A 1108051-nucleotide genomic window follows, 5' to 3' on the forward strand; every position below is an offset into this window, starting at 1 on the left:
CCCCAGTAGTCACCAAAGCACAGAAACAAGACTAAGATGGAAAAGTTATTCATTTGGAACTGGCAGAAAAATGAGAATGATGCCAGTCAAACTATTCTTGGAAGGAAACCACAAAAGCAGGGGGCCACCACTGAGAAGGCTTTATTTGGTGAAAATGCTTTGGAGTAGGGATGGAGGAGGATTGCATTTTAACCCCACCTTCTTGTTGTTGTTTAGTCGTGTCCAACTCTTCGTGACCCCATGGACCATAGCACGCTAGGCACTCCTGTCTTCCACTACCTCCCGCAGTTTGGTCAGACTCATGTTGGTAGCTTCGAGAACACTGTCCAACCATCTCGTCCTCTGCCGTCCCCTTCTCCTTGTGCCCTCCATCTTTCCCAACATCAGGGTCTTTTCCAGGGAGTCTTCTCTTCTCATGAGGTGGCCAAAGAATTGGAGCCTCAGCTTCAGGATCTGTCCTCCCAGTGAGCACTCAGGGCTGATTTCCTTCAGAATGGATAGGTTTGATCTTCTTGCAGTCCATGGGACTCTCATCTTAATGCTGGATATATCCAGTTCACACTTTCCAAAACCAATATGTGAACTGTAACCTTTGAATTTTGCACTTATCCCAATTTTGTGATGCAGTTTTCCAACCAAACTGTGTTTACCCAAAAAAAATCACATATTATGGGAAAGTATGAATAAAAATGGAGATATTAATGAAAATACTGTACAAAAACTAATTATGATAGGGAACAATTCTTGCAAAAAATGTGCACTTTACTCAAAACAAGATATAAAAATGTGGTTTTTTAAATAGAAATTTTGGGAGAATTCTCATGAGGAATCCTGCACTCCTCCTCCCCAGTAGGAGACACACAGTTTTATCTTGTAGAAGCTGAAACATCTGAACAATGCACTTTGAGGACACATCCCCAATTAAAGGGGGAAATGCTTTAAAAGTGTGCATTTTAACGAGCTTCATTTGGGCTTATTACTTCAAGGTGACCTTACTGCATCATCATTTGGAATGTAGCTCCAGGAGACCTTTATTAAGATTTTCATTTTGGAAAATGAAAATTTCATGTACTGTACAAAGGTTTGCAGAAATTGCATGCCTTATTCTGGGTACAAGAAAATACACTGGGTGATGTAATTTAATGAATCTGAAATATAATGACTCCTCTGATATGAGCATAGGAATAATGATGTTGAAATTAGGAAAGCTTCAGTGACTTCCAACGCATAACCAGTTTTTGCTGCAGATGAGAAAAACTGATTTTAATTTTTGTCTTAAACTAACATTTTTCTGTGATAAATGGGTAATGGGATCGATCTAATGGGGAATGAACTTCTCTTCTTGCCCCAATTCTTCATCTTGGCTTTGCCAACCACCCACTGATTACTCTTATAGCTCCTTTTGCACAAAGAGCAAACCCAGTCTTGGGTTCTTCAAGATTAACTACAGTTCCAAAAGATGGAGCCAATTTTAAAAGTTTATGGCTCGTTTCATAATGTCTTGTAAATCAGACCTTGCTTCTATCTCTCTTTTTTAATTATGCCAACTGGAAACTAGCAGCCAAGGCCAAGCATTGGAATAACTTTATAGTAGGATAATTGTTTTAAAGCCTATTATGGCCTCTCCATTATTAAACATGATGTGGTTATGAACACGAACTTAACTGCCCATTTATGGAACTGCATTAGGACTCTGTTCAGTTATTTCAGATGCATTAATGTGACTCTTGGATGGCAGAGAGGGAACATGGAAGGGTCCAAACCACTGTGAGAGATCGAAAGTGAACTGGGGCAGAAGGGAAGTGTTGCAAAACTGGCTTGAGTGGGAGGCAAAATAGCTGTGCCTTTCATTTGGAATCAACAGCAGCTACAACAACAACAGAGAAGAATATGAGGCAGATCTTGAGGGGTGCGGGGCAGCAAAGTGTTAGGCACCTGGCAACATTAAATAACATCTATGGCCCAATTTTACCCTGACCATTAGGTCCAGTCATGACCGACTCTGGGGTTGCGCGCTCATCTCGCATTATTGGCCGAGGGAGCCGGCATATAGCTTCCAGGTCATGTGGCCAGCATGACAAAGCCGCTTCTGGAAAACCAGAGCAGCACATGGAAACGCCGTTTACCTTCCCACTGTAGCGGTTCCTATTTATCTACTTGCATTTTGACATGCTTTCGAACTGCTAGGTTGGCAGGAGCTGGGACCAAGCAATGGGAGCTCACCCCGTCACAGGGATTCGAACCACTGACTTTCTGATCAGCAAGCCCTAGGCTCAGTGGTGTAACCTACAGCGCCACCTGGGTCCCTTTACCTTTACCTATGGCCCAATTGGGGAATGGGTGAACATGTTGATTTCAGTTTCTCTGAATTTCTCATTTTTCCAATCTTAAGCTCAGTTCTCCACATTCCAAATGAGTTGGTGGATGATGATGATGATGATTAAAAGGCCTTGTGAAAAGTTTTGCCTAATACATATAGTTTGCAAAGCATTTCCCCAAAATATAATAAAAAATAATGTATGGTATTTTCAGTAATATACTCATGCTTATACACACTTTGCACTAATGAATACATTTTTGTACATGTTGCTTGTCTGGAGAATTTCATTGCAAAATTCAGAGAAGTGTGGATTTCAAAGGATGGCTGTATTTCCATTTCTGTGTTGTTTCAGAACATGTGAATTAGGTAGGTTTCCCTTTAAATGTGAACTGAATCAAATTTCTCTCCTCTCAGAGGAGAGGTCCAGGCACTCATTGTACCATGCATGCACTTAACGATTTCTGTCCAGCAGGCAGATAGCTGTACATATGAGATTCTGTAGAATACACTGGATATGCCCCTGCTGGCCCTCTACTTGCTTACCTGTTGTTGATATTTATCAAGTTTCTTGAGAGGTTGGGATTTCTTAAATCAGAAAAGGGCAGGGAAAATAATCTGCCATGGTCTGATCTGGACACCTGACTTACCTGTTACCTTGCCACTGTTGCCGGGGGGGGGCTGAGATGCTTTATCAACTGGGTCCCTCCACTTGCTTGCAGAGTTGGTCCCCTTGCTAAGTTGCCTGAAGTAACCTTCCCCCCCCCCACCCTCAAAGAAAAGCCCAATGAGGACTGAACATGCTTTGTGTCACAGTGTCCTGCAAGAGGGCTTGGCTGGCTGACTGGATGGCTGAACAGGAGCACCCCATGCTGTAACAATCTGCTATAGCCCCAACTTATGTAATCACCCAGAAGCAGGGAAGGGGGTCCCTGATGCTTCAGTTATGTGTGTGACGGAGCAACCCCATACATATTGCTTTAAAGGTAATAAGTGCTGGGCTTTAGTGGGAAAATGTGTCTGGTTTCTGGGGACTTCTCTGTGTGCGGGGAAGACGGAGAGACACTCTTATTGTTGTGTTTCCCCTGCAGAGCGAGAGACAGCCATCTTTGCGCTTGTGTACCTGCAGTGGCCGGGCAAATGGCAGCGGGGCTAGTTGTTGGCGGCACAATTCATATGGGTCGGCTGGGAAGGCATCTCGCCACCCATTCCCATTCGCCTTCAGTTCTCTGTAACTCTGCCAAACTTCAGCCCCATGGAAGGAGAGCTGCGAGGTATCCCTGAGTCCAGCCTGCTCTTCCCCATCCTCTCCTAACCTCATGCCATTGCTCTCTTCTCTTTCGCTCTCCTGGGGATTGGGAGGCAGAGGGTGGCACTGGGGGCTGCCAGAGCTCTGCATGCTTTCCCCAGTGAGCTATCGCTCAGCAAGGCATGGAGAAGGGGGTCACTTGGTGCTGCAGTCACTGGAGCCTCAGAGGCTGGGGGCTCTCTTTGGGATCGCTTGCTCGGCCGAGCAGCTGCACTACAAGCCCCAGGGTGCTTTGCTGAGCGATCATTCACCAGAACTGGGGAGAGCAGCTTCTGGGTGATGCTGCTGAGGCCATCCCTGAGCAAGGGAAGGCTGTGCCGACAAAACGGAAGTGTACCCTTGACTGGAGTACATTGGCAATCCAAAAACAAAACGCAAACCGGAACACTCATTTCCGGTTTTGAAGTGTTCGTAATCCAAAAAGTTCATTGGCTAGGATGTTCATAACCCGAGGTACCACTGTACATTAGAAACAAATCATAAAAGAAAATGAAGCAATAAAACAACAAAATTTTATAATAAAACCACACAGTACCTAAACATGCCTGCTGGAACAAGAAAGTCTTGGTCATGTGCCTGAAGTTCAGCAAGGTTTCCTGGGCCCAAGTTGTTTAAGTTAAGTATAAATTAATGCAGCAGTCTTGAACTCAGCACAGTAACATATGGGTAGCCAGTTCAAGCTTTTAGGCAATGGAATTATGTGCTGATGTGTATTTTCATTGAATTCTGGTATATGCAATGGGCACTTATCTCTTTGGGAGACTTTCATAATCTTACAGTGCCTTCTACACTGAGGTCAGAAAGAGATTTCCTGTACTGACAGAAATCAACGTGGAATGGCAAGAAAATGAATTATAGTGAATCATTAAAGAATCACTTAGGAATGTGGCTGAAAGTCACATTCTAAAGCAAATCAAAGCAAAAAGAAACCCTGATGCCTTGGGTGTCAGGAAGACCTCGGATAAGGCATTAAGGAAGTTATACCAAAAGGTCTCCATGTTTGAAGGCATTTAATGGAGTATGACTTGCTAAGCAAAGAGGCTGGAGTAGACCTTGGAATAAGATATAGCAGCATGCATTAAGGGAATCTATAGGACAAAGGTTTAAAGATGACTACAGGCTTTATAAAACAGAAAAATCACTTTTGCTGATCATAAAAAATGGTTGCAGCCTCCTTCCAAAGCAAAAGCGATAGTCTTGGCAAGAGACGAACAGCCAATAATTATTATGAAAAACATTATGTTGGCGCAGCAAAATGCATTAATGGCCAGATGTCAACATGAAGCTGGCTATAGCTTAGTGCCCCTTTCCACAGAGTAAAAAAATGGAATTGTTCTTCATTTGTTGGATGAAAAATGGAGAGACTGTTGGTGCAAACCATGTAAACTCTGGAAAGCATAAGAAGTGCTTGCATTAAAAAAAAGTGGGAATGTTCTGGGTTTGACACAAGAGGTGGGGCGTTGAAGATTAACTATGCACAAAGCATTTTGCTACAAAAAGAGAGCAACTTTCTAAAGTTTTAAAGAAAAGTAGGTTTATGCAGTTAAGGTGGATTAAAGTGCTCTGCAACAAATCAATCAAAAAACAAACAGCAGAAATGCTTTGGAAAGTGTGGAATGAATGACTGGTTAACAGGAAGACATATTGACACCTTGAAAACAAATGAGAACAAATGCTAAATAAAGACCAGATACAGTCTAAACTCCACATAAGCTTTGTGTAAGCAAATCAGGATGACTGTTAAATAAACAGGTGCTGAAAGCCAGTGATCTTCTGGAGAATGGAGTACTACTGTAGCAGCATGAGGGGCACTGAGGCATCAACTTCTCAGAAAGATTGTGGGGGCCTGACACCACGTGCACAAGGGAAAGATCGGGGGAAGGCACCCCTAGCCGATGGTGGCAGCAGCAGCAGCAGCTGCCAGCCATTGATGCTGCACTGTGCCTAGCTCTGCATTTGCCCTTCTCTATCCTCTGAACTTTTGTATGCCTGTTGTTTGTACTTTGGCCACCTCATGAGAAGAGAAGAATCCTTGGAAAAGACCCTGATGTTGGGAAAGATTGAGGGCACTAGGAGAAGGGGACGACAGAGGACGAGATGGTTGGACAGTGTTCTTGAAGCTACGAACATGAGTTTGACCAAACTGCGGGAGGCAGTGCAAGACAGGAGTGCCTGGCGTGCTCTGGTCCATGGGGTCACGAAGAGTCGGACACGACTAAACGACTAAACAACAACATCCTCTGAACAATGCCCCCCCAGCTCCCTTAAAAACACACGTTGTGGGGGCTCAAAGTGGCTCAGCCCCCAGAGTTGTTATCTCTGATCTTGGCTGGAATAGGAGAATGGCAAGAAGGAGGTTAAAGGTAATAGTAGCATGGGGAGCAGCAAAGTTCTGCTGATTGGGGGCAGGCTAGGGAAGGCTGAATCCATCAGCGGAGCACTTGGAAATATATCACTGACCTGGTATAAAGTAGCTCCCTTTGGCCATTACAGCATCTTGTGATAATGAATTCCATAATTATGCAATGAGTTAAAAATAATTTCTTGGGAAGAAGCCAGCCTTATCATTCGTGCAGTTAAATCAGACTAACACCACAATGTACAAAAAGCAAAACAAAAGCACAGTGGAGAAGAATTTGTGGTTGAATAAACGTTGCGCTGGAAGACACAGGATAATGAAGAATTCAAGCTAAGTATATTGTCTGATATGAGTTGAAACTAATGGAGAAAAATAAGTGTGGAGCTGTGAATATAAATGTAAACATGCGAAATTAGATGAAAACAAATGCACTGAATATTGCAGCCCAAATTCAAATATTGCCAAACCCCCCCCCCCAATCAAATGCAGTTTATTTTCATGGTGAGACACTGGAGCTTTCAAACCTCAGCTGTGCAGGGTAAACTCTACACTGAAATTTGGATCTAATGGTTTGAATTTGGGAAACTCATTAGTCCTTTTCAGGCATTTGTTCCTGAATGAATGATAAGAGGCTATGTGAATGTATGGTACTAGCTCCTCTTTCATGTTGATTCCACAGGTGTGGCCAATTAGGGTTCCTGTTTCCATGTTGGAAAACCTTTGCACTATGAAGGTGCCCCCTACAATCTCAGCTGATTGTGTCACTGGCATGTGCACCACAACCAAGTGGTCAGAGTGAGCCCTGTGAGTTCCTGCAGGTCCTTTCATTTGTTCAGAAGCAAATACCTAAGGAGGGCTCTTATTGAATCTATGAATGTGTGCTTTTCTCTCTCTCGTGTAAGTATTAAAAGGAACAGTGTTGAGAAGTCAGTTTTCCTTTGTTCATGAAATATGGAGAAGCTTTCGACTGCATTGGTCATAAAGTGACAAGTGTCGGGAACTGCTTCAAAAAGGGATTCTCAGGACACATCACAGAACTGATTTGACATCCGCTGTGATTATTCAGTGGCCGTAAGAATGTTTGGCATCATGCTGCAGCAAAATAGACCCAGAGGATCCAGGCCAAGATATCTGAGCAGGAATTATCTTGCTGTCTAACAATGATGCATAGATGAAAGCGTAGGGGTGAAAGTGCAAATTTGGAAAGACTTCTTGGTTGATACTGCATTTCATACTTCTTACAGTGTGGGGATCTTGCTGTGCTGTTTTGTAAGACTACAGAATGTGCTCCTATATAAAGCAGGAATGGGGAATCTGTGGCCCTCCAGAGTGACTGGCTCCAACTCCTTTCAGCGCTAGCCAACATAGCCACTGTTTAAGGATGTTAGGAGCAGTAGCCCAGCCATTTTTTATGGAGCTTCCTTTCAGTTGAGGTCAGACAAGCCCCTTCCCCACAGAATTTCCAGCACCTACGGAATACTTCATTTTTTATTCCAGCATGCATTTTAATTATAGTTTTCGTTATGCATTTTTGGTATTATATCTTTGTAAGCCACTAAGAGATAATTGTAGTCAAGTGCTATATAAATTGTTGACGCTAATAACAAATAAATAAAAGCATCCGAGGAGCTGCATGTTCCCCATTACTGGTAGAGTGGCGCGAAAGGCCTCCACTGCATCAAGAAGAGCTTTTGTGGGCATTAGGCTTTGAAACAATGCACAGCAGGACAGGGGAACCTTCTAATTTTATTTTATTTTAAGCTCAAGGGTCACACTCCCTTCTGTGCAACCCTTTGGGGGGACATGCAGCGACAAAAATGGTCAGAGCAATAAATGTGAGTTTTACCTTTGTACAATAGTGTCAGGGACTGATTGGAGGAACCAGCTGGAGATAAGGGAAGAAGGTTCAGAGACTGGGGACTTGTGGTGGGGTGACAATGAGTGGTCAGAGGGAGATGACTGGGGAGAGAAGACAGGGGCGTACCTAGCCCAGCTGGTACTGAGTGTGGCGCCTGTGCAGCACCCCATACAGAGTGTGTGTGCGTGGGATGCCACACATGCGCAGTCCGCAAGGGGCGCTGCTCGTGTACAGCAGCCCATAATGGGGTGCCGCACAAGAGCGACAGCCTGCAAGGCCACCACACGCCTGTGGCAGCCCGTACGGACTGCACCTGTGTGGCACCCTATATGGAGTGTGCATGTGCAGGATGCTGCACAGGTGCAGTCCGCACAGGGTGCTGCTGGCGTGCGGCGGCCCCATGGTGCTGCTGGCATGGGCGGAGGTGAGGGGCGGGCCAGGGTGGGGTGCACTGAGTGTCATCCCCCCCAGGGTGGCACCCAAGATGACCTGCCGCCATTGCCCCCCTTGCTACGCTCCTGAGAGGTGGTGTCAGAAGCTGAAGAAGTAACAGGGCTTAGTGAGCAGGGATAGTCTGTGGCAGAGAGAAGTCCAGAATCAGAGGCAGAAGCTGAAGCAGGAAAGAAGGGGGGGCCAAGAGGCAGAGGGTCTCAGGCTGGTGAAGTCTGAGATTGCTTGGGGAAAGCCCTGGGGAGGCGGGGACTTGGACAGCTGTGGGGAGGGGGAACCTTCAGTCTCTGCAACTGCTTCATAGGGGCAAGACCTACTGAAGAAGAGTTGCTGTGCTCATTAGGCCTGGCACTCCTGTGCAGATCATTTCTTCTAATAAAGAGTTAACTCCACTTACCTTGTGTGATTTACTGCTGGCTCGCTCTTGACAAAAAGTGCCCCTTTCCATACCGGCAAGTGAGAAGCATTATCAGCCAGGCAAAAATACCCAGGGAGAGTACAAAGTAGGGGCAGTGAGAGGTGTGACCTGGGGAGAGCCATAAGGGCCAGAGAAGTCTGTAGAGCTGAATTTGGTCCCTGCTATAAACACATATTTGAGAGCATTGAACTCAGTGGGACTTACTTCTGAGTAGACAGAGATTGAATCAAGTATTTGGATGCCTTTATTTTTAGTCATTATATTATTTATTTATTGCATTTTATATTTCACATTTCACCCCCAAAGAGCTAAAGATGGCACACATGGTTCTCACCCTCTCTGCATAGCTGTCAAGTTTCCCCTTTTCTCGCGAGGAAGCCTATTCAGCATAAGGGAATTTCCCTTTTAAAAAGGGAGAACTTGACAGCTATGTCTCCCTGTTTATTCTCAAAACAACCCTGTGTTAGGTTAGGCTGAGAGGTAGTGACTGGCCCAAGGCCCCCCTGTGAGCTTTGTGACTGCGTGATTTGAACCCTGGTTTCCCAGCTCCTAGTCCCATACTCTAACCACCACACCACATGGGCTCTCAGATATGTCACACATATAGCCAAATATGTCCTGATAAAGACGATAGGATGCTTCCAGACAGAGGCTGCAGTCTTAACTCCACTTACCTGGGACTAAGCCCTACTGAATTTAACAGGAGTTACTTCTGAGTTTAAATTTGCACTGTAAATTGTTTGCACTTGAAATCAATGCAACTTAAATTAGCCATACCTAACTATTCACATTGATTGCAATGGGGAAATAAATGTCATCCATGTATCCCTTCAGATGTGCTGGGATTCTCAATCTTAGAATAAATTCTCTGTTGCACTTTCCTTGATTCGTACTGAGCAACACCGTCCTGTTTCGCTCCATTAAAAAAGATGTCAAGAGGTAATTGTGTGGTGTTGGATGTGAGCAAGATCAATATAAGGAAGCTAAATTGAACGGAGAAGTTGGGTAACAGGTTAAGGACTAAACCCAGAATAAATTTACTAATGATCAAATCCTGCTGAACACTTCAGAGTAAAATGCACAGTCAGGCTGCAACCCTACCCATAGTTACTTCGCTTAACTCCACAGGACTTAACTTTGGTGTTAACATGCTTGGGATTGTGCTGTGTGCTTGAATATTGGGTTTGATGGCTGGTTTCAAAGCAGTGTAATATGCTTTGGATGTGCTGATAACACTAAACTCTGTGGGAAAGGGGTGAGGGTCAGTGGATGCTCGGGAGAGGGTAACTGAAAAACATCAGTATGGTTTTCAGTATGGTTTTATTCTCTCTCTCTCTCTCTCTCTCTCTCTCTCTCTCTCTCTCTCTCTCTCTCTCTCTCTCTCTCTCTCTCTCGTGTGTGTGTGTGTTTGCTCTTTAAACACAGTAAAATTGTCCAGAGCTCAAATGGATGACAAGATCTTTGGTTTGGAGAGAGTGATACTTCATAGAATCATAGAATTGTAGACTTGGAAATGACCCTGAGGATCGTATCGTTCAGTGTTTCCCAAACTTGAGTCTCCAACTGTTTTGGGACTATAATCGCTATCACTACTGGCCCTGCTAGTTAGGGATGATGGGAGTTGTAGTCCAACAACACTTGGGAAACCCTGATCTAGTCCAACCCGCTGCAATGCAGGAATATGGGGATCGAACCTGCAACCTTGGCATTACCAACACCATGTTCTAACCAACTGATATATCCAGGCTTGGGGTCTTACTTTATTTTAATAATCAGCTTTAGTTTTTTTTTAAAAAAATATAAATTCTCAGCATAGAAAAGAAACAGTATTGAGTTTTGTTTTGTTTTGAAGTGGTCATATTGTTCAGTGGGAGATGGCATGCTTTGCAGGTAGGATACAGCTGTAGATGATGGAGCACGTGGTGTGGCCCCCCACACCTGCAGTGGTAGAGTGTATACCGTATGTTCAATTCTGGGATGCTCAGTGGCCAGCTGCTCCAAGGTATCAGCTAGCAGAGCTAAGGACCCATCCGAGAACCTGAAGAACTGCTACCAATCAGAGTAGACAATTTTGGGTTAGATCTATTGCTGTCTAATCAATGGTGGCTGGCTACTAATGGACCTGGTGGGGCTGGCTAGGGAAGTAACTGGAAATGGAGTCATTTTGCCCTAGTTTTCTCCCTGTCCTACTCCCTTGCAGAGGTACTGTGGGCACTTAATAAAAGCAGTAATAAAACTACAAATAGGGCTCTGCCCCATCTTTCCTCTGTGGATGGGGAAATCTGTCAATTTTGGTTTCTCTCAGTTTCATAATTTCCCAGTCATTTTATATTATAAAAAACCCTCTAGACTTTATTATGAAGTTAAAAATAACTCCCAATAAGAAATAAGAAATAAGATATATGAAAAAGAAGAGAAAAACCCCAGTACACACTCAAAATCAGTCATTACCTCATAAAATAAAGTACGTTCTCAAGAGACTACACAGTGAATTAGATGTTACAGCAAAACTGACCTGGTACAGAAAGAATACAAAGCAAATGTTTTCTGGAATTTGATTGGGATAAAGGATCGAGAATAAAATTGAGAATGAGTAATCTAGAAAAAGAATATTGATTAGATTTAAATTAGTTATAAAGAGAAACGTAGAAGGGAGGACAGGAGGAAGTCTATGGAGATAAAGAATTGTATTTGAACAAAATAGTATTATATAAAGTTAAATTTTGATGTTATTAATGTTCAAGGATGTTTAAGAATTGGTATATTTTTGTTCTTTTTTCATGTTTTTTGTTATCGTTGTATTTTTTCTTTTTATTGTTATTCATTTTTGTCTTAATATAAAATCAATAAAAATATTTTTTTAAAAAGAAAAAAAATACAAAGCAAATGTTATAAATACCAAATAAAGGCATAATTCATTGGTATTTCCCACCCCTGTGTTTGGCCTGCCATACAAGTAACAAATAGCTGCCAAATGGAGACAAAATCCAAAGGTGGAGCTAAACCCTGAAATATGTACCCTTAATTTATAATTCAATTTCTTAGAAATGAGAATAAACATTCCTTTATTGAATCAAATATTTAAATAAATATTTAAATCAAATATTTAAAGAAAAATCCGATGACTCCTTCCAGCCCTTTGATATGGTCTAATGAGCAGCTATAATAGAATTTTTAAAAGTGGTTTACACATTAAGTCTGTATTGGACTCATTACAATTGATAAAAGATACAGTTTGGGGTTTAAAGGCACCAGCACATTTATTATTTCAGAAATTTGCTTCACTACCACTTCTCCAACTGGAGACATGTTTGCAAGACCGCCACATGTTCCAAAAGGTTCCTCTTTTGTTACATCCCATACAACACAAAGGGGAAGCAACTCGTTATATGTGCAAGAGCGACTGGAGTTATCAATGGGTTGTTTTTAAGGAGTTTTCTCAGATATTTGTGGATACAGGTCTTTGAAGTCTTAAGTTCAATTTTTCACAGTTCTACGGTGTGGTTTCCTGAAAATTTACCAGCATTTTAAAGCTATTTTGCATACTATTCTGTAAAGCAATTTTTCCTAAAACAATGTGTCTTTGTATGTTATATTCAGTAATATTTGTATTTTGTGCATGTTTTACTCTAGCATATGCCATTTTTGTACACATAATTTGGATGGGGAACTGCATTGTGAAATTTGGAGAAGTGTAAGTATGGAAAGAAGGCCGTGTCTCAGTTCTCAAATTGTTTTAGAAAGTGCTCACTAGGGATGTTTACTTTGAAATATTCCTCCTCTATCCCTTTCCCATGTATCTGACAGTTGAATCACAACCTCCTTTGAGGAAAGACCTTGTATCTCTCAGCTTTTAGATCAGGGCTCAGAAGCCTGCTCCTCCTCTTCCCAATCCTGTTGAATTCCCAACTCCTATCAGTCCTGACCAGCATGGCCAAAACCCAGGGTTTCTGGGAGTTTTTGTCCAACAATATCCTGGGGGACCACAAATATTTAAAAACTCTTCAAACTAAGGGCCAATATCCCGGGTATAAAGAAAATGGTTTTGTTTTTTTTTGTTTTTTTTTTGCCTGGCACCAAAAACTAGACAAAGAGGGTGCCTAGTGACCCTCTCTAAGGAGAGAATTCCACAAGTGGGGAGCCATCACCAGAATGGCCCATTCTCATCTTGTCAGCCTCTGGCCCTCCCATGGAATGGGGGAAAGGAGAGGGCCTCAGATGACTATCACAGGATCTGATTCACATGCGAAATCTCAGACTGTGTTTACTGACCTTGGGCCAGTTACTGACTCTTAAGTCTAACCTACTTCACAGCATTGTTGTGAAGATAAAACGGGGGGGGGGGGGGGCTAGGGATGCTACCTTGAACTCCTGGTGGAAAGGTGGGATTTAAAAAAAACACCAAGTACAGTACTATAACTAAGTTATGGATGTGTGGAATTTACCAGAATTAGATGACAATGCAATGGAGCACAGGCTCAAATAAGCTTGAAGGAAATTTGTCACTTTATTTATTTTTACAAAATCTGATTACTTCTCTCTGCCAAATGACGTAGTTGACATTGAAGCAGATTTGACAAAGGCACAATTCTTTAAGCACAAACAAAACGAAAAAGACACTGACACACATGTGATGTGTACTCTCTTTGCAATATCTCTTTGTTATCTTTTGGTGTTAGTGTAAGGGGAGGAAAAATGATTGTGGATTTAACTTTGGCTTTTAATATAGCTATTTCCAACACTGATTAAACCTTCTCCCATGCTTGACATCATCTTTTGGGATTTCACCCATGCATAACATTTCGTCTGTAATCCTACAGCATTGTGTCATACTTGACAGCTCAAAAAGCCTGTGAGAATTGGATAGTGTAAGTGTTTAATGTGACAAAATAATGGAAGATCCAAATGATATATGGCAATATAAAAGCAATTTAACTACCAAAGGAAAATAGATATGGCTTTTCTTTCATGGTTTCATTTTTAATACTCCATGGGCTACATTCAGTTACTCTGATGTAAATCCCTCCCATTAGAAATACTGCATATTTTTTAATATGAAGCAGAAGTCTCCTAAGACCAATGGAGAGAGAGGTGTTTGCACTGTTTTGGCTGGGGCCCACTATCAAGATCCTTATGTGTTTTCTTTGTAAGATCAGCCTCCTATGAGACCTAACTTTTCGGTTAGGTTACAGCAAGAATGGCTGACTTTAAATAAGACACGATTATGAAACAGGGTCTATAATCCAGGACTTTGAGATCCATTTAAGTTTAGCTTTGCACTGCTTACCTTTGTGGCTGCTTTCTTCCCACCTACTCAACCTATATGTTTGTCAAGAAACAAATATTGCAAAAAACACCCCACACCCCACAAGCCCCCAGTATGGCATCCTGAACAGGAAGTGACCCTGTAAGATGTTCCTGAAACTTTGGATCAACTGGTGAAGTGGAAAGTACAAAAGCATATTAATCTTTGCTTACTGTTCCTCATCTTGATTTCAGAGTGAAGCCAACTATCATTAAGATCATAAACAGAATAGTTAGCTGTACTCTAGACAGATGGGTACTTGCAATATAGGCAGAAGGAAGTGATATAATTATGTGGAGGTGCTTCAGGTAAACATTACTTGCAGATGGCTGAAAAATACCAAGTGGTTCTCATCTGCTGAAAATAGTGCAAGTCTTTTGGGTCTGGGCAACTCATTTTATATTTAAACTTATAACTTTACTTTCATGGTGGTATTTTTAGGATGAGGTAAAATTGAGGTAGGCAACCTCAGGCCCAGGAGCCAAATGTGGCCCTCTAGACTGTTCTGTATGGCCCTCAAAACTGTCCCCAGGCCATGTTCCTCCCTGATCAACATAGCAGTTCGAAAGCGTGTCAAAGTGCAAGTAGATAAATATGTACCTCTCCGGTCCGAAGGTAAACGGCGTTTCCGTGTGCTGCTCTGGTTCGCCAGAAGCGGCTTTGTCATGCTGGCCACATGACCTGGAAGCTGTATGCCGGCTCCCTCGGCCAATAACACGAGATGAGCACCGCAGCCCCAGAGTCGGTCACGACTGGACCTAATGGTCAGGGGTCCCTTTACCTTTACATATTTAATTAATAATAAATAATAAATAATAATAATTCACCTTAATGGGCTAGCCTCCATTGGCTGCTGGTCTTACAGCAATGGGAGTTTACCCTTTCTACCCTTTAAATAGCACTGCCGAGGATGAACCTGGGAACTGCTCAACCTGCAAAACATTTACCGCTCAGCCGCAGCCTCCTACCCTTTAGCGCGACCACTTTAAGAAGCAATCAAGAACCCACTTATCATCTGTTCATTTATTTTAATAGGACTACTCAGAAGTAAATGGATTCTTAATTGCAGGCTCTTAGTCGCAAGCAATTTTGTCAATAATGAAGCCATCAGTCCATAGAGCCAAAACACTCCACATATTGTGCGTTAATCACTTTTATGGTACACTGAGGGATTGGATAACATTGCAGAATTTGAAAAAGGTGGGCACAGTCAATAGTCATAAGCCTCTGAGAAATCAATGAGGAGAAAAAAACACAACCAAAGGCTATCCATGCATTTTGGCAAAACAAGATGCTTATGCAGTGAATGGGCTCCAGTTTTTTTATTTGACACCCCCCCCCCCCCGAATTCTTCCTCAGATTTCAGTAAGTATGAATTGGAAATGATGGTGATCTTCAATAGGAGGAGGGGTGTAGTTACAAGATCAAGATCAACTGTGCCTAGTTTTTTTTCCAAAAAGTAAAGAACTTATTCCAATAGGTAAACCCAGAGCTGTGCTTGCTGCAATGAGCCTGGAATACAGCATGGGTGAAAGACGGGAAAAGCAATAGCTACATACACTTCCACAGCTTCACAACTTTTAAGTGGGCAGGGAAGGATTTCTGGGTAGTGAACTGGCAGCCCAGTTTGGAACCAGTAGCCAAGATGAAAATGGTAATATCAGGAATTTAAAAAAAACACACAAAAATGTCTGGATTACAGAAACTAGAGACATGTGAGATGACACAGGGCTGTGAGGGCTAAATTGTAGACAGTGATCAAAGGGGAGCCAGGATTTGTCCCAGGGAGTCTGAGCTGAGGAACAAAGCCAGGACCCAAAGCCAAAGGCTACACTGAAACACAAGAGGGACACAGGGTCCACTGTTGCTTGGGGAAAGCCTCAGCCCAAACAGGAAGCAGTTCTCCATCCTGCTCTCTCTTCCTTTGGGGGGGGGGAATCAATGTCCATTCTTGGTGCCCAGGGCCAGTCCAAAGGCAAGGGTACTTCATTGCCTAGGAAGATGATCCATTCACATGGGCCATTTGCATGAGTCAAGCCTTTCCCCATGCTAGCCTAGCTAGGCCTTGGAAGGGAACACCACTGCAAATAACATCCCTGTGACTGCAGGGTTTCTGTTTACATCTAAGTCCTCCAGATGTTGTTAGATCACAACTACCACCATCCCTGATCATTGACCATGCTGGCTGTATGAAATAACCAGCTTCATATAACCAACATGCTTAATTAGTGCACAAAGGGGTTAAGACCATAGAGTAAGCTGTCCTACTAGGCTTAGCTCACCCTGGGAGGGATTAGGCAATCAAGCCTTTGTCTCCCTGCTCCAGTCTACCTGACAAACTCAGCGTGTGAGGAAGTCTCAGCTGGTTGCTTCAAGCTCAAACCGCAAGGCTCTCAGACGCGACTCTTGAGTTCCTATACCAATAAGTAAGGCACTTTGGAATGAAACTAAGTTTTACTGCCTGTGCTGGCTTTCTGATTGATGTATGAAAAAACACAGGACCCTGACCTTTCAAGAGTTTGTTAAGTAAACCATTTTTTAACTTACTAAATGTCTGATCTTTTGCTATGTTGGGGAAGAGGGGACTATTTTGGAACTCACTTGGAAATACATTTTTCAAAGGTCTCACAGCCTATATTTCCATGCTTCACTTTGCCGCATATTTTGTGAGTTTAAATATCTGCTGGGGTTCTGTCATCAATGAATATTTGCCCCAAACTTGGATCTTGTCATCCCGTGAATCCTCCTTTCTATACCTACTTTTAACTTGCCACCAGCAGCTGGTGAGGGTTTGAGTCTGGATTCCCCATCCCTGATCTTGGAGAATTACTGATCATGCAACATCATCATCATGTGTTTCTTAGCAAAATCTCTTAAATAAGACAGATGGAGTTCAGACAGAAAATAAATCCTGATAACTTTTCACTTAGGAAACTGAATAAAAACAGTGCATAATTAGAGGAGAAAGAAATGGAGAGGCTTTTTGTTTCTTACTTTATTTATAAGCAGAGAGACATTCAACAGAAACATGCTGAGGAAAAACTTCACTTAAACTGCATGACACATGCTACTTCACTTAACTAACTTCACTGTCTGGTTCCTAAGCAATAACTCCACCCCTCTAATCCTTCGGCTAGTTGACTTTACCACCAACAAAACTAACCTGTAAGTGGTACATTGAATTATCTCTGCACTGTACCACCAACAGTGTTTCCCAGTCTCTGCCACTCCTTGAATTTGCTGTTATTACTGGGGAGACAAACTCACAGTAAGACAATGTTATGTGCCAAGTTTAAAAACAGCCATGGTATCTGGGAACCGTAGTTAGCTAAGAATGCTGAATGTTTTTAGGTGGCCTCTTTCCTTCCACAACTCCAGTTCTCAGAGTGGCTTAATAATCACTTCCTCTCCCCAGTGAATTTTGGAAAATGTAGTTCTGAGAGGGGAATAGGGGTCTTCTAACAACTCTCAGCACCCTTAACAAACTACATTTCTCAGGCTTCTTTGGGGGGAAGCCATGCCTGTTTAAAGTGGTATAATACTGCTTGAAATCTATGCAGGTGGGGGCCTAAGTCTTGCTTCTTTTCATTGGCTGGGTAAAGGGTATTTATATAACACAGTGTATGGGCATCAACCCATAAGGAATATTTGTCAATACAGGTGTTTATTGAAAAAAAGAAAAGAAAAGCAGACTAGAGCTTATTTACAGGAGAGTATTAAATATGTCCATGTCAGCAACTCTCAATGTTTTGCATGCCACTATACCCGTGAGATTTAACTAATGAACTTCCTGTGAACTACTGGCAATTATTATACCTGACAACTACCACCTTGGTATACACCAAATTCCTCCTAGTCAGCATTCAGTTTCAAGGTTCCTAACATGACAGTAGGAAAAGAAAATGTACAGAAATCTATGGTTGGGGTGTGGAATTTCTGTTATAAAAAAATATGCTCTGCCTTTATCACATATCACAGCCCAACAAGACAATGACGAAAATCCACCAACAGCATACAAATAAATATGGCTAACCTGATCCAAAACACCCACCCACCCCACTCACACATGAAAACAAAGATCACCACAGCCAATCACAAACAAACAACCACACCCTAGGCCAACCCCAACCTCTCTCACCACCAAAAGAACACAAGTGAATAGCTAAGAATCTGCACAAGCGATGCTGACACAAAGCCTACATATATTAAGTAAAATAGAAACATCGCCACCTGACCCCTCCCCCACTCACCTTTTCCCCCTCCACCTCTTTCCCCCTAATGTCTCAACAAATGAAACTGATCTGTAAAAAATGTTACTTGAAAAAGAGAGAGAGAGACATTGCACATAGAAGAAAATATTTAATAAAAATACATTTAAAAATAAAAATAAAATAAAAATAAAAACCTGCTCTGAATTATCCAGGTCATTGGTTCTTCTCAAAGGGTTTTAATCTTATTAGACTCAAAAGTTGTTACATATAAAGGACGATCTATGCCACAGATTTGAACTGGCTTAACAGCCACTGTTTTCTCAGCTTCAGCTCCCCAACTGCAATGTGAATGATACTGACCTTCCATTCAGGCATGCTGCAATAATTTCTGTGATACTGTGCATCATGAAGCATGGCAAACAATGCATATGCCTCGCACCAGTCCCTATGTTACTGAAGTTGGGTGTCCTGAGCATAGATAGCTTGGTATTCCCTTTCTGCCATTCTGCTAAGTGGCTCAAATTCTTCCTCACTAGGAGCTGTCCAGTAAGTCTAAGATCTTGCAGTTGATGATACCAGAGGAGCTGTCCAACAGGAAGCGCAACAAGATTAAATGTTGCCTCAATACTGGTTAGGTGTCATCTGAGCAGCATTATAATGAACACGGCTGCCCCACAAACTTCTGTCCTGTCATTTAGGTCCTGATTCAGAGCACACGAGGAGAGGAATCAACAATCCTCCTTATGACCATGACTCAGGGAGAGTTGACCTTATTCTGCCAGCACTGTTGGATTTATGCAGAACCCAAGTAAGCTGTAGTTTAGAGTCCCAGGTTATGAGGGCCCCCTAAATTTCTAATTTTCAAGGTGATTGGTGACTCGAGAGTTTGCCACATTTTAAACAATACATTTTGTTTAACAAATTTATACCCCACTGTTCACACTTTTTCTCAAAGCAGCTTACAAAGAAAAAATAAAGAGTACAGTGTACAAGATTTAAAACATAGATTAAAACATCAGAAAATAAAACTCCTATGAAACTTCTTTGGAACTCCTGGTGCCTGCTAAAAGCATTTTTGTTTAGGTAATTCTATCCAGATGCGTAGAATACCAACATATGTATTAATCTGATTTTTGGTTTATTGATGATTTTAATTAATTTTTGAATGGTTTAAATTGTTATTTTTTTTACTTTTTATGGATTCTATTATTCTGTTGTTTTTGTAAAACACTTTGAGGCTTTTTAAAAATTATCAGGCAGTATATGAATCTCGTGATATAAATAAATATTTATAAAAAGAAAGAGGTATTCATATTTTTCAGAGAGCGAGAGTGAGAGAGAGATACCATCAGGAATGCAAAAGGTTTATACAGTGTAAATGAAGGGAAAGCTGTATAAATATGTGGTAAAAATAGAGGAGATGAAACTATATGCAGTTCTGCTAAAGAAAGAGGCCCTGTTTGCACAATGTATTGAAAGCAGTATCATTCCACTTTAAACAGCCATAGGTAAAGGGAAAGGGACCCCTGACCATTAGGTCCAGTCGTGACCGACTCTGGGGTTGCGTGCTCATCTCGCATTATTGGCCGAGGGAGCCAGCGTATGGCTTCCAGGTCATGTGGCCAGCATGACAAAGCCGCTTCTGGCAAACCAGAGCAGCACATGGAAACGCCGTTTATCTTCCCGCTATAGCGGTTCCTATTTATCTGCTTGCATTTTGATGTGCTTTCGAACTGCTAGGTTGGCAGGAGCTGGGACCAAGCAACAAGAGCTCACCCCGTCACAGGGATTTGAACCGCCGAGCTTCTGATCAGCAAGCCCTAGGCTCAGTGGTTTAGCTCACAGTGCCACCTATGTCCCTAACTTAGTCCCAAACTGGGTCTAACTTAGGCTGCATCAATAGACATATGGTGTCCAGATCAAGGGAAGTAATAGTATCACTCTATTCTGCCTTAGTCAGACCACACCTGGAGTTCTGTGTCAAGTTCTGGGTGCCACAATTCAAGAAAGATATTGAAAAGCTGGATTGTGTGCAGAGGAGGGCAACCAAGATTATCATGGGTCTGGAAACTAAGCCTGATGAGGAACGGTTGAAGGAGCTGGGTATGTTTGGCCTGGAAAAGAGTAGACTGAGAGGAGATATGATAGCCATCTTCAAATATCTGAAGGGCTGTCACATGGAAGAGGGAGCAAGCTTGTTTTCTCCTACTCCGGAGGGTAGGACTTGAACCAATGGCTTCAAGTTACCCCAAGAAAGGATACAACCTGAAGTGACAAAGTATGTTTACCAATGGGTCACGACCAAACCCATTGATGGGGAATACTTAGCTTGAACTACTGTAGCTTTCTTGGTTTCCTCTTCAGCCACACTTTTGCTCAGATCAAAGCCAAAATACTTGCATATTTTTAGGGCATGTACAGAGTTCCAGCAGAACTGAGCTTCTCGGCAATGACTCTTCATTCCAATATTTCCACATTTACTCTGACCAATATTTCCACATTTACTCACGACTAATATATATCCATTAATTTCAGTGGGTTTCTTGCGTTCAATTAAGTTCTACTCCAAATAAACCCATTGAAGTTAATTGATCGAAGCCAACCATGTCTATTAATTTCCATAAGTCTATTCTGAATAGAACTAACATTGGATACAATCCCATTGAGTCTACTCTGAGAAAATTGTAGCTGTATGCAACCCTTCATCTTGAAATGAAGCAAAGGTGAGGACTTAATACAGAGGGTTTTTTATTTTTTTAAAAAAGAATAATCCATTTTTGGTAGCGAGTCTCTCATTTCATGCATAATGTAGCTGTCTCTTACGGCAAAGTATAATCACAGAGGTATTTCTGATTTATTAGAAAAAGCTTAAAGTTTGCCTAATGATAGTGCTTTATCAGGTCATTTAAAATTAAAATATAAATCAAAGGTATCATTAAGTATAATTTCACTTTGCTGTATATTTTTGAACTTCCAAGGGATGTTCTATGCTGGTACCTCTAATAGCTTAATTCAGCTAAAAAGTGGCTTTTCGCAAGCGACTTGATACATAATTTAAAGCAAGTCACTTCTATGCCATAATCGTGCCAGGAGAAATGAACACACAGCTCCAGTGTCAAATATTATACATGGTTACTAAAACTGCCAGAGAGAGAGAGAGAGAGAGAGAGAGAGAGAGAGAGAGAGAGAGAGAGAGAGAGAGAGAGAGAGAAGGAACTGATCATAGGATGATAGCCACCTCACAAGGCCTTTCTAATTAGTTGAAAGATTTATACACATACTAAACATTGGCTGTTTTATTGATTGATTTTTTCTAACTCACTCTGGTTCTACAATATATTTTGCTCATTTGTTGTATACAGGAGAATCTTTCTGTGATCACCAGTGTGACACTCCTGGAATTGCTAAAGTGCTCTTTTAAAAAAAGATCTATATTTTTCATGTTCTTCAACTTGTCTAAATTTAAAAGGCTCCCTGTTACATGGAGGGCTGGACTCACACATTGCGGCTCGTGCCCTAACTCAGAGCAGACCCATTGAAATTAATAGACATGATTAACAGGTCCATTAATTTCAGCTTGAGTAAAAATAGACCTGCTTTTACATTTCTATCTGTTTCTATTTAGAATAGTCACATATTCACAGTAGAAGAGGGCAACAGTTAATTAACAGAACAGATCTCAGTTCTAAAGTTTCTACCAGAGTTTCATCTGCACTTCTATCTTTTCCCCATTGTTTTGGCTCAGGGAGAAATTGTGAAACACAAGACCCAGTTACTTTAGTCAAGAAACAGCATTTTGAATGTGTTATAAACATGCAACACCAGATGGTGCAAGAGAACAAAAAAAATTCTAAGCGATTTTTCCATAGCACCCCCCTTTTATTATAATGATTTAATTTCTGGCTTATTTATAGCATCCCCCCCCCCCCCGTGTGTAGATCCACCAACAGACTCTTGATCCGTGAGGGGTCTCTTTTAGTGGATTGAATGCATGTTTACTTGGGAATACATGCCACCAGCAGATCCTTACTTTCAAATACGTATGCATAAGGACTGCTTTGTAATGCTGCAATGCAATTGTGCACTGGATTCAGCTGAGGTCAGAGTCCTGAACCAAAGATCAGAGGGGATCTAGGCATTGCTCAAGGTGGGTTCAGTCACCCCTGGATTGCTGCAGGCTGATTGGATGGGCCAGAGGGATCTGGGGCTGATGGGTGGTGGGGAGGGAGGAGATGAAGACATCAGATACATTGGCTCCCAGTACATTTCTGAGCACAATTCAAAGCCTAAACGGCCTCTGCCCAGTATACCTGACGGAGCGTCTCCACCTCCATCGTTCTGCGGTCCAGTGCCTAGGGCCTTCTGGCGGTTCCCTCGCTGTGAGAAGCCAAGTTACAGGGAACCAGGCAGAGGGCCTTCTCAGTAGTGATGCCCGCCCTGTGGAACGCCCTCCCATCAGATGTCAAGGAAATAAACAACTATCTGACTTTTAGAAGACATCTGAAGGCAGCCCTGTTTAGGGAAGCTTTTAATATTTGATGAATTATTGTATTTTAATATTTTGCTGGAAGCTGTCCAATGTGGCTAGGGAAACCCAGCCAGATGGGTGGGGTATAAATATATTATTATTATTATTATTATTATTATTATTATTATTATTATTATTATGAACAGAATGAAAGGGATCTACCTGAGTCGCTGTGACTTCCTGGGACACGTTCCCACATGCCTTCTTCCTGCTGGACCTCTCATTCCTGCCTGATGCTCCAAGCCCTGAAGCAGCACCATGCAGAATGGAATGCTTGGCTTTCCACGAGGGGCTTCCTTGCAGGGAACTGTTGAATGAGTAGCATCCTGCAGAATTAAACCCTACAGCTCTCATTGCAGGGGGGGGTACAAGTTCCAGGCTATTTTGCACCCTAGGCATGTCTAACGACTTGTACTCCCGGCCCCAAATGACTAGCTTCAATTTTCAAGCATAGATGTACTGGAGGGGAGCGGGAATGAAAAGCACAAAACTTGAAACGGCTAAATTTATTTTAAATAGCAATCATAAGTAATAGAACAATCTTTGGTTATTCCCTCCCTCAAATACAAAATGAAATACTGAAAAAGAAATCTTCATATCATTTTGAATAGTCTTGCGAACTGTGATATTTAAAATCGGATCTCTTAAAAATTTCAGTTTCAGGCACATCAAAATCTCACTCTTCCTATGCAAATTCTCGTCACACCTGCCACCTGCAAGGTAATTCTTGGTCACTTGCAATTAGCTTGTAGATGAATTTAAATCAGCTTCCTTATTCTGTGGTAGCTTGCTTGCAAGACTGACTTAAAAAATGATAGTTTCAGGTAGGTAGCCATGTTCGTCTGAGTCAAAGCAAAATAAAAAAATTCCTTCAGTAGCACCTTAAAGACCAACTAAGTTTTTATTTTGGTATGAGCTTTCGTGTGCATGCACACTTCTTCAGATACACTTGAAACAGAAGAGTCAGACCCTTATGTATATACAGAGGGTGGTGGGTGGTGGTGGGGAATGGGTGATGGGCTGATAGGAGTGGTAAACCTGTTGATGGCTGTTAACGACTGCTGATGACTGCAATTGGTTCTGCGGGGGAAAAACAAAGGCTGAGGCGCTAAAGAAAGCTTGATCATGCATAATGAGATAAGAATCCTATGTCTTTGTTCATCCCAGGTGGCTCCATGGTTTTAAGCTTGGTAATGAGTTCCAATTCAGCAACTTCTCTTTCCAGTCTGTTTCTGAAAAATTTCTGTAATAAAACAGCTGCTTTGAGATCTTGTATAGAATGTCCTGGGAGATTGAAGTGTTCTCCTACTGGTTTCTCTGTCCTGTGGTTCCTGATGTCAGATTTATGTCCATTTATCATTTGGCGTAGGGTTTGGCCTGTTTGTCCAATATAGAAAATATAAAAAATGATGTTGTTGAACATTCGGTGCCCAGTCCAGAATAATTCAGTTGTATTTGGCTGAGTTTACATGTGCTAAAAATTTCTGCTTTATAGCATAATCTATGTAAGTTCATTTGGCTAGAAGCTGCATAAGCTCATTTTTTTATATTTTTTCCTAGGTAGTGAACCAGTGCTTCTTGATCTTTAAATTGGTGCAAATGTTCATTTGTGTCAGGATAAAAAGGGGCTATAATATTCTGCAAACTTCAAAAAAAAGCTCCATTGCTAGCAGGGCCGTCTCAAGCAGGTTGGGCGCCCTGGTGCTGAGGCGCGGAGATTGCTCCAGCACCCCCGCAGCGCACAGCATGGCTTCTGTGCGGCTTCGCTGCGCAGTGCCCCCCCGCTAGCCTGGCGCCACCAGGACTACACCTAGAGCTGGGCCTGATTGCTAGCACTGTACGATTTTTCAGTCGTATCCTAGAATGCCAAGTTTTGCATGCCAAGAACTCTCACCAAAGCAAATAAGTGTTCCAAGATTTGTCATCGGTATTGTTCCTTAGATAAGCACAATTCAAGTTCTCTCCAGGTCTAATAGTTTTCTAAATAGTCAGTGTTCCTCTCATTTGAATACAGAATTGTTCCAACGTTCTTCCAGCCTTTTGAACCTGTTTCCTATAGGGATCATGCATTATTTTTGTTTATTTATTTGCTGAGCAGCTTGCCACACAAAGAATACATCTTTTGAATTTTGTAATGTACAGGATGACTTTTTTTTTAAAAAAAAAGTCTTTGGGGAAGCCATGTGATAAATCCTGCTGTGGACCATGTTGCATTCCAAGCTATTGCAATCATTCCAATAGTTTGGCTAGTTAGCAGAGTCACTGTAATTCAAGTCAGTTTTGCAAGACTCTGCATGCTCTCAGTTTTCTTGACATCCTCTTTTTTCCTCTCTGTGTTTTCTAGAAATGTCTCCAGTTTGTGAAACTTCTGTCTTTGAGTTTATATCATTTGTAGTAGGAGCACCATGTTCAGCTCCCTCATTGCTAGTTTCAACAAGAGTGTAGCCCTACTCTTGTTCTTAAATTGTTTTCCGTGTACAAAGGTATTTCAGGAAGAACCCCTCTGGCTTTGCTTGCTTCTTAGCTTTTTCTTCCTTTCTTTTGTGTTACTGAGCTCCAGATGGTCATTTTTAAATCAGCTATAGTACACTAGTAAAATGAATACCATTTTCTAAATAAGAGTAAGATCAGATCATAAGATTTAAAATTAGGTGCATTTTCGCTTCATGTGTGTGTGTATAAAATGTAACCTCCAATAAACTCAACAATCTATTTATTTTATACATATATAAAAACAATTACTTCAAAAATGATGGAATTCTTCAAAATATAAAAGGAAAGCATTATCAGAAATGTATAAAAGGTAAAGGGACCCCTGTCCAGTCGCGGATGACTCTTGGGTTGTGGCGCTCATCTCGCTTTACTGCCCGAGGGAGCCGGCGTGAAGCTTCCGGGTCATGTGGCCAACATGACTAAGCCACTTCTGGCAAACCAGAGCAGCACATGGAAACGCCGTTTACCTTCCCACTGGAACAGTACCTATTTATCTACTTGCACTTTGTGCTTTCATACTGCTAGTTTGGCAGGAGCTGGGGCCTAACAACGGGAGCTCACCCTGTCACAGGGATTCAAACCACTGACCTTCTGATCAGCAAGCCCTAGGGTCTGTGGTTTAACCCACAGCGCCACCCGTGTCCCTATCAGAAATGTTTAAGACGTAACAAAAACTAATGTGTATGAAGTCAGTTCTCAGCCCCTCTGATGTCTGTGCCCTAGCCGGCTGCCTAGTTGACTTGGTAGGTGGGTGGGGGGATGAAGAAGATTCAGCATCTCTTAGGACTATATCCTGAAAAAACATTACTCCAGCCCCCCCCCCAATTGATACATGGCTGGATACAGGGGAGGGTAGCTCCCACTGGCACAGAGGAAATCTGCACTGTCCAGGGTCCCTGGTTCAGTGCTATGGTGTGGATCAAGGCATCTCTGCACAGCCCTAGTATTTACTTGGTAGTAAATCTCACTGTACTCAATGGACCTAACTCAAACATAGTTTTGGGCTGGTTGGGCATGGCAAGCATAGCATAAGAACATAATAAGCCAATGGCCCTTGAGGAAGGGGTGGGGTGGATCCATTTAAACGTGGCATGGTTAAGGAGAGTCTAGAGAAGACTAGAGGCCTGCATCTAATTGGCCTTAGTGTCTAATGTTCCTGGCCCCTGTGCTCTAGTCTTAACAAAGCTTTACCAATTGAATGTGGTGATGTTATAAGCTGGAGCTTGGCCACAGGTCTGTCGGGGAAAACACCAGTAAGTAAAAATGTTATGTTCCCAGGTGGTGCTCCAGCAAATGGAAACTTTAAAAATGCCTCTTTAGAACACTGGGCTCTCCAAGGGCTGGAAATAAACCAAAGAAGAAGAAGGGAAGCAGCAGCAATAGCAGCAAGAAACACCACTTCACCTTAACCTTAAGAAAAGGGTGGTTGCATTGGGAAACAGAGTGGGGGAATTTCCCTTTTGCTATCCAAGCTCCGGGTTTGCACACGCTACAGTACTAGGCAACGCGGACGCAAAACGCTTAGGTGTATAAAATCCTGGAAGCGGAATATCTCTACTCTGCCCGCTAGGCGGCGGTGCAGCGTCGCAGCTCTTTTGCAAATCCCTCCGAAAGGTAAGTAAGCTAAATGACATTTTGCCTTGTGAATGGAGGGGGCGGGTGGAGAGCGCGTTTTCTTTAAAAACAAACAAACAAACAAAAGCCAGAACCACCTTCTCGGTCTCTCTAATGAAAAGGGGACAGACTTGCACGCAGCTATTTCGTTTCTCGATATCCCCTGCAAACCCCTTGTCTGGGGAGAGGTAGTTCAAGAGTTTTAGGAGGAGTTGGATAGGATTTTTTGTAGCACTTCCGAATAGGAATCTGATATGTCCAGTACCACTTGGGACTGAGAGAACGCGAACTGAACTCTTTATTATATTCTGCGCTTAGCTCACTAATAGGATTTTTCTAAAGCTCCTTTTTTCTTGGGGGCAACTTTTCCCCTCGTCGTTTGTCTTCGTCGTTTGCCAAAAAACAAAACACAAAAAACAAACAAACAAAAGCAAAACCCAAATCAACCTGAGGACCTAAACGTGTAGACAGCAAACCTTCCTTTTTCGATTCTGCAAAGCGCGTCGGCGTCGGGGGGGGGGGACGTCGGGGGAGGGGGGTTGAAGAGAAGAGACGGATCCAGGGCTCCTGAGTCCTGCTGGATTGACAGATGCCCAGGGAAGGTGAAGCAAGTTTCCTTCCACCCGTGGATGTGTCGTCAAGCCAATCGCGTGACCAGAGCCTGTTCAGGTGAAGGGAGAAGGCAAGGCAAAGAAGGGAGGACTCCGCGTGGTTTCAGAGGCACTTCTGGGGTTTGCTGAGTCCGGAGGTGACTCCTTTCTTTCCCCCGGCTAGCTCGAGCCACTGAAGAAGGGGGAAACAACAACTACACGCTGCTTCAACCCAGCCTCCAGAGAGGACTCCTCTCTCTCTCTCTGCTGGCATGCTAGGGATGTGAGCCTGTGTTTCCTTAGGGAGCGGGGACATCCGGATACTACTTCTAGTGGATTGTTGCAAAGAGTACGGGGATGGAGCGCCACTACCTGTGAGGTCCCCGCTGTGTGGGTTGTAGGTAAGATGCGTTGCATGGCTCCCCCCCCCCCCCCTCTGTGTTATGGGCTTTTCTGCATGTGGCTCATTCTCTCTGGGCTTCCCAAACTCCTCTTCAGACACAAGGCGCAAAGCTGGAACTACCGGTAAGCCCCATGGGAACTGTGAGTTTTGCTTCCCTTCTCGGCCGCCGTTTTCCACCCTAGGGCTCAGCCTGTGTGGAAAAAAACCACAAACCTCAGCACCCCTGAGGATGCGCAGAGTGCTTTCCTTTTACTCCCGAGTCCTCCAGACCTGGCTCTTACACCTGACAGCAAGAGTATATGTGGTTACAAAGCAGGCTAGATACTGCCTATCTCTCTCTCTCTTTGTGGGGACGTTATTAACTGCACCCTCATATGTTGTTGGGAAGTAGATTGAATCACTGCATGACCAAATGCAGTATACTTTTACTCTTGTCTCCGCTGGTCAGTTTTAGCGTTAAATAAATATCCCAAACATGCTTTGGTTTCCGCTGCCTGGCAGCGGGGTGGTGGGGGTGGTGGTCCTGTGCTTTGGACAGCTGTGGAGTTTGTTCCGGGACCATACCTGAATGCTGTGGAAAGCTTCACCTGCTGAATTTCTGCTTGATACACAGGTGTTGAAAAGGAGCAGGAACCCTGTTGCAGGGGTGGGGGTGGGGAACTTGGCAGTCCTAGTGGTGGTGAATGATCACTTGGAAAAACCCCTGATGTTCACCACATATATTTAAGTACTGTAGTTCACTTTTGGAGTGTGACCCTCTGTCTCGCTTATCCATTTCCTTCCACTACGCTCTTCTGTGTTGCATGGACTAAATGCATTTTTTTTAAAGGCATGCCACATGTGTTTTGTGCAGCCTCAGCTCACCCTTAATATTACTGGAAGTCTGTTGAATGTTTCCTGGATTCCAAAGCGCATACTGTATATATATTCCTCTCTATTCCCTCCCCCCTCACACACACACTTGAAATTTTGATCTTGCTAAGACAGATTTCCTGTATAGGCTCAAGCTCCCCTGGGGATGGATTTTATGGGTTTATCCTACTGCTTAAGGGAATGGAGAGTGGTGAGAGACTGACCTCCGTGGACATATAGTTCACTCCTTTTGATCAGACTTAGCCTGTATCGTCTTGGAAAAGATTCTCCCAGCTGATTTCACAGATCTTACCAGCCCCCCCCCCCGAGATAAATAGATGCTGCTCATGGAATAATAATCTAATTCCACACACACACACACACACACACACACACACACCCTCAACATTTATCCAAACATGGCTTCCAGGATAGTGTAAATAATAATTCCAGACATTAATGCAATATGAAAATAATAATGATCAAAATGAGATCAATACCAGAGCTATCCAGCCAACTAAAACATTGCAGGGAATCTGAAAACTTGGGCATTTTAGACCTATCGAGCCCAAAAATGCTTATGTTTCTGGTTGTTTTTTTTTTTGCAGGGCAGGGTAGGTGGGGGAATAAATGGCCTTTATATTGATTTGTGATTCTTTGGCTCCAGTAGGATGGTTGCAGACAAACTGTATTGTAGTGGGGGTAGTAGTCTGGGTCCATTCCGATAGACCCAGAAACTCCCTCCCTGTAAAAAAAACAAAAACAAAATGAGAGTTTGTCAACAGAGAAGTTAAGTAAACCAGCAACTGGCACTGTCAATGAGTCTCTTGCCCAGGGGATGGCAGGCTGGTGCGAGAACATTGATTTCTGCCTTGCGATAACTTCTTTGATTAGGAGCCTGCTTGGCTGCAGACTCTGGTGTTTGAAAGCACCAGTTCTAACTTTTGCTGCTGGCTGATCCATCTGAGAGGTAAGTGGAGGTAGGAAGCAAAACTTGGGAGAGAATCTGTAGAGAGTGTGAATCTCCTGGCAGAATTTTCCTACTCCATTTCTTCCATCCTCTGTGTCCATAGGAAGGGCTTGTCTATTTCTGATTCGTATCAAAGCCAGGTGAAGGAATTGGAAGTGTACGTAGTTGTGAGGGTGGCGTAGCTGTGAACAGAGCAGGGCTGGGGAACCTGTGGCCTGTCACTGGGACTCCCAACTCTCACCAGCTTGTCAGCTGATTGCTATTGGTCCATGTGGGGTGCTGGGAGCTGAATTACAACATATGGATGGTCAAAGGTTCCCCATCCATGAGTGTGTCAAGGCTTGGACCAGGGAGACTTCAGCTGCATTTGGACCCCCATTTTCTGTGCCCTCACAATGTTCCCAATGCTGGATTTTTAACCCATGCTAATCCAGCACTTTTTTATATATATAAAGTGCTGCTGTTCGATGTTTTTGTTGCTCAAACCAGCTTAGATTCAGTTGGAATCCTTAAGCCATTCTTAATTCACATCTAGCCAAGTTGCGGGCACACTTTGCACAGGGTAAAGACATCCCCAATGTGTCAATGCCCCTGGTGTGTCTGCAAACAGAAAAGGACTCTGGCTCCAATGAATCTGTGCTGATGTGAACAGCTTTAGGTGTGGGTGTGGGAAGAGTTGCGAAATGTACTGGGGAAAGAAACCTTCAACTTCACTGCCCTCTAAGATGGTGATGTGAACACACCGTTTGCTTCTAAATTCCTAAATCTGATGAGAGCCTTGTCCTACCTTGCAAGCTTGGTTATGAATAAATTGGGTGGCGGGGAGAGACACAAATGCCACATTGAGTAAGGATGGGATAAAATGAAGTAAAGTATTTGTGTGCTGTGATGCGTTGAAAGGGAGGTTTGTGTGAAAAGTGAAACTGAAGATTGCAATGCAATTAGTCCAAAAGAACTGGTTAGTGTAGTGGTAAGAGAGAAAACCGCTAGTTCAATATTACATCTCCTCATTCATGAGATGACTCCAAGCAATCCTTTCTTACTGGGTTGTGGTGCAAAATAAAAAAATTCCTTCAGTAGCACCTTAAAGACCAACTAAGTTTATATTTTGGTATGAGCTTTTGTGTGCATGCACACTTCTTTAGATTGGGTTGTGGTGCATTACTGTAATATCATTGCTGTAATAAATGATGTGAAGTGCTTGGAAACAGTATATAGGCTTATGCTATATAAATACAAGTGTGCCTAAATGCTTGCAAAAGTACAGTTTTAGTCCTTTCCACTGTCTATAAGACTTGCAGAAGATCTTCACACTTCAATATAGAGACAGCATTATAATTTCTGTAAACTGCTAAGCATAACAAATACCTGACCACTTCAGCAGTGCTCCAGCTGTTCCTGTCTAATGGTTTGGAAGCTTAATTACGGTATAATTACGGCGTGAACTAAATTATAAGGTTACCAGATTTTTTTCAATGAATCCGTGGACACTTTTCAACTTCAATTGATTTTGTATGTGGACTGATTTGTAAATCCAGGGACTGTCCCCAGGAAACGGGGACGTCTGGTAACCTTAAACTAAAAATGGCTGGAGGGATATAATCCTCCTCCTTTGTTTCCCCTTCTTTCTGAAGCTGCTTCCCAAGTCAGGGGTGGCACCTTCCAGAGGTTGTTGATGACCACTCTGATCATACTTGACCATTGGCCATACTGACTAGGGCTGATGGGAGTTGAAGTCAACAATATTTGGAGCAAACCACACTGACTGCCCCTCTCTTAGGTAGTGAGAGGGATCTTTTCATAGATAGCCTTTCAAATCCCATCAGCTCTTTGTGTTGTATAGTGCAACTCTATACATGTCTACACAGACGTAAGTCCTATTGAATTCAATGAGATGTACTCCCAGGAAACTGCAGATGGGATTGCAGCTGTAATCTCTGAAATCCAAAACTATAAATGGAATGAAGCTTAATTTCATGGAACCATAGAATATAAAGCTCCCCTGGGAGCAGGGATATTTCTTTTGCCTGCAATACTCTGCAAAGTACTTTGAGCAGTGATAGGTCTGTGTAGAGGACATTGTATTTGTGTCTCCTTTTGAATTCTATATTATTGCATCCCTTTCGACCCCACCTCTCCCCATTTTGAAGCTGAAAGTGTATCAATCTTTCTGCCTTGGACTACTACGTAGAGCCATACTGGGTCATGGGGAAGGGGCATTTTGCTAAAATGGTCTCTCTTCCTTCAGTCTAAGCCTTTCCTTTAGAAGGAAAATATTAAAAATCCTATGTGCAAAACATGTCACTAGCTCAGTGCTTTGGGGGGGGGGGCTTAGTACGAAAATGGCATTAATCTTATATAGGTTTCCCCCCCCTTCAGTGGAATATATTTGACCTTTGAGTAACGTCCCTGAAGTTTTTATGTTTTAAAATGTTGTGGGATGCTAAATCTTTAACGATTGCTAAACTCCCTTTAAGGAGCAGTAATGGAAAGCCATGCCTGGTACCCTTAGTGGGGTGTGGGTATGAGTAGGCAGATCTGTAGTAATACAGGCATTCCTTTCTTTTCTTCCACATCAGTTTGCATTCTTTCCTTGGGGGGAGGGGAGGGGGAATCAGTGACCTCACCAGCAATTTCTCCTAACAGACATGTTTGTCTGTAATTTTCTTTAATATTCACATTTTGGACCAGCTGCTTAATGTAATGCATTTTTTCCCCTATGGTTTCAGTAATATGAGTACCTTTGTGCACACTTTGTCCTCGGCTGTATGTTTTTGTACATGTTTTGTATATGCTGCTTGGCTGGAGAACAGCGTCACAGAAGGATGGCCGTGTTTCAGTTTTCAGAGCATTTTGGAAAGTGTGAATTGTTTTCATTTATCTATTCAATTTCTAAGGATCACAGGGAGGTTTACAATAGAAAAACCACACAAAAGTACAAAACACAATCAAAATGAAACCTGTCAGCTGCTGGGGGTGGGGTGGCTGTGGTCCAGCATAGGCTGCGGCTTTGGCTTATCTGGGGGAGGAGAAGAAGAAGAAGAGGAGGAGTTTGGATTTGAGATCCCGCTTTATCACTTCCCTAAGGAGTCTCAAAGCGGCTAACAATCTCCTTTCCCCTCCTGCCCCACAACAAACACTCTGTGAGGTGACTGCGGCTGAGAGACTTCAGAGAAGTGTGATTAGCCCAAGGTCACCCAGCAGCTGCATGTGAAGGAGCGGGGAATCAAACCCGGTTCACCCGATTACGAGTCCACCACTCTTAACCACCACACCACACTGGCTTCATCTGTGGTTCTTGCCTACCTCGAAGCAACCATCACAACTTGGTGGTGGTGGGGTGGATCCTTAGTCTAGTTGGATGGTGGGATTGGAATCTCCACCAGTCCAAGGAATTAGGGTATCCTCTTAAAGGCATCCAAGCTGGAGGTGCTTCTGTCCACCAAGCTGGTCTCAGGCAGGGCCACCCTGCTTTAGTGTGTGTCACAGGGTGATATGTAACCTTTGTTAACCCTGCCAAGAGAATGAACCAGCAGATGGGTTGATTGATTGAGGATATATACCCAGTGTCCTGTGCCAAAACTTGCTGACATCTGTAATCAATAAAGTTGTGGCCTGTTTAAATCCCAACTGGTTGTTCTGTGTTTATTGCAGTATGCACTGCTTCACTGAAAAAAGGTGTTACAAGACCAGCCATGCACTGCTTTCTTGGATACTATCTTCCCCCATTCACCCCTGCACGTCAACTTTGACCTGTAGGCAGACCCACCCACCTGTCAGTCACCTGATGTCATGGTGTGGTGTGTGGGGAGATATAAAGATCTGGACCACTGGGCCAAAAATGTCCCCTGCACCTGATCTAGAAGGCCGCCTTGATCTAGGCTATATTATCTTGATTGGCACCAGCATTCCAAGGTATTTGTGGACCTTAAAACAAAGCTGAGTATAACCTGGGACTGTTCTCTGTGTGTGCATGTGCAAAGCATGCACTCTTTTTCTGAGCTGCAATCCTGTGATACTGCTTGCAGCTATCTCAATTTTCTGTGAGCAGCTGAGGTGTCTGTTCGATGAGGTGGCTGAGAATACAAGGACGACAGCTTGCTTCTTCTTCTATTTTTTTTTTGTTAATAGTGGAGCAGACTAGTCTCTTATGTTTTCCTGTAATAAATCTGTGTGTGTTTTCAAGAAGAAGCTAGACAGCTGGTGTGTTGGGATTCACACTGACAAGGCTTGCTTGAGGAGGGTGGGGGGAGGTGCTGGGTGACAAAAGCCACGTGGTCCCAGGAAAGATCACAGATCAACACTCTTGAGGCTGAACCGTATTTTTGTTGACGTACATGAGCAAAAGGCAAGAAGGCTGGATTTCCAACTGTACATTCCTCCGTGAATTCATATATCACTCTTCCTTCCTTCCTTCCTTCCTTCCTTCCTTCCTTCCTTCCTTCCTTCCTTCCTTCCTTCCTTCCTTCCTTCCTTCCTTCCTTCCTTCCTTTTTATTTGATGGGGGAAATTATGTATGTAATAAGCAAGTGGGTTATCTCTCCCTCTCTGCATTGCACTGAGATTAACAGGCTAGACACATAGCAACTGTGTGGGCCAGGTGAAAACTTGTCCTCTGAATAGGACTATTGTGCAGGAATAATCTTGATAAATGTTCACATACAGATGGAAGATTGTAGCTTTTGACCTGATCTTGTAAGGTTATGAGAGTATTTTCTTCTCATTTAAAGAACCACTATTTATTAACACTCTAACAACATAAGAACAAAATGACAGTGGATTCAAGAATCACATGAAGAGGTTAACCATTGATGTACACCGTGGGTAGGAAGTCTTTCCCCCACACCTAAGGGCCTTGTTCTAGGTCTCAGAGCTGCTGTCTCTCTTACTCTCTCTCTGGCCCACACCAATTTTTTTTAAAAAAACCTTTATTACAAGGCTGCCAGTTATGATACTAAGTGCATTATTGGTGAGACCCTAGCGACACACCATCTTAATTTGCTTAAAGGCCTACACATAAATTAGCATGTGCACATTTACATAATTTTATTTATTTAGACAATTTATACACCACTTAATTTTTCAAAGAAAACCTCTAAGCAGTTTTACAACCTCCTAAAATTTTCGCAATAATAATAAAAACTGCAGTCAACATTCCACATTTTTGGGAATTGCGGGCATCCATTAGCCAAGAGAGCCTCTTAAACATCAGATATAAACCGCAACAGCTAACATAATACCTACAAGCCGATACAAAATATGTATAGCAGAGACCAACCAAACATGCAAATATATAAGCATGCATGCAAGTAAGTATATATCTGCAAATACAGTGGAACCTCGGTTTATGGACACCTCGGTTTACGAATTTTCGGTTTACGAACGCCGCAGACCCATCTGGAACGGATTAATCCACTTTCCATTACTTCCAATGGGAAAGTTCGCTTCAGTTTATGAATGCTTCAGTTTATGAACAGACTTCTGGAACCAATTACACCCATGCTTCGGGTTAAGTACGCTTCAGGTTGAGTACTCCGCGGACCCGTCTGGAACGGATTAATCCACTTTCCATTACTTTCAATGGGAAAGTTCGCTTCAGTTTATGAACACTTCAGTTTATGAACAGACTTCCGGAACCAATTGTGTTCATAAACCGAGGTATCACTGTATACAAGCATGCATGTAACAGCAGCACTCTCACATCTGCAGCTATCAGGAACCTGAGCTCTTGAGATAATGCTTGTGTGTCCAGCAATGCCCCATGTGGCAAACTGTTGGAACTGCAGCTTGGAGCTTGGAACTTTTTCAGCTCTGTCTCCTTTTCTTTTGTTCCCAGCTCACCTCCTGACATCTGCTTGCTGTCAAGCCTTGGAGCTGGGTTTCCTTCCTCAGGGGATTTCCAGGCTGCAGCTCCATTTCCACACAAGTGAATGGAGTAATGGGAAGAGGGGCTGCAATGAAGGCAACCATGGGCTTTTACTAGGGCTTTTACGATTGAAAATAAATTATAGTTGTTGTTGTTTAAATAATAATAATCTGTATATGAATGAAACATTATAAAGAATCATAGAGTTGGAAGGGACCCCGAGGGTCCTCTAGTCTAACCCCCTGCAATGCAGGAATCTCAACTAAAGCATCCATGACAGGTGGCCATCCAACCTCTGCTTAAAAACCTCCAGGAAGGAGGGCCCACAACCAAAGGAGTCTGTTCCACTGTCAAACAGCTCTTACTGTCAGAAAGATTTTTCTTTTCTTTTTCAGTGATGCACAAGTTGCAGCTGGCACCAGCTGTTGGGAACTGCTGGCAAGCTGTTCTCATGTGACATGCTGGCCTCATGTGGCAAGCAGTGTTACTACATATTCTCAGGAAGAATTTTATGGACTGGGTCAACCCAGGCTGTCCATTGGCTGCTCTTGGGCAGGAAGGAGTATAAGAAGACTTCCTGTCCCGGGGGTACATTGCTCTTGTTCCCCTTTGCTTGATTTCCCTCTGATCCTAATTTTTCTTCAGTACTGACATTTCTTATGCCTCTTAGCTCCCGGCTCCTGACTCATCTTAGACCTCTGCCCATGGGCCAATCCTAGCACCAATTTGGAAGAAGCACACCCTCCTGTGGCAGTAGGGAGAAGTGCTTTTTCTAAGACTGCCTTTGCTACTTGTGGTTTTTGGCAGTTGATTTTCAGTCAAAGGGGTTTTCATTGGTTATTTTTTTATATATATAAATCACTTGGACACCTTCTGTTGAGTAAGCAGCATATAAATCATTAAAATAAAATTTAAAATGGATTATTCTGTTGAAACTGCATTAATGCATAAGAGCTGCATTGTTAATTAAGAGCATGGACTGAATGTAGCAGAACTTCTGAATAAATATATATAGAATTGTGCAGTAAATATGGCAGCTTGTGGGAGAGAGAAAAGAAACCCCTACTTCACCAGAGCTAATGGGTCATTAGGGTTTAGGGATGGCAGAAATTTGATTCAGTTAGCACTTAAAGGGAGAGCTGCCCAATCCACACTTTCAGAAACAATATGTGAACCAAAGTACAGCCATTCTTCAAAATTTGCCCTCCACAGAATTCTACACTGCAGTTCTCTAGGCAATTAAGGTATACAAAAATGGACCCAAAAATGTTTTGCAAAAGAGTAAAGCATGCATAAAAATGGATATGTTGGTGAAAATGGCAATGATTAGGAAAATTGCTTCGGGAAAATGTGCATGTTGGGCCAAACTGAATGCTAAAATGCATATATTTGAATCAACATTAAAATTCTGCTGAATTTTCCAGACTTAAAGTCACAAACTGATGTGAGGTTGTGCTAAGGTTGGAAAAATGAGATCCCAAATGGGAGACCAAATGTTTGGTCTCTGCTACGTTTATTGAACTATGAGCAGCAGAAATAATGAGAGATTATTGTATTATGGTTATGCTATAACAGAGTGAAGATAGGATACAGCAATGAGATAGAATTTAAACAAAACACTGCAGAAAATGAGATGGGAAGTTGATAAAAGAAAATTAAAATTTATTATGTATTGGAATTTTATGTGAAAATTGTGGAAATTTAATAAAATAGTTTTTTTTATTAAAAAAAAAGGTTGGAAAATGAGAAACTGGAAGAAACTGAAATTGACACAACCACCCATTCCTAATGAGGTCAGAGACGGAGGAGGTGGGGGTTACCATGGGGAATAAATGAGTGGGGGGAGAGAAGAGGGTGGGTAGTGACCATAGCTGCCAAGTTATCCCTTTTTTAAAGGGATTTTCCCTTATGCTGAATAGGCTTCCTCGTGAGAAAAGGGAAAACTTGGCAGCTATGGTAGTGACTTTGCTGAAAATGTATGTCTAATTACCTTGGTGGCCCAAAGTCATGCAGTGAATTAATCCAAAATACTGTAAATCCTTACTTGCCAATGTGCAAAGAAAGTGCCATGTCTGTTGGAGGAAGCCAAGCTTGATGATCTGCTAGTGAAAGGCACAGACGTTCTTTTCCTTTGATCTTTTGGGTTGCTTTTCATGCTGTCAAGCTTCAGGTGTTTGTTAAACAGGGCCTGTGATCTGTAAGTCTGTAACATGACATTTCAGAAGCATGTGTGTGACACTAGAAACACAGCTGCCGGGGTGTGTGTGGGTGTGCATGCGTGTGGGGTGATGGTGTTGGGATTTGTTTTTAAAAATGGTGTCTTGGTGTACCTGAGATGTCTGTGGAGCAGAGGAGCTGATGAAAGGGAGATCCTCGTTAAATAGCAGAGTTAGTTTGCTAAGAATAAACAGAACAGAAATTGCTATCTATGGTATTTGCAAACTGTTGAAAGCATTTTGGGGGAAAGACCCTCAATTTAGAAAATAAATAAATAAATAGCATTGTCTTCCCTCTACTGTTCAAGGAGGCAAGACCACCTCCCCCCCAGATTGGTTGTAAGTAAGATGGCAGGCAAGTGAGGGATGGCTGACAGCATAGAGGGGTTGGTGGAGCAGTGCCCCAGTGGATCAGCTGCCACTTGGTCTACTTTGAATATGACTTGGTCCAATGCAACCCTTTAGAATTGCTTTGGTATAACAGAGCAAGGTATATGTTTGCCTGGCATCTTGCTTTTCTGGATTAGAGTGTCTGTGGTCCAGCATTCTGCTTCAGTGGCTAACTGGAAACCTCTTGCAAGCAGGGTATGAAAGCCATCCCCATCCCCATATTTTTTGTTTGCTATATCTGCTGTTTGCCCAGTGACTTAGGACTCCAGTTCTCTGGATGCTGTGTAACAAAAAATAGTCTTAAACAGAAGATTAATCTTATGCCATCAAAGACACACTGAAATCCCATAAAACAAAGACAAGGAAGGAAAGCAATTCCATGAGTTGAGAATGAAGAATTAAAGCAACCTTGTCAGACCAGACACGGGGCTGTAGCTCAGGGCTAACACAACTGCTTCGCATGCAGATCCCCAGCGGCATCTCTAGGGAGGGCTGGGAATGACTCCTGGCTGAACCCCCAGGGATCCACAGCCAGTCAGGGTAGACAATACTACAGTACTGAGCTTTTTGTTGTTGTTGTTTAGTCGTTTAGTCGTGTCCGACTCTTCGTGACCCCATGGACCATAGCACGCCAGGCACTCCTGTCTTCCACTGCCTCCCGCAGTTTGGTCAAACTCATGTTCATAGCTTCGAGAACACTGTCCAACCATCTCGTCCTCTGTCGTCCCCTTCTCCTTGTGCCCTCCATCTTTCCCAACATCAGGGTCTTTTCTAGGGAGTCTTCTCTTCTCATGAGGTGGCCAAAGTATTGGAGCCTCAGCTTTAGGATCTGTCCTTCCAGTGAGCACTCAGAGCTGATTTCCTTAAGAATGAATAGGTTTGATCTTCTTGCAGTCCATGGGACTCTCAAGAGTCTCCTCCAGCACCATAATTCAAAAGCATCAATTCTTCGGCGATCAGCCTTCTTTATGGTCTAGTTCTCACTTCCATACATCACTACTGGGAAAACCATTTAACTATACGGACCTTTGTCAGCAAGGTGATGTCTCTGCTACTGAGCTAGATGGGCCAATTGACTGACTCAGTATATGTCAACTGCCTATCATGACTGCCATAAAAGCATTTATTAAAATGCTGGCTTCAGTATTTAAATACAGTGGTACCTCTACTTACCAAAAACTCTACTTACGAATGTTTCTACTTACGAATGGAGCTCCGTCTGCCATCTTGGATGTGGTTTAGATAGGATTTTTTCTACTTACGAATTTTTAGATAGGGTTGCTTCTACTTACGAATTTTTTCTCCCAATGCATTCCTATGGGATTCGACTTACAATTTTTTTTGACTTACAAATGTGCGTTCGGAACAGATTAAATTCGTAAGTAGAGGTACCACTGTATTGTTTGCTGCGGAGGAGAGCAAAGAAAAGAATATACCAGGCACTGGAAAAGCATTACAGTGGTACCTCAGTTTATGAACACAATTGGTTCCGGAAGTCTGTTCATAAACTGAAGCGTTCATAAACTGAAGTGAACTTTCCCATTGAAAGTAATGGAAAGTGAATTAATCCGTTCCAGATGGTCCGCGGAGTAAGCGTTCATAAACTGAAGCAAACTTCCCCATTGAAAGTAATGGAAAGTGGATTAATCCGTTCCAGACGGGTCCACGGAGTACTTAAACTGAAGCGTTCATAAACTGAAGCATGGGTGTAATTGGTTCCGGAAGTCTGTTCATAAACTGAAGTGTTCATAAACTGAAGCAAACTTTCCCATTGAAAGTAATAGAAAATGAATTAATCCGTTCCAGATGGGTCCGCGGCGTTCATAAACCGAAAATTCATAAACCGAGGTGTTCATAAACCGAGGTTCCACTTGTATGTGGCTGTAAGTATCTGGAATGCAGGCCGTACAGAGGGGTATTCAGTGCTAGTCCAACTCAGAGCAGACACATTGCAGCCCATGGACATGACTAATGTAAGTTTCTTAATTTCAGTGAGGCTACTCTGAGTAGGACTCGGATGAATACTACCCACAACCTCTGGACATGGAGGTTCAATGTGACAATCATGTTTAATAGACATCGATAGAACATCTATTCCATGAACTTGTGGGAAATGTAAACTAGTGCTGCTGCTGTTGCTGCAGTGTGTGCACATGTAGGGGCTGGCTAATGCCATTTTACAGCCTAAGTCATAGGTCCCACTGAGCCATTGGTTGTGTGGTAAGCAGGGTTGGCTCAAGTTGACTTGGAGCTGAGATTGTGGGTAAGGCTAGCATGGAGCGGAAGGGTGATAATCTGCTAGGTCCCGCCCCTGAGTCAGATTTCTCAGCTGTGACACTCTCTCAGGTGGCTCTGATGTTTCTGTGTCAAGCATAACTAGCAAGCACTAGTTTCCAGCCACTGGTGTTCAGAGGCATGACTGCATTTGAATGTGCCGCTGTGGGTTAAACCACAGAGTCTAGGGCTTGCTGATCAGAAGGTCGGCGGTTTGAATCGCTGCAATGGGGTGAGCTCCTGTTGCTCGGTCCCAGCTCCTGCCCACCTAGCAGTTCGAAAGCACACCAAAGTGCAAGTAGATAAATAGGGACCGCTCCGGCGGGAAGGTAAACGGCGTTTCCGTGCGCTGCTCTGGTTCGCCAGAAGCAGCTTTGTCATGCTGGCCACATGACCCGGAAGCTGTCTGCGGACAAACGCCAGCTCCCTCAGCCTATAGAGCGAGATGAGCGCCGCAATCCCAGAGTCGGACACGACTGGACCTGATGGTCAGGGGCCCCTTTACCCTTTACCTTTAATAGTCACTGTTAGATTTACTTCCATTTCTTTGCCTAATTCTCTTTTAAAGCCACCCAAGCTGGTAACCATCACTGCCTTCTGTGGGAGGGAGTTCCAAAGTTGAACTATGTGCTTTCTTTTGTCTCTCCTGAGCATCTCCTGAGTTCTCTATCCACTTTCTTCGTGCCATGCATAAGCTTATAAGCTCCTATCATGTTACCACTTGACTTTTCCTTAAATTAAAATGTCCCAAATGTTGTAACCTTTCCTGATAGGGGGATTGCTCCATCCCCTTGAGCATTTGGGTTGCTCTTTTCTGAACTCTACAATTTCCAATTTTACAATATCCTGTTTAAGTTAATTGGCTGAAGAATTGTATTGCAAAATCTGGAGAATTATGAATTTCAAAGGATGGTTGTGTTTCAGTTGCCATGTTCAGGAAATTGTGAATTAGATAGGTTTGCCTATAAATGCAAATTGAATCAAATTTCCCCTCTGCCCCTACCCACTGATGTTCCATACAGTTGTATGGAAGGAAGGCTACTGTGGTTTACACATTTCTGTGGCTAATACCTTCACTAATTGGAGCAACTTTCTGAGATCCCACACTTCTAGTCAGTATCGGGTTTATGAATGCATGAAGTTAAAATAATTGAAAATTGTGTAGGGGCTTGTACTGATATTTTTTTAAAAAAATATATTAATATCATACAGCACTGTGACTTAAATTGTTCCCCCCCCTTCCAATTTGTAAATGCACTAAAAATGGGCTCATAACTTTTTCTCTATCCAACATTACATAGAAATATCTAGGAGAAAACCAGACTTAATTGCATTTTTGCAATGATATTAAATGTGCTGTTAACATCAGGAGCAAGTCTGTCAAAAATAGCAATCATTTTAATGGGATTTGAAAAAAATTATTTTAAGGAACACATGAAATTTTCCCTAATAAAGCTTGAACAGGGCTTTAGCCTGATAAAAGAAATTCTGTCGTACTGCTAGACTACAGTACTGTTCCATATATGTACCATTTTTAAAATTGAGGTTTCACATTATTTTTTGAGGTGGCACTGTAATTGGATTTAGCAATGAAATACGGATCTTTTTGCCATTTCCAGGGTTGAAGAACCTGTGCGCCCCCCCCCCGAGATGTTGTTTGGCTCAAACTCCCTTCATCCCTGACCATAGGAGCCAATTCCAAGGGGCCACGGGTGCTTGGGCACCCACAATAACATAATTGTGGGGGCTGGGCTCCCACAATGTCAATCAGCAAAGCCAGAGAGAGCCAGCCACCCTTTGCCGCGCTGCCTCTGAGAGAGAAGCAGTTCAGCTCCACCCTCCGTCCCTCTGCCTCCGAGTCTGAGTCCCTCCCCGCAGAAAAGGGTGCCTTGCTGGCTGTGGAGTGGAGGAGGAAGAGGAGCCGCTGGCGCCAGCCACCGCACACAACACGGACGTGATACGTCACACACACATGCCTGCATGTAGTTTGAGTGTCATCACATGCACAATACACAACATCACATCACATTTTTGGAGGAGCCCCAAAACGTGATGTTGTGCGTTGTGCATGTGACATCATATGCACGACGTCCAGGTGTGTGCATGTGACGTTGCACATCCGCATTACGAAGGCGGGCACCCACAATCCTGAAGGCAAGGTGATTCCCCTTTCCCTGACTATTGACTCTGCTTGTTGGGAGTGGTGGGAGTATGGGGACATCTGGAAGACCACAGGATCAGGGAGTCAAATGTTCTTTTTTTATAATAAATATAATTTTTACAATTTCGATTTTTTTTTACAAACTTTAAAATATCCAATAACTTCCCTTCTTCTCTTTCCATGGTTTATTTTACATATCCTACATCCCTGCATTTTCCTACTATAACTATTCAAATCAATTTTCCACTTTTCCACCCCAAAATTGTTTACTCTGTTGAATTTATCTTAATGCTGCCAGCGTTTTCAACTGTACACAGTTATTTTCCACATACTCAATAAATGTTTTCCAATCTTCTTTAAACGTAGGTTCTTCTTGCTCTCTTATTCTATGTGTTAAATCTGCAAGTTGTGCATATTCTGTCAATTTAAGTTGCTAATCCTCTTTAGTTGGTTTTTTTTCTTTCAGATTTGCCCTTCTATGGGCACAAAAAATGGCCACCGCCGGCTTCAAAAGTCGCATCTATGCATGACCGGAAGTGCGTCGACACACTTCTGGTCATGCGTAGAAGCGACTTTTGAAGCCAGCGGCAGCCATTTTTGTGCCCATAGAAGGGCAAAGCGACACTGGAAGTTACGTCGACGCAACTTCCGATGTCACACGGCTGCCGGTCCTGGATTCTGCAGTCCGGGACTTGGAAGGTAAGTGTGGTAGACATGTAAAAAGGTGAGGGGCTTCTGAGAAATGATATACAATGAAATGAAAAAATGTTTAAAAATATGTTTGTTAAAAAACCATAGGCCTTTTTACTAGGAATACTAGATGTTTAAAGTGCCAAAGAAGCAAAAGAGACTATTCATGTATGCGACCACAGCTGCCAGAATGCTACTTGCCCAGAAGTGGAAAGAAGAGAACATCCAAATGAAAGAAGAATGGAAGAATAAGGTGACAGACTATGCCGAAATGGCTAAATTAACCATGAAGATCAGGCACCAAGATGAAGGAAAACTTAAGTAGTAACTTAATCAAGAATGGAAAATTTTTATAGATTACTTTAAAGAGCACTGTAAAAACGTGGAAACACCAGCAGGATTGTTGTAACATTTATGAACTGAAAGTAAAATTAGGATGTGAAAAAGAATTTGAAATTAAGTGAAGAGAAATAATTAGATGCAAGGAAAATTAAAGGGGGAAAATGTATATGGTGATATTGCAACCAGTCCGTAACTTGGCTCCTTAGGTTTTCCATTGGTTTCGGTTTGCCCCCCCCCCCAGCAGTTCCCTGTAAGTCGACCATTGTCTGTCCATATTAACTCTCTTAATTGTAATTGCTTCAATGGGAGATAGCCATAAAGGTGTTTTTCTTTCCAGCAGATTTTCATATTTCTCCGAAACTCTGTGCAGATTCTTCCTAAGAATGTGGTTCATAAAACTCTTACAGATTTTTTGCCTTCCCATAACAAAGCCATGTGGTGTGCCAGCCGAATTTTAAATCATGACTCTGTAAATCTAGGGTGTCTGCATTGCCCAATGCAATCCCTTCTGGGGAGTCAAATATTCAGATTGAAATAGCTCTGCTTTCCCTTCCACAATCAACCCCATTTGTTGCTTTTTGTTTCTGGCCAGAAAGGGCCCAGGGATTCCTCAATCTGCCTGATGTTAAAGTAGCTGGATGCAGAAGAGGACACGATTCATGTTAGGGCTGTGCACCAGGTTCTGCTGAAGTCCAAACAGAGCCAGGCCAAATATGGGTGGTTTTGAGATCCATCCAACTTGCTTGGATTAGGCCAGCTGAGGTCTGGGTGCCTTGGAGTGTGAGAAAGCACAAACTGGCTGCCACATCTGACAGAGCAGAGAAAAAAACAAGAGCACAGAATGGTGTGGGTGTGTGCCTCCAGCACTTAGGGGGGAAAGCACCTACCGTACATCAGTTATTGCCAGGTTTCTCACAGAGAGAAGCTCTTTGCACCTCTCCTTTGTTCAGAACAGAAAGGAAGTTGGATGTCCAATCCTGGCATCCAATTAAATTGTCTCCCTGACATCACTGTGAACAATGTCATTTAGTGGCAACACACTGCCCCCCCTTTTTTTTGTTTGCAGAGGTCATGTGTATTTATTCAGGTTGAGTGAATGAACTGCAGTGGCTCTTTAAGTATTGCCCAGTCTCCAACTTCTCCCCATGTATTAGGAGAAAGCCTGCCACAGGTCTGTGCTAAGAGTCCTGTGCTAAGAGACTTGGGTATAACCCTGTTCAGTTAATCTGTTGCATTATAAACCGCTATGTGCACCCTGAATCTGCAGCGAAGGTTCGTGGGTAGTGCATGTTAAAATGTGATCATGTAATGTAATGTATGTTCATAGCTATGCTTTCATGGCAGAGAGGAGGGGGATCTTGACACTGGGCTGACTTCCTCGGCAGCAGCTACATACTTGTCACCTCTAGTTCAGCTTTCGCTTTCTCACTTTCCCTTCTAAAGTCAGGGGCAAGGCTTTCATTAAGGGTAATGCAGCTGGATTGCACCCTAAAGCCACATAACACAAAGCCTTGGGATATAACTCTGCTTAGCTGTGATTCTGTTGCCACGTGAATTTTATATATATATATATATATATATATATATATATATATATATATATATATATATATGCAGTTCCTTAACTGCAGGAAACCAACAGTGAAATCTGTTGCATCCAATAAATTAATCTCCATCACATTATAATGTGTAGCCTTAATTACAGGTACGTGTCAGTGTTGCTAAGCATCAGCCTCCAGTATTTGTTAATGTTATTACAACAGATATATGTAAATGTCAGGCCTGCTGGAGGCAAAAGAGAAACGTAGGTGTCAAACCATTCCAAAATCAAACTCTTCTTTACCCAGGGATAGCAGCATCATGGGATTCTTCGTGCATTTATTGAGTGGCGGGGGGAGGGAATCATTCAAAATCACAGTGACATTTTGAGAACTGAAATCAGGCAGGGTTAAATTATTTTCATTTATTTCTGACAAGTACTTTTTTTAAAAAAAATGACTAATTTGCAAGTAATTTTGCTAACCTCATTCTGAGATCTGTGCTTTAAAAGACTGCATAGAAATTGTTTTTGCAGACTTCCTTGTAAAGTTTTTATTTCTGGTGTGTGAGAGAGACATTGCTCCGATTTTTTATTTCGCTTCTGAAAAATGCACACCTCATTTTAAAGACAGAGGGTCATTATTTTCCAAATTAGAGTTTCTGGAGTTTAACAGCACTGGGATGGTGTGGTGGGCAGAGTGTTTGACAAAGACCTCACCAGCCAAGATGCTGAGATGTTGACTCTGGACCAGTCACTAACTCCCAGCCTAACTGAGCTTACACAATAAACACCTTATGTTAGCTTGTATTGATTAGATTAAATTCTAACACTTGCTGGATCCAGGGATTAGAGGGTTCTGGCACCCACAAACTCATACCATTATACTGCAGACTTTAATTGGCCTGCCATGGCTAATATTTCTACAAATAAGAACGTGTGTGTGTGTGTGTGCTCGTGCGTGTGTGTGTAGTGTGTCATAATGCTTATTCTAGAAGCCACAAAGAAGGAATACCTGGACAGTGGCACTCTTTCTCTCTTCTGGCTGAACTGCTATTAGGGTCTTGAAAGTGGTCACCTTTAGCTTTAAGAAAAAGCATCCTTGGGGCCCCAGTCCAGTTTTCTCTTAAAAATTACTCCCACCCCACCTTCTTTGCACTAGCTGATGCCATTTGGCTCCTTGTTGAATACACATTGTTTCTAAGCAAATGCTAATAGGATTTTATTTGTAGGCATGCATTCCTATGAACACTTGCTTCAAAGCCATATGTTCTACTTAACAGAGAACAGCCCTCTCTTTGAAGGACAGTTCAGTCCAAGTCTAGTTTAAAGTTAAAGAACCCTAAGAAGGGAAAACAGGAGTGGCTTTGAAGTTGCCCATCAACAGTGACAACAACTCCGGGCAGCAGAGTAAGCCGACACACAGGTCACCTGGTCACATTAAATGATACTACTTATCATTTAATGATATGCAAAAGCTTAGCATATGCAAATCTCTTTTGGTGAAGTATAAGGGGCTGCCCCTTCTGCTCCAAAATATAGGATCATCTTGCATCATGTGCCTGGCGAAAAGTGATTCTGTAACGATGCTTAATGGGTGCTTGTATTTTGGTGGGTAGCTTGTCTTTCCTTCTGCCTACAGTACCATATGAAATGTCTTTCTAGCTAGGATGGGGATTGCAGGAGCTTTGGGGTGGAGCTCCTTTTTAAAGAAGCATGCTTTCTGCACATTTAGGTACTTGGTGGTGGGACAGGAAGAGAAGACGAGGTCCCGTTCCTAACCCCATTTTCCTGCATTTCTAACCCCATTTAACAAATCTGGTAGGAATGACTTCTAAGTAGATCTAAGTACATGTCCAGTGTGGTGTAGACCCATTGATATTAATTGGCTTTACTATTAGTTACTATTACTATGGATTACATTTTATCCAAATTTCTCTCTCTCCAAGGAGCTCCTCATGTAATCTGTACAACAACCCTATGATGTAGGTTAGGCTGAGAGGCAGCAACTGGCCTAAGGTCACAGGCTTTATGGCCGAGTGGGGATTGGAGACCCAGTTTCCTATGTCCTAGTCTGACACTGTACACCACGCTTACTCTCCAAGGACTAAATTTCAGTGGGGTCTACTCAGAGTATGTTGGATACAACCATAACTTAGTCCATTTGAACTCAATAGGACTCAATTCTGAGCAGACATTTATATGATCGTGCTGTAATGCACCATGGAACTTACCTGTTTCTATCTGAAGAGAGCAAAGCGAGGAAAGTAATTTGCAAAGCTACACTTGAAAATCATCCTAGCATAACATCATCATTACAATTATCTGTCATAAGATTCAGTTCAATTACTTTAAGGGAAGAAAAAAAACGCTCTCTTGTCAAGATGGCCCTTCTTGTACTGGGATTTGATACTCCGAGGAAAGGTTAAGAACTCCCCCCTCCCCCCAGCATACTAATTCCTTCATTAACCATTGTTGGACAGCTTTCACATCTCATAATTTTCCCAGTTTCCTTTTGGTTCTCTAGTGCTCTAACCCCAGGGAACCAGAAAGCACCGAGTGCTCAAGGGAACAAAAACTTCAGGAATACGAAGCGCTGCATATTTATAGCCCATAATATGGAAGGGAAGAAAGAATCTTTAAAATGTACATGGCAATTTTGAAATAATTGAATAAGCAGAGTAATCACTATCATGTAAGTGATTATACACAGCCTTTTACATTCGCTTTGCAGAGTGGTATGCTGGTACTAAGATGCTCAGGGTGGGAAAGAGGGGGGGGGGTGAAGTGGAAGTTGTCTTATAATAAAGCTTCCATTTGAAATGTTGATGGGGAGTGGGAAGAAAAGTGCAGCATACACCCCTCTTTTCTGAGAACACTGCATTCTTTCTAAATGGTTACCCATGTCCTCATTCTGTTAGTCCAGTGGGATGCCTAGGGGGCAGAGGAATCTGTTTTAGACCAAGTCAGGCCAATGGTCCATCCAGCTCAGTATTGTCCATACCAGGTGTGGGAAATATATGGCCTTCCAGATCTTGATGAACACCAACTTCCATCACCCCTGGTCATTTGCAATGCTGAGGGGCACTGACTTGGGCCCCAGATCATGCGTGCCCAGTGGTGTTGACATAACGTGACATCACCCCCGGAAGTGATGTCAGAGGCCCTGTGAGGTCTAGGATGCCAATTTCAAGGCCATTGGACATTGTGTCCAAGGCCCCCTGAGGCCTCAGACAGGACCTGGAAGTCACATCCAAAGCCTCACAGAACAGGTACTGAACACCCACAACAAAATTTTGTGGGTGCCCGGCCCCCAGGGCTCCCTGGAGTTGCCGTCTGTGGCCATTCTCCTGTCAGCCTTTGCAAGCACAGCTAGTGGCCATAGGTTATTTATTGAATTTATATACCGCTCTATACTTGGAGGTCTCCAGAATTTCAGTTAGGGTTCTCTTCAAGCCTTACCTGGAGATACCTGGTATTTGAGCTGGAACATTCTGCATGCATAGCCAATTGTCCACTACTGAGCTACAGCCCTTCCCCTCTAGCCTTATACCAGGGAACAACCTGTGGTGTTCCAGATGTTGTTGGACTCCAAATCCCATCATCCCTGGGTCCATGTTGGCTGGGGGTGGCTTCTGGAGTCCAACAACATCTGGAGGGCTCACAGTCTTTGCTCAACAGTATGGGGAGGAGTCACATCTCTGGTCCCTTGGTCTAAAGATACACAGGACCTCCACCTTGCTTAAGCAAGTCTCGGCAGTGCCTGGAAGGGTGGCTGTCATGCTCAACCCTGAGCTGGTTACAGACATGGCATCCTCAGATGATGAGTCAGATACTCCCCAGGTTGAAGACTGTGAGGAACTGAAGAGCCTCTGCAGCCTTCAGAGGAGAAGTTGGAGCCATCCCCCAGCCCCTGAGAATACTGGTGCACAAAGATTCAGGTCCTGGCTAAAGAACATCAACATAGCATTTATCTAAGTATTCAAAGTCATGATGCTACTCAGGAGTAAAGGGTGTACTTGTGAATAATGGGTCCATTTATGACTAAGCAATCACTGGAACTCATTCACTCCCAACAACTGTGGTCTAGGAGGCGAAATTATACAATGTTTTTCTCTAGAGTCATCCACTTGCTGGAGGGAAAAACCTAATCTTTAGCTCCTTGCACCTAATTCCTAGTTTTGGTCCTTTGTTGTGTTGTAATCTGCTGAATCCCCTATTGACTGTGGACTATTGCCTGATTCTGTCGCATCACCAGTGCTGAAGTAGCATTGTGAGAGGTGCTTTATTGTCATTCACTTCAAGCATCCAAATGCCTTGAGCAATTGGGTGTAATGCAGAACCAGATGCCTGTGACTAGCTTCTGAGCCTGCACTGTCAGTTTCATGATCGTGACTTCTTCTGGACTTTAGAAACTATTCATCTTGTTGAAAAATGGGTATCCTCAAGTTAGGCCCAGGGGCGGAGGAATGGGGTGCGGTGGGTGCGGTCCGTCCCGGGTGTCACCACTGAGGGGAGTGACAAAATGCCAGGCAGGATTCACTGTGGGGTCTGCAGCATGCCCGAGCCACGCATCTCTCTTGGGAGAAACTCAGTGGCTTGGGCACGTGCAGGCTCCATGCTGCCCAAACAGTCCGCCCGCTGCTTTCCCCCCTCCCCAGTTGTAGGGTGGCTGAGTGGGAGGAGGCAGGCAGACTACGAAGGCCTCGCGGTGTGCCCTGCCCCTATGGGTGGCTCGCACCACCCCTGGGCGCACCACCCCAGCGGACTTCCTCCGCTGCTGGTTGGGCCAATCTGAAATTTCTGGGAACAAATCTTTCATTGTTCACTTCTCTCTCTATGTGTGTCTCTAATTCATTTCTTCTCTGTTTTTGCTGTGGAGAAGTTTAGGTTGTACAGTCATGCATTGCAAAGTACCATGGGTGTCAATAGTGCAATATAAGTAATAAGTGCTTCCTGAAGCCAGTTCTATTTCTGTCCCTTGTTGTTCAGTAAACTATTTTTTCCCCTTTTCTTTTTAAGAAGAGGTGTGTTTGGTGATTACCCCTACATCTGTGAAACTTGTTCTCAGTTGTCTCATCTAAGTGCAAAGCACCGTGTTTTGAGGTAGGATCTCATAGACATGATTAAGGAGGCGTTGGGATAATTTTAACTATAGACATGATGGGTATACTATTTATGCTGTTCATTTTTGTAGGCTGCAGTGTTAGTGTTGTTAACAAGCAGAGGCAGTTTAGAAACTGAAATGAGCAAACCCAAGAGAGTGGTTAACTGCAGGCGTTAAAATCCTGAGTAAGATATTGAAGGTGTCCTGTCCCAATCCAAATATGGCCTTTTCCAGAAGACTTGCAAAATAGGGAATCTAAGAGCAATGCTGTATATTGATTGCATGCACAACTGGAGGGCAGGAAAGCAGTGTGGCGAGTGAGCAGGGGGTGAAGTGTGGGAAGATGGAGTTGTGTGTGCCAAAGGGATAGGAGAAATTCGGTCCAGTTCACATTTTTATGTGAAACCCTCTAATTTGCACTTCCTGGAACAATGTGCAAACTAAAAGGCAGCTATCCTTCTGAATTCACCCTTCTCTGAATTTTGCAGTGAGGTTCTCCAGCCAAACAATGTTTTCAGAAACGTATTTATTGTGGGAATGCATGGTTAAAAATGCATATATTAGTGAAAGTTACATAGAAAAATGCATTATATTGCAGAAAACTGCTTGCAAATGTGTGTTTATTAGGAAAAATTGCATACAATAATGTGTATAGTAGGAGAAATGTGTACTTCTTTGCCGATGTATTTTCATGAAGATTTTTTTCCCATTGCACATTAATATGGAAATGTGGAGAACTGAAGTTAAGACTGGGGAAAAAAAAGAGAGAAACAGAGAGAATGGGCTGAGTCACTACTGAAGGGCTGCTGATGTAAAAGCAAAGGGAGGGAGGGATCGCTCCATCTTCCACTTGAGTACAGATTCAGACTTGTAACAGCGCAATCCTAACCATGCCTATTCAGAAATAAGTCCTGCTGAATTCCTTGGGGTTTATCTCAAGTGAGTAGGGTTAGTGTGGCTGCTTAAATAACTAGCTTCAGCCATTGTACCAGAGAGGATGCTTTAGTGGACATATTCAAATATTTTAATTGTTTTAGTTTCAATGTGATTTTTGGGGGGGACTTTATACCACCTAGAGATCTTTGAAATATTAATCATAGAATTGGAAGGGACCACAAACATCTTCTAGTTCAGGCATCTCCAACCTTTGACCCTTCAGATGTTTTGGACTACCATTCCCATCATCCCTAACCACTGGTCCTGTTAGCTAGGGATCATGGGAGTTGTAGGCCAAAACATCTGGAGGGCTGCAGGTTGGGGATGCCCTGCAATGCCCTGCAATGCAGGAATCAACCTGGGGCTCGAACCAAGACCCTGAGATTAAGAGTCTCATGCTCTTCTGATAAGTGCATTTAAGTAATAAAAGAGGAATGAATGTATATTGACTAGATATTTGTATGTGTTTGTGTGTGTGTCTTTGGGTGGCTACAAATGAGAAAAATAATCACTTGAAAGGGAACAAAGGCACAGATTTGCATATTCTAACTTATAGCTATAGATGTCAACTTAAGAGTAACTATAATTTAAATAGAAATGCGTCCTGTTGTAGTGGGTAAGGCTTTGAGAAGATCTGCTGGCTCAAGTGGTCATCTAATTGCTAACTGCAGACAGGAAACTTCAAAGACCTAAATCTTCAGTATGTGTGGTGCTTGGATAAGGACCTTATATACCATGTTTGTATTTCAGCTGCCAAAGGGACTCCAAGATGAAGCCGTCCATCTTCGTGTTCCTTGTGAGTTGCACTGTATTCAGCGCTGATGTGAAGCTGGTGTCGAAGAGAAATTCGGGTAAGTTTCAGAAAGGTGCTTTCAGTAAACTTGTTGAGCCATTCTGCTGCGTATTCTTTAGCTGTATAGTATGAGTTTGCTGAGGCTTGCCTATGCACATGAAGGACATAATTCAGCAAAGGGTGGTTCTTTAAAATATAGTCAGTGTTCTGCTATAAGTATTAGGTTTAAAAAGAAGGTGTTACTTTAAAAGTCTTAAATGGTGACAACTAATAGAGGTGCTGTTATTTCAGTGTCCTCAATACTAACAATAACTGAATGACTGATTCATTGAATTTTATATTCCTTTTGGAAGAAATGCTAAAGAGCTTTGTTAAGTGGGGCTCTTTGCAAAGTGCTTCTTTTTCTTCAAAAAGCATCTTCGCTTCTTTGCAAGAAGGTGTTTGGCAAATTAGCTTACATCTAAGCAGATGTAGTTCCACAGCAGCTGCTAAGAATGCACTTTTAGATGCAGTGTATCAGTTGCAAATGTTAATGTCAGATATAGAGTTCTTTGGACCAAGAGATTTGTGAGTGTTGGAAACAATCAGGGTTATTATTTGTTTTATTTATAGAAAAATAATTGTATACTGCTATATCATTTAGAAAAAAATTTATCAAAGTGTTTTAAAGTAATGAAATATAAAATCACACAATAAAACTATTAAAAAGTTATAAAAAAGACAGACATAAATGACAAGCCTGTGTCATTTGTTGATGAAATGAAAGAGCAGAATCTGCAACAAATCTGACACAGAAACACTTCAAAACCCCAAATAACTATGCTGTTGTTTCAAAATACTTAAAGTACTATGAAATTTTAATTCTTTTTTGAACACCACTATTGCTGGGGAAATGTTCTTTCTAGAACAGGGGTCACCAATCCTTTTCAACTAGCGGGCGCATTTTGAAGCTTGAGTGAGTGCCGGGGTTACTAGTCACAAGATGGCTGCCACAGAGGGAGCATAGCATAACACAAAATGGCTGCAAAGGTGAATGTCGTATAACATGGGGGGCGGGGCAGGGAGAGAACCACCCCCCAACAAGCTTCTGCTTATCATAGGAAGTCAGCTAGGTCCTGCTGGGCCTTATAATAGAGATCACACACACAAGCACTGATGCTATTGGTGTTGCTTTCTGTCAGGGACTGGTGGGACGCTGATGAGCATGCCCTGGGGGATGGAGGGCTGGAGTCTGACTCAGGAGAGGGGGGGGTCAGTGATTTTTGGGGAAGTGTACCAGCCAGGAGGCAAGAGAAGCTTCAGAGCTGAAGGGTGGAGCACAGGATGGGCCAGAAGGGGATGAGGAAGAGGCAGGTCAGGCAAGTGAAAGGTCAGTGCTTCCTCACCCCCTCCTGGACCACTGCCTGTCAGAATCAGGAGGGGGTTGAAAAGGGAGTTTTTGCGCAGACACAGTCTCTGGCTGCATTGTGCAACCCGTTGGGAGAAGGTACATAAACTGGTGCAGGGGGGAGTGGCCCCCTGTTGCTGCAACTGCTCCATAGAGCGTGGATCTGCGAATTGCTGCCTATGATGCTAGGTTGGTGTGTGTAAATATCCAGAACTGTAGAAGCGATTGTGAGTATTATCTTTGTCAATAAAACTTACCTATCTGCCATCTGCATTCCTTTGGCTGGGAAGCGCCCTTGACACTATCATAGAATCATAGAATTGTAGAGTTGCAAGGGACCATGAGGGTCATTTAGTCCAACACCCTGCAATGCAGGAATCTTTTTGCCCAATGTGGGGCTCAAACCCACAACCCTGTGATTAAGAGTCTCCTGCTCTACCAACTGAGTTATATCTAAGAACAAGAGGAAGCATTCCTCCATACCAGGAAAAATATGCAAGGAAGCCACACTACTCTCATTTTACATTAATTGCATAGAAGGTACCGGCACATTTTGCTTCATAACTTTCTTTCACTCTTTCTAGAAGGGCTAGGCACTTACTTTTTTTTAATGAAAGCTCAGAGTCTAGGGCACTTGCCCAGGAGAAGCCTTCATGGGCAACATGCTCTCCACAGGCACTGGGTTGGTGACCTCTGTTCTAGGAAGACACCTCGGCAATGGACCCCAATGTTTTCTGGAATGCTTCTTAACATAAAGGCCTACACAGAGCCTTAGATCATCTGAGGCCCTTCTCTGTGTGCTTTCTTTGAGGGAGTGTTGGAGGATGAAGGGGGAAGGTCATTTCAGTTATGGCTCCCTGTTTGTGGAATGTCATCACTAGTGAGGTTCATCTAGCACCTTTACTGATTTTTTGTTTGGTGCCCGATTAGAACTTATCTTTTCATGGACTATGATGGTGATTATGTCTGCTGTTAGTGTGCTGCTGAAGCTTTCTGCTGCTGCTGTTGGGGTGAATGTTACTTTGTGGATCTTTTATGAAATGGCATGTTTTATGTGAATGTGTTTTACTTACGTCTATGTCTAAAATATGTTGCGAGTTGTTTGAAGATCTTCTACATAATTAACAAGTGACTATAACAAGCTTAATCATAATAATATACATTTTTTGCCAATGTATTTTTTATAACAGTAGTTTGATGGCCAAGGAAATGCAACAACAATTTTTAAGCATCCCTTGTGAAATTTGCCCATGTGTAATATAATGGTTTGCTAGAATACAAGTGATTTCTTGTTCGGGATTCTTCTTTCTCCAGTATTAAAGGCTTGATCTTGCCAACCTCTATAGAAAATATTTGGTGCTAAGATAGTTGTGCCTTGTGCAACACAGGAGTAAGATAGTTACATATCGCACAATGCTAAAGTAAGCAAATTATGAAAGCAGTTCAAACCCTTTTCCTTAATGCTGCTTAGATGTGTGTGGGGTGCTTCTTTGGTTGGAATAGTACAAGTGTAAGTGTGTGTGTGTGCGCGTGCTACTTGGTAGTGAATTCATATTGCCTATGAGTAGCAACATAGCAAGTAACATATGGCACAGTCAGAGCTCTGATGTTGCCTTAATGATATGCGAGTACCCCAAAATCAGTTGCACCAAGCATTCCTGTGCAATGCTTGAAAATCTCAAGGATTTTTTTTTTGAGTGTATAACAGAAAAGCCCACTTGCTCTGAATCCCAGTTTTGCTGCTAGTCCTTTCTCTTTCCCCAATGGGAAAAGAATAGCGTTATCTTATTAGATGGTAGAAGTTCAAAAATATGCAGTGTCCTTTCTTACAAGGATTATGGAACTGGTTGATTTCTACTTACAGAAGGGAGAGGACTAGCCAATGCAAGGTGTATATCCCACCTTGAGTCATACTCAGATCAAAAGGAGGCTGGACCTAACTTTAAATAGGACAATACTTTTTGAGTATGTGCATTTCAAGTTTCTTTCATTTTACAATCTTGCCCCATGCTTCATGGGCGTGTCCCGGAAGACTTGTCTCCAATCCTCTTGAAATGGAATTCCTTTCCTAACTTGATCCTTACTAAGGGTTCAATTATGTTGGCAAAACCTGAACTCTGTAAGATGTGCAACTTGGCTAGAGTTGTATCTCTATACAGTATAAATACTGAGCTTATTTCAAGGTGCATTACAGAAGAGTAAATAATGTCTTTTCTCCCTGGTTGTGCACCCCCACCCCTTTATGTATTTCTAACATTGCATTTCACAAGCAAAGACATGTTTTCGTTAATATCTCTGAGCCCAAGCTCTGCATGTAGGAAAGTTTCATATGTGTAATAAGTGACATCTTGGTTCTATTGATCAATGCAGACTTCCTAGCAACATTTCTAAAGGGTTGCCACCTGAAGCAAAGCTATTGATGTTTCTTTCAGTAATGTCATGTGCTAAATGGATTTTCTATGTTTCTCAGATTTTAAGGCTGCTCCTTGAAGCATAACTAGTGACTGTGTCCTTTTCAAAAGAAGGATCTCACACATAGAGCCTTGTCTCCAAATTGCTCAGTGGCAGGCGCTGGGATGATTTGCTCTAATTTGCCATGTTGAGGCTTGTATTGGGGAGAAACGAACACCTAGGAAAACTGTTCAGAGGATACAATTTTGCAACAACCTAAGAGGATGGAATCGATCATCTTCCCCAGTAAAGGAATACACTTATCAAGCCACATTTGTGTTCTTCAGTCTGAAGCTTAAAGGGTGACATTCAACTAAATTTTACTCGGGGGTAGAACCATCAAAATTAATGAATATGATTATGTTAGATCCATTAATTTCAGTAGGCATTTTCTGAGTTGAGCTTAGCTGAATACCACCTAATATATATTTACATGCAAATGTTTGTAAATATTTTTAACCTATAGTTAAAAGTTATAGGATTTCAGCAAGAAGATATGGGACATCACCAATGTACAGCCTGAAACTTTTGCAAGTGCAAACAGTATTGGATTGTGGAGACTTCCAGGGGAGGAAATGGTGGATTGGCTGTCTTTCTATCGGCTCCCCACTGACAGAAAATAATTACGTGGTGATCAAAGTTCTGACTGACTATCAAAATCACTCTGTGATAAAGAGTGATCGAGTGAGTAACCTCAGATGCTCTGATCAAAGCTGTTTTCTGCTGTTGGCACCTGGGGGGATTAGAGGGGGCCTAAAATGAGCTGGTGAGCCGAGGAACTGACATTGCATCCAAATGCCACATAAGATCCCTTTGATTTGCACCATCTCTTTCTTAAACATTTTTGAGACAAGATAACTCTGTAACGTAGAGAGATTTCTCTGTCTGCTGATGAAATTTCACAATCGGAAATCTTGCTGTTCTCTGCTGTCTGCATCTAGGGGCTTCAGAAGGGGTCGGAATGATCTGGCAAGCAGAGGACCTGACATTGTGCCTAAGCACTACGTAAGAAAAACTGTCTTAGAGAGATTTATATGTCTGCTGGTGAAAATCTATAATTGGAAATCCTGCAAAAACTACCTTTTGTCACTAAGAATAATAAAGGAAAAATTGGTTGTTAAAGTGTCTAAGCAAGAGCAGAAAACTGGATTTAGGATTGGCAATAAAGATTAAATAGGTGAGGTGACCCCTTGTGTGAAAAATATTTATTTCTTTTTATTCTTTTTTTTTGGGGGGGGGTGGCGCTGATAAACTGAAAGTAAATTACTCTCTATTATGCCAATAAAGGCTGATTGAATGAATTACTCTCTGTTGGAAAAAAATATCTTACTTTGACCAAGACTGTGTTCTTAAAGTGGAACAACAAAAACACTCAGAATGGCAAAGGTATTTTGAATCTTCCATTGACTATTGGGATTGTTCAGCAGTTGAAGGCTGAACAATTAAAAGTGATCAGATCAACGTTTGATAAATCAGAGAGAGATGAAATGGAAAATGGAGATGGATACTATCTAGAGACCTCAGACCAAATTGATGAAAAGCTAGCAGAATTGGATGGTGAACAATAAAATGGGAGAAAGCAGATGGTGAAATGGAAATGCCTTCCATTCAAGAGTTTAGAGGAGAAAGAGAGGATGGAATCATAGATGTAGAGATAGAGTTGATGGAAATGACAGGGGGGGAAGCTCTGAAAAAACTTCAAATGCAGCATTCTGCATATGATTTGGAGTGAATTCAGAGAACAATCCTATTAAATTAATGAAACTATCTCTGGAAAAAGACTGGGGGGAAACAAAAGTGGGAGGTCCCAGAGGAGGACTACGATAGGGTACTATCGTAAGCACAACAGAAAATGAAAAACAAAAGGAAGTGGATTTTGAGCCTATAGAAGTGAGCTTGAATCAAAGGATACAGTATATAATGAGAAAAATTATCTCCCCACCCACCCACTCAATATGTGATCACAGTGAAGAGATTTTAACATGAATGAAAGAATTTGTTATTACCCAGTATGGATGAATGGCGGTGGGAATTAATGAAGGTAAAGTTAATTACCAATAATAATAATTTGTGAATCCCTCTTGGACTTTTTGTGGGAAAAGAGATACTGACTCAAAAAGAAATGTTGTTTAACAGACAGTGGAGAAGGTAGCTATTAACATGGACTGAATGTCTTAAATAATATTTTTTTAAATGTAACCGCAGATGGAAAACTAGAAATCTTTTGTTATTTATCTGTAATGTCTCTTTTCCTTTTGTCTTTTTGCCTATCTTCTTTTTTTCCCTCCCCCTCTCTCCTTTTTGTTACATTTTTGGAGCCCTATGTTTGGGGTCTTTGTTAAGGTCCAGTGATTAAGTATTCATGAGGGTGGTGGATGGAGGGCCCTGGGTGGGAGACAGGGAAGTGTTGGTCTCCCAGTGTGAGAAGCTGGGAGGGGCTGCTACCTTCTATATGTGGTGGGGGCTGAGAATTGCCTCCAGAATTCTACTTGTTCTGTTTGTAGTTTTTGTAGCTGTTACCTTATTGTATGGCAAAAACTTTAATAATAATAAAAAGTTATTAAAACAAAAACAAAAAAAAATCATGGAATTCTCTAGCTGTTTTTTTTTTAAAATTTACATTAGTTTTCTATATCATACTGTAGTATAAAAAAACTTAACATACAAAAGAAAGAAAGAAAGAAAGAAAGAAACTGGGATTGTGTATAATCACCCAATACTAGCATGAGCAGGGCTGCCCAAGACATTTTGACACCTGAGGCAAACCACAAAATGGTGTTTCCCCCACCAGGGAAGAAAGGGTGAATGGAGATCTACATCAGGCACAAGGTGGGGAATAAAGATATCCATGGTGGACCAGAGGGTAAATGAAAACCTACACTGGGAACAAGTGGGAGGAATCAAATCAACCTTGCTCAATCAAACTGGAAATCAAAGGCTGTTTGGGGTGGGGGAGGGGCCCACTGTGAATCATGCCAAGCGGGTGCAGACCCCAGGTGACCCCAGAGGGCATCTCCCACCATTTCCTCCGGGGGGGGGGGAGAGACCAGCAGCATGGCCTATATGTTGAGAGGTCACTGAGGATGGAGGCACTGGGATGGGGGCTGCCAAGGAGGTGATAGATCCAGCCTCCAAGGAATGTGTCACAGCTGTTGCTGCTACTGGGACAATAGTAGTAGTGGGCATTGCATTCCTTGGAGACCAGATCTGCTGCCCTGTATATCCTGCCACCCGAGCTGGTTGCCTCACTCTGCCTCATGAGTGGGCCAGCCCTGGTCATGAGTACAAATGAATGCACAATAAAAAACATGTCTGGAAGGGCCCAGAATTGGCTAGCTTACCCCAAGCGGTTGCCTATACACTGTGGCCAGTTGTCACTTGGTAAAGGATCCTTAACATTCATCCAGTATCATATAACCCATAGGTAACTAATGTGGCACCTTCAAGATGCTGTTATATTACAGTTTCCTTAATCCCTGACCATGGATCATGCTGGTTGGGGCTGATAGGAGTCGGAGTCGAACAGCATCTGGAGTCAAACACTGTCTACCATCTCTGTAGCCCATGCGTTGACAAAAAATATCTGTAGAGTGGTGAGCAGCTGTGGTATTTCTGGCAGATTCAACAGCCTCTGGCTGGCTATGGAAAATAAGTGGATGACTTCACCGGAACACAACAGGGTGCTTTCCTACTGCTTTGTCACGAGAGGGATGAACAGTGTAAAGGCGGCCTTTGTTGACCAATGACAAAATTGGGAAACAGGGCAGTCTTTATTGGGTGGCGATGTGTTAAGCAACCCAGAACGAGTTTCTGTTTTCCCTCATGATGTATGGTGTGGCTGAGATTAATTAATTTGATGAACTCCTAGATACTTAGCGTCAGACAGTTGCTTTTAAAATCGCCATGGTGCCCAATTCCATAGACAGAATGGCACCACCTGTGCACAGGAGAGCATATCATTAGAATGAGAGCAGGATGGACCCCCAAGGCTTGCATGTGTACAAAAGCACTTTTCAATAATAACAAAAAAAGAAAAAAAGAGGGGCAGGGAATACCCCCTCCCAAATAGCTCGGTGAGGACTGAGTGTGCTCAATTGCCACGGAACATTAACTGACTCTTTGGGAGCTGGGAGGGGAAAAGGGGAAGGGGGGGATGAAAAGAAGCAGCTGGAATTCAGGGCACTCTGTAGTGCAACATTTTGTTGCTGCTCCCACTGGTTTCTGTAATAATGCACATAAGTAAAACAGAGTTCATAAGCCACCTTGTGGGTCTCTTAAGTGGCCCAGAGATGGACAGCTTTCTTTTTTCTTTTGCTTCTTAGGTTGCTTTGTGAAGAAAAACAACACCCAGGAACATACTGTGAGGAACAGGTTTTCCAAGCTAATAGCTTGGAAGTTTGAGTCTTATTACCACAGGGACCATCAACCTCTTGAGGCCCATGGGCCCATTGGCACTGGCAGCGGCGGAGGAGGGGGGAGCGCACTGCCCCCGGCAGCGCGATCCCGGTGGGGTGCCATTGCGGCTGCCCCCCCGCTCACACTAGGCGCCATGTCCCTATGGGCGGGTGCACCACGCCCCTGGGACGCGCATCAGCCCCACCCCCGCCTCTCCGCTCCACCAGTGCCCATTGGCACACCAAGAAAGCTGTCATGGGCAACACACACACACTGCAGCTAAGCACACACTGCAACCTATTGTAGTGGCTACAATGGAATGCTTCTTACAAGCCTATTCTTGGTGTACATGGAGGAAATTCTGTGGGTAGTAGGGAAGGCACCTGTGGTTGCATATGCAGCTGTAGGTTAGGTACCACACTGATGACCACTGTACTTCCAGGTCACAGCCTGAGCTATGGCATGTGGTGCCCCCATACAAATATGTGGCAAAACCCCCTACTATATTTAGTACTGTATGACAGTATCTATGCTTTGGAACTCTCTGCTTATTGACATCAGGCAGGTGCCTTCCCTATCCTGTTTTCAGTGCTGTCCTGGACTGGTTGGACCCAGAGGAATGGTAGGAGGAACCAGCTGGGGAACCCCCAAGGGAATAAGGCTCAGAGCCCAGGGAGCGGTGGTGAGGACAACAAACTGTGGTCACAGGGAGAAGAGGGAGAAGGCAAGGAAGAGGTGGTGTTGGTAACAGAGGTGAACAGCTTAGTGAGCTGGAAGAGGCTGGGGCAGGACACAGTTCAGACTCTGAGGCAGAAGTGGGGGCTGGAGAGGGGCTGGAGAGAGGCAGGCTGCTGAAAAATCCAGGGAGTCTCTCCTCCGGCTGCTGCATTATCATGTGACTGGGGGAACAGCAATGTGTTTGGTTTGGAGAAGGCATGGTGGGGCAGGAGAGGCTGCAATGCAGCCCCCTGGGAAGTTGGCTTTTCTTAGGCTTTCACCTTCCACACAAATACACCCCAAACCCACATTGATTTGTATGTGTCCTGCTTAACTATGCACTTTATTTGGATGTGTAAGTAAGAGGATTCTTGAGTATAGACGAAGGGGACAAGTGCACCGTTGCCATTTGCAGGTGCTTTTAAACTTCTGCTTCAATAAATAAATGCCATATATGCAATGGTCACCGTTTGACAGTATCTTAGTAATTATTACTGCTTGGCATATTAACCCTGAGTGTTTTCGAAATGATTGAGATCCTCCAATGAATGGTTTGGCCTGTGAGCAATTTTCACCAGGAAAAGTAGAGTTCTGATTTATCTAGGGTGGGGAAAATGGCCCTTTCACACGCTAGCTTCCTTTTTTAAAAAAATTAAAAAGCATTTTACCGTGAATGCTGTATGCATCGGTCGTAATATTATTTAAAGCTAATCTGGGATTTAAGCAGTGGGAGACACGAAACCCTTTCTTTTTAAGATTTATGTAATTCTTCAAAGCCACTCTGGGTTCTTGAACAAATAATTAAATATGTTTATAGGAATGTTAACAATACCTCCCCAAGATCCTAGGCAGAAATCTCTGTAGTCAACAAAGTGGAACAACTCAGTTTAAGCTCTTGCTGATTAAATGTGGTGGTGGACCTTTATTTCTCTGCTGAAAGTAAACACTGCTTCCACTTTCCACTTGGCTCATTGCTAGCACAATTCTGTCTTGGTTGCATTCGAAGCCTCAGGGTACACTTGTACTACAAATAAAACACACATGTACTCAGTCCCTGAGATCCCATCTTTGGTCTGTAAACCCTTGCAAAGGTTTGACAAATGTCACCTGTCCTATTTAGGTTAGGGCTGAGTTTCCAGTCAGCACTGAACCAGTGGTCCTTGGAGCTCAAAACATGGGCTTTTACTCTCAAGAGGCATAAGGTCAGGTAGTTGCATCTTCATCAGGCTCTTGGGTCTACTGATCAGCAAAGTGAACTCATTATTAAATCAGAAGGGTGTCATCTTAATGCGTCACCCCAAAAAGAAAATGCATTTCGTTAAAAGAAGAACAGAAGAGGGTGCAGATTTACATATGCTAATTTATAGATGCAAATTAAGAAATAATTTCTGTAATTTAAAGAGAAATATGGCATCTCTCGCTGTCACTGCCCGACCCTCTAAATGTCCCTATTTGCCGGGGACAGTCCTGGATTTACAGAAGCCGTCCTGGTTTCTGATTTGATCCCAGAATGTCCCAGGTTTCTTTAGGATGTCCCTGTTTTCATTGGAGAAATGTTGGAGGGTGTGGAGATATCCAATCCCCAAGCCATCTGAAGTTAGTCTTGTATAGGGAAGGTTGGTTTTTTTATGTTTAGTGTTTTATTATGTTTTTATATATGCTGGAAGCTGCCCAGAGTGCCTGGAGCAACCCAGTCAGATGGGTGGGGTATAAATGTAATAATAATAAGTCAGTCTTTCCTTACAATGCAGCCTCGAGAACATTCAATTGCCACATGATAGTCCAGTCTGCATTTCAATGTAACCTAACATGTTGTGTAATTAAGCTTCTTTCCCTGCAGATCTTCAGACCTTGGGGAATGCTTTGTTCTGATTTGATGGGCCAGAGAAGATTATACATCTTCTGAATGCAACCCAAACACTTTAATTAAGCTAAGGCCTAACTAGATGGACAGGCCTCGATCCTGCAAAACTTTAGTTAACAGCTAAAAACCCTAACCAGTGGGCTTCCATCCGCCCCTTCCCCCGTTCGAAAAAAAAACGGGGGAAGCCCCGGCACTTTTAAGGGTGTGTCTCCAAATTTGCATTTTGGCGTGGAATCACCACGTGACTTCTCTGGTAGGAGGGAATTAAACCCGTCTGAAGGTTTACAGCCTTCCGCCAGTCACTCGACCATCCTACCTATGTCATTAATTCGTTGATTCTTTTCAACAAACCATAAAGATATTGGCACCCTATATTTACTATTTGGTGCCTGGGCTGGCATAGTAGGTACAGCTCTTAGTCTTTTAATTCGAACCGAACTAAGCCAACCTGGTACACTTCTTGGAGACGATCAGGTTTACAATGTTGTTGTTACAGCCCATGCTTTTGTCATAATTTTCTTCTTAGTAATACCTGTAATAATTGGTGGATTCGGAAACTGATTAATTCCTTTAATAATTGGCGCACCTGATATAGCATTCCCACGAATAAACAACATAAGCTTCTGGTTATTACCCCCATCTTTACTGCTTTTATTGGCCTCCTCTGGTATTGAAGCCGGCGCAGGCACCGGCTGAACTGTCTATCCACCATTAGCTGGTAACCTTGCCCACGCAGGGGCATCTGTAGATCTAACTATCTTTTCACTTCATTTAGCAGGTATTTCCTCAATCCTGGGTGCAATTAATTTTATTACCACCTGCATCAACATAAAACCTCCTAATATATCACAATACCAAACCCCATTATTTGTTTGATCAGTCCTAATTACAGCAGTGCTACTTCTTCTTTCCCTTCCTGTTTTAGCCGCAGGAATTACAATATTATTAACAGATCGAAACTTAAACACATCCTTTTTTGATCCTGCAGGAGGAGGAGATCCCATTCTTTACCAACACTTATTCTGATTTTTTGGTCACCCAGAAGTATACATCCTTATTCTTCCTGGCTTTGGTATAATTTCTCACATCGTAACATATTATGCAGGAAAAAAAGAACCCTTTGGCTATATAGGCATAGTTTGAGCTATAATATCAATTGGCTTTTTAGGCTTTATTGTTTGAGCCCACCACATATTCACCGTGGGAATAGACGTTGATACCCGAGCTTACTTTACCTCTGCTACAATAATCATCGCAATTCCTACAGGGGTAAAAGTATTTAGTTGACTCGCAACCCTTCACGGAGGAACAATCAAATGAGATGCCGCTATACTTTGAGCCCTGGGTTTTATTTTTTTATTTACAGTGGGTGGTCTTACAGGTATTATTCTAGCTAACTCTTCACTAGACATTATTTTACATGATACCTACTATGTAGTTGCTCACTTCCATTATGTTTTATCAATAGGAGCTGTATTTGCAATTATGGGTGGATTTGTCCACTGATTTCCACTTTTTACAGGCTATACCTTACACACCTCATGAGCAAAAGCACAATTTGGCGTAATGTTTATTGGGGTTAACATAACATTCTTTCCACAACACTTTCTTGGATTAGCCGGTATACCCCGACGCTACTCTGATTATCCAGACGCATACACCCTCTGAAATTCTATTTCATCAATTGGCTCTTTAATTTCTTTAACAGCTGTAATTATAATAGTATTTATTATTTGAGAAGCTTTAACAAGTAAACGCGAAGTACAAACTTTAGAATTAATAAATACAAATTTAGAATGACTTCACGGCTGCCCCCCTCCATATCACACCTATGAAGAATCAGTATATGTACAAGCCCAAGGGAGGGGGGATTTGAACCACCTCTAACTAGTTTCAAGCCAGCCACACAACCTCTTATGTTTCTCCCCTAATAAAGCCCTAGTAAATTCATTACATAGCTCTGTCAGCGCTAAATTACAAGACACCAAGAACTTGTGGGCTTTAGTGGCACACTCCGCACAGCTTGGTTTACAAAACGCAGCATCCCCTATTATAGAAGAACTACTTCACTTCCATGATCATGCATTAATAATTGTTTTCCTAATTAGTGCCTTAGTACTATATATTATTAGTCTTATGTTATCAACAAAACTTACACACACCAACACTATAGACGCCCAAGAAGTAGAAGTCGTGTGAACTATTCTTCCTGCAATTATTTTAATCCTAATTGCACTCCCCTCCCTACAAATTCTTTATTTAATAGATGAAATTAACAATCCACATTTGACTATCAAAACTATTGGTCACCAATGATATTGAAGCTACGAATATACAGACTATCAAAACCTTCTATTTGACTCATATATAATTCCCACATACGACCTGTACCCAGGACACTTTCGCTTATTAGAAGTTGATCATCGTATTGTTGTTCCAATAGAATCCCCAATCCGAATACTAGTCTCAGCAGAAGATGTTTTACACTCATGAGCAGTACCAGCACTTGGCATTAAAACTGATGCAGTCCCAGGTCGATTAAATCAAACAACTCTAATTACATCACACCCTGGCTTATACTATGGTCAATGTTCAGAAATTTGTGGCTCAAACCATAGCTTTATACCCATTGTTGTAGAATCTGTACCCTTAAAATATTTTGAAGCCTGATCTAAAATTATAAACACATCACTAAGAAGCTACACCAGCACTAGCCTTTTAAGCTAGAGAGGGAAACTAATTTCCCTTAGTGACATGCCTCAGCTTAATCCTGCCCCTTGATTTATGATCTTTATACTAATCTGAACCACCACCATTTGTTTAATTACAAAAATTTTAAATATTTATCCACGCCCCCAAATTCCACAATATATTAAAAAAACTTACAACTACCACTGAACCTGACCATGACTTTAAACTTCTTTAATCAATTTAGTATCCCCAATACCCTGGGTATTCCATTAATTATTCTAGCCCTTTTGTTTCCTTTAACTATCTGATTTACCACTAACCGCCTCATTCAAAACCGATATTCAACTATTCAATCCTCCCTTATTCTTAACACTACGAAACAAATAATGTTACCAATTAATAATGCAGGTCATAAATGAACAAGTACCCTTATAACCTTAATACTAATACTTATATTATTTAATACCCTAGGCCTATTACCCTACACCTTTACCCCAACTACACAACTTTCAATAAATATAGCCCTAGCTATTCCAACTTGATTAATAACTGTTTTAACTGGCTTACGAAATCAACCCACAACATCATTAGGCCACCTTCTTCCAGAGGGGACACCAACCCCCTTAATTCCAATACTAATTATTATTGAAACAGTCAGCCTTCTCATTCGCCCAATTGCATTAGGCGTACGACTAACAGCCAATCTAACAGCCGGACATTTACTAATTCAACTTACCTCAACAGCAGTTCTTGTTCTTGCAAATACTATAACCGTAACCGCCTCAATAACTTTAATTATTCTTATTTTATTAACCTGTCTAGAAATAGCTGTTGCTTTGATTCAAGCATATGTCTTCATCTTACTCTTAACCCTTTACTTACAAGAAAACATCTAATGACCCAACAAGCACACCCCTTTCACATAGTAGACCCCAGCCCATGACCTTTGACATGGCAATAAAGGTGTCTGCAGATTTCTGTTTTTTTCTGATTGAGCTTTAAAGAGTGGGTTTTCATGGGGAAAGTGTGCTTCGACATGCCTGGACACAGAGCTTTAAAGCATGTACTTTGCCTGGAAATAATGGAGGAAACGTAAGTGTTGTTAAACCCTAAGTGTATGGAGGTTTCTCAGGTAGTCTCCCATCCAGTCACTAACCACCCCTAGACCTGCTTAGCTTCAGCATCACCTGATTTCAGACCCTGGTGCAATCTTTGGGTTTGAGACACAAAGAAACCCGTCATTACACATGGCTGCAGTATAAGACTGCTCACCTTTCGTGGTTGTGGCCAGGCATCTGGGCTCTCACAGTGATCCAGCTCAAGGGTGGGGGATTGACGTCCCCCTCGTGCCAACCCCTGGCCATGTCTGGCCCACCCAGCCAATCTATGCTGGCGTGGGGTATGGCCGGGGGTGTTTTAAACCATTTTGTGACTGGGGGGCTACCCTCTCTTGCCTCCTCACCTAATCTCCCAACCCACCTGCCTTCTTTGTAAGCTTTGGTATGACATGACCTTGCTATGGACAAATGTCAGCCGCCTTATTGTTGGGGCTGGGTAGGAATTTTTACACTTGGTGAATTGGCACAGGCCATTTGGTTTTCACCTACCATGTAACAATTGTCACAACTTTGTAAGGTTAGGCATTGGGTAAGCCTTTGTATAAGGGAGGGGAGGTTGTAGCCTCTGCCTGTTCCTCCTCATTAAGGGTTTCCTGTTAAAGGGATCTGGGGCTGTGGATCCTGCCTGGAGTCCAAACATGGGTGGGCTACGGCCATGCCACGACCCCAATGGGTACCGCTCGGGGTGCCCCTATTTGATGTAAGTCTTAGGGCTCCCCCTTCTGGTGGTTTACTCTTAACTCCCTGCAGATAGGCGGGAGTCAAGATATAGCCTGGCTTCAACCAATGCCTAAGCCAAACTGCTCACATCTGTAACCAATAAAGTTGTGGCCTGTTTTAGCCCATTAACCTAAATACTTGCATTTCTGTGTTATTCTGTTATTGCCTTGGTACACAATATATAGTTTATCCCTCTGTTTGTAGCTGTGTCTTGGACCAGTTAAAGGAGGTATGTACATATTTGACCTGAAGACAGCAGCTTATTTTGACATTGATTTTATTATTTAACTTGGCACCCCCAACCTGATGCCCTTCAGACGCTGTTGCAACTCCAGCTTCCATCTGCCCTAGCCACCATGGCCAATGGTTATTGAAGATGATGGGAACTGTAGTCCTAAAAGAACTGGATGGCACCAGGTTGGGGAATGGTGAACAGGGTCATGGCTGCTGGTGACCTTAAAATAAGGTGCGACCTTCAACTGTTCTTTTGCAGATTTTTTTTTAAAAAAGCTAAGGAGTAAACCCTACACAAATCAAGAGTGGAGTCCCTAAGGCAGTTGGATGGTGCCATGTACACCTCCTTCCAGCAACTCCTGCAGCCAAGCTAGTGCCAAATGTATTGCTCTGCTTTCCTCTGGATCACATCCATGAGGCTGAGAGTGTGTCTTATAGTCCAGCCCAGGCACCTCAAGACATACTGCCCAGGCTTTTGCCCTGGGGGAGGTCACTTTGGTGCTGCTAACACAGCAGTTTGACCCCAGAGTTGCACTCCACTGTCTCTTAAGACAGATGGATGCCAACAGCATCTGAAGAACATGGATGCTCTAGAAATTGTTTCATTCTTCTGCTGTGTGTCACAGCCTCCCAGTTCATAGGAAGACATCATTCCTTCCCTAGCAACTCTTCATTCCTCCATGGAGATGCCAACATGACATTCTGAGAACAGTGAATCTATACACAACTTCTCCCCCTTCTCTTCTCCTCTCAACAAATATTTCCTCTTTTTTTTTAGATGGTTTCTTTGTGCAAAGTAGCCTCGTTCGTTCAGGGTTTGGCTTATACTGGGCAATGAATGTTCTTGCTTGAGATTCTGGTCACGAAATCTAATAACCCTCTAAATTAGTCACCATTAAACAGAATCATGGCTTAGTTTGCTTTCTTTTTGCATCATCCCATACCAGATTGATGATGTTTTTAAGAGCACATCCTTAAGGGGCTATTAGTTTATGCAAAAATAAAATTCCCTCTTCTAGATCTAAAAATATTTCCTAACAACCTAAACAAAATTTAAGGAGTTGAAAATTACCTTTTAGAGCTCCCTGTTGGAAGGCACAGCACGAGTACTAAATTATCCCCATAATTACACCAGTAATAATGCACAACCTTCACGCACACAATGAGACCCTTAAAGGAGATCTGACTTTTACAAGTATATTATACCTTAGTGTGCCTAATGCAAGACAACCCCAACAACCGAAACGGGATGCCATTTCACTGCAAAACAGAAAAATATATTCAAGTAAATATCTCTCTCATATACCGTGATATTATATATATATATATATATATATATATATATATATATATATATATATGACATGACACCTGGTTCCTTCCGCTCCTTTTACTTGTAAACTATTTTTGACAGCAGCTAGGACTTAATGGTTCCAATATTGTACGGAAGTGACAGTTTTTGTGGGAGCAACATCTGGGTGTGTTTTTAGTAGGTTTGATCAAACGGCTGGCTTGTTATGATTCTGTTGTGACTGTAACCTTGCATTCTGAAGAGGTGGTTGGATTTTTACAGTGCTGTATTCTTACTGGGGTTCTAGGAGAGGCCTGTGCTTCAGAGGAAGTACTTCAGTAGCAAATAGGAATGATGGAGAAATTCAATTCAGTTCATATTTAAAGACAAACTTTAAATGGGAAGGTGAACTTATCCAAACCATGCAGACATCCTTCAGAATTTGTATTTCTATGAATTTTGCAATGCAGTTCCAAAGCTAGATTGTTGGCATCCAACTGTCTCTTGAAACAATGGAGTACGCCTCCAGGGGTGAAGTCAAACTCCTGCATGAGCAGCACCGAAGTGACCTCCCTGGGGCACAAGCCTCGGCAGTGTGCATGGGGGTCGTGGGCTGCCCAGATGACAATACCCCCTCTCAGACTCACAGATGTGGACCAAATTAAAGCAGAACAATATATTTGGCACCAGCATGGCTGCAGGAGTTTCTGGAAGGAGGCGCACAAGGCGCCATCCAACCGCCTTAGGGACTCCACTCTGGATTTGTGTAGGGCTTACTCCTGAGCCTTTACTTCTCCCAAAGATCTCCCGCAAGGCAGTGGAGGTTTAGGACCAGAGTTTTCCTTCTCCTAGATGGGCTACCTACCCAGGTTGATGAGACCCACCTGCCCCAGCCACGTAATGTGCACATCAATGCATATTATTAGTGCAAATTGTGAATATAAATGCATATATTAGTGAAACGAACATCCAATAATGCTCTAGGCGGGGGGAAATCACTTGCAAATAGTTTATATAGGCAAAATGGCATACAGAAATGTGTTTATTAGGAGAAATTTGTCATAAAATGGTGATGAAAGAAGAGCACAAATTGCTGTGGTAATGTGGAGAACTGAATTTAAGCCTGAACAAATGGGAAACATAGAAAAGTGAAACTGACAGATTTGTCCATCTCTAGTAGTAGCAAATGTAGGTTTAGCACAACCTGGGGTAAGGCTGCACTGGGTGGTGTTGGGCCTTTGTAGGCTGGCCTTCTGGGGCTAATGGGCACTGCTTCCCCAACGTCAGTCTGCCTCCAGCCAGGCCCCACCTGCCAGCCATCTTACTTAAAAGCAGTCCAGGAGATGGACCTAGCTCTCCTCCTCTTCCATAGACTTAATGTTGCCTTTCTAGGACTCTGCAGGGAGAAGAATATGAACAAAACTAAAATTAGTTGGCTCTGTCCAGGGCCGCCTTTAGCATATGCAATGCTGTGGTGCAAAGATCCCTCTGCCCCCCCCCCATTTCCCAGAGTTGTTGACCCTTTCCCAAGCCTCTGCGGGATCACTTTCCTCCCGCGGAGGCTTGGGAAGGAAGCTGCATGCCCGCCAGCCAGCCATATGGTTGACGGGGCACAGCTGGCAGGCGTGCAGGGAAAGGGGAGGCTGCCGGCAAAGCTGCGCAGCTCCCCCACTCGCTGGGGTGCCCCTGAGAGGCCAGCGCCCTGGCGCAATGCGCCAATAAGCCCAATAGGAAAGACAGCTCTGTCTCTGTATGTCATTAGCTGTGTCTCCACCTACCATTGACCTCTGTGTCTTCTGCCCTACCAACCCCAGTGGCGGAAGCTGCTCTATTAGCTTCCTGCCAGGTGGGTCACTGTTTCTTACTGGGAGGAGAGGTGGCAGGGACTTTGCTGCAGTGCAAGCACATCAGCAGGAGTGCCAAATTGTCTCCAAAAGAGCTGACCTCTGGGCCACCTTGCCCTTGCCCTCGGTTAAGCAACAGTGCCCCTCCTGCTGGGAGGCAAACATAACAGCTCCACCCCAAATAGCATGTTGCTTCTGCTTCCTGATATACATTGTGCTCTTGCCACCCACTTTGTAAAAAAATGAACTCCTGCCAACTTCTGTCTTAAATAGGTATGTGGGCTGAGAATACTGGAAAGTTTCTAGGTTTCAGTTAATGAAACATTGTTAAAACAAGCAATTATAATTGGTGCTTAAGCATTTTATAATATGGCTTCTGAATACCACTTGCTAGCAAAGGCTGTATATAAACCAACGCAATCCATGGTTTAACATGCCTGAAGATTAACATCATTAAAAGCAGTGGCTAATTTGACATTGGAGAACTTCTTTAGTAATTATGGGCTTGCTTGTATTTTACTGAACTTGGCTACTGTTCAGTAACTTTGAATGTCCAAAACTACAATTGATTCCAATTATTCAGCAGTTAAATGCTGTGTAACTCACACTGTCCTATGGCAGAGCTTAATTCCCTTCTTAATACTTTTTTTTGTAAGAGGCATTACTCTTTTCTAATTGTGGCTCCTTGTTTTGGTTTCTCTGGTTCACCTTAGGGTTTCCCCCCCTCGTGAATTGATGCTGGAATTAAATTCCTTTTTATATAGGCACCCTCACTTGGTGGTAGCCATAGAAGGAACAGTAGTTTTGAGAAAGTAATAATGACTTAAAGGGTATTTGCAACCTGTGGATTAAAATGCTGCAGAAATGTGCCTGGTTAGAGAGTAAATTAATGTGTGGAATATCAAACAAGGGATATATAGGCTGTAAATATATCTGAACTAAGCTTACTTAAAAACAATTATTTGCTTAGCTTCCTGCTTTCCAACTCTTGGCTGCTACAGAGAACAAAGTTAAATCCTAGATCAGAAAGTCCTCTCCCGTCTACATCCCAGTTTAATTGCTTTTTCTGTAAGGAAATTACATCTGTGTGGAATCTTGTGACTTTGAATATGAGGCATGATTTCTGACTTTTTGTAGAGCAAGTTCATCTTGTGGTTCTTATGTGTCTGTTTTATGAAGTTGTGTTGAACTTACTAATGGGCTTGGTGAAGGGTATAACACAGCTTCCTCCAACCTGGAGGGTACTCCAACTTCCCATCAGCCCCAATCAGCATGGACAATATTTATAGTGATTGGAATTGGTTAAAAAAAAAGGACACAGGGCCACACCTGCACTATAGATTTAAAGCATGATCATACCAATTTAAATGGTTTCCCCCAAAGAATCCTGGGAGCTGTAGTTTGCTAAGTGTTGCTGAGAACTGTTAGGAGACCCCCTCCCCCATTCCCCTCACAGAGCTACAATTCTCGAGTAGTTTAACAGACAATTTATCTTCACATGGAAATCTGGGGGCCACACTTGTGAGGAGAATAGGTGTCTCCTAACAACTGTCAGCTGTAACAAACTGCAGATCCCAGGATTCGGGGTGTGTGGGTGGCAGTGTAGAATAATGACTGTTAAAGCAGTGTATTGGCTGTTAAAATGTATGAGATGGATGTAGCCCAGGTTGTGGTTAATGACAGTTAAGATATTCTCTTCGAGCTGGGGGGGAGGCACCCCACTTCTTTATCCTGTTCAGTTCCATTTGGAGCAGTTTTTATTGTATGACCTTATTTTGAAGGGCAGCAAGAAGTCTTTTAAATCAGTGAATAAAAGAAAATAATGTTAAGAAGCTGAAGAAAGTGAAAATGCATGCTGGAGTCCATAGATGATCTCAATCTTTTAACTGTGGTCAGGAAACGTCACATCTGTATTGAAACATTGTTACTACTTAAAAAGACTGCCCACGCCCCCCCTTTTGCTTCACCTGCCCACCTTTTTCCATTCAGAAATGGTTAACTACCGGTACTTCAGCCAATTCATATCCAATTCAAAAAGGAAGGCTTTTTGACTTGTACGGTGAAATGCCATTACAATTTTTCTCTGCCTCTAGCTATACTGGGGGTTGAGCAGCTTTCTAATTTCAGATTTCACAAGTGGCCTCCTAATGTTTACTTACACACACACACACACACACACACACACACCTTACATTTTAGCTGCGAAGCAATGTTAAATGAAAGTCATTTATGGCAATTTCACACAGGGCAAAGGTAAACTCAAGAGCCCCTCCCCCTTATTACAACTGTTCTGTAGTAATGCATGATAGTTAGTAATCTGTACAGTTAAATATTCATTCATAAGCTGTTACAGTAATTAAATCCTACTGCAAAGGGAAGTGTTAAAGAGTCTCTGGAGGGGATGTATCACACACCAAATGTAATCTTGCAAATTAACAAAGCTTTTCAGTTATTTAGTGGTGTTGCTGTGCTAATCTCCTCCCTGTGTTAATCTTAAGAGCACATTTCCCCCTTTAAGCTGTCGTGAGCTCTTTGAAGAGCAGATGGGAGAAATGAGATGATCCATACTTCTCAGCTGAATTTTAGGATGGCCATGAATATTGCCATCCAGCAAGAGGATGGCAGAGAGAGCAGAAAACAAGGGCAGTTTCTCCAAATGCTCATTGGCTCAAATGTGCAATTAAAAAAACATCCTTTCCTATCCTTTCCTTTCCAACATAGGATGCTGACTTCTACTGAGCCAGATCAATGATTCATAGTACATACCATCAACATCTCTCCAGGATTTCAGACAGGGGACAATCCCAGCCCTATCTGGAGATCCAGGGATTGAATCTGGAACTTTCTGCATGCAAAGTGGTGAATAATAATAATAATAATAATAATAATAATAATAATAATAATATATTTATGCTTTACCACTGAGCTATGAGCCCTCCCCAACGTTAATGCTTGTGCAGCATTATATCTATGCTTATACTAACAATGCTTACCTTTTAAATCACTGTTCAAAACTGTCTTACAAACACAGTTGTTGTGAAGGGTCATTTGGCCTACTTTTCTGCTCTAACTCAGGGGCATCTAACTTCCAAACATTGTCAGAGTTGTTCAGCTTTCTTTAGGGAGCCAAAAGTTGTTGAGGTTTTTTGTGGGCATTTTGCTGGGGGTTCAAAGATCATGATTGACCTGTTGGACAGCCCTGCTCTAACTGAATTGTTGCAGGCTGTGTTTCTTGAATCCTGTTGCTGTTTAGATCTGACCTTCCTTTACATCCCACCACTCTTTGCATTAGTATTTGTGTGTGTAATCTGTCTATCATCTATCTGTCTGTCTGTCTGTCTATCTATCTATCTATCTATCTATCTATCTATCTATCTATCTATCTAATCTATCTATATATCTATCTCTATCATCTATCTATCATCTATCCAGTGCTACTGTATTTTTCTAGAAAAAGAGGTGCCGGAACTCACCATGAATGCCTCCCTTGTTTTCTTAGAATGGCAATGGTGCACACCTGAGCGGTGCTGGAACCGAGTTCCAGTTCTGGCTGAAAAAAAAGCCCTGTATCTATCAATCCATATGTCCGTCCGTCCATCCATCCATCCATCCATCCATCTATCCATCCATCAGTCCATCCACCTGTCAGCTGAGGACCACATTCTATGCATCTGATGAAATGGACTCTAGTCCACAAAAACTGATACAGTACTAGAATAAAAACGTGTGGCTTTTGTCCCCCCCCCCTGCTGACATAGAAAGAATTGCTGTAGTTGGCATTTGACTATATGCCACGTGTCCTTTGAGGGTCTGCTTGGGGTTGGCAAGACAGTTGGTGGTCATGGCAGGGCCATCTTAAGCACCTCTGGCTGGCGCTGTGGTGCGACCGATCCCCCCGCTGCCCCGTTTTCCAGGGTGACGGGCAGCCGGGCGGCCGGGCTCAGCGCGCAGTGCAGCTGCCAATGGCGCTGCTGCACGATGGGCAGGCTTAGCGCGCAGCGCTGCTGCCGAGGGCGATGCTGCGAGGCGGAGCAGCTGGCGGGCGGGAGGAGCTGCGAGGTGCCCCCCCCGGCGGGCCGGAGCCGTGGTGCCCTGCGCCACCCAGCCTGGCCGTAGGGCCAGCCCTGGGTCATGGGTCTTTGTGAAGGCTTGGGCTATGAGCAGTTGCCTGATGATGCTGACCCCATGGCACTGGGCCATGTTCCTTATCCCTGAGTAACCAACCCCTAGATATCATGCATGAGGAGAAGCTTCCATTTGAGTGAGTGGCTCTGGATTGCATATTGAGGTGGTGAACCTTCGGCTCTCCAGATGGTGCTGGACTACTACATTTCCCATCAACCTTAACTATTGGTTACGTTGCCTGGTGTTGATGGAAAATACAGTTAAGCAACATCTGGAGGGCCAAAGTTTCCGCATCCCTGAAATATAGTAAAGAGACCGCACCAGAAGTATGCTGATAGCCACTTCCAGCTTTGGATTTTCCTTTTTGGTCATCTTATTCCACCAAGAAGATGGTGTTTCAAGAAATGGAACTGTTTCAAGAAATGGAAAATCTGTCTATATTTTATCCAGGAGGCAAGTCATTGTTGTTTCTTTGGCCTGTCCCAAACTGAAGGCTGAATTAGAATTTAATGTGTAGGGGTGTGGCTTTTTTATATAGTGTAAATCACATCAGCTGTGGTGCATGTGTGTGTGTGAGAGAGAGAGGGATGGAGGGAGGAGGGAGGGAAGGGAATGAAAAGAAAAATGTTGTACGCAGAAGGTCCCTTACATCTTAAAGGAGCTGCATGCACTGCACACAAGGCAAATTCATAAGGGGCATTTTCCTCAGGATTTTAGCACAAAAGGAAAGGGTTAACCCACCCCCACCCCACCCCATGCAAGATGTGATCTAACAGGTGATTATGGAAATTTTTATTTTATTTTAAACCCTGCACTTCAAATGCACTTTAAATGCAAAGATGCATCAAACCAGAACCTTAATAAAAAATGGCTCCTTCCACATCTCTGGCATTGGGTAGCTGTAAGGTCTCTCGTGTAGCTAGCGGAGCCTTTGGACAGAACTTAGAAGCTGGAGGCAAAGGTATGTTCTGCCGTGGAAGGTGCTGTAAAACTCCTGAAATCCAGAGCATGGATAGAGAATTACAGTCTCTGTGGCCCCCCAAATAGAAAAAAACACTGCAATGCCAACCAGCCAGCCAGTGAGGGTAAACAGCTGAAGGCTTGCTAAAGCAGTAAAAAAAAGCTGATGGTATGAAAGATCTGACAATGCAGGGAAGGCATTCTTTGTACTGATGTGAAAAGTGCACCAGAATCTCAGGCTCCCTCTTTCGTTGCAGTTGTCTTTTCAAGCTGTGCTTCGTTGCTTGGGCATAGAAATGTGCTCCTGTAGAGAGCTTGGCCTGTGCTATTTACTGAATGCCTGGAAAAGAGGAGAATCAGAAAAGTGAAATTATATCTTTCTGAATTAACAAAGATACTTAGGGTAGCTAGTAAGCATGCTGGAAGACTTGCTTATTAGCAGCCACCTGAAGGTCTGATCCCTTATGCCAGTGTATGGGCAGAGTCAGCAGTAAAAAGAGTGCAGGGCAATGGATGCACCTTTGTACAGGATACACAGGAGATTTCATTTAAGCCATGCAAAAGGCAGAGATCCATGCAGGACAGCAAGCAGGAAGCATTATCACAGTTCAGGGTGCTTGAAAGGGCTTGGAACAGAGCCTGTTCCATTCTAAGATATGTTCCAAGCTAAGATTGTAGCTTTGGGAGAAGAGATGTGGCCTTGGAAGGAGGTGTGGGCTCGGAAGTGTGCCAAGGACCAAATTGAGAGCCCTGGGGGACCACATTTGGCCTACAGGTCTGAGGTCCCCCACTCCCTGATTTAAAGCATCTTATAGATGACTTTCATCTATCAGGAGAAATTAACATCTTTGCCAAAAATCTGGGACAGACAGTTCAGACAGAATACAAACTGGTCCATCTGCTATTGCTTGATTGAGCGGGGGGGGGGGGGGAGAGAATGTCATCAATGTGTTGCATATTGCCAGGGAGTGACATGCTGACTGGTCTTCTATCATTTTAAAATGGTTGTGAAAGGGAGCTGGCAGATATTGTGGAACCTGCCAGTCTTGACTGCTTGTAAATTCAATTAGTGTGCAAAACAAGCAGCTTTGGAGGATATACCTAAACTTAATTAGTCAGTAACCTGGGATTGTTAGCACACCCATTCAGATAATACATTTTTTTGAAAAAAGGAACTTGAAAACAGCAGTTGCTAAATATGTGGCCTGGGCCGTATATAGTGCTGCATGCCATACCAATCTCTGAATGGTGCAGAATTTCAAGGATTCCCAGGCATAGGGTTCAATTACCTTGGAATAAGGAACAGCAAAGACTGTGGTGTCTCAATGATCTCTGGTTTATTTACACATCTATACAACCTGAGCCAACAATGTAGGGGCTCACACCTTTGGCAATCACTCATGGCCAAGTAAGATTGTCTTCCATGAACACAATCTTAACAGTGAGTATGTAAGTGACTTTGGAGGGCAGTTCTGGATCCATACGTCCTTCCACAGTGGGGACATAAGTCTCCTTCCCCCCCCCAAAAAAAACTTTATTATCTCTTACCAGAAAACAAGATACAATTTAAAAATACAAAATATTATCCTCTTCTACATCTTTTTACAACAAAATATCCAACTGATTTCCCAAAACAGAAATAATTCAGTACCAAATTAAAATAAACCTTTAAGTTAGGCAAACTCATACAAGCAAAACAAAGAGAACTATTACCGTTACTGCTAACTGTTACTACTAACAAATTGTAAATTTTAATGTTCCTTATTTTCCCATCTTACCCATAAATATAACCCTCCTGCGACTTCCTACCAAACCCTAGAGTATATTCCAATCATTGCTATGAGCATATTACAACTCAGTCTACTATATCTTTACATCTTCCTCAATGCTTCTTGCTTAAATATATCTTCATCGGTGTTTAAACTTATTTAAATCCATACGCAAAGTTATTCAAATGCTGTTGTGACTACCCGTTTCTTACTGTATTTTTGTAAATATACTTTGTATCTTGAGCATTTTTCCTGAAATTTTTGTTTGGATTCTCCTCTTAGGCTATTAGTTAGTTGGGCCATTTCAACATATTCCTGGAGCTTGCTTTGCCACTCCATTATTGTTGGGGGTTCTGTTTCTTTCCATTTTTTAGCTATAAGATTACGTGCTGCAGCTGTTCCATAAAGGAAAATCTCTCTTAAATTATTTGGGATATCTCTATCAAAAATACTCAATAGGACGATTTCTGGCTTTTTATGCACGGTAATTCCTAATAGTTTTTTTTTAATTCATCATAGATCTGGCCCCAAAATTTTTAACTTTCTTACACAACCACCACATATGATACAAATCGCCATTATTTTCCCCACACCTCCAGCATATATTAGCTATATTTTTATACATCTTTGATAATCTCGCTGGGGTGAGGTACCACCTACGGTATGTTGGATTTTCATCATGTTTTCTTGTATATTATATCATGTTGTGAATCTCATATTCACCTTTCAAAGATGTTCCCACTCGTCCATCATTATTGGATGCCCAACATCTTGGGCTCATTTTACCATTGATGATTTAACCGCCTCTTCTTTGACCTCCCATTCCAGCAATAGGTGGTATGCTTTCGTAATAATTTTGGATTTGTTTCTGATCAGATCTAATTCGAGTTTTGATGGTTCGTTAGCAAAGCCAATTATTTTATCTTTCTGTAGGGTCCTATATATTTGGTGGTATTCTAGCCATCCTCCTAGCTGATCCTTTAATTCTTCATAATTTCATAATTTAATCCTCCCTTCCTCTTCAATAAGCAGTGAATTGTACGTCAGCCAATTTGCCTTCATATTCTTTCTCTTAACTGCATTTGACTCAGCAGGGGATATCCATTTTGGGTTTTTTGGCTCTAATAATTTTTTATACTTCTCCCAGATCTTAAACAAAGCATTCCTTACTATGTGGCTGGTAAAATTCTTATGCACTTTATATTTATCGTAATGCAGATATAAGTTTCCGGGGACATAAGTTTCCGGGTGGGATCACGGTGAGGGTTTGCCAAATGTGCAACCCTCTTAGCTTGTTTCTCCCTTTCGTCCAGAGTTTGAGCGTCTTCAAAGTCCATGACAACTCTGGTAAAGACTGTTCTCCAATTAGAGCGCCCGCAGGCCAGTGTTTCCCAGTTGTTGGTGTTTATACTACATTTTTTAAGATTTGCCTTGAGAGAGTCTTTAAACCTATTTTGTTGACCACCAGCATTACATTTCCCATTTTTAAGTTCGGAATAGAGTAGTTGCTTTGGAAGACGATTATCAGGCATCTGCACAACATGACCAGTTCAACGAAGTTGATGTTGAAGAATCATTGCTTTGACACTGGTAATCTTTGCTTCTTCCAGTACACTGGCGTAAGTTCACCTGTCTTCCCAAGTGATGTGTAAAATTTCCAGAGACACCATTGATGGAATCTTTCAAGGAGTTGGAGATAGCATTTATAAGTGGTTCATGTTTCACAAGCATACAGTAAAGTTGGTAGTACAGTAGCTTTGTAAACAAGCATTTGAGTTTCATTGTGAGTGTCTTGGTCCTCAAACACTCTGGACTTCAATTGGGAGAAAGCTGCACTTGCAGATCTCAGGCAATGCTGGATTTTGGCATCAATGTCGGCCCATGTGGAAAGATAACTGCCTAGGTAAGAGAAGTGGTCGACACTTCCCAATGTTACACCATTGAGTTGGATTTGTGGCACTGCCACAAAAGAGGTTGTTTTGTGCTTGTTGGTGCAGCACTTTGTTTGTTTGTTTGTTTGGATGTTGAGTGAAAGGCCAAGCTTTTTGTAAGCTTCTACAAATAGATTTAGGATGGTTTGGAGGTTATTCTCTGAGTGTGCACACACCACGTTGTCATCAGCATACTGAAGCTCTCTGATGGAAGTTATGGTAACCTTACTCTTTGCTTTCAGCCTACTCAGATTAAAGAACTTTTCATCAGTTCTATATATGATTTCTACTCCTGTGGGGAGTTTGCCTTTGACAAAGTGTAGGATCATGGCAATGAAAATAATGAATAGAGTGAGGGCGATAACACAACCGTGTTTAACACCTGATCCCACTGTGAATGGTTCACTTTGAAAGCCATTGTTATCTGTGATTGCTGCTGTCATATTATCATGGAGGAGCTGAAGGATGTTCACAAATTTATCTGGGCAGGCAATTTTCAGAAGCGCAGACCACAGGGCATTACAATTTACAATTTGGAAGGCCTTAGTCGTGTCAAAAATGCCATATACAGGGGTTGGTTTTGCTCTCTGCATTTTTCTTGAAGCTGTTGAGCAGCAAAAACCATGTCCTGTAGGTTTAATGTTGCTCAATCAGTTGGCTACTCTTTCTTCCCTTTAGCTCTCGTGCTTCTGGATTCTATGCTTCTGTGATATCAGTCTTCAACTTCCCCCACAAAGCTACTCCTCGCCTTAGTTTTAGGCTTTAATTCCAGCTTTCCCTCACACTTATTGTTGATACCGAGAGCTTTGTTCTATAAGCACCCAGAATGTCTGAAAAATTTGGCTACTTCAGCAACTCAGGCAGGCAATTGGTGTCAAAGGCTTCTGCAAGCACAAGAAAATATTGATTGCCCACTTGGCATTCTCTTTCAAATGGGTGTGACGTTGGCCATTGTATTAACTGTGGGCAAAAACCTGATTAGAAGCAAGTGTTACCATATGCAGATTGAGATGAATAGCTTGGCAGGTTATTGCCTTTCATTGCCTATTACATGAAAAGCAAAGGCAGGACAAGGATAAATGTAACTGTGATAAAGATATCTATGCTTAAATCATTTTAGTGAGCAGCAGTAATTGTAGCAACCCTGGCAAGCATTAAATTATTTTTCCAAGTTTATTTTCTTGCATTAGTCCAGAGGTATACAATCTGGATGGTTATCATAGGATAGTGAATGTGTGACCTTTTTTATAAATCAGTGCTTGGGAAAAGACTGGGAACGTGGTCCTCTGGATATTGTTGGACTTCAGCCCATAGACCTCAGCAATCATGGCTAATGGCCAGGATGATTGAAGTTGCAGGCCAACTTTATCTGCAGGGCCTCTGCTTCCTTATTGCTATCAGGGCTTGCTTAACACACTGCTGTCATTTTCATTGCTTAGTCTGTTTATTTCCTTTTTGATAAGCTCCAAAGACTGAGCATTGCAGCATCTTATGGCTGGATTTGGCTCAGTGGTTGACAGTGGTGACATCACTGACTTGGTGGGAATTTATATCCAACAACATCTGGATGCATCTGGTTTAGAAGAAGCCAGTGGCTGCAGAAGACATGTGGTCACTTTTGATTCACTAGATGCAGCACTTGGGGTGAGGGGTTTATTCTTACACTACATACCTCAGACTACAAAGCTCTTTTGTTGCTCCAGGACAGTGCTGTGACAGCGCCTTAGTAGCAAGACTGCTAACCATGGTCCTGACTCAGTGGATTTGTCCAGGGTCCTGGTCTTGCCTAGATTTCCCTCCTAATTCAGAACCCTTGGGCTTACTAGTCTCCAACTGGCTCAGGTCACCATCAGCTCCTGTCTTTGGTGGACATCACTATTGTGGCTGTATGGTACAACTCAAGTTGTTTTTCAGGATGCAGCAGAACAGTCATGCATTTTAATTTTAGTTAATGTGTTCCTTTTGCTACCTGCTGTAAGAAAGAGGGAGAGAGAGTGCAGATTCCCTTTAAATCCTGCAAGTGATCTGAGGCAGCCCTTGTCATTTCTCTTGTCAGGGGAAGTTAATCAAACACACTGACCTCATGCAATGTAAGCTGACTCCTGCCACATTTTGTTATTGGCATTACTGAAAGACTTTGAGGGGCAGGCAGTTGGGAGTGCTCTGTGGCTTGAGCCCCAACCTCCCCACTAGAAGCAGATGGTGAATGTTCTGCTACAACATCATCACTCTCAGCTGTCTTGGTGGTTTGGTTGGTTTGAAGTTAACTGCTGCAGCTACTTGCAGGGGAGTTAGATTTATGAGCAAGCAACTCCAGTTCCTCTAGCACAGCTTTTCCCAACTTGATGCCCTTCAGATATGGGTTTTACTAGAACTCCCACCAGTTCTGGCCAGCATGGCCAATGGTCAGAGATAAACTGAGTTGTAATCCAACGACAAATGGAAGCTACCAGGTTGAAAAAGTCTGGTCTAACATTTACAAAGCTGGTTCAGCTAAACATGCATTTACATCCCTTGATTTCTCTGTGCTATGATTCCTTTAGCAGCTGGTGACTGGCAGTTAAATGTATAAATGGACTCTGCAGAATAATGTTGTGCTCTGAAGTGATAGGAAGAAATGCAAAAGGTGCAAGATTTGTGATGGCTCAGAGCCAGTGTGGTGTACTGGTTAGAGGTTTAAAGACAGCAAGACCCTGGATCCTCACCTAACTATGAAACTCACTGGCTGACCTTGGGTCACACACTTGCACACCTGTTAAAGGAATCAAAGCACTTGAGGGTAAAAGAGGTTGAGGGAAAGAGAAGAAGTGCCAAGTACTTTGCCTTGTGTGCCTTGGAGGGTAGGCGAAACATAAATACAACAGAGATATTTAAAATCCACACATGTTACTTATATCATTTGATGTTGCAGACATCAAGGTATGATCATGTGTGCTTGAACCAATCTGTTTCCTATTGTTCTGCACGGTGCATCGTCTGATTTGTGGAGGTTCTCAAAACAATGCACTTATCCAGGCATTCTGCATGTGTAGCTTCTATGTGCAGAGAAAAAGGAGCAGTAGGATCATGCTGACACAAATGTTGGCCTGGGGTGTTTGGGGTGTTTTGTTTTGGAGGGGGCTGTTGCTTCTTTTAAACCTTATTTTAGATATTGTGATTAATGTGGAAATTGTTCAGTTTGGCTGTGTATTTCTTTATGTATTACTAGTGTCATTCAGCCCATTTAATAAACGGGCGCTAGAGCATTCAGCCTTTTTTGGCGGCGGCGCGTGGGGCCCCCCCGATTGTGTCCGTGGGCCACATGCACAGTAGCGCAAACACAGGGACACAGGGAATACTGGACGCAGAGACACTTGCACTTTATTATATAGGATTTATTGTTTATGACTGCTTTTGCTGTGGGTTTTTTTCCATGTGGAAAGGTGGCATACAAATAAAATTATGTATGTATGTGTGTGTGTATGTATGTGTGTGTGTAATATTTTCACTGAACATGCCCCTTGGACGTTTGCCTATTGGCACAGACACCTGCATTGGAAAGCCTGTACACAATATCTTCCACTTGTAAAAGTGAGCAAGCATGGAGTACCAACATAATACTGAGAGGGTGCTCTGGGTTGTGGTCAGTTATGTTCAATTTTTCTTACTTGTGATGGATTCCTATCCCACCCTCCTTCACTCAAATAGTCCTAGGGTGGATCACATAATGAAATCAGAGCAGACAATCTACAACAACCAAAACATTGATATGCAGCAATAAGCATCTAATAAGCAAATTTTTAAAGATTTGCAGCAAGAATACCAAACCCTACCCACAACAGTGTACCACTACTGGCCTTCCCAGTGTTATGTCTACATCTGTTCTTCTCTTCAGGTTTATGGGCTGCCCAAGCTGTGTACAATAAAATGAAAATGAAACTCAATAAAAACAACAACAAAGTAACCACGACATAAAACACATACAGATTGATAGAAGACAGTCTAAAGCACACAAGCCAGAGATTTAAGATCTTCATTTGTTTGTTTTATTACATATGTATATAATATTTATTTGTAATACATACAACTGAAAATAAAATTTAACAGGTAAGTACCCAAGGGGGCAATGCAACGGATGGAATCTTAAACAGCAGCACTGCATCAATTTGTTGCAGATCTCAGGCCTATCTTTTATGGAAAGCAAATGTTGGGGAATTATTTTGCTGGACCAAATTATCCCTTGCTACAGAAGCAACCTCTTCATTGCTGCCTGAAGTATTACAGCCTGGGCAGGGGTAACAATAACTCATAATTAAGCTGTGATGGTCCACGGCCCTCGCAACTTTACAGCTTGTAGTCACAGTTTTATTAAGTAAGCATGCATCTCCCTCCTCTTTTGTATTCAGGGCACTATTTTTTAATTTGTGATGAATACCTAGAAATGTCACTCATCTTGTTCAGGTGTACTTCCAGGGCTGTGAGTTTTAAATGGTAATGGGATTTGTATCTACCCACTTATGAATGCTTTCCAATTTGTCTCTCTACTCCTGTTTCACTTTCAAATAGAACTGGCATTATTTCCTATGAATGCATTCCATTATTTATCATAAAGCTTGCTTGTGCTTTTTTAATTGGTTTTTGGTTTTCTTCAATCTCACTATAATAATTTGATTTTTGTCTCCAATATTCAGTCAGGCTTACCATATGTTGAACATCGTTTACACTTTTTTCTTTTCTTTGAAAGCTACTTGCTGTGGTTGTGTTTTTTTTAAAATAATAATTAATAAAAACAAACTTTCTGGATACTGTTAGAGCTTTCTCAGTAAGGGCTTCCTAACCATCTGCTGCCCTCTGAATCTTGTGCTAATGTAGACATCTGCAGTTCTGACCCCAGGGTTATTAAGCAGCCAGGTCCAGTTGAATGCCCTTGTGCGTGGCTCTGCAGCGTCCAGCATCTCAGACAAGGAATTGCTTTAGCTGCAACAAATGCCATTATGTTGTACGTGGCTGGAGAATATATGGAAGCATACTGGTCATTCCAGGAATGCAGATTGGGTCATAGCAATCTGGGGAATATAACCCTCTCAATTAGCTGTAAATTCAGAAAGACACCAAGTGAGATTGACATCCTCATTGGCACTCCCTGGAATCTGCCTTGTGGAATGTATCCTTTGTACCAACAAATACTTGATATTTAACAAAATTGTTTTCAATGAACCAGGCTGTCCTTTGAAATTCCAAGGTCTCCCTCCATCGTGTTAGGTTGGCCTGATGGGGATTGCACCCAAAAGAATACTTCTGGTTTTCTCATCTTGCTGCAATTACATATAAGTTATATGCAGTAAGAGATGGCTTGCCGAACTTGGAAATCTACCGAGCTTGGCGGATGGGTGGTGGTGGGGGATGGCACTCCAGCTTCCAGAGTGTAATTTTATGATTCTAACATCTGGAATGGATGCATCTCCATAAAACAGGCTTCTTGCCATCAAACAAATGGTTGGATAAGTGTATATTAAGTTACGAGGTTCAGAGAGACATTTTCCAGGAATGCTGGTCTCTTTCTGTAGCTGGAGAGGCAGGCTGGCATTACACTTTAAAAGGCATTGTTCATTTTTCAACTTGAAGACAACCCCTGTCTGAAAAGCAAAATATGAAATACTCAGGGAATCTAGGTTGTCTTGTCATACGGTCTAGGTAACTCTGTCACCCTGACTATGGGCTGTCTTTATTATTCATGCAGGTTCAATTTACTCATTGATTGCAGCATCAAGTAGTGACCTGATGGTAGCTGAAATGCAGTGCTTTTGAATGCAGTAAGTTCAGACATTCAGTTTGAAGTAATCAGTTGTCAGTAAATGAAGGATGTAAGAACCTACCCTACATTTCTCTGTGGAATTGTGAACTCTACCCAAGAGAGAGAAGAAACCTTTCTTTGCTTGCATGATCACTTATGAAGAATGATAAATAAGCCTAGCCCTTAAGCCCTTAAGTTTCCCATAGCTTGTTGACTTACAGTAGAATCATAGAATCATAGAGTTGGAAGAGACCACAAGGGCCATCCTGTCCAACCCCCTGCCAAGCAGGAAACACCATCAACACATTCTTGACATATGCCTGTCAAGCCTCTGCTTAAAGACCTCCAAAGAAGGAGACTCCACCACACTCCTTGGTAGCAAATTCCACTGCCAAACATCTCTTACTGTCAGGAAGTTCTTCCTAATGTTTAGGTGGAATCTTCTTTCTTGTAGTTTGAATCCATTGCTCCATGCCCGCTTCTCTGGAGCAGCAGAAAACAACCTTTCTCCCCCCTCTATATGATATCCTTTTATATATTTGAACATGGCTATTATATCACCCCTTAACCTTCTCTTCTCCAGGCTAAACATACCCAGCTCTCTAAGCCGTTCCTCATAAGGCATCATTTCCAGGCCTTTGACCATTTTGGTTGCCCTCTTCTGGACACGTTCCAGCTTGTCAGTATCCTTCTTGAACTGTGGTGCCCAGAACTGGACACAGTACTCCAGGTGAGGTCTGACCAGAGCAGAATACAGTGGTACTATTACTTCCCTTGATCTAGATGCTATACTCCTATTGATGCAGTCCAGAATTGCATTGGCTTTTTGAGCTGCTGCATCACACTGTTGACTCATGTCAAGTTTGTGGTCTACCAAGACTCCTAGATCCTTTTCACATGTACTGCTCTCAAGCCAGTTGTTACCCACCCTGTATTTGTGCACCTTCCAGTTCTGCTTTGCCTGTTCAAACAAATTTGAAGCAACTGAAGGGGGATGGCTATCCCAAGTTAAATTTTAAACAAATCTAACGCAGGTCTACTGTGGGCCCAGTCTTACTGTTTTGAGGCTTTGGAGCTGTAAGACCATGCTGGATCAGAATAATAGCCCATCTAGTTCAGTCTTCTCACAGTTGTGAACCAGATGCCAGCAGGACCTCAACACCAGGGGTGCAGCAAGGGGGTGCGTTGGGGGTGGGTCACCCCGGGTGCCACCCTGGAGGGGGGTGACATCTGGCACCCCCCAGCGACTCCCAAGCCGCCGAGCCCCACTGCCCAGTAAAAAGCTCACTCCGCGGCTTGCTCACTCACCTGCTTGGCACGCGCTTTGCTTCTTCCTGCTCGGGTGGGCGGAGGTGAGGGACGGGCCAGGGAGGGGCAGGTGAGTGAGCAAGCCGTGGAGCGAGGCTTTTTACCAGGCAGCAGGGCAATGGCGCCTCCCAAGCCACTCACTAAAACCTCACTCTGTGGCTTGCTCGTGGTTTGCCGGCGGCAAGCAACCCGCTAGGTAGCTAGAGTACCGCCGCCAGCAACCTGCTAGGTAGCGTGCATGCACAGCATTGCTACGTACGACACATGCGTCACTACATACGATGCATGCGTCACTACATACGATGCATGCGTCACTACATAGCGACGCTGCACATGCATTGCCCCGCCCCCAGGTGCGCATAAGGTTTGCTGCTCTGGGTGCCGGAGCGGCTCCCTACGCCTCTGCTCAACACAACAGCACTCTCCACTCCTGTGGTTTTCAGTAACTTCAGTAACCTCAAAATCATTGCGGACTGTGGAGCAAATCAGATTGTGTCGATGTGGAATGGCAGAAGAAGCATTGGGCTAGATAAGAATGCGCACATTAGCCTATTCACTAATGACTATTACTGTCCGCACCATGGTAGAAATCTGAACTGGCTACCTGCTTTTGCTATGGATATCCTAATAATAGGGAATTGCCCTATTCTGCACCAGACCATTGGTCCATTTTACTCGGTATTTTCTACATTGACTGGTAGCATCTCATTAGGGTTCCAGGCAGGGGCCTCTACCAGCTCTACCTGGAGAAGGTGGGGATTGAACTTGGGACCTTCTACATACAAAGCTCTTCCACTTAGCTACAACTGTTCCCTATGACAATGTCCACTGAAGCTCAGTGCTTACTCTGTAAGAACTTAAGTACTGTCTGTTACAACAGACAGAGGCCATTCATTTTTGTAGTTCTTTGCAAATCAGCAACCTGGCCTTGCTCGTTTAAATAGATATTTATAAACTGCCTGCTATTTGAAAAATATTGTGGCTGTGTACTAAGAATAAATGCAAATCAAATCCAAGGTTAAAACAGTAAGTTTGGTGTACTTATATGCCACCTTTCTACAGTGAACTGTGCTTAAGTGGCTTACAACATATGCCCACTTAGCATCAAAGTATAAAACCTATTTACATAACATATCAATAAATAATATCCACAATCTTACCCTGAAAAAAGAGCCTGGTTGAATAAAAAGGTAATTTAAAGGTAAAGGTAAAGGTACCCTGCATTAGGTCTAGTCGCAGACAACTATGGGGTTGTGGTTCTCATCTCGCTCTATAGGCCAAGGGAGCCGGCATTTGTCCGCAGACAGCTTCCAGGTCATGTGGCCAGCATGACTAAGCCACTTCTGGCGAAACCAGAGCAGTGCATGGAAATGCCGTTTACCTTCCTGCCATTTATCTACTTCTACTTCGTGCTTTTGAACTGCTAGGTTGGCAGGAGCTGTGACCGAACAACAAGTGCTCACCCCATCGCGGGGATTTGAACCGCCGACCTTCTGATCGGCAAGACCTAGGTTCAATGGTTTAACCCACAGTGCCACCCATGTCCCTAAAAGGTAATTTAAGAGGTACCTAAAAGAATGAATTGTCAGCACTATCCTAATTTCCAGGGTGAGTGTATTCCAAAGTTTGGAACTAGTACAAAACAACAACAACAACAACAACAACAACAACAACAACAACAACAACAACAACAACATGCTTCTCATAGAGATCAAGGAGCAAGATGGGAACTAGAAAGAAATATATAATGGAAATACCCTCAGGGTCAAGATTTCCAGAAAGTCCCAACATTCTTCCTCTCCTGATGATGGCTCTGAGTTTGAGATCAGGGCATGAGAGATCTGCATCCTCAACCTGGTACACCTTAGTGATTGTTGGACTACAACTTTCATTGTCCCTGACCAGTGGCTTTGCTGGCTGATGGCAATCAGAGGGCGGTCAGAGTTCAGAAGATCAGGAGGACACCAAATTGGGGGAGGCAGATTGGGCAATACTTTGGCATGCTTCTTCAATGTTGGAGAGGAATTGGGAAACTGAGGTGCTGGTCTTTTCAGTCAAGGACAAAGTACGTAATTCCTGCAGGTTTTTTGTTTGTTTGTTTGTTTGCAATCTGGATTTCACATGTAGGGTGACTGTAGAGAAATCCATACAAAGAACAGTACAGTAGTACCTCAGGTGACAGACGCTTCAGGTTACTCCGCTAACCCAGAAATAGTACCTCGGGTTAAGAACTTTGCTTCAGGATGAGAACAGAAATTGTGTGGCGGCAGCGGGAGGCCCTATTAGCTAAAGTGGTACCTCAGTTTAAGAACAGTTTCAGGTTAAGAACGGACTTCTGGAATGAATTAAGTTATTAACCCAAGGTACCATTGTAGTTTCAGGTAAGTGCAACAAGATACTCTCTACAATAGTCCATTGTAAATAAGGGCCAAAAAGAAAAAAGAAAAAAAAGTCTCATCGTTGTGGATTTCCATCCTTAAAAGTTCAACGCTGGAGATGCTTGTTTGTTGTCCCCCTGAGGTAGGAAAAGTCCCCTGAGTCCATTCTTGGTGCATCTCATGAACTCAGTTGCTCATTTTTCATTAAGCAGTTCCTTGATTAGATAAAAATAAAAGTTGCTTGAGCATTCATTTCTGCTGTGATGCATAACAAATTTATGCAGATTTGGGTAAGACTAATCTGCATGTGAAATAGAACAGTGTGATTACTAACCGAAGTGCACCTGTATTGAAGATTCATCGGGCACAGATTAATGGGCAGAACAAAGTTTAACCAAGTGCAGAGCTCTGTGAAGTTTGACTGAATTAATGAGAAGGAGCAGAATGAAATGCTTCTTGAAAGCAGTGGTGCAGCCTCCCCAGATGTTCTGACATATTGCATGAGCAAAACTTCCTCTCCTGTTGTTCATCATGATTTGTTATGAGTCTTTTATTTTCATGTTCCGGAAGTACTCCCAGCAAATAGGTTGGTCAGTTAGCCATGAAGCAGGCTATATGTCATGCTAAGTGCGCTCCCACACCCCCAAAATTAATAGTTTATGTCCAATGCAGTGCTAGGTTAAAGTCACTTAGATTTATAGAATTGTAGAGTTCGGTCATGTAGTCCAACCCCCTGCAGTGCAGGAATCTTTTTGTCCAACATGGGCCTCAAACCCAGAATCCTAAGATTAAGAGTCCCTTGCTCTACTAACTGAGCTATCTGGGGAAGTGGTGCTATTGTGTACTTGTTCTCCTAGCCAAATGTTTTGTCCCAGTGTAAAACATTGTGCAAAGAAATACACAAGGAGATTCCTAGTAACTTAGTTGAACAATGTATTGTACAATCTGTTGCACAGTGGGGTTTTCCTAGTGCAGCTGTTGATTTGGATTCTTGTGTTGTTCAACAGTAAAGCTATTAATAAATAAATAAATAAATAAATACACTTTATGTACTGCTTGATTGTAAGAAAAGAAGTGGTTCTTACAGACAAATAACACTGTTTACAGCCCTTAAGCTGGATGTAAGACCTATTCACTGGCTTCATTGACTTTAAATGGGCATTAGGCAAAGTTGTGGATATTAGTGGCTATTAATAATAATGAGTGAGACCTGCAGCAAAATGCTGCAATGTCTGGAAGGCTCTGTTCACTGTTTTGGCCATCCCCTCTTACACTAAACTCCATTACATTACATTCCCTTCTTCCCCAACAGCCAGCCAACGTTCTGTGGCCACTGAGCACACTCAGTCTTAATTGGACAGTTTTTGTGGTTCCATTTATCCCCCCCCGACTTTAACGCTTGTATTTCTGCAAATCTTTGTGTGACTCAGCTGATATCTCCCACTTGAGCACACATGATGTGTGTGTTGGCAACAACAACGAAACTGATAGCTTGAGCAGCAGGCATACAGAGGGAAATTGGTACATACAATCTCCAGCCACCATTTTGTGTGTGCAGTAGCTGTCAGTTCCCTGCCACAATACCCTGAAAAGGTACTAGGTCTTGGGCAATGTAGGGGATGTCAGATGGGGGGCCAGGCTGCCAACACAGTTGCAACTGCTGCCGCTTGAAGTGCCAACATGGGAACAACACTTAGGGAAAAAGAAAGAAGCTGTGTTATTGAAGGAAATGAGTTTGGAATGGGCATTCAGGAAGTGTGAAAACTGTTGGATATAACTAAGTTTCATTCTGCACAGCCTTCACTAACCTGGTGCCTTCCAGATATCCTGTACTAAAACAGAAAAAAATACCCTCCTGCAACCCCTCTTCCCTTTTTTCATCGATAGATGTACATTTTCTTTCTTTTCTTTCTCTTTAAAAACACCAGTATGAATACAGCCCTACATTTCATGCTTAAAGAGCTGCAAAAATAGCAAGAGGTTGACAAGATCTATGAGAGTGGGAAGGGGCTGGGATCTTGCACTCAACACCCAACCTGGCAGCATCCATTTTGCAAATTGTAATGAGCAGGACATGTCAGCACCCTCATTTTGACATTCTTGGATGCTGTCAGTTGGCACCGTAGTGTTAAGTGGTTTTGATTATTTGATGTCAGCTTGTTTTAGGTAACAAGTGACACCGGCATTTACATTTAGTTATTTAAATATGCAGAGCTAGGCTCTGAACAGTACCTATTAGCACATTTTTGCCATTGGCCAGTTGCTGGTATGCCTCAGTAGCAATGGTACCAATGGGCAAAAAGGCATGAAATTGGAGGTTGGTTCCACTTCCCAAGAACGGGTGGGCACTGAAGAGAAAACTACCACTCCAATCATTCTCAATTAGGGAGGAATGTCCATCAGAAGTCTTAATTTGCAGGGTCTGATATTCTGAATAATTCATAGATAACAATTTTACGTAATTTTGAGTGGAACCTGTTCTATTAGGGTGAATGGGGCACTGGCCCACCAAATGTAGTCTGCCCTCAGCAAGCCCCCACCTATGGAAATAGCCACAGCTTAGTGCAGGCATCCCCAAACTCAGCCCTCCAGATGTTTTGAGACTACAATTCCCATCGCCCCTGACCACTGGTCCTGTTAGATAGGGATGATGGGAGTTGTAGGCCAAAAACATCTGGAGGGCCGAGTTTGGGGATGCCTGGCTTAGTGCAAGAGCATCTGCTTTGGACTCAGAAGGTCCCAGGTTCTATCCGTAGTATCTTCAGATAGATTGGGGAATATCCTCTGCCCGAAACCCTGCAGAACCACTGCTAGTCAGAATAGACAATACTGAGCTGGTCCAACTTGATATAAGGCAGCTTCCTCCTACTTATTATCAGTATTGCCACTGTACAGCTCTGCAGAGAGGCAGGTGATGGGGTTGAAACTAGACAGCATCTGTATGTTATTGGCTCTGCCTCTTATCTACTACTGAGCTCTCTGCCTTCTGCCTTACCATTCCTAAGAGGCACCCACCGCTGCCATTTTTTCCATATTGTTCTCAACATCGCTTAATATTTTTCATTAGACCATTATAAAAAATCCTGTTCCCTTAAAGCACAACACTGTCTTTGTCTACTTAGAAGTTAATTCCTATTGAGTTCAGTGGACTTGGTCCCAGTTTGGCCAAGGATAATAATTCTATGCATACTCCCTTGGTGCTCCTCATGCAAGAAAATTCATTTCCAAATATGTAAGCACTCCTTCATTAGGTCCCTCAAACCTTACTTTTTCTACACAGCCTAGCAGAGTGGCTAGAGAAACTCACCCAGATGGGTGGGGTATAATAATAATAATAATAATAATAATAATAATAATTAATAATAATAATTTATACCCCATAAAGCTCACCCATAAAACTAAACAGTCCATTCTGCATGGCATAGGAATCGGGTCTTTAGTGTGGTGGCAGCTGCTCTCTGGATTGCCATTGTGGTGCATATCAGAGAGGGGTTGTCCATATTGCTTTTTAGTGCCTCTCCAAGTCCTCTCCACCCCCACCCCCACAAGCCTTTTAAGTGGAGATCTTTCTCCCAGTCCACATCTGTATTAGATTTGGAATTATTTTTCCATGGAGCATGGCTTCAGTTCTTATATATAATTAATATTAATAACAACAACAGATCACATGCCACCTAACGTAAAGACAATATTTTAGTTTTCCACAGGTTCTAGATATGTGTTACAGTTGTTGATGGGGGGGGGTATTGCATTTCTGTATTGTTAGCATGCCACACTGCACAGAAATTGCTTGCTTCTCCTACACCTCTCACCGGTCTAATTTCATGTATTAGCTTTTCTATTATCACCATCTTCCAGACATTTATGGGCCATAAAGTCAAGTTCAGATTTTCCAGAGATTTCCATGTTTAAATAAAGGGTTTTAATAGTGGGATTAGAAGCTTTCAATAAGGACAATCATATCAGTCGAGATGTGGGCATTATCTGTCATTCAAAATCACAAGAATTTCCTTCTGTATTGTTTCCCAATTTTTTTTACAGCCATAGGACTGGCACACCATAAATGAAAATAGGTTCTGCTTTGTCCACAGTTACACCATCAAAATGAGGTGCCCAGCCCCAAGTGGGTGTTGTTCAAATAAATTATACTCAGAGCAGACCCATTAAAATTCATGGACATTACACAATTAGGTCTATTAATCTCAACAGGTTTTCTTTGAGTAAGACTTAGCTGAACACAACCAAATACTTTTAAAACCATTATATTTGCTTCTTGTTGTGAAATTACTCTGAAATATTTTATGGGAAGTGAATGATAAATGTCATTAAATAAATATACTTTTTATTTTCTCACTACCATTCTTTCCTATATTTGTCTTTCCACTCCTTTCCCTTCAACTCTGATCTTCCTCACTGCTGTTTCACCTGGGCCAGTGTTCTAGCTTGCCAGACAGAATGGTCCCTCCTTTCTTCTGGGGTGTTGTCCCAAGCATCTTGAGCCAATTTGGGAGGGTGCCAAGGGCAGGAGAGTGGGGAAACCCCTGTTGCATCAGCAGAAGTCCATGTTTGGGGTTCCACTGATTGGACTTATTATCGTAGTTGAATCCTACCTTAAGACTGCAAGCTCCTTGTGTGCAGGGACTTGTCTTCTTTTGCACATAAGACTCTTCATAGCGCCATGCATGTTATGTCATTGTATAAATATTATATATTTCCAGTACTATTCCTCTACCATATGTGCTCCAGTAACGAATAAAGAAGGAAAACATTTATTCAATAATTCAACTGGAACATGTAGAATTTTCTCCATATGAAGCCCATCTGCTTGCCAATTTCATCCATTTCAGCAATTTCTAGGTCTTCCTTCAAATAATTCTGAAGCAGCTGGCCTATTTTCCAGTGTTTGGCTAAGAAGGGTCCTCACTACCACCAATACATTCTTTGCTGCCATAGGATAGAAAACGTAGGCTGCAAGCCAATAGCTGTTTCAAACATTGCTTTATGTGTGCAGTTGACTCTACAAACCAAGCACACAGTCACAAGAGTTACCAGAAGACTGGAGAGAACAGTTATATTGGTTGGCTGCAACTGCTGATCTCTAAGGTCATGAACTGTGGATGTTCACTAAAGAAGTAATGCACTTGCCTGAGCAGAAAACTTAACATTTGCATCGGGGCTAGAGAAACTTTGGCCCTGAGGATTCTGTTGGACTAAAAGTCCCATCATCCCTAACCATTGGATAGGCTGGCTGGAGCTGATGGGAGAACAGTAACACCTACATGGAAACTTCACTTAAAAACTGTCTTTTTTACTCTTACCAGAAGAATAAGAAATCAGGAATACAAACATATATATATATATATATATATATATATATATATATATATATATGTAAAAGAATAGAAATGGTATATTGAATATTCACAAATAATTTGCAAACAGAAAAAAACATTGGCAGGACCAGTGGTGGAGCTTCATGTTCCACTGGGGGGAGGGGGCAGAGAGCAGGCGGGGGCATGGCTGGTGCGTCTCCTGTGGGCGTGGTGCGCTGCCCATGTGGCGCCCAGCGCGGGCAGAGGTGCAGCCGCGATGCCACCCCACCGGGATCGCGCTGCCCCCGCACTCCTCTTCTTCTGCCACTGGGCAGGACTATTGTAATAACCTCTAGTTACTATAAAATATTGTAAACATTGGCATTGACAGGACTATTGTAATAACCTACAGGACTATAAAATATAGATATATGAAAATAGATGAAGAAAAGAATATAACTTACGACAGGGGTGTCAAACTCAAATTCATCGGGGGCCGCATCAGCAGTTTGGTCACCCTCAAAGGGCCGGTTGTATCTGTAGGACTATGTGTCCACTCTTTATTATCATAAATTATTGTCACTGCATTCAATTATTATTATTTTTTGTAATAATGTAAGTAATAACTAGCTCTGAAAGCAGAAACATAGTCAGAATAATGGCAAGTAGATATTCAAATGTACAATTATTGTACAATTTATTGAAAAATGATTTTTGGTAACTGCACAGGGTGGTGGAGGCTCGCTAGGGTTTCATGCAGGACCTTTGCAGAGCTACTAGTACCTGGAGATGCTGGGGTCCTTCTGCATGCAGGACAGATGTTCTGTCAGTGAGCCACCACCCTTCACCAAAGGGACTGGCTGAGGTTGACTCACTGGAGCTGCTCTCCTGGTTCCAGGGTTTAAGGGCCAGAAGTATAAAGCAGCATCCTATGTTTCTGAGGAGAGGGAGAGGGAGGGGAGGGAGGAAGGGAGGAAGGAAGAAAAGAGGGAGTGGGAGGGAGAGAGGAAGGAAGGAAGGAAAGAAAGAGGGGAGAGAAAGAAGAGTAGGAAATAAGGAAGGGAATAAAGAAGGAAAGAAAAAGAAAGAGGGAGAGAAGACGGAAGGGGAGAAAGAAGGAAGTAGAGGGAAAGAAAGAATAAGAATGAGGGAGAGGAAGAAAGATGGGAAGGACGGAAGGAAGGAAGGAAGGAAGGAAGGAAGGAAGGAAGGAAGGAAGAAAAGAGGGAGCTGGAGGGAGAGAGGAAGGAAAGAGGTGAGAGAAAGAAGATTAGGAAAGAAGGAATAAAGAAGGAAAGAAAAAGAAAGAGGGAGAGAAGACAGAGATAAAGAAGGAAGGAAGGAGAGGGAAAGAAAGAATAAGAACGAGAGAGAGGAAGGAAGAAAGGGAAGGGGGGGTCGCCGCCTTGATTCAGCGCCAGAAAAGAGCGCGAAGGGACCCAGGGGCAAAAAGCATTTCCCGTGCAGCATGAGGCAGCGAGTGTACGTTTTAGGAGAAGTGCGTAAAGCCTCAGAGTTGCACGTTCGTGAGGCTGAGCCGCTGCTGAGCTCACGTTCATGAGGCTGAGCCGCGGCAGGAGGAGGAGGTGAGGCAAGAGGAGGAGGCGGCTTGCCGGGTCGGTGCCCAGCAGCGCCGTGCGGAGAGTCCTGAGCCTCTGGGACGCAGCAGTGCTCTGTAGCACTTTGAATCCTCCTCCACGCGGCGCTGCTGGGTGCTTTGTCTGTGCTTCAGTAGCAGCAGCCGTTTCCAGGCGCCGAGCCGTGGCAGGAGGAGGAGGATTCAAAGTGCTACAGAGCACTGCTACGTCGCAGAGGCTCGGGACTCTCCGTGCAGCGCTGCCAGGCGCTGACCCGGCAAGCTGCCTCCTCCTTCTCCTGCTGTGGCTCGGGGCGCTCCACGCAGCGCTGCTCCAGCCGCCTTTCTAACCCCCCCCCCGGCCCCAGCTGTTTGTTGGCGCTGCGCTTCAGCAGCAAGGTCCCGCTGCTGGGTCCCGCTGGCTGGGGTGCTCGGCGGGCCACATGATGAGGTCTGGCGGGCCGGATTTGGCCCCCGGGCCTTGTGTTTGACACCCGTGACTTACGATATGCAGAGAATGATGATAAAAAATTTAATGAACTGCAGAAAGAGGAGGAAGTCGAATTTTGAAATGTTTGATTTACTGCTAAACTACCACTGAAATGTATATAAATGAAAATCATAAATAAAATTTAAAAAACCACCTTGAAGCCATCTTAGTTCCATTTGCATCCACAGGACTATCATCCCATGCTAAGCTAGGGCTGCTTGAGGAATCTAGGACTGATGCACACCTCCCACATCATTCTTCGCCAGCCTGATGCCCAGTGGTATAGCATGGGTTCCCAGTGCCCAGGACCACATGGAGCAGGTGGGAGGGAAACTGATGGAGTGTGCATGCACATTCAACTTCCTGATGGTGTCCACGTCACCCAGGAGATAACACCCACTGAGATAAGAAAAGAAGAGTCATTCTGTTGGCTGGAGAGGTCACTTCCTGCTTGGTATGGAGAAGCTGTTTTCAATGGAGCCTAGTGATGGAAGTGTGCAGCTGTATTGAGGCAGCACTGGCTGTTGAAATTTTGCACTTCTAACAATTTACACCTGGGGCAACTGCCCCTGTGGTCCCCTCATGCTATGCCCCTACTGATGCCCTCCATATGCTTTGTACTCCAGCTTCAGCCAGCACAGCATTGTTGGTTGGATGCTTGAAGAAATAATATAACCTACCATTAAGTGGCAGACTTCTGTCCATTTGGTATCATGGATGTTATCGGTTTATATTTGGCAGTCCTATAGTTTTGTCCTACTGATCTTCGGTAAGCCAAAGACAAGGCAGCTATATCTTCCCAAGGTTCTTGAAGACAATGCGAAGATTGATTTCTAAGCTGACGGGTCTTGCTGTTGTTGGAGGAAGACAAATGGCCTCCTTTTGTGTAGTACTGCATCGGATGCTGTGCCTCATAGGACCCAGCATATCCAGGATGTGCCTTCATTTGTTAATGAATAAAAAAAGAAATGAAATGAATGGCTCCTGTTGTTTCATTCATTATTCAATAAGAAATGGGTGACATTGAAGCAAATGAGTGTGGAATGGGCATCTATGAATTTCTTGAGTTTATTTTAATTTATCCTAGCAGCAGCCAGGTCAGTTGTAAGGTTATGGAAGGCGGGGAAGAGAGAAAGAGAAAGACACTAAAGTTGCAGGCAGCAGAAGAGCCACCTAATTTTCCATTTAAAAATAAATGGGAAATGAAAATGAAAGGGAATAATAATAAAAATGGGTGAATGTTATTTTATGGTGTACTGTAGTGAATTGAGCCAGAACATGGTCTGGGGAGCCCTGGGTTCAAACTCTTGTTTGCTGGTGAATCCCTCTAGACCTAACAGGGTGCTTGTGTAGAAACATAAGAAGGTGCATTGTCAAACTCATGTTTGGTCAAACTCATGTTCGTAGCTTCAATAGTATTGTTAATAATAATAATAATAATAATAATAATAATAATAATAATAATAATATTTGTATACAGTGGAACCTCGGTTTATGAACACCTCGGTTTACTAATTTTCAGTTTACAAACGCCGCGGACCCATCTGGAACAGATTAATTCGCTTTCCATTACTTTCAATGAGAAAGTTCGCTTCAGTTTATGAACGCTTCAGTTTATGAACAGACTTCCGGAACCAATTACACCCATGCTTCAGGTTTAGTACGCTTCAGGTTGAGTACTCCGCAGACCATCTGGAACACATTAATCCACTTTCCATTACTTTCAATAGGAAAGTTCGCTTCAGTTTATGAACGCTTCAGTTTAAGTACTCCGTGGACCGTCTGGAACAGATTAATCCACTTTCCATTACTTTCAATGGGAAAGTTCGCTTCAGTTTATGAACGCTTCAGTTTATGAACAGACTTCTGGAACCAATTGTGTTCACAAACCGAGGTACCACTGTACTGCCCTTCATCTGAAGATCACAGGGCAGCTCACAACATAAAAACTCAAAATGAGAACTCAAAATACATGACCAACAAAGCAAAACAATAACCCCCTCCCACAAACTCATTGAAAAAGCTATAGAATGGTATTCAGCCAAAAGCCTGCTTATAGAGAAATGTTTTTGCCTGGCGCATAAAGATCTATAATGAAGTCACCAGGTGAGCCTCACTGGGAGAGCATTCCACAAATGGGGACCCAGCACAGAAAAGTCCCATTCTCGTGTTGCTGCCCTCTGTGCCTCTTTTGGAAGAAGAAGGGCCTCCAATGGTGATCACAGATTTCAGGTCGGTTTATATGGGGAGAAGTGGTCCTTGAGGTACTGTGGCCCCATTTAAGGCTTTATAGATCAAAACCAGCACTTTGAATTGGGCCTGGAAACTTTGGCAGCCAGTGGCAGTCAGGCCAAGACTGCCATTATATGCTCAAACCATCTTGTCTCAGTGAGCAAACTAGCTGCTGAATTCTGCACCAGCTGAAGTTGTTGAACCACCTGCAGAGGCATCGCCATGTATAGCACCCAATGGCATTCTGGCTATTTAGCCACTTCCCCAGGTGCATTCTGTTGCGACATATAGGAAGAGTGCTCAGACCAGCTAATACACATATCAATCAAAACACAGCTTCATAACAGCTGAAGCTGATTTTCTTCCACAGCAACGGATGCAGCTTCATGTCTTGCATTTAGATCCTGGCATGGCACGGCAATGAATTGTGTATTGGAAGATTGCTAAAGGACATGTCACGGTGAATTATGAAGACAAGCATTTGAAATGGAGTATTTGGGGGACAGATTTCCCAGCAGAAATGCAAATATCAATTTTGTGGGCTTGATATTTGATCCCTGAAATTGGTGTCTGACCTCTGAAATCTGATATCAAGGTGTTTAAAAAACAAAACAAAAAAACCGTCTCCAAGGAGAAATACATTATTGGAAGACTCACCTATTACCCCCATGTACTTACTTACTTTTACTTTATTCAGATGGTTCTGTGGAGTTTCATCAATCCAAATGTTGCCTTTCTCCAAGTTTTTTAAAGTTTTGCCCACATATATATTATTTTATTAACCCCAAAGCAGGACTATGAACTGGATGATCTGTTTTTCTCCCCATCTTCCAACAAGCACAGTAATATATATGTGGATTTCTCAGACGAAGGACTCTAGCTCAGTGGTAGAACCTGGTGGGAGAACTTTGCTCTCGGAAGTAGCAGCAGTCAGAGACCATCAGTGGCGGAAGGGAGCTGTTCTTCCGGCCCTCCTCCACAGCTGCTGGAGTCCATCCTCCTCTTTTTACACCTTTGTCTAGAAAAGGTAAACCTGCCCAACCACACCATGCTGACTGACTGAGAGTGCACCTGGGCTCATTCTACCATGGGTTGTCTTCCATATGTCTCAGGAGACAATGGAAGAGGGTGCCTTTGGTCAAGCTGTTGGAAGGTTGCAGCAGCTTCCAACAGCTTGACATCACTCCCAAAGGGATTAGGGGCTATTTCAATACCTGGGCTGATGAGGGTGCCATGACCACCCCTATAACATCATTTATGCCCTTATTGTTTGAAATGTTTTATATCTTTTAAACTCTTTTTAACTTTTGTGTTTTTCAATGTGGGATTTTCTTGTTGCTTTTTAAATTAAAGGACATAAGAGAGTAGCCAGAGATAGCAGGGGGATCCCAATCTCAGTGGTTCTGGGCAGGTATAGTTTGGAGGGTGGGGCAGGTCTAGCAAGGGGCACATGCAATTAGTTGTTGTGCTGTGTTCCAGCCCTCCCTCTAAGCCAATGAATTGTGGTTGTCCTGTCAGCCAGTCCTTGGGTCTGTGGCTGTTGCTGCTGAATGCCAGGTCAGTTTTGAGTAAGTCTGTCTTCATCCATGATCTGGTTGTGGGTGAGGAAGCTGATCTGATCTATATCACTTTGACCTTAGTGAGTGAGCGGGGCAGAGTTGGTTTCCTTTGGCAGGAAGAGCAGGATACAAATTTAATAATTTAATACATAAATACCGTAAGTGTCATTGGTATACTCACTCTTTTTTAAAAAATTTTTATTCAATTTTCTTTTTCTATCATTACATACATCTCATATCCATAACATTTATATTACATTCCCTCTCCCCTCCCCTCCTGAGCTTCCCCCAACTTCCACTTCTGATTTGTTTTTCCCTTATTACACACTGCTGATTCTTAAAAAAACACACTATATTATTTCTTTATCTTCTACATATTTTTGTTAGTAAAGTTGTGAGTGTTTATTTAAATCCTGCCATCAAGTCAATAGTCTTCCTTTGTTTCTGCAAATATACTATAAATGGTTCCCATTCTCTTTCAAAGTCACTGTTGTCGTCCCCCCCCCCCCACGTCTGTCTGTCAATTTTGCCAATTCTGCATAGTTCATCAGTTTTTCTTGCCATTGCTCTTTAGTTGGCATTTCTCTAGTCTTCCAATTTTGTGCTATCAAAATTCTCGCCACTGTAGTAGCATACATGAATAGCGTCTTTTTCTCTTTCGGTAGATCTTGGCCTAAAATACCTAGCAAGAAATCTTCTGGTTGTTTAGCAAATGTTTTTTCCACATTTTCTTCAATTCATTATATATAATTTCCCAGTACATTTTTACCTTTTTGCAGTCCCACCACATATGATAAAACGTACCTTCTGCCTCACATCTCCAACACTCTTCTCATTTTTATACATTTTTGCCAATTTAACCGGTGATATATACCATCTATACATCGTTTTTATATAATTCTCACAATAATATACCAGCCATGAATTTCAAATTTACTTTCCACAGTTTTATCCAGGCCCGGCTCTAGGTGCAGTCCTGGTGGTGCGGGCGCCGGGGCGCCAGGCCGCTGGGCTGGCAGGGGGGGCGCTGCGTGACAAAGCTGCGCAGAAGCCATGCTGCGCGCTGCGAGGGCGCCACAACGATCTCTGCGCCTCAGTGCCAGGGCGCCCGACCTGCTTGAGACGGCCCTGGTTTTATCCAATCTTCAAATTGTATATTGTGACCTATGTCTTCTGCCCATTTAATCATTACCGATTTTACTTCTTCAGCTTTAGTTTCCCATTCCAAAAGGATATTATATGCCTTTTTTAATAGTTTCAAAATTTCTTCTATCACTTCCTTTGGAATTTAGAAACCGAATATAAAAAAGCCTTTCTTATTGCCCTCTTTAAAAATATCCTTTAGCTGTTTATGGTGCAACAAACTTTGGAGATGTTCTTTTATTTCTTCATATTCTTTCAGTATTAGTTTCCCCTCTTGTTCAACCAGTAATTCTCTATATGTTCGCCATTCTCCCCCCTCCCCCATGTTTTAAGTAACAATGCTTCAATAGGTGATAACCACCAGGGTGTCTTGGATTGTAGTAAGTCTTTATAAGTGCAGTTTAAAAAGTAGCAAAAGACTGATGTGTCTCCAAATGTCTTTAGTCCCATTCACAAGTCTATACTGCAGAGTCTGTCCTTCAAAAGACGGAAGTTGACTTCCTTTTTAAGTTCTGTCTTTGCCAAATTCAATTTTAATCCAATAATTTTATGTTTTTAAAGTCCAATAATCTTGGCAATAAATACCTTATTTAGAAGGTCTGCTGCTTCAGATGGCAATTAGCAGTTTCAGATTTTTAAACTGCGCTGGAGCCACAGGCAGACTCAAGCTGCTTCTCTCACCCATTGCTATACTCACTCAAGCTGGTTTCCACTATCTGTTTTGTTTAGCTCAGGTGCAGTGTACCTGTATTTTTTCTCAAAAATATATATATCACCTTTTCGATTCATGGAATTAGTGAGAGTATTAGATGGATGACCTGAGGCCCACCTTCTTGAACTTGGCATCAGGGTTAAGTGGAGGGACTCTTTGAAAGTCTGCAATGACTGTTAGACTATCCCAGATGCATGTTAATAGAGATGGCTGGCTTTGGTGTTTTCATTCAAAGTTGAAGTGTTGCTGGAAGTTCACCTCAAAAGGGAGGCACAACAAGGTGGTAAGACATTTGCTTTCACAAAAGGCAGCACAGGTAGTAATTTAACAGAGTAATTTAAAGCTAATTGCCAAGTGGCCTCTTGGCTGGATAATTGAAGGAGCAAAGAAATTTATACACAACCAATACTTTTGTCTCATTATGCATGCTAATTGTGACACCAGCATTGTGGCCCAAGTGATCGTAATAAGTGTATACAAGCCTTCAACATCCCAAGGTCTCAACTCTTTTTGAAGGTGGTTCTGCCAGCTTTCCTGCCCCCACTCCCCCTGCAAATTAATTGCTTTATTAGAATTTGAGTTTATCTCTTGAGCACTAGAAGTGCATTCAAAAAAATGGAGGGGTGCAGAATATGTTCCTGGTATTTCTTGATATCCTGACATGTCCACATTTTTTAAAATTTTAAATAGGGCTCTTGCTGTATACCATTGGGCAAAGTATATTCAGAATTGGCTGTGTAAAACAGGCATCACCCCTGTGGTGTTTCTGGTCATCACACTCTCTGCCAGCGCCTGCAAGATCTCTCCTCCTTGAAGACGGGAGACATTGCGAGCGGGAGCCGCTTCCCACGCTAAGCAGGGGGGCATGTCATCCGCCCCCTGCTCCAGCCTTATCACTGCCTCTCAGTTGGCCATTTAAGCAGATGCGGCAGCGTTCAAAATTCTCTTTCTGCTGCTGCACATCGAATCTCTCGCCCACCCTCCCTTTAGGTTTACCCTTTGTGTTGTTTGCTATTGACCTTGCTATGGACTTGGGCTGGTTGCCTTGGTTGCCCAAGGGGCCTGGTAGGAGTTTTTTATCCATTTGGCTAATTGGCACCGGCCTCTTGGTTTTTTTCGCCTACCTCATAGCAATTTGTCACAACTTTTTGGTATTGGTGGTTAGGAATTGGAATATGTATTTGTCTTGTGTGGTGGAGGACTGGTTGTGGCCATCATCCAACCCTCCTCTTTTAGGGGTATCCCGTTAAAGGGATCCAGTGGTCGTGGATCCCGTCCGATGCCCTGCTGGTGGCTAGGGCCATGGCATGACCCCCGGTGACATCAGGGGAAGCTTCCAATTATATTTGCATCAACAGGCTCCCCCCACTGGCTGTTAAGCTTATATGACTCCCCGCTGAGCGGGGAGGAAAATCTGGGTCACTTGAATGCCCCTAAGAAAGTTTTCCATCGTTTTCCTGCTCCTTAGTTGGTTGGTCTCCCATAAAGAAAGTGGTGAGTGGGGGAACAAAGAGGGCAGGGCCTGCCCGTGAGGGGTACCAAGAGGTATTGGGTGCTAAAGAGTGACTGTTATGTTCGCTTGGCTCCAGCTTGCTTTGTTCAGCCACTGCTTCTGCGTCCTTGCCCCCAGCCTCTGAGGAGGAGGAGGCATGGGGTGTGCTGTAGAACATGCCCCTATTTTCATATGAGGAATGTTGGAGAGTATGCAACAGATATTTCCACTTAGAAGCATGTCTCTTTGATGGTGGGAAGTAGATATGTTAGGGATGAAGGGGAAATTCATTTTGTTTGGATTTAAAGTGAACCAGCTGCTGAGCCCTAGACCTGAATGCAGACCAGAATGCAGCCATCAAGCGCATTGCACACTACTCTAAATTTTGTGGTGCACTTATGGTTCCAAAAACAAAATGCATGCTTTAGGGGGAAATGCATTGAAAACCATACAAAATGCATAGTTAAGGGGAAAGCATATATGGTTTTAATGCAAACCTTTCTTTTTATTTTTTAAAAAATGATTCATTGCACATGTGAATATGTCATGGAATGAAAATAGGCCTAATATGTAGGCTACCAGCACACACTGTGGATTTTTGACATGGATCAGTGTGGGGCCAAAACAAGATTTTGAAAAAAGCAGGGGCAATTAAAAAAGAAAAGAAAAACCATTATTAGCATCTCAAGAAGTTTGTAGTGCATTGGTACAAGCATTGATTAAGAATGATGAGTTAAATGTGGAGAGAGGATATTTATGTAGTGAGAGAGAATGGGACATTTCCCCATTGCCAGAAATGCTTAATGGTATGCTAATGAATTGAGTCGGCCGGAGGGTATGGAAAGGGCAAAATGGGAGATGATTGCTCACATTATAAGGCAGCAGGTAGGTCAGTGGGCATTTGAGGTCACAGCCAGGATTTCAATTCAAATAGCTGAATAAATGAGGCACTTGTGGAAAAGGCAAATGAGGCACTCTCCGAAGGCAAATTGTTTCTGCAGTTCTAATGAAAATCTGAGGTGCAGAGGCCTTTTTCAGGGAGAATCAGAGGCTTGCTCTTGAAGAATGCAAGGATTCGAATAAAAGGCAAAGGGGGGTTGGAAATCTGGGAAGAAATTAGACAGCTTGTTATGTTCCTGTTGGGTTCCTGATGGGGCACTTCACAGGGCCCTTGTTAAAAGTCCCTGGAAGAGTGCAAAGAAGATGTTGCATTGATAATCCCTGGGAGAAAGTTGTGCACTCACATGCTGCCTCCATTCAAGAAGAGATTGCCAGTTCAAGTGATTAAAAATAATGACTCGGGTCTTTGAAGAGAGAAAGAAAGGTGTGATTGACTTCACAAACCCGTATTTTTTTAAAAGTTAGTTGTTTAAATGCATTTTCAAACTTCTGGATAAGTTGAGTGATCTTTTGTTGCTGTGAGGGTGTAGGCTGTGATCTTTTGCTGGGTGCTGAGGGGTATAGATTGGGGGATGCTGCAGGTAAGGCATGGCTTACTGGCTCCTTATATCACAAGGGGGTTGGATTGGAGGAGAGATCTTCAGGAAGGACGAGCAGGGATAGCACAATAGTCCAGAATCCTTCTCATCTTGGTCACCATGTGACCCCTGAGCCAATCTTGGGCCACTGCCTGTGCCCAGATTTGCTGCCTTCATTCAGCGAGGGTGTCTTGTTGCAGAGTGAGGCCACTGCTCCAGTATTTTGCTACCTGAAATGAAAGAGTAGATTCCAGTTCCCCATCCCATGTGCCAGGAATGCAAACCCTTTTCTATCTGGTATGATGCATCCTTATGCCACTCGATGGATCCAAAGGCCATTTTGACAGGTGGGTGTGGATCCAAAGGCTACCTAACCTGTCAATCACCTGACACCACTGTGATGCCAGGTCACATGCTTACCTCTACACATGCTATCTTAAATCATACTGTGTGAGCACAGGCATTGGGGTTTGCAGGTATTTACTATGCAAATATTCTTCAGGCAAGGAGAAAGATCTTATCTGCCCCATCAACCCTGGCATGAACCCTGGGTAGATCAATGTGGCTTGGGGAATTTTTTACTGTGGGCCAAGTTAGGATCCCTGCTGGGCCTGATTGGGCTCATGGGCCAGATTGATTACAAGTCAAGAGATATGGTGGGATATGAGCAAAACTGAAACCTTGCTATAGACCTACAGGCCTGGATGCTTTTTAAAGTTGTATAAAATTGTTAACATATGTATGATGCCAACACATAAACATACAGCAAAATGGAAGAAAGACTTGAATAGAGAGATTCCAAGGGTGGTTTGGCAGCTTTCACTTCACAAGAGTTCCAGTTTTTGCAATATTTTAGAGGGAGAATTGCATGGAGATGGCAGTTCAGTGGCACTAGGCCATGTGGAAAAGGAAAAAAATAAGTGAGGGGAAGGGAAGTGGTGGGTGTGTCAGGCTCCAAAGGTTGACCGCCCCCCCAAAGTACATGGTGATCCTGTAAAAAAGGGGGAAAAGGGGCAGATATTTTGGAAAATGGTAAAAGACACGTTAAAATCCAGGCAGTCTTTTATCTGCTGTTATCCTTACTGAATAATGTATGAGGGTAATACCTGAAGGAGACTCCCTTGGACTGGTCCACTCCCTGAGAATAAAAGGGGAACTTCAAATGCTCTCTTCACCTTAATTGTCAAGGGCTTCCCCATCTGCTCCTTTTTATACTTTTTTTTTAAAATTCAGTTGGTTCTCTTGATGGAAAGGGAAATTTTTATGGTCATCAGTCAGCTGCTGGTTCTCAGGGGCAGAGAGAAACTTGTAGGGACAGGGGGTTGTCATTGCAACCTGGATGTGTTCTAATTATCTCCTTTATCATTACAACTTGTGATGGTGGGAGAGGCATTGGGCACAGTCCTTAAATGGAAGGGGCAAGAGAGGGACAGCCTGCCTGCGTCATCGTAAGGAGAGATCCCCTTCAGAGATCTTGGAGGGCAGAATTTTCTAGCCCAGCTCAGAGGCTGACAGGCCTACCAATGGGGCTCAGCAGAAATGGTTTATGCCATCACAGACCCCAACATTAGGCAAATTGCGCTATGGGCTGACAGTGCATTGACCATAACTCAGGGTGCTCAATCAGTAGATCCATACTCTGTGCCTGTGCCAAACATTGTTTGTAATCAGTAAAGTTGTGGCCTTCTTTTACCCTAACAACTTACTAGAATTTGCATATGATGGATGCAGAGGAATAAGTGTAAAATCTGCTGTTGCATTCTTCACAGGTGTAGGTGTATGCATTTCTTTCATGCATTGTGTTATTCAGTTGAATGAGAGATCTATCTACATGGTGCAATTGTTAATGCATATTTGAACCATAGCCAACACATATCAAGGTCTTGCTTTCAATAGGAGGAGACACTTTGGTATTGAAATTTGACTATCTCCACCTGTTTTGTTCCCCTTCATTTCCTCCCCACACCAAAAGAGAATAGTGATGTATGATTTAACATCTAAATGTCTTGTGACTGTTCGTTCAATTATTGGGAAGACGTTGAATGAGCTATGCGTTACGATATGAGCAGACAAGAATCATGCGGATGAACACTTATTTTAGTCTACTTCCTTTGATCTTTATCAAACCCCTGCCGTATTCACTTTTTGCCACTGACCCTAGCCCTGAGAGCAACTTTATTGCTCATCCTACAATAATATAAAGAGCTTTAACTAGAGAAAGTTCTGTTCTACCTGGATCAATCCAGATGGACCACTAATTGCAAAATACTATATATTGCTAATATTTTGTTACTGACATTGGCAAGATATTTTTCATAGGTTTCTCAATGAAAAGAAAGTCATATTGAGCAGTATTTCTGTAACATGTTAGGTCATCTATGGTGAGTAGGTGTCACCTCTGTGGGGACCAGACCTAGGAAACTCTTGCAATCAAGAAACAAGTTAATTCTTCTTTTATTACTTTGCAGCCATCAATGTGCCCCAAATGGAAGCCACTGGGACAAACTAGAGACCATGCAAGTGATCTGAAACTGGATATCACCTGTGCCTTTTATATTGCTTGGAACTAAACTGCAGTGGTTATTTTATGTTTTTTAAAACTGATTTAAATTGTTCTCTTGAGGTTGGTACATGTGGGCAGTGAGGGCATGCAAACATTGCTTTAAGCTACTAACATTACCATGCAATTTTATACCCTTCCACGTGAGAGGAAGTCCCAACTGAGTAGGGTGGCACTGTAAGTAGACTTATTTGTGAAGTTGCCCCTCTAAGAGATTTAAATTCATGGTGGCATTGTGCCATTGTTATTACCAACTCATGTCATTGCTATCTTCTTCATTAGAAAGAAGAGTGAAGTGTGGTTTAATGGGAAAGCTTTTCCATTGCAGAAACTTGATTGAAACCCCGAGTTAGTCACAGATTTGTAACTTTAGTCTTCCTTCCCAATGTAATAGGCGAATGCTAAAGAGGCAGAGTGAATGAGTGAGGCTTCAAGTTAGTTTTCACAGCCAAAGTTATATGCAAACGATGCTAAAAGTTGTGTGTAGGAAGGCTGTGTTAAAATTACCTTTGCACAAATGCTATTGAATAACAAATTGATATTATTTTCTTTAGAATGGATTGAAGGTATCTCTTAAGTAAAAGGATGGGGAGTGGGTCTTGTAAAACCTTGCAGTGAGTTTTGAAATAAATTGATGCTCCCTCAGATATGGAATTACAGATAAGATCGCTTTCAGGTGCAGATTTGAGAAGGGGAAAGGTTTCAGAAAAGAGAAGGCAAGAATATTAACAAAGGTTCACAGATATATTTATGATGTAAAGTGCAAGAAAGTTGTATTTTAAGAATCTCCTTTGTGGTTAATCACAATAATAGTGGCAGTAATAAATATAGGGCAGTCACTTCCCTCTTTTAAGGAAATACATTTTGCTTTCAGTATGCCCACTTGGCGCATGGGTAATGTAACTGTTTAAAATAATAGTCACTCAGCCTGCAGTTCTAAACACAATTACAGTATGGTCCTAACCATGCCACTAAGAAGTAAGTCATACTGAATTCAATAGGGCTTACTCCCCAGTAAGGGAGGTTAGGACTGCATTTAATTTTTGTTAAGTTTTTCCATTTTATTTGACAAAAGTACCAATATAAGCTGTTGGCTCTTCAGTTAATGAGATTGTAGGCTTGATTCACACATGGATACATATCAGCTGGTAACCAGCACCTGGCTGTGTAAATGGGCTTTGATGAAAACAAGGGCAGAGTATGGGGTTGGTATTGCCAGTCTCCTGTTGCTTTTGCTTATCTGCTGCCTACAAGGAGTAGGAGCAATTGGGGAGGCAGCTTGGCACCCTTGGTTCTCTACTTCTGAGAAGTGGTGGAGGTTGGCTTCAGAGGGACAGGCAAGTAAATGGGCAACAGTGGTGAGGAAGAGGTAAGTGTAAAGAGGAAGGGTGTACTATCTATCAGCTACTAGCCATTTTGGCTAAGTTCTACCTCCAGTGTTGGAGGCAGCATGCCTTTGATTGCCTGTTACTGGGTATTGCAGGTGGATATTACTCAGCCGGTAGAGCATGAGATTCTTAATCTCAGGGTTGTGAGTTTGAGCCCTACATTGGGCAAAAATATATTTGCATTGCAGGCGTGGGGTTGGACTACATTACGTTTGTGGTCCCTTCCAATTCTACAGTTCTATGATTCTGTAATTCTATGATTTCATACATTGATTTTCATCACTGGGTGTAGCAGTCACTAAGTGATTAACAATCTGTGATTAATCAGCCTTTAGTCATTGGCAGAAGCCATGCGACGTTGCTTAGATAGCATTTTTAGCAATCTTTATAATGCATTAAATATTGTTATAATACAATGAACACTGGTAACAGCTAGACACACTCTCAGTGCTAATTAGCTAGCCTACAAATTAGTTGGTGTGCAGTAGCACAAAATTGCATTATTTCCATTTTGAAAGTAATAGTCACAATTTGCAATTTGAAAGAGTTGCAGCACAAGCGGTCTAGGTTGACAAAATGTTTGCATAATTTGAGTAATGAATAAATTAGAAAACAGTATGATCTGTGTGTAAACATTAGGCAAACAGAAAAATTAATCAGCTCCATTTGTTAGGCGTTACTCACTCTATACCAGGGAAAGCAGGGAAGGAATCCTGTGAACTGTTGTGTTTTTCTGAGCCATTTTAAATAGCTGCCGTGCTGAATTCATGACTAGTTGCCACCTGAAGATGTGTGGCAGAATTTTAATCTGGTGCCCTCCTGAGGTTTTGGACTGCAGTTCTCATCATCCAGGACCTTGGTCATCCTGACTGGAACTACTGGGAATTGTAGTCCAAAATATCTGGAGGGCATATCCCTAAACAGCATGTCCTTCTGGATAGAAACCTGTGTCTTCTGTGGAGCAGATTAATGAATAGATTAAGGGTGAGATTCATTTGGGGCTTGGAGCAATAGTTGTGATGTATTAAGTGCATTTTGGAAAAGATGGACTTGTGCAGAATTAGATGTTCTAATCATGAGATTAGATCAAATGTTGGATTTTGGGGACATTGCAAATGCCAGAGGATGAAACAAATCTGTGCTCTTATCCAGCTCCTTTGTCATTGCAAAGGGGCTTCTGCCTGATTCCAGTGAACTGTATGCTGTCCTGACCTTCGAAGCCCTTCATGGCTCGGACCCTCAGAACCTGAAAGATTGCCTTTTCACACAAATACCTACCTGTGCCTTTGAGATAATCATTGAAGGCTCTTTTCTGTGTACCCCTGCCACATGAGTTTTGTTGGGCAGCCACATGTGAAACAGTTTTTTCAATAGCCCCCTCCCAACTTTAATGCATTTCTAGCACAAAGCAAAGGGCTTAAAAACAACAGCACTTACATTTATTTATTTATTTATTTATTTATTTATTTATTTATTTATCATGGTGGCTTAGATTGTATTAGTTTTGTGATTTTTTTATGCACAAGCACTCTGTGTGTGCACTTTAAATTTGATTTAATGCTGCAGATTTATGTAACTCTGCTCTCTGTTTTTGAAGCGGTCTTTTTGAATTTAGAAATGTGTTTATTCGCTGCATTTTATTGTATTTTTATGATATTTGGGGTGGTTTTAATGTGGGTCTTGTTTCTGCAAGCCACCCAGAAAGCTTCTATTATAGAGTAGCCTGTAAAAAAATATGTATAAATAAATAAAATAAAAATTGTGTTCTGCTAGTTTGCATGGTGTGCTGTGATGCCATTTGGATACAAAATTGCTTTACACCAACTCTGCTTAGGATCAGAAGTTTCCTTGTAAAAGGGACAAAGATTTTTTAAAGTTTCCAAGCTTTGCTTTGTAGAAATGAGAGAGATAAGTAGAAATCCTCCTGAGGAATGTTGCTACTCTTATTGAAATTATTTAAACTTTTCTTTCAAACAAACAGGAACGTCCCCACCCCTTGAGGTTTAGCTGGTACCATCAATGTCAGACTTTCGATGCTGGTTCTTCTCCAAAACTTTTAGTCAGGAGTTGCGATCTTGGTGCATCAGTTTTAAACTGGTTACAGTTACTGCTGTATTAAAAAAAAATTCCTTCAGTAGCACCTTAAAGACCAACTAAGTTTATATTTTGGTATGAGCTTTCGTGTGCATGCACACTTCGTCAGATACACTGAAACAGCTGCAGTATTTTAATAATGGGTATGTGCTGTGTTTGATAATTGTAAGTGATTATTTTAGTTCTTTTTTGCATGTATTACAAATGTCTTACATTGTTGCCTCTTCTGGGATCTGATGAAAGGCAGGGTACAATTATTAAATGCCACCTGTTAGCTGCAAACTCACTTTTTGGGCCTTGAACAAACTCTTGGCCTCAGCAGTCCCATCTGCATTGTCAGGATTGTGGAACTCAGGTGATGTGTGTAAAGTAATTTACTGATTGCTTGGCATTCATACTCAGTTATATGAATTTGTCTTATACCAAGTCAGATCACTGGCATTGTTTCTTCTGTCTAGCAGTGGATCACCAGGCCTCAGGCAGAGGTCATTCTTCCAGCTCTGCTACCTGGGATCCTTGACCTGGAGATGCTGGAGATTGAAATAGAGGCTTTTCTGCATGCAGAGCATGTGTTCTGCCATGCCCTCTCTATCTGCTTGCCACCGGGGATTGATCAGCTTTTTTTAGCTGCAGAGGTTACTTAGCCAGCGATGTCAAAGTGTAATGACAGAAAGTCTTGAAATCAATGTTCTCTTATTTAGCAAATTGATCTCTGAACCACTACAAAAAAATATTGAGGATTAATAGCCATAGGGTCATCTGCTGCTTATCTCTTAAAGATAAACTCTGTTTTATTGCCACCTTCACACTTTGGGGAAATGGCTGCTTAAGCCTTGTTTGGGCAATTCATCTAAGCCAGTGTTCCTCAAATGTCTGATAAGTGAGGGCCATTTTTTTCCTGAATTAAAGTTGGAAGTACACTTCTTTCTTAGACCCTGAAAGATTTACTTTAAGTTTTATGAAATAGCAAGAAGGCCTACTGTTCTGCTTTGTCTGTAGCTTGTACTCACAAGGCAGGGATGCAATGCAGGCATGGCAGAGCAGCAGCAAGACCCACAAAACAGACTGTTGGATTCAGCACTATGGACAGCTCCCAGCAAGCCATTTGCACACCTTCCTTGACCAACTACTGTACATTCTCTCTGTGGCTCCCCTGTGGGGAAACATGCTCTGAGCCTCAGAAGTCCCGTTATGTCACCCCTTGCCTGCAGAGCTGGCAGCCTCTCACCCTTTTTCAAACACCACCCCTTGTAGAGTATTCCCTCAGCCTCCTCTCCTCTCCTCTTCCCTCTCCTTAGGAGTCCTCTGGGCAGCTGCTGAAGTCACCCCTGGTCTCTGAACCACTACTCCAAAGAGAGGGTATGCCTCCTCACACTGCCCCACAGGGGCCTGGAGAGAGGATACCCCCAGCCTTAGTGGCCCAACAGAGACTGACCAAAGGTGGATGTGAGGCCAGCACCTTACTCACCTTGGGAGGCAGCAGTGGCAGCAATAGGTGCCACCAGGCCTGCAAGGCAGAAAGGCTCCCCTTCAGCACTGGACACTCAGTTCTCAAGCAGGCATTGCACACAGCAAGTGCAAGAAAGACCAGTGTGGAACCTGCTTGCCTGCCTGGCCTCCCTCTTGTCGATCCATTTCCAACAGTAAGGGCTGGTGGACCAGCTGGCTGGGCTCCCTCACCCACTTGTTTGCTTACTCTGAGGTCACCTCAGCTCCTGGCAACCAGCACCCCCATGCTAGCTCCAGAGGCACTATTTGCCACAAACAGCCAGGAAAGCTTTGGGAGACAGAGACATGAGAAGGCATCAGAAGAGGGAAGGAAGGAAAGATGGATGGAGGCCAGTGCTGCCCCCAGCACCCCTGACCATCATTCAAGGCACCCCATGGTGCCACGGCACACTGGTTGAAAACCACTACCTTAGGAGGCTCTGCCCCTTGTAAATTCTAGCTGGTATAATGTAGATTCTTAAAAGATGCATCTCCTCTCCTGGAGATGGGTTCTTCTCTTGGTGGTCTCCTTCCTGGTGGTATCAAGTATGTCAATTTTGGTTTTTCTTTCTTTTTTTGTATTTTCATTCTTCAGTTCACCCCATTATGGTTTTTTTAATTTAAAAAATCATATATTTTTTCCTGTACATTTCTCTAATATACTTATTTTGTGTAAATTTTGCCCAGTATAAGCAGTTTTGGGGAAGCGCTTTCCACCAATCCTCCTCATATATATTTTGGTATGCATTCTTTGATTGTAGAACTGCATCTCAAAATGCAAATAAGTGCATATTTCAAAGGGGAGCTGTGTTTCAGTCTGTGCACTGAAACTGATCAGAAACTGTGAATCTGGGACCTTCTTAAAATGGTGACTAAACCAAACCCTCCCTTTACATCTGTAGTGCTCCCTGTGCTGTTCAGTTGTAGTAATATAGGAAGTACTAAACTCCTCAAGCTCTTAGAAAAGTCCCCAAGGGTTATCTAGTTCTGCTGTCTTCCAGGGTTAGAGCGAGGAGCCTAGTCCAGTTTCCCAGTCTTGGGGAAGCAGCAGCCTTGGATTTGGCTGACTTATCTCCCTCCTTTGAGTTTGAAGCTTGGGCCATTACACCCACCTTCAACAGGGCTTGCCCTCCATGCATCTGCCTGAGTCACCATTTTGAACCCTGACCCACTTCTCTGCATACCCACCTCTCTGTAGGTAGCTAATTCTTCTGCACGACCTTGTATTTAGCTTGGTTGAATGATCTACTGCTGCATGATGTAGAGATGCTGCAGAATCATTTATGAGCAAGAAGGCAAGGCCAGAACAGTGGGTGGGTGAATCACACAGAGAGGCAACAGATGACCTCCTCTGTTGCACAGGATTTACAAGGAGCCCTTAATTATATAATGAATGTATTCCTCATGGTGTGCAATTTGGGAATTAATTGTTTTAAGCTTTGCTGCAACCGTGCCTACAGTAGCTGTCAGTGATACAAAGTTTTCCTCTCCTTTGATGCTTTTTGATAAAAGTGTCCTATTTATCCCCCTTGTACTTTTTTTTTGAAACTCTGTATGATTTTTCTATTTTGCTTTTCATACAAACATTTGTTTTGTATTGATTTGATTGCTAACTCCCCTGCTGCTTTGGTGGACATGTTGACTGCAGCTTCCCATTGTGTGAAACTAACCATGCAGCCAGAAGCAAACCTGCTTCACCTGCAACTGGGTATCTGATTGCTGCAGTCCATCAAATGTGTGTGATAATTGGTTTCTTCTATAGTCTTTTTGAGGATAGCAAAACTCAATTAACATGTTTGCATTTTTAGGGGTCTCACCTCTCAAATAGGCAGTTGAATCTGAAAATGACTTAAACATAAAGCAAAGGGATTAAAAAAAACAATGGGTGCACATTCTTGGCAAAGCATTTGTATCTTATTATGATTAGAATGATTAGAAGGCTGATCGCCGAGGAATTGATGCTTTTGAATTATGGTGCTAGAGGAGACTCTTGAGAGTCCCATGGACTGCAAGAAGATCAAACCTATCCATTCTTAAGGAAATCAGCCCTGAATGCTCACTGGAAGGACAGATCGTGAAGCTGAGGCTCCAATACTTTGGCCACCTCATGAGAAGAGAAGAATCCTTGGAAAAGACCCTGATGTTGGGAAAGATTGAGGGCACTAGGAGAAGGGGACGACAGAGGACGAGATGGTTGGACGGTGTTCTCGAAGCTACGAACATGAGTTTGACCAAACTGCGGGAGGCAGTGGAAGACAGGAGTGCCTGGCGTGCTATGGTCCATGGGGTCACGAAGAGTCAGACACGACTAAATGACTAAACAACAACAACAACAATGATTAGAATAAATCATTTCATGCTACTGCAGTAATACATTTGGATGGTATTTTGCTTTTTTAAAATACCAGATATAGTGATGGTGTTCTGATCAAATTATATCTTGGCTGAAAAAGTGTAACTTGCTTTTCTTCTTCTTCTTCTTAGAAAATGGAAGTTGAGATTCCCGAGTATTTTTTATTCTCTGCCTTGTATCAAATTATGTACCTGCAAGTCCAGCCCCATCATTAGGCAGGGTAAGGCAGTTGCCTCAGGCAGCACACATTGGGTGTCATGAAACCCAGCAAATTTATAGTTATTTAATTTGACAAGATTACATTTGATAAGATTAAGCAGGCATTTGTGGGATTTGTAGCCTCAGGTTTTATGCACCTTGATTTGGTGTGGGGACAGGGTGAATTTTCCCCCTGCTCCGCCTCAGGCAGCAAAATGCCTTGGACTGGCCCTGTACACTTTATTGATACAGAATAATCCTGACCACCCAATCCAGGGATCTACCCACAATATACATTTAAAGTACACTTACACCACTTTAATCAGTTATGACTTCCTCAAAAGCACTATGGGAACTGTAGTTTGTTAAGAGTGATGAAAGTTCTTTGAGACTGACTCTTATTTCCTTCACAGAGCTACAACTTCCAGGGTTCCCTAAGAAGAAGAATGTACTGTTATTACATTCTGGGAATTGTAGCTCTGTGAGAAGAATAGCTTTTCCCTCCAGCTATTCTACTGAGTCCAACCTTTCCTTTAAGATATTCATTGCCACCCCCTACTACCGCCACCCAGTTCTTCCTCCTGGGTCAACACTAGCATTCTGGGGCATTTATCTTGCCATATGAAATTGTCAAGCAGGTCCTGCCAACTTTTTAGTTTGTGAAGGGACATAAATGAGGAGAGAGCCTTTTGAGCCTGGATTTTGAAGAACCCTCTCAACCCTAGTACCTTCTTGGCAAGCTTGCAGGGCCACATACAGGATTATTCTGTATCAATAAAGTGTACAGGGCCAGTCCAAGGCCATCTGGCCTTCCAGATGTTGCTGAACTTCAGCTCCCATCAGTCCCTAGCTGGCATGGCCAATGACCAGAGATGATGAGAGCTGTGGTCCAACAACATTTGGAGGGCCACAGGTTCCCCACCCCTGTTTTATACAGCAGGCTAGTTCTGTACACATTTACACCTCTTTATTAAGCAAAAGGCGCTATAGGAGTTCAAATACACATTCCAGCTAGACAGAGACTCTCAATTAATGAGTGGAGCTGGGGAGGGGGGTGAGATATGGGGAGAGCATCTTGACTAGGGGCCAGAGAGAGAAATACCCCGGGGAGCCATATCTTGCCCCTGGGCCTGGGTTCCTCTCCTCTGCTGTAACCCAGTTGTTGCTCTGGCAGCCTTAAAACACTGATGGGATTTTAAGTCTTAATTCAGTGGCGTTGTTCTGCATGTGACATTTCTAAAAGCTTTGCCGGTTATTCAATTTCATATTCTTATTAGAAGACAAGAGTAGGTTTTTTTTATTTTAAAAAAATGCATTTGAAGTTACTAAGAATAAACCAGTTACAGGTAGGTAGCCGTGTTGGTCTGAGTCGAAGCAAAATAAAAAAATTCCTTCAGTAGCACCTTAAAGACCAACTAAGTTTATATTTTGGTATGAGCTTTCGTGTGCATGCACACTTCTTCAGATACACACCGTGTGTATCTGAAGAAGTGTGCATGCACACGAAAGCTCATACCAAAATATAAACTTAGTTGGTCTTTAAGGTGCTACTGAAGGAATTTTTTTATTTTGCTAAGAATAAACCACTTTGTGGCTCTTTTCAAATCTGTTGTCCTGAAAGGGTTATTGCTAGTGAAGTTTCTTTTAGAATGAACTTAGGAGGCTTGCCTTCTGCCTGCTCTTTCCCTTTTATCTCCACAGCTCGTATGTCTGTGGTACATAGCCATTAATTTACCAATTTTGAAAGGATTTTTATCTAATAAAAAGAGCAGCACCTAAGAGCCCACACTTCATTTCAGACACAAAGATGTAGTTATGACAACATAATCTCAAGCGCCTGTAATAGAGCTTAGAGGTTCACTCGAGAGGAACCGAAAGGAAGCCTCTATGTAGAGATGGTGAAACCTGGAAGCTCTTTTGCGTATTCCTTGCTGCAATATATCACCAACCCGTTTGTTTTTTTGGAAGATGGAGAGGCATTTGAAAAGACTCTTCCCCCCGCCCTCTCTGTCACACTCTTTCTGTCAGCTTGAGGGATTAATGTTGCAGACATTCTATATCAGTTCAGAGGAAAAGCAGAATCCTCCTGTCTTGCCTCACAATGCTGAATACAGGATGGTGTAAACCAGGGGGCAGAATCAGTGGTAGCTGGTGCACTTGGGGACTGATAGGGCAGAAGGCTGGGAGGCCAACAGTAGGAGGAGTCAGAGCCAATAACATGTGGAGATGGAGCCAATGGCAGGTGGGACCAACTAACTGAAACCCCCCCTGCCTGCTGATTTCTACAAAATAGACTAAAGAAGAAGCTGACAGTCAGGGTCACACCTAGACTAGTATACAGAAACGCAGGTGGGTGAGGGCTTGCTGGGGATGGAGGGAGGTTGATGAGGCACCCTAATGAACCAGCCTCCACCAGACAGAATACACACAGGGCCGTCTTAAGCGCCCCTGGCGCCATGGAGCGACAGATTCCCTCCGGCGCCCCCCGCCCCATTTCCCAGCGCGGCGGGCGGGCGCAGCTGCGCGTCGAACCTGTGGACCGGCCGGCCAGTGGGCGGGCGCAGCTCGCGGCGCCCTCCTGGCGGGCCGGCGCCATGGTGCCCTGCGCCACCGGGTGTCTACCTAGAGCCGGCCCTGAAAACACATCCTGGGCAACACAATATAACATAAGCAGAAATCCTTGGCATTCTATTGCAAATCAGCGAAATACCTTCCTTCTCCCCACCCCTGCAGTGGGGTTCCAAAAAAAGAGTCCCTGGTGTAGAATATAAACAATTGGCCCATTTAGTCTAGCATTCTGTTCTTACAGTGGCCAGACAGATGTCTCATGGGAAGCTGGCAAGGAAGACCTTGAGCACAACAGCACTCTTCCCACTTGTCATTCTCAACAACCAATATTCAGAGGCATACTGCCTCCAACTCTGGAAGTAGAACATGGTTAGTTGCCACAGAAGACTAGAATAAATTAGCTTCCATTAAGGATTATCTGTTTTGGTTTTGAATATTTCTCTTTCTCTCTGTGTGTGTTCACACTAATGGTGTTGCGGGGGCTGGAGTCTTCCTCAAGTTCAGCCAAACGACAAGCAGTATAATCAGCTAAGTAGTATTGGTTATACAGAGATAACAACAAAATAATAGAAATTCTGGAGAAAGCTGTATTTCTCTCTGTGTGTTTATGTATGCACATCTTTTGAAATATGACAGGGTGGTAGCTGAATATGTTTGACAGCTTACACTTGCTCATCTTTTGAAATTAGCTGAGTGTTCTGTTTCAAGCTAGATCTCTTTGCCCATTCATCAGGCCTAGTAGGGGTTGCCAATTAGCACCTCTGCTAATTCTGACACAATGACACCATGTGCCAGAAGTGCTGCAGGCAGGCTTGCCAATGCCTCAGCACTCATCTTTCTGTACTTCTCATAGGAGTTCGTCACTCCGATGTCTCTGCATGCCAGAGACAATACCCTGCAGACCGAGCTTGGTGAGCCATTAACAAACATTATGAGTGCTTCTGCTTGCAGCCTCAGGTTCTTCCACTGTATCATTTTGATCATATGTATGCCTTGCAGTTAAGCATATTCTGTTACTCCTGCATGTGGGTCTACCCCCCCCCCACTTATTTGGTAGTGTGGGACTTTTGGTCCCCTAGAATAGAGAGTTATATAAAGCATGGTGCATTGGCTATTCAAGTTTCTGCTTAGCCATGAACCTTCCTTGGTAGCCTTTGACAAGCTGCAGCCTCTCTGGAAGTGCTCAGCAGGGCTAAAGGAAAAGGCATGCTCCAAAGAGGCTGCTGGTTGGGTTCTGTTTGAAACCATGAAGTGCCACTCTCAGTCAACGTAGTCGTAGACTGAAGTAGCCAACATGATACCTTCCAGATGTTAATGAACCCCAAATCCCTTCCATCCCAGCTAGTATGGTTAATGGTCAAGGAGGATGGGAGTCCTAGTCCAGTAACGTTTTGAAGCCTCCATGTTGGCTAATTCTGCTGTACACAATACTGAGCTCAACTGATCAATGGTCCAACTTAGTATGATATGGTATAATATTTCATACCAGTAAGATGCCATCTCTGTTTTATTTTCAGGGGCTATCAAATAGCTTCCTTTTTTAAAAAATGAAGCCTTCCAAGTGAATATTTTTATTCTAGTCTGTACTTTATTGAATTTTAAGGGGTTTAAATCAAATCAAATCAAATCAAATGAAGTTGTTTTGTATATGTTCCTATCAGTTGCAATCCTAAAGTTCTTTACCTATGAGCCTACCCCATTGAATTCAAGAAGATTTGCTTCTAAGTGTAACATGCCTCAAATTGCATTGCTATTATTTTAAAGCAGTTCTGAAGTATGTTTATCTCCCCTTCACCCCTTCTCCATACATTTGGACAACACAGCTGTTGTGCAATAGCGAAATTGCAGTCCCCACTGGCTAGATCTTTGGAGGCTCTGCATTGTACCAGTTTTCCCAGAATCTGCACTGACTTTCTTCTGTGGAAAGAAAGGTTTCATCTAGAGTCTTGTCCTGCTAAAATAGTGTGGGTGGATCACCCCTGAGGCGCCAAATAGTAATCAAAAGACAGTCTCTCATAGAGCACATTGCAGTAGTCTAGCCTGGAGGTTCACAAAGGCCTTAGTGGTTAATTTTCTCTCCCCTGGATTTTCTCTTTGTACACTGAATCTAGCTGTGGGGAATGTTAGTGCTTTATATATCAGAGCTCTTTGCATCTTCAATAATTTATGATGTTCTATTATTTCTGGTCTTGTGTGTTCAGAAACGATCACTATCATTTCATATATATGTGTGTGTGTATTCTTATGTAATATATAGAGTGAGAAGGACTCGGATGAGGAAAAGGAGTTCAAACACAGTACCGAATAAGTTAAAATAAGATAAATTGTGCACTCCCAATGTCTTGTAGTCAAAGCTTGGCAGGAGTGTTGCATCTTGTGTGTAGTCTTCAATGGTGGTTATATGCTCAGCAAGGGAATTGTGCTTGCTGTGGGCAATTGTGTCTCCTGGAAGTGAGCACATTGGATGGTGAAGGAATCAATTTGAAATGGACTTCTACATGGAATTTGGTAGTTCTGACCTGGCTGAATTTTGCCCATGTTGGACCACTTTGCAAACACCCCTCTTATGTGCAAATTCATAGCCATTACTTTTAAGAAACAAAACAATAAAAAACCACATGGGAGCAAAGGAAGCTGCCTTATACAGACTCTGATGTTTGGTCCATCTAACTCAGATTTTTATAAATTGATTGGCGGCAGCTCTCCGGGATTTTTCAGATGCCATAGCTCAATGGTAGAACATCTCCTGTGAATGCAGAAAGCTCCAGGTTCATTCCCTAGCATCTCCAGGTAGGCTAAGAGCAGCGTTTGAAACTCCCATTGTTCTAGACACATCTTGCGACAAAGAATTTCAGTAATGTGAGCAGTTTCTGAGCTCTGGGAGCAGTACTGCGCTAAGATTTCAGATTAAAGCTGCCACTGCTGGAACAAATGGAGGACCTTCTTCTGCCTCCCCACTTGCAGCTAATCTCTGAGGACTGGAGAAGGGACCCTCATAATAATATTGGGGGGGGGGGCGCAGGGGAAGTATGGCTTTGGTTTTTTTTCAGTCTTCAGGTGAGGACTAGACCATGTGAAAAATGAACATAATATTTCAGCTGCAGTTCATTCATTTTCAGCTTTGCATTCTTGCTATAAAAAAGCACACCTAGACATTCCGTTTCAGTGCCCATAACCCAGGTTTAAGGTGCCATTTAGCTCCTGGCTTTCATACTTCAGTTTCTAAGAGCGCCCCCCCTTTCTGAAACCTTGGAGAGCCACTGACCAATTGTTTGATTCAGTATAAGGCCATGTTCCTATGGCCCTCTGCTATTCCACCTACAGAAGATGACTGGCTTGGCTGTTGAATCTGATTTCAACACCGGAAACAGGGTAGCATCATCTCGCACACTTGACGGCAGCAGGTTACTTTAGGGTAGTTTGCACGGCACACAAACAGCTGTCTTCCAAACAAAGGGCATGGGGAGGGATACCCCTAATGGTGAAGTCAGCCCTGCCCAGCAGAAAAAAAAGAGGCTACCACTGTCACTACATTATCAGCACCTTCATTTTAAAGAGTTAGGGAAAAGAGGAGACCAGTGGAATTCTTTCATTACTGAGGAAGCTACATCCACTGGCCAGCTAAACTGTCCTGACTTCAAGGTGTTTGTTTTCCCCTTTGTGGATGAGGCAGCATGCAGCACTGAGCCCTTCCAAGCATTTAAGTACATTCCATGAGGGGCTTCAAGGGTCTGGTTAATTTTCAAAACAGGCGTAAGGCTGCTCTTCCACCTTAGCCTATGGCAACAATGGGGAACCTCAGGCTCTCCAGATGTTGCTGGCCTCCAACTCCCATCAGCTGCAGCTGGCATGGCCTGTTGTTGGGGATGATGGGATTTGCTTTCCAAAAACATCTGGGGGGGGGTTCACTGGTTTCCCATCTCTGACCGTGAGAAGTGGTGGTGGTGGTGGTGGGGGAAGCAGTTGCAGATTCAAGACCAAAGATGCTTCCAAAGATGCCCTTTGTTACATTGGATGAAAATGAAATTTTAGGCCAGCAGTTTCTGAATGGCTGGTAATAATGTCTCCGTCAAGCTTTCTGCATGTGCAAAATTTTACAATGCCAACCAGTTCCCCCCCCCCCCCCATCTTGCCTTTTTAATACCTCTCAATCCCTATTCAGCATGGAACTTCTGGTTGCTTTTGTGTCACAGTCTAATCTGACTTTCTTTTTGTTGTTGTTGAAACCCAGCCTTTTCTTCTTCTTCTTCTTTTTATTCTCACTTTACCATGGCCAGATGATATATTATCGGGACTGGGATGGCAACTCTTCATTGTGCAGGGTATCTCCAATATGACAGCTCTGCATCTTCAATGTCAGCTTCACTGCTTCTGAGTTGTAGTAGATTTACAGATTCTATTATACCTCTATTGAACAGCTCTTAATCTGGTCAGAGGAAAGGGGAGGGGGAGGATCATGCTACAAGCAGCACATTTTATCCCTCACCTTTAATATTGGAATGGATTTTTGGCAAGGTTGTACAATTGCATTAGAAATATTTGAATACTGGGCATTTTTTTCTTTAAAAAAATATAGGAGTTTGGTGTCAACACTGCAAATTCTAGACAGGATTCATTCTTTTCACACTTCATGTTGTGTTTTTGATGGTCAGGTGAAAAAAGAGCACAGAGCTTGTGCACCTTTTACCATTGTGCAGAAGACAGAATTTCAGCAGGGGTAGCAGCTTCAAGGTACAACAGAGGACTGTTCCCTGTAAAGTAGGCCATGAGGTCACCCTACTGGAGCTAATGAACATGCCCTGTTCTTATTGGACTCCTCTAAGTTTTTGCATTCTTCTTCTTATTATTTTTATTTTTTATTTTTTTTTTTTTTCCAATTTAAAAAGTAAACTTTATTGAATCATTTTTAAAAGCATGTACAATAAAATTATATGTTCACAAAATCCAAACAACAAATATGAAAATAAAACCACTTCCCAACTCTTAACGTGTCGCTTATTTCTCCTATTCACTATATTCTTGCGTTGTCATTTCTCCATTTATATCATATTAATATAAATCCCTTTCCTTTTCACTTGATTCTTTTAACAAAAAACCCCTATTCTCTTCTAACCTAAACAGACCCTTAACTCCGTTTGGATATTCTTCTTCCTAAAATATTCTTCCACATATTCCCACTTTTTAATCAATTTCTGTTTCGATACATTTCTAATTACGGCAGTCATTTTGTCAAGATTCATAAATTCAACTAGCTTTATCTGCCAATCTGCTACCCCTGGTGCCTCTTCCTTTTTCCAATTCTGACCTATCAATAATCGTGCTGCTGCACATCCATAAAGAAAAATGTCTCTTCTATCCTTAGGGAGGTTTTCTGGAAGCAAACTTAATAAAAAATATTCCGGTTTTCTTTTAAAAGTGACTTTCACTATTTTTTTTAATTCCTCATAGACCTCCCCCCAAAATTTTTTAATTTTTATGCAACCCCACCAGCAATGCATATAATCCCCTATCCTGTTACTGCACTTCCAACAATTTTTATCGGTATTTTTATATATTTTGGCAATCTTATCCGGAGTGAGGTGCCAACGATAAAGCATTTTCAGCATATTTTCTTTGATTCCTTCGCAGGCCGTGAATTTCATTGTTCTCTTAAACAAATTTTCCCATTGTACTTTATAGATTGGTTTGCCCAGATCCTGTGCCCATTTAATCATAACACACTTTATTTCCTCATCTTTTAATTCCCATTCCAAAAGATATTTATAAATTTTGGATAATAATTTGGTCTTATTGTCAATTATTAATTCCTGAATCTTGGATTTCCCTTTAGGGAACCCTTTGACTTTATGCTCCTTAAAAAGGCTTTGAACTTGGATATATTGCAGCCAACTAGCACAATTTGACCTAATCTGCTCATATGATTTCAATATTAATTGGTCTCCTTTCTTTTCTAATACGTCTTGATAAGTTAGACAATTTCTCTTTTGGATTTTCCCTCCCACTGCTGTCATTTCTAGTGGGGAAGCCCACCACGGGATTTGAGGTTCCAATAGATTCCTGAACTCCAACCAATTTTTAAATAAAGTTTTCTTTAAAACATGATCTGAAAATTGTTTAAATTTATTTCCCTCTCCCTGAACCAGGTAAGTATGCCAACCAGATGTATTTCTAAATCCCTCCACCGTCAATATTTCCTCATCTTCCAATACAAACCATTCCTTGAGCCAGCAAAGGCAGGCGGATGCATGGTAAAGCCTAAGATCTGGAACCCCCCAACCCCCTCTTTCTTTAATATCCGTAAGCAATTTGTACTGTATCCTTGGTTTTTTCCCCATCCAAATGAAATTACTTAAATCCCTCCTCCAATTATCGAAAATTTCCTTTTTACCTACTATAGGCAGCATCTGAAATAAGAACAGCATCTTTGGGAGTATTGACATTTTAATTGCCGCAATTCTTCCTGAAAATGAGAGTTTCAAATCTTTCCATCGGTCAATATCCTTTTTAATCTCCTTCCAAACTCTTCCATAATTATTTTCAAATAAATTTATATTATTTATGCCAATTACAATGCCCAAATATTTGAATTTTTTTACTATCTCCCATCCTAAAGATTTCTCCAAATTATCCAATTCATTTCCCTTTATATTTTTGACCATCACCTTAGTTTTTTTCCCATTGATTCTAAGCCCCGATATCTCCTCAAAATTTTTTAGAACTTCCCTCAAGCCTTTAATCGTTTCCTCTGGATCTTCTACCATTACCAACATATCATCCGCGAAAGCGCTGATCTTATATTCTTTCCCCTTAACTTTAATTCCTTTAATTTCTTTGTCTTCCTTGATATCAATTAACAGGAATTCAATTGACAGGACAAACAGCAACGGGGAGAGGGGGCACCCCTGCCTCGTTCCTCTTCCTATCTCAAATTCCTCCAACACCTCCCCGTTTAAAATTAACTTTGCAAATTGTTTACTATATATCGAATTGATTCCTTCAAAAAATCTCCCATTTATGCCATTTATCTTCTTATTATTTTTAATAGGCTTTGTACTTCTGCAAATATTGGGGTTCTCTTGCGAATGTCAATACCTATCTCTTGTTTGTCAGTAGTCCTGTTTTGGCTCCCTTTCTGCTGGCACTCACCACCTGATTTTGCAAATGGAATGGGTGCCACTCTTTCCTAAGTGCTTGAAATGTTATGCATACTTTGTCTCTCTCTAATTCTTACAAGAGGCCTGCAAAGCAAGCCAGTGTCCAGTCCCCTGCTCTGGTGTAATTTCAGCACCAGCCAAAAGACCTTTAAAAAGGTCCCCAGGCTATTTAAATGTGAACCTTGAAGGCCTGACAATTGGGGACTGCAACAGAACGTTGTAGTGCGGAGTACTCCTCTTTATGTTTCCGGGCACTCCATTCTATAACCCCTTCCCTCTGGTTTCCCATCTCCAGTAGTTAGCCAGCGTTATATTTTCACCAACCCCAACCCCCTTTTATCATCATCATCATCATATTTTTTATTATTTGTATACCTGCAAAGCTCCACAATACTGCCAACACCTTCCTGGTTTGTGCGTGGGGGTGAAACTGTTTTCACTGTGTTATGACCAGCACTTGGAGAACTGAATTTGCTGTTAATATCTATGACAATAGGGTTTTTTATGCTGCTGTTTTTTACCAGCTGCTTTTAATTTTGATTTTATTGTGCTTTCACTGCATTATTGTGTTTTTATTGTTCCCTTTTTCTAGTCACCCTGGTAAAGCATGCGTGTAAAAGGCAAGGTGTAAATGCTGAAAACGAGAATATAAATATGAATAAATAGATGAATACAGGAAGCAGCCTTATACTGAGTCAGGCCATTGGTTTCTGTAGCACAGTATTCTGTAGCACAAGTGTTTCTCAAACCTGGGTCCCCAGCTGTTGTTGGACTACAACTTCCATTATCCCTGACCACTGGTCTTGCTTGCTAGGGATGATGGGAGTTGTAGTTGTGGGATGCAAAGGGTTAAGTGCAGTCAAGTCACAACAATCCCTAGATAGTCCACTTGGAGGACTGAGGAGGAGGATATGACTAAGCGTAGTTTCCTCTTCCTTCACATGCAAATGAGTTGAGGAAGTGGCAGATAAATCCTGAAGGAAACAGCCATTTTCTCTCTCTTGGACCAGACCTCTTGGACTACACACATCTTAGTGAGTCTCTCCCTCAAGGCCTCCAGCCTAGAGAGAGAGATGAGATGGAGTCTCACTTCTTATAAGTGAACTTCACAATGTATATATTACCTTTTAACTAAGCAAGTCTACCTCTTGAGTGTGCTGTACCTCGAGATGCTTGTAAGTAAACATCTTTTATACTTTTAAGAGCATTGTGTTGTGTCTTTTCTTTTAAGAGGGAAAAAGGGGAAATACCAGGAAAATACACTTTATTTTAGTGGCTTAAATCAAGCCTGCGCAAACGTTCTTCTGCTGTGTATTTTGCAAAAGGGGAATGTTTTACTCTGCTAAAGTTTTGTGCTTGCTAGCGCAAGCGGGGATAGGATATATTAAACAATATATCCTCATCCACATTCCTGAACATTCCCACATAGGGTTATTGCGGCCCAGAGTTGCGTATTTTGTGTATTTTTGAAGGATTGATTTGGATTGTGATTTTGAACTCTGTAGGATTTTTCCAGTTAGGATTTCCTGGTTGAGCACATGGTCTCTTTGTTCTGCAGTGTGCTTGGGGGATTAACTACCCCTCCCCTCCCTCAGAGTTTACAGCACTGAGAAAGCTCAGAGGTAGTGAAGATATTTTTGAGATTTTGAATTTGATTTTTGAAAGATTTTTGAATTTTGGAAATTTTTGAAGTTTTAAGATGGCAAGCTCCAGTTTTGATAGTGAGGCAAGACCAAGTTTTATGCTGCTGGATGACAATAATTTTGTGCAGTGGAAGCAGCGCGTTTTAGTTTATCTTGCTGCTAGGCGTGTTCTGCAGGCCATTAAGGAAGAAAAGCCTACAGGAACCGATGCAGAAGCTTTAGCTAAGATAGAAGCTTGGAGTATTAAAAATGATGAAGCCAAGCACATAATTTTGAGCAGTTTGAGGAATGAGCATCTATCAATGATAAATTTTGAAGATGATGCATCTAAGATCCTAGAGGACATTGAACGCATTTATGCACAATCTACAGAGAGTTCCTATAGATACTTGTTGGATAAGTTACTCAAGTTGAAGATGAATTCTAGAGAAGAGTTTACAGAGCATTTTAAGAATTTTTCTGAGATTGTTCAAAGAATTGCCCTTACTCCCAGAGCCTTTGATGATGTGACTAAAGTAACGTTTATGCTTGCATCATTGGGACCTACGTTTGCTCCATTTAAAAGTATAATGGATCACACAAAGGATTTAACTTTTAATGAGCTTATCAACCATTTAAGAGAGGAATGCAGAGATAGCCTTGATTCTCAAGAAAGGAATCCAAGGAGGAAGGATAGCAGCTATGCATCCAAGCATTTTGGAAAGTCCAGACAGACATCTAGAGAAATAATTTGTTTTAAATGCAATGGGAAAAACCACATAGCAAGGAACTGCAAGAGTCAAAATGGGGATAAAGTTGAATCCCACCCCTCAAAACCACAAGGTGTTAAGAAGGGGAGTCATGAGCAAACCATGTTGATGCAGGAGAGGAGTTTAGCTGTCCAGGATTGTGAAAATAAGCGCAATAAGTGGATTCTTGACAGTGGAGCGAGTTCTCATTTCTGTTATGAAAAGGAGTATTTTAATGAGATTAATGGGGATGAAACCTCTGAAATTGAGATTGCTGATGGCAACATTGTAAAGGCAATTGGTTCAGGAACTGTGAATTTGAAATTCAACGTAGATCATGAAACAATTAATACTAAGATAACTGAAGTTAAGTTTGCACCAAAGCTTAATTGCAACTTACTCAGCGTGTCCAGTTTGGACAGGAAAGGTTTTAAAATTACATTTGAAAAAGGACAATGTATTGTGACTAAGCATGATGAAGTTTATGTTCAAGGCACACTAAAGGATGGTGTATATGAGCTTAATGTTTCAGAGAACCAGCAGAACCAGTCTGCAAAGGTGGCGCAACCAAGTCAAAAGGACGAAGGAAGTCTGGAACTCTGGCACAAGAGACTTGGACACAGAGACACCAACGTTATTCTGGAACTACAGAAAGGTGATCTTGTGAGAGGTCTGCAGGTAAAGCAAAGCAACACAAATACACCAACATCAAAATGTATAACTTGTGTTAGTGAGAAAGCAACTAAACCTTCTTTCCCACGTTGTGCAGAGAAGAGAAGCACTAAAGTATTGGACATTGTCCATACAGATCTATGTGGACCAATGAATGTGTCTTCTCTAGGAGGTAATAAATATATTTTGATATTTTTGGACGATTTCTCGAGATTCTGCGTAGCCTACTTTATCAAGGAGAAGAGTGAGACAGTGGAATTGTTCAGGGACTATCTTAACATGGTCAAGAACAAGTTCCAGCGAGCCCCTTCCATTTTAATGTCCGATAATGGTGGGGAATTTTGTTCACATGAGATGCAGGCCGTCATGGCTAGAGAAGGCATATCACACGTGACCACAGTTGCCTACACACCCCAACAAAACTCAATTGCAGAGAGGAAATTTAGATCCATTTTGGAAATGACAAGGTGCATGCTAAAGGAAGCTAACTTGTCACACAGGCTGTGGGGTGAAGCGGCTCGTTGCTCAGTCTATCTTCAGAACAGACTGCCCACAAAAGGCGCAGAGCGCACACCATTTGAACTTTGGCATGGAAAAGCCCCAAATTTGTCACATATACGTGTATTTGGAAGTTTGTGCTACTATCATGTGCCCAAGGAGCACAGACACAAACTTGATTCCAGAGCGAAGGCAGGGATCCTAGTTGGGTACGCTTCTGGAGGAAAAGGATATAGAGTCTTGGATCCGCAAACTGGCAAGACAAGTTCGCAGCATGTAATTTACTTCGATGAGCAAGGCAAAGTTGATACAAAGGACACTGCCATTGATTGTTCCAAGGAGCCACAGGATGAGGAATTTGTGATTTTTCCTTTTGAACCAATACAAAGTACTAATCCAACTTCTAGTGTCGTAGCACCCCCTATAGGTGACACCCGAGAAGACGTGGAGGTCCAGGCCCCTGGCAGCACCAGAGACGAAGATGATGACGAGCAGCTGTATGGGGATATGCCACTGCTGGAGGAGGATGAGGAAGCTGATGCGGTCGAAAGACCAGAGGTCAGACGCTCATCCAGAACCAACAGAGGTGTTCCACCATTACGGCTGTCCTACCTTACAAGGTCGGCGTCTCCACAGGAACCTTCCAAATGGGAAGAGATAGAGAGGATGCCACCAGATGAAGCCAGTCTCTGGAGGAAAGCTGCTCAGGAGGAGATAGATGCACTTCATCGGAACAGGACCTGGACACTCACAGAACTACCTCCTGGTAAGGAAGCAATTGGAAGTAAATGGGTGTTCAAGGTTAAAAAGGGTTCAGAAGGGGAGGTGCAACGCTACAAAGCTAGGCTTGTGGCACAAGGTTTTTCCCAGAAGTATGGAGAGGATTACGATCAAGTGTTTGCACCGACAGTTCGATACAGCAGTGTCAGACTACTTTTAAGTATTGCAGCATCTAAGCAAATGTCAGTTTACCATATTGACATTGCGACAGCCTTTCTTCACGGCGAAATTTCTGAGCAGATTTATATGAAGCAGCCCAAAGGTTTCATTAAACCAAATGAGGCACATCTAGTGTGCAAGCTGCAGAAAGGACTTTATGGTTTGAAGCAAGCAGCGAGGGCTTGGAACCAGAAACTCCATGAGATGCTGGTGCAGCTTGGGTACAAGCAAGGGACTGCTGATAAGTGCTTGTACACCAAACAAAGGAATGGACAGTTTTCGTACATTTTAGCCTTTGTTGACGACCTTTTAATTTCTACGTCAAATGAGAAAGACTATAAAGACATAGTCAAACACCTCAACAGGGAAGTAGAGGTCAAGGAACTTGGAAAAGTGAAATACTACTTGGGAATTCAAGTTGAGAGAGAAGAGGATGGATCGTTCTTACTCAGCCAAAGGCAAAAGATAACTGAACTGATTGAAAGCATGCAGATGCAGGACGCACACCCAGTTGCGACACCGATGGCCACAGACTTCTTGAAGAATCAACAAGGTTCGAAGTTGCTGCCAAACAACACGCAATACAGGTCAGCGGTCGGCAAACTTTTGTATTTGGTTACCACATGCAGACCTGACCTGGCAAGTGCAGTGGGGATCCTAAGTAGGAAAGTAAGTTGTCCCACTGAGCATGATTGGGCTGGAGTTAAGAGGGTTGTTCGTTATCTAAAGGGAACCATGGACTGTAAATTAAAACTGCCAGCTGTCAGAGACCCTAAACTGCTTGGGTACACTGATGCGGATTGGGCTGGGGACAATAAGGATTATAAATCCACAAGTGGCTATGTTTTTATGTATGGGGACGGAGCTATTGCATGGGGCAGCTATAAACAGAAATGTGTAGCTTTATCGTCCACAGAATCTGAGTACATTGCGGCTTCGGAAGCTTGCAGAGAGATCCCCTGGCTGGATCAGCTCCTGAAGGACTTTGGCGTGCCAAGAACGGGACCTGTCAGCTTGATGGAGGACAATCAGAGCAGTATGAAGCTGACACAAAGTGAAAAGTTCCTTGCACGCACCAAACACATTGGGGTCAGGTACCACTACATACGCCAGGTGATCGAGGATAGACTTGTTGAAATGTGTTACTGCAACACTGACCAGATGACTGCAGATGTCCTAACAAAGCCCCTGCCAAGAGAGAAGTTCCAGGATCTTCGTGGCAAGCTGGGACTCTTGGGTGGTTGATTAAAGTTATTTATGTATGTTTTTGTGTATGTTGTGAATTGCCTGAGAAGGGGTTTGTGGGATGCAAAGGGTTAAGTGCAGTCAAGTCACAACAATCCCTAGATAGTCCACTTGGAGGACTGAGGAGGAGGATATGACTAAGCGTAGTTTCCTCTTCCTTCACATGCAAATGAGTTGAGGAAGTGGCAGATAAATCCTGAAGGAAACAGCCATTTTCTCTCTCTTGGACCAGACCTCTTGGACTACACACATCTTAGTGAGTCTCTCCCTCAAGGCCTCCAGCCTAGAGAGAGAGATGAGATGGAGTCTCACTTCTTATAAGTGAACTTCACAATGTATATATTACCTTTTAACTAAGCAAGTCTACCTCTTGAGTGTGCTGTACCTCGAGATGCTTGTAAGTAAACATCTTTTATACTTTTAAGAGCATTGTGTTGTGTCTTTTCTTTTAAGAGGGAAAAAGGGGAAATACCAGGAAAATACACTTTATTTTAGTGGCTTAAATCAAGCCTGCGCAAACGTTCTTCTGCTGTGTATTTTGCAAAAGGGGAATGTTTTACTCTGCTAAAGTTTTGTGCTTGCTAGCGCAAGCGGGGATAGGATATATTAAACAATATATCCTCATCCACATTCCTGAACATTCCCACAGTAGTCCAACAGTAGTTGGTAACACGGCTACACAGTGAGAGCAGCTCTCAAGGGTTTCCTGCATGCTGGGGATTGAACCTGGGCCCTTCTGCATGCAGAGCAGATGCTCTACCATTGAGCATCTTTGTTTTCTACCAGGGGAGAAGTTAGACTCCAGACCCCATCATCTCTAGCCAACGTGGTCAATTAGGAAGGATAAGGACTGTAGTCCAACAACATCTGGAGAGCCCCTCCTACCAAGTCAAACCATTGGTCCATCTACCCCACTATTAACTACTCTTTTTGACAGCAAATTTCCAAGTTCTGAGGCAGATCTTTCCCATCACCTATTACTGTCAGATTCCCGGTCCCCCTAAATTTGAGGTGGTGGGGATTGGACCTGAGAACTTTTGCATACAAAGCATGAGCTCCACTACTAAGCTATGGTTCTTCTCAAGTTATGGCTTGCCCAAGGCCAACTAGTAATTCAAGACTGGGATTAGATATGAACTATAGGCTTCCTGGCTCAGTTGTGTTAAAAGAGCAGCTTAATGATGCTCTCAACTCAATGAACTTTTCATTATCTCTTCATTATAAAGATGTATAATGTTCTTTTAATTTTCTCTTCCTTCTCCGTTGCTTCTCCCTGTCTCAATGCTTCCTACACTATTGCCTTTTCTAAATTAATTTGCAGGTCTGGCGGGGGGGGGGGGATGACGACGACGACATCCTACCCTATATTTGAATAATTGCAGCAACCCACTCTGAGCCCTAGGGATAGTGTGGGCTATAAATCAGCATAAATAATGTTTGGCAACCTTCTACCATTCCGTACTAGTCTTTATCACTGTGTTCTTTTTAAAAACAACAACAAAAACAAAAACATCCCCATTCCCTTGTACAACGTAGATCCCCCCCCCTTTTTAAAGAAGCCAACTCGGACAATTAGTCTACAATATACAAAGGAAGTATATTTGATTTATAGATTTGCATGTGTTTTATTTCCTAGTCAAGAATCCATGCTTTGTTGTTATATAACACGGTTGTGCTTTGTGTGTTGGCATGCCAGGACTAGTTAGCATAGTGCAGAGGGTAGGTTTCTTGGCTGCGAGGAGGCGGAGGCATTATAGAGGGTAGCAAGAGGGCAGGCTAGAATCATAGCAACCTTTGCTGCATGGATGATGTGCTCTGAATGTGAAAGGGTTGGTTCTGTTCTGCTACTCTGATTTCTCTCCCCTCCCCACCTGCCATTCTGACCTTGTATCTCCCTCCAGATTCACACTTTTGACTACCTTCCTTTCTCTTCCCCCTCATCTCCTCAATTGATCCCCTGCTGTTAGTGCTTTGAATGCCATTGACTTTACATTGTGGCTCTTCCTACAGCTCAGCAATTCTAGCTAGAAGCTGTCTTGGCCCTCCTGCCTCTTATCTGGTCTCCTGTAAATGTTTTGTAGATTTATTTGTTTGGATATTTTAAGGGTGCCTTTCAGGGCAAGGAAGCCTACTTGTGTGTGTGTGTGTGCTGTATACATATTTCAAGAAAATCCCACAATTCAGAACAGTAAGTAACGTAAACTCAACATCCAGCCGAGCAGTCCCTAAAACTAATCAAGCCAGTAAGAGCACAATTTGAAACCAGCTAGAAAACAAATGAACACCCATTATAATAATGCATGACTGGCCCATGAACTAAATAAAAACATCTCGTCTGAAAGACCCTTTGGAAGTCAATAGGTCTTTGAACTACATTTAAAAGCCAGAATGAATGGGGCTCGCCATATTCTCCTGGGAGAAATGGCTCATGGGAGGCCATTTCACAAATGTGGGGCCACCACAAAAAATACCCTGTCTCTTTTGCCTGCTAGTGTAACATAATTTATTGGTGGGTTGGAGAACAGGAATTATGGTGATGATCTTAAGGCTTGGGCAAATTAACATCGGTGGAGGTAATTTGTAAGAAAAATGCCAAGAAAACCCTAAAAGGCAAAACAGGTTCTGTGAGCCAATGGGGAGAAGTACTAGAAAATCAAGCTTGCTGCTGGGAAATCCATTCAGCAGGAGGGACAAACAGCAAAATGTTGCAGTGTATTCTTGCTTCACAAGAAAGGGGTCATATTTAGAATTTCAACCAGTTATTTCCTCTAAACAAACATTCCACTCTCTCACACACACCATTTCCAGATTCCCCACTTGCCTATTCACTCAATAGTCTATGGCAGAGGTTTTCAACCTTTTTGTGTCCACGGCTCCCTTGGCCAACTGCATTCTTTCTGTGGCACTCCTGTGAGGCTCAGGAGCCCAGTTATGTCACCCTTTGCCTGCAGGGCTGGCAGTATCTCACCCTTTTTCAAATACACTCCTTTGTGGAGTCCTCCTCTCCCTTCTTCTTGGGAGTCCTCTGGGCAGTCACAACTGCTGCCCTGCCCCAAAGACAGGTGCCTCCTCACACTGCCCCATAGTGGCCTGGGAAGCACCTCCTGGCCAACCCCGGAGGCACCATTCGCCTGGGGAGCTTGTAGTCAGGGCTGCTGTAACAAACAGCTGTGCAAGCCTTTGGGAGGCAGAGATGCAAGAGGGCATCAGAGGAGGGAGGGAGGGAGGGAAGGAAGGAAGGAAAGAGGGACAGAGGCCAGTGTTGCCTGTGGCACCCCTGACCATCATTCAAGGCCCCCCATGGTGCCATGGCACACTGGTTGAAAACCACTGGTCTATGGCTAGTGAACCTGTTCATTTATTATTGGACTGAACTTTTTTTGGGGGGGGATGCCCTCCTAGCCTTTTTGGTGGGGAGAGGTACTTTTATAAGCCTTGGGGTTTGCAGCATACTAGGCATGCAGACAACACTCTCAGTGTTTCTGTTTGGGCTCAATTTCTGCTGGCACTAACCACTAGATTCACTGTTAGAGGGCTGCAATCTTATGAATACTTACTTGGAAGTAAGCCTGGTGGAGAATTCTGCTCTAAGTGGACACAGGAGTGGAAATTACTGCAGCCCATAGGTGCCAACTACCTGGGGCCCTGGGTGCCCGAGCATCCGTAACATTCCCCATGAAGGGGCCGGGCACCCACAAATTTCAGTGCCAGGGCCATGCAAGCTGCATGGCACCCACAGCCCCAGGCACCCACAGTTGTGGGGCCAAGTTGGTACTTCTGCTGCAGCTTGTGTGTTCATTAGTAGTTAGGAATGGAAACCAGTATTTGCTAAGGCCAGGGGGTTGTGAACACTGCATAAATTATGATTTCCCCACCCCTATTTTATATTTTATATGCATTGAAATGAAGTATGCCACTTAATCATAAACCTTTCAGAGTGATATTTTAGGGTGTAATATACACGTTTTTGTGCATTTTTGTATGTTGTCTTCACCAAGGTTTGTGTTTTTGTGCACACTTTCCCCTAATCAACACATTTTGTTTTGAGAACTGCATCACGGAATCTGGAAAAATATGGATTTTGAGTATAACTGTGCTTCAGTTTGTATATCCTTTTGCATTGTGAATTACGAAGGTTCCTACTAGGATGTGAACCAGACTGAATTTCTCCCCTATCCTTAGTCAGAAGTGAGCACCACCAAGATCAATGGAGTTTAATTATGCCTTGGACTGCAACTATGGTACATTTATTTTTATTTTTATCATGCTGTAGGACTCCTAATTGGAAAGATGAAGTCATTCTTCCTTAATATTTTGTAGTGAAATGTCTTCACACAGTTGCCTGCATTTTCGGATCCTCCTTGAAGGCGTGGCCATGGTCTCTAATTGTGGGATGATGTGATAGTTGTCACAAGGAGCTCCTGCACTTCAAAGTGTGTCATGCACTAGGGAGACAAACTTCCCAGATCTACACTTTCCAAAACAAGATGTGAACTGAACTCCAGCCATGCTTTGAAAGCAGCTGTACAGCCAGGTATTGTGTAAAAAAGAAAAGCATTTACTAGGGTAAAGTGTGTGAAAGAATATGCATATTTGAGAAAATAACACATAAATGCATTATATTTGGGGGAAATTACTTTGTAAAAAAAAAAGTGAACTGCGTAGAAAAAAATGCTGATGAACTTTGATGAGGACCTTTTTTTTAAAAAAAGTTTGCAAACCAGTGTGGAAATGTGGAGAACTACATTTAAGAATGGTAAAATGAGAAACTGAGAGAAACTGAAATTGACAGATTCATTCATCCTTACACTCCACCACGGCTTCTGGGTACATGCACACTGTTGGAGCACATTATCTTTTTTTTTCCAGAAGAGAGAGAGGAGGGGGAATGGGACCTGAAGAGCACAGATGCAGAATAAGAAACTATCCAAATTGGTTTTGTAATCTTTGGAAGGAAGGTGGTGGTGGAATGACAAAAATATGGTTGCTCTTCTTCATGTACAGATGTAGGTCATGAAATTCCTAATCAGCTTACATTTTGTATCCACACATTGCAGGAAAGTAATCCTACTTAGCTGCAGCCCTTTATGGGGTTTGGAGGCCTTTCAGAAAACAACAATCCCGCCTGACCTTTAAATACAACATGAGGATTGCTGATTAATGTGTGTAGAAAGGACCCATATGTGTATATATTTATGTATACATTGACAGTCAAAGTAGCTTTCCTTAGCTCGCAAAAGGGGACTAAACTCTCACTTCAAAGCCTGTGAAACAGCTTTTCTAATTATGCACCGTTTTCTCAGGAGGCTGTTCCTACACCATTTTAGGGTTCTTATTGCAGAAAACCTATATATATGTAACCCCAGAACGCGCAGTTTTACCATTTTTAATATAGCTAATAGCTTCACCACTTGTGCGTGTAGAGAGGGATAAGAATTCAAAGTTAGAGTGAGAAAACAAGTTTCAGAGGTGTTCCCCCCCTTTCAACAAATGCTGTATTTCATCCTGCATAAAGGGAATAAGTCTTCAGCCCTATGCACAGTTTTCTAAAAATGAAGCCCCGCTGAATTCAATGAAGCCTCGTTGAATTAAATGGGATTGCCTTTTGTACAGTATAAAATCATTTAAAATTTATCTATGGTGTTGAGAAAGCCTCTCTGTTGGATGTGGAGTACCCTTTAGGGAAGGAACATGTGGCCCTGTAGAAGTTACTGGACTCCAATTCCCATCAGATCCAGCCAGCATCACCAGTGGACAGGGACTTTGGGAATTGTAGTCTGGGGACATCCAGAGGATCACTATTTCAATGTCTAATAGCTACGATGGCTAAGTTCTACTTCTCAATGCTGCCTCTGAGAGGGGAGGTAGAATATGGCCATCATGGCCTTTGGATGTTCCTTTAGCCCATGTCCTATGTGCCTTCTGTGGTCCCTTTGCTGTGTTCAGGAGCCCATATCTTACATATTACCTTCTGTGATTTAATTGTTGTGAGAGGATCCATGTAGCTTGAGGATGTAACTGCAAAGAATGAAGGCTGTTGGGTTGGCTTTCAAATGCTTCATGTGCTGAGGACTACTTCAAATCTATTCTTCTAGCATGGCAAGGGTTGCTCATCCATCCTTTTGTGATGTACAACTCTTCAGCCAACCTTCCCTTTACCTTTCATCAGTCCAGTCCCCCATCCATCTAACCAGCAATACGCTCCAAAGCACAATCATCTAGCTATCAATTCACTCTGCCATCCCCCTCCGTCCACCCATTATCTCCAATGCATGCAAGTGTCTATAGTTTGTTCATTCATCTCTGCGCAGCCCTCAGTCCATCTTCCCCTTCCCCTTCCTTTATGCATTAATCCTCCTATTCCTTTCACACAAAGTGAAAGATGACCGTTACTTTTGCCCTGGCACATTTTTTTTGCTAAGTTATGAACTGTTGGCCTCTGTTGGCACCAGATTTAGACAGCTTGGCCCTTGAAAGAAACTTTGGGCCCTTGGTCAAGGAAGCAAATAGGGATTCCTCCTCCCAATAGTTCTTGCCTGCCATAATAGGATTCTTGGAACAAAATCTATCAGAGTTATGTGTTTTACATCTTCATTTCCCTTTACAACTTGAATTTCTGCCTTTAAATGCAAGGGCTGTTAGCTGATGAGCAGGGCCGTCTCAAGCAGGTCGGGCGCCCTGGCGCTGAGATTGCTCTGGCGCCCTCGCAGCGCGGCTTTCCTTCCGTGCAGCTTCGCCGCGCAGCGCCCCCCCTGCCGGCCCAGCGCCCTGGCGCCCCACGCCACCGGGGCTACACGTAGAGGCGGGCCTGCTGATGAGCTGCTTGTGTGTGTATCCTCTAAAGGTGGACACAATGCTGAGGAAGGTGCCCCTAGAATTTTGTCACCCACAAGGTAAAATTTGCCATTATGGCTAGATCACAGTTGATCTCTACAGCTGGGTGAGTCCTGCTCATGACAATACTTGGAGGTGGGAAAGTCTGAGACTCTACCTCTCTTTCAAATCAGAACCAGTGAAGACAGCGAAGGTCCTGTGTGAGTGTCTGGAGGCAGTTGGAGGATGGATGGCGGCTAATAGATTGAGGTGGAATCCTGACAAGACAGAAGTACTGTTTTGGGGGGACAGGAGTTGGGCAGGTGTGGAAGGCTCCCTGGTCCTGAATGGGGTAACTGTGCCCCTGAAGGACCAGGTGCGCAGCTAGGGAGTCATTTTGGACTTGCAGCTGTCCATGAAGGCACAGGTCAATTCTGTGTCCAGGGCAGGTGTTTACCAGCTCCATCTGGTACGCAGGCTGAGACCCTACCTGCCCACAGACTGTCTCGCCAGAGTGGTGCATGCTCTAGTTATCTCCCGCTTGGACTACTGCAATTCACTCTATGTGGGGCTACCTTTGAAGGTGACCCAGAAACTACATCTAACCCAGAATGTGGCAGCTAGACTGGTGACTGGGAGCGGCCGCTGAGACCACATAACACTGGCACCCAGTACGTTTCTGAGCACAATTCAAAGTGTTGGTGCTGACCTTTAAAGCCCTAAATGGCCTCGGTCCAGTGTACCTGAAGGAGCATCTTCACCCCCATCGTTCTGCCTGGACACTGAGATCCAGCTCTGAGGGCCTTCTGGTGGTTCCCTCATTGTGAGAAGCCAAGTTACAGGGAACCAGGCAGAGGGCCTTCTCAGTAGTGGTGCACACCCTGTGGAACGCCCTCCCACCAGATGTCAAAGGAAAAACAACTACCAGACTTTTAGAGGACATCTGAAGGTAGCCCTGTTTAGGGAAGCTTTTAAAGGAATATTGTCTTTTAATATTTTGTGGGAAGCCACCCAGAGTGGCTGGGAAAACCCAGCCAGATGGGCAGGGTAATAATAATAATAATAATAATAATAATAATAATAATAATTATAATTATAATTATAATTATAATTATAATTATTATTATTAATTTAGTGACTGGCTCAATGCTACCCAGTGTAATTCATGGAACACAGTTCTTCTTCAGCTATGGAAATTCTAAGCACTAAGGGACCCAGGTGGCGCTGTGGTTAAACCACTGAGCCTAGGGCTTGCTGATCAGAAGGTCGGCGGTTCGAATCCCTGTGACGGGGTGAGCTCCCGTTGCTTGGTCCCAGCTCCTGCCAACCTAGCAGTTCGAAAGCACATCAAAATGCAAGTAGATAAATAGGAACCACTATAGCGGGAAGGTAAACGGCGTTTCCATGTGCTGCTCTTGTTTGCCAGAAGCGGCTTTGTCATGCTGGCCACATGACCTGGAAGCTATACGCCGGCTCCCTCGGCCAATAATGCGAGATGAGCGCGCAACCCCAGAGTCAGTCACGACTGGACCTAATGGTCAGGGGTCCCTTTACCTTTACCTTATGTACCTAGCAGCACTCAGTGGCGGAGCTTCATGCTCTGGCACCGGGGGCGGAGAGTAGGTGGGGGCGGGGCTGGCACACATCCCGTGGGCGGAGCGTGCTGCCCGCAGGGGTATGGCGTGCATTCTGGGGCTGGGACAGCCGCGATGGCACCCTACCGGGATAACGCTGCTTGGGGCAGCGCGCTCCCATTGCCCCCCTCTTCCTACGTGCCTGGCAGCACTGCAAGAGGTTTTTCAGTGCTTAGGCAACCATTGCATATGGGTCAGATCTGGCTTGTGGGTGATTGCAAGGTGAATCACAACCCACCTTCTAATTGTTTAATTTATTTTATTCTTCATTCATTGGCATTATAATAATTTCATTCATGCTTCAGTCGTAGTAAATTCATTTTTGCCACCCATCATCCCCCCCTTTTGTTTTCATTTATATTAATGAGCAATTCAGTTGGTCTGCCAGTGCCTGTAAGTTCAGTATTTCCCATCAACATAGGGTAGCATTTTCTAGCACTCCCAGTACTTCAGGTGTGCCAGATGGCAAAGCGAGGAAGAGGGAAGGAGGGCAGTCTGTCTATTTATGCACAACACACATACTTAATACCAGTGGGTTTTTTCGGGGGGGGGGGATGCAGCGGTACGCATACCCCTAAACATTTTGTGAATCTAAGTTTGGCCTCATTGAGGGGCCGTATTTCAATGAGTAGGAAAATGAAAGTACCCCCGAAACATTTTTTAAAGAAAAAAAGCACTGCTTAATACAGTATTTAAAATGGTGAATATTTCCTATCCATGCAGCTACTTCACCATGTAGGGTCATTTTAGGGGTTGTATCCAATGTGGAACTAAGTTAAAGCCACTTGTTTCCAATGTAGTGCTAGGATAAAGAGTATATTCATTCCACAGGCAAAATGTCTTGCACCAGCAGGATGTTGCACAATATAATACATAAGCAGGATGCTGGTAACTTTAATGCATAATAGATTGCACTATCTAGCACAACTGTTACATTGGATTCCTTTGTTATTCACCTCTCTGCTTCCGCAAGAGCAGTATTTCATTCTGGATAAAGGAAACAAGGTTTTGATCCTGTGCTCAGTTTCCTGTGACCCCTTGCACTAGAGGACAGAGAACACTGCAAACAGCCCTATGATAGGAATCACATTTGTTCATGTGCCTAAAGGTGGATTTAGGGCAGCGTGATCAGTTCTACCACTCTGGTCAGTCTTGGGGGAACACCCCCTTTGACACAATCATTACATGTGAAAGGAGGAAATCTGTGATGGACCTAATGTGGTGGCTGCCATTTTGTTTAAATTTATTTACCCTTTTACAACAAGCTTTTCTGGTGACAGACCAGTTCTGATGCCATTACTGGAGCCATACAGGAATGTTTTTGCAGCAGTCTTTTGTTGAAATCAGTATTGTGTAGAATAAGAAAAGGCTTATCTCCACTTAAGAGTCCCACTTTCAAACACTGAGTGTTTGAGATTAGAGTGAGATCCAGGAAATGGTACCATTATGAATACATATTTAAAAGTCATTTCTACAGACTTGGGGAAAATCATTATTGCAATCACACTGCTTCTATTCTTAATAATAACTGGGGGAAATTGAACGACGAAAATGCCAACTGATATTTAAACCACCTCTTCTTATTAAATCAGAGTTCCCTGAGATAAAAATCACTTAATTAAGCAGCTTTCTGTTTGCTAAGCCTCCAGATCAGTATTCAATAGAAGGGAGGTAAATAATAATGCTCTTGTGGATTCAAATACCAGCCATTGTATTCATCTTATGGAATATATTACAGTAACTATCAGTAAATTGATTTATTCCACAATTGTAGGGTGGGCTGTTTGCCTAAGCAAAAGCTGTAAGTAATGGAGGGAAGGCGGAAAATCTGAAATGTATTCATTAGTAAAAATTTTAGCTTCCATGTTGTAGGGTTGCCATACACCTGTAATTCCCCAGACATGTCCAGAATACCACAGTCAGAAGCGGTGTCTGGGCAGTAATCGGGGGGGGGGGGGGGGAGAAGCCCAGAGAAATCCGGACATATGGCAGTCTATGTTGGCAGTGATGTTTTTCTTGAATTTCCATAAAAACAGCTCAAAAATGGCCTTTTTAAAATAGCTATTTTGCCAAAAAAGTTCTGTCTGGATTTTCACTTTTTGAAATATGGCAACCCCACCATGTTGTCTCTTTCAAGTTGTTTTGATATAGGTATTTGAGAATTTAAAACAGGTGCGAGGAACCTCTGGGAGGGCTGGTTCAGGCTGGATTCCAAACTGAATTAGGCTTATTCAGACTGACCTGGGATTAGACTGGGTTGGGGGAGTCCTGGATTGTCCCAGGACAGTTTGGGTCTTCCTGGATTGATCCAGGATGTTCAGAAATGGGGACGGTCTGAAAATAATAAGACTAAATGCACCATGGTAATTGAGAAACGGGTGCCGCTGTGGCAAGAGAGCCAGTCATTTGTACCCAAGCTGTGAAATAAACTGAGCATGATTATTTATTTATTCTGGCTCACACCTGCATAATTGCTCCCTCTGTATCTGACAAATACATGGACTGTGTCCCGTGAAAAGAATCCTGTTTTATGTATGGGGATATAAAAGGGTTTGTGTGTGTTTGTGTGTGAATGGGCACCATTACAACTATTGCTTGCAGTTGCAGGCATAAAATAACTGAACCAGCTCTATGCCCCATGCTTACCCAGGCTTTGGATAGTGCTGTAGGTGAGAATAGCTGCAACCACCTAGATACATTATCACCTGGACAGGACGGCGAGACTTTTTGTGGGGTCAGTTTTTAATCTACCAGAAACAATAAGTGATTGTGAATTTCCAAATTAAACAATAAGCAAGGCAGGGGTTCAAAAACTTTTCTGTCTCACACTGCATTCATCCAGCAGTAATCTGTTACTAGTAGTGGGTGGCACCAAAGCCCAGTGGTGGGCATATTCAGGGCCAAAAGGGGATGTGGCACATTTTTTAAAAAAACTTAAGAATGTAAGAGGAGCTTGATTGGCAAAAGGCCATTGAATCTGGCATCCTTTTCCCACAGTGGCCAACCAGATGCTCATGGAAATCTTGCAAACCATTCTTGAGTGTAGGGGTGCCAGAAGGTTCTGATGAAATTGGAAACAGGAGCAGAATTTGCTGGTGTTTGCTTATTCATCTTGTGTCTGGAACAGAAACCAATCCAGCTGGAACAGAAACCAATCCAGCAAATATGATCAGTATTCACTGCTGTTATTGTTGCTTTCAGTCCGCAAATAATATATAATTGATTTCTTCCACCCCCCCTTCATTTGCATTGTGTTTCCTTCACACTGAAATAAATAGGGTGGAATGATCTAACAACAACAAAATGACATGATTTCTTTAATTAATTAGACGAAATACGTAAGTTATGCAATTTTGCCACAGCAGATAATGAGATGAGTAGCATAGCTTTTGGCAGAAGCTGAACTGCAGTGCAACAGAAACAATGCTGCATGCAATGACTACAGGGCAGAATAAAAAAAAAACCTATGCATTCTTACATATCAACTTGAGTGAAATAGTGCTATCACCACTGGTGATTCTCAGCAACACTTTGTCCCTTCTTTGCACCCCTTTCATTCATTTTTCTCTCTCATCATCCTCATGATATTAGGCCAGATGTCATGGTTGCCTCAGTTCCATCAAGATTGTATGTGGTTTGGCAATCCCAGATGGAAAAGGAGGAAGGAGAAGAAGTGGGGAGGGCTTGACACCTAGCATCCAGACATGGAGGATGTGGGACGGAGAATGCAGGATGGAGGATCTCCTCTTGTGACTCTAGATTTTGCAGAGTCTCATTGGAGAGTGGGGGAGAGTGTTGAACCAAAGGTGAGCTGTTCTGGAAGCTCTGCAAATGTCATTTTGGTAGTCCAGATAACCCCACAATTAACTGGAGTTGTTGTAGCAATGAACTCATATATGTTTATATTCACTTGCTTTGATATAGGCTAACTGGCTTGCTTCAATGTTACCCTTATTTGTGGGCTTGGGGAGATAGGCTCTGAGCCCCAAATGGGGAACTATTTGTATGATTTGGGTATTGGCCACATATGCACTCACCTGGTCAGGTGAAGTGACATATGCTGCTTTGTGTTTAAAGAATGTATGAATGTTTGTGTAGGCATGAACATGCAACTTCCTTCCTACCTTTCTTTAATAAAGCACTAGAACTGATCTCTCTGGCATTTTTGAGACCCTGCACCCAACCACTCTCATGAGTCCTCCTTTGGATCTGCGGTTCAGAACACATGGACATCAACCAGCTAGTGGGAAGGGGTGAGGAGGAGGAGCTAGTGGCAGAGATGGATCAGAAGGGCAGGACACAGTGTTGCTAGTCAGAACCAGTTGCTTCCTCTGGAGGTACAATCAGACGCACCAGCCCTGATGGAGTGGGCATCTGAATATGTGACAATCTCATAGTCTTGTGAGTGAGTTTGCCCTCCCTTGTCTTTAAAAGAATGGGAGGAAGGGTGGGGTGGCTGTTGAGGCATCTGCACTGCTTCTGTCCAGTTCTGGGTATCCTGCCCTACTGCCCTGAAACCATGTCTTTTGGATCCTGTGCTGGCTGCTGGGCCTGCACCATTACTAGCCGGAATAAATAACTCTTCCTTACACTCCTGAGTAATTCTCACTATCATTGACTTGCGGGATGGAAGCCTGGCACCAAAGATCACATGAGCTGGACTGTTGGCCACCAGTTGTCCACCCCTCAAGTCAGGGAGCCGCCTCCTTTGTGCTGGACGTTTGGAGGGTGGCATGTAGAGACTTGGGCTCAGAGATTTTCTTATGAACTGAAATCGTTTAAGAGGGAATCAAGATAAAGGTAAAGGGACCCCTGACCATTAGGTCCAGTCGCGGACGACTCTGGGGTTGCAGTGCTCATCTCACATTATTGGCCGAGGGAGCCGGCGTACAGCTTCCCAGTCATGTGGCCAGCATGACAAAGCCGCTTCTGGCGAACCAGAGTAGCGCACGGAAACGTTGTTTACCTTCCCGCCAGAACGGTACCTATTTATCTACTTGCACTTTGAGGTGCTTGCGAACTGCTAGGTTGGCAGGAGCAGGGACCGAGCAACGGGAGCTCCCCCCATTGCAGGGATTCGAACTGCCAACCTTCTGATCGGCAAGCCCTGGGCTCTCTGGTTTAGACCACAGCGCCACCTGCGTCCCTCTTAAGATGGGATAACTTGACAGAAAAAAGAATGCATTCCTCCCACCTACTCTGCACAGCTGTTTCATGTGCCAAATAATAGCAATTAAGCAACCGAGAGGAAGCAAGGTATACATTCTCCTACAAGTGAATCGTCTTTGTTATGCTGCCCCCCCCCCCAGCTCTTCTTTTCACGGTCAAGGCAACAAAGAAACGACTGATACTGGCAGAGCTGAACAAATACATCAAGAGATGCCTGTGCCAAGGGCACAGTGATGAGCTGTTTTTATTCCCATCTCTATGATGCCTTCCCTGTAATAGATAGCGTGTCAGAAGCTTCCTCAAATGCTGTACTGAATGAGAAATAAATTAGACGTAAGATCAGAAGGAAACATGTCTTCTGTTGCCTTTGCTAGTTCCAAGATCATGGCTCCTGTCTTTCTGTGTTCTTGCCTAGGCTGTATCACTGAGAGTGAAGAGGGCCAATTAATATATTCAGCAAAATTAATGTACTAGCTCAGTGGTACCCAGGTTGAAACCCCAGCATCTCCAGGTTGGGAATGCCCCCTGGGCAGCTGTGTGGACAATGAGGTAGATGGACCAGAGGCCTGACTCAGTATAAAATAGCTTCCTATATATCTGCTGTCCTATTTCATACCGGAGGCTGAATTGCATATTTTAATGTACACAAAGCAAAAACAAACACCCCTCCCTTGTCATTAGAGGGAGGCCATAGCTCAGTGAATAGAGCACATGTGTTACATGCACAGGTTTCAGTCCCCTTGAAAAGGATCTTGTGTAGCAGTTGATGTGAGAGGAGCCTTCCTACTTGAGACCCTGGAAAGTCACTGACAGTCACTATGCTAGATAGACCAACAGCCTGACCTGGTGTATGGCAGCCTCCTGTGTTTCTGGAGGATTAGGCAGGATATTTATCCCTTAAAATCTAGCTTTCCATAAGCAGGGAGGCTTAAAACGGGCTGTACTGAAGCCCCTGCCTTTAAACCCCTGACAATCTAATTCCTCTCTCTGGCTTATGCGATTTCACCAAGGCAGTGTTAGGAGATGTGAGGAGGACATGAAGTTATTTCAAGCATATTTTCACAACTATAAGTGCCAGGAACTGGAAGCTGAATTCTGCACCGATTCTGCTGTTTTTCTGTGCTTCTATAGAACTGTGGTGCATATGCACACTCCTGTTTTGGCACCCTAATCCATAGGCTTCATGTAGCAAATATTTAAGGAAGGCGACCAAAGCCATTCAGATGTTATACATCTGCTTTGGGTGGACGGTAGCAGAAGAACTGACAAAGCTCCTCTTTTCCCTCTGAATCATATCAAAAGTTATCTGGGAGGTTTTTGTTGTTGTTGTTGTTGTTTTAAACACTTTCCTTTTCAATGTGTGCATGAATGCAAGTAGTTTTTCCATTAGGGATAAGGTATGCAGTGATACTAATTAGCGCTGTGGTTTCTTGCAGCATGAGGTGCTTCTATACATGGTTGGCCACATAGCTTAAGATAATAAAATAGGTATTTGGTGCTCATGTGATTGGAGTGGATGTTTGTGCATTATTATTATTTTTCACGGACAATGTGCAACTTAATAGAAGGGTAGTGGATATCTGTGCATCCTTCAGGGACCATTTGCTTTCTGGATATGAACAGTGCTCATATTGCCCTTGCGATGTCAGATGAAGTAGAGACTGTAGGGACGCATCAAAGCTGCAGTTGTTGGCGTTATCGGATTACTCAACATTTTGCGTATGTCCTTTCGTGGGCTTTTTTTCTTTTGCAGGGAGTCAGATGTTCTGGTACTGCAGATTGCTTCTTCCAAATCACTTCTTTTGAAAACAACACAAGTCTTGTGGGCCTACAGAAATACATTTGTACATTGTCCAGTGGCGTGTAGTCTGTGGACCAGAGGGACTAGCCTAGCTCCCTCCAAGCTCCCTCCAAGCTACACCTTCTTTCTCCTCCTCCAGCCCTCCTTGAACCTTACTTGCTTAGCCTCTTTCTTTCTTTAGCCACTCTACTTTCCCACTCTGCCTGCGTCTTGAAAAATGCAGCTCTTGTGGCCACATTTGGAGCTTCTAGATTTTAAAGCCCTTCGGTTCCAAATGTGTTTGGAGGACGGAGCGATGCAGCAGGAACCCCTTCCCCACACAAAAGCAGGTTGAAGGAGGAGATATCCTTGCAACCATTTCAAAGCACAGCAGATTGGAGTGGGCAGCTGGACTTGCACCCCAATCCTCTTCATGTTTACCCCTGGGGTTCAATAGCACTTCCTTCCCTCTAGGTTGCAGCCTGGATCAATGGGGAACAGTTCCTTGGGTTTATTTTGTAAAAGACTTAGGCTGGTGGGGTAGTTCCTTTCACCCCAGTGCAGGAACCCATTTATGCTTCACGTGTGTGGATTTGGCCCTGCCATTGCTATTAAACCAGTGGGACGTAATATCAGGCTAGGTGGAAAGACTGTCTGAGCTGTTATAAAGAGCATTCTATGTGTTTTCACAGCTGTTCTATTTCTTGGTGATTTCTAGAAAGTTGTTCTGGGCCTCTAAAAAGTCTGTTTAGGGAAGTGTTGGACCTGGAAGACCGAGCTTCAAATCCTCACTCAGCCATGAAGCTCACTGGGTGATCTTAGGCTCAAAAGTCTTCTCTCTCTCTCTCTCTCTCTCTCTCTCTCTCTCTCTCTCTCTCTCTCTCTCTCTCTCTGCCTGCCCCACAAGGTTAAATCATAGTAGAGTTGGAAGGGACCAAGAAAGCCATCTATCTGAACCTCCTGCAATGCAGGAATATTTTGCCCAACATAGAGCTCAAACCCACAACCCTGAAGTTAAGAGTCTCATGCTCTACCAACTGAGGTATCCTGGCGGGCTGTGGACATAATGAAAAGGGGAGTGGGAAACCATGTATTGTGCCTTGAGCTTCCTAGAGGAAAGGTGGGTTATGAATATTATTGAATAATAAATTTATAAGCAAAATGGGAGAAAAGAGATATCATATCTTGAAATACATTACATGTGCTTTGCAATATAGACACTACAGGTGCTTATGGCTCCTGTTTATTTTATTTTATTTCCAAAGAAAATAACATGTAGGCATGTTTCTACTGCACAGTCAGTCATGTGTCCTCATGGTGGCTTACACGTTAAATCCTATACAATACAAATTCACAATCATGGGCACAAGAAAGAAGAAAAAGCAAACAAACCACCCGATCTGTATATAAAATTATATACAGACCCCCCCCCCAGCAAAGCCACCCATGGGGCTCTACCAATGGAGTGAGGAAGCTGCTTGTTTTGGGAATATTTTCCCTGCACTACCTATGCACTGCCTTTTGTCCTAGTCTGCAAGGTGAGGTAGCCATGGCAGCTGGAAGTGCAGTGCAGTAAAGACTGGTCTACTAGGGTGAATGGGGCATTGCCCCACAAATCTCGGCTGGCTCTCCAATAGCCCTGGCCTGCCAGCCTTCTTTACTTGCACCCAGCCCAGTGGGTCACACTCTGGCTCCAGTCTCCTCCTCCTTAGTCTCAGTGTTGCCTCTTGTAAGGAGGAGGACGGGGGCAAAGCTAGAATGATTCAGCTCTGGCTGTCATTGGCTGTGGCTCCACCAACAGCTGGACTCTCTGCTTTCTGCTCCACCAGTCCCAATGAGGACCAGCCACCAATGACTGAAAGGATTGTGCCTTGTTCTCTCTACGCCACATCAACAACAAAAAAATAATACTGCATTTCAGCACAAAAATGTGGAGCTCAGAATGCAAGCAGCTGCCATCTGTTCACACCCATATCAGGTTACAATAAAAAGGGATAATTTCTCTGAACAGATGTCATCTGCCTGGTCACAAATCTGCGTGTCTTCCTATCTTAGAGTTTTCCACAACATTTACCTCCACTGCCCAGCACTGTCATGCTAACCTAGTTTCGTTGCACTTTTAGCAACAAATGCCACCCCCCTCTTGCTGCCATTTCACTGGGTTTTGTTCAAAATGAATGTTGCCCCCTTTGAATTGCAGCATCTCCATGCCCCACCCCTGTCCCATTTTAGAGAATGGTGACCTGTGTTATGAGGCCCAACCAATTAATTGGGCATGGGGAAGTTTAGCACTTGGGAAGTTGTGCTGCCTCTTGCCATTACGGATGGGGGAGAAATTAAGCCAAATCAGATTATATGCAGACTGAACCATGGCTATACTTCATAATGTGCAGTTCTCTGAATTTTGTGATGTAGTTATCCACTCCCCCTGGAAGAAATGCCCCGAACTGCATATAATAGGAGAAAGTGTACATTGAGAATACATATACAGTATTTGTGAAAAATATTCTTTAAAAAACGTGTTTATCAGGACAAATGTATGCTGAAGTGCCAACAATTTTCTTTTTTGAAAAATTGCAAACTGATGCAGAAATGAGAACTTAATTTCAGATTCCAAAAATGAGAAACTGAGAAGAAACCCAAAGGACAGATTTGCCCCTCTCTCCTTGCCATATCCAGAGGTTGGGGCAGAGGGCACTAGTGCACTTTCCATAGCAATGAATTGGTCATGTGATTCCTTCCTCCTGTGAGTTATAAGAAGGGGAAGATGATATTTTGTAGACCCAAAGCTGGCTAACATGTGACCCTCCAGAGGTTCTTAGGCTCTAGCTCCCATCGGCCTTGACTGCTGGCCACTCTGACTGGAGCTGATGGAAAATGGATCCCAATGATATGTGGAGACTCACAGGTCAGCCACCCCTGCCATGGCCAAGCATTGACAAGTAGGATAAAACTGTCCTTCTGAACCATGGCTGAAGCCCAGCCCATAGATCATTGCCACTCATTCACAGCAATTGTTGAATAACACATGAATTAGCCTTTAATCGATCTGCAGCTTCTTACTTCTGCTGCCCTTTTCTACTTACAGGAAGGGCTGTCAGCTATTGATAACCTTGTTTTGTCAATACTAGCAATTTAGCAACAGAGCGGCTGCCTTGTTTCTTCCCTATAAGCTGACGGCCCTTCCCTTGCCCTCAAGTCCATCTCTTTATGCCGAGTTGAGCTTTCTAGTTACTATGTGCATACATAGAGGGCAAGTGAAGAGATAGCAAGAGCAAGGAGGAAGATGAGGACAATGGCCAGAAGCTCCGGGCAGGAGATGTGGTGGTTCTTTTTGGGAGACCGGGGGTCAGATCCTCTCCCTTCGGTACCGTCACCAAGGCCTAGTCGCCCAGTGGTGGAGGTGAGGAGAGGCAAGGCCCAGGTTGTTTCTCGTGGTGGTGGCGGTGGGGGTGAGGGGCCAGGCTTCTCTCGGGATGGGCTGACTCTCACACTGTTGGCGGCAGCTGAGGGAGTCAGGTTATGGGGCCGGCCTGTCTCTCCCGTTGTTGGCACCGGTGGCGTGGGCGGTGTGGCTCTCGGGGTGTTCAGCGCGGCCTCTGGGGCGGCCTGGGTCTCGGGCAGGCTGGTTGTGGGACCATCGGTTCCGTGGGCGGAGGGGACTCCAGGGCGGTGTGCTCTTGGGGCGTTTGCTGCAGCCTCTGGGGTGGCCTGGTTGTGGGGGTCGCCTCTGTGGGGGGAGGGACTCCCTGGGCAGTGTGGGTGGTGGGGTGTTTGGCAGGGTCTCTGGGGTGGCCTGGCTGTAGGGCGGCACGGTCTCTGGGATGGGCTGGCTGTGCGGCCGTTGGCTCTTGGGGCGTTCGGTGCGGTCTCTGGGGCAGCCTGGCTATCAGGGGAGGCAGAGCCTGTGGGGTTTGGCCTAGCCTCAATGGGCAGATAGGAGGAGGAGGAGGAGGAGCAGGGGTCAGGATTATGGTGGTATTGGTACACCAAAGGATGTCCATTGGAGGGCGCTTTTTTAAAAAATAGAAAACCACCTTTTTCCTGCATCAGGTGTGAGATCTGTACAATATAAGGTTATGCAAACACTTGGATATTGGACTGGACCGTTGTGTCCAAATTTCAACACAATCAATCAAGTGGTTTCGGAGAAAAGTGGATACCCACAAACACACCCATTTTATATATAAAGTTGATGCTCTGCCATTGAGTTATGGCCTGTCACAAAGATTAACCCTTGCAATGCATTAAATCTATTTTTTTATTCTGACCACAGTTGGCTTCAAAATCAGGGTTCAAAGCTGTGTTGCAAACTATCACTTAAAGCTAACCACAGTTGCTGCAAAGAGTCACTGGGCATACATTTATGCTCATATTGAACTGTCACAGGCTTTGTCCCTTGTATTCTGTTTCCATTTAGCTCTGACCTTTACCTCCCACCCACCTTTGTACTGGTGTGTGTGTATGAATTGAGGATTGCACTCCATGCATCTGATGAAATGGATTCTAGCAGAAGAAGGATTGAGTGCACAGATGAGTCAGGATTTTCCATGAGGATGAAGTAGAGGGATAGGGATTGACAACAGAGCATTTTGTCCAGAGTGGCAATTGAAGACTGCTGCCATTTCTGTGTTAGTCTTTGTTCTATCTCCTTTTTAGTTTTCAAGATGTTAAATTAGGGGCGTGAGCATTGCCTTAGATCCTGAGATAAAGCTCACTTAATGTAAGTTCATAGGAAGAACTTGTGCTCTCCCCCCTCCCTGCTCCATAGCCATCTGAGCCCTTGAAACCCACTCTGGAGGTTCTGGTGGCCAATTTGGTATGGGACACAGAGGTTTCCCGAAGAAGGGGGAATTGCTCCAAATCATGCTTTGGTCCTAGTATAAGTTTACTTAAGGAAGTTCCATGAAAGAAAAGTTTTTCACTCCTTTGTCTTCTGTGTCAGACCATTCAGCATGTTTTGAGAGCCCAAGTTACCTCCCAGAAAGGCTTCTCAGAGGACTGCAGAAGGGAGGGGCAAACACCTTTCCTTCTGTAAGCTATCCAATTGTAGGATTCATTTTTACAATGTTGTGCATTGTTGTACTTTATATATATATAGATAAAAAATGGTGCATTGACTTTTTGACACTATGGTGATTTGTAATTCTTAGGGTTGTTTCCTGAATTGTTGTTGCTGTTCATTAGATATGCTGTGAGCTGCTTTGGACACCAACCTTGTGGGAAAGCGCTAGGCAAATAAAAAAAAGAAAGGAATGGGCATGAGTTTGTGCGGAATTTTGGAAAGAGGCCAAAAAAGTATTCCATAGTTCAAGCACACTAGATATGAGAAAATGATACATTGCAGATTCAGATTCCAGTTTTCCACTATCTTAACTCTTGACAGTGACCCAGAATTTAAATTCAGCCTGGCTAGCTGTGGCCAAGTTGTTCGCTGCCTCATTGCTTTTTATCTGTTTGGTTTTTAAAAAATGAAAGCCGTGTTGCTGCTGCTGCTCTTTCCTTTCTTCTGGGCTGCAGATGCTCTAGGAATGTTGCAGTCACTGTGGCTTCTGTAGACCCGAAGGGGGAAAAGGCTCCAGCAGCTGTGCCTGCATCTTTTCAGTCTGATTGGGTCTGCTTCTTTTTGGCTACTGCTAAATCTGAAACCAAGAGATTCCTTTCCTACAGCTGCCTCCCTGGACTGTCTCTATAGCAAATCTTCCTCCGCCCCGTTTCACAACTTACTTCCACAGTTCACACACCACTCAGTTTTCTTTCCTCCTTCACATGTTATTATTATTAAATTTACATGCCAGAATGGCTTTTACATGGTTTGCAAGTATTAAAAAATCAATCATAAAATATCAACACATAATACACAATACACAATAAAGCAAGCCCGTCAAAAAGCGTAACAATTAAAAGAACAAGTCAAACAATTCAATCAGGAAGTGCAGGTGAATGTTTGCCTGGCAAATAATGCATTGTGTATTTCTCTCTCTCTATTAAATGGATTTTTATTCACACTTTACCCAAGTATATACATTTTGGTAGAAAACAATAGTTAGCTAGAGATCTGCACTGTAAAAGGGATGGCAGTAGTATGAATTTGGGGTGGTGTACCTGCATGAAGTTCCTTCCTGCATTTTCATGTTTGAATCATGGGGTGGGATAAAAGCATGCATGTGCAGAAAGGGTAGGGGAGTAGCGACAGTCACTGTTGTGTCACACCACACCTAGTGGTGTGAATAAAATGTAGCACTGCATGCTGGTATATCAGTCAAAAAGCCATGGGTCCATAATACAACAGGTACTGCAGTTTGGCAGGGATGTTAAGAAACAGGTACAGAAACACTAGGGCAATATTCAGGAAAACAAATGCAATATCTACCACGTGTGAATGCACCGTAAGTCCTACTCAGAGCAGACCTGCTGAAATTCATGGACCAAAGATTCAGGAAGGTAGCCATGTTGGTCTGACAGTCGAAACAAATAAATAAAATTAGGAAATTGTCCAGTAGCACCAACAAAGTTTGTTCTTGGTATAAGCTTTTGTGTGCATGTACACTATCTGAAGAAGTGTGCATGCACACGAAAAGTTAGGTCATGCCTGTTAAATGTTTTTATTGGTAAATTGTTTGAGGATGCTTTATGGGAAGTGATTGATTGATTGATTACAGAACTTGCTGCCTTTGTCACATGACAGTTTTGTCATTGCATCAGAGGCTGGATCTGGCCCATAGGCCTCAAGTTAGCCATCCATGCTGTCTCTGACTTTAGTTCTCCTCAGGACATTTTTAGATTCCGTGAACTGCATGTTTTATTTTTTTATTTTTTTTAAAGCTGAAAAATTACTTGGTAAGCATGTATGCTCTCATTATCCTATTAGATTTCACACTTCAAGAAGAGGTTCCACCTTCTGAACTGTTTTTCCCTCTGGAGAATTGCTTTTGAACAGTGGCACTTTGATAAGAATTTTGCCTCTAAGGAATAAGTGAGCAAAAATTCCCACCTCGACATTTGAGTAGGTGTTTTCAGTCCTATTAATCCCCCCCCCCGCCCCCCGGAATCTGTCAGTTTCCCTATGAAAGTACTTGTTGTTGTCAATTCTTTTTATTCTTTGAGGTTTCCTCCACTAAACGTGTCTCCTGAAATAATGGCATGGATCTGGCTCTTTGAGAGAAGCTTAGTAGTTAAAAAGGCAAGCAACTTTTCCGGAAAAGAAAAGATTTTAATAAGCTCCCCAGATCCCCAATTAGCTATCTTTAAAAAACACACTCATCAGTTCTGACCACCAATTGCATTAGGCCTTCTCTGAAAATAGTTAATAGTACAACACCGAAGTCATTTTCCAAGGTAAATAGAAGTTTAAGGCTGGGTAGAATAATTACAAGGAAAGCTACCACTAACTTCCTTGTTTAGTAAGAAATTAAATGTGGCTTGAAAGCTTGGCCAACTTTTTCAGGGCCATGATTGATGTTTCTAAATTACTTTCGTCTTCTTTGGCGATCACTCGTAGCCGAGTAAGATTGTCTTCCATAAACACGATTTTAACAATGGGTCCGTAAGTGACTGTGGAGGCTAATTCTGGATCCACACGTCCTTCCACTGTCATCAGCATACTAAAGCTCTATGGCAGAAGTTACGGTAACCTGCTTTCAGCCTGTTCAGATTGAAGAGCTTTCCATCTGTTCAATATATGATTTCTACTCCGGTGGGGAGTTTCCCGTTGACAAAGTGTAGGATCATGGCAATGAAAATAATGAATAGAGTTGGGGCAATAACGCAACCCTGTTTAACACCGGATCCCACGGTGAATGATTCACTTTGAGAGGCATTGTTATCTGCGATTGTTGCTGTCATATTATCATGGAGGAGCCAAATGATGTTTACAAATTGATCTGGGCCGGCAATTTTCAGAAGAACAGTCCACAGGGCATTACGATTCACAGTGTCGAAAGCCTTAGTCAGGTCAATAAATGCCATATACAGGGGGTGGTTTTGCTCTCTGCATTTTTCTGGAAGCTGCTGAGCAGTGAAAATCATGACCACTGTCCCCCTAGAAGGCCGAAAACCATTTTGAGATTCAGGAAGGGTCACCTCAGATATTGTTAAGAGACAGTTTGCTAAGATCCTTGCAAGAATTTTGCCAGCCGCAGCTAATAGAGAGATGCCTCTATTAATCTGATCTCATTTTTTGACAGAATTACAAGCCTGGTAGATGAAGGGAATGCTGCGGATGTAGCCTGTCTTGATTTCAGCAAGGCCTTTGACAAGGTGCCCCATGATATTCTTGTAAAGAAGCTGGTAAAATGCGGGCTAGACAATGCTACCATTCAGTGGATTTTTAACTGGCTGACTGACCGAACCCAAAGGGTGCTCATCGATGGCTCCTTCTCATCCTGGAGAGTAGTGACTAGTGGGGTGCCACAGGGTTCTGTTTTGGGCCCAATCTTATTCAACATCTTTATCAATGACTTGGATGATGGGCTTGAGGGCATCCTGAGCAAGTTTGCAGATGACACAAAATTGGGAGGGGTGGCCCCAGAGGATAGGATCACACTTCAAAATGACCTTAAAAGATTAGAGAGCTGGGCCAAAGCAAACTAGATGAATTTTAATAAGGAGAAATGTAAGGTACTACACTTGGGCAAAAAAAAATGAAAGGCACAAATACAGGATGGGTGACACCTGGCTTGAGAGCAGTACATGTGAAAAGGATCTAGGAGTCTTGGTAGACCACAAGCCAATGCAGTTCTGGGCTGCATCAATAGGAGTATAGCATCTAGATCTAGGGAAGTAATAGTACCACTGTATTCTGCTCTGGCCAGACCTCACCTGGAGTACTGTGTCCAGTTCTGGGCACCACAGTTCAAGAAGGATACTGACAAACTGGAAAGTGTCCAGAGGAGGGCAACCAAAATGGTCAAAGGCCTGGAAACGATGCCTTATGAGGAACGGCTTAGGGAGCTGGGTATGTTTAGCCTGGAGAAGAGAAGGTTAAGGGGTGATATGATAGCCATGTTCAAATATATGAAAGGATGTCATATGGAGGAGGGAGAAAGATTATTTTCTGCTGCTCCAGAAAAGCAGACATGGAGCAATGGATTCAAACTACAAGAAAGAAGATTCCACCTAAACATTAGGAAGAACTTCCTGACAGTAAGAGCTGTTCGGCAGTGGAATTTGCTGCCAAGGAGTGTGGTGGAGTCTCCTTATTTGGAGGTCTTTAAGCAGAGGCTTGACAGGCATATGTCAAGAATGCTTTGATGGTGTTTCCTGCTTGGCAGGGGGTCGGACTGGATGACCCTTGTGGTCTCTTCCAACTCTATGATTCTATGATTCTATGCCTCGATAGTTTTCACAATCAGTTCTGTCACCTTTTTAAAAGAGATTGGTAATGTTGGCATCTCTAAAGTCTGCTGGGTTTTCTTCTCTTTCCCAGATTTTTTTCAATGAACTTGTGAAGTTGTGTAAGTTCAATTCCGCCCACTTTGAAGATTTTGGCAGGTTTCCCATCAGGTCCACTGGCTTTGTTGTTTTTCATTTGGTTAATAGCTGTACACAACTCTCCCAGATTTGGAGATATTGCACGCTCATATCTAACTTGTTTTTGCGGAATTTGTGAGAGGACCTCAGCAGCTACGGGGGAGTTGTGGTTAAGGAGATGTTGGTAATGTTCTTTCCAGCGCAATGTAATAGCTTCTTTATGTTTTTGAAGTGTGTTATCGTCTGCTGAGCGTAGGGAGCATATGCCATGATTTATTGGCCCATAGATGGTCTTTGTGGCTTTAAAGAAACTCTGTGCATCATGAGTGTCGGCTAAGTGCTGGATTTCTTGAGCTTTTTTTTTTAATCCACCAGGTGTTTTTTAGTTTTCTGGTTCTTCTTCGAACCTCAGCCTTAGCATTGGAATAGGTTTTTTTCTTAGTGCCACAGTTTCTATCTCTGCCAGATCTGAAAGGCCTTCCTTTTCTTGTCAATCATGCGTCCAATCTCACTGTCATTCTCATCAAACCAGTCCTGGTGTTTTTTGGTTTGGTATCCAATAGTTTGTTCACAGGCTGCAATAATGGATGTTTTTAGCTTGGTCCAGTGTTCCTCGATGTTATCAGGGAATTCTGAAAGCAGATGCTCCTTAAGAGTCGTTTGGAAGCAATCCCGCTTAATGGGATCTTGAAGGGCTTGAGTATTCATTTTGCGCCTTGGTTTCCTTCCTTGAAGCCTGCGTTGAGGTATAATCTTGATAGCCACCGTGGAGTGTATTAGTCGGTGATCTGTCCAGCAGTTGTCAGCACTTGGCATAGCTCTGGTAAGGAGCACATAAGGGCTCCTTAGCACGGACAATAACATAGTCTAAGAGGTGCCAGTGGTTTGACCAAGGATGCCTCCATGAAGTTTTAAATTTATTTTTCTGTCGAAAGAGTGTGTTGGTAATAACAAGGTTGTGTGCTGCACATATCGTCAAAAGTAAGATTCCGTTCTGGTTGCTGTTGCCAACTCCTTCTTTCCCAATAGTCCCAGGCCACAATTTGAAATCCCGTCCAACTCTTGCATTAAAATCACCCAGAAGGATAATTTTATCTTCCTTAGGTGTCTCTGATAGGACAGTATCCAGCTGAGAGTAAAATTTTTCTTTAATGTCTTCATTGGCATCCAGAGTTGGTGCATAAGTGCTTATAATAGTAGCCTGTTGGTTTTTGGAGAGCTTTATTCGAAGGGTTGAGAGTCGCTCATTAATGCCGGTAGAGACTTCTGACAGGAACTTCACAAGGTCGTTTTTGATAGCGAAGCCTACCCCATGTATTCAATGTTCTTGTTCAGATAGACCTTTCCAGAAGAATGTGTAGCCTCCTTTTTCTTCCTTCAGTTGTCCTCGCCTGATCTTCGAGTCTCTTGAAGCGCTGCAATATCGATGTTAAAATGTCACAGCTCTCTTGCAATGATGGCAGTTCTGCGTTCAGGACGCTCACTGTCTGTGTTATCTGACAAAGTCCATATATTCCATGTTCCAAAGTTCAATTGTCTTTTACGACCGCTAGGTGGTGACCCCACTGGGCGCAGTAATCCAGTCGGGAAAAGGGAGGTAGACTATATTTAGGGCGCCTTTTCTAGCCCCTCCCCCTTCTCGGGGTGAGCAGAGTGGATCCTAAAAAAGGCTGCTCAGTCATGGATGCAGCTGCCAAGCTGGTCAACTGCCTCGTTCCTTGAGTCAGAATGACTGAATCTGTATCCACCGCCCATATGCCGATCCTGCCCCCGTTACCATTTGCCGATTGCCATGGGACTTTTGGGGTTTGGGTTGGGTTTTTGGAGGACGCCTGTGCGTGATTTTGTTTTATGTGTGTAGATCAGTGCATGCTGACCAACGCACAGTCTTCACAGTAGGGCTCTGTTCCGATGGCATGAAGTAGTCATGACAAACCAGTAGATTCCTATCTGCTGCAGCCTTCATCTGCCTTCACAGCCGTTGTTATCATCCGCCTGTTCTGCCGTTGAGGACTTCTTGGATCATTATTTGTCTACCTGCTTCCCTTTGACATTACCGCCTTGGGTGACCCTGCTGGGAGTACGAGATTCCCGATGGCTTCGCTCACAAGGTTCATAGGAACATGCAAGCCCACTCACCACAAGAAGGTGATGATCCATCGAGTAGGTAAATGACTTTAATCTTGTCAGGTCCCACTGATATCACAGTAGAGTGAAATCTTATACTTGTCTAGTCAGAAGTAAGACCCACATGTTTCAGGGAAACTTCCAGGTAAATGTTTATAGGATTGCAGCATTTAGCACTCATTTAAGTCTGCCATTAAAACATATGACCTCTTCCACCTTAGGCAAAAAATGCAGTGGTGCCTTCCAACTGTTTCTTCAACAATTCTCTGCTGAAATATCAGAACTATGTGCTACAGGCCTGCCACCACCCCCACCCCCAAATATCCTACCATCCTCAGTGCGCCGGAGGACACCATTGTCATTGCTGGAGTAAGATTCAACAACCAGATCATTTGGCTTCTGTACATATCATTGGAGTAAGGTGGAATCTCATCCTTTTCCTCAGGAAGCAAAACGTCTTGGTCACATAGTGACCTGGCTGCAAACCTAGAAAGAAGTTATGTTAGGGCTTCTTGGCAAACAGTTGCATGCCTCATAATAATAGAACCCAGGCCCATCTAATGATGCTGAATGCTGGGAAATTCATGTTGGACAAGAGGACAATCTTCTTTACATAGCAGATAAACTATGGACAAGATATGCTGATGGCCACCAATGTGAACAGTGTTGAGATTAGACAAATTCATGGAGGATTAGGCTATAAGTGGCTACTAGACATGATGGATATTTATTAGCTCCATGCTTAGAGGCAGTGTGGTGGGGATCACTACTGGAAGAATACTATTCCACTCATGTAGCATCTAGGGAACTATGCTGAAGAACAGGGTACTTGACTAGACGTTGGACTGCTTTGGACTGATCCAGCAGGGCGGGCTCTCCTTATGTGAATAGTAGTATTTGGAGAATGTGCTCTTAAGATCCGAGAGTCTGTTGTTCTTTAGCCCTAAGATGTGTATGTAACTCCACAGCTACTATTGCAAAGATCTCATGTTGAAAAAGACATTATGGAGCTGAACCCCATCGAACCCAGTAGGAACTGCATTACCAAGATAATTCAGACAAATGCATGAAATTAAAATCCAGATAAGGATTATTAAGCAGTTTAGGCAGAAATAGCTGTTTCCTATTACAGCATTCATATTACAGAAGTCTGCAAACCCTGAAGTCAAATTTGTTTTTTCAGAGTTCCTTTCCTGTCTCCAGGCATCAGAAAATCCATCTGCCTCTTTTGACTTTTGGCCGATACCATTTGTTGCAGCTCCTCCTTTGCTGTTGCCAACTAATGCTTACTCCTTTTATAGTCTCTTGGACATTTAGATATATCTGTGCTTTTCTCACAGTCACATTGCCTTCTGGGTTGGTTTTTTTTAGTCTCAACAGTAATGTCCTATGTGGCAGAATAAGGTGATGCAGCATTGCTAACTTGGCTTCTCTATATGGAAATCACAATCAGTAACTGAGCTGGAGAAAGGCAAGGCAGTGAAGAGGTCAATATGGTGTGGCTGCAGCAGCAGAGTTCACCCAAAGCTTCTGCTGCTGCACCCTCACTGTGCTGCCCTCTCTGTCCCCTGTCTCCTTTTGGATACTGGCAGTGACTTCCATATTGGGAGGCCAGGTGAGCTGTGCTGCCCTACCCGGATCTATCCCAGCTGTTGTTGAGTCTCGAAGCTGGATGAATGGAGGAGAAAGCAAACAGATATTTTAAATGCAAACAGACTCCAAGGCACATTTTAAATAGAGATGCTTATCGCATCATGACAACTACAAAATATGATCTTCAAGAAATGTGCATTTTTAGTACTGTGCCATACCTCTCCTTCAGGTTCTCAAATGATTCCTTACCCTGTGGAGAGAGACTTTAATATCTATTTATTTTTTGCCTCATTTTCAGGGCACTTTAGAAATGCTCATTAAAACATCTTATAAAACAATTACAATTAAAAACATACTTCCATCCAATGATCTCAAAGTTGCCAGAAACAATATTCTTCAGCCACCAAATCCCTGAGTAAACTGGAATGTTTTCAAATACCTCCTGAAAGTTAATTTTCACATGCAAAAATGGTTGGGTGAAAGAAAGAGGAAGGAGATTTTTTTGGCAGGCATACGACTAGTTATTTCTGAAAAGAGCTTCCTTCAGGCCAGTGTTCTAGAGTTCTTTCTTTTGTACAGCATCCTTGACAGGCCATAACAATTTGAATATCCAGACATTTATAGATGGGTGTCACTTGCAAGAGAGAGGTTTGAATTCCCCAGAACCCTGGCAAAAACTAATGCTAATAATATGATTTGTTTTCAGTTCCCCCCACCCCCGCTTCCCACCAGGTCCAAACCATCAGTCTCATCAATCTGCTCTCTTACCCTTACAGGCAGATTTCTTTCACAAAGCCATATGAATAAATAACATGCCGGAGTGCTGTCAACTCTTGGTATACACAAACACTTCATTTTCACCTCTTATTGATTTTGGCCTTGCTGGTTTGTGTAGCTCCATGGACTTCACAACTTCAAATATGCATCTGTCCTGGCAGACTAGTCGTCAATCAAAGAAAGGTTAATTTGACTCCCTTGACATTTTTATCATTGGGACCTTTTAAAAAAAATGCAACTACTGTATACAACAATTTTCATTTGGGACTCAAATTTTCAAAGCCTCTGAGAATATCTGGAGGACTTTTATATGTTTTTGTAGTCAAAGGTGTGATGGCACTTAGAATGATGTACTCATTCAAGAGGCATGAAAGTGTTTTGGGGAAATTTGATTTTGCTCAAAGTAATTTATTAGCGCAAAAAATGCTTAGGCTCTCTTTCCCCTCCTCACATATCTGATAATCTATACCGCCTTTCTAAAAAAAGTCACCAGAAAGTTCAAGCACAGCACAATCTTTCGCACCTCCTGAAAAGGTGAAGGAAATCTCCTGACCTTTGCATTTTCAGTAAGAATTAAGTTATAGAAGATGATTTACCACAGTTGTGAGTTTTTAAAGCTGCATTTACACCGTATGATTTCTTCTGTATGTCCCAAACTCTGATTTCGTAGTTTTGCTTCAGGGAGATGCAAATATCTTGAATTGTTTTTCCAGCACTGTCCTGATAAAGCCCATTCCTCCCTTTGTCTAACTTAACATATGGAGGTAACACATTGTCATGCAGTCTCTCACCAGGTCTTTCACTTGATAGGGGCAGGATCACTTACTGTAGCTTTCCCCTGCCAAAAGTAAATCCTTCAGGAGCGCAAAGGGGAGGCCCAAACTGGACGTGACATTCAGTTTCCTTCCTGGTAAGCAACCACACAGGCTGTTTTCTTGAGTGGAGGACTGGTGTCCTCCACTCAAGACTGCAGCCTCTGCAGCCCAAGCTGGTCTATTAAAGCCAACACAGCACTGCCCCACCAACTTCCACCTGCCCCTACCTGCCAGCTTTCTTTCTTACAACCAGTGTAGGGGCAGTACTGCCTGTCAGCTTCCTTCTCTCCAGCCTTCAGTGTTGCCTTTGAAGAACTCAACGGTGAGGTGGATAGGGGGAAATATAATGGTTCTGGCTGCCATCAACTGTGATGCTGCTTTTGTGAATTAAAAGTATATGGGGAAATATAGAGCAGCCTAGGCTTTTAAGATAAATATTGGAATGCCTTGCTCACTCTGCCATCATTCTGCACTGTTTGGTGAATGGCCACAAAGATCTGTACCTTCTCTGTGGTGGCACTGTGGTTCTGAAATATCCTCCAGGTTGAGATTTGGCAGGCTTCCTATTAAATAGAAATTCAAAACAGCATTCTCTCTCTCTCTCTCTCTCTCTCTCTCTCTCTCTCTCTCTCTCTCTCTCTCTCTCTCTCTGTGTGTGTGTGTGTGTGTGTGTATGTGTGCATACATATATATCGCTGCAGCTTGAACCTGGGTTTAAATTGATTTTAAACCTGATTTGCTTCTTTTAAGTTGCATTGTTCTTAATTTCACATTTTTTTGGACAGAGGTCATGGTTGGTGCTCTCAGACAGAAGAGCAGGTAAAAGATGAACAAATCATGGTTTATACAACCAGTGAATTGCAAATAACCAACATTACCCAAGGTCAACTGAGATGTTATAATTTTATTTGCTCTATTCCAAATGAACTACAGCTACAATGCTAGCAGTCCCAAGGAGTGCTAATTGTGGGTAAATAATGACATTTTAATGCTGATTGCTCTCTAATAGACCCTATTATCCCTCTCCCTCCACAACAAATGCTAGTTTGTGCCAGATGCTCCCTTAGTAATGGAATCTCTTATTTATTTAACATGGCTGTGAGGCAGAACTGATTTTTTATGTATTTTTTTTAAAAAAGTCTTATCCTTTCTTGCTATTAATTTTAAGTGTTTAAAAATACTTTGCAAAGAGTATTGAAATTCAATGGGGCAACAGGTGAGACATTTAGATACAAAAGACACCTGCACCTAACTTAGTGATTCTATTCATATGTCATACCAAATCGCATTTTGACATTTCATGAATGGTCCAAGAATGAGCTCCAAGCTTCAGTCCTGTGCTCACTTATCTGTAAGGAAGCCTCACTGAATGAAACTGACTTCCGAGCAGACATGTAAATGATTGCACCAGCAAATAACGGCTTATGTTTGTCTGCAAACTAAAATCAGATCCTGATTTACCCTCCTAGTTTTCAGGGCAACTGCAGGCTGCAGATTGCCAGTTCAGATGTAATGTCAAGCTATAGTTTCCTGCAAACCAGAATGTAACTAATTTATCAGAGAACATGAGGGGAAGGAACATGCAAACTCTGGAATGATTCATTCATGTAGTGTCAAGCCTGTAGGATAACCAGCCTCATATAACCAACGTGCTTAATGCCATAGAGTAAGCATATAAAACATATAATGCACACAATTGTAAAAATGAATCAGGAAATAAGATCACTAGAGCAGCATTCATATGTGGAGGGCTCCTGAAGTAGGGCTGTTTTTGAGCTGATGTATGAATTTTTGCAGGGACAGTGCCTGCCTTTCTATTAGGAGGGAATTTCCATATGACCATTAAATCCAGAACCTACATCTGATTTAGCCACTGAGTCATTCATTTCAAAGACCTAAAAAATTGATGGTGCGTGGTGTAAGGTGTTCTGAATACTAGTAAAGTCTGAAGGGGAGATAGCTATATGACTCTGCTTAGATATTCAGGTTGGGGTGGTGGTGGGGTGGGCATGCATATCTCAAAATTATTAAGGTACTCCCAGACTACCCAGAAATATGGATTTTAATTCCTCACATAATTCCTCACCTGATTCTTAGAAAATTGGAACATGCAGCATTTTTTACAGCTAGTTGAACTTTGGCCCATTGATAGGATTTCATTTTAGGGCCAGCACTACAGCACAATATGAAGCATTGGTGAATTACATGGATTAGGGACAGATTATGGAATCATAGAATTGTAGAGTTGGAAGGGACTTTAAGGGTCGTCTAGCCCAGCCTCCTGCAATGAAGGAATCTCCTCCCCAACATGGGGCATGCACCCATGACCCTGAGATTAAGAGTCTTATTCTCCACCGACTGAGAATTATCAATTCTGGTTTCTCTCCGTTTCTCATCTTTACAATCTTAAATTCAGTTCTCCACATTCCTGCAGCAATTTGCATTCTTCTAAAGAAAACGTTCCCATAAACATTCATTAGCATTTTACTGCAAATTTCACAATTTTGTGCTATATCCAACCTTAGTCTGACTTAGAGTAGATCAGCTGAAATTTGTGGTTGCTACTATTTTAGGTTAATTTCAGTGGGGCTACTTTGAGCAGGACTAGTTAAGACTCTTTGTATGCAGTTTTAACATTGCAATAAAGTTTCCCTAATAAAATTACATTATATTACATGTTCTGTGCATATGTATTTTATTGCACACTTTCCCCCAATATTTGCATTTTTGTACATCTTTATTGGTTGGAGAACTGCATCGGAAAATTCAGTTTGGAATTTCAACAGATAATTGTGTTCTGGTTTGAAAAGAGTGAATTAGATAGTGTTTCATTAAATTGCAAACAATATTGAATTTCCTGCTTATCCCTGATGGGGATTCCATTTTTGCTTCATGCACACTTGACTCAGGCTTAGGGCTGGGAGGACGGGACACTCAAGGTGGCAAAATACAAGTTTCATCGATGTGTAAATCAATAAGCTTAGATCTCCAAAAGTTGCTGAGAGCCGTAAATGTTTCATGCTTTTTTAAAACACAAAACAAAACAAAAACCAATTTATACAGCACCCTACAGACAAAGGGCCACAATCCAGGGAGCTACATTAAGCACAACCTTTCATGTTGTTGTCCCTTCCTCTCTCAATTTATTTCCCGTCCTGTCAAGCAGACATCTTTCCCAGAAGGGCAACAAAATACATTGTTGCACCTTTCCAGAAAATGAGTTGCAGCGCTAACCATGTTTACTCAGAAGCAAGGGCCTATTGAATTTCATGGGGTTTACTCTTTGCAAAGTGAAGTTAAGATTGCAGCCTTGCTGGATCTATTTCTGTGAGAGCTCAGAAATGAAAATTGGCCTCCTCTCCACCTCTTGACCTGATCTCATTTACCACTGCAATTGGTCTGATAAAGAAAGAATTTTGCATTCTTCTCAGATGTGTGATCTATTCAGCTTGTGACACTAGATGGTTTGGCTTCTTTCTCCCTCCTCCTTGCCTTTTAGTCAATTTCATTACTCAGCAGAAAGAGACTTTGAGCTTGGGAGGGTTGTCATACTAATCGTGGTGAAAAACACACATACATAACAGTGGAGATTCTGTCACAAAGCCCAGGGCTGCATTTGATGAAAGTGTTTGTGGTGCAATCCTGTATATGCTTACTAAGAAGGTAAAGTTCATTGAATTAAACAAGACTTCCTCCCTGATAAGTGGGTAAGGCAGGAATGGGGAAAGTGCACCCCATGGTGATATTGGCTGCAACTCACCCCATTAGCCATTTTCTTCTGGCTGGGGTCCAACATAATCAGTAGCACCATAGGTCAGTGGCGGATTTAGGCCAGCATGACCAGGTCCACTGCACTATGTGTCAAGTTTAGGGGTTGCTGCAAGGCGTCACAGCTATGACATGGTAAATTGAGCAGAATGGAAGGGGGGAGCAAATTTTGGCCTTGTACAGTGCGCAGCTGAAATCGGAAAGACCAAAGTCTGCCCCTACATAGGTTCACTATTGCATTGCAGTCTTTGAAAGGTCTATCATCTCTCTCTCTCTCTCTCTCTCATCTATAACTATAATCTACCTACCTACCTACCTACCTACCTACCTACCTACCTACCTACCTACCTACGGTATCATAATATACTTCTGTATTTTTAACAGATGTAAACATGTTCAACCTCTCACTTTCCTGGCTTCCCTTTCTGTGAGACAACTTTATCACCCATGTCCCCAGTAAATCTGTTGTTGGGTGAACTTTTTTTAGAAGTTCAATCCAGCTCACATTTAAAAGCAAATCCACCTAATTGGTACTGGTACTTGCCCAACCCATGTGTGAACTGAAGCGCATATGCCTATAGAAAGACACCACCCTTCTTTGGATTTTGCCGTGCAGTGAAGCATGAAAAATTGCATACGCTAGGTATGTGAATAAAAATGCATATGTTGGCGAAAATAACACACAACAATGCATTATACAGTACTAGGATAAGCTGCCGTAGAAAAATGTGCATTGGGCAAAATTGCATACAGACACGCATGTATATTAAGAGAATTTTGCTTTGAAATGCTGATGAATATTCTTTTTTTTTTTTTTTGAGGGAGTAATTGGTGGTGTAGAAGTGGCTGTGAGGAAGGGGCAGAGAGACTGAGTTGTTTTTAGTGAGAGAGTGAATAGTTGATTTACTGTGCCTGCATGCACTGCAGTGGGGTGACCCAGTTTGCACCAGTAAGGGCTGAGTGGAGCTGGCTTGGAAGCATCTGGGCTGCCCCAAATAGAATTGTGGCTGATTTTCTAATCTGACTACAGTGCAACTCTGGAATTTTGGGTGCTGGCCCTGCAGGGCTAAAAACCTGGTCAGGTGGCAACCTTTCCCCAGCAAACCCAACTTTGCAGCAGTACATTGCCAACCTCGAAGGGGCGTATTAACCTTTTGTACATATGTGTTGGGGAGGGGGAGGGAGCTAGCATTTCAAAGAGCAAGAAGTATATTGATGGTAGTTTTTTCAGTGACCTTGTAAGGTCCTGCATTATTAAAGTGTCTCTCATGGAGCACAACCTACATTTCTGAGCTGTGCAATACTGACATGGTGAAAAAAAGAGAGGAACCACGTGAACTGTATTCATACAACAATTTCAGGCCAGTTTTTTTTTAGTGTCATTTAAGGAGGATAGACTTTCCCCATCACTCTCCCAATGCATGAGCACCTTAGCAGATTTTACTGCCCTAATAAGGATAAGCGAGGGGTGTGTTTCTGTGTTTCTGTGTGTGAGCGGTGAATTCATAATGAAAATAGGTGGTTGCCAGGAGCCTTGTAGGATGTTCACAGATCCTTAAATAATTGAAATATAGTAGTATGTGCCCTCCTGAGATTTACAAAGCAATCTAAGCAAAATAGATTTATGTGTCTGGCTTTAAAATAAAGGTCATGACTAAAGACCAGTCTTCTATTACTTTTGTTACTACCACAGAAATGAGTCTCATATGAGGCTGCCCTACAAATTGAGTCAGGCCATTGTTCCCTCTAGTCTCCTGCTGTTTACTTTAACTGACAGCAGCTTTCCAAAGGCTCAGGTAAAAAAAAATTAATCTTTTCCAGTTCTCTTACCAAAAGATCCTTTGAATTGTCAGTGGCAGGGCTTGAACTTAGAATCACAGATTTGAAGTGGTGGTCCTTGTGGACCAGATTTGGGGAGATTGAGTGTCCATCTTGCAGTGCCAGATTTGGGGCACTGTGAGCGGTTCCCCTTCCAAGGGGGCACAAAACAACAACATCCTATATTTATACGGGTACCTACTGAGAAGATCCATAAAAAGCAACTCTACCAAAAGGAATTATTGTGAAAATAATAAATATTGGGGTGGGGGAGGGCATGACACATTTTGTCCTTACTCAGAGCACCATACTGCTAAAGTCCATCCCTGCATCTAGCATACCCTCCAAGTGATTTTCCAGCAACAGCCCTGGAGTCACAAAAGACATCCTGGCTTCTTATCCGATCCCAGAATGTCTCTACTTACCCTGCTAGTGCTGCCGCCGTTGAGCTCAGGAAGGAGGATGAGCTGTCACTTCTCCCAAGTGTTGCGTCTCCATGGCCTCTCCATGGCTGCTGGCAACTCGTGGCAGCTGCTAGGGAGCAGGTGAGGAGCTGCTGAGGCCCAGCCCTATGTGGCCTGCTAGCTCTGGGGGGCAGGCAGAGGGTAGGGCCACTCTGGGAGGGAAGGAAGGGGGAGTGGAGTCGAGCGCAAGGAGACTTATTTTGTTTTTTTGTTTTTTGTTTGTTTTTTAGTTAAAAAATGCTTTGTATGTCTGTGTCTAATCTTGCCCCTTTCTAAAATTTCCTTCATCAGTGTGTGCTTTTCTGTTTTCAAAGAATAAAATAAAATAAATTTGGGGTTAAGGGGTTTTCTCAGGATGGTGGAGGGCTTGTGTGCTTTGTCCCATTGGTGTAGTGGTGGTGGCACTCAGCCTTCTTCTGATAGGAAATGCTCTGCTGGGGGCGGGGGACAAAAATGGGGAGTTGAGGAGGCTCAGTTGGGCAGGGGGAGTGAGAAATGCCCCTATTTCATCTGAGGAATGTTGGAGCATATTATCTAGTTTGGGGGCAAGCAGAAAGTGGGCATGGATCTCCCGGCAGCTCTCTGGGTGAAGACCAGTTTATGATTCCCAGAGGTCTAGCAACTGCAACGACTAAATAGCATCCCTGTGTACCGCCTGGTGTTTGCCTAACTACACCCCCAGCAAGCATGGCCAATGACAAGGAATGATTGGAACTGTAGTTCTGGGCTCTCCTCAGCCACCTGTTCTCTCCTCAGCCACCTATTTCTCGCAGCCTAGTCCAACCTCCTGCTTGAACTGGGGAACACAGAGCTATAGCATGGCGCTTAAAGATCTTCAGCTAGGAAGAGCTCACCCTGGCCCATGCCAGCTAATGAGTTCTATTATTAAACTGTTCTTAGCATCAATAGATGTCTCCTAATGCTCAACTAAAATATATCATAAGCATATTGCACCTCTTCTAGTGCTGCCATGTGTATTTGCTCAAGAAGCTCAACAACTTTGCCAAAAAAAAAGCTGAACAATTTTTCTGTCTTTATTTTCGCTGTTTGAAATATGGCAACCATAACCTATTCCTTCCCTCTGGGCAGGGGCAGAGAATAAGATTCTGGCCTATTCTGTGTGACAGCCCTTCAGATATTTGAAGAGTGCTATCAGGCCCCCCTCACCCCCTGGTCTTCACCTGTTTCCTTCAACCTTTACTTAAACCACATTGTGTTTTTTTTTAAAAAAATTCCTTCCAGCAGCACCTTAGAGACCAACTAAGTTTGTCATTGGTATGAGCTTTCATGTGCATGCACACTTCTTCAGATACACTGAAACAGAAGTCACCAGACGCTTATATATAGTGAGAGGGTGGGGAAGGGTATTACTCAGAAGGGTGGTGGGACTGGGTGATTGTCTGACAGCTATCTGCTGGAAGGAATTTTTTAAATTTTGTTTCAACTACGTCAGACCAACACGGCTACCTACCTGTAACTAACACATTGTTTTTCACAACCCTGGCCTTTTTTTGTCGGGGGCCTCCTGTGTTTAAAGTTGGTGCTCTGCAACTGAGCTGCTTTTCTTTGCTTTTGGAAGGGTGCAATATAAGCATCCAGTCTCTTAAAAGACTGAAAACCTGCAGTCAGTGATGGGGAACCACATTTGGTTTCCTGAGAGCCACATTTCCTTCTTGACAACCTTCTGTGGGCCACATTGCCAGTGGTAGGCGGGAACAGGAGCAGAAGTGGGGGGAGCAACAAATGTGGATTTGATTTTTGTACAGTAGGCTGGTTTCTGCACACACACCTAAACCTCTCTATCCTCCATCTAGCCAAAGAAGAGGCAATATCAGAGTTCAAAGGCACATTCCAAACAGAACCACTGGCCACCCTCCTCATCCTCTTTGCGGGGGAAGCTTGGATAAAGGGAAAAGACACGGCTCCTTTAACCCTTGCAGTGCTACATCCAAACAATGCTCCTTGCTGGGGAGGAGACATGCAAAGAGGGGCTTCATCTTCTGCTGCCTTCTTCCTTTCTCCACCCCCCCCGAAAGGGAGGGAGACCACCACCAGCCATCCAACACCGGAGAGAGTGGCCGTGGGGCATGCAGAGCCTACGATCCTCCCTACGTCCTCCCACTGGCTCAGAGGGAGGTTGAGCCCCATGGCGCTCAGTCCCCATCCCTTTTGCAAAGATCTGCTTGGAGAAATGACGGAGCATATGCTAATAAACTACCAATGGGGACAAAACAACCCAGACATTTTGATAGGGTTGCCAAGGTAAAAAGTTGTTGAGCTTTCTTTCTTTCTTTCTTTTTTGCAAAATTTGAACACTTCTGGAAACGGTTGCCATACATCCAGGTTTTATGGACATTGCATTTTAGCCTGGACACTATTTTCAATGGGTGGATCCCGGACATATGGCAGCCCTCCAAAAACACTCGAGGAGGGTGCAAAAGTGGAGCCATAAAGAGGTGTGTCTGTGAGAGAGTGAAAAGCAAGCTATGTGGCCAGGAGAGAGTCTCAAGCCCATTAAATCATCACAACAACCCTGTGATGCAGCTTAGGCTAAGAGACAGTAACTAGCCGAAGATCAGCTTCATGGCTGAGTGGTGATTTAAACCCAGCCCCTCCAGGTCCTTAGCCCAGCACTCTAACTTCTGCAGCACACCCACCCAGCCTAAGTATTATATTTTGGCCAATATTGGCTTATGTTCTCTAGATTTTTTCTTTCTTTACTTTGTTGTGTTAGCTCTCTGCTTTCTCTTTTGTCGCGTCTTGTATTTTGTGCCCTGTATCTTATTGTTACATTTTAATTATTGCAAGCCACCCCGGGGCCTGCTTCAGCTGAGAGGTGAGATAAACATCCTCACATAAACAACTACATTCCTGACATTCTTCAGGCAGGTGAGACACTGTTTCGGCAGTTCGCATCTGAAAGGCTTCCACTACAATTGTGTTGGCAGCTTTTAAAAAAGATGTCACTACAAAACTGCTGCTTGGAAACAAAACCCGAATGACCCCAAGGAAAAGGCAGGAATGGGACAGTTTGAGAGGAAAGTTGTCTGGATTTTCACAAATACATGACAAGGAAAATGATATCGGCAATGGAGAGCGAAGGTATGGTGCAAGCAACCTTATCCTGTACTTGTCAGTAAGTTACAGTGACTTCAAATTGCAGGAGTAAATGCAGCTCTGAAAAGCCAGGGATTTCCAGAACATGAGGCAGTAGTTTACACTAATCCCTCTTTTTCAAAGGAAGCATCTTCCCTTTTATTTCTAAGAGATAGACCCAGCCCCCACTTTGTGTCGCCCCCCCAAGTTTCTACCCAATCATACTTTTCTTGCAGTTTTCTTTGAAGTGATCTTCACCTTTCTGTGTCTAGCACAAAACATTAGCAAATGGCACACGTGTATTTTGCTATGAAAGATATCAGGAGCACTTTCTATATTGACCTGAATCTCCTGTTTTAATTGCTGTTCTGTCACACTCCTTTATCAGGATTGCCTTATTGGGCATTTTAATCATGGTGGTTTATATTTTAATGCTTTTTGAGATGGGATTGTTTTATTGCGTACTTTTTTATTTATATAAAAAGTGTATTTTACCAACTGTTGTACAACAGGCTTTTATGTTTTCTAAACCACTTAGAAGCCATCTGAGCTGTGTATTAATTCATTAAATAATAATCAAATTTTATAAGGGAAATAATGCTGTGTTCTACATGTGTGCTGAATAAAGATGGCTGCTTAAGGGATCAGCCTGTCAGATACCAGATAGGTTTCAGCATCTCAATCTAAGTATCTCCAAATTACAACTCACTGCCTGAAAAACAGAACACTTTATAATGCTGCTAATTTATTGGGAATTACAGTACACTGCCTTAGGAGCACATAATCAATGTGTAAAGGTGGGTTAAGGTTTCATTTGAATAATTAAATAGAAGAGATCAATGCTGCCCTGGCTGGGCTCTGAGCTTCTGGGTAATTAAGTAACAGCAACTTCTTGGCTGGTTTAGTGATAGATGCTGTGGAGTCATCTGAATGGAAGGCTAAGCTTGGGTGGAGCCAAGATAGGGCAGGCTTACCCCTGCCCCTTCCGTGTATTTTGGTACCTTGGGAAGTATAGAATTTTATGCTATAGTGAATTTCCCTCTCTTGGGCATTCTGGACCACCCAAAGTCAGAAAGGAGAAATTTGTTTCAGTTCTCATTTAAAGGTGAGCCTACCTAATCCACACTTTCCTGAACAATATGAAACTGAACATTGTTCAAAATGTGTACTTCTTTGAAATTTGCGATGCAAAATTCTCCAGCTGAGTAATATGCAAAAAAACAAACAAAATGCCCACACCAGGGTAAGGTGTCCGTAAAACTGCACGTATTGGTGAAAAGGACATGCAACAATGCGTTATATTAGGGAAAATTGCTTTGCAAAAATATGTTTATTAGGCAAAATAGCATAGAAAAATGTGCATGTTTTGAGAAATTTGCACTAAAGTGCTGATGAGTTTTCACAAGGACTTTACAAAAATATACATGTTCAAAATACAGTGGTGCCTCACTAGACAAATTTAATTCGTTCCACGGGTCTTTTCTTATAACGAAAAATTCGTCTAGCGAATCCCATAGGAATGCAATGAAATTTTTTTGATTTTTTTTGCCCATAGGAACACATTAATTGAATTTCAATGCATTCCTATGGGAAACCACGATTCGCTAGACAAATTTTTCATAAAACGAATTCGTCTTGCGAGGCAACCTCCGCTAGAAAAAACATTTCGTTAAGCGGAAATTTCATTAAGCAGGGCATTCGTTAAGCGAGGCACCACTTTATACGTGTGGACATGTGGAGAACTGAATTTAAGACTGGAAAAATGAGAAATGCAGAGAACGTGAAATTGACAGATTCACCCACCCCTTACAGCTAGTGAGAAAGAAGTATTGGCCCAGATCTACCAGAAATATGCCAAATGCTTTGACAATCTCTGAAATGTAGAAGAAAAGTAAAATTTGCAAGAGAAACAAGTTGCAAACTTGTAGGCAAAGTTGTTTTCCTTGGTGTGAAATTTTCCTTGGTGTTTTCTTTTTCTTCTCAGTGTTGCATTTTCTTTTTTCTCGCTCTCTCTTTGATATAAAATGACCTTTAGCCCTGAATACAGGATGTCTCTAAAGATTAACAGTTGGTTACTATTCACTGATGGAATTAATCACTTGCAATGTGTTTGCCTCGGTTGTCTGTTCAGTGCAGACAGACTCGGAGGAGGGGATAAAAATAGGATGTTTTTGCCTTCTCGCCATCTGGATTGGATTGCTCTGCTAGATCGTAACCTTTCTGAGAGTGTAAGATGCAGCAACTGCTGCTTATTTTACCCAGTTAAATGTTGTGAACATGGCCAATGTGGGATATGCACAGTGCTGCATAGACATGGTAGTAATAGTGAAATGACTGTTCTATTTCTGTCCTATGTCAATTTCACATGTGTTCCTTTGGTCATATGGAAGTGCCATAGCTCAGTTCCCTGTCTGAAATGCTGAAGAGCCACTGGTAGTCAGTATGGACAATATCTAGATGGACTAATGGTCTAAGTTCAAGGCAGCTTCTTAGGTTTCCTTTATAAGTCCATTCCATCCATTACTCAATGGTCTCAAGATCTTACTGTCCTTTCCATCTGAATGCATATCTCATAATTGTTTAACTTGCTTTGGATATCTGTTTGGATATATGGGCTGCCTGTGTCAATACATATTATAAATTAGGATTGATGGCTCATGCTTATTGTGGGCTGGCATAGTTTCTTTCTCCCCCCTTTATTATTATTATTATTATTATTATTATTATTATTATTATTATTATTATTATGAAATCTCTTCAGAGTTCACCCAGGACTGAACAATAGGACCTGACTGAAGAGTCCTTTCATAGGTAAGAATATACCTGGAGTGGTTTCTCCATAACATGATAATGATGAGAGAGAAAAATATGTGACTAACAAGGAACTGACGTGAGTAGATAAATTGAATTTCTGTATATCCCTCTGGTAGCAAATTCCTGTTCTGAAGACATGCTAATAGCTCTTAATGGACTGGCCAGCAGTGGTAGTGCTTTAAGGGTGGTGCAAAGTTTATCACAAATGAGCTCTCAGAGGACTTCATTCTGGGTGTGTTCTTAGATGATTTGTTCTGAATTAGGCCAAGAGGGAAACATCTACACTACCAGTACATACCCAGGGTTCTCATGCAGTTATGTGAAGCTGGTGAGAGGTGATCCCGTTGAGGCTAACAGCTATGAGCTTAAGCTTTCTTGATGTGGCCTTTTCTTGCTTTGCCAGGTTTTTCTAGGCAAAGTGAGAACAGCTAGAATTTAAGCACTTAGGGTAGGAAGCTCAAAAGGCCAGCAAGACTGAGTAATTCAATAACAAAGAGGATATTTGAGTAAGTAGTCCATAATGGGCATTCTTGAACTAGGCACCTTAGTTGGTTGCCTCCCATTAAATTCAGCTATCTTCCTTTATTTATTACATTTGTATATCACCCTGAGTTCCCTGGTGGTTTAAAAATACAATTAAAATTTTAAGCTGTAATGAAATATTAAAACCAAATATAAACAAATCAAAACAGCTAAAACCAGCAACGATGACAACTGCTGAAAACAATTTAAAACAATTTAAAACTAGTACAAAACCAGGGGGAATAAGTTAGTGCAAAGTGATGAAAGCACTAGAGTAAATGAATCAATTGTTGTTGTTTCTTTAAAAGGCCTGAGAGAATGAAATATCTGGTGCCTCAAAGACTGTAGCATAGGTGCAAAGTGAACCTATCTGGAGAGGGCAATCCATAAGCAGGGTGCCACCACTAAAAAGACCCTTCCTTTGAGTGCCCCCTGCCTCATTTCACTGATAGAGATTAGGGATAAATTTGAGCCTGACAAGATCTTCTTTGTGCTCTGGGTTGTGTCTTCTGAGGGAAGTGCATTCTGGAATATATTTTTTTTTCTGGTGGGGGGGGGACCCCACAGCCTATGAAACTAGAAAAAATAACCTTGATTGTGCTATATTTCTGCACATCTTCTTTTAGCTGTAGGTCTGAGCATATTTATTTCAAAAGACACACTAAGGACTTCTCCATACTTACCGTTCCTCTGTGCTTTCAAGGTATAGTCTGCACTTTCAAGGTCCATGCCTAAGTGCCTTCCCCACCCACTCTGGAGCTTCCCCCACAAAACCCCCCTGCTCTTTAAAGCTGTATTGGAGCAAAAGGCAAACCACAGAAAACCCGGTGCAGCTTTAAAGAACAAATTTTTGTGGGGAAAGCTCCAGAGCAAAAATAATAATAATGAAAACCAAGTTTTAAAGTGCAGACCTGTACCTGCAAAGAGCAGGGCAAAAGGTAAGTGTGGATAAGCCCTGAGTGCAACAGACAGTAAGAAAATAAGTTCCGACTTGACCTCTTGGTTGCAAAATCAAGGCACCAATTTGTATTTAATCTTGATTTGCTTGTGGTGTCTTAGATAGGCACTGGACTGTAAGTAAATTTCAAGTTTTTTGTTTTTTTTAAAGAGACATTTAGTTCGAAAGTCAACATGATGAAGAGTCCGTTTAAGAGAGAATGCTCTCTTCCTATGTTCTGGATCAATAAATTAAACAAATTAATTAAGTCAAGTTATCAAGACTGTTGTGCAGAAAAGCCAGCAGAGCCATCCATTTATCAGGGGGTGGAGACTCTGTGGGAATATAAAACAATCTCATAAGGTCTAAAAATGAGCAGGTATGCAGAATGCCTAAGCAATGCCCATCATCTGATCCCAAATGATATAAAGAGTGAGTTGGATAAATTGGTCAGCCCAAATAATTACTTGAGGTTGGAGACCGAGCTTTCTGTTGCAAAGGGTTACCCAATTTATTCCTAAATTCTTCCATTTCTTGGCATAAATTATATTCATATAAACAAACATATGCAGACGCTCATGTACATAGTAGGACTGCATGGATTTTAGTTCATTGGTAGTATGTTGATTATATTTGCCTCTAGTTCTTAGATAACTGTAGGAACTGTAGTGGACTGTCTTGGGAGGTTGTGTGTTCTCCTTGACTGGCAGTATTTTAGTAGAAGCTGCAGAAATGGTCATCTGGATTCCCCCCCCCCAGGAGATAAGACTATAGGGGAAGAGAGAGCTGAATGTCTGTAACTGGAAAGGGGGGGGGGCAATTAATCTTTCCCACCCCAAGTCTATCACCAATGAATGGAACATGTCTAGGTAATGCCATCCATATATGTGGGAACTCTGTGCATATGAAAAGTGCTTCTCCTTCAAATGAACACAAGATCCAGCCACTGGAGGCTGTTGCATTAGGGTGAATAGGGGCACTGTTTAACCAACATCAGTCTGCCCTCATCCAATCCACCTGCCTACTTCGCTATTTGATATTCAACCTAAGGAGTGGCACTTTCTGTCAACTGCCTCCACCCACCCAGCCTCATATAACCAACATGCTTAACTCTAATTAATGCATGGAGGGGTTAATACCATAGAGTATGTTGTCCTGTTAAGCTTAGCTAGATCACACCACCTTACCGTGGGAGGAAGGGTTACCTTATCATGTAAAACCTGCCAGTAAGGATGTCTAAGCTAGACACTCCAAGCTTAGACCACGTGGCTTTAGCAAGCCATCTTTGTGTTTCTATACAAATAATTCAGAAACATTATGGAACCTAAGTTATGGTGCCCTTCTTTTCTTGCTGCTGTAAGGAAAAGCACATAAATAAATCTGACCTTTGACGAGTTTGTAAGTAAACTTAGCAAACGTGTGGTGGCTTTCTATGCTAAGAGAAGTGGGAAGCAACTTAGAAGGGGATATTTTAAATGTTTGGCAACCTATTTTCCCACATTTGCTGGATGTTTTGTGATTTTAAATCTCTGATGGGGCACCCTCACCAAAGAGTACTTGCCCAAAACCTGTATCTAGGCATCTAAGGAATTCTCTCTCTTTATTATACCTAATATCTATTTTCCCATTTTAACCGAAATACAAAAACCAACAGAGACTAAGGTGTTGCCCTTGTAGAACTCAGCAGGGAGGAGGATGGGAACTAAACTACCATCAGCTGGCTCTGCCTGTCATTGGCTTTGGCTCCACCTATTTATGGTTTCTCTGCCTTTCACCATACCAGCCCCAATGGACACCAGTCATCAATGGATCCAGCAATGGGGCACGGGGTATTTGCTTCCCTTCTCTCTAATACCAGCTTCTTTCTTTGGCAGCAACCACACACATCCTTCTATATCTAATTCAGAGGTGGGCAACCTAAGGCCCATGGGCCACAAGTGGCCCACGGGGGTCATTTAATTGGCCCATGAGCCGCCCCCGAACTGAGCTACCTGCTTGGCGAGTCGCCGCGTGCTGTGCTAAATTGGTGCAGCGCAGCACGGGGTTCACTTCTGTGGTGCCGAAAACCGCGTCTGTGCAGATGCAGATGCCGGAAATCACACCTGCACAGACGCAGACATCAGAAATTGTGGGCACTTGCGCTCATGCACGTGCACAAGGCGAGGCCCAGGCAAGGTAAACCTTGCCGACCCCTGATCTAGTTCCTGTCTTCCCCACTCCATTTCAGGCAAGAAAGGGTGTGGAAGTGATAGGGCAGCCACTCGTTAATTCCTGACTTGGAGGACATTTCTCTAAGGGAGATGGCATGTTTACTGCAAACAGCAAACGAAGTGAGAGGAAGGACTAGGTGACCTGCACCACCAAGAGGGGATGTTGCAGCACAGTGCCATGTAGCCACACATAAATATTATTTATTGGCCTTCTTAAGCAGCTACAATGTATTTGCAGCAGCAATAGAGAATTTCCATGCCGCTCTTCGCATACAGAAACAGCATACTCACTATTAATCTCCATGGGAGGAGAGGTGTTTCTCAGAACGAAGCATCCAGCACAGAAGAAGCCTCCCGACTTTTTTCGGCAAGTGTATTTTGCAACATGTCATTGATGCCATTAGTAGTGCATTACTTTTGGGTTGATACTGGTCAGTCCACATTATTCCACTTTATTAGTTGTTCTGTGATTCTTCGCCAGTGCTACTGCATTATTGTAATCTGCAGGGGGACCCTACTGCTGTTGTGCATGAAAAATAAACCAGAAATAAACACACACACACACACACACACACACACACACACACTACTGGATTTATTATTCCTGCATTGCAGGGCGTTCGACTAGATGATTCCTAGGATCCTTTCCAAATCTACAATTCTACAATTCTATTATTTCAATAGGGTGTTATGGGACATGCACTGTTCATAAATGAAGCAGTATGTCCACCCCAAATCTTTTGCTCGTGCAGACTGTTTCAATATAACCACCACCCTGATACCAGCATGAGCACAAATGATCATGAATGCACAATAGACAGGACATCTAGAGGAGCCCTCTGTCTAGGCAATTACAGGTGACCTGTGTTTATGCAAACCACTTACAGTGGTACCTCCAGTTTCGCTAATGCGCCTCCCACTGCTGCTGCACGGCTTCCACTCACATCCCAGGGCAAAGTTTGCAATAAGGGGCATCTACTTCCGTGTTAGGGGAGCCTGTAATCCGCAGTGTTCACAAGGAGGATGGTACGTAACACGAGGTTCCACTGTACATTAATTTGGGGGTGGGGATGATGTAGTCTATAAAAATTTGTTGAGCAAACAAATAAAAAGACACATGGATGAATGAATCTGTCAGCTTCTGTTTCTGCTTCTCATTTTTAATGCACACTTTCTCCCCTAATGAATGCATTTTTGTAATAATTTGTCTGAGAGCTTGTATCAGAAAATTTGGAGAAGGGCGAATTAGGAAGGCTCATTGTATTTCTGTTTTTGTGTGTTCTTTGAGGAACTTCAAATTAGGCAGCTTCATTATGAAAACATAGTGGTTCCTTCTCTTCCCTATGAGTTGGCAGACAGGCAGCTGTACTCCAGATTCTCAGGCAGAAGTCTTTCCCACTCTCTGCTCCCTGATCCTTTTAAATAACAAATAAATGAAAAATAAATAAATAGGAGGTGCCAGGGATTCAACCCGGGAACAGGACCGTCTTAAGGATATCCGGCGCTGTGGTGCAAAGATCCCTCCAGCGCACTCCCATCGACCCAATGGCATAGCAAGGTGAGGTGGCACCCAGTGCGGAATTTTTTTTGTCAACCCCCCCCCCCCCATTGAAATTATTAAAAGAAGGAAAAATAATATACTGACAGTTGCAAGTGTTACTGTATTTTCTGGTTTATTTACTTAACATTGTGAGCATAAGCACTTAACACCCTTTTTTCCTAACTTTGTTCTCTGCAAATTTTGAAAACACATCAACTCCCAGAGTTCGTGGAGCTAGAACAAAACCCAGCCACCCCTCCAGCTGGACTCAGTCCATGGAACCAGTGTGTGTATGCACACTTGTGTGTGCTGCCTTCTTCCATTTCAGGGGGGATATGTGGGCTAGATGACCCTTGAGGTCCCTTCAGTCCTACAGTTCTAGGATTCTCTGTCACCACAGGCAGAAAAATGTCTCAGGCCAAACAAAAGCTGCAGAAATGGAGATAAGACTATAGGGGAAGAGAGAGCTGAATGTCTTTAACTGGAAAGGGGGCCAATTAATCTTTCCCATGCCAAGTCTATCACCAATGAATGGAACATGTCTAGGTAATGCCATCCATATATGTGGGAACTCTGTGCATATGAAAAGTGCTTCTCCTTCAAATGAACAAAAGATCCAGCCATTGGAGGCTGTTGCATTAGGGTGAATAGGGGCACTGTTTAACCAACATCTGTCTGCCCTCATCCAATCCACCTGCCTACCTTGCTATTTGCAATCAACCTAAGGAGTGGCACTTTCTGTCAACTGCCTCCACCTCAGTTGAGACTAAGGAGTTGAGCCTGTGGGCTCTATCCAGCCTCATATAACCAACATGCTTAACTCTGATGTCCTAGACATCATGCCACTCTACCTGGTTGCTAAGCAGTACCTCTACACCACCTCTTTGCTAGCTGAGTTGCCGATAACAGAATTTGCCCCCAAACTCAGCCTGAATTGGTTCCAGCTTAAGCTGAATTGAATGCACACACAGCCCTAGGATTGGCCGCTGCTTGTATGCTACATACTCTTAGTTTTAAGAAGGGAGAGGAAGGATACCCAGGGACCCACTGTGAAGTTAAGCCCCATGGCAGTATCTGGCGGCCATAAAAACTACTGTTTGTTACAAGTTACTTTGAGTGCCATTGTGTTTGTTGATAGGAACAGGTTGAACAATGAAGTCTTAGATGCAGAGTTTCTCCTAGCTAGCCCTGAGATGACAAGGACATAATAAAGAGTGTAATAGCACTGTTTGTCAGGTTGCTGATGTAGACCATAGTTTGCATGCACTTCCATTTCTCAGAGGCAATATTTTTTATTTTTAGTTTCCAGTGGCATCATTTTCTACCTTTTTTTTATTGCTAGCTAGCATTTCATTTCAGGAAAGGTTATTAACAATCTCTTAAGACTTATAGTGCATTTTCAAGTTTCTGATTCTACCTGACCTGTAATTAATATTGGGGTTTTTTCATTTTGTGATTAATATTTAGCTTTGGCGACAAATCGCAAACAAACTTTTGAAAAAGGGAGATTTATTCCTGCCTTTTGCCTGCTTTCCCTCCCCTTTTACTTCACAAATAAATGGAACGTTCCCTTAATCATTTGTCATTTGAGAATTTTTGCCAGTTTTAATTCAGTAAAAAGTAGCAGTCATTTCTCATATTTATCTGCAAATTGCATTGACTCTGCCTGCAGTCATATTAGGTGGTAATGATTTATAGGTCCTCTAATAATTTATCTGATTATGCAAGTTACGTTCCATTTTTTTAAAAAGAGCTATTGAATTAATGCTCGTGGGCATGGGGCAAAGAGAAATAAGTCCCAGAGACTCTGCTAGCTTTGTGGTTTAGCTTTGCCTATGCGATACATTAATTTAGTTGTATGTATGAATCAGACTGGCCATTTATTATGGGAGTGGAATACAACCTGACTGTGGTAGAAATCAAAGAAACTGTGGATTGGTTCCATATCACTTAATGTTATGCTAAAATATGTCCTCAAAATTCTTTTAAGGGTTCTCCTCCCCTTAAATAAGCTTCTGTTTTTCTTTATCATTCACTGGGCACTTAAGAATTTGTTTTAGAATACCCTTATATTTCTGGCATGCTTAAGATTGACAATAGGTGTTAGGTGGCCAAGGGCGATGATGGTGATTTGTGTTTACATTAAACATTGGTCTAATGGTCTGCAGCCTCCCTGGCTGCCTGTGTTTTCTGATCTGAAAAAGCCCCAGGGGAGGAGTTACCTCATGATATGCTCACCTCAGCTTTAAATTGAGGTGCAGTAAGCCAGAGAGGTTGGTTCCTGAATATCTGCAATGGGTATGCTTGCAGATTTTGTTTTTAAGGGAAATCCTTCCTTTTATCTGTCAGGGGCATGGTAGGCAGCCTCCCCCAGTTTCCTTCACTTAAGTCCAATTGAGGATAACACGAGCTTTTCAGGAAGTGCAGGCACCCAGGAAGACTGGGAAGAATGCAAACCACTTGAGGGATTACCTTTCTGCATTGATAATTTTCGAATGCAATTTCTAATAATCAATATTATTCATTATTATTTTCAAAAAATCTGCTCTTCATTCTAACATCCCAGGGTGGGTTACAACAATTTAAAACACAACCTTAAAAAACAGTTCTAAATGACTTACAGTCACAAACAATTGGGTGGATCCTAAAAATATACACCTCAGGTGCCAAAGCTAGGGTGAAGAGGTGCATTCAGTGGAGACCGATGAAGAACGGACCCCCAAAATGCTCAACTTACATTGGCTTCTTGTGCATAGGATTGCTCCTTAAAAAACTGAGTGGTGTTCTAAACTGTGCATGCAGTGATGCACACATAATACACGGTGTGTGTGTGTGTGTGTGTGTGTGTGTGTGTGTGTGTTTTAATGGAATAATGGAGATTTTTCCATGACATTGATTCAGCAAGAGCAAGTAATACAGAATGCCAAAATTCACAGAGAAATTTGCCTGGAGATGATTTCAGGAGCATCTTGGGTTATGGTAGTGGTACATGGTGTGATTGAATTTATTCTTTAGAAATGTGGGGCAAAAGGTGGTGTTTATTGAAATATTGCCCTGCTGTGCTTACTAAGTTCACACTTGATGAAATTTGTCGTGGGCTCCCTCTGTTTGGGCATGATCAAGTGCAAGATTTATTGGATGTGAAATCATTTTTAGGGGTGGGGGAAGCATCTTAGCAGTTCTATAATGCTTTGCAGATCTACTATGGTCTTATTGAATGGATCTGACTCCTGAAATATCACTGAACTAGATTCTCAGTGAATCCTAAGTAACTTTTCTATTTAACCTCCCTGCCCCCAAACCATCAAACAATTTTTACAGCTAAAATCGAGATTATAAGGTCTTCTCTTTCAATATTACTATCTCCACTTGTGCTGATGACTACAGAAATGTGGATTCTTTTGCTGCTGAGAGGTATTATTATTCTTTTAGGAAGTTTTAATGACTAGTTACACCTGTTCTTCATGCAGGATGTGGGATCCAGTAGGTACTGTGGGGTACAGTAGATGCTGATGAGAACGACTAGTTGTATAATCAAAAATCTGTCAGATTTAAGGACTTTGGGATCCTTTTATGTTCAGGTCCTGCTTGTGGGCTTCCCGTGGGCATCTGTTTGGCTACTGTGAAAAGAGGATGCTGTGCTAGATGGACCATTTGCATGATCTAAGAGGGCTTTTATGTTCTTGAGGGTTGATGCTGGTGATACCATCGGAGCAGGGTTAATTGATGTTTTCACTTTTGCAAAAGAAGATGCTATCAGTGAATATCCTCATTACTCAGTAGGAATCATCACCTCTGGTTCAGAACCCACGCTTACTCTATGAAGTGGAGATGAGCCTTCTGGTGAAGTTGTTGTTGCTTTAATAAAACAACAACTTTGTGTGCATCAGAGAAATGAAGCCTGTCCCTTTCTTGTTCTGCAGGGATGAAGTCATTCCTAAGTCACTTGAGACATCTTGAGAGCCCTCTTAGGACTGGGCTATAATTGGTAACCAGAGTTGTACCAGTACCATTGGCACCTCTGTTAGGTCCCCAAGAATTGAAACTCACTAGAGGGCCTCAGATTAATATTGTTTCCCAGATTTCATGTTCTTAGTTCCTGCTGGTTGTTTAGAAGGGGCTGAATCCAGCTCTGCTTTTCTTTCCTGCTCCATAGTTTTATATACCATTTCTATACTGAATTCTCAGCTACAATTCCCAGATTGGTTCATGATATTGTCTTTTTCTCTTTGCCTTCACCGCATGCATGCATGCATGCAAGCACACACGCTCACATATATAACAGGAGGAATTCAACATAGTGATAAGCAGATCAATCCAGTTTCTGCCTGCCTGATGGAACAATTTGCCCTCTCCTGCCCCTGCATGCTGTTCTGGGGGATTCTTGTGATACCCACATGAGCCAATTTTGGGGTGTAGTGGAGGGAAAGAGAGGGTGGAAAAAGTCCTATTGGACTAGTGGAAGTCCTTGCATGTGGGACTAATTAGTTGAATCCAGAATCCATTGGCAGTTCACTGCTCATCTGACTCCCCTACACTGCACTGTCTTCAGATAGGATGCCTTCAGTCCCAGCTAGTCATTGCAGTGCTTGGGCAGGTGGGCTTGGGAGGGGATGTTGCCTTTAGCAGAGAGGCATCTGTTTAAATGGAGTAGATCAGGGCTGGGAAACCCAAGGACTTCCTGATGTTTTTGGACTACAAGCTCCCATCGCTTCTGACCATGGACCATGCTGGTTGGGGCTGATGAAATCTTGAATCCAAGAACATCCGGAGAGCTGCAGGTTATTCACCCTTGCATCTGTGGTTTGATGGATTATTTGTCTAATCCAGCAGGGTTTGTACAGTATATCTGTGTTTTAGGGAGTGGGTAAGTGGGAGGCCAATGTGGTCCCATAAACTGAAAAATACATTACGAGGGGCTCAAACTCCACAGGGGTGGGGAACCTGTGACCTCCAGACCCTTGGCAGACTCTTGACTACTCTCAACCTCAGCTAGCATGGCTGATGGTCAGGATGATGGGAGTTGTAGTCCACCAATATCTGGAGGGTTACAGCTTCCTTGCCCCTGATTTAAATACCAGTAATCTCTCCTCTTTCCCCATTCACTCATGGTGCTTGTTTCAGAAGACTCTCAGCTGCTTTTGGAAAGATGTCAATGAGACCATTCCTCTGCTATGTGGAATAATATCCCCCCTCCTTTACCTTTCTTGCAAGAAGGATGTTTTTGCTTTTTGATAGATTTACATATTAAAGGCAGATGTGTACTCAGAAACATCTGCCAAAGCTGCTGAAGCACAAAGCCTCTTTTGCATCAATATTTAGTTTACAGTGACGTGATTCCACTTATTATTTAATTATTATTATTATTATTATTTTGTACATGATACCAGTTTGTGCCCTGGTGGCCGGTGCTATGTAGCACTGCAGAGTCCACTAGCAAATAATGAATGCCCACCATTCATTTTTTGTTTTTTTAAAAACACTTCATTAATGTGCAAACTCTGGAATTACTTCCACAAGATATAGTGATGGTGGCCGCCAGCTATGATGGCTTTAAAAGATACTTCGTGGAGGGTAAGGCAAACAGTAGCTTCCTAGCCATGATGGCTATGTCCTTGGAGGCAGGATGTTTTTCATTACCCGTTGCTAGGAATCACAAGAGGAGAGAAAGCTATTGTTCTCAGGTCCTGCTTGCAGGTACCCGATCTGGTTGGTCACCATGAGAAAAGGATGCTGGACTAGATAGGCCTTTGAGATAATCTGGTAGGGCTTTTCTTATGTTCCCACATCATCTTTGTGAACAGGTACACATTCATGTACCATCCAAGTGATTAGCTAAAGTAAGGGTGGGCCAGCTTTTCTCTGTTGAGTGCCCCATTCCTTCGGGGGCAATGTGTCTCAGATTAGAAATCCCAGTCCCCAGCTGTAAACCCCACTGTCTGGGTCTGCCATATAAGTCTGCTCACCCATTTTGGTGTGGCAGCATTGCAGGACGGCAGAGGCACCACTGGGGCCTCAGTGAGGGAGCCATGGCTTCAGTGCCCTTCTTGATAGGCGGTGAGGGCATAAGCCCCAGTCACCTATCAGGAACCGGATCCTAGACTGCACACTACTTTGGCAAATGGGGATGCAGGCTAGGGCTTAAGCTGTGCCAGGGGGTGGAGCCATGGAACGGGAAGTCTTCAATTGGCTCCACCCCTTGGCCATTTAAGCAGCCAGCACTACCTGTTTGTTTCTTCGTCGGGTTTCCCCGCCCGTCCACCCTTGGTTTAAGCTGATAGTCAGTGACTTTGCTGTGGCTATGGTGGTCACCATTCTTTAAGGGGCCAGGTAGGAATTTGCTCAGTGGGCTAATTGTCACTGACCCAGTGGTTTTTCCTACATCATAGCAATTGGTTGGGCATTGGGGCAATCCTTTGTCTTGGATGGAGGGGAGGTTGTAGTCTCCAACAGCCCCTCTATGCTGGGGTATCCTGTTAAAGGGATCCGGGGGAGTGGTCGTGTCCATGTACCCAGGTGGGGACAGGGCCGATGGCACTCCCCCCAGTCAGCGGGGGTCATCCTATTTCATGTAAGTCTTAGGAACTCCCCTAAATGGATTGAGTGTGCATCACTTCCAGCAGGTGGGCCAGAAGTATTTTTTATTGCCCCATGCCCAAGCCAAACCTCTTTCATCTGTATTCAATAAAGTTGTGACCTGTTTTGATCTAAACCAGTCTGATTGGTCTCTGGTTGGGGTATGGGGAGCAAAATGACTGGGCCTGTAAGAATGCAGAGGACAAAACATCAATACGTCAGCAGGCTTTAGTGTCCTATGCCAACAAGATCCAGCAAGAGGGAAGGACTGAACAGGAAAGAAGAAATTTTTGATTGGATAAAAGAATAAGGCAGCTTATTAGGTCAGAGCTGCATGTTGCCCAGTTGTGAGCCAAAAGCTCCCATTAACTCAGAGTTACTCACCTTCAACAAAGGCTACCCATTGTGTCTCTTTACATGCCATGCTTCCTTCCCACCAGGCTCTTCTAAGGCTGGATGATTCAGCCCTCATCTCTGTCTCGGGTAGGATCAGATCATTCCAATTACTACTGATGCAGAGGCACAGCAGAATTACCCACCCTTGGGGGAAGTTGCCCATCTTGGTTGTGGCCATCAGGTGGCATGATCACAACCATGACTCACACGGGCACTCAAGCGGTGGACTCTCATGGGGAAAGGAAACACATCCTCTTACACTTTATAAAATTAAACCTTTGGGGGTGCAGCAGTGGAAATGCACTTCCAGTTTTAATTCAGCAAAAAAGGGGGGGCTTCTGCTGTTGGACATTTGGGAAATGGTAATCACACGGTTGCTATGGAGTTGAGGATCTGGTCCTTCAATGATGACTGAGCTGGTTTGAAACATAAAAAAAATCCTCTCCAATGCTTAAGCAGGTTTTTTCACACTTCCACATAAAATGTGTGCTTCGCCATGGCAGCTGACTGAATCTCTGGTGTTTGCATGAATACACAGCAAATAAACATGGCTTTTTTGGTGACTGTAGGGTTGGAAGTAAGATTTGGGTATCGGAGGTTTCTCCCCCATAGCTAAATCAAAATGCTATATTCACTTCCTGAGTGTGCAATGGATGGTTATTCTTGAAAAGTGTTTTTGTGCATCTGTATTTGCTGTTTAATTTGTTGCAACTCTTTTATTTCTCATTTTCTTTCAAATGAGAGAAAATTAATACAAAGGAGAAAATACTTGTTCCTTCAAATATTTAGTTTCTTTCCCCACTGGGGATTCTAAAATAAACACCCAGTAATCTGAATTTAAATAGCAAGGTATCAGTCTGGCTGTTTCAGTTGGCTGTTGTTACTCATGAGGATACGGTTACAGTAGATTATATGGGGATACCTGAGCCTTCTGTTTTACATTTTCAATCAGCGTATTATAGATGAACTGTGAAAATTGGAGATAGCTTTTTATGATAATTGGAAGATGTTTTCCTTGAAGTATGGAAGGCCCTTGAGAGAACTCAAATTGCTTGTCTGTAATTTTGTTATAAGCTCCACTGGTATTTGTTTAACATAGAGCTTGAATAAATTTATTTTATTTATTTTGCATTTCTCCATACAAAGCAATTAAAAAAAAATATACCTAACAATCAGAATGTTTGTTTGCTTGTTTGTTTAAAATAAGACTAGCTGGGAGCCATCTAGTCCAATCCCTTGCAATGTAGGAATCCTGCCATCCTTGGGTGGGCTTGACACACCAATCTTCTGGTTAATAGCCAGGTGCACTGACCCACTGTGCCACAGCCATGGGGTTATCCAACTGAAATGATAAAACCTCCCTCCCCTGCCCTCCAAACCTGAAGCTGGGGCACAGAAGAGGAGCAATGTGATGGCTCAGTCTTGGGATCAGCAAACAAGTTAAGATTGGGACACGGCTCAGTGGCAGAGTATCTGCTTTTTATGCAGGACAACTTAGGTTCAGTCCCCAGCACCTCCAGGTACAGTCCACTGTCTGAAACTCTGGAGAACCTCTGGCAGTCAGTGTCGACAGTGCTTCCTGTGTGTTCCTAAGTGTTCTCCCTACTTCATCACTGTCCTTGAATCGTAGAATTGTAGAGATGGAAGGGACCCCAAGGATCTTCTAGTCCAACCCACTGGAATGAAGGAATCTCAGCTAAACATCTATGACAGATGGCTGTCCAACCTCTGAAGTGCAGTGTTTTACTTTTGTCATATAGAGGAATGAATAACAGCCATCACGTTCCTCTCTGAGAGTGACAGGCATGTGGCCTCTGGTTGGTTACCCTTGTGGGAATCATAGAATTATAGAGTTGGAAGGGACCACAAGGGTCATCTAGTCCAACCCCCTGCAATGCAGGCAGGAATGTTTCGCCCAACGTGGGGCTCGAACCCACGACCCTGAGATTAAGAGTTTCATGCTCTGCCGACTGAGCTATGTGGCCCGTGGGCCGCAATAGGTTCCTTATCCCTGCCAGAGCTTATTTCCTCTTCCAGCCTCCCTTGCACAACAGTCAGAATCAGGAAGAATATCTCCAAACTTTCCTGTGCTGTTTTTAATATTTTGTAAAACAAAACAACGACAACGACAACGACAACAACCCTTCCTCCCATCCCACACAAGTCTCTGTGGATTTCCATTATTGCTGGATATTACAGTATATTTTCTGTGATAGGAATGTTACGTAAACCTCCCTGGATATTAACAGCAGAAAAGTGGAAATTAAGGTTTTAAATAAATGAAGGAATGTTAGCAATGCATCTAACACCACCTGCATTATTTGGTGTGTGCTCTTCATTCCATGGATCCCACAGTGGGCATCGTACAGCATATGTAGCATAAAGCAGCTCTATAGATAGATGCACACTTCAATGAATGTATTTGCTTGTGGGAAAGAGGATAGTTGTGAGCAGGGAATGTTGGGTCTTCTTGAAGCCCTGAATTGTGTTTACTATGTAGGGCAGCCGGGAAGCATGCATAGGGCACAATCTTGTTCTGTGATCCGTACTTTGCTGCTCTTAACCCATTTCCCCAGGCTTCTTCTTCTTCCCTAGCTTGCTTCATCCTGACAGTGAGCCCTTCTCATCACACAGAGAAGTAAGATTCACATAGTGAGTCAGTGCCATACGGAGGAAGTCTGGATGTGAACTTTTGACTTCCTCTCCAGCCCCTTCATTCAAGTCATGCTGGTTTGGGAACAATGAAGAAAAACATTTTTTTTTAAAAAAAAAATACAACATGATTTCTTGGCCCAGGAAGAACTTTCTGGCCTCAGTTGATGGGGCAATAATTGGAAAAGTTCCCAATCCCTGCTTTTTCACACATTACCCTGGTTAACCTTAAGATTCTATCAAGCAAGACAATTTCTGATTTCTGAACTTCTGACAGCACTTGTTGCTGGGTAAGTAATAATTTGGTGCATCTGACAGACTGGGTCAAAGAGCTTTCTCTGCTGCAGAAGTTTTGTTTGGGCCAGACAACCATATTCTGTAGAATCTTAGGAGAGTTCTCATTGAAACCCTGTGGGGTGTCAGAAGATTAACAATACATTCCACAAACTGAAGATTAGAAACTGATGAAAACGTTTGTTGAATGAAAGGTACTAACCATGCTACTATCTTCCCTGTAACGATCTTCCCTTCAAGTCCAGCAGGCTGTCATAGTGGGGCAGATGGGAATCAGGGCGTCTTCCATCAGCTCTACTTTAAGACCAGCTCTAAAAGAATCTAAGATGAGTCCTGCTGTATCAGGACAAACGACCATCTAGTCCAGCATCCTGATCTCGCAGTGGCCAACCAGATACCTGTGCAAAGTCCTAAAGCAGAACCTGAGTATCACAGCACTCTCCCCATTTGCAGTCCCTAGCAACTGGCATTCAGAGTCACACTGCCTCTAACAATAGAGGTAGAAAAGGTAAAGGTAAAGGACCCCAGACAGTTAAGTCCAGTCTCGAACGACTCTGGGGTTGCAGTGCTCATCTTGCTTTACTGGCCGAGGGAGCTGACGTTTGTCTGCAGACAGTTTTTCCGGGTCATGTGGCCAGCATGACTAAGCCGCTTCTGGCGAAACCAGAGCAGCACACGGAAATGTCGTTTACCTTCCCGACTGAGTGGTACCTATTTATCTACTTGCACTGGTGTGCTTTTGAACTGCTAGGTTGGCAGGAGCTGGGACTGAGTAACAGGAGCTCACTCTGTCACGGGCATTCAAACCACCAACCTTCCGATCGGCAAGACCTAGGCTCAGTGGTTTAGACCACAGTGCCACCCATGTCCCCCAACTGTGGAGGTAGAACAGAGTTATTGTGGCTAGTCTTCATTGATCACTGTATCCTCCATGTATTTGTGATTGGCACTAACTTGGGCAGCTTTGAAAAAGGATTGGATACATTGATGGAGGAAAGGGCTATCAATGGCTACCAACCATGATAACCATGCTCTGTGTCCATGGTTGGAAGGAGTAAATTCTTCTGAATACCAGTTGCTGAAAATCATGTAACCAGGGGAGAGTGCTCCTCCTATGCTTGTAGGTTTTCCACAGACATCTGGTTGACCATTGTGAAAAGATGAGTCAGTGACCTGATTCAGCAAGCTATAGAACCCCAGCCAGCAACCTAGAAGCTATGTTTTGTACTGGCTGAAGTTTCTAAATCAGCTTCAAAGGCAGCCCCACATAGAGTGCATTGCAGTACTCCATTCTGGAGGTTACCAGAGCATAAAGTGCAGTGACCAAGTAATCCAGCTAGACCTAATGGTTACAGGACGGCCAAGACTGTACATTAAATGTGGGGCACCATTTTGTTATTCAGGCAATAAATGTTGGGTTGACCCAGCTTCCAAGTTAGTTTGTGGGGGTTTTTTTGCTTTACTTTCAAGGAACTAGTTCTCCACTATATTTTTCTCTAGCATATATTATCTTTTCAATCTGTCCACTTCAAGCAGATCCCCCCCTCCCCGTTATATGGAAACAAAGCAACACGGGTGTACGCCCACATCACAACTCTCTGTGCAGATCCTATTGTTGCAAACAGAATCACTCCCTTGAGTAGTAATTTCCCTTTGGCATCTTGTTCATAGCAAGTTGATGAGAATGCCGGGAAATATTCTGCCTACTTAAAATTGTAAGAGCCTTCTTGAAAGGCCCTACAGTAAAGTAAAATAAAGCAGTAAAGTCAAGGGCTAAAGTGATGTTTAAAAATTAAACACAAAAATGGGCCCACAGTCTGCATTACCAAAGAGGTTTTAAAAATTAAACTATGTACTGCATTTAATGCTTATGATCAAAGGGTGTGTGTGCATTGAGGGGAGTGCAATAAGTCTGCATTAAAGAAATCTCAGGTCCCTCTGTAATTAAGCACAGAAAAGCTGTGTATGTGCTGTTTTTTTTAAAAAACAAACTCACCCAGTTTCCCCCTCCTAAATCAGGGTAAATTAAATTGCTAAAAACACCATGACACACACAATTTAAAGTTTCTTCTCAATTTGATTTATTTCATTTTATGTGCTGCTTAATGGTGTCATATTAAAAAACTTAAAACTTAAAACAGAATAAAATACAAAAAGCAAAACAGTAAGGCATCTTTAGTTATGAAACACATGGTTGAAAACCCTGAGTGTTACCCCCTTGGGCACTTAGCAAGTTAACAGGTTGTTGGATGTGCCTATGTGAAATTGTATGATTATTAGGAATGAACTAGAAATTTGATTTTGTTTTCATTTTAATGAGAGCTACCCATTCCTCAAAACAGTATGTGAACTGAAACACAGCTATCCTTTGAAAACATATCTCTGAATTTTTGCATTGAAGTCTTATACTGAACAAAATGGATGTATCAGGATGAAAAGTGAAAAAGCAACAACAACCCCAGATAGCATATATTTTGAGAAATTGCGTGGGGAAAAATGCATATATTAGGGAAAATGCTTGCATAAATGTGTATATTAGTCAAAACTGTAAAACATGTTTATTAAGATAAATTCACACTAAAATGCTACAGAATTTGAGATAGGAAAAATGTCCCATAATACCAATTATAGGACATATGAAACTGCAGTAAACTGAGGCGGAAAGTGGATCTTTCTCTACGGAGGACATTTTTGTTTAGGAAGGCTTTCCCTGAGGCAAAACCTAGTCTTTTATGGAAGATCAATTATATATGTGATGAAATTGTTTCAGTTTAAAAAAAGAGTTTGTATGGGTGGAATTTAGAGTTTGTATTTCAGTGTTATGTTTTCATAATGTACACAATTTGGATGGCTTTATGCTATGAAGCACACTAAAAATCTTAGAAGAAGGAGGAGGAGGAGGAGGAGGAGGAGGAGGAGAAGAAGAAGAAGAAGAAGAAGAAGAAGAAGAAGAAGAAGAAGAAGAAGAAGAAGAACAACAACAACAACAACAACAACAACAACAGCCCATCCAGCATACACTGATTTAGCAGGAGCTATCCATAGTTTCAAACAGGGGACTTCTCCAGCCATTTTAGTACAGTGGAATCTCGGTTTATGAACACCTCGGTTTATGAATTTTCGGTTTATGAACGCCGCGGACCCATCTGGAACGGATTAATTCATTTTCCATTACTTTCAATGGGAAAGTTCACTTCAGTTTATGAACGCTTCAGTTTATGAACAGACTTCTGGAACCAATCACACCCATGCTTCAGTTTAAGTACTCTGCGGACCCGTCTGGAACGGATTAATCTACTTTCCATTACTTTCAATGGGAAAGTTCACTTCAGTTTATGAACGCTTCAGTTTATGAACAGACTTCCGAAACCAATTGTGTTCATAAACCGAGGTACCACTGTATAGGTAGCTGAGGACCATATATACATACATACCCCTTCTGCCCAGCAGTGCTGACTTCTAGGCTTATTGGGTGGGCTGGGGTTCTTAGAAAAATTACTCTCAGCATAGGTCCATAACCTGAGCAAATTTTCTCACACCAGCTCATAGCTGCCAAGTCTCCCACTGAAAAATGCGGGATCCGCAGCAGCGCGGCACCGGAAGTCACTTCTACACATGTCAGGACATGCGTAGAAGCAACTTCCAGTGCTGCGCTACCCATGTATGGGCACCGGAAATTGGGCGGCACCAGGACCCAAAATGGAGCCTCCCTGGCAGGTAGGAAATCCGGGGGATTTACGGGATTTTTTTCAATCCGGGCTGCCAGCGGGAAATGGTTTAAAATACGGGGGTTTCCTGCGAAAAATGGGAGACTTGGCAGCTAATCACCAACTCTGACCTTCTTGGGTGCTTTGGGCAAGACTGACTGCTCTTTTGCCAGTCAGAGCCTCAGCAGATGCTCCTGTGAGGCTGGCTTTGCTGAGACCCTTGTCAGAAAATGGAGGCCAGAATAATCTAGGCTTTGAAGCACATTCCAAGCAAGGGAAAGCAAATGTGTGGACCTTTTGAGTTCAGGGGAATAAAAAGATATGGGATGGGATGGGTTAGAGAGACATATATAATTAGGCATGGCATTGAGAAAGTGAACAAAGAAATTTATATGTCACTTATGTGATCAAAAGTCACATACAGAATAAAGCACCTTAGACTCTGTAGTCCCAGGGATGGGAGACCTGTATTCTTCCATATGTTGCTAAATTAAAACTCCCATCATCCCTAGTCATTGGTTGTGGTCATTGGAGTTGGTGGAATGTGCATTTCAGTGACAACTGGAGGGCCATACCTGCTCTGTACCATAGGTAGCCAGCATGGAGCTGTTGGATTCCAAATCCCATCAGCTCCAGCTAGCATTGCTAATGGTAAATCATTATACAAACCAGTGCAACACCACCTGCTGTATCAAAACTTAAGGAAAGCCATTTAAAGTTATGGCATTAAATTCAGGCCAAACAAAAGAAAGTAGTTGTATTTAGGTATTTGGTTGGCCACTTTCAGAGGAAGGATGCTGGACCTTCATTTTTATCCAGCAAAACTATTAGGGGTTTGGGACCTCCTGAGCTGCAGGCATCAAGTCTGTAGCACCCATAAGCAGAACTGGTGCTCATGACAAATTTCCATCCTTTCTGGTGGAGTGTGGTCTCTGTTCTGCCAGTTCTGGTGAACAATTAAATTGGCTGCTGTGATCAGCTAAAACCCCCAAGCATCATAGCCTAGTCCTGGGCAATGTGGAGTTGCTCGTCTCACAGCTTTCAAGGAGTTTGGGCGGACACCTAGAATTGGGTGGTTTCCTTGACTTCTTTTGCTGAATCAGGTTTCTTTTGTACTGCTGAATATACAGATTTATAAGAGCATTGGAACTTGGTTAATGAAAAAAAAAGATGGTGTTAAATGTAATGTCAAGGGCATTTTTAACTGAAATGTAGATCCCTCCCAATTAGTTAAAAGGGAGGAAATAAGCAGCTTAAAAGGTTGCAGTCTCTGACAATTTCACCTATAAGCTTCAATAGGGAATCCAATTGTTTGTTGGGTTTTAGTCAGATTTCTCTCCCCCCTCTCTCTTTGTGTGTGTCTGTGTGGAGAGAGAGAGAGAGAGAGAGAGAACACATTACAGTGTTTGCTTGCATAATAGTGTTATCACCCACAGTCTAATTTCTGGTAGAAGAAGGGAAAAACGTAATTTATACCTTCCAGTTTAAAGTCTTGCTCCCTTAACACAGTGAGTTTAGGAAACAAAGAAAGATGAAAACACTTTCATTTCTGGATTTCATACTGCTGTAAGAAATTACTGGAATACAATTCCCATCCTTTCTGACTGTTGGCCATGCTGTTTGAGACTGATGGGAATTGGAGTCTCAATAAAATCTGGATGGCCACAGCTTCCACATCCCAGCTTAAATTTTGTTGAAGTTAGAGGTGACATGGCCTCCAAGACCCCTATTCTTAATGAAGCTGGGTCAATAATAACATCTCAACTAGGAGACAGTCCATGTAATGTAACAATGTGTTATGCATGATACAGTTCCCCCCATCCCCCTCTCCTTCACAACCACTTGTACCTGTTCAGTTGGTATATTGCCCATTGTACGTAGCATTATGTGCATTTCAGTTGTTGCTTGTGGTTGCATTCAATATTCTCACAGTGTTGTGTGTGAAGTACTGGAACTTATTTTCCAAATTCCCACCAAACTCACCAGGTGACCTCGATCCATTGATACTCTCTCAGCCTAACCCACCACAGATGATGGTTATGAGAATGGTAAGGTCAGGTCAGGGGGACAACCATGTTTATTACCTTGAGCAACTTGGAGGAAGGGTGGCATCAAAATGTAGCAAAAAATTAAAAGACACTCTTATATTGAGGGGGGGGGGGGAAGATATAATAAGTTACCCTGGGAAACTATGGTTGCATTTCTTTGAACATTTTTCTGACAGCAAAGGGTACAACATCTCCACAAGCATTTGAAATTGCACTAATATCCTGGCCATTTATGCCTTTCTTGACACAAATACGATCTGAAACCTTCTTGAATAGCTCATGACCGATTTTTGTTGGACGTCATGATTGTGATCAGCATTGTGGGGAATGGTATTGATGTTATAAAGCTCAGCAGAAATCACAGTATCCTTCTTGGTCATTTAGTGTGGTTTTCTAGATCGTAAGCAATGATGCTGAAGGAAATGAATCCTTGGTTCCTCCTTAAAAACACAACAAATGCTTTTCACCCAGCAATGTTCTACCAGCCATTGCTAGCTGTTCTATTGAAAGAAAAATCCTCTATCCTTGCAAACTGAAGCTCTGCCTCAGTTCATGGTCAAATGCTAATGAGACAGAGTGAATGCATTGCCCTTAAATAGCCAGCTCTGAAATATCTGAGTGCTAAATTGTGCACAAAGTAGCTGCCCTTCTCTTGCGGCACTGCAGAATGCATGAGCATGAATCAGTGGGTTGTTTCCCAAAGGAGAGGATGCCACAGAGCATCAACACTCCACAAGCATCAACACTCCGCATGTTCTGAGCCATATTTCACTCCAGATCCCCTGCTTTTGTGTGAATGTTGTATAGAGTGTGACTCTACAGCAGGGATGGAGAAACTGTAGTCTCAACTCCACCAACCCTGAATATTTGTGCTGGCTGGGACTAAAGGGAGTTGGAGTCTGACAACATCTGGGTGGGGGGCAGTTTGTTTTGTGTATATACAACACCTAGCATGCATTGGGAGCTTTTGTACGTAATGCATGATTATGGTGGTTCATAATTTACCCTAGGGATGGGCAGAAGGTAGATCAGGATCTACTGGGTGATTTGCAGTAGATCTGCAAGGATTTATGGCTCAGAGTTATTGAACAGCAGCAGCAGCAGCAACAAAGCAGCCCTCTAAAATGAAATGAAGAAAGCTTGGAGGTGAAACTTTGGTCCCACCTGCACCAGAGGTGGATTTAGGAGATCATGATTGGTTTGGTCCATGGGTATGGAGCCTTGGGGTGCTGAAGGGGGTGTCACAACTATGATGTAGAATAGAAAGTGAGTGTTGGGGGGAATTTTGGCACCACACAGTGTGTTGTACCACAAGGTCCTCCGCTGCCTGCACTCTACTTTTTTGCGTGCCGAGGTACCAAGACTTCCCACCAACAACTCACACTTCACACAAAATTTAAGTTTAAGGTTTTTGGTATTAATTTTGGCCACAACTTTATTTAAATACAACTAATGTGAGGTTGCTTAGGCATTGGTTCCCCAGCCATCTGTCCCCCGCCTGGGACAGGTCTGACTCCCCTAGAGTACTGGGGAAGCCAGTATAGGTAAGCACCCTCTGTGAGAGGCCGGGGCAGGACCACCAAGACCTTGACCTCTCCCCCAGATGCTCCCTGAGGCTCATGCACGGTCCTAGCCCCTACCGGGGGTATGGACAAACATATAGAGCTCCCAGATTCCTTTAACGGAATACCCCTAAAGGCAGCAGCAATTTTGAGGGCCAGGCCCAGCCAAATCCGTACCCCTCCACCATCCAATTTGAACCAATGCCTAACCACAACCTTACAAGTTGTGACATTTTGCTATGTAGTAGGCAAAAACCACAAGGCACCAGCCAATCAGCCAAGTGGCAAAATTCCTACTAGGCCCCTGCATCAAAATGGACGACCCCATGACAGGCACAGCAACGTCATGTGCAAACAAAACCCCTAAATATAGGGACGGAGGGCGGGAGATCCGTTGCAAGCACCAAAAGTGAAACCGTAAGCTGCTTGCTCAGTATATATATAGGCTGTGGCTGTCAATCAAATAATTGCAAAATAACATATTCCCCAGCAACAATATCCCAGTTGCCATCCAAACTGACCTGCCCAACAAACCAGGGAATGTCTTGTTAACCCTTCCGCAACCCATGCTCTCCTTAAGGGGAGAACCTGCTAAAGCAGTATCATGGCTCTTTAAAGTTCTCCCAAAGAATCCTGGAAACTGTGGTTTGCCACAAGTGCTGAGAGTTGTTAGGAGATTCCTCTTTCTCTCACAGAGCCACTATTCCCAGAATACCATTGACTGTTAAGCCCCTCTGAAAACCGTGCAAGGTATTGGGGGGGGGGTCCTTCTAACAACTTACTCCTAGGTAAATGGCATTAGAATTGCCATCCAAGTCAGGCCTTTACTTTCTTCCCTGGCTTTTATTTAGAATATATCTTCATTCCTCTTTGTCAAGGCAATCCCAGAGTGGGCCATGTTAAAATCAATACAAAGCATATATTAATGCAACAGCCTAAAGTCAACAGGATGATCCACAATTCAGCAGAGGCCTCCAAATGCATGGGTAAAATAAATGAGTCTTCAGCACAACAGAACCCAGTGCTGGCCATGTCTGTGAGGGGAAGGAATCCCATGATCGGGGCACTGTTTCTAAGAAAGCCCTCTCTCACATTGCTACAAACCAAATTTTGGTCAACTGTGGGATAGTCAAGAGGGCTTCCCCATAGTCTTGATGCATAGGCAGGGCTATATGGGGAGTGTCAGTAGAAACCCAGAACCCCTGGAATATCACACCACTCAGAGATTGGGACATGGTGTGCAGCAATAGCAACAACAACAAAATGGAATTGCTTTATGGACCAGCTTTATGGAGCCAGCTTTGGACATCCTTACAGTACATGGTGAGAGAATATTACCTTTCCTTCTCTTAATCTGTATTTTGAAGGCTGTTCTGTATACTAAACAAAACAGACCCCAGTCTTGCATATTGTTTTCTGGAGGATTAATTACTGGAATAAACTTTCCTGCACATTCTGTCTCATTTTCTTTATGCAACGTTTTGGCAGGAGGCAGGTCTTCAGGTGCAGTTTAAAAAGCATCTTCTGAGGACAGGCTTCTGCCATTGTGTTTTGGAGCTGCTCCTTCCTTCATGCTCAGTTTGATGTTGCTGTTTCGAAAGAAATGTCTAATTTCAGCTCTTCCACTCTGGGTGTCACTGCATGCTCTCAAATAGTGACATGAAGGCAGGTCACCAGGTTTTTATATGCACAGGTTGAGGAAGAAAGGGGAAGAAATCAATTTTAATCCCCACAAGTGGGGACTGTCAATGCAGAAGGTCACTACCGATTAGCAATTGCTTTGTTGTGGTTGTGGAGTTTGGATGAGGGATCTAGTGGGGATATAAAAAGACATGAGCTTTAAACAAGACATGTGCTGCCTCACTGCTTTGGTACATTGTTAGAGGACAGTAGTCTATTCTCTCAAAAAAGCTGTGGTGCCCAGGTTGATTATCTCTGTGGTTGGCATTTCTTTTGCATTTCAGCTGCTGTAAATACCAGCAGTATGGGGAGGAATAAATGCATGCATGTTGACTGGAAATATGTGCAGTATTGATTATTGTGTACATGCAAGTAGTGCAGCATGTCCACAGTCCATCTTCTATGAGAGAAAAAAACAGTCGCCAGTTTGGTTGGGAATAAGCCTTGGATTGGTGTACATAGTTCACATTCCAGGAGACAAGGGAAACTGGCTGAGATGGTTGTTTGGACTGTTACAGAGGAAGCACAGTGGCATTTGAAGAAGGGTGCAGAAAAGTAACACACTGAGTAAGAACTGAGAATATAAGTAGGCAAGGAATTGAAGAAAGGAGGGGGAAATTACCAAGTAAGGAAGAGCATAGCAAGAGGAGGCAGGAAACTGACCAGGATGGGATAGAGAGAAAGGCAGAGAAGCCAGCAACAAAAAAGTATGGATATGCAGAGGGAGGTAGTGGCGGCTTGGCTAGTGGCTTCTTTCTACAACAATCTGAATGGACTAGGAGGGGAGCAGCAAATCTTGATGCCAGGTAGCAGTCAGTGGCATGAGATTTGGTTCCAGAATCTGGAAGATTCTTGAACTGCTGAATCTTTTTCACAGGCTCTTTTTCACTGGTGCAGGAAGTGCAGTGGCTGCTGACCTTTTGGGGGCAATTTATGTATTTAAACTATCATGCACTGCATAATTACTAGTGTTTCTAAGTGTTGTGCATAAAAAATATTTTTTTTAAAAACGCACATGGTGGATAAGATAAATTAAAAGTAGTAATAAACAGAAAAGGTCCCTGAAGAGACTGCTGAAACAAAAAGGTCTTCATCAAGTGCCTTAAATTTCACATGGAAGGAGCCTATCTGATCTTAGTTTGGAGGGTGTTCCATGAAATCATTCCAAAATACCGATAGCACTGCTCCTGGGGCATACGAGCAATTTATCAGAGACATGTGGGACTACTAACAGAGACTTCCCCCCCAGATATTTCAGTGATCAGGCAGTGATATAAGGGATCTGGAGACCCTTAAAATATATTGGACCCACATTGTTAAGGGTCTTGCAAATTACTACAGGAACCTTGTACTTTGCCCAATAACATATGCACAGCCCGTACAAGCTTTTAAGCACTGGAGTTATGTGCTGGCGGTCATCTGCCCCCACCAGCTGTCTAGGCACAGTATTTTCGGACCAGGTCCAAGAGTAGCACCATGTAGAGTCCTGCAAATTTAGGTTGACTTTCAGAGGAAGTCTGCTCTAAAAGCCAAAAAGATTTGGAGTGTGTGTGTGTTAAAGTTTTTGAAAGAGGAAGGGGGAAGGATCCCCTGGATCTGCAAGAGAGCAACACCCTTGGTTCTTGTTCTGTGGGTGCCTGAATAAGTGGTTGTGGGTTGGATCTGCTCCTGCAGATATATCAGAGCCACTGCATGGCTTAATACATTTAAGTTCAAATGACTGGTCGGTAATTACGTCTCTTTGAGTTGACTGCAGCAAATGGCATCCACTTGCATTGGAAAAATCTGTGTTTGGGGAAAAGAGATTTGCTTTTTTTGGTATTGAATCAGAGCTCTTTGCTTTGCTGCAATAGCTTGACCCCACTAATCAACAGTGCCCTTTTCAGCTCCCTCTTGTCTCCTCTATTTAATTTTTGCTTGGAAATCACCCTATTAGGGGGATACTTGCAGCCCTGGAGGAGGAGGGAATGCAGCTGGGGATGGAGGGAGGGAAGAATGATTTATCTAAATAAAACTGTGTGTTTGCCTGTAATATTGACGTTTATAAGATTAATAGTTGTGAAGGACATCTTCAAAATAAATAAATAAATAAATCACCCTGCACTGTTGCTGGAAGTTATATTTTACTTGGGGAATGGACAGATGCCGAGCATTTATATATCAGCGGACATGGAACTGGTATCTGATGGAAGCAGCAGGTAGCAAACTAATTAGTCAGCTCTCATTAGTTAAACGGCTTGATAATTGCTTTTGGAAGTCCAGGGTTGTCTAAAGAGAAACTGAATGGAAGTCATACAAAGCCAAAAATGGTGTGTACAAGAACAGTTAGAACTTTATGGTCCTGAGAGTATATATATGTCCCTAAGAACAGTTCTACTGGATCTACAGGGCTCCAGGCTCACCTACAACAGGCTTTTGCTTCAACAGTGGGCAGCAAAATCAGCAAAAAGACAGAAGGGGGGGGCATGCCAAATTTTGGCCTCGTACAGAGTGCCATAGTACCCCAGGTCCGTCACTGCCTGGAGGCAGGTGACCCTGGGAAGATCACAAACCCTATGAAGGCAGGAATCCTCTATGGCTGTTTCTCCCCAGGATCTGAGACTTGAAGATATAATCCTTTTATGATGGAGGTTCCACTGTGCTACCAAGGCTAATGGGTACCAGTAGGCTTAGCCACCATAAATGGACCCAGATTCCTTCTTAAAAGGCCATGTAAACTGGTGGCCATCAATGCAGTCCTGGAAGCAATATTTCATCAGCTAATTACATGCTGTGTGAAGACACATGGCTTATATCTTCCCTGGAAGTCAGTTCCATTGGGTGACCAAGACTCTTTCTTGGAAGCATGAAAGTGGCTGATCAGCACACAGCTGATCTATGGAATTCACTTCCATAAGATGTAATGATGACCACCAAGTCACGGAGAATGAGGCTTGCACTAGTTACGATGGCTATGTTCTGTCTCTGCAGTCTGAATACCAGTTGCTGGGAATGGCAAGTGCGGTGAGAGCTGTTGCACTCACATCCTACTCCCGAGCTTCCTATAAGCATCTGGTTGGCCACTGTAAGAACAGGATGCTGGAATGGATGGGAAGGACCCCTTGCCTGAAACCCTGACAAGCCCCCTGCTAGTCAGTGCAGACAACACTGAATAGATGGGCCAATGATCTGACTTTGTTTAAGGCAGCTCTCTGTGCTCCTAAGCAGACAGCCCAGGAGCATATTATGTCCCTGAGAACAGTTTATCAAACTTCCCCCCCCCCACCAGTAATACTGACACCTATGCCTCTCTTCAGTGTCTTTTGCTGGTCCTGAGCGCAGCAAAATGTGGTGGGTTATTTTCTTCACACAATTTTTATAATTTTTATAATATTTAATGTGGCACATTTTGTCTGAAAAAAATAGGGACATAGGAGGTTGCCCCTAAAGAGACTGTGATATAAATGGCCCAAAGATGAAGGCGAAGGAGGCAAGGGTTTTTCCTCAAGGGACAAAAATTAAGAAGCCTTGTCTCAAAATACCATTTCCTCCCCTCAAGAAGAACATGCTTAATTGGGTGCGTGGGGAGTTGGTGTGTGAACTAAGGATGTCACATCATCCTCAAACCGATCGATCCTTCCCTTAGGAGACTGGACCCTATATCAGCCAATGGATAGCCTAATGTAGATGGAACTCTTTTCATTAAAATGTTACAGCATCATAATTTTTGAAGTACAGTACGTATTTTTAAAAGGTCAGGTCTTTGGTTGACTAAGACAATCACACACAGCCCTACACCTCAGAATGTCCTGTTGAAATCAGTTAGGGTATTGTGGAGGGAATTACTTATGGATAGACATGTCTAGTGTTGCACGGTTAGACAGTTCAAAGCAAAATATTTCAGAGATGTTTGCCTGACTGTCCAAAATCAAACATGTTGTGCATATAGTTTAGAAACAGCTCTGGTCTATAGGTTCACATGTTGGTGTGAATCAAGGTGACAAAATCCACCCCAAGAGAACAATTCATTATTGTTCATAAGCTGATGGAAAGATGTTACCCTAGAGCCAAGTTTGATTGGAAAATATTCTTGCATCCAGTTAATCATCTTATCTTATAAATAGTATACAGTACTGCAGTTCAGGCCACTTTCCTCTCTCCTCTTCATTTTGATGGTGGAAGGTCAGTGAGTCATGTATTAAAAAGCTCTTTAAACCACCTGTATTTGAGAATGAAATTATTATTATAGTTTAAACTCGGCAGCTTGTGTGTGTGTGTGTCTACCCTGACCCAGTGATTCTACAGTAGCTCACAAAGATGGTTAGGTTTTAAATACCAGTAATTTCATGCTCATCCTGGAGGTCTTGGAGAAAACAGGATGGAATAAGCATGCATGTAAATACATCATATTTTGGAAATGTTCAAAATGGCTTGGAGATTCGTAGCTATTCAGCTGAGTGTGGGTTGCAATTCTGAGGCCAACATTGGAAATCTATGCATATTCTTGTATAAGTAGAATTTCACAGCAGTTTTGTAAACTGCTTAGAGGTCTTTAAAATTTGTTAAATAAATATCTTTTTTAAAAATAAAACTCCTCATGAAAATTCACCAGCATTTTAGTGTGAATGTCTCCTAATAAAGATATTTTTTGTATGCAGTGTGTGATCAGTTTTCTCTAATATAATGCATTTTAGTACAGTGGTACCTCAGTTTTAAGTACCTAATTGGTTCCTGGGAGCCATTTGCTCCCTGAAAACTACTTAAACTGAGCGCCGATAGCGTGTGTGCGTGAAGCGCCGATAGAGTGCTTCTGTGCATGCGCGTGCTGCGCAGATTGCTTCTGTGCATGCGCGTGCCGCGGAACCCAGAAGTAAACGCTTCCGGGTCCATGGAGTACTCAAACCGAGAATACTCAAACCGCAGCGGACGTAAACCGAGGTATGACTGTATGCTATTTTCATTAATGTATTTTTAACACACATACAGTAGTACCTCAGGTTACAAATGCTTTGGGTTACAAACACTTCGGGTTATAAATTCTGCTAGCCCAGAAGTAGTACCTCGGGTTGCAAACTTTGCCTCAGGATGAGAACGGGAATCGCGTGCCAGCGGCGCAGTGGCAGCAGGAGGCCCCATTAGCTAAAGTGGTACCTCAGGTTAAGAACAGTTTCAGGTTAAGAATGGACCTCCAGAACGAATTAAGTTTGTAACCTAAAGTACCACTGTATTCCCTTAATATATGCATTTTCACACACCTTATTCAGTTGGAGAAGGGCATATTTTGAAGGATAGTTGTGTTTCAGTTTGTGTATTAGTTCAAGAAGTATAGATTAGGTTGTTTTTCATTAAGATGCAAACAAAATCAAAATTCGTCCCTCCATCCCTTATGCCAGCTTCAGACAATTAAAAAAAATACTTGGCAAGAGATTTATATAGTTGTGCATGAGGTGGATCCAGTGGACAGCAATATATTTTTCTCCTCTTATAATGCTGAAACATGGGTTTGGAAATTGCATGAATGTTTGGAAAGGGAATCACAAGAGGAAAGTGCTCTTGCACTCAGGGGTCCTGTTTTCGGGCTTCCTGCAGGAATCTGGTTGGTCGCTGTGAAAACAGGATGCCAACTCTTTGGCTTGTTCCATGATCATCCATACAAAACGTAGAATACAGATAATTTCCCAGATTTGTATGGGGCATATTTGAACACATTAGTGCCTCCAAGATCCCTGCTTTCAGTTACTGAAAGTTTTCCAGCTAATACTTTTGCATCCTGCTCCCTCACCATAAGCAAGAAGCATCTCATTGGAGTTAAATAGTTGATCAAACTATTAAGAAGCTGAAGATTAATCAATGAAAACTTCATTAATTTGGAGGAAGAAACAGTATGCATACAAATGAAAAAAGCACACAAGTGTTTATTTTTCTCCAATTGCATGTGCTTGGGAGTCTCTGCTCTCTGGCACAAAGCAGAGCACTATGGCTGTCCGTTGTAGGTAGTAATAAATGTTGTTTGTGTCCTTATATTGCCGATGAAAGAGCAGTAGTGTGGAAGCTACCATAGGTTCCCTTCCCCACCATTCTTGGATAATAAAGGAAGGTTAAAGGAGGTATTTATCCTTCTCCCTAACCTGTGTCTCTTGTGCTTTCAGGGCAAACATTTCTCATTATGATTTTTATTGCTGTTGGTGTTTCACCTTTTTGGGTTCTTTTTTAAAAAAAAACTATCTTGACCACAGGTAAGGAGATATATACTGTACATTGCTGGCAGATTAACTGGCAGTTTCTTTGGGCAGCAATTTCCTCACCCATTCTAGTGTCCCTATCAAACATTTTCATCAATTGTCACTGATGGAATTGACAGGATCCTTTTTGTAAATGTTTGTAAGCTTCCTGTGCATCTTTCTACTCTGTGCAACTAAGGCCACCTTCTAAGTTGCAATTCCCCTCGTTTCTCCCCACCCCAGCCCTTCAGAAGGATTACTGTTTTATTTACTCTTCTCACATGGGCAATTTTTTGCTCACTTAAAATAAATAACAGCCTTCCTGTCAACTTAATACTTTCCCTCCACCCCATATTCTTTTGGATTGAACCAGAGCAGTGGTTTTCAAACAAAAATAGATGAAGACCCAAATATCTACTTTAAGATGAGCCAGATTGCTAACAATCATGAAACCATCTGAGTGTCTGAAGGGGTGGAGAGAATAGGGGACCTCCTCACCACTTAGAACAGCAAGCAGTTGCTTTAAGAGTCTTAATGAGACTTTATTTTGCTGTAGGCATATAAAAAGCTATAAAGAGGCTCATACTTTCGAGGAACTGGCGTTTGCAAATGCGTTACTGCTTTATCATCATTGCTGCCAACATCTGAATGGCACTATTGTTGTTGTTGTTTAGTCGTGTCCGACTCTTCATGACCCCCATGGACCAGAGCACGGCAGGCACTCCTGTCTTCCACTGCCTCCCGCAGTTTGGTCAAACTCATGTTGGTGGCTTCGATAACACTGTCCAACCATCTGTGTTGTCCCCTTCTACTTGTGCCCGCCATCTTTCCCAACATCAGGGTCTTTTCCAGAGAGTCTTCTCTTCTCATGAGGTGGCCAAAGTATTGGAGCCTCAGCTTCAGGATCTGTCCTTCCAGTGAGCACTCAGGGCTGATTTCCTTCAGAATAGATAGGTTTGATCTTCTTGCAGTCCATGGGACTCTCAAGAGTCTCCTCCAGCACCATAATTCAAAAGCATCAATTCTTTGGTGATCAGCCTTTTCTATGGTCCAGCTCTCACTTCCATACATCACTACTGCGAAAACCATAGCTTTAACTATACAGACCTTTGTTGGCAAGGTAATGCCTCTGCTTTTTAAGATGCTGTCTAGGTTTGTCATTGCTTTTCTCCCAAGAAGCAGGTGTCTTTTAATTTTGTGACTGCTGTCACCATCTGCAGTGATCATGGAACCCAAGAAAGTAAAATCTCTCACTGTCTCCATTTCTTCCCCTTCTATTTGCCAGGAGGTGATGGGACCAGTGGCCATGATCTTAGTTTTTGTTGAGCTTCAGACCATATTTTGTGCTCTCCTGAAAGCAAACTTTAACAGAGTGCCCACTTTTCCTTCCCTCTTAATTAGCAAAACATCACATCCTGAAATATTTGTTAATGCAAATTAAGACTTCCCAGTGTGGCAGCTCTCGTGCTTGTGCTCCTAAGGTATTGGTCTGTTAATCACAATGGAATAGCATGGCAGTGCAGCGCAGCAGGGGAATGGTGTATTGTCAGTCAGACCTGGCTTGGGAGAGGACTGTAGCTCAGTGCGCAGAGCGGGTGCTTTTTTATTATTATTTGAAATTTTCAGTCATCTGCTTTTCAATAGTTTTACAGTCATTTTAACAAAACTCAACTTCCTTCCGCCTCTTTCTGCAGTTCCTTAAATTTATATTTATCATTTCCTGCATATTCTAAGTTTACTTACTGTGACTTATTCTTTTATTCATCTACTTTGATTATTTACTCTTATGGAACTGCAGGTTATTTCAATAATCCTGCCACTGTCCTTATCTGTTTACAATTTATTTGTACATATTCAATAAACCATTTCCATTCTTTAATAAAAAGTTTGTTGTCTTGATTTCTTATTTTCCAGTAACTTTAGCCATTTCTGCACAGTCCATGAGTTTTTGTTTCCAGTCTTCTTTCATTGGGACTCCTTCTTTCCATTTTTGGGTAAACAACATTCTTGCCACTGTAGTCACATGGATCAATAAATTTCTATACTGTTTAGGTAGTTCTACCCCTATAATTCCCAGAAGGAACATTTTTTATATATATACAAATGTTAACATCTTTTTCAATTCATTTTATATCATTTCCCAGTAAGCGTTAACCTCACTGCAAGACTACCACATATGATAAAAAGTACCTTCTTTCTCTTTGCATTTCCAACACACACACACACACACATATCTATTGCCAGTTTACTCAGTGTTAGATACCATCTATATAACATTTTCATATAGTTTTCCCTTAGCCATAGCTTGCTGTAAATTTTATATCCATATTCCAGAATAGTTCCCATGCTTCCATATCTATATTATAACCAATATCTATTGCCCAATGTATCATTGATTTTACTTGCTCATCCTTCGTTTCCCAGTCCAATAATATCTTATACATTTTAGACAGCACTTTAACATTAGATTCCAACAGATCTCTCTCCATTTGTGATATTTGTTCCCTAAAACCTCGTTTCTTATCTTTCTTAAATACTTCATTCAGTTGATCCATGGTATTGTATCCATGTTGTTAACTTTCCTGATAAATCCTTAATTTTTTTTAATTTAAACTTTCCTCCCACTGGAATTGATTGAAACAAAAATAACATTCTTGGTAATACATTCATTGTTTTAGTCGTCAGCAGAGTAGGTTCAGTCCTTGGAGTTGGAAGGGACCTCAAAGGTCACCTATCAGGTAACCCATCATGGAAAACATCATTACCTGTGACCCTGGAAAACCACTGTGAGCCAGAGCTTTAATTAGTTATTTGTTTAAAATAAATAACTATGCAGCCACAAGGCAACTTCCATATGGCTTTAAACAGAGATTCCAGTTCATCTCATTTTTCTAATTTTCCCAATCGTAAATTCAGTTCTGCACATTTCTATATCAGTTTGTGAATCTGATTTTTAGGGTGAATTTCTCCCAATGTATACCTTTTTTGTATGCAAATTTGTCTAATATATACACTTCTATATGCAACTTGTATATTTTTACAAAGTCATTTCCCCCTAATACAATGCAATTTTGCATGTTATTTTCTCAATTATGTGCATTTTCCCTGTTCACTTTGCCCTAGAATGCACTTTTTGTTTTGTTTGGAAGTATTTTAATATTGTATGTCAAGGTGCTGTAACCCATCCTGGTACCTTGCCGAAGAGTGGGTAATTAATTCTAATAATAGCAACAATAATTTGTGTACATATTACTTGACTGGAGAATGTATTGCAAAATTCAGGGAACTGCAAGTGTTGAAGTGTTTCGGCCCACATATTGTTTTGTATTAATTAGATTGCTTTGCCTTTAAATGCGAACTGAATCAAATCCCCCCCCCATCCCTTCTATTAAAACACACTCAGGCCCACCCAACAGCAGACATCTTACAAAATTATCATACTATGCCACAGCATAAAAACCATAAAATTCGCCAGAGTAATAAAAGACAGGACCCAACCAGCACAATACCATTTTAAACCAAGTAAGCCTTAAAACCCTTACAGCCAATTGCAACCCAGTGGGGCTGCAGCTCCTTTCCTTTTACAAGAAATCCATCTGAAATAGATAAGCCTTCAGTGTCCACAGTAAAGCAATTCTGGGGTCCATGGACAAAGAGTATGACTTTCCTATCATCTTATGACAATCCCAGTTATCTGGAACCTGCTCCCAGAACAGCAGCAATCCACACTGGACCATTCATTTTGCAACTGTGTGCGCATATTCAAGCAAGCAAGCAATTTACTGCAACCAATGGACTAAAAAATGTAAAAGCATATAGCACATAAGACTACGGGAAAACCAGGTTGTAAGGCGCAAAAGAAGAGCAATAATATAAAACAGCAATAATATTGAGTGAGTCCCTGAAGCCGGTCCTTCTAGCTTCAGGTGCTGAACTGTTCTCTTGCCCTCACTGCTACCAGAATAAATTCAGCCACTGTCAGAGATACCTTTGCATTTTTACCTTCCATTGAATCTAAAATTGAATCAACCTTTTTGGAAGTTTGGTAAGCAAATGGCCAATCATATGAAGTCCAGCATATAAATTACAGGAGAGAAAGACATGTTCTATAAACTCTACTTCCTATTATTACAGGTGCATAGCCTGAAGGGAAAAGGGATGGCAGCTTACCTGTCCCAAAGTACTTGGGATGGAAGAACATTAATTCTAGTCAGAATATGAGCTCTGCAGTATTTAACAACAGGCAGATTCCTAAAATAGGCACCTAGGTGGAATGGATCGTCATAAGAGATACCTAAGGAGCAAGGTGAACAGGTTGTACATGAATGAGCCAGAGTGTGCATACTGAAAATTAAGCAGCTGAAATAGTGTATATGATAGAGTTCTTGATCAGTAATGCTACACCACATGTCAGGCTATTGGGGTGTGTGTGTGTGTGTGCTTTGAATTTGCTTTAACTGCATGGTATGTTGAGACCGGAAGGATGAACACCCACCATCAATTACACAATGGGCCAAGGACCTTTCTGCCTCTGCTACTTTTGAATGTTTTTTTTTCATGATAAACATCAATTTCATTTGTATATATATCAGAGCATCTGGATGGCAAATATTGACTTACATGTTTAAACCCAGGTGGATATACTAATGGTCATTGTATTATCAATGTGAGAAAAAGTTAAATAGAAAATATAACACCTCTTTAGAAGACCTTGTATTCCATCCTGGTGTCCCCCCCCCCAAATTAATGTACTGTATTATTGTAAGGCCCATCCTACTGTCCCTTCCTGTGCTCATTTATTTCTTTATTTACTGTTAAACTAGGCAGAATTTCAAATAGAGGGCTGTCCTCTACAGAAGGACACTGCACCACCCTTGCTATCAATATTTAAAAGTGGCAAAGTAGGGATCAAAGTGGGGGCAGCAGTGACTGAAGTGGGTTGGAATCAGGCAATGCAAAACATCCCCGGTACATGAGAACAGTTGGAGCGTTGGCAGTTTCTGATGGTGTAAATCTAATTCTCTTGACCAACCTGCTTGGCAGATTGTATCTGTATTGCAGTTTGCTTATCAGCTTCCCCACCCCCTTTGATTTCTTGAGTTTCAGCCAGTCGGCTAATTAAGAGCAAATGTTCATTTCAGTCAGGTAAATAAAGGGATGGCTTCTGAACTGATAATTAAATGGCTTTTTAGAGTGGGCCAAGGGTTTTAATGGGAGACCAGGGAGCTCTTAAGTTTCCTTTGTTTACTTCAGCCAACTGAATAGTATTTTGATGAAAGCAGAGGACAGTAGTCAAAAATATTTCAAGATCTGTAGGATGGTGACAGATGCAATTTGCTATCTGCTTTAAAAGCAACTTGTATTGGGGACATTGTGTTGCATGTTCCCTTAACCCCTGGTGGTTTCATGTTTGATCTTTGTGTGAAAACACAGGTGTCAGAAGGTGGCTTCTAAGGGTGCATTCAGACATGGGGAATATTGCATTAGTTTTCCTGATAAGAATGCTGGTGCTTCTGTCCTGTTTTCGATGTTCCTTTCATACTGCAGTACTTGCCGCTTTGTGGAATTGTGTGTGTGTATGTGTGTGTGTTTGTTTAAGCTGGTATGCCAGGCAAAATTTCATTCACAGCAGGGGGTGTGGTCATGTGACACAGCAACAAACATCATTCAACAACAGCCCTACTCCCTCGCCCTTTCTGCACATGCATGTTTCTGTTCCGCCATGAAAACGGAAAGAAAGAATTATATGCCAGTATTCCATCCATGTTTTGTCACTTTATTCCTGCAATTTTCTGTGTTATTTGGGTTGCAAACAGATTTTTTTATTTTATTTTATTGGAAGCGATTAACATGGAAATGAGTGCCGAACTTCAACTATATTCTGCTAGGTTTTGAGAAGTGGCTTTCACATCATGTGAAGGATCATATACTGTATAAAGTGGAAATCGAACAGTTAGGTAAATGTCAGGGAAACAGAACAAACTGCCGTGTGAATGCAGCCTGAGTGTGTTTCATGTAGTTTGGAACCTTGACAACCCAAGGTTCCTGACTATGGATAGCACTCTCAATGCATTCAGCTGGACACGTTGAAGAAGCCCCTTTTGGACCATTGCAATTGAAAGCATCACTGGCAGACATAAGAATGTTGGGGGCTTGGGTGGGGGAGGGCAACTTACATTTTTAACATGATGCCTGAATAAGAGCTGCAAATCCTTCTCTTGGCACGAGGTGACATTGTGCTGTTCCCTTGTGGGAGAAATCTATCTGCAAACCCAGCATTCTTGATCAATCTGCACTCTGGATGCAAACTGAATTGGTGGAAGTTCAGCAGTCTGGACTTGCTGATTCAGAGTGCATGGTCTGAATGTGTGTGTGTTCACTGTTTGTGAGATCTGGGCTAAAACACTTTAACCTGAGCTAAAGGGCTCTGGCATGTTTTCTTTGCATAGAGATGCATAATGCATAGGATCCTGGCTGGTAACCCTTAATACAGTTGGGCCTTGACCTGGTTTTTCTCCAGATGGAACAACAGCATGAATGTTTAATACAGTAGTGTATGATGGCAGCCGAGCAAAGAAGAATGTGAAATGAACTATAGGAATCCAACCACAGCACACAGCTCTGGAATAACATCGGCGTGTGTGCGCATATGTGATGATATCTTGCCAGTGCCATGTTTGCATAAAGGGATTTGTGCATGATGTGGTCTGTGCCTTAAGGAGGAGAAACAAAGCCTTGGTTGTAGCAGGGAGGATCGGTGACTTCTAAATTTCTATCAGAATTATCCTCCCATTCTAGGTCTGAGGCACTGCTGGGCCTCTGAGGCCCCTGAGAATGGAGCTTTGAGCCTGACCTTAGTTCAGTGTGTCTGGCTGTTAACCACAAAGTTGGTGGTTCGAGTCCACCCAGGGAAGGCCGTGGGCAGAATTCCTACATTGCAAAGGGTTGCATTAGCTGGCCTAGTCTAGTTGAACTAGATGTGCCTCCTGCAAGTGGCAATCAGCATTTGCTGCTTTCTTCTCTGGATACTTGTGGGTCTTCAACAGGTTGCACATTTCTTATTTTTCATTTAATCTGAAAACAATCCCCCCAAAACATTATTTTTGTTATGCATTATTGCAGATGCAATGCCACTTATCATTGATCAAAGTTTGGAAATGAAAATTGTAGAACAGGTTTTGAGTGACATTGTTCCATACCAAGAATTTACACGATTCTTTCTAGATAATGGAATGGTGGCCACCTCCCCACACCCCACACCTCCCCCCCCCCATAGCAACCCCACTAAACAGTAGCAAAGGTGAGAGGAAGTGACTGATCAGTGCGATTGCTGTGCCCTTTTGCATAGGTGGTCTGCTATGATCCTCTGAATTGTTCTTCTTTCATGTGGAAGGCATTTGTAAATGAAAGGAAAGATAAGCAAGCCCTGCTTTGTACCCACGGCTCCTTTTGCTAAAACATCATCTTAGATCAGAGCTGTTTAGCTTTCCGAAACCTTTGTAGCCCGCGTTTGGAGGCATTGACAATGCAGCAAAACCAGGAGGATCTAGCTTGTTATTGAGCAAGATAAATGTAGTTAGGATGTCTGGAGCATATGTGGAGGAAGGGTCTGAATGTTCCACAATTTTTGGGAGGGAGGGGGCAGCTGCCATGCATTGCACATTTATGTTGAAGTCCTGGCTAGATGCTCTCTATGCTGCAACTGTTAATTGCAGGTCCACTTGTTATCCTGGGCTTATGCACTTTGTCTACTTGTGTGCTGCTTTATGGCAGGCATGGGCTGATTTCTACCCTGGAAACTCTGCTTATCATTTGCTGGATTCCTTGTGATTCACTGATGTGCGGTAAATTTACAGTTCATGACTGCAGGCTTGGGACTTGAGTTAAATGATCCTGAGCATTCACTCTTGCTTACAAACAAGTGTCATGCCAAATGAAACCAAGTTCTGCCTAGGTGTTGTGTTCTGACAATTTATTTGTGAGAAATTGCAACATCAACTAGACCCCTCACTACTGCTTGGCAGTAGGGGAAGCCCATCAGGAGGCTTCGCTGACAGATGGAGGGGGCCTACTTGAGAATACTTTGTCCCTGGAGTTGCCATTGTGGAGAAGAGCAGGCTTTTAAACTAGAACCTGTGACTCTCTAGACATTGCTGAACTACAGCTCCCACCATTGGCCATGCCAGCTGGGGCTAATGAGAGCAAGAGTCCACAAACATGTGGAGGGCCACAAGTTCACCACACCTGGACTAGATGTCACTTATCCCTTCCAGTGTTTACTCCTCTCTTCCAGAATATATCATAGGCTGGTTCTGATCCCTCCATATCAGATATCTGTGTGATCAAGACTAGCCAGTGGTTGCAGTCCCACAGGTAGCTCTGAGTGGCTTGCTCCAACAAAGGTTCAAGATCAACTGAGGTCTTGTGAATCCCTTCTTCCCATCCACATTTCCCATGCCTGAGCCCTTTGGTTGAAAGGGCTAATTCCTGGTGCTAATGATGAACACGTCCTTGTTTCTCTTTGCCTTCCCTTTTGCTGCAACCCCCACCTTTGGGCAGGCATGATAGTGCAAGAGTCACTCCACTCCTCTGGTGCAGTGGCAGACCTTGGGGCCTCAAATTTCAGTGGCACCCTGCGTGCCACCAAAATCCAGCACCTCCCACCTTCAATTTTACATTACAGTTGCAGCACCTCCAAGTCTCTGTGTCCAATGTGACCAAACCAGTCACACTTCTCTAAATCCACCTCTGTCTGGTGAGCTAAGCTTCTTTAGAGGCAGCATCTGTGAAGGTCCTAGTTCAGCCTCTGCAGGCTCCAGGTCATCCGTTTTAAGTTCCAAGGGCTCTGAACCATCAGTCTCAGAGCTCTCTGAGTTCTGTGAACTACATACTAGAATCAGGAGACTGGCCCAGTTCCCCAGCTGAACTCAGCTGACTTCTCCTCCTTCTCCAAGCTTGAGGCCCGTACTATGACAGGAGGTCTTCTGCCTCTCAGTGATACTTGTGAAGCACTGCACTGATGGGCATTACATTGGGCAGATGTGGGTCCTGTTTTCAAATGCAGTGGATTTTCCCCCTTTGAAAAGCTTTGAGGTGTCACTTGAAATCATGTGTAAGCTGGTGCCAGTAGCCTGTGAGTATTGTACCAAATGTAAAAGTACAAGCTATTCTGAATAATGTATTATTTATTGTGCATTAAGTTATTAATAGAGCTAGCAGTCAAACACTGCTGAGGACAAACTTCAGTTGGGGGGCTAAATATTACTGTAAAGTGTAGGAGTTTCCAGATTAATCTTTGCTTTCTGTTTCAACCCATTCCTAACCCTCACCCCATAACAAGCTGAATGCTTCTTCTTCTTCTTCTTCTTCTTCTTCTTCTTCTTCTTCTTCTTCTTCTTCTTCTTCTTCTTCTTCTTCTTTGCAAGATTCTTTTCTCAGTTCTTTTGGGAAATAAAGAGAGGGAAATCAACATTCACATGCTGTATTTGATCTTGGCAAAGACTGCTTTTCTCTGGATGGGTTCTCCAGGATGGTGTAATAACATTTATTTATTAGTATTATTACTTTAAATAGAAATACAATCCCTTTCATCATAATGGGAAAGACCTGTGAGCTTCCTCATTGCTATCCAGCTGCTAACTGTAGGTGGGCATCTTAAAGCTGTCCCACTCCACTCCACCCCACCCCACCCACTCTCCCTTCTTAGAATTTTTTTTCTTAAGCTTTAAATCAAACATGAGCTGGACAGCCCTTCAGATAGAGGACTCACTTATCTGATGGCATGTCTCCCATCCACATCAGCAGGCTACATCAAGCTAACGTTTTCATTTGTGTGGGGAGAAAGATATTTGATTACGGAATAAAAATAATAATTGCTTTTTCTGATAAACTTATTTTGACGTGTGTGTGTGTGTTTAAAGCTGCTGCAAAAGAAATACTTTCTCTTGGGTCAGAAAATTGTTGGAATCCACTGTATGTTTTCTTAGCTATCAATAAAATGCAAAAAGGAGAAGAGCAGAATCCGCTCTTGAGTGCTCAGGATGGGAGAGGTACAAATCTAAAGTAAAGAGCAGAATGTTCATGCCATTCTCCATTCAGTCGTGTGAATAGAGAAGCAGGGCTGCCATTGCCAGTACAGTGGTGCCTCGCTTAACGAATGCCCTGCTTAACGAAATTTCCGCTTAAAGAAATGATTTTTCGAGCGGAGGTTGCCTCGCTAGACGAATTCGTTTTATGAAAAATTCGTCTAGTGAATCGTGGTTTCCCATAGGAATGCATTGAAATTCAATTAATGCGTTCCTATGGGCAAAAATAAAATAAAAATAAAATTCAATGCATTCCTATGGGATTCGCTAGATGAATTTTTCGTTATAAGAAAAGACCCGTGGAACAAATTAAATTCGTCTAGCGAGGCACCACTGTATCTGGAAGCTAATTGTTTGTGGATGTGCCTGTGCATTCCTCACAGAACAACACAGTTTAATGAATAAATTGCCCTCCATGTATGCATGTAAATAATAAAACCTCAAAAAAGGATATTGCCGAGTTGGAAAAGGTTCAGTCAAGAGCAATCAAAATTATTCATAGGATGAGCAACTCTCCTATAAGGAAAGGTTGCACCATTTGGGACAGTGTTTAGTTTGGATAAAAGGCAAGTAGGAGGTGCCATGATAGAAATGTATTGAGCTATGCACAACATGGAGAAAGTGGGTAGAGAAAAGTTTACTTCCTCTCTCATTGCACTTGAACTCATGGGCATCCTGTGAAACTGAATGTTGGATGATTCCCGACAGAAGAAAACCATTCTTCATGCAATTTGTTGTTGTTTAGTGGTTTAGCCGTGTCCGACTCTTCATGACCCCATGGACCAGAGCATGCCAGGCACTCCTACTCCGCTTTTCTGATTATTTGAAGCACATCAACAGTACTGGCGTTCAAGTTATATTGATACCAATACACTGTACACATAACCCTTCCCCCACAATTAATGTCTTACAAGAATTAGATGCTCTGTGAAATTCACAGTTCTGTTGCAACAGGGCTTCGTTGTGATGGAGTCCTTTCTGTGTTTTTCTGCCCTCTGGGATTCTGATCTTCCAGGCCGCCGTTTAGTTCTTTCTAATTACCTTAATAAAGATTCCTCTTCTGTGCTGATTAGTAAGCTGTTTCCTTGTTAAGCAATGTGATAGTACACAAATGCTATTTGGATGTCTAAGGACACTCAACTTGACTGATCATTTCAAGGCAGTGCATCATATTATGCGCTACATCTTTGTACATCAAGATGCAGATTGTAGAACATCTCCTGTATATGCTTTCTAAGTGGGAAGGTATGATTCATTCATAAGCAAAGCCAACAGTTTTAACAAATTAGTATTAGGGATGTTTTTGTCTGGAGCCTAAATATATGTAACAAAGGCACCAGGTGAGCCTCCCTGGGGAAAGTATTCCTCACTTTGAGAGCCACTGCAGAAAAGGCCAGTTCTCATGTTGCCATTCTCTGGACCTCTCATGAAAGGGGGTCCATGAAGTCTCAGAGGGTCCGGGTCAATTCATATGGGGAGAGGTGGTCCTTGAGGTATTATATGAAAGGACATCAGTCAGAAGTGTTGACACCAGAGGAAAGAAACTAGTGAATAAGATGAAAAGAAGTTGCTCATGGTAGTGCAGCTTCTTGATGTTCAGTGGACAGTGAAATGGGGGGAAATCTATCAGAAAAGAAAACAAGAGCAGAAATTTCCACATTTGGCAATCCAGGAACAGAAATCTTGCAAGTGAATAAGCCTGGTATCAGCTATCATTAGTTGTTTTTAGTCCGCAAATGTCACACACAAGCCATTTACTATCTGCAGTGTTCTAGCCGTTTCCCTTCCATTGTAATGCATTGACATTTATTTGTTTTGGCCATGGCAGATAGTGAGATGAATAAAACAGATTTTAGCAGAAGCTGAACTGTAGCAGAACGGAAACTGTTCTGATAGTGAGGAAGACAAGACAGAAATGCCTGCCTCCTTACAACCTTAGTAGTGGGACACTCAGCTTTACACATTCTACGCCAGTGTTAAAAGATCTGCACTGGCTGCTTCATCCACCCACATGAAACATAGGAGCTGCCATAGGTAAGTACTGGCTACACTAACAGGCAATGGGTCTTCAGGATATAAGATAGTAGTTTTCCCCAGCTCTGCTGTCTGAGATACTTTCACTGGAGATGCCAGGGATTTGGATCCCCTGACCCTTCTGATTGCAAAACACATGCCCTAGCACCGAACTATTTGTCCGGTTCCACCCAAAGGCTCCACAGTGCAATGAAACAATTCATGGAAGACCTCTGGATATTGTTTTCACCTTATGTGATATTTCTATGTGCTGGTTTTTTGCAGATGAAACATACAGCGTGTCTGAAATATTTATAAGTGCGATAAACAAATTTAAGGCAGGGAAGCATCCTCCTATTTATTCCCCCTCCCACGTGCTTGTATATCAGTTATGCTAATAAATAGCGCTTGTCCTCACAGAAGTTTTATTAGTTGCTATAAACAGTGCAGCTTGGGGTTTCTTTTTATTTAGTTTTTTTGTTTTTGTTTTGAAGAAAGAGAGAGGCATCGTTGTTATCTTGTTATTGGTGACCTTCCTGCTGCAGCTGATGTGACTGATGACATAATAGGTAATGGGGAGAGATGGTGCATTAATATTTAATCAGGACAGAGAGGTTTATTATGGAAACATATAAAACGCTCTCACAGCTGTCGTTTGTAATGACTGCTGGAGTCAAAAAGGTATGTGCCCACTTGTCTACGGGATTAAGTTTGGAACACTAGTGAGGATGATAAAAAAGCTAAAGCAACTCAATGGACCAATTTTGTCCTCCTTCTTCTTTGGCAATCACTCGTAGCCGAGTAAGATTGTCTTCCATAAACACAGTTTTAACAATGAGTCCATAAGTGACTGTGGAGGCCAATTCTGGATCCACACATCCTTCCACAGTGGGGACATTGGTTTCCGGGCAGGAGTTGATCATGGGGAGGGTTTGCCAAGCGTGTCTTCCTCTTAGCCCTTGCATCCTGAGTTCCTCGCTCTGATATCCCAAATGTTCCACCCACTTAAGAAGAGTAGCCACATAGACCTGTCCCTCCACCACTGCAACCAGCTCTGTCACCCGCCTCTCACTCCTGCCCAGACAACAGTGTTAGTGGTCATGTGGAGAAGGCAGAACAGCAACTCCCACTGCCTGCTTGCTCATTGGCTCTCTATCTGACCAGTAAGCTGGTGGTAGGAATGATAAGGAAGATGAGTAGCAGAAGCTAGTGAGCTAGAATCATGGAAGGAGAGGAGACCATGAAAGGCACCGGAGGTGGGGTGGGGGGTGGGGGGGGGAGAATGCCACCTGCAAAAGTTCTCTTATATTAAGAATCTCCTTGCAAGTACTGTACTAGTCTTGTCAGGAAGAAAGGGTCTAGCTCCAAGTGGGACAAGATTTCTACTTTAAGAGACTATTGCATATACTGGGCCAAGTTCAAGATGTTACCATTGATATATAAAATCCTTAAGAACTTGGGACCAATTTACTTGCAGCATTACTCCATATGTGCTCGCTCAGCCACTTAGTGCAGACCCAGGTCACCAGCCCTGAGCTTTCCACAGCCGCTGTCTGCCATGAACCACCATTGGAAGAACTTGCAGTAACAGCAGCCAATACGTTCTATGCTTATGATAATATTTTATTCCCTTGCTAACTATGCTGATAGTATTTTAGTTTCCTGTTACTTTTGTTGCTTTTGAATGTATACTTTATACTTGACATTTTTCTGTAATGTTTTATTTTATGCTTCAATGTAGGCTGTCAACCTCTTTTGAGATTTTCTTCTTTAAATTATAAAACGGTATGGAAATGAATGTATAATAGTACAGTGCCAGTGGAGCACCGACCTCCAGACAGACAGGGCTGCTCCCAGTGTCTGACAGCACCAGGGTAGAGAGAAAGGTTCCAACTGCTATTGGGAGGGAAGTGGGAATGGAGAGGGAGGTGGGGCTCAAGGCTTCCGTTTTGGAGATGGGTGAGGTGAGAGAGCAAGTTGGAGGACCCCCACCCCACTATCAGGCTGCCCCAATTCCAGCAGAGTCCTCCACATCCCACTGGGGCCCCCTCTTGTCCCTCTATTCTGCATCATCTTGACCTGGCTATTACATACCCTTCCCCTGCGAGATTTCTGAGTGTGATGATTGATCTGTCCATCTATAGAAGACATTTCCTAACAGCAGTTCCTGATCTCTCAATAGTATGACCAAGGCTGCCTTCACGTGACAGTTTACTCCATTTTCCAAACACTTCCCTGTTAATTTCCAAATCACTTCTGAGCCTTCACACAGCACAGAAACCACTTCTGTAAAACTAATGGAATATAGCACTTGTTAAGCGCTTGTTAATTTCTGCTTTGTCTGATTTTTCTTTTTTTAATCTATCTGCAGCCCCCTTAAACTGGAAAATCATAGGAGTAAAGTGATTGAATTTAGGACAGTATACCAGCTCGAGGTTCTTTCCTGCCACTTTCATGGGGGAACAGAAGTAGGCATGCGCAGAGAGGGTGGTTGACTAGCAATGTTTCCCAGTCATTGTGCCATACCACACCCACTGGTGTAAATGAAATGTGGCGCAACATGATGGTATATCCATCAGAAAGCCACAGTTCCATAGCACAACTGCAGCATGAAAAAAATATATAGAAAAATGGGACAGCAGCACTACTTTAGTAATCTGGCAAGCAATATTCCCCACATCTGAATACACCCCACGATATAGAACACAGGGCATGGCTATGTAAATGAAGGGGTGGGACTATGTAGATTCGGTCTGTGTTGGTTCTCACATAAGTTTTGTGAGAGGTGGCAATTTAGCAGGAGCTACGTCTACATTTACCCATCCATGGGTGCAGGCTCCTGGGGGCCAAGGCACAGTGGGTCCCACTAATCTTTTTTATTTTTGAAGGGGCCAGGACTCCTCAATGTTCAGAGAGGCATGTGCATGGCATCAGGATGTGTGCATGGCGTCAGGATGTTGTGCGCCATTGCCCGTGAACCCCCTCAATCCTCCGGAGAAGGTGGCGCCTCTGTGCCCATCATGCCAGCTGCAAGCATTTTGCTGGTTTCACACTATGCAGATATGTTAGGGGCAGAGGAGTGTGCTGTGCGCCAGGTTAGACTATTTGTCCATCTAGTGCAGCATTGTCTACTCTGACTGGCAGCAGTTTTCTAGGATCTCAAATGGAAAGGGATCTTTCTCATCAGCTGCTACCTGATCCTTTTAAGTAGAGAGGCCAGTGTAGTAGCGACTATGCCTATTGGGGCTGGTGGTGCAGAAAGCAGGGAGGCCAATGGCAGGTGGAGTCAGAGCCAATGACAAGCACACCCAGAGCCAATGAGAAGCAGAACCAACTAATTCTAAATTTTGTCCTCATCCTCCTCTCTGCTGAGCTCTGCAAGGGCAACGCTAACACCAAGAAGGAGGTAGCTGATAGGCAGTGCTACCCCCTAGACTGGATATAGCCAGGTGGCTGAGGTTGGTGGGGCAGTGCCCCATTTGCTCTGATTGACCAGCCTTTGGTGACCAGGGACTGAATATAGGATCTTCCGCATGCAAAGCAGATGCTTTTATTACTGAGCTGTGGTTACATGTGGCGCAATGGGTCTGTGTCCAGCTGTTAACCAGAAGGTTGGTGGTTTGAGCCCACACAGGGACAGCTGTGGGCAGGATTCCTCCAGTGCAGGGGTTTCAACTGGATGACCCTTGGGGTCCCTTGCAACTCTACAAGTAGTCTATGAAATGTTCCATATAATACATAAAACAGCTTTACTCTTCCAAGCTCTCTCCCTGCATCTCCAGGACGTGGTACAGAATGTGAAGAGGAAAAAGACAAAAAAAGAGCTATAAAATTCCCCCCCCTCCAAGTCCCCGATAGGAAAGGGTTTGTTTTGTGGAGGGGGCGTGGCTTACTCTGATTTGAGTACATGGCTTCTCTAGCTTCTCCTTTCACCATACTTAGTCTCTCTTTCTCCTTTCACTCCCACTCCTTTGGTTTTTAAAAAGAGGCTTGATGACAAACTATCAGGGATGCTGTTGCAATGGGTTTCCTGCACTATTTGATATCCTGGACTATTTGATATTTGGACATACCTCCCAAATCCAGGCTATTCCAAGGATTGCCATTCTTTCTGGGCCAGTGGTCACACTTGGAGTTATGTGCAAGCACAGTGAGCATACGTCGCATAATATCTGTCATCATGTTGTGGCATAACACAAAAGAACTGCCACATCTAAACAAAGGGGCGTGGCATAGCCACGCCCCTCCACATCAGTACCCACAATCCACAGAAAGCACAGGCAGCATTACACTATGCCATGTATCTTTGCACCTCTCCTCTGTTCAGACCATAGCTGCCAAGTCTCCCATTTTTTGTGGGAATCCCCCGTATTTTGTTACCATTTCCCGCTGTTATCCCAAATTGATTATATCCTGTAAATATCCCGTAAAGCTCCTGCTGGTGGCCATGTCCCAGCTCCCGGCTGTCTGCACATGTCTGGACATGCGCAGAAGCGATTTCTGGTGCCCAGACATGCAAACATGGGCAGCCCGGCACTGGGAGCCGCTTCTACGCATGTCTGGACATGTGTAGAAGCGACTTCCAGTACCGTGCTGCCGCGTAAAAGCGACCTCCGGTGCCGCACCGCTACTGATCCTGGATTTTTCAATCCGGGTGTTGGAGGGTATGGTTCAGACTAGATAGGCTATGCCTCCAGTCCTGACATTCAATGAAATGTGAGCATGCAGCAGGGTCTATGCTCAGTGTAGGAGAACCACAAGCAGGAACTGAGCAGGAACAACAACCAATATCTTGTGCGCTGTGAAGTTTTAAAGGGATATTTACGGAGGCTTTTGAAGGGCTCATTTTGGAGGGCATTTGATTGCCTGTGACCCCAGATTCATGACTCCTGATCTGTTCTCTGACCCCAGCTCCATAGCCATTTTATCACTTTTCTAAAAGCTCCCCCCACTTGTTTCTCCCTTGCAGTTTGTGCTTACAGTCCCAATGTAGCCTCTCCTTATGCTGCCCCTGAAAGTTCACTCAGGGTTGACTCTGGGGACATGCCAGAAATTATGTCACTCTTGGTTGTGCCTCTGCTGGTTGCAGCTCTCCTTACTGAAGTCTAAGCTCCCAGGGGTGAGTGAATTCTCTTACGCTCCAGTAATGCTGAGTATACGAAATCATTTAGCTTACTACCATTTGCATTTTGCTCATCAAAAAGAAAGTAGCACCCCCACTCCCACCAAAAATAATAATTAAAAAAATCCATTTTACAAAATAAGTTGGCAGAGATGAGGCAACAGTACATCTGATTCCAGAATGGTTCTTCTGCCCTCTGGAAACCTAGTCAGGTATATTTATGCATGCATGACAAGGGTTAATCAGTTTCCCACAGTTTGGTTATTAAAAAGGGTTCTCCCTGACCACTAGCCATCTGCTAGGGTGCAGAATTGTTTCCTTCAGGGAAGTGTGCCTTAACGAATTTTTGACATCACCGTCGCATCGGCTCAGCGTTTTCCCGTCATCTCTCGGTTCCGATTAACTTTTTCTGAATTGACAGCTGCCATCAAAATTGCTGAGGTGGCAATCTGGAGTGTGTGCTCAATGGAGCAAGGTTAAAGCTTTCCCCCTCTTGTTTGCCACATGGCAGAAAAGCAGGGGCAGAGAGAGAGCGGCAGGCTGAGCTTTTGCCAAACCATCCCCTGCCCCATAAGGAATGCTGATGTATACTCTCTTGGGTGTTAGTATTTACAAATTAAGTACCGGTAGCATTTTCCTGCAATGTGTTCTTTTTTTAAAAAAAAAAACCTACATGAAATGCTTCAATGCTTTCTAAAACGAAAGTCTTAGTTTATTGGCAGAAGCAGACAAAGACTGTACATATGATGTGCTAAAAAATAATAACTGGTCAAAATTCTGCAGCAGTGTTGGCCATCTTTTGTAACTATGTAACTGTGTGCGTTGTTTCCTGTCTTGTATAACCTATTCTGTGTGTTTTTATTTAAAGGAAAACTATTTTGCATAATTTATTTCACTTCTAGTAGTCATAGAAAAGTTCAAAGGTCTATATGCCTCCCCCCAGTGATGGATAAATTCATTGAGGTGCCGAGATCTGAGATTTGTTTGGTATTGTTTGGCATTGCCCACTGCAATCATAAAGATTAGATTTATTAAAGGCTTACTTTTTTTTAGAAAGGAAAGCAGCAGCAGCAAGTTGAGATATTTAGGAAACTGGTTTCTGCAACTAATACCACATTCTGCAATGTTCCATGCTTCAGGAGGACCATGTTATACACACAGTCCTGGGTCCTGTCTGTGTAGAAAGGACTGAGAATAGAGAATGAAATTTCAGTCCCTTTAGAAATTCAGTGAACCTGCCTCAATGGGCTAGCTTCTCCATTGCATTGTTGTAACCCACTCTGAGACCTGCTGGAGAAGAATAGGTAATTAATTAATTAATTACTGTAATTAATAACAATAAAGAAATCGTGGTTTTGCTTTGAATGCAGTGTGGACATCTGTGGACTTTCCTCAGGAGAAGAAATCACTTTCTAGCAAAACTGTACTTTATAAAAGAATTATCTGTCTTGCAGGGGATTGGACGAAATGACCCTCAGGGTTCCTTCCAGCTCTGCAATTCTATGAAAGCTGGCACCTAGTCTGAAACTAGAATCTGTAGGGTTGGGTGAAAGGGGAAAAAAACATAGCAGGATGGCAGCAGGCAGGTATTTGAGCATGAACATATACATATGAACTGGATGGGTGGAGAGATATAGGCAGTCACTACAGGAGACCTGTAGGAAGGCTGGCAAGCAGCCTTTGGCTCAAAGCCATAGCCATGGGCTTTTCTGTGCTGTGGCAGAGCTCGAGTAGGGAAGGAAAGCATTTTCTGCTCAAGGCAACCTTATGGGGGCACTGCATGCTAGTTGTGGACAGGGCAGGGGCAAAAGTGTGTTAAGTAACAGATGTGACAATTGCACTTACTTTAGTTCTGTAGGCTGAATTACAATTAAGCAAAAGCCATAGGGAAGCAGGAACCTCATTTGGACCATTGGTCCACATTGCTCAGCATTGTCTACACTGACTTAAAGTGACTCTCCAGAGATTCAGGCAAGAGTGTCCTCCAGCCCTGCCTGGAGATGCTGAGGATTGAACCTGGAGTCTTCTGCATGCTTGTGCATAAATTCCCACCCCACCCCTTGCATGTACAGCATATAGGTGCATGGCTAACCTCCATTCAGGCAAGCAAGAGGAAGCATCACATATCAATGATGCATTCCAGTCACGCAAAATCACTTGAGGAGGGTGTGGAGCAGAGAAAATAAGGGACATGGCTTGGGGAAAGAGTGTGTGGCTTGTGAAGAGCCTTGAGGACTTGATAGAGGGATGGAGAGCTACGTTCAACCCCTAGGTCTGATCTCCCTGAAGAGTTTCAATAGCAGGGCTGTCACCTGTCTTCCAGGCTCAAGTTGAAGCTCTACTTCTACAGATCCTAGTTTCAGACTAGGTGCCAGCTTTCATAGAATCATAGAATTGTAGAGTTGGAAGGAACCCCGAGGGTGATTAGCACTCTTAACTGGGCAGTAGTACTATTAGTAGGGTACTAATAGTATTACTATTAGTAAGCCTGGCTGTCTAGGCTTAGTGTCTTTGAGATACCTTTCAGTCATTTCCATCATACTGTACTTGATTCATTCCTGTTGATTCTCTACTTCGCCACCACACAAATGATTTATGGTACTGGCAATAGTAGGGGAATGGTTTGGCTTGAGTTTTCCCTCAGGCATCATGCTTTACAAGGGCTTTTCCCACATGAGGCACAAGGCTTGCCTAAACCTCAGTGTTAACAATATGGCAGAAGCAGAATGCAAAGGTGAAACAGTCTTCAAATTGGCATGCTTTCGCAATGGCATTTGTGACACATGGCCTCCATTATTAGAAGCCATTTTCCTCCTATAGTTTGTGCATTTTTGGAAAGCTCTTAGCCCAAAGGTGAAAAACGCTCCATTATGCAATTTTGGGAAACTATCAAGAAATCCTAAAATAAAATAAAGCACATTGAAAAGTACCCCTCTCCCAGGTTCCTGACCTAGTTTGTTAGATACACTGTTTCCTACAAAATTTACTAGATAACAGCTGAATTCACATCATTATAGTTAAAGGCTGTATCAGCATATCCTTTATAAAGTATCCCTTTCTCTCAACCTTCCCCAGACAGGTCTCAAGTTATTTCCCCCTATAATGATCCTCTGACATTCTTTAAGTCTTTGTGAACGGTGACCTGTTTATTGCTGCTTAGAGACACTAAGATGACTTCTTTTTCTTTGGGACCAATTCTCAATTCTGATCTGGTTCTTTTTATCACATAGGGCAGAGCTTTCCAAACTGTGTGTCGCGACACTTTAGTGTGTCGGCTGCAGTGTGTAGGTATGTCACGCAAATGCTCCCTCACTCCTCCCGGGACTGAAAAGGGGTTAGTTTGACCTCCAGATTGCTAGTAAAACTCAATTACTGTGTTGTGAAATGATGCATGCCCCAAAAGTGTATCACCAACATGAACAGTTTGGGAAGCTCTGGCATAGGGAATGAAAAGAAGTCAAAAGTGAAATATTTCCATTTTGGGTGATTTTGTGAATGTTTGAGAAAGGGTGCTTGACAAGGCCGGCCCTACTATTAGGCAAGGAGAGAAAGCATAAGGCAGCAGATATGGAGGGGTGCTAGACATAGCTGCATGTGCCTTGTGCCTTTCAAGCTATGTCCGCTTAGGACATAGTGTGGTGGAATGGCAGCACTTGGCTGACCTCCTGACAGTTGAGTTGCTTCTGCTTCCTGAGAGGGAAATGAGGAGGGGCAAAGTGGCAGGGAGGTCAGCAAATACCAATCTTGTGCAGTGCACCATCCTCCCCACTGCCTTCCCTTCCCCTTCTTCTTCTTGGAAAGCAGCACAGACTCAACCATTAGTCTGGTGAGCCCCGCCAGCCCAGCTTGCTGTCCACTAGCAGGTGAAATGGAAGATGCTGCCCATGCTGAAGTAAGGATTAAATGCCAATCTAGTTTGTGTTTGCACAATGGATGGAGGGGGAGGTTGTCAGAGTGAAAGATGCCTCTGTTGCAGGCATCGATGTCTTCAGCATTGTCCACTAAGTAGGTAGTCATGGCGATGTTGCTCATTATTTCATGTGAATAATTATGGTTTGCTGTTGACTTTCCTAATAGCCCTGAGTAACGCATTGATTTATTTGATTGATTAAATCAATGGCTAAGAAAGCTTGGGTTATAGTATTTTGGACTCCTCCGTGTGCTTCTGAAATTAATTGAGCTGAAGCCTGTGGCTGGACTGTGGGAGGCAATTTACTGACCCACTCACTGTAGTGTTTGTGTGTGCCTCTGATTGTTCTTGCTTTTTCAGATATAATCTTCTGGGAGCTTGTGGAAAATGCATTCTGTCCCTTTGCTCCAGTGTAACTCTATCCCCATCACCAGGAGCTTTGCCAGTGGGACATCTAGGAAGCTTGAGCTCCATAATGTTTTGCTGCCCCCCCCCGGTTCTGATTGGGCACTGTGAGAGCAGGAGGCTGGGCTAGATGGACCCTTGGCATGACCAAGCAAGGCTCTTGTTAGGTTCTTAACATTAGCTATTTGTTTACCTTCAGTGTCCAAGATGTTTTCTTATTGTAGTCTGATTATTGTGCCTTGGCTGGTGGTGCTTGTTTCTTGCCAAGCCAGACAAAGTGTTCTCTTGCCAGCTTCTTTTTCTGTCCAATGCATGCTTGCTATTGAATGTACAGATGTTTTTAAATCACATTTCAGCATGTTGTCTAATTTTTATGGCACGTCATTACAGTAACTATCCTGATGAAAATGAAAGAGGAAATTGGTTTGGCTTCAAAAATCAATGAGCCATTAAATAGGGGACAGTAGTTGGAATAGGAATTTAGGATATTTAATTCGCTTGGCAGGGCAGTTGCCTATTCCCTGTTTCCTTCAAAATATCAAGCTTGCGTACTTATATTTTTGTGGGATTTGGACATGAAACCGTCATTTTTATTTTTATAAGGGGTCATCCATCACCGGAGCATAGAAAGATATGAAGATGCCATGCTCTGAGGGCCTAGCCACACTTCCGTTTCTCTCACATTTCCCCCCTCCCACTTGTCACTGTGAGATCAGTAGTGCCATAAGTTTTGTCCAGGATTCCTGTTCCTCATGCCACACTGCAATGTTTTAAGGAGGCATCCCTAAAACATTTGATATCCCACCCACTGCTGTTCCACTGCTCTGCTTTCTCTGCCCCCTTGTGGCTCAGCTTAGCTGCACATGCCCTCCTTTTCTGTTGCTCTTTTCCGGGGGATTCTTGCAGTTCACTGTGTTCCCCCCCCACAAGCACATACTGTAATATCATGTTGTCACTTCTCCGGAATCCCCAAGTGGGGAGTCCAACAAGCACAAGTTTAAAACAGGCCATGATTTTATTTCCCTTAAAGAAAGACCTGCAATGCACAGGACATTTAAGGGGGTGGTAGCTCAAGCCCTGAGTGCCCCTGCAGCCAAGGAATGAGGGTGCAATTTGGACAGTGTACTTTCATCCACAGTCATTCCTGACTTTTCTGTTATGGTCGCACATCTGACACACATTGGGCACTGGAAAAGGAAAGTGCTTTCGCTCACATACCTGTATATGTGGTTGATCACAATGCCTACATGACTGCTAAAGGGGGACACATTAAAAAATAGTGTGGGGCAGAGGACTGGGAGTGGACAGCAATGTGCTCTGGAGACAACTGGCAAATTTTACTCATGGCGTGGGCAGACAGAGCCCAGGAAAGGATCAGATCAGAGGGGAACAAAAATTCTATTTGGGTTTTAAGGGGTTTTTCATTTGTTCTGATACAGCGGTAAAAAGCGTGTTGTTGTTTTTTAAAAAAACAAACGTTTCTGTGTTGGGATATAAATGAAAAGCTTTCAGGCTAGTGTTACTGATCCAGTGCAAATTCTAAGAAAGCACAATACAAATGGAAGTGTGTGTCAGACTACTGTTCCAACTAGACTCACTGGCAATGCCTCTATAGGGTTTCAGACAAAGGATAGTCCCAGTTCTACCTGGAGATTGAACCCGGGAACTTCCGCATGCAGATCAGATGCTTTTCCACTGAGCCAAGGCAAAGAGGATGGTCCCCTGCATTGTACCGGCTGCCCAGTTTGTCTATAGACTGTAAGGTGCTTTGTTCCACATATAACTTTTAATCATTTAAGTGACATATGAATTTTACTGAAAGTCAGTTGGGCTTGTCTACCATTGTTGTTCTTAGAAATCCCACCAACTGAGTTCAGTGCAATTATGCAATGGAGACACATTAGTATCTCCTGCTGCAATTATTAAGTGTGATTACCCTGGCTTGCCTTGGGTTGCTGTGCAGTTTACTTTTTTATTTTTCACCCAGGGCATGTCTTTCTGAATCTAGTTGATTCTCTTTGTATGCTTTTTGCATGATGACAGCAGGAGAAGAGCAGGAGCCTGAATTGAAGGGTTATTTTCTAGTCTAGATAAGAAAATTGCGATAGAAAATTGCATATGTTGTAGAACTACTCTGTATCCTTGCCAAATCAAGGCTTCTTGCTTTCCCTCATTTGTCATGGTGGGTTTTTTTTGGGGGGGGGTTCCCCTAGTATGGATTCAGCTGGCCCAGACTCTGCTGGACTTCCCAGTAGGATGATGTAGGCATTTTCAGCCTGAAGCAATCCCATTGTCAGGACAGCTTTGGCTGATACTCATTGTGAAATTCTTTTCTGTTAATTTAATCAGGAGCACTGGAAAGAAATCAGTGCCTCAGGCATGATCTCACAGTGGCCTCTAATACCAATTTAAGTCATTTCCAACTGGTAGATGAAAGAGGCTACTGACATACAGCTTTTCCTCCCCCTTCCCATTTATTAAACTGTTCTCTTAAACCTCAAAGTGAGGTCAATTCTGCAACTCTTGTGCATTTACACTGATGTGCCAGCTTCTGTGCAATTCAGATACCTGCCCACAGCCTACACAAAATATGGATATAACTAGAGGCTGTTGTCCCCGCTCATGTTACTCATCAGATTCATGCTGTTCTATGACTTCATGCAAACCCAGGACTGTGATGCAGCAGTACATATCCTCCAATGGGAGCTGAGTGGTGACAGCCTTACATTTTTATGTATATTGGAAGACACAGTGTTTTTTTTCTGGGGGTACGCAGGGGTACGTATACCCCTAAATATTTTGTGCATCTTTGTACTTTTGTCCATTTACTGTATTTATTTTTCCTGATTTGAACTATAAAATGGTGTTTTCCTTGAGTCAAAATGAGAGGACCCCTAAACATTATTTTATATATAGGGGGGAAAGCACTGGGAAGACATAATAATTACTTTGCTGGATCAAACCAAGATGCCTCTAGATCAAAATCATTTTGCCTTTATATGCCTATCTAATTCACACTTTTCAAAAGAAGATGCAAACTGAAATACAGCCATCCTTCAAAATTCACCCTTCTTCAGATTTTGCAGTGTAGTCAGGTAAAAACAAAAATGCATAGTGTAAAGTGTACATATAAATTCGTAACTTATTGGAAATGCTGTACAAAATTGCATTATATTAGAAAAAATGCTTTGTAGAAATATGATTATTAGGCAAAATTGCATACAAAAGTGTTATGCGTTAGGAGATGTATCAGGATAAACTCACACTAAAATGCTATTGAATTTTCATAAGGACTTTCTTTTTCTTTTTTAAATGCAAACTTATATGAAAATGTGGAAAACTGAACATAAGATTAGGAAAAGGAGAAACTGAGAGCAACCAACATTGACATTTTTGGCCATCCCTGTTCTAGGCAAACTTTCCATTTCCAACAGTGGCCCAGCCAGATGGGATTTTCTTCCACAAGAATCTGCCTTATAATGATTCAACTCATTGGTTTACCTAGCTCAGTACTGCTGACACTGAGTGGCAGCATCTCTCCAGCGTTTCAGACAGGGGCTCTTCCAGCCTTACCTCTAGGTTGAAACTACAACCTACTGAATGCAAATAGATGCTCTGCCCTTGATCTAGGACTGTTATCTGAGGGCCCATAGCTCCATGATAGAAAGTGCAAGCAGAAAATTGTTTTTGCATATTTTTGTATATTATTTTCACTAATATATACATTTTATGCACAGCTCTTTTACCCTAGTATATGCATTTTTCTTCACATTACTTGCCTAGAGAATTAACCTGCCCTGCATTGCTTGCACTGCAAAATGTGGGAAAATGTTAATTTTGAAGGATGGTCCAAGTTCTGGAAAGTGTAAATTAGATTGGTTCACTTTTAAATGCAATCTTAATCTAATACCTCCCCCATCCCTATTGTTATGATCCAGCAGGGCTCTTGTGATTTCTCGGTGGGCTTTAGTGGTTGCCTAGATGGAATCTGATGCAGATTCTTTTTTTGGGGGGGGGGGTTGCCTCATGGACATGTTGGCTTTTGAACTTTCAGGCAACCCATCTCCTTTCCCATTTTTCATCTCCTGATGCTGCAGGAAGCCTCGTGCCTTGCTGTGAGTGGAGTGTGTGATTTAGCCAAGCATTCTTAACTCTGCGAAAGCAAACTGCGAAAGCAAAAAGAAAAGGATTTTGGTAGCTTTTAGTGTGCTTGAAATGTTTTTGTTTTTTTTTTGTAAATGGAAATGATATTGAAATAAAGGAACACTGAGAAACTTTTCTTATGGAATTGGAGAATCAGTCACCGTGTGTGTGTGTGTGTGTGTGTGTGTGCGCACGCTACAAAGTTCTCAGTGTCTCTGTAGCCTCCTTTGATTTCAGCTGAATTTGTGAGTAAGCAGCACTTCCAAAAGATTAGGCCATTTGCCTGTTTCCATCAGCCTGTTAAAACGCATATCAGATCTCCCTTTAAATTATTTAAAGGAAAGGTGAATCAGAGGGTGAATTCAACAAGTAGTACCCATTTCTCACCGTGCAAAGGAAGAACTATTTGGGGGCATTTTTGCCAAAGTTTCAGGAGGACAGAAAAGCAAAACATGTTCAAGAAAGTAATGGCTGAATCACCCCAAGAATTTTGAGCGGAGATTTTATCAACTGTGTGCCTCAAAGAGAAAATAAATTCAGTGGACCATCTATCCACAGAAGAGGCTGCATGATTCCACTTAGCACCCACCCACTGTGTGGGGAATTCTACCTTGAGATTACCACTGGAACAGTCAATCACTCCTAAAGTGAAGGCTAGTCTATTAGGACAATTCCCCATCAGCCTTAATTGCATATTTTCTGAGTAATCCACAGGATGACAATGGTGGTCAGCTTCCTGCTCCTTAGTTTCGGTGTGGTGTTTTTAGGACTCAGCAGTGAGGAGGATAGGGACAAAACTAGAATTAGTTGTGCATCAAGACCCTCAAGCCAACCCCCACCTATTAGAATAAAGAAATTCATACAGACACAGACTTTAGGTGACTTTAGGTTTAAGGTTATTGGGCAAATTTTTAGCCACAACTTTATTGATTACAGGAATTGTGAGCGGTATTGGCTTAGGCATTGGCAAAAGACTATATCGGACTCCTGCCCCCTTTGTAGGAAGTCTGTAAGGGTAAACCACCCAAAGGGGAGCTGCTTTGGGGGAACCTGCCTGCATCTACCCCCTTTTTTGGAGTTCAGGTCCAAAGTTGTTGAGCTTTTTTTTAGGAAGGAGGAAGGCCCATTTGGTGGTGGTGGTGGGGGGTCGGGTCAAAGTTGTTGAGTTTTTTCAGGGAGGAGGTAAAATGTTGAAAATGAGCTTTTTTTAGGGGAACCACAGTTGTTCAGCTTCTTTGGGGGGAGCCAATGATTTACCAGGGGTCTACCACAGACACCCAGTGATCTATCAGTAGATCATGAGCTACCTGTTGGACATGCCTGGTCTACTTCATTTGTCGGCCAACTCTAGTGGCCCCAGCCAGCACTGGTTAAGACAGCATCTTAAAAAGCAGAGACATCACCTTGCCGACAAAGGTCCGTATAGTTAAAGCTATGGTTTTTCCAGTAGTGATGTATGGAAGTGAGAGCTGGACCATAAAGAAGGCTGATTGCCGAAGAATTGATGCTTTTGAATTATGGTGCTGGAGGAGACTCTTGAGAGTCCCATGGACTGCAAGAAGATCAAACCTATCCATTCTGAAGGAAATCAGCCCCGAGTGCTCACTGGAGGGACAGATCGTGAAGCTGAGGCTCCAATACTTTGGCCACCTCATGAGAAGAGAAGATTCCCTGGAAAAGACCCTGATGATGGGAAAGATGGAGGGCACAAGGAGAAGGGGACGACAGAGGACGAGATGGTTGGACAGTGTTCTCGAAGCTACCAACATAAGTCTGACCAAACTGCAGGAGGCAGTGGAAGACAGGAGTGCCTGGCGTGCTCTTGGTCCATGGGGTCACGAATAGTCGGACATGACTAAATGACTAAACAACAACACAGAGGACCAACAACATTCATTTGTAGCACAAGGAAACCAAAGAATATTGCAGGTGAAGTTCTATGGCATGTCCTAATGGATATTCTATGTGAAGGAATCCATCCATAAGCAAACTTATTAAGATGAAAATAGAGTTAAGTACTGCTCTTTGGTATTTAATGAATCACAGTACTCCTAAGCAAGCCTTCTGCTTTGTTGTTGTGTGCAAATGGGAAACATACCTTTAGGGATTCTTTCTCAATTTGAACAAAGGGCCGGGAGTGATACAAACACTCAGGCTGCTACAAGTGCTGGCACAAAGTATTCCCATGAGGGCTGCCTTATAAGTCAGTACCTCGTGGCAGGTGCCCAAGGCGACACTTTTGCTGTAGCAGCAGATGGAAGTGTCTTTCCCCTCTTGCAAAAACCCTCAGTGTGTTTGCTCAAAGATAGCAGAGCAGAGGGATGGAAGGACAGATGTATTTGCTATAAGGAAGGATCAAGCAAGGGACATGAGGTAGTAGAGGGAGAAGGAGAGATGTGTAGAACGTATCTAGAGGAAGCTGACCAAGATCATGAAGTTGGGCTCTGGAGACCAAGTCTTAGGAAGGAAGACTGAAGGAACTGGATATGTTTTTAGCTTTGGAAAAGAGGCACCAAATGGGTATTGAGAAGCATCTTCAAATATTTCAAGAATATTAAGCATCATTAAGTGGCACCCACCCTGTGGAATGCCCTCCCACCAGAGGTCAAAGAGAATAACAATTACCAGACCTTTAGAAGGCATCTCAAGGCAGCCCTGTTTAGGGAAGCTTTTAATGTTTGATGAATTTCTGTATTTTAATATTTTGTTGGAAGCCGCCCAGAGCGGCTGGGGGAACCCAGCCAGATGGGCAGGGTATAAATAATAATAATAAAAAATATTATTATTATTTCTGTTGTATGTACTCTGCTTGTGTGTGTTACACACACACACACACACACACACACACACACACACAGTCTCACTCACTCACACTCATTTATCTATTGTAAACTGCTTCAAGATCTCCAGATAGTCCATAAATGGCAATAATGATGCTGTTGCTCTTCAGATGAAGGACAGCAAACAAATTCAACTAACAACAACAACAACAACAACAACAACAACAACAACAACAACAACAATTGAAAAGCCATTTAGTCCTACGCAGAGGCAATAAAGCACTGCATTTGCAGGCAGCATTGTGGTGGAGGAAATTCTCTCTCTCTCTCTCTCTCTCTCTCTCTCTCTCTCTCTCTCTCTCTCACACACACACACACACACACACACACACACACACAGAGATAGATATATGAAAGCTTGCTGCTGTCCACTTGACGCTGTTAAGTTGGCCATCAACAATTAAAAATCATTTAATAACCACTTTGATGCACGCTCTTTAGAGTGATTCATTTCACCTTCATTTCACTTTCACAATTCTTTCCCTCCCCACCTCTCTCTCTTCTCTCTTTTTAATAATCTCTAAATGGAATCGTAGGAAACTGATTGAAGATAAATGTCAGAAAAGATATAATGAGCTCCTAACAAGTGTGTGGCTCTATTTGCTGTGCACTCAAAAGTCTATTGGAGCAAAGTTTTCTTAAAAGCTTTGAGTCAAATTGAACTTGCTTCCATTTTTAGAACACTCTTAACTTTTTCTTTAGGAGAGAGGGAGATAGATGTTAATGGATAAGAGGATTTTATTTTTATACAATAGTTTTCAGAGTGGGTTCACTTATGGGCATTTGTGAACATTGTCAAACTTTAATCATTTGACTTTTTTGGCCAGCAAGACATTGTATTGGTGGTGCAAATAGATCCCTAGGGAACGGAGTGAAGAAAGGGGTGGACCATGGAATGTAGTCCAGTTAGCGGCTTTCGCAGTTACTGGCTGGGATGCACGAAGTCAGAGTAGGTTCTTCCCACATGAAGAAGGATGTGAAGGGCCACCCCACTACTCTTTGTGCATCCCTTCTTGGTGGGTATAGGATCAGCAACCCAGTTAGCAGGGCTTGCTGGTGGAGAATGATTGGGAGACAAGCCTGCAGCCAGACAAGACTTGCCAATTCTCCTCCCTGCAGTGTGGCCTGATAGGACAGATAAGGAACAACTGGGGAGAGATTCATTGGTTGATAGTGTGACTTCAGAGTTCCTTATAACTGAGAAGGAAGGGAATGGATACGGCAGAAAGGATCTGCCAGAAGTTCCAGTTGAGCCAAAGCTCAGCAGGAGAGAGGATCTAGAAGGAATTTGAGGGACTGGCAGGCCACAGGGGAAAGTGGCCTGCCTTGCTGCTGAAGTATATGGGGTAGTGTGTGATGTAACATCCCATCCCTAACAAAGAACTGTAATCTGAACAGCCCAGTGGTTGTGGCTGTGCAGGAAGGGAGGTTCTGGGGGGACACACACAAACACCTTTTTTGTTGAAGTCTTGAAGCAGCAGTTACAGTAGCAAAATGAAGGCAGGTTTATAAGAGCTATCTAAGTTACAACAGCACAAAAATCCAATTTCAAAATGGTGTCTGAGCTGCAGAGCTCAGACACACACGTGTGGTCAGCTTGGGGGCATGATGAAGAAAGCGAGACCTGGATAGGAAGAAAGTATGTACAGGTAGTATTACAGCTTCCTGCCAAGGCAGATAAAGGAAGTGATCTCACCGAGTTCTCTCTAGCAAATTTTATAGGAAAGCTCTGTGAGCCTCAGCCTCTTCATGTGCCTATCTAGCAAAACACAAATTGTTGGCTTTGACTGTAATAATGTCCCACGCTGGTGAGGGTGTGAGGCCTGGGCAGATTCTCAAGGGCCTGATAGAGAGGCCTGGAGGGCCAGATTTGGTTCTCTAACTCTTGTGCTAAACTGTTCATCTGTACTTCTAGAAGTTTCACTGGCTGCTAGCCCACTATTGCCTCTTCCTGCTCAATTCCCTAGCTTCTTCTAGTCCACTGCACCATACTGTGACTTCTGCTTCCTGTCTCGCTTCCAGACTCCTTGCTAGCCAGCTGCCCCAACTTTTGGCTACCTGCAGCCTCTCCAGCTGCTGCAACCTTTCCCTGCCAGTGCTCAGCATATTAAGTTTTATGGAACCTGCTTTGGTCTTGCTGTTTCCATTGAACTTGGCTGGCCTCTTAGAATGCCCCCCATCTTAGTTTACACCAGCTGAGTATTGGCCACAGGAGCCCTTTCCCCCAAAACGCTGTCATCGCTTTTGTCATTGTTCTGCCTTCAATGATGTTTTTCTGCAGTGACATTAAACAACAACAACACGAAGATTTTGCCAATTTATTTACTCACTGTGTCTGGTGGGGATTATATAAGATACTTTCAGCCGGGATGTTGTCTTTTCCCTTACTATCTCCAAAACAGGATGGCTTTTGATCTTTCTTGATTGTTACTTGTGTTCAGTGAAGCAAATGGAACTGTCTAGTGGTTATGTGCCGAGCAGGGGAGTTAAATAGAAATATTTAGATGGGGGTAGGTAGAATTGAAAAACAGCTTGGAAGAAAAGTTGCAGGCTGTTTACAGTTGAAGAAGCAAAACATCTCACTGTTTGGATGTGTGCTTGATAGGTGGCATAACTTAAGGCAACTTTGATAAGTGTCATATCACAGTATATCTAATATGGTCATTGCAATATCATATCACCCACATTATTCAAATAGCACACTCATAAATGCTGAGAAGTTGTGGCAGGAAATGAAATCCAGAAAAGTACAGTGGTACCTCTACTTACAAATAACTCTACTTACGAATGTTTCTACTTATGAACGGAGCTCCGTCCGCCATCTTCGATGCGGTTTAGATAGGATTTTTTCTACTTACGAATTTTTAGATAGGGTTGCTTCTACTTACGAATTGTTTCTCTCAATGCATTCCTATGGGATTCGACTTACAATTTTTTTTCGACTTACGAATGTGCGTTTGGAACGCATTAAATTCGTAAGTAGAGGTACCACTGTAGATTAAAAACCATGAATGGGAAACATGCAGTCCACTATAATAAATTAGGGACACCTTAAGGCATTCCCTGGTGCCTACAAAGACTCTGAGTCCCCTCTGCCAGCACTGTCCCCTAAGTCATGAACTGGTGAGGATGGCTATCTTTTTACTCCTTTTGAATGTATATAGAGTTGAAGTTGAAGTTGGGGAAATGACACTCTTTCCCACTTCCTCTTTCAGCTCTGTTTTTCAAGGGTCAGATTAATTGTACTGGATCTGACTTTCCCCAAATCCCTTGAAAAAGCAGAGTATGCACATGTGCACGTGCACACACACACACACACACACTCGCTTATTATGTTGGGGAGGGTTGTTCCAGGGGAGGGGGGTGGAGCGAAGAGTGACCAGAAGGGGTAAAACCCATGACACGTGTGCAGAAATTTAAAAATGCCTTTGGGCCCACTGACCCCCAAATTTTAATCAAACTGTGATGGCTAAGGATGACTGGCCATTTTACTTATAAGGGAAAGAAGCAAATGATCTCCATGTGTCTTTTGCATACATTTTAGTGACTGGTGAACTTCCTCTCCCAATGCATCATTTCAATTCAGCATCAGGCCACCAATTTTGGTCAAGCATGAGACTCTCCATTTCAGGTTCATGGGTTCAAGGCCCGCAATAGCAGGGGGTTGGATCACTTCCAGCTCTACAGTTCTCTGATTCTATGACATCTGAAGGTCCACGTGTTCCCCAAATGTGCCATTGGCCAATTCATGGTAGTCAGATGACTAAACTGGGAATAATTGCAGGTGGGGAAAGGGGGGTTATTGGCTTTTCTTGTTTTTATTATGTACTAGCTGGCCCTGCCACACATTGCTGTGGCTCATCCCTGTGACTGCCCCCACCCTGTCCCAACCCGTGAGCTATCCTGCCCCCCTCCCCCACCCCCGGCTCATCCCTGTGATTGGCCCCACCCTGTCCCGACCATGAACTATCCCGGCCCCTCACCCTTGGAGGAGCACGTTGACAGCCAGTGCTACCCTCGGGAGGAGGTAGATAAGTGGGGGCTTCCTGAAAATAGACTAAGGTTGGTGGGCCAGCAGTTATGGCTATGTTCTCTCCACACTGTTGGAGAGAGTATCAGCCCTAGAGTCAGAGCATTTTTTTTTCCGGGGGGGAGGCACAAAGTGCCAACCAATTTCCCATTCTCCACAGGGAGAAGATGCAAAGGCCAGCCCAGGGAAACAGATTTCCTGAAGAATGGATAGGTTTGATCTTCTAGCAGTCCATGGGACTCTCAAGAGTCTCCTCCAGCACCATAATTCAAAAGCATCATTCAATTCAATTCAAAAGCATAAGTCAAAGGCATCTGGTTGGCCACTGCAAAAACAGGATGCTGGTCTGGGGCCCCCTTTGGCCTAATCCAGCACGGGTCTTCTTATGTTGTTGCTGTTTTTTACTATTACTACTACTAGTAGTAGTAGTACTACTACACTTTCCCCCCTGACAGGACTCAAGGCATCTTACTGATACAAATAAGAACTGCTAAAAGCATAGGAAAAACAACCATTAAAAATCATTATATCATGAATGAGGAGCAAGATGCCGTAAGCAAGCTGTTTAACAGGCATGCAGTTCCAAAAGCAACATATGCATATCTTCTTTTGCATCTAAGAATCCTGAATATGCAATACCAGGTGAGGGAACACATACAAATCAGATGGTTATACTCAGTGCTATTTTTCTAGGAAAATAGGTGCCGGAACTCACCGTGAATGTCTCCCCTGTTCCCTTAGAATGGCAATGGCACCTGAGAGGTACAGGAACTGAGTTCCAGTGAGTTCCAGCTGGGGAAAAAAGTATTGGTTATGCTGAGATATCTTTAGCACATTCCCAGATTGATTCTGCATCCGTGGGGAAGTATTATTTGGTACCCTTGTTTCACACACACACACACACACTGCCACCAAACTCAAATTTCATTGCAATGACATTGAGATATAAATAAAATGGGGTCATAGGGACTGGAACAACTTTCCCAAGTGTAGCCTGTGGGCTTGTCTGAATGAGACCTTGAGTACTTAAAAGCATGACCTTTTGGCACTTGAACTCAAAAGACAAAGTTATCATCAAGGCTTCCCGCATAATAATGAACCCAGGCAGAGAATGCTTCTGCTCTCATTGGAAGAAAGACGCTGAAGTAAGGGAGAATAATAGAGCTGGGAGGCACCCCGAGGGTCATCTTGTCCAACCCCCTGCAGGAATTCTGCCCATAGCCATCCTTCAGTGGGCTTAAACCAGATACCTTCTGGTTAATAGCCAGGCACACTGACCCATTGCACCACAGCTGTGAGTGTGTGAAGTGGAGCCAAAGGCCTTTGCAAATATAAAACCAGAACAAGGTATTTGTGCGGATGTCTTTTTTCTGCTTTAGGATGGTTGGGCCTTCAGATGATCATTTACAAAACAAGATCTGGAGTAGGATTTCTTGAGCCCCAAGTCCTCTGTAGTCTGTTGCTAGAACCATATCTGGGATCTGTAATGCTGTAAGCAGGAATCCCTGTTCTGCTAATTAGGCAAACACAGGAGGAAAAAGGCTGTTCAGGATGCATACCTGGCCTGACCAGCCCGAAGCCTTGTCCTGCTTGCTAAGCAAATGAGGTGATGATCAGGACTCACCAGGACATGCCGTCCTTGAGTAGTTGCAAGACCCAATGCTGATGCCTGTCATGGATCCTTAATTCCCTGCCCCACCGGCACTCTGTAGAGTGCCAATTGCCTAGGTCTAGTCATCATTTTAGGGACCCAGGTGGCTCTGTGGGTTAAACCACTGAGCCTAGGTCTTGCTGATCAGAAGGTCAGCGGTTCAAATCCCTGTGGCGGGGTGAGCTCCCGTTGCTCGTGCCAACCTAGCAGTTCGAAAGCACGTCAAAATGCAAGTAGATAAATAGGAACCGCTACAGCGGGAAGGTAAACGGCGTTTCCGTGTGCTGCTCTGGTTTGCCAGAAGTGGCTTTGTCATGCTGGCCACATGACCTGGAAACTATATGCCGGCTCCCTCGGCCAATAATGCGAGATGAGCGTGCAACCCCAGAGTCGGTCACAACTGGACCTAATGGTCAGGGGTCCCTTTACCTTTTAGTAATTCCTTTACCTTTTAGTAATTGCAATTAGTCCTGGGGGGGGGGAGCAAGGGCTGAGGTGCTAAAGAAAGCTTGATCATGCATAATGCTTTCTTTAGCACCTCAGCCCTTGCTTCCCCCCCCCCCCAAGGACTAATTGCAGCCATCAGCAGCCGTTAACAGCCATCTACAGGTTTACCACTCCCATCAGCCCATCACCCATTCCCATCCACCCCACCCCCTCTGTATACAGTATATATAGGGTCTGACACTTCTGTTTCTAGTGTATCCGAAGAAGTGTGCATGCACACGAAAGCTCATACCAAAATATAAACTTAGTTGGTCTTTAAGGTGCTACTGAAGGATTTTTTTTTTTGCTTCAACTCAGACCAACACGGCTACCTACCTGCCTTTCACCAAGTTAGACCATCAATCCACCTAACTCACTATTATCTGAGATGCCTGGCTGAGGATCTCTATATTTCAGGCAGATGTATCTCCCAAAGTTGATGCTCTGCTGACTGAGCTGTAGCCCTTTCCCGAGGGGCATGAAGAGGTTTTGAGGTCTAAGCACTGTCAGTCCTAAGCAGTAGGCTTAGTCCATGAGATGCCTAGTTCAACATGGTGAATCCTGGTAACTTCCACAGAAGCCCCTTTCCCTGGGGAAGGTCCATAGCTTAGTGGCAGAGCATCTGCTTTACATGCAGACTATCCCACGTTCAGTCCCTGCTGGGATAGACCCCTGCTGAAATCCCAAAGAGCTGTCTTATACTGAGTTAGACTATTGGTCTATCTAGCTCAGTATTTTCTACCTTGTCTGTCAGTTGTTTTCCAGGGTTTCAGACAGGGGCTTATCCTAGAGATGTTGGAGGTGGCATTTGGGACCTTCTGCATGCAAAGCAGATATTCTGCCACTGAGCTGCACCCCTTCCTTGAAAGCAGTTTCTCAGCAGTGAAAGCAACCACATAGACATCTGGCCGTGCCATGATGGCAATGCTAAGATGAAGTAGCAAAACAAAAATAAACCACCACTTTAATTGTAGATGAGTTACACATGATCTATTATTAGAGCAGTGCTTCTCTTCTGGGTTGCAGACCACTTTGAGAATCTAATGATAGCTATGGGGCCCCCTCCTTTGAAAAATATACACAAACTTTTGTCTACAATTTATTTAATTGCAATGGAAAAATCATATATATCTGCACCTAGTTCATGATCCTTCTGAGGCCCACAAGTCAAGAACCCCAGTAGTATTAGATATGTGGTTATGTAGGAGGTGTTTTCTTCTGTACCAGTACAACTCAATCAATTTCTTGGAAAGTGAACTGGAAGTTACTCAACTTTTCTGTTTCATCACGTCAACAACTTTCCACATCATATCCTATTAGAATCAGGTTGAATTAGTGTTAGTTGTCATCATTAAGGTATGAAAGACTGATCACATTAGAAAGTGTCAGACTGCATTAGTTGAAGCAAATGCTGAAACAATAAGATTGAGGGAGGGGGGGTGTATCACTCATTGCAGTGTTGAGCCTCATTAGTTCAAGACACCAGTATAATAAGATGGGAATTGTTGAGAGGGGAGATCACTCTCTTCACTGGAAGCATTCAAAAGTCCTCCTTTTGAATGTAGGAATGAGATCTTAGGGTCTGGTCAAGATCAGGACAGTATGCCAGAGTATGAGAGAGGGAGAGAGAGAATTGATCTCCTGAATCTCAAGGATCTGGATCTCTCTCCCATTCATTGAAAAAGTGGGTCCAACAATCAAGAAGGTGGTTTCCGCACATGCTGTAGAAGGAAGCGAGAGGCAGGTTAACTTGGGAAAGGAACACATCTAGGAGAAGGAAAACTCTGATCCTAAACCTGTGGCTATACTCATTCAGGAGAAACGCTTTGGGATTAAACCCTGAGGAAAAATGCATACCCACTGCTTTGCAGGACATCTTCGGGAGAAGAAAGAACAAAGGAGTAAACCCTACACAAATCCAGAGTGGAATCCCTAAAATGGTTGGTTAGCATCTTATAAGCCTCCTTCTGGCAACTCCTGCAGCCAACTTGGTTTAAACCACATCAGTGAGGCTGAGACTTGTTGTCTGGGCAACCCAGGGATCTCCTTACACACTGCCCAGGCTTGTGTCACAGAGAGGTCACTTCGGTGCTGCTAATGCAGCAAAAACAATACGGAAAGCAGTGGTTACAAGTTACTGGGAGTAACTTGTGGGGAGCCAGGGTGGTGTAGTGATTAAGAGCTGTAGACTCGTAATCTGGGGAACTGGGTTCACATCTCCGCTCCTCCACATGCAGCTGCTGGGTGACCTTGGGCTAGTCACACTTCTTTGAAGTCTCTCAGCCCCACTCACCTCACAGAGTGTTTGCTGTGGGTGAGGAAGGGAAAAGGAGATTGTTAGCCACTTTGAGACTCCTTCGGGTAGTGATAAAGTGGGATATCAAATCCAAACTCTTCTTCTTCTTCTTCTTCTTCTTCTTCTTCTTCTTCTTCTTCTTCTTCTTCTTCTTCTTCTTCTTCTTCTTCTTCCTGGTCTCTGTAGACACAGCAGGTGCTGTGATTCTTCAGTGGTTTGACTTCATTTCCAGAGGTGCACTCCATTTCTCTTGAGATAGAGAGATGACAACAGTGCAGTGCATTGGAAGCAGGAGTCCTTACTTCAAATTTTGGAAACTGGGCAGTTGGTGTTGGAACTGGAACTGCATGGATCATTCAATTTGTAACTTAAGGGTTAATTCTATTGGTGTTACAGTCAGCTAGCTGTGGGTGTGGGTGTTGCTTAGCAACCAGACAGAGTGGCATGATATTCAGTGAGGTAGCACGTGCTCTGAGTGGCTGTGTAGTTCCTCTGTATGCTTAGTCTCCCTACTATGTACAAGGCCTGAACTAAGAAATACAAAGCCTCTCAGTTCCTTTCTCCTCAGATTATACACTGTGTTTTGTTCAGCTTCCCAAGTAGAATGGCATAAATACTTTTCTCTCTGGACTCCATCCATAATCTTTAAGTGACTTTGCCAGCAGTAGAAACAAGTTTTCAAGGCCTGGTCAATAGCAGAAGAAAAGGCCAGAGCATGGGAGCATTGATCTCCTAAGCTTCTAGGATCTGGGTTCCTCTTCCAATCATTAGAAGCAGGATTCCTGGTTTCAAATTTAGGTTGGGGATTTGGGCAGTAGAAATGAGATCTTGGGACCTGATCAAAACCGGGACAGTATTCCAGAATATGGAGTTGTTGATCTCTTGAACCTCAAGGATCTAGATCTTTGTCATGTTCCTCATTTATAAATCCAATTATTTGGTAATCAGTAACAATACAGAGTTGGAAAGCAAAACGCCTGAAGACTGATTCACATTTGTAGACACATCACTCATCGTTTCCATAGGTGAATGTTGCAACTGAAAAGTGAGATAATGTGAAAGTTCTCTTGACTTGTGTGGTGGCCTGCCCAAGTCACCATTAGATGCTGCATCCTCAACAGAGAAACTTGCATGTGTTACCTTGCCCAGAGGTAAACCTGGATCAGGTGGGCAGCATACTTCACAGTTTTGTCAGATGGGGTTAGAACAAGAATGGGGAAACTGTAGCCTTCCATATATGCTGGATTCTGAATCCCATCATCCTTGAATATTGGGCTATGCTGGCTGGGGCTGATGGGAGTTGGAGTCCAACAACATATGGAGAACCCCCAGCTCCCCATCCCCAAGCACATTAACCATGGTTGGCTGGAATCTGAGACAGAGAAAAAAAGGCCACATGTAAAAGGTGGGTTGGGGGGCAGGCTGTGCAAGCAGTACCAAACTGCATTAAAATGGTAAAGGGGATTTCAAGGGGATTTCCTTCCATGGAAAAACTTCTTCCGAACTGAACATGGAGAGCTTTTGCATCTGGAGTCTAACAACATCTGGAGGGCACAGTTTCTCCATCCCTGGGTTAGGAAGAAGGAATTTCCAGGAAGGCTCTGAAGTTCTGGTGGGAAAAGGAGACTAGCTTAGGAACCTTCGGTTTGGCTCTTGCTTCACAAAGTTTAGTGGGTGGATAGAAAATTGTCATTGGGAGATAGGGACAAGTGAACATTTTAAAAAATGTATGTGGTGTGTTACGGGAGCTGTCATGAGCCCTACAATTATGTGTGATGATCTTGCCTTTCAGGAGATCAGGATGGAACAGTGACAATTGAATAGTTAATGGCTATTTAATAATGAAATCCTTTTGTTAATCTTCAGTAAATGCAGCACACACACATAAGCAGATTATGTAAAAAATAATAATGCTTTTTTTAAACCACTAAATCCCACTTTAGGGAGGAAAAGCTTTTAATACGCTGGTTAAAGAGTCTAGTCATGCTAGATTAGCATTGTTATACATGAATAATAAAAATAGCCGGGCCTGATTAATGTCACTTAAAGTTTCTTAAAATGAGCGATATAACTCTTTGAATTAAGCAGCTTGAACTGCAGCTAAGGATTCCTGGGGAATGATTTGTATTAAAAAGTTAAGACCTGCACTTCTTTTTCTAAAGGGAAATCTATCATCCATGCAGGAATTGCATACCATTCACTTGAAGGCATGAAAGGGAAGGCACTTCACAGGCCATAAAGCGTAATAAAAGAAGATCTAAAATTGACTTTCATGTTAAACAGATTACTTATGTTCTTTCCTTCCAGAAAGGGATAGGTGTGGGGAAGCTCCCTTGACTCTTTATCACCATCCAGACCTATAGTTACCTATTTCAACCGATAGCTTCATTTTCTACCAAGTGTTCATAAACCAATCACTGTGTCTCAAAATTCCCTATCTTATTCGTGGGCAAAGAAATGAGAAGCACCATTTCACTATATTTCTTTGGGGAAAGATTCTCTCTCTCTCTCCCCCCCGGCATTTATCTTGAGTATGAGACTCACCATTGGCAGTGGCACAGCTTCTTACTGTTTCAGGCTACACCCCAGGTTGTGTGTGTGTGTGCACATGCACGCGAGCATGTGTGTGTGTGTGTGTGTGTGTTGGAAGTAACTGCAGCAGCAACTGTGTCAGCAGCTTTCCCCCTTTCTTCATCCTCCATAATGCCCAGGATATGGCATCATTCCAGGGTACCTATAGCAAATATCTGAGAATATTTGGAGAAAACTATGCAAAGCAATCGTCTTTTTCAAGAAGCGTGAGGCACAGGGAAATCTCTGTTGTTTTCTCAGAAAAATCTCCACGGAGAAATTTTGGTTCAGCTCTACCACAAATGCAGCTCTGCTTGGTTGTAAGTCGATACCAGGTAGAAGGCAAGAACCATACCATCAGCCAGGAAACAGGTCGAAGAGGTCAAGCAAGGGAAATTGCGATGAGTGGGAACAAGATAGAGCTCAGAAAGACAATCATTGCCCAGGTAAAAGTCCCAACTTAAAACTGGTAGCCTTCGCAGCCCATTATGCTGAGGGATAACACAAGACACTTATGCATCTGGGAAACTGTCTGATACCCACCCCTGCTGCTGTGTGGATCATACAGTGGTACTTCGGCGCTTTTGTACATGCACGAAGCACACAGAACGCTTCTGCGTATGCATGCGTGGCAGAACCCGGAAGTAAACACTTCCGGGTCCACCGAGTACACAACCAGCAGCGTACTCAACCCGAGGTATGACTGTATTCACTGTTTACTGACAAATTCAGGGAGCTGTTCAATAAACCAAGGACTGCATGATAGCACGGGAGCTATACCACTATGAAATCATTAAAAGCTGAACTGGATGACATTAGGATACTGGAAACAATGAGGCAAGACACAAGATATGGGGCAAAACTAGGACCACTTTATTAAATATAGCATCAGAACATAATGACATATGCAACTGCACAGGGGAAATGAAAACTGAGTAGAAAATATTCCCCAATATCTATCAGGCTACCATGAACCTACCATGAAGTAAAGTTGGCCTTAAATTCCATTTCTTTCCTCCTGCCATACCCCTTAAGTTGAGGAGGGAGGTCTTCCTTATTCAAACCCTCTAGGGGATGGGTAGGATCCGGCCCAATCGCCTTCTAAATCTGGCCTGCGGACAGTCCGGGAATCAGCGTATTTTTACATGAGTAGAATGTGTCCTTTTATTTAAAATGCATCTCTGGGTTATTCGTGAGGCATAGGAATTCATTCATCCCCCCTCCCACAATATAGTCTGGTCCCCCACAAGATCTGAGCTACAAAATCCCAAGTCAGTGACATATGTTAACCTCAAAAGCGATCCATACCCTGTCCCATGGGTCACAAAGACCAATGTGCAAGTTTCTGGCACCACTGTTCACCTCAAACATGCTGCAGGGTAGTCACCATCTGTTTGAACCTCTTTCCTTCCCTGCACACCTTCCAAGCGACCCAGGGGAATTAAACCAAGCTACCTAATTATCCAGCATCCACTGCTAACTGCTCCTACCCGACACTCCAGTGTAGAACAGGCAAAAGAATTCCCCTCTGTTGACCAGTAATAGAAAAATACAAAAATAACTGCTACTTGGTCCAAACTGTGGTAACCAGTTAAACTCACACTGCATACTGACTGAGTGCTCAGAAAGAAGGAGGAGGTGGGTGAGCTGGCCTTAAATACCCTCTCTCCACCTCTCTCCTATGCTGGAACTTACCAGCTTCAGAAACCAGAAGTGGCTTCATGCCAGTTTTCCAGGCCCCACACAAAGGCACTCTTACCTAAGCCTTTTTTGAAGCTGGACACAGGAGCAATATTGGCATCACTGGCTGCTTGTTATCAAATACTTCTTCTGGTGTTTTCCTGAAAATGCAAAAGTTAAACGTCTAAAGGTGCAAGCAAGCTCTGCCCCTATCTGTGTGGGCTTAAGATGAAGGGGGCTTCTTCATGCATCCAACTGAATATGTATCAAGTGTTCCTGAATATGTATCAAGTGTTTCCAGTTCTCAACTTGTCACTGCTAGAGAACTTGCTAGCAGTGCTAGGGACCAACTCCCTACAATATGAAATTAAAGGCAAGGGTCAAGGGTCATCACTGAGATGGGGAGCCTGTGACCTACAACAGCTCCTGGGCAGCCATAGGTTTCCCATCCCTGGAATAGGGGTTAAATGTCTACCCTGCCTCGCACAACAAATCCAATGTCTAGAGGTAGAAGCAAGTTTTGCCCATGACCCAGATCAGAGGATTTACTAAGCTAGTCTACCTAGATCTGTTTGGGGTGCAGAGAAAGTTTGTATCACGGTCAATCTAGAGTGTGAAGGGACGTTGCAAGAGTGGGGCAGGATGTTGACAACTGTCTTCAGTCAAGAATGATTATGGAACCATTATTTCCAACACAATTGTGCACAAGTATTTTTTAGAATTGAGCCTTTAATCTACCCATTTACTTTCACTCCTGCTACTGCACTGAATTAGCTTTATTCTCATGAGAATTCTGCAAGCAATCTATTGGGTTAAGCTTTTGTTGGGTGTTTGTGCTTTTGGCCAGGACTTAGAGCAGAAAATAGGAAAATGAGGTAATTCTTCACTGTATTTCCATGCTTGCCAAACCCATTAAGTATTTATAATCTCTTACACAGAATTTCTTCTTAGTCAATCTGCGGTTCTGGTTGTGGGCTGGGGAGGCTTGGGGAGATTTAGGAAGAAACTGAGGAAGAAGACAGAGCCAGTTTATACAATCAGCTTGCATAAACTGTCCCTTGGGCACATCAGAAGCTGCCTCCTGCTGAACTGGACCACTGGTCCTTCTAACTCAGTATCGTCTACAGTAGGGCTGGCCAACTCCCAAGAGATTGCGATCTACTCACAGAGTTAAAAACTGGCAGTGATCCACCCCCTTTTTTGGGGTTCAGGTCAAAGTTGTTGAGTTTTTTTCAGGGAGGAGGTAAATGTTGAGGGGTTTTTTAGAGGAGCCACAGTTGTTCAGCTTCTTTGAGGAGAGCCAATGATCTACCAGTGATCTACCGCAGACGTCCAGTGATCTACTGGTAGATCACGATCTACCTATTGGACAGTAGCTCTCCATGAATTCAGACAGCCCTACCTGGAGTTGTTGGGGAGCAACCCTGTGACTTCCTTCATGCAAAAGCTCTACCACTGAGTTTCAGCCTCTCTCATGGCTGCATCACTTCAATATGTAGCTGGAGAGATCTCAAGATCATATGCTCCCTGCCAATGGGAAACCTATTGTGTTCAGGTCAGCCCAGAATGCTGTTTTTGTAGGTGAAGACTTATTTTTATGCTCCCTGATGGAATCCGCCAAGTGTTACATTTCACTTGAGTCTGGGGCGTTTTTATGAACTGGCCCTCCACAAGCCATGCTTTGGAGCTGCCTCCTACAGACACAGTCTGTCCTGTTGTGGTAAGTCAGCAGAAAACCCAGAACAACTCCCTCTCAAACTTTCATTATATGCATTACATAAAGCAATAGCTACTCCCATGGACAGTTTAGAGCAGGGAATGGCTGGCCCTCCAGATGCTGTAGGACTTCCTTGACAATTGGCCACAATGGCTGTGACTGATGGGGGGGGGCACAAGTTCTTCATCTCTGGTTTAGGGAGGAAAATCCCCACAATGTGCTTCACTTACATTTTCAGGAAGTAGTGACATCTGAACAATCCTGAAGTCTCTCACAACTGCACTTGAAAATATAGCTTGGGGCACTGGATAAGGCTTCCCGAGCTGGGAGTTAGCTACCTCTGCTTTTATATGAGTTGATGCTGTTGCTAATTCTGAATTCCTCTGCTGGTTATTTTATTTGTGGATGTGTTAAAAGCTTGCCTTTGCTTTTCTGAAAGGAAACAACCTCTGACAGCCCCCCCCCCCGATGTCTTGGAACATTTTTTAAAAGTAAGTTAGTTGCAAATTGTCCGATCCCAGAAGTCTTACTGTCCAGCTCTGTTTTCCTGATATTATTGATTCTAAAGCTTTGGAGCAAGAGAGTCTTGCCTGAAAGTCTTTGCTGACCAAATGCCTAACAGCTTGAAATAATTTCCTGTGGGGATCTTAAATTGGAAAGTTGGCTCAGACTTGAATGCAGTAGGTGGCCCTGGGCAAGTCACTGCCTTTCTGCTTCATTGTCCCTAAAATGGGTATACAGTAGTTGCCATCATTCTGGCCCAAAAAGGCTTAACATCTACATGAAGCAGCTGAGTGGGGTCATCTGGAGTTTTGGATCCTGGATAAGAGCCAACAAAATGAAGCATTTGATGGTAGAGAAATGTGGAAGCTTTCATTCTGCGTGCAACTCTCAATCCAACAAAGCATGCAGAAGGCATTCAAATTTAAGGTGAAAAAGCACAGCTTTTAGCACAGATGGCAACACAAATGGTTATAATCAATGGTAATAAGCTATGGTTTAGAATGCAGTTTCCCAGCTGCTGTAGTGTGGAGCTGGTGTGGTGTAATAGTGCAGGGACTGAGTTGTCCACTGGAAATCTTACCTTTGCCATTAGGGTGACTTAAAAGAAGCCATCGCGTCTCAGTGTCAGTCTCCTGAGGATTAATAAACTGACTTAGGCCAATACATTCTATCTGAGAAATTGAACATGACTAGGAATTTATAGAGCAGGAAGTGGTATGCAATTGGTTCCAACTGGCAGTGACATAGCACATCAGGGTTGAGAACTTTTATCCCTCCAGATGTTGCTTGAGTCCTTCAGCTCCCAACAGCTCCAGCAGTCAGAATAGCCCATGGTAAGGGATTATGGGAGTTGTAATCCAGCAACATTTGGGGAGGGGGCACAGGTTTCCCATTCCTGCCCTAGAACGTTGGCATTCCTTTAAAAAACAACAACAACCCTGCTGCCCCATATGGGTCTTTGCTACTTGGGTCAGCCTTAAACCAAAGGATCCTAATAACTAGACAGTCCCATCACTTATCAGATGTCTAGGAACCAGCCTAGCTGATACGATGCTTGCCTGAAACACTGTGTGTTGCCTGATGGTGCAATGCCTTATTTTAAAAGACAGGTACTTGTACCCTTGGTCACATGTCTGCATATGCCCCTCTTTCGCATTTCCAAACGTTCAGTTGCATTTTGGCCTTCCAGCCCTTTCCCCATTCTCTCAGCACTTTTGTATGAAATGAGTGTGCTTCATACAGTGTCAGAGTGAATACAAGAAAATCAATAAGCAATTTGTGTGATAATTAATTAGGGTGCCAGAGTGAATTATGGCTCCTTCCCCTCCTGATTTGGGTCAGAGTCCCATTTGATTTAGGAAGTTGTCTATTTTTCAATTATAGTTTGCTGGGTACTTTTTTGGGGAGGGAAAGAAAATATGACCAGAGAAGAAGACTGGCAGGTGGAAAATCATGTTATACAAAAATGCATGACATGGTAAGCTGACCATGTCAGCTACAACGTCCTGGATTAATTCTATGCCACAGGAAATTCACTGTATCAGTGCATATCAGAGATCAAAAGGCTAGGGCTGCCATCCAGCGAAGCTGTTGTGCGTGAATAAAACTGGATGTGTACATGGAAATCGTTATCTGCTGTGCCCTTGGTTGGCTTGATCCAGGGACTGGAAAATCTTGTGTTTCTGGGGGAGGAACTATGTTGCTGAAATGCTGACATTTTTCATGGTGACTGAGCTGAAATGCATCTAATTTTTTATTCTTTTTTGAGGGGAAGAGAATATAAAAATACTTCCCATTTTCTCTAGTCAGGTGCATTTTGGTTGTTTTGATGCCATTTCTGTGTTCCTCTTACTGTTCTAGGCACTACAGGAAGAGGCCTTATCTATTAACAGATCATTGGCCCCTCTAGCTCTGTATTATCTGCTCTCTTGACAGCAGCTTCCTGGGATCACAGGCAGCAATTTTTCCCAATCCTCGAATTGAACCAAGCACCTTTTCCCATGCAAAATGATGGCCCTTCCTTGTCTTTGCACTAATGTGTCTACATGATGTCTTTGTTCTGTCTCAAATACATTAAGCCTCTGAGTATCAGTTACTGGGAATATCAGATGGGCTGATTGCATCCGGTCAGCCATTGTGAGAACTGGATGTTGGACTATATAAGCCATTGGTCTGATCCAGCAGGTTTGTCTCATGTATATTAAAGACAGGCGCCAGGATGAGGCCAGTGAGAATCATAGTTTGCACAACAACATCCACATCTCTATATAAGGAGATTTCTTGTCCTGGGTGTGGGTATGACAGAGGGTTGGTGGCCCAATAGCTATTATTTGCATTGGAATCTGGGTGAATGCTGTTGCAACATTTGACATGTTGAGAAGCCTGCATGCCCATATTGGAATCGGAATTCATTCTGAACCTGAAAGGCAATAGTAACAACAAAGGAGAAATGGGACCTACGGTACTAGTTCTGACCATAATGATATCAGTTAAGTATGTATGTGGACTCAATAAATTGTCCCAACTGTTATGTATCATACCCTAGCATGGCCTTTGCGCCTCCTTGCTTTCATTAGTCCTTAGGTCAGAGGTAGGCAACCTAAGGCCCGTGGGCTGGATGCGGCCCAATCGCCTTCTCAATCTGGCCCACGGATGGTCTGGGGATCAGCGTGTTTTTACATGAGTAGAATGTGTGCTTTTATTTAAAATGCATCTCTGGTTATTTGTGGAGCATAGGAATTCGTTCATTTTTTTTTTCAAAATATAGTCCGGCCCATCACATGGTCTGAGGGACGGTGGACCGGCCCACGGCTGAAAGTGGTTGCTGACCCCTGCCTTAGGTGGTGCAGTAGGTTAGTGCAGTGTTTCCCAACCAGTGTGCCTCCAGATGTTTTGGGACTACAACTCCCATCATTCCTGACCACTGGTCTTGCTAGCTAGGGATGATGGGAGTTGTAGTCCCAAAACATCTGGAGGCAAACTGGTTGGGAAACACTGGGTTAGTGCATCTTGTTGTTAATCAGAAGGCTGGTGGTTCAAGCCCACCCAGGGTCCTTTCCATCTCTACAGTTCTATGATTCTATGATCTACCTATAGGTATAAACAGGTCTCCAAAGGAACAGGAGTAGAAGCGGCTCTGCTGTGAATATGGTGGATGATTGCCTGTGTTATTTTGGATGAAAACCAACATTGCTGAATTACATGAACACTCAGACCTGCCAGTTCTGTTGTTTTACATGTGTTCTACCTCCCTGCCATATATTGCTACCCATCCAGAGGACATCATTAATTTGGCAGTGTACGAATGATGTAAATTAATATAATGCCAAATTGCAATAAGGGAATCTGCATTAGCTTTTCCTCTTGCAAGCTTAGTTCCCAGGGATGGCTGGTACCTACTAGAACTGGCAGAGAGTAAGTCATGGAGACTAATTACAGTCAGAATTAACGAAATCTAGATTTGCCGCTGTCTTCCTCTCATAAGAGTTCTACAAGGGCCATACTGCAAGGGCCAAACAGACTAAAGAGGAGGAAGCGGACAGCCTGTGCTGCCTGCTGTACTGTGAATAGAAGAAGGCAAGCAGGTGGAGGCAGACTGAAGTTGATGGGAGGCTAGGCGCCAATGGCTTAGCCTCCACTATCAGTGCCTCATAAAAGAAACATTAATTTTTGCATTTACAATGTCTTTTTGTGGAGAGAAGTAATTAGCAAGAGAGAAAAAGGGTGGAGCTTAAGAACCAATGCAGCTTGCAGTGAAAGGAAGCCACAGGGTGGAGGAAGCCGCTCGGGCACCCGGAGCAGCAAATATGACGTGCACCCGGGGGCGGGGCGTTGCTACGTAGCGCACATATGCAGCATGTGTCATACGTAGCGACGGCGCACATGTGCTCTACATAGCGGTTTGCCAGCGCCGCTGCTCCAGCGCCATATGGATGGTGCCAGGATCCTTTGCTCGCGGCAGCAGCCACGAACGGAGGATCCTCTACATGCGGCTGCAGCACATGTGCGCTACGTAGTGGTTTGCAGTAGCAGCCGCTCCAGTGCCTTATGGATAGTGCTGGATCCTCTGCTCATGGCTGAAGCCACGAACGGAGGATCCTCTACATGCAGCTGCAGCACATGCACACTACGTAGCACATTGCCAGCGCCGTCACTCCAGCACCATACGGATGGTGCCAGGATCCTCTGCAGCTGCGAGCAGAGGATCCGTCATCCCAGCACTATCTGTATGGCACTGGAGCGGCGAAGCTGGCAAACCGCTATGTAGTGCGCATGTGTGGTGTCACTCGTATGTAGCCGCACATGCGTGCTACATAGCGGTTTGCCAGTGCTGCTGCTCCAGCACCATATGGATGGTGCCAGGATGATGGATCCTCTGCTCGCAGCTGCAGCCACATGTAGAGGATTATCCATTCATGGCTGCAGCTGCAAGCAGAGGATCCCGGCACCATGAGCGAGCAAGCCAGCCACTGCCGCGCCGAGCGAGACTTTTTACCAGGCAGCGGGGCTCAGCTTGGGAGTCACGGGGGGGGGGGCGCCGAGTGTCACCCACCTCCAGGGTGACACACAGCCCACCCCCAACGCACCCCCCCCTTGCTACACTAATGGGAAGCCGGAGTTGCTCTCACACTGTTACATGCTATTTTGGCTGTGTGGTTCATGGAAACAGTGACTTGACCTTATATCAATTCCTAGTCGAATGAGTACATAAATTGTTGTTAGTTCAGTCTCTCTTGGGGGTAGACAGCTTGAGAAATTGTCTCTTCCCTTGCAACCTTTGAATCTGATTTGCTGCTATTGGTTCATGTGTGTATTTGAGCAGTTTCACAATAGTGCAAAATCTCATCACAATAACAGGGTTTGCCATAGCCCAGACAGACATGTAGTTTCTCTTCTAACCTTCTATACTCCCACAACATTAGAATTCCATTAGGCATTTTTAAAAAGCAAAGAAAGTGCTATCCCTGTGCAGATGCTCATAACTCTGACATTTGCAGACCAGAGGAACACAAGGGTATGTAAGGTGTGTGAGAACAGTCACATAACTTTGCTCAGTTCTGGCACAACCTATCATTAGTGCAGAAAGGAAAGCCTTGCACTCAGACTTGGATAGCAGCAGCATGTGACCAAAGGTGCAGACAATCAGCAGCAAATTCACTCTTGAAAACATCAGATCGAAGTGGTAAGAGCAGAAAGGTCATAATTATTTTGCATCCCGTCTCTGCGTTAATCTATGAATTCTTTTTTTAAAAAAAGAAAAAATAAAGCCTGTATTTATACATATATTTTTTCGCAGTGTAAGCATTTCTAAATGTACTTGGTTCTAAGATACGCACAGGATTCATAGGGTGAGACGGGCTCAGTGCTGTTTTCCTGAGAGAGATGGCACATCAAGAAAAACAAGGAGAGGTGATGCCTTAGTCAGAGTGGGCAGGAATTCCTGCAGGGATTCTTGTATGAATTCTTTGCCTCTTTCTTAAAAGCTTGGTGGGTAGGCAGGAAAACCCATGGGAACAAGTTTGCAGTGCCTAGGCATTCTTGGAACTCCTGTTACTAACCTCAGGCTTGTGAATCTCAGCCCTTGGTCCAGGGCTAGATTTATTGTTGCTACTCCTTTTTCTTGTAAGGGCACCTGGATGAGCTAGTGCCTTGAACACAATAAGAGCCTACTGAATCAGCCCAGTGGCCCATCCAGTCTAATATCCTGTTCTCACAGTGGCCTGTTGGATCACACGTGCAGCGAAAGTGATCCTGGACCCAGTTCTATCTAAATCATCCATCAGAGGTTGATGGATTGATCCAACATTGCCAACCAGATTCCCGTGGGAAACCAGCAAGCAGGATTCAAGTACAAGAGCCCTCACCCCTCCTGTTCTTTCCAGCAACTGGTATTCAGAAGCATTGCTGCCTCTAGTTGTGGCGGCACAGCATTTCTTTCCTTCCATGTAAGTGCAATTGTCATTGGTTTTGGGCAAGTGCTAGGATAGGAGAGCCACTGACAGTCAATGTAAAGAATAATGTAGACCATAATGGGCTAGATGAACTGGAAGCAGCTTCTTATGTTTGCTTGTGGCTCTTTATCAAGCATGGCGGCACGGACCAACTTATTGACTTTATTATGTACTCATTCTGTGCTGTGTAGCTACTGCCCCATCACTATTAGCAATGGCAAGAATTAACAGATTCTACTGGAGTCTCTTCAGCTCCTCCTCCAAGAAATGATACCAAGGTCCTCTGTCTACATCAGCTATGAAAACATTGCCTTTCTGTGTCCCTCTGGAAAACTTGGCAGTGTTGCATCAAAGAGCTATATACACCCTGCTAGTCTTCTAAAGATAACAGTCTGCCCTTTTAACCCGAGAGTAGGCAAGACAGAAGCACTGTAGTGTTAGCTACTTGTGTTTAATGAAGAATGCTGGTTGCGATTAAAAAAATAATAATCTCTGTGTGCGTGTTCAGTGATGACCTGGGAATGTAAGAGCCCAGGGCACTGCAACAATGTGTTGCTATTTTTAAGGATGGCTGGGTGACAGGTAAAACCCATTAATTTGCACTCCTAAAGGGGTTGATGGAAGATTAGATTACTTTTCGGTGCTTTTTCCTCCCTAAGGGATTTTAGTAAGGCGAGGGAGAGAAACTGTCAGGGGACCACCAGGGCTCAGTGGAGAGCCCAGGAGATGGGGACAAGGGCTCTCAGATGAAGCTGGAGCCCCTCCAGAAGGTGGGACTGGGGCTCAGGAGGAGGTGCAGACCCTGGGGGATGCTGAGAGGGCTAGGTTCCCAGAGAGAGGGCTGTGGTGGGCGGACCAAGGCACTCTCAAAGGGGAGGCTCCAGAAGATACAGCACCGGTCCCTCAGCTGAGTAGCTCTAGCGGAGTGGGTGCTCCACCAGCGCCCTCACCCCAATTCAGGAGGGGGGAAAAAGAGGAGGGAGCAATGGGGGAGGTTTAGGGTGCCCAGGGGGCTGTGTTGGCGAATGTCACCACAGGAGGTGCTTCCGGATTCTGAATCAGAATAGTACAGTCATGGTTTTTGATGCTCTGTCTTGTACATATGTATATGAATAAACCCTGTAAAAACCAAGCATGAGGTTTGGAGCTGCTTACTCGTGAGGAAGCAACCAGCATCGTTACAGAAACCAGGGTGGCTTTTTTATTATTGATTCAAAAATGCTTTAGCGGACTCTTTTTCAAACTGGAGTACTGAGGGGATCTTTGCAATGTGGAGGTTAAAGAGATGGTGTACAAAAATATGTTTAAATAAGGGCTTATCTATGCCACCACAAACTTAGCTTGCTGTTGCAACAGTTTGACTGTTACGGCTTCTTCCAAAGAACCTTGGCAATTATAGTCTGGCTAGTATCCTTTGCTGATGACCCCCCAAAATACAAACGGAAATGCTTCCCAACCAAATAATTCAGGTTAAGCCCATTTTAACTCTGTAGTGGTGATGCATCCTAAGTAAACACTACCATAGGTCTTGCAGCTCTGCTTGGGAAAGCATGCTATAAGGGACTTTGGGTGTGAGCCTCTTGAGCAGGACTGGCCCACACAGGAAGCGAGGTGAGGGAACTGCCTTGGGTGGCAGGATCCACAGGGGCAGCAGATCCAGCCTCCAAGGAATGCATTGCCCATGGCTGCTGCTGCTGTCATGGTTGTTGTTGTTTACTTGTTTAGTCGTGTCTGAATCTTCGTGACCCCATGGACCAGAGCACGGCAGGCACTCCTGTCTTCCACAGTGACAAATACATCATGCTCCTTGGAGACTGTTCAGCAGCTCCCACCCACCCCCATACCACTTCTGCAGTGGCTTCTCAGTGACTAGGAGGCACTTCTGGTCTGCTCCCAAAGCTAAGGAGGAAAAGGCAGGGGCTGCCTTCTGGGGGTCTCATGGGCATGATTCTTCTGGGGTCTCATGGGCACGACTCTCCAGGCATGATTCAGAGTGCCCCCCTAAAAAAAAAACCCAGCCTTTGATTCCCACTTTAACCATTGGATAAGGTTGATTTGAATCCCCTCTCCACTTGTTCCCAGTGTAGATCTTCACTCCCTGTTTCTTCCCTGGTAGTGGAGGACACCATGTTGTAGTCAGCATCAGGCGCCAAATGCCTTGGGCTGGACCTGCTCTTGAGCAGCAGCCACACCTCATCCCCCACCCACACCCCATGATGCACGACAACCTGCTTGTGAAACAGAAGGGGGCCCGAACAACTGTTGGTGATAAAGAAAAGAATCCCTACAGCTATGACCAATCCTTTGGAAGCACCCAATGAAGGAGTCTTTGGACCTTGGCCAAGTTATGTCCGAAAGAAGTCCTTCTGTTCTACTGTAATTAGGATGGGGGATGAATTCTATTCAGTTTGCATTTGATGGCAAATCTATAAAATTTACACTTTCCTGAACAATGTGGAACCAAAACACAGCCATCCTTTGAAATTTGTGCTTGTCTTGAATTTGTGATGTAATTTTCCAACCAAACAACATTTACAAAAACGCATGTTAGGGTAAATTATGCGTAAAATAATTATTTTCAGGGGGAGAAACATACAAGATACGTTATGTTCAGGAAAACTTTGCCAAAAAAAAGTACAGTTGTCAGAAATGCATTCAAAAAAATAGTTTATTATGATGAATTCACACCAAAGTGCTGATGAATTTGGGAATGGATTGGTTTTTTTTAAAAAATACACAGTGTTGAAGAAATGTGGAGAGCTGAATTTATAGATTGGAAAAATGAGAAACCAAGATCATCATCAGATCTTTTCAGCCCTGATAGTAATATGGTGTCTCAATCCAGAGGTTCCTCTGTTATTTTTGTCTTCCATGCTGTCCTTTTCCATTGGAAACCTATACTCTTCTTTTCCTCTAACCTCACCTCTTTAAACAGTGGCTCATCTTCTAATCATTCTTCCTGATTCCAGCCTTCATTAACAAAACTGTTTATACTTTCCATGTCTTATGGTCTTTGAAACTAGCTTTGACAGCACTGAGGTTGTGCTTTTGTAGTGTATTTTCTTCTGCAGCAGCCAGATATTTAAAAATACAATGCAAACATGCTAGCCATTTATAAAGAACCTTTCAAGACAAGCATCTCTTGCGATCCACATTACACAGGTTCAGCAGGTTTTGTTTTCTGAAAGCAAATTGTGTTTGGCAGGAATTGGCTTGGAGCCACTAAGAATTTGAGTGACGCGGTAACCTGATTTTCAGAACCATTCGAGGAAAATGCTTCTGAGCCTCCAGTAAAGAAATAAAAAGTGAAGGATCCTCTTGTACAAGTCAAAAATTCAGTGGCTTATGTGAAAACACAGCACATCAGTTTAAGACAGGAATGGGAGGACTTCTTTTCCATCAAGGGACCTTATGACAGAGGTGGGTGGGGCTAGAGTAATAAATGGGCAGGGCAATTTAAAAAGAGGGCAGACTCCTTCTTTCTCTGCCGCACACTTTGTGCCCACTTCCCTCCAGTGCTTGGAATGAATTTATTTGGTTTAATGAGCTTCACTGAATTAGTTTTTTAAAAAACAAACAAAACAAAAAACTCTGAACTGCACCCAAAAGTTGCTCCTAAAATTACCAGGTAAATTGAATGTGAATGAAGTCCTTTTAGGGGTAGAACTTTGAAAGATTTTCTTAAAGGAATATTTGAAATATAGGCTTTGCCCATAAAAACCCCAATTCAGATTTCATTTTTTGCACAGTTTCGTGTGACCAGTCGTGTATGGCACTGTGGGTGGGTGTTATACCATTGAGAGATAGCCACACTCACGTATCCAGTCTGAATTGCGTGCAGCCCATGTTTCTCCTTCTCTGACAAACCTCCATATTCAGTCATTGATTTCCCTCCTTTACAGAAAATAAATTGTATGGAATCAGACACAATGAAAGTTCAAAATAATTGCCCACACCAATGGAGCAGCAGTTTCTGCATCAGATTACAGTGGTAGCTATTGTTTAAGGTCAGATAGAGTCAGCAGACAGACCATCCAAAGCTCCTCCATTATACATTTTCCTTCGCTCAGTTGCAACACAGTCAGTTCAAGTTAATGCAACATGAATTGTGCACTGCAACTATTTCAGCAAGAAAATTTCAAATGTCAAAGGTATTCTTTTAACGTTATCTTGAGTACACTGTGCTTCAGTGGCATATTTTGTGAAACATACATAGAACTTTAGCAGAATGCTTTGAAAATAACATTTAAAATAAATAAATTGGGGAAGTTCTTGCTGGGCTTTATTGCATCAGGCTGCAAGTGGTGGTAGAGAATTGCACCCCAAGTAGATTTTCTACATGTGGGGATATGCATACATGTGAATGTGATCCTTGTTTTAGGGAAGCTGGATAATTCCATTGAAAGCAGAAGCAGGAGTAGCTTTCACTTATTTTTCCCATGTCCAGTATGGAAATCCATCCAGTGAATAGGATCAGTATTTATTCCTTTTGGTGTCATTACTTTTTTCAGTTTGTAGTTGATTGGTATCTGATCACTCACCCACACAATTTGCATTGCATTTTGTTTTAATTGAAATAAATGGGGTATAATAATCTAATGACAAGGTATCTGCACCACAATGGACAGTGAGGTGGATAATGTAGGTTTTCTGTCAGAAGTCAAAACGCAGCAGAACAGAAACAGTGCTGCATGTGGCAAATACAGGGCAGAATAGAAAATTACACCTTCTTCCATCCCTTTGGTGCAAATGGGTCAGTGTGTCTGGCTGTTAACCAGAAGGTTGGTGGTTCAAGCCCCCTCAGGGCAGGATTCCTGCATTGCAGGGAGTTGGACTAACCCTTGAGATACCTTCCAACTCTACATGATTCTATGATTCTACTCACCACCACCACATCCTGCAGACATTTTCTAAAGCAGAGATGAGGAACCTCAGAGATGAGGGCCAAAGGTTCCCACCATGCTTCCCTATTCGTCCTTCAGGACTTTCCACAGACCCTTCTCAGGCCATGCCTCTCACTGACACTGGATTCCCCTGAGTTCTTTTGCTTGGCTGGATTGTGTTTTTGAACTGGGATAATGCCTCTTGCTTGCCTGCATGGAGGATGCAGAGAGATGTGCTTGTGTATAGAAACCTCTTTCATGGCTTACTGATGCCACTTCTGTTGCTCCACCCTCTCTTGCCTCTGTGCACACCCACTTTTGCTACTGTTCCTGCCCACTCTTGGAAAGTTGACCAAGAGGAAATGTGGCCCCTGGGCTGAAAAAGGTTTCACACACATGCCCCAAATATTGCAATGGCTGTCAAGGAACCATCTTCTGGATTGCTTGATGATGATGAGGGTGAGATCTTTCTGCAACAATGAGCCTTCATGGTTGGTGTCTGGACCACATGACACATGCCTCCATGGGGAGTGAATCAGCTGTTAAAGATAACCAGCAAGAGAGACAGGTGAAGAGGCTGCTTGTTTGGGGGAGGAACTGATCTCTACTTTGCTGATTCCCCTATGTGCACCACTGGTCTTCAGCTGGTGGGTCAGGATCCACTACTGGGTCACAGCCGGATCTTAGGTGGCCTGCAACAGTAGCACTACCACTATACAAATACATGGTAAAATTTATGAAATGGTCCACTAAATGCATGTTCAGGCTAAAGGTGGGCCTTTAACCCAAAGCAAATCTGAAAAGGATGGAGACTACCAATGTATACCATGTATATTTGTTACATAAGCAAAGTATTGCTTAGGAATACCATAAACTAGTGGACATTTTCATCACTTGTTGGAAGTGACTAGGGATGGGTGAATAATGTGCCAATTTCGGTTTTTCAATCCCCACCCACCAGTCTTCAATTTAGTGCTTCAGGAATGGCAAATGACAGAGGTTCAAATTAAAATGCAAACTTAACCAATTTTCCCCACATCTCTAGAAGCATGTAGCAATATAATCTCTCTTGCCCTTTCCAAAGTCTATTTGAAATCAAACTATTCTCCCAATGATGGCAGCAGCAGCAGCAGCAGCAGCAGCTCCTTGTTGACAAATGCACTTTAAGGAAAACTGCCTTCAACCTCCTCCTTTTTGAGAGAGAGTAATTGCAAAGGAATTTCAGAAACTGTTCACTTTCAAGATTGCATTTGTCTCTGGAGAGTAATTGTGTACAGTTGTATATTCTTGAAACAGTATTTACAATCCTTTTTAGAACTTGCTGTTCAGTGAAGGCTTACGTCTGTCACATTTCATTATTGTGCAGGCACGTGGTTAACACATTTTTTCACATCAAAACTTCGCTATGCCAAAGCATCCACTAGCACAGTGCTACTGCTAGATGGAAACTTTGGCTGGATCTAGACACATCAAAGAAGCGTTTCAGTTAAAAGCACTGTACAGTGGTACCTCTGGTTAAGAACCTAATTCGTTCCATAGGTCCGTTCTTAACCTGAAACTGTTCTTAACCTGAAGCACCACTTTAGCTAATGGGCCTCCTGCTGCTGCCGTGCCACGATTTCTGTTCTCATCCTGAAGCAAAGTTCTTAACCTGAGGTACTATTTCTGGATTAGCGGAGTCTGTAACCTGAAGCGTTTGTAACCTGAAGTGTTTGTAACCTGAGGTACCACTGTAAATTTAAACAGGGAAAACAAGTAGAGAAAAACGGGACTCCACATACCATCTGGTAGCACAATATTATATTGCACATACAATGCATATTAATCACTTTTTCTTTACCAGTCTAACTCAGTCCTTTGTCTTTGTTTAATAAAAACACAACAAACAACAGTTTATTCTAATCTAGTTACTTTCTTGAGTTTAGACATATCTATGTTGTGTCAAACAATTTGTTTGAAGAATTGTTTAATACTGATAAAGTGACCAAGCAGCCTCTTTTTGTTAAGAACATAGCTTCCTAGTGTGTGTAAACTAGCTGCTGCAAATGCTTTTTTTTGGGGGGTGTCATTTAGGAACCCTTGGGTTGCAGGAGATCTGGACCTCAGCTTAGTAGTCCAATCTTAGGCTCAGGTTCTGCTCAAACATTCCACATTTCTGAGTCATTCATTGTTCTCCAGTATGGTGTGTACCAGATTTTGAGTAAAGTCAGTCAGCCCTTGGAGATTTTTTTAAAAAATTATTTTTTAGAAAATGGATTTAAGGTAAAAGTATTTTATTGTATTAAAAAAGAACACTTTGAAATTAGTTTAGAATACACGGCTTTCTTATTGCTGCTGATCAAATGCACAATGACTTCTCTATATTTTTTTAACTTGAAAGGGGCATGGATTCCTTCAAAACTAGAGAGAACAAGCTTCCCCCTTTCCCCAGCCTTTCAAAACAGAGCATTGTTGTATCGCTAAACCAGCCTGCCTCTTTGCAATCATCTGTCTGCTCCTGGGACCTGACACAATTACTGCTGAGAACAAGGAAGCTGGAAGGACGCTGGTAGTTTTGTTGGTGAGGAGGGGATGGATGAAGTTTGTTCGAAAATATATTTCTAAAAACTTTCCTTGTGACACGGTACAACCTTTGACTCTGAATCCAGAAGTGTGCTCCATGTATGGATGGGGGAGAAATCCGTTTCAGGTCACACTTGAAAACAAACCTGTTAAGTTCACACTTTTTGTAACAATATGTGAACCAAAGCACATCCACATTTAAAAAATTTCACTTCTCTAAATTTTACAGTGCAGTTTTCCAACCTGGTAATGTGGACAAAAACACATACTAGGGTAATATGTGCATAAAATAATAGTGAAAGTAATGTGCAAAATGGCATTACTTTAGGAGAAATTGCTTTGCGAAAAGGGATATATTAGCCAAAATTGCATATATAAGAGTTTGTGCTGGGAGGAATTCGCACTAAAGTGAAAATGAATTTTCACGAGGACTTAAAAAGAAATCCACAAACGGATGTGGAGAACTGAGCTTCAGATTGCAAAAATGAGAAACTGCAAGAATAAAAAAATGACAGATTTGCTTATACCTAGTATGCAACTTCCAGGAGATGCTGATGTACTATTGATAACAGAGTAGTTTTTTATTTCTATTTCAACTGCCCCCATAGGACTATAAAATGCCTCCACCTAAGATGTGCTTGTACACCACTATGGATCCAGCTATTTCATAGTCCATGGTGTTTCGTACTTTGCCATTTTGCATGGGTGCCAACTTGAATGAAATATGGGGGGGTAAGCCCCACCACACATAATTGATCACAAGATGCGGTGCATGCGCACCATTTAAATGCAATGCCCATCAACTTTGGAGGGGTCCAGCGCCCTCAAGTATTTTATTGGGAGAGGTAGTTTTCATGCTGTTGTATTTTTTTAATTTGGGGGTTTTCACTAATGAAAATATCACTGGGGTCAGTTCAACCCCAATTAAAGTAAATAGGAGTGAAACACTATACGTCTAACGTATTAGGGCTCTAAATGACCCCAACAAACTCAATATTTCTTTTATTTTGATGCATAGGGATAAAGAGGGTTACCCACTCAGTACCCCCCCTCCGCTTAATTCATAAACTCAGCTGTTTAGAAAGTATGACAGCCTGCTTCTACTGAGCCAGAGTAGCTCAGCGCTGTTTTTAACTGACTGGCAGCAGGTCTTGTAGGTTGAAGGCAGGGATATTTCCAAACCTCCTCTTTATATGCAAGGGGATTTGCCTTTCACAAATACGGTAAAGTGTGCTTTGCTTTGCTTTGTGCTGCAGCCCTGCTGCTTTTCAGTTAAATTCTGTGGGTAAAGGGATCTGGGGCCTCCGAGACTCCGAGCCTTAGTTGGCTCTCCAGATGTTGCTGGTCTCTAACTCCCATCAGCTTAATGCAGTGTAGTCAAAGGATGATGGGCTCTGTAGTCCAATAATATCTGGAGGGTATATGATTGGGGAAAGCTGCCTAGTAGGAAATAACATAGTGGAGAACACTGGACACCTTCGTTATATAGATGTAGCCCTGCACTGTAAACCATAATTCTTAACAGAATATCATATATAATATTTTATTCATAAACCTATATATATGTGGGTTGCCTTTTAGGACACTGTCCTCATGATACAGCTTATAATTTGTCTTTCTCCCCCACCCCACCCCAACCCTAAAAAAGCAGCCAACTTTTCATTACAGTAAAGGCTACAGACAATATTCACTTACAACTTCATTTTCTCATCTCATATCACAAAATATTGAAGTGAGTGTCAGAGGTTTCCCTTGTAGAGGTAAAACGGTAAGAAACGGTTACCACCTTTGAAGAAAATCACCAATGTAATTTGACTCTCTATTTTGAGTCAAAATCTTGTTCATTAGTAAAATTTCCAAGAACTTGTTAAACTGTTTTTAAATGGGTGGTGAGGGGTGGGGAACTATTGCAGTCTCAAGAAGAGCAACTCACCCTGTGATTACTTTGCCCTCTGGATGCTGTTAGGCTGCAACTCCCTTTGTCCCTGGCCTTGTTGACTAGGGCTAATGGGAGGTGGAATCCAACAACATCTGGATGGTATTGCGTTAGCTCCCCCTGCATTGAAAGAGTCCCGGCCAACCTTAGTACATGTGCACCCTAAGTGATAGTAAGTTCCTCTCTCCCCACATTGTTTGCAGCAATGTAAACTACTGATTTGATTAGTAAAGTGCTTTTTCTTTCTTTAGCAGGACTAGGGCAGTTAAAAAGACTGAGTAACAGTTAAATGAAGTGTCATAGTCAATACCTAGGATTCTAACATGAGTTAACAGAAGGAAGTTCATGAAAGGCAAGTTTCTCAGTTTTCCTTCTCCACTGTACCATCTACACAGTTTTCACCAGAGGGGTCTTCCTGAATTATGTTGGATGGGGCATACATGGCCCCTGGGAAAGGAGGTACCGGTATCTCCCAGAATGAGGTTAGAAACACATTTTCCTTTTTGATTCATTATTCCCTTGCAACCCAGCCCTAAACACATGGAGAGGTGTTTCAGAGTACTTAGCAAGGATAAGGGAATGGAAACTTTTCCTTCTTTCACTTCCTCAGGATCCGAACCCATGATCAAAATTGCGATGACGGCTGACATTCTCATACAGATGCTGATAATCCCAGGCAAATGTCATGATTGTCAGTCATATCCCCCACTTGTTGGACAAATGCCAGTGAATGGTGACAGTCACACTTAGGTAACTGTCAAAACCCATTGGTTTATTTATACTTGTGGGGCATTCATACAGGGAAGATTGCAAAGATATGAATTCTGGCATTCACCAATTTGGGGATATTTGCCACAATGTAAATGTTTAATGAGCAAGATTCCTGATGCTGGATTTATCCATAAACAAAGCTTCCTTGGATAAATCCTCTTGCACATTCCAAGTCCATATGCTGTCCTGGTAATGCTATAATTAAGCCAAAGAGTCATGTCAAAACGGCCTTTTCCATCTGTTGTGTGATCTGCTCAGGGACCAATTCAAAAAGAATGACAACTGACCTGAAAAAAAGAGAGAGACACTTCATTCATTTTACAAGAGTTGTTGTTTAGGCCCACCTCTTCTTTTCCAAATGAACAGGAGAAGCATTCCAAGTCATTAAAATAACTGTTCCCCCATCTGAACGACACATTCTGAAATCTGCTGTGTTGTTCCTTGAAAATGTTGTGTCTTAGAGAGAAGGCACACAAAGATCCACATACACACACATTATGAAACATTTTAATTTTCCCCTTACGTAAAGTACAAAAACCATGGGAAGAATTAAAAATAGCAGCAGACTGCCTGTATCCCCCCACCCCAAACCCCACTCTCTTTCATTAGTAAGATCACATCCCAAATCTGCTTGCTGTTCTCTGGTAAGTCTGAGAATGTTTGGTCTAAAGAACTGATGTGCAGGACACCAAGAGCTCGGCCTGTATTTATAATACTAATTGATTTCATTTATTTTCCCTCCCTGGAGCATTTTTCACTGTCAGTCTTGCCATTATCTTAATGTTGTTGTTTCCAATAAACACTCTGAAAAGTCGTTTTAAAGGCAGGGGGTCTTTGAGCACAGATGTGTCAGGTGTATCGGCGCGCTCTCCTCCGAGACTGTGAGATTGGCTAGAGGAAACCCCATGGAATGTTGCTTCTGAAAGAGCCATGGTTTAGCCATCTGTTTGAATCTTTGCTACCTGGAAGAAGTCTGTCTCATGCTTGGTCCCATGACGGCATGGAGTCATATAGCAGAGGCGCTTACTGTTGGGTAATGTGAAACACGAGAGTGTTTGGAACCAGAGGCAATCTTTCGAAGGTCATTATCTTTTAACAGGGAGATAACAAGGTTTTTCTGTTGCTGTGTACATTGGAGGGGCTGAGTTTCTGCACCAAAATATTTGCAAGCAGATGGGGCTCCTGTGGGCAGCAGGATAGTGCTGTTGTTGAGTTTCACCTAAAGGGCAATCAAATTTCAGGTGAGTTTGGAAGTGCCAGCACCATCTGATGGAGTTGAATAGGTGATAAAAGTGGGTGGATAACTGTGTGATTCTAAGCACATTAACTTGGAAGCATATCCTAATGATTCCCTGGAGCTTAGTCCCAAGGAAGTGCATATAGGATTGCAGCTGAAAATGAGCTGAATATACTGTGGAGTGGAGGAGAGCACATTTCGAATATTGCAGAGGTGATACTGGAATCCATTTGGACAAATAGGGTTGAATTTGGAGGTCACTGGCTGGTGTACTTCTAAGGAACGTTGGAGAGGTTCAATCTGGCTGTTATGAAATATGTCAGACTTTAGGGAGGTTTACACAACCCCCACCACACACACATTGATAGCATCTGGGTTTGGCTTCCACACCACAGTCACACATGGTGAAAATATTTCCCACTCCCAGCATAGAAAAAGACCAAATATTTAGTAAGTTTAAAATGGTTTACTTACAAACTCTCCAAAGGGTCAGATTCATGTGCTTTTCCATACATCAGTCAGAAAACACTCCCTGTTAAAAGTAAAACTTTGCTTACAATGGTGAAAATTCCTAAATTATTGTTATAGGAACTCAATAGTGGCTTGTACCATAAGAGCAATGCAGTCTGAATTTGGAGCAACCAGCTCAGACCTCACACACTGAGCTTCCCTAGTTAACTGTGCAAAATATTTTTTCCTATTGGGGATTTTGGGAAAAATTTATTATTTTTGGATTTTTTCCTTGCCACCAACCAAGAACATCTCTGGGTCTTCATTGAGCCAGAGTCTCTCCCCCCTGCCCGTCCATACATCACTATGCTCAAGAAGACTTTATCCATGTGAACAGTGGGGAAGCATTCCTAATATATTTGGCTGCTCCATAGACTCTTTCAGCATGCATGGGTGTGCATGCATGTGTGAATTGGCAAGTTAAGTTTTCAGCAAGACTTAGGCCCAACTCATACATAACTGGGATTTCATTGCTTTTGCTCTGATTACAACCCTGGTTTGCAAACCAGGATTAAACCATGGTTTGCCATCGTTGTTTCTAGTCAGAGCTTGAACAACAGCTTCCTGGTAAGGGTGTAACAGGGAACTTCAGTTTAACAAACCTTAGATGGATTGCATTAAGGGGTGAGACTGGAGAAAGGGCACTTTTTCTTGATCTTGGATGTAGTCACACCCACGGTCTAATTAGTTAGTTTCACTGATTATAATGATAGTTCTTTTCCGATAGTGTTGCTTGCTGTTCTGTCTGTGGAACTTATATAATCAGAGTGGTCCAGTGCAAGAGTGTCTTTGATTTTTGCTAGGGATTTTATTTGATCTAATTTGATCTAGTGCCAGACCTTTTTTGTCCTCAAATCCTTTGAGGATATGTAACAATAGTAGTATAAATGGCTATCACTTCTCCCTCTTCTGGTGGTAGACTACTTGCATAATTATCTTCTCCCTTGCAACCTGCTGCTTCTCATTCTGTTATACATATGACTAGTTTCATGGAAAGCAGAATCCTCTGACATTTCCCCAGCAAATTTATCGTTATCTTTTGCTAGAACACAAGTTGAAATAAAGCAAGATAAACATGTTGTCTGGGAGCCAATTGTGGTTGGGATTGTACAATGCAACTCTGTCACTGAACCTCGAAATGTGATAAAGTCAGTGATGATGATAATTCTTTTTTTCTTCCCATTTTGCTTTAACATGTTTGTGAAGTTGACCTGAATCTCTACACCAATATTAAAATAAGTCAGGCAGTAGAGTTGGCCATACTTTTAGCAAGGGGTCAGTGGCTTAAGATCTCCAACCCATAAATGTTGCTGGAGACTCAAGGCCACTACTTTAAAATGCACATTCCTGTTGCATTTTCTCCTAGGCTACAGTCTTATACTAGCCACATTGAACTCAATAGGACTTACTTCTGAGTAGACTCGTTATTTATTTATCTATTACCTTCCAAATCAATGTACAAAACACATTAACAACAGCTGGGGTCAGTTAAAAGCAACACAGAAAAATAACAGCAGAGCAGTTTTAAGAAACAATACAAACTAGTCATCCAACTAGGAAAAAAAATGTCAGAATAAAAGTTTCATGGTTTCCAGAAAGTGCAGCTAGTGGTTGCCTCTTGTATCTTGACAGGAACAGAGTCAGACCCACTATAAGCCTTGCTTCAAGGTACTGTGGAATGGGCTTCTGAGATCCTTGCATGATTGTGCTGTTAATTGCCCAGCAATACAACACCATGTGATGCAGTTTCATCATAGCATACATTTCCCTGTTCCTGTCCTTGAAAGGCATTGGTGGAGAAATGCATATTGTGATGGTGTCACTGATCTGGCAGGTTGAGTGGATGAGATCAATAGTGGGTCCAATGGTCAAGAAGGCAGTTTCTGCGCATTCCGTAAAGGGAAGTGATGGTCAGATGGGGCTCGTTAACTTGGGAAGGTAGCCCATCTAGGAGAAGGAAATCTCTTATCCTAAATCTCTGTTGTCTTGTGGGATAGCTTCACAAATACAGAGTGGAGCCCCTAAGACAGTTGGATGGCACCTTGTATGCTATCGTCCGGCAACTCCTGCAGCCAAGCTGGTGCCAAACGTCTTGCTCTGCTTTCCTTTGGACTACATCAGCAAGGCCAAGAGGGGGGTCATTATCTGGGCTGCCAAGGATCTCCATACACACTGCCCAAGCTTGCACGCCAGGGAGGTCACTTTGGTGCTGCTAATGCAGCAGTTTTACTTCACCCCAGGAGACTCACTCCATTGTCTCTTGACTGAAGGATTCCATTTGTGCCAGCATCCTTGTGTCCTCCATAATGTATAGTTTCAGCCTTGGCCAAAGAGCTATTAAACTGTTGTAGATTGGGGTACTTTAGCCTCTCTATTTTAGGTTTTGGATATTATTGAAATAGCTGCCGATGCCACATAATCTACCTCCTTCAGCAATCTAGACTCCAGTGTGCAATCTCCTTTGTATTCATGACACCTGCCCTTTCATAGTGTCAGCATTTTCCCACTCTCTACAAAGACAGTCTTTCTTTAGGTCATTTAAAACCAAATTGAAAAGCTGCAACACCACCAGCTCTGACCCAGACTGTATCTGACCTCTTTTCTGCCCCCCTTCCCCTCCACCACATTCACAGAGAGCCATTTTTGCTGAATTGCTGCATAAGCTCTTTGCAATGATTTTCACCGTCTCTTAAATGTGCATTGCTTGGCTAGGTTTTTGTCCATACAGCAGTGCACAAGAAGAAAATTCAGGCCATTCATGAGTAGCCTACCTTTGTCCACCCCAACTATTGTGCCATGCCATTATACAACTCAATCTTCTCTCCCTTCCTTTCTCTCCCAATTTCAGATTCTCTCAGTTCTCATTTCCCCAATGTTAAGTTCAGTTTTCCACATCAGTGTCCTTTAAAAAAAACCACTTGTGAAAATTCATTAGCATCTTAGTGTGAATCTTCTCTAATACACACATTTGTGTATACAATTTTGCCTAATGTACACATAATTGCAGAACAGTTTTCCTGAATATAATTCACTGACACACAGGGACTTCAAGCCTGCTTGGTCACCATTTCCCCACATGCCTGAAGGTAAGACCACCCACCTGCCAATCATCCAGCAGCATTAAGCCATCAGGTGGTTGAGAGATGGGTAATCCTACCAACTTGTCAAAGTTTGCTCCAGGAGTGAGCATGGAGATCTGGTCTCCTGGGGCAAAAAGGTTTCTCACCCCTGCTGTAAATGCTTTAAAAATCCAAAGTGCATAATTGGGTCATTGTATACTGACCCAGGTGGCACTGTGGGTTAAACCACTGAGCCTAGGGCTTGCTGATCAGAAGGTCGGTGGTTCGAATCCCTGCGAACCTGCTTTTAAAGACTTTGCAGTGAGGCAAAAACACTCAGAAAGGGTGTGAAGGAGGGTATTTGAGGGGGGTGGCCGAGGAGGGGGGTGGCCTGAGGAAAGTCCTGAGCACCAGATTCAGAGGTCTGAAATTCCCCACCCCTAATCTAAATCAATAATGGATGTAACATTAAGGACTTGGCCACTCTCTCACACACTTCTGTAAATCCATTTATTTTTGACTGAAACCATGGACAAGTTTTCAATGAATGCCATGAAGATGATGTCAAACCTCCAGGAGGCAGGGCCCTCATTTGCCTCAAGTTACTACCTCCCAATGGCTGATATGAGAGAGACTTGTTTTTTGGACTTATCACTAGCTTCTCTCTCGGCCCCATAACACTTCACTCAGGCCCTGTTACTTAAGCTCTGCCTACCTAGAGAAAGTAGTAGGCTGCTTCCCTCCCTTTCCACTCCTCCAATATGGAAGACCTTTGCCAGGGGTAATATGGCAGTGCCCTGCTACTTCAATGAAGTATTAAACAGAATTGTTTCCACATCATGATGACCTGCCAGAAAGCTTTAGTTCAACATTCAGAGCAGGATTTTTGAATCCTGAGTCACTTGACCTTCAGGATGTTGTGGAAAGGATGCGTGTGCTTTTATTATCCATGCAGCCCAGCAGAATCAGGAAAGGATTAGTGGTAGGCAGGAAAGATACATTTCTCTCTTTTTAAAGAAAGGGGGGGTGTATGTCAGGGATAGCCAAAGTGGTGCCCAGTAGATGTTGCTGAACTTCCATCAGCCAACATCACCAATGGTCAAGGATGATGGAAATCAAGCAACATCTGCAGGGCACCATGTCCATCGTCCCCATAATGAGTTCATTTGTATTCCACTTTTTCATGTTAGAGCCCTGTAGGCTACCTCTGTTGTATGTGGTGCAGAGGGGAGAGGCAGCCAGGTACACTTGCACTGGTCCTCAGAGGGCTAAGCTGGTTGGGGGCCCCCGCCAGGGACTGGCTGCTTTTCTGTTTGAGTTTATAACTTTATTCTAGCAAGAATCCCATCCCTAGTCTCAGACAAGCTCTGCACAGGCCTGGCACAGACATACTGTCAGGGACTGGGGGAAGACACTGGAGACAGGAATGATGTCAAGGGCTGGGCAGGGGAGGAGAAGTGGTGGAGACTGCCTACCCATCTTGATCCTTCGAAGGAGGAGGAAGACAGTATAGATTTTCAACAGTGGTTTGAGGGAGGTCACAGCTCAGAGGCAGATGAGGGGGAAAGTTGGGAAATAATGGGAGAGGAGGAGCAGGCGGAGCTGGAGCTGCTTCTGGCTGACACAGTGTCACGAAAAAGCATTCCAGATCCTCTATCTCTCAGAACCTGACGAGCCTTAAAAGTAGGAGAGAAAAGAGCTCGAAGACAGAGGACACTTAGAGGCACCTGTAGAGGAGGTGATGATGATGACGACGACTGAGGAAGTAGGAGAGATGGGGGAGTGGAGATTCACTTGGGACAACGCCATTTTCCAAGAGGCTGGGTTCTATAGCCTCTCTCTGTAAAGTATGAAATAAAAAGAGATGGTAAGAAACGTTTCCTTGTCTTTATACTTTCCTGGGCAACCAGCCAGGAGCCGCTGACAGCATTCTGACACACACCTAATAAGAGTGTAGGAGTTAGGAACTGAACCTTGATGGCCTGGAGCCTGGTCCCACTGAGTCCTGAAAGGTTATCCCATTTGATCTTCAGAGGGAAACAGAAAGAGACTTGCCCAAGCCCCCCTCATTACAGGGGTGCTGATTTGGCCCCACATTGTGGGTGCCCAGCACACACACATTGTGCTGCAATGTGATGGCATCACAACATGACGTGACACCATCATGTGACATCGGCTCTGGCACTGCGGCAGCGACTAAACCGGGGCCTGAGCCTCCATCATGGGGCCTTGTGGAGGAGACCCAGCCCCTGGTCCAGTCTCCACCACAGCACCAGAGCATCAGAGGTGAGGCAGGGCATCAGAGGTGAGCATCAGGGCAAGGGCAGTGGGAAGGGGCTGTGACAGCTGCTATTACGGTGAGGTATGCAGAGCTGGGGCAGAGGCCATGCAACCACAGGCACCCACAGCAAATAAATAAATGTGGAAACCTGAGCATCCAGAGTCCTGGGGAATTGGTGCCTATGCCTCATTGTGTTATATGACTGGGCATTTATTTTTGCCCCCAAACAATGGTTGAACACTCATTGTCCACTGTTTTTTTTTATAATACGTTTTGGTCAAAGAGCATGCTTAGCTTCCTACATCAACTCATGTGGATTTATCAGGTGATATTATCGGCTCACTGAATTATTTCGTTCTTTTCTTTATGCCTGAGTGGTTGATAACCTTAGCATTGGTTCCCTCATGGCTTTAGTGAGTGTTTATTTGTGTGTTTTGGATTGTATATTTGTGGGAGATGTAACCAAATCACAGAATCATAGAATCATAGAATTGTAGAGTCAGAAGTCACCACGAGGGTAATCTAGTCCAACCCCCTGGAATGCAGGAATCTTTGGCCCAATGGGATTGAACGCATGGCCATGAGATTAAGAGTCTCATGCTCTACCAACGGTGTTACCCCAGCGTGTGTATAGGTGTAAATGCTCTTAGTTTTTAATGTTGCTTTGTGTGATTTTCTTTGATATGGGAGGTCTTCGTGAACTGTTTTTAGAAAGCACTCTTTAGGACTGAGCTGAAATGGAAGGAGTGTTTTTTCATGCCCCCATAAAAAGACCCGTTCATTTTGGTGAAATTTTGAGGAGTGAAACTAGCAGGGGTGGGGGTGGGGTGGGGTGGAGATCTCAGGAAGAGGAGTAGTGCATTGTACTTTGCATAGTTCTGGAGGTCACCGTTCTTAAAGTGACTCCCACAGCTTCTTTAAGAATGGTAAACTGATCCTTCTCTCTTGCTAAGGAATTGTCTGGCAAGACTCCTCAAATCACCACAGTTTGCCTGCCAGCCCTGCCACGAGACAGGAGTGAGATACTGTAGCTGCCTCAAATGGCTCCCTGGCCATTTCTCCTGAGTCTCCTGGCCATTGTCCTCCATTGTGCTGTGGAGCCTGCCCTCTGATACCACAGGGGAAGAGTCGTGGCTCAGGGGGAGAGCATCTACATTGCATGCAAAAGGTTCCTGGTTCTATTCTTAGCACTTCCTGGTAGGGGAGCACTTCCTGTCTCAAACCCTCCATGTGTCTTGATTTTCCAGGGACTGCCGCAGAATTATGAAAGCCATCCTGGCTTCTGATTTTTATCCTGGAATGTCCCTATTTTTCCAGCCAGTGCTGCCATTGCTGAGCTTGGGGAAGAGGGTAAGCCAGCACTTAGAGAGAGTGTGGTGTAGTGGTTAAGAGCGATAGACTCGTAATCTGGGGGACCGGGTTCGCGTCTCCACTCCTCCACATACAGCTTCTGGGTGACTTTGGGCTAGTCACACTTCTTTGAAGTCTCTTAGACCCACCCATCTCACAGGGTGTCTGTTGTGGGGGAGGAGGGGAAAGGATATTGTTAGCCGCTTTGAGACTCCTTCGGGTAGTGATAAAGTGGGATATCAAATTCAAACTCTTCAAACTCTTCTTCTTGTCCTGAGTGGCTTCTCCATGGCTGGTGCTGCCATCCTTCTCCCTTGGGCAGTTTATAGTGGCTGCTGGAGAGCAGGTGAGGAGGAGGAAAGGCTGCAGCCGCTGCGGGTAGAAAGGGGGAGCAAAGCAGAACACAACAAGTCTTGCTTTAAAAAACAATGCTTTGTGTGTCTAATCCTGCCCGTTCTTAAAAAAATTATTTATTGGTGTGTGCTTCTCTTTTTGTAAATCTACCAAAGAACAAAATAAAATAAAATCAGGGTTAAGGGGTTTTCTCATGGCAGGGTGGGTGTGCCATGTCCCATTGGTGAAGTGCCCATATTCTGTTAGGAAATGCTCTGTGAGGGGGGGGGGCAACAATGGAGGGTTAAGGAAGGTCAGATGTCTCCATTTACTGTTGAGGAATGTTGGAGTGTATGCTGTCTAAAATCCTGTAGAGCTGCTGCCAGTCAGTTTAGACCGGAAGTAACCAATGGGGTGCCCTCCAGATGTGTTGGACTCTAGATGTATTGGACAGCCCCTCATCCATCATGGCTTATAGTCAAGGCTGATGGGAGGTGTAGTTCACAACATCTGGATGGCAGCATCTTGGCTACCCTTTGTGTAGACAATACTCAGCTAAGATGGACCAGTGTTCTGACTTAGCATAAAGCCGCTTTCTGTGTTCTGAGCTGCCCAGCTGGTCCGCTGCTGTCAGGTGTGGTGGAGACCCTCTATCATTCAGAGCAGACAACACTGAGGTAGATAGGCCAATGTCCTGACCTGGTATAAGGTTGCTAACTGTGATCCGAAGCAGTGGGCAAGCCAGCAGCTTTCCTCGAATTAGCCAGTGATCAGGCTTTGGCTGAGCTGTAGGGGTGAATCCTCTTTTGTGAAAGTTTAAGTGCTGCATGCTTAAATGAGAGCTGCTTCGAAAATTCTAGGAATAACAAATAAACCCGTTAGGGGCAAGTCCTTTCTATTGGCTTCCAGCAATGCTTAATGGCTATTGTGGGATTTAACAGAGCCGAGACAAGCAGAAGTCAATTAAACTTTAATCAGTCACGACTGGTGTCTTATTTATTTTTTTCCTGTGCAATGACATTGAAACAGCCCTTTGGCAAGCAGGCTATGGCAATGGCTCTTTCAGTCTTTTCTCTCCATCTTGCAGAACATCACGTTCGCTCTGTGTGTGTGTGTGTGTGTGTGTGTGTGTGTGTGTGTGTGTTTTAAAAAAGAAAACTCCATTTCCTGCCCATGCCCTTCAATATCACTTATCCTCTTTACAAATCTACCCCTGTTCTCAAATCAAAGCATCCTGTTTATTCTTCCTGACCAAAGGAGGGCTGCCTACTCATCAGTAATTTTTTTGTCTCTTCTGCTAGATAGTCCTAGAAATTCAGCGGTACAGTTTTCTTATTGTGCAAAACCTCCTCTGAGAAAAAAATCAGTGGAGGAGTTTGCCCCTTCTTCCACATCACATCCTATGATGTAGCATTAGGAGGACAGGAAGCTGGACCAATTCTAGCACTGAGTGGAAAACCCTTCCCCCATTCATGGGTCTATTAGAAGGAAGTGAAGAAGGGCATTTTTTGGTGATTTCATAGTGGAATAGGATAGGTTTCCCTGGCCTATAAAGTGTTGTGTCAAAGAGGTACAGCACCTGCTTTGCACAAGAAAAGTTTCCTGGTTCAAACAGCTGGTGGCATCTCCAGGAATGGAGAACCCTTCCTGGTATCCTGGAAAGTCACTGGCAGACATTGCAGACACTGCTTAGCAAGATGGATAAATGACCTGAGTCAAAAGAAGGCAGTTTCCTATATTCCTACGTGTTGGCATTCCATACAGCTGTTGGCAGGGCATGCATATAAGCTGTCATTTCCCCCCCACAGTGCTTTGGAAGATCATTAGGTCCAGGGAATTATGTAGGATTCAAAACTATTATTATTATTTCTTAAATTTGTATGCCACCCTTCATCTGAAGATCACAGGGCGGTTCACAACAAGTGGCTGCCAGGCTGAGAAGAGAGCCAATACTGTGTTGCCACTCTAGAAAAGGAAAGGAAAGGAAGGGAATAAAACGGTGCTACAATCACTGCTAATGGCAAGCACTACCCACAATAAGCTGTTGGATAAATATTTCCCCTGGAGATATTTGGTGGGTTCACGCTCCATTTCACCACCTAGCAATAGGGGGGATAATTTTAAGAGGTCCTTTGTGCCTGTCTCTAATCTAAACCCTTACTAATTTCATCAGCTAATGTTTAAGCAGAAGTTGAATCGTGCAGCTCTATGTGCATAACTTGCTCTGGTGTTGCTGATATGACCATATTTTTTCTGTGGACATTATAAAGGTCAGCCAAAAAGTGTTCAGCCACAGAAAAAGAACTCTCAATGAAACACTAACGGGAGGGATTTAGTTCTGCTTCTCTTCTATGTAGTTACCGTAGCTGACATAAATGACTGCAGGATGTGATTATAATAGGGCAGTAAAACCAATTTGATGAGGCTTATTAATTTCTTGTTGCCAACACACTCACACACACACACACACACTTTTCATTTTTTGTAAAATGACATGTGCAGATTAGGCCTGGTATCCTCTGCATGGCTGTGAAAGATGAAAAACGTGGTAGATCGCTCAGGAAAAAGAGGATCAGCTTGAATGTTGATTGGCATGCTGTACACTTTATATTCCATGAGATGTTTGTCCCATTGGGCAAGGGTAGCAGAGTTAGAGTGCAAACACAGCAAATTCTACCTAGAGCAGCTGGCAATTATTTCTGTTGTCATTAAAATTTTACGTTACCTCTGCTCCTTTAGAGAAATGTGAAAGTTCAGATATAGATAGACAGATAGATAGATATAGTTTTTAAAGTTGTTGTTCTTTTAACAGAGCAAGACCTATAGCTCAGTCAGTAGCAGAACAAGCCGATTGGGCACCTGGGGTGGCGCACGTGCCCTGTGCCCAGGGGCAGGGCCAGCTGTCTGCGGGGGTGGGGTCAGCTGCCATTGGGGCTGGGCCAGCCAGGGCAGGATGCTCTGCAGGGCCTCCAAGGAGTCTGCCTGCCTCCTCCCACTCAGCCGCCCTACAGCTGGGGGGGGGCAGTGGGCGCCCAAGCCACCGTGTCACTCCCAGGAGAGATGCATGGTGCAGGTGTGCTGGCCCTGTGGTGATGCCGCCCGGCATTTTGTCACCCCCCTCAGTGGTGACACCCGGGGCAGCCCCACAGCCCCCCGCACCCCCTTCCTCCACCCCTGAGCTCAGTGATAGAGCATTTGTTTTGTATGTAGAATATCTCCAGGCAGGGCAGAAAGAGACACATTCCTGAAATCCTGGTATGTCTGTGAAGCACACTTAAATTTTGAATCTTTTGGAATTCAAATTCTAATGCAATAAAATGCAACATAAGAAATAAAAGAAGCAGTAAAAAAATACAATTAAAAACCATACAACAATACTAGATACTGTTGGTTAGAGCAGAGGTTTTTAACCTTTCTGAGTCCACGGCCCCCTTGACCAACTACATTCCTTCTGCATCACCCCTGAGGGGCTCAGGAGCCCAGCTAAGTCACCCCTTGCTTGCAGAGCTGGGAGCCTCTCACCCTTATGCAAACACCTTCCCTTGTGGAGTGTTCCCCCAACCTCCTCTCCTCTCCCCTCTCCTTGGGAGTCCTCTGGGCAGCTGCTGCCGCCACCCCTGGTCTCTGAGTTGTCCCCTCTGCCCCAAAGAGAGGTGCCTCCTCACACTGTTCCACAGGGGCCTGGCAGAGGATGTCCCCCAGCCTTAGTGGCCCAACGAAGATTGGCCAGAGGTGAACATGAGGCCAGCACCTTCCCTAGGGAGGCAGCAGTGGCAGCAGTGGGCACTGCCGAGCTTGCATGACAGAAAGGCTCCCCTTCAGCACCAGGCACTCAACTCCCAGGCAAAGGCCAGCACAGTGCCTCCCTGCCTGGCCTCCCACTTGTCTGTCCATTCCCAACAGCAAGGGCTGGAGGACTAGCTGGCTGGGCTCCCTCCTCTGCTTGCTTGCTTATTCTGAGGCTGCCTAAGGAAAGAGGGACAGAGGCCAGTGTTGCCTGTGGCTCCCGTGAGTATCCTTCAAGGTGCCCCAGGGTGCCATGGCACACTGGTTGAAATCCAGTGGGTTAGAGCATGGTGCTGATAATGCCAAGGTTGCAGGTTTGATCCCCATATGGGACTGCTCCATCTTCCTGCATTGTAGGGGGTTCGAATAGATGATCCTCAGGGTCCCTTCCAACTCTACCATTCTATTATTACAGTTGCTACAACTGGCGGAAAAACCCCTATGTTGTGTTCTGCCAAACACTTCGGCAATTTGTTGTTGTTGTTGAGGCACGTAATTTGGGGACCACTGCTCTGGGCAGCCATGTTAAATAATATGATTTATTTAATGAGAAATAAAGCCCTGGAATGCGGGTGGCACTATGGTCTAAACCGCTGAGCCTCTTGGGCTTGCTGATCAGAAGGTCGGCGGTTCAAATCCCTGCAATGGGGTGAGCTCCCATTGCTCGGTCCCAGCTCCTGCCAACCTAGAAGTTCGAAAGCACACCCAAAAGTTCAAGTACCGGTAGATAAATAGGTAGTGCTCTGGTGGGAAGGTAAATGGCGTTTCCATGCATTGCTCTGGTTTTGGTGTTCCATTGTGCCAGAGCGGCTTAGTCATGCTGGCCACATGACCCGGAAAAACTGTCTGCGGACAAATGCCGGCTCCCTCGGCCTGTAAAGTGAGATGAGCGCTGCAACCCCAGAGTCGTCTGCGACTGGACTTAACTATCGGAGCTCCTTTACCTTTACCTTTTTAAAGCCCTGGTGCCATTTGCTGCTTGTGGAAGCCAACATTCCGTTACAAAGGGCATCACAACCTGCATGCAACTGACTCCTGTCCAGATGACATTCTTTGTGTTGAACACCAAAGGCCAGGCATGTTCTCTGCCTGGAATGTTAAAAGGCAGCAAAGGCAGCTGACAGGGACATTACACTAGTCAGAATAGTCCAATACTCAGGGCTTTTAGGGTACCTGTCACAGCTCATTGTTTGGAGGATGGAGAAATGTCATATTAGCATAGCCAGTTCCCCTTCTTCCCCCGCCCTTCCAGTGTGTCTGTGTTAACCAAGCTCAGTTGACAACACCTTCAGTGGACTGTTTTTATCTAACAAAAGGAAAGCACAGCTGAAAGTGCACCCTTAACAGACGTGGAGTTTCATTAGCATGTTAATCTTGCTACCTACAAACAGCATATGTATTTCATCTCCCTTGATGTAAGTGGCACAATCTTTTCCGCTTGGATGTAACAAATATCTTATTTAAAGAAAAAAGAAAGAAAAGAAATAGATCCAAGAAGAAGAGATTACTTGTTCATGTAGCATGCTAACAATAAGTGCAGTTTCTGCTTTGAGCATTCAAAGAAAAAAAAGGGAATTGGGCTTGGCCATGAGTACATTATTTGATTGCTTACAGCAGACCGTGTATTCTAGCCAGCGCTGAGGGGGGTGTTGACAAAGTGCAGTGTAGTGAGCCCTATTTCAGCAATGGGGGTCCTCCTGAGGTTTGTGAGAGGCCTATGTAGGATTGATTGGGTGGGACTGGCAGCTCCATTTCTTCCTTCTGCAAAGCTTTTGGAGTTCTGGGGCATTGTCAGAAACAAAGATAGTGACTACCTGAAACTGACAGGAGTGGGAAGAGGAGGAGGAGGAGGAGGAGGAGGAGGAGGAGGAGGAGGAGGAGGAGGGAGGGAGGACTCTTCTACTAGGGTCCTGCTTCCTCAGCAGCTACCCAAGGATGACACCTGCTGTTTCTGGGTATGACCCTGTCTCTGTTGAATTCCATTGTCTTTGGGGTTTTTTATAAAGATTTTTATTCAATTTTTCCAAATACAAGCAACACACAGACAAAAACAACACAACACATAATTTTAACCTTACTTATATCTCCTAATCTTAATTTCAATCGGTCTGCTGAGCTATGACTTCCCTCCCTCCCTTCACTCGGTTTTATTGGTCACTCTTATCCCGCAGTTTCTTATGTTATCCCTTCTAGCATCTATTCGTAGGATTTATCTCAGTCCCACAAGTGTCTTTAAACTCTTACAATTCCTCTCCATATAGTCAATGAATTTACTCCATTCTCGTTGGTATTTTGTTTCTCCTTGGCCACGAATTCCATAAGTCATCTTTGCTAATTCTGCATAGTCTATCATTTTCGTCTGCCACTCCTCAATCATCAGTATCTCTTGTGTTTTCCACTTTTGGGCTACTAAAGTCCTAGCCGTGGTTGTAGCATACATAAATAGTCTCTGATCCCCCTTTGCTATTTCCTCTTCCAATAGTCCCAATAAAAATGCCTCAGGTTTTTTGGGGAACGTATATTTAAAAATCTTTTTCAGTTCATGATCTATTGTTTCCCAAAATCTTTTGATTTTCTCGCATGTCCACCACATATGATAAAATTCACCATCTTTCTCTTGACATTTCCAGCACATTTTCCCACTCATTCTATACATTTTAGCTAATTTTATTGGAGTCAAATACGTCATTTCATTACATTTTCTTTCAAGGCGGTACATGTAGTAAATTTCAGTTCCATTCCATAATTTCAACCACACATCATATTCAATATTATGCCCAAAATCTTTTGCCCATTTTATCATCACATCTTTTGTCAACTCATCTTTCATGAACCACTCTAACAAAAGAGTATACATTTTTGACAACAATTTCGTTTTGCCTTCCAACACTTCTTTCTGAAATCTGGACTTTTTATCTTCAAAACCTATTTTCCTATCACTTAAAAATATATCATTTACCTGGTGATGCTGCAACCATCCTGTCAAACATATTTTTATTTCATCGTATGGTTTCAATTTCCACACTCCATCAACTTTCCTCAATATTTCCTCATAGGTGGCCCTCCTCCCCTCCATGTTAATCTTTTTAACTGTTAATACCTCTACAGGTGATATCCACCATGGGGCCTTAGTCTCCAACAGCTTTTTGTTTCTCTCCCAAACCTCATATAACGATCTTCTTATCACATGATTAGTAAAACCTCTATGAACTTTTGTCTTTTCATACCAAAGATAGGCATGCCATCCAAACCTGTTGTCATAACCCTCTAAGTCCAACAAATCTGTGTTGCTCAGTGTTATCCACTCTTTTAGCCAACAAAGACAGGATGCTTCATAATATAACTTCAAGTCTGGCATGGAGAATCCACCTCTTTCTTTTTTATCGACAAGCAATTTAAATTTTATTCTTGGCTTTCCCCCCTGCCAGACAAACCTAGTCAGAATCTTCTGCCACTCTTTGAATTGTCCTGTCCCCTTTATTATCGGAATTGTTCGGAATTCCATTGTCTTTGGGGCAAGGTGAAATGATAGAAATAGTCTGTGATAGATCATGCACACATATAACACACTTGAGTGAAGTCATAAGGTGGCGTAAGTGCATGTATGAAGAAGCCGATGGGGAATAAATCAAACAAGGTCAAATCCACAACACACAACACATTTAAAAAACATTTATACCACTTTAACCATCACAGTTTCCCCCAAAGAATACTGAGAACAGTAGTTTTCCCCTCACAGAGTTACAATTCCCAGAATTCTTAGCAAACAAAAGTTCTTAGGATTATTTGGGGGAAGTCAAGTGCTTTAAGTGTGGATGTGACCTACATCAAACCAATCCAGTAGAAGATTTAATGGCGAATGATTCTCTCTCTCTCTCTCTCTCTCTCTCTCTCTCTCTCTCTCTCTGCCTTTTCCAACCTAGTGACCACATATTTTGGACTACAGCCCCCATCAACCCTAGATAGTTTGACAGGCCCAAGCTCTGAGTCAGGCCCAGTGGTCATCATGAGTAGCTTGAGTTTGGATCTAGCATCTCTGCCTCTGGTCCTGACTGATTCAGCTGACTTCTTCTTGTCCAGGTTAGGGTCAGAGTCCATCATGCTTCCTAGGCTTGGGGTCATGTCAACCCAAAACTTCCATGTCTTGTCTAGAAACAGCATAGATTCCCATTGACTCTGCCATGTTTGGCACCCATAGTGAAGTGTGGTCATGACGCTCATTTCTGTTGCCCTGGGAAACAACAAGCTTGGATGAAGTGGAAATAATGGAATGAAAATTGCATTCTCTAGAAATGAATCTTAATTGTGATGTATAGATTGTATTTATGAGGCCAAAAACTGCAAGTGGTGGAGTGCAGTAGATATGGGAGGGAGAACAGCTGGAGGAAATATCACTTACCCATTGACATTTTTCTGCTAGAGCCAAATTGTCAATTCAACTATTTTTTTAGTGGCCATGGGTTCAAATTCTGACTTTGGTCCCATGTAATCACATTTGCTGCAGGTTTTTGCCGAGCAAGGAATCATATCTGTGCTCAGTCAGGTTCTGGCATCTAATTTACTGTCTCTGCTTAATGCAACCAGGCAGATATTTATCAAACTAAGGAGTACGGTTTGGTTTCCCATGTTTATGAGTGGAAAGTGAGCCATTAACTTCAAGAAAGAAGCTATATGTTGTACGGAGTGTTGCATTGCAGTAGCTTTTCTGGTCTTAGATTTCATTTGTGCCCAAAATCCAATTAAGAAAACGGTTCCTGGGTGATTAGGCACTTTAAGAACATGCAGTTAAATGGTCCGAAATATGTAAATAACTTCTGCGTATTTTGTTGTGATGCATATCCTTATTTAAAATTAATCGCTAATACAGTTCATGCAAAATCCAGACAAATCTCATTCTTTTTCATTAAATTGCCCTTTTAAAATCGATAATGTTTTCTTTAAAGGAAAGCTTTGGCTGTTACCAATTTAAATCTCATTAACTTTTGACTTTACAGTCCAAGGTTCAGTTTGAGTTGTGTTATTTGTGGAGATCTGAAGTAGCATTCTATTTAACAAGATGCAGGAATACTGCTGCTAAGTAAATATTAGTTTGCACTGTAATCCTCTGCCTGTCTACTCAAAGAGACTTACTCACAGGCAAGGGAACTCTTATGAGTGGACATGCATAAGATTGCACTGCTGGAGTGTTAGAAAGTAGGGCTTTGAAGGGCTTCCTTTTAACCTAGTTTGACATCTTAAGTTGGCTGAATACTTAAGTCCAAACGATAAAATTCAAAATCTTCATGGGTGCTTGGAGAGACACATCCAAGAAAGGAGAGTACTGGAGATAAGAGAATGGTTGGTTCTACCATTGCTGTCACATGCTGACAGCTTCTAGGAGCCACAGGTGAGAGCTGAGTGCCGGGTGAGGACCAAAGGTGGACAAACTACCCCAGAAGAAGCACGAGGTGTCCCCCACAAAAAGTACTACCTCCCCTAACACCCTGTACACCCCAGCTTCCAATATTACAGGTTCATTATTTAGCAAAACACAAATATCACTTAATAAAAAGCAATATATAAGCAGTTTACCAGGTGAATGTAGCTGATGGGTCTCAAAGCCTTGGTGAGTTAGGGACTTGTCTATCCTCTGTATACAAAAACAGGCTCTGGCAGATTGAGCAGATGAGACCAATAGTGGGTCCAATGGTCAAGAGGGTGGTTTTTGCACATGCTGTAGAGGGAAGTGAGGGGCAGATGGGGCTCGTCAACCTGGGAAGACGGCCCAGTTAGGAGAAGGAAAATTCTAATCCTAAACTTCCAGTGACTTTGTGGGATATCTTCAGGAACCTACAGTACACCAATCTGGATTGGAGTATCTAAAATGGTTGGATAGCACATCGTGTGCCTCCTTCTGGCAGCTTCTGCAGCTAAGCTGGTGCCAAACATATTGCTCCACTTTCCTTTGGACCACCTCGGACCACCTCAGTGAGGCCAAGAAGGGAGGGAATGTCTCGTCATCTGTGCAGCCCAGGCCTCCATATGCACTGTCCAGGCTTACACTCTGGGAAGGTCACTGCTAATACAACAATTTGACTTCACCTTCAGAGGCATGCACTACATTTTCTCTCAAGATGGACAGGTCCTACCATTAGTCAGAATGAGACAACTGTATCAGGCTTCAGGTTCTCGGATGCGTACCTGTGGGGATGCAGCAGTGGCAGCTCCCATGGCCATTATTCCTAAGACCCTCCCCACACCATTTGCAGACTTTTTCAGTGGTGTTTCAAATACACACAATTTCACCTGTGTGGTGCCTTGAAACGTAACCCCCATGTAAATTAAGAGTTGCCTGTATATCAGGGATTGAACATGGGACCTTCCATATGCAGAGCAGATGTTCTTTCACTAAGCTAGGACCCCGGGGGACTTTGGGTTTGAAGGTATAAATGCCCCACCCCATCACATAAGGGGCAAGGAACAACCCCTTCTCTGAAGTGGTCTTGTAACAGAACCCCAGTGTAAGTGGCTCGCACAAGGGAGCCACAAAAATAATGTGGTTGATCAAGGGAGCCATGGACTCCAGAAAAGGTTGAAAATCACTGACATATGGGACAGGGTAATGTTTTAAATCTTTAAAATGTTGACCTCCCCAATGAAAATTCTAGCAACTAGTCAAGAGGCATCACTATTCCTCCAGAATGAAAAATGGGCATCTTTAGCTGCTGATTGGCAACTAAACCCACATCTGCCACAAACTTTTCTTGGCCCCTTAGTCTGCCACAAGTTCTTTACAGTCTCTGTACATTTTTTTTTTGTTTTGACAGGATAGCTGTCATGAAATTGGCATATTTACTTTTAACTGCACATGCACACATGCACAGATGTGTGTGTGTGAGAGAGAGAGAGAGAAAGAGAGAGAATTGCTATTTTAAGCTCTCATCTCCTCATAAATGAGCTTGTATTTTCTGACACTGATTACTTTAGGCATACTGATCCATCTGAAAGAAAGAAAGAAAGAGGAAAGCTTCAGTTCTTATCACCTTTGATGACATTTTTTTAAAAAGGTTTTTGGCCTTAAACTAGCAAAATATTACCGTACATTGTAATGGGCTACGGTGCCTTAGGCGGGCTGTCACAGAGACTGAAGATTTAGCAGGGCTTTTCAAAAAAGTTGGCTGGAGGGGAAGTTTTGCCACTCTATTATTTGCCTTGCATAAACATTAAGAAACCACAACTGCTGGTTGCTTTCAATTACATGGAGTCCTGTGCCTCTTAAAAGAGATTAAGATGAGATTTGGGGAAGCATCAGAGAATTCTTAAAACTGACAGCCCTGACACAGCTTGATTTCAGATTAGGCAGGATCTGACATAAGTACATTTGCAAAGGGAATTCTTTTCAAAGTCATCATGTTGGAGGCATTTTGCAATGAAGACATCATAATAATGGCTTTAATATGTAAATCATAATAATTGCATTTATTACACTGTCAAGACCAAGCTGAAATATCCATTTCTTTCATAAGAGGCAGAGGAGAAATAAAGTGGTGATGGTTTTTATGTCTCTCTTAATTCAGTTGAAAAATAATAATTTTGATAATATCGTGGACAGCAGTGGGTTTTTAAAACTAGAACCATGAAGTTGCTTTGCATCTCCTAGACCAGAATTTCATTGACAGACCACTCCTTCATGGTGGGACAAACTGTCTCATGATGATAGCTTTGGGTTGGAGGTCAGGAACTTTTTTCAACCAAAGTTTGGTTTGCATCTGGGTCATCTTCTGCGGGCCACATGCCAAAGGATGATCCTTAATTTTGTAGAGTACAATACACTAGTTTCAACACACACTCACTACCCCCACTCTATCCCCCATCCAGAAATGAAAGAGGGATGATCACAGTTCAAAGACGCATTGGGGAGTGGGGCGGGGGCTAAGATTAAGAAGCATGACCTAGAGATTGTGGCTCAGGAGCAGGTGTGGCTTGAGAAGAGTTCTGAGGACCAAGCAGAGAGGCATGGAGGGCCTTGCTTTAGGAATACCAAGAAGAAAGTGAAGTTGTTTCTGGGGAACAATCCATGAGCTTTCTGCTTTCTGTGGGAACAGAGTACTGCTCTATGTATTTACACTGGCCCAATATCAAACAGTGTTCCCAGAATCAAAGGGTGCTATGCAGTTAGTGCCGTGCCACTTTCGGAATGAACCTGTCTGCAGCACAGGGAGGGAAGCAATTCAGTGACTCCCTGGACCAATTTTGGGGAGGACAGGGTGTTCTTGCTAGCTGGGGCAAGCTGAAGAAGAAATGCCCCAAATCACCCCCTTTCCTGATCATATATGCCTTATGTCACTACTCTTGCTATTATGGTGACTGCTACTGGTACTACTGGCCAACCAACCAGTCACTGCCCTGTCCCCTCCCCACCCAACAGCTGTTCCCTGGAACTCTAGGAGTACCACCAGTGTATTGGAGGAACAGCATTATTCCTAAAGAACTGTCTGGACTGCTTGCCTGTGCCTTCGTCTGAAGAAGGGTTCTTCCTCAAAGAAACAAACTGTGGTTGATGTGGTCCTGGAGAGCACCTTAGGCTGGTATTCACCAACCAGATGAATGGACTGCAGATGTTTTGGACTGACTCTGATCAGCCCCCACCAGCACAGCCCCATGTTGGGTCGTTATTGAGGGCACCCAGGCTGGTGAAGGCTGTATTAAGGGTCTGGGGCAGCCTTTGTCGACTCAATGGCCTCAAGTTGTTGCGGATTACAGCTCCCATCAGCCCCAGCTAGCTAATTGGGCTAATTGGGGCTGTAGTTTAAAACACCAGAAAGGTCCCAGGTTGCCAAAGGCTGGCATAGGCCTTTAAAAGTCAACAGCTACACTTTAAATTGAGCCCAGACATGAACTGATAAGAGATGTAGTTGATGTAGTTTTAGTATAATCTGTTCTAGTAGTCTTGGTCATGCCAGAATTCTGGACAAATACATTTAGAACCAGAGAGCAGTTACAGAGTTTTCTGTAGGGTATTTTTTAAAAAACAATATTTCTTTTCCAATCCTTTCATTACTATTTTTCAAAATAGAATCAATGTGAATTAATATACCCATGACTACTGATGCTTGCTGATCAAACAATAATCATGCTTCCTTTTCTTTTCTTTCTAAATCAAACAAACACTGAAGGCCCAAGTTCCTTTTTTATTTGAAAGTGTCTTTTCTGGTGTAATGAAATGCGTACTTATATGTTCTCACAGAAGCCATTTATATTCTCCAGTGTGCATGCAACTAATGAATTGAAATGAGAGAAGAAATGACAAACCTTAGTCTCAAGAAAGGGTCAACACCTTTTCAAGCAAAGGTCCTCCAGTCATTTGAGTGGAAATGTTAATTGGCTCACTGCAGTTGAAATTAGCTCCACCAGATGTTGGGATGGGATGGCATAAAACAGAGAGGGAAAGAAACTGTTCAATGAATAATGGCTGGCAGTAAAGATCTTGTGTGCAGCTGAGTTGCTTCAATCCCATTGATATCAATGGAGCTTTAGCAACATTGTACGTGGCCTATCAACCTCTGATTTGTGATATATTAATATGTGGATTTTGATCTTTCTTCATATCTTATTTTCCCGATCTTAAATTTAGCTTGGCTAATTTCTGCATTGTTTTGGTTTTCTCCATTAAAAAGGCTGCATGGAAATATGTATGCATGTTCATGCACATTGTCCCTTATTTTATACACACTTTTGTAAGTAATTTCAATCAATACAATGTATTGGATGCACACTATTTTCACCAACATAGACATATTTGTGCACTATTTTACTAAATATATGCATTTTGGTTAGAGAACTGCATCCCAAATTTTGGAGAAGTGCTAATTTTGAAGGCTAGCTGCATTATGGGTTGGGTATTGTGTGTATTAGTTTGGGGACTGAAAAATTATGAACCTGATGCATTTTCCCCTTCCATTTCTTCCTCTAAGAAATACTGTCAGTGGTCCTTGACTTAAGAGTCATGCTTGATAGGACCAAACAGCCACCTAGTAATTCAGCATCCTATTTCCATGAATCTCCCATCTCAGGAGAGACCACTGGTCCATCTAGCTTAGTCTTGTCTACACTGACTGGCAGTGGCTTCCTAGGGTTTCAGATGGGGAGCCCCTTCCAGCTCAACTTGCAGATTCCATGGATTGAACCTGGGGCATTCTGCATGCAAAGCAGATGCTCTACCATGGGTCTTTCCCTGTAAAATAATATATTTAGCAGTTGCTCCATCACTGAACTATGTCCCTTCTCCTATCCTCCAATGAAGGCCACAGTCAGGGCAATAGCTCTCTGTGGTTGAAGCCCCTTAGGAACTGGTATCCCATGACAAATTGTGTCTGAACAACGTAGGCTCTGTTTTGCCACCATAGCTAATACTATTTAGAATGATCTAGCAGAGCTCTTGTCTTCTTACAGTTTACCGAACTGTAGTTCTGCAGTGGTGCAAGTCTGCAAGAATTGAGACTTCCCATATTAATCTGTTTCATCTCTTTGCCCTGTGAAAATAGAACTTGTGCCTCATAGTCTCCTCTGTTCCTGAATGCCAGCTATCCTAGGCCACCCACCCATACACATGAATAATTGTGCTACCTGTACATCTTCCCTGATATGTTGAGAGAAAGAAATAATCTTTTGCTCACTCAGGATGGCTGTAAGATTATTATTTTTTAAAGCCTATTGTTTTCTGTCAGAATAAATATTTGATTCTGAGGTTTGCAGTGTGTGCCAGGTGTGGAAAACACATTCCTTGCAAGTGGCAAACCTTGTGCTGAGAAGGTTCATTTGGGGGCAACCTGTATCTGGGAACATCATTTGGTTACCACATAGAAAAGATGGCAGAAAGCACACTAGATGGTACATTCTCATCTCAGGCAGTCTTTAGCCTGCCTGTTTTCATTTGTTTTCCTCTCCATCAGTTGAATCTTCTTGGACATCCCTCCCCACCCCCACCCCAGGTAAAAAGCTGCCATCAGAACTGTCAGGTTGGCTGGAAGACATGCTGGGTTCTACTTTTTGATGGAGCCCTGCCTAGTAGCACTCACTGAAGTCTTCTGCTGCAGCTTTATTTCTGGACTGAAAGGTCTACATGTGTAGCAGCATTAAAAATGTGGAATTCTCTCCCCAGAGAGGCTTGCCTGGCGCCTTCATTACTTATCTTTAGGTGCCAGGCACAAACATTCTTCTTCTCTCAGGCTTTTGACTAATTATACAATCTATGGCCTTTAAAACTTGGGGGTGGGGGGAGAAGGATTGTTTTTTTGTTCATTACTATGTTGTGTATTTTTGTGTTTTTATATTGTAAACCCACCCTGTTATCCTCAGATAAAGGATGGTATGGAAATTAAATAACTAAAGTAAACAGATAAATAAGAAGCCACATCAAAAATTCAGTTTCTCTCACTCTGAATTGTCTATGTCAGCCTTCTCCAATGTGGTGCCCTCCCATGTTTTGGACCACATCTCCCATAATCTCCAGTCTACATTGCCAACAGTTGAGGAGGATAGGAATGCTGGCCAAAAAATCTGGAAAACACTAGGTTGGAGAAGGCTGGTCCACATTGACCGAGTGTGGTTTTACAAGGTCTTTAAAAGAAGCCATTTCCTAGCCTTACCCAAAGATGCTGATGATTGAGCCTGGGACCATCTACATGTGAAGTATGTGATCTGCAGCTGAGATATGTCCTGTGCATCTTCAAGACCATTTAGCTCATCTTGTCAAAACCCTTCAATCTTCCGTTTAAATTCTTCAAGTTATCATTGTCCTTATTAATTGGCCTGCAATTCAGGGTTGCACATGCTGGGGCATGTGGCACAGAACTTCTCTCCATCTTGTTAGGACTATATGCCCAGAACTTTGGAAGTGTGCTTTCTCTCTCTCTCTCTCTCTCTCTCTCTCTCTCTCTCTGTATGTGTGTGTGTGTGTGTGTGTGTGTGTGTGTGTGGTCAAGTCTCTCTCAATAGAAATAAAAATGGAATCAGAATTCGAGCTCAGTTTCTGAGCTAGAACTAAGATCACCCATAGCTGAGGAGAGGTGCACCCTCACTAGGTTGCTGTTGTCTCCAACCCCTGATTTGCCCACTCTGCAGATTGTTGCAGATTTCCTGTGTACAAGTTAATGTATCTATCATAGAATCATTAAATTGTAGAGTTGAAGGGATGATCTAGCCTAGGCTTCCTCAAACTCGGCGGTCCAGATGTTTTGAGACTAGAATTCCCAGCATCCCTGACCACTGGTCTTGCTAGCTAGGGATCATGGGAGTTGTAGGCCAAAAACATCTGGAGGGCTGAGGTTGAGGAAGCCTGATCTAGCCCAAACCCCTGCAATGTAGGAATCTGGGTAAAAGAATCTGGGCTTGAATCCACAACTCTGAGATTTGAGCTGGTCTATAACTGTAATAACCATGCTCTAGTGACTGAGCTAGATTTGCTTCAGTGCGTTGTATCTTGCCTGTTATTTCAGGTGTGGGCACAAATATCCACAGTATTAATTTTTGTATTTACTATCTGTTCCAAGTGCTATTTTAGAGCTCTGTAGCCTTTGGAAAACTCAGAAGCAGTTTCCAACTTTTATGCAACAGATATGCATGTGTTGTGGTGCAAAAGTCATGGGTCATGATGGACACTTCCTCCATCAGAGGAGATTTGGAACTATTTCAGAAGTATTTGCTCTTGTGAAGGATATAGAAAGAATATTTCTTTCTTTCAGTGTTTCTTTGCTCAGTAAGGACTAAAACTTACTACAGTAGAAGCCGCTTGCTGTGGCCTTCTCCAGTCAATTTCACAGCGCATGTACGAGAGTACAAAAAGCAGCTGCAATTAGTAACTAGGTAACAGAGGGTGGGGAATCAAATGCACAAGCTTTTCTTTCAAATGCTACAAGCTCTCTTATCCTCTAATACCAAACTGCAGCTTGTCATGATATCCTAAAAGGGACACATTAGGGATCAGTCTAGTAGTTGAATGGGTTTTTTTCAATGTATGGCACGCTTGCTTGACCACTTGCCTAGCAGCCTCTTCACAGAGCCCTTGATTTAAACAAAAGCACAATTCTCATCTGCTGCTGTGTCCTTCTAGACACACCGAGCACTACATCCTTAACAGGGCATTTCTGGGTCCAGCTGGGTCACTGTCAAATAGGCAGTGTGGGGTATATTTTCTGCTTTGCATGTGACCAAAGAATGCACCTCTAAACACCACTCCAACAACATGGGTTATTTGTGCAATATGGTGCTATAAAACCACTATGGTGTGCTTGTGTGAAGAATGCACTTGCTTTACTTATCTCCCACTCAAGACAAACTTTCTGACAGTTTACATGTGCTCCTTTCATCCAACTCTAATCACAAAAAGTCATTTTGCTTGATAAGAGCAGAGAGGCCAATGTGCTTCAGTCTTTCCCCTCACAATTATTGTCTGCATCAGAGCAAAAGGGATTGATTCCTTACTGTTCCAAAAATGCAATTTAAAATGAGAAGAGGGTCAGAATCATGGGCAGCTTTTAATTGATCAAAATATGAAATATGATCAAATGGTACCTTATTAAAACATGTCTAGTGGATGAGAGTCAGAAAGGAATATACATTTTCCCTTCTCTCCCCCTGCCCCTTTCATCTGTTCCTTTTCACTGGCAAGATAGTTTGCCTATGTTAATGCTTCTCCTGATGGAATATGCCAGACTCATGATGTGCAGAATTGCTGCTTAGGTGGCCTTTTAATATATATGTTCCCTTTCTCTGCTTTCCACCATATCCTTGGAGGAGCAACATAACAATTGACTGCTCTCCCCTCATTTTCATTGATGACTATCTAACTACAATAGAATCCAAAGTGTGGAGCTGTTTTTCATCATCACCCATCATAAAATGCACAGATTCCTCTGTACAGATGTGCTTTTCACTCAGAAGAGCTGAGTGCTGGAACAAGGGCACGCCACATAGAGCAGAGTAACCTTTTTCAGCCTGAGGGTCATGGACTGATTGGTGGGAGGAACCAGTTGGGGAACCAACAAGGGAAGAAGGTTCAGAGCCCAGGGAGTGGTAGTCCGACAACAATGAGTGGCCACAGGGAGTAGAGGGGAAAGACTGGGAAGAGGAGGTGTTGGAAGTTAAAGAGATAACAGGGCTCAGTGAGCCGGGATAGTCTGTGGCAGAAAGAAGTCCAGAATCAGAGGCAGAAGCTGAAGCAGGGGTGGGGTGGGGTGGGGGGGCAAGAGGCAGAGATTAGTCAGGCTGGTGAAGAATCATAGCTGCCTCCCCTTTCTGCTGAAACAAGCTCTCTCCCCTCCCCCATGTCCCCCCAAAAAGGGCAGAGGAGAGATTGGCTGCGTGTCTCTGATTGCTTGGGGAAAGCCCTGGAGAGAAAGGGTCTGTGCAGACAATAATTCTGAGGGAAAGAGAGCTTTGGGGAGGTGGGGGCTTTCAGTCTTGGGAACTGATATATGGGGCAAGACCTACCGGAGATGAACTGCTCTGCTCATTAGACCTGGCACTCCACCAAGTCTGTGGAGATAGTATTTTTTGCTAATAAAGGGTTAACTCCAACTTTGAAAGGTGTGATTTACTGCCAGCTCAGTGTTTGACACTGAGGGCCACAGTCTCTTCTGCAAAGCTTCCAGGGGCTATGAGCTACTGGATGTAAAATTTACCTTTGTACAGTAGGGAACATCCTTGAAGTCGCTCAAAAATAGCTACCACCTTTACTAAGCAGGCAGGCACACAGGTCACCTGGTCGCAGTCCTCCCCACCACAGTGAGCTGTATTATATTTCTATTTAAATTAAAATATCATATGCAGATGAATTAGCAGATACAAATTGTATGCAGATCTGTGTCTTCTCTCTCCTTCTCTCTCTCTCTCTCTCTCTCTCTCTCTCTCTCTCTCTCTCTCTCTCTCTCTCTCTCTCGTGATGCCATAAGTGATCCCCCTAGTCTGTAAGGAACAGGGTACGGTACATTGGGAGCCCTGCAAAATTTTGCTTTCAAGCTGGGTACAAAATAAATAAATAAATGCTTAAATTCCAGCTAAACCTCTCTTTCTTTCTTCTACATGGTGCAGAACACTAATTCCTTCCCTACCTAGGCTGATTGTAGGTTTATCCTTAATAGGCTGTTTCATAGCCTTTACAAAATTGTGTAGTTGAAATCAGAACTGGGTGTTCTAAGAGCAGTGTTAAAGGTATTGCCCTTGATGCTTACTGAAATCTTGGGGTGAGCTTTTTTTAGGGGGTATAGCTAATTATATGCAACATATGCAATCATTTGCACTACATTTTGCAACAAAGGCTATCAAGCACTTTGAAGACTGCCATGCAAATAGCCCCCTGCTGGGCTTAGGGAACAAGTTGTGACCTCGCCCACAAAGGGTGCCCTCAAATGAAGCACTTTTCAGCTTGTCCACGGAAAGGATTGGTAGGGAAGGGAAAGAAATGCTCAGTTTTGGGATGGAGTGCCTGGACTTAGTTTGGGGATGAGGCTTTTCTCCTCTCGGCTACATTCTGGGTAGCACCTGTCCACAGAACTGAATGGAAACCACTGAGGACAGAGCCAGCCTATATTTGGAAATAGTACCGGTACTGCCTTTGTTGGTTCTTAGTGCTTGAGGTGCAATCTTAGGCATATTTCCTTGGAGGAAGCCCCTACATCCCCCTCCAGGTCCCTTCCAACTCTACAGTTCCATGTTTAAGTCTGTAGACTTTTACAGCAGAATTCCTACTCAGCTGATGCCCTTTGGATGGGTGGGGTAGAAAGCAGAGAAGTCAATGATACATGGGAGCTGAAGCCAATGTCAAGCACAGTCAACTGTGTCCAGCATGAGCTTGTGCTGTTGAGGCACCATTGGTCTCCTGGCTTCCCTACACAGCAGGTTGCTGGCACGTACAAAGAATGTGAGGGGAGGAGTAACAAGCAGAGGGCTTGGCCTAGTGCAAAACATAGTGGTTAGAGTTTTGGATTGGTTCCACCACCAGATGCTGCACCAGATCAAGCTCCTTGCATCTCTTCTCTTAGTAAGTGCCAGTGAACCACTGGGTTGGGGAGCCAGGAGAACCTCACCAGCTGTTCCTGGTTTTGTCTCCATTCTCCATTCCGTCAGGGAGTAGGTTGAGGTTGGTGGAGCAGTGCCCCATTTCCCCAATTGCACCAGATTCAACTGTTCCTACTGGAAACAAGGAAGAGCATGAATAGATTTGATGGGGCATGCTTGGAATATACTGGAGCATATGCAACAGTAAAATAGCATGAGTTGTGTAACTTTTTTTCATTAGTTGCTTTGAGCTTAAAAATTCTGACACGTCTAACAGTCCCACAATTATGAATTGCTTCGGGTGACAGTTGCTTACAAAAAGTGTTACAGGCAGATTTGGAATGTAAAGATTATTCATATGACAGCAAGCAGAGAGACAAATTACTTAGTGATTGTGTACACGCTCTCTTATAATTGCTCATAAATTATTATGGTTCATGCTAAAATGCACCCAGAATCCCTAGACCACTGGATTTATTTAAAATATGAACCACAGCAAATCATTTGAAATGTGGCGTACATGTTGTACAATTATTGCAGATAAAGAAATATATACTCTGGCTTGCCAGCAGTGAAGTTCATTGACAATCCATTGTCGGATTTCAAGATTTCCTTTTCATCTATTCCTGAAACTCAGAGCATGATTAGTTGCTTGATATAAGGGCTATATTCTGAGGGCTTCTGCACATTAACAGCAGGATCTGATGCATGTCTACTTCCAAGTCCCATTGAGTTCAATGGAGTTTACTCTCAAGTAAGTGTGTATAAGGAGAATGTGTGATCCTAAAGGCCTTTCAGAGAACAACTTCATTGTGTTCAGTGTGGCTGGCCAACGTTGCTGCACTGCTCCCATCTGCTTGTGCTGCTGTTGCTGCTGCTGCTGCTGCTGCCCACCATTCTGTTCTCTCCCTCCTTCCCTCTCATGCCTGCTTGAAGGAAGCAATGTAGGAGGAGGAAGTGAGCAGTTGAAGGTGAGTAGCTGTGGAGGCAATACGGCCCCTGCCTACCCACCTCAGGCAATGCAATGCCTTGTGCTGGTCCTGATGCACACCAGAATGGGAGACCTGTGGCCCCCCTCGAAAGCAAATGGCACTGACACAGGCTTTACATTGTGTAAAGTATTGTGTCTCCAAGTATTGCCTACTTGGAGATGTGACCTCCTGCATACAAATCCTGTGCTATACCACCCTCTGAGTTTGGCTGCCAGTCACTACACCCTTGTAACAGTGTGCTGCATTATTTACTTCCTTTTATTTATTTATCGCGTTCTATGCTAGTCTTCTTCCTGGTACATGGGGTTCCCGAGGCAAGACTCCCTTCGCTGACCAGACCAAGGCTCCGTACGTACTAACCTGTTTGTAGCAAAAAAAAATTGTAGTTTTTCTCAATGCAGAATCATGCTCATCCTCAATATGCTGTTTTCAATCCGGGTTAATTCTAGATCCTGAAACCAGAGTGGATTGTGGTTGCTTGATATGCATTTGAAACCACTCCCTTTGATTGGTGTCAAGGGCGCTTCCCAGCCAAAGGAATGCACATGGCAGATAGTTGCACTCATTTGACACTTATTGTCAAATATAACCCTCACTGTCGCTTCTACAGCTTTAGATATCTACGCACAGCAATCCAACTGCTAGGCAGCTATTGCTAGGTCTGTGCTCTATGGAACAGTTGCAGCAATTGGGGACCATTCCCCTTCAAATGGTTTATGTATCTTCTCCCAACAGGCTGTGTACATGTAGCCAGAGACTGTTTCTGTGTGGAAACTTCCTCTGCTCCTCTCTTTTCAGTCCCCTCCTGGTTCTGGGAGGTAGTGGTGCAGGAGAGGGTGGGGAAGCAGCTGGCTCTTTACTTGCCTGACCTGACTTTTCCTTTTCTCCACCCTCCAGCTCTGAAGCTTCCCCTGCTTCTGATTCTTGCCTCCTGGCTGGTACAGGTCCCCAGCAAGTACTACACGCCTCTCCCGAGTCAGACACCAGCCCCGCTGCCCCCCTGGTGCACACACATCAGCACCCTGGCAGTTCCTGACAATTAGGTTATCTACACCTTTTCCTCCTTGCACATGCCCCAGGAGAATGAATAAGGAAGTAGTGGTTGTTATTGGGCAGATGTGGATCCACTTCCATTGTTGGAACTGTCCGCATCCTCATCTGTTTTCATATGTTCCCACTGCAAGGTAATGCAGAATTAATCTGCAAAGAGCTATTATTTTCAGAATGAAATCAGTTTCTCAAGAAGCACTTTTTGGTGGCAAAAATGCAGTAGATCTAGGCTGTGTGTGCACTATCTAGAAGAAACAATTTCCAATGATTTTGGAATAAAATGTCATGGACATTGCCAGGGGATTGTTGCGGCTACTCTTGAGTAAAGACACTCCAGTCCACTCTGTCTTTCAGAGTTTTATTGTGCATATTATTTACAGTGCAGAGATATCAGAAAACATGACTGCCTAGTCCAATTCAGAACCTGGCAATGGCTTCCTGCGTGTCTTGGACCAGCATAAAAGCCTGGGCACCCCAAAGCGCCTCCCCCTAGCCCTGCATGTGGGCGTGTGCCTCAGTTCGGGCACCGGAAAGGGCTGCGTACCTTCTCTCGTCCTCTGGCTGGAGCATTGCAGAGGCTCCGGCCCCTCGCTGCACTGCCCTTCCCTCTCTGGCCAGCTGGGTCAGTGCCTTGGCTCTGACGCGTCTGAGAGCCCCCTCTCCACCCCACTCCATTCTTCGTTTCCTCTTCCTGACCCGCTGCTAGTGCTGTCACTGGGCGAAGTGCTGGTCAGGATGACTGGGGGAGGGTCCCTGACAGGCATGCATCCCAGGTGTTGGCTTGTAAGGAAATAGGTTGGTATAGACATAATCTGAAACAAGCTGTATGGTGTAATTATTAATGTATCTAATCAGAACTAGGTTGACCCAAACTCGAATGGCTTTGGGACAGTCTCAATCCAACCTACTTCATAGGATTGTTGTGAGAATAAAACAATGGGGGGGGGGCGACGACAAGATAGAACATCCCTAAAGGAAAGCAGGTTAAAATGATGGCAAGATGACCATTAACACATGGCAGTTGTGAGGATGAAATGCTTCATAGAAACATGGAAAGTTGCCTTACGTTGGGCCATCTTGCTTAGTATTTTCTACACTGACTGGCAGCAGCTCCCTAGAGTTTCAGACTGGGAATCTTTCCAAGCCTTAATTGGAGATGTCCGACATTGGACCTGGGACGTTCTAGATGAAAAGCAAATGGTGTCCCCCTGAGCTAAGGCCTTTTGGGTATACTACTCTTACCTCCTTGAAAGAAGAATACGGTAAAATGATGGTAAGCTTGCTTTGATGCACCTACCTTACTGGGTTGTGAGAATAAAATTGTGGGGAGGAGAGATTCAGCTATACCACCCTTACCTCCTTGAAGGAAGGGCGAGATAGAATGATAGTAACATATGAAACTCCATTTTTGTAGCCCCCGTCATGTTTAAAATAATAGCATGGGGAATCTTTCAGATAAAGCTTGCGGTTTTCGTGCTCCAATGAGTGGTAGTTAGTTCAGTTACTATCTTGGGTGGGAAGGAATCCTACTTTACAGCATAAGCTTTAGAGAGCTTGACCTAGATTTGAGTCCATGCACAGCTACGAAAAGAAGAAACATTCTTGATGTGGCTTTCGATGAGAGAAAATGACACGGGGAGGGGGAGAGTCATCTTCTGTTTGATTAGCCTCTCTTCAATGATTATGATTTAGTCCAAGCTCATTTCAAGTCCCCCCACCCTTCCCCTAAATGTCATCAAATGTTACATACCCTGTTATAAATAGTCTTCAGTCAGTTTCTCAGAACATGTTGCTCTTTGTAATTATCTCCTTGGAGCTCGTTGAAGACTTAGCCAGGCAACAAATGAAAGAGCTCCAAGCCAGGCAGAAACAATGAAGAATCATGGCTTACATACATTGCTCCCTTTCAACAGAGGCATCCACATCCTTTAATTATTCCCATCATTAACCGCTGTGCTTGGTACAAAATTGTAATAATATTTGGACCCAGCTGAAGAAAAAGACAGACTTGTCAATGTGGAAATGTATTATGTCATTTTCTTCTTGTTCTTCTTCTTTGGAAGAAAAAAAAACCCAATTCGCCCCAGGATGTCTCTGGAGTTGTTCCATATTCAGTAATATGGCATAATTCTGGGTTAGCCAGTGTGGCTCCCTCCAGATGTTGAGATTATGTCACCTTCCACATATGTCTGGGCAATGTGCACAATATAATAAAAACAGTTTAAAACAGCATCGGAAATAACAGCAAATGAATGTAAAAATCAATGCAAAGTGGGCACCCATGGCAGGCAGTTCTTCAAGTAATGCTTTGGACTATGACTCCCATTAGCCCCAACCAGCATTACCATTGGCCAGGGATGAAGGGAATTGTAGTCCAAAACATCTGGAGGGCAACACAGTGGCTTACCTTGGAATCGTTTTTAATGATGAAAGTTCTCCAGTGTGAAGTACTTGTGGTACCTGTTTTTCTACCATTGTGGTCTGGCAACTCCTGCAGCCCAGCGGGTACCAAACGTATTACTCTGCTTTCCTTTGGACCACATCAGTGAAGCCAAGAGGTGGGTCTTGTCATCTGGGAAACACAAGAGCTCCATACAAACTGCCCAGGCTTGCACCACAGGGAGGTCACTTCGGTGGTGCTAATGCAGCAAAAACAACATGGGAAGCAGCAATTCATGAGTTACCGGTCTCTGCAGCCACAGTGGGCACTGTGATTCTCCAGAAGTTTAGCTTCACCCCAGGATCCACACTCCATTGTCTCTTGAGACAGACAGATGCCAACAACAAATTGTTCCTGATGTAAAGCGCACACACCTTGATATTCATGGGCATATAAGCAGCTACCTTATACTAGTTCAGACCATTGATCTACCTAGTGTATTATATCTACAATGACTGGTAGTAGATCTCCAAGGTTTCAGAAAGGGGTCTTACGCAGCTATACCTGGAGATGCATAGGGATTGAATCTGAGACCTTCTGCATGTATGACAGGGCTGTACATCAGAATTTTGGTTCTTCCCAACAATGCCAAATTCCATCTCAGGGAAAATAACAGCTTGAGGTAGCGAGAGAGATTTCCATTGGAGCCATCACATGGCAGGGAATATATTAAACTTTCCTTTTTGCGCAGAATGCTCTTGGTCTTGATTGCCACTATCCTGCCCCCCCCCCCACATGCCAGCTGTTTTCAAAAAACAAAACCCCAAACTCATAACATGCAATTTTCTATTTTATGTATTGGCTAGTTGGCCCTGTCTGAAAGAGGTTCTTTAGATTCTCAAGCAGAGAGCATGCTTTTCTAGCTCTGCTCCCTAAGATACTAGCCAGTGTGGTATAGTGAATCAAGTGTTAGACTAAGATCTGGGAAACCAGGGTTCAAATCCCCACCAGTAGCAGGGCCAGGGGGGCAGGGGAGCACTGGTGTGCTGCAGGGCCCTGGAGTCACTGCCCCTTCCGGGTGCTTGGCTTGTGCAGGGCTATCTCTGAAAGAAAGCTCAGCAATTTTGGGTGCCCTAGGGGCTGGTGGGAGTTGCTATGCTGGTGATCCCTACTCAGCTATGAAGCTCACTGGGTTACCTTTTGCGTGTCAAAGTCCCCCAGAAATCCCAAAATAACTCACAACAGACACAATATTTTTGGTTTGGGTTTTTGGCATTAATTTTCGGCCACAACTTTATTCAAAATACAATTTAATTCTGAGTGTCGGCTTAGGCTTTGGTTAATCCATCTGTCCACCCTAAGGGACAGGACCATTTCCATCTGACCCCCATTGGGTCAGGACCATACCATCTGCCCTGGTTGGGCAGGACCAATTCCATCTGACCCATTTGGGTCAGGACCAGCTCCAACTTACCTAATGGTCGGTAAGTCAAGTAAACACCCCAAGGGATTGGAGGTACGGTTCACAGGCACTCTCCTCCCCCAAGGAGTGTTCCCCAAGGCTCGGCTCTGTAATAGACACACCATCCTTGCCTATGGCAGGATGATGGACTAGAGTCCCTGAGCCCCAGGATTCCTTTAATGGAATACTTCTATAAGGAGCAATTAAGGGGGGTAGGCATTTTTATGCCATGCCCCTCCTATACCATTTTAACCAAAGCCTAACGGCCAACCTAACAAGTTGTGACAATTTGCTTGACTGTAGGCAAAAACCAAATGGCAACAGCCAATCAGCCAAGTGGCAAAATTCCTACTGGGGCCCTGAATACAGGCGACCCCTGCTAATCGGGCAAGCAGTGTCGACTAAAGCCTAAATGCAGTGGCGGGCAGGTGGGAGATTCGCAAGCTTTTCAAAGAGTGGGGGAAACGAAAGCAACGTGGTCGTTAAGTTAGAAGTGGCTGTCAATCAAACTCAAAGGCACGCCCCATGACTCAGCCTGACCACAGCCCACCCCCTCCCAGATTTCTTTTGGGCTCGACCGCAATCCCCACTACACTCCATGAGTGTAATGGGCTGTGCCAATCACTCACTCTCAACCTAACCTACAGTGTTGTTGTGATGATAAAAAGGAGAGGAAGAGGACAATGTTGAACTCCTTGGAGGAAAGGTGGGATAGAAATGTAAACTAGATTCTGGATCTCCTCTATGCAGAGTATGTCTTCTACCATTAAGCTCTGCCATCTCACTATTGGAGGGGTGAATCTTGGTATGTCATCCCTGCCTTGCCCATTGCTGTGCACCTGGCATGGCTGGGAAGAGGTATAAAGGGCATAGCTGCCCATTATAGCTATGTGAAGCCCCTCTGCATCCTGCTCTTTTTGAGCAGATGGTTACAATCATGGCTTTTGTCCTATTCCTACCCAAGAGTCTAAGCTTGATGAGGATTGCGGAAGAAGTCCATTATCATGACAATCAAGCCTATGAATGGTGAAATAACATGAAAACGATGGATTGTTCTTGATCTCTCACTTTGAAAGCAACAGCAAGGATGCTTTTAGTACAAGCACTGCCCTAAATGTCAAATCAAGCAGACTTTGTTTACACAAACCAAAGCCACGTGTACCATTCAACCAAGGACAGGGATGAATATAGACTGCCTGTTTTCTTGGTCTAAAGCAGGGGTGTCAAACTCAAATTCATCGGGGGCCGCATCAGCAGTTTGGTCACCCTCAAAGGGCCGGTTGTATCTGTAGGACTATGTGTCCACTCTTTATTATCATAAATTATTGTCACTGCATTCAATTATTACTTTTTTGTAATAATGTAAGTAATAACTAGCTCTGAAAGCAGAAACATAGTCAGAATAATGGCAAGTAGATATTCAAATGTACAATTATTGTACAATTTATTGAAAAATGATTTTTGGTAACTGCACTGGGTGGTGGAGGCTCGCTAGGGTTTCATGCAGGACCTTTGCAGAGCTACTGGTACCTGGAGATGCTGGGGTCCTTCTGCATGCAGGACAGATGTTCTGCCAGTGAGCCACCACCCTTCACAAAAGGGACTGGCTGAGGTTGACTAACTGGAGCTGCTCTCCTGGTTCCAGGGTTTAAGGGCCAGAAGTGTAAAGCAGCATCCTATGTTTCTGAGGAGAGGGAGAGGGAGGGGAGAGGAGGGGAGGGAGGAAGGAAGGAAGGAAGGAAGAAAAGAGGGAGTGGGAGGGAGAGAGGAAGGAAGGAAAGAGGGGAGAGAAATAATAGTAGGAAATAAGGAAGGGAATAAAGAAGGAAAGAAAAAGAAAGAGGGAGAAAAGACGGAAAGGGAGAAAGAAGGAAGGAAGTAGAGAGGGAAAGAAAGAATAAGAATGAGGGAGAGGAAGAAAGATGGGAAGGACGGAAGGACGGAAGGAAGGAAGGAAGGAAAGAGGGAGTGGGAGGGAGAGAGGAAGGAAGGAAAGAGGGGAGAGAAAGAAGAGTAGGAAAGAAGGGAATAAAGAAGGAAAGAAAAAGAAAGAGGGAGAGAAGACAGAAAGGGAGAAAGAAGGAAGGAAGTAGAGAGGGAAAGAAAGAATAAGAATGAGGTAGAGGAAGAAAGATGGGAAGGAAGGAAGGAAGGAAGGAAGGAAGGAAGGAAGGAAGGAAGGAAGGAAGGAAGGAAGGAAGGAAGGAAGGAAGGAAGGAAGGGAAGGGGGGGTCGCCGCCTTGATTCAGCGCCAGAAAAGAGCGTGAAGGGACCCAGGGGCAAAAAGCATTTCCCGTGCAGCGTGAGGCAGCGGGTGTCTGTTTTAGCAGATGTGCGTAAAGCCTCAGAGTTGCACGTTCATGAGGCTGAGCCGCTGCTGAGCTCACGTTCATGAGGCTGAGCCGCAGCAGGAGGAGGAGGAGGTGAGGCAAGAGGAGGAGGAGGAGGCTTGTCGGGTCGGTGCCCGGCAGCACTGTGCGGAGAGTCCCGAGCCTCTGGGACGCAGCAGTGCTCTGTAGCACTTTGAATCCTCCTCCTCCTCCACGCGGCACTGCTGGGTGCTTTGTCTGTGCTTCAGCAGCAGTAGCAGCAGCAACCGTTTCCAGGTGCCGAGCCGTGGCAGGAGGAGGAGGATTCAAAGTGCTACAGAGCACTGCTGCATCGCAGAGGCGCGGGACTCTCCGTGCGGCGCTGCTGGGCGCTGACCATAGCTGCCAAGTTATCCCTTTTTTAAAGGGATTTTCCCTTATGCTGAATAGGCTTCCTCGCGAAAAAAGGGAACACTTGGCAGCTATGGCGCTGACCTGGCAAGCTGCCTCCTCCTTCTCCTGCTGTGGCTCGGGGCGCTCCAAGCAGTGCTGCTCCGACCGCCTTTCTACCCCCCCCCCAGGCCCCAGCTGTTTGTCGGCGCTTTGTCGGCGCGGCGCTTCAGCAGCAAGGTCCCGCTGCTGGGTCCCGCTGGCTGGGGCGCTCGGCGGGCCACATGACGAGGTCTGGTGGGCCGGATTTGGCCCCCGGGCCTTGAGTTTGACACCCGTGGTCTAAAGGGTTAGCTGTGTTTGATTTCTTAGGGCAACCTTAAAATCCACTTTTAATAAGCTGTTCAAACAAGCAACCTCTAAGCAATGAAAGATAAATGTTCAGCCCTTGTTAAGGTCACTCTGAAGTCCTGTTTATATATATATATATATATATATATATATATATATATATATATATATATATATATATATATCTTGTTTGTATAAAAATCTAATAGAAATTATATATATATATATATATATATATATATATATATATATATATATATATATATATATATAAATTTGCTTCATATCTATGCTTATTTCTTCACCATCTTATGATGCCATGAAACAAGTTGTGATTGTTTAACCATCAGATGCATAATGCAGAGAATATTCAGAAAGGTTATTCCCTGAGGAAGTAGGGTTAAGCTCCATGCAAATTGTTCTGCTGATACAGTTTGCAGTTGTAACATAGGAATCTGCCCTACACAGAGTACTGGTCTATATCAGTGTTTCCCAAACGGGGTCTCTAGCTGTTTTTGGACTACAGTTCCCTGACCACCAGTCGTGCTAGCCAGGGATAATGGGAGTTGTAGTCCAAAAACAGCAGGAGACCCAAGTTTGGGAAGCACTGATCTAGTCTAATACTGACGACACGATGAATAGCAGCATGACTCCAGTATTTCAGACTGGATTCTTTCCCAGTCCTACCCTGATATGTCAGAGATTGACCTGTGAACTCTGGCCTTAGCTCTACCCATTCATATCCAGGAGCATCCATGTTTTTGTCTGTGAAATATTACAGGATTATAATGAGAATGTATCTACTTATTCAGGAGGACAAACACTGTGGCTAGGTTTTTCAGGCTCTGCGTTTTATTACTTCAGTTACATTTTCTGAAAAAGAGGATTTGGTGTGTCATTAACACCAAGAACATTTTATTTTATTGTATTTTACATATGACTCTTACGTTAGTTTTCAGATCATGCCTGCTGCCTCTTGAACTTAACCTGTCTTGAAACCTTACATGACAAAGGTTTAGAAATGGAAATTTAGCTGAACCATGCAAAATGCATTTGAAATATGGTTCACTTGCTCAGTTCAAATGACCACACTGTAATTAAATTTGAGATGCTGTGATTTGGAAATTAGTCTTCTAAGCCTGGATTTGAAGGGATTTGAGAGGAGCTTAAAGTAACTAAAGAAAAATAATTAAGAGCTAGAGAGAACTGTCAAAGAGGGCTGGGATTTTGGTAAGTGATGGATTTAGGAAAGATCTTTGTACGCCAACAGTGCAATCATAACCAGTGGTACTGGCCACCCCAATTTCTGCTGAGCAGGGCATGAGATTCCAAGGTGTCTCGGCACTCAACCAGGGTCGATGTTCCTTTGGAGAAGATAAGGCACAGAGGAATCTGCAGTGTCTTTGAGATATTATTTATTTAGACACATTTACAGCAAAGTCTTCAGTGGAGAGAGATTTCTTCAAAGCAGCCCAGCACTGGATTCCAGACACCTCCATGTCTCTCTCCCAGCCTGCCTTCAGCCAGTCTGCCAAGAAGGCTTTGGCTTTCACAGCAGTTCATCAAGTCCATCTCTAAATTTGAAAGGGACACATTTCACTGTGTGACATCACGCCCACTGTTACCTCCATCTCCCAATTCTGCTATTTACCCAGGGCTCAGGCAGTAGGTTAATGACTGTCCACTGTCCAGAAATTATACCTCGATGGCCCTTGTCCTTAGTCCAGGCATGTCCAACTCCCAAGAGACTGTGATCTACTGCCACTATATAAAAAAAACTGGCAGTGATTTACCCATTGGATTGATCAAAGTTGTTGAGCTTTTTTTGGGGGGGGGCTGATGCAATTAGCTAGCTTTGACTACTCATCTTTTCCTATTATAATAATTTATTATTTACATGCCGCCCATCTGGCCGGGCCTCCCCAGCCACTCACCATTATGAGCTGGGGTTTTTTTTGGGGGGGGGGGTCCTGATGGGAAGACAGAGGGAGGAAGTCAGCCTGCTGATGAGGGAAGCAAGTAGGGAAGCAAGCCTTTTGCTCAGAAGAATCTGGAAGCTCATGATGCTTGACATGCTCTTAGATGCAAGCGAGCTACTGCTACATTCATGAAGACATAATTCACCCAAGGTGATTGTAGATCACACACTTGCATTGCAGGGATAAGGGAAACTGTGGACTTCCAGAGGTGGTGGACTCCATCCTCCGATAGCCAAGCATGGCCAGTGGTCAGGGATGATGCAGTAGCTCAGCAGTATCAGAAGGGCCCCAGGTGCTTCATCCCTGGAGAAGGGTATGAAACTTGGGCTGCAGTGACTTGGGCTGCAATGCTCTCTCTCTCTCTCTATCTCTCTCTCTCTCTCTCTGCCTCAACTATTTTTTTATCTTCGCTTTTAAAGAAGGGAATAAACGGGCTGTTAAATGTAGCAAAATCACTTGAACTGAGTAGTGCTGCAATGAAACTTTCTACCCTAAAACACTACCGGGGGGGGGAGGGGATGTCATAAGAAACCAGAATGGCTTTTGCCCAGTTGTTGGCACCTGTCCACAATGGAGACAATGGAGTATGCCTTGAGGGGGTGGTCACAACACCTTCTCTGGGTGTGGAGACTGGTTCCTGCTTGGCAGGGGGTTGGACTGGATGACCCTTGTGGTCTCTTCCAACTCTATGATTCTATGATTCTAACTTGTAACTGCTGCCTCTCACGTTGTTTTTTACCTCCCCAGGGCACAAGCCTGGGCAATGTGTATGGGCGTCCTGGGCTGCCCAGATGACAAGACCCCCTCCTTGGCCTCGCTGTTGCGGTCCAAAGGAAAGTAGATGTTTGGCACCAGCTTAGTTGCAGGAGTTGCCAGACCACAATGGTAGAAAAACGCTTTCCACAAGTACTCCACACTGGATAACTTTCATCATCAAAAACTATTCCAGGGTAAGCCAATGTGCTGCCCTCCAGATGTTTTGAACTAAAATTCCCATAATCCCTGATCACTGGTAAAGCTGGTTGGAGCTGATGGGAATGACCTCACTCTCTTCACTCGCCCCCCCCTTCTATATGGGAGACCAACTGACTGAGGGAGCAGGGTTACGTTCCATGCAAAGTACAGTATACAGTTGTAACATAGGAATCTGCACAGCGTATTGATCTATTTTGGTGTTTTCCAATATTGGATCTCCAGCTGTTTTGGACTATAACTCCCAGAACCAGTGGTCAGGTGATGGGAACCATAGTCCACAAAACAGCTGGAGATCTAAGTTTGGGAAACACGGGTGACCCAGATCTTGTTATCATAAAGACAGAAAGTGGCACCATATTGAGTGGAGGGAGGGAGGGAAGGGAAGGAAGCATAGATCTAAGAAATGGGGATTAGAGAGACACACAGATCCACATTGAAACACTGTACTGAAGGGAATTTGGGACTCTGTGTTGAGAAAGTGAGAAGCTTTGATGGCTTAATGTTTTTTTGTGACAATCCTGGTGTTTGGGGGACAGTTGGAGGGTGTGAGATGCACTTTCACTGAGCTGTAGCCCTGCCCCAAGGAGTCCCTCCCACATTGCCTGGAATTTCTTGGGTGGGCCTGGGAAAGAGCCACATTGCAGTGGTTCCCATGTCACCATGAAAGCACAAGAAGGGGCCTTGGGGTGGGAACGAAAATCCGCTAAATCACTAAGGTATTGCATGAAACACAATAAGTTAGCCCCTTCCTCTTTTCTGCCAAAATTATAAATGTTTTCTGCGGAATCTCTCAAGTCCTTGTACACTCAAGTACATATCTTAATTGGTTTCTAATAAATGCCTTGCAGGGTTGCTTTCAAGTCAAAATTAAACATGGTGTGGATTTTGTCTCCACCACTAATCAGTATTTTACACAAAACATAGCTCACTAGAAAGAGGAAAAGGAAAGTGGAAGAGGTGGTTTTGAGAACAGATTCCATTCTAGGTATTTTTTTTTCTATTGGAAGAAAATTGCAATCACTAAACTGGTCGATTGGGTCAAGTGGTTGAGGTGAAACTCTAGAATTATTAATTAAGGCCGGTGCATCTTAGCAGCAGGAATGAAAGAAACATAGAAAAGGGAATGGGAACAGGTGAAGCCACCAATGCCCTCTAATAATTACCTAGAGTGTTTATGTCAAAATGGGTAATGTAAACCATCACTTTTTAATTAGTCTCATGTCTTATCATGGAGTGGTAAATAGCACTATTTCAATTCTTATTTCTTTAGGGCTGAGATTAATTTATATCAGTTTCCTAAGTTGTTTTGTGTTTCCATTTTCCATGTTTTCCCAGTAGGACTGCCAACAGGTAGAGAACAATGGTTTGGATCCAATGTTAGTCCTACTCAGAGCAGACCCACTGAAATTAATGGGCATATATCTAACTTAGATATATTAATTTCCATGGGTTCTGCCCTATTAGAGACTTTGAAACTTTCACACACACACTCACACACACTCACACACAAACTCACACACACACTCGCACACACACACATACTGTATATATACTTATTCTTTTTGTTTGCAGTGGATGGTTGCATCGACTGGTTAGTGGATCTCAAGAAATACATGGCTTTGGCAGGTGAGCCCGTTCGAGTGAAATGCGCCCTTTTCTACAGCTACATCAGGACCAACTACAGCATGGCTCAAAGCACAGGCCTTCGTCTTATGTGGTACAAAAACAAAGGAGACTTGGAAGAACCCATTATCTTCTCTGAAGTCAGGATGAGCAAAGACGAAGACTCCATATGGTTTCATGCAGCAGAGGTTCAAGACAGTGGTTTCTACACCTGCGTGCTAAGGTGTGTATCATGCTAAACTGTAATTGCAGGTTTAATGCATTTTGAAACAGTGCTTTGATTTAAGATTCAGAGCTATGGGGAATTTGAACCACATTTTCTGAAATACGGCAGCAGCTTCACTAGTCTGGTTCCAGATGTTTCGAACTCCAACTTTCAAGCCTCACCCTAATAATAATAATAATAATGGTAATAATAATTCACTTATTTATCGCCTTCCATGGAAGTTTCTCTAGACGGTGTACACTAGAAATAGATAAAAACAGCAGAAATATTTAAAAAGCAAAGCAATGTAGACATGCATGGCAGAGACCCACTCTTCTAACTGGGAAAGCGTGTAAGAACAGAAATGTCTTCAGTTGTTTCTGGAAAGAGCAGAGAGCCAGTATTTCAATAATAGTGCTATTCCACAGAACAGGGGCAGTCATACTAAAAGTCCGGCTCTGAGTTGATGTGAAGTGGGTTTCTGTTGCCCATATAAAACTGCTTAGAAACAGCTAATTTGTATTGCTTCTCATTTTCCTTTCTTTCTTCGGGAATCCTGATTAATTTTATATTTAAGATAGCATTGTCAATGTCAATGTAGCAAAGAAGAAGAAGGGGATAAAAGGTCTCTGCTGCAAGGATCTTACAATTACAACGTAGCTTTTAATGGGTGGGAAGGAAGAGATGGAGGCATGCAAAACAAATAGCAGAGAGCAGAGGAATGAGAGAGAACCATGAGGGATAGGTTTGAAAAGTGCTGTACATGGTGTATTTAAAAATAATCACACCAGGTACTATTCATACCATTCATAATAATTACGCCCACTTCTATTGGATACCTACTTTAGGTAACACAATTGAGTAAAGCAAGGCTTAAAAATAGCAGATCCAACAAAACGAGCTCTCAGAGTTAACATCTTTGCAGATAGATTGGCACCAGGAATAAGGAATATGTTGCCCTCCAGATATTGCAGCTCCCAACATCCCTGACCATTGACCGTGATGGCTAGAGATGATGAGAACTGGAGTTGAACAACCTCTGGAGCACTGCAGGTTCCCCATCATTGATTTAGACATACAGTCCTCTCCGTTTCTGCTGTTCAGGCATGACCGACATTTCTTATGTAGCTGAAATAGCACCATTCTATGGCAACTACAGAGGCAACATAGAATTGGGAAACCCATTATATTAGCTGCAAGTGGGAGTGGGACCAAAATGTTGCATTGAATACCTGAGCCATGGTGACAGTGGTAGACATTTCCCTGTCTTTGTGCAAAGCCAGGAGGCGAGGGGAATACCTCTGTGGCAGGAGGTGGTCACAGAGCTGTGGTCACACCACTGTGGTCAAGTGGTCACAGAGCTGTTCCCTCACACCTCTGACAAAGTTGCCTGAGCACCAGACACACAAAAAAAAATCATTCTAGGCTTGGTGTGTGTGTGTGTGTGTGTGTGTGTGTGTGTGTGTGTGTGTGCATTCTGAAACACATCATTGATGCAATAGTAATGTATTAGTGATGGTTGCAGGCCCAGGTGCAGTGAGCCTGCCAGCAGTGCCAGGGGTGTGGGGTGAAAAAGATATGAAGGATGAAATAATTATGGGGCAAACTTCTTTGGATTAAAGAGGCCAAAACTTTATTGCTTACAGATGTCCATAGGCTTTGGCACAGGCATAGGGTGTGTATCCTGAATCATCTAGCCTGACTGCTGGTTGATTGATCGGAAGGGTTGAGGATCACCCTATCAAATCAGGCCTCTGTGTGTGTGTGTGTGTGTGTGTGTGTGTGTGTGTGTGTGTGTGTGAAGGGGGCTTGCTATGGCCCTTCAGCCCCTGTCTGGGTGACTGGGTAGAAGCACAGCCACCTGGACCCCTTTAATGGAGTACGCAGGTCCCCTGGAGTGCAGGTGGGGTGGGTTTCCAGATTCCCACCCTCCACTTTGGCTAAGGATCCAACCCAATGCCTTAATGGCCAACAAGTTGTGACAATTGCTATGAGGGATGTGCCAGCCAAAATACCCTCACAAGAAAAGCAAACGAATGGCATGAAGACCCAGGGTGGAAACACTGTCAGCTGTCACGAAAGGGGAGAAAAGCTATGACATTCATACATGGGGACAATGTATATGGCTCTGGGGTGTGTGTGTGGGGGGGGGGTAATTTCAGAAGAGACATACTTCTGCATATCTCTGAATATTCTCTGTGACGGTCACAGCTCTACCAACATTTGCTGTTAGATTAAAGTTTGTTTTCTAACTCCAAGAGGGCTTTCTCTTCCTATATTGAAATTTAAATTTAAATACTTTGTTGTCACTTGTACAACTTGTATACAGTGAGATTACACAAGCACCCCCACTCAGCTTTCTTAGTCTTAATTCCCCTCATTTACTGACGCACACCCACCAAACCCGAAAGTCAGTTGCCCTGTTGTTACCTTTTCATTCAGCAGCCTAACAGCCCAGGATAGAAACTGTTCTTTACCCTGTTGGTGCGACTAATCATGCTTCTATATCTTCTGCCCGATGGCAGGAGATCAAAAAAGTGCCGGCCAGGGTGTGAATCATCCCTAAGAATTTTCCTCACTCTCCTGAGGCAATGGTCTTCTGCAATGTCATCCAGTGGATTCATGGGACAGCCCATAATATCTTGTGCTGTATTCACCACCCTCTGTAGGCACTTCCTAGCCCTTGATGCCAAACCAGTGTACCACACCCTGATGCAGTATGAAAGAACACTTTCTATTGTGGACCGGTAGAAGGAGATAATCAAATGCTGATTGACATCGTTCTTTTGCAATACTCTAAAGAAATGGAGTCTCTGTTGGGCTTTCTTAACCACCTGGGTTGTATTGTTTTTCCAAGTAAGGTCTTCACTGAGATAAACTCCTAGGAATTTAAAGGAAGAGACTCTCTCCACATAGTCCTCCCCAATGTACAGTGGGGCTAGTTCTCCTCTCTTCCTCCCGAAGTCCAACACCATCTCCTTTGTCTTGCTGATATTAAGGTGCAAGTTGTTCTCTAGGCACCATGTAGATATTTTTTGGACATCCCCTCTATACGCTGATTCGTCTCCACCTGTTATTTGACCCATTATGGTGTCATCTGCAAACTTAATAATTGCAGTATACAATGAATACAGGTAGGGACTTTATATGCACACTGCTAGTTGTTGTTTTTCCATAGTGTGTCTGGTCTACAAAATGTTGTGGCCTGTAAGGATATGTGTGTAGTGTGTTGCTAGGTACCACCACTGAAGATCTACTGCACACAGCTATGCCCCATGGGCCTGCCTTATGTTCTGTGCACGAAGAACAGCTTTTTTTCCCCTGCTTCTTGCTTGGGTGAAAAATGAAGTTTTGGAAGTACAGAATCAGGCAGGCTTTTGCACATACACAGTCTGTTGTAAAAACAAAAACAAAAAACCAGCTCTCTCCCCCCCCGCCCCGCCCCAATCCTTTCAAGTTGCTTCAAGGCATTGGTGACCAGCTCTTATGGATGGGGGAAAAATTGAATTCAGTTTGAATTTAAAAGAAAACCTACTTGATCCACACTTTCTGAAATAAGGTGTGAATAGCCAGACAACCATCCTTTGAAATTTGCAGTATTCCGAATTTTGCAATGCAGTACTCCGGCCAAGTAATGTGTATCAAAAATGCATTTGCAAGGGTAAATAGCTTGCATAAAACTGCATATATTAACATACCAAACTGGGGTAACTTGCTTGGCAAAAAATCTGTCTGTTATGCATATAAATATGTGTATATTTGAAGAAATTAGCACCAAAGTGCTGGGGTTTTTTGTAAGACTTTTTTAAAAAAATGGCAAACTGATGTGGAAATGTTGAGAAATGAGCTTAAGTTTGGAAAAATGAGAAATCAATAGAAAGTGAAACTGACAGAGTCAGCTGTCCCTACCTCTTGTGCATGCACTGTCACTGCTGGCCTCAAATCAGTCAAACCCAGCTGTGTGACTTCAAGTCGATGGGTTTGATCTCACACTCAAAATGATGTATTTCAGAGCTTTGCTGAATAGGGGCCATTTAACAAGCAGAGAAGTACCTCTCCTAAACACACATTTACGTTGGGGACCAAGGAGGTCATGCGATCTTCTTTTAAAATGAATGAGTTTGCCTTTAAGTTCACCCAGGAGAACTTTAAAATGCAAAGCGGTCTGAACGTGCTTCCAGCCCAAACTGCCTCTGCTCCAAGGGCAGAGAGACTGACAAGCAAACAAATGGAACAGTCTGGGTCATGACTCTGATATGCCATTGCCTGACCTGTGTCCATTACTGTGTCTCCCATGGCCCCCTGATGGGATAGCATTTAATAGGATTGGCTATTGTGTTAAAATGTTAAACTCGAAGTGCTATAAGCAGTGGATTTGATGCATAATTGAGTATTTCAGTGATTGTAAAACAGTTCCCTCCCATTAAGTTGGTGGAGCTTAGGTACCTCACTGCTTCATGCGCCAAAATGGCAGCTTGCTGCAAGTGGGAGACTTTATGTAACTGGCTTTGACAGCCCTGTAGCATTGCTGCTAAAGGATGGCTGGTGGGTGGTACTTCAGGTTCCCACTGAACAATAATCAGGTGACATTAAGAGCCAATAGGGCAACTTTCCCCACCCTAGTGCCCGCCAGATATTTTGAGCTACAACTCCTACCATCCCCAACCATTGGCCAAGTTATCTAAGGCTCATGGGAGCTGTAGCTCAAAACTTTTGGAGGGCATCAGCTACAAAGCTGGTGACTCGTATGTCTTCTCAGATTGGGGAAGTTTTTGGACACTTGCCTTTTGCAGATGAATGGACACTTGCAAACCACATGGCTGTATGCAACATGAGTAAGAGAGCCATGAAAACTAGAGGGCTACAGTTGCCTCCCAGCATCTGACACCTTGAGCTCTGAGGAATCTGTGTGTCCCGCTAGGAATTTTCCTGATTATCCTGGAGTTCCTGCCACCTGTACAAACTGTCTGAGCACAACAGTGACCTTACATGATAACTTCCATTATTTAGGATCTTTATGGATAACATTATCATTATCATCATCATCATCATCATTACGTACAATTATATAATTGATCATTAATAATAATTTTGTTCAAGCCAGGACTTTTTATACAGGGAGGAATTTTTTATTCTTTCCCATTTCCCATTTTTTTAAAAAAGAAATGTCTGAGTACTCCACTTCTTGGCATTATTTCTTGTAATTATACATAAGACCACATTTCTTGCTTCAATGCATTTATCTATCTCTTTTATCCCCTTTCCAGAATTTGGCAATGTGCTCTTATTTTCTTTGTTTATCAAATTGCAGCTGGCTTGAAATAGTGGAGGATTCAGTTAACAGTAATTCATTTTCATTTCATTAAATGTGTGTGTGTTTGGGGGGGGGGTTAATAATGTATTAGCCCCTGGATGCCCATGCCACTGATCTCGTAATTCCAGACGGATATTGATATGTAGATATATGCACAACATACTTCTCTTCTGAGTAAGCAGATGTTTACATTTGTACTTAATAGACTGCTCTTGTCTGCTGGCTTTCTTCACAGCAGAGAGGGCTATATTGCTAGGTAAAGGTAAAGGTAAAGGGACCCCTGACCATTAGGTCCAGTCGTGACCGACTCTGGGGTTGCGCGCTCATCTCGCATTATTGGCCGAGGGAGCCGGCGTATAGCTTCCAGGTCATGTGGCCAGCATGACAAAGCCGCTTCTGGCAAACCAGAGCAGCACATGGAAACGCTGTTTACCTTCCCGCTGTAGCGGTTCCTATTTATCTACTTGCATTTTGACGTGCTTTCGAACTGCTAGGTTGGCAGGAGCTGGGACCAAGCAACGGGAGCTCACCCCGTCACAGGGATTCGAACCGCCGACCTTCTGATCAGCAAGCTCTAGGCTCTGTGGTTTAACCACAGCGTCACCTGGGTCCCTATATTGCTAGGTACCCAGGTCCAAATGCTGGTAAAATTAACCCCCTACAGCTAGAATATTTGGAGCAAATGGAGCCACAGTTACAAAGAAGGGCTGTAGCCCAGTATTACAGCACATGTGTGTGCCTCTCAGTAATTACACATTTCAAAGTTGGCATTAACTCTTTATTAGCAAAATCACGATCTCCACAGACTTGGCTGAGCGTCAGGCTTATTGAGGAGAGCAGCTCGTTCCCAGTGGTCTTACTCCATGAAAATCAGTTGCCGAGAATGGAAGTCCCTGCCTCCTCACAGCTGTCTAGATCTCCTCGTCTCCAGGTTTTTCCCCACGCCATCAGATTCTATGCCTATGTGAAGCCAACCTCTCCTCCACCCTTTTCATGCCTCTTCTGGTTCTGGGAGACAGGGGAGGAAGGGAGCTTGTTGCAGCAGGAGGGGGAGATACCTGTGACTCTTCACCAGCCATAACTCTTCATCTCTGCCTCTTGGCCTCCTACATACCACTTTCCTGCTTCAGCTTCTGCCTTGATTCTGGGCTTCTCTCTGCTACAGACTCTCACAGCTGACAAAGCCCTGTTAGTTACATCTTCAGGTTCTAACACCTCCTCTTCCCTGTTTTTCCCCTTCTCCCCCTGACCACTCATTTTTGTCTGACCACCAATCCCCAGGCTCAGAGCCTTCTTCCCATGACGTTTCCCCAGCTGGTTCCTCCCACCATACCTCTGTGCCCAACCAGTCCATGACATCATGTTTCACATGCAAAAGGTCTCAGACTCTTATCTCTGGCCACCTGCTTGTAAGGTTAGAAAAGATGCCTGTCCTGTCTGAAACCTGGAGAGACACTGTCAGTCCTTATAGACTATGGAGGTTGGGGCGGGGGGCTTTTCAGCACAATGACTGTATATCCTCATGAGCAATCTTTCAGAGATTATGTGTTAGTAGTGGGCAAGGCCAGAGGCAAAAGTATGTGGAGCGACATATGAAATTCTGGCCTTTATAAATTAGGCTATATTCCAGTCACCAGATGCCAGAGATTTCTATACCCAGACACTTCTCCATCCAATAGAGCAGGCACGTCCAACAGGTAGATCGTGATCTACCGGTAGATCACTGGACGTCTGTGGTAGATCACTGGTAGATCAGTGGCTTCCCCCAAAGAAGCTGAACAACCTGGGCTCCCCTAAAAAAACTCAACATTTTGGCCCTTCACCCCCCCCCAAAAAAACAGGCCTTCCCTCTTCCCTAAAAGAAGCTCAACGAGTTTGACCTGAACCCCACACAACAGGGCTTTCCTTCCTAATAAAAAAGCTCAAAAACTTTGACCTGGACACCCAAGAAACGGGCTTCCCTCTTCCCTAAAAAAAGCTCAACGACTTTGACCTGAACCCCCCAAAAGGGGGTAGATCACTGCCAGTCTTTAACTGTGAGTAGAATCGCAGTTTCTTGGGAGTTGGCCACCCCTGCAATAGAGAGACAGAGAGAAAGAAAAGAGGGAGCGAGGTGGACTCTGGCAATTCCTTCTTCAGCCACACATCTTTCCATCCAGGCAAACAAAGAGCATTCTCACAGTTCAAAGACAGGTTTCAGCCAGGCAAAATCACTTAAGGAGAGGGCCAGTGAGAGGCATGGCCTGAGAAGAGTCCTGAGGATCAGACAGACAGCCCTGGAGGACCACATTTGGCTCTTGGGGCTGAGATTCCCCATCCCTAGGATAGACTGCAGTGAGCCAGACAGGCCAGTGGTTTGACTAGGTTCAGAGCATGTGCTGATGGCCCCTTAAATCCCTCATTATGGGTCTTTAACTCATCAGACATTCAAATAGAGAACTAACACAGGACACTTAACCACTCTAATAACACAACCTAAAGGTCCTCACTAGCCCAGGTTCCAGCCACCATAGCTGAAGTCCTAATGACCCTGACAGTGATTTGTTTCTGTCATGATGCTAGAAGGAAGCGTGACGATTGTGATCTGAACATAATTCACCCTGGCTTCCAATTCATGTCTCCCAACCATCCGCGTGATGTTGTGTCGCCCAACACGAACCACAGTTAAGAGACACAGCTTGGGTACCTTGACATTTCTAAGCAGAGTATAGAAAGTAATGCATTCCGCAGCGTGTCGGTATGCCATTAATCCTCCTCCGCCTGCTGATGCTACCGTAGTTTAAGGCTGTCAGCGTTTCCATTACAAGGCCTCATTTTTCAAGAACTTAACATAGCTACAAATATTCTGCTCTGGATTGAAACATTTCAGGCAAAAGCACCAGGAAATAAACTATCTGCCACCATAATTGGTTGAAATAAAACATAAATCCAAAATCCGTGATGGCTAAAACTCATCAGCACAAATTGTGGATGCATGTACTGGCAACTTCATAGTAGCCCTGAGATGTCCAGGCACTTTTAGTATTATTAATAATAAATAATTTTGTAAAATTATATAAATTTTGCATATTAAACCAATTTTACACATAATGATCAGCTAATGAATCCACATGATTTGCAAATTCAGCATTAGCAATCCACAGGCTGTTGTATTACCACACAACTCACTAGGGATGAAAGAATCTGCTAATTTCTGTTTCTTTCAGTTTCACATTTTTATAATCTTAAACAGGGCCGGCCCTATGGCCAGGCTGGGTGGTGCAGGGCGCCACGGCGCTGACCCGCCAGGGGGGCGCATCGCAGCTGCGCCCGCCCACCGGCCGCTCTTCCGTGCTGAACCCACCCGCCCGTCGCGCAGCAGCGCCCTCGGCAGCCGTGCTGCATGTTGAGCCCACCCGCCCGTCGTGCAGCAGCGCCCTCGGCAGCCGCGCTGCGCCTGCCCACCCGCCCATCGTGCTGGGAAACGGGGCGGGGGGCGCCAGAGGGATCCGTCGCACCACGGCGCCAGGGCGCCAGAGGTGCTTAAGACGGCCCTGATCTTAAATTCAGTTCTCCACACTAGGTTGTGATTTAAAAAAGAAAAAGAAAAAAAGATTGCACCTTTGCCTAAAATACGGATTCTGCTATTTTTATCATCAGATATAAAAGTTCAGTTTATGCTGGTGAGACATTGATGACCATCCAGAGTCCTGAGTGAGAGCATTAATCTGCTTAGGGGACAAAAACAAAGAAGGAAGGAAAACCACAGCTTCAGCTAAGAACAAAGCTGATTTGCTGCTAACCTCAGCCCCAGAGGGAGTTGCTAGATAGTACTCCTTGCAGTTTGTAATAACATCACACTTCATTGCCATTGGATGCAGACTTTGGGAAAAACAACCACCACCACCACTGATTCTTTTGGCATGCCTTGTGATTCTCACATCTGGTTTGCGTTTGCAGCAAAGGCTGCTGTGCACGGTGGTTGCTTCTCGACACAGTTGCAAATATGGATGCCAACTTTTGTGCTAGGTAAGACATTAGAAGTCAGGGACCATCCCTCCTTTGCTGGAGAAAAAAAGAGGCCAAAAGAGAGCGCCAATCTGCGCAGAATTTTTGTGTGCCAATTTATAGATGAGTTTAGAAATCATGACTTTAATTGGGATGGAGATCCAGTTGTTGGGATCCCAACCCCTGTGAATCCCTGGCAACATGGACTGTGGACAGGGATGATGGGCACTGTCTGTAGGACCACAGGTTTCCTATCTCTGGACCATATTTAATAGAAACACAATAGTGGGGGATACTGTGGCCAGGCTCTCTGGGAGCCTGTTTAGTATGTAGGGAAGGCAGAGACTCTCACAGACCCCTTCCTTGCCCAACTGCTGTGCTACAGCCCTGCAGTGCTGCCAGTTGGGTCTCATCAATTTTGGAAATTAAACCAGTTACACACATATCAATCAGCTGATGATCGATCATAATGGGTGATATGATAGCCATTTTCAAATATATAAAAGGATGTCATATAGAGGAGGGAGAAAGGTTGTTTTCTGCTGCTACAGAGAAGCGGACACAGAGCAAACTACAAGAATGAAGATTCCACCTAAACATTAGGAAGAACTTCCTGACAGTAAGAGCTGTTCGGCAGTGGAATTTGCTGCCGAGGAGTCTGGTGGAGTCTCCTTCTTTGGAGGTCTTTAAGCGGAGGCTTGACGGCCATATGTCAGGAATGCTTTGATGGTGTTTCCTGCTTGGCAGGGGGTTGGACTGGATGGCCCTTGTGGTCTCTTCCAACTCTATGATTCTATGAATTCACATGATTTCCCCAGAAACTTAATTATATAGCTTTGGGCAGTGCGGGAGCCTCAAATGTTGCTGAGGGCTGTAAAAAAAAAGTGCATATATGTTGCATCATACACAAATTTGCACCCTCTTTCAATGGAGTGGAAGGCACAAAAATAAATCACACACACACATCCCACCCACACACAAACAAGTAATAAGATATTCCACAGGCAGGCTGTCCAGTGATAAAAATTCTCCATAACTGTATTTCCCTATAAGAAAAGGTTTTGACTAGCTGGATTTCTGCCATGCTTGCCGGTAGAAGAGCTCTATTTCCCCCTCAATGACAACCTCAAACCATGCAAAGGTTTTATGTTGTTGTCAACCGGTTTTATTACTGTGGATCTTTCACCAGTTGATTTTAGGCTGGTAATGCTACATTTGGTGCAACAGAAGGCATGGCAATTGCTGGTGGTGGAAGAGGGAAGGATTTAAGATTTGCAACAACCAAAGTTCAAGTGTGCATACTTGGATAAAGAGGTCATTAAATTGTTCAAAACTTTAAAAGTGTGAGCAGGTAGGTGCATGGGGTCTGTAAACAATAGAGCAGTGCACTTTCTGCTCCCCTCTCAGCATGAGCTGATGTCGTAGAGCAGTGATGGGCAACCTTTTGAGCTTGGTGTGTCAAAATTCGCCAAAAAAAACGAGGATAACTTGGGTGGTGTGTCACTTCGAGAGAAAAAAAACATAATTTCACGATATTTATAGTTTAAATAACAAAAATGTATAATTTTAATATATAACTATATTTAATAAAGCAAAAACTAATTATTTAACCAAACCAAACCAAAAAACCCTTATTTATCACAAAGTGCCCAGAGTTGTTGAGCTTTTGGGGGGGGGAGCTGCTGACCAAAGTTTAGGAGGTTTTTTGGGAGGGTGCAAAAGTTGCTTTGCTTTTGGGGGGGTGCCCCAAAGCTGCTGCACTTTTGGGGGGGAAGAGAAAGGAAATAAATGATGAATAATACCTTCTCTGGAACTAACACACAACACTGACATAGTCTGCCAAAGCACCCAAAAAAAGCACAGAACGGGTTAAAAAATGAACGCTGTTACACCCAATCATAGTCTGCCAAAGCGCCAGAAAAAACAGCACAGAAAGTGTTAAAAAACCAATCTCTGGCTACCAACAACAGCAACAACAACAACAACAAAGGATCCAGGTTTTAACTGCGGAGAGGAGGTGTAGCGTGAGGAGGAGCGAGAGAACAAATTGGGGGCAGGAACCAACAACAACAGCGTGAATGGGTCGATGGGGCGCGTGCCAGCAGTGAGGGCTCTGTGTGTCACGTCTGACATGCGTGTCATAGGTTCGCCATCACTGTCGTAGAGTGTCCTCCTTAACATTTTTTTATTCCCTTTAAACAACAAAGACAGGCTAAAACAGCATAGCTGCCAAGTTTTCCCTTTTCTCGCGAGGAAGCCTATTCAGCATAATGGAAAATCCCTTAAAAAAAGGGATAACTTGGCAGCTATGTAAAACAGTAGTTGAGTTCCAGCTGGCAGCCCATTTGCTACCTTTGTACTCTAAATGCCTGAATGAGTGTGACTCTTGTGACATGACACATAATATTTCCCAGGAGCACCATCAGGAGTTTTTGTTTTGTTTTTAAGTGTGTCTTGGGGGTGGAGTAGGAAATGTCAGCCTCGGTCACCAGCCATGATTAGGGGTTGGCAAGAAATTCATTTCAATTTGCATCTTCATATGAACTAACTTCCTATGTGCTTTCTGAAGCAATACACAAACCAGAATGCAACAATCTGTTGAAATGCACACTTCTTCAAGTTTTGTGATGCACTTCCCTGTTCAGTGGGGACACTAAGATGCTGATAAATTTCCACAAGGCCTTTTTCAGAAATGCAAACTGAATGAGGCTCCCATGTACAAACAGATGTCTCCTTCTTTTTTGTGGGATGGGTCTACTTTAACTGTGAAGCTATCAAGCATATCTTGCCCAAGTTCAGTATTAGAGCAGACCCTCTGAGTCCCTATTTTCCAAGGACAGTCCTGGGTTTACAGAAGCTGTCCTGGTTTCTGATTTGATCCCAGAATGTCCTGCTTTTCCTTAGGATGTCCCTATTTTCATTAGAGAAATATTGGAAGGTATGGAGTTATCTTACCCCCAAGCCATCTGAAGGCAGCCCTGTTTACGGAAGTTTTTTATGTTTAATGTTTTATAATGTTTTTGTGACACACCCTCCAAATGTCCCTATTTTCCAGAGACAGTCCCAGATTTACAGAAGCTGGTTTCTGATATGATCCCAGAATGTCCTGCTTTTCCTTAAAATGTCCCTATTTTCATCAGAGAAATGTTGGGACATATGGGGCCGTCTCTGTTTTCAGAGGGTTTGTTAGAGGGAGGGCCTATTAACTTGTGCAGGCCCTCACAATATCAAGGGGATGTTCATTTCATCCAGTGTGTTGCTTCAGTGATCAGCTCCAGGAATTCCACACAGAAGGCTTGAAGGCTATAGCCCTCCTGTCATCTTTCCCCCTAGCACCTGGTATTCAGAGGCAAATATCAGGATCCAAATTTATCTAGAATTTTATTAAAGCTTAGGCACTGTGTGTGCGTGTGTGTGTGCGCGCGCGCGTTTGTGTGTATTTTTTATTTTTTATTTCATCAAGGATAGAAAACCAACAAGGAATCCTCCCCTGTCCTTTCTGTTGCCTTGGTAAGAATTATATTCCTGATAACTGAACCATGGAAATGCCTCTGGGGGATCCAATGTCAAAACCAACATTCATGCTAAACTTTTATATTCGCCTGTAGTGACATTTCTCTGATTACATTTAACCTGATTGGTCAGTGGGAGATTTCCTTAGGTTTCTAGAGCACGCACCCCAGTGATCGTGTTGGCAATTTGAGTGTGTGTCCCCCCCCCCCACCCGCCCTCTCTTCCCTCGCCTCCATGATGAACTTGAATTCCAACAATGGGAGGCAGAGAGTGAGACAGAACCATATGGTGTGGTAAGTGAAGAGTACACAAAACTCTGTCGAGAAAGAAGGAACAATGCCAAAGGATTAAGGTGGGCTGCAATAAAGGCATCAAAAATATATGTGTATGCTATTTTGCTGTTGTATAAGACGGGGAATTTACATGCTGACTCATCTGGATTATCGGTGCAGGGGGAGGAATTGGAAGTGTTGCACAGAAGAATGCTAGTAATTGCACTAAACAGTGGTAGCTCAATGAGCAGAATCATATTAGAAAGATAATAAGCTATGGCAGTTGTGGTGGCTGCCATTGCAACCAGTGAAGTGGAAGGTAGAGAGGCTAAGCATAAGTAGAGTTTAGCAACAATTCATGCTGAACTTTTATATTTGCAGTAGTGGCATTTTCTGCAATAGGCAGCACCAACTAATTTGAGTTCAGTCCCCATCCTCCTTCCTGCTCAGGCAATACTGAACTAAGGAGGAGGAATCTGACCGTCACTTAAGATATATTGTAAGCACAGGGATAACATGACACTTGAACAGAACTAGTCTCGGATCAGAGACTTAGGCTTCATCTGCACTACACATTTAAAGCATTATCATACTACTTCAAACAGATGTGGCTTCTCCCAGAGAATTCTGGGAGCTGTAGTTTATTAAGGGTGCTAAAAGTTGTTCAGAGGTCTTTGTTCCCCTCATAGAGCTACAATTTTCAGAATAGTTTCACAGACAATCCTTCTTCCCAGAGAACTCTGGTAACTGCAGCTCTGCTGTGGGACTGGGGGGGGGGTCTCCTGTCCACTCTCCGCACCCTTAATAAACTACAGCTCCCAGAATTCTTTTGACTCTTTTAAAGTGGTATGATAGTGCTCTAAATGTATAGTGTGAATAGAATAGAATAATAGAATAGAATAATTTATTGGCCAAGTATCAACCATACTTGGAATTTTGCTTCGACTACATTGCAATCCAGCTTCACTGGAAGGACAGATCCTGAAGCTGAGGCTCCAATACTTTGGCCTCGTGAGAAGAGAAGACTCCCTGGAAAAGACCCTGATGCTGGGAAAGATTGAGGGCACAAGGAGAAGGGGACAACAGAGGATGAGATGGTTGGACAGTGTTCTCAAAGCTACCAACATGAGTTTGACCAAACTGCGGGAGGCAGTGGAAGACAGGAGTGCCTGGCGTGCTATGGTCCATGGGGTCACGAAGAGTCAGACATGACTAAACAACAACACCTTGCAATGTAAAGAAAAAACGTACCTCATACAAACACTATTCCCCTCACAATACAACAGCACAGCGAAAAGAATGTGGTAATGACCAGCCTTCAAAACCACATAAACTGATAGTGAGGTATATAAAGTTGTGGCTTTGATAGTTTATGAGCTCCTGCATTAATACCTCCACCAAGGGGCTTAGGCAATAAGGCGCTAAAAATTATTTTCCAGATACTAACATGTTATATACTTTTTGTTCAATATTAATCATGGTCATTATCACAGCATTACCATAATACTGGGTTAGATGACCCCATGGGCTGGGCAAGTAAAGTTACTCTGAAGTTTTAATTGCATTTTTTTTAGATGATAAACTAAAAAATGAAAATGGATTGTGTTTGATCCTTCCAACCACAAACCAAAACTTTCAGAATTGCACACACCTTTTCAGTTAATGCACATCCTTTTTCTGCAGACAAGTGTCAGCCTTTGGAAAGCGACAGAATGGGAATCAGGATAGTTGGCAGAATGACACGTTGGAATAACCAAAAGCTCCTTTATAAGATCAACCTTCAAGTACCTTGTCTGATTTCTTAGCAGAGACTAGGATAGTCGTGCACCTTCAAAATCTGATAGTCATGAACCTCATTCTTTCAAGCAGAATTGGGTGTTCTCTAATGTGTTTAGGTCTTCATTTATTTGAGCTGAAGTTCCCTGCTTCCTCTTTGGAACAATCTTCCAAAGTATAGTGTACCTTCCAAAGGGCCTTCTTACTGAGGTCCTTTCTTCACACCTTCCCCTTATAATAAAGGAGATTGATTAGGGTCCCCTTTTTTGTCAGCCACCCACATAAGTGAACACATTAGCCATGCAAGAACATATTCTTCCCTCTCTTTTTTTGTTCTGTGAGTGCAAATCCATTTCTTTCCTTGACCCAAGACCACTGCAAATAATACCCAGCAAAAGCCATGAGAGTGTAAGGAAAACAAATATAAAGCAATGATTCCTTTCCCCAAGAGAATAAAGTAACTTTTTTATTTAAGCAAAATGAGGAGAGAAGCTGTAATAATAAGGATAACAGCAGCCACCCAACACATACTTTCAAGGAAATCCATTGGTTCCAAAACTAAAAGTAATTGGGGCAGGGAGAGAAAACCATGCCTTTTGAGAGGCATCATATTATTTATTTATTTATTAGAAAAGCAGTGAGAGAACAATAATAAGACAAGGTTTAGAAGCATTGAATCCTAGGGTTGGGAGGGACCTCAGTGATCTTCTAGTCCAAACCCCTACTGATGTAGGAAGTTCACTACTATAGCCCTTGCCATATACCATGTGGTGGTGTCCTGGAGGGATTGGTCAGATGATCAGGAAGAAAGATAGGAGGAGCTCAGGAAGTTAGAACTAGATGACCCAGGGGAGGGTCCCAGTAGGCTTGGGAAGGCAACACTGGAGCCTCAAGAAACATCAGAGCTAGAGTTACTAATGAGTTAAGCAGTCACTGTTAGCCAAACCCCACTGACTGCATTTTCAGTTTCAGACAGGGTGTTTCCCCAGCCCTACATAGAGATGCCCAGAATTGGACCTGGAACTTCTGCCTGCAAAACAAGTTCTGTACCACTGAGCTATTGCCCTTTCCTGCTTTAAAAAAAATCCAGGTGACCTGGATGTTAGGACTTTAGGACTTTAGGTCTGGTGGGTTCTAATTGGCTTGTAGGAAGTTGCCTTGCACTGTCAGACCATTGCTCCATTGTCCTTCCCAAAATCCAACCAATTGATGGGCTACGTTGGTTATATTGATGCATCCATTCCCCCACCCCCAACTGCCCTATATTCATTCATACTTTTGTATGTCAAAACTCATCCCAGAAATCCTCTGTCGAGCCAGAATGGGATGCCCTTGAGAACTGTACTCATGGGAATGCCCAAGCACATTCCCATGTGGTTACTTTGCTTGCCGATCATGGGTAGTAGAACATATACTTGGACACTTCCTATTTCTGAAGTGTGTGCCCTATTAATCCCCTATTGTCACCCCCCTGGCAGTGTACACAGTGTTTTGCTAATCAGACAGTCAGTTTTCTCAACCCTGCCCACCCTTAATTGTAACTAATGAGGAGAGTTGTGCGTTTTTAGGTCCTTGTTCCACAGAGCACTTTAAATAGAAACTGCCATGGGCAGTGTTGAAAATATGAGCTAAATAATGCAAGATTGTTAGCAGAAAAATATGGCGCTATTAAATTAGACCAAATGCTCATTTAAAAAAAAAACAAAAACACCATGAACTCCTTATTTACCCAGACTTCCAAACTGTTTGACCTTTCTTTTTGTAATCAGAAAAATTCATAATCATCCAGGTAAGTTAATTGTTATCAAATGCTCCAAGTCTGCTGATTATATAAATAATGAATTTGAATTATGACACACGGGCAGCTGGAAAACGTGGATTTTCCTCTGAAAGTATCTTTCTGGGGCATGTTCTGGGGAAAACTGACTTCAAGCCAAGTATGGCCAATAGCAGGATGCCTAGGAGACCTGAGAAAGTTCTCAAGGATGGCAGGAGTTAATCCAACACAGGCTGAGACTCCACCTGCACTTCAGTTTTAAAGTAGGATTATACCCCTTTAAAGTGTCATGGCTTTCCTGAAAGAAATTGGGAAGTGTAGCAGACCCTCCAAGTTCTCCAAATTTCCCTATTTTCCAGGGACAGTCCTGGTTTCTGACTTGATCCTGGGATGTCCTGCTTTTCCTTAGGACTTCCCTATTTCCATCAGAGAAATATTGGAAAGTATGGTAGGACATCCCAGTTTTAATCAGATAAATGTATGGTGTAGTTTGTTAAGAGTGCTAAGAGTTGTTAGGGGACCCCCATTTCCCTCACAGGGGCCCCTAGCAAGAGGGATTGTGTCTGGAAACCCCTCTGAAAACTGTTGTCATGAAAACAAAATTCAGCAGCATGAAAATAGCATAGAGTTGAGCCAGCAGAAAACACCAAATTAACCAATGGCCTGTTAAAAATTCCAAGTCTTTATCAACTGCCCGAAGCAGTGTTGTGATTGGGCCTGGCAGGCCTCACTCAGCAAGGAATTCCATAGGGGATGTATAATAATAGTAGGGGCTCCACCTCTTTTTATTAGCCTCGCCTCTTGTGGTTGAGAAATTTGGAGCAATGCCCCAGGTGTCAATCAGAACCTGTGAGGAGGAGAATATAGGAAAAAGTGGTTCCTGAGATAACTGGGCCCCAAGACCTCGAGGGCTTGAAATCTTAAAACCTCCACTCTGGATTAGCCCAGAAACAAATCAGCAGCAAGGAGAATTGTTTTAGGTTCTGAGTAGGAGGATGGGGGCACAGCATTTGTGCTGTGGTGTGCCCCACCTGTACTATAGATGGAAAGATCTGGCAATTTCAGTTTTCTCATTTTCTCATTTTTCTGACAATAAATCCAGTTCTCTGTAGCCTACTTCTGCAGCAATTAGAATTTTTTAAAAAAAATCCTTATGAAAAATTTTCAGCATCTTAGTAGGAATTTTTTGCTGATAAATACAGTTTTGTATGCGGTTTTGACTAATGTACATTCTTTGCAAGCAATTTATTCTCATATAATACACTTTTGTATGATATTTTTACTAACATGGTCACTTTTAGTTACACTTTTACCTAATATATGCACATTTGTAAACACTGTTTGCTTGGAAAACTGCATTGCAAAATTTGGACAAATGCATATTTGGAAGGATGGCAGTTTTGGTTCTCATGTGGCTTTGGAAAAGTATGAATTGCCTGGATTTCCCTTTAAATCCAGACTGAATAGAATTTTTCCTCCATCCCTAACTCCCTACTTAGACTCTGAAGTGATAGAATCCTATCTACCACCTCAGGATATCTTTGATTTCATTCTGCTGTGAACATAAGGCTGCACCAAACTCCCAATAAATTCAGTGAGACTTAGCAGTTCAATTACACATGCCTATGATTGAGTTTTTGGTGACCAGCCTTCCCTTCTAAAGATTCAGTGACAATTTTGTGTTCTTTTAAGGATGTATATTTTTTCCTATGTCCTACAACATAGTAAAGAAAGTTGTTGCTGTAAATAAGACACCTTGAAGCTTGAAATTATAAATAGGCAGGCTAGGTGTGATCCAATTCCTGGGTCTGTGTAAAGCTGAAAAGAGTTCACCCAAGCCCAGGAAAACCCCTCACCTCCAGCTCAACTGCCAGATCCAGGGGAGGCATTGTTGCCATCCTGCAACAGCGCTCAACCTGGAGGTAAGCGTCATTTTTCAAAATTGCACCTGAGTCTCCTATGACTCCACTGTATCATCCCAGTGCCCCGCCCCCCAGGGAAGTATTGCCCTCTTTGGGAAACGCTGAGTGGAATTCACTCCTGCAAGAGGTATTGATGGTCAAAAAGGTATTGAGTGACTTTAAAAGAGGATTAGACAAATTCATGCGGTGGGGTGGGGTGTGTGTTAAGGATACAGTTGTGGCTACAACTGTAATGGTGATGTTCCACTTCCACTTTCAGTGAATACCAGTTGCTGACAGCCCCAAGTGATAGCTGTCGCACTCAAGTCCTCTTTGTGGTCTTCCTTATAGGCATTTAGTTGGCCACTGTGAGAGCAGGATGTTGGACTAGATTGGGCCCCTTTGGCCAAATCCATCAGGTCTCTTCTCCTATTTTTATATTGCCTTTTATAAGCCCTCTTCCTTTGGCCACAGAAATAATTTTGAAACACTGATTTGTGTGTGTGTGTGTGTGTGTGTTTGTGTGTGTGTGTGAATATATAGTTGCAACATGGTGCACCAATCAGCAGGATCTGGCATCTCCTGTTGTGGCAAATTCCTCCCCAGGGTTTGTCTTTGATGGTTTGTAACCATCCAACATGTCAGTCTTATTCCAAACCCCTTTGGCTTTGGTGTACCCAATTAAAGTGACAAAAAGAGGCATGATGGGGAAATACAGTCCTCATTAAGACATCTGTCATCCTTTGACTCTGCTCTTAACGGGCTGTGCTTCCTATCATGCCTAATGAAACTCAGAATGTGACAGATTGGGTTGCAACATTCCTGTGCGGTCTGTAAATACTTGATGTTAACACCATGATAAGAGGCAGTGTGAGCTGTTTTAACGGTGTTTGTCTAGCGCAGTGAAAGGTGAGCATTTTAAACCCACTTTTCCACCCTTAATATTTCATCTTATGATTTCAAACAGTGGTGGCTAGCTTGTGCCTCTCGAGATGCTGCTGGATGCCAAATAAATCAGGTCCAGCCAGCATAGCCAATGGCCAGGAATGATGGGAGTTGTAGTCCAACAACATCAGGGACAGGGTTGTCATCTTGAAGGGGGGATATGAATAATTATGGAAGGCTAAAAAAGAAAACAGCTGGTTATTATGGGCCTGGGTTTCTGGGGAAGACAAACAGCACCCAAGGCTTAGAGACTGTGTTATTTCATTATTATTATTATTTTGTTCTAGTCTATAATGACTGTATGTAAAATGGATAACACAACATGGGTTGGATCTAAACTAAGGCTATGTATACATCATAGTGGCTTTTCAAAACACATGTGTACACTTCTGTACACACCTGAGAGGGGGTGGGGATGTCTTGACCCAATGCCTATTACCTGATTTTGTGCCCCACACTGAACTCTAGTTCACTGAAGCTGTCATCTGCACATACGTATTGGGTATGTGAAATGTACATGCCTCTGCTTAAGCATGATTCCATTTTCATATTGAATGGCAGCTGATTTGAAGGAAAGTGCATCAAACAGGAGTATTTCTCAAGAAGCTACAGGATACCCATAGCTTGTGGCTGATGTCCTGTGCATTTGACTTCAGACGTCAGCAGAGGGTGCATGCAGGGGCAGGAATAAAATGGGTAATGTTTACACAGCCCAAGTTACTTGAACATTGGTTTCATTGAAATAAATGGTACAAATTAGCAATAACTTTATAGTTTCAATGAAAATGAAGTTCGTTCAACATGGTCTGTATCTACCACACAATATTTCTTGGTAATACCGTAGTATTGCTGAATATCATATACCGGTATTCTAGTAATTAGTCACTCCCCCTCAAGCATAGGTGATAACATCTGAATACAGATGCCTTGCTAGAGAGTTTGTCCATTTACCTCGGTGTTGCCTTCCCCAGCTTGTAGCCATTCATATGTTTTTGGACTACGACTCCCATCAGCCCCAGCCACCATTACCAATGGTCAGAGAAGAAGGGAATTGTTGTCCAAAACATCTAGAGAGCACCAGGTTGAGGAAGCTGGTCTCTTTTGAGCGGCAGCAGTTCTCCAGGGTCTCGGGAAGGGTCTTTCCGATCACCTGCCTACCGGATCCTTGTAAATTGCTTCAGAGTAGAAATGTGTATGATTATATCAATGTGTTCCAAGATGTCATAAGCCCTGTAAAGATATCCTAGAGGAGGTAGTCAGATCAAGAGGAAGTTGTGGGAAGAGCTCAAAGAGCTAGAGCAGCCTTTCTCAACCTTGGGTCCCTAGATGTTGTTGGACTATAACTCCCATCATTCCTAGCCAGCATGGCTAGTGGTTAGGGATGAGTTTTAGTTCAAGAACATATGGGGACCCAAGGTTGAGAAAGGCTGAACTAGAGTCTGATGATCCCAGGGTGGTACTTGTTACCCACTTGAAATGAATTATTTGTGACAGACACAGATTATGAAAGGACTGTTACAGGGGTCTCCCCCAAAGAACAATTTGGAACAACAAATAGAGGAAAAAGAAGAAAAAGAAGTAAAGGAAATAAAACAAAAGGAGCAGCAGATTTAGAAACCTGAGCAAATTGTGAGAGAGGCTGCAAAGGACAAATCTCCTAACCAGAAGGCTCCAGTCCAAGAAAAAAATCAGGATCCTGTACTCTCAGTGAGAGAGGGAGTTCAGGCTCCTGTCGAGGACAACCAAGTAGAGACAAAAGATCAGAATGAGATTTGGCATTGGGGGGACAAGAAGAAGGAAGACTGGAATGGGAGTGGGGGACAGGAATTGGAACAACAGAAGGAGAGGTGGAGAGAAGGGGGTGGCATGCAATGGGCAAGAGATGGTGTGGGGTGAAATAACAAGGAATTTTAAATAAGGGATGGATTAGATGGTTTGAAATTGGAATGTTACTAGGAGCTGGCCGTGGATCCCAGGGAACTGTCACCTAGGGGAGAGAGCGGTTTTTTAAGGAAAGAAGGGTAATAGGTTAAGAATGAGGGTGATAGATTTAGCAAATGGGAATATTTTTTAGGGAAATTTGTAAGCTAGGGGTTTTTTATAGATGGAATATTTCTTTTTTCTTCTTTAGTAAGGGAATTTTTAGGATTTAAGAGTATAAAATTATGTGAAGATATAGAAAGTATTATTAGATGGGTATGTTATATGGTGAAAACTGCTGAAGCTGGGTATAAAATGGATTTGGGAAGGGTGGGACGGGGAAGTCGAAGTTATGATAAGGATATAGATGGATTGATGTTATTTTCTTCTTCTTTTTTCGTGGTTTTTTTGTATTCTCTTTTTTAATTTTTCCTTTTCTTCTTCTTTTTTTCTCTATGGTATTGATTTTTTTTTCTAAATTTTAGATTATGTTGTTAAGATAAGTGTTTTAAGTTGAAAATCTCCAATAAAATATATATATATATATATATATATATATATATATATATATATATATGAAATGAATTATTTGTTCTTCTGTAATCCTTTATTTTCTTCTGAACCCTGCAGCCTTTGGCATAATTTATACAACAGTTTGTATTCCAATGAAATTATAGTGGAAGAGCTGTCAAAGTGGTAGTGTTTTTATCTCCTCCTCACCTTGTTTCTCATATGTTTTAATTTCTGAATGCTGCTAGGATTTTTAAAGTATTTTTACCTGTGTTTTTAAGAAGGTATATGACCTTTATATTGTAGTAAATTTTAACATCCTGATTTTCCTTCATTGCTTTGTCTGAACGAAGCAGCAAAGCATCTAAAAATCTCTATTATTATTAAAATGATTATTATTATAGCATTACTAACATTACCCTTTGTTGTTTTTCTGCAGAAATTCAACATATTGCATGAAGGTGTCGATGTCCTTGACAGTTGCAGAAAATGAATCTGGGCTTTGCTACAACAGCACAATTCGCTACTTAGAAAAATCAGAAATCACTAGAACAAAGATAATTTCCTGCCCAGATATTGAGGATTATAAAACAGGAAACCAAGAACCAGATGTAATATGGTACAAGGTAATACAGCAATAGGTTTTGTCTTTTTGTTAATGCACTCCAATTTACAGCGAATTTCTTCACTATGACCAGGCTGGAAAGACTTTTGTAGTGCACAGGGAATAAAGAAACTGTATTAATGCTAGTGGGATCCATGCTGCGTTATGTCTAGTCCTTGTGGTCACTTTCTAAATACGGTATTTTATGGGTTCAAGAGCATCTTTAATAGCAAAGAAGTTTACTTCCAGTCCTGGAAGCTTCACCATTCTCCTATAACTGAGCTGCAAGGAAGAGGGAATTCTGGAGGTCAGTGTGCGAAAAGAAAATCCTAGCAATATTATATATTTTTTGAATATTTCTACATGGCTTTTCATTTGCAAAAGGAAATAGCAAAGCCATTCACACAATAATATAATACAGTGATTTCCAATAGACTCATCAGTAATATCATCACAATGATCACAAACATTGAGTATTAATAAAAATTAAGAGTGAAGGATGCAGGTGGCGCTGTGGGTTAAACCACTGAGCCTAGGGCTTGCCAATCAGAAGGTCAGCGGTTCGAATCCCCGCGATGGGGTGAGCTCCCGTTGCTCAGTCCCAGCTCCTGCCCACCTAGCAGTTTGAAAGCATGTCAAAGTGCAAGTAGAGAAATAGGTGGGAAGGTAAACGGCATTTCCGTGTGCTGCTCTTGTTCGCCAGAAGCGGCTTTGTCACGCTGGCCACATGACCTGGAAGCTGTACGCCAGCTCCCTCAGCCAATAATGCGAGATGAGCGCTGCAACCCCAGAGTTGGTCACGACTGGACCTAATGGTCAGGGGTCCCTTTACCTTTACCTTTAAGAGTGAAGGAAAGCTTGGGTAGACATGTATGGCTTCAATTTATTTGATTAGTAGGGTTGTTTTTTTGGTTTTTTTTTTGTCTATAATCTTCCTTTCCTGGCAGTCAAAGGTGGCAAAGGGAAAGAAAAAAAGCTCACGCAAATACAGAATGCATAAAACAAGTGCTAATCATAAAATGAAAAGAGTTTTAAATATGAATGAGGCTTGTTAAAAGCAGCAGCATAACACACTCACAGTCAAGGTAGTTGCAGAGTAAAAGCTAAAGGTAAATGATCCCTGGGATAATGGTCCAGTCAAAGGCGACTATGAGGTTGTGGCGCTCATCTCATTTTCAGGCCGAGGGAGCCGGTGTTTGTCCACAGACAGCTTTCTGGGTCATGTGGCCAGCATGACTAAACTCCTTCTGGTGCAACGGGACACCGTGACATAAACCAGAGTGCGCGGAAACGCCGTTTACCTTCCTGCCACAGTGGTACCTATTGATCTACTTGCACTGGGGTGCTTTCGAACTGCTAGGTTGGCAGGAACTATGACAGAGCAACAGGAGTTCAGTCTGTCGTGGGGATTCGAACCGCCAACCTTCTGATTGGCAAGCCCAAGAAGCTCAGTGGTTTAGACCACAGTGCCACCCGCGTCCCTTTAGTTCCAGAGCAAAAGCACAAGGAGACAGATGGTAAAAGTTTAAAAACCTTTCTTAAAAAGAATTAAAAGGGCATTTGCCACACAGTGGACTACCAGTAAAGTGGGGGCAAGGTGGGTCCTGTTAAGGAGGGAAGCCCACAAAGCAGTGGAACTCTTGAAATTTGCACTTTTAATTGGCAGGCATTGGTGGGCTAACATGGTCCTAACCCCATTTCCCCCACTGAAATCAATAGGATTTAGGCCCTATCTGCCCTGTACTTTTAAAGCACCATCATACCACTTCAAACAGTCATGGCTTTCCTCAACGAATCCTGGGAGCTGTAATTATTTTTATTTTATTTTATTTTATTTTATTTTATTTTATTTTATTTTATTATTTACTGTCCTATACCTGTAGGTCTCAGGGTTGTTCACAAGATAAAATTACAATATAAAAACACAAAACACATAAGTAAAATATAAACAGAAACAACTGGATAACCTCCCACCCCAACACATAAAAAGTTGAAAACAATTAAAAACAGCTAATCCACCTCCTTCCTTCATTTTCCTTCTTTCTCCTTAATTTCATCTAGCCTCCCTCCCTCCCTTCTTCAGGTTAGGATTAACTAGCATGGTGCCCTTCAGAGACCGTTAGACTACAACTCCCATCAGCCCCAGCTAGCATAGTGATTTGTCAGAGATAATGAGTACAGTGGTACCTCGGTTTATGAACACAATTGGTTCCGGAAGTCTGTTCATAAACTGAAGCGTTCGTAAACTGAAGCGAACTTTCCCATTGAAAGTAATGGAAAGTGGATTAATCCGTTCCAGACGGGTCCGTGGACTACTCAACCTGAAGCATACTTAACCCAAAGCATAGGTGTAATTGGTTCTGGAAGTCTGTTCATAAACTGAAGCGTTCATAAACTGAAGCAAACTTTCCCATTGAAAGTAATGGAAAGTGAATTAATCCGTTCCAGATGGGTCCGCGGCGTTTGTAAACTGAAAATTCGTAAACCGGGGTGTTCATAAACCGAGGTTCCACTGTATTGTAGTCAAACAACATCTGGAGGGCATTTGGCTAACACTTTTCTAGTTCTTTGGGGGGGGGTTGTTGATTCATTGTTCTTTATTGCAAAAAATTAAAAGTAATACAAATTTGCATTTATATATATTTATAAAAATAATGGAATGCCACACAAGGCAAGAAATATCTTTACTAGACATAAATTGGAATGTCAGGCAGGGAGTTTCCATCAGTCCAGCACCACTTTGTTTGAGTACAGCTGCCAATGTGAAATTGGCCAATTTGAGTTCCATCTCATCAGCCTCACTGTGTTCGGTTTGTGCACAAATAATTTATTTGGAACTGGGATGACATGCAGGGAGCCATGATATGTCAGAAGAGAGCAGGGAGCCCAGTGATGCTCTGTCAGTCTGTTTTTTCATTCACAAGATCCTTGCATATTTCAACGAAGGCTGACAAAAGCATGCACTGTGACATGGGGCAAGGATAAACGAGATCTTCTTCTTCTCTTGTATCTTGTCAGCTATTAAGGCAGCTTTGCCCCCAGACGTCTGGAGAAATTTATACAAGTTGGTCCAGTTAAAGAGGAAACTGTAAGATGGAGCAACCCTATCCCTGTGCATTGAAGAGGAAGAAGAGTCCCATCCATGGACTGTGGTGTAGTCAGTGGAGGCTGGGGCCTATTGGGGGTAGAAGGGCAAAAGGCAGGGAGAGCCAATCACTTCTGGTTTTGCTCCCAAACTCTTCTCTACTGAGTTTTATAAAGACAATGATGAGACAAAGGAGGGTGCTAAGTAGGAAAGTAGATAGTTGGGGGCTAGCTGAGGACAAGCTGAGCTTGGTGGGAGCAATGCCTCATTCATCCTAATGGACCAACCACCACTGGTTGCGGCTATGTAGGGTTGTATCTAACTAAGTAATCCCGCTGAAATTAGTGGACCTAAATTTGTCATTTTCATTCATTCATTCATTCATTCCAATGAGGCTAACATTGGCTACAGCTCATGATCTTAAAGGTCTTAGGAGAAGGTCCTCTTGTTAGACTTCTATTCATTACAGGGGTGGGGAACTTCAAGCTCACGGCCAAACATGCCCCCAGTTTCTCTATCTGGCCCTTGGGACCCTCCCCAGGTCAAGCTACCCTGAATCCCTCCTTGTGTGTTTCTGTCTGGCTGCAATGTACGCTTGAACACTGATAATGCCTTTTATTTGCATGGATGAAGGGCAGAGAGGGGTGTGTGTAGAAACTAGTCTGCTGTATAAAGGTAAATTTGCAAATCATGGAATCTTAAGAGTTGGAAGGGACCCCAAGAGTCATCTAGTCCAATCCCCTGCAATGCAGGAATTTTTTGTTTGCCTCCAGATCTGCCCACTATTGCCAAGAAGGGAATGTGGATCCCAGGCTGGAACAGGTTCTGCATCCTTGGTGTATTACTTCACTTAAAAGTTAGTTTTTAAGCTGTGTGAGCCCCTGAGCTACTGCTCCAATGACGTGCCTTGATGGTGCCATTGCCTATGTTCATCATGCCGAATGCCCAAGCCAGTCATAGATTACAGCTGAGTGCATTTTTGAAATATAAGAGCAGTGGGGCTTTGAGTTGGATAAGGTCTTCAAAAATACTTGTAAACCGCAATTTCATTTTAAAAAGTCAAGGTGATTTTTCAATCAATTCTTTACTCACCAACTCCAACTATATGTGGGGTTGCCCTTAGGTGTGGTCTATAAGCTCCAGCTGGTGCAGAATGGACCAGACAGACTGCTGGTGGGGGCATCTGGTCAACAACATGTGACACCATTGTTAAAGCAAAGGATCAGCTGACTGTCCAACTGACTGTCCACTTACTGCTGAGCCAGCTGCAGGTCCTTGTGCTAATTTATAAAGCCTTGAAACGCGGAAGTCCAGAGTGCCTTAGGGATCACCCAAACACTTAAATTCCAGCTCGATCACCAAGATAATCTATAGGAGCATCACTAGTTGTCTCCTGAGTTGGTGAGGCTCATCTGACATTGATAGGAAATCAGGCCTCTAGTGTAATTGGTCCACTCCAATGGATTTTCAGCACATGTCTTCTTGAAAAATTTGCTGAAAATTGCTCTATGCTGCCTGCCTTACACAGTCAATTAATAATAATAAAAATCCTATAATAGTTAGCTGATGATCTATGATTTTAAAACTTCATGTGGTTTTAATTGTTGTAAACTGCTTTTATGTTTTTTTATGTTGTTGTTTTTTTTACAAAATTTCAATGAACAAGTATCTTTATACATATATACTAGGTAAATATTGTTAACCTGCATAGTGCGGATGGGGAGATTAAGGCTAACAGAGAATGGCTTACCTGAAGCAGTACCCTTTAGAAGAGTTTGGATTTGATATCCCGCTTTATCACTACCCAAAGGAGTCTCAAAGCGGCTAACAATCTCCTTTCCCCTCCTCCCCCACAACAAACACCCTGTGAGGTGGGTGGGGCTGAGAGACTTCAGAGAAGTGTGACTAGCCCAAGATCACCCAGCAGCTGCATGTGGAGGAGCGGAGACGCGAACCCGCTTCCCCAGATTACAAGTCTACCACTCTTAACCACTACACCACACTGGCTCTCTTTAACCTTGAATCCCCAGGTGCTGTCGGACTACAACTCCCATCAGACCCAACCAATGGTCATAAACGACAAGTGTTGTAGTCTGACAACATACGGTGACCCCAGGTTTAAGAACACTGGCCTAAGTGAGTTCATGGCAGAGGCCAGATTCAAACCAGCGGCTTTCTTATTTGTAGGTTGGTCGCTTTGCCACTGCCACTACACCAGCTCTCCGAACGCTTTCCTCTTTCATTATTAGTGTGCCCCACATAAGTTATACCACATCTGCCTGATGGGTGACAGCTAACTATTAAGCTGTCACATTGATTAAATTGAGCAGAATTGATATTGTACATCAAAAAGAGCAATGTGGCAACAAGACATTAAAAAAAAGAGAAGGAGGGAGAAAACGATTGCTGTGTTGGGAAGCAAAACACATCAGACTATCCCCTGGGTTCCTATATTTTATGCATGTTGAAATTGTGAATTTGCCCCAGTGGGTCTCGCAATGGCAGAACAAACCCTGCAGTTTGGGTTCTTTGACAGTGGCAAGCAAAACTCTTGAGGTTCACAGCAACACATGAAGTTATCTTGCACAGTGTTGAACCACTGGTCTCAGTACTGTATACACCAGGAATCCACAGACTTCCTACCCCCAGGTCCCACTTGTGATAGGTGGGAAATGCTGAGCCCTGGTCACAAAATGGTGACACATGGAGGCAGAGTTTGGCGTAATCGACTGGAAATTACTGGCATCACTAACAGTGTTTTCCTTGTTGTAAAGAGTTCCGTAGCTCAGTTTTCCTCAGGTTGTTGTTGTTGTTTATTCGTTTAGTCGTGTCCAACTCTTCGTGACCCCATGGACCATAGCACGCCAGGCTTGGATGACTATCTGCTATGAATGCTTTCGTTGAGATTCCTGCATTGCAGGGGGTTGGACTAGATTCCCCTTGGGGTCTCTTCCAACTCTACAATTCTCTGATTCTAAGATCTGTATGTTGGATCAATCCATCAACCTCTGATGGATGATTTAGTAGGATCAGGTCCGGCATCACTTTCACTGTACGTGTGTGCCAGTATCCATATTCAGCAGAGTTACATCTCAATGCAGCTTCTTCCTTTGAAACATCTTGGGGGTTGAAGGTACACACAGTAGGTGATAAACACTCATGGATGCCATAACAATTCAGTAGAGGTTTACTTGACAGGCAGAAAAGCATATTGGTAGCAAATATATACAGACATTCGGCACTGCTGTGCTTAGAGACTGTCTCAAGGCAAATCTTTAAAATGTAGTATAAACACTGGCAACTGGGAAACACTGGCCTGCGAGTGCTCCAGTTGGAGAACAGCCTTTACCAAAGGTGTCATGGGCTTTGAAGACACTCAAACCCAGGACGCAAGGGACAAATGTGCTAAGATTTGCACACTTGGCAAATCCACACCGTGATCAACTCCCGCCCAGAAACCAATGTCCCCACTGTGGAAGGATGTGTGGATCCAGAATTGGCCTCCACAGTCACTTATGGACTCATTGTTTAAACCATGTTTATGGAAGACAATCTTGCTCGGCTACGAGTGATCGAAGAAGAAGAAGAAGAAGAAGAAGAAGAAGAAGAAGAAGAAGAAGAAGAAGGAGGAGGAGGAGGAGGAGGAGGAGAAGAAGAAGAAGAAGAAGAAGAAGAAGAAGAAGAAGAAGAAGAAGAAGAAGAAGAAGAAGAAGAAGAAGAAGAAGGAGAAGCAGCTTAGAGTCCAACAAGAGTCCAAGACACTCTCTCTCTCTCTCTCTCTCTCTCTCTCTCTCTCTCTCTCTCTCTGCTTCTCTCACCACAAGATGCAAGCAAGAGACTCACAAGAAGTTACACAGAACCATTGTTATCAGTGCTTCCTGTTGCACTGCACATTTCCAAATAACAGTTCCCACAGAAAACGTCCTAGCATAGACAAAACAATATGAACCTTCTGTTGCTTCTTGAAACTTCTCTGTTCTTCTCTGTTTCTGGAACAAATGATTCTCTCACACAAGAATATCCAACACTCTATCCAACTCTATCTCCAGACCACCCTTGATCAGCATGCAAGGAGTTGCTAGTTCTGCTGTTGGTGTTGAAAGCAACTGAGGAGACACTAGGCATGGGCAGACGCACCTGAAAATGGCTCAAGATCCATTGGTGGGTCTTGTCCCAAACAGTGAAACACTGGTCTACACTGATTGGCAATGGCTCTCTAGACTTTCAGGGGTCATTTCCAGCCCTACCCATCATAGAGATGCACAGGATTGAACTTGGGACCTTCTGCATTCAAAACAAATGCTTTGCCACTGAGCCATGGACTTTCCCCAATATATGTATTCGTCTTATGCAGAGATGACTTCCTGCCATTTGATGTATCAGTGTAGAAGGGGAAAAGCCCAGTCCACAGTACTTAACATATTATTGTGTTTATACATCCAAACATTTGCTCCAGGAGGAATACTTTCCATCAAAACCCTTATATTTAACCATAGTGTAAGTTTTCTTTATTATGGAAATGTTGCCCATGAAATGGCTCTCTTAAGGATTTGCACAATTATGGTCTTTGTTACTGTTTCCGTAGCGCCATTAGGCCTAAAGGATTGTTGTGACAACATGGATTGAGTGCAGGAGTCAATATGTAATTGAATGAGCAAGGCTTAAATAGAAAAGCTGTTCTCCTCTGAGGGGTGGGAGTGGGGGGATGAGAGATGGGAAGTGGGAAGTGGGAAGTGGGGGTGGAATTTAGGCAGCAATATGTGATCTGTCTTTCGGCTCTTCTCTTATTATTGAAGATAGACAATAAAATTTGAAAGAAAACCTATCAGACTGGCAGGTGAAGGGCAGGGAGTTGTTAACGTGACTTTTGTGAGACAAGAATAGAAGAGGTATTAGCAATTTCAAGGCAGAGAAGGTGTAGCTACAAAAACAAACATACCAATTATTCAAAAAGCTTGAGGTTGGGTTTGCCAGCCGGTCCATAATTGATGGGCCCAAATGATAAAACTAAGTGCTTTGAAAGGTAACCAGATTGTAGGTCTGAAAAGCTGGTAAACTACAGGTGGCGACCATTTTAGGTGTGTCCAATTGACATCCGGTCACCAATGTGTGGGTCCATTTGGACCCAGATGGAGGCAAAGCAGGGACAGAACAGGGGGCGGGGCGTAATGGGGCATACGTATAAGTGCTTTGCCAACACATGTGGGAGGCTGGGAATGGAACCCCTGTGTGAAATGGTTGCCACCTATAGAGATACAAATAATAATAATAATAATAATAATAATAATAATAATAATAATAATTCTGCAGTGCCCATGTGAGGACAGTTTAGGGGATGAACCTAAGATCCTTCTGGATCAGGTCAATGACCCAACTAGTCCAGCATCCTCTTCTCATAGTGAACAACTGGATAACTGGATGCTTCTAGAATCATAGAATTGTAGAGTTGGAAGTGGCCACGTTCATCTAGTCCAACTTTCTGTAATGCTGGAATCTTATGGGGTTCAAACCCACAGCCCTGAGATTAAGAATCCCATGCTCTACTGACTGAGCTATCTGATTTAGCATGATTTGAGTGCAACAGCATTACTCACCTGACTTGTGATTCCCAGCAACTGGTCTTCAGAGCATAGCTGCCAAGTTTTCCCTTTTCTCATGAGGAAGCCTATTCAGCATAAGGGAAAATCCCTTAAAAAAAGGGATAACTTGGCAGCTATGCTTCAGAGGCAGATTGCGGAGGTGAAACATAGCCATTAGGGTAACTAGCCATTGATAATCTTCTCTTCCATGGATTTTCTCTAATCATTTTTTAAGCAATTGAAGCTGGGGGCCATCACTACATCTTTGTGATTCCCGTGTGTGTGTTTCATGACTGAGATGATGGTGGGATTGGGCAAGATGTCCTCTGCAGACACATCTGCTTATCACAGCCACTGTTCATAAGCAGACTAGTTTTCTTGTTTTTGTTTTTTTAAAAAAAGCGGGCTAGTAACATTTATGGGCTTATTTGCAAGGCTGCTACTGACAGAACTTTACAAACCCATGCACTGTTGTATTGTTGTTATGTTATGTTTGTTTTATGTTATGTTATGTTGTTATGTTATGTTATGTTTGCTATGTTATGTTGTTATGTTATGTTAAGCCTCTTGCCCTTCTGCTTCTCCATCCCATAACTCCTCCTGAAACTCACGTCATTTTTCCTGTGGGGTGAGGCATTCACCACCCCGTGGAGCCCATTGCCCAGACCTTCGCTTCCTGACTCACTTTTATGAGCCAGGATGGGCAAAGATTAAAGAGACAGGTGGTTGGTTTCACTCATACAAGCAGCCTGTCCTCATCCTCAGAGGTAACAGATTGGAATTGATCCCATGCAACTTGACTAGACAGGACTCTAGCACTCTCCCACCCCGGTCCTGCTCCCATGGTGGAACCTACCTCTTTCTGAATCTGAGCGACTTTATCTGCAAAAAAAGCTTTGTAAAATCATTGCAGGAGATCTTGGGGTCCTCACCAGGATCCAATGGTGGAGGTGGTTCTGTTAGATAGAAAACCACCTGAAAGAGTCTCCTGCTGCTGTTTTCTGCAGATGCAATAGAGGTGATGAAGAGGGTCCTTTTCGCCATCACTATTGCCACTTGGTAGGCTTGACATTGAGCTCTAACCCATGTACTGCCCCTATTGCCCGACTTCCAGAACATGCACTCAGAAAAGTGGGTCTCCCCGATAAGACGTCTGGTGCAAGCTAATACACATGAGTCTAGTCTAGATCGAGATCTAGAAATTTAGGGTGTCTAGCACTCATACTTCCCCCCTTTCATTTCCCCGCTTTCTTTGTTTTTATTTTTACTATTTCTTGGTTTAAACACACACACACACACACACACACACACACACAGACAGGAAAACACACTCACACAAATACAAAATAACAAAATCATAAAATACAAATCAACCACACTGGGGATATGTTAAGAAATGCAATTAACCTTGCAGCAACTCTCTCACCACCCCATTCCTCATTTTGGGTGTACACATTCCCTTATATATAAAAATTCAATATATAATAATAGAATAATAGAATTGTGCAGTTAGAAGGGATCTCAAGGATCATGTAGTCCAACCTCCTGCAATGCAGGAATCACAGCTAAAGAGTCCCTGACAGATGAACATCCAACTCTGTTTAAAAACCTTCACTTTCTGCCTATTCCATCCATTCTTACTGTCACAAAGTTCTTCCTAAGGTTTACTTGGAATCTCCTTTCTTGTAACTTGAAGCCATTGGTTTCAGTCCTCTCCTCTAGAGCAGCAGAAAGCAAACTGCCATGTGACAGCCCTTCAGATAGTTCAATGTGATTTATCATATCTCCTCTAACTCTCCTATTTTTCAGGCTAAACATACTCAACTCCCCCAACTATTCCTCATAAGGCTTGGTTTCCAGACCCTTGATCATCTTGGTCATCATCCTCTGTGCACATTCCAGGTTGTCGTTATCCTTATTAAACTATGGTGCCCAAAGCAGGACACAGTACTCCAGGTGGGATCTGAGCAAGGCAGAATAGAGTGGCACTATTACTTTCCTTGATCTGGACGCTCTATTTCATGCAACATTATTTTACCATGCCAAGTTAAGACTCGGATTTTTTTTATTTTTTTTTTAGGAGTGTAAGCCAAAAATGTGGAGAAATCTAGTAGTTCAGAAAGAGAACACTCTACTAATACAAGATGTTCAGGAAGAAGATGGTGGGAATTATACTTGCGAGCTAAAATTTGAAGGAAAGCTGATACGACGAACAACTGAGTTCAAAGTTACAGGTAAGACTCTTTTGGGGTGAAATTGAAGGGAAAGAGATGAAATGTAGGAGGTCAGAAAAATTGATGCCTAGAATGATTTTTTAGAACTTTTTTTTTACCCTGCCTTATCTTACATTCCAAAGTGGCACTACAGACATCAACAGAACATCATACAATATATTTGCAGCCCACCTGTGCAAATAACCTGTGCAAATAAGGTAACTTAAAAGTCAGCTAGTAGAAACAGACTAGAAAATTAAGTTACATAATCTCTCTGAAAGAGGTAGAGCCTGGGAATCCATGCCCCTACCATTTGCAAATATTTTATCAACATAAGAACATAGCAAGAACCCTGCTGGATAAGGCCAAAGGACCATCTATGCTGAATGTATCTTATTACGGAGCTAACTCCAGATTTTGGTGGAGCTTTGAGCACCAAGATCCCTGTGTGTTTTGGTGGGATCTCTGGCACTTGAATTCCCTATTCATCGATCCTTGTGTAAACAATCAGTGAGCCCTGAAAGACAGGAACGTGCAGGAAGCTGCCTTGTACCAAGTCTGAGGCCTCCATTTCCAGAAGCTGCTGTTTCACAATTTTTTCCCCAGTATGAAGAGACTACAACATTTTGAGCTTGTTAAAGCATGCACATAAGGCTAACAAAACCATAGGTGTTCATATGCAGTTTGGGGTGTCTCGTTGGTGAGAAGTATTCAATTGTTGCACTTGGCTCTTCATATCAAACCTACTGTTGGACTTAGGACCAATGAGAATGGTTCAAGTCTGCCTAAGCAGCTTCTTTCGGTAGACCACTGAGCATTTTTTCACCTGTCTTTTTGGGGGTGTGGGGTGTGGGGGTGATGCATGTGTGATCTGAAGGCACATGACACACCCACCTTCCAATGTCTAGAGCAGGTGTCCCAATGATCCACCTTGGTTACATTATTGAAATGCATAGCTTGTTTTCCCATCTACCTTCAGAAAACTACGAATGGAATACTTGTTTCCATAAATTCTCACACTGAATTCTTATGACATTGCTGCTGGGGGAGGAAGTGGTTCCCTTTGCCCCAACTTTTCACTCTAGTTTTGCAGAAGACAGTGTCCCATCTCCATTACTGCCTCTTGATGGTCTTCTTTCAAATGCCAATTTAAACTGCCCGGTTACTTCTGAAATTTGTGTGTGCAGCAATCAGTTGCTCTGGCCATGACAAATTATTCCACTCAATTACCTCAATTGAATGCTTCTGCTTGAACTCCCTGTTCACTTAATCTCTCTTAAATCTCATTAATTCCCTAATTTTCAAATTGTGCCTACTGTTAGTGGGAGGGCATCTGCTGTGGTAGTTGTTCCGTATTGGATGCCCTTCTCAACTGGAACATCCTTCCTGAATTTCGTTTAAGCCAAAGACAAATGGCGTGGAAGTCCCACTTTCCAGTTTGGATGACAAACCAAAGCAAGCCTATATCCTTAAACCCCAGCATCTTTCTCATGCTGTAATATCAAAGTAAACATCACAATCAGACTTAGATCAAAAGTAGGTACCTCCAGAATGGAGACTAGTGGACCCCATGAAGTTTCTCATTAGCAGATAGCATCTAGAGCAGGGGTCAGCAACCTTTTTCAGCTGTGGGCCGGACTATTTTTTTTGGGGGGGGGGATGAACGAATTCCTGTGCCCCACAAATAACCCAGGAATAAATAAAAGGACACATTCTACTCATGTAAAAACACACTGATTCCCGGACCGTCTGCGGGCCGAATTGAGAAGGCAATTGGACCACATCCGGCCCCTGGGCCTTAGGTTGCCTACCCCTGACCTAGACAGATGAGACACACAGATCACCTAGTCAGACTCTTCCCTACTGAGGTGCGAGGTATTATATATCCATTTAAATTATACGGCTATTTCTTTATTCACTTTCTTTATTCCTTCGATTTAAAGCCCCCACTTCTTCCTGAGGGAGCCTAGGTCAGCAAATACACCAGTAATAAAGAGCACATTTTATAAAGCATTCTAAAAACAGTTACAAACATTCCAAAAACAGTTTTAAAACATTCTCTTGAGCAGTAATTTGAAGAAAACACCCATCAGGCTCCACCCCATGAACCTGACTCACCCCAGCTTCCACCCACAGGATGCTGGCAGCCCTTTGAGTTGACAGGATGTAATTGCAAGCATTTGCTCTGCCATATCCTATATAATAAAGTCCCTGTGTCTCTGCATCCAGATTCCCTGTGTCCCGTTTTCCGCGCTACTGAGCATGTGCCCCAGGGACACAGGGATTGGACGCAGAGACTGCACGCACGCGCGCACGCACACACACACACACTCTCCCCACCCCGCCCCCCACCCCTCTGCCCTGCACTGGCTCAATAAGCAGTTAAAACAGAGGCCACCAGGTGGAAGGCAGGAGCAGGCAGCAAGGCTCCTAAGCAGGGCAGGCCCTCTCTCAACGTGCCCAAGGGCCTGAGGAGGAAGCCGGGACGACCAAAAAATCGAGGCCCCGGCTTCTCCTCACTAACAGGCCCAAAATTGAGGCCCAAACAGCGCAAGCAACCGGGAGACCCCCGCTGGGCCATAACAGCCAGGAAAGGCGCGGGGAGGCCACCAAATGCTCAGCGCCAACCGCGGGACCCTCAGAAAGTGCCGGGGTGGGCGCAAGCCCCCCGGACGGCAAAGCTCGCTCCCGGACGCAGCAGGCGACTGAAAAACAGCAGCGGAGGCCAACAAAAGTAGCGGGAGCCACCCCCACCCCTCCGAATAACTTGGCGTACAGAATTCGGCCACTGGGCCCTGGCAGCAGCAGCGCTATTGACGGGGGGAAATTAGGAACCAAACGGCAGGCGCAAAAAGTGCGTGAAAACAGGGTGGGGAGGGATCCACACTCCAAACACAAGCTTCGGAGGGGGTAAAGGAAGAAATACCCCCCCCACACACCCCAGCCGAGCCCGGGCTGTAAAGGTAAAAAAGGGGGGGGACTTTGGCTTTGGGTTTGGGAACGGGGGGAGAAAATTAGGGATAAATTAAGGATCAAAGGGAGGGGGGAAGGAACAATCAATTAGACAAGGAATAAAAGTCCCCCACACGCCGCTGCCACCGAAAAAGGCCGAATGTTCTAGCGCCCGTTTATTTTATAAGTTGACTCTGTATTTCGGTTGGAAAGTTTTTGTATTTCTTCTTTTTTGTATTTTGTATTCATACAGTACATATTGGAAAATAAAAGAGTTTGCTTTAAAAAAAAAATCCACCACGTTGCAATCATGAGTTTTGGCATCCAAGAATAAAGTTGCACATTATAGGAGGCAAATTATGCAAAGAACTACTCCTCTAAATGTGTCCCACACTCTGTTCTTCTCTCACTATAATGAATTTATAATTTGAAATAAATTGCTAATGTAATGCTGAGCTAATGCAAGAGCCCCCAAACCTGGTGGGGCGATCAATGGTCCCTTGATCTTTAATGGCACAGCTGCCCTCGCACTTCTGGTGAAACTCTTCTAGAAATCATTGCTGCCTAGGAACACAAGAACTGCTGCACTAGGTCAGACCAAGGGTCCCATCACCGACAGCAAGGACAGGTCCCAGGGTTCGGAGAAGCGCTGCGGAAGCGCTTCTCCCACCCCCGGGATGTTCTAGCGCCCGTTATTGAACGGGCTGAAATACACTAGTTTTCTTATAAAGGTGCAAAATGCTTACCATTTTGAATTTTCTGAAAGAAAGCTGCTTCCTTTACCAACAGAGAAATAGGTCAAGTGATGACACGGATGGCAGTGAAGCGACCATGGCATTCTTTGCAGCTGGCATTCGCACCATCCATAGCTTATTTTCAAGTGCCATGTAGGATGTGCCCCCCCCCAATATTTCACAGAGCCGTCTTTTGTGCAGATGGCAGCAATTTGCATGAAATTTGAATAAGCTAATTTATTGTCTAGGTGCAAAACTAGAAATGACTACTGTGATTTAAAAAGAAATGCAATACATCCCACCATTGTGAGGAAGGTTGTTCCCTTGTGCCCTGTGCCCCTACTTAGTCTGGTGTCTAGATGCTCCCTGTTGGTGAGTAGCTTCAAGACTCCCCCTACTCTCCCTACTGATAGTTTTTTTATCTTGACCAGGCAGCTCCTCAGATACAGGATTGTCCTTGGACAGATGACTATTCTCCCTAATGTAGGGGGCATGGCCACCTTAAATATATCTTTTCTCTCCCCAAAAGGATGGCTACCAAAGCCACCTCCTCCCTAGCTCCCTCAACATCCCCAAAGACTTCCTCCTACCCATCTGTTTGACATTAAATTAGCAAGAACAGCTTCCTATTAAGAGAAAATATTGAATGGGCAGTTTGAATTCAACTGTGGATCTCTTTGCTCTTCTTATGGAATAGATGCAGCTCAAATGCTTTCAGCAACATTTTACCATCTTGGATAGGTAAAAGAAGGGCAGAGTGCAAGGGGAGGAGTGTGGTAGCATTGCACATCCATGGTCAATGGTCAAGGATGGTGGGAGTTGCAGTCCATAACATCTGGAGGACACCACTTGTGGCCACCCGTGAAGCAGAGGGTGGTTGGGGAAACAGTCCAGATGTTGCTGAACTACAGATCCCATTGTTACGGACAATTGGTCATGCTGACTGAGGCTGATGAGAGAATCTCCTCCAGGGCTGGCCCACCCATGAGTCAAGGTGAGGCAACCAATCAAGCCTGGAATCTTTCAAACCCCTGCCTGGAAATGCCAGGGACTCAACCTGACACCATAGAGTCAAGAAGTTGTACATCTTCTCCCTACATTTCTCAAAAAAAGGGGGACATAGAGATTGTGATTTAGGACTAGTGCCAGAAAATAGAGACTGGTCCTGGTAAATATGGAGAGTTGGGTTACGTGGTTTTATAGAGGAGCAATCATGTGAAATATTCAGTGCTTTTTGCATTTAGATGTGTTGTGGCGTTTCTCAGGTAGATTTTTTAAAAAATATAGTGCTGCTATTATATATTGTGATCTTGCACAAGAACCAATGGGTTGGATCAAAGGCCGCCTTCTCCGTGCCTGGGATTAAATGCCATTGAACACAGTGGGATTCCAGTTAACCGTGGTATGTGTGTGAATGCCACAGGTGTGTAAGGCAGGGTCAATTGCCTTTATTTTCTCATATATGGGTAGTGCCTTCTGAACTGAAGCACACATGTGCTGCAGCTGCATGCAAGTACATCAGGTGGTTGTGAGTAAGTGACGAAGAGATGCCTGGTGAATTGTAGTCTTCTGAATATGTAAAGCAGCTCCATTGAGAAACAATGTGAAATTGTGTGAGGCAAGCTACAGTTCTGTTTCTGGTATCAGAACTGTGACAGCATCACTTCTACTACCACTATTACTTTCTGCCTTTCCTGCAAGGAGCTCAAGGAGGCATACATGCATCTCTCCCTCTCCATGATATCCTCCCAACAACATAGGTTAGATGGGGAGATGGCAACTGGTCCAAGATATCCCAGTGAGCTTCAAGGCTGAATGGGGATTTGAACCCTGGTCTCCCAGATCCTAGTTCAACACTCTAGCCACTATACCACACCAACTTTGCTTGATCTCACAATCACTATTTGCCACTGAGTATGCCCAGGTTAACCAGCCCTGTAGAACTGGGATAGGGAACCTGTGGCTCTCAAATTCTGGTTGGGGCTGATGGGAGTTGGAGTCCAACAACCTCTGGAGATCCTCAGGTTCCCCATCCCTACTGTAGCAGAAGAAATGGAACCACTCCACCACTCCCTATGCAACAGGCAGGTAGATAGGCAAAGTTACCCGTCTTCATCAAGATAATATACTGCCTGCAAGATGGGCAGGTAAATTACCAGTGTAAGCAGTTGTGTTCATTTGCAGGTAATGATGGACTTCAAAATGGAGAGAGAGAAATATACAACCTCAGCATATCAAAGTTATTGAGAAGAAAATGTGTCAGTGTTCTGGATGATTCAATAAAAGCTGCTCTTTAATTTTTGGTACCCAAGTCAATAAAGATATGAGATGTGCCTGTTGACTGAGTAGAAGCTGTTTGTATGCTCATTGATGTGAAATGATTCCAAAAGACAAATGGAGGGGGGTATTATGCCAGATTTCCCTTAGAAGTACTGTAAAAGACGCAATGAGAAATGTAGCAATATGCTGCAGTCTATGAATTATATATCATCCAGCTACTCCAAGTGCTTTGCTTTACAGCTTCCCAAGCTGCCTGCCTGTATTGTGAACATGCAAAGTAATTAGAATGGCAAATAATGTTCTCTTTTATCATATTGTGATGGGTTCCTCCATCACTTTCTTTAGTCAACTTAATACCCTTTCTCTCATGTCTTAAATCAGCAGATGATAGAGCTCTGCACAAATGGACTCTTTCAAAATTCTCCACCCTGTTTGTGGGGAGGGTAAATTGGGGGGAGGTGTTCACTGAATTTCTGTAGGACAAGGATAAAAGGGATAAATGATTCCTATGTTCCACCATCAACTTCTTATTTTCTCCGAGAAGCTCTTGGAGCTGAGGCTCACCATTACTTTTGCCAGTGGCACAGTGTTATTTATTTTGCCCTAATTTCTTCTTCAGTGGTGGTGTCCCAAGTGACACCTTTGTTAGAAAACCAGCCACCATTCTGCATTCTCCACAACACCCCAGACCTACTATTATTCTGGGTCATTGTGGGTGGAAAACAGCAGCACCCGCCCACTCCAATAATGGATAATGGTGGAGAATAGTGGAACAAAATTCTGCAAAAGTTCTTTTCCTTCTAAGGTGGGGGAAAGAAAATTTCGGGGGGTGGTGGACTTATGAAAAATGCTGTATCAGATCTAGTTTGTAACTTGGGTGGAATCTGTACACATATAAAACGTTTTGAAAACACATTGAATTTTCCATAAGGCTCACGATCGCCATCTAGTGCCACATTGTATATTGCACTTAAAACACATTTTAAAACTTTTATTTGCAGCTGTATGGCTGAGTCCTTGGTGACTTAGCCACACACACAGCTTCAGCAGCTCCTGACAATGCAGCAGGTCAGACTTCCAGTTCAGCTCCTAAGACCTAATTTTCAAAGATATGATCAATCTCTAAGCAGAGCCTGGGTGACATAGCAGCAGAGCCTCTGTGTAGTAGTGGGTGCCCTGCATGAACAGGACATTGGACTAGATGACTTTTGAGGTTCCTCCCAATTCTATGTTTCTAGGCTGCTCACTGCAGACGACAAATAATGACTGAAAGTTGGGTGCTCCTCAATATAAAGAAAAGCTCTGAACGTAGCATGTCAGGAAAAATTGGCTGGATAAGAACTATTCTCTCTGGCTTGCTAGTTTTCTGTCTGCAGGGATGACGATGATTTTGTATAAAGAGTATTCAGTCATGATAACCTCCCCCTGCGGTCTGAAGCAGTATAGCCCAGAGCCAGGTTTACCATTTCAGTGAGAAGTAGATCTCACTTAGCCTGAACCTGGAGTCTGGCATATGAGATGTGACAGGATCAGAGCACTAGTTGGTATCGCTGCAAGCAACTGTTGTTTCCCCATGATCCTCCCCAACATGCAGATGCTAATAAATTACAGATGCTGGCTTTGTCCTTTGCAATTCTAAAGATGAAAGGACAGGTGAAAAACACACAAGCACATTTAATCTCCTTGAGTTGTGAGCATTTCTCAGGTGCTTTGCAGATATGCTTGGCTGACATGTGGATATAATTTGTTCATTCTGTATTTGCATGCTGGCTATGAATCCCATCTATGTTTCTTGGGACATAGGAATGTGCCTTGAACAGAGCCAGGGCTTTGGGTGCATCTAGTTCAGTACTGTCTACACTGCCTGGCAGTAGCTCTCTGGGGTTGCAGGCAGGGAGTTTTCCCCAGCCCTGCCTGGAGGTAGCATGGGATCAAAACTGGAACCTTGCACATGCAAATCAGTGCAGATGACCTTTTGCTACCTGACAGGTGTGATCTGTAAGCTTTCCGCAGTTTGGTGCAAATTCTGCTGCACCAATGGGAGCTGATGGGAGGCCAACCTCCACCTGGAAGGCCTCAGATTCCCAATCCCTGGACTAGGGTATCCTGCCACCCCATAGGTGGTGTCTTAATTGCTATACCTACTAAACAAGAAGGGATGGAAGCTAAAGGGAGTTGCAGGATGGGTCCTGGGTATGAACCAGGTAGCCATGGAACTAGGAGAAGCTCAAGTGGCGAAAAAATAATCACATTCGTCGTTATCAGCATCATCAGTTAATGTGAAATTGTGGATCATGAAGTGTTTTATAAGCATGAAGGAATCAGGTTGGCTCTCCCCTCACCCCTCAGATTATGCTCTTCATTTCATAGATTCAATAATTCATGCCCCAGGCCATTAAGATGATTGATTCTATAAGCTGATACTACTCTGTATTTCCGCTGGAAAAGAAGAATTTGATATAGGGTTGTGGGGCTGCACAGGTACATTAAAAAACTGGTAGGGCGTGGAAGCTCCCCCATTCTACTTGCCAACCCTGTTCCCCAACCCCCTTAACCAAGGCTTGCCCGACCAAAGCGTTCTGAATTAATAGTATCCTCTTTCCTATTTCTCATTTGTTCCAGTGGCTTAACCATGATGGCTGTTTTACCTTTATTTTTGGAGGCATTAAATGCCTCTAAATACCAGTTGCTGTGAATCACAGGTGGGAAGAGTGCTCTTGCACTCAGGTCCTGCATCTGGTTGGCCACTGTCAGAACAGGATGCTGGACTAGGTGGGCCTTTGCTCAGATCCAGCAGGTGTCTTCTTAGGTTCATTGCCCATAAATGCATTCTGGGTCCGGCTCAAGGAAACTTTAGAGACACTGCAGATAAATCCATTTCAATTAATCGAGGTCTAGAAATATTGTAAATATCTCCCCTCAAAAATTTTGCTTTTGGCCCCCGACAGAAATGGATGGGCACGTGATGAGGAAAAGAGGGAGGGAAATGAAAGAAAACATTTGATCCTCAACACCCTCTGAAGTTTCTGACTGGCTGCCATTTTTTTTTCTTATACCCCTATCATAGCTGCCAAGTTTTCCCTTTTCTCACAAGGAAGCCTATTCAGCATAAGGGAAAATCCCTTTAAAAAAGGGATAACTTGGCAGCTATGACCCCTATCAGCTCAGGATAGACTACTTAATATTTAAAACTATGCTACTTTCCCCAAACCTCTAAATAGCTTTATTTGCTTCCTTGCTCTGCCTGTGTTCTAGCTGCTACAGATGTTGCTGTCACATTTAATAAAGAGTTTGTAAGACTTAAATATTATACTGCTATAGTGCGTGAGGTTCCCCCCCCCCCCGCTTCCCCTGACAGTATGTCTTTGGCATAGGAAAAAGAAGGCTTTGCTTATTAGGATGAGGCGTCTCTACTGCTAGGGCCACTGACACTGGTGTTTCATCTCTAGATGACAAAGAAGCCACAATAATTCATCTCCTTACATCTCAAGGTCATCAGGAGGGGAACCTTCATATGCTCCAGTCTCTGCAAAGTGCATTAATGAAGCATCGGCAGCTTGTCATCCTGTTCAAATATCCCAATGTGGTTGGTGAGAATCCTGAGCTATCCAAGCATTCCTAGACCAGTATTTTCTCAACCTGGTGCAATGCCCAGACATTTTAGGACAATGGCACCTATAAGCGCCAATCAATCTAGTCATTACATGCATGATGTTGTGAGTATTGAATAATAATTAATAGGAAAAGGATTCAACTCCAACTTGATTTTTACCAACCAATATTTGCCTTTAGATATTGTTCTTGCATAGATATCTTGTCATGTTGTACTGCCTTGAGCATTGTTTTAACTATGGAAAGGTGGCATACAAAGAAAATGATGGTGATGGTGATGAGATGGGGGAGAAATTTCATTCAGTTTTTGTTTAAATGCAAACCTATCCAGCCTACTGTCATAGGGCCAGAAGGGCCAGAAAGACATAGAAATAAACACAGGAGATTGGTATTTTGAGTTGAAATAAGCCACAAATTTTATTGGTCACAGATGCAAGTAGGGTTTGGGCAATGCAGTGGGTATGAATCTGGTATGAAGCAGCCTGCCTGGGCCCCCATTAGGAAGGGTGTGCATGAGCTGGGCTGCGACTGCGCAGCAGGCTCTGCTCCCTCGGAGACCCAAGTGAGTGGGAACGTCTACTTTATAAAAACAATGCACAAGCTGAAACATATCCATCCATCAAAATTCTCACTTCTCTGAATTTTGAATTTCAATTCTCCAGCTAAGTAATGTGTACAAATATTAGGGTAAAGTGTTCAGGAAAAAAGAATATATTGGCAGAAGTAATAGACATGTGCAAGAGAGGGGATTGCTTTGCAAAAGAAGTGTCTATCAAGCAATAATGAATATATATATATATATATATAATGCATATTAGGGAAAATCTGCTCTAAAATGGCCCACAAACTGATGTGGAAATGTGGAGAACTGAACTGAAAACTGGGGAAGTGAGAAATGGAGGGAAACTGAAATTGACAGGTTTTTGTCCATCCCTGTTGAGACTTGTGAGCATTGCTTTTTTCCCCCTCTGTGCTTGATTATTGTACAGTAATGACTGACAGCACAATGTGTTATGAACACAACATAGGGGAAACATAGGCTTTTGGAATACAATTAATTTGCGAGTTTTCATTGGCTGCAATTGCCTCTGTGCTTTATGGTTTTGCTGGGGATGTATTTTAAAATTGTTGTTTAAGTCAGAACCACATTGGAATCCATCTTTTATGAAGGGTGGTATATAAATATTTTAAATGAATAAATGCAGCCAGCCCCATTGAAGAGTAGCCTTGCATTTGAGCCCATGTGAGATCTTATCATCTCTGGTACCTTAAGCATCCAAATGAAAAGCGATGAAATATTATAAGGGGAAGCCTGGCTAAAGCATGTTTTGAGGGGATGGATCAATAAGACACCTTACTAGAAACAAAAAAGGTTGCTTTAAACAAAGAAAGAGGTCACATTATGTACCACATTTATTTTCTGCTAACTGCGATGGGTTGTCCTTTTGCCCAAATCATATTCCGAGTTGCAGAGGGAAGAAAATGTAGCTACTTCCATTTTGACAAAATGACTGCATTTCAAGAATATTATCAATCTCACTTCCAGACACTTTGCAAAACATGACCATGTTTTAAATTGGAGCATTCCAGGCTTTTTTTCTTGGAGGTCATGGCAATTACTGTTTCTTCATGTTCACCCTTTGATGGCAAGCTTAGCTAAGACCTGCCTGATAGATTGGTATTATGAGAGTAAAGGAAATGAATTCAGGATGTTATATAGAGTTCACAGGTGCTGAGAATTAAAGCTTCTATCAAGGAACAGTTTTGGAAGTGTTTGCGTCAGTTTTCGCCCTGTACATAAAGTCTTAGTCAGATCACATGGGAATGGGATCTGTAAGGGGGCCTCTTCCCCTATGCCCCCCCACAGTCCCCCACTCAGGTTTTAAGGTCAAGTGGAAATGCACTGGTCCACATTCCATCCACTTATGCCTCTTTGAATGTTGTTGAACTACAGCTTCCATCACCCCTGATCATTGACCTTGCTGGGTGGTGCTGATGGGAGCTGTGAGTCCAACAAAATCGGGGCCACAGATTCCACACCCTTGTCAGATTCATCTATGAGATTATTCCTCAATAACATGGAGCAGGGGCTTTTTAGTGTTGACACCACAATAATAGAATTCCTTCCCAAGAATTTCTAGTAGAACTCATGCCTTTTTATTTTTAGGAAGTAGGCAAAGACAAAGTTGGTTAAATAAACAGGGGCAGGTAAACTGTTCTTGGACTCTTGATTCCCATCAGCCCCAGTCATCATGGCCCATGGTCATGCATGATGGAGGGTGTAGTCCATGCTTTTAAAACTCATTAGAATCTTAATGCATTTAGTGGATTGAAGTGGTAATTGGTAGATTTTGACCACTGGTTCTGGTGTTCAGTCTTTTGTCCTAATGTGGCTCTAATCCTTTTCTGAGCTTTTTGCCAAAGTGAAGAAGTTGCATGATCATCATTATCATTTAATTTATGTACTGTTTATATGCCAAAATGACATCTAAGCAGTTTACAGTTATAAAATCAATTATAAAAAACATCCATAATTAAATTGCACAATAAATCAATTCCACTCAAACATTAAAAACATCCATAATTAAAATTCACCATAGAACAATATGGTAGCATAATAAACGTAATATCACAATTCATTTCAACCTCATCTTCCATTTTATAGCATGCAAGATATGCTCAGTAAGGTCCTCCTTGGCCCCCAAGGCTGCATTAATGTCCCACAGATCAGGGAAATGGCAATAAATGCTTCAGCCACTTGGTATTCAGCCCAGAAAATGCTGGGCTACAGCTCTCATTGTCTCTGACTATTGGCCATACTGGCTGAGGCTGATGGGACTTTATACAAAACATCTGGAGTGCAGCTGTTTGGGCAGGTTGGAGAAGGCTGAAATTTGTGGGCTACCAATATGTGTTGATGTTGCAGCATATTTTTTTTCTGCCATGGTTTCTTCCAAAGAATCCTGGGATTTCTTTGGAATGCTGAAGATTCTCTGTTCCAGTTTCCTAGCCCAGTTGATAGGCCATAAGGTTCCTTTGAAAGAGGTAACGGTGGTGTAGCACATTGGGCTGGGACAAGGGGAAATCCTGCTTCAACACCCCCATCCATCCATGAAGCTCACTGGGTAACCCTGGGCTAGTCAATGGCTCAGTTCAGGCATAAGCTGGAACACACAAGCATGTGAGTACAGTACAGTACTTACAGTGGAAACTGAAACTCTTTCAGTCCTCCCCTAGCCATCCTCATGTTGTGCTAACTGTAGCTAAGCCATGGTTTGGCTTAGTGTCATGCCTTAACCTCGGCTGATCATTTGTCTTCCCCAAAAAAACTATGAGTGGCAAGCCAAGAACCAACATTGGCTGAAAGTGAGGCAAATCATGTGTATCGGTTCTGGTGAAATGCTAAGACAAACCATGGCTTAGCTTTTTGATAGTTCAGCAGCAGGATGACCAGCAGCAAAGCAGTCACAATTTTTATTGCTGAGTACTTAGTGTTATGTGTGAATTGCATCCACCTCTCTCAACCTAACCTACCTCATAGGGTTGTTGTGGGGAGAGAACATGATACCCTGAGGTAAGTGTAATTAAGAAATACATTAAACCTGTCGTGTTTACAGGTTTAACATCACCTCGTTGAAGTAATATGTGAAATAAGCTGCTTCTAATTTAGCTTTTAACTTCCATTTTGCATGATTCTGCTGTCACTGTAGAATAAGAAAAGAATAGCAAATAAAAAATAAAAAATCAGAGAACAAGTACTTCTTGTAGTCTCCATGGACCTTTCTTGCTAATTATTAACAACATCAAATGCTGTTTTGTCAAAAAACCTGCTCAGTGCATAGGGCTTTGGAGAGGGGTTGTACTTAGCTGATGAATTATAGAAGGTAAATAGCCATCCTAAAAATATTTTGCTACATGTGGGGATTGGTGTTCCTTTTTCATTACAATAACAGAGCCACTGTTGCAGTTTTCAGGAGGCTCTGAGGTTACACAGGGTGGTGGGTTTTTTTTTTGCTGTCAGTGGCTCCAAAATAATCTAACAGGGAAGGGAGAACAATGGGTAACAGGGACATTTGTCACAACCACATCGCTAGAACGGCCAGTGAAGTTGAGTCCCACGCCTTGAAACAGAATCAGTTTGCAAGCTGTTCCAGTTAGGACCCCTCCAGACTGGTGTGTGTTTGGGGGGGGAGTGTATTCTGCACTATGTCTTTGGTGCGATAATAAGGCATTAGTGGTGAATTTACACTGGGTCTTCCACAAACCATTTTATTAACTGTTCTGCGCTGTATAACTCTTGCGCTATCCCACAGCAAAAGTGGGACAATCCTCGCCACCCCCAGAACATTTGAGGGATTTGAAAAGCTAGAGGATTGGAAACAAAGCAGCAGGACCACCCTAAAACTCTAGCAGGCTCAAACAGTGTTGAAACTGGGGTTGTTTAAAACTGCCCCAGCCAGTACCATCATGAGCACAATGAATCTACTACTACAAAATTTTAGAAAGTTGTTAGTTTTTCTGTTTACTATGCATTTGGGCACCTCTCCAGATACTGGTTTTTAAAAAAATATTGAAATTTTGAAATATCAATGAGATCGTCTAGGTTTGAAGACATTTGGACACCATTTCGAATCAAGGTGCCAGACTGAACCTTTCAAAACTGCACTGTTTACAATCCCAAACATGGGTTGTATCAGCTAAGTTCTACTCAGAGTAGAGTAGACGTAAGTAATTTAATGGATTTAAGTTAGTCACGTCCAATAATAGTGCAGTCGTGTTGGATTTATACTGGACCACCCACACATCATTCCGCTTTATTACTTAGTATACTCTGAGTAGGAGTGTCATTGGATTCAGTGTTTACAATCCTAACCATGTCAGTGCAATCCTAGCCGTGTCTACTCAGAATAAGGTCCCATCAAATTCCGTGGGGCTTATGGCTGGGTAAGTAGGGTTAGGACTGCACCCTAATTAGTTACAGTGTAGGACATTGCTTTTCCATGGTAGTCGTTACTCTCTGGAAAAGCCTGCCAAAAGGGATCTGCTAAGCAGCCTCTGTTTATAACTCGGGTTTTGCACATTGATAAAGCAACTAATTGAGTATATATGGGAAGGCAGCAAATACATGCTGAAAATAAACTTTGGAGCGCAAGTGAAAGCATTTGGAGGGGGGAGGGAGTACATTATACCAAGTGTGTATACCAAGGTGGCTGATTCTGTTGACATCTCAGAAAGTGTTTCCATGTACCATTGGCTTCCACATCTGACCCAGTGGACCAAATCAGATTTAAAGTAGAACCAAGCAAATGGCCATCTTGTTAATCCTGGGGTTGCCACTGATATTTTGGTGGCTGATCTTCAGGAAAAACATCTGAGAAATTTGCTTAAAGCAGGGGCATTTTTCAGCTTGAAGGCCACATCCCCTTCTGTGCAACCCACTGGGGAGGGCACATGCCAGTGGCAGACATGGTTAGAGGCAAAAATTGATGGGGAAATAGGTGCAAATCGTACTTTTGTGCCAGCGGCGTAGCTAGCCGCCTGGCTGCCCAGGGCGGCAAACCCAAAGACACCCTGCCGGGGTGTGAGATGTCCGCCGCACGCATGCGCCACGCGTCATGACGCACGCGTCACAGCACATGCGCGCACAGGAGGGATACCGCGCTCGAGGCGGTTCTCCTCACAGCCAGTTTGCGCTGGCTCCGCAGGGGCTGGTCCTGCTCACCCACCACCTGGCTTTCTTCAGGGCCATCATGGAGGCGGGCGAGGGCTGCGCTCCCGGCGGAGGGCGGCTCCTCTGGCAGGGAGGAGACGCCATGGAGGAGCCAGGCTTGGAAGCTCTTTCCGCAGCGCATCCCAGCCTTGCATTCACGTGGGCGGCGAAGGGCACTCGCAGCAGTGGCGGCAGCCATCAGAGGTGGTCACCCCGGCCCAGCCTGCTGCCCCCCACCCAGCCTGCCGCCCGGGGTGGCACCCCCCCCGCCCCCATTACTATGCCACTGGCTTCTGCACACATTCTCTATCCTCCATCCAGGAATGCAAAAGGCATTATGGGAGTTTAAGGACACATTTCAGCCAGGCAAAAAAGGCTCAAGGAGGATGCAAAGTGGGGCCAGTCAAATGTGTGACCTAGGAGGAAAGGGAGTGACTAGGTAGCCTTGGTCAATTTCTTAGAGTGAGGACCTGGAGAACCACTTTTGACCTGAGTTTCCCCACCCCAGTTTAAAGGAAACTAGAAGTCTGGTAAAAATGTTAAGTTGTCTATGCAACCTGAAAAAGAACATGGTATATGTAGGGTTACCAGCACATTTTGGTGCTCACAGTAGAAGCAAAAAAGTGTCCTTGGGTAGCTGCTCTCATTCGGGGTCATTCAGGAGTGCTTGCCACTGGCCCATAAATGGTCCATTTGAGTCGAAGAAGGTTTGCTTGTGTAAGACTGTGCCGGTCCTCCCAAAATTGAGACAGCCTAGCCTGAATTTCCACTTCCAGATTACAGATTTCAGTCGTGAGGAGTTACTAACTCTCCCTCTTCAAGGTCCATGGCATAGTCTACCCAAGTGTGAAGTCTTAAAACAGATCTGTTTTAGAGCTAACCAAGCATTATAAAAAGTTCCTGAAAAATTGAAGAGATGAGGAGGGTGGGGAACAGCTTGCGTGTTGCTGGCTGGATTTTTTGTTTTGTTTTTGTTTGCTAGTTTGTTTGGGTGTTGTTATTGTGGTTAGTTAAGATTGTTAAAATACAACACAAAATCCCTCATATCCTTTCGTTCCGCAGGAAAGAAAGAGCTGTACCTGCAAGAAATGAAACATGGCAATGAGTCAAGTCAGAGTTCTGCAAAGCAATTGGTTTCTGGGGTCTCTGTGGGTGCCTGTACCTTGCTTGATGCTTGTGAGATGACTTTGTCAAAAAGCATTGTTGCTAAGGTGATATGTGAGCTGTGTTATTGACATGTGTGGCGGCGGCGGCGGGGGGGGGGTGTCATTTGTGTATGCAGGTAATGCATGCTAGGTAGGATGGCCAGCCTAAGATGCCTACATAAAGTGGCCATTCTAAGAATCACATGAAAGACACTGGGATGAGCATCCTGGCACACATCCTGTCAGCATCCTCCTCACCCTGTATGTATTGGAGGTCTGCAACGGGGAGGCTTTTTATACAGTACCATGCTGTGAGGGGAATCTACACAAGTCGCAAAAGGTGACTCACTTATTCCTTTAATTTCGTTAACTGATTTATAAACTGCTTCACAGCCTGAAGCCATAGAAGTGGTGTGCATCAAGAACTGAATGAGTTGAATTCATCCCTCCCAACTCATGGAGAGTCCTTGTCTATTTCCCCACTTCAGGGACACTTTGCACTGGAGCTCAGCATTCTAAAGGAGCTGTTGCTTCAACAATAAGACAGCTCAGGTGGAGCTGGAAGCCTCACCCTTTCCTGGCATTCAAGTGCTCCCATTAAGTTGCCCCTACTTCCCAAAAGCCTAAAGTGCCTCAGCTGGAAGTCTGCTTGGCTCACCATCGCCTCTGCTGCTCGGTGGCTCTGGGGGTGTCTAGGTACAAAGTGGCTCCTTAGGCTCACTGGTGGTGGAGAACTGGTGGGCCCTGCTTGTACTCTGAAAAGGCCCAGGTTTGAGGACTGAGGATGGCTGACTCCTGTTGGAGATGGCAACAGGGGTGGAACTAGCACCCTTTATTAGGATGCCTGAACTAGGCGATCCTTAAAATTATTCCTTGGTAACAGAACGGCACAGAATCCAGTGGTTTCCGATTAGCTAAGTACTGCAGACCCGCTCTTTTCCACTTTAATTTTTATATATATATCTCTATGGTACATGCAACATTGCCATGGTCTAGTCTTACCCCTAGTACATTTTTTGAAATGTCATTAACCCTCCATGGACCTCCTTCCAAAGGGAGCCTAACCTTGGTAGGTAATTCACCACTGGAACTTCCCACTGCTCAGAGAAGTGCAATGGCATTTACTTTTCCTGTGGGTGTCTGCATATTTATTTATTTTTAAACTGCTTTGGTTTGCAAATTCAGGCACTGAACACAAACGAAGCAGTGTTTCCCATTTCCATAACAAAATCTTGCTCCCCCACACATCGCGCTGCCTCCCCAGAATCCCTGTCTCATTAACAACGTGGCTTCTCAGAGTGGGCTGTGCCGAAGGTGACATCTCACAGTTCAACAACGTAAGGGATTTTGAGCAGAGAAAGAAAAGGTACTGGTGAGAGATAAGACCAAGGTTACAAAAGGATGCATTAACAGTCTGACTATAAAGGAACTTCATCCTCATGCAGGGTAAAGCGGGGGGGGGAGGGTGGTGGTGGAGAAAAGGTAGTTGCAGTTGATGCACCTGAACCTAAGGTGAGCAGTTTCTGAAATCACAATAGAATCCTCTGACAACTACCAGTGTTTTGTATCACTGGCTAAATGGCTTAGGCGTGGCATTTTTAATGGGGTGTGGGGGTTGTGAAAGAGTTGCTTTTCATCTTTTGCTAGAAAAGAATCCAGGATAAGTACTGGTACTAATGAACCTGACCTGGATTTCTGAGTTATTATTAGATGATCCCTGATCTTGAAGAAACCCAGTACCTTCATAAAGTTGTGCGGTCTGGAGGTGGAAGAGGGCCCCAGATTTAAGTCCCCATGGGGCGGACTGGAGCGAAACCTGCTGGCTCATTCCTACCTGCCCCAGGAGCAGGGGCAGCACTCCAACAGGCCTGCCATTGGCCAATTGCACAGACCGGCACAGACCTTCCTGAGCCCAGGTGAAGCCAAAGAGGATTCACCCAAGCCTGAGAAAACCCCTCGCCTCCAGAATGGTGGCCAAATCCAGGGATGGCCTTGTCACCATCCTGCAAATTATAACATACAATAATTAAATTCAACAACAACAATAATAAAATGTCATTGTTTACTTGCTTATTAAATGTACATTGGCACCCATCTATAAATGCTCCTCAAATTGCTCACAAACAAGGCAATAAAGAATCATACATAATGATGTACATAATCATACAATTACATAATCATACAATTATAGAAGTGTAGAGTAGTAAAGGACCCAAGGGTTATCTAGTCCAACCACTTGCAATTCAGGAATATCAGCATAAACAAATTGCCTTGTAACAGTGATAACCTAAATTGTTTACCGCTTGAGTTTAAAACACAATTAGAAAGCTTTGGTGGGGGGGAAACATAGAGAAGGTGATCGGCAAGACTCTCTGGGAGGCTAGTCCATCACAAGGGTGCCTATACTGAAAAAGGCCCTGTCTTTGGGTAGTCAGCTACCTTACTTCATTCACATGGACAGAGTCCTAGAATCCAGGCCTCTGGAGAAGAAAATATCTTAGTGCTTGGGGAGGCAAATTCCCAATTCTTCTTTTGCCAGTGGTGTGAATCTGCTGACTTCACAAGGATTATTCCTGACATGGCAGGAGAAATGGAAGAAGGCAAATGTTTGCTTGTATCAATTGGAAAAATGGAAATGATTATGCAACAGTACCTATCATTTTTGTCTGAAGAATTTATCTTAAATGGTATGCATGTTCCTTCTATAATTAACATACACACACAGCTTTTACTGAAGATGTAATTGCTTTTCAGACTTACAAGTTTTATTTTCTTTCTTTCTTTTTTAAAAAAGTCATCTGCTGACTTTCTTTTCTTTTAACACTAGACACATAATCATCTGTTCAAAACAATTATGCCAGATTCCAGTTGATCTGACAAACGTCTTCTAGCCTTTCAGCATATAATTAGCATGTACAATTTATCTGCCTTGCTTTTGTATGGGGGAAATAGACCTATTGTCTGCTGTGGCACTTTTCGCTTTTGTTAGGCCTTCATTACAAACAGCAGGAAAAGTTAAAATGGGTTAATCTAATCTGGGCTGCAATATACTTGAGAGGGGAAAGTAGGCGGGCGGGGGGGGGGGCATGATGCAAAAGGACCCAGAAGGATAAGGGCCTATTAACATTACTGTCCTATACCAATGTAAAAAGTAAAGCTAAAGGGTCCCTGGATGGTTAAGTCCAGTCAAAGGATACTATGGGGTTGCGGTGCTCATCTTGCTTCAGGCCGAGGGAGCCAGCATTTGTCCACAGGGTCATGTGGCCAGCTTCTGGCACAATGGAACAGTGTGATGCAAGCCAGAGCACACGGAAATGCCATTTACCTTCCTGCCACAGCAGTACCTATTTATCTACTTGCACTAGCGTGCTTTCGAACTGCTAGGTTGGCAGGAGCTGGGACAGAGCAGCGGGAGCTCACTCCATTGCAAAGATTTGAACCGCCAACCTTCTGATCGGGAAGTCCAAGAGGCTCAGTGGTTTAGACACCAGCATCACCTATGTCCCTTCCTATACCAAGAATGGGGAGCCTGAGGTCTGTACTGTTTTTAATATTCGGTTGGAAGCCGCCCAGAGTGGCTAGGGAAACCCAGCCAGATGGGCGGGGTATAAATAATAAATTATTATTATTATTATTATTATTATTATTATTATTATTATTCACTTGTGGGCACCTTCCAAGGGTTGCATGTATGGAGGGGAAGGCAGAGGCAAAAGTGAGTAGAGCAACAAATGTAAGCCTTACATTTGTTCACCAGCTAGGCCATACCTTTCTCTGATGAAAATAGGGATTCCCTATTCTACTACTACTACTACTACTACTACTACTACTACTACTACTACTACTACTATTTTATTATTTATACCCCACCCATCAGACTGGGTTGCCCCAGCCATTCTGGGCAGCTTCTTACATATATAAAAACATAATAAAACATTAAAAATTAAAGAAAAGTACTTCCCTATACAGGGCTGCCTTCAGATGTCTTCTCAAGGTTGTATAGTTACTTATCTCCTTAGCTCAGGTGTTGCATAACTCCATACCCTCCAACAGTTCTCCAGTGAAAATAGGGACATCCTAAGGAAAAGCGGGACATTCCAGGAGGGTCTGGTTTCTTACTGGACTGAGGGAAAAAATGAGCTGGTTAAAGCATCAACGGCACACTGGGCAATGGATATAGGATACAAAATAGAATTAAACCTCTGGGAGAAACTTTGGAAGAATGATTTGAAATTCACTGCATGCTACATTCTGAAAGAGAACTATATGAAAATGATTCATAGATGGTATTTATCTCTGACTAAGATGTACAATGTGGAATCAGACTTGTGTTGGAAATGTAAAGAAGCAGAGGGAACTTTTTTCATATGGTGGACATGCAAAAAAGTTAAATAATATTTGGAAGTGATATATAATGAGATGAAAAAATGTTTAAAATAACTTTCCCAAAAATCCCAGAGGCATTTCTACTAGGAATTGTTCAGACAGAGGTTCCCAGGAATCAGAAACAATTATTTATGTATGTAACAACAACAGCTCGGATTTTGTTAGCCCAAAAAATGGAAAGTGAGAGAGGAGGATTGGCAACTTAAGATGATTGCATATGCAGAGTTAGCAGGTCTAACAAGTAGAATAAGAGAACAACAAGAATAGATATTTAAAGAGAAGTGGATTTTTTTTTTTTGGTCGAGTATGTTGACCCAGGTGGCGCTGTGGGCTAAACCACTGAGCCTAGGGCTTGCTGATCAGAAGGTCAGCGGTTCCAATCCCTGTGACGGGGTGAGCTCCCGTTGCTTGGTCCCAGCTCCTGCCAACCTAGCAGTTTGAAAGCATGTCAAAATGCAAGTAGATAAATAGGAACCGCTACAGTGGGAAGGTAAACGGCATTTCCATGTGCTGCTCTGGTTTGCCAGAAGTGGCTTTGTCATTCTGGCCACATGACCTGGAAGCTGTACGCTGGCTCCCTTGGCCAATAATGCGAGATGAGCACGCAACCCCAGAATCGGTCATGACTGGACCTAATGGTCAGGGGTCCCGTTACCTTTACCTATATTGAAAATAATTGTGCAGTTAAAAACGCTGGCAGTATTAAAGTAATTCAACAGTAATAACATATTTTGAAGTGATGTGAGAAAGGTAAATTGAATTAGATGGATATATTAAAATATGCAGGAATGCTGGATAAGTTAAACGAACTTGGAAGGGGAAGGAGGGAAGTCAATGAATGTTTGGTATAATAAAAGGTAAAGGGAAGGTAAAGGGACCCCTGACCATTAGGTCCAGTCGCCACCTGGGTCAACATACTCGACCAAAAAAATTGTATCCATGGAAGAGACAAAGACAGGAGGAGGGTTCAAAGTAGAATTCATGACAGATAGGTTCCTCTAGCACAGGGTCCCCAGTTGCGGCCCAATCACCTTCTAAATCCGGCCCATGGACGGTCTGGGAATCAGCATGTTTTTACATGAGTAGAATGTGTCCTTTTATTTATAATTTGTGGGGCCTGCCTGGTGTAATTATTTATTTATTTATTTATTTATTTATACCCCGCCCATCTAGCTGGGTTTCCCCAGCCTCTCTGGGTGGCTTCCAACAGAACAATGAAGTAAAATAATCTATTAAACATTAAAAGCCTCCCTAAACAGGGCTGCCTTCAGATGTCTTCTAAAAGTCTGGTAGTTGTTTTTCTCTTTGACATCTGTTGAGAGGGCGTTCCACAGGGTGGGCGCCACTACCGAGAAGGCCCTCTGTCTAGTTCCCTGCAACGTGGCTTCTCGCAATGAGGGAACCACCAGAAGGCCCTCGGTGCTGGACCTCAGTGTCCGGGCAGAACGATGGAGGTGGAAACGCTCCTTCAGGTTTTTACATGAGTAGAATGTGTCCTTTTATTTAAAATGCATCTCTGGGTTATTTGTGGGCCATAGGAATTTGTTCATTTTTTTTCAAAATATAGTCTGGCCCCCCACAATGTCTGAGGGACAGTGGACCGGCCCCCTGTTGAAAAAGTTTGCTGACCCCTGCCCAGGGTCACCCAACAAAGCTGATTGTTGGGAGATTTCAGCAGAAACAAAAGGAGTACTCCTTCATGCAATTCACTCTCACAAGCTGTAGTGACAGCTGTCAACCTGGATGGCTTTAAAAGGATTAGGGACATTCATGAACAATAAGGCTATCAGTGACTACTAGTCACCATAGCTACCGTATGTTCTGCCACCACTGTCAAGAGTATTCAGTATACCTCTGATTACCAGTTGCCAGGAATGGAAAGTGAAGAGATTGCTACTTGCAGACTTCCTTAGGCAGCTGGTTCACTGAGAACTAGGTGGACCACTGACTTAATCCAGCAAGACTCTGGATTTAAGGAAATAAACTGTGACTTTTGACCATGATAGCATACAAATTCAGCCCAGATTTATCCTTCAGGATGACCCAAAAGCCACAGTTGCTGCTCACTTAGTCCACGAGACCTAGCTAGTCTAGCATTATTTCCCAACAATATCAAGAGGTGTTGTTCCTGCCCTGTTGTCTTCAGGGCCTGGTATTCAGAGTTGACTATTTTTTATTTTACAGAAAAGAGGTGTCAAAACTCACCATGAATGCTTCCCTTATTCTCTTAGAATGACAATGGTGCCCACCTGAGAGGTGCCAGAACTGAGTTCCAGAGAGATATGGCTGTTGCAGTATTTCTTAATCCGCCTGACTGTGATTTCAGCTCTCAAAAAAGAGGGGGAAGAGAGAAAAAGGGTGGTTGTTGCCACTAGGGATCTGATAAAAAAAGGAAACATGAGTGGAAATTGCTGATGTTCACTTATTCATCCCACGCTTGGAATGGAAATTAATACAGTGAATATGATCGGTATTTGCTCCTGTTCTTGCTTTCAGCCTGCAAATGATACATAATTGGTTGCTATGTTTCCTTTGCATTGAAATAAATGGGGTGGGATAATGTAATGGCAATGTAAGTTCTGTCATATTGACATGGTTTTGTGCATAAGACAAACTGCAGTGGAATGGAAACAGTGTTGTACGTGACAAAAACAAAGCACTAGCATCTCTAGTTGCCACTGATCTAAAGGGCAAGGAGGACCACTATATCCACCATTTCACAAATAAAAATAGGGACTTTATTTATTTATCACTACCCAAAGGAGTAGCATCCCCATTCTTGTACCAAGGATCACGAGCTGAAAGCTCTGCTTTGTTTAATGTTCTATTCATTTAGGCAACAAAATCCAGCAGCTTCAATTGAAAAGCCTAGAGGATATTTGTTATTTTGGCTAAAAGGTTTGCTAGGGGAAAATAATGGTTGTCCTGCACTTTGTGCAGCCAGTGTGGTGTAGTGGTTAAGAGCAGTAGACTCGTAATCTGGTGAACTGGGTTCGCATCTCCGCTCCTCCACATGCAGCTGTTGGGTGACCTTGGGCTAGTCACACTTCTTTGAAGTCTCTCAGCCCCACTCACCTCACAGAAGTTTGCTGTGGGGGAGGAAGGGAAAGGAGAATGTTAGCCGCTTTGAGACTCCTTCGAGTAGTGATAAAGCGGGATATCAAATCCAAACTCCTCCTCCTCCTCCTCCTCCTCCTCCTCCTCCTCCTCCTCCTCCTCCTCCTCCTCTTCTTTGTGAAATTGCAAGTTGTGGGGGCTTGGTGTTCCTTAGTTTAAATAAAATATAATGTGCAGTACCAGAAGCAAATTCCACATCTCTGGCAGGCTGTGTAGGTAAATAAATACAGTACAGTCAAGGAAAGGATTAGGGGGAAATCCCAAGCAAATGGGTAACATGGGTGAACTGTTCAGGAGAATCATCATTCTCCTGATTTATAGCCCAGTGCTGTGCTTTTTACATTAGCTCTGGCAGAAAAGCACAGGTGCTTGTTTGGCTGAAATAGTGTTCTGTCCTTGGTGAAGAGGGGAGAATTAAATATCTGGTAGGCTTGGGCCCCAGAAATTGCCATTTTCAAACATTTTGCCTGTGACGTCAATTCTGGGTATGCATGCATGGCTGAGGAAGAGAATCTGAATGGAGAACAGCATGCATGTAGACAGTAGGGGTAGGAAACCTTCCAAGGACCACATTCCCTTCTGGGCAAATTTCTAGGCACTACATGTGAGTGATGAGTGGGGCTAGAAGCAAAAATAAGGAAAGCACCAAAGCTGAAATGTACCTTTCTTTTACCTAGGCTACTTTCCTTACACTCAGACATTCTTCTCTATCCTCCACCTGGAAAAATAAGCATTATCAGAGCTTAAAGAAAAATCTCAGCCAGTCACCTGAGGAGAGTCCTGAGCACCAAAGGTCTAGGCTTGAAGAGCCACATTTGGCCCCTGGTCCGAAAGTTCCCTGCCCCTAAGTCAGGGAGCCATGATTTGATACACTGTAAGATTTCCACTAGACCAAATCACTGCTTTTGAATTATGTTTTCCAACAGAAAAATGAAGTAAAATAATCTATTAAACATTTAAAGCCTTCCTAAACAGGGCTGCCTTCAGATGCCTTCTAAAAATCTGGTAGCTGTTTTTCTCTTTGACATCTGTTGAGAGGGCATTCCACAGGGCGGGTGCCACCATCGAGAAGGCCCTCTGCCTGGTTCCCTGCAACTTGGCTTCTCACAATGAGGGAATCACAGAGAGAAGCATTCACCAACCCATGAAGCCCATCGCCCAGCCATTCCCGGCTAGCTTTTATAAGCCGGGATGGGAAGGATCAAGGAGACAGGTGGTTGGTTTCACTCGTCCAAACAGCCTGTCCACATCCTTGGAGGTAACAGATTGGAATTGATCCCACGCAACTGGACTAGACATGATTCTAGCACTCTCCTGCCCCGGCCCTGCTCCCACGGTGGAGTCTACCTCTTCCCGAATCTGAGCGACTTTATCTGTAAAAAACTTTGCAAAATCGTTGCAGGAGATCATGCGGCCTGTACTGGGCCCCGATGGAGCAGGTGGTTCCACTAAACTGCGAACCACCTGAAAAGGTCTCCTGCTGCTGTTTTATGGAGATGCAATAGAGGCGGTGAAGAAAGTCTTCTTTGCCGTCGCTACCGCCACTTGGTAGGCTCGACATTGAGCTCTAACCCGTGTCCGGCCAGCTTCAGAATGAGTTATCCACCACTGGCGCTCTAGCTGTCTCAGCGATTGTTTCATTGCCCTCAGATCCGTGGAAAACCACGGGGCTGTCCAGGCTCCATGCAATCGGAGAGGGCGCTTCGGAGCCAAACAGTCAATAGCCCTGGTTAACTCCACATTCCAGCGAGCCACCAGGGAATCAGCTGAAAGGCCATCAACATGGGATAAAGCATCCCCTACCACTCTCTGGAAACCATTTGGATCCATTAAGTGGCAGGGGCGGACCATCTGAATCGGTCCCACCTCCCTGCAGAGGGGAAGGGTCGCGGAGAAGACCATGGCACTTCTTTAGTATCGCTTTTACTTAGTGTCAGATTACCAACATCCATAGAGGTAAACACCAGGTCCAAGGCATGTCCGCGGCTATAAGTTGGGCCAGACTTATTCAGGGACAGCCCCATGGAGGCCATGCTTTCCACGAAGTCCCGAGCGGCCCCTTGTAAGGTCGTGTCGGCATGGATTAAAATCCCCTAGGACAACCAAACTAGGTGTCTCCAGGAGAAGGTCTGCCACGACCTGAAGCAGCTCGGGCAGGGAATCCTTGGTGCAGCGAGGAGGTCGGTACACCAAAAGGAATCCTGTACTGCCCCTTTTGCCCAACTTCCAGAACATGCACTCAGAGAACTGGGTCTTCCCAATAGTATGCCTGGTGCAAACTTATGACTTCCTAAAAATCACTGCACCCCCCCCCTCCTCGCCCACAAGGCCTGGGTTGCTGTGCGTAAGAGAAACCTGGTGGACAAGCAGCAGCTAAAACAGGTCCATCTGCTTCATCCAAACAAGTCTCTGTTACACATGCCAGGTCAAGTCCTCCATCCACGATCAAGTCGTGGATGGCAGTGGTCTTATGGATCATTGACCTGGCATTGCACAGCAACACCTTCAGGTCGTGTGGGTATCCCTTGCTGATTCCAGTATCCATCTGGTCAGGACCAGACCCTACTGCAGTGCATTATCAAACCAATGCAATTACTCATGTGATCCAATTGAGAACTCCCTCTTAAAAGGAGCAGGAAGTTACAGGGCAGGCTAGAAACACCATCAACTCCTTTCCGAGCTCATAACACCCAAGCATTCAAGAAGTGAAAAAGTAAATGGAGGCTCAAGGTAAGTATGCATCAAGATCTAATAATGCTGAATGCTTAATATGCAGCTCAGTAACTACAGCAAATCTCCCAACACTTTTAATCTTGCTTGCTGTACTGGTTTGGAAGGATGATCCAGAATGTGAAGCAGCTCCTTAATTAGGGGGAACATTCAGTTTCCTTGTAGAAATGTGATGTGTGTTTGCAGGGAGGGGTGTGTGTTAAAAAATCATTTTGCTTACTGCAGCTTCCTCCCAGCCCTTCATTGCTATTTTGCTGTCTTTAATACCTCCTGATTGCATCTTGTTATCATCTTGTCCTGATTTGCTTTGTAGCTTGTTACATAAAACAGGCTCTAATCTTTCAGCAATTAGTTTCTTATTAAAGTCAATTGAGATTTCTACCAATTGAGAAAGGGAAAGGGAGCTTCTGTTTGTGATTAGAAATCAGTCATGGCAGAAGTCTCTCTCTCTCTCTCTCTCTCTCTCTCTCTCTCTCTCTCTCTCTCTCTCTCTCTCTCTCTCTCTGTGTGTGTGTGTGTGTGTGTGTGTGTGTCAAGATGACACTTTCATGGAAAATAGGACTATCAATGGCTACTCGCCTTGATTACCATGTTCCAACTCCACTGTCAGATCCAGTACATCTCTGTATACTAGTTGCTGGCAATCACAATTGGGGAGAATGCTGCTGCTTCTGGGCTTCTTATAGTCTTCTGGTAGGCCACTGTGAGACCAGAATGCTGGACTAGATGGGCTTATTGTGTGTTCTTATGATAATTGAGGCTATTTTAGCATTTCTCCCTTCACTCAGCTTGGCCTCAGCTGCTTATGGGAGCTAACCACTATAGCAGTGTTTACAGGACAAATATACACGGACAAAGAGATGTAGAGCTGAGGAACATTTCCAGCATGGCAGAATATGGTGTTCGAGCTATATCTCTGTGGCAGAGCCGGTTGTTTTGGGTGTAGAAGGTCCCAGGTTCGATCTCCACTTTTTAAAAAAACACCAAAGTGCTAGCCTGGGAACTTTGAGAACTGCTACCAGTAGGGATTTCGTTAGTTAGTGCATTTCTTAACCAGCCGATAAACTAATACATAGGCAATTGTGTGGCAAGGCCCCAAATCCGCCCCTAATTAAAATAATTCACACAGACACAGAATTTTTAGTTTAAGGTTATTGGGCAAAATTTTGGCCACAACTTTATTGAATTACAGAAAGTGAGCGGTATTGGCTTAAGCATTGGTGTAGACTATATCCGACTCCTGCCCCCTTTGCAGGAAGTCAACAAGGGTAAACAAAAGAGGGAGCCCGCCTGCAGCTCTCATTGGTGTTCCCAGAGGCCTAGCATGGCCCTAGCCCCTCAAGCGGACTTTGGACAAGATCCAGACCCTGGGAGGGTGGGCGGATGTCCGGCAGCGCGAAGCAGGTGCCCAGCACAGTTGCGCTGCTGCTTTTAAACCCCCCACGACCATCCCACTCAAAAATGATTGGCCAATAGGCCTAGGGTGATCATGGTGCTATCCTGGCATGAAGGCTTTACTCTCCCCACGCCAGGGTGGAACTGGGTGGGGGGCCTGCCCCCAACCAGGACCATTCTAAAAATGATCCCATTTAGTGATTTGTATTTCTTAAATCATAATCTAATCTCAAGGTAATTAAATCATAAATCTAATCATAAATCTAAATCATAATCTAATCTCGAGGTAATTAAACGAAACAGTTTAAAGCAAAATAGGATACAATAAAACAGATACAACATGCTGAAACAATGCATGAAATAAAGCAGCCAGGAAATCAGAATGAAGGGTGCAAAGAATCCCAACTACCATCATTTGAGAACATAAGAAGAGTCTGCTGGATCAGGCCAATGCCAGCCTCACTCTGCAGCCTATTTGCATGGTGGCTGACCAGATGCCCATTATGGGTAGCCCACAAGCTGGACCCAAGTGCAACAGCAGCTCTCCCCTCATGTGGTTTCCAGCAAGTGGCGTTCAGAAGCATACAGTCTCTGACCATGGAGGCAGAGCATTGCTTCTGCCATGGATAGCAGCCATTGATAGACAGAGGAATTCTGTCCTTATGGGTTATGATAGAAACATTGCTTCTCTAAAGGATGCAGCACAGTTCTTGGCTAATAAATAAATAAATATCAAAATGTGTTCTTAAATCCTTATGATGATTATTAAATTTCTATCCTGCCGCTCCTCCTGGAGGAGTCCAGTGCGGCAAACACCAAAATGGTGAAGCGATGCAATTTGAAATAATATAAAAACAATTAAAAATACTAAAAGCACCTAAAATGTGTAAATCTTAAAAAAAAACCGCATATAAAAATGACATGTAAAAATGCATATTCTGAAAAAAAATCACTTCTAGGAAATTGTATGTTTTTAAAGAGAAAATACGTGTTAAAATATGTATTATAATGTGGATTTTAATGCATTAAAAAACAAAAATGCATGAGTGCCATGGAAAAGTAAAACAGTCTAGAAGTGGTCTGATTTGCCTGTACTCTCAGCTGCCAGGCAAAGTGAACAATGCTGAACTAGATGGACCAATACCTAACTGTATAAGGCTGAAATTCACATCCCCACTTTTTGTAGCAGGCAGCTTCATTGATATGAATGGTAGTTACTCCTTTCTGAGCAGCCATGCAATTACGGTATCTTCGTATTTTCTTTCATACTGTGGTTAAGGTATCCTTTTGTAAATGGTCAGCTGCATTTACTCAGAGTAATGCCTATACTCACAACCTTAGGGTATGTAAGCACTTCCTTCAGATGTGATTTAGCCATTTTCCCAGTGAACAAAAGCAGTAGCAGAGGGGGCTGTACTTAAGAGAACTATGGCATCATTATTACTGCAGCTGGAACACACTGGGTTTAAATCACAAGCCATTTGAGCAATCTAAAAAATGCTGGTCCATTTAGGCATATATGTGTAAGGCAATAGGCATTTATCAAAAGACTTTCAGCTTTAATCATGGGAATCAAATTATGTTCTCAAAGGCTACCCAGGGTAAAATATATAGCATTATATCCCACTTTATCTAGTTATCTATCCATCCATCCATCTCTTTAATCTGTGCATTGTATTGTAGGTCTAATGGTGTAGAACTGTGGCAGAGTCATTCAGCTTTTAATCAAACTTCTTGCAAAGCATTAACCATTTCTTATCAGCAACAGCTGGCTAAAAACAGTTGCCCAACAGCTGGCTAAAAAACTGAAATGCATATGAATGGGCACACACACCTTTACCCATTTTGTTTCTGCAGTGATAGCTTGAAAAGGACAAAGCGAAAGCATGACAAAAGCTTCAAAGCATTTCACTACTTGGATAATCAAGGAAATGCCATATCTGGATACAGTAATGTGTGAGATAATATGTATTATCACACATAATTTTTACATTGGAGCCTCAGAGTGATCTGTGATGCAGATGTAAAGAGACCAGGAGGTAGCTTAACAGTGAAATATTTTAAAAAGGCATAAATTACATGATAGTGAGTTATGAGCCTTATCCTCTATAGTTGAGATAATATATTTATTTCCATTAGCAAAACAGCACCCATAAATCAGCATTGACAAGCCATGGTATTCTCAGACTCATAGATTTAATACCTGTAATTGCGCTGTGTGTGTGTGTGTGTGTGTGTGTGTGTGTGTGTGTGTGTTTCACAGCATTTTTGCTTGCCCTGAAAACTTTTGCTGCCAAGGAGTATTGGAATTTACAAATATCTTAGTACTGTGAATGTGAGAACTTTAAAACATTTGTAAATATGGCGGGAGGGGGATTCACTTCTTCTAGGTACCAGCAATGCTCACATGTACTCAGGGCCAGCCCTACCATTAAGCAAAGGGAGGCAGCTGCTTTAGGCAGTGAATGGTCAGTGCATGGGGGAAACAGAGCTTGCCATTCTCTGTGTTGGAGAATAGAGCTATTCATGCTATGTTCACTGCTCTGTGACCTTAAAGCTAGCTTGCTGCCCTCAGATGCTGTGGAAGACACTGTCTGCCCCATCACCAGTGTTGAATTCAGTCCAGTAAGCTTCTGTTTATGGAATGATTTTTGGACTTACTGAATTTTGAATTGTGTGATTATTTTTTCCTGTAGTAAGCTGTCTTGAGCATGGTTTTAACTGGAAAGGTAGCATACAGATAAAATGATATATGAATGGGAGGGGGCGCTGTTTTCTCCTTCACCTTGAGCTGACCTTGCACGCACTTCTTGTTTCTTGTGATGGGACACCAACAAAAACTACTGCCTGACTCTAGACTTCAGTACCAAAGGGTTTAGAAATACAGTACAGTGGAGTCTGTTAGGGTGATTTGCATGTGCTTGAAATAAGTTTGTGAATTGTGGAGGAGTCAGTCTTTTGCAGCCAACTGATTGGTGTATCTATCAGCTTTTTTTGTAAACTGCATAGAAGTCTTCTTGCGATCATGTGATATATAACTTTTGTTAAATAAATACATAAATTTAAGCTTAACAAAATGATTGTGACACATAGCCAATGAGGTGGCCTCCAAAGGTTGTTGAACTCCAACTCCCCAGCCAGTAGCAGAGGAACCCTCTCCGTCACCCAGCACCCAGGGCGGGACGCCGAGGGGCGGGGCGAACCGCCCGGTGACACGTGTGCGACGTCCGTACAGACTGCGCACGTGCAGCAGCCCATACAGACGGCCGAACGGACGCCGTGTGGACGTGGTGTGAGCGGCGCCCATAAGGACTGCATGTGCGCCCTCTGCTGCTCTTCAGCTGGGAGGAGGCAGTGGGCCATCTTGTCACCACCACCCCAGGGCGGTGCCCGGGGTGGACCGCCCCCTCTGTCTCCCCCTTCGTACACCCCTGTCCCCAGCCAGCGGGGTCAATCATCAAACATGGTAGGACTTGGATTCCAGCAGCAACTAGAGGGCAACACACTGGCTATCCCTGAAGTATAGCTTCAGTGTCTTAACAGCAGCAGCAGCAAACAAATCAAGGCTATTTCTAGAAAGAATCCTGGCTAATCAGACTGAATGTAAGCAGAATATGATGATGTCACATTGACTGAATGAGAACTAGAACTGGCTTATAACATCACAAAGACAAGTTGGTGAAAGAGCAGTTCGTAACATCATGCTAGAAAACCAATGAATAATATTCTAATCAGAAGTGTTTTTCATTTTTCTCCTTCTACTCCTGAAGAAACTGCAAAATATGTTTTTAAAGCTATTTTCTAGAACATTTTTTTGGGGGGGGGTTGCACTTATTGACAGCATTCTTATCGTAACAGCTGGTGTTTAATTATAATGTTTAAAAATAATTAATATCATTTCTGTAAGCAGAGGGTAGATGGTGACCCCCATACCATGTCTATTGGGTTTGATTATTATTATTATTTGCAGAATTTATTCCAGAGCCTATATTTATCTACCATATTGTGCCCCCTATTAATGCCTTTGCAGTGTGGTATGCTCACAGATTAAATCAAGTCTTGATGTGCTTACGTGAAATATACAGATTAATAAAGAATATGTGGTGTTTACTACTCTCCAGGAAATAAATGGTTTCAACAGCTTTCACATCCCACTTCAATTCTCCATAATTTAACGTATTTTGCAGACTCTGTGGGATAATATATCTAGTGTAGTTTGTTTATTTCCTTGTTATTTTTCCCCAACACAGAGATTTCTTTCAAATATAGAGGGCTTCCCTCAGGTTTTAAGTGGTGTTTCATGAATGAATGAAAATGCATCAAGAAATCTGTCTGTAAATAGCATGTGTCACATATTCACACTGAGATACGACGTTAATATTAAGTGAAAATAAGGGGTAAAAAGGAAGGCATGTTTACTTCCTTTGAAATTCATAAGACTTTTGCCTAAGGATGCAAATCGCACATTCCTTTTCACTTTCCCCCCTCCGTGAAATTTCGGTGGCAACTTAATGGGACACTCTGCCATGCTGGAGGATTCTTCCATTAAAATAGGCACTTCTTTCAAAATACTGTTCAGTTTAGGAGAGATTCATTAAAACATGGCTTGTATCCCATGCTGGTCATACACAGAGTAGACACACTCTGTCAATTTAATCTGTTTTTCAGTTGGTCTACTCCAAGCATCCCCAAACTGCGGCCCTCCAGATGTTTTGGCCTACAACTCCCATGATCCCTAGCTAACATGACCAGTTGTCAGGGATGATGGGAATTGTAGTCCAAAACATCTGGAGGACCGAAGTTTGGGGATGCCTGGTCTACTCTAAGAACATATTAAGAGCCTGCTGGATCAGGCCAATGGCCCATTTAGTGCAGCACCCCATCCTCACAGACACCTGTAGGAAACATGCAAGCAGGGCTTGAGCCCAGGAGTCCCCTCCCCTCCTGTGGTCTCCATAGCAACTGTCTCCAGCAACTGTGACTCCCCAAATGTGGTCACTCCATAGATTTGTATAACCACATTATGATATCAGCAGTTTTATTTTCAATTCCGTTCCTAATGATCCTGTGCATGGAATTCACCTCTTTTTCACAGCTGCCACTCACTGGATCAACGTAGTCCTCAAGCCTGTTGTTGTTTAGTCATTTAGTCGTGTCCGACTCTTCGTGACCCCATGGACCAGAGAACGCCAGGCACTCCTGTCTTGCACTGCCTCCTGCAGTTTGGTCAAACTCATGTTCGTAGCTTCGAGAACACTGTCCAACCATCTTGTCCTCTGTCATCCCCTTCTCCCAGTGCCCTCAATCTTTCCCAACATCAGGGTCTTTTCCAGGGAGTCTTCTCTTCTCATGAGGTGGCCAAAGTATTGGAGCCTCAGCTTCAGGATCTGTCCTTCCAGTGAACACTCGGGGCTGATTTCCTTCAGAATGGATAGGTTTGATCTTCTTGCAGTCCATGGGACTCTCAAGAGTCTCCTCCAGCACCATAATTCAAAAGCATCGATTCTTCGGCGACCAGCCTTCTTTATGGTCCAGCTCTCACTTCCATACATCACTACTGGGAAAACCATAGCTTTAATTATACGGACCTTTGTCGGCAAGGTCCTCAAGCCTATCCACTACAAATCCAAGACCTTGGTCCTAGTCAGTTTGAACCCCATGAGCGTATAGGGGAAAGTAGTTTGGGAGTTATCCTGTGGTTATCTAGGACTTAACAATGAACTTCAACTTTAGCAAGTGCCTGGATGCTTTGACATAGTAGGCTGAAGTGCTGTTTCAAAACTACTGGTAGTTACGGTTAGTGGAAGTATCTTAGTTCTCTGGGAAGAAGGGTTGTCATGACTTTCCCCTCTGTGAGAGGAAATAGGGGTGTCCTAACAACTCTTAACACACATAACAAACTACACTTCCCAGGATCCTTTGAGGAAAGATATGACTGTTTAAAGTGGCACAATTATTTCAAAAGTATGGTGCAGGGGTGGCCTGTGGTGTTAGGTGAATTAAAAAAACATTGGCTCTGGTTGGCTTCTGTCCCCCTCCCAATAACTTGTTTATAAGCAGAATTATTCTAAAATATTAATAATTTGCTATAATGTTTTCTTTGTAAAAACAAAAACAAAAAGCCTTACTAACAGGAATTATGCAGCATCCATGCTCTGTTTATTAAAGGGATTCGACAATATTATTTTCCTGGTCTCTCATGCAAGCAAATGACATTTTGAGATATTATGTTTTGAAATGTAGGGTGCTTACCTCCTTGTTTCCCCTTCAATTCTGTTAAAATCAATAATATCTTTATGTTAATCATGTCTTATTCTGGGTTCAGTGAAACCTGTTTTATGAGGTTTGCGATGATACCCTAATCTTAGAGACAAGCTTGATTTATATAAAAGTACACAGAATCCGACAGTTTATGGAATGATTTGGGATGAGCACCAAAAGTAAGTGCGTCCCACTACAGATGGATGATCCATTATTCATCCTCTTTTTTTTAGTATTATTCAGTGATTATGCTTAGGGCAATCTCTGAGGAAATGTTTTGCTTTCTCTAAGTGTCAATAATGGATTTATTTGTTCTGTTTGCACTGCAGTCCATGGGAACATGATTAAGGCATTTGTTACTTACTTTTAAATCTCACCTTGCTAAGTGAGGCTGGTTTCACACTGAGGTGAGGAACCTTTTGCCCTTCAGATAATGCTACCTACAACTCTCGTCATCCCTGACCACCAGCCATGCTGGCTGGGACTTGTAGTCCAACAAGGGAGGATGCAAGGGCTTGTCTCTTGCTCTTTCTTACCTTGGGAGCTGAGTGGGGGCCCTGTGCCCTGTGGTGCTGGAGCAGGATTGGTAGGGTTTGTCAGAGAAGGAGCAGAAGGACCCTGAGACCGGAGATGGGGAGAGTTCAGGTAGTGACATGAACTGCATCCTGGGCCCCCTATTGCTAGACATCCTCACAAGGGAGGAGGATGTTTGCATTGATATTTGTGTGCTGAACCACACTTGCTGTACAAATCCAGGGTTGGTCCTATCACGAGGCAAACTCAATCAACTGTCTAAAATGAAGGGGTGGTGGAAAATTTATGCCCTTCTGGGGTGGGGAGCTCATTCACGTGCCCCCCTTGTTTCTGGCCTTCATTATAACCACTCCCAACACCACCCATCACCACCTCTGGCAAGGTTTCCAGCCCTCCACCCCTTGCTGCTGAGGAGGTCATTCCTCAGAGCCAAGGCATTATGGATGAAGTGGCCAGGAGAGTGTCAGTGCTGCTGCTACAGTTTTCCACAGTGGCTAGAAATGCTGTTTTACATGGTCATTGTACCTGTGGCGGCACTGCAGGCACTCCCCAGTCACCTCACACAGAATGCCTTGCTCTGAGGAAGGACCTTTTCCCTTGGTGCTTCAGAGTGAGGCAGGGAGAAGGAGAAGGGAGAAAAAGTGGGTTGAAGGGGAATAGGAAGGTGGTGTCAATAATTCGGCCAGCTGTTAGACTGGTCCCACAGGCCAAGTATGCGATTGCTCTCACAAACGTGATGAACAACACACAAGTCAGTAAACAAGGCTAAACTGCTTTACTTACATATAAACAAACTGGGAGCTCTACATCATGGCTCCCTCTCTCTGGCATCACAGCCAGTAAAGAGAAAGAACAAAGGAACAACAGTCCCACGTAAACATCCTGTCTACGTCACTTCCACTCTGTGGGAATGAAAACACATACAGTCATATGATACACAATAACCCTATGACTGCAGACAGGGAATGAATCCTAACAGGTGGGAGGGGGAAGATGAGCAGGAGTGGGGTGAGGGAGCCAGAGCACTATGGCAGGGGTGAATAACCAAAGTTCCCTGCAGATGTTCCATCCAAAATGTTCCGGGTTCCAAGTTCCATCAGCCCTAGCTAAGAGGTAATGGATGATGGAAGCTGTAGTCCAACAACAGTTTCTATTTCTCTATCTTAGGGTGCCAGCACCTGTCTTCTGTAAGTTTATAAGCACTGCATTATTTTCTTCAATAATCATAAGCTATAGATACTGATCAGGATCAATGGTACCAACTGAAGGGCCGCAATTCCCCACCTATGTATTAAAGTGATGTTAGCAGGTTCACCTGTTGTCTTTGTCCATAGAGTTTTCTTGGCAGGGATACTGGAGTGGCTTGCCAATTCCTTCTCCAGGTGGATCACGTTTGGTCAAAACATAACTTCTCTAAGTTATTTAAGCCCCTTCGCCACAACAAGGCAGTGATCCATGAAGGGGATATGGTGCTGGAGGAGACTCTTGAGAGTCCCATGGACTGCAAGAAGATCAAACCTATCCATTCTGAAGGAAATCAGCCCTGAGTGCTCACTGGAAGGACAGATCATGAAGCTGAGGTCTCAATACTTTGGCCACCTCATGAGAAGAGAAGAATCCTTGGAAAAGACCTTGATGTTGGGAAAGATGGAGGGCACTAGGAGAAGGGGGCAACAGAGGACGAGATGGTTGGACAGTGTTCTCGAAGCTACGAACATGAGTCTGACCAAACTGCAGGAGGCAGTGGAAGACAGGAGTGCCTGGCGTTCTCTGGTCCATGGGGTCACGAAGAGTCGGACACGACTAAACGACTAAACAACAGCAGCAGGTTCACCATCCTCAAATTTTATTGCAGCTATGAAGCAGCCATTCCAACAACCCTTCACTAGTTAAGTAGCAGAGAGCTTCTTAGCTTTTCTCACAAGTTTTCGTGTCCAAGGGTTAAATGTAAATGCAGTCTCACCTTTATGTTGGAAGTGCCTCTCTGTTTATAATTAAGCATAAAGCCCTCAGCCCCATCTGTCAACTAGAAAGCTTGTTTGCATATCACCTTAATGGGCAAGAAGGCCTGTTATGTAAATTGGTTGATATCTTAAAGGCACAAGGTTAAAATTCATAAAAGGAGTGTATTAACTACAGCCATTGATGGGGCTCTTGAATTAAAAAGAAATGATATAACCTGAAACAATCATTCACTTGAGTTGAACAAGTCTTAACTCTGGCATATAGAGAGGATGTTGGAGTCTCTGTTCACCAAAACTGTGGTTCATGGTTCCTGATATGAGAGAGGAAGAAAATCCTCTCTGTTCCTCTCCACTTTTTCCAAGTCCACAGTATTCAAATTATGGACCGCCACAGAGTCTGTGGACTTTGCAATGGACTTTGACCTGGAATTTGTTGATGGAGCATTGAAATTCTGGAATGAGCAAACCTTTGAAATGGGCAATCGAGCTTCACACCAACTTTTTTAATTTTAAAAAGGCATGCTCATATACAGTACTGTAGACGGGAGAACTACTTAAAAGGCACCAGATTCCATCTCTGTGTGCCAGAAGCAGTTTCAGAAGAGCCATGCTAAGTGTGATAGTAGTAGGCAAAATGTGCCAAAGATTGTACAATTCCTTACTGGGTAACAACTTTACAAATCTGATGTTACTGCAGATTCAGCTGCTTCGGAGCAGTAACATTTCCAACTGAAGGGGAAATGCTGGATCAGTAAATGAAATCTTTAAAAAGGAACAAAAGCATATGTTTCATGTTATCAGATTGGATTTTCCTCCTGCTGCCTGTTCATAACTAGTATTTCACTTGCATCAGGATTAAATTCCTTTTGTTGCACTGGATGCCTGTCCAAGAGGATTTGACCAAGGAGAAAATACTTGCAAGTAGATGTTTAATTCTGATAAATCATTTTGTTGGAGATGATACATCAGATTCCCCCCAATCGGCTTTCCTTAGCATCATACAGAAGCAAAAGATGTTATCCTATTGAGAATGAAAGCAAGAGAAGCTTTGCATTTCCTGAGCCGTCTCCCTCCCCCAATCATCTCTCATTTGATTTTTCTTTTCTTTTCCTGTGCCAGATGTTGCATTAAGGGCTGTTAAAGCCAAGAGTGTTGAAAGAATGTAGCACATTTAAAGAAATTGCGGTAATGTACTGACTGAAACGGGCTTTGTGCTTTTTCCGTTCTTCAGTTCCTGGTATCAGCGTATTTGCAGGAGATAATGTGGAACCTTCCTTGCATTAAAAGATTGGCATTCACAAGGCAACATGTAACTGTTAGATTACAAAAGATGAAGAAGGGATAAAACTTGGGCAATTCATAAGAACTTTCTTGCTTGGTCAGGCAAACGTCCACCCACATCCAAATTCCCTGGGATGCAAGCAAGGCACAAAGACTCTTCTCTTGTTGTCCAGAAGGAGAATGGGGGGGGTCATTCCCATTGGTAAATAGCTCTAGACAAGGTGACATTTTCAGGTGTAGTTTATTTTATTTGTTTTATTAACAACATTTTGCATACTGTCCTGTCACATGAAGATCTCTGCGCAGCTTACTGGAAATTTAAGGATAGAACCAACTCAAAATACAGAGCAAGACATAAAGCCAAGAAATCAAAACAACCCAAATACAACAAGAAAACAAAACCACAAAGTTAAAACACAGATCCTTAAAAAAATAAAATAAAAGAGAGGACCAATTTCGGCTAATTAGGTAAAAGGCCTGGTTTACGCAAAACAGTCACTGCCTGGCGAAAGAACTGCAATGATGGTACCAGGTGAACCTCTCTGGGAAGAAAGCCAACTACCAAAAGGTCATCTCCTGCCTGCCTACAGTGGAGGTACCCAGAATAGGTGATCTTAAGTTTGGGATAGGTACATATGATAGAAGGGTGTCTTCTATTTAACGGATGCTGGAAGTGCAACAGCAGGGATAATTCAGTTTGCTACTTAAAGGTTAATTCTGTTAGTGTTAAAGTCAGCAAGCCAGAGGGATGGGTGGATGTGTTGCTTAGCAACCAGGCAGAGTAACATGATCTTCCGTTCTAGTTACAGGTAGGTAGCCCTGTTGGTCTGCCTTAGTCGAAACAAAATTTAAAAATTCCTTCCAGTAGCAACTTGGTATCTGAAGAAGTGTGCATGCACACAAAGCTCATCCAGGGGTCCCCAAACTAAGGCCCGGGGGCCTGATGCGGCCTGTGCAAGCCAATTGTGTGGCCCCTAACGACCCCCGCCACCCGCTCTTACCGGCACACCACAGTGTGGTTGCCCATCTCCAGGTCAGCGCAGTGCCAGAAATAGCTTGTGCACATGCACACAAGCTATTTCTGGCGCTGCGCAAACCTGGAAGTGCACCGGAAATGGCACCTGCGCATGCGCATAAGCCATTTCTGGTGGCGCCCCACACCAAAAAAAGCAAGTGTTTGCGCGTATGGGAGCGCGTTCCCCGGCCTCTGGCCCGCCGCGCGATCAGCTCGAAGCCAGGTAAGTTTGGGGATCCCTGGCTCATACCAATAACAAACTTAGTTGGTCTCTAAGGTGCTACTGGAAGGAGGTTTTTTTATGATCTTCCGTGAGGCAGCATGTGCTGTGATTGGCTGTGTAGTTTAGAGGGAGTTTTCCTATGTATGTTTAGCTGAATATGTCCCTTCCTGCTACGTACAAAAGCATCACCTAAGAAAGACAAAACCACGCTGTTTAGCCTTCCTAAAATTCTACATTGTTTCTGTTCAGTTTTCTATTTTCACTCTGGATTCCAACTACATTATTTAAGTGATATTCCTAAAAATCTGGTCCCAAATTGTTTAGCACTTTAAAACTAGCACTTTACATTGGACCTGGAAACAGACTAAGAGCTAGTGCATCTATGCACTGTTCCTCCAATGATTTTGTTTTTAAAAAGAAATAAATAAAAATGGTGGCCTTCTGCTAAGTTCCACGTTGTTTGATCACTTTCTTTGATTTTGGAGTGGAACAATATATGAGGCAAACGATTAAGACATTTCCAGCTGTCTACATTTTATAGTTTTGGGTCATTTTACATTTTTTCCTTTCTGCTACTTCTCCTCCTCCAGATTTACTATGGTGGCAAAAAGGTTAATTTCTTTTCTGTTCCTGGATCTGATGATGGATTGTTGCAGAGCACACTTGGAACCAGTTTCCATTCTAAATAATAGGCCCTGGTAGTTCACAAAAATGGACAATGTACTTTTTGTTATCTCTCATGAGGGACGTAAAATTAATGAAGAAGTCAACAGAGAGGTGCTGTTTTGCTCTGTTTCCACCAAACTGCTCCAGAGCCCGTTAGAAATAATATAATCCATTTTCTGCATCTATATGGTATCATTTTGTCAATTAGATCTGCCTAAAATCTGAACCAAGTGCTTCTCTACAAACCTGTCTCAGCAAAATAAACAGAACTCAGATTACTGCTATGGTTTCAGTTTTAGGATTAAAATATCAATTTTGATAGTTTGGAAATATTTTTACTAAAGCATTTTTGATGCTGTCAATCCTCATCTACTGTATTAAAACCATCTTTAGTGCTGTTTGTTGTTTCTGTTGCATGCTTTTGTGTGGTATAAATCTCTCCCCCATCTTTTCCCCATCTTTCCTGAATCAGTCATGTGGGCGATCCAACACAATCAGGGCTGAGAGTTGTTAGGAAACCCCATTCCCCTCACAGATATGCAATTCCCCAAGTTCCCTGGAAAGAGGAATTGATTGTTAAACCACTTTGGAGCTGAGGGGAATAGAGGTCTCCTAACAACTTTCAGCCATGGCTATTCAAAGTGCTATGATACTGCTTTAAATGTATTGTGCAGGTGGGGCCTTAGATTGCATATGCCAGCCAGCTAGCTTTCAGTCTGATTTCTCAGCTGATCCACCTTCAAATATTTCAGAGGTTAGCAAGTATGAATAAATTCACTGCATTAAAAGAGGGCAGATGTACAGTCTGGAAAGCTTTCCAAATCTGGGGTTAACATTATCCATTTAAACCAAAAACAAAAACCCGAGGGAACTCTAGTGTAAGGGGCAGGTGGAAAGATGTGCATTTAAAAAGTGTATCCACCTGCATGAAGGTAACCATACCACCAAGTTTCAAAAGTGTGATTGCACATCTTTTATTATGAAAGCACATTATATCCAGCTTTAAAAGTGGGGAAATAACTCAAATCAACCCTTTTGACCTATGTCTTCCTTTCAGGCATGACAGAGCAGCCTCTTTGATCTTTTCGCCTTTGCTGGTGAACTTCCTCTTCTGTCGTTCCCACCTGCTCAGTTGTGCCCTAGCTGAGCTTCTCAGCTATTCTTTAGGAGGCCAGTGTTGACCCACCTGGGTTCTGCAACCAACTTTGAGAACGTAAGATCCCTGGTGGATGAGGCCAAATGTTCACCTAGTCCAGCACCCTGTTCTCACAGTGGCCAACCAAATGCAAGCAGGACCTGGAGAGACAACCCTCTCCCTACTTCTGGTTCCCAGCAACTGACATTAGAGCAGTGTTTTTCAACCTTTTTTGGGCAAAGGCACACTTGTTTCATGAAAAAAATCACGAGGCACACCACCATTAGAAAATGTTAAAAAAATTAACTCTGTGCCTATATTGACTATATATAAAGTAATTCTCCCATGGCACACCAGGCAACATCTCGCGGCACACTAGTGTGCTGCGGAACAGTGGTTGAAAAACACTGCATTAGAGGCATCCTACTTAAGCATCATAGTTGTAGCTACAGATAGCCTTATTCTTCATGACTGCCTGTTTCAGGCAGGAATCCCTTGGATGTGGTCTGGGTGGGTTTTTTAAAAAAAATCTAAAGAAAGCTTCATCCAGTGGAACACTCTAGCACCCCATGGTCACTTACATGCCAGCCTTTCAGCTTAGCCTCTTTAAGTCCTTGGTTCTACTGTAGCAGCATCCAACTTTTATCTGCTTGGTTCTACTGTAGTAGCACCCACATTTTCTCTAACAATACTCCATTGGGGCCACTCTATAGCAAATCAGGGGGTGCTGCCAGGAAGCTGATGGCAACTTCACTGCGGTTTGGAGCAATTGCACAGCTTTTGTTCTGTTGGGGAATATGTGGCCCTCCAGTTGATGATGGACTTCAAGTTCAACCCGTCCCCAGGTGAGATGGTGGGAGTTGAACCCCAGCAACATCTGGAGGGCCACTAGTTCCCTATCCCTATTGTTTTGTATAATCAGCAAGCTTGGCCATCTCATTGCTTGCTCCTAACTCTAGCTTGTTTATGAACAAACGAAAAAACAGAAGTCCCAATATCTTTGAGGGACTCTTATTTTTTACATCCCTCCAGCTGGAGAAGTGTCCATGTATTCCTGCTGCTCTCCACTTCCTGCAACTTAATCAGCTCCTGATTAACAAAATGACCTCTCTGCTTATTCCTTGACTGTTAAGCTTACTCAGTAGTCTTTGGGTTACTTTGCCAATGCTTTTTGAAAGTCCAAGTATACTATGTTAACCAGACCACCTCTCCCTATATGCTTGTTGACACTCTGAAATTTGTGAGGCAGAACTTGCCCTTGCAGAAGCCATGCTGGCTCTGCTTCAGTAAGGATTGTTCTTCTGTATGCTTATTTTACCTTACTCAAACTCACCAGTAACAATATCTAAGTTTAGAATAGTGTAAAGGCTAAATGACTTCTCTCATTACCATACTTGTCCACCCCCTTTCTCTTCCTATAATTTCAGTCAATTTCCCACTATGGGCCTGCAGGCACAGTATTGCATATTTAAAATGGATCGTGTAGGCCCTTTATAAATAAACTAGAGGAAGATGGTGGTCTCACTATAGAGTTTCTCCCTCTCCCCCTTTCCCCATCCACCATTTCTGGCACAGACTTTGGCCAAGATGTTGTTGGGATGAGAAAACATTGAGGGCAGTTTACGGCCTCAAGTGCCTCTTGAAAGGCGCAAGAGTTGAGAGCTCAGCTCTTCCTCATCACTAGGTAAACAGGCCCTGTACTGTAGGGTACCTTGGGGGAATGAAAAGCATCTTAAAAATGTATAGACCAATGTACAGACAGGGATTGCAATCTGGGTTATAATTAATGACTTCAATGCCTACCCAAGCAAAGACAACCGTATTTCATGCTTCAAGGCTCAAGCTGGTTGCCTGTGAGACATTGGGGGTGGGGGATTTGGAAAGAAGAGAACACATACACCCTTCCCATCTCTTCTTGCTGAGCCAGGTGCAGATGTGTTGTGTTAGAGAATCAGTTTTACCATCCTGAGCACTTCAGAGATTGGCTGGTTTTGCTCAGAGGAGGGAATTCTTGGCTGCATGGATCACTGGTGCTGCACTTGGCAAATTCGGCATTACTTAACAAACACTTGGCTTTTCTGCTCTGTCCATGACTTTGCTAAATGAGGTCCTTTTAATCTAACCTCTGGGAGCAGACTAATTCTGCCTCCTTCACTTGAAGTTGAAGTAAACAGGAATACCCATGCCAAGTAATTTATCCAGAAGCTGTAGGCATTGTTGTGTTACTGGAGCCTCGTTTCCATGCTGGAGTGCTTAAGTTTTGGAATGTTGCTCCAACTTTGATTAAAATAAGCTTCAAACAAGGGAAAGGAGTAGACAGGAGAGGGATGGCTTTCTTTTGATGGAAGACTATGTGAATGACCTATATTTAAAATAAACTTTAAAAGAGAGGAACATATTGCTTGGCTAAAATGTATAGAAAAGAGTAGCTCAATGCCATGCAGCAAAAAGGGCACTGCAGCTAGGATGTGCCACATTAACGAATTTCATTGCAGAAAAGTCTGACAGTGTGTCTGGACACAGTTTACAAGTATCTAAACAGATGAGTTATCAAATATGTAAGTTGGCCTTGCAGCTGAACTTTGCAGCTCAGGGTGCTCCTGTTCAGGGCTCCAGCCAGTCCTGCTCCCATTCAGTTCCATTCTGTTCCCACAGTTTTCCATTCCACACAAACCCTCCCATCAAGTGATCATGTTCAGTTTTCATTGGGCTGTTTTGGGATGTACCCCTGCTCATGCCCCCACTTTAAAGTATGTCTGCTGATACCTCTTCTGCATGGGTGGCACTGTTATGACCACATAAGTATCCACACTTCGGGAGAGTGGTTTTGCTATTGGCATACAGTGTAATGCATATTACATGTATTCACACAGTGGGAAATAAACAGAAATTGTCAGTTGCCATCAGGTTAAGTTTGCTTCGGTGTGTGTGGACCCAATGAATTCCTCATACGCAGCTCATGTAAACCCACAAAATCAGCTGACCCCAGGGTGATGTCCTCAATTGTTTCTTGATGACAACTCGCATAAGCCCAGGGGCGTAACATGGGGAGGGCCAGGGGGGGCTGTGGCCTTGGGCACAGATTTTTGAAGGAGTGCAAGGGTGCACAACCAGATGCCCCCATAACAGGCTCCCTCAACAAGGCTGGAGCAAGGAGGCAAGCCAAGCCATGGCTGGGCTGGGCTGGGCTGGGCCTTCAGGGTGGCATCTCCTTCTCCTTGTGACCAGCGAAGGGATGCTCAACAGGTGCCCCATCCTTGGGCCACTCAAGAGGGAGGGGGGCACTGCAGCTGCTGCCACTGTCCACCAGAGAGAGGCGAGAGGCTCTGACAGCCTCCTCCTCCTTCACGAGGTCTGCCCTTCTTACCGGGTGGCTTCAAGCCTCTTTCTCCCTCCCTTCATTTTGCCTCATTCTGCACACGCTGCCTGGTCTCCTTCATCTCCTGTCAGACTGCCACAACTCAGTCAGTGGTGAGGTCTTGAGCTTGCACAGCCACCCTCTCTCTGGCACCCTGCCCATGACAACCTGTGCTACTCCACTGCATTAGCCCCAGCCAGCATGGCCAATGGTCAGGGACAATGGGAGTTGTGACCCAATAACATCTCGATGGTGCCATGTTAGGGAGCACCATCTTTGGTGCTTTGGAGGGGTGCAATGCTGATTGGTTGGGTGTAGGAAGGAATCTGGTTATCAATCGTGCATATCACAGACCTTGAAAATCTTGCGTTGTTGCTCCGGTTGACAAATAGAGACATTTGATGCAATGACAGGTGATATAGTGTGCCATATTTCTCTTTCTATTGCTGCTTAAATTGTATATTTAGTGAATTATTTTTGATTGATGATAGCTTTGGAGGTACTCACCAGGGGGAGAAAAAAGATGGCATATTTTAACTATATTAATGGTTTGAGACCTAAGCCGAGCACCATATATTTTTGTAATCCGTCAGGAGCAAAGCTGCAATTTATACAAATGGATTCTGTCTATCTTTAGCCTCAGCAAGTCTGACAAAGAGATGTCACTGGGAGTAATGTTTCTCATCATTCATAGATGCAGAAGCCAGAGGCTACATTTCTTTGATACGAAATCGCTTTGGAGTTTCTTGATTCCTAGAATAATAAAAAATAATGTTGATAATAACAACAGTAACAACAATATCAGTATTTGTTGCCATCAGTTGCCTACGTTGTTTTTCAAGGCAACAGTGAAGCAAAACCCCACCGTCTGTTTTTCAAAAGAGTAAGAAAATCCCCAACCACGTCAATTTGCAAACAGCAGGGGCTGTGCCAATTAAAGGCTGAAAAGCAGGGCAAGGCTTTTGCCTGCAAAGGTTCTGAACGCCTGAGCCTAAAACCTGCAACAACTGAAATGACGGCCTGACAGTCCCTCACAGGGAGAAATACTTGTGGCACTTAGCCGTATGGCGTGTTAGTTCAGTTCCCTTTATGGTACTTTGGTAATGAGGTGTGAAAACTCTACAGAGAAGTGCTGAAGATGAGGCTTGGGTTTTGTTTTTGTTTTTACTTTGCAGAAATGATAAAATAAAATTCTTCTCGTTTGCTCCAGTCTGAGAAGTGCTCAGCCCCAAGGATCACTGGAGGGAAGAGTTTGCACCCGTCAAAAATTAGGGCACAGCTGACCCAGAGATCCTCGTGCGCAGCAGCAGACTACATTTCACACTGCTGCATATAAGGGTCTATGTGTGTGCGTGCCCAGCAACCAGGTCTCTTTCACTGCCAGCTTGGTAGGTGCCAGTTGCAGAAAGAAGGGGCCCCGATTCTGCTTCTACATTATGCTTGCTGACAGATGTAATATGAATAGATCCTGTTCTCGTGTGTGTGTGTGTGTGTGTGTGTGTGTGTGTGTGTGTGACTAGGCAAATTATATGAACGGTATGACTTCATGGATAGTATTTTGTCTTGGCTATGAACAGTAACATCTGCAGGGAGGGGGGAAAGCTGAGGGGTAGGGCATACACTTTGCATACCGAAGCATCCATATTTAAGGTTCCCAAAATTTATGCAGACAACTACCCCACTTGTGCGCAGTCCACTCACACACAACCATGTATATCTGCAGCATCAGGAAATGGCAGTTGCAGGTGGTGAAGTGGCGCTGCAGTGCTCACCTGGCCTCCCAGCAGCAGAATTGCTGCTGCTTACCAGGAGGGAGAGTAGAGGGGGCAAGGCAGTCAGGAGACTTGCGCCATGCAAATGAACCAGCAGAAGCCGTGACAATTAAACTGCCCTGAAATTTATCAAAGTTTATAATGTAGCTACAAACCCAGGTGGCGCTGTGGGTTAAACCACAGAGTCTAGGGCTTGCTGATCAGAAGGTCGGCGGTTCAAATCCCTGCAATGGGGTGAGCTTCCGTTGCTTGGTCCCAGCTCCTGCCAACCTAGCAGTTCGAAAGCACATCAAAGTGCAAGTAGATACTGTAAATAGGTACTGCTCTGGCGGGAAGGTAAACGGCGTTTCTGTGTGCTGCTCTGGTTCGCCAGAAGCAGCTTTGTCATGCTGGCCACATGACCCGGAAGCTGTCTGTGGACAAACGCTGGCTCCCTTGGCCTATAGAGCGAGATGAGCGCCGCAACCCCAGAGACGGACACGACTGGACCTGGTGGTCAGGGGCCCCTTTACCTTTACCAGGAGGGAGAGTGGAAGGGGCAAGGCAGTCGGGAGACTTGCACCATGCAAATGAACCAGCAGAAGCCATGACAATTAAACTGCCCTGAAATTTATCAAAGTTTGTAGTGTAGCTACAAACCCAGGTGGCGCTGTGGGTTAAACCACAGAGTCTAGGGCTTGCTGATCAGAAGGTTAGCTCCTGCCAACCTAGCAGTTCGAAAGCACATCAAAGTGCAAGTAGATACAGTGGCACCTCTACTTGCGAATTTAATGCGTTCCGAATGCACGTTTGTAAGTAGAAACAAATTGCAAGTCGAATCCCATAGGAATGCATTGGGAGAAAAAATTCGTAAGTAGAAGCAACCCTATCTAAAAATTCATAAGTAGAAAAAATCCTATCTAAACTGCATCCAAGATGGCGGACAGAGCTCTATTCGTAAGTAGAACCATTCATAAGTAGAGTTATTCGTAAGTAGAGGTACCACTGTAAATAGGTACCGCTCTGGCGGGAAGGGAAACGGTGTTTCCGTGCGCTGCTCTAGTTCGCCAGAAGCAGCTTTGTACCTATTCAGTTCTTCAGTGTCTCTCAAGCATCCTCCCCACCCCACCCCGGCTTGGTTTTCAAGGGGCAACACTCTTGAGATACTGGTTAGCTCAGTTGGTTAGAGTGTGGTACTGATATTGCCAAGGTCATGGGTTCAATCCCCATTGGACTCTTGAGGTCCCTTCCAACTCTACTATTCTATGATTTTATGAGACTAAAGAGAAGGAAACTGATAACCAGTTCCACCCTCTGAGCTGGTTGTAAGAAGGAAGGCTGGCTGAAGGGAAACTGAGGTTGCTGAGGCAGTTCTTTCATGGGCCATCCTCCACTATAAGCATGCATTGATTTCTAGAACATTTCTAGCAATGTGTTGTGGTGCTTTGTTCCCCCCCCCCAACATCAATCTTGTTATAAAATACCACATTCCTACTGGGGGAATTTTTTTGAGTCTTGTTTAAGAGAGTAGCATTGCCCCAATACCTGTTGAGATGCAGATTAGAGACAAGCTTACTCAGACATCACACACCCTATCTGAAAGAAACCAACCAAGCCCGCAAGCAGCTTTCTTTGAACAGAAAGCCTTAGCTGGATGTTCTTTGATTAAAATAACTCTTGACACTGTGAGGAAGGCAGAAGACAGGGGTGAGCACACTCCTCCAAGAGCACCAGCCCTGCCCTTAAGGGGAAGCCCAGGTGGCAGATCATGTAGTCTGCTTGATCCCAGGAATCCTTGAGGATTTCATATGGTCCACATGTTTAAGTGCCTTGATCTAATTTGCAGTTCCTGGGCTAAATACGCAGACCAGAACAATGTCATCCTTCAATTTTCCCACTTCTCTAAATTTTCCTGCTGCTTTTTTGTTGTTGTTGCAAAAACCAAACAAAACAGTTTTAGGTTAATAAATACATACTTGGGGACAAAATGCATGCATGTGTGTTGTGTATGTGAACGTACATACACACAAACAATTTTTGATGCAAACTGTAGATTGATGAAGACTGCATTGGGACAGACTTATGAATGAAGATATGTGAAAGGGAAAGGATTAAGGAACTTAAAATAGACCAGTCTTTCTATCACTGCTTGATATAGGAAGGTTTTTGGGGGCAACCCGCCCGACACCCCCACCCCCAAAAAACTCCTCATGGCGGGTATGCTATTTAAAATCTACCATTATCAGTGCACCCAAGCTGTATAGGAGTTTTTGTACATTTTTATTGGGCCAGAAATAGGAGTCACAATTGTCACCTATTCAGCCTTTTAAAGAAGCCCACAAAAGTTATAGTCATGGGCGGCGGAGCAATGCTAGCCTACTGAAGACAAGAAGAGGTAGAGTGGAGAGCTCCATCTTTCCATCAGCAGCCCACTGAATTTTACATTGGACTTTCCTAGGGGTTTCTGTCCTCTGGTAGAGTTTTGGCTCCTATGCTTGGCACACAGGTGGGTGAGATCCCTCCATCCCTGCTCCGCTATTCCTCTCAGTCACCTTCATGGAATTCCTTGTTGCCTATAGCTAGACAGCACAATGTTGCTTCATGTTTTATGTGCAAAGCTGGTCATCATCTACATCTATTCCAGTGTTTCACAGGTGGAAACAGAGACCTGCTTGTAACTAATGGTGAGCAAATCTGTTAATTCTGGTTTCTCATTTTTAAAACTCTTGAATCCATTTCTCCTCATTCCACACCAATTTTCAGTTCAGCTAAATATACACATTTTTGTAGGCAAATTTGCCTAATATTTCTGCAAACAATTTCCCTTGAGATAATGCATCTTTGTATGTTTTCTCTAAGGTGTGCATTCTTATGCACATTTCAAGCTAATATATGCACATTATTTGGCTGGAGAACCGCATTGCAAAATTCAGAGAAGTGCAAATCTGAAAGGGTATCTGTGTTCCAGGAAGTGAGCATTAGGTAGATTTCCCCTCAGGTGTGAACTGAACTGAATTTCTCCCCCATCCATAACTGTAACACCTATATTCTCATACGAAATGTCACCATCTGATTGCCCAGCCCAGCCCTGACAAACATTAATTACATCCATTTTTATGGGCTGCAGATCATGCAGAGTCAGTGTGTTTATTTTATTATGCAGTCTGTTTATTTATTTAAAAGTTCATCCTAAAGAAAAAGGGTGGATTTTCTTGCTTTGCTGGAGGTCCCCCTCCCTGCAAAGTACCTTCATCTGGTTTGGCATGACAAAGAATTGCTCTCTGAAGGCTTAAGCCCCAATGAAAAGTCTGTTAAAGTGCCTATGGGAGTGTTTAATCTGACTTTGTTTGGGATTTAGAGAGTGAGCATCCTGCTGCTTTGGTTGAGCTGAGCTGAGCTTATCCAAAGAATGCAACATGGAGGTGATATAACTTATCAAGTGCCCAAGTCTCAACTTTGTGGTTTTTGTTTGCTCTAGCCTAAAACATACCTGCAGAGTGCAGAGAGCATGAATAACATCAGCTGCAAATTTGGAATGGTATTCTAATCTAAATGTGCTTTCAGGAAGCCTTAGACCAGAATTATGGATAGATGGGAGTGTTGTTCATTGCAGAGTTGGTTTCAGAAGTTGACATTTTCATAGCTGCCAAGTTTTCCCTTTTCTCGCGAGGAAGCCTATTCAGCATAATGGAAAATCCCTTTTAAAAAGGGATAACTTGGCAGCTATGCATTTTTAGGCACCTGCTGCAGCCCCAAAGGGGGGGGGCTCACTCTGTCCCTAGAGCATTGTCCTCCCAGCTGCTGTACAGAGGAAGGTGCCTTATACAGAGTGAGATCATTGGTCCTTTTAGCTCACCACTGTCATAGCTGCCAAGTCTCCTGCTAAAATGCAGGATCAGCAGCGGTGCGGCACCAGAAGTCGCTTCTACGCATCGGGCTGCGCCGGCACCGGAAGTCGCTTCTACGCATGTCCAGACATGCATAGAAGCGACTTCCGGTGCCATGCTACCCATGTCTGGGCACCGGAAAATGGGCTGCGCCAGGACCCAAAATGGAGCCTTCCTGGCAGGTAAGAAATCCAGGGGATTTACGGGATTTTCCCCAATCCGGGCTGCCAGTGGGAAACGGTTTAAAATATGGGGGTTTCCCGTGAAAAACGGGAGACTTGGCAGCTATGACCACTGTCTACTCTGCCTAGCAGTGGCTCTCCAGGGTTTCAGGTAGAGGGCATTCCCATCCCTACTTGAAGATGTCAGGGATTGAATCTGAGACCTTCTGCCTGCAAAGCAGATACCGTATCACTGAGCTACAGCTCATCATTACAAAAGTCTGCTTGACAGACAAGTGTGAGAGGGCTTTCTCCTGTGTCGTTCCTATAATGTGGAATGCATTCCCTATGGAGCTGTGGTCCAGTTCCCACCCTCTTTTTCTCAGCTTTTAGAAAAGGTGTCAAAACATACACACACTTAAATACCTTTAAAATAAGTATAGTGCTATTGCTGCTGGTGCTAATGTTTCTAACCATGCTTTATTGCCTTGATGTTTATAAGACACCTCTCTTTTTTTTTAGTGTTGTGATGCATATGCCTTGATTGGTTTGCAGAAAGTTGGTATCAAAGTTTCAATGCATGCAGAAATGCATAATGTATGGGCAGGCAAAAAGCTCAGAAATTCGGGGGGGGGTTGAGGAGAGAGGGAGGGGCTTAATCAGCCAGGGATCCATTGGCTCATGAGACAACTGCACTGCCATCATGTGATGGCATGGGGCGCAATTCAAGCTGGTGCAGTGATCAGCCTGTACTTGCCCACAAGTTCAGCTGTGCCCTGCTCTGTTAAGCCCCAACAGGGGTTAGGATTGCACCCTAAGACTTCAAAATCCACTCATAATTGTCATTTCTGCAAGAGGTGTCTTCTGTAAGAAGTGGTCTTATTGGTCATAGAGTGTTAATTGAATGCAGATTTTGCCTGCTCTAGTTGTCAGGTTGGCGTGAATGATAGTCTTCATTTGCATGCAAAGTCTCCTGCTCTCCCTTCAAGATGGATGGTGGACCCTTGCTTCATCTGTCACCACTTTGTTTTGTTTTTTCCCCTTTTTTGTATGATGAAAAGAATTTGGGGAGGGGGGAATTAAGAATATATATCCTTGAAATGAAGGATAACATCAAAACAGGTTGCTCAACTCAAAGTCCAAAGTATTTAGAGTAGAGATGAAATGGTGCGTCTACTGTGTAAAACATCTTTTTAGTTCATTAACTGAAGTGAAATTTTGATTCTGACATCAATGAATCATTTTTACAGTGAAAAAGTACAATCTACTCGTGTGTGTGTGTGTGTGTGTGTGTGTGTGTGTGTGTGTGTGTAAAACAGTTTAGGAGAACTTAAGCACGTCTAAAGTAAGCTTCCTGTATTTTATTTTATTTTGCCAGACAAGATCAGAACCAAAGCAAATCTATACAATTAATCCCGTGTTTAAACACTTTTAATTCCCTTTGGTTTCACTGCAAAAGAAGCTGCAATCCTTAAAACAATAATTACTTTCGAGTAAACATTCATAGGGATGTACTGCATGCATCACCCCTCAAAAAAGAAAAGAAAAAAGAATCATAAAAAAATATTGTTGATCGCTTCAGGATGCCTCGTGGAAGCTGAGCCACGGAAGTGATTAATGCCTCCTTGCAAGAGGAGGTGGTCCATGCCTGCTTGAAAGAGGCAGTGGTAAGACCACTCCTTAAGAAACCTTCCCTGTACTCAGAATTCGGAAGTAACTACCAGCCAGTTGCTAATCTCCCCTTCTTGGGCAAGGTTCTTAAGCTGGTGGTCATGGACCAGATCCAGGTGCTCTCGGAGGAAACAGATGTTCTAGTTCCATTTCAACTGGGGTTTAGGCCCAGTTTTGACATGGAAACTGCTCTGGTCACCCTGTATGATTACTTCTTTCAGGAGAGAGACAGGAAATGTGTCCCTGTTAATTCTTCTTGATCTCTCACTGGCCATTGATTCTTTCTACCATGGTATCCTTCTGCAGCAGTCTGAGTTAGGGGTGGGTGGTACCACTTTGTGGTGGTTCCAATTCTTCTTGGATGGTCGTTTTCAGAGGATGGTGCTTAGAGAGTCAGCCCTGTGGAACCTACAATGTGGGGTTCAATTCTATCCCCCATGCTGTTTAGCATCTACATGAACCCATTGAGGGGGGGGTCACCCAAAGTTTTGGAATACATTGTCAGCAATATGTTGATGACACACAGCTCTGCTTCTCCATGACAACTGCAAATGTGTCACTAGACCTGCTGGACTGATCTGCTGGTCTTGCTTCAGTAATGGACTGAATAAGAGCCAGTAAACTTAAACTCAATCCACATAAGATTGGGGCATTGTTAGTGGGTGGTTCCCTAAGCCGGATGGATGTGAATTTGCCTGCTTTTGATGGGGTTACATTCAGGGATAACCTAATTTCTGTTGTCTGCACTCCGGCAACCTATAGGTTACTTTAGTGTGTTGTGTGGAGGGCTGACTTTGAAGATGGTTTGGAAACATCAGCTGAGGCAGAATTCAGCAGCCAGGTTGCTCCCTGGGGTAAGGTGGTTTGAGCATATAACACTAATATTACACTGTGCCTGAAGAGGGGAGATGGGGGATAGAAAAGAAGAACATGAATGAAAAGGCTCCCGGAGCAGCTGAACCTCAATGGCAATACTGTACAGAGGAATTTTGAGGGGGAATTTAAGCTTGACTTCCCCAATTATATCAGGGGCAGGGAACTGCATTCCACTGTGTGCAACCTTCTGGAGACCACATGCAAGTAATAAGCACAGACAGTGACAGAGCATTAGAGGCTGCATACCAGCCATGCAAAAGTAAGTGGTTTTTACACACACACACACACACACACACACACACACACACACACACACACCCTTTCATCCAGCCAGGCAAGAGGCATTATCATAATTTAAGGATACAATCTAGCCAGCCAGAAACACGCTGAAACCACAAACAAGACTGGAGAGGGGTACAGCCTGGGGAGGTGGAACTTCAGAGGGGTGGTGGTGGTGGAGAGTATGGCTTGGAGACCGTCCCAAGGGCCTTATAGTGGTCTGGAAGGGGGCATTTGAGCCTTTGGCCTGGGGCTCCCTTCCCTGACCTACATACAAGCCACAGGAAAGGGTGAAAAGTGTTTGTCCTCAAATGATAGCTTCCCCCCCCCCCTGCATGAGTCAATAGGAATATGCAATTCTATGCAATTGAGCCAGGAGAGCAGGCTGTTGTCCCCCCGCCCCCCAATTGTTCTAAACCAAAGATGAGGAGTATTGCAAACCCAAAACAGCAGTGAAAGCTAAGAAAGATGCACGTTTTGCTTCAGGTTACAACAATAAAATATAGTGGTTTCTGGAAACCACATGAGAGGACAATGCTGTTGTGCTCCTGTCTGGCTGTCAGGCTTTTCATAGGTATCTAGAGGGGCTACTGGTCTGATCAGCAGGGCTCTTCTGACAATCTTATGTTCATAAGAAGCAGAATCAGTCTAGGAATCCCTTACTGACAAACTGAAGCATAACTAATAACATAAGAAGAGCCTATTGTTCTTGGGGCATTAAAGGTAACGGTAAAGGGGACCCCTGACCATTAGGTCCAGTCATGACCGACTCTGGGGTTGTGCGCTCATCTCGCATTATTGGCTGAGGGAGCCGGCCTACAGCTTCCAGGTCATGTGGCCAGCATGACAAAGCCGCTTCTGGCAAACCAGAGCAGCACATGGAAACACCGTTTACCTTCCCGCTGTAGCGGTTCCTATTTATCTACTTGCATTTTGACATGCTTTCGAACTGCTAGGTTGGCAGGAGCTGGGACCAAGCAACGGGAGCTCACCCCGTCACAGGGATTGGAACCGCTGACCTTCTGATCAGCAAGCCCTAGGCTCAGTGGTTTAACCACAGCGCCACCTGGGTCCGTACCTTCCTGCTGTAGCGGTACCTATTTATTTACTTGCATTTTGACGTGCTTTCGAACTGCTAGGTTGGCAGGAGCTGGGACCAAGCAACGGGAGCTCACCCCGTCACAGGGATTCGAACCACCGACCTTCTGATCAGCAAGCCCTGGGCTCAGTGGTTTAACCACAGCGCCACCTGGGTCCCTCTCTTGGGGCATTAGCACATCTATTTCAGCATCCTGTTCTCATAGTAGCCAACCAGATGCCTGATGTGTGTAGCCATTCCACACATGGGGAAAACATAGCCAATCTAGGAGATCCCCTGCATTTATTTATTTGCTCACTGACAGAGCCGGAGATTTTGAGCCAAGCTGCCTCTCCAACACAAGGAGAAGAAACTGAAAGTTTAATGCAAAGTTAGCAAGACGTGCTGGAACAGGGAATCTAAAATCGAGAATCATTATGCTCTCCGGTTCTTGCCGACAAGTGATGGATTTCCTACTTGAATAAAAAATTTCAAATAGAACAGAACTATGTCACAGGATAATGATGTCTCCCTTGCTCCCAGCTGAATGCTGAGACATTTTATGGAAAATAAGTGTGAGATGTTTATTTTCAAAGCCGGAGACATTTATCCTCTGACAGCACTGTGTTATAGTGACTTTATTTCAGCTCTTTCAAATGACGGATGCAGGCGTAATCATTTTGTCAGGTTGATATTGCTGTGTTAGTAAAGGAAAGGCAGTTCAATCTCCTGAATGCCAAATTGCTACCAGATTAGTCAGAATATGCAACAATGGTGCCTTTTGTTTTTGTTTTTGTGTGAGTTCCCCAAATTAACCACTTTGGATGACTCTTACCTTTCCCCATATTAATTTCCACACATGAGTCTCAAATTTCAAAATAAATTTAAATGTCAAAGTGGTGTTGAGGTTCCAGGAGTTCAGACGCATATCCTTTGAATGAGGTGACCGGAGGGGAGGGGGATTTGTGGCATTTGTGTGAGATATGGTTTCACTGATATCTATCATCTCTCAGGGTTCAAAATTAGCAGGGGGCCAGGTGTATTTTGTGCCTAAAGATTCTCCATTTGCGAGCACCTAAAAAAGTCTGGGTGCCTTTTTTTTTTGGCACCTGGCTGACACTCAAGGATCACTGAAATGTATGTGCTTTGAAGCCTCGAAGTATATGCTAAGGAAAGCCAATATGTTAAGAACTTTAACAATAAAGAGAAGAGTGTTTTGAAAACTGAAGCATGGTACCAGTATTTTTATTGTAAACACCAAATTAAACATGTATTAATAATTTCTGCTTAAAATGTGATATTAATAATGTGTCACTTATGTGAATTGCATATTAATTCATGCCTATCATAATAATAAATAAAAAGTGTTGCTGACCTCCCCCAGCCCAGTGGTGACTAGACACTCTGTTTTGGCACCCATAACCCAGGTCCCAGAAGCCATTTGGCTCCTAACTTTTCTATCTCATTTTACCAACACTGCCATCTATCATCTATCTATCTATCTATCTATCTATCTATCTATCTATCTATCTATCATCTATCTATCTATCTATCTATCTATTACCTACCTACCTACCTACCTACCTAATCATCTACCATCTATCGGTTGAGCACAGATGGGGACACAGCATAGCTCCAAATTAACTGCTCCCGATCAGATTCATAGGGAACATGCTTGCACCATCCAATTCTTGCAGAGAGCAAAAATAGCCTCCTCTCTGTCTCTCATGGTCTCTTCCCAAAGCTACCCAACCAAAAAACAAATTTGCAGAGAGCAGTAACAGTCAGTGGGGAAGGAAAGGCATCCTCCTCCCAGAGAGAAATATCCAGCCATTTTCCTTCTCTGTGCTAAGTCCTGCCTTTCAAACCCTTCAGTTCCACCCCTCCGAACAAAAGAGAATCTGCTGGGCTGTACTTGCCCAACTAGCTTGACTCACTCTTGCAACAGTGATGATTGGTGAGAAGTGGGATTGGTAGGGAGAAAAGCCCCACTTGCCCTAATGGAACAACCTTTAATGGAACAACCTAGCAGTCTAAAGGCTTGGGGCAGGTGGTCATTCAGGTCAAATCCCCACCTATATCTGTACAAATATCATTCTGATACTGAAAATAATTCCTCTCCCTTCCTATTTTATCCTCATGATAACCATGTGAAGTGTTACTATAGGTTGTTTGTTGTTTAGTCGTTTAGTCGTGTCCGACTCTTCGTGACCCCATGGACCATAGCACGCCAGGCACTCCTGTCTTGCACTGCCTCCCGCAGTTTGGTCAAACTCATGTTCGTAGCTTCGAGAACACTGTCCAACCATCTTGTCCTCTGTCGTCCCCTTCTCCTAGTGCCCTCAATCTTTCCCAACATCAGGGTCTTTTCCAAGGATTCTTCTCTTCTCATGAGGTGGCCAAAGTATTGGAGCCTCAGCTTCACGATCTGTCCTTCCAGGGTGCACTCAGGGCTGATTTCCTTAAGAATTGATAGGTTTGATCTTCTTGCAGTCCATGGGACTCTCAAGAGTCTCCTCCAGCACCATAATTCAAAAGCATCAATTCTTCGGCGATCAGCCTTCTTTATGGTCCAGCTCTCACTTCCATACATCACTACTGGGAAAACCATAGCTTTAACTATACGGACCTTTGTCGGCAAGGTGATGTCTCTGCTTTTTAAGATGCTGTCTAGGTTTGTCATTGCTTTTCTCCCAAGAAGCAGGCGTCTTTTAATTTCGTGACTGCTGTCACCATCTGCAGTGATCAAGGAGCCCAAGAAAGTAAAATCTCTCACTGCCTCCATTTCTTCCCCTTCTATTTGCCAGGAGGTGATGGGACCGGTGGCCATGATCTTGGTTTTTTTGATGTTGAGCTTCAGACCATATTTTGCGCTCTCCTCTTTCACCCTCATTAAAAGGTTCTTTAATTCCTCCTCGCTTTCTGCCATCAAGGTTGTGTCATCAGCATATCTGAGGTTGTTGATATTTCTTCCGGCAATCTTAATTCCGGCTTGGGATTCATCTAGTCCAGCCTTTCGCATGATGAATTCTGCATATAAGTTAAATAAGCAGGGAGACAATATACAACCTTGTCGTACTCCTTTCCCAATTTTGAACCAATCAGTTGTTCCATATCCAGTTCTAACTGTAGCTTCTTGTCCCACATAGAGATTTCTCAGGAGACAGATGAGGTGATCAGGCACTCCCATTTCTTTAAGAACTTGCCATAGTTTGCTGTGGTCGACACAGTCAAAGGCTTTTGCATAGTCAATGAAGCAGAAGTAGACGTTTTTCTGGAACTCTCTAGCTTCCTCCATAATCCAGCGCATGTTTGCTATTTGGTCTCTGGTTCCTCTGCCCTTTCGAAATCCAGCTTGCACTTCTGGGAGTTCTCGGTCCACATACTGCCTAAGCCTGCCTTGTAGAATTTTGAGCATAACCTTGCTAGCGTGTGAAATGAGCACAATTGTGCGGTAGTTGGAGCATTCTTTGGCACTGCCCTTCTTTGGAATTGGGATGTAGACTGATCTTCTCCAATCCTCTGGCCATTGCTGAGTTTTCCAAACTTGCTGGCATATTGGGTGTAGCACCTTAACAGCATCATCTTTTAAAATTTTAAATAGTTCAGCTGGAATATCATCACTTCCACTGGCCTTGTTATTAGCAGTGCTTTCTAAGGCCCATTTGACTTCACTCTCCAAGTGAAGAGAGCAGTAACAGTCAGTGACTATAGGTATATCTCCATAAACAGCCCAAAGGGCTGCTTAGCGGGGGAAAGGATTTCTGTGAAGTGAGGTGGAACAGAGTTCTCCAAAGCTCAAGCAGCACCAGTGCAGGTCATTTCTGAAGCACTTGAAGGAGCTGGGAAAGTTTAGCCTGGAAAAGAGGAGACATGGGGGAGATATGATTGCCATCTTTAGATATCTTAAGGGTTATCACATGGAAGAGGGAATAAGCTTGTTTTCTCCTGCTTTGGAGGGTAGGACTCAAACCAATGGCTTCAAGTTGCAAGAAAGGAGATTCCGACTAAACATACGTAAAAACTTTCTGACAGTAAGAGCTGTTTGACAATGGAACAGACTCCCCCATGAGGTTGTAGAGTCTGCTTCCTTGGAGGTTTTTAAGCAGAGGTTGGACCATCTGTCATGGATGCTTTAGTTGAGATCCCCACATTGCAGGGGGTTGGACTAGGTGACCCCTGGACATCTTCCAACTCCATGATTCTATGATTCATTAAACATTTTAGTGAAGCAGGCCAAACAATCCAATAAAGCAAAAATAATAGTACAAATACAAATTCTCTCTCTCTCTCTCTCTCTCTCTCTCTCTATATATATATAAGCAGTGCGGGATATCTGGAAGAGACTTAAATCAGATAAGGAGAGTACTATATGATTCCTTTAACTGAAGAGTATTTTAACCTAGGCAAACTTTTGCTCTGCCACTGTGGCGCAGTCTCTCTCTGAGTCTGATACAAGCTGTAGTATGGCTGGCTTTCCACTGTTTATATGGGAATGCCTCTTGGCGGTAGGGAGACCTGCCTGGCTTTTCCCCAGAATAATTTCCCCAGATACAGTGCAGACTGCTCATTAGAGGGCATAGACTTCTCTTGTGAAAAGTGCCCTGATTTGGAATTAGGCTGAGCCCTGTGCACACAATTTCGGATCTAAGAGTGACAATGAATGCTGCAAGTCTCTTTCTTGTCACACTAGGCTGGTGGGAGCATCTGGGGCAGACTCAGCCTAAGGCTGAATGCTACATATCTGCTCTTAATGCTTTACTTGCCCCGGGCAGTACACCTGCCCGGTGCAACTTGTCAGAGCTTATTTTATGCAAGCAGTAAAGAAGCCCTTGCCTGAGCATTAGGCACAGATAGTCTACCTTAGGTCATCTTTATCCTTGCAGAGTAGGAAGGAAGGGCACCGCTTTTTCCAAGGCCTCATCTGCACTATGCATTTAAAGCACTATAGTTCCACTTTAGCCATAGCTTCACCCAAATCATCATGGGAACTGTAGGTTTTTTTGGGTACTGAGCTTGGTTATGAAACCTCCATTCCCCTCACCAAGCCACAATTCCCAGAGTAGTTAGCACTTAATTACTCCTCCCAAGGAATTATGAAAATTGTATCTGTGAGGGGAACAGGGCATCCCCCCCAAAGGTTACATAAATAGTTATGTTCTTTTCTGCATTGTTTTTGACATTTCCCTTCCATTGCAATGCATTGAAACTGATTGTGTAGTTCATTACTTAATTAATTATGTTGGCTTCTGCCATAACAAATAATGAGACAAGCAAAGTAGGTTTTAGCAGAAGTCAAACTGCAGCAGGACAGAAACAGGGCTGATTGCATCTGCTTACCAGGCCCATGCAGAGCTTGTCTGAGGCCTGAGGTAGGAGTCTTGTTCTTGGCATGACAGGATCCTGATGGGGCTCTCCAGCTAGTTTAGCAATCTAAGGCCAGGGCCCACTGCACTTGGCTGCCCCATCCATGCCTTCTCCTTACATCCCTATTCCCAAGCAATATCTGCCATAAAATTGCTGTGTATTGAAGAGGATTATGGGAAGTGCTCTAAGGTGCACACTCACTTCATGCAGAACATTATAGAGGTCTTTTAGGCCCCAATGCCACACTATGCAAACTGAGTGTGTGTCAGAGGAATACTTTCATGCAGTTGCACTTTTTATGAAAGCTTGCAAAATGATGGGGAAGCTGCCTTTCAGGGAAGTTTACCTGGCATGACTAACTGAAGTAAGCTTCTGGAAAACAAATACACTCCCAGCATCACATTTTGAAAACACTGCTCTAATTCAAGGAATTCAAAAGACATACTTAAATCTTGACTAGCCATCAGCATCACCACCACTTCCTCTACAGTAGCAAACTTAGTTCGCTGAGCACTGATTCAGACAGGACTGGAGCAGAAATGGGGCCACTGTTTTTCACATGTACTACTGTACTAGTAAACCAGGTGTCTTGTTTGTGCAGCCAGTTCTTCCTGCCTAAATGCAGGAATATATTTGCATGGCAAGGTCCCAAAGCCTCCCGGGAAGTGGAATAAAGACACATGAAACAGTATTTTAGGTTAATGGGCGGAAAAGGGCACAACTTTATTGGTTACAGAATGTGAGTGGTATTGGCTTAGGCATTGGAAACCACACGACTATACTGTATCTGACTCCTGCCTGTCTGCAGGAGTCTTGGAAGGGTTAACCACCAGTAGGGGGAGCCCTGCTGATGCACATCAACTAGGAACTCCCCCAGGGTCACTGCTAGGGGTCGTGCCATGACCCTAGCCCCCCATCTGGGGCTTCAGACAGAGGTCACGCCCCCGGATTCCTTTAACAGAATACCCTTGAATTAGGAGGGGTAGGTGATGGCCACTACCTCCCCTCACCTTCAACCTAATACTCCAATGCCTAACCACCATTCGAACCAAACGCTTGTCCCTATTGAAATTCATTCTGTTAGTTTGGGCCCAGTTCCCCAATCTGCCAAGGCCACATGGAATCCCAATTCTGTCTTCGGCAGCATTAGTTTCCTTTCCCAGTGGATTATCTAATTCCCAAGGGCTTCCCACACACCCCAACCCAGTAACATGCATAAAAGTATTACTTTCCCTCAGCGTTCTGTTCGGTTAGTTTGCTTCCCTTGTCAGTCACAAGAGTATCGTACTGCATAAGACTTGTACTGAAATGTTATCTGGGAGGTTGTGTATTTGAGCTGGACATGAACATAGAATTAACTTCAGAGATGAATTAATTTCTACAAAAAAAAAAAAATCTTGGCATGCCATGATTTTGCCCCCAGCGGATGCTATTCAAATGTACAAGATCTGCTGTCAAGATGGATGCCAGCCTCCTGAATAACTGGTAGGAGAAGCCCTTTGCTGATTAATGGGGAGACAGTGCCAGAGTTTTTGGTTAGAGGAAGGAAGCTGGCATTTCTTTGTAAAGATGGAAGGAAATGAAATATTTTCTTCAGCTCACCCACCCACCCCATGCTGCTGCTGATCCTCATAATTTAGCAATCCTTCATTTTCAATGCTTGCCGTGAGGCCCAGCTCAATTTTCAACAGCAAAATGACAATCTATTTTTATTTATTCAATTTAAGTAGATTTATATATCACTTAATAAAAATAAATCTCAAAGTGCTTTGCATAAAATAATATAAAATATTCATAAGAAAATACCAATAAAATCAAGAGACATTAAAAACAAGTAGACATAGTAAAGTTATCAAAATATAGAAACTATCAACAGTTTTTTTAAAAAAAAACAACAACAACAAATATCCATAATAAATCTACTCGCAGTACCTACAGATATCAATTATTCATTGCAGCTTGTGTTGCCAGTTGTTATAATAATAAGCAGAGTATTGGAAATTAAGTTTTACCTCTCCCTCAGAAATAAATTAACTGTTTTGTCAAGGGTTCAAAGTTGTGCTAATTAGTGTGTATTTTGCCACCCACTGAAAATACATGAGCACAATGACTGCAATTTGACTCTGCTGAACTCAGTGGGAGCCTTATGGCCTGATGCATAATATGCAAATTATTCCATATTTCCCCTTCCTACAAAAAACAGCAGATCCCATTTTGTATTATGGATTACTTATAGGTGAGCTCTCCTTTGCTTACACAAGAACAGGCATTCCCTCACTTATGCAGGGGCTATGTTATCAGACTTCACATCTATACGTGAAATCATGTAAAGTGAGGAGGGCGCTGGGAAGTGCCTTTTTCTCTGTGAATCCTGTGTGTTCCAGTCCCCTTCCCCAAGCAGCAAGGCACCTTGCACGTGCACATGCACCCTGCCTACCTCCGGTGACTGGAAAGTTGAGCTGGAGAGGTCAGTGGGTCAGTGGCTGGGTAGCTCCCAGCGCCCAGCGCTGCTGTTGGGCCTCTTGGTGCTCTCCCTGTTAGCCTTGGAAGTTGCTTGAGATGTTTTATTTTTATCTAGTTTCTCCTCCACCCACCAGAAATAATGCTGCTGCCTGTTGTGGGGAGGCTGATGGTGAATGGAGGGTGGAAGGACCCTAGGAACAAAATTGGCAGGTGGGTGGAGGAATGTAGCACCCCCCATGCAATGGCTGTGCTAGCCAGGAAGAAGAAACCCATGGAGGGTGATTGAATGGGGTTGGTGAGACACTTGGAGCAGCTGTACAAGCTCTTTTCCCCTGCTCTCCAGCTCTCACCAGCTCTTTTGTGCCATTTTGGTGCCATTTCCTGGTTCAAATCATTTATTTATTTCACAGTGAGGCATGTAAATGCAGTCGCATGTGAATGGGATGCACATGAGGGAGGGAGGGATGCCTGTAGTAAATTTTCAACCTTTCTTGGAGATTTTTTTGTGGGAAGAACTTGAATCCTTTATACGATTTCTTACCGCCGCTTCAGCAGAAACACCCATGGAGAGTTACCACAACAGAATATGTGCATTTTTAACAATAAAACCATTGGGTGGGTTCATCTAATGAGCCCCATTGATGGAAACCTTGTGAAAGGGTTTCCACTTGTATAATGAAGCTTTCCCGCACCCCCAATCCTTTCCTACACATCCCCCAATGCTCCCCAAATTGGCTGGGGGGGAGGGTGTTGGTAGAACCCCCAGAACATCATGCCTGACAAGCTGCAGTACATGCTCAGATGGAATGTTTGTCATAGTGCAATTCTACCCATTACAATTATTATAGAGCAAGTCGTGGAACCCAGCACTGTAAATTCAGCAAGAGGTGGGGTCTTACAAGACAAAATTAGATGCATCTTCAGCATATGGCAAAAGGTGGGTGCAGCGCTAGGTATAATTACTACCCATGGTGTTTTGACTTAGGGTCCAACAACACCTTAAGTTCCACAGGGTCCCCCCCCACCTTTGTTTGAAGGACACCATAAGCATGCTCACCACCCCCCAGAGACAGCATGTTGCAGAAGATCAATAACATCAGCTAAATTGGCTTTTAGGGAATCTGATCCGCCATTACCAATCAGCACAAAGATAAAGCCCCCTCATAAGCTGTTAGGACAAAACAGCTAACCTTTGTGTGCTATTTCCAACCTTGATAATAGTCTCTGAATTCATTCAGCCATGGGTTACTTATTTCACGTATCTGTTTGGTTCAGTGACCACTTGCTCCCTGAAAGTGTTTTATGCTGTTCATGGAAGCAATGTTTAAAGTGCCTAAAGAGATCAGTGTTAATTCCAGCAGGCCGTGTATAGCAAAGCGGTTTTCAGAGTCCCAAGCCTACAAATGTTATATACTCAACAGGACCATGCAACTCCTTCCTTGCCTAATATTTATATCTATTTTTCTGGCTCAATCATATCACTACTGGGCCAACTGAGAAAGCTTGACATTTTTTGGCAAACATCCACCACTAATTCATTTCCAGAGCCAGAAAATGCATTTGGGTCTCCTGATAGCTGTCTTTGGATTTTGCTGCCAGATAAACTCTGCTGTACAGTTTTCCCTGAAAAAATAGTTGAAAGCAAAACGAAAATGATGCTAAGTTTAAGAGACTAAGGGTGGGATTCATTTTGTGTGTCTCCCCCCCCCCTTCTAAGGCAAATATCATGATCCATATTTCACTATACTCTATGTATTGTCTCCATACTAATGAAGGGAGGGAATCGGGCATGTCCAGTCAAGCGCTTTTGAAATAATAACACAATCCTTAGGCTTTCTTATTGTTTTTTCTTGTAAGTTCCTCTATAACACAATGCTTAGGTAAAAATAGAAAAGTCCTCAAAGTAACGATAACAACACAGCTGATGTAGACTGCTAGCACAAGCTGGCTGGTGCAGGTGCAAACTCCTAACTTGGGCAGAACAAGGTTTTCGGATATCTTCCTTGTTTCATGCCGAAGGGCTTCGTCAGCTGATATCAGATCTATACAATATAAATGAACGCATGGTAATACAATATTTGGTATCCAAGGTACAATAATAGTGAATAAGATATCTGGTGTATCGTTACTGGAAAATATAGTACACAAATATTATTAAGTACTAGCTGTACCCGGCCACACGTTGCCGTGGGAAGAATGGTGGATCTAAGATGTTTTTTCTTACCTGGGAAGGGGTTTTGGGAATGGAGGAGTCGATGGAGGTTAGGATAGGTGAGGGCTGGTTTGGGTCTGTCAATGGTAAGGTGTCCCGGGGCGGGGCGGGGCAGGTCTCGGGGAGGTGGAAGGGTCTCCCGGAGTGGTCTGGCTCCCGAGGAGGCAGTTGTGTGTTTTGCGGGGCCTGGTAGTCAGCGGGGCAGGGGTTCCTGGACCGGTCTGGTTCCCGAAGAGGTGTTTGAGTGTTTGGCAGTACATGGTGGGTGGTGGGGTATTGGTTCCCAGACCGGTCTGGTTCTCAAGGAGGTGGCCGAGTTTGTGGAGGGGCATGGTGGGTGATGCGGCAGTGAGTCCTGGAGAGGGCTGGCTCCCAAGGAGGTGGGTGAGTCTGTGGTGGGGGCTGCTGGGTGGCGGGGTAGTGGTTCCCAGAGTGGGCTGGGTCTTGAGGAGGCGGTCAAGTTTGTGTTGGGGGTTGCTGGGCAACCCAGTAGCATTTCCCAGAGTGGGCTGGTTCCTGTGGAAGGGGTTGAGTTTGTGGTGGGGCTGTTGGGCGGTGCGGCAGCGGTTCCCAGAGCGGGGTGGCTCCCAAGGAGGCGGGTGTGCTTGTGAAGGGGTCTGCCGGGCAGTCTTGTCCGCGGTAGCGACTCCTGGACGTCTGGGACGGTCTGGATCTGGGGTGTCCTGGTCTCTGGGGTGGGGTGATTCTTTCACCGTGTACTCTGTCGGCGGAGGGGTCTCCCTGGGCAGCATGGTTTGTGTCGGAGGCGGGGTCTGTGGGGTGTGGCCTAGTCTCCACGGGGAGGGAGGAGATGGAGGAGGTGGTGGTATCTGGATTATGCCACTGGAGGGCGCTATTTTTATTTGGGTAAAAATGTGTAGAATCCGAGGTTATGGAAACACTCGGGTATTGGCGTGGACCGTCGTGTCCAAATTTCTACACAATCGGTCAAACGGTTTCGGAGAAAAGTGGAGCCCACAATTCCGCCATTTCTACATTTATATATATATATATATATAGAGAGAGAGAGAGAGAGAGAGAGAGAGAGAGAGAGAGATTTAAAAAATCCAGAAGCTGTACATATTGTCAGTGTGTATAACAGGTGCATAGGTAATTGTACATGAATGATTCTCAGTAGCAATGCGCAGCTCCACCCCTTTCCCCGACGGATCGCGGTAGGTGGGAATTGCAGATGGGCAGCACACCAAATGTCACCCCCCCCCCTCGGTAATGACACCCAGGGCAGTCCGCACCCACTGCATCCACCTTGCTGTGCCCCTGTGTCTCTCCAAAAGGAGAACAGAACAGATGCAGGAGTCTCTTGACTTCAGAAAAAGCCAAGTCTAGTACGATCTAGTGACCAAATTGTACAATTATTTTTTTTAAAAAAATATATATATTTTAAAAGCAAAAATAAGAATAAAATACATTGACATGATTTAAAAACAACAACAACCTGTGGTGGTATCTATGCAAATGACAAATGTCTTTAAGGTAATGTTACTTAAATTTTCCACTCTGATACCAGGTTCACACATCATGCATGTTCATCATTTGATAACTGCCCCAGTGAGGCATGTCAGGATAGACCATCAGAGTTCTACCTAGCAAAGAGAACTTTGGTCTCTTTACAAACATGGTGATGTTTAATGGAGTTTAGTTGCTGGCCATCATGGGTAATCAAGAAATGATGTCCTGCCCGTGTACGTGTGAATGGGGCCTACTCTAAAAAGCAAAGGAACTACAGTAATCAACAAAGAAACAAAACTGACGGGAGACAAACTGCAAACCTGGGTTCAGACTAGCGGTGTAAGTAGGCAGCATTTTCCATTCTGACCACTATTTGTCATAATTGGTGCTACAGTGGTACCTCGACTTACGAAGGCGATCTGTTCCGCGGTGCTCTTCTTAAGTTGAAACCTTCGGATGTCAAAGCGTCCATTTTGCGCATACGTGAAGCACGATTTTGTGCTTTGCGCATGCGCAGACCGTGCACGCCACTTCTGCGCAGGCACAGACCGTGCACGCCGCTTCTGCGCAGGCGCAGACCGTGCACACCACTTCTGCGCAGGCACAGAACGCGCCTGCAGCAAAAATCCTTCCGGGTTTGCCGACTTCGTAAGTCGAAACCTTCGGAAGTCGAGGTACCACTGTACTTCCATTCCAATGCACTTGAGCAGGGGGCAACAACCATCCCTCAGACCATGTGGTGGGCCGGACTATATGGGGGGGGGGGGGGAATGAATGAATTTCTATGCCCCACAAATAACCCAGAGATGCATTTTAAAGAAAAGCACACATTCTACTAATGTAAAAACACGCTGATTCCCAGACCGTCCGCGGGCCAGATTGAGAAGGCGATTGGGCCGCATCTGGCCCACGGGCCTTAGGTTGCCTACCCCTGCACTTGAGTTGCTGCCAAATACTACATATTTTTTGTGTGCCCTGTCCACCATTTAACATAATTTATGTAACACTCTCTCTCACACACACTCTCTCTCCCCCCCTCTCTCTCTTGCATTCATTTCAATTCAATAATCTCTTCAATTGAAGCCTGCACACTCATACATTCACACTAAACCATGGTTTGCTTCAATGTTCCATGCAAAAACAAGTCTATAGAATATTATAACCTGCCTCATTTTCACAGGCCTGTTGCAACCAAACAAAAATGAGGTCATTTTGGTGGGGTTTTTTTGCCGGGGGGGGGGGAGAAGTAAAATGGAACTGGTAGCAGTGGATTAACAGTCTTAAAATGAATGCACACACCCTCTTTAATATTAGATATGTTCTGCCTGGCAAAAGGCAGGTCTATTTGCCTCTGCATGTTTTTTTGCATTTGGGAAATAGGTCTACAATTCTTTTAATAGTCCCAACATTACTGCAATTGCTCTGAGCACACCTGAGGGGGTGGAGGTTGTCACCTTCTATTCATCTGAATTGCAGATAGAGAAATAATATTTCCACATTATTTTATAGTGATACCTAATGCATTTCCTCCTTTCGGTCCTCATGAGCACTAGGAGAGGAGTAGTCGCTTGTTTAATGATGGGGCTTCTGTATAGCCTGCTCTTAATTGGCTTCTCTAAAGTGCTTGTGGGGAATGATTTTTTTTTTTTAAGAACCAGGGGGAAAACAATATAATAACTTTTAGTTTATCAAAGCCTCGCCACATATTTTAACCGTATGGACTTTTAGTTGCCCCTGTCAATATGTGCAGAAAAATGGGACCAGTTTATTCTATGAAGTTATGCAGAGAATTACAGAAACTGCTGTTGTGCATTCCTGCTAAATAATAGATGTTTCTTAAGGGAGCAGACAAATACCAGGTTAGGAGTTTTCTCTCTTCTTCTTCTTCTTCTTCTTCTTCTTCTTCTTCTTCTTCTTCTTCTTCTTCTTCTTCTTCTTCTTCTTCTTCTTTAAATAAAACAGAAAACCTTTGAGATTTTTTTTTTTTTGCTCTGCCAGCAGAGTAGCAATAAGACATCCATAGGCCAAGCTTGAAGTGCACAAGCTGTTTTGGGCTCACCCAGGATCCTAACCTGACTCTCAGGTTTCAAATACGAATTTAATGCGTTCCAAACGCACATTTGTAAGTCGAAAAAATTTGTAAGTCAAATCCCATAGGAATGCATTGGGAGAAAAAATTCGTAAGTCAAAGCAACCCTATCTAAAAATTCGTAAGTAGAAAAAATCCTATCTAAACCGCATCCAAGATGGTGGACGGAGCTCAATAGGTGGAGCCAGAACCAATGTCAGGCAATTCTAGTTTTGTCTATTACCCTCCCCACTGAGTTCTATAAAAGCAACACCAAGACTTAAGGATGAAGAGTCTGAAAAGGAAAAGGAGTTAGGAGAGAGGAGTGGGAGAGCAGGGTCTGCATCAGATCTTAGGGAGCAGCCAAGGTGATATGGGAGTTGGCAGTGCTGGTACTAAGCCATTTAGGGGTTTAAAACCATTCATCAATATCTTGAATTGTGCCCTATATTGAACTCTCTGTGTGGCCAGAGCCAATTTTAAGTCACATAAATTAGTCCTTAGTATCTATACTGAAGCAAATTAGGGTTTGAGAAATGTGCTACAATTCATCCCACAGCTTTTGAAAATTCTCAACAGAGATAGCACCATATATGATTAGGTAGCAATGACAGCTCTTCCTTCTTCCTCTAATAGCATTCAGAGGTCCTGAGTGCGTTAGCAAAAGAAATTGATTATTAGGTTCCTGCCATCAACTTTCTGCTCCTCAGCTATTCCAAAAGTAATTTAATTGTTTCAGTGGGCTGGATGTTTCCTAGGGGCCCACTGTCACTTTTGAGTTTGGAATGAGGTGCATTGTGCCAATTCCATTCTTACAAATGGAATTTCCCATTTTTCTCTAATAAAATTGTGCATGTAAGCAACATAAGTCTTAGGAGATCCACTCATGATTATTCTGCCTGGGTAAACAGAACTTTTCATCCGAATGTATCCTGCTTGTATGTAGGGAAGGAGATAACTGAAAATCTGCTCTGAAAGTCTGATATGAATACTGGAATGTTATTTTGTTAGAAGTGGATTGGGGAAGGTAGAGCTTCTATAGGTCTGCACCTTAGCTTGGTGAGGTGATTATAATTCCAAGGGTCTAGATCTGCCACTTGAATTTTCTAGGTTCAGGTAGGCGCTTTGGGCAGAGATTGCACAGAATGCTTATCACTGGCATCTCCAGGGAATGCTCCCTCTTCGAAACCCAGTAAAGCCACTGCTATTCAGCAGGGGATGACCTCTTACCTGTACTGTATTTAGAAGCAGGTGTCTATGCTAGCCAAACACCTTCCCTTTAATTTAGAGAAAAGGTGAGCAAGAGGCGGCATGATAGACATTTATGGAATTTTACATAGCATGGAGAAAGTGGAAAGTTTTTCTCTCTCTCTCATAACGCTAGAACTCATGAACATCCAATGAAGTTGAATGTTGGAAGATTTATGTCAGATAAAAGAAAGTATTTCTTCATGCAGCACATAGTTAAACTATGGAACTCACTCCCCCAGGAGGCAGTGATGGCCAACAACAAAAGAGGATTATACAAATACCTAAAGGAGAGGGCTATCAATGGCCACTGGCCACGATGACTATGCTCTAACCCCACAGTTGGAGGCAGCAATGCTTCTGAATACCAGTTGCTGGAAACCCCTGGAGGGGAGAGGGCTCCTGCGGTCATATTCTGCTTCCTGGTTTCCCACAGGCATCTGGTTGGCCACTATGAGAACAGGATGCCACACTAGATGGACCATTGGCCTGATCCAGCTGGCTATCTTTACGTTCCCATTTCATCCCTTCAGGCTGATTGGCTCCTAGGGAAAGAGAGAGCAAGGAAGTGGGGAGACCAGAAAAATGCAGGAAGGAAAGGAGTTTTGAGAAGGTGTAAACTACTATTGGCAGCTTACTTTGTGAAAACATAGTAAAACACCAAACATTAAAAACTTCCCGAATACAGGGCTGCCTTCAGGTGTCTTATAAAAGACTTATGTAGTTCTTTATCTCCTCTGACATCTGAAAGAAGGGCGCTCCACAAGGGGGGTGCCACAACCGAGAAGGCCGTCTGCCTGATTCCCTGTAACTTTGCTTCTTGCAGTGAGGGAACCAGCAGAAGAACCTCAGAGCAATGGGGGTGGAGACACTCCTTCAGGTATACTGGGCCAAGGCTATTTAGAAATGATGGAAGCAGAAAAGGAGATAGTAAGGGAAGGGGATGAAGGGTATACAAAATAGCATAACACTTTATATGGGGAAATTGCAGGGGGGGGGTGGAAGTATATGCCATTCTAAACTGCATATGGAAATACAATTGGTGGGAAATTTGCACGAAACTGCTGGCAAATTTTCATGAGGATTTTTTTTTAAAGCAAATTGTTGCACAAATGTGAAGAACTGAATTTAAGATTTTAAAAAATAGAAACTTGAAGAAGTTAAATTAACAGATTTGTCCAATCTTAGCTGCTCACATGGGCTTATTTAGGGGAAAATGCCATAGCTCAGTGGCAGCTTCAATTGCCAGCATCTCTGGGCAGGGTTGCGAGAAGCCCCTGTCTGAAATCCTGAGGAGCAATTTCCAGGCAGTGTCAGAAATACTAAGCTGGGTGGACCAATGGTCTGATTCAGCATGGAGCAGATTTCTATGTCCCTATATTCCTACTGCAGTTTGACACTACCAAAACAATAAATATGATAAATGTTTGTTGCACCAAGACTACAAAAATGCAGCCATGTGGCAGCTGTTTTCCTTATTCTGCCATTTGTCTGAAGTTTCCTTCATCCCTCTTTTGTCTCATTTTTCTCTTCTAGCCTTAGTCACTAAGAGACCTCCTCAGCCTATGTACCCTATGGAGAACCAGACCAGCATGATAGATGTCCAACTGGGTAAGTTGCATTGGGGGGGTGGTGGATAACAGTCTGGAGAAAATGAATAAAGCCAGAAAAGTTTATTGCCGGTGTTACTACATGCAAGTCAATTTGTGGTGCTCTCATTTATAAGGGTGGAATTTATTGCCACAACATCTGCAGAAAATGGGTTTGCATAGTGTCAAGGAACTCTGCTAACTGGCTATTTAAGACAATGGGCCTGTGGGTCCTTGGAGAAGATGATGGATGATGTCACAGGTGTCTGAAATGGCACATGCAACAGCCAGCTCTTACTGTGCATGGAGCAAAACATGCTTGTAAAATGATGTATTCTTAACAGTACTCAGGGTAGGGGCATGGTAGACAATTATTCAATTATGGAAAAAGGAGAGAGAGAGAGAGAGAGAGAGAGAGAGAGAGAGAGAGAGAGAGAGAGAGAGAGAGAGAGAGAGATGAGTTTTCCGTTCTCTCCCATATTACTAGTAAGTACTGTAGGTCATCTAATGAAAATATTTTGCAGGAGAATCAGGACAGACAGAAGAATGGACTTCTTCATACAAGGCACAGTGGAGTTAATAATGACAGGAGAACGGAACTTTCCCCAACCCAACATTCCACGGCTCACATACTGGGGTTGGGTGAGGCCAGGGGCAAAGTTGGTGGGTAACAGGGCAAAAGCGGGCAGCCCTTGAGGGTGTGAAGCAGCACCAGGGAGCAATGTAGCCCAGGAGGAAGCTGAACCCCCTGGTGCTCTGTGTTTATGAATTGCATAAAATTCCCTCAGAATGACACAACCAATCAAGGCACACCCTGCCTCAGCTAACGTCATGCCACTCTGTCAGGTTGCTAAGCAACACCTCCACCCATCTTCTTCTTGGTAGGCTTCAACACTTAACAGAAGTAACCCTTGAGTTAGGAACAGAATGATCCCTGCTGTTGTACTTAGAACAAGGAACATATAAGATAAATGGAATCTAAGCAGGCTCTTCAGTAAGTCCAACTAGTTATGTGACCTAATTGCAGTCTCTAGGCTTCAGATAATACCTAAAGTTGGCTTTGTTCTTCCTAAGAAGCATTTTCTTCCATTCCTTTATATGATGACAAAGATCAAAACAATCCTGTCAAACTGAGACAGAAACTGAAAGCTGGAGTTGCTTTCCACATATTTTCTCTCCCCAGCTCCAATTTTACGGTGCTCAAAATTTAGAATAAGATTTCAAGAGAGCTACAAAACGAAGAAGATTCTCCAAATCATATTAATTTCCTATTGCCATGCTAAGGCAGACAATAAGTTAATCCCAAGAGGACAGCCAATCTGACATTCATAAGTTCTGTCTCACAGTTATTTTAGAAAGATCACATAGTCCTTTGACAATAGACACATTACTGCAAACTCATTTTGCCTTGGTAAGACAGGAAAGAGTATTAGCAGATATGTGGTTGTCAGGGTGCTTCATCCTACAGGATTTCAGTGGGTGTAACAATATGAAAAGTATTACTAGGCAGACTTGGTAGGTGGCACCTGTGGGCAGTTGTTGGGGTCAGTTGAGGCAGATTTATTAGAGTAAATGGGGCGTTTCCACACCAATTTCAGTCCGCTTTCCACCTGTATTTATGATCAGTCCAGAGGGTGGCACTGGCTGTCAACTAACCCTTCAAGAACTCAGCAGGGTGGTTGATGGATACAAACTTAAATTGGCGCTGCCTGTCATTGGCTCTGGCTCCACTTACCACTGGACTCCTCTGTATGCCCAATCAGTCTCAAAGGACAAAATCTACCACTGGTTGGGGACCCAGCAAAGATGCACTCTTCTATTGACTCCCGAGACAGATGGATGCCAACCAACCAGCCTTTGCAACACTCTGTGTACAAGCTAAACTCCCCTTTCCATTTCTCCTATGCTTGAGCTAACCTAAGACCATCAGTGGCTTTATACCATCAGGTCATTGGTCCATATAGCTCAGTGCTGACCACAATAACTGCCCAGCAGTTCACCTGGGTTTCAGGCAGAGATGTCTCCCAGCCCTTCCTGGGGATGCTGGGAATTGAACCTGGAATCTCCCAAATGAAAAGCAGGTGCTCTGACACTGGAGCAGCGTTTCTCTTCCTTGTGGCTTCTGCCCAACCATTTCACCTGTTCTTCTGCTTTTCCTTGCCTATTAAATTCACTACATTTGTGGGTTTTTGTTTTTGTTTAGTCTTGTCTATGATTTCATTGCCACTGCCATCATGTTTGATGATAAATTTGATTGATTAAGAGAGCATTCCTCTATGTGCCATGTGAACTTATTTTACTTTGTAAAGCATCTTAGTCTTATCTGAAGTAGACATCTTTCTCTTCTGCATTTGTTAACACTTTCATATTCTTAGGTTTTTAAAAATTCAGCCTTTGTTTTATTGACCCACTTTTGGTCTGACAGACTGAGCAATTCCCAGAATTGTATTCACTCATTTGTTCCATTTATTAACGACTTCCTGCAAAACGTATCAGAAAACTTAACACTAAAAACATAAACTAATTTTTTAAAAATATAAGAATTTCCAATATAAGAACAATTCTGCAGACCTCCCCAAGCCATTTTCCTATAGATAAAATATTTAGATAGTCCATTATTCATTAGGAAAGTTTCTTAAAGTGTGCTTAAATCAAAGCATCAGCCTTGATTGATTTGCTCAAAGCTTTCAGTCCTAAAGATCTGGTTCCATTATGGACATGGCTGGGCTCTCCAACACTTTGATAAGGAGGTGAAAGATTTCCTTTGGAGCCTAGCTGGAGCCAGAGAAAATTCATTGCTGAGTGCAGCAGCATTGGGATCAATCCTGCTCTTACCAATTCATTAGTATTTGTTCCCACTGAAAATGTAAAAACAGCTCTGTTGGCTCAGATCAAAGGTAACCCAGAAGGAGGGCACCTTAAATTCTGCAGTATCTATTGTCAAACTTCAAAGAGGACCATGGGGTTTTCTAACAATTAAATATACTTAGGGCTTTTTTCTATTTTTAAAAAAATGTTTAGGGGTACTCTCATTTTCCTACTCATTGAAATACGGCCCCTCAATGAGGCCAAACTTAGATTCACAAAATGTTTAGGGGTATGCGTACCCCTGCATCACCCCAGAAAAAAGCACTGAATATATTCATTCCAGTAACACTCAGGATAACTTATAGACCAGTTTCTTGGTCCCAACCTGTTCACAGAAAACTGTGACTTCACTGCTACCTTCTTTCAGGGTACAGGGCTGTAGTCCAAGTTCTCTGTTCCTAGAGAATTTGCATGTGAAGTGGTTAGAACAGCCTTTCTCAACCTAGCAGGCCAGTGGTAAGGGATCCTGGCACTTGTAGTCCAACAACATCTGAGGACCCAAGGTTGAGAAAGGTTGGGTTAGAGAGTGTTGGACTATAGGGAAATGAGGGTTCAAATCCTCACTCAGCCATTAATATGACTTTGGGCCAGTTACTGTCTTTGAGTCTAACATACCTCTTAGGGTTGTTGTAAGGATAATATGGAGAAAGGGAGAACCATGATGATGATTATTGATGCTGGTGATGATAGGTGGTTCTCCTCTGAGGTCCCTACCCCTGGTATTTCTCCAGAATCTCCACCTATTGCTTCTCCCTCAACAGATTCATGTAGCCATGCTTCCTAGGTCAGTATATCTGACATTTGTTGACTAGGTTTCCCCAGAAAGAAGGGTACCTTCTTCTGCCACAGGAAAAACCTAGAACAAACTCCCTTCCTGGCCAAGAAGGGAGCTCTGCAGAAGTGAGAGGGGAAATTGCTTCAGTTTGCATTTCAATGTGAGCATACCTGTCTTCATACCTCCCAAAATAATACATGAACTGATACACAAGCATCCTTCAAAACTGCAGTGCAAGTCTCCAATCAGAAAATGTGCATGTAGATGCATATATTGAGGGGAAGTCTGTATGAAAATCCACATAATACTGCATGCCATTAGGAGACCCTGATTACAAAAATGTGTATATAAATGAGACAAAACTTCAAAATCCAAAAGCAAGCCGCATGCTTGGGGGGGGGGCAGCTGCATGCACTTGTCTCAGGCCTTGGAGGACCATTTTGGTCAGGGCCCCCCATTAGGGACTGTCTGCTTTTTCTGTTTGTGTTTATAACTTTATTATAACAAGACTCCCACCCTGGGCCATAAACAAGCTCTGCATGGGCCTGGCAAGCCCCCATTGTGGCAGTTGAGCTCTGCTGGGTCATGAGACTAAAGGCCCTTCTAATCCCACACTCAATCCAGGGTACATTGCTACTGAGAAATGCTTGTCTTCCCCCCACATAACTTTGAAGTAGTACCTGGAATGTGGTTATATCAGTACCACAGCTCCTATTGTATAGAACCAGTGGTGTCAATGATGACGAGAAACATGTATTCTTTCTGCCTAAAGTCATTTAAAGGTTTGCACACACAGGTCCCTGGGAAGCTCCCAGAAAACTGGCAGACTTAACTTGATTATGGGGGTGGAGGGGAGAGAAGTCTATTGGTGGGAAAGTTTTCCCATTGCCAACGCAATAGGTTTTCTGTTTTACATTAATGAATGCACTTGAATGATTTGCAATTCAACCTGTTTTCAGAAAACAACAAATAGAAAATGATATCGGCTGAAATGTATTTCTTGCTCATGGTTAGGCTTTGAGAACTTGCCAGCATTCATTTTCATGAGGTTTTATTTGAGGCATTGCTGTGGGTGGGGTGGGGGGTTTGCATTTAGGTGCTACAGGGAGGAACAGAAATTAAAACTGGGTTAAGTTTGCATCCCATTCTCACTCTTATTAGAAAGAAAAGAAAAGAAAGGATCCAACTTTTGAAATGGATTCACACTGTGACTTTTATGGTCTTTTTGCTGGGCTTGTCATGAGAATGAGTTATTAGAATGTGAATGGCTCATATACTCTGTAAATTACAGGATAGTAACATTCTGCTGTGCTATTTTGACCTTTTCAACATTCTGCAATTTGCTAGGCTGTGCCATTCAGCATTTCCCCTTGTTTACAGCTTTGCTAAATGGCCGAGAAGTGGCAGAACAGGCAGCCAATCAAAATATACAGTATTGGTAAAGGTCAAGATCGTGCATCATACTACTTTCCCCCACAGTTGGCTATCAAAGATTAGGGCATCTAGATTAGCTTAATGGGCTTCTTTTTATGAGAGTGAAAGGGGTGGGGGGAATGGGATTCCCTAATTGGTTTCAATAGGGCAACAATAGAGCATTAATAATGAGAAAGTGTTAATTAATTTCCCCCGGGGTATAACAATATGGTGTTGGGTTCCTTAGGCAGAAAAGTCACACAGTTGGGTGCTGCCGGCAGGTGATCTAACTTGGGTAACCTGGTCATCTTTGCCACCCTGTCAGCTTTATCATGCCTCAAGGGCATCAATGCGCTTAAATGGTAATCTCAAGGATTTTCAACCAGAGTTGGCACATTTGGAATTTTGAGAAAGTGCCGTGGGTGCCAGCCACAAAATGGCTGCCCTATGGCCTAGCTTCAGTTTTAGTCAGCAGCAGTTGACACAAATCCACATGCCCTTCTCTATCCTCCACCCAGGCAAGTGAGAGGCATTATCAGAGTTCAAGGGCACATTCCAGCCAGACAAAAACACTCAAGGAGGATGTGAAGGAAGTCAAGTGAGGGGTATGGCTGAATAGGTGTGCAGCCTATGAAGATTTTATTGAGGGCCTGCTCAGTGCAAAAAAGAGGGTTTGGGGGCAATGCTGAGCACTGCGGTCCTTAGGCTCTATATGGGGGTAGGGATGTTCAGGCTTCTGGGGGATCCCCAGGCCTTTCCTTCTGGACCCCTGGAGTCATTAGCTTTGTGCTAATGTCACATGCTGATGTTGGGCATGGACAGAAACTGTGGGCAGAGAGGTCACAATGCATCTCTATGTGCAAAGTTCATGGATGCCCATTGTGGCTTTGGGGGGAGGGGGAATCCTTGTAAAGTACTGACCCTCATTTTGCTTCCCCCTTCAATAGAGATCCATTTGGCCAGCATGTAAATAAATATCAGTTTAATTTCAGCAGCGCTCCAGCCTAACAGTTTACTTCAAGGGACTCCAATTATGTGGCTCGCAAATGTTGCTGCATGCTTTACTGCTCAAGCTTCCTCCGATTCTCTGCTAACTCAAAGCATTTTCCATCCTTCACTGCCCAAGCTGAATAGTTTATGGGTACAGAATTTACATATATTACAGCCATCCATGATTAAGCTACAAATTATAGTTCACTGATCCGGAGACAATGACTAGAGCTGGGTGAATAATTAATTAACAACAGGTAATTTATTCAGTGGATTTCAGCCTTCTCTGTTCGTGAATTGGACATGTAGAGACAGAGCGGGGTTTTCTGCAATGTATTCTAATGATTTTGGTAAATAAGTCTGCCTATCCAGCCCAACTCTTGCCTGACTCCTTGCAAACATTCATTATATCTAATCAAGAAATTGGATGTTCTGGTGGGAACTTTCAGCCTTCCTCTAAGGTCTGCTTCCCTTTCATGATTGATGGGTCTAGGTCCTTAAAAACAGAGGTGTTTTATATAAGGTGTTCTAATGAATTTGCTCATTTAGCTTTAGATTCTACAAATACAGGGGTGGTGGCACCCACCTCTAGGCAGGACTTGTTGCTGTGTTTGTGTTTGGACAGGAACAGTAACAGTAACATGATGATGCTACTGGTCCTTAGGCTCTATATGGGGGTAGGGATGTTCAGACTTCTGGGGGATCCCCAGGCCTTTCCTTCTGGACCCCTGGAGTCATCCTAGGCCACATAGCAAACAACTCCCATATATTTTTAAATTCCTTTTTCAGGCTGCTTGGATACTATGCAAAGCATACACTCAAACTTTTTTACATATTTATGTTTCATTATTGTGGGTACCTTATGCCCAGGCAGGGCCAACACACCCATGAAGCAAGGTGAGGCTGCTGCCTCGGGTGGCAAGAGGCACAGGGACAGCAGATCTGGCCTCCAAGCTTCAAGTTAGAAGAAAGAAGATCCTGGCTAAACACCAGGAAGAGCTTTCTGACGGTCAGAGCCGTTTGACAGTGGAACACACTCCCTCAGAAGGTGGTGGGCTCTCCTTCCTTGGAGGGTTTTAAGCAGATGTTGGGTAATCATGGATGTTTCAGCTGAGATTCCTTCATAGCAGGGGGTTGGACTAGGTGACTCTCGGGCTGCCTTCCAGCTCTACAGTTCTATGATTCTATGAATGCATCACCTACTGTTGCTACTGCTGCCACAGTGGCAGCAACGGCTGTGGTGCACTCCTTGGAGGCTGGGTCTGCCTCCTCCTTGACACACACCTCCAATCCCTCCTCCCAACTCTAGGGAAGAAATGGTGGGGTCTCCCCCCTGGGGTCTCCTGGGGTCTGCACCCACCTACATGACCAAGCCTCCCATCCACCCACTCACTCACTCACTCACTCACTCATGACAGGCTTTAATTCCTACTTGATTTGATTCCCCCCTTGTTCCCATAGATCTTTATTGCTGCCATTGTTCCTGGTGTAGATATTCACTCACCCCCTTCTTCTCTGGTGGGGGAGCACCCATTTAGTGTTTCTCAGGTGCCAAAATGTATCATGTCCCAGGCTATTTTCTGCCTTTTTGCCATCTCTTGTGGGGGCTGGGATTCTCATTGCCAAATGGCCTTGATTAGCAGTAGACAATATGGAAACTGACAAGAGCATTCTCCCTGGGCATGCTATTTTTTCATTAGATGACTACAATTGCAAAGAGATGCTAGGATGACAGATGTGTTGATTTGTGCCCTGGAATAGAATGAATCCACATGCTTAATTTACATGATAACTGATACCTGGAGAGGGTGGTGGTAGTGAGGAAAGCAGGCACTTGACAAGAGATAGCCAACATGTGATTGGTTTATCATCACCTCCCAGCTTGACTCTTGTTGGTAGTTAATCGTTTGGTGTGATAAGAGAAAATGATCAGTGATTACTGATAGGTTATAATACCGTAGCAGCTTTTTTCTAAAAGATAAGGATGGAAAACTATGGCAACTGGAAATGGAAGTGGAATATTGTTATATAAACACCGCAAAGAAATTTATTGGGGGGGGGGTTAACCTGAAAGTTGTGAGGTTGGACTGGATCAATATTATGGCTGACACTTATTTATAATTAAAATTGGGGGATCTCTATTAGACTTCTTGGAGGGGAAGGGAAAGTAATGAATCTGTGCTGCCTGGACTGAACATTGGGGAAACATCAGCAGAGGGAGGAATACATGGATATTAACCTGGACTGAATATATTGGACTGTTATAAGGAATGTTTGCTGGCATAGCTGATGGATGGATAGTTAGAGAACACATCTTTTTTCTGAATGGGGCAAAAGTTAAAGACATATCTGTGAGAGAGGACCTTGTATTCTTCTATCTCTCTCCTCTTTATCACTCTTTGTGTAGATTAGCTTGTCTGATCATGGATTATCACCTTTAGGTTGTCAAATGATAAGTGTAAATGATAAGTGCTTCTAGGTGTTCTGCTACTTCTAGGTATTCTGTAAGCCTGCAGGTGGTAACCATCACACATCTCGTAGTAGTAATGCTGCTGAAAGTAGTGATATAAGAAACACTTCCCTTCCCTCCTGTTCCCCTACCTCTAAAACAAACAGATCTTACTATGGAACACCACATTTTTTACGGAACATTGGTGAATGCCTCATGAAATTTTGATCCAGGAACCTTACGTTCTGTACATGGCACTGTTGACAACATATACTTTGTTCTTGTTGGGGTTTTTTTTGGGGGGGGGGAATCATAGATGATTTTTTTTTTAAAAGGAAAGGAAAGAAAATCAAAGGCATCTGACTTTTTAGCAGACAATAATGGGTGATTATGAGATTAAAAAGGGAGAAATAGAACAGCTGCCTAAGTCTATCATTTTATTTTATTTTACTTCTTTCCACTACATTCTTGATTGAAATCATCAGTTTTCAGCACTAACGCTGATTGTTTTGAACCTAATTTAGATCCTGATTCAAATCAGAATGAGACACAAGGGTAACTGTAGTGGATGCCCCCTGTAATTTGAACAGCTCAGCAGAAAGCTATGTCTCTGGTGTCAGCACACCTGTTTTGTGCAGAAACTGGCAAATCTAGCCAACCCTTGGTTTGTGCTTAAGAATAGCCTGGGTCACTGGACAGTTTTAACTTGTTGGCATCAGTTCCAGTGATTCCTCCCTAGTTTTAAATTTTTTTAGCTTCACCAACAAAATGCCTCTTTGCATTTCCCCTCCCCAATTTGTTCTGAAAGGAGACTGAAGTCTAGCTCATTCATTTCCGATATACTCAACATCTGATGACTGTTGACCATATATGTAAAGTATCTTTGCTCAAAATTATTATTTGTGGGTTGACATATCTGTCTCTAGTGATGTCTATGTGTTGGCTTATCCAGACATTCAATTTTTTTGTGGATTGGCAGAGTCCTGATTAAAATTGGTATGATACTTTGGAAGATTCAATTTCTGATGTGAAAATTAACCAGAAACCACCAGGTCTATCTGACTAGCTTTCCCCAGGGGTTGTTGTGTTTTGTTTTGTTTTTGTTTTTGGGGGGGAGCGGGGGGGGAGGAAGGTATGATAAAAAGCTAGAAATGTGATGCACCCCAGTGAAAGCAAGTGACAGCACCTGCATTTAGATGTGTACCTTGACATGTATCCCAGAAGTAATGGATAGCAGTCATGCTTCAGTGTGCATGTTGATGCACATCCCATGGAAAGTCAGTGGATGAAATATGTATCCTACTGAAAATAACCCCTTAGGATGCACATCCAATTTCCAGGGATTTCCAAGATTTGCTATAACATGGATGTGGATATCCAAGTCTATGGGGTAGAAAAGTGGGAACCTCTGTGGAAGTAAAGGGCTAGATTTCACACACAACTAATCCTCGAATTTGTTTCTGATTGTCCTCATTGCAGAACAGACTGTATTGTTGCATCTGTTATGTATGCAATGGTATGAAAACTCATAAACATCTCCTGGCTTACTTTTCAAGTGCTCTTAATCTTTTTCCAAAAGCAAACTGTACCCTACAGTTTGATTCTTGTGTACATAACGCCTCTGTAGGTAGTAAGGTCACCAACATAGGCAGAGAATAGCAAGGAAAGCACATTAATAAATGATGCAGAGGTATCAGAGGGGAAAACAACATTTAAATATTCCCCCCCCCCTCTCTCTCTCTTTGAAAAGGTAGGGCTTGCTGGGGATTGGGGGGGATGTTTCTCGCACGAAGACACATATCAAGTGTCTAGATAATAAGTGACACAGCAGAGAAGGGATTTGGCGAGCGTTGCTCTACTCTCTGCGCACTGAGCAAAGATTTTTCATTTCATCCATCATTCACAGCTCACTGCAGTGCTTCCAAAAGTCACTTAAACTTATCCTGCCTAGGAAACTATGGGATGGAGAGAAGCCAAGAAATCCGTACTGTGTTCCCTCTTATCACACTAAGTCTGTTACAAGCTGGCTTGGAGTCATGATTGTTAGCAGGATTGATACGTATTGACGAATGAATGCCGTGTTCCAAGTCTAGGCAACGTCTGCTGCATTTTCCCTTATCCCTGAAATAAATGGTGTTGCATTTCCCCCTGAAAGTTCCAGCTGTAGCCTTTTATAAAAAGAGACTTTGTAAGCACTGACAACTTGATGCTAGACATTGAACAAAAGAAAATTGCAGGGTATTTTTTTTTTAAGTATCTTCCTGGATACCTTCCTAAACTCTGAGGAAATGGAAAAGTTTATGTATGGGGTTTTTTTTGTTAAAAAACAAACAAACCTTAAAGTTCCTGTCAATCAACTATATAGAAAGTAGGGGGCTGGATTGACACTTGCTGTCCTCCTTTCCCCACTGTTCCATGTATCCATTGGGTCAATACAACACCATGGACAGCTCCCCACAAGCAACTTGCTTCTCTTCCTCCCCCTTGCCAAGCTCCACCCCCTTGGTCTGGGTACTGTGGTTCATGGTCCAGCCATGGCCTGAATATGAGCCTTTATTTACCTTTCTCTGGACTCCTGGTGAGCTCCTTGCATAGTTGGGCAGGCATAGCAGTACAGGATGTCCTCCATTCATCTCCTGAGTCAGGCTAGGAGGATGACATCTGTCAGAGTCCTGGTTTGAGATCTTCAGGTTCCAGAACACCAGGCTCAAGATATTTCAGCTTTGAACCATCAGCATTAGGGACCTAGTTCACTTCTGCAGCTGGTGGTTCAGCAGCCTTGTGCTCAGCTGGCTCTTCTTCCTCCTAGTCTCAGCTCAAGGCCAGGACCACGAATCCACCTTCCAGCTAGTTCATTATCTTCTCCAGCTGGCAGTAGCTCACCAGAGTTTCAGATATGGGACTTTTCCAGCCTTACCTGGAGATGTAGGGGTTGAAGCTGGGACCTTCTGTGTGCTCTAACATGAAGCTACCTGATTGTCAGGGCTTTTTTTTTAATGGCATGACAGATGCATAAGTATGTATTACTATGAATCCCTAGAGCCTGGAAGGAGCATAAGTCTGTTTTCATTGCCAGTGAAGACTGAGGTCACCCATCATAGATATGACAGATGTTCATACTGAAATGCAATGGTCCAAGTGGTCACAGTACTAGACCAGTGTTAGTCAATGGGCAGGGATGATGGGAGTTGTACTCCAGCAACATCAGGTGACTTGAGGTTGAAGAACTCTGCACTAAAGAACATTCCCAATAAGCTGTGTGTTGGCATCTCTTTTCAGAAGCCCACCTCCAACCTCTGCAGCTCCAAATGTATATCTCATTCATTTGGTCATGGGATGCAGAAGCTGGGTGCCTGGTGCCCATATATATCACATTCTACAAAACCTGAAATACTGCACCTCACTCCCCCCCCAAAAAAAGCATTCTTGCAATGACAGTACCATAACTGTTGACCAGTGGTGAATGCAGAAAATCCTTGCATCCATGAAGCAATTACAAGCAGATTCTCTTTTTCAAAACAAACAAACAAAAAACCATTGCAAGGCAAGATATTGTAAAGTAAGACAAGAACAAACAAGAGATTTTAGAAAACTGCCATAGTGCGGGTGGAAAGGGAAGAAGAACTCTATATGATCCTTTGAAAATAAGGATGTTATACAACACCACCTCTATATTTGTTTTGTAAAATATTGGTGCTTACATAACTTGGTTCTCAGTTTCTATACTTTGTGAACAAATTCCTTTACTGACAGCTGAAGCAAACATGTGCAAATGCTTGGGGTGGGGTGGGAAATCCTGAAGTGGCAACACAGAAGCCCCCCCCCCCCCCGCCGCCAGCATCCTTTGTTTCAGCAAGGCAGCAAGAGCAGCCAATATGGCGTGGCCAAGTTCAATGATTATATTTCATATAATTGCTGTTGTGCATCTGATGAATCCTGTTTCAGTGAAGAAAGTCAGTCCTTGGGGACCTATTATTCTTGGCATGGACCAGATGTCTGGAACTAATCCTCCTGTTTGCTGTTTCATTATCCTGTAACATAGATTGATTCTTGAATTACCTAAGGAGCAATAGAGTTGAAGGAGCAAAGTTCACAGCTAGAGCTATAATGGGGAATATGGACCATCCCAGTTTTCTCCTCTTATTTCTGTTTTGTATGCTTGCCTATGACTTTCAGATCCCTTAACACTCACAACTAGTCAAATGTCACCTGCTTCTTTAAGCAACTACATACCCAGGGAGGGGCAAAGGGGGCAGGTTGCTCCTAGCTCCACTCTGGCGGGGGCAGCACCCCTGGCCCCTGATCCGCCCCTCACCTCCTCCGCCTGAGCAGGAAGAAGCAGAGCGCGCTGCGGAGTGGGTTGCCAGGCGGCGGCAGCCCACTATGTAGCGCGCTCTGCTTCAGAGCGTGCTGGCCACGCAGAGCAGCAGCACCAACCCAGAAGGACTGTGCATGTGTGAACATGTGCAGTCCATCCTAGCATGCGCGTCGTGTGTCATGGTGTAAGGATGCATGCACGCTGTGGAGCGACGCCCTGCCCCCAGGGGGTGCCGCCCCGGGCAGCCAAGCAGCACTGTTCGCCACTGTACATACCTCATTGTCCCCCATGCTTGGAACTCTCTCCCTGAGGAGTTTGGTGGTTCCACCTCATTCTTGTCGTTCAAGGCCCTCCTCAAAATTCAGGAAACCCAACTGCATGAGTGAATGCTTCCCTCTGTGAGGGAGTCTTCCCAGACCCACTGAAAGAGGCGGTCATTAAACCGCTTCTTAAAAAAACATCTTTAGACCCGGCAAATATGGCTAATTATCGCCCAGTCTCAAATCTACCATTCTTGGGCAAGGTGGTTGAGTGAGTGGTTGCTGAACAACTCCAAGCATGCCTGGAGGATGTTGACCATTTGGATCTCTTCCAATCGGGATTCAGGCCTCATCATGGGACTGAAACTGCCTTGGTCGAGCTGGTTGATTATCTCTGGCGGGCTAGGGACAAAGGTGAGAGTTGTTTCCTAGTTCTGCTGGATCTCTCAGCGGCCTTTGATACAATCAACCATAACATCCTTCTGGACCATCTAGAGGGGTTGGGAGCTGGGGGGACTGTCATACAGTGGTTCCGCTCCTTCCTCCTGGGCCGTGTTCAGAAAGTGGTGGTGGGGGATGAGTGTTCAGACCCCTGGGCTGTCACTTGTGGGGTGCCTCAGGGGTCCGTCCTCCCCCATGCTTTTTAATATCTATATGAAGCCGCTGGGAGAGATCATCAGGGGGGTTGGGCTGGGTGTTCATCAGTATGCGGATGACACCCAACTCTATCTCTCTTTTAAATCAGAACCAGTGAAGGCAGTGAATGTCCTGTGTGAGTGTCTGGAAGCGGTTGGAGGATGGATGGCGGCTAACAGATTGAGGTTGAATCCTGACAAGACAGAAGTACTGTTTGTGGGAGACATGGGGCGGGCGGGTGTGGAGGACTCCCTAGTCCTGAATGGGATACATGTGCCCCTGAGGGACCAGGTGCGCAGCCTGGGAGTCATTTTGGACTCACAGCTGTCCATGGAGGCGCAGGTTAATTCTGTGTCCAGGGTGGCTGTCTACCAGCTCCATCTGGTACGCAGGCTGAGGCCCTACCTGCCTGCAGACTGTCTCACCAGAGTAGTGCATGCTCTGGGTATCTCCCGCTTGGACTACTGCAATGCGCTCTATGTGGTGCTACCTTTGAAGGTGACCCGGAAACTGCAATAAATCCAGAATGCGGCAGCCAGACTGGTGACTGGGAGCGGCCGCCGGGACCATATAACACCAGTCCTGAGAGATCTACATTGGCTCCCAGTATGTTTCCAAGCACAATTCAAAGTGTTGGTGCTAACCTTTAAAGCCCTAAATGACCTTGGTCCTGTATACCTGAAGGAGCTTCTCCACTCCCATCGTTCAGCCCGGACACTGAGATCCAGCGCCGAGGGCTTTCTGGCGGTTCCCTCACTGCGAGAAGCAAAGTGACAGGGAACCAGGCAGAAGGCCTTCTCGGTAGTGGCACCCGCCCTGTGGAACGCCCTCCCATCAGAGGTCAGAGAGATAAACAACTATCTGACATTTAGAAAATACCTAAAGGCAGCCCTGTTTAGGGAAGTTTTTAATCTGTGATATTTTAATGTATTTTAATGTGTGTTGGAAGCTGCCCAGAGTGGTAGTGGGGACCCAGCCAGATGGGCGAGGTATAAATAATAATAATTTTTTGGGGGGGGGAAAGAAATTTTCAGAAAAATTGAAAAAAAAAATTACATTAGCACTTCTTTTTTCTTTTCCAGATTGAAAGTCATTCTGTTACTTTAGAAACATAAAATATAACTATGGACAGTTTTAATGGGCATAAAATTATCATAACTAGCATATTAAAAATATAGTGTATCCAAACAATTATTACAAACAGAATTTACTTTTAAAATAATATTTATTTGTATTTGTAACAAATGGAGCAACGGTCTCCTGAACGGTTTACTAGTTTATGTGGAACAAGAAAAACTCCACAAAACCATTTTTAAAAATCCAGAAGTAACAATTATTCATATTTCTTCTCCACAGTATTTAAGAAAAAATTCTCATAAAAAGTGGGACTAAGTTTCAATGAATGGGCATGAAATTTAATCAGAATCATTTTCTGAGCTGTAATGATCAGTATCAGTTTCAGTCTCTGTTTCTGCATCTATTCTATTGTGTCTGTCATCACAGTTATTGTTGTTGTTGTTGTTTAGTCGTTTAGTCGTGTCCGACTCTTCGTGACCCCATGGACCATAGCACGCCAGGCACTCCTGTCTTGCACTGCCTCCCGCAGTTTGGTCAAACTCATGTTCGTAGCTTCGAGAACACTGTCCAACCATCTTGTCCTCTGTCGTCCCCTTCTCCTAGTGCCCTCAATCTTTCCCAACATCACAGTTATTATGGACTTTTAAAAACTGAAGGTTTGCTTGGATTGAAACAAGCTTCTCTACCTTTTCACAGAAACAATGCATACCACACACATGCAAAAACAAAAATGAAACCTTTTTCTTTTCTGGTGACAACAGCACCTCCTAAAGGAAGAAATGTATCTTGTTCTTGCATTGGAGAGTTCAGTTTGTAACCTAGGACTTGCTTGTCCTCACAGAAATTAGAATAATCTGATACCATACTTATTTTTAAAAATGATTTATAAAATATTTGAACCCCTTATCTTAAAATATTTTATTCATCATGTTAAAATAAAACATTCCATAATCTTTTTTTTTCAATTTTTAGGGGAAAAACAAAAAAGGCTCCAGAAAAAAACAACGGGGGGAAACGGGTTTTTTTCTGAATTTTTCCGGGTTTTTTTGGGGGGGGGGCCTTCACATCTCTAATCTCATCTTTCTTCAGTCATGTAACCTAAGATGGCATACAAGTAGTTTGAAGGCACTGAGCAAACTCAGACCTGCTTGGCTTTGGCAAGTTGGTGGCCTTTTGTGCCTTCAGACCATCATACCCCCTCCCTCCCTAACATTTAGACTTTAGCCATCAGCCTACCTTTTTTATTTCTGTCTATGCTACTCTATAATGCACATTTAAAACACATAACTTTCCCCAAAGAAATACTTAGAACTGCAGATTCCCATTCACAGATTCCTATGTCCCAGGTCCCTTAACAAACTACAGTTCCCAGGATTCTTTGAGGAGGCCTTGTACTTTAAATGTGTGTTGAATGTACTTGAAAAGTGTGGTATGGGTGTGGGTGTGCCCACAGCTTTGGCGTTGTATAACTTAGCAGGAAGGAGCATGCGGACAAACCTGGGGACAAATGGGTCTACTTGCCATTGGCTTTAGCACCTCCTGCTATTCATCTCTCCATTTTCCTCTCAGCCAGTCCCTACAGGCACCAGCCACCACTGCACAGAAGAGGAGATTGCACCTTCTGTCCCTGCCTCCCAGTGTGCACACATTCATCGGTTCTGTGCCATAGCCTGCACATGTGTGGTGATTAGATGCGGGAGCAGTGGGTGCAATCCCCCTACCCTCCAAGCATGCAGCCTATGTGGTTGTTGACCATGTGAAAAGGGCTAGCAGCAGTGATAAATAAAACAATCAATAATCATGATACTATCAACTTGCACCATATCTTCCATGTTATGCAGCCCATGTGATTAGACCAATAATGCAGAAACCTATATATGCACACTCAGATGTAAGCCCTGTTGTGTACAGTGGGACTTATTTCAGTTATGTGAGTGTGTGTACCAAATATGGGGAACCTGGAACCTTCCCAAGCATGTTGGCCTCCAACTCCCAATAGCCAACATGGCCAATGGTCAGGGATAATGGGAGTTGAATTCTAGCAACAACTAGAGGCACACAAGTTCCTTATCCTTCAGATTGGGTGGCATTTGATGCTGGTTCTGTTCATGCAAGTAGAATCAGCAAAGTTAATGGACATGAATAACTTAGGTTCGTTAATTTCAATGGGTAGAACTACTCTGAGTAGAACTTAGTTGAATACAACCCATTATTTCCAAAATGCTCAAGGTGAAAACTGCTTAAACTAGCTCCATGCTAATCAGAAAGCTGGAATTTGGTACACATCTAACTGAAGGTATCTTGAAATAGAGTGGACTTCCCCAAATGGCTATAGCTGTCATTTGGGTTTGACTGCTACTCAAGCAGCCTGGATTGCTTCTGAATGAAAGACTGGGGTTGGAATGTTGGGCCATGGGATAAATGTGTCCAGAAACATCTGGAAGGCCACAGTTCTGCATCCCTGGTGTATAGGATCTCAGGATAAATATGCAAAACAGTGGCCAAATATATACCATGCATGAATCATTGCTGATGAGAGCATGGCCTTCCATTGTAGTGTAGCAACGTGAACTCTGACCAGCTGCCTGTTATTTCTACAAACAGAACAAGCAAAGTTTTAGCATCTCACCCAACCACAGTGGCACTTTCCCCGGCAGGACCAAAGGAGTCTTAAACTGTGTATTAATCATTATCAGCCAGGCTCAGCATAACACTTACTCAGCATGAGCCTCAGGTATGGATTATTACATAAATATAAACACTTTTCACAGTTGGGAAGGGGAAGAAATGCTAGCAAGTGCATGAAACAGATAATTTCACCTAAAATGGAACCTATCCCTCCCCCCCCCCAGCTATACCATTAAACAGGGCTGGGGAACCTTTGGCCCTCCAAAGGTTGCTGGATTCCCAATTCCCATCTGCCCCAACCAGCATGGCCAATGATCAGGGATGATGGGAGTTGTAGTCCAGCAACATCTGGAGGGCCAAATGTTTCCCAGCCCTGCATTTGACAGAGTGTGTCCCCTGCTTCTTGCGGCAGATGTTGGGAAAAGCTGCAGCAGCCCCCTGGCTATTTATTGTTCCTAAGCCCCTTGGCTCTATACGTCTGTTGGAGGGTCAGAGCTATGTGTGCCAAGTAGGTTGTCCTGCACCCCACAATTAGCCTGTTGCCCCTGGATGTGGTGGAGAACATCTCACTAGCAATACTGAAATTATATTCAACTGCCCCTCCAGTCCTAGGGGTGGGGGAAGAAATCTGATTCAACTCATTTTTTAAGGCAAACCTAGGCTACAACAAAAACAGTACGAGAACAAAAACCTAGCTATTCTTCAAAATGTGTACTTCTTGAGTTTTGCAGTGCAGTTCCCCTGTCAAGTCATGTGTACAAAAGAAGAAGAAGAAGCATATGCTGGGGTAAAATGTCCATAGGTAAAGGTAAAGGGACCCCTGACCATTAGGTCCAGTCGTGACCGACTCTGGGGTTGCGGCACTCATCTCGTGTTATTGGCCGAGGGAGCTGGCATACAGCTTCCAGGTCATGTGGCCAGCATGACAAAGCTGCTTCTGGCGAACCAGAGCAGCACATGGAAACGCCGTTTACCTTCCTGCTGTAGCAGTACCTATTTATCTACAGTACTTGCACTTTGACATGCTTTCGAACTGCTAGGTTGGCAGGAGCTGGGACTGAGCAACAGGAGCTCACCCCGTCACAGGGATTCGAACCACCGACCTTCTGATCAGCAAGCCCTAGGCTCAGTGGTTTAACCCACAGCGCCACCATAAGTGCATAAATTAGTGAAAACAATATAGAAAACCATGTTATATTAAAGTAAACCGGTTTATCAGAAGGTGTATATAAGACAAAATGACATATGGAAATATGTATACTAGGAGAAATACTAAAATGCAGGCGAGTTTTCATAGGAATGTACCACATGCACACACCTATTTCTCCTTTTCTCTCATCTTAAACTGCTTTAGGGCTTGCTCACATCCAGTGCAGCCATTGCCCAAGTAGTTTTCTCAGATTGTTTGTCTTAGAGTCTCTGCAAAAAGCCTCCTGAAAGATTCATAGCCACCTACGTATCTAAACAAAAGCAGATAAAGTTCTGTCTTACTGATGCTATATTAATTCCTGTCGCAAGATATAGTTTTTGTTCCATTTCCCTTCTCCAGATAAAGGGTTAGTCGCAATTGCTTTCAAAATGCTTCCTTTGGGGTCAATTCCATGGCTGCCCCTGAGTGCCTGGAAGCATTTGCACATACAATCTGAAACACCACTATACTGCAGTAGTAAAAATATTTCTCTGTAGTGCTCTCTGTGTGCTAACCCCTATTATCAGGAGCTACCAGAGATGGAGCTGAAAGCCACCAGCTTGGTTCATGGCTGACCAATGTGGTAAACTATGAGAGCTATAGGCTGCAGGATCTCCACAGACAATAGAATGTTCCCAAATATTGGATTCATTCTTCCTATACAGGCTTTCTGCAACAGGAGGGCTATAACAGCTTATTGTTTGTCTGGGCAATGATAGCTTTTCAAAGCTCTGGTTTCTTCTGACTCTAGGTGTGTTTCTCAGCTCAACCCCTTAGCTCTTAACTGCTGACTTTTGGCCCCACCCTCCTGTTACTGAGCTTCTGACTCCCACTGAACAGTTGTGTGTGGTTTAACTCTGCCACCTGTTCCCTTTGCTGTGAGGGCATTGCTAGGTACTTCAGGACATGGGCCCATGTCATAAATTTGCATTGAATTTGCATATGATTATTTACATGCCTAGACAAATTTAGACTTCTTAAAGCACAAGAGCACTCTCCTCATCTGAGCAGCTGGTATTTAGAAGCATTTCTGTCTCCGACCATAGAGACAGAGCATAGCCATATAGTATTTCCCTCTTCCTGTTGATTTAGAGGCCACCAGCCTTTGCCTTAAAAAAGAAATTCATACAGAAAATTAAGCAGATAATGAGTAAGCAATTCCACACTGTGTGATTTTGGCAGACAGTGGATAAAAGTTGCATTATATTTGCGTGACAGCTGAGAAATTGGCTTTATCAGTTGTCAATAGTCCCGTCCCCCCCAGTGGAGAGTGAAGCAACTTGGTTCTGATTCAAAGGCTGAGCTGGTTGTCTTTTATATCCTAGATAAATGCTTGGATAGTTACTTTTTAATTGCTTCATTGCCAGAAGTTTTCAATGAAGCCATAAAAGGGGGGGGGGAGATCAGCCTAATTGCTTCAAGATGGATATGTAACGCATAAATTTCTTGTTTAATGGAACTGGTAATAGACCACCTGTTTTAGTTGCCTTTTTCCCCATTCAGCGCATGAATTAATAGTTCTCTCATATGTGCACTGAGCAAAATTGCAATTGCACACTTGAAAATTCAGTGAATTTCTACCACCCCCTATATATATTTTTCTACACTTCATCTAGGGACATTCAATCTTATTCCCGGGTTGGTTCCAAACTCATTACACTTGCTTTAAAAAAAATCAATTCATGCATGGTGCTTATTCCATTTCCATGGTCAGTCAGTTTGCATACACTAAGCCTTGTTTTTGGACCACGGTGAAAATATGAACATGCTCAGTAGATAATTTGCATAGGAGTAAACAGATAGGTGTGAATGCAAACAGAGACAGTTCCCATCAATGGACATGGGCTGACATGGAGGGTTGGAAGCTGAGTTTCTAGGGATGAAATAATGCCTTATATAAAAGCTTGAGCCACAGAGCCAGCCGTGGGTCAGTAGCTGGAGCCAAAGCTTCTGGAAGTTCGGCAGGAAACCTTGTTGTCTAAGGCTTGGCCTAATTTTGTGAGCTAGCTGGATGGATCTGTGTGTGTTCAGGCCTGGGAGTCCTCTTCAGACACTACAGAGAACTGGCATGTGTAGTACTGCTTTCTGCCAGGGTTGGGCAAAAATAGACATCATTTTATAACCCAGTATGCGAGCCATAAAAGGAGGTGGAATTTTGTCTTTTCGAGAGCAAGGAGTTTAACATTCACACAATCATTCCTCCCAGTTCCCCACTGCCACAGGATGCCATTTTGTTTCCTCAGAATGAAAACCATAGTCAAGGGCCAATGTATGGCCATCCAGATGTTGTTGGATTCAAACTCCCATCAGCGCCAGCCATCAGGACCAATGGTACGGTAGGATAGGACTTGTAGCTGTTCTGAGGAATTAGAACATTCACCCTAACCCTTATTCTTAAAATACACTGGGTTGTATCCAACTCTTACTCAGAAGAGGCCCACAGAAATTAATGAACCTATGTTTAGTCCTATATGCAACATTACATTCAAAGCACTTTAAGCAACCATGACTTCCCCCCAAAGAATCCTGAGAATTGTGATTTGTAAAGTGTGCTGAGAGTTGTTAAGAAACCCCTATTCCCCTCACAGAGTTCCCTGGGGAGAGGAATTACTGGTAACTGCTTGACTGATAAACCACCCTGGGAATTGTAGCTCTATGAGGGGACTAGGGGCCTCCTATACTCCGGCTCCCTCGGCCTATAGAGCGAGATGAGTGCCGCAACCCCAGAGTCGGACACGACTGGACCTGATGGTCAGGGGCCCCTTTACCTTTATACTAACAACTGCCATCACCCTTAACAAATTACAGTTCCCAGGATTCTTTGGGAGAAGCCATGATTGTTTGAAGTGGCATAGTACTGTTCTGAATGTATAGTGCAGATGGAGCCCAAGTCATGTCTGTCGATTTCAGTGGGTCTACTCTGATTATGACCAACACACATTTGATACAACACACTGTTTTGGGGGAGGTTGGGCTCCCTGTTGCCCTATATTGCAGTGTGTTTGCTGCAGATTCATATCCCCCAAAAGAAAAACTGAACTAAGGTGCCTCCTACGGATTATTTACTCAAAGAGCTTAGGGGTCTGCTTCATGTGCACACAGGCACATATGCATGCCATAAATGGCACAATAAAGATTTTGGTATACTTTGATTATATAACCGCCTTTTATAATGGGTACCGATAATCTCTCTATCCGTCAGCTTTGCAGTGCGCAACATTATAGTTGATGATCATCTACGAAGTTGAGCATATGGTCCTAAAAGGGTTCCAAATGATTTTTACGTTTTCAGCTTTATGATGATCCATTTGATACTTAGAAGCCGGCAGCATAAGGCACTTAATTCTCCTTCCCGTTCCCTTGTGAGCAATATTAAAACAATTCAGAGCAGTGCATATTTCAGCTGTCTTTTAAGGATGAGTTATGGCTGGGCTTGCCTCACAGGGAGGAGGCTTTTGAGGGGATTTCTGAGCCAAATGTGCTTTGTGAGTGGGGATTTGGAAAACACATATATAAATAGTTAAAGTTTATGAGGGTTTTAGATATAACTCGCACACCATTTGTTTAATCCTGAAATGCATCTTTAATTATGGGATCAGTAATGAATCTGTAGGGAGGGAGTTCCTGGGAATTGCTGGCTGCCAAGCGGAAGGGGTGCAGTCCACACTAGTATTAAGGGAATTACTGGTACTAGAGGGTGTTAGTAGCAAGGGAAGTAATAGCTGCCTGGGGAAGGGAATGGACGAGGGTCTTAATTTCCGTTCTCTCAATTTTTCCAGTATTAAACTGCATTCTCCACCTTTCTGTAGCAATTTGTGCATTTTAGTTAAAACAATCCCCATGAAAATGCATCAGCTTTTTAGTGTGGATTTCTCTGAATAAACACATTTTTTGTACGTTTTTCCCACTAATATGTGCATTTATATGCACACTTTAAACACACACACGCACACACACACACACACACACACAGAGGAGATCTGAACTGCAAAATTCAGAGAAAGGGATTTATGGAAGATACATCTTTTCTCTCTCTGGCATAACAATCTGTCCAGGCCAAAACTCTCCTCTTATTTATTTTAAGTCTTTTTTAGTGCTGGGCTGAAAATGTTGCTCCCCCAATCTAAAAACACACACACACACACACACACACACACACACACATTTATGAGACAATTTGTGCCCCGACCCCCTGCAAAGGATTTTCAGCCACTTTCACAGAATGAGAGAAATAAATAATATACTGACAATATTTTTATAAAACTATACTGTATCATAATTCATAAACAGAAGACATATAATATGCATGGAGTCACAAACTAATAAGAATCAGAATGGCTAAATATGAGGCAATCTGGTCCAGATCATTTGAGATCTGTAACATGACATACAGAAATGCATGCTAATAGAGAGAAATTGTTTGGAAAATGCATAAGCTGGTCAAAATTGCATATAAAAATATTAGTAGATGTTCACACAAAAATGTGCTTCAGTTTTCCTGCAGAATTTTAAAAAAGAAAATGTCAAATGGAGCAAACCAAACATAACATTGGTAATATGAGAACATGAGAGCACTGAAGATCGACAGAGTCATTCATCCCTAGTGGGAAGCTTAAATAATGTTCCTTGTGTTGTGAAGAAAGGTATGCAGCTTTCGGGTAAGGAGGTATACTTTCAGACCACCAAAATACTACTCTAAAATTGCTAACATTCCTCTTTCATGTGCTATATCAACCATCAGCCTTTCTGGGCCCTGTGACCAGTTTGCTTTCTCAGTTTTTAGATGCCAACAGCCTCTAAAACCCAATAATTACCAGTGAACATTCTAGTGCAAGCTAGTTCCCAATGCATTTCAAAAATGCCAGTGTTTCCACAGGGCAAAAAATTAAAATGTAGAAGCAATCTTCTCATCACATTTGTCATTTCCCATGTATTACACCAAGGTAAATAAATTAATTAATGCACTAATCCAGTAAGTATGAAAATAATAGAGCTGCCCCCAAAAAAAACCATATTCAAGATGCATTGGGAATTAACTCAGCAATAAATGATTTCTGCAATAAATGATCGCCTGCATCTCTTGCTTCCTGCTTCTCTTTCCCTTTCCCTCCCTCTGATGTGAAGGGCTCTCAGATTTCTTTAGTTTTCCAGTTTTTAGGTTGTAACATTTTGGCTGCCAGTAATAGGTTCTCAGCCAATGTTTGATGTTCTTTGACAACTGAATCTTTAAAGAAGCCAGGCTAAAAATATTTCTGGCTCAAACAGAATTCTATATCCCAAAGTCGTCGTGCCCCCCACCCACAATCAAACATGAGAAGGTTGGTGACTCATTTTTGCTTGTAGTGGAAAGCCCAGCATCTCATACAAAGAATTTTCCCTGCTCCTGTCTTGGTGTATACAGGCAGGCTTTCAATAGTCTATAATGTCTGGGCAGTATCAGCACAGGAGAAAGTTTGCTATCATGGTGGGTGAATTAATATAATCACAGACCAAGGTGAGGCTTAGTCATTCAAAAACAATGATTACACACATCTAACCTATCGTTTCTTATGAACATAATGCATTTTATGAGGCATTACAATTCGGAGGGTGGGAATGAGCAAGTTCTCCCAAGCCAGGAATTGCTGGAGCAGTTTACAAAAGCAATTATCAGTGCTGCAGCCTATAGCTAAGTCCCAATGTATCATAGCCAACCAAATGTTACTCATTGTAGGCCCATTGGAATTAATGGGCCAAAGTGAGTAATGCTTGCTAATTTGAGTGGGTCTTCCCCAACTATGACAAACAATGGATACAAGCCATTGATTTCAATGAAATGTACTTCCAGCTGTGTATCACAGAAGTGGGCAACCTATGGTCCAAGCATCTCATTTTATGAAAAGAGGAGAAGGAGACCAGAGGGCGAGAAGTGCAGGAAGGGGGGAAACATAAGAAGAGGACTGCTGAGTAAGGTCAAGGGACCATATGTTCCAGCACTCTGTTCTCACAGTGGCCAACCATACCTGTGGGAAGCTAGAAAGCAGAACCTGAGCACGTCATTCTCTGCTCCTGTGATTCCCAGCAACAATTCAGAGGTAAGCATTCCTGTATCTAAAGATGGCTGTCACAGCATCTTCTAACCTCCTAACTCCTTCGTGAAACCATGGCTATTTAAAGTGGCACGACACAGAGGTTGGATGGCCACCTGCCATGGATACTTTAGTTGAGATTCCTGCATTGCAGGGGGTTGGACTAGATGACCCTCAGGGTACCTTCCAACTCTACAATTCTAGGATTCTGTGACATTGCTTTGAATATATAGTGTGGATGGGGCCTGAGTATTATCTTGGTGCCTGAGAAGCAACCAGCTTGACTGGCCTTTTTGACTGGCTTGACTTCCTTACTGAGATAGTAACTTGTAAGCCCAAGATCTTTATGCAGGCTAGGTGAGAGCAAGAGGAGAATGATTTAGACTGGTGGAGGAAACTGATAAGACATGTGTTGCAGTGCTTTGTAGATCTTCCTGCTTTAATATTAAAAAGCTGGGCTTTAACAGCAAAGGGAAATGAATCACGTATACACCGGTATTTGTATGGACTATTGCCTGTTAATCCATCATTACTATTTTAGCCCTCCTGTTTTTATTAAGGTATGACAATATATATTTAATAACAAAAGGCTAAAACGGGGAATCAGTCCCTGTATTTAATTGTCCCAGCAGTGCTCTTTATAGCGCCAACCTTATCTGTGAAGATAGCTGTGAGGCCTGCATAACTAGAAGCCACTTCTCACTTTCCAGGGGCAAAGTTATCACCCAGATAGGATGTATTGATCTCTGGCAGTAGCAGTGGTTTTGGGTCCTGCTGGGTGCCCAACATTTTTCCAAATATGCTGTGTGGGCCACAAACCTTATCAGTCCTCCTGGCTCAGTATACTTGGGCAGGAGTCTTTTGCAGCCTTGCCTGCAGATGCTGGGGATTGAATCTGGGATCGTCTGCAAGCAAAAGCCCTGCTCTTCCACTGAGCTACAGTCTTTCCCCATGAGAACAGCCCCAAACAGAATGAATTATAGCAGTCTAATCTAGAGTTCAGCGAAGGTGGCCTAAAAACTGGCAGCAAAGCCTTTCTTTGTCCAGGAGAGGATAAATCTGGAGCATCAGGCATAGCTTCTCCCTTCCTCCTCCTCAGAGAATGTGGTTAATGCGAGTGAGAATGCATAGAGTTGAATGATTTGCTTACTGATATTCACACACAGAGAAACTGAAATGCATATATAGAAGTGGCCTGTATATTTCTAGACTGTTCAAGCTTATTTGCCCCCCTGCCTGCCTGCAGTACCCAACTGTTTTTATCTCCAGTGGCACTGAATCTTATTTCCATCTACAGTTTGGGTACTATGAGTAACAGCTGCAGCAGCAGCAGCATTAATGCAGCCCAGAAGGCTTTGGTGCTGTCACTACTAATGGGATCTGTGATAGAAGCCACCTTGGCTTCATCAGAATGGCAGGAGCTCCTGCTGCTAGCAGGACCCTTGCAAATAATAAACGGGGCCATAGTCACAGGGAAGAAGGTAACCCTGGAGTTAAGGAAAGGCATGGCAGAGGGAGAGGAGGGTGATTCTGCCTGGGTAGAGATACTAGGAAAATCTTTCCTTCTTAAACAGGGACATTTCTGCACCTTAAGCTTGATTCATACATTGCTTTTCACTAAGTTTTGCAGTTGAAGAAGTCATTTGGGTTTTTGCTTTACTTATGTAAGTGGGGAAATGGCATGTGAAATAGAAATGTCATTGCTCAAATTTGCTCAGAGGGCCCATACCTTTACCTTCTGTGATGCCACCTGCAGCTACTGCTTTTTGTGAAAACTACAGGTGGGTGGTAAAGTTGGGTAATATTGCAGGAAGTTGGAGTGGGAGTTGCGAATTTCATTAAATGTCCACCTATATCCCATGCATAATTTGAGGGTTGGATAATGCATGCAGCAGAGATCACCTGCCTTCAGTTTTGTGTACAATGAGCCTGCAATTTACACGGGGGTTACATTCTGGGGATTGCACATAAAGCCAAAACATAAGGTAAAGGTAAAGGGACCCCTAACCGCTAGGGCCAGTCACAAACGACTCTGGGGTTGCGGCGCCCATCTCACTTTACTGGCCAAGGGAGCCGGTGTACAGCTTTCAGGTCATGTGGCCAGCATGATGAGTCTAAAAAGCCCTTGACACAAATTTTCACTGCCCTCTAGTAGCTATGGTAGCTCATTTACCAGAAGTAATGTATTTAGCATTAACTCTGGAAATGTACACTCCACTCTGATCAAACTAAGCCTCCTAAGTATTTACTCCTAAGTAAAGACATTACTTCTGGTAAATGTTTCACTATAGCCACTAGAGGGAAGTTAAAATTTGTGTCCCAGGCTTTTTAGATTCATCTGAAACCCAAGGGGTGTGTTGATTGCCATATGTGATTTTTTCCCCCTCCCAGGCAGCTCTCCCACCCCACTAACAGCTCTCAGAAGCTTCTCTGTGTTAGGAATAAAAGCAACAAGACTTGTCATTAGTTACCTGAACCAATAGGGGGCAATAGACCAAAAGGCAACCTCCTCAATGATGCCTTCTCTTTTAGTATTACTTGTTGGCACAGTGTATTATTATTATTATTATTATTATTATTATTATTATTATTATTATTATCTGACTTTTACTTTCCTTCTTAGTTACAGTGTGAGCTAGCTGTAGGAGCTTGTGTGTTCTAGTGCCTCCACTTTGGCCACATTAAATGCCTGTACAGTGGTACCTCGGGTTACAGATTCCGGTAACCCAGAAATAGTACCTCAGGTTAAGAACTTTGCTTCAGGATGAGAACAGAAATCGTGGCACGGCAGCAGCAGGAGGCCCCGTTAGCTAAAGTGGTACCTCAGGTTAAGAACAGTTTCAGGTTAAGAACAGACCTCCAGAACGAATTAAGTTCTTAACCCGAGGTACCACAGTATTCAGAATAGCTTTGTTTGCTGTGGGTAATAGACCTGTAAGTTTTATTTGTCTTTCAGCTAGCAGTCTTAACAGACTGTTTCTTTCTGCACTATATTTACCAAATTCTTAACAGTCCAAAAGGAAACACAGTCCTTGGAATGGTAAGGTTTCCTCACATAGGCACAAGTGACTTTAGAAAGGCTCCACAAATTCATATAAACTTAGGAATATCAGCAGCTGGTATGTAACATAATCAACACATCCTTCTGCCAGTAGAGCTTCCATTACCAGGTCCTAGCAAACAGCAATTACCTTAATCCCAGGAGCTCTCGTGCAGGGGAAATGGGCTCCAGTGTAGCCCAGGCAAGACTAAGTTCTCTAGGGATGCCTGACAGTGAATCCAAGAAAGCTTGCTATTGCTAGCACAGCCCGAGTCAAGTCAGGAAGGCTGGAAATCTCACTTTCTTACTGTATTATTATAAAGTGCAGGGGGGGGGGAGGAATGTTAGGAGTGATTTTCAGCTCTTGCTTTTGTACAGATTGTCCCAGTTAGACTTTGTCTGAAATTCTTTGGCATTCAATTACACTGTGTGCCTGTCACATTTCTAATTGGATAAGGCGCCATGTCATCTAACCCTATTACATGGCATAAAAGAAGGTAGAGCTTCTCCATATAACCCTAAGCACCACCATCTGCCTTCTAAGCCCTTTAGAAATTGGAGTTACATTATCAGATATGAATAGTGACAAATTATGACAGAAGGAAAAAGGAAATGAAGCAGTTGCTCACTCGGAGGTAAACTACAATGCATATATCGGAGAAGAATCAATTGCAAAACGGGCCTGAACCACTCTTAAGATGCTCAACCAAAGGGAGAAGGGATGGCAATGAAGACGAAGAGGAACAGCAAGCAGACAGGGAGGAAAATAGGGAAGGGGCAGGCAAGGAGGTAGGCTAGAGAAGGAAAAGAAAGCCAGAGAGCCAAGCAAAGACCAAGGTGGGGCTTGGAAGGAATTAGTCACAAGGCCAAGTCAACTGGAATCAACAGGTGACCAGGATGGTCACAGAAGAGCCACTGATCAAATTACAGAGATGGGGTGTTTGCAAAGATGCCCTAGGCCCCTTTCTTTTCAGATGCCTCCCCTAGCTACTGTTTTAAAAATGATATAGTGGCCATGATTTGAATAAACCTGAGAGAATGTTAAAACTGTCCTGCTGTGTCAGACCAGAGGCCTCATCTAGTCCAGCATCCTATTCTCACAGTGACCAACCAGAAGCCACAAGCAGAACCTGAACACAGCAGTACCCTTCCCACATGTGACTCCCAGCAAGTGGCCCAAGTGCCTCCAGCAGTGGAGGGAGAAATGTAGCCATTATATCTAAAAGGAGGTGAGAACTGTGGATTTCTTAAAGGGGCCCCTGATTCTCCCTCCATAATTCAAACACTGGGTGGGACCTTGCTGAGACTTGCTAGGGCAATATATTGTGGAGTTCCCTAGTCTCCTTTGGATGGCTGGATAGTACTAGTAGTAGTAGCAGTACTAGGAAGAAGACGACGATGAAGAAGAAGAATATAATGCTAGTCCCACGCAGAGTAAATTTATTGAAATTAATGAACCTAGGCTTGTTGTTAGTTTCAATGGGACTAATGTTGGCTACAACCCAATAGTAATAATAATATGCGGACTCTGCAGCGTTGAGCAGCATGCAAACCACAAGCTTCCCAGTTCAGTCTTTCTCCATCTATCCCTCTTGGTCTCTCTCCCTCTCCCACTGCCTCAAAAATGTTCATTTTTCATGGTTCCAACTTGCCAGTGGCTTTGGAATGGCATTTAGAAGCAAGTTGGGCAGTTTTCTTCAATTAAATTCTTCTCTAAAAGTCATTTACTGACTCCACTAAAACGTATAGCTGCAATGGGGAATACTGAGGGTGCTCTAGGGCATTTGCTCTTCAAATGGTGGGTCTGGACCCAATATCAAGTCATCTAAGGTTGCACAAATAGATGGCAAGAAAGCTGAGAGATGGGTCTCCAAATGCATGATACTGTGAAAGGTGTGTCCCAGGTCTGAAATGGTTGAAGACTGCTGCACTAGGGTGTGCCCTCCATTCATACATAATAACAGTGTGTGACCCAATTTCCCCCCCACACACACACACACTCAAAAGAGAGAATGCATCTTGGAACATTTCCCAGAATCCTCAGTGATGAGCAGCTCTTCAGCAGAGGTTTCAGACATCCCATACATTAAAAGCACATTGTTTTCCTTCAAATAATCCTGGGAACTCTACCCATAAATGAGCTGCAATTCCATGCACCCTTAAAAACTACAATTCCCAGGATTTGAAGGAGGGCATGTGCTCCAAGTGTACGGTGTGTATGCCGCCTGAGGTGGTTCAAAATCCCTGTTATAAGATGAGATGAGAATCATTCAAACAATCTCACTTAGCTCTTTTCTAATATAATTCATAATGAATTCATTAGGACTCAGACAGAAAATTTTATTCCCCTTGGCATCGCTTTTTAAAAACTGAAATATCTTTGGGGCATGAATATAGTGTGTCTTCTTGGTTCTCCGGCTTTCAAGTAATGAGTGCTATAAAGGGGCTTTTGTGTTGATCTGGATCTGTTAGGAATAGACTGTAACACTGGTATAAATAGTTGTTAGACTTTCAAAGAAAATTGCTGCACTATATCTTTCCAAGTGTTGAATTTCTAATAATTGATGCCGGGGGGGGGGGGAATTGAAGAGACGTCTTGAGAGGGGAGGAGGCAGATCATGTCACATATCAAAAGCTGTTCTTCTCTATTTAACATGATTCTAAAATTGCAACCTGTCCAATGGATTGTGTCAATGAATGAGAAACAAAGCCCATGAAACTGATAACTCCTCGTAGCTGCAATCTGATATCCACTTTCCTGGGAGTAAGCCCCATTAAACTAAATGGATCTTACCTATGAGTAAACATGCACGTAGGTGGTCCTGACAGATTCCATATAGAGCTTCATTTCCCGGGGAACATCAGTCCTGCTTCTCTTCCTTGGTCTTAATTACAAACCAATAACATCAGAGAATTAATCTGTGGAAAACTTAAGTGCATGGAGGGACTGGTTATTCTGAGGCAAAGTTCACTCACAAAGTTGTTACCCTTTATGATGAATAGTGCACATTAGCCTTTCCCCACCTAGTGGACAACCACTCCCATCAGCTCCAGCCACTATGGCTCATAATAAGGAATTATGGGATTTGTAGTCCAACGAGTTCTGGATGACATCCTCTTGGGTAGGACTTGCTTACACTGCTTAACTCCACTTGTGTTCATGGCATACCTTCATAGGGACACTCCCAGAATTACAAATGCCATCCATGCTTCTGAGTTGATCCCAAATTGTCCCTATTTCCCTCACCAGTGCTTCCGCTGCCAAGCAGGCTTCATGTATAGTCATATCAATATAATCTGGAATGTATTTTTAGTATATGGATCAGACAGTTGAATCATTCAATCTGCTGTCCAGATTAAGTACAGGAAATCTTTGGCCCTCCAGAAGTTTATGAACTGCAGCTCCTATCAGCCCCTGCAATGGCCAGGGATGATGGGAGTTGTAGTTCAGCAGCATTTTGAAGGTGTGGATTAATGCAAGAAAGGTCCCTTTAAATATGTGGACTGAGAACTACCATCTCTTAATACAGCAGTTGGAGATAATTATTACAAAGTAATGGCAAGATGGTATATAACCATGGTTGTGATAAAAGATAGATAAGGGCTCCTCCTAAATCGTAGGAAGTGTAAGATCCAAACTAGGGATCTGTCGTGTATCTACTAGAAGAGCACAGTAGCAGACACCCCCAACCTGGTGTCCTGAAGATGCTGTTTGTGGTTGATGGGAGTTGTAGTCCAAGATATCTGTAGGGAACCAGGTTGGTGAAGGCTGCTGAACAGCAAGATAATGGAGCATAGTCATACCGGTATCAATATCACTGAGAAAATACCAGGGGATGAAATTCTGCTAGACTCTCATATCTGCCTCTTAAAGTATAGCATTCCTATAAAGCAGGGGTGGCTAAGTTTCCCCTCCCCAAATCTGGGGTCCTGATCTCCTCAAGCATATTTTCTGGTCCCTCCAAGACCTTAGGAAGTTTAACAACGCGGGCAAGAAAAGAAAAGAAAATTAGATATTGTGCTGGAATTTCTCGTTGCGTGTGCCCAGTGTGCTTGCATGTGAGAATGCGTGTGCAAGAGTGTCAATGTTTGGCTGTACTCACTTGCTGCCAAATGTTAGGGCCGGCCTCAACCAAAGCAGATAAACCTATCAATGGCTCCTGCCTAGGATGGCATTGTTCTGAAAATGTTCTATGCCTCTGAATACCAGTTGCAGGGAATCACCAATTGGAGAGAGCGCTGTTGCACTCAGGTCCTGCTGGTAGACTTCCCACGGGCATCTGCTTGGCTACTGTTGACCACAGAGTGCTGTACTAAATGGGCATGGCCGGATCCACTAGGGCTCTTCTTAGATTCTTATGTACATACTTTCACTACAGTACATCACTCTGTGGCCGTCCATGCCAGAGTTACTCTCAGTGACTGATAAACATGACCCTGATAAAAAATTTCCATTGTTCTTGATGGGACTCTCTCCCATGTGGGTATGGCTAGGATTGCAGCCTCGAGGCAATTGCTAGACCACTGTCCTAGTCAATTAAAGGCAAATAAGGTTAAAATGAGAGTACCTCTAACCCCAATAAGTACTCGTGATAAAGCAAGGGAAGACATTTACGTAATAGACTAAAGAAACAATTGCCAGGAATGTTTAATCAGCATGATGGGTCCTACTCAAATGAGACCTGAATGGCATTTCAAGGTACCTTCAAGTCCTGAAAATGCCATGATTAAATTAATTATCTCTTGAGTGCATTTGTTTTTTTAAAAAAATTAAACTCATTTGTTAACTGAGACCCAAAGGCAAAATATCCTGGACATTTGGCAAAATATAGAACTGTAGGTCATGTTCGACAGTCTGGAATAATGAAGATTATCATGCTATGTGTCCGAATGATATGCTGATTGATTAATCTTGGGGTGAGTAATCTTTTTTCACCCCAAGGGCCACATGATATTCTGGGCAGTGGGCAGTTACAGGCCAAATGGGCAGGGCAATAAATGTGAAGGCTATCGTTGTAGAATAGGTTAATTTCTATACATACTCACACACCTCTATCTATCCTCTATCCATGCAACCAAGAGGCATGGTCACGCTTCAAATAACTATTGCAGCCAGGCAGAATCATTCAGGATGTGGTGCAGGGCCATTGAGGGGTGTGGTCTGAAAAAGAGCTTCAAGGGCCAGATAGTGACATCTGGAGAGCTAAATTTGGCCCCCAGGCCCGAGAATCCTCATTCGAGTTTATCAAACACAGTGCAACAAGAGTAGACTTCTTGTAGTTTTCTTTCTTCAAAACCTTTTCTGAGCTTGCAGACTATATGAGCAAACTGCCACTAAAAATTCCATCGGTCCCAAAAGAAAGCAGTTATTAAACAGAGCTAGTCTGCATTAGCGGTAGCAATACAGATAAGGCTGGAGTACAACTCCACTCATTCCTGGCTATTGGCTATGCTAATATGCGACTAATGAGAGTTATGGTGCAACAATATCTGGGGGAGCATCACATTAACTACCCTTGGTTTACATGATTAAATAAACATTCCCTTTGTGCAGAAGGAGTGGCTCAGGACTTCGTGGCTGCCATGGCGACCATGGGGCTGTCCTAACATGTCATCAGCCCAGCGAATGTGGCAGGCCACACTCTGGACCTGGTGCAGAATTCAACAGCCATGTTACTCACTGGTGCAAGACGGTTTGAGCATGTTACACCGATCCTGGCCCAACTGCACTGACTGCCAATCAGTTTGCTGGCCCAGATCAAAGTGTTGGTTTTGACCCATAAAGCCTTAAGCAGCCTGAGGACTGCAATACTGCCTCTTTCCATATGAACTGGCCTGGACCCTGTGATCATCTGAGTGCTTCTTTGAGTGCCTCCTCCACAATAGTAGGGTAGCAACATGAGAACAGGCTTTGTCTGTGGTGGCTCCCTATTTGTGAATGGCTCCCCCCAGGGAGGCTTGCCTGGTACCTTCATTGCATTACTTTAGGTGCCAAGCAAAAACATTCCTCTATAACCAGGCCTATTGCTCATTATTCATATGTTTGTTTTTGGTCGTGTATTTTGTGTTCTCATTTTGTATTTTTATGTTGCACACTGCCCTTTTATCTTTGGATACTTTGCAGTATACAAATGTTGTTGTTGTTGTTGTTGTTGTTGTTAGAATCCAGGAGGAGTCAATCATAACCTAGGGAATGCTCAGTGAAGTGTGCCCTCTCTTCTTCAAAAATAATAATAATACAATTTACATTTAATTGATACGAATTGCATTTACAATTTGTGAACCAAAACACAGCCATCTGTCGAAATGTTCCCTTCTCCAAATTTTCGATTGCAGTTTTCTAGCCAAGTCATCAGCACAAAAATTCATCTATTAGGGAGAAGTGTGCATGAAGATGCAAATATTGATGAAAATAATGTACCAATATGTGTTATGCTTTGTAAGATGTGGAAATTGCTTTGTAAAGCTGTTTATAATATGCGGAATTGCATAGAAACATGTACATAGTTGGAGAAAGTTGCACTAAAACACTGATATTTTTTTTAATGAGGGCCTTTAAAAAACAATCATAAACTGATGTGGAAATGTGGAGAACTGAACTTAAGAATGGAAAAATGAGAAACTGAGAAAATTCAAAATTGGCATATTCACCCATCCCTTAATTTACATTTTAACCATGGATCAAGGTTTTATTCCATGATGATAAGCCAAGTTTGGTTCTTGGGTTCGCATCCCTGGTTTGTTTGAGTGAACTATGAATGGTAAACCATTATCTGTTGTTTTCTGTGACCTGCGAATACACGAACTGTGTGACTCCACTGAAAAGCAGTGTTTTTGTGATACTGTAAACCTTCAGTGTGATGGTGAATCATTCTTCACATTGCAGTAGTTCAGTCCTCGATATTATAGTCATCATGTTGTGGACGTGCATTTCTGAGCCACTCCTTAGGGAACTAGATTGCAAGGATATTGCGCAGCCGACAGTCAGACCGAATGTATATTTTTATGCTTGTATCTTTCAGCAATACTGAAGTTGTTCCAGGGGTTTTGAAATCTGGTAGGGAGGGTTTCTTGGGTTAAGCACAGAGATTTCCAAGGTGTTTAGTCACCTTTGTTTGCTTGTTATATTGGGTCACCATCTTGTCTCTTTTTGTGTTTGTGATTGCTGGTTAAACCCATTTTACCTGCATTAGCTGGATAGCTAAGTCCAGAAGCTCATCTTCCAAAGAGCTCTTGTGCCAAAATGGCACAATTCCAGGACTGAGGGCGGGCTGCAGCTTCATGGTCATTTAAACAAACTCCACAACTCTGTGTCGGAGTTAATCCTAAACTGGATTTAGCTGCCTTTACAAAAGCACAATTCCCTCCCCTCCCCCAATAGATGCATAACACCATTTCTCTGGCCTGCCTCCAACTTTGGTATCATTGTGATCCAGACCACATTTGTCTAAAAGAACTTTTTGGAATAGGTAGACTGACAGTTGCATGCCACAGATAAAAACACCCCATATGCCTTCTGTCCTCGGCACAGTGTAATGTAGGCATTTCTTTTCCTTTTCTCCCTTTCTCTCCTTCCTTCCCTCCCTCCTCAAACACATGCACCCACAGGTCCTAATTCACAGGTCCTAATTCAGCTGCAGTTGGGCATCAAAAAATTATTAATGTGTGATGACTAGTTGGTGCAAGCTAGTGGTTGCCTTTTATTCTGCTCATAAGAATGTGTTGTGGAAATGAGTATTTGAGAATGAGGTGAACATTCTTAGGTACATAATAACTAGCAGATCTGTGGTTTGTACCCAAATCCAAGAGGCAATATGCAGGACATTTGGGGAAGCAGGGTCCTATTCCCCAAGCAAGCAATTGGGGAAGGGTTCTGTCCCAGGCATCTCCAGTTTTAAAGGTTCTGGTAGCAGATAACTAGGAAAGCATTTCTCTGTTTGAGGCTTTGGAGAGCTGCTGCCAGAGTAGACAATACCCCACAAAGAATACAGAGAACTGTAGTATGTTAAGGGTGCTGAGAGTTGTTAGGAGGTCATTAATAAATGACAGTTCCCATGATTCTTGGGAGAAGCCATGATGCTTAAAGTAGTGTATGAGTGCTTTAAATTTATGGAGCGGATGTGGCATAATAGCCTGACCTCATATAATGCATTTTCCTATGTTCCTAGCCTTCCTAAACCCCTCTCTGGCAATCCTGCTCATTCAAGATCTCACCTGATCCAAAGTCACTTTTCCATACATCTCCTCAATTTAGTGGACATCTCTTTTAGTCCATTTATAATGGATTCATTTGTTAAACTTTAATGTAATGCAATGTACTCTTGTAAAGTAGACTTGTCAGATTCTTCTGCATGACTACGACAACTTCACTTTTTTGTCTTAATAAATGAAATAATGAAATTTAATTAACTGAATCTTGAGGACAGTTTCTTAAGAATCGTACACCTGATTACATGCCCCAAAGGCTACAACCTCTGGAACCCTGATTTCCTATCTGTTTAAAGAGGCCCTTGAATGGGAGGTCAAATCTATGCTGCCCATTAGCCTGTCATGAAAATTATGACTTCGTGGGTCCATAAGCTTGGGATGTGGTTTGATTTCTTCTGCATTCAGTTCCAGCTATACTAACAAGGAGAGCTTCCATTTGAAAGTGTAATAAGGTTTTGTTTTGGCTGTTACCAATCTTTGTGATGAAGGGCATTTTGATTGGTAGTAGCAGGTTATTAGCAGCAGTAGTATTAGTATTAATATAGAAGGCTGCCTTATACTGAGTCAGACCCATTGCTTGATCTAGCTTAGTATTGTCTGCACTGACTGGCAGCTACTCTGCAGGTTTTTAGGCAGGAGATGTCCCCAGCCTTACCTTCATTTCCAACAATAAGCACTTGGTGGGGAAACAGGATGAGGAATAAAATGTATGTACTTTATATATTTCACATTCATTTTATACTACTTAATCACTATAAATAAAACCTCTAAGCAGTTTACAATCAAAATAGCAATTACATTGGTGACAGCAATGCCAAACAGCTGGGCCTCCTTTTGATGGCCTGGGAGCAAACCAAAGAGAAAAAGGCTCTCCCTCACAACTGTTCCTTTGCACCTTCTGGCAGCCGATTGGCTCCCAGGTGAGGGCTTAGTCACAGCATGGCAGAGCAACATCCAGAACCAGGAGCAAAATAAAAAAAATTCCTTCAGTAGCACCTTAAAGACCAACTAAGTTTTTATTTTGGTATGAGCTTTCGTGTGCATGCACACTTCGGCAGATACACTGAAACAGAATCCACCAAACCCTTATGTATATTCAGAGGGTGGGGGTGGGGTGGGGGTGATGGGAATGGGTGATGGGCTGATGGGAGTGGTAAACCTGTAGATGGCTGTTAACGACTGCTGATGACTGCAATTAGTACTGGGGGGGGAAGCAAGGGCTGAGGCGCTAAAGAAAGCTTGATCATGCATAATGAGATAAGAATCCAATGTCTTTATTCATCCCAGGTGGCTCCATGGTTTTAAGCTTGGTAATGAGTTCCAATTCAGCAACTTCTCTTTCCAGTCTGTTCCTGAAATTTTTCTGTAATAAAACAGCTGCTTTGAGATCTTGTATAGAATGTCCTGGGAGATTGAAGTGTTCTCCTACTGGTTTCTCTGTCTTGTGGTTCCTGATGTCAGAACCAGGAGGTTATCAGTCGCATCTGAACCTAACTGCTCCTTTCCTTCACCCCTGCATATACAACAAATTGGGGTGCCCAGTTAAATAGGGACCACAGTACTGGTTTGTAAATTTAAATATTCATGCAGATAAGAATTTGGCACCCTATTGTAGCAGCTCTCTTCTCTTTACTTGCTGAAGAAGAGAAATGAGTGAATGACCCACTTCTGCTATGGGTAAGCCACAACAGAAATGCTATAGACACTTAACAAGCAGAGACCAAAACACAATTCTTCTATTTGTAATGCTAGCTTTAAAATCCTTGGTTTGGTAATAACTGATCAAAACAGATCACCTCCTGGTTTAGTCTGCATAGCTTTTCTATGCTTTCCCCCTCCCCCTCCCCCAATAGTGTGGTTTTAGAAAAAAATAAGTATGATTCAGCATTATAAAAAAGCAGTTTTATTATTTGTTCTACTGCCTCTAACATTTTTGTATTCATCTCCATCATATGCTGGTGTTATTAGGATATCTGTCAGGTTGTATCACACGAATAGTTTCAGGAGAAAAAAAAACCCTGTGCTCTCCGTCTTTTGCAGTGAAAATGAGCAGGATCACAGCCATCTCTGTATATAGATGTGTTATTCTGTACTGGGTTTTCATATGGAAATCAGTGTAGCAAATTCACTTTGTGTCACATAGTGTTTTCTGGTTAGGTCAAGTCAGGCAAAGACTGGTCAATTTACTATCAAGGAAGAAGTCAGGACCACAGACAGCTAATGTTGTCTTACCAGGGAGCTGAGTCTCTCCTGCTTATGATCCCAAGCAACTGGTATTCAGAGAGGCATGCTGCCTCTGTATCCTGGAGGTTATAGCCACCATGACCAGTAGCTATCAATAGTCTTATCCTCCATGAATATATGTAATCCATTTGCAAAGCCATCTATGGTGAAGACTGTCAGCACATCTTGTAGTAATGAATATGTTCTGTGTGAATAAATACTTGCTTTCGTCTGCTTGGAATCTCCTCTTATTGGTGGCCTAGTATTGTTTGCTCTCTCACTAGGAGCAGATCTCCAAACTCCCTGGTGGAAGTCTTTTTCAGCTCTGCTGACTAATATCTCCTTTAAAGTAGGGATGTTAGGGATTGAACCTGAGACCTTCTACATGCAAAGCTATGACCTTTCCCAAAGAAAAGGGCACTCATATAATACCATCTCCGGCAGAGGCAAGATCTGAGCAAGGAATTGATTGGTTCACAGCTCAGCCTCTCAGCTACTTCTCTCCAGTAGCTCATCAAAGAAGCTGACTTGGCCACAGACAATGCTCAGTGCTCCAGGAAGAAGCAAATGTCTATGTGAATGTTTGAAGCGACTTTTTGATCCAAGCTTGAATTTAATGAGCATCAACTTTCAATGTGTTATAAATGTGAGACACGTTATAAACCCCTTGGAAAATTGTCATTTTTACCTGAGATGTTTTGCAGCCCGCTAAAGTCCTAAGCTGGATATTACAGACTGATCCTGAAGGACAAGATAACACATCAAAGAACAACTGATCTTTATAGCTGTCTGGCAGCATCTCACACCTAGAGTGGCACCTATGCTCCCCTTGAAAGTGTTGTCAGATGTCAAGCAAGGAAGAGAGACGTCCAGGAAAAAAAAAAAGCAGAGGCGTTGAAAGGGGCACAGGTTATTTGATTTTTAGAATGTACTGATCCCCAATATTTCTCTTTGCCCCCCCTTGCCCCCTCACTAAAGGGCATTATAGGTTTACTTAAGACTCATGTCAATACAAAAGGCTGAATGTCATTCATTCTAACCTGATCCTTTCTGATAGTGAGAGCAGCCCAGAAGGATCAAAGAACCCCTTGGAGACAGGAGCTCCCTAAGAAACGACACCTGTTAGGTGTACATCTCACAGGGTTTCAGCCTGCCATCCATCCCCATTTCCAGGACACTCCATTCTCCCCTTCCTGTCTCCCCTTCCCCACCAGCAAATTATTGGCTACTGAACATGCTCAGTCCTCACTGAGCTGTTTGAGGACAGGGAAGGTTGCCAAATGCAATCAATCAATCAATCAATCTTCTTGTGCCTTTGCAAACTTTGGGATTCCCTCAAGCATGCCAATACCCTCTCTTGTTTTTTACTTGCCACACTGTGGCAACAATCCTATTGGCATTCACCAGCTGAGTTTGCTAATGGAGGGAGTGATTTATTTAGGTATTTCTTCAACCCTGCTATGCACACACATCAGTTTTCTTAATAGCTGTTACCTCCTGTTTAAAGTTCCTGGTGGTAATAAAGGAGCATTTTCCTTCAGTGCTTCTAGTTTCCATAAGGCAGCTCTTGAAACACATGAATGCCGCTGTTCTGACTGAGATCGCAGGAGAGTTTGATCTTCCTGTTTCTTTGAATGGAGTTGCAAGGTTATCCGCCAATTTCTGGTCCCGCATCACAACTGGCCTGTGGCTTTCTTGACCCAGAGTGTTGCCGAGAGCTGCCAGCAGCATGTATAATTCATGGCACAAGGACTCCAACAATGGCACCTTTCCTGCTCACATGTTCAAACAGATGGAGCAGTGCATGGGGCCGAGAAGCCGCCACTAGTGTGCGCCAAGGCTGTGGTGCCGTTGCCAGATAAAGCAGAACAGATGAGAGAAAGAATAAAGGAACTGAATTCTTGTGTGCGAAGGTTATTGCATTTGTCAACTCCGGGGCTGCAGAAGTGCTTCGAGAGCCAGAGAAAGATTAAAGTCTCTTGAACACCTCAACATTTCATTATTGTTTGCCCTTTCCTGGAAATGTATTGGAACATGAGGAACCTGCCTTATGCTGAGGCAGACCACTAACCCATCTCACATAGTATTCAAATTCTCTGGTGTTGCCATGGGTCTCTAAGGTTTCAGACAGCCCTACCCAGGGATGATGGTGATTTATTTATATGCTGCCCATCTTACTGGGTTACTTCCGGCATTTGAGGCAGCTCCCAACAAAAACTAGAAAAAACACAACACAACATCAACTACTAAAATTTTCCCTGAACACAGCTGCCTTCAGATTCTTTTTAAAAATCACATAGCTGTTTATCTGTTTGACATCTGCTTGGGGGCATTTTGTGGGGCGGGCATGACTACCAAAAAGGCCCTCTGACTTTGCTTCTTGCAGTGAGGGAACTAGCAAAAGATCCTCAGAGCTGGACCTCAGTGTCTAGGCTGGGCAATGGGGGTGGAGACACTCCTTCAGGTATACAGGGCCAAAGCCATTTAGGGCTTTAAAGTTCAGCACCAACACTTTGAATTGTGCTTGGAAATGTACTGGGAGCTAGTGTAGAGATCCTGGCAGCTGCTCCCAGCCACCAGTCTAGCTGCCACATTCTGGATTAGTTGTAGTTTCCGGGTCACCTTCAAAGGTAGTCCCAGATAGAGAGCACTGCAGTTGTCCAAGTGGGAGGTAACCAGGGCATGCACCACCCTGGTGAAACAATGCACAGGCAGGTATGATCTCAGCCAGCATACCAAGGATTGAATCCAGATATGCCAAGTATTGAATCCAGAGGCTTCTGCATGCAGAGAATATGCTTCACTGCTGAGCTACCTGCTGTCGTCATCACCTAAGAGCATAAGATGTGCTGGCTGGATCAGGCCAGTGGCCCATGTAATCCAGCATCTTGTTCTCACAGTGGCCAAACAGGTGCCTATGGGGGCAGTGTATAATTTGACAAGAAAGAGAGGTTTTGTCTTTCATAGGTGAAGCCTTTCATAGGTTACATTGGGAGAGGTTGTTGTTGTTGTCGTTATTGTCATTAGCATTATTATTGATTATATATATATATATATATATATATATATATATATATATATATAATCTCAATTTACCTTGACTTTTTCTCTGAATAAACTCCAGGCAGCTTCTAGATAAAAACGAGAACCACTGAAAATATAGAAAAATCCATCATTAAAAAAGCAGCCAAACATTAATAGAAATAATGAAATAGATGCTAGATGCATCTACAAAATCTGTTTAATTCATAGTAATCATTACAATAAAGACGGCACAACACCAGCCCTTTCATTAAAAGCAGTTAGTTCCCAAAAGCCTGTTGGAACATGAAAGTCTTCAGCTGCGAAGGACAGGAATGCAGGAGCCAGTCTAGCTGTTCCAGAGAGAGAGAGATCCAGAGCCTGGGAGCAGCAGCCTTGCAAGTAAAAACATACAAATGAAAGCTCCCTCAGAACTACACAGCCAATCAGAGCACCTAGTATATCACTGAAAGTCATGCCACTCTGCCTCTTGGCTAGTTGACTTTAACACTAACAGAATTAACCCTTATGTTGCAAATGGAATGATCCCTGCTGTTGCATTTCCAGCTTGTTGCACTACACTATGCTCTCACAAGTAGCCTGCAATGGGGGGGGGGGGTGGCAGCAGGACACAAAGTAACCTTCAGGATTCCCTAGCCCAAGTTTGCCTATACTTGCATGTTCAGTCATAAAGGAATGCAATATAAGAATATCTCAAGACTGAGGCATTCTTTAGGCATGCTTCGCAGAGCAGGGGAGCTGCTTTTGCTCAGGCATTTGTGCATATAATACTATCACGTGGACATACTATGCAGGTCTTTCTCATGCATTCTGCATCCCACTGAGGCAAAGAGCACTGATCCGATTAGAAAGATCCATACAATTGGCACCACCCACATGGTCATAGTGTTCTCATGCGCACACCCCTGGAGCATGAAATCACACCGCATGGAAGTGGCTCCCTCATGCTGCTCAGTGCAGGTGTGAAGAAGGCCTAATTGCCCATGGAATTGACTTTGAAAGCTGGATCAGTTTGCACAAAAAAGGGCCTGAAGTTCAATAGGGTAACAAGACAAATTGAAAGAATTCTGGACTAACTTCCCTGCTATTGTCCAGCAGTGAATTGCCCCCTTTGATGTGTATAATTTAGAAGTCCTGTGTGTTGTAGCAAGGCAATTGTTGCTCAAAATGACTGCCTTTTAATCATACAATTTTCTCAGTCGCTTTTTTGGAGCTTGCTCGTAATTCATTGCAATTTGCGCTTGGCACAGTGCTCCAGAGCTGTGTTTCTAAATTGGAAAGAGCTTTGAAATTCACCCTCAGCCTATTTGTCTATTTGATTTGCATCATTAGATTTGTTTGTGTTAACATTTGGGCTAAATTCTCCCCTCTGATCAATGAATGCATGTCTCAGATAAGGAGCAGGAATGAAACATTTGCTCAGCTATGCCGTGTGTGCAAACTCTCTGCTTTGAGCAGAGAGCTCTTTCCTGATGCAAAATAATATTAATAAAACTAAATTCCACAGGGATGACCAAAAGAATTGCATATCCATTGCTCAGAAACCAAAGCAGATTCCCAGTAAGAGTTATATATGTTCTGTAGTTACCTTTAAATTGTACATCATACCTTTAAATTGTACATTACCTTTAAATTGTACACCCAAATTGAAAAGAAAGTTATTGGATTATGGGAAGGTAGCTGGATTAAAAGTTAATAATCAAAAAACTAAATTGATGCTTAAGAATATAAGAAATGCAGAGGGAGAAGAAATACAAATGAATAGTGGGTGGGAGATAGTGAGGAAAATTAAATATCTGGGAATCAATATTTCTAACAATAAAATGGAATTATTTGATAACAATTATGTTAAAATTTGGAGGAAAGTAAAAGAAGACATGGATAATTGGAAGGGATTGAATTTAACTTTTTCAGGCAGGATTGCCGCAATTAAAATGATGGTTTTACCAAAATTGATATTTTTATTTCAAATGCTGCCAATAAAATTAAAAAAAGAAACATTTGACACTTGGAAGAAAGATCTAAATAACTTTATTTGGCAAGGAAAGAAGGCAAGAACACAATACAGGTTACTAACGGATGCAAAAGAAAGAGGCGGCTTGGGAGTTCCGAATCTCAAATTGTATTATGCTGCATCTTGCCTGTGTTGGATGCGGGAATGGTTCATGTTGGATGACTTGGAGTTACTTAAATTGGAGGGTTTTAAGAATATCGGAGGTTGGCATGCACACCTATTAAAAGGAAAAAGAGGTGAATACACATCATTTACAAACCATGTATTTAAAAAACCCCTATTAGATATATGGGAGGAATTTAGATGTTTATTAGAGCCCAAAACTCCATGGTGGGCCTCACCTGTAGAAATGTCAGCGACAGGTAAGGAACCCAAAGGGAGTAATTGGCCGACATATAAAGAACTGCTTAGAAAAGTAAATGACCAATATGAGCTAAAACCATATAATCAAATCGAGCAATATTGTCAAAGCTGGTTACATTACCTTCAATTACAATCGATTTTCAAAGGACATAAAGTAATTGGATTTGAGGATAAAAGATCAAAATTGCAAGAATTATTATTGGAAAACCAGGAAAAACCATTGGCTAGAATTTACAAATTCTTACTAGAATGGGATATGAAAGATGAGATAGTAAAAGATGTAATGATAAAGTGGGCTAAAGATATAGGGAGGGTAATTTATACTAAGCAGTGGGAGAAATTATGGATCGAGGATATAAATTTTACAGCATGTATGACAATAAGGGAAAACATATGGAAGATGGTTTACAGGTATCATCTCACACCAGCCAAATTAGCTAAAATTTATAGAAACAACCAAGATAAATGCTGGAAATGTAAGGAGAAGTTGGGAGACTTCTTCCACTGCTGGTGGAGCTGCAGTAAGATTAGCTCATATTGGTCAAATATATATGAAGAACTGAAAAAAATGTTGAGATTTACATTCGAGAAAAAACCCGAGATCCTGCTGTTAAGCATGATCCCGGAGAATATACCGACGGATAGGAAGAATATACTACTCTATGCATGTGCGGCAGCCAGAATGCTGATTGCCCAAAATTGGAGAGGAGATAAGATCCCAACAATTCATGACTGGTACTTAAAATTGACAGAATACATGACACTAGCAAAGTTAACCGCAACGATTAGAAGGATACCTAAACAAAAAGTCAAAGAGGAATGGAAATATGTGGATGAGTATTTTTGCAAACAAAAAATAAGCACAAAATTAGTGATATGTTTAGACTAAGAGACATAAGAGATTAGGAAATAAGGTGATGGGAGTAGAGAAAGATATTTAATAAAAAGAAAAGGAGAAGCTTAATAGAACTTTATTATGAGAGGGAACCGATGATAAGTGTTTGGAAGTCACACCGCTATTCTACTTTACATCATACTTACTTTTACTTTCTTGCTTTTACTTTTCTCACCTTTCCTTTCCTCCCCCCCCCTTTCTTTTTTTTTTTTTCTTTCCCCTTCCTCCCTATTTTATCCCATCCCCTCCCTTGTCTTACCCTCTCCCCTTTTTTCTTTTTTACTGACTTACCTGGGATCTCTCCTCCTATTTGTTCTCTCTCCGCTCCTGTTTTTCTTCTTTTCGCTCCGGCTTTCTCTTTATCTGACTTTTATATTTTGAGTTCCTCGGTTCAAGATCATAAAAATTGTAAAGATCAAACTTTAAATTACCGAGACTTTGAGGCTGATCTTATAATGGTACAATTTGGAAATATTGTTTATTTGCTATATATATATATATTGTTGTGTTTTTGTAATTGAATAATATGTGTTCGTGTGTATTATTTTTATGTATTTTTTTTCCTGTAATTTTTATAAGTAAATAAAGGTCTTTTAAAATAAAAAAAAAAAAATTGTACATCAGATGGGTTATATTCACTGCTCATGAAGTGCTGGTGATGGAGCTGCTTCTGATGATACATCTGTGGAGGAAAGGATATAAGAAATAAATGCCTGAGGAGGTACATTTCTCACCTGGTTTACACACTTGGTGGTGACAGCATTCAGCGGTACCTCAGAGAAGTGCCATGGCTCAGTGGTAGAGCATCTGTTTTTCATACAGAAGGTCCCAGGTTCAATCCCCAGCATATCCAGGAAGGACTGGGAAAGAACCTGGTTTGAAATCCTGGAAAGTTGCTGCCAGTCAGTGTAGACAATACTGAGCTTGTATCTGATCTGTATATAATGATCTGACATTGTATACTAGATTCCTGTGCTCCTATATATGAAAATTCTCCCCAGATTACTCCCCACTGATAGCTTTCCCTCTCAACATGTCACAGATGACAATAGCAACATACTTGTCACATCTCTCTCCATATGCCAAAATTCCTCCCAGGGCCAGCATCGGCAGCTGGCATCCTTTTAGCAGCTGACTGTGTCCATTGCTATCTCTGGCCCTGATCATCAAACCAATGGCTTGGTCAAGAAGGTCACCTGCCATTTTAATGGAAAGTGACTTATGTGGGCCACTCCATCTCCACTATGCTGTCATATCCCCAGTTTCCTCCAACCTTCCTAGCCATTGCTCGGCAGCCAGTCAATGAACTGTCCCCTACAGTGGTGCTGAAGACAAGAATATATGGGAAACAGGTTCAGCAAGTGACAATAGTCCCCAGATCTAAAGCATAAGAAGAGCCTCCTGGATCTAGTCCATCTAGTTGCATCTTGCCCAGCATCCTGTTTTCACATATACCAACCATATTCCCTAACAGAAAGCCCACAAGCAGCTTCTTAGTGCACTCTTTTGATTCCCAGCAACTGGTACAGTCATACCTTGGTTTGTACGCTTTGGTTTGAGTACTTTCAGTTTAAGTACTCTGTGGACCCGTCTGGAATGGATTAATCCACTTTCCATTACTTTCAATGGGAAAGTTTGCTTCAGGTTAAGTACGGACTTCCAGAACCAATTGCACTCATACTTCGGGCTAAGTATGCTTCAGGTTGAGTACTTCGCGGACCCGTCTGGAACAGATTAATCCACTTTCCATTACTTTCAGTGGGAAAGTTCACTTCAGGTTAAGTACACTTCAGGTTAAGTACAGACTTCCGGAACCAATTGTGTACTTAAACCGAGGTACCACTGTATTCAAAGGTATACTGCCTCTGATAGTGGAGGTAGGACTTAGTCATCATAGCTAGTCGGAGCCATCAGTAGTCTTATCCACTATGAATTTGTCAAATCCTCTTTTAAAGCCATCCAAGTTTATGGCCATTGCTACTTGAAAAAGCAGCAGACCCAAAGGTATATTCATTTTAGAACTTATTTATAGCTGCCACTGTCCAAGAGAATATAAATGCTAGCATCATATTGGAAGAAAGCCAAGATATTAAAAACAAAACAAACAAATTGTCTGAACATAGTATGACATTTTTAATTGACTCTAATGTTTGTGGGCAGGTGACATATAAACCTCTGAGCCTCACGAAACTCTTTGTCAAGCGGAAAAGTATGAAGAGCATTATGTTATTAAAACAAGCAATATATAGAGAAGTGAAGTTAATAAGGGAAGCATTCTTATATCTGGGGAAAAACTGCTCCTCAGTTCTGACCAAATGAATCTATGAAGCATTCAGTTAAAGTATGCTGGTTTGCATCATTCCTTGACTAAGAACTAAAGTAAGACAATATTTTCTGTCCCCAATCTGCATTCAGATATAAAGATGCTGCCCTTATTAACTTCATTTCTCCATAAATTTTGAAAGTGGTATTGCTTCCATGACCTTGTTATAATTAGCTTGTTAATGAGCTATTGCCTGCTAATCCATATAATTCTTCTGACAGGCAGACAGCCCAAGAGATTAACAAAGTTTGACCAATATCTCAGATTCACTGGTAAAGCTTCTTCAGCCTCTGACGGCAATATAAAGATCTCTGTCTTTGATTAATGCAATCTATTATGTGCTGTGCATAAACCTCAAATGTAGAGCTGAAATGCAATTCCATTGTTTGTGTCCTTTTTGTAAAGAGGGGATTGCCACCTTCTTTCATTCAGCCCCAGTTTCGATCTGACATTGTAGTACAGTGCTAGTAAATCTGGAATTTATTAGTACAGGCAACTCCTGATTTAGGCGTGTCCGGATGACATGTGATTGTGCACGTACACTCGGCACTGAAACTGGAAGTAGCCCAAAAAGTCATAGAAAAGGCTGTGGTGGGGCAGAGCAGGCTTATGCTTGCTCCACTGATGCACACAAGGGGTCCAGAATGGAACCCCCACACAAAATGAGGATTGCCTGTAGTAAGTAAATAGAATACTGGAAGATCCTGCAGTCACAAACATATGTTCCTTGTTGCAGGAACTTATTTATAGAAACATTTATAAACCACACAGGTGGTGAATATCTTTAAAATGCAATACTATAATAAAATGGAAATAAAATCAGACACATCAATAAAAGCTGGTTGGGGAAAGAAAGCTCAGGTTCTAAAGGCTTGTCTGAATAATACGGTTTTCAGAAGGTCTTTAAAGCCAGTTATGACCTCTATTGGCAGGAGTTGTGTCCACTAAAGGCTTGGTCCCTGGTAAATCCCAGTCAAGCCTCAAATGTGTAGAAAACCAGTAGAAGTGGCCCATCAGAGAACCTCAGTGATGCTGTTGGAACTTGGAACATAAGAAAGCAGGCAGTCTTTAAGATGCTTTGGACCAGAGTTGTTTAGGTGCTTTGTGAACTAACATAAGAACCTCAGGAAAGGTGGATTCAGATATGTGAACTGCGGTGTCAAGAGAACTGAGATTGGTGTTGGATGCCACCAAGCTGAACGCTTTTCTCAGTGAAGGATCTAGAATGCAGGATTCAACCACATTGTCCTTGGCAGGTGGTCATTTAGTTAAATGTCTCCAGCAAAGCAGAACCTACCACCTTCAAAGGCACTGCCATCCTTGACCCACTGTCAAACAGATCTTTCAGCTGTTTCTGATAGGCCTTGGTTTCCAGATGTGAAGAACTGAATTTAGACTGGAAATATTAGAAACTGAGAGGACCGAAATCGACAAATCCTTGGTTACTCTAATATATAAAAGTAGCTCAACAAATTTTTGATCTTTGACATTTTGGAAAAAGATAGTATTCTGAATATCCTATTTCAGGGATGGGGAACCTGCGCCTCTCCAGTTGTTGTTGGACTACAACTCCTATCTTCTCTGGCCATTGGTCATGCTGGCTGAGACTGATGGGAGTTGGACTCAAAGTGCTGGTTTTGACCTACAAAGCCTTGTGCAGCTTCAAATGGCAGCCCTTCAAGGATTTCCTCTCCCCATATGAACTGACCCTGAAAGCATCATATGACACCCTTCTCCATGTGCCCCAACCACAGGAGGTCCAGAGAGAGAACTGGCCTTTTCAGTGGTGGCTCCCTGCTTGTGGAATGCGCTCTCCGGGCAGTTTCATGTGGTGCCCTTTTTGTCTAGTTTTAGACACCAGGCAAAAACATTCCTTTTTACCTGGACTTTCAGCTCTTAGTTTGAAGGGTTTTAAAGTACTTGTGGCCTCTTTTAGTGTGGTAGGATCTGCTAGACCTGTCTTTTATTTGTATAGATTTGTTTGTGTGTTTTATAGGATTTTATGCATTGTGATTATTGTAATTGGTTTTGATATTTCTGTTGCGTCTGTAGGTTTCTTTGAATCATATTTATGAGTAAAGCAACTAATAAATATGAATAATGACAACAAAAACAGTGTCACAGTATTTCCCACTTTTAAAATACCATCCATATTTTAAAATGAGTTCTGCCCTATCAACTGGGCATTAGTGTTGTCTCTGGTGAGCTGGTGGCCTAGAGCAGTGTTTCCCAACCTTGTGCCTCCAGATGTTTTGGGACCTCAACTCCCATCATCCCTAGCTAGCAAGACCAGTGGTCAGGAATGATGGGAATTGTAGTCCGAAAACAGCTGGAGGCACAAGGTTGGGAAACACTGGCCTAGAGCAAGCTTAATGAGTTCAACAAAGGAAATTCAACAAAGGAAACTGTGCCTGCATGATACAGGCCAATAGGGTTTGATCTAGCTCTGTAAATCTACTGGTTCTGGGTGCTCGCAGACTGGGTGGTCTGAGAGTGCCCTCTGAATATTCAGAGTGTACAATGAACTGCTGAGTAGAGCTGGATGAAACGCTATTGGCTCTTTTTTGTCACCTGATCCCTCCTGGGTGACAGTAGCCAGTACCTGCAGTACCACTCTCTGGCCATCTCCAGTGGTGGCACTGCAGAGCAAAAAAAAAATCAACTTTGCAGAAAGAGCCATGTAGAAATGCCATATGAGACGCAGGGGTGTGGGGAGGCAGACAATGCACCGTGTTCTCCGGTGCCTGTGAAACAGCTCACTGCATGTGGCAACTGCCACATAGACACAGCATTTAGCAGCTGGCCACTGGTGGCTGAGCTCCATGAAGAAGCCTTACAAGAGGAGCACCCAGGGAAAAAAAGAGTTCTCTGTAGAGCGCTGGGACGCAGCTGAGAAACCAGTTTGAGAAAGTGATGCTGAGCACATAGCAGCTGTCAGATGGCAGGCAGATCAGCAGGAGTGTGTATCCCTGCTGGAAGCAGTTTGTCATCACCCATTTAGGTGCAGAATATTTTAAACGACATGCAGATTTCCTTGAATGCTCGATAGCAGCATTCCTTCACCAGATAGAGGTAAGGGCAACAAACGTGAATTCGCTAATGGCATCCAGTAGGTAAACTACATTTTCCTAATGCAATTACACTATCAGACCTGAGCACAGGATAAATGAACTTCCTTGTCTCCCCGGTGGGGACAGCTTGATGAATGTGAGGTTCACTCCAGATGGCCGCTGGAATCCAAAGTGCACCTCTTGGATAAATATGCCATTAATCTTACCACAAACTACTTCTCTGCTGGAAATATCAGTACCCAAAGAAGCTGCAAAACCCAGAACTGTGAGAAGTCTAGGAGATGAGCACACTGGTGCTGGATGCATCACATTCACCTTTGCTACTCTTTGTTTTACCAATTGTTGTGTGATGATATGCATAAGGAGCAATTCACAGACAATTTGCGTCTTCATTTGACAAAAGTGACTGTTGGAAATTTGGGTGCAACTTAGTTTGCAGGAAAATGTTTTGTGTCTGGGTGGGTGGGTGGGTTAAACAGGGACGTCCAGATTCCCTGACTATCCCTGCATCTTTAATTTCTTAAGGTAACCACTCTGTCTCTTTGATGTTTAGACTGATAGATCTCAGGTGTATTTCTAGCAACTTCAACCTGCTCCTTGTAACAGGAGGTGCAAGGGGTTGAATGTGGTTTGTGCTGTATTTCTAGCAATGCCTGAGGGGTTCAGTTTCTGTGCATTCTGCTACAAGCTCTCCTGATATGTTCTGATTCACACATTATTCCAGGAGAACAATAATTGTCCTTTGGATTTTACAATTGTCTAAAATTTGCTATTGGCAGTAGTGTGTGTGTGTATTATTTATTTCATTGATGAATTGCTTTTCCTATGAGACATCTCAAGGCAATTTACTATATATAGAGATATATATATATATATACACAGTAAAACTATTGCATATGTAAAAACAAAAACAAGAAATACATATAAAGCAATTGAAAACCACAACATCAGTTACATTTATAAAATCAATTTCAAATCTAATGTGGATACCAACCAAGATAGGACTTGTTAAAAGAGGAAAGTCTTTAAAATGCACCTAAAAGGCAATAGAGATAGTGCTTATTTGATATGTAACAGAAGGGAATTCCAAAGATAGGCACCACCACACTAAAGGCCATGTTCCAATATTGTGTGGAATTGACCTCTTCACTGGATGGTATCTGCAAGATGCCCTCTCCTGCAGAACACAGTGATCAATTTGGTATATAGGGGGTGAGATGCTATTTTACATACACAGTTTATCAATATAGTTCTTACTTCCCCAAACATACCAAAATATATATTTTAATGTTTGTTTGTTTATTAAATAAATAAATATATATCTATAATACCCTCTATCTGAAGATGACAGTGTGATTTATAGCATAAAAATACAAAAGGAAAATACAAAATACATTTTTTTAAAAAACAAAGCCAAACAAACAAACATAAAAACCAGTGTCTCCTTCCCACATTTAAAAGGTCCCAGATTCTTTAATCAGACAAAGGCTGGTTATAGAAGAATGTTTTTCATCCGGCACCTAAAGATATGTAATGAAGGCACCTGGTGAGCCTCCTTGGGGGGAGAGCATTCCACAAGTGGGGAACCACCTCAGAAAAGACCCATTCTTGTGTTGAGAAACCCTCTGGACCTCTAGTGTAGGAGGCACATGAAAGAAGGCCTCATATGATGATCACAGGGTCCAGGTCAGTTCATATTGGGAGAGGCGGTCCTTGATGTATTGTGGTCCTGAGCCATTTACGGCTTTACAGGTCAAAACCAGCACTTTGAATCGGGCCCAGAAACTAATTGGCAGCTGGTCCAGGATTGATATTATATGCTCAAACTGCCTTGTCCCAGTGGGCAACCTGGCTGCTGAATTTTGCACGAGCTGAAGTTTCTGAACACATTGCATTAATCTAACCTAGAGGATGCCAGACAACAGACAACAGAAGTTAGGTTATCCCTGTCAAGATACAAGTCCAGCTGGGCCACCAGCCAAAGTTGATCATATATTTTAGGCATGCATACAGTGAGAGGAACTACATAACTGAACACACATTTTGTGATGAATTATTTTCCAGGCTGATTATGTTGTTGTTTTAAAAGGCAGATTAATGCAGAATGGGATGAAACACAATTATGAATGGAGTTGTTGTTGTTTTTAATGGCCAGAAATATATTGATCAATCCAGATCTATCTACCACTGATTCATGGCCACTTTGACGTCTCTGACTTCATGAGATTTCTTTGCAGCCATTTAATACTGAAATCCACAGCTCATACCAAAATAAAAACTTAGTTGGTCTTTAAGGTGCTACTGAAGGAATTTTTTTATTTTGTTCGACTCAGACCAACATGGCTACCTACCTGTAGCCTAGTGAATGTTACTTATTTTTTTCCCATAGATTTATACCCTGCGCTTTCTCCCAGTGGGAGCCCAGAACAGCTAACCATATAAGTTTCAGTAATAACAAAAAAAACCACACTAAAAACACCAATAAAAGCATACGAACCAGCCAATATAATTAGTGCTGAATTTATTGACACTACAAGGATATGCATTGCATTTCACTGCAAATCCACAGAAGTTGAGAATCATAGGGTGGATCAGAAGAAGCTGGGAAATTGCTCTCTCTTTGGAATAAAACATATTTTGGTAGTAGTCAGCTGCAATTCTCAGGCCAATACATTTCTAGAAAAATTGTCTCTCTTCATCAGTTTATGGGGCAATATTAATTACAAGATAAAAACGAGCCATGTATTTATTCCTCATTGTTATAAACCACCTACTACCTACTTTGTATTAATGTACTATACCTTCACAGTGGGACATGGGTGGCGCTGTGGGTTAAACCACAGAGCCTAGGGCTTGCCGATCAGAAGGTCACGGGTTCAAATCCCCGCGACGGGGTGAGCTCCCGTTGCTCGGTCGCAGTTCCTGCCAACCTAGCAGTTCGAAAGCACCTCAAAGTGCAAGCAGATAAATAGGGACCGCTACAGCGGGAAGGTAAACGGCATTTCCGTGTGCTGCTCTGGTTCGCCAGAAGCGGCTTTGTCATGCTGGCCACATGACCTAGAACCTGTACGCCGGCTCCCTCGGCCAATAACGCGAGATGAGCGCCGCAACCCCAGAGTCGGTCACGACTGGACCTAATGGTCAGGGGCCCCTTTACCCTTTATACCTTCACAGTATTAGTTATGGTTGTTGTAAGTTACATATTATGTATTGTGTATGGTACATTATTATTACTGTTGTTTATCATCAATTGTTTGTTAAAAATGTTTCCAAGGTGGCCAGGGGACATCGGTGTGGGGGGAGGGAGAGAAAGCAAAGAGCAAAATAACAACAACATTTAAAACTACACAGCACCAACTAGTTCACCACTGAACCAGTGAAAGACATAAACATATGATTCTATATAATCTAAGAACCTACAGAAAGAATAAAACCAATCATTATGAATGTCTGATGGAATAATAAAATTTTTAAGGCCCATCTAAAAATGATGATGAGGGCCAGGCTTAATGTATTTCCCTGGGGACATGGTTCCACAATCATGGGTAGAATCTAAACACATATTTTTTTTAAAAAAAAAGTTGTTTTTTTAAAATCCATTGAATTTTCCATAAGGCTCACTATTGCCATCTAGTGTCACATTGTATATTGCACTTAAAACACACTTAAAACATTTTATTTGCAGTTGTATAGCTGAGTTTGGTGTCACCAGTGAATACCCTAATATTGGCACCTGTCAATCTGATTTTAACTAATGGCAGGCTAGAAAACAGGACCTCTAACACTGATCCTGCAATCTTGTACCTGCTTAACCAAGTGTAATTTCTACTGAACTCAGTGGGACTTACTTTTGAGCAGACTGTAGATGAAAAATGTGGGCTTTCTTGAAGAGACTTCTGTTGGCCCAATGAGCTCTCCCTGGTCCTGAAATCCAAGAAACTATCTGAAACTGGCTCCTGACTTGAGAATGATACTTTTCTCTTTGTTTCCTGCTATTTTCCTGACATTTACCCCCATCGTAAGACCTTGCCTAGTTTTCAACCTGGACAAAAGGCAAACAGACAGAATTCTTAGTTAGTTGTTGTTTTTCACATTAGTTTGTGATGAGCAGGCAGTACTGTTACAAAGAGGTGAGGAATGCAAAGGCCCATTTGCTGTAAATCCTGAAAGACCTTGAAGTTAAGTCTCCTTCACCAGAGATGCTAATGTTTAGGAATTACTGTACTTGAAAAAAATGGGGTAATTTCCTTTTTAAAAAGTTTTCTCAAAGGCTGAGAGGTGCAGGCCCTATTGCTTGTTAGCACAATGGTACATGCAATGTCAGTTGAGTTTCCCCTAAGATCTTGATGTTGAAGTAAGAGGCGGCTTTTAAAAGGCATTAATGATTTGGAAGCAGGTCAGCATTGCTCATTAAACGTGCTCTTCTGGTGTGACTTGCAATGATGGTTTCAGCATACTTTTATGAACTGAGGAATTGCAAATGAATCACAAAATTGTAGTGAATGGAAAGGGGAATGTTTGACTTTAATTTTTGAAATTATCTATGAATATTAAGAGGAATTTATTTTTTCTATAGATTGCCTTGTATAAGGCAGTATTTTGTTATACATGGTTTTAGTTGTGCTTTTCATCACATAGCAGAGGTGGGGAACTTCTGGCCTGTGAGGTGATTTTGGCCCACAAAGCCATTTCCCCCAAACCACACCTGCCCACCCATCAGCTGATTAGCAGAAGGACAGGGTTTCATTCTGCAATGGCTGTGTGTCTTAATCTCAGCAGGGCACTGGATCGCACAGCCAAGGCAGCAGGATTGAACCTTTGTCCAAGTGATGAGCACGTATTACAGCACTCCTCAATGGAGTTATTTGAAGCATGCAATTTGTCTGTGAATGTGAAGAGCCGCCGCCGCCACCACCCACCAACTTGCAGGAGAAGCACACAAGCTGTTTGAAGCTGTTTGAAGCACCTGCCTCCACACCTCTCCTTTAAGTGAGTGGGCAGTGGCAGCAACAAGCTGGGGATCTTCCCCTGCATATCTATCGAGATTTCAAACAGAGGCAGAAAAAGCTAAGTTATTTGTAAGAATCTCTGTCCCCAAGGGAAAACCTGGATGATGGTGAGCACTCTTTCGGGGTGTTTGTGTGTCTCCTCTTTTCTCTTGATGCCCCATCTCCCTGGGAGACATCACTAGCCATACCACCTCCTATGAACTCTCCCTTGCTGTCCTGGCAAGCTAAGCTGCTGGGGTGCCCTTCCCCGCATCCTCCATAGACTGGGGGTTCCCCATCAGACACACCCAGGAGCAGAGTGGGGCGTTGCTTCATAGTTCCTATCTCTGTTGTCCCCAGCCAGGTCCTCATCATCAGATACCTCCTATTCCTGGTCTGAATCAGGGCTCAGAGGGAATCATGACACATGGGATATTCACATGTGTCAAACATACCCCTTACTTCAGAAGCCACCCCCTAAACATATGGTGGGTGAAGAGGAGCCACGGAGCTTCATGATGAGGCTAAATGTGCGGCCCCACAACCGTTTTGTGTTCTCCCAAATGTGCTAGTAACAGTTGAAATGAGACTATAATAGGATTAACAAAGGACCCTACTGGGGCCTTCTTACTGTACCACTACATGCAGCAAGAGCTCTGCCATGAAAACCAACAGCTTCTAGGCCATTCCCTTTACTCAGAACACAACTTTCTGCCTGAAGGAAATATATTGCTAAGCATGAGTGCATGCCAGGAAGATCAGTCTGGTTCCCTGCAGTCTGCCAGTCTGTGATCAGCACCTCGAGAAATCTGCGCACAACTTTCTGAAATGTACTCACCGAGTCACATCACTGAGTGCTTAATCTCTAGGAAAGTTAACTTTCCCAGCACAGGCAGGAGTCTTGCAACAAGATTCTCGCCTGGTGTATCCCCCAGGTGCTTATTATGCCTTCTGCTCCTGTTGCAAGCAGGACTAAGGAAGGGGCTCTTTCCACTGGGAGCCCTTTTGATGTCAGGTGCTGTAATGCTTTCTCCAGATGGATCAGAAGTGCAAAGGCACAGTTTGCTTAGCACAGCTCAACAAAGATGTCGGTCGGTTTCAATCAAAGAGCCTGCCAATCCTAACACAGGGATGCATGAACTCTGTTATTAGGCAGTTCTTTTTGGCCTTTGAAATCCTGTATCAACAAGAGGGTATGGTGCTGGTTGGTGTAGAAACAAGAAAATGAAGACAAAGAATTCAACAACCAAAAGTTGTGGGTACATGATTTATTGCACCATTAAAATTAGAACAATCCACCAGTGCTCCAGCACTGCAATAATATGTTCCCTACATGCAATTAGCAAATTAACATACTAGATTTTCAGTGTAAGCCAGTGGCCAGGATATGGCCACATTTAATTCATGGTTATGGATTTATTTGCTCAGTGGATTGTGCCTGCCAATTAATGACTAGGCCACCTGATTCCTTCCTCCTTCGAGGAAGCATGTCAGGCATTCATCCTGCTCTCATTTAGATATCAGACTAAAACCTGGGTATTTGCTCAAACTTTTAAACTACTTCTGAAATACTGGTAAGACACTTGTAGTTGTCCTGGGTGATTTCACTCACGGGCATTTGGAGCCCCTTTCATGTTGCTTGTGTTTTGTTTTGCTATGGTCAACTGCCCTAGGATATGTGTCCCAAGGGACACCACACAAATGTTCTCAATAAATATATAGTTCCAAACCAACCAGGCCACAGCCCAATATCTTGCCTCAAGAATAAAAGCTTCATGCATGCTTTTAAAATGCAGGCTCAGTGTGGCTCAGGTCTCAATTGGGTGAGGGGGGGGGAGAGAGTTCCAACTCTCTAGAACTCCCCACCCCTCAATTGCAGACTCTGGGCCTGCTTTTGAAAGGCTCATGTGAAGCCTTTATTGTTCAGGAAAGATTTTGAGCTATAGTACAGAGTTGTGTTTATACCATTTGTTTGAAGATGGAGAAAATGCAAGGAACATCCCAGAGACCTAACATTTCTGAATTAACAGTATGCCGGGTCAAGCAACCTCAACTGAGGTTAATTATTTGGGAGGTCCCTGGGGGAGGTTTTCGGTATGGAGGGTAGATTGCAAGACAGAGAAATGACACAATTGGAGACATGACACAGTCTGGGAGGAGCCTAGCAACACAATCATGCCTGAAGGTTTGTAAAGAAGGAATGGCAGGAGGACCACCACAGCCAGAAGGCTAGGGGTTAAGAAGAGTTCACAACAGGTGGGAACTGGTAGATAGATTTCCAGGGAGTTTGGGATCAAGAAGGACTAAAACGGGTCAGCATGATCAATGGCCAGGAATAATGGGAGCTACAGTATAACATCTGGGAGGCATCACATTGGCTGCCACTGGGCTAGAACCTGTAAGAACAGATGAGATGTAGGCTGTTGGCTAGCCTTTTGGAACTCCAGTGCCAACTCTTTGGGCACATGAAAGCACTGGAGTAAGGACAAATCAGCCCCCAGGGCCAGGGCTGTCATGGAGTGAAGGTACCACTCCATTCCACCAACTCAGGTTGTCAGCAAGCATTGCTTTGGCGCATCTGGCAGCATGGAAGCAACTTTGGTAATTTCATTGATAGTATCCCCAAACAACCACTAGAACACTGAGAAATGTAGAATTATTTTTGTTATTTTTAAAAACCCATTCAATGCTTCAAATGTAGTGGCTGGAATTAGTTGAGACATCAAGAAACACAGAATATGTCTTGCTGGCAGTTATACATGGGTTGTGTGCTTAATTTCTATGCACCTGACACCGTGCACCTTTCACTACATCAAAGGATGCTGTCAGGATACTAGTGGCTTCAGAGGGATATTGATCCTGATTTCTGCAGTGGCGGATAATTACTGCATTGCTTTCCCAACTTCTTAAACATCCTTTCAAACTATTCCTTTCCTGGCATTGAGACCTTGATCAGACATTGAGTTTTCAAGCTGCCAGCTGTTCAGAACAATGAGAAGAAAACATCTGAAAAGAACAGTGGTCGGCACTTGAAGGAAAGGTTGTTCGCCGCATGGGACGTCTGGCAGGTCCAATCAAATAAGCACTTCCACTGTGCCATGTCAGTATTGCCTCTAAAGCTGTGGTGTGCATTTTCTAAGCGGTTCAGGGAAATATGCTCATGTTCCATGAATAAACAATGGAAGGGAGAGAAACTGTCCTGCAATGCTGAGGAATTGTACATTCCCCCAAATTTCCAGGCATCTTTCCCAAAACTCTTTTGTTAATATGCAGATGTCTCTGTGTGTACTGTGTGTTGTCAAAAGTCATTGCTGCAGATGCCAATTCAAAGAAGAATTGAAAAGAGTGGAGGGGGGAGTCTTGTACAATTCAGTATTAAACTTCACAGAGAAAAAGGTGTTGCAAGTACTAACCAGCAGGAATCAAGGAGAGATTTGGTTTGGTTTGCATGTTAAAACAAACCTTTTTAATTCATAAATGCGGGTGGCGCTGTGGTCTAAACCACTGAGCCTCTTGGGCTTGCCGATCAGAAGGTCAGTGGTTCAAATCCCCATGATGGGGTGAGCTCCCGCTGTTCTGTCCCAGCTCTTGCCAACCTAGCAGTTCAAAAGCATGCCAGCGCAAGTACAGTGGTACCTCGACATACGAACGACTCGACAACCGAATTTTTCGACAAATGGCTGGGGCAAATGGCTGCACGCTTATGGATTTCTTGACATCCGAACAGAAACTGCGGAGGTTTTAGATAGGGTTTATTCGACTTACGAATTTTTAGATGGGGTTGCTTCGACTTACGTTTTTTCCCGTTTCCAATGCATTCCTATGAGAAATTGCGTTTCCAATGGCGCTTTTCTACTTATGAATTTTTCAACCTACGAAGGTGCCTTTGGAATGGATTAAATTCGCAAGTCGAGGCACCATTGTAGATAAATAGGTATCGCTGCGGCGGGAAGGTAAATGGCGTTTCTGTGCGCTCTGGTTTCCGTCACGGTGTTCCGTTACTCCAGAAGCTGTTTAGTCATGCTGGCCCCATGACCCAGAAAGCTGTCTGTGGACAAACACCAGCTCCCTCGGCCTGAAAGCGAGATGAGCGCCGCAACCCCATAGTCGCCATTTAATTCACACCTCCTGAAACAATATGCAAACACAGCTGTCCTTCAAAATGAGCATATCTCTAAATTTTTGTGTTGCAGTCCTCCAGCCAAAATCATGTGTACAAGACTGCAGATATTGAGGGAGAGCTGTGTATAAAAAAATGCATGTATAACATGCAGAAATGCATTGTATAAGGGGAAAAGGTTTGCAAAAATGTGTATATTAGGAAAGTAACAGGTAGGTAGCTGTGTTGGTCTGAGTCGAAGCAAAATAAAAAAATTCCTTCAGTAGCACCTTAAAGACCAACTAAGTTTATATTTTGGTATGAGCTTTCGTGTGCATGCACACTTCTTCAGATATTCGTATCTGAAGAAGTGTGCATGCACACGAAAGCTCATACCAAAATATAAACTTAGTTGGTCTTTAAGGTGCTACTGAAGGAATTTTTTTATATTAGGAAAGATAGCATACAAAATGTACATATTTTCAGATGAATGCATACAAAAATCTTAATGATTTTTTGTGATAACTTTTCAAGAAATATTTGCAAACTGATGTGGAAATCTGGAAAATTGAATTTGAGATTGGAAAAGTGAAAAACCAAAATACTGAGCTACCGTCAAATAATTCTGTTAGTTGTTAAGACTGTTGGAAGTTGCTACGAGGCCTCTAATCCACTTCCAGAGCTACAACTCAAAGAATTCTCTGGAAAAATGGATTGATTGTTAAACAACTCCTGGAATTGTAGCTGTGAGGGGAATGGGGGGGGGGTCTCCTAACAGCTCTCAGGAGCCTTACCAAACTACAGCTCCCAGAATTCTTTGGGTATCACAGTGCTTTAAATGTATGTTGTAAGTGTGGCTATCGTTTATTTTTACAATTTAATGATAGGCTTATTGATCTTACATAAGCCGCTCTGGGAGCCTTGTCAGCTGAAGAGTGGAGTAAAAAAACACCTCTCAAACAAACAAATGTTCATAATAACACTGGCACTGCCTTTTAAAATTTAAACAGCTTATTGATTCATTTACATAGAAAAGACACACACAACCAGAAGAAAGCCTTCACAGTAAAAAAAAAAAAATTCAATAAACCAAATTTCATAACACTGCAATGATTAAGATAAATTCTGAGATATAAAAGATAATATTGAATTAGATTAAGGAGGAGAAGCATCTAGTAACGGATTCTTTACAGTGCAATTCATCACAGTGAACAAAGGGAAGCTAATAAAGTTCAAAACAATCACTTACCTTGGGCAGATTGTCTTTGTTTCATACATAGTATGTTAATTTAATTATTTTTGTCACACCATACTTTCCTGAGCCATTCATCTATCAGGAAAATCAATGGACCTCACCAGTGTTGAGCAATAATTCATTTTGCGGTAATAATTAAATTCATTAGCAGCACTATACAGCAGTCAGGGCTCCCCGGTTATGGAGCACATTTGCTCAGGTGCAGCGTTGTCTACAAACATATATTATGCACGTTGCGTCCACATCCAAAAGGGAGGTGCAACATTTAAAGGGTGGGGTTCCTGCTCTTTACAATTGGAAAACATTTTTAGTTAGGCCATTAACGGCCCAGGAAGGGGTGGGTGTGCATGCCCCTGAGTGCAAGTCACCAATTGCCCATCTGCCATGATGTAAGCCAGGGGTGGCCAACTCCCAATAGACTGCGATCTACTCACAGAGTTAAAAGCTGGCAGTGATCTACCCCTGTTTGGGGGGTTCAGGTCAAAGTTATTGAGCTTTTTCTAGGGAGGGGGAAAGCCATGCTTTTTGAGGTGCAGGGCAAAAATGTTGGGCTTTTTCTAGGGGAGCCAAACTTGTTGAGCTTCTTTGGGGGGAGCCAGGGATCTACCACAGGTGTCCAGTGATCTACCGGTAGATCACGATCTACCTATTGGACGTGCCTGATGTAAGCCATCTAGTCTTCAACTGACACCACCAATGGCTATTCACTACACTCAGTTAGATGGAGGGCTGAGACACCCCCCTCCCCAAGGCCCCTTCTATCAGTTTATCTGGAACAAGCTGCTATTTTGGTTCATTCCCTCTCAGAATTGCCTCTTGGAGTAACCATGCCTCTTATTATTAGATAACTTGCTCAGAACCGCAATACTATGCAGGCAAGAACGAGCCGTCTCAGGAACAGTTTCTTCTCTAGAGCAATTTTGGCCTTAAATGGAAAGCCTGGACTTTGAAGTCATCTTATTTTATTTGTTATTTGTATTATATTTACTGTTTTTAATTAGGTTTTGTAATTTTGGATTATGCTGAATGTTTTATCTGAGTGGATGTAGCAACCGCGTAATTTCATTGTTCCCGCAAGGGGACAATGACAATAAAGATATCTTATCTTATCTTAATACCTCAAGGACTGCCTCTGCCCATATGAACCAACACAGATCATGCAGTAATCACCTTCTCCACAAAAGGCCTGGAGCACAGCAACACGAGAACAGGACCTTCTCTGCAGTGGTTCTCTGTTTGAGGAATGATGTCCCTAGTCAGGCTCACCTGGCACCTTCATTACATACCTTTAGGTGCCAGGCAAAAACATTTTCATATAACCAGGTCTTTGGCTGATTTAACACTCTACAGACTTTTGTGTGTGGGTGTAGGGGTGTTTTCGGTTGGTTGGTTGTTTGGTTTTTGTTTGGTTTTTGTTATGCATTTTGTCAGTCGTTAGTGCAAGAGACTCTTAATCTCTGGGTTGTGGGTTCGTGTCCCATGTTGGGCACAAAGATTCCTGCATTTCAGGGGGTTGTACTAGATGACCCACATGGTTCCTTCCAACTCTACAATTTTATGATTCTATGAAACCCCCCTGTGACCTTCAGATGAAGGGTGGTATATCAATTTAACCAACTAACTAACAAACAAATAAATAATGATGATGATGATGATGATGATGTTTCAAACAATTCTCAAATTAGGGGGAATGAAGCTTCTCTGTGGCAACCCAGGAGCATGTCTCTGCATGCAGAAGGCAAACTGTATTTACTAGTAAATAACCAGAGCCGGTAAGGACTAAAGATCCTGGATAGCTGCAGGACCCTCTGACAGTAGGTATGCCCACATCATGCCTTCAACACTTTGCACTGATGCAACCCAAAATAGTGTTTTAAACATGGGGAAAACCTTGAGAAAATGCATACAAAGCAGTTTTTTAAAAAAAAGTTTAAAAAGAAAAAGAAGAGTGATTGGAAATGCTTAGTAAAACAGGAAAGATTCAACAGCAGTGAAAATGGTTCAATTTTCCATTTGAATCATATTGGTGTACAGGGGGCCGTATCCTGTGGTGTAGCCACCTACTGCTTTATACATTTCTAAGCCCTATTCCCCGCCTCAAATTGGCCATCAAATTGGCTCCGGCATGCACTTTATCCTCTTCTGCATTATACCATTTTGACAACTAGTGCAACTTCATGGGGCTTCTCTCACATCCATTTCTGTTATGCTGCTTGGTGTGGATGTGGGTCTGCATGAAAGAGAGAACTATCAAGCCCTGTGCTTGCAGAAGAGAGGCGTTTCTTTGCTATTCCACCAACACAAATGCTTCTGTCTCATCACTCTTGCTTTGTGTTAACAGCCCAGCATCCTATAGAGCATCTCTCGAATACAGAAATCAAATGTACTCCTGGAAGCTCAGGTTTCTCTCATCTATGAAAACTAGACATAGAAGGGGGAGAAAGATGTTCTCACAGAGGGTACAGATCACTGAAAACAAGGTGGCAGAAACCCTGCCCTCCGGCTTACAACGTGAAAGGCTCGACATGAAAGGAAAATGGATTGGCGGGGGGGGGGGGAAAGAAAGAAACTCAGGAACCAGTTCCTCATTGCAAGTTGGCAAGGAAGAGAAATACAATTCAGTTCGCAGGCGAACCTATCAAATGTGTACTTTCCAAAACAGTATATTTAATTTCACAAATTACATTGTTATTATAAATTTAAAAAATAAGAAATTGTCCAGTAGGACCTTAGAGACCAACTAAGTTTGTTCTGGGTATAAGCTTTTGTGTGCATGCACACTTCTTCTGATACACTCATGAAAGCTTATACCCAGAACAAACTTAGTTGGTCTTTAAGGTGCTACTGGACAATTTTTTATTTTTTACATTTATTGCGACTGTGTCAGACCAACACGGCTACCTACCTGAATCTATATTGTTATTATGTTTTTTCAACCCCATACCTTTCAATGCAAAGGGAGCACAATGTGTGGTGTGTGTGTATGGCTATAAGGCAGCTTCATATGTCCCACAGGAAAGGTTTGAAGGGAATAGATCTCTCTTTATGTTGCTTCCCTGAGACCTCACATTCAACAGCATACTATTCCTGAACACACAAGTTCCAGTTAGACATCATACTAACTTGAGTCCCTTAAAAAGTATTGTTGATCTCCAGGAGACTCAGGGGAAGGAAAAAGGAATTTGCCAGAAGTCAACTGCCTCCTGATAGCAGCCATTCCATCAGGCTGTGAGAAAGGAAGCAGGGTCACTGTATCAGCTCTCCTGAGAGATCAGCAACTTCTGGCTCCTCCTCTCCTTGGAATATTCCCATCACAACTTATGGGAATATCGCAAGTATGGATAGAAAAATCTAAGTATGGGTGGAAAAATCTATCAGCTTTGGTTTATCTTTTAAAGGTAAAGAGACCCCTGGCCATTAGGTCCAGTCGTGACTGACTCTGGAGTTGTGGCACTCATCTCGCATTATTTGCCGTCGCAGGGATTCGAACCGCCGACCTTCTGATCGGCAAGCTCTAGGCTCTGTGGTTTAACCCACAGCGCCACCTGCGTCCCATCAGGTTTATCTTTTATACAGCCTTAATTACATAAGTTATATAACTTCACCACAACAGGCAGCGAGACTAATAATGTAGGTTTTGGCAAAAGGCAAACTGCAGTGGAAGAGAAACAGTGCTGCTTGCAATGGACACAGGACAGAATGAAAGTTATGCCTTCTGACAGATATTACCTGCTCTGGGGAGATGGGAGTGCAGAAATGAGCACTCACACTACATTGTGGGTGCCTTTTGCGGGATCACATGCAGTGCTACAGTTCCCAGGGAACCTTGCTAGTAGAAGGGGGCTGGCCTGCTTCTCAGTGTATTATTCAGAGGTTCACGCCCAGCCTCAGCTTTAAGTTTCATTCCCTGGGAAGTGGGGCCAGACCCATTATAAATAGGGGGAGGAGCCAGTATTGGCCAGGCTCTGGAGATTCACCCTCTCTCCCCTCCCTTTGTTAATGTTTCTTGTTTACAGGTTAACTTTTTCTTCCTGTTTAGCAGGCGCTGCTACGGTCTTTGACTGGTTGCTATTGAAGGGCCCAGAAGAAATTTCCCTGCATTGGCAGGTTTTGTCTTCCCCGTAGCAATTCGTCACAACTTTGGCAGTTACAGCCTTGGGTGGAATCCTTTAGTCTTTTCTTCCCTAGGCGGCGATTCCAGGATCCCCTCTTAAAGGGGTTACATAAATGGGCATCACTGGCCGTATACTGAAAGGTTGTCAGTGAACTACCCTGCGTGTGGGCATATGGGCTCGGCTGCCTGCCTACACTTGCATCGCGCAGAGCACCCCCATATCCCATTTACCCTAATGTGCCCCAGTTCCCCTGGCTGGGGGGCTGGGAGGGATACACACCCAAGGCCTAAGCCAAGGTCTTCCTACATTCAGAAGTTTAATAAAGTTGTGGCCTAATTTTTATTCCATAACGTTGTCAGAGTCTTTATTTCCTTTCCCACATTCCCTGGGGGCTGGGGCTGTTGTGCCTGGTCATGCAGTGGTAGCAGAATCTTCATGATTCCCTCTTCCTTCCATGTTTGCAGATGACCCTTCTGATGCTCTTGAGATGCAAATTTCCTCCCCTCACCCCACTTTTGTTATGTTTGAAATGGATAAGCTGATTTGTTGTATGTGATTAGCCTATGGTAGTCAGTTGCTGGGATAACATCGCTTGGAGACACAGGTTGAGAGAAGAAAAACCGCATTTCAGAAACTGAAATGGCAAGGTTACATTGGTTACTTGTGGTCTAGAGAAAAGAAACCTACACCTCTGTACGCATGCATCCTTTAAGAATGTGCAGAGGGCATTAGAAGGCTACACTGCCCATATCCCTTTTGGAAAGTGAGGTCTGTGCACACAAGCTTTTAATCTTTGTGTGTCTTAGCAGAGGAGGGTGCCATGATCCACAGGAGAGAAACCCAAGTCTGAAAGGGCAGGTGACCTTTATGGCATGCCCATGCAACAGTTCCCTTTCTCTCAGTTTGAACATGAGTTAAAATGAAAGAGTGAGTAGCCTTCCTTTATAAAAACAGTTCATGGACTCAGGGCTAGATGGCTAGAGATGCCTGGTTAACCTCAAAAGTGGAGTGCCTGGAACTGACATCAAGTCTATGAACCACTTCCTTATTTTAACACAGGGTGTTTGCCAACCTCACTATTCTCTCCTCGGGAGTATTACATCCAAGTAGTTTAGGATCAAGTAACAATAAGGTTCACACTGACAGGCCAGTGGTTTTTTTCAATATCCCACGGCAAAACAGAAGCATAATCTTAAGCAAGGGGGGAGGTTTATTTGAGGAAAGCAGGTCATAATATGAGGAAGATGAGAGAGAGAGAGAGAGAGAGAGAGAGAGAGAGAGAGAGAGAGAGAGAGAGAGAGAGAGAGTATGTAACATAGCTTAAAATGCTGGTGCAAAACTCTATTGAGTTATCACAGGAAACTTCAAATTACTGCAGAGTTGCCACTCTACTGAAAGTAGGTAGACATTGCTACTCTTGGTCAGATATATCTGAATTCTGCTCTGTTCTGGATAGTCCAAGCTTTTAAACTGATGCCACAAGGTTGTAAATAGCAGCTATTTTATAGTGCACTCAATCAGTTACAGACCTCTGTAGCTATTGCACATTTGCTCACAATGAATAGAATGGTTGTTTGACTGTAGGCACAAAATTATACTGAAAGCTTGCAGGGTGGTCCTGCTACATTATGTAAAGTTATCCTCCTGATTGTTCCAATTTAGCCCTTATTGGTTTCTTTATGGCACTTGGATTACATTTGTGCTTCAGCTTTCCCCCTCTCCATTAGCATACCCTACTTATTAGAAATATTTGAATAAATGTCATGCCTGATCCTCAAGCCCAGTATTAAGCTTTCATATTGTTTTTTTCCCCATCTCCATCTTACAATTCCTTCCCCATTAGTAATGAGACTCGTACTATGCAGTGAAATTTTGAAGAGTGGTTTTGCTGAGAGAAGGGATGGGGGTCATCCAAAATGCAAAAAACCTTGTGCAGCATAATGCTTCCTAAAAATGGCATGCATGAATGTTGGATAATATTAATATTTGGACTCATAGGTAGAGCAGACAGAGAGACAGAGAGTATTAAATCCTTCCCCCCCCCTGCATTTTTCACAGAGGCCTGGTGCTGTTTGCTCTTCCTCTTCTTGGAAACAACACCTTGCTATCACCTCTGTCAGCAGCCAGGGGCACACATACCTGCACACCAGCCTGCTTGCTAAGAGATCCCTGGCCTCTGTGAAAACTATTCAAGTCTGCTTGTGAACACAAATGTTAGGTGGGGGAGAGCAACACCACACTAGCTGAATTTTTGCCTGTCTTGCACAGAAGCCTGGACAGAAAAACAAAGAACAGTAGGTCCTGCACACACAGGCTCCCTTGCACCCTTGGCAAGGAGCTGTATCAATGGCCCCCATCCTAGCTATCCAAAGCAGCAGAGTGGAGGGACACTTTTTTTTTGCACCCCCTTCAGGCCTGCGCCCTTGGCAGGGGCCAGCTTAACCAAGCCCTAGGTAAAGGACCCCTGGATGGTTAAGTCCAGTCAAAGGCGGCTGGGGTTGTGGCGCTCATCTCGCTTTCAGGCCGAGGGAGACAATGTTTGCCCACAGACAGCTTTCCGGGTCATGTGGGCAGCAGGACTAAAACACTTCTGGCACAACGGAACACCGTGAAGGAAGCCAGAGCACACGGAAACGTTGTTTACCTTCCTGCCACAGCAGTACCTATTTATCTGCTTACACTGGTGCGCTTTTGAACTGCTAGGTTGGCAGAAGCTGGGGCAAAGAAAGGGAGCTCACCCCATCATGCAGATTCGAACTGTCAATCTTCTGATTGGCAAGCCCAAGAGGCTCAGTGGTTTATAACTCAGCGCTACCCATATCCCATCAACCCCCTAGGTACGCCCCTATGCACACATTGCCAAGCAGTTATAAAGAGATACTTGATTTTCTTTCTGGCTTGTTCTGCAATCTCAAAATTGTAAAAAGAGGAAACTTTCAGCCTTCGTCAACTCTGCCTGACAAGCTGTTGCCACTGAAATTCCCTCTTCCTCATAAGAAGAAACAAGTCCTGTCATTCTGTTCTCCTTTATAGTCAGCCATTCCTCAGCCATCATCACTGCCCATTTTGCATGCTACAATTCTGGGGCTGTTGTGCCTTTTTTAAAAAACATGGTTCAAGTTTTAAAAAACATGGTTCAAGAAATCTCAATCCTGAGGGTTAGTTTTGGGGGAAGGGTTTTGGCTCCATGGTAGAGCCAATGCTTTGCACTGCAAAGGGTTGTAGACACAACCCCCAGGATCTTCAAGTAGGAATGGAGAAGACCCTGCCTGAAACATTGGAGAGTCACTGCCAATCATTGTAGAAAATCCTGGACTTGATGGACCAAATGGTCTGACATTGCCATCAGTAGACATGTTAGGTCCATTAATTTCAATGGGTCTACTCTGAGTGCATTGGATGAAACATTATTATTGTTGTTGTTGATGATGGTGGTGGTGGTGGTGATAATTATAGTCGTTTGTTACCTAAATGGTTTCCAAGCAACTTACATTTAAAAACATAAATATATTACACCACAGGGCGCAATGTAGCATAACACTGTTTCCTATTTCTTTTTATTTCATAAAATTTATACACTGCTTGATTGTAAATAAAATAAAATAAAACCTTGAAGCGGTTTACAAAAGATGAAACAGTAAAATCAATAGAAATTACAACTTTAAAACATACAAAACTTAAAAAACTAAAAATCTGGATGGGCTTGCCTAAACAGGAATGTTTTTATCAGGCGCCAAAAAGAGTACAGTGAAGGTGCCTGTTTGATCTCAATAGGCAGGGAGTTCCAAAGTGCAAGTGATGCCACACTAAATGATGGAGTTCTTACAAATGCAGAACAGGAATGGTGTTCTGTAGCAGTTCCAATTCCACCGATTGAAGTGGTCGAGTGGGCTCTTGTGAGGTAAGGTGATCTTGTAGGCAAACTGGTCCCAAGCTGTTAAAAGTTTTATATACTAATAGTAACACCTTGAAGCTGGCCCAGTAGCAAATTGGTAACCAGTACACATCTCTTGAGCACAGGTGTTATGTGCTGACAAGGCCTCACTCATGTGTTGACATCATGCTGAAGCATTCTGCACTAAACTGCAGCTTCCAGATTAAGCACAAGGGAAGTCCCACATAGAACACAATGCAGCAATCTAGCCTTGGAGAAACCAGTGCATGAACTACTGTGGCAAAGCTTTCCTACTCCAGGAACTAATAACCACTCCCAATGACTTCATGTATGCTATTCTATCTTCTCTGCCAGCATCTCTTGCCCAGCTTTGCATCTGTCCCTTCCCTTCATCCTCTGCTCTGGAGAGGAGGGATCTGTGGCCCTCAAGATGTTGCTGGGCAAAACTCTCATTATCACAGACTACCATATATGCTGACTGAGGCTGATGGGACTTGAAGTCTATCAACATCTGGAAGCCATGTGTTCCCCATACTTGCACTATTGTTTCCAAAGAACATCATCAGTCCCTTGGGAGGCTCCTTCTGTCCCTTTTTAATGCAAAGCATTTATGACTTATGTGGCTCAGCACAATGTGTGTTATTGTTCACATCCCTTCCCTACCCCCCTTTACTATTTTTTAAAAATAAAAAACTAGTTCTTTGCTAACATCCCTTCCCTTAATGTACATTACCCAATGGGCTATGTTCCCAAAGCACAGGCAGATCAGTTTAGACATTGCCATCAGACAGCACCTGTTTTAATGGATCAAATGGCTTTCCGAAATGGAACCAAGGGTTCACACAGAGATCCCTGCAACAAAGGTTGGGGTGGAGGTGGGGAATACCGCATTGCCTTTGTGCTCTGCTTCGAGTTCTTGCTTTCCTTTCAGATTCTTTTTTTTCTTTTTCTTTTTCTTTTCATTTTATAATAAACACACAAAACAAAACAAAAACAAACAGACAACACACAAAGATTCTTACCAAATCCTACTTTTTCTTAACCTAGTTAGGCGACTTCCCCAAGTCCCCCCATTTGAATTTCAATATTTATCAACTTTAGCAGTATACCATTTTAACAATTAAACATCAAAATATTATTACTATAAAAATTAATCAAAATTAAGCACTAAAACATCATAAAACACTAAACACTGGACATAAATCCTAATTCTACCCCAAAAGCCTATATCAACTTCCCTAAGGATTTTAAAATTTTAAATATTACAATATTTTTTCAATTCCTTTCAGATTCTTAACTCTTTTATGCTGGTATTTGAGTTGCTGGCACTCAGTGCTGAACTAAAGACAAAGGTTGCATAGCAGGGAGATTTGCAAGTTCTGACACTCTGGCTTTGTCCGTTGGCTCTTGTGATGCAACGTTGGGTTGAGTCAAGGCTAGGGCAAAAGAAGGGCTACCTACACATTTGTGCCACCAGCTCCCCAAAAAAGGCCATGGCCAGGTTTGTTCTGCACACATTAGCAGGTTTTGCTTCTTGTCTCCATGTCTCCAGCTGATTGCTGAAGACTGATGGTAACCCTACTGTGGAAGCAGAACTCTTGGTGAGGGAAATGAAGGTTACAGTGAACATGCAGGGACAGGAAAGGGTGAAACTAAATAGCACTGGTGGAATAGAAATATGCTGATACTTGGTCAAGAGAGGATCAATGGGACTTCCACTTGGCAACCATTCTGATCGGATGAGGAAAATCTCGCTCCGAGATTTCCTAGCGCTTTGGAGGATGGGGGGACACCGCATGATCTGCAGATGAAGGGTGGTATACAAATTTTAATGATGATGATGATGATGATGATGATGATGATGAAAAGCTGAGTGTTGGGAGGTTTGGGACACGCAAAGGACTCCTTTGCACAATGCATAATTAAAATATGGAACTGGCTCCTACAGGAGTCAGTGATTGCCACTTTCTTGGATGGCTTTAAAAAAAAGGATATGATGAATTCATAGAGGATAAGGCTATCAAGGGCTATTACCCATGATGGTTATGTTCTACCTCTGCTGTCTGAGGTAGTATGCTCTGAATACCAGTTGCTGGAAGGATGGGAGGTAGAATAGCAGGCATGATTCCAATTTCACACACACACACACACACACACACACACACACACACAGAAGATTTATACAAGGCTGCGTTGACACATCAGCCATTGTTGCTCGTTGCTTCTTCTCCCTTTCTGCCTTCAACAATCACCAACTGTGGCTCCGACTATACTTGATGCTTCTGCATTGATTACTTTCACTTTCAGCCAATTCTGAGTCAAATCCCTCTCTGTGGTGACCTTCTGGGCATGCTGAGATGAAGGGCCAGGTTGACAACTTAATTGAAGCAAAAGGCTGCCTCAGACACAAGGATCTCAGATGGATTTTCTTTTCTTCTTCTTTTTCTTGCCTGAGGTGTGCCTGGCATCATTCCATCAACAGATTTTCCAGAGAGAAAGAAGATTCCTGCACACATTCTTAGGAATAGAGGAAGGTGCTTTGTCAGACCAACTAGCTCAGTACCGTCTACTCTGACCAGCAGCAGCTCAGCAAGATTTTAGGCAGAAGACATTCCTAGTCCTACCTGGAAATGCTGGGGATTGAAATTTGTGAGACAGATGCTCTACCACTGCACTATAGTCCTTGTGCAAGGCTGGCTCAAGACTTTCTGATACCTGAGGCGAACAAGAAGATGGTGTCTTCCTTCCCATTTTACATAAAATAAAAAGGAAAGAAATGGGAGTGCCTGATCACCTCATCTGTCTCCTGAGAAATCTCTATGTGGGACAAGAAGCTACAGTTAGAACTGGATATGGAACAACTGATTGGTTCAAAATTGGGAAAGGAGTACGACAAGGTTGTATATTGTCTCCCTGCTTATTTAACTTATATGCAGAATTCATCATGCGAAAGGCTGGACTAGATGAATCCCAAGCCGGAATTAAGATTGCCGGAAGAAATATCAACAACCTCAAATATGCTGATGACTCAACCTTGATGGCAGAAAGTGAGGAGGAACCTTTTAATGAGGGTGAAAGAGGAGAGCGCAAAATATGGTCTGAAGCTCAACATCAAAAAAACCAAGATCATGGCCACTGGTCCCATTACCTCCTGGCAAATAGAAGGGGAAGAAATGGAGGCAGTGAGAGATGTTACTTTCTTGGGCTCCTTGATCACTGCAGATGGTGACAGCAGTCACGAAATTAAAAGACGCCTGCTTCTTGGGAGAAAAGCAATGACAAACCTAGACAGCATCTTAAAAAGCAGAGACATCACCTTGCCTACAAAGGTCCATATAGTTAAAGCTATGGTTTTCCCAGTAGTGATGTATGGAAGTGAGAGCTGGACCATAAAGAAGGCTGATCGCCGAAGAATTGATGCTTTTGAATTATGGTGCTGGAGGAGACTCTTGAGAGTCCCATGGACTGCAAGAAGATAAAACCTATCCATTCTTAAGGAAATCAGCCCTGAGTGCTCACTGGAAGGACAGATCGTGAAGCTGAGGCTCCAATACTTTGGCCACCTCATGAGAAGAGAAGAATCCTTGGAAAAGACCTTGATGTTGGGAAAGATGGAGGGCACTAGGAGAAGGGGACGACAGAGGACGAGATGGTTGGACAGTGTTCTCAAAGCTACGAACATGAGTTTGACCAAACTGCGGGAGGCAGTGGAAGACAGGAGTGCCTGGCGTGCTATGGTCCATGGGGTCACGAAGAGTCGGACACGACTAAACGACTAAACAACAACAAAATAAAAAGGCCACCAGACATAACTAGAAAACCTGCCTTTAAGAGAGAGGCATGTTTGTTACTTGAAACCCAGAAAAGGGAAGAAGGTAGTGCAATGAATGCAATAGAAGAAACCAGGCAAGGAGAAAACAATCTCCCAGCCAGTCTCCTGCCACTCCACTCCACCCCAGCCAGCAGCCAAGTCTCAGATGCACCATCTTGGGTTGCAACTAATCAACAAGAGCAACCTCTGCTTTGGTTCAAGTGCGGACCATCAGATCAGAAACAATGTGTTAACATAATTGTCTGGCTGCTTGGCAGAAGCAAATGGCAGCCTTAACTTGGTGGTATGATTATTTGATTGGCTGGAGCATGCCAGGGCATGAGGGTGAATTTTCTCCCTTTGCACATCTCATTCTGAAGGGCTTGTTACTGCTTCAAAAATCAGTGCTCCCTCCCCATGCTCCAAGTGCCACATAGTAAATATCACACACAGAGACACACACATGTGTGTGCGCGCGCACACACACACACACACACACACACAGAGTCTTCTGGATGAAAGTCAGCCTTACATATGTCTACATCTCCCTGGGCTGCAAGTAGAGTTGAGCTGAAAATTTCTGAGAATTTCCTCTCCCCCACCCCTCACAAAAATACAATAAGTTTTCCACCGTTTTCAGTATGGTAGTCACCATTTTCCCTTTACAACACCCAAAAGTGTGCTGGGCATTGTGGAGGATGCAGAACATAATTGCTGCTAATATAGCAGCAGCGGGGAGGGGGGGGTTAAAAAAAAGGCAGCATGCTTCAAAATAGCAGTGGCTGGAAATTGCAGGTGAGCAGAGCTCTGTTTCACTCGGATCCTGGGTACAATCACCATCATTTTATTATTTGTACCCCACCCATCTGACTGGGTTGGCCAGGCCACTCTGGGAGGCTTCCAAGAGACTTCCCAAAGGCCTCTGGTTGGAGAGGCCCACACCCAAGAAATGGTTTCTTCTCTCCCTGGAAAAGCAGTCAACTAAATCATTTATCTACTTATATAATTTATGTCCCATGCTTTTTCTCCAAAGAGCTCCAGGTGGTTACATGGTGCTTCACCCCACCCCTCATTTAATGTCCACACTAACCCTGTTGTTAGGATGAGAGGCAGTGGCTGACCCAAAGTGAACTGCATGGCAAGTGAGGATTTGAACCCTGGTCTCCCAGGTCCTATCTTGACACACTAAACACAACACCACACCAGCTGTCTCTCATGTTGGTTTTTCTGAAAAACAAGGTGCAGCCCTTGGAGTGGTCATTTTCACTCCACTCTGGCTGCTAAACAACCTAATCCATCATTATGTGCTCATGCATAAAAATATTGAAAACGTGTTCTGTGCTGTTCAAGGCATGACCATCAAATCCTTCTCTTAAATCCACGAGCTGGTACACTTTGATAAGCTGACACTGTAGCAAAGCAAGTAGCTGGAATTGTCCACCCTGCCAATGTGCCACTCCACTTCTGTATCTTTCCAGCGGTCTGTGGCTGACCTATAATCCCATGCAATCTGTGCCTTTTTGGCTGGCTCACAGTGGCAGTGGTGGTGGGCGAAAGCTAGCTCTGTTGTGTCAAAGGGAAGAAGACAGATTAACTGCACGTTCTCTTCAGATGCTCATCAAGTGATAGCTTTGTTCCAAAGGATGTGTGTGTCACCCTTCCAGTGAAGTAATATTTTGAGAGCACAATCTCAGCTTGCATTTGTATGACTCCTTTGCAACATTAAATTGACCCTACTTCTTTCCTCTCACTTGTCACACACTGCAGTGGGGAACCACTTGGGACTACAAAACTGGATGGTTGTTTCACACATTGCATCTTTTTAGGGGCACACCTAAAACAGCCTTGTACCAGAGCATCCGTAGCAACTTTCTCAGGGTTGAGGGTCACATGTGTTTACCTACACAGGTGTTATAAATCACTGGGGGACCTTGGTGGTTACAATTTATAGTCCAACTTTTCTCCAAGGAGATCAAGAGGGTTTTCATGGTTCTCTCCTCACCTCCATATAACCCTATAAGACTCTTAATCTCAGGATTGTGTGTTCAAGACCCACATTAAGCAAAGGATTCCTGCATTGTTGCAGGGGATTGCACTAGATAACCCTCACAGTCCTTTCCAACTCTACAGTTGCATCTCACACAAGATTTCTTTTAAGGCCCAGGAGCTTTTAAGGGCTCCCCTCCCCACTGTATGCACAAAAAGTAACGTGTTGCTAAGCCACCAAGCAGTGCAGGTCAAAGCAGGACAAGCAAGCACAAGCTATTTTGCATTTTCTTTCTCTTGCCAAGAACTTGTGCATGCCTATTGTTAGAGCTGATGCTTTAAAGTGTGTGTGTGTGTGTGTGTGTGTGTGTGTGTGTGTGTGTGTGTGTTAACATGCAAGCAAATGTACAGGTTTGTAACTTAATAACCCATCGTATACTGGCAGGTTATTCTTCATGCTCATTGACACAACTGCCCAAAGTACCATTTGCATGGTGTTAACTCAAATGTCATTTGAACTATGGACTAATTTTCAGTGGCTGTTTTTATAGTACTGTTTGGCTGAGTTTGGGGAGAGGAATGGAGCCACTGAACATCTTGCAGAAATATTCTTAAGTTGCTAAACTGATTTAATGAGGGCGGAAGGCAGAGGAGCAAAACTATTTCATACAAAAGTGCCTTTATTAGTGCCAATTGGTACAGCTGTGTGGAACTGGCCTCTTCAGTTCATCAGTTTTCAGGGACATTCCTTCTCCACTCCTTCTGGCAGAGCAAAGGTGGATCACATACATCCACAGGTCAAATCTCACTCCATGGCACTATATGGAGTTGGATATTGGGGGTGGGGGAGATAATATAGCCCTACCTTACCCCTGGTAGTTCTTGTAAAGGTTTTCAACCTTTTGGAGTCCACACTACATTCTCCCTGCAACACCTCTGTAGGGCCCTGGAGTCCAGTTATGTCACCCCTTTCCTGTAGAGCTGGCAACCTCTCAGCCCATTTCGAACTCCCTCACTTGTGTAGGGTTCCCTCAGCCTCCTCTCCTCTCCTCTCCTTGGGAGTCTTCCAGGCAGCCATCGCCCCTGGTCACTGAGTTGCTGCCCCTGAGTGCTTTATTGCTCTGCCCCACAGGGGCATGGGATGAGAATGCCTTCAGCCTTGGTGTCCTGACAGAAAATGGCCAAAGGCTAGCACTTTACTCACCTTGGAAGGCAGCAGTGGTAGCAGTGGGAACTGCTTGGCCTGCATGGTGGAAAGGCTCCCCTTCAACACCAGGCACTTAGCTCCCAAGCAGGCATTGCACACAGCAAGTACAAGAAAAGCCTACGCAGTTCCTGCATCCCACCATAGCTGCCAAGTTATCCTTTTTTTAAGGGAAATTCCCTTATGCTGAATAGGCTTCCTCGTGTGAAAAGGGAAAACTTGGCAGCTATGCCTCCCACTTGTCTGTCCATTCCCAACAGCAAGGGTTGGTGGACTACCTGGCTGGGCTCCCTCACCCACTTGCTTGCTCCAAGGCCACCTCATCTTCTGGCAACCAGCACACCCTGGCCAGCCCCAGAGGCACCATTTGCCTGGGGAGCTTGTAGCCAGGGCTGCTGCAACAAACAGCTGTGCAAGCCTTGGTGAGGCAGAGATGCAAGAGGGCATCAGAGGAGGGAGGGAAGGAAAGAGGGACAGAGGCCAGGGTTGCTTGCGTCACCCATGACCATCCTTCAAGGGTTTCATGGCACACTGGTTGAAAACCACTGTCTTACCTTATAAAGCTACTGTATATAATTATACCCATTATATATGCTAATTATAAATTATTAAACTACCACTTCTCATCTGCTGTTGTACTTCAAATAATGTGTTTTAACAGTTTTACATAACCATGACTTTTTTCAAATATTCTGAAAAATATTTCCATTCTTCAAGAAATTTTTCTTCATTCTGTTCTTTAACTCTCACAGTTAGTCAAGCCGTCTATTCCATCATCTTCATGAGCCATTCTTCTTTTTTCATTGGGATGTCCTCTTCTTTCCCAGAACTATTATTATCTATATGCAAATATATGGTGATTTAATCCATTTATTAACTGACAAAAATGTGTACAATTAATTGACTAGCGTTTCTATACAGCAATAAAACAACAACAGCAATGGCAATAGCAAAAACATTTTTGTATAGCTAAACAGCATCTATTTTGCAGAGCAGAAATCACCTGTCTACACTTATGATTAGTAGAGTTCTTTTACATGCAGCTCTCTAAACCTGCTGAGCAGAGAAGCGGCTTTCACATCTTTTCTCTCAGCATCTAGCGTGTTCTTAGATTGCAAGGGCACCCTCTAGTGTTAAATATATGCCACACTTTATCGTTCTAAACTCAAAAGGATCTTTAGCAAAAAAAAATATCTATATGTGCTCATGGTGCAGTGCAGAGTGAAATAAGCAAGAGGCAGGTTCTTAGCTCCTGGGGGCTTGCAGCCTAAATTAGACTGGGTGGCAGGGAGGAAGGTTAATCAAGAGAGTGGAACTATGATAAGGTAAGAGTTGCAAGCTGTGAATGTAAGCAAAGGTCATTTCCAGCTGATCTGGTTTTTGGCCATTCAACCTAATCTGTTTGCACAAAGCTTGCAGGGAGGTTACAGGATGCCACATCAAGCAATTGTTATCCCACACTTCCCAGTGCTTTTTCTTGTTGCTTTACCTATTGATTACAAAAAGTCGGGGAAAGGGGAGCTGTTTGTTGCAGAGGAGCACCAAACCAATTTTAAATGTACAACTTGAATTTGCTGATATGTGATTGAATCCAACTTCAAAATTAGTATCCACCTGGAAACACCATGAATTAATTTCAGAATGTGAGGAATGGATTGTGGTGAAAGGATCTGTTGACCTGCAAATGTCAAAATTTTACCACCACCTCACTTTTGGCAAATGTTGAATTGTGGCATCCTTGGTTTGATTTGATTTGATTTGCTTCCTTAGTTGCCGAGTTCCATGGCTTATATTTTGAAATATACTGTCTTTTGCTTAAGGATCAGCAGCTTTTAGCTGACTTATTGCACCCATAGTTTACTGTTTGAAATGAGCTGCATGGAAATCGATATTCAACATAGAACCAAAAGTTTAACTGTAGGGCAATTATTAAAAGGTAAAGGGACCCCTGACCGTTAGGTCCAATCGTGGACGACTCTGGGGCATAGCTGTCAAGTTTTCCCTTTTCTCGCGAGGAAGCCTATTCAGCATAAGGGAATTCCCCTTTAAAAGAGGGAGAACTTGACAGCTATGCTCTGGGGTTGCAGCGCTCATCTTGCTTTACTGGCCGAGGGAGCCAGCGTTCGTCCACGGACAGCTTCCGGGTCATGTGGCCAACATGACTAAGCTGCTTCTGGCGAACAAGAACAGCGCATGGAAACGCCATTTATCTTCCTACCGGAGTGGTACCTATTTATCTACTTGCACTTTGATGTGCTTTTGAACTGCTAGGTTGGCAGGAGCAGGGACTGAGCAACGGGAGCTCACCCCGTCACAGGGATTCAAACTGTCAACCTTCTGATCAGCAAGCCCTAGGCTCTGTGGTTTAACCCACAATGCCACCCGTGTCCCTAATTCTTTATTAGGACCAAGTTTTAAAAAATGTTTATCTAGTAAAAAGCCACAAGACCATGAGAAAGCATTTGAAACCTCATCTGCACTAGACATTTAAAGCACAATCATACCACTTTAAACAGTCATGACTTCCCTAAAAAATCTTGGGAATTGTGGTTCATCAAGGGTGCTGAGAGTTCTTAGCAGATCCCTATTCCCCTCTCAGAGCTCCAATCCTGAGTTCCCTAAGAAAAGGGATTGACTGTTTAAAAACCTCTGGAAATTGTAGCTGTGTAGGGGGGAATAGGGGTCTCCTAACAACTCCCAGTGCATATTTTTTTTATGCTGAATATTGAGCAAAAATAAATGGGGGTGTGGTGGGGAAGGGAGGATATTGCTGCACTTGTTGTTGTTGTTTAGTCGTTTAGTCGTGTCCGACTCTTCGTGACCCCATGGACCATAGCATGCCAGGCACTCTTGTCTTCCACTGCCTCCTGCAGTTTGGTCAAACTCATGTTGCTGCACTAGGTGGGGGAAATTCCTCATTTGCAGATTGTTGTAAGAAGGGATGGGACAGCATAGCTGTAGGGTACAGCACAAATTCAAACCTTGCTTCATTCCTCAGGCCTGAGGTTCTCTACCCCTGACCTGTGTCAAACGCTTAAATATTTGAAAATTACCAGGCATCACTTGTCAAAAGGATGACAATAGAAAAGAATACCTGGTCATCCTTCCAGAGATTGAATTGTCACTTTTTTTTAATGGGCAATGTCAGTTAACAATAGTTAAGCTACAGATGTGATAAGTGATGTAATATTTATAGGATCATTTCAAACTCTGCTTTGAGCCTTAGCAAAGACAGTTACGAAATCAGCAGAGGTTATTTTGTCTGCATCCAAGACCTGTCAATTCGATGGCACTCCTTTTTTCCTTCCTGTGTCTTATGAACAACGTCATCGTGCGCTGTGCAGAAAGTCGCACACAAACTCACAGAGCAAGTGACCCACCAAAGCACGCATAATGCAATCAAGTTATCAGAAGTTATTTTAGCCAGTGAGGAGGCCCTTCATGATCTTAACAGCAGGGAGTTTGAAACAAACAGGCCTGATTGACAGAACAGAAGAAGGAAAGCTAAAGAAGACACTGCCAGCTTGGGAACTGAAGGCCTTTCATGTAACAAGGTGACCCGACTTTAAAGTGGAGAATTAATGACGTTCTAACACTCTACTCAGCCCACCTTTCCTTTTTGCCACTTGAAATATCCTATTAAATGTTAATGCGTCAGGAATGTGCCGACTATGCTCCCACTTTTCCTCCAGTGAATCTTTAAACTATTGGACTACACTTCTGATGGCCAAAAGGGACATCGATCTGAGACAAAGATGCTGTATGCATTCTGCAGGCCTTTGATGCTTAATTAGATAAACCAAGGGAGATATTAAAAGAAAAGTAATTAAAACCAGAGTGCTGCGAAGTGCTTTCCTCCAATACACAATGCAATTAAACTGCATGTGAAACCTTGGACAATGCCCCAAGAGACAGGGAAGAGGACCTTTGTTGAAGCAGCATTTCCCAGTTTTCAAATTGCCCCCAAGGGACACACCCCAAAGATTGTGCATGATGTATGTATTCTTTTCCCCCCATCTCCACCTCTGTTGAGCACAGAGGCAGAAGTTACTCTGCACAGGAAGTCATCTTATTGCATAGCAACAAAGAAAAGAAAAGAGCTTCCTCTCTTGTTCTGTTCAATCCTAAGCACCACCAGCAATTTCCTGTCTGAAGCATGGAATTGCTTTGATTTAACCCTGATTGAATTTGATTTAACCCTGTTGAAAGTGCAACAGCAGGGATCGTTATGTTTGTAACTTAAGGGTTACAGAACATCAGCTCACCTAGGGTGAGTGTGACTGGTGCAGTCACATTGGGTGCCACCCTTCAGGGGGTGTCAAAACACAGGGTGCCACAAAGGCCACCACTGGTGGGGTACTGCTTAGCAACCAGGAAGTGCCATGATATTTGCTGAGTAAGCACATGCCCTGATTGTACAGTTCTGAGGGAGCCTCATTCTGTGTATTTGGTTAAATGTCACTCTGCTATGTACAAGGACTGGCATAAGAAAGGCAAAGGTTCTCTGTCTCTCCGGTTACTATACACCAGGTTTTGTTCAGTTTTGATCTGTAAAGTGTTATCAGGATTTCTTTTCTCTCTGGATTTCAGCTGCATTATTTATGTGCCTTTGCCAGCAAATCCCAGAGTGTTTGAGGAGTAATGAAAAATTCGCAGAAAACTGGGAAGTCTTGGATGAACCCTACTAGACCTAGTAGGGTTTCCACCTCTCTTCCAACCTGTTCCCTCTTCCAGCTTTCAACTGATAAAATTCCACCCACCAGCCCATTCCATGTTCATTCCATGCCCCCCGAAATTTTCAACTTTCCTTACTCGGATAAATTTATTCCCCAGTTTCCTCCATTCACAAACCCCAAGCATGGTTCAGCACACAAGTATTAAAAACTTGATAGGTTTTCTTATAAAGTACTAGCTGTACCTGGGCACACATTGCCGTGGCTTAGTCAGGGCCCCGTGTCGTATGAGAGGTGGAGGAAGGCAGGATATCCCTTCCTCCAATTTCCATGGGGTGTGTCATCCCCCCCACCGGCATCTCCGTAACTTGGGCTGGGGAGCGGCCTGCTCCCTGGCGGCAGCGCAATCTCCGGGGCAGGCGGGGCTGGGGAGCGGCCAGCTCCCTGGACGGTCTGGGTCTCGTGGGGCGGTGAGGGATGGGGAGTCGCCTGCTCTTGAGGTGGTGCTCCCTGGCGAAGGTGTGGTCTCTGGGGCGAGCTGGGTCCCAGGGTGGTGGGGGTCAATGGGGAGTGGGCGGGATTATGGCAGTATTTTTGTCGTATGTTTCGTTGATGTCCACTGGAGGGTGCAATTTTTTTACAGAAATCCAGGTTTTTACCTGGCCTAGGTGTGTCATCTGTCCAATGTAAGTGCATGGAAACACTCCCACAACTGCATGTGATGTTGTGGCCAAATTTGAGCATGATCGGGCAAGCAGTTTCAGAGAAAAGTGTGCTTTAACAAACATGGACCTTCTACATTTATATATATATTTAGATAGATTTTCAATGCAGTTTACAGCTGAACCAGAAAGTCCATTTGAAACCAGCAAGATCACCTCCAGATGAAGATGAGTAGGATTCGTCTGTTCACTCCCCCTGCCCTAACCACTTTAAATTCAGCACTTAATAAACATTTCAGGAAGTGAATTTCCATGCCGGATTGCGAATCTGTCTGCTTAGCAAATGGGGCAAACTATTCCTACAGCATTTTGGTTTTAAACTTTGCTGCTGCTGCTGTTGTTGTTGTTGTTGTTGTTGTTGTTGTATTTCTTCTAACAGTGTGAATCCCTCCAGGAAATGTTCTCTGCTTTTGTAGAAATTAGACATCTCTTTGGAATATTTCCATTTCCTCTTATTGAATTCTTGGTTTTAAAAAAAGAAACCTTGGTGGGTCAGTTAATAGGAAACATGCAGCCCAAGCTGTTTGACTAGTACCTCCCAGTGTGATATACTGTAGAAAGGGCAGATGCTGTCAATATTGATTGACCACAACTCAGGGGGTTTTCTTCCTTTCCCCTTTCTCACATTGCTATAAGTGCCTCTCCCTATTAAAATCAAAGAAGAGCTGTGCATCACTCATGAGCACATGTTAAACATTTCTTAAAAGCATATTAATTGGCACAGCTTCATACAAAATTACTCAGGAGGAAATCGCACCATGTTCAAGGGAGCTTCCACCCCAGTAGTTGTGCACAAAACTGCAACCTTCAATAGATGCCCTCTGTTACTTCAAGGCAGATTGTGGAACAAGAACTTAGGGCTCACCAGGGCTCACCTTTGCTCTGCATTTCTAGGAACAGGTCCAGGCTTCCCAGGTCAAGGTCCCTCCATAGAAAATTTGCTCTTTATCAATAAATTGGAGCAATTGGCAATCTGCAGGAAACTCAGTATGTAATTTACTCCAATTCAGCAGTAGTGATTGAGTTTTCCTGGGGGAAGCAATAAGGCAAAACAAAAATGCTTGGATACAGACTAGGAAAGTGTGTACCTCTGCCTAGAAAGCATAGGGCATGCATGAGCCAATTGATAGGGTTAGTGTTGTGGAGAAGTGTTACAAAATTTCTATCCTCAGGCCACACACACACCCAGCTATATCAAATGCAGCCCTCCGAGCTTCTCTGTCTGGTCCTCAGGACTCTCCTCAGGTCACAGCCTCTCCCTAGTCTCACTGGCCCTGTTTCATACATTCCTTGAGTGGTTTTGCCTAGCTGGAATGTGTCCTTGAACTCTGATAATGCCTCTTGTTTCCCTAGATGGAAGACAGTGAGGGATGCGTATTTGTAGAAGCCCACTGTACAAAGGTCCCATCCATCATTTACATGCGGCCCCCAGAAGGCTGCTCAGAAAGGAATGCAGCCCTCAGACCAGGCATAGGCAAACATGGCCCTCCAGATGATTTGGGACTACAACTCCCATCATCCCTGACCACTGATCCTGTTAGCTAGGGATGATGGGATTTGTAGTTCCAAAACATCTGGAGGGCCGAGTTTGCCTATGCCTGCCTCAGGCTAAAAGAAAGTTTCATTGGGTTAAGGAAAACCATCAGCGCTCAATCCCAAAACTGATATATATATATATATATATTAAAAAAACCTCTTTCCAGAAGAAATGTATAGACCATTGTGCTCTCATCCTTACAACCATCCATCTAACTTTCCTTGTTCTGCGTCTTTTCTCAGGTCAACCACTAACAGTTGCCTGCAAAGCATTTTTTGGGTTCAGCGGAGAGTCTGGTCCAATGATCTACTGGACACGAGGAGAGAGATTTATCGAAGAACTCGAAAATCACATTAAAGAAGGGGAAATCAGGTACATGGCACCACTCCAAAATTAAAAACAACTACAACAACCATGTGCCTCAAAATTGTGTAATTAGCAGGCTGCTTGTGTTGAACAGAGAACCATTCCCTAGTCTAGCTGTTGGTTGATAGATGGCTAGCTCCTTAGCATCATTTGGGCTTGTGCTTCCTTCTTGTTCCTGAAGAAACTGTAGAGATTTTGCAATGATGTCTCTGGAGTCCCTTGTCTAAAGCCAATGCATCTCTACTTGGGTTTGGGGACCTTCTTTAGCCTTTAACACAGCCTGCTGTTGGCCTCTGCCACAACACTTGGGAAACTGTCTTAATTGCACCGTATCGATGTAATCTAAAAGATGGATGGCATCCTATGAGAGAAATATAGCTTCAGTTGCCCCTGAACTACGCATGCTACCCACACATTGTATTCAGCAACTGTGTGCCCAGCTTTCACCATCTAATCTGTGCTTTTCACATCTACTAATTCTGTTGGCTTTGCTATTAAGTGGTGCATGGGTGGTGAATATCCCTTGTTGCACTGGAACAATTGCAATCTTTGCAGCCTCAGCATGGCCCTCTCCTGTTTTTCTCTCACTCTGGGCAAGCATGTCTTTGCAAAGTGAGTTTGAAAGCAGGGAGAGATGGCATGTCAGACCTTGGCCAAGCTCAGGAGTATGCCATACCTGGGGGTGGTATCAGTGGCAAGGTTGGTTCTGTCTTAGCTAAACAAGCACTCACAAGGCCGGAGGAAGTAGATGCAATCAAAGGCAGATAGGGATGGAAACGAAATAGTTTTGTTTGCATTTTTTATTAGAAATCACACTTCTTGTATGTGAACCAAAAAACAGCTATCCTTCAATATCTACACTTTGCCATATTTTATGATGCAGTTGTCCAAAAACAATATGTACCCCCCCCCCCAAAAAAAAATACAAAAAGAAATTTGGAAAAAAGCTTAGGTTGAAATGTGCCTAAAAGTCAATATACAGTGGTACCTCAGGTTACAGACACTTCAGGTTACAGATGCTTCAGATTACAGACTCTGCTAACCCAGAAATAGGACCTCAGGTTAAGAACTTTGCTTCAGGATGAGAACAGAAATCGCGCAGCAGTGGCGCGGCAGCAGCGGGAGTCCCCATTAGCTAAAGTGGTACTTCAGGTTAAGAACAGTTCCATGTTAAGAACGGACCTCCAGAACGAATTAAGTTCTTAACCCGAGGTACCACTGCATTAATGAGAATACCCCACAAAACAGTTTAAGAGAAAACTGCTTTGCAAAAATGTCAAATCTGCATATAAAAATGTATGCATTAGAAGTATGTGCACTAAAATGCTACTGAATTTTCATTAGCATTGTTTGTATATATGGATATAGATAGATGATAGATAGAGATAGATAGAGATCTGTAGATATACAGATACAGATATAGATATATGAAGAACTGAAATGTGAAGAACTGAATTCAAGATAGGAAAAAGAGAACCGAAATTAACATATTCATCTGCCCCTAAAGGGAGACTGGTTTTCAGGATCTATAGAAGGCAGGCAAGAACTGGAAAGACTAGGAAAAATGGGAGTGGGTAACTGAATCTGGCCAATGGGTGCCCTGAATCTTGCCTATGCCCTGTTGGCTGGGTTTGACCATCTGTCAGGCACCCGACATCACAATGACATCAAATGAGCTTTTTTTTGTTTTTTGTCCATGCTGTTTGCAGTCAAACCCTGCAGGCAAAGGCACAATCTTATGCAAGCCCCAATGATCAGCTGGTGTTTTGGAATTGCAGAGTGCCCAATTGCATCACGTATTACATTAGGTGGAGGGAAGCTAGATGTGACTTGCCCAAATTGACCAGAATTTCCCCACTACTGGGCTATTCACAAGTAAGATATTCCTCATGACCAACTGGAAGGCCTACAGATATACTCTGGATGGGGCTTTGAAGTCTCATAGTTAAAACCCTCCCAGCCTTTAATGCCCAGCCTCCAGAGCAGCGGTGGAGAACCAGGTGTTGCAAGACTTCAACTCACATCATTCCCAACCCTTTGCCCTGCTGCTGGCTGGTGTTGATGGGAGTTAAGAGTTTTAGCAACATCTGGAGGGCCACAGATGCTTCACATTTGCTCCAGAGGAATGGCTGTTCCACCCCAGCCCTGCCCCACCATGAGCGGGTGGCAGGGGCCACCATAACATGGAGGGCATGAAAGCCTGAAGAGGAAGGAGGGGTGGATCCAGAAGAAGCAGGTGATATTTAGATGCATTCAAGTGGATCTGCAGCTTTGGGAAAGTGTTGGAGCGTGGTAAATATATTGCAGCTGTGTACAGGGGGTGGGGGTGGAACAGTCTGGTAAGACCGCTTGTTGAAAGAAATAAAGAAAACTTCAAGCATTGAGTATAGTCTTGCATGCTGCCAAGACAGAGTCAAGAAGTTAAAAACAGCACACATTAGCACATACGTACTGACTTGAACAAACTAAACTTGGAGAAGAAGCAGAAAGCAAAGCAAAGGAAGTGATCTACTTTACCAGCAAGTAGTTACTGAAAGAGAAGGAATCAGGGAAGAGGGGAAACAGGTTGCCTTTCTGTCTATCAGCTCCCACTGGTACAAGTAACTTCCTGCAAGCATCGTTGTAAGGAGTGCTTATTCGCTCTTAGATGGAGGAAGTGAAGGAATGCTAAGAAGAAAGAGAGCAGTCTATAGGGGTCTGCCCCCTATCCCAAGCTGTGTTGAGAGCCTGGGGGTGCCTGAGAAGTGCTATGTGCACCAGTATTATGTTTTCCCCCAGCTGAAACATCTGCTCCTTGAAGAAAGCCCCAGACTCAATGTAATACCCCTTCTTTATAGCCACACCCTCCCTCCCTCCCTCCCTTCTTTCTTTCTTTGGCTTCCTAACTGTTAAAGTAACAGTAAAAACCAGCAACCTGTCTTACCAGTAGCACAGAGGCAAAAGGGCTGACTCTTTAAGAGAAGAGTCCTGCCTATATTGCCATCATCCAGCACGATGTGGGATCAACTCTGTGGTCTTTTCCTGATATATTGGGGTCCAGCTGATCCACTGCTGAAAGGAATGGCTGTTTGGGAGAGGGTGGGGGGAGCATGGAAGAGGAAAGAATGAAATCTCCTTGCCAGGTGGGTTTTTAAGAGCTGTAATAAAAACATTGTGTAAATCGAACTGGTCCTCTTAAACAAGGAATAATAGTCTTTAAGCCTGCCTGGAGGGTTGTGAATTGTGTCTGATTGGGATGAATTTCAATACTGTCACTTCTGCTGTAACAGAGGAAAATTGTTCAGTTTTGAATTTTACTGCATATAAATTACAAATTGCTAATTTTTCTCTTTCTTTGGTTGAGCCCATAAAACAGTGTACAAATTTCTCAAGAGGCTTTCCCAGAAACTATTAAATTGTCTATCCATCTCTGGTCCCCCTCGCACACCATGTTTCCTGTTTATTTTATTTTAAGATAAGAAAAAAATCAGATTCATACTGGGTTGCATGAAGGGTGAGGATGGAGGCACATTGAATTAAACTCTTATTTTACCCCTCCTTGATTAATTTACCTGTTTGCACTCTCACCCACATGAGATAATGAGGGGGATAGTGAAACCTCCAACAGTGTGAGGAATTATAGGAAGGAGCAAAGCAACGACATGAGAACACTTATCACTGCTGTTACATAGATGGTGTGTTGGATTCTGAGAAGAGGCCATGCTTCCATGGAAAGCTTTCAGGTGGTGCAAGTAGAAAATCTGCAGTCTAAGTGTACCAAAATATGTATGACTCAGTCATGGAATGGGGTAGGGGGGAGGTATCAAAGTTATTAAAGGCCTTGAGCTTAAATTTTATACAGATGTAAATGTGGCACTCTGTCGTTGCTAGCCATATATGAAACCAGGTCTCATCAACATCTTCACAACTGGCTCGGATCCAAAGAACATGTTGCCAAGCAGGGGCGGAGGAAGGGGGGTGGGGGCAGGTTGCCCCGGTTGTCACCACTGGGGGAGGGTGACAAAATGCCAGGTAGCACTCACAGCGAGGCCTGCAGCGCGCCTGAGCCACGCATCTCTCCTGGGAGTGACGCGGTGGCTTGGGTACACTGCCCCATACGGTCCGCCCACTGCCTTCCCACCCCCAGCTGTAGGGCGGCTGTGGGAGGAGGCAGGCAGACTCCTCGGAGGCCCTGCAGACTGTCCTGCCCCAGCTGACCCCGCCCTGTGGGCGGCTGACCCTGCCCCTGCAGGTGGCTGGCCCCGCCCCTGGGCACAGGGCACACGCACTGCCCCAGATGCCCGATTGGCTTGCTCCTCCACTGTTCCCAAGGCTTGTGTTTCAAAGGCTGGCCCTACCATTCATGCATTTGTAAACTCAAGACCTGATTAAAGGTCACAGTGCAGCAGGCCAGTGTTACCAAGGGACAACTGTGTATTGCAGTAAGAAAGACCTGACACCAGCTTGGGATCTAAATGGCCAAAACTTTATTGATTGCAGATGTAAGCTGGATTTTGGAATAGACACAGGGCAAGCATCCTGAATCAGCCAAACCCATTGCTGGTGGATATTGCCATCAGGGGTAATCCTGGCAAATGGACACCATCCATTGATGCATATCTAATGGAGAAATCCCACCAGGATGCCATTCAGGGTTGTTCTACAGGACAGCAGCCCACCTCTTGGCTTTCAGACAGAACTCTTTCCGTGGAGCCCTTTACTGGGATACCCTGAGTTTTATCCCAGATTTTGCAGGTGGGGCACCCTACCAGTTTTAGACTAAGGATACAACCCAGTGTCTTTTTCTGCCAAATGTTGTGTCAAGAAGCACAATAGATTTGTGTGAAATGATGTCATAATTTATGATATAACTCCAGGAGGAATTCAGCATAGGATTACAGTAATCCTTCCATTAGCACAAGCATTTCTGATTGCCAGACAGAATGATCTCCCCTCTTCTCTCCCCACATACTGTTTTTTTGGGATTCTGCCAACCCCCAACACTAGGTAGGGCATGTGGAGGGAGGCGGAAAGCCCTACTGCTCAAACAGACATTTTTGTGGGGCTTCCACAAGTGGGACTCATTAGTTGAATCTGGCCCACTGTTTGCATGTGTTTTCCAATTCCACAATCATAATTCAGGATATACATGGGAGCTGATGTTCTGAAGATCACGTTCTTAGATCACTGCAGCATATGTATGGGAAAGAGTCACTGCATAACTAAAAGAGGAAGCTGCCTTATATCAGGTCAGACTACGGTATATCTTCTCCTAGCCCAGTATCGTCTACTCTGACTGGCAGCAGCTGCCCAGGATCTGAAACAGTCATCACTCCCACCAGATGTTGCCAGGCTCCAACTCCCATAAGCCCAAGCCAGCATGACCAATGGAGAGGGGTGATAGGAATTATACTTCAGAAACATCTGGAGGGCCACAGGCCTGTTTTAACTGGAGGTGGCAAGGACTGAACTTTCTGCATGAAAGCATGTTGTTGCCCTTCTTTTTAATCTACCCTTTTTTCCTTGACCCACTTTCCCCTCCACCATAAGATAATTTTTGCACTCATACTATAATGAAATCCAGAGGAAGTCTTTTTTGGGGGGGGAGATGCTTTGTGAATAAATCCAATCCATCTTCAGTTTCCCTGCCAATGTGAGCCTGACAATCTTCTAAAAATGATTCTTTCTCTTAGGCTTCTCAAAGAGCATCTTGGAGAAAAAATAGTGGAGTTGGCGTTAATCTTTGACGTTGTGAAGGAGCCAGATCTGGCCAATTATACATGCCATGTAGAAAACAGAAATGGGCGGAAACGTGCAAGCATCATTCTGCGTAAAAGAGGTATTCAGGGGTTGTTGTTATTGTTGTTTACTCCTTTTTCTGTTTTGTGGTCCCACCATGATTTTGGAAGAAACTAAGCTGGGTGACTCCCCCGCCACAGTATTTGCATAATATCCCCAGTGATTTCTTCCAGAGCTCTACTGCCCGACAAATAAAATGCACAAATCTACAGTATTTTCTACCCTTGAGCCATTATATACTCCTTTGCCATCTTGCTTTCCTCCCAGTCTTCTCCACCTCATTTTCTCAACATTCACAGCTACTCCTTAAGCAGAAATGGGGAAGACATTTGACCCACTTCTCATTTCGACAAAAACCTGCTTCCCTACCCTACCACCACACCACCTTTTCAGCTTATTCCACCAGTAGAACTCGCCATCATGGCACAGCAGTATTTCCTACTGTCAAGGTACCTACATGACTCTGGGCATCGACCAAGCTACAGAATCCCTACACATTACAAAGAATTTTGAAGAACAATAGCAAATGAGAATGCAGGGACCTCTAAAATGTTCAAGAAGCTTAACCAGCTGCCAGCCCATCAAAATTTAGCACTGTTAAAAGTGCATCAAACCCCTTATAAAATCATTCACATACTTATCAGGTCATCTTCAGAGGCCCTTCTTTGAATACCCCTGGACTTTACACTTCCACACACAGCACAGCCTCCCAACATGCCAGACTTTCATTTAACCATCCCCAGGTCACTCACACTTGTTTAATATCATTTATCCAACAGGGTGGAAGGAGGAGGCTCCGAAGGTGTCTGTTTCTGAGTGATAAGCTTTGATTTACAAAGGAACTGGCATGTTCACAAGCATCTAAGTAAACAGGCTGCCTCTACTAAGGTAGCTGCTTATAGGCTGCCAAATAAAGAGGAAATGCATCACCCAAACAGAGGATTAAAGAGGACAGAGATTTGCATAAATTGTGCATATGCTAACTTACATGTAGAGATGCAAATTAGCCATTGTGTCTGCTCAACAACTGTATTGCAATCTTACTGTTTGTGGGCCACTTCACAGCCCCTTATGGTTTAAACTGTACTTGGATAGAGGACTCCTTCAAACAGAGGTCACCTTCAGATACAGAAGTGTCCTCTGTATAGTGGAGCATATGGGCACTCTAACCTCACAGGGTGGGGTGGAGAGAACAGACCTCAGAAATATGGATCAAGTGAAGCATATTCTAAAGCAGGGGTAAGGAACCTGTGGACCTCCAGCTGTTGCTGCACTACAGAGCCCATCATCCCTCATTATTGGCCATGCTGGTTGGCTTGATGAGTGTTGGAGTCCTACAGCATCAGGGGAGCAACAGGTTCCCCCCATCCCTGTTTGGAATATAGATGGGTGGGTTGTTGGCATATGTCTTGAGAGACAATGGAGTGTGCTTCTGAGGGTGAAACCAAACCACTACATGCAGCCTGGGATTTGCAATAATCAAGGATATGAAAATACCAGATTGTGGTTGTGTGTAGGTACTTTGACTGAGGCTACATTGCCACATAGTTTGTGTGATTTTTATAATGTTGAACCACTGAATCAATATTTTACCTGGACCATACATGCATTTTAAAATTGCCATGAGAACTTTGAAATTTGCTGGAAGCTCTAGCAATGATCGTACCTCAAAGAGGGCCACAAATGCTGGCCAGCTAAGGTGATGCTGATGTTTCTTTTCCAGGTACAGACTTTCCCCAGACTCTGAGGATTTCAGAGTTCCTCCCAGCAAATCAGCCACCTCTTTGTGACTCATTGCACTCAGTGCTGGGTGATCGCACACATCCAGCACTTGCTCCCCAAAGACTTACAGTCATAATAAACCAAATGATTGTATCACGGTGTTCATATTCTATATCCCATGGTCAGCTCCCCTTCTAGCATCTTTCACAGGACTTTGTTGTTGTTGTTTTTTTTAAAAGTGGCATTGACAATTTATAAAAATGATTTTTCTACCTAGTCTCTGCTTCCATGCTGCCTGAACATACTTTTTCGCCGGGGTCACGCAGAGCAGCCACTTCTGCTGTTGTCCATCTACCTAGTTGCAGTTCCACTCCATACAGAACAAGGAAATTGGTTAAGACTTCCATGAGGAGAAGGAGAAAATAACCTTAGGAGCTAGCTGCATGATATGTGCCTATAGATGTATCTGAGCTCCAACATTATTGTTGTTGTTAAAATTAAAAGCAGTTTCAGGGGAGAATTTAGAGTGGCGAAATAGTGGAGGGGAAGAGTGCTTAACCCTTTGCCAAGCCACCTGTTCCCCCAATAGCTGTTTTTTCCCCCTCTCCCCCCCCCCAGTTGTCTTACTACCACTGCCACAAGATTCCTAAACCATGTTTGCTCCAGGAAATATATGCAGGGTGTAGTTAGCCTCTTGTGAACATTTTCTCCCTAATGCAGAAAAAAATAAAATAAATCTAACTACTCTATAAACATCTTACAAGAGGAACAACTTGTCTTTCAGTTCAAGAGCACAGGCTGATTTGCTCCGTCAGTTCCTGACAAGTTACACATTGCAGATTAAAAGGAAGTAAGACATCAGTGTCAGTTTAGCACTTGCGCTTGAGAATGTCTGCTTCATGCAAGACAAGAGTGAAGTGTTTTGGGGGGGGACTTCATATTCTAAGCAGGAATCTACCTTTTGCATTTTAATCATCTGGTGTTCAGCTCAGTGCTTATCCTGTACACTAAAATATTGAAACCACCTTAGTGTTCCAAATAATATATTGCTTCTAGAAGTCTGCTGGCAAAAGAACTGTTGGTAATTCAAATGTTCAAGGGTTTAGAATTCATTGTGAACCTCTCAACTTTTGAAAATGTAGTTGCTCCACACAAGGTGGCTAAAGGAAGCGGTTGCTCTGTCTGCAGTGTCCTCCAGATGTGTCGGACCATCACCCTTGACCATTAGCTAATTTGGCTGGGGATGATGGGAGTTGTATTCCATCTAGAGCAGCCTTTCTCAAACTTGGGATCCACCAATGTTATTGAACTACAACTCCTGTCATCCCTGACTGCTGGCCATGATGGCTAGGAATGATGCGAGTACCTGTAGTAGTCCAACAAGATCTAGGGACCCAAGGTTGAGAAAGGCTGATCTAGAGGGTTCCAGGTTAGTTACCTCTGGCCTAAAGTATAAGGCCAAAGCTCCCTCGGGTGAGAGTTGATGCTGTTACGGTCCAGTCAATAAGTATTGAATTGTTCACCCATATCCCAAAGAACTGGAAATATAGTGTCAGAAGTGCCATGGCTCCATGGTAGAACATCTGGCCTGCATGCAGAATGTCCCTGGTTTAATCCCCAGCGTCTCCACGTAGGCTTTCCTGTTCTGAAAGCTTGGATAGCTACTGCCAGTCCATGTAGAGAGTACTGAGCTAGAGGGACCAATGGTTTGACTCAGTATAAGGAAACTTTCTGTGTAATTTTTACCAGTTAGAAATATGATGAGAGAATATGGGATTACTCCATGATTTTTATCCTAGGGACATATTTTCTTTTCTTCTTCTTTCTTATTAAAAAAAACAATTTATCAGTGTTTTGTTTTGGTTTTTTGGTAACAACTTAAGCAGATACAACAAAAAATTCACTTTCCTCACTTCCCCATGACCACAAAGCAGTCATTTATAACAGGTGTACCTTTTCAATGTTTTTCTCAAGTTACTGAAAGCAGCATAGCATCTTTTGCATGCTAGAAGAGTGCCTGACTCAACTGCTCCAGGAAGGTTTAAGGCTCCTAGCTGGTTTTAGGGATGCTTGTACACCATTAGCTTCTTATTGACCATCAGACGTTAAGAATGTAGGAAGAGGATCAGGTGGATCAGGACAAGGTCCCATCTAATCCAGCACCCTGTTCTCACACTGGCCAACCATATATCTATATGGGAAGCTCAAAAGCAGGACTTGAGCACAGTAGTGCTCACCCAGCATGCAAATCCCAGCAACTGTTATTTAGAGCAGAGGATGGGAGTACAATTTGAAGGATACTTCTGAACCGCAGGGCTCAAAGGACGACTTGTGGGAGCGGTTGGGTGCAGGGATGCCAAAGAAAGGTGTGAGAAACACCAGAGAGATCAGTTCTAGTGCTTTATTAAAGAAAGGTGTAGATTTGCAGCATGTCAGCCTGCCAGATCTCCCAGACTTTATGGCATGGACATCACAGAGACGGCTTATCCATGCCCAAACAAACACCCACACATTCTTTATACACAAAGCAGCATGCGTCACTTTGGCCTGGATTTCCCATCACTTCACCTGACCAGATGAGGGCATAGGTGGCAAATGGCCAAATCTTACAGATAGTTCCCCCTTTCTGGGCTCAGAGCCCAGCACCCCACAGATAAGGGTAACATCAAAGCAAGCCAATTAGCCTATATCAAAGCAAGGGAACATATATGCACTCATTGTTACAACAACTGCTAATTAATTGTGGGGTTATCTGGACTACCAAGACTACCAAGAGCTTCTGGAACAGTTCAACTTTGGTTCATCAGAAGGGTCAAAACAGGTCATGGGTTGGAAATGCTGGACTTTCCCACTGCCTGCACTTTCATACCCTCCAACATTTCTCCAATGAAAATAGGAATGTCCCATCCTATAATGGTAATTTTACTATTAATACCCCACACATCTTCCTGGGTTGCACCTGCCACTCTGGGCAACTTCCAACATATATAAAAACATAAACATTAAACATAAAAAAACGTTCCCTATACAGGATTGCCTTCAGATGGCTCAGAGATCAGATAACTCCATACTCTCCAGCCTTTCTCCAGTGAAAACAGGGACATCCTAAGGAAAAGCAGGACATTCTTGGATCAAATCAGAAACTGGGACAGCTTCCCTAAATCAGGGACATCCCTAGGAAAATAGGGACACTTGGAGGATCTGCACTATTTCTCTTATCCCAGTTTCAGTACCAGACATCATCCCAGCTGGCAGGAAAGCTGTCTAGTGTGTAGACATGGCTAAATGGAGGTTCAGCACACACAATTCACCCATGTGCCAGTGTGGCCTCTAAACTACAAGCTCTGCTCCATTTTAAATGTGAATGGCATCTACCATTGTCGTGGGGCCCGTATTAACTGTACATTTCAAGCAGTATCATACCACAGCCATGGCTCCCCTCAAGGAATCACGGGAATCGTTTGTCAAGAGTACTGAAAGTTCAGAACTCTTTTATGGTTTTTGTGATTTCATTTTTGTGAATATTGGAAAATGAATAAAAATTATTTGGGAAACAAAAGTACTGAGAGTCCAGAGACCCCTACTACCCACACTCCCCTACGATTTCCAGAGTGGTTTAATAGTCTATCCCTCTCCCCAAGAAACTCTAGAAATTGTCCTGTTCCAGAATATGTATTCTATTCCCTTTCCCCCCTGAGGAATCCCTCAAGTCTGCTTGATATTGCCATTTTGGCAAGAGAAGGAGTTCACTATTTGTCAGAAGGTTGGCGGTTCAAATCCCTGCAACGGGGTGAGCTCCTGTTGCTCGGTCCCAGCTCCTGCCCACCTAGCAGTTCGAAAGCACATCAAAGTGCAAGTAGATAAATAGGGACTGCTCCGGCGGGAAGGTGAACGGCGTTTCCGTGCACTGCTCTGGTTCGCCAGAAGCAGCTTTGTCATGCTGGCCACATGACCCGGAAGCTGTCTGCGGACAAACGCCGGCTCCCTCAGCCTATAGAGCGAGATGAGCGCCGCAACCCCAGAATCAGACATGACTGGACCTGATGGTCAGGGGCCCCTTTACCTTTACCTTTATTATATGAAGCTGCCAAGTTCCTTATAGCCTTTCTGATAAACCTACCTGCCAAGTTCTAATTCCCCTTTAATGCCATTTAAACTAATGCCCAACACTGCATCTTGTGGCAGCAGGTTCCATAGATTAATAACACATAGAATGTTTTCCTTTCTTTAATTTGAAATTGCCCAGTCACATCAGAAAGCTTTAGGGGGGAAATATAGCCAGTTGGCTAGATCAATGGCTGGGCTCCAGAAACAATTACCATGAGGAAGCCTTTCCATCTCTTTGTTCTGTTGTTCTCTGATACCGTGATATAAACAAATACTTTCAGACTGTAAATTATAGAAGCAGGATAAGTTGCAAGGGGAAAAGTTGACTCCTGAATTTTCTGGGTAAACTTTAAGGCGACGTTGATGGTGTATAAACCGATTGCATCGCCTGTGCTTTTGGAAAGCTTCACGTTGCCTCTTTTCATTCGTTACATCGCCAGAGTTTTATGCCTTTTCCAATGCTTATTTATAACAGCAATAAATATGTGCACTGACAGAGGGTGTAAATTAATACATCTTCTTGGAAGTATCTCTCATAGTATTAGACAGGCTCCTCGTGATTTTTAATGGCTGGGTGAACTGAAAAGCAAGGTTAAGAGTATCGGGTGCCTGCACTATATTTGAAACGGCATCTCAGTCCGTTAAGAAGTGCTTCTCAGTGCCATTCAGATATGGTCATAGTGAATCATGTTGATGTTTGACAATTGGTGTTGGAAACTAGAGGTGGACTGGCCTTAAAAATCTACTTTTTATGGTTCTTTTTTAGGGGCTAGTTTGAAGATGTCATCTGCCTTTTGGAATAGTCATCCCACGCTGGGGACTGTCTTTAGGCACTCGTTTTAGAAATATTGTGTACTATAATGAAATGTCTCATCTGCTTTTGCATTATTGTTACTTTTTGGTGTGCATTGCGATGCATCTGGTGTGTACTGCTAATTTAAAAGTCATTGGGTGGGATACTTTCTCCACTGGCAAAATGTTTTGACCCAGCAGGATATTGTTGCACAAGAGAATGCATAATAAGCAGGTTGCTGGTAACTTTGTAGCAAAGTAAATCGTACCATCTGTTGCACAACAAATTTCCACCGGCATAATGTTTGTGCTTCATTCCTCTGGAGGGCAGTGTTGTGGACATTTTCATGAATAACCAGATGCACAAATAACTGGATGCACAAATACACAACACCTGGCTTGCCAGCAGTACATGTGAAAATGGGATGTCAAGCTGAACATGAGTCAACAGTGTGATGCAGCAGCAAAAAATCCTAATGCTATTCTAGACTGCATCAACAGAAGCATAGTAGGAGTAACAGTGCCACTTTATTTTGCCTCGGTAGACCAGACCTGGAATACTGTGTCCAGTTTTGGGGAGGAGGTGTGAGGGCTCTGACAGAGTCCTCCTAACCCCATTTCTCAAGGCCAGGAAAGTGATTTCCCAGCTTTGGAAAGGAGATAGGAGGGCTCTAGGACCCTGCCAGAGCCTTGCACCTCCTTCTCAAATCCTGGAATAAGGCTAGCCCCACAAAGGGCTGGTGGGAAGGCATCAAATGGACTTGCACAGGACAACACATTACCAAGTTCCACCCCTGAGGATAACCAAGATGATGATGGGTCTGGAAACCAAGTGGGGTGGGGTGTTAAACAGCTGTAGAATGTTGAAATAGGGATGGAATGAATCAGTGACCAGGACGTGTATGAAACAAAATGGATCCCTGATTGACTAAGGTTATGTGTGGATAAAGGAGAAGAAGCCCTGTTGAAGGTGCGAAGAATGGTGCTGAGGCGGCAGCCATTGAGCGGAACTATCACTGCAAATGGGTGTGAGAAAAAACAGCAGATCAAAAAGCAGAAGGTAGAGATTGGTGGGGTTTGGGGATCCAACAAGAGCACCCATTTTGCCTCAGAAATATGAATGGGTAAAAAATAGATACAGCGCTTGTGAGGGACAGGGGATATCGCGAAGTCCCTCCCCTCCTGAGTTCAAGCCCGTCCCCGAGCAAAGGGGAAAGCAGGGAGAGTTCCGATTCCAGTGGGGAAGCAGGAAGTCGTGTCCGAGGCTCAGGCAAGGTAGAGGAGCCAGGGTCCCAGGTGGGACAGGAAGGGGCAAGCAAGGGGGGAAGACCCATCCCCCCAACTCCAGAATTACGCAGGAAAAGGAGGGGCAAGAGGATGGGTCTGCCAAAGCTTTTGTGTTGGAGAAAGACGCGCCAAAAGCCATTAGGAGGTTCTGAAACCGACTGACCACATCACTCCGTGTAAATAGCAATGACTTGAGCACTGTAAATACGCAGCACCAATAAAAGAATAAAATGCAGAGCTGCGTGGCGTCGTTACTCTGAAGTAGTCCACTCCGGCCACCGTGACAGCAACCTCCTAATCTTTTTTTGGGCTACTTTGGAGTTGCCGGGATGAGCGTGTCAGAGGCGGAGAAGTGGCGGCAGATCGCGGAGCAAGCCCAGCTAGAACTGCAGCAGCTGTCGCTGCAGGCGCAGGGAGAATTGAAGGCAGCTAAAGAGGAGACTAAGAAGGTCCAGGACGACCGGCTACAACTTGCGGAACAGGTGAGAGAGCTTCAGGAAAAAGAGCAGCAATTAAGGGCGGTGGCGGTAGACCTCCAAAACAAGCTGGATGCAGAGAAAAACAAGGCGGGAGGGGCACCCCAAGTCCAAGTGCTGCCAGGAAGGAGAGCTGGGACCCTAGTTAGCAAGTTCAATGGAGACCCGAAGGAATTTCAAGGCTTTGAGACTGAGATTGTGTATGCTCTTGAGCTGCACCACGATGAGTTCCCTGATGATGAGCACAGAGTAGCGTTTATTGTGGAGCACCTTACCGGGGCAGCCAGGGAGTGGCTAAGACCGTTAATTGCAACAAGGAATCCTTGCATGAAGAATGTCAAACTATTTCTAGAAGGTTTGAAAACGATGTATTCGTCCGATAGTCATATGGACCAGACTAAGGAGGAACTTCATAATTTACGCCAAGGAAATATGACAGTTCGCGCGTATTGGGCGAAATTCACCATGCTGGTGCACAGATTGGGGTGGGAACTGGGGTCCCCCCCAATGCAAGCGGCGTTCTACTTGGGGTTGCATGAGGAGGTGAAGGATGAGCTCTCGAGAGGTCCAAAGCCCAGTGATATGGATCAGCTGAGCAAAGCGGCTCTGGCGGTGGGGGTGAGACAGGAATCCCGGTGGAGCGACAAACAAGCAACGCGCGCAAAGCGGGCTTGGTTCCCACGGTCGCAGGAGAAACCACTCCCCCAACAACCCTTTCAAGCCACGCCTGGGGCCAGCCAGGACCAGGAACCCATGCAGATTGATAGCGCGCGCGCGCGGGCTTTTCAAACCCCAGCGGCGCCAAGACGCAAGGAGGGAAAGGGCGGGAATTGCTTTCTCTGCAACTCCCCCCAGCATCTCGTCAGAGACTGCCCACATCGCAGGGAGTGGCAAGGCAGGGCGGGAACGGTGGTGCCCTCCCCCACTGACGCAGCACCACAGCAGGGAAACGGGAAAGCCTGGCTGCAGGAGACAAGGGGCAGCAGCCAGGCACAGTCAGCAGACAACAGCCCCAGCCCACCCACCCGCACAGAGAGGAGCAGAGCCAGCCCACCCCTCCCAGAGCAGGAGTGGTTCTAGAAGTCACGCTAACGCTCCCAAATGGCTATCCCCTGACGGTCCTTGCCTTAATTGACAGTGGTGCCTCAGCGAACTTCTTCTCGAGAAACTTTGCAGAAGAGCACCAGATCCAGCTTCTGCAGCTGGATTTTCCCCTTCATGTGGCAACCATTGACGGCAGAGAGCTGCTGGGGGGGGCCATCACTCATCAAACCCCCCCCCATGAGAATGACGGTGGGAAGGCACTCAGAGACACTGGCATTCAACGTCACCACCATCTCAGACCCCCCCATCGTCTTGGGCATGAGCTGGCTGGCGCGCCACGACCCCTCCATCAGTTGGCACCAGAGATGCATCACTTTTGGATCGGACTTTTGCCTGGAACATTGCATGCAGCACCAACCAGGGGAGGGGCCTCCGATAGCCACGGTGGCCACCATGCACGTCAAAGGGGGTGAGGCGATACCCAAGCCGTACTGGGACCTGCAGGAGGTCTTCAGCGAAGCGGAGTCCGACCACCTACCCCCACACAGGCCTTTTGACTGCCAGATCAACCTGGTGCCAGGGGCAACTATACCCCCAGCCAAGCTGTACGCCATGTCAGACCAGGAACTGGAGGATCTGCGCGCTTTCATCGACAAGAACCTCAAGCGGGGGTTCATCAGAGAAAGCAAGGCAGCAGGGGGCAGCCCGGTCTTCTGGGTGGACAAGAAAGACACGCAACAGCGCCGCCTGGTGGTGGATTTTAGACGGCTGAATTCGGTGACAGAGCCAGTGGCTTTCCCCATGCCCAGAGTGGATGATCTCCTGACAGCAGCACGCAGGGGCAAGATTTTCACCAAGCTAGACCTGAGGGGGGCGTACAACTTGATCAGGATCCGGGAAGGCGATGAATGGAAGACCACGATGTTCACGCCTCTGGGCTCTTTTGAATATCTGGTGATGCCCTTCGGGTTGCAAGGGGGCTCAGCCTGCTTCCAGGCCTTCATGCACCACGTCCTGGGGTCCCTCCTCTTCAAGAACTGCCTGGTCTTTCTGGATGACATCCTTATCTATTCCAATGACCCAGTGCAGCATGTGAAAGATGTCAGGGAAGTGTTGCAGCGCCTGAAGGAGAACCACCTGTATGTGAAGCTGGAGAAGTGCAAGTTTCACACCAAGGAGGTGGACTTCCTGGGCTACAAGCTGTCAGACAAGGGGCTGGCGATGGACAAGGACAAGGTGCAGGCCATCCTGGACTGGCACAGCCCCAGGACGCGCAAAGATGCCCAACGCCTACTAGGCTTCGCCAACTTCTACAGGAAGTTCATCAAGAACTTCTCTCGCGTTACGGCTCCCATCACTGACTGCCTGAGAGGCAAGCAGAAGTTCAGGTGGACACCAGAGGCGCAAGCAGCGTTCGAAAGCCTCAAGAGGGTGTTCGCCTCGGACCAGAACCTGTTCCACGTGGTCCAGGACGCGCCCCTACGCATTGAGACAGATGCTTCTGAGAAAGCTGTTGGCGCCATTTTGTTGCAACTGGACGCCAACAGGGAGTGGAGACCCTGTGCCTTCTTCTCCAGGAAGTTGACACAGCCCGAGCGCAACTACACCGTGTTTGACAAAGAACTTCTTGCGATCCACGCTGCGTTCAAACATTGGAGACACTTCCTGGTGGGCGCCAAGCACCCCATCCAGGTGTGCACAGACCACAAGAACCTGGAGTTCTGGAGAACTGCCAGGGTGCTCAACCAGCGGCAGATACGGTGGGCAGAGTTCTTCTCGAACTTCAACTTCTCCATACACTACATCCCGGGAGAGCAGAACGTCAGGGCGGATGCCCTCTCCCGCAAGCCAGAGTACATGGAGGAGGAGGAGCCACCAGCCCCAAGGCACATTTTCCCCCCGTCGGCATGGTCCTGCGGAGCAGCAGTGGTGAGCGAGGCAGAACTCACAGCACTGACGGCAGCGGATGACTTTGCCAACCGCATCTTCAGAGAACTGAGAGGGGGGAGGGAGCAGGCAAAAGACTTTGCAGAACGCAGAGGGCTGCTTTTCTACAAGGGGGCACTGTACCTGCCCACCACCCAGCTCAGACGTACGGTCCTCAAACAGATGCACGACAACCCAACGGCGGGGCATTTTGGAAGGGACAAGACCACTCACCTAGTCATGAGACACTTCTGGTGGCCAGGGGTGAGGGAAGATGTTCGAGACTATGTACGGGGCTGTGACACCTGCCAGCGGGCAAAGGTGGTCAGAGCAGCGCCACCAGGGTTGCTGGAGCCCTTAGCCACGCCACACAGGCCGTGGGAAGTGCTGTCCATGGACTTCATCACAGATCTGCCTTCTTCCCGGGGTAAGACCGCAGTGTTGGTGGTGGTGGACCTCATGTCCAAAATGTGCCACTTTATACCGTGTGCCAGGGCAGTCTCTGCAGAAGAGACAGCCAAACTGTTTGTTGATCACGTTTTCAGACTGCATGGATTACCTTTAAGGGTTATTTCGGATCGTGGCCGCCAATTTGTTTCCAGGTTCTGGCGGCGGCTCATGAACCTCCTGCAGGTGGAGGTCAGCTTGTCGACGGCTAGACACCCGCAGACCAACGGACAAGCGGAGAGGGTCAACGCCATTCTGCAGCAGTACCTGAGATGTTACGTCAGCCAGAGGCAAACGGACTGGGTGGATCGCCTGCCACTAGCAGAATTTGCCTACAACAATGCAGTGCACGTCTCCACAGGGGTGTCGCCCTTTAAGGCCAATTACGGGCGCGACCTCAGATCTTTCCCAGAGAGGGAGGGGGAGGAGGAGGAGGAGGGCCCACAGGCGGAGGATTGGGCAGAGGAACTGGAGACGGTGCACCAGCAGCTCAGAGAACACTTGGAGAGGGCCAAGGAAGCGTACAAAAAGGGGGCAGATCGCCACAGGCGACTAGGGGAGGTCATCAGGGTGGGGGACAAGGTGTGGTTGTCCTCGGAGGGCCTTCCCACCAGAGGGAGGTGCAAAAAGCTGGCACCCAAAAGGCTGGGCCCCTTCACGGTCACGCAACAGGTAAACCCGGTGGCATACAGGCTGGCACTGCCAGAGGACATGAGGGTGCATCCAGTGTTTCATAGATCGCTGCTGTCGCCGTACAGGGAAAGCAGCAGGCTCCGAGACAGCGAACAAACCCCCGAGGGAGGGGGGGAGAGGGAAGGCAGGGAGCAACTCAATGAGGCCACGGCCATCCTGGATTCAAGGTGGGGGGTGGGGGGACTGGAGTACCTCATGGCATGGGAGGATGCTCCACCGTCCCAGAATGAATGGGTCCCAGCCACTCAGATACAGGAGGAATTCTTGGTGGAAGAATTTCACGCCCTCTTTCCCCACAGACCCAAGCCCTGGCACATGGAAAGGGAGGGGGAGGAGGAGGAGGCACGGGAGAGCAGCTCACCATGGCGCTGGGAAGCGGAGTTTGAGGAACCAGAGGATGAGGTATGGGTGTCACCGAGATCCACCCAGTCAGAGGAAGGAGCAGATTGGCAGAACGTTTTTACCCCCACCAGCTCTGACGCCACGGACTTTTTGGGATTCCCGTCCGCCCAGGCGGAAGGGGGGGGCTCGCAGGACTGGGGGGAGGTATTCACACCAACAGGCTCGGAGAGCACTGAGTTCTTAGGCTTCCAGTCGTCACCGACACATGAGGGGGGCCTGGGGAGGGGTGAAGGAGAGCTTGGGAGGGGGGTGGATGTGAGGGACAGGGGATATCGCGAAGTCCCTCCCCTCCTGAGTTCAAGCCCGTCCCCGAGCAAAGGGGAAAGCAGGGAGAGTTCCGATTCCAGTGGGGAAGCAGGAAGTCGTGTCCGAGGCTCAGGCAAGGTAGAGGAGCCAGGGTCCCAGGTGGGACAGGAAGGGGCAAGCAAGGGGGGAAGACCCATCCCCCCAACTCCAGAATTACGCAGGAAAAGGAGGGGCAAGAGGATGGGTCTGCCAAAGCTTTTGTGTTGGAGAAAGACGCGCCAAAAGCCATTAGGAGGTTCTGAAACCGACTGACCACATCACTCCGTGTAAATAGCAATGACTTGAGCACTGTAAATACGCAGCACCAATAAAAGAATAAAATGCAGAGCTGCGTGGCGTCGTTACTCTGAAGTAGTCCACTCCGGCCACCGTGACAGCGCTACTTAAAACTTGCATTTTCCTGGGGTCACGATGTACTGTACATGTGTTATGGTGTGAAGAACTGACTTCAGATTACTCAAGAAATGTGTACTTGCAGTGGCTTAAATTTATATAAAGTTTAATAGCCTAAACCTGACTTAGCTTAAATACCACCTCTTCTGATGGGTCCAGTTGTGATTTCTAAGATCCGCCAGGAGCCCTCACTTCATGATATTATCCTTGTGTCAGATGAAGACTGTAAAGGCATGAAGACAGGTATTCTTGGTGGCTTCCCTCAATTATGGAACTCCTTTCTCCTGTAGACTCACTCCTGTCCAAGTCTAAGCACCTTTCATAAACATTGCAACACTTCCTTGTCTGGACTGACCTTTGGAGACTATGGTTAAGTTTGGAAAGGAGTGGGGGATTTCACCTGATTTGTATTCTGTCCCCACCCTCCCAGAAGCTTTAGGGATTTGGTGGGTTATAAATCAAATAAACAAAGACCATGAATGCTGCCCTAGGCTGCTTGGAGGAAGGGCATGATAGAAAGGTAAACAACAACAGCAGAAGCAACATTCCATTTTCTAGCCCATCCATCTTTTCCCTGCTTTATTCTAGATCTGATATCAAAAATCGAACTTGCCGGAGGTTTGGGAGCCATCCTTCTCGTGCTGGTGTTACTTATAACGATCTACAAATGCTACAACATAGAGCTGATGCTGTGTTACAGACAGATGTTTGGAGGTGACGAAGCAATGGATGGTAAGTGGACTTCCAAAAAAGATGGCAAATGTTGTTTTCTATCAAGCATCCAGAATGCTGAATAGCCACTGTCTCCTTTGGAATGGAGAATAGATGTGAAATGTACTAAAGGCTTTGTGGGAGATTGATCAACAACAACAACAACAACAACAACAACAGTGGGCACAATCCGCTGCGAAGTTTGTCTGCAGACTATTGACATTAAAAGGAGCTGTGCAAAAAGCACGGTATTAGCAATCAAATAATAATCACAATTTATTCAGTTAAACTACTTATGTACCACTTAACTGCAGTAGTCTCTATTGCAAAGGTACAATACAAAAATGAAAATCAGTTAAAACTATGACATCAAACTTCAATTAAAATGCCTGCTGGAATATTTTTTTAAAAAAAAATGCATTCAGTAGGTGTTGGAACTTCAGCGGGGGAAGGGGACTGTCTGACATCAACTGGCGGGGAGTTCCAGAATACTGAGCACACAGCTCCTGGTAGATATGAGGTGTGCACCTGAGCCATGGGGCGGGGGACACTAACAGTAACTTCCCTGAATACCCCAGTGATAGGGTTGGGATGAAAGATGTCCCTCAAGGTATATTGCTTCGATAGGTCCCTAAGGTATATCACTTGGAATATAAACAAGAATAATTTAAATACACAACAGATTAGTTCCATCAAAATATTGAAATAACCTTCTGCAATTAAGATGTGCAGTGAAACAAGCCCATTAAAACAGCACACAGCAATTGAAACAGGAGGTTCAGGTCAGGAGATCAGCAGGAACATTTCCCTGAACAGGTGTTTCTTTGGATGTGGCCAGTAATCCTTGGGGGAAACTCGATTGTCTCAAACCCCTTGGGGAAAGTTGGTGTCTGGCATGCTGCCTAGCAGCAGCCACACACTAGGTGGGGGGCGGCAGCAGCAACTAAGTCAGTGGATGGGAGGGGAAGGGTGATGGGTTCTGTTGGTTTGAGGTTGGCTGGACAGACAGAAGGGAAGATTGGTAATTTAGTGGCCCACCCTGTCATCTGCCTCTTCCTTAGTCTCTGTGTTGCCCTTGTAGAACTCAGCAGGGAAGAGGATGGGGGCAAGGGATAGCTCAGTTGGTTAGAGTGTGGTGCTGATAACACCAAGGTCATGGGTTTTATCCCCATAAGGGACAGCTGCATATTCCTGCATTGCAGGGGGTTGGACTAGAGGGTCCCTTACAACTCTATGACAAAACTAGAATTAGTTGGCACTCTGTACCCTTGACTCTGGCTCCACCTACTATTTGGGCTCCCTTGCTTCTACTCTACTAGTCTCAAGGGGCACAAGCCACTTCTGGTACCATGCATCTAATTGCACAACAGGGTGGGATATTCTTCCTATAAACCAGAGTTTCCATCATCCAGTTGCTGCGTCACACTCCATTGTTTACCAGGAAAGTGAAAGACTTTCACGCTCCTTGGGGGTTTAAAAGCTGATTTCCTTTTGCTAAGCGAACCATGCCAGGATCCAACCTCGCCCCATCCATCATCTAGCCTTGCTCTCATATTGAAATATGCCAACACTGCTAGAACCAGTAACAGCTCACTGGAACACCTTGTTTTCTTCAATAGGAAGAGCAGGGGAATCAATTCTCTAGCTGAGAAAAGAAATGCCTTCACTTTCCCTGATTCTCCTCACAAGCCTCAGCCAGATCCACCTGATGAAAATTTGGATAATTACTATACTTTGAGTGGCTATTTAGTATCCCTTTTTTAATACAAAGTATTCTTTTAGATTTGCTTCTAATGATTTCTTATCCTCCATCCCCAGTTGCTATTGTTGATGATTGTTCAAAATCAGTGCTTTATAAGCATTCTGTACTTTTGTCTTCACTGCATTAACTGTTTGATTTTTCATTTTCTGTTAATAATGTTAGCTTCTCACAAACACTTATCAGAACTACCTGTCTCAGCCATGTCTTTGCCCCCAGCAGACCTGAGAAGTGATATAAAGCTTTGTGCCTCTGCATTAAAAGCTCCAGTAAATAAATGCATTCAATATATACATTAAGCCAGTTGCATATACAATGTAATTGTGCGTTAATACAGGCAATAAAATTGTTTAGGTCTGCTGGTTTCATTTACAAAGTTACTAATCCTTTGAAACTTGCTATGAATGTTGGATGTAGAAGTACAGGGGTAGAGAAGAAATACATGTTGATGCTTGCCATTCATTGACAACTTATCAATATTTAATATATTTAATACACATTGACAGTACATAACATGTGAACAGCTCCAGGTTCATTCCCCAGCAGCATCTCCAGGGAGGGCTGGGAGAGACCCATGTCTGAAACCCTGAAGAGCTGCTGCCAGTCAGCGTGGAGAATGCTGACCTAGGTGGACCAATGATCCGACTTGGCAGCTGCCTATATTGCTAGTTAGCACCAGGCCAAGGCATTCTTCATTGTCTCACTGGTACAAGGACATAACTCACCAGTACAAGGGTATTTCTTTCTTTCTTTTTCTTTTTTAAAAGTGATTTGTGGTTTTATTTACAGACAACAAGGAATACGATGCCTATCTCTCTTACACAAAAGTGGATCCAGACACACTAGACTGCGACAACAGTGAAGAGGAACAATTTGCCCTTGAAATCTTGCCAGATGTCCTAGAGAAGCATTACGGTTACAAACTCTTCATTCCGGATAGGGACCTGATCCCTACTGGGAGTAAGTACCCATCACCTTGGGGTATGAGACTACCTGTGCAATTCTGCTAAGCAGGGCTGGCCCAAGACATTTTGCTGCTGAAGACAAAACTAGTGGCTCCCCACCACTGCCGCTTCCACTGTGTGCCTGCCCTTGTGTGCCCCCCACCAGTGGCAGAAGGAGGAGGCCAACAAGCGCAGGGCACGCTCCAGGGAGGTCAGATCTGCAGCTGTTCCCAGCTGTCTGGAGTTTGCCACCCTGATGCAACTGCTCACCTCAGGCATAGGCCAGCCATACTACAAAAAAGTGCATGCTGATTCATAAGCTTCCGCTTCCTTTTTTTATGGCCCTCTCCAAAACGAAATACAAAGTCCCAACAACAATGAGGCATGGCTGATGAGCTTTACAAAAGGGGTAGCTGCTGGGCACATCTTTAACCCAAGGCCAGGGAATCTATGGCTCTCAGAAGTTGCTGGACTGCAACTCCCATAACCCCTGCTCATTCATTGGCCATGTTAGCTAGGGTTGATGGGAGCTGGAATCCAACAACACTTGGAAAGGCACAGGCTCTACATAACCTGCCGTTGAAGCTAAAAGGTAGAGAATCTGGGTCAGAAAAAGGCTACTTGGTAAAGAAGGAAATTCTGAGAAGACAATCTCCTGGTGACTGGCCATGCCAGCTCTAGGTTTTGGGGGGCCCTGTGGAATGAGGTAACCCATGAGCTTCACTGATGTCCCCACTGCCTTTGTGCCCAAGCTGCACATCTGCCCAGTGAGAAAGTGTAAAGTCTGCCACTCATTGCTGTCCCTGCCTCTTCACCTGCCCTCTCTGCATGCAAGCTTGGTTGGTGAGCAGCACAGCAAAGAGGAGGAAAAGCAGAGCCTGGAGACTCCGGGAGTTGACAGTGGGCCCTTTGCAAAGGTGTGGACCTTGGAAGGTGCCCAATGATGTCAACCTCTGAAATCAGTTCAGTCAACTAGAATTACAGGTCTAGCAAAAATGCAGCTCTTATTTGCTTTTGCTTTTACATTTGTCACATTCACTTCTTTGTTTGTTTGTGGCATTTATACCCTGTCCTTTAGCCAAGGAAGCACCTTCTAAATATCAATAGTAAGATGGTCCCTGCCTCTGGCTCACAATCTAAAAAAGCCATCACACAGGGAAGGAGGAATGAGAGGGAGGAGGGAGGGAGAAGCTCAGACACAAGTTCTTAAGAGTTTCAGCCCTGATAACATAGAGCAGGTGCAATGTCCAGGCCATTATATTTTCTACAATCATGTTACACCAGAAAGAAAAAGCAGGCAATTAGACCCTGTGAATTTCTGTGGTATCAGAATGGCTTCCATCCACCAACCCTTCTACTGTGCAAATAAATGTCCCTTTCCTTTACATCTTTTGCATTTAATTTCCACTGACACTAAGACATAGTGATCAGGTTTTCTCCTCAGGATGAAAGTTTTAAACCAGGATTTAAAGTGTGTTTTCAAGGGAATCTGATAGTGCTGTTGCAAAAGTAATATGCACCATTGTTCGTTTTAATACTGGAAACTATGGAGGATTTGCATGAGGGAAAATATCTGTGGGGCTTATAACAACATAGCAGACTTCCTAAGCATAGTTAGGCAATTGAGAATATTCTATCTGCATTCTGCCTGTGATAACAATTATAATATGCAAACAGACATTAAAAAGAATTAACAACAGGAGAAATCACCCCCTAACATTTGTTCGTATTAAAGGGTATGTTTTAACAGCTTAGCCAAAGATTTTATTACTTTATTATTTGCAAATACCCCTTCTCTAAATTCCATTGGGTAGATTAGTTTGATGAAGTTAGTAGTGGCACTGATCCTAATTAACCCCGGATGAATAGGAAGTTGAGTTGTTTGTCCCCAGAACTTTGCAACCAATAGATTTTGGCACAAATAGCATGCAGAAAACAGGTTGTATTTCTGCCATTTCTATAGCATTCAAATTAAGTTAACAACATGATTTGGGGAGCCAAGGAAAGAGAAATGTTACAACATGTTCTGCCATTGTTCAAGTGGACACTGATGTGTGCATGCCATTGTGCCAGGCTAGCCCATTACCTGCTTGGGAAATGCTACTAAATTCATTCAGGACTAGAGTACTCATGGCCTATGGACCACATTCAGGCCTCCAGAGCAATTTCTCATTTGGCTCTTGGTGGCTCTGCCAAATCAGGTTGCATTTTTTTAAAAAGTTTTGCAGACTTGTAAGGGGGGGGCAGGCACCATATGTATTGCATACCAGGGGCTGCCACTCCTGCTCACTCCATTAGCCAATTCAGCCTACACCTTTGCCCTTCCCACACACCTGATCAAAACCTCCTCCCTTTACACTTCATCCACCCCTCAGATATCCCCAACAGCTTGTCCCAAGCTCCTCCTGCCCCATTTAAAGGAGCTGGGTGGTGCTTCACACAGCAGCTTGCGGAACCACTGTGTGAAGCACCTCCTGCCCCTCCCCCCTTGCTGCAGAAACATTTAATGGAGGGAAAGTAGACTGTGTGTATGCACATTTTTATTGTATTGGTATCCCATTCATATTTTGGAATGGCGAAAAGCCATTGCCCCTGTGCCTATGTAGCAGGTCTTTCAAACTCATCCTCAGTCCCTGCCACATGCTATGAGAAGGATGAGAAATTTGGTGCCTCCCAGGGTGGTGGGACTCCAATTCCCATCAGCCCCAGTCAGCATGGCCCAATGGCAAAAGGGGGTAGGAATTGTGGTCAAGCAATGATGTGATCCAGGAGACAGTTGGGCAGATCTCTTTTGGTTCCCTCGGTTTCTCATTTTTCCAGTTGTAAATTCAATTCTCCACATTTCTACAGCAATTTGCAGTTTTTTTCTTAGGGGGGGAAACTCCTCGTGCAAATTTATCAGCATTTTAGTGAATTGTCTCCTAATATACACATCTGCATATGCACTTAGACTAATGTACACACTGCCCCCAAAGAAGTGTGTCACAAAATTTGGAGACATGCAACTTCAGAGAATGGTTCAGTTCTCAAATTGTGTTCGAAAAGGTGGATTAGTAGGTCCACCTATAAATACAAACTGAATCAAATTTCTTCCCCAAATCTACCAGGTGTCCTTCAGATGTCCCTGAACTTCAACTCCCATCTTCACCAGCCAGCATCCAGGATGGTCAAGGATAATGGGAGATGTAGTGCAATAGCATCTGGAGGGCCAACAGTTACCTGTCCCCGATGTAGCCCAACAGCCCTATCCTGCATGGCCAATGATCAAGGATGATGAGAACTGTAGTCTAGCAACATCCAGAGAGGCACTTGTTCCTCATTATTGGTGTACTGCTGTTCTGAACCACAGGTCCAAAGGAGGGCTTGTCAGAAAGCTTGGGTGCAGGGGTACCAAATAAGGATGTCAAAAACTCCAGGTTGATCAGTTCTAGTGCTTTATTAAAAGAAGGTGTAGTCTTATAGCAGATCAGCCTGCCAGGTCTCCCAGCCTTTACAGAGATGGGACAGACACTGCAGCAAGGAGATGGCTTGTTCTTATCCAAGCAAACATGTACACATCCTTTATGAACAAAGCAACATACCCCACTTTGGCCTGGACTTCCCATCACTTCACCTGACCAGATGAGGGCATAGGTGGCAAACACCCAAATCTTACAGATAGTTTCCCCTTTCTGGGTTCGGAGACCAGCAGCCAAAGCCCGCAGATAAGGATAACATCAAAGCATGCCAATTAGCCTTATATCAAAGCAAAGCAAGTGAATATAAACATATCTGAGCTCATTGTTACAGCAACTACCAATTAATTGTAGGGTTATTTTGAGTAGCACGATGGTGATTGCAGGGCCTCCGGGACAGTTCATCTTTGGTTCATCACAACTGCTTATCTACACAGAGACACATAACAAGCTAAAACACATGTGAGGTATAACTATACACCCCATTATTTTTTGCTTCATGTACAGCTGCTGTTTTTCCCAGGCGTGATTTGTTTTTGTTTTTTAAGGAGTGAGCAGAATCAAAGTATTTTAAGTCACAATTATTATTATTTTCTATGAAGAGAACAAATGCTTCAAATGAATCGGCATCCTTGCAGGTGCCTCTCTCTAGACGGGATGGCATTTTCCTTTGTGTCCACCTGTCATTCAGGCACTGCAGCAAAGACTCATCAGCATAATTTCAGAGAGTCATTAACCACCATCAGAAATATACACTACCTGAGGACGTCAGCTCTCATTGCTAAGCATTGAGTGATATATCCTGTCACTTCCCTCCCTTGCAACTGGGACGATTCAGGGTTTTTGAAAGGATTTTGATTCTTTCATGCAGAACGGAAGGAATGCTTAATCTCCACCAAATGATGACAATGCAGAATATGAATTTGAAAGCAGGCTGTTTTGGGTTTCTTTTTTTAAAAAAATAAAAAATAAAAAACCCTGAGTTTGCAGTAAATAGACCCCTTATTTCTAGTGGGGAAATAAAACTTCCTTTCTGAGTCAATACCTGAGGTGCCTACACAGTTATTCATGGAGGATAGGCCAATGATTAGGTAAGTAGAACCTCCACATTCAGAGCAGTATACCTTCGGATACCTGATGCCGAGGGCAAACAATGGTACTCCAAACTCTCTCTATTAAAAAAGAACAGGGAAAAAAGGCTTGCCCACTAAGATGAAAGACAGGGAAAGGCTGGTGCACTGGTTCTTTTCTAAAGCTGCCGTGACCTGTAAAAACAGGCATTGCCATCTTGCTCACACCAATGACTTAATTCTTTCTCAAAGGCAAGGTTAAGCTTGTCGGATTGTGGCTTTAGGTCTGGCCTCACAAGCCAGCCAGAGCTTCCTCCTGTTGCTCTTTGCAAGCCCGTGGGTTTGGTCAGGGTGACAAAAGACAGGGCATTGGGTTCCACCTGCTGCCCTTGAGGAAAGATGCACAGCAAGAAGGGGAAGAGCAGTGAAAGTAAGCTATCAGTTCTGACTGCAGTGCCATAGGATTGCACAGCCCTGGGGAAAGGCATGCTGAGCCTAAGCCTTTAATGCCTTGGTTGCCTCAGTGTCCAGTGACATTTTTCATGTTTGCATAGATGTGTACACAGTGGAAGCAGACTGCATGGCTGTAACCACCACAGCACAAAATCTTGAGCTGCAGAATGTGCCGGTGGTGAATCTGCACCTTGCTTCACTGCTGCCCTCTTATTTATATTGCATTTTTGTTCTGCCTTTTCCTCTAAGGAGCTCCTAGTGGGTGGGGGTGCATGTGTCTCTCCTCCCCATTTTATCCTCACAACAACCCCGTGAGGTAAGTTAGGCTGGGTGGGAATAACAAGCCCTTTGGCACCCAGCGAGTTTCATGGCAAGTGGGGATTTGAAACCTGGTCTCCCAGATCCTAGTCCAACAATCTAACCACTACACCACATTAATTCTGATTGATCCATTTGTGATCAACCCTTCCCCCCCCCCCACGTTGTTCACCTATGTTTATTTCTGTGCCTTTGCTAAGAAAATAGGCCCTGTTTCTGTGCTGCAGTTCGTCCAGTACCTTGGTAGGTATCGGGGGAAGGGGATGGTCAATCAGGGTGAGAATTTATCCTTAATCTTTTGTGTCACAGTGAGGCATTAAATAAGGCTTGCAAGCTTCCAGCACCATGTTGTTTTTTCTGGGGAGGAAAGCAAAGCAGATGCACATGAATCTATGTGGGCAATTTGTGCTGCATCTTAGCATGTGGTTGTGTTACTCTCCACTTCATACAAAGTGTATATAATGCAGTTCAAAGGCAGTGCTTCAATGGCAAGCTGATATTTGCACTGGAATGGACCCTAAAATTCAGTGGAATCACTAGGGCCTTCACCAGAGTTTTGCTAGGCTCGCTGGTTGCCTCTCCCATCCTTCTTTGTGATAAGAATGTAATAAAAAGAATTGAAATTGATGTACATTTGATCCTATGAATCAAGATGATGGTGCAGCAGTTAAGAATCTTCTACACCAATAATTTGGCAAAACAGTGGTATTTATACTCATGAAGCAGGAGTGGGGAACCTTTGTCCTTCCAGATGTGGTTGGGCTGTAACTCCCATCATCCCGCGTCATTGGCCATGTGGAATGTGGCTGATGAGAGCCAAAACATCTTGAAGCCCACAGCTATCCCTGAGGCTTGCTCCTACTAGCCCATAAAACCACCAAACCATTTATTATCATTATCATTATTTGCTGAACCGCACAGCCAAAACTGTATGTGGGATGAGTTCCACTTGGAACAACCCCTACAATGTGCTCTTTCTTCTGCAGGCTCTTCTTCCAACTGGTGCCCCTATCTTCCAATGGAAGGAGAGTTGAAAGAAGTAAGTAGAGAAGGACTTCGGCTAGTCCTCCTCTCCACCAGGGGGCATGGGTGAAATGGGAGGGGATTGTCTGCCCAGCTCTTCTTGTCTGCCCTCCTGTCAAAGAGGTATCTGTGGGGACAGCAAGTCACTAGTACAGTGAAGCTGTCTGGATCATGGCGGGGGGAATTATTTGACATTTGGAAAATAATTTGCCGAGTGAATAATAATAATAATAATAATAATATCACGAAACAAAACTGGTTCAGTATGTTGGCTCTAAGGATCCATTTCCTGTCATATTTCCAATCCAATGGAGGGCAACAATCAGGCTGGGCAATGGCTGGCTCTTCATACATAACCCAACTTTGTTTCCACACAGTTTTATTGCTATTATGAAAACCTAAATGGATGCAGGAGACGTTTTGAGGCCTTATTTTGAATAAATTTCACAATATACGGAAATAATATAGGGTGCAATTTTGTTATTAAAAAACCACTTGTTTTTCGTCCCTCCTCTGGCCTGGGAACCAAGTCCTACTCAGAGTAATTCTTGTTATTATTAATTTATTATTTATTAGATTTGTATACTGCCATTCATCCAAAGATCACAGGGTGGTTTACAACATAAAAATACAAAATGAAATCCCAAGATATATAACCAAAAGAAAAAGAAAAACAAACCAGTAACCCACAAACAGATTTAAAAGACCAGACAAAACTCTGCTTATAGAGAACTGTTTTCACCTGGTGCCTAAAGATAAGTAGTGAAAGCGCCAGATGAGCCTCCCTGGGGAGAGAATTCCACAAATGGGGAACCACTGCAGAGAAGACCCTGTTCTCGTGTTGCCACCCTCTGGACCTCTCATGAAGATAGCATATGAAAAACGGCCTCAGATGATGTTTTCAGGGTCTATGTTGGTTTATATTGAGAAAGGTGGTCTTTGATGTATAGCAGTCCTAAGACATTTAAGGCTTTATAGGGCAAATCCATCACTTTGAATTGGGGCACTTTGATTGGCACCCAGTGCAGTGGGGCCAGGATTGGTGTTATATGCTCAGACTTTCTTGTCTCAGTGAGCAACCTAGCCACTGAATTCTGAACTAGCTGAAGTTTCTGAACCATCTTCAGAGGCAGCATCACATATAACACAATGCAGTTATCTAATCTAGAGGTTACCAGAGTGTAGACAACAGTAGTTAGGCTATCCCTATCCAGATAAGGGCATAGCTGGGCCACCAGCCAAAGCTGATGGAAGGCACTCTGGGCCACCGAGACGAAACTAGACCTCATGCAGTTGCACAGAGGGAGTGTATCCCCATCAAGAGTAGGACATCTCCCACCCATCCTGTCTAGGGAACAGTGCCTCAGTTTTACTTGGAATGAACTTCAGTTTTTTGACTTTCATATGGTACATATGTGGCAAGACAACAGCCTGACAACAGTAAGGTTACCAGATTTTTTTCAATGAATCCGGGGACATTTATTGTTCGCTATGCATGTGAACGCTGAGAAAGCTGTAAATCCAGGGACTGACCATAGGAAACGGGGACGTCTGGTGACCTTAGACAACAGTCTATATGTGGCAAGACTCACCAATTCTTAAACGCTTACACTACTTGTCTTTTAACTGCGGGGCCCAATTCAAATTGCTGATATTTACTTTAAAGCCCTGAAAAGCTTGGGACCCAAATAGCTGGAGTACAGTGCATGTTCCCATACTGTCCTTCACCATTAGTACCTTAAGATCTTATTTAAGACCCTTCTCTGAGTGGTGTGGCTTGCTTGGAAGTGCTCTTCCTAAAGAGCTTTAGCTAGCCTTGCCATGACAAGCTCTTCAACAGGTTAATATTTTGTTTGCTCACACAAGTGGGCTGTATTTGCCTTTCCCCCAACAGATGTCATCATACAGGATGGCCCAAGCAGTTTCTGTGTCAAAATCAGGCCTATTGAAATCAAACCCATTGAAATTAAAGGGACCTAAGTTAGTATTAAGGAATGTGGGTGGCGCTGTGGGTTAAACCACAAAGTCTAGGGCTTGCTGATCAGAAGGTCGGCAGTTCGAATCCCCATGACGGGGTGAGCTCCCATTGCTCGGTCCCAGCTCCTGCCAACCTAGCAGTTCGAAAGCACATCAAAGTGCAAGTAGATAAATAGGTACCGCTCCAAGCGGGAAGGTAAACGGCGTTTCCATGTGCTGCTCTGGTTCACCAGAAGCGGCTTAGTCATGCTGGCCACATGATCTGGAAGCTGTACGCCGGCTCCCTCGGCCAGTAAAGCAAGATGAGGGCCGCAACCCCAGAGTCGGTCATGACTGGACCTAATGGTCAGAGGTCCCTTTACCTTTACCTTTTAAGTTAGTATTGTCCATTAATTTCAGTGGGTGTACTCATCAAGTACCAGCCTATACTTCTGTGGGGTAGGGCTAGGAATCTCTAATAAAATTCTCTGTCTACCCACCAAACTGTAATGCCTGTGATTCTTTGGGGGAATATATCTGCAGTTTAAATATAGGAACAGAAACATTGGAAGGCATTGTTCCACCTTGCTTAGTGTTGTCTACACTGACTGGCAACAGCTCTGCAGGGTTTCAGCCTGCAATCTCTACGAGCCCTACCTGAAAATGTTGGGAATTGAACCTGGGACCCTCTGTGTGAAAGGCAGGTGCTTTACCACTGAGCTATGGCCCTTCCCCGATATGACCTGAGTCAATAGGTTTGAGTTCCAAAACTCTGTGCAGTGGAAGGGAAGGGAGTGATTGTCTTGTCAATAGTAATCGGGAAGGAAATATTAATATTTTGTGTATTTGGTTAACTGGCTCTCTCTTCGTCCTTCAATCTCTTTCTTATTGAAAAGAATAGATCTGGACAGTATCACTGGATCATCATAAACAGCAAATTCCCCATTGTGGCCTATCCTAGGCAAGAGTAGTTAATAAAATATCTATAAAATTCCACCTTCATTTGTATTGCCAGATAATTCCTCCCTGAACCCATCTCCAGTGTAAATGCACACACCTTAAAACATTCTTATCTTATGTGTCAGAAGCATTTTCAAAAACGGTTGTCTGAGCTGGCATTCCAAAATTCTCATTTGACTTACAATAAATATGCTTTACCAGCATTATATTGATATGTCAGCAAAGCAAAGTGTACTCCTGTGCTTTTTCTTTTTAAAAAAGCAAATTAAATTGAAACTGCACCAATAAAAACCAGAAAAAATAAACTTTATATTTCCAAACAAATAAATTCTGCAAATGTACATATTTTTCCTTTGTTTGCATAATTTATTCTGCAGTTCCTGGTCATGCAGGGAGGGGCAACAAAGCAGAAGTGGTGTCATGATCCTGAGCTTGTAGGAAGACTAGAAAATGGAAAGGGTGGACCTTTTTCAGCCTGGGAGGAGGGTAGGGTCAAAAGTAGAATTAGTTGTTTCATGCACTAATTGTGCAGGAGTTTTAATGCTGTGCAATAGAGGATCATTCAATTCAACAGCTGTGCTAGTGGAAACTTGTTGTGAAACACATTGCACAGTCTATTGTGAAACAAAGTTACCAGCAATCTGCTTGTGTATTTTGTTGCACAACAGCATTCCACTGGCTCAAAATGTTTCTCCATAGGAACAAGTATACCACTAGGTGACATCACCTCGTTGGATACAACGCAAAGTACATGCACTAGTAAATTATGACTTTCTGTGACTCCCATGCACATGTCCATGGCCTGTTTGGAGATATGCATTTTCTCTTCACATTTGAGGCGTTTTACTGCAACAAATACATGTAAACCACTAGGATATCTGTGAAGCAAGAGATGACTGACCTACCTGGGCAGACTCTCATGCCTTCTCCACAGGATATGTGAAAACAGGGAATGCTTAAGACATAGAGATGTCTTAAGTCATCTCCTGAGAAGTGAGTGCTCCTGGATAATCTAGAAAGACTGTAGAGCCGACCAAGGTATAAGGGAGCGCTCACCCCCTACTTAAATTGCAAGACTAATTTTTTTTAATTGTTACTGTACTTTGGTGCAGTGTATATTTTTCTCTATTTTACTGTCTTTCTGCTCTTCCCGTTTACAGCATACCTTGACGATCTCTCCAGATGCATAGAACAAAGCCGAAGACTCATTATCATCCTAACTCCAGATTACGTTCTCAGGAGAGGGTGGAGTATTTTTGAGATGGAAAACAGACTGCATAACATGCTTGTCAGTGGAGATATCAAAGTGATTTTCATTGAGTGCCCAGAGTTAAAAAGCAAAGTGAATTACCAGGAAGTGGAATCTTTAAAGCACACTATTAAACTCTCCTCAGTCATCAAATGGAATGGTCCAAAAAGCAACAAACTGAATTCAAAGTTTTGGAAGACCTTGCTCTATGAAATGCCTGCAAAGAAAAAAGAGGTTTTATCTCGGCGCCAGGTCCTAGATTCTGCTGAACAGGGACTCTTTGGGGATCTTCAGGCAGTGCCTTCCATTGCTGTGACGGACACCTCTGCTTCCTTGGTCGCATCTCAGGCCGACTTGACCGATTACCAACAACCGGATCCAGTGCAAACCAGACATTACTGCAGAGGATACGAGTATGACATGCAGTCTGCAACCTTGCCGTTAGCCGCCATAAGCAGTAATCACCACACTTACTGTAACATACCCCTGACGCTATTCAATGGACAGCTGCCTCTTAATAGCAACATAAAAGAAACACAGGAATTCCATAGGAACAACCCCTTGCTCCCATTGTCAACAAGGGAGCTTAGCTTCACCAGCGATATATGGTAGCAAAGATCTAAGCATTTTGAAACTGATTCATTGAGCATCAGTGAGACAAATTATTAAAAGGACCTTGAACCCATATAACATCAGGTGCCAAAATATTTTGCCAAGTCACAAGTAACACACCTTTTCTACTTGAACTTCTTTGTTTACATTTCAAAAATTATTAGCAAGTAGTGGAGGAACCTACTTTTGTAGTTCACAAATAAGTTCATATCTTTTAATGTACAGTTTTAATGCTTCTTTATATAAAATATATATATATGAGGGCATTGGAGAGTATTTTGAAGTAGAGTTTACAGCCTGACAACGGAGTGACATTTAATGCTATATGTGATAGTCCGTATTTATATATTAGTAATTCAGAGATATAAATTGATTTTTTTTAATAGAGAGAGCATAGGTAGGTAAGAACAACAACACAGTTTGAAAAATTGAAACATAGCAAGCTACAATCAATTATTGTATTTTCAAATCATGCCTGGAAGACACATTCCTGTAAGGAAATATTTTAGGACATCTTTCTTAGAAGTTAATCACCATACGTTTTGGAAGGTGGTCCAGGTGAATGAACATTTGCAGGTGATAGCCTCTAGTTTTCATTCAGCAAATCCTACGCTTGGAGAACACGTCCACTTCACTTCCTCCATCATTTCATTCGCAAGATATTTATCGTTTCAACTCAGTGGCTGCCATTGTGGTTTTTCTTAAAGAAATTAGGACATTTAACAACAGTTTTGTTTCTGTAGGGTTTTTCTTTTAAACTTGTTTAAACTGGCTTTGCAGGTTTTAAAGAACTTTTTCCCTTTTGCATTTTATGTACCAATGGTATTGTCTTGTTAACCAACTGCCGATTGGAACATTTCTTAGACTTCTTGACCTTGTAAAATTTGTATTAATGGTAATGTAAGTTTTGCACAGGAATATTATTATTCCCCCCCCTCTGTTTTCCAGATTTAAAGGTATAACAGCTTACAAATTGACATTTGACAGAGAATGGCAGCAATAGAAAAATACAGCAATACTCACAAACAAAAGTGCTGCATTGTTCAGGTTACCGGTGGTATAACTTCAGTCCTATTGATAATAATCTAAAACAGAAGGAGAACTTCCATCCCTTGGGTACAACCCTGTAAAAGATTCATTCTGAGCAAGTCCCATTGCATTGCTTTCAGTGGGCTACTTAGGATCAGTGGTGGCTGGTGACCATTGATAATGTTGGGGTGGAAGAGAAGAAGATGGATAGCAGGTGAAACCAGGGCCAGCAGGGCCACCTCCTGACTGGGTGCCTGTAAAAAGGCAGGTGCTAGCTGAGGACAGGCAGGTTGGTGAGGCAATGCCCCTTTTGCCCCAATGGACCAGTCACCACTGGTTCTTCTTTTACAAGAGCAACATGGTTGCTGTTCCATTGTAGCTCCATCCTATGCCAGGAGAAGTTTCATCACAGGGGAAGGACCGACAATGTGGCTGCATCCTGCAACAGTACCGCCTGTTCTCGGCAGTGGAGTGTGCAGACTCAGAGTGTCCTCATGCTAGGAACCCTGGTGGCCTGTCCTTAGGGGTGGGTGGAGCTGACAGTTTCCGTTTCTCTCAGCTTCAGATTTTTCCAATCATAAGTTCAATTCTCCACACTTTTACACGTTTCTTTTTTAAATCTTCCTGAAAACCCACCAGCTGCTTAGTGCAATTTTGCATTAATATACACATTTTTGCATAACACCCCCGCTGCCGCCAATATGTATGCTTCTCCTTTTTGTATGTTATTTTATTAATATATGTGTTTCTACCCACATTTTGTCCTGGTATGTGTGTTTTTGTACAAATCAAATCTTGGCTGGAAAACTGCATTGCAAAACACAAGAGAAGTGCCCATTTCAAAGGATGGTAGTGTATTAGGTTCACATATTGTTTCAGAAGGTGCAAATTAGGTTGGTTTACCTGTAAATGAGGACTGAATAAACTTTTGTCCGTCCCCCCCCCCCCATTCCTACCTGTCCCACATGATTTCTCCCACTCTCACAAGGTAGGCTCTAGATGGCAGTGATACGTATTAAGTATTCCAAGACTGGATAACTTCCCCCAACACCATCTTGCTTTGCACTAAGCACTTAAGAATCTCAGAGCTGACATGAGAGAATTATCAATCTCTCTTCACTTCTGGTTATCCGAATTAACATGTTGCCAAACCAAAGACTGCACACCTTTTTATTTTTATTTGGCCCTTGTAAATCACTATTTTGTCCCTGTTTCCTGCCACTGTATGTCTTGTTCCAATAAGCTCGTGTGAGTCACTAACATGATCACTCTTGAGGATTTGGAAGTTCTCTAGAAGTTTAGCCTTTAAATGAATGCTTGTGGTGGATGCCTGCATGCAAAGAAATACATGTGTACAAATACTAAGGCATAATTACATTAGCAGAGTATGTGCTGCAGCAGTGGAGGTATGTTTTGAATTGTTGATATAAGATGTTTAGTATAGGATGCTGGGTAGGGCAGTGGTGCCTACCTGACCTGGCAGGTGGGTCACTGCTGCTTACAAGGAGGAAGAGGGGCAAGACAGTAGGGAGGCCAGTTCACTGCGCAACACAACGCTCCTTTCAGTATGATTGCTAACTTCTCTGCCGCCTTGCCCCTCCCACTTTCCCAGTAAGCAGCAATGAATTTTCTGCCAGGACAGGTAAATGCTGCTGCACCACCCTCTGCTACTGCTACTGTAAACCAAACATATACCTTACGTAGGGTTACGTAACACAGCAGACCAGAACCTTTAGCAATGTGTGAAAAACAGCAGATCAGCCTACAAAACAATTGCTAGCACAAGAATTAGGATATTTCAGGTGTGTCACTATTTTCATCTGGGAAGTGTTGGAGGATATGAATTATGTATTAAATTAATAAATTTATGAATTAAAACAATACAAATTAATTGCCGTTGCCTTGCCTGAAGGTAGGGCTCAGCAGATCTTGGCTTGCCTTGGTAGCCGGTCAAACTTCGTTCTCACCATGACCTTGGTGCATCTCCAAAGTAAGGAGACAGGGTCTTCTGACGCTGACCTGAGCTCAGCTCCTAGCACAACTGTAGTGGGATGGGTGCTCATCACCATTACACTAACCTTTAGGCCAGAGGTGGGGAAGCTTTATAGCCTGAGGGCTGCATACCCTTCTGGAAAATCTTCCAGTGACCCTGTGCCAGTGGCAAAAGTGGGCAGAGCAATGAATGTGAATGTAACTTTTGTACAGCAGGATAACTTACACACACACACCCCTACACCTCTGTCCTTCTTCCATGGAAGCAGACAAGCAAAAACTATTATGTGAAGTTGTGGAGCAGACCCACATGCCCTCCAACATTACTTTAATGAAAATCAGTTTGCGTGGAGGAGCAGCTCTTTTGCTCCATCAATGTAAGAGCTGGCCTTTACCAGATACTAACTTTGTGTCCTGTATGTTTAATGCACCATCTTGTATGCATCTCCTATTTGGCAAAAGCAGAACTTATATTGATGTTCTTGGTTGGGTGGTGTTTATATGCTGCAATACATTCCATGCTCTTATGTACTTGTAATTCCCCTGTGTTGACAGAATGGTTCGCATTCTGAGATTCCCCCTCCCCTGTGCAAGTATGTACCTACTTTGCAAAGTCAGCTGGGGAGCTTCCTGTCTGGAAAGGAAGTAACAATGGGATGCAAAACTGGCATTTTTGGTCAGTGTGTGCACTTTTACATACATGAACACTACACAGGAACATAGGGAGCTGGCCAATACTGAATCACATTGTATAGGTCAGTATTGTCTACACTAACTGGAAGTGACTCTTCAATGCTTCATCTGACAGAGCCAAAAATTTCCAGGGTGGCTTAACAGTAGTTCCCTCTCCCCAGGGAACTCTCAGATCTGTAGCTCTCTGAGGGGAATAGGTGTCTCCTAACAACTCTCAGCACCCTTAGCAAACTACTGCTCCCAGGAGTCATTAGGGAAAGCCATAACTGTTGAAAGTGGTATCATAGTGCTTTAAATAAATAGTGCAGATGGGGCCAAGCAATAGATTCAGTTGATAGCTTCCATATAACTATAGAATGGCATAGAAAGCACTTGCGGCATCTACTTAGGGACAAGAGAGGAGTTTGATTACAATGTAAATAGAACTCCCAAAAACTCTTTCTGGAAAGACTCACTAACCACAAGAATGCTAATAATAATGATGATGATGATAATAATAATAATAATAATAATAATAATAATAATAATAATAATAATAATTGTGAAAAATAGCATACCAAAAGGCATCCTGTGAAGGGGAAATTGTGCCTGCTAATTGTTTTTGCCAGGCATTATTTTGTACAAAAATACATATAAACAGAGAAATGTGCATGAAATTGCAAAATGAAAATGCACAATAATATGCATGCAGGTTGTTGTGGGATTTTTGGGATGTGTGTGTGTGTGTGTGTGTGTGTGTGTGAAGCTGAGCATTTAAGAATAGGATGACCTGAACTTAAGGTTGGGGAAATGAAACATGAAGAGAAACCAAAATGGACAGATTTATCCAGCTCAGCATCTATTACTTGGTTTAGCAAACATAACTGTGCTGCTTATATCCAAACACACATCAGGCATGCAAAAGCTTGGAAATGCATGCCTGGAGCTACAGAAGACAGCCCTCCATGGAATTCCAGTTGTTTTCACACTTTTTTTTACTTTGGATAAGACATTTGCTTCTTCCCAATTTACTGAGGAAGTTTATCGTCTTGTTAAGCTGCCTCTGTAAGAGTTTGCATGGGCAGCAGTCACAAAATGGATGGCCCAGCATAACACAAAATGACTGCCATGTCTAAAAGAGCAGAAAATGAGACAAAAGCACAAACCGCTGTGGGTATCTCCACCACCACCATCAATGGTGGTGAAGAAACACTTCAACAACCACTGCTACTCTCACAGGGAGAAGCTCTTTGCCCCTCTCCTCACATCAGAACAGAGACAATGGTGGGTGTCCAGTCCTGGGATTATCCAATGTAATTTGGTCATGTTTAATCAGGGGGGGTTCAAACAGGAAGAGCAAGCAGTCACATGTGCTCTGCGGATTTTTAAGGGGATATTTAGTAAGACCTTTCAAAGGCATCATAGGCTGTGCTGGGAGGCAAACTGGCACCCTTGGGTGCATGTTGGCTACCCCATCCTGGGTTATGAAGCTGGCCTTGTGACACTGGCCAGCACACCAGTGCACATGATACAGAATGGCCAATCAGAGTTCACCCATCGCTCACTTGAGTAGGAGAGGGAGATTTGTGCTGGCAGCCAGAAATCTGCCTGAAGATGGAACATGGCAGATGTGCTTCGACTGGGATGTCTCCTTTCATGTGCTTTAGCAATCCTAGGATTAGGGGAGAGGCAGATTCCAGGTGCCAAGTTCCCCCTGCTGAAACTCTTCTACTCAACTGTGAAAGGTACAGGGGCCCAGACCTCTCTTGCATCCAGACTCAGATGCTTGTATTTTGCAGGTTGTATTGACGAGTAAATGTATAAGTCACTGCCACCAAGTAAATAGCTGTCTGAACCCCTTTGAAATGGTCTCGAGTGGCTTTTTCCATCACCCACTTATTAAAATATTAAACAAGTGCCAGTGCATGATGCCCAAGAGCAAATCAATCAATCTGCTGTCCCAAGATATATAAGAACTGACCCCAATAATCCATCCACTCAAGTCCTGTGCTACTTTCCCAGGGCTTATCCTGTAATCCTTAAAATATGTTTTCAAATGCTATTCACTTCTCCTGTTGCTAGAAGTGTTGTAAGTTTTCCCCTCCCCTCCCCATTTCCTGTCTGCTATGCATTCATTTTATCCCAACACAAAACTATGAAATTAATTTTAATTTGTTCCACAGCACAGAACTCTTAACCTTTGTAGCCAAACTCCCAAGGCACACTAGGTTGCATAATATATGTTTCTATGGAGAGTCAAAGAGATCATTATGCCATTATTACCCCTGTATCACAAGGGAGAAATGAGATTTATAAAAATTTCACTGTTGTGTGGTTTTTTAAAAAGGAATCATACACCCCAAAATGTATTTACATTGGTTTATGTTCTTGTAAATGGGAAAATGTGCAGCTTATGATGACTGGGGGAAGTGAGGAACTCTCCATGAAACGAGCTGTATATGGTTAAGTGAAACTGTGTTTTTCATTCATTTTCATTTCTACACTGTTTAAGCTCTGGTTCGTTCACAAGGAACATTGAGCAAGGAATATTGAGCATGAAAATAGATGCAAGGACTTCTGCTTTGTTAATCAATTATTTTATTCTATTTTGCAATGATCAGAATGTGAGCATCCTGTATTTCAGGAGCCATGGCCATGATCCATTAAGTTGACCTTCAATCACAAAGTATATTTTGCCACTGTATGAGTTGGAAGAGAAATTCTGTTTAGTTCCCACTTAAAGGTGGCTTTATCAAATTCACACTTTCTGAAACAGTATGAAAACAGAAACACAGCCATCCTTCAAAATTTGCATTATGTGACGTTGCAATGTAGTCTGCCAACCAATACATGTTTATGAAAAAGAAATGCATTTATTGGAGAAAGTGTGCACAAAATGGAATTTTTTGGGGGGGGATACAAAAATTGCTCGTGATAAATGTGTACATTGGTCAAAACTGCAGATAAATGTGTGTTTATTAGGAGCAATTCACACTAAAATGCTGGTGGGTTTTCATGACGATTCTTCTTTTTTAATCACAAATTGCTCTAGAAATTTGAAGAGCTGATTCATGATGGGAAAATGAGAAATGGAAAGAACTGAAATTGACAGATCCATTCATTTCCTACTGTACAGTGATCTCTTTGAATATAGTTTTCCTTTACCATTTTCACTAAGTGTTATGATTGTCTTCTGTATCTCTGTATCTCTATACCTTAGATCTAGATAACATCAGAGACTTCGAAGTTGTGTACTGCGTAATTCAACAATGTATACATAACTTGGAATCCTGGCATGGCACTTCCTATTTGCTTCCGAGGGTGGGGAGGACTTTTCTTCCTCTCAAAATGGCTCCATGGCTTTCACTTGACAAGGACTCTCTCAACCAAATGGAAGGTTATGGGCATTACTTACCAGTCATTAAAAGTAAAATATTATTACATCTTTCCCCAATTGGTAGCGACATAGCACAGAGGCTTTGCATACCCTTGGATCCTGCAAGAGAATCTCAGGTTAAAAGGCTTGCATAGCAACTGGTGAGGAAAAGACTCTACAACTCAGGTCACCTATGGGCAATCTCCAGGAGCCACATTCTAGCGGTGGGCAAGGCTAGAGGCAAAAGTTGGTAAAGAACCACATGTCAATTCTACCTTTGTACAATAGGCTAGTTTCTACACTCACTAAAACACCTTTCTCTTTCCAGGCTTATCAGTCCAATGACATATTCAAGCCAGGCAAAAGCACTTGAGAAGGGTGCTAAACAGAACTAGTGAGGGTTGTAGCCTGGGGAAAGTCATGAGAGCCAGCTAGAGAGGCTTTGCCTCCCAGCCTGAGGTCTCATGTGCCCTGCTGGGCCTGTGCAGAGCGGGGTGGGGGGCAGCTGGGTACACTTGCTCCAGGCCTCAGAGGGAGGACCCCACCAGGGACTGGCCACTTTTTTGTTTGTGTTCATAGTTTTATTCTAACAAGATTCCTGCCCTTCAGACAAGCTTTGCATGGGGCAAATACTTTGACCTGGTGTGAAGCAGTTTCGTATGCATTTGAGAACCTATGGGTGATATCCAACTAAGTCATACTCAGAGTAGACACACCGTAATCAACGCATCTACTGTAACACTGAATGTCACCCATTGTTTTCCAGTGTGGGAAATGGCAGAACACCTGTTTTCAAGGTTGATTTATACAGCTGTATATTCAAATCCTTGTCATATTGTTTATTATTTTTTTCCATTTGCTTTAAGCTTTAAACCCCACCATAGGTAATCCTGTTAATTATCCACATAATATTCCTAGGTGCATTTGGGTGTGAGACAGATAGATATTTCATTATTCATAGAAGGTGGATTCTAAAATTCACCAAAAATGGAAGTGTGCAGAGTACACTGTAAACAAAAAAAATCCCTCACAAGAGGGATTGGGATTTCAGCATTCCTCAACTATCCTAGGAGAGTTGCACTGTCACCCACTTCACAGACGTGAATCAAAACATTCATTTAATGAACAATTGTCTCCACTAACTCCTCAGAAATGTTAGCTCCCATAGATTTTCAAACATGTCATTGCCAGAGCCAATCACTAAAATGAATGGTGAGAATACAGGGCTTTTGAATATTTTATAAGTGATGGAGAAAATTGCACAATACTTTACAGAGGAAACAAGAAAAGAGATGGGAGAGTGCAGTAATTCATTGTGTTCCTACAAACAAATGAGGAATGTTGATTCTATTATCCTTGCTCTTGAGGAACACTTAACCTTCCTTCCCTTCCTTTATTGAGTGTTGGGATGAAGTACCAATTTGAGTCCAATGTTTAGACGAAAGCAAAAAAAAAATGCCAGGTTTCTCATGCACACATAATTAGAAGAAAGGAGCATTTAATATTCACAATGAGGGTGATGTAACATTCATTCAACCTGCTTGAAGACAATTAAAGCAGAGTTTAATGGGATCACTTGGAAGAGAAAACTCAAAATATTTGAAGCCAATCAGAAGTTCCCCCTCCCCCCCCCTCTCTCTCTTTCTCCCCTCAAGCCATTTGTGATTTAAATTGTAAAGTGGGAAACCTGCCAATAAAAGCAGATAACAAGCTGCCAGCATTTTATTGCATTGCAATATAGCTGAGCTGGAATATAAATAAGTGTTTTACAAAGGTAGTGGGATCAGGAGATAATCAGATTATGAAACTCACTAGGTGGTAAAAGGTTACCACAATTTAAAATAGAGCCTAGTGCTTGCACCAATATTTAGCATATAAAGATTTATGTGACTTAGAAATAAAAATATGGGGAATTTTTTTCAGTCTCCTGCTTTTGCATCCAGTTGCTGTAAGTGAGGAGGCCAGCTAATAAAATGAGGGCATTTTTATCAAGTGGTTTGGGCAAGTCATGCTCTCTTACCTTAATAACCCACCTCAGAGGCTAAACCATTCCTATGTGTTCTTTGGCTGAAGAAATGAACTACAGACAAGGATGTCTCCAAGTTCAATGGCACTCTGGGAAAAATACTCTCTGACAGCTGCTTTGGATAAGCTTTGGGCAGGTAGCACAGCTCACTGGTACAGCATGCACTTTTGCATGCAGGTGATCCCCAGGTCAGTTCCACGAATCTCCTGGTAAGTTTGGGAGGGAACCCAGTCTGAAACCCTGGAGAACTGCCACTAGTCAATGGAATTGGTGTATGCCATGTTTCCCTTGGATACACCTGGCAGCAGCAGTTTACCAAGGTTGACTAGAAGGTGCTGTTTTAATTTATCACTATGACCTGGACTGTCCAATGTGTGTGTGTTTTAAAGTAATTTGTGGCTCACAGACCCAGCCACCTGGGGAGCAGGAGGGTGCAGGGAGTCATCAGGGCTTGTGAGTTCTCCTATACTCCCAGCAGCCAGTAGTGCTACAGGGGAAGAATTTGGGAGTAGAAGTCATAAGCCCCCTCAGAAGAAGAAGCAATGCTCTGTCTCCAGGCTTGAAGGCAGCATGCTTCCAAATACCAGTTGCTGGAAACCACAGAAGGAAAAAGCTACTGACTCACATGTGTGCATGAAAGGGTTAAACTGAGCTCTGAGCCCAAGTTATCATGGGTGGGACATAGCAGGCTCTCAACAACCTTTGATTCTCCCCTCCCCCACTCTCTTGTGCTTTCTCCAAAAAGCTGAAGCCAAACATGGCTCCCAGCTCATATAGAAAACCAAGTGAATGAATCTCTCTAAAATGATATTTTTACTGCCTGCATCTTTGCAATGACTGCATGATTCTTTTGTAAGGAAACCCAAATTATTTCTTGTTATGTCAATTGGAACCTTTTCCTTCTTTGTTTTACTGCCAATGGATAGAGATTTGTTTGCTGTAACTTCTGAAATTCTGTGAGTAAAATCTTCACTTATTTGAACAGCTAAGTGTCTGCAGTTTACTCTAGCCTAAGTATTTTCATGGGGAACATTTCTTTAAAGGTGGGTGATGGCAGATGTAAATCTAACCAAGTTTTAGTATGCTTGGAGCAATTGCCACTGTGTTAACTCTGCTATGAAAGGGTAAGAATATCTTTTCCAAATCATTCTCTCTAACATTAGGTTTGGGGCCCAGGCAGTACTTAGATTGTTGAAAGAAATGGTTTGCCTTTTGAGTTTTGTTTTGAGACTTCTTTTTGCTCTTTTGTTCTTGCTAAGGAGGTTAGAGACCCATCCCCCCTTTCTTTTTCTTTTCCCCATCCACCAGCTTTGTGTCCCAGTTTAGGCTGATCTAGTCTCTATACAGGTAGGTAGCCGTGTTGGTCTGAGTCGAAGCAAAATAAAAAAATTCCTTCAGTAGCACCTTAAAGTGTAGTGTATCTGAAGAAGTGTGCATGCACACGAAAGCTCATACCAAAATATAAACTTAGTTGGTCTTTAAGGTGCTACTGAAGGAATTTTTTTATTTTGCTAGTCTCTATACACTTTTAAAAATATATTTTCAGCATTGTTTTTTGTTTTTCAATTTTGGTTGGATTTTTGTGTGTGCATTTTTGGGTAACTTGTATTTTTACCAAAGAATCCCAGAAACCAATGAGTAGTCATAGCTTCACCCCTGCAAAGCTTACTAACTCCACATATGCCCAGTGGAAAATGAGATTGGAGATCCTGTTAAAGGTGAAAGGGGCAGTTAAATGCATTAAGAATTCCCAGACCCACACATGATGAGGAAGCATGCAAATATGTTTGGAAAAGTTGTTTTGCCATGGGGGTCATTGTGCAAAGCTTAGAGCAGGCATCCCCAAACTTCGGCCCTCCAGATGTTTTGGCCTAGAACTCCCATGATCCCTAGCTAAGAGGACCAGTGGTCAGGGATGATGGGAATTGTAGTTCAAAACATCTGGAGGGCCGAAGTTTGGGGATGCCTGGCTTAGAGCATGGTTTCCCAAATTTGGGTCTCCTTCTGCTTATGGACTACAAATCCTACCATCTCTAGCCATTGCTCTTGCTAGTTAGGGATGGTGGGAGTTGTAGTCCAAAAACAGGTGGACACCCAAGCTTTGGAAACCCTGGCTTAGAGAATCCATGCAGACCCTTGTTGTTGTTGTTGCTGCTGCTGCAGCAGCTACTGTTGCTATTATTAATTAATTCTCTATACCCCACCTTTTCCCCTGTTGGGACTAAACATTGTGAATCTGCAGATGAGGCTTTAAGGAAGATGGAATTTGTATTTGACTTTTTTAGGAAGCGGTCTCAGCCCAGATGGGTGAAGGAACTTCTTGGGCCAAGACTAAATTCCAAAACAGATTGTGGCAGTCTTTAACAGTCTAGAACCCACAAATGGCAACATTGTGATTGCTAAGGGTGATGCAATGAGGATCCAAGGCAAGAGATGCAGAGTAAAGATGCAGATCCAAGAGGCAATAATGTGGTTGATGTTTTACATGTTCCAAGTCTGATCTGCAATAGGCTAAGTGTTTCTGCATTGAACAAGAAAGGGTTTGCAGTGCACTTTGAGAAGGGCAAATGCCAAGTAGTTGAAGATGATGCTTTATATGCTGAAACAAACTTAACTAATGGCATCTATGAAGGAAATCGCTTGACAAGAGGTAGCAGGTGTTTCTCATACCCAGCAGAAGGATGAAGCCACCCTGGAGCTCTGGCACAGCATGGAGTGGGAATACTGTAACTCCAGAGCAAGGAACTGGCAAATGGTCTTCAGGTAACACCTGGCTCATATGACACAGCTAATTGTGAAAATTACATTTTACAGAAAAGTTGCAAGCCAAGCCATGCATTGAGAAGAGAAGCACCCGTGTGTTTGTGATGAAATATAGCGAAGCGTGTGGCCCATTCCATGTCCTTTCACTGGGAGGGATTAAGTATGTTCACTGGGAGGGATTAAGTATGCACAGCCTACATCCTAAAAGGGAAACTTGACAAGCTCAGAGACTGTTGCAAAGGTGAGCAACAAGTTTGAGAAGAAACTGAATGCCCTTCTGATGCTTCTAATGAAATGCAAGGGTATCTGAATCAGCAAGGGATCACACACATAAGAACTGTTCTAGTTACAGGTAGGTAGCCGTGTTGGTCTGAGTCGAAGCAAAATAAAAAAATTCCTTCAGTAGCACCTTAAAGACCAACTAAGTTTATATTTTGGTATGAGCTTTCGTGTGCACTTCTGAAGAAGTGTGCATGCACACGAAAGCTCATACCAAAATATAAACTTAGTTGGTCTTTAAGGTGCTACTGAAGGAATTTTTTTATAAGAACTGTTGCTCATCAACCCTAACAGAACTCGATAGCTAAGAGGAAGTTTAGGTCTCTCATAGAAATGACTGACTGCATGCTAAGGGACGCAGGCCTCCCTAGACACATGTGGCATGATCCACTCGATGTAGCAGTATATCTGCAGAACAGACAGCCATTCAATGGATAAACACACACACACACACCATATTAACTGTGGCATATGCATATTTGGTAGCATTTCCTTCACTTCTAAACCTTCTAAACCTCACCAAAGTGGACACAAGCTTGATTCTAGAGCCGAAAGGACAATAATGATTGGGTGTGGAAAAAGTAATAAAGGCTTCAAGGACTTGAATACTGGCAAGGTCAGCATAAGACATGTGTAGTGGTACCTTGGGTTAAGTACTTAATTGGTTCTGGAAGTCCATACTTAACCTGAAGTGAACTTTCCCATTGAAAGTAATGGAAAGTGGATTAATCCGTTCCAGAATACATAGTTGCTTCAGAAGCCTGCAAGGAGCTTGTCCAAATTAAAAAGCTCTTTGTGGACCTTGGATTGAGTAATTGTGAACCTGCCCAGCTAATGCAGGACAAGCACAGCAATATAAAGCTGTCAAGGACTGGGAAATTCCTGAAACACAGAAATCGCATTGGGGCGAGATATTACTACATTCATAAACTTTTCCAGAATGGAACTATGGAACCAGTTTATTTCCCCACCAAACAACTGACAGCCAGTACACTGACCAAACCTCTACCTAGAGACAGTTTTGAGAACCTGCAGGTTAAAGATTTTAAAGATTTTCTTCATTTCTTCAAAAACCAAATCCCAGAAGCCCTTGATTTTTTCACATTGTGGGGAAAAAACAGAAGCCTTCTTGCTGGGAATAATTGATACAGATATATCTAAAGATGATTAAAAAATATTTTTGTATGCTGTGGCAGCAGCTAGAACCCTGATTGCAAAAAAGGGGGGAAATTGATAAAAGAGACAATTCCAACCAAAAAAGAGTGGCAACATATTTAGTTATGTTGAATTAACAAGAATAACAGATATGATCAGGGGCCACAGCAAGCAAAAAATTCAAAAATACAATGAATATTTGAAAAAGCAATGCCCACATATTATTGCCTGGACTTGTTTCAATTAACTTCTGCAAATTGATATATGATTAGAAAAAAGATAATTACAAAGAATTAGAAAGAGAGATAATAAGTAGACAAATGGAAACAGATTACAAAGGTTGATATTAGACCCGCATAGAAGACAAAGGAAGTCAACAAATAAAATGGATATGAAATTTGGTTACATATATCGCTTATTTTTAAAATATGTGTTTATTTTAATCATTATTTTCTTTTATTTTTTCTTTTTGTTAATATTATTAATATTGCTTTTTCTGTTTTGTGTATTAACATCTTTTTATTATGTTTTTTCACCTTTTTATGTGTAATTGTTATATGTTTGTATGTCAAGTTTATCTGTCAGCATATCAATAAAAAAAATTAAAGACAGAAAAAAGAAAAAAGAAACTGCAGATCAAGATGAGATTTGGGGGTTCTTAACATGTTATATTTTGTATATCTATGCATGTGCTCATCAGAGAAGGGCAATTATTGTAATATACGGTTATTGGCTTACACTTGTGTGCATGAAATGGTTAACCTGAGCCCTGAGCTCAAGTGACCATGGGTGAGACATAGCAGGCTCCCAGCAGCCTTTGACCCCCCCCCCTCCTGCTTCCTTGAAGCTGCAGCCAAGCATGGCTCCCAGCTCATATAGAAAACCAAGTGCATGAATCTCTCTTAAAGGAGATTTTTACAGCCTGTATCTTTGCTGACACAAAAACTGCATGATTCTTTTGTAAGGAAACCAAGTCATTTGGAACATTTTTCTTCTTTGCTTTACTGCCAGCCAATGGAGACTTGTTTGCTGTAACTTCTGAAACTCTGTGAGTAAAGTATACACTTATTTGCAAAGTCAAGTGTCTGATTTATTCTAGCCTAAGTATTTTCATGGGGAATAATAATAATAATAATAATAATAATAATAATAATAATAATAATTCATTATTTATACCCTGCTCACCTGGCTCAGTTCCCCCAGCCACTCTGGGTGGCTTCCAACAAAATATTAAAATACAGAAATCCATCAAACAATTGCTTAAAGGTGAATGAGGGCAGATGTACATCTAACTAAGTTTTAATGTAATTGAGCTAACTGTGCTACAAGAAAGTAAGAATCTCTCTTCCAAACCTCCCTCTCCAACACAGTGCTCTTGGAGTTCTGTATGCAGGCTTTCCATAGGCATTTTGCTGGCTACTGTAAGAGTAGGATGCTGACCAGATGGGCCATTAGCCTGATCCAGAAGGTTGCTATTCTGTTCTTAAGCAGGAGGGTCCCCAGATACAGCAGGCAGCAACGTTTCCAATAGGCAGAGTGAGGTCTGCTTCAAGCAGCAGATCCAGGAGAATGGCAAGACGTTGGAACGACAGAGCTGGGAGTGGCCTGCCCTGTGCTATGCATGGCTCTCGGGTACAGTAGATGCTGCTGCCCAGTGTTGAAGGTGCATCAGCCAGTTCAGTTGGCTTCTGTACGTGGAATAGGAGGCAGTGCCATCTTGTCCTTTGAGGCAGTGCAGTGTCTTGAGCTGCCTGTCTTAGCAGGTCTGGGTTACAACATTTTTGTTTAAGTGAAGTAATGCACATCACCATCTAAAGATGGCCCAGGGTCTAAAATTTATCCAGGGTCTAAAATTACCTACAATGCTCCCTCATCTCTCTCAAGGCCGTGGACGAGGAACATTCAAGCTGCCAGGTGTTGAACTCCTGCTCCCATCAGCACTAGCCTGCATGGTCAATGGTCAGGTATGATTGGAGAGAGATATGTGACTCTTCCTTTCCATCTACTAGCATCCTTCTTATATTAACCCATTCACCCATTTCTCACTTATTTGCCAGGCTGTCTGTGATTATTTTGGAAAAATGTTTTAGCTCAGATCATGGCTTGTAACTGTTGCTATCTCTGTGGGCCTTCCTCAGGAGTCTTCCCCAGGCCCGGTCCTTTACAGGCTTGTTTGACTCTCTAGGGCATCATATACCACTTTAACATAAAGGTAAAGGGACCCCTGACCATTAGGTCCAGTCGTGACCGACTCTGGGGTTGTGCACTCATCTCGCATTATTGGCCGAGGGAGCCAGCGTACAGCTTCCATGTCATGTGGCCAGCATGACAAAGCTGCTTCTGGTGAACCAGAGCAGCACACGGAAATGCCATTTACCTTCCCGCTGTAGCGGTCCCTATTTATCTACTTGCATTTTGACGTGCTTTCAAACTGCTAGGTTGGCAGGAGCTGGGACCCAGCAATGGGAGCTCACCCCGTCGCAGGGATTCGAACCGCCGACCTTCTGATCAGCAAGCCCTTAGTTTCCCCAAAATAATTATGGGAGCTGTAGTTTGTAAAGGGTATTGAGAGTTGCTAGGAGAACCCCTATTCCCCCCCCCACAGAGTTATTCTGAGACTTGTAGCTGTGATAGAGAAGCCCTGAGGTAGGGCCATTTTTCTCTTGTCCCCAAGCTGCCACTGGTCAAGCAGGTTTGGTATATTTTTGAAAGAGCACCAAACACCCCCCCACACACACACAACTGCAAAACCTGTTTTCCAGATGTGAAGGTGTGATGCCCACAACACCATGAACGCTCTCTTTCAAACTGCCTTCAGGGAAAGGGGAACAGCCAGCCCCCATGCGGTTCATATAAAATATTGTGGCATTGTCACGAATTGTTGTTGTTGTTGTTTAGTCATTTAGTCGTGTCTGACTCTTCACGACCCCATGGACCAGAGCACGCCAGGCACTCCTGTCTTCCACATGGTCAGACTCATGTTGGTGGCTTCGAGAACACTGCCCGACCATCTTGTCCTCTGTCGTCCCCTTCTCCTTGTGCCCTCCGTCTTTCCCAACATCCTTCTCAACATCAGGGTCTTTTCCAGGGAGTCTTCTCTTCTTATGAGGTGGCCAAAGTATTGGAGCTTCAGCTTCAGGATCTCCATTTCTTCCCCTTCTACAGTATTTGCCAGCAGGTGATGGGACCAGTGTTCATGATCTTAGTTTAACAACAACAACAAAACCGTTTATTGTGTACACAAATATCAACACAACAATAAGTAAAAATGTTAAAATTCATTCCATACTATCCCAACAAAACCTTCACCCCACAAAACAGAAAGAGAATGAAAACAAGCAACGAGTTAAACAGACAATGAAGGGGTCTTTACTTTATCATCCATAAATCTTTCCCTGGCTTTCATGGCCTTCATCACAAAGACCGCTACCACATGGGTAATTCGTGGGTTAGCATCAACTAACAAAAATTTTACTTTATCTTCAGGATTGATTATAGAGTTGGGTATAATTTGCAGCATCGCGTCTCTAAAGCCTGAGTAAATGGGGCAATAGAGGAGGTAATGTATAAGATCCTCTTTAATTTTCATGAAGCAAGGGCATAAATGGTGTTCTGCTGGGATTTTTGTAAATCTACCAGTCAGATATGCAGTTGGCAATGTTTGAAACCGGGCCATAGTGAAAGCTCTCCGAAGGGTGGGATCAGTGATATCCACCAGGTAGTTGGCACAGATTTTGACTGCTTTTACTCGGGGAAACCAGTAGGAAAACCCAGAATTTTTTATCTTCATGATGTCTAAAAAGGTGTCTTTTTCAACATGATCTTAGGGGTTTTTTTATGTTGAGCTTCAGACCATATTTTGTGCTCTCCTCTTTCACCCTCATTAAAACTCCATGGACAAAGACAACAGGCATTGTCACGAATTACTTCAATATTATTTAATGTTTGACTGCTACCCTTGACAGCCGACATATTCTGCCATTCTTTGGAAATCTGGTGTGCTAACGTTGCAGGAGATTTTCCAAGACACAAAGCAGCAGCTGTTGTTGTTTTTTATTTTCCTTCAATTCAGGGCATTGTCACATTGCTAAGCAAAAGACTGAGGTCTTCAAAGTTGCATCAAGGACTGAGTTGCTTGTTGTTATTTTGCACATCCAGATGGCTGTGAAACACCTTCAGCCACAAACTATTGGACAGCGAAAGTGGAGAAAATAGAATATTGTTACAACAGCGTCTCCTGACACACAATGCTGGCACAGACCAGAGTCATATGGTACAACTGGGTGTGGGAATGTGACCAAAAATCTGCAAGAATCAGCAATAAAAGCAGCAAAAGACATAACTATTGCAAAAGCCAGCTCAAATAACCTTTGGGCTCACTCGTCATTTCCCTACTGGGCAGTCAAAACGATGTGTTTCAGCAAAGAGAAGTCTATAGATCAGATCCAGAGATCTTGCTGAACCCAGCAAAGTCAGTTTCCCTTTTTAAATGGGCAGGTGAGTTACAGGCACTGAAGGGACCCTGGGACTTGCCTTTCTTGGAGGAATAAGGTTACAAGCATAGGCCAAGTGGCAACTGGAGTCATTATAGCACACTAGAGGGAGAGAAAACCTTTGTGATTTTGGGAGGCAGGTTCTAGGTATATATATGGAATCATAAAATCAGCTGGAATATTTCAGACCACATACCAGCAACGGAGCAATGGCGGAGCTTCATGCTCCGCCACGGGGGGCAGAGAGCAGGCGCGCTGCCCCCAGTGACATGGTGCCGTGCGCAGTGAGGTGCCGCACATTTGGGGGCAGGGCACGCCATGCACAGTGACATGGTGTGTGTTTTGGGGGCAGGGCAGGCTGCAGCAATGGCGCCCCTGGGATTGCGTCGCTCGGGGCACACTGCCCCCACCGCCCCATCTTCCTACGCCCCTGCTTGGGAGGGTTTATTAAGAGGGCAACTGTACCCATGTACATGGGATTCCTCCAGACAACCCATTTATTAAGCATTCATCCTGATTTGCTTGCAGAAAACTTGCATAGAAGTTTGATTATATTCCACCTTTATCAGAATCAAAGGAACCTTCCCAAAGATCTTTAGGTGAGTTGGACATGTTTACTGGTCTTTGGGAGGAACACGCAAGAGCTCCAGTAAGTGAAGCTCTTTCCATGGCAGGTTTCCCCCATTCTCCGTTTATTTATTTTCCTACCCCCACCCCCAATGCAAAGTGAGAGTAAGTTGCGTTCCCACCATACAGGTAATTAGCAATTTGTGTGCATTCAGCTTTATGCATTTTACTGAAAAAAAAATAGAAAACAATAAAAAGGGGTTGGTGCCTGGTGGAACAAATAATATGGACAATCTCATATGCCATTGCACTTACATTGGGAGAGCATTTGGAGGTTCAGGGAGAGTGTGTTATGACTGTACAAGATTTTGACATTATGTAGATCCCTAAGCCACAATGGAAGAGAAGTTAAGGAAAAGTGTAAATGATTTTATGTTTTGTTATTGTTTGTATTTGTTATTTGATTTGTTATGTTGTTGTTTTCTGTATTAATAATATTATTGCTAGCCCATAAACAGTTTCCCCTTACCCTTCAGGGTTTTGCCTTCCATTGCACTTGTGGTAAGGCCAGAAGTCCTGGGTCTACAGGAAGGTGCCTGCGCTCAGGCCCAGCCCTACGTGCAGGCTGGGTGACGCAGGGCAGCATGGCACCGGCCCGCCAGGAGGGCGCCGCAAGCTGCGCCCACCCGCTGGCCGACCAGTCCGCCGCGCAGCTGCGCCTGCCCGCCCACCTGCCATGCAGCAGCGCCTGTTGCACCCCCGCTGCGCGCTGCGCCCTGCGCCCACCGCGCTGGGAAACGGGGTGGGAGGGCGCCGGAACGGGGCGGGAGGGCGCCGAAGGGATCCGGCGGGCGCCGGAGGATCCGGCACACCATTCCGCCGGGAGCGCTTAAGACGGCGCTGGCTGCTCTGCACACCTGTGCTGTGTTTGGATCACTTTAAAGCCCTAAACGGCCTCGGTCCTGTATAACTGAAGGAGCGTCTCCACCCCCACCATTCTGCCCGGACACTGAGATCCAGCACCGAGGGCCTTCTGGCGGTTCCCTCATTGCGAGAAGTGAGGTTACAGGGAACCAGACAGAGGGCCTTCTCGGTAGTGGCACCCGCCCTGTGGAACGCCCTCCCAGCAGATGTGAAGGCAATAAGCAACTATTTTACTTTTAGAAGACAACTGAAGGCGGCCCTGTTTAGGGAAGTTTTTAATGTTTGATGCTGTACTGTTTTTAATCGGTTGGAAGCCGCCCAGAGTGGCTGGGGAAACCCAGCCAGATGGGCGGGGTATAAATATATTATTATTGTTGTTATTGTTATTGTTATTTGCTGGATTCAAAGGCTGAGGGAGGGATTCTGTCTTAAGACCAAGTGCAGTGAGTGCCATATAGATAAACCAGGGGTCCCCAAACTTACCTGGCTTTGGGGGAGTGCGCACAGGGGTGTGTGCCCATGTGCATGCGCAAACGCTGTTTCTGGCACACTCCCGACCTGGAAAGCGCCGGAAATAGCTTGTGCGCATGTGCAGAAGCCTCCTCCGACCCGGAAGTACACCGGAAATGACGCTTGCGGGCGTGCACAAGCTATTTCCGTCGACAGCCGCACCACGCCGGTAAGAGTGGGCGGCAGCAGCAGACGGCGGGGGTCCCCTGGGGCCGCATAAAAGAGCCTCGGGGGCTGTATGTGGCCCCCAGGCTGTAGTCTGGGGACCCCTGAGATAAACCCTTACTCTAGATAAGCCAAGCCCCCTAGTGCAGTTAAAAAATAATAGTGCACCCGCTAGTGGCACCCTGCCTTATGGTTCTACATTCAACCAGCCCTTCCTCCCCCCACCCCACTTCCCCCACCCGAAAAAAATTAAGCCTCCTCTTTCAAACCTCCAGAAAGAGTTCCAAGAATGGTTACTGTTGCTTTTGCTGTTTGGGGACTGGAAATAACAACCTGGATACTTTGTTTTTGCCATCTTGCAACTGCTTTAAGCCAGCACTCTGATCTCTGAGTCAGCCAACACCAGTTCGTTTTTTAATGCAGAGCCCATAGATGAAGTGGTGTGAAGCAGCCACTTCCTTGAGGATAAGTCCTTGTGGAGTTTGTTCTTTTCCACTCTGGGCCCAGCAGCGAAGCTTTGAAGGGCTTTTCCTTGAAGGGAAGCCCTTGCAGAGCCTCACACCTCTTGCATCATGGGGTGGTAGCAGGGCATTTCAGCTCAGGCACCAAAACACCTTGGACTGTCTCCATTTAGATGCCAGCAGTGCCTTATGCTGTTGTGCCCCACAGTTGTTACACCCACTGCAATTTTGCCTTCCATTACATTTGCTGCAAGGCCAGGAGCACCTGCAGGTCCAGCTTCTGGAACAGCAGTGTCGATGGTCTTCTGCTTGGTTTGAGCCATGCAAATAACAGAGATATCTTCTAAAGAAACAAGCATAAAATCAGAAGAAACAATAAACCACAAAAGCATCAGACTTGTGCTTTTGTACACATATCATACGATCAAAGTTTTCATATGAGCACTAAACTAAAAGGGGAAATCTTTAAATAAATAAAAAATCCTTAGGTCACATTGGCAACACTGAGAACTGGAAGTGCACTTTGCAGAAGCTGGAAAGACAACTGAAAAAAATATATTTGAGGGGTGGACCATTTGTGGCATCCATCTGTCTCAAGAGACAATGGAAGAAAGTGCCTTCAAAGGCAAAAGGAATCCCATTCTGGAGCTATTTTTGGAAGGGTTTAGGAAGTGGGGAAATCTCTCTACAGGTTTTCCATGGGACTCATAAAAACCTGATTCAGCTGCTGGCATTCAGGCTTTAATCAGAGCAAACAGCAGAGGGGATGAGTGAGGGAGAACACATTTCACACCTGAAATAAGAAAAGATGTCGAAGTGTGGATGAGACCTAAAATAAACAGATAAGCAAATTCCTCTGGCTACAAAGAGGAAATGAGTGATTAAAGGGCTGGTCTCCATCACTCCAGTGGTTTGTAGGGAATGGGTTCAGGAAATGACTATTTAAAGGGCTAATGTCAGTACGGCCAGTGGCTGGGAAAAACTGAAGTCATTTTAATCCTCTCCAAAAGGGGAAAACCTTTATTGATTGAAAGATGCAATCCCAAGCATATTCAAGGGCCGAATGGGGCTTACTTTTGAGCAAACACACCCTAGATCTCCTGCCTGGCTTCTGTGGCCCTGGGGGTGGGGTGGGAGCCCAGGAACCCAAACAACCAGGTCTCATGGTGGGAATTTCAGGGGTGCTGGCAGTGCACTTGATACACCCAGGGTCCAAGTTCCAGGTGTGGGAAGGGCCGAACTGACAGGTTTATCAAAAAAATGCTGGAAAAAGGAAGAAGCACTTGCTAAACTCTCAACTTTACTCTTGTTTCTCTGCTTTAGTAAGTGTCACTGGAGGGGGTAATGTCAGCTGGCACCTTTCCAGATGTCTCTCCTCCCAAGATCAAACTCCCTGAATTGCAGGCTCCCAGTGCTGCCTTCTCCACCCACTCTGGAATTCTATTAAGGAGCCTCCCTTTGGACTGATAGTCCCTAAAACCAATCTCTAAAGTCTTCCAGATCACTTCAATCCACAGTATAGTCAGGAAATGCAGGGCAAGTGATGCAGAGCAGCAGAGCACCACCCCAGCCTAGACCACTCCTCCCACCAAGTGCATCAATAGCACATGATCAGTCCACAGTGGGCAAACTGGCACTACAATTGCATTCATCTTGCCAATTTTAGGATATGTGCTGCTGAAGCGAGCACACTGCAATTGTATTCATAGTCAGAAAAATTGCCACAGACTGGATCTTTGAAAAGGATACAAAAGAAGTTCATTAATTTGGTATAGTAAATACGTGATTGATTAAAAGTCAGGTTATACACTGTATGTATATTCAATGTTATGTTTATAATTTGTGAAAGAGAGAAGAAAATTAAAACGAACTGTGAAAATATCTGTGAAAGATGACAGAAGGAAGACAGAAGAAAGAAGAATGGAAGTCCAACATATAAAGTTGAATAGAAATTGGACTTAATAATATTTTTGTCTTTGTTTCTAGCTTTATGCTTCCCCCCCTTTCTTTTCTTTTCTCCTTTTCTTTTCTTTCTATTTGATTGGAAATTTAAGAATTTAAAGCCATGATAAATGTAATGAATATAATGTAATGAACATAGAAATGGAAAACTTAATAAAAATTATTGCAAAATAAAATTAAATGAAAAGATCGGAACACAGAAAAGGAAATAATAGGCATGCAATAATTTAGCAGCAGCACTGTCTGGATTCTTTGCAACAACTGAATGGGTGGATGGATGAATGAATGATGTCAATTCCAAAGCAAATAGCTAAGTTGGCAATAGACTAGTGAATCTCTGAGACGTTTTGTGATAGAAATGCCACATGGGTGAATCATCCATTGTCTTCACAATGTGACATGATAAAGCTACCCTGAGTCATTATGATCCAACAGAATGGGAATGCCATCCCCCCCCAATAGTTGGGTGTGAAGGAGGGATGAAGGGGATGGAGCAGCTCCCCTATGAAAAATGGATACATCTGGGGATTTTTTTCTAGTTCAGAGCTAAGGCAAGGGATAGAGGCATACAGAATCACACATAATGTGGAGAAAAAGAAAAGCTTTTATTCTCTCATAACATTAGAACTTGGGGACATTCCATGAAGCTGAATGTTGGAAAAATAGGACAGGCAAAAGTTCAGACAACATATGTTTAAACTGTGAATGGCTCTGACAAGAGATAAAGATGGCCAACTTGGATGGTTTAATTTTTTTTTTTTAGAAAACTTCATGGAGGATAAGGCTAACAATGGCTCATGGTCACGAAGGCTATCTTCTACCTCCACTGTTGGGGGCAGTATGCCTCTGAATACCATTTGCAGAGAGTCCCAAGTAGGGCAAGTGCTGTTGTGCTCAGGTCCTCCTTACTGGCTTCCCATAGGTGTCTGGTTGGCCGGATGCTGCATTAGATGAATCTCTGACCTGATCCTGCAGGCTCTTCTTGTGTGCAGACCTCCACCGCAGTCCTTTTCAGCTCTAAAATTCCTTATGATCCGACAACCTTTGTATCCAAATATATGCCACTGGTGTTTCAGATTTGCATCAAATAACTCAAACTGCGCATTGATTCGCAGCTGGGCTGTGGTTTGTTTTTCTCCAGCAGGCCTCACTGCTGGCCTCTGTTCTGAAAGCAAAAGTGATTTGTAATGGATTGTAATAGAAAACATCAAGCTGAGACAGCCAAGAAAGAGGTCAGAGAGGACTCAAACAACCATACCTCCCAGGGGCTTAGTAACAACTGGCAAAATTCATTTCATTAAGTCTATCCAGTGGGGACTTGGCTCAAGTTATCCCTAATAGGATTTTTAAAATTAATTTATTTTTAAATGTGCACAGGCCTTTTGTCTCCAAATCAGAGGTTTCTTCCATCCTGCCAAGCAGAACAATGGAATAAGAGCCCAGAGTAATTACAATCTAATGGTTTTTTGGGGGGAAGGAGTTGTTGATCTCAGTTCAGTCCCTGGTGGAAAGGTGTCTGAATCCTTTCCTTTCCACTTGCCTTGCCAATGAAAGAGTGGCTAGATCTGGCACATGAACTGGAGCATCATTGGCTATTTGTAGGTTGGAATGAGGGAGAATTATTAGGATGCCAGAGGAATCTCATTTGTTTGATTTACTCACTCACTTACTTACTTATTTTTACATTTGTATCTCATCCTTCCTCCCAGAGGAGCAGAGGGCAGCAAACACCAAAATGTTTAAGCAATGCAATATCTGAAAACATCTGAAAATATCTGAAAACATATTTAAAACATTTCTAATTTTTTAATATATATATATATATAGTTAAAAACATTTAGAATATCTAAAAACATTTGAAAGCATCAAATCTTAATGTCCGCAGTATATACCTTTTATTGCTGTTATGGTTGGGTGGAACATTCTTAATCTGGTTCATGTCCCTTGCCTGCACATGAGTAGTTCATTCAATCAAATACTATATTGGCCTGAATATAAGCTGCAAACCCCCCCCCCCAAATTCTGACCATGAAAAGTAAAAATGTGTCTTAAATTTGTGACCTTACAAAAATTGGCTTTTATGATATCGCTGTTGAAACAGACATACAGTAAAATGGAATGGGTGTGAGTGCCTGCGGAATTTTAAGGGAGTGGCTTATATTGGGGTATGGTATTTTTCCCCCCCTTGAATTTTAAAGGTGTGGCTTATATTTGGGTGCGGCTTATATTCAGGCCAATACTGTACTTAAAATCTTAGTATACGGTACCAAGGGCATTGTACAGGGAAAGAGATGGCTTCACTTATAGCTATACAAGAGCAGCAACGAAACAGTAAATAGGAGCTGACCATACTCAGAAAGGTCTGTAGACATGTAAACTGATCTCTGTGTCTGTGTTCTGATCTGGGCACAATCTTCAGATGTAGTCTGGGGAGGTTCATTCCAAATTCTGGGGTGATTCTCCCCATCCCTAATTGTTATATCCTTTCCTCCCCAAAACTCTGGGAAGTGTAGGTTTCTGACAGGGCCAACCAAAGACATTTTGGAACTTGAGCCAAAACCTGAGAAGGTTTCTTCCCCACATTTCACGTACAGATGCCAAGCAGATTGGTACTTGAATTTTACTTAAGTACTGGCAATGCGACTGGGACCTCCATTGCATAGGGCAGGCACGTCCAACAGGTAGATTGTGATCTACCAGTAGATCACTGGATGTCTGTGGTAGATCACTGGTACCCCTAAAAAAAGCTCACCCAAAATTTTCCTCCTCCCTAAAAAAACCTGAACTATAACCTGAAGCCCTAAACAAAAATGGGCCTCCCTCCCTCCTAAAAGAAGCTCAACAAGTTTGACCTAAACCCCAAAACTGGGAGTAGATCAGAGTCTCTTGGGAGTTGGTCACCCCTGGCATAGGGGAACAGCAGCCTAGCTTAGAGGATGCAGGGCAGATCATGCTGCACCTACAGTTCTATCCTCTTATTCCTCCATTTATTTTTATACTGCTTTTCAGGGCCGTCTTAAACGCCCCTGCCGCTGTGGTGCGCTGGATCTCTCCGGCGCCCTCCCGCCCCGTTTCCCAGCGCGGTGGGCGGGTGGGCGCAGCGGCGGGTGGGCGGGCAGGCACAGCGCGATCTCTCTGGCGCCCTCCCGCCCCGTTTCCCAGCGCGGTTTCACAGGCGCAGCTGCGCGGCGGACCGGCCGGCCAGCGGGCGGGCGCAGCTCGCGGCGCCTTTCTGGCGGGCTGGCGCCATGGTGCCCTGCGCCACCAGGGGTCTACCTAGAGCCGGGCCTGCTGCTTTTTATACTTACAGTATTTCTAATATGCCCTCCTGCTCTGCAACCCTCAGCATCAACAGCCTGAGGCGGTTGCCTCACTCTGCCTAATGATAGAAATGGCACTGTTTGCTGAGAATTCTCTGTTAGAGATATTTAGACCACTTCACAAACCCCAGGATCATTGGAGAGCAGGAATTGCTGTTAAGCAGGTATTAAGGTTGTGTGGTGTAGATATGACCTTGAGAGTTGTCCCTGGATCCCTGATTGCCCTTGAACTCAGTGGAGGCTGGTGAAAATCTATGAGAACTGGGGAAGTGGTGGTGGTGGTGATGGGGAGAGGGAATGATTGCCAAACAAGCTACTGAACTTTCTTCACAGCAGTGTAAAGGGAAAACCCACAGCTGCTTATATACTGCAAGTGAAGCAGAACATCATCTGTCCAAGCAGGCATGCCATTGCAAAACAATAATCAGTCTCTGTAGGGAAAACCTCAAACCAACCCCCGTCCTAAAAAGTAAAAGGTAACTATTTCAGAGCTAACCCAAGTGGTTTTTTCTGCACTGGCCTCCATTTCATCATGGAAGTGTCTTAGAAGTAACCACCACAGAATAAGAAGTTTAAAGATGGAGAAAGAGAAAGGAAATAGATATGGTTTTTGAGTGAGAAAGCGAGAGAGGGGGCAGTCATGCACATTTAGTAAATGGAATTATCTTGACCCTTTCAAGATGGATTAAGGTAGAGGTGTGGAATCTTTATCCTATAAAGTTTCCAAGGAACCACAAGAAAAGTCAACCAGTATGTAGCTGATTGTGGGCAGGGCAGATCCAGTGATGGGCAGTATGTTCAGCAAGCCAACTTGGTAGGCAGAGGATTGAAGCTTTCCAACATCTGGAGGGCAGCATGTTGACTACCTATGGATAGCTATCAATGGCTATTATTCAGTAAATGTAACTGGAACCTCAGTGTATACCTCTGAACTGTTGGGAGAAGAACTGTAGGAGAAACTTTGGCCCTCTGGATGCTGATGGACTACAACTCCCATCAGCCCTAGCCAGCATGGCCAATGGTCAGGAATGATGGGATTCAAAGTTCAACAATGTCTGGAGGACCACAGGGTCCTCACCCCTGAATAGGGTCTGCAACAAAACACAGGAAACAAAAATAAGCCTAATTATTGAGTAAGGTCATCTAAGATAATATGTGTGCCTCTTACAACAACTCTAAGCATGCTTGCTCAAAAATACTTCTGCTGAGCTCCATTGGCAGGTTTCCCCTTCAATGTATGTTTTTTAAAAAATGTTCTGCTTAGTAATGTGCTTGTTGCAAAGTTTCTGTTTCAAGGAAGACAGGATTCAAATTAAACTGAAATGTCATTTAGATGGTCATGGGCAAATCCAAACAGGCCTAAAACCCATAGAAACGTAGAATTGTAGAGTTGGAAGGGATGCAAAGGGTCATCTAGTCTAATGCCCTGCAATGCAGGAATCTCAACTAACATCTGAAATAAGAGAAAGAGATAGGGAAATCTGTCCATTTCCACTTCTCCCCATTTCTCATTTTCTAATTGTAAGTTGAGTTCTCCACATTTCCACATCAGTTTGCAATCCTTTTTCTTAGGTTAACCAGCATTTATGTGTATGTTTCTCCTAATAGGTACATTTTGGTATGCAATCTTACCTAATATGTGCATGTTTATAAAGCAATTTCCCTAATATAATGCATCTTTTGGTGTTATTTTTACTTATTTACATATGAATTTCTATGCACACTTAAGTATAAGCATTTTTGTACACATTACTTGGCTGGAGACCTGCACTGCAAAATTCAGTGAAGTGCAAATTTCAAAGGATGGCTGTGTTTGGTTTGTGTATTATTTTGGAAAGCACAAATCAAGTAGATCCACCTTTAAATGTGGCCTGCATCCGATTTCCCACCCATCCCGAATAGTAATACCGGTAGGTAATGCTGCAAACAACCTCAGACTGATATTTGCTGTACTGGAGGGGAAGTCCTGTAGAGTCACCAGACATGCATTTCAATCATTAACTTGCTGAGGAGCAGCACTTCCTGCCTTGTCTGGCCATTCAGGAACTGGTGAGAGAGGAAGTTGCTCATTTATCATCTCCTTTTGGACATCCTGTGTATCCTTACATCCAGGATCTAGCAGAAGAAAAATACGTGGTTTTTTTAAACAGCTTGCTCAACAATTATTACTGAATCAGTGATTGTGCTATTTCCTCACTCCAAGATATGTTCCAAGATGCGGGAAATTCTAGAATCACATGTGGTTTTGAAGCTCAGGTGGTGTACACCCTATTAAAGCACATTTGAAACACATTCTTTTCCTCAAAGAAGTTTGGACACTGTAGTTTACCCTGCAGAATCACAATCCCTAGCAACCTTTACCAAATTACAGTGCCCCAATTTCTTTGAGGGAAAGAAAGTGCTTTGAATGTTCTTTAGAGGAATAGGCTGTACACATTTTTGTATCTGTGTAGTACAGTCTTTACCTGTGTACTTTCTGCTTGAATTCTCTGTGAACCAAATATATGAAAGGTCACTGCACCTGTTCCATTTTTAGGTGTACACCCAAGAACTGGCAAGAAAAGCACAAACACAACATATTGTTGCTATTATATCTCATAGAGCTGTGGCTGACAGCACAAGGTTCCCCGTGTGCTCTTGAGTTGTTTTATGTGCACGTAAGAACATACCTTGTTGTATATGGTGTGCAAAGGGTTAAAAGTAGCTTGAGTGCAAACATTGGTTCTCTTGTTCCACAGTGGGTGGGATTTATGTTGTGTGCACATGTGTGTTTCAGCCCTCTGCCAGTTCAGTTCTGAGCAAGCGGGCCTTAGTGCTAGTCCTGTTTAATTGCCTGTCTAATGAAGCAACTGGAGGCTGCAGAGGTGCATGGTTTAAGGAAGGTGTGCCACTATGAGAGTGGATGCACAACAGGGGACACACTTAAGAATATTACACACTTAACATCTAGCTCTTAAGCCAGGGATGTGCAACCAGTGGCCTCCCAGATGTTGTTGGATTCCAACTTCTGTCAGACCCAGCCACATGGCCAGTGGTCAGGAATGAAGGGAGTTGTAGAACCACAGATTCCCCATCTCTTAAACACTGGTTTTAAAAGTCTGAATGGTTTCCACCCCCCTATTCGTGGGGTTTTACACTAAGAATTTTGGAGCTTCAAGGTGCACATGCCTGCAGATCTACACAGGACTGGCACCATTGTTGCAAATCTAGCCACTCCAAAACCAATGAGAATTATGATGGGTGCTTCTAAAATTCATGGAGGGTTCTTCATCCTATTTCAGGCAGGAGAGAATTATGGTGCTGGAGGAGACTCTTGAGCAGGCATCCCCAAACTGCGGCCCTCCAGATGTTTTGGCCTACAACTCCCATGATCCCTAGCTAATAGGACCAGTTGTCGGGGAACATGGGAATTGTAGTCCAAAACATCTGGAGGGCCGAAGTTTGGGAATGCCTGCACTTGAGAGTCCCATGGACTGGAAGGACAGATCCTGAAGCTGAGGTTTCAATACTTTGGCCACCTCATGAGAAGAGAAGACTCCCTGGAAAAGACCCTGATATTGGGAAAGATGGAGGGCACAAGGAGAAGGGGACGACAGAGGACGAGATGGTTGGACAGTGTTCTCGAAGCTACTACCAACATGAGTTTGGCCAAACTGCGGGAGGCAGTGGAATACAGGAGTGCCTGGCGTGCTCTGGTCCATGGGGTCACGAAGAGTTGGACTCGACTAAACAACAACAAAGCTTGTTAAATTAATAAATGCAATAATAACCTGTTGGTATAATAATATTATGAGTGACTTTTGTACCCTTTTTCCAGGCATATTTTGGGATGGAAAACTCCCATAAATCCTTAAGATTTTTCTCACATAATGGTCACAGGCACAGGAGCTCATGTTCAGTGGTGTGTAATGCATGGAGGAAGAGAGGCTATCTGTGACTACTAGCCATGATGGCTGTACTTTGTCTCCATATCCAGAGGCAGAAATGCTTCTGAATACCACTTGCTGGAAACCACAGGAAGGAAAAGTACTCATGTGCTCAGGTTCTGCTTTGGGGCTCCTCAAAGGCATGTGTTTGGCCACTGTAGGAGCAGGAACCTGAACTACGTGGACCATTTGCCTGATCCAACTGTCCCTTTTTCACATTCCTACTGCAGGGTGGCAAGGAGCAAATATATCCCTGCCTTAATAGTGCCTTAATAATGGAATGTTGGAACAACATTCCACATCAGTTGGATTTTTTTAAACCCCCCAAAAAGTAATCATGAATATCCGCCAGCATTTTATTGCAAATTTGTCTCAGTATGCACATTTTGTACACAGCTTTGCTTAATATACCCATTTTTGGAAAGCAATGTTCTCTAACACAATGCGTGTTTACCCTAGTGTCGTCATCATTATCATCAATTACCTGTCCTTCACCCTATGGTCCTAGGGCAGGTTACAACATTAAAAACAACAGCAACAAAATCTGCAATTTAAAACAGCATTTTTGTGCACATTAGTTGCCTGGTTAACTTCATTGCTACATTCAAAGAAGTGCAGATTTTAAAAAGACGGCTATGTTTGCTCTTCACATTGTTTTGGAAACTCTGAATTGGGTAGCTTTGTCTTTAAGTACAAACTGAACTAGATTTCTCTTCCTTCTCTACCACCAACCACCACCACCCCTGCCAATCCTTGGGCAAAATCACATTTCCTCTGCTGAATGAAGCAAAGTTCCTCTTCTCACTTCCCTTTTCCATGCAAGCATCCTTTAGCTTTATTGTGTCTCCCCCCCTTTTTTTAACCAGCCCTCATGCAATGGGGGTTGGCAGATCTATTTCCAGCATTCTGCATTTCTGTAAAAATGATTCATCGTGGGTTTTGTATAAGGTTGCCTACTTGTTTTTGACTGCCCCTGCTCTTAACCTTTAACAGCGGCCAGAAAAACAGAAAATCAATGTGGGCCAAGTTCTGGCTATTACTTTAACAACATTTGGGGTAGGAGGGGCATTTTTGCTTGCTAATTTTTTTTTGCATTAGCTGAGCCCTGTCCAGCACAGGCAAGCAAGAGGCACTGCGACAGTTCAAGGGCACAGCTCCAGCCATGCAAAAGATATTCATGGAGGGTGTAGAATGGGACAGTGAGACGTTGCCTGGAGAGTTTCCTGAAGTCCTGGAGGGGCGCATTCAGCCCCCAGGCTTGTGGTTTTCTGTCCCTGTCAAAACTACCTGCATGGCAAACCCCCATAAATAAATTGAGTTTATATCTGGAAGGCAAAGAGAACATGAATCAAAAATTCGCCTCACCATAGGAACATAGGAAGCTACCAGGACATGATTTTTCCACATACCCCAGTATTATTTTATTTTTATTCTGACTGGAAGCAGTTCTCCAGGGTCTCAGGTAGAGGACAGCCATTCCCGTGACCTGCTTTACTATGGTGACTTTCCCATGTATATTTTATTATTGTTTATTACAGTTCTGGCTGCATTTCTATGCATACTTACTTGGCAGCAAGTCTCTTTCACCTCAGTGATATTTACTTTTATGGGCCCCTGAACACTGTTTTTTTCTGTTTGTTTTTGTTTGTAGCGGGAGTATATACTGTAACATGTATTTGACACAGTAATAGTGAGGGTCTCTAATGTCTCTAATGAGACATTTGCAGACAAGGGCGTACCCACCATGCGGCAAGTTAGGGCAGCTGCCCTACTCTAGAAGCAGGGCTGGTGGGCAGAGGCGGAGCACAGCCCGGCGGAGCGCGAGTTCGCCATTCCCGCCGCACCGCGCCGCACCCTCCCTCCAGCTCCCCGGCGCGCCCTCAGGCAAGGCCAAGCGCGGCAGGGAACCAGAGAGCGCGGCGCGGCGGGCAGGAACGCTGAACTCGCGCTCCGCTGGGCTGGGCTCCGCCTCCGCCCACCAGTCCTGCTGCTAGGGAGGGGCACAGCCCGGCGGAGCGCGAGTTCGCCGTTCCCGCCCGCCGCGCTGCGCCCTCCCTCCAGCTTGGCCTTGCCAGAGGGCGCGACGGGGAACCAGAGAGCGCGGCGCGGCGGGCGGGAACGCTGAACTCGCGCTCCGCTGGGCTGGGCTCCGCCTCCGCCCACCAGCCCTGCTTCTAGGGAGGGGCACAGCCCGGCGGAGCGCGAGTTCGCTGTTCCCGCCCACTTTGTGGCCCCTCCCCTTCCGTGCCTTGGCCCCCCCTTGCCCCCCCCTAGTTTTGATCCTGGGTACGCCCATGTTTGCAGAGGAATTATCTTCCACTGAATTCCAGTAAGGAAGAGGCGGGGAATCTTTTTTCAGTCCTAGGGCTGCAGCCCTCATGGATAACTTTCATGAATTTATACTAGAGTCTAGACCATCCACACATCAGTTGACATTATTAGTTATTACATTCTTCCCCAATGTTGTGGCATTATTGCCGTCTATGGGGAGGGGAGTCTTGCACTATAGGGCAACAAAAGCAAGACATGAACTTAAGCTGAACATAAGTGGTATGGCAAATCACCAGATTTCAGCAGAAAGTTAGGGAACATGCACCGACTGGGAATGAACCCAAAGGTTTCACAGGCACAAACGGTAATGAGCACTGAATCCCATATAACCACCCTGATACACATCATGAACACAAATAATCATGGTGTCAGGAAGAGCTCTGAGTAAAACTTGATTGCATATTCCCATACCGGAAGAAAATCTGAACCAAGATTTGGGGGAGGGGAGGCAGATAAACCCCACCTGGCATAATCAATCAAAAGACACAGCCACACGCACACCATCAACCTTTTTTGGGGGGAGTGGCTCCCTCAAATATTTTATTGGAGGGGCCAAAGGGACCTCAGCTTTCCTGGAAGGTGCCCTGGCGATCCTCAAAGGGAAGCACTAGGGTGGGGACGGCTCCTTGCTTCCTCTCTGTCTCTTTCCTTTAAAAAACACAACCAAACATCATCATCATACATACAAACAGTAAAACATGAACATTAACAACAACAACAACAACAACAACAACAACAGAAACAGAAACACAGTAAAGCAGAGCTTTCCAAACTGTGTGTTGTGAAACATTAGTGTGTCAGCTGCAATGTGTAGGTCTGTCAAGAGAACTCTCTCTGTGCTCTTCCCGGGCCTGAAAAGGGCTAGTTTAATCTCCAGTTTGCTAGTAAAACTGAATTACGGTGTTGCGAAATGATGCATGTCTTAAAAGTGTGTCACCAACATGAAAAGTTTGGAAAGCTGCAGTAAAGCATAACACAGATCAAGCATAAACCAGCCACAGCAGGAGAAACCAAAATTAGCATTCAAAGTCCTGACCGTAGAGAAGAGCTGTGAAACAAGGGAGCTGCTACAGACAAGGCCCTTCCTTATGTAGTCACCCTCCAGCACCTAGTTTGGAAAGAAACTGAGCTTAAAGAAGAACCTCTGAAGATGGCCTGAAGGTCCAGCCACATCTAATGAGACATTTGCAGAGGAATTATCTTCCACTGAATTCCAGTAAGGAAGAGGCGGGGAATCTTTTTTCAGTCCTAGGGCTGCAGCCCTCATGGATAACTTTCCATGTGTCATCTGCCAAAGGTTGTTGGGCCAGAGGCAAAAAGTATATGGGCAGAGGGTGGTCCTCTTGGAAGTTCCACCTCTTGGTAGCTCAGGTGGTGGTAGTGACCTAGCTGGCCACTTGGCGGCTCTGAAATGGTAAAATTCCCTCCCCACAGCAGTACATCTGGCTTCTTCACTATACAGCTTTTGTATAGTGAAGACAAACCTCTTTTATCCTGCCCTTTGAGACCTGAGAAACCTGAGAAGTTTTCAGTACCCACTCTTATTAGTGTGATTATAATCTGCTTCATTTATAATTTTAAACTGTAGGTTGTTGTAACTCATCCTGGGACCTGCGGGTGAAGGATGAGGAAATTAATAATAATAATAATAATAATAATAATTCCAATGACCTCCGTGTTTTAGAATTACAGCTTCAATTCTCAATTTGCTTCTCTTTTTACAATCTTCTTTTAATATTTATAACTTTTCTTGCTATAGTTTTGAACATGGGGCTTATTATCATTTCTCTCCTCTTCTAAATAAGTCTGGAATTGTTGTTGTTGCTGCTGCTGTTTTCTTTTCTTTTAAAAAAGTGTGTTTCTTCTTTTGCTGGTTCATCTGTGGTGCTACTTACTTGCTAGAGCAAAGAGGGGGTGGGGGGCTATGAAAACTCACCCTGACCAGTGCTGCTGCTTTTTGATCTCTCTCTCTCTCTCTCTCTCTCTGTGTGTGTGTGTGTGTGTGTGTGTGTGTGTGCAGGGTGACAGTGCGGGATTTCTTTGATGTCTGGAGGAGCCCCTTGGAATCTCTTTTAAGGAAATTGCTTCATAATTTATTGCAGTATTCTGTCCCACAGCTGTTTGGATCCGCAGCCACAACCATGTGTGTTAATAGAAAGCTGACACACACTTTGTGACTCAGGCTCATCCCTCTCGCTAAAATCACAACATGTAAAAAAAAACCAAAAAAACTGTGGCTTGCAGGGACTCTGATGTGCTGAGTCAGTGCATACAGACTGAACCCAAAGGCATGCCTCAACTAGTAGGTGTCTGCTTCAGGCTATCCAAACCCATGGTGGTTGTGTCTTAGGAGAGGCACCCTCAGTCACAGAGCAGAGAATGCCTCTTCTCAGCATTGTAAGAGACATGCTGAGGCTGCATGCCCACCATAATATGCAAAGCACATTCCCTCCCACCCACAAAGAATAATGGGAATCATAGTTTGTTAAGGGTGCTGGGAATTGTAGCTCAATGAGGCAAACTAGTTCCCAGGATTATCTGGGGGGTGTCATGTGGCGCTGTGGGTTAAACCACTGAGCCTAGGGCTTGTTGATCAGAAGGTCAGCAGTTCGAATCCCTGCAATGGGGTGAGCTCCCGCTGCTCGGTCCCACCTCCTGCCAACCTAGCAGTTCGAAAGCACATCAAAAAACGCAAGTAGATAAATAGGAACCGCTACAGCGGGAAGGTAAACGGCGTTTCCATGTGCTGCTCTGGTGTGCCAGAAGTGGCTTTGTCATGCTGGCCACATGACCTGGAAGCTGTACGCCGGTTCCTAACCCTAACCCTCAGCCAATAATGCGAGATGAGTGTGCAACCCCAGAGTCGGTCACGACTGGACCTAATGGTCAGGGATCCCTTTACCTTTACTGTGTATGCAGCCCTAGTGATGGCCACCAATTTAGATGACTTTAAAAGAGGATGAGACAAACACATGGAAGCTAAGGGCACCCAATATCATAGAATCTTAGAACTGTAGAGTTGGAAGGGTCCCTGGGGATCATCTAGTCCAACCGCATGCAATGCTGGAATATGCAGCCATCCCGTATGGGGATTGAACCTGCAACCTTGGCATTATTAGCACCACCCTCTAACCCAGGGCCCTGGAGTGGTGAGTAAGTGCTGAGTGAAATGCATTTTGTGGGATATCAGTCCATAAGTTCCAAGGCTAAGCCCCTGCAGTGGAAACACCTGTGGGACCCTACTGTAAAAAGTCCTGTAGGAAGAAAATCATAGGTTTCTGAAAAGGGGGGTGAAGCTATGGCACTTGTGTCAGCTTTGCCTATTGTATACATTTGAGTGCTATGTAGAAACAAGCCAAGCAGAACCTCCACTGGTTACAGTCTTACTTGCAGGCTTTAGTGGTTAGCATGCTGAATTTATGGCAGGGCGAGCTGAGTCACTGGGTGGCTGTGAGCCTGCAGCTTCTTCTTACCCTACCTCACAAAGTGTTGTGAAGACAGAAGGTAAGAACAGCATTGCTATCTTTAGAATAAACTTGGGCAACAAAATTGCAATGAACAACAACAACAACTAATCTGTCAACCAGGGAGGGCACTTTATACATTTAGGTAAAGGTAAAGGGACCCCGGTCCATTAGGTCCAGTCATGACCCACTCTGGGGTTGCGGCGCTCATCTCGTTTTACTGGCCGAAGCATACAGCTTTCGGGTCATGTGGCCAGCATGACAAAGCCGCTTCTGGCGAACCAGAGCAGCCCACAGAAACACTGTTTACCTTCCCGCTGTAGCAGTACCTATTTATCTACTTGCACTTTGACATACTTTCGAACTGCTAGGTTGGCAGGAGCTAGGACCGAGCAACGGGAGCTCACCCTGTCAAGGGGATTCGAACCGCCGACCTTCTGATCAGCAAGCCCTAGGCTCTGTGGTTTAACCCACAGCATTTAGTCCACTGCAAATCTCCTGTCAGAGCGAATCTGCCAGTCCTTAAGGCATGGGTTGGGCACCTGGGGCATGTATATCCCACCTTTTCCACAAATGAGCTCAATGTAGTGTACATGGTTTGTTCCCCCCTCCTCACTGAATCCTGACAGCAGTCTTGTGAGGCTGAGTGTCAGTGGCTGGTCCAAAGTCACTCCCAATAGGCTTTATTGCAGAGTGGGGATTTGAACTCTGGTGTCCTTCCAGGTCCTAGCCTAGCACTTCCATACCTAGCTAGGACGTGTTTAGTTTTTCCAACTTTCATATTCCAAAGATGAGGGGTGCTAAAAAGTTGTGACATGACTAGGAAAAGTTATTTTGATTAAATTAATATAATTTAGTTTTGCTTGGTAAGAGAAATGTGTGCAAAATTGCATAGAAATCATTAAAAATGATTGCCAAGGACTTGCAGTTATATTATATATTAATATGTATTATTAATATGTATTATTAATATGTATTATTATTATTATTTATCATTACCCGACATTTTCAGAAGGTAAAATTGAAGTCCCCCCCCCGAAAGCCAATGTGCTTCTTCCATCAAATGCAGACCTACCAAGCTAAATGTTGTCCAATCACAAAAATAATAGCAGATTTGAATTGCTCACATCCAAATTTGCAAATTTGCAAATATTAAGTTTCACCTGCTAAAATGACGGCCCTTGATACATGGTTCATCCTTCACCATTGCTCTTCTTTCCTTTAGGGCTCAACAACATCTGAAGGGCCGACTATCTGGTTCTGGGTGTCAGTCGGTATGGGAAAACGCACTATTTCTGTCCCCTTTGGGCAGTAGCAGAAGGAGCCAGAATACCTGACCTGTTTTCTGCAGCACGGACACCCCCTTTGCCCCCCTTTGTCCCACCAGATCCAGCTGTTGCATCAATCTCCCCACTATCACCCGCCTTCAACTCTCCAGCTCAGTCCGGCTGAGCCCATCCTCCGTGGCACGTCACTTCCTTGCAAACTTTCCCGAGAATATGCCCGTGCAAAAGTTGTTTGTCTTCAAAGGCTGGAGGCTGTGGGGCTGTTTCCTCGCCCTCTGACTGCGGGGTGCGGGGGAAGAGAGGGACCTTTCTCTCTCTCACACCCCCCTTTCCTTTCCTTTCCTTTCCTTTCTCGCTTTTCCCTGCCGGATTTGCATGTCAGGTTTCCTGTGTTTGTCACCAAGAGACGAACGGCCAGTATGGACAGGCTGCCTGGCAAGGGCTGAGCCACCGGGACCGTTAGACTGGCAAGGGGAGGAGAGAAATAAATAAAATAAGAAAAAGAAGGCGAAGACGAAGAAGAGATTGCGAGCCGATCAAGTCCTCAACCCCAGCAAGCATCCCGTGCAGGGGACTTTCTCTACAACCTCCTCTTTTTCTTAGCAACTGCAGCTGCGTCCCCAACGGCTCTCCGTGCCCCAGGAGCGCTTGGCAAGCGCAGCGCAGAGACCCGCCACTTACAGTACTGCATCGTTAAGAAGTCATGGCCAGCGACTACACGGCGAGGAGCCTGGACAGCATCGACCTGTCTGCGCTCAGGGTAAGTGTCCTGGCTGGGAAGGAAGAGAGGAGCTGGAGCGTGGGAGCCAGGGGGAGAGACATGGCACAGCTCAGCGGCAGACCTTGCATGCTGAAACTCCTGGGTGTCTACCCCGCATGGCATCTCTAGGTAGGGGTTTGGAGAGACCCCTTGCCTGAAACCCAGAAGAGCCCACTGCCTGTCTGTGCGGACACTACTGAACTAGATGGACCCAACGGTCTGAGATTTTTATGTTCTTTGAGGGCTTACAGCTGGCTCCTTCATAAGCCTCCAGAGGGGGCTGGCGGCAGCAAAAAGATGTCACTTCCCAGATGTCACTTTTGCTCTTCAGGGAGAAGTGGTCTTGCAAGGACCTCTTGGTGTAATCTGGCAGCTCAGCTCTTGCAAAGCATGCTTTGGGTCTCTTAGTAGTTGGTGGCATGGCATTGGATGCAGGCTAAATTGGGTGAACTGTTGAAACAAACAAGTTAGCCATGACTTAAGACCTCAGTGAGAACTATATGTGACTAAGTGTTGGTATTATCAGTGCTATTTTTCCCTTGGTCTCTTAGAATGGTAATGGCGCCCACCTGAAAGGTGCTGGAACTGACTTCTGGTGAGTTCCGGATGAATAAAATAAAAATAATTGGGTATTATTATTATGGCTTGAAGAGCTTTGCATGCATTGGACTGGATACTAACATAGCATACACCTATATATAAGTCTACTCTGAAGTAATACCTGTTGAGTTTGGTGGAGCTGACTCCCTGGTGAATGATTTCAGGACTGCAGCCTGTTGCAAGCTGTATTTATGCAGCTTATCAGTTGTGTTACATTAAATTCTCAAAGTGACCCACAAAATGAAATAAGTTATACAGTATACCGGTATATATGTATTAAAGTAATAAAACAATGAAAACAATGCCTCCATACCCTACCCCTCAACATAGACTAGTTCAGCACAGCAATGAAATTTATATACTGTACAAGGCCTGGGAGAACCAGAATGTCTTTCCCTGCTGCTAGAAAGATGTTGATATTGGTGTCACACAAGCCTTCATTGATGGGGGGGCACCACTGAGAAGGCCCATTTTCTTGTCAATATTCTCCTAGCAATTTGTGGAGGGAAGCACACAAACACCAGCACAGAGGGAAAGCAAAATGATGACCTCAGGCTCCAAGTTGTACCTAGTTTATATTGAAATCAGTGGGATTTGAGCTAAGACTTGACTGAGTTTCTCTCGGTATGAATTCAGCCCCTCATCTCAGCCTTGGAAAGCAGGGACTCTTGCTCCGGTCACTTGCATCTCCAGTTAAAAGGTCCAGGTGGCAGGAGACTGAACTCTGACAACCTGAACCTCTTTACAGCCTGGCAAGCTACTGCTAGTCAGAGTAGACAATACTGAGCTTGATTGGCTTATGGTGTGACCTGGTTTAAGGAATCCAGCTTCCTGCCACCTTATTGCAAATGAGCTGTGCATGCTCTAAGAGGGACTGAATGGACCTGTGCTGAGGCATCTGCAGTTAAGCTGATTGCATGTTTTATATGCTTTTTCTTGAAAAATTTCACAACAGCCCTGAAAGGTAGGGCTCTATGTTTGTGATTATTTTTCATGCTGTATCTGGGATTGAGTGTGGAGTAGGGAGAGGAAACTTGGATAAAGCACCTTGGATAAAGGGGAAACAAGCTATGAGAATTATTTGCCATTTCACACAAACATTATCTCAGTAATCTGTACAACAGCCCTGACATGTATCTGTGTAGTTATCCCAATAGGCAACTGGAGCAGGTGCAGTGTGTACACTGGGAAATCCAACACATTGACTTTATTGGGTGCAGTTAGAGTGCTGGTACATGCCATTGGCCCCTTGACCAGTTTTGGGAACAACCTTGCTCCCTTCTTGAGCCCATTCTGCAGATTCAAGGGGATGAGGCAACATTAGCATGCCATATCCCATCTGATGTACTAATAGCTGGGGTCAGGCATGAATCTGGAACATTCCAGTTCTCATCATGGCTCAATGCAAAAATATTTAATTATATTTTGAAAAGCTTGCAGCCATAGATTCTAGAATTCATATGGTCAAAGCAGCTCATGCAGGTGTTGCCTTTGTAATGCTTTCAAGTATCCTATAAATTAGTCCAAAACTTTTATCCTCTTGTCACAGGTGTTGGCCGGGGTGGGGGTGGGACTGAGGTTGAGAAGTAGTGACTTGCTGGTAATACATAATGGACGCTGCCAATTGTGCACCCCAGGACTCCTTCTCCGGCTCTTGGGGTGCTCCAGAGGCCATACCCAATATCCTGGCCATGGCCCTCACAGCCATGCACCAATTGTTTTTGCTCAACTGGAATGATGGCACTAGTTTGCCTGGTTGGCGTATGGAGATGTTTGTGTATTTATGGAAGCCTTTGATGTATGCATGGCTGGAATGCCACCTACTGTGCAAAGGCAAGAGCCGCAACTGTTGGTCCTCCTACTTTTCCCTCTAGCGCCACTCACTTTTTGACTAAGCCTTTCACCACCACCTTTTCTCTGAAGGTTTGAACTCTCAAAGTTAAGCAGAATTAGCCAACACATTTTGGTGTGTATGTCTTTAAAGGCTATGGGCTGTCTCCCACTAAGTTCCACACCATGTAGTAGACCCTTCAAAATTATGCTATTATTATTTATTGTTTATTCAATTTACATACTACCCTTTATCAAAAGATCCCAGGGCAGAGTACAACATTAAAAACATATTTTGTGGATCATAATAAAAATAAAAAACAGAACGCAAAGCATAATACTAGACAGCATAATAAGAAAATAATCACAATAGCAGCCTCGCCACCACCTTTAACAGGCCATAGATTATTTCATGGCCAAAGGTCTGGGTAAAGAGGAATGTTTTTTGCCTGGTGCCTAAAAACATATAAAGCCTCTCTGCGGAGAGCATTCACAGATGGGGAGCCACCACAGAAAAGGCCTGTTCTTGTGTTGCCACCCTCCAGACCTCTTGGGGATGGAGGACATAGAGAAGGGCCTCAGATGACAAGTGCAAAATTGGCTTAAGCTAGTTGTGTTAATAATTTCAATAGGTCTCCTCTGAGAATGAATAACACAGGATAGGTTCCTGCTCTTCAGTTGTGTGAGGGGGAAATCTCTGGCCCTCCAGATGAGGCTGAACTACAACTCCCATTAAACACACCAAGCATGGCCAGGAGCAAGGGGTGACAGCAACATCTGTAGTTGGGCAACCAATCTCCCCCCCCCCACCTGCAGTGCTTTTGAAAGATATCCACCCCACACCTGATCTTTTGGCAGGAGAATAGCAACTTTGTGTTTGTTAAAAAAACACACACCAGAAAACAGACTTCAGTTGCTCTGCAACTCCAGAGCAGTTTCAAGATGGGGTCCACCCAAAGTTTAGTCCTTCCCTTTATTTATTCAACCAATCCCTGGCCAAAAGCACTGAGTAGGGTGGTGGCCAGGGAACTGTTGGGTTTGTAAGAGAGCTTTGCTTTCCCTCCTTATCACCAGCAAACATGAGTTTGGCAGAGTTTTATTTTGTGTGTGTGTGTGTGTGTGTGTGTGTGTGTGTGTGTGTGTGTGTATGAATGAAACCTGGCTGAAGTGTTGCTTAGCCCTGTGATTTGAATGCATATCAAGCCATTCCCAGGACTGGGATGGGCAAGGGGTTTCCGTCATAAAGGGATTCCAATAAGCATCACCCCATGGGTGGAAAGGGGGAAAAAATGGTCATATGAATGCACCCTGCAATATGGAACCACCATAACCCTTGCTGTGTTTTGTTCATCATGTTAAATAAAAAGATTCCATCACACATCTTGCAGACTTTTCCAGCCAGGAAGAAACGTCTGGTACATCTAGTACAAAGTCCATCACTTCAGTTAAACTTTGTTGGAGGGGTGTGTGTAACCTCCAGAGTCCCAATTCCTTGATTTCTCGCTATGTAATTTATCACTCTTGTTAATTTCTTCTGGAGGAGATCACTGGAGGTTTCTGTGAAATAGGATTAATTTTGCAGATCATTTTTCCAGCACCCGTCCTTGCAATCTGTATGTTTGGAGATGATCCCCTTGAAGCTTTTTTTGCACAATCTGCTCCAAGTTTGATTCCACTGCTGTTTCGCTTTTTGCACAGTATTTCTACCTGTCTCTTCTAGGTGGCTTCAGTCCAGCTAGAGTTTGCTACAAAACTAATGACATCAGTTCTTTAGTCATATGCTTCCTGAGAAGTCCCATTAACCCAAGAGGGCTTACTTCTGAGAAGACCCATATAGGTGTGCACATCATGACTGCAATCTTAAGGATGCTTAACTAGGGCAGGGATAGGGAACCTCAGGCCCTAGGCCTCTCTATCTGGTCCTCAGGACTCTCCCCTTCTCCCCAGGCCATGCACATCCCTAGCTTTGCTTTGCAGCTTCCTTGAGTGTGTTTGCATCTTTGAACTCTAATTATGTTTCTTTGCTTCTCTTTATCAAGAATTTTCCACTTCATCTGTATCATCCACAGCATCTGGAGGGAAGCAGGCTAGCTTATGAGGGCATAGACACCTCTGTTCTTCAGGACTTTGCCCCTGCTCCCCAGTTAAACTTTCAGCTATGCATGAACATACTTCACCCTTGTGCTGGTGAGGGTGTGGGGAGAAGTAGCTATAGGCACTTGTGGTAGAAATGCCTGAAGGTGGCCAATTTTGGGGAGCGAGTGTTTAATGAGATAAGTACAATTACGCATCAGCATGTCATGAAGGCCTCAGAACATGCGTTACTGAATCTGTATTTAAACAAGAATCAGGACTTGGTGGATGAGCTACTAATTGGATTTCTCTTAATGGTTGCATGTATGGTTATAGCCACATTTTGGAAGGACTTAAAAGGTGTAAATGCTTGATGTAATAGATTATGGCATATTGCCCTCACTGCTAAATTGACTCACATATTAAGATTGGCAAGAGCAACAAAGTACAAAGATAACTTTGCAGGAGAATGGCGAAGCTTCATTTGGTTTACAAATTCTCCAGGAAACTGAAGATCACTTCCCAAGGCTTATACTAATTTGTGGATCATTTAATAAGTGTGTGTTTTATAGATGTGTACTATTATAAATTGTGGTGCATATAGGAACATGGATTTGCATAATGTGTTTTGTGGGTCTCCAGGGAAAAAGGTCTCTGAAACAAGGTTGTTGTGAGAATAATATGGAGAAGGAGAGAACCATGGACGCCAATTTGAACTTCTTGGAGGGTGCTGTGGGTTAAACCACTGAGCCTAGGGCTTGCCGATCAGAAGGTCAGCGGTTCGAATCCCCATGATGGGGTGAGCTCCCATTGCTTGGTCCCTGCTCCTGCCAACCTAGCAGTTTGAAGGCACGTCAAAGTTCAAGTAGATAAATAAGTACCGCTCCGGCAGGAAGGTAAACGACGTTTCTGTGCACTGCTCTGGTTTGCCAGAAGTGGCTTTGTCATGCTGGCCACATGACCCGGAAGCTGTACTCCAGCTCCCTCGGCCAGTAAAGCGAGATGAGCACCGCAACCCCAGAGTCATCCACGACTGGACCTAATGGTCAGGGGTCCCTTTACCTAAGTGTAAATAGCAAGTGGATGCTTGAGTGCCATTCTCTTGAACCACTCCCATCCTCCTGTGCCAGCACCTGACAATGGTGATGCTTCATTTTTGCTGACCTAGGCTATCTACCTGTCTTGGGTAGTCAAGACAGTGTTGGGAAAGGTTCCTGGCCAACATAGCAGGCAAGCACACACTGGTCTGTCCAGGTGACACATGCTGGCAGAATTTGTCTGAGCAGGCACAAGGTGGAGCAATGTGAGAAGGAGCAAGGTGTTGGAGCTAAGCGATCCTTCCGCACTCAGGTGAAAGATGCTGTCCTATTTCCAGTGCTGAAGTATGATTGAACTCGTCAGTCTAATCCTACCTTGGGCCTTCTGTTTATGTTCTACCACTTGGACATAGTTCCTTCGCTAAGAAAGGCACTGAAATTCTCACAGTACGCAGGAATTCCGTCGCCTGTTTGCAAAGAGGCCAGCTCTCACTCATCATTAGCAAGTCACTGCACACAAGCCTGCTTGAAAATGGAGATGACTTTTTGCCATCCGTTGGCCCTTGTGTTACAGACAGCAGACATCTGATGCTGGGCTCTGACTTTAGTCCTTGGATCTGTCCTTGTTCTGATTGGAGCACTCTGTGGTCTATTACAGCTTAGCCTTCCAACCAGGCCAAGTTCCTAATTGTCTCAGAGCTGGACGTGTCTTTGATATAGAGCTTCCTCTCCAACAGCATTTGGTATTCCAGAGTCTCTATGGCCCCTTGCTATCCAACTACTGCCAAGTTTGTTACATTTCCTTTGACAGATGCCAAAATCCTGACCCAAACATTAATCACTTTGAGGTTAATTACTGTAATGCACCATACCATATGCTGCTCTTCTTGCTTTGTCTTTATCATTGGATGAGGAGTCCAAAAGGCTGGAGCAAGGCAGCTGACCTGGATGCCACGAAAGCCAACTTGCTATATTCATGCTCCTCTGTAAAACTGTGAGACAGAAACCTGTACAGGAAACCAGAGCATACTGTGTTTCCTTTTTATTTAAACTAGGTGGAAGCCAAGACTTTTGCAGTTTTGGTTTTGTTTTCTTTATGCTTGAAAGCATGAGAAGTTGATTTTTTTTATTAAAAAAAATCCTATTTGTTTTTTGATTGTCCAATGTGTCCATTGGATCTTAGGGGGCTTACAATAAAATGCAAATAAACTCAACAACATTAAAGGGGGGGAAACAACCCAATTTCTCTTTTGTAAAGAGTACCCTGCACCTCCCAAATATTTGTCAAAAACCTAAGTTAAATAATTAGATGTAACCAGGATGCTTTTATTTCTTAGGATAAAACAGCTAAGTTTAGACCAGGGGCCAGCAAACTTTTTCAGCAGGGGGCTGGTCCAATGTCCCTCAGACCTTTTGGGGGGCTGGACTATTTGGGGGGGGGGATAATGCAAGAGCACCATGAGCCCCGGTGGCTGCTTACCTGTGTCTTGTGAGTGTCAAGGGCTGGCTGTGGTGGAGGGATGATGAGTGGAGCACAAAAGGGCTCTGGAGAGGGGCTGCTTAAAATGGCGGCCGCTTGAGCACTGCTGCTGTTGGCACCAACTAAGCCCAGACCACTTCCTCCTCTGGGCATGGCGGGGAGAAGCCAGGAGGAGGGAGGGAGGAGGTGCTTCCACTGTGTGTGGGAGAGGGAGGGAGAGGGAAACAACGTGCGCACTGGCGATCCATGCGGCGATTCCCGAACTGTCCACGGGCTGAATCCAGAAGGCAATTGGACCTGATCTGGCCTGTGGGCCTTAGTTTGCCTACCCATGGTTTAGACTTTGCAAGATAATAGCTGGAAATCAACCACATCAGGACAAAAGCACATTTTTAGTTAACAAGATTGTCCTTTTGGCTTTGCTGTCTTGCTGAAATGTAAGCATTCAAGTACCCAAACTATTTTGGATTTAAAATAAAATTCCTTCCAGTAGCACCTTAGAGACCAACTAAGTTTGTCATACATGCACACTTCTTCAGATATTTTTGGATAGTTTTCTTTTACTTTCAAGCCGGTGACCTTGACAGAAGCAGCAGGTAGACCCAACTTCTAAATTCAGAAGGGGGTATTTAAACTAGGGTTACCAGAAGTCTCTGTTTCCCAGGGAAAGTCCCCAGATTTACAAATCAGTTCCCATACAAAATCCATTGAAGTTGAAAAGTGTCCCTGGATTCATTGAAAAAAATCTTGTAGCCTTAATTTAAACAATCCTCTTTTGCAGTCTCAAATGAAGCAACATTTGCTGGTCAAGTTTTAAGGCACTGCCCTTTGAAACCCTAGAGTATTTGTACTGCAACAGTTTGGCACTGGCTCCTCTGTGATTTTGGACAGGCTTCCCCATGATCTTCCTTCCAAACTTTTCGTTTTTAGAAAACTGGGTTGCCTGCCTTTGGCTTGGGTGAGGTTGAGCACAGTTTAATTTTCTGTTCTCTCCATGCTTTACAAGAATAGCTGTGGCTCCCTTACACTGGCATTTCCACATTCCAGGATCTGCTTGGCCCACATGGCTTTTAACATAGCTACACCATTAACTCTTTGCAGGGAGGAAATGCTTCCTTCACCCCAATGAATTTGCAAAAGGCAGGCTTCCCCAACCTGTCACCCTCCAGATGTTGCTGGACTACAACTCCCATCACCTCTGACCATTGGCCATGCCAAATGGAGCTGATGGGAGTTAGCATTCAACAGCATCTGGATGGCACCAGATTAGGAAGGACTGCAATAGGACTGCAATAGGACACATCTACCTTGTGTGCATGTGTGCCCAACAGGCTATGGTGCTGGTCCCATTCATTTCAAATAAGCTTGTGCAGGAGACCTTCCAAATGAGTTGTATCCCTAATTCTTCACAATCTGATTCCAAGAGATGGAATCATATAGGACACAATAGCCTGGTTCTTTAAGTACAATTAATCAACGTGTTTATTGTTATTTTTTTCAGGATCCAGCAGGGATATTTGAACTAGTACAAGTTGTTGGAAATGGGACGTATGGGCAAGTCTATAAGGTAATGAACAAAACTCAATATATTTCATGGCATATTGACAAAACTGAAATCCTGGACATAATGGCTATATTCAGACATTACTACAAACCTTGGTTTGGCAAGCCAGCCTGCTTACAGACCATAGTTCATGAGGGCTTCCCTAGTCCAGATCTGAAACCGTGTTTCAAAGCTGGTTTTAAAGACACCATTTGTGCTAGGGGTTGTTTGCTTACCTTTCTGAATTCACAGACACACCACTGCTGTGCTTCAAGAGCTACCGCTCCATGGGGATAGGAATGAACTTATGAAGGTGAGCTCTGAGCAGAGGAAAATTTAAATTAAACAGATACCTCAAAGCCATGGTTTGCCTGCTGTATGTTTGTAAACTCAAGCCATGGTGTGGGTTCTAAATATCACAAACCACAGTTTGGAGTAAAGTCTGAATTGAGTCATTGGCCCAGGGGACCTGTCATAGTCAACCCCATTTAATGGTGGCCTGTGGATGTGGCACTCACTTTTGCTGAACTCCTCCTTTCTCACCAGCAGGAGCAACAAACCATGACCTTTGGCTTAGCATTCCTTATGAACCAGACGTCATGACTGGCTTTGCATGATTGGTAAGCCAAGACCAAACTTTGGCTTAGCATTATGTCTGAACTGGGGGTTGTGGCTTGTTTTACTCCAAACAAGCCATAGTCCCCAGTTCAGTCATAATGCTAAACTAAAGATTATGGTTTGTTATGCTTGCTGGCTAGAAGTAAGAAGCAAAGCAGGAACATTCTGTGCATTCATGGTAAACTGTTAACTGTGTTTTACTGTGAGGTGTCATGTAACTGATTTCCATCTGATCCAGAACAAAGCTGTTGTGGGCACTGCTGGTTTCATTGTCATTTCCTCCCTGCTTCTTTGATTGGTAGGTGATCTTTCACCCTGGCTGCTTGATTGTTCATTCTCTGCTAGTCCCAGTCTCGTGACTATCCTTCCAGGCTCCTTTACAGTTGGGAGACAAATCAAGCGAGCAGGCATGTCATGATGAGAATGCATTTTTATCCCTGATAAATGCTTGCCAGTGGACAAAAAAACCCCACAACAACTTGGAACTTTGTCTTTTGAGGGTGTGGTGTTGTTGCTGCTGTTGACATTGCATTGTTTTCTCTCTGTTTCTGTCATGAACTGTGAGCAATTTAAAATTAATTGCAGATTAGCTTGGCCGCACAACAGAACTGGACAAACCCTCCTTTGGGCAGGAAGAAGTGGCTTAGACTGGACAGCTCTTCAACTAGAGGGTGCCTTCAAATAGAGGACTGTCCTATTTGAAGCAGGCACACTTTTACAGTATGGCAAGACCCGTCCTTTGACCATGGGAAGGAAAGACTTGAGCTCTTGGTTTTTGGTTTTGGAAAGGACTTTCTTTCCCCCACTTATGGTGTTTCTGGGTCTGTGTAAAACAGCCAATTGAGAGACTAACTTTTCTCTGGAGCAGACAAAAAAATTGCATAAATAAAACTATCTTTTATGTTTGGGCGGGGGGGGGGGGAGGAAGAAATCTGGGCGGAGTACAATGGATTGCATGGCCTTGTTAAATTATGAAGTGTGAATGCAGCTTGTGTGCTGTGCAGAAAGCCTGAGCGGATTGGAGCACCGGAGGCAATTACTGGAAGGCTAAATTTAAGAAGCATGTATGCCCAAGAGCAAAAAGAATGGGGGTGGGGAGCAGGCTGGAAGGACAAATGCATTGGGCTGTGGCCTTGAGCCTTAAACTTCTTGCATGCCTCCCCTAGATACAGTTGCCAACTGCCAGGTATACCGTGTTTCTCCAAAAATAAGACACCGTCTTATATTTATTTTTCCTCAAAACAACAACAACACGGTGGCTTATTTTCAGGGGATGTCTTATTTTTTAAATTAAGTATGGTACAGTTATTTTTTAAATTAAGTATGGTACAAGGTTAAACTGCCTATCACTATGGCTTATTTTCGGGGTATGGCTTATTTTCGGAGTATGGCTTGTTTTCAGGGTATGGCTTATTTTCAGGGTATGGCTTATTTTCGGAGGCGGTATTTTCCACCCACTTTGCATTTTGGCCTTCAGTGTTGAGTACTTTCTTGAATAAATCCAGTATTTTGAGGGCTTAGAAAATGGTTTCATTTGACCTTGTGCTGTGATGGAATCATTGGACTCCACCCTTTTGACTTGGCATCCTCTCTAGGCTCCTCCCATGTATTCATTCACTCAGGAGATGGCTGTGGCTCAGTGGTAAAGCATCTGTCTTGCATGCAGAAGGCCCTCAAGTCAATCTCTGACATATCAAGTTAGGGCTGGGAAACATTCTGCATCTGAAACCCCCAAGAGCTGCTGTCATTCAATTCAGATACTGTACAAGTAATACTGAACTAGACGGACTAATGGTCTGATTCAGCATAAGACAGAGTTGCCTGATCTCCTGCTTTTACTCATGAGCCAGGTATTTTTTTATAGGATGCAGGCATTGAGGTCTAAACCACTGAGCCTCTTTGGCTTTCTGATTGGAAAGTCAGCAATTCAAATCCATGCAATGCAGTTGCTGTGTCCCAGCTCCTGCCAACCTAGCAGTTCAAAAGCACACCACTGCAAGTAGATCAATAGGTACCACTGTGGTGGGAAGGTAAACACCATTTCCGTGCACTCTGGTTTCCATCACAGTGTTCCGTTGCACCAGAAGCGGTTTAGTCCTGCTGGTCACATGATTAAATTTTTGTTTGGCATTTGTTTGTTTTTCCCCATAAACGTTCATGCTATGTAAATAAATGGTACATCACAGTTTTAGGTCTTCTTTTGCAGATGGTCACACTAATTGTCCTAGCATGTGTCAAACCCTGAATACAAGGGCTTTCTTCTTCAAGCATAGTTATTAACAGCTTTTAAAGACTGTGTGTGTGTGTGTGTGTGTGTGTGTGTGTGTGTGTGTTTCCTTTCCTTTCCTTTCCCAACAATGTGTGTGTATGTGTGTGAGTGTGTGTTTCCTTTCCTTTCCCAACAATGTCTAGGATCAGTAGACGGAAACAACTTAGAGGAAACTGCATACAGAGGGGGGGGGGAATCATGTAGCATTTCTGCTCCTTTGGTTTGCTGGAAGTGGTTCTTGCTCTTTCCTTGCCAACACATCCAGAAACTATATACAGTACTGTAATCAGAAGGCCCTTTATGTGGCCTATTAATGGCACATATCCTATTGCACTGGAGGTCTCAAACCCACCGCAGTCACTAGGGCAAGATCAGCATAGGGCTCTTAGGACTCCTACAGAGTCCTATGGATGTAGCCACTTTACCATTTGGTATCCTTTTGTGGTGGAAGAGGACAGCTTTATTTTCCATCAGATCCACAGAACCCTGTTTACTCCACAAGCCAGAAAAGAAATCGTTACACACAGGGAGAGCAATACTGTATAAGATAGTTTTGTGGGTGGTACCCAATGCACTCGTTCCATTAGCACAAGGATTCATGCTCGTGCATTGGAACGAGCATCCTCCCCAAATTTGGAGCTTTTAGGATGTTCCCGGGGAGGAGGCAGAAGTTCCATAATTGTACAGGGACGAAATCCTTGCCCTAACGGAATGAGTCACTTAGAACTCCCCTGTGTGTGATCCAACCAAAGCCACAGGACACTCCTCTGCAGGTTTACTCAGAAGCAAGTCCTGAGTTAAATGGAGGTTACTCCTCCCAGGTAAGTTTGAGTTAAGTACTGCAGCTTTTAGTATTTTCAACCAAAATTAATTAAACCCATTGCAATTGGTGGGACTTAGAATCATAGAGTTGGAAGAGATCCCCAAGGGTCATCTAGTCCAACCCCCCTGCAAGGCAGGAATCTCAGCTAAAGCAACCAAGACAGATGGCCACCCAGCCTCTGCTTTAAAAACCTCCAAGGAAGGAGATCTTGTTCTTAATCTTAATCTTGTTTTGCCTGTGCCTGTTTGCTGTTCAGCATGCTCACAAGCTTAGTTTTCTCCATCTACCTTAGTTATGTCTACATAACTAAGGGTTTCAGGCAGGAGTCTTCCCTACTTCTCCTTGGAAATGCTGTTGATTGAATGAGGGATCTTCTACAGGCAAAGCAGATGCAACGTTCTTTTCCAACATAGGACTTAGGCTGAGATCTTGGAACCTGCAACTGCTTCCCACTGGTTATCTGCAGCATCATGCTAGATGTCGCCTGACTGAAGATGCAGTTTTCTCATAGTAACATAACAAGACCTTGCTGGGTCAGGCCAATGGCTCATCTAGTCTAGCATTCTGTTCTCAACAGTGGCCAACCAAATGCCTCTGAGAAGCCTGCAAGCAGGACCAGGGCACAACAGCACTCTTCCCCACCTGCAATTGCTCAGAAGCATACTGTCTCTCATGGAAAACGAAGAACAGTGGCATGCCAATCTCACTATAAATTGATCCATGCTTTATGACCAAAGCCACACACAAGATATATGTTCAAGTTTAATCAGCCCTTCATTGGCTTCTGCTTGGCTTGCAAAATAACAACACATTATTTTGCAGGGGGGTGGGTGGGATCCACATATATTGCTTATATCATCACTCAGGAACTTGATTTGTTCCTTACAAATGCATCTTGAGTAGCACTTAAGTAATTTAGTCAGAGAGGGGTACTTCTTTTTAGGGAAAAGCATATGATAAAATACTTTTTCTCTCTAGTTTCTTTTCTTTTTTCTTTTCTTTTTTGAAGCAATGCATTCTTTTGATGCCAGAAAGCTTCTGGCTCTGTTGAGTAAAATTTTATGAGGGTTTCTTTTCTGTTGTTTTCTTTAAAAGAATCTTGGGATTTTAAATGGAAAAAACAACGAATAAACAATTTACAGATCATTTCTGCTACGCTGCATTTGCTCAGACATCTTGCTTTTATAACTTTGTTCTTGAGAACATTCACCCCAAAATATATAAGGAAAGCCACATTTATGAAATAAATATACTGTTAATTTAGATAACAGACTCCATGATTTATTTACGCGCAGTGTCCACACATGTAGTTTGCAGTGAGCCTGACAATTTTTTTAAAAAAAGAAGAAGCTGAAAGAGAAATAACATTCCTTTAATGTTTGCCCTTTCCATCTTAACATAAAAGATTGATTAAATCTGTTCAAGCAGTTCATTTGCAAAAAAAGAAAGGCCAAATTGCTTCTGCAGATAAGTGATCACAAAAATACAATTATTAAAGTAGAGGGGTTTTTTTTTGGGGGGGGTTGCAGTTCACATGTGGATGGCAAGGTAAGAAAGTAGATGGAAGATGTCACAAACCTACCTTCATATTTCCCCATTAAGTGGGTGTTTTTAAAGTGGGGAATTTTTGACCCAAGCCCAGATGGGAGTTGCAGCTCAGCAATGTCTCAATGTCCAAGGATCCCCCAATTCAATTCAAAGCAACATTTCCCAGCCTGGCACCCTCCAGATGCATAGCTGCCAAGTTTTCCCTTTTCTCGCGAGGAAGCCTATTCAGCATAAGGGAATTTCCCTTAAAAAAAGGGAGAACTTGGCAGCTATGCAGATGTTTTGGGCTACAACTCTCATCTGCCCGAACCTTCAAATCAATCTCCAGGTTGCAAGTTTTACTTTTGCCTTGCAAAATCTGGGGAAGTCATTTTGTTGTTTGGACCAAGAAACGTGCATCCCAAGTATGTGATTTATTGTCTCGGCAAAGCTTGTGTTCCTTGTTTGTATTCCTTTAAAGCTGCCAGAAAGGGCTCTTCCCCCCCTCTCTCTCTTCTTGTTTAGTCATTAGGTCAGGCTGCTGCCATTGTATATTTAGCTGTTTTCTTGGAACTGCCCAGTCAGCTGTTTTTCCTCTTGAGAATTCTAAGTGCCTTAAGCAGAAGTTGCTGGGGTGGGTGCATGGCCGAGTGGCAGGCAGTTGCAGCCAAACCACTCCACTCATTTCATTTCAACTGCTCATCTATTTCTTTCTGCTGGAAATTAGAGCTGTGCGTACCATGTCCTCTGCTTTGCTAATCTCTGAACGATCCTGCTGCCCCTCACCCAGGTGCAGTGGTGTATACTGTCCTGCAACCATTGTTAGAGAGCAAGGTTCAGTTCTCAGTACTGTACAGTATTCTTCAGTAAGGTCGCGTCCACATCATACATTTAAAACACATTTAACACACTCTTTGGGGGCAGGAACAGAGAACCATAGGATTGTAGTGTTGGAAGGGTCTAGTTCACTGTTTCCCAAACTTGGGTCTCCAGCTCTTTATGAACTACAGTTCCCATCATCTCTGACCACTGGTCCTAGCTAGGGATGGTGGGATTTGTAGTCCATCAACAGCTGGAGACACAAGTTTGGGAAACCCTGGTCTAGTCCAACCCCTTGCAATGCAGGAATCTCAACTAGATCATACATGACAGATGACCATCCAACCTCTTCTTAAAAACCTCCAAGGAAGGAGAGTCCACCACCTTCTGAGGGAGTCTGCTCTCCTATCAAAAAGCTCTTGCTGCCAGAAAGTTCTTACTGATGTTTAGATAGAATCTCCTTTCTTGTAACTTGAAGCCTCTGAGGCAGGAGAAAACAAGCTTTTCTCCATCCTCCATGTGACAGCCCTCCGCTCTGATATCTCCTTTATGTCGGGCTAAACATACTCAACTCCCTTAATCGTTCCTCATAAGACTTGGTTTCTAAACGCCTTGATCATATCTTTAAAGCACATTGAACACCCTTTTAAAGCACATGGTCTACCCCCAAAGAATCTCAATAACAGTAGTTTACCTGTTTGGGTCTATTACTGCATAATAGAGTTACAATTCCTAGCAAACTACAGCTCCCAGAATTCCCTTGGGAAAGCCAAGTGCTTTGAAAGGGCTTTAAATTTATGATGTGGATAAGCCCTAGTGCTGCTTAGCTTTAGCGGGACAGTGGAATTACAACCTTTCTGCCAAGGCCATTTCAAAAGAGCTTGTTTGGGAGAACTTCCAACTGGGTTATACTCCACATTCAGTTTATAGATGGGTTTTCCATTGGAGACAGCGAACGGTCATGGGGCTGGCCCTATTTAATCATTATCGGAATTAAAACACCGCTGATTTTAGTGGGTGTGGCTATTTAACAGCCTCTCTTCAGCCTTTTAAAACTGAAATGCTAAGTCAAATATTTTGACGGATGTGTAGTTGATGTGGCAGCGACCACAAATGATAGAGGCTGCCCCCCCGCTGCCCCCCCATGCAAAGTGTCATTATATGCATTTTGGTGCTGGTGATGTTTTGAATCTTCTATTCATTCTACTGCTTCCTATTCATACTTCCTTCTGCTCGTGGTCCCTCCCCCCCCCTTCAAGAAACCTTAAGCAAAGGACACATTCTGCATTTCCACTTCTACAATGGAAGGAAATGCTTTGGGGCCCAGATGTTGCAGCCCTGGATGTTGTTAAGCTGCTTAAACTTCACCGAAGGTCAATACAAATCCATCTCACACACAGAAAGAGCAGCACAGGGATTGCCACCTTCCCCACAGGTCTCTCCTCTGTGCCAGAATGCACTGCTAGGCACGTATCTTCATGGCCAGGCTGCCCTTGTAGCTAGGACTATCCTCTTCCCATAAGGCAAGGTTAGGGAATGGCAGGCCAGGGGGCAAATGCAGCCATCCCAAGGAGGAGTGGGGTGTGTGTGTGTGGAGAAAGCAGCCCAGTGCATCCTGGTAAAATTTGCATTGATTGCTCCACCCACTTTTGCCTCTGGCCCCACCTACTACTGGCATGCGATCCCTGGAAAGTTTCCCTTAAAGGAATGTGGTCTTCCTGCTCCTAGAGCATCCAGCACCCCTTTCTTTAAGGTTAAACATCCTCAGGCAAGCACAAGAGACAAGAGGAAAGCTGCCAGTGTTTGTCTGGATTGTTGCTGCCTTGGGAATCAGAGTCTTCTTATTTGGGAAATGCTGGCTATTTTAATATGTTAGAGTGAAATGTGTTGTAATCCCTGAATGTTAAAATGGGGGGGGGGGGGAGAGAAGGAGGGAATATAGCATTCAGGGGAATATTTCATGACACTAAGCCACCTGGTAGTCCCTCTTTATACAATGTCATTACAAAGCTGCAAACTGCAACACCTAATGCAAAACAAGTTTTGTGGTTCCTCTGCCTATTGTTGGGGGAGACGGATACGGCATCACCAAAAGCAATTCCTCTGATTTAACGGTATAAGTCTCCTCTGTCAACTCTTTCCATCTTCAGTTGTGGTCATATGTACTGTCTCGTACAGTGTGTGGGGGGAAACCAAAATCATAGTTGGGGAGAATTCCTTCCTGTGTCCTATTAAAATGCCATGGCATTCTTAATACATAGCCAAGCTTAGTGGTAGGTTCCCTCTTCTTCGGGTTTGGTTGCTTGTTCTACTGTGTACTCCTGACAAAGTCATTTTTTACACCCCTTTCCAATTTTTCCCATGCTGCTTCTGCTCCTGCCTTGCCTAAATGCACTCAGTCTTCACAAACCTGTAAAGTTCTGAATATTGACGTGCTTCTGACACAATGGCAATGTGAGAAAAGCAGCCCTAGTTGACTTGTAGGATGGGTGACTCATGTTAATTGTTGAGAAGCAGGCCAGAATCTGCTTTGAAACAGTTTTTAGCAGCCTGAGCTTTGCTGTGCTCATTTGCTAAATTTAAACCAGATTATCTCTTTGGGATACAACTGTGTCAAACCTTGGCTTCTTACAGTTTTGAGACTGACATTTTCAGTCTCTCCACCGTTCGTGATTTACAATGTCTATTATGGATCACTCAGTTCTATAGCAGGGGTAGGCAACCGCAGGATGCGGCCCAATCGCCTTCTCATTCCGACCCACGGACGGTCCGGGAATCAGCGTGTTTTTACATGAGTAGAATGTGTGCTTTTATTTAAAATGCATCTCTGGGTTATTTGTGGGGCATAGGAATTTGTTCATTGCCCCCCCCCCCCAAAAATATAGTCTGGCCCACCACATGGTTTGAGGAACAGTGGACCGGCCCACGGCTGAAAAAGGTTGCTGACCCCTGAGTAAGAGCATACTAAGATTATGAAGGAACTCGGATGGCACTGTGGTCTAAACCACTGAGCCTCTTGGGCTTGCCGATCAGAAGGTTGGCGGTTCGAATCCCTGTGACAGGGTGAGCTCCCATTGCTCTGTCCCAGCTCCTGCCAACCTAGCAGTTCAAAAGCACGTCAAAGTGCAAGTAGATAAATGGGTACCGCTGTGGCGGGGAGGTAAACGGCATTTCTGTGTGCTCCGGTTTCCGTCACAGTGTTCTGTTGTGCCAGAAGTGATTTAGTCCTGCTGGCCACATGACCAGGAAAGCTGTCTGTGGACAAACGCCAGCCAGCTGTCTCGGCCTGAAGCGAGATGAGCACCGCACCCTATGATCGCCTTTGACTGGATTTAACCATCCAGGGGTCCTTTTAGATTATGAATATAGGAAGCAGCCTTATAATTGTCAGACCACTGGTCGGTGCATCTAGCTCAGTATTGCTAGTGTTAGAAACTGAGATATGAAAGCTAGGAGCTAAATGGCATCTTAAACGTAGCTTATCGGCCCAACAGTGGAATGTCTAAGCACACTTTTTTTATAACATGAATACAAAGCTGAAAATGAATGAACTGGAGCTGTTCATTTTTCACATGGTCTAATCTTTCCCCTGCCCACCCCCCTAATATTCATAAGATGGTCTCTTCTCCAGTCTTCAGAGAATAGCTGGAAGTGGGGAGGCAGAAATAGCTCCTTCTTTCCTTCCACTCTGCAGTTTTAATCTGAAATCTTAGGCGCGGTACTGTTCCCAGAGCTCAGAAACTGCTCGTGCGAATGAAATTCCCTGTCGCAAAATGCGCCCTGAACAATGATAATTTTGAACACTGGGTATTGTCCACACTGGCTAGCAGCAGCTTTCCAGGACGCCAGATGTGGAGTTTTCCCCAGTCCTACTTGGATCTGCCAGGGATTGAACCCTGGCAGAACATCACTGAGCTGAGGCCCTTTCCCTAACTGAAACCACCTGTTAGAATTACAAACTTTACCTGTGTTTTGCATCCATGAAGTGATGGTATAAACACAATCTCTCCGTTCTGATTTGAATATGCTGAATCAAGAAAACAACGAACACACAAACAACAGGAGCCTGCCATTGGGAGTTTATAATACCAGCATATCTCTTTCTCTTTCTCCTTCTCCCTCCTTCCCAGGCTCTCTTAGGAGGTGATTAAAACAAAAGGGACAGTCCTTCATCAGAAGTGCATAAACCCATCAAGGAATCATCTGGGTACTTTATGGTGAAAGATCATTGCTAATTAACTGCCATGGAGTGATGGATTCCCCCCCCCCCCAGCCCAGCTGTCACAATGGGCGATGTGAATAATTTGCTCTGGGTTTAAAATGGTGTGATCCTTGAGAAATGGGCCATTTATTGCAATGGAAGCCAGGTGTGTGTGTGTGTGTGTGTGTGTGTTCAAAGAAAAAGAATATTAACTATTTCAAGTTCCAGGGAAAGTAGCCAGGGAAAGTTTGGGCTTTAAATGAGGGTGCCAGCCTGTCTGGAAGGGCTTCGTACTATACTGTGAAGTTTTCAATGCCTGGAAACATTTGCAAACAATGGCTTTCCATAAAGGAGCAGGAGCTGTAGTAGGAAGCAATGTAGGAGTGAGTGGCATTAGCTGGGTACAAAATAAGAGCAGACCTCCTCTGTCTCAGACAGCAACCAACCCTACAAAACTGCAGTTTGCTGCTTGGGGCAAAAGTATGGTGCTATCCACTTTCCATTCTACATACAGAAGTCATACATACAGGATGGCAGTGGAATCTCAGGTCACATGCACACCGTTATACCACTTTAAAAGTCATGGCCTTCCACCCCACTCAAAAAACAAAACAAAACCATGGTGACTGTAGTTTGCTAGGAGAGCTGTGAATTGTAGTGCTGAGAGGCATCTAACTACTTAGTGGTACCTTAGTGCTTTAAATCTATGGTGTTTATGTGTCCTTACACAGCACTGGTGAAGGCAAATCCACACCGTGATCAACTCCCATCTGGAAACCAATGTCCCCACTGTGGAAGGATGTGTGGATCCAGAATTGGCCTCCACAGTCACTTACAGACCCATTGTTAAAACCATGTTCATGGAAGACAATCTTACTCAGCTACGAGTGATCGCCAAAGAAGAAGAAGAAGCATCTTCCCCTGCACCTGAAGTAGCAGTCTGGTTTAGGGTGGCCAGGACAGGTCATGGGAACTTAAAAAACAGCAAGGGGTCTACTCCCATGCACCCCCCCCAGCATCTGCTGCCTGAGGCAGTCGCCTCACTTAGCCATTGGCTCTGCTACAGACAGCCACATTGATAAGTATATGCGTGTGAGGAGATTCATAGAAATAATGTTTCCCATCTCCTCTTTCTCTCTGCAACCCCCAGGAAGCCTCTCCAAAGCATTACAATGAGGAATGGGGCATGGGGGGTTGCTGGTGGAAGGGCGTTAGCACCCAAAATCAGGCAGAAGCTTTGGTGGTGTTGGAATCCTAGGAAACGTTCAGTCTCGCTGTCAGTGGAAGCTTGTTCTGCGTGGCCTGTCTGCATGTGGGATGCAGTATTTTCTTGGACCTGATATTCCATCTTTGCCATCACAGGGGATGATAGTGTTGTACTGCAGCTCCCAACAGCCAAAGACTCTACTGCCCTGGACAGCTGTTGCCTGTCAGAATAGACAACACTGTGCTAGATGGACAAAGTAGACTGACCTGGTATCAGACAGTTTCCTGAGTTCTTAGAATTTGGTGTATACTGGTTTTTCAGACTCCTTACTTATCTGAACAATCTGCCAATCCGAGCATTGTCTGCTACCCTGCCTTAGAGGCGGTTTCAGAAATACTGCTTTGAAGAGACCATTATTGTGGGAGCAAGAGGGGTGGGGTGGGCACGGAAGGCTGTATTTTTATTTATTTATAAATATATTCATATACTGATCTATCATGAAAAATATATCACAGCAGTTTACAACAATATAAAAGCATGAAACCAGACAATGAAATCATAAAAGGTTAAAAACTAGTTAAAAGGAAATAAAAAAAAACAAACATCAATAGATCCATTGTGGGGGATGCATTCTTAACTAGCTGCATAGTCCTGGAGGAATAGAAACCTTTTAAAAGTTGGCACAGAAGGTGCCCACTGAATCTCTATTGGCAGGGAGCTCCACAGGGCTGGGCCAATGACACTAAAATCTTGATTTCTCAATGTTGCCAAATGAGCCTTGCCAATTTGGGGAACAACCAATGGCGCTCCTACAAATGAACTCAATGATTGCGCTGAAATATAAGGTTTCAGGCAATCCCTGAAGTATCCTGGACCCAAGTTGTCAGGGTCCAGGATACAAGAACCTTGAACCCAGCTCATACAAGCAAGACCTGATTGCAACAGCAGCTCTCCCCTCCAGTGGTTTCCAGCAGCTGTCATTCAGAAGCATAACTGCCTCTAATTATGTAGGGAGATCACAGGCATCATGGCTGGTACCCATTGACAGCCTTTATCTCCAGAAATCTGTCTAATCTTCTTTCAATATTACCCAAAGGACCAGGGGCGTACCCAGGATCAAAACTGGGGGGGGGGGGAAGCCATGGTTGTTCAGGGATGGGGCCAAGGCATGGGAGGGGAGGGGCCACGAAGTGGGGACATGGGCGGGGCTACAGGGCAAGCGGGCCCGATGATATCGCGGCAGCAGGGGCAGCGGCCACCTTGTGCTTCTGGGGCTGGCAGCATTGGTGGCTACCCTGCTTGGCTGGAGAGGACGGGAGGGTCGGGCAGGCGAGAGGGGGTGGCAGGGCGGGCGAGGGCGAGGCAAGGCACAGCCGCAGTCACGACAGCTCCAAGGCGTTGCTGCATATCAGCATAATATTTCAACCATGTTGTGGGTTCAAGCCCCACCTTGGGGGGAAATCCCTGCATTGCAGGGGGTTGGACTAGATGACCTTTGTGGATCCTTCCGACTACAATTCTATGATTCTATTGATATATTACCATAGCATATGCGTCATTCTGCTTTCTTGAATTGTCCTAGGCATAGCAGCCAACTCCTAGAGGCCTAGGTGCCTCGCCCCCCCCCCAATTACTGGTAAATACCGTATTTGAAAGAGTCACCTCCCCCATGTTGATGGGCTTTCTATGTGGGGCTTATCTGCCGCACCCATATTTTATTAAGGATGGAAGAGGGAGGGAAGGAAGGAAGAAATAGAGAGAGGGATAACTCATATTTGTGGGTGCCTCTGGGTGATGCTGTGATGCTGGAACTCTGCAGCAAGAGGAAGATACCGGTACGCCTGTACAGGAGCCTTGTAAGCAGCTTTTTCTCTGCTTGATTTACACAGTACCTCGGTTTATGAACACAATTGGTTCCGGAAGTCTGTTCATAAACTAAAGCGTTCATAAACTGAAGCGAACTTTCCCATTGAAAGTAATGGAAAGTGGATTAATCTGTTCCAGATGGGTCCGTGGAGTACTCAACCTGAAGTGTACTTAACCCGAAGCATGGGTGTAATTGGTTCCGGAAGTCTGTTCATAAACTGAAGCATTCATAAACTGAAGCGAACTTTCCCATTGAAAGTTATGGAAAGTGAATTAATCCGTTCCAGATGGGTCGTAAACCAAAAATTCATAAACCGAAGTCTTCATAAACCAAGGTTCCACTGTATACAGATGCAGGAGGAGGGGCAGACTGGAACACCACTGCTTTTTATAAACATCACTGTGTCTGTCAAAGCTACAGCCCCCCTTTTCTTATTCACTTCCTTTTAGCCCTGCAGAGCCACCTCAGTCAAATTGAATCCTCTGCACCCTCATTAAATTGCCAATAGAACTCTTAATGCGATCCCTGAATGCTCATTAACAACTCCCACTGAAGAACAATAGGGTGAAGTGGTGAGCTATCAAATCTTGCCTGAAAGGGGATATCTGCTCCATTGTCTTAACTGCTTAACTACTGGTAGCCACTTTGCTTTATTTATTTGATGTGTTTTTGTTACAGCTGTGTTCCCCCCCCCAGCAAGCGGAGACTGAGCGGCTCTCGCTAAAGCAAAGCACGTCTCCCGTTTGCCCTTTTCCACTTCAGTTTTTGGAGGGGAAAAGTGCTGGTTATGGTCTGTAAAATACGTTAATTTTTTGCTTCTGGGGGGGGCAGTTGCCCCCGCCTGCCCCCCGGGTACGCTTATGCAAAGGACAGAACGTAGGCAGATGTAGGGTGAGGGTTTCACATCCTCACTTTCAGCTTCTGCTAGCCACGTCATGGACTATCATCCTAGGAGTTTTTATGTTCACTGTCAGGTGCTGTACAAATGACTTTTGCTCAGCTGAGCAGTTTTAAAATTGTGTCTGATGAAAAATTGGTGCTTTGATTCAGTGGCTTACACAGGTCATTAATCTGCATAATTATGCCAGCATTGTGTGCTTATTTGCCTGTATTGTGTTCTTATCGCCTTCCCAGGGTCGCCATGTGAAGACTGGGCAGCTTGCAGCAATCAAGGTTATGAATGTGACAGAGGTGAGCAGAGAGATCACCAGGCTTTGCTGGAAGTGGTGAGGCGGTTCTATAGAAAAGAAGCAGTTTCCAGCTTTTTTTACACTCTAGCTTGAAGAAGAAATGGAACGGAAGATTAGTTAGGGATGGCAACATCTGACAATTTCAGTTTCTCTTGGTGTCTCCAGCCTTGGTTTTCCAGCCTTAAATTAAGCTCTTCAAGTTTCCACATCAGCTTATGGGTGGGTTGGGTGGCAGGCTGGCTTGCTTGCTTTTTAAGTTTTCATGAAAATTCCTAAGATTTTAGTTTAAATTTCTCCTAATATATTCATTTTTATACATTTCTGCAAAGCAATCTTTTCCTAATATAATGCATCTCTGTATGCCATTTTCACAAATGGATGCATTTATATGCACACATAACTCTAGCATAGCCATTTTCCTACATTTTAACTGCCCAGAGTACTGAGAGTTGTTAGGAGTTTGCTGGTTAATACTACAAGTTACAAGAGGGGCGTTATAAGGGACCCATCCCTGAGTGTTAAAATTATGGCTTCTTTATGGGAGAAAATGACCTGCTTGTATAAATACAGTTCTTTGCACCACACATCCCTTTTCCAAAGGCAACTGAGCTGGTCTCGTTTTCAATCATGCTTGTGCAATTGGGGCATGGCAATAGATGATGCTTAGTTGTGTATATTTTTTCTGGTCTATAATAATGAAGCAATGGAGCCTCTTCCTACTTATTTCTGGGTGATTATCTGTTTCCAGAGATAGCAAATAGAAGATTTCCTGTCGGTTCACTGCAGCCCCTGCTGAGTTTTCATAACATCACTGCCCCCTGTATATACCAGCCGTTTGCTCTGTGAAATCTAGGCCACTGTAGACAGGCCGGCAACCCACAAGTTGTTGATGCAAATACATGTTTCGATTCCCCACCCCACCGGTTGTTTAAAAGAGGAAAGAGGTGGGGGGGAAACAGTTTTTATTTGCTGCCGCCCATCTTGCAAATTGGTGTGGCAGGACTACAAAACTGAATGGCTACGTTGGGCTCCCTACTACCAGCTAGACGGTTGACCCAGTGTTGGCTTCTCTGACTGGTGGTAGCTGTCAAAGGTTTTGTACTGAACTCCCCCCCCCAAAAGGGAATAAAACATGGACTATGAATCACCATAATTGACCTGGGAGGGAGAAATCTGACCAATTGGGACCCCCTGCTGCATCAGTGGTTCCCTGCTCAGGGACCTTTTACATCGATTTTCCAAAACAAGTTATGCTCTCACTCTTGATTAGGTGACACGGCTGCTTTTCTAGTCATAATGCCAAGGTCTCTGTGAGCCATTATCAAAAGCAGCAGAAAAGCAAACTGGGGCCTGATCAACTTGTACAGGGGAGACAGACATTGCACGGCACCATCCATTTCAATCCATCATGGCTGTTCTTCTGTGTGCACAAAACATACCATAACTGCTGAGTGTGGTGCACATTGCAGGCCCAGATCAACACCTGGGATCTTCTGGGTGCAAGGCTCTGTCACTGAGGTGCTGCCATTGAAAAGGCTTTGGGGGGGGGAGGCACCCTCCGCTTTTAAAGTGGCTGCGAAGTGTAGTTTGCTCCGTTTGAAGGACTCTGGCAGCTTAGTGGCTCTGGGTCCCCCTTCATTTTTAAGCTTTGATCTTGAGCCACTTCATTGTAAACTGCTCAGGCAGCAGGATGCTGTGGTGATCACCCTGGGATGATTTGCCCATCTGTCAGGAAGAGCTGCTTCAGTGTCGAGCTTTTGGGAGGGGCCTGGGAACTTTCAGTCTGCTGCATTGGATATGAGAGTCAGTGTGGTTTTTGCAAGCATCTCCCCAGCAGCCGCACTTCCTGTTATCTGACAGAATTAACTGGGCAGGGCTCTTTTTCCGACAAGATCAAAGTCTCGGTTGCATTCTTCTTTTTGAGGGGAAACAGATATAATGAGGGCAGCTGCCAGACACTCTAGTTCAATCGGCTCTTATTCCTTTGTGTTCCTCCATTCATAATGCCAGATAAGTATTGCAAACTAATCATAATACTTCACATTTCACACAGTGGATTTCAAGGCTGCTATTCAACTGATGGGCTGGGACCCACCAGTGGATCGTAGCCTGATTCAAGGTGGGTTGCAACAGGAGCACTCCCCCCATGCAGATATATGGTAGAAGATTAAGAGATGGGTCTCAAAGGCATATTTGGACCATAAATGGGTCTGGGGCCTGAAAAGATTGAATGTGTCTGCTTTTTATTGTATGCATTGTGCCAATAAGAGGGGCTCTGTAGCCCTGAAGTGTAGTTGGAGGTTGCATTTTAGATAACGGTAGCAGTTGTTGAGATAACGGTACCGTTTAGATATCGGTAGCTCAGTTGTTCAGTACACGCTTTCCAGGTTCAGTTTCCAGCAACTCCATGTAGGGATGAAAAAGTCACTGTCACATGTTGTAGAACATCCTTCCTCAATCTTGGGTCATCAGATGTTGTTGGGCCACACATCCCACCACCCTTGACCACTCTGGCAATGGAGGATGGGGGTGTTAGGAGTTGAAGTCTAGCAGTATCTGGAGACCCAAGATTGCTGACTCCTGGTGTAAACAATACTGAGTAAGATGGAACTATGGTCTGCCTCCAAATAGCTTCATATGGGTGTCTTTTGGGGGGGGGGAGCATTTTAATGCTGCTAGTGTAGTCCATTTCACAACACTGAGTTTATCCCTTCCATATAAATGTGCAAGCATGAGTTTAAGTAGGATCAGCCACATTGTTTGTTGAATCTGTGGTAGATTTTCACGCCCTCCCCTTTCTTTACAAGAACGTTAGCACAGCAATGGCTTCGCAGTGAATTGGTGCCAGGTTTGCAAGTAAAGACCAGCTGCTTTGTACTATTTTGCAGAAAGTTGAGCTGATATCCTGTGACAGGTACCCCTCTGAGCCTTGTGCTCCAGGTGGTTGTTGGGTAGCCTTCTTGCAAATCTAAATCCAGCCCACCTAGTGAGTTTGTGGTGGATGCAAAGCACAACTTTTACTTCTCGAAAAATTGGGGAAATATTTGTAATGCTTTGTAATACATTTGAAAAGTGCTTGAAAACTTCAGCTTTGGGAGCATGCAGCTGCCTTGTTACAACAGCTCTACTGGCTGGCTACCTGTCTGTTTCCGAGCACAATTCAAAGTGCCGTAACCGTTTATGACCTATAAAGCCCTATACGACTTAATTCCAAGCTGTCTGAAAGTCCAAGCTGTCTGAAAGACTGTATTCCCTCATATACACCTGCCCAGGTTCTGATACCTTCAGGGGAGGCCCTCCTCAGTTCCGCCACACACAGCCACGCTGTGGAGAGGGCCTTCTCGGTGGCTGCTCTCAGACTTTGGAACTCCCTCCCTAGAGAAGCTAGACTGGCTCCCTCATTGTTGTCCTGCTGTCAGATTAAGACGTTCTTGTTCCAACATGGTTTTAAGAACTGACTGCTTTCAGACCCTCCAAGTGTCCCTGTTTTCCAGGGACGTCCCCGATTTAGAGAAACCATCCCGGTTTCTGATTTGATCCCAGAATGTCCCACTTTTCCTTAAGACGTCCCTATTTTCATTGGAGAAATATTGGAGGGTATGAAGTTATCTGACCTCTGAACTGTCTGAAGACAATCCTCTATAGAGAAGTTTTTTTTAAAAAAAATTGTTTAATGTTTTATTATGTTTTTTATGTATGTTGGAAGCTGCCCAGAATGGCTGGGGCAACCCAGTAAGATGTGTGGTGTATAAATAGAAAAATTATCATTATGGAATGGGAAGTCCCTATTTTCAATGGAGAAAAATAGGGGTCTGGTGCAGTGCTGTTTTTGTGGTGATTATGTTTTTTTAACAGTATATTCTTAGTTGGAATCTGTCTGCCTCAGGAGACAATGTGTTCTGAACCGCAGGCCCAAAGGAAGGATCATGGGAGTGGCTGGGTGCAGGGCATAGCTGCCAAGTCTCCCGTTAAAAAATAAGGGATCCCAGAGGCGCAGCACCGGAAGTCGTCTCTGTGCATGTCTGGACATGCGCAGAAGCGGCTTCCGGTGCTGGCTCTGCCCATGACTAGTCAACCACTCCGAAAGGGATTTAGGATGTGTGTGTGTGTGTGTGTGTGTGTGTGTGCGTGCCTATGTCTGTACACAAAAGCCTTTATAGAAAGTACACCCTCTTCTCATCAAGCCTAAGGTTGAACTGCTTAAGTGGAATTTGTCTGGCACTCAAGGTGCTGGCCTGTTATTAACTGTGCTATGCTGTATTTGTTCATTTTGCTGGGCAACCAATGTGTAACTGACACATATTATTTCTTGGTTTAATCAGGACCCTCAAATCTATTGATCACCCTGCCTTGAGGCAAGCCAGAAACAGGCAAGCTGCAATCTGAACCTAACCATGTTTACTCAGAAGTAAATCCCACTGCATTTGCATGGGCTTCCCCCCAAATAAATGCGTATCAGATGGCAGCTTTAATATTCCCTCCACACAACTTAATATAGCATTGACTCCAAAGGTCTGGACCATTTCATCCCACCTGCATCCAATCTTTTTTCACCCTCCCCACTTTTTACATGAGTAGAATGTGTGCTTTTATTTAAAATGCATCTCTGAGTTATTTGTGGGGCCTGCCTGGTGTTTTTACATGAGTAGAATGTGTGCTTTTATTAAAAATGCATCTCTGGGTTATTTGTGGGGCATAGGAATTTGTTCATTTTTTTCCTCCAAAATATAGTCCGGCCCACCACATGGTCTGAGGGACGGTGGACCTCAGACCATGTTTTCAGGCCGGTTTTTTATGATGGGCATAAAGCCGAATAAACATCTTTGCTTTGCTTTGGACCGGCCCCCTGCTGAAAAAGGTTGCTGACCCCTCTCTCACCACAAGGAAAAGGAAGATTCTACTCTGCTTTTTCTCCCAAGGCCAAACTGAAACAGATGAAATTCTGCCCCCCAGGGGGTCAAATGGGAATTTTGCCACAGGTTTTAATAGAGCCAGGACTCCCCCCCCCCCCAAGCCAACAAAATAGCTCAAGGCTTCGGGTTCCCAGTTTTCTATTTTAAAGTCTCTGGGCTGTACACAAAGTACATTTCTAACAATGCTTCTTTTGGGGGAATAACCGTGATTTAAACACTTATCGATTACGGTTTGGAAAGTAGCAGTTTATGCATATCAATAAGCTTATCACTCTTCCCTATAGCACCTCTAACCATGATCCCCCCCCCATGATTTTAAAAAAAATACAATACGTCTTTGAGAGAGTTAAAACGCCTGCTTAATTATTATTACTATTATTCAGCAACAGAATTTTGCCAATGCAGAGGCTTAAAATGGGCAGCTGTCTAAATGGTAGGCAAAAGCAACCACACATAACACACCCTAAGAACATGATGGCACATACAAAAGGGTGGATGTGCAAATCACCCCAACACACACACACACCCTCCAGATTCCTCCTTTTCTGCACACAATATACAGCACTGCACAGGGAGGAAGAAGAGATGCAAGATAAGCACTGCTTATCTACTTTCAGAATTAAAATCTGGCAGTGATTTTAAAAATCTCCCCCCTGTTTTTTGAGGGGAGGAGAGCCCCGTTTTTAGGGGTTCGGGTCAAAGCTGTTTAGCTTTTTTAGAGAGAGGGACTCCCCCATTTTAAGCCCTGTTTTATTGGGGTTCAGGGAGGAAAGTTAGTTCCGTTTGGGGGGTGTTCTGGGAAAATTTAAGGGGGAAGGGATTAGTCGCTCACCAAAAGATCGCTGTGAAGGCAATCTGCCTCACAGCAAAAACTCCGTCTTCTGTTCCAGAGATCAGGAGAAAATGCAGGGAGGGGAGAGTGGGCGGGGCCAGGTGCTCTTGCCTCTTAGGCAAAAGCAAAGGAAAAGGCATCTAGTCGATCCTGATCGACCTGTTGGACGTCCCTGCAGTAGATGCAGAAACGTAGGCCGAGGCAGGGCAAAGGAGGAGGCTGCTTTTGGGGGGTGAGGGGAGAGGGGGAGGTCGCGGCTTGGCCGGGGAAGATGGTGCCTTTTCAAGTGGCTGCTTCTGGGGAATAGGGAGGGGAGGGGAAGGTTCAGGGAGAGGAGCTGCTTCCTTTAAAATCCGGGAGATTTAAGGGATATTTTACCATCTGGGCTGCCAGCGGGAAACGGATTTAAATACGGGGTTTCCTGCTAAAAACGGGAGACTTAGGGATACCAAAAAAGGATCTCAAAAATGCCAGTTTATTTAAGAAAGGTGTAGAGTAGACTTACAGCAAACCACCCTGCCAGGTTTACAGAAGGATGCTGCAGTAAGGAGATAGCTTGTCCACACCCAAGCAAACATTTATAAGTTCTTTAAAAAACAAAAGCAGCACCTGACCAGATGAGGGCATAAGTGGCAAATACCCAAATCTTGCAGATTGTTCCCTGTTCTGGGCTCAGAGCCCTGCACCCCAAGCCCCCAGATAAGGATAACTTCAAAGCAATCCAATTAGCCTGTATGAAAGCAAGCAAATATAAACGTGTATGAGCTCATTGCTACAACTGCTACCAATTAATTGTGGGGTTATCTTGACTACCAAGATGGCGGTTCCAGAGCTTCCAGAACAGTTCACCTTTGGTTCAGCACACAATGGAAGAATGCACCTTCAGGGGTAAAGTCAAACCTTTGGAGAGTTACAGCACCTGCTGTAGTTTTTGAGACCAATATGGATGAGGCATGTTTTGTTGCAGCTGGGGTAGATGAAGGTGTCTGGTTGTGCTGCTGCAGATGCACCATGCATGGCATTTCTTCTCTCTGTGCTCCTCCCAGTGGTCATTCCTCCTCTGGTCACTGCTGTGGATACATAACTTGACTATCTGTCTCCAGGCACTGTGATTGTCTGCAAGGGATTTCCACATGGTGAAGTTAATGTTGCCAGTTAATGTTGTCATGTGATAGATAGATAGATAGATAGATAGATAGATATGTTTAATTGCTTTTTGATGATTTGGGGGTTTTTTTGGTCTGCTTTTAGGTGTCTTACTTTATCTGTAAGACATCTTGTGTCCCTGTCAGGGGAATGAATAAATGAATAAATAAATATATACTAATAATAATACTTATAGAGGAGGTCATCGGAAATGAAGTTGGCCATAATGTGAATGTCTTTCTTTTGAGGTTAAAGGCGTGTGCTTTGCACCTTAGGTCTGGGTGGGTTTCAGATTGGTTTTCTAAATGTGAACATCAACCCAAGAAGTAGCACATCAAGCAAGCAACATCTCCTTCGCATGTCAGAGCTGCTTTGAACAACAGTTTGTTCAAAGCCAGCTCTGCTGTAGCAAAATGAGGCAGTGGCCTCAGGAAACTGATTCTGACAGAGCAGAGAGCATACAGTTCAGATTAATGTACCTAAGTGAGGCATATCCATTAATGGGTGTAATTTGAAAAGGACCAGCATTGGAAAGAGCCTAGTATTTTTTACTGCCAGGGAGGTGGGGGAGGGGTGCTTGTAGGATTTTCTGCTTCAAGGTTACAGAGTAACTTGGCTAGCCTTGGGCAATACGCACCACCATGATGTGTGAGGTATAAGTTACCATTTGGTGCTCTCCCTCAGACAGCAAAATGCCATGGACTGGTCCTGCTGTTGTTTACAGGCCAGATAGTACCTAAGCAAATTCTGGGTGCTTTGATCCTCATTGCATTGGGGAGCAATTTCCATCAGCATCATGACATATGGAAGTAATGCATTTAACATCATGTGCAACTTAGCAGTTGGTGGACCTGTTTGCCAAGCACTTGTCCATTCTCATTTTAAAGCTCTCCAACCTTGTGGCAGTGAGTTCCACAAACACTGCCTTGAGCACTGGGCTCAGGTCAGGCTTCTGAGAACTCTCTCTGTATATTGATGCCCCCGTAATCTCCCCACCCTTCTTTTTGCCCTAGGATGAAGAAGAGGAAATCAAACTGGAAATAAACATGTTGAAGAAATATTCCCATCACAGGAACATTGCAACGTATTATGGAGCATTTGTAAAGAAAAGTCCTGTGGGTCAGGATGACCAGCTGTGGGTAGGTATCCAGTTAACTCATTGTGCATCTTTAAAGGTCCCTGTTTAATCAGTTACTCTCAGTGCCCATTTAGGGAATAGCGGCTTCCCCCCATTAAGCTCCTTTATATCTTCTCTTTTTCTCTCTCTCCCCTCTTCATTCCTTGCTTCCTGAACTAGGGGAGGAATTCAGTGTCACACTTTCTCCAACATTCTGCCAGGGCAAGCATTTCAGAACAATTCCCTTCCCCTTTTCCATTGCATTGGTAGAAACTTCCACTACTGGGACCAGTTAGTAGAATAGGGTGTAGAAGAATTTCCGAAAATTCCTTTACATACCCAGCTGCTCATTGCACTCTGCAAATATCATCTTATCAGGAAGTCTGTTCCACGTGAAATGAGAATCAGGCCTTTAGCGTGGTGGCACCTACCATTTGAAACTCTCATTACATATCATACAGGAACCATTTCTATTATTTTTGGCACCTATTAAAGACTTTCCTCTTTCAACAAGCCTTCTAAGTGGAGATTGTTATCCTATTATTTTTTATTATTTCTATTTATTGCATTTATATATCACCTTTATCTTCAAAGGAACTCAAGGTGTTGTGCATGGCTCCCCCCCCCATTTCACCCTAACAACCCTGTGAGGTAGGTTAGGCTCAGAGATGGAGACTGGCCCAAGGTCACCCAGCGAGCTTCATGGTTTGAGTACAGGTTTGAACCCTGCTCTCCCAGGTCCTAGTCCAGCACTCTAACCATTACACCACACTGGCTTGCACTGCACCAACCTCCCCATTGGCTCACCTTTCCTTCCCAGCTCCCAGCAAGCAGCAGCAATGTGGCCAAGCAGCAGCCACAGGTGAGCAGAGGCACCCCTTGTTTTCTGCTACTGCTTATAACTAATCTAGGTCAGAAGGAAGTAAAGGAGAATGAGGAGTGGATGAACCATGCTTGTCCTGAGAAGGCAAGCACTTCTCTTTCCCCTCTATTCACAGGGGACACCAGTGCACAGATCAGGAAGGTTTTTGGCTTATCCTGCCTACAGATTAGTATCTGGGAGACATGGGCTAATATTTTGTTAGGGAGGATCATACATTAGTGCAAAACATGGGACTCATTGGCCTTCAGGTCTTCTCCATGCCTGTAACTTTGTGGCTGCATAGGGAGATCAGTCATGGTTATTGACCATCTGGAAGTCGACTGATGGCCACTGTAATTGCCGTTTTGCACAGTTGTCCATGAAATTAGCAGTTGTGACCAGAGCAAAGGAATCTAATAGATGCAAATGTTGACTGTGGCATTAGAAGGTGCTTTAGTTATATATACATATTTTAAAAGGTTATTACGGGCAAGATGGAAACAACGGGAACATTAGCAACTTAATGCAGTGTGTGTCTGCATGAGTATGTTTGTTTTTAATATCGTTGACCAGCAGCCATTCCATCAGGCTGTAGTAGAGAGAGAGTCAAGGCAATTTCAATGGCTCTCCCAAGACGCCAGCTCCATCTGGCTCTTTCCGTCCTCAGCTGTCATCTAGCAACAGCCATTTCTTCAGGCAGATGGAAAGCAAGACCCCACCATCAGCTTGGCTGAGAGACCAGCTTCATTTGGTCCCTCCTCTTCTCTCTGAACATTTTCCGTTCCAGATTGTCTTTATAAGAGCTGCTAGCATGGGCGTACCCAGGATCAAAACTGGGGGGGCAAGGGGAGGGGCCAAGGCACGGAAGGGGAGGGGCCACAAAGTGGGCGGGGAAAGTGCAGTCAGAGGCGCCGGGCTGATGGGCAGAGGCGGAGCACAGCCTGACAGAGCGCACCATGGCGCGACCTCCCTCCAGCTGGGAGATTGAGAGAGAGAGAGAAAGAGAGATCTGGAACCGCGCAGACGCCCCTCTCTCCTTGCGACCCTGTTCTCAGCAACTGCCGACCCCTGCACGGTTTTGCATGCGGGCAGATGACGGAGCCAAGCTCCTCCCACTGCCTCGCGATGGCCCAATCGAAAAGACCCTGGCCAAAGGCGGGTGCCTTTGTCACAGAGAGGAAAGCTGGGGAGGCGCCGGCAATAGTGCAGCCACCGCTGCGCCAGGAAAGGGGGCAGCAAGGCAGGAGTTTGCCAGGGCAGGAAGGCCCCCCTGCCGCGCTCCCTGGTTCCCCGCCGTGCATGGCTTTGCCTGAGGGCGTGACAGGGAGCTGGAGGGAGAGCGCGGCGTGACGGGCGGGAACGGCGAACTCGCGCTCCGCTGGGCTGTGCCCCTCCCTAGAAGCAGGGCTGGTGGGCGGAGACAGAGCCCAGCCCAGCCCAGCGGAGTGCGAGTTTGGCGTTCCCGCCCGCCACGCCGCGCTCTCTGGTTCCCCGCCGCGCTTGGCCTTGCCTGAGGGCGCGACGGGGAGCTGGAGGGAGGGCGCAGCGCGGCGGGCGGGAACGGCGAACTCGCGCTCCGCCGGGCTGTGCCCCTCCCTAGAAGCAGGGCTGGTGGGCGGAGGCGGAGCCCAGCGGAGCGCGAGTTCAGCGTTCCCGCCCACCGCACCGCGCTCCCTGGTTCTCCGCCGTGCTTGGCCTTGCCTGGGGGGGGGCAGCTGGCTTCTAGAGTAGGGCAGCTGCCCTAACTTGCCCCGTGGTGGGTACGCCCTTGGCTGCTAGGTAGCTTTTACAAACTGGGGTCTGAATATGTGTGTTTTCCTCTTCCCTCCTCATCCTTTCTTCTTTATGTGTTGTGTCTTTTAGATTGCAAGCAGGAACTGGCTTGTGTGTGTTTCTTTTAACTGATATTAGACAAGTCACTCTGGGAGCTCTTGTGGCTAAAAGGCATGGTAAAAAAAAATGCTGCTGACAAATAAGCGTGGTAAATGTGATTGCCAATTAGCTTTCAGGGTTTGTTTTGTGTGCTTGATTGGTACCTGTGGCAAAAGTGGTACCTAAAGACCAAGTGGATGACACCCCAAAATTAAGAACTGATCAAATTCTAGTATTAACAGGAGCTTCAAGATGCTCTTCTCCCATCCTTGAACACTCACTTTCTAAAGCAGATCCAGCCCATTCATTATTTGAGATGGCATGGAATAACAACATAGTGGTCTGCACCCTTTTGCCAGCCATTAGATTCCCTTGGCAAGTGCTAGGAGCACAGTACTGGTAATTATTCAGCCATACATGCACAGGAAGCTAACATGCACTCAGTTCAGATGGCATGCCCAAACCACAGTTTGTCTCCCGGGGCAGTGATTGTTCATTTTCTAAATGTATTAGACACACAGTAGCTATTGCTCTCTGGGCATCATATGAGAAAACAGTAAAAACAGGATAAAACCCCAAAACCCAACAGCATACAATATTGAAGCTACGGCAGGTAAACCAATTGACATTGGTCAAACCTTAAGCAAACTGCTTTAAAGTAAAGTTTCTTTTAAAATAAATAAATAAAATGTTGCTTCTAACTGCAGCCAGGTAAATAATAATAATAATAATAATAATAATAATAATAATAATAATAATGTATTTGTTACTTAAATTTCTTCTTTTCAGCAATAAATAACTCTGCTTTTGCTCTTCCCCAGCTGGTGATGGAATATTGTGGAGCTGGTTCTGTGACAGATTTGGTGAAGAAGACAAAAGGAAACTGTTTCAAAGAAGACTGGATTGCGTATATATGCAGAGAAGTTCTCAGGGTAGGAGTCACCTCCATGAAATACAGAAGCAAACATTATTTTTTGTTTGAGTCAGACTTGGGATGGCATGCAGCATCAGACACCATCATACGTACTAAGTGTGAACTCAAGAGTTCGTGCTATGATGACTTCGCCTATGGAGCTACTGGAAAATGAGGAAGTTATCAGCAACACTTCCGGGGGAATTCTGGTGTTTTCAGAAGTAGGGAAGAGAGAAGAAAGCGGGGATTCCATGTAGCCCAGTGAGCTTGCTCTGTGGCAATGGAATGGCAGCCTGTGAGGAGGGGAGGCAGAAGCCAGACAGTATGTTAGAAGAGCAGCTGGCCCCATGCATGGAGATTCTTAAAATTGAACCTCAGAGAACTGCAACATCTTACCTAGCAACCTAAATTTTGCTTCTAGAATCAGTGTTTTTCAACGTAATTGGTGTCAGCATGTGCCATGGGTGCTGTCATCTCCCTGAGTTATTGGTCCTCTTGCTGAGGATTGTGGGCTTCCCATCAGAGCATCTGGCACTGGACACTGTAAGAACAGGACTCTTCTTAGCCTATCTAGACAGCACACAATGTCAACACTATTGGGCAAGTCACCATACAATCAACTGCATTGCAATGTGTTCTTTATTACAAGGATCTCCCACCCACTATCCACCCCAGATGATTATCTTTAGATGATGAATGAATGAGGCAGTGGGAGAGGTCATTTCCTCACCCAAGATATGAGCTATGTTGTCTAGTTTGAATAGAAGCAGGAAGGGGCAAGATAGCTCAGTGTGGTTGTTTGTTTGTTTTTTATCTTCCAGGGATTAGCACACTTACATGCTCATCATGTTATCCACCGAGACATTAAAGGGCAGAATGTGCTTCTGACAGAAAATGCTGAAGTGAAGCTAGGTATGTGTTCCTTGTCTTTTTTGATGGGGATGAGTAGCGATTCTTCAGAGGTAACTGTAGTGTTGTAAATAGGGACACTTGAGGGACTTTTGTGAATTTTGAGGCAAGCAGACCCTGATCCACAACCCCCAGACTAATGTGGGGCTCAGAATGTAATCAGGTTCCTCACATCTCTGAATTCTGTGGTGTAGTTCTCAGCTTGAAAAGCCTTTTTTTAAAGCGCTAAGGTGCATACATTGAGAAATGCATACATTGAAATAAAATACATATATAAATATGACTTTGCATATCCACTCATTGAAATTTGTGAATATAAGATTAACTAAGAAAAACGGGGCAGAATGGATTTGTGAATGAATGCCAGCAAAATGGCTGTGGCCTGGAGAGAGGCAGATCCATCTATCCCTTGTCACGAAGATACCGAATTATTGAGAATTATATATTTTTTTGGGGGGGGTGGCACCTCTCCCTTTAATTTTTCATTCTTTCTTTGTAATACACACTTGGAAGCAAATAGTTAATCTTTCTCATCAAGTGAAGAAAATCACCTGTAGATCCTTCAGTGAGAATAGAGATAGAGGTGGAGAGTGATTTAGGGAGTTGTTGAACCTTTGTCCTCAGGCTTTGCTCACATATGCATGCCCATAATTTGACGACATAATTTGACAGCTTGACTATAATTTGACACCCGCAGTATCAAGTGTTGTAGGCAGCATGATTGATCAAAGCAGCTCAAACACTACAGATAGAATATTTAGTCTTAGCTCAGTTGGCGTGCAAGTTGCAGGGCTCAGCTCAGAGACAACAGGAACCCATGGCTTCCCATGGTGAGAATAATATGTGGCGGCACTTGCAACATATGAACGGATTGCTTGTAGCCGCAGACTTTGTATAAATAAATATATTTATATTTGGAAGAAGTTTATACAGAATACAGTTAGTTATTAATAATCATATATGTATTAGCATTTATAAGAATCGTGTATAAATTAGCACATACAGTCATACCTCATGTTGCATCCGCTGTGGGATGCATTTTTTCATGATACGAACGCGGCGGACCCGGAAGTGTTTACTTCCAGGTTTTTGCCGTGTGCGCATGCGCAGAAGCATTCTGTGTGCTTCACACATGCGCCAAAGCGCCACTCGGGTTGTGGACTTTTCGGGGTGCATTAACATTTTTTTAAAAAAACCCAACACCTTCCTGATTCACTTGGACCAGGTTTTTAATCAGTCTGAATTAAATGGGCTATATCCAATGTTCACTTTCAGCTAATGCAATTTTTATTGTTGTGCAAGAGCAGAATCCAATGCAATAGCTGCACTATCAGAAACTGGTGCAACAGATTGTGCAATCTATTGCATAACAAAGTTACCAGCAATCTGCTTGGGTTGGTTGTGCAATGGTGTTTCGCTAGTGCAAAACATTTCACCAGCCGAACAAGTATATCGCTGAATGACTTTTAACTTAGCAGTACGTTGGACATGACACAATGTAATTGCTTGATCAACTAAGCATTTTATCCCTCCTCATCACCTCAAGCTCAGTGTTTTGACTGGATTCAGTTCATGCATTCAGCTGCACGTCACCAAGAGCAAATGAGGGCCCTTCCCTGTGGTTGTGCTCTGCTTTTTTGCAACCAGCTGTGTGGTTCCACGCACCCCTCACTTGCTTCATTGCTTGTGCCTGCTTGGCTTTTGCAGTGGATTTTGGAGTGAGTGCCCAACTAGACAGGACAATTGGCAGAAGGAACACATTCATTGGGACCCCCTACTGGATGGCACCAGAGGTCATTGCTTGTGATGAAAACCCAGAGTCAACATATGACTACAGAGTAAGTCCTGTTGCTGCTGGCTGACCTCCTGTCCACCTCCTCTTCAAGCACTTGGCCAAAACATGCTTTGTTCTCACTTTTTTATTTGCTCTGGAAACAAAGATGTTTGTTTTTTTCCTCCACTTCTTGAAATCAACCACTGTGATCTGCACCACAACAGTCTTCCACCTCATAAATATTGCCTTATGTACTCTTCTGTATCCAGTCCTCCTTTGTCCCCTACACTGCCTTCCAGACCACTACTATTTCTTTCACAGCATCCCTTCTGTATCTAAAGTCAGCTCCCTGTTTTTTGTTTTGACCACATCACACCTTCACTGTCGTTTTCTCCCTCTGTTTTCTTGCTCAGTTCTGATTCCTCTTCAGTCACTTTGCTCCCACTTAAAACCTTGGCCAATGAACAGAATAAGCAGGTGTTTTGTTGTTGTAATAGACTGAGTTTGGATGAGAGGGAAAAGGAAGGAGAAGAGCCCTTGGGGTATAACATTTTAAGACTTATGACAGTTGAGAAGCGACAGCTGACAATTGGGAGAGGATGAAGGTGGTTTGTTTGGGTGGGAATGGGTTTGGGAAATTAGTAGCTCTGATCCTGTTCATCAGAGATTTTTTATTGTTCCTTAATTAAACACTCAGTCTGGGGTTAACCCTAAGTAATTGACAGTGAAAGTTAGGCTTAAAGGGATTGAATACCTATCCCTATATCTGAAGAAGTGTGCATGCACACGAACGCTTATACCAAAAACAAACTTAGTAGGTCTCTAAGGTGCTACTGGACAATTTTTTGATTTTTTTTTTTACCTATCCCTATACTCATACATTGGTAGGTATGGGAGATGATTGATTTATTTTACACTTAAAGTTGATCCCACCTAATTTGTACTTTCTGAAACAATTCAGAAACCAAAGCACAGCCATCCTTTGGAATCTGCACTTCTCTGAAATTTGCAGTGCAGTTCTCCAGAAAGGTGAAGTGCACAAAAATGGATGCACTAAAGCAGGGGTCCCCAGACTTTCTGCGCGGCGGGCCGGTGCCCGCCGCGCCGACCGCGCGGTGGGCCGGAGGGCAGGGGAGTGCGCGCGCAGCGGGCCGGAGGGCGGGGGAGTGCGCGCCCGTGCGCATGCGCACACGCACACGGGCGGGAAAAAAATCGCCAAAAATTGCTTGTGCGCATGCGTATGGGCCTCCCCCGACCCGGAAGTGCACCAGAAATGACCTCTTCCGGGTCGGGAGAGGCCCATACGCATGCGCACAAAGGATTTTCGGCGATTTTTTGCCGATTTTTTAGATCGTCGCTGCGCCGCGCGCCGTGAGAGCGGGCGGCGGCAGCGGGCGGCGGGAGTCGTCGCGGGCCGGATTGGAAGGCCGATTGGGCCGCATCCGGCCCGGGGGCCGTAGTTTGGGGACCCCTGCACTAAAGCAAAGTGTGCATACATGAATGAAAATAACATAGATAGATGCTTTGTAATAGGAAAAATTACTCTGCAAAAATGTGCATATTAGGAAAAATTGCATTCATAAATGTATTTAACAGAAGAAATTTGCACTAAAATGCTGGTGAATTTTCACAACGACCTTTAAAAAAAATGCAAACTGTTGTGTAAATGTGATTGGGAAAATGAGAAAAAGATAAAGTGAAATCGGCACATGCAATGGTTGAGTTGCATTCAATGTGGTAGACCCTAAGTGGTGCCAACCTACTTTCTACTGTCCCTTTATGTTTATGCATTGTCTGTTTTCCTTTAGAGTGACTTGTGGTCACTGGGAATCACAGCTATCGAGATGGCCGAAGGGGCTCCTCGTAAGTTTTGTTTTGTTTTGTTTTGCCTTCTATAACATGTTCAGTCTTAACGTCAGTGCCCTTGTTGAATGTAGAACATTGGCTGAATATGTGTATTTCCAAGTTCACATAGCCTCCAGTAAATTGTCCTTGTGGTTACTAAATAGAATAATAGATTTATTTGTAACTAGATGTAAACACACATACACACACCACCCACCCACAGAGTGAGAGAGAGAGAGAGAGGGAGAGGGAGAGGGAGAGAAGAGAGAGCAGCACTGTTGCTCAAAGCAAGGAACTCTTTGACTCATTCATGCAGCCAATTTCTACCCAACCCTTTTGAAACCATTGTGTGATGGAAAACCAATGCAACATCAGTGGTGGACAAGGGTACAATGGCACCCTATGCAAGGCCAAAACTCCCCCTTCCCACTGGCAGCCCTACCACTGCCATCCCAAAGGTGGGTAAGGAGGCGTCTGTATTTGAGAAGGAGGCACAAAGGCTCTGGCAGGGAAAGTGCTAACTAGGCTTTGGGAAGGAGATGGAAGGATTCTAAACCCCTGTTAGAGCCTCACTTCCTTCCCAAAGCCCAGCACACAGCCCTAAACCCACCCCTGGCAACATACTTGCCTGTTCCACAAATCCCATTGTCCCGCCCACCCCTCCCAGAGCTGTGAAGACTGTGGTTTTCCATGATAAATGATACAGAGAATCTTACAAAATAGCAAGACTCCAGCCAATGGAGTAAAATGCAGAAAGTAAGAACTGGAAATGCATTTGGCTTGCTAGAAGAGCCGAGCATGTAGCAAGAGGAAGAGCTGGCTCACATATGCATGTTCATCACTTGATAGCTATAACATCTAGTGAAGACTTGGAACAACATGGATCAAGCACCACAGTGATGATTTTCACATCATGCCACACAGTCAGAAACTCAAGCCTTATAAGTGGAGCCAGTTTATACATTCATCTTGCTGCCATCAATGGCTAGTTAAGGCATGTGAGTTGCTCATGAAATGTTGTGTGCTGTTTGTTAACTCATGAGGAACTTGCATTTGTCTGAAGGTGACATCACAGATAGAACAACATAGATAGCATTTTCAGATTGCCTTGTACACAATAGACCACACTTAGTCATACCAAAAGCAGGCCCATTGAAATCAATGGGACTTGTGAGTCATGACTAACCTAAATCCCGTTGGTGCTGTTGCAAGTACGATTAAGTCTGGATCCAACCCAGTGCTTTTCAGCAAAGTATGTTCACATGTTCTCATCAAGCACGCAACGCAATCAAATATAGAGAAATCAAATGATGGCAGGATTGTAAGAGCCAGGCTGAAGGTATCCATTTTAACAGATTGCATATGTGTGCTTGTTCTTCCCCTTATTCTTACAGCATTGTGTGACATGCATCCTATGAGGGCTCTGTTTCTCATTCCACGGAACCCTCCCCCAAAACTGAAATCCAGAAAATGGTAAGAGGCTTCCCTTAAATGGCAATAAATGCTAACTTGTTAAGAACATATGAAGAGCTGCTGCATCAGCCCAATGGCACATCTAGTCTAGCATCCTGTTTTCACAGGGACCAACCTGCACCGTGGACATGAGCGCAACAGCACTCTGCCCACCTGTGGTTTCCATCAACATACTGCCTCTGATAGTAGAGGTATTGTATAGCCATCATGGCTACTAGTCATTGATATGCTGGCTTGGAGCACAATTTTGGCAGCTGTTTCGATTCAGACTATTGAAAGCTTTCTACGCATCCCAGATATTGTGATCATATTGATTCCTTCCAAGCTCTTATCTGCACTGGAAGTTTAAGTTTCGTCTGTTGTTGCAATGGCCTCTGAGCAGACATGGTTTACATTAAAGCAGTGTAAGGGAGTGACTCAGGGGTATAGTACAGGACTAAAAGTGTTGATGACCCTTTGCATGCAGAAGGCTCCAAGGTCGACCCCTGACATCTCGTGAGCAGGTAACATGGAATGTAGTAGCAGACACCAATTTTAGGCGCATGCCTAAGCTCAGAAGTGAGATGGCTCCATGATAGGGGCACCTTCTGATTGCCGCCAACTGAACTTCCAAAGGTTACAGCACAACCAAGAGGGCCTCATCAGTTGATCATTGCAATAGTGCAAGGCAGTAAGGGGGGGTGGAGTTCTTATTTAGGGATCCTGGTCCCAAACTGTTTAGGACTTTGTAGGTCAAAACCAAAGCCTTAAAATTAGCCCAGCAGGTTATGAGCTTTAGGAGCCGTGTAATGTGGACATGATGGGAGATACGATAGAATAGTTCAGTTGCTGCATTTTGCGCTAGCTGCAGCTTCTGCACAGTGTCAAGGGCAGCCCTGCATGGAGTGCCTTGCAGTAGTTTAGACTTGCTGAGATATTCTGCTAAACTGTTTGAGGAATTGCAAGGGAGTGAAAAGAAGTCTTTAAGTTGTTGTTGTGTTTTTAGGTCTAAGAAATTTCTGAACTTTGTGGACACCTGTTTGGTTAAGAATTACGTGCATCGCCCAGCAACAGATACCCTGCTTAAACATTCCTTTATCAGAGACATGCAGAATGAACGACAGGTGCGCATCTTGCTAAAAGACCATCTAGATAGGACCAGGAAGAAGAAGGGAGAGAAAGGTAAGGACTAAAGCTTAATAACCTGGGACCAGTTTATCTATGAGATTGCCTTAGCGAACCTGTGCCAATTCAGCCACTTCAGTTGGCTGTAGGGACTACATGATACCTGTTCCACATTTGTTAGAATGATATTTTAGTGTGGTGCTTTGGAACTCCCTGCCTCTTGAGATCAAGCAGGTGCCTACTAAAAGCATTCCTGATTAGACAAGCCTACCCATGTGCTTAGGGAGTTGATGTCATTGTTATTTGTTTTAGTATTTTAGCTTTTGTATGTTTTAAAGCGGGGTTTTAATTTAATTTTGATTTTACTGATTGATCTTTTATAAAACGCTTTGATGCTTTTTACAATCAAGAGGTGTGCCAATTTCATGAAATTAATTAATTGAATAAATACATTGCTGCCAGCTTCCTCCCTGTTAACCTTAGCAAAATTTTGCATGGAAGAGAACATAGGAACATAAGAAGTGGCCTTATACTGAGAAGCTCATTGGTCCATCTACCTTAGTATTGTCTGAACTGACCGGCAGCAGCTCTCCAGGATTTCAGATAGGATTCTGTCCCAGCTTTACCTTCACACATTATGCTTTGACCAACACATTATGCTTTGACCAACTTGGGTTTGCCCCTGAATGTACATTCAGAAGGGAGCCTCAGTCAACTCTGGCTCCCTGATTAGCACACGGCCTGATAGACAGTTTTGTGTAAATGTGATGGTTGCATTCAAAGCCTTCACATACTGCATTTTTAGTTGTGTACCTGAACTAGCTTGTGAAGCTGTGTTTTTTTTAACTGAAGTAGGACTTCACTGAGAGCTGACTATAGCTACATACAGTATACATATTAGTAAAAGATTGATTAGGCAATTAGGCGTTTACAAGACTTCATCATCATTACAGATCAGTAAGATCAACAATCAGATAATATTGCATTTAAGCAGAAAACAAGTGAATGTCAGGCTGCTTGTATGTTTAAAATGTTTTGACAGTGTTTGTTGCAATAAATGTGGGGGCAGATTGTAACACATGAAGCAGTCAAGTGTCCTAGCTAGATTTGGTTTTCCTTCTTCTTTCAGATGAAACAGAATATGAATACAGTGGAAGTGAGGAAGAAGCCGATGAGCTGAACGAAGATGAAGGAGAACCAAGGTTACATTTTGCATTTGTAGATAAGTTCTGGGTTGCACCCAGGAGAGAGATGACTCCAAAGTTTGATCTGTACACTTCCAGAGCAATTTTTGGAACCATTTCCTTGTGATGTGTTGTTATGTTGGATAGAGCAGCAGAATTAAGTTACTCTTGCCCATGCACGATTTCCTGCACATCGGGGCCTGGAAACTCTACCCTGGGAAGGAGGAGCCACATTGGGCAAGTATTAGGAGTCGGCATGTTTGGCCACTCACTGAGGCCCATCAATAAGGCTACCATCTCAGGTGGCAGCCTCTGGTCTACGCCTGCCACCACCCACAGTGCGCCGCTGCCACCAGAGGCGTAGTAAGCCCAGGTGGCACCTGGTGCAGATTTTTCTTTTGTTACACCCCCCCCCCATGCTGATTTGCCGAGGCCCTCCTGCAGGATGCAGCCGCTCTCTTGCTACCTTCCACACTCTTGCTCCCCAGAGGAGGAGGAGGGGGAGGAGAAGTTTCAGCCTCGTTCGTCGTCCCCCTCCCCCCCCCGGTCCCGGTTTTTAAAGCGCTTGCTTCTTTTCCTTTTGCTGCTAGCAAGCAAGCCAGCAGGCGATCTGGACATGGGACTTTGGAGCAATTTGCTCGGGGGTGCCATTGAATCAACTTCTTGCGCTGTCTCATGCAGGGAGCGCTGACAACAGTCCCGCACAACGCCTGCGCACGCCATTGCTGTTAGTGTGGGGCAAAGAGGGCACCATCCCAAAGGGGGGAAGAGGAGGAGGCATGATGTGGGGAATAAGGGGAGGGGAGGTGGGGTGTGGTAGGCGGCTGAGACTTGAGTGCACATCCTCCTCGGTCGCTTGCATCCTCCACGGGGCCCCGGCCAGGCTGGCGGCCACGGCAGCACTCACCGTGGCTTCTTTGGGGGTGGCTCCAGGCTCGGCCGTTCAGTTCAGCCGCACCGGAGGGAGGGAGGGCCGACAGGGACGGAGGGATGGAGAGGAGAGCGGCTACGCAACGGACGCAGTGCCCTGGCTCCAAAACGCTTTTCGCCCTCCCTGGCCCCTGTAGCAACTCGGCCGGAGGGAGTACCGTGTGTGCATGCGGGAGTCGAGTTGCTAGAGAGGGGAGGAACAAGGAACGAAAGCAAGCCAGCTGCCGTGAGCGAACTTTTTTACCGGGTGCCGCGGCGGGGCTAGGCGCGGGGGCAGGCCGCTGAGACTGTCACCCTCCCTCCAGGGTGTCACCCGGTGCAGCCCACTCTTATCGCCACCCCCGTTGCGATGCCACTGGCTGCCACTGGGAAAAGGAAGCCACAGGAGAAAGGCAGCTGGCTGAAAAGGCCCTCAGACCTGCCAGCCATGTCTGGTCACTATTTCTCCCTCTTCCCTGAAGGATACAGATGCAGTGGGCAGGGTAGGTTCACAGCAACCACATCTATCTCACTCAGAGAAGAGGGAGCTTCGCTTCTTCCTGAGAAAGGAAGACACAGAGTTTGTGAACCAACCAACCCCCTCAACCAAATAGGCCTACCCCAATGATTTGCCATGTCGAGGGAATTGCACAAGAGCTGAGGAGGCTGGGGTTGTGCTTGCCAGACTTTTAAACAGGCATCCCCAAACTGCGGCCCTCCAGGTGTTTTGGCCTACAACTCCCCCGATCCCTAGCTAACAGGACCAGTGGTCAGGGAAGATGGGAATTGTAATCCAAAACATCTGGAGGGCCACAGTTCGGGGATGCCTGCTTTAAAAGCTCACTGTGCAACTATGCCTACTTGGAAGCAAATCCCACTGAGTTCAATTACATTTACTACCAGGAAATCAGTTTTAAGATTCTATGGAAATAGAAGAAGAAGCTCTTACTCCTAATAAACAAATTAATCATGCCAGACATCTTACTTACTTCAGCTGCTAAAATCTGAGGGAAACTCCACTAGACTTTGAAGCATTGACCTGGTGCTCGCCCTGCCCATTGCCATCGAAATGGGATTCCATGAAAACTCAAATATATATACCTCTGAATTGTCTCTTGTTCCCATTCGGGGTTTGCTGATGAATATAAAGTGTGAACAGATGCTAAAATTTGTTTTGGGAAGGCAACAGTGAAGTAAAATCTCCAGTGAACAAACAGATAAGCAGCTTTAGCCTGGATTCTGAAGTGTTGTTAAAACAGAGGCATTGTAAATACAGAGGAGGGCTGGTGAGGGAGAGAGATTCTGTGATTTTTTTTCTCCTGGAAAAAATGTAAGCTAGGACAGCAAGCTGTTCCCCAGTGGCACTGTGTTTGCTCTGTCGCCTTAATATTATGGTTAGTCAAACAGATATTTCCTTTTCTTAACAAAAAAATTAAGCTCCATTGTTAATCTCCCTGGCGAATCGACCCTCCGCCGCGAATTCCTGAGGCTTCAGCAAGAGAACAAAAGCCGTTTCGAACCTCAGCGACAGCAGCAGATGCAGAAGCAGCAGCTTAAAGACCAGGAAAAGTACAAAAAGCAGCTCTCGGAAGACAGACAGAAACGGATTGTGGAACAAAAGCTGCAGAGGAAAAAGTTGGAGGATGTACGATTTGGATTCAGATTTGTTTGTTTTTTCCTGCATGACAGTAGTACTGCACTACAAATATCAAATAAGAAAGGAAGCCATGTTTCTTGTGTCCCCATCTGCACTCCATGTCAAGCATCATCATGATGCTTTGAACAGCCATGGCTTCCCCTAAAGAATCCTGGGAACTGTAAACCAGAGTGGTTTAACAATTAGCCCCTCTTCCCAGGGAACTCTGGGAATTGTAGTTTTATGAAGGGGGGGAAGAGGCATCTCCTAAAAATTTCCAGCACCTTTAACAACTGCAGTTCCCATGATCCTTTGGAGGAAGCCGTGACCATTTTAAGAGCTACAATGCAGCTTTAAATGTACAGTGCAGATGTTTTTCATCAGATTCCTGCTATTATTTAGTGTTGTCAGTACACATACGCAGAGTAGCTTAAGTGTAACCCTATGAAATCATAGCAAAAGGACCAGGCCCTGGACCATACCTGCCAAGTTCCTCTCTGAAAAATAAGGGACCGGACCGGAAGTAGCATACCGGAAGTAGCGCTGGCGCCATTTTGGAACTGGGCGGAGCATGCTCAGAAGTGACTTGATGCTGCTGTGCCCAGTTCCAAAATGGCTGCCGCACCAGAAGTTGCGCTGCAGCCATTTTGGAACTGGGCAGAGCAGAATCAAAAGTCGCTTCTGAGCATGCTCCGCCCAGTTCCAAAATGGCTGCCGTGCCAGAATAAACCGGGGGGAAACAAAAAAATCCATTTTTTCGGCTGGGGACAGCTGGAAAAACGGGGCTTTCCCGGGGAATACGGGAGACTTGGCAGCTATGCCCTGGACCCCAAGGTGCTTATGGTCTACATTTTGACATTGGGAAGGCAGCAGGTGGAGAAGAGAAAGAGGCAGGGGTGGCAGAGCTGTGGCCCTCCACATTCCAGGTAGAATCTCATCAGCCCCAGCCAGTTTGGCCAATAATCAAGTGTGATGGAAGTTCTATTCCAGGTACCCCCAAACTTCGGCCCTCTAGATGTTTTGGACTACAATTCCCATCTTCCCCGACCACTGGTCCTGTTAGCTAGGGATCATGGGAGTTTTAGGCCAAAACATCTGGAGGGCCGCAGTTTGGGGATGCCTGTTCTAGTCCAACAATATCTGGAGGCCCACACATTCTCCACTGCTGGACAGAGGTAGCAGGGAATGCTGTTTTATGTGCATAAACTTTGTCTCAGTTTGGAATGAGGTGTGCAGAGCCATCCAAAATATAGGAAGCAAGTGCAGGTTAACGGTAAAGGTAAAGGTACCCCTGACTGTTAGGTCCAGTCATAGCTGCCAAGTCTCTCGTTTTCCCTGGGAAATCCCCATTTTTCCAGCTGTTCCTAGCTGAAAAAATTGATTTTTTTGTTTCCCCCCGGTTTATTCTGGCGTGGCGCCCATTTTGGAACTGGGCGGAGCATGCTCAGAAGCGACTTTTGATGCTGCTCTGCCCAGTTCCAAAATGGCTGCAGTGCAACTTCTGGCGCTACTTCCGGCCTGCTATTTCCGCCCGGTCCCTTATTTCTCTGACAGCAACTTGGCAGGTATGCGTCCAGTCATGGACGACTCTGGAGTTGCGGCGCTCATCTTGCTCTATAGACTGAGGGAGCCAGTGTTTTTCCTCAAACAACTTCCAGGTCATGTCATGTGCCCAGCATGACTAATCTGCTTCTGGTGAACCAGAGCAGCGCACAGAAATACCATTTACCTTCCCACCAGAGTGGTACCTATTTATCTACTTGCACTTTGACGTGCTTTTGAACTGCTAGGTGGGCAGGATCTGGGACAGAACAACGGGAGCTCACCCCGTCATGGGGGTTCGAACCACGACCTTCTGATTGGCAAGCCCTAGGCTCTGTGGTTTAGACGCGCCACCCGCGTCCCATACGTGCAGGTTACACCAGGGTAAATAATGCTGGTGTAACTTGCCCCTATTCCAAACTCTGTTCTAGAGCAAGGCTACTGGTGGCTGAGGTAGGTCACTTACAGAACTGAACTCCTATCTTTATAAATGTTACTTTTAGGGCTCACACTTTTTGATGAGTGACAATAAACTATCACATCTCGGCTTAACCAGCCAATATATGAATGAATGCTGTGGTCACAGATGCAGCCTACTTTGTGATGGAAGCAAATGAGCTAGATCACTTCAGCTGACTACAGTTCACCTGAACTGGGAAACTTTGGTTTATGAAGGTTATGAAGCCAACTTCAACCCAACACCTCCATATCCCAGCTTGTTTTGGATCCAATAACCCTAGTTTCCCAGATCAGATGAAGCAGGAAATTTTGATTGATGGAAGACTTACTGATGTATTTGGCCCCACCATAAAGGCAAGAGCAAAGGGGCTATGTGCACAGCCAAAGGGTTCATTGGCATCTTGATGTTCCCAACAAAGCTGTTCTTTTGGGGGGTACTTCAGGGCAATTTCTTTCTGACCACTTACTAGTTAGCTTGTCAACACAAGTTAATAAAGATGAGAAGACATTTCCAGCTTATGTAGATTAGTAGCTATTGTAGAGAATGGGCCCCCTTGGTTTCAAAGCCCTGTTTGCACAGAATTAGCAGCAGTATGACTTTAATAGCAATTCCTTTTATGAGCAATCTATGACGGGAGATGAAATGAAACCAATATTATTTCCTGGCATGTGTTTAGCACCAGAAGAGAGAAGAGCTTCGGAAGCATTTGGACCTCGAAAGGAGATGTCCGGAGATCAAGGCAGCTCAAAACAAAATGGAGAAGGATAAAGACGACATGCTAAGTTGTGAAGATGAGTGGAGCAAAGTGGAAGGAGACAAGAAACTGGAAAATTATCAGGTGTGGATGTAGTTTTGCAGAAGAGAAAATTTCCACATTTTCTGTGGCAAATGTGAGATGTATAGCCTGGAAGAAAAATTGAAAAACAAAACCCTGTTCCTCTCCCAAGTGTTCAGAAGCAAATAGGGTAAACAGAAGAAGAAGAAAAAAGATGAACCCAGGTGGTGGTGGTTTTCCAGGTTATTCCATACATTTTTTGCCACAGAGGGTAGTAGCAAGACAGTTAATGTAAGTTTTAACTGAAGCTGAACTGTAGTGGAATGGAAGCAATGCTGATTGCAACAAACCCATGACAGGACAGAAACTGCTGCTTCCTCACATCCCTAGTTGTGGGTCCCACTTATTGAATTCTACTAGGCACATGTCTTTGCTATGTCTACTCCCAGTCACCATGTTCCCATGGTTCCAAATGTCTGAGTCAGACCCTGTGCCTGATTCGTGCATTTGCACTCATCCTTAGAGGAAAGAGATGGTTCACCAGACCTAGCCAAAAATCCATTGGGTTTATACATTTTTGGGTTCCTCTTTCCTCACAGTGTCTTCTTGCTTCTTTCCCACCCTAGAAAAAAGTTGAGGAAGTGCATCATGGCAAGAAGCTTCACCGGACTCTTCCTAAAGATCAAACACAGCTGCTTTCTCTCCAACATGACCACAAGCAGAAGACTAAAGATCCCCCGAAGCTCCTCAGCCCCCAAACCCGTCTCCCTTCGAACAGTACAAGCAAAGAGGTACATTGTAGCTCTCTGGAAATGGCTGTTCTCTGGATTGAAAATTATCTGCTTAGGCAGGTGGGTTTTTTTAAACATGCTCAAAATTTCACTTGGAGAAAAGGGAAGCCATGAGATTCTCTGTTTATCTAAGCCAGGAGTGGGGAACCTCAAGCTCAGGAGCCAAATATGGCTCTTGATGGCCTCTGTATGGCCTTTGGTATTCTCCCCAAGCCCCATGCATCTCTAGCTCTCCTCTGCACCTTCCTCACGTACTTTTAGCTTGAGCCATTATAATGCCTCTTGCATGTCAGTTTGGAGAATGTGTGTATGTGCACATTTGCAGCAACCTCTGACTTGGCTAGGACATAGTCTGTACAAAGGTAAGAATCACATCCCTTACAGCAGTCACATTTGCTTCTGCTGTGTCCACCGCAGGCATACAACTCTCCCAGAATGTTTCCTGGGAGAGACTCTGTCCCTTAGACTGGAAAAAGTTCCCCATCTCTAGTTTAAGCCATCACATGGTTGTGGCAACCATTTGCTTCTACTTCAAGCCTGCAGACAAATGGATTGTTGTTTGGGCTGTACAGAAATGCAACCAAGAATTTCCATTTTCTTTTTAAAAAACAAAAGAAAAAACAGGTGCTTAAAAAAGAAGAAGAAACCGTTTGCGGGTAGCTAAGCAATCAGGGAAAAGCTAGCCATTTTCTGCAAATACATGGAAGGCTCTAGGAGCCAGGATTCTAAGGGGTGACGAAGAAGGACAGCTATCTGGGTCTTGAGATCCACAGGCGTCCTCTGAAGAAGCTAAAGGAAGCTGGTTAAAACCTTTAAACAAAAGCTAAGGAGTTTTGTTGCTTTCCTCATGGTTGTAGCCTGAGAGGGAACAACTGTAGAAATTCAGACCAGCAGTGTGAACTGAAGTGATTGAATGCTCCTCTGTGCTGGAAATAAAATTTAAAAAAACCTGCCTAGAAAAAACTGGCATGCCATAGAGAAGTGCTCTTGCCTAAGCCTATCCCTGATATGCTGTATTTCTAAGTGCATGAAGTGTTTTGTGTGCACATAGAAGAGCATTCATCAGGATGTAGCAGAGGGGGAGATAGGCCTGCAAAGAAACACACAGCTTTTACTTCTCCCTTTGAATGCTTTCCATTCCAGCTTCTGTGTTAACTTTTCCCCTCTTACTTTTCCATTTATGTTGTGTTTTTTATATTAGGGACTGGTGGCAGGGCCCATGTTATTATTGATAATTGTTGGGGGGGTTGGGGGCCTTTTTCAGCTGAAGAGTGGGATTTTTTTAAAAAAATGTTTTAAATAAGTAAACAAACATCAGCACTGCCCATGCCAAGTAGTCTGCATTTTACAGCTGAGACAGAAATTTACCGCTTCAGTGAGAACTAAGTGAACAATCTTACTGTACTCCCAGTTAGGGTACTGATTTTTTTTAAAGTATACTTTCAATGCATACTGAAAGGTGGGTTGTAGGTTTTAATCATTGTTGGTGTTTGTCAGTATGCATCCAGGGTGTATGTTCAAGAGATTGAGTGCAGAATATAAAGATGGGTATCTTGTCTAGATAATGCAGCTGACTGAGAGACACCATTCTTAGCCAGCAATAGGATTGAGAATAGCGAGACTCCTCTTTCATTAGATACTAAAGATAGGTGGGAACTAAATTTGATGAATGGCTTGGCTTCCTTGCAGAAGTCATCTGGGTAGATGATGCTCCGGAATTTTGTGCACCTCCGGTGTGCTAGTAAACCTGAATGACTTTGGTGTGTCGTTCAAACGCTCCCTGTGCTCCTCCCAGGGCTGGAAAATGATTAACTTCGTCACAAAATGATGCATGTCAAGAAAGTGGGTCACCGACATGAAAAGTTTGCAAAGCTCTGATCTACTCTCTGGTTAAAGGCCACTGATGTTCTCTAGTTTGGGGGCTCCCCAAAATCATGGGTTCAGCAGAGAGTCGGTATAAATGACTTATTAGAGGTTGGTTGGTTGGTTAGTTCTAAGCCAGGCATAGGAAACTCCAGCCCTCCAGATGTTTGGGACTACAATTCCCATCATCCCTGACCACTGGTCCTGTTAGCTAGGGATGATGGGGATTGTAGTCCCAAACATCCGGAGGGCCAGAGTTTGCCTATGCCTGTTCTAAGCTTGAGGGCAGGGGTGGCTAACCTTTGGTCAGGGGTGGCTAACCTTTGGCCGTTTAGATATTACTGGATTGCAGTTCCCACAATCCCCCAATCTGCAAGGTCAGTGATAGTAAAAGTCGGAAATCCAGGCACAGCTTGAGGACTACAGGTTAGCCAATCCTGCTTTAAGGGATGGGAAATGCAGCTCTGCTTCATTGCTTCAACTTTCTCCTTTATTTTTTATTTTTTAAAAAATCTGTAGCCCGAGGGGGGAAAACACACATCGCAAAATGTCAGCTCCAATATTCATCTGCGTCGCTGACATGTATTCCGTAAATGACCTCTTTGTACTGGAATGAAACGCATTGTAAAATTTAGTCCATGCCATTACTGTTAAATTTTAATCGAAATGTACTGTTGTGGATTTCTGACATTAGCAGTTGTAGGCAGTGAGTCTCTGTTGGAAGTGTGCGGCATTAAAAGGAAGCAAATTGGGCCTGACATAAATATGCAGTTTCTCTTGCAAGTGCTGATTGTGCCTTGTGTGTTTCCAACGCTATGCCGCCACCGTTGTGGTTCTGCCTGTTCAGTTCCTTTAATCCCATTTGGCACCATGTCGATTTTGCTCGGGGAGGGAGGGGAGTTGTTAGGATTCACAGGGACAAAATCATTGACTCAAACCATTTCCCCCCAGTGAAATAATAATTACTTCTTATCAAGATGGTTGTCATTTAGGTGAATCTCCTGGCGTTATATTAACAAGGAAGCTGTTGCCATCTGCTTGGAGGAGAGCATGGCAGCCTGCATGTCGGGAAATAAAATAAAATGTGGGCCTGCATTTTTCTGAGAGAGAAGTTATTAAGTGACTATTTATATCATCTTTCTCCAGATGTATGGATGCATTCCTGTCTGAGCAACATTCTGGGGGGGGGGGGGGGGTCAGAGGCAAAAGAGGAAAAAATGCAACTTTTTTTTCTTTTGCACAGGAGGCTAGGTTCTGTGCACAGTTAAACACCACTTTCTGTCCTCCTTCCAAACAAGCTAGGGGCTTTATCAGAGTCCCTGGAAACATTCCAGCTAGGTGAAAACATTCAGGGGGCAAAGCAGAGCCAGTGGGGATTTGGGAAAGAAGGGGTGTGGAAAATCACAAGGGCCACATAGAGAAACCTTAAAGGTCACAGTCTGGCTTCAGGCCTTGTCCTTCAGGCTTCTCTGTCTAGCTCTTGGGCATATTATTATTATTTTTATTATTATTATTATTATTTATAATCCTCCCATCTGGCTCCCAAGAGAATATTAAAAACATGATAAAACATTAAACATTAAAAACTGGCTGCTTTCAAATGTCTTCTAAAAGTGTTTATTTCCTTGACATCTGATGGGAGAGCCTTCCACATTGCTGGCGCCACTACCGAGAAGGCCCTCTGCCTGGTTCCCTGTATCCTCACTTCTCACAGTGAGGGAACCGCTAGAAGGCCCTCAGAGCTGGACCTCAGTTTCCAGGCTGAACGATGGGGGTGGAGACACTCCTTCAGGTATACAGGACCGAGGCTGTTTAGGGCTTTAAAGGTCACCACCAATTGTGCTCAGAAATGTGCATCTCCTCCAAGCCACTTCTTCTTGGAGACTAGACCCTCCAAGTGTTTCAGGGACAGTCCTGGATTTACAAAGTTCATCCTGGTTTCTGATTTGATCCTGGAATGTCCCACTTTTCCTTAGGGCGTTCCTATTTTCTTTGGAGAAACGCTGGAGGATATGCAGTTTTGCAGCCTTTGAGCCAAGGAGATAAGAATTCTACAACCTTTAGAATACATTGGAAGGCAGCCCTTTTTATAGATGCTGGAAGCTGCCAGAGTGGCTGGGGCAACCCAGCGAGAAGAATGGGGTATACATAATAAAGGGATGGTGATGGCAGAGACATCCCTATTTTCATCAGAGAAATGTTGGAGGGTATGTGAGGGGAACACACCTACCCTGATGCTTTTGAGTGGCTGAAATGTGTCCTTGCACGGCAATAAAGCCTCTTGCTGTGTACAAGGTGTGTACAAGTGTAGAAACAGATTTGACTGGCTGGAATGAAGCCTACTGTACAAAAGTAGGAATCACACCCATTGCCCTGCTTCACCCATCAATGCCATGCAGCCTTCAGAAAGCTGCCCATAAGAGAGTGAGGTGATTGGACTGCAAAATCTTCTCTACCCATAGCTGCCAAGTTCTCCCTTTTTTAAAGGGAAATTCCCTTATGCTGAATAGGCTTCCTCGCGAGAAAGGGGAAAACTTGGCAGCTATGTCTCTACCTCTGTCTTAGCCTAGCTAAGGGCAGAAGCAAATGTTATTCACTAGTTCCTGGATTCCCAACCCCATGTTTCACTCTTTAAGATGAGCATGGAGAAGCCTTTCAAGATGACTGCAAGGGAGAATCAGCGGGTGGAAGGAATATATCACTCTCCCCTGCCTGATGCTTCTCCACCTCCACCTCCACCCCCCTCATCCTTATCCATTTCCCCATCACAAACACACACACACCAGTCAGCAGCAACACCAGAAAGGAAGGGTTATGCACAATGTCCTGCCTTCCACTTCCTCTCCAAACAGCTCTACCTCTAATCACAGTAGGTGCAGACAAAGAACTGGGAATCCTATGATTGCTACATAACTTCTAGTACTGATCTAGCAGTCCCTTTTGCATTAGCATCATTATAAAATAGGAAGAGGAGTTGTGGTAATGGTAACTAGTGAAGAATGTACTGTATTTAAAACCGGGTTGAGGGAGCAAAGCCAGAAGAAAATGCAAGGGAAGTCTAGCTGAAGAAAGTAGGGCTTTGTATCTACACAGGCGTATGTCACACTGCATAAGACCTGGCTGCAATATCAGAAGTAAGTAGATTTATTGGTTTGGCCTTAAGCCATAACAACAGTACTGAGCTACCAGGGGAAAATAAAATCCAAAAACGGCAGGGGCCTGCACAGGTACATCCTATATGGATTAGTCTGAACCAGAGGTCATGGCGAAAACCATAATCTGATAAAATGGGTAGAGGGTGTCAAAACCCATACGGTCATCGATCATTAGAACAATTCACGACATGCCCATGGTGCGGGGAAGTCTCCACTGGAAGGCAAACAAAGCCACCATTTCATTTAACATACCCATTGCTGTTGGATAGCCCTTGGAATTTTAACATGGTTTAACGCAAACAAGAAAATGTTGCAGATGCCTGCACCTTATCTCCTTATACATAGGGCAACTCAACAAAAAACAGGGGTAAACAGACACCCTTCCCACCATCTCATTGTTGAATTTGTTGAATATGTCTGTCTGTTGGTTTGTTTCCAGACTGAGAGCAAGCGTGAGAAGAGTGATAGCATCCAAACTGATCTCAACTGGGCCGCTGTTCTTGAGCATGATGCCACCTCACATGGTCGACTAGGTTCTGGAAGCAACTCCAGCCCATGTACTCCAGCTTTGCAAAGAGCAGTGATGGCTCAGGTACGAGATCCCCACTAAAGATTATTTACAGTTGTAGAGGTCTGTGAGATGAGAGGATCTGCCAGTTTTGGTTTCTCTCACATTTCCACATCAGTTTCTGACACACACACACACACACACACACACACGTATAAAATCTTCAGGATAATTCATTAACATTTCAGTGTGAATTTATTCTACATTTTTGCAGGCATTGTTGCCTAATGACATTTTTGCAAAGCCATTTCCCCCAAATATAATGCATTTTTCATTGTTTTCAATATTCTATGCACACCTTATATGCATATGCTACTGTATGCATTTTTGTACATATTACTTGGCTGGGGAACTGCGCTGTGAAAACGGAAGAATTCTGTGGTTTGTTTTGCTTCTTGTTTTGGAAATAATTAGGTAAGTTTCCTTTAAATGTAAATGGAATCAAATTTCTCCCCTCTTCCTAAAGATGGTTTTGGCGTGATGCCAAATCTTGGTTTGTTACCCTGTCCAATGTTTCTTCCCCAAACATATGTTTCAATTCTTCTCCTTTTTAAAAGGTCCTCTATTCAATGACGCAGTCCAGTTTCTCTGTCTTTTGTTTTCTGTGCTACAGAGAAGGAAGTAAATCAGGTGATACAGGAGTTGCCTTGTACTGAATCAGGCCATCTAGCTCAATATAGTCTACATCAATTTCAGCTCTCTGGGATTTCAAACTAGGAGTCTTTCCTCATGGAGACACCAGATATTGAACCAGGGACCTTCTGCATGCAAAGCAGATGTTGTTCCACTAAATCCCTTTCCAGAAATACAGTTGCCCTCTCCTGCAATTTGTGTCAGCTTCTGCAGTGGCCAAATGGACACGAAACTCTTCTCTTTTTTCTTTTTCTCTCCCCACTTTTGGCCAAGAACTCAGACAGAACAGAGAATTGGGCTGAGACAATCAATTCTTTGTTGATACTTCCATTTCCTGCGATAAGCGAGAGATGCAAGGCAGGCCTAGCAAGGTCTGCTTAAATGACTGTTATTTGTGATGACATTAATGCCTGACTGGATAAATTCTGGGATATTATTCTTGCATGTTGCACAAAAAGCCTTGGCCCACTACATCTGCTGTATTTCCATTGGAAATATTTTATTGTGCATAATTCATAGTGCACAATAAATGCATCTTTGTGTTTGGCAGAGCAAGAAGGAAGGAAGGTTCTCTTCCCAGAGGGCCATGTTACAGAGGTCATTGTGAGGGAGGTTGGGTCGGAGGGTCTGTCTCTGTTTGCTTGGGCTGTGACTTCCCTGTGTCAGGCTCTGCTCCCCATAAAGGTGGGGTTAGAAAACAGAACAGAAGCACCCATCAGTGAGCTGAGAAGCGGAAGAAGGGTTGAGTGGAGCATATGTTTGCATGCAGGTTCCCAGTGTCTCTAGGTAGGGCTTAGAGAGACTCCATCCTGAAACCTTGGACAGCTGATGCCAGTCAGTGTAGGCAATACTGAACTAGCTAGACCAATGCTCTGACTCCATATAAGCTTGTTAATTGCACCTCAGACTGATGAACCTCCTGACTTGGGAGCATAAGAAAGTGTTGAGGTACCACCTGGCCCACTTTAGCCCAACAGAATAAAGAGGTATCTTTGATGGCACAGCTAAACTCCTGAAAGTTCCCTCATTTTTGGCCTGAGGTGGGTGGTGGCAGGCAAGTTGACCTGTTGCCTGATTATCTCCTGGGCCGCCAGTTCAAGAGCCATGGTGGGCTTGTCACCTGAAAATTAGATCTCAGCTTTTCTCAAGACACAGCCCCCCAGCGGAGCAAGCAAAGCACCCAGATGCTCATCCTGGGGAAGATCTTTTTGGGGTTCTTCCAGTGCTGTGAAGTGTTTTGAACACTAGAAGGTACTAAAGCTTATGATCCAGTCCCTTGCATCTTTCATCCAAAGGACAGGATGATATTGTGAGGATGCTACGCAAAACACGCATGCACAAGCAGTCCACAGGAAGTTGCTATGTGGAAGTGCTCTTCATTATCCTTCGGAAGTAATGGCAAATGTCATCCTCCTGAACTTCCCTCCTGGCTAAGTTTTATCTGCCATCCCTACCCCTTGAATTGCTAGAAGGGCTCCCACAATACACTACCTGCAAGTGGGGCAGTGAAACAGACAGCAATTTTCACTCAGCCCTAGTTTCGTATCTCATCAAATTGCTGCTTGCTGGATGCTTCATGGGCTGTTCTCAGATGTCAATCAACTTGCCCATCCAGGTCACCAAAGTAGTTGTTGGCAGCACGAACTTTCAAGCATGCAAGCAGCTCCTTCTGCTGATTTCAGTTGTTCCTTTGGAACGGCTTACGGTTCGGAAAATGCTTTAAGCCTTTTGCTGACTCAGGTTCTGGGAAAATGACAGGCATCTTGATAACAGGCTTGATAACGCCTACCTTCTCATACCAGGGTTAGCTGCTTTTTGAGAACAGCTTGACACTACAAACTAGTCTGGTTAAATAAATACTATCATTAGTTGCAATCATATTGGACAAAAAAAGAGGAAAACGAGTCTTTTAAAGTACCATATTATTAGATGCCATACCTGCTGAAAAAGCTGTTTGCTGGGAAAAGGTAAAATATTTGCCAAGAACTGAGATAAAACAGCTGAACACCTTGCTAGATGAGGAGGCAAGAGCAGAGGTTTGTAGTAACAGATCTCTCTCTCCCCCCTCCTGCCCCACTTAGCATTGCAGCAAGTGCAGGGAAGTAAAGACTCGTATTTCCACCATCAGCACTCTGTTATGTTTCTTCTGGAACACAGGTGAAGGAACAACTTCAAGGATGTACACTACCTTCATGACCACACATGGAAGCTTTTCCTGAAAAAATAGCACAAGGGCGGGGGGACGGGACACTTCGCCCTTGTGCAATTTTTCCAGGGTTAGGGTTTTCCAGGGATAGACGCCTCCCACAGCTCTTTGCTGGAGGAGAGGCACAGGATGCTTCCGGTCCATCTCTATTTTCTGGTAAGAATGCAATCACATACTGGCAAATTTGGGGTACCCTGTTCAAGTTGATTTGGAGCTCTTGTGCTGTGAGCCCAGTTCTCCCCACCCCAAACCAGAGGTTGGTTGTTTTGTTTGTTTGTTTGTTTGTTTGTTTTGCGATAAGGAAACTGACAGGATATGCACTAGAGAGTGTGGGGCAAATTTTGCTTGACACAAGGTCACCTAGCCTCAAAACAAACGAATCAGAATTAATGCCCAGTAAATAGCTGGCATTGTCCAGCCACCCAGCAAACAAAACAGGATGAACTCACAACAGAGCAGGTAGTTTGGAAGTGGCCAGAAATACTCCCATCATTTCCCTAGGAGGGGATAAATATCTCAGGGAGGGGGGGAGGGAGAGAATTTCAAGAGCTATACAGTCTGAACAAAAATGGGCTTTAGAAGCCCCTCTACCTTCCCAGCACTCTTCCACTTAAAAACAGAGCGAACTTCCCCAAAGAACTGTGGGGCTACATGCAATTTGTAGTTTTGTCTTCACTTCCCTATAGACGTCTAGCAGCCACACAGCACATTTTCTCAAAAGTGAATCCCTTTGGAGTCCCAGCAGAACTTACTCCAAATTAAGCGTACATTGCATTGCAGACTTTGAAATCCCTAGTTACTTTGTTTGTTTGTTTCCAAATTGGTTTAGTTGTGCGATTCCTTGCAAGGTTGTCTTGGGAGGATGGAGACAGACGCTGCATATTGAAACTGGAATGTCTTGAGTGTGCTTAGAACTCTGCCAAATTATTCACACAGGTGTTTTCTTTAAAACACACACACACACACACACACACACACCCCACAGAAGGGCTTTTTTTTTGCAAGTAGCATTATCATTCATTTAAACTCTTTTTTATTCTTGCAAAAACTGCCAGGGTATCTTTAAGAGCTACAGGAGTTGGGGGGTTGGGTCATCTTAAAAAAATTTTTTAATATTCTTTTGCATTTGAAGGAGTGAGTTTGAAGCACAGCAGTTATCAGCGCATTGTGACCCTGAATCTGTTCTGACTCAGAGGAGGGAAATGTCTGCTAATGAATAAAGAATACCCCTTTTGAGAGCTCCGCTCCTTCTCAGCATGTGATATCTGACAGAATAGCAGAACAAGATGGTATAGCTCTGGGCGTCCCTCTCCATATTTCTGTCAGGGCCACATCAGGATATAGGAACTGTATGAACCAGGCTCTCAGCAGCAGTGGCAAAGGGACACAAAGGCAGACATTCAGATCTTGGACTTCCCTGAGTTGTTGGGTTGTGCTATTTTGAAGGCTGTGGTGTCTGTCAGAGACTTGGGTTTCAGCCCATCACATGAGCATAAGAAAAGCTGTGCAGGATCAGGGCAGTGGCCCATCTAGTCCTGCAGCCTTTTTCTCAGCACCCTCTACCATTACTCAGATGAAAATAGGGACATGTCTCACTCCCCACCGACTGACCCTCCTTGACCCCGCCCCATTCCCCCCCCCCGAGCATTTCCTATCAGAAGAAGGGTGAGTGCCACCAATGGGACACATTGTTCACCATCCTGAGAATTTTATTTTATTCTTTGGTATATTTCCAAAAAGAAAAACACACACTAATAAATAAATTTTAGAAAGAGGTGGCACATAGTATGGGATTGGGCTGTGGCAATGGCAGCCTTTTCTGTCCCCTGCTCTCTAGCAACTGCTATGAGCTGTCCTATAAGCTCCTATATTCCAGCTAAAGTCATTCACTTCTAGGGGCTTGAACTGGAGAAGACATTCTGGCTTTTGGTGCACGCACGTATGCACACAGAATGCCTGAAACCCAGCCCTTGTATATCAGCCCACTCAAGAGGGCTGTCCTAGCGGCACATATCATCAGAAAATGCAGCCAGACTATGGCCCTCATATTACCATTCATTTCTGGAATCCAGGAATGTTGATCGACATCTCTTGAACAGATTCTTTTTTGCTCTTCTCCTTTGAAGTATCTAAATCATGTACCCGATGGATGCATGCATTTCAAAGTGGTCCTGTTTCATGCTGAGCCAGAAGCCTGGCATCGCATGCCCTGCTTGAGGGTGTGTTGTATAAAAGGCTTTATGTGGTAGGAAGACAAGACTTTTCTTGGTGTTGTTTTGCAATTGCATGCCATATTTTCCCCACCCTACCCCCGACTGTATTTAAGTATAAAGTAGTTTATAAACCAAGGTTGCGGAATAAGCTGTAAATTGTAAGGCGCAGGTAGTGTCAGAATGCTGTCAGTGGCTCCTGGCTGGTTGCCCAGGGAAGTATAAAGACAAGGAAAAGTTTCTTACCGTCCTTTTTTATTTCAGTCTTTACAGAGAGAGGCTATAGAACCCAGCCTCTTGGATAATGGTATTGTCCCAAGTGTATCTCCACCCCGTCTCTCTCGCATTCGTCATTCTCATCACCTCCTCTACAGGTGCTGCTACATGCCTTCTGTCTTCAAGCTCTTTCCTTTTCTACTTTTAAGGCTCACTGGGTTCCGGGAGATGGAGGCTCTGTAATGCTTTCTAATGACAACATGTCAGCTGGGTGTTGTTTCCAGCTCTCCCATGATTTCCCAGCTTCCCCCCTCATCTGCCTCTGAGCAGCGACCTCCCTCAAACCCCTGTTGTAAATCTATACTCTCTTCCTCTTCCTGGAAGGGTAAAGATGGGGAGGTGGTCTCCACCAGTCCTCCTCTGCCCAGTCCCTGACAGGTGAGGAGGTTGCTTTCTCACTGTTGGACTCTGGCAGGCAGTCTCGAGCACCATATTTCAGTGTCACCACATCTGCTGACCTGTCCTCTGTTGGGCTTAGACCAGGGGTCACTAACCCTTTCAGACCAGAGGACACGTTTTGAATTTTTAGGGTGTGTTGGTGGTGCCGGTCACAAAATGGCTTTCCATAGAGTGGGGAGTGGCATAACAAAAAATCAAGAGAGACAGCTACCAACAACAGCCTTATGCTTACCTTGGGAAGTAAAGTACATCCCAGTATCCTTGACTGTGGAGATCGCACAATATTCAGTACTTACAAAGAGAGGTGCTATTATGAGAGGAAAAAACATATACAAGGAAGCCAAATCACACCTGCTCACCTTTCATGAAATCACTTAGAAGGTACCGGTACCTCCACATTTTGCACCATAACTTTCTTCTTAGGGCGCCTGCCCAACGGCACCAGTCAAATGTTTTCAGGGGTGCTATAGCCCATGAAATCTGGCAATTTCAGTCTCTCTTTTCTCCAGTATTAAGTTCAGTTCTCCACATTTTCATATCAGTTTGTGATTAAAAAAGAAAGTCATAAAAATTCATTATCATTTTACCACAAATTCTTCCTAATATTTGTGTTTATGTGCAATTTTGCATAATACACAATTTGGCAATGCAATCTCCTCTAATATACTACTTTTTCTGTTATTTTCAGTGCACATTTTTATGGACACTTCATGCATTTTTTGTAGAACTGGAGAACTGCATTGAAAAATTCAGAGAGCTGTGAATTTTGAAACATGGCTGGGTTTTGTTTCTCATATTCCCCCCTACCGAGTGTGAATTAAGTGGATTCACCTTTCATTGTGATCTGAATCTAATTCCCTCCCCCATCCCTAGTTATAAGGTGGTTTAAAACGGCTAATAAGAGTCTTACTGTCTCCATAAAGCCTCCAGCTGTGGCCCATTTCCTCAGTTTGAGCAATGTATTGCTGCCTGCAAGCTATCCAGGCCTACTCTGAGCTTGCTTTGTCCCTAAACTATCAGAAACAACCTTATAGTATTGCTCTGCAAAATGCTGTATTTGCTCTGTCAAAACTCCATCCTTTACCTATTAATGGTTAAGCATAAGTGAGAGGATTTCAGCGGTTGATGTATTGTGACAAATTACACCTGCCCAAATCTCCCCAACTGTACCAATGTACAAAGCAGAGAAAGCCCAATGTGGAAAGGTTTACCCTCTCAAGTCAGCTGGTGCAAAAACACTGGCAGAGAAGGCATGTTCTGGCTCTAAGAATTGACCTGCCTCCAGAACACCAACAAGAAGCTCTTTTCTTTCAAATCTCCCCCGTCATGTGAAGCTTTTTGTCCAAATCGGCCACAGCACAATCATGAATGTTGGTTTAGTAAATGCTAGAGCCTTCCAACTATGAGAACACCTACCACTGAAAGATTTTTAAATATACTTTTCCCAAAAAAACGGAGGCATTTTTATTGGGAATTATAGGAGGGGAAATTGTAAAAGAGGATCAAGTGTTATTTATGTATGCGACAACTGCGGCTACAACATTGTTAGCCCAAAAATGGAAAACTCAGGAGTTACCAACGATTGATGAGTGGCAGACGAAAATGATAGACTATGCGGAATTAGCAAGACTGACTAGCAAGATCCGAAACCAGGGAGAGACAAAGTTCCAAAAAGACTGGAGTAAATTTGTGGATTATATGGAAAAGAACTGTAGAAGTTTAAAGACACTTGCAGGATTGAATTTAAGATGAATTGTATAAAAAATGTTTTTGTTTTGTTTGTTTATTTGGAAAAGTTAAGAAAAATTATTATAAAAAAGAGAGAACACCTACCACTGCTTGAACCCTGCATTCAGGTCCCTGAGGGATTGGCACTCCCAGCCACTATTTTTATTTTCCTGAAACCCATGTTTTCGTGAGATGGTGGCCAGGGTTGTTTTAAAACAATGATTAAAAACAACAACCAAACAGGCATTATACTGTACTGAATTTCAGGGATCCTCCAACACCACCTTCTTGACTAAGGAGGTCTTCCACTCAGATGCTTAGCTAGCAAGGGACCCTAGACTATATCCCTGGTGCAGACCAGTGTTTCCCAACCTTGTGCCTCCAGATGTTTTGGGACTACAACTCCCGTCATCCCTAGCTAGCAAGACCAGTGGTCAGGAATGATGGGAATTGTAGTCCGAAAACAGCTGGAGGCACAAGGTTGGGAAACACTGCCCTAGATGCCTGCTCTGAAAGTAACCCCATCAGGGATGGGGGACCTTTGGTCCTCTGGTTGATGCTGGGCCATCATTCGGTCTACACTGAGTAAAAACTATTTGGGTGCAACCCATGACAAATGAACTTGATGTATGTTTCATTTGTTTGAAGAGTGAAAACCTACGAGCGACTCGAGATATGTATCACAGCAGTTCGTTGTCTGATGTTGCTGTCACCCCAGCGAGCCCCAATCAGGACGATGTCTTCTGGAGTATATGTCAAAGTGAAGAGCAACCTCCAAAGGTATTGGGAAATTATTTGCATTGTCTATAGATTAATAAGACTTTAAAAATATAAAACTTCGAATTTTCATTTGCTGTGACCTTCCCTGGGATTGTATGGTGAAGGGTGGGCAATAAACCAAATTAATCATCTCCGTTGTCACCCAGCAACATCTTGAGGACCACAGGTTGGCCAAAACTGTTCTATATGAAGAAATAGTAGGATTCTAAAGTTCATGAAGGTGATTTGCTTATTCTATGTAGTTTACTTTTTGTACACTAGCAAAGGCAAGGGACAAGCCTCTTTGTAGGATTAGCATTATCCCTGTTCCGCCATTATGGCTTCATCAGCAGTATCTTTATGATATATGATTCTATGTTTCTTTATAATATTCTTTTGTAGGTTGGATATATATGTCAGATATATGATTCCATGTTTCTTTATAATATTATTTAGTACTCCCACTGCTGATGAAGCTATAATGGCAAAACAGGGATGATAATCTGGATATCCTTGTCCTCTTGTTTGCTTCGATTCTTCGCGGATACGTCACATCTATACTTCGGTCTGTTATGAAACTACATACACCATCGCCAGATTATGCTTCATTATCCTTTTCGAGCCAGCACGTAATTTGTGTGGACGGCACCAGACTTTTTGTATCTTCATATGAACTTTCATACATGAACTTGCATACTCATTATGGAGCTTTAAGTGTGGATATATATTATTGCATGTACATTGCTTTATTTTGGTTTACATTAGGTAAAGGTAAAGGGGCCCCTGACCATCAGGTCCAGTCGTGTCCGACTCTGGGGTTGCGGCGCTCATCTCGCTCTATAGGCCGAGGGAGCCGGCGTTTGTCCACAGACAGCTTCCGGGTCATGTGGCCAGCATGACAAAGCTGCTTCTGGCAAACCAGAGCAGCGCACGGAAATGCTGTTTACCTTCCCGCCGGAGCGGTCCCTATTTATCTACTTGCACTTTGATGTGCTTTCGAACTGCTAGGTGGGCAGGAGCTGGGACCGAGCAACGGGAGCTCACCCCATTGCAGGGATTCGAACCGCCGACCTTCTGATCAGCAAGCCCTAGACTCTGTGGTTTAACCCACAGCGCCACCTGGGTCCCTCTATGATACATTATATCATACATTTGCCCTAATCTATTTACATGCTTTCTATATTTGTCGACTATAGAGTATGTGATATCAGCATTATTATTCATCAGCCGGTCACATTTAGTTGTATGGTTTACGCATAGTTATACGTGACTTAGGTTTGTTGTTGGTTGTATATTGTGGATTACCATAGGCATCAGGCTGGTGCCTATGAGAACAGGTTGTTGGGACAGATAGTCCTTTGGTTTGACCCGGTTGAGATCTTCTTATGGAACCTTGAATTTCTACTCATTGCCCACTAGAAGTCCCTGTGCTCCCCCCCTTTTCCTTTTAAATAAAACCAAATATTGCTCACACATTTTCCATTGGGGTCTTGGGGACTAGGTTTTCTGAATATCAGTAAAATGATTGTGATGGGATACATTTTTAATACTCTGTGCCTGTACTGACTATAGGCAGGTGGCTATGCACTGTTTTATGCATGTATGTGTGTAAGAACAGTGAACAGGCATATTTGCTTTGATCCTTAAGGTTCCTGAAAGGACAACCTCAAAAATTTATACCAGAGATCATCTTGGTCACCAGAGTTACCCATCAAGGTAAGCTCCTTGGTAATTCCTCCTTAAATTTACTTTGATATATATCTGTACAAATTCATTGCGGTGTAGCAGGCAGATGCCATCTATGAGCCATTTCCACCAGATAATCAGGGAACAGTACGGCATAACTGGCAATCTGCTTTGCTTTTTGAGGCCATCCCACCTGATCACTCCCCAATGATCCTATAAATGAATGAATGAATGAATGAATGAATGAATGAATGAATAAGACTTCTGCATTGCTCCACCCTTGTGCACTGGTGTTGCTGCTGATCCAATAATGGTAGCTGCCAGTGGGAGTGGGAGAGGTAGAAAACATCAGTGTCCCTAAACCACTTGATAGAGACTGAAAGCATAGCTGCCAAGTTATCCCTTTTTTAAGGGATTTTCCCTTATGCTGAATAGGCTTCCTCACGAGAAAAGGGAAAACTTGGCAGCTATGCTGAAAGAGTTGAGAGGATTTCGACAGGGACTGGGTAGGTGGAACAGAGAAGTGGATTTCCACCCTCCCCCACCCCCATTCAGATTGCAATCCAAGCCAGAGAAGAATTGAGGGGTCATGCAGCTCATCTAATGTTTGAGTAAAACATTACATGTCCTCAAGAGGCCTATTTCCGTATCTGGGGAATGGGGAAGTGTCCCTAATATTGTTGCATATTTTAAACGTGAATGCCATTCCAGGAATGCTAAGTTTCCACCTGGATATTATAATAGCTACCCCCTAAGGATATTGTGAGCATTGGTTGGGCTGTTTTTAGAAGTGGCTTCGAGACCCTGGAACAATGTGCAGTGGGAGTTCTCATCGTCTGTTGTTGTCTCCCCCCCACTTTTCTGGTCTTTGTTCTCTATAGCACACAGCAACCATCCCTGGGGGGACCCGCAACGAAAACCAACAACAGCTGCTGCAACTCCAGCAGCAGCAGCAGACAAAGGGAGTCGGCATCTCATCAGAACAAGCGATCGACTTCAGGTAATCCACAGGTCACACTTTTCTCTGTCCACACAAGCAATTATTGTGAGGCACTTCCATTCCCAGTGGGAACAGGGCGTGATAGCAAGGCCATTCTATTCATAATATAATTTTGCTAAGCCCCTCTTGTTTGTTGATACGGGTTTTCTTCTTTGGATTTTTTAAAAATATGTAGTTCTATATATAGTTTCAGCAACCTGTTATTTCTTTCTCGTATGGGGTGGTGGTGGAAATGTGTAAGAGAGGACATGATAAAGGTGTATAAAATTATGCTGTGGAGAAAGAACTTTTGTCACACCAGAACCTGGGGCCATCCAATGAACGTGACTGTTAAGGGACAAAATGAAGCACTTCTTCGCACAGTGCATAGTCAAACAACAAACTCTGCTCTCACAAGAGGCAGCAGTGGCCACCGGGCCAGCCCTCCCTTGCATGTTTGATATGATTGATGAACTAATATCTCCTCCCCCCCACTCTCTCTCTGAAATTTTCTTTTTGGGACATCCAGGGTCGTCCAGGCTAAACAGCCACCAACAGTCGTACAAGAAACCTGGAAATGCATCTCATCAGTTTCATATTTCAGTAGGTTTTATTTTTACCGTAAGCATATTTTTCAACTATTGCAATTCTTCTCCATCTTCCTTCTGATGATTGTGTTTGTTGCCCTTTAAAATAAAACACACCCTTAATTTATTGTATGGGTTTTTTGTCTTTTTAATAGATCAGTAAATGGGGCAGTGTGTGTGTGTGTGTGTGTGTGTGTGTGAGAGAGAGAGAGAGAGAGAGAGAGAGAGAGAGAAACACAGATCAAAAGCAAGCAGTATACTTCATTTATTTTTTGCCTCTCAGTTGGTGTTTAGAATATTCCAAGATTTAGATCATGAGGCTTCGACTACCATGCAGAGCAAATTAGATTTTATTTTTATTGCTGCAGTGACAAATTATCTTCAAAGAGAGGATTGCAGACAAGGGAACCTTTGATCTATGTGCTTAAAATAAATATCTTGATAAGAATTAGCCACTCTCCCCTTCTAGAGGAGGCCAATCATGTGGATGTGTGGCTGCCTTACACCAAGTTAGCTCTGTAGTGTCTATGATTATTTGCGCCAGGTTGCCAGAGTTCTCCAGACCCTCCTGGAGATGCCAAGGATTGAACCCGGGCACTTGATAATGCAAAGCATGCTCTCTACAATTGTGCCATTTTAATTTAACCCTACACATGGAAGCAACAGACCTATTTGTTTAAATATGGATCTTCTCCTATAAAGCAGGGGTTGGGGCAACTAGGTGTTGATGTTTTTTGAGCAAAAAAGGTGCCAAGCTCTTCATCCATAGCTGACCTCCCTGCAGCCCAGTATTATTCCAGCTGCCTTGGTGGCCTCTAGCATTGTAAGGGAACCTGTCTTGGGGGGGGGACAACGGGGGTGTGGGGAAGGGTGTGGGGTGACAAGCAGTGGGAACAATGATGGTTTGGCTAACCTAACCTGTGCATTCATTTTGTTTAAAAAATGGAGAGGCACAAGCTATTTACAGGTGAAACTCGGAAAATTAGAATATTGTCAAAAAGTGCATTTATTTCAGTAATGCAACTTAAAGGTGAAACCAATCTATGAGATAGATGCATGACATGCAAAGCAATATATATCAAGTCTTGATTTGTTGTCATTGTGATTATTGGTCGTTAGGCGGGTCAATTATAAATGGAATGTCATTAATGAAATGTCATAGCGATGTTTATTTTTGTATTATTGTAACTATTTGTTTTCTTACTGTGGAATTTCCAAAAGAAAGCATTTGTCATAATTAAAAGGAAAATAAAAAAAATGATCAGTTGCATTACTGAAATCAATGCACTTTTCGACGATGTTCTAATTTTCTGAGTTTCACCTGTATACGTGATCGGTACAAGCTGAGTTTTAAACAAATCGGTCTACCACCATCATGTGCAGCTTGAGCCACTGTGACTTTGCTCAGAATTACGCCCCACTTAATCCAGTGGGGCTTTCTGTCCTGGGTTCAAAACTTCCTCCTGACTGGATTATTCCTTGAGAAGCATCTGGTTCCACTATGGCAGCCTTCCCCGACTTGGTGCTCATGCTGGTGGGAATTGTAGCCCAATTAAGAGGGCTTCAGGTTGGGGGAGGCTGCAGTATAATTCTGAAATGATCGCCCTTATTCTAGGACAACCTGAAAGAAAAATTAAACTGGGCTTCTCATATGATGTGAGTTACAGTGTGGACAGAAGCAATCAATTAAGTTCTTCTTCTTCTTCTTTTTCCAGAGTCCACCCTTTTTTGGCAAGGGGAGAGATGGTGGCAACTTGCTCCAGAAATCATCAGAATATTCATCCTCCAGCGATGAGATGTGCAGCAGTGATGACGACGACAACGATGGCAATCAGATAAGGTTGGCTTTCCTACTCTTTCCTCTGTCCATGCATTATAAATTGAAGATTAGTTAGATTCTCGCCCCCATTGTTGTATCAGAGCATAATGCAAGCATGAAGCATAAAGAAACATCCCACAGGTGTTTATACGCATACAGTATGTATAAAAACATAAACACAAACACACTTCCATAATCCAGCAAAAGGTCAGAAACTTCATTTAAAAAAAATACTATTTCATATTGTGTTTCCAGCAGTACAAATGGGCAGATGTTTTCTTACAACTTGTTGTACCAATGCATTTTTTAAAAAATCCATTTTTAATTTTAAAAATTATCAAGTTGCCTGCCTTCCCTCATTCTCACCATGTTGCTTAATTTCACCTTATGAGCAAAACCCTACACCCTGTATATTTAGCCTGGGGTTTACAATATAAGTGCCCATGATTTTTTTATGGTTATTGGAGATTGCTACTCAAGCAACAGTTAGCAGATGTATACTTAACTCATCCACTGGTGGGACCAGACCCTTTATATAGACAAATAATACATTTAATGCACCAACCAGAAGTTAATGCCCTCTTATAATTTTAATTTCATTTATTATATTCCCCTGGAGCATGGAAAAAAGATACGAACTGTCACAGTAATGGTTGGTTGGAGTTTGTCTCGTATTGCATTAGGAGAATCGACAAACCTCCCTAAAAATCGGGTGCAATTTCCTGCAAAGGAGGGTGGTTAAGATTCACTTGTGGTTCCAATGTGCCCTATTCCAGTCTAAAGGCTTCTTGTTCTTTCACTTTAGTTCTCTTGATGCCTGCAAAAACAAGGTGTTATATCATACCAGGAGGGTATCATACCGCCTGTCAACACTGACACCAACACTCATTCCTAGCACAATTTTTGCATGACTGTGGGTCTCGGTGTGCTGCATCAAAGAACTGGGAAGCCCTAGGAAGAAACAATCCATATATTTGTGCTTCCCAGTAAAATACCTGTTCACAACTGAAATGGTGAAAGAATGAGTGACACAGTCTATGGTACACAAACAATTCCCAGCAACAAACATGGAAGGACTTATCCTTTTATGACCACGTTCATACATATTGCAGCCAGAGATTTGAGAGCATGTGTGCCAGTTGCAATTGATAACATCACCTGTGTCTTTTGCTATTTAAGTAAAATGCTAGATTCCGCTTCCCCACCATGGGATCATTTCCTGTTGGGTGTGTTCGGGATTTGCTAAATTAGTAGCATGAGAAACCATCAGATTGCTTCTTCACACAATCAACTCTAGGACAAGCAATTAACACTGGGCAGAAAGCCAAGGTCTACTTCTGCCATAGTAACTGCGCTCTCATTGGTTAAGATCAGCACTGAGACCTGTTATCAGTGAAAGCTAGCACAGTACGTGGTGTGGTGAGTGTGGTCAGTGTAGGAGGAGAGGTGCTGTATCGGTTGTATGAGAGAGAGAGAGACAGAGAGGAAAGGATTTATTTTACTTTGTTTTTTGAGTTCTAAAGTTGTACATAGAAACTCTGGATTTCTTTTATTTTAATAAATCCTGTACTGTATATAGTTTACTCTGCGTCCAGACGTCTAGTCATTCAAGTTACTGCCAGAAACTTCCGGAAAAACCTGCGCAAACTCTGCTGTGTTCAGGCTGAAGTTACACCTGACACTTAAAAACACTAAGAGGGTGCATAGGGCTAATACATGCACGGGAAACCTCCAGCCTATGGGCTGGAATAAGCTTGCCAAGGGTCCTGATTTGGCTCACAGTATTGTTTTTCCTCCAGCCACCCCCACCTGTCCCACACTTGCTCCACAAATGCAAAGGGAAGAAATTGGGAACCTTAAAGCATGTTCATGGGTATACTTCAGCAAGCAGAGCTTGCTTATAGTGCCTTTTAAATTTGGCACTGAGTGCCTGCCTCAGTGGGACTGCTTCCACTCAAGACCTCCTGCAGGAAGCTGTGTTTGCAGTCCGTGCTGGGTTTAAATTCATGCTGAGACCAATGCCCCACTTTCAGTGGGAATCTTTGCAGCCCTAGCTTGACTTCAAGCCCACAGCTGTAAAGTTTCTTCCTTTGCATTCCCAACTTAAATGAAAGCTGGGGTTCATGGAATAATTGGGAGGCAGCTTTGAGTACATTCCCAATTCTTCCTTCCAAAGTCTTGATCACCTGATGCCCTATGAGGCCAGGTGATTGAATAGTCAGTGTTCACATCTTTCTGGGTCCAGTTTCCCACCCCTGGACTAAGAGAAACAAAAGACAAGAATATTGTTCCGGTTCCTTTTGAAAGCCACCTTTGGTTGATAGGACTGTATATCTTTGGAGCAAATCCTGTTTAACTGCCATTGGTTGCTGCCCAAATTGCCATGATTGTTTGAAAGCAGGCGGAGCCACTCCAAACTCCATGGGAATCAGGAAGCCCTTGATATGTGATTTCACATATCAACCATCCAAGATCAGAGGCGATTCATAATTGCATTTTTTAAACTAGTGGTTGATTACAACCTAAGTTAGCCATGTCTTTCAGTATGTCTACTCTGAGAAGATATTTGCTTTTTAAAAACAAAAACAAAAAAACCACGAATACTGTAGTGGTATACAAATGTTTGTATAAATCAAGAAAAAAGAAAAAAGGCAAGACAGTTGTTCCTATTGAGTAACTTTATTTTATTTTTGTTTAGAATGCATGTGGATTTTGAGTTTTCCTTTCTTTCTTGCCTGCCCTACCCTATCTCTGTCCACTAATTGGCCTTTGTTACTAGGCAACCACCCAGCAATGGAGTGATGGGTTTCTCAAGGGCAAGAGTTCCAGATGAGACTGAACCAAACCCTCAGAGTTCAGTAATGGACCAGAAGGTAATTCAAACCCCCATTTCAAAGGGGCATCTCTCTGTGCATAGAACTAGAGAGATCGAATTCTGATTGCTAATACTGCAGCCATGCTGGTTGGCATCCATCTGTCTTTGGAGACAATGGAGGGTGAAGTCAAACTGTCAGAAGGTCATAGAACCTGCACAATAGCTGTAGACACTGATACGGGAGAGACATGTTTTGTTGCAGCTGGGGCAAATGAAGGCGTCCGTTTGTGCTGCTGCAGATGCGCCATGGCGTTTCTTCTCTCTACGCTCCTCGCAGTGGTCATTCCTCCTCTGGTCACTATTAGGGGTGCACAACTTTTCTGTCTCCAGGCACTGTGTTCATCTGCAACCCACATGGCGGGGTTGATGTTACCAGCTTTAATGTCACATTTGCAGACATCATTGTAATCCAGAGTTGGTCTGCCAACGGACCTAGTGTCTGAAGCCAGCACCCCATAGAGCAGGCATCCCCAAACTGTGGCCCTCCAGATGTTTTGGCCTACAACTCCCATGATCCCTAGCTAACAGGACCAGTGGTCAGGGATGATGGGAATTGTAGTCCAAAACATCTGGAGGACCAAAGTTTGGGGATGACTGCCATAGAGCATGTCCTTGGGGATCCTGCCATCTTCTGTGGTAATATTGTTAATATTACCCTTTGCAAGCATCATGCATGGATAGGATGCTATAGAAACTGGCCCTGGGGAAGTACTAAGGCAGAAAGATAGTGGCTGACCCAAGACAAAATAATGACTTCATTTGACCCATTCCAAAGTCCCACATTCTCCCATGTAGTTTCTACTGACCCCTAATGTTCCAGGCGAGCTTTGCATCCCACAATAATTTGCAGCTGCTGTTCTCATTGGCTGGAAAGCAGGAACTGATACTTCCAGTTTTCTGCATGCTAGTCTGTACATTTGGATTCTACCCCTAATTACTCATACTTTGGAATGTACGTGCTAAAACTGCTAGCCATATTTTATCCTTACATTTTATGAGAATTAGAGTAATCAGGTTAAGGGAGGGAATTATGAAAGGATATTAAACCAGATTAAATGTCTATTAGATCAATGCTTCATTTACACTTCTGTGGCACAGCAAAGTATCCTGAGTTTAAAATGGAGCTGCTTTAAACCTTGTGTGAGCATGTATAGAAACTAGACTACTATACTGTATGTCTGTTGCTCCACTCACTTTTGACCCTGGCCCCTCACACCACTGGCATGTGGCCCCCAGAAAGATGCTCAGAAGGAAAGATGCTCAGGCTGAAATATGTTCTCATCCCTGACCTGTGAAAACTTGAGTAATCAGATCGAAAAGGTATTTTAAAAATTCATAGAATTGTAGAGTTGGAAGGGACCACAAGGGTCATCTAGTCCAACCCCCTGCAATGCAGAAATCTTTTTGCCCAACATGGGACTCAAACCCATGACCCTGTGATTAAGAGTCTCAGAGGCAGATGATGATCCAATGAAAACAGAGCAGCAGCCAGTTAAGATGAATCCCTACAAGACAACCTAGGAAAGTATTCAGCCCACAGGCCTATATAAATAGGAATTTGCCAGCCAGCAGAATGCCATTGTTTTGTTCCCTGGCCGATTCTGGGTCCCATGGAGAAGAAGGCAAGGAAGGTCAGAAGTTGTAGGACCACAGATAAGTCCAAGTGAGTAACTTGTTCCAGGAAGTCCCAGTCTGCTGGAAGCAGACTGAGGCCTTTTCGACCAGACTTACATCCTCCCCTTGTGGTGAAATACAGCATCTTAAAGGGCCAACCTGACTCCAGGACTTCAAAGCACCCAATCCCGACATTATTAGTGACATCAGGTGACAGGCAGGTTTGTGGCCTTACTCACCTGTCAAATTTGGCCGGGGGGGGGGGGGGGAGTTCCTCACCCATGGTCTAAATGTATGCTGTGGATGTGACCTAGGTCATAACCACATATTGCAGAAGATCTCAATTCTTCTAGAAGCACCAGTTTCTGGAACGAATTCTGTGGTTGTCAAGAAACCAGCCCTCCTCTGTAACTATGTACTGCTTAAACTTGCTCTTCTATTTAGCCGTTGTTTGAGAGTGAGGTGGCTCTGAAACATTTGATGATAGGTTATGGACCCCACAAAGCTGAGTTTGTACCTACTTTGTAAATTTAAGAGGATTGTATATCTCGTCAAAGAATTGTAGAATTGGAGCTTGGTGAGCATGCCGAGAATTTGGTTAGTGATACTTTCCTTCCCCATCACAGGTCTACAATTTCCAGGGTTTTGAGAATGGCTATTAAGCCAATTTGGCTGTGATGAGATAGGTCCTAAAGTCGGGGTGTGTGAAGATTGTCCAAGCCTTGAAAAGGCACCAGTGCATTGAAGCAGAGTTGGGAGCCTGGCAAGGGGGTGAGGAGAGGAGAAGGCATACAAACCTTCTTCCCTTTCTTCTTCTTCTTCCTCCTCCTCCCTGCTCCCATTCCAAGAGCTGAATCTGTAAGAAGGTTTGCAGAACTCAGAACTCAAAAGAGAGAAAGAATTGCAATTCATGTTTTACTTTTGTGGTTTCTTAATGCTAAGCAGGAGGCAAAATGCTTCTTGGCCTCCTTCTCATTTCCACATTTTCCAATTAGCAATTTGGCTTTTGAAACATCAGGCTGTTCCTACTTAAGATTCACGGTTTGCCTGCAAACATACAGGCTGGCACCCGCAGATGCTTAGCTCCAGTCCATTGTTTATCTCTTGTAGCAAACCACACAGAAGACTGGTTTCTATCTTTGGTGCCAGCCATAAAATACATCTCTGTGGGTTATTGCTTCAGCAGAGCTTAGAGGGGGAATGGCTGCGCAAAGGCTATCAGCATCCATCTTGGTTCTTAATGGGAGCCTCATCCTTCCCAGAACTGTCAGGCATTCAAACACTTGCAGCCTTCACAGGCACCAGGAGCATTCCAGCTGTCATGGGACCAGAGGACTGGAAGAGGTCAGAGATCACCTACTGGCAGCCAGGTCCATAGCCAGTCATTTTATGGCATGCACACGCCATAATAAATCCATGTGATAGAGCATTGGAGTTCAGAACATAAGAAGAAGCCTGTTCTTATTGCACATCTTAATTTTTTAAAAAAGAGCTTTTTAATTAAAAATAAGCTTGTACATTAGTCAGAGTCCTCACAGGTGGCAGTAGGTTAATTACACACCAGCTGTGCAATTGGCTCTGCATTTGTGCTCATGCACCCGCACAGGGTTCTGCCCAACTTTGGGGGCCACGGGGAGGCTCACTGGGGCCTACCCTGCAAGGCCTGATGCAGCCACAGGTAGGCCTGGGGTGTGCCCATTGTAGTTGCAGGAAGGCCTGGCAGGTCCTGCCATGGCTGCGGGGAAGGCCTGGCGGGGTCTCCTGCAGGCTGGCAGAATATTGAGCAGACCCCCTCCTTGAACATTTTGGGAGGCCTCGCCCCTCACCCCTCTTTGTGACCCCTCACCCTTTGCATCAGGACTTGATCTACACTGATCTTAAAAGTGCTACGAAAAATAAAGTTATATACTGTAGCTCTCAATACAGTTTTCCATTGACTGCCGTACAGTGACTCTGTGTCATGTTTTTGTAACACATTTATAATGTTACTAGCTGGCCCTGCCACGCGTTGCCATGGCTAATTCCTGTGACTGCCACCACCCTGCGTCAATCCATGACGTATTCCGCCCCCTCCCCCCACCCCCGGGTTTTCCCTGTGATTCCTCCCAACCTGTCCCGTTGCATGATGTATCACACCCCCTCTTCCCCCCATCCCACTTGCCCCACCGTGTCCTGACCTATCCCTTCCCCTGCCCCCCAACCCCCACCCAGGCGAGTCAGTACCTCCATTCGGCCGAGTATGTAAACGGCAGCCGAGGTGCTGTTTAGAGGGAAGGTTCTATAGGTGTAGTACCAGTGTAGCTGCCACTAGAGGGCGTTGGTTTGCAACCTGGTTCTTTTCCCAGCATGCACTTTTGGCTGAGTCGTGCGTTCTGGAACGGGTTTTGGAGGGGTTTACCTGGCGGAGGTGGCATCTGTCTTTGGTAACTTTCTAAGTTCCTTCGGACATTCGCATGTGATGTTGCGTCAAAATTTGAGCGCAATCGGTCAAGCGGTTTTGGTGAAAAGTGGATACCCACCCACATGCCCTTTTTGCATATTTATATATATAGATAACTCACTGGTATAGATTAGTTCCAGGAGTGGGGAATCTTGGCCATACTAACAGTTTTAGGACAGTTGGTCAATTCTAGCCCAAATTCCTTGCCACCAAAACAGAAAAAAAATCCCTTGAAAGCTTAAATCAGTAACCATTGGAAAGAAATCTGAACACAGAGCTAGATTGCAGGAAGCCCTCCTGGGTGAGGGGGGGGATAGATTCCACCTCTCCTTTTACTCAAAATCCTTTTTAAAAAAAAATCCAAGAAATAAAATCACAGGCTAAATTCAGTTTCAGTGCCAAGCGAACACCCAGATTAAACTCTTTGGCTTCATTTCCAAAGATCTATTAAAAAAAAGGTGAGCCTTACATTTTATTGTTTTCTGAAGGCTCAGCAAGGAGTCACACTTCCCCCTTTTTTATAGTTCATACCAAGCCTCAGCACCACTGCCCCCCCAAAAAAGGTCCTCCTCCTCCTCCTCCTCCTCCCAGCCACCTTTCTGGCTTCCTCTGGATGAAAGGGGTTGTGGGTAGAGCTTCCCTAGTAGAAGATCATAAGAGGCGCTCTTACAAGGTGAAGCAATCTCTGAGATCCACCCTTCTTCTAGTTTTGATGCTGGCTTCTTAAAGAGACTCTACTTCATTACCCTGCTGCTGGAATGCTAATGCTTCTTTGCCTCTCTGTCTTGGGGGCCTGAGAGGATGGATTAGATATCATTTGCGAAGTGCTTTGAAGATGAACTTCACTGTATAAACATGGAGCATTACCAGTGTCCTTTAAGCAGCTCCCATCCATCAGAATCCCATTTCCAGTGTCACGTTATTTTATTACATTTTTTTCCTGATGCTCTGACATTCCTGCCATAATCTGATTTTCATTAGCTGTGATGTACTACGGAGATTTGGACTTCCAACATTCACCAGCATTTGTTACCATAAGTGTTACCACAAGTGAGCAATGCTGCATGCTGGGAGGAAGGGAGGGGAGAACAGCTTGACTTAGGTCACAGACCAGCTCTTAAAAAGTTGTTGTTGTGTCCAGGGTTATGTTGCAGGAAAGCTCGGCTGCAGTTCTCAGGAACGATTCTGGGGCATGAGCAACCAAAACTATCTTCTCCCAGACCTCTTGCAACAGAGCCAGGTTTCGAATTGTTCAACAAACCAGCTAAAAGTTGCTCAGAACCACTTTCCGGTACCTCAGAGCAAGCCTATTTCCAACAAGGTAAATGTCACATATTATGACAATAAACGAACTGAAGTGCAACCCTTCCTTTGAGATTCAAACTTCTCTGAATTTTATGATGCAGTTCTCCAATCAAAAAAAGCATACACAAAAAATGCATATTGTAATGAAAATAACATACAAAACTATTAGGGAAAATGCCTTGCAAAAATGTGTCTAATAGGAGAAGATGTGTGCAAAAATTCATATCTCAGGACAGTTGAGCTGGCTTGCCCCTGTGATTGAGGGGGACCAGCACCACCGATGTGCTGGCGTCATGTACCTTGCAACATGCTCATGCTGTGTGTATATTCCGCATGACTTGCTGACATCATTTGCGCATGCTGCGCAAGTTATGTGAGCACGTTGCACAACATGACTATTGAATTCTTGATGTTGTTGTTAGCTTTAGGTGTCCAGCAATGTCTAAAATGTCGTACATTTTAAAGCCCTGTAGTAAGACAGCCCAGTAGTGGGACGCAGGTGGCGCTGTGGGTTAAACCACAGAGCCTAGGGCTTGCTGATCAGAAGGTTGGCAGTTCGAATCCCTGCGACAGGGTGAGCTCCCGTTGCTCAGTCCCAGCTCCTGCCAACCTAGCAGTTCGAAAGCACATCAAAGTGCAAGTAGATAAATAGGGACCGCTATAGTGGGAAGGTAAACAGTGTTTCCGTGCACTGCTCTGGTTCGCCAGAAGCGGCTTTGTCATGCTGGCCACGTGACCCGGAAGCTGTACGCCGGCTTCCTCGGCCAGTAAAGTGAGATGAGTGCCGCAATCCAAGCGTCGGTCACGACTGGACCTAATGGTCAGGGGTCCCTTTACCTTTTTAGTAAGACAAAATCTGTTTTATCCTGAAGGGTGATAAGATATTGGCCATTAGCATTCCATTGCATCTTGCCAGAAGTTTTGGTCTGCATTGCTATGGATCCACAGGGAGGCTGTGCCAGTTACTTGAGGTCGTTATAAGTTCCAAATTAAAGGAAAGCATTTATGTTCATTCACTTCAGTCTTCTCCTTTCAGCTGTTTTGGAAGGGAGATTTAATATGTGTGTCTGTGTGGTGGTGAAGAGAAATAACCTGTCCTACACATGTTATTACTGTATAATTTTTATAGATGTAAAATAACTAGATTTATTTACCCTTTGTTTTCCTTTCCAATGAAGCTTTAGAGTACAATCCACTGCTAACCATCCAGATTTCTGATAGTTAGATCCACTTCCACCTTCTAGAATCAGAGAATCACAGAAATGTAGAGTTGGAAAGGACCACAATGATCATCTAGTCTAAATGCAGGAATCTATTTGCCCAACACGGGGCTTGAACCCATGACTCTGAGATTAAGAGCCACATGCTCTACCAACAGAGTTACCCCAGCTGGAACTTCTGCACACCTTCCATTCCAGAGCCCTGATAAGTACCCAGTCTTACTGGATGTCTGGAAGGGGTATCAGAGCAGTGGGCCAGACGCTACTACTCACCCAACTAGGGCTCTGGCCAGACCTACTGCTTCTTCCCATATTACCCATCTTTCTTCTTCACAGCTTAGGTGGCTTTCTAGTAGCATTTGCCACAGGGCATCTTAGTGCAGCAACCCAGTAGAATGCAATGTACATAAGCTCTACCATGGTACCTCGGTTTACGAACAGCCCTGTTTATGAACTGTTCAGGTTACGAACTTCCGCAAAACCAGAAGTCTTTGAACTTTACCTCAGTCCAGGAACAGAATCTGAACGGTGGAAGGGCACTGGCAGTGGGAGACCTATTTAGGGAAAGTGTGCCTCAGTTTAAGAACAGCTTCAGTTTAAGAACGGACTTCCGGAATGGATTAAGTTCGTAAACTGAGGGACCACTGTAATTAAGTTGTAGTATCACTTTCAAAGCAAGGTTTTAGTTTAGTTTGGGGTTTTTTTTTAAGGAGGGTGTTGAAGTAGAACCATCTGTCCCAGTGGCGGCAGCCTTTCCCAACCTTGGCCCCCAGATCTTGTTGGACTACAACTCCCGTCATCCCTGACTGCTGGTTTTGCTGTCTTAAGGATGATGGCAGTTGTAGTCCAACAGCATCTGGGGGCCCAAGGTTAGGAAAGGTCACCGTATAGTATACATGTAGCACCATCAATGCAGTCAGTTGTAATTAAGTTCCTTTGTTTCATCGTAACTTTTTCCCCCATTTTAGGCACCGAGCACTAACAACACCCCCTCAAAAAATAGTTCCTCCTCTACGACATCATTCACATCATTCATAGATCCTAGGCTTCTACAAATGTCACCTCCTTCAAGTCCAACTGGGCTAGACTGTGGTTCTCGTGAGTATACCTGCTTTTATTACAGAACATGCCATATTTGCCTCTTTTGGAGGGCAGAAGGGAAACACACATTGTACTCTTCAGAATGCAGGGTGGAGCCATAGCTCAGTGGCAGAACATCTGCTTTGCATGCAGAAGGTCCCAAGTTCAATCCCACCATCTCTAGGAGCAGCTGGCAGGGCCAGAGTGGGATACCCATTTGAATCCCTTGTGAGCCTCTGCTAGTCAGTGTAGACAATAATGAGCTAGATGGACTAATGGTCTGGCTCAATGGTAGCATTCACTTGTAAATGACGCACAATGGTTTTCCATAATCAGGTGACTTTTACTCTGCTTCTCCCCTGGCACTAGTGGAACAAACCGCAATTCCTGGATAGGGATAAGGGAGAAATTCAGTTTGGTTGCACATCTAAAGATGAACTTACAATGCATGAACCAAAGCACAGGCATCCTTCATAATGTGCCCTTCTCCAAATTTTACAAGCAGGACTCCAGTCAAGCAGTGTGTACAAAAACACACATATGAACAAAAGTGTGCATATAAATGCATGTATTAGTGAAAACTTTGCTTTGAAAAAATATGCATTAGACAAAAATGCATACAAAAAGGTGTATATTAGGACTAAACTGAAATGTTGTATTTTAAATCACAAACTGATGTGGAAATGTAGAGAACTGAACTTAAGATTAGAAAGATGAGAAACTGAAATTGACATAGTCAACCAGCCCAATCCGTGTCTTAGCCTTACAAGGATCATGGCTTGCTCCACTCCAAGCAAATTTGGGTCTTTCAAATTTATGCATCGCCCTGTGCAAGGCCAAAATTTGATGCCCTCTCCACCTCCTGCCTACTGTTCTGCTCAGTTCACTACATCATAGTTGCAATGCCCTGGAGAACTCCCTAGGCCCAGTGCCCAGTGCGGCAGAACTGGGCACACTACTCTAATCCACCTCTGCTCCAAGCCAAACTTCGGTTTTGGCTTCCCATTTGTGGTTTATTCAAGTGAACCATGAATGGTAAACCATTGTGTATGGTTTTCCGTGACCTTCAAATTCACCTGGTAGAAGGTGGACTCCAGTGACATTCTCTTAGCAGGCAAGCACCTGTGGGCTGAATACACTGGTCTGTCACATTTACTAGTGCCAATATGGAATGTCAATGCATAGGAAATACCATGCAAATAGTTGCTTCAAAGAAATGATTTTTGCTTCAAAGGAATGACAAAACTCCCTGTACCCCACCTGCTCTGATCCCAAACATTATCAGGCTCCTTCCAGTAGTTGCTATTTGTATTTTTAAAATGTGAACATTAAATGCAAATGTATAGCATCACTTGTGTTCTGGCCCTTAGGTCACATCCACACCATGAATTTAAAGCAAATGCTCTCTCACAGAGCTATAGTTTGCAGCATCATTAACAAGCCACAGCTCCCTAGATTCCTCGGGGGAAGCGATGTGCTTTAAATGTATATTGTGGATGTGACATATTAGATGTCTTTCAAAAAGAGATTTGAAATCCTGCATTCATGAGGGGTACACTTAAGAGTGTGGGGCACAGTTGCCTCACAAGCTATGCGTTGTGCAAGAAAACACAACAATCATTTTATAAAAACCCTCTGCTTCTCTTCCACAGCATCCAGTGTGAAACCAGAGCCCACCAGCAGGCAAAATGCAAGGAAAGGTTCCGTTGTCAACGTGAACCCCACCAATATCCGGCCACAGAGTGACAGTCCAGAAATCCGCAAATACAAAAAGAAGTTCAACTCAGAGATCTTGTGTTCCGCATTGTGGGGTAAGGAAGATTATCTGAAGCAGAAATAGATGGCTTGTAATTCTGAGGTTCTTGGAGGCTTGTTCAGGTCTTTAAAAATATAGGGGGAAGGGCCATAGCACCCTGGAAGAGCACTTACTTTGCATGATCCTAGGTTCAATCCCCAGCATCTCCAGGTAGGACTGGGAAAGACTTCCACCTGAAACCCTGGAGAGCTGCTGCTAGTCAGTGTAGCCAATATGCAGCAAGATGGACCAATAGCCTAACTCATTGCAAGGCAGCTTCCTATGTTGCTGTTATTATTTGTTAGATTTATGTACTGCGTATGTATTTGTTAGATTGTTATGTATTTGTTTGATTTATGTACTACATAGATTTATGTACAAGTAAATAATTAAAACACAACAGCAAAGCCATAGCCTCCCCCCCTTCCCACAGACACATTTAAAAGGCTGTAGAAGAGGGGTAGGTAACCTAAGGCCCGTGGGCCAGATGCGGTCCAATCGCCTTCTCAATCCGGCCCATGGACGGTCCAGGAATCAGCATGTTTTTACATAAGTAGAATGTGTCCTTTTATTTAAAATGCATCTCTGGGTTATTTTTGGGGCATAGGAATTCGTTCATTTCCCGGCCACCCCTCAAAATATAGTCCAGCCCACCACATGGTCTGAAGGACAGTGGACCGGCCCACAGCTTTAAAAGGTTGCTGATCGCTGCTGTAGAATATTAATCAACCCAAGGCCTGCTTAAAAATGAAGGTGCCTTGTGAACCTCCCTGGGGAGAGCATCCCACAAACAGGGAGCCACCACAGAAAAGGCCTGTTCTCATGTTACCACCTTCTGGACCTCTCATGGAAAAAGAGGCACACGAAGACTCCAGATCGGTTTATATGGGAGAGAGGCGGTCCTTGAGGTATTGCAGTCCTGTTTCTGTTCCCATTCAGTAAATTGCCCCGTTCCTGCTCACCCTGATTGTTGGGGTGAAGTGTCCTGGGATGCAGCTGGAGCACCTGCTAGCAAGGCAAGATCAGGTTCAATACAAAGTGCACTAAAAGCATCAGAGGAGCTGTCCAACAGGAGATGTTGCTTGAGCAACAGCTGGGTAGCAACAGAGTTTTTGTAACCCAGTCTTACCCATTTCTGGAGCATCAGTAGGGACGTGGTTTAGCGCATGTGTCAGCTTTTTGCTTCTTTCTGCCTCTCAAGTCATGCCCAGAGAGGTCTTGTGGTACCAGTACATTTTCTGTCCTGGGCAGTAACTTGAGAACATCACTTTCTGAAGTGGAGAACACTCTGCAACAGAAATCCTGGAAGGGGTGCTGGAAGGTTTGCAGGACTGCAGCCTTGTGGTGTCCAGCTACCATTGGTCTTAGAATGTACTATGATCCTCAGTGCAATTCTCTGCCTCTGATCTGGCCTTGACATGAAGCCCAGTTTCCTGCATCTGAGTGTGATGCTGGGTAGACTGCACTGCCTGTCATTTAAAGATCCATCCTCATTATTGATGCCTTAGCTCCCCATCAGCTTTAATTTTCCATCTTCCTGACACCAGGCAGCACGACGACAAGCTCCATGGAGCTGATACAATATTTTACCCACACCTCCTGCCTTGATTTGAGCCTTAAACGAGAAACAAAATAAATGAATGAAATGCCGGAAGAAATTATCCCAGGAAGTGTAGATTTACAGTTTACAGCTCTCTGGGTTTCATGTGATGTATGTTTGGAGGAGGCCAAGATTTTAAATTAAGAACAGAACACCATAGCAAAGCTGGTAATGATATGTGTGCTGAGGTGGAGAGCGCTATGTTCTTACCAGCCCATTGCTAGCATTCCGCTGCTTTTTCTCTCTCTTTTGTGCTGTGTAATACCTTATGCCATCTCATTATTTCCGCCAGGAACACTTCGATAAGAAACCTTATCAAACATGGCAACCAAATGGAAGCCTCGCCTGTTGGGTGTCAGCTCAAAGCCGAAGTCCTCAGCAGTTGTGCTGGCTTGAAAACAATTTAACTGTAGACAGATACTTGAGGGTCTCACCCAGAGAAATTTTGCAAGTTTTGTTTAACTTAGGATGTTTCTCGAGAGTGGGTACCCCACTCCAAGTGACATTTAATGACAAATCTATGGGAACTCAAAAATTGTTACCTTGCAATGGGCCCTTCTCTCCCCAGAAAAGCTAACTGGCAGAGCAATCCTAACCATGTCTACTCAGAAGTAAGTCCTATTGAAGTCAGTGGTACTTAATCCTAGGTACATGGGGTTGGGATGACAGACGTAAGCCTTAAATGCCACATATTGACTGTTCCCCCAGGGTCTTGATTGAAGCCATCACTCTATGGATTATCACTGCGTGGTGACCCGAAAATTGGAATTTTATGCCGTTGTCTCTGCTCTGTGGAATGTCATTTCCTCTGTCATTCATGAAGCATCATCCATCAGACATCTTGGGAAGGCATCTCTTTCTGCCTAGACTTTTCCTGACCCATGAAATTGAACCCTGCTATTTTAAAAATCTGTTTTCGTAGTGCTGTTTTGCAGCTTTTATGACATTTCAATTGTTTCATATCATTTTTACATGCCATTTGGAGATGTTTAGATATTAAGTAGTTTGTTTGTTTGTTTAATAAAATTTACACACTGTTTGATTGTAAAAAAAACACACAAAAGGAACACCCTCAAAAATAAAACTATAAAATCAAGAAAAATGGCAATGCATTAAAACATGCAAGAAGTTAAAATACTAAAACAGATTAAAATTCACACCAGCGTTTCTAAGAATTTGGGTAGGCTTAGCTAAACATGAATATATATATATTAGCAGGTGCCAAAAAGAGTACAGTGAAGGCACCAGCTTGATCTCAATAGGCAGGGAGTTCCAAAGTGCAAGTGATGCCACACTAAATGAGTTCTTACAAATGCAGAAACAGTATTATTTGGCACCTGCAGTAATGCCAATTCTGCTGATCAGTCATTTGGGCGCATGTGGAGTAAGGCAATCTCGTAGGTAAACTGGTCCCTATTAAATGCTTTTAGAGAAATGCAAATAATCCCCCCCAAAAAAACCCAAATTAAATAAATATAAACAAAAAAACAAACCTAGACCCCTGCAGGATCAGAGCAACAAACAATCTAGTCCAGCATCTTGATTCTAGCCAGTGGCTAACCAGATGCCCACAAAGCAGGTTTCTCCACCCCACATCTGCCCCACAGCAGGGGTTATTCCCTAGCATGCTACCTCTGAATGAAACTTTCGCTGAATATACTAATATAGCCAAAATCAGAATGCCCATGCACAATGGTGGGGCATCAGCAGGCTCAGGGGAACCCCAAGGTTCTAAATACTTTAGGAGGGGGATCAAGGCTTGATCCTCTGTAGAGTTCTCAAAGAATCAGTAGGGTAGCACTATTGTTTGCGGCAGCACATACCGAGTTGACAAGTCACCGGAAAACAGGATTTATGGCCAAAGAGTAGCTAGATAATATCCAAGTCTTGGCCTTCTTTGAAAGGCTGAGAGGGATGGCAGAAAAATAGCAAACAATAATTGGAGGGATGGCGGAAAATCACTAATCTGATGTGATTTGGATGCCTTTTCTGGCATATGTCAATAAGAACTGGAATTTACTAGAACCTCCAACAACTCGAGTCGTCGATCTGGGGAGGGTCATATTTTAAATGTGTCCTCTTCCTGATGGACGAATGAGAGATTTACTAAGGCGAGGAAATGACTCAAATGGACAAAGAGTAGTTTGACTCACAATATGTGCATCGTAAGACCCATCTGATAGATACCTCCACTAGCTTAGTTCAGTTTTTGTTAACACTGCTTTTCTTGTTGTCATCGAAACCCAATAAAAATCATTTGGAGGTTTGAGTGGAACAGCCCCCTAAACAGTCTAACACTGAGCGTACTCAGTGACCATGGAATGCTCTCTATTGAGATGGCAAGAAGGGGGGAAGAGAATGGAGCATTCTGGGAAAGGTCACAGCAGGCCAGCCAGCTGGGCTGGCTGGCACCCTGGACAGGAGCAGGCCACAGTGCAACATTATGGTCGTGCACACACTCCCACTGAATCTGCATCCAGTGCACTCTCACTGCTGGTTTGGGAAGCAGCATGCACACAACATTAGCTTCATCCGTATCTGTCCTGCCATTTGAAGTTACAAGAAGGGAGATTCTGACTAGACATTAGGAAGAACTTTCTGGCAGGAAGAGCTGTTCAGCAGATTCCCTCGGGAGGTTGTGGCCTCTCCTTCCTTGGAGGTTGGATGGCCACCTGTTGTGGATGCTTTAGCTGAGAGCCCTGCATTGCAGGGGGTTGGACGGCATTGCAGGATGACCCTCAAGGCCCCCTTCCAACTCTACGATTCTCTGATTTGTATTAAATGCTCTGTTTTGATGCACTTCCCCACCAAAACCAGCTTCCACAGGAATTGAGAAAACCAACAGACTAGTTGTGCTTGAAGGCAGTAATGTGTGCACAGGCTATGTTGCAGGTCCCACCTGTCTTGAGTAAGAGCTGTTGAATATAGTGCTGTTCCATCCATTCGCTCTCCAGTGAGGAAGTGGTCCAAATTTCCTTTAGATGGTTTATATTGTCAGGATTACTTGCACTGATTTTGGTGTTCTTCCATATTTTAACAGGGGTGAATTTGCTTGTGGGGACTGAGAATGGATTGTGGCTTCTAGACAGAAGCGGCCAAGGAAGAGTTTACTCATTGATAACCAGGAGGCGGTTCCAACAGATGGATGTGCTCGAAGGACTCAATGTGCTAATTACCATCTCAGGTTTGTTCGGAGCCTGGAACCATCTGACCTACAGTAGGACCAGAAGCAATTACAAAGAAGATTAGAGTGCAGATTGAGTTGTAAAAACTCACCGGCCCCTCCTGATGCTGACAACCCTTGTATCTAGGGCAGATGTGATTCAGGGTGTTTCATTGCCTGCTTAGTATGTAAAGTGGTTTGCAAGATTTATAGAGTACACCAGATACTTAAAACTAGTTTAAAGCTGGCTTTTGAGTCTAACAGCATCAATCTCTCTGTGCTTGTTTCTCTAATGTGGCTTCCATCCCTGCCCTGGAAGCTGATGGCAGCAACCATTAAATTATTCCTCCCTGAGCACAGGCTAGGCATGTATATGTCTGGTATCAGTGTTCTGAAATTATGGGTCACAGCCACCTTACCCTGGCCATCCCTGTTTGATCACTGGTATCATCTGAGGGAGTCCTGTTAGCACAACAAGAAGAGATGCCTTCAGTCTTATGAGTCTTACTCTATGTTCCCTGCCAGTAGAAGTCAGACAGGCACAATCGCTGCTGAATTTTGGATGCCTGGTTAAAACTGTTTTATTTCAGGGAGGGGGCTTTGCATCATGAGTGCTTCTCTGATGCTTTAGAATCTTTTTGTTTGTTTGTTTGCATTTCTGAGGTTTTTAGTTTCTGAGGCTTTAAATTTTTGAAAGCTCATTTATGTTTTAAAATTTGCATCTTGTACCTGTACAAGCTGCTTTGACACCTGGGCACTGGAAAGCAGGATATACATTTTTAACATTAATAGTAATGATCATGATGGTGGTAGGTGTGGCCTAGGGTGGATGTGCACTCATGGTTTTTGGTGCTAAAAATGAATTTCAAAAATGGTTCTGATAACCATATTGCCATAGGAAGTTCTTTTCAAATGTTAGTAATGTGTTGTTTAAATGTGCCACCAGAGGGCGCTGCAGAGCTGTCCCTGTCCCAAAAAATACCTGGTAAAACTTGTGGGAAACAAAGGGAAGGAAGAAACCAAACGCCTTGACGTTTTAGAATGATATTTTTAATACTGTTCTAATAACGTTTAAAAGGTGGGTTTCGATCCAGCCCTAGACTCTCCACTAAAGTTTGCAAATTATATACAGTACTAACTTTTATGGGAACAGACTTAGTTACAGAGTGTTCAGATTTCCATGATATGAAGTGCTCTTTGTCAGAAAGCATGGAAAGACAGGTATTAACCCCATCCAGGGGGGTTTTCATGATAAGACCCATAACTCACCTGTGCAAAGTTATCTCCTACAGGAGTGGTCATATTTGTTGTTATTCTGAACAATGCTGATGCACACACACAGAGATTATGGCTTATGACAAAATAAAGGGGGGCGACAGCTCACTAAAACAGAATGCCCTCAACCTTTAGGACATGTTTTGAACCAACAAAATTGAAACAGAGTAAATAAGACTTGTTGAAAGATGAAGTAATGGGGCTTTTTACACACACACACACACACACACACACACACACACACACACACAAAAATGAGGGCCCATGCTCATGTACCGGTATGCATGTATGCACACACAACCCCACCTGTGCAGCAGACACACTCAGCACACAGGCAGACCACACAGCAACTGTGTACATCATCTTGGAAATACATACATACATACATACATACATACATACATACATAGCAACACACCCTCTCTCTACCCTGCGCACACATGATATAGGCCCATGCCTAAACACACGCACACAGACACATAGATGTACTACACATTATATTCATCCCCACAGTTTAAACCACTCCACCCTGCCCAGTGCTGAGATGGGGCAATTTTAATCTCCACCACAGCATTGGGCTGCACATGAATACAAATCTGGGCTGAAGCTTCACTACCCCTCGCCGCATAGGGTGTGGAGTGAAGGAGCTACTACAAAGTAAACAAAGGAGATCCGACAAAAAGATCTGGGGTAAAAAACATATTGTTTGGAACGTCACCCTGAGCTGCAGTTGTGCTAGTGATACTAAGGAGTGGTGCCTTTCATAAGGCTTGGCTCACACAACAAAAGCTTAACTGAACTACCGTAGGAGCACGTCTGAGGGCACATATACACAAGTACAGTATTCGTTTATTTTTTTGCATACATTCTCACCACAGAGTGGTGCTATTGCTTTACTGTCTGACTGTGATGGTCCAAGGACATAGATCCATCACTGAGCATGAGTTTTGCACGCAGAAACACCCTGGCTTCGCTGCCTGACATCTCTGCTTAAAATGATATTAGTCAAGTAGATATTAGAAAGACCTCTGCCCGAGTCTTTGCGGAAACAACTGCAAGACAGAGGTTTGGTATGTACACCACAGATTTAAAGCACTTGGCTTACCCCACCCCACCCCCCAAAAACCCTGGGGACCGTACTTTGTTAATGGTGCTGGTAATTGCAACTCTGTGAGCAGGGCCGGCTCTAAGGCAAGCCTGGGTGGCGCTGGGCCGCCAGGGGGGGGGGGCGTCGCGCGGCTGTGCGCACTGCAGCGGCGCTGCGCCCGCCAGACAGCTGCGGTGGGAAATGGGGCAGTGGGGGCGCTGGAGTGATCTTCACACCATGGCGCCAGGGCACCCGATATGCTTAAGATGGCCCTGTCTGTGAGGGGTAAACCACAGTTCCCAGGATTTTGGGGGGAGGAAGCTACGTGTTTTAAATGTGTCCTAATGGAATGGTGTTTATGCAGCCAGAATAGTCGATACTGGCTTGATATTAGGCATCTTTCCTCTTAGTTTAAGATAGTACCAACCTCAAAACTACTTCCAGCCAAGTTGGTGGTGTGATACAGCCTAGCACTCCACAGTCATGTAGAGAAGTTAAGTTTTTAAACAAAATTCATTTTCTATTTCTGGTCCAATAAATTGGCAGGCAAAAAGAACAAGCTACGTGTCTACTATCTATCCTGGCTGAGGAATAAGATTTTGCGGAATGATCCGGATGTGGAAAAGCGACAAGGCTGGGTGTCTGTGGGTGACCTGGAAGGATGTATACACTACAAAGTTGGTGAGTTTTTCCCCTTGTGGGCTGCTAATAGCCAATTTTAGCACAAGATTTCTGTTGTTGTTGTTGTTAACTGTGATGCATTCTGTTTCACTTCGAGATCTTTAAAATAATGTTTTAGTTTCCTATTAATTCAGGAGGAGAAAAAGCTAAGGAGTAAATCCTGTGCAAATCTGGAGTGGTTGGGTGATGTCTTGTACACCTTGTTCCGGAAAAATGGGCCTACAGGGTGAAGATTCCTCACCCCTTACAGGGGCGTAGCCAGGATCAAAACTAGGGGGGGGCAAGCCATGGTCATTCAGGGGCGGGGCCACAAAGTGGGAACGTGGGCGGGGCTACAGGGCCAGCTGGCCTGATGACATTGTGGTGGTGGCAGGGGCGGCAGCGGCCACCTTGTGCTTCTGGGGCTGGCAACGGCGGCGGCTACCCTGCTTGGCTGGAGAGGACGGGAGGGTCGGGCAGGCGAGAGGGGGTGACAGGGTGGGCGAGGGCGAGGCGAGGCACGGCCGCAGTCACGACGGCTCCGAGGCGTTGCTGCATATCAGCATAATATTTCAACCATGTTGTGGGTTCAAGCCCCACCTTAGGAAAAAATTCCTGCATTGCAGGGGGTTGGACTAGATGACCCTTGTGGTCCCTTCCGACTACAATTCTATGATTCCATTGATATATTACCATAGCATACGCATCATTCTGCTTTCTTGAATTGTCCTACTCCTAGGCATAGCAGCCAAATCCTAGAGCTCTAGGTGCCTCTCCCCCCCCCCAATTACTGGTAAATACCGTATTTGAAAGAGTCAACCCCCCCATTTTGATGGGCTTTCTATGTGGGGCTTATCTGCCCCCCCCCCCAGTATTTTATTAAGGATGGAAGAGGGAGGGAAGGAAGGAATAATAGAGAGAGGGATACCTCATATTTGTGGGTGCCTCTGGGTGATGCTGTGAAGCTGGAACTCTGCAGCAAGAGGATGGGAGGGTCGGGCAGGGGAGAGGGGGTGGCAGGGCGGGCGAGGGCGAGGCAAGACAGGGCCGCAGTCTTGATGGCTCCGAGGCGTTGCTGCATATCAGCATAATATTTCAACCATGTTGTGGGTTCAAGCCCCACCTTAGGAAAAAATTCCTGCATTGCAGGGGGTTGGACTAGATGACCCTTGTGGTCCCTTCCGACTACAATTCTATGATTCCATTGATATATTACCATAGCATACGCATCATTCTGCTTTCTTGAATTGTCCTACTCCTAGGCATAGCAGCCAAATCCTAGAGCTCTAGGTGCCTCTCCCCCCCCCCCAATTACTGGTAAATACCGTATTTGAAAGAGTCAACCCCCCCATTTTGATGGGCTTTCTATGTGGGGCTTATCTGCCCCCCCCCCAGTATTTTATTAAGGATGGAAGAGGGAGGGAAGGAAGGAATAATAGAGAGAGGGATACCTCATATTTGTGGGTGCCTCTGGGTGATGCTGTGAAGCTGGAACTCTGCAGCAAGAGGATGGGAGGGTCGGGCAGGGGAGAGGGGGTGGCAGGGCGGGCGAGGGCGAGGCAAGACAGGGCCGCAGTCTTGATGGCTCCGAGGCGTTGCTGCATATCAGCATAATATTTCAACCATGTTGTGGGTTCAAGCCCCACATTGGGGAAAAATTCCTGCATTGCAGGGGGTTGGACTAGATGACCCTTGTGGTCCCTTCCGACTACTATTCCATGATTCTATTGAAATATTATCATAGCATATGCATCATTCTGCTTTCTTGAATTGTCCTAGGCATAGCAGCCAAATCCTAGAGGCCTAGGTGCCCCCCCCCAAAAAAATTACTGGTAAATACTGTATTTTAAAGAGTCACCCCCCCCATGTTGATGGGCTTTCTATGTGGAGCTTATCTGCCCCCCCCCCCAGTATTTTATTGAGGATGGAAGAGGGAGGAAAGGAAGGAAGAAATAGAGAGAGGGATAACTCATATTTGTGGGTGCCTCTGGGTGACGCTGTGATGCTAGAACTCTGCAGCAAGAGGAAGATACCAGTACACCTGTACAGGAGCCTTGTAAGCAGCTTTCTCTCTGCTTGATTTACAGCAGGCACGTCCAACAGGTAGATTGTGATCTACCAGTAGATCACTGGATGTCTGTGGTAGATCACTGCTAGATCACTGGCACCCCTAAAAAAAGCTCACCCAAAATTTTCCTCCTCCCTAAAAAAAGCTGAACTATGACCTGAAGCCCTAAACAAAAATGGGCCTCCCTCCCTCCTAAAAGAAGCTCAACAAGTTTGACCTAAACCCCCCAAAACAGGGCTTCCCTTCCTTAAAAAAACTCAACAGCTTAGACCTGAACCCCCCAAAAGGGGGTAGATCACTCCCAGTTTTTAACTCTGTGAGTAGATCAGAGTCTCTCGGGAGGTGGCCACCCCTGATTTACAGTATACAGATGCTGGAGGAGGGGCAGACTGGAACACCACTGCTTTTTATAAACATCACTGTGTCTATCAAAGCTACACACACACCCCTTCTTATTCACTTCCTTTTAGCCTTGCAGAGCCACCTTAGTCAAATTGAATCCTCTGCACCCTCATTAAATCGCCAATAGAACTGTTAATGCGATCCCTGAATGCTCATTAACAACTCCCACTGAATAACAATAGGGTGAATAGGGTGAACCTTGCCTGAAGGGATATTCTGCTCCATTGTCTTAACTGCTAAAGTACCGGTAGCCACTTTGCTTTATTTATTTGATGTGTTTTTGTTACAGCTGTGTTCCCCCCCCCCCGCCCCCAGCAAGTGGAGAGCTGCTCTTGCTAAAGCAAAGCCCTTTCCACTTCAGTTTTTGGAGGGGGAAAGTGCTGGTTATGGTCTGTAAAATACAATAATTTTTTGCTTCTAGGGGGGGGCAGCTGCCCCCTCCTGCCCCCCCTGTCTACACCCATGACCCCTTATTTGAACACCCCAGATTCAGAGGTGAACACCACTGACATCATATAGCTCTTGTCTACATGAGCAAGATTTCCAAGGTCTTTCATTAAGATCAACATGCTGAAATAGGTCATTTGCATGTGGAACAACAGACACTATCAATTAGGAGCAATATCCCATCAAGATTTTGCATTATCCCTTCTTAACAGTTTTGATCCTAAATGGTTACATACAGAGGGAATGTTCTTTCATATGCAGTGGACTTGTAAGAGGGTAAAAGAGTATTGGGAAATGATCCATAATGAATTGGGGGGGGGGGAATGTTTAAACGTACTTTCCCCAAAAATCCAGAGTCCTTTCTGTTGGGGATAATTCAGACTGAAATTCCCAGGTGTATACAGCTACTGCAGCCTGTGCTTTGTTAGCCCCAAAATGGAAAACGAGCAAGGTCCCAACTAAAGAAGAGTGGCAACTTAAGTTGACAGATTTAACATATAGAATAAGAGAACAAGAAGAACATACGTTTAAAGAAGATTGGAAAAAGTTTATGGGAAATAATTGTGTATCCCTGAAAAACGCTGGCAGCATTAAGATAAACAGTGTAAACAAGTTTTGATGGATGCAATAATGGAATACTGAATGGTTTTGCTTTCGTAAAAGATGCAGGTATTTATGATATGTAAAATGAACCATGGAAAGAGAAGAAGGGAAGTCATTGATATCTTAAGAATGTAAAATGAGTTGTTTTAAATTGTACAACAGAAAACTTAATAAAATTATATACTAAATGGTTACATAAAAATTCTGGTAGAGGGTTCATTACTGTCGTTTCATTCCAACCTCTGATGTGAACCTGAGTGTATGGATAAATCGAAGACTGTGATTGGTCTCGGGATTGAAAAATCAGGATAGATAACTATGTAAACATACGAATTCAAGCCTCGTAAGACTATTGTAAGCCAAATTCATTATATTCAGTCTCATATACAGACTTCTTATACAGGTCTACTTGCTTAAATGTCTGAGCTCTGGGTTTGTCGTGACCACCCATCCCCATCCCCCTTAGAACATGTTGTCTTGATTATTATTTAGCTTGTATCATTTGAATAGTGGTTGGTGTTGTTGAAAAATTGAGTTTTTAAAAACTTATTCTTCCCACTTCTGTTGTGCAAAGAATGATTTAGAGCAGTGGTTCCCAACAGGTGGTCCGGGGACCCCCAGGGGTCCGCGAGCTATGCCAGAGGGGTCCGCAAGATGCTATTAGAATAAAAAATAAATTAAATATATTTCGTATGATAACAGATTTTTTGTTTTGGCCGCTTCCTGCATGAGCAGAGTCTAGCGCAAAACTAGAATTAGATAGAGGCAGTAGTTCTGCTGTATGCCGTTAGGTGGCGCATTACAAACACTACTGTTTTGCAAAGAGGCAGCGCGTGCATTCTACTAACGCTCACCTCCCCAAGATGCTTTGCGCGCGTCGGCTTCATTTGTGTGCTACTGCGCAGGTACCCTGTCTTCTCCATTCCCCTCCCTCCTCCCTGGTGCGCGCTGCCTCTTTGCAAAACAGTAGTGTTTGTAAACGAAGTGTTGTTTTTCGCAGAAGCTACAGTTCGTGTAGTTAAAAATGGACCGTTGGTTAAAAAGTGGTTCATTAAAATGACAAAGGCCTACAGATGAAGAGGAAGATAATGCATTTGATGTTCAAGCAACTGTAAAAAACGTATACATATAAAATATAAAAAGACTCTTAATTTGGCTCTCACTTTTTAATTTTAGGATTAGGAATTAATGGGGGTCCTTGTCACAATAGCGGCTCAATGAGGGGTCCTCGAGAAAATTTTGTTGGGAACCCCTGATTTAGAGAGTCTTTCCTGATTTCTGTGCCTAGCTCATTAAAAAAAAGAAAACTATTACTTTTCAGTGAAATACGAGAGGATCAAATTTCTTGTGATCGCTGTGAAAAACTCAGTTGAAGTCTACGCCTGGGCTCCTAAACCATATCACAAATTCATGGCATTCAAGGTAAGTAAATAAGAAGAGATTCGTACTTACTTTCCATAGTATTCTCTACACATGCACACCCAAAACACACACATGAACAGAGTTACGATCATCTCCCTGTTTCATCCTGTAATGATAAAAGATCATTGTCTGAGTTATTGGATTCCCAGTGGCAAATAACCTATGGGATGGCGCCCAAATATTTATGTTTGTCGATTGCTTATATTAGTTTTAGTAACCTAATTGAACTAAAGTTTCATAAACTGTCTGTATCACAGAAGGCAATGTAATGGAAGGCAGGGGAGGGCCTGCCCAATCCAGGCTTTTGTTCCCTTATATACTGTAACTGCTAAACCCAGCTAAGCAAGACCTAGTCTCTGGCATGTCTTATGCTGCCTTTAACGCTGGACAGGAGTGCTTTCTTGGGGATTCAAGCCAAATACTTAGAATCATAGAATTGTAGAGTTGGAAGACCCTTCTCTGCCTGAAATCCTGGGACTCAGCTACATTAGTAAAGAAATAGCGATTTGAATGCACTATAAACATGCAACACCAGATGGCGCCAGACAGCGGGAAATTTTAAAACGCGATTTTCCATAGAGATCTTTTTTTCTTTTTTATAACTATCCTGTGTCTAGACCCACCTCCAGAGAGCCGCTGCCACCCGTTTAGATAGGAAAACAGACTAGCCTGGTAAAAGGCAGATATGTTCTGGTGCATTAAAATACGGTAGTTCTTAAAAAATCAAAATCTGCTACCTTCTTCATTGACCAGAATGATTTATAATCTCGTAATCTCACTGATTAATCAGGCAAAGGTTGCAGCACTACTGCCTAATTTGTACCACAGTATTAAACTGATTTCACTGCCCATTCCCTCTTTCCAGAGAAACTTGAGAACCATGGTTCTGTGAAGGTAGGCTAGAGATTTCAAACAAAAGGCTTTTCAGCATTTTGCCAAATTGCAGTCTCAGGGATTATTTGGGAGAAGCCATGACAGGAAAGTGGTCTAAGGTTGCTCATTCTTTTATTTTGATGTGGGGTTAGATAGGGAGCTTTATGGGAACATGAATTCAGCTCGCATAACTTGGGCTATCTCATAGATATGGACCCTGAGAATCATCTAGCCATCCCTCTGCAATGCACAAATACGTAGCTTTCCCTTATGGGGATCGAACCTCCGACTTTGGCATTGTAAGCACCGTGATCTAACTAGCTGAGCTATTCATAGTATCCTGTTCTAATAACTCATAGTCCATAGTCATTCTTTGTGAAAGCGGATGCGGGTGGCGCTGTGGTCTAAACCACCGAGCCTCTTGGGCTTGTCAATTGGAAGGTCAGCAGTTCAAATCCCCATGATGGAGTGAGCTCCCGTTGCTCTGTCCCTGCTCCTGCCAACCTAGCAGTCCGAAAGCACGCCAGTGCAAGTAGATCAATAGGTACCGCTTTGGAGGGAAGGTAAACAGCGTTTCCGTGTGCTGTGGTTTCTGTCACAGTGTTCTGTTGTGCCAGAAGCGGTTTAGACATGCTGGCCACATGAACCGGAAAACTCAATCAATCAATATACTTTATTCGACCGATAGTCAGAAACAAAAAACATTTCTCAATACAAAGATAAACATATAAAACTGAAGGCATCAGAGGGATACATAAAAATATAAAAATATAAAACTGAAGGCATCAGAGGGATACATAAATGGGGTATGACCATGCTACTAAACCTCCTACAGATAACCCACATCAAGACATTCGATTATACGTTTCCGACACTTGAGCGCCAGGAAGAGGAATTTAGCCACTGAGAAGGTTATTTTCCCAGTGGGCTTGTTGAGCAAATACGCTGCCTGCTGTTCTCTTGGTCGGGAACTAAACTGAGATAAATAGGGGGGTCCTTTACCTTTACCTTACCTTTACTTTACCTTACTTTTGTGGGGGAGGAAAGGAAATGCTAATCAGGACTCTTTCTGGTTACATGTTTAATTAACAGTAAGATTCACAGTGTCTGATTCTTCTCTTTGCAGTCCTTCACTTCACTTCACCACAAACCACTGTTGGTTGACTTGACGGTTGAGAATGGACAGAGGTTGAAAGTGATCTATGGCTCACCAGTTGGATTTCATGCTATTGATGTGGACTCTGGCTCAGTGTATGACCTGTACCTTCCCACACATGTAAGATACATCATTCTTTAAGAATCATGACAGTTTGCGGGTGTATGTGTGTGTCTTTTTCTTCAGCCTATGCAGTTAAAGAGGGTCTCATCACTATTAATGCTGTGACTGTTATCATTATTTGAATTTTTTTTCTACTCCACATTTCCATCCACATGGGTCCCCAGAAGCCAGAAATTCTCATTTGTTTAACAAGATTTATTGCAATAAATGTAACGAAATCTCCAAATCGTTTGCAATAAATAGTAAAGCCATCAACAAGAAACAGTTAAGAATGAGAAATTTTAAAACATTTTAAAAGATAATTAAAATTAGCAGCAAAAGGTTCAAACACGGTACAGTAATGTCTACGTGTCTGGATAGAAATATATTTTAACATTTAGTATCCGTGTTGATTGTGGAACCATTCAAGATATACTGAGCTTTATAAATCTAAGTTGGTCCTCTCTCTACATGCAGTTTGGGTATTGTTGTTGTTTAATTATTTGATTTATTCATTTATTTATTTATTGGCCATTGCTTTTCTTCCAATATATTAGGGGCAGCATATACGATTCTGCCCTTCCCACTGTCTGACACAGTTTTCTCCTCTCAACAACCTGTGAAATAGCTAAGGCTAAGAGATAGTGTCTGGCCTAAGGTCATGCTGTGAACTTTGTGACCCAGTAGAGATTCGAGCCTAAGCTCCTCTGATCTTAGTACACCAACTGCTACTCCATTTAATTAATAGAGTGCCATGAGCAAATAATGCTAATGAATTTTTACAGGAAAAATAGAACAGGGACCGGCCCAAAAGGAGCTTGTACTCTAAGGCGGCCTGCTATCTTTTTTTTCTCGTTCTTCTTCTTTGACAATCACTAGTAGCTAAGTAAGATTGTCTTCCATGAACACAGTTTTAACAGTGAGTCTATAAGTAACTGTGGAGGCCAATTCTGGATCCACACGCAGGGCCGTCTTAAGCATGCCTGGGGCCGTGGTGTGACGGATCCCTCCAGCGCCCCCCCCGCCCCATTTCCCAGCGCAGCAGGTGGGCAGGAGCACTGCGCCACCCAGCCTTCCGTAGGGCCGGCCCTGGGCCAGGGGGCGCTGCCCGCCCCCTGTTGCGATGCCCCTGCACGCGGCGGAAGCTGCCCCAGGCCTGCGCGCCTCCGGAGAGCGGCCTGAAGCCGCTGAACAGGGGAGGTGCGCCTGGGGCAGCCTCAGCCGCGCCTCTCAGCAGGCGCAGCAGCGCCCCTGGTGGCCTGGCGCCCTGCACTATCGGGGGCAGGCCTAGAGCCAGCCCTGTTCATACCTCCTTCCACAGTGGGGATATTGGTTTCCAGGTGGGAGTTGATCACGGTGAGGGTTTGCCAAACGTGCCTTCCTCTTAGCATGTTTCTCCCTTTTGTACTGAGTTCGAGCGTCTTCAAAGTCCATCACACTTTTGGTAAAGGCTGTTCTCCAATTGGAGCGCTTGCAGGCCAGTGTTTTAGATGTGCCTTGAGACAGTCTTTAAGCCTCTTTTGTTGACCAACAGTATTACGCTTTCCATTTTTAAGTTTGGAATAGAGTAGTTGCTTTGGTAGATGATAATCAGGCATCCAGACACCATGACCAGTCCAACAAAGTTGATGTTGAAGAATCATTGCTTCGACACTGGTGATCTTTGCTGCTTCCAGTACACTGGCATTAGTTTGCTTTTCTTACCAAGTGATGTGTACATTTTTATTTTTATTTTGAGACACCGTTGATGGAATCTTTCGAAGGAGTTGGAGGTGGCGTTTATAAGTGGTCCATGTTTCACAAGCATACAGTAGAGTTGGTAGTACAGTAGCTTGTAAACAAGCATTATGGTTTCCCTGCGAATGTCCTGGTCCTCAAACACTCTGCACTTCAATCGGGAGAAAGCTGCACTCGCAGAGCTCAGGTGATGCTGGATTTCGGCATCAATATCAGCCCTTGTGGAAAGATAACTGCCCAGGTAGGAGAAGTGACCAACACTTCTGTGTTGACGAACGTTACACCATCAAGTTGGATTTGTGGCGCTGCAGAGGGGTTGTTTTGTGCCTGTCGGTGGAGCACTTTGGTTTTGGGGGTGTTGAGAGATAGGCCAAGCTTTTCATAAGGTGCTGTGAAGATATTTAGGATGGTTTGGAGGTCATCCTCTGAGTGTGCACACTATATTGTTGTCAGCATACTAAAGCTCTATGATGGAAGTTACGGTAAACCTAACTCAGATTAAAGAGCTTTCTGTCTGTTCGATATTTGATTTCTACTCCAGTGGGGAGTTTTTCTTTGACAATGTGTAGGACCATGGCAATGAAAATAATTAATAGAGTTGGGACGCTAACACAATCCTGTTTAACACCTGATCCTAATGTTAATAGTTCACTTTGAGAGCTTTTGTTATCTACTGTACAGTTGTTGTTGCTGTTGTCAGCACTTGTCATAGCTCTGGTAAGGAGCACATCACGGTGATCTTCAGCTCAGACAATTACATAGTCTAAGAGGTGCCAGTGGTTCAACCAAAGGTGCCTCCATGATGTTTTAAATTTATTGTTTTGTCGAAAGGGTGTGTTAATAAAAACAAGGTTTAGCCCTGCACATATAGTTAATCCCCTGGTAAACCCAAGACAGCCTGTTTTGTCTTGTTGTGATCCTGCATGATTTTGCACTGTGATTCCCCCCCCCCCAAAAAAAAAAGTTTTGGGGAGGGGCATGATTCACATGGGTCACCTTTTTTTGAGGGGGCACAATCTTGCATAGGTCACATGACTTACATGGGAGTGTGGCACCAGAAGATGGTGTCCTGGTTTTTTTGTTGCAACCTGTAGGAGGGTATGGCATAGGTGAGTTTTGAGAAGAGTTTGTAAAGAGAGGATGAGAGGTGGCAGCACATTTTGAGCAGAAGGTGGTACAAAATGTCAAAGCCTAAAAAAAAAAATGATGCTGGTCGCAGCAGCCCCCAATTTAATTAGGTACGTAGAGAAGCAATATTTCCCAGCTCAATGCCCTCAATATGAGAGCTCCCCATGGATGGTTGTGACTATTCTGCTCGCTTGTCCACCATGAGACAGAGTGCACTAAAAATACACTTTACCCCCAAGAGTGCAGGAACTTAAATAAGTGTGTCATTCCTGCAGCTGCTGGGACTTGTTGTTCCAGGAAGGGTCCAAATATGAGAGGTTCGCTATATAATTTTCTTCAAGGAGGTTTCTGGAATCAGCATCCTAGGCTTCTTTAAAAGGCAACAGACTAGGTGTAGATACATCTGCGTCTGGCTCCCACTTTCTTTCTTTCTCTCTCTCTCTCTCTCTGTCTGACTTCCGCATCAATTGGTCATGCAAGTAATACCAAGGCAACGCATCAAAATTGCTCTCCGGCTCTGGATACCTGTCCTGGTACTACGGATAGTGGCTGCAGAGACACCAGACTGCATAGCTGGAATGGGAATACTTACTTTGGCAAGTAAAGCATCTGTGGTTCCTATATGGGTCAAACGTGGCATTGAGGTGGCACAGAAATGTGTGTCCTTTGAGTTGCATGTCTGTTCGCACTTCATGAAAAGCAATAGGGGAGTTCTGGTGTTCTCTCTCCTTGTGAAAATGCTAATTGCATGGATCTTTCATAACTGAATTAGATACTCAGGTTAACCCTATTCCCGGTACCATAGAGGATGGGTTAGGACTGTTTTCAGTATGCACTTTTATCTCAAGGTTTCTTGAAACAAAGCACAGCCCTCTTTTCATGTGTACTTACTACAAATCCTCTCTCTTTCTCTCCCTCCCTCCCTCTCCCTCTCTCTCTCTCTCTCAGGAAGTGGGCTGGGGTTTGAGATATACTAAATTGCTTAAAGTTATTTGACTATTTTACAGTGTGAATCACAAGGTTTTCCTGAGAATGAGTTGAATGTGTATATTTTCTTCAATGCTGCTTGCTTTTCCTCTGTATTTGTGTGTGAGAGAGAGACATGATTTGAGCATGCTTTGAACATAAACTTCTGAATGAGCTTTGAGCAGTATGTCAGTGCAGCCTCCCCCAACCTAGTGCCCCCCAAATGTTGTTGGGACTCTCAGCTCCCATCAGCCCCATCTGCATGGACAATAGTCAGGGATTATGGAATTTGTAGTCCCAACATCTGGAGCAAACCCAATTTAGAGAAATTTGGGGGTGGCCAACTTTGCATGGAAAATGCCTAGGACTAAACAGCACAGATAGAGGGGAATGTAAACATGGCTCTTTCTCTGGTTAACAGACCTCTGAGGAGACATTTGCATGAGGTCCTTGGTGCTGAGAGAAGGAGATTAACTACCGCTCCCACCCTGTTATAGTTCCCTCATTTAAGTGCTTCTTATCTGAAACTGCTATTTGCTGCAGGTGTGTGTAGGAGGGTTCTTGACTTCTCCTTCCTTCCCAAGGCGAATAACAGATTGAGTGAGTTTTCCCACGCAGTACCCAACTTGACACTGATATACCAACCTTTGTGTAGTGCATCTTTTAAAGTTAGCGTGGAATTTTTGTTGAGACAAAAGCTATCAGGGCAGAAGGCCAACATCAAATGGAACCTGGCAATCTCTCCCTCCAAAGTGGAAGAAAGAGGTTGAATAATAGCAAATGGTGCTTAGAATAAAATAAATAGTACTACACTGTGTATTGAGCATGTGCTAAATATGACACCCAGACTAGTAAACTGTTTTGTAACAATAGGAGCTTTGCTGTGTTATTACACTGTCTGCATATTTGGAAGTTTAGATGCTGAATTCTTTTAATATATGCAGACTATCCAGAGTTCTCTTGCAAAGCTTTAATGCACCAATTTTTTATCTTTGTTGTGCCTCTAGCTCATAGATGAGTAAATGCAATGCATTAAAGGTAAAGGTAAAGGGACCCCTGACCATTAGGTCCAGTCGTGACCGACTCTGGGGTTGCGAGCTCATCTCGCATTATTGGCCGAGGGAGCCAGCGTACAGCTTCCAGGTCATGTGGCCAGCATGACAAAGCCACTTCTGGCAAACCAGAGCAGCACATGGACACGCTGTTTACCTTCCCGCTGTCGTGGTTCCTATTTATCTACTGTACTTGCATTTTGACATGCTTTCGAACTGCTAGGTTGGCAGGAACTGGTACCAAGCAATGGGAGCTCACCCCATCACAGGGATTCGAACCGCCGACCTTATTTAAATAGGGAAGTCAAGTGAGTCGACTTTCCAAATCCTCCTTAGATCACTGTCACCACCCAAGTGGTTAGTTCTGGAAATGAAACAATGTTGTTTATTCTTTGTCCATTCATATCTACAGTATATCTATCTGTATCTGTCTATATAGCTTTTATATTACTTTGTCAACTTAGACTTCGTTTTATGTGGTTTAGTGTTTGGTTTCTAAAATTTTGCTTCCAAATGTTTTAAAGACGACAATCACTAAGTTGAAATATAATGTATAATCTTTTTCTATAATGCCATTGTTAGTCTTACTGCGTTGAAATTGCTCTTTGCTCACATGACACAGGACAAAGTAAAATATTGGGCTTGGACGGTGACTATTGTACACTTTTTGATAGTTAAATATCTTAGAATTTTGAAGGGTCAGCCATAGCTCTAGTGGCTTTAGCCCAAATGTAGCAGAGTTTTCCTGCACAGCGCAGAAGCTAGTTGAGGTGGAAATGACTAGTCGGCTAGACGCAGAATAACTATTTACAGGATTTATTAAAAGAAAATAAAACCAGCAGAGTTTCTGCATACAAAGCAAAGCAAAATAAATCCTCTCTGTCTCTCTCTCTCCAACCATACGCAGCACTCCTACTCCTAACACCCAACAACTGTGCTAGCATTCCTAGATAACAGAGTTCAGTGCTAGTCGTTAACCAATCAGAGAGTAGTTTCCAGGCCAGGCAGACCTTGGCTTTCTGCCGAGAGTAAATTGACACTGCCTTGAGTTAATTGTGTGAAGCAAGAATCTATAAGTTTCCCATGAGAACCAATTAACAGAAACTGAACAAAATATCCCCCCCCCCCCCCGGTTAAATACTGACAGTGGAGGTAGAAGATAGCCAGCGTGGTTAGTTGCCATTAATAGTCTTACCCTCAATAAATTTTCTTATTCTCTTTTGAAGCCATCCATGTTGGCTTTTCACTTGGTAGCTCAGTATTTCTTGCTATTTCTATGGTCTCTAGATTGCCAAATGGCAGCGGGGAGCATATAGACCAGGCATCCCCAAACTTCGGCCCTCCAGATGTTTTGGACTACAATTCCCATCTTCCCCGACCACTGGTCCTGTTAGCTAGGGATCATGGGAGTTGTAGGCCAAAACATCTGGAGGGCCGCAGTTTGGGGATGCCTGATATAGACCTTTTTCAAGCAATTATTATTATTATTGTGGCTTCCAGAATCTTCATTGGTTTTAATGCTCGGCCAGGATTGGTGGACTGCGGTTGCTAAAATGACAGTGTTTTCCATGATATAAATCTCAATAAAATGATGTTTCAGATCCAAGGGAATATCCACCCTCATGCTGTTATCATACTCCCTAATACCAGCGGAGTGGAACTTCTTCTTACCTACGAAGACGAAGGGGTCTACATCAACATATATGGACGTTTCTCAAAGGAAAATGTTTTGCAGTGGGGGGAAATGCCAGCATCTGTAGGTAAGTATGAAAAGAATACAGCCGCCGGGAGAGGGGGGAAATGAGAACTAAGCAGGATCAGGCCCAAAGCCCATCTCATCCTGCGTCTTGTTCTCACAGTGGCCAGCTGAATCATATGCCTCTTGATCCGTAAACAACTACCTCAAAAAGAACAAATCAATGAAGTTATCAGGAAAAACAATATCTAAAACAATCAAAACATAATAATTAAATCCAACAATAAGCTGAAACCAGATTAAAACACATGTCAACATTCTACATAACTAGATAGGCGTGCCAAAATGAAATTATCTTTAGCTGGTTCCCAAAAGAGGACAGTGAAGGTGTGTCATGTGGGAAAGTCATGTAAGAGCCAGAGGTGTCTCCACTGAAGCCTGGTCCTAAAGAGCTGAGACGGGAAACCTGTGGCACTGTGGATGTTGTTGTTTTTGAACTCCATTTTCCATTATTCCTGACATAAGGGTCAAGCTGACTTGAGCTAGTGGAAGCTGAGCTATGTACATGCTACACATTTAAAGCTCAGGCCTTATCCCCAAAGAATTCTGGGAACTGTAGTTTGTTAAGGGTGCTGGGAATTGTAGTTTTGTGAGGGGGTAAACCCACAGTTCCCATAACTCTTTTAGCATACTTTAAGTACACAGACCACAGGTTCTGTGTCCCTGCAATTCCGTTCTTTCTACAGGTAAAACTCGGGAAATTATAATATCGTTGAAAAGTGCATTTATTTCAGTAACACAACTTAAAAGGTGAAACCAATATATGAGATAGATGCATGACATGCAAAGCAAGATATGTCAAGCCTTTATTTGTTGTAATTGTAATTATTTGTCGTTAGGCAGGTCCATTATAAATGGAATCTAATTAATAAAATGTACAGTGGTACCTCGGTTTATGAACACAATTGGTTCCGGAAGTCTGTTCATAAACTGAAGCGTTCATAAACTGAAGCGAACTTTCCCATTGAAAGTAATGGAAAGTGGATTAATCCATTCCAGACGGGTCTGCGGAGTACTCAACCTGAAGCATACTTAACCCGAAGCATGGGTGTAATTGGTTCCGGAAGTCTGTTCATAAACTGAAGCGTTCATAAACTGAAGTGAACTTTCCCATTGAAAGTAATGGAAAGTGAATTAATCCGTTCCAGATGGGTCCGCGGCGTTCGTAAACCGAAAATTCATAAACCGAGGTGTTCATAAACTGAGGTTCCACTGTAATAGCATTGTTTATTTTGTAACTATTTGTTTTATTACTGTGGAATTTCCAAAAGAAAGCATTTGTAAAAACTAAAATAAAAATAAAAAATAAAAAGTTGCATTACTGAAATAAATGCACTTTTCGACGGTATTCTAATTTTCCGAGTTTCCCCTGTATTTCTGCCTCCCTTTCCGGGAATGTGATTTCCTAAGGTTCAGGCATAAGCTTCCACGCCCTGTCTCATACATGTTACGTCCTCCACAAAGCTGCAGCCACATTGCATCAGGGGCATTTTTAAAAATCCCTATGATCCAGAGTAGCTCAAGAGTCTCATTTAGTATGCCATCATTGCTTTAATGTTGCAAATTCTAGGGAGAATACCAAAATTCTCATCTACTGGATCATACTGGTGGCTCTGTTGCTCCCCACCCAATGCTTTAGGAGATTCTATCAGTATCCTTGGAAATGTTTCCCAAATGAAATGGACCAATCTGCAGTCTGTGATCCACTTTCCAAAGGTGTCCCAGTGCAGTGCAATCTGGTTTCTCCCCCAGCCCCAAACTCTGTGCTGCGGTAAAGGTAAAGGGACCCCTGACCATTAGGTCCAGTCGCAGACGACTCTGGGGTTGCGGTGCTCATCTTGCTTTACTGGCCGAGGGAGCCGGCGTACAGCTTCCCAGTCATGTGGCCAGCATGACAAAGCCGCTTCTGGCGAACCAGAGCAGCGCACAGAAACATCGTTTACCTTCCGGCTGTAGCGGTACCTATTTATCTACTTGCACTTTTTGGTGTGCTTTTGAACTGCTAGGTTGGCAGGAGCTGTGACCGAGCAACAGGAGCTCACCCCGTTGTGGGGATTCGAACCGCCGACCTTCTGATCAGCAAGCCCTGGGCTCTGTGATTTAGACTAGACCACAGCGCCACCCATGTCCCTCTGTGCTGTGGTGTCTTTCTCTAATTCATATTGGCTTAAATTAGGAATATATGACAGTGTCTGAGGTGCAGCAGGGAAGAAAGGGAAGACACCCCCCTTGCCCACACTTGGGAGGCCAAGAAACATTTGTGTTCTCAGATGCTGTTCACCGAGGGCTTGTCTAACCTAGAGCAGCAAAGGTTGTTGATAGTCTATTTGCTAATGTTCTTATAGCTTCATTGGACAGCTGCCAAGCTCACCCCTGATTCAGAGCTTCATGGCAAAAGCATGGCGAAGCTCTGTTTCGAAAATGGTTCATTTCTTTATAGAGCAAGGCTAGGCACTATATGCTGCTTCTTCTTTGGCATCATAGTCCTCATTCTTTACCCTTCCCAATTTTATTTTATTTTTAATAGAGCTGTAAGATATCATTAACACATGCCAAGATCATTCTTTTCCATGCCACATTAATTTTCAACACTAGATATACGATGTTGAGTCCTTGCATGAAATAATCTAGCCTTAGTAGCATAGCATGAAGCCTTATCAAAGGTAAAAGAACCATTAGCCAGTAAGATTAAGTCGAGCAAAATCCTAGCTTTGGGTACTGAACCTGTTTAAAAGCCTGATTTAAAATGTCCACAGAGACTGCAGCTCGGTACATAAAGTTTTGGAGGGAATCAGGAATACCCAGAATGGCTCAAAAATGTGTTTTCTTTTTGCGATTTCGCCAAGAAAGCTCAACAGCTTTGCCCAAAACTATTTTAAAAAAACTAAAAATAAAATCTCAACAACTTTTCTGTCTGAAAAATGGCAACCCTAAGAGAGGCCAGCATGCTGCTTTAAAAGCAGAACATTTGTCCTTGTGTGTGTGTGTTTTATTATGGTGGAATATTATCTCCAAAAGGGCCCTGGTGTACCTCTGCTCCTTGAAAAGTACAGCGAAAGAAATGGTAGAGATGGAATTGTTTTATTTTTATGGCCTTCAGACTTGGGACAAGAGAAGGGATCAATAACTGTAATAAGTTATTTGCACGATGCATTTAAAGCACTTTTATGCCCAGGCTCCCCACCACCACCAAAGAATCCTGGGAACTGTGGTTTGCCAAGGATGCTGAGAGCTTTTAGGAGACATCTAGTTCCCTCCCAGAGCTACAATTCCCAGGGTTAAACCACTATGGTAGGAATTGTTGCTTTGTGAGGGGGAATAGAAGTGGTATCTCCTAAGAACTCCTTAGAAGACTACAGTTCCCAGGAATCTTTGGAGGACTTTTTAAAGTAGAAAGGAAAAACAAGAAGGTATTTTATTCCAGAAGTGTTTCAGACAGAATTTTCCCACCACAAGGAACATTCCCAAAGTCAGTCTATCCTACCTGATGATAATGGCTGAGAAAACAAACTGTTTTTCACAGACAGATGGCCTTCGTTTCTGAAGTTATTTTACTCTAGTATCTGTTCCCCCGTAAACCCCCCCCCCAAAACAGCGATACGATGCAGCTGTGTAGTTCTAGCAGCAACATCCAATTAACTCCCTCTGTGACCTTCTAGTACAATTAAAGAAGCATTCCCTTCATCTCCAACTGAGTCTTCTGATTAAATTGCTATGTTGCTTTAGTGGAACTAGGGTGCTACTTCATAAACTGCTTAGAAGTCTAGGTTAGCATTAAACTGCTAATTTATGAAGACGACGATGGTGAGGGTGAATAAAAATAATAAATTTACCTATGCCCCTAGTATCACAACATCATAGGTTTCCCCTCCCCTGCCTGGTACTGGTAGCCAACCAGCACTGAGGGGTCAGAATTGTCAGCCCACAACTGAGAGCCCCCTGGTCGTCCTTTCTCTTACCAATGCCATATGCATTGTTCACCAGCCCGTCTCCCTCTGTCCCAGAAGGGGTTGGCGATAAACTAATGGCAGATGTGAGGAGGAATGTGGTCCAGTGCTTGCTTGCCTATCCCCACCTGATGACCATGATTGAGTTTCTTCAAAGCCCATGACACCTTTGGTAAAGGCTGTTCTCCAACTGGAGCGCTTGCAGGCCAGTGTTTCCCAGTTGTCAGTGTTTATACTACACTTTTAAATATTTGCCTTGAGACAGTCTTTAAACCTCTTTTGTTGACCCTGGTCCCTGTGGCCACTCTCTTGTCTCGTTGCCGCATTCTGGATTAGTTGTAGTTTCCAAGTCACCTTCAAAGGTAGCCCCATGTAGAGTGCATTGCAGTATTTTTTGTGGGGTCTGAAGCCCCCACATCCCCTAGGAGTTGGCTCATATGGAGGAAGCACGTGAAGAAGGGCCTCAGATGATGATTGCAAGTTTTGGGTCACTGCATATGGGAAGAGGCAGTCTTTGAGATGTTGCAGTCCTGAGCCATTTAAAGGCTAAATTGTTCTTTTTTACAGATCCCCATAGCTACCCAATTGTCTTAAAGTTTGTAGGAATATGGGCTAGCTCATTACACAATGCTAGGAATAAAAGAAATGTCCAGGCCTTTGCAAAAAATGGTGAGGGATGAAATATAATTTATAGATGCAAGGAAGGAAATCCCATCATAGTCATTTTAAGCTGACAGAAGCTATGTAGCCAATTTAGTAATTGGAATCAGGAAACTTGACTCCAAAGGGAAATTAAAATTATAGAACTCCAGTATTTAATTTATTGACTATTCTAGAGGTGTATGACTAAAAGGCAGGACTTTGTTGGGCAGGAAGAGAAGATGATATTTTAGAAACACATCATCCCCTCTCAAATAGAAACAGAAGCTGAAAGTTTGAAATTTACCTTATCCAAATCTACACTACATGTCTATATCAGTTTTATTCTAGTTAGTTAACTGCCATGGTTTCTATAATGTCTCTGGGATCCTTGGGAGAGTTTTTACCTCTCATTATCCTGGTTTGAGTCCTACTCTCCAGAGCAGGAGAAAACAATCTTATTCAACCCTCCATGTAACAACCCTCTAGGACAGGGGTCTGCAACCTGCGGCTCCGGAGCCGCATGTGGCTCTTTTACACCTTTGCTGCGGCTCCGGAGTGGATACGAGGGGAGGAGGCGTCCGAGCCATGCGCTGCCTGAGCCATGCGGTGGCGCCCACCACGCCCGTCAGACACTCGCGCGGTGCCCACCGCCACCGGAGCACACAGCTGCGGCGGCGCGCTGTGCGCCTGCGCCCCACACGGTGCCCGCCAGAGTCCACAGCTCTGCTGTGCGCGTGCGCTGTGCAAAAAGGACGCAAGGTGACGTTAGCAGCCCGGGGAGCGTGGTCGGCCCCCTCCCTGCATCAGCCCCTCCCCGCCGCATTTCTGCAGCCAATAGGCTCACGGGGGCGGGGGCGGAGTTATTTATTTTTTTAAACGGGCGCACTTCTTCCCGCCCAGCAGCAGAAAAGGCTTGTGGGCTCGGAGCGCGTGTTTGCTGCTGCTGCTCCTGCCTGCAGCCTGCCTGTGGCCTCCTGCCGGCCTGGTCAGGAGATTGAGGTAGATGTATTAATCAATGGGTTGATTCAATATGAGGAAATTTTATAAGTTCACTTGATGGGAGCAACACACATGAAACCATACAGGTGTCCTAATAAGGGAGTCAGAATTTTGCCCATTCCCAGTAATCAAGGCAGCCCAAACTCATAAGGCAGTGGTTGCTGGTGCCCATTCCCAGTCATAGCTGCCAAGTTTTCCCTTTTCTCACGAGGAAGCCTATTCAGCATAAGGGAATTTCCCTTTAAAAAAGGGAGAACTTGGCAGCTATGTTCCTAGTAATCAAGGCAGCCCAAACTCAAAGTTATTTTTATAATGACGAGGATGACATTGGGCCCTCATTATTAATTATTATTTACATCAGGCACTGATTATGGTACACTGGGGCCCTGATTAATTTTCTATGGCATTTTGGGGCATTGATTATTGGGCATAGCAAATTTTGCTATGGGGCCCTCTGATTTCTAATTACGTCCCTGTTTTGCGGCTCCCAGTTTATTTTTTTTCTTCGGAAACGGGTCCAAGTGGCTCTTTTTGTCTTAAAGGTTGCAGACCCCTGCTCTAGGATATTTGAAGGTGGCTATCATATCTCCTTTCGGTCTCCTCTTCTTACTATCAGGAATTGTGGCATTCATTAAGAAATCAAAACTGGCAATGAGTTTTAACAGTTAGAGCCAGTTTAATATGGTAATTAAAGGTGTTGGATTAGGGTGGGAAAACTTGAAACTCACTGGGAAACTTTGGGACAGCCACTGTCTCCCCCCTACCTCACAGGATTGTAGTGAAGCTAAAATAGTAGGAAGTGATAAGATCATAGAATTGTAGAGTTGGAAGGGGCCCCTAGGGTTATCTAGTCTAACCTTCTACAATGCAGGAATCTCAAGACATGGTCTCCCCTCCAGTTTGAAACCATGCCGGACCTTGCTTAGTTTTGCATATCCCTCTTATATTTTCTTAGCAATGTGGCTGAAAATACAATGCATTAACACGGGCAGATAAATTTGGTTAAAATTTTCCATATTATTTTCTTGCAAAAAGAATGGAATGCACAGATTTACTTTGAGAAGAAATTTACAAATGCACAAAGGAAATAGAATAACAGGGTCACCACGGAGAAAGGCCATGGTTCAGTAGTAGCACATCTGCCTTGCATACAGAAGATTCCAGGTTCAATCCTTGGCATCTATTAGTAGAGCTAGGAATGTCCCCTGTCTGAAATCTTGAGTTTCTGCCAGTCAGTGTAGGCACTTCTGAGCTGCACGGCCATTTGTCAGACCCAGTGTAAGGTAGTTTCCTGTGCTCCAAATGTCCAGAATTTTGTATCAGTGGAAACTGGAGTAATAGGCAACTAGATTGTATCTCACTTAATTGCAGGAAAATTGTAGTGTATAAAAAAAAAACAATCCCAGAACGTTCTGGGTTAGAAATCCAGAATCTCTTGGACCAGAGACTGATTCTCAAGCATCTAACAACAGAGTCAGCTATATATTTATAGAAAGACTAAGCTACAAAATGATACCTAGATGACTGAACAATAGATCAGGCAAGTTCAGACTTGCCCTGGAGGAAACATACATCCCGTGTTCTCTGGTTGCCAGCACACTTCTGAGGATGCTTTGTGGCTCTCCGGAAATGTCAGCTAACTGAAGCCTTGCTCTGTAGAAATGGAAGAAACCTGGCCCAAACTGTTGCAGCCTCCCTGAGAATTATATTTAACCTGGAAAATTTAGTATAACACTGTGACACCTTTGCTCGAAGAATCCTGAGAGTTCTACTCGGTGAAGGCAGTGCGAATTCAGTTAAAGATATTAGGGCTCCTCCACAATACCAATGCAAACACATTTACTGTTCCCTTGGGAGATGATGTTACCACTAAACCAGTTTCAAGTGCCCTGCCTAGGACAAGGAAGCAGGAGATGAGCCATGACTCATAATAGTTTCTCCACACACATGGGAGATGGGCAAGGAGAGGAATCTTGACCAACCCAAAATTCTGTTTGTTACCATATGGCTGCATATTAAAGAAGGAAGCAATGCAAATGTCTCAAATGTCTCTTAGTGAGCTGAGACATCCTCTGACTCTCTTATTGGGAAAGTGTGACACAGAGATAAATTCTGACAGACAGTCCATAAACACACCCCTTCTAGACTAGACAACAAGAATGAACCTTTGATCAATGCAGACATTTTGGTTTCAATTCCAAGGCAGCTTTCTTGCCATACATGCACACTGCTTTGCTTAACATTGGACCTGATGAAGAGTTCTGGTGAGGACCATTTTGTGACATTTTGATTGGTCAGAATAAAGGGATTCTGGAAAATTAAGACATCAGTTGTGAGTTATAAAGGGAACTGATGGTGCAGGCTCATTCTATGCAACTTGGCTTTATTATTATTATTATTATTATTATTATTATTATCATCATCATCATCATTATTATTATTATTTATTTTACATTAATCTCTGCTCACCTGGGGCTCCTGGGAGCTATGTTTGCCCCCCAGCCATAGCCCAGTTCCAGTCCCATCTTTTTCCCGCAACATGACCATGCCATGGCCTAATTTCAACGGGTCAATCAGCTTGTAGGTGGAGGGGACTAAATCAAGCTTGCAAATTTTCTCTGTTCATTCTTATGGTTCGCCCCTCACCATACTGCTGGCATCATGCGCCTGTGAGAGCAATGATAAAAACAGAATAATTGCATGGCCAGCACAGCATGCCCGTTTTTGGACACTGTAAGCTACAATAACTGCATATCCCAGTATCAGGACAGACCTGAGTGTTTGGGTTGACATCAATGGACTCCTGTGCTCCCATGAGCACTGTGAACCAATCAGAAGCATGATCTTAATTTCTCAGGTAATTTTTCACCCTCCACCCTGTCTGAACTTTAATTGGTCTACATAATTCATAATTTCATATTCAACACATAATGCACAGTTTGTATAGTTTATAGTTATTTGTTTTATATTGCTTACCAAAAGGAAACCCCAACCACACAATGATTCCCACATCCTTGACAAACTCCCTTTAAAAAACAACCCTGAGAATGACCTCTCTTTTTTGTCCCTCCCTGTCCTTGCTCCCAAATGCAACTGTCACACACCTGCCTTCTTTGTTTCTTTGTTTTACTCTACTAACATGCCCTCCTTTGTGTGTTTAAAAGCCTACCTTCAACCGAACCAAGTTATGGGCTGGGGAGAGAAAGCTATTGAACTGCGCTCGGTGGAGACGGGAAACCTGGAAGGTGTGTTTATGCACAAGAAAGCACAGAAGCTGAAGTTTCTTTGTGAAAGGAACGATAAGGTACGTGTGCTAAACGCTGCAAGATCACACGCCAGCATAAGAAAAACAATTAGTTGCATTCGTTCTCTTCTTCATGAGGGGCAGGGCTCTACTACTCTGTTGATGAAGATCCAGATGTTGAACATAGGAGCTATCTGTGCACATAACCATTTACTCCTACCTGTGGCTTTTGAATCCATCCTGTGCACACATGACGTTAGCCACACTCCATATCTATCCTCAGGGCTGGTGTGTCAATTTAGGTGCGTGTGAATGGAGAATACATCATGCAGTGACAATTAATGTAGCCCTTTTAATAATAATCAGCATGACAAACAAAAGGAAGTGCTGCTGTGTAATTAACTTATGAGATTCATTACTTTGACACCTTTAAAAAATGAATGAGAAAAATAATAATTAAGAAGATGCCTGGGTCACTGAGTATTGGTCACTGAGTGGAACCCACTTGTGGCGCAGCAGTGCACATCTTTATGACAGATCCTTAGAACAAACTTTCATGCATTGCTTGTAAACACCAAGGTTCATTGTGCTTGCTGCTGTTAGATGCAGAACATTGGGGTTGGTGAAATTTTGGTTTGATTCAGCTGGACAGTTTTTGTATTTTTAAAACAGTAAAAGAAGTGCATATCTCTTTGAATTAACATGGGTGGGTGGGTGGGTGGGTGGGTGATGTATGTGCCACATTCTCAGGTATGGCTAAAAATGTTCTTATCAACATAGAGTAACATTAACCCCCCCCCCCCCATTTCTTCTCAAGGTGTTCTTTGCATCTGTTCAGTCTGGAGGCAGCAGTCAAATTTACTTTATGACACTTGGCCAGAACATACTATTCAACTGGTAAATCACATCAGAATGAAATGTCGTTTGATCTTTCCCACTGGATGTAAAAAGGAATCCGGTTACCGGCATTTCCATATTTTTCCACAAGGGGTAACAAGAACCCTACCATCATTATACCGTCCTTCAGCTGTGGAAAAGTTCAATTTTCTTTTCTTTTCACATAAATATTGTAATGTTGTTTTGCTAAGTGTTTTATCTTTTCATTCTGGACAACAATATGTAGATACAGTATATGTCTTGCTGTGAGCTGGAAATCCACTTGGTTTTGTATCCTTTTGCTCTTCTTGAAAAATCTTAGCCACAAGTATTAATCTTCATCTCAGAACTTAAAAGTGACAGCTTTTACTTCTCAGCAAAAATGACTTGTTGGATTCTTTTTTCAGTCAGGGCAAGTCCATGAGAACTCCCCAGTGATCTGTTGCTCTTAAGTCATTTGGGGCTGCTGGTTTCTCCTGCAAACATCCTGATTTTTATCAGGCTTTGAAACCTTGTATACGTAATGACAGTACACTGCTATACACACTATTACTGTATAATGTATTTCTAATGATATTTTAAACAGCAATGTATTGCTTACAGACATGGGGTGTTTGTAGATCGATCCTACAAATCTTGCTTGCAAAAGTGGCCCTTACTTCAAGTGCAGGATCCAAGCTCCTTCTAGTTTTTTGGGTGACATAATCTGGTTTCAATAGAAATTGCTATTTATGTATAAGTCTGTAAATATGTTCTTTACTCAACCCAAAGAAACAAGGGCCACAGTTCACTGGGGACTTCTTGTTGAAATGGGGGGGGGGGATTCCTGCTCATTTTAGTAGGAGCTTAACACAGCAGAAGTTGCCAGTTGATCAAACTGATTAGCCTTTAAAAGCAAGAAAACTCCCGATATGCATTGTGTATGAATTATGTCTGAGCTATAGTGACACACTGGTGTTTTTCCACCATGAAATTATATTCTCAGGGGTTTATATTTTGGGCTACTCTAGATTTTAGCTTTCAGGTTTACATGTGCAATTGTGACTTAGCTAAAGTTCATGCAATACTTTGAAAAATGCAAAGCACTATAAAAAGTACTATATACTATGATTATATAATAACTGAAAACTTGATACAAAATATTTTTTATCCAAGATAGATATACAGCAATCTTTATTGGGGTGGGGGTGGGGTGGGGGTAATAGGAGGTTGGGGAAATTAAGTACAGTATTTTAAAATTAATATAGAGATGTGCCAGAACAGAAGCTGGAAGGCCACATAAGACACATGCTAGATGTTCAGTCAGGTACATTTTCAAAGGACACTGTAGCTCAGTAACACATTTTATGTTTGCGGGTGGTTTCAGATTCCATCATTGGCATTATCTCAGCACAGCATGACTGGAAAAAAACTGGAGAGATAATGCTTGTCAAAACCATAAAAGACTGCACTAGATAGCCTGACTAAGGCAACTCCCTATGTGCCTATGCAAAGCTATAGTGATTTTAGTTAATTGCTAAAATATGCAGAACAGATATTGGAGTGCTCTGATCAGGTTTCAGGCGTGTGAGAAAGTTCTTTGATTTTATTCTACAAGCTGCAGCTGTGACTGAGGATTGCTAACTACACCAGATTAACCAACTGCAAGGAAGCCAATGCTGAAGCAGTTGCCCTGTTAGAATTCCCACCTTAAAGCGATACCCCTTTTATTTCTTCCATCGTGTTTTACAAGAAGCGGAAACTCTCAGCTGTGATCTTTGCTTCATGAAATTACATGTTTGCTTGCTTTTTGCATCTGCTCCTATTGCACAATTTCACATTGTATCTGCCTCCCAGAATTTGATGGAGGAGATAGCCATTTTGAGGCCCTTGGAATAGCTAGGATAGCCAAAGGTTCACCCATCAATTGGTTGGTTGGTTGGCCTTCTTGCTCTGTGTGTCAGACTTGTATCAAGTCATTCTCTCGCTTGAACAGGATCTAGCCTGGCCTGCTGCTACTGGACATTACTGACTTAAGGTTTTACACACACACACACACACACACACACACACACACACACACACACGTTTGTAGGTTTGCTTATATAAGGACTTCGAAAGTGGTTTGTGAGCTTATCTAATGATTTAAAACCTAACGATTTAAAAGGGCTCTTTGGTTTGCTACAGGATCCCATCCCTTGATGCGTCCCCTAGTCAACTGATTGCCAGCGAGTGGTAATTTCAAGCTGGGTGGCTGTCTGTGTGCTGACAATGGTATTCCGTCAACTGCTTTTCTCAGTACAGTATTCCCAAGGATGGGCTATAAGTCACTTGTGACTTGCTGCAGTACCTTTAACTTGCAGTAGGGGAGTCCAGTTTTGTTGTCACATAGTTTGTGTTCCTGACTTTTGTGATTTCCTAGAATCATAGAATTGTAGAATTGGAAGGGACCATGAGGGCCATCTAGTCCGACCCTCTGCAAGGCAGGACTCTTGTGCCCAACGTGGGCTTGAACCCGTGACCGTGAGGTTAAGAGTCTCATGCTCTACTGACTGAGTTATTTGAGTCAGTCCACTATTCTAACTCAGTTGTTGAGACTCAAGAAATGAGTTTATCCAAGATCATCCAGGTATTTTGCAGGCCACTTGGATGCAAATAGATGCAAAAAGATAGCTCACCAACTGCAGGGGGAATTGCCTTAGGCAGTTGTACACACACACACACACACACACACACAAACACACACACACACACACACACACACACACACACACACACGTGAACTTCGGGAGACAGATCATCAAATGCCGAAAACCTCTAACTTCCTAAGATATTTAGCTGAACTTGCTTGCAATGGTCCTTGTTGAAACTGTCATCTGCAAATAAACTGCATGGAAATCAGTGTGGTACTTCATGAAGGAGGGGCTTAAAAATTTGTTAGCATTTTGTCAATTTCAATGAAAGGACCAGCAGAGTTTGCAAGTGGCCCTGACATTCTGGAACCATCACACTGGACTCTTATCTTTTGCTTTCTCTTTTAGAAAACTACTTTTAAGTACTGTAAACAAATGATCATCACTGAAAGCCAAGTGTTCACCAGCACTTATCCAACTTGTTTTTATAATGCTTTTTTTTAAATTAAAAAAATGTGTTAAAATGAAAAGGGGAAATTTCAGTTGATTTTATATCATCAGTTGTAATTGGTATATAAAAGTCTCATAGGCTTCAGGTATACACAGTTAGATAAATGATTCCTCCACTTTGAGCTATGTGGTTGGGAAAGGGCCTTAGCTCTGTAGTTGGGCAATCGCTTTGCATGCAAAAGGTTCTAGCTTCAATCTCCAAATTCTCCAGGTATGTTTGGGGAAAGACCCTTGTCTGTAACCCTGGAGAGCCATTCCTGGTCAGTGTTCACTATACTAAGCAGATGAGCCATTGGTCTGACTTGATTTAAGGCAGCTTCCTATGTAGCTCAATTTGTTGGTTTGCTATTTTTTTCTTTTCTTCTTTTTTTTTTTAAAGAGTGTATCTATGGGATGGGCAAAGAGCAACAGCAGAATTTCCTTCCTGAATTACAGAATTATCAGTAGAGAAAATAGGATGGTATGGGGATGTGTGGCAAAGGTATATGCGTGTAGGCTATGTAAGGATGAAGGCTTTTCTCTCCCAAGTCTCTGAGGGTTCAAAGTTCACAAAAAACACAACAGATATACAGGCTGCAATAGGAGCTAACTCCTACAGGCCAAGGTCCCTTCAGCTCCCTCCATAAATTATTTGAGGGGGCCAGTCCTCCCCCCCCCACCCCCAGTTGATGGGCATTGCCATTCAAATGGTATGTGTGTGCCATGTTCTGTGACTGATTTTGTGGGGTGGGGCTTACCTGCCGCACGCCACCCAATATTTTATTTAAGTTGCCACCTCTCCATGTTGCATTCCTGTGTCACTGTAAGTTTTGGTTAATGGTTCATTGAGAACATGCAGATCGCTTGTGTTTTGCTCCCCTCCTTTTTGCAAGGGGGAGCAACAACAACAACAAAAAACCCACAACTCTTGGCTGCAATTGCATCTGAACTAGGTATTGTGGTTGTTTTGCTCCAAGCAAACTACAGTGGTTTTTGCCAAGAGCAAACCTTGGCTTGCATATCAGGCTTTGCTTTAGGGAAATCAAACCATGAGCCCTGGCTCGATTGCCAAACTAAGCCAAGAATCATGGTTTGATGCTCCCATGCAGGACAGGAGCAATCTGTACACTTATGGTAAATAGTTAATGATGGTTTATTGCAGGGATCCTACAGGTGTTATTAGACTAAATATCTGACCATTGTGAATGCTGGCTGCGGCTGATGGAGACTCTGTGAGGTCTTGCAGAGAACACAAACTGGACATTATGGCTGCATCCCTACACACACTTACCAAGGAGGAAGCCCCACTGACCACAGCAGGACCAATGCCTGAGAAAACACATAGAATTGCAGTGTGAGAATATGTGCTGTTATCTTTATTATTAGTTTGCCGTGGGATAAGCAGTCTTCGGACATTATTCTTTTGCTATGGGATTAACAAAGGCAAGTTGGTAGGGATCTGTTATTCCTAAGCATGGTAGATCAAAAAGCCAAGGTTTTTTCATAGTTCACAATTAATGCAACAGTTAGGAAGAGCAAGGCTGTGAGAGTCAATCAATGCTAGTAGGGAAAAATGAATAAATGGTTAGGAAGGATATGTGAAATGTCACTAAGGAGGAGAAAATAGAAAGGCGAATGTTGGTGAACTATTAGGCTGCTGAGTGATTCCATACCCAATTTCTGACAAGCAAGTTTCAACTCCATTAGAGTTACTTTTGAGTAAAATTGCATACAAAAGGAACACAGGAAGCTCCCTTAAACTGAGTTAGACCAATATGGGCTGCACTGGCAGCTGGCAGCCATTCAGGGTTTCAGAGACACAACATTCCTAGTCCTAGCCCAACAATTCCACCTTTTTTGAGGACTTTTTGCAGTTACTTGCATGGAAACATACTGAGAATTGATTAACAGGAAGACTTATGAAGGCTTAAGGTCAATGGGAGGATTATAAGCAAGTGAAGCACGATAACTGTTGATTATCATTATAACCTCCTAGCTACCAAATCAGAATGAATGTTCAATAGATACCAGGCATAATCTAGCCGCTGTGTATGCAAGTCAGGTAGGATACATGCACAGGGAGCCCTGAGAAGATTAACACAATCCTAACTCAGAACTAAACCCTATTTAATTCAATGGGGTTTACTTTCAGGTCAACAGAGTTGGGATTGCAGCCTCAAAAACTCTGCTCTTGTTTGTTTGCTTGTTTTCTAAAACAAATTTCAAGCGAAATAATTATTCAGGATAAAATGCTCTAGGGAGAGAATGTAATTATTAATAATAATCCAGCAATACTGATGTCCTAGTAATTCCCACAACTGCTTTTCTTAAAAGAATTCTCTATATTTGTAATTTACTGTTGTGAAAAAGTAACAAAAGCAATAAACTGTGCACTTACATTTATTTTGCAAGCTGCATTGTTCTAGCCCAAACCTGTGACTCCAGAAAGTGAGAACAATAAATGTTATGTACTGTATATCAATGGGAATGTTTTATTTTATACTAATTGTTCTTTAATGTCCAAATTGTATATTTGTAACAGCAAAAATAAAGCAATATTCTGAGTGGAAAACTGGATTTCTTTAAACTCTTACTTTATTTTATACTGGTGTTAATATACAGTAATATCAAGTATACTTAGAGCAGCACAGAGCTAAGCATACCTGATGTTGCATTCAATTTTATTTCTGTTGGAAGAGCACAGTATTTGACATGAGCCAGTGTTTTGAAAAAATAATACAAAAATTACTTCCATTCTCCGAGTTGTACCAATTCTCTCCAAGTCTTAAAGGTCATTTCCTCCTCCTCAAAAGAATACTGGAAACTGTAGTTTACACTTCAAAAATCAGTTCCCAGCACCCTTAACAAGAATCCTCCAAGGATTCTTTGGGGAAAGCTATGTGCTTAAATGTATGGTGTATACTCAGATAAAACCATTAAAATTAAGAGTCTTAAATTAGTAATGCCCAGTGGGGGTTTTTCTTTAAAAAATGTTTAGGGGTACTCTCATTATCCTACTCATATTGAAATACTGCCCCTCAATGAGGCCAAACTTAGATTCACAAAATGTTTAGGGGTGTGCATACCCCTGTGTCCCCCCAGAAAAAAGCACTGGTAATGTCCATTAATTTTAAATGCAACTGCCTTTTCTGCAGTGGCTCCCTGTCTGTGGAATGCTCTCCTCCAGGACGTTTGTCTGGCACCTTCCTTAAACACCTTTAGGTGCCAGGAAAAATCATTCCTCTTTAACCATGGCCTTTGGCTGATTTACATCCTATGTCTTTTAAATGTGTTTGTGGGGTGGTATTGGTTTGTTTTTGTTTTTGTTTTGTATCCGGGTGAAGGGCAGCATACAAATTAAACAAACAAATAATAGGACTATAATATATGTATCCTAGAATTGAAGAGTTGAAAAGGATCCCTGAGGCTTTTCTGGTCCAACTCCCAATAATGCAGGATTCTCAACTAAAGCTCTTTTTCGTTAGCCACTTCAGATGTTAACTATGAATAGAAAAGCAGTCTTAAAACGAACCTGAGCCCCCATAGCATTGGGGGGGGGGATATTTCAGATATTCACAGGCCAGCTCTGCAGGATGTTTCATCTGAGGATAGGGACCACTACAAGATCTCATTTTGTTTGGTGGAACATGTTCCTTTGCAGGATGCCTCTCCTGTTAGATATGCATCCTGGCGCTGTTATCTTTAGCTTCCATTGACAGAAAGTCAGTAGCGTCCCTGCATATAGAGCAACAGGAACAAATATTGGAGCGCATGTGCTGGTATTGGATTTTAATCCAGTTTGACACACTAATGACAGCTCTCATGAAACATGGCTATCTCGTTGCCCCTTTCACAACAACTCCTCTCCCCCACTCTTTTTTTATTGAGCTACTTGTTCTTACTAAAAGAATTTAAAAAGTAGCAGCAGGTTTGATTTTAATTGTTTGGGGCCAAATGATTTAAACCCTTAGCAAAGCAAAGTTAGGAAGATTCTAAGCAGGGGAATGTCATATTCCCTCCCAGGCATTCAAAGAACATGCATAAAGATCCTCCACTCGAATGAATCCTGCACCTTCTCTTATGTTCCTCTTACTATGCCAGTGGAATAGGTCTCCTACTACTACCAGCAATGGTAATAGAGAACAGTCATTCTGCTTACCCTGTACACACTGGGACTGTACACAGATATATCACAGAATGGCTCTCTTGCATGTAATAACCTTTTTGTTCCCAGTGTCTAGCATTTCCGCGTTTCTCTACTCACAAATACATATAATACATATATCCAAATGAGGCAAAATACACCTGACTGGGCACCAAATCACCAAAACATATGCCATAATGAACCTGTAAAAAGATAGCTGCAGAAAACATGCTTTGGTGTTATTTTGAAAAAGATTAACTCAGTTCAGTTGTTTGTGGAGTGACCAGCATAGGGACAATTGGCGAAAAAAAATAGTTTCAAAGCAATGTAAGGATACAAATGTCAGCTATGGTACCAGTAATAGTCTTCTTTTTAATATTGTGGATAGAATAAAGTCTTGGATTTTGATTTTTTTAAACATGCTTTTTTGTTTTTCTTATTAAGGACCGTTTAATATTTTGTATATTGTTCAAATTTGCTTAATTGACTTCAACAAAACGAAAAGTTTTGTGCCACCTGTCAGAAATGCTTCTAGAGCAGTTTGCAAAACTAAGGTGAAACCCCTGGACGAAATGCAAGAAGCAACATCGTGTTTGTTTTGTTTGTTTTTATAAAAAAATTAAATACACCTCCGTATAACTAAAAATTTGCCTTTAAAAACCAGTAAGTAGTTCAAGGACAGCTGAGCAGCAAAAAGGAAAAGAACCTCGTAGAAAACTGCCTTTCTTTTCTGATTTGGGGCTAAGTCCCACCGAACTCCATGAGGCTTACTTCTGATAAGATGCGTGCAAAAACAACTCAGAAGCAAGTCCCATATAGTGATCAATGCTACTTACTCCCCAGTAACAGCACACTGCTGCCTTCTTGTGTGTGTCTGTTTTTCCACTTGTTTTATTTTTATTTTTATAAAATCATAGAACTGTAACGCTAGAACAAACGCGCCCGGGTCTTTTGCTTTTTTCTGGTAAAGCGCAACAAGCGGCCGCCCTCGCGAATCCCCCCTCCCCTCGAGCACGCTAATTGGAAACTCCGCCTCGAGCACGCTAATTGGGCAGCGTCCCATGCAGATTTCTTTTTTTTTCTTCCTGTGAATCCCGGTCACTCTCAAAAACGAAAAAAAGTTACAGTATTCTCTCCTTCCGCTCTTGGACCTGCAAACTACCTGCAGCTACCTTCTCCGCCTTACTCGACTAAAGTTGACTTGGCAGCCGTTGTGTCTGTGTGTGGCGGGCCAGAGAGTTTCGAATGGAACCACACACGTCCGAAAGTGACGAGCTGGAGGCCGTAAGACATGAACTCGAGGTTTTAGAGCTATGGGCTGATGATCCTTACCAAAGATGCAATCGGAGGAGGAACATGAACAACGAAACGGGTCGGGACTCTTGGATACGCGAGGCGTGTAGCCGAGCTGCCTTGGCTTCCAACCAAGTGCTCACCTTCGCAGCTGCTCCGCCGGTGACCGTGTTATCCGTGGAGAGGTATCTGAAGGATACCACCAAGAAGACACGCGCCGGCTACTTTCCTGCTAGCAGGGTATCCACGCGTTCCACTTCCTCCAGAGAAGTGAGAGCTCCTGCTCTTTTCGCCTCGCCAGCAGACCCGTATACCAGCGAGGCGACCACTTCTGCCGGTGCCACCAACGAGGTGCCCAGTCCCAATCCTTTCACCAGCGAGGTGACCACTTGTGCCTCTTCCATCACCAAGGCACCCAAGCGTACTGGCTTCCAATACCTCTATGATGTGACTATCTCCGACGGCGTGTACCGGGAGAGATGCTTTCTGGCCCCTGAGTTGAGCCGCTTGGTGCACACCAATGCCCTTCGCTGTGGCCTGCGGGTGAAAATCACAGAGGGTTCGTGCGCTTTCGTTCATAAGTTTGGTACCTGGCTTATGAGCATAGAACAGCTTGAAGTTGTTGGCGCGGCCAGTGGAGGTGATGCTGCCCGAGGTCAAGAGCTTCCCGAGTACAAAATGAAGGCGCTCATACCGCTGACGGGGAGTTGGACGTACTATCTTCCACTGTGGAATAATGAAGATCCGTATGGGGAAACATGGCCGGGGGAAAAGACTTCACAAAAAGCAGTTCCAGATGGTGAGTTGACTGCTGCAGGGTGGGTCATCCATAGTGGGTTGTTGGAAACATGGGGCTAATGTAGATGGGTAGGATAGTCTGGGATATGCCGCTGTTGTTACTGGGTTCGATAAATTTGTCTCTTAGACTTAAGCACACTGGCAATCTATCGTCTGTCTTTATGTGAACAGTGAGATTCTGGGTTGAGAGCCTGGTTTGCAGGAGAAGCTGAATTTGAGGGAATATGTTTGGCGTTGTGTGTTTGTGTATTTGTTGTCTATTTCAGGTATATTTTGGTCCAACATGGTAGCTATTTAGGTATGTTTTTGTGTTGTGTGTCGCTGCACCAGGCCCCAAACTTGAGAGAGGATGTTTTTTATAATTTTATTATAATTTTATTATTTATACCCTAACGATCTGGCTGGGTTTCCCCAGCCACTCTGGGTGGCTTACAGTAACGGTTTTTCTGTGAATAGGTAAGGAATACACATATTCTGGGTGTTAGTGTCCTTTAGCCAAAGACCACCTCAAAGGAAATTTGAGTATGTGGCTTGTCTGTCATGAAACCTGATAATGTTTGCGGACTGCATTTTCTGGGTCCACCTGGGTCATTCTTTTGAGATGGTCTCTATACCTTAGTTCATGAATCCAGTTCACGGTGCCCACAAAATATGCCCTTAAGATAGGATTTGATAGATTTGTAAGGTTTCCCCCCAATATAGTTTCTTCTGAAGAGAAATAGTTAGGGTCATTAAGAGTCAAGATGCTCTCCTGCACCATTTCAGACGTGTGGTTTATGTACCTGTGCATTTGTGTTTACCACTTCATTCGTTTTATTTATGACACCTTGGAATTCTTACAACAGTGCATACAAAGGGCTGTGTTCTTCTGAGACAGCACCAGAGCAACCTTTAGGAATAGCCAACTTGGCAGGACCAGTTTTTAAGATCAGCAGTGTTTGCTTATTTGTAACTTATCCATTTGCTGCAATAAGTTTTGTAGCGCAGTGCTGATGAAACCAACTATGTCACCTATGCACTTTTGAATCTCTTGTTGTTTTCCTAGACACTGCAATAACAACTCTTGCAAATCTGGAGGAAGACTTTGGCGACAAAATAGGCAATAAGATTAAAACTGGCCCCCATCCTATTATCATTAAAATAACCCAAAGGGGGAGACTTCAGTACTATGGAAAGTCCAGTCTGGCTGTTGATAAGCCGTTCCAGGTAGGCTATCTACAGATCTTAACATGCTTACTTCTTGTTGTGTGTCCAGTTAAATCTTAGTAGAGAGGGGCAGCCTGCCCCAGCCCAGTGGAGGACCCCCATAAGGGATATTGGAGTGTGGTGCTTTCTGTTCGGAAGCCCAGTCGAGGGCTGACAGGCCATGATGCCCCCTGCCATGAGCTCTTCCTGAAACAATTCACACCATGGTGGACCTCAATAACAGTTTGCCCAAGCTATTCAATGACAGCTTGTTGAGCAAGCCAGCAAGCTGGTTGACCATGTGCCAAACCTGATGCAATAAAGTTGCAGCCTAATTTAATCCAACTCCAGTTTGTGTATGCCATTATTTTGAGTGCTTCCGCACTGCTGCACAGAACTTGGGCCCACATACAAGTCCCATTGAATGGGGTTTGCTTGCTACCACGCAGATGTTCATAGGGTTGCCACCTTAGACTTAATGCCTTCTGAATGGGGGAAGCATCGCTTCTGTTCCTATGCAGCACCTTATACACAGCTGATAAACTGAGGAGGAACATGCCGTCAGAAAAGTACAGATTAGCCACAGGCATTTTGAAAGAGCAGTTTAACAATACTTTTCACTCTTCCACAGTGTTGCTGAAAGCTTGTGGCTCATATTCTTAATCTCTTTTAGGCATCCTTCAAAGTAGCTGACCATTCCGGTTCTATGCCCATGGTGCTGTGGAATGAGTTGTGTTATGATTGGTATAACAGTATGGAGGTTGGCACTGTGCTGCTTCTGGAAAACTATGGTGTTAAAAGAAGTCACCTTTTAAAAACAAAGCCAACTCTTGGAGCCATTGGCACGAAAAAATCGTTCTCAATAGGTTAAGTATTTTGAATATTAATTGTTGTTCAACAATGTGGGGTTTTTTTGCAGAAGGTGGCAACATATGTTTAGTTTCACAGACCATTTGAAAGCGTTTGGCTGATTATAACTGTATTAGGGAACATTGAAATCTATACCTAGGTCATGAAGGGAGAGACATTGAGAAAAAAAATAGCACTATCTTAAAAAAAATTACTGCACTACTGCCCCTAGAAAAGAAAGTAAAATTTTACTTCCTTGGCTGCAGAACTAAGGTGTAAAAAATGTTTCCCCCCCCCATCATTTTGGTGTTCCCCCCCCAAAAAAAGTGTTAAAAGATGAAATTCCTTATTGTCCCAATTCAACCACGCTTTTCATCTGCTGTGTAATAAAGTGTGGAAACTGTTAAGAATTGCAAGTCACAATTTGTCAATTTAAGACTTTTTTTTTTACAAACCTATTCTCAGTGGACTCATGAAACAAAGTTTCTTCTTTTTTACACATCTTAAATAAGTCTGTATGATCATGAAGAGATAACAAATAATAGAGGGGAGATGGAGAATGCCCAAATGAAATTAACAAGGAACAATGTAAATTAAATAATAATAAAAATTGACAGAAGAGTTGAGCTTCTCATTGCATTCATAGAAAGCTCTTGAAATAATCTCCCAAATTTATAGTTCTTTTTTGAATTCAGCATGTAATTTTGTTTCAAAGTTCACTTTAAAATGTCATTATTTTATAACACCACATAAACAACAAATCAATGAATCTGGAGGGCCACAAGTTGCCCTCTCCTGTTGTGAGATCATACACAACTCTCTTTGTGTAACTTGAGAAGCACTTGGTTAAAGAGTAATATTGAAAGCGAAACCTTGCTTCTGCCTTGGTACCGTGTTGCTAAGACTAAGTGATATATAGATATTAGACTCAGAAATAGATATTAGGGCTTTGCAGCTCACGCTGGGAAGACCCCCCATTTAGTAATGCTCATTGTTAAGTCCCACTCGCTACATAAAACAAAATATTTCGTCCCTCCTCTTAATCTAGAGAACTCTATAAATATTTACAGTATGGAGCCATTCTTGGGTGTTAGCTAGATTCTTAACGTTCTGTTACTCCATTGAGGGGGGGGGGCATTTTTAACATTGAAGCTCTTTTGAAGAAATTCCACTCTAACAATTCTCTGTCTTCAGTCTTCAAATGCTATTCAGCATGTATTTTGAATTTCTGCTTCTTCCCTTTGATATAACCACTCACATTATTTATTTATGGTTGATCTTGGAGGGCAAAACCGAGGGAGGCAGTTGTTAAATAGTTTGTCAGTGAGAAGATTGTCCAGAAAAGCTCCAGACATAGTGGCACTCTATCTGATTTTAAATCCCTTGTGCTACCCAAAGAATTGAGTCTTGGGGATAACAGTGTTTGTTATACATACAGGAGTAGCACAACTATGTTACTTAGGCAGCCAGGATCTCAGTTGTTCAATGTGTGTTCTCACGATTAATTTCTTCTTCTAGAACTAACACTAAATGCTGGGCAAAGACCTACAGTTATTACCATCATTCCAGAAAATGAAGTTAAAGCGCAATGGAGATTGCCCAAAATTAACTATCGGTTTATCCCAAGGTTAGGCTTTTTATGTTCTCTTTTTTTTGGAAACAATGTGTTGTAGCAATATACAAGGCAGGAATCAATAGTATAACAAACGTGGGAAGGAGGAGGGAGGGGGAAAGTACCAGAGGGGAAAAAAGCTTTGTCATTAAGCATTATCTATTTATCATTGCATTTCTATCCTGCTTTTGCTCCCAAAGTAGCAGCAAACGAGGCAGAAAAGCAATACAATTGAAAGCGAAATGCCATATTTTTCCTGTGTATAAGACTCTTTTTTTGCTAAAATTTTGTAGGCAAAAATGGGGGGGGGTCATCTTATACATGGATAGAGAATGCAGTGGGGGGTGATTGGATGTGGCGAGCGGGTGGGCAAGTGAGGGATTGGTGGCTCAACAGCTCAAGAAATATTTATTTCTTAATTTGGGGTTCATAAAAATAGGGGTCGTCTTGTGCATGGGGGTGTCTTATACACAGAAAAATACGGTAAATAAAAACATAAACGTTTTAATAGCATTTTAAAAGTTCGACTTGATCCTTATGGCTATTCATTTCAGGCTTCTCATGAACAGTATCTTGCATACATAAAATGCCTTGTTTAATAGGATTTTTATAAAATTGAATGCCATTAATGAAGGAGACTCAAACAGGGAAGGCATTCAACAAACGGGGAGCTGCTACCAAGAAGGCCCTGTCATGGTACAGTATCAACCATGTGTAACCCATTGGCAACGGGGGTGGCATTCTTCCAGGTACTTTGATCCCAAGCTGGTTAGGGCATTGCATGCTGGTACTGCCCCTGTGAGTTGGGCACAGTAACTCACTGTTAGCTAGTGCATCACCTGCAGGACTACTTACTCTTGGCTTGTCAGGTTGCAGCAATCTGGGTGCTGCACTCTGCACTAGCTGCAGCTTCCAGGGTGTCTTAAAAGACAGACCCTTGAGCTGGTGGCCCTGATCCACAAGAACTTTCAAGACTGGACCAAAGCCTTCATGCCTTTCAGGAAAGATATCACTAATCATGTTTGTGTGCCTCTTCCACAAATGGTCCAGAGGGTGGCAACATGAGAACATGGGTCTTTTCTGTGGTGGCTCCCCATTTGTGGGATGCTCTCCCCAGGAAGGCTCACGTGGCACCTTCATCTGTAGGTGCCAAGAGAAAACATCTCTCTTCATCAGGCCTTTGGCTGATTGACCTTTGAAAAAGTTTTTGTGGAAGAAGGGGTTATTGGTTCATTTTTGTTTTATTATGATGTATTTTGTGTTCCCAATTTGCATTTTTATGATGTGAACCACCCTGTGATCTTTGGATGAACAGCGTTATAAAGATTTAAATAAATTAATGGGGATTATAATAATCCAGGTGGGAGGTTACTCAAGCATGGACAACTGAGGCCAGGCTTTGCCAGTCCAGGAAAAGTCATAGCTGATGAAGCAACCTACATATATTGGTCATCATCACTCCTTAATGCTTGGGAATCTGGTGACCCATTGGAATCTGGAGCACTTCCAGACTATGAAGCTGTTCCTCCAGAAGGAGTGCAGTCACGTTGTTCACCTAATTCCTAGATACGGGAACTGCTTACCCACAGCACTTCTGTCTTATCAGGATTTAGGCTCAGTTTATTGGCTCCCATGCAGCCATTGTTTTCAGATACCAGTCCAACACCTTCAACAACCTGTCCAGATTCAGGTTAACTGGAGAGATGGAGCATTGTGTTCATAAACATGGTGAGATTACTGTGTGCTACAAATATCACTCTTACTTTTCCTTATTACAGATCCAGGTTGCATGTCACACCATACGCGGATGACTGTGATGTAGTTGGGCTTGTGAAATTTGTGGGAAGGACTGAGCGCAAAAGAAAAACAGGTTATTTTAAAATATTTTTGTGCCAATTAACAATTAATTCAAAAATACTTTCTTAAAATGTTTAACATTTCTGTTGTCCTTACAGAGTGTGGAGAAAACTTTTTGATCTATCGTTGGGTGATGGTTGCTGATGGAACCTCAGACAAGACTTTCATTCTGCAATTGTTTTCTTCATCTCAGCCTGACATATTTGAGAAAATCCACCCAAGTATTTGGTGTTTTTTTTAAAAAAAAAATCCCTGCATTTCTCCCTCCCCAAATCTTGTAATACCCTTTTTCTTAAAAGTTTGCTTTAATTTTGGGTATTGGCAGTCAATACCAGTGCAGCTCCTTCTAAAGTCCCTGGCAGAACAGTAGAAATGAGGGATTGAAACTTGTGCCATCTTTGCATGTGATGGTGCTCAGGCAGGTTTATATATATATATATTCTCCCTTGTTTCTGAAGGGAGAACTATATATGAAGTACTCTCTAGCATTTATAAATGAGTGGCTTAAACCTTTGGTGTAAATGTCATGGCCTTAAATCATAATCCAAAGAGTTATGTTTAGGTGTGCAGCAGGATTTGGGAATTTAGCAAGACTTTTGACATTTTCAAAAATAAATAGCAAGTTAAAAGTCGAAGAAGATGTGTAGGTTGGGCCTGAGCAATATTGCAACAGACCAAGGGTCCACATAGTCCAACAACATCCTGGGCCAATTAAGTTCTATTCAGAGTAGATCCATTGAAATTAATGGACCTAAATTAGTCATGTTCCTTCATTTCACTGGATATGGCTCCCTACAGAGGACAGATAAAGGGTTCCGCAAAGCCCACAATAAATCTGTAATCTTCCACCTCAGCTACCTAGTTCTCTCAGAGCAGAAAATGTAGTAAACCAGGATCTGGTGAGTACTATTTGAAACTGCAGGTAAGGGCTCACATGCTGGGAAACTATCTCTGCACATACTATTGCTACACAAAAATACTCTCACATCTGCAAGATGTTTAGACTAGAACACCTCTGGCATCTGATTTTCTATACAGAGAGCTATTTTCAACACAAAGGAGGCATGCATGCAATCTAAAGTGATGCAAACCAGTAACTGGTTTTTCTCCTCATCTGCTGTTTGTGAGAACGACAACCAAGTCACATAGTTTTAACTGCTTGGTAGAACAATAAGTTTTAGTTTGGTTGAGCTAGGAATTGTAGGAAGTGCAAATATTATAATAATAATAATAATAATAATAATAATAATAATAATGCCACTTGTATCTTTTGCTTTAAAACCGGATAGTTCTGAACATACATAAATACTGAATAGTATGTGTGAAATAAATAAATGTAATGAAATAACATTTATGAAAAAAAATGATGCAACCTGTCTCCATCTCCAGTGTCACATTTCGTATGTACACACATGAAGGTGATCGAAGAGATTGCAGAGAATGGCTCCTCTACATTTTACCTGAGAACTACTGATGAAAGTCAAATGTCTATTTCAGGTAAATAAACTCTAATTTCATAATTAATACATGCCATTTGTAACAGCCACCTTCAAGTGCTCATGTACATCTTAACCACATTTTTTGTTCCCCTTTTACCTTTAGGTTTCAGCCGTTTTGTTTTTCATTTTTGATTGTTTTTTCAATTATTATTATTATTATTATTTTGCTTTAAAGGCTTCCTCAAAGTCGGCCCTCCAGATGTTTTGAGATTACAATTCCCATCATCCATGACCACTGGTCCTGCTAGCTAGGGATCAGGAGAGTTGTAGGCCAAAAACATCTGGAGGGCCGAGGTTGAGGAAGCCTGGTCTAGGGTTAGGTCTGTATCCGTGGGATTCTAGCAAGAGTACTGCATCTCTGGTTTTGGAAATAAAGCCAGGGTCACAGAGAAGTTGCAGAAGAATATTAAATCTCTGGTGAAATGGTACACTATGACAACTTCATAGAATCATAGAGTTGTAGAGTTGGAAGGGACCATGAGGGTCATCCAGTCCAACCCCCTGCAATTCAGGAATCTTTTGCCTAAAGTGGGGCTTGAAGCCACAACCTTAAGATTAAGAGTCTCATGCTCTATTGACTGAACTATCCCGCAGACTGGTGTGTGTGCAATGAGCCTCTTAGGCAGCTTAGAAACTGCTGCAATTCTTTCCTATCCCTCCTATTCCTGTCTAGAAACCTCATCACCAACATTCCCGGTACCATTTATTAATTCTATAATGTTCTGCATAGAACCACCACCTCTTGAGTTCCCTTCCTGCTCTGCGATTCTATAATTCTATTGACACAGTCACTTATAAAAAGTTGTTGCTTTAATATTTTGATACTTTTATTAGGCTTTTCACAGCCTTTTTTTTATTAACAGAGTGGCACAAAGGCCAGCCATATGAAAAAGAAGGCAGAGTAAAAAGCGTTGCTCAGTGGATGAGAACTCAGCAGGAACCATCTCATATGAAGGAAACTTTCATGGGTGGATATTATCCTTTGCCACCAGCCCCAGACACTTTTCTGAAGTACTGTAACACTGCTGCAGGTGATGTTTTTCATTCTGCATTTTCATTCAGTCATGCTTGCCACTTGGTAAAACGAAATATTTCTGTGCAGCTTTGTTCATTTATTTGTACTTTTTAGTAAATGATCACAATGCTAAACAACAAACTATACCAGTAACAGTCATACACTAAACCAAAAGGTAGAGGAGGAATGGGGGGTTTGTTTGGAAAGTTTATTGACGAAGAAGAAAAATATTAAACTATCAGAACAAGCCAGTTAGCAGGGTTTTTAGGCAAAGATTTCCATATAGGTTCACCAGCTCTTTACATATATATGTGTGCACCTGAAAGTCCCCACCATGTGGGGTAGAATTCAATAATATATATGTAAGTCAGTAAAATGAAATTATTTCAGTACAAGATTAAGACGAACACACACTTGTGACCACAAGGGCCCTCACATATCACATGTACCAAGGACATGCAGTGCTGAAATAGTGGGTGAGCAGTGGGGACTTTTATTTCCTGTTTGTAGTCTAAGGGTAGCCAGTAATGAAAATCAATCAGAGGTTTATCTGTATCAATTTAAAAGCAATAATTTAACATTAAGTGCTTTGCCATTTGAATCTTTTGAATTCATAATTTTTGTAGTATTGTTTCTTTAAAACTAAGTTTATTTTTAGCCAAATTATAACAATTTCAATTAATTCCCAATTAATACAATTATTCAAATGCCAATCAACTTCCAATTAATACATTTTAGTTATAGTGGTTTGCTGTGTGGTGGATTGGATGCATTTCTGTTCAAAGCTAAATTTCGGGGGATTATTATTATTATTTTGCAGTTGATCAAGTGTTGAAAACCGTCAATGAAATTGGGGAGGAGATTCAAAAAATGCACTACAGGGAACACAAACGCTTTGCTATTCAGGGGATAATTGGTGCTATAAAATATATCGACTGCACCAAGATATCTCCTGATGCCTCAGTTGGGGCACCAGAACAGGTATGGTGATTGAGAATTAACAGTATAAGTATTTGGATACTATGTTTTACATTTTTTTACATTTTTAAAGAAGAAATAGAGTTTAAAAGACATAGTTTAGGTTTTTAAAGTTTTAATGTGGATGTTCCATTTTTTAAGAAAAAAAGAGTATTCAAACTGATATTTAAACTTTCTACAAGTGAAAAAAGCAGTGGAAATGAATCAAGAAACTAAATGTGGGGGGGGGTAGGCAGAACCATTTATTTAGTAGATCATATTCGAAGGACTGTAGATATTCTATAAACTAATCCTTAAGGTTCTGATACTGGAGTTGAATCTAGATTGGGGTTTAAAATATATAGATATTTCTTTGAAGGACAATATAAGAAATGTAATTAACCTAATAGAGTATTTGGAGGTAAAAAAATGAAAAGCAGGCCACACTAATCTTTTAAGATGCAGAGAAAGCCTTTGATAATATTTCATGGTCATTTATGATTAAGGTATTAGAGAAAATGGAAACAGGTAATTCTTTCCTAGCTGGAATTAAAGCTATCTGTAATGCAAATATTTTTTATACACAATATTCTTTTAGACAAATGCCAAATAGAAAAAGGAACGAGACAAGGTTGTCCCTTATCTCCATGGCTGTTTATTATGACGTTAGAAATATTGCTTCAGAATATAAGGAGAAATAGGGAAATTAAAGGTATTGAGGTGGAACAAAGAGTCTATAAACTAAGGACATTTGCTGTTGATGTGTTGTTGACATTGGAACAACCTTTAGAGAGCATTCCCAAAGCATTAGAAGAAATCAAAAGGTTTGCAGAAGTAGCAGGTTTTAAAATAATTTCAGATAAAACCAACATGTTGGCTAAAAACATGGATGATCAGTCAAAAAAATTGTTAGAAAAGATGTCTGGTTTGAAAATATATTTAAAAAGTCAGATATTTGGGAATCTGGCTGTCTGTAATAAATCTCAATTTCTTTGAAAATAATTATGTTAAATTGTGGAAAGAAGTTAAGAAAGAGTTGGAGATATGGGAGAGAATGAAGCTTTCCTTGCTGGGTAGAATTTCAGCCATTAAAATGAATTTATTGCCCAGGATGCAGTTTTTATTCCAATCAATCCCAACTGTAAACAATTCAGGCTGCTTTAAAGAATGGAAAAAAATATATTTCTAAATTTATCTGGTGGGGGAAAGCCAAGAATTAAACATAAAATTATGATAGATATAAAAGAAAGAAGAGGCTTTGCTCCACCAGACCTGCAAATGTATTATGTTTGTGTTGGTTAAAATAATGGATTACATTGGATAATGCAGACATCGTAGATCTAGAGGGTGATGACTTAAAATTTGGCAGGCATGCATGCCTTTGGTATGGGACTGGAGAAAAAAATGTTTAAAATTACTTTCCTTTCTGCTGGGGATGACTCGGACTGAAATCACCAGGTGTCAGAAAAGATTATTTATGTATGCAACAACTTCATATATATTTTCGTGTATATATGAATAATGGCTACCTAGAAGTTGCTGTATTTCTTTGTTTTTGAATAATAAGGCAAGATATCTCCTGTTGTTCATTTTCTACAGACCAGCCAAGAATCTGCAGCAGGAACATCTGCACAAACCTCCCAATTACCTGAACAGCAACCTACAGAACCCAGAAAGTGTCGAGCAAAGAGAAAGATTAGGACTGTGGAGTGAGCTATTTCTCTAAAATGGAATTCCCTTTCTGTTTTGTTTGTTTGTTTTGTTTTTGTTTTGGCATTTGTCTACATTAGGCCACAATCCTGCTTCTGTTGACTTCCCTCTGAGCAAGATTAGGCACACATAGCATGAGAATTGTGTACTTTTCAAATGAGCTGCATCAATGTTCTAAAATGCCTTAGGTTATCATTTGCAAAGAAAATCACTTTTGCATTGCAATACCATGGTTGGCATCCCTCTGTCTTGGGAGACACTGGAGGTGTGTTTTCCTTTGGGGGTGAAACCATCGGAGAGTTACAGTGATTACTTTAGCTGTGGAGACCGATACGGTTGTTGCAGCTGGGGCAGACGAAGGCACCTGGTTGTGCTGTTGCAAATGCACCATGGCAGATGCACCATGTTCTCACCGGTTAGATATGAATAGATATTTGGGAAAGACCTTGCTAAATGAGGTGTGCAGAGGATCTGGGCAGGAATAGGTTCAAAATATCAAGATTGTAATACCAAAGAGACCATTTAAATGATTGACTGATTCGAAATGATTTATTTCACCTCTTTTTCGGCGGCTCTTAACAATGAGCTAACTTCTGAATGTTTTGTGGATGCATGTGAATATGTGCAGAATTCAACATAGCTTCTAGATAGGGCTGTGGCTCCAGAAAGTGTCCTTGTGTGTCATACAATCCTACGTACCTTATCAATAGAAAACCAAAGCTGCCTACTAAATAAAATGCTGCCTGATTGATCATACTTCACTAGTACAACAAGCAAGAAAATTGCACAAGTGGCAGATTCTCAGTAACTTCTTGATTTCATTGGATTTTTTCCTTTTTAACTGTAGCATCCAAAGCTCAGGAATTTGCCTCCTAAATGCAATCTTAAAAAATGAAATGGGAAAGAATTCTAATGATTTTCTTTCTCCTTCCTTCCTTCCTTCCTTCCTTCCTTCCTTCCTTCCTTCCTTCCTTCCTTCCTTCCTTCCTTCCTTCTTTCTTTCTTTCTTTCTTTCTTTCTTTCTTTCTTTCTTTCTGCTTTTGTGTTTCAGTTCTAGTTTTTTACAAAAGAAGACTGCTGTCACTATTCTGCCTTCCCTTGAAAGCAAAGGCATCTCTGTGCTTTAACACTGCTCTCCTGCTTAGTTCATGAACATATAATACTGCTGTTTCTTAAGAGGAGCATGGCTGAAATAAAACCATTAAACCTAAGTGTCTCCTCGCGTGTGGCTGGCAGAGTCCCAGGAGTATGTACATAGGACTTTACATCTGCCATGGATTTTGTGGTACAAATAAGCCTTATTGCTTAATACAGCCTAATAAGGTGAGACAAGAGCTGGGAAGAGGGATAGTGACCAGCTTCCATCCAGAAAAGCTCTGACTTCATCCTAAAAGTGTTGGAAGATACACTGAGACTTTCTGCTTCAGACACCACAATGTATTTAAATGGGCAGTGGATTAGATGATGTTAAAATCTGTCTCTTGAAGATACCACCAGTTAAACATGTTTGTGATTCTGATTCATGATTTCACAACCAACAATCAACACAGTGTCTTTTTTTATTTACTGAACTGTCTCCCCCCTGGGTAGAATAGATAACAGAGATTATCTATAGATTCAAACATGCTAAGTGTTGCTTGAGTCTTCCTTGGTCTTCTCTGCCAAGGAGAAGTGTGTTTGTGTCATATTCACAACAGCACACGGTGGAGCTTTGCCTAGAAATCTTCCATTGCTTCTTGGAGCGTATTGTACAGCTCCCTGCACCTCAAGCAGGCTTCCAACAGGTTTCCAGAGAAGTGTTGTTAACAATAGTTCTCTCTGCTCCTATCTTGTCCATTCTGACAAAGACATAGCTCTCGATTTGTAAATGTTAAGAAAGTTAACATTTGAAATTGACTTGTTCACTTACAATAATCCAATGAGGGCCGAAATAGACATGACATAGGGGAACTTTAATCTGATTCCCATTGTTCTATTTTTCTTTACTTCAAGGTGGGGTGTAAGGGCAGGTTATAGGGGAGAACTCTTCACCCCCCAAAGCTTTTTTCAAAATCACTGGGGGTTGTAAAATACGGACTGTCCAGTAGAACTATCAGATTTGGGGGTTGGGGTTGGCAGGATTTTGAGGTAGATTGGGAAAGCATTGGGGAACAGATTACACACTTGCCTCAGTTCCCTATCAAATTACTTAAAAAGAGCTCTGCCAGTGTGGTAGTGGGCGGGGTGGGGGAAAGAGGATTTCTCAGTCTGAATGGGACCTGCCACCCAGAATCCAGGATAGAGGTAGGAAGTAAGATGAGTAAAATGGTGTGGGGAAATAACGATTAAGCAACACGGGTGGTGCTGTGAGTTAAACCACAGAGCCTAGGGGCTTGCCAATCAGAAGGTCGCGGTTTGAATCTTCATGATGGGGTGAGCATAGCTGCCAAGTTTTCCCTTTTCTCACGAGGAAGCCTATTCAGCATAAGGGAATTTCCCTTTAAAAAGGGATAACTTGGCAGCTATGGGGGTGAGCTCCCATTGCTCGGTCCCTGCTCCTTCCAACCTAGCAATTCGAAAGCACGTCAAAGTGCAGATAGATAAATAGGGGGGAAGGTAAATGGGAAGGCAAACGGCCTTTCTGTGCGCTGCTCTGGTTTGCCAGAAGCAGCTTAGTCATGCTGGTCGCATGACCTGGAAGCTGTCTGCAGAGAAATGCCGGCTCCCTCGTCCAGTAAAGCGAGATGAGGGCCCTAACCCCAGAGTCATCCGCGACTGGACCTAAACATCAGGGGTACCTTTACCTTTTACCCCTAATGCCAGTTGTCCTATCAATGAATAGCACAAACATGCCATCACAGCTGCTTTGAAGTTAAGAAAAAGGAGGTGGTGTCATGTCTGTTTTGGCCCTGATCATAAGACCTAAGTCAGTGGCGGAGCTTCATGCTCCGGCACTTGGGGGGGGCTAGAGCAGGCGGAGGTGGGGCTGGCATGTGTCCTGGGGGCATAGCGCATGTTCCAGGGCGTGGCTCTTGTCCTGGGGCGGGGCATGCCACCTGCAGGGGCGGGGCGCCCAGCACAGGCGGGGGACAGCCATGATAGCACCCCACTGGGATTGTGCTGCCCGGGGCAGTGCGCTCCCCCCGCACTCGTCTTCCTCCACCAGTGACCTGAGTGACTGCTTTAGTCAGTAAAAATTAAATGCCGCAACCTATGTGTTGAAATGGTGATTACTGGCAATATCGCCAAACAGCCCTATAATTCCCCAATAGCATCTCTACTCTTGGTTTTTATAGGTCAGATGAAGATCAGCAGGATGCATCACCAGCAGAAAGAAGTGCTCAAGTGCGAAAGAAGCGCAGGAGAAGTATGTGTCTGATTCCTTGAAACCTATATGAGTGCCGGCCTTTTACATTAAAATAAGCAGCACCAGCAGCCTTAGCAAACTTAATATGGCTTCCTAACTTTTTACAGTACTGTAATGCTATATGTTGTTTAGTTAGTGAAATTCTAACTAAATGTTGGTTTTTAAATCTGGCTTAGGACCCTAGTGCTAAATGGAGATGGAGGAGGTGGGATAACCTTGCTGCTTCAACCAAACCTCTCATTTTAATTGGAGTGAATCTTCCTTCCTGGGTCCATATGCAACCTCTTATGTTACAAGGTCTTACCTTATTATTGTGAATAGGAAGGTGATTTCAGTTAGCTAAATTGCATATGTGATGATCTAGCTTGGATCTTCTACATTTCCTGCTGGCAAATGCTGCTGCCCCATTATGGAACCCTAGATTTTAATTCTAGAGTACAAGGCAGCTCAGCTGCTTTAAAAAACAACAACCAACAAACCAGTGCCTGCCAGAAAGAAGAAGGAAGACCACTTTCTAGAGCTCTGCCGAGCAATAGCTATTATAATCAAGCAACTGATGTTTACCACATTGTTGCTAAGCTGAAACAACTATTTGGGTTTTCTGATTTTAAAGGTAAACTTTTGCCTCCTAATTCAAAATTAACTGAATTAGAGTGAAATGTCTAGGTGCTGAGGACATGAAGCAGCCATCAACCTTTTCATTCCTAGGCAACTGCACTACAAAGACTCCACATTTCACTGCATGTAGGACAAATGATTTAAGTCCAGCAGTTTAAGGGGAAGAGACCAATGCAAATAATTTATTTAAATTTACCACTGACATTATATATTCCCTAAACAATGTTGCATACTAATTGGTTCACCTAACCGCTGTAACATGTGAATTAACAAGTAAACAGAGCACTCTAGGAGGATTTATTGCATCTGAATGTTGCAATTTTGCTTCGTTTCTGCTACTCCTATATTGCACATCTTTCTTGCTTTGTCCCACCTTCCAGACCCAAAATACCTGACAATCCACAATGTGTGATCATTGCAACCCATGTGCTTTGTACAGTACTGTATATGGCTGACCAACTAACTCCCAGCAGCAGCCTGCACTTCCCAAGGGGCGATAAGGGCTGCAGCACACCTTAAGAGTCCTTTTCTTTTGCAACCAACATGTCTATTTGCATCTTATGATAGGTGTGCTGCAGGTCTGTGCAACTTGGAGAAAATGGCCTTTCAGGCCTAATTGGGGGTGAGGTGGGGCTTATTTGGTCCATTGTTGGAGGTGTCTAAGGGACCAAAGCTTTCTAGTAGCAAGAGCAGATAACCAGGCCAAACAGGCCAATTTCACAAGATGAAGAGGAAATGTCATTGTTTAGAGAATATGAATATTCATAGTTTGAGAACTGAGCAAACTGCAGAACTCTGGTAGCTGAAGGAAAGAAAAAAAGAATGAGCTTGCAGACACCCCATGGGCACAGTAGCTGATTGATCCTTTTCATAGAATTATAGAATGATAGAGGAGTTAGAGGAGCACCCAAGGGTTATGTAGACCAACCCCCTGCAATGCAGGAATCCTGCCCTTTTAGTGATGTACAGGCTGGCAATCCTGGAGCTAAGACTAGATTCCTCTGCGTATGATGTATTGCCAGTCCCTGGTATCCATGGAATAAGTTGTTACAGTGCTTGGCTTCATAATGATTTTTTCTCTCCATTGATATTTACATGGAAAAACAGTGACCATTAATTGATTCAGTTTTAAGAGATTACAAGTGTAACATGCTTGTATTCAGATTTATATTTTATACAGCTATTTTCAGTAAGGGGAATTTAAATTACTTATTTTAAAGAAAAAACAAAATGAAGAAGCCTCCATTAAAAAAAAAAGATTCAATGAAATAGGGTTCCCGTTTACTACACATGTAAACTCGGCAAATGCAGTGCATGGAAGAGAATGAAATAAACAAAAAATCCATTCTGGAATAGTAATCATTTTGCTGAACTTGGATTTTCTAATAGTTAACAACTTGAAAAGTGCAGGGAACACTAGCTAATGCTACTTTGTATTTATTTTCTTTTTTAAAATATATAATAAAAGCCTATATCTACTGTGCTGCTGTACTAATTCCACATGCACACAATTTGGGGAGGTTTTTTTTCTGGTTTATTGAAAATCTAGAATGATTTTATAGCAGTAAATGGAGATTAACAACATCACTTACTATCTTCATATTAGGCGCTTCCAAGGCTGGTTCTGTAAATCTTCCACCAAGTTATTGGGAAAATAGCCTCTGGGCTAGAATGAAAAACAACGTAGAGCAGCACTTGCATTACAGCAGCGTTTTCCCAGAAAGCTTTCCTTTGAAATTTAATTATGAAAATTCAGATTCTCTCATGCAACTGTACAATCTCCAAGCAGCCAAATACAAAGATGTACCAACTGGAGAAGCTGAAAATGAGTATGCCTGTCCTTATGAATACTATCAAGTGACTATTATCGGTAAGTAACCACCATCTCTGCTAAACAAAATTCAGCATCCCATTGGGAAGTGCAGGGGCACGCAGGCTCAACAACTTTGGCTCCCCCCAAAAGCTCAACAACTCTGGCTCCCCCCCCCAAAAAAAAATATATGGGGGGAATTCAATGGGGGGTGACAAGAAATTTTCTGCACCGGGTACCCCCTGACCTTGCTATGCCACTGGGGAAGTGTTAACAGTTTTGTCTGGGTGTTGAAAGAATAATGGTTGCTGCACAGAGCTAAGAGGGAATGGATAATGTATCTAAAGGTGTGGTTGGTTTTTTGTTAGAGAGCAAGAAGTCAGAGTTTGAGGTTATCTGGGTTCAAAGTTCACTTGGCGGTCTTGGACTGGTGTTTATCTCACAGTGTAACATACTCCACAGGTTTGTTTTGGGGATAAAATGGACAGAGCAGGGAGAAAAGATGGGATATAAAAACATAGTTAAAGGTAAAGGTAAAGGGACCCCTGACCATTAGGTCCAGTCGTGACCGACTCTGGGGTTGCGCGCTCATCTCGCATTATTGGCCGAGGGAGCCGGCGTATAGCTTCCAGGTCATGTGGCCAGCATGACAAAGCCGCTTCTGGCAAACCAGAGCAGCACATGGAAACGCCGTTTACCTTCCCACTGTAGCGGTCCCTATTTATCTACTTGCACTTTGAGGTGCTTTCGAACTGTTAGGTGGGCAGGAGCTGGGACTGAGGAACGGGAGCTCACACCGTTGCAGGGATTCGAACCGCCGACCTTCTGATCAGCAAGCCCTAGGCTCAGTGGTTTAACCACAGCGCCACCTGGGTCCCTACAAAAACATAGTTAATGAAGAATAAATAGAGCAGCTGTAAGGGGAATAGTCTAGGATCCAAAGAACCTGCTTTTACTTCTACACATTCAACGGTGGGGTGGATTTGTGTTCTTCGAATAGCAGGCCTCTCATACTGTATATGGTAAGTAATTGCTGAAACTCAGGAGATTTTCAGCAATAAACCTAAGATTGGGCTTAATCTTAGAGGCCTAATCTTAAAAGGCAAAGGAGGGAGAAATGATATTAGGATGCAGACAAGTCTGTGGGGACCCCCCCCCAAAAAAACCAACACTTTGGACAGCAGTCATAGTATGCCTTTCTCAAACTTGCCAGCATTTGCTTCTTTACTACATAAATAATGTCCTCTCCATTTCCAAAGAAACCATTTTAGTGGAATGATTTTGGATAGATTGCAATTTCAAAATCCTAGCAAATGCAGAACGGTGCAAAGATGTGGGGAGGAAACTGAACAAGGACACTTTCATTTATGTGCTTGTATGATGGCCCAAACGTGGAAGAACAAGAAGGTAGAATATCTGACTACATGGCAGCATTTTCAATACAGGTGTTGAGTTTAAATCGAGTATTAAGGTGTGCGTGTTTTTAAAGAGCTTGGAATATGGATAGGGTGGGGTGGGGTGGAACGGCAATGCAGTGTTGCCCTATAAGAGTGTGATTTCCAAGTATTGAAGCAGGGTGGAGGGGAAGAGAGACTATCACTTCACTTGACACCAGTAGTATATCACTCAGGGAACTTCGTTTGGTCCTAGAAGGATATTGTTGGAAATAGTTCAAAGAAAACCTGTGAGGGTATTAAAGTATGTAAATGGAAGAGCATAACGATGAAACTTTGTGTGCATAGTCAGTATGTTGGGTCATCAGCTGTTGGGGCATGAGCCAGAACTAAGTCACGTCTCAAACTAAATTGGACTTAAGAGACAACTATGTGGGAGATGCGCAGATCGATCTGTCTCTATCTATCATCTATCTATCTGCAGTAATTTATCTATCTGCAGTAATCATCTACAATTAGTGTTGTATGTTGGGGGGAATCAAATATACAGCTAAACAGTACAGTATATTACTGAGGAATGCAATAGAAGTGCTGGTTTTTTTATATGTTTTCAGGAAAATGTCTGGGCCCCTGCGAATCAAGATTCTGATGTTTAAGTTTGAAGTCTTTGGTGCAACTCTTTGACAGGTTGCCATTAAAAGAGTAGACAATAGTACAGTGGTACCTCGACTTACAAACGACTCGACAACCAAATTTTTCGACTTACGAATGGGGGTAATCGCCGCGCGCTTACAAATGTCTCGACATCCGGAAAAAACAGCAGCGGTTTTAGATAGGGATTTTTCGACTTACGAATTTTTAGATAGGGTTGCTTCGACTTACGAATTTTTCCTTTTCCAATGCATTCCTACCGTATGGGAAATCGCGTTTCCAATGGCGTTTTTCGACTTACGAATTTTTCAACTTACGAAGGTGCCTTCGGAACGGATTAAATTCGTAAGTCAAGGCACCACTGTATTTGGATGAGTGATTTCCCTGTGCTGAAAGGATTGTTAAAGACAACTAAATAGTTCATTATGCTAGCTGATGGTAACAAAATATATCCATCTTTGTACAGGAATGGATTATGACACAGCTATAGATGTTGCCCTCCTGCCTGTGTGTTACCCTGAAAATTCAGACTTACTTCAAGCAGCAGGCATGCAGTGTGCAACACTGAAGTTGCCTCATACAAGTCAGCGGGAGACTGCTCGTGGACTTTCTCGTAAGAACTTCTAGATTATATTGATGGTTTGCTTAAAGGTAAAAGTAAAGGGACCCCTGACCATTAGGTCCAGTCGTGACTGACTCTGGGGTTGCGGTGCTCATTTCGTGTTATTGGCCGAGGGAGCCGGCGTACAGCTTCCGGGTCATGTGGCCAGCATGACAAAGCTGCTTCTGGCAAACCAGAGCAGCACACGGAAATGCCTTTTGCCTTCCTGCTGTAGCGGTACCTATTTATCTACTTGCACTTTGACGTGCTTTCGAACCACTAGGTTGGCAGGAGCTGGGATTGAGCAACGGGAGCTCACCCTGTCACGGGGATTCGAACTGCTGATCTTTTGATCAACCTTAATACAAAACCTTTACTTTAGAATTGCCTCCTGGACCGCTTGTTATCTAGTACGGTTTGCCTAGCCTTGTTGCAGTGTTAAGGAGTATACGTCTAAATGCATATCTTCTTCCCTGCAGATATAGCAACACTGTTAAATGGTGGCTCTTCCTAATTCCAACCATTTGCTAATTGGCAACTGTAAATAATTACAGTAAGCAATAAAGTGCACAAATGCTTCAGTGAGCATATTTCTTTGCATGTGTTTGCCTGCGTAATTGTGTCTGCAAAGGAACTGGTTTTGAATATTTGACCCGCAACCTAATAGAAGATTGCAAATTGCGCTTTTCTGTTTATTAGTGCCAGCTTTCCTTGTGTCATGTTGTCTTCCCGGACATGTGAAACAAGAAGGAACTGGAAGCATTGTTTATTGTGTCAATCTTAGAATTTTTATCTTCAGAAACTAGAAGCCCACAGATATGGTGGTGGCAGTTAGATAACACCCTAAACTCCGGTGTCAAAGTAGACTTCTGAAATGGAAGCAGTTGCTATTTATTTCTTTTGCTTTGTGCTGAGTTAATAATTCCAAATAAGAATGAAAATTTCCCCTTTTCTTCCTATTTATTTATTTATTTATTTATTGCCCAAACACTGAAATGAGCTGAAATTCTGAAGACTTTGTCCATGCTGTTGAGTAATCTGGATGAGGAGGATTCATCCAGATGTTTTTGTTCCCTACTGTAGGCACAGGGGATTGGTTTGCCATCATGTTGGAAGCAGGATGCTTTATTACCTGTTCTGGGTGTAACATTGATGATACTCATGGGAACAGTAACAACAAGGCAACTGTTAAGCATTTGTTTCTTAGTACTAACGTCCATATCTTTGTGCTTGCATGCTAGGTGGGCTGAGGAGAACACCTCTGATCTTCATTCTGGATGTCTGCTCTTTGGGGGAAGAGAAAGTCGAAGTCTTTCTTAACAAAGTGTATGTGACCACAGAGGGATGTAACTAGACAAAAAAATTCTTCCACTATGGATATTTTTACGTTGTTATGGTTTTCATTTTTCATATAAAATATAAGATGAGTAAGGTATATTTTTTTAAAAAAAACTAATGTCATTTTTAAAAAATAACAAAAGAAGAATAGAGAAAGGAGGCGGGAGTAAAATAAAATAAAATAAAATAATTAAAATTATAAATTTTGTATTTTTCTATCTTCTCCTTTAATAAAATAAAATAAAATTTAGTATTAAATGCAGCAGTTTTGTTGTTATTGGTTTCTGTCTGGGAGACAATGGAAGAGTGGGTCTTTGGGGGTGAAGTCAAACTGATGGAGAGTTACAGCGCCTGCTGTGGCTGTAGAGACCGACATGGGAGAGACAAGTTTTGTTGCAGCTGGGGCAGATGAAGGTGTCTGGTTGTGCTGCTGCAGATGCGCCATGGTGCTTCTTCTCTCTGTGCTCCTCCCAGTGGTCATTTCTCCTCTGGTCACTGCTGTCTGGTCACTGACTTTCTGCCTCCACTGAGATCATCTGCAAAGGATTCCCATACAGCAGGGTTAATGGAGGAAATAATGGGATGCATTGGGGAGCAGGAGCATGGTGCAATGCAAATGCAAATTATGTGCACTTTGGCTTGTTTCAGTTGGAATGAAAATTTAAAGGGCTAGGCAAAAAAAACCAAATGCATGGCAGAAATGTTTTGGGAATTTTTTGAAGCGGGGCTATCTTCTCACATTTCAAAATAAGGGAAGTAATGCACATTAGCATCTAAGGCACAACCCCCCAAAAAAGATAGATTCAGAGTCTAGAGTTACCTAACAGAACCACCGGGGGGGGGGGGCGGACCCAAGTCTTGTTAACCTTCCTTAAATACTGCATAAGGTGCATTCACCTTGTTTCGTACTTGCAAGACCATAATGCTATATAGTTTATACTGAATGGTTTATCTACCATGAACTCCACCCCAAATCCAACCTGGTGGTCTTCTTCCAGTTGTAACCACTTGATTTGTCGCTTGCTGGCAATTCCCCAAAGAAAAGCGGATGTTTCTGTCTCATTTGGAGTAGAGACTAGGCAGGATGTAAAAGCCTCGTGTAGAACCTTTAACCCAAACCACTTTATAGCAAGCCCCTTTGTGGCAATGAAGGGGGGGTGCCACGGAGGGATGTGATGCAGTGAGAGGAGAAATGAGTCAGAAATATAGGTGTGTGTACATGTGTGCGAAGGCTACCTGTTATGTATTGGGTTTAATACATCTTTGGTTGCCAGGCGCATTCCAACCAATCATATAAGCGTTGGCAGATGAACATTCTAATGGCAAGTAAGCACGGGCACTGTCAACTGCCAACTGCCAACTGGCAGTTTCTTGCTGGGGCTTTTTAGTGTGTGTGTCCTGTGAGCTCTGTTCTTGTTTTATATGAGTGGTGACAACAGCTCTGACGAATGTTGAATAAACGTTGTTGAGAAACTTATTCTGCCTTGGGCTTCTGGCTTTCCCTGAATATTTAACACTACCAACACAGGTTTCTGCACTATGGCTCTAGCATCAGGCAGCCTATTCCCCTGAGATTAGTACAGTACTGTGTATACCGAAATGGAGATGACGCAATGAAAGATCTAATGATCCTGGAAGGAGTGGTGTTGCTTACCTGCCTCGGATTGAAATTTCAGACCACTCGGAGAAGCAGCAGACTGACAACAACGCAAAGGACCTGCAAATGCTTTAAGGATCAAGCAATGAAGCAAGTGGGGAAATTCAGGTCTGCCTGCTTCCTGGTTCTCACTGGCCTGTTGGGAGCTGCACATGCTGTTGGGGTCAAAGCAAATGTGAGCTTGCTTTATTTCAACGCCTTTAACAACACCTCAGAGAGTGACAGGTGTGAATGTGGTCTGTTTGGGGTGGACTCTCCTGTGGCAGATGCAAGGGGGCTGGTGGTCATTCCCAATTCCACCAACCACCAAGCCTGCACTTGGAACACTGAGTTTGCTGCCGTCGCATCGCCATGGGTTGCCCTGATCGCAAGAGGCAACTGCACTTTTTCAGAGAAGATCAACCGTGCAGCTGTGCAGGGTGCAGAAGCTGTTGTAATCTACAACTCCCCTTCGCGTGGTAACCGCACAGCTTTCATGGCGCATCCCGGTAAGTCCCGTTATGATCGGGTTTCCATGCAGGAAATATTCTGTCTCGATAAACACATGCTTTCCATTTAAAGTGCTGTTTCATTATCTCAGCATCTGTAACAGGAGCACATAAATTAGCAACTCCCAAATCAATCCGAAATGACCGCTTCAGATAATAATTTAATAATAATTATTATTTAATAGTAATTTAAAGCAGAAGAAGTCTTTATCTGGGGTCTGACAGATGGATCCCAAATAAGATTCACCCATTGGATTCTGGTGGAGAGATAACCTTCCTTTCGTTGACCTTGTCCGCTTGAGCAACTCTGAGTAGATTCATAGACTCACTGTGATTATTAACAATTTTTATGGCACTTGTAGTATGCAAGAGAAGTGGCCTCAACACACACCTACTTAGGGAAGTCCATTTGATCTCAGCAGGCCTTCAAAACAAATATGTATTCCTATTGAGATGGATGTATTCTGCATTCTACCCCATTGCTCCTTACACTTTCAACGACCATGTGAAATTAGAACCCATTCTTACAGATGGGGAATTGGGGCTGAGATAGAACATTCCCCAAGCTCACCCATTATGGAGCTGCCATAAGAGCTCAGCTCCTTGAAGACTAGTAGTTTAACAGTCTGTTTGCCTTCTGTCCTCTAAAAATACAGTGGTACCTCGCAAGCCGAATGCCTTGCACAATGAAAAAATCGTTAGATGAAAGCATCTAGTGATTCCTTTGTTGCCTCGCAAGACGAAGCTTTCTATGATCACGTCTTGCAAGATGATTTATTTATTTTTTGGGCGCTTTTTTGCCATTTGTTTCCACAAGACGAAAATTTTGTAAGACGGCACGACCCGCGGAATGAATTATGTTCGTCTTGCGAGGTACCACTGTAATAATAATCCCACTATAATATGATTATTTTTTGTGGAAAGGCTGTGGCTTGGTGGTAGACTTTGTACACAGAAGCTCCTAGTTTCAATCCTCAATATTTTCAGCTAGGGCTGGGAGAGAACCCTGCCTGAAACCCAGGAGAGAGCTGCTGCCAATCAGTGTGGACAGTACTGGGCTGGAGTAAAAGGCAGTTTCTTATGTCCTGAGTTCCACAGAGAACTAGATACTGTGAGTTATCCTGTATACCTTTGCATCCACAACTACAGAGGCACACCTCTCTCTTTGCGTGGTAGCCAGCAATGTGCATTTGAATCCCACTGAAATATATCTTAGCACTAGCTGGCCCGGCCCCGCGTTGCTGTGGGTTATCCCTGTGATTCTCCCCACCCTGTCCCGGTCCATGACATATCCCACCCCTCCTCCCTCCAACCCCCTGGCTCATCCCTGTGTTTCGGTAGGACACCCTTCCCTATGTTTTCCACATATCCACATGATGCTGACAAAAGGCCCTACATTAGCACTATGCAACAGAACAAAAGAACAACAACAACACACACACACACACAAACCCTTTATTTCCCCCCCCCCAACTGCAAGATGTCTATGAGAAAAGTTTCTCTCACTACATGTAAGTGAACTGTGAAAAAGACTATGAATTGAAAATGGAGATAAACGATGTACTTTCCCCCATCTGTTTGTTTTGTAGCACAACATATTTAATGAAAACCATAAAAAATGCATCACCCACACATAAGAGGGAGGGTGGGTATGAGCAGACTTGTGGGCAGTTAAGATTTACAGAAGTATCCACCCCCCAAAAGGGGGGAATAACCTTAAGGGGTTAGGGAGACCCAAAAGCAGTCCAATGGGGACTGAGTATCCTCAGCTGCAATAGAACGTTGACACACTTCTGGGAGGGGGGGGCAAAAAATTGGCAAAGAGTGGGTGACAGGAAGAGGAAGCACCTCCCATGTTGCAACATTTTGTTGCAGATTCCACTAGTTTCTCTCTGGTAATCAAAAGTTACAGACTGGAAATTCAGGAGCAACCCCGTGAGATGAAAACACATGAGACTCAGAGAGAGCTGAACCACCTTTAAAAATAGAACACCTGTGTATAGCTGCACACACGCAGAAGGGTATTGGATCATGGATTAGTTCAGTCAGTCAGTTTTATTGCACATAGCCAAAGGCTGCCGCAATGTACACAGAATCATTCAACAATTAAAAGGAAATATGCTAGATTAATACAAAGAACTTAAAACATTTATATTATCAAAGCATTACCTACTCTAACAGAGCTATAGAAATACCTTAATATACAGGTTAAGACTTTAAACAATAAAATTTATAGGCTAAAATCACCACATGACCACTGATACCGTATATTTAAAATAATGTTAATTAATACAATGTACAATTATATTTGGAGTTTGGTGATAAAGATGGAATATAGCTTGATGTAGGTAGGGTCAAATAAATTCATCTCCTTAGGATTAGTTCAAGGTTTGATGAAGCCTCCAAGTTTCCAGTAACCTTCAGCAATAAAACATCAAGGGATTAAGTGTATATAGAAGCACACATTGTTAGGTGCACCCGCTGTTCATTTAATCCCTTTTTCTGACACCAAAAGCAGTCAGCTTGACACTCCTGATGGTCACATAAGAGATGAAGGTTGTGGATAAATCCCTTGTTGTTGATGCACAGCACCTGCTCACCATCTCCATAGGTTTCTGTTAAAGATCACTAGTCACAGATGGATTTACTTTTCATGAACCCATCTTTTCCTCTCCCAAGCCTGTTGAGCTGAAATCTGGTCCATTTTCATTCTGAAATAACTTTCAGTGGGGCTTACTCTTAGATAAGTATACAGGGGGGTTGCTGCCAAAATCAGCAGCCGCCACTCAGGGTGGATCAGGTTATCAATTTCAGCTTCTTTCTGTTTTTCACTTTTCCCCAATCTTAAGTTGTATTTGGCACATTTTAAAATCAATTTGTGGTTGATTCATTTTTAAGCCCTCATAAAAATTCACCAACATTTCAGTGTACAATTTTTTCCTTATTTTGGCAAGCAATTTCTCCTAAAATTTTGTGTGTGTTCTTTTCACCGATATATTGTTATGAGTTTGTGAGTGCTAGACTCCCTTACATTTCTGGATCCAGGAGTGCCAAAAGCTAATTAAGCTCGGCTTGTCTCTTGTGTGAGGTGACAACTGGACCACTTTTTTTTTCCTGGTGAGGCAAAATATTAGGTCCTTGCTTTGGTCTGAACTGAGGGCACACAGTGGTTCGAATGTTGCACCAGGATTGTAGAGACCAGCCTAAAATTCTTAGTCATCCATGAAGGTTGCTTCATGACTTTGAATCCATCACATTTCTCTTAGCCTTGGCCTACCTCACAGGGTTGTTGTAAGGATAAAATGGGAAGAAAGGTGTTGTTTGCCACCTTAAACCCCTTGAAGAAAATGTTTCTTTATCTATTTAAAGCATTTATATCATGCTGTTTGGCATGAGACAAAAGGAAAAATTGGGGGGAGGGAACAGGAAAAGAAGCTGTAATGACCAGCTGTTAAAAAAGGAGAGGAAGATGTCTCCACAAAGGTGATGGAGAGGGTCTGTATTCCCATCTCTCCCCCTCACCAGATACAGTATACATTTAACTATCTTTAGTTCGCAGCCTGAGTGGCTGCATTTTATCAAAACGGAAAAAGGCCGAGGACATTAAATGGCAGCTGCAGCTTGACCACTGAAACTTCCAATGGCTGCTCTTGTTTTTATTTATTTTGCAAATGTGGTCTTCCTGCATAAATGTTCCTTTATGACCTTGAGAAGTTGAACTATTTCTCTTCCTCCCCCCCCCCCCCACCATCAGCTGTTATTCTGGCATTAGGGATCCTTGAGTGTTGTTTGTGTGTATATACATGCCTGAATAATTTTCATCCGTTGTCTCTGACCCTCATGCTCCTGTTTCTTGTCCATGCAAAACACAGCCTCCCATTATGTGACCTGTCCAGCAGAGAAAAAATAATGTTGCCTGGAGTTTTATTCATTCATTCATTCATTAAAAAAAAAAACACTGGGTGGCAAATGTACTGATTTTTTTGCAGAAGAGAATTTCCACACTGCTCTGCTATTGGTCAGTTCTGAGGTTCTGAGGAAGGGGGCTGGAAAAGGCAAAAGCCATTGAGCTCCACCTGGCTTTAGTAAAGAAAGTAAGTTTTGACTTTCTCTTCCTTACGTTTCTTTCCTGGAGCAATCATGCCCTCAAGTGGCCACCTTTAGTTATGCAAATTAAATAAGCCTGCCAAAACCAAATGGCACAGTTATTGCATCCCAGTAGTGAACATGCAAATAAGCATCACATTTGATCAGTCTTTTACACTTGTGTATGTGGTTCAACAGAGGTAGGAGAAAAGAAAGAGTTCAGCAATGGTTTTCCTCCATTCGTCTCTCTTCTTCTCTGCTCCTCCACATCTGCTTAAGTTCTTGGTAACTTTTACAAGATCACAATCCATCTGCTTGTCTTTTTCATCAAGCTCCCCACCATGCTGAGTATGAATGCTCTTGCTCCGAAAGTTCCTTCCTTGAACATTCAACCTCTCAGCCAATTTGGGGGTGGGGAACGGATGCTGGGAGGCTCCTTTTAATGCAGGGCATCAGGAGCAATTTCCCTGGGCCCACCACATGGAGAGGACTGCATCAACATGGGCACTGCTGGATTGTTAGCAACTACTTTCCCCCAAGAATCCTACCAACCTGAGCTTCATCATTCAGATTACCGTATTTTTCCGTGTAAAAGACCAGGGTTTTTTAAAAAAACCCACAAAATTAGGTTTAAAATTGGGGCTCGTCTTATACACACGTAGTGCTGAGGGATGTTTCCTTAATTTGGAGTCCCCAAAAGTAGGGGGCATCTTATACATGGGGCGTCTTATAGGCGGGAAAATATGGTAGGTAGGTGGCGTTCCATTCCCATTACAGCATGAGCCACTGATAGCAGCAGCCAGTGCTTTTCTCCTAGAAAAGATATGTCAGTATTGTGTACCCTTGAGTACCCCCAGAAAGAAAGAAAAAGCACTGGGAGCAGCTCCGTTGAACAATAGGTCTACCTAGTGCTCTCCAGGCCTACTGCTCCCTTCACTGCCACATTCTGACTAGCAAGTACTGTAGATAGTAGAATACTGAGAGGGGAGAAGAATTGGATGCTACAAGCAGGAGAAAGAGAGACTGATTAGAACTCTCTGTGGTAGTGTGCCTCATTCAGGCAGGAGAAAGGGCATTCTCCACTGCTAATCTCCACAGAGTGTTCAACATTGTTTACAAGGAGAGCGGTGCCAGAAAATGTCCTGTACAACGAATGTAACAGTGACTGCTGTATTGAGTTGCTGTACACCTGTGGTTTTCCTCTTGTGTTTTTATATCCCCCCCCCCAATTCCAAATGAAGTTTTGCTCAGAGTTCACGGTGCCTCTTTGGTGAAGGTTGATTGTAACACCTTTTCTGCAAAGTGCTGTCAAACTCCCAGCCCTGAGGATGGTGGACTTCACAAATTCAGAGTGGAGTCCCTAAGACGGTTGGATGGCGCCTTGTACGCCTCCTTCCGGCAACTCCTGTAGCCAAGCTGGTGCCAAGCACCTTGCTCGGCTTTCCTTTGGACCACACCAGCGAGGGGGGGCAGGTCTTGTTGTCTGGGCAGCCCAGGACCTCCATACACACTACCCAGGCTTGTGCCCTGGGGAAGCCACTTTGGGGCTGCTGGTGCAGCTTTTTGGAGAGGTGCACTCCATTGTCTCTCGAGACAGACAGATGCCAGCAACAACTTGGGTGTTGTAAGACTTATGCTGATCCAGCGAATTACAAGCAGAATTTTGAACAGATCTGATGCATAGGGTAAAAGGAACCTACTGTTCCAGGTTGCCAGACCAGCCTAGTGTGCCATTGAAGGTAGCCCGAGATAGAGGGAGAGGCAAACAGAAACCCCAGCTGGATCTACACTGACCCTTTTAATGCTATTAGAATGATATATCTAAAACATCACAGGGCATACTGGTAAATAAAAATGTTCCTCACCTGTTTCCTCTGTAACAATGCAGGTTCCCTTACTGCTGGTTCCTGGTTGCTCTGCAGCACTCTCCGGTGTCACATTTTAATAATGTGTTATTAACATTACAAGCAAAATGTTGAAACAAAATAAAAAAAAATTCCTTCCAGTGGCACCTTAGAGACCAACAAAGTTTGTCATTGGTATGAGCCTTTGTGTGCATGCACACTTCTTCAGATAAACAGCAAAATGTAATATAGTTGTACCTTGGTTTGCAAATGCCTTGCAAGTCAATTGGTTTGGCTCCCGAATGCCACAAACTCAGAAGTGAGTATTCCGGTTTGCAAACGTTCTTTGAAACCCGAACGTCCAACGGGGCTTCCACGGCTTCCTGCAGCCAATTGGAAGCCACGCTTTGGTTTCTGAACGTTTTGGAAGTTGAATGGACTTCCAGAACGGATTCCATTCGACTTCCTGGGTACCACTGTATGTCCAAATACGTTATGATAACCGTTTCTTAACCCTTCCTTAATGTTATAAACCACGAGCATAGTTCTGCCCCATCTTCCTTAGAGACATGAAGTTTGGCCCATTGGTTCAAGGGGCTGATAGGGTATCTGGTTTCCTTGTAACTGAGTGGAACAGACTGACTACTTGCCTGGCAATCCCTTGGTTTTGGACCCCATTATAGCTGAGCTCCAATGGGGTCACGAAGAGTCGGACACGACTAAATGATTAAACAGCAACAATAGCTGAGCTCCAAACCCTGGGGTATAAGCTGCTTGAAATAGGAATTCTCCTTTGCAATATAACTTGTTATAACTCCATAGGAGCAGATCCACACATGGAATGCTACATCTGCACTGCAGAACGCATTGCTGCAGGGACATCAGTCACTAACACACTTCTGAGTTTAAAAAAAGAAAAAATCCTGCAAAAAACTGGGGAGTAAAAGCTCAGTACAGCGCATCCATTAGATACAAGGGAGAACTGGTACTGAATCTTTAAATTGTGCTTCAGGCCATCTGCCTTATCTCAACCTTTTTCGAGATAGGCCCTTATTAGTTTGCCACAACAGTGCAGGGGCTGCATTTGTGCACTGCTCATCTTTGACGTTATCTTTTGTTTTGAAGACAGATGGCAAACTTTGCTCTGTTGTCCTGACAAGTTCTGTTTCTAATTATTTTATATTCCTTTTTTTTAAAAAAAAAAAGCTTCCAGATTATCAGATATATTTATGGCTGCTGTTATTTCCTGAGTTGCGTATTCTGACCTCATCTTCCTCAGCAATCTCAACTGCTTAGTCTGATATTGCACCATAATAAATACCAATGTCCTGTGGTCTGTTTTTCAAAGTGCAGTTTGATCCTATGTGGAAAAACAGAACTTTAAAGCTGAGCCAAGACAATCACACAGTGGACTTGCAGCAGACTGATATTCTTTTCTTGAATCCTGGTATCATTTCAGAGCCAATGCCTTCACAGATGGAAAAGCAATAAATTTAGAGTTGATCATCAGCACTTTTCAAATCTGTCTCTATCTATCTATCTATCTATCTATCTATCTATCTATCATCTGCTAAGACCTCTGGGTCCTTTTCACATGTCATACTGGTAAGCCAGGTGTCCCCCATCTTATATCTGTGCATCTGGTTATGATCCTGAACACATACTCGGTTGCCCTGGATTTCATAATGTCATAGGGGTAAGCATTAGTAAGAACCAAAGGGCAGCAAGTCCCAGCTATTGGAAGATGTTTGCTGTCTCATTTCTCCCTTAAATGCATCCTAGTAGAATGGCCAATGGCAGAGACATTTGTGAGAAGGAACAAAATGGCAGGGAGTGTCTCATCTCTATCTCTCAGCTGAAGCCAGGTCCATTGCTCCATTCATACAAGCTGCTTCCAGGGCCACTAAATCTGCTCACCATGGACTGAATTAAAAAATAAACTATTGAACTAAGTATTCTTCTAAGTCACTCAGAGAACAGACGTACCGTATATTATTCTGTGACCAATACAAATACAGTAAATAAACAACCAGTTTATGGCTTAGTGCATCATCCAAACTCAGGATTGGTCCTGTCTAATATGATCAGCTCTAGTAAAATGACTTTTGGGGTAGGGAAAGGTTATGCTGCTCAATAATTCCCCACCCCCACCTAGGCAACACACTGAACTGCTTTGCAGCTTGTCACTTACTTTTGTTTAAAGCTCTCTTATCAGATTGTACTCAGCTTGGAACCAGTTGGTTCTGCTCTCAAAACACAAGTGCTCTTTCCTCTTTACAAAGCATGCATGGTACTGCAAGTCACCAGCTGTTAAGACCTTATTGTGAAGAGTGCTCTAGGGAAAGCATGTGCCCCTCTTACAGTGCTTGCTCTCCTGTTTTCTACTTACTTTACCCACAACAGCTTAATGTAAAAAGAGTACTTTTAGAATCGAGGATTTCTGAGTGGAGCTGCACTAGGTAAGAACATGAGGTATCACAGAGCCCCCATTTATTTTATACCATCTCCCCTCATCCATTTCTCCAGCTATTGCAAACAATTATTTATTACTTGTAACCCACCCATCTGACTGTGTTGCCCCAGCCACTCTGGGCAGCTTACAATAAAGTATTCACACACACACACACACACACACACACAAAAACACCACACAAATACATCAGACATTAAAAGCTTCCCGATACAGGGCTGCCTTTAGGTGTCTTCTAAAAGTTATGTAGTTTCTTTATCTCCTTGACATCTGACGGGAGGGCATTCCACAGGGCAGGCACCACTACCGAGAAGGCCCTCTGTCTGGTTCCCTGAAACTTCGCTTCTCACAGTGAGGGAACCGCCAGAAGGACCTAGTTAGTATCTTATAAACTTCAAACCTTGTCTTGACCCCTTCATACTTTAGGGAATAAAGAGGGAGGGGGAAACCCGACATTGCAGACCGAGAATGTTGCATGCAAATGTTACAAAATGGTGAATATATATCTAAAGTGCATCCCTGGAATTTGGGTGATTTCCTTCCAAGTGTGGATTGCCTTTGTATCACATGCCCGTATTTAGTCAATTGTATTGCACATTGTGTGTGTGTGTGTGTGCATATTACATATAGCCCCATATTGACATGTCCAGACATCTCTCCCCTCCCATTTGCAGACTTTCAGTTACCGGTACTTGATGCTTCTGAGCTGTCCAGTCTACTGTGTCATTTCTTTGATCATGTGGGAGATCTAGAGCTCCACTCTTGTGTAATCAGCTCCCTAAAGGGGGAAGAGGGGAGGGAAACAAGACTTTCTGATTCAGCCCCAGCAAACGGAAACTCTACCAGACTTGAGTGAAAGACCCTGATGAATCAACACATCCAGTCTTTCCATCCAAACATGTTTGGACACATACCCTCTGGTAGTAAATCATGAACATTTCATCTCTCTGCATAAATTCCTCTCGTTCTTGAGCATTGCATTTTAATATAGTGTTATAGATGTACACAGTTCCTTGCAACCTAAGCAAAATAAACTCTCATCGCCTCCCCAAACTTTGACACTAGGGAGAGGAAAGGGAATTTAAAAGCAATGATAATGAGAGGTGACTGGAAAACCAATTGAGCATACAGAAGGGTATGGTCACATTGCCATTTACTCCCCATCCAGTGGGCTCCCACTGCTAATTTTTGAAACCGCATTCACAATGATAGCCACAATCCAAATCCTGTAGCTTGTTTGATGTTTTTTTCCTCCCAAAAACAGCTTCAGTCTAGATGTGTAGTAAGAGGTAATGTGAACATGTCCTAACAGCCATGACAGATGTTGTTGTTGGCATCTGTCCATCTGTCTGTCTTGAGAAACAATGGAGTGCACATTCAAACCGCTGTGTTAGCAGCCTCTAAGTGACCTCCCTGGGGTGCAAGCCTGGGCAGTGTGTCTGGAGGTCCTGGGCTGCTCCCACTACAAGATCCCCCCCCCACCTTGCTGCTGTTGTCCAAAGGAAAGCAGAGCAATCTGTTTGGCACCAGCTTGGCTGCAGGAGTTGCCAGAAGGTGGCATACAAGGCACCAGCTAACCATCTTAGAGACTCCACTCTGGATTTGTTTACTCCTGAGGTTTACTCCTGAGCCTTTTCTTCTCTAGAAGATATCCTGCGAGGCAGCAGAGGTTTAGGATCAGAGTTTTCCATCTCCTAGACAGGCTACTTTCTCAGGTTGACAAGCCCTCACTGCATCATTGGTACCGGTAAATATTGTGGGGATCAGCAGCAGCTTCATGTTATAGTTGTGTGTTGCAAATTCTGCTTCCTCTAACTGCACATCATCATCGCACCACCAATCCTCTGGCTCTGAGCCTTTTACCAGCTGGGGTTCCCTTGGCGGGTTCCCCAGCTGGTGCCTCCCGCCTCTGCATCCAGCCAGTCCGTGACAACTAAGTATTGTAGTGAGTCAGCAGATTTACCACTGGGTACTGCACTACTTTTGCACAACTGAAAGTCCGGGGGTGGGAGGGGGCCATCTGCTATATAAGTTGATCAGGGAGCTTTTGATTGGTGCCAGGCTACCGGTAAAGGAGAAGAGGAAGTGGTTCCTTTAACCTACAGCTGCAGTGGCTGCACCTTTTCCTATACAAAATTTGAGCTGTGTGCCTCTGTCCACCTTCACTCCTTAAAAAGATATGCATGGGTATACTTTTCACAGGACATAAGTCCTTGCAAATTCCCTTGAAACTCCTGTCCAGCCACTGTGCAGGTCACAGTGCTGTATTTTTTGGCTACAACATGGGGCATAGAATTGTTTGTACATCGTGCGCAGGGTGCACCATTTTGCCAGGCTAACTTAGTTTCGGGACACTCCCTGTTCTGTTCTATTTCAACTTGAAAGGGATTGGACTAAGCTTCCTATTTCTTAAAGTGTGTGTGTGTGTGTGTGTGTGTGTGTGTGTGTGAGAGAGAGAGAGAGAGAGAGAGAGAGAGAGAGAGAGAGAGAGAGAGAGAGAGAGAGAGAGTCAAACCAGAGTTTACTGTGTGTTTGCAGATGCTTGCATCCCAATTTAATTTGCATGGTCCACATGACTTTACCCTCATACAACACCAGTCTTGATGCTGTCCCCCTTTAAATTCAGGTTTAAATAAATATAAATAAATAAACAAAATTTTATTTATACCCTGCCCTCCCTGGCCAGGGCCGGGCTCATGGCAGCTAACACCAAATATGAATTACTGTACAACAAAACGTAATGGGGGGGGGGGAACCAACAACAACAAACAAACAGTTAATTAAAATACAACTTAGAATACAGCTTAAAATGCAGCCTCATTTCAGTAGTAGCCCTTAAATCAAGGCCATAAAGGGAGGAAACATAAGATATTCACCTGAGCCAGCTATCCATGCTGGTCCTACATGGGCCAGCAAAAAAAGCCAAGGGAAAATTTATATACCAGATTCCATATAAGGGGTCAGAGTGCGAAAAGATGTTAAATCCCGCAGGGCCCTAGTCTCTTGTGACAGAGCGTTCCACCACATCGGGGCCAGTGCTGAAAAGGCCCTGGCCCTGGTTGAGACCAATCTAACCTCCTTATCCAACACACAGATAATCTAATAAAATGGGAAAGATTGGGGTCCAAATATCACCACTCCGGATCACAGACTAAAAGTTACAGGTTTTTTTCAACCCTCACTTTCTGCTACTCCCCTTTCCACTCACTTAGTGCTTTCATTTCTTTATCAGCTGTGTTTGTAAGTATTTCCAGTGTGCTCCTGAGCAGAGGTGGCTATTGCTTCCTCTTTTGATCCCATAGTTTTGCACAAAAAACCAGGGAATTGCATGAGCAAAGCACATTTTAAAATTCCTACGCCAAACATTGGCAGCAATCTGGAAACTGCATTCTGATCATTTGCAATTGCTTTCATTTCTTTTTCTAGATTTGCTCCTAAATTGAGGTGTCTGCAGGAATGGAAGCGATTCTTTTCATCCCTCAGATTTGCATAAAAACTTGCTGAGAATTTCCAGTTGCCTGGCTGTGTGCTTTTGCTGATTTTTTTTTAAACAAAAACAAGGGGTGCACAGCTCTCTGCCCACATGTCTTGTCAGGACTTAATTGGCAAAATAGAATCAACACATTTGAAGGAAGAGCCTACTGGCACGAATGGGAAAGATTGAAATTCCTCCTCTTATGTGCAGGTGTGGACTACTCTGTTTTAATTTGAAGAGAAAGGGGGGAAGACTAGCAGCTAATTAATGTTCAAAAGCAGACAATCTCTTCCCACAATCTTTCCCTCAATGCTAACAACTTTTCTCTTTAAAACTGACTAAAAACTGTCTGAGATTTTTTTTTCCCAGTGAGGAATGGGTTCCTGTATATTTAACTCAAAAGACACTGTTGGGTTACCTACAAATAGTAATTTATGGAACTTTTAATCCCTCCTTTGCCAAAGGAAAACTACACAAATCAATTTCATTTATTTAACCTCTTGCAATGTCAAACAAATTGAGAGCAAACTCTTCCATAGCATGCCTCCTTAAGAGGTTAGCCCCACTCAACTCGTTTGCAGTGGAGAAATATTTGTCTCCATTGTGAAAAAATCCTGCTGTTATTTTTTCAACCCTGTTTTAATTAATTTGCGGCATGCTCCTCTACAGTGCCTTGCTCACGAACATTTCTTGGGCTTCCAAATCAAGATTCTCAGTCAAGTCATTATTACTAAATGTACCTGGAAATACAATTAGACCAGTTTTACAGGACAGTAAATTACATTATGGAAGCGGATTATATAAGCCAGCCAAGGTCATTCATTGCAGTTTGATGCACAGCACCTAAATTAACAGGTAGAAGCTGGAAATTAACTGTTAAGAGTTCAGAAACAGAGAAATGGAGACACATTAGCATGGACCACATCTAATTGTTTTCTGGAAGCATTAATTTGACTCGATAATAGCTTGAGCCAAAGGCTTCTTCCAAATAGCTTCTTAGCCCAAACGAGTCAGCACCAGCCCAGACCCTCCAACATTTCTCCAATGAAAATAGGGACTTCCCATTCCATAATGATAATTTTTTTATTTATACCCCACTCATCTGACTGGGTTCCCCCAGCCACTCTGGGCAGCTTCCAACATATATAAAAACATAATAAAACATTGAACATTTTTAAAAAACTTCCCAATACAGGATTTCCATTAGATGGCTTGGGGGTCAGATAACTCCATCCCATCCAATATTTCTCCAATGAAAATAGGGGCATCCTAAGGAAAAGTGAGACATTCCAGGATCAAATCAGAAACTGGGATGGCTTCTCTAAACCAGGGACGTCCCTGGAAAATAGGGACACTCGGAGGGTCTGCCAGCCCATCCATTAGGGTCAGTGAGTTCAGGCAGCAAGCTGGGGACATTTGGAAGAGGGGGCAGATCTGGGGGCCCCAAGAGTGTGCTGCTCACTGCCTCCTGTTCCTCTCCTTTCCCCCCCCCCTGCCACCTTAGTTTGGATCCAACCCATTGGTTGGATTGGTCAGATCACTTCCTGGTGCAACTGGACTTCGGTGGGACCAATTTGGATGGTCCACCCCCGCCACTTAATGGATCCAAATGGTTTTCAGAGAGTGGTAGGGGATGTTTTATCCCATGTTGATGGCCTTTCAGCTGATTCCCTGGTGGCCCGCTGGAATGTGGTGTTAACCAGGGCTATTGACTGTTTGGCTCCGAAGTGCCCTCTCTGATTGCATGGAGCCCGGACAGCCCTGTGGTTTCCACGGATCTGAGGGCAATGAAACAATTCCTGAGATGGCTAGAGCGCCGGTGGCGGATAACTCATTCTGAATCTGACCGGACACAGGTAAGAGTTCAATGTCGAGCCTACCAAGTGGCGATAGCAACGGCAAATAAGACCTTCTTCATCGCCTCTATTGCATTTGCGTAAAACAGCAGCAGGAGACTCTTTCAGGTGGTTTGCAATTTAGTGGAACCACCTGCTCCATCAGGGCCCACTACAGGCCACATGATCTCCTGCAATGATCTTGCAAAGTTTTTGCAGATAAAGTAGCTCAGATTCGGGAAGAGGTAGACTCCACCGTAGAAGCAGGATCGGGGTGGGAGAGTGTTATCAAGTCCTGTCTAGTCAAGTTGCGTGGGATCAATTCCAATCTGTTACTTCCGAGGATGTGGACAGGCTGCTTGGACAAGTGAAACCAACCACCTGTCTCCTTAATCCTTGCCCATTCTGGCTTCTAAAAGCTAGCCAGGAAGGGATGGGTGATGGGCTTCATGGGTTGGTGAATGCTTCTCTCTGTGAGGGAGCCTTCCAAGACCCACTGAAAGAGGCGGTTATCAAACCGCTTCTTAAAAAACCATCTTTAGATGCGGCCAATATAGCCAACTATTGCTCAGTCTCAAATCTTCCATTCCTGGGCAAGGTGATTGAGTGGTTGCTGAACAACTCCAGGCATGCCTGGAAGAAGCGGACCATTTGGATTCTTTCCAGTCGGGATTCAGGCCTCATCATGGGACTGAAACTGCTTTGGTTGCACTGGTTGATGATCTCCGGCAGGCTAGGGACAAAGGTGAGAGCTGTTTCCTAGTTCTGCTGGATCTCCCAGCGGCTTTTGATACCATTGACCATAACATCCTTCTGGACCGTCTAGAGGGGCTGGGAGCTGGGGACACTGTTACACAGTGGTTCCGCTCCTTCCTCCTGGGCCATGTTCAGAAAGTGGTGGTGGGGGGGTGAGTGTTCAGACCCCTGGGTTCTCACTTGTGGGGTGCCTGAGGGTTCTGTCCTCTCCCCCGTTCTTTTCAACATCTACATGCAGCCGCTGGATCATCAGGGCTGGGTGTTCATCAATATGTGGATGATACCCAGCTCTACCTCTCTTTCAAATCAGAAAGGCGGTAAAGGTCCTGTGTGAGTGCCTGGAGGTGGTTGGAGGATGGATGGTGGCTAACAGATTGAGGTTGAATCCTGACAAGACAGAAGTACTGATTCTGGGGGACAGGAGGCGGGCGGGTGTGGAGGACTCCCTGGTCCTGAATGGGGTAACTGTGCCCCTGAAGGACCAGGTGCGCAGCCTGGGAGTCATTTTGGACTCGCAGCTGCCCATGAAGGTGCAGGTCAATTCTGTGTCCTGGGCAGCTGTTTACCAGCTTCATCTGGTATACAGGCTGAGACCCTACCTGACCACGGACTGCCTCTCCAGATGGTGCATGCTCTGGTTATCTCTTACCTGGACTACTGCAATGTGCTCTATGTGGGGCTACCTTTGAAGGTGACCCAGAAACTACAACTAATCCAGAATGTGGCAGCTAGACTGGTGACTGGGAGCAGCTGCTGAGATCTCCATTGGCTTCCAGTTCCTTTCCGAGCACAATTCAAAGTGTTGGTGCTGAACTTTAAAGCCCTAAATGGCCTCGGTCCAGAATATCTGAAGGAGCGTCTCCACCCCCATCGTTCTACCTGGACACTGAGGTCGAGCGCCGAGGGCCTTCTGGCGGTTCCCTCACTGTTACAGGGTGAGGGAAGCCAAGTTACAGGGAACCAGGCAGAGGGCCTTCTCGGTAGAGGCGCCCACCATGTGGAATGCCCTCCCACCACATGTCAAAGAGAACAACAACTACCAGACTTTTAGAAGGCATCTCAAGGCAGCTGTTCTGGGAAGCTTTTAATGTTTGATGGATTACTGTATTTTAATATTTTGTTGGAAGCCACCCAGAGTGGCTGGGGAAGCCCAGCCAGATGGGTGGGGTATATGATGATGATGATGATGATGATGATGATGATGATGATGAAGCTATTTTGCCATTAAAATAGTCAAAAGAAGCAGCAGACGTTTCCTCCCCACAATCCCATGTGCATTCCCAGGACCAGTGATGGACCCTGAGGTTTCAAATTTCAGTTGCACTGTGCAATGCCCAAAATTGGTGTGGCCTCCACCTCTTGCCTTCCATTCTGCATCATAATTGTGGTGCCCATTGCAACCCAACCAATCGTGCACCATGAAATCCGCCTCTGCCAGAACAGCTTTGAGCCTTAAGAGTGAAGAAACTTGCATTGAAATGGGAGTGCTCAGTTTGGTGCAGTGGGTGGGAAGCACAGTTTCAAAGCCAGCCTGCAAAATATACTGGCTAGCCTATACCTCATGTCACTGTATTTTAGCCTAACATACCCCTCAGAGTTCATATGGTGCTTAAATCACCAGGGGTTGTATTCAGCATTAGTCATATGCAGAGTAGACCCATTTAAATTAATGGGCATGACTGTCTTATACCCAATAACTTCAATGACCTACTGTTAGAACTTAGTTGGATACAGCCCTGTGTGAAAGGGGGTTTGATCTCACTCCCTTTGGGGACAGTCTCCTTAGCTGTTGTTGTTTTTTAAGCCTAGGAAAGGGGTGCTTTTATTTAGCAGATTTATATCCTCATTTTCTTCTATTGTGGCAGACAAGTTGGTTTTACAGGGATTTTTGGCAGTCTCTCATCTAGGCACCAACCCGAGACAGCCGTGCTTAGCAAAAGCAAAGTGTGTGCAGGCAAGTCTTTAGCATATGCGCTGCCGGGGTGCAAAGATCCGCTCAGTGCCCCCAAATTTAGTTGTGAGTGTCGTTGTTGAGTCTGACAAGCGCCCTTGTTGTGAATGACAAGCACCGTCTTTGAGTCAAGCGCTGCCGTTGTGAATGACAAGCACCGCTGCTGGTGTGTCTTTGGTAAATGAGTGCACAAAGTCGAAAGTCCTTTAGTGAAACAGTAGGTATACATTTCAGTAATACCTAGGTACTGTATATATGTATTTTGTTGTTCTAGCTTGATCAAAATTATTTATTATTTCATAACAGGTAGATAGTTAAGAGCTTAGGTGGCTTGAGTGGTGGGCGCCAGGCGCCCCCCAGAATTCAACACAAGGTGCCCTGCACCCCTTGGTAAAGACGGCCCTGATTGTGTGCATCCTTTGAGGAAAATTTGACAGGAGTTGGGGTTCAGGGATTGTTGATTTTATTAAGGATGCTCCCTACTTTTGTCCTGCATATAATTTGTGCCCTAGGTTGATGTATAAGTAGTTGTAGTAAAATGCATACTGCTTGTGAACTGCTACAGAAATTATTGATTACTGGTGGGTGGCAAAGTCCCCATCTGCTTGCTTCCTCAAGCCCCAAGCTCCCTATCTGCTTGTGACCTGGTTAGTAAATATGTTTTCATGAATAGCTGGACACACGAGGAAGTGAGCTGACAATTCTTCCATTGCACATCTCTGTGCAAGAAGCAGGTCACGTCAATCAGTTTTCCTTCCATGCTCAGAGGTTCTCGATTCCCATTCATCTTATTGCAACAGGCAGGCAGTTTCAATAGCAATTGGTTTACTTAAGTGTAACATAAGGAAGAAGATCTATTCATGATTGCGTGGGGTTTTTTGACTAGGTCACAGAGAGTTAGAACTGTTGTCAAACAGAGCCTGGAGCAACACAAGTTATCTGCCAGCAAATATAATTTCATGCTGGAATGAATGTTATCGGTTGGAATTTCCCTGCCCCATTTTTCCAGCACCATTAATGCAGCTCATCTTTGACTTTACCAAACAATCAGAGCAAACTTTCCAACAGTTTTTTCCTTTGAAGGCAGTGAGATTTCAGTCACAGTTATCTCCATGACTTAAATGTTTGTGGGATATCTGTTTGTCACTATAAAGTCTTTATAGCATGTGGCAGTCTTGATCCTTGGGATGGTAGGGTAGACAGCATTTATATTCTGATACTGGAACTGTTGGTTGTTCCTGATATTGTATTTTATTTATTCGGTTGATTTAAAAGGTTATTCAGCAGAATTTCCAATGTGGTCTATAAAAACAGGAAAGAAAGAAAACACCCAAGCTGTGCAATAAATCATAGCAAGGTTTTAAAAACATCTGAAGATATTAAAAGGACTGGGATTAAAAGGACAGCAATATTAGTGCCAAGCAACCCTCCTTGGGGCTGGAATTCCACAAAGAGGGAACCACCATTGAGAAGGCTCTCTCTCTCTGGTCACTATCCTGGAGGAGAGCCTCCAAATGTTATATGAACATCCTGTGAGGTTCCCCTAGGTCCTTGAGTCCTCCTAAGCACTTGGAATTGTGCTCAGAAATGGATTGGAAGGCAGTAAAGGTCATTCAATATCCATGATATATGTCCCACTAGTCGGCACCAGTCAATAGCCTAGCAGCTGTGCTTTGAACTAACTGCAGTTTCTGAGCAGTCTTTGACATATACATGCCATCAGTCAATCCAAGATGTCACCAAACATGGGTAGTATAACTATGAAGTGTAGCATAGTCCACAAATGCCTATCATAGCTGCCAAGTTATCCCTTTTTTACAGGGATTTTCCCTTATGCTGAATAGGCTTCCTCACGAGAAAAGGGAAAACTTGGCAGCTATGATGCCTATGCCAAACAACATATTAGTCTTTAAGCTACCAGATGACTCTTTGTTGGTTTTCCTGCAATACAAACACAACTACCCTACTAGAAATTATTACTTTTTAATGTTATGCACATATTTTGTTCTCTGTTGAACTTTCAACAGTGCTTCATTTTAAATAGACAGCCATGCCACTGTGGTTCTCTCAAAATGTAATCTACAACCCATTTACCGCAGAGCACACTTTCTAAAGTCAATGATACCGAGACAGATGCAGAAGAACAAACGTTTTAATGCATCGCGAAGTCTGCTACTGCACTTGACATCACCAGATGCAGGGTGAGCAGTTGCCATATTTCTTGAGCTTCTTGCCAGCTAAGCATTGACTGGATCGTATAAGTATCATCATATTTCAAGGACCACAGCATCGAGAAGTGATTGGCATCGTGAAGTGAGTGAGCCATCCTAGCAGATCAGGCTGTAATGCATGCTGCTTCCAGAACGACACTTTCTCCAGTTTGGAAATGTGCACTTGGGTCCATAACGGTTGGTGAGCAAGTGATGCCCATGATGTATAAACTGACTCTGTGCCACTGCCCATGTGTGGTGCCATAGTGAGCTGCATCATCTGGGTACAGAGTAGACAGTTGTATGGTAACTTTGCACCAGCTTCAGCCAGTAATGTACATCTTGCATTTACAGTCCACCTCTCTAAGGAGCTCAATGGTTCTCATCCTCTTCATTTAATGCCTGCAACCCTTGAAGAAGGTTAGGATGAGAGGCACTGACAGGCCCAGGACACTCTAATCCATCGTTTCTCAAATTTGGGTCCCTGGATGTTGTTGGACTACAACTCCCATCATTCTTAGTTAGCAGGACCAGTGGAGAGGGATGATGGGCATTGTAGTCCAACAATATCAGGCGACCCAAGTTTGAGAAAGGCTGCTGAATCACTACACCACACTTGCTTTCATGAATTGTCTCAGTGCTTGTGACACGAGACAATAGCAAGATGCCAGGTGTGCTGTTTTGTGTAAACCATCAGCGTACAGCCATTTGTTTGTTTTTCCCCTTCACAAATGTTTGCTGGGCTAAATCTGTACAGAAATTCTTCAATAAAATATCTAGATCAGGGTTTTCGCAAACTTGGTAGCCATCTTTTTTTTTACTACAACTCCCATCATCCCTAGCCAGCAGGACGAGTGGTCATGGATGATGGGGTGATGGAAATTGTAGCCCCAAAACAGCTGGAGACCCACATTTGGAGAAGCCTGACCTAGATGAGAGGTGGTCAACCCCTAGCCCAAGGAGCCTGGTGTGGCCTCTCAAGCAATTTTTTTCTTCTCTTCCCCCTCACAAAAAATTCACTGATTTTGGCAGTGGTAGCAAAACCAAAATGCATACAAGGTAGACACAGCACTGGAGCAGACAGAGAGGTTTATATCTGATGGGGATACAAATTGTCCCTTCCCAAGTCAATCATTTGATAAGGGGGAGGGCAGGAAATCTCTCAGTTGATACACACTAATGAGCTGCAAAAAGCCTCAATAATAAGGAAGTTAGTTGCACTTTCATTCCCTTAAAAATAAGTGGAACTAAAGCTATGACTAGTTTCACCAGCTGATTTCACAGAACGAGTAGGTGCATTCAAGATTAGTAAATCATTGGAGATTCCTTCTGAGTACACACTTAAGATGTTGGCATAGCTACAATGCAGTTCTATGTATTTTCCCCCTTACCTGGGAGTAGGTAGGACTAACCCCCATACTTACTCCACTATTTACAAGGACTTAAGAGCAGCTTTGTTCAAAGGTGTAAATCTCCCATTGGGAGATTGATTGGGTATCTAATTAATTTTTCATTAGGCGACAGGTCCCCCTACACTTCTGAAAAAGTGGCCTGTTTAGCAATTTGAGAGTGGCAGTTTTAAGGAGAAACGTTTGTGGGGATGATAGGTTAAATTCTTCAGGGCAGCAAACTTGTATATGACAAAATGCCTTATTTTAACTGTGTGGTGTATTTTGTTTTTATTTCACACACACACACACACACACACACACACACACACACACACACAATTTTGTAATGGCTTTGGCCAGACAAGTGAATAAACAAACAAACAAGCAATAACATGAAACAGTAACAATGCAATTCTATTTCCCTCCCCCTTACCTGGGGAAGTGGGACTAACTCCCAAACCAGGTGAGCAAAGCACTGCAAGGCAACCTACGTCTACCATAAATCAATGCGGCTTAAAGGTAAAGGTAAAGGACCCCTGACAGTTAAGTCCAGTTGTGAACGACTCTGGGGTTGTGGCGCTCATCTCGCTTTACTGGCCGAGGGAGACGATGTTTGGTACCTATTTATCTACTTGCACTTTGACGTGCTTTCAAACTGCTAGGTTGGCAGGAGCTGGGACTGAACAACGGGAGCTCACTCTGTCGCGGGGATTCGAACCGCTGACCTTCCGATTGGCAAGCCCAAGGCTCAGTGGTTTACACCATAACGCTTGAGTAAATTGCTAAAACCTGGGCTGCTAGGACTGCAATCCTAGCCCCCAACCCCCCCTCATGCTGAACAGGGCAGTCTCGAGCAGGTTGCACGCCCTGGCGCTGAGGGGCAGAGATCACTCCGGTGCCCCCGCCCTTGCAGGGCGCAGCATGGTTTTCGTGCGGCTTTGCCGCGCAGCGCCCCGCCTGCCGGCTTGGCGCCCTGGCACACCGCACCACCGGGGGTCTACCTAGAGCCGGCCCTGATGCTGAAGCATGTCGTCTCCCCACTCGCCATTGGAACAACAGATGACAATCTTAAGAGCACACAGTTTATTATAATATTTTATAAAATAAAAAAATTCCTTCAGTAGCACCTTAAAGACCAACTAAGTTTTTATTTTGGTATGAGCTTTCGTGTGCATGCACACTTCTTCAGAAGTGCACACGAAAGCTCATACCAAAATAAAAACTTAGTTGGTCTTTAAGGTGCTACTGAAGGAATTTTTTTATTTTACTTCGATCCAGACCAACACGGCTACCTACCTGTAACTATAATATTTTATGTTATTGTAAATTCCTTAATTGTTCATTTTTAACCTTGTACTTATATAGGTTGCTGATGATTAGCTCTTTTTTGTTGTTGCTGGTGAACATTTTCATAGTTTGGTTCTCATAAAGCATTCATCATTAAAAGTTGCATCGTAACCAGAAGTAAACACCTGAGGTTCTGGCTATCCACTTTGGTTGCAATAGACACCCCTTACTCAAAAATAACTCCCATAGAAATGAGAAGAGCTGTCTTTTGAGGGTGGGGGGAATGGCTCAGGGGAGTGATTAGCTAGGGCTAACCCATACTCAGAACTAACTACAGTGGTACCTTGGTTCTCAAACACCTTGGTACTCAAAAAACTTGGAAGCCAAACACTGCAAACCCGGAAGTAAGTGTTCCGGTTTGTGAAAGGTTTCCGGAAGCCAAATGTGCTGTGTTTTTAGTGTTACACTTCCGATTTGAGTGCCACACTTCCATTTTGAGTGTTATGCTGAGGTCTGTCTGTTTTTGCTATTTATTTTGCGTTTTTGCGTCTCTTTTTTGTTTTGTTTTTGTGACTGTGTGGAACCCAGATTGATTGTGACTGTAGTACATTATTGCTTTCATTTTATGGATCAATGATTTCGTTAGATAGTAAAATTCATGTTAAATTGCTGTTTTAGGGGTTGTTTTTAAAAGCCTGGAACGGATTGATCCATTTTGCATTACTTTCTATGGGAAACATAGCTGCCAAGTTATCCCTTTTTTAAAGGGATTTTCCCTTATGCTGAATAGGCTTCCTCGCGAGAAAAGGGAAAACTTGGCAGCTATGATGGGAAAGTGCAGCTTGGTTTTGGAACGCTTTGGTTCCCGAACACATTAAGTTTGAGAACCAAGGCTCCACTGTAGCAGTTTTTACTATCCTGCCAGATAACTTCTGGAATAGATCAGTCCACACAGCATGAGACTACTTATCTTTTGTTGGGGTATGTGTGCGGAACCTCAGTTACTTAGGCATTTTTATTGATTTCTATTGATTCCAACAACGCGCTTCGAGCCCGGGACAAAGGCTCGGAACGCGGCGGCGGCGCCGCCAACGCTCGAACCCCGCCGCGCGCCTGCGCGCACGTGGGCCTCCCTCGCCGGCTACGGAGGAGGAGGGGCATGTCTCTCTGCCTCAACCCCCCTTCCACCCTGCCCCTCCCCTCCCCTCGAATCCCCGCCCTCCAGAAATGGGCGGGGAATGGGCTCAGGTAAAGAGCGCGGCGGTCCGGCTAGTAGTCGCTCGCCTGAGGCAAACGGCGGCGTTGCTGCTGTTCCTGCGTCTTCTCTTTCTACGTGGTGTGGCGCTTCTCTTCTGAGGCGATGTGGCGGCAATCCGCGTGGGCCTTCTTCGCTCTGCTCCTCGCCGGAGGTGGCGGCAGCCCCGGCAGTCTCCGTCCCGGGGCTTCTGCCCAGTCGGTGTGGACGGCGTGGCTGAACGTGTCGTGGAGGATGCCCGGCAGCAACGAGAGCTCCTGGAACGCGGGCGAGAGCGGCATCTTCGGGCAGGACTCCCCCCTGCGGAGGGCGGCAGGGCTGGTGGTGGCCCCCGAAGGGCCCGGGGCGGCCAACGCCTGCAACCCGCTTACCAACTTCAGCAGCCCGGCGGCGCCCACCCCGTGGCTCGCCCTCATCCAGCGCGGAGGGGGGTGCACCTTCGCCGAAAAGATCGCCGTGGCCGCCGCCAGGGAGGCCTCCGCCGCCGTCATCTACAACTACGCCGGGGGGTCCGGGAACGACGTTCACCCCATGACCCACCCGGGTGAGGAAAACGAGGGGTGGGGGTGGGGGTGGCGGAGGGAGGGAGGGAGCCGGACAGTTTCCGGGACGCGCCCCTCGCTTGGGCATCTGTCTACCTCTGAGTCTAGATTGAAAACCTGGCTTTTTTTTAAATGCGCGTGTATACACTGTATTGTATAGCACAGAATTGGTGGAGTTGGGGGGAGAGGGATCTCCCAATGGTCATCTTCTAGTCCAGCCCGCAAGAATAAGCCCGCTGCCCCCTTAAGGGGCTGGAAAGTACCACCTTGGCGTTCGTCAGCACCGCGCTCTAACTAACAGAGTTACCCTGGAAGTTATAGATATGATTGCGTATGTGTGTTTAGATATGCAGCTTGTTTAACGCGTTTATAGAACACCTTTATCTTCCGAGGGAGGGTGGGGAGAGGTGAGGGACGGGGACGGGACATGGCTCTCCTCCTCCTCCCCCCGTTTCATCCTTAATGGCAACCCTGAGAGGTAGGCTAAGAGATGGGAACAGGCCCAGAGTGAGCTTCAGAGCTGATTGGGGATTTGAACCCAGGTCCTGGACAAACCATTGTGCACTGCACTGGCTCTCTATGTCACGCGCATGTGTTTTTATGCAATTGAATTGCAGGCAAGGCACATTCTTGTCTTCTTGCAGCCCTGGGCTGTTCGAGGTATTCAGTAAGCTTTTGTTTTTTACTTGGAATCGTAGAATTGTGGAGTTGGAAGGGACACCAAGGTTCATCTAGCCCAACCCCTTGCAGTGCAGGAATCTTTCATATGAAGAGTCTCCTACTCTGCTGACTCAGAAGCTATGATCCATCTTCTTCTGTGTTTGAACACCCAAGTAGAAAGAAGCATTTCTTACCTTCTCTCTCCTTTTTGCTTAGGTATTCTACAACCTTTGTGGTGTTGGCTGTTTTCAGTTGCAATAATCAAATAAGGACATTGCTTATTTTTGCGCTTGGTGTACAAGCACTTGTCTGATGTGTGGTTGCTTTGTAAAGTGTTTCTTATTTGGGCCTTGCATATATCTGCGGGTCTTTAATTAATTGATTGCTTCCATCTTAGGATACATACGATTGCAGCCTTGATACCTTTCTGCTGTCGTATATGAAATTTATATCTTGCTTTTTAGCCAAGATTAGCTCTCGGGGCTGCTTTTCATTAAAATCTGTTGGAAGGTGTGATATGAGGGAAAAGGCAGAGAAGGGGGTATTGTATTCTTGTGGACCAGGGCAGTTGGTGACATAATAGTCCAAGTCTCTAGAGAAAGGTGCAGCAAAAGGGTTAAAGGGACCACTGATGTTGAAGATGGCAACCCACAGTATTTCTCTGGTTCAGCTGCAGAGACTTTTGTCCCTGGGTATTGAAAATTGAGGGCAGACGTACACCATACACTTGAACCACATGACTTTCCCCAAAGAATCCTGGGGACTGTAGCTTCCCCCTAATACAGGGGTTCCCAACAAAATTTTCTCGAGGACCCCTCATCGAGCCGCTATTGTGACAAGGACCCCCATTAATTCCTAATCCTATAATTAAAAAGTGAGAGCCAAATTAAGAGTCTTAATTTGGGAATGGAGAAGACAGGGTACCTGCGCAGTAGCGCACAAATGAAGCCGATGCGCGCAAAGCATCTTGGGGAGGTGAGCGTTAGTAGAATGTGCGCGCTGCCTCTTTGCAAAACAGTAGTGTTTGTAAAGCGCCACCTAACGGCATACAGCAGAACTACTGCCTCTATCTAATTCTCGTTTTGCGCTAGACTCTGCTCATGCAGGAAGCGGCCAAAACAAAAAATCTGTTATCATACGAAATATATTTAATATATTTTTTATTCTAATAGCATCTTGCGGACCCCTCTGGCATAGCTCGCGGACCCCTGGGAGTCCCCGGACCACCTGTTGGGAACCACTGCCCTAATACATTCCTAGCACCTGTAAGAAGCTTCAGTTTCCAGGATTCTTTGGGGAAAGCCATGGCTGTTGCTATATTGCTGTTGTGAATCACTCCACTTACTCCTTCCTCCCCTGGTGTGGGAAGCACCACCAGGTTCTCACTGTGATAGCATGCAAACACAGAAACTTGTCCCAGTAAGTTCAGTGGAGCACACCACCTAGCATCTAGGGATTGACTCCAGTCATAAATACACTTTGCAAGTAGCTAACTAAATTTTGGAAGATTCAAGGCAGACAAAAGGAAATACTTCTTCAAAACAATGTATAGTTTAATCCTGGAACTCGCTCCCTCAGAAAGTAGTGATGGCTTCCTACTTGAATGGCTTTAAAAGAGGTTGGCCATTGTGAGAATAGGATGATGGACTTGGTGGACTAATGGCCTGATCTAGCAGGCTCTTCTTAGGTTCTTTGGTACTTCTAGTAAGCAGATAAGCAGAAGATCCTGAGAACAACTTGGGCAGCTCCTGAGGTTATAATCCCTGAAAAAACATAGAGCACACACTATCTCCAAAAGTACAGTACTAATGCTGTTCCTCCATTGTCCACACTACTTCACTTCACCTAGCACAAAATTATATCCTGCATACCATATACAGTAGATCCAAAATGTAGGAATCTTAACTCTGGAGATACTCTCCCAGGTTTTGGTTCCTACTGAACTCAATTCACCCTCCTGAATAAAGCAATTGTCTTGCCACTATATACAAATTGAAAGTACTCCAAAGCAGTTGCAAAAGGGCAGCAAACAACTCCTTGTTTTATTACCCTGTTTCTCCGAAAATAAGATGTAGCCATAAAATAAGCCCTAGCAGGATTTTTAAGCATTCAAGGAATATAAGCCATACCCCGAAAATAAGCCATAGTGATAGGCAGTTTAACCTTGTAGGTTAAACTGTACCATAATAAAAAAATAAAACATCCCCTGAAAATAAGCCATAGTGGGTTTTTTTTAAAAGGAAAAATAAATATAAGACGGTGTCTTATTTTCGGATAAACACGGGACTTGCAGTGAGTAAAAGCAATTTAAGAAGCTTCTGTATCATTTATTTGTTGAGGAAATTAATATACTGCATCATATGTTGGTGAAAATCTGCAAACAGTTTATGTGACATCCTAAAAATATAGTAACAAATACAAAAAAGATAGTAGAAATTTAAATCGTTATTTTGGAGCTGCACAGATAACAATTGGATAAGATATCCTCATAAACCAGGCATGTCCAAAGTCTGTTTTGGGGGCCTAATTCGGCCCAGCAGTCGGGTTAATCTGGCCCCTGTGGCAGTTTATTTCCTGGGGGTAAAATCCTTTAAAAAAAACCTCAACAACTTCAATCCTAAAAAAAGTTAACAACTTTGGTTGGCCCTCACGGCCCTTTACTTCATCAAATCTGGCCCTCTTTGAAAAAAGTTTGGACACCACTGTCTTAAACATTCTGATGATTGTGCTGTCCACTAATGATTCTGTTTTAGTATCTTAACTGCTTGCCAGATGAAGAAAATTAAAATCCTGAAAGGTGCTCTGCACATGTTCAAGAGTATTCAGTCCAAGATGAGAGTTCTTGTAAGTAAAATATGTTCATGTTGGCTGTGATTGAAATTCTACACAATGTGCATCTACCTAAAGCATAAAAGCCCTTCCAGAAAATATGTGGTAACCCTTGTTGCTCATGTGTCATATGCAGTATTAATGCATTATTAGTAGTAATAGTAAATAATCATGCTTCCAGCTCATGTTTGCATGTGGTTTGAAAGATGGTAGTAACTTGGGCATGACCCTGGTATCACCTGCACCACGTCTACAAGACAGCTCAACCTTTAGTACTCTGTTTTAATCAGGTTGCAATGGCTTATCTCATTTGTATGTTAACATTACAAATCTGGATGTTAATAATTTGCATTTATGCAATGCATTTTAATTATATGAAGTCCTCTTTATAGATTTTCACTGACAAGCTCTGGAAGGATTTCATCACTTGTTTACCACCCTTAAAATTTTTATTTTAAAGTGATTTTTAAACATTCATGTGTCAACAGGGTTTTCATAGGTGTGTGCCAGTACCTAGCCAGGTGTGTATACTGAAGGGAATCATCAAGCATTCCTTACAGTCTTGACTTGAGTTTGATGGTGGTTAAAAAGTGAATCTTCTGCCTCATATCTGAATTCTGCTATTCTTCTGCCTCAGTATTCTAGCATTATGTACCTCTCTGCTTCTAGGAGCCCATGGAACAGCTATTTGATTTTGAGCGTTTTGTTTTCTTAAGATCTATGTCTTTGGGATCTATTAAATATCCTTAGAGTGGTCTGAAGTCCATTGAATGGTCAGAAGGCACATAGAACTATTCTGAAAGCAATCTGGATTGGGAAGTTGCCTGGAAATCATATGCAAGATTCTGAGTATTGAGCAAGGAAAATAATTTTAATTTTCTAGTTCTCTGGATTGCATTGTATATTGGTAGGAATGATTAGGAATCACAGAAGTATGAACATTCTGACCACCCTTCCTTCTGAGTTTGCTAAACTAGTGTGCTAATGACATGCTGTTGCCTCACGTTTTTCTGTGAATGAGGTAGTTGTCTTAGTTGCATGCTTACTGTGCTGCTACCGTATTTGCTGCAGTGACAGGGATATGCATAAAAGCAATATACGAACAATTTCCACTTAGAAGAATTCCAGGGACACCAATAGTCTTGCGTAGTAATGTTTTCCTTTGAGAAAAGAAAGCAGCACACTTGGCCTCCCTTCCCTCTGTAGCATGTCCCTCATGGCTATGAAACAATACTGAAAAGATGCCTATTATCTTCTGGGAGTTATTAAACATGCACTGATTTATTTATTTATTTATTTAGTGTTTCCATGTTATCATTGTGGAGGGGCATTAAAACATATGTGCCATGGGATTATTGTACTCTAGTTAACATGAACCTCAATTGTGGGTGGAGCTTACAGATTTGGGTGATTGATGTGACTTTTAGTGAACTAAAAATATTTTGAGTTTGCTGCTGCATGCCTTTGACTTCTCTGCATCCCCCCCCCCCCGTGCTCCTTGCAAACTGAATACTATAATCCAGATCCCCTAATGTAGTACAAGTGCTTCAGCTAATGAATAGCTGGCCAGAATAACAGTTTCCCTTGATATCATTTAGAGGGCCTACATAGTACAAGAAATTGATTGGCTGTACAGATGCTAAATAAATTGATTGGCTTTGGCTGAAACAAAAAGTCATCGTAGGGCAGAACTGTTAAATTGCCTTGAAAGGAGAATATAATTGATTGTATTGTGTGTTAATGTTATGGTACTTACACTGCTTTCATCTATCCTAGAGCCTGATCCATGTGTATGGGTGCAAAAATAAGGCCCCAACCCTATCCACTTGTGGGAGTAAGCTCCACTGAATACAACAGGGGCACTTCTGAATAAAACGTACATAGAATTGATCTATAAAGCCACTGATATTTCAGATTGAGTTCTGGAGATTTATGGGGTTCATTTGAAGCATTTCTCCCTGAAAAGATCAGTAGTGGCAGGCAGCCTTCCTTGAAAGGGCCTCTCCAGGGCAAAGCCAAATGCATTTTTCTTATCTTATCAAATGTACTTTGACATGCAATTAAACCAAGATAAGCATCAAATATCAATGCACTGTATCTTAGAGTTGATGAGGAGAAGTGAGGACTATGGCAGAGAAGGTTTTACCTGAACTCTCCTGCATCTCCTGAATTGAAGGGACCATATCAAGGCTTCTCCTAATGCTAAAGTGATTGAGCATGCACAGAAAAATACTGTTTCTGAAGCATGGAGGACTTGGGCTATTTAGAACTCATAACAACTCTGAGGAAACATTTGCATCCTCTCCTATAAAACAATGCTACACAGTTGCAATGGAATCTTTGGGAAAGGCCAGCCTTCTAGCCAGGCTTGTAAGAGTAGTCAATGAACTAAGGGGGGAGAGCCAGAAGGGAAGAATTGAGGCTAATGATGGAGGCATGGAAAAGTGAAGCAGCAGGGAGTCTCTGAAGAAACGGCATCATTCTTAAGGTTAGGAATGGCTGTATGCTATTATGGGGAGGAGAGGCAAAGGAGTGCTAAGAAACCTCGTCAAGGAGCAAGTGATTAAAGGAATGGGGCAAAGGAAGCAGGAGCCTAAAAAGCAGTGTTGAGAGATTGTTTGTAGTTATTGAGCTGAAGAAAGGAAGAACCAGAGCAGGGTCCCACAGATCAGGTGCTACCCTGCCAGATCATAGCATTGTAGAGTTAGAGGGGCAGATGATGGTCACCCATGCAATGCAGTAATCTTTTGCCCAACATGGGGCTCAAACCCATGACGCTGAGATTAAGAGTCTTGTACTCTGCCTAATGAACTATCTCAGACTTAAATCCCTCCTTCCTATAAATTTCAGATAACTTTGGGAGAGGTTAGGGGGTGCATCCTGGTATGGAAGAAGCAGTAGGAGAGTTGCCCTACTCTCTTTATGCAAAAGGTTCAAATGAAATTAACAACACCTACCCCTGCTTCCCCAATTGTGCAAATGAATTGTTGCTGCTGGTGGCAAAAGCAAGGAAAGGTTACCCAGAGAGTCAAACCAACATTTGTGGACTCCAGACTGGAGCCTTGTGTGTTTAGCAGGAAGCAAGAGACCTTGGAAGTTCACTGAGCCCAGGAGGCTATACAAAGGCTATGAGTGTCAGGAGTAGATGGGGAAATCTGAAAGGTAGGTAAATGTGATCACATGTTTACCGAAGACAGCCATGCATACTACATTTGCTGAAGGAGGTAGCAGATGCATATGTACGTTTGAGGGTTTGTTTGGTCCTCTTTAGTTGGAGAGCTGAAGCATGGTGAGTAGGAAATAACACGTGTTTTGAAAATAAACTTCCAAATCATATTGGCGTGGCTGTTCTGATTGACTGGGTGTTTCAGAGGGACAGGCTTTTAAAAGAACAGCATTGGGGTGCTAGCAGTTGGGTACTTGATTATAAACTAAACTAGATTCCAGATGGAGAGGTGACATGCAGACTTCTTGTTAATGGTGTTGTATAGCTGCTGCCCAGGAGGGATTCACCCCTCCCATATCAGGAAAGGAGTTGCTTGTGCTGCAAAACACAGCAGGTAACTTCTAGTGCCTCTCAAATTATAAAACACATTGAGCAAACAAAATCAACCATAAGATGAAAAAGAAATTAAAGAGAAACGTGTTTCATTTGGCTAGGTCACAATGTGAACCACTGAATTCTGCAGACTTTTCAGCAAGCTTATGTGCCAGTGTTGCTGGTGCCTGGTGGGCAACTGTGTTTTCATTGCACATCAGATGTCTAATGACTGTGGGAAAATTACACAGGTTCCTATTTGCATTGGGGGTGGAGGAAGAGCCTAGCACTGGCTGAGCCAGCTGTTGGTGGCTCAAAGATCAGGAGGCTAGTGTATGGATAGCCTAAAGGCATTCTCATGTGGGGGCGGAACTTGTTTCTCAGCTAATGTACATAGTCTTGCTGTGTCAACAGAAACTTGATGATCGGGTCCCCCTTTAAGGTGGCAGCTACGCTATAAACCTCTTTTGAGTCCGGGATTTGTGTTAAGCAGGTTGTTGTCAAAGCACAAGGCAGAGTTTATAGAGTTTATAAAATCCTATGCGGCTCTCAAGAGCAACTGTTTGCAGCACTTTCTACTGGGCTAAATTGTGAATAACTGGATATTCTTAGAAGGTAAGGTAGAAACCAAAGCAACTGCTTTCCTTTAGGAATACAAAAATTCATTTTTGTCAAAGTTCCATTAACTTTCATTTTTCAGGGCCAGGGGAGGAAACTAACTAGCTTCTTATTGCTTTGGGGAGCAATGGGTGAATTTGACAAGGTAAGATGCGGAAGAGGGAACACGGCATTTCCTTAGTAGCCTGGTGGCTAGGCTTTTCTCTTCCCCTACCCTGATGGGCCAAGTATGATGGGTGGAGCTGCTCACTTGTCAGTCACCTGACATCATAATGACACCTTTTTGTCTGTTTTCTGCATCACTTTGAACTGGACTTCTGAGGATCAAGCCCCTCTCAAAGTGATATATCGCCCTATGATTTGCAAACACTATTGATCAGCTACAAACATTATTTTAGCCAAGCCCTGCAGTTACCTTCCCCACATCTGATGTCATTCATTGATGTTTGATATAGGTCAGGTAGGTGTGGTCTGGTCAAAATGGCCTCATGGGCCAAATGGGGAGGACTGGTGGGCCTAATTAGGTTCCTCACTCCTCACTTAAACAGTTGGATAATATTTATTATGATTTTGATATCAGGAGGTGTTGACATTTGAAGCAACAATCTTTCACAGAATTGACTATCAGTTCAAAGTTAGAAAATCACCATCTTCTAAATTGAAGTACAGTAGTCCCTCACCTTACACAGCAGTTTCGTTCTAAGACAGTGTTCGAAATTAGTCAGGCGCATTTTGCACCTGGCTTTGGACCACTTTGGACCAAGGGAAAATGCCTGGGTGCCAGGATGGTGCCTCACACCTCCATCATCTGGAGGTGCATGCCTGGGGATCATTGGATCTGGGCTGTTTTCACACACTGGTACCCCATTCTGTAGAATTCTATCAGTTATAGTTTATCTGCACAATTGGAATGAATTTCTGGAACCAAAATGCTTTTTCTGTGCAGCAGGAACAGTCACTTTTAAGAAAAAGGAGGTCAGAAAAGGCCAGTATATATGTGGACTGTCGCTGGATCAAGTGACTTTTCTGTAAGTTCTCAAAGTTCTTAACCTAGCTCAGGGTTCTCATATGAACCAGTCAGATGTTTAACTGATAATCAATCATAGTCAATCAATCATTTGATAAATAAGACTTTAGAGCCAAAAATGGCAACTAGACATTCCGTTTTGGCAACTGTAACTGTAAAAATTGGTTTAAGGAGCCATTTGGCACCTAGCTTATATATCTGAGTTTCTAACGCTGTTCTAAGGGTTCCACAATATACATGAAAATAACATATATTCAAACCTTTGGAGCCACCCCATAGCTAGGGGGTGGGTGGGGGAGGGAGACATAGCATCCCAGAGCCTTCCAGAGCTAAAGAGTTAAGCCCAAGTTAACCCAGAAGAAAAATAACTTAAGTTCTCTGCCTTGTTTGGGATTTGAGTTACGCAATTTCAACCATGTATGGGTGAAATTGTGCCAGTAAGTTGAGGGGTTTATTATACCTGTACATAGATTTGTTTATAATGGAGCATCAGCAGCCTGCTGTAATTTAGCATTTCCCCTTTTCCTTCTTCAAACCCTTCTTTGCGTGCCAGAGAGAGCTTTGCTACAATGGGGTTTTGGAGCAAGCGGAAACAGCATGAATCTGTCATTGCTTCTTCCTGCTTCAAAGCCCAGGTTGGTATCTCTAGAGTTCTGGGAGATTTCTTGTGTCATGCTCAGCAGGGGCCCTCACCCCAAGCAAATCGGTATGTGGATATAGCAACATGCAGCACCCATTTCAGAAGGAATGTTGCTCATTTCAGGCCAAATGAAGTCATAATAATGTGAACCTTTGTCTTAGGATAGTAACTTGACTTGCTACCCTACTGCAATAGTTAGATGATTACTACAGTTTGTTTTGAGTAGAGTGTCTGGAAGCAGCATAACTTGTCCAGCCTGATACTTAAAATCTCTAACAAAAAAAAAATGCTATTAAATGTTGGCTGATAATGATAATACATTTTTTTCAGGGCAAGATGCCCAGGATTTAGCAAATGCAGAATAAATACTGCTTTCTGAACTTGTAATCTTATCAACTGCTTACTGAGGGAAGATGGTACCTTTCTACGGCAGGTCTCCAAGTACATAACTATGATAATTGCCCTTCTTGTGTAATCTGTATTGACCTTCAAAAGCAAGCTGTTGTGTTGGTAAGGATTAAAAACAGTCCCACAGAACAAAGTATGTGTTTTTTTTCCAAGGCACTTTCCCCATTAGCTATATTGTATTCCTCAAATATAGATTATTGTACAAGACTTGAACATTTTGATTATAATGAGCAGTAGATGATTACTCATTTTAACCCCGGAAGTGAAGCCATATTGGTGTGAGAGAGAACAAATTGGTTGGTTTGCAGAAAGCTGTTTGCAAATTTCCCACATTGCAGTCTAAAACTTTGCTTGAGAGCAGTTTCTTTCTAGACTTGGATTGGGGAAAGACAGAAAGAAGGGGATGGGGTCATGCATGCAGGCCACAGGTAGTCCACTCATATTCCCGACATTGCATCTCCTTTGTCTAATGAAGTATAATTGGTTTTAAAGCAGTTTTTAAAGTTATATTCAAATTCAAATTCAAAACTTTATTGCGGTCCAAAGACCCACAAAACCATTTCAAAACTAGATACAGTTAAAACAACCAGACAGACAGATGGAAGAAACCAAGGCAGTCATTTTGTTTTATCTAGGGCATAATCTTTGTTTCTTATAAGCTCCAAAAGAAACTTTGCCACGGCCAGTGTAATATTATTTGACCTGTCTTCCAAAAGATATATAATATGGTAGGCTTTGGATTTTCCTGGCAAATTTGCCAGTAAGCGATTGATCAGTTGATTCCTTGCTTGCTCATATTGCCCACAATGCATAGGATATGCTTCAAGTTGTATTTGAAATTGTTGTAACCCGTCCTGGGATCTTAAGGTGAAGGGCGGTAATAAATTAAGATGATGATGAGGATAATACTGGTGGCACAGTTGAAATGGGTATAACCAAAATTACTTTGAGCTACAAAATTGAGGTGAATATTCCCCCCCCCATCATGCCTAATTGCTCTCTGTTCTTGTCTTCTATTCAAAGAAAGCCTGTCTACCTTTAAGAGTTGAGTATTTCTGGAAACTTATAGCTTGGTTTTTAGCAATTAATTAAATAAATGGTTTTGAGGACTTAAAGGTAAAGGGACCCCTGACCATTAGGTCCAGTCGTGACTGACTCTGGGGTTGCAGTGCTCATCTCGCATTATTGGCCGAGGGAGCCGGCATACAGCTTCCAGGTCATGTGGCCAGCATGACAAAGCCGCTTCTGGCGAACCAGAGCAGTGCACGGAAACGCTGTTTACGGTTCCCGCTTGGAGCGGTACCTATTTATCTACTTGCACTTTGATGTGCTTTCGAACTGCTATGGTAGGTTGGCAGGAGCTCACCCCGTCACAGGGATTCGAACCTCCGACTTTCTGATCAGTAAGCCCCAGGCTCTGTGGTTTAACCCACAGCACCACCTACGTTGAAGACTTACTTAATGGTAAATGAACCATTTTTATACTTTGGTTTTGGCCAGATACCTCTGTTGAACAACTTCACACTACTGCTGGGGGTTTGCATGTCTGAATGCTCCTTGGTTAAAAAAAACACCCCAAAAATCTTCAATCAGAAAGCTAACATTTTGGAGCAGGCTCATTTGCATGACATCGGGCTTTATATGTGCAATAGTGTGTGAGCCTCATCTGCCATCCTAAGTAGCAAAGCCTAAACACAAGTTTACCTCTGCAGTATTCAGCAGAGACTGGCTACTCTACATTTTTCAAATATGTACAATAGTCGTAATAAAAAAAGATGACGTTTGATTCTCCTCTAACTTCTTGAGGGAATTTACCAGAGAGGTTAGGTTAGATTATTCTGTGGTATGTGATATGGGGTGGATGACTGGTTTTGAGTGGAGGGTGATAAATGTTTGCTGAGGCTACGGAAAAACTGTTCAGTGGCTTAATTTCTAGGAATATTTAGGCTTAATGATCAGCTGTTTAATCTAGTTTCAACAATGTCTAAGAAGAGGGACTGAGTGCTGTAGGAATAGGGACCTGTGAAGTCAGAGCTGCTGGTAGTTGTTCAATAAATATGTGAGAGTGATGGGAGCCAACTATATCATTGTGCATATGGAACAACCTTTCAGTTTTTACTTCAAGGTGGTTAAAGCAGAGGTTTTCAACCTTTTTGAGTCCACGACCCCCTTGACCAGCTACATTCTTTTTGCAGCACCCCTGTGGGGCTCAGGAGCCCAGTTATGTCATCCCTTGCCTGCAGAGCTGGCAGCCTCTAAACCTTATTCGAACATCCTCCCTTGTGGAAGGTTCCCTCAGCCTCCTCTCCTCTCCTCTCCCCTCACCTTGGGAGTCCTCCGGACAGCTGTTACTGCTGCCCCAATCTCTGAGCTTCCCACCCAGCCCAAAGAGAGGTGCCTCTTCACACTGCCCCACAAGGGCCTGGGACTTGTCTGTCCATTCTCAACAGCAAGGACTGGCTGGCTGGGCTCCCTCACCTGCTTGCTTCCTTGCTTGCTTACTCTGAGGCCGCCTTAGCTCCTGGCAACAAGCACCCCTTGACCAGCCTGGGGAGCTTGTAGTCAGGGCTGCTGCAACATCCACATAAACCTTTGGGAGGCAGAGACGCGAGAGGGCACCAGAGGAGGGTGTTGCCCATAGCACCCCTGACCATTATTCAAGCTACCCAGGGTGCCATGACACACTGGTTGAAAACCATGGGGTTAAAGGAATAATTTGTGGTTCAGCTGGATAGTTTTAAGACACTTTCATAGCAATGCAGACTCATTGAATCCAAAGTGCATTGTGCAAGGTATCACTTTTAGTCCCAAGCTCTTCTTAGGTATTCTGAATGCAATACAGTCTTACCTTGGTTGCTGAATGCCTTGGAACTCACACATTTTGGCTCCCAAACGATCAAAAACCTGCAGCCAATCAGAAGCCGCTCTTTGTTTTCCAAACTTTTTGGAAGTTGAACGGACTTCTGGAATGGATTCCATTCGACCTCCAAGGTACGACTGTATTTACACTGGATAATAACACCCCTTTAGCTGGAAGTACAATGCAGTGCTATGAAAATTTGTATTTACTTGGAAGCTTAGGAGGTTACAGGTGTGAAACACATATTTTGTAGTGGTAACATGGCCCCTTCTAAAAATTAAGTGAATACACCTACCGGGTAGGTAAGGCATCATATATATTTTATTTTACTTAAAAAAATTCTATACCACCATTCATCTGAGGATCACAGGACATTTTACAAATGTGTCTTTGCAAGATGCCTCTCAACATTATTTAAGAACTATGCTGGTGTACCTGCTTACTTGCCACAACACAGTACGGAGCTTGTGTCGTTAAGGTTTCAGGAGGGCAAAGGTTCAAAAGGAGGAAAGTCTCAAGGAAGACTCTTGAACTTCTTGGTGTTGGTTCTTGAATCTATGGGCTGAAAGATTAGAAGATGAGTCTAGGAGCTTGTCTTGAAGTTTTACTGAGTTTCTTGGCTGAGCAAGTGTTGATTGGCAATCTTATATGCCCTGTAGAGCATGGGTATGCAAGCTAAGGCCCACGGGCCGGATCAGGCCCAATTGCCTTCTGGATACTGCCCGCGGACGGTTTGGGAATCGCTGTGTGGATCTCCAGCGCGCACATTCTTTCCCTCTCCCTCACATAGTGGTGGTGGTGGAGGCGCCTCCTCCCTCCCTCCTCCTGGCTTCTCCCCACCCTGCCTAGAGGAGGAAGGGAGCTGGGCTTTGTTGGTACCAGCAGCAGCAGAGCTTGAGCCACCGCCATTTTAAGCAGCCCCTCTCCATAGCCCTTTTGTGCTCCGCTCATTGTCCCTCCGCAACCGCCAGCCCCTGACGCTTGCAAGACACAGGTAAGCAGCCACCGGGGCTCGTGGTGGTCTTGCATCACCCCCCCAAATATCGTCTGCCCCCCAAAGGTCTGCGGGACAGTGGACCGGCCCCCTTCTAAAAAAGTTTGCTGACCCCTGCCCTAGAGCGCTGAAGTGCCTGGCTGGGAAAGGGTGCTTATCCTGACCCTTTCTGTGTACCACTCCCCTGCTGGCAATTTCAAATTGCTGCATAGCATTTGGAAAAATCCTGGCATATCCACCTCTCAGATGTCAGCCAAACATTATTAGACTTTTCCCAAAGCTACCTTAAATTATTGGGATTTGATTAAGTTCAGTAAACAAAACTAACCTCAAACTATTTTACATTTATACTGGGTAAATAAATATAGAGGTTTTTTCCCCAATAGCCACCCCCCCAAAAAAAATTGCTATAAAAAACTTGCTATAAAGATAAAAATCAAGCCAAGCAGACTTTATTGCTTATAACCAAAGCCCACCATTCTTGATGCAGTTTATGGTAAATGTTAAGTTTAAACAAATGCAAAGTTTTACTGGGATAGTAAATATTTTAAAACACAGCAACTCAACTTTCAGTAGCATACATCTTTCATTGTTAAAATTAGGGGGGAATGCTGAATTTTAATATATTAATCTTAGCTTTTCCCAGGAAATTTATTTTGTCTAGTAAATTATACCTTGCTTGCAGACTTCCATGTAGAAAAAAGGTTAAAACTTGCATATTTGACTGGTATTTACTCTGTTACTAATTTTTATGAAACAGTGCATTTTTATAAATCATATTTTTCCTTAGAAAAATACAGCATGGTGGTGGTCAAAGCAGGAAAAAGTAATACAGTAACACCTTGTTTGAAAATATTGGCAGCTTCCTGACTGCTTGTTTGCCACTTGAGTGTTAAAGGCCTTAGAACATAAAACTGTCCTACCTAGAGCAATGTTTCCAAAAGTGTGCAGTAATGCTTATTTCTCCTTTTAAAAAGAGAGTCCATGTCTAGAAATGCACCTACCGGTATGAGTTCAGATTGCCAGCTTGAGGGTACTGGAGCCTTCTAATGATATATTGGCATGAGTTTACTGAGGCATGTGCACACACACAATATGTTGACTATTGGGCCTCAGTTGGACTCTGGGTCATTTGTAAATGCATTGGTTTGTAATTTGATCTGATCCTGGAAAGTAATGGGAAACCTGAGTCAGCCAAGTAGTTTCTGTGCGCTTGTGGGATTGAATGAACTACAGTACGGTACTTTGCTGGTGTATTGTTAGATCATCCATTGCTGAAAATTGCCAGTAGCTGCACTCTGTTCCATAGCACATGACAGTGTATCTTTGATTAATATAATATCTTTATAGAACAATTCATCTAGATTTCTCCATGAGGAAGGAAGTGAGAAAGCCAAGCCTTTATAATTTTAAATTCTGTTTCTCAGGGTGGCATACTTTAGAATTACAACAATGCATTCTAAACAGTGCAGTCGTAATTATAATAAGAGCAAAATAACTGCAACTGCTCAATAGGAACCATAAATTCCATTCCAGTTGTACTTTTTATTTTGTACCGTGTTGATTTTGTGCACTCTGTTGATTTTGCAGAAAGCTAGGTACAGATTCATCATCAGCAACCCAAAATGCTAACATCAAATGGACTTTACTCTTTAGGAAGGAAGGATAGATATAAACTTAATTACTAAGTAAAACGGCTAAGATATAAAAACTAAAATAAAAAACTCATTTCCCAGTGCCTGAAAGATACCAGCACAGGTGCCAGGCAAACCTCCCACAGAAGGATGCCCTAAAGGCAGGGGTTTGAGGCTGTTCTGCCTTTTATGAGATGGACAGTTGCCAGGGGAGGCTCACTTTTGCTACTGAGTCATGATTTATCGTATACCCCAATTAGCTAGGATTTGGCCTGGTGCACATCTGCTGGAGAGATAACATGCTCTGCAGGACGGCCTGTTATGGCTAGCGCTGTGGGATGGTAGTGATAATATAGCAGACTTTCCTGATTCCTCCTCCACACTCATTATTACAGGCGCAAGACTACGTGGCCCTGCTTTCCTGCCTCTGCCTTTTGTTCTAAATCTGGGATGGATACAAAAGCGGATGCTGTTGTACATAATTACAGGTGTTGTCTCACATATGCTTGGAGAGATTGCTTTGTTTTTATCCAGGTAGGCTGTATGCCTGCCAGTCTGGCCACATTTTCTCGTTGAGAGTTGGAGAATGAGATTCAGGGTTATATATTTCTTGTTGGTAGAAGTGTTCAAGCATCATTGGTGGCAATACTTGTGCATTCTTATAGTCCAATATTTAATTGATATTCCTAGGATTGTTTTTGTTTTGTGGTTGAACAGGTGTTTGGGAATATCCAGCAGTCTCAAAGTTCTGTATCAAACATACCATTTAATATTTCATTTGAATGTTCTTTTGCATGAGTGATTGCAGATCGATTGATTGATTGATTTAATATCCTGCCTTTCTCCTGAACCGGGACTCGCTTACAAATAGAAATAGAAAACACAGATAAAATAGAAAAGCCCAAACCTAAAATGATTAAAACAATATAAAAACAGAGCCATTAAAAATACATAGAATCGTGGAATTAGAGTCGGAAGGGACTTGGGAGGATCATTTAGTCCAACCCTCTGAAATACAGGAATCCTTTGCCCCATAGTAAAGGCCAAATCTGCAACCCTCAGATTGCTCTATTGACTGAGCTATCCCAACAATAAAAACACCACAGCACCTTTCTTTAGGAATAGTCAGTTCCTAAAGACTTGTTGGAATAACAAGGTCTTCACCTGCTGGCAGAAAGAGAACCTGAGGGAGGAAGTCTAGCTTCTCTAGGGAGGGAGTTCCAGAGTCTGGGAGCAGCCACTGAGCATGCCTGTGAGGTGGGTGAGATTGAGAAAAGGGCCTTTCCCAAAGATGTCAGAGCCCAGGCAAGTTCGTTTGGGAGATAATGTCCTTTCACATAGCCTTAACTTGGTTGCAGTGCCTCAGCAGCCCCTCCCAGCCACTCTTTGCTGCCATAATTGCAGTTCTCATTAGAGCTTGGAGGCAGGTTGAGGCTTGGACTTTGTGCATGAAAGAACTGGCACACCAGTTTGAAACAAGGAAATGATGATAGGTGGACAATGCAGGGCAGCTCAGCTCAGCTGGTGGTAGTAATCAACAGAGGGAAGAGAGCTTCCTGGTAGGCTGTTGCCTGCTGTCCCTCTCAATCTGAGATAATAGTGTTTATTTCATTTAACAAAATGTATATCCTGCTTTCTTATAGCCATAAGAAAAACTCTTTCTAAGTTTACATATAAATTATCAGTGAAAAAAAGTTACATTTTAAAACAGCTAAAAGATTTTTAAAGTCAACCAGTAGCTAAAAAGAGAGAAAATACATGTAGCTGCTTCTACATGTCTGCATAGATTTGCCTGAACAAAAATGTTTTACCTTTGCTGTATTCTGAATTATACTTAATAATACTCCTGAAATAATGCTTTTAAAGGGCCTGACATTTTTAGGAGGGAAGAAAGAAAAAAGCACAGAAAGTTTGTCCCAAACATTGAATTTGTCTGCTCTTTTATTATACTACTACAGTGGAACCTCGGTTTATGAACACCTCGGTTTACGAATTTTCGGTTTATGAACGCCGCGGACCCGTCTGGAACAGATTAATCCACTTTCCATTACTTTCAATGGGAAAGTTCGCTTCAGTTTATGAACGCTTCAGTTTATGAACAGACTTCCGGAACCAATTGTGTTCATAAACTGAGGTACCACTGTATGTTCTTGCTGGGAGAAGGGATGTGCAGCCCCTCATGATAGCTGTTTGTTCTTTGGCTGATAGTGGTAGAGTAAGCTTCTGTTGAAATGCAAGAAAGCAACGTGGCTGTCCAATGAGGCCTTACAAATTGCGGGGGAGAGAAGGCAAGCAAAATGCAAGGGAGATAGTGAAAAATACAGGAAATTGAATGCGGATTTCCAAAAAATAGCAAGGAGAGACAAGAGGGCCTTCTTAAATGAGCAATGCAAAGAAATAGAGGGAAAAATACAGAATGGGAAAAACCAGAGATCTGTTCAAGAAAATTGGAGATATGAAAGGAACGTTTCGTACGAAGATTACCATTTCTGTATTTTAGAATTTCTGTTTTTTTGGAAGCCGCCCAGAGTGGCTGGGGTATAAATAATAAATTATTATTATTATTATTATTATTATTATTATTATTATTATTATTACCATAATAAAGGACAAAAGTGGAAAGAACCTAACAGAAGCAGAAGACATCAAGAAGAGTTGGCAAGAATACACAGAGGAATTATACCAGAAAGATATGGAGGTCTCGTACACCCCAGGTAGTGTGGTTACTGACCCTGAGCCAGACATCCTGGAGAGTGAAGTCAAATGGGCCTTAGAAAACACTGCTAATAATAAGACCAGTGGAAGTGATGGTATTCCAGCTGAACTATTTAAAATTTTAAAAGATGATGCTATTAAGGTGCTACACTCAATATGCCAGCAAGTTTGGAAAACTCAGCAATGGCCAGACGATTGGAGAAGATCAGTCTACATCCCAATCCCAAAGAAGGGCAGTGCCAAAGAATGCTCCAACTACCGCACAATTGTGCACATTTCACACGCTAGCAAGGTTATGCTTAAATTCTACAAGGCAGGCTTAGGCAGTATGTGGACTGAGAACTCCCAGAAGTACAAGCTGGATTTCGAAGGGGCAGAGGAACCAGAGACCAAATTGCAAACATGCGCTGGATTATGGAGAAAGCTAGAGAGTTCCAGAAAAACATCTACTTCTGCTTCATTGACTACGCAAAAGCATTTGACTGTGTTGACCACAGCAAACTATGGCAAGTTCTTAAAGAAATGGGAGTGCCTGGTCACCTCATCTGTCTCCAGAGAAATCTCTATGTGGGACAAGAAGCTACAGTTAGAACTGGATATAGAACAACTAACTGGTTCAATATTGGGAAAGGACAAGGTTATATATTGTCTCCCTGTTAATTTAATTTATATGCATAATTCATCATGCGAAAGGCTGGACGGGACGAATCCCAAGCCGGAATTAAGATTGCCGGAAGAAATATCAACAACCTCAAATATGCTGATGACTCAACCTTGATGGCAGAAAGTGAGGAGGAACCTTTTAATGAGGGTGAAAGAGGAGAGCGCAAAATATGGTCTGAAGCTCAACATAAAAAAAAAAACTAAGATCATGGCCACTGGTCCCATCACCTCCTGGCAAATAGAAGGGGAAGAAATGGAGGCAGTGCGTGATTCTCCTTTCTTGGGTTCCATGATCACTGCAGATGGTGACAGCAGTCACGAAATTAAAAGACGTCTGCTTCATGAGAGAAAAGGAGTGACAAACCTAGACAGCATCTTAAAAAGCAGAGACATCACCTTGCCGACAAAGGTCCATATAGTTATAGCTATGGTTTTCCCAGTAGTGATGTATGGAAGTGAGAGCTGGACCATGAAGAAGGCTGATCGCCGAAGAATGGATGCTTTTGAATTATGGTGCTGGAGGAGACTCTTGAGAGTCCTATGGACTGCAAGAAGATCAAACCTATCCATTCTGAAGGAAATCAGCCCCAAGTGCTCACTGGAAGGACAGATCGTGAAGCTGAGGCTCCAATACTTGAGAAGATAAGACTCCCTGGAAAAGACCTTGATGTTGGGAAAGATGGAGGCACAAGGAGAAGGGGACGACAGAGGACGAGATGGTTGGACAGTGTTCTTGAAGCTACCAACATGAGTCTGACCAAACTGCTGGAGGCAGTGGAATACAGAAGTGCCTGCTGTGCTCTGGTCCATAGGGTCACGAAGAATCGGACACGACTAAACGACCGAACAACAACAAAAAGCTTCTGTTGAGCTCTGTATCTCAGTGCAAGCAACATTTGGGAGCCAAGTATTCTTGCGGGCAAAGATGGGGGAAGCCAGTGCCAGCCAGCTGCTTCTGCTTCTGGGTGAGACCAGGCAGGTCTCCCCCTTGCAATGACATTTATTACTGGGAGGCAAGAGTGGATCTACGAGTGGTTCCTTAGTCTGGTTCCCCACAGCTTTGCAGTCCCAGGAAATTACCCCACAGCTTTGCAGTCCCCAGCTGACCAGTGCTTAAATCAAATTTATTGCGTTTCTGTTCAAAACATAAACCAAAACTCATAGTTTAGCCCTCATGCTGTATAATTTAATCAGTGATTAATGCATAGCGTTTAAATGGGGGGTATACAAGGAAATGTTTTATCAAATTGTCATGTTGGGCTAACCTACTTTCCTACATTCTCATGGAAGCAGTTACCTTAGCTGGCTGCTTTTGTGGGGCTTTTCTTTACACTTGCAGATGAAATGAGCTGCTTAGGTCTAGTCTCTTAATAATCCAATAAAACAATATTGGCCAAAGATTATATTAACACAGCTGCTCTTTTAAAGAACTTCTTTGAACTGAAATGGTGGTGTAATTATCACAAATTGGTAATACATGTTCAGTGTCTATTAACAAATATGCAGCAATATGAAAAGAGACATATTGAAAGCTTTTTGACGGCCTTGGCTCTGACTGTCTTAAGAGGAACTGTAATGTTTTGTGGTTCTATTCTGACACTGCTGGGTTTACTTGCTGTCATATTATGCAGTAAATTATCCTCCCATAAAGTGTTTGTCCTTGTTAGATGTTGCTATTGTATATTTCTGGCACCGGCAACGTTTTCCGGCCATGGGCCGGAGCACCCCCATGGACTATCGTCCATGGGCCAGACATGGGCTGAACATGTGCAGAAGCTATTTCCGGCGCCGCACTGCCCATGTCTGGGGTGCCGGAAACGGCTTCTGCACATGTCCGCAGCGCTGGAAATTGCTTCTGTGCCTGCACAGACACTATTTCCAGCGTCTGCACAGGCGCCATTTCTGACTCCACTCGGTGAGTCCCTGAGCTGCGCTGCGCCGGTTTAGCGCAGCACACGGGGGGCTTGCTGAGCAGGCGGCTTGGTGACCAGGTGGCTCGTGGGCCCACGGGCCAGAGGTTACCGATGTATGGTATATTTTCTCTGTATGTATCAGAGAAGAGCCCCTTTCTGTATTCTGTGGAGCTTAAGCTTAGTTCTAAGCAGCCAGAGATACGTTGCAATTCAGTCACTATTTCAGACATTCTGTGCTTCTGTTGATCCACAGTGGGATTTTAAAGTCATCTTGCTCTTGGATTACATCCTCAGATCTATGGTTTGACTTTCATAACAATAGCTGACCTTTCCAACTGTAATAATGTTCTTAAGTTAAACAGTACTCAACACTGTGTAGGAAGCAATCCCATGCCAACATGGCAGAGTGAGTAAATAAATAAATGGCATCAACATGTACCTTGATTGTGCATAGACTAAATGGTGATATATTAGAAAGAGCACACTTTTTATCAGTTGAGTAGACAAGACTGTCTTCTGTTTAGAGAGATCCATGGCTGCAGCTCTCCAAGGTCTCCAGCAGAGATTGTTGGTTAGCCATTGTTTTGAACTGCTGCTTTGCTATGTTCTTTTCCAATGTGAGCAACCTTGCACAAAAATAGATGTTGAGTCTTGCAGTGTACTTTACAGAGGGAAGGTTTTTCTACCCTGGACTAAACTACCAGACATCCTAGCCCTCCAACCAATAGCCACAGTGCGAAAATATGCCAGGAGTCAGTAACATGCCACCCTTGGCTTTTGACAACCAACCCCCCGCCCCCGCCCCAAAAAACCGTGTGCGCCCTCCAACAAATCCAGGAGCAGATCCCATAAAAATGCCCTAAGTTGTTTTTTTGGCGGGGGAGAAGGGTATAGTTGTTCCCATAGTTCAGGGAGGTCCAACAGGTCAATAGCAATCTACTGGTTGATCGCGGGTGGGTAGGTGGTTGATTGCCGTCGATTGTGGGATCCTGCCAACCCCCCCCCCAAAAGCTCAACAACTTTGGCTCCCTAAAAAAGCTCAAAAGCTCAACAACTTTGGTCAATTCAATGGGTATACCACTGCCAGTTTTTTTTATATAGTGGGAAGTTGTTCATTCAAGGCAACTGTCCTGACTTACCTATATTGCCTAAAATTAAAGGAGAACAAGGTGTATAATACTAAATGGGCTTTTATAGGTTAATACTCAACTTTGGTATGGAAATCTAACTCTCCGACCTCTGTCTTTTTCTCACAGGTACAGGAAACACTGTGGCCATTATGATTAGTCATTCAAAAGGCATTGAAATCCTCCGTAGGCTGGAAAAAGGCTACCAAGTGACCATGGTTATTGAAGTGGGGAAAAAACACGGATCATGGATGAATAACTACTCCATCTTCTTTGTTTCTGTGTCTTTCTTCATCGTCACAGCAGCCACTGTTGGGTATTTTATATTTTATTCTGCGAGGAGGCTTAGACTTGCAAGGGCTCAGAACAGGAGACAGGTGAGTTTCTCATATGCATTCTTCACTGGAGAGTCTGGATGTGCCAATTTACATAGCAAAATCAACACTGGCCTTTCTTAAGCAGAGATAACATATGCTAGGTGTTCCAGCATGCTATAGTTGATCTTGCTTTAGCAGCTGAGGCCCTACTGGCAATGTTCTGGACTGGTATTGGGGAGGATAAGGCTATTGATGGATGCCTCAACAATAGTCCCTCGCAAGATGGCAGCAGGATGCCTCTGAATTCAACTTGTTGGGAATCTCTGATGCACACATGTCATTGGCCTTTGGTTCAATACTGAGCACAGCATGCTAGACTAGATGGGTCTTTCGTTTGACCCAACAGGGCATTTCCTGGGCTTTATTGCCCAAGTATTTTTGCTCTAACTTGCCCCTGCTTCTTAGTAGACACTGGTTCTCTCACAGCATCATGTTGATGGAGAAATGTACATCCCTACCCCTGAAGACATGTGAAGACATTTGCTAAAGCTTACTTTTCTCAGGTGTGTAAAGAACGCTGGATTCAGGGGCTCAGTTGCTGCTGTTTATCACAACTCGCTTCTGCCAGCATGCTACATACAATCTGTGTTAAGATTAATCATGGTTCCATGAGTCTTAAATGGTGGATTCACCTCTTTATATGCAACTTTAGAAAGAGGCTTGAATCTCATTAACTAAACAAGTTAGTTCTGTTCTGTGATGTTTACACATTGAGAGTGTTGTCTTGGATTTTCAAAGTCTATGCAGGGAATTGCTAATTAGTCTAGTAGTCTCTCTAGAGCTCTTTATCACCCATGCAAAGCCCAGTAAGCAGTGTGGATACAATATACAAGCTGCCTCCTTGTTTCCCACTTAACTGCTTATAATAAATAGATGGTTTAAATACACGATTGAAGTTCCTTATATGGAATGTGAATTCTTTATGTGATGTGATTCTGGGTGCCACAAGGGGTAGGATGTGACAACCCGGAATGCCTATTGTAGTCTTATAGCTACTTGACCATAGCAAGTAAGGACTGCAGCTGGGCATGGAAACATGTGGAAAGCTTATTTGGGGCCGTCATTAAGACTAGCAATTATTGCAATACACTTTAATTTATATGCAAAAAGATCCAGGGAAGATAGGGGAAGGGAAATTGATTAGGACACCAATCCTAATCCAAAGGTACCCACAGGCCCCCAAAAGTTGACAAGCCCAGTCGTTTATCTTGGACAAGGGAGGTTAGCTTGATCACTGAGAGGTGATAGGGATGTGAAGTACTTAGACTCCCTCCTACTAATTTTTGGACTCCTTTGCCTATAAAGGCACCAGTATAGGAAATGTACTACAGTGGTACCTTGGGTTAAGAACTTAATTCGTTCTGGAAGTCCATTCTTAACCTGAAACTGTTCTTAACCTGAGGTACCACTTTAGCTAATGGGACCTCCCGCTGCCACCGCACCGCGCTGCTGCCACACAATTTCTGTACTCATCCTGAAGCAAAGTTATTAACCTGAGGTACTATTTCTGGGTTAGCGGAGTCTGTAACCTGAAGCGTCTGTAACCCGAGGTACCACTGTAGTTGTTCCATTTGGCTTTTCTTTCTGCATCTCCACACCTCTGGTCTACTGAAATCTGAATGCTTATGGTAAATTTCACTGCTACAACAGCATAACAGTTTCTTTTGTATGCCTAGCATTATCATGATGAGAGTTTGAAAGAGATAAAATATTCACACTTATTTTGTGTTTTTTAGTATTTCCTGGTTAGTCAGATTTGCGTTTTCTGTGTTGGTAATTAAGTTCCCCTCTCAAGCATGCTATTCATGCTATTCATGCAATGTGGGAAATAGAAACCACAACAGGGACTAGGGTGCTTGCTGGGCAGATGAAATTTACACTAGGGTGCTTGCTGGGCTTCCTGATTTTTAGACAGAGACGGGTATTTGCCTTGTGATTTTTTTTAACTGATGAGTTTGGTCTGGCTGAAAATAACCTTCTTGTAATAAGCTCCTCTCTTGAAAATCAATTACCTTCTAACTCAGGGGTACCCAGACTGCGGCCCGGGGGCCACATACGGCCCCCGAGGCTCTTTTATGCAGCCCCCGGGGACCCCCGCCGCCCGCTCTTACCAGCATGGTGCGGTGCGGCTGCTGACCCGGAAAAGCAACGGAAATAGCTTGTGTGCACGCGCAAGCGTCATTTCCAGTGTACTTCCAGGTCGGAGGAGGCTTCTGCACATGCGCACAAGCTATTTCCGGCACTTTCTAGGTCGGGAGTGTGCCATAAATAGTGTTTGCGCGTGGGTGCGCTCCCCCACCCTCCGGCCCACCACGCAATCGGTGCGGCGGGCATCTGGCCCAAAGCCGGGTAAGTTTGGGGACCCCTGTTCTAACTTATGTTCATATATATATATATATATATATATATATATATATATATATATATAGGTATCAAGTGGTCACCTGCTCTTCAAGGGCTGTTAATGAATGCCTGATGTTCTTTGATGCATTTTTGCCAGGGATTGCTCAAACAGTATCTTTTGAGTTACTGCAGGAGTAAGAGCAGCTGTTCCTGGGACCACATCTTTCAAATGATAGGAGCCAAGGCCAAGTGTCCAATTTGTAGTGCCCTCCCCATCCTAAATGGGTTTGACTCCTCTTTCAGAGACAGCAGTGTGACTGACTGCAGGCATCTAGCTACCATTCAGGTTCTTCTAGTGCATAATTACAGCCTTTCCCTTGCTTCTTACCAACCTAACTGAAATTACGAGTTGTGATGATAAATGAGTCGTATTTGTGCAAAAATGTATTCATTGTGGCTCATCAGTATTTATAGCCTCCTAAAAGGATGTGAATCTTTAGGGGTCATTATGACAATCGATCTCTAAGTAAATGAGAGACAATTTCCATTCTGCCACATGCCACTGAAGGACTCTTCTTGTATCAGGGAAGGACCTCTTCTTGTATAGTCAGTTAATGTTAGTGACAGATTTAAGCAGTGAACCCATAGGTGATTTGTTGCCTATGTGTTTGCTCGTTTGCTTTCGGTTTTAGGAGAGGTGCTAGAAACCAAGAAGCAACTTGCGTGGAAGACTGCATCAGCATGCATATACTGTATATTCCTGCGTATAAGACTACTTTTTAACCCAGGAAAATGTTCTCAAAAGTCGGGGGGTCGTCTTATACACCGGGTCGTATTTCTTATACAGCGAGTATATCCAAAACTCTATATTTTAACTGGGAAAGTTGGGGGCCGTATTATACGCCCAGTCGTCTTATACGCCGGAATATACGGTAGGTATTTATTTTGCAAGTATCCTGAACACCTCAGCGCCTGTATGTTTCAGAAACCTGTTGCTAGCAGATCCTGTAGTCTTCCAAAAGCTTCTCCTAATATGATGCTTTTTCAAATATTGCTTACTATTTCCTTGAGAAGTTATTTGAGCATCAGATTAATGAGGCTTGAGGACAACTTCCTTGTTCTTTTAGCATCTTTTCCTGTGCTATGGATTATGTTCAATCAGAGCAGATCTGGGAGTGGTTTGTGTCAGCTTTGATAAAAGACTGATCAGTGTGGGTGTAAGGCTGTAGCATTCCTGGCAGTTAAGCAGAGCTTTGATTGGAGCTGGCCTACTGAAGCAAAAATTGAGGACAATAGGAGTTACTGTACTTGATTAGCTTGCCTGTGCTCATCTGCCAGTCTCTGTTGGCTGAGGAGGGGAATGCCACCTATCCAGTTTCATTTCTGACATTGTGGCAACTGTGACCCAGCCTATTCCTCCGAGTGTAATCTGTTTTAACTGTTTTAAATTTTTACATTGTTGTAAACACCCTATTACCTGCTGGTGAAGGGTGGGGCAATAAATTTAGTAACAATTTAGTAACAATTTAGTAACAATTGCCTTCTCAGCTCTCAGGAAGAGAGTCACAATATTCCAGTTGATTGGTGGCTAGGATGCATTCGTGCATTTCAAACCAGATATTTGAGTATTCCTGTCGTTAAGGGAATAGAAAAGCCTGCAGCTTTCCAGATTAGATCAAATGCACATGTTTTCCCTTTCCAATTAGAAATGGCTTCAAACAAGCTAAGGGCGGTGGGTGACTTTAACTGATATACGGGCTTAGTTCAACACACAGTAGAGACTTGCAAGAGTGTGATTGCAAGCTAATGACTGGAACAAAAAGATCATGTTTGCATCCGCTTTGTCTATAGCCAACATGAGGTCAATGCAAGGAATATTAGAGATTCTGAAACAAGTTGGAGGGGTATTCAGTCTCTGCAGGACTATTTAATACTTTAATGAGAAGTACTTTCTGAAAACATTGGAATAGTGTTTAAGAACTTTGATGTCCTTTAGTCTTTAGTGGCAAACAAGCATTGCCTCCTAAATAAACTCCAATGTTCCTTAGGAATGCTAAATAAACACTTCAGTTAAACTTCCATGCATATCCTGGCTCATAATTATCTTCCGGTTGCCACTATTAGGCAAGAGTTATTCATCTGCCTATGGAAACACCTCATTCAATGTTAATGAATTGTGTAGCAGTTGGTGTTTATAGATTTTTATGGGAGAGCAAGTTCCGTGTTGACCAAGTGCTTGTCTGTTACAGAGACGGCTGAAAGCAGATGCCAAAAAAGCCATTGGACGGCTTCAGCTACGTACACTAAAGCAGGGAGACGAGGTATTGTAACTGGGAGAAAGTGTTTCATGGGGCTCTGGGTGGGGTTGCACTTCTACTGATGGAGCAGTTTGGGGGGTTCTCAGGCCTGTCACCTTCTTTGAGTGCTCGGCTGTTGGCAGTGGCCTGTAGACCCTTTTACCAACTCTATACTGCTATGCTGCTTTTGGCCTCTCCTAGTGAAGACAGACTAATTTCCCTCTGTTAACCACACTTTAGTTTCTTCCAGAACAGACTACAGTACTTCAATGCTTTCCATATAAGGCAACCTTTAAAAACAGCCCAACCGTCAGCTACTCCAAAATGTAGCAGCCAAACTTGTGCCTCTCTCCCTGCCCCACCAAGATTTTTATTTAAGTTTTCACAATACAATAAAATAGTATCTGGAACAAATAGAATCAAAAAGACAAGCAAGAAAGGAGAAAGTGAAGAAAAGAAAAAGAAAGGAGGGAGGGGAAACAGAACAGAGAGATAAGAAACATTATAGACAACATTAGTAATGATAGTAATAATCATAATAAAACAAAAATTATATGTATATAGCCCTGTATCAAAATTATACCTTAATCTTCAGTCCACATACAAAGAAGTGAGTTGTGTCTGGCACGTATCAATTGGATTATATAGTTCCAGTCCCATATTAAGTTTGAAGCTTTCCTGTTTCTGAGCTCAATTTAAAGTGCTTGTCTTGGCCTTTAAAGCCACTAAATTGTCTTATTAGGGCCTGGGTATCTTAAGGACCCTCTGCTCCCATGCAGACTTGCTAGGCAAGGTGTAGGGAACCTTTGGTCCCTCCAGATGTTACTGAACTACAACTCCTCCCATCAGCCCCAGCAAGCATTGCTAATGACTAGGGATAATGGGCGCTATATTCAGCAACATCTGGAGAGCCAAAGGTTCTCCACATCTTAAGATCAACTTTGAGTTTCTTTCTCCCTGCCCCATCATATTAGGATGTCTGTTGGGAGAACATAAAAGACAAAAACTTTCAGTGGTGATGCCACAGTGCTCTTCAACCTACAATAGCCAGATGTTGCTGGGCTAAAACTAATCATCCCTGACCCATTGGCTAAACCAGGGGTCAGCAAACTTTTTCAGCAGGGGGCTGGTCCACTGTCCCTCAGACCTTGTGGGGGCCCGGACTATATTTTGGAAAAAAAATAATGAATGAATTCCTATGCCCCACAAATAACCCAGAGATGCCTTTTAAATAAAAGCACACATTTTACTCATGTGAAAACACCAGGCAGGCCCCACAAATAACCCAGAGATGCATTTTAAATAAAAGAACACATTCTAAAAACATGCTGATTCCCGGACTGTCCGCGGGCCGGATTTAGAAGGCGATTAGGCCGCATCCAGCCCCCAGGCCTTAGTTTGGGGACCCCTAGGCTAAACTGACTGGGGATATTGGGAGTTGTAGTTCAACATCTGGAGACTCAAGCTTGAACATGCTCTAGAATATCCTGCTGAAAATGCATGCACATTATCTGACCTACCTTCACAGTAATTTGGAGACTTCATTCAGCGACTGGCTAATGTTTAATATTCTCCTGTTACCATGTTTGCATTTTAGGTTGCTGCTTTTTAGTTATGGTAACATTTTAAATCTCTTGGGTTTTTTAAAATAATTTTTGTTCTACTTTTCTTATTCTGTGAACCTCCTCTGAGTGCCCCATAGGTATAAAACTGCTTACTTAGAACTCCCCTTGGTCTTAAAATATTTTGTTAATCCTAATGACATTCCTAATATAATCATGCAGAAATTGTTTTTTTAATGGTACAGAAAGATTAATATTACACTAGGTCAGTTTGTGACCCCTCTTTACCCGCAGCAAAGAGATGTTTTTGTAGCCATGAATTTCCCAAATAGGTATAAAAGTATAAGAGCCTGTTAAAACTGCTTTGCACATTTTTAAATGCCTTTGAATAGTCCTTACTTAAAGGTTGGGTGGAAATGATAGACAACATATATAGTTTGTATGGAGGAGGAACACTTAAATGCCATGCTTCAGTTTTAGAACCAACTTTGCATTTTTGCAGTATTTTTTATACTAGACTGAATTCTACAAGACTGCAAAAGCAAAATAGCTTTGATGGAATAGATTCCATTACGTATATTTTGGTCTTCCTTTTTGCTAAAGCACATTTTGTAGATATTGTTACCCTTAACACTCTGGATATAAGAAGCAAAAATGTATTCTTAAAACTCACCACAACTGTAGAAGAGCATTTTGGAATACTGCAAGTCTAGTGTTCCACTCCCTCTTGTTCTGTGACTACCACACTTGCTGAATGCTATCATGCTTATTTAAAACAAAGGTCTCTAACAAGGATATTTTCCCCTCCCCTTTCTTTAGGAAACTGGTCCTGATGCTGATAGCTGTGCTGTATGCATTGAAGTGTACAAGCCAAATGATGTTGTGCGAATTTTAACGTGCAAGTAGGTTAATCCCCCCCCCCGTTACATTCTCATGCTAAAACTTTCTGACCATTTTGTCATGTCTGTCTTCGTCCCCCTTTATATACACGGAAGTTGTAAAGGCTTTTATTTATTTTATTCCACTCTTCAGATGAGCAAGGTTAGTGTTAACTTTCCAAAGATGTAGATCAGTGGGTGCTGCCAACATGTTGTTCTCTAGATGTTGTGGACTACAACTCTTACTCTTCAGTGAAGATAGTTGGAACCCGCAACATCTGGAAAGCACCGCATGGGCCTCCCCTGCTATCAATCATGATATTCTGCCAGGAGAGCCAGGAAGTAAAAGCAAAAAGGTAGGATTGTGAGGGCTTTTTATTTCATATTTCTACAGCTCTCAAGTTGGGTTTGCATAGGAGTCCAGTTATTTGCTGGCATCATCGGGTGTCTCCCAAAGAAGGATTCTTATAGGTGTGATGTTTATGCAGTTCAGTAACTTCCTTTATCATATCTCCTGTTGAAACCTAGCTTCTAAAACAGAATGGTGAAAATTTGCAGCCCAAAGAATCTTTTAGGCAAGCCAGATAGCTTTGCTGCCAGAGGCATTTATACTACCTAGCAGCTTGTCCATAGCTCAAGGCATACCTTCATTTTATGAGTAGCACAGGGTTGCTGACTCAGGGATACAAATTGTGGAAAAAGTAGTAAAGGTTCACCAGAACCCCTGTTAATCTTTTTTTTCCCCATTTGCTGCTGGCAGTTTGTGAGTAGGGAAGGAAAAGCATGATGATGATGACTTCATAACTTTAGACGCCAGGTGAAAACATTGCCCTTTACCCAGGCCTTCGGGTCTTTTAAAAGTGGGACTGTTACGATTTTTTCTGTGATTTTAAAAAGTTATTATTATGACATGTAAATTACCAGTATTACCTGGGATCTTCAGATAAAGGGTGGTATATAAACGGAATAAACAATAAACAACACAACAACTTTTACTGCACTTTACAGAGGGAAAGGGAAACAATTCAACACAGGGGTCCTGGTTTGGGTGACGCCACTTTTTCTCATGGCAATTCAGCTCGGAATAGCTGAAGAACCTGATTTAGCTAACTTGACAATTTACCTGCTAGCTTTGCTCTAGCTTCTTTCAGACTTGGTTTACAGCTGCCTGATTTACTATCATGCTTTAATTCTAAGACCTTGAATGTTTTTTAAAGGATTAAGGCTTTAAGCTTTTAAAAGGAACCAAGGATTATATGAGCAGTTGGCATTGAACAATGATTTTGCATCTCTGGTGTATCGCAGCAACAATTTTATGCAGTGATAGGGCACAATGCCTCAGTTGAATATGTTTAAAAGAACTGGCAGATGTGGTGACATTGATGGAGGTGAGAATTAAGGCAGTAGGTTGGTGGTTATCCCAAAACAAGAGGAAAAAAACCTTGAGTGCACTCAAGAATGGTAAATATTTTAGCTGCAAATTCATAAAAGAGAGCTCGCTTCAATTGTTTGGTAATTTTTAACTTAAGTAAAATTTTCAGTAACAAAATTACCATATGTAGAAAAGAGAGCTTTTAAATAGTGACAGATATTATTTGTTTCCTAGAATTTGTAAACCTGCCCCTGTAGCTACTGGCCAACTCAGTAACTTCCAAACTCTGTTGAGCACACTAGCCTGCCACAAGAGTGTTATAGCATTCTATTCCTCCCACACAGCCAAAGTAATTCTACTATGTGTCTGCATTGGATGCCATTCAATCATTCTGTCACTCCCTGTGCAGTGATGTGGCAGTATTGCCCACCATGAGGAGGAGGAATGCCTAGAAAATAATTAATGGAGACACAGAAGGACCGAGCTTGTTCTTTCTCTTGCACATTCCACAAGTAAAAGTTTTTTGGGTGTTAGTGTGCCTCTGCTATCAAAATTCAGGAGTACCATGTTACTCACTGAGACGAACCATGTCAGCAAAACCATACCCTGTGGCAAAATGTATGACTTGTTGCACATGTCTTGAATGACTTGTGTATGATTTGTTGCACTCCCCTTAATCAGGTGCATGCACATAAACGAAATCTGAAAGAGGAAATGTTTTAAACAGATTAGCAGTTCATGTGTAGTATTTGTAAAAAAGAAGAAGCTATACATTAAGGCTGCATTGTTGTTGTTTAGTCGTTTAGTCGTGTCCGACTCTTCGTGACCCCATGGACCATAGCACGCCAGGCACTCCTCTCTTCCACTGCCTCCCGCAGTTTGGTCAAACTCATGTTCATAAGGCTGCATTACACTTTTGCAATGCTTAGAAAATGACCATGGCCTCACATGTTTACAACATGTGGATAGCTAGGTGGAAGCCTCTGACAGGTGGATAAATTGTTCAAATGCTCTGATGCAAGTCAGCCCATTTGCATATTACTGAAGTCTATTTTCTCTTAGCATTCTGCATGTGCTATTTTAGTCCTGCTCCGAAAGTGGGGAAGAAAGACAGATTAACCATCTTAAATGGCAGACAAATTAATATCAAAACTGAAATTGAAATCTGCAAACTCACAAACACTCCCACGCACACACACAGGGCTAATTTTCAAAAGCAAAACCATTTTCTTTAGGCGTGTGGAATGCCATAAAGAGGAACCAGAGAAGAGGAGCCTGCAGCAGCATTTTGTAGCTCTGTGGTGTCAACCGAGAATCTACAAGGGTGGGAAGCTGAATAGGGAAGCAGAATGTAGAAGTAGTCCTCTGTAGTTCCCTAGTGGTGGCCTGCCCTACATCTTTGTCTCTGCTGTCTCTGGGTCAGAAGCGGCTCTCCAAGTGCTGCTGAACTACAGCTCCATAGACAGCTGGATCAAGGTGGGTCGGGACTGCTGATTCTTTTAGATTTGCCAGCAGCCTTTGATATGGTCGATCACGAACTTTTAGACCACCGCCTTGGGGATTCAGGGCACAGTCCAACAGTGGCTGCCTTCCTTTATCTCAGGTCGGGGACAGAGGGTGGTGCTAGGGAGGGAGTTGTCACCACGGCACTCCTTGGTGTGTGGAGTACCGCAAGGCGCAATCCTTTCCCCGATGCTTTTTAATATCTTTATGTGCCCCCTTGCCCAGATTGTCCGGAGTTTTGGGCTGGGTTGTCATCAATATGCTGATGACACCCAGATCTATCTGTTGATGGACGGCCGCCCTGCCTTGGCCCCGGACACTCTGACCAAGTGCTTGGAAGCTGTGGCTGGATGGCTATGTGGGAGCCGGTTGAACCTAAATCCTTCGAAGACAGAGGTCCTCTGGCTGGGTCGGGACGACATGGGGTTGGGGAGCCAACTCCCATCTCTGGCAGGGGGTCAATTAGTGCCAGCGCCTTCTGTCAAGAGTTTGGGTGTAACCTTCGATGCCTCCCTTTCCATGGAGGCGCAGGTTGCAGTCACAGCAAAGGTGGCGTTTTTCCATCTCCGCCATATCAAGCAGTTGGTCCCTTACCTCTCTCGCCCTGATCTGGCCACAGTGATCCATGTGACGGTCACCTCCAGGCTTGATTATTGTAACTCGCTCTACGCGGGGCTGCCCTTGAAGCTGACCCAGAAACTCCAGCGGGTGCAGAATGCCGCGGTGAGACTCCTTACGGGGTCCCGACCGCGGGATCACATTCATCCAGTGCTTTACCAGCTGCACTGGCTCCCGGTGGAGTACAGGATCAGGTTTAAGGTGCTGTTTTTGACCTTTAAAGCCCTATGCGGCTTGGGACCCTCGTACCTACGGGACCGCCTCTCCTGGTATGCCCCGCGGAGGACCTTAAGGTCCACAAACAACAACATTCTGGAGATCCCGAGCCATAAGGTGGCTAGATTGGCCTCTACTAGGGCCAGGGCCTTTTCAGTATTGGCCCCAACTTGGTGGAACGCTCTTTCACAGGAGACCAGGGCCCTGCGGGATTTGTCATCTTTTCGCAGGGCCCGCAAGACAGAGCTGTTCCGCCTGGCCTTTGGGCTGGACTTAGTCTGACCCCTGTGTTTTTCCTCCCTCATGGTTTGGATTTATGGACTACTTAAAATGAGGCTGCATTTTAAATTTTAATATTGTATTTTAATCTGTATTTTAATTAATTGCTTTTTATGTTTTATTGTAATTTTATTGGTGTTAGCCGCCCTGAGCCCGGTTTTGACTGGGGAGGGCGGGGTATAAATAAATTTTATTATTATTATTATTATTATTATTATTATTATTATTATTATTATTATTATAGCTCCCATCAGCCCTAGCAAGCATGGTGCGTGGCCAGGGAGAATGGGAGTTGAAGTTCAGCATCATTTGGAGGGTCAGAGGTCCCTTATACTTGTTCTAGGTCTTGTCCACAGACATGCAGACACTCAAAACCCACTCCTGTGCACTTGTACTTCATTCCATGTGAGCACACAGAGCCCTTTCCCTACTCAGAGCCAAAGTTTCCCATCAAGGTTCTGTATCAACAAGTTTGCATCCTAGCTATGCATGTTTCCCCACTTCCCCAATAAGATGCTGCAGTACCACTAAAAGACAAACACTTCATGGTTTAGTGTTTGTGTGGCTTTAGGGTATTTACCTGAGGTTCTGGGCCACTCCTAAACAATGTCATTCACTTCAAACGTCTTCTTTTTCAGCAAGCACTGCTTTACTGTAACCTGCTGAGTCACATTATAAATATTTGTTTTCCTTTCCAGTCATCTCTTCCACAAGAACTGCATTGATCCTTGGCTGCTGGAGCACAGGACATGCCCCATGTGTAAATGTGACATACTCAAGGCACTGGGAATTGAGGTAACTCTGCAGTTCCTTCTTAAAAATCATGTGGTTTGCTGCTGTCTAGAAAGGAGGCGGCAGCTTAACTGAACATTTGGCTGCTGTAGTAAGTTTTTGAAGGCATTTGGGCCCAAGGAAAGGTGCAGTGAGACAAATTTCTCCACCACCAATTTACTAAACAGAATATGCATATTTCATATGCATCTCCTCATTGTGTTCCAGGCTGGCTTGTCAGCGCTGAGCAACTTTGCATTCTTTCTTTATATACTGCCCAAATCAGCTTCTCAGTCGTTTACAGCCATAAAATCTATATTAATACATACATTTGCAGCTACATTATGGGGCATTAAAACATCCCAACTTTTGCAAAGCACTTAACAGCAGCGATACATAAGGGTAGGAGGATAGCTGGCAGTTAGAAATAGTGGCATCTTTACAGTAGAGGCTCCCTGACATTGTCTGTTTGATGCAGGTGGATGAAGAGAGAGCAGAGTCTCCCCCAGCCACTGTCTCCAACGAACCCTCTAACATGCCTTCGCACACCGAAGGGGATAATCATAGTGAGACAGGATCATCTGGATACGCTTCTGTCCAGGGGAATGATGAGCCGGTCCGAGAGGAAGTGGCCCCTTCAGAAAGTAAGTATTTTAATGGCTGTGCAGTAGCGCTTCTGAGTCTTATGTTTTTTATGGTAACATTAAACAACAGTACAAAGTACAACAACTTAATGCAGAGCAGTTGTGCACTTCGTATCACTATTAATTGCATACTTCACTGTTCCAATCATAAAGGGCATGCTTTATTTATTTATTTTTTAATTATCTGCACTGGAGTGTGAACCCTAAGCTTTTGCAGGCATGAGTTAAAAATAATGCAGAAATACTAGTGTTTGCTGCCACCTTCTGGAAGTTCACATCCAGTAAACTCCAGTGTATTCTCTTCAGTCCTCCAACATGAGCCTTGGAGCTCTTCCCCTTTTTAGCAGATTGTGCCCACTTAAAATACTGCATTTCTGACAGACTGCATTAAGGTGGCAGGGTTACAGCTAATGGTGTTGTTGTTGTTTAGCCGTTTAGTCATGTCCGTACTAATGGTACTACTACTCAAAAGTTGCCTGGTTATATATGCATCTGGGAAAATGATTAAATATTTATTCTACATTGCAAGTACTGTATAGAAATACATAAAACAGTCAGGTGTCAAGTTTCTTCTATTGTTAGTTAACTTTGTCATACTCATGGACTCAATGGACACAGATGCTACATGTGAAATATCTCATAGGGTTTCCAAGCTGGTGCCAGGCGTATTGCTCTGCTTTCCTTTGGACCACATCAGCGAGGCCAAGACGGGGGTATTGTTGGCTGGCAGCCCAAGACGGGGGTTTTGTTGGCTGGGCAGCCCAGGACCTCCAGACATACTGCCCAGACTTGCACCCCGGAGAGATCACTTTGGTGCTGCGGTCTGACTTCACCCCTGGGGGCACATTCCATTGTCTCTAGAGGCCAACAATTCTAATATTAACTGTTAGCTTCAATTTAGTTTTCTATTGCTTTAAAGTTTCACATAGTTAAGTATTCCTTTAAAAAACAACTTGTACTCCATATATCCGCTGTTAATTGGCTTGCCTCAAGCCCCTCTGGTGAAATTTCAATAGTGCTTGCAGCTCCTCTGTGACACACTTATGCTCTATTAGCGGACTTGTAACTTGTAGGGGGGGGGGAAGTGACATGTTGCCAAAACAGAGCCCAAATTGAAAGCTTCAGAAAAGGGCCAATTTAGTATGACAGCTTAGAATCGACTTTCCAAAGGCATAGAAATGTCACAAAAAATATGAACTTGATCAGTTGTGACTGGGTGGGATTTTTTTCTAAACTTGTTTCCCCCCTCCCTTCTTTTGTAAAAGGTGATAATTTGCGTCTTGTGAACAACACAGCAGAACCTCCACCTGTAGATGTGCTTCCACACCTGGACAATCCAGGTTTTGAGGCTGATGAAGGAGAAATACGTGAAGAGAAGTCCTAAGCAGCTCTTGCAGCATCTGCTATTTACTTGGCATAACCGGCATCAAACAAGGACAGAACTGATAAGAGTGTTGTAGCAGCAATTTTGCTTTGATATTGAGATAAAATTTAAGGTTGCAATTAAATTGAGTGACCTGACCATTTACTTATTTTCTTGTGGGATTAGTTTTAGTACTCTCCAGTACAGATTTGTGGGTTTGTCTTTTTGTAGTGCAAACAAGGAAGACAGAATCTTAACACAAAGCCATTTGAGCTCAGCTACTTTTGATACAGTAGAATTTCATTTGCTTCATTTTGGTTTTGAATTAACTTGTTTTAAGTCTCATAGTTAGTTTTCTTATGAACCTAAGTTTTTAGTTAAGTAGTAGGGCGTGTTCCTTTTTCATTTTAATGAGCCTAGGTTAAGTATGTTTTTATATATATAACCAACAAGAGTGGCCTTATATTCAGTGCAGCATCTCTTGGTTCATTAAATTACTGGAATTACTGGGACCAGTCAGATGTACCTATAAAATATATCAGGATTTTTCTGCACCTACTCTATGGGATTTGAGGGTTAAAATTTGAGAAAATGCTTGAGCTTGAGTAAAAAGTTAAGATGCCTTTAATTTGCACATTCTACAGGAAAAAAAAATAGCTACATACAGTTGTACACTTCACCAAAGGTTACTGTGGACTACTTTTAACTGGTGCAAACGGGCATAGCCCAGAAATCTGTCCACTTTGGATATTGCTGCTTTTAGCCTTTATGAAGGCTGAAGATTTCTAACTCAGAGGGAATTTTTGTTGCCATTGTTCTGGGGGAACAGTTAAATGAATGTTCCCAAATGGTGTTGGTCAGGTGAGAACATGGCTAAGATGGCAATTACTGAATGGGGGAACTTTTTGTTATTTTTTTCTGATTTGTGAGACAGCAATTTGGATATGAAGCTAAGTGGGGGGTACTCAGGGTGCCTTAGGATGGAGTGTGGAACTTCATCCACTAAAGTGAACTACATCTAATAATGCACTTTATTGTTCATTTTGCATCTCCTGTTGTTCTGTTTCTAATGGCTAGCACTAGCAGAAGTTGCCTTTTTTGTTTGTTTTTCCTCTTGTTTTTTAATATTTTGATTTTTAACAGGAGAAAACAGTCCATTTCCCCTCCTCATTTTTGCATCATGTTGAATAAAGTTGTAAATATTTGATTTCTATTGAAAACAACAACACTGCGTTGGATACAAAATGTAAATAACGCTGTTCTAATGCCCATTTAGGATGTTCCCTTATTTTTGATAATAAAAGCAGTTGTGTTATAAACAGGTTTGTCTCAGAGTCTCTCATTGAATGACATCACCATCACCATGGGGAACCTCAGAAGGTTAAGTGTGTTAAATAACCTCCATCTTGTTAACTTAATGTGTACAACAACAACAAATCCGTTTATTGTGAGGACCATGCCTGTACATAAGTATCAACACAACAATAATTAAGAATGTTAAAATTCATTGCATACTATTCCAACAAAACCTTCATCCCACAAAACAGGAAGAGAAGGAAACCAAGCAACGAGTTAAACAGACGATGAAGGGTTCTTTACTTTGTCATCCATAAATCTTTCCCTAGCTTTCATGGCCTTCATCACAAAGAATTAATGTGTAATAATCTCAAGTGTACAAGACCTGTGTGCCTTCAGCAATGGAGAGTCTAACTGGCACGGCAGCAACAGGGAGATAACAGATAGCAAGATGCTACTGTTATGAGGACTATATTATGGGTGAATATATATTTTAATGATATTGGATGGGAGAAGGCTCAGTTGCCTAACCACTTGTACTTGATCCTGAAGGGACAGCTGTTATCAGTTGTTGCATCCAGGAGATACCCTGTTTTGGACAGGGTTGCATTCTCTTGGAAGGAGCAGCTTGGCAGCTTGAGATACTCCTAGATTCAGCACCTACTGCTGGCCTGGGTAGGCTTTGTGGCCAGGAGTGCCTTTTCCAGTTCTGGTCCACCACCTCTAGCCCCTTTGGTACAGAAATGACAGTACCCCATGCTAACCTAACAAGCGAGAGTTATTCAGGAAAATCCACCTGGGAGATGCAGCCCCTTATGTAAAGGTAAAGGGACCCCTGACCATTAGGTCCTGTCGCGGACGACTCTGGGGTTGCGGCACTCATCTCGTGTTATTGGCCGAGGGAGCCGGCGTATAGCTTCCAGGTCATGTGGCCAGCATGACAAAGCCGCTTCTGGCAAACCAGAGCAGCACATGGAAACGCTGTTTACCTTCCCGCCGGAGTGGTACCTATTTATCTACTTGCACTTTGACATGCTTTCAAACTGCTAGGTTGGCAGGAGCCCCATATGTAGTAGCCCCTGAAAATCAGTCCAAAGTCAGAAGTAAAGAGATTACTTCATATGAAGGACATTAACTTGGTTTTGCTGGAGATTATATCCCTGTGTTATGCATCTTTAGGATGGTGTAGGCTGTAAATCTAACAAATTATCAATTTTGGTGCCTGAGTTGGAATTGCTCTTTTTGTAAATCATGTTGCTGCAAACTGATTAACTTTCTCTGTAATTACTGGCCTTGAAACACTATATAGTGTCAAGAACAAAGTTTACTAACATAACGGTTCACGTGGTGAAATCCACAGCACCGGGCATGTCTGGCTGCTTGTTGCTGTAAGATCACTGATACAGTACTGCTTTTGCTATTTAAAAAAATTGGGTTCCTCCTATTGCACTTGCCACAAGCCATGGGTGAAAGAGGAAGTAGCTGGTATGTTTCAAAAGAAGGATTGGTGAAATGGGACTTCCCAGTAGATTGTGAAAGCGGATATTAAATTACCTTCCAAATGTGACTATAAACCATGCCAGGGTTTAGAGACCTGCTCAATAGCACCTTGATGCAAAAACTTGTTTTGAGGCATTTCTGGTGGTGGTTTCTTGTACTGGTGGGTGTAGTGGTGCTGTTTTAATGGTCAGATATATCCCAGGACTTTTAGCTTGCATGTTAAGTTTTTTTTTAAAAAAATATCTTTATTTGAAACTTATACAAACAGAAACAAACAAGTAAAAGAAGAAAAAGTTAAGTTTTCATTATTCTTATTTTAAAAGACTGTCTTCCTTTGGGGTGTGAGGGGAGGGAAATGTGTGTTCTTCTCAGTTGCCTAGGTAAGATGTTCCAGTGTTTCAGCCAGTGACCCTAAAAGTATTTAGACAACTCACAAGCCCTTAGGTTTCATTTCTTAAAGTACAGAATTTTGCAGTGCGTCAATATTTAATATGATTAAGCGTGTACAGTGGTACCGCGGTTCTCGAACATAATCCGTTCTGGAAGACCGTTTGACATCTGAGGCGCAAAGGGCTGGCTGCAAGTTCAGTTGGAAAAATTGAAAAACACTCAGCGGATGCCATTTGACTTCCGAGGCGCGTTGAAAAACAGAAGAAATTTCGGGTTTTCGGCGTTGGAAACCAAAACGTTTGGCTTATGAGACACTCGAAAACCGAGGTACCATTGTATAAGTGGCCATATATATTATGCAGGTTTCAATTCTACCTGTTCTGGCTTTTCTGCATTAATTCTTCCTTACAACTATGGGCAATTAGCTATTCTAAAAACAAAACCTCTCCCCTTAGCCTTGCAGAAACACTGCAAGTCTTGGGATAAAGATCCCATTAGTCTTGGGATAAAGTAGGATAAACGATTTCCTCTGAGGTAGGTTAAGTTGAGAGGGACATGGTCAAGGCCTGCACCTTTGGGTGGTTGAACAAGGTTTTAACGCCTCTGTCCACACTTTCCCAATGTGCTATGGCCCAGTTGGGCCCAGTGTGCCCAAATTGTTTTCTGGCAGGATGCCTCTGCCTTAAAATAACTAAGCAAGAAGCTTCAGGACACAAGGGAGGCCTTCGCACTCACACAAAGGCTATGGAATTTGTTGCCACCCATGGCTGATGCCGCTTTAGATGGTGTTTAAAAGGGATTATTTACTTACTAATACATTCGTATCCCACTTTTACGACAAGGAGTTGTACATGGTTCTTTCCACCCTCATCTAGGTAGGTTAACCTGTGGAACAGCGACTGGCCCCAACATCATGCGGTGTTAATTTTGTCTGAGTCAGGACTTGAACTCTGATCTCTTAGGCCTAATCCAGAGTTCTAGCCTAGGGGTGGGGGGACGTCACATCTGGGAGCCAAATATGGCGATATACTGGGGTAGGAGAGCTGGAAAGAACAATTCACACCTGTCAACCAATGTGCCCATTTGGTTTCAGATAGTGCATGAGTACAGTAGATGCATTTTCACAGCCCTCTAGTGGCCATGGTGGCTCATTTACCAGAAGTGGTGTATTTAGTGTGTATACTTGATTCGGACCAAACTAAGCCTCCCCCCCCCCCCCAATCTATATTTTGCTCTAGGCGGCTTAGTTTGGTCAGAATTGAGTATATACTTTCAGAATTAATGCTAAATACATTAACTCTGGTACATGAGCCATCATAGCTTCTGGAGGGCTATGAGAATTTGTGTCCTGGGCTTTTTAGACTCTGCTTATCCACATAAAATAAAAAAAATTCCTTCAGTAGCACCTTAAAGACCAACTAAGTTTTTATTTTGGTATGAGCTTTCGTGTGCATGCACACTTCTTCAGATACAGTGAAATGGAAGTTTCCAGGCACTTATGTAGAGAAGGGGTGGGGAGGGGTGGGGATGGGGAGGGGGGATCACTCAGAAGGGTGGTGGAAATGGGTGATTGACTGACTGATAGCTGTTGATGACCGCAAACGACTGCAAATGGTTTTGCATGAAAAAGCAAGGGTTGAGATGGCTGAAGATCGCTTATCATGTATAATGAGATAAGAACCCGATATCTCTGTTCAAACCAGGTCCCTCCATGGTTTTGAGCTTGCACACGAAAGCTCATACCAAAATAAAAACTTAGTTGGTCTTTAAGGTGCTACTGAAGGAATTTTTTTTATTTTACTTCGATCCAGACCAACACGGCTACCTACCTGTAACCTTATCCACATACTATCTGAAACCAAAGGGGAGCACATGGGCTGCCAGAAGTGAAATATATTCTTATTTTCTGCTCTCCTGATATGGTACTCTATGTCCCTTGAGACTCTCCCCAGGATGAAGCCTTCAGTTGGCATGCTCCATGCTCTCAAGTGCTGTGACCAAACCTGGTGGTTTGCATGCCTGCAGTCTCTGGCTGGAGGGTAGTCTAAATGCAGGTATCTTCAATCTTCTCAGACCCAGGACCCGCTTTCAGACATGCACTTGGGAACCCATTTATTGATATTTTACTGTATATTGAATGCCAATCCGGAATATTGAATAGCAGATCCGGAATCACCAGTTAGAAGACCAATCAGCAGAGGTTGCATTTGCACTGCACTGCCCATCATTGCTGTGTGGCCCCCTCAGAAGATTATCCATGAGAAAATGTGGCCCTCCAACGAAATTTCATAGAGGACAGCCACAAGCAGGGAAAGCACTGTTTGTGGAGGGGAGAATGCTAAACGAGGTGGGCCTTTGCTCTTAAGTCAGCAGGGTTATTATCACTGGCAGCAGACATCCTTCAATGGTGTGGGTTGGACTAGATCCCTTACGACTAGAATGTGTGGCCTACCTCACAGGCTGTTGTGAGCATAGGAGTCAACTCCTAGGGGCCAAGGGGTCTTCAGCTGCCCCCCCCCAAAGTTGATGGGCATTGCCATTCAAATAGTGTGCATGCACTGTGTCATGCCCCCCTGGTTGGGAGGGACAAAATGGGGGAGGGAGACTATGCCACCTTTAGCTCCTTGGAGTAAAGGTGGGATATAAAAGCAATAATAATAATAATAATAATAATAATAATAATAATAATAATAATAAAGACATAGAAGTGTGGGCTAATTTTTAATATAATTATTGGGTTTTTGCAAGTAAACAATACCACATTTTCCATCTTACAAGTAATAACAAAAAAACAGAACAAGACAGATGGCCATCCAACCTCTGTATAAAAACTTCCAAGGAAGGAGAGCCCACCGCCTGTCATGGGAATATGTTCCCCTGCGGAACAGCTCTGATTGTCGGAAAGTTTTTCCGAATGCTTCGTCGGAATCTCCTTTCTTGCAACTTGAAGCCTTTGGTTCAAGTCCTACCCTCCAGAACAGGAGAAAACAAGCAGGGTCCCTCCTCCCACCCTATTTCAAGGTGGCTATCATTATCTCCTCTCAGTCTCCTCTTATCCAGGCTAAACATACCCAGCTTCTTCAACCATTCCTCATCAGGCTTGGTATCCACGCCCTTGACCATCTTGGGCGCCCTCCTCTGCACACGATCCAGCCCTGCCAATGTCGTGGGACGTGCATGGTGGGGGGCAAACTTAACCACCTCAACGGAGTTGGCCAATACTCCCTGGAGGGCTTCAGCCAAGAAACAAACCACATAAGTCGGTCACTTTTTTTCAAAACAAACAGAAGCAGCAGGGAGGAAGCTGGGATGCGGTGGCGAGGGGGCGGGGAAGCTTCCCTCCCCAGCTCTCCAGCTGCCAAGGCAAAGGCGGCCAGCCTCTTAGAGGAGAGGCAGCAGCCCGGGGGGGGGGGGAACTGGCTGCGCAAGGCTTGCTGGGGCTTGTAGTGCGCCACGGAGGCTCACGACGTGGAGAGGAGCCGCCCTTGGAACTACAGTCCCCAGCGGGCAGCTCGCGCGCGCCTGCCCGCCCCCTCCCTCTGCCTCTCCCGGGGAGCCTCTGGCCGGCTGTCTGCGTACGTGGGAGCCCGGGAGGAGCAGCGCGCAGCGCGGGAGGCGGGTATGGAAGGCTGAGCGGAGCTACCTCTGCAAGCAGCAATAATGTGGCTGTCTCCCGAGGAGGTGCTGCTAAAGAACGCGCTGAAGCTGTGGGTCTTGGAGCGCTCCAACCGGTACTTCGTCCTGCAGAGGAGGAGAGGCTGTGGGGAGGAAGGCGGAGGTGGGCTCACCGGTAAGGCAGCGGCTCCCTCCCTCTCCCTCTTTCCCGCCCCTCCCGGTTAGATTCCTCCCTTGCATTCTCACAACAACCCTGCGAGGGAGCCCGGGTTAGACTGAGAGTTATTGCTTTGCGCTTACAAGGGCAAGCTGGGATTTGAACTTGGGTCTTCTCCCCCCCCTTCCCCCTCCCCACGCGCGCTGTGTCCTCACAACAGCCCTGAGAGGTAGGTTAGGCTGAGAGCTAAGGCCACACACCAGGTGAGCTCTAGGGTGAGATCTGGACATGGGTCTTTCCCTCCACACCTGATTTGATTCCAACAAGCACATTGGCGAGACAGTTGGATTAATGCTGAAAGATACTTGGACATGCAGTTGGGATTCAAACCCGTGTCCCCCTTCTTGGCCCTGAAGTGCCCTAGTCCCCTTTGCCGCACCAGTTGTTTTCGCATCCTGGCTGTGGTGGGGTTCTGAGTGCAGATGAGGTGGTCAGCTGTCCAGGAAGGCAAAAGCAGTCCCACCTATGAATCTGCACAAAGGACCAGTCTAGTGCATATGTGGGGGTGGGGGGTTCTTTCACCTTCCAGATGTTGTTGAACTTCAACTTACACCAGCCCCAGCAAATAAGGGCAACAGCCAGGAATGGTGGGAGCTGTAGTTCATCAACATCTGGAAGACCAAAGGTTCTCCTACAACCTCCTAGGTTGGCCTAGTCTAGTGCAACAGATATTTTTGGGGAAAGCCCAGAAGCAGGGCTCAAAGCCATCATCTGGTAGTTGTGAGGGGTTACTGACTGCTCCTGAATGGGGAAGCTCTATGCAACTGTTGTGGCTAATGGTTTTCTATATTGTATGTCTCAAGCATTTGCTGTTCAAGAGGTATACTGCTGCTGAAGGTGGAGGCTCCATGGGACCACCTCTGAATTAATCTACTCCCTTAAAAAGGGGAGGGGACAGTATAATTTATTGGCTATTTGCAGTGTTTTGTGGCTGTCAGTTCCATAGGTTTTAATTAGGTAAAGGTAAAGGGACCCCTGACCATTAGGTCCAGTCGTGACCGACTCTGGGGTTGCAGCGCTCATCTCACATTATTGGCCAAGGGAGCCGGCGTATAGCTTCCAGGTCATGTGGCCAGCATGACAAAGCCGCTTCTGGCGAACCAGAGCAGCACACGGAAATGCTGTTTACCTTCCCGCTGTAGCGGTTCCTATTTATATACTGCTAGGTTGGCAGGAGCTGGGACTGAGAAACGGGAGCTCACCCCGTCGTGGGGATTCGAACCTCCATCCTTCTGATCGGCAAGCCCGAGGCTCAGTGGTTTAACCCACAGCACCACCCGCGTCCCTAGGTTTTAATTACCTAGGTGTAAAGCAGTGTTTTATTCTGCCTCTTGTCCACTCTGAGCCTGGTACCCGCCTTTTTTGCCCTTGAAGTGAAGAGACCAGCAGGTGAAGCTCTTGGACTGTGGGATAAAAGCTTGCTTACCTGCTACTGTCTCGAGAAGCAGGTGCATTTAAAAGCACAGGAGGGAGCAGATTAGCAAACCTTTGCAAAAGAGAACACTTTCTAGCGCTCAGCTTGGTATGGTGTTGCCGCTGCCGTCATTTTTAACTGGCTGTGTTCTGGTGTGCTTAAAAGTTCAAGCGTGCTGAGATGACCATGGGGTGTCGCCACCTTCTCAATAATAATAATAATAATGGGCAGGCAACTGGTTTCTTGCTGTGATATGTGAAAGGTTGCAGTGGGCAGCTGAAGTCCCCCCCCCCCATTTCTGCATCTCTGTGTCAGGAATAGATTCTGTTGCTGGCATTTTCCCTTAGCATGGCAGCTCTTAAAACACCTAGGAGGCAAAGCAAACAAATGAACAAAATAAAAGAATACCTGGTAACCCCTGATTCTAAGTGAGGACAAGGATTCCTATGCTTTTATTCATTCATTCATTCATTCATTCATTCATTAAACAAACAAGCGATAAAACAATAGAAACATCTAAATGCCATTCCAAAACAGATGCAGACTGGGGAGGGAACTCTGCTATTAAAAGGCTTGTTGGAAGAGGAAGGTCTTCAGCAGGTGCCAAAAAGACACTGTCTTTTTGGGAAGAAAAGTCATAGAATTGTTGAGTTGGAAGGGACCATGAGGGTCATCTAGTTCAACCCCCTGCAATGCAGGAATTTTTCACCCAACATGGGGCTCAAACCCATGGCCCTGAAATTAAGAGTCTTCTGCTCTACCAACTGAGTTGGAGCCACCACACTAAAGACCCTGCTCCTACATTTTGTGGAATGGATCCGCTGATAAGGCCTGGTGTCTGCAGGAGGCCCTCACCTGCATGCAGAACATGGTGGTTGATTGAGTATATAAGGGGTGAGACCATTTTTCATAATAGCTGTGTAGAATAAATTGCCTCTCTTGGTCAGGCGAAATTCTACTTAATTGTTGTTCGTTTTGTTTGATTGTTGCTGTTCCTGTCATTACACTTTCCTCGCTTTTCCAAATGAGCTCAAGGCAACATTTAAAACTCCTGTTATAACTACTCATAATTGTGTCTTCAATCTGCATGGCAGTTTGACAAAGTGCCCTGCCCCAAGGCATTTACAATCTGAACATTTGCTGTAAGACAAACCACAGAAAAAGGAGAGCCAAATGGAGGCAGGGAAAGCAATTTTTCATTTGCATTTTTTCCCAGTTTTGTCTACTGAGGATTAGTTACAGTGTGGAACAGAGCTGAAGAATAAAAAAACAACAGCCAAGGACAGAGAATCCTTGTCCATCCAGCCTGCAGGTCGCATACCCTTCTGCAACATCCTTCAAGGGCCACATGCAGGTGTGGAGAAGTTGAGTGCATTTTAACTTTATATGGTAGGCTAGTTTTTTCACGCACTCGCATGTGTGCACACTCCATCATCCATCCCGGGAAGCAAGAAGCTTTAGCAGAGCACAAGGACACATACCTGGGTTAGCTCAGACGGTGGAGCATGGGACTCCTAATCTCAGATTCGTGGGTTCGAGCCCCACGTTGGGCAAAAGTTTTTCCTGCATTCCACGGGGTTGGACTGGATGACTCTCGTGATCCCTTCCCACTCTTCAATTCTGTGATTCCACCCAGGCAAAAAAGCACTTGTGGTGTGAAGCAGGTCAGCATCTTGAGATCGATGTAAGGTAGGGGTCAGCAAACTTTTTCAGCAGGGGGCCGGTCCACTGTCCCTCATACCTTGTGGGGGGCCGGACTATATTTTGGGGAAAAAATGAATGAATTCCTATGCCCCACAAATAACCCAGAGATTCATTTTAAATAAAAGCACACATTCTACTCATGTAAAAACACCAGGCAGGCCCCACAAATAACCCAGAGATGCATTTTAAATAAAAGCACACATTCTACCCATGTAAAAACACACTGATTCCCATACTGTCCGCAGGCCAGATTGAGAAGGCGATTGGGCTGGATCCGGCCCCCGGGCCTTAGTTTTTTTATTTATTCATTTTTAAATAATTTTTATTGATTTTGCAAAAAAGAAACACAACACTTACAAACAAAAATAACAAGAAAAAACAACATTACAAAGATAACAATATAAAAAACAAAAAACACAAAAATCGAAATTACCATGATCCTTGCCTTTTAACATTGTAAAAGTTCCCTCTATCTGCGGTTCATTTCTCCTTTATCTTTAGCAATTTCCAATTCATTGTTTAAAACTCCTTACAGTTTTAAATCTCTCATACATCAATTTACTTCACATAATTCTCAAACCCGCAGTTTCTATAAACTGCTACATCTAATCTCAATACCCGGGCCTTAGTTTGCCTACCCATGATCTAAGGATACAAATGGAGATTGATGGAGAGCCACCACCAGCCCCCAGGCTTCACATTCCCTGCACTGATTGAAAAAAACCCCACCAGCATCTAATTCAGTGTTCTGTTCCTGTGTTCTGGACATGATGTTGATGGCTGTCTATGTTCTTCCCCAGCACCTGGTCAGTTCAGAGATACATGACCACTGAATGTGAAGGTTCAATTAAGCTAACAAAGCAAAGATCCTTTAATAATTGAATCCCTACCCCCTTCAGTTTGATTAACACTTTAAAAAAGCACAGCCCTGCACATACACAAAAGAGCTACTGGCCATCTAAGTTGGTGCTGGTGAAATTCCATGAGCTGATTATGCATTGTGTGTGGGGAAATGTGTTTCTTTTGTCAAATCTGCTTGGCTGCTTGCCTACCACCCATTAGTTTTGTTGCATGGACCAGTTGGGTCAGCAGCTGCAACGGCTTGTCCTGCGTGGAGGAGAATGAACTTGGAGCTTCCTCTGAGGAAATGTGTCTGCTTCTGCGCTGAGCTGTAGGCCCCCCCCCCCGGGGGGGGTTGCAGGGCTCAAGCGCAGAATGCAGAAGATCCCATGTTCAGTTTGCAGGTAAGGCTGAGAGAGACTCCCTCCTGAGACCCTGGAGATCAGCTGCCGGTCAGTGTAGAACTGTAGGTGATGCTCAGCTTGGCCCAATGGTCTTACTCAGCATAAGGCAATATGTTACCTATGTTTGGGGTATAGCCCCCCCCCCCCCGCCCGAAAGCCTGCAGGTGAGATACCTGTGCCCCACTTCAGTTGCCTACTAGGGATTGCATCTGCAACGGAAACAGCATGTTGAGAAGCAAAAGCAGCAGGATGGCCTGACTGTGGTGATAAAAGTAAGTTACATCGCACACACCCCAGGACACGCTTGCTAAACATGCTTGTTCAGAAGAAGCGCCAGCCCCATTCAATACATTGCAAAGGTTTATTTATTTATTCACAATTCATTTTTAGACCACTGCCTTACATCCCAGGAAAGTGTGCAAACTTACCTCCTTAAGGCCAGTACAGTAAAACCAGAAAATGCAAACTATCGACACTAGATGAACAGTGGCATCAAATACTTGAGTAAATAAGTATTGAACAAGCATCTAAAGCACAGGTGGGGGCCCTGCACTACTCTGGATGTTGTTGAACTCCATCTCCCAGCAGCCCCAGCCTGCCCGGCCAGTAGTTGGGAATGATGGGACTTGGAGTCTGGAGAGGCGTATGTTCTCCATCCTGAGTCTAAGGCCAAGCAAGGTCACCTTGGGACTTTATTCCAAAAGGTGGGTGCCAACACAGTGTGTGTGTGTGTGTGTGTGTGTGTGTGTGTGTGTGTGTGTGTGTGTGGAAGGAACCTTTCTCCTGGTTGTCTCCAGATGGATCTTACAGGCTGCAGGACAATTAGAAGGTCTGATCTAACAATTGTAGTGAATAGGCCATCTATACTGGGGAAAGGCATTCCCCCCAGACAATATGGTCCAAGGTTGTTATGGGGATTCGTATGCCTTCAACAGTACTGTAACTTGGAACTTAGCATGGTAGCAAATTGGCAGCCCGTGCAATGTTTTAAGCAACATGTTTATGACCAATTGTTCCATTCGCCATCGTTCTACTCCAGCTGCAGCTTCTGGTTCAAACCCAAAAGAACCGTTGGTCATAGGTTAAAGAGAAAGCTGCTCAAATATTAGGGCTAACTATCTGTACATCTAAAAAAAAGAAAGGAAAAAAATCAAGTTGTTGTTTTAGAAGAAAAGATCAGGTTGCAGGTGATGTGGAAAACCGCCCTCTGCCTACAGTCCTGGAGAGCTACTGCCAACCTCAGGCTGGTACAACCTGATCTACCTGCACAAAGAGCCTTTCCTGGTCTAAGGCAGCGTCCAGTAAGCCAATATTGCCTTCTCCATTTGTTTGGGTGGGGGTGGGGGATGCGCCCTGAAGCTCTCACAGAGTTTACAAACTGATGGCCCAGGTCTTCCTGGCTTTCAACCTTAATCCACTGCACAACACCTGCTCTCAAAGCAGATGGTTGTTTGAGTGAGGCAACAGCAGCAGCAGCAGCATGATTTGTCAGAAAAAATGGCTTGCTGCTGATGCAATCCCCAGGAGGCTGTTGAACTGGGCCACTCACATCTTGCTTGTGTGCTGTGCTTCCTATAAGCAGTGGAGAGCGTTGCCCCATTTTTGTCCTTGCAATCGCCACGTGCATAAGGTTATGCCCGCTATGCGGATCCGTCCAAAGGCATCACCAGCCCATCGGCACAGTCGCCTACACTTGCGTTAGTCATTTGTAGCAGATTGATAGCCTGTAATAGGACGTGGGTTGGGGAGGGGTAGGAACATGTCCTTTTCTAATGGGCAAACTCTCTTCTATGCCTGGAAGCAATTGATACCCACCACAGGCTGCCAGGCAAGTGGGCATTTGCAAGGCTGAGACTCACCCAGAGCACGAGCCTTAATGAAGCAATCATTTATCCCAGGTAACATAAAGATCACAAATGCGCTATACACCTACATATGCACACGTACAGACACACTTGCTAACCTCGCTTTTTGGCTTTGAAGGATACCTAGCAATGATATTTTACTCCTTGCTTTTGAAACTTTAATGAGCTTGCCTGTTGGTGTGAGGCCAGGATCTTGGAGTTTGCAGTTTGTTTTACATTGAGTAGTGCCAAAGGGGATGTAGCGAGAATAATTTAGCTGGAAGCACTGTAGCTAGCTTTGAGTCAGAGATTCCCCCCCCCCCCCCGCACTTTATGACTAATATTGCAGTTAGAAACTGTGTTTTTATCTGGTGAAAGGCGGCAATCTGGTAATCAGTGCAAATGCTTTCTGCACAATTTTTTCATTGATAACTAGCTGGCCCGGCCACGCGTTGCTGTGGGTCATCCCTGTGATTCCCCCCACCCTGTCCCGATCCATGACGTATTTATCCCACCCCTCCTCCCTCCAACCCCCTGGCTCATCCCTGTGTTTCGGTAGGACACCCTTCCCTCTGTTTTCCCCGGGGAGTGTTGTCCCCTCCCCCCTGTATCGCCATACATTGGCCCCTGCGCATGCATTGTGAACATTTTTTTATATTTAGATTTTAAAAAATTGAAATAAGAACATGAGAAGCAGAAGTTATTATTGTTTAATTTTATTTTTGGGGTTGTCATTTATTTTGGTGGGTATTGTATGATTTGGGCGTTGTTGTGTGTTTTGGTGTGTGTGTGTGTGTGTTTTATTTGGATTCAAAGTCAGTGTTTAGGCCTGAGGTTGTGGGGGGTATCGTTGGAATCCCATTATTCCTGAGCCTGCTGTCTGGGGCTGATGGGAGTTGGAACCCCAAATCTGGAGGCTCACATTCCCCCCCCCCCCGGATTCAGGCAGTTTTAAGTAGAGTATTGATCCCAGTTTTAAACAGAGTAGTCTTCATTTGGCATCCACAGAAGTGGATTTCACTTAGGGCAGTGAAGGAAGACAGGTCATCGGGGTGGTATTCCAACAACCGCTAGAGACCCAAGTTTGAGAAACACTGACTTAGGGTTTATATCCTCTACTTACTCAATGGATTGATCTATTGAAAACATTCTGCAATTGATTTTTAAAAGGTTCACCAAATCAGATCTAATTTATTTAAAGTTTTTAATTTTTTCCTTTTCCAAAATTATGGCTTCTGCATTCACATGCGTGCAAAATATGCTTCCCCCCCTTCCCCCCCCTCACATGCAGATTTAATCAAACTATTGGTTGGTTGAGCGAAAGTCTTATGATTAGTTGACTTGCCTACACAAACAAAGTGATGAGCTAGCAGAATGTACTGTCTTCTGATGGCAAGTGGTCAGGAATGATGGGAGTTGTAGTCCCAACAACATCTTAGAGGACAACCTGATGATTACTCTTACAGGTTAAAAGCAAACACGGACTACCACTTAGAACTTGCTATAATGTGCATTTAGCCATGTGGGGGGGGGGCAGCAAGCAGGACCCGAGCACAAGAGCACTTCCCCCTCCTGCTGTTTCCAAGCAACTGGTGTTCAGAAGCATCTCTACCTCTGACATTGGAGGCAGAACAGAGACATTGTGACTGGAAACCATTCTCCTCCATGAATAATTTTCTGGGAGGGATTCAGTCGGAGTCCAGAAAATTTTGGTTTGTGCAATTAAAGTGCTCTGGGCACAGCAAACTCACTTAAAGCATGGGCACAGATTATTAATTTTTGCGGTTAGGAAAGTAACCAGTGTTTCCCAAAGTGGGCGATACTGCCCCCTGGGTCAGCAGTAGTAGCTTTGGATGCAATTGGGAGGTGTTGAATGAAAATTAGGGGACGGTGGGAGCATAATAAAAGAAAAGAAAATTGTGAAAATGTTTCATCTGTTGTGAGTCGTGAAGGCCGCTCCCTGCAAGGCCCTTTCCACCTGGCCTAGGGTGGAAAGACTCACCAGCTCTACTAAAAAGGTTCCTGGGGAGACAAGAGGGATATCACTATGCCTGATAACAAATCCTAATTATTGGATTCTTTTGCCCCATCTTCTTGTGCCTGCCAAACAGCCATGTCATGCTTACGGTAATATTTTCTTCTCTCGTTAATTGTTGTTGTTGTTTAGTCGTTTAGTCGTGTCCGACTCTTCGTGACCCCATGGACCAGAGCACGCCAGGCACTCCTGTCTTGCACTGCCTCCCGCAGCTTGGTCAAACTCATGTTCGTAGCTTCGAGAACACTGTCCAACCATCTCGTCCTCTGTCGTCCCCTTCTCCTTGTGCCCTCAATCTTTCCCAACATCAGGGTCTTTTCCAGGGATTCTTCTCTTCTCATGAGGTGGCCAAAGTATTGGAGCCTCAGCTTCACGATCTGTCCTTCCAGGGAGCACTCAGGGTTGATTTCCTTAAGAATGGATAGGTTTGATCTTCTAGCAGTCCATGGGACTCTCAAGAGTCTCCTCCAGCACCATAATTCAAAAGCATCAATTCTTCGGCGATCAGCCTTCTTTATGGTCCAGCTTTCACTTCCATAAATCGCTACTGGGAATACCATAGCTTTAACTATACGGACCTTTGTCGGCAAGGTGATGTCTCTGCTTTTTAAGCAGAGGCATTGATCCATGAAAGGGCTCTCGTTAATTACGCTGTTTTAAATATGCATTTTATATTTGACTTCACTTAGCAATATTTTCTTTTGAAATGTTTAAGATTTTGTTGTTGTTGTTAACTTTGTGTTAAATATGTATTCTGTAGTTGACCTCCTTTTTTTGAAATCTTTGAGGTAATATTTTAGGTTCCTGTTAATTATGTTGCTTTGACTATCTATTTTATAGTTGACTTTCTTCAAAAATGTTTAATTTTTGGATTGTTTTATTGATGTTTAATATGCTGTTAACCACTTTGAGATTTTTCTTAAAAATATAAAGTGGTATAGAAATGAAAATGAAAATAAATGAAAGAAAGAAAGACGTTGACCGCCAGATCAGGTGCCATTGTAGGACTCCCCTGGTTCCAGCGGTTGTGCTGGAAGCGGGGTTCCCCCCCCCCCGGGCTTGGGTGAACCCTTTTTGGCGTCACCCAGGAAGTGGCTCAAGGCTTACATGCCTATTTGGCCAATGGCAGGTGGGCTGCAACACCAGCAGGTCATAATTTTTATTTTAATATGATCTTTCGTTACCTTAATTTTCTGTGTGCAATGCAAATGTTCCTATGGTTGGATTTTTTAATGTATAATTTCAAGTTTTCAGGTGTCTTATTTACAACATCTTTCTCTACTAGGTAGAAATATCGGTACATAAAAAGAACGCAAATTTGTCGCTGCATCTTTCTCTTGGTTTACTTAAAGAAGGTAGATTTCCAGGGGGGCACTGAGTAATTTTTTCTTTCTTTCTGGAAAAGGGGCAGTAGACCAAATAAGTTTGGGAGCCTCTGGGATAAACTAAAGAATACAGGATAAACTATTGATTGATGTGGACAAGTTTGACCTCTGTGCCAGCAAATCAGGATAGATTGCTCAATGAACAGCTTGCCTGGCAAACCCACCACCATGCCATTTTCAACCATTTGTTGCCCAGACAAACAGGAAAGTTTCTGTCAACTTTAATTGGTTTTCTTCCCCTTGCTGAAGCAGGCATGCATGAGGGAAAGAGGCAGTGCATAAGTTTGCGAGGTAATTGCGAGCTGCCTTTTCATGCTGATGAAATGTCGCCCTTTGATACGGAGCATTTTTGGGTGTTTTAAGAACCCTTCCTTTTCCAGAGACGTTGCTGTAAGAAGCTGCCCTTGGGAGCTCTGCATTCTGGGAAACGTGGACTAGTACCATTGCCCTGTAGTATGATCATTATGGGAACTGGGTGACGGGAATAGCTTAGAAGGTGTTCTGATAAAAGAAGTCTCTGCGAAGATGGAGGCAGCTGCAAAACGCGCCTGGTGAGATGAATAATTCAGCAAGGAAGCGTTCTTCCAATGAATCTAGATGTAATCCGTGATGTCGCGGTTAAGGGCTCTGAAGTGGAGGGGAAGATTAGATTACACATGCAGGAAAAGCAATAGTTCTAGGTTTCGGACTGCAATCGTTATCTCCCTCCCTCCCTGAAATGAAATACAAATCTGCTTCTGTGTTTGAGGAGCGCCTTCCTCTGATGCTGGGCCCCCTCACCTGCTGCTGGGCCCCCTTAGGTTTATCTGGCACTGACAGATTTGAGCAATGCAACAAGCCAAGCTAGTAGATTTCATTAGCGCCGGAGTTGGCACCTGGCATGCTGGGCAACCTCCAATTGCTCCTCCACAACCTACTGCTGATAACTACCTAGTGCTGGGATGAATTTCCCACAATCCCCTGGAGTGATGCTGTCAGGTCGCTAGGTGGGAGGGAGGGTGGAGAGTCAGCTGGCTGGAGCCCTGGCAACCCTGTCCAGCGAGATGAAGTTCTGACGCCTTCCCGGATGAGGTCTGTCTGCTTGACTCAACTTATTGATCCCTCTGTGTGGGTGTTTCATCCCTTATCAAATGTTTAAGAGAGCCGCAGATTCGTTTTAGCAACTAATGGCTATTCTAAAATGTTAAGGAATTGATCCGTGGTTCCTGTGCATCGTTTTAGGGTGAGAGGGTGGGGAGTTCATCTTTGCAGCTCCCTCCTCTTAGCAAACCAGTTTTAGGCTTCATTGTGTGCTGCATGCATCTTGGCATGAGCAGCAGGAACATGGTAAGTGGTGGGGGAGAGAAGATGCTCCCTTAACCCCCCTTGCACTAAGAATTCGGGCTCATCCAGTGAACCTGGTCATTGGTTAGTCCAGGGTAGGCAAAATGTTAGTGCTCCTTTCACAGAATTCTGCGGAATTTGATGCCATAAGGGCAGGTCACTCCAGAGCTGTTAGTCATGTTGACTACAGCAACCTCCCTTTTCAGAGACTGACGGTGAACTTCTGTTTACCAGATGGCTAGGACTGAGTACAAGAAGCTGGTTTCTTATAGGCTTCCTAGAGGCACCTGGTTGGGAGCTGTTGGACAGGAACCATGGACTGAATACGTTTACATCCTCTGCGGTTTGAGTACTTTCAGCCTGAGTTCTCCGCGGACCTGGAAGTGTTTACTTCTGGGGTCCGTGGCGCGCGCATTCACAGAAGCACTCTATCAGCGCTTTGCACACGGGCGCTATAAGTACTTTTCGGGGAGTGAATGGCTCCCCGGAACCAATTGAGTACTTAAACCGAGGTACCACTGTAGACTTTTGATCCAGCACAGAAGGAGGGTTTCTTCTTCTTATGTTCCTCTGATCTATACAGTAATTTGAAGGCCAACTATGTGGCAACGAAATGTAGGGAACAATCCATGCTGGCTAGTTAAGCAACAGTTGGTTCCTGATTTGCATTTCAGCAGACTCATGGTGTCGTCAAGTTGAACACTTGGGGTTTTAGGATTTCCTCTTGTGTAAGACATCATGGAAACTGGTCTATTAATAGGGTACTGCCCCACCAATCTCAGCATGCTCTCAGCCAGACTCACTTGCCTTCCTTCTTACATCCAACCAGTAAGGGGGTGGCTCTGCCTATCATTAGCTCTGGCTGCACCTATGGTAGGTCTCCCTGCTTTCCACTCTAGAAGTCCTAATGGGCCCCAGCTGCCAGTGGTAATTCAACACTGCTCTTGGTATCCAGCGAGACAATTGAGTGCACCTCTGAGGGGTGAATTCAAATTGCTGCATTTGCAGCACCAAAATGACCTCTCTGGGACGCAAGCCTGGGCAGTGTGTATGGACATCCCGGAGCTGCCTCAGCTCCTGGCAACCAGCACCCCCTGGCCAGCCCCAGAGGCACCATTCGCCTGCGGAGCTTGTAGCCAGGGCAACAAACAGTTGTGCAAGCCTTTGGGAGGCGGAGATGGGCGAGGGCATCGGAGGGAGGGATCACTGATGTGGTCCAAAGGAAATCAGAGCAAGGTGTTGGGCTGCAAGAGTTGCCGGAATGATGTGTACAAAGCACTATTGGTAACACACATATAGAATCATGCAATGCAATGCTGCCCATTATACTGGTTCAGTATCCTGAAAAGGCCTCTTAAAAAGCTCGAATGCATTTTGGGAGAGTTGGTTGCAAGTGGGTGTTCATGAATTTCACAAGTTGGAAAAATGACAACATGGGGGGCAAAATGCCATTAACTTTTTTGTTTATGGACCAATTTTTAAAATGTAAGCTCTTCAGTAATCTTTGTGAAGATTACAAAATGTGATATGACAACCTATGGCAGATAGATGTGATTGCACACAGTAACCAAAATTGGTGGCCATGTTCCAACTTGGCCACCAAGCTAATAAGAACAAAAAATGCAGCCCAGTGTTTTGGGATTCAGCACACTTTTTTTTCATTAGAAATGCCCACTTGCAACTTATTCTCCCTTCCCCTCTGGGCTAGGGAACAACGGTACTGGAAGAAGGTTAAACAGCAAACGCACCCGTTGCAAGGGAGATATTATCTACAGATACATATACAGTGGTACCTCAGGTTAAGTACTTAATTGGTTCTGGAAGTCTGTACTTAACCTGAAGCGTACTTAACCTGAAGCGAACTTTCCCATTGAAAGTAATGGAAAGTGGATTAATCCGTTCCAGACGGGTCCGTGGAGTACTTAAACTGAAAATACTCAAACCAAGGTATGACTGTACAGCTATAGCTATATGTAGCTGTAGATAATACCTGTCTTGCAATGGGTGCGTTTGCTGTGTAACCTTCCACTACCGTTGTTCCCTAGCCTAGTCCCAAAGCTGGCCCTGTGCACCACTCAACTGCCATCTTCCTTGCTCAAGAGTATACAGGCTTCTCTAGATCATATGGAAGACAAAACCCGGTCTCTAATGGACCCTGCAAACCATACCTTGAATGTATTGTGCTCTCAAGCTTTGTCCTATATCCCACAGGCATCCTGGTGGGGACCCTGGATGCAGTTTTGGACTCTACATCAAGAGTTGCCCCTTTTCGCATCCTGCACCAGACACCAGATTCTCAAGTCTACTGGTCTATTGCATGTGGTGAGTACAAACAATTCAGAACTGAGCTGAGCTCGGGAGGATGGCAATGATAACCTGGGGTGCCTTGTCATTGTGAGGAAGAAATGCTGCCTGATACAGAACGAAGACTTCACTTTTTGTTTACCGTGTGGGGGGTGGGGGGACGGGGGAGGTAGGGGAACATCAAACCTTTGGGTCAGATCAGGGTTCCCATCATTCCCCCCTGGTTCTTTGGGAAGGAGGGCTGCTCATTCGTAGAGAACATGCTTTGCATGCAGAAGGACCTAGGATTAGTCCCTGGCCTGGCCAGTTAAAAGCAAATGATGGGGAAAATGCCTCTTCCTGAGACTGTGGAGAGCTACTGCCAGCCAGAACAGGCAGTATGGAGCTAGATGGACCAAATAATCTAAGGCTCTATCTGCACTATTATGTTTAAAGCACCACAACACCACTTTTTAAACAGTCATAGCTTCCCCCAAAGAATTCTGGGAAGAACTGTAATTTGCTAAGGTAGGCTGAGAGTTGTGAGGAGACCCCCCCCCCCATTTCCTCTCACAGAGCTACAATTCCCAGGGAAGAAGGCTTGGCTGTTAAACCGCTCTGGGAATTGTAGTTCTGTGAGGGGAATTGGGGGGGGGGTCTCTGTAGTACTGAGAGGTGTTAAGAGACACTCCCCCCCCATTTCTTCTCTCAGAGTTCCAATCCCCAGAGTTCCTTGGGAAGAGGGATTGACTCTGAAACCACTCTGGGAATTGTCGCTCTGTGAGGGGTATAGGTGGGTCTCCTAACAACTCTCAGCACCCTTAGGAAACTATAGCTCCCAGAATTAATTTAGGGAAGCCATGACTGCTGAAAGTTATATGATACTGCTTTAAATGCATAGTACAGATGGGCCCTTGATGATACTCAGCAAGGCAAACAAAATATTTGATTTGCTGTAAGGCAACCCCCTGTGATCATAAGCCTATTTTCAACTCAATTTCAATTACTTCTGATTCTCCCCAAGTCCCTTTCCTCGGGGCAACTGCACTGAAAAAGACAGAGAAGGGCTAACAGAGAATAATATCGGCAGAATACTCAGTGCTCTTTTTTCTGACCTTGCAACAAGATAGGAGGTGGTGGCTGGGGGGAAAGTGGGAAATCTTGTTTACCCAGCTGGTGGAGGAGATTCTGGTGTACCTAGTGAAGTTTATTTAATACTAGTTAATGTTTCCTATCAGGAGCCAGCAGAGAAGAAATAACAGCGCACTGGGACTGGCTAGAGCAGAATGTGATGGCGACTCTCTCTGTGTTCGATTCCAGTGAAGACATCACCAGCTTTGTGCATGGGAAGATCAGAGTACGTTAGAAGGTGGTTCTAAGCTCGTGCACCCAGTATTAGGGCTGGGCGATATATCGTCCAAAACCAGTTTAAAGTCCACATTGTGATACCAGTTTTAAAATTTTTGACCAGGCAATATATTTCAAATCATGATGTGTGTGCGTGTGTTTTGCTATGCAAAAATCACAACGTGGGGGAAACAATGAAGCCAGCCAATACTTCTCTTGATTCCTGCAATACCTGTTAACTCGGCTGGCTCAGCTCTCCCCTGCCTCATGCAGGGGGCAGTGGCTCTAGCAAAAATCATGATGGGGGGAAACAGTGAAGCCAGACAGTGCCTCTACATAGCTCCCTCCTTATATTCCAGATATTGTAATATATCGGTACATCACAATGTTTTGTTGGTGATATATCAAGATGTTGAAAACCAGATGTTGCCCAGCTCTACCCAGCATCCAGGGGCCATGCTGGAATATAGAAAAGTTGCAGAGGGGAGGGTGTTGAAAGGCTCTGGGACTGAATGTGGACCTCTAGGCCTTGCTACCTGGCCCTTGAAACCCTCCCTAGGCTGCACTGCTAACGGGACCTGAGCTTTTCTGCTTGACCAGATGTGTTCTTGAACTCTTGACAACACTTCTGGGTACAGGATATAGCAGCTCTACGAGGGGGTGCTGAAATAAGCCTACTAGCCATACTTTTTGCTCTGCCTGCTGTTGCCTCTGGCCCCACCACAAAGCTGTGGCCTGAGGCTCTTGGCTTCAGAGGAGTGACTTGGGTAGATAACCTGGTGTTCAGCACCTCATTCACCTTTTTTTTTCCTAGGGTTTGATTGCCGAAGAAGGAAAAGGGTCCTTAATAAAAGAGGAGGATCCCGAGAAGTTCCGTGAGGCTCACCTGAAGTTCGGGAAGTGTTTTGGGCTACCCGAACAAGAGAAATTGGTGACGTACTACTCATGCAGCTACTGGAGAGGCCGGGTGCCCTGCCAAGGATGGCTGTATCTGAGCACCAACTTTCTGAGCTTTTACTCCTTCCTACTGGGAGCTGAAAGTAAGTGGAGTCCTGACGTTCACCGTGATTCCCTTGCACGGTGGTGGGTTTCGAAATGAGATTTCTTTTGTTCCCACCTGCAGTAAAACTTGTCATATCCTGGGATGAAATCTCAGTGCTCGAAAAGTCGTCCAACGTCATCCTGACAGAGAGCATCCACGTCTGCTCCCAGGGGGAGGATCACTATTTTTCCATGTTCCTGCACATCAGTGAAACGTTCCTTCTCATGGAACAGCTGGCCCTGTATGCTGTTCAAAGACTCTTTGACAAGGAGACGTTTGATAATGACCCCGTCCTCCGTGATCCCCTGCAAATCACTAAGAGGTAAAATATACACAGTGGACGCTGGGGATGATATTCTAGTAAGGGGCTGCAACTCACTGGTAGAGCATCAGCTTCGCGAGCAGGAGGTGTTGGGTTCAATCCCCAGCATCTCCAGGTAGGTCTGGGATAGACGCCCTGCCTGAAACCCTACATTGCCAGCCTGTGTAGACCAGTGTTTCCCAACCTTGTGCCTCCAGATGTTTTGAGACTACAATTCCCATCATCCCTAGCTAGCAAGACCAGTGGTCAGGAATGATGGGAATTGTAGTCTGAAAACAGCTGGAGGCACAAGGTTGGGAAACACTGGTGTAGACCATATCAGCTAGATCAGTGCTTCCCAAACTTGGGGGGTCTCCAGCTGTTTTTGGACTACAACTCCCACCATCCCTATCTAACAGCACCAGAAGTCAGAAGATGGGAATTGTAGTCCAAAAAACAGTTTGGGAAATACTGAGCTGTCTGACACTCCATAAAACAGCTTCCTGTGAACTTCCTATGATGGTGATTTTATATTATTTTTGTACACTACCTAGAGATTTACAGGTAGGTAGCTGTGTTGGTCTGAGTCGAAGCAAAATAAAAAAATTCCTTCAGTAGCACCTTGAAGACCAACTAAGTTTTTATTTTGGTATGAGCTTTCGTGTGCATGCACACTTCGTCAGATACACTTGAAACAGAAGAGCCAGACCCTTATGTATATACAGAGGGTGGGGGTGGGTGGGAATGGGTGATCGGCTGGTAGGAGTGGTAAACCTGTTGATGGCTGTTAACGACTGCTGATGACTGCAATTGGTCCTGAGGGGGAAAAGCAAGGGCTGAGGCGCTAAAGAAAGCTTGATCATGCATAATGAGATAAGAATCCAATGTCTTTGTTCATCCCAGGTGGTTCCATGGTTTTAAGCTTGGTACCAAAATAAAAACTTAGTTGGTCTTTAAGGTGCTACTGAAGGAATTTTTTTATTTTGCTAGAGATTTACAGGCATTCCACACACACACACACACACACACACACACACACACACACACACACACTTACATGAGTTCTATTCGAGTGCCACCACATATATGTGTAGCGGGGGTGATAAATGGAATCATACCAGGGAGTGGCAGGAGAGCTAGAGAGCCCTTGTGGCTCATGAGGAGACCCTCCCTGGAGCTCAGAAGAGGACTTAATTTAGGGCGAAGGAAGGCCTGAAGAGCCCTGAGGCTCAGCAGGGCTTGTTTAAGCCGCTCAGCCTCCCCAACTAACTTAATTCTGTCCAGGTGTGTAATTTTATTATGTAGGGGATGTTAGTTTTTAAAAACCTGGCCCCCTACCCTTGTTTTTTGATAATTCTATTAGGCTTACTGTTTTTGTATAGCCTGTTTTTGGTGTGTGTGGTTTTTTTTTAAAAAAATGAATATTTTACAGCATTTTAAAATGCAAACCGCTTATAAATTTGTTTATATGTTTGATTGAACGGTGCATAAATCTTGCTAAACAAAAGCAGAATAAACACAGGTAACCTGGAAATAACTGTGGTTTCTTCCTGCCTCTGTTTTGCAACACAAACATAATTAACCCACCACACTTCTTTCTTTACCCCCACCCCCACCCCTTGTTTTTTTCCCCCTCCCTCCCCAGAGGGCTTGAAAGCAGAGCCCACAGTGAGCAGTTTAATGCCTTCTTCAGGCTGCCGAAGGAGGAGTGCCTGCGGGAAGTGCACGAGTGTTTCTTATGGGTGCCTTTCAGCCACTACAATACTCTGGGGAAAATGTGCATCTCGGAGAACTACGTCTGCTTTGCCAGCCAGGATGGTTGCATGTGCTGCATAATCATCCCTCTGAGAGAGGTGAGTCAGGTGGAAGCCAAGGCTAAGCCGCCGCCACCTGCCACTCTGTCGTTAAGTCTGCCTCCCCTTCTAGAATCAAAGCAACTGCAGTCTAGCGAACATCCAAGTCAAGGGGCTCATTGCTGGGTTTAACTGCTTCCCCCCCTTTCATGTTATTGTTTTACCAGAAGTTGTGCTATTATTATTATTTTAATGCTAGGATCTGAACAACACTTTTGCAGTCCTTTTGAAATCGTTGGCAAGGCAGGGTGGAAACACACTCAGTAAATCAGACTGGTACTTTCTGACTCCAAAAGACAAAAGAATAGTAGAATTTTAAGGGACCACAAGAGCCATCTAGTCTAACCCCTTGCAATGCTGGACTCTGTTGCCCAACGTGGGGCCTGAACCCGCAACCTTGGGATTAAGAGTCTCATGCTCTTCCAGCTTAACTATGTTCAGGTATGGCTACAAGCAGCAAGCCAGCAACTTACACGAGGGTTACGTTCCAGGGATCGTGCCTAAAGCCAAATCCACGTATTATCAAAACATTGGGTTCAATGGCGGGTGGGATTGCCGAAGTCCTCCCCCCCCCCGGTCCCCTTTCTGTTCCCTATTTATTTTATTTTAATTTTTTTGCCAAGCACGTAAAGCTGAATGTGCACAAGTCAAATGTGCTCGTGAGTTGTGGGTTTACACTCTATATACATTCAAAGCATATCTCGCCCCTGGCAAAGACTCCTGGGAAGTGTAGTTCACCCCACACAGAGAGAGCTACAGTTGGGGAAGCCATGGTTGTTTAAAGCGGTATGATTCTGCTTTGAAAGCAAAATTAAAAGAGGGCAACCCTCCTGGCCTCAGCTGTAGTGTAAGCCCTAGCCGTCCTCGGAGTGAATCAGGCTTTTGAAGCCTTAACCGCTTGACCAAATTTTGTGAGAACGAGCCTTGTAAGAGTAGAATCTTACTGTAATCTTTGTGCATGCAAACACATGCAGGTTGTAGCAGTCGAGGTGTCTGATCCTGGTAGCAAAGCTGTCAGCATCGCTACCAGAGGGAAGAGAGCCTTCCGTTTCTCCGAAGTGCGGGATTTTGAACAACTGGTGGAAACACTGAAGAAGAAATGTGATGCCGCTGCAAGCCAACAGCATAGCATGAACACAGAGGTAAAGTCTCTCTGGGGGTGGGCAGAGCTGTTTTTTTATGACGGCTGTGTTCATTGGAGGAACTATGCTTTTGAGCTCCAGTTGCTGGAAAATGAAGGAGAGGAGAGTTTCTCAGGCCCTGCTTGTGGGCCTCCCAAAAATGGGCACCTGGGTTGGACACTGTGAGAAGAGGACGCTGGGCTAGTTGGGCCATTGGGCTGATCCAACAGAGTTCTCCTTATGTTCCTTTGAGTCAGGGGAGCTTTTAATGCTGGGGCTGGCAACCTTTTGGGGTCCAGGCACATGTCTGCAAACTGAAGGAGCTTGTTGTTAATTCATATACCACCTAACGCCAGAACAGGGGGACTTTTCAGAAGGTTTAGGAGGTCACTCGGAGGTGCGCCTGCTTTTTTCTTCTCTTAAAACACAACTCCTGTCGTAAATGCATTTTTTGCAGGTTGCTGCTGGCTCAACTGCTGAACCTCTCGCGGACTATTTTGAGGGGCAGCCAATGGCAAGCCACAAAGACAACAGCAAGACGGTTAGTACCGAAGCCCTCATGACCGTCTTTCATCCTCAGGATGCAGAGAATCTGGACGCTAAAATGGTAAGAAGGAAAAGCAGCTCCTGTTGTTGGAAATACCTCGATTCTATCCCCCCTGCACCCCAACTTGTCATCTTTGCTTACTTCGCATTTGGTTTTGTTTTATGCACCTAGAGTTCATCGTTCTTGTGCACATTCCTCCCCCTCCCCCAAAATGGGATCTGCAACAAAATGTTGCAGTTGTGGTGTGTTCCTGTTCAGGGAGGCAGCCAGACAACATCTTCTAGGACACTCCATTCCCTCCCACCCAGTTTTCCATCCCTTTCACCACCCACAGGGGCGTAGGAAGATAGGGGCGGTGGGGGAGGATCGCCCCAAGCGACGTGATCCCAGGGGCGCCATCACCGCTGCCTGCCCCGTCCCCAAAAGGTGCGCGCCTGCTCTCCGCCACTGCACCCCAAGCTGTTCTGTTCCCCCTGAATGTGCTCATGACAGAACGTGCTCCGTGACTGTTGGCCATACAACCTCTGTTTACAAACCTCCAAGGAAGGAGAGTACACCACCTCTTCCGGGAGTCTGTTCCACTGCTGAACAGCTCTGACTGTCAGAAAGTTTTTCCGAATGTTTAGTCGGAATCTCCTTTCTTGCAAGTTGAAGCCATTGGTCCAGAGCAGGAGAAAACAAGCATTCTCCCTCTTCCATGTAACAGCCTTTAAGAGATTTGAAGATAGCTCTCATATTGCCTCGCAGTCTCCCCTTTTCCAGGCTAAACATACCCAACTCCTTCAAGCACTCCTCATAAGGCCTAGTTTCCAGACCCTTGATCATCTTGGTTGCCTTCCTCTGCACACGTTCCAACTTGTCAACATCCTTCTTAAAGTGTGGTGCCCAGAACTGGACACAGTATTCCAAGTGTGGTCTGACTAAGGCAGAATAGCGTGGGACTATTACTTGATCTGGATGCTATACTTCTGTTGATGCAGCCTAGAATAGCATTAGCTTTTTTTGCTGCTGCATCACATTGTTGACTCAGGTTAACCTTGTGTTCCACTACGACCCCTAGATCTTTTTCACATGTACTGCTAGTACATGATACCTTGCTTTTCTAGTTGAAAGAAAAAATGAAGGAGCAGTCCTGGAACATCCTTTTCGTAGAATGTGGGCGTGGTGTAAGTATGTTTCGGACGAGGAAGACTAGGGACCTGATCGTCAAAGGGATACCCGAGGTGTTACGAGGAGACCTTTGGCTTCTTTTCTCAGGTATGATTGCTTTTGCTCTCATGGCAGTGCATTCTTGTTCTTATTATATTGCAGTGTTATTTTATTTATTCGGGTCGTATTCCACCCTTCCTCCCAAAGGAGCCCAGGGCGGCAGACATCAAAATGTTAAAATAATACAATTAAAAATAAAACAAGGCAATTAAAACCATCTAAAACCTTTTAAAAGCAACCCTCAATACATATTTCCTGGGCAGCTTACAAACAAAATAGTATTGAAAATACAATATATAAGGTTGCCTCCAAAGTTAGGGAATTAAGCTTTCTTAAAACAGGTGAAACTCGGAAAATTAGAATATCGTCGAAAAGTGCATGTATTTCAGTAATGCAACTTAAAAGGTGAAACCAATATATGAGATAGATGCATGACATGCAAAGCAAGATATGTCAAGCCTTTATTTGTTGTAATTGTAATTATTTGTCATTAGGCGGGTCAATTATAAATTGAATGTAATTAATGAAATGTAATAGCAATGTTTATTTTTGTGTTATTGTAACTATTTGTTTTATTACTGTGGAATTTCCAAAAGAAAACATTTGTAAAAAAATAAAATAAATAAGTAGCATTACTGAAATAAATGCACTTTTCGACGATATTCTAATTTTCCGAGTTTCACCTGTACAGTCATACCTTGGATCCCTTGGTACTCAAACGTTTTGGCTCCCGAATGCCGCAAACCCAGAAGTGAGTGTTCCGATTTGCGAACGTTCTTTGGAACCCAAATGTCCGGGGCTTCCGCAGCTTCCGATTGGCTGCAGGAGCTTCCTGCAGCCAATCGGAAGCCACGCTTTGGTTTCTGAACGTTTTAGAAGTCGAACGGATTTCCGGAACGGATTCCGTTTGACTTCCAAGGTACAACTGTAATGGATTTCTCTTGCTTTTCGGAAGGTTTTCAGTTATGTTTATTTATCTACATACAGTTTTCATTAAAAAAAAATCCCACAATGCAGTGAGATTCAGGTAGGTAGCCGTGTTGGTCTGATGCAGTTGAAAAAAATAATAAACTGTCCAGTTGCGGAACTGTCCAATAAAAACCATGTAACATACTAAACATTAAGGTTTATGTGTGTGTATATAAAAGCAATATGTATTTGGACAGAATTTAAGCTTGGCATGGGAGAGAATGATGCTGTCTTCTAAAGGTAGTGGGGGGGATCGAGGTGGGGGCACAGAAAGGGCAAAATATATTTTTATGTGAGCAAGAAAGAAAAATATCAGCATATGCTGATGACAGGAAGTCAGGAATTTTTATTGGGGGGGGCAAATAGAGGACGAGTCCCTTGTTTTTGAGGGATGCTTCCCCCCTCCCCCCGGGGCACAGCAGCCCCCTGGCGCTGCCTGTGACTCTAGGGGCTGCAGAGCAGGTAATAGTTTGGTGCTAGCCCAGTTAAAGAGGAGGGTTGGAATGATGGGGAAAGAGAAATTGTGTGACCCACACAGGAGCACTGCATGTCAGGATCCCAGTTTGAGTAGCACTGGTCTAGGTGGTTTATTCCCAGAAGGCTGCTTAAAATGATCCCTGCGCATTAGCTGAGCTTTTGCCAGCCTGGTGCCGGCCCGTGCTGGCTGGAGCTGATGGGGAGTTGTAGTTTGGAATGCCTGCAAGGCACCAGGTTGGCAAAGGCTGCATCAAAGGTGGGGAGCAAATCCATGGGTGCAAATCAGCCTTGAGCCCTTATTCAGACATGGTGGCCTGAATAAGCACACTCAGCTCTTATAAGTGTTGCAGGGAAAATGCAAATGTCCTCTTCCTGGTTGTTCTGTAACAGTGTGACCTAAACACCTTGGCAGGTGCTGCAAATGACATGGCTACGCACCCTGGCTATTACACCGACATGGTGGAGAGGTCCTTGGGCACGTGTACTTTGGCAACGGATGAAATCGAACGTGATCTGCGCCGCTCCTTGCCCGAGCATCCAGCTTTCCAGAGCGACACAGGCATTTCTGCCCTGAGGAGGGTTCTCACGGCGTACGCCTACAGGAACCCTAAGATAGGATATTGCCAGGTGAGACTTGCCTGTGGCCCCAGCCATCCTTGTATAGTCTGCAAACTGCTAACTTTTCTTTTTCTTCTTCTTTTTAAATTGTTTTGTTTGTTCATAGTATATGTACAAATGGGACCTGGAGAGAAAAGGCTGGCAGCAGAGGTTTTGTTTTGTTTAACAAAAAAGTATATACTATACTTCTCAGGGGGTTGCAAAAATATAAAACAGAGCATTAAAATTCCGGTGTGGGGAGGGGAGAAACAGTAGAAAGGTGTATTTGAAGCATTCTAAAGATTATTAAAATCAGCTTTATAAATAAAACACATGTAACTTCTACATGTCTGGGTAGACTTGCCTAAACAAAAATGTTTCAAGTAGGTGCAGAAAAGACTACAGAGAAGGCACCTGCCTGATGTCAATTGGCAGGGAGTTCCAGAGTGTGGGCACCACCGCACAAAGGAAAGATCAGTCTCTTGAAAGTGCAGGAGGAGTATTTTGTGGCGCTTGTAATGGTACCAGTTCCACACTGGATGCACCTGTCCAGGGATGCTATGTCCTTTTCCATTTCATCCTCCTTCCCCCTCGTTTTCTGTTCCCCTCTCATAATAATAATAATAATAATAATAATAATAATAACAACAACAACAACAACAACAACCCTGCCCTGGTTTCCCCAGCCACTCTGGGTGGCTTCCAACAGAATATTAAAATACAATAATCTATTAAACATTCAAAGCTTCCCTAAACAGGGAACTTCCCTAACCAGTTACTTAGCATTCTTTGCCAAAAAAGCATGCCCAGTCCCCACCAAGCTGTTTGGGGTCCAAAGCACTTTTTTATTTTTATTTTTTGCAAACCTTAGAGTTCCCCTAATCCTGTTAGGGATTGTGCTTAGGTTCCTGTTGCTTTTGGCCACATAAGGAGAATGATTTTTGACACACCCACCTGTCAGTCACCTGACATCGCAGTGATGTCAGAATATAGACACCTGTCAAAGTTGGCCAATGGTGGGTTGTTGGGAGATAACCTGCTCACCCCTGCGCACAGTGGGAGGCAGTTGGCGCTGTGGTCTAAACCAGTGCTCCCCAACCTTTTTATCGCCGCGGACCATTCAACGTTTGATAATTTTACTGCGGCCCACTGAGGGGGGGACGTTTATTGTTTATATTTTATTTAGATTGTTTTGATTTAATAATTTTAATTTAATTGTATTTAATGATCCTTAGGCGGCCCGGTACCAATTGATCCACGGACCACTACCAGTCCGTGGCCGGGTGGTTGAGGACCACTGGTCTAAACCACTGAGCCTCTTGGGCTTGCAGATCGTAAGGTCAGCAGTGTGAAAGGGTGAGCCCCCGTTGCTCTGTCCCAGCTCCTGCCTACATAGCAGTTTGAAAGTGTACCAACACAAGTAGATCAATAGGTACCACTGCGGCAGGAAGGTAAATGGCTTTTCCATGCACTCTGGCACTCGTCACGGTTCCCCTTTGTGCCAGAAGCGGCTTAGTCCTGCTGGCCACATGAGCTGGAAAGCTGTCTACCGGCTCCCTGAGCCTGAAAGCGAGATGAGCGCCGTAGCCCCATGGTAGCTTTTGACTGGACTTAACCATCCAGGGGTCCTTTACCTTTACCTACCTTTATAGTGCTTCCCAAACGCTTAAGAATAAGGTGGTGGTTGTGCATTCGGGAAGTGCCACATTCAGGGCTAAGCAGGCTTTGCAAGGAGCAGAACTAGTCCCTCGATGTCCTTTTTACGAAATGACGTACATCTCTCTCCCTCCTAACACTGCTTGCTGTGCTCGATAGGCAATGAACATTCTGACATCAGTGCTGCTCCTTTACGCCAAGGAGGAAGAAGCTTTCTGGCTCCTGGTTGCTGTGTGCGAAAGGATGCTGCCCGATTATTTCAACCGCCGAATCATTGGTACTGCTTCACTTTAATGATTGCTTTCGCACATGAAAGGAATAGGCTGTGCAGTAAGAGTAGATTCCAGCATTTGATTCCCAGTGCATTAGTCCCAATGGCAAGAGACCCTTCCTCTTGGAACGAGCAGTGCTGCTATATGGAACAGGTTGCAGAGATAGTGGAGGTGCCTGCTCAGGGAAGGGGACCCATGGAGTGCTCCTTGTCCAAGGGGCCTCTCAACATCTGGAGCCAGAACTTTATGTTTCGGTCATAGGAATCTGCCCTATATTGAGCTGAGGCCACTGGCCCATCCAGATAAGTGCTGCTTCCATAGAGTAGCAGTGATTCTCTGGGCATTTGGACAGTCCCAGTCCTTTCTACCCCCCCCCTTTCTCCCTCCCTCCCTCCCTCCCTCCTTTCCTTCCATTTATAGTGATGCCTTAATTCAAAGGCACCCCAGGCAGTTCACAAATAAATAAAATGTACTGTTGGTCCTGTGTTTTGATGGAGGAGAGGACATTCAAACCGGAGCTGGTTCTGTTGTTGAGTTTACCTGCCTGCCTCCTGTGCTTCTTCCTTCCTACAGGGAAGATTGTGCCTGTTGGCTGTGTGCGTGAGGGGAAAGACCAGGTGAAGCAGGACCTGATGTCGATTCTACTTTCCTCTCTTGCAGAGCATTTCCAAAAGAATATATAAGTTGATCTTTCAATCAGCTTAAATACACTTTCCCGAACATAATCCAGTCATTCCCCTTCTCTTAGAATCATAGAATTGGAAGGGACACCGAGAGTCATCTAGTCCAACCCCCTGCAGTGCAGGAATCTCAGCTAAAACATCCATGACAGATGGCCATCCAACCTCTGCTTAAAAACCTCCAAGGAAGGAGAGTCCACCACCTCCTGAGGAGCTTTTACTGCCAGAAAGTTCTTCCTGATGATTAGTCAGAATCTCCTTCCTTCTAATTCGAATCCATTGCAGGGGAGGGCTTTCGTAATATCGTTCGTGTGCAAGGCCAAAATTTGATGCCCCACCTGCCCAGCCCTCGCGCCACTTTCCTAAAACCAGATAAGTGAGGTACAAGACTTTGGGAGAAGGCATGAGGCTCTGGTGGGGTCCTATCTCCTTCCTAAAGCTGGACAACTACTAACTAGGCTTTGGCAAAGAGGCAGGAGGACTCTAGGACCTCTTTTCTGAACTAAGAACTTACTAGGCTTTGGGAAGGAGGCAGGAGTCACCCTCTTGTCTCAGAGCCATGGGCAGGTGTCTTGCCAAATGCAAGGTGGTTCTTTTAAAATGAGATTCAGAAGTCATACAAAACACAAGTGAGTGAGAAGATTAAAGATTTTATTCTAAGCAGCAAGCAATATATACATACCAAGCAAGCACTTCAATCTGCCACTTGGAAGCCTCAAGAAGCGGCGAAGTGACTCCCCCAGGTAGCCTCAGTTTGCTTGGCCCTGTGGCCGATCAGTCCATGCACGAGCTTCTCCAAAACTCTGCCCACAACTATCTGATTTATAACTAGCTACCCTGTGTGGCTTGCCCGACTGGCTACGTCATTCATTCCTGGCTACGTCATTCATTCCTGGCTACGTGCAAATTATTCATTAGCCACCCCCTCCCAATGCCTCACTTTCTCAAAACAATGTCCAGCATCAAAGAAGGTACCTAGCACTAGCACTTCCTCCCAACTGATTAGGACATTAAAGGCTGTTCTTCATGCCATCAAGGAACTTAACAAGAGACAGGGTAACCATGTCAGATTACTAACTCCTCGAAATACAATTTATCTTCCGGATAGATTGGCCATACAGCGGGGTAACCAGTTACACTGTCCTAAATTCGCCTAAATCCATTGGTTCTCTTCCAGAGCAGGAGAAAGCAAGCATGTTCCCTCTTCTGTGTGGCAGCCGTTCAGATATTTGAAGGTGGCTATCATATCTTGCAGGTGCCTTGGTAGACCAAGCGGTGTTTGAGGAGCTGATCAGGAACTATCTGCCACAGCTGACGGAGCACATGACCGACATGACGTTCTTCTCCTCTGTCTCCCTGTCCTGGTTCCTCACTCTGTTCATCAGCGTGCTGCCCATCGAGAGTGCGGTCAATGTGGTTGACTGCTTCTTCTATGACGGGATCAAGGCCGTTCTGCAGCTGGGCCTGGCTGTGCTAGATTATAACATGGACAGGCTGCTGACTTGTAAGGATGATGCAGAAGCTGTGACTGTCCTCAACAGGTAACAGAGCCTTTTTAAAGAAGAAAAAGCTAAGATGCTTGACCTGACAGTGCAGTTCTGTTCATATTGACTCAGAAATAAGTGCCGTTTGGTTCAACTTGTTGCTACTATTACCACCAATAATAATCTATTTATATGCTGCCCATCTTGGGTTTCCCAAGCCACTCTGAGCAGCTTCCAATAAATTAAACACAATGCATCAAACATTAAAAACTTCCCAATACAGTGGTACCTTGGTTCTCGAACTTAATCTGTTCCGGGAGTCCTTTCAAATCCCAAAACTGTTCGAAAACCAAGGTGCGGCTTCCAATTGGCTGCAGGAGCTTCCTGCACTTAAGTGGAAGCAGCAGAAGCCTCATTAGATGTTCAGCTTCCGAAAAACGTTTGCAAACCAGAACACTTACTTCCAGGTTTGCGGCATTCAGGAGCCGATTTGTTCAACAACTAAGCCATTCAGGAACTAAGGTACCACTGTACAGGGCTGCCTTCAGATGTCTTCTAAAAGTCAGGTGGTAGTTTATTTCCTTGACATCTGATGGGAGGGCATTCCACATGGGTGCACCACTACTGAAAAGGTCCTCTGCCTGGTTCCCTGTAGCTTTGCTTCTCTGTGATGGAACCGCCAGAAGACCCTCGGAGCTGGACCTCAGTGTCTGGGCTGAATTTATTTACGATTACATTCATAGTCCACCTTCCTTCCAAAGGGTTCAGGGTAGCATAGAGGTTCCCTGCTCACCATTTTATCCTTGTGAGGTTAAGTTAGGCTGAGAGATGGTGACTGGCCCAAGGTCATCCAGTGAGCTTTGTGGCTGAGTGAGGATTCAAACCCTTGACTTCCAGGTCCTAGTCCAACATTCTTACCCCCAAAACAACAATTGCCGCTATTATTATTATTAAAATTTGTAAGCTGCCCTTCATCTGCCACCTTAGAAATGACACCACAATGGAATCCAGTGATATTGGATTGTAACTTGAATACAACTGGAGTAATGTGGATATTTTTGTCCTTTTCAGATTAGGCCTCTGTCTAGGGCAGGGGTCCCCAAACTACGGCCCCCGGGCCGGATGCGGCCCAATCGGCCTCCCAATCCGGCCCGCGACGACCCCCGCCGCCCGCTCTTACGGTGCGCGGCGCGGCGACGATCTAAAAAATCACCAAAAATCCTTTGTGCGCATGCGTATGGGCCTCTCCCGACCCAGAAGAGGTCATTTCCGATGCACTTCCGGGTCGGGGGAGGCCCATACGCATGCGCACAAGCGATTTTCGGCGATTTTTTCCCCGCACGGGCGCGCACTCCCCCGCCCTCCGGCCCGCTGCGCGCGCACTCCCCTACCCTCCGGCCCGCCGCGCGGTCGGCGCGGCGGGCACCGGCCCACTGCACGGTAAGTCTGGGGACCCCTGGTCTAGGATCCCCACCCATACCCCACCACCAGAATTTATAATAACCTTTTGCTTTCTGTTTTAATTGATGGGCAGCACAATGCAGCTTCCAGTCAAAAGCAGCAAAACACAATAAAAAACAGGGTGAAATACATTGTGAAAAAAAATGTAGCTTCAGCAGCAGCAAAGCAGTGGAATTTTGAGAAAGTGCTGTGGGCGCCAGTCACAAAATGGCTGACATGAGACACATTATGTGTTGTGCTTGGGGGGGGTGTAACACAAAATGGCTGCCATATCTAAAAAGAACAGAAAGAGAGATTGGACTACAAAGTGTGCTTCATGGTGGGGCCTGGGGGCGCGGGGAAGGGCACCTACAATCACAATCACCATCGTTAAAATTTGTGTGCCGCCTGTTGTGACGTGGGATTTGTGATTTCAGCTCTCTTGACATAACATGCTGGAGACAGTTCTCCTGTAACAGCTCTTTATTAAAGTGAACAAGACTGACTGTGAGGGCAGGAAGGCTACATTTATAGGGACAGGGGACTAGCTAGAAAGGGATACATTTTGGAGGGAACAATATCAGGCAATCACAGTGCTGCCTTTTGGAGGAAACCAATAAGACAGAGGATCCAAATACAGCAGCTTAAATGAACCAATAGTAGCTGTACCCTCTGGAACCAAAAGGCAGTTACTTTACCCTGATGCAAATACAGACAATAGTAATACATATATAAAATCATTTGACTCAATACACAACACCGCCCTTCATCCAAAGATCACAGGGTGGTCCACAACATAAAAATGCAGAATGAAGACACAAAATCACTCGCTCGCTGGCAAAAACTCTTTACTCCTCTGTTCTGAACAAAAGTGGGGGCGAATTTTCCCTCCTGGCATCCAGTGAAAAGTGGGCAAACAGGAACTGTGGGAATGAAGAGCAAACCATCTTTCAGGCACTATCCTTTTTTAATGTGGTGCTCACTGAGAAATTTCATGGGCGCTATGGGCAGTCTTGACTTGCCCACCCCCAGGCGCTGTGCTGATGACCCCTCCTCAACAAAAAAATATAAAATAGCCACAGCTGCCCTACTCAACACTAATAAACAAAATAGCAGGTTGGCACATTTATATAATTATTATTTTTCATGCACAACAAGGTTTTTCTTTGTGGTCTTTTATTATTATAAAATACTCATTTCTACTCACTTTTAATTCACTATGTTTTGTACATGTCCCCCCTCCCTTTTTTATTGCAAATCAAGGTTTTTTGACAGTGTTACCAACAAGGACAGCCCTCTGCCTCCAGCCGTGCAGCAGGCCTCGGGTGCAAATGAAGGCAAGAGCTCTCACCCCAAAGTGGACATCACGGACTTGATTCGAGAGTCCAACGAGGTTCGTAAAACCAACTGGCTTCAGAGGGGTGGGTGCTGTTTCCCCCTCTTTCCTGCATTGTCACTGCCTGTTCAACAAACCACCTAGAGTTCTCTCTCTTGTGGGTAAAATGGTTTTCTCCTTCAAGGTATCCAATAATAGAATGAGGGGCCTTAGAACAGGGTCCCCAAACTAAGGCCCAGGGGCCGGATGCGGCCCAATTGCCTTTTCAATCCGGCTCGTGGACGGTATGGGAATCAGCATGTTTTTACATGAGTAGAATGTGTCCTTTTATTTACAATGCATCTCTGGGTTATTTGTGGGGCCTGCCTGGTGTTTTTACATGAATAGAATGTGTCCTTTTATTTAAAATGCATCTCTGGGTTATTTGTGGGGCATAGGAATTTGTTCATATTTTTTCCCAAAATATAGTCCGGCCCCCCACAAGGTCTGAGGGACAGTGGACCGGCCCCCTGCTGAAAAAGTTTGCTGACCCCTGCCTTAGAAGTAATCTAGCCCCACTGTTCAGGGCAGACTCTAGGATGCATTCCTAATGGGATAGCTTTCCAGATTCTGCTTAAATACCTCCAGTGAAAGAGACCCTTCTACCTCCTGGGGCAGCCCTCAGGACTATTTGTTTTACTGCATTTATATCCGAAACTTTTTCTCCAAGAAGCTCAGGGTGGCACGCATGGTCCTGCCCCTTATTTAATCCCCACAACAAACCTGTGATGGAGCAATGTACATTTGTTTTATATGAACATCTGTTCAGATGTAGTTGGGCAATCTGGGGTGAAGCCAAAATGGTCTCCATTTTTTGATTATATAAATATGGAGAGTCAAATAAGTACTCATCCTGTGACTCCTCGTTGTGGTTGGGCTATATAGACACATCTTTAAAACTTGGCTATACCCTGTTTCTCCGAAAATAAGACGTAGCCATAAAATAAGATGTAGCAGGATTTTTAAGCATTCAAGGAATATAAGCCATACCCCCAAAATAACACATAGTGATAGGCGCAGCAGCAATGCCGGCCGCGGCAGGAGGAGAAGGAGGAGGAGGAAAAAATAAGACCTTCCCTGAAAATAAGCCATAGTGTGTTTTTTGGAGGAAAAAGAAATATAAGACGGTGTCTTATTTTCGGAGAAACATGGTATATGTAACTGCATCTCAATAATTTGCTTTTTATATTGAATATGCTATGTATATGGGTCTGTTATTGTTTATATGTCTATGTGTCAGTTTGTGCATATGTTTTATGATAAATCAATTAAAAAGCAACCCTGTGGGGTAGGATAGGCTAAGAGGCGGTGGCTGATCCATTGAGCTTCATAGTAGAGTAGGGATTTGAACCCTGGTCTCTCAAGTCCTAGTTGGACACTCTAGCCCCAAAAGTAAACCAGGCTTTGTGAGAACTGGGGGTTCCCTCCCATCTTAGAAACTGCTTCCTGATAGTACAGTCGCTTAAATAACGCAGACATAATCCAAAGAGAAAAGAAATTCTGAGAGCATTTTACTGAGGAAAACTGAACAAAACCTGTATATAATTTGAGGGGAAAGGAACAGAGCGGTTTTGCCTTTCTGACATTAGGCAGTGTACAAAGCTGGGAGACATTTAACCAAACATACAGAGGAAAAGCTCCTGCAGATCTGCACAGACATTCAGGGCAAGCATCAAGGCACTTTGTCTGGTGGCTAAGCAACACCCCCCCCTTAAGCCTTCTTACAGATAACAGAATTAACCCTTTAGTTCCACACAGAATGATCCCTGCTATTGCACTTCCAATGCTTCCCTGGTAGGAGAGGCTTACCAGCCCTATTGCGTCTTGCATCCCGCTGTTCAGGTAGCCAGAATCTTACAGCATCCCAATCCAGTTAGGTCTGCCCCTGGAAGCGGCCTGATGGATTCCTGCTCTTCTCCTAGAAATATGGAGACATCCGGTTTGAGGAAGTAGAAAGCATGCGGCGCCGTAACAGGCTGTATGTCATTCAGACCCTGGAGGTCACTACGAAGCACAATGTGGTGAGTGAACTGCATACTGTGCTGTGTGGCACAAGAACATTAGCCATCCCGTTCATTATATGGTAACTTCACAATGTTTCATCGTAGTTGTCATTTTATTTGCTGGCTGTGCACTATTGCTGTAATAATATGCTCTTTTTTTATTTTAAGAGTACAACTGGATAGATATCTGCCTCAAGGGGCTTACAGTCAGAAATCCAAGAAGGGAAGCAGCGGGCAACTATGTGGTTATTTCAGCTGCACATGCTTAGACCTAAATCTCATCCGCGCTATACATTTAAAGCAGTATCGTACCAGTTTAAACAGTCATGGCCTCCTCCAAAGACGGCTGGGAACTGTAGCTTGTTAAAGTGCAGAGAATTGTTAGGAGGAACGCCCCCCCCCCGCCCTGTTTCCCTCACAGAGCCACAGTTCCCTGGGAAGAGGGGTTGACTGTGAAACCACTCTGGGAATTGCAGCTCTGTGAGGGAACAGGGGTCTCCTAACACCTCTCAGCACCCTTAACACCCTAGGATTTTGGGGGGTACCTATTCTTTGGGGGTGACTATTTAAAGTGGCTTGACACTGCTTTAAATGACTCAGGACTGCAATACCTCAAGGACCGCCTCTCTCTCTATATGAACTGAACCAGACCCCGAGACTCTGCGATCATCATCTGAGAGGCCCTTCTTTGTGTGCCTCCCCCTTGAGAGATCCAGAAGGTGGGAACACAAGAATGGGCCTTCTCTGCAGTGTCTCCCCGTCTGTGGAATGCTCTCCCCAGGAGGTTCGCCTGGCACCTTCATTATACACCTTTAGGCACCAGGCAAAAATGTTCCTTTTCTCCCAGGCCTTTGGCTAATTAAGCTATTGCCTTTTAAACTGCGTGTGGTGGAAGGTTATTGGTTTGTTTCTGTTCTTAAGGGAGTAGGGAACCTTTTTCATGAGGGGCACATTCCCAAGGGGTACAGGCCAGAAGCGAGCAGGGCCACAAAGGAAAATTTTCCTTTTCTACAAAGAGTGTGAAGCAGGGTCTGCAAGGGACATTGCCTGAAGACAGGTGTAGTGATCTACAGGGCCAGACAGAGAGGCGTGGGAACTTGGGGTTCCTAATGAACACAGATGCACCTTGTCTTCACGCTAAAATGGCTTTGCTCAGAAATTTGAGGCGGTTGCATTCAGCGGTTGAAGGGGACATGGAAGAGTTTAAGTTAAAAGTGTTTTGACCCAAGTGCACAAGAGGTCCTCAGTTTTTTCCTTCTGTGCCTGATGAAATCAGCCTCTTTTTTTACGAGCTGAAAATCAGCTAATGTCAAAGCACAAAGAACTGAGGGGGAAATGAGTTTTACATCCTCCTAACTTGGTTGCTCTCATTCTGTCCTCTGTAGCTGCGTGTTATCTCCCAGGATGTGAAAATAAGTCCTAGCAACCTGGAAGAGCTGTATGAATTATTCAAGGTGAGAAGCTGTTTTCGCCTAATGCGCTTGTTTCCCAAAATTTCTTTGTTTCCTCTTGAGTAGCCTACTGTGACACACCTCCGACAGAACAGAGGAGATTTGATTAACTCCTAGAAACTGGCTAGCTCTTCTTGATCTTCTTTTTAAAATAATAATAATAAATATCATTCATTTATTTTTATTGTATTTTCCCCAAAGCAGTTATTAGTTTATATTCAATACAGTGTTAAGTAACCAATCTGTCAGTGCAAGGATTTATGCTTGTATAGAGGGACTCCCCCTGCCCCAAACATTCTTCTCATCCCTCATGTACTCAGGGCCGGTGCTAGGGCTTTTTGCGCCCTAGGCAAAAACAACTTCTGGCGCCCCCCGGGCGCATGCGTCATGACGCACGCACAACACCGCTGATGCCCCTGCGTCCCCTCCATTGGCGGGAGGAGCGCGGGCCAAGGGGGGAGCTCGGCGCCCTCCCGCCTGTGGAGGGGACGCTTTGAGCTCCTCAGCGGCGGCGGCGGCGGCAGCACCCATAGCTGAAGGCTTCAGCTGCGGGCGCTGCCGCTGCTTGCTCGCTTCAGCCGCTGGGGAGCTCACAGTGTCCCCTCCGTGGGCGGGAGGGCGCTGAGCTCTCCTTTTGGCTCGCGCTCCTCCCGCCTATGGGGGGGGACCCTATGAGCTCCTCAGCGAGCAGGTGGCGGTGGCGACGGCAGCGGCCATAGCTGAAGGCTTCAGCTGCGGGCGCTTGCCGCCGCTGCCGCCACCGCTCGCTCGCTGCAGCCACCGCTGGGAGGCTCTCGGTGTCCCCTCCATAGGCGGGAGGGCCCTGAGCTCTCCTTTTGGCTCGCGCTCCTCCCGCCTGTGGAGGGGATGCTGGGGGCTCCTCGGCGGCGGTGGTGAGTGAGTGGCGGCGGCGGCAGCGCCTGTAGCTGAAGCCTTCAGCTACGGGCGCTGCCACCGCTCGCTTGCGGCAGCCGCTGAGGAGCTCGTGGCGTTCCCTCCATGGGCAGGAGGAGCGTGAGTGCGCGCCTTGGGAGGGCGGCGGGGGTTTTGCGGGGCAGGCTCGCCAGCGCCCCCTCCATTTTCGCGCCCTAGGCAATTGCCTAGTCCGCCTAAATGGACGCACCGGCCCTGCATGTACTCCATGTTCTCCCCAAATCACTGGGCAGTTTGGGAAACCCTAGAACAAGTTTGGGGTGTGTGCAGAAGGGAGGAGAGCCAACAGAAGTCCTGTTGTGCAAGTGTAAATCCTTGTATCGACCGGTTGGTGATGTAGTGCTACGTTGGATACAAACCATAGTTTCCCATAGGGGCTGATATCAATACAGTGGTACCTTGGTAGTTGAACGGCTTACAGGTAGGTAGCCGTGTTGGTCTGACGCAGTCAAAATAAAAATAAGAAATCCTTCCATTAGCACCTTAGAGACCAACTAAGTTTGTCATAGAAAGCTCATACCTATGACAAACTTAGTTGGTCTCTAAGGTGCTACTGGAAGGATTGCAAACCTGGAAGTGAGTGTTCCATTTTGCGAACATTTTTCAGAAGCTGAACATCCGACATGGCTTCCACAGCTTCTGATTGAGTGTAGAAAGCTCCTGCAGCCAATCCGAAGCTGTGCCTTGGTTTTCGAATCGTCGAACAGACTCCCGGAATAGATTAAATTCAAGAACCAGGGTACCACTGTGTAAAGACACTGAGAGCAGATGATACAGGCCCTGCCAAGGGCTTGGAAACTGAAAAGACAAGGGACACAAGAAGAAGTAGAGAAGTGGAATTAGTGTTTCAAGGCTGAAACAAAGTGAGGAGCTGTAAATGCACATTTATTTCCAGTTTGCTTGAATAGCAATCAGCATCCTTTTTGTTCTTTGTCCCCTTTTGCTTCTGCAGTCCCCAAGAAATAGGCAATGCTACTTATTTTTAAAGCATTTATCAAGTCACTTCATATTTTTATACTGTAATCTCTAGGTGGTGTTCTCTCTCTCTCTCTCTCTCCCCCCCCCACTAAAGCATCAGAATGATATTTTGTATGTGTGTGTGTGTGTGTGTGCAATATCATTTTAAAGATGCACTCCCCACAAACTACAAGCTGTGATTTCAGGCGGAACGGTACTAGTTGAATGCACAGCTAGCGTTTCTACTGACCAGCAGACATTGTCAGTGTTATCTCTGATGCTTTACTATGTTGAACATGGTTCACAAATGTCTGGAACATCGGTTTGCCAGGACGCTTGACCTGAACACAAACGGATGCTGGAGAGAGACTCAATCTGACAATTTCGGGGCATATTTGTTTTTCTCCTTTGACTATAATTAACAGGGCAGGATATCCCCATATCCCCCAAGCTTTTCATTATTCATTATGGTTAATAAATACTACCAGATATTCCATCAAGTAAGATTGTAATTTTGTATGCTGGTTTGCAGTTGTAAAAATAAATTTTAAAAAATCATTTCTGCATTCCTTTTCTTTCTTTTTCTCTGCTTTTTTTTTAAAAAAAAAATTAATTTAATTTTCAAATTTAAGCATCAAGCAACCAAAAAAAATATATGAATTCCATAAATTCCCATGGACTTCCTTCCTTCCCTTTGTGGCTCCTTATGTTAACTTTTTCCCCCTCCTGCATCTTCTCTGTTGATCTAGTTCTATTAAATCTCCATGGCAACCATAGTCCCAACATTCAAGTCCTACTAATAACTTTAATTGCTTACAATGATTGTCAATATAAATTACATATTTTCCCCATTCTTTATTAAAATTTTGGTCTTCCTGATTCCTAATTCTTCTGGTCGTTTTTTGCCATTTCTGCATAGTCCCCAACAGTTCAATCTGCCATTCTTCTCTGGTAGCGACTATGTCTTCTTTCCATCTCTCTGCCTTTGGGGGGGGGGATGGGGGTGGCTACATGTTTTTGTATGCAGCAAAGACAACAACAAAAAGTTGTAGGTAGGGGAAATGTTACCTCTGAGCGACAACACGGAAGCAACGTCCCCTTTCGGAATTGTTCTTATCCTTGTTCTTTCTCCCCCGCAGGTCTTGCGCTTATTTAACACATGGGTTTTTGTGCATATTTTGCAGAAGGAGCATTTTCTCTCTTGCTACTGGAGCATGGACAGCCCGGCCCTGAAGCACCATGACCCCAGCCTCCCCTACCTGGACCAGTATCGCATTGACTGCCAGCAGTTCCGTGTCCTCTACCACCTCCTGAGCCCCTGGGCGCATTGTGCAAACAGGGACTCCCTCGCTCTGTGGACATTCCGGTTGCTGGATGAGAACCTAGATGGGCTTATAAACTTCAAAGAATTTGCCTCTGCTCTGGGTACACTACTGAATGCATGCCATGGAGGGGGGTGCACGAGAGGGTTATGTGCTCCTCAGTCTTGGGCTGGGTTGATTATTTGCCAATGGACTCACTGTCCATTTGGAAGAATAGCAGTGGAAGCAGCCTCAACAGGTTATGTTTGGTAGTATTTTTGCCATTCTATCCACTAAAATGCCAGTGATTTATTTATTTATTTCATTTTAATGAGATAGGCCTGTATGATTCTGGATTTTTCTGGGACAATAACATCTCAGATAATTTTTTATAGAAATATCTAGGTTTACCATCCATGCCTGCCACTTTACGTGGCTTAAATTTCTTTATTGCTTTAGTTATATCTTTCAGCTTTATTGGTGCTACTAAAGACGGTTTTTGTTCATCTGTAATTTTCTCTGACCTTTTAGTTTCTAAGTATTGTCAGCTTGAAACCCCCTCCCCCCCAGGTCCTTTGTATATAATGTTTTTTGTAAAATTATTTGAATTTCTTTCTAATCGATTTGGAACCAAATATTTGTGACCCACTGTTCGTTTTTAGAGAGCTGGTTCTATATACGCTAATAATCTTAGCAGGTTATACTATTTCTCCTTAACGCCCATTATTGCCCACTTAAGAACCTGGGATAAGAACCTTATCCTGAGTCAGACTCATTGGCCCATGTACCTCAGTACTGTCCACACTGACTGGCAGCAGCTCTTCGAGGTCTTGGGCAGTGGCCAGTTCCCAGTGCTACCTGGAGATGCGGTGATTGAACCTTCTACATGCAAAGCAGATGCTTACCATCATCATAATTCTCATCCATCCTCTAAGCCTACACTGAGATGCAAGGATTACACCTGGGGCCTTTTGCATGCAAAGCATTGCAGCCTCTGACAGTAGATTCAACTAGGAGATTTGAGTCTAGTAGCAGTTTCATTACACCCAGGCAGCAAGAGTTGGGGATGATGCTCCCATGTACACCCAAGACTTCTGAATATGAATAATCTTTCTCCCTCCCCCCCCCCCAATCCTTCTCTGTTTGTTAGATGTCATGTATCATGGGAGCTTTACCCAAAAGCTGAAGCTGCTTTTCAAATTGCACATACCTCCAGGTGAGTTGTTCCATTGCCTGCCTGGGATTGTGAAAGATCTCGCTTGCATTCTCTGTGTTTATTAAATGCAATTTTATTAGCTTCATTGCTTTCCTCCAAGGAGCTCATAATGGCATATGTGGTTCTCTTTCTCTCTCATCCGCTCAGCAACCCTGCAAGGTAGGCTGAAAGACAGTGACAAGCCCAAGATCAGCTAGTGAAGTTCATGGCTGAATCTGGATTTGAAACTTGCCCCCCCCCCAGGTCCTAGCCTATCACTGCTGTTTTAATATTTCAGTTATTTTATTGTTTTATGTTTTTACCTTATTAGCTGCTTTGACTATTTTGTGTAGAAAAGTAGGTTGCTTTCATTGAGAAATTACCTCTCAGGGCTATTGTGAAAATGAGAATGGCGGGGGGGGGGGCGAGATATATCCCCAAGCTCTTTCGAGGAAGAACAGGATACCAATTTTGCTGCTTGCTATATGGCAGGGATTGGTGAGCAGCTCCAATTGTGGCCTGAGGCAGGAATGATCTTCTTCAGACATTGTTCTCCATCTGTATAATGGGAATAATGGGCGGCAAGGATAAACTAAGCAAAAGTTTTGTGTGTGGAACGTCCTTTGCAAATGCAAAGTTCTAGTGACAGTGGTTCTCTGCTATCCTCAAAATTCTGTTTTCTTTTTTGCAGCTTTCACCGAAGTGGAATCCCTAAGCCCTTCCAAAGGGACTCGGCTATCTAAAGAAGAGTTGATCCACTTTAGCCAATTAAATGGTAAGCCTCAAGCATGCTCTGTTTATAGAACCAGGCGGAGATTAATCCCCCCCATTCCACTGGGAAGAGGACCGGCAGTAGAACTCCCAACTTGAAGTGCTGAGAAGTGCATTTTAGGTCCCAACTTCTGAGAAGCAAAGGAAGCAGGATTTTCAGGTCTGTAGTTTCATACAGAAGCTGCCCTCCACACTGCACCCCACCATTTAAAGATACTGAAATCGGAATTGACTGAAGTGAGTCTGTTAGAGCTGCACCAGACTGCCTGATGAGCATTTGTAATGATCTACTTGTGCGGGACGCGGGTGGCGCTGTGGTCTAAATCACTGAGCCTCTTGGGCTTGCCGAGCAGAAGGTTGGCGGTTCGAATCCCCGCAACGGGGTGAGCTCCCGTTACTCGGTCCCTGCTCCTGCCAACTTAGCAGTTCGAAAGCACACAGTGTAAGTAGATAAATAGGTACCACTCCGGCAGGAAGGTAAACGGCTTTTCCGTTCGCTGCTCTGGTTCACCAGAAGCGGCTTAGTCATGCTGACCACATGATCAGATGTCTGCGGACAAATGCCAGCTTCCTCGGCCAGTAAAGCGAGATGAGCGCCACAACCCGAGAGTCATTCACGACTGGACTTAACAGTCAGGGGTCCCTTTACCTTTACCTTACTTGTGCAAAGCTCACATAGTGTTTAGACTCTGGGACCCTCTAGGTGTCCTTTTTTAAAATCGTGCATTAATTATGATTTGTTATAATTTGACTTGTTATATCCTGTTCTCTCTCTCCTCACTCCCTCTGTTCTTTTAAGCAGAATTGGGAGAGAGGGGTAATTTAAAGTGGCAAGGGTGCTCCCTTTTTGCGAAAGTGGCTCAGAAGCACTAATAAACTTTACCTTAAAAAAAAAAAATGCAGCAAATCGTATTTGGCAATAGCTAAGCTGTTTGCAGCCATTTGCTTGTCCATTAAGGGAGGAAATGAGAATTTTTAAAGTGTGCATCTCATATCTTTCTAAGCAATAGACCAGAAAAATAGAGTGGATTGCAATTGAGACCCCTTCCACTTCAATTTAAGTTAAGTGTAACATCTGAACCCTAAACTGTAGTTCATCTTAAGCCAGTGGTTTTCAACCCCGGGGTGCCTTGAGGAATGGTCATGGGTGCCGCGGGCAACACTGTCCTCTGTCCCTCTTCCCTTCCCTCCCTTCCTCCAATGGCCTCTCACATCTCTGCCTCCCAAAGGCTTCCACAACTGTTTGTTGCAGCAGCCCTGGTTACAAGCTCCCCAGGTGAATGGTGCCTCTGGGGCTGGCCAAGGGATGCTTCCTAGGCCCCTGTAGGGCAGTGTGAGGAGTTACCTCTGTTGGGGGGGGGGCAACTCAGAGACCAGGGGCAGCAGCAGCAGCTGCCCAGAGGACTCCCAAGGAGAGGGGAGAGGAGAGGAGGAAACTCTCCCCAAGGGAGGGTGTTTGAAAAAGGGTGAGAGGCTGCCTGCTGTGCAGACAAGGGGTGACATCACTGGGCTTCTGAGCCCCACAGGGGTGCTTCAGAAAGAATGCAGTTGGTCAAGGGGGCCATGGACCCAAAAATGTTGAAAACCTCTGTCTTAACCAAGTGGTTTGTTGAAACAAGCCAGCTTCTTAAACTATAGTTTGGTATTGGCCTATTTCAGCAAGCCATTGTCAAAATTAAGAATGTTTATTATCAGGTTAGGAAAAAAATTGAATAACAATAAATAAAATATTTATGAAAAAATACTGTAATTAAAAGATGGAAGCAAAAGTGGCCATGTTGCGGGGAGGTGTGGGAAAGTTATGAGCCCAGTGTTCATTGCGGCTCTTTGTATGATTTAGCATTCTGTCCAAACCAACCCATAAACTCTCTGATTTGAGGCAGCTTCCCATGTCCATTTTTACCCTCCTCTTCTATCCTAGTTTCTTCTCCTGAGGACCGTGAAGGTGCTGATGCTTTAAACAAAAGCCCAGAAAAAGGTTGGTAAACTTGATTAATATCCAGAGAACTTGTGTCAATCTATACATACCTTGTAGGGAAGATGCTGTTTTCTACCCTGTGCTGTAATATTTAAGTTAGGATAATATATATATATATATATATATATATATATATATATATATATATATATATATATATTAAAGTTGGAAGGGTCCCGATGATCCTCTAGTCCAACCCCCCTGCAATGCAGGAATCTCACCTCGTGCACACATTAGAAATGGCCATCCAACTTCTGCTTAAAACCTCCAAGGAAAGAGAGTCCACAACCACTTTCTAAGGGAGTTTTGTCAGCTCTTACTGACAGAACGTTCTTCCTCCTGTTAAGAGTTAGAATCTTCTCTCAACCGTTCCTCATAAGACATGGTTTCCAGACCCTTGATATTGGGAGCAGCTAACATGCTGCACTCCAGTTTTTGGAAACTCAGCTTCCATTGCCCTCCAGCCAGCGCACACTCGTGAAATTTGAATGCCCTCCCGAACCACCAAATTCCTCTTCCAGATGTTGCAGCTGACAATAAAGTGTGGGAGAGCAGAGAATGGGTTGTTTTATTGATCCACCTAGACTTCTTCCTCTGTTGGAGTCCTGCCTGTCCTTTGGAGATCTCAGGGTAGCATGTAGGATGGGGGCAGTCCATATGATGCCCACCAAAGGTCAAGTTCTCCAGGTGGCAAAGACAGTGAGGGTGGGGAAGTTCTGCTCCTTCCGGGGGGGGGGGGGGGAGACAAAAATCCCACTGCTTTGTGGAAGACCATTGTCTGTAAAGTAGCAGCAATCGGTTTAGAGTATCGCTGCTGAGGATTCTAGGCACTCCACGGGATTAAGGGTATCTCACCTGCATGCAGAAGGTCCCAGGTTCAATCCCTGTTATCTACAGGTGGGGCTGGGAGCATCCCCTGCCTGAATCCTGGAGACCGGCTGCCAGTCGGTGTGGACAGTATTGTGCTCAGTGGACCAATAATCTGACTTTGATAAGGCAGGTTCCTATGTTCCACTGTGTTTCATTCCCCTATTCAGCTTTTTGTCTGTTGCAAAACAGCATTTCATAGCCACCGACCATACTTAGTCTTCATTAGGACGCTTTTGTCTCTTCCCCACCCCAGAATTTTTAACCTAAACATTTTTATTTTTGCACTTCTGCAAATCTTGGGTCTCCCTCGAAGCTGTCGGATAACCTCTGAGTGGTGCTGTTTTGGCTATGTAAACGATGGCACCCAGAGAACTAAGTTCATGCCAGCATGATGTCCTCCAGATATCTTTGAACTGCAGCTCCCATCATCCCTGATCATTGGCCATGCTGGCAGGGGATGATGGCTTTGGGAGTCCTCATCCCTGCTGAAAAGCCCCAGTGTGACCCGGCAAGAGCAACTACTCCATAGAGACTGCTGTGGATGAAGTGAGGATTTCACTATTCATTTGTGTCTTGCTGCCTTCCAATTAGGTAAAGGAAAGGTTGACATCCAGGCCTATTTGAAGCAGTGGCAGGATGAATTGCTAAAAAAAGAAGAAAGCATTAAGGATTTGCCCCGCATGGACCAGGTAAAACTCACCTACAGGAGAACTTGCGGCGGGGTGGGTGGTGTTATTTGGGGTTTGGTTGGTTGGTGGGAGCAAACAATGAGGCCTGAGCTTGACATTGGGGGCATCTAGTCTAATTCCTCTCTTGATGCAGGAAATTCAGAGTTCAGGCATCCCTGGCAGAAGGCTGTGCCCAGCCACTGCTTGAAGGTGTCCAGCCATGGAAAGCCCAGTACAGTTGTACTTCTCCCCCCTTGGCTACGCCCATCTGTGTGTGTGTGCTTGTACATACGTGTGTAGGTGGGGCTTGGGCATGAATCCTTGGAATATGATTGGGCACAATTCTCTACTCACCTGGGAAGTGGAATTCATTGGGGCATATTTCTGGATAAACATGGATTGTGCTGCTTGGGTGTTGCAAGCATTTCCCTGTTTTCATATATCTGTATTTCCTCCTAATAGGGAAAGGCACCCTTATTTTCATATATTGTACTATTGCCCAAACTAGTCCTAGGCAAGGCGTTGCAAGACTGTGCTAAATGTACCACCAGTAGTCTATGAGCTTTGTTCATGTAGTCCACAGCATGTCCACCTTAAATATACATATCAATTTTTAATTGTACTTGTATTGCTTCTTTTAATCCATCCTATTTTATTGTACAGTTGTACCTTGGTTCTCAAATGGAATCCGTTCCAGAAGTCCATTTGACTTCTGAAAACGTTTGAAAACCAAGGCACGCCTTCTGATTGGCTACAGGAGCTTCTTGTACTCAAGCGGAAGCTGCAGAAGCCGGCATTGGGCATTCAGCTTCCAAAAAATGTTCGCAAACCGGAACACTCACTTCCGGGTTTGTGGCGTTTGGGAGCCATAACGTTCAAGTCGCAAGGCATTCGACAACCAAGGTATGACTGTCTCTTTTAAAGTAATCAGTTAATTGTCAAACTGCCCTACTGTCAGGAAGCCTCTCCTCATGTTCTGCAGAAATCTACTATCCTGCAACTTTAACCCTAGATGTGTCCTCTAGATCAGGAGAGATAACATGTCCTCATTGTGAAAGCCATTCAGTTATTGGGACTCTATTTATTTTACAACTCCATTTTAAAAGTATTTTTTATGCCGTGGCAAAAAAATCTTTGCAAGGTGGTTTGCAAAATAAAAACATGAAAAATGGTTTAAGTGTTTATGCAATATGTACAAACATAGAGACACTTGAACACCCACAGAGATGCACAGATAACTAAAACTGCATTAGCATAACCTTCCGAATCAAATAAAAGCATCAGTAGCGAGTAAAAGAAAAAAGTAACTGTAAAATATAAAACCAGCAGCAATTTAAAGCAGGTTGAAACATCTAGACCAGGGTGGTCCAACACTTGGCCCGAGGGCTGCATGTGGCCCTTAAGGCCTTTGTTTGGCAGCCACACTTACCTGAATATGGCTACACTTCTGGTACCTGCCCACCTGTCAGATCATGCTAGCATGTCCCACTTAGAAGCACTCTTTGTAAATGCGTTAAGAGGTTTGTAGAAAAAGAAACAGAAAAAAATGGAAGTTAGGTTGTAAAATATGCCTTCTTATTTCTCCCTTCTCCACCCACCCCAGTCCCAGTTCATCCAGTTCTCAAAGACTTTGTATAACTTGTTTCACGGGGACCCAGAAGAGGAGCTGCTCTATCGCGCCATTGCCACCGTCACCAGCCTCTTGCTGAAGATGGAGGAGGTTGGCCGAAGACTCCAGAGCCCCACTTTGCCAGCCAAGAGCATGGTCCCTTCCACCTCCAACTTGGGCACAGAAGATGCCCGGAAGCCCCCAGAGGCTCAGCCTACCCCACAGATTGAAAGAGGTGGACCTCAGAGCCCACACAGACCTGATGAATGGTCGTTTGCCTTTGAGCAGCTGCTGGCGTCTTTACTAAATGAACCTGCTTTGGTGAGATTTTTCGAGAAGCCAGTAGATGTCGCAGCCAAGTTGGAAAACGCTAGAGTTTCTCAGTTGAAAGCGAAGGCCAGAGTATAGCACCTGCCTGATGCTCCGCACAGAGGCACTTGGAAGCACGGAGGGCCATTTGTGAGCTCAGCATCTGGAGTTTGTCAGGAGTTTGGGGGGGGGGGTTGAAGATTCAGCTCGATTCCCCTCTATGCCATAGGCAGGGTTGTTTGTGTTTTTGCAAAGTTAAAATAAGCATAGCTTGAAGGACAATTTGCACCTAATTTTTGCATTTTTAGTACACTCGGGAGACTTAAACCACATCAGCCAACACAAGCCAACTTGGAAGGGAATAGCAAGCTGGTCTTTCAGGGGCAAAGTTGGGGGTGGTTCATGGTTGTTGCTTTCCCAAACCACAGTTTCGTGTTAATAGTTCTCACGCTGAATGTAATGTCTGCCACTTTTTGCTGCAGAGTGGTGTTGGCCTTTACCTATTCTGTTGTAACCGTTGGTTGGATTTCCAAAGAATTGCTTCTTAAACTCTGAATGTAGAATTTGTTTCCTGCTTTGGGAGAGATATTTTTTGATGCTCAGTTGAGTGCGGCTGTTTAAAAGGGGGGTAAAGCTGTGTTGTTTCTGTGAATGGAACCAAGTGCTGCTTTTGATCATTACAGTGGTACCTCTGGATGCGAACAGGATCCGTTTCGGAGCCCCGTTCGCATCCAGAGCAGTATGGAACCTGAAGCGCCGAATCACACGTGGGGTGGGGGTTACTGTCCTCTCTCTCCACTCACCAAATGTTGTATCTCATGACCAAGAATTGGGTGATTTGCATCCACATCAGGGTGCTGGGCTGTATGGAGGGGTTTAAATGTCTCTGCCCACCCCGGCTAACATGTCTGTAGTGTATATTTCTTTTAGCTGCCACTGCCCACTGTCTTGGAGGGGGGAGGGGGACTTTGCTTGGGTCAGAGGTTGCATCAAGTCCCTGGGGCTGCAGCCTTGCTTTAGATTATCTGCTTCCTTTTTGAGGTAGAAATAAGGCCAGCATAAAGCAGTTTTTTAATACAGATTGCATGATACTTGAAGGATCATTGTGAAGTTAAGGTGAACACTGTTGTGGAGAACTGTTCCCTGCTGGTGCCGTGTATATCTACATAGGCTTTTAGGACTAAGCCAGTTTCTAGTACCTGTTTAACTGAAACACACATGTGCGCATACACACAAATGGGGCTAATGGTCTCTTTCTTCACTTGTCTCTCTTTTGTTGACATTACTGATTTCATAATGGTTATAGGAAGCACTAAAATTTCAACATGCCCCTTCCTCCCAAATAATCTCCAGTGTCCCTGCAGGGTTTTCCTCAGCCAGTGGAACTATCTAGAAGAAATGCCAGTTCAATTCAGAACTATGTTCATAGTGCAGTTTGAGTGATGAGAAAGCTTGGCGAATCCAGAACTCTCCATGGCTCAGGTGGACCAATTTCTTTTGATTTTCATGGCATGTCATCCAATAGATCTATTTACAAATTGTAAGGAAATTAATATATATATAAAAGCATTGGAAATGTGCAGACTTCTTATCTAACCAAACAGCCCCTGGTGATATGTGCAAAGTAGATATTTGCTAGCAATGGGTATAATTGCTCAAGACAAGGAAGAATGAGCTTTCCAGCTCTGAAGAAAAAAGCTTTAACAACTGGCAAGGCAGAGGAGGAGAATTCAGTCCACTTAGTCTTAGCCTCTTTGGACCTTTCTATCTGCATCTCAGACAAGGCTTAATCTTAATTATGAGTATTTTGAAACAGGTCCAAAGTTTTCCGCCAGAAGGACCTTCTGTCTAAATTCTATGCAAATAAACCAGCACTGTGGAAGGCATATGTTGTATTTTAAAAGGGACTGATTTCTGTTTGTCTCTGTTGCCCAGGGAGGTGGGCCTTTAGATCACAACCCACACACCTTGCTAATGAATGCAGCTTGGGTATTGGGAGCAGATGATTCTTTACAAACTTGTTTTCCATGCTTATGTGTCTTTCCCCCTTATCTCTTTCCCATTCTTTAAGAATGGAATCTTGAGTTCTCATCCACAGGGGTGAGAACAAAACAGAAATATCCATTTTCTTAATATTATTCTGGATTTATTTATCCAAACAGTTGCTCAGTTAAATATGGGCAATATGTTAAACCATGCAGCCTGATTCCTCCCCCCATCCCTTTCAAAATACTCCATTTTTAAGTTCCAACAGGAAACGCTTATTTACCCAAATCCAGTTATTTTCTTCTTGGCTGCCTGAAATGAAATGTGTTCCAGGAAGTAACCGAAGTCCTGACCTGGGAATTAAACAGGACCTCACAGCTGTTATTTAGCAAGGCAGCATTATACCTATGCACATCTATTGCAGCTTTATGTATGCAAGCTGGGAAGTGACATTTTTGAATGCTTCTCTTTGTGAAAGACTCCTTATTAATGTGAAGCTTAGCAGGAAAAATAATAATAAAAAAAGCTTCACTCTGATGCATTCGTTTTCTACTTGCAGGTTTTCCTTTTTTCTAAAAACAAAGAAAAGTGGGAGAACTTGCAGAAATGATATCACCCTGTTGCCATCTTAAGTGAGGAAGTCTATTCTACTGCCGTAGTCTGTTTCATGCACCTAGCCTTGGAGAGGATGTTTCTAACATAGGGACTCCAGTCCCTTTACTCTGGTGAAAAAAACAAGTATTTTGGCTTTGTGTTGGATGGGATTGGTAGTCTCTCCTTCACCACATAAAAAGAAGTTTATTAAGACAGAACTTTAAAGCAATCTCTAGGGCTCTGGGTGGGCAAGTTGGGATCAACACATTCCATGAAAAGCATTTTTCTTTTCTTTTAAACCTGCTCTAGGGATCAAAGTCTACTATCCATTTCTTAGATGGTGGGATGCCACTGGGTCTGGGTTTCATGTTTGTGCCATGCTGCTGCTGTTGTTTTTCCAGTGGTACCTGCTTCAATCCAAATATCTGAATGATGACGATGCTTTCTTGCTGAGAGTCGCCCCTGCAGTTACCAGAGCATGCATGCATTTTCTCCTTCTCTATCACACACAGGTGCTCTAGGCATTCTTTGCAGCTGAATATAGAACATTTGTAGCTGAGGGGCAGTAGAACAGAGCAATGAAGCTTTAGATCCATGGTGGCTAAGTTGCAAAATAATGAGATCATTTGGCACATAACACTAGGGATGATGGGATGCATAGAGGGTTAGATTATCAGCTGCCATAGGTAGGTAGCAGGTAACTAAGCAAAGACCTGTCAAAGTGAAGACTTCTCACACTATTGCAAACTCCAGCAAAAGTGGTTTTTTTGGGGGGGGGGCAGGATTCTACCTGTTGCGCAGGTAGAAAAGCCTGGTGGGCAGAGAGCCTTTTTAGTAAGATCTGATTGCACAGGGACTTCACTAAAGGGTGGGGGTTAGTATCAGGTGACTTTACTGTAGGTCCCCTGATCAGAAATAAATTTTCACTTAACAACTGCAGTGATTGTTCTTTGCTGTAGCGTGTAGCCATACTGTTGCCTCACAAGTTGCAACTTTTATAATACAGTTTGCCAAAGATGCAGCTGTAATTTCTTAGGGAGAACAACAAATAAAAAATATATATTTATCTGCCTTCTTCAAAGTTCCTCATCTTAATGCTTGTCTAACAAACAACTTATGGAGAGAAATATTGAAATGAGCTTACAAAACGTGTGTAATTGTCTTTAAGAATAAATTTCGAAATAAGATGAATATGGTATGTTTTTCTGGAAGAACTGGATTGTTTTATCCTTTTTGCTACCAAGGAAATAAAAGATGTTTATGTGCTGGTGTTTTGTATTTTGATAACCATGTTCTATACACAGCAAATTCACTGTATCTTTAATGAGAGGAGATGAATAAACGATCACTTCATGGAAGTACGACAGGTGGAAACCTGCCTCACAATATGCCTCTGACTGTCCATGGTTAAAATGTTGATGGTAGAATTTTCAATAGTGTTTTCTTGGGGAGGGGGCAGAGGGGAGATGTTCAGAGCAGATCCTCTTCACATTGTAAAGGAGTAGGTGCTAGGACTGTGAGAACTGGGTGGTTAGGGGGCAGCTGTTAGAGAAAAGGGAGATGGTCCATTCGCTTCCCTCTCACAAGCCTTTTGATTTTTTTTTTAAAAAAAACCTGTTGTTTAGTCGTGTCCGACTCTTCGTGACCCCATGGACCAGAGCACGCCAGGCACTCCTATCTTGCACTGCCTCCCGCAGTTTGGTCAAACTCATGTTCGTAGCTTCGAGAACACTGTCCAACCATCTCGTCCTCTGCCATCCCCTTCTCCTTGTGCCCTCCATCTTTCCCAACATCAGGGTCTTTTCCAGGGATTCTTCTCTTGTCATGAAAAACCTAGTGCCCTGCAGATGTTCCTGGACTGCAACTCCCATAATCCCTGACTACTGGCCATGGTAGCTGGGGGCTGATGGAATTTGGAGTCTCAAAATGCTGCTCTGTACTTGTAGCACAGCGCCTCCAATTCCCATTCCACAGATCTCGTCCTGGAAAAGGGATATGGTCAATGGTACTAGAAGCCACAGAGAGATCAAGAAGCAGAGGCGAGGTTGTGTCCCCCCTCCTTACCACTCCCTGTAAAGGTAATCAGGACATCCGTCACTGAGCTAAGCGCAAGTAACAAACTCTGAAAACTGACAAGAATGTAAGCAGAATGGGGTTGAAATAATCTGTCCCTAGTACCGTGTTTCTCCAAAAATAAGACACCATCTTATATTTATTTTTCCTCAAAAACCCCCACTATGGCTTATTTTCAGGGGATGTCATATTTTTTTTTCCTCCTCCTGCCGCGGCCGGCATTGCTGCTGCGCCTATCACTATGTCTTATTTTCGGGATATGGCTTATATTCCTGGAATGCTTTAAAATCCTGCTACGGCTTATTTTATGGCTATGTCTTATTTTTGGAGAAACAGGGTAATACACTGGAAATCCTGAATTGGCCTTTTTTGTTTGAATACTGCTCAGCCTGCTCGCTCTGTTCTCATGAATGGGGGAAACTCTGTGCATTTCTCCTAGTACAGAAGATTAGACACCCAGTAAGAGTTCATAAAAGTACAGTTTTATTTTTTCTTTCAAAATACTATGTACAAATCTGTTAAAGCACATGGGAGACATGTTGATTCTTGGCCAATGGACCTTCACAACCGTGCGCGTATTCCAGGCTAGAATTCTTAAATGCCCCCATAAGACACTTCCTCACCCCCTCCCTGCCCATTTTACAAAATACTTTTATGAATAGCAACATTTATAAATGTATCTATCTTTGACATCATATAAAATAAACTAAATAATCAATTCTAAGGCTTTTGCTGCTTTTTAAAAATCTTTTCATTTCTGTCCTTTCTTTTCATGTGTGGTTTTTTGTTTTTTGTTTACATAGTTAATATGCCACAATATAGACAACGTACGTTAGAAGAATCTGTATCTGACAAACCAAACCTGGCCAGATCAACCAGCCGTTGGCTTATATATATTTATTATCTATATATATATACACACACAAAATGCATTTAAAAGTGCAAGGCTTCAGAAATGTGCCTGTGTTTTCTGAAGCTTGGAATTGCGTTAACAAATCCGCTTTATACATCAAAATGAGGCTGTAGCCTTCTCACATTTGTATTTCGAGGTGCCATGGGAAACTCTTGAGCCAGAGTTGTAAATAAACACCAGCAAAGAGTCCATGGGCCCATTATATCTAATATGGAACTGTTGACCAGTAGAACTGTCCACTTGGATTCGCCTGGCTAATTAACTATCCAATTCCAAACTCTTCTCTCCCATAACACAGAGGTAAACCATTGGATAGCATCATTTAAAATATATATATATCTGTTTTGGGATGGGGAGAAAGAAAACAACCTTGAAGGTGGGTGGCAGCTAAATCCAAAGTCCCCAGCGCAGAGCTGACCTAGGCAATTGCCTAAGAAAGGCACTGCAGAAACACTGAAGGGAAGGTGCCAGATCTTGGCCCCTTCTCTCTCTCTTGTCAGGAGATGGGGAGAACTGGTTCAAACTTCACAATAAAATGGAATGTGCATTTTGGCATACCGTTTCTTCCACCCCTGAACAGTGCATGGGATGAATCAACACCTTCCCACCTCGCGCAACATAACGTTTTATGAAGGAAGCAGATCCTTACTAATAAAGTGCATGGTTTTACCTTTCCCCAGTGTAAAACAATATCTCTTCCCCAGTGCACGTGGTTGCCATACTAAGGGCTTTCTAAAGCACAGCACACCACAAACTAGTCTCATATAGGACTGTATAGCTGTGGGGAAATGGGCATAACTCAGGCTCAAAAAGAGGGGGGGAACCAAATGCCCTGCAAGGCTGAATTAATCCTCCTCAGACCTGCCAAACCATGTTGGCTCTCTTTGGGGCGTTTTCCAAAAATACTTTTGTTAACCAAAATGCCCAATCTTCTCCACAAAGTCCGGATTTAAAGTTTTGAGTACAAACAGCTAAAATAAGACAGTCAAGCTCTCCCACTTACTAGGTTTGCATGAGGAGCTCCCTCTTGTCTCTCAAATTCCAAAGTGCCTTCCAAGAGAGACAAAGAGCCAGCTGTAGATGCCAGAGAGGGCGTACAGCACTCTTCTCCACAGCCTCTACTGAGTCTGACTCGCTAAAAAAATATCAGTGGAAGTGGGGAAGGATGACACGTTGACAAATGTATTAAAGTTGATCCCCCCAAGGTGTTCTAAAGTGCATGAAGGGAGAGGAGGGGAGGAGGAGAAAGGTAACTGGCGTGTTTCTATGAAAGAGGCTGTGCATCCCCAACTATTGTCTGTGTTGACTAGGGATGATGGCAGCTAGAGTCAACAACCTCTGCAGGGTTTCCCCAAAGGACTGCCGCCCCTGTGCTCAAAGTGACAAGGACATAAGAGTGACAGAGGATTCTCCTTCACTTGCACCAAAAGTGTTGATACCACTACTCTTGGGAGTGGATTCATCCCACTGGAATGCCGGGGGACTGGACGATTACTGTGGCCTTGACATTACTACTGATACAAGTACACAGCAGAACTGGGTGTGCAGCTAATGTACACCCCTCCCCTCTTAAAAGCAATCCTACTGATGTCTCCCGTCTCAGCTGGATAGCTCAGTTGGTTAGAGCATGTTGCTGATAATGCTGAGGCTGCAGGTTTGATCCAGCTGCAAATTCCTAGGTGATCCTCAAGGTTGCTTCCACCTCTGTAATTCTGTGATTCAAGCAGATGCCTTGTGCCTGGCACTGGAAACTTTCTCCCCCTGTATAGGATGATTTCAGTAGCATTTTCTAAAGGGAGAGCTAGCACTACCAAAAGCCAGTTACTTACAGGAGCAAAGTGACCCTATTCCAGGTTAGAGAGGGGAGAGAACTTGAAATGGCTGTGGTGCCCATTTAGAACTAGACACGGCTTTAAATAATGGGTGGCTAACCTTTGACTCCCCGGAGGTTGTAATACCGGTAACTGCAATTCCCTTCATGCATGGCTGGGGCTAATGAGAGCTGGAGTCAGACATCAGCTGGAGGGCCACTGTGTTCCAAACCCTGGTCTAATAATGCCTTGGTTCCATTGCATCTGTAGTTGTAACAAATGAGCATCAGTGCTGAGCTCGTTGGCAGAGACCAGCACAACATTACAGTGCCCACATGTGAAACCCTTTTTAGACAGCTGGTGTTTAATAATGCCTTCCTACGCCTTTTTTCAAAGAAATGGCAGACTAGCTGACATTGTTGGTGCTTAGTGCGTTTTCATTTAGGTTTCTTGCATGTGATTAATACATACATTATTTTTAAAAAAATAAAAGCCACGAATCCGAACATTTGAAACAGGCTCTCTGTAGCTGGTTGCAAGCCTCAACATTTTGCTGGGGTGGAGGAGCAGCTATCAGAGAAATAATGGCATGCCTAGAGTTGCTCCAGCCTTTCCCCCTGCAGTTACCAAGGGGATAAAGAAAACCATATTCTACGTTCTTTGAAATGCTGTTTCTTTGTTTTCTAAACTGGCATTTTGGCCTAGGTGTCTACTGTGCCCTGGGCCTGCCAAGGACTAAACAGAGAAGCTGGTTCCAGATTTATTGTGTTTTCCGTTCTCACACATACACTTTGGTGGAGAAGAGAGGGACACTAAAAACTTGGAAGTACCAGCCAGAGGAAGCTCCAGCAACTGCTTTGCCTTTCCTTCCTTAGATTGACTGGGGGAAATGAACTGGAGAGAGATCTAAGCTCTCCTTTATGTACCCACCCATCTTTTCCTAATGCAAAGCAATACATTGTGCATTACACTTGAAAGCAAGATGGTTCCAAGCTCCTCTTAAATGCTTTACATTCTCCTCTTAAAAGACACAGGACAAGCTGAGAACGCCACTTTCCCCCAGTAGACTCTCTGCAGGTTTGGACTATGTATTGCAATTAAAGCAACCAAATAACACCTGTACACTTTCTAACGGCATGTGACATTTTAGGGGTGTGTGTGTGTTTGCACATCAGTTTTCGAGAATTAACAATACTGGTAAGTAAAGGGAAAAAGAAGACCCTTTGTACACAGTGATTGATCTCTAGTGCTGCCTGAGAGTCTTCAGAATACAGAGCTACTATGCTTCAAATGATTGTAGCTTTGTTATTCATTGACGTTATGGCCCTGAACTTTTAATAAATGAATCTACTCTGATGTTGCAGGTAGAAAAACCCTCTTCCTAACATCCAGCAACAGGTGGATGTTGTTGTTGTTGTTGTTGTTAACCAGATCCCTAAATGCAACCTCATTTCTTCTTTAAAAAAAGTTTTAGTGAAAGTTGCCTTCTGCACCCAGCATATAAAAAATGTACAAGTCGAGCACACTTACATTTGCAAAAACACAACAAAACAAAAAATGCCCCTAACAATTAATTAAGTATAAATTTTCCTTTGGAAACACACAAAACAGTAGGGGACACTTTGGTATACACACCTACTGAAGAATATATTCTTTTTTTAAGAAAACGTTCATAAATATATAAACACACTTAAAGTGACCATTTAAAAAAATACAATTTATTGCTAACGCTACTGACTTGTAACATCGTAGGTATCCTTGTTTAGGTAGAAACTCCACTTTGCCAAATTCTACCTACCGTACTAAGTAGCAAAACCACAAAGTTTGCTTTTGTCTTTGGGCATCAAGATACCTCCCCCACAGAAAGGTTCATTGGATAGACACAGGGAGAAAGAAAGGGAAGGATCTCTTTCTTTCACCTCCTGAAAAATATATATATATTTGGCTAAATGGGCAGTAGAAATAGGTAGGTTTATATATCTGGACTTTGCAACAAAATAGGAGAAACTCTTAGACACATCATAATTCTCATAACTCTTTAACAGTGAAAGGGGCTGGTGCAAAAAGAAGAAATTCAGGCAAGAGTGGTGTCATAAACAGCAGCAGCATTACCCAATTATCCAAAGAAACTATGGGATTCACATATAGGGAAATGGTTGGGTAATGGGATAGAATGCTGGGGAATATGTTCAGTAACCCACACATGAACTACTACACAAAAATGAAATCTGTATATACACAAATACATCCACAAAAGAAAAAGGTTATATGGTCGTGGGTTGATGCTTACAGTTCCATCTGTGTTCACAGTGATTTTCAGCAATGGTTGTTTTAGAAAAAGGAAAAAATAAGACTTGGCTGCCTCCTGCACAGGGATGTAGTTTTCTGCCGCATAACGCACCAGCGTGTAAACTTTACTAAAAAAAATGTTTAACAAAAAACCTGCAGGCTAGAATTCCATCTACCATATTTATAAATATAACTAATATTCATATATATGGCTTTGCAGCACACAAAGGTGACTGCTCTCCTGAAAAATAATTCTTTCCCCCTCACTTGGGCAAGGTAAGTTCGTCACTGTTTTAATTATTGCAGGTGAGCAAGGAACCCTATCTGCCAGTGAACCTTTCCTGGCAGATGGAAGCATCCAAAAATAAATCAGCCTTGCCCCCCAGGCTCCACTCATCCCCATCTCTAGCCACAGGATGTACAGATGAGATGTTCCAGCTGCACACAGTTTAAGAGGTTAAGAAATGCCAGGCTTGGCTTTTGATCCCACTTTGCTGGAGTCGTGTCGCTCCTGGGTGGTTCCTTTGTTTCTTTTCCTTCCAAGTAAGTGCAAGAAACTGCTCTCTACTCCGGCCAGGGCCTTCCCTGGCTCTGGCATGTTCTTCACCTTCCAGGCGTACCAGGGAAGAAGGACCTTCATCTCCTCTGTGCTTTGCCCCTCCATCCACTCACTTCTGCTCAGCACAGCCGCTACCCCCAAGATTGCCACCACCAAGGCCTCAAGGCAGCTGCATTTCAGGCAGGTCTTGTAAACTGCAAGGCTGGCCTTGCAGGTGCTGGCTCTGCGGCTGCGGGTGGTGGAAATACCCCATGGTGGCATTCTGCGGCGGTACATGATGTTGCTGGAACAGGCGCTGGTTCTGGCCCGGCTCAGCTGCACCTTGCATCTGCAGGATAATGCAACAGCCTTAGCACTGGGAATGCCCAGCCCTCCCACATATGTACCCCTCCTCTTGTAGTACTGGAAGACAGGGTCACCCAGTAAAGCTGAGCCTTGAGAACTAGCAAAAAGAAGCAATCTTTCACACAATGCAAAGTTTAAAGCTATGGAACTTGCCTCCCACCTTGGCATTCCTATCAGTCATCATGCCTTCCACAAACTCTCTGGAAACTAGTAGCTTGTTACCTGAAGATAGAGGTGATGCTGTTGAACTGGCCCCGGTTGCCACTGGTGGAGGGTGCTGGGAGGAGGGTGGTTCTGCTGCGGGGCAATGTTGGTGCGTGGAATCATAACAGAGGAGGTGAAGACAGGTGACGGAGTGGTGGCGCATGTGATTGGCTGCATCTGTATTGCAGCAGGCAGCCCTTGCTGCTCCGGAGCAAATCTGCAACACAGGTAGCAAGTAACAGATCACAAAACCATCAGAGGTTGCCTCAAAACACAACCCTTTCCACAGCAGTGGTGGCCGACTGGTGTCCCATCCAGATGTTGATGAACTAGATCTGGTGCTGATGGAGCTGGGAGCCTGCCAACATCTGGATGCCCCTTGGTTAACCACCCCCTGATGCAACCTTCTTCAGCTTTCACTGCTGTGACAATCTGCTTGAAAGATGTGGCAATGCTCTCTGAACCCTCAGAAGCAGGAGTAATGGCAGGACAAGGGTTTAATGTGTCTAGCAAGCAAAGGCTCGGTGCCCTTCCGCTTTTTTTGTAGTCACCAAACCACAGAATAAAATCAGCCAAAACTATTCTAACAATGCAGAAGATATTAGGCAAAGTCAGAAATGGGAGCTCTCCTCCGCAATGTATGCTGCTGGCAGAATCCAGCTTTTCATGGCAGAGAGTTTAGGTTGCCTGGGTGCATAATATTTTGTTTAGCATGGGGGGCACATAGCCCAGGCTGCATTCGTATCTTAACTTGGAAGTTGAAAATGGAAGTCTAGGGTCAGCTTTGCCCATTTAGAGGTACTCGCCTGCCTTTTTGTGTTGTACTTCTGACAGGAAGGCAGCCCAGCCTCTACATGCTTCCCATGATTTGGTTTTGTTCTCTGCTTTGGTTTTGTTCAGGAGTGGAACAGAACAGAGCAATCTTGGGAGCTGGTGGAAGTAGCTATGAAGATGCTGTGCACCCACATGTCAGGGGATCCAAGTTTAAAAGATTCCTGTGCCAAGCAAGGGAAAGGACTAGACAGCCTCTAATATAGAGGCTTCTTACCCTGAAATTGTTTGGTTTTGATTGTGGGAAGGCTTATTTTGCCTGCTGTCTGCCAGTATTGATCTGTGAAGACGGATTGCTCCTATGTGCACCAGATGTTGCAGGCTGCTCTACCGGTAACAATATGGCAACGAGCAGGTTGGATAGCATCTTGCCAGCACAGTTTCAGAGCCGTTGCTTGGTTCTTCAGAGACCAGGGGCCAAACACTGGTGGCTGGTGCCCACTGGGATTGATAGGGAGGAAGACAGGAAGACCAACACCAGGTGGCGCCAGAGCCAATGATAGGCAGAGCCAACTCACTCTAATTTTGCCTGCATCCTCCTCCCTTGTAAGTTCTTCAAAGGGTGCAACACTGAGACAGGGAAGGAGGGAGCTGGCAGCCAGAGTCACTCTACTTGTAAGTAAGAAGGCAGGCAAATGGAGGCTAGCTCAGGACAAGCTGAAGTTGATGGGGCAGGGCCCCATTTGCCCTCCACTGGGACCAAACCAGCACTGAAGTGCTTGTTGTTGTTGTTGTTGTTGTTTTGCATTAAACCCTTCCTCCCCTGCTGAGGCTGAAGAGGAAAATCCCTCCTAAAAAAATAAAAATAAAATGGTGCTGCGTGGTGTCAAAAAGGGGTTTCCTCCCAATGCAAATACCAGGTTCCAGGAGGGATTTTCATCTGGGCTTCTGCAGGGGCGGAAACAGTTGCCCCTTCCCCACAATCACACCTCACAGTTGATATTATTTGCCTTGGGTGAGGGCAGGGAAACAGTACAGGGCGTACCTAACACCTCACAATCTTGCTTGGAAAGTTGGCTTTTGGAAGGACCACTCATACAAATGAGCCCAGGAGAAGCAAAGCAATGGAGCCGTCTCCAACTTGTGGCCCTCTAGATGTCACTGGACTTCAACTCCCATCAACACCACAGCCAAGGGAAGATGGGAGTTGTAAGTCAAGCAACATCTGGAGAGCCACAGTAGGAGAAGGCTGCGAGAATGAACTGCGAAGGGAAGTGGAATCGGCTCATCGCCAGGAGAGAGCAAAAACAATAACAATACCATCAGTAACGTCCCCTACTTGGACTTCTCAGCATACATATACCTGCATCTGTACCTTAGAGTCCGATCTTGGTTGTAATCGGACTGCTGTTGCCTTTCACCAATTTCAGCTGACATTGGAGTAGAGGCTTGAGAGAACACCATTGGGTTGTTGTACAGTGGCATCGCAATGCTCATCTGCATTGGCAAGCAGGCCTGCTGGAGCTGCTTTCCTCTCATGGCCTGCTTTTGCTGCTGCTGCTGCTGCACCTGATACATAAGTGCACACACCCCTTTGTCAGAATGAGCACATTGCTTGGTATGTTCACATCCTTCTCTTCCACTACACAGAGGGCTCAGAGTAGCTTGCAACCATACAGATGGGTATACGAATAGGAAAACCGTTCTCTTGAGCGTTGAGCCTGATGCAGCCAAAATACCATCTCCAATACAGGGGCTCCCTTGCACCCTTGGCAAGGAAAAGTATCGACGCCCCCCCACCCCCCACCCCTTGGATCCTTAGCAAGGAGCTGTATTGGCATGCCTCCCACCCCAACTATGGACCAGAAAGTAAAAAGGTTTCATGCACTGCCAGTGACTTCCTCCACAGCCCAGAGTAGTAGAGGAAAGACCCAGGGAGGGTGTGGATGCATGAGCAGGCTCCCAGCCACTCTGAGCCACAGTGAAGAGGTGTGATTTTTGCACGCACACATACACCAGCCCTGTGCCATTGGCAGGGGCCAGCCTGGCCAACTCCGAGCACAAAGTATTGACAGATTTGGGGAATCCCAAAGTTTATAAAAGTACAACGAACAAAAGAGCAAAAACCAACAGCCCAGTGAGGACTGTGTGCATGCAAGGTGTCCACAGAATGCTGACTGACGCTTGGGGGCATGCAACAGGGAAATGGTATTATTATTATTATTATTATTATTATTATTATTATTATTATTATTATTTGTACTCGAGGAAGGCATGGCTACCCGCATGGAACACTAAACAGTTGCACTTTCACACTGCAACATTACCTGGGTAAGCGTGCCTGGTACCCCGTGGAATCTTACAGATCTCAGAGATTGGGGTGGCATGCAACAATATAATAATCATTACAAAAAACCAACTTGCAGAAGTAAGTCTCAATGGGGCTTACTTCCGCATATATAAAATAGCAGCCTTAAGGATCTGGATCCTCAAGTCTGGATCCAACTACACAATCTTAACCATGCCTACTCAAAAAATAGATTCAAGTAGGTAGCCGTGTTGGTTTGACGTAGTCAGGGGGGAAAAATAAAATTGTCCAGTAGCACTTTATAGAGTAGACCAACTAAGTTTGTTGTGGTATAAGAAGTGTGTATGCACACGAAAGCTTATACCAGAACAAACTTAGTTGGTCTATACGGTGCTACTGGACAATTATTATTGTCAAAAATGGAATTATCAAAAAAATAATTCCTATCAAACTCAATGGGGCTTATTCCCATGTAATCAGGGTTCGGATTGCACCCTAAATTGGCTGAATTTATGCACCATTAATCTCAGTGGGACACGTTAGTCATGACTTAAGTTTCATTGACATAATTGTGAACTAAGTTCAACTATCAGTCTCTAAACCCTGCAATCGGCTAGAATCAAAAGCACCATCAAATACAGCAATCAATATAATATCCAAAACAGCCTAATTACAAAGGCTGCTAGAATAAAAACACTTTAAACTTTTTATCTAAGAAACAGGAACAAGGATCGCCACAATGGGAGGGGATTCTAGAGCTGCAGAATCGCCCCCGAGAAGACCCTACAAGTCTTGTGAAGGCCCTGCAAAGTCAGGGTAGTAGGTCTATAGGGGAGCAGGCAGTAACCAGGGACTGACTACATTAGTCAAAAAATTAGTGTTTTGAATGTGTTATAAACATGTAACAGCAGGTGGTGCTGGAGAGCTAAATAAAATTCTAAGCGGTTTTCCATAGCGGTTTTTTCTTTGGTTATAACTATTTAATTTCTGACTTATTCATAGCGCCGTCGCCCCCCTCCCCCTCCCCACCCCAGGTTATACAGCTTTAAAATGGTGATGCATTTAGCACTATGTTGAACAAAAACCACCACCTGGGATGATGTGACACAAGGGTCCCTGAGGAATTGCTGAGGCGATGCCAGGTGTGGGCTGCAGAACTGCTTTGATCCCATAAGGCCTTGCTGCTGGGATTTCTTTGATGAGGCTGGTCTGCTCGCAACTGTTGCTGCTTGTTGCTGGGAAGGCCTCCTCGGGTTCTGGTGTTGCACACCACTGAAGACCATGGGCATAGGCTGTTGCATCAGCATCTATCGGAGGGAAAAGGAGTGGGGAGTTGTCACTAGCAAGGCACACATGGGAACGCCTACAAAGATGGTTGCTTGAAATGTGGCATGCACAAAATAAAGAGGGCCCACAGAAGTTGTTAAAGTAAACGCTGTAGATTCTGGCCAACCAGACATCATTTTTATTGTGCACTTGCAATGATTCATGCTCCTGATGCTATTGCGACAGTCACATTCAATTCTGCTTTCAGTACTGTTGTTTTGAGGCTGTCACACTGTTTCATTTCCAAGCAGTGCACATCCCATAACTTCCAGCTGGATTCCTGTAACATTCAATGCAACAAATGTTTTGATTTAATTTTGCCCAACTCTTGCCCCTCTGGCAGAATAAACCCAACACTACTGCACTATTTTTGTGTCCATGTTGCAGAAAACACCTTATTAGGGGCTGTTAAGTTTGTGGCAAGCACAGTGCTGTGATATAAACCCTATTCACCAAGTGCAGCAACAGCCATAACAGCCATTAGATGTCACCCAAGCATCAAACATATTCTCATGTCAACCCATCAGTGATTAAAACAGAGAGTTGGCACACCAGGGGGGAAAAAGTTATATTTTAACACAAATATGCATTTTAAAACTTCATCCAGAACTGTTGCTTTTAAGGAAATTCCCTTTCTTCTGCTTGTCAAGCGATAACCACTTTCCCCCAACACTCATGTGGAGTTTGGCATCTATATAAGCAGGATATGCTTTTATCAGCAGAGGCTGGTGGGAAAAGGTCTCCAGTAGTTTTAGTCTAACAGACAGCGAGTCTTGCTCATGCTGAAATGGAAGAGCTAAAGCAAACTGTAGTTCCTACACGGCATATGATGAATAAGGAAGGCTTAGGTAAAGGTAAGGGACCCGGGTGGCGCTGTGGGTTAAACCACAGTCTAGGGCTTGCTGGTCAGAAGGTCGGCAGTTCGAATCCCTGCAATGGGGTGAGCTCCCGTTGCTCGGTCCTAGCTCCTGCCTACCTAGCAGTTCGAAAGCACATCAAAGTGGAAGTAGATAAATAGGGACCGCTCCGGCGGGAAGGTAAACAACGTTTCCGTGCGCTGCTCTGGTTTGCCAGAAGCAGCTTTGTCATGCTGGCCACATGACCCGGAAGCTGTATGCGGACAAACGCTGGCTCCCTCGGCCTATAGAGCGAGATGAGCGCCGCAACCCCAGAGTCGGACACGACTGGACCTGATGGTCAGGGGTCCCTTTACCTTTAGGTAAAGGTAAAGGGACCCCAGACTATTAGGTCCAGTTGTGACCGACTCTGGGGTTGCGGCACTCATCTTGCGTTATTGGACGAGGGAGCCGGAGCCACTTCTGCCGAACCAGAGCAGCACACGGAAACGCAGTTTACCTTCTTGCCAGAGTGGTACCTATTTATATACTTGCACTTTGAGGTGCTTTCAAACTGCTAGGTTGGCAGGAGCTGGGACCGAACAACGGGAGCTCACCCCGTCAAGGGGATTCGAACCACCAACCTTCTGATCGGCAAGCCCTAGGCTCTGTGGTTTAACCCACAGCGCCACCCGCGTCCCAAGGAAGGCTTATGCCACACTAAATTCACCAGTCTTTTTAAGGTGTCACAGGACTCTATTCTTATAACCCCTAATTTCCAAATGGCTGCAGGTCGTTATTTTCCCTACACCAACACACTCTAAATAAAAACTGTAAGGCTTTTTGGGAAGAAATCACTTGAGCAATTAAAGGTTATTTTGCACATAATTTCATACTCTGGGAGCAGAAAGACTAGCAACACTGCAAGGTCAGGTGAATGAATTGCTGTGTATCCTTATGTAACAAACGTACACACAGTGACTCCTGCTGAAGCAAAAAGGGATCCGACATGCCTGATTGCAGAGCGTTGCCAGTATATTTATTTACTTGTTTAAAATACTTGTATACAGGGCTGCTTTTCCATTAAAATTCTTCAAAACTTTTTATGATATTATGGTCTGGTTTTATTGTTTTTATATCGTAAACTTTTATAATCGCTGTGATATATTGTTGTGACTCAGCAGTACATTAATATTTTAATAAAGAAATAAAAGGCAGCTTTCTATATTCCAACATGGAAAAGGCTGTGACCCAAGCAGTTCATAAAAGAGGGGTGCAACTCTATGTCATTTAAGCATGTTTATTCAATACTCTCAGGTTTGTAATGTGGGCCATTCAGCAGTTGCATCTGTAGCGAGTAAGAATCACCCGCAGCCAGGGAAGCTTTATAAAAGTTTATATTCCCACCACTTCTCTCTCTCTCTCTCTCTCTCTCTCTCTCTCTCTCTCTCTCTCTCTCTCTCACACACACACACACACACACACACACAATAAATAAAGGACTGACATGAACACATGTGGACAGATGGATTTGCAAAATATCTTCTGTGGATCACCCCCCCCCTGAGGTTCCCTATATAGGAAATACCTGCAAATTGGAGTCCTGCACCAGCTGCAGCTGCTCTTTGATCACATGCAGTTCCTCTTGTTGCGTCTTGATGTCAGCCTGCAATATGCGCGTTCTCTCCTCAAGCTGTTCCTTCAAATGATGCATCATCCCTATCTGAGTTGGGAAGTGATACACTGGCTGAAAGCATAGATGAGAAAGGAGCATGACCCAACCTGCACCTTTTACATGCAGTTATTATTTCCACCTTCAGAGAAGCTGGGCTATATGGATCGATGACCTGATGCAGTGTAAGGGAGCTTCCTATGTTCCTAAGAATCTGCAGTGCAACAGGTAACTACAGCATCGCTGACCTGTGCAGCCTCAGCCTAAATAATGGCCAGTGAAGAAGAAACCACCAGTCTGTTCTGTCATCAAACAGCTCTTACACCTAACAACATTCAGCAGAAATCTGCTTCTCCTGCAATTTTCAACCCACTGGGTTCTGCAGTAATGAAGTCTGCTCCATTGTTTTGTTGTGTGTCCACAGCTCTTCAGATATTAAGATGACCACTATGCTGTCTCCCTTTCACCTCCTCTTCTCCATGCTAAAAACACAACTTATTGTTCCAGTCATTCATCAAAAAGGACTTGTGGTCTCCTCTATAAGACACCACAGATCTGTCACCTGCTGAGCTTTAGCAACTTCGCAGTGTCAAGTGATCCCAGACCACTCATTGGGCTCATTGCGATGTTTTAAAAACTTCGCTTTAAGGTTTTTTTTTACCAGGAACAACAAACCAGTAACCAACATTTTACTGGGCTATAAATAATATCAAAGACAAAAAAAAGACACAAAATGGTCTCCAAACTAATTGTAGCAACATTCTAAATCAAATACAAAAACATGTCAAGATCAGAACCTTCTGTCTGCAGCAGGCAGGATTAAGCAATCTCTATCACTCCATGATCACTGTAGCCCTCCAGTCACCTATGGGGGCTCACCTGGTATTGCTAGGTTGTTGGTGTTTTGTTTCTTTTTAAGTACACTTTTATTGCATTTTTGTTGTATTTTAAGCAATGCAATCCTAACAACAGCAGGGAGCTAAGATATAAGGTGAGCAAATTATAGATCAGAAGGAAAATGGGACTGCTGTGAGGAGATGATTAGAGATACATGCAAATTGATTGCTGTTTAAGGAATATATGCCAACCTCTGCAGCTGGGAATATATAAGGAATACTGTATATGTCAACCTATGCATTCGGGGCGGGGGATGCTTGGGAACTGTTTCAGATAGTAAGCTGTACATTCAAATGTAGAAAGCACAATATGGTCTCTTGCAGACCATCTATTTATTGAGCATTCACCTTCATTTATTTGCACAAGTCTCATGCAGAGGTTGAGCATGCATTCAGATTTGCTTGTGAGGAAGTTAAATAACAACAAGCATTCATCCCAAATCCCTTGTATGGTGTAACAGGCCTTCCTGTCAATCATTCACCCAAGCTATGCTTTGCAGTGCATTTCATTTTTTTATATAAAAAAAGTGGATGTGTTACACTAGGCAAGCAGACCCCCTTTAATCCACTTCAGTTGTGCAAACCTGAAGCTTTGGTATGCACTTGAATCCCTCTTACAAAATATTGACATTCTGAAGGGAACTTAAGGCCTCCTACATGACACTATGTGTGGGGCAGGTGAAGACCTAGTTCATCTAAAAGGGGATGCTGACTGGAAGCACCTATACAAAGCGCTCCGAAAGACCCAACTTATTTTTGCACGCATTGGTTGGAGAAAATGTGAACTGCAAAGGATAGCTGTGTTTCAGTTAGCACATTGTCCTGCAAAGTAGGCTTGCATTAAATTGCGAACCAAATTGCGGAGTTTCTCCCCCATCCCAACATACCATAACTGCTTGCTGGGCTGGGACAATCGTCTGTGCCATATGGTGCTGTGTGAGATGTTCAGTGGGCGTCTGAGGAGTTATAATACCCTGCAGGAGGGGGGGGAATAGGGGATCATAATGCACCCCATGCAAGGATGAATATGATTATCTTGCCACAACATTTGCCACAGTATTTCCTTGTTAATCAAACCTCTAGTTCTTACTAAGGCAATAAAGATGTGCATGACTGGACAGTCCCCCACGCAAAAGAAGAGTCAGCATGTCAGGAAGAAGAGTTTCAATCCTAGGCTTCTATACACAGGGAAATTGTTTTATGGAGCAGTATTCAATTATGGAAGCAGAAACCTGCAGTCGACAATTGTTCAGCCCACAGCTTCACCATGTTAGTTGAAAAGATTCCCTTCTTACTTGGCATCTGATAAGCAAAAGACCTTAGAATAGATGCCCAGCATCTGCTCTGCCCCATCTCCTTCCTAACCTGTTAAAAGTGTTGACTAAACTTCTGCACCCAAGCCAGTATTCATTCATACCATCCCAGGCACCCAGGCCAGTATTCATTCATACCAGCCCAGGCCAGTATTCATTACAGAATTTGTGGTGGCTATAGCTTGGTGGTATAACATCTGTCCCAACTTGATCTCCAGCATCTTGCGGTACAGCTTGAAGAAAACCCCAGAGAACCACTGCCAGCCAGAGATAGATGACCAACTGGTGCTATTTGTTTGTTTGTTTGCTCACTCACTCACTCAGCATAAGGCAATTCCCTATGTTCCTATGAATCCCCCCTTTCAGTCCCTTTATATAGCCCTTAAAACCCCCAAATCCTGTGTGAAAGACTTCTGCAGGTCAGCTAACCACTAGGCCAGGTCAAAAAGAGAGCCTGTAGCCAATACTTGAAAGTTATTATTATTTCTTACCAGCCTCTCTCTCTCTCTCCTCGTGAGCTTTTCAACAGCAGCTTATTCTACAGGCAATAATGCCTGCTTTAACTTGTCAGAAATGCTGATTTCTGAATGTCAAATATTAAAGGCACATGTTCAGACTAGAATAATAGAATAACAGAACTGAAGAGTTGGATGGGACCAGAGTGGGCCACGAACCTACGACCCTAAAAGTCTCATGTACTACTGATAGAGCAATCGCAGCTCCTGGGATCTAGGTCATTTCCCCCTCACTCTCTAGATAACCTGTAGGTAACCTGCCCACTAACTACCTGAATGTCAGGATAGGTAGCCGACTGCTCAGATACATTGTACGAATTCAGATTAGAAGTTTTGAAAACATTTATGCTTTCCTCCTCATGTTCTAAAGATCTGCACTCTTGTTCTTTGGGTGAATCCCCTCCCTGGCCTCCTTTCTCGGGAGCGATGCTGCTGCTGCTTCCTTACCTGTGTGCTGCTACTTGAGGCAAGTCTTAGAGGTGCTTTGTCCGATTGGCCCATCGGTAATGACTGCCTAGTAGGGGTGCTGGCATCCGTGTGCCGTATAGATGACGTGGCTGGAAAAGAGAAACATCTTTCAAGGATGTGCATGCAAGGCAGCATCTGAAAACTCCTTCCTGAGGGACTAAGAAATTAGCCTCTCCTTCCAGAGTAGGTAGGAAACATGGGGGGGGGGAGCTGTTGCCAGTGTCTCTCCTCCCAACCTAGCAGGGGGAGAGCGGACGTGCAAATGAGCCCAAGGCGCAAAGCTTTCATGCTGCCAAGGGGATACTCTGAAGTGGTTGGGAAAAACAACTGGATTAATCCAAGGCTCCTGATCCATCTGCTCCAGACCCTATTGCCCACCTCCGTCCTGTTATAGAGGATGGAGAGTGGCAAAGGAAAATGGAATCAGGAAAGGTTAGGCTGACTCCGATGCTGCTCTTGAACACTGGCCAGCTGCAATAGACCCACAACCACCCCTTGGTATCACAGCTATCCCGTGTGAAACCTACATGCAGAGTCCGAGAGTGCCGTGTGGGAGGATCGCCGAGAGCTATGAGATGACACCGACACCCTTTCCCGGCTGGCTTCTTGGTTGGTTACACATTGCCGGATATCAATGTAGCTACCGTGACTCTGAAAAGAGGCAAGCCCAGGCGAAAAAAAAGAGCATTGTGTCATTAGCAGAGGCATCAGCATATACTTAGCAAACAACAGCAGCAAAAGCAGCAAAGTACCGCTCTTCCAACATGGAGGTGGATCGCCCTCTTTGGAGCAAATGTTTTTCCAATTCCTCTTTCCACCTTCTCCCAAGTGTGTCTCCGAGCAACAACTCCCATCATTCCCGACTTCTGCCATGCTGGGTGGCGATGATGGGAGTTGGGAATATAACAACTTCTGGAGGGCCACAGGTCCCTCACTCCTGTCTTAGGTTTATCTAAGTGCTATTTTTCTAGGAAATAAAAGAGGTGCCAGAACTATGAAGGCCTCCCTTGTTCTCTTATAATGGCAACGGTGCGCACCTGAGAGGTGCCGGAACTGAGCTGCAGTGAGTTCCGGGTGGGGGGGGGGAAGCACCCTGGGTTTATCTACTGATGTTTTACTTGACACATAGGCAACTCTCGGAAATATAATCCCAATGATAAAGCAACAAAGCTCTCTGTGAATCCATGGCAATGCCAGTTGCAAGATTAGAAACCTGCTACATGCTATGGGAAATAGGTGGAAAGGCCATCTGTTGCCAAGCACCAGGTGTTTTTTCCATGGTACAATACCGTGGCTTTTCTGTCCTTCTGCTCCCCTATCGCTTTTACCCATCACTGCCGTATGACGACAGAGTTGTGCATAAAAATAGAATCTCTCTTTTATAATTAGCTCCCTTCTGCTCACTTTCTCTCAACATGTCACAGGCTTTCAACAGTATATGCAGAATTAATGGATAAATGGCCAAATTAGGGAGGCTGACTAGAAAGTAGGGTTGCTGAGGACTCATATTACAGAGGGTGGAATGAGTACGGGAGGTGAAAAAGGAACCGGTCAGTTTACAGGCAATATCCTTAATTGGTAGCTCCCATCAGACAAAGCAGCAAAATGGCCACGCTGTATTTAGGCCAATTCTAGTTAGCCCCCCCCCCCCATTTGAGTTAATGTATGGGATTCGAACATCATGGTGCCCGAACAATCACATCCAACAACCTCCCACGTAGCAAACACAATATTGATTCCACTACCTTGGAGAAATGCAATTACCTCCCAAATGCAAAACATTAAATCTGCTCTCCACAACAAAAGTACAACTTTGAGGGGTGCTGTAGACAACACTGGGGGTGGTGGTGTCTGCGTTTAACCACTGAACAAAACAGAAGATTAATGATCCTGATCACACAGAGACCAGTGATGGTGCCAGCCGGCAGTGTGAATCCTGTCACCTGACAACTTGGTAGTTGAATGCGTGGATCCATTTCGCTGGATTTTAATTCTGGTACTGCTTCGGCATCTCATTATGAAAACCCTGGCGAGGTTTATTTTTAAAATGTTAACTGAGTTGACCCTATTAACTGGGCAGGCTATGACGATGCCCGATTGATTTCTTTTCTTTTTTTAAAAAAAGAAAGGCAATGGAAACTGTTGTCATGACCACAGCCCTGCCCACCCTCTGGACAGCATTATGCCTATCCTTTAAAAACACAGCAGCAATCCAGAGAGAAAACAGATCAATAAATCATTCCTTTGCTTCCAATCTTTGTCTGGCTAGAACAGGTGATTCAGCATAAAAGTCCTACAGATGCAGCTTTTGGAAATGCTGCCAACCGGCCTCCAGTCGCCTCATTTCACGTATGGGTAGCATGGGGTTGCACACATTATATGCTCAGAGGCAGAAAACACAAGGTCCCACTTGTGGGTTTCCTCCAGGCATCTGGCTGGCCACTGTGAGAACAGGATGCTATGCTGGATGGGGCATGGATCTGACCCAGAGAGGCTTTTCCTGTGCTCTTAAAACATTCCCGGCACAATCATTCCCACCTTCGACGAATCTTTCTTTTCAACAGTAGGAGTAGGAAAATCAGCAACATTCACATGGGTGAGGGAGGGGAGAAAGTTTCCTTCTGCTGTTTTTTTTAAAAAAATAGTATTAAATAATATAATATAATAATGTAAAAGCTGGTCCAAGCTGGGGGCAGTGCAGGTCCTGACACATTTTTTTTTTTTTTGCAAATGGGGCCAGAAATGTTCCTGGGACCGATGTCATGTGTTAATGTGGGTTATTCTAATCAGCTTCTGTTGACAGAGGTAATTTCATGTAGACGTGAAAAGAAATATCCCTACACAATATCTGGGGGCTGTGGGGGTGTTGCTGGTGGCAGGGTGATGGTGTGATTTGTGTGGAAATTGTTCAGTTTGGTTTCGTGATTCTTCTTGGGGGTGGGGTGGAATCTGGCTTCCTCCATAGACTAGCTTTTACCTGTAACCGCTGCCATGTGTAACACACACACACACACACACTTGCTCACCCAACTTTGGAATCCAGAGTTTTCTCCCCACCTTAGTCCCTCACCCAAATGTCCCCCCCCCAAAAAAAGGTTCAAAATGTAACTTTTTAGGCCATTCCTATCCTGCTTCAATCCCTGGCATCATGCATCAAAATATTTGGGGGGAGAGGGAGGGTGAAGCTTAGAAAAAGACTAATTGCATCCTAACAAAACCTGGAAGAGTTGCTGCCAAGATGGGGAGCCTGGCACCCTCCAGATGTTGCTGGTCTACAACTTTCCTAACCCATACCTGAGCTAGATGGGTGGGGGCTCTGACACTATAAAGCAGCCCTTGCCAATCTCTTGCTCCCCAAATACTGTTGACAACATCTTCCACTTGCCCCAGCCAGCAAAGCCATTTTATGCTGGAACTAATGATGTTGGAACTAATGATGATGGTTCTCATGTCCCCAAAATGCCAGCTTGCCACCAAGAGCAAAAACACATTTCTAACAGCTCTTACTTGATCATCCCAGTGCACAATACCTTCAAAGACGAAGATGCTAGTTCAATGGATGACTCTTCAAGGCCAAGATCTCTTCTTCTTTCAGCTCGAACCTCAGCATAACTATATATATATGTGTGTGTGTGTGATATATATGTGTATATCGCATAGGAAAGAAAAAGAATAGAGAAGTTGGGTTAGGGTTTCCACAAATGGGGCACCATCTCAGAGACAGCCCTCTTGCATGATGCCAACCATATCTTGGAATGCAATGGCACACTCAAGATCTGGTCATAAAGGCTAGGTGGATCCACACAGCAGGAGTGGTTGTCATGAACCTGCGGCACTCCAGGTGCTGCTGGCTACAATTCTCATTATCTCTGACTGCTGGGGATGCAAGGAACTATGATGGGAACTGTAGTCCATAATATCTAAAGGGCACCAGGTTCAGAAATGATGTTCCAGAGTGCACATTCAATTCGTCATATAGGATTCTCACCAAAATTCACCCTCAGTGACTATACATTTCAGCAGAAGATCAGACAAAGAGGTAGACAAAGTTGCCTTTTGCAGAAGCTTGTCTGCCATTAATGATTCCCACCCAGTTTCACCACTGGCACAGTACTTTCCTATGGCAAACAGTGACTTTGGATCAGAGCAATGGGACCATGTGACAGCTGTCTCATAAGAAGTCAGATCAATGGTCCGTCAAGCCCAGCAGTTTGACTGGCAGCGGCTCTCTTAGGTAATCTAAAATATTTAACCGGAGTGACTTACAGGGCTTTAAGAGATCCCCCCTTTTTATATATCCCCCCCGTTCACTGTAAGAACAGTGCTCAAAGTAGCTTAAAACAATCTGCAATTATAAAACATGTCTGAAAAACCAATGCTATAAAAACAAATGTAAGAGCAAAAGGAGATCAGGCAAAATCAGCCCAAAATGTGTGCTGTAACAACAACATCATAGTTTGGTAGCAGAAGGGAAGTGGGAGATGGGTTAGGTGGGTTCCCTGTTAGGTGTTCCTGAACATAGGCTCAAGCACAATTTGAAAACTACAGTTGGAGAGCTGGGCTGCCAATTATTGCACCAATTTGCACATAATGCTAAACCATGGTTTACCATAGCCAGTTTTTGCTGTGGCAAGCTCTAGCCCTACACAGTTTCCCATTCTGGGGAAGTTACGAGGAAGAGATCAGAAGCTTCCACTTCCATTATAGATTGTGTCTAAATCCTAAACTATAGTGAATCTTAACAATGGTTACGGGGCGGGGGGAACCTGCTTTGTAAACTATGATTGAAGCCAGTTTGTTTCCACTTATCACAGCTAAGCCTAACCACAGTCTGCATGGCTTCAGGCATCAGAATAAATTGTGACTAGCCTAAACTGGAAGCAAAAGCTTCTGATCTCCCCCTCATTCATGAGGAGAAGAGTATATGAGCTGCTGCCGCTCATTGTCATAATGTTTATTACATTTATAACTCCTTATGACTCTTCAAGAAGCATAACACTAAATCACATTCTACCTTTGCATGTGAACACAGCCATCATTAATATATAATACAATGACAGACAGGGTGAAATGATTTTATTCTAAAGAACCATTTCCTTTAAAAGTCGCTAATTGTGTTGCTGCCTGATATCAGTTTTTCTCATTTACCCATTAAATTGCTTGGGAATAGGGACCCTCTAGAACAGAGTAAAATTGGCAGCTGATACTGTTTCTAGGCTTCTATCTCGGCTGCCAAAAATAAAAGAGTAATAAAAATACAGTGACATTCTCCCCCACTTCCCAACCCTAATCATTTTATATAACGGAGCGCCTTATCGAGCCAATACACATAGCCAAATATTTGAGCAAGACATAGCTGAAGACGCAGATAAATGGCAGCAGAAATTGTGTGCCGTTTCTTACCTAACAACCGTGTGGGTGCACACGATAAACTCAGGCTTGGAGTTCCACTGATGATAAGTGACGTAGTACTGTGTTTGTAACCATATCCATTGCTGGCCTTTGGTTAAGAACCTGTAGTAGCAGGACTTGCCTTTTCCAAACTGCATCACTGCATATGAAAACAACCACTTAGTTAACATCACCAACATATTAGGCTTTTCGTAATCTTTGCTCTAGAGAAACATTAATGCTCATCTGGGCTTGTGCATAAGGCTGTGCCTAAACCCCATTCATGCCAAAATAACACCCATTATGAGGGCCAAAATTCATAGAGAGAATAAAAGGCCTGTCTAAAAGGGTTTGAATGTGTCAGGTGGGATTCTGACTCTCCAGTACCTTCAAATATCTCCTGGCTCCACTTCTATTCCTGCCCTGCCATATCTGGGGCAGCTTTTGCACTCTGACTTTTAAGCTTGTTTTTCAGCCGGGGTGGGGATGGGGGGTGGGGGGCTGTTGCTGTCAGAAAATCACTGCCTCCTTTTCAAACCATCTAAGTACACTTCTGGCTATTTTCAGAGCTGGAAAATGGTAAGAGGCAGAAATTTGATCTGAAAAGCAAAAGCATAGCTGCTAATTCAAAATGTTCACAGCTTTCACACTTTGAAAATTGTAAACAGGCCTGCCTCCCTCACCTCCCACACCAGCTGAAAGACAGGAGTACAGTTGCTAGACTGCACACTGGCAAGTTGTTCTGTCCTTCCATAAGGGGTTTGTACATTTTATGACCCACCAAGCTCAAATAATTCCAAGGTTTCAAGAAAAATCAAGTCTGGGGTATGCTTGTTTGTTTGTTTGAAAAAATAAGGGTAGTAGGACTTCTCAAGAGCCTGAAAAACAAATAGCTGTTTGGTGCTTCTTCCCTGAGTGCTGCAACATTTTATTATCTCTCTGTTGTACACTCTTTTTCCTCTTTTACTTCGGGGCAGGGTTGGGGATTCCAAGTCCCATCACCTGCGATTATTGGCAACACTGATGGGAGTTGGAGTCCAACACACATGGAGAGCCATAGGTTCCCCTTCCTTGAAGCAATGGGGGTCCAACTCACTCCAGCAGTCCTAATTAACTAGTAATTCTAAAGTTTCAGCAAGAATCTTTGTATTGCAACCAGGCAACTCTACATAGAGTTGTTCAAGAAGAATCCTGTGTTGGCACTGCAGGCATTTGCACTTGAGGAAACAATTCCCCAATACACTGGCAAAGCGAAGAACCCTGACAGAAGCAGCTGAAATCTGCAGCTCCTAAATGCTGCAATTACCCCACACCCTGACCAAAACAAACAAACATATAAAAAAATTTCCTAACAATGGCAAGTAACAAAATGCAAGATGTTCATATACTTCTATATGTCCTCCAGCTTCAACCCCAAAATGAGAGCTTCCCCTTTTTCCTCTTGTATGTTAATATCAGCTTGGCATACACAAAAGTCTGGCATCCTGGGGTTTGGGTGGCATCTAGTTCCACCTGTTAAATTTACATGCACTGGGCTGCTGTTAAAGGCATGGTAGCAGCACTAATTGGGGGGGGGATCAGCCACTCCACCCCAAAGTACTACCGGTAGCAAGCAGCCTAGAACCTCTGCAGTTATAGAGAGACAGCCAGGGTCTGCGAAGGCCTGAGGAGACCTAAAAGAGAAACGAACAACAAAACTTGGCAGGGAGTTAAGTACGCCTCTTAATCTGGTTAACGAGAACATCCAGCACACTCTGTAACAGGTCATGCAATCCAGACACTGCCAGGAGTTAGGGTGAGCTCTGCGGCAGAGATCAGTTTAATTTTTCGCCCTTCAGTCCCTGCAGCAAAAATACATCTATTGGACTGCTGGAGTTTTCATGTGGAAACCAAATACTGCCATGGCTTGGTGGGGCTTTTTTGGTCCATCATTTACAAGAGAAAACATCCTATGTATGAAGAGTGTTTACGGAAGCTTTTAATGTTTAATAGATTATTGAATTTTAATGTTCTGTTCTGTTGGAAGCTGCCCAGAGTGGCTAGGGAAACTCAGCCAGATGGGCGGGGTATAAATTTATTATTATTATTATTATTATTATTATTATTATTATTATTATTAGAACATGTGCCTTGCAAACCACTGAGCAAAGTAAGGTATTAATAAAGGCTATGTCTCTTCAATTTAGTCCTCTGAAACAGCTTCAAAAGCACAGGTGGTAGAGAGATAGCATAGGAAGGCTGAGTCCCAAACTAGATTTGACGATAAAATACATCTTTGCTTTTAGCATGCATGCTTTTAAAAATGTAAATATTAATTTGTTTGTATGTTTTCATTTTCTTTCTTTCTTTTTACATGATTTCTTTCCTGCCTCTCACACCCCTCACCATAAGGTCCCAGGGCAGGTTACAACACAAAAGACAATTTTAAAACAAATAAACGCATTACAATTATAATAGCAGCCCCATCTGGGGGTTTAGGCTGATAATGATATGGATTCCCATCCCTCCTTTGAAACTGCTTTTTTGTGTTTGAGCCAATGAGAAGTTTTCTCCCAATTCCAGAAAAACCCAATGGCGGCAGGGGAGGGATATTTCCTTCCAGTGAAGATAATAACTTCAAATAAGGCATTTTCCTTGGGATCACAGCAAGGTAAATTTCCTTTATGCCTGTTCCAATTCCATTCATTATCAGTACTGCCAGCTAATACAATCTGCATTTTAAAAAACAACAACAGCCAAACAACCCTGCATGCTAAATGCAAATATAGGTTTACTGTCCAGTCTAATTTGGCTCTGGGTTGACATCATTTTACAGTTAGGTTTTCCATCACAAATTGTTTTTGTATGGCTGCAGTGATTTGCACTGGTGTCCTAAGCTTAGGGTGGAGGATGGAGAGAGAGAACAAGAAATGCAATTAAAATACACACATCTGACAGTCCATTGCACGTAGTGAACAGAGGCACTTACAGTGTTCGTGGCACCGAGCAAGAAGTTCCAGGTCATCTGCATGGTAATAGTCGTAACCGGAAGTCCCAAGCACTTCAAAGGGTAAATAACCTATAATAGGTGGGGCCCTGGAACAAGAGGGGAGGAAAACAGTGAGTACAAAGCTTGCCATTTTCAGAGCTCTTTAGTGGGGGTGGAGAGTATTATCATGAAATTATTTTATTTTGTCTTGCAAGAAAGATGTGTAGGTTGCAATCTTATCTGCACATGCTTGGAAACAAGTCCTACTGAATCCAATGGAGCTTACTCCTGGATAGACAGGATAGGATTGCACCATTTCTTAGCTAGCACTAAAAAGAGGCTGCATAAGAGGATGAATGGCAATGTAAATAATAATTGTTGTTAAAAGTAACCCGCCTTAAGCCTTGAGAGAGCCAATCAGAACTCACCCTACTAGGCTAAATGGACCAATGGCCTAAGCCAATGTTAAGTCAGCTTTCTATGTATGTCGTTAAGGCGTTTACTGACTTCTTGGGATTTAAGCAGCAAAGCGGGAGAGAGAAGTGAGTCATTCGTTACCAAATGCCTGGGAGGTTTTATAAGTTGACCAACGCTCAGGGTATCCAGATAAGGAACCAAAGAAATTGTGCACTACGGTTAGTGCTGTGTGTATGTTTCATGATGATTATAGAAGCTGCTTCCTAAGACTCCCAAGACTTTTGTTTAAACAAAGAATCGTATTTCTACCCATTATGAGCACATAGTCTTGAAAGCACATGGCCAAAACCAGGGGGTTTGCTGTGGTCAGAAGTCTGGGGCTTCCGTTTCCTCCCTAGCTCCATGTCCACCCATCCCCCACGAAAAGCAGAGAAGGAACAACTTATGTGAAGTTGTTTTTTTAATTTAAAAAATGGAAGAAATCATGCAAAATAAGGTTAAATCATGATAACAGGTGATCTTTGTTTTGAACCATCTTTTAATTTTTAAGTTTCATTTTAATAAATTAAATTAATTATGAATTTAAATGTCCCTTACAGTCATCATGGCTGGCAGCCATTGATAGAGGTTCCCTCCATCAATTAAGCTAACAATGACCTTTTAACACAGCAGTGGGGGTTCTATGACCCTCCAAATGTTGTTGGACTACAATTCCCAGAAGCCCCAGCTGTTCGTAGAATCTTATAATTGTAGAGTTGGAAGGGACCCTTAGGGTCATGTAGTCCAACCCCCTGCATATGCAGGAATATGCAGTTGGCCCATATGGGGATCGAACCAGCGCTAGTGGAGCTTTAGCTGTGGATTTGTCCCTGCCTGGAGAAGCTTCATCTATGGCCACCTATCAAATCAACCTGCTGTTAAGGGCAAACTAGCCTACCAGGCTGGGTTGTTTCTCCACTTCCCAAACCAACCCCAATCTCAACAAACCATAGCAAACTTGTCTGTGAGCACAGCCACCACCCCTGGGGAAAGCTTATCATTAAGCCAAGTCTCCTATTGTCAGGGAATAATCTACAAACAGCTGTGTGACAAAATGTATACAATGACTCCTGCATAAGTGTTCTGAACAGGCCAATGTATAAGTAAGTCACAAGCAGAACAACATATCCTTCCCTTCCACGTAAGGCATAATCTGGCAATCTACACATTCATGCCTTCAGTCCTGCCTTTCAGCACAAGCCAAAACTTGTTTACTAAAACCTGAGTCCTGCTTTGCACTCCCAGGTAAGTAAAAACATGCACAGGACTGCAAACACTCTTTCAACAAAGAGCTTATGTCGGCTCTCAGAAGGAACAGTTAACAGCAAATTCTGCACAATTTTGAGCAAACAATTCAAGGTAGAGATGTGTGTGTGTGCACTGAGGAAATAGTTAATGCTCTTAGAAATTACGGCATTCACAAGAACAAGCTGGAGGCTTTTTATTGCATAACAGAATAACATCTTCCTTCCTTTTAGTCACTCTCAGTATGCTTTTTGCAAGAGGAAAGGCAAGTGTCACAAAGCAACCTACAAATAGGTTATAAAAACTAGCGAGATTGAATTCAGCTTGGGGGGGGGGTTGCAAAGTGTGCTACGTATTGGGGAAACAGGAATCAACCGAAAGTGCATACTTTCCTCCCCCGTAAAAATGGTACAAGAAATATGAAGGCATGTTATGTGTGTTTCTTAGGTTTATGCCTAATATTTTCAAAGATTTCTCACAGATATGCTCATTGGAGACCCACGATTGGCTGAGTAGGTTGTCTTTGAATAACCGGACTGCCTAACCTGTGGCCCTCCAGATGGCCAATTGTGAGGAATGATGGAATACATGCGTGAATTGACTAAATGGAATATTCAGGTTGACCTCAACCTCTACGAGTATTAGTTGCTAGTCTCCATCCTGATTTTGGGCTTCACAAATCTAGCAGGACTCTTCTTATGCTGGCAATGGAATGCATACCGATAGATGTTTGTGGCACACCAGAGCAACACTGCTGAGCACTTCCATATTTGCCTGAGGGACTATCACCTTAACCATGCAATCCTATGCATAAAGAGGCACTGTGTTCTAGTGGTTTGTGTTGGATTAATACCTGGGAGATGTGGGTTCAAACCCCAACTCAGTCATAAAGCTTTGGATGTGCTCCAAAGGCGGGGTGTGTACATAGCTGTAGTCCTGAAGGCACCAGGTTGCAGAAAGTTGCTCTGATGCAAAGCCAATTATTTCCCATAGAGAAGTTTATCAAGGCTGCAGTCCTAAGAAAACCAGCTTGGAAACAAGCCCCACTAAACTCAGAGAGGCTTCTGAGTATGCATGCATAGGATCATGAATTACAAGTGTCTTTGGTTACACTTCGTTTATGTAATATTATCAGGTTCCCAAATTTTGTAGCATTTCTTCTACCTCACTAAAAATCTTTTTCTTTCTCCCCAAAACCCTAATTCACCAACAGTCAAACTTTTTTTTTTTGGTCCAGCACTTTGGTCCAGCACCATACAAGGGCCATGCTGTTAACAAATTGCCACCATACAAGGGCCATGCTGTTAACAAATTGCCAGAAAATGCTGTGGAGAGATCGTAAAGTGATTTCAGAACTGTCTGTACTGTTGAAAGAGAGCAGGTCCTTCGAGTAATAACAACAAGTATTAACAGTTACCTAGCTGTGATCTGCTAATGAGTTGCCGTATTAGCAGTACAAGCTGAAAAGCATACCCCCTCATTTTTAGGTTATTCATTGCTTGGGATATTTGTAACTTCCTGTGCTGCTTGGAATTTGGACATTCTTCTTAGGATTTCCGAATAGGAAACTGGTGACTCAGCATGGTATGAAATGCAAGAATAAGTAACACAGAAATTGCAGTGTCCCATTGTACTATTGGGGAAATGGAGCATAAGGACAAGTAATGCAAATAAAACAGCAGAAGGAGGATATTGCACATCCATGAACACACATACACAAGTCTGCAAAGACATTGTATTAACCTGCCCAATCCCACACAAAACCCGATCAAATCCAGCTTTATAAGTCAGGCTGTCTGCCTGCATGCAGTTCCTTTGCTTAGTTCCTTCCTTCACATGAGTATCAAAACAAACCAGGAACCACAGTGAACCATAACATCCCATTGCAAATGAACTGGAAACTATGGCTTTAAAACAAGCTTTAAAGAGCCACAGCCCTTTGTCAGTATCTTCTATTCTGGAGAATCAGGTTTGCTATATGTCCGGAATTTCCTGGACATAACCGGAATATGGCAGTTGGAAGCAGCGTTGGAAATCACTGAAATGCCCAGTCTATTATTTTGCTGAATTTCCTTAAAAAGCTCAACAACTTTTGTGTCTGGATTTTCATTTTTTGAAATATGGCAATCCTATAAGAATACACCACTGTAGGATTTTTGTTGCTCACCCTGGCTTGTTTTGTTAAGTTGGCAGCATTATGTCCTAGACACAGCAACGTTAAACAGGCAAGATGACCGCCGCAACCCCAGAGTCGTCTGCGACTGGACCTAACGGTCAGGGGTACCTTTACCTTTACCTTTTTACTTCTGTGATACAACAGGCAGGTAGCTACAGTTGTACCTTGGTTTTCGAACAGTTTAGTTATCAAACGTTTTGGCTCCCGAACGCCGCAACCCAGTTTGCGAACTATTTTTGGAAGCTGAATGTCTGACGGGGCTTCCACAGCTTCCAATCAGAAGCCGTGCTTAGGTTTCCAAACATTTTGGAAGTTGAACGGACTTCTGGAACGGATTCTGTTCGACTTCCAAGGTGCGGCTGTGCTTTGAAATATACATGACTTTTTTCTGTGGATTCGGAAAGCTAGGATAGACAGCATGAATAATATGCAAGCCAATGCATCCAATTGGGAGAGTATATGAGCACTGTGTACAATCCATATCTTGTCTTTGGAATGCCCTTTCCATGTAATTTATTTAAGGCTGCCTGTGTCTGGTTTTTTACTTTATTGCAAATTAATTGCTTGTATTGTCTTGGCAGATATGACCTTTTACTAGAAAAACATACTTAGAGGTCTATAAATCAACTAGATCTTTTTAATAAGAATATTTAAAAAATCTGGCCCAGTTTCATACCACATCAATTTCATTAGCTAAGGATCTGAATAGAAGTATAGTAAATCAACCTCTCCACTCTCCTCCTCCCACATGTTAAGAGGAAGATTTTAGCAGATTTTTCTCATTTTCCCTCAGCTTGTTTTGCCCAGAGATGGGATGCAGTTAGTAACAAACCCTGGACAGCTTCAACAGAAGCTAACTTCAAAACATGGTTTCTTCAGCTTGTTGTAAGCGGAAGCTAAAACCTATGTTCTACTTCTGCCTGCGTGGGAGGCAGAACTATGCACTCTCAAGACTCTCATTTTCTCTTTTCCTGCTCCGGCATGTCTAATTAAAGTATGGTTTAGTGGGTATGAAGTGCAAGTGCAGCAGCGAGTGATAACTATGCTTGCTTTCCCACATATTGTAGAATTATGGTTGTGCAATTCATCTGCCACAGCTGCAACAAAATATGGTCTACAGTAGGTGCTGTAGCTCTCCAATGGTCTGGTTTCACCCCAAAGGCACATTCATTCGCCAAACAACAACAGGTTGTGCATATAAACCACAAGAAATGTCTTGAAATGCTTTGCCAGAGTACACAAGCGTTTAAAAATGTGTAGAGGAGCAAGGAGGCATATTTTTCCTGCATGCACAGGGCTTCTCTCAGGCCTTTGTGCATTAGGCACAAATCCTGAAAAGTCAGAGTTCTCAAGTGCTCAAGAAGCCCCCCCCCCGGACCTTTCTGCCGAACTTGGTCATTGTTTCCTTTACAGAAATGGGAGCAATTATTTACCGAGCGTGCAATTTACCTATGGAACTCATGGCCACAAGATGCTGCAAAGGCCATGCACACATTTGCACAGCGTTTTTTAAATGCTAAGATAAGCATATGAAGCATAACTCTGTGTTTGCTAGGCTGTGAGCAACAGTAGTCACAAATGCAACCTCCATACTCTGCGACAAAATAAAGTAGATTTTTTAAAAATACATTCCTTGGGTTACAGAAACCCTTCTATTATAAAAAGGGAATCTTTGGAACCAACTCTTAACATCTGAGTACTATAACTTGGGGATCAATAGCAAATGTTGTGAAAGGAGAGAGTGCTGAACTAATAAACCTTTGACCCAATGTGTCAATTTTAATGCTCTCAAATTTACTTAATCTGACTATTAATCCAAATCTTGGTAAGGAATTAAGATGAGTTTATCTTCTCCAACTCCCCCCCTTCCATCTTGAAGTGGTTTCTCCCCTCCCCTTAAAAATGCATTCCTTTAAAACAAACATCTCCATCTCACCTGTGGTCTAAAAACAAAAATTTCCATTCCAGGCTGTGCCTTGATGTGAATTCTTCACAAGGTTCTTCCACATTGCAAAGTTCCTGCAGAAACAGATGGTAGGACAAGGTTTTTTCCTTCCTCTTTCCTCCCCCCCCCTTTTATAAATGCAGCTCTTGGAAAACAAACATGTCTTTCTGACAAACACATGGGCCATATGGTGAATGAGGCTGCTGGGTTTGCAGGCCTTTGAAAAAACGTGATGAAAATTGCTCCCAACTACATTCCTCTATGTTCCTTGCTTATTTAATTTTTTTACAGATGCAGACCAAAAGGCTGCATTAACTTAGCCAAGGTTGTGAAAGGAGTCAGTGTCAGAGAGAGCATTACAACCTATTGGCCCAAAGCTGCTGAACAATGAAGATGAGAGACCTCAAGTGAACTTAATAATGGAGAAGGTTTGCAGGCTCACTTGGCAAAGGACATGGTAACCTGATGCTCCTGCACCAGCATTGAAAATCCCACATATAGATTCACTGTGTAGCCATGTGTTGGCCCTTACCTACAGCCTTGCAAATAAGCCTACAAACTCCACTGGCCTGCCAAAACCCTTTACTAGCCAGATGAGCAAGGGATGGAGAACTATGTCTGTTCTGCGACAGTCTGCTGTATTCCTTTGCTGGCCATTTAGGAGGGATGGAGTGCTCTCTCTCTCTCTCTCTCTCCCCTACCTGCATGGAATTCCTTCTCACCTCTTGCTACCAGGCTTGAACCTAAATACCAGGCTGCTGCATATAGCTAAGGAAGCGAATAGCATGGCCTATGAGTGAACTCTAGCTGACAGAAGACTATGCTATAAGGCAGGGGTCCCCAAACTAAGGCCCGGGGGCTGGATGCGGCCCAATCGCCTTCTAAATCTGGCCCGCGGAAGGTCCGGGAATCAGCATATTTTTACATGAGTAGAATGTGTCCTTTTATTTAAAATGCATCTCTGGGTTATTTGTGGGGCCTGCCTGGTGTTTTCACATGAGTAGAATGTGCCCTTTTATTTAAAATGCATCTCTGGGTTATTTGTGGGGCATAGGAATTCGTTCATATTTTTTTCAAAATATAGTCCGGCCCCCAACAAGGTCTGAGGGACAGTGGACCGGCCCCCTGCTGAAAAAGTTTGCTGACCCCTGCTATAAGGGCATGTCTGATACTCCTGGGAAAAAGGGCCTCTGTTACATAGCAGGCCTTGCAATGAGCAATTATATATATTTTTATAACTGAGCTCCAGTTTCTAGTGTGGGGATTGAATCCATGATGCATGAAAATTCAGTCAAGTTCCCATGATTTTACAGTCAAAACCAACTTTCAGCAGATAAGGTGATTAAATTGGTATCTGGACTATTCCACCTCAGGCTACAGGTGCGGCTCATATGAAGTGGGGTTCAATAATTCCCCCCCCCAAGAAAACAAGCAGATGAGGCAGATGGCTAGGATAGAGCTCTTTTCTGTTACATGTATGTTTTCTATGTATAGGGGATTTTGCTTGTGTGCCTGTTTATACAGTATAGATGAGCATTCATTCATGCAAGTCCAGAAGTGCTAATGGTTTTGCTCATCTGCTGCTTGTGAGAATTGGCTTCAAGTGTTAACTAGACTATGCATTCATAAAAAGTCGTATGTGAGAGTCTTTCTGGGATGGTACCACTTCTGGAGTACTGCCCCATACTAAAACAAAAGCAAAACCTTCCTGCTCATGTGGAAAGGCAGGTTATTTGGGGAAGTTGGGTTTTCCCCAGTTGTTATATGAAAAATGCATGTGCATCCTGAAGCGGCAGAGTTCCACGGCTTCTCAGATGACTTTTCAGATGTTTCAGTAGTTTTTTTTTATGTACACTGGGTTAGGAGCCTTGGTAATTAAGCAGTATACAAATAGCTTAAATAAAATTAACGAACAGATGCTGATCTTGTGAAACTCATTAGAAGCTCTCTTCTTCTGCTCTTCTCACCCACTGAGCCTGCCCCTTTAAGACAGTGGTGGGGGTCCTCAGGCTCCACCAGGCCAATGTGGCCCTCTGGGGCTCCCTGCCAGGCCCTCAGAAGCCTCCCCTGGCTACACTGCTCACTTCCACTGCTTCACACCTTGAGTGACTTTGCCTGGCTGGAATAGTGCCTACTGCTTTGCCTGGAGGGCAGAGAGGAGTGTGCAATTGTGTGAAGAAACCAGCCTAAAAATGCAAAGGTATAATTCACATTTGTTGCCCCATCCACTTTCCCCCTCGGCCTCCACTGGCAAAATGGCCCAGGAAGGAAATGCAGCCCCCACCCCAGCCCCAGGGTTGAAAACAGTTCCCTACCCTGGTTTATGACAACACTGCACTAATCAGAGAGACTGCCATAGCTGCCAAGTACCCCGTTTTCCCCAGGAAACCCCCATTTTTACTTACCTTTTCCCGGTGGTCCCCCGTATCACTTCGCCTCCCATTTTTCTCCGTTATTTTCTCCTGCTGGCGGCCATTTTTTTCTGATTTGCCCTTCTATGGGCACAAAAAATGGCCGCCGGCGGCTTCAAAAGTCACATCTATGCATGGCCGGAAGTGCGTAGACGCGACTTCCGGTGTCGGCCATTTTTGGTGCCCATAGATGGGCAGGGCGACACTGGAAGTTGCGTCAACGCACTTCCGGTCATGCGTAGAAGCTACTTTTGAAGCCGGTGGCGGCCATTTTTGGTGCCCATAGAAGGGCAAAGCGACACCGGAAGTTACGTCGACCCAACTTCCGGTGTCACACGGCTGCCGGTCCCTGATTCTGCAGTCCGGGACTTGGAAGGTAAGGAGACTGCATACCTTCAAGAACTGTGGAGTGACGAGACGAACTGCTGCTACTAGGCAGATCTGCTCTTCGTTGGCTGATCGGAATGCTCGCGCAATGGCAGACTCAAAGCCATTGTAAGAAGATGTAGGCACTGAAAGCAAAAACACGAAACAAGCATTCAGAAACTGAGTTTTCATTACAGGTAGGTAGCCGTGTTGGTCTGGTGTAGTCGACACAAAATTAAAAAAATTCCTTCCAGTAGCACCTTAGAGACCAACTAAGTTTGTCATTGGTATGAGCTTTCGTGTGCATGCACACTTCTTCAGATACACTGAAGCAGAAGTCACCAGGTCCCCTCTCACTATATGTGGGGATCTGGAAGGACTTTTTTAAAATTGAGTTTTCATCATTGTTTGTGAAGAGGATGAGACAAAACCATGCAGGATAAGGCTAGCCATGATTGCTATGTTCCACCTCCACTGTCTGACAGTGGGTGCTAGGAATCAGAGCTGAGGAGAGTGCTGTTGGGCTTCCCATAGACTGCAGTGGGACAGATGGGGAAGGCAGAAGACAGGGAAAACTTTGACCCTATAGCTTTGCTTGCCTTGTGAGACATCTTTGGGAGAAGAAAAGGCTCAGGAGTAAACCCTACACAAATCCAGAGTGGAGTCCCCAAGATGGCACCTTGTATGCCTCCTTCCAGCAACTCCTGCAGCCCAGCTGGTGCCAAACACCTTGCTCTGCTTTCCATCAGCGAGGTTGAGAGGGGGGGTCTTGTCGTCTGGGCAGCCCAGGACCTCCATGCACAGGCTTTCGCCCCAGAGAGGTCTATTTCAATTCTGCTAATGCAGTCATTTGACTTCACCCTGGGAGGCACACTCCATTGTCTCTCAAGACAGAAGGGTGCCAAACAGATAGACATCTGGTTGGTCCCTGTGAGAACAGAACGCTCAACTATTTGCACCTCTGATGTTGATTGCACCTTTGATGTGCATACTGGGGCTCTTGTTACGTTCTTAAGTAAAGACAGCATTTCCAAAACTTTCCTGTCTACTTTTGATTGTCATCCACCTCAATATTCACCCAGTGCCAATAAAACCAAGCCAGCTAAACTTTCTACTTTATGAACATCCAGCATAACAAGACTTCTTTTATTTGAGAGATTATTTCAGAAATGTTGGCGTAGCATTGTTATACTGGGAAAAAAATGTGAAACGGAGCTGCAAAAAGGTCATGAAGACCTTGGGCAGGGAAAAGAAAACAACTCTATTCAGTACTAAAATAGGGACATCCCCCCCCACCCCAACTGGTTTCTTTGATTATGTCCCTGATGCAATCATTAGTAGCGAATTTACTTTGAATTGTCCACACACCATTCTGCTGTTTTGCAATGCTTTTCCAAAATTACTCCATTGAAATTATTGCCGTCTGGAAGGGAACTCTTGCCTTACACAGTGACAAGTTAGGGGCAATAAACTAGAACATCAGTGATACTGAATGTTAAAAGATTTCAGCAGGAAACTATGAAGCATAAACTGATTGCAAATGAAGCAGGATGTCCACTGGGAAACCTCCAAAGGTGCAAACAGTATTGATACCATCATCATGAGCACAAATCATCATGAATGCTCAATAATAATAACAACATTTGGAAGACCTAAAACAATCTGGTGGAAAACAGAAGGAAAGTGGGGAAAGATTTTGTGAAGTCCATAACTGGATGTCCACTGTGATGCCATGCCCCGGCTTTATTCCACAATGCAAAAAATGATGACCCCCCCACATGCACTCAAAATAAAATCCCGATTAACATACTGTCAGCACCAGAAACTTTAGAGGTTCAATAGGTTTAAGGCAGCTCTATGAGCATATGAACAGGGGGGAGAGGGACAGCGATAATACAATGGCTTACCATTAGTAAAATATTTAAATTCCACTACAAATTTCACATATTCATATGTAATGGGTTCATTTGGATCTAAATTTCCTCGGGCTAAATGACAACAAAATTCTATCTGTTTTTCAGCTGAAAGAGAGAGAGAGAGAGAGAGTGAGAAAATGTTTTTAAAATTTCAATAGTAACCTCATCCCTTCAGAAAACTCTGGATATCCAACCCCAAAATAAAATATTTTAGAAGAAATGTAATGGCATGGGCACAAAATGACAGCACTCCCATAGCAAGGAAAAAGCCACTTCTTTGCAACAAATTTTAATTGTGTAAACTGCTCTTGAACCAATTTTAGGAAAGAGCAGTGTAGAAACATTTTAAGTAAAAAAAAATACAATAAATATCCTATTAGCATTAATAACAACAACAGTAATTAATGTAGCTTGGCAAGATGCCCTCCAGTCATTACAACCAGTTTGTTCTATTCAGATGCTTTGCACTATGGAAAAAACTTCAACCGTGCTTTTGCCTTCTGGTTTAGAGCCCATCCTTAACTCTGACTTCTGACAATCAGATGCAATGCTTAATAACAAAAACAAACCATGGTTAAGTAACACTTCTCCACAAGTTTAAAAGATTCTTCCTTTGATTGCCATAGGACTAAAAGTTATGTTGAGAACAAAGCTTATTGGTCTGCACTTGCTAACACCTTTGTCCAAAGCACATTCACATTAATAACAGCATGCTGCAGGAATTAAATAAGACTTCTAGATTAACCCTGCACCTGAATCATTCAATCATGCAACCTTCTTCAAGGCTGAAATAGGGCAGAGGGCACAAGATATAAGAAGCCCTGTGTGCCTCTTAAGTCCCAGTGAAGGCTTATTTTACCAGCTTAATCAGTACTTACATGACAATTAAGCTGTCTGTAGAATCACTGGACAGAGATTCGGTTCTTTCAGCAAGGATAGGAAAACCTAATAGAGGTTCTTACATTGCCCTGCCAGAATTAAAGCCATTGCATAGTGTTCTGTCCTTCTTACATGGCTAGGGTAACACAAGAAGTGATGGCCACAAACTTAGATGGCTTTAAAAGAGGATTAGACAAATTCATGGCAGATGAACACTTATGAACTTGCAGATACAGTCATACCTCAGTTTAACTATGCTTCAGTTTGAGTACTTTCAGTTTAAGTACTCCGCGGACCCGAGAGTGTTTACTTCCGGGTTCCACCGCGCGCGCATGCGCAGAAGCGATCTGCGCTCTTCGTGCATGCACAGAAGCGCTCTATTGGCGCTTCTCACACACGTGCTATCGCTGCTCGGATTAAGTACTTTTCGGGGTGCGCATGGCACCCTGGAACCAATTAAGTACTTTACCCAAGGTACCACTGTAAACGTTAATTTTTTTTCATCTACAATAGTGTCTTATTTATTTTATAGTACAGTACATTGATTATTCCCTTCATTTTAATGATCGATGGTCTCATTAGACAGTAAAATTCATGTTAAATTGCTGTTTTAGGGGGTGCTTTTCATCATCTGGAACGGATTAATCCACTTTCCATTACTTTCAATGGGAAAGTTCACTTCAATTTAAGTACGCTTCAGTTTAAGTACGGACTTCCGGAACCAATTAAGTACTTGACCTGAGGTACCACTGTATGATCTGTCCATTTTATTTTATTTCAATTTCCCGTTTTTCCAATTTTAAATTCAGTTCTTCACATTTCCACATCAATCTGTGATATTTTTAAAAAAGAGGAATGGTCATCGTGAAAATTCAACAGGATTTTAGTATACATTTATCCTAACATACATACATTTGTGGGAAATTTTGCCCAATGTATGCATTTTTGCAAAGCAAATTTCCCTAAAAGAATGGATTTTTGTATGTTATTTTAGTTCATATGTGTATTTGTATGCAAATTTTACACCATTATCTCTGTATTCTTTTCTTGCACTGCAAGAACTACAGTGCAAAATTCAGGGACCTGTGAATTTCAGAGGCTGGCTGTTAAAGTGGTATCACAGTGCTTAACATTTATTGTGTGGATGTGCCCTTGCTGTGCAGGTCTTCTCTTTCCTATCAAACAGACAATAAACAAAATGCTACTTACCATTCAGGAAATCTGTCGCCACAGCGTTTGTCATGAGCATGTGTGGAGAAAGCAGCTTGTACACATCACTCTGTTCACGCTCAGGCAGAAAGTTTAATATATTTTGGTCCACCAAATCTGACTGATACAAAAGAACACTTTGTCAAGTTCGATGGCAGAGTGTTTAAATGATCGCAACACATGAAAGTGTTGGTTCACACTTAAAAACAGCACTGAATAGTCACTCAACACTTGAAGACCCTCAGCCAAATATGAGAACTGCTTCTGTGGTAAGGAATTCGGATTTGTGTTGACATCAAGTGACATAAATGATTTGCTGGTGTTGTTAGATCTCTGGTGTGTGTTCACATATGCAAGCCATCAAATGATGCTGCATGGAGATGATGGGCACACACACACACACACACACACACACACACACACGAGCTGGTTCAAAGGCAGACATGTACACACAAGTCTTTTGAAAAAGGTTTAGAAGACAGGGGATGGTTATTAATTACTACAATAACAGTTTTTGCATGCTATAACCTCTGTGCCAATAAGTCTTGTTTGCGTACATAGTGAGTACGTAGGGAAAGGGCTTTAAGCCTAATAGTGTCCCAACAACCACATTGCATTCTTTTTTCCTATCATCCTCAACAACTTACTTGGGGTACTACTATTGCCAATTTGCATATGGAAAACTGAGGCTGAATGCTCATGAACAGCACCTGAGGTGGTAAACCATTGTCAAGGTGATGTTATTTGATGTCATCTTGCACGCCTCCTTCCAGCAACCCCTGCAGCCAAGCTGGTACCAAATATATTGTTCTGATTTCCTTTGAAGCACATCAAGGCAGACTAGGGCCTCCATGAGCACTGCGCAGGCTTTTGCCCTGTGGAGGTCACTTCAGTGCTGCTAACACAGCAAAAACAGCATCAGAGGCAGCAGTTATAAGTTAACTGGTCTCTGCAGCCACAGGGGGTGCTGTGATTCTCCAGCAGTTTGACTTTGCCTCCAGAGGTACACTCCATTTTTTCTAGAGACAGACCGATGCCAACAAAGTGCATAATGGAATAATGTCTCTACCATTGGGCGGGGGGACATTCCCACATTTTCGAAAACAGTATGTTAGGGGAAAGGCTACGCAATACATCCCAATTTCTATCTTTCACTCTTAGGAGAATTGTTTGTATGGAGCAGCATTCACTCACTTGAGACACAGTCAGTACAGTCCATGCAAGGCTTATGACCTGTTGATTATAACCTTGGGGAAGAGTAACCTGCCCAAGAATATCTAGCAAGAGGCTGGATAAAAAGGAAGCAGAACTATTCAACTGGCTCTTGAGAGACCAGGTGCCTTTGGCTCTCACTCAACTATCCACGATAGTTGCACCATTCCATCAGGCTGCAAAGCAGAAGGGGAGAAATAAAGCAGAGGAAATGCTATCCACTCTGCTGAGAGACCAAGTTTCTTTGGCTGTTCCTCAGTTGTCACCTAGCAGCAGCTATTCCATCAAGCTGCCAGACCAGTTTCCATCCTAAATGGCTGGTGATATAGCTGCAACTTTAAGCAGTGCATCCACATCCCTTTTTTCCTTTGGTGTTGTGAATTTTAGACTGTTAAGCCAGAGAAGAGGGGTCTGTCTTGTTTTTACGGATCTATAATCCTCTCTTGGAGCCTTTTTTTGACTTAAGAGTGAAGTGAGAACGCTTTAAAGGAGGGGGGGGGAACCCTAGAAAAATTTGTGTCACTCAGCCAAGAACCAGATCTATTTCAAGCCAATGTTCTGTCAACTGAACCACGGTAGAAAAAGCTTCAGCACAGGGTAGAACAGAACAGAACACAAGAAGCGTGGAAGTTGGTAGGCCAGAGATGAAAAGGGCAAGTTAGAATGTGCCGACTGCATTTTGACTCTGCATTCACCCTGTGTCTCTCTGCCGATAGTGAGGGAAAGCTGTTCTAAGGCAAACAGAACAAGGAGGCAAAGAAGAACCCAATTGAATATCACCAGCAAAAAATAAGGGGGGGGTGGGCCTTTGGCTGCACAATGTTAATGATGATGATGTTAATGTGATGGCCTTAAAAAGCACCCATAGAAAACAGACAGTTGTGCCCAAAGCCGCAAAAGATAGCCAAGCCATCTGCACTCCTTATGGAAAAGAGAATAGTCTCTACAGCACAGTTAATTAGAGAAATGTCTCCCATACACTCAGGGAAAGAGAAAAACAAACATAACGCCTACTTAAGAGAGGTGGCATCAAGCACATGATCACTCTCTCCAAGGAGTATCTTGCATTACTATCATATCTGATGGGCATTTTAGACGCTAACTTCTGGTATCTGGACTACCTTTTGGCAGGTTCAAACAATTAACGGAGACTGTAGCTAGATTTCTCTTTCTGGCAGCAATAAACAAAACAAAAGGAAGCCTCTCCTGGTTAAACCTACCCTGTCTAGCTGCTGTTCCCATATATTACAATTTTTAATCTGGTTATTTTTCTTCAACTCCCTCTTAACTTCCATATTTTAAAGTATCATGTATTTCTTATTATAGGCATAGTTTACATGCTCCAGATATTTTATATCATTTATGTTTTACAACCCATTTTATGAGCTTGTGGGTACCAGACTCCCCTGAATTCCTGCATCCAGTGGGAGTCAGGTTTTGGTGAAGGAAAATGTTAAAAAAATAAAGGAAAGGCTTATTAAGAAAAGGCTTATTAAGAAAACTATGGAGAGGGGCTCTGTGCCTAATGGCAAGTGGGTGAGGACCCTCTTCTGGCTCTGAGTTAGAAGACAAAGCCAGAGTTGGCTGGGATGTGACCTGGAGGGAAAAGGTTGCAGTTTGGAAAAGGCGGCAAGCTGGAGAGAGGGCCAGAGCCAAGGCTGATTTCTGCTGGCTATGGGAGAAATGACACCATCTTGGGGCGTCAATGCTATGAACTCTTCTACCATAGGGTCAGGTTGTATATATGTGTAAAGTAAAGGTAAAGGGACCCCTGACCATTAGGTCCAGTCGTGACCGACTCTGGGGTTGCGCGCTCATCTCGCATTATTGGCCGAGGGAGCCGGCGTATAGCTTCCGGTCATGTGGCCAGCATGACAAAGCCGCTTCTGGCAAACCAGAGCAGCACATGGAAACGCCGTTTACCTTCCCGCTGTAGCGGTTCCTATTTATCTACTTGCACTTTAATGTGCTTTCGAACTGCTAGGTTGGCAGGAGCTGGGACCGAGCAACGGGAGCTCACCCCGTCACAGGGATTCGAACCGCTGACCTTCTGATCAGCAAGCCCTAGGCTCAGTGGTTTAACCACAGCGCCACCTGGGTCCAGCATATATGTGTAAATAAACGTCCTAAAAGATACCAATTTTGCCTAATGTACCAATGTGAGGGAATGTACCTGAAAATGCACAGAAACTGTCATGTGGACTTTTAAGAAAAAACAATGCACATTCCTCATGAGGAATTCAGGCAAAGTGTACTTAAGAATGGGGAAATGAGAGACCAAGAGAGACCAAAATTAATCAATTTGTCAATCCCTAGATCACACTATGGCCATTCTACGTGCAGAATCTCAGAACATCACTGTACGTATTGGGATGAGGATGAGAGTTTTCTACAGACTTAAAGACAATATGCGATAAGAACCCATTATTATCCCCTGCAATTTCTGACCAAACAAGTTTTTGTGTGCAAGTTTTTGTCATGCCTCTAGACAACCATGGGTTAGAAAAGACAGCAACATCCAAATATATCTACTTAGGGGCAAGAACAGTTGTATTAAACTTAATCCAAGTCTCTGAAAAATTACTTTGCATGCATGGTTGTCGCATTTCATCCATACTGACATTTGTAAGGAAAATAGTAAGATTTTCAGACATTATGTTGTGAGAACTTACCGGTAAATGCCCAAGAAGAGAAGAGACACTATCAGATACATAAATAATAATCCCATCAGTGGTAAGTGCAATGAGAAAACCATCTAATGCCTATATGGAAAAAGAAGGAATAATTTAGATAAAAAACCCTGCTTCCATCCTGTGTGTGAGAGAAATAATATTATTGAGTGACATTCAACATTAGTTTTATTCAAAGCAGACTAATTGGAATCAATGAACATAAGTAATTTAAATCCATTTATTTAAATAGGTCTGCTCTGAATATGATTTATTTGGGTATGGATTTTTTAAATAATAATATAATAATCAAAATATATAAATTAGAAACAAATGCAATTGTCATTTTTATTTTGCAATTCTCTTCCCAAGTTATCTACTGCTGCCATAAACATTTTATTTATATATTGCTTTATTCATGGATCCACCCCCCCCCCCGACAGGGTCTTCTAAGTACTTCGAGATCTTTTTCAAAAGCTAATTTTGATTTATTGTGGGATTGTAGGGATTTCAGTCATTTCTACATATACATACTGTCAGTGGTCTTCTGGTTTCTGCCTTGTTTCCATTAAAAATAACAGTTATACTGTCTTATTTGTCCTTTATCTAACTGTAGTTTTTGTGTCCCCTTTTATGCTAGTTCAATAAACTATAATTTAGAAAACCATTTATATATGCTTATAGATAAATGTCACTAACAGTCAGTAATATATAACTAATATGATCTTTAAATCTGGGTTTATCATGCTGTTCTTAGTATCTATCTATCTATCTATCTATCTATCTATCATCTATCTATAAATGTAGAAGATCCATGTTTGTTAAAGCACACTTTTCTCCTAAACCGCTTGCCCGATCGTGCTCAAATTTGGCCACGTCACACGCGGCTGCGGGAGTTTCCATGCACTTACATTGGACACACCTAGGGCAGGTAAAAACCTGGATTTCTGTAAAATAAAATTGTGCCTTCCAGTGGACATCAAACAAACATACAAAATAAATACTCCCACAATCCCACCCACTCCCCATCGACCCCCACCGCCCTGGGACCCAGCCCACCCCGGAGACCACGCCCACCCCGAGAGCAGGCCATTCCCCATCCCTCGCCACCCCAGGAGACCAGCACCATCCAGGGAGCCAGGCCACTCCACAGGCCATGCCGCCGCCTGAGACCTAGACCTCCCAGGGAGGCAGACCTCTCTGTAGCCCTTGCCGCCACAACAACCACGCCGAATCCTCCTCAAAGCGAGGGGCAGCCTGGATGAATCTGACCCACAGCACCGCCGTAACCACCCCGGGAGCCAGGCCAGACCCCAACACAGACCCCACCGTTTTCAAAACGGAGGACGGGATACCCGCCTCCTCCCCTACCACCAAACAGACCGGGCCACCCCGACAACCCCACCACCCCATCAAAGGTAGACCAGACCCCGCCAGGAGTCACAGGGATGAACCGGGGGGGTGCAGGTAGGGGGTGGAGGGAGTCACAGGGATGAATCAAGGGGTGGGGTGGAGGGGGTACAGGAAGGGGGGTCGAGACACTCACAGGGATGTGCTGGGGAATGGGGGCGGGGCCACAGTAATGCGTGGCATGGAACAGCTAGTATATAATAAAGCTAAAGATGCAATTAAAACAACACTTTGATCTGTGATCCCCGCCCCTCATTACATGAAAAGCATTGTTCCAGAAAGGTAAAACTGTGGGGCAACTCCACAATATGTGACAATATGTACCTTTTACAAAGAGGCCCTGCTAGCAATTAAATGGTTCTGTTCCTTTAACATGAGGTATTTTAAATGTCATTCAAAACCACCTGTGTACTGATTTCAAAAAGTTTCATGAGTACATTTATTTAAAAGTAAGTCTTCAATGGAAGACTAGCAAGTACGTATAATACTGCACCTATGCAGCTTGATCCTATGTACATTTACTCAGAGGTAAGTCCTCGTGATAATTGCTGCAATCTTATTTACACATTCTTGGGAGTAAAGGCTATTGTGTGCATAGGTAAAGGGACCCCTGACAGTTAAGTCCAGTCATGAACAACTCTGGGTTCCGGCACTCATCTCGCTTTACTGGCCGAGGGAGCCGGTGTTTGTCTGCTCCGCAGACAGTTTTTCCATGTCATGTGGCCAGCATGGCTAAGCCACCTCGGAAGCCGCTTTGGAACACCGACACCAGAGCAGCGCACAAAAACGCCATTTACCTTCCCGCCCGAGCGGTACCTATTAATCTACTTGCACTTTTGGCGTGCTTTCGAACTGCTAGATTGGCAGGAGCAGGAACTGAGCAACGGGATCTCACCCCGTCGCGGGGATTCAAACTGCTGACCTTTTGATTGGCAAGCACAAAGGCTCAGTGGTTTGGACCACAGCACCACCCGCGTCCCTCACTGTGTGCATAGGGATATGCAAACAACTGCACAGTTTGAGTACACATTATTTCAAGCACACTTACAATCCTAAACAGATCTATTCAGACATAATTCCCAATGAAATCTATGGGGCTAAGTTGACTGCAATCTAATTAAATATATATATATATATGGTTGAAAATGAAAATAAACAATTTTTTAATGACACCAAATTCTGAGCTTTTAAGTAATTTTTTTAAAATTCCAGGTAATGTTAGGATAAATTTAACATTGAGTGAACTTCTGTAATACGAAGTAATACATTATTGTTAGGTTTCCCTAACACACCGTTCCACAATAATTACCCAATATGATGCACACCTATACACTGCGTGGCATCATGTGTCCCCCACACCTTAGGGAAATGAGTATAATTAGATTTTTGGAGAAACATACATTGTGTACATAACATTACAGTCCATGCTAGCATTCCCCAATGGCTGCCCTCCAGATTTTTTGGACTATAACTCCCTTTATAGTCCCATCCGGCATGGTCAATGGGCAGAGGTGATGGGAGTTGTAGTTCAGCAACATCTAGAGAGCACCGGGTTGAGGGAGACTGATTATGCTATGCCATTTTTGAACAATCATTAGGGAGGGCAGTACAAACTCCAAACTCAGAATGCTTCGGCATATTTCGAAGCAAGTCCCATTGAGCTCAGTGGTTAATCTCAGGTAAGTGTTGCCATTAAGGAGCATTCTTCAGTGCCACTTGTCATTTTAGAATCAAAGCCATGAAGGCAGATAGAGAGTTCAGGTGGGATAGTAACTGCCCTTCAGCAGTTTATTCCTGAACTACTTCAGAGGCTATTTGGTGAGAACTTTAGTGAACTCAATAACCTTTGCTCTGTTTTACCTTCATCCATGTATCTGTTTTCCCCAGAACATCACTGTATTTTAAAAATTAAAAAACACTAGGTTTTCACAAGCCACATGGAAAAGTCCCAGCCATATTATTTGAAACAGCAACACAGAAAGACCTGGGAGTCCACAGCAGCAAAAGTTTTCTGTTTCCTGTATTCTGACTTAATTCATTCCATTCCATTATTTCTTTCCCTAGTCAATGTTTCTTATTTATGTCAGTGCAGTAAAAGACTTGGAGTTTTGATGATTGCTGCATACATGGCAACATGTTCTTGAGATCACAACTGTGTTGTTGTTGTCAGGTCAGCAGGGAGCCAAGACACGCAGCTTGGGCGGCGGCAGGGGGGTCCAGTACCCTTCCTTCCCACTCCCCAATTTATTCTGCTCCTTCACATTCATGGGGAAATCATTAAAATAATGTCAAAAGTAAAGGGTGAGATGGATCTCAGCACAGAGAAAGTTCATTAAATAGTCCTCTATCTGTAAATGAAGTCTGCAAAGAGTTTGTCTCTTCTCAGGCAGGAGCCTGTTTTGATTGAACTGCAACGGACTGACTCGTTCATCAAGAGGCATTTGCAGATGGAGATAAACATACCTCCTTTTCCAAAGAAGGTGAGTCATCACATCTCTATGAGATGGAAATAATCAAGACACTGCAATTCTAGGGCAGTGCATACCCTTAAACATTAGTAGGAAAAACAAAAGCAGAGAACTGTCTGAAAACAATGGGAAACCTTGCTTTAACAAATAATTAAAAACAAGACGGGTTGGTAAGTTGGTAGGCAGATAGATGGACTCTTATATATAAAAATGTGCAGAATGCTTATTTCCCACTAAGCCTGATTGAGAAGGAAAACCCAAATAGGATGATTCACAGAACACGTAAAAAAATCATTTGGTGAATGTCCAAATATATCCATAGTTAGGGTGGTTCAAGTGTAAAGTTTATGAACTTCCCAATTCCCACAGTAAACATGGCAAATAGTTGGGAATATATGATTAAACAAACTGCAGAGGGGCTGTTAGCCATTTTATTCACTGCGAAAACAACTGGATGTCAGGCTTTGGAAACCAGAAAGGTGCTTCAAGTCTTAATTCTTCATATCGCCAGCCAAGTTGTTTGTGAAAAGTGACATTCACAGCCAGACTGTCACACATATAAAGCTGTTGGCAGATGACATTCCGTATTACGCTGGGTGTGGTTTTTCTAGCACCTTTCAGAAGGACAGCAGGTTATTGACTTGGTGACAAAGAGCACTGAACATCAGCAACCCCACCCCCATATTCTGTACGATTTGAATTCTATCTTACCTCTAACATCAACTGAGTGAACTCCTCGTTGCTAAGAAATGAAGGTTTCCAGTCTTGCCTGATCTCACAGGCCTCAGTCTGTGCTGTGATTTCTAAAAGAGAAAGCAAGCAGGAGGGGAGGCAAGTTGTGATTTTGAGTATCAAACACTGTGAAATATGAAGCCCATTTAAAGTGAGAAATATCAGAAAATTAGACATATTATGTTTCACCCCTTCAGCCCTGTACTAGAAGATAATCTAACTATAGACAAAACAGTGAAGGAAAAACCTGACAATCATCTCTAATGACTAGAAATAATTATTGATCTAACTAGGAAACAGGAGAACGCAGATAATGCATGGCCCAAATCCAGTTTTAGTTGGCATGAGACCAAATGCATAAGACCGCTGAGACAAACATGCATTTGAATGCACAACCCATAAATATACTCAATCCTCAATCATGTTCATGTCTTACTGGTGTCCATGATTCCCAGTCCAGAAACCTCTTAAGTTGCAGGCAGTGCTTTTTTTTCTGGGGGGAGGGTGCAGGGGTACGCATACCCCTAAACATTTTGTGAATCTAGGTTTGGCCTCATTGAGGGGCAGTATTTCAATATGAGTAGGAAAATGAGAGTACCCCTAAACATTTTTTTAGAAAAAAAGCACTGGTTGCATGACATTTTTGACAATAAAATAATCTCCCTCTCTTCAATGCCCTTATAGCTTTGAAACAGTTTCTAAGGAGTTGCATGTAGAAGGCCCCAGGTTCAGTCCTGGACATTTCCAGTTAAGAAAGACCACATAACAGATGTTCTGTAAGACCTCTGACTGAGGCTTTGTAGGCTCTGTCTGAGGCTTCACCAATCTGAAGCCTGCCAAAGGTTTTGGACTACAGCTCCTATCGGCCCCAGACAGCATAGCCAATTGTCAGGAATGATGGGAGTGGAAGTCCAAACATATGGAGGGCAACATGTTTTGGAATACTTGTCTCTGCCAAACAGAATAGGCATAAAGGGCTAGGAATCAGCATAAGGCAGCTCCATGTGTTCATACAAGGGTTTTAAAGTTTTTAATACAAAATGCAAAGGTTGAGTGTTTATTTGCATACGGTAAGTACTCATGCAGCACTTTTTAAAGTATTTATTTTAAAAGCTCAAGGCTCTCCCTTTTTTATGCCTGACCATTTTAAGAGTCACATCCTTGTCGTTTCAAAAGCTTATTATAAAATATATTTGCCTTGGGAATACATGCCCTCTTCCCTCTTTCCCTGAACTAGAGATTATATACTGTATCCTGTTTGTTTGTGCTCTTTAAAAAGAGGCTAACTGGGTCACGGCAAGGCATTGCACACCTTTTAAAGCTTGTGATACACATTTTAAGATTTCTGTAGTGCAATATACTTCAGTAACAGTGAAAACAGCAACGGCACTACTAAGAAGGGAGGCAGAGAAAAGGAGTCCGCAGGCAGTTCAGGTACCTTTCTGTTTTTGTAAGAAGTCGATGGTCCTCTGCAGTATTGTGGATTTGTCCATCTTGAGTGGATGCCCATGGCCATGCAGCATGGTACATAGTTCCTTAATAAGGACGTTGAATTGGTCTCTTCTTTTCTTTTCTGACTTGTTGCGCGATGCCCTAGTCAATCGAAACACAAAAGTGCATTGGAAATAATGAAGGGATAATGCAAGAACTGTGAAATCGAGGTTTAGGTCGTGTTCATTTCAACATTCTTAAAAGCAGCCATAAAGTTTTCTTACCAAAGCCTTTCACAGCTAGATTCCAGACTACGGTTATTTTTAGGTGGGATTCAATTAGATACTGGCCTATTCAGGTTGTTCAATTGAAGTTGGTTCATCATTCTTCTGAGGAAACCCACTCCCCCCCCCCACCAAAAGTGAGTTTTTTTGCAATAAGGAAACAGATGGGAAAATGAAGTAACAATTGCTTGATGCAACATGACCTCCCTTAAAATAAGTAAGAATCAGTAGTTGGTATCATCCAACCTCCCTGCAAACTTTGTGAAAACAAATCAGGATAAGTGCTCAAGAAACAGGTCATCTGGAAGCAACCTGTGATTGAGTTACATATATACGATACTGTTCTCTGGCTCTGGAATATAAGATCTATGCTGGTAAGTATTATTGTATGGTTTATGTTGGCTTTTAACACTGTTTTGATATTTGAAATGGTTTTAATATTATATTTCATTGTGTATGTGTTGGGTGTACAGTTTGTAAACCACTTTGGGAGGCAGCTCCCTGCATTTGGGAGGAAGTCTACAGGTGCAATCTCCAGGAACCTAATATAAAATAAATGCTAAACAGTGCCTCCTTTTTTAAACTGGTAAGAACAGATACTATACTTGACCTTAGCCACAGCACAGCTGGATATTAAATGTCAGGGGGAAGCCTAGTGCAGGCATTTGGTTTTGCCCCTGTTGGAAACACAATGTTGGCCAATTGTGCTTGCATGAACCCAACAGGATTGTGAAGATCTTACATCCTTAGGAAAAAGTTATTTCCAGCCCAGTGTCCTGATTCCAGCAGCACCAAATTCTAGGGGAAAGTGTGGGTGGAATAATTATGACATGGATCCACATTTCAGTTATTCACCCACTGCTTCTAAAACATCAAAAAGATGCATGTAGCAACTTTGGGGGCAAATTAACTTTGATAGTTTTATCCTTTAATAAACTTTGATAATTTTGATCATTTCACCCTTGTTAGTCGTGATGAAAACGGATGCTATCTTGCACAGTACACAAATCGGTAAACAAGAGTGAGAAACGACCCTTCATTTTGGGTCTTCAAGTTTTGAGTCATTGTTATCAGAAGTGGCCTAGTTAACTGTTGTTGCATTTTCAAATAAGGACAGGTGAGCTTGGAGAATCACATGCACCTATATCCATACCTTGATGGCAGAAAGTGAGGAGGAATTAAAGAACCTTTTAATGAGGGTGAAAGAGGAGAGCGCAAAATATGGTCTGAAGCTCAACATCAAAAAAAACCAAGATCATGGCCACTGGTCCCATCACCTCCTGGCAAATAGAAGGGGAAGAAATGGAGGCAGTGAGAGATTTTACTTTCTTGGGCTCCTTGATCACTGCAGATGGTGACAGCAGTCACGAAATTAAAAGACGCCTGCTTCTTGAGAGAAAAGCAATGACAAACCTAGACAGCATCTTAAAAAGCAGAGACATCACCTTGCCGACAAAGGTCCGTATAGTTAAAGCTATGGTTTTCCCAGTAGTGATGTATGGAAGTGAGAGCTGGACCATAAAGAAGGCTGATCGCCGAAGAATTGATGCTTTTGAATTATGGTGCTGGAGGAGACTTTGGCCTCCTCATGAGAAGAGAAGAATCCTTGGAAAAGACCCTGATGTTGGGAAAGATTGAGGGCACTAGGAGAAGGGGACGAAAGAGGACGAGATGGTTGGACAGTGTTCTCGAAGCTACCAACGTGAGTTTGACCAAACTGTGGGAGGCAGTGCAAGACAGGAGTGCCTGGCGTGCTATGGTCCATGGGGTCACGAAGAGTCGGACACGACTAAAAGACTAAACAACAACAACATATCCATACCTCTTTGCCCTGTCCTTCTCATCTTCGTCCATCAGCTCGTTTACACAATACAGAGTTCTGGAACACAAGGAGAATACGAGAGGCATTAGAAACATTGCCCAATGCTATGAAGGTGGCAGCTTCATCAACCAATAATTGTTGATGCTGTTGCATTTGTTGGCTAATTCATTTAGATAAATAACCTGTCTAACCCAAGCTCAGGATAGATAAAAACAAAACAAAACACCCAACTACACAATTTTCAATATTTTATGTACTTATATACATCTGCATATAACTTACATTTTAAAATACGAAAGCAGTAAACAATATGACACCAAAAAAAAGATAAAATAACATAAACCTATAATAAAACACCAGAGTAACTACCTCAGAATGGTTGGGTCACCTTTCAATGAAGCCCTTTAAAACAAAGAAGTTTTACTTCAGTGTTGAAAACTCTGCACAGCTGATGAGGATTACAGAGATCATAAGATGGCCCTCAGGTGTGTAAAATTAAAGGTAAAGGACCCCTGACAGTTAAGTCCAGTCATGAATGACTCTGGCGTTGCAGCGCTCATCTCGCTTTACTGGCTGAGGGAACCAGCGTTTGTCTGCAGTGTTTTTCCAGGTCATATGGCCAGCATGACTAAGCCGCTTCTGGCAAAACCAGAGCAGCACACGGAAACGCCATTTACCTTCCCGCCGGAGCAGTACCTATTTATCTACTTGCACTTTGACGTGCTTTCGAACTGCTAGGTTCGAAAGGTCGACGTTTCAAATCCCCATGACGGGGTGAGCTCCCATTGCTCAGTCCCAGCTGCTGCCTACCTAGCAGTTCAAAAGCACATCAAAGTGCAAGTAGATAAATAGGGACCACTCTGGCGGGAAGGTAAATGGCGTTTCTGTGCGCTGCTCTGGTTTGCCAGAAGCAGCTTTGTCATGCTGGCCACATGACCCGAAAGCTGTCTGCGGATAAACGCCGGCTCCCTCGGCCTATAGAGTGAGATGAGCGCCGCAACCCCAGAGTCGGACACGACTGGACCTGATGGTCAGGGGCCCCTTTACCTTTACCTTTACGGTTTGGTTTAGTATGGCATTTGAATGCAGCCCATGTAAGATAGAGAGAAGTTTGCTTTTCTATATCAGAAAGCTAAATCTGTGTGCAAATCTCGAACATGGTTTACAGGTTCAAAACCACATTAAAAAATGGGGGTGAAATCACATCTTGAGCGCAATGGAACTGACTGAAAACAGCTATGGAACAAATTGTTTCTCGGCTGATGACTTGCATTAAATCCGTCGGTTCAGAGTGATTATGAGAAATCACATCCCAGTTTTGACAGGTGGGCTGTGGCCGACAAACCAAGCCACAATCTGTCTCCACACCCATTTGATTTCACCAGCGTTTACACTGCTGGGAATGACCCTCCCTTTTGAAAAAAGCCCAACCAGAACTAATCACAGCCATGCCATCAGAATTATCCTCCATCAATGACTGTAATGAACCAATCACAACCCCAGGAACTCACAAGCCACATTCAGCGGTGCATCCAGAGGACCACACCTAGTGCCCCAGGAAAGTTTTTAGGTGGGTGCAACAAAATATTTTTTGCTGCATGGCAACCACCACCTCAAGTGATTTAACAGCTACATAAGTTTTAAAACTTCACGAGAACAATATGGAAGAAAAGCAGAGCTTTTTTTTCTGCCAGAACTTGCCAGAACTCAGTTCCGGCACCTCAGGGGGGTGTTGCTGCCATTTTAAGAGAACATGGTGAGGCTCCACTGTTGTTTATTATGACGTTAGAAATACTGCTTCAGTATAAGGAGAAACAGGGAAATTAAAGGTATTGAGGTGGGACCTAGAGTCTATAAATTAAGGGCATTTGCTGACGATGTGCTGTTGACTCTAGATGAATAACCTTTGGAGAGTGTTCTCAAAGCATGAGAAGAAATTAAAAGGTATGGAGAAGTGATGGGTTTCAAAATAAATTCAGATAAAACCAAAATGTTGGTTAAAAACATGGATGAGCAGTCAAAAATTGTTTTTGAAAGGATGTCTGGTTTAAAAATAGGCAAGAAAGGTAAATATTTGAGAATCTGGCTGAGAGTTAGAAATCTCAACCTATTTGAAAATAATTATATATATTTAAAAATAATTGCATGCAAACGCTGAATTAGATTAGGTTAGCACAGGCAGGGCTAGCATTAGTACCTGGCATTCTTAAGCAACTTCCAGGGTTCTAGCAAGAAGCTCAGGCAACTAGCCTCCATTTCTGTTCCCCTCAGGGTGAAAAAAAAATCAAGGGTTCTTTTTTAAAAATAATAATAATGGATTTTTTTTTATTTAAATCGGATATGTTTATATTTAAATCATTTTTTATTTAAATTGGATTTTTTAAAATAAAAAGCTTTTGGAGGGAAAGAATCTTTCTAAAGATAGTTTTCTATTTAGGTTACATTATAATCCAAAGGCTATAAGGTTACATTATAGTCCATAAAGAAGGCTGATCGCTGAAGAATTGATGCGTTTGAATTATGGTGCTGGAGGAGACTCTTGAGAGTCCCATGGACTGTGAGAAGATCAAACCTATCCATTCTGAAGGAAATCAGCCCTGAGTGCTCCCTGGAAGGACAGATCGTGAAGCTGAGGCTCCAATACATGAGGCTTTATATGCCATGTTTAATATTTTTTTTGTACAGTAAATGAATTCCATTAATCCAATCACAATATCATGCTCTTCCAGAGGTTTCTGTAAGATTATTTGAGGCAGTTTTTCTACCCAGAATATATTTCACAAATGATTGTTTTTACAATTCTCAAAAGTGTGAAATAGTGTCTGCAGAGGTAACATGCCTTTTCTTCACAGGAAAAATGTTATAAAATAAACATACAGAGTTGAGGAAAAAACCTTAATCCCATTTTGTTCCTTTATTTATATTCACATAATCAACCCCTTACCTCTTAAATGCTAAATTCCAAGAGGTTCAATGAATATGTAGATTGTTTGGAGTGGAATAGATCTGACCAAATAGCTAAGTGTGAAGCAGTAAAAATGAAAGTGCAGCCCTGTGAGCAGAATACTCCACAAGTCTTGGGATCTTTGTGTAATAATTGTGCAAGTCAGTTGAATGTCTGTGTAACTCAGACTTGAGGCAAGTGCTGAAGGCACTTCAGGGCTGGCAACCTCTTCTCAATCCTGCTAGGTTCCAACAACTGCACTAACACTTAACTGTACAGAATAGGCACCTGAATGTAGACGCAAACCCAAAGGGGTGGTGGTGGAAATAGTAACTGGGATCTGTAAGTCCTTGGGAACACCTTGTCAGTCAACTGATAAGAGTTCACTGGTTCCAGGCCCTACTTCCCAGGGCTCGCCTGGAATTGTCCAAACAATAAAGTCTCTACCTGGAACTTCAGTCCTGCAGCAGGAATCCCTGAAGTTCTCTGCTCTAGTCCTTGGTTCCCCTTTTCCTGCTTTCCACCAGCCTGTTTCTCCTCCGCCTGTTCTTTCTGCAAGCCTGTTGCAGCCTAGGCCTACCAACTGTATCTCTCCGCCCCCCTAGAAAAAGGAAGGCCAGCCTCTCCAAAGCTGGGAGATATAGTCCCTATGAGATTCCATTACATTACAGTTGTGTGTATAGCCTGAGATTTATCACAATTTTCTCTCCCTGGAGGAGAAAACCTATAATGTGTGCCAAAACTCAGACTAAGTTTTTCTTCTTCTTCTTTTTAATTGTTTAACCACATCAGTTAACAAACATGGATACATCATACACTCAGTGCTTTTTTTCTTTAAAAAAAATAGTTAGGGCTACTCTCATTTTCCTATTCATATTGAAATACTGCCCCCCTCAATGAGGCCAAACTTGGATTCACAAAATGTTTAAGGCTATGCGTATCCTTGCGTACCCCCAGAAAAAATGTTACTGTTTTAGTTAAATAAATTGTTTAAATTGTTATTAAGGAAATGATTATTTTTCTCCTTCCAATAAAGTACAGCAGAAAAGTTGTCCAAATATAAACAGTTAACTTGTTAAACCTCACAATAATTTCATAATTATCTGTCTATGTATTTCTAATAGTAGAACCAAATCAGTCATTTTTGATAGAACTGTAAAAACTACAGTACTCTGAAATTTTATTATTACAAAAACGAACCTTCCTCTGATTGTCAATATTAAGAGGATGCCAGCAAGGTTGAACATTTCTGTAGAAAAAGGAATTAAATTGATTTGATTTAAATCAAATCCACCCTGGTTACCCCCTTCTATGATGTAATGTTCCTCTCGGGCACTATGGCAGCTATACCCTGCCATCCAGTGCTGCTTACAATGCTACTTTTGATTCCCCCCCCCCCCGGACTGCTAGGTTGCAGCCATAAAAAAAATATTATTCAGAATAGTGGTTTGTACAACCCTCTAGGGACGCAGGTGGCACTGTGGGTTAAACCACAGAGTCTAGGGCTTGCTGATCAGAAGGCCGGCGGTTCGAATCCCTGCAACGGGGTGAGCTCCTGTTGCTCGGTCCCAGCTCCTGCCCACCTAATAATAATAATAATAATAAATTTTTATTTATACCCCGCCCTCCCCAGTCAAAAACCGGGCTCAGGGCGGCTGACACCAACAGAACCACAATAGCAGTTCGAAAGCACATCAAAGTGCAAGTAGATAGGGACCGCTCCAGCGGGAAGGTAAACGGCATTTCCGTGCACTGCTCTGGTTCGCCAGAAGCAGCTTTGTCATGCTGGCCACATGACCCGGAAGCTGTCTGCGGACAAACGCCGGCTCCCTCGGCCTATAGAGCGAGATGAGCGCCGCAACCCCAGAGTTGGGCACGACTGGACCTGATGGTCAGGGGCCCCTTTACCTTTACCTTTTTACAACCCTCAAAGGAAAATAACAGCACAGTAGAATTCAAAACTGTAACAACTAATTGCACATGTATTCAATGTCCAATTAAAACTATTTAGCTGAATTAATTCAACAAAACTGATTAACTTGTTTCAGTGTCACCAGCTTTTCAAAGCCTGGTAGTCACTTACACCTCCAGTCCCCACCTCCCACTGCCTCCTTGCCCCCCAGCTAATCCCCCTGCCCCCCAGGGGGCAGTACCACCCACCGATCTATAAGATTCTCCATGTTACATCAAATCTTTAATTGCTTTAATTTGCCAGTACCTTTCTTTGCCCCGAATCATTTTATTGTCTATCTGTAAGATGTATCATTTCTCTGAAGCAGTTGCTTAATTAGCCTATTTTGTTGCATCCTCTACTCATGTTGAAAACGCCCACACTTTAAAATTATTGAGACTGGAGTGGGGGGAGGGGTTCGCGGGCGTTGCGGGGAAAGCAGAGGACAGGGGCATATAGGCACATCTGGAGTCTCAATGATTTAGCTAGGTATCAGTGAGGTCAGCTGTTATTCTTGATCACTATGAAAATAATTAGGAATTGCATGCCCCTGAGAGGAACGTCCTCTCTGATCCATTGAGTAGATTGTGCAGAAGATGGAGGGAGTAAATTCCATAATTTAATGGCACTTCCAACATTTAGCTTCATTGGATGTCTCAGAGCTACACTGCGATACGAGGGAGATAAACTGTTCTCTATCCACTGGTGTACACTTAGGCTGGAAGAGGTAATAGGTAAAGGTAAAGGACCCCTGGATGGTTAAGTCCAGTCAAAGGTGACTATGAGGTTGCAACGCTCATCTCGCTTTCAGGCCAAGGGAGCCAGTGTTTGTCCACAGACAGCTTTCTGGTGCATGTGGCCAGCATGACTAAGCTGCTTCTGGCACAACAGAACACCATGATGGAAACCAGAGCACACAGAAACACCATTTACCTTCCCACTGCAGCAGTACCTATTTATCTACTTGCACTGGCGTGTCAAACTGCTAAGTTGGAAGGAGCTGGGACAGAACAGCAGGAGCTCACTCTGTCGTGGGGATTCAAACCGCCAACCTTCCGATCGGCAAGCCCAAGAGGCTCAGTGGTTTAGACCACAGCGCCACCCGCGTCCCCTTTGGCTGGAAGAACCAGCTGCACAAATATAAGTTGGGAATACTTAGCTTGCTAGTAGTACATGTGATGAGGATCTAGAGGTCGTAGTAGACCACAAGCTTAACACGGGTCAACAATGTGAGACAACAGAGGGTAGGACCTGAACCAATGGCTTGGTATGTACTTCTATAGCACAATTGTTTATATAATTTCAATTTATTAAAATATATAACTTAGACTATGTACCACTGATGAAGCCCATGAGAGGGAAACAAGGCATTATTCCAGAAATCCTTGTCAACTCTGTGGAACTGTAATAGGCCGCGGTTTGGACTTTATGAACATATGTGGAACATAAACTAGCAGATATTTGGTCTTTATGAATGAACTGATCTATTGGGACTTCCGTCTACATTATTGCACTTTATGTGTTGTTTATGTGCAAGATAAACATTTGATATTGTGATAAGAATATATAGAATAGTATTGTTAATGTGAATGCACAGCTAGCTATGTCTTGTGTGTTTGTCGAATGTATTTCACGTAACGCAAGGTTTGATGTTGTTTTGCAAGTAAGGGCTGTTCGGCAATGGAATGGACTCCCTCAGGAGATTGTGGACTCTACTTCAATGGATGTTTTAGTTGAGATTCCTAAATTGCAGGGGGTTGGACTAGATGCCCCTCAGTGTCCCATCCAACTCTACAATTCTATGTTTCTGCTCCACACAATGTATTATTTTATACATGCCTTTGATGTCATCTTTACTCTAAACTAAAAAGCCTCATATGTTAAATGTTTCTATACCATTCTTCACTCCAGGATCACAGGGTGGTTTACAATATAAAAGCACAAAAATACATAGAATTATAACAAGCACACACACACACACACACACCCCAGTTTAAAAGGCAATAGATCGTTTAATTAGCCGGTGGCTAACTGCAATTTTTACACGTTCGCAGAGGTACTTTTACACATAACAGAAAGTGGAGAAGACCCTAAAGCAAGAAAGGCAAGACTAAAATAGCATATCAAAAAGGCTGAATGAATATTTATTTATTTATTTATTGCTTGTATTTATTGCTTTTCATCCAAAGAACTCATGGAAGTGTTTGTGGTGGTCATCGACCCCGCCTCCAACCCACTTTCTCTTCACAACATCCCCATGAGGTAGGCTAGGCTGAGAGAGTGTAAGTGTCCCAAGGACCTATAGTACGTTTTGCTGCAGTAGGGGAGGTTTAAGTAAGTTTGACGCTTTGACCACACTGACACTTTTTTATAAAACACTGGATCTCTGGGTATGCCTTATGTGAGCTCCAGCACAGCCTCCCTTGACCTTGTGCACCTCAGATGATACTAGATTGTGGAAGTTGTAGTCTAAAATATCTGGAGGGTACAGGGTTAGAGAATGTCTCGAGCAGGTCCCAGTGCAGGGATAGGGAAACCATGGCTCTCCAGGTGTGGGGCACCAATTCCAGACTTGAGGGTTACAGGTTCATGGGGCATTTTATGCCAAAGAAATGCTCCTTGAGTTTAAGGCTTCAATGCTAACAACAATAATAATCAGCATATATATATATTAGAGCTCATTTCAAGTGTTCAAATGACTTTGCACTGTTTGAGTGCCAGAGCAGAACAGCTAAATAAATGAGAAAGCTGGAGCTAACATTTACTTGGCTGGAAGCACAATTTGGGGGGAATGGCTTTGCACATAAAAACGCTTGCCAAAACACGTGCAGCCTTTTCTGCCATGATGCAGCTGAATGTTGAGCTGTAAAAAGAATCAGACTAGATGGTACAAATAAGGTCAAAAAATTCTTGACTGGATTAAACAGTTTAGGGCTACATTGAGTGCTAAGTGTTCGCTGTCTTGTTTTAAGCTGGATCTTTAAATAGAATCGATTCAAGATACGTCAGAAAAGTTTCATAAGATGTGATCAAACTTGTAACTGTGTGATTCTATCCACCTACCCTTCTACCTGTGCTGTGTCCAATTAAAATCCAAGTGAAAGGATTAGATCAAAGATAAACTACCCTTGTCATTGTTGGGGGGGGGGATAATCTCAGCAAATGACATGTCTGTCCTCCCATTGACTTTACTCTCAGGTGACTGTGCATAGAATTGCACATTAAATTATACCTCAGAGCAGTGCTTTTTTTCTGGGGGGACGCAGGGTTGTGCATACCCCTAAAGATTTTGTGAATCTAAGTTTGGCCTCATTGAGGGGCAGTATTTCAATATAAGCAATGAGTGAAATTCAAATGATTAGTTTTCTTTTCGTATTATCTATCTTGGTCATAATTTATTTATGGCTTGAAACAAAATAAAAAAATTCCTTCCAGTAGCACCTTAGAGACCAACTAAGTTTGTCATTGGTATGAGCTTTCGTGTGCATGCACACTTCTTCATGTTGTGTATTGAGTCAAAGGATTTTATATCTGTATTATTATTGTCTGTATTTGCATTAGGATAAAGTAACTGCCTTTTGGTTCCAGAGGGTACAGCTACTATTGGTTCATTTAAGCTGCTGTATTTGGATCCTCTGTCTTATTGGTTTCCTCCAAAAGGCAGCACTGTGATTGCTTGGTATTGTTCCCTCCAAAATGTATCCCTTCCTAGCTAGTCCCCTGTCCCTATAAATGTAGCTTTCCTCTCCTCAGTCTTCAGTCTTGTTCACTTTAATAAAGAGCTGTTACTAGAGAACTGTCTCCAGCATGTTTTGTCAAGAGAGCTGAAATCACAAACCCCACGTCACAACAACTGGCGACGAGGATGGGATCCGGAATGCTGAGGAGCGGTTAAACACAACCCTGCCTCAGAGTCCGGATTGCAGCTGAGAACAAGACTCACTGGCCAGCTGAGAAGACGACCCTGCCCGCTAGGACAATGGAGAGTCCAAGGGTATTGGAGCCCTTCCAGCCATCAGAGCCCCACACCTGGGAAGACTACGTCGAACGCTTCGAGTTCTTTGCAGTGGCTCAAGGGATCACCGATGCCAGCAAAAGAAGGGCCACATTCCTGAGCTACTGTGGGCCCGAGACCTTCAAGCTGGCCAAGGCATTACTTGCTCCAGCGAAGCTGAGTGAGACATCTCTCAAAGATATTCTTGCCTGCCTAACAAGCCACTTGGCGCCTACTGAGACCAAGATGGCCCGGCGGATGGAGTTCCATAAGAGGCAGCAGCATGCTGGGGAGTCTGTATCCACATTTCTGGCTGAACTCCGGAAGCTCGCTCAGCACTGCGGCTTCCAAAATCTGGAAGAGACTCTCCTGGATCGGTTTATTGGTGGTCTGAGCAGCAAGAAAGCCAGAAGACGCATCGTGGCTAAAGAAGAGGTTACCCTTGCTTCAGCCTTGAAAGAGGCCACCGCCACGGAGAATTATGAAAGAGAGGAGCTTGATGCCAGTCGCAAGGCCACTAAGCCACAGATAGAAGTTGCGCATGCCATGAACGAGCTAGAGGCTACTCCGAGCCAGAGCCCAGTCCGTGGAGTCGAGTTGGTGCGTCAGGCCTGCACAGTGCACAGAGATCGCCGAGGCAGTTGCCCAGGTTGTGGCGGAAACCATGAAAGGAAGAGTTGTCGTTTCAGGGATGCTATCTGCCGGACGTGCGGAAAGACGGGTCACATCGCCAGGGTCTGTAGATCGGCGGCGTCGGGAGCGACAGGAGCACCTAGACTGGAGCATCGCAGACCGCCCACAGCAACTCGTTTTCTAAAGGACTGCCACTACGTAACGGAGGTCAACGGGAGGGCCGTGCAGTTTCCAGCGCAAGGCAAGGCACACGTCAAGGTGAAGATTGAGGGTCAGCAGTGCGACATGGAGGTGGACTCCGGATCCGCATTCACCATCGTGTCGGACCAGACCGCGAAGACATTCTTCCCCAGGGGTAAGTTGCCCCCTCTGGAGCCCTTTCCGGCAACCTTGCAGTCGTACTCAGCAGGCCGCATCCATGTTATGGGAATGTGTGCCGTGAGAGTACAGTTCCGGGACAAACAGGCTGTACTCAAACTGGTGATTGCGAAGGGCAGTCGCCCCAGTCTCCTGGGCACTGACTGGTTCCCTGCCCTGGGACTGAGTATCTCAGGGCTTAATTCAATCCAAACCTGCCCTGAGATGAGTGAGGTATTATGCAAGGAATTTGCTGGTCTCTTTAATGGAAAACTGGGTTGTTATAAAGGGCCCCCAGTTGACTTCGAGTTGGACCCCGGGGTGGCTCCAATCCGACTCAAACCAAGGCGAGTGCCATTTGCACTGCAACCCAAGATCGAGGCAGAGCTGGATAAATTGGTCAAGCAGGGAGTTCTCTCACCCGTGGACTCTGCTAAGTGGGAGACTCCAATCGTCACACCCCTTAAAGCAAATGGGGAAGTCAGGATATGTGCAGATTACAAATGTACTATCAATAAGGCACTCAGGGGAAACTCATACCCCATTCCAGTCGTATCACATCTGTTGGCTAAACTGGCTGGGGGCAAGGTGTTCGCCAAAATTGACCTGGCACAAGCTTACCAACAGCTGCCAGTAACCCCACAATCAGCGGAAGCACAGACTATTGTCACACATAAAGGGGCGTTCAGAGTTAACAGATTACAGTTCGGAGTTTGTGTGGCCCCAGGGATTTTTCAAGGGCTCATGGAACGCCTGTTAAGAGGTCTGCCGGGGGTCTTGCCATTTTTTGATGATGTTTTGATTGCTGGAAAAGACCCACAGGAACTGGTTGCGCGTGTCCGTGCAGTGTTGCTCAAGTTCAAGGAGGTGGGGTTGCAACTGAAAAAAGAAAAATGCAGTTTTGGGGTGCCAACTGTGGATTTCTTGGGGTTTAAAATTGATGCATCAGGCATCCACCCACAGATGCTAAGATTAAGGCCATCATCGAGGCACCACGACCACAGAACAAGACGGAGTTGCAGTCATTCCTGGGACTTATTAACTTTTATCATTCGTTCTTACCCCAGAAAGCTTCGGTAGCTGAACCATTACATAGACTATTGCAGAAAAAGAATGTGTGGCGATGGGGGCGGGAGCAGCAGAAGGCTTTTGACTCCTTGCGAGGAATGCTGAGTAGCAGGAGCGTCCTTGCTCATTATGATGAGTCAAAGCCGCTGGTCCTGGCATGTGATGCCTCTCAATACGGTCTGGGGGCTGTGCTGAGTCATAGGGAACCGGATGGGTCGGAAAAGCCCATCTCTTTCTATTCCCGTACGTTGTCGCCCACAGAGCGCAACTATGCTCAAATTGATAAAGAGGCACTGGCTATTGTGTCCGGAATCAAAAGGTTCTATGATTATTTGTACGGTCGCCATTTCTCCATTGAAACGGACCACAAACCACTGTTAGGGTTGTTCAACCCAAACAAACAAACGCCACAAATTCTCTCCCCCAGAATGTTGCGTTGGTCAATATTCCTGAATGGGTTCCAGTACACCTTGACCCATGTGCCGGGGAAACAGTTGTGCCATGCTGATGCGCTGAGTCGATTGCCCCTTCCTGGCGGGAGCAATGAGGATCCTGCTCCGGCGGAGCACATTATGATGCTAGAAACACTTCCGGGGGCTCCTGTAACAGCTACAGATATAGCTGAGAAAACTAGGAAAGATGCTGTTCTCTTCCGTGTGCTCACTTGGGTGGGGAGGGGGTGGCCAGGTGGTCCGCATGAAGAAAAATTCAGGCCTTATGCGACAAGGCAGCACGAATTGTCCATGCATAAGGGTTGTCTCCTATGGGGAGATAGGGTGATAATCCCAGCACCACTGAGAAACAGGGTTCTTGAGACGCTTCACATGGGACACCCGGGAATGGTCAGGATGAAGTCGCTAGCCCGATGTTATGTGTGGTGGCCTGGAATGGACCAGAACATAGAACAATGGGTACGAACATGCAAGGCATGCCAAGAGGTGCGGCCAGAAGTGGCCAGAGCACCAGTCCACTGGTGGGAGCAGTCCAGGACTCCCTGGAGCCGGCTGCACATAGATTTTGCTGGGCCATTCCAAGGGAAGGTCTTTTTGGTTATCGTTGATGCATATTCCAAATGGTTAGAAGTGGCGATGGTCCCTAGCATGGCATCAGCTGCCGTAATCAAGGTGTTGAGGCAGCTGTTTGCTACCCACGGGTTACCTGAGACCATTGTATCAGATAATGGGGCAGCTTTTGTATCCCAAGAATTCAGGGCATTCTTGGCTGATAACTTTATAAGAGGGGTCACATCCGCGCCCTTTCACCCATCCTCCAATGGGCAGGCTGAGCGCATGGTAAGAACAGCCAAAGAATCCATTGCGCGCTTAATGGAGGGTAACTGGTCGGCTCGCATTGCGCGAATGTTATTTTTGCAGCATGCGACGCCGTGTACTGCGACGGGCAAGTCGCCAGCCGAGCTGCTCTTAGGTAGAAGACTGGTAACGGTGCTGGATTATGTCCACCCAGATAAAATGCCAAACCGTAATTCAAGAGCAACCCCCCAGGCTGAGACTGACACAACAAGGTATCTCGCCCCTGAAGATCTGGTCTGGGTGAGGAACTATTCACGAGGTCCGCGGTGGGTGGCTGGTGTGATCACCCGGGCTAGTGGACCTGTGTCCTATTATGTGACCTTGGAAAATGGGCAAGTTTGGAAGAGACATATAGATCAGCTGAGGCGCCGGGCGCTCAGCAGGGAGGAGTCAGATAATTCATCCCTGGCTAATGACGCACAGCTGCGAGACCAGAGTGAAAATGGTCCAGAGGTGCAGTCACCAGGGACTTCAGCAAATGAACCAGGGTCTGCTAGTCCTCATGATGACGAGGTACAGGTCGGGGACCCTGAGATGTCTGGGACTCCCTCTGTTCCTGATGAAACCCCTATAGCAGCCCCTCCACCACAGGTAACACCCAATCCAGAACCTGCAACACCTGTTGTCAGGAGATCAGGTAGAAGTTGTAGGACCCCACAGTACCTGAGGGATTACGTCTGCTGTGCTCACTAGGGGGGGAGGGGTGTTGTGTATTGAGTCAAAGGATTTTATATCTGTATTATTATTGTCTGTATTTGCATTAGGATAAAGTAACTGCCTTTTGGTTCCAGAGGGTACAGCTACTATTGGTTCATTTAAGCTGCTGTATTTGGATCCTCTGTCTTATTGGTTTCCTCCAAAAGGCAGCACTGTGATTGCTTGGTATTGTTCCCTCCAAAATGTATCCCTTCCTAGCTAGTCCCCTGTCCCTATAAATGTAGCTTTCCTCTCCTCAGTCTTCAGTCTTGTTCACTTTAATAAAGAGCTGTTACTAGAGAACTGTTTCCAGCATGTTTTGTCAAGAGAGCTGAAATCACAAACCCCACGTCACAACACTTCAGATACTTCTTTATGGCTTGACTGTAATTAGAACCTCTAACTGAATAGCAGATATGACACAAACATTTAAAATGTCAAATAATAGGTAATTAAAAACATATACAGTGGCACCTCGGTTTACAAACTTAATGCGTTCCAGAAGTCCATTCTTAAACCTAAACCGTTCTTAAACTGAGGCGTGCTTTCCCTACTGAGACCTCCCACTGCCGGTGCCCTTCCACCATTCGGATTCCATTCGTAGATCAAGGTAAAGTTCTCAAACCAAGACACTATTTCCAGTTTTGCAGAGTTTGTAAACTGAATAGTTCTTAAACCGCGAGGTGCCAGTGTATATTTTAAATTTTTACTACCATTAAAAGCAGCAGATTTGAACAGGTTTTTGACAATAGGCTGACATACAGGTAAATACTTGGTTTTACTTGAAAGGGCTGAGGCCAATAGGTTGAGAAAAAAAGGAGCAAAGGCACCCACAGATTTCCAGTGTCCCAGGGCTCCCCGAAACCTGGTGGTGGCCCTGCACCCTAACCCTCCAATATTTATCCAATGAAAATAGGGATGTCCTGTACAACAACAACAACAACAACAACAACAACAACAACAACACTTTTGTTATTTATACCCCTCCCTATCTGACTGGGTTGCCCCAGCTACTGTGGGCGGCTTCCAACAAATATAAAAACACAATAAAACATTAAACATTAAAAATACTTTCCGGTATAGGGCTGCCTTCTGGTCTTCTAAAAGTTGTATGGTTACTTATCTCCTTGGCTTGGGAGTCACATAACTGCATACCCTCCAACATTTCTCAGGTGAAAACAGGGACGTCCGAAGGAAAAGCAGGACATTCCAGGATCAAATTGAAAACCAGTACAGTTTCTGTAAATCTGGGACTGTCCCTGGAAAACAGGGATACTTGGAGGGTCAGGGGTTGTTCTCCCCTATAAAGAGTTTCAAGATGCTTTCCAAAGTGATTATAAAGATTTATATTTTACTCAGGGCTTCCCCCCCCCCCAGCTGGAATTTACCAAAACTGAGTCCCAGCACCTCTCAGGTGGGCACCATTGCCATTTTAAGGAAACAAGGGACCTCTTTTTCTAGAAAAATAGTGCTGCTTTTATTGCATTGCATAATCAACAGAAGTCAAACAACCAACAACCCAGTCAAAATTAAGCCCTTGAAAAGGAAGGGTCTTCATAGTTGTGGCTACGATTCTCTGGAGTGCCCTTCCTACAGAGAGGCATTTCAATGCTCCTTCCTGCTTGCTTTTCAGAAAGTGGGAAAAGGCACTTTAATTTAGGAAAGCTTTTGGTCCTCCCAGCCTTATTCTTCCATTCTTGTTGATACTGGCTTTTGTTGGGATTGCTTCCATCTTGCTGTGCTGATTTATTCAGGATGCTTCATAAATTAACTAAATTAAAACTATATTGTAAACCCCATTGTTGCAACTTCTGGATATAAAGCAGTATACAAATTCTGCAAATTAATAAATAAGAGCATGTTAACTGGCTACTGTAATTCTGCAAAAATAATAATAATAATAATAATAATAATAATAATAATAATAATTGCAATATGGAGCAAAATATTGCAGTGTAAGATTCGTAATACGCATTTCCTGCATTTTGTCCTAAAGTCACAGGCTTACTAATGACTGCTTGGAGTTTGGATGATTAACATTCTGTGGCTTTTTAAATGTGGTTTTTTTTGGGGGGGGGGTGGTTATTGTTTTGTTTTTGTTTTATTATGTATTTTGTATTCTAATTTTGGATTTTTCTGTTGTGAACCGCCGTGGGATTTTCAGACGAAGGGGGGGTATACAAATTAATAATAAAAAAGAATAGTATTTACCAAATTATTCAGAGAAGCATTTCCACGGAGATATTAGCATTTTTACCTTGTTCCAGGGAAATTAACATGTTCCGTGCACATAAGTCATAGGGTGATAGGCTCTCTGTTTGTAAACTGCAGGTTGCAGATGTAACAAAAATTTACTATGTACAAAATGAGAAACTACTTTGGCAACCGTTAGCACGCTTGCAGAATTGCAACATACTGTAATTAGTAATGAAAGACCCACCAACATCCAGTTTGGAATGGGGCTGTTTAAATGGGAAACAATTTGGATGGCATCATCTGGATAACTTAAATGCCTCTGATTTCAAAACTGGACTTCTGCTGAATCAGCCACAACTTGCACCACTGATGATGTCATCAGGGCCATATCCAGCGCCGTGGTGCAAAGCTCCCTCCGGTGCGCCCCCATTTCCCAGAGTTGTCAACCTTTCTTTAGGGAGGACGGCACTGCCAGCGGGGCTGGGGAAGGCGGGAAGCGGCTGGAGGGCAGTTCCTCCGGTGGGGAAGAGGCGGAGGCTAGACGTTGCACCTCCCGGCTCAGCTGGCCACTTCGTGCTGTGGTGGCCACGGCAGACAGAGGCTCTGGGCATGGCGCTGCTTTGGTGCGACATGGCGGAGGCAGGCGAGGGCAGCGAGCTGATGCTGGGAGGTGCCATGTCCAGCCTCCGGCTCTTCCCTGGCACCCTCTAGAACTTGGCGCCCCGTGCCACTAGCCTCTATGGGTAAGACGCCCCTGGATGTCATCATGGGCACAAGAGAGCCTAATGCCTTCCCTTTGCTGTCCCCTAACCTTTCCAAACTTGCCAAAGGGAGCAACTGCAACAGACATTTTAACAGAAGCAAAGTGCAGTAATATAATATCCCTCTTACCAAGAGAAGTTTGTATGGTTCTGCATATTTCCGTGAACTGCCTTTAAAGTTGCTGTAGAAACTAATTTAGGAGCATCAAACTATGCCAACAGCTAAGCTCAGTGGCACAGCTTCCTTCCTTTTGGCAAGTCTCTGCCAACGAGGGCGGGATGTTCTAATTTCACAGCAAAAGCTGATCTTTGTGCCCTTTGGATGAACCTGAGAAAACCTCATGCTTCACCCAAAACAATGTTTCATGGCTAAATGCAACATCTGACAAAAATCTGACTCAGTCGTATATATCATTAGCCCTTGACCTTATTGCCCCCTGACTACAAAGTGGAAGTAACATCAACCAGATTAGAGGGTTACTGTGATGGCAAATATATGATAAAAATATTGTGGTGCACTTTGTAAATTGTCGGCAGCATGTATGCGATAAATAGTACAGTAGTAGCAATGTTTGCTTCTCAATCTAATTCACACTATCCATCAAAACGATGTGCACAGAGGAAGAAGGTACTCATCCTACCCCTATAAAAACATACATTAGAACAGAGGGCAGGGTATGAATACTCAGGAAAGTGTTCATACCTTAGTAACAGCTAGGAGGGAGACCTCTGAACGAAAGTTATTTCCTGAGCAAAGTACTATAGTTTCCCCAGATAGCTTTTTCCAATCCACAGAATTTTAGGCAAAGCGTAACTCTCATTCTGATGGGTCCAAAGCGCTTTGAGGTTTCCTGGTCTTTGGGTGGCTTCCAAAGGCAGCAATGATGGAACCTCTACCATAAAACCGAGTACGAGCTTATGCAACAGAGCACATATGGGCTTGCCACAATTCCTTTACAATAAGCATATCGTTACAACTACATTTGGGGAGGGAGGACAGCTCTCTGAACCACTGTAGCTCACACATCTATACTGTACTGTAGTATCAATCAGGGTCTGCCATTCAAGCTCAACTATAGGCAGAAAGAAACAGCTTGCATCTGACATCTGAATGCACAATGCCTTTAAAAGAAAAGTGTGAGTTTAACCTTTCCAATAAAGTGTTACTGATTCAATTATGCCTCATTTTTATAGATGACATTTCAACAGCAGGCAGGGCTTCCATATTCCTTATGGCTGGTTTAAGCACTGAGAACCGTGGTAATTAAGGAGTCTATACATGCAGCATTAAAATTTGCCTCCTGCTGTTGGCAGACTGTTGCAAACTCAAAATGACATTTAGCTAGCCAAAGTAAAGCATGCACACTCACAGACACTTTTGGAGGGTGGCCAAAGTTGACATCTCTCCATGTCAAAGAGGAATGAAGATGTACAGTTTTGCTTCTTCTCTTCTGGGACAGAGAGGTAGACAGGAATTATCCTGCCCCAGTAACACATTTCCTTAACTTATTGCATGCACAAGCGTGTTTCATTAACCTAGATACAAGCAGCAGCAGAGTAAAGAATCTTCAAGAGAGTCTGCTGCACTTCAGTGCTCTCTTCCTTGCTCTAGAAAACTCGGAAGAATTTGCAGAAACATAACAATGTAAGAACTACAGTACTACATTACTGGATTGGAACATACTACATTTCCTGACTGCATGTAGTATAAGGACTTAAAATATATATCTCAGGCAACCAGAGCAATAGATAAGGGTATTTGTTGAATCAGTATTTGCTAAGTAAACTCAAAAGAAAGCAATACTGCACAGTATCCCACAACAATATGCAAACTGAACACAGCCATCTTTCAAAACTCATTCAGCTGCAAAATCTGCAGTGCAGTTCTCCAGCCAAATGCACAAAAATGCACAAACCTGGGTAAAGTGTGTGTAGTAAAACATATGTTAGTAAAAACAACATACAAAAATGCATTGTACCATGGGAAATTTTCTCTCCAAAAAAGTGTGCATTGGGTGGAACTGCGTAGAGAAATAATGTATATATTAGAGAAATTTGCACTAAGATGCTTGTTATGTACTGAGCTGAATCATAGAACAATAGGATCCAGAATCAGCAGTCTGATTGGTCCGCAGGAACCACCCAATCCAACTCCAGGTGGAAGTGAATCCACAACCTAATTGGCCTGCAGGAGCAGCCAATCAGGTGGCTGGCAGAAGTGAATCCGCAACCTGATTGGCCTGCAGGAACAGCCAATCAGATTCACTCTCGACTCCGAGTACCGTATATTTCAATGCTGATAATATAAACTGGTCTGGAAACATGGAGAGCTGAACTTAAGATTGTAAAAATGGGAAACTGAATAAAACTGAAATGGACAGATTCACCCATCTCCACAATGGGCTCTGTCCACTCAAAGGCAGCTGCTGTACCCATGTGCTAATATAGGGCTTGTTTTTTCCATTTCCCCATCAATACAAGCACATGATCAATCACTCACACAGAGACAGCATCATGGGTACTGCAAATAATGGAAAGCTTGGATATGCCTGCCATATCCTCACCAAGCAGGCTGGAGAATTCTTGCCACGCCCATGTTGAAGCAATTATTTAAGGAGAAGGTTTCTGGAATTACATAACAGTAGAAATATTTATGAAATTAATTCTTCCACTGATTTGTTTTGATAGAATTCTGGGGGTGCAACAAAAATGAAGACGTCAAGATTATTAACCGATCCAAAAGGAGCAGTAGTAATTTCAGGATTGTTCTTTGGCTTGGGTATTTTCACACGATAAGGGTAGGGGTGGGGAATCAGAATTGAACTAATAAATATAAATAGTACCCAGAGCAAAATGTTGCAGTATTGTCCCACCCCAAGGGGAGTGATTTCCAGAAAATGTCACTATGCAAATTAGGCTTGTTTTCACAGGGGAATTTGCATCAGAAAATGTGTGTCAGCAGTGACACACATAGCCATTTTCGGTGACATGCGGCCGCATGCCGAGACCTCACTCCCGGCCGGCGGCGGAATGCCGCAGGCGACGCATCTCTAGGGGCCTTGTGGACTTCCGGCGAAAAAAGATGGCGGTTGGCACGGACCCGCGGAGCTCCTGAAAGTGATCAGCACTGCAGGAGTTGCCGGACGGGCTCCCAAGCCACCAAAACCACCACCGCCCGGACACTGGGCTAGGGTTAGCTTGCCTGGGTTAGGGGGTATGGTGTCACTACAGGGAAAAGTGTCCTTTGGCAAGTGGTTTTTGCAAAAGAGCGAGAAGGAAGTGAAGGCGGAACTCCATGTGGGCTGGCTGTAAGAAGCTGAACCCATAGACTGGCTGGCTTCTGCTCTGGACCCAAGCTTGCTGATACTATGGGAGAAGCAACAAATGACATCCTGGCAGTGTAATGATCCACAATCCCTCCATCAAGGCTCAGGTGTGTATATATGTATAAATAAAACGATATATCTTAAAGACACTACAGTCTCAGAGCTTCCAAGTGTCCCTATTTTCCAGGGACAGTCCCGGATTTACAGAAGACATCCTGGTTTCTGATCTGATCCTGGAATGTCCCACTTTTTCTTAGGACATCCCTATTTTCTTGGAGGCTATGGAGTTATGCGACCCCTGAAGCCAAGGAGATAACTATACAACCTTCAGAAGACATCTGAAGGGAGTCCTGTAAATGGTTTAACGCTTTATTATGTTTTTCTATATGTTGGAAGCCGCCCACAGTTGCTGGGGGAGGCCAGTCAGATGGGTGGTGTATAAATAATAAAATTATCATCATCATCATTATTATGGAATAGGATGTCCCCGTTTTCATTGGATAACTGTTGGAGTGTATGCAGTCTCCGCCATGCCTCATTCCAAAGGAAATATGCACCAAGACACTTAGGATCTTGCACTGCTCATCAGAGATTGTGGTGGCCTGTAGCAATAATAACCAACAGAGAGCTACACTAAAATAATTGTGTATACACTGTTATATGTGACTGTTATTTTGTCCTATAGTCAAGACAATAAATATATTTTGATTTTGGACAGAATAAAATACTTGGGGAAGAGGTAAGCAATTCTAATAATAATAATAATAATAATAATAATTTATTATTTATACCCCGCCCATCTGGCTGGGTTCCCCCAGCCACTCTGGGCGGCTTCCAACAAAACATTAAAATACAGAAATCAAACATTAAAATCTTCCCTAAACAGGGCTGCCTTGAGATGCCTTCTAAAGGTCTGGTAATACCTTAAGGTAAAGGGTAAAGGTAAAGGGGCCCCTGACCATCAGGTCCAGTCGTGTCCGACTCTGGGGTTGCGGCGCTCATCTCGCTCTATAGGCTGAGGGAGCCGGCGTTTGTCCGCAGACAGCTTCCGGGTCATGTGGCCAGCATGACAAAGCTGCTTCTGGCGAACCAGAGCAGCGCACAGAAACGCCGTTTACCTTCCCGCCGGAACGGTCCCTATTTATCTACTTGCACTTTGGTGTGCTTTCGAACTGCTAGGTGGGTAGGAGCTGGGACCGAGCAACGGGAGCTCACCCCATTGCAGGGATTCGAACCACCGACCTTCTGATCAGCAAGCCCTAGACTCTGTGGTTTAACCCACAGCGCTACCTGGGTCCCGATGGTAATACCTTAGTAATCTCCAAAAGCTGAACAACTTACTCAACAATTCTTTTTTTGCTGTCTGATCTTCATGTGCATGTATTAGTGGTGGAATGCCTAGAACTCTTGACAACCAGGAAGTCATTCACTGACTTCTAAGCTTATCTTAAATAATATTTAAAGCCTGGCAAGTAGCCATACAGAGAAAGCGGGGGGGGGGGGGGAGAATGAACTTAGCGCGAACATGAATCTGGATCCTTACACTAGCGAAGCAAGCAGAAGGAGGTGATCAAAACTCAAGAAGGAGCTGCCACAAAACCATAAAAACTCAAAGGATTTAAGTTTAGATACTCCACACAGATTTTTATCAGCTTGCCTGTTGAAATGAGTATCAAAAGGATTCACAGCAGGAATGCATTAACTGGCTTCATCTTCTATTTTTAACCTATGCGCATATTAATTCAAGCCAAATAAAAACACACATAGCACTGCATTATCCTGACCCAGGTACAACAAATGAGCCCAGAAGCCCGAAAGAATATAAAGCCCTACAGCTCACAATTCTTTGTTAACCTCATTTGGCTCAGAGATCCTGAAATGATCCGGTTCACATCTGTTCTGCAGCTGAGCTCCCCATTCATGGCCCAGCGACCTTACTGATGCCACAGAAATAATCTTAAAGCTGATGGTGAGATGGCAGGGATGGGGTGTCAGAAGGCTGGGGAAGGAAATGGATAGCTTAAAGATACTGCCATGCCATCCTTTCTATAGACGTGCCATTCTTAGCTTGCGGAGTCTTTTCACGGTTCTCCTGAAAAGCGGATGAGAGAGGGAGAGGGAGAGGGAGAGGGAGAAAGGGACACACACAGCCCTGAGTGGTGAGAAAGCCAAAGCAGCAGATCCAATACGTAAAGACATTATAAACACAGAGGAAAACTAGTATTATGCTTTCGCTACAAACTTTTATCAGACCCTCCAAGTTTCCCTATTTTCCAGCGACAATCTTGGATTTACAGAAGCTGTCCTGGTTTCTGATTTTATCCTGGAATGTCCCACTTTTCCTGCCCTGATTTTCATCAAAGAAATGTTATATGAACACTGAGCCAAGGAGATAAGTAACTATACAACTTTTAGAAGACATCTGAAGGAAGCCCTTAATAGAGAAGTTTTAAGTTATTGGGTTTTTTTTTTATCTGTTGGAAGTCACCCGGAGTGGCTGGGGCAACCAAGTTAGATGGATGGGGTATTAAATAAATAAATAATAGATGCCCCTCTTTCCACTAGAGAAATGTTGGAGGGTATATCTTATTTGGTTTCATCATATCACTTTCCAAGCTTATCTTAACTATAAGAATCCCAGCAGATAACCACAAATGAAGAATCAACAGTGCAAGTGTACAGCTGTAACCTGGCACATGTTTAACTGTCCTGGATCCTCCAAAGAATCATTTGTTTATTTTGTTTATTTCAGCGCTGATTGATTGTAAACCTCGAAGCGGTTTACAAATGTGGTAAGTGTACTGTGATGAGGGTGCCAAGTGTTCTCTGTTAGAGGCTCCTCTACAGCAGGGGTTAAATGTGGCACTCCGAGCACCACTCCCTGGCCACAACCACTCTTATTAAGCCACATCCCTCGCCAGCCTTGCTCTGTATCTTTGCCTGCCTAGAATGTGTCTTGGACGGCGACAATGTCCCTTGCTTGCCTGGAGGACCATGGAGAGATGTGTGTGCATGTGTGCGCGCGTATGCACACATGTAGTGACACCTGACTTGTGTGTGGCTGGAATGCAGCCTACTCTGCAAAAAATAAGACCCAGCTCCATTTGCCTCTGGCAAATGTGGCCCCTGAAAAGCTGCCCATGAGGCAATGTGGCACTCAGGATGGAAAGGTTTTCCCACCTGTGCTATGGAGGGCTACTCTTCCCCAGGGGAGTTGAGGCCATGGCATGAATGTGCGCCGTCACTCACAAGCTTCAAAAACACATACACACATCCTAGAAGGAAATCAAAACACTTGCATCGAGAAGAAACTCACCCACGTATGTTGCTTTGGGTTCTGCAAGGATGCACGCAGCAGTTTGCCTGGAGGATTTTACACTGTATTCCTCAGGCACGCTTGCATGCAAGAACTTGTTCCCAACCGCTGTTCTCTTGCCACATTTGCTCTGCCACGGTGGGAAAGGGGCAGGTACATACTGGTGGGAGAGAAGCCACGAGGTGGCCACCAAAGCTGGATCAGAAATATTGGCATGGGATCGGTAAACAGCCAAAGCTGTTTCCAGAGAAGTGTTGAGGGTATAACGAGGCCAAACCATCAGCAACTCTTATCTATCAGCTGTTGGCTGTGCAAACAGGCATGCACCAGAGTTAAAGAGTTAATAACTGTACAAGGGGCTGGTTGTTTCAGAGGCAGCATGGGAAATGCCGGATGTTCATTTGATAACATGGCTGACTGCTGTTAGAGGTTCTGGGCTTTGAGTCTCACGGTTAGAGGCTCTAGGCCAGGCATCCCCAAACTTCGGCCCTCCAAATGTTTTGGACTACAATTCCCATCATCCCTGACCACTGGTCCTGTTAGCTAGGGATCATGGGAGTTGTAGGCCAAAACATCTGGAGGGCCGCAGTTTGGGGATGCCTGCTCTAGGCCTTGATTGATTGATATCCAGATAAAAGGATGCACTGTTCTTGTTTTGTGTCTGTGCTTATTGGAATCCCAAGGACATCTCTGGTTCTCTATCGCAGCTGTGAGATGCAAAAAAAGGGGGGGGGAAAGGACAGAGTTTATACTCCTTTAATAGTTGTTGCAAAAAGGATCATTTCAGTAGGTGTTGATTGCTATGCAAGCTACACATGTTGAAAATCTCTCTACTGCAGGCATCCCCAAACTTCGGCCCTCCAGATGTTTTGGACTACAATTCCCATCATCCCCGACCACTGGTCCTGTTAGCTAGGGATCATGGGAGTTGTAGGCCAAAACATCTGGAGGGCCGCAGTTTGGGGGTGCCTGCTCTACTGTGTAACTATTAAAAGTGCAAGAGGCTCAGGGCCTCTTTTTGCCTCCTTTTACAAAGGCTGCTGAGAAGTTGAAATGACAGCAGAAAAATCAGCTGGCCTTGCGTTCCCAGGTAGTGCAGGGCTGAAGAACAAACCCCAACAATAGCTGGACTGTTTTGAAAGACAGGCCCTCTGCTATACCATCAAAGATCCAAACCCTGTAGCTGTCAGTCCTCCTAGTCTGGAATATATTGAACACATTTACTTGATTCTACTTAGTGCTATTTTTATTCAGCCCTGACTAATCTGATCAAGCCTCTTCTTGGCTTACGATTTAAATCTCAATAAGTAATTTCGCTCCCCCCCACCCCCGACATTTTGGGCCCACTTATTTGAAGTGTAATGATTGAGTGCTGGCGGCTAACACTATTATTAGGAAGCTCATTGCTCAGAATTGTTTCAGCAATCAAATACACATCTTCGATGACAGCAAGACCCTTCATATCAGCCTGGTGGGGGAACTGCTGTCCTTTAGCTCCTCCGCTCCCAAATCTCCTTCCATTGGTACTTTTCCACCTTGGACCAAGAGCTACCAGTAGTTGGCTCTTCCCCTCCTAAAACTAGCTGTCATCAGCTGTCATTTCCACCTGGGTACCTCAGAGAGATGATAGCAAGGCCCCACTCCCTTGGCTTGGCTAGAATCAGTTGCTATTTGGGTTCCCCTCTCCTGAAAACATCCCCTGCGCTGCCTATCAGTGGTGTGGATTTTGCAGAATTTTTTGATTTGGAAAATTGTACTATGAAAACTAGGCCATGCCACTTCAGATGCAAACTGATAATATTGCGATGCGCATTACCCTATACAAATTAGCCGTGTGCATGCATCACAAAAATTTCAGATTGCGTCAGAAATGTTTCTAATGCTCTACGTAGAGAGTGATCTTATGTAGAAAGTTTTTTTTACTTCCTTCGAGCAAACAAAGGTAAAAGCGTTGCAACAGCCAAGCTTGCCTAATATTTATTTGCGATTGGCATTGAATTGTTCTCACTAATGAATTTGTGAGACAGAAGTTTTCCTGCAGAAAAATTAACCACTGAGGGGAAACGAGGGGTGTGTGTGTGTGTGTGTGTGAATTCTTCTAGACTCCTGTCCATTCCACCTGGACATTTTGCAACTGGATTACATGACAGAATGCAATTCCCTTCCTCAGCTTTTGTATCATGCCTCTTTAATTGTAAATCATTATGATAAATGTAAGAACTGTACTGAGTGTTTTGAAAGAAAGAAAGTGTGTGTGGCCAGCTCAAATGTTCATCAGAATGGACATAGCCACACTTCATCTTTCTTCCGCTCTTTCCAGGCTTGGTTCATGCTTTAAAGCTGTGGGTCCAAGTGTATTTTCTTTCCTTTTTTGCTCCTCGTGAAAACTTGTTTAGTGCTCAATCACATCAGTGGAAAACTCCAATTGAGCGCTAAAGCAGGTTTTCGTGGAGGCAGACGCAGAGCTTTTAATTATGGCTCTATGCCTGGAAAGAGAGCAGAGGGCCTTCTTAGCAGTGGCACCCTCCCTCTGGAACACCCTCCCATCAGATGCCAAAGGGTTAAACAATTATATGACCTTTCGGAGGCATCTGAAGGCAGGCTTGTTTCATGAAGCTTTTAACGTTGAATGCTTTATTATATTTCTATGTGTGTGGGAAGCCACCCCGGGTGGCTAGGTCAACCAAGCCAGATGGGTGGGGTGTAAATAATAAAATTATTATCAAGTGTGGATGTCCCCTAAGCCCTTTGGTGATGAAATGTCAAGTGATGCCTCAAGGAGTAATGCCATAGCTCAGAGGCAGAGCATGTGGTCTTGTGTGCAAAAGGTGCAAAGTTCAGTCTCTGGCATGTCCAGGTATACCGGTAGGCGAGGAAGACTCCTGCCTGGAACCCTGGAGAATCACTGCCAGCCAGTGCAGCCATCATCAAGGGAGGTGAACCAATGTTCTGACATGGCATAACACAGCTTCCGATGTTGTGAACCAACTTTTCTAAGTGGTGAGGCACAAGTTGTCTCTCTTCGGTGTTTCAAGTACAGTGGAACCTCGGTTTATGAATACCTCAGTTTACGAATTTTCGGTTTACGAACGCCGCGGACCCATCTGGAACGGATTAATTCACTTTCCATTACTTTCAATGGGAAAGTTCGCTTCAGTTTATGAACACTTCAGGTTGAGTCCTCCGTGGACCATCTGGAACAGATTAATCCACTTTCCAATACTTTCAATGGGAAGGTTCGCTTCAGTTTATGAACGCTTCAGTTTATGAACAGACTTCCAGAACCAATTATAAGCTTGGAAATGTAAAATGTGAATGACACACGTGGATAAACTTCCACGCTTGCAATGATGCATGCATCATAAACCCAGAGTTGCAGTTGGCTCTCGCCATATGCAGGGACCCAGGTGGCGCTGTGGTTAAACCACTGAGCCTAGGGCTTGCTGATCAGAAGGTCAGCGGTTTGAATCCCTGTGACGGGGTGAGCTCCCGTTGCTTGGTCCCAGCTCCTGCCAACCTAGCAGTTCGAAAGCACGTCAAAATGCAAGTAGATTAATAGGAACCGCTACAGCGGGAAGGTAAACGGCGTTTCCATGTGCTGCTCTGGTTTGCCAGAAGTGGCTTTGTCGTGCTGGCCACATGACCTGGAAGCTGTACGCCGGCTCCCTCGGCCAATAATGTGAGATGAGCGCACAACCCCAGAGTCGGTCACGACTGGACCTGATGGTCAGGGGTCCCTTTACCTTTACCTTTACCTCACCATATGCATGGTGTTGGGTCCCAGGGATAGCACGTAAAGCTGAAATATTAAAAAGTCAAGACAACCCCTTGGGACACCCCCCCCCCAAGTAAGCAATCTTTACCTTCCGGAGCCGGTGCACCAAATGGATCTTACTTTCCAAGCAAGGCAGAAACTTTTTCAACTCTCTGCCTTTCTTACCAGGCTCTGGGATACTCTTGCCAGATCTCACAGGTCTATCCAGTATCTCACAAGAGCCTTTCACTACCCAGTAAGCAAAGCAGCTTAAAAGCTCTTTCTGTGTTGGTAAAACTCTGCACAAAAAGAGGTTTTAAGCTCTCCGCCTTCTGAGCATTTAATTTGTGTAGTTTCAACTGGCCAGCCTTCAACCAGGTAATGTTAAACACACGTAAGTCGTAAACCAACTTTATCATGATCTCTGTGAGTTTCTGGACTCCAGCTTCCATCAGCCCCAGCCAGCATGGCCAATAGTTAGGGATAATGGGAGCTGCTCTTCAGTCACACTTGGAGAACCACATATTTCCTACCCTTGATCTACAACAAGAAATGGTGTTTTTCTCCCATTGATTTTCCTGTGGCCACTAGGTCCTGGAAGATTCATTTTCATATTGTTGTAAATTTTAAGGTTATATATATATAATAATAATTGTTCATAAACATGTACATGAATGTACAGGCACATGTCTGAAGCAGCACAGGAAGACAGGCCTGACTGACACCATTTTGACTCTCTCTGACCAGAATCACACACACATTTCCACATGACTATCAACTTGGGAGCCATAATCCTGTCAGCCGGAGGCGCTGCCAACTGGACATTTCCCCATCAATGGTGCCAGACTGCTAGCCATCTCTTTCACAATGGAAGACTCCTCCGAACAAAAGATAGTGATCAACTTTTAGGAAACTGTTAATTTCTCTTTGTGTTTAGGAATTCACACCTGGGAGGGGTGATAGGAGGACTAGGAGAGGTGTCAAAGGTGCTCAGATTTCTACCTTGAACCCTCCCTTTTTGTGAGGTATTGATTACGTAGCTGTGATGTAGGAATGATGTATTTTGGGGGTGTTTCTTGGTGATGGGAAAACTGATAAAAGTGGAGATTCTCTTTTGTTCTGGGTTCCTTCCTTGCTCTCCTGAGTGAGGAGAAGGACCCTGTTGCAACAGCAAAAATAAAGGCCTTGCTTCTCAAAATTCTCTGGTTGGCCTCTGTTATATTCTCCGACCGATGGAGAACCCAATAAGGGAACAAGAGCAGATTTTTGCTTATATCATTATTTACCAGGAACAAGACTTGACAAATGGCATGTGACAAATATAGCAAATGAAAACGTCACAGTCAAAATAAACATTATCTATAATATGTGGGTCATATAAGTGGAGCAGCCTCAAAAAGCTGAATAAGACATTAGCCCAGGGCTTAATCCAAGAACTGAGCTTTATCTCAGCCAGCCCTAAAAAAGGTTAAGTAATAGTCAAGAATTGCGTCTTTTTGTTCCGCAAGCCTACAAAGGATATAGTGATTTTACCTTTCCCCTTAATTAGCGATCTTGCTGTATCGTCATGAAGCATTCTTCTTGTTCTTATAATATATATTTTTTAGTTTTTAATGGTGTGATTTTATTTTGAAGTAGAATTAAAGATTCAGGCACACAGAGAGCAATACAATGAAGTCACTAAAGGAGTAAATACAGTGGTACCTTGTTTACGAACTTAATCTGTTCCGGAAGTCCGTTCTTAAACTGAAGCCGTTCTTAAACTGAGGCACACTTTCCCTAACGAGGCCTTCCACCACCACCATTCAGATTCCGTTCTTAGACTGAGGTAAAGTTCATAGACCAAGGTAAACTTCTGGTTTTGCGGAGGTTCGTAACCCGAATAGTTCATGAACAGGGCTGTTCGTAAACCGAGGTACCACTGTATGACAATCCTTAATATACCATGCTTGTGATACAACAAGTTTACTGACTAGGCCATATATAAATTATAGATCACATATGCCACAAACGCAGCTGGCGCTGAGGTCTAAACCACAGAGCCTAGGGCTTGCCGATCAGAAGGTCAGGTGTTCGAATCCCCGCGACGGGGTGAGCTCCCGTTGTTCGGTCCCAGCTCCTGCCAACCTAGCAGTTCGAAAGCATGTCAAATTGCAAGTAGATAAATAGGTACCGCTCCAGGGGGAAGGTAAACAGCGTTTCTGTGCACTGCTCTGGTTCGCCAGAAGTGGCTTAGTCATGCTGGCCACATGACCCGGGAAAACTGTCTGAGAACAAACACCGGCGCCCTCGGCCTATAGAGCAAGATGAGCGCGCAACCTCAGACTGGACCTTACGGCCAGGGGTCCCTTTACCCTTTACTATGCCACAAACTCAGAAAAATATATAGGTAACTGTACTTGATTTGATTGGAAGCTCAACTGACCTCCATACAGGAAATAAACAGAAACCACAGTGCATATATATATATATATTACTGCATTTGCTGATTAGGTTTGGTCACAAGTCAGGCTGTGTTTTTGTTTTAATGCATATACATTTGCTTTTTGATACACTGCTTAGATACTTTTTGAAATATTAAATGGGATTTACAGTAAATAAGATTCCATGGCAATGACTGTAAGGAGCAGGATAAGTCTTGCATGACATGCATGTTCGCTATGGTGTCTCAATAGGCATACATGCGATGCACCCCTGTCTCACTTTTCAAATACAATTCAAATAATTCTGCAAAGGATAATGTTTTGCAGAAACAAATAATGCTGCTTTTTGCTCACCGCCGATTAATGACAACCAGCCATCATGCCTTACATGGGGTAAGCGTTCGGGGCTTCAAGGACACAAAGACCACTGATTTACTTGTCCCCTGATGCCTCTAGCTTTAATTGTAACCCAATTAAATTCAGAGGCAGACATACACACACGTTAACAGTAATTAAGTTTTAGGTTGCAGCCTTAAGGATAACTATAAAGTCCCACTGAACCAGAGGGATTTACTTCTGAGTAAACATGTGCAGGACTGCATGGTTAAAAGTGTGTGAAAAATAAAAGAATTCCCCTCCTCTGAGCTCATGCACACCCATTAATCTCTGTGCATGATGTGGTTTTATTTGAAGTTACTTCAAAAACTCCCATGGATAGGCAATTCAATTATATATAAAGTATTTGCATTATTAACAATGCCTGTCTCTACCTATATAGAGCTATACAGTACAGATAAAAATATTACACTTATTTATTACAAAGATTCCCCACCCTTCTATATGTCTTGATAATCAAGATGGTAAACATTATCATATATTTAGATAATCAAACAAAACAAATGATAAAACAAGTACTGTATATGAAAGAAAACATGAGATATAAATGGAGATGCTGAACGCATTTCAATCATATCCCCAAATAAGGCTAGTCTACTTAAGAGGCAAGAAATAAACAGTAAATTGCAAGAACTCAGGCCAGAAGAAAAATGGATTTCAAATAAATCTTCACAAGGTTTTATTTGTGTGATGAGGAGTTCAAATGGGAGTCGATCCCAGTATTGGATTGTGTTTTTTTGAGTCCGAAAAGAGGTGGCTTTTGACAACCAGGAATGTTGGAAAGTAAATGCCAGTGTTTGTAGATAATGGCTTTAATCGCCGGTGTGCGAGATGTATATTGTAAAGTGGAAGTGATATGATTATTATTGCCGCAAACCCACTGTCACCAAATGAATAATGACAGACTCCTTCTCCATCAAGAATCCAAATTTATCCACCTCTTCAACACATTACATCCATGGGGCTTGAACAACAGTCTAGACTTTACAGCATTTTTATAATCGTCTTTGCATTTTGAAACAACACTGTACTTGACCATGGCCCTGAGCCTTTAAATTGTCTTAACACATCTCAGTATGCTTAGATGTAATGTTGTTTAGTCGGTTAGTCGTGTCCGACTCTTCATGACCCCATGGACCATAGCACGCCAGGCACTCCTGTCTTGCACTGCCTCCTGCAGCATGTTGGACGCCTTCCGACCTGAGGGGCTCATCTTCCAGCGTCATAACTTTTATATGCCTGTTGTCTTTGTCCATGGAGTTTTCTTGGCAGGGATACTGGAGTGGCTTGCCAGTTCCTTCTCCAGGTGGATCACGTTTAGTCAAAACTCTCCACTATGACCTGTCCATCTTGGGTGGCCCTGCATGGCATAGCTCATAGCTTCTCTGACCTGTGAATCTTTGGTAAGCTACCTCTGTTTATTATAAGTGATATAACTTCATCTTTAGAAAATTACTTGTATTCCTGATGTAAGGATAATTATTTTAAGATGGTTTATCATTTAAAACACAGGCAAGCTATCTTTGTACATCATAAGCAATTTAACTCTTTATTTAGAAAGCCTTGTCTTATGTGCTGAATCTCATATTCCAAAAGGAAACTGGGCCTCCAAAGCTGAAAGTTGCATGCAGCTACAGTAATAGCTCAGTTTTGAATGGTAAGAACCTGAATTTTGAATTAGGATTGTAAATGAATCAATAACCAGTTTAAATAATATGGGAGTTCTAAGCTCCACCTGCCCATATGATTAATGTATGTCAGATCAAAGGCGGAACAGTTTTATCTCAAAATTTGTAAAAGAACAAAAACAAAAACTCTATTGAAAAGTTGCATTGTCTTAAAAGCATCTGTAAACTCAACTTGAGCTAACCTTTTGGAATAATGACCACTCATTATGGCTAATTGTTGTCATATAAATACTATATAAGAAGGACCTTGGGCTTTGATGAGCCTTATTTAAATTATACATGTCTTTCTTCCTACAGCTCTTTTGCATGGCTGGGTGGTTAATCAGACCATTGAACTAACAAAATGTATGACTCAGCATGGGAGCAGCATCAACAGGAACTTCTGATTTATTTATTTATTTAAAAATACTATTTTTAAAATGTTTGATGTTTTATTATGTTTTTATATGTGTTGGAAGCCACCCAAAGTGGCTGGGGCAACCCAGCCAGATGGGCAGGGTATAAATGTTATTATTATTATTATTATTAACCATAATTAGCATGCATTTATGGTTTATAACCATATCCCCCAAAGTACAGAACTGCAGCTTTTAGCAAGGAACCCATAAAGGGAGAAGAAAGAAATAGGGTCCTCTTTCATAGCTATCATCATGGATGCCTCCAAAGTTACCCAGCATATCTTGCCATTACATTTGTTCATTGAAAAAAAATTCAAATTTCAGGCTGGATTTTTTTAAAAAAAATAATGATGTAAATTAAGCACATTTTTTGAAAAGCACAGCTCATGTTTATAACCCAGTGTTACCCTTGGTAAGGAAAATCTTGGAGAGGTAAGAATTGTGTCAGCTACAACTAATGATAGGACCAAACCCTAGCTTGTGCCATGCAAAAGTATACCAGGTCCTCCTCCTTAAATTAATACAGTGGTACCGTTCTTAACCTGAAACCAGGTTAATACAGTGGTACCGTTCTTAACCTGAAACCATTCTTAAACTGAGGTACCACTTTAGCTAATGGGGCCTTCTGCTGCCGCCGCCGTGCAGTTTCTGTTCTCATCCTAAAGTAAAGTTCTTAACCCAAGGTACTATTTCTGGGTTAGCGGAGTTTGTAACCTGAAGCATCTGTAACCGTGGTCCAGCTGCATACTTGTTTTTGTGAAACTGCCTTTTACTGATTAAACCACTGGTTCTTCTCTAGTCCATCACTGCCTCTATTTGCATCCAAAGCTAAGTCAAAAAATAAGCAGGAAAATATACACAAGCTGTGTCCAGATACTCAAGAACTCCTTCACAGCCACATGACTGCTTCCTTTGCATGAGTGGCTGAACCAAGCCAGAAATCAGTACTTAACCATAGCTTCCCAGTGTTCCCATTTGCATGTCATGATTAACCATAATTAATGGTTTACACTGAATGTGGAGATTGCTCCTGCTTCGTTCTTCCCTTAATGCACAAGCATGAAAGCACAATCCCTGGCTCAGAGTTATATCTCCAAGTTGGGATTCCTGCTTAGCTTCACTCAAGCAAACCATGTTTGGTAAACCTTGGCTTCACATCATGGTTCGTTTTAGAGCAAAACAAACGTTGATCTCCATTTTGGAAATAATGCTAAGTCAGGGGTCGTGGTCTGTTGCTCCTGCTTGGGTGAGAGCCATCTACCTATTCTTGGGATCTGCAAATGCAGCCATTATGTGTGAGCCCAGGAACTATAGTTATAGACTCATAACAACCTAGGATTAGTGAGTCACCTCTAAACCATGGCTTCAAACCCTCACTTGCTTCGAAGCCATTGACCGTGGTCTCTGGGTTCCCAGAAGATGAGACCCTAGGATCTCAGCTCATTAGCCACAAACATATTGGAGGCACATAGCAGCTACAAAGGCCCTGTGTGCCATTACACACTGCTTGTGCATATAGCCCACCTAGTGTTCCGTGCAAACACACCCAGTGTCTAATTCAGGAGTATTTCTCCAAGGTCTTAGGGCAGGGCATTCCCCAGCCCTGCTACCCAAGCGGTTCAACCTTGGACCTTCTGTATCCTGAGCATGCAGTTGCGACTGAGCTATGGCCCTTTTTCATGCAATGAATGCATGCAGCTTGAGAAATGGTTCAGAAAGAGTTCATTTGTGTGAAAATATAACCGCATAGCACTGTCAAGGTCAATGAGATAGTGGACAATCATATGCATAGCAAGGAGCCAGAAGCAGTAGTTAAAAATGTCTGTGACCTTTAACTAAAGTGTCCTGGTTTCTACAAGATTTCACAGTGCCAGGGAAGAGAATGTAACTTAGAACCTGCTCCTCCGCCCCTTTCACTCTCTATTTTTTTTTTAATATCATCTCTCTCTAAATTGTATGTGTTTATTTATCGCCTTTGCAAAGAAAAAGAAAAGAAACCTGTGCAAAGTTCATAGTATAAATAGAATCATAGAATCTTAGAGTTGGAAGGGACCCCACGGGTCCTCTAGTCCAACCCCCTGCAATGCAGGAATCTCAGCTAAAGCATCCATGATAGATGGCCATCCAACCTCTGCTTACAAACCTCCAAGGAAGGAGAGTCCATCACCTCTCGTGGGAGTCTGTTGTTCCTCTTCCGAACAGTTCTGACTGTCAGAAAGTTTTTCCAAATGTTTAGTCAGAATCTCCTTTCTTGCAACTGGTTCGAGTCCTACCCTCCAGAACAGGAGAAAACAAGTGTGCTGTTCCTGCTCCCTCTTCCATGTGACAGCCCTTAAGATATTTGAAAATGGCTATCAGTCTCCTCTTTTCCAGGCTAAACACACCCAGTTCCTTCAAATCCTCCTTTAAGGCATTTACTATTAAGCATTTATGTACTGCCTTTACTAAAGAAACCTAGGAGACTTGCGCATTGCTCTCAAAAGATGCATAGTCCTTGAAACCTAGCTAGAGGAGAAGGAACAGTTAAAATGTCTAGAGAGTATGAATTCGTCAGTGTGCAGTCACAAATTCCTGAAAATCCAGTTCACATCACTGACCAATGTGGCCACATAGTTTGCTGTGGATCTTTGGGGGCCAGACAGAACTTGGCAGGTTAGTTGACTGAACCCCATTCATCATGATCACAAGTTGGGAGTCAATAAGTCATAGGAAGCTGCCTTGCACAAGTTTGGATCATTAGTGCATTTGGCTTAGTATTGTCTGCACTGGTTGGCAGCAATCCTCCAAACGTCTGGCGGAGGTTTTCCCCCCAGTTCTGCCAGTAGATGCGTAGGATTGATTCTGGGACTTTCTATGAGCAAAGCATGAGCTCTACCTCTAAGTTGAAGTCCCTCTCTAGACTTTAGGAACATAGGATGGCATTATATTGAGTGAGAGCTTCCTCCATCCAGCTTAAGTCCATAAATATATGTCCTGATAGCCAAATATGAAATGAAATAACAGAAAGTGCACAACTTTGTTGAAAGTGAATCATTGTAACTCCATTTCAACCAAACCATTTCAATTGTACTACATTACTTCAAAATCACACCTAGATCTTGATCTCTCAGTGATGCCAAAGAAGAGGTTTATTGTGAGGGAGGTGTAAACAGCCCTGTTTAGGGAAGCTTTTAATGTTTGAAGTTTTATTCTCTTTTTAGTGTTCTGTTGGAAGCTGTACAGAGTGGCTGGGGAAACCCAGCCAGATGGGTGGTGTATATTCATCATCATCATCATCTCAATGCCCAAAAAGCATTCTTCTTGTCTGGCCATGAAATGTTTCCCGTAAACTAATCCTCAAGTAACTTCTGAGATGAGGCAGGACTCAGAACATACAAAGATTATCCGATTCATCTCAACAGAGCAGAGCAAAATTTATAGAGATGATGGTGTAGTTAATTACAATTATTTATTTATAGCAAACTGATTGTTAAACCAACAAGGTCATCGGTACATAAAGAAAGCCATATGAATTATAACGAGATAAATGAAACAGTGACATTAAACCATCCATGATGTGTGAAGCGAAACAAAAAAATATTGGCCAGCATGTGGACAGCATTTCAATTTGTTAAATGTATGTCAGGAAAATGAATTATGGTGCTGGAGGAGACTCTTGAGAGTCCCATGGACTGCAAGAAGATCTAACCTCTCCATTCTGAAGGAAATCAACCCTGGGTGCTCACCGGAAGGACAGATCGTGAAGCTGAGGCTCCAATACTTTGGCCACCTCATTAGAAGAGAAGATTCCCTGGAAAAGACCCTGATGTTGGGAAAGATTGAGGGCACAAGGAGAAGGGGACGACAGAGGACAAGATGGTTGGACAGTGTTCTCGAAGCTACGAACATGAGTTTGACCAAACTGCGGGAGGCAGTGCAAGACAGGAGTGCCTGGCGTGCTATGGTCCATGGGGTCACGAAGAGTCGGACATGACTAAACGACTAGACAACAACAACAACATGTCAGGAAAATATATCTAAATCGTTTGCAGTTCCTAGCAACTGGCATTCAGAGGTGCATTGCCCTCCAACAATGCAGGTACAGCGCAACTATCATGGCAAAAGATTAGATGGCCCTGCAGCTGAGGATTTAGGATAAAAAGTCATATTGGGGACAGAAAACCAAACAGTGGAAATAAGGCGGAGAAATAAAACAATCCTGGGAAGCCTTTGGAAAACTCAGCTTTATAATGAAAACTAAAAAATGTTTCATTAGACTTGAAAGCTAAAGTGGTCAAAACGTGTGCATTACCTGTGATGCGTTATGAAGCAGAAAACAAGATCATGATGCAGAGAAACACGACAGAGTAACACCATATGCCATGGGACATGCAATGTTAGGAATAACATTCAAGGATAGAAAAACAAATAATTGGATATGACAGAGATCGAAAGTTACGGATATAGTAGGAAAGGCCACGGAAAGTTAAAATGGACATATGAAGACAGGGGCATAGTGTGGGGGTGCTGGGGGCGTGGCATCGGGCACACAATTTTTGTGGGGGCACAAACCAGGCGCCCCCATGCAGGCGCCCCCAGCACAGCCTGGCCTGGTGCTCCTCTTTGCCCGTCAAGGGCCATTTTGGCAAAGCTGGGCTGCCCTCTGCGCGGGAGAGCAGGCAGCTCAGCGTGGCCCTGCCTTGCTCTAGTGGGGGTGAGGTCGCTTTGGTGGCATTGATGGTGAGGGCTGGGGTCTCACACAATCCACCCGGCACATGCCCACCTGTCCCGGGCACCTGCAACCAATGCTATGCTGCTGTATGAAGGACATGTGACAAGAGACCGTTCAGACCAATGGAATAAAGCAGTGCAAAAGACTTAAGGGGGTGGAGACCTATGAGATGGGTGGATGATATAAAACTGACAGCAAGGCTTATGTGGATGCAGGAAGCAAACAAAAGAGAATGGAAATAATTTGAAGAGGTGTATGAGACGATGACGATGAAGCCAATGTGATGCCCTCCATCATCACTGCCAATTGGACATGGTAACTGAGACTGATGGGACTGGACTCCAACAACATTTGGAGGTTAACCTATTGTCTACTCCTGCTTTAACACGTGAGATTTTTAAAATATTGTATTTGATTTCTACTTGCAGTGTTTTTGATATTTAAGGGGGTATTCCATTTTGCTGCTAATTATGCTGCTTTAAATGTGATGGAGGGGTTTTGCACTTGATTTTCATTTGTAATTGTCACAGTGGCCTGGGTGGGCTACTTCAGAGTAACGACTCCACACAGCTCTGCATTTTATCCTTTTATTGGTGCTGTGTATTTACAGTGCTGAAAACAGTGCTATTTACAGACAGTGGTACATGTTGTTAGTCTTCTGCAGAACCTCCGAATGGCAGTTCGCGCGTTTTCTTCCAGCAAAGTAATCTTGGCATACTGAATCTCCGCCCCCAGCGCTTTTTACGCAATTCCGGAGTAGCTGGGATCGGCCTCTTTTCCACCGTCTCCCTGCTTCCCTGTTCCTTTCCCCGGCGGTGCCTGTGCTCCGCCAAGGTACTCGAGCTCCTGTTTCCACTTCCTGAATAACCACTCGAAGTCTCCCCCTCCCCACTGGGGGAGGAGCTGGTATTCAGGATGGGAGGGGGCTGCCGGTACCTCTTATCCCTCACAGTAATATTCTGATATTTTGTGATGTTCTATTTGTTGTGTTTTAAGACGTTATAAGCTGCTTACAGGGCCCCCCCCCCAAAGTGTAAAATGGAATAGAATTGAACTAACTACGGTACAGTAAATAAAGATGAATGGATGATTAAAAGCATTTACAGACAGCTAAAAATCCCGAAGTGTTACACTGCTGTACAGTAAAAGGCATACACTGAAATAAAGCAGCATAAAATACAAGTCATATGTCACAGCACAGCGCCGTCCTGGTACAGGTACATTACCTAAAAAGGGATGCCAACTTCTGACGTGAAATGGGAATTCTTGCCCCAGGGTGGAGCTCACAAAATGTTCTCAGCATGCCCTAACAAGTGTATGGTTCATTGCCTGTTCTTCCATCTTTGGGAACATCATTTTTTTTTAAAGAAGAAGCAAACACACAAACCTACCTGCCTTGCATGAAGGCCCAGAAGGCATTCAACAAACCTTTCCTATTTCCTTCCTGCCTGCAAGTGGAAAGCTAGGAAGGTTCTCGGGTTCCTGGCAGTGTTTTGGGAATAGCAACATAATCTGAACACCCTGGTGCCTTTGTTGTTACCAAGTGTCTGGAAAATCTACGGCAAAAACGAAGAGTGATACAATCAGCTAATTAAAGCACTTAACCACATTCCAACTTGTCTTTAGACAAATCTTACTTAAACATGTCTCTGAGATGGTGAAGATACTGGCATTGACAACTGCCTGGTAGCAATATTTATAAATCATAGTGCTGCAAAACTGCCTGAACCCAATACCAACAGCATCAAGCATTATGCTCTAATAACATACTACAGCTGCTGAGGAAAAATGCATTAAGACATAGTGCCTGGCAAACCACTGTTTGTAAATTGTGACTCTGGAAGTTGAGCAGAGCTTTTCCAATAGCTTGAACGGATTCCCATGGTGATGAAACAAGCTTGAAATCTGCCATCCTCAGGGAGCTTACTCCCAGGGCTTACAGTGCTTGTGCACGCGCACACACAGTTAAAGAAAAGCAGATTGACTTCAAAGAATGCACATGTGTCTTTTCAGCTTCAGGAGAAGCAAGAATTGTCTCCTGGGGTGGTAAGGAAGCCTGCCCTGTGTAGTCATAAATAAAATCCAGCCACACTCCATTATTGTGGAACATCATTCCCAGCGTTTTACATGTGAGATTGGAAAACAGTAATGAAACAGGAAATTTATTTATGTTACTGTATCTCCTTGCATTAGCACTTGCATTGCATTTATGTTACAGTATCTCCTTGCATTACATTACAGTAACACTTGGCAGTAAAAAAGAAAGGAACAAAAAGGCGTGCACAGGGATCAGTTTATTTGAATGACACCCATGTTTTAAATGTTTATTTTGCAAGTGATTTGCACCTTTCTCTCTGCTTAATTAAAGAAAGTGGAATTTGGTTAGCTATTCACTACTCAAACAGAGCTGGGCAGCAAGCCACCCCCAGAATCACTAAAACAAAACTAGATGGCCTTCTTAACTGCAACATCTGCATGGAAAGAAAATATGTGGACTAAAGCAGTAATTTCGGTAGTGGCTATGGGGCCTCTTGTCTTTGCTAATGACTTAAAATGGTAAAGGTAAAGGACCCCTGAAAGTTAGGTCCAGTCACGAACGACTCTGGGGTTGTGGCACTCATCTCGCTTTACTGGCCGAGGGAGGTGACGTTTGTCCACAGACATTTTTTCCAGGTCATGTGGCCAGCATGACTAAGCCGCTTCTGGTGAAACCAGAGCAGCGCATGGAAATGGTGTTTACCTTCCCGTTGGAGCGGTACCTATTTATGTACTTGCACTTTTGGGGGTTCTTTTGAACTGCTAGGTTGACAGGAGCTGGGACCGAGCAACGGGAGCTCACCCCGTCGTGGGGATTCGAACCGCCGACCTTCCAATCAGCAAGCCCAAGGCTCAGTGGTTTACACCACAGCACCACCTGCATCCCCTAACGACATTACATCTGGCAAAAGGCAGCTAAGCCACATAGCACAACAAGGATTTCGACAACTGGCCACTTTATGGAGGGGCTAATGGGTGGTTGGCCAAAGCATTCCTAACCATCACCTCCTTCTTCTCTGAGTTGGCAAGGTTAGAACAAGGTGGCACCTTTGTTGTCTGTTGAATTTGTTCCCCATTAAGTAAGTATGTGTAGGGACACAGGTGGCGCTGTGGGTTAAACCTCAATAGGGTGTAGTACCACAAGTAAAATCTCCCCCAAATAAGATCTCCAGCAATCTTGCAGATCTGTACAGGGGCAGCCAGTCCTTCAGGCAACATTATTGTTGTTCAGAGCTTAATATCTTAGTAACAAGATCTTGAGCATTGCTGGGTAGCTTATTGGCTGCCAATGCAGTTCTCTTACACAGGTGAAATATGTGGTACTCCAGGTTCTTCACTGAATAACCTGGCTGAAGTGTTCTGCAGCAGCTTTCAAGGTGCAGGGAAGATCCACATAGAGTGCTTTACTGCAGACTAATTGCAAGGTTACAAATGCATAAGTCACAGTGGTCAAGCTATTCCTGTCCAGGAAGAAATCACAGTTGGTGTACCAATTTATATTGATAATTGGCATTCCGCACCATTGAGGTTAATGAGCATCCAGTGATGAAGACAGATCTAGGACTACTCCCAAACTACATACAGTATCTGTTCTTTCAGAGAGAGTGCTCCAGAACTGAAACCCCCCCAACTTCTGGTCCTGAGAACTACACACATGAAGTCTTACCAGGATTTATTGGTTCTCATCCAGGCACCACTGCATCCAGCTACCTGGATGCAGAAAAGCTGCAGCTTCTCCTGAATGAGATCTAACAGAGAAACAGAGTTGGGTGTCATCAGCATACTGATGACACCATGCCCCAAATCTCATAATGACTATTGTCACCAGCTTTATTTATTTTATATTGGGTACAAAATAATGCCCTTCTACATCCCACAGCACAACTGCAGGGGGCAAACCAATAATCACCCATCACTATTTTCTGAGCCCATCACTATTTTCTAAGTAGAAGTGAAGCCACTGAAAGCAATGCCACCAACTTCCAACTTCAAGAGGATACCATGGTCAACAGTATTGAAAGTCACTGAGATGTAAAGCAAGAGCAACAGGACTGCACTCCCCATGTCCCTCTCCTGAGGAGACCTCTATCATGAGGATCAAGGACCATTCAGTCTAAAAACTGGTCCTGAACCATTGCGCTCACTCACTCACAAACCCAGTTTCTGCCTCTGACCACCACTGGCATGCAGCCTCCAAAAGGTTGAACTTGTACATAAAAGAATACAGCTCTCAGAATGGCATGGGTTCCCTACTCCTGCCTTAAGGAATTGGACACATGGTAAAAAAACAAAAACAAAACGGATGGGGGAACCTGGCAAGAAAACAGAGAAAGAGCTGTGAAGGAGATAAATAAATGCAAACACAAGGTGTAGTCAGGTAACCAAAGAGGAAAGTATCCTTTCCCCCCGAAAATAAGATATACCCATAAAATAAGCCTTAGCAGGATTTCTAAGCATTTGTGCAATATAAGCCATACCCCAAAATAAGACATACAGTGGTACCTCGGTGTATGAACACAATTGGTTCCGGAAGTCTGTTCATAAACTGAAGCATTCATAAACTGAAGCAAACTTTCCCATTGAAAGTAATGGAAAGTGGATTAATCCGTTCCAGACGGGTCCGCGGCGTTTGTAAACCAAAAATTCGTAAACTGAGGTGTTCATAAACCAAGGTTCCACTGTAGTGATAGGAGCAGTTCTGGAGGGCACCAAGGAAGAGGCAAGGCTGGACACGTAATAAAAAATAAGTCACCCCCTGAAAATAACTCATAGTGTATCTTCTTGAGGAAAAATAAATATAAGACAGTGTTTTATTTTCTGGGAAACACGGTATACCACCCTCCATAGGTGTGCTATTTTGTCCACTAAGTGATGGCACCAACCTTAGCTCTACTGAGAATTCAAGAAGATGCACTAAATATTTTTGACCCAACTAGCTAAAGAACCACCTTCACTCATATGATCCTGCTTATTAATTGCAATCAACTACATTCCTGAAGTACTGTACAAAGTTAAGTTGGCAAGCTTGAATTCACAGGCTTGAATTCAAAGATCCTGTTGCATATATATTTGCCTATCCCATAGCAGAAATCCCTTGGGCAGGGACAGTTCACAAAGCAAAACCAAATCAATGTCAATTAAGACACACACACACACACACACACACACACACACACACACACCAGATAAATATAATATAAGCAAATAAGAACTATAACAGATTAATTAAAAAACAAAAACAAAGCACAATTTAAAATTCAATTTGAATTTCATAGAATCATAGATGTGTAGAGTTGGAAGAGACGCTGAGTGTCATCTAGTCCAACCCCATCTTGCACAAATGATTTTTGTGTATACTGTATGTGGAACTCTTGGAACAAAACCCCTGCTGAAGAAGAGAGACTACTGTATCAAAACAATCACTTGTAGTAGTAGTAGTAGTAGTAGTAGTAGTAGTAATAGCCTTGTGGTTTTTGCAAAATTAAGTGCCTCATTATTCAGTTAGTAGAGAACTCCTAAATTAAGATGCCCAGCAATCTTCCAGTATTAACTAATGTGACTTGTTCAATACAAACATCAATCAGCAGACAGCAGCCATAAATTACTATTTTTGGCAACTCTCGTTGCCCATTGACTCCCTGTCATTAAATCAATGTAGAAAACAGGAAATATCTACCACAGTCTCTAAACTGCTGTCCGCAAAAGGGAAAATCAAATTTACCGTTTTAAAAAAATGCTGACTCATGCAAGTCGTCATGGTAACTGAAGAGTTAATAACATGTGTTGCATCTGCTGAGAGAGGCATACATAGTAAAAATGTAAACTTGGAAGCTATGCCCCTGACTTCAAGAGTAAGAGAAGCAAAACAAAATCAGATAACTTACCAGAGGGAGGTAAATCAGACTTCCTCTTTTATTACTTTCTGAGAGTGCATTGCTATTTCAAATTCTATGAAGAGGACAGCTTATCAGCTGTCAAATCTATGCTCCAGGCTAAGAATCTTAAATTGTTTTAAGTTCCTAGCAGAAAGAGGAGGCGGTGTATATTTTACATGAACATTTCCTTTGAAAAAACAGTTGTTCCTCCGCAGGGAGAACATCCAAGATTTCACACCCTAGTGCAGTTTTATGTGCTGTGAACCCTTCCCTTTGCCCATTTTTAAAGGACCTGATGTGCACTAGAAGAGGAGTGAGTAACACATTCACCTCTGGTCTGACAGACGCATCTCACACACAGGCAAAACAAGCCCAAACAATTAACATGCACCCCCACCTTTAATTTCTGCAGATATTTACAGCCTTGTTATGGGGGTCAGAAGAATGCATCAGTACATGGTGGACTGTGATGGAGGTGGTGAGAGGGTGTATTAAACACCTTCCAAATGGAAATAACAAGTCTGTGCACCTGATTCATGATCAGAAATAAGTGAATGAGAGCCATCTCTGAGCAAACTGCATAGAGAGTTGCAGAGAGCAGGAAGAACCAACCATTAAATGAATCTAACATGCAGGGTTTTCTTTAAAACAAAAAAAGAACAAATTGCATCAGCTGTGTGTGTGTGTGATGATTTATGGTTGAGGTCCCATAGAAACCCCTCTTATGAAGATGGAATTTGCTTTAAGGGAAGGGGGGATGCTGATGGGATTAGAAAAATTGGGGTGGCAACTGCAAATTACTGTACAATTTTTTATTTACTCCCACCCAGTCTACAGAACTGGCTCCAGATCCTTTGGGTTTTAGACACCAAATGCAAAACAATTTCATTTGCCTTTAATGAATGGTGATTTCTGCATTTTTATTACCGCCAATGCTATTTTATGGACTGTTATTTTCACAACATTCTTTCCTGTGTTTTTAATTGCAATCTATGCATGGTTTTAATGTTGGAAGGTAACTTGAACAGCTTAAAACTGATAGGAAGGGTAAAAATACGTGTAATGAATGAATGAGCACTCACGGTGAATGAATGAGCACTTACGGTGAATAAGCTTTCTTCAGCAAATGAAAGCAATGAAGCTTATCTAAACCAGAACAGAGTTGGTTCCAGGCCACTGATGTGCTACAATGACACATGTGGGCATGCAAATGAGAAAAGGGGGTTGTAGATTTTCAGGATTAGTAAATTATGTAGACACATTGACAAGGACGTAGGCTGTGTACACATTATCATTAACTCCAGTGTGCTGCTACTGCTGATGACTTGGAGTATGCATGATGTTAGCTACAATCCATATGCATCCTGCACTTTCTTGAGAAACACTCTCGTTTGCTATGTTTTCCCTCAAACCCAGCTTCCATCTGATTTGAAAACGTAAACTGTGGTTAGGCTGAGGTATGTACATTTGAGGCAGCCTTTGCACATGTGCAGATAGCAGCTTCTATGAAAAGGAGTTCAGGAGGGCTGCAAGCATGGAGAAACCAAAGAAGTAATGTGCATCTGTATATTGCTTTTCAAGTGAAAGTAGTATCTCACATATGTATGGTAGAAGCCTATGCACTTTTTTCTCAGACAGCTGGTGAATAAAACATATACTGTACAAGCCACACAAGCAATAATTTCATCAACAACCATATTTATTTTCATGATGTGAAAAACTGCCCCTTCCAACTGATCTAAAACTGCACAGAAAGAGTGAGGTAAAGCTTTTAAAAGTCCAGGAAAATAAGGAGGCAAACGGCAAGGAAGCCACCCTGATGGGATGTAGGAATAGCAAAAGGTCACAGCTAAGTAGCAGAACATGTACTATTCCTGCAAAAGGTACAAAGTTCAGTCCCTGGCATCTTCAGGTATAGCTGGGAATGTCTCCTGCCTAAAACCCTGGAGAGCTAGTCAGTGTACAGTGTACAAAGACAAATGTTATTTTTCCCCGTTTATTTTTTTATTTGCATTTTCCAAAACAGGAACAAAGAGCATCTTTAAGCCCCCTCCCCTCCCCCTGTCCCACTTACATCTTCGTACCAAATACAAGATGTATACATATACCGTATGACTTCCCTTCCACACTTTTTCTGGTTCCTTTGCTTTCCTGCTACTCCATGTAATCCACACCTTTTTAATCATCCAATTTGTTATCTGTTAAAAATATCTATTTCAACTCTGCTGGATTTACTCGAGACCTGCTAAGCTGTGTATTTGTCTATACTGGTTCTTGAAATAGTCAACAACATTATCTGTTCCTCCTTGTATTCGTTATCTTTGTTTTCTTTTATCCCGTTCGTCAGACCAGACAGTTCAGCATACGCGAACATTTTACACTGCCATTCTTCCTTAGTGGCTACTAGACTTGTTCTCCACCTTTATGACTGCCAATAAGGTTCTAGCTGTGGCAGTGGCGTATAGTAATAAACTCTTTTGGTTTTTTGGAAAATCTCGCATATCTTTGGGGAAACGTTTTTAAAATATACGTATATATATTAATTCATTATATATAGTTTTCCGATATTCCTTAATTACTTTACTGGACCACCAAATGTGGCAAAAGGATCCCTTATTTTCTTCACACTTCCAACATATACCCTTTTTACCTTTTTAAAGACATTTTCGCCAATCTGGTGGGTGTTAAATACCATCTGTGGACAAATGTTCTAACTTGGTATATGACAAGCCTTCTATGATCCTAAGAACGGAGTGGTTTCAAGACCACATAATATCCCTAAAAAATCAGGGATGCATGCAGGCTTTGGATGACAAAGTTGCCCACCTGGTTTTTTTTAAAAAATATTTATTTTTTATATCCCGCTTTTTTCTCTCCAAGGAACCCAATGTGGCACACATGATTCACCTCCTCATTTGATTCCCACAACAACCCTGGGAGGTAGGTTAGGCTGGGAGGTATTGACTGGTCCAAAGTCCCCTTCTGAACTTGAAGCACTAATCCAACACTCTAACCACTACCCCACACAGGTCTCTGATGAACACAATAGCTCAAATCCTGATGGCTGTAGGTCACTGGGATCACCCTGCACCATTGTCCAAGCATCTGAACATGCCAACTATGAAGTTCCTTCATTTTCTATCTATAAATCACTTATGAGCCTTTGAAATGCACAGGCAGGGGCAGAGGAAGGGGGGTGCAGTGGGTGCAGATCGCCCTGGGTGGGGAGACAAAATGCTGGGCAGCACTCATGGGGCCTGCAGTGCACCCGAGCCATGCATCTCTCCTGCCCAAAAGGTCCACCTGCTGCCACTCTCCCAGCTGTAGGGTGGCTGAGTGGGAGGAGGCAGGCAGACTCGGGAGGCTCCGTGGTGGCAACTTGCTCTGCCCCCATGGACGACTCACCCCGCCCCTAAGGGGGGCTCGCCCCAGGTACACAGGTTGAGAATCTAAGGAAAGAAGGGTGTTTATATCTCATGGGCTGTATAGTCAGAGGTTGGTTTTTTTTACACCATACACATCTCTTCATATTCTCCCTTAGAGTCACATTGCTTTTCTATCTAAGCAAGCAAGAGGCATTATTACATTTCACTGATACACTCCAGATCAGGCATCCTCAACCTCGTCCCTCCAGATGTTTTTGGCCTACAACACCCATGATCCCTAGCTAGAAGGACCAGTGGTCAGGGATGATGGGAATTGTAGTCTCAAAACATCTGGAGGGACGAGGTTGAGGAAGCCTGCTCCAGACAGTCAAAACAACTTGAGAGTGCAGGGCAGGGCTGGTTGAGAGAGGGGTGTGGCCTTGGGAGAGGGCATGACCTTGTAAAAGGGTGTGGCCTGGAGCAAATCTCAGGGGCCAAATAGAGTGACTTTGGGGGGCTGCATTTGGTGCCTGAGATTTTCCCACACCTATTATACTGTACAAATGCTTTCCCCCTCCCCCACCCATAAGATGGTATTGTGTTTGCATCAAACTTGTCCATACCAATTTTGATATTGGATCTTAAAAGCTGCTTAGTAGTCCAAAACTAGAGCTGTAAAATTTGTAAGTAAATTACACTGAGTTCAATTGGCTTTACTTTCGAGGAACACAGCATGCCTTAATTTTGAGAACAGGTAAAGGTAAAGGGACCCCTGACCATTAGGTCCAGTCGTGACCGACTCTGGGGTTGTGGTGCTCACCTCGCTCTATTGGCCAAGGGAGTTGGCGTACAGCTTCCAGGTCATGTGACCAGCATGAGAAAACCACTTCTGGTGAACCAGAGCAGTGCACAGAAACACTGTTTACCTTCCCGCCAGAGTGGTACCTATTTATCTACTTGCACTTTGACATGCTTTCAAACTGCTAGGTGGGCAGGAGCTGGGACCAAGCAATGGGAGCTCACTCCGTCGCAGGGATTCAAACCGCTGACCTTCTGATCGGCAAGCCCTGGGCTCCGTGGTTTAACCCACAGTGCACTATTAGGCCATTAAATGTTTTAAGATTAAACAGTGTGTTTTTTCTTCTTTCTTAAAAAAATAACAACTTGATTTACTAAAAATATGTTAATGGTGATTAACCAACAGCAGACTTTTTTTTGGGGGGGGAAGTATTACAAGGGCTTACAAAAACTATGTATTGCAAAACACTATGCACAGTTTTTGTATTAAAATATCTATTTTTAAAAAATCTGCTGTTAGATATCACATTATTCTGCTTCAGACAGGAGCTAATCCCTCTTTTTAAGTAAATCATTTTACTTACTTTCTTTGCAGCAGTATTGATTTTCTTGCATGTGCATTTTTGCAGATTTGTCTGCCTTTAATTAATTGGTGAATCAATTAAAATTCATACAACCAATCAGCTAAGATATATTTCACCAGGTGATGGACCTATCCAAAGCCCCAAGTATTAGCAGAAAAGAATCCCATAAATTAGGGTAGGCAACTACAGGTGAATTACCGGTAGCAGTATGGGTTTTTGTTGTTGTTTTTAAGAAACAGAATGACTCCTGACATTTCAGAGTCTGAACAAATGGAACATTTTGTCTCATTAATTAGATCAACACTGCTTTTACTGGGCAAGGTAAAATAATCTCCCTGTAATAAATCTCTTCCCTCTTAGTGTACACCTACTGCACCCTTTTTAAGGATGAGGATAATAATGTCTGTTTTCGAGTGCACCTTGCTAAAAAGGTTTGCTAATACCAACCCCACCCCACCCTAAAATCTCTCCTGGAATAGGAGGATGTTTGTTCAATTGTTTAAAGTTGTAGTTTTCAGTCCACTTGTTCTTGACTATTCCCAATAAAGCTCATGGCACTATTCCCAAGTATTATTTGAAGATCACAGCCCAACTAATTATCATGTCATCTCAGACTGCCCCTCTCCTCCTCCTCCAATTCATTGCAGGGCTGCTTCTCTAAATCTGCTTACCGTAGATCTAAGGTAGACTGGTAAAACGGGATATCTGGTGGCTCAGATCTGACATTTGTGATTGTGTAATTTTACAAAGGCCAGGCATTCTCTAAGAGGGTTATGACACTGCCTGAGTCAACTGGGCACAGCTTCGAATGCAAACCACTCACAAGAGCAATCAATTTACAGTTTTTGTCGGCTGATAAGCAATTTTCTACAATTCCCTGTTTATAAGCAGTCTGCAAAGTCAGTCAGGAAGCAACTTTTTGACCTAGCATCAAACATCTATATATGAGAATATGACTTAGCTTCCCCCCTTTCCTGTTGGACCATTCTAATAGACTTCTGCAATGAAAGAGTGAGAAAGCTGGCAACATCCATCACAACCACATTCATCTGTGCCTAAGATAAATCACTGTCTTTTACAGCAAACTGGGCACACTCTGGAACAGCCTTCTTCCTTATATGATACCTCATGGTGCTCAGGCGCTTTGTAACTCAAACTATGCATAGTATTTCAAATTAATTATGCTATTTGTTCACCGAAATCTACTGAGACACAGGTAAGCCTTGATGACTTTATATTAAAGATGCTTCTCCATTTGTTTCCATGGTTCTGATTTGACTCAAAGTTATAATATACACCTAGCAAGGCCACTTCAATCTGCGCTCCTCTAGCTAAAGATTCATTGGACATCAAAACCTGTCACATTCCACTGGTTTTTGAAAGAAGGAAAGAAGGAAGGAATGAAAGAAAAGTACTTTTCAGGCTGAAACACATTGCTCCGAGTTTTAAAAAGGTCCTACCGACCAACAGGGCTTTAGCGCGATTTGGGAGATCAGGAAAGACCGGGAATCTTCCAACACATCCATTTCCTTCACCTTGCAGGCATCTTCATTAAAGGGAAAGGCAGTTGCAAAACAAAGCAACTGCCTTGCAACCAAGGGGAGCAAATAAACCCCAACAACCCCCAGAATCCAAAACTTTTATGCCGCACAGAGTAAGTTTCCACCCACATCGGGCACCTAGACTGCCTGCGCATGCCAGGCAAATTTGCAAAACAAACATACCGCGGCTGTGGTGGGGTGGGGGAGAACCCAGGTTTGAAAGAAAGTCGAACTGCCCCCAGTGCAAGAACTTACCCAGCTTCTCTTCTAAGAAGATGCCCGACCAACAGCAGCGAGGGTCCTCAGTTCTGGTGCCAGCCTCCAGGAGAAGGAACCACATATCATCTTTTCGATTCTCGCCTTCCCAAGCAGAATAACAACAACAGTCGTAATAAAAACAAAAATTGCTTAAGGAAGGGCGGAGGGAAACGTCTCCAGAAAGTGGTGACAGTGAGGGCACTTGAAGGGGCGCCCAAAAAATTTAAAAATGAAAAATAAGACGACGGGGTTGGTCCCAGTAAGAGGTGGAGAAAGACAGACGGGAGCTTTGGCTTACTTGGGGAAAACTCACATTTGCAGCACGCAATCTGTCCTGACTGGTTGTGTAACTCCCCAACACACTCACACACACACACATACATACATGCACGGCTTGCTGGGGTTAGCCCGTCCTCCCTTGGCATCATCGCCCGGGCTGCGGGCGCGCTCCCGCCGCTCCTCCTGGGTCAGTAGGACCCGGGAGCGCGTGCGCGCGCCTCTAGCTCGCGGAGAAGTCCAGTCTGTTTAGTCAGCCAGCCACATCTTTTGAAGGGAGGGCCGAGGCGGAGGACGGGACTGGAGGAAAGGAAGGAAGAGAGAGAGAGAGAGCGCTTCGCCAAGAGCTGTGTCAAAAGCAAGAAGCGCTGAGTAGGGCGGCGGCGGCGGCGCGCTTCGGGGAAGCGAACCTTTGCTGTGCTGTGGGACGCGCATAGCGAAGAGCTCCCTTAGTTTAGAGGAGGGGAGATTTAGGTAGGCTGAGAGACCCACTCGTGCACGTGAAGGAGAAGAGGAGCGCACCCTAAGGCACCGGCAGAAGGAACTTGCTGGGCATGAGTGGGGAAATGTTCCCACGGAGCGCGCCTTGATGGGAATCTCTGAGAGAAGAAAGCCGGACCACCAACACACTACCCCGTCCAAATATTGGATAGTAATGGAAGCTCCCTAAAACAGAAGCCGGGTTGTTGCTATGTGTGGGGGCGGGGAAGGGTTCAACTGAAGCCATCATGCCCAGCCAGGCGGAGGTGGCTAGGTAGTGCCACCCACGCTGAAAGGGGAGCCTTGGTATAAGTGTGGGTGCACGCGCGCTATTTATTTATCTATCTGTCTCGCTTGGCACAGCCAAGAGGAGGGAGAACCCGTTTCAGGAACATCCCTCCTGAAGTGGAGATGGCAGCAAACTCCAAAGGACTGAGGGGCGGCGGCAGCAGCATCAAGCAGGCAGCGTTTTTTCTCTCCCCCATCTACCTCTTTTCCCCTTTCTTCCCAATGTCTCAACAAATGAAACCGATTTGTAAAAATGTTATGAGAGACATTGCATACCGGTATATCTTTGTAAATCAAGAAAATCTTTAAAAAATTTTTTTAAAAGATCAAGCAGGCAGTGTAGCGTAGCGAGGCGTCCCATCCTAGGATGAGAGCTGCCACAGAGAGTTGACAAGCAGCAAGGGCTTCCAGTGCTCTCTCTCTGTCGCGCTCCTGCGCGCTCCTGCGCTGCGCGCTCCCCAGGTTGGCACGCTGGGAATCTGGCGTGGAAAGTAGGTCAGCCCGAGAGCTGAGCGTCGGTGGCAACAGCTACACAGGCAGAGAGGAAGAGAGAGCCCAAGCGCTCCAGGGCCGCTCGGGAAGGGAGCGCGCGCGAACTAGGCAAACAAACGGGCTGCTCCTTTCCCGCCGTTTTGGGTTTCTCTCTCTCTCTTCCCCCCTCTCTCTGTGTGTGTGTGTGTGTGTGTGTGTGTGTGTGTGTGTGTGTGTGTGTGTGTGTATTTGTGATGGCTTCATTAGAACCCACACAGAATTTCTTTCTCATTCTCTTGCTTTTTGGCACACCCAAGGGGAGGGAAAAGTCATTTTAGTCAACGTAATATACTACTGAGCCCCAACTAAGTCTACTTGTTGTTGCGTTATACACTGGCTGGCAGCTATCCTTCACGCAAAGTTTTAGGCGAGGGTTTTCCCCAGCCCTACCTGCAGATGCCAAGGATTGAACCTGAGACTTTCTGCATGCCAAGCAGGTGCTCTGCCACTGAGCTACGAAACCTTCCCTTCAACAGCTCCACAACCTTGCTGGGCTAACAGTTCCTCCAAGCATGTACAAAGTGTGTCAAGGCTTCACTTGTATATATAATACAATTATATATACGTTTTATACTGTATATAATTTGCATCTTTACTGTTTAAAGGCAGCTTGCAAACACTAAAGCACAGAAATGGGTGAATAAGCAAAATAATAAAATAGGAGAATAATATACCAAAAATAAGCAAATAACTTAAGCAGAGGCACACACCGTTTTATTGAGGGAGTGGTTTAACACTCCCATTCTCAGCAAGAAGAAGAAAAAAACAGAACAGTATTTGTTCGTCTTGACATTCCAGTAAGATGTAAATCATTTTCTGTTTCATCCAGACATGTTCCAGTTTTGTGACCCACTCCTTTAATGCTGGGTTACTTTTTCTTTGAAGTTGTTTGCTCATTTCCAGTACTTTGCATATATTAGCCTAGCAGACACAATCACTTGAAATCTTTTTGAACTTAAATATTGTTAAAAGGTAAATATTAGGATAAGTTGTTAATGCCGCTTCTCGAACCTGGAACACGATATAAGAACTAGGGGGGGGGGGATGCCCTGCAGTGGATGGAAAGTGCCATTTCTCTTAACACACAGTCCCTCTTTCACAGGAAGAAAATATTCCAGAGCAGGGAAAGGCTGAGTTAAGCCCCATCTATTTTTGTGAACAGTCAGAGGCAGCAATTTCTCCTTTCCTTTACTGCTAGGGATGCCATCTTAATTTATTTTTCTTTCTAGCACTGGCTTTTAAACTCCTAACAGAAAGAATTTTGACCAATGAGGTATTCCTTTCCGGGCATAGTAACTAATAATAATTAACTCATTCAAGGTGTTCAAACCATTTCAAATGCACTCCATTATAATCTATACAACAAACACTGAAGGTCAGCAAGTACGATTTATTTATTCATTTCAAGTTTTTCTAGTTTATATCAGGAATATTAAAATATTAGTATACAAGGCAGCTAACAACCCGTTTGATTTGTATTATTAACAATACAAAAACACATTAAACAATACAGCCAAAGAATGCAGTAATTAAGAAGATACATCAGTGCATAACTTAAAAAAGGATTAGAATGCAGCCTGGGGGGGGGGGGGAGAGAGAGCTTGAAACAGCTATGCTTTAACAATTAGCAGAAAAGTGAGGGAAGTTGGAACCAGGTAGGCTTCCCTAGGGAGGTCATAAAAAAACATTTAAAGTGGTTTCCCTCTGAAACTGAGGAATCATTCGGTATTCTGCCAAGGCTATGTAAGTAACTTTATTTTTCACCAAAACTTTGAGGAGGGAGGGGGAGGTGTATTGGGATGGCATAGGTGCAGGCCAGTAGGTGCTTTCCCTTAGATTCAAACTGAGCCACTCTGAAAACTAGCAGAACTGGTATTTCAGAGTTTGAACCAAGACAGAAAGAGGCGTGCTCTTACTGAATGTGGAGGAAGTCACCCAAGAAACAGCATGTTATGTCTGTCATCTATGCCCTAAGATCAGTGTTTTCCCACTATTAAGGCCTTGTTTTAAATAAAAATGAAAACAACCCCCCCCCCAAAAAAAAACCGTATGAGAGCTAGGAGAGTTCAAACAGAGGTTGGTTGTGTGGTTTTTATCTATTTTATTATTTATTTAAGGCTGCAATTCTGTCCACACTTGACTTGGGAACAAGACTCCCTACTGAGGTCAAATAGGCCTTATCCCTGGTTGAACTTACAGCGCTTGGTGAAGATTGTATTATCATTATCTTCATCATAATTATTTCAGCAAGAATTTCAAGTGAACCTTTCTGGTTCATTTCAAGTGAGCCTTTCTGGTTCACTGTTGCAACCCTCCTATTGTACACTGCTTGTACATACAATATATTGTACAAGCAGTATATAAATTAGTTAACTGATCAACTAACTAAAACTAACTTAGTAGCTGTTACTTCTGAGTAGGCATGCCTAGGTTAGTTCTGCAGAGGATTTATATCTTACTTCCTCAAGAGGTTCCCAGGGCAGAAAATGGAAATGATCAATAAAACTAATCAAAATGGAAACGTTTCAGCACCACAATAGGAAATAATAATAAAAATGTCTCCTGTCATTGAAATTACATCAAGGTGGGTGACTTTCCCACAGGAAATTCATAGAAATTCATAGTCAGTGTATCCTTTCCCTTGTAAGCCACACACCTGAACTGGGCAGGAGACCTAAAGATTGCATTCTTGGGTTGCAGTCCTAAACATAAAATAAAAATAAAAAAAATGTCCAGTAGCACCTTATAGACCAACTAAGTTTGTTCTGGAATAAGCTTTCATGTGCATGCACACTTCTTCAGATACACTGAAGCAGAAGTCACCAGACCCTTATATATAGTGGGAGGGTGGGGTGGGGTATTTCTCAGAAGGGTAGTACCATTAGGAGATGGGTGATTGGCTCAATGGGTATGGTAAACCTGCTGAGGACTGTTGACTGCAATTAGTCCTAGGGAAAAAGCAATAAATAGTATGCAGATGACCAAAAATAGCTTTAGCATATCACCCTCCCACTATATATAAGGGTCTGGTGTGTAGCATCCCAGGGATTTATTGTAAGAAATCATGGATTTATAATCATGTGCGTAGTTGAAGAGGGTGACCCATCCCCTGGATGTTACACTGGTGACTTCTGCTTCAGTGTATCTGAAGAAGTGTGCATGCACACAAAAGTTTATACCCAGAACAAACTTAGTTGGTCTATAAGGTGTTACTGGACAATTTTTTATTTCGACTGTTTCAGACCAACACGGCTACCTACCTGAATCCTAAACATGTAACCTACCAGGAAGTCAACTCCCACTAAACCCAATGGGGTCTCACCTCCAACTAAACACGAACAGGATGGAACTGCACAGCAATTTAGCAACATTATTCTAAGCATTTTTTGTTTCCCTTCTGGCTGAAAAACTGCATCCCCCAAAGATTTTTTTGTGTGTGATGTCATTACTGAAAAATTTGCTCAAATGAACCCAGGAGGACTCTGGCATAGAAAAGGAAGCAGCGTCCTTCACGGTCAGTGGCGCATGGGGACTCTTTGCCCAAGCTGAACCCACACATCAGTTCACATAACCTCTCAGCTTCTTCAGCAAGATATTTCCTACAGATCCCACCCTTGAAACAAGCTGTTCTAGGTGATTAGTCACACAGCGTTATGAGTCACTGACTTAACATTTTCTCCTTCCTTCTTCATAGCGCCCTTTTTTACTCTCCCTCCCCCCAACATTGTCATGATTTCTTCCCCTGCAGCACATACATTCCTCTGTGCATCTTTCTGCTCTGCATAATTTTAGCCTTTGTTGTTCAGAGAGCTGTGTTTCTCAAAAGGAAGAGATGGGCAAACAGGTGGAATAAAGAAGAATGTGGCAGCTTGACTCTTTTTTTAACTAGGAAGTACTTCGAGAGAGAGAAACGGACAGCCAACCTATCCCTCCCAAAAGTGATGGCACCATCCTTTAAAAAAATCAATACGTTATATACTATGAACAAAGAACATATTTATCGGTTTGTTTTATTTTGAATTCTTTCACTTAGGCAAAAAGATTACCAGGTAAAAGTGTTTGTTCTGCCTCAATCCTGACCTCAGTTGTAATTGTGGGAGGAAGCCCCACTGATTTCAATGCAACTTACGTACTACTGAGCAGACATGGCTAAATTCATGCTGCATAGTTGAGACTTCAAGCACATGGGCATGGGAGTAAGTCCCATTGAAACATGGTTGGGACAGTGTTTTATGGGAAGTCTCAACTGTGAACTCTCTTGGTTGCTTCTCTGTGAGTGTTTACTGTGGGATCCATGTTCTTCATACATGCAAGTTTTTCAAACCACCCCTTAGCGATCAGAATGCCAGCTCATATTCCCTACAACCACCATGCAATCTTTTCCCACAGGAAAATCTAATAAGTGTTGGGGACTGCTGCCAATGACTCGCTTTCAATATCTGATAGATCTGATTGCAATATGAAGCCCCAATTTTGAAGCACCTTTGCTGGCAGTTTGTTTTCTTGCATCTGCAATGCAATAATAAGTGTGATGAAATTTTGAAGTTTGGGGTGCTCCTGTTAAGAGTTCCAGCCTTCCTGTCTCCAAAAATGCTTTATTCCCTCCACTCCAATTCCACCCCATTTCCCCATTCCCTGCCCACAAACAGGCATTGTGCATGTTCACTCCTCATCTGACTGTTTCAGAAGGGGTTCCTCTCTTATTTATTATTTTCTGCAGTTTTGTTTTTTCAACTTCATACCTTGGGGCACTCCAAGCTTGATGATACTTCTCTTTTGTGTATTGATGGTAGCATATTGGCTACATTGTGCTGGAGGAGACTCTTGAGAGTCCCATGGACTGCAAGAAGCCACCAACATGAGTCTGACCAAACTGCAGGAGGCAGTGGAAGACAGGAGTGCCTGGTGTGCTCTGGTCCATGGGGTCACAAAGAGTTGGACATGCCTAAATGACCAAACAACAATAGTAGTAGCAGCAGCAGCAGCAACAACAACAACAACAACATGAGCATCTATCTGCTAACAAGGATGAAGTGGGGAGGAGGAGTACACCTCCTTGAGATCCCTGGAAGATAAAGGTGGTCAAAAATTAGCTCTGCAGATCCTGGGAACAGATCCTGGGAAGAGAGGTCTAGATCCTACTAGACCTCTCAAACAGGGACAAGGATTGCTTGCTTGCTTGCTTTTTCTGAGCTGTTTAAAAGTTTGATAGATTGATAGCAGGACTCAGGGAGTGGCTGAGTGCTCTGCTAGAGGCTTGATTACTTTCCCTGATTATTCTTCTTTCATTGCAGGCCTGAGGGTGTGTGTGGCTGATTGCCCTGTGGGAACACAGGATCTGAGGGAGAGGAATTAGCAACCAGCAGCAGTCAAAGTTAAACTGAAGAAGGTATCTGAAGAAGTGTGCATGCACAAAAAGCTCATACCAAAGACAAACTTAGTTGGTTTCTAAAGTGCTACTGGAAGGAATTTTTTTTATTTTGTTTTGACTACATCAGACCAACACGGCTACCTACCTGTAACGAAAACTTAGCTCAGTGCAGATCCTGGGAGCTCTTGACCAGACCTTGCAAACAGGGGCGTTCAAGGGTATCATCTATCTTGGACCTGGTTCTCACCGTAGGGAGGAAGTGATTGACGAGGTGGAAGTGCTTGGAAACTTGGAAGGAAGTGATCATGTTTTCCTGGGTTTCAGGATACAGTGGCAAGGGAAAACTGAGTGTAGTTGGACACACACTCTGGACTTTAAGAAGGCCAATTTTGAAAAGCTGAAGGACGGAGCTACTGGGTGAGATCCCATGGTCAGAAATACTCAAAGAGAAGGGAGTCCAAGAAGGATGGGAGTTTCTAAAAGGAGAAATATTGAAGGCCCAAATGCAGACACCACCAAGAAGAAAGAAAAGAGGAAGGCATCGAAGGAAACCAGTGTGGCTGCATATGGGGCTTACAGATGAGCTGAGAGTTAAGAAGGGCATTTATAAGAAAGGGAAGAAAGGGAAAATCACAAAGGAGGACTATACACAAGTAGCCAACAGTTGCAGGGGGAAAGTCAGGCTGGGTAAAGCTCAGTGAGCTCAGGCTTGCAAGGGAGGTTAAAAATAAAAAGATTTATTCGGCTATGTCCGAAGTAAGAGGAAGAACAAGCAAGTGGTAGATCCTCTGCATGGGGAAGATGGAGAAATGCTATTGGGTGACAGAGAAAAGGTGGAACTACTCAACACCTACTTTGCCTCTGTCTTCACCCAAAAGGAAAGTGATGCCCAACCTGATGATAACAAAATAAATGATGTAAGGAGGGAGCTGCAGCCCAAGATAGGAAAAGAGGTAATAAGGGAACACCTAGCTACTTTAAATGAATTCAAATCTCCAGGGCCTGATGAGCTGCATCCAAAGGAGCTTGCGGGTGTAATTTTGGAGCCTTTGTATATTATCTTTGAGAATTTTTGGAGAACAGGTGAGGTCCCTACAGTCTGGAGGTGGGAAATTCATAGTTGCCAAGTTCTCCCTTTTTTTAAGGGAAATTCCCTTATGCTGAATAGGCTTCCTCGCGAGAAAAGGGAAAACTTGGCAGCTATGGAAATTGTTGTCCCCATTTTGAAAGGGGGGAGGATCCAGGTAACTACTGACTGGTGAGCTTGACATCGATACCAGGGAAGGTCCTAGAACAGCTAATTCAACAGTCAGTCTGTGAGCATTTAGAAAAGAATGCTGTGATTATTAAGACCCAGCATGGGTTTCTCAAACATAAGTCATGCCAGACCAATCTGATTTCTTTCTTTCTTTTTTGATGGAATTACAAACTTGGTGGATCAGGGAAATGCTGTGGACATAGTGTATCTTGATTTCAGTAAGGCTTTTGATAAAGTCCCCTACAATATTCTTGCGATGAAGCTGGTAAGATGTGGGTTGAACGAGGTAATTGTTAAGTGGATTTGTAGCTGCTTGACTGACTGAACGAGCTACAAATTCCTCATTGTCTTGGAAAAAAGTGACAAGTGGGGTGCCACAAGATTCTGTCCTGGGCCCGTTGTTGTTCAATGTCTTTATAAATTACTAGAATGAAGGAAATGAGGGGATGCTCATCAAATTTGCAGATGACACCAAACTGGGAGGGGTAGCTAACGCCTCAGAAGACAGAATCAGAATTCAAAGTGACCTTAACAGATTGGAGAACTGGGCGCAAGTTAACAAAATGAATTTCAATATGGACAAATGTAAGGTTCTGTACTTAGGCAGGAAGAACCAGATGCACAAATATAGGATAAGGGATGCCTGGCTTACTAGCAATACATGTGAAAAAGATCTATGGGTTGTAGTGGAACACAAGGTTAACCTGAGTCAACAGTATGATGCAGCAGCAAAAGAAGCTAATGATATTCTAGGCTGCATCAACAGAAGTAAAGCATCCAGATCAAGGGAAGTAATAGTCCCACTTTATTCTGCCTTAGTCAGACGACACTTGGAATACTGTGCCCAGTTCTGGGCAACACAATTTAAGAAGGATGTTGACAAACTGGAATGTGTGCAGAGGAGGGCAACCAAGGGTCTGGAAACTAAGCCTTATGATGAGCGCTTGAAGGAACTGGGTATGTTTATCCTGGAAAAGAGTGAGATATGATTGCCATCTTCAAATATCTTAAGGGCTGTCACGTGGAAGAGGGAGAATGCTTGTTTTCTCCTGCTCAGGAGGGTAGGACTTGAACCTGTTGCAAGAAAGGAGATTCTGACTAAACATTTGGAAAAACTTTCTGACAGTAAGAGCTGTTCAGCAGTGGAACAGACTCCCATGAGAGGTGGTGGACTTTCCTTCCTTGGAGGTTTTTTAAGCAGAGGTTGGATGGCCATCTGTCATGGATGCTTTAGCTGAGATTCCTGCATTGCAAGGGGTTGGACTAGAGGACCCTTGGGGTCCCTTCCAATTCTAAAATTCTATGATTTTATATATAGGGTGAATGTTTATGGCAAGCAAATTCATTGTGAAACAGAAAATGAAGGTTTTGATACCAGAATATAGTATCAGGTTCGGGGGAGGGGGTATTTTCATCACTGTGCACTGTAGTCTTAAAAGAATTCAGCTCTCCAACATGTATTTTTTAAAAAGTCTGAAATGAATGCAAGTAACATTTTTAGCATAATTTCTAGTTTGCCCCTTAGATACCAGTAATCTGGAACAGTCCTTGTCAGCTTGGTGCTGTTCTGATGCTATGGACTGCAATGTCTATGTGCCCCAGCCAGCACATCTGTGAAGGCTGATCCTAACTGTTTCAAACTAGCAAACACTGTTGTCACTTCCTCTCCGGTGACTTAATATTTCTTGTGTTCTATTTGCTAGAATAACTTCTCCAACCCCCACATCTTCATTTAGTGTACAGATAGCTGTTGAACAAATAGCTTTATCTCCTTTGCTTGCAACTTGCATGCAATGAGTCAACTCCAATTTGAATTGCCACTTCTATTTAGCTTGGTCTTCGAGAGCAAAGTTTTATACATGATGACAGATCCATCTGGTGATGCATCCAATAGCAGGCAATTTCCCCTCCCTGAGGTCTGAAGGGATGCTGCTCAAGCACTGGGACTTGGCGTATCACAAGCATACATGTTGAGTTCCAAAATCACAAAGCCCTTTTTTAAAATCACAGTGGCAAGCTGCAGTATATATACAGTTCAGTCCACTCTTATTATGCCATTGTCTCAGTACGAAAGTGCCATATTATTCAGCTAAGCATACATCTCCTCCTGGGGGGAAAAGAATCCCTTTGTGCAGGTGGCTGCCTATTCAGACCTTCACTTTCTCTCCGTGTCCCAGTTCCACAGTCATAACATTTAAATCAGTTATGGGGAACCTGCGGCTCTCCTGATTTTGTTGTTCTCTGAGTTCTATCTTTTCTAGCCACTGTGGCCCATGGTCAGGGATGATGGGAATTTGTTGTTTAGTCGTGTCCGACTCTTCGTGACCCCATGGACTAGAGCATGCCAGGCACTCCTGTCTTCCACTGCCTCCCACAGTTTGGTCAGACTCATGTTGGTAGCTTCAAGAACACTGTCCAACCACCTCGTCTCTGTCTTCCCCTTGGGAATTACAATCCAGCAACACCTGGAGGACCGCAGGCTCCCCAGCTATTTGTGTCAGATGCAGCGCCGTCTTGTCTATCCAGCACCGTGGTTCAAAGATCCCTCCAGCACCCCCCACCCCATTTCCCAGAGTTGCTGACCTTTTTACAGCACTGCCGGCAGCTTTACGGGGCTGGAGGAGGCAGGCAGCAGCTGGAGGGTGGCTCCTCCAGCAGGGAAGAGGCGGAGGCTCCAGACGCAGCACTGCTTCAGCGTGGAGGGCGAAGGTGCCTCGCCCAGCCTCTGCCTCTTCCCTAGCATGCCTTGGTGGTCACAGCAGGCGGAGGCTCCGAGTGCGGCACTGCTTTGGTGCGGCAGACGAGGGCAGTGAGCTGATTCTAGGAGGTGCCACGTCCAGCCGCCACCTCTTCCCAGGCACCCTCCAGAACTCGGCGCGAACCTGGTGCCCTGGTGCTCCGCGCCACTTTCCTCTATGGGCAAGACGCCCCTGTTCAGATGGAGGAACTGCTTGGATGTGGTGAATTATCTGATTTCTCACATGATCTGGAAGAAAGAAAACAGCCAATGCAAAAAAGAACCACATGGTTGCGGCAATTGATTTTGTTAATTTCTCCTCCAGTGTTTTTCAACCAGATGGCAAGGCTGCCTTGTTTTCTCCACCTAAGTCAGGCATTATTACTGGAGTGTTATGAAACCTGCTCATAAGGGAGTGCCTTCCATGATGCAACTTCAGAATATGGGCTGGGACTGTCCTATTGAAACCAATGGGCATAAGGTCTTGACTATAAACTTGCAGGTGCTGTAGAGATGTTGCCCGAGTAGATAATACTTGACTAGATGACCTTGTTGCTTGACTCAGCAAGCTTCCAGACAACCTGCTTACTGAGAATTCATCCTGATTTGTTTGTGGGGAGACTAGACGGCATTGCATCAAAGCAAGTATTACCTCACATTTTACACTGCGGTTCCCTGTTATTTGCCTTATCACCAAAAGCCTGATCTTCTGGGGAAGTGGCTTTGTTAAAAGACATCCCCCCACAATCAACTATAATTTCAAGATCTGAATTTTCTGGCATTCCGTTGAATTCCAGCCTGAAAATGTTGAGAGGTTGGAAGCCTCCTGTGTACAGAACAGCTTTCCTCATATGGCGTTGTCTATGCAGGTACCGTAATTTAGCCAACACAAGCTAGGTAAGGTAAGGTATGGTAACAAAGACAAGAGACAAAGGTACCTTTGGCTTCTTTAAAAATGAGAGTGTGCTTCCTCAGAAACAATGACTGCAAATGCAAGGTTCAAGTGCATACACCCATGAAAGGGAATCCATAATGGATCTTATGCGAGTGTTTTGTAAGTTGAGCATGGGAGCAGCTGCTGGAAATCAACTCTGTCACTGCTGTGGAACCAAAATACTAAAGCCTTGGCATTATTAAGTCATATAAACTATGTGTTATGCTATTCTCTTCCTGTTTTTGCATCCCCTCCTACTGATATAATGCAGAACATTTGCCCTGCTTTTGTAAGGTCTACGTTTTTGCTTCATTACTCAGCTAAATCTCATGAGATACTGCATTTCAGGGGTGGTCAGACTTTTAAGTTTGTCAGCCCTTTGGTTCTTACTAGAACTCTGTGGTCTGCCAACCAGAGCAAAAGGCATTCAGTTAGAATTAAAGAACATGGTGCCTCTGAACCAGAACTGAACTGAGTTCACAACCCTTTCACATAAAATTCTACTCCTGGTTCTACCTTTCTGCATTTCACGGCAGCCTAATTTGGATGCAAAACATAATTTTGCAGTTCAACAATTCAAGAACCAGAAACCTTTGTTCATCTTCTACAAATCACCCAGTAGATCTCAAACTATGTTTTGGGCACCCCTGCTATAATTCGTATCTCCCTACCCGCACTGTTATTTATTTATTTATTTATTTAGTACTTGCAATTTATTATTAATGGGTTTTTACTATGGCAATGTATGTTTCTAGTACAGTAACATTTTTATTATTATTTTTAAAAAATCATTAACAAGGTTTCTGTCCCACCTTTCTGAGGCCCGTTGAAGACAATGTATATAAATTTAAAAAGCCATCACAATAAAACATCTTGGTAAAGTACAAAAATAAAAAGACAAGCATGGCAGGTTACAAACAATCCTACATGCAAAGCTTTAGCTAAGTGGTGGCGGACTTTGGGCTCTCAAATTTCAGCAGCACCCTCTTTGATGCTAAAATTAGGTGTGTGGGCCCCCACCTCTCTCGCTCCATTCCACAGCATTGTTATGGTGCCCTTGTAGCTAGCGCCTGGTGCCGCAACACCAGCTGTGCCACCCTAAAACCGCTTCTGACCTAAGGCAATGAAGCAAAAATCCACTGGCACAGAAAAGTATTTGATGACTGGTGGGAAATGGCAAGGGCGTGTGCTTATTTTAGATGACATCATGAGTAGATCACAAGTGTGGAGACACCAGGAACATTTTATATGGCATTTGCTTAGCAATTCATACCCTGCTTCACCAGTTTGTTCAAATAAGTCCTTCACATTTCAACAACCACAGTCCACACAGTGCATGCCTCTCTAGCAAAAGTGCTTGCCAGAAGAGGGTGGGATGGCTATAGAGACATTTCACAAGTGGCCCAATATTAGCTTGTTTGTTTGTTTGTTGCATTAATGCAGGGATGGGAGCCTTCAGGCCCATTAGGCCCCAGGTCCCTATCTGGCTCCCGGATCTGTCCCCAAACCACATGCCTTATTGGCTCCACTTCACACCCTAAATGTTATTTCCTGGCTGGAATGTGTCGTTGAATTCTGATAAAGCCTCATGTTTGCCTAGCAAAGAAGCTAGCTTACTGTAGAAAAGTAACATTTGCATCCATTCTTCCACTCAGCTTTGCTTTCAGCCCTACCTGTCATTGACATGTTCCTCTTGAAAGCATGCCCAGAAGGGAATGCGGCCTTTGGAATGAAAAAAAGGTTTCCTACCATTCTATTAACGAAAAGCCACTCTGGGTGTCATACAAAATAAAAACAAATCAACAAACGTAAGAAACAACCAGTGTAGTAAGCACGTCATTCCCATGTGATCAGAGAAGGTAAGAACAAAAGAGCCCAACTGGATTAGGCCAGTGGCCCATCTACTCTATCAGCCTATTCTCAGATACCTGTAGGAAACCCACAAGCAAGACCCGAACACAAGAGCCCTCTCCCCTCTTGAGGTTTCCAGCAAGAGCAGAGCCATCAAGGCTAGCATAAAGCCATTAATAGCTTTATCCTCCATGAATTTCTCCAATTCCCCAATATGTGAGCGAGTTCCATAGTTTAGTTATGTGCTACATGAAGTACTTTTCCTTATCTGTTTTGAAACTTTCAGCTTCATTGAATGCCCACAAGTTCTAGTGTTATGAGAGACAGAGAAAAACTTTTCTCTAGCCATGCTAGGCATAATTTTATAAACTTCTATCTTGTACCTCTAACACGCTTTTTTCTGTAAACCAAAAAGTCCCAAATGCCACAACCTTGCTGTTGAAAGCCATTTATGAATGAAGCAGAATTTTCTTCAGTAGTCAGATGGCATTTCACTGCTAATGTCAACAAAGGTACTGTGTTCATAAGAATTAGCAGATTCGCACCAAAACATTTGCACAATTAGTCCACTTTGTGCTGTGCAAACAACAAGTCCTTATATTTCTATGAATATTTATTTTGTTTCTAACCAAGCAGGGAATTTCTGAGAAAGTTTTATAGCCATATCCCCACCTAAACAGGAATTTCAGGATCAGCAGTGTTGGTCAAGAGCTAATTAAGGCAGGGCTAAGGTTGAAATAGGATTGTGGTTAATTTGCATGGTTATAATTACGTGCTCTTTTAACCTCGTTGCACACACACAAAAACCAAAGGTAAATAGATTCAGGGTTATATTCAGGTATATTTTTTTTTTAAGAGTTGGTTTTATTTTAGCACATATATTTTAGTGCAGTGCACCTTTCCTTCATTTGTTCTTTGTCCTGGCAGCTTTATTGGTCCTAAATAAAAACTGTCTATCTGCATACTTCTGGGTGCCACCAGCTATAAGAATTTACTCCACCCCTCGACACAACACAGAGGAACAAGCAGGAAACTCTGGCAAATACCTGTGCACTGAATGAGTCCTTGCCAACCTGGCGCTCTCCAAATGCTTTGGGCAACAACTCCCATCTGCCCCGGCCAACACTGGAGCTGTTGGGAGTTGTAATTCAAAATGTCAGGAGGTCAGGAGGTTTATGAAGGTGGTACTGGACAACTAAATTCCTTGGACCGCTTGCAAGGGACAGTGGTGTTGGTGTTGGTGTCTATTGGAACTGGTGAGGCAGAAGGTTAGGAAGGCCACAAAAGCCAGAGCCAAAGCCAATGGCAGCTAATTCAAGTTTTGCCCCTATCCTCTTTTTAGACAAGTTCTGCAAGGGCAACACTAAGACTGTGTACACATTGCAACTTACTGCAGCTCCAGCACACTCCCTCCTCTTGTAATTGAAGCCAAGTGCACATGATGTTACTGGCTATGGGGAAGCCCTTACAGAACCACCACCCCCCAACACACACACACATCACAATTATGGCAGCTGCAGCAAGGCATTTTGCCTCAGGTGTCAAAACATATTGGGCTGCCCTTGGTTGCCTGTTCAACAGTCCTCTCTATACAAGCAGGCAGTGAACACCAGGAGAATGAAAAAGGGGGTGCCACCCTTTCTTCACTTCATCCTCCTTCCCCATTGGCCGCCACATGGATTGGCCCCAGAGGAAGAAAGTGAATGAAAGGAGCAGTGATGTCAGTGGTAAGGAGGAAATGGACCCTACTCGTGGAGGGGACCCAATAAGGCTGGGTGGGAAACTGCAGGAGGGCAAATGTGGCCCTCCAGGTCATTCTATCTGGTGCTCAGAACTGTCCCCAGGTTGTGCCAGTCCCTGGCTCTCTGCATTGCAACCTGAGTGTTTTTGCTTGACTGGTAAAAGTTCTTGAGCCCCCCAAAATGCTTCTTGCTTCTCTGGATGGACGAGAAACAGGGAAAGTGTGTATAAAGTAGTGCTTTGCAGTAAGGTGCAAATTTACATTCGTTGTCCTGCCCATTTTGGCCTTTGGCTCCACCCACCACTAGCTTGTGGCCCCTGGCAGCTTTCCAAAAAGGGAATGTGGCCCTCAGGCTCTAAAAGGTTCTCCATCCTGCAATAAGGGTATCTAGTCCAAGGTCCTTCAGCAGCAGCACCCATTAAAATGGAAACAAAAGAATCCAGCATAAAAATGGAGCATGGGTCTTTGGATCACATGTGCCTGCCAAGTCACATAGAAAGTTTTAGAGGAATCAGAGTTGGAGGCAACTATTTCATGCATCCATGCATGCATGCATAGGACAAGCACACAAACCCTAGTGGATATCCGGGGGGGGGGAGAAAGAGTGTGGGGAACACGACATTTACAAAAGTGTGTGCTTTGGTGGGGCAGGGGGGTGTTGAACAACAATTGTAAAGCAATGGCAGCTCCATGTGGCAACATCTCTAGGCTTGGCTGCCACTTCATGAATTATACAGGAAATGTAAAACAACAGTTTTGCAGCACAATATCGAGAAAAGATGGATTTCTTTTGGAAAAGCAAAGTTGTATAAATGCCAAGGGATGTCCTGTGAGAATTGGCTAGAGCACTTTTCTCCTGCTGTTTAGCACCGCAGTTGCTAAGGGAAATTCAAATGCTTGCCATGACAACTGCATTATTCTAGAGACTGTGCAGTGTGGAGTTCGAGTACGTCAAACAGGTTGCCCTCTGACGGCTGCATCTCCACTGATTGCAGTGCCTTTTCCGCATTGTTCTAATCCAGGGGTTCCCAACAAAATTTTCTTGAGGACCCCTCATCAAGCCGCTATTGTGACAAGGACCCCCATTAATTCCTAATCCTAAAATTAAAAAGTGAGAGCCAAATTAAGAATCTTTTTATATTTTATATTTATACGTTTTTTACAGTTACAACAGAGTACTCCATCAGTATACAGTTAGTTTTAATTTTCAGTTCTTAATGAGATGAACCACTTTTTAACCAACGGTCCATTTTTAACTACGCGAACTGTAGCTTCCGCGAAGAACAACGCTTTGTTTACAAACACTACTGTTTTGCAAAGAGGCAGCGCGCGCCAGGGAGGAGGGAGGGGAATGGAGAAGACAGGGTACCTGCGCAGTAGCGCACAAATGAAGCCGACGCACGCAAAACATCTTGGGGAGGTGAGCGTTAGTAGAATGTGCGCGCTGCCTCTTTGCAAAACAGTAGTGTTTGTAAAGCTCCACCTAACGGCATACAGCAGAACTACTGCCTCTATCTAATTCTAGTTTTGCGCTAGACTCTGCTCATGCAGGAAGCGGCCCAAACAAAAAATCTGTTATCATACGAAATATATTTAATATATTTTTTATTCTAATAGCATCTTGCGGACCCCTCTGGCATAGCTCGCGGACCCCTGGGGGTCCGCGGACCACCTGTTGGGAACCACTGTTCTAATCTCTGCAGACCACTGTTTCAGGCTTCCCAGTGCTGATACTGTGTGAGAGTTCCCAGGACTCTTTTAGGAAAGCTTAAATGTGCCTTAAATGTACAGTGCAGATGTGACCATTGGATCAGGATGCTGAACTAGATGGTTCTCATCCAAAGGGGCTCTTGTGCTATTTTCATCTACAGCTCTCTTAAAGAAACAATTGCATGTCTCCTTTTCCTGGTAGCTCAATTAACTTTCCAGGAAAGTACAACATCTCCAAGATGGGAGAATGATGGCTGAGGGGGTTTGGGGATGGTTGAAAGTGTCATGCACGATCATCCCTTAATAAACATGGACTACAAAAATTGGGGGCTCATCAAGATCCTGATAGGTCACGATTGACAGCTTGTGGCTGCTTTTGGATTGCTTAGTTGCATGTTGCAAAAGCAGCCTTAGAAAATTTGGGTTGGGCAGATTGAACCAGTCCTGGAATACATGAGGGAATAAGAAGGGAAAGTATCCTCTTTTCCCTTGCTGCAGCTGGTTCATGCTCTTAGGACAGCTAGGAGAGATTATAAGGAAGAAGCATCAGATTTCCAAGTGCAGTTGTGCTCTGTCACACAACTGTAATGTCAACATTTTACCCAGCAATGTTGGTAATAGGGGACTTTGGAATGGATCTTCCAGCCCATTTCAACCACATACCCAGCTAAAGGAGGAAGTTTGACTGTGATAAGCAGGTTATATTGAATCATAGAATCATAGAGTTGGAAGGGATCCCTCAGGATCATCTAGTCCAACCCTCTGCAATGCAGGAATATATAGCTGTCCCGTATGGGGATTGAACCCACAACCTTGGCATTATCAGCACCACTCTCAGTCTGCATGCTACAAAACCACCAGTGCAGGTGAAAAGAAAATGCAGAATGCAATAACTGGTGCAGAACTGATCTCCTGGAGAATCTCAGCTTTCATTTAAAACAAATGTTTTAAATGAAAACAAGCCCCTTATGCTTGCTGAGATACACCTGAAGAGATGTGCAGACTATTTTTGGTACTATCGCAGAAGCCATGTGAGAGGTGACCAAAGATGAACCTGATCAACACATGCAGAAGAATGAAGTAGTCAGAAGCTGAGGTGGTAGTATGGATTACTTCAGACAGCTAATGTTCTGAATGGTTCCTTTTAAAATGCCCCTTTGTGTGTGTGAGCAACTCTCTTCTGTTAGAAGGCCAGCAGAGCAGGCAAAGTGATGGTCTAGATTTCTCCCTGACATGCTAGTTTGCAGGGTTTTTTTTTTAAAAAAAAAGATGTGCAAGGGTTAAAAATGGCACTTCACACCTGTAGTCTGATGTGGTGCAGTCTATTCTACCACCTTGTCTTGCTCCATCATGTGTACACCCCATCAATTTTCCTAGGCTCTGCATAGGCTCTACCATTGATGTCCCATGACCTGCAAAAGCAAAATTTATTCAAAGTTATGGAAGCATATCTTAGTAGCATTATCTATCCTAGTTACAGGTAGGTGGCCGTGTTGGTCTGAGTCAAAGCAAAATAGAAAAAAAATTCCTTCAGTAGCACCTTAAAGACCAACTAAGTTTTTATTTTGGTATGAGCTTTCGTGTGCATGCACACGAAGAAGTGTATCTGAAGAAGTGTGCATGCACACGAAAGCTCATACCAAAATAAAAACGTAGTTGGTCTTTAAGGTGCTACTGAAGGAATTTTTTTTTCTATTATCTATCCTGATAGCAGAAATTGGCTTTCCTTGGCACAGAACCTCTTTGTTTATTACCTGGATCAATCCACTGTTTGGAGTATATATATATAATCTCATCACAACTACCTCCAGCCAGTCCAACGACAGTGCAAGAGCCATTGACTTCAACCCTCTGTGGAGTGCACAGTGGAGCCAAAACGGTACTTTTCTCTTCATGAAAGCTACAAGCAGACTGCTTTGTTCCCCAGAGCAATGCCTCTGTTTATTGCGAGAGATGTGGTTAGCAAGTCTCTTCTGACTAAGAATGAGATGTCAGGTCATTAACCTAGCCCACTGACAAGCTTATTCATCTCCAGAAACACAATTCAGCCTCTGGTGAAGAAATTAGGAACCTCTGTGATTAACCACAGCTAATATTAAAACCAAAAGTTGATGTTGATTTGATATAGGCCTTTTAGCCAGAAATGACTGTGTTGGGTGCTATTCAATGCTAGTCCTAATCAGAGTAGATCCAACAAAGTTAATGGGCATGACTAAGGTTCAATACTCCCAGTGGGTCTACTCTGAATAGGACTTAGTTAAATACAACCCAACAATAATGGTAATAATACCACCAAGATGCCATGCAAGGATGAACTGTAAAATATCCACATATAATTAAAACACAGAATAAAGCAGTTGAATCAAAAGATGAAAAACATCCATAATTAAAATATACAATGAAACAAGCTTGTCATGACAACTAAAATAGTTTTAAAAAAGCAATTAAAACAATTCAGAATGGTCGTGATTGGAATTTTTTTTTAGGTGGATTTGAAAAATGAGAGTATGGGTCTCCTTCAGATAAACAGTAGGCAAACTTCTACACCCTGGTACCTCCCCAGTCTGCCCCCTGTCCTGGGACATTCAGTGTTCTATAGCTACTGAGCATGCTCAGCCCTCACTGGATGGTCTGGGGTTGCCCCGACTGAGTGCTGACACTTCTTTCTCTCTGGTGTGTGTAGCTGGTGCTGCTTTTGCTACATAAGGTAAAGGTAAATGGACCCCTGACCGTTAGGTTCAGTCGTGGATGACTCTGGGGTTGCGGAACTCATCTTGCTTTACTGGCCAAGGGAGCTGGCGTACAGCTTCCAGGTCATGTGGCCAGCATGACTAAGCTACTTCTGGAAAACTAGAGCAGCGCACAGAAACACCGTTTACCTTCCTGCCGGAGCAGTACCTATTTATCTACTTGCACTTTGACATGCTTTCGAACTACTAAGTTGGCAGGAGCAGGAACCGAGCAACGGGAGCTCATCCTGTCACGGAGATTCAAACCACCGACTTTCTGATTGGCAAGGCCTAGGCTCAGTGGTTTAGACCACAGCACCACTCGCGTCCCTGTTTTTGCTACATGGCTTCCTCCAAATAATCGTGGGAACTGCTATTCATTAACTGTGTTAATCACACAGCACTACAGTTCCCAGCACCCTTAGCAAACCCAAGATACCCTACGACTGTGATATATATATATATATATATATATATATATATATATATATATATTGACAATCAGCACCCAGAAGATGAATTTGTGGTCAATATGTAGCAGCCTTCCCCAATTTATTCTTCCCTTTCTTCTTCTTTGGCGAGCACAAGTATCCGAGTAAGATTGTCTTCCAAAACACGATTTTAACAATGGGTCCGTAAGTGATTGTGGAGGCCAATTATGGATCCACACGTGCTTCCACAGGGAGGACATTGGTTTCCAGGCGGGAGTTGATCATGGTGTGGATTTGCCAAGCGTGCCTTCCTCTTAGCACGTTTCTCCCTTGTGTCCTGAGATCAAGTTTCTTTGAAGCCCATGACACCTTTGGTAAAGGCTGTTCTCCAACTGGAGCGCTCACAGGCCAGTGTTTCCCAGTTGTCGGTGTTTATACTACATTTTTTTAGATTTGCCTTGAGACAGTCTTTAAACCTCTTTTGTTGGCCACCAGCATTATGCTTTCCATAATAGGGTAGTTGCTTTGGAAGACGATTATCAGGCATCTGCACAACATGACCAGTCCAATGAAGTTGATGTGGAAGAATCATTGATTCAACACTGGTGATCTTTGCCTTTTCCAGTACACTGATATTAGTTTGCCTGTCTTCCCAAGTGATGTGTAAAGTTTTTCGGAGACACCATCGATGGAATCTTTTGAGGAGTTGGAGATAGCGTTTATAAGTGGTCCATGTTTCACAAGCATATAGTAAGGTTGGTAGTACAATAGCTTTGTATACAAGCATTTTGGTTTCCCTGCGAATGTCCCGGTCCTCAAACACTCTGCACTTCAATCAGGAGAAAGCCGCACTCACAGAGCTCAGGCGATGCTGGATTTCGGCATCAATGTTGGCCCTTGTTGAAAGGTAACTGCCTAGGTAGGAGAAGTGATCAACATTTTCCAATGTTACACCCCTGAGTTAGATTTGTGGCACTGCATATGTTGTTGGACTACACAGCTTTCTTCAGTCCCAGCCAGAGTCATCCATCCCTAGGAGAAGGTGGTGCTTTTTTTCTTGCCCCTCCACCTCCAAATTCTCCCCTGCAATTTGCTCACAGACAGGTTTTTCAAAAATGTTGTTTTCCTGAGCTGGGTTCCAAAAGTGAAACCCACGACCCCGTTGAATTAGAATTTGGTATGTTTGGGTTTAAATATATGATCCAGTTTGCAACTTTTGCAAGCCACCACGACCCATTGATTGTGGTGCGAAAGCAAGGTTCAGTCTAAAAATAAATACACTCCCCTGCACTTTCCACAGCTTTGGGCCACATATTCACCAAGGTAACATTTAATTTGACCCTCGAGTCAAAGGGCTTCAGAGGTACGGCTGTAGCTCATTAGTAGAGCATCTGATTTACATGCAGAAGGTTCCATGTTCTATCCTTGGCATCTGGGAGGGAGCCCTGTCTGAAAGCTGCAGAATTGCTGTCAGTCAGTGTAAACAATACTAAGCTAGATGGTCCAATAGTCTTCACTTGGCATAAGGCAGTTTCCTTCCTATGTTTCTGCAGATAGCCAACATGGTGCCATCCATATGTTTTTGAACCACAGTGTCTAGCCTGACCACTGGCCATTCTGATTGGTTGGAGCTAATAAGAGTTGCAGTCTGACAGCATCTGAAAGTCTACATATTGGTTTCCCCTGAGTTAGACCCTGACCTCCACCTCCAAAAGAAACCTAAAAAGTCAGGGGAATTGCCCAGAATATTCCTGATGTCCCCCTACCCTATTCCCAGCATTATCCATTGGGGAGGAGTTGATGGTTGATGGAGAGAAACAGCTCTCATTTCAATGTGGTTCAAGCTAAATTGTTTTCTTAGAACAGTAAATGAAGAAATCACTTTTAATCTAGAAACTTGTTGTAAACTGAAAACAGTGTAAATTTTAATAATTAATTAATTTCAATGAATTAAAATAAATTTTTAATTTTAAAACCCTATTCAAAGCACTGCCATGAAAACCATAATTAACATAGATTAAAATTACTAGAGTTGAACTTTTATGATGATCACAAGACATCTTCTTCAATGCGTTGCTAATGACATTGTTTTTCTCATTACGTTTAGCACAGAGGTGAACTCTATCCTTCCGTTACCTACAACTAATTGTGTTTCTTTTGGCCTCAAAAATGTTTTCCTATTTTTAATAATTACCCTCCCCCCCACACACAATGTGAATCTTCCAGGTACCATTTGCAATGCTATTTATTTATTTTAACACACACACACGCACACACACATACATACAGATACAGACTATTTTAATTAATGTTTTCTCAATGGTTTACACCATCTTAGTACGGTAAATAGAAATGTTTCATTGCACCATTAAAATATCATCCATATTCATGTGCATTTTGAAACTTCTTTTTTTATAACTGCATTTTCCTGGCAAATGGAATGCAATCAAATGTTTACTGTGAGTAAAAAATATGGCCAAAGTCTGCCCAAAAGGAAGTGCTATTCAGTCCAACTAAACATGATGATAAAAAGAGAGTTAAGCCCATAGAATAATGCTTAACTTTGGCTGCATTCAGACAGCACTTTATTCTGTCTTCCTAGTTCCTTATCTGTTATTTTTTGTGTTTTAAGTGATTTTTCATGTATAAGCAGTTCTGGAATCTAGTTGAATCTAGCAGAAGTTTAGTGCTCATATTGGAAACCACCCAATGATCATTGGATGAAGGGAAGTATAGAAAATAAACAGATTATAAATAAATTTCCATGTTAATTGTTTCAAGAGAGAGAGAATGGTTAATTCAGAAAACTGTAGGAGTTCTGCACTGTAATTTTCCCACAGTTTTCATTGTTACACCAGTGCTGCTCCCATAAGGAAATTTGCAGCACTATTCTGGCATATAGTGATTTGTCACAATTTAAAATTTAGCATGGCATGGTGGCATATGAATAACAAAAGCCACAGTTCCATAACACAACAGTGTAACACTGCAATGTAAAAGAAATGCTAGAATACAAGACAGAAGTACTAGAGTTATAACTAGTAAAACTAATACAGTAATACTAAAACATTGAAAGCAATGTCATTTGAAAGTTTTACAATCTTGTCCTATACAGACTGGCTGAAAGACCGCTCTAGAAATGGCCTCATGCCAGGATAATCTGCCTTTTGGGGGGAGCTCTCCAAGGTTCTGCAGAATCTGTCCCAGGTATTCATTCACACAGAAGAGGCCTAATGCAGGCATCATTCTGCTTAACCATGGTTCTGCCATTTAAAAACACCAGTGGGTTCCTACTCTCTTCTTGAGGGGACATTCCAACATCACTTTCAGTATTGCAACCAATTACTGTGAGTGTAACACTGTCATCAGTGTTTTTGCTAACCTTAGTTAGCTAAAAGTATGACTTGCGGATTTGTACCTAATCAAGTGGTTTGGAGGTAACTATGGTTAACAAAACCCACCAACCCCAAAAGGAAATGTGCTTATAAGCCAAAGCTCGCTCTGAAGCTAAAAGAAAGTACGGCTATCTATGAGAAAAGAGAAGAGAAGGAAAGGAAAGGGGAGGAGCACATGAATCACTCCTACTTAGCTAACCATGGTTAGGCAAGCAAGGTGTGTTACACCTGCACTGGGCTGTTATGAGAAAGACAGCCCCTTTTCTGTTACTTCCCCAAGGCTAACCACATGCAAATCACCTCTAGGAGCACACGGTGCAAAGTTTAGTTTTTTTAAAACTAAGTTGATTAGCTACCCTGCCATAGATTATGATTATTATTATATAGTAGGTTGAAGACTTGACTTTCTAGAATTTCAAGATTGACACAGAAAGCGAAATGAGCAGGTTTCATCCCTTACTAGAACACACCTATTTAACTTTTGGCATATGCAACTGTGAGGCATGCACAAGTCAAATACTTCAGCAATTCACAGAGAAGAGACATTTGTCCTCCTGATCTTTCAAAGAAAACAAATCCAAGAAGCAACAGCCGCAATCCAGCAAAGATTTAAGGATACTTAATTCTCCATTGGATTGTGGCCATTTTAATTTCATAAGACTTGCCATGTCTTCTAAACACGTAACTTGTACTTTCCCTTTTTCCCTCATAAACTTTGAGAGTAAACAAATAACTTTGTGAACAAAGTCTAATCAGATAGCACAGTCCTTCTCAGAGGCACCTGATGTGTGAGAACTGGAACCCAAAATGCAAACAATGGAAGACTTTTATAGCTACAAACTAAACCCATAAATTCATATATGACCTTGTGGTAAAATGATTTCATTTGCTTCTGGATAACTTGTGAGCAGCCATTTTGCTACCTGAAGCAAAGGACAAGATGACCCCCCCCCCGGTATTTCCCAAGTACAGAAGCCACCAGGGCTAGAAGGTTATTCTTTCTTTAATGCAAACAGCAGCAGGATATTTTTAAATAGGTTTTATTAAACAAATTTAACAAAGCAAGTTATCAATCAATCAATCATTTACATTTCCCCCCTTTTTTCCTCCCCTCCCTCCCTCTCCCACCCCCTCAAGACTTCCCTCAGCTCCCCTCTCAGATTTGTTAATACATATTATTTTCTGCATGTTGTAAATTTGTACATATCCTTACTTTATCTGTAGGGTGTTCTACCCATAAATTTGTGAATGTTTATTCACAACCTGCCAAGGAGTCCAAGTCCTTTTGTTGTCTTTTTAAATAATTTGTTAAAAGTTCCCATTCTTCCTTAAAGTCATGGTTGTCTTTCTCGCGTATTCTGTATGTTAACTTTGCCATCTCCGCATAACTCATCAACTTTTCTTGCCATTGTTCTTTCATTGGGATTTCCTCAGTCTTCCAATTTTGTGCCAATAAGACTCTTGCTGCTGTTGTAGCATACATAAATAAGTTCTTTGATTTTCTTGGCAGGTCTTGTCCTAAAATCCCAAACCAATACATAACAATCCCCATCAAAAATGCTTCTGGTTTTTTAATAAATATCTTTTTAAACATTTTTTTCAATTCATTATATATCATCTCCCAAAACTTTATCTCTACATTCCCACCACATGTTATAAAATGTACCTTATTTTTCTTTAAATTTCCAACATATGTTTGACCCGGTTTTGTACATTTTCGCCATTTTTACTGGAGTAATATACCATCTATACATCATTTTCATATAATTTTCATTCAAAAGAGAACAGTCTGTAAATTTCAAATCTACCTTCCACAATTTTTCCCAATCCTTGAATTGTATATTATGCCCTATATCTTGTGCCCATTTAATCACGACCGATTTAACCTCCTCGTCTTTCGTTTCCCATTCTAGCAGAATACTATATGCTTTCTTCAGTAACTTCACATCTTCTTCTATAACCTCTCTTTGAAATCTGGAAGTTGTGTAACTAAATCCTTTTTTATTATCTTCCTTGTACATTTCATTTAATTGTCTGTAATGAGCCAACTCTGAAAATGTTCTTTATTTTCCTCATAATCTTTAATTTCCATTTCCCTTCTTGATCTATCAGTAGATCTCTATATGTAGGCCACTTTCCCTTTTTGCCAAGCGGTTTGAGCAACGAAGCTTCAGTTGGTGATAACCACCAAGGTGTTTTTTGTTCTATTAAATCCTTATATCTCTCCCACACTCTCATTAATGATCTCCTAATTATATGATTGTAAAAACCTTTGTGAACTTTTCCTTTCCCATACCATAAGTATGCATGCCATCCATGTCTGTTATCATGCCCTTCCAAATCCAATGCTTCTTCCTTTTCCAGTTTTATCCAGTCCCTGATCCAAACCAAACATGTAGCCTCGTAGTACAGTTTAAGGTCTGGGAGGGTGAAGCCTCCTCTTTGGTATCTGTAATTATCTTGTTTAATCCTTGGCCTTTTACCCACCACCCCAGACAAACTTGGAGATATCCTTTTGCCATTTTTTGAGGGAATCATCCTTAACCATTATTGGGACCGTCTGAAAAAGAAAGAGCATTTTCAGCAAACCATTCATCCTAGGAGGGAAAGGTTCATTCTACTCCATTTTTCTCGATTCCTTTTTATCTCATTCCATACTTTTTCATAATTGTCTTTATACACATTTATATTTCTTGTTGTTAACCATATCCCTAAATATTTTACTTTTGTATGGATTTCTATCTCAAGACTTTGTACCAAATCTTTCTCTCTTCTTCTTTTAAATGTTTAACTACAAATTGAGTTTTATTCCTGTTTAATTTAAATCCTGCTACTTCCCCAAATCCCTGAATTTTCTCTATTACCCTAGGGAGGGAGTTTTTTGGATCTTCTACCGTAATTACTGATCATCAGCAAAGGCTTTCAATTTAAATTCATTTTTCCTAGTTTTTATCCCTGTATTCTCTTTGTCTGCTCTAATGTTTCTTGCAAGTACTTCCAGTACCAGTATAAACAATAACGGTGATAACGGACATCCTTGCCTAGCTCCTTTTTGTATTTTACATTCGTTCATTATCAGCTGATTCACAATTAATTTTGCATTTTGTTCTGAATATATTGCTTGTATTCCTTTCACAAATTTACCTCCACAATTTATAAACATCATTGCTGCTTTTTTCTCATTTTTTACCTCCAGGTACTCTATCACATTCAATATATTTCTTAAATTCTCTCTCATCTGTCTACCTGGAAGGAATCCTGCCTGATCCTGATGTACTGTATATATTCTACTAGCTAGAATATTTGCAAACAATTTATAATCATTATTTAATAATGAAATTGGGCTATAATTTTTAATTTGCATTAAATCCGAATCTTGTTTTTGAATCGCTGTTATATAAGCTTCTTTCCATGTTCCGGAATTCCACCTGTCTTTAAGATCTCATTCATTACATCCTTCAGTGGATTTACTAATTGCTCACTTAATTTTTTCTAATATTTTTGCCATTTATCCATCTGGTCCTGGAGACTTGCCACTTTTTGTCCAATTTATTGCCTCTAAGACTTCTTGAACTGTTACATGATTATTTAGGATCCCTAATTGTTCTTTTATTTTTGGCAGGTTGCTATTTTTTATATATTCCTCTATTTTAAATTTATTCTCCTTTCCTTTCTTGTACAATTCTGAGAAGTATTTCACAAATGTTTCTCTTATTTCCTTCATTTTATCTGTGATTTTCCTATTTATATTAATTTTGCTCATAAAATTCCTCTGTTCACTTTTTTCAATTGCCATGCTAGCAGTTTTCCTGATTTGTTTGCATGTTCAAAATATTTCTGCTTCATTCTTTTTATTTTCCAACTAATTTCTTCATTAACTATCATATCATTTTGCTACCTGAAGCAAATGACAAGATGGTGCCCCGGTATTTCCCAAGTACAGAAGCTACCTGGGCTAGAAGGTTATTCTTTCTTTAATGCAAATAGCAGCAGGATACTTAAGTGGGTGCAAAACAGGATCTGTGATACACACACACACACACACACACACACACCTCTTCCCTCAGACAGAGGTAAATAGCTAGGGAGTTCAGGAAGAATGCTGCTACGGTACTTCCCCAAGCATCTATAATCAGAAGCACTATTATGTCTGATTGTCCTGATCCACCAAGCCCAAAGAAGGGCTTGTGGGAGTGTTTGGGTGCAGGGATACTAAAGAAGGATGACAAAAGTGCCAGAGAGATCAGTTCTAGTGCTTTATTAAAAGGGAAAAAATGTAGGCTTACAGTAAAGCAGCTTGCCAGGTCTCACAGCTTTTACAGATGTGGAATGGATATCGCAGAAAGAATGGATATGGCTTCTTCGCACCAAAGCAAACATGTGCACATCCTTTATCACAAAGCAACAAGTGTCAGTGTGGCCTGAACTCCCATCGCACCTGGCCAATGAGGCCCAAGGTGGCAACAGTCCAGAGCTTCTCCCCTCTCTGGGCCTAGAGCCCAGCATCCCAAGGTCCACAGATAAGCACAGCATCAAAGTAGCCAATTAGAATGCATCAAAGGAAGTGAAAGTATAAACATACTTGAGCCTGTGCTTGCAAAAACTGCCAATTATTTTGGGGTTATCTTGCATGAGAGCTTGCAGGCCTTCCAGAACATTCCTATGCTCATCAGATCTAGGCTGCATAATACCATCCTGGAAACCATAGGTTGTTAAGGGTGTTGAGATTTGTTAGAAGATGCCCTGTTCCCCTCAGAGAGCTACAGTTCCCAGAGTTCCTTGAGAAGAGGGATTGACCGTTAAACCACTCTGGGAATTGTAGATGTGAATAGGGCTGCTCCAACAACTCTCAGAGCATTTAACAAAACTCCGTTCTCGGGATTCTTTGGGGGAAGCCATGGTAGGATACTGCTTGAAAAATATGGTGTGGATTTGGCCTCAGTGTTAGCGCCCTGATGCTAGGAGGGAACAGCCCTGCCTTTCTTTTAGACTGTCTGGATAGGGAAGCCACCATTTTAATTTTCCACAACACTCCTGGCTTGGCATTGTTCAGGCCCAGAGGCCAAATGCAACCCTCCAGGCCTCTCTGCTTGGTTCTTAGGATTCCATAAGGCCACAGAGCTTCCTGGAATGTGTCATTAAACTGGGATAATGCCTCTTGCTTGCTCAAAAGGTGGATGGAGGCATGTGTGAGTGTAGAAATCCTCGCCTTTTGGATGGCTGAATGTAACCTTCTGTATAAAGGAAAGAGTTGCATACAATGTTCTGCCCACCTTTCCAGCCAGCACCTTCCTCCTCAATCCCACTGGTTTGTAGGCCCTAGAAGGGAATGCAGTCCTTGGGCCGAAAAACACCTCCCACCACTAATCTAGGGCAGTGGTCCTCAACTGAACCAGACCCAAGACCACCCACTTAACTCCATGCTGAAACATGGGAGCCATTTACACATTTGATTCACATTTATTAGTGCTAATAAGGCACGCTAAGGTAAAGGTAAAGGGACCCCTGACCATTAGGTCCAGTCATGACCGACTCTGGGGTTGTGGTGCTCACCTCATGTTATTGGCCGAGGGAGCCGGCGTACAGCTTCCAGGTCATGTGGCCAGCATGACTAAGCCGTTTCCTGGTGAACCAGAGCAGTGCACGGAAACACCGTTTACCTTCCCGCTTTAGCGGTACTTATTTATCTACTTGCACTTTGACATGCTTTCGAACTGCTAGGTTGGCAGGAGCTGGGACCAAGCAATGGGAGCTCACCCCGTCACGGGGATTCGAACCACCGACCTTCTGATCGGCAAGCCCTAGGCTCTGTGGTTTAACCCACAGTGCCACCCACGTCCCTATAAGGCACACTATTAACCCTAAAATGGATATTAACATAGCAATATCCATAGTGTTACTTCAGCACTACTACTGAATTATATATATTGAATATACTGAATTATATACAATTCTGTATCCAGGGCAGCTGTCTACCAGCTCCATCTGGTATGCAGGCTGAGACCCTCCTTGCCCGCAGACTGTCTCACCAGAGTGGTGCATGCTCTAGTTATCTCTTGCTTGGACTACTGCAATGCACTCTGTGTGGGGCTACCTTTGAAGGTGATCCGGAAACTACAACTAATCCAGAATGCGGCAGCTACACTGGTGACTGGGGGCGGCCACCAAGACCATATAACATCGGTCCTGAAAGACCTACATTGGCTCCCAGTACATTTCTGAGCACAATTCAAAGTGTTGGTGTTGACCTTTAAAGCCCTAAACAGCCTCGGTCCAGTATACATGAAGGAGTGTCTCCACCCCCATCGTTCTGCTCAGACACTGAGGTCTAGCGCCGAGGGCCCTCTGGGAGTTCCCTCACTGCCAGAAGCAAAGTTACATGGAACCAGGCAGAGGGCCTTCTCGGTAGTGGCACCAGCCCTGTGGAACGCCCTCCCACTAGATGTCAAAGAGATAAACAACTACCTGACATTTAGAAGACATCTGAAGGCAGCCCTGTTTAGGGAAGTTTTTAATGTGTGACATTTTTATGTTGTTGGAAGCCGCCCAAGGTGGCTGGGGAAACCCAGCCAGATGGGCGTGGTACAAATTATTATTATTATTATTATTATTATTATTATTATTATTATTATTAGGCTTGTGCCTTTCTTCTGCCATGGAAACTGATAAAATAAACATCTCACCTGAAAACCATGTCCTAGTCCAGGCATGCATGTGATGCTCCTTTGGTCTGGGTCAGTCTAAGTGTGGCCTTGCAAACCACCTGTGGGTCCTTACCCACTGGTTGAAGACCTATGCTCTAGGGCAGTGTTTCCCAACCTTGTGCCTCCAGCTGTTTTTGGACTACAACTCCCATCATCCCTAGCTAGCAAGACCAGTGGTCAGAAATGATGGGAATTGTAGTCCGAAAACAGCTGGAGGCACAAGGTTGGGAAACACTGCTCTAGGGCATGCGGGTAATTTAAATGGTTTCCAGCTGCCCGGTACTGTTTCAGAGCACTGCTGCTGTCCCTGGCAGCAGGGAAGTTTGTCAGGATCCATCAAGTTAGGAGGGGACCCAAAGAAAATGAATGTGCCCACGATCCAGCTCCAAACCTGCATACAGCCTGTTCCAAACAACTTTAATTACTCTTGCCTTCATTTGCTTGGGGAGGCAGCTGCCCCTTCTTCATCCCAATGCTTATTCAGCACAGCTGCCAAGTCCAGACCTTGTTTAAGTTCCAGTGCCTTTAAGTGTTGCACAGGCATGAGAAGGTTGTTGGGCGTTTTAAATGCTTAAGTGGTGTACTAGGTGTGGAAGCCACACCCTGTGGAATTTTCCATTCTGTACCTTCTTAAAGGTGCAGGAGGCACCTCCAGATCTGGACTTCACTTAATTCTTTGTTTACGCACATGATATATATTCACCAATTGCCTTGTAACACCGCAGAGCAACCTCTGCATTAAAAGTAGGGTTACAGTGTTCATTCACTTAAAATGGTGAGATTGATTGATGGAAAGTTTTCAGTTGATTAAGTCGGCACTCCTTAGGCAGGGGATAAAGAGATGGAGGTGTTGAAAGACTTGCAGAAGGCCCCAGGTCTCGTTTCTAGCATCCCTAGAAACTGGAAGATGGTACATGCTTCGAATGTGGAAAGTCCAAGGCTCAAACCCAAGAATCTTCAGGTAGAGTGGGAGAGACTCCTGAATGAAACTGTGGTGAGCCACTGCAAGACAATTTGTACAGTAGTGAGGTAGATAGACTCACTTTAAGGGAGCTTCCTATGTCCATATGGACTGCTACTACCAGTCAGAGTAGAAAACAGTGGTCTAGATCAGGCATCCCCAAACTTCGGCCCTCCAGATGTTTTGGACTACAATTTCCATCTTCCCCGACCACTGGTCCTGCTAGCTAGGGATCATGGGAGTTGTAGGCCAAAACATCTGGAGGGCCGCAGTTTGGGGATGCCTGGTCTAGATGGACAAATTGTCTTTGGTGGAGCCTCTCCCCCCCCTCCCAGCTACTTCCATTTGTCATCAAAAGCAGAAGGGCTCCCATCATTATGACCTCCTCTATCTAGCCTCCATTGGCCAGATGCTTGACGTATAGAATTTGGATTCAATAACTAATAATCTTACAGGGTCATTATTTAATCTTTTCCATTTTAAAAAAAGTTAAGTGCCTGTATACTCCCAATTTCCTTTTAATATCAGAATATGGGCCTAGGGTAAGTCCATATTCAGCCGTTCTAAATGTTATGTACATGAAGCAAATGGGTTTGAAATATTCCCAACCAACAAGTAGGGCGTTATTCTAATTATTTTGGATTCTGTATAAGTAATGGGATATCCTTATACTAGGATTTCCCAAACTTGAAACTCCAGCTGTTTTTGGACTACAACCCTCATCATCCCTAGCTAGCAGGACCAGTGGTCAGGGATGATGGGAATTGTAGTCCAAAAAAAGCTGGATCCCCAAGTTTTGGAAAGCATTTCCAATGAGAGGCATCTCAGCAGCCTGAAATGTTATGAAGTGGAGGGTGGTAACACTTTATTATTTTTTAGTAATATCTAACCAAGTCATTCTCAGAGTAGAGCCACTGAAATTAATTATTTAACTTACTGCAATCCATTGTTTCTCATCTAGTTTGAGTATGACTAACATTGGATATCATCCTTTGTTTTGTGCCCTTAAAATATAATTTAGGATTCCTTTAACTCTAAGTCATCCAACCCCTCTGCATGATTTGGTGCTGGGGCTGGGCAGGCAGCAAAGTGAAAAACTGAAAGGTGAAACAGGCCAGTTTCTCACAAAAAAGGAGAAGAATAGTAGATGTACAGGTTCTACACATTTTTGGAACATACTCTTTGTAAAATGAAAGCTGGCAATTTGGGGTTATGGTTTGCTGGGGTGGGGTGGGGTGGGGCTTTCCCCTCCCCCCCACCAGGGTAGGGACCAGGCTAGGGACCATCTTGTGTCTTTTAAGAAATTCTCGCAGTGTATGCAACAAGAGGGAATACACTGAAGTGTGGCATTCCAAAGCCACCCATTAAAAAAAAAAACAACTCACAGGAAGAAAAAGTAAACAAGACAATGACCGGCACATGATTTTTGCAGCTTTGACAGTTTGAGAAGTGTGAATAAAGGTATTCGGCAAATGAGGTTAGGTTTTACAACAGTGCACACACACACACACACACACACACACACACACACACACAGAGAGAGAGAGAGAGAGAGTACAGTATGCATTTCAGATTGCCCCATTTCAACACACTTTACAAACAAATGAGCTCACACAACTATAAAAGAAGTAGCTGTGAGTTTTATTAAGCTCTGTTTAGAGAAGCTAGATAGAAAGTGTGACTGGGAAAATATAGGAAATAGAAAGCTTCATAAAGAAAAAGAAAAAAGGACACTGAGTGACTTGCTGTTTTAGTTCTTTATTTGAATTTGGGTTTTTTTGCTCCATGTCCACATATTGGGAAGTGAAACCCTGCTGTGGGTTCCTATTGAGTGTGTCCTGGATGGAAGAATAAACTTGTCCAGCTATTCATAGATTAATATGGAATTTGAAGTGCTCCAATGGGAGAACAGCCTTTACCGAAGGTGGCCATTGACTTTGAAGATGCACAAACTCAGGCTGAAGGGGATAAACGTGCTAAGAGGAAGGCACGCTTGGCAAATCCACACCGTGATCAACTCCTGCCCAGAAACCAGTGTCCCTACTGTGGAAGGACATGTGGATCTAGAATTGGCCTCCACAGTCACTTAAAAGGTAAAGGGACCCTTGACCATTAGGTCCAGTCGTGACTGACTCTGGGGTTGCGCGCTCATCTCGCATTATTGGCCGAGGGAGCCGGCGTATAGCTTCCAGGTCATGTGGCCAGCATGACAAAGCCACTTCTGGCGAACCAGAGCGGCACATGGAAACGCCGTTTACCTTCCTGCTGTAGCGGTTCCTATTTATCTACTTGCATTTTTTGACGTGCTTTCGAACTGCTAGGTTGGCAGGAGCTGGGACCGAGCAACAGGAGCTCACAGTCACTTACAGACTCACTATTAAAACCATTGTCACAGTGGCGCTGGTGGCTACTCTAGAGTAACGACTCCTCACAGCTCTGCATTTTTATCCATTTATTTAGTGCAGTCTATTTACAGTGCTGAACCAGTTCTATGTACATGTTGTCAGTCGGGTGCAGAACCTCCGAATGGAGATTCCCGCGTTTTCCTCCAGCAAAGTAGCCTGGGGATACTAAATCTCCGCCCCCGACATTTCCTGCGCAATTCTGGGGTCGCTGGGATCGGTCTTCTTCCCGCTGTTTCCCTGCTTCCCCCTTCCGTTCCCAAGCGGCACCTTGGCTCGACTACCTTGCCCGAGCCCTGGCTCCTACTTCCTGATTCCTCGCTAGAAGCATCCCCCTCCCCGCTCCCACTTGCGCTTGGCGAAGAGCTTGTGGTTAAGATGGGAGGCGGCTGTCTATAGCTTCTGTCCCTCACATCCATGTTCAGGGAAGACAATCTTACTCAGATACGAGTGATCGCCAAGGAGGAGGAGGAGGAGGAGGAGGAGGAGGAGGAGGAGGAGGAGAAGAAGAAGAAGAAGAAGAAGAAGAAGAAGAAGAAGAAGAAGAAGAAGAAGAAGAAGAAGAAGAAGAAGAAGAAGAAGAAGAAGAAGAAGAAACAACACATGCACTACAGGCTTGCCCTTGCTTGTTCCTTGCTGCTGCTGTGAGTGCTGGAAGAAAGACCTACTTCCTGCAAGACCCATTTACACCTGGCCTAGGGGGTGGGGCCCAGACTCTCCTGAACAGCTAAAAGAGGCTCCTGGAAGGGCACTGGGAGGGACATTGCTGGAACAACTCTTGGGCTGGGGCAACTGACTGTTTTAAAAAAATTGGTTCCCCTGTTTCATTTTTGTTGGGTTGGTGTTGGTTAAATGTTTAGTTGGGGTTGACAGTTACTTTAATTTGGATATAACTGTAAACTGTTTATTATTGTTTTTATTGTTATTGGTTTTTCTTGATTTATTGGTTTTCTCTTGCTTGTATAGGATATCTTATTTTTAATGTTTGATGTTTTGTTGTGTTTTATATGTTGTAAGCAGCCCAGAGTGGCTGGGGAAACCCAGCCGGATGGGCAGGATATAAATTTAAAATTATGATTATGATTATTCCACTTGGCAACTTCCTTGTCATTCCCCCCTCCACTAACCCCTTAAAGTGGAGCTTTCCAAACTTTTCATGTGGGTGACACACTTTTTTAGACATGCATAATTTTGTGACACAGTAATTCAGCTTTACTGTACTAGCAAACCGGAGATTAAACTAACCCCTTTTCAGCCCCGGGAGGAGCACGGGGAGTGTCCGTGCAACACACCTACACATTGCAGCCAACACACTAATGTGTTGTGACAAAGAGTTTGGAAAGTTCTGCCTTAGAGCTTTTACTTCCTACTCTGTGCAACTCCTTGCCACCTTCCCAGCCACATTTCTGAAGCTGCCTGTCTAGTCTGTTCTGCAGCCTCACTTGTCACTCTTGTTTCCACTTTCACCCCGGTGTCTATGTCTCCTTTTTCTTCCTTTTGTGCAACCCTCCATTCACTACAAACCTCCTGCATCCTCCTCCTTCCACACACCGCAACTGCTAAACACCTTTTTTATATTTTGTTCAGTTATGAAGCTACAGTCCTTCCTATTCTCCAGACCCTCTTATGCCCTTGCTTTCATTTTTCACCCCAAAATATTTAGTCCTTTTTGTAACCCACTTTGCACCTCCTGTTTTCACCTTCACCCCCCTTACCTTGTCCCCTCCTCCTCACCTTTCTCAGCTGTCCCTTGCACACAGGGTATCCCGATTTTCCATGCCTCGCCCTCTCTTCTATTCTGCAGTTTTCTTTGCATTAACACCCCATGCTGATACATGTTGCGGAATCTTTAAGATGAATAGAATCTTTAGCAGCAAGCCTGTCAGCTTGTTAAGTTAATGGATGTTGCACATATATGGGTGTTGCTTGTTAATAATCTCTTCTGAATCACTACACTGAATCTGGAACTCCATATCGAAAACAACACATGGTGCCAGGAGTGAAATACATTCTGTGAAGGTACTGTATACGGTAATATTTGAGGCTTCAATATCCTTTATCTCTCTCATATAAGGCAACTGAGGAATGGAAGAGGGAGACATATGAGTACAGCAAGAAAGGAGAAACACTGAGAGTAAAGAAGTGTTTGGTTTGTATGGGCTTTATTAGGTAGATGAGGAAATATAATTAACTATGTTTTATTCCTGCACAGATGCACATGTGTGGGTGAACAGACAAAAGGATCAGTTTTAAAAGCATGGGGCCAAGCAGAGTTTAAATTCCATCTTCTGGAGTTTAATTGAAGTCATAGGAATTAGCCATTAGGCTGATCTCCGCCTTTGTTAGCCTGTTTATCAAAGAAACAGGCTACAGACTGAGAAGAAGTTCAAAACACATAGTTTACTTACAGCCAAGTATTTGTCTGTAGAGCAACAGCAGTAAAATAAGTACTTGTGTTTACAGCAAAAACCATTTCAGGCATGTGCCTGACGTTACTGGAGCAAGTGGACAGACATTCGTTTCTATGGCTTGTTGAAAAGAGAGAGAGAGAGAGAAGGAACAGGAAATACTTCTTTTGCTTCTTCCCCTCTCAGGAGCAGAGGGGAAAGGACATCACACAGAGCCTTCTCTACCAATTTCATTTCTAACACCAGAAAGCCAACACAACAGTTTTTTCCAAACTCCCTTCTCACTGTACTCAAGCCTCCCACTTCCTCCCTCCACCAGTGTTATTTCCTGCTCGCTCTACTCAAGCGTCTGCCAATGTTTAAAATCACCACTGTTTTCCTCTCAGCTTTTTAGAATGGAAACTAAAGACTACAACCCAAACCTACTATTGTTCATGATTGTGCAGTGGAAGAGGAACTATTGGTGTTCCGCTACAGTGCATCTTCCCTGATCGAAATAGGATGCCTGCTATATTTTTCCTACTTTATTCTAAGCACACCTTACTTTGTGCCAGGGGTGGCTCAGCCCTGAAATCTGTTTCCACTTCCATTTTGTTGGGAATGGGGGGGGGTGTTTCCTCCCATTGTTGGTTCTACTGGTTTTAGAAAGGCAGGTCTATAACACGCCGGTCTATAACTCAGGTCTATAACAAAAGGTTGTGGTGTGAAGCACCAAGTGTCCAAGATACCAGCCACTCCATTCCTCTTCACCCATTTTTCTATTCCAACCCCACTCTTGACAGTCACTCACATTCCATAGCTTCTTAATTGGGCTGTGTTATGGGCATGGGTGGGAACGTTTGAAATATTTGTTTGTACTTCTGCAAACCTTGAAGCTTCTGCGAGGTAGCTGATACCTTCTCGTACTATGTGGGTGGCGCCACTTTGGTAATATAATCATTGGAATTTATCAACTGAATATCAAAAATAGAAAGAATTGTATCCTCTCTCTCTCTCTCTTTTTCTTTTATGAACTTGAGGGCAGCATCCATAGGAGGTACACAGCGATCTACCTTCCAGATACAAACAGAACCAGGCCTGCTTTGGGTTCAGCGAACTTTCTACATCATTTGCCTCAGGCCAGACCTTGGGACAGATACCATGTCTGCATAAGAAGGGGGAAGCCCTTCTTTTCTGGATGGAAATTGGTTTAAAATGGAATGCTGTTGAATGGAAAATTCAGTCCAGTACTGTGGTGAAGAGTGAAACATGGGAATATACTATTGTATTTCATAGGCTCTCTATTTTATATAACCTGGTAATACACAAATAGAACTTTCATTAACTGATAATCGGTTCTGATGTAGAACAGCATTCAGTCGCCTGTAACTGTGAGTAACACCCCAGAAGAGCATTGACATATGTAGGTCAGGAAGGCCACAATGACCTACATCATTATCACCTCTGCATTTGGGCAGTGAGAGGAGGTAGCAACCCAACTACTGTACAGAACACTGGAAAGCTTTTTCACAGAAGATGCAGGAGGAGAAATTGCACATACTGTTTTTGAAAAGGATGTGCTAAGCTCCTCCAAAATGAGAGATTTGCAAGTAATCATAAAGCTGACAGAACCGAAAGGGGGGCGGGAGGCTGCTTCGGCTGCAGAAGGTTCCATGTTCAATCCCCAGCATCTCCAGGTAGAGCTTGGGAAAATACTTTCTGTCCGAAACCCTGGAAAGCTACTGCCAGTCAGTGCAGGCAGTACTGAGCTAGATGTAGCAATGGTCTGACTCTGTATAAGGCAGCTTCCTAAACGTTCAAATGGTGTTCATAAAAATTAAATATGTTTGCAGTGTGCGATATAAGCCAGTCTGGTTTATGTAGGTTGCAGTTTTGGCCCCTGAAGATCAAAGGCAAAGTGCTCCAGGAATAGAAACTTTTGATCCCTAGAGCTTATTAAACAATGAATGATATGCAGTCCAAGGGCTGATTCACACAACATTTTTGCTTTGAATTTCTGTCTCTCATGTTTTAAGCCTGACACTCTTAAGCACTTTCACCACACTGCCTGTGATCTTATTCACATTCGCCCCCCGCCCCTGTTGCTCAGATATTTTCATTATTTAACTGCATTACTTTATTTTGGCCGTTTTCTGTTATTGTAATTTTAAAATTTGTTGTATGCTACTTTGAGGTTCTTCTGTTTTGGTGGAGAAAGCAGCAGATTCATTTTAACACGAACCAAACATCAAAGCAATAAGAGGCAGTTTGAAGGATGTCAAAGAGGAGAGGCACCTAAAAGTAATTTTATTTAATTGTTTAGTTTATGTCATTTGTATAATGCACTTGCTACATGCAGTTTTGTACATGTGTTTTTTTTGTATGGATTACTTGGCTGGAGAACTGCACTGCAACATTCGCAAAAGAGCGGATTTTGAAGGATGGCTGTGTTTCAGGACTCAGGTGTTTTCAGAATGTGTGAATTAGGTAAGCACAGCACTAAATGGGAATCCACTTTCTAAGCTATCCCTAATCAAGCAGTACATAATCTAACCTAAACAAATCATAATGAATACTCAATAAACAAGGAATATCCATACATATAAACTGTTCTCTTATGGTAAAGGTAAAGGGGACGACTCTGGGGTTGCGGCACTCATCTCACTTTACTGGCTGAGGGAGCCGGCGTTTGTCCACAGACAGCTTCCGAGTCATGTGGCCAGCATGACAAAGCCGCTTTTGGCGAACTAGAGCAGTGCACGGAAACGCCTTTTACCTTCCCACTGGAGCAGTACCTATTTATCTACTTGCACTTTTTGGCATGCTTTTGAACTGCTAGGTTGTCAGGAGCAGGGACTGAGCAACGGGAGCTCACCCTGTCATGGGGATTTGAACCGCTGACCTTCTGATCGGCAAGCCCTAGGCTCTGTGGTTTAGACCACAGTGCCACTTGCGTCCATTTCAATTCCTCATGCCACTTATAGCGGAAGAGCAATGATTGGTCAGTGCTAGAACTGGAGAGCCTGGAAGCTGCTCTTTTCTAATGCAGATCCACATTAAGAAAAGACCCTAAACTTATTGAACTGTATAAAACTTGAATGGTTTCACATCAATGCACCCAAATCCCTATACAGTGGTGCCTCGCTAGACGAATTTAATTCGTTCCACGGGTCTTTTCTTATAACGAAAAATTCGTCTAGCGAATCCCATAGGAATGCATTGAAATTTTTTTGGATTTTTTTTTTGCCCATAGGAACGCATTAATTGAATTTCAATGCATTCCTATGGGAAACCGCGATTCGCTAGATGAATTTTTCGTATAACGAATTCGTCTAGCGAGGCAACCTCTGCTCGAAAAATCCTTTCATTAAGCAGAAATTTCGTTAAGCAGGGCATTCGTTAAGCGAGGCACCACTGTATGTGGATCATGACTAGATTCCAAGAAAACACAGCCCACATGCCGATCAAAGCAGTAATTCTTACACATTGATGAAGAAAGCACTGCCCCACTTCTAAAGACTGACAGCAGAGCTCAGTTAAACTCCAGGGTGCTCTAATAGGCTGCTAGAGAGAATTAACAGGAAGCAGTCTTTAATTAAGATCTTTGGAGGGGAAAGAAAGAAAAAGTTAACGACCCACTGGGATTGTGTAGAACGTAGCAAATGTTCCTGATTCACAGTCATTCAGTTTTACAGCACTGATGTTGAGGCAACTAAACATCATGTCAGGCTTATTAGGAGGAAGCACACGCCCCAGCCTGAATTAAGATTGCCGGAAGAAATATCAACAACCTCAGATATGCAGATGACACAATATTGATGGCAGAAAGTGAGGAGGAATTAAAGAACCTTTTAATGAGGGTGAAAGAGGAGAGCGCAAAATATGGTCTGAAGCTCAACGTCAAAAAAACCAAGATCATGGCCACTGGTCCCATCACCTCCTGGCAAATAGAAGGGGAAGAAATGGAGGCAGTGAGAGATTTGACGTTCTTGGGTTCCATAATTACGAAATTAAAAGACGCCTGCTTCTTGGGAGAAAAGCAATGACAAAGCTAGTTGTTTAGTCGTTTAGTCGTGTCCGACTCTTCGTGACCCCGACAAAGCTAGACAGCATCTTAAAAAGCAGAGACATCACCTTGCCGACAAAGGTCCGTATAGTTAAAGCTATGGTTTTCCCAGTAGTGATGTATGGAAGTGAGAGCTGGACCATGAAAAAGGCTGATCGCCGGAGAATTGATGCTTTTGAATTATGGTGCTGGAGGAGACTCTTGAGAATCCTATGGACTGCAAGAAGATCAAACCTATCCATTCTTAAGCAAATCAGCCCTGAATGTGTACTGGAAGGAATACTTTGGCCACCTCATGAGGAGAGAAGACTCCCTGGAAAAGACTCTGATGTTGGGAAAGATTGAGGGCACAAGGAGAAGGGGACGACAGAGGATGAGATGGTTGGACAGTGTTTTCGAAGCTACGAACATGAGTTTGACCAAACTGCGGGAGGCAGTGGAAGACAGGAGTGCCTGGCGTGCTATGGTCCATGGGGTCACGAAGAGTCGGACATGACTAAACTAAACTAAACTAAACTAAACAACTAAACAACTAAACGACTAAACGACTAAACAACAACAACAATTGGACTGGCAGCAGCTCTCCAGGCTTCCAGGCAGGGATATCTCACAGCTCCACCAGGAGATGCCAGGGATTGAAGAATCGGACACGACTAAACAACAAACACATGCCCCAGGCAGGCTGGACTAAATGGCTGAGAAGTCTGTCACACCTATAGAAAGTTGCTTGCTTATAAAATCACAACTTGTGATTGAATTGAATTGTTGGTTTGTTGGTTTGTAAGTTTGTAGGTTTCTGTGGCTTTCACATAAGGCTTTTTATATACAGATTTGTCTCAGAAGTTTGATAAATAACTGCTGATTAATGCACAATTGCTTTAGAGTTCATTGTGTGTCGCCCATGTGTTGCATGTTTTATGTTATACTATTATTTGTAGCACAGGTATATTTTCCCAGTATAATTTGTAGCACAGGTATATTTGTAGCACAGGTATATTTTCCCAGTATAAAATCACAACAACACCTCTATCAGTCGCAACTTTGCTAGGGATGAACATAAGGGAGAAGCCTGAACTTTGCATGCAGACAGTCCCAGAATCAAAATGTTAGGTGTCATCCACACAAAATACATTCAGCATGCTCTCAAACCACTAACAGTCAAGGCGTCTGCCAAAGAATCCAGGGATCTGTTGCTTGTTAAGGAAAGTAATGTGGTGGCAAATTCAGAAGCACATGTCCCTTCGTGGTAGTTACAGCCATGCCCCTTTCTAAGGTTTTAATCTTATACTTATATAGTCACAGTAGTAGTAGTACTTGTTACAGGTAGGTAGCCATGCTGGTCTGATGTAGTCGAAACAAAATATAAAAAATTCCTTCCAGCAGCACCTTAGAGACCAACTAAGTTTGTCATTGGTATGAGCTTTCGTGTGCGTGCACAATGCAGTTCTCTCATGTGGCCAGCATGTGCTGCCTTTCAGTTAGATCTACTGTTTTCTGTGCATGTACTGTATATTCCTGCGTATAAGACTACTTTTTAACCCAGGAAAATCCTCTCAAAAGTCGGGGGTCGTCTTATACGCCGGGTCATATTTCTTATACATCAAGTATATCCCAAACTCTATATTTTAACTGGAAAAGTTGGGGGTCGTCTTATATACCCAGTCGTCTTATACGCCGGAATATAGTATATAGGCAAAGGTAAAAGGTAAAGGGGCCCCTGACCATCAGGTCCAGTCGTGTCCGACTCGGGGGTTGCGGCGCTCATCTCGCTCTACAGGCCGAGGGAGCTGGCGTTTGTCCGCAGACAGCTTCCGGGTCATGTGGCCAGCATGACAAAGCTGCTTCTGGCGAACCAGAGCAGTGCACGGAAACGCTGTTTACCTTCCCGCCGGAGCGGTCCCTATTTATCTACTTGCACTTTGATGTGCTTTCGAACTGCTAGGTGGGCAGGAGCTGGGACCGAGCCACAGGAGCTCACCCCATTGCAGGGATTCGAACCGCCGACCTTCTGATCAGCAAGCCCTAGACTCTGTGGTTTATATACCTGTAGGCTAATGATTTGGAGAGCTCCGATATCTTATTTTTGAATGACTTCAGTTGTGTTTTCCTTGATGTTCCATTGTACATAAGAACTGGAAATTGAAGCACCTTCTGTTTTCAGTGTTCCTAAATGCTTAGCTTTGGTGGATGCAGGAAAATTGTCCCTTGAGGGAAGGTAAGGTAAGGGACCCTTGACAGTTAAGTCCAGTTGCAGACAACTCTGGGGTTGCGGTGCTCATCTCACTTTACAGGCCAAGGGAGCCAGCATTTGTCCGCAGACTGTTTTTCCCCGGTCATGTGGCCAGCATGACTAAGCCGCTTCTGGTGAAACCAGAGCAGCGCACGGTAAGGCTGTTTACCTTCCCGCTGGAGCAGTACCTATTTATCTACTTGCACTTTTTGGTATGCTTTGAAACTTCTAGGTTAGCAGGAGGTGGGACCGAGCAACGGGAGCTCACCCCATTGCGGGGATTCGAACTGCCGACCTTTTGATTGGCAAGCCCAAAAGGCTCATAGGTTTAGGACCACAGCGCCACCCGTATCCCTTGATGTCGGGTTGCCATATTTCAAACAATGGAAATCCAGAATGAAAAGTTGTTGAGCTTTTTTTTTTTGGCAAAATCACAAAAAGGCCTTTTTAAAGTTATTTTTTTTAATGGGAGATTGGCTAAAACGGCACCGCCAACATGGAGCTAGGAGCCAATTCCCAGGGGATGAGTCACCTTATTTCACTGTGAATAGCTCCAATTGGCACAAAGGGAAAGAAAACTCAGTAGCCTTAAATTTCCCTTTCATACTGACTGGGTGGTTCTACATACCCTCTTCTCCCCAGGACATTCCCCTCACTTTGCACCCTCCTTGAGTGTTTTTGCCTGGCTGGAATATGTCACTGAAGTCTGATGGTGACTCTTGCTTGCCTGGGTGAGCAGCTTAGTCATGGGAGCAAGGTGAGAGAGTATGTGGAAAACAGCCTACTGTGCAAAGGTTTTAAAAAGTACAGACATTGCTCCGTCCTGTTTTTTACCTCTGTCCCTGCCCACCGGTGGCATGTGGCTGCTGGAAGGTTGCTCAGAATGGAATGTGACCCTCAGGCTCTAGGCTTCCACGACAAGCTTGAACAGCACAGAAGGATTATTCGTCATGTATGCAAAGTTTATGTTCTGCATCTTGTAGAATTCTGCATGTTTTGGCACAGAATACCAACTTGGTTTATTCATGGGGAACCCTGCAGCCCTCCAGGTCTTAGCTCAGTCGGTAGAGCATGGGACTCTTAATCTCAGGGTTGTGGGTTCAAGCCCCGAGTTGGGCAAAAAGATTCCTGCCTTGCAAAGGGTTGAACCAGATGACGGTTGTGGTCCCTTCCAACTCTACAGTTCTATGATTCTAACTCCCATTTTCCCTATCCATTTGTCTGAAGCTGGTGAGAACTGGAGTCCAGCAACATATGGGGTGCCACAGGATGCCCAGCCCTGGTCCAGCCATCCCCACATAGCCCTGGACGCAGAATGACAAAATGATCAGAAAAAGAACAAGTCCCTTCCACCAACATACTGGGGTGGGGTACGCCATCATTTCCTGCCTTAGTCATTGGTCCTCTAAACTAAAACTAACCCCTAGGTTAGTTTTATGGAATTATTCAAGCAACATTTCCTTAAGGGAGCAACACATTTTCTTCTCCCTCCCTGCCTAGACTAAAGCCTCTTATGCTTAGTAACCTGACACATTTCCTATGTGGGAGCCTAGTTAGAATGTGGAATTCTTTTCTTTAGAACTGACATAAACACATAAAGGTTTACAAGAAAACCTCCTCACAGAAGGGGGGGAGGTGGGAGAGGGAGAGAAAGCAATATTCCTCAGTGCCTAATGCAACTTGAGAAAACTGGTATCAGTAGATGCTCCAGGCAGGAATCCTGCTGACCTCTCTCTTTTTTTTTGCATCTCCCATCATGAAAAAATACGTGAGCATATTGCAGGAGCAATTTAAAAGCACCCAGTCTCAGTGGTGAGCTATAATCTTCAAGAAGCTTGTCTCATACAGACTTCTGCACCTTTGTTGTAATGTAATTAAAAATACACTTGAGTCTGGTAGAATTGGAATTAGGCTATCGTCTTTCTAATAAACCTGTGCATTTGCTGATTCCCAAGGGGAGATGCAGGTCCAATGTTCTGAGGCTCAGTGGACCCCGTTTCCCTGGGAGAAGTGAGGCAAAGCAAGAAACAGTCGCACTACATTATTATTAGCCTGTTTCCAATGCTAACCCTACTTGGAACAGACCCATTGAAATTAGTAGACATGACTTACTTAGGCACATTAATTTCAGTGGCTCTACTTAGATCAGAACTTATTTGGATCATACACACACACACACACACACACACACACACACACATCAATAAAAAATGATCTACACAGCTTACAAAGCAAGCAAATGTTTAAAATACAAAACACCACAATTAAAACACCAACAAATAATGAGAGGGATCCAATGTAACATGAGGCCACTGGCAGAGGAAGAGGGGGCGGGGGGCGCACCACCCCTGGCAGTGCAATCCCGGTAGGGTGCCATCACAGTCTTGCCCCCGCAGGCGGCACGCCATGCCCCCATGACGCCGCCATGCCCCTGCAGGCAGTGCACCACGCCCCCGGGACGTGCGCCAGCCACGCCCCCGCCTGCTCTCCACCCCCACCCCCCGGTGCTGGAGCATGAAGCTCCGCCACTGCATGAGGCAATGTCTGCTCACCTAGCAGGGCTTCTCCTTCCTTACCCTGCTTCAATCTCTGCCGCCCCCCACCTCCAGTCTGCTCCAGATGGCTGGGGGCAATCTTTTGCACAAGCAGGGAGTGGGGGGGGGGAATCATTAGAACTAGCAAATTATTATCATAATATTCAGTGCAATTTTTCTAGAAAAAAGAGGTGCCGGAACTTGCCGGAACTGGCAGTGGCTCCCATCTGAGAGGTGCAGGAACTGAGTTCCAGCGAGTTCCAGCTGGGGGAGTCCTGATTATATTAGAGAATTGGTATGCTGGACTTAGGCAGATCACTGTGGCTGGAAAGTAAACTGACACGTAATCTGATGTATCTGCAAGAGGCACTAGGGCTGCATCAGATTTTTAGTCGAAATGGTTCTGCTTCATCTGGTTTACCAAGCAACATGGGCTTTGGCCTTACAGCTGGCCCCAGCATTTCAAAGACTTTGGGAGAGGGCACGATGTGAGTTCTTCACATATATATTTATTTGTTTGTCTTGCAGGATCTGTGGAGGCAGTGGGAGTGAGCTCTCATGTGATGTGATCGAGCCCTCAAGAGTCAGTCCTGAGGATCCACACTTCCAGGAATTCTTTACATCTTCTATTGCTTAGGCCGGATGGTCTAACTAGAACACTTTCACTCCATTGCTTGCTGCTTCCTACTGTTCTTTTGTTTCAGGGTTTGCTTATGTTTCTGTATGCTGACTTAATAACTGCCAGTATTTACATTTATTTGTGTCTCGTAATTATAATTATTTTCAGGAATATTCCACTGACACTAGCAGAGGCTCGAAAGCTGCAGCTATAATCTATCTGCAACAATTTGGGATGTCTTTCTGTTATTTTATATAACTGTGTTAAATCCCCTTCAGAGAAACATTCACCTCCTACGCAGCAAGGGGGGCAGAGCTTAAGTGACGGACAGTTATTTAACACATTGGGGAATTGTGGTTTTTTTAAAAGCACAAACACTTGCAGCAAAATATTGGGGGGGGGGGGTAAATGGATCCAATTGAGGCCATTGTTTTGTATTTTGAAGATAATTTGATTGTTACAAAATCAGGAAGAATTTGTCTTCCCCCTTCTTTCCATAGCAAAATTTTGCCAGGAATGTATGTGCTGTGCTAACTCGAATACTCAAAATTTCCTATTTCCTCTTCAAACATAGCCTGATCATTACCAAGGTATATCTGTGTAACCATATGGAAATATCACTCCAATTTTTGCATTGATTACCTAGTCACTGAGGATGTCCCTTGGTTAATTGGGCACTGATGTGCTACATTCCCCGAACACCAGAACTACAAGATCATTTAATGCACTGGATTGGCACTAGTTTGAGAATGAAAGGAGCCACATATTCACACAGCAGTAATTAACTGGTTTAGAAACAAAATGTTAAAATTCCTTCCAGCAGCACCTTAGAGACCAACTAAGTTTGTCATTGGTACGAGCTTTCGTGTGCAAGCACACTTCTTCAGATAGCTGAAGAAGTGTGCATGCACATGAAAGCTCATACCAATGACAAACTTAGTTGGTCTCTAAGGTGCTGCTGGAAGGAATTTTTTTTATTTTGTTCCGACTACCTACCTGTAACTATAACTGGTTTAGGATCAGGTTACCTGAAGGATGGCCAGCTACTGTATGAACCTGTCCAGAAGCCAAGAGCATGGTTGGAAGGCCTTCTCCAGTCCAGATGCCCTCATCAGCGGCCAGGAGATGCCAGGGCTGTTGGGTTTGCATGCAGCATCTGCCCAACCACATTGTGGCTGCATCGAAACACCTACCCACCTCTCCCTACTTTTAGGGCTTGCACGTTTGACCTTGCTATGCCATTGTGTGTTGTCTGTCGTTGGGACAGGGGCACGGCAGGAATTTTCCCCACTTGGCTGATTGGCTGGTGCCACTTTGGGTTTTGCCTGCCACATTGCAAATCGTCACAACTTGTAAGGTTGTGGATAGGCTCTGGTTCAGTTGATAGGGATGGGGGAACGCTCTCACCATTCCTATCTGTGTGAAGGATATTCTGTTAAAGGAATCCAGGGACTCAATGGTTTGGTCAACCCTGAGAGGGGGTTGTGCCCGTGCCTGAGTCCAGGGGGACATCTGGGTGGTGGACGTAGCATATCCCTGGCTTTCCGCCATTCCAGGTGTTCACCCTAGGCCAGGCATCCCCAAACTTCGGCCCTCCAGATGTTTTGGACTACAATTCCCATCTTCCTCGACCACTGGTCCTGTTAGCTAGGGATCATGGGAGTTGTAGGCCAAAACATCTGGAGGGCCGCAGTTTGGGGATGCCTGCCCTAGGCTGACCTAGGCTGGTGCCCTGGGTCAGTGCTACCTGCAACGGTGCAGGGACCTAGTAAAACTAGTAAAACCACAGCCTATGCAACCACTCACTTTCTGTAATCAATAAAGTTGTGGCCTAAATTCTGCCAAAAACCAAACCAAAATTTGAGTCTTGTCTGAATTTATTTATAGGGTGAGGTTTAAAGGTCTAAACACACAACAATAGTAAAGTGTGCACACAGCCTCAGTCACAACACTCAAGCACACACAGTCAATGTATGCCAAACCAAAGGGAAATTAACATACACGAGGAGGAGATTGCACTATCCTGCTGGCAGGGTATCTGGAGTTCCTTCCTTGAGTGCCAAGTGGGTTATTCCCTCCCTCCTTTTTTTAATTCTAAAACACAAATGTAGGTAATTTACATTTGAAAGGACATCATGTCCTTTTTCATTTAAAGCCTGCTGCCGCCCTGGAGGATAACAAATTTCTCTAAGGAGAAAACAAGCAGCTTTGCAGCTCAAACGCCCATAGAAAGTTCCTTGCCCATCTAGATGAAGTAGGCTTTTGGCTTTTCTGTAACACATAATGGAGCAGGTATTGTTATCCATTGTAGCCAAAAGATAATAGAGCCTGGGGTTATACAAGGCAACTGAAGAACAAATGTGTGAAAAGAAATGCCCAGAAGGCATTTTTTAAATCTAATTTTCAAAACAACTAATTGCATAATGTGTGTGTGTGTGTGTGTGTGTGTGTGTTTTAAAAAAGCAAAAGGCTGCTCTTCCTGAAATAAACCACTAATTCCGAGAGCAAAGCCACACAAGCACACTTTGGCTGCAAATCAGGAATTCTTCCAAAACAAGATTTCAGAAACTTTCCAAACATCAGGTCAAGGTCAATGAGCAGACTTTAAGTTGGCCAACTTTTATGCCAAGGATTTATGAGCTCAGAGAATCTGGCTGCAGGAACAAAAGCGTTCTTCTTGGGTCAAAGGGTTTTAAACACTTGAAGGTAACGAAGTAAGATGATTTCAGTTAAATAAATTTTTTAAAAAGACTCGCAGGAAAAATAAAACCAATCTCATTGATTGAATGCTAAAACCCAAGCTTCCAGATGAGTTGTATCTTTCTAAATCTTGTTGTTGTTTAGTCGTTTAGTCATGTCCGACTCTTCGTGACCCCATGGACCAGAGCACGCCAGGCACTCCTGTCTTCCACTGCCTCCCGCAGTTTGGTCAAACTCATGTACGTAGCTTCGAGAACACTGTCCAGCCATCTCGTCCTCTGTCGTCCCCTTCTCCTTGTGCTCTCAATCTTTCCCAACATTAGGGTCTTTTCCAGAGAGTCTTTTCTTCTCATGAGGTGGCCAAAGTATTGGAGTCTCAGCTTCAGGATCTGTCCTTCCAGTGAGCACTCAGGGCTGATTTCCTTCAGAATGGATAGGTTTGATCTTCTTGCAGTCCATGGGACTCTCAAGAGGCTCCTCCAACACCATAATTCAAAAGCATCAATTCTTTGGCAATCAGCCTTCTTTATGGTCCAGCTCTCACTTCCATACATCACTACTGGGAAAATCATAGCTTTAACTATACAGACCTTTGTCGGCAAGGTGATGTCCCTGCTTTTTAAGATGCTGTCCAGGTTTGTCATTGCTTTTCTCTATCTAGTTGAGTGCATTGTGGACATAATTTATCTTGATTTCAGAAAAGCATTTGACAAAACTACAGATTTTGGTTTGAAAGTTGATTAAATGTGGGCTTAAATGTACTACCAGGTAGGTTCACAACTTAAAGGAAAACCATATTCAAAGAGTGCTTATCAGTCATTCCTCATAATGAGTAGTACTGTTCAAATAGAATAGGGTTTGTTCTCTGCTACTCACAGAGCTAGAACTATGGAAACAGCCATAGTTCAATGGCACAGCACATGATCTCCATGCAAAATGTCGCAATTTCAATCCCTTGTGTCTCCAGACTATGTTACAAAGGGCTCCTATATGCAACCCTGGAGTGTTGCTGCCAGTCAGTAAAGACCAGGAATGAGGGTTGAGAATTGTCCTCAGTATTGTGGATGGGGAACTTGGGGCCCTCCAAACCTGTTGGATGGCAACTCCCATTGCCCCTGACCATTGGTTGAACTTGAGCTGCCTTCAACTAGTAGGAGTTGGACTCTTGACGACATCTGGAGGGACATGGGCTCCCTATTGATGATGCTGAGCAACCTAGAACAATGTAGTCTGACTTAGCATAAAGCAGTTGCTTAAAGTGCATGGACACAGAGAGAATAGATGTCCCAAGTATGGTGGAAAACCTTTTACTTCTAAAATTGGCACGGAGGAGGTCTTAAAAGGTAAAGGTAAAGGGACCCCTGGCCATTAGGTCCAGTCGTGACCGACTCTGGGGTTGCGCGTTCATCTCGCATTATTGGCCGAGGGAACCGGCGTACAGCTTCCAGGTCATGTGGCCAGCATGACAAAGCCGCTTCTGGCGAACCAGAGCAGCACACGGAAATGTCGTTTACCTTCCCGGCTACTTGCACTTTGATGTGCTTTCGAACTGCTAGGTTGGCAGGAGCTGGGACCAAGCAACGGGAGCTCACCCCATCGCAGGGATTTGAACCGCCGACCTTCTGATTGGCAAGCCCTGGGCTCTGTGGTTTAACCCACAGCGCCACCTGCGTCCCAGCGCCGCCTGCGCCACGGAGGAGGTCTTACATGGACCTAATTAGGTTTGACATTGCCAGATGCAAACTCCCCCCTTACACACACACCAAAAAACAAAACAAAACAAAACAAACAAAACAAAACACCAAGGTTGTACTAGAGGCTAATAGGATAGATAGATACACTCTCCCTTTGAATCTATAAACTTTGCCATTATTTGGATCTCTCACAAGTAAGGAAAAGCAGTCATTTTCACTTACTGAACACTGATGCTCAGCTCTGTATTATCAGTGGATTCCAAACTACTATTGCAAGGCAGCCACGCAGAAACACATCCTGCACTTATTTTGGCACAAGTTTCAAAAGAAAGGGCAAGTTCAATCAGATATGCCTCAGCTTTCTTCATCTTCTTTTCACAGCACTGCCCACAATCATTTATAGGGTGGTGTTTTTTCTTTTTTCTTTTAAAGGCCCGTTTCAGCCCAATGGGTCACAGTAGCATAAACATGATGAAGGGAGGAGGGAGAGGAAGGAGGGGAAGGGCAGCCTGGCAAACAGTCAGAACTTGTTGTTCCTGACCCAGTAACCTACTTTCCAGAGCACCACATAACCGCAAAAGCAACTCCAGCTCCCAACAGAGATATATCAACTCTTATTTAACTTCTGCATGGGCAGAGGTGGGACAGGCTGGAGTAGATGGGAGGGAGGGGAGAGACTGGGGAGGGGAGAGGGGGGAAGCTGGGCGGGATGCGGTCACCATCACTGACTTCACCCTGGGCACAAAAGCCATTTCGAAGACTAGACAGGAACAACAGAGGACTTTTCCAGTCTGACATCATTCAGAACTACTGTCTGGCTCTGCAGTTCCAACTGTCAGCAAATGGTCATTCTTGCAACAGGCAGAAGAGGTTGGGATTCTTATCCCTTCGAGTCACTGCGAATTCCTTGCCAGATTTTATTCCTTGGCTTTGTTCTAGACACCCAGCGGGAATCTTTGGGGTGGGGGGGTGGAGAGAGAGAGAGAGGAAAGAAAGAAAGAAAGAAAGAAAGAAAGAAAGAAAGAAAGAAAGAAAGAAAGAAAGAAAGAAAGAAGAAAAGAAAAGAAAAGGCTTTGCAGTGCTCAAGCTATTGGGGGGGGGGGTGATGGAAGGGGGTTATTGTAAGTTCAATGCACAGGCCTCATCCCCTAATGCCTGCTTCCTCCTCCTCCTCATAGCTGGGCTCTTAGGGCAATTGGACCACTATCCCCAACAACTTCAGTCTGCTTTATATGCCAGGACCCAGATGCCTGCCTTCTTCCTTACACCCACTCCAAGGGCTGGCACTTAGAATAATAGAACTGTAGAGCTGGAAGGGACCCTGAGGGTCATCTAGTCCAACCCCCTGCAATGCAGGAATCATGCCTATAGCCATCCCTGGGTGGGCTTGAATCACCAACCTTCTGGATAACAGCCAGATGCACTGACTCATTTTGGGACCCATTAACCCATTCCTGCTGCCACTGCCACCCCCGCTTGCCGTTCACATCAGCACAGCTTCATTAGTGTCAGATTGGTTTCGATGTATGTGTACACATCAGGGGGGCATTGGCAGCACAAGAATGTCTTTACCCCCAACAATGAAGGCTTAAGGACTTAAGTTAAGGAAAAACGCACCCAACGGTAGTGACTTATAGCAAAAGTACAGGATGCTTATTGCATTGTGGGTAACATTGTATGATCCTGGATTAAAAAAACCAGCACTGGAAACGCAGCGAGTTCACAGGAAAAAGCGGTGCAGACACAGCCAGTGTTTCTTGCTTGCTTGGATGAATGGAGGCATATGTATCAACAAAAATACATAGCAAACTGAGGTTCTGCCCCCCCCCAATGCCTCCCTCCCCCTAATAAAAGCCCCCCTCCAAATCCTGGCTACGCCTATGGATGGAGGATGCAGTGGGTTGAGCGAGTGTGTGCAGAAACACGCCCTCTGCACAAAGGTAGAATTAGTCACCCATTGCTCTCCCCACTTCTGCTTCTGGTCCTGTCCACATCTGGCATGTGGCTCCCAGAAGGTTTCCCACCTCCGGTATAAAGGATTAAACAGCCCATTTCCCAGTGCCATTGCTACAATAAAAATAATGGTACTGTATTAATAAAACCCCTCCACAGTCCCATACACTCTTGAAAAGTAATGTCAGCAAAGCCATGACAGGGGTCCTGCGCCATCCCGGTGTCTGTTTTGGCTCTTATGATGGAAACAATGGCTCTTTAAAATAAAATGAAATGTTGCCCCTTTGGTTCATTTCCTCTCTTCCTCCTGCTTAGGAAAAACAAACAGCTTGAATTATCTGGTGGCAAGAAAAAGGCAATAAAACTGAACCGGAGCATGTTTGCAGGGCAAAAGTTTCGATGAGTCATTCAAGAAAGATACGAGTGTGCTTTTTATCCTCATCCTCCTCCGCTGCGGACTGCATACCATTCTGCAGCACCCTTCCATAAATTTCCAGCGGTTTGGATCTAGGCACAGAGAATGAAAGGCAAAGAAATAACAGCAGCTAAATATAGGCTTAAAAAGAAAAAAAAAGTTTCCAAGTGGTACAGCTAACACTGTTTTTTTTTTTTTTTTGCCCCTGCAGTACACTTATCTCTTGTGCCGGCCCTTAGCTCTAGAAATTGATTTTCCATTCACTGATGAGGTCATCAGTTTCAGTTTTTGAAGCTAAACCCAAACTACCATGTACTGAATAATTGTTCGATGATCAAACACTACTTTGTGGTTAAGCCGGAATGCCAGCTCTGCCTTTCGTTTACAGCTTCATCTAGCTGTGGTGGAGACAACATGAAACATTGCTGATATTTAGCAAACTGGTTTCCAGGAGAAGTCATGGGGAAGGCCCTAGGAAGATGCACTTACTCTGAGCCCAATTCCCCAGCCCTTTCTGCTGTGAAGGACCAGGCACTGCAAATAAGCAGCTTTCTCCATGGCAATGCTGTCTGTTACATTTAGTGCCTGCCTTTGCTCCAAGAAAAGTAGAGGGAAGCCTGGGGCCATCCAGACATTGCTTGCTAGGACTGATGGGAACTGTAGTTCAACAACGTCTGGAGAGCCAAAAGCTTCCCATTTTTGCCCTATGGATAAGGGGTCACTTATGTGCCACAAAAATTGGAAAAAACCGTGTATTTCCCCCTGCAAAAAAACAAAAAACAAAAACCAGGACAGATTTGCATGAAATTCACATGCACTAAGTCAGAGGTTTTCAACCTTTTTGAGTCCATGGTTGCCTTGACCAACTACAGTACCTTCTTTCTGTGGCACACTTGTGGGGCTCAGGAGCCTAGTTATGTCACCCCTTTTCTGCAGAGCTAGCAGCTTCTCATCCTTTCTTGTGGAAGGTTCCCTCAGCCTCCTCTCCCTTCTCCTTGGGAATTCTCTAGGCAGTCTCTGAGGTGCCTCCCACCCACCCTGGCCCCAAACAGACGTGCCTCCTCACACTGCCCCACAGGAGCCTGGGAAGCACCCCCTGGCTAGCCCCGGAGGCACCATTCGCCTGGGGAGCTTATAGCCAGTGCTGCTGCAACAAACAGCTGTGCAAGCCTTTGGGAGGCAGAGACACAAGAGGGCATCAGAGGAGGAAGGAAGGGAAGGAAGGAAAGAGGGACAGGGGTCAGTGTTGCCCACGGCACCCACGGCCATCCTTCAAGGCACTCCAAGGTGCCACAGCACACTGGTCAAAACCACTGGGTTAAAGCATCGTGCAAGTTAGATCCCTGTATGGAACAGCTGCATTACAGGGGGTTCGATTAGATGGTGCTCAAAGTCCCTTCCAACTCTACAATTCTATGATTCCATGACCAGGCAGCCATTCAAGTAGAGAAGTGTCCTATGTAAAGCAGGACACATGCCCACCCTTTCTACAGAGACCAAGGTGGACTACATTATTCCCCCTTTCCTAATTTTTCCTTGCAACAACCCTGTGGAGTAGGTTTGGTTCCATCATTCTTAACTGCTGAAGCACTCAGTCTCTCACACAGACTAGCTGCAGTCCCTAAACATGCAAGGATCTCCCCCTGGCAGCTATACAACCCTTGACATCCGCTCATTTTAGGATTTTGGGAGAGGAGACAAGGTATGGTTCAAACCCTCCACCTTTGCTGTTATTCTGCAAGGGTATAAGAGCTCTACCATTGGTTGATTGTGACATCACTCCTTCTCAGCCTCCCCCCCCCCACTTTGGCAATATAGGGAACTTTTGTTCCATAAACCTAAATATATACATTTGGATAGGGAATGTGACAAGTAGGTTGCTGGTAAAGAAAAGCCCCCTCCCCTGCTCTCAATGAAGAAAAAACAACCCCAATTTTAAATCATATTTATTTTATTTGAATAAAGATGTATGTATGTATGAGTTTCAATCATGTTAACCCAGCTCCCAGAGGGGCTTCCAAAAACCAGTTATATGACAGACCTGGCCCTTAGGCTTAGAATCTAAAACACACAGCACAGCACAGAAGGAAAAAGTACTGAGAGGGGGGAGGAAGAAGCAAACTTGGGTCTTAGTTCTTGAAGTTCTTTCAACAACAGCTAGACTGGACACTGTTCTGGGAAAGGATGAGTTGCTAAATCTCTCAGCAAAGCCAATGGAGTAGCCCTACTTTCCTTCTCTTCCTCTGCTTGCGTTTAAAAAATTGGCCCAGGGTAGGCAATGCAGTGCCTTCCAGAAACAGAGGGGAAGGAGAGAAAAGAGAGAGAATAATGTGAGTAATTAAAGATGTGAGACCAATTACATAGACCTGCTCTGCATAAACATGCAGAGTGTATTGTTCAAACAAGGTAGGTAACACTTAGGTGTGTTAATTCCTGCAGCAACAGGCACCCACAAGGTATAGCCAGAGTGTGCCATGCTCATTAACAAAATGCAAAACTGGCTTGTTTTCAAAACATTAATCAGTCCAGTATTTATTTCAACATTTCTGAGAACTGGCTTTAGCTTTAGTTTCATCAGGCATCTTGATCCACCTTCATTGTTCATCTAGGTTTACATTTCTCAGTTCCCACAACACATTTGAGACGAGTTTCTAAACTATAAACGTTTCTTTGTTTCATTTAGGGACCTTTTGAGAATGAAATGGATTATCTTCTTTTCTCTAGGAGGAGGGAAATGCTGATCTCTTCCTCTTAGAGATCATATCCATTCTTCAGAAACTAGAACATGGGTTGGCAAACTAAGGCCTGCAGGCCGGATCAGGCCCAATTGCCTTCTGGATCCGGCCAGCAGACGGTCCGGGAATCGCCGTGTGGATCGCCAGCGTGCGAGTTCTTTCCCTCTCCCTCCCTCTACCTCACACGGCAGTGGCACCTCCTCCCTCCCTCCTCCTGGCTTCTCCCCGCCCTGCCTAGAGGAGGAAGGGGGCTGGGCTTGGTTGGTGCCAGCAGCAGCAGTGCTCAAGCGGCCGCCATTTTAAGCAGCCCCTCTCCAGAGCCCTTTTGTGCTCCACTCATCGTCCCTCCACCACCGCCAGCCCTTGACACTCACAAGACACAGGTAAGCAGCCATCGGGGCTCATGGTGCTCTTGCATCATCCCCCCCCAAAAAAATAGTCCAGCCTCCCAAAAGGTCTGAGGGACATTGGACCAGCCCCCTGCTGAAAAAGTTTGTTGACTCCTGAAGTAGAGTATTCATTGCTTGGTCATACTAGGATGTACAGCAAAGGCGAAACCCATTCGTTGGCACCATACACCTATGGAATGACAAGAACAATACCAGAAATGAAGAGTCTCAGGCTGGGGATCAAATGTTGACCTCCAGGACTCTCACTCCAGCCTCTCACTCCTAACCCAGACCTCTCACCAGCCCTAACCTGTGGGATGTTCCCTTCTTTAAGATGCAACCCCCATCATTCCTGACCATAGGGCATGTTGCCTAGGGCTGAGGGAAGCTGTAGTCCAACACATTTGGAGGGTGCCATGCTGCAGAAGGCTGTTTTATGACTTCTTACTGAGAATTAACCTGCTGAGGAATGGCTGCTGCTGGATTCTCAGCACGCCTCTCGGAAGCCATGCAGAAGCGGAGACGGAGCCTTTTATTTAAAAGCAACCTTCTTCTGAAACATTTTTTAAATTAGGTAGCGGGTACTTCAGATAGATTAGTCAAAGTTGGAATATTGGCACATCAACTCAATATTCCCCATTCCAATTGGTACCCTGGCTCTCTATCCTAAAGTTTCCTAGACCTGGATAGGGCTGACAAAAGTTGGAGTCCGATGACATCTGGAGGGACACATATTCCCCATCCCTGGTTTACTGAAACAAGTCATGGCCAATGTCCATGGTTTATGAAGCTGGTCTATTTCAATAAAGAAATAAAGCATAAGAATAACCACAGTTCAGGGTGCAGATGCAACACTAGGCTGTGGTGTATGGAGGCAAAAGCTTGCCATTTATTCCTTGCAGCCACACCAGAGTGGAGATGAAGAGAGTGCCAGAGCTTTCTCTAGACTCATCCTAGAGTTGGTTTCCTCCAACTTGAGTGTGTGACCCAAGAGCAGAAAAGCACAGGCCTTCTGCATGAAGTGCACCTGTCCCTGAGCTATGCTTAGCCTCTGGCATGGTTAACTGTTGATGCAAGTTCAGTGTGAACTTGTTTAGCAATGCTTCCAAAGAAAGAATGCTTTCTTTGATGTCAGCTACTTGCTTGGGTGGCAAAAAGGAAATGAGACAAGGGGAGATAGAGACAGGGGGGCTGGGCTGTGGAAGTGTTTTAATTCTATATTCTGGCTTCTGGCCCCCAAATAAAGAGATATCCTGGGAAAAGGCACAGAACAAAGAGAAACACAGAGTCAAATGTTTAATTCATACCCAAGATCATCAGAAGACACCTACGTATTGGTAAAGGCATTTGAATCAAAATAAGCTATGTTGGTGACCCCCATATGTGCCTTTTATTGGCTGCTAGTTATATCTGAGCATTGAGGCTGGGCCAGTGGGTTATAATCAGGCCCTTTCCTCAGCCAGAATTCACTGACTGGAACTCAATTCTGGCACCTCTCAGGTGGGCGCCATTGCCATTCTAAGAGAACAAGGGAGTCGTTTATGGTGAGTTTTAGCACCTCTTTTTCTAGAAATGTAGCATTGGTTATACCTTGTTTGGGATGAGATGATCATTTAGCTGTTCTGTTTGGCTGATGTATGTTGGACTGACTGTTTGAAACTGCTTTTTCCAAGAAAGCTAATTGAGATGTAGGGCAAGGTGGGGTGGGGCAGGGAGAGAAGAAAACCACTTCATACATTTGGAAGACATATATTAGTACTACTAAATTAGCTGGTGGGAAGGGAGGCACAAAACCCAGCAAATTGTTTCAGTTTGAGATGAAATGTGCAAAAAATGCCTCAAAGCTCTAAATTTCTGCAGCCTGCAATTTTTTATTTTTGCAGATGGTTTTGGTAAGTATTTTTTTCCGTGCCGCTTTAGGGCATATTAGTAGCTTCCTGACTAATGAGTCATTGCAGTTCAGTTAAATCATAGTGGGCTGGAAAATTGTAAGGGATGGATCCATCACTTTTTATAGCACTCCAGTTCTTAAAATGAAAAGCAAGAACAGGCCAGAAATTATATTTCTCTACTTTTACCTTTGGATAGCCTTGTGCCCCATCTTTAGTGAAACACATAAATTGAGTAAGAAGATCTGTGGAAAGTTAGCATGAGAGAGAGAGAGAGAGCTGTTAGGATTTTCCAGCTCCAAACTAAATTATACACACTATACACACCATAGATTTAAAGCACATTTACAATCCACAAAGAATCCTGGGAACTGTAGTTTCTTAAGAGTGCTGGGAATTGTAGCTATGTGAAGCATAAACTACAGCTCCCTGGAATATTTTTTGTGGGGGAAGTGCTTAAATTTATTATATATACACTATGCTAACCCAGGTGGCACTGTGGGTTAAACCACTGAGCCTAGGGCTTGCTGATCAGAAGGTCGGCGGTTTGAATCCCTGTGATGGGGTAAGCTCCCGTTGCTTGGTCCCAGCTCCTGCCAACCTAGCAGTTCGAAAGCACGTCAAAATGCAAGTAGATAAATAGGAACCGCTACAGCAGGAAGGTAAACGGCATTTCCATGTGCTGCTCTGGTTTGCCAGAAGCGGCTTTGTCATGCTGGCCACATGGCCTGGAAGCTATACGCTGGCTCCCTCGGCCAATAATGCGAGATGAACGCGCAACCCCAGAGTCGGTCACGACTGGACCTAATGGTCAGGGGTCCCTTTACCTTTACCTTTATGCTAAGCACACAACTGCTGTAAATTAAGGTAGAATAGTTTAGCTCTCTCTTCCATAGCTAATACTCCTGCTTTTTCCAAACTGGTATTCCCCAGCTGTTTTGGACCATAAGTTCTCTAAGCACCACTCTGTGCTGCTATACAAAAGAATAATTGATCACAAATCTGACATCAGTAATGGCAATGGTGAAAGACAAGTGGGAAAACATTTTAACCGCCTGCAACACTCTACAAGCACACTTGTACCACTTAGAACAGTCATGGATAATCTTGGGAACTGTATACAGGTAGGTAGCTGTGTTGGTCTGGGTCGAAGTAAAATAAAAAAATTCCTTCAGTAGCACCTTAAAGACCAACTAAGTTTTTATTTTGGTATAAGCTTGGGAACTGTAGTTTGTTAAGGGTGCTGGGACTTGTATCTCTGTGAGATAGGCACCCTTAACAAACTGCAGTTCAACTTTTATCTCTTTGTCTCTTTCCTAGCAGGTCCTACATAAGAAATACAAAAAGAGAAAAAGAAAAATTTCAGGAAAAAAGAGAGAGAAAAGGAAAAAGACACAAAGTTAAATACAAAAATTTGAACAAATTAAAAATGAAGTTTTGTATTACTGTTTAACCATTGTTAAAGCGGGTCAATTGTAACGAAGTGATGCAGTAGTTATTGTTGGTTTTTTGTGTTATTGTTATTTTTGTTATTGTTGAATTCTAAACAAACAAACAAACAAACTACAGTTCCCAGGATCGGGGAAGCCATGATTCCCACCCCACCAACCCCCCCCCCCCCGCTTTCAAAGACTCCCCAAATGTGTTCTCTTTCAAGTGAATGTTAACAACGTTAACATTCCTGTTACCTTTCTAAAAACAATAATTTTAGATGCTGCTGTTTCAACTGCTAATTTGCTCATCTTGTTTTTAATGTTTTATTGCTCGCTGTTTTGCGTATATTATTTGCTGTGAGCCACCTTACAATGGGTTTGCTCTAAAAGGCAGGGTATAAATACTACACTGAGTGCACAAACCTATACATGTGTAACTCAGGACTAAGTAAATCCCATTGAGTTCAGGGATTTACTCCCAGGTAAGTGGGGGTAGGATTGCACCCTAAATAAAGAAACCATCTTTTAAAAATGTCCAGATATGAACTATAGCTGCTCATATATATACAAACACACCTGCTACTTAATACACTTCCCTTAACTGAGAGCAGCTCCCTAAAAATACTGTAAATCAAAACCCCCCCTCAAAATAACACCTGGGTCAAATAGTTTTTTATTCCTAACTGTCCAGTGACAGTTTATATCTCTGGTGGTTAGCAGAGGGCAGGGAAAATAAAGTGGTGCATTTAATTGCATGACACCAAATAGAAATCCAATCTAACACCCTCACTCTCTCCGTGATGGTCTATATGAACTTGTTTCTTACTGAAATGAACTGAAAGTCAGCCCCAGCAAACTCATGTTTTCACTCTTGGTGGGTGGAGCGGGGTGGGTGGAGGAAAGGAATCCATAAGTGTTGCAAACAATTTGTTTCAGTTCCTGCCCCAAGTCCAATGCCAATTTGTGAGACGTGGTACAAATGAATCCTGAACCTTCAGCACAGACTCTTATGCAAGGCGTAATCCTCTCACTGACTCCTTTATTCTCTGATTTTAAGGTCTGTGGCACAGCAACCAGTCTCAGTTTGCACATGCAAGTGTGTGTTTTAAAGAAAGAAGTAAGGTTCTATCTGCCAGGTAATTTTCTCATTGATACCTGCGGTTGTCTCTGTGAAGAGAGTCTGGTACCTGGCCGATTAGTAATAACAGAGAAGTGCATCTGGGTACTAATACTTTGTTTCAGCTACTGAGTATCTTGCTGTCTTCATCTACTGCCAACTAAATCACACCCCTTAAGTCGTCTGCCGAGGCAAAGGATAATCATGTTAAATTTACACTGCACAGCCGCAGTTTAATTAGACGCCGTTATACAACTCACATTAACTATCCTGTAAATGCCCTTTACGAAATGGGGGTTGTTTTTGGAGGGGTTACTCTTTGTTCTTTTTCTCTCTCTTTTTGACATCACAAAAAGGAAATTAAAGCCATAAATCTCATATAAAGGAGGACTAGAGCGCTTTAAAAAAACACAGAACACCAAGACTGTGTTGACTTTTAAAAATGCTCCTGCATGTGCTCACTTTGCAACAGAGGCAGAGAAAACAAACATGATGAGAAGAAATAAGATGTTCTGCAAATATAAAAAAAGTGCAAAATGTTTAATAAAAAAGGTATTTCCTGGTTACCAAAGCATGTAGCGATAACATATAATAATATGATCCAGCCAAAGTTGAGCATTTTGAAGTCCAAAGGATATTGAAGAGAGACGTAAGACACAAAACTGATGCCAGGTGACCAGGGCAGGGAGTTTTTCAAAAAGGAAGCATGTTGGATCCACCACCACCACCAGTAACTCTGTAGGCTTGCAAAGCTGCGCCTGTGTGAAGCACATACTTAAATATCTTACATTTAAATCAATGGGACTTTGAATGACCGAACTCCCTCATTCAAAAAACCTTCAGGAGTGGTAAGATGGGAAGGGAGCAAGGGATAAAAAAAATCGCTTCATAATAAATGGCTGGCCAGTTACCTAAGAGATGCAGCTGAAGCGATGCAAGTTAATTTGGATAATTAATCCTTTGCAATTTAGCAAATGAAAAACAAGCTAATACAGAGGCATCTCCTCCACACTCCCACACTCCCAGGATTTCTTGTATGTACTTGTTTGGTAGGATCATAGCTCAGTGGTAGAGCAGCTGGCCTTTTCATGCAAAAGGTGTCAGGTTCAATCCCTGGAGACCTCCAGTGGGGCTGGTCAAAGGTCCTGCCTGAAAACCCGAAGAGTACTGAGCTAGATGGACCAAAGGTCTGCCCTTGTCCAAGACAGGTTCCTATGTTCCTAGTGTTCACTTTCCCCTCATTTCGGTCTCCTACAGAGCTTGCATGGGGATGGCATTAATGCTTTCCTTGTCTCTGCAGCCTTTCAGAAAGCAAATAGCTAGTGCAGAATTCACTGGCTAGGCTGCTCACTGGGGCAAGAATGTTTGAGCATGTTACACTGATCCTGGCCCAACTGCACTGGCTGCCCATCAGTTTTTGTGCCCAATTCAAAGTGCTGGTTTTAACCTGTAAAGCCTTAAACGGTTTAGGATTGCTTTCCTCAAGGACTGCCTCTCCCCATATGAACTGATCACAATCTGAGGCCTTTCTTCAAGACCCTCCAATTGTCCCCATTTTCCAGAGACAGTCCCAGATTTACAGAAGCAGTCCCTGATTCTGATTCGATCCAGGAATGTCCCACTTTTCCTTAGGACATCCCTATTTTCATCGGAGAAATGTTGGAGGGTGTGGAGTTATCTGACCCTTGAGACATCTGAAGGCAGCCCTGCATAGGGAAGTTTTTTTTAATGTTTATTATGTTTTTATATGTGTTGAAAGCCTCCCAGAGTGGCTGGGGGCAACCCAGTCAGATAGGAGGGATTTTTTATTTATTTATTTAACAGGGCATCCCTATTTTCATCAGAGAAATGTTGGAAGATAAGCTCCTCCACAAGAGGTCTGGAAGGTGGCAACACACGAATGGGCCTTTTCTTAGTGGCTCCAAATTTGTGGAATGCTCTCCCCAAGGAGATTTACCTCATGCCTTCATTGTGTATAATTAGTCACCAGGCAAAAACGTTTCTCTATAACCAGCCCTTGGGTTGATTAAACAATCTATAGCCTTTAAAATGTGTTTGTAGGAGGGGTTATTGGTTTTGCTTTGTTTTTTGTTTTATTACGAAATGTATTATGTATTCTCATTGGCGAATAATTTAACAACAACAACAACATCATACAGTGGTACCTCGGGTTAAGAATTTAATTTGTTCTGGAGGTCCATTCTTAACCTGAAACTGTTCTTAACCTGAGGTACCACTTTAGCTAATAGGGCTTCCCGCTACCACTGCACCGCGCAATTTCTATTCTCATCCTGAGGTAAAGTTCTTAACCAGAGGTGCTATTTCTGGGTTAGCGGAGTTTGTAACCTGAAGTCTCTGTAACCCGAGGTACCACTGTAATATAATTATAATATAACAACAACAACAACAACAACAACAACAACAACAACAACAACTTAATTTACTGTGATGTGAAGCAATCTTGTGAGCTTCATTCACAGAAAAAAGAGCTTATTCAATCCTCTTTGGCAAGCCAAAAAAGAAGCAGGCTGAGCTAGCTTCCTTCTTGCTCAACAAGAAACAGCTTCAACTCCCCATCCCACCCACCTCTTCCCCCCCTTCCTCATAATGTCTAAACAAGTAAAATTGATGTGTAAAAATGATACATGGGAGAAGAAGAAAATATATATGAGACATTGCACTACCTTTGTAACCCAAGAAAATCCTTAATAAAAATAATTATAAAAGTAAAAAGAAACAAGAAACAGCTTCATGACGTGCACAGATTGCAGGTCACTGTGAACTTTGCAAATTGTCAGGAAAGTGGATTGGAAAAGGTCATGGTGACCTGCCAATCAAATCTGTAGCCTGCATCACTCCTGTGTCTACTTTGGAAGGTTCACATCACAACCCCAAAAGGGACAAAGCAATTATAGCCAAACAAATATAGTTTATACAGACTATATTCCTCACCCTGCTCCTTTATGGGAGTGGGTAGCATATTGACAAGCTTTTAAAATGCGGGTTTGGTGGTTTTTTGTGGTGGTGGGGTTATTTGGTTGTTGTTTTTATTTTGATTATGTATTTTGTGGTTTTATATTTTGATTTTATTCTGTGAACCAACCTGAGACCTCCTAATAATAATAATCATAATAATCATAATAATAGATCCCATTGCAAAAGCCATCTTGAAAATTAAGCATGACAGAACTGAGTGGGGTGTTGGGGAAGGGCTGTAACTCAGCATCTGAGGTCCCAGGTTCAATGCAGTGCCCGACCGGCATCCAGGTGCACTTCTCTTTGAGCAAGGTTGATTCCCCCCCCCCCTTAAATTTAAAATAAATTTTTAAAAAAGACTGTGTGGGTGGTAGATTGCTGCAATCAACGAGCACTTTTATAGCCTCTGCAACCAAAACCATATGCAGCCTTTTAATCATTTGTATCCTCACCATCCCTTTGTGAAAACAAAAGAACCTTACCTTTTATTTGCACTCGTTTGCCTTTGCAGCCATGGGCTGACACACACAACCAGGAGGCAATATCTATATACTGTATATAAAAATGTAAAAGGTGCATGTGTGTGACTTACAACCTTTCTCCGAAACCGCTTGACCGATTGTGTTCAAATTTTGACACAACATCCCAAACGAATACGCGAGGTATCTTATGCAATTCGCGTGGAAAGAAATCACACTTGGGCCACGTAAAACCCCCCAAAACCCGTGTTCCAGAACTCACAACTCACCCTAAAGTGCATGCTGGGGGGAAAAGGAACAGGAGAGGATGCAAAACAGCGCCCTCTAGCGACGCCCACACTGCTACTGCACCTCCAGTGGACGTTAAAGGAACAGACGACATATCCTTTCACCAGCACAACCCAGCCACACCCCAACGGCCGCCTCGAGCTCACCTCCCACCACCGATGCCTCAAACCCACCTCCGACGCACCCCAATGGACACCTGGAGTCCACCTCCGATGCAGACCACACCCCAAAGTTGCTGCTACCGGCGCCTCCAACCCACCTCTGACGCAGGCCACAACCCAAAATCAGGCCGTGCTCAAGAGACAGACCGACCACTGGCACCCCTGTGTCCAACCATTCCTCTGTGTCCAACCAGTCCATGACACCTCACTGTAAGATAGCCCTCCCCAACTTAGAACCCTCCAGGTGCTTTGGGCTACAGCTCCCATTAACCCCAGACAGGGAGTTGTAGCTCAAAACATTTGGAGGGCCCCAGAGAGAGGAAGGCTCCTGTAGCTCCAAGTGTTCTAGTCTATGCATCTACAAGCCAATGCTGATGCCAACCTAGTGATACAGCTGCCACATCAAAGCTACCATCAGTACTGAATCCTATGCAGCCCTAGTGCCTTGTATCACTGGGTGGGCCAATTCAGTTTGGTTCCTCCCACACTGGGTTCCTCACCATGGTGGCTGATGATAGCTTAGGAAGTGCAGCGTAATGGCAAAGAGCCATTAGCTAGAATTTCCTACCTCAAGCCCCCCCCCCCAAAAAAACTAGAGCTTCTCCTAAATCAGTCTGGTTCATACTTTCCTCATACTTTCCTCATTCATACTTTCCCCCAGTGACAAATTTGCAAGGCAAGCTGCTATACTCACAGCTACCCACAGGATCATAAAGATCATGTGTGGCTCACCCTACCAGGTGTTGTAAGTCTTGCCGAGATCTCAAATGCAAAGCTCTCCTAAGCACCCAAAAACTGCTAGGAATGTATTATTCATCATACGTTCATCATACATTATACATACAGAGCCAGTGTGGTGTAGTAGTTAACAGTGGCGTAGTAATAGGGGGCAGGGGGGGCGCTGCCCCAGGCAGCAGGCTGGGCGGGGGGCAGCAGGCTGGATGGGGGACAGCAGGCTGGACGGGGCTGACCACCTCCGACGGCTGCGGCCACGGCCGACGCCATGGAGGAGAAGCCCCAACTGTCTCACTTTGCGGCTTGCTCGCGGGGTTTGCCGTGGCGCATGCCTCCTGTGTGCGTATGTGTTGTGTGCTGTGCCCCACGAGTCGTGACACATGCGTCATGTGTCATGACTCATGCGCGCGACGGACACCCTGCCCCCGACAGGGTGCCTTCAGATTTGCCGCCCCGGGCAGCCAGATGGCTAGCTATGCCGCTGGTAGTTAAGAGTGGTAGATTCGTAATCTGGTGAACTGGGTTCGCATCTCCGCTCCTCCACATGCAGCTGCTGGGTGACCTTGGGCTAGTCACACTTCTCTGAAGTCTCTCAGCCTCACTCACCTCACAGAGTGTTTGTTGTGGGGGAGGAAGGGAAAGGAGATTGTTAGCCACTTTGGGACTCCTTCGGGTAGTGATAAAGCGGGAAATCAAATCCAAACTCTTCTTCTTCTTCTTCTTCTTCTTCTTCTTCTTCTTCTTCTTCTTCTTCTTCTTCTTCTTCTTCTTCTTCTTCTAACTATTTATCTGATTTCTTTACCAGCCCTTCACCATCAGGTTCCAAGGTGAGTGACAGAAATTTAAAGTTCACTATTAAAAACAGTTTATAACAAATTACAGTCACAGGAATAGGGGTGGCAATTGAGCTTGTGTCATAGTGCTGGCAAACGTTCTTTGAGAGAGATGGCTGCCCATCAGAGGAGATGGCAGTGAGCTAGATGTGAAAATGGCCTGACCCAGGGCATGGCAATTTCACTGATTATTGTCACAAGCCATCTTCAGAGGCAGCCCCACATTTAATGTGTTGCAGTAATCTAACCTAGGGTTCACCAGAGCATAAACTACAGAAGTTAGGCTATCCCTGTCCAGACAGGGGAGCAGCTGCAGCTGATGGAAGGGACTCCGTGCCACTGAGGCCACCTGGGCCACAAGTGACAGCAAAGGACCCCCCCCCCAAACTGCATACCCTCACTTTCAGAAGGAGTATATCTCCATCAAGAGCAGGCAATCCCCCATCCATCCATCCAGTCTGAGGAAGCGCCTACTAGCCGTATCCTCTGTCTTATCTGGATTGAGCCTCAGTTTGTTGGCTCCTCATCCAGTCCATTACTAAGGCAAGGCATGGTCCAGCACATCCCCTGTCCCACCTGTAAAGGAGAGGTAGAGTTGTGTGCCATCAGCATATTGCTGACAATGTACTCCAAAACTCCAGATAACCCTACTCAGTGGTTTCATGCAGATGTTAAACAGCGTAGGGCATAAAATCACACCCCGAGGAACCCCACAATGAAGTCTCCATGGGGCTGAAGAGCACTCCCCAAGCATCACCCTCTGGAAATGACCATCCAAGTAGAACCAGAACCACCACAAAGTGGTGCCACCCACCATGAGCTCAGACAGCTGCTGCTGCAGGATACCATAGTCTAGGCATAGGCAAACTCAGCCCTCCAGATGTTTTGACGCTACAGTTCTCATCATCCCTGACCACTGGTCCTGTTAGCTAGGGATGATGGGAGTTGTATTCCCAAAACATCTGGAGGGCCGAGTTTGCCTATGCCTGCCATAGTCAATGGCACTGAAGTCCATTGAGAGGTTGAGGAGAATTAACAGGGACACATTCCCCCTGCATCTCTCCTGGCACAGGTCATCATATAGGGTGGACAAAGCATTTTTCATGCCAACACTGGGCCTAAACCCCAATTTAAATTGATCTAGAAAATCAGTTTCCTCCAAGAGTACTTGGATCTGGCACGACCACCCACTCAAGAACCTTGCCCAAAAATGGGAGATTGGCAGCTGGCTGGTAGTTACTTAGATTAGAATTCATTGCCTCTTCCTCTCCATGACTCTGGCTGTGCCTCCTCTTGACCTCGCTGCCTTCTGAGCTGCCAGTCCCAGTGGGCACCAGCCACCGTTGCCCTTTCCTGAGCTGGAATCGGCACCACCTCAGTGGTTGCGTTACAACGGATGCTGTGCTCTGATCCAGGAGGACAGCTCATATTTTCTTCCTCTTGCTGGTGTAGTGACCTGGTTTTGTCAAGTTTATTTTCCTCCCTTCGTCTCTGATGTCTTTTTATGAAGGAGATTTCCATGGACTTCTCCAAGGCTCAAAGTCTGATTAAAACAAAGCCAAACACATAACAATAATGAACAAAGCAGAGAAAAAGAATATCCCCTTTACAGATTACATCCGCAGGATTCAGCAGGTATATATTGTGCCCTATTTAATTTAGTTTGTGATCCAGTTGTTCAAAGTTCCTTGCTCCTATATAAGACGTGCATATCCCCAGGGAATTGTAGTTCTGCATATCCTCAAGGTACCATATTCTGCTGATGAACACAATTTACACAGCAGTGATGTACTACCGGTAGGCAAACCACAGCTCCTGGATATATATTTTTCCAGAGCAAGAGTGGTGATGTGAACTCTCCTTGCTCAGGCAAGTGAATGAGGTAATAGTGACAGATTCCAAGTTCCTTTGTAATGGATTAGCATAAGAGCAGGTGTGGGCAACCTTTGGAATGTTACTGAACTACAACTCCCATCATCCCTATTCATGGGGCAATGCTTGCTGGAGCTAATGGGAGTTGTAGTCAAGCAACCCCTGGAGGGCCAAAAGTCCGCCAATCCCTACGTTATATGAAACTATTTACCTGCTTGGTATCCATTATTTGAGAAGTGGCAACAAAGTGGTAATCTTAGACTTCAGAGTTAAGGGTCTTTGGGGGCAGCTTTAGTGTTTGAAGCACACAATTAACATTTCTCTTTTTCTCTCCCATTCTCCCCAACCATTCTGTTTCATCCCATGCTTTGGCATACCCATCCACTGCCCCAATAAAACCAGGCCTCTCCTTCCTTGGAGGTTTTTAAGCAGAGGTTGGATGGCCACCTGTCAGGGATGCATTAGTTAAGATTCCTGAATTGCAAGGGGTTGGAATAGATGACCCTTGGGGTCCCTTCCAACTCTACAATGTTATGATTCTATGGTGTGTGGGAAGGGAAAGGATTAAATACCTCCCCCTGCAGCATTGTGATCCCAATTCAGTTCCAGCCCATAAGCCATAGCTTAGCAGTGGAGCACATGCTATTCATGCAAAAATAAAAATAAAAATCCCAGGTTCAGCCCCCAACACCTTCATTTAAGGACCTGCCTGAAACTATAAAGCACCACAGCCAGTCTTGTGTAGTTAATATCGACTTGGGTGGGGGCAACCATTTGGCTCCTTAAAAGGCAGCTTCTTGAGTTCATTAAAAAGGTGTGCGGAATCACAGTCATAGATCTCCCATCATGTCATGCTTCATGGTGCCAGAAGGGAATGCTCCCTAAAGGAAAAGCTTTTGTTTGTTTTTTAATGATGATGCTTTGAATCTGCTGCGGGTGAGCGTCATATGTGACACCTAGTGGCCAGAAGGAGAAATGGAAGAAGAAACAACACCTGTCCCTTAGGTGTCCCTTAGGTTGCATACACCTGTACAATTGTATTTTGCACAGGGTTTACTTTCTGGAGATGGCATGCTTGCACAAAAACATGTATACTTGAACCGCTCCCTTGGAACCAACCCTGCACAACCATCCTTACCTTTCAGAGCTGGCATGCCAAGCGGCCCTTAGAGTTCTCTGGGATGCTCTCTTCCCGGATCTCATGGAGCCATCCAAGTTCTCCTTGTGATTTCATGAGAGCATCCAAGAGCCTGGTAAGCAAGGTAAAAGGTAAAGGACGCTTACAGTTAAATCCAGTTGCAGATGACTCTGGGGTTGCGGTGCTCATCTCGCTTTACTGGCCGAGGGAGCTGACGTTTGTCCACAGACAGTTTTTCTGGGTCATGTGGCCAGCCAGGGTCGTAGCAAGGGGGGCGATGGGAGCAGGCCGCCCCGGGTGCCACCCGGGGGGGGGTGACACTTGGTGCGCTCCTCCCTGGCCCGCCCCTCACCTCTGCCTGTGCTTGCCGAGCAGGCGAGCGAGCAAGCTGCAGAGCGAGAATTTTTACCAGGCGGCAGGGCAACGACGCCTCCCAGTAAAAGAACCTCACTCTGCGGCTTGCTGCCAGCGCTACTCCAGCGCTATTCGGACGGTGCCAGGATCGGTGCTGGAGCGCTGCCGCCAGCAACCCGCAATGCAGCGCACATGCACAGTGCGCACGCACAGCACTACGTAGCGATGCATGCATCGTACATAGTGATGCTGCACATGCACGCTGCGTCGCAGGTTGCTGCTCCGGGTGCTGGAGTGGCTTCCTCCACTGCTGTGGCCAGCATGACTAAGCTGCTTCTGGTGAAACCAGAACAATGCACGGAAACACCGTTTACCTTCTCGCCGGAGCGGTACCTATTTCCTTACACTGGTGTGTCTACAAACTGCTAGGTTGGCAGGAGCTGGGACCAAGCAACGGGAGCTCATCCCGTCGCGGGGATTCGAACCGCCAACCTTCAGATCGGCAAGCCTTAGGCTCAGTGGTTTAGACCACAGCGCCACCCACATCCCAGTAAGCAAGGAGGAGAGCTTAAAAGCCAAGAGAACCCAATGCACTCTGAGAAGTGTAGCTTAGTGGAAATAGGAGTATCTGAACAGCTCTCAGAACCCTTAACAACTACATCTCCCAGGATTCTTTTGAAAAAGCCATGATGGTTTGAAGTGGAATGATACTGCTTAGGGCAAGTTCTGTCTGATCTAGCAGGACTCTTCTTAAGGAGAAGAATAAACCTCAGCTGATTCACCTTTCAACAGAGGAAGAGTTAAAAAAAACCAGATTCAGGCTCTTTCCTAAGCACACCATAGCACAGGAGTGGGAAATGTTTCTCTGCATGAGGGCTGCATAAACTTCTGCGAACCGAATGCTAGTTGTGGATTTGACCAGAGGGGAAATAGGTGGAGCAATTATTATTATTTTACCTTTATACAGGTGGATAGTTTTTACACATGCTCACACACCCGTTTGTCTTCCACATCCAGGCAAAAACAGTCAAGGAGGGCGAGAAGCAGGCTCTGGTAAGAGTCCTGAAGGCCAAATACAGAGGCTTGGAAAACCACTCCACACCCCCAGGTTTGAGATTCCCCAGCAGAACCATAGGGACACCTATGTACATACTGAGATCTGCAAACAAGGGGTACTTGCTGCTTCTTAAGTCAGAAATTGTCAAGATAGACACAAGAGCACTGAAGCAGCATTACTGGATCAGGAGAAAGTCCATATAGCCTGCTGTATGTTTGCAAGATTCCAAAGTACCATCACAGCAAGGTTGATTCCCCGCCCCCCACTTGTCATGTTAGGGCAGGGATAGTCCTAGACATTTTGCTGCCTGAGGCAAATTGACAAGATGGTGCCCTCCCCTCCTGTGTCCAGAAGCTGATTAGATTGGCCATTGACTCTTTGCCCTGAGGGAGAGCAGGGAAGTTTAAGACTCACATGACCAGGCAGTGTGGAACACGTAGCTTTGACTTCCATCAGAAATTGATTGGCCAAGGGGGTCAAGGGAATGGCTAGGGCTAAATGTATCTGCTATCCAAGGTGATTGCCTCAATCTGCCTAATATTGGTAGGGCTGGCTCTGTGCATTGGTAATATACAGACTAGAAATAAAGGAGACAAAAGCTATGGCAAACTGTGCATGCAGCGTGCACTGTATATGATCTGGAAATAAATAAAAATGGGGGATTCCTAATGCATTGGTCCCACTTCAGAATGGAAGCCATGGTGATTTGGAACTTCAAAAACTGAGAAATCTGGACGAAAAATATTTTGGAAGCAACCTCACAAACCCAGATCCTTCTCTCTCCTTCCCCCAGCTTCATCATTCTCTCTATTTCCAATGTTCAGGCTGTGAGTGCCTTTGATGACACAGGCAAAACACATAAGACAGAGGGATGCATTAGCAGACTTGAAGGAAGCCCAAGCTTATTGCAACACCACCACTGCCTAGTGGGGGGGGGAGGGACTGGAGAGACCCCAACCCCCCAAATGTAACAATAGTGAGGGCAGAGTATGATTAGTGGCTACAGAAGGTTCATCGTTTGGGAACAGGGCTGGAAAATGAAAGCGATGTAAATGGAATATTCTAGAAAACAGCCTCAACAAGAGCACTCCACAGTACAGCTCTCTGTAGCTGTGTAAGAAACTAAAGTGCATTTTACTTACCACAGATAGTGAAGTGGTTGTCTTCCTCTGACACATACACATATTGATTTCCACTGAGATAGGAAATTCTGAATTTTCTTATCCTGAGAACTCAGTATGCCAAGAACCTCAATGACTGGGCAAGTCAGCTTTTAATTTTTAATTTTTTTTTAAAGAACTCACATCTCACTTCTAACTTATTAGCTGGGGGTGGAATAGAGATAAGTTTCGGCTTTAACATGTGAGTCACTGCTGTAAGAGGATATGAAGTTCAGGCTTGTCTCTCAGAATCAATTGATTGCTTCTGTTGTACATTTCAGAGAGGTTCTTGAGGATGAGAGAGACTGGAGGGGGTGGCAGACTGTTCCACCAGTTGTTCAGCAAAAACTGGACAGTGGAGAGGAGAGTAACTTTTAGGGTTGTAGATGGGAATGCATCTTTATTATTAAAGAACAGAGAGGGAAACATCCCAATATAATGAAGAAAATATGAGTGGAATGTGAGCCTGTTCGGGGATTTATTTCTTTTCAAAGAGGGTTCTTGGGGACAACTGCCTCATCGGGTATAAACTGAGGAGTAGCTGAGAGACGTAAGACTGATGGACATGCCTTTTCCCGTACTTTTGACAACAGCACCGTTGCCTTGGGATAGATATGGGGTCGGGAAACTTCAGCTCTCCAGCTTTCAGTCAACACACAGGGATGATGTGAGTTGGGCCTATGTGGAAGGTCAAAGGTTCTCCACAACCTGCTCTCTAGGACACTCAACCTCTTAATTTCTATTCCCTACCACAGGGGTGGGGAAATTCTGGCCCTCTAGATCAGGGGTCGGCAAGGTTTGCCTTGCCTGGGTCAGTTCACTCCAGCAGAGATCCCTCTGTGAGCCGGATTGTGTGTGTGTGAGCGTGCACACGATTTCCGGCACTGCAGAAGCGAGTTCCCGCACCATGCCAGTTTAGTGCAGCGCGTGGGGACACAGCGAGTGGGCGGCTCGGTTCGGGGGCAGCTCATGGGCCGGTTAAACGACCCCCGTGGCCCATGGGCCTTAGGTTGCCTACCCCTGCTCTAGATGCTTTTGGGGTTCCAACTCTCATTAGTCCCAAGTTAGCACAGCCAGTGGGCAAGGATGATAGGAGCTGTGGTCCAACAATGTCTGGAAGACCACTAGTTTCTCACCCCTGCACTAGAAATCTCATTTTCAAGACACAGCCTTCTGGTATAGGCACCTGATTGGGCCACAAACAAGCATACAAAGCCCATTTGTCTTTAGGATGCACAAGATGTACATGTCCTCCAGGAGAATTGCCTTCAGTTGAAGAGCCTGGATTCCCACTGTTGTTCCGCTGGTACATGATGAAGAGAAAGGTCACCATTCTCATTCATGATGTCTTCCTTTTAGAAAAGTCTAAGAGCTGCCTAATGAAAATCATGCTTAAACAGCTGCTCTCCCTTCCTGTTGAGCGTCGCTGCTGCAAGCATGCGCGGAACAGTGGTGGAGCACTTCAGTACAGCAGCTCCACTCATTTCTTTCCTTGTAAAAGCTGCTGCTCTCCCATTGAAAACATGGAGAGGGAAAATTCACAGAGCTCAATCAGCAGCCATTGACCAGAAGTCACAAGATAGGAAAAAATGAATGCAGGCAGGAATCCAGGCTTGTTTTTTAACAGAAGGTCCCAGGTCCAATCCCTGGCTAACCCCAGGAAGGGCTGGGAAAGACTTGCCTGAGATCAGCTGCCGGTCTTTATCACATCAATCCCTATGTTCACTGGGCAATAGTCTGAGTCAATTAGGTTCTCTGCGGTTCTGTACTTTTTGTCCCTACCATTGCCTTTGTACCACTTTAAATTCTGCACTTTTAACTTTTGTTTTACTTGTAAGCTGCTTTGTACAGATATTTGCCCATAAGAGAGACATAAACAAGTCATAAATGAATACAGAAATAAAAATAATAATTAAAGAGAGAAAATGGAAGAGAAAGGGCAACATTTTTACAGAAAATGTTTTGGTAGGGGGAACAGGTGGGTGAGCTCTCAAAACATTTTCTGTAAAAATGCAGCCCAAAATGCATTGTAGGAAGTTGCTTGCACGACTAAAAAAGGTTGTGAACATACAAAGCTGCTTAATACAGAGTCCGTCTAGCTCAGTATTATCCACACCAACTGTTTCCCAGCCCTACACGGAGATGCTGGGCATTGAACCTGGGACCTTCAGCATACAAGAAGGAATATAGAAAGCTGCCTTATACAATGTGATAAATTTGGCCCATTTTGCTCAGTAGTATTGGACTGGCAGCAGCTCTCCAGGCTTCCAGGCAGGGTTATCTCACAGCCCCACCAGGAGATGCCAGGGGTTGAACATGGGACCTTCTGCATGCAAAGCATATGCTCCAGCACTAAGCTATGACTGTCTAGTCACACATAAGAGACTGCTGCGTAAAGTATTAAAAATGCTTCAAGGGTTTCTTTTCCACTTAATTCATCTGCCTCCATTTGAGTGACTCTTTTAACAGACAAGCATGGCATTCCTGGTCTAGTGACAGGAAGCAAAGTGTTAAAAGATGCATTACATCCTTTGCTAGCTAGCAGATAAAGTATGTGTCGTAAAACTTCCTATTTCAAAAAAAAGAACAAGAGGAGTCATCATTCAAGCTTATTACTGGAGTGGGCTTAAGCAGAGGAAGAACACAGCACATTGTCTACCCAAGGACCACTTCTGGTTTCAAGAGTTTTGTAATTGTATCCCAGAAATAGGTACAGTACTTTAAGAACTGTGTCTGGACCCCAGTAAGTGCCCAATGCTGTCAGCACCAGCCACTGTTAGATTATCATAACATACTGTGGGCAGCAATAGGCACATTTATAAAGCAAAGGGTTGCAGTTCTTCCAAGCTCATCTGGAAGCCGGCTAAAAGTTTAGGCAAATCCCCTTCCTGCTCCTTCATCTGCAAGAATACGCTACTAGTAAAAGTAGAAACAAAGCAGCTTCCAGTGTTAAATAAAAGGTCTTCCCTGTGACTTCTGAAGAATGAAATAATATAGAATACAGTAACTGTTTTTATATGATTCAAAGTTTCAGTTTCCAATATAAGGATACCTTCAAGAACATCTAAGTGTACTTCCTTGCTGCTTGTCATTCCATCATCCCAAACACATACACACATTTAATAAAGCAGATCAGAAGAAACCAGCGTATAAGCAAACACATATAATGCCATATTATCTATTCCACATTATTAAGAGTGTGTTGGAAAAGGACGGAATGACAAGCAGCAAGCAGAAATATTTGTCTACGGAAAGCAATACAGGAGCCAATTACTGAAAAACGAAAAAACCACGTAAGGCTCACTGTACGAGAAAAGCATTCATTGTCCCAGACAGCATGCTGAGTACATGTTAGGAACTTGACAACATGGCTATGCTGAATGAAGTTTTCTCACTTGAAGGAAGCCTATTCTGTTGGACAGAGCTTAATGCAGGCATGCAGCAAGGATCCTCATCCTGTGTGTCATAAGAGCCAATGTATAGAAAGTAATCAGGAAAACTACAGAACTGAAGGTAAGATATTACTTTGCAAACATGCTGGTTAGCAAGGGATGATTCAACAGCAGTAATTTCATTTTTTTGCATTTACTTTTGAATCCACAATTAATTTATGCTATACACTTTCATTTTATTAAAAAGGTTCACCATACACCAATTCCATAGATAAGGGAAGGAAAGAGAAATTTCAACACAATACACTACAAAATAAATTTGCAATTCAGATGAACCAGCAGCATGTTGCCCAACATTAGATTCCTCCTCCTTTAAAAAGCATACATCTTATTTATAGACTCCCTTAAGACACAGTCACTATTCTACATCCTTACATTTTAAAATATTCCCAGAGCTTTATAGTAACACAAGTAGGAGGTTCTCATTTGTAAACATTTTCAATCCCAGGATTTATCTCTTAGGTTAGGATTTAAAAACAGAGTATATAAAACCTTGGAAGGGTAATGATAAAATATTCAAGATTCAGGAAAGTTGTGGAAGTTAATTTCACCTTAAGGAAAAATTTGTCCTTAAGCAGCACTTCACATTAGCTACTGAAACAGGTACAATTCCCAGCTGCACATTGGTGCATTTCAGCTGTGCTTGGTGTGCTGAATCCTGTGTAGCAGGTTCCAGTGAAATCAAGAAGCGATTTTGGAGCAGTTCTGCCACCAGTCTAATCAATAAAAGTGGCAATTTGTTCAAAAGATTTGGCATTTGTCCATGATTACACATACATTCGTAGCTATACTAAGAAACTCATTTATCGACAAAGACACAGGTTGAGGAAGAAGAGCAATGGCCATCAATGACCATCTGGCAATATTATGGAAAAGGTGACAGTATGAAATGTTAAAGATAGTTAATAGTAGCAGTTATGAGAGGGCAACACAAATCAGGTACATTTATTAAAGCAAACCGTGGGGGTGGTATCCACTCAAGTTTTAGTCAGAGCAGACCCACGGAAATTAACAGGTCTAAGCTAATCATGTCCATTAAATTCAATGGCCCTACTCCAAGTAGAACAAATGGATACATTTCTGGGTCTCAACAAACAATGCACAAACATTCTTAGGACTACCTAATGCTATTACCTCAGTTCTTCGAAATTAGGCAAAGCATTCCATTGTTGAGGAAAAGCATGTATTGGAAGGGGGTAACTGAATTAAGAGTCAAGATTAGGGTAGACTCTATACCAGGCATCCTCAAACTGCAGCCCTCCAGATGTTTTGGCCTACAACTCCCATGATCCCTAGCTAAAAGGAACGGTAGTCAGGGATGATGGGAATTGTAGTCTAAAACATCTGGAGGGCCGAAGTTTGGGGATGCTTGCTCTGTACTTTGTGGGGAAAGGTATCCTACATTAGAAGCCACCATGCAAAAATGTGCTAACAGGTGGACTGAAGTTACAAGCTCCTAGACAGGACTCAATGCATCCTCCCTTCTCCATCATAAAGTATATGGAGCCACTTTTTCAAGCACCTGTGTTAACCATGAAGTGTAGCCAGCATACTGTCAGTCAAGGCTCCTAAAGTTGACCCGTCCGCCCCCCAATACACAGGAATAAAATCTATTTCAAAGAACTTAAACCATTTTTGATCCAGACTCTGTTGGCGAAGCTCTGAAATTCTTCATGTTCAACTTTACGAATTACCTAGATGTTCATTTCAAAGCAATTCTAGGCAGGTTACTAAGCAAGCAAATGTTTCCCAGATGCTCTCTGCAGACAGATTGTGAAAATAGATTCCAGGGTACTCCTGTTGAGACTCCCTTCTAGTCTTCCCGACTCTGCCAGGTCTTGAGGCTCATGAAGTCTGAGCTGTAATTTAAAAACTAAAAACGCTACTGGAATGGGGGAATGATGCAATCCCATCTTGTCCCATTTCAAACACCGACTATTAGACTTTACACTCTGGGGCTTTGCTCCACCTGGAAACGTCCCCTCCTTGCCTGCCACGCTGCAACGGCAACTTTTAGTCCTGCTTCCCTTCCCGCCATTGCCGTGAGCCTTCATTCCATGCCACATAGACAAAAAGAGCGAGCACGACGTGAACAGCTACCACAGCAACTATTGCGGCATAAAAATAGCTGTCTCTGCTTGACATTCCAAAGGTACCTAAAAGAACAAAGGGGGTGGGAGAGAGAAGAAGCATTAAAACTTACAGAAAACCAGTAAAAAAATCAGCCAAGGCCTTCATATTTTCTAGTGACCAAATTATTTATATGATAAAAAGATTGTATGATTAGGGCAGAAGTGGCTAAAGTAAAACTATGTCTTCCTTTAAAGGCCCTTGGCTTCTATAAAACCTTCCAGTGTCATAAATATCTCAATTTGAGGGTTTTCTATGGTTCCAACAACAGCTGCAACCTAGAGAAGATTATCAGTGCTTGAGTCTTGAATCCTACCCTCATTTACAAGAGAGTAAGTCTTGCTGAACTAAATAAAACTTAATTCTGAGTAGACATGCATAGGACTGTGCTGCAAGAATGTTTTCAGGTATGATAAGTTTCACTTATGAAGAAAGCAACACACACAGAGGTAAGTCATGTATATTGACATTCTTCCATGATCAACATATGCAAACAAAATGGACCTTTACTCCATGCTAGCCTTCACCAACTTAGTGCCCCCAAGTCTTCTAGACTACAACTCCTATTGGCTGATGCAAGTTGTAATACAAACTATCTGGAGGGCACCAGGTTGGTGAAGACTGCCACACACCACCTCAGTTATATTTAATACCTTTTCCTGCCCATTAATAGCAGTGAACAGAAGCTCTGAAGTTAAGTTATGCACATTTTAAAATTATTATTACTGGGAAGAGAGAGAGAGAGGGTACAACTTAGCAGCCCTACCAAAACATACCGAAATATATCAGCCACGCCCTTATTTTCAGTGTTTATGCTCCAAACATTGAAGATGGGTTACAATAAATTTTTAAAAATGAACACAAGTTTTTGATACCAGCAAGATCACAGGCCATGTGCCTGTGGGCTGCTGATAAGTGGCAGGGCACCTTAGCAGTGGGTACCAGCCGTGGGAAAAAGCAGCCCCCGATAATTCGTGTACCAAGGAACAACAGTCTGCCAATGGCACTACGCCAGCCAGGCAGAGAGGGAATCTCCTTGGGTGAAGTTATGCATGTTTTGTTGAAATGTTTTTGCTTGCAGTTAAATTGTTTTGAATACACATTGGGAGTATTTGCACTGAAGGTGTGGGATATAAATAATATAAAGAAAGAAATGTAGAGAACAGATTTTGCAGTGCTGTTTGGAAAATATACATAAAAAGGAGAGACCACATATATTCCAAGAAAACAAATGTTACATTTCTGGGTACATTTTCGTGAGTATGTTTTTCCATTTCCAGAGTCTACACCAGAGGATGACTCAGAGAACGGAGAAAATTTGTAAGCTGCTTCTGTTCAGCTATGTAATGACAACTGCCCTTTCATCCAATAAATTGGAGAGTAATTTAGGAGGAGCTCTGCTTGTCTCAATTTTCTAACTGAAAGGATAAGAGATAACTTCTGGTTTCTACGAGAAGCACTGCTCTATCTCCAACACAAAATATATATCTAGACACTACCAAAAAAGTGGCTTTCCAACTTTTTCCCCTGTGGAGCACTGGAATATTGTTGAGGATCATAGAATCAGAGTTGGAAGGGACCCTGAGGGTCATCTAGTCCAATCCCCTGCAATGCAACGAAGGAATCTTTGGAGCTCGAACACACAATCCCAAGATTAAGAGTCTCAGGTTCGAGTGAGCTACAAGAAGCCACTTAGGGATTTTTCAGCCTACAGTCCCAATTGTAATGCACTGTGCTAGATGCTTTTAATTGCATTTTTATTGTTTCTTTTATTTCTTATATTTTGTTAACATTGTAATACAATAAAAGTACAATATAAGAAATGAAAGAAGCAATAAAAACACAATGAAAAATCAATATGAATATTTAATACAATGGATGTCCTGTCTTCCAACTTCAGCCACAAATCCATAGACAAGTCGCAGACAATTTTATGGGAGACACTGCCATAAATTGTTTTCAAAACAAGTTTTATGAAGAATTTGATTTCTACATTGCACAATCAAATTAGAATGACACAGAAAAGCCTCCTTCTTCAGTGTTTTGATACTTTAACATCTTGAAAAATGCTTCAACAAAATATTCAGTGCTCGTTACTATTATTCAAATCCTAAGAATACAAAACCCAAAGAAATGCTGCTTACCACATACCAATATGTAATTTTAAAAAATCATCCAAATAATTGATTTACTTTTAAGATAAAAAGCAAAGATAACAAAAAGCAGCAGGTAGTAATAAAGAAAATTACCTTCAAATACGTATACCTTTGATGAGAAATATAGCCCAATAGGTAACATAATCATTAAAGTTGTGAAGAACAGGAGCGTTCTTAGGGTCGAAGCTAAAGAACTTTCATTTCTGCAAGAAACAAATCAGTGTGAGAAATTTGAGCAGGGCAAGCCCGACATATGGAATGTCCAGTGTTTATTTAACCTGCCGTTTGTAGATGGATAAGGTGCAAAGACAGTTAAGACAGGAATGAGGCAAAACAGTGTTTGCTGAAAAGGCATGTTAGGAGTGTAACAACTGATAAGTGAAAATGAGTAACTAAGCAGGCTCATACTGCAGTAATCACTATGTAAAGTTATTTGCTTCAGAATGTTAAGAAGAAGGTAATACTGTAATACAATGTCTTGGTACTGTGCCATGAGGCATCTCTTGACCCCAACACACCTTGGGTGGACAGGGGATCCTGCTGCAGCAGTAATGAAGATGTTTTTGCTTTAGAGTTGGGTCTCTATTTGTATTAGTCCCACCCAGAAACAGACTAGGCAGCACCAGATCCGCTGGATCCTTAGCTGGCTCCACCGCCCTCACATGATGGTAATGGGCCCAATCCAGGCTTCTTTGCTGTACCAGCCCTGCTGCTGCTGTAGTGAAGGGACATTTTCCTGTTTCTGCTGTCCTGACCAACATGAGTAGCAGGGCTGCTCTGTGAAGCCCTGCCGCTGCTAGACAGGGGTTAGGATTGTAGCCTACTTTTATTTGTTCTGAAATCAACTAATAAATGATGGATTTACTTGTGGAATTACACACATTGCTTAGAACTGCTGAACAAGTCTACTACTGGTAATTAATACTGTCTACGGGAAACAATTAAGGCTATTGTTTTTGACAGACACTATGAAAATGCGCCATTGCATATGGCATGTGATGTGTATGCCATATTGTTCAATTTAATGACTGTATTGATAGGAATTTTAAAATTCTCAATGTCTACAAACAAGATCACAAAGTTGCATTCCTGGCAAGTATTACAACCAGAATTAACAAGCAATCAAATACCTCTCAATGGATTAACAAGTGATCAAACACCTCTCTCTGGATAAGATACCAGCTGTATACATATTGAGAAAGGAAAATATTTAATTTAAACATGGATCACCTGCATTTTAAAGGGCATGTTTTCACAGAAGCAAGTATTATTTCAGATGCTGCCGTGTGGATGAATCTCACAACCAATTTAACACAACTGCGCTGCTGGTGACCCAGCACAGAGATCCATGTTTGCAGAAACATACCAGCACCTCTTTTTTCCACACAGGAATCTCCATTCAATTTGATGGAGGAACCAACCTGCATGCGCAGATGAGTATGGGTTGTATCCAGTGCTGGTCCTGCTCAGAGTTAAACCCACTGAAATGAATGAACATGACTAACTTAGGTCCATTAATTTCAGTGATTCTACACTGAGTAAAACTTACCGTAGTTGTGTACAACCCTATGTGGCATTTTACACTAAGCATCTTTATTTTAAGCATGATAGATTTACAGGCATACTGGAGTAACTAGGCTTGCTTCCAAATTTGCTGGATGAGGCGAATGGCTGGGGATTGTGTGCATCCAATTTATCACTTTAGTCTTTAAAGACCTAAATGACTTAGGACCCAAATATATGAAAGTCTCCTTATCTACATACCCTCTCAGCTGTCTTGGTACTTCCACCACCTTGTGAAATGTGGGGAATGGCAGCCTAGAAGAGGATTTTCTCCGCAGCAGCCCCTAAACTGTGGAATGCTGTTCCCACTCTGGCACCTTTCATCATACACTGAAGATGCATTTCTTTACTTTGGCCTCTTGACATGTAGGATCCTATTGTTGCTGTTGTTGTATTTATTTACTTATAGTCTGCCTTTTTTCCCTAACAGGGACTCCAAGTGGCTTTTGATAAAATAAGAACAGCTAAAGGGGGGGTCATTAAATTCTTCTTCTGATTGCATATTGTTTAAACAGATTTTGATCTTTTGTTTCTATATTATTGTAGTTCTCTCTGGGACCTTATGGAGAAGCATTGGAAAGTCTATGATGCAACACTGCAACCTAGTGGAAATTGGCATTTGTTAGCTGCTACTGTGAATCACAAATGCAAGTACATTTTAGTAGTACTTTAGGCTCCATAAGCAAATACAGCATTTTGTTTGTTATGTTAGATTTTACATTCAATCTGATACTGTACACCAGGGGTGGCCAACTCCCAAGAGACTGCAATCTACTTACAGAGTTAAAAACTGGCAGTGATCTACTCCCTTTTTGGGGTTCAGGTCAAAGTTGTTGAGCTTTTTTAGGTAGGGGGAAAGCTCTATTTTTTGGGGGTGCAGGACAAAAAATTGAGCTTTTTAAAGTTGTTGAGCTTCTTTGGGGGGGGGACTCAGTGATCTACCAGTGATCTAGCACGGATGTCCAGTGATCTACTGGTATATCAGGATCTACCTGTTGGACGTGCCTGCTGTACACCAATCACAGTTTATTTTTATGTGGGCTTCCACTGGTCAATGCTTGCTTTGTTGAGTTAGTTGTTTATACCAAAATAAAGTGACCTGGCCAAGTCTGAATGTCAAAAACAGGTGCATTTAGATCATGTAAACTGGCTTATACTGGTCACCTCCTGCTTACATACAGAGGTATTCTGGGCTGACTTGTCTGAACAGCATTTGCTTCTTGAGATCTAAGTAAAGAGCCAGAATGGTGTGGTTAGAGCTTCAGACTTTGGCTGGAAAGATCTGGATTCAAACATCAACTCAGCTACAAACCTTACGGGGTGACCTTGCCCAGTATATCCATAAGATATACTTTTTAAAGAGCTATAGACTGCCACCATGAACAAATGGTAATATGAATTCCAGTCATGATCAGTTGTCAAGGTCAAAACTTTTGTTTTGTCATAAACTACATATGGCAAAGGAACATTTGTTTTTGCTTTAAATAACAGTGTTTTGATCATTTTAATTTCAGTAATGAACATATTTAAAAGATAACTCTGAAAAAAGCCCTTCTGGTTTTTTATTATATCCAACACCCACCAGGACAATTTTCAATCCAACCCTCTTTCTGCTCCTCATCCTTTCCAGATGCCTACATGATCAAACTGAAGTACAACACACACCTTGCCAAAACCAAACTACATGCTAGCCCAAAATGAAGACAATACCCTATCCTACTGTTCCCCCGCCCCTACTGTGGTATTCAGCAGCATACTGCCTCCAATTCAACAGGATGTTCATTTATTAAATTCATCATCTCGGCTTTCTACCAAATGGGTGTTCCATACAGCCAATCATCAGGTAGCTGCTGATAAAGAAGATTCCTCCAGGTTTGCCTAAATCACCCTTTAAATCCATCAAAGCTGGTGACTATCCCCACTTATGCCTGTGGACTACATCAAAAAGCTAGCATGGTAAGTCAAATACAGTAGCTTAGTTGGTAGGGCATGAGACTCTTAATGTTAGGGCCGTGGGTTCGAGCCCCACATTGGGCAAAGATTCCTGCACTGCAGGGGGTTGCAGAAAATGACCCTCCCAACTCTTATGAGAGAACATTCCACTCCATCCCTCTCCCCTTGACAGGAGGTCTCTGAATCCCTGACATTTCTAAGTAGGGCTGAGGAGGCCCCACACCTGAAACCCCAAAGAGCTGTTGGAAGCCAGTGTAGAAACCAAGCCTTCAGTTATTTGAAGAAACACCCTGCTGCCGGTAGAGATTCAGCGGGAGCCTTCTTGTGCCAATCTCTATTCCGCCAGGCAATCAAAGAGAGCTTCCCCTACCCCCCCCCCAAATAACGGCCTTTTGGGTGTTGCTTTTAAAAAGAAAATCCTTCCCACCCACCCACGCTAACTTTTTATTGCAAATAAATCGATGACACACTGAGCCACAAAGACCAGTGACCTGGCTCGGCATTAAGGCAGCTTCCTATGTCCCTGTTTCGTTTCCTCATTTTGACGTGCAGGGAACTCCCAAACACACACGCACCCCCATCAGTATCTGGGGGGGGGGAGCACGTCGCCTCCTCCCCCGGTCAAAGCAAGCGAAGGCCACAATCCTACATTCACTTACCTGGGAGTAAGCCCCATCGACGGGGCTTACCTCTGAGTAGGCATACCCAGCACTTCCCCCCTCCATTCCCACCCGCTTCCCCCCCTCCATTTTATGTTATTTGCTTTAATTTATAACCTGGGATCGGGAGGCGAGAGCGCGTTCAGGGCGGCCTTGTCGTAGCGCTCCATGTCAGAGAAGGTATCAGCCTTTCCCCACACTGCCTCTCCGGCAGCGGCGAAAGGAACAGGAGAAGCTGCGCGCGCAGAGAGCATCCTGGTCAGCTGACGCCTTCCCTTCCCATCCTCCTCAGCGGCCGCCGGTCAAGTGACGGCGGGAAAAAAAAGGCTCGCCGGGGTCCCTTGCAGAAGGGAGGAGAGCGAGAAAGGTGCCTAGACTTTCTCTCCGGGTTTCGGGAAATGCCTAGACCGTCTCCCAGGGCGCCCTCTTCGGAGCCCCAGAGGTAAGAGGTAGAAATGCAGACTGTGATAAATGAAAAGCCTGCGTTTTCTCGAGATGTGAATAGGACTGTGAGGGACTGGGGCATAGCTGCCAAGTTATCCCTTTTTAAAAGGGATTTTCCCTTATGCTGAATAGGCTTCCACGCGAGAAAAGGGAAAACTTGGCAGCTATGGACTGGGGGCGACAAGCGGAGGTAACCGGTTTTAGTCCTACTCGGAGTTGTTGTTTAGTCGTTCAGTCGTGCCCGACTCTTCGCGACCCCATGGACCAGAGCACGCCAGGCACTCCTGTCTTCCACTGCCTCCCGCAGTTTGGTCAGACTCATGTTAGAACACGGTCCAACCATCTCGTCCTCTGTCGTCCCCTTCTTCTAGTGCCCTCCATCTTTCCCAACATCAGGGTCATTTCCAGGGATTCTTCTCTTCTCATTAGGTGGCTAAAGTATTGGAGCCTCAGCTTCAGGATCTGTCCTTCCAGTGAGCGCTCAGGGCTGATTTCCTTAATAATGGACCTGTTTGATATTCTTGCAGTCCAGGGACTCTCAAGAGTCTTCTACTCGGAGTAGACCCGCCAAAAGAATTCTTTAATATCGGGGTGGGGGTGGGGTGGACTAATCTAGGCTGCGTTCGCAGGCGTTCGAAGCACATCCTCTTCCTCAAAGGATTCTGGGAAATGTAGTTTGTCCCTCACAGAATCCTCAACAGCAATCAATGCATTACAGTACAGTGCCCAGAATCCTTTTGTGTATGTGTTTGTTCGTTGCAATTGTGCTTTTGAGATACAGTGGTGTACACAGCTTTAGTTGGTTAAAACCCAACATTTTTTATTATTTTTATTATTTTTTAATTGCTTTGTGTTCAGTGAGGCCTGTTTCATACAGGTTCATCTACAGTTATCATTTGTACTTTAAAAAACCCTCAGCAACAGTACAAATTCACTGGGAAAATATTAATACACTATGTCTTAAACAGCAAATAAGATATTTTTAAAAAAGAAAAAAAGCTGTGTCAAGAATGACCATTGATTGATGGGACGGTTACGAATAACTCTACTTACGAATGTTTCTACTTACGAATGGAGCTCCGTCTGCCATCTTGGATGCAGTTTAGACAGGATTTTTTCTACTTACAAATTTTTAGATAGGGTTGCTTCAACTTACATTTTTTTCTCCCAATGCATTCTTATGGGATTCGACTTACGAATTTAACCTGCCATTTTTTTCCGACTTACAAATGTGCATTCGGAACGCATTAAATTCGTGAGTAGAGGTACCACTGTATTCTTATTTGATTTGTCAGTAGGGATTGGTTGGAGGATGGATGGCGGCTAACAGATTGAGGTTGAATCCTGACAAGACAGAAGTACTGTTTTTTGGGGGACAGGAGGCGGGCAGGTGTGGAGGACTCCCTGGTCCTGAATGGGGTAACTGTGCCCCTGAAGGACCAGGCGTGCAGCCTGGGAGTCATTTTGGACTCACAGCTGTCCATGGAGGCGCAGGTCAATTCTGTGTCCAGGGCAGCTGTCTATCAGCTCCATCTGATACACAGGCTGAGACCCTACCTGCCTGCAGACTGTCTAGCCAGAGTGGTGCATGCTCTAGTTATCTCCCGCTTGGACTACTGCAATGCGCTCTATGTGGGGCCACCTTTGAAGGTGACCCGGAAACTACAACTAATCCAGAATGCGGCAGCTAGATTGGTGACTGGGAGCGGCCGCCGAGACCACATAACACCAGTCTTGAAAGATCTACATTGGCTCCCAGTACGTTTCCGAGCACAATTCAAAGTGTTGGTGCTGACCTTTAAAGCCCTAAATGGCCTCGGTCCAGTATACCTGAAGGAGCGTCTCCACCTCCATCATTCTGCCCGGACACTGAGGTCCAGCACCGAGGGCCTTCTGGCGGTTCCCTCGTTGTAAGAAGCCAAGTTGCAGGGAACTAGGCAGAGGGCCTTCTCGGTGGTGGCGCCTGCCCTGTGGAACGCCCTCCCAACAGATGTCAAAGAGGAAAACAACTACCAGACTTTTAGAAGACATCTGAAGGCAGCCCTGTTCAGGGAGGCTTTTAATGTTTATTAGATTGCTGTGTTTTATTTTTCTGTTGGAAGCCGCCCAGAGTGGCTGGGGAAACATAAAAGGACTTAACTTGACACTATGTGATGTTTTGTATGTGCAAGATGCACAAAATAATTTGCTTTCCATTTCACAGATGTCTGAAGAAGGGTATGGAGTTTCTTTTGAAAATGGAAGCTGTCTCATCAAGAAAGGAGATGAGGAATTTCTGAATGCTCCAAGAGTTGATAATCAATATGTGTTTACTTTTGATTATGATGATGAAAATGTGGTTTATATACCTGAAGAGGCCTGTGATGCTAACACTGATCAGTTTCTTCTTACAGGTGGTTTTCGTCACACCAATGGCCACCTGAGTTTGCAGGAGGTGTCCAATGAGGAGCCTGGAAGGGTTCAGGGTTTAAAGGTTCAACCCTGTGATTCTTTTGCTGATTGCAATGATGTAATTGCTGATGATGGGAAGCTGTCTAGCAGACAGACTTCCACACCCTGTGAAGTGATTCATATTGATCTAGCTGATCAAATGACACTTTCAGTGGATGAAGTTGCAAATGGCCAAGATGGTCAACTGACTCCCTCAGAGAGTGAAGAGGGGTACATCAGGAATGATGGTAATGCCGATCTCATTGGAGTGAAATGCTCCGGTCCCAGTGAAGGTGAATTCACTTCTCAGGAGCTAGATGCTTTCCTGGATGAGAAGCGAATTCAGAAGGATCTCTCACATCCCAAAAGTTCTTGGGAGGGTAGTTTGTGTGAGGGAACTGGGAATTCTGGAAAATCAATGCAGCAGGGACTAACACCCTTGTTGCACAGTGCCAATCCAGAGAAGATGCAAAAGAAAGGTATTTCCATGGTTCACCCAGATGGTGATGTCAATCCCAAGGGAGTGGTAAAGGAGGAAATTTCCCTGGTTCACCTAGGTGGTGCTACCAATCCCAAGTGGGAGGAAGGTGGGGGAATTTTCCTGGTTCATGCAAATAATGTGATTCACCCAAGTGAGAATGCAATTTTGCCAGGTGAGGATGGTGCAGCACAAGCTGCAAATGATGGTCAGGATGGTTCAAATTCAGTGGGAGGTAGTGGTACTGCTGTAGCTGGTGATGCAGCAGGCTACAAAGGTGTTGAAACCTCACTCAGACCTGTATTTAAGTCTGACACTGAATTGGGAGAACCACTGCTCACCATTGGTAATTTTTCTCCAGAGAAAGAGGAAATGAGTGTTTGCAAATCTGGAGGAGCCACAACAGGCAAACAGCCTGAGAGATTTGCTGTTGAGTTTGCTAAGACTGCTGATGCTGTTCTTAGTAGCTCAGAAAAGGTTTTTAAACCTGCAAGGTTCAAGGAGGTTCAGGAAATGACCTCAAAAGATGCTCAACCATGGCTAGCTGCCATGAAAGCAGAGATTGATTCCTTAGATAGGAATCAGACCTGGGAGCTGGTCAAAATGGTCCCAGGAATGAAGCTGGTAAAGAGCAGGTGGGTCTTTAAGGCCGAAACTGATCAACATGGCAAGGTAGTGAGGCACACAGTCAAACTGGTCGCAACAGGGTTTTCACAGGTTCAAGATGAAAACAACATTGAGACTATTGCACCAAATGTGAAGTATGAGAGCTTAAAGATTTTGCTCAAGATTGCTTCACAAGAGAAAATGCACGTATCACATTTTGTATTGGATGCTAATGATGCAAATGTTTTGACTGGGATTTTGCAGGAGGATCTGTTTTTACTTCCACCTGCAGGAGTGCACGTACCACAGGGGATGGTCTGCAAGTTGAAGAAATCCCTATTTGGTCTCAAGAAGAGTGCCAGGTGTTGGGACACGACACTAACAGAGATGTTGCTTTCTCTAGGTTTTCACCAAAGTATTGCTGATTCATGTGTGTTTGTCAAGGAAGAGGGAGAGCACAAACTGTATTGCTTTTGTTATGATGCTGAAATGCTTATCTTCTGGAAACACAAGGATTTGTACCTGCGTACACTTGCTAAGTTGCAGGAACACCACACCATGGTGGATCTTGGTGAGGTTTCCAACTATTTTTCTCTGGAAGTTGAGAAAGACAAAGAAGGTAATTTTCTGGTGCACCAGACCCAGAAAATTACAGAGGTATTGAACAGGATGGATTTGGGTGATACAAATCCTGTAGACACACCTATGGTGCCAGGTTATTGGAGAGATGATAACGCAGAAGCATTTTCTGACACCACATTGTATAGATGTGTTCTAGGCAAACTATGCTTCATTGCAAAATGTTCAAGACCTGACATTGCTGCAAGCTGTGATTTGCTTGGCAGGCATGCTGACAATCCTACTGTTAAGGATTGGCAAGCTCTGCAGCGCATAGGTCGCTATCTTCGAAGCACTATGCACTACAGGCTGAAGTTGACAAGTCAGAAGACTGGAGGTCTTGAGATTTTTGCAAATGCAAGTTTCAGAAGTGATGCCACAGGTGGCACAAGCTCTTCTGGGGTTTGCTACTTGTACAACCACTGTCTGGTTGGCTGGATGTGCAAGGAGCAAACAATAGTGAGTCTGAGTTCCTATGCAGCGGAGCTCAACACTCTCTCATTCTCGCTCACAGATTGCGAGTGGTTGATGCAACTGTTTCAGGATGTCAAAGTCAAGGTGACTTGCCCAGTACAGGTGTATCAGGACAACATTTCCTGTTTGGATTTGCTAGCTTCAGAGGGTTGCAAGCAAAGGTCCAAGTTCTTGCAGATGAGGGTACGTCATGCAAGAGAGTGTATCAGGAAGGGACCAGGTCAAGTGTCCTACATGCCAGGTATTGATTTTCCTGCTAGTGTGTTGTCCAAGGTTGTTAACAAAGAACAACTAAAGATGGATGTGCCAAAGCTACAGTTGGGATTACTGAAGTTTAAGGTTACACAGGATGGGGGAGTTTTGTTAGGATTTCATAGTAGATTCTGTTCCACCTTAAACAGGAACAGGCTTGGCAGAGGATGTTGAATGTATCACATGATATATATTTCCGTGGGTTGTACTATTGTAATACTGTTAGTTAGTCTTGCTTTCGCTTTGAGGATGGAGACAGACACGTTTGGTCTATCTTCCGAGATGCTTTAGATGCTTTGTAATAAACGCTTGTAAATATGCAAGGACTTCTCTCTGAGTATTCCTTCTGCTGCTGCTGCTGCTGCCAAACCACGCTAACGCTGGAATGAGCTCTGTTGATTGCGTGCTCAGGTCACAAAGACCTTGAGTCATGTTCCATGGGAATCACCGGGACTGAGAAAAAGAGGAGGCTGCCGGCTGGACCTCCCAATGGTGATATCTCAACAATACTCGCCGTATAAGAAAACGACCCGGCATATAAGACGACCCCTGACTTCTGAGAAGATTTTCCTGGGTTAAAAAGTGTCTTATAGGCAGGAATATACAGCATAGGTAAGTATATTAGAGGAATGAAGGAAAATGTTAGGCAGAGAACGAGAGAGGGTGGGTTTGGAATGTTGGTTGTGAATGGTGCTTGGATTGGAGTTTAAAAAGCAAGTCTGATTACAAGACAGCACAGCAGAGGGTCAGTTCAGCTGAGTTTGGAGTCGGATGAGCTGAGGTTGAGTTTGGGAGTGGGTGGTTGATAGCATGAGAGTTGCTGGTGGATGGGGAGCAAAGTTCTTTTATCTAAAATAGGGTTAGTATTGTATTAGCCATTTTGTATGCACAACAAGGTAACAAGATAAACTGAAAACATACGCTTTACACCAGTGTTTCCCAAAGTGGGCCATGCTGTCCCCGGGGGTGCTGGAATGATTCAGGGGGGCGGTAGTAGCCTTGGGTGCAATCAGGAGGCATTGAATAAAAATAAGGGGGCTATGGAAGCATATAGAAAGAAGTGAATAAAAATTTGAAAAACATGTTTCACCTGTTGTGTAATGACACTTACTGCCAGGTCAGGCATCCATTGTAGAATGGTAACACCTCCCATGGATCTAGCGGTCATGCTGGGGTGGTGGTGGTTCCCAGTCTAGGATGAACTCTTTTTGGCTTCACTCAAGCCCAGGAATTGGATTACAGCTTGCCTGCCTATTTGGCCAATGGGTGGTGGGCTGCGGTGGCAGCCCTGCTCCTGGGGCGGATCAGACTGCACCAGCAGACTTCACTCCTGTCCACCCCATTGATTTTTCTAGCTTCAGAGTGTCTTATTTACAACAACATTTTACTTTACTATGTGTAGGACTGTCATGGATATGGCATGGGAGTTATAGTATGAACAACTCTGAATCCTTGGTCAAGAGCAATGGATGCTGGGAGAGACAGAAAGAGCAGGCTGGGCCTTTAACAAAACTTGCCAAGTCCCTCTCTGCTAGCCCCAATTAGCTGCCTGCATAGGAATGTGGTAATTGCCTTTGGCTGAAGAAGAAACACCGGTGTTCCCTATTTCCTTATGGTGCGGATGGGAGGGGGTTTAATCACTCTATCCTGTCCACCTGGGGTCGGCTTGACCCTGATGAGTTGGGAGGGAATGAGAGAACTGTCTTACTATCTGCTAGTATTAGATCAGAGTGTGAAGTAAGACAGGTGAAGACAAATGGGCTACACCTGAAATCATTGGTAAACTGCTAATTGGAGCCGCATTTCCATTGGTGGGAAAACGGAACCCCACCTGACCCTTTCCCCATAACTTGGGAGTTCTAGCATTAGAACTTTGCATTTTGCCACTTGCAATTTTGCCAGAGCTTCTGCGAGTATGAAGCTGTGAGAAGAGAAGGGGGGCCTGCGGGCTGCGCCTTCTGAAAGCTTTGCAACAAGTTATATCTGCGTAACCGTATGTATCTTTTAGTTAGAGCAATTTGTATGCTTATGTTTATTATTTGCTATCTCTGTATCCTCACAAGAAATGTGCACTGCTAATTTTTAAGTTGTATGTTTTACACTTTTTAATAAAGCCTTGAAAAGGTATATTTTGGTTTGGACCTTGAGTATTGTTCAGGGTGGGGCAACTAGTCCGGTCCCTTGACCATTTGGTCGCATACTGAGTGTTAGGCTGCACAAGTGAGTTTGCCTGGGTTTGAGTAAAGAAACCAAACCAGTTGAATTTCTGCCTGCTTTATTAAGAGTAGTCAGAGGCTTGCAACCTTGTAACAAGGCGGAGAAGCTATCCCTTTTGAGCTCTCTGGCCAGGTGCAAGTGAGAAAGGGTGGTGGTAGCGAACTACTGGGAAATTGTTTTGACTACGGCTCACAAGAGAAGTGCTGAGTTGTGTGTTTCCCACAAGCTGCTCAAGCCAGGAGATTGGCTGGGACAGGCAAGTGAGAGCCACCGACCATTACAGGGACATAGGTAGAAATGTAGATACCTAAAAGAAGCGCAAATTTGTCGCCGCATCTTTTTGTTTGTTCACTTAAGGTAGGTTTCCAACAGGGTGCTGAAGTTTGCTTTACACCAAGTAATTATAAAACCCTTTTAATTATTGATGTTTAACAAATGATTGTGTTATACCAGGGGTGGCCAACTTCCAAGAGACTGTGATCTACTCACAGAGTTAAAAACTGGCAGTGATCTACCCCCTTTTGGGGGGTTCAGGTCAAAGCTGAGCTTTTTGGGGGAAGGAAAGCCCTGTTTTGGGGGTTCATGTAAAAGTTGTTGAGCTTCTTTAGGAAGGAGGAAAGCAACATTGAGCTTTTTTTAAGAAGGAAAGCTTTGTTTTTGGTGGTTCAGGTCATTTTAGGGGTGCAGGACAAAGGTGTTGAGTTTTTTTTGGGGGGAGCCAAAGTTTTTTAGCTTCTTTGGGGGGGGGAGCCACTGATCTACCGGTGATCTATCACAGATGTCCAGTGATCTACCGATAGATCACGATCTACCTGTTGGACATGCCTGTGTTATACCACATGCCTCATATTTGGCTATGCTGTGAATGGAATATTAAGATAAATAAAATCTGTGGTGGCAGCAGGAATAAAGGGAGGCTATAGAAATATCCATCAAAACCCAGATCAGAACTGTACATTTTGTTAAGAGTGGGAAGACTATACAGGGGAGCTGGGCGCAGTGCCATAGCACCACCTGGCAGAGGCTTCCATAGACCCTAGCAGGTTTTACATACATACAGTGGACGCTCGGGTTGCGAACGTGATCCGTGCGGGAGGCAAGTTTGCAACCCGCAGTGTTCGCAACCCACAGCGCTGCTTCTGCACATGCATGGGTCGTGATTTGGTGCTTCTGCGCATGTGCAAAGCGCCAAAACCCGCAAGTAACCTGTTCCGGTACTTCCAGGTTCGGCACGGTGCGCAACCCGAAAACACGCAACTTGAAGCGTATGTAACCTGAGGTATGACTGTATAGCTGGGAGGGGGGTGTTACAGGGAGGCCAAAAGGTCATGAGATGCAAGAGGTACAGACTGTGACATTTCTCTGCAAATGTTTGTGACATTTTAACAGGCATGCCTGCTAGCAGGGATTGTCTTCTATTTTGGTTTTGTGCTGCATGCCAAGTGCCTTTAGAAATAATAATTCATTTGTAATTAGGATTAGAGTGCAATATTATACAGTAATTATATTTCATAAGAATGTGACCTTTCTGCAAAGCCCCTTGCCAGAAGACAGCAAGTAAGTGGCATAGATAAGAGTATGTGTCAAGTGGGTTGCTTTGTTCCTGAAAGAATTGCAACCAGTCCACATGTGGTGGGAGTAGCATTTCATTCAACAGGGCATGCTTGGTCTAGATGCATAGCAGAATACACACACTCATGAAGAGGCTCTTCAGGCAAAATGGCTCTAGCCCAGGTCCCATCTGCATTATGCACTTAGAGCCAGGAGTTTAAGGGCATTGAGAGTTGTTAGGCGACTAGATGGACTAATGATCTGACTCAGTATAAAGCAGCAAGTGAAGCATGCCCTGGCATGGAGATCAAGCATGCCCTCCAACATTTGGGGAAGTGCCTTAGCTCAGTGAGAGCATCTGGTTTTCAGGTATAAGGTCCAAGGTTCAGTCTCTGGTAGCATCTCCAGACAGTGCTAGGATGGACGGTTCAGAAATCCTGGAGACAGGCCCGGCTCACCCATTGACTCTAGTGGTGCGTTGCTCCAGGGCGCCTGGGCGATCAGGGGGCGCTGAGGGGTGCCCCAGCAAGTGGGGGAGCTGCACGGCGGCCTCCCTTTTCCCTCCACCAGCTGCGCCGGGAGAGCAGGGGGTAAGCGAGCGGAACAGGGGCACTAGGACCCTGTTCCGCTCTGCAGCGCTAGGGTCATCCCTCACCCCATTGCTGCGTTTCTTTCGTAGAGGCGACGCCACATGGCAGCACCTCTACCAATGAAACGCAGCGCCCTGTTGGCGGGAAGGAAACGGCTGTGGACCCTGCAAGCGCCGGAGTTGCGGGAGACGGCTGGGAAAGGCCCGGCGCGGCCTGCCCAGGCACCCTAGCCCGCTGGGAGAAGGGAGGAAGGCCGCACGGAGAAGCGGCGCCCCTCCCCCCTCAATCCGGCATCGGACAGGTGGGCGGCGTCCGGCACAGCGTGGCCCCGCTGTGAGGTGCAGGGGCCGCCATGAGGCTCCCCCCGCCCCTGCCGCCCGGCACGCCAGGTAAGAACTTTCCTTTTTTTAAGAGGGGGGGCGCCCGAGGGATCCCTGCACCAGGGCGCCCGTTGACCTTAAGACGGCCCTGCCTGGAGAGCTGCTGTCAGTCCGTGTCAGCAGTACTGAGCTAGATGGGCCAGTAGTCTAATTCAGTAATGTTATAGATTTGGGAGGGGGACCCCCCCCCCAAAAAAAAGCAACCCAAGAAATTAATCAGTGGTGGATTTTTGATAATTTGTACCATAATGTGAAGGGAGAAATACAAACTTCAGGGGAATTATTGGGCTAGTCTATGCAAAACGACCTGGCCAGGCTGGGGCCATTAAGAAACAAAAGAGGGCCATTGGCAATGCAAGACCACTGTTCTTTCCCTCCTGCCCTGATGTGTGAACAGATACGTACAGGGGTTTGGAAGGTTGTCCCGGTTTGAGGTGACAAGAAAAGGGAGACTGGCAGCAAGGGGTTTTGTCATGAGAAAGAAGAAGAGCCTGGGATTCATTTTGGCGCAGGCTGGCTGAAGGCTGGGTGCACTGCTGCAGGGACAAGTCCCTCTTGAAATGACCATGCTGTAGGATCTGGACTCCCTCCATACAGACTGCAGGTGTAAATAGGTGAACAAACCATATTTTTTAAAGGTACTACAGTCTCCTCTATGTCTTAATTCTCCAAAGGACCACAGACCCTGGGGGAGTGCTAGGAGCACCATAGGCTCTTGCCACCACTCAGCAGAGAGAGTGGGAGGCACCCAAATTTTGTAACAATATAATGTAGCTTCCTATATTCACATATACTGTATGCTACTAACACGAGTTTGACCAAACTGCAGGAGGCAGTGGAAGGCAGGAGTGTCTGGCGTGCTCTGGTCCATGGAGTCACGAAGAGTCAGACATGACTAAACAACAAATATTCACATACACCTAACCTTTACAAAAGAGGATTCAGCTTTAGATCGTAATGTAGAAATGCACAGGCAACTCATCTGTTAGTAACTTGTTTGTGAATGTTATTTACAAAGCTGATGATGAGCAACCACTTTTCCGTGTTGCTAAGAAGCACTCTTCTTTAGTAAAAATTGAGAGAAGGAAGTTACTTAACATCCTTTAAAAGCAATTTCATCAGGGCTGAGATTCTCCAGCCTCTTCTCTGCTTGTCTTTAGGCATAATAAAATGTTCTGTTGCCAAATAAAAGAGCCATCAGTACATGAAATGCTAAGACAACTATCTTTTTTTAAAAAAAGCAATTTATTAAATTTTCCAAATAAACACATTAAACACATTAAACAAAAATAAACAAAACAATACATTCAAAAACAAATACATCACACACAAATTTTTCTTTTTACCAATTATTCCCAATGCTCTGACGAGCTTTGACTTCCCTCCCTCCCCTCATTTGGTTTTCTTTCCAACTCTTATCTCGCAGTTCCTTATTCCTTATTTCAAGTCATTTCGTAGGATTTATTTCAGTCCTGCAAGTGTCTTTAAACTTCTACAGTTCTTTTCCATATCGTCCACAAATTTACTCCAATCTTTTTGGAACTTTGCCTCTCCCTGGTTTCGGATCCTGCTAGTCAGTCTTGCTAGTTCCGCATAGTCTATCATAGTTGCTAGTTCCGTATAGTCTATGCTAAGACAACTATCAATAGTCTTCTTATTAATCAAACAAATGAATGCAGTTCAAGTTATGGAAGTAATCTGCATTACCCTCTTCATTGTGAATGAGCCTGCTTTGATGAAAAGCTTTTTGGTTCCTGGTCATTTTAGAACTCTCTTAATTCCATTATGCATGCCGGCCCATAAACTTCTTTAGAGCTGTTGCTTTTGGCATGTTTTTTTTAAAAAATAATAATAATGTAGTGATACCCATTACTGTGCAGGTGAAATTATAACAGTTACTCTTTCAAAGCCCGGAAGCTGGAATGCAGATTCTACTCACTGAACATTGTCTGATAATGTGCTAAATAAAACAATTGCTTAAATGGCCCTGCTTCTGAGTGGAGTGGAGGGTGGAAATATACCAATTAACAGCATGAATCTTTCGAACCTTGGAGGCACATTTGGAGACCTAAGAAACTAGTAAATACATATTTCACAGAATAAAACCTAAGAATGCTCAACACCCCCCCCCAAAAAAAAACCCAGGCAAAACACCTACACCCCCACAAAAGACAAAAACACTGACAGATACTGGCAATATCTTCCCCAAAGCAGGCAACTTCCCAATCAAACAACCCCCTCCCCCCGCAAAGCCAATATACTCATTTAAAAATAATTGGGAGCATGGCCTTGGAGGTGTGCCTAGGACCTAGGAGGATGCCTGAGGGTGCTCCATTAAGCACCCTAGCTTTACAGGAAATATTAAGCAGCTAGGTGGCTGGATGCAAAAGAGCACAGGGCTTCAACACCTTGAATTGTTGTTGTTTAGTCGTTTAGTCGTGTCCGACTCCTGTCTTGCACTGCCTCCCGCAGTTTCGTCAAACTCATGTTCGTAGCTTCGAGAACACTGTCCAACCATCTCGTCCTCTGTAGTTCCCTCAATCTTTCCCAACATCAGGGTCTTTTCCAGAGAGTCTTCTCTTCTCATGAGGTGGCCAAAGTATTGGAGCCTCAGCTTCACGATCTGTCCTTCCAGTGAGCACTCAGGGCTGATTTCCTTAAGAATGGATAGGTTTGATCTTCTTGCAGTTCATGGGACTCTCAAGAGTCTTGAATAGTTATGGCAAAAAAAGGAGTTGGCAACACTTGCTGAAATTGCATCTTCTACACACTATGGCAAGATAACAGTTATTGACCATAAAATCACAATATTAAAGCAACCCAATTTAAGTTCACGGAATTATAACTATATGATATTTTTAAACAAATATTTACTGGGGTTTTTTAAATAAAATAATAATAATAATGCAAGAACCATTAAACACTTATCCAGCAGTACATCTAATGGTGTTTGTTCTATCCATTGACTTTAGACATAAACTCACACATTCAGTGTTCAAACCTATCAGTTAACGTCACCTTTCCCCCGAGAAGACTTAGTGGTTGGTATAACAAGATCTTGGTTTTGGTCATTAACATAGTTAAGGAAAGGGGTCTACGTTTCTTGGAAGGTGTCTCTCTTCATTATGCCTTCAGTTGCCTTCTTGTGTCTGGTGAGATGTTCAGACATTGTTGCGTCCCAGATATTATTTCCCCATATCTTCAGGGGTATTAAAAAGAAGCAACAGTGCAAATGGCACTGAGGGCTGGTGTGGTCTAGTGTGTTTAGTGTCAGACTCGGCCCTCGGACAACAAAGTTCCAATTCCCATTCAGCCATGGAATTCACTGGGTGGAGATGGGCCAGACACAGTCTTTCACCTTAACCTCATTGTTGTGAGGAGAAAATGCAGGGAGGAATGAACTATGTCATCTTGAGCTCCTTGGACAAAAGGTGGGATATAAATGCCATAAGAAATGAAATCAAAACATAGCTGAAGCCAAACCCAATAAACAAAAATTAAACGATAAATGACAAGAACTCGGGCCAAAAAGGATAGTTTCAAAAAGGATAATTTCAAAAAGTCTTCACACAGTTTTATTCAGGATAAATTCCAGTAAGCATCAACATCAGGACAAGGCCCTGTTTCGATTATTCTTCATCAGCTGGAATGTACAAGTTAACATAAATCTTAGAATAGTTCTCCTTGTAATGTTTATTTGAATATAGTCTCTGTCCTTCTTATTTGTTAAAACCTTATGTTTAGAGAGTTTAACGATTTTTCATTACAAGGAGAACTATTCTAAGATTTATGTTAACTTGTACATTCCAGCTGATGAAGAATAATCGAAACAGGGCCTTGTCCTGATGTTGATGCTTACTGGAATTTATCCTGAATAAAACTGTGTGAAGACTTTTTGAAATTATCCTTTTTGAAACTATCCTTTTTGGCCCGAGTTCTTGTCATTTATCGTTTAATTTTGGATTTTTCCAAGAAACCCAATAAACCAGCAACATAATCAGTAAAATTATCCCCATTTAAAAGCCATTATGTTTATTTTATTGTGGCACAGTGTAAAGGAATTACTGCTTTATCAGGGTGATTCTTTTACTTAGCTGAAATACATGGCACGAATGTTGTAACAACCCGAGCCATGTCCCCTCCTCTGCTCTAAAGCTATTCATCATTGTGGTGACAGGTCAGTTCCTTACACTTGCCAATTATTATTATTTAAATAATATCTTCAGAGCGAGGTGGAATTACAAGGAATTAAATATATGCAAGCTAGACTAGCAGTGTGCATTTAGTTTGCTAACTGGGCCTGGATTTTAATAGCACTCAAATCACATAATGATTTGAAGGATCCATCTGAAATAATTTGCTTTAGCAGCAAATGTTTTACTGCCAAGAGAGTAAATAATATACTGAAAATAAGAGTTGCATGCTTTTCAAAGATCAATTCTGACCAGCAAGAAAAGTATTGGGATGAGACATTTCTTGTACATCAGTCTCAAGGGAGAAACAATCTAACTGGAAATAGGAAAATAATTAGTAATTATTTTCATATTTTAGTAAGATTGCTTCTCCATACAGACTGCTGTGTATGCAATGGTTATCCAAACAGCATATTGTATATCAGAATTGAAAACAGAAGCCTGTGAGCCGTATTCTGAAGTTGTCATCTTCTGTAATGGCAGTTTCCCTTTTCATAAAATTTCCATGATATTACTACTGTAATAACCCTGCCTAGAAAGTGCTTTTTCATCAGAGACAACACAGGAAAAAAGGCAGAGAGGTATGCTCCTTCACTTCCACACTGCCCTGCATTTAGGGAGAACAAATCAAAGGCATATGTATAGGATGGGAGAGAGATGCTTTTCACAGTGGTATGATTACCTTGAATATAATCCAGCAGTGTTATGCAGCTGCAAATAAAGCTAATGCAATCTCAGGGGCCCTCCATATGTCCTTATTATCCATGCATTCATGATTATTTGTGCTCATCATGGTATTGGGACAGTTACCTGTGATCACACTTTCAATACTGTTTGCACCTGCAAAGGTTTTGGGATGGAGACACTACTTTCTTTCCAATCAGCATAACTTGTTTCAGTCCAGTTTTTATACCACAGAAGATCCATCTAACTATTTACAGTGGACCCTCTGGATACGAATTTAATTCGTTCTGGGAGTCTGTGTGCACCCCAAAAAATCCGTATCCAGAGGCGCCGCTTCTGCGCATGCACGAGCGGCGCAACCCAGAGTTTATGTTACTCGAGAGTAACGTTACCCGAGGGTCTACTGTATTTGTTTTCTCCTGCTTCTGCTGTGCAGTAGTGCAAGAATAGCCCTCCCAGTGGCAATAATACAATAACAATGGGGAAGCATCACAGAACAACTTATAAAGAGGAATGATGTGTGGGTGGCCCAGTATAAACCCACCACTAAAGTACTATTACTACATCAATGACGTGTAGCAGAATATACCAGGCAAAAAACTTCCACCAGACTGCATTAACAGAAGCATAATGACCACATTATGAGATGCAATAAGCCCTTTTGAGGCATTCCCCTGCATGTAATTACAGTGGTGCAAAGAGGACACTTAGAATAATAGAATCATAGAGTTGGAAGAGACCACAAGGGCCATCCAGCCCAACCCCCTGCCAAGCAGAAAACACCATCAAAGCATTCCTGACAGATGACTGTCAAGCCTCCGCTTAAAGACCTCCAAAGAAGGAGACTCCACCACACTCCTTGGCAGCAAGTTCCACTGTCGAACAGCTCTTACTGTCAGGAAGTTCTTTCTAATGTTTAGGTGGAATCTTCTTTCTTGTAGCTTGAATCCGTTGCTCCGTGTCCGCTTCTCTGGAGCAGCAGAAAACAACCTTTCACCCTCTTCTCACTTACCCTGTCCCTCTCTTGCATCTGTCGGTTTATGGTAAAAGGAAAAGAATAAATATGGTAAACTAAAACAAGAATTCCCTGGTTTGCCCGTAGATCCAAGTTTGGAGCAAGCACTATTTGGTTAGAGAGCCCCAGCAGAGATTTAAAATCACAAAACATGTAGCAAAGTAAAGTGTGGAAATGTAGGCTGTTAGACCTTTTAAATATGCCCTTCTGAGTTACTTCCAAAATTTCCCACTTCCCTAGCACAGAAAAAGACCACATGTTTGGTGAGTTAAAAATGGTTTACTTAGAAACTTTCTAAAGGTCAGATTCATGTATATTTCCATACATCAGTCAGACAGTAAAACACAGTAAAACACAGGCAGTAAAATTTATAACAGTTGGTTGAGTAGAGCTTTCTCTCTCTCTCTCTCTCTCTCTCTCTCTCTCTCTCTCTCTCTCTCTCTCTCTCTCTCTCTGTGTGTGTGTGTGTGTGTGTGTGTGTGTGTGTGTGCATGAGCATGAGCATAGCCAGTATTGGGGGGGGGGGCAGAACCAGCGTGATTGGTCAGTTAAGTATTTCTATTGTTTTACTTTCCCCCTTGGCTACGCCCATCTGTGTGTGTGCTTGTACATACATGTGTAGGTGGGGCTTGGGCATGAATCCTTGGAATATGATTGGGCACAATTCTCTACTCACCTGGGAAGTGGAATTCATTGGGGCATATTTCTGGATAAACATGGATTGTGCTGCTTGGGTGTTGCAAGCATTTCACTGTTTTCATATATCTGTATTTCCTCCTAATAGGGAAAAGCACCCTTATTTTCATATATTGTACTATTGCCCAAACTAGTCCTAGGCAAGGCGTTGCAAGACTGTGGTAAATGTACCACCAGTAGTCTATGAGCTTTGTTCATGTAGTCCACAGCATGTCCACCTTAAATATACATATCAATTTTTAATTGTATTTGTATTGCTTCTTTTAATCCATCCTATTTTATTGTACAGTTGTACCTTGGTTCTCAAATGGAATCCATTCCGGAAGTCTGTTCAACTTTTGAAAACGTTCGAAAACCAAGGCACAGCTTCCAATTGGCTGCAGGAGCTTTTTGCACTTAATCAGAAGCCATGGAAGCCATGTCGGATGTTTGGCTTCCAAAAAAAGTTTGCAAACTGGAACACTCACTTCTGGGTTTGCGGCGTTTGGGAGCCAAAACTTTCAAGTCGCAAAGCATTTGAGATCTAAGGTATGACTGTATTACGGTTTGAATTCTGTTGAATGTAAATTGTAATACAATGAACAAAAGAAGCAATTAAAATACATTTAAAATCATACAGAATATAGCACAGCACACTGCAATTGCTGCAACAGGCATTTTGTGCTCTGAGAAGGCCATGAGTAGTTTTCAAGTGCCATTGGGTGGGGTGTTTGGCAACTGCTTGGCTTCCATAATGCTCATCCGCTAATGTCCTCTAGATGGAGCTACTAAGAAGGAAATGAAGGTCAGCTTGTTTGAAATGGCAGGAATCTCCATTGCTCCCTCAGTATCTCAAGAGAGGTAAAATAAAAAAAATTCCTTCAGTAGCACCTTAAAGACCAACTAAGTTTTAATTTTAGTATGAGCTTTTGTGTGCATGCACACTTATCAGATACAGATACAGATACTTCATCAGTGTGTATCTGATGAAGTGTGCATGCACACGATAGCTCATACCAAAATTAAAACTTTGTTGGTCTTTAAGGTGCTACTGAAGGAATTTTTTTAATTTTGTTTTGACTCAGACCAACATGGCTACCTACCTGTATCAAGAGAGGTAGCAAGCCATGTGTTGTTTGCAAGGGTTTTTTAAAAGGAGTTAAAATTAGAAAATTCTAACGAAGCCACAGACTTTTTTCCTTTTCTTGCAATGTATTTTGCAGGCTGCCAAAATCAGGTTTGTTTGTTTTGCAAGAAGGTTGCTCCAATAAATGTCAATCATCCCACTTGGCAGTTCATCCCAGTTCCTAAGAAGACATAGTTGGAGTCAAGCAGCAGTTTCCCAAACCCTAGGGAGAAGGTGGATCGTGACCTTATAGAGGAATGGGCTGTACAAGCCAATGTCTTATAAACACCATCCATTGGTGCCAAGTCTTGATGTGTTTATTGGTTTCTAAAAGAGCAAATATGGCAGGAGCCTTTTCACACAGCCACTGGGAGCATTGGAGCTGCAATGCAAGAGCTGCATTTGGCAGCTTTATTCAGAGAAATAGCAGGACTTAACATTAATAAAGAAAAAACCAAACGCCTGGTAAAAATATGAAGGTTGAAAGTAAAAATAAATTACAAAGTTTATCACACTTAAAGATCGAAAAAAATATTCAAAATTTGGGTATGTGGTTAACAGCAAAGAATATAAATTTGTATAAAGATAATTACAGTAGTGCCTCCGGTTGCGTATGGGATCCGCTCTGGAGCTCCGGTCAGATCCTGAGGTTTCTGCAACCAGAAGTGCCTGTTCAGCGCATGTGCACAGCGCGATAGAGTGCTTCTGCACATGTGCGTGGCGCGTACAGCGCTTCTGCACATGTGCAAGCAGCAAAACCTACTTCCGGGTTTGCCACTTTCGCAACCTGAAGTTTACGTTACCCGAGGGTAACGTAAGCCAAGGTTCTACTGTACTTGAAAACTTGTATAAGATGTTATTGGAGTGACAGACAAAGGATAAACAAGTAGAGCAATCCTAACCATGCCTACTCAGATGTATATCATATTGAATTCAGGTAAGGGCAGGAGGGAAATTCAGTTCAGTTCAGTTCGCATTTAAAGGCAGACTTGCTTAACTTTATGAAAATTAAAATAAATACACAAACTGAAACAGAGCTCCACTGATATTTACACTTCTACGAATTTTGCAGTGCAGTTCTCAAGCTGTGAAATGTGTTCAAAATGTGCACACGTTCATGAAACATACAAAATGCATGTTTATATTAGGAGAAATGGCACTGCGAAAATAGGCATATGAAGCAAAATTGCACAAAAATGTGCATATTAGGAGAACTTCACACTAATGTGAATTTAACATATGGTACAGTATATAAAATGGAAAACTGGCATAAACTGAAATTGGCAGATTCACCCTTCCCAGCTTCCAGGTGAGGTTAAGATCACCTAAATCAGCCTAAGTCACCCCACCTTGTAAGGCCACTGAATTTTGACTGTTAATTTTCTCTTTATTATCTCCAGCTTTACTTTCCCCATTCTATTCTTTAACTTTGCACCAAGCCTGGCATGCGCACCAAGCTAGTTAACAAAGGAAAGTTTATTATGCCCCATCTGCACCAATCTAGTTACATGCCCAGTGAATTATTTCTGGAAAGAATCAGTCCAGCACAAGCAATTTCAATAAAACAACCTTTATACTTTAGGAAATATAGATATAATATTGATGCGGTTTTGGGGGGTCAAATAAAATGCTGCAGTTTAATAACAATGACTAGAACCCCTGTTATAATATCTTTAAAGTGTGATTTTATGGTAGGCCTTTTCATTGCAAATGGGAAATATATTGCTGCATGCTACCCCAGTCTCTGAGTGGTGCAAAGTTCCAGGGGTTCCGGGCGCTTACCCAGGGTTCGGATTCCTTGGAATAAGGGACAGCAGAGACTGTGGTGTATTTAGGATACATGTAGTTTGTTTATGCATAGATAAAACCTGAGCCTAGGATGGAAGGGCTCACAGCATTAACACCCCAAGAGGGTCTTGCTTCTCCCATGGCCTGTTGCAGAATACCCGGGGGAACAAACCCACTACTCTGGAGGGGGCTGGATACATTATGTTTCTAAATGCCAGCTTCTGAAAATCACAAAAAGGGAGGTCAGGAATGCCTTCAGGTCCTGCTTGTGGGCATCTGGTTGGCCACTGTGAGAACAGGACACTGAAATAGATAAACCACCAGCTTGATCTAGCAGATTATGTTCTTAATCTGAGCATGATCCACCCTGCTGCTTGAATGCTTACAGCACAAAGCAGATATTGAGAGTTGTGTGGGAAGGAGCCACTCTAAATTGGCCCTAGTTTTGGCTGTGGCTGGAGTTAAGTGGTTGTCTGATCATTTCTCAGAAACTAGCCGACCAACCAAGCGTTGAAAAGCTCAGACGAGATATAGTTTTAATATGTTTTCTCTTTTTAAAATTATAGTACCGGTATAGCTAAGTAACATGCGGAAGCAACCTGGTGGATTAAATTGTAATTCTGAGAAAGAAAGAGAAACCAGCATCTATTCCATTTACATTCATTCTAATGCCAGCTCATAAATTACTCCCCTTTCAGGTAGGGAACATTCAGCCACATCCATAAATTAAACGAAATGTGGAATTGAATGTTCTTTGTAGATGCATTTAGTTCTCTATAAAGTCCAGTTTGCATTTACATGATGTAACAGGTCGAGTGCAATGGTTTTGTGGGGTAATAAAAATGAAGTGGTTCATAGTACCGTATTTTTCCGTGTATAAGACAAGCTTTTTTGACCCAAAAATGAGGTTCAAATTTTAGGCTCATCTTATACACAGGTAGTGCTGAGGGGGGCACCTCCCCCCGCCCAACAATCAAACGGCCATTCGCCGCTTAAAAACTCAGCCTCGTGCTTCGTTCTGGCAGGTGAGAGATTTTCAGCATTGGCTGCTTGGTTGTTGTTTTTTGGGGGGGAATCCCGAAAATCACTCACCCACCAGAACATAGCACACAGTCGCTTGCACTGCAGTTGCCTGATCACCACCATTAATCACGCTGGTGGCGATCGGGGAGCTGATAGGCAGTTTCTGCGATGCAAGCAGAACCAAAAGGTTGTGGTGGGGAGAGATGGATTGACTGGTTCCCTGTGCACCCCCAACAGAGACTCCCAGTGATTTGCAAGCGCTCCCTGTGGAGAGGCTAGAGTTTGGGAGGAAGGTACAAGCCTGAACGGTACAAATAAGCAGGCTCCTTTGCTCTGCCCAGGACAGATGGGGCGCTGTCCCTTTAAGGAGGAGGGTGCCCAGCAAGGCACTGGCTGGCTGTTTTGTGCTCTGGCTAGAGCAGCCATGCGCTCTGCCCCGGCTGGCTGCTGCAGGTAGCCACTTCCCTGGAGGCGGTGCTCCTGCTGGAAACCTGCAGCAGCCTGCTGGGGCAGAGCACGTGGCTGCTCGAGCCGGAGCATGGCCATAGACAGGGCCAGCCCTGAGGCAAGGCTGGGTGGCGCCATGCCCCAGGGCGCCGGGCCGCCAGGGGGCACCACGCTGCTGCGCCCACCAGACAGCATTTCCCTGCACGCTGGCTCGAGTTGCGGTGCCCCGCCAGCAGTGCCACCCTTGCCCACCTCTTCTCAGGCTGCGAGCGCCGTTGTGGGGAAGCCAGCCGCAAGCTTCCCATTGGCACAACAGCCAGGGCTCCCTGGACGGCAGCACCGTGTAGCCATTTCGGCAGAGCAGGTGGAGGTGGAGCACAGCTGGCAGTGTCCCCGTCCATCAGGCCGCCCCCTCCAATGGCCTGCCATGCCTGGCACTGCTGGGGGAGCATGAGTCTGGCGTCGCCGCTGCTGCCCGCAGAGGGTGAGAAGCAGAAGGCATGGCATGGCAGCATGGCCTCTGGAAAATGGAGTCTCCGTCCCTCCGGAGGGAAATGTGAGGGTGGGGTGGGGGGCGCCTGAGGGATCCTTGCACCACGGTGCCCGATAAGGTTAAAACGGCCCTGGCCATAGAGGGGCTACGCCGGCTTCCCACGGCTGGCAGCCCAACCGGCTGACAGATCCCGGCAAAGGGAGGTGGCTGATCAGGCCCAGAGAGAGCATGCAATAACATAGTCTAAGAGGTGCCAGTGGTTTGACCAAGGATGCCTCCATGAAGTTTTAAATTTATTTTTCTGTCGAAAGAGTGTGTTTGTAATAACAAGGTTGTGCGCCGCACATATCATCAAAAGTAAGATTCTTTTCTGGTTCCTTCTTTCCCAATAGTGCCAGGCCACAGATCGAAATCATGCCCAACTCTTGCATTAAAATCACCTAAGAGGATAATTTTATCTTCCTTAGGCGTCTCTGATAGGACGATATCCAGCCAAGAGTAAAAAAATTCTTTAATGTCTTCATTGGCATCCAGTATTGGTGCATAAGCGCTTATAATAGTAGCCTGTTGGTTTTTGGAGAGCTTTTTTCGAACGGTTGAGAGTCGCTCATTAATGCTGGTAGGGACTTCTGACAGGAGCTTCACAAGGTCGTTTTTGATAGTGAAGCCTACCCCATGTACAGTATTCAATGTTCTTGTTCAGATAGACCTTCCCAAAATAATGTGTAGCCTCTTTTTTCTTCCTTCAGTTGTCCCTCGCCTGCTCAGCCCCACCCCCAAAAAACAACTATGTGCAGATAGAACTGAGCCTCCCCAATCTTGAGTGGCCAGGCCCTGCGAGCGTCCTGTACACAGAACTGCCATTATTGCAAGACTCGAAGAGCATTGCAATATTGATGTTAAAATGTCGCACATAGTTGTTTTTTGGGGGTGGGGCTGAGCTGTCCTCAACCCTATGGTGCCTATGGTAGGGAGAGCAGCAGCAGTTGTCCATCAACTGTTACTCTCAGGACAGAGGACAGAGAGTTGTATCCTGTAGTGCTAAGTTAAAGTCGCTCAGCAGCACGCTTGTTCCAGTGGTTAAACGCATAGCTACCAAGTTTCCCGTTTTCCCTGGGAAATCCCCGTTTTTCCAGCTGCTCCTAGCTGAAAAAACGGATTTTTTTGTTTCCCCCCGGTTTATTCTGGCGCGGCAGCCATTTTGGAACTGGGCGGAGCATGCTCAGAAGCGACTTTTGATGCTGCTCTGCCCAGTTCCAAAATGGCTGCAGTGCGACTTCTGGCACAGCGGCCATTTTGGAACTGGGCAAAGCAGCATCAAAAGTCACTGCTGAGCATGCTCCGCCCAGTTCCAAAATGGCAGCAGCGCTACTTCCGGTCTGCTATTTCCGGCCCGGTCCCTTATTTCTCTGACAGCAACTTGGCAGGTGTGGTTAAACGTATTGTACCAGCTGCACAAGAGAATGCATAAGCAAGTTGCAATCTCTGCCCAGTTTATTGGGCAATGAACTTCCATTGGCACAACTCTTGCATTGGATTCCTGTGTTGTGCAATGTTCTAGTTTCCCTGGTGGGCAGAGGAAGCTGGATACAGCTCTGAGCAGGCAGACAGGTAACCTGACCACAGTCTTTTTTTTGCTATGGTGAGATGTAGTCTGTTATTTGTTAAATTTCACCCATTATTTCTAAGTTTGCATATACTGTATAAAATTAATTTGCATATACTATTTTATGCACGTTTGTGTCCTCTTCTTTTGGTGATGCATCTGTGGTCACCTTGGTCTCTAAATTGGACTGATAGTAAAATGTGATGGACAGTAAGAATGCTGTTTTGCATATTAAAGGAAACATAAGAAAACAGGTATATGGTGCATGAAAATGCAGTTGATGAAAATAAATTTGGGTCCAAACCTTGAGAATTCTCTGGAACCTTTAAGGGTTGCACAATCTGATAGCTCCATGTTTTCTTGGTATCGCAGCACATGGTGGCAAGAAAAATGCATTTGGCAAAAGCCACACTTTTATACAACTTGTTAAAGTACAGCAGCCCATTAAGGACCTCATTTGGCAACAAAGTAAATGTGATTTGAGCTACCGGTAGTTGGAAATGACAGCTGGGTTTCAGCCCTAGGGCAGAATAGAATATAGGAAACAGGTCTTCATATAAATATAGGAAACAGGTCTTCATATAAATATAGGAAACAGGTCTTCATATAAATATTTATATTTTTATTCATATAAATATAAACCCGCCATGTCCTTTTGAAAAAATGGCAATTCCTGCCATGTTTTACCTAAATGACACTTGCAAGCAAGTAGCTAACCTCCTGTTGTTGACTTGTCTTCAGAACATAACTAAAAGCTTTGGCGGTAACTCCCACCCACCTGTAAGCTTTCCATAGACCAGATTTCCAAAAGAGCAGGTGGGAGGCAACAACTGCAAAGTAAACATAATTTGTGTATAATGACTGCACACTTAAGCAATTTTTCCCTGCAGCCTTGTTTTGAGCAATGGTTTGCTGTTGCCTATAAAGCTGGGGAAGATGAACCCTCCTGGGCAGAAAGATAATGTACTGCTGCATGCCACCCCAATCTCTGAGTGGTGTGCAATTGCAGCAGTTCCAGATGCTTACACCGGGTTCGGTTTCCTTGGAGTTAAGGACAGCAGACATTGTGATGTCTATGTGATATGGTTTATTTCACATACTGTATATACAACCTGATCCTAAGATAGAGGGGCTCACAGCATTAACACTCCAGAAAGTATTGCTTTCTGGGAGCATAGTCACAGCCTTGGATTTAAGCAGAAATCATGCATGGCTCTCGCTCTCATTCTCTGGCTTCTACCAGCTTCTGCCTGCTTCTAGTTCAGCTTTGTGTCACACACCTGCGGGAGTCTGCTTCGGCCCTCCTTCCCCTCTGCGGCAGGAGGAGGAGAAGGACCCAGCCACTGGAGCTGCACCAGCAACTGCTCTGTGCTTCGCCTCTGCTCTTTTTGGACATGGGGGGCAGCTCCAACCCCCAAAATATAGAGGGGTGCAAAGGAGCTGGAGCTCATGCCCCTGAGCATGGGTTAGGTCCATAGCTCGGTTGTAGAGCATCTGTGTTGCATGCAAAAGGTCTCAGTTTCAATCCCTGGCATCTCTAGCTAAGGCTGTAAAAACTCCCTGTCCAAAACCCATGGGAGTGATGCTTCCAGTTAATATACAGTAGATAATAGTGAACTAGGTGGAACAATGATCTGACTTGCTATAAGGCAAGTCCTATGCTCCATTAGTGGGGAAGATCCATAGGTGAGAAAACACCCCCATAGCATTCAGAAAAGTTAACAGGAAGCCAACCATTTATTTGTCTGATGCTGAGAATGCAGGGGCAGCTTCTGCTGAATGAAACTCTGTTAAGGGTTCAGAATAGCTCTTTTGTTCCATCTTTAGTTACTGGAACCTGGTTATCCTATGTCATCAGCTGCTTATTATAGATTTTTCCACATGACCCCTGTTTAGGCATCTACCTGGCTGACGTAACAGAGCTCGTTCTGGAACTAAGGTGAGTTTATTTTGAACAGAGACACAAACAAAGAGGCAGGATCACTATTGACACTCCGTTACAGAGTCTTTCTAGAGCTTGGTTTGTGTATCTGTGCTTTTGGCAGCTCCCCTAATTTCTTCTGGCACAAATAATTTTTTTGTTTGGCGAAATGTCAATGCAACTCTAAGATCTGAGTTGCATTGATGTTTGTCAAACACAGATTAAATCAGTGATTTTTTTTGGCAGATAGCTGAGTGGGTAGAGCATGAGACTCTTCATCTCAGGGTTGTGGGTTTGAGCCTCATGTTGGGCAAAATATCTCTACCTCTTCCAACCCTACAATTCTATGATTCTATGACCCTTCTCTTTGCTGCTATTGATTTTCCTGGTTTCGTTTGTGACAGATATTAGAGAGGTCTCTTTCGCAGGCAGCAAGGTAGGATCATCAAACAATCTGGAATTTCATGTAGGTGGTTTACAAGAGGATGGGTTTCATCTTGGCACTCCTTTTGAAGGAGAGAGAGAGAGCCAAGTTAAGATAGCCCCTTCCAAGCAAGGATGGGGAACCTGTGACCCTCTAAGTGTTGTTGGGCTCCAGCTCCCATCAGCCTCAGCTGTCATGCTCAGGGATAATGGGAGTTGTTGTCCAACAATATCTCGAGGTCTACAGGTCCACTCCACCCAACGAAGACTAAGGGCACTTAAAAGCATCACATATCAAAGGGTTGGGTAATGTGATATAGTTAGACTACAACTTCCATTGTCTTTGACCATTTGCCATGCTGACTGGGGCTGATGGGAGTTTGATTTTCAGTCCAACCACACCTGGTTGGCAACAGGTTCACACCCCTGGGCTGAAGGCACATTGTGAGCACCTGTAAAAGCCACAAGTTATGAGTGGAGGCAGAGCAGAATATTTAAAGGTGAAGGGGCCTGGTTTTTCTAGAGAAAAGGTTTTCAACATACAATCTGTAACATTCTTTTCAAAGCAGCAAGGAAGCTGGGTTATTGCTTACAGCTACTTGCAATGTGCAAACAGTCAGTCATCAGATTTTATATATAGAAAAGTTTAGCCTAACAAAATTTTAATGAAGAAAAGAAAGTCAAGGACATATCATTTTTAAAAGTATCCTGAATAAACCTCAGTGTTCTTAACTTGTGTTCCTCAGGCTGCACTCCTGAACACACTTAGCTAGGAAAAAGTCCCATTCAACACAATGGATGTTACTTTTGAGTAGGCATATATGATATTGCAGTGTATATCCATAATCTTAAACACATTTATTTGGGAATAATTCCAATTGAGCTCAGTGGAACTTTCTTCCAAGTAAATAAACATAGCACCAGGCTGAAAATCTTGTTTGAAAAATACAGAACAGCCAAAGTTTAAGACGCGGGTGCCATTGTGGGTTAAACCACTGGGCCTAGGGCTTGCCGATCAGAATGTCGGCGGTTCAAATCCCCGTGACGGGGTGAGCTCCTGTTGCTCGGTCCCAGCTCCTGCCAACCTAGCGTTTGAAAGCACACCCAAAAGTGCAAGTAGATAAATAGGCACTGCTATAGCGGGTAGGTAAACGGCGTTTCTGTGTGCTGCTCTGGTTCGCCAGAAGCGGCTTTGTCATGCTGGCCACATGACCTGGAAGCTGTACGCCGGCTCCCTCGGCCAATAATGCGAGATGAGCGCCGCAACCCCAGAGTTGGTCATGACTGGACCTAATGGTCAGGGGTTCCTTTGCCTTTAAAGTTTAAGAAATAGCAATGTTATTACCATCTTCAAGCAAAAGCTCTTCTGTCTGAGGAATGCTAATGCAACCGAATTTGAAGAAGTAGTATTGTTGTTTCCAATTACAGAGGTATTTGTGGGAGTACTTCCCTAAGCTGCTTTTGGTAGAAAGTGACCCTGAGCTCTAAATGCAGACAGCTCTTTGTATCTACTTCATCTGTCCAATATACTGTAGTTCAAATAGGGTTGCAAATGACATCTCACCTGCAGCACTTGAATCCTCATCTGTTCGACAAACTAATTTCCTACAAGGCTGAACTTCAAAGTGCCAAAGAGGGCAGCGGATTATCTCTGCACAAAATAGGATCGCTCAGCAGACATTAATAATAGATCATTAAATCCTTTCACCGCTGATTATAGGAATAAGAGATTTGAAACTAGCCACAACACTGAACAACAACTTGTTTTGCTGCAGAACATTTCTTAAGAGGCAAACAAATTTCAAAACCCACTTTAGAAAATGACCCACTGTTCTATATTACAGAGAAGCTTTTGAAGTCAATTAGACCCTGATTATTTGTACACTGTAGACAAATATTTAAAAGAACAAAATGATTTTTATTTTTATTTTTTTGCTATGGTCACCCACTTGTCAGCTTCCAACTTAAAAAGGAGGCATATGAGAATAAACAAGCACATTTTATTTCCCTGTGAAGAGAGCCCTTCCTTAAACATTTTAATCAAATCAGGGTTTGTACATATTAGTGGCAAAAATACAGTGGGGTTGTTTCCACTCATGCTGCTATTTAAGTTGCATTTTTACATTGCTGTACACATCAGAGAGAGACGGGGTGTCTTCATCAAATGTGCATTACCTGATTTGTTTCCCCACATCTGCAACCCCCTGAACTATTATTCAACAAAGTTGTTGTCTGCACATGTGCAATGGTATCTCAAATGTTCACATCTCAGCTTAACTGCAGTTTATGATGGATGGAAGCTAGTTTGAGGGACACCAAGCAACAGTATTTCTCAAGAAACTACAGAATACCTATGGCTTGTGGCTAATGTAATTTGTACAAAGGCCAGCGTAAAGAGGTGTGACTTCAGTTAGTGTTGGGGAAGATTCCTGCTTCAAGCCATGGAGAGTCATTGCTGGCCACTATAGACAATACAAAGCTAGATCAATCAGTGAGTTTGATTCAGGCCACATTTATACCATACTTTTAAGGCACTATGGTGCCACTTCAAAATGGGATTCAGCTACATTAGTAAAGAAAAGGCGTTTTATAGGCATTATAACACTGTGACACCAGATGGCACTGTAGAGTCCTGTCTTTCGCCAACGTGATTTCCCAATATGAGGTTTACAACGCGTTCTACTGAATCTCTATTTTGATGTATCTAGATCCAGCCAAGTACAGCTTCCCCCAAAGAATTCTGTGTGCTGCAGTTTGATAAGGGTGCTGAGTGTTCTTAAGAGACCCTATTCCCCTCAGGAAACCACAGTCCCCCAAATTTTCTGTTAAACGACATTGGGAGTTGTGGTTGGGTCTCCTAACCTCTCTTGACACTGCTCCCAGAATTCTTAGACTGAAGTGGTAACATAGAACTTTAGATATATGGTGTGTCTGTGGCCACAGTATAAGGCAAGGCAAGTTTCTATATTTCTTTTTCCCAGCCATCCATTCATTACAGACTGACACTAAACTTCTATCCTGATCAATGAAACTATTTCTGTTCAGCAGAGAACATTGCTGGCTTTTCAAGCAGATTTCTTCTGCTTATTGGCTCTGATGGTGAATCAAGGCGATCCACTCATTTCCTTCACTTTATATGACTTCCTTGACTGACTTTCTCCTCAAGGAGCTGGGCATGTTTGTCAATGGCAGTGATGTTGCAATGATGTTGCATCATGCTGCCAGCCAGGACAAAATCAGGAGGAAGAATCAAGGGTGGTATAAAAACAATTATTTTCCCCGCTGCCGGAAGTTAACAGTCCTGTCTATTATTTTCCGAGAGCAGCAGAAGATTTGTTTAGTTCCTGAAACAGCCTTGGGCAAGGAAATAGAACATTAAACAATAATGAGCAAAATGACTTAAGAGGAGTCCCTCTGGATTAAGCTGAATGAGCTGTCCAACATCTTTGTCATTTAGAATTTGTCATTTAGAGGTATCCTCTGACACAGAGATCCCATTTTATTGCCCCTCCCTTTAATATCAAACTCAAGCACTGAGTGCCAATGCCCGGTGGTTCTCAAAAGGGTGTGGCATGCTACATTACTGTGGCAGGGAAGGATGGCAACTGTGGCGATAAGATTCAAGGACAATTAAAGAAACATTTAAACATTTCAATGTAGTATAGTATAGCATCAAAAAAAACAAACCCTTTATTTGCCGAATATATATAGGTATCTTTTCAAAGGGACCTATATATACCCATGCACATGACCCAGAGCTTTCTCTTCTGGTGCGTGCATTCAGAACACCCACCCACCTCTCCCTACTTTTAGGGCTTTTGTGCTTGACCTTGCTATTCCGTTGTGTGTCACCTGTCTTTGGGACAGGTGCACGGCAGGAATTTTCCCCACTTGGCTGATTGGCTGTTGCCATTTGGGTTTCGCCTGCTGTGTAGCAAATGAAGATACATGTGTATGTTTCTTTCTAATGATATACACTGGTGTATATATAAATATCAGAATATTTCAATATCCAAACTACCCTCATTCTTAAAAGTAATTATGCAGGTTGCAATCCTGCTGCTTAAACTCTATCTGCATATAAGCAAAATTTCAACAGCCCAAGAGTCACAAATTTGACTGATCATTTCCAAAATCAGTGACATTCCATGATGATGTTTAAGGGTTACATCCAACTACATTCTACTCGGAGTAAATTCATTGGAATTAATGGACATGAGATAGTCTATTAATTTCAATGGGTCTATTTTTTTGGATAATATTTTTATTGATTTTTACATAACAAATTTAAATTCACATACATCCATCACCTCCTCATTTAGGATTCTCTGAATCCCTTGACTTCCCTCTGCCCTTTCATGGTTATCATTATCAATCCAATTTTCTATCTGCTTATCTTATTTTCTCTAATTTATTAAAAATATATTATCCATTTTCCTTTTTTTGTACATTACAGTCATTACTCGAATCCTGCCAAAGTTTTTAGTTGTTTACACTGTTCTCTTAAGTACATTATAATTTTTTTCCATTCCTTCTTAAAAATTTCCTTTTCCTGGTTTCTGATTTTCCCAGTCATTTTCGCCATTTCGGCATAGTCCATCATCTTCATCAGCTGTTCCTTTCTGGTTGGAACTTTGTCTTCTTTCCATCTCTGGGCCAGTAGTATTCTCGCTGCTGTCGTTGCATACATGAATAATCTTTTTTGCTCTCTCAGAATCTCTGTACCTAAAATGCCTTACAAAAAATGCCTCTGGTTTTTTCACAAATGTTATTTTAAACATTTTAAAACTCATTATAAATCATTTCCCAGAATGCTTTAGTTATCTTGCACATCCACCACATATGGTAGAATGTGCCTTCTTTCTCCTTACATTTCCAGCAAACATTAGAAGCAGTTTTATACATTTTTGCTGATTTTACTGGTGTTAAATACCACCTATACATCATTTTGAGCATTGGATAGAACCCTAAGGATTAATAAATTCAACCATACACAAAAACACATTTGGAAGAACAACACCCCCACCCCACCCCCACTCCACAAAAAAAGGTAAAAATGTGAGATCTAAAGCAAGTACTGTACCCAGGAAAGCAGAGTTCATGAGTCCCTGGATGTTCTTTTCCCATTGCTAACTGCTTCCCCTTGAAAATTGAAACAGCTTGTGACATATAGAGTGAAGTACTCAGAGTGAAGTCCCAGCTCCTAATATTGTATTTTCTTCTTGGAAGACAGACAGTTCTTTTACCACATACACAAATATTGATCTGTTCTCCTTGGCTGCCTACTGTGACATTGCAGCCTTGCTGCTTTTTACACCAACAGAAGGTGTTCGGTGATTTGTACGGTTGCCATCCTTTTACAATGATATTACTGAGGCATAAGATTTGGTTCCAGGAATTTTCTGCATCTGTCATATCCAAGCTAAAACATTTCTTGAAGCAAACCAGGAGGAAGAAGAGATGAGGACTGGTGTGTATTTTTCTTGCAAAAAGGAGAAAGCTGTTAAAACAAACACCGCAAATATATCCCAGAGCTTAAAACAATACAATATCTTCACCCTGTAATTGAATCAAAATATTTGCTCTACAAATAGGGGAAGACTTCACAAATCCGTGGTTTCAGATGAGAAACTCTTTTTGAAACTCAGATATATAATAGATCAAAAGGCAATAAATTCCCAGTATACCTAAAGTGGCATATTCTCCAAGGTACGTAACAGCCTTTCCAAATAAAATCTTAAGTAAGCTATATGAGAATAGCCATTGTAAAGGTGGAGTGGGAAATGTATAGGTTGTATGTAATGTGCTGTTTCTCAGTTGTTGACCTCAGTACACTTGAACTTGTAGTGTGAATCTTCTGTAGCTTTCAAATAAAGTCACTCCCTCTTTAAGGAACTCTGGTCATTGTAGCTCTGTGAGCATGAGAACAAAGGCAGTAGCGATCAGAGTGAATGTATCTTATTTCTTCAAGTACCTTAAAAGTCCCACTGCGTCTAGTATGTTCAAAGCCAACTAGTTATTCAAGATTATGGTCCTTTTCATCCCCAGCCACTCTTTTAGGTTTACTTATATTTCTGCCACTTAGCTCCTCACTGGAGTATGCTGCCCTAGAGCCTCTCTTCTCGGCTTCCTCCTCCCTTAATGCCTGCCATCCCTTCTTATTCAAATGCATTCCTGCATTGCAGGGGGTTGGACTATATGGTCCTTGTGGTGCCTTCCAACTCAACAATTCTGTGATTCTGTTGTTTAGTTGTTTAGTCGTGTCCGACTCTCCGTGACCCCATGGACCATAGCACGCCAGGCACTCCTGTCTTGCACTGCCTCCCGCAGTTTGGTCAAACTCATGTTTGTAGCTTCCAGAACACTGTCCAACCATCTCATCCTCTGCCGTCCCCTTCTCCTAGTGCCCTCAATCTTTCCCAACATCAGGGTCTTTTCGAAGGATTCTTCTCTTCTCATGAGGTGGCCAAAGTATTGGAGCCTCAGCTTCACGATCTGTCCTTCCAGTGAGCACTCAGGGCTGATTTCCTTAAGAATGGATAGGCTTGATCTTCTTGCAGTCCATGGGACTCTCAAGAGTCTCCTCCAGCACCATGCTGTGATTTTATGATTCTAATTAATCTGTCATCATGTGACAGCAGCCACACCCTGGGAACAGCTTCAATCAGCTGACTAATTCAGTTGACCGTAGCCAATGGGTCTTGGTGAGTTAAGGACTTCTCCTGCGTGCAAAGACAGGCTCTGGTAGATTGAGTAAACAAGGCCAATAGTGGGTCCAGTGGTCATGAAGGCAATTTCTGCACAGAGGTGAAGATGGGGCTCATCAGTCTAGGAAGGTAGCCCATCTAGGAGAAGGAAAACTCTTATCCTAACCCTTTGCTGCCTTGCAGGATATCTTCAGAAGACAAGAAAGCTAAGGACTGAACCCCACACAAATCTGGTGTGGAGTCCCTAAGTCAGTTGGATCGTGCCTTGTACGCCTCCTTCCGGCAACAACTGCAGCTAAATTGGTGGCAAACATATTGTTCTGCTTTTCTTTGGACCAAGACCGAGAGGGGGGCCTTGTCGTCTGGGCAGCCCAGGACCTCCAGACAGATTGCCCAAATTGTCCATCCTGGGGAGGTCACTTTGGTGCTACTAATGCAGCAGTGTGACTTTAACCCCATTGTCTCTCAAGACAGATGGATGCTAACAGCATCATAGGCCCCCATCTGTACATGTAATGTGGTATCATACTGCTTTCAACAGTTATGGCTTCCCCTGTTGATTTTGAGATCCTGCACAACAACAACCCCCCCTTTTAATTTTTGCAATAGGGAAAGTGACAGGAGGGTGCAGTAGAAAGTGTGACATAACATTATCTAGCCTCCCCACAAACAAATCAGAATTAATCCTCTGTAAACCTCAATAGCCTGGAGAAGAGGAGACTGACCGGAGATATGAAAGCCATCTTTGAATATATTAATGGCTGTCACATAGAAGAGGGAGCGTGCTTGTTTACTCCTGCTCTGGAAGGTAGGACTCAAACCAATGGCTTCAAGTTACAAGAAAGGAGATTCCGATTAAACATTTGGAAAAGCTTTCTGACAGTCAGAGCTGTTCCACAGTGGAACAGACTAACACAAGAGGTGGTGGGCTCTCCTTCCTTGGAGGTTTTTAAACAGAGGTTAGATGGCCATCTGTCATAGATGCTTTACCTGAGATTCCTGCATTGCAGAGGGTTGGACTAGATCAGGCATGTCAAACCTGCGGCCCTCCAGATGTTTTGGCCTACAACTCCCATGATCCCTAGCTACCAGGACCAGTGGTTGGGGAAGATGGGAATTGTAGTCCAAAACATCTGGAGGGCCGTAGGTTTGACATGCCTGGACTAGATGATCCTTGGGTCCCTTCCAATTCTAAGATTCTTTGATTCTAAACAGGTAGTCTGGAAGTATGGGTGAGGGAGAGATTGATTCAGTTTGCTTTTAATGGTGAATCTACAAAAAAATCACAATGAAATAATACATGAACGAAAAACAGCTATCCTTTAGAATTCTCAGTAACCCGAATTTTGTGATGTAGTTGGGTACTATGGGTACAAAAATATTAGGGGAAGGTATGCATTAAAATGTATTAGGGAAAATAGCATAACAAAATGCATTGTATATGGGGAAATAGCTTGCCAAAAATGTGTACATGAGTTAAAACTGTATATGAAAATGAGAATGAGCGCATTGCAGTAGTCCAAGAGGGAGATAACTAGAGCATGCACCACTCTGGCTAGACAGTCTGCAGACAGGTAGGGTCTCAGCCTGCGTACCAGATGGAGCTGATAGACAACTGCCCTGGACACAGAATTAACCTGTGCCTCCATGGACAGCTGTGAGTCGAAAATGACTCCCAGGCTGCGCACCTGGTCGTTCAGGGGCACAGTTACCCCATTCAGAACCAGGGAATCCTTCACACCTGCCCACCTCCTGTCCCCCACAAACAGTATTTCTGTCTTGTCAGGATTCAACCTCAATCTGTTAGTTAAAACTGCATATGAAAATGAGAGTGGCGGGGGTGGGCGTGGGGATCATAAATTGCAGAGAACCACATCTGAGCCTGGAAAAATTGAGAAATGGATACGATCAAAATGGGCAGATACTTCTATCTGTGTTTGAAAACAATCTCAGAGAGAATGTTTGCTATTTAGTACAGGGTAGAACCTGCTCTGCACTTGTCCCTCTGCGGATGTCAGAAATAGGATGCTTTTGATCCTTCTGCTCTTTTGAATTTGTCCATCTGGAATGTGGCTGATCCCTGCTCTCACTTAAATTATCTGGGTTGATCTTCTAGGAATGTGTGGGGAAGAACGAACCTGCCTTTGTTACTGTTCCTATCAAAAGCATCCCGGTCATTTCCAGCCATACAATTTTATGATCCTAGAAAATAAATTTAAAATTTTCCCCAGAAACATGAAAAGCAATATACTAGGTTTTGTGACTCATTTCATAAGCAGACGTACAAGAAAATATGTTCTGTTTCTTATCACTATAATATAAAAGGGAAGGATCTATCATTCTGCTAAAAAGATAGAAGAAACAGATGTTCCCGGAAGTGATGGCTGATTTTCTTTGAAGGATATTTACTGCTTGTTTATCTCACCTTTGCTTAAGTGCCATGCACACTTTCCCCCCAGTCCTTTAATCTTCACAACAGTCCAGTAAGATGGGGTAGGCTAGAAGAAAGTAACCGACCCATGATCACCCAGTGAGCTCCATGGCTGAGTAGAGACTTGAACTCGGGTCCCTCTCTTCCTAGTCTTCAGCTATGCATGCACCATACATTTAAAGGACATCAAAAGCATGTCACAGTGTCACACCCATTGAAAAGAATCCTGAGAATTGTAGGTGATTAAGGATGCTGGGAATTGTAGCTCTGCAAGTAGTAAACTACAGTTCTCAGGATTCTTGGCGGTTTTGATGTGCTTTAAATGTATGGCATATATGCAACCTGACACTAATTCCTAAAGAGAAGTCTGTCTTGGAAAAAGACTGAAGCCTTTAATCAAAGCTCCTGTTTATGTTTGCTGTAAGAAGGAAAAGCAACAACAACTGATGCTTAAGCAAAATAAAAAAATTCCTTCCAGTAGCACCTTAGAAACCAACTAAGTTTGTTATTGGTATGAGCTTTCATGTGCATGCACACTTCTTCAGGTATCTGAAGTACCGGTAGTATGCATGCACACAAAAGCTCATACCAATAACAAACTCAGCTGGTCTCTAAGCTGCTACTGGAAGGAATTTTTTTTATTTTGTTTTGACTACGGCAGACCACTACCTACCTGTAACTGCTGCTCAAGCAATTGCTTGTCACCTGCTGGATGTGGAAATCCATCTGATTGTTATTAAGGCTGATTAAATTTGCAATGCTGATAGATCCGTAGCAAGTCTCCCCCTCTACCTTCCCATGGCTTGAGGTGATGTCATCAAAGTGTGTGACAATAACATTGGCAGGGCTGGAACAGGGATCGAAAGAGTCCTGACTTTCTGGGAGATTTCTGATTCACTCTAGAATAAATTCAATGTTACATTTTAATTACAATTCTGAGTCCTGGGGCTTCCATACTCAGCTTGCCACCTATATGCCTCGGCACCTCAAGGCAGTTGGGGAAATGTATAATGACAGCTCATAACTGCCCAGACCCTCCAAGTGTTCTTATTCTCCCAGGGACATTTCTGATTTAGAGAAGTCGCCCCGGTTTCTGATTTGATCCTGGAATGTCCCGCTTTTCCTTAGGATGTCCCTATTTTCATAGGAGAAGTGTATGGAGTTATCTAACCCCTGAGCCATCTGAAGGTAATCCTGTATGGGGAAGGTTTTAATTTTTAAAAAAAATATTTTATTGTGTTTTTATATACGTTGGCAGCTGCCCAGAGTGGCTGAGGCAACCCAGTAAGGTGTGTGGGGTAGAAATAGTAAAATTATCATTATGGAATGGGACATTCCTATTTTCATCAGAGAAATGTTGGAGGGTATGTACTGTCTGCTACCTGGAGTGGGAACCCCAGAACTGGCATTGGCACCACTGGGATCTTCCAGGAGCCCCGGAAGATGCCTGCTAGTGTCAGGAGGTGTGGTGCCAGCCTGCCAGGCCTGGATAGCTGCATCATATACTCTCAGATCATATCCCGTGCAGAGATTTCTTCCTGATTTACTTACCACACCACATTTGTTTTTCAATGTGTTTATGTAGCAACGGGGACTGTATGTTGTCACAAATGATGCAAGCTAATTCGTATTGTAGCAGTGTTTTCCCTTTCTGATTAAACGTCTGCAGGCTCCTCATGCCTCAGCCAGACATTTATTTACATACCCCTCTCATGTCCTGCTTTCTCCGTGTGCTGGCTCCGTTTCTCATCGTTAGTTTTGCTTTTGCATCCACAATTTTATTTGTTAATCTTGCAAACTGAGTGCAGGTCAAGATGGCTGCATGCCAGCATTATAGGTTGCGGGGAGCAAAACGAAAAATGAAAAACAAACAGCACGTGTCAAAATGAGATGGGAATTACAGGAAGGTCCTGGTACCTTGCCAAATAGCAATGCATAATGCCTACTCTGCTGTCAGATAAATGTGGCCTGCCTTCCATACCTTTTGGGAGGTTCCCCCTTAGTACTGCTCTCAGAAGGCTACAGGAAGAGGGTATTTGTTTGTTTTTGTTTGTTTTACCAAGGTTGTTGTTGTTTAGTCGTTTAGTCATGTGCGACTTCATGACCCCATGGAAGCACGCCCCACACTGCTGTCTTCCACTGCCTCCCGCAGTTTGGTCAGGCTCATGTTGGTAGCTTCGAGAACACTGTCCAACCATCTCGCCCTCTGTCGTCCCCTTCTCCTTGTGCCCTCCATCTTTCCCAACATCAGGGTATTTTCCAGGGAGTCTTCTCTTCTCAAGTATTGGAGCCTCAGCTTCAGGATCTGTCCTTCCAGTGAGCACTCAGCATGGGCGTAGGCAGGGGGGCAGGAGGGGGCAGCTGCCCCCCCCTAGAAGCAAAAAAATTAATGTATTTTACAGACCATAACCAGCACTTTTCCCCTCCAAAAACTGAAGTGGAAAGGGCTTTGCTTTAGCAAGAGCAGCTAAGTCTCCGCTTGCTGGGGGGGGGACACACAGCAGTAACAAAAACACTTCAAATAAATAAAGCAAAGTGGCTACCAGTAGTTAAGCAGTTAAGACAATGGAGCATATATCCCCAGGCAAGATTCGATAGCTGACCATTTCACCCTATTGTTCTTAAGTGGGAGTTGTTAATGAGCATTCAGGAGCATTAAGAGTTCTATCGGCGATTTAATGAGGGTGCAGACTCAGAGGATTCAATTTGACTAAGGTGGCTCTGCAAGGCTAAAAAGAAGTGAATAAGAAAGGGGGGCTGTAGCTTTGACAGACACAGTGATGTTTATAAAAAGCATTGGTGTTCCAGTCTGCCCCTCCTCCTGCATCTGTATACTGTAAATCAGGGGTGGCCACCTCCCAAGAGACTCTGATCTACTCAGAGTTTAAAACTGGGGGTGATCTACCCCCTTTTGAAGGGTTCAGGTCAAAGCTGTTGAGTTTTTTTTAAAGGAAGGGAAGCCCTGTTTTGGGGGTTTAGGTCAAACTTGTTGAGCTTCTTTTAGGAGGGAGGGAGGCCCATTTTTGTTTAGGGCTTCAGGTCATAGTTCAACTTTTTTGAGGGAGGAGGAAAATTTTGGGTGAGCTTTTTTTAGGGGGGCCAGTGACCTACCAGTGATCTACCACAGACATCCAGTGATCTACTGGTAGATCACAATCTACCTGTTGGACGTGCCTGCTGTAAATCAAGCAGAGAGAAAGCTGCTTACAAGGCTCCTGTACATGCAGAGTTCCAGCATCACAGCGTCACCCAGAGGCACCCACAAATATGAGTTATCCCTCTCTCTATTTCTTCCTTCCTTCCCTTCCTCTTCCATCCTTAATAAAATACAGGGGGGGGCAGATAAGCCCCACATAGAAAGCCCATCAACATGGGGGGGATGACTCTTTCAAATACTGTATTTACCAGTAATTGGGGGGGGGGAGAGGCACCTAGGCCTCTAGGAGTTGGCTGCTATGCCTAGGAGTAGGACAATTCAAGAAAGCAGAACGATGCATATGGTATGGTAATATATCAATAGAATCGTAGAATTGTAGTCGGAAGGGACCACAAGGGTCATCTAGTCCAACCCGCTGCAATGCAGGATTTTTTTCCTAAGGTGGGGCTTGAACCATGGTTGAAATATTATGCTGATATGCAGCAACGCCTCGGAGCCGTCATGGCTGCGGCCATGCCTTGCCTCGCCCTCACCCGCCCTGCCACCCCCTCTCACCTGCCCGACCCTCCCGTCCTCTTGCTGCAGAGTTCCAGCATCACAGCGTTATCCAGAGACACCCACAAATATGAGTTATCTCTCTCTCTCTTTCTTCCTTCCTTCCCTCCCTCTTCCATCCTTAATAAAATACGGGGGGAGGCAGATAAGCCCCACATAGAAAGCCCATCAACATGGGGGGATGACTCTATCAAATACGGTATTTACCAGTAATTGGGGAGGGGGAGGCACCTAGGCCTCTAGGAGTTGGCTGCTATGCCTAGGAGTAGGACAATTCAAGAAAGCAGAACGATGCATATGGTATGGTAATATATCAATAGAATCGTAGAATTGTAGTCGGAAGGGACCACAAGGGTCATCTAGTCCAACCCACTGCAATGCAGGATTTTTTTCCTAAGGTGGGGCTTGAACCATGGTTGAAATATTATGCTGATATGCAGCAACGCCTCAGAGCCGTCGTGGCTGCGGCCATGCCTTGCCCCGCCCTCGCCCGCCCTTCCACCCCCTCTCGCCTGCCCGACCCTCCTGTCCTCTTGCTGCAGAGTTCCAGCATCACAGCGTCATCCAGAGACACCCACAAATATGAGTTATCTCTCTCTCTATTTCTTCCTTCCCTCCCTCTTCCATCCTTAATAAAATACGGGGGGGGGCAGATAAGCCCCACATAGAAAGCCCATCAACATGGGGGGATGACTCTTTCAAATACGGTATTTACCAGTAATTGGGGGGGGGCACCTAGGCCTCTAGGAGTTGGATGCTATGCCTAGGAGTAGGACAATTCAAGAAAGCAGAATGATGCATATGCTATGGTAATATATCAATAGAATCATAGAATTGTAGTCGGAAGGGACCACAAGGGTCATCTAGTCCAACCCCCTGCAATGCAGGATTTTTTTCCTAAGGTGGGACTTGAACCATGGTTGAAATATTATGCTGATATGCAGCAACGCCTCGGAGCCGTCGTGGCTGCGGCCGTGTCTTGCCTCGCCCTCGCCCGCCCTGCCACCCCCTCTCGCCTGCCCGACCCTCCCGTCCTCTCCAGCCAAGCAGGGTAGCCGCCAACGCTACCAGCCCCAGAGGCACAAGGTGGCCGCTGCTGCCACCGCCACGATGTCATCAGGCCCACTGGCCCTTTAGCCCCGCCCACTTTGTGCCCCCTCCCCTTCCGTGCCTTGGCCCCGCCCCTGAACGACCATGGCTTGCCCCCCCTAGTTTTGATCCTGGCTACGCCCCTGGCACTCAGGGCTAATTTCCTTCAGAATGGATAGGTTTGATCCATGGGACTCTCAAGAGTCTCCTCCAGCACCATAATTCAAAAGCATCAATTCTTCGGCGATCAGCCTTCTTGATGGTCCAGCTCTCACTTCCATACATCACTACTGGGCAAACCATAACTTTAACTATATGGACCTTTGTTGGCAAGGTAATTAACTCAAAGCAAACTTAGAAAGCCACTGCCAGTCAGTGAAAACAATATTGAGCTAAATTATTATAATAATTTATAATAATATAATACTTTATATAATTTATAATAATCTATAATATATATTTACCCAATGGGTCTGACTCAGGTGGCCTCAGTGGCGTGCCATGGAATGCCTTCCATCAGCTGTGTGCTTATCTGGACAGGGATAGCCTAACATCTGTTGTCTGTGCTCTGGAAACCTCTAGGTTAGATTACTACAATGTGTTATACATAGGGCTGCCCCTGAAGACGGGTTTGGAAACTTTAGCTGGTGCAAAATTCAGGGGCCAGGTTGCTCACTGGGGCATAACGGTTTGAACATATCACACCGATCCCAGCCTGGCTGCACTGACTGCCAGTTAGCTTCCAGGACCAATTCAAAGTGCTGGTTTTGCATTAGAAACCCTTAAAACAGCTCAGGACCGCAATACCTACAGGACTACCTCTCTCCACATGAACCTACCTGGACCCTGCAAATAATCATCTGAGGCCCGAGGGTGGGGCAACACAAAAATGGGCCTTTTCTGCAGTGGCTCCCTGTATGTGGAATGCTCTGCCCAGAGAGGCTCATCTGGCTCCTTCATTAAATATATTTAGGTGCTAGGCTCAAACGTTTCTCTTCAACTAAGCCTTTGGCTGATTAACATTATATGTCCTTTAAAATGTGTTTCTGGCAGGGAGGTTAATGGTTTGGTTTGGTTTGGTTTTATTATGTTATTTTGTATTTTGTGTTCTCATTTTGTTGTTGTAAACTGCCCTGTGATCTTCGAATGAAAGACGGTATACACATAGCTGCCAAGTTTTCCCTTTTCTCGCGAGGAAGCCTATTCAGCATAAGGGAAAATCCCTTAAAAAAGGGATAACTTGGCAGCTATGGGTATACAGAATGAATGAATGTGCTTCCTATGTTCCCATTTTGCTGCTAGTAGCTGGGCCCCACCAACTGCATTAAAATTAGCCGATTGAGAGTGAGGGGCATGGAGGTAATAATTAACATATTGCAATATATGTTTTTTCCTCCTAAAAGAAAACCTGCAGCTGGAGGCATTATGGATGCACAACTTCTTGCAAAGCAATTAGAAATATGATGAAATGAAACCTGGGTACACAGACACACACACACAAAAAAAAAACTTATGAGTATCAATGCTGGAGAGACCTACTCAACTATAACATGAGCAGTATTTCAAAATGCACCTTCTGCTTCCAAGCACTTCTTTTCTTTCAGAAAGAAAAACGGGAAAGGAAAGGAAAGAGACATTTTCAGCAGCCTCTTGATAGCATTCAAGACTTTCTACCTCTGTTGCTCTCTTTCAAAAGCAATTCTGACTTTTGTTAAAAAGTACGGTAATTCTGAATACTACTACTACTACTACTACTACTAATAATAATAATAATATGGAAATACTTAATTTGCAATCACTTTTAGCTGCTGGGCTTTGCCCTCATTCTTTGCTAGTGTGAGGAGTGAGGAGTAACTGGTAATTTAGCAGTAATTCTCAGACACTGGATCTGGAGTTACTGGTCCAGCAATGGGCAGCTCCCAGGTTATGATCACTAGGACTGGTGAGTTGGAAGGCAGAGGAACCAACAGGAGCTGCAGCCAGAGTCAATGCCAGGCATAATCCAACTATGATACCACATTAAGCAGTCATGGTTTCCCTCAAAGAATTATAGGAGCTATAGTTCATTAAGGGTTCTAAGTGCCGTAGTTTTCCGTGTGTAAGACAATGTTTTTTAAAAATTGTAAATGTTAAAAATTGGGGGGTGAGTGATTGCCAATCCCCTCCCAAAAAGGGGTGGGGGGGTGGGGGACACCTGTGTGGAAGGAGCATGATGTGGCCCCCGTTGCATCAGCCAATCCTGGGCTGAAAAGGGAGGCCCTGGTTTTGGGGGAGAGGCCCGAGAGATTCCCAGCGCTCAGCCCAGAAACTGTGGAAGACCTGCCCCTCCGACATCCATATCGCCCATGGCGTCATTGTCGTCGTCCTGCTCCTCTTCCTCTTTCTCCTCCTCCTCCAGGGCTTCGGGCTCCTCTAACCGAATGGCCAGCTTCAGGGGGAAAGATAAAAACAAAAACCAGGCCTGTTTCTGCCATCCTGTTCTCACACAGGGTCTCACTCACTCTTGCCTTCCCAGGTGGGAGCAGCCTGATTCTAGTCATTCATTGCGGTTATATCTGATTTTTTTTCCTGAGTTGAGGATTTGAACCCGGATCTCCTGGGTCCTAGTCCGACACACTAGTGGGTTTTATGATTCCTTGCAGCTGTTCTGTTACATCTTTGATCTTGGCCCCGGGTAGACAGCACACCTCTCGAGACATCTTGTCAGGCCCACAGATCACTGAGGCTTTCAGAGTGTATCCATTTCATTTAAACACTGAGGCTATGGGCCTCACAGGCTAAATCAGGTGTAGATGGAAATAAATTGCATTCTCCTGGGTTCCATGAACTCTTTTTCCATTGGAGCGGTTGGAGATGCCTGGGGAGAAGCCTTAATAATTCCCATCATTATCAACTTTTGACCACATAAGCAGCTGTCTCCATTAAGCACAGACGTACTAACTGGATTATTCTGCACTAGTGGAATTCAGCCCGTTTAAAAACGGGCGCTAGAAGAAGCGGCCTGCCGGGTCGGCACCCAGCAGCGCTGCACGAAGCACCGGGGGACTGGTGGCGGGGAAGGCAGGCAGGCAGACAGGCGCTTGCTCTCTTGCCTGCCTGCATTCCCCACTGCCTGTCACACGAAGATCGGCGGCCGCTGCTTGCCGGGGCTTGTCAACCCCGGCAAACAGCGCCCACCGATCTTCGGCTCTGTCCCCCGATGCGCTACGGCTCGGGGAAGCAGGCAGCTTCCCGGGCTGTTGCCGTCTCCCTGCCTGCTTCCCCCAACCAAAGCGCATGGGGGACTGAGCCGAAGTGCGACGCGGGGGGGGACTGGCTTGGCGGTGGGGGGAACCCTGGGACCTGTCCTTGCTGTCGGCGGCAGGGGGACAGGAATGGAGGAGGAGAAAGCGCTCCTTTCTACTCCTTCCTCTCCCCCAGGCGCCGACAGGAAGGACGGGCGCACTCTCCCCCCCCCTGCCTCCTCCAACCGCCGCTCCTCACGGCCAGGGAGGGTTGTGAGGAGGCCTTCGCCGGCCTCCACCCTCGCTTCCCTGACGTGCCCTGCAGTGAGGCGGTGTCCGGCGGGAGCGGCGGTTGGAGGAGGCAGAGGGGGGGGAGAGTGCGCGTGTGCAGTCTCTGCTGTCCAATCCCTGTATCCCTGGGGCACATGCGCAGTACCCCAGGGACACACGGGACAGCTTGGACGCAGGGACAACTTGGACTTTATTATATAGGATAGGATTCCTGCACATTGCTTAGAAGAAGAAAAACCAACTATGATAGTACAGCATTTAGTTCTTTGCTAGCTTGTTTGAGCAAAACAACGCTTCCTCTACAACCAGCACAGGAATGTAGAGTGCAGAAGGGTACAGTGTCACACCTTCCTTCTTCTACCTGCCAACTTGATAGTCCTATTAATGATTCACCAGGTAGGCTTTTCTCTAACATCATGGAAATTTCCGAACAGGCTTCACAGTATACAATATGAACACAATATGTATCTCCCATTTCAATGTACATTAAACAATTATTCCATACCCTCAACATTTTGGGAGGGCAATTTGGGGCACTCCCCCACCATTCCACCGACTCCATCACTAGCCCCCTCCCTGCCGCCACCTGCCCCCCTACTTTTGCCCATTGTTTTTGGCTCTCCTGAGGGAGCACAGCCCTGGAAGACAGGTGTCCCAGTTTTCCACTGTAACATGTTGGAGGGTATGCCTTTGTGCAGCACTCATACTCTTCTTTATTATCTGTTCAGACAAGAGTGAGGCATTATCAGTGTTCAGGGACGCATTCTAGCTAGGCAAAAAAACTGACGAGAAAACAGTGCTGAAGACCAGAGGACGCCCGACACCCCCCCCCCTCATTTGATCAGCAGAGTAGTAGAAATTTAGTGGACGCATGGATTCCAAAAACACACAGACAGCAGAAGTTGTCTTTGGTAAAAGATTCACTAAGGTATAAAGCGTACAGTTTGTGGCTAGCTCCCTATCAAGGCAAAATTTAGCTCATGTAGAGCAAATCCAGTTTCCAGCAGTAAAAAAATCACACCACGCAATATAAATACAAAAGCAAAACTAAGAACAGTCCAATAGGAAAGAAGAGAAAGAGAATAACGGAGGTCCTCTGTAGACAGTAAATAGGCTTTATCTGGAGGAAATAACCTCAGAGTATAGAGAGAACGCACAGCTTGGTAAACAGCAGCTGTACTCTCTCTGCTTTGAAGAAGACTTGAGTAATAATAATAATAATAATAATAATAATAATAATAATAATAATAATTTATTATTTATAGCCTGCCCATCTGGCTGGGTTTCCCCAGCCATTCTGGGCGGCTCCCAACAGAGTATTCAAAAACACAGTAAAACAGGCATAGGCAAACTCGGCCCTCCAGATGTTTTGGGACTACAACTCCCATCATCCCTGACCACTGGTCCTGCTAGCTAGGGATGATGGGAGTTGTAGTCCCAAAACATCTGGAGAGCCGAGTTTGCCTATGCCTGCAGTAAAACAGTAAAACGGCCTGTAGAGTGAGATGAGCGCTGCAACCTCAGAGTCGTCCGTGACTGGACCTAACGGTCAGGGGTACCTTTAGCTTTACCTTTGAAGGCTCAGTTATTGCATAACACAATACAGTATAGGACAATGTGGGGCTTCTTTGCTGGTCTCATGCCCTCCATCGTCTCCCTCTGGAACAGGTCCTAAAATAGTAAGGGAAAGTATGGATGCATAGAGAGGTAGGTTGTAAGCAAGCACAAGTTATGACATTACTAGGGGTAGGCAACCTAAGTCCTGTGGGCCGGATCCGGCCCAATCGCCTTCTCAATCCGGACCACGAATGATCCAGGAATCAGTGTGTTTTTACATGAGTAAAATGTGCCCTTTTATTTAAAATTCATTTCTGGGTTATTTGTGGGGCCTGCCTGGTGTTTTTACATGAATAGAATGTGTGATTTTATTTAAAATGCATCTCTGGGTTATTTGTGGGGCATAGGAATTTGTTCTCCCCCCCAAAAAAAATATAGTTTGACCCCCAAATGGTCTGAGGGACGATGGACCGGCCCACGGCTGAAAAAGGTTGCTGACCCCTGATATTACACATCAACAACCTGGATAAGTGCCCTATATTGTTCCAGAAGTCAATTACATCGCTTATACACGTTGCATTATAAGAGTCCTGCCATAGATTCCCATGCAGTGCAAGTTCTTTTGCAACTGCGTATTTATGACCCCTGCAAAAATTAGAGGTGGTGTCAAAAGTGTCTGTTTGATTATTTTGACATGCTTGGAATTGATGGGTTAAAGCCAAGTTGTAGAGTTGCTGCTGCCAGGCTGGCCTCAGGGACTCGGCTATACAGCTGCAGATTAAATGTTTTAAGTGTGTTTTAAGTGCAATATACAATGTGATAATAGCGATGGTGAGACTTTTTTTGTTTAAAAGCATTTTCAGAACGGTTTTTATATGTGTATAGATTCCTCCCAGGTTCACTGTCCTCCAGTTTTTGGCTACAGTAAATGTTGCTGCTGTTAATATACATACAATTAAATTCGCTGTGCTACAGCATTAAGTTGCACAAAATTTGGCCTAACAAAAATGTTTATTTTAAACTGCTAAACACAAAGCATCTCATTTTTAAGGTGGTGGGGGAGGGGGAGGCCTTTAAATCCCATTATATTCAGTTTACAGGTCTAAACTAATCTGACCCATATCTGGGAGCCACCTTAAAAAAAACCCAATAATTGACAAATGTATTCTGCCTTCAGGATTGCCTGCTCTCTCTGGATTTGATAGACAGAGAGAGGTGGTATGATAGAGACAGAGATAGAGATTACCTCCAATATTGATAAAATAGCCCTACAGTATTTTCAACCTGTGAAATGATTCTGAGAAGGAAAACACACACACACACACACACACACACACACACACACACACACAACCTTTATTAATATGTGCATATGTATAGATATGGCCCTTTTGGATTCTGAAAAATTACTTCTGAATTAACCTGCTTAGAACAGCCCATTTTAAAAAGCTTAGTTTGAAGTTTCATCTATGCAGATATCCCTTTAATCTCACAATTGATTGCCTCATTCAGTAATAGTACTTGTCAAATTGCTGCATACGCTTATTAACACAAAGCTCTAAAGACACCCCGTTCCTTCTGGTAAAGCACTCAGAACAGCTTCCACGGTACAGTACAGGATTAATCTGTTAGCAATTAATTATAATTATTCAAATTGCCATGCACACACTGAGGGTTCCCGCCCCCACTCCATCGCGAGATGCAGCGGTTGGCTGCGGAAGGGCGGCTAAGGAGCTTCCATTGGTCGGAACGCACGTGCCGGGGAAGGTGGGCGTAAACACATCCGGAGACTCGGATTTTGGCGGGTTTGCAACAACGCGAGGCGTCGGCGTCCTTCCCGGGCGAGGCAGGTTGGAGGGCGGCCGGCAGCGCGGCGGAGTCCCGTCGCGACGGGTGCTGAGAGACGCCGTCTCAGGCAGGTTGAGTGTGCGAATGTGACGCTGCTCCTGCTGCTGCTCTTTCGGAGGAGGAGAGGGAGGAGAGAGTTTTGCAAGGGGCAGCGGGTTGGAGAACTACGGCTTGCAAAAAAACAACAACACCCCGCTTAATCCGGGGCAGGCGGCTTGCTTGCTTCCTAGTAGGCGAGCCCGGGGCTTGGGACCCCCCGCGCAGCCGGATCCTAGACACTCCCAAACGGGACCTGTTGCCTTCGGCGAGGTTTGCGGCCGCGTTTTGTTGCTTGGTCCGAGCAAGCACGAAACTACGGTCCGTTTCCTCACTGGAGAGTCACTGCACAAAACACTCCTTGGGCGGGGATGTCCAGAACCTTCTCTTCCCCCCCCCTTCCTCCTCCTCCTCCTCCTCCGCAGCATTTGGCTGGGAAACCATCTCATTTCACCCCTCCTCCCGTTTCCCTGGAAGGAAAGCTGGCCATCTGGGTCCTCTTTTCCGACACGCGACGGGCATGATGTTCAGACAAGGCCGCCGTCGGAAGCGGCGGGGTTGCGCCGCCTCAGTCGGCCGCCATCTTTCCAGCGGCGAGACCCGACTTCTTAATTATGAAGCTCCTTAGGTGACTTGACGCAAATGTAAAACCATATATATTACCTCGGAGCCAGGGCTGGTGCTAGGGGTTTTTTGCGCCCTAGGCGAGAACACCTTCTGGAGGGGGCTTCCGGTTGACCACGCCATCTTGCTCAGACGGGGGTCCGCACAGCGGAGCGGACCTCGGCGCTTCAGAGGTGGAGGGAATCGTTCCAGCGAAACGAAACCTCCTTAAAAGCCCCAAATCGTGCTTTTTGGGGACAGATTTTGCCTGGCGGCGCCAAAAGCGGGCTCTCTCCTCCCCGGATCGGCTTTGTTTAAGCCCCCGAGAGCGAGGAGGTGAACCGCGGCGGACAGGCTGACATTGCTGCTCTGAGAGTGCGAAGCTGCGAGTCTGGGAAGTGGAGGTGGCCAATTCTTCAAAGAACATTCAGCAAATGAATAGACTGTGAGTAATTTGGATTCTTTGGAATGTAAATTAAGGCAACAATTTGGACCTGGGAGAGAGGGGAAAAGAGGAAGCCACCCCCCCCCCACGGTAACATAAGAGACAGTAAACAGAAACCCGAAGCCGTAAACAGAAGATTTTAACTTAAAAGGATTCCTCAAAGGCATCAAAGAGAATCTCCCCTAAATGCAGGGTAAAAGGGGAGAGAGACTGTTGTGATTGCCCTGCAGAATGAAGTTAAGACTAAGAAAGACCTTTCTTTTTCTCGGGAGCCGGCAGCCCAGAAAACCCAGTGAGCTGACCAGGATTTATAGTTAAATTTTATTTCTATCTTTATCTCTGGACTTTTTGGGAATTTTTTTTTGGTTTATATGCTTTTGAAATGTGAGTTCGAACTTTATTTTTAAGAATGCAGCCAGCTTGTTAAAATGGAGTCGAGAAAATAGACTGCGATCATATTCCACCCCATGTGACAAGTTTTGACCTTGACAGGACTGAACTATGTCAACAAAAAGGTACCCGCCTGAGTTTCAGCGGACTGTTTTGACCTTAATGTGGGAAACAAGAATAGAACTATGTCAAGAGGAGACACAACGGCTAGTGTTACAGCAACAATTCCAGATTGTGATGACAGAATATGATTTCCTAGAAGATGAAGCTTTTGAAACTAAAGAAGATGAATGTGAGAATGACAATGATGACGACTGTGATGATTTAACACAAAATGAAGCCCATCACGAAAAAAATGATGATTTTACTCTACAAAAAGTTGGATGGAGTGCCTCCCCTTCGAGGGGGGCACGACTGGATTTACTGGAACTCCAGAATGACCACAGGGAAGAAGGAAAAATTAAGCAGAGAAGAGAAGAAGCTCAGGGGTCTGATATGGAGGCCTGGATGGCAAAAGACTGCAAACAGGGGGTGGGGTGAAGGGAAAGTGAAGTGGTGATTGTAAGGATGGGTTAATAGGACTATAACTGGACTGCTGACTATGGAACTTGCTGGATTGGAGGGGTGGAGCAGGTACTCGGGGGGAGTAAGGTTAGTTTGGGAATAGTTATAGGTTTAAAAAGTGAATTGATTCTGGAAAAAGGTGAAAATATGGAGGCCTATAGAGGGGTAAAAATTAGGCACGGGAAGAAAAAATGGGAGTTTGATTTCTCAGTGATTGGACAATAGGCGAAAATGATAATAGCTTAAAAGTGGTATAAGATATAAAGGTGTATGTTATAAAATATGAACTATGAAACTGTTGAAGATGATAAATAAGGGAGGAAAACCGGGGAAGGGTGGGAGGGTGGGGAAGCCCACAAAATATGGTTTAACAATTATGAATTTAACAATTATGATGAATTTTTTTTTGTCTTTTTTCCTTTTTGTCTTTTTTTTTCCTCTTCTCTTTTTTCTCTTTTTCTCTTTTTGTATTTTCTTTTTTTTTTTTTGGTATGACAATAGATGGTTGGATGGATGAACTCCTGCGTACTGCCCTGGTTCACTGGAGCTCCCTGGTGGCAGGGGGGGGCTTGGGGGGCAGGGGAGGGGGAGGAGGACAGAAACCCAATCATAAAATGGACCACTTCTGACTGATCACCTGCGTGGGATACTTCTGTGGCAGGGGAGGACCCATGGAGGGGGGTGGGAAGAAGGTGGAAAAGGTGTTTATGTATGTACCATCTTTTGTAATTTGTAAAAACCAATAAAAATTATGTTAAAAAAAAAAAAAAAGAGAACACCTTCTGGCGCCCCGCAACGCCCCCACACCGCGGGGGCAATCATATTTCAAACACAGATGTATTATAGGAAGAATGAAAAGCACAGGATTTGAAATGCTTAATTTATTTTTTTTAAACTGTGAAAATAAGGCATAAAACAATTTCTGATTTATTTTCTCAAACAGAACACAGTTTTAGCACAGAAATCACTTTGAAAAATGTTAGACGTGATGCTGAAATTTAAGTCTCTTAGACTCTTTAATGTTTCAATTTCAAGCAAATCAAAATCATCAAGGGCCCAAGAGCAGGCAAAATCACACACTGCAACCTCTCTGTCTCGCAGAACTGCTGGGAGAAGTCAGGACCTCTGACCGTCTACCTTAGCACTGCCTGCACTGACTGGTAGCAGCTCTCCAGGGCTTTGGGTAGGGGGTTATTCCCAGCCATACCAGATGCCAGGGTTTGATCCTGGGGCTCTCTGCATGCAAAGCAGATGCTCTCTCACTGAGAACAACATAAAAAGGCACCTTATTCTGAGTTTAACCACTGGACAATTTGGTTCAGTATTGTCTGCACTGACTGGCAGCAACTCTTTGAGATTCCAGACCAGGAATCTCTCCTAGGGATTGAACCAGAGACCTTCTGCATGCAAAATAGTGTTCTCACCATATAATAATCAGTGGTATACTACCACGAATGCTGCATTTTATTGTACATATTATGGGATCAGTGTTCCTTATGCACGCACATTTTTCAAAGCATCCTCAAAACACTGTTGGCCTAAAAATACTAACCTGTATCTCTCCCCCCACCTTTAATCTAGATTTACTTTTCCCATGGGAATTCCTATACAGTAAAATAAAATCCTGTTGCTAGTGCCCTATTTGCAATATCCAAAGTACCGTAACTGGAGTGGCTATATTAACACACACCACACACCCCGGTCTGGAAGCACCCACTGCTGTCATGGCAAAAAGCCACCGAAACTGCCTCTGAAATCTGCCAAATCTTTCAATAAGGCTCCCTTTGCTTCTTCCTCTCTCCCAGGACCCTGCAGCTTCTTTTGGCTCCTCGACTCCTCAGGAAGGATGAAAGAGACGGATCCTGTCAAGCTAGTGGGGATGGAAGGGGGGAGATGGACAGTTGACCTGGTCAGGTTGTCTCCTGCATCCCTCCCCACAACCTCTGAGCATTGCTTCCCAGGGACCTCTGAGAGATCTGGTGAGTCCCAGGGGAGTGGAGATGGGGACGTGGATGGATGGAGCTAGAGAGGTATTGGGGCGTCCTCATATTGGGGGTGGGGGGAGGCAGGCAGGTGGATGGAGATGGAGAAGGGGAGCACGTTTTCGGGCTCCTCCACCTGCCTGCCTGCCTGCCTGCCTGCGCCTTTGTAATCTGCAAAGAGATTTACGGGGGGAAATTAATTTAGGCCAAATTAAAGTTTTAAAGTTGTAATGCTTAAAGTATGTACTTTAAGCATTACAGCTAGAGTTAAGGCTACTAAAATGTCTTGGGTTCCTAAGTTAAGCTATATTTTCCAAGTCATGCCACTAGAGATGAAAAACAGAAAATGGAACAATGGAATCATGAGATAAGACAATGGATATTCAGAAGTAAAAAATCAAGGATACAAAAGAGATTTGTGTACAACCACCAATCAGAACTAGGCGGGGACCTCCAAAACATTTACAATTATTATGAAGCTGTTTAATTAAAATTTTTTACTAGAAATTGGAGTTGAAAAGAAACAAGAGTGGATCAAATTTGAGGATGAGGTAAACAATGGCACGGGAACATATGGAATTTTCACAAATGTAATCAAAGATTTGAAATCTGCAATTTGTCCCCAACTCTCTACCAGTAGCAGGATGAAAAAGCACACCTTGATTTTACCCTGGAAGGCTCTCAGTCCTCTATCAGGATTGCTAATAGATGGTGGATTCAATGAGGCCAGAATCCAATTTGATTCATTGCCTTTAAGCTGCAGGGGCCTTCTGGATATGGACTGCTGTTTCCCTGTGTAAAATGATATTGCCACGACTGACACTTTGATTGTCTCTCAGCACTTGGGATCATAGAACAAATCTTAGTGGGTGATTGTAGGAAAATCTCTGCTTTCTATAAAAATAAAGTCACAGTCCTTTGTGTGCAAATTAAATTCTGTGCTGGGATACTCATAAAAAAGGATATAGGATAAAGCTCCATAAAATCTGGAAGAGGGCAAGGTTCAGTGATGGAGGCCATATGTTCAGCCTCAGAAGGAACTCAGGTTGGTGTGGTGTTTTCCTGAAAATAAGACACTGTCTTATATTTATTTTTCCTCAAGAAGACACACTATGGCTTATTTTCAGGGGATGTCTGATTTTAATTACGCCTCGCTTCTTCCTTGGTGCCCCCCAGAACTGCGCCTATCACTATGTCTTATTTTTGGGGTATGGCTTATATAGCGCAAATGCCTAGAAATCCTGCTATGGCTTATTTTATGGGTATGTCTTATTTTTGGGGAAACAGGGTACATAAAGTGTTGGAACTACAACCAGGGAAACACAGGTTTGAATCCATATTCACCCTCCTAAGCATAAAACTGCACTTGCCCTCAGTGAAGTGTCACATTATCATGTGTTAAATGCTCTGCTGGCATTTCTGGCCTGGTGACTGGTCTTGTGAATGTGTCAGGGCATGTCAATACGAGGCCCAGTGCAACAGAGTGGTTAGTCTAGGATTGAGGAGCCGGTCACTGTTCCTCAGCTGAACACACTTCATAGGATTTTGGATGTTAAATGGGGTGTGTGGAAACAGAATCATGTCCTTAGCTTTAAAGGTAAAGGTAAAGGGACCCCTGACCATTAGGTCCAGTCGTGACTGACTCTGGGGTTGTGCGCTCATCTCACATTATTGGCCAAGGTAGCCGGCGTACAGCTTCCAGGTCATGTGGCCAGCATGACTAAGCCACTTCTGGCAAACCAGACCAGTACACGGAAACGCTGTTTTCCTTCCCGCTGTAGCGGTCCCTATTTATCTATTTGCACTTTGACGTGCTTTCGAACTGCTAGGTTGGCAGTAGCTGGGACCGATCAATGGGAGTTCACCCCGTCGCAGGGATTCAAACTGCCGACTTTCTGATCAGCAAGCCCTAGGCTCTGTGGTTTAACCCACAGCGCCACCTGCGTCCTTAGCTTAAGTATTATTAAATGCAAAAAGCATTGATGCTTGAGCCTGTGTAGAATCTGGGACACATGCATCCTGTCTGTCTGGTTGTAGTTTTGAAATGGAAATGCTAACTTGTAAAATGATCCCCATCTCTTGCAATAGCACCATGATGACCCCATCCTTCTCCCCCCCCCAAAATTTTTCTAGCCAGTGATCACATGGACCGAGAGTGGCATAATGTGCTTATTAATTCTGAATAATACATGGTTTTGAAAGCTTCTGTCTAAAATGAGATGAGCTCTTTTATAGCGATGACCTAGCAGTACAATAAACCAATAAAATTTGTGGGGAATACTTTAACAGACAGAACGGTGGCTTGACCCATGAATAAATCCATTTGTTTGAATCAACTTGCAGGCTGGGATGGGGTGGAGACAAAATCTGCAATCAGCTGAAAGTTTTCAAGGTAGCATATTGGATAATTGTGTAGAAGGCAATAGCTGCTTCTTCAGACTTCAGGGTTTACAGCTGTGGTGCCTTTTTGTGGAACATGGAATCCAGTTCAGACTTAATGCCAAACAATAATTTGCCATGATATCTTGAATGCCATCATCTGTTAAACCATGGTTTGTTAAGAGTCCACCAAATCAGGACCTGAAACCATGGTTGGTTTGAGGTTTGTCTGCAAATCACAGTGTCAGCAAACTGTAGTTTGGCATTAAGCTGAACCAACAAAACCATGGTTTGAGATGCTCTTCCGGTTTGCTGAGATTCATAGGGAAGCCAGTGAAGAGAGAGACTGCATAAACCATGCTTTACTTGGAACACAAATCATGGTTTGGAGTTCTACATGTAGAAAGTTTCCCCATAGTTTCCCCTTCAATATAAGCTGCTGCTTCAGGCTTGGTCACTGATTGCGAGCAACTGGTAGTTTTTGTTGTGTTGTTTAGTCATTTAGTCGTGTCTTCGTGACCCCATGGACCACAGCACGCCAGGCACTCCTGTCTTGCACTGCCTCCCGCAGTTTGGTCAAACTCATGTTCGTAGCCTCGAGAACACTGTCCAACCATCTTGTCCTCTGACGTCCCTTTCTCCTAGTGCCCTCAATCTTTCCCAACATCAGGGTCTTTTCCAAGGATTCTTCTCTTCTCATGAGGTGGCCAAAGTATTGGAGCCTCAGCTTCACGATCTGTCCTTCCAGGGAGCACTCAGGGCTGATTTCCTTAAGAATGGATGTTGTTGTTGTTTAGTCGTTTAGTCGTGTCCGACTCTTCGTGACCCCATGGACCATAGCACGCCAGGCACTCCTGTCTTGCACTGCCTCCCGCAGTTTGGTCAAACTCATGTTCGTAGCTTCGAGAACACTGTCCAACCATCTCGTCCTCTGTCGTCCCCTTCTCCTAGTGCCCTCCATCTTTCCCAACATCAGGGTCTTTTCCAAGGATTCTTCTCTTCTCATGAGGTGGCCAAAGTATTGGAGCCTCAGCTTCACGATCTGTCCTTCCAGGGAGCACTCAGGGCTGATTTCCTTAAGAATGGATAGGTTTGATCTTCTAGCAGTCCATGGGACTCTCAAGAGTCTCCTCCAGCACCATAATTCAAAAGCATCAATTCTTCGACGATCAGCCTTCTTTATGGTCCAGCTCTCACTTCCATACATCACTACTGGGAAAACCATAGCTTTAACTATACGGACCTTTGTCGGCAAAGTGATGTCTCTGCTTTTTAAGATGCTGTCTAGGTTTGTCATTGCTTTTCTCCCAAGAAGCAGGCGTCTTTTAATTTCGTGACTGCTGTCACCATCTGCAGTGATCAAGGAGCCCAAGAAAGTAAAATCTCTCACTGCCTCCATTTCTTCCCCTTCTATTTGCCAGGAGGTGATGGGACCAGTGGCCATGATCTTGGTTTTTTTGATGTTGAGCTTCAGACCATATTTTGCGCTCTCCTCTTTCACCCTCATTAAAAGGTTCTTTAATTCCTCCTCGCTTTCTGCCATCAAGGTTGTGTCATCTGCATATCTGAGGTTGTTGATATTTCTTCCGGCAATCTTAATTCCGGCTTGGGATTCATCTAGTCCAGCCTTTCGCATGATGAATTCTGCATATAAGTTAAATAAGCAGGGAGACAATATACAACCTTGTCGTACTCCTTTCCCAATTTTGAACCAATCAGTTGTTCCATATCCAGTTCTAACTGTAGCTTCTTGTCCCACATAGAGATTTCTCAGGAGACAGATGAGGTGATCAGGCACTCCCATTTCTTTAAGAACTTGCCATAGTTTGCTGTGGTCGACACAGTCGAAGGCTTTTGCATAGTCAATGAAGCAGAAGTAGACGTTTTTCTGGAACTCTCTAGCTTTCTCCATAATCCAGCGCATGTTTGCTATTTGGTCTCTGGTTCCTCTGCCCTTTCGAAATCCAGCTTGCACTTCTGGGAGTTCTCGGTCCACATACTGCCTAAGCCTGCCTTGTAGAATTTTAAGCATAACCTTGCTAGCGTGTGAAATGAGCGCAATTGTGCGGTAGTTGGAGCATTCTTTGGCACTGCCCTTCTTTGGAATTGGGATGTAGACTGATCTTCTCCAATCCTCTGGCCATTGCTGAGTTTTCCAAACTTGCTGGCATATTGGGTGTAGCACCTTAACAGCATCATCTTTTAAAATTTTAAATAGTTCAGCTGGAATATCATCACTTCCACTGGCCTTGTTATTAGCAGTGCTTTCTAAGGCCCATTTGACTTCACTCTCCAAGATGTCTGGCTCAAGGTCAGCAACCACACTACCTGGGGTGTACGAGACCTCCATATCTTTCTGGTATAATTCCTCTGTGTATTCCTGCCACCTCTTCTTGATGTCTTCTGCTTCTGTTAGGTCCTTACCACTTTTGTCCTTGATTATGGTAATCTTTGTACGAAATGTTCCTTTCATATCTCCAATTTTCTTGAACAGATCTCTGGTTTTCCCCATTCTATTGTTTTCCTCTATTTCTTTGCATTGCTCATTTAAGAAGACCCTCTTGTCTCTCCTTGCTGTTTTTTGGAAATCTGCATTCAGTTTCCTGTATCTTTCCCTATCTCCCTTGCATTTTGCTTGCCTCCTCTCCTCCGCTATTTGTAAGGCCTCGTTGGATAGCCATTTTGCTTTCTTGCATTTCCTTTTCCTTGGGATGGTTTTCGTTGCTGCCTCCTGTATAATGTTACGAGCCTCCATCCATAGTTCTTCAGGCACTCTGTCCACCAAATCTAAATCCTTAAACCTGTTCCTCACTTCCACTGTGTATTCATAAGGGATTTGATTCAGATTGTATCTTACTGGCCCAGTGCTTTTTCCTACTTTCTTCAGTTTAAGCTGGAATTTTGCTATAAGAAGCTGATGATCTGAGTTACAGTCAGCTCCAGGTCTTGTTTTTGCTGACTGTATAGAGCTTCTCCATCTTTGGCTGCAGAGAATATAATCAATCTGATTTCGATGCTGCCCATTTGGTGATATCCATGTGTAGAGTTGTCTCTTGTGTTGTTGGAAGAGAGTGTTTGTGATGACCAGCTTGTTCTCTTGACAGAACTCTATTAGCCTTTGCCCTGCTTCATTTTGAACTCCAAGGCCAAACTTGCCGGTTGTTCCTTTTATCTCTTGATTCCCTACTTTAGCATTCCAATCCCCTGTAATGAGAAGAACATCCTTCTTTGGTGTCATTTCTAGAAGTTGTTGTAGGTCTTCATAGAATTGGTCAATTTCACTTTCTTCAGCACCGGTAGTTGGTGCATAAACTTGGATTACTGTGATGTTAAAAGGTCTGCCTTGGATTCGTATCGAGATCATTCTGTCATTTTTGAGATTGCATCCCATTACAGCTTTTGCCACTCTTTTGTTGACTATGAGGGCCACTCCATTTCTGCTACAGGATTCTTGCCCACAGTAGTAGATATGATAGTCACCCGAACTGAATTCGCCCATTCCCTTCCATTTTAGTTCACTGATGCCCAGGATGTCGATATTTATTCTTGTCATCTCATTTTTGACCACATCCAGCTTACCTCCACTCATGGTTCTTACATTCCAGGTTCCTATGCAATATTTTTCTTTACAGCATCGGACTTTCCTTTCGCTTCCAGGCATATCCGCAACTGAGCATCCTTTCGGCTTTGGCCCAGCCGCTTCATCAGCTCTGAATCTACTTGTACTTGTCCTCCGCTCTTCCTCAGTAGCATGTTGGACGCCTTCCGACCTGAGGGGCTCATCTTCCAGCGTCATAACTTTTATATGCCTGTTGTCTTTGTCCATGGAGTTTTCTTGGCAGGGATACTGGAGTGGCTTGCCAGTTCCTTCTCCAGGTGGATCACGTTTAGTCAAAACTCTCCACTATGACCTGTCCATCTTGGGTGGCCCTGCATGGCATAGCTCATAGCTTCTCCGAGTTATTCAAGCCCCTTCGCCACGACAAGGCATTGATCCATGAAGGGGTAAGAATGGATAGGTTTGATCTTCTTGCAGTCCATGGGACTCTCAAGAGTCTCCTCCAGCACCACAATTCAAAGGCATCAATTCTTCGGCGATCAGCCTTCTTTATGGTCCAGCTCTCACTTCCATACATCACTACTGGGAAAACCATAGCTTTAACTATACGGACCTTTGTCGGCAAGGTGATGTCTCTGCTTTTTAAGATGCTGTCTAGGTTTGTCATTGCTTTTCTCCCAAGAAGCAGGCGTCTTTTAATTTTATGACTGCTGTCACCATCTGCAGTGATCAAGGAGCCCAAGAAGGTGAAATCTCTCACTGCCTCCATTTCTTCCCCTTCTATTTGCCAGGAGGTGATGGGACCAGTGGCCATTATCTTGTTTTTTTTGATGTTGAGCTTCAGGCCATATTTTGCGCTCTCCTCTTTCACCCTCATTAAAAGGTTCTTTAATTCCTCCTCGCTTTCTGCCATCAAGGTTGTGTCATCTGCATATCTGAGGTTGTTGATATTTCTTCCGGCAATCTTAATTCCGGCTTGGGATTCATCTAGTCCAGCCTTTCGCATGATGAATTCTGCATATAAGTTAAATAAGCAGGGAGACAATATACAACCTTGTCGTACTCCTTTCCCAATTTTGGGAATCTTTGTATGAAATGTTCCTTTCATATCTCCAATTTTCTTGAACAGATCTCTGGTTTTCCCCATTCTGTTGTTTTCCTCTATTTCTTTGCATTGCTCATTTAAGAAGACCCTCTTGTCTCTCCTTGCTGTTTTTTGGAAATCTGCATTCAGTTTCCTGTATCTTTCCCTATCTCCCTTGCATTTTGCTTGCCTCCTCTCCTCCGCTATTTGTAGGGCCTCGTTGGACAGCCATTTTGCTTTCTTGCATTTCCTTTTCCTTGGGATGGTTTTCGTTGCTGCCTCCTGTATAATGTTACGAGCCTCCATCCATAGTTCTTCAGGCACAAATCTAAATCCTTAAACCTGTTTCTCACTTCCACTGTGTATTCATAAGGGATTTGATTCAGATTGTATCTTACTGGCCCAGTGGTTTTTCCTACTTTCTTCAGAAATCTGCAATAGCGCACCCTTATAAAGCATTTATGAGGTAATAGATGATCCCAAATGGCTAAGGGATATCATATAGTTAAGGATATAGGTAACCAACATTGGTTAAAAATTGGAGGACTATATAATAAAATTTCTAAAGTCCAAGAGGTAGGAAATATGAATTCAGAAGAGCCAATAGAGGAACTATACAAACAAATGGAAAAAAACGAAACAAGGAATGATAGGTAAAAGCTATAAGACAATGATCACAAACAGGAAACAGACAACTCAAGACATTCAAAAGATGTGGAGTAAGGAAGAACTTAGAGAATCAATGGTCAAAAGGATAATGAAAGGAATAGATGAAATTAAAGTAAGCAAATTTAGAGAGCTGGAATTAAAATTCTTTCTAAAATGGTATAGAACTCTGGCCCAGCTAGCTAATATAGTAGCAGGATTGAATTCTAACTGTTGGCACTGTAAGCAAGCCAAGGGATGGTTTTCCCATATGTACTGGGAATGCCCAGAGGTAAAGGAATTCTGGAATAAAATCCTAAAGGTCATTAATGAATTTTTTTAAGTGAAGCTTTCAATAGATTTTGATTTCATGACAATGGGCATACTTGGAAACACAGCTATAGAGAAAGGTGACCAGTTTACCTTCAAAGCTATTATATTAGCGGGAAAGGCAACGATAGCTTTAGGTTGGAAAGAGAGAGAAATGGACAGTAGAGACATGGAATATCTATTTGTATGAACTTACCTAGTCGGACATTGCTGCAGTCATGTTACAGGAAACAACGTGGAAGGTCAAGTCCACCACGATAAGGAACAGATGGAACTCCTATCTTCAATGGATAAAAACTACTGGAACAAAAAACATTTGGTGGAAACTAAAGATGTTGTGCCCGTGGCTGAGGATAATTGTCTGAACGCTTCCAATGGATATGGGTGGGGGTGGGTGGGAAGGGAGGGCAAGGAAAATTTGTACGGGAAATATAAAATTGGGAAGGAGATATTATAATGTATGTAAAACCCCCAAACATAAATAAAACTTCAAAAAAAGAGGCCAAATTTAGATTGAGGCAACAGCTGATGGGGAGTGTGCAGGTGAAGATGTTGCTGTTCGTTTCACAGACAAAATGTGGACGTTGCTGGATCCTGACCAAAGAGTTCAGCATAAGGAAGTCAAGGAGGAGAATTGTGGGATCATGGACCCTCTCGGTAAAATTCCCTGTTGGATCATAAGATCAGTTTTGAAATTCCATACATACCTCTAGTTGATGAACCCCTGTTATTTGGTGGAGACCAACAGCATCTGGGATTCTAACATCCCCACCGTGAACCCTGAATGGAGGGATATCAACTGTTTCCTCTGTGACTGTTCTTTGTCTAGTCATGCCTTTTTAAACAAAGACCAGGCTTGTATGAACCACTCAGGCCTTAAATGTGGGCTTCAGAGTTTTTGGGGAAGTTGAAGTAACTTCTGTCAGGTTTGTTGTTTTGGCATCTGTTTGCATTTGATTGACCAAGCTGGAAGGTGTCCAGAAGAGGGCAACGAAAATGGTCAAAGGCCTGGAAACGATGCCTTATGAGGAACGGCTTAGGAAGCTGGGTATGTTTAGCCTGGAGAAGAGAAGGTTAAGGGGTGATATGATAGCCATGTTCAAATATATAAAAGGATGTCATATGGAGGAGGGAGAAAGATTGTTTTCTGCTGCTCCAGAGAAGCGGACACGGAGCAATGCTTTGATGGTGTTTCCTGCTTGGCAGGGGGTTGGACTGGATGGCCCTTGTGGTCTCTTCCAACTCTATTCTATGACCAAAGAGATGACTGACCTTGGAGATGGAATGGATTCCAGGATGGAGCCAAATAAATTCTATCCCAGATAAAAGCCAAGCAATATGTCAGTTAATACCAGCCAACAAAGGCAGTGAGAAGTATCGAAAGGCCTCACATCAAACTTTCTTCAGTTCTCCCTCTATCGCAAGCATTCCTTAACTTTGTTCAATAATGGATGTGAACCACGTCCCCTTTGCTCTGAGTAGGGTTGGGGTCCGGGGCAGCAATGCAGAGTTAGCAAGACTTATGCTAACCTGGCTGGGGGAGGGGTCACGTGGTGGGTTTGATGGTTCTGTGTCATCTGTGACCCGGTCACAGTATGCTGGCAGTTGGGGCCCCACTGGTTTCAAGAGAGTCAGGCGCCCCGCAGGCGTGCTCAAATGCTGGGGGGGTCGAAGATGTCACACATTGACAATGACACCAAGTTAGACTTCAAGGGTGTCCTCTTGAGGCCGAAATGGAGCACTCTCAATCTTGCTGTTGGGGGAGGGGGCAACAGCTTTGTTCAATAATCTGGAGCTGCATTTCTTCCTAAGGCTCTAATTAGCTTCTCTCTTCATTGCAGATGGTGATGAATTGGAAGGGACGAACAAGGGGGACCACAACAGAATCCACATAGAGGAGAAGCCAAATAAATATTCAGAGTGTGGAGAGAACATCCGTCAGAGCTCCCAGTCCTCTTCTCATCAGAGAAAGAGGTTCCTTCAGAGGAATAGTCTCACTTCACACGAAAGAACACAGAGGAGGGAGAACTTGTATCAGTGCAGAGAATGTGGAAAGAGCTTCAGTTTCAAGAATCTCACTTCCCATCAAAGAATTCATACGGGGGAGAAACCCTATCAGTGCTTGGAGTGTGGAAAGAGCTTCAGTCTCAAGCACAGTCTCACTTCCCATCAAAGAATTCATACGGGGGAGAAACCCTATCAGTGCTTAGAGTGTGGAAAGAGCTTCAGTCTCAAGCACAGTCTCACTTCCCATCAAAGAATTCATATGGGGGAGAAACCCTATCAGTGCTTCGAATGTGGAAAGAGATTCAGCAGGGGGATCCTTCTCACTTCCCATCACAGAATTCATACAGGGGACAAACCCTATCAGTGCTTGGAGTGTGGAAAGAGCTTCAGTCGGAAGGATCATCTCACTTCCCATCAAACAATTCATGCGGCGGAGAAACCCTATCGGTGCTTTGAATGTGGAAAGAGCTTCAGTCTCAAGCACAGTCTCACTTCCCATCAAAGAATTCATACAGGGGACAAACCCTATCAGTGCTTGGAATGTGGAAAGAGATTCAGTAAGAAGGATCATCTCACTTGCCATCAAAGAATTCATACGGGGGAGAAACCCTATCAGTGCTTGGAGTGTGGAAAGAGCTTCAGTCTCAAGCACAGTCTCACTTCCCATCAAAGAATTCATACGGGGGAGAAACCCTATCAGTGCTTGGAGTGTGGAAAGAGCTTCAGTCGGAAGGATAATCTCACTTCCCATCAAACAATTCATGCGGCGGAGAAACCCTATCGGTGCTTTGAATGTGGAAAGAGCTTCAGTCTCAAGCACAGTCTCACTTCCCATCAAAGAATTCATACAGGGGACAAACCCTATCAGTGCTTGGAATGTGGAAAGAGATTCAGTAAGAAGGATCATCTCACTTGCCATCAAAGAATTCATACAGGGGACAAACCCTATCAGTGCTTGGAATGTGGAAAGAGATTCAGTCGGAAGGATCATCTCACTTCCCATCAAACAATTCATGCGGCGGAGAAACCCTATCGGTGCTTTGAATGTGGAAAGAGCTTCAGTCTCAAGCACAGTCTCACTTCCCATCAAAGAATTCATACGGGGGAGAAACCCTATCAGTGCTTGGAATGTGGAAAGAGCTTCAGTCTCAAGCACAGTCTCACTTCCCATCAAAGAATTCATAAAGGGGACAAACCCTATCAGTGCTTGGAATGTGGAAAGAGATTCAGTTTCAAGAAGAATCTCACTTGCCATCAAAGAATTCATACGGGGGAGAAACCCTATCAGTGCTTGGAGTGTGGAAAGAGCTTCAGTCTCAAGCACAGTCTCACTTCCCATCAAAGAATTCATACTGGGGAGAAACCCTATCAGTGCTTAGAGTGTGGAAAGAGCTTCAGTCTCAAGCACAGTCTCACTTCCCATCAAAGAATTCATATGGGGGAGAAACCCTATCAGTGCTTCGAATGTGGAAAGAGATTCAGCAGGGGGATCCTTCTCACTTCCCATCACAGAATTCATACAGGGGACAAACCCTATCAGTGCTTGGAGTGTGGAAAGAGCTTCAGTCGGAAGGATCAGCTCACTTCACATCAAAGAATTCATACTGGGGAGAAACCCTATCAGTGCTTGGAATGTGGAAAGTGCTTCAATCGTAGCAGCTCTCTCACTTCCCATCACAGAATTCATACAGGGGACAAACCCTATCAGTGCTTTGAATGTGGAAAGAGATTCAGCAGGGGGATCTATCTCACTTCCCATCAAATAATTCATACGGGGGAGAAACCCTATTAGTGCTTGGAGTGTGGAAAGAGCTTCAGTCTCAAGCACAATCTCACATCCCATCAAAGAGTACATACAGAGGGGAAACCAAATAGGGAAAGTACTAAAGCAAAAATTATTAAACAACCCTTACAAAACACAATTGTATAGAAAACAGAAAGGGTGGAAGAATAACTGAAATCACCCTTTATCACCAGACTTGCTCATTTCATAGAAATTGCTTAGACAGTGGCTTGCAGATTTTGCTTAAGAAGAGGGGTAGACACTCTTCTTAAAATGAAAGCTTGGAGTCTGGGCCCCTGCAGGGAATAGGGGGGAAAGAGATTGGAATGTCTAAAAATGCAGCCAGGGAAAGGTTACCTCAAAAGAAATGTGACCCTCAGCCTCATCCCCTGTCAGAATTAGTGCAGCAAAGCATGCACCAAGTGGTGATGCTAGTTGCCAACCTTGGCTTTTTGCTAAGGGAGAGCATGTAACATTTTAATACTACATCATCAACACAAGGGTTGTAGGCTTTGAAATTTTTGTTTTTGTTTTTCAGATGCAGATCATTAGATGAAAACAATACCAGAATAGAGAGGTTTCATTTGGGTTTGTTACTGTTTGTTCCCTGATAAGTGCAGTTACCTTTTTTGTTGCAAGTTGTTGAAGTACTTGCTTTGTGCAAGTACTAAAGGATGTTCATTAAAAATTGTTTTTGAAGCAGAAAACATCTTGCTTGTGTTGGTTTATTGGTTAAATAAGTACAAGGTGTGGGCTTACTGTGAAAAGGAATAAAGTGTGTATGATTGCTTCAAAATGGTCATAACTTGCTTTGGCAACAAGAACAAAACGAGAAACGAACAAAATGAAAATAAGAAAGTTTTAAGTGTCATTTTTGAAATGTGTATATAGGAATAACCTTAATCTTTAAAAACAAGTTTATTGACAAAACTTTTTACTATCTATATAGAACCTTTACAAACATTTTTGAGAAGAGAAAACATGGATAATTATTAAGACCTGAACAAAATATGAACATTTAGAGGATGGTGTCCATAATAATCTCACCATCCTTATCTTTAACTCTAACTCGACCTGAAGCATACTACGTTTCTTGGCGCCCATCAGCATACATTGTCTTAACGGTACCGTCTGGATACTCCCGTCTCTTGAAATGGGCTGTATGCACTTCCTGCTGGCCATTCCTGAACTCGATAACCTTACTTCTTCCATCCCTTAAAATAGAAAGGCAACCTTTAAAACCAATGTTACATTATAGCTAAATTCTGCTGGGAGGTAAAATTAAGAATGCAGCTAATTGTTCTGTTGGTCTAACTGCCATACCTACTACAGCTGGCCTACTTAAAATGTAACTTTAAGCAGCATCTCTGCCTCATATCATTTGGGTTCTTCCCAATGTGTATTTTCAGCACAACAAATCTTAGCCTACACAGGAAGCATTCTTAAATTGCTGAGATTATCATTTTGACATCGCCACTCTGAGCCCAGCTTTGGCTGGGGAGGGCGGGATACAAATTAAATTTATTATTATCTGCCCAGCAGCTTCATGTTCTCTGGCACTCACCTTGTAGTCCTGAAACGCACGCACGCACACACACACTTATATACCGTGCTTAGTCGGGAATATCAAAGTCAGCTCAACAACTATCACTCTTCCCCCAATGGCGCGGGTGTGGAAGCTGTGGTCCTCCAGATGTTGTTGGACTCCAACTCCCATCAGGCCCTGTCAGCATGGCCAATGGCCCGGGATAGGGGAGGAGGGAGATATTTGATTCCCAACTCATTTAAAGCTGAATCAAACTCACACTTCTGCAAATGATATGTAAACTGAAACACAGCTTTGAAATTTTCATTGAATGATAGAATTGTAGAGTTGGAAGACCCCCCCCCCCCGTGGTCATTTTGTCCAACCCCCTGAAATGCAGGAATCTCAACTAAACCATCCATTTTACTATGCAGTTCACCAGCCAGAGTTTTATGAAAATCCATATATTAGGGGAAAGTTTCCATAAGAACGGATATAATGGTGAAAATAGCACAAAAAGATACAATGCATTGTGGGGAATGACTTGCTAAAATTTGCACAGTAGTCAAAACTGCATATAAAAATGTGCATATCTGGAGATATTTGCACTAAAATACTGGCAAATTTTTGTGACATGAGGATTTTTATTTTATTTTAAAAAATGTCCAAAAAATGTGGACAACCAAATTTAAGATAGGAAAAATGAGAAAATGTAAAAGACAAAATTGATAGATCTTTCCATCCATGGTCAGGGATGATAGGAGCTTCAGACCAACATGGCTACCCACCTGTATATAAATTCTGTTATGGTTTAATTGTTTCCCTCCCTCCCCAATGTTTTTAGCTGTTCCTGTTGTAACTGTAAGTCGCCTCGAGTCCCTTTCAGGGAGAAAAGCGGGGTACGTATAAATGAATGAAACAATGAATGAAGGTAGCGACAACTCCGGAGGACGACACCACCTCGCTTAACAGTTTCCCCGCCTTCAGGGCGTGGCGTCCCTCCCCTTCTCCTTTGAGTGACTTGCGCTCGCAAAGCATCAACGCCCTTGCTGCAGCTTCCGCCGCCACTGCCACCTGCTGGCTATGCAAGTGGTGAGCACCCTTCCTTCCCTCTCCCAGGACTACAGTATTTTCCCCAGCCACTCCAGGGCGCTCCCCTCTATCCCGCATGCACAGTCTCTGGCTCGGGAAGCGAGAGGGAGAGGGAAGGAGCGTCTTGGGGTGGCGGCGGCGGCCTCGCCTCACAGGTTGGTCCCCTTAGGCTGGGGAAGGCCCGTACCAGGCCGCCCCCTCCTCTCAGTAGTCCTGGCCCCTCTCTCGCCCTCGCACCGCCAGGCCCTGCCGTGAGGGTGTTGTAAGCCAAAAATGGCTTATCTTCTGAGTTAGCCAATAAAACTCAGAGACAAGAGGAGTTAGGAGTCCATTATGTTTATTGCAAAGCAATAAGGTTACAGTTGAATCTTTTCGAAATACTGCAACCCCGCCCAAAGGTCGGGCAGGAATTTATAACATTTCAGACAAAGGATTTTGATTTAACCAATCACATAAAGCATTACATCATTTAATATTTTAATATTAATCATTGTCTCATTTCATATTTAATACGTATGTCATTACCTAATCTAATACGCATGCGCAGTAAGCATTGCTAACTAGGCCAAGGATTGCTAGCTAGGCCTCTGATTCTCAATAATACGTTACATTGTGAGATAGTATGCGTGTTGGGAACCTGTGTTACGTGTACTATGTAACAATTTGTGTTCTAGCTTATTAATTATATCTTTGTGATTTGCGTGTTAGCTGACCTTCTGTTTTGGTAAAAGAACGGCATCTTGCTAGATCATCAGTTTCTTAAAGCAACAAGTTCCCATAATTCACTATTATAAGCATATTCTAGGATTTATAGGGATTTACATTATCACCTTAATTGGGGCCCTTTGGGCCCCTGCTACAAGGGGGCTGCCCGAGGTGGGGGAGAAGAGAGGCACACAATGGGTGCAGAGTCCGGCCTGAGCAAAAGAAGGGGCGGGCCTGGTCTAGCTTACACCCGTCTGCGACGACGGCAGCAGCCCACCCCGCCCCGATCTCGGCCTTATACCGAGCCCAACTAAGCTCAGTGATGTCTGCACTGGCTGGCAGTAGCTCTGCGGGGTTTGGGAGACGCCGCTGGGGGTTGAACACGGGACCTTCTGCACGTGGGGCGGGTGCACTGCCACTAAGCGAACGAACCCTAAAGCCCCGCCGTGTCGTTTTCCTCTTCGCTGGCCCGCACGCCCCATATTTCGCTTTGGCATCCCTTTACTTTCTCTCTCCCCCCCCCACACTCCTCCCTTCAGGATACTCCTGTCCCACCCCAGTCTTTTGCATTGCCGCCTTTACAGCTTGCACGTGACCGCCTATTCTCCCCCCCCCCCAAATCATATTTTGCGTTGGCTTCCCGTCCTCTCACCTAGCCTACCCCCTCTCCCCTTTCAGCCGAAAATCAAGGTGTTCCCACCTCGTGATTGTCCAAGAACATCTGGAGGGCCATAGGTTCCTCCTCCCTGCTGTGCGAAGAATCTGCCTCAGGCCATCACACAGTCTAGTGTCCCAGCATCCTGTTCTCACAATGTTCTCCCTCAGTTTAATTCTCAGGTCAGAGCATTCCTTCCCTTCCTTATGTGTTCATAGTTTTCATCTACAGTATCTTAACTAACTTATCCTACTCTTTGTGCCTCCACCCCCACTTTAGCCTAAAGTCAGAATCTTTCTTTTCTCTTTGCCAGTTAGGATTGTCCCCTGCTGTGTTGTTCTATGTCTATGACATTACCCTGGGTGTAGCATTGTTTCAGGGTATTGGTGGTGGTGAGTAGCAGAGTCTGTTTGAAGAAAGAGCTCTATTTTGGGTGTCAAAATGGTTCTTTTTGTGGGAGAAAGCAAACATGAAAGCAAACATGAAATTTATCAGATAAAACATATTCTATGTTCTACAGTTCCACAAGAGTGTTATGGAGGTTTGTTTTGCATATTTCTGGTATGCTAAGCAGTTAGCTCAACAACTCTGGGCAACCCCCCCCCCCAAAAGAAAGCTTAACAACTCCAGTCACTCTCCCTATTTTCTTAATTTGGAGTCCCCCAAAATAGGGGTCGTCTTATACACAGGGTGTGTGTGTTATACATGGAAAAATATGGTATATTGTACTGTGATTTACAGAGGTACTGCAATGTACAGGTTAGGGCCTGGGAGGCCTGGGTTCAAAACCTCACCCTTAAGCCCACTGTATGACCTTGGAGCAATTGCTATGATTTCTACTTTGGTGAATGATGTCTGCTGCTGCCTGCAATCTTCTGTCTACTTACATGAGAGTAAGTTGCACCAAGCTCCTTTCTTAATTCAACAGGGAAACAAGTCAGTGTGGTTGATGCAGTTACAGCAGCATTACTCACAAGGGAAGAGGATGGTGTCCTAGGCGCTGCCCACATGACTCCCTAGGTGCCGCACCAGCTCAAGGTCCCACTGTTCAGGCCCCACTGTTGGCATTCTGATTTGAAAGTCCCACCTACCGGTAGGGCCGCAGTTATGAACTGCTCTCCTCTAGCTTTTTACCCCACCCCAACCATACATCAACCAGAGCACACTTTAGGCAGACATCACAATTCTAGCTCTTTACTCCTGTTACTGCTTGCTCAGAGATGACGTGGCTGGAACTCGGAGACTTCTCGGTGCTCTGGGGAGTGTGTTAATAATGCCTTAGAACTGGATTCAAAAGAAATTGGCTGGACCTCCAGGTCAGGTTATCAGCCTGTACATCAGGAACTTGGGGTTTATGGTGCCTCAAACACCACATAGCTTGATGTCCGGTACACATTGCACAGTATCTACTTCCTCTTGTGTACAATCTAACTGCATTTCTAAAAAGAGTAGGTTGGGGAGGAGTGAGATGGGGAAAGGAGGGTGGGGTGGGGTAAAAAGAAATGAAAGAAGGAAGGCCAGATCGTGTCTCCGCTTTTCTCTTTTATTGAAGAAGAACAGGATATTTTAATGCCACCATCATCACAGAGGTGTCTGTGGAGGGGAATATATTGAATAAAAATGTATTGTTACTTTTGAATAAATGTTTTTTGAATAATCTATTTTTTTATTAAAAAAAAAGGAAAGAGAACAAATAGTGGAGGTTGGTCCATTAGGCCAATGCCCCACTGAGCTCAGCCTGCCCTTCTATGGGAAGGGTTACAGCTCAGTAATAAGAGCATCGGCTTTGCATGCAGAAGGTCCCAGGTTCAACCCCAACCCCAGCCTGATACCCTGGAGATCGGCTGCCAGTCAGAGTAGACATTACTGAGCTGGATGAACCAGTGGTCTGACTTGGTATAAGCCAGCTTCCTTTTATTCCTGTACTGGGGTTCATTCTCCCCCACCCCTATCCAATCTCTGTCTTTCGCAATAGGGGGACCAAGGGATCTAACAAGCAGCACTGGCTACTACTGGCTTTCTCAAGGTGGCTGGCATGCTCATCACATAGTGCAGTCCTGTGTACCTGGTGGCTGGTTGGTATGTAGCCAGCATGGAAAAGGGGGGGTAGGGAAGCTGGGTCAGGACTGTGGCTGGCCATACCGTACCTTTGAAGCACATTCCTCCACCTCAAAGAATTCAGGACATTGCCATTCGTTAAAGGTAGTGAGGAATTGCAACTCTCTGAGGAGTAATCTACAGTGCAGAACCCTAGGGACAGGGGACTCAGCTACACTGGCAAAGAAAAAGAGCTTTATATGCACTGTATATACATTATAACACTCTGACACCAGATGGGGCTATGGAGTTCTGTTTTTGCCGATTTCTCGTACAAAGTTTACAAGGCGTTTAACTGAAACACTTCTCTGATGTGTCTAGAATCCAGCGAGAGAGAACCTTGTAAGTGGATTCGCCCTGCTTCATTATTAAAGGCTGTGAGGGAAGGGCTTGTCTACTGTTGGGACAACTTTGTAGCTTCCATTTGGTTGTGAAATTTTTGCCTTGTTCATGAGCCTTGGAATCTTGACATTCCATGCTTGCTGCTGAGCTTGTGCTGCCACTCACCTGAATAAATATCCCTTCCTTATTTTCAAGTGAGAGTTGCTGTCATATTTTGGGACAGGAACTCGGCAACCACAGATGTATGACAGGAGGAATGAGCCATTGCCGCCAACTGCACTTTATTCCCACTACAAATAGGTGGGGTGGATTCTGATCGGGATCACAGTGGGGCCCAAGGCATTTTTGAAATCAAATAATGCAGCCAAAAATACAATAAAAATCATGTTATGTCATCATGATTGACAGGTATCATTGTGTCATCAGGTGATTGACAAACTTTGCTTTTAAGCAGTAACCGTAATAGTAATGTTGTCCATATGAAGTACGCTTACTTTTTAAAAGTCCCCCCCCCCCCCCGTACTGCAAATTGCTGTTTGTTTTTGTGGAAGGCACAACCCGTTTTTTGTGTTTGTTCAGCTTGCGGTTCCTTTGAAGGCTGTAGACAGCTAGGAAGCATTTTTACAATGGCCATCACCTCCCATAAATATACGTCATTGCTTGGGCATTGAGTTAGCAGTTGTACTGAAACCTCTCTTTCCCGCAAAAAACTGTGGGATGCAAGACTAGAAAATAAGGGCTTCACATGACCAAGAACCAATTTATTGGTGCTGTGCTTCACAAAACAACACTTTCAATTTCAGTACAGGTTTTGGGTGACCCAAAAAAGCATGTTGCTTAACCATTCCGAGTTTTAAAATCTTTTTTTGACCCAGTTTTCCTGCCAGCTTAGTTTAGTCAAAGAGGGAAAATTATAACATAACTTGCATGTAAAATTTGAAGCTTGTGTAGTAATGAACATAGCTTTGTGATTGGACAGAAAATAAAGGAAACATACTCCTGTAACGCATGGGGTTAGAATAGATGGTCCTCAGGGTCCCTTCCCACTCTATGATTCTATCCCTATTCCTATGTACAAGAGAAAGCAGGGGAAGGGAATTTCCAGCCTGGGGTGTAGATGTTACCCTCCAGGCCCCTTTATCTGGTGCTCAAATATCTTCCTAGCTAACAGCCTCCACTTTTTCACACACACATTATTTTGTTTGTTCTGCTTGGGTGGAATCCGTTCTTCAGCTATGAAAACGACTCTTTCTTGTCTGGGTGGAGAATAGGGAAAGGTGTGACAGTGTGCCTAGGAATCAGCCTACTGCAAAAAGGTAAAAAATTACAGTATGTCCATTGCCCACTTTTGCCTCTTGCTCCACCCACCACTGGCATGTGTCCCTCTGAAGGTTGTTTAGGAAGGCATGTGGCCCTTGAGTTAAAAAGCGTTCCCCAGTCCTGCAGTAAAACCTCAAACAGTTGTTGAGGGATTTTATTAGTCCACCTTGGAGCTAATAGCATCCTAAGGTGGAAGGGGACATCAGACAAGTGCAGAGCAGTGGGGCACTTGCTCTTGGCCCTGCTCCCAGTGTTGGGCACCTTGTCTGGCCCCACAATTAGACACCCAGGAGTTACTCTGATTGTCTGTAATGAGAATGTCCATGCACCTGCTTGTGCCTATGCCAAGGCTCCTCGACTTTTTAGGTCTGGTGGCATATTTGAAAATCTAAGAACCACAGCTTACCCACTTCACAGACAAAAAACTGGCAGAACCTAATAAACAGGCAAAGCACCAATATACACCGCAAAACAAATAAAATGCAGACAAAAATGGACAGTGGGTCTTGCTGAGCACCACCAGGATATCTAAGGGTGCCAGGTTGGTGATCTCAGGGCTAAGCTTTCACTCCTCCATTGTCTCCTGAGACAGACAGATGCCAACAAAAGGAGTAGCCTTGATAAAGCAATGTCAGTGTAGCCACCCATTTCCCATAGCTGGTTAGATAGATGCTTGCTGAGAAGCTTTTCAGCAGAGCATAAAGTCATTGCCCACCCTGCTGTTGCCACCTCCAGTCACTTATTCAGTGGCATACTGCTCCTGATGTTGGGCGCTCCATGCAACTATCATGCTAACAGCTATTTAATTCCATGATCCTCCACAAACTTGTCTAATTTTACTTTAAAGCCACCATTTCTACTTAGTTTAATTGTTACAAAAGCCTCTTGTGATTTATTTGAGGGAGAGCAAGATGGAACATTTGTACAATGCTTTTCTTTGGGAACATTCATTCCAAAATGCTTTGCTGATGTTCCTTCCTGTATAACATTGAGCTTTCCTTACCCAAACCATGCAGCTACCCTTCCCATACCCATATCACACAGATGAACACTGTTTATCTCTATGATCATATAGGACCAGAATGACATGGAACAGTGCTATCCATGGTGCTGATCACCACATAATGCTATTTAAAATAGCCTTTCTCAACCTTGGGTCCCCAGATGTTGTTGGACTACAACTCCCAGCATCCCTGACCACTTGTCCAGTTACCTAAGGATGATGGGGTTTGTATCCAACAACATGTGGAGACCTAAAGTTGAGAAAGGCTTATTTAAAACAAATATGGTGTTGCATTTGGATTTTGGACATTCAGAATATAATGTAAAAGAACCCAACAACTGGGAACATACACCCCAATCCTACCCATGATCAAGCAGAAATAAGACCCACTAAGTTCAAAGTGATTTATTATTAGGCAAGTCTGCATAGGATTGCAGGCATAACATTGGAAATTACTGTGATAGATCAGTTCCAAATCCCCAGCTTGTGTAAGGGAAATCTCTTATAATCCTCTCTGTATTCAGAGGTTTACTTGTTCACAGCATTGATTTAGCTACCCTGGAATACTGCAGCCCATTATCAGTTTGGATTATAAAGTGGATTCCTTGAATATCAAGGGATGCAACACTGTATATTCAGCATCACACTAGTATTCAAAGGTCATTAGGGCCATTCCCTTCTGCTTATGCTAGCAAAACTGTGGCTGTTAGATTTGCCTTTGAAGACTCTTTGGAAAACTCAGTTAACTCAGAATGTGGCTGCCTAATTAGTAACTGGGATTGGGCATTGCTATTGTATTATATCTGGCACTTAAGAATTTAAGTAGAGCTCTACTGGATCAGGCCAAAGGACAATTAGTTCAACATCCTGGTCACACAGTGACCAACCAGATGCCCAAACAGGCCCTGAGGGCAACAGGGCTCTGATGATTTTCAGCAACAGGTATTCAGGAGCATTCTGCTTCCAGCAGTGGAGACAGAAATGGCTAGCAACCACAGTTAGCCTTATTCTCAATGAATTTATCTAATCCTCATTCAAAGCCATCAGGCACCTACCTGATCATCTTTCTATCCCCCAGTGAAGACCTGTTTATTTCCCAAGTTTTTTATATAGAATTTTAATCTTGTTTATTGATTTACATTGGTCTTGGTGCTACTGGTTGTCCCCTAGTGCAGGGTTTCCCAAACTTGGGTCTCCTGCTGTTTTCGGACTACAATTCCTATCATCCCTGACTTCTGGGCCTCCTAGCTAGGGATGATGGGAGTTGTAGTCCAAAAACAGCTGGAGACCCACATTTGGGAAACCCTACATGAGCCTGTTCCTGTTATTGATGGGTGAAGGTTAGGGCTTGACTTACTGCTTTTCTTTCTTGCTTGCTGTAGCACAGGAGTTCATGTTTGGTATGCAGAAGACCCCATGTTCAATCACTGGAATCTGCAGGTATGAGTGAGAAACATCCCAGTCTGAGATCACTGGAGAGCCACTGCCAGTCATTGAAGAGAGCACTGAACAGTTTCATAGACACATACATTTAGAAGAGGTCATAGCTTAGTTTATGGAATTTGAGAAAATGCAGAACAAAGCTGAGGTGTAGGAGGTTAGCAGTTACATGGTCTGGATTCTCCATATAAAGTGAGAGAATGGAAGATGCCGATTCCAGATTAAATAAGAATGGACACCTAGGTGGAAAACAAGAGAGAAGAAAAAAATAAAGACACTGAGAATCCTGTGTATTATCAGAGAACCCCACATGCAGGTAGTATCAAGATACAGGGAACCGGGCAGAGGGCCTTCTCGCTAGTGACACCCGCCCTGTGGGACACCCTCCTGCCAAATGTCAAAGAGATTAATAATTATACAACCTTCCATAGACATCTGAAGGCAGCCCTGAATCAAGAAGCTTTTAATGTGTGGTGTATCATGTGTTTGTATTCTGTTGGAATATAAACCCAGAGTGACCGAAGCAACCCATTCAGATGGGCAGGTACAAAAAAAATAAATTATTATTACTATTATCTCATCTGCGCTTCAAGTATACTGTTCTTACTCTATGAATGTTGCTGCTCAGTATCACAATCTGAAATCTGACTTCTCAAGCTCATTGAAAGGAGATGAAATCCACTACGGAGTAATGCATACAATCTATGTCTAGCTCAAACAACAATTGCAAAAGAGTTTGACTTTGGGAGGGTTTAAACACACACACAGCACTCTCTTCCTGTAATGAAATTACCATGGGGAATTTCTCAGGGGAGAACACATAGCTCAATCTCATTTAGTCCAGAGGAATTTCTGTCAAGGTGAATTGACTTTCCTTCATTAAAATCGAGAAATGCTATTAACTATCTATGCTCCCCAACCCCCTTTCTTCATTCACAGAGTATAGATTCAATAATAAACACAGCAGCATATTTTCAAAGGGAAGAGATGATGAAATATTTGGACAGGCAGCATAATACCAACTTGCAACATTTGCATCATTAGCCGGCCTGGAAGCAGGTTCTGCTTCTGGGCTTTTATTGCTTTCATACAGCTCCTGGTGATACGCAACATTTTCTTTAAAAATAAAAATAAAAAAATCCACCCCACCCCCACCCCCCGTTTTAGTAAACTTTAGAACTTGTTCCATAAACCTGGCATAACCTCTTTGTATTTTAATACCCTCATGCTTGATCTGCCTCACTACCTAAGGAGACCCCAGGAAAATTTGGCAGCTAATTGATAATGGGTGGGTATATTATTCATCCTTTGTCCAGTAGCAGCTGTGGATTTTAAAGGGAGAGAGTAGCCTTGAGTAGAGGATTCACTCTGTGCTAGCTAGGAACACGGACAGCCCACCCATACGGCAAGGCGAGGCAACAGGTTGATCTCTCCCCTCCCCCGCTTTCTCCTGATGTAGATCTTCCCTCACACCTTCTTCCCAGGAGGGGGGGCATTTTGGGACCACCTCAGGTGTTAAAATGTCTTGGGTTAGCTTTGCGACCCAGGGTCACTGGGAGTTGATCACTAAGGGAGACCAGCAACATATGGAAGACTGCAGATTTCTCTGGTACAGATTGAGCCCCCTGCCCCCTTTTCTTTAAAAATGTTGTTTGTTTGTTTTCCAGATATTGAGCCTGTCTACATACTTAGCATTGGGGTGGGGGGGGGAGGTTTCCCTGGTGCATTTTTGTACATTGTGATTTAAGATTGTACACACATTTGTACGATAACATCACCCAAAGTGGCAGGAGCTATCCATGTACACATAGGTAGGCATGCTTTCAAACTCTCTCTATTCTGCTCAGTTTGTGTTTCATTCTGCTCTCTATTCTGCTCAGTTTGTGTTTCTACAGGCACTCTACACACATATAAAAACTGTTATGAAAATGCTTTTTAAAAAGCGTTTTTAAAAATGCATTTAATTTTCCATAAGGCTCACCATCGCCATCTGTGCCACATTGTATATTGCATTTTAAACACACTTGAAATGTTTTATTTGCAGCTGTATAGCCGAGTCCTATACACACACACACACACACACACACACACACACACACACACACACACTGTTGTGTCAATAAACTGATATACAGAAGATATGGGATGCAGATGGCACTGTGGTCTAAACCACTGAACCTCATGGGCTTGCTGATTGGAAGGCTGGCATTTGGAATCTGCACAACAGAGTGAACTCCCGTTGCTCAGTCCCAGCTCCTGCAAGCCTAGCAGTTTGAAAGCATACTACTGCAAGTAAATAAATAGGTACCTCTGTGGCGGGAAGGTAAACAGCGTTTCCATGTGCTCTGGTTTCCGTCATGGTGTCCAGTTGCACCAGAAGCGGTTTAGTCCTGCTGGCCCATGACCTGGAAAGCTGTCTGTGGACAAACGCTGGCCTGAAAGCGGGATGAGTTCTGCAACCCCATAGTCGCCTTTGACTGGACTTAAGCATCCAGGGGTCCTTTACCTTTATACAGAAGATACATAATGGGATATGGAGGCAGCTAAGTTACTACGCTGCTTCCTGTTTTGCCTGTTTTGTTCACAGACAAGTTAAACATGATAAGGGGGAGTGGCCTCAATAGGAAGTCCTCTCTGTGTACACATGTACATAGAAAATGCTTGAGAAGTCCAGGGCTCTCTTTTTTTTCAGCCAGAACTCACTGATACTCAGTGTCTGCACCTCTCAGGTGAGAGTCATTGCCATTATTAGAGAACAAGGTAGGGGGTGTTCATGGTGAGTTCTGGTTCTAGAAAAAGAGCACTCAAGAAGTCCATTCTCGGCAGACAACGAATTACAACAATTCCCACAGGATGTGTTTCAGATTGACAAATAGTGTGGGATGGGAATGATGCAATGTGCAGGTAAATTCAATGTGCACAGCACCTCAAAAAGTCATTTGCATCCAGCACTGAAAGCACATTATCATGCCCTATGGTGTCCAAAGAAGATTTTTGATTAAGCAGGATAACAGCTCACAAGAGTGAAACAGAACCCAGCAAATGTCCTTTAAATGTCTCTGGTCTTGTTTCCCTGCCTCACTGGCTCTGGTGTTGCCTCAGACTAAGCTGAATGCCTAAATAGTTCAGATTCATGTCAGAAGAGGCTCAAGCTGACAAGAGAGAGGAAGAGCAGACTTCTTGTCTCCAGGCCCCTGCTAGGGTGAGGATAAAAAGTTCAGATGGTAATTCAAACGGAGAATTGGCAATTTAAGACGAGAAAGTAGAACATGATGATTCTTTTGTGTGTGTGACAGCTTCCCTATAGAGCACAGCACAGGTCTTCATAGAGGCCAAGTGCCCTGCTGTAAAAGCTAGGTTTGCAGCAGGTTTAGGTAGAGGAGAGATAATATAATAGCATTAGTGCTCAGTGCTATACTACTACTCAGAATGCATACACACCGTGCATTTATAGCACACACACAAGAATCCTGGGAACTGTAGTTTACCTCCTGTACAGGACTGCAATTCCCAGCACCCTTGAAAAACTAAAATCCCCAATCCTTGTGGGTGGGGGATGTGCTTCACATGTACTTTAAATGCATGGTGGTAATGTGGCAATAATAGCTAGTAACTGCAGTAGTTGCTAGAGAATCTCACTGGGATCCATTCCTTTCCATTCACAGTTCTGGGGTAGCAAAGTATACATACCAACCCATTATTAGCTAATGGCATGGTTATAATTTAGGGTTGCATAACGTAAGAAGCGGTTGGCGCTGTGCGTTAAACCACAGAGCCTAGGGCTTGCCGATCAGGTGGTCAGCGGTTTGAATCCCCGCGACGGGGTGAGCTCCCATTGTTCGGTCCCAGCTGCTGCCAACCTAGCAGTTCAAAAGCACATCAAAGTGCAAGTAGATAAATAGGTGGGAAGGTAAACGGGATTTCCGTGTGCTGCTCTGGTTCGCCGGAAGTGGCTTTGTCATGCTGGCCACATAACCTGGAAGCTATACGCCGGCTCCCTCGGCCAATAATGTGAGATGAGCACTGCAACCCCAGAGTCGGTCACGACTGGACCTAATGGTCAGGGGTCCCTTTACCTTACCGTAAGAGGCAGGCAGTGGTGGCCAACTGCTATTCAAGAGCAGTTATGGCTCACCCTTAAAGATGAATGGACTTCACGGTCATTTGCTTTATGATTAAGAGATGTCAAACTAGTCCTCCAAATAACTCCCCCCATTATTTGTTATTGCTTTTGTTTCCATGTTTATTTCATGCCTTCTGCAGGATAGCTTGCCTCGGGATGGTTCGCCCCAAAGGAACAACCTTACTATTACCATGTCAAGGTTACGCCACAGTGTTTCATGGGCATGCCATGAACTTGTCCACACTTCTGCTTGCCCTGTGCCTAGAAAGCACAGATCTGAGCAGTTTCCCATTTATTCTGTGCTTTCTAGGCAAGAGTTTGAGCAGTTTTACCTTTGCTGCATCATTTCCCCTGGAAAACCCACTCTTTAGTGCTAAATCTTCAGTCCAGGGAGAACCCAATTGATATTTGCTTCAATTCAGCAGTAAACAGTGGGTTTTCCCCAAAGGGAAAGTGACAGGGCAAATGGGACTGGGGATGAGTCTGTAGTGAAACATTCTATTGACTGCACAACACCGGCTCTCAGACCTCATCACAGTACACACAAATGCACAGAGTCATAGAATCATATAATTGTAAAGTTGGAATGGACCACAAGGGTCATCTAGTGCAAGGATCTTTCCCCCCAATATGGGGCTTGAACCCACAACATTGATGTTAAGAGTCTCATGCTCTACCAATCAAAGTGCCTGCAGAACAGACGCAGCCATTGTGCCCCCCCCCATTTTCCAGTTGCTTTATCATTCTTCCGTGTATAACAGACTCATAGTTCTGAATTTGATGTCTGGTCTGCTTTTCCAGAAAACCTTCTAAGTCCACATCACCAAACAAAGAAGACAAAGGCTTTGGGGTCAAACACAATCAGCCAGCATGCTAAGTCAATTCTCTGCACAACCTTTCCATCTCTATTTTATTTTTTTAAGCCTGCCCCCACACCTTGGGCTCAGATTGCTAAGCCCCGTAGGGATGTTAAGAAGCCTTTTTCTGTGGGTCACTGGGGGGGGGGGAAGGCACTTAGGCTGAAACTGATTCATTTTCCTTCCGCTGGAAAACAGCCAGGTCTTATAAATGGCCAAAGGATGGCTTTAGGATTGCCTACACAATGCCACTGTGAAGCTTTTCCTGTTGCAAGTCTGCATGGAGAAGGAGTGTCTGTGTGATGTTACCATAATCAGCACAGAGCAAAGTCTTACCCCAAACCCAAAACATGTGTGGAAAACCTACATTGCAGTATTATTAGAATTATTAATCCAATTTATTCATATAACACCTTTTTCTCACCCCAAACCTCCCCAAAATGCTGAACAGCAGGGCTTTTTTCAGCCAGAACTCACCAGAACTCAGTTCCTGCTCCTCTCAGGTGGGCACTGTTGCCATTATAAGAGAACAAGGGAGGTGTTCATGGTGAGTTCCAGCAACATTTTCTCTAGAAAAACAGCTCTGTTGAACAACATATTAAAACTACCATAGAGTACAATAAAATGTCCATAGATCAATCAGCAAGCAAAAACATGTAAGTGATGAATCCTAACTATAGGAAGTCAGCAAAGTCCAAGCTGGAATTAGATACTCAAATTCCAACCATGAGTCCTGTCTGAGCGATCAGATGAGTGTGGGTCCGAGTGTTAAGGATTTGGAATGAGGCCACATGGCTGTAATGAACAGAGTTTGGAATCAGTCTAACCATTACCTTGCCCCACCCCAACACGGGCCTTTGGGGAGACCTATGCTGTTGTATGTTAACTGAGTCAAGAGGGACTCAGTATCTCTGCCTCAGCGAGCATGAGGAATTTACACCAGTGTAGATATAGCTGAACCCTGGCTGATCTAATAAAGCCCAAGATTTGCCAAATCCAAACTGCATCACCCCAGCGGATCTTGGATTTCAATTGTGCTGTAAATCAGCAAAATCTCATCGCAGGAAGAGAGCCAAAGGAAAGGTTTCAGAAGCTAGGGGATTAAAGGGTACTCTCACTAACTCTTCATCCCCCCCCCAATTAACAACAAAACAAAACAAACAGTCTGGGGGTGGGGATAATTTAGGACGCCTGCTGGTCTGGCTTTCCAGGACAAGGGCAACTGATACAAAATAAACATTAGCTGAGTGAATTAGGGATGCAAGATTTAGGTGGCCATCCTCAGCACACTACTAGGGAGGAAGTTTCACAGAACACGCTATTTCTTGGTCCCTACGTTTTAGTACCATTTATCACACAACCCCTCCCTTCCCACAGCATGCAGTCACTTCAGTGCACTCATGGACCCCCCACTCCCTCAACCCATATCATGCTCCACCCAACTTCTTGGTGCCAGCCAACAAATCATCAACAAATTGTCAGTGAATAGAGAAAAGTTTTTCTCCCTCTCTCATAACACTAGACCTCATGAACATCCAGTGAAGCTGTAGGATTCAGAACAGGTAAAAGGGGGTGGGGACGGACCTTATTCATGCAGTACACAAACTGGAACTCACTCCCACAAGAGGCAGGGATGCCCACTAACTTGGATGGCTTTAGAAGACAATTGGACAAATCCATGGAGGAGAAGGTCATCAATAGCTACTAGCCTGAATGTGCTCTGCCTCTAATAGTCAGAGGCAGCAATGCTTCTGAATACCAGTTGCTGGAAGCCACAGGAGGGGAGAATTGCTCTTGTGCTCAAATCCTGCTTGAAGGTTTCCCAGAGGCATCTAGTTGGTCATTGTGAGAGCAGAATTCTGGAGCAAGCCACTGGCCTTCTCCTAACTGAAGATCCAAACAAACTGAGGTAAGAATGATGCTATCTGGGGCTCTAGGCACTAAATCATAACAAACACCCTCACCAACACTTAGCCCCCACCCTCTCACTTAGGGCCACATTGACTCCTCTCCTAACTTCCCCTCAGGACAGAATTCTTTAGCACCAAACTAGCCTCCCAGCCTTAACTTTACTCACTCCATGTACCTGGCTGTCAACTGATACTTGTGCATCCAGTGCAGAAGTTCCCCCTCCCCCAGATGACTTGTGTATATTTTTTTTAAAGTTCCCAGCGTTTAAATAAAGCTAGTGCTATTTACAACTGCCTGCAAAATTTGCAAGTGTGCACCCTGAATCTCTTAAAAGGCTACTTCTGCAGCAGCTGAGCAAGAAATATTTTGTCCTTGATTGATATGCAAATTTCAGCTAAACTAATTGGATTTCACAGCTGCCTCCCAGGATCCCATGCATTATTCATAGAGTTTGATTCTGCGCTATGGAGGATGTTAGAGCTAATAAGCTGGAACCCTAGCAAAATTCGAAACAAAAGAGTCATCACAATCTATATGGCCACACTTGAGTCAGATGACTCTTAATTTCCTACTGGATCAATGCAAAATAACCCATTCCCAATGCATCTAAAATCACAGAGTCATAGTATCCTACCGTAGACCTGGAAGGAGCAGTTTAACCCCTGCTCAGTGAAGAATCTGTAATGTAGTATAAAATGACAGCATTCTAACAGATAACCATGCTTTACTTAAAGTGTCTTCATCAAAGGAGAGCCCAGAATCTACTAAGGCAGTCAGTTTCACCATTGAACTGTTCTTACTGTTTGGAAGTTTCATCAAAGTCAGCTTTCTTGCTATTTCCACCTGTTGGCAGTAGTCTGGCCTTCTGGAAAAACCTCTTCTGTGTGACAGCCCTTCAGATACTTGAAGGTAGCTTTCATGTGTCTACTTTAATCTTCTCCAAAGGCCAGACAATGGTTGTGTCCTGGTTCCTCCGTCCTAAAACAGGCAGACAGAGACTCTTACTTGGAAGTAATAAAGAGATCATTATTCAGGCAAGTAGCCATGCGGCAGACATAAAGCTCAGGAGTCATGATTCAGGAGGTTAGGAGCAAAGCAAGAAGTTAAGGATTGGACAGAAGCATCAAATGTCCATAGGTACTTGTGTTTCACCCACAACCTCAGTTTTTCTTGTGCAAAAAGCTCTGTGTGCAAACAGGGAACTTAGACAGGGGCATGTCGGCCTAACCTACCTCATACAAGCTCATTCAGCTCCAGCTTATCTTTCATCTCTGATTCTTCTCTATGTTCCCTTCTTTGGTCTCTGCTGTAGGGTTCTTTCTTTCTTGTTAACCCCACCCCCATCCCAATTATTTCCCTAGATATCACATCTTTATTCTTTTCCTCCCCCTTATCACTCCCTGTCTATTGCTAGTAAAAAAAATAAAAAATAGTCGCTAATCTTATTCTCCTCCTTTCTCTTTTAAGTGTCCCATTTATTTTGGTGGTAGTTTTTGTTCCTCCTCCATTTTTTAATTTTATTATACAGACCTTGGGACTCATAGTGGATAACTTGATGAAGGTGTTGACCCAGTGTGTGGCAGCTATGACAAAGGCAAATTCCATGCTAGAGATCATTAGGAAAGGGATTGAAAATAAAACCTGCTGTTATCATAATGCTGTTGCATCAGTTTATGGTGTGACTGTGTTTGATATACTGTGCATAGTTTGGGCCTCCAGGCGGATATTTGCAGGGTTGAAAAAGGTTCAGAAAAGGGCAACCAAGATGATCAAGAGGATGGAATGACTCCCCTCTGAGGAAAGGTTACAGCATTTGGGACTTTTTTTGTGGGAATGAGTAGCAGATGAGATGATATAAGTTTGCAAAATTACACATGGCATGGAGAAAGTTGGTAGAGAAAGGTTGTTCTCCCCTCACCTAGCACAATCCAATGGATCTGAACGTTGGAAAACTCAGGACAGACAAAAGAAAGTCATCCTTCACGCAGAGCATAGTTTAAACTATGGAACTCGCTCCCAGTGGCGGCAGTGATGGTCACAAATTTGTATGGCTTTAAAAGAGGAGTGGACAAATTAATGGAGGACAAGGCTATCCATGGCCACGAGCTCTGCCTTCATGGTCAGGGGTGTTGATGCTCCTGACTACCAGTTGCTCGAAACCACAGGAGGTGATCTTGTGATCAGGTCTTGCTTGAGGATTTCTCCCAGGCCTCTAGTTGGCTATTGTGAGAACAGGAAGCTGGACTAGATGAGCCATTGGCCTGATCCAGGAGGCTCTTCTTATCTTCTTTTTCCTAGTTTTATATCTGTTTGAAATTAGGATGCAGCTGCCCTTTGGCCTCCTGTCCCCCCAAAATGGCCCTTTTCAGCAAGCATTCCACCTGGCAACGGTGAAAAACCATCCCCCCCTCCACTGGCTTGGCTGGGGCCAATTGCCATTGGGTGCCACCAGTCGCCAAATAGCTTGCCTCAACAACATGCCCAATAGGTTGCAATGGGTAGGTGAGCCCCCTCCATCAGCCTGGCAGCAGCTAACTACCATTTGGCTCCTCTCTTTCCAGAACAGCTTCTCTCTCAATGGTCATTCAGCTGCATTGCTTCAGAGGTCAAACAGCCCTGTCCAATGGCCTATCAGAGATCCAGTGCTATTTGGCTTCTCCCTTAGGCAGAGGGAAGTGACTGGCCAAAGCCAGTTTCATGGCTGAGTGGAGATTTGAACTGAGATCTCCCATGCCCTAGTCCAGCACTCTAACCACTACACCACACTCCTTTCCTTTCCTCCCTAATGCATTTTATGCCTATCTTTATGTTGTAAGCCTGTGGGAAGGGCAGCTCTTGTTTCAAACTTATATATACAACGCCTTGGTTTGTAAGTGCTTTATGCTACTTTGGAATACAGGACCTAATATATCCTGTGTATTCCTTGCCCGTTGCTCTGGGGGCATCATTCCCAAAATGGTACCTCCTCATCTGTTCTGCTGTGGGAAATTGCTGGAAGAGAAATCGGAGGACGCATTCCTACTTTCTATCCCTGGCTACTAAGAATTCGAATGTACATGCCAGAAAATGCATTTGAATTCCCGTCACCAACCCAGCTGTACAAAACAGAAATGAAAATTGGGATTTACTTATACATTGCTAGAAACCAAGAAGAAGATGTATTAAAACATAGGAAGGTCCATAGCCTGGCATATAAGCCTTGGAGTTAATTTAGTGCCATTTAATCACTGGCCTTAATGGGATAAAAATGGAAAGTATAAATGCAGAACAATTAAGCCTGGTGCACAGGCCATCGCAAAATCTTAATTGCACTTAATGATATATATTTGTCATCCAGACTGAAACAGGTTTAGAAAGTTGGTTGTTTTTTTAAACAAAGATGTTTTATAGCACTGAGATTTAGTGCCAACCTCTTAACTGCTGCTGTAATTTCTAAATTTCCCATGGGAAAGAAGTAGTGTATAAAAGAAGCCATTAGCGTGGAAAAGAAACTCATTCACATTTTGCCACAGGTGGAGATGCCAGTGCTTATAATAGGAGCCACACTGATTTCCATATGGGGGAAGGTGCTTAGCCAATTACAGGTATGAACATAAGAATAGCCTGCTGGATTGGGCCAATTCTAGTTCAGAATCCTGTCCTCACAGGAGCCAACCAGATACCCGCAGGAAACCTGCAAGCAGCGCTTGAGCACAAGAGCCCTCTCCTTTCCTGTGCTTTCCAGCAACTGGTATTCAGAAGCATTGCTGCCTTCGACAGTGGAGATCAGCAGAGCCTCCATCATGGATAGGAGTTCCAATATTTTGGGAAAGTACTTTTAAACATTTTGTTGGGGATAATTTAGACAGAAATTCCCTGGTGTCCAAAGGTCATTTATGTATGCCACTACTGCAGCCCGTGATTAGCCCAAAAATGGAAAACAAGCGAGGTACCAACTAAAGAAGAATGGCAACTTAAGCTGATGGAATATGCACAGCTTGCAGACTTAACATACAGAATAAGACAGGGGGTCCCCAAACTAAGGCCCAGGGGCCGGATGCAGCCCACTCACCTCCTAAATCCGGCCCTCAGACGGTCTGGGAATCAGCATGTTTTTACATGAGTAGAATGTATCCTTTTATTTAAAATGCATCTCTGGGTTATTTGTGGGGCCTGCCTGGTGTTTTTACATGAGTAGAATGTGTCCTTTTATTTAAAATGCATCTCTGGGTTATTTGTGGGGCCTGCCTGGTGTTTTTACATGAGTAGAATGTGTCCTTTTATTTAAAATGCATCTCTGAGTTATTTGTGGGCATAGGAATTCGTTCATTTCCCCCCCCCCCCAAAAAATATAGTCCGGCCCCCCACAAGGTTTGAGGGACAGTGGACCAGCCCCCTGCTGAAAAAGTTTGCTGACCCCTGGAATAAGAGAACAAGAAGAACATATGTTTAGAGAAGATTGGAAAACGTTTATTGAATATATTGGGGGGGGGGGAATTGTGTATACCTGAAAATGTTGGCAGCATTAAGATAAATGCAACAGTGTAAATAAGTTTTGATGGATGCAATAACGGAATACCGAATGGTTTAGTTTTTATAAAATATGCAGGGATTTATGATATGCAAAATGAACCATGGAAAGAGAATAGGGGAAGTCACTGATATTTTATGGGTGTTTAAATGAGTATTTTAAATTGTAAAACAGAAAATTTAAATATTAAATCTTTTGATCACCAAGAGTCACCACATCCCTTTCATTTTATTCTCCACCTCCTCCCTGCACAAAATGCAAAGCAAGGATGGGGTGACTGCCAAATACTATTGAACTCCATCAATCCTAGGCAGCATACCTACTGGTCAGAAATGCTGGGAGCTGAAGCCCAGTAACATAAGGAGGGATGGGTTTAGTGGGAAGGAAACCCAAATTTATCATGTATTTACAGAAGGCCCAACCTTAAGCTGTGCATGTTAACTTTCCTATCTCAGGTTCCCTTTTCCTTTCTGAAGACACATCTGGCAAGGCCTAGCTGGGAAAGGGGGCAAGTAGGCCTTCACTGGGACCTGGGCAGTGAGAGAAAACCAGGCTTCTAGTGTTATCTATATGTCACCACCAGTCAACCCATTCAGTTATTGCTCCAGACAGCTTTTATGTGTGGAATGGGACACAGGAAAATTATACTTACAAAAACGATAATGAAATCTTTGGATTAGCAAAGATGCGGGCTATAAAATCTCCTTTCAGAGAGATTCAGTTCACTTACAGCATTTGCTGAACTAAGAGCCAATCCACATGGCTCTTTCTTCTCTTGTACCAGGATGCACAAAGAAAAAAGCCTGAGAAGGGGCGGGGAGCAGAGCCTGCTGAGAATCATGGATCCTGTGAACTGTAGTGTGCTAAGAGTGCTGAGAGTTATTAGGAGACTCCTGTTCTCCTTTCAGTTCCCAAAGTTGTTTAACAAACTTTCTTCGCAGGGAACTCCAGCAAATTTAGGGTTTGCTAACAACTCTGGACCCAGGTGGCGCTGTGGTTAAACCACTGAGCCTAGGGCTTGCTGATCAGAAGGTCGGCGGTTCGAATCCCTGTGACGGGGTGAGCTCCCGTTGCTTGGTCCCAGCTCCTGCCAACCTAGCAGTTCGAAAGCACGTCAAAATGCAAGTAGATAAATAGGAACCGCTACAGCGGGAAGGTAAACGGCTTTTCCATGTGCTGCTCTAGTTTGCCAGGAGCGGCTTTGTCATGCTGGCCACATGACCTGGAAGCTATACGCCGGCTCCCTCGGCCAATAATGCGAGATGAGCGCGCAACCCCAGAGTCGGTCACGACTGGACCTAATGGTCAGGGGTCCCTTTACCTTTACCTTTTAACAACTCTGTAGCTCATGGCTCTAAAGTGGTATCATAGGGCTTTAATTGTGTGTTGTGAATGTAGCCTTCTTGGTTGGTCCATGACAAGCAGATTGTCACTTGGTGACAACAACACAGAAGTGGGGCTCCTTGGTGATAGCAGCATATCCACCTCCCTTGGATAATTTGTGAGGAAGAAACAGTATTCACCATTCATTGCTTCTTAAAAATGTAAATGTTTACCCAAGTTGCATTGGACACTCTTAAATTTTATATTTTTGTTTTTTATTTTGCTCAGTTGTATCGGTGGCACATGTCTGTGTTTCAATCTTGCTTTATAGCCTGTTTTTTAAAAATAATTTTATGTAATGTAGTTTGTGTTTCCACTGTCATTATGGTATTTTCATTGCACACTGCTTTGAGATTTAAAAATAATTATATTTAGCGAAACAAATTGTTAATACACAAACAAACAAACACACCCACACATACTTAAGCTGCTGTTCCACCTGTGGTGGAAAAGCTATTGGTACCGTATATTCCTCTGTGGGTGAAAAAGCAACTGGGGAAGGGAAACTTTCAGATGCAAAATAATCAGAGGGAAAGGGTTGTGCAGTCAGTCCCTTCTTCCACTTCCAATTGGAGTTTTTCTTACTTTTTAGCCATTGAGAGATTGCTACCTGTGTCTGTTAACATCTAGTCTGACCCTCATCCACTGCACTAATTCACTGTTGCTCAACTCTGATGGAGAGTGTAACTTGTGATTTAACTGAGGGGCCATAATTCAGTGGTAGAACATCTGCTTTGCATGTGGAAGGCCCCAGATTTGATCCCTGGCATCCTCAGACAGGGCTGGGATATAATTCTGTCTGAAATCCAGGTAGGCTGCTGCCACTCACTGTAGACAATACTGACTTTGGTGGACCCAAGGTCTGACTTGCGATAAAACAACTTCTTTTGGTTTTCTTTTGTACTTACCTTTTGCTCCCATTCTGGCTCTGGTTCCTGGAGACAACAGCCACTCTCTTACTCTGATGCTATTTCAAAACCTGCAATGGGAAGGAAGTGGCCCTCCTAAAACTTTTATGATGCTCATTACCTTCAAAACTCATTTAGAGAATTGAACAGTCTGTGTGAATCCTCTGTCTCAGGCCTAAAGTGGCAACTGCTGCCACTGCAGCTTTATACATCACAAATACACTATCTGGGCAAGAGCCAAGCCCATCAGAAGTGATGCCGCACATAAATTCCACACCAAACAGATACAACTTAGAGAGGTAGCATATACTGTCTTAACTCAAGAAAACATTCAAACTCCCAGCTGAGAAGCAGTTCACCCTCTTCCACTAAAACCAGAGGGGAGAGGATACTTGTGGCCCTCTAGGTGTTGCTGAAGTACTGGTACAACTCCAAATATCCCCGACTATGGCCCAAGCTGGCTGGAGATGCTGGGTGTTAGAGTCCAGTTTTAAGTAGCATCTAGAGGGCCACTGGTTCCACTGTCGGCATTTCGGGCTGGGGCTAGCGGTGAGTCTGCCCCCCAGCCACCCCGTAGGGTGATATGCGACCCTGCTCGGTGTGAGTAGAGTGCACACAGATAAAGAGCCATAAAGTAGATTTATTACTACTTTATTTAGGGCTATGTACAAAGTAAAATCAGGAGCTCGGCATCTCTGCTTCCAGTCACATTAAGAGACAGAAGTGAAAGTCTTAAACCTTTTCACACCTGGGACATGCCTTTACCCTAAACATGCATTATGGGACCCAATTCTTGATTTCTGTGCAGGGTGGTAGTGCTGCAGGTGAAACCCACATTGTGGAACCCTGACCTAACTTGTGGGTCCTGACTTACAAGTTGAAAACCAACTCTCCAGAATAACTGTCTCTTTACACCCAGGAACCATTTTGGAGATGGAAGACACTTTTATTTTATTTTAATAATTGCCACACATCATCTCTTTTTCTGCACTCTTCTTCATACTCTGCAATATTTTCTTCCCGTCTTTTAGTTAGCTGGTTCTTAATTTATATGTGGCTCAGTTTTCAATCTGAAACTTTGTTCACAGTCTCTGGAAATATCTATATGCTACATATATTAATTTTGTAACAACAATACTTTGCATGATGAGTCTTTGGTTGGTGAGGGTGCTGATAATCAGGAAAAAAAACAGAAATTAGAAGCTGGTTAGCTTAATATCTGGTCCAGGAAAACTGATGGAAAGCATTATTAAAGACCGAAGAACAAGCTTTGCTAAAAGAAAACCAGTGCAGTTTCCTCAAAGCTTAAAGATGGCGTCTTGAAGGTAGCCTCGGAGAGTACCTGGTAAAGATTCTTCCTTATTCTCCTTTACTTAGCCTCACAAGCCTCACAAGCTTTTTTTTCCCCCGATGGTACTAATGGCGTTTTAAGATTGTTTTAAGCTTGTTTTATGTTTTTATACTTTTATGCTTTTACCACTCCCACATACCTGCAAATCTGCAAACCTGCAAGTCAGCGTTGTAGATAAAGACTGAAAGGGAGTGAGTTGTTAAAGAGAACGCTCACTAACTAGCACAGTTCACTCTGCTTTGGGCTAAGTGGGGTTTCTCCCCCTCTTCGTCTGTGCTGGTATGAGAGGGGGAAAGCGCTCCAGGCACCATTCCAATGAGACCGTGGACGCAGCCAAGAAACAGATGAAAATCAGTGACTTCTTGCCCAATAATGACCTGGCAGAGATTTGCAATAGTTTCCCTATTGAAAACAGTTTCGCTGCTCTTGCCTCTAGTATTACCCATAAAGTGACTGGCTGTATGGTGGGCGAGGGGCAGCCAGCCCTGGGATTACAAGAGGAGGCCCCTCCCTCTGAGCAAATCCAAACTTCTCTATCCGAAATACCACAATCATCCACCCAACTTTTTGCGGATCGAGAGATGTTGGAATTGCTAACCTGCCAATCCGAACTGATATCGCATACAATCAGCAACCTGTATAAAAGGCTGGACGGCATTGAAAAGAAGCTCGAGGAAGTGCTCAGCCTGGCCAAACGACCACCCACTCCTCCCCAGTTTGACTACATTGCCAGTCCGGCTCCCCCCCCCCCCCCGCCCAAGTCTGCAGGTCGACTCCGCACAACTTGAATCTACAACTCCAGCCTCATAAACTGGCTGTGCTAGTGGGAAACCACCCCCTGAATTACAACAATTGGGTAGATAAACTCTCAGTTGCCAACTCTCTGTCCCAACTGCTGGGGCACGTCCTACTTCCATCAGAGATTGTGGACATTCTATGGTTGCCCACTGGGTGCTTTCTGAAGCGGCTGGTTATTAACTTTAGATCTACTTACCCACCTGCTAGAATCCTAAAACTAAACAGTTGCACAAGGAAATGGCATATCTATTTCACAAGAGTGTTTGCTAACCAGATCTGCAAACCATTACCCATCAGGACAGGGGCCATCTGCTCTGAAGCTAGGCCTGTCTGTCGCAAGAAACCAGTGAACGGGGGGCTGGAGACGAGGCCTTCTCGTATGGGCAACGCCATTTCCCAACAGGACTCGGACAGCCCTGCACTGTACCAAAGTCTGCCTGCAATTGATTTAATTGACTTTTTACACCCTCCTCTTGGCTCCCAGGACACTCCATGTGACGCGCCCGCCCCCGGTCCGCCTAAGCAACTCCAATCTGAAATGCACTCTCCTTCATATGCCTCGATGCCTGAACTGGAGACTTCCGTTACCTCCAGCCCAATACAAGGCGACAAGCCACAACACCCATTAAACTTTAATCCCCTAATCGATCCACCCCAAGATACAGTTGCTGACCTTTTACAATCTACACCACCCGGTGAAGTCTATGCCTTCAAAACAAATCGGGAACGCCATGTAACCTGCAATAGAGTCATCGAGGACCCTTTCGGCCACATCAATCTGTTGGCCCCTCAACCCAAGCCATCTCAGTCTCCCAGTTCCCAGCAATCTAAGGCCGGTCGGAATCCTTATACGGGGCAGAGTGAAGAAGTCCCCCAAATCATCCTAGCAAAAGACTCCAGGGCCCACGGACCAATAACCGACGCTCCAACGGTAGTGGTGGAAACGCGCCTGAGGCCGCCTGGGACATCAAGCGATAACCATCCTCCTGATATTCACCTAGATTGACTTGATGCCGCGGTTAGTCTTTGAGAATGCTGCTTCTAAACTGCTCTACAAATTAACCTGTGTCGTTTTCTGCCTGGCGCAAGGCAATTTTATTTGCAATTAATATGGTTCAGCCCTCAAGCAACAGTTCTCTGCAACTCAGTTAACAAACTCTCTGGAATAACAAAAAAGAAAAAGCAGACAAATCTTTGATGGCGTTGGTTGAAGCAATGCTCGTATAAGGAGTCAGCGAAATCAAAGCCAAGGTTGTCTTAGGAATGAGGTTTCACCTTTGGCTGTCTGAAACATTAGCTGCTGACACATCAGAAGGAAAAAAGTGATGGTAGACCTTTAAGGTCATACTTCATAGGAGGAGGAGGAGAGTGAGAGGGAAAGAATTACACTTTTAAAATATGACAGATGCATAACTCAGGTAACAGCAAAAGCCTTGCAGCTTGGCCATTGGATCTTTTTTGTGGGGGTGGGGGGATATTCATATTGTTCCGACAAACACCATGAACTGGATTACAGAGGAAAGAAATGAGCCTACAATCTCCACTCTGATCTCTGATCCCTTCTGAAACCTTTCATCTTATGGAAGAGATATTGTTCCAAATATTTGAATAGGAGATGAGATAGCAAGTGGTTCGACACCACATTCTGACCATGGTAAAGAACATCCAAGGCACAGGAATAGTTACAGTGGCCTTTAGCCAGCCAGGAGCGTGGGAAGAGGAATCAGCCTAATTTGGTAATTATTTAAGTCTGCACTTTCTACGAACTGTAATAAATGTTGTGCTTATACACAATGAATCACTGGGAGCTGGTGCAGAGTAGTAGCTAAGAATGTGAGGTTTGAAGTTCCTAGCTCAAAAATAATCTCAGCTGTGGATACAGTAGTTGGACTTAAGTAAGCAACTGTCTTGATCCTATGCCTATTTATTTGTAAATATGTCACACTGTGTTCAGCTGGACCTACTCTCAAGAAATTGGTCACCTGGGGATAATAAAACTGACCTACCATCCAGGAATGCTGCAAGGGGAAGGGCTATAGCTCAGTGGTAGAGCATGTGGTTGGCATGCACAAGGTCCCAGGTTAAATCCCTGGTGTCTCAGGGCAGGGCTGGAATGTCCACTGCCAGAAATGCTGGAGAGCTGCTGCCAGTCAGTGTGGACAATACTGAACTAGATGGACTGATGGTATGCATTGATATAAGGCAGCTTCCTATGTGCCCAAGGAGCACTGAAATAATGTTAGTGTAAGACGGCAACAAAGGTGTTGATGACTAATCATCAGCTGCAACCCTAAATCTGAGTAACCTGATGATATGGCATGAATGTCACTGCACTGGTGGAGACAGAGATACGCCTGTGGTACACAAGGCTTACACTCTCAACAGCTCCCCCAGGGCAAGGGCAGCCCAGCCCATTCTACCACCTGAGGTGAAACAGGAAGGTGTTACCTTGTGAGTTGCCACCCCGCCAAAGCATTGCTTACTGAGGTTGCACAGCAGCTGCTTCCAGGGTCTCATACAACCTTCCTGAGACCCCAGCAGTGGCGGAACTACATTTTGGGGGCCCTGAAACTTGAACTGTCCTGGGGACCCCTTTGCAACCTGTAGTGAGGTCTGGGTAACCATTGTTGTCTTCTTCAATGGGGTTGTTCCATGGCCGACCACCACACTTTGGCACATCTGTCAAATTTTGGGATTGTTGAAATATATACAACACAAAATGAATCAGTTTCACTCAATTCAGTGTGACTGCAATTGGGTCTACTAGACCAGGGGTCCCCAGACTTACCGGCGTTTGGGCCGGTTCCCACCGCGCCGATCGCGCGGCAGGCCGGAGGACGGGGGAGCGCGCGCCTGTGCGGACCGTAGGGCGGGGGAGTGTGCGGCCGTGCGCATGCGCACGGGCACTTACTGGCGCGGCGGCGCGCTTCCAGGGTGGAAAAAGCGCCGAAAATCCGTTGTGCGCATGCGTATGGGCCTCCCCCGACCCGGAAGTGCACCAGAAATGACCTCTTCCGGGTCGGGAGAGGCCCATACGCATGCGCACAAAGGATTTTCGGCGCTTTTTTCCCGACCCGGAAGAGCGCTGCAGCGCTGCGCGCCGTAAGAGCGGGTGGCGGCGGCGGGGGTCGTCGCGGGCCGGATTGGCAGGCCAATTGGGCCGCATCCGGCCCCCGCGCCGTAGTCTGGGGACCCCTGTACTAGACCCAAAAATGTTAAGCAAGTTGCTTCTGGGGCCCCTCTGAGATCAGAGGCCCTGAAGCTTAAGTTTTCATTAATGTAGTTTCAAAGCTCTGCCCCAGAGTCAGACACCGGCATGTGAGGCACTCCCATGAAATTTTGCAGGGTTCTCATGAAATCTCACTGGAACCCAACACAACCACTTTTCCTTGCATCTTCGGACATGCTATTTGGATTCCATTGCTTGAAGTGGCTGCGTCAGTCTGCCTCCTGGAAGGGCCAGCAGCTTAAACATTCGGCTTAGAGTAGAGCCTTTTGCCTAGCCATACAGTTGTGTTAAGAGCAGGTCCCTTGTTACAGTAAAAGCATGTGTGGGGGACCTTTGGCCTTCCAGATATTGCTGAACTACAACCTGCACCACCCCTGGCCATTGGCCATTCTTGCTGGGGCTGATAGGAGTTGTAGTTCAGCAATGTCTGATGGGCCAAAGGTCCCCCAAAGAGCAGTTTGGGGGGAGAAAGTGATATAATAAAGCCACGGGTGCCCAGTAAAGAAAGTGAAGTGCCCAGTGAAGAAAGCCTCATATATGTGTCCAACTGGGCTGCTGGCAGCATCTAAATTCATCACCATACCGCAACTGAGTCCATTTTCATTCATCATGCTCTCTTTTGTCTGTTCATATCATTGTTGAAATGGCTTCCATAGCAAGCCATCTGCAACACTTTTGTTTTTCTCTAATTACCTTTGGATTATTAAATCATCCTTTGCTTCCAATATCTGTTGACAGGCATTGATACTGCCCAGGAGCTTGCTTTTAACAATAATTAAAGTCTAAACCTCTCACAGAATTGAGTGTAAGTGCACACTTTCTGTGTTTTGTAACCCTTCCTAGATAAGCCAGCTTTCATTAAAATATATATATTAAACATCGTTTATATCTTAGGAACATTTATTCTTATAATTGAACAGTTCAACATCTAGCATAACAATAGAACAATTTTGGATTTCTTAAAAGGTAGTAAACAGGTAAAATAAATATTATATTAAAGGCAAGTAATTAAATAGTGTAATAATCGCTACTGTTTATCCTGCAATAATACACAAAGGAAAATTACAAAAGTGGGGAAGACCAATGAAGGTTTGGAATCCAAACTTAAGTATTCATCATTCCTATATCTAATAGTAAACATGTGACATCTCCAGCCTGTCAGTATTTTGTGTGAAGGATTCGACCACATATTGGGGAATTTTTGGTTTGTGCAATTAAAGCAGATTAAAGTGTTCAGCCATGCTAATGCAACAACCCCTCCCCCCTTTTAAAGTAACAGTCTTTTTTCAGGTAGGAAAGTGATGGGGAAATGCATTGAAAAATGTGGCATGAATGAATGATTAACAGGAAGACGTATAACCACCTCCATAAGCAAATCAGGATGAGTGCAGTTTTGCATAACCTGCCCGCAGAAAAGTCTATAAAGACCAGATATAGTCTGTCTTTTGTGTAAGCTTTGTTCAAATGGGGATGAAGATGTAATACAGAGGTCATCTGAAGATCATCAGGACAGCAAAACTGGGCAAAACTGACAGACAAGGTTATGGTATCTACAGACACAAGGGTGGTGGCTCCCCATGTATTGAGATTGCTCGTTCATGTGCAAATTTAAAAAGAAAACAGCCCGAGAATGATTGAGCTTGATGCTAGATCACAAGTAAGCATGGAATGTTGAGGAAGGACACCTGTTGAAGAGAATGAGCATTGTTTACTGGTGTGCAACTTCCAGGCCTTCAGATGTTGTTGAACGACAACTCCCATCATCTCTGACCATTGGCCATGGTGGCTGGGGCTGATGGGGACTGTAGTTGAGCAACATCTGGAATGCTCCAGATAGAAGGCTGACGTAACTGGTATTCAAACAACTGGATAGACATGAATAATTTTTTCTTGATCTGGTATGTTTTTAAAACACTGTATAATTTGGTGAGTGGTCGGAGTGCAATGTTTGAAGTGCATTTTAAATCTCCACCTTTATGTTTATTGTTCTTCGCAGTGCAGTTTATCAACAGAATATATTTGCAAGAAGTAAAGCAAACTCCATGATCATTAAAGCATTCAACATTCACACCCAAATAGCTACATAATGCCATTAGCTGTAAATATTCATAAATGCTAATGGCTGCAATCCCTTTTTAATTGCTCAAGACAACTTCAATGAGGTTCTAGCTGGCAGCCAGCTAGATATGAGGACCTGCCTTGTGTGTGAGAGTGCAGAAACAATCCATTTAACTAGGAGCAAAAAGACCGAGGGTGCAATCCTTGGGAATAAGCCCCATTGAGCATAATGGAACAGTAAAATTAAAAGTGCCACCTGGAGACAGCATTAGGGAATCACAGTTCTTGAGTAAACAGAGCTGCTTAAAAATCCCTTGTAAATGTCCTCTGCATGCCTTGACTGAACGTACAGAAGAAAGTGTGGGTTTGAGGTTTTTGCTCCTGTCTCTTACTTACTGTCTCACAGCGGGTGGCATTGTGGTCTAAACCACTGAGCCTAGGGCTTTCCAATCGGAAGGTCGGCGGTTCAAATCCCCATGACGGGGTGAGCTCCCGTTGCTCAGTCCCAGCTCCTGCCAATTTAGCAGTTCAAAAGCACGTCAAAGTGCAAGTAGATAAATAGGTACCGCTCCAGCGGGAAGGTAAACGGCATTTCCATGCAATGCTCTGGTTTCGCCAGAAGCGGCTTAGTCATGTTGGCCACATGACCCGGAAAAACTGTCTGTGACAAACGTCGGCTCCCTCGGCCAGTAAAGCGAGATGAGCACCGCAACCCCAGAGTCGTTCATGACTGGACTTCAACTGTCAGGGATCCTTTACCTTTTTTTACCTTACTTCCATATGTACATTGCAAGGCCAGAACGTTCTGCATGTGTGGTGTGCTACCAGGTCATAGGTGCCAGCTCCTTGGGGCCTTGGGTTCCCGAACACCCACAAAATTCCCCCTGAAGGGCCCTGGCACCCACAAATTTTGGTGCCAGGGCCATACACTGCCCCAGGCATCCGCAGTTGTGGGGCTAGGCTGGCACGCCTGTACCAGGTCTACTGGCCTCACTCTTTCCATGCTTTCTGAAGTCCCAAATAAACTGAGGAATCAAAAGAGCCTCATTATAGGAGACAAGACTGCACCCTTCTGTCCAGGCTCCTGCTCCACCTCGCCCTTCACCTGATCAAACCCTGCCCTGCCCCCCGCCCCCCGTGCGATCCTCCACTGGGGCTTTCCAGTCCACATGAAGGTGAGTGGAGAGAGCTGGCATCCCTGCTCCTCACCTACAAAGCAACTGAAGTTGGGGTGGGAAGGGGAGATTTCCCCACCACTTAGCCCCTTTCTCTACTCCCTTCTCCTGGGTCAGATCCTGCCAACTCAAGCCAGATCCCTACAGGCTTCATGTCTTGATATAAGAAGGTATAAATTTCTGCTCTGGCGCATATTCACCGCATGCAGAGCTGTCTCCATTCTGCTGCAGTTCAGCCCCTGAGAAAATTTTTACATGATTAATTATCATTACGCTATTCAGCACAAGGGAAACAGTGCAACGTGAGACATGTCCACAATTACGCATTGTTCTTTTCTGTTTCTCTTTTTATTTTATTAAATTTTAATTTATTTCCTGCTGATTTGAGTATTACAGCACTTGTAATATTTTATGTACAGTATTTTGCAGTTGTTGTTTTTTAATGTATTTTTATTAAAGATTTCTTGGTTTACAAAAGTATGTGCAATGTCTCTTTTTTCAAATTACATTTTCTACAGGTCAGCTTCATTTGTTGAGACATTAGTGTTACATTAGGAAGAAAATAGGGAAAGAGTTGGAGGGGGGGATGGTGAGTGAGGTCGGGTGGCGATGTTGCTATTTTACTTAATGTATGTGTGGGGTAGGGTTTTGTGTCAGCATCGCCTGTGCAGGTTCTCTTTGCTATTTGCTTGTGTTCCTCTGGTGTTGAGAGAGGTTGGGGGTTGGCCTAGGGTGTGGTTGTGTGATTGGCTGTGGTGAACTTTGTTTTCATGTGGGTGGGGTGGGTGGGTGTTTTTGAATAAGGTTAGCCATATTGATTCGTATGCTGTTGGTGGATTCTTGTCATTATCTTGTTGGACTGTGTACAGTATGTGATAAAAGGGAGCCATACCGGGGTGAAGGCATCTTCTATTTGTCCCCATGTTAGTTTCAGTTTATTGGTTAATTTTTCTAGTAAGGCTGTTTCCCATACTTTTTGGTACCCTTGGTCCATGCTTACTCCTGACAGGTCTCTCCAGTGTCTGGTTATGATGTTTCTGGTTGCTGAGAATAGGTGGGTTATGATTCTTTGTGATGTGAGTGGGCATTATTGTCTTGGAAGATGTTCAGTAGGGCTAGTTCTGGGGTGACTTCTAATACTTGCTTAGTTATTTTGCATATTTCTTTTATGGCTGTTGTCCATTATAGTTGGATTTGGGGGCATTCCAACCACATGTGGAGGTATGTGTCTGTGGAGGTGCACCCTCTCCAGCATTTTGGTGAGGTTCCTGAGCGTATTAGCGCTAATTTCCTTGGTGTTAGGTACCACCTGTAGGTGAGTTTTAGAGTGAGTTCTTTTCTTTGATATGGATTTAAAGGGGGGTTTAGACCACATTCTAGTCCACTGAGTGGGGTTAATCTCATAGCATTGTTTGTGAACTAAAAGCAACAGCAGCAGCAGCAGCAGCAAACAAAGATCCCTGCGGGATTTATTTCCATTCTAGAGATGGGACAAATAAGCAATAACTGGCAATTTCCGTTCCTGTTTCAGTTTCCAAAGTAATTCTGAAACATCTCTACTGTAACTCTAGATTCCTCATCCTGAAAGGACTGCGGTACCAGTTGAGACTTGGGAGTCTGTCCACTCTCTTTGGGATCTTTGTAAGAAATCAGAAAACTTCTTGGCATGTTATTGTCTTATGCGGAGGGTATTGTTCTGCAGAGAGGTATATTAGGTTAGCCCCTATCTGCAGTCTGGGGTGCTACTGTCTATACCCAGGCAAAGAACTGGAAATGAACTAGCCTTTATCATAAAATTTCTTTTTAAGGACAGAAATCTACAAATAGGATTGGAATCATCCATTGGAAAAGCGAAGTGTTATGTACCTGCTTTCTCCCCCACCCCCGTTTCTTGGAATATGAGAAACATTTGCTCAAAAACCCAGAACTTGCCTATGATCCTAAAGAGGATGACAACCCCCTGATTTAAAATCAAATGGCTCTTTCCCCTGTATCAATGCAGCAGTAATCCCAAAGGCACAAAATACAGGCAACAGACACATGCTAGGCAAAAGGAATAAATATAAATTTATTAACAGAGCCACCAATCACACTTTGAAGACAACAGTTCGTATTCAGGTGGACACAACATCAATATATAATTTTGTTTTCCCAAGTTTTTCACAGTGCAGATCAATCTCCAAAATATATAGTTCCCCCCTGTTTCATTAAAAAAAACCCTTCTAAATAACAGTAATCAGCATCTTTAAAGAAAAAGTGTGATACAATTACCTTCACCCTGTGACATATTTGTTCTTTCTCATTTGTAACTCCAATTCAAAAATAGATACAATTTTGAACAGTTTTACGCAAGGGGCATTTATGTACCATTTCACACATGGTAGCCCTGCTTATTTGTTCCATGTAATTGTTTATCAGTAAACAGATAAGTGCTGGGATCAATGGTGTCTCTGTGGCCGTCTCCCTGTACCAGTCCAGATCATGCTACCATTTCACCACAAACCTGCCTACCTCTGAGCACACCAACCAGGTGGAGAAAATAAAGGTAACCTGTATGTGAGAACCAGCGCTAAGGAAAATCAGGTTTATTGGTATACGATCAATAAGCAAGAACTGATCTTCAGGTTCCAAAATGCAGTCCTAGCTATAAATTAACCTGAAATCACTAGGCTCTTTGGAGTCTAATTAACAATTAAGGCTCACTGGGTTCTTGTGCAAAAAGCATTGGGTGGACCCACACATCATTGAAAAACCTGTGCAAATCTCTCCAGAGATGTCAACAGAGTTTGAGATTAAGTCAACACAAATGTATTCTCACCAGCTTGGGCCGACATTAACTGCAAGATATTCACCCACCACCCTTTTTTAGGGCGCTTCCGCATCAGGTGTGGGGAATCCTTTTTGCCCAAGAGGCCAGATATTTATGTCCCCCACCCCTTTCGGCCAACTTTTAACAAGTGGGTGGGATGCCCTGCTGGTTAATCATCTGACATCATAACAACCTCAGATCACCAACACAAGTCAAAGCAGAGTGCTTCCCAGTCACCTGTTGTTGGGTGCTTTGGAAGCGCTGAGTGCAAGCCCTGTGCTCAAGGCCTTGGAAGTGCTGAGCACTGGTCTTGCAAAGGCCTTTCTGCACCACTTCCTGAATGCCAGACAACCAGCTGTTCAAGGGGCTTGCCCTATACTTGATGCTTTGAGCGGGCTCCCGAATGTTGATTTCGTGCATCCACATGGCAACTGTGCCAAGAGTCACTCTGGTCCCCATTCATCCACAGCTCACAGAAATGTTGTGCAGGCATGGCCACCCAAACCTCAGGGTAGGAAGGTCCAGGGACCTGGAGGAGACTTTGGATTCCCTGGGGAGTAGAAACTAAATCTCCTTGTTTTGAGCGAACACAATCAGATTTTGAAATTTTGAAATTAAGAAATGCATTCTGCAGCCCCTTTGTAGACTGGTAGAGCTGCATTCAAAAGAATCCAAGGTCATTTTGCCACTGTGTTGCACTGAGATAAGCCATGGTTTGGCTCAGCATGTCATTTGAATCTCATGGTTCAGCTGTCTCCAGACAAACAACTAACCTAATGTTTTTTTTCTGGGAGAGCTAAACCATGCACCCAGGTTCGGATGACATGCCAACCATGGTTTAGCTCAGCACTGCGGCAAAATGACCAGGGAGGAGCAAAGCAACTGGAATTTCATCTCCTGAACAAATGAGGGCAGTGTGTAGAGCTTTTACTCTGACCCACTTTAGCGCCTTACCCTCTGCTTTGATGGGCGATACTCATGCATTCCTTACAAGCAACGTGTTTGGTCTTAGTCGGTCATGCATTGAAACAGTTGTGCACATGTTATTATACTGTTCATATCAATGTGGACAATCACTCCTTATATATTACATCCAGTGTTTTTTTTTTCTAAAAAATGTTTAGAGGTACAGTACTCTCATTTTGACTCAATAAAATCACCATTTTATAGTTCAAATCGGGGGAAATAAATACAGTAAATTGACAAAAGTACAAAGATTCACGAATGGACAAAAGTACAAAGTTTCACAAAACGTTTAGGGTCATGTGTACCCCTGCACCGCTCGCCCCCCCCAAAAAGCACTGATTATACCTGTTTAAACCAAATCTCCTGGCAGTTCTGCTAATTTTAACCCTTGCCTCTTTCTGTCAAACTCCCCTAATGAAATCACCACCAAAGTGGCAAACTTCTGTGCATCTGCACGTGCTACTAGAAACCAGATGCTTAAATCTCCTTACCAACTGCACAAGCACTTTGCAACCCATTCTAGTGTGACTGAATGTGCAACAACACAAAACACACTTCCTGGCACTTTGCTGTGCTGTTAATCCTACATAGTGTTTTGCTGGCCTGTAAACTGTAAAACTGTATTTGTTGATTGTAACTTAGTGACTGATTTGTGATCCTAATAATAAAGATTCACTGATTTATTGTGCCTTGAACCAACCATTTCCAACTCCCAAGTGCTTCTGGCACAAAACTATGTATATTATCTTACTACTGTGATACTTCAGAATAGTTTTTCGGAATAGTTTTTCTCAGAATAGACCCATTGAAATTAATGAGCATGACTAAGTTAGGCCCATTAATTTTAATAGGTGCACTCTGAATAAAAACCAGTTGATTACTACTTGATATGTCCTGAGATGGATGCTGTTCAGACCACTTAGTGGTGACCAGCTCCTGAGATGCTGCAATTGTTTGGCACGATACCTAGAAAAGGTGGGTGCTAGGGATGAATTAAAGATGGTGTTTACTTGGAGGAGCACAGCGCTCAGAACAAACAAGCATTGGCCCTTATAGATGCAGCAAAAAACCTGCATTGTCATATTGTGTACTCCACTTTGTAACTAAGGGATATGACATACAGAAGCCCTGCTCCAGCAGCTACAGGATATGTTGAGGGAAAATCAACTTTGGAGAAAACAGAGCACTTGAATTGTATACTCACGGAGGTGGTGGATGATTGAGGGAGGACCCTGGGTGAGAGACAGGGAAAGGTCGGTTTCCCGGGATGAAAGGCTGGGCAGCATAGCTGCCAAGTTATCCCTTTTTTACAGGGATTTTCCCTTATGCTGAATAGGCTTCCTCGCGAGAAAAGGGAAAACTTGGCAGCTATGCTGGGCAGAGAATTACTTTTAAGAGAAGATCCATATTCCACTTATCGGATATGTATTTCTGTAGTCACTATTTTACTGCATTACGGAATTTTTAAGTTACAAATTTTATTCGAACCTGCATGGTTAAAAACAACAACACCAGAACAAAACTAGATTGCATCAGCCAGGAGGGTCGTAGTTATCAGACCTGGGGTGGAGTGGAGAAAGAATCTAACTCTTTCCTCTCTTAGCTCTACCGAAGTCCTTAGGAGAACTCTTCTTCTAAAATTGGCATTGATTTGGGGAGAAATCCTGCATAGGCATTCTCTCCCCTCCACGCAAATACTAGCTTAAAAGGAGGTGTTTTGTAACTCAGTGCAATCTGGTTTCTATCTGGTTTCTCTGTCTGGTTGCTCAGTCAACTTCTCTAAATGAACCGTTTAAAAAATGAATTTAGGACCTAAAATTCAAAAATTATTTTATGATATGTCTAAAATTACAATATGTGCCAAATCTATCAAATATTTAGCAATTCACACATGCATACACATGAACTACTGGTATAATCCAATTGCGAACATATAATAAAAATGTGGAAAACCAAAAATCTCTCAACTTTGGGTTGAGCAGCTACAATTCAAAAGGTGTTTTTAACCTTGCTTTCTATTTTTATTCCATACCTTATAAATTGTTGAAAACACAGCAACTTACAATAATGACTTTTATTTTCCAAAACCAAAAACCTAGACTTATGTAAATCCTGTTTTTTTATTAAGCAGAGCTAAATCCAGTGAATGGAGTACACCTAATTTTTATTTCTACTGCTCTGCATTTCAACTGAGACAATTATTATATATAATAAAAGGGGAACTGAATCAACACAGAATAGACACTGAAATTAAACTTTCCAAACATCTCTCACTAACAAGCTCTTGCATTTAAGGATCTTAAACCAAATCAATTGAACTCTATAACAAATCAATTTACTAATTGTACTATCCAAATATGGACAATCTGACAACCTAAATTTGCACCTATTATGTCTCCATTAATCCTATTATCATATCACCCAGATTTTTTCCAGCAAGGCAATTTGAACACTGGGAATCCAAAGGTTTAGACACATTACAAGATTTATATACCAATAATCAAACAATATCTATTAACCTGATAAAATTAACTTTGTCAAATCTTTACACAAACTAGATTTTAATCAAATTCTTAGTTTTATTATAAAAGAACATGTAAAAATACAAGCTTTGAGACTCTTAAGGCAATTTTAAAATTTATTAAGCACAATGGGTGTGGGGGGAATGATTAGTTTCTAAATTGTACTCTAGCTTATGGATCTATGGAAAAACTTTAAAAGATATGGGAACTAGATACTGGCACACAAATTATTCCCAAGAATTGGAATAAAATTTGGGAATTGTGACCCTTAAAATCTGTTTCTGTTTTTTCTTAAAATTCTTAAACAGATGGTATCACACTCCTTTGCAAAGGTAAAAAAAATGTTTTCTTCTATATCACCTAATTTTTGGAGGAGTTGCAATAAACTTTGTACATATTGTCACTTATGGTGGGAATGTCCATTTGTGAAAGATTTTTGAAATTTGATTTTGACAGAAATGATAGATGTTACTAAAAAAAACTATTGTTTCATGCCAAAATCTAATGTTATTGATGTTATTGAATTATTTTGTGGATACCAATGTAAATATATTGTCAGAAAGAATGGGTCTTATATATTATCTTGGCAGCACAAATAGTAATTGCAACTCAATGGAAACCAGCCCACTCCGGTCCGTCGCTTTGGTGGGAAAAGGACGCAGGGACTTCGCGCTCCGAAGTCCCTGGCTTCGTGGGGGGGGGGGAGTCCGCAGAGCGAGCGGACTCCCCCCCAAAAATCGGGTAGAGAGTCCCGGTGACATAGCGCCCAGCTGTTTGCTCCGGACGTGATTCCTCCGCTGCCTGAGAGCTCCGTAGAGCGATCGAGAGCCAGCGGAGTGGAGTCGCGGGAGCCATTTTTGGGTTTCATCTTACCTCCATGAAGTGAAGCTCTGAGTCCTCAGCCTGCAAGCGGCGGATTCTTCCAAGAAAATAAAAGACTTTTACAAAGTAAGTCAAATCTCTATTTGGACTTTAAAAAATTTCAATTCTGAAGATAGGAAGAGATTTTAAAACAACGGAAGCCGATCTCTTCCAAATGGTCAATTGGGAGGCGTATTAAATATCCTCAAGCCGAAAGGGAAAGTTTTTTCTAGATTGTGGACCCAAGAGAAAGAAAGACTTTACAAAACCTTCCCAGCCCCCGGTGTCGATACCCCTTGAGGTTCAGCAGTTACAAGGGGGAAGACGTTTTGACAGCTGTCAAAAGCTGTCAAATTGTTAAAAGGATTAAGAAAATCGATTTTATTGTTGTGGATTATAAAAATTGATTGAAGAGGATTCAGAAGTAATTTAAAGGGAATTTAAATTTGAACTGTGATGAAGTTAAAGACAAAGGAGAAGATCAGCCAAGATGGAGCTGACAACGTGGTAGAGAGGAATTTTCCAGTACCCTTCAGCCCTTATCTCTGGTCTGCCTGTGGTTAAGTGAAGTATGAAAACAAAGTTTTCTCGAGCCTTCCAGGAGGCTGTGCTGAACTATTTTCAAATATGGGAAGATATTTACAAGGAACGGCAATGTTTGAATCCAACAGCAATGAAGAATGAGGTGCAAGATCAAGATTTAGAGGACAATTTTGAGACTGAGACTGTGTGTGAGGAGCAACAATTTGATAACTTGGAGACTGATTTGGACCAAAAAAAATATGTGTTGGATGAGGAAAAACAAAGATTTGAACAAGGAGACGAGGCCGACAAGGAGAAGCAAAGTGAAGAGAAGATTGATGGAAATGAAAATCCTGGAGGGACTGAAATGTGGAGTGGAGTTAGTGAGGGGGGGGGATAGGCAGGAAGAGGGGGGAGCAAAGGACTGGAAGTGGAAGTGGGAAAGAACTGGTGTGGGGTGAAAACTTTAGTTTAAGGTTACTTTTTTGGTTGATGAATGACGGTTTCTGAATCTTGGCCTGCTAAAGGATATGCTGATCCAATTGGGGGAAGGGACATTGGGAGGGGGGAAGGAGAGAGTTTTAAAAGTTTAGGGTTAAGAGTTTTCTGGAGGGAGCAGAAGAGTGGCTGAGGAAATATGTTAGAGTTTATTTTTAATATTTTTAGTGATCAGACAGGTGTTTGGGTAGAGAACTGCCTGTCTCCCTCTCTTTACTCTTTGCATCCAGTGGCAGGGGGTGTTTGGAGGGGAGGGGGAGGGGGGGAAGGAAACCCAGACACAAAAATGGAACCTTTTGACTGCTGAACCCCTCGGGTCGCCCTAGTGGCAGGAGGGGACTCGGAGGGGGGCAGCATGAAGAAGGAGGAGGATTAAGTCAATAGGATAAGAATAAGATTTTGAATTAGAAAAGAAAACCCGCCATAATTAATTGAAGAAGTTAGGAATTCCAGGAGGAAGAGAACCAGGGAAGCCACAAGCAAACTGTTAAGAGAATAAGACTTAGAATTTATATTTTTTTCTTTTTTCTTTTTTTTTCTCTTGTTGTTAATTAAAGTGTTATATTGGAGAATTAGCTGGGGGACAAACCAAGCCTCAGAGATCCTCCGCCCCTGTCCTCTCAGTGGCAGGGGGGGATGAGGGGGGATGAGGGAGGGGGGAGGTCAAACCCAGCTTAAAATGGACCCCTTTGTTTCCCAATGCCCATGGGTATCACTGGTGGCAGAAGTGGTCTTGTGGGTGGAGGGCAAATGAAGGGACTGAGCTTATTTTGTATGTTTTGTTTCTATAAAAATTATTATTAAAAAAAAGGAAACCAGCCCCAAAATCTGACACTGGGCGTTTGATGCCACACACTCTGGAATATAGATGTAGCGGAGAAAATCATACATAATTTAAGATTTTGACAAGGACTAGGTTCTCCAGGGACATGGGTGGCGCTGTGGTCTAAACCACTGAACCTCTTGGGCTTGCTGATCAGAAGGTCGGCGGTTCGAATCCCTGCGACGGGGTGAACTCCCGTTGCTCTGTCCCAGCTCCTGCCAACCTAGCAGTTCGAAAGCATGCCAAAAAGTGCAAGTAGATTAATAGATACCGTTGCAGCGGGAAGGTAAACGGCGTTTTCATGCACTGCTCTGGTTTCGGTGTTCTGTTGCTCCAGAAGCGGCTTAGTCATGCTGGCCACGTGACCTGGAAAAACTGTCTGCGGACAAACGTCAGCTCCCTTGGCCTGTAAAGTGAGATGAGTGCCCCAACCCCAGAGTTGTCCGCAACTGGACTTAACGGTCAGGGGTCTGATACCTTTACATTTAGGTTCTCCAGACACCTTTTATATGATTTGAAATTCATTTATGACATATACAACAATCACTTTCAAGACAATCCTTGTCACAAGCCTGTCAAATCTGGAACTAGACTTGATGATCTCATGAAGTTGACAGTCTTTACTTAGACTTTGCTATTCTAACTCATGTGCAACTACTCGTTCTGCATGCCTATTTTATGGTTTTGTTTTTCATAGTTTAACTTTTGTCTGTTGTTATAATTGTCCATTCTGTTTGAATTACATTATACAATGAAATAATAATAATAGAGAAAAGAAGAAGAGGGATTTTCCTCACAGTCACAGCAAAAGGGGAGGGTTCAGTCTCCCCTTCATTCAGCCTCTGATTCCATGAATTATCACCCCTTGCTGAGGCAAATTGCAAAAATAAAATAAAAAATAGTTTGCCCTTGTGTGTGTGTGGCTGTAAACCAGTTCAAAATTCAAGTTTTAGTAAGACTGCAGTATTGCAGATTATATATCTATATTGGACAAAGGGGAGGCTGGTCGGGGCAAAAGATTCCTGCATTGCACAGAGTTGGGCCAGGGGGCCCTTGTGGTCCCTTCTAACTCTACAGTTCTATGATTCTAAGGTGAGGTAGAGCCCTACCATTATCTTTTCTGCACTCCAAAAATCCAAAACTCTGTAGCAAGCCATACTCATAAATATCCTATAACTGAGGGTAGAGTGCCAGCAAATTTGTCAATTTGAGTTTCTCTCTGTTCTTCAGTTCTGCAGCCTCAAGTTCAAATCTCCACATTTCCAAATCAGCTTGAGCTGCTTTAAAATCAGCCTTTTGTGTGTGTGTGAGCTTCTCCTAGTATACATTTCTTCCTATGGAAAAAAAACTGCTCCCCAATTTTACAGCAGCACCAGAATTGATCTCAACTGATTAATTCAACCAATTCGTTGATTAAACATTGCAGAACTAGCTAAACTTCTGGTCTTTCCCAAATGTTAGGATTATCCATACCTGGGCTTGCAGAAAAGAGGGCACAGTGTTGCTTAGGAGAAAGACATACATCACAGAAAGCAAGACAGATGACCTCCAGATGTTGCCAGGACTACAGCATCCATCATGCCTAGAAATTCATTGTCCTGGCTGGGGCTGATGGGAGTTGGAGTCCAGCAACACATGCAGGTTCCTCACCCTGGATATAAAGAGAGAACTCACAGCATAACCCTCAGTTGCCAGTGAACCTCACTTATTCCCAGCTCTGGAATTTGTCGTGCTACCAGCAAATCGTATGCCAGCCCAGTCATCGGTCTTGCCTTTCCCAGCATTCCTCTAGTGGGAGGGCTGGCTGGCTTTCTTTATATTTAAATGCAATGCATGGACGATCATGCAAATATGCATTCATCCATCTGTGGCTTTATTTTGTTTTCTAAGTGAAGTCCACTCCCACCCCAGTGCAAACATGGTCCGAGGATTAGGCATTAGGGGAACGGGCAATCACAATGGGCCAGCAAATCCGTGCCACGCAAAGCTGCTTTTTGTTTCAAACTTTCTAAATTGACTCTTCCCCCCTCCCCCCACCCCAAGGCTGAATTAGACACTACAGTGGAACCTCGGTTTATGAACACCTCGCTTTACGAATTTTTGGTTTACGAACGCCGCGGACCCATCTGGAACAGATTAATTCATTTTCCATTACTTTCAATGGGAAAGTTTGCTTCAGTTTATGAACGCCTCAGTTTATGAACAGACTTTCGGAACCAATTACACCCATGCTTCAGGTTAAGTACACTTCAGGTTGAGTACTCCACGGACCCGTCTGGAACGGATTAATCCACTTTCCATTACTTTCAATGGGAAAGTTCGCTTCAGTTTATGAACATTCAGTTTATGAACAGACTTCCGGAACCAATTGTGTTCATAAACCGAGGTACCACTGTAGAGGAATAGGTACATTCTGATGGACCGTCACAGGTCCTGCTGTTCTAAACATGTCACTGCTGTATTCACATTTAAATAGCAACCCATCAACTGCAGGTTAAAAACTGATTTGCTTTGCTTTCTGCCCTGCTTTTTTGGTTAAGACACTTTTTTTAACAGCAGAGTCATATTTTTATTTTTATTTTTGCTATTTCCTTAAAAAATAGGCACACTTAAATAATACATTGCAAAAGGTTTGTTCTTCAGAGCATATACAAATAAAACGAAACTTTCTACAGGTGAGCTCATCCTCACTGTTTTACTGTACGAGCCACTGTTCTGGGCATGCCTCTGTATTGGAAAAGCTGAGAACAGTGGCTCATACAGGAGCCCAACTGGCAGCCTCCTCCCAGGATGACTGCCATGAGGTTACATGAGCCCTTAGTGGTTTGTAATTCACCTTGCATGCCACACTAGCAGCCATCTCATGGCACACTATGTATTTAGCCTGGCAAGGACACACCTCTTTGTTGCTAAGCTTTAAAGAAGAATTGCTGGAGATATATCATCAGGTTGGTGGCAAAACACTGATTAAAACATACAGTAATCTAATATAGCGCTAAGTTGGTCCTGTGGCCTAGAGCTTTTGCACACACCAGCAGAGGCACACCAGAAGGAGCAGAGCATGGCACATCTGTCAGTAGAACACTACAGAGAAGGACAATGCAGTCTGGGGGGCCCCAGATTTCTTGGATGCACATTCTCAAGGCTGTATGGAATGCTTCTTGTCGCATATGTGCAGCACACGCATCCCAAATCAATCAGGCACACTGTGGAGAGCAGCATTGAAGAGAACAACAAGACAGCCAAGCACCATCCTGCAAATCTTTACTCAAATCCATGACTTCAGTGGGAATGTGAATGAAGTCATGGATTTTGTGTGTGTGTATGCACATATGTGCATGCACTAATGCTGAGAGAGGATAAACCCACAGGTCACTGGCAGAGCACATGTATTGCATGCAGAAGGTTCAATCCCAGGCATCGTTCACTGAAAGGGTGGGATAGACCTCTTGGCCCGAGATGCTGAAGAGTTTGGTCAGGCAGAGCAGAGAGTCCTGGCCTGGATAAAAGGGTCCAGTTGAGCTTAAAGCAGTTGCCCCAAGGCAACCTTGTAAGCTGG

At 43.7% G+C, this 1108051-nt stretch overlaps 7 protein-coding genes and 1 pseudogene across 11 annotated transcripts; 6 read left to right on the plus strand and 2 right to left on the minus strand.

Moving 5' to 3' along the window:
• The first annotated feature begins 27716 nt into the window (after positions 1-27716).
• Positions 27717-525384, plus strand: IL1RAPL2 (interleukin 1 receptor accessory protein like 2). Its single transcript, XM_060270509.1, has 11 exons — positions 27717-27853; positions 51947-52047; positions 304538-304811; positions 327148-327334; positions 338057-338210; positions 408755-408829; positions 491185-491314; positions 496981-497126; positions 511270-511413; positions 513941-514111; positions 524491-525384. The coding sequence occupies exons 2-11, from the start codon at positions 51966-51968 to the stop codon at positions 525189-525191; spliced, it is 2064 nt and encodes a 687-aa protein (XP_060126492.1). The 5' UTR covers positions 27717-27853; positions 51947-51965; the 3' UTR covers positions 525192-525384.
• A 36691-nt stretch (positions 525385-562075) lies between these two features.
• On the plus strand, positions 562076-679891 carry NRK (Nik related kinase). Its single transcript, XM_035113283.2, has 31 exons — positions 562076-562652; positions 571174-571239; positions 585681-585737; positions 593641-593766; positions 597300-597410; positions 598213-598303; positions 600008-600138; positions 601883-601937; positions 603314-603392; positions 604378-604553; positions 605626-605698; positions 608027-608234; positions 610904-611065; positions 611629-611793; positions 617251-617403; positions 625480-625611; positions 627239-627306; positions 628158-628276; positions 628785-628858; positions 630558-630682; positions 633441-633534; positions 638732-638911; positions 641084-641213; positions 642848-643006; positions 647631-647774; positions 650662-650796; positions 655617-655717; positions 657717-657866; positions 664332-664491; positions 673240-673379; positions 674137-679891. Exons 1-31 carry the CDS (start codon positions 562596-562598, stop codon positions 674218-674220), a joined length of 3705 nt encoding a protein of 1234 aa, XP_034969174.1. The 5' UTR covers positions 562076-562595; the 3' UTR covers positions 674221-679891.
• Positions 679892-682685: 2794 nt separating this feature from the next.
• RADX (RPA1 related single stranded DNA binding protein, X-linked) lies at positions 682686-705995 on the plus strand. The gene is made up of 15 exons (XM_060270580.1): positions 682686-683572; positions 684551-684737; positions 685390-685582; positions 687084-687192; positions 688956-689047; positions 689133-689255; positions 690424-690531; positions 691397-691564; positions 692369-692529; positions 694105-694214; positions 697491-697561; positions 699786-700049; positions 702501-702647; positions 703877-703965; positions 705846-705995. The coding sequence occupies exons 1-15, from the start codon at positions 682686-682688 to the stop codon at positions 705993-705995; spliced, it is 2859 nt and encodes a 952-aa protein (XP_060126563.1).
• Positions 705996-728662: 22667 nt separating this feature from the next.
• Positions 728663-766388, plus strand: RNF128 (ring finger protein 128). The gene is made up of 7 exons (XM_035113282.2): positions 728663-729222; positions 750976-751223; positions 755816-755887; positions 758245-758327; positions 762990-763086; positions 763541-763706; positions 764972-766388. Exons 1-7 carry the CDS (start codon positions 728784-728786, stop codon positions 765088-765090), a joined length of 1224 nt encoding a protein of 407 aa, XP_034969173.1. The 5' UTR covers positions 728663-728783; the 3' UTR covers positions 765091-766388.
• Positions 766389-771793: 5405 nt separating this feature from the next.
• TBC1D8B (TBC1 domain family member 8B) lies at positions 771794-819672 on the plus strand. 3 transcript variants are annotated; one of them, XM_035113279.2, is made up of 21 exons: positions 771794-772045; positions 785248-785358; positions 786558-786676; positions 787481-787706; positions 787790-788030; positions 789655-789862; positions 790837-791004; positions 791441-791590; positions 792637-792787; positions 794598-794812; positions 796598-796715; positions 798646-798931; positions 801578-801707; positions 803612-803710; positions 805078-805146; positions 808218-808458; positions 809485-809550; positions 810221-810304; positions 812222-812278; positions 813740-813837; positions 815420-819672. In XM_035113279.2, the coding sequence occupies exons 1-21, from the start codon at positions 771916-771918 to the stop codon at positions 815831-815833; spliced, it is 3381 nt and encodes a 1126-aa protein (XP_034969170.1). In that variant the 5' UTR covers positions 771794-771915; the 3' UTR covers positions 815834-819672. The 3 variants fall into 3 exon arrangements, 2 of the variants coding, with proteins under 2 accessions (XP_034969170.1, XP_034969171.1); XM_035113280.2 differs by lacking the exons at positions 771794-772045; positions 785248-785358 and having other exon boundaries at positions 786626-786688; XR_004692456.2 differs by lacking the exons at positions 808218-808458; positions 809485-809550; positions 810221-810304; ... (1 more) ...; positions 813740-813837; positions 815420-819672 and having other exon boundaries at positions 771795-772045; positions 803532-803710.
• Positions 819673-820847: 1175 nt separating this feature from the next.
• Positions 820848-918419, minus strand: PASD1 (PAS domain containing repressor 1). 3 transcript variants are annotated; one of them, XM_035113275.2, is made up of 20 exons: positions 917981-918419; positions 869604-869660; positions 867505-867659; positions 866046-866137; positions 861460-861549; positions 857576-857696; positions 855479-855592; positions 853599-853717; positions 850786-850868; positions 844973-845079; positions 842017-842164; positions 840144-840225; positions 837141-837264; positions 836593-836702; positions 835205-835291; positions 833338-833496; positions 830679-830894; positions 828655-828848; positions 826527-826725; positions 820848-826287 (listed from the first exon to the last, which is right to left on the minus strand). In XM_035113275.2, the coding sequence occupies exons 2-20, from the start codon at positions 869633-869635 to the stop codon at positions 826120-826122; spliced, it is 2400 nt and encodes a 799-aa protein (XP_034969166.1). In that variant the 5' UTR covers positions 869636-869660; positions 917981-918419; the 3' UTR covers positions 820848-826119. The 3 variants fall into 3 exon arrangements, with proteins under 3 accessions (XP_034969166.1, XP_060126377.1, XP_034969169.1); XM_060270394.1 differs by lacking the exon at positions 835205-835291; XM_035113278.1 differs by lacking the exons at positions 867505-867659; positions 869604-869660; positions 917981-918419 and having other exon boundaries at positions 857576-857692; positions 866046-866056.
• On the plus strand, positions 878001-882892 carry LOC132591506 (uncharacterized protein K02A2.6-like; annotated as a pseudogene).
• Positions 918420-992603: 74184 nt separating the features above from the next.
• Positions 992604-1001217, minus strand: VMA21 (vacuolar ATPase assembly factor VMA21). Its single transcript, XM_035113582.2, has 3 exons — positions 1001027-1001217; positions 996828-996937; positions 992604-994604 (listed from the first exon to the last, which is right to left on the minus strand). Exons 1-3 carry the CDS (start codon positions 1001161-1001163, stop codon positions 994462-994464), a joined length of 390 nt encoding a protein of 129 aa, XP_034969473.1. The 5' UTR covers positions 1001164-1001217; the 3' UTR covers positions 992604-994461.
• Between the last annotated feature and the right edge of the window lie 106834 nt (positions 1001218-1108051).

Source organism: Zootoca vivipara, chromosome Z, assembly GCF_963506605.1.
Source record: "Zootoca vivipara chromosome Z, rZooViv1.1, whole genome shotgun sequence".
Taxonomy (NCBI): Eukaryota; Metazoa; Chordata; class Lepidosauria; order Squamata; family Lacertidae; genus Zootoca; species Zootoca vivipara.

Excerpts from the sequence above, each read along its gene's own strand:
- PASD1 (XM_035113275.2), bottom strand. The coding sequence starts at position 869,635 with ATGGACGAAGATGAGAAGGACAGGGCAAAGAG. Across the intron at positions 855,593-857,575 it reads GGCGACAGATTTCCTGAATG|CTGAAAAACAGATAGAATTT; the intron begins GTAAGTAGCATT and ends TCTCTCTTTCAG. Across the intron at positions 828,849-830,678 it reads CTTGTGTCACATCATCCCAG|GTGCAGCAGCAGCAGCAGCA; the intron begins GTGGTGGTTTTT and ends CTTATGTATCAG.
- RADX (XM_060270580.1), top strand. The coding sequence starts at position 682,686 with ATGGAACCACACACGTCCGAAAGTGACGAGCTGGAGGCCGTAAGACAT. Across the intron at positions 684,738-685,389 it reads CTGTTGATAAGCCGTTCCAG|GCATCCTTCAAAGTAGCTGA; the intron begins GTAGGCTATCTA and ends AATCTCTTTTAG. Across the intron at positions 703,966-705,845 it reads TCTTTCTTAACAAAGTGTAT|AGAGTGACAGGTGTGAATGT; the intron begins GTGACCACAGAG and ends ACAACACCTCAG.
- IL1RAPL2 (XM_060270509.1), top strand. The coding sequence starts at position 51,966 with ATGAAGCCGTCCATCTTCGTGTTCCTTGTGAGTTGCACTGTATTCAGC. Across the intron at positions 304,812-327,147 it reads TTCTACACCTGCGTGCTAAG|AAATTCAACATATTGCATGA; the intron begins GTGTGTATCATG and ends GTTTTTCTGCAG. Across the intron at positions 511,414-513,940 it reads AGGTGACGAAGCAATGGATG|ACAACAAGGAATACGATGCC; the intron begins GTAAGTGGACTT and ends TTTTATTTACAG.
- VMA21 (XM_035113582.2), bottom strand. The coding sequence starts at position 1,001,163 with ATGCTCTCTGCGCGCGCAGCTTCTCCTGTTCCTTTCGCCGCTGCCGGA. Across the intron at positions 996,938-1,001,026 it reads CTCTCGCCTCCCGATCCCAG|AAATGAAAGTTCTTTAGCTT; the intron begins GTTATAAATTAA and ends TGTTTCTTGCAG. Across the intron at positions 994,605-996,827 it reads AAAGGTATACGTATTTGAAG|GTACCTTTGGAATGTCAAGC; the intron begins GTAATTTTCTTT and ends TTGTTCTTTTAG.
- TBC1D8B (XM_035113279.2), top strand. The coding sequence starts at position 771,916 with ATGTGGCTGTCTCCCGAGGAGGTGCTGCTAAAGAACGCGCTGAAGCTG. Across the intron at positions 801,708-803,611 it reads TGATTCGAGAGTCCAACGAG|AAATATGGAGACATCCGGTT; the intron begins GTTCGTAAAACC and ends CTCTTCTCCTAG. Across the intron at positions 812,279-813,739 it reads AAACAAAAGCCCAGAAAAAG|GTAAAGGAAAGGTTGACATC; the intron begins GTTGGTAAACTT and ends CCTTCCAATTAG.
- RNF128 (XM_035113282.2), top strand. The coding sequence starts at position 728,784 with ATGTGGCGGCAATCCGCGTGGGCCTTCTTCGCTCTGCTCCTCGCCGGA. Across the intron at positions 729,223-750,975 it reads TCACCCCATGACCCACCCGG|GTACAGGAAACACTGTGGCC; the intron begins GTGAGGAAAACG and ends TTTTTCTCACAG. Across the intron at positions 763,087-763,540 it reads TCAAGGCACTGGGAATTGAG|GTGGATGAAGAGAGAGCAGA; the intron begins GTAACTCTGCAG and ends TGTTTGATGCAG.
- NRK (XM_035113283.2), top strand. The coding sequence starts at position 562,596 with ATGGCCAGCGACTACACGGCGAGGAGCCTGGACAGCATCGACCTGTCT. Across the intron at positions 617,404-625,479 it reads AAAGAGCAGTGATGGCTCAG|AGTGAAAACCTACGAGCGAC; the intron begins GTACGAGATCCC and ends ATTTGTTTGAAG. Across the intron at positions 673,380-674,136 it reads TTTGTGAAAGGAACGATAAG|GTGTTCTTTGCATCTGTTCA; the intron begins GTACGTGTGCTA and ends TTTCTTCTCAAG.